The sequence below is a fragment of the Orcinus orca genome, chromosome 2 (genome assembly GCF_937001465.1).
Source record: "Orcinus orca chromosome 2, mOrcOrc1.1, whole genome shotgun sequence".
NCBI classification, from domain to species: domain Eukaryota; kingdom Metazoa; phylum Chordata; class Mammalia; order Artiodactyla; family Delphinidae; genus Orcinus; species Orcinus orca.
The window spans coordinates 87,548,594-88,702,026 of record NC_064560.1 but is presented as its reverse complement, the minus strand read 5'-3'; the positions used below and the strand labels follow the sequence as shown (position 1 = coordinate 88,702,026).

Here is a 1,153,433-nt window from a genome sequence, read left to right as displayed (position 1 = left end):
GAGAGTTAATAGGAGTGATTGCAACAACCAGAGGAAGATAGCTTAGTAACTTTTCTGCTAAATGGTAACTTCTTACCAGACTTACCATTGCCTTCTACCCTTTGCCTTCAGACACTGCTCCATCTGGGAGAGTCTAAGACCAGGACCAAGGTTCCTTGGTCCTGGCTTGAGTCCCTCCTGGTGGGATTTTCCTGTCTACTATTCTCGAGGGTCTCCTAGTAAAGATAAGTGATTCTTGGAGAGAGGGTCAGGCCCTAGGAGAATGGATGTGGCCCAGGAGGGAGACAGGGGAAGAGAGTAGAGAGACTCTACCTCTAGAGCAAGAGAAATGGCAGGGTCTCTCCAGGCAAGGCTGCAGCATCAGGCTAAGAATCCCCCTCCCCTCCATTCTCTTCTTTAAGAGATGCCGTCTGAGACTTTGGGAAGTAGATCCAAGCCCAACTGGCTCTAGAGGCCAATAGACATAAGAAAATATGTCCACCCTCCCAAGGAACCCGAGAAATGAGAATTGGACCAACAACATATTGGGGGAAGATTTAAACTACTACCTTTTGTCAATTGTAAAACACCTTTCTTTTCACATTTTGCCATTTTGGAAATCAGAATGTGTCTTCCAGACACAGCATACCACAGTATAATTAGGAGCATATATGAATAGTGCTTTTTCTTTTTCATGGTACATATTTAACATAACAGTGTCTTAGATTAGATGAAATATAGTAGAGATGTGGTCTGAATCATTTATTAAAAGTGCACACTTTTGTTCAACTAGAAATTTTAGTGCAGCATTTAAGTCTCTAGGTACATGTTAAGATTGCAGGAGATGAATTCCTGAGTCACCAGCTGGAGGAGAGGTGCCCAGCATAACGAATATCAGATTTTTTAAAAATACCTACATTATGGCATTTAACCACCAAAAATACTAAGATTACAGGATTTCAGAATAGAATGAAGTATGTAGTACTGGAGTACCGGACATGAGAACTGCAGTCTTTACACTGGCGTTATCTCTGGGTAAACGGGGAAGCCTGTCCCAGCCAGGACCTGCCTTACAGACAGCAGACACTCAATAAATAGTCATTGAATTAATTAGCGTCTAGGTCTAAGGAGTGATCTTTCTTTAATTTTCTTTCTCTTACATTTTGTTTCTCTCCCTTGCTTCCCCAATTCCTATTTTCTATTATAGGGATGCATGGGAGTAAGTCTCAAAATTTTAAAATATTTACAGAAAATCCTCGGCCCTTCCTTCAAGTCTGCCTCTTTCCTATGCCCCAGCCCTCCTCTAAAAAATAAAAGTACTGCTCATAACTCTTACCAAAGTATGAATCTCTTGAATATGTCAGGTCTAACACTCAGCACTTTCCATGTACTGTCTAGCATTTTGTTAATATTTTCTTATGGCTTTTAACTCGCCATTCTTTGAAATTTAGTTATTTATCTGCTTGTAAATCTCTTAAGAGGGGGATCAGGTCTTTACCTCTTTGTGAACCCCTGTCCCCCCTCACCTAGGGCTGTAATTAACATTTAGCAAGTATTCAGATGATTGAGTAGATGAAAGGATGGATGGATGGATGGATGGACAGACGTATGGATGGACAGCTGGATAAAATTATTTACATATTTTTTATTCTTCAGTCATTGAGAAAGAGGTCAAAACAGAGGTTCCCTACAACAACAGGGAGTTCGAGGTCACCGAGGCAAGGATAGATTTCACAAGGCACGGCCGATTTATTCAATACGCAAATGAGTGAAAATGATAAAGTCCCCCCAAAGTCCAGCAAACCAGATGGGTGTCTGTGCCTGATATGGCAAATATGCATGATATATTCTTATTAATAAAGCCAGACTAGTGTCCGCAAATTATCCAAGGAATACATTTGCCCACCCACAGCGATGGGGGAAGCGATTACTTATTAATAAAGCAATAGCTAAATCTAATTATATCCCCATCAGAGGCAGTTGGTAATAAAACCGGGCTGGTCTTCCAGAGCTCTGTGACCTCACTGACCTCAAATCAAAGTTTAAACCATCCTTCAGCTTCCAATACATTCCCAGCACACCTACCAATTATCAGCACCCTGGTGTCGCTGTCTGCCGGGGGTCAGAGGTCACCACATGCACTAGAGAGCTGGGAGCTGGAATGGGGCTTTAGAAATCTCATTATCCTGTTAACCATACATTTATCTGACAAGATAAAAGAGACTAGGTGACCAAGCTATCATTAAAGATTAATAGAAAATATAAAAAATTCAGCTGCAACCAGCATTGCTGTTTAGAGCTTGTGATCGGCCTGACAGGGTTATTAATCAGAGAGCCAAAAAGATTTAAGTCTTTGCTCTTACTATTTTCTATTTTTATTTTTAGTTTAGTTTTGTTTTTTTCTTCCTCTGTCTCAAGTCATTACCTCGTCTCCTACCACCCCTAACCGGAGGTCAAAGGAGATTCCTGCTAATTGGCTCTTCTGGTTTCAAATCATAACCCATTGGGCCAATTATAAAATTGCCAAGACTCAGAAGTGACGCGGGATGCAGCAGAGGGACTCTGGTGAGCTGGGGCAGCGATTCAAGCCGCTTCCGGGGCTGCCGCCCTTCCTCACGTGCCAGACCTGTTAATCAGTGGGGAAAATCAATAGGTTTTTAATTTAATTCAGCCCTAGAAAGCACACCCAAGCCCCAAGATGATTTCTCCTCATTTGTGATTCCATTTCAGTTTTACACAGAATATTCTCAGCCCACGCCTACCTACGAATCACAGGGCAGGCTCTGTCGTAAGGTTTAGGGATTCTTTTTATTCTTTTCGGTTCTCTCCCTATCGCCCACCTACCCCCGCCACCCTGCTTCTTCCCTGGCATCATCCTTCGTCTTTTTGGATCATAAATCAATGTCCTTTTTCTATGCAGCCATGGACGGTGTGCACTCAGATGACAGCTCAGCAGGCTCCCCTTCTGCCCAGGGCCAAGGCAGAGGAGCTGGGAAGATGATGAAGTGAAAGAAGGAAGCGGTCCAGGACGAAAGTGCAGCTCCAATCTACCCGGTGGAAGGGACTGGTGCCTCACAGTCCCCAGAAGCCTGTTCAGGAAGCAAGTTGACCACAGATGCCCTGGGATCAGCTCAGCCTCGGAAGGGGGCACAGGACACCCGTCAGGCCCTCCAGGACACATGTCTGCAGCCTCTCCATCGCTAGCTGGGTGACCTCAGGAAAGTCAGCCAGCCACTCTGAGCCTGCTTCCCAGGCTGGAAAATGGGGACAATCTCCTCCCTCTCAGGGTTGTTTGAAGATCAAAGGGAATCCTTGAGTCCAATCTCTTCTATTGTAATCACTTCCTGGCTTGCTCTAGCTTCCTCTGGGTTCCATTAAAGCTAATCTGATAAATCAATTAAGGATAAAATTCTATTGACCAGCCTCTGGCGAGTTGCCAGAGATCAAGGACAACATTTTATCCTGTGCAACTTCACTCTCCCCACCCACTCAACACTCCCCAACAACACACACAGAAATTGAGTTGTCTAATGGCTTCGCCTTCCTGATCACAGGCACTGTTCACGCCCAGCATGTGTCTCCATGAGTGTTCCATACGTGTTTGGTGAAGGAAGGAATGAATGCCTGGCCGGATGGAAAATCCAAACCACCTGCTAGGAGGAAACTTAAGGTCAAAGACGAGCACATAGGGCTGAGGATCCAGCCCAAGGAGCCAAGGAAGGTGAAACGGAAAGAAAAATCAGGAAGAAAAGAGACAGGTGGAGAAGAGGAGTGCAAGGTGGGTCAGAGAGAGTGGCTTAGGACCGAGGTCATGCACAGACGTGGCCTTTAGAAAGCTGTGACTCCAGCTCTGTGGCGTAGGGCTGGACCTGGTGGCTTCTAGGACCTGGCCGCTCTGGAAAGGATGGAGATGGTGCTGCCAGCTGCATGCCGGGAGAACCGCGACTATCTCATTCCCCGGGGAACCAAAGCAGGAAGGGTGGAAAGAGGAAGGTCTTCCAGCAGGAGGGCCACTTGAGAAAAGTGACACTTCAAGGGACAAACTTGTAGTGATGTTACATAGAACGGGGCAGAATAGGAAAGAGTGGAATTGGGAACTGAGTGAGAAAGCTAAAGTAATCGTCCAGGGGGACTTCTTCTCTGGCGGTCCAGTGGTTAAGACTCCATGCTTCCAATGCAGGAGATGCGGTTTCAGTCCCTAGTTGGGGAACTAGGATCCCACGTACCACATGGACAAAAAATTTTTGAAAAAAAAATTAAAAATAAAGTAATCGTCCAGGGAAGATTCCACGAAGATGGTGGCTGGGATGGCGATGCTTGGACATGATAGGAGACCAAGCAGTGTATTCACTCTCCACCTGGACAGAGTTCACCAGGCCCCCTTCGCCTGCCTGTCACATTCCTGCTCCTTGCATCCCAGGCACAGCCTGTCTGGCAGGTCCCTCCCAGCCCCACGCCCCGGGGACAGGCCCAGTTCTGCCAGGTAAATAGAAAGGAAGTACCGGTTTCTTCTTTCATTTCTCTCTCCTAACTCCCTCTGATTGCTAAAATCTATCTGTCTCATCTGCAAACATGTGGTGTTTTATAGTCAAAGAATTATATGTCTAATTGTTTACTAGATTATTTACTAGATGTGTACTTAATACATAATCACATTTTAAATCATCTTTTCCCCCAGAAAATAGTTTTCCTTTAAGCCTTAATGTCCATTGTTTGAAGACCTACACTTGAAAAACAAATCCAGGGAAAGACAAAGAACCCATGACAGTAATCAGTTGAACAGGCTGGCCTGGCAGACAGACATGGGGACACTTTCCTTAAAGCCACACCTTCGTAATAATCTCCTGAAAGATTCTGGGGCTAAAAAAGGTTGTGTGTGTATGTGTGTGTGTCTGGGTGTATTTGTGTGTATGTGTGTCAAAGTGTATCTGTACACATGTCTATGCGAGCATTTGTCTGTGTGCTGGAGGAACAAGAAAGAAGGAAGCTAGTGTTAAGAGTCTACCACTCTCCAAGTGCTTTGGGCATTAACTTTATTTAATCCCCCTTTACCCATTTTACAGCTAAGGAAGGTGACACTCAGGGAAGTAAAGAAACTTGCTCAGAATTACTCTGCCTGTGTCAGAACGGTTACTCCACAGCTCATAGTCAGCCCAGTCTTTGCTGAAAGTACTGAAGAAATCGAGGTACAATGTTTTTCCCCACCCAGTGGCATCTCCATGTTTTCTCAGATCTATTTGTATATTTTATAAGCATTTTCTGAGTGCCTTCTGGCTTGGGCATGTGGTAAAAACTTTACATATGTTATCTAATGCCATGCTCACAACACTTCTGCGAGCAAGTTTACTCTTCCAATTTCAGAGATAAGAAAATTGAGGCACTGAGAGATTAAGTAATTCCCCCATAGGAGCTATAATTCAAAAACAGTTTTGTTTGCCTCCAAAGCCTGAGTCCTTGACACTATATCACACTGACTTGCTTCATTATGACCCAGTTTTGAGCCTTGAGAATTCAGAATCTAGGTAAATAGGAAAACCATACACATATAAATACCAGAGTTGTCTCAGGATGATCTATATATAAAGGACAGCAGCTACTCTACATCATCAAAACTCATATCCTCTCATCTTCCCACTCTGTCAACACCCTCAGTATATTGGCTACTATGGGCTAGCTTTCCTCATGGTAACAAGATGGCTGCCACAGCTCCAAACATTATACACAGTCTTGACAACATGCAGTGGAAGAAGAGGGGCCAGTTAATTCCTATGTTCTCTCTTTTATCCTTTTATCTTCATTTCTTTTATGTTATGTCTACTCTATCTGTCTAAACTTTTTTCTGTGCATACATTGGGAAGATATTCACCTAATGTTAAAAAAAAAGTCTTTTTGTACTTTGATACATTGCTTGATTTGTTTTTGTAATAAACATACTTTAAAAGAAAAAAGAGACTGATGAAGTCAGGATTCAAAAAAACACAACAAAACAGACCTTATGATGTCATTCACCTGCTTAAGATACACCATTGTCTCCCCCACCACTGACAAGGTAAAGGACAAACTCCTCGGCAGAGTCTATAAGGCCTGCTGTGATCTATGGTCCCCATGGTCTTGCCACAGCACACAGGTCCTCAAACATGTCAGGAGCTTCTTTGGTCCTCCAGCTGGAGGACCTCCCCTCCCCTGCTTTCCCCGTGAAAGCCCTTTCTTCCTCAAAACCGAAACTAAATGACTGCTTCTTGGAGCCTCCCCAGGAACCTCTGTCAGAAGGTATTGCTCCCCTGTCCAGGGGCCATAGAATTGTATTTATCTTTCTATTTTAGTACGTTTTACAAACTGCCTTGCCCTGTGGTTAGTTTGAGACACAAACTAGCTGGAGCCGGCTTCCACTTGCTCTCAAGACCAGTTGGTTCTCTGCATCTCTCCCAAAGACGTCACACTGGCTCCTTGAAATTGGCCATGTGGGAATATTCATACCACGGGAACTGGCAAGTGCTGTACTAGAGCATTTTTTCCCTATGGAAAGCTGCTGGTTAGACATTCACCAGTGCACCCCAGTTTGGGTAGGTAGCCTTCTCTTCCACCCCGAAAATCGACTCACTGAGGTCAGCCTTACTCCCTTCCTCAAGCATCTAGCATGGTGCTTTGCTCAGAGCAGGCTGTTCACATCTAGATGATCAGCTTCTGGAAATGCGGTGTAAGCAGAGGGCCACCCAGGAATCCACTCATTCCCCAGCTATGAGCCCAGCCCACGCTCAGCCCCTGGCTGCGGGCTGTGCAATGCAGGTTTCTGCACTCTTAACAGAGAGACCGGGCCCCACCTGCTGAGAGTGAACAGGCAGGGCTTCATGGAAACAGGTGATGTCTAATCACCCTTGGCCTCCCTGGATCCCTAAATCTTACACAACAGAGAGGCTTCAGTGACTCCGGAAATGCCCCAGGCAGTTCAGGTCTTGGAAAATGCAAGGTGGATGGTTAAACCAGCCCAAGCAGCATTGATCATCAGCTTACTGGTGGGGTCCGAGGGTTCCATCCAGTTCCCTAAAGCACTGTCTGTACTTTTCAAGGGAGATTGCAAGCGACAGAGAGGAGGGGGAGAGGTGGACCTGGGAGATGCTCTCACAGGATCCCTGAGCCCCCAGGTGTGCGGCCGTGACCCGCAATGCGCCCAGGTCTGTGCAGGGTATGGGGGTAGGGGCAGGTCCTCAGAGAACCGACAGGCTCAGCCATGAGACCAAGCCACTCACACCACAAGACTGTACGGCCGTCCGCACTCGCGCCCAAGTGTGCCCTGGAAGCCCGTACAAGAGGCAGGGGCTGGGTCCCCACCCCCCTGTTCCCCACCCCAGTGCTCAGTCTGCAGGTCATTCTGAATCATGTGCATTGAAGAAATCAATCTGAGTTCTGGCCTTTTGCACTTAGTTTCCCCATACGGACAATGAGGTACCTGGGCTTCGTGGGCTCAGTGATGTCCCTCCCTCCGCATAAGATTTGCCACCACCTGTTTCTGGGTTTGAGCCAGCCCACAGCTCAGGAAAGACTGAGTGTGCAGGGGGTTGCCCCGCCCCCTGACCTGCCCTGCCCCCCGACCCTCCCTGCCTCCCTGGCTCTGCCCCAGTGCAAACCAGTGTCTGCTGCCTGGAGCTCACCCAGCTGGCTGGGAGCACCTCCAGTGCCTGCCTGTGGGGGCCGAGTGACGAGCACGAGATGAGAGGGAAACTCAGCACATGTCCGCACCGCCATCCCTCCCGCAGCTTCCTCGACTGGAAGGTCGTCAGAGGCACGTCAACACCCTGGCAGCTTCTCTTCTAGGCACACATGCAGAGAGAAGGCTGGGGGGCGCCTGGACCCTGCAGAGCCAGCCTGCGGTGGATGAGAGCCCAGTCACAGGAGGGGCACAAGCTGGCCTGCACCCCACCCAACAGTCTCCAGGTCTCTGGGGAGAAAGGGGGCAGAGAAATGTTTCTTACCGGAATTTTCTGCCTCCTAGACACTTCATAATTCGTCTCCTTTCCTCCTTATCATAACTCCATGGAGAGATGCTCTGCTCTCAATTTTCAGATGAAGCTCAGTGAGATGCCATGTCTTGCCCAAGGTCACTCTGGCCTCCGGGACGAAGATCTTTATGGAAGACAGATCAAAGGGACTGAGCACCACACTTTGACCAAACCTAGGAAGTAGGAACCACCCATACACTTGCTCACCACCCAGATTTTTACAGGAAAACAGTGGAGTCTGCCCCTCCTACCTCAACTAATTGTGCCACTTACCGGAGGGCCATACCATGCGGTGAGTTATGGGATATGATAAAGCCTTTGTCCTTGGTCTGGGGCAATGAGGAGGCTTTGGAGCTTTCAAATGTGTCCGTGTGGTGAGGAGGGGGCCAGTAAGTGGGGGAATGGCTTGGTGGTGCAGCGGTGGCCGCGGGAGACCCATTGGAAGCTGTTGCAGGGGTCTACACAAGAGATGATGATGCTTTAGAGGCGGGTGGTAACAGCAAGAGGCAGAGAAGCGGGCGCACTCCAGAGACACGAAATCAGCAAGGGTGGGCGATGCACTACAGGTGGGGGTGAGGGAGAGGGAAGTCGAGGATGGTTCCAGGTCCCACTCTGTGGAGACCTGGGTGGAGAAGACCTGATCTTGGGATCTGATTGATAAGACTGAGAAGACGTGCCCAAGACGTCCCAGCCAGCTTCAGTCCTGGACTCCTGGTCAGTTTCTGAACATGCAGCTCACACTGAGCAGAGCAGGGTCCGAGTGAGGGGCAGGGGGCGCTGCTTTCTCTTGGTCCCCCTAGTGAGACCCTAGAGACAGACCCAGGTCATCACGGTGTGCTCCACGCGCATTCCATAGTATCCCCCGCAGTCCATGGTGCACAGGGGTCCCGACAACATTTTTGAATTCTAATCTGTCTCTGGGAAGTTACGCCTCCTGGGAACTCAGATTCCATCTCTGTTTAAAGCATTCGTACTGACGATAAAATGATATCAGGGATGCGAAAGATCTTTGGATAGTACCAAGCGTAAGTGAATACAAAGTGTGTTGATTACAAAGCGTGGGGTGGGGCTGAGATATGAAGATGAGAAGGAATAGTGTCACAGGTGGCAGTGGGGGTGGGAGCAGACACAGCCCAAGCACAGGCCTGGGAAGGGGACAGGAAGGGAAGGCCATTGAAAAGGAAAGGTGGGTAGACCAGCTAAGTGCTTTCATGTACATTCTCTTGCTACTCAAAGTTCACAGCATCCTTATTAAGGGAATATCATTTCCTCATTTTTCAGATAAGGAAACAGGTGAACGCAGTGGGACAAGGTGTCCATGCTCACCAGTTCCTAAGTGGCCAGGCCAGCTCTTCTCACTCTCAAGCAGCCAAGCTCTCAACAGATGTAAAATTGCTTCCCAGAGTAAAAGCTAAAGGTGGCTTTTAGAGGATGACAGCCTCGCCAGGAACTAGTTGAGGGGAGGAACTAGTTGAGGGGAGGACTTTTGAAGGTCAAGTCTAATAACCCAGGGCAATTCTGAGAAAGGAATTGGCCTTCCTTGAGTTGGGCCCCAGCAAATAAGTGTGCTCTCCTCATTTCAAAAGCCCGCGTCTCACAGAGGCAGCGGGCAGGCCAGAGGGGTGAGGTTCTGTGCACGTGACTCTCCTGCAGCCGCTCTGGAGGGGCAGTAGGCACGGAAGACGCTGTCTGCTGATCAGCTGCTTGGGCAACACTTAATTGCTTCCCTGAACCTGAAACATATCAAACTGCATAAATAAATGTGCTTTAAATTATTAATAAAGGCATTTACATCTGAAGCATGAAAATTAATTTAATTTCTTATGCTAAACTGGCTGGCATGGCATGTGATTTGAAGATTCAAAGACACAAAGGACAGGGAAGAAAATGATGGGAGTTGCGTTATCTTGGGCATTTTGCATTTAAGTTCCTAGAAAATAATAAAGAAAGAAGGAGAGGAAAGAAAGGGTGGGAGGAAGTTCTCCTGCAGACCCAGATGAAAGCCACTTCAACACGAGAAGCAAGAACGGAGAAGCCACTTTTCCCTGGGGCTCCTGCATGTCGAAATGCCCTGGAAGATCCAGGGAGCCTGCGTTTCTGGGAAGGCTGAATTGCTTGGCTTTCGCAAGGGCAGACATAATTAAAGCTGAGGTTGGGATGGGTGCATCAGATGAACTTGGAAAGCAGGCTTGAAGCATCAGCTAATGCCTGTGTGCCTGGGGGGAAGGCACCCGGGGACCCCCACCACCTGCCCACAGCTCACCCTGACACTGTCAGAGCACCATCCCTTCGGCTTCCAGAAGCAAGGTGGTACTCAAATAGCCCTGAGTCTGAACCCCAGCTCGGCCACTTACTAGCTGAATATCCTTGACCCAACTTCTCCTCTCTGAGCCTCAGTGTCTTCATCTGCAAAGTGGGTTAATAGTATCTATCTCACAGCATCTTGGTAAGGATGCAGCATGGCATTGGGGAATTGCTGAACCCTGAATCCAGGCATTATTAGGGCAAGTGATACTCCCACCCACGTTCTCAGTATTTTTGATATCCATTGATAATGCCCAGGTACTTTTATTTTGTAGGAGAGAGAGTAAAGGAGATGTTGGACTGGGGGCTTGGTCTGAGGAGAGAGCAGAGAAAGAGAGATGATATGGGACTTCTCATCCAGCCCCGGGACTGGGTTGAGTTCTAAGATCTAGAAACTGGAGAGTCAGAAGTCGAAAGGTTCTGTAAGACTGTGGGCAGAAACAGAGCTGCCCTGGGGCCCATGGAGGTGGAGAGGTGCACCCTCCTCTCCTCCGCCTGGAAGGTCTGTGTGCCAGTGTTCAGTGCCCTGGTGGAGGAAGGCGGCCCCCTCACAGACCAGGGGTCATGCTGGGTAGCGGCAGTGGCCACAGACAAGGGGATTCAAGCGGAAGAGGAAGGGTGGGGTAGACACTGAGAGTGACGAGGCCCCCAGATACCCAGGGAACACTCAGATCGAGCAGCGGGGGCCAATGCGAGCAAATGCGCCAAGGTTTTCTAGTCACAGGCTGGGGGGCTGGGACACCTGGAATACATCTCTGAAATGCCTGTCATTAGGCCAGGCATACAGTAGGTGTCAATACAAGTCAGCTCCCTTCCCACTCCCCTTCATTCCTGTCTTGTGCATTTATCGGGTGTTTATCTTTTCCCTTACCCAGTCTCCAGGGGAGTCAGGAGTTAGGGTTCTGTACTTTAAACCCCAAAGAGAACCAGGACAAATCCTAACGCACCGACCAATACTTACTAAAACACCAGCTAACGCTGAACTCTGCATTTTCCTTTTAGTAGTTGAGTCAGTGTTTTTACTTCTAATTCCCTTGAGCCTCAACAACCACCTTGTAAAGTAATATTCCCCACTTTACAGTAAGGGAAACTGAGGCCCAAGGAAAGTGACCTGTCCAAGGTCATGCAGCTTGGAAACAAAGCACAGAGCGGGGATTTAGCCTGTGGTGCTCTGACGGTGTGGAGAGGGTCAGGCTGAGCTGGGGCTAAATCCCAGCCCAGACTCTTAACGGTGGCCATCTCTGGCATGGGGTAAGCCCTTACCGAGTGCTGTGCACCGTGCTAAAAGCTCTGCAAGCAACACCTGTACATCTTCACAAAAGCCCTATCACGGAAACACTCCTGTTATCCCTGCGTGTAGAAAGAACACTGCTTTGGAAAAGCTGTTTCCTTTCCTCTAGTCTAGTGAGTAGAAAGTCAGGATTCCAGCAGCTCAGGCCAGAGGCCATGCCTCTAACTACGAGCCATACTGCCTCTCACTTAACAAATTCTGCTTCCCCATCTGTGGAACAGAACTGATGACACTGAACGCGCAGAGCTGCTGTGCGGACCAAAGTGGGCCACAGCGCCCTTAACACAGAGTGAGCTCTCAAAGGACGCGTGTTCCCCTTCCCAGGCCACATGGCTTCCCAGACCCAAGCTGGGCCCAGAGGATGGAAATGAAAAGACAGACCCAAGATGGGTGACTGAGCAAGGAGTCCTCTGCTCCCCGGTGGGACGGGTGCCGGCCTCAGAGTTTGGTACCTGCCCAGGACCTGGGCATCTGCCTCAGCCCTGCCCTGGCTCTCTCTGCCTAGCAAGGGGTAAAAAGCACAGCTGGTCCTTTTTTCAACGATTTCCACTTTTGCTGCAATCAGTTAATGCCCGTATCCCGTTCTCTCTGCCGTGTGCTGTTTATTTCACTATTTCTACCAGTAAAGGACACGGCTTAGTTGAAAGAATGGTGGCTGTAGCGTGAAAAGGGTCTGCATTCGAACCCTGTGGGGCCTTGGGCAGGTTACCATGACTCTGGGCATGCCAGGTTCCTGCCTGGCAATGAAAGGCTCCCTTACCTAAGGTTACGGCTAGCTGCGCGTTGGGGCCGTGCCGTCATCGCTATGGCATCACTGCTTCTCCAGCGACTGACCTGGATGCAGTCTCAAAGGCAGCACAATGGAACAGAAAGGTCCCGTTTGCCGTGGGAATAGGTCTAAAAAAAAGGGGACACCTGCTCCAACTTTTTTTAGTAGTTTTCTTTCTCAGATATTAGCCTTCCTATTTGCCTTTGAAAACACTTCCAACTTGCAACACCGTAAAAAAAGTTTCTTAAATAAAAATGTAAGTAATGCTTATTAAAGACAGTATGTTAGTTTAGGTTGAATGTACAATTCAGGAGGACATTATATTATCCAGCTTTAGATTTTATAGCAAACGGGGCCTCCTCTTGTAATCACAGTATGAAGTCATTGTATAGGACTTGAAGAATAGTTTTCTATTTTACAGTATAATAGAGGTTTACAGATGTTGCCTCTCTTACGGCACGCTTTTGGTCGCTGCTTTGATTTAGCCGTCATTGGGACGTTTGTTGGGGATGTCATCGTCAGTGACTGCATGACACAGTATAGTTGCTAAGAACAAATTGTTAAGAGAGCAGGGTATTTCTGAATCCCACATATTTTGTGTTGGGCTTGGGAGGAAACATCCCGTTTATTCAGAAATTGCTTTCACCCTGAGTCAAGAATTCCACCTGGAGGACGGGAATAGCTGAGCTACACACTGGCTTCAGTACTGTCCTCTCTTCCTTTCTGGGTCCCCTCTCTGTCCCCAGGTGAGTGCCTCTGAGCCTCTGAAATTGTATGTAAACCAACATGTATTGTTTTCTGGGAAAGTATAAAACAGCAGGAACCAGACTTTCGCTCGTCCTGGCTGTGGCTGTCCTCAACCCCAAACTCCCACATCACGGTTCCGCCCTCAGCCTCCTAGTCCCCTTCCTCCTCTCGGCCCAAGAGCTCAGCTCATGGTTGGGCTGGGAGTCTGGCCAGACCTGATCCCTAGCTCCCCATACCACGCGGCCCTAAGCAAGTCTCCTCGTTTCCTCATCTGTAAGACAGGAATGAGCTCTCTACCCCTGGGGATGACGGGACACCGCTATACGATGTTGTGACAGTGATTTGTCCACTGTGAAGAGCCGTTGGTTATTATCATTATTCTATCTCAACTAGATGATCAGCAGACATTCATCTAATTGGATTCATTTCTCCTAAAATAGCCGTGATCCAAAGGGAAGGAGGAGCACTTGGGTTTCAAAAGATGAAGTTGTAGGGCTTCCCTGGTGGCGCAGTGGTTGAGCGTCCGCCTGCCGATGCAGGGGACGCGGGTTCGTGCCCCGGTCCGGGAAGATCCCACGTGCCGCGGAGCGGCTGGGCCTGTGAGCCATGGCTGCTGAGCCTGCGCGTCCGGAGCCTGTGCTCCGCCACGGGAGAGGCCACAACAGTGAGAGGCCCGCATACCACAAAAAAAAAAAAAAAAAAAAAAGATGAAGCTGTAGAGGAAGGATGCGCTCTCCTCCTCCCCATTCCCACCTGCTTGCAGAGAATGGGATGCTTCTCCTCCCCCGCTTCGAGGTGAGCTGGGGAGGGGGCTTCCTGAGGGCATGCTGACCCGAGTGGTGAGCCCACCAGTCCTGGGCTGGATCTCGGCTGGGCAGGGGCACAGCAACCATGAGCCATTCCCCGCCTTTCACTTCCTGTGCTCGGGTGTGAGGGTCCCATGCTCCCTGCTCCCAAGGACGCCAGGTGCTCACCTGGCCTGAAACGTGCTGAGACTGGGACTTTTTGGAACCGTGGCCCAGGGGTGCAAGCCACCCAGGTCAGACTCTGGGAGGAAAAAGGGGCAAGGGGCTCCTGAACTCCTAACATGCTTCTTGCTGCGCCGACTATATCTCAAGTAGTAGAATGTCAGACCCTGATTTATTTATTTGTTCAATAAACATGTCCTAAGCAGTTACTACAAAGCCGTTTCTATGACAGTCACTGGGAGTAGGGAGATCAGAGGAGGAAGAGAAGGAAAATCTCGACTAATGGTCTCATTTTCTCTCTCACATAAATTCTTTTCTGTTTGTGTCATACTGGGTTTCTGTTTCTCCCCAGCACACACACATCCTCTCTCTCTCCACACACACGCGTGCACGCACGCACACACATCTCACCCTCTGCTCTCCTGAGAGGCCCCTTGGCCGAGGCTGCTTTCTGGAAGCCAGAGGGAGCTCAGGGGGAAGAATAGGTCGATTCAGCGGGAAGAGCATCCTCCCCTCCCCCAGCCCCCTCTCCTCCCCCGCTCCCCCCTCGGGCCTGCTCTGAGTTCCTCCCTGTGCCGGACCAGCCTCAGTGGCTCACCCAATCCTTGTTCTGCTGCACGTCAGTTTCTAAGATTCAGGAGAAGAAAAAGACAGAAAGGGAAGCGTGGGAAGCCCAGCTCGGGGCTGGGGCGGGGGGCGGCGGGCAGAGGGGAAGGGGCCCCCCCGGCTCGGCTCAGAGCAGAAGTTGCTGATGCGCTGTGGTCGCCTTGCGGTTCAGGCCCAGAGGCTCATGCAGGCGGCTGTGGGGAGCGTGATAACCGGCTAGCTGATTCACAGAACCTCTCAAGGTTTTGTAATAAAAGGTGAGAGCACAAAGCCAGAGATAGCAAGATGCAGCGGTGACAGTGGAGGGCAGGCCCGAAACCCGCCACCCTCTGGCACGGGAGTGCAAGTGGGGCCACCTCAGAGCAGAGACCATGGGTCCGCGTGGAAGAATTCACTTGTCCTTGACTGGGGTGAGGCTGTGACAAGAACGGAGATGAGCTCAGGTGGTCCCTTCCTGGGGGTCCACACATGTCTTGGGCCGCAGGTCACCTGCCGCAGGGGTCTCCTCCCGTGCTTGCCATCTCAGTGTAGACATGACCCTGGCCTGGGCCGCAGCAGGACTGGTAAACGCACAGGGAACGGATGCCTGGGAGGGAGGGCCCGACAGGAGGCAAGGCCTAGTGCCTCAGACACCCTCAAAGTGCAGACAGAGCCACTGAGGCAAGGACCCACTGATGTTCCATGGCCATGGGACTGTGTCCTTGTTCCTTACCGTGGCATTCAAGGTTGCCTCGCTCTGGGCCAGCCTACCTTTCCAGCACCATCTCCTTCCACTTGCCCCATGGACGTGGTTGTCCCCCCAGACCGTTTGCCTGGCACACCACATACCTAGCTCTTTGATGCCTCAGTGCCTTTGCACCTGCCAGTTCCTTTGCCCATAATGCTCTTCCCTCTCCTTCCTGCCTGGATGATCCCTCAGGAAACTGCTCAAGTGTTTCCTCCCCTGTGAAGACTTTCTTTGCCCCCCAGGGAAGAACTCACCCAGCCCCTCCACCAGGTGTGCCTATGCAGTCGTCCACTTTGCACACCCCTCCACCAAGACCATTTGTTTTCCTGTTGGTCTCTCCTCCAGGCTGTGAGGAGAGGGACTGTGTCTTAATTTACATTTCACTCCCAGACTCTAGGTCAGAGTCTGGCATTTGGTGGTCACCTGATATTGATGGATGGATGGTTAGATGCATGGATGGGAAGGATGAAGGGAGGATCCAGGCAGGTGCGCCTGGGTAGGGCAAGTACTTCAGAGCCCACTACCTCCAACTGAGGGACATCCTAGGACCTGTACTCAGGCTAGAGGCCTGGAGTCCTCTTTCTGCCAGAAAGCCCTCTCCTCATACTTGTCACACTGTCATGCCTTGAATCCCAAGTAAGTGCTTGAGGCCTGCAAAGTGGTTTGAACCCCAAAGCCTTCGAGGGCACCCTGGGAACCCAGCTTTCCCCTTAGAAATTCCCCAGAGGATGGCAGGCGCTTCCCCTCGGCACGTCCCAGCCTGCTCTGCGCAGCGAAGGAGGACAGGAGAGTTGGTCGGCCGCAGGTCAGTGCCATTACTCACCCCCACCCAGGCCTGGCTACTGACTGCTGTGTCCCTCCCTCCCACACCCCTTAGAGTCCCCCTGCCCAGGACTGGAATCTCAGGGCCCCTTCCACGCCTTCGAGTGACCTCAGCGTCCAGCCCCAGCAAGAGGCTTCACCCCCAGAGGCATGAGCTTCTCAGAACAGACACCAGCCTTGCCCAGAGCAGATGGGCAGGGCCAGGAGGTGGGCAAAGGCCCACTACAACTGGTTTAAACCAGACTTGGCCGGTTTTACTCTGTCTGAGCAGTAGAGGAAGTGAGTGGTTCACACCGGGTGAGTTGGAGCGGTCAGCGGTGTCTGGAAGCATTTTCTACAGCTGGATCTACTTCTGAGCACAGGGGAGACACGGCCTACACCCTGTGGCCCCTCACGGGACAGAGCCCACCACCAGCCCGCAAGAGACACTCCAAAAGGCAGCCATCACCTCCTGTCTCCTCAGCCCAGACCTGGACCGACCTTGTTTGGTGGGGACCTTCAGAGGAGTGAGGGAGCTCTGTCAACTTTCCTGCCCTGGACACACAAGGGTTTCCAGAGAACTCTGTCCACCTCTGTGTCCCTTCTCTCGAGTTCTTCAGAGAACTATTTATGCTCCTGTCTTGTGGGCAGCCAGACTTGTGGTGGGTGTCCTCCCTTCTGGAATCTTCCATCTCCACCCTTCTCCATGAGCATCAAAGCCAGGCTGCTTCACCTCCAAGAAGGAGGTGCCCATGGCAGCCGGGGCCGTCAAGTCCTTGCCTGGTTTGCCCTGGGAGGTTCACGCTGCAAAGACACAGCCAGGCCTCTGCTGGGCCGCCCGCACAGGCCACCTCTCAGCCCTGCCTATTTTCCTGGACAGAAACAGGCCTTTCCTGCTCCTCTAACCCCATGAAGCCGAAATGCTCCTCAAAGAAGCAAATGAGAGGGGAAACCCAAACCAAAGACACCCACAGGGAGTCTCAGCTCTGGGGAGAAGGAGCTCAGCAGTGGACGTGAGTCCTGACCTCCTGTTTCCCGGCTGTGCGGTGTTTGGGCAAATCCCTTCTCTGAACCTCAGTTCCCTCCCCTGTAAGATGGTCATGAGCACAGAAAGCCTGTGCTCAGGGTCTTTTGGAAGCCGTTGGTGAGATTTGGATTCTGAGCTTAGGAGGGATGGCACATAGCAGGTGTTCAACAGACAACAACCCCCTTCCTGTCCCTTCATTGCCCACGTGGGTTTAGGGTCTCCACCTGGAGCACTCAGGCCCTGGGAGCCCACCCAGTGCTGAATCCCGGCTGGTTACGCCTTGGGAACTAATCTAGCCTGTGTGACCCACCCTCTTCTTTCGGTGATGTCGGCCCAGTCACAGTTGTCACACCGGAGGGCCATCAGGGAGCTGTACGAGAGGACACAAGCAAAGCATTTAGTGCAGTGCCTGGTATATAGTAAGTGCTCAACGAATGCTGGTGGCTGTGTGGTAATTTTTTTCCCACACACCGAAACCCAAGCACACAGCTCTCCTCCTTGATGCTAGAGTCACAGACACCGTGGCCCCGAGGTCCCAGGAAGAGCCAGGTGGGTGTGCTGCCCCAGCCCAAGCCCTCAGAAGCTGCTTCATCAACCACATCTCCCCACTGAATCAACATAACCTGTGGGTCAGGAACATGACCCCTCCTGGGGTCAGGTCAGGAAAGGTGCCGGTGAATTCACAGAACTGGAGAACATTTCCCTGCAAGCTCACCACCTGGGCCCAGGTGCACTGGGAGGTGTGTGGAGAGGCAAGCCTGCTCCGTGCGGCCGGCCCGTGGCCAGGGTACCTGGTGGGAAAGCAGAGGCTTGGAGCAGCAGCGGTGGAGCTGGGGGAAACCCAGAGACTGTTTCACAGCGGAGAAACCCAGGTTCAAGAGGGAAGTGAATGCACCGGTTCACTTGACTGCCGATGCTAGCTCACATCACTGCTTTTGCCACCTTCCCACAGGCCAGGACGCCAAGAGATCTTCCTTCACACTCAGACATTGTACAATTTTCATCGCTTTTGAAAAGGCATCGTTTTTATGGCTGACCTCTGACCATTTTGTTCCTCAACTTTTTGTTGTGATCAACTCTTCCGAGGTGAAATTCGCATAACATACCATTAACCATTTTAAAGCGTGCAATTCAGTGGTATTAAGCGCGTTCACAATGCCGTGCAGCCACCAGCTCTCTCTACTTTCAAAACTTTTCATCACCCCATAAAACGCCCCATCCTCATCAATAACCCCTCTCCGCTCCTGCCCCCTCCTCCAGTCCCCTGGTAACCTCTAATCTGCTTTGTCTCTCTATGGATCTGCTATTCTGGGTACATCATATAAAAGGAATCATACAACATGTAGGTCCATCCACTTACAATAGGCATCAATGCTTCTTTCCTTTTATGGCTCAATCATATTCCATTGTATAGATATACTATTCATCCACGGAGGGACATTTGGATAGGTTCGTCATTTCTGAACGTACAGGAAGATTGATAGAATAACGAATGAGCACCCATTTTCCCACACCCCTGACTCAGCAACAGGGTCTGGACTAGGGCGAGGCCAGTGAGGTGTTCTGGCATGACGCTGAAGGAGGGGCTCGCTTCTGGGGTCTGCAGGTGGAGGGTGGACGCTGAGAGGGGTGACTCCCTCAAGGTTGCACCTGAGGCATCTCGCCAGCCTCATCCTAGTCTTGGGCCTGTTGGACCATTTTAATCTGTTGCCATACTTGCTTTATCCCGCTCTCTAAACAGTGGTTTTTGCTGAAAAGTTTGAAGATGGGTTATGGACCACACGACACTTCGCTCCTCAGCTGCTCTGCTCGCATCTGCTCCCAAGGATGTTGTGGGTAGTAACAGATCCATTTCCCGCTGTGATTCCATGTCGCCTCCATCCCCAACTGCCACAAGTACGTCTTTAACAGATATTTCGTTTGGTTGGTTGTTCGGTTTGTTTTTAGCGGGATCTGATGAAGCTTCCCACATGCGTCTCTTTCACACTAAAATGGCCTGGGTTTCCCCCTCCACCCCATTGCATAGGCCATCTGAAGAGTCCAAACATTACTGTCTATTAGATGGCCCACACTGTGGGTTTGCCTGATTGTTTTCTCTTGCTGTCATTTAACCCGTCCCTCTGTCCCCTGAAGGTCCCGTGGCCTCTGAGTTGGGGCTAAAGGTTAAACATTTTGGCAAGAATACTCCATAGGGGAGGTGTATTCTGCACACCGCCTTACCTCGGGAGGCCTGTGATGCCAGGTGGTCCTACTACGAATGGATGATGCTAAGTTGATCAGTTGGATAAACACGTGGCCACCATAGCTCTCTGTTGTAATGGTCATTTTCCCTTTTTAATTACTAAGTAAGCCGGGGGACTCTTAGCAGCTGCACAAGTATCCTGTTCCCCAACAACCCTTCTTCACCCACTGGTTTTTAGCACCTATGCACGATCCCTGCCCAAATCAAGAATGACACTGGACGTTGTGAAATGGTGACTTTCTAGCTTTATCATTCCTTCTGCAGTTCTCAGCTGGCATTCTTTTGTAAGGAAGAGCTTCCCACTTCCCCACACCTTCCCTCTTTCTCTTATACACACATACACACTGAATTCGTGGATTTTTCTATCTGTTTCATGTGAAATTTTAAGCAAATTTTATACTTGTTTAATTAATGATAGCCATTATTCTTTCTGATGCTCAGAAGCCCCAGATTTCACCAAAGGGATCCCTTCAAGTCTACTTCTTCTTTTTGACCTGACCCCACTGGTTTTTAAGCACATCCTTTCTTCTTGGAACAATAAGATGTCCGAGACTTACCCTGTACTTTCCTTTCCGCAGATCTGGAATCAGCCATTTCTCCAGAAAGGTTGAGTTCCTTTTGGTGGGCAGTGGTCTTAGAAATCAAGACTGGTGGACACTGGGTGGTCTCATTACTCCTGGGCTTCTTGCTTCTATGCTCTTTCAGTGGACAGAGGTGGGAAAGCTGAAATCTGTTTATAATATTACCAGTTCAAATTTAACAGTCGTTTTTCTTTCTTGACTCTTTTGTTGTTAATTTAATATTTGAATCTCTTTTCTCCTACACAGAAAATCTTGGTTTCTACTAGCATTAATATATGTACTTATTTGCTTTATGTTATGATGTATATAAAACACTTGCAAAATTACCTTACCATCGTTACTATTAACAATAAAGGTACTAAGTAAACTTAAGACTTCTTTGTAGTTTTATTTGTCCTTGGAATATATCCCACCACAGATGTATGGTCAAGGTGTATTTTTCAAGTTACTTGAAATAATTCTTTTTGCTGTATGGTTAGGTTCTCAAATTAATTTACAGTCAGGTTTATTTATTTATGTTTGTGAACTATTTGTGAGTTTTCTTTTTTCTCTGTATTTTAACTTGATTTAATTTTTTGAACATACAAACCATGTACACGGTTAAAAACACAAAACTATATTAAAAACCATGTTTGGAGCAGTTTCACTCCCACACCAATGCGCTCCACGCTGTTCCTACCCCCCCAACCCATTAGTTTCTGGTTTATTCTTCTTGTGTTTTTTTACGTATGTGTGAGTGTACGTGTTCATATATACATATTGTTATTTTCCCTTCTTTCCTACAGAATTTATGTTAGGGTGCAGATGAGAGTCCATAGAGTTCTGGGAGAGAAAACAATTTTAAAGGAGACAAATTTGCTTTTGAATCTCAGATCCACTCCCTGCTAGCTGTGTGGCTTGAGCTAGTCACATAACCTTTTTGAGCCTGTCTCCTTATCTGTGAAATGGAATAACAATCCCTACCTTGTATGGTTTGGGCTAGGATTAAGATCTTTGTCATATCACATTAAAAATTAAATTCTAGATAGAATAAGGAGTAAAATGTCAAAGACAGGGCTTCCCTGGTGGCACAGTGGTTGAGAGTCAGCCTGCCGATGCAGGGGACACGGGTTCGTGCCCCGGTCCGGGAAGATCCCACGTGCTGCGGAGCGGCTGGACCCGTGAGCCATGGCCGCTGAGCCTGCACATCCGGAGCCTGTGCTCCGCAACGGGAGAGGCCACAACAGTGAGAGGCCCGCGTAACGCAAAAAAAAAAAAAAAGTCAAAGACAAACTAAAAGAACATTTTAAAAGTATATATTTTTTAATATTACACCTTTCTGTGCAGGACACAAGCCCCAGAATACAAAGAAGGCTGAGGTTGTATAAAGATGCAAAACAACTCAATGACAAAGAACACCCTAACCAATGTTAAAACACAAGTAACAGACAAGGCGAAAGTGTTTGCAATATATTTAAAACACATCAGGTACAACCACTTTGAAAAACTGCTAGGCAATTTCTAATAGAGCTTAAACATACACCTACCCTGTGACCCAGTTATTCCATTCCTAGGTATTTACCCAAGAGAAATGAGAACATATGTCCACACAGGGACCTGTGTAAAAACATTCACAGACGCTTTATTCATAATAGATCCAAACTGGAAATGACCCTTATGTCTATCACCAGGACAATGGGTGACCGATGTGACAACGAGACACCACTCAGAGATTAACAGGAACCAACTACAGATACATGTAACAACATGGATGAGGCTCAAAAACAGTATGTTAAGCAAAAGAAGCCAGGCATGAAAGTGTTTATTTGTATGGTTCCATTACGGGAAGTTCGGGAAGAGTCAAATCTAATAGCCCGTGATAGAAATCAGAACAACAGCTGCCCCTGGGGGTACTGACCGGGAAGGGGCCTGAGGGAACTTTCAGAAGCAAAGAGACGCTCTGCACCGTGATGTGGGTGATGACTACCTGCGTGTGTACATTTGTCAGAACTCTTCAAAGTCTACCCTTAAAATATACATATTTTACTGTATGTAAAATATACCTCGATTAGAAAGACAGTGGGTTAAACAGAGGATATATAAAGAGCTCCTAAAAATCACTAAGAAAAGGATAAGTACTATAGAAAAATGGGCAAAGACTATAAACAAACAGCTCATTATTAGAGAAATATTTATGTTCAGCTGACAAATGAAGAAGAGACACTCAGCTTCACAAGGAAGCTAGGAAATGCGTGTTACAACAAGATTATGTTTTTACCCATCAGGCTGACAGAAGTTTAAAAGATTAATAATATCAAATGTTGGCACGAAAAGAAATCAGGGAAACAATCACTCTTATGAACTATGAATTGGTGAAAGTTATTAAAAGACAACTGGGTAGTACCTATCAAAATTTAAAACATACATGCCCTTCGACCTAGCACTACAACTCCTGGAAATCTATACAAAAGAGGAATTATTTTAAATCACTATATTTCTGTATCATGGAGTGAAGTAGTTCTATGCGTACCAATATGAAAGAACATATAACACCTAAGTGTATAACTACACGTATACATACACATATATATATATATATATATATATATATATATATATATATAAATGTACAGAGAGGGGACAGGAAATATTTGCTTTAAGTGCTGACAGGGTTATTTCTGGGGAAGGGTATCAGGGGTATTTGGTAAAGGAGAAGTTTCCCATATTGCACCGAATGTTTTTAGTACCATTTTTAAAGTAAAAGTGTATTTCTTTACTCTTGGTGCCATTGTGAAAACAAACATAAACTCTTTGATGCTAACTAAGGACTTATGAAGGAATCAATGAATATATATACTTAGCCCTCTATAGATGTACAGCATCGTCCAAGGGGTGAAAGGACCCCACAGAAACGTGTCCCATTCAAATCTCTGTACATTCACTTTGTGATGAGCACGAGATGCTAATCATGTAAATACGGTCCCTCCTGTCATCCAACAGGTACTGGAAAACATCCGACAACTGAAGTGTGTGTGTTCAAATGTATTCTTACAGGGGTGGTGGGCGTGAGGGCTGGGGTAGGGGGAATCCTTTCCCTGAACTTAATCACATAGGTTACCAACCCCTTACAGGACCCTGGCAGCCATGTGTGTTTTGAAGATCAAATCTGACGATTTTAGTCAGTGCTAGTGTACAGAGTCTGCTTGTTGTATAGTATTCCTGGCAGAGTCTGAGGCAGCACCTTATGGTCAAACACAAAACATTTCTGCAGCAAAATGCATGAATATTCATACCGAATATGAAGACCAGATAGCCACAGGTCAGTCCAAGTCAGATTATGCTGTCAAATGATTTTGTGCTAACTTGAAAAAAATCAATTTTTGGTGTTGGAGATCTGTCTGGATTTTGGAATTGTGGATAAGGGACTGTATTGCAAGTTCATCTCTAACTAAACCTTACTATTTTTTTTTTATTGAAGTGTAGTTGATTTAGTAAGCCTTTTAAAAGCAATTTCTGACAACATAATGTCAGTGTGATGCGCCTGTAATTTTTTTTTTTTCCCTTTTTTTGGCCACGCTGCGCGGCATGCGGGATCTTAGTTCCCTGACCAGGGATCGAACCCACGCCCCCTGCATTGGTAGTGCGGAGTCTGAACCACTGGACCTCCAGGGAAGTCCCCTTTTTTTTTTCACACCTGTATTTTAATATCGTTCATCCTCTCATAACTCAATGGTCACCATCAAGTTAAGGAATTGTTGGCGCCCCTGTGGCTGGCCTTAGTCACGCCAAATAATTTCCATGTCTGACCCAACTGTATTAAGATTAGGGAACCTACTGTTCCTACAGTAGCTTTTGCACTTTTTCATTTTCTACTCACTTCTAGGAAATGATATAGGACAAAATCCTATAGCATAGTCACATTCACACACGACGCAGGGTGGACTGAACAGAAACACTACTCAAACCACACTCTTCCGTGTCCAGGCTCAGATCTTCATTCGTTAGTTGATGTGGGGAAATCCAAAGTCAGTACATGAATGTCGGCTCCAGCTCAGCTGGGTCTAACACAGAAAATTTCATATTGCCAGTTCTCATGGGAGTCAGGGCTTTGAATCTATGCTACCCATGTGATGCGAACTCCCAAGCCAGAAAACAGAAGTGGTACCAGGTTTATAGTGCCCCCTGGTGGCTAGAAGAAGCAAATACAAATCCTCTCTGGAGTAGTGTTCTCACTCAGATTTGCCAGAGAAAAACTACAAAAAAACCCGCCTCCGCACTCAAAGCAATGAGTCACCATAAGCAAGAGTCAGCAGAGACAACAAGCAACAGATTTCAACCAGAGTTTCTCAACCTCAGAGCTATTGACATTTGGGACCAGATAATTCTTTTCTGTGGGGTGCTACCCTGAGCATGTTTAGTAGAATACCTAGCCTCTACCCACTAGATGCCAAGAGTGTGGGTGCACGCACACACACACACACACACACACACACACATATATCTGTTTTGACCACCAAAAATGTCTCCAGACATTTCCAAATATCCCAAGGGAAAAATACTGCCCTCACTTGAAAACCACTGATTTAGATCCTCAAAGGCTTAAAATATTAGAATAATAAGATAGGTCATAAAATAACTATGTATGACATACTTAAAGACTTAAAAGATGGAACAGAGAAAAATGACCAAGGAATAAGAAACTACCAAAATTTACAGGCAGATGTTTATAAAGGCTCAAATAGAGCTTCTGGAAATGAAAAAATATAATCTTTGAAATTAAAAAATTCAATATCAGACACAGATAAAGAATTAATGAATTAGAATAGAGATTTAAAGAAATACCCCAACTGCATCAGAAGAGGAAAAAAAAACTGGAAAATGTGACAGAGAGGATAAAAGATAAGGAAAATATGATACAGAGGTTAAGCTACAACTAACTGGAACTCCAGAAGGAAAGAATAAAGAGAATGAGAGAGAGGCAATATTTGCAGAGATAAAGCCTGAGATTTTTTTCTGGGTACTTATATGCAGGAAGTCCTGAACATACCAAGCTGGATGAAAACGCAAGTTGTTATGAGCTGGATGTAGGAAAGCTGAGGACTGAGCCTCAAGGGCTCATTGTTGAAACTGGGGTACCACTCAAAGCCAAGGGTCCACAGGAGGGCCATACTGGCATCATTGGCATGAATGTGGGAGTCCTGCAAAGGGAGTAATCCTGTGGACAGTGACCTGAGCTTGGCCTTGAAAGGTGTTCATCCAATGTCGAATCAAGAGACTTTGATCTGAGCCCTTTATTTTACAGGACAACCTGGGAGATTAACAGGAGGTGGGATGTAGAAGGGCAGAGAGGAAATAGGAAAGCAAGGGAAAGAGCATAAGCAAAGGTTCAGAGGCAAGACTAAACACTTCATGAGCAAAGGACCAAAAGGAGTACTGTTTGATGGATTGGGGATATTTAAGAGAGGAATTACAAAACTGATTGGACGGACACAGTGAAACTAGCCTGGGGAAGTCCCTTGAGAACTAAGTATCTGTGTTTAGACTTGAAACTGTAGGCCAGGGGTTGGCCAACTACAGCCTGTGGGCAAAGTCTGGCCGCTGCCTGTTTGTGTAAATAAAGTTTTATTGGAACACAAGCACACCAGTTCATTTACCTATCGTCTCTGGCTGTTTTTGTACTACAACAGCCGAGATGAGTAGTTGCCACAGGCACCACCCCATTTGGCCTGCAAAGGCTAAAATATTTACTCTCTGGCTCTTAACAGAAAAAGTTTGCCGATCCCTGATCTAGGCAGGGGCAGCCAGGCAGTGAGGCCTTTCAGCCAATAACCAAGATTAAGAGGTTAAACCTGGAAGTGGCTGAAGAACTATGGTTTTGTAAGAAGAGGAGGGAGAAATGTCCCAACCTTTATCGACTTCCTGCTGAATGCCATCCCTCCTCCCACATTATTATTATTACTTCTCGTAACCACCCTGCCTAGAAGCTATTACTATTTTTTTTTTTTCAGAGATGAGGAAAATGGGACCCAGAGAGGTTAAGTGATTTACCCAAGGTCAGCCGGTATTTCAGGCAGAGCTGAGATTTCATTTCAGGTTGGTCAGATTCCAAAGCTGATGCCCTTCCTACCACACCTCACTACCTTTCCAGGCACTGTGCATCCCCGACGGGGCGGGGGGACAGCCCCAGGCCGATGAACTGGCTACTGCGTGTCATACACAGCAACAGTTCAAACTGGGATGGTGGTGGTAAATATTTACCTCCTCTCTCGAAAACAGATCCAGGGGCCTACTCTGACCTGGGGTTGGCGGCGGGGGTGGGGGTGGGGGGGCACTGGCCCAGGGCTCCTCCAACAATTGCTCCCAACTTGTCCAGACATTGGCTCCACCCTGGCCCCCTCCATCCCATGCCTCCAGAGCCAATAGGCCAAGAATGCCTGTTGTACAACTTCCCTCCAGCCTCATCTCACAGCACGATGCTAAAGGCAGTTGGGCCATACGATAACATCTCCATACCTATGAAAAAACACGAGGGTTGGCGGCCCTGTGCCGTGCCACCCACAAGAGATGGCCCAGTTGATTTGCAGTGAAATTGCAACACAGCCTCTGCTCCTGCCCCAGCTGGATCCCAGGCCCTGGAGCAGAGCCCATCAGGGCTTGCTTCCACCCCCAGCCTGGCTCCTGTTTCTCCCATGACTAATCTGAATCCTCACCTGACAGCTACCGTGACCACTCTGTCCAGATAGGGCCTAACAGAACTGCTTTTCGGTTTTGCGGTCAAGCTGGTTCTTGAAATTTCCCCAGAGTTCTAGCACGGTTGAGTCTGTCTGTGGGGAACTATAACTGGCTGCCCCTTAGAGTTGAGCTTGAGGTTGAGGATTTGAGAAGCCAAGAGAAAGAGGTTAGGAAAGTATGAATTCTACCCAAGGCCTTGGTTATCTATATTGTCGTGCGACATAATGGAAGTCCCCGCACTGGATCCCAGTGGATGGGTCTGTTCTTTGTCAGCTATCCCTTGGCCAGATACCATGCCAAATAATCTCTAACCCCCAGTGTGTCCATGAGGAAATGTGTGTAAACATAGGCAGACAACCTCCCCAGAGAAGATGGGAGGAACCCTGTGACCCCAGGCCTACTGACAGCCTCCAATGGGCAATTGCTATACTCTCCTACTCTCCTGTCTTGGGAAACAGAGATTTATGTCACCTCCAGGGACACTGGGCCCACACCTCCTTGTATGCTGAATTGCTGGCTGTCCCAGATGCAGAGGGACAGTGGGAAGTGAGAGACACCGGCCCAGGCTTATCCGGCCAGCCTTCCACAAACACAGCCTGTTGACCCCTTTGCTGTTAGCCACAATGTGTGCCCACAGGGGGTGCTAGAAGGAAAGGGATGGGGGAGCCAGGAGAGGAAAAGCGAGAAGAAGTTTAATGAGCATTTATTATGTGCCAAGCTCAGCACCGGGCACATACAGCATCATTACATTTATTCCTTATGTGGTGAAGTAGACATGATTTATTAGACTATACATGTGCATCCCTGAGACATAGCACAGCATAAATGTTAAGGACTGTGGAGGTAGCTCCTCCTGGATCCCAGCTCTGCCACTAACTGCCTGCGTGATCTCAGTTAACTCACCTAAAACATAGGGGTTAAAAAATGTGAATCACTGCGTGTGGTTGTTACAGTGATTAAATGAGATAATGTACATAAAGTACTTAGAATAATGCCCAATACACAGACAGTAAAATAGTTGTGTTAATTAACTGTGATTTTTTAAAAAATCATTATTCTTATTTTACTGTTGAGGAAATTGAGGCTCAGAGAGGAGCCGTGACCTGCCCAAGGTCACACAGCTAAAGAATGACAAATGCTGGGATTCACCTGCAGGTCTATCTGATGCCACTACCCCCCATTCGAAGATTCTGAGTCCATGAGGGTTGAGATATAAAGAGAAACTTGGGCACCCTTGAGCCTCAGGGAAAGATGGCTACAAAGGCACCTGCCAGGGGCTGTGGCTGTCCTCAGGAAGGGAGTGAGTCAACCTCACAAGGTCATGGGGTGAGGTCCCCTGGGAGGGGCTCAAGGCTTCTCAGCACCCCCGGGGCCCAAAGGGAACCCAGGTGGGGAAATGGCTCTGGGTGACAGGAGTCTGCCCATCCCTGAAGGCCAACGAATGATTATGCAGAAAGAGTGGAGAAGAGAGCTCAGCCTCCCGGAGGGCAGGGCCAGTGATGGTGAAAGAGCCCCTGGCAACAGATAAACAGGAAGGCCTGTTGCCCACTACCAGACAGATGCACAGATGCACGAGCAGCCCTCACACGTGAATGGTGGTACCGATGCATCACATGGCAGCTCGAGATCACAGTGGCAAAAGCCCCTTCAGCGGAGCATCCCTCCTCAACCGGTCCACGCCCAGCCCCAAAGTGGGCCAGGCCTCTGGCACCTGGAGGTACACAGCCTTCCTGGGCACCCATTTCTCCAGCCATGAAATGCAGGTGATCAGACCCAGCCCCCAGGGCAGTTCTAAGGGCTGAGGTTAGATTACAGTGTGAGTAACCTTCCCCAGCACACAGCTCATGACCCCCTGCTCCCCACTGCACCCCTGATGCTCCTGGCCAAACTGTCTCCCACTCTCTCAAAGAGCTGGACTCAAGATGGGTTTCTACTGAGCTTCTCAGACCAAGGTTCCTGGAGGGCAGAGCTGTGCTTTTTCCTATTTAAAGCATCCCCACCCTCTCCCTAGCACTGTGTGTTGGCCCACGCCTGATGGAGAAAAATAGTTCAACTTAAATATCCCTGGACAGGTACAGCCACTAGCCTTGTCCCCAGTGTCCCTGGGGCCAATGAACGGTCTGAGCTACCTCAACAGAAAATCAATGGCTGCTCTAAAGGTCCTGCGTCTGCATCATCTGTGGTTAGAGGCCGGCACCACTTGCGGAGGAGGTTGCACAAGGGATTCAGTCACTGACTAGGAGCCAGATCTGCGGCCTTTGAAAGCCTCACGGGCCAGCCGGAGCCTCTGATTCTGCGTTGTTGGACTTCTGCCTGCTTTACAAGCAGAGCCCAAAGCCTCCTTAATAAAATGTGCTATCTGCGTAATGAATGTATTTCTAGGGCATTCAAGTTCAAAGCCAGTACAATACTGGCAGGCAGGCAGGAGAAAAGAATGGGGAGACAGGATGGGAGCCGGGGACCCCCTGAGCCCAGCAGATGTGTTTACCAAAAAAGCCTCCTCATCCTGGGATCCCTGAGACCCAGCCCTACTGCCCAAGCAGGCTGGGCTGTGATCGCATCCAGCCCCCTCCTGAGGCCCGAGGCACACGGGGTGCGGGGCAGAGGGCTGCATCACATGCGCTCTTTGGATTCCATAATTGTTGCTCTGAAAATCTGTCAGAGGCTCTGAGGGGCACCAAGGCAGTTCTTTGGAAAACAAGCAGACGGCAGTGAAGGGAACCAAAGCCTCAATTACACTGGGGACAGAAGCCTTTGAAAAGAGATGGTTTAATGAAAAGGTGCTGTCAAGGGCTAACCGTGTGGAGGGCAGCCTGTCCTCAGCTGCTTTTCTCCCTGTCCCCCCTGTCCCCACCTAGTCAGGAGCCAGCACTGCAGGCCCCAGGACTTCAGTGCCTGAGGAGTAACCCCTGCAGGGCTGGGAAGGAAGGAGCTGCAGGGCCAGGTGCACAGGCCAGCTTCCTGCGGGCCCTGCTTTTTGCCTGGAGTCTGTCCCCTTACCCAGCCTGTGACCTGGGTTCTGGACCTGTGGTCCCCCCGATCAGACTGGGTGGTGACCCAGGCTTGGAGAAGACAATGCAGCCACAGTATTTTTCTGCAGCCTCGTTCATTGTTTGACCAAGGGGACTTTCAGTATATATTTAATCTTTATTGAGTAGTTACCTTGACAAGTAATTTCTAAGTTAATCTTCAGACAATCCTTTGAGTTGCTTACTGTATGATTCCCATTTTACAGGTGGAACAACTGAGGCACGGGGAGGGGAAGCAACTTCTCCTCAGTCTCACAGCTAGGAAGCAACAGAGCAAGGATTTGAACCAGGCAGTCCGGCTTTAGAGCGACCGTCTCGCACTTTCCTCCTAGTTTAGCCCTCTCTAGTTCTGACACACTGTCTTGATCAGCCTTCCAGACTGATTCCTGACCCCACCTGTCACCCCCAGGTGCAGTCACGCCTGCTCCGGGGCTCTGCCTCTCTGTCTGCAACCCACTCTCCCCAACCAACGCTGATCTTCTTCCTGGATCCGGGAGCTGCTGCCACCTACAGGCCTCGTGTGCAAAGACACTTGAGCTCTTAGAAGATCTCAGGGCAGAAGGGTGGCCCGGGGACCCAGTGCCCGCTGTGCTCTACCATGTGGCTAAGCGGTGGCAGAGGGCTGAGAGCTTTAGTTCTGGAGACTTCTGCATCTGGCCCCTTCTGCAATGACAATCTGGACCCCACAAGGAAAAGAAAGGGTGGTGGGCTCTACGGGGAGACATACGCAGTGGTGGGAGATGAGCCCCCAGAGAAGCCTTTACCATCTGGGACAAGTCAGCCTCCTGGTGCAGTCCCGCCTAAAGACAGGAATTAATTGAGCTCAGAAAGAATATTTCCCATTTCTGTACTACCTTCCTTTTCTAGCTTGCTAAAGACTTTAATGACAGCACCATAATCCAGCCAGAGGAGATCCATGAAGCCGTGAATGTCCCCGTGCTTTAGAACTATGACGGACTCTTCTTTTCCAAGTAATCGGTAGGGTCTACATGGATTAGGGAGAGATCAAGAGAGCCAAGATCTATGCGGACAAACAGATTTAGAATCTGCAGCCAAAATTTAGACTGAGCAGCAAAGCCAGGCATTGTCTGCCAAGGGACCGGTCTAGTCCGGGAGGTTTTATTTCTAGACTTGCCACTGGCTTGCTGTGCCAGCTGCAGAAACCACCTCCCTGGGCCTCAGTGCTGATGCCGTATGTGAAGAGAGGAAGGGGGGAGGGGAAAGAGAATGAGAGGTAGGCACTGTGCAAGGTGCTTTACATCAGATACCTCCCAAGCCCCCAGGTGGCAAATATTATATCCCTGTTTTAAAAAGGAGGAAATGGACTCAGAAAGGTAAACCCAATGTCACACAGCTGGACTGCAAATCAGTGACAACAATGGTAACAATAATACCAGTATGATAATAATAATCAATGTTTATATAGTGTATGCTGTGTTCTGGGCAATATATTAACTTGTTTAGACCTTGCTAAAAACCATTAGGTAGGTATTGTTATCCCCATTTTACAGGTGAGGAAACTGAGAAAAGATCTGTAGCTACCAACCTAGTGCCAGCAGCACCACCGTCCTTCCTCTTCGTGTCACAGAACTGCCATGAGGACCAGAGGTATTGGGGAGCAGAAACCATGTTCCTCCAGAAGAAAGGGGCCCCTGGGCCTGCCTTTGCTTGCTTCTTAGAGTGGGTCCCCCTCAGGCCATGACAGTCACTTAACCTCTGTTGATGAGTTGAAAGCCCAGGGGCTCACGCATGGTTATTATTATTTTTCCTGTGTCCCCAGAAAGCTGGAGTGAGTGGCCTCAGAGGTACAGAGCACAGCTGGGAAAAATCTTGGAAGAGAGGCGTGGAGAACAGATTTTGCCATGAATGAGGAATGGATAAGTGAGTGGGAGAATAAATCTGAGATGGACGGTTGAGAATGGAAGGGTAGGAGAGGGAGGGAAAGACTCCTTAGCCAGGACCCAGGAGCTGGTCAGGGAACCCTCCAGTGCCTGAACACCTGTGCCTACCACCCCAGGACATGATCCTTCTCTCTGATCCCCTAAGAACTGGGACCTACAGGCCCAAGGTCAGGTTGGGCATAGCAGACACCTGAGGTGGGAGTAGGCCGACTGAATTTTGAGACCCACCTCTTCTACTTACTCACTGTGTGGCCCTGGATGGTTACGTAACCTCTCTGAGCCTTAACCTCTTTCCTCACCTGTAAAAAGGAGATTACATCCTTGCCTTACAGAGATGATGTGTGAATTAAGCACGGTAATGTCCAGACAGTCCTAAGCACAGCAGTGACCAGCCCCCAGCAGAGCTCAGTAAACTTTGGCTACAATTATAAGCTGTTATAAAAGCACTTGGCATGGAGTAAATACTCCACAAATAAGCATCATACAAGTGTAAATAATTATTAATTATTATGATGACTAATCATCATTATTGTTGATGATGAACGTGAGAACTGCTGTCCAAATGCCAGCTCCCTCACTCAATCTGTCTGCAGAGAGTTTTCACTCCTCAACAACAAAGAAATGTTCACGGTCCCTTCACAGCCCCTGAGCAGCACAGCAGGGGCCGGTCTCACCCAGGCAGGTGATGTTCATCCAAACGCACCCCGTCTGTTAAGGTTGCTTATGATTTGCATCTACTTAGCTCCTCTGCCTCTGGGTTGTTAAATATTTTGGATAGCACCTAAACAGAGCACCCCTTTCTGATTCCTTGAGTCCTGGCTCATGTGCAACTAGGCAGACATGCATACAGAAAGTGACCCGAGGAAGTCCTGGTCAAGTTCCCAGAACTCTGCCTCTGGGGCAAGACAGGTAGGCAAGGAGCAGGCTCTCCTGAGCATACAAATCTCACCGGCATCCTGAAAAATGAATCGGAGCAAGACCTGCAGAGGCACCGAGGGCCTAAGTCAGCACCCAGCATAGCAGAAACTCAATACATGGATGGTTGGATGGTTAAATGGATGGATAGATAGACGGATGGATGGATGGATGGATGGATGGATGGGAGGGAGTATATTAATCATGCCCTTTTACTTTCTGTCTTTCTGATGCTTTGACATCTGGGATTTTGCTGATCCTGGAGAGTCTGCAACTCCCAAGGCTAGTCAGTTCTTGGAGGTGGTCAACACACCTTCCATAGGCAAAACAACCAACCCCGAGGGCTTATCCCACCCAACCCCCCCTTACCCTGCCCCCCAGCCACCTCCTTTATCAGGCTCTCACTCTTTGGGACACTATCTACCTTCCCTCTTCACCCCCCATCCCCCACCCCATTCCTGGCCCAGGGCCAGGTACCCGATTATTAGGGACAGTCCCTATGCCCCAGAGCACTGTTGAAATCATTCAAACTAGCCAATCCTGAAACATCTTACCTTGCCTCATCTGTTCCTTCCCTTGATAACCACAGTAAAGACTCTAGCCCACATTTTTCCCTCACTCCTTCTGCCTCTGGACCAACACGGGTGCTTCCCTACATAGCCCCTTGTGGCACGGCATGCCCCTCCTCTGGGGGACTCTGAGTAATAAACTACCTTTTCAATGGCAATCATCTTCTGATCTGTTGGCCTTACCATAGCTGAATAATAATAAAACCTACATTTTAGAACAGGGAGGGGGAAGGATAGAAGGAAGGAAGGAAGGAAGAAGGAAGGAAGAAATTAAGCTGGGCCTCCAGTTCCTGTAGGAATGATCTGATCCACAACTCTGTTCTATGCTTTGAAAGAAGCCGCTTCCCCCAGCAGGCTCTGGATGTGTTTGGGAGAATATCCCTCCACAGTGCCATAGGCCAGCAGTTATTGTAACACACTACCTTTGGGGACAGACTTGGATTTGAATCATGACCCTGCTTTCCCTGGCTGTGAGACCTTGGATAACTGACTTAACCTCTCTTGACTCATTTCCTCAACTATTACATATACGTAAAAATATATACATATTATAACATGCATCATCTCACTCTAGCATCAAAGCATTTGGAAGGCAGGTACCTTGTGGTAGCTTCCAGTAGATAGGTACCTTCCAGGACCCAGGACCCGGCTCAGAGCATGCATTCCATAAATAATGAATATTATCACTTGGCTATTCTGCGAGTGCCATCTGATAGCAAAGTTGTGCAACTTCTTTACCCAGAAGCCCCCGTTTGGGTCTCTTGGTCTCAGCATCCCAGAAGGTGTTTCAACCTCTCTGCCCAGTCCTTGGCCCAGAGTCGGGGTTCATCAGGCAGAAGGCTTGCTGTGCTGTGTGAAGGAACTAGAGGGGCCCTGTACCCCACCACGTGCTTGGATTTCCACGACCCTGGACTCATGCTGACCCCCTTGCTGCAGAGATGCTGTTTGGCTTCCCCTGTTGATTTTTTTTTTTTTTTTTTTTTTTGCGGTACGCGGGCCTCTCACTGTCATGGCCTCTCCCGTTGCGGAGCACAGGCTCCGGACGCACAGGCTCAGTGGCCATGGCTCACGGGCCCAGCCGCTCCACGGCATGTGGGATCTTCCCGGACCGGGGCACGAACCCGTGTCCCCTGCATCGGCAGGCGGACTCTCAACCACTGCGCCACCAGGGAAGCCCTCCCCTGTTGATTTTAAAGTGAGGAGAGGCAGGACCTTTAAACTGGAATAGCATTTCCATTTCCCCATCTCCCCCGTACACCATCGCTCAGTAAAGATGGCTAATTTTAAAATGGCTGCTCTTATGATGGACGAGATTAATGGATCTTGACGAGCCGCCAGTATACCAACTGCTCCTGCAGCCATGATGAAAGCTAATAATGTAGAAAATTCTGCCAATTCCTTTAATTCATGAATATTTAAGCCTGTGAAAAATCTGTCAGATTATATCATTTTTTTCTGGTGATTTTCTGCCTAAGTACATTCGTGGCAGCCTGCCAGTTGCTCAAGAAACTTCAGCAGGAGGAAAATCATTTTTGTTGTTGTTGTTACTAGGGGTTGCGTCTTCCTGCTGAAATTATCCCCCCTCCTCGTCCCAGGATAGAGTCAGGTTCCCTTGACCCAGCCAAAGGCAACCCCTGGGATTTTAACTCAGCAGGCATAGATTCTTCTAACCCAAAGGTTGGCAGGGACTTTTGAGATCAGAGCCCATGGTTTTCAAATTGTGTTCCACGGTACCCAAGGGTTTCTCCAAGGGTCCCAGGGGATCCCTGGGAGGGGTTGGGCTAGAAATGCTGGGTGGATGGAGCTGTGGGATGCAATCCCCACTTCCACCCAGCAGTTCTGCTTTCTGCATTGAGGTTCCATGTAATACTTCCCTGGGAAGAAATGTAAAAGGGGTATGGAAACCATCGTTTGGCCCACCCCACCCCTCAAATAACAGATGGAGAAACTGAACCCTCCACGAGGGTAAGTAGTTTGTCCATATCACCGAGAACATGAGCAGTGGCACCTGAACTGCAGCCAGGGTCCCCAGCTCCAAGCCAGCTCGCTCTCCTTTCCAGCACCTTCTGACCGACCTCTTGACTGCCCAGGACAGCCTATGTGGGGGAAGCAGGAAGCCCTGCTCAGATGGGATGGCCACTGTGGACGGGGCTCTCGGAAGCCAAGATGTTTCCTCACAGAGACCAGAGAAAGACAATGAGCTCGGTTAGCAGCTTGGGAGGGAGGGGCAGGTCACTTCAGAGATTATCATTCGGGGACTTGGCTGGAGGAAGGAGCGAGCTTTTTATCGGGACTCCAGTTCCTCGTTTTGTTCCCCTCGGGGGATTCTCCAAAGAAAGCCGGCTCGAGTCAGCTGGCAGCCGGGTGAGGCCAAGGCGGCGGGGCTGCGATGGCCCCGGTTCAGCGCTTGCCCCAGCTGGTCACGTCCTCACCGGGGCAGCCCACACCCTGCCAGGAGCCCAGGTCAGCCTCCATCCAAAATCAACAAGTCTTTTGTGCTTCTCCTTTAGACACGGTGTCATTACAGCAAACATGCACTGGCGGCGAGCAGCGACCATGAGGCAACTTTTGAAGGATCTCAGATGCGCTTGGCGGTGGGTCCTGGAGAGCAGCGGGAGGAACCGCAGCCCCACTTGACCCGTGCCGGCCCCCCAAACAAGGGATTTTCAGAAGTCATGAGTGGTGTGTCGGCACGGCATCCATGCCATGTCGTTCATCAGCTATTTCCTTGATAGCGGGTTGCGTTTTACCACCAAGACGACCGACTGACTCATGAGCCGGTTACTTAAAAAATAAATCAATACTTGAGGCCGGCTGTGCCCGCCGAGGAAAACATGTCAGGCTGCAGACAAAATGGGCCCCTGCTGCTTTCCCGGGTGGTTTCAGTTTTTTCCTCTTTTTGTCTTCTTCTTTGAAAACTATGAAAGTGAAACCACACACCTCCCCTCAGGAGCTGCTCTGTTCCCAGGGCAGCCGGAGGAGATGGGTGGGGCCGAGGTTTCACGGCAGCATCAGCATCGCCCCTAGGCAGGTCCCTGGGTCCATCCACCCGACTGGAACCCAGGCCCCGCTGTGCCCGGCTCTGAGCAAGGCCCAGCGCAGGGAGGTGGCCGAAACCTGACGTTAGGTGACCACAGCACGCGGCCCGGAACCCGCTCAGGAGCGGCCAGCTTCATCCTCTCAACAGATTTCGGAGGAATAGAGCGATATCCTCGAGTTATAGGTGAGGAAATAAAGGCTTCTCAGTTTAAGATTCGAGCTCTGGTCCCATACCTAGTAAGGAGCAGAGTTGGGGTTCAAACCCAGATTTGTCGGATTCCAATGTCTTTCACCTTCCCGGGACTCATCGTATCACAAATATCTAACATTTTGAGTGAGGTCTGTGGGCTTGTTTCTAGTGTGATTAACACTGACATAGCCCTTTGCCCCCCACCAAGGCTGACATTTAAGCTTGGGAGGCACAGAGTCAAGGATGAATTAGACAATTGATGGTTTCACTGTGCTTGTGGTTAACACCCTCAAGCAGAAGTATGGGGTGTTTGTAGCAGGGGACAGAGGGCCTGGCTTGGCCTGGCCTGAGAGGCCTGAGGCATGAGTAGGAATTAAGTGGGCAAAGCATTCCTGGCAGAGGGAGAGGAAAGAGCAAAGGCCCTGAGGCCAGGACGACAGTGTGCTGGGTGCTAATGGAAGGCCAGGGACCCTGAAGCACACAGAGTATGGAGGCCTTAAGGGTAGAAAACTTAGCAGGGCCCTTGAAGACCAAGAAAATAATTAGGGACTTTATCCTGACAGCAAGGGGCAGCCATTGATGGGTTAAGTAGCAGCATAAATAGATCTGAGGCTTTTTGAAAGGATCCCCTTTGTTGTTTTATAAACAATAGGCTGAGGGGCAGGAGTGGGTGTGGGGAGAGTTGCTGAGAGACCAGAGATGCTGGTGGCTCTTGGTTTAGGGTCTGGCCAAGGGCACAGGCTGCTTCTCTCCCCATCATCTCACCTCACTGTGCCTCAAAGATGCTCGTAGGGCTCAATCAGCTAATAAAGGTCATCTCATGATCGGGGACTAATTTTATAGACGTGGAAGTGATGCTCAAAAGGGCGGAATGACGACCGCGGCCTGGCAGCCAACGAATGGCCCTCTGTTCTCTCAATCCCGTGCTGCTACCCATCTCAGCACCTCTCTGGCCTGGGAAGAGTCAGCTCCAGCTAGGGTTGGGGTGACTGCAAAAGCAGCACCTCCTTTCCTCTTCTCCCTCCTGTCTCCACACTAAGTCGTTTTTGGGTTTTTTTTTTGCGGTACGCGGGCCTCTCACTGTTGCGGCCTCTCCCGTTGCGGAGCACAGGCTCTGGACGCGCAGGCTCAGCGGCCATGGCTCACGGGCCCAGCCGCTCCGCGGCATATGGGATCTTCCCGGACCGGGGCACAAACCCGTGTCCCCTGCATCGGCAGGCGGACTCTCAACCACTGCGCCACCAGGGAAGCCCTAAGTCATTCTTTTGAGCAGTCCCCTGTGTCCCCTTCAATAGGCTTTTGAAATCTGCTTAGCCAATTTTCATCAGTATTGAAAACTCTACTCTGGTTCAGGCCTCTCTGCCTTAGGCTAGCAGTTCCCTCCTCCAGGAGGGCCTCTCCGGGTCCTGCCTTACCCAGCTGGTGGTTTGTTGCCCAGTGGAGACCCAGTTTTGAGGAGGGCTCGGGAATCCTTCTCCAACCCCCACCTTCCACTGCTCTGCTCACCCCAACCTCCTTCCCAAGGATGGATGAGTCCAGGGCAAAGGGACAGCTGCTGGCTCTCCTCCTCCTCCCTTGGTAGCTGGGCCAGACCCTCTGTCCTGGCCTAGAAGGCCTCAGGCTGGCTGGGCCTCTAGGTTTGGGGGCAAGTGCCCTCTCCTGCCCTCTGTCTGGCCCTCCCTCGACTGTTCCCACCCCCCTTACAGGACAGAGCAAGGCTCAGATCTGGGCCCTAGTGTGGGTGAAAGGATTCCCAGAGCCCCGTTCTGTGCCCGGGCACCAAGGTGCCAACTCTGTAACATGTCCCTTTGGCTGGCCTGCTCCTTTGCCATGAAGAGCCCTCGGGGTACTCGTGAGGAAGGGCATTTTGACCTAACACCATCCTCAGAGCACCGTAATCCTGCCACCATTTCGAACGCCCATCCTGTAGATGGGGAAGTAGAGGTTCAGAGGGAATAAGTAGCCCACTTTCTCCTAATTGGAAATCAGCAGATGAAACCAAGCCTGTTCCTTATAGGCTTCCTGGCTGGGTGCGGAGGAGGGAGAGAGGAACCCTGAGGGGCTCTGTCCCCATCAGCCGGCCCGTGATGACACCCCCAGGACCTCAGCACACACCAGACCTACAGAGGCCTGGCATCCCATCCTAACAGCCAGCACGGGGCCAGGGTCTGGAGACTGGAGGGCGCATCATCGAGGTTCCTGCAGAGAGCCACCGTCAAGCCCCAGCAGCGGGTCACGCCCCCCAGCTCAGGGTCCTCAAGTCCCAATACCCCAGAGGGCATCAGTGTGAGAAGATGATGTGTGACTAACGTTTAGTTACTCCGCTCTCCTTGGCAGGGTTTTCAGAATCTTTCCCGTCAGCTCTGGACGGGAGCACCCCTGGCCCCCTTCCCTGCTGTCACTCCCTCCCCAGTCTCCCTCCCACCCTGGCACCCCAGCACCACTCAGAGAAGGTCTCTCTCTACCTTCCGATATCTGGGCAAACTTACTTACAAGACCGTGGTGGGAGGGACCACGGGCGGGATTTAGGCACCAGCAGGGCTCTGGCAGGGTAGCTGCCTCACTCACCGAACACACATCATGAAACTTACTGCTCAGAAAACATCGTGAGCGCCGCTAACTCATAAATAGTTAATGCCCCCACCGTGGGGCAGCAGGGGTTCCTGCGAGGCGGTTAATTGCCTCCAGGGCAAGGAGGCCAGGGTCTCCCCAGGGCCAAGAGGCCTCTCCCTCATCCCTGCTTCTCAGCCCATGTCCCCACCCTCACCCAAGCGCTGGGCGGGGGCTTTCACTTCCTGGCTCTGCTGGCTGAGGATGAAGAAGCTTCTAAACGTCTCTAAACATCACAACATAGGCCCTGTCTTCTCTTCCTACCTTACCTCCCGGAAGTCTTCCTTAATTCGTTTTATACTCCAGTCAACCTGAGTTAGTTGCCGTTCCCTAAATAGGCCGAGTTCTCTTACCCCGCTTCACCCTTGCACATACAATGTCCTCCATCCCACCCCACTCCCAACCAGGTCGTCCGGGGACACTTCTCTCCATGTCATGTGTGTTTCTAATGAAGTACCACATGGGTTGGCATCTGTCCACTGACATGATGGCAACCCCCACCAGACCAAGTTCCTTGAGGGCAGAACCATGCCTTTTCGTAGTTAGAAGCATCCCAGCTCTCTCTCTCTAGCTCTGTCTGCTGGCCCCAGTGGGTGCCCAATAAAGGAGGAAGGAAGCAAATGGAGGAAAAGGGGGAAGACTCTAGGGCTCACAGTCCTCATCTGGAAGACGGGATAAGTGCCTCTTTGTCAAGATTAGGGAAAAACTGAGACAACACATGCAAAGCACAATGCCTAGGACATAGCAGACACTTTGTAAATATTTGTGGACAAAATTAAGGCAGGAAGGAGGCAGTGCATGGTGTTCACAGGAAGAAGAAATTGGAGAGGAGGAAAACTGGAGGCAGAAGGGGAGAAAACGAATTCTTCATGGGTACCAATCACATACCAGGCACTGTTCCAGGCCCTAGGTATACTCAGTGGTGAAGAAAAAACACAAAAAACAATATTGCTGTACCCATGAGCTTACAGTCTAAAGGGAGACAGAGCACCATCTTTATCCCAGTGTGAGATGTGGGCACTGCCATTCTAAGACTTTATTTACTTCCCATGGCCTCCAAGATCAAGGCCAATCCCCTGAGCTTGCATTTGTATAGCAGGATAGATAGACTACACTACGTAACAAACAGCCCCCCAAATTTCAGTGGCTTACACAAGTTTATTTGTCATTCACGCAAATCCACGCGGGTCCAGACACGATCTTGCCTGTGTGGACCCTGTGTTCTGGGCTGCTCTGCCCCAGTAGCACCTCCATGTGTCACTGCCCATCTCTCTTCTGTTCAGGTTGGTAAGGTTGAAACCCCAACCTATACCAGAGCCCTTGACACCCACTCCCGTTCTTGTCCACCTGGCTGATACTGGTGGACCCTGCGATTCTGACATACTGAGCTAAGCTGTGCTGTAAGGCTCGGGGAGAGAGGAGGGAAGCAAGGTGCTTGCCGAGTTTCCTTCAGGACTCATCCTCTCCACCTGAAAAATGGGCAGAATTGTTCTTGCTGCCTTGGACGGGGAGAAGGATGTCTCTTTCTGCCTCTGGAAAGAATCCACCAGCTAGAATCTTCACTCTCCCTGAAGACCAAGGGCAGCTGTAGGCTGTGAAACAGAGAGTGGAAAGAAATTGGTCTTGAGGTTGGAAGCCCTCAGCCCATGGCCACAACGTGTCAGCTGAAGGGGAAGCAAGCCATGGAGTTCAACATAAAGAAGAGGAAACGAAACCAGCTCATCTCCCTGGTTCCCCCCATGCCACTGCATGTGCATTAGAGGATAAATCAGCTTGTACTCTTCATTTCTTTTCCTCTTGGAGGTAGTGGTAGGGCTGGGGGTGAGTAAGCCATATGGTTCCCCAATGTGGTCATGGTCAAGGTTACTGGACACTTGGTTCAGCCCCCTCCCTGGCCCGTGAGAATGAGTTCCGCATCCTCTCACACCTACCGCATCCCGCCCCTGGCAATCCCCTCTTGGCTTTTGCTTCCCTCTCCCAAGTTCAAGTCAAAGCATGGTCGGCCCCTGCCCCCACCCCGCTGGCCCAGCCAGCCCCTAAACAGAGCACAGGGTACGGTCCGAAACCACATCTTGCAATGCGATACACTCCATCTGTGGAAAGACTGATGCAATTGTGGGTAAGAAGTCATTTCTGCTGATGAGAAAAACCACAGCCACCCAGTGGAGGTGAGAGGGCAATCCATCAGGGCCCTCAGGACACACCCTGAGGAAAGGCACAACAGAGAGCCCTCAGGCTTCCCAGAGCAGCCCAGTCACACCATGGCCGTGGGCCAGAGAACAGAACCCCGCTGCACGGCTGCCCACTTGCTGAGATGCAGCAGGTCCGGAGTCAGGAGGGAGGCAGGGCTGCTGGGAAGGGTGGGGTCGGTTCAAAGACACCAACTCTTCCAGGGACCCCCGGGTGATCCACCTTTCTCCTTGTACAATATAGAGGTGGATGTGTGAAGTTCTTGGAGGAGGCCAGGCAGCCGTGATAGGAAAAGTCTTCTCCGGGTGCCGGGTCTGGTGCCCGGACCAAAGATTGGAGCCACCTTGCTGCTCACCACACTGAACTGGAAGCATCTGTGTCTGCCTCTAGTGAATAAGCTCCTACAGCCTGGGCAGGTACCCAGAAACATACTGAACTGCATCTGAAGTCCCGGGGACCAACAGCCTTCACGCTGCCATCTGGCTCCTCTGGCGTGCCTGCTTTGGGTGCCTGACCTACCGCCCATTTCCAAGGGCCACAACGCCCAGCTCAGCCACCTGCCCCGTGAACTCTGCCTGAGCTTGTCCCCCTGGCTATGAGGGATCAAGCCAGAGACTTCCCCTCTCTGGGCTGTAGCACCCAGTCCCTCCTCACAACCTGGTGCTTGCTTCCAGGAGCTGGCAAGGGGTCATGCGGTGCCTCGTGACAGTCCCGTACTGGGTTCTTTTCCTATATTTTCATCATGTCTCCACCTTCAACATAAGCCATTCTAGATAGGGGCCAGAGATGTTAGCCCAGCCCAAAAGCAACACCTCACTTCACCGGTCCTTGACATACCCCTGTAAGGGAGGCATTATTACCCCATTCTACTGGAGAGAAAACTGAGGCTCAGAAGACAATATAACCCACAAGGACACTAGTAACTTGGGGTGGGAGGATGCAAACTCTCTTCAAACTCCCTGCTCAGAATTCTCTCCAGACCCCAGCCCACCTCACTCAACTTCCGTCATGGGGTCTCTTGATGAGAACCAAAGAGGTGAGAAGCCCTCTAGGAAGTGTCAAGCAAAATGTAAGAGGAGAGAGCAGAGCAGTTCACCTTCCAAACCTGGAGGTCGCAGACCCACAGTGCCAGGAGCCAAGTAAAACAAGTGCCACTGCCCCATCTTTACTGCCCTTACCCCCCAGGCTGGAGGGCCCCTCCAGCACCATTAAAGGCAGAGCTTAGCCATCAGTATGCAAGCCTGACCCCTGGTGGCCATAACCTTGAACTGCATGGCCGGCCAAGAAGGCCCAAGAGATCAAGGGGCTTGGCGCTCACAGTCAAGCCACAGATTGGGCCAAGTGCTGAGCCGCAGAACTTATAGATCTGGCTACACCTCTCAGCCCTCTAGTCGGGGTGACTCTGGAACCCCAGGCGGCAGGGCCTTGGTAACCAAACCCCTCACATTGCCAGCTCTTGGGATGTGCTCATGAGTCATGAATCCCTCATTGACCTGGGAGGCAGATAGAGTCTTAGCCCCTTTCTACAGATGAATAAACTGAGGCCACAGCAGTGAAAGAAACTCCCTAACTCCAGTCAGGGAACCAATGACAGATCCTACACGTGAACCCAGATTTTCTTTTCTTTCCTTCTTTCTTTCTTTCTTTTTCTTTCTTTCTTTCTTTCTTTCTTTCTTTCTTTCTTTTTCTTTCTTTTCTTTCTTTTCTTTTTGGCTGCGTTGGGTCTTCATTGCTGAGTGCGGGCTTCCTCTACTTGTGGCAAGCGAGGGCTACTCTTCATTGCAGTGCCCGGGCTTCTCATTGCGGTGGCTTCTCTTGCTGTGGAGCACAGGCTCTAGGCACAAGGTCTTCAGTAGTTGTGGCACGCGGACTCAGTAGTTGTGGCGCACGGGCTTAGTTGCTCCACAACATGTGGGATCTTCCCAGGCCAGGGCTCAAACCCGTGTTCCCTGCATTGGCAGGCAGATTCTAAATGACTGCATCATAAGGGAAGTCCCTGAACCCAGATTTTCTGATTTAAAAGGCCACGCCCTCCAATTTTCCTAAAATCTCCACCCTTTGGGTCACTAAAGGCAGGAAAGAGATGGGGGAACATGGCCTCTAGGACACCCACAGACACCAAATAGATTTATTTAAAATAAAATAAATGTATTTAAAATAAATGCCTTTATTCGAAATTAAAGAATTTATTTAAAATAAATGTACTTAAACACATTTATGTAAAATAAAATACCTGCAAGATACCTTTCCACCTTCTCTTAATAGCCCATGAACTAGGACAGTTGATCTGATAAACTTCGGGTCCAGAGGGGGTGGCCAAGACTAGGGTTGCCAGATTTAGCAAGTAAAAATACGGGATGTGCAGTTACATTTGAACTTCAGATAAACAATGAACTCACTATATGGGACATATTTATGCTAAAAAAGTATTTGTTGTTTATCTGAAATTCAAAGTTAATTGTATGTCCTCTATTTTATCTGGCGGTCCTACACTAGGTGCTATTTGGGGATGGGAGAGAATGACAACTAGTTTGGGTGTTCCGGGAACAGCCTGGAGGCCTGTTAGCAGGGAAACGTGAGGAGGGGAGAGAAGGCAGTAAAGCTCGAGACCCAGGCAGGAAGATGGGAGCCAGGCTTTGAGCTGGGGAGTGATATGGTGATGCCTTTCTTTTCTTAAGGATTATTCTGACACCCATGTGGAATATAAGAAGGGGGAGCAGTAGGTCAGGGAGGGCTGGCAGGGATGCGGTTCACAGGGGCTTGCGTGGCAGGTGGAGGCTGTGGAAGTCGTAGGTTCTGGACATATTCTGAAGCTGGGGCCCGCTGGAACCCCACACTCAGACTCTGCTCCCTTTGATCTGGTTTCTTCTCATCTTAGCTGTTCCCAATTCTGCCCCCTCAACCACGCGCCCCTGACTTTCCAGCCTCAGTCCTGACTTATGCTGTTTTCCTCCCCACGCTGTGTCCTTCTCACCCTGGTGTCATCTGATCGGGGTGTCCCTGCTCCTCGTTGGCAGGCAGGTCCACAGAGGGAAGGGGAAGGGAAGTCACTTTGTTGTTTTTCGTTCCCACTTCAAGGCCTCTGGGCCCCCCAGAGGACCCAGCCAAGTGGCCAATGTCCAGCTTTCCTGGCAGAAGCCTGTCCCTCTGCACACGACCGAGAACCTAAGCAAGAAAGGCCCCTGCCAGCCCTCCCCTGGAAGCAGGAGGCCCAAGGGCCCCTGAAGAGGTTGTTGTTCACCCTTCATGTCTCAGGCAGGGTGAAGATACCAGCACTCCAGGCCCCCGACACTGCTCCTACCGACCCCGCTAAGTGCAGAATAACCCCCAGCTGCACTGCACACCTTTTCCCCTGAACTGAACCTCAGAAGGAGATGGAAGAAGATGGTCTTATGGCTCGAGGTTAGTAGTTTTCGAACTTATTCCCGAATGAGACCTTTGTGGAGGGGAAGGAGGGGCATCTCCAGGAATCGTCCCCCACGTCAGCCACATTCGTTCCATTGATACATGTTTTGTAAACTGGGGGTCCTGGTAAAATCCTTTTTTTAAGGGTCACCTATATGCACCTGAAATCCGTGGACGGTTCCACGTGGTGAGGCTTTGTTCTCTTGTATAAAGGCTTCCTGGGTTCAGCTTTCCCGGCACCGTATCACCTGAGCCCTGCTCCCTTAGCTTTTATTCCCGTCCTGCCATTCTCCCTGAGACCTTAAGTCCTGGTACTGTCTGACTCTCTCTCTGATTGTCTCCGTATCAGAATCCCTACAGCAGTCCCCTAACACCACCTTGGCTGCGGATTACATAGCCCATTTTACAGATGACATCACCGAGGCCCAGAGGCAGCAGAACCTGAACGGCATGCTGGGAGTGTGATTGTGGATGCTGGCCCTCGGTGGGCTCCCACTGCGGTCCCAACCCCCAGCTCCCTGCCAGGATCTCCATCCAGGGCACAAGAGTCCCAAGTCTTTGGATGGCCTGACTTCTGCTAGAAGGGTTTGCCTCGGAGCTGGGAGCTCCCTGGGGGCCATGCTCTAATCAGAGCAGCCCAGACTGGCCCATGGGGAAAAGAATGAGGTTTCGGGAGTCTTGGCCCTGGAGACCAAACATGTGTGACCTCCTCTCTGCAGCACCCAGAGGCTTGTTACATGGCAGGAGAGACATGCTGGGGGCCAGCTTCCAGCTGAGAGGGGTGCTCGGTCAATGCCAAGAGGAGACGTAAAGCCCTACGGACAGCAGCCTACTGAGAACCCATGCACACGTCCTGTGCTTCAACCACCAGGGATCCCACCCCACCACCCTGTGACCACCCTTCCCTGGGCATCAGAATCAAAACCACAGATGCTCAGACGGCACCCTCTGAAGTTCAGCTGACACAGGGTGAGCCCTGGGCCTTGGGATTGTTTGAAAGCTGCCCAGGTGATTTTCTGGACAGCCAGGGTTGAGAACCACAAGCTGGTCCAGCTTCTCCCTTGGACCAGAGGGAGACAGAGGAGGAAACTGAGGCCCAGAGGGAAGAGCTGGTGACACCTTAGGACCAGGACCCAGGACCTAGGACCTAGGACTAGAACCCTGGAGCCAGGAGTCTTTGCACCCCAAACCAGTGCACCCCACAGTATTCAGGCCCGGGTTGGGACATGGGAAAAGGAGCAGGGAGAATGCACACCCTGGTTACTGGCCCCAGCAGGAAACTCTGGCCTTCCCTCCCGTCCTCGTGCCAAGTCTTCCTTCTTGGATTCTTCTCTGTGAGTCAGACAGTGGAAAGGTGACCCTGGGTAGGCAAGCACAGCCGTTTCAGTTAGCAGTTTTGAGCACTTACTGTATGCAGACACTCTTGCTAAATACTCTGCTGGCATTCTCATCTAGAACAGCGGTCCCCACCATTTTTGGCCCCAGGAACCTCTTTCACGGAAGGCGATTTTTCCAAGGACCGGTGGGGAGGGGGGATGGCTCAGGTGATAATGCGAGCGATGGGGACCCACGGGGAGCGGCAGATGACGCTTCGCCGGCTCTCCTGCCACTCACTTCCTGCTGTGCAGCCCGGTTCCTAACAGGCCGCGAGAGCAGTACTGATCTGTGGCCCAGGGGTTGGGGACCCCTGGTCTAGAAGATCTGCAGGTTTCTGGCCAGAACAGTTCCCCTTTCCCCAAGAGAAAAGTGCAAGCTGGTGTCCGTTGTTGGATGAACTGGGTAAAGAACCTGTGGTTTACGTACATAATGGAATATTATTCAGCCACAGAAAGGGACATCCTGCCATTTGCAAGGACATGGTTGGATCTTGAGAGCATTATGCGAAGTGAAATAACTCGGATGGAGAAAGACCAATGCTGTACGATCTCACTTACATGTGAAACCTAAAAACATCAAACTCACGGAAACAGAGAGTAGACGGATGGCTATCAGGGCCTGAAAGGTGGGGTCAATAGGAAGAACTGGTCAACAGGTACAAACTTTCAGTTATAAGATGAATAATGCACAGCATGGTGACCACAGTCAATAATACTGTACTGTGTACTTGAAAGTGGCTAAGAGAGCAGATTTTAAATGCCCTCGCCGTAACCACGACAACGACAAAATGGTAGTTATGGGAGGGGAAAGATGTGTTAACTAACCTTATGGCGGTAAGCACCTTATAATATATACGTGTATCAAATCTTCATATTGTACGCTTGAAACTTACACAGTATTATACATCAGTTATATCTCAGTAAAGCGAGGGGGGGAATGTAAGCTGGGGTTGCCCTACTTCAGTAGCCATGCCCTGCTTAACAAATCCAAAAAGGCCTTGCTTGGAATTTCTGTCTGATCAGCAAAGAGCTTCCGTCCTTACTCAAGGCAGGCAGCTCCTGGTCCGACTCCAAGCCCTGCCCCGCCTGGGCTGAGCTCTGGAAAGCACGCAGCACAGAGCTGAGAGTCAGGACGTCTGAACTCTAGGCCAAGCTCTGCCGTCGAGTGCCTGTGGGACAAGCCGTTCTCCTTCTCTGGGCCTCAGTTTCACCGTTCATAAAATGGGCGGGGTACCCATCCAGGATATGCAAATTTGTTCTGGGCAAAGCCCACACTATCTTCACGTAAAACTGCACGTGGGACACACAGATTATCACGGACCCGGCAAAAGCAGCAACGAGGCTCTCAGGATAGACACATGTAGCCCTCTCTCCCCACTCACTCCCTGAGAAGCTCGCTGGAACTCCCCAGAGCTTCACTCTGCATGGCCAGTAAGGTCGCCTTTGGTTCTGTCACCTGGGATTGAGGGGGGACGGGGGTCAGGGGGAGATAGGGGTGGTGGTTAGGCATCTGAACAGCAAGGGCGGGCGTTCCTCTTTCCCAGCACCACCAGGGAAAGAAATTTCTTATCCATTTGGCATGACTCTGAGTAGCTAAGGAGGTAGCATGACAATTCAGGCCAGTGGCACTAGGGTAAGGGGAGGAGACATCAGGGGGCAGGTGGGGCCTGGCAGCACCCTCAGTTCCCATTCAAAAGATTTCCCTTTCTCTGCAGTATGTGGGCCAGGGTGCCCCGCCCATAGATCCCCATGAATACGTGGGCTGTTTCCTAATCTGTGAAATGGGCACGTCAGGGCTGTTAGGAGGATTGTAGAGAGCAGGCAGAGGGCTCAGAGCGGGGCCTAGCACATCTCCAGCAGTGACTACTCGTTGCTGTGGGTTTCCGTGTTGCTATTTTGCTCCCTTGTGGTTTGTATGCTCCTTTGATTGGGTGGCGGCAGGGGAGAGTCATCTAATTCTTAGAGCTGGTGGAAACCTCATTTTAGAGATAAAGAAGGAAAGTGAGGCTTGGAGAAAGAAAAGGCCTTGCCCAAGTTCACGCGGTGAGTCAGAACCAAGCTGGGGCTCGGACCGAGGACTCCAGCCTCGGGGGAGCCCTCCCCGCCGGCAGAGCACACACGGCCGGTTTCCTCCTCGGCTCAGCCCAGCTGGCCTGTGTGGACTCGTCCTCCCACAGGCTCTCTGCCCATCAGCCGGTGGTGAAACCGCTGACCCCTGGGGCGGCCTCGGGTTCCCAAGGCCCCCTTCGGCCGCCCCCTCGGAGCATATACTCCCTTCCCTGCAGGACCAGGGCCTGTAATTGCAGTAACTGCCCCCCGGGGAAGGGGAGCCTGGGCTTCATCCACGCGAGTCAGGTTTCCAGGGCAGAAACCTCAGGCAGAGCCACATCGAACAGCCTCAGCCTCGTCACCCCTCCCCACAAACCACTTCCTGCCCCTTTCCTGGCACCAGCAGCCTGAGGCTCGTGGCAGCTGCACGGCCTCAGTCTCTGCTGCTCCACCGGTCCCAGCCCACTGCAAACCCAGCCAACCTCCCACCCACAGGCGGGGGCAGGAATCTACTTGTCCAGGTGGAGGGGCCGTGGGCTGGGTCACGGAGGCAGTGGGAAGTCCCACCGGGATAAGCTAAGCCCTGGCTGTTCATGAATCCTCAGTCACTGTGTGTAATTTGATTGTCCAGGCACCCTCCATGTCTCCCACCACAGAGGGAGGAGCAGAGATGCTGGGCTGGCCGCCCCCTGCCCATCCAACCAGGGGCCCAGCTATGCCCATTTCTCCACAGGAGGTTGTAGGAAGAACAGAAAGAGCACAGGCTTTGGAGGCAGACAGATCTGAGTTTGAATTCCAGCTTCATCATTGCCTGACTGTAACTTGATCAGGGGCTTTACCTTTCTTAGCCGATGTTTTCCCACCTGTAAAATGGAGAGCATAGTATCACCTCTGCCAGATGTGTCAGGAGGAGCGACTGAGCTAATACACACAAAAGCCTACAGAGTACCCAGTACATAGTAGATGCTCAATAAATACCGGTGTCCTTCCTCCACCACAGTGGTGCTGGTGAAACGATGACAGGCGGCACGGTGTTAGGAAGAGCCTCCAGTGGGAATCAAGAAACTGGATCCGGTCCTGGTGCTGCCTCTGACTTGCTGTGTGACCTTAGGCCAGCTGGACAAGCTTTCTGTTCCTCAGTTTTCCTGGGCATAAGTGTGGGGATGGGCCAGATGGTTGCCGAGGTCTCTCCCAGCTTTGACACACTTGGGGGCTTGGTGCTGATAGGACAGTGACACAGGGGGAGGGGGAAGGTGAGTGGAATGTCGTTATCATCATCATCAGAGAGATGGTGCATCTCATGGGTGCAAGTGACACAGGGCTGGGGATGCAAGCTTGCTCCTAGGGGCACAGGAGATGGCCCCCCAGGGACACAAGCACTAGGTGGGGAGATCAGCCTGCACTCAGGACAGGTGGGCTCTGAGCACTTCCCTCCACCTGCCGCTCTCTGGAGTCAGACACAGTGGGCAGGGCACTGAGGATTCCAAGAAAAACTGAGGCTTGTCTCTGCCTTTAGGGAGCTCTGCCGGACAAGGACAGACTTCCAGGAGATTTTGCTAGGGAGGACAGACTTCTCGACGCATGACCAATAACAGTGTTAACAATTATAAAAAGACATCATGACATTTATTCACTGCTCACCCCAGGTCACGCCCTGTGTTAAGCCCTTAATGGGCATCATCTCATGTAATCCTCCTGACAACCCCAGTGACGTCATTATTACCATTATTTCTACTCTGCAGTTGAAGGAACCAAAACACAGAGAGATTATGTTCCCGGGCTCTGGGCTAAGCCGCGGAATGGGGATTAGCGGCAGGCTCAGGGTAGGGCCCCCCACAGAGCAGAGGTGTGAAAAAGGTGCCAAGGGGACCCAGAGGAGAGGACCCCTTTTTCTGCTGAGGGTTGGGAAACGTGGCCCAGAGGTGGGGCATCTGAGTCAGGTGACATTACAAGCTCCCCTGTATCAGGCTTTTGCCCACATCATGCACTTCTCAGGCTTCAGGTGAGATTCCTATTCAGTCCACACTGCCCACCCATGTGACAGGTACTACTTTTAGGTACTAGACAGAGGCGCAGAGAGGTCAAGGCCTTACCTGGGGCAGTGGGGAGCAGGGGCCAAAGAGAGGGAGCCACTTAGAGCAAGTATGCTCAGGAAAGAGCAGGTGTGGCTAAAGCCTTAGGTGCTGGGAACAGAGGCTAGACAGGTAGGCAAGGCCAGGTCCTAAGCCTCCACCACCCCCACCCCCCAAACACACACACCTGGGCAAGAGGGAGCCCAGGTACTCACCTCACACTAGAACTTGATGTTCGAGCTTCGGGGCCTCCGCCTCCTGCAGTTTCTAAGGGGGTGGCCGTTACTCATCCTCTCTGTGACTTAACACACATAGACTCTGAGTAAGCAGACAGATCATGGGGCCCCTAATCCCCTCACACCCAGAAAGCTGGGGAGAGGCTGGGGTGAGGGGTCTGGAATCTGTGCCCTCTGGGAAAGATGGGGAAACCTCATTCCACCCTCCTTCCCAAACCAGTAGAGCAAAATGCCAGTGTGATTCATATTTTGAAGACGCAGAGTAAACAAGGCCAGAGAAGAGATTAGGTCTTTGTTCCCTGGGATGAAAGACGGTTGGAAAAGCAGAGCTGAAAATGCTGAAACCCAGGGTTGGCAAACAGAAAATTAGTGGCAGATTAATTTCATTGCCTCACTGGGGAGTGGAATCTTGTACATTAAGTACAGGATTAAAGGGAGATTAGTTTCCCGTCTCACCAGGCCTGGAGGGAATTCACGGGAGTTCTGTGCCTTTGGGGAGCCGGGAGATCAGTTCCAGTGGAGGGGCAGCCAGTTTTCTCCCGGGGGGTTGCGGGGTAGGGCAGGACAGGCTGTAGGGTCCCAGGCCCCTGACAACTGAGAGGGAAGCACTAAGCTTTCAGAAAACTGGAGCCACTACAGTCATGACCCCTCTAGGTACCATTCCAATCCTGCAAAGTTATGTTCAGATCCATTCCATCCTACTCACAAGCCCTCTGTGTATCCATTCTGTCCTTCCTTCCCTATAATAGTTAATCTTTATAAAGTGATTACTAAGTGCGAGCACTTTCCTTAGAATCAGTTGGTTTATCCTTGCAATAAACCCAAGGGGAATTGCTATTATTATCCCCATTTTACAGATAAGAAAACTGAGGCAGAGAGAAGCAAAGTGGTAGCGCTGGTAAGTAAGCAGAGCCAGGATTTGACTCCAGCCCGTCTGGAAACCAAGTCTGTGCTCTTCACTCCTGCCTCTCCAAACACAGGGTTTGCTTTGACGGAGCATGCCTGAACTACGTGGTGCTGTCTGGGCTATTCCTGGTCCCTGCCGCGGTGGCCAGTCTCAGAGTGAGCCCCGCCCTGCCCACATCCCTCACTCACACATGCACCGTGAGATTCTGGCCAAATTGGAATCATCTCGGGCAAGGAAGGTCGTCGCTGGGCCTGATGCGGTGGCCCTGGGTTGCAGCTGCTACAGGTGGAGAGCAAGCCAGACCCAGCAGAGGGACCCACCCACCCACAGAGTCAAACCTGGCCAGGGGTGGGTGCTGCTGCTGCCCTCACTGCGGGGCGGGTGGGGTGGGACAGCCCAGGGCCAGCCAAACCGCTAATGGCTGCTCCAGCTGCTTCCTAGACCTGCGGTTAGGACATGGGCCCAGAGAAGGCTGGTCTAAAGGAAGGAAGGACTATGGCCTGCCAGCTCACTGCAGCACAAACCGCAGTGTGGCGAAGACAGGAAAGGTTTGATAAGACGCCCAGCTGGGAGCAGGGATGTATGAGTAGGTTCTGGAAGGACCTGTCTCTCAGCAATGGCAAATAGTCTTCAACTTACAGGTCAATGACAGTCAGTTGGTAGTGGCTGCCTAGAATTTACCCATGATGCCAAAGTCATACCCTGGCTCAGCAAGGAAGAGATCTGTGATTGATTAGCAACGTCTGCCATGGGTGCAGCATGACTGCAGCATATTAACCATCCTTGTTAGCGCCATCATATGGCACTCAGAACGCTTTCCAAACAGCTTCCTCTCCCACTCCTCTCCCATCCTTTTCACCTCTAGCCCCTCCCAAGTGATTAGGGTCGTCTGACCACATCCTTGAAAACAATACATTATTACACGCTCAGGCAGCCTTTGTATATCGCGTTCCCACTGCCTCCATCCTCACCTGCCTGATGAGCTCATTTTCATCCTTCAAATCTCTGTCCTGGCATTACTGCCCTAATCTCTACATTCAGGGAGCTCATCACTTTCTCTTCTATACATCACAATCAACAGAACTAACATTGCTGAATGATCCCCAGGTCCAGCACGGGGCCAAATTCATTCCACGCATCATCCTCACAACTCTTTAGACATGCTGCTTTATGTCCTAAAACGATCCCATTTTACAGATGAGGACCTGACACTGAATGATGTTAGGAACTTTCCCCAGGTCCCCCAGCTGGGCCGTGATGGAACCAAGATCTGAACCCAGCGTATCCAAATCCGGAGCCCAGATTTTCATCATCATGCTGTGACCTGGCTATTGCCTTCTCACACTAGATCACACCAAGGTGTAATCTTTTATTCACACATCTGTCTCCCTTTCTAAACAGTTCCTTCTTAGACGGCAGAGGCCATTTCTCTCTCCCATATCCTCGGCCGCTAGCTCAGGGCCCAGCACACAGGAGGCACTCTATACATGTTGGCTGAACTGGATCTGACGAAGTGGTGGAGGGCTTACTTATCCTGTCCCCTGCCTTGTGTCTGCCTCAATCCGTCTCCCCGGACTCGCCTCAGCCCTGCCTGTCTGATCCGGGCAGTGGGTGTTTAGTAGAGCCTAAGGGGGGCAGAGCCTCTGTGGTCTCTGCCAGGCTGGGCAGAAGCCCGAGTCTTTTTGATGTGGGTGATTTATCTCTTCAGAGAGATTATAAGCTCACGGTGGAAAAGGACAACGTATACGTCTTCCCTTTTCTTTTACTTTCTTTTCTTTTCTTTTCTTCCTATTTTTTGCTTCTTATTTATTGAGTGCTTCCATTGTATCAAGCTGGGGCTGGGTCCGAGGGAACATGTCCCCCTCTGGATGCAGTGTTATCAAAGTGGGCTCTGTGGACAATCCGGTTTAAAACACAGATTCCCTGACTCCCCCCAGCCCTTCACATTCTGATTCTGTAGGACCAGGGTAAAGCTCTGCACTGCCCAGCTTTGACAAGACATTTCTTTCTTTCTTTTTCTAAACATAAATGTATTTGTTTATTTATTTATTTTTGCTGCATTGGGTCTTCATTGCTGCGTGTGGGCTTTCTCTAGTTGCGGCGAGTGGAGGCTACTCTTCGTTGCCGTGCGCGGGCTTCTCATTGTGGTGGCTTCTCTTGTTGCGGAGCACGGGTTCTAGGCGCATGGGCTTCAGTAGTTGTGCACGGGCTTAGTTGCTCCGCAGCATGTGGGATCTTTCCGGACCAGGGCTCAAACCCATGTCCCCTGCATTGGCAGGCAGATTCTTAACCACTGCACCACCAGGGAAGTTCCCTACAAGACATTTCTGATGCAGGGCCATCAGCAGCCACCGTGCGGTAGAAATCCCCAAGTTGTCATCCTAGCCATCAATGGTGCTGGCAGCTCAGTGATGACCTGAAGGTCTGGCTGTGCAGGGAAGGGGGTTCATTGGGTATCCTGGTCTTCCCACTGCCTACAAGAGGACTGAGGGTCCTAATTCCAGCTATTCCTCTTTCAGACAATTTAAACATCTCTTCCCTGGGGAATGCTCTCTGGTTCCTCAGGCTGGGTTCAATGCACCCTCACTTCTCCAATCATAGACGTGTCTCACTGTGATCGCCTGGTTATTTGTCTCACACCCACCTTAGACTATGAGCTCTTTGAGGGGAAAAGATTCTTCTTAACTGATTTTGTCTACCCAGAGTTTGTTGAATCATCACTGGTTTTTCCAGTCTTATGACTGAGAGATGATGCTGACTGGTGATTTAATTAGCAAGCATGCCTACCACCAACCGTGTTCAGAGCTCCCAGGAATGGTGGCGGTGACGCAGGCCTTGCAACCAGCTACTTCTGGGCTCCCCTCGAGGGTCTCGCTATCAGCGGTGTGACTTGGGATGAATAATATGCCTCTCTGAGCCTCCTGTAAGATGGAGGTAACTACATTTGTAGCTCACAAGGCTGTGGGGAGGAACAGATGATAAAGCAGCTCTAGGGGGCCTGGGAATCCTCCTACCCTGCCACGGCTGAGTCCCACCTCTTGTCCTGGGACCCTCCCAACTGGCCACGCGCCTGCCTGAATGTCCTCTTCCAGCAGGCTGTTCCTTGACGAGGCCAACCTGCCCCTGCCGGGCCCCAGTTAAGGCAGAGATTTTCTGTCCATGCTCTTAGATGAATCATCATTTCCTTAAGGCTGAAACATGTCTTTTCTAAGTTGTGGGCAGCACAGGACATGGTTCCCCTAAAGGTCCCAAGCTTGATAAGCAGGCATTGGGCTTAGTGACACCTCTGCAACCTGGTCCCATGCCCTCCCGACGGGCCGCAGGAGAAGGGTGTTCTCTTCTTAGGATTTCCAGGTTCCCCTGGAAGAAGCACAGAGCCTTTATGCTAGGGAGCTTCCCAGGGCAACTGACACCCGGGGGTGTGGAGGCACGTTCCACTGCTGATTCACGTGATTTGATGAGTGGTGTGGGCTCCTCCCAGGCATGGACACAGCAAAGGGAGACCCTGTCCCCCACCAGCAAGGGCAGACGTTCCCCTTCTTTCCACAGAGCTGTGGCGGGCATAGCAGACGGTACAGCAAAGCGAGATGCACAGAATTCAGAGGAGCATCGCTCTGGACAGAACTTATAGACAGGAACTAACATGTTGTGAGGACCTCCCGTGTGCCAGGCACGGGGCTGAGGCCGTTCATACACACCATTGTCTCCTTGACCCTTGGGCTGATCCTAAAAGGTAGCCTCGTTTTACAAATAAGGACACTGCGGTGTAGAGAATATAAGTGGCTTGAACCTGGTGCGTGAAAACTTAGCAAACATCCAAGATCCAAACCCCTCCAACTTTGACTCCAGATCCTTCTTCCCAGAGCACAGGGAAGGGTCTCAGTTCTCATGGGCTGGAATGTGGTCTTCCAGCTTCTTCCCAGACAAGCTCCATCCCACCCTCCCCCGAGTGTGTCTCACCCAGATCCAAGTGAGGAAAGTCTGAGTCCCCAAGCTAGCAGGCCAGGAGCCAGCATGTTCCAAACCCGACCCTGTCACCCAGAGGCTGTTAGCAACTGCCACTCCTGCAGGAAGCCACATAACAAGGTACTCACAGCCCAGGCCTTAGTGGCACAGGGACTCAGGTTTGAGTCTCAGCTCCTCCAGCCTCCAGCTGTGTGACTTTAGGTAAGTTACTTTCCCTCTCTGAGCAACCGTTTCCCCACTTGTGAAACTGGGAAAAGAATCTTTAGTTCAGAGAGTTGTACACATTAAATCAAATAAAGACTATACAAAGTATCTGGCACATAGGTAGGGCTCAATCAATGCTGTTTATTCTCATGAGTTCCTCGGAAGGTAACACGTCCTCAACAGGATGAAGCATCTACCCCTTCAGCTGTTTCTGTTTTCCTCTAGTACCTTATCTCCCACCAGGAAAAGAGATAACTGAATATCTGCAGGCAGGAGAGAGAAAATAACTAAGGAGGACCTGGCTGCCTCCGCACAGTAGTTTAAATTTTTATGAAATGAGGAAATTCTCTCACCCAGTTCCAAGTTCCTGGGCTTAATGAGCCCAGTCAGAAGGAAAACATTCACTGCTACCCTCGGGTGGGCGCGTGGGCAGGAAAAGCAGGTAGTCCCTGGTGCCCGCCAGTCTCAGGCTCGCCTAAGGAGAAGAGAGCATTTCCTCTGTGATGTCAGGGGTCGGAGGTGAAAATATATTGAATTTTCTTACAACAGGGCTCACACTTAAATGTACTTCTAGGCTCTAGGAACAGTCGGGATTTGAAAAGCCAATGTATAAGAGCAATTCTACCAGGAGATCAGGAGGTATCAGCGATTCGAGGGCGAGGACCCAAGAGCATGTGTATAAATGCTTGAAAAATCCCTGGAAGTTAGAGGCACCAGTAGCCTGCTTCAAATATCCTTGTGACCATTCGTCAGGCCAAGTCTTGACCATGTGCATCAGAGTGTCTTGAATCTCACAGATCCTGCCTCTGCAGACATGGCTTCTAAGATCAAACAAACGGCCTTTTGCAAAAACCTGTGAAAAACAGTTCCTTGTCTGGGGGCAGCAGGTGAATAGAGGCACTCAATGCCTGCAGGTGAGAGGCTGGCCAGCTCCTGCATTTCAGGGCCTCTTTGCCAAGATCCCACTCCTGCCCTGGCCAGCCGATAAAGTCATCACAATGACCAGGTGTGTCTAGGGGGTGGGGTGCGGGCAGGTCGAGGAGAAGGAGCCCTATCCCCTGCTGCTATTTCAAGAGCTCAAGGCTCCCACAGACAAACAGCCCAGAGTTACCCCAACCCCTCCTAATGGAATCAGACTGGCTTCAGATTCGAGCTCTGCCGCTGGCTGCGTGGCCTCAAGGAGGTCACTCAACCTCTCTAATCTTCTCAGGGAAATGAGGAATATACAACTACCTCACTAGTCATCGACTGGATTAAATAATAATGAATGTGCCTGAGATATTGTTTGAGATCATGATCTGAAGTCTGTTATTATTTATAATAGATTCTCACCAAGGAGAAGGGGTTGGGCTGCCCATCCACTTCCTCCCCAAGGACCCACAGCTGCTGTCAGTGTACCCTCTAGGGGCTCTTCCCTCGTCACGACAGTCCTGTCCCCAATATCCACCTCACCTGGATGCCACCTGCACCGTCTGTCATCCCTTGGCCTCACCTCACCTTCAGAAAGCAAGTGAAACGTCCCAGCACCAGCTGGGTGTGCGGAAGGGAAAACTAGGACCTCCGTGGAAAAGACCAAAGGGGGCTTTGGGAAGAATTACAGCTGAACTGGAAGAGACTCAGGACCTAGGGAAGAGGAGACCTTGGAAGTCAGGGCACAGCTGACTGGGGAGCAGCTGGGAAGTTCCAGTCCCAGCTCTGCCTAGACCCTGGGTAGAGTAAGGAGGAAGCAGTCAGTTAAGCTGCTGAATGAATGAAGGGAAGAAAGAGCCTCAGAGGTGGGGAGGGCAGGTCAAAAGGAGAAAGAAAAAAAACTGGCAAGCAGGAAGGGGGAGTGTCTAGAACAGGAAAGGAGATGAAAGGAGGGGGTACAGGCTCCCAGGGCGCCCACATGCCGGCCTGCATATCAACCTCATGGAGGGCTGGCTAACCTGGAGGCCAGAAGGGGCTACTTTCCCTGGCCCGTCGTTCCAGCATCTTCTGCTCTGAATATTTGATGGCCTCACGGGAAGGGTAGCGCTTCCCAGGTCGGAAGCAGCGAGAGGTGGACGTGGAGCCAGTAATGATTCCCCCTGGGTCCTCTCGTGCAATAGCCGTGCCTGCATCTGCAGACCAGCTGCGCTCTCCCTCCTCGGCACGGCCCTCTCCATCCAAGCACTGCTGTGAATTCCAATTGAAGCCCACAACGTAAGAGCCGTGGGTCTCACACGGCTAGTGGCTGGAGCTGGGGCGCCCTGCTGCATGGCCTGGCCTCCATCCCACCTGGGCTCCTGCCAGACCCTCAGCCTCCTACTGAGTTCACCCAGCATTTTTCTCTGGGCAGAACAAGCTTCTGGAGAGGTCACAATGCTCACTCGTGCCAGGCGCTGGCATCTGACACCTCCATCATCTGCGAGACAGGCAGACAGACCCATTTTACAGGTGAGGAAAATGAGGTTCATAGATAGCAGCTTGCCCAAATCCGCACAGCGACTTGGGGCAGAAGCAGCACTTGAGCCCGTGATTCCCAAACCAGTGCTCTTTCCCACAACACCAACCGCTTCATATCAGTCTGTCATTTGTTGCACCACAAGGTGAAAGAGGAACAAAAAGGCAGAACAAGGAACAGGCTAGCAGTCTGGAAACACGGATCCTCCCAATGTCAAGTCCAAGGAGAGAATGGGCTATTTACTTGTCCCTACTTCCTATCCTTCAGGGTGGGCCACCTACATCCTCAGTTTACAGATGAGGAAACTGAGGCTCGAGGAGGTCAAAGAATTTGCCCCAAGCTTCGTCACAGCAGCCCTGTCCACAAGACACGCCCATTAGACTCCCTACCTGTCTCCTAGGCTTCACTGGGGACCCCACTGCTGTGCTCTTTGCTGAGAGGACACCAGAGGGAAAGATCTTGAGGTCCCTGACCTGGAAAAGCCAGCGGCATTAAGGAGGGGATAGAATAATATCACTCCCCGCAGGGAAGTTCCCTGATTCTCCCAGCCTGGGCCACAGCTCAGTTACACACTCTCTTTGTCCCCTGTGCTTTCCCTTCGTGGCCTGAATCACAGGCCCCATGAGATGTTGGTGGGATTCTCCATTTGAAGTCTCTGTCCCTCTTCTAGAGCGTGCAGGGCCCAGGTCCACCTGGCCCAGAACAGAGCCTGGCACACGGAGCTGCCCATAAACACTTAATCAAGGAATGAGTGCATGGATGGATGGATGGATGGACAGACAAGCGACTGTTGAAGCAGGCAGTGAAATTGGAGGTCAGAGAATAGAGAGAGGGGAGTAGAAACTCAGAAGCCCAGGGGAAAGTGTAAAAGAGAAAGGTTCCTTGTATGTGTGGGTAGGGGAAAGGAGCAAAGCAGCGGCCAGTACCTAGAGCAGAGTTTACTGGAAAGAGACAAGCCCGCGGCCACATGGAAAGAACAGTCAGGAGGTCAGGGTCAGTTTCCACTGTGTTTCCAACTTGCTGGCAACCTTGCTGGGGTCCTGATCCCTCTAGGTCTCAGGTGTTTCTGCTGTAAACCCAGAGGGTGGGGTTGACCTCACTGAGGTTCGAGGTCCCTTCTATTCCCAAAACCCCATGACTAGGCCCAGCAAACGGCTCTCAGAGCTTTCTCCCTCAGGCCAAAAGCCCCAGCCCCCAGGGGCCCTGAAACCCTGCTGGGACTGACCCTGAAGTGGCCACGTGTCTGCAGAAACGTATGATTTCCCCTAAATTACCCCAAGCCCACTTGAGGTCTCCAGGCCCAGCTGTGTCTTACTCACAGCCACAAAGCCTGACTCTTGACTCTGAGACTTTGGGCAAGTCACTGTGCGCCTCGGGGTCCCCATCTGTGACACGGGACAGGAGCTCTGTACCATCACCCACCCCCACCCCCAAGTACCCTGAGCTTGAGGTTTGTGCAAGAACTTCAGCTCAGTGAAGCTCTGGCTGCAAAGGTCTGACATTAGCATGGAGAAAGTTGTCTGAGCTGTCCTCCCCTCCCCGGGCCTCTTGTGCTCCCCTAAATGTCCTGTGCCCTGGGAGCCCCATCCCCTTCAATGATCCTAGTGTCAGTGACGGCGGCTCCAGTGTTACTTCTTTCCCTGGGTGTGTTAACGGAGGGAAATCCTCTGACAGCCAAATCCGGGCTCTCTAACGGGGCAGTTTCCTGCCAGGAGTGAAGGGAGCTGGCAGCACAGGAAGACATTCAGAAACCGTCATTCAAGCTGCCCACTGGGCCTGCTCCTGAGAAAGGCCCTGGGTCCAAATGTCCCCCCAGCAGGAGCATCTCCCCGAACACCAGCATCTGAACCTGAGCGGGGCTGTGCTGGGTGGTAGGAGAGGCAGAGCTAAGGTGCCCCAGTGCTTCTTGGGCGCCCCTCATCCGCCCCTCACCGCACAGACAGGGTCTACCCGAGCGGTGGACGAGAGTCAGTCCCAAGCCCCCGACTCTTAACTGCACGTGCTGTCTTCCCAGCTGTTCCCCAGGTCACAGTGACGTGACTGTGGCAGAGGTGAGCAGCCCCGCTGAGTTCATCCACCTGCAGCAGGGGTGCTAAGAACCGGACCAGGCCCGCAGCCCGCCCTGGGGGGTTCGGGATGCCACGCCTCCATCAGGAGGGCTAAGATTTGGGAGCCCAGTTCAAGCTGTCTTCTATCTGGCTGCAGAACACCCCCATCCCTAATGACCCCTTCACTTTCCAGCTCTCAGATTCTCCCCCCCAAACCCAGAAACCACGCCCTAGTTTGGCCTTGGACGCCAAAAGAGCAACCCCTGCTGGTGGCCAGATGTTTGCATCGTCAGGCGTTCAGACACCTTAGGGCCATCTGGGCAGCAAGATGGGCAGTGGGCACAGACAGAGGAAACTGGATGACCATCTATCCCTCACGCAGGTGGCAAAGTCCCAGAGGGAGAGCCCTGGTTCCCAGTCTTCAGGGGCCCTCCGGAAGTGCCCTAGCCCTGCCCTCCCCAGAACACTTTCTTCTGCTCAAATGAGGCCTCCGATGCCAAGGGCAGTACTTTTCCCGTCCTTACGCTCGTGCAGACCGACGTGAAGCTGAGTGATTCTGAAAGGCAGAGACCACTCAGGGCTACATGAGTAATCTAGGCCTTCCCTCTACTTCAGTCAAAATCCCCTTCCCTTGGGGACGGTAAGGGGGAGAACAATGTGATTGTCATGCACACTCAGGTGTGCTGACTATCGAGGGGGTGAGGAGAGGTGGGGAGGATTACTTTTTAGGTATCTTGCCGACCCCAAATAGAGGGAGGAATCTGAGGCAGTTCACCAACCCATGAAACCAGACCGGAAGGCAGTTAAAGGGAAGGGACAGGGGATTGGCAGGAGTTCCCCGACATCCCTGCCAGGGTAAGGACCTCCACAGTCCATTAGGCGTTTGGAAGGTTAATCCTAGAATTACAGCCCCTCAGAGTGGGAAGGACCTTACAGGCCAGGGGGACCCTTGGGGTATGTGAAGGCACGTACACCGACACGCATTCACCACTTCGGATGCAAACTGCTGAGGGAAGTCTGGGGAGCAGAGCTAGGCTGATGGAGAGCCCCGTGTCATACAACTCTCTCCTGCTGGAAATGCCCAAAGGGGCCTTGGAGAAACTCCAGAGAGTGCAGAGGGGTTGGCCTGCTGGACTCAGCCTTGGTGGGCGAGCTGTTCCGTCTCAACCAACAGAAAAATGCCACGAGAAGGAAGTGGCAGCCGCTGGAGCCCGCAAAGAGGTGTGTGTACAGCAGCCCATAGCGGAGTCTGAAGATATGTGTTGTAATAAAGGATGAATCATGAGACGATGATAAGCAAATTACAGGGGCAGAGCCACAAAGCAAAGAGCCCTCTCTGCGCACCCCGTAAGGGTCCTACAACTCTGACTGAGGCCACGCAGAGCGGCTAGTCGGGGGTGAAAGACTGACATTCCGCCACACCCAAATGTTCGCCGCCACCAATCCCCCTCGGCCTATTGATGAGCGGCGCTGTGGGCCAGGCGCCCGTGCTGGGCATCGCAGGGCACCCAGCTATGACTCAGGTGGGGTCTGTCCCGCAGAAGGGGGTTGTTGGAGCCGCATGCGCAAGCCTAAGTCAGCTCAGAACTCAAACGCGTGCCCTGGGATGCCAAGGACAGCGCTCTGCAGGTTGGTTATCCTCTACCGTTGGTGCAGACAGCACGGAGCTGCTGCGTATCAGACCTCCAGGCAGGGCCCGCCCACGGCGCGAGGCACTCACGTTGTAAAAACCTGCCCGGCCAGGCTCTGAGAGGTGGATTTGAACAGAGGGGTAGGAGGATTGGTTGTTACTGAGCATGTAGCATGAGTAGGCACAGTAAATAAGGTATCTCGTTTACTCACAGTGGCCTGAGGAGGAAGGTATTAGCATCTCCAATTTACTATTGAAGAACTAAGATTCAGAAAGGTTAAATGACTCACCAAAGCCACACAGCTAGAAACTGGTGTGACCTCAAAGCCCTTGGACAAGGGAGGGGGGGTGGAGGGAGCTGAGGTTAGAGTAGGTGGTGTCTGGGAGCCGGACTTCTAGCTGCCCCGCCCCCAGCCTCGTGCCGGCCCCTCCCACTCACAGCTTGCGCGCTCTCTCACCGCTCCCACCCAGCACACGCGTTTAGGGCACAGGGCGCAGCCAGGCCCCACCAGGCGTGGGGCACGTTTGAATTCTCCCCCCACCAAGAGGCAAAGGAGGGAGAATCTGGCCCTTGGAGGTGCCTCCCCAACTCCTCCCTCACCTCCCCCAGTCTGCTGCAGCCTCCGCCTCCCCAAGGTCATAGACATCAAAGATTCATCAAAGCTGAGGCTCAGCAAAGTGTGTGCTTCACATCTCTAAATGTGCTTCTTCCCAGTGAAAAATTCAGTGGAAGACGCAGGGAGTTAAAGCGGGGCGGGGGGGGGGCGGGGAACAGGTTCAGGAAGGAAGCAGGGAGGGAAGGAAAAGAAAAGAGAGCTACCTCTGAATTGTGGTTCTGCTGAGTCCACCCACGTTTACGGAGCAGCTGCCTCAAGAAGGACCCTGAGCCAGGCACAAAGTCAGGGCTGTGGAATACAGTCGCACAGGCTGTGCACTGCACAGCTCCGGGGGATTCATTCCCAGAGCCAACAGAGGTGGTTCTGCAGAGGAAGCCGGCTGGCTCCTGTCCAGATGGTTTGGGAGTCGGGAGGCCTGGCTTCTGCTCTGCCACTCATTAGTCATCTAACATTCTCATGTCCAAACGGGGGGGTTACAGTACTCACCCTTCTCACCTCCCAGTGTCCCAAGGAAGACACGCACTTTGTAAACTGTTGTGATAAAGAGAGAGAAAGTAGATAACTCCTCCTACAGAAAAGCCCAAACAATGGATTCGGGAATAAAGAGGAAGATGGGACCGCTTCCAGTTGGGGAGACTGGAAGGGTTGATATTTGATCCAGGTTGTAAAGAATGAGGAGGAGTTCTATAGGCAAAGCCAGTGGGATAAACCAGCAGCCCCGGCAGGGCCAGGCAGAGGGACAGTGTGGGCCAAGGCCTGGAGGTGGGAACGAACAGCTTGGGCAGAGGAAGGGAAGGTCTGGTTTGGCCTAGGAGGAGGTGGCACAGGGAGTAGGGAGGGGGTGACATGGATTTAGTCTCCAATAAGTTGGCCAAAGACCCCAGGGTCACTGCAGGGAAGGCCTTGGGTGGCCCACAAGTGTGGTGAGGCGTCAGGAGCTTGTTCACCTCTGCCCCTCACCGATTTTATCACCTTAGATGAGTCACAGCCTCCCTCAAGCCTCAGTTTCCTCATCTGTAAAATGAGGATTTCAGACACAGTGATCTACAAGTTCCTCTTGTGGCTGATTTGGTCTGTACTTCCAGTTCTAAGAAGCTGTTTCTGTTGACCATGAGATGTCACAGGAAACTTAGATTGACAAGACATGCGCCTGGCTTTCCCATTTCCCAGAGGGCACCCCCATCCTTACCCCACACCCCCATTTCAAAATAGTCTCCTGTTACTGTGCTCCATGGACGTGAGCCTTTCTGGAGTGATGCTACGCCTTCCTCCTCGCTGGAGACCAGGCTCAGCACGATTTCTGCTCCCCCCTGCAGACAAGCCAGGGGTCCCCACAGCTGGAACGGCCCCTGAGCCAGCAAACAGCCTTCACAGCCCTGACGTCATTGGCTCAGACCCAGGAACCCCCAGGGAGAGCAGCTGCACCCCACACACCACACACCCTGCACACCAGCATCCCCAGGCAGATCGGACCTGAAGTCTCCACTTCCTGGTCAGGCCTGATGGCCCTCTGTGAAAACCAGAGCAACCCCTATGAAATGGCAGTTCTGTAACAGCTGACACCTGGGCAGGGCTAGTGGGCTTCCTGCTGCCGGGGCAAAATCCTCCCCTCCCCCATGGGAACTATGATGCTTTCTCAGCTCGACCCTGGGGGCAACACAGAGAAGTAGTGGCTTGTGGCTTGGGCCTTGGGGTCAGTGGTGTGAGTTGAGATTCTCAGTTCCACTCCTGGCTAGCTGGATGAGCTCGACCTTGAGCGACTTCCCTATCCTTTCTAAGTCTCCGTTTGCTCCCTCCCATAAAATAGGAAGAATATTGATAACATCTCTCTTCTAGGGTGATTGTGAAGATGAAATGTAATCTTTTTTTTTTTTTTTTTTTTTTTTTTGCGGTACGCGGGCCTCTCACTGCTGTGGCCTCTCCCGTTGCGGAGCACAGGCTCCGGATGCGCGGGCTCAGCGGCCATGGCTCACGGGCCCAGCCGCTCCGCGGCACGTGGGATCTTCCCGGACCGGGACACAAACCCGTATCCCCTGCATCGGCAGGCGGACTCCTAACCACTGCGCCACCAGGGAAGCCCGTAATCATCTTTTTGAGGTACCCTACCCAGGCGCCTTAAGGCCCTGAACATAATAAGGGTTGAATGGTAGAAGATGGAATTTGCTGGTGGGGTGTTCTCGGACCAAGTGGAGGGTTTGCCACATATCGAGTGGATCTCCAAGGTGAATCCTTCAAGGTGTGACTGGCGGGGGCCCGAAGTTACAGTGCTCTGTGCGTGGCTCCACAGCGCCCTCTTCCTACCAAGCAAGGCCACTACCACGGCCAGTGCAGCCCACAGACTTGAGCGCCCCCCAGTGGCCGCTCCTCTGCTCTCCTGGCACTTCGGCTTAGTTCCTGCAGCACTCTGAAGACTTCGGACAGCAGCCGGTGCCCTTTGTCCGGCCACAGAAAGATACAGCAGCCCAATTTCAATACCTCGCAGGCTTCTCAAGATTATAGTCCCCCCCAAATTAAAAGAGAGCGGTTTTCTACCTTGAGCATATGAGTTATGTTAGAAAATATGAAGAAACCAGATAAATGATTAAAAAAAAAAAACCCACAATGGAGGGTGAGGGAAGTTAGGGTGGAGAAAGAAAAAAATAAAGTCTATTTTCCACAAGCTGCATTGCAGGGATGAAGTGAAGTGGAGAACAGGGAAATTTCAGTTCCTAGATCCACTCCTGCAGACTTCGTCTAAAGAAAGAAGAAGAAAGTCCTGCTGGGACAGGGAACTTCAAGCCACGGGGGGAATGCAGCCTGGCTGGCATGTTTGTGAGCAGAGGGGGCCCCAGGGAGGAATGCAGCTTATCCAGCCCCTCCTCTCAGGGATGGGCACCCACACCATCCCCCGCCCCTGGGATCTTAGCTGCCCTTTGTCAGTTGGCTGCAGCTGGCTCGGGGCCCTCCCTTTAGCGAGGTCAGCAAGTGCCTTTAAAGTCAGGATTTTAGAGCAGCCCCCAAATGCTCGGGTGAGAATGACTGAGCGTTCCCTAAAATGAGGACGGGCAGATGCACACTCGACCTAAGAGTTCCGACAAGTAACCCAAATGCTTCCATCCTCCAGATTTCTAGGGTCACCTTTCCTTTAATAACCCCATAGCAGCAGTCCAAGCATTCATCTCCTGTGGCAGCGGGGGGCGCTGGGGGGTGGGAGACAGTATTTCCTGGGATTCTTCTCCATGGATTTCTAAGCCTCCCCGCGGAATACGAACATGTTCCTAGGACAGTCTGGCTGTTTCTTATTACTTGACCTCCCTGCCCCCAGACACAGCTCCACTCCAGGGGGGTCACTACCTACCATCTCATAATTTGATTCTCCAGGCCACGGCACCCGCCATTCCCCTTGCTGTGTCATCTCAGTCCTGGACGCAATCCAGCATCTCCACCCTTGAACTCACCTAAGACCGAGCTGATATTTCAACACAATTTGACTGAAGGCTTAGGAGTGAGATCTGTACAACATGGAGACTAATTACAGCTGCTACCAGAAGTTGTTCATCTTAAAGTTCCTAATGAAAACCTGACCTACAGTCTGCCCGGCTCCTAGCAGGATTCCATGCAGAGGGGAACAGCCCCGTCTCCAGAAGCCCCGGGAATCTCTAGGAGTCTGTAGACCTTGCAGTCCACTCATGTTGGCCACAGAGAGAGGAGAAAATCCTTCCCTCCCCAGTGCGAGGCCTGTGTCCTTTGCTGCCCTAGGACATTCCTTTCCTCCTAGAGAGATCCCAGGCCCTGCAGGTGTGGTCCGAACACCAGGGTCCAGACGTGACAATCAAAATGACTCCCGGTTTTCGGTGTCACCCTGTTTGGTGCAACAGCAGCTCAAGTCCAGTTCCACACACAGTCACCCCTACCCCTCCCCGATCTGCGGGCAAGAGGGTATGCGGCTCCCACGTCCATCTCGGCCTGATTCTTGGCTCCAGTTATCTCGGGAGAAAATGTAAGAAGAGAGGACATGAACCCACTGTGAGAATATTGTAAATCCAGGTGTTGGATGGGGGAGTGGGGTGCAGGTAGGACCCTAACTCCACAGGACCAGACTCTCCTAACATACCAGGTACATTCTTAACAAAACACTGAACATCTCAGCCTGCAGACTCTGCCTCTGTTGCACTTCCCTCATGTTTCAGAGATTCCCCAAGGAAAATGGACAGGTACTTGCTGCCCCAAGGAAAAGGCTGCAACAAAGAGGTCACTCCTGGAACTGCCCAAGAGATGAATTCCAATCTCCACCTTAGACTGCTTCAAATGTTTACAGGTCCCCAGAGGAGTTTTCCAGCTCCAATTTTATTTTAAAATCCAGGCTCTACCAGGTACCCCATTAAGTACATGGAGAATTGAGAAACCCCTCATCAAATGTAAGGAGAGAAGAGGCATTCCATCAAAATTCTTTTGTTCTTCATCATCTGGCTCCTTTTCAGCCAGGATTCTCCTCTGGAACCCTTTCTCTCAATAACCTATCATCTTTCTATCTATCTATCTATCTATCTATCTATCCATCTACCTACCTACCCACCTATTACCCCATTTCAGTCTTTGCTGAAATGGCCACGTTTTGCATCAAGAATTCGGAGGCACTGCAATCACTCATGGGTTAGTCTTTATTATTATTTTTTTAACATACATACATTCATTTATTTATTTTGGCTGCGCCAGGTCTTAGCTGCGGCATGCAGGATCTTTGTTGTGGCATGTGGACTTCTCAGTTGTGGCATGCAGACTCTTAGTTGTGGCATGCATGCAGGATCTAGTTCCCCGACCAGGGATCGAACCCAGGCCGCCTGCATTGGGAGCGTGGAGTCTTACCCACTGGACCACCAGGGAAGTCCCACAGGTTAGTCTTTAAATTCTGAGTCTTGTCCTGCTGATTCCTACAGCACTCCCCCCTTCTGTTCCTATCACTTCCACAGACTTTAGTCAACTTCCGGAACTAGGATGATTTGCTTTTCTTCAAAGTGTGCCTTCTGCAAAATGTCTATTTCTTCTTCTTTATTTGCATCACTTTATTAAGTTTAGAATTTTTCATTTTTAAAAATTTGAAAAATACCAAAAAAAAAAAAAAATACTCACTAGGAAAGAATAGTGTCCCATTCCCAACACCCAGAATTAAAAACACTGTTAACTTTTTGGCATAACTATGTTCAGGGTTTGCTACAACAGTAAACAGAAAAAAAATCATTGTATACTTTTTATTGTAAAAAATATACATATGTTCATTATGAAGAACTTAAGCAATGCAGAAAAGTACAAAGTTAGCTATCACCCAGAAATAACCATTATTAACATTAGGTAAACATCGTTGCAGATAACTTTCTCTGCATTATATGAAGAGAAAGCCAAATAATTGGATACATATGTAAAGAGAAAGTCAGAAATACTTTAATAAAAATGGGATGATACCATATATGCTATTTTAATTAAAAGTATTAAATTTAATTTTACATGAATTTATCAGCAGAAAAAGAAACTGAAATGAAACAGAAGAAATTATTGAACTTCGAATAAATGTTCTTTATCACAAAAAAAGTTTTTTTAAGATTCCTGTAAGGTTAACTAAAGAGATTATGAAAAAAGCATTATATATTGTAATCAATATTTTCTTAAACTACATGTTTGTATGATAAACAATATCAACTGATTCCCCACTCTGTATTTTCATATCTCCTTTGATTTTTCTATTTTTATTATATTATTTTAATAAGGTTTATGATTTCATGTTTGATAACCATAACTCCCATAGTTGTTTGAAATTTTATTTATTTTTTTTTATTTTTTTATTTTTTTTGCGGTACGCGGGCCTCTCACTGTTGTGGCCTCTCCCGTTGCGGAGCACAGGCTCTGGACGCGCAGGCTCAGCGGCCATGGCTCACGGGTGCAGCCGCTCCGCGGCATGTGGGATCCTCCCGGACCGGGGCACGAACCCGTGTCCCCTGCATCAGCAGGCGGACTCCCAACCACCGCGCCACCAGGGAAGCCCTGAAATTTTATTTTTAAATACATTTCTGGTCACCACCAGTCTTTCTTAATTCCTGAATCCTCTGCTTTTATTCATAACTTATTTGGCTGGATTTCCTTATCAAGTAGAGCCCACTAAGGGCTCACATCTGCTGTGCTCACGAGTTCTCTTACATTTGAGAACGTGTGTCTGCCTGGTCTTTGTACTTAAATGATAGCATGCCTGTGTATTACATTCTTAGATGACACTCTATTCCTCCCAGAGTGTTAGAGACATTATTTTATGGTCTTCGGGGATTGATGATTACGTTACAGAAAGATCACAGTCAGCCTGATTTCCTCCCCCTCCCCCCCATCATCTCACAACCCTTGTAGGTGATCTGCTTTTGCTTTCCTGATATCCAAAGATACTGTTTTCTTTATCCTGGAAGTTCAACAGCCCACCTAAGCTATGTTCAGCAATGAGTATTTATAATCACATCTTCCTGGAACACCCTATGCTCTTTTGATCTGCAGGATTATTCCTTTCTTCATCACAGGGACGCTGTCTGGTCCATCTTTGAGGACATTCTCTTTATCCTTCATTGGGTTCTTGAATTCAGGCAACACCTGTTAAGATCATATTGGAGCATCTCCATCTCAGTTGATATCTAGTGACTCCGCTCTAATTGCTATAATCTCTTTCTCTTCTTCTTCTACCTCATTAAGCCCGTTCTCTGTGTCAGTAATCTCAATTTTGTCTATGTTCAACTGTGTCAGTTCCTTGCTGGCTCTTTCTAATTTATTTAGTATATGTGAAGATTTGGGTCCTCCATTTATTTCTGTAGCTTTGCAATCTCTATCCCATTCTGTTATGCTCTCTTGTACCTTAGAGTTAGAATTTATGGATTTACGAAGCTGTTCTATATATGAAGCGTTAGTGGAGAATCCCCTTCTGTTTCATGAGTATCTTTTCCTCTAAGTTGGGTACTTTCCTCTCTTGACTATAGCACGTTTGTGTAGTTGCTGTGTTTTCTGTTTATTTTCTTTCCTTTGGAGAGTTCTGGACTTCTTGTTGGCACTGATATAGTGACGGCGCTTCTCAGCGCTTTTTGCCACACCTGAGACCAGTTGGTTTGGTCTCCTGACTGAGGCTTGGGGAAAGCATTTCTGGCTACTTTTCGGAATCCTGAGGGATGGTGGAGGGTGCGAGGTGAGGGGGAGCTGAACTCAGGCAAGACACACCCTTGGTTAGAGTAGCTGGGTTCTGCTTTCTCTTCCAAAGTTTGCTAAGTGGCCTGGCCCAGGGTTTTCTCCATCTGCTTTGAAGATGTGCTCCATCACCATGGGGAAGAGCTGAGCCATGGGTCTCCCCCGTAATTAGGAACGTAGCCCTGAAGCCTTCATTTCTGTCGGAGGGGGGTCACCTCCCTCTCTACTGTCTCCCATTTCACATCCCTGAAGCTCTCCCACTACTCCCAAGATGGAAAAGGAAAAGGGGAAGGAAGCCCAGTCATTTTGCATCTCTCCAGATTGGAGGTCTTCTTGGGGAAAAAAAAAATCTAGATTTTTATCTACTTAAAGAGAAGCCTCACTGTGCTGCATCTCTCCATCCCACTCCAGAATCTTCTTTTCTTGGCCATCAATACTAACATTCATGGGACCGGGACATGTCTTTCCTCATGTAGCTGCTGTCAATGATTGCTTGCTTATTGGAGTTTACAATTTTTAATTCATTTTTTTAAGTATTGCTGGAGGGAAATTCTGAGATTGGGCTTCCATTTCCCATATTCCCCCATCCCTCTAACAGTTTTTGTAGCTTTCCTAGTTTTAATAATAGTAGTTAACACGCACCAAGTGTCTGTCATGTTCTAGACCCTGGACCAAGCTCTTTGTTATTCACTGCCTCACCAAATTCTCCCAACAGTGCTTTAAGGAAAGTATTATCAATTAGTCCCATTTCAAAGATGAGAAAACTAAGCCTTAAAAAGTTTAAATAATTTACCCAAAGTCACCAGCTAGTAGGTAAAGCCTGGACTGGCTAGCCATCAAACCTCAGCAGGGAGGTTAAAAGAATCCCCTTTATTTTGATCTCTCTGTGTCTGTACTGGGATGGCAAGAGACACTGCAGGCAGCCCGGGCTTTTATGTAAGAAAAAGAATAACGTTCAGGCTGATTATGACCTGGAATGACCCCCACCTTTTTCCTGAGTGACAGGAGAGCCTGTGATTCCTTGACACTCCCTGTGTCACAGTAAAATGTCCCTTGGGATGTAGCAGCTGGAGGGTTACTGAGTCATGGCCTCAGGCTGCATGTGTGTCTCCTCCTTCTTGATTTTTCTGGCTGGAATTTGGAAGCTTAGAGGCACAGCAATAGCTCAGCTTTGTCCTGAGAGCGGTTCCAAGTTTCAGAAGAGAGATTGGAATCTAAAAGTCTATAGCTGGGGTTATATCCCCGTGGTCCCACATCTAACCCAGAGTTATCTGGACTTTTCCACGAAAGTCAGTCTTGGGTGGAAATGAGTGGGTACTTTCAGAGGCTGCAGTATAACTGAAGGGTCCCTTCTAACTGTGAAAAACTCCCAGATTTTCAACTAAAAAATTCATGGGGGGCTTCCCTGGTGGCGCAGTGGTTGAGAGTCCGCCTGCCGATGCAGGGGACGCGGGTTCGTGCCCCGGTCCGGGAAGATCCCACATGCCGCGGAGCGGCTGGGCCCATGAGCCGTGGCCGCTGAGCTTGCACGTCCAGAGCCTGTGCTCCGCAACGGGAGAGGCCACAACAGTGAGAGGCCCGCGTACCCCACACACACACAAAAAAAATTCATGGGAATTTTGCTTTCGACAGTTTGAGTTTATATTAAAATCTTCCAGGAAAATTGACCTAGCAGGAAAATATGTTGTGCTCATTCTGCGGTTTGCTGCCCTGGCACTCTGCCTCTTGTGAGAGGGTGAAAATGTACCCCTCTCCACATCCATCTCTGCAGCTATGGGTCTTTGCGGTTTCTCAGTTCAGAATAGGAAAAACTTACTGTCTTAGTCAACTTGTGGAAGTGAACAAACAGGGGAGGATCGCTTGCCTGGAAGGTCTGCCTCTCCCAGCTCACCAGCCCCGGCCAACTGCCTGGACACACCAGCCGGGCCACACGCAGGGGAGCCAGCTGCTTCTCCCCAATGCGTCTCCCGCCATCACCTCAGAGCAAACAGGCTTTCCACAGATAATCCCCTACAGACTCCTGGAGTTGTTGCCCACATCCTCCAGCCCTAAGTCTTAAAGTCTCCTACACAGCGGGAGGTGCTTTGAATTCGTTACCTTTAATCTCAGCAATGCTGCAAAACGGGTGTTTTTGTGCCCATCGTGCTGAGTAGGAAACTGAGACGAAGAGGCTTGCTTTCAGCCACACGGTCGGTGAGGGGCACAGCAAGATTCAAACGTGTGGAAGTCTTACCCCTCCCCGCCCCCCGTGAGAATCCTGCACCTGAGCGGGTGCAGAGGTGTGGGCTTTACCTCCTGGGAGCCTGAACAGCGGACAGTGTGAGGTACACTTAGAGTCGCCCCACCGCTGCTCTGAGAAGGGTCACACTTGTGCACCTCCTCCTCTTTCCCTTAGGGTGAGATTTTTCCTATGAGAACTTCTGGTCTTCATGCAAATAGACCTCTAGTGGCCTGAGACCCCAGTCCCGCAGGCCAACCCTCTTTCTGTGGCCTTGCCCAGGATGGTTGCAGAGTCACTGGGTAGCAGGGTCCTTTTCCATCGGTAAGTTCTCGTTGCCCTTTAGGGGGTTCCTCTATCCCCTTGCAGTCATCCTGGACTCCTAAACACCCCTTTACATCACTAGAAACTGTGCTGGTGCTACAAAAGCTACAAATGAGTGATGCAGCACTGGAGACCACACGGCAGGGTTGCAGACGCACACACACGCAATACACACATAATACACACACACACATGCATGCACACACACTCTGTGAAAAGTTGAACAGCACTAGGGGCATCATTCGGCAGTCTGTGCTCAGAGCCCTGTGCATGATGCTGGGAAAGAGAAACAGAGGAGGGAGATAAGATGTAGTTGGGGCAGGGGCTAATCAGGGAAGGCTCCAAGGAGGAGGTGAACTTAGAATTGAGCATGAGGAGTTCTATCAGTCTTACGTTGTGGTGAAAAGTGAAAGGAGAATGGGACGAGCCAAGGTGCAGAGCCATGAAGATGCTGGAAGCTGCATCTTCCAATTAGAGGAAGGGGAGAGGAGGGGATGCCAGGCACGGGGAGGTCAGGCTTGCATCTAGGGCTGCTGTTCCACTTCTCTGCATGCCCTGCTTCTCCTCACACCCCACCCCACCCCACCCCAGCCACTAAGGGGCAGTGTAGTGGGCACCAGTGGGTGACTGCTTCAGGTCTCCCATTCTCTGGGAACAGCCCTTGATGGATGAAGGAGAGGGCTCCCAGGCTCATAAGGGTACTCCAAGACCCTGCCCCAGGCAAGGATGACACCCCTGTCTTCCAAGCTGGGCCAATCAGACTCTCCCCTTAGAGTCTGATTAAAAAGGGAGAGATAGATTAAATAGATTAAAAAGGGAGATACAAGGAGATGGCTGGGGCAGAGGGAAGTTTCACCAGCTGGAGGCTGCAGGTCCCAGGAGCAGCCTGGCTCTGCCCTCCTCAAAGCAACTCGCCTTTGACTTCTGGAATGCCCCAGGTGTCTTCCAATGAAGTTTCTCATTTTGCTTCAGTCCACTAAAATCGGTTTCTGTTGCTTGCAATAAAAATAACCACAGTCGATACAGACGGGAGGCGGGCAATTTTCTCATTGAGCATCCACGAGTGCTAGGAAAATTAACCACGTCATCTGTCTTCCTCCTCTCAATAACCACGTGTGGTAGGTACTATTATTCCTATTTTACAGATGAAGAAACAGGCTGGGCTCCCAAAGCCACCGTATAACGTGCCCAGGTGCAGCCTGGGAAGGAGTGCCGTTGATGACAACCCAACCTTGGTCTCTCTGATTGCAAAGGCTATTCTCTTTCCATTCTTCCACACTTCCTCGTGTCTCCCCACATCCATAAACCCAGGCCTGATGTTGATATTATCTTGAGGTCAAACCCAGTTCTCTTTGGAGAAACCAGTATCCTTTTTATTGTTATATTGGGGTAAAATACGCATAAAATTGATCATTATTGTTGTGTAGCACATTCACAATGGGGTACAACCATCATCACTCTCTAGTTCCAGAACATTTTCATCATGCCAAAAGGAAACTCTATACCCACTGAGCAGTCACTCCCCATGTCTCCCTTCCCCCACCCCAACCTGGCAACCACTCGTCTACTTTCTGTCTCTAAGGATTTGCTGACTCTGGACTTTTCATGTAAATGGAATCATACAATACGTGGCATTTGTGTCTGGCTTTTTCTGCTTAGAATTAGGTTTTCAAGATTTATCCACATGGTAGCGAGTTTCATTACTTCATTCCTTTTCATGGTTGAATAATATTCCATTGCCTGGATATACCACATGCTATTTATCCATTCGTCAGGTGATGGACATTAGGGCTGTCTCCAACTGTTGGCTATCGTGAATAATACTGCTCTGAACATTCACTTATCGGTTTTTGTTTGAACATCTGTTTTCGATTCTTTGGGGTCTATACCAGGAGTGGAATTGCTGGGTCCTATGGCAATTCTATGTTTAACTTAACGGGAAACCAATATAGTTTTATGTCTTTCTTCTCTTAAAAATTTCCAGAGCTTTCTCCCCAACAGCAAGGTACCATGGCAAAGGACAAAGAAAAGCAATATTCAGAGACAAGAAAGAAGCTTCCTATAAAATTTTGAAAAACAAAGAACCATTTCTATGACTGGCTGAAGGTTTACCAAGGGAAGGCACAACACTGAGTACTTTATGCAACTCTCTTGAATGCCCAGAACCTACAGGAGCAGAGTAAACTATGTTATCCCAACCTGGGACCTGGAAGGGGCTGGGAGGGTCCTCTGGCCAGGGACACGCAGCATCAATATTCATCTGGGTTCTCACCACCCTAGCAGAGTGGGAGTGGGAGGGGAGTGAGTGTAATGGCAAATTTGCATTTCAGTTCCCAAATACAAATTAAACCCAAAGTTGTCATCACAGAAAAGATGAAGGTGAGGATCAAAGTAATTCCACACTCTCAGAAACGGAGAGATTACAGAAAGTGAATTGAACGCAATTTTAAAGAGATTTTGAAAGGTGTTAATGCAGGCTAATGCAGTTAATGAAGGTTAAAAAAATAAGTGCGGCTCAATTAGCGTTTTCAGCTAGAAAAAGGAGAGCTTTTTGCACCTTCCCTTATATCAAAGTCAGGATTCTTCCTCTTATGAAAAGACAGCCTCCATTATTTTAAAAGGAAGAAGAGATTAAAAATAGATTTATGATAATTGCTTCATCCATAATAGTAACAATTTATTTTTCTGCTTCTAAACTCAGCCTCATAACATATGGTATATTCGGCTGCCCCCAAGCAGTCTTTGAAACAGCACTGTGAGAGGGTGAGGGTGAGCTTTGTAGAACTGATGATTAAGATCAAGGTTTCAACTTTCAGCTGGACTCTCCTCTTCTCTCGACATGATGGGAAGAAAAACAACCACAGACAGACCCAGAAAGTCCTGGGTTTGATCTTTTGTCCAGTTTCCACTGCTGAATATCCATGTATGTGTAATAAACAAGAACCAAGCAGTCGGCCCTCCAGCATCACTGGTGGTCAGGGAGTCTGCAAGGTGGTTTCCAGGGGGAGGCAAGGGCTGTAAGGACGTGGATGGTCTCCTGGCAGTTTCTCCAAAGACAAAATAAAGTCTGGGGAAGTAAAAGGCAGCAGCATGCCCCAGGTGGGTGGTTTTCTCCTGGAAGGGAGAGATGGGGGCATGGAGGTATGGTCAACCAGGAATACCAGGTGCATAGGGGTGGAACCAGATGCCGGTAACAAAGGGCAGTGGGCCAGGCAGGAGGCAGAGGCTGGATCACACACAGTGGAGTCAGGGAGGTGCCTAAGCGCTCTTCCAGTGTTACCAAAAGTGGGGTCCAGCTGCTCGCTGCTCTAAAGCCAATAAAGAGCAAGATTGGCAGAAAGGAAAGTTTGCTTTATTTTGGAGGCCAGCAACTGGGCGTTGCGGGGGGAGGAGGGCAGACTCATGTATTTATATTGATTTGTCCCATTCTTTCCCATCCAGAAACTTCCACCTGTAGGACAAAATTATTTTTTTCACCTTTTCTGTTTCATATTCTTTTTTAAAATTGAAGTTATAGTTGATTTACAATATTATATGAGTTTCACGTGTACAGCATAGTGATTCAGTATTTTTACAGATTATGCTCCATTACAAGTTATTACAAGATAATGGCTATCATTCTCTGTGCTGTACAATATATTCTTGTTGCTTATCTATTTTATGTATAGTAGTTTGTATCTGCTAATCCCATACTCCTAATTTGTCCCTCTCCACTTCCCTCTCTTCATTTGCAGCCACTAGTTTTCTATGTCTGTGAGTCTGTTTCAGTTTCACATATACATTCATTTGTATTATTTTTTAAACTCCATCTATAAGGGATATCATACAGAATTTGTCTTTCTTTATCTGACTTATTGTCACTAAACAAAATATTCTCTAGGTCCATCCATTTTGCTGCAAATGGCAGAATTTCATTCTTTTTTATGGCTGAGTAATATTCCATATATATCACATCTTCTTTATCCACTTGTGTAGGACAAAATTATTACCATCATTTTTTCTCAACAAAAATATCTCCATTCTTTATACTTTCTCTCTCTGACAACACATATCCTACTTGCTTTACTTACTGAAATGCTTTCCTTATCATTTTTACATATTACAATGTTTAACCCCTAAAAGCCTTAACAAAACCAAGAAACAACTGAACTATTACATCAGCATTTTCTGATTGGCAAACTTAAGAACATATTCCATAACCTCTAAAAACATACATTTTTATAGCATAATTTCTCTTTAATGTGGTACAAGATGTGTGTTTAAATAAATCCAAGCCCTCTTTCCTCTTTTTTTTTTCCCCTTGGGTTGGAATTTTACTAATTAACCCAAGGCTGAAGTCTCAGGCAAAGTGGGCTGTGTCTGTAGTTCAAGGACATGATAAAGAGTTAACTTCAAGCTTTCTCCTAGGCATATTTTTATTTTCTCAGGGTCAGAATTCTGAAGAAAGTATTTTATCAAGCCCGCTTTCTCTAACTACACATGCAAAAAGAGCCAGTTTTGGAGTTTCAAATGAGTTTCATCTTAACCAATTTTTTCCCCAGAGTCTAAAGGATACTGTTGCCATACAGTGTTAAAAAAAATCATCTTTGGGGCTTCCCTGGTGGCGCAGTGGTTGAGAGTCCACCTGCTGATGCAGGGGACAGGGGTTCGTGCCCCGGTCCGGGAGGATCCCACATGCCGTGGAGCGGCTGGGCCCGTGAGCCATGGCCGCTGAGCCTGCGCGTCCGAAGCCTGTGCTCTGCAACGGGAGAGGCCACAACAGTGAGAAGCCCGCGTACCACACACAAAAAAATAATAACTAAATAAATAAATAAAGCATCATTCTTTTTCTTTAGTCATGGTTTCATAGCTTAAATTTTTCTAATGAAATGAACCTGAATTGCCCATTTTACAAAAGGCAACAAGAATACCAATCATACAAATGGAATATGCACTCACACACCAGAAGACAGAACTACCACAAATCCTCCTAGAGGATGATCGATAGAGTCCCAAACAAACACTTCCCCAACATGAATGGTCCTCAATGGCAGATAGAACCAGTTGGCAAAAAACAGGGAGGACCCCCAAAACAAATGGTTTCTGCAGCTGCTAGGAACATCCCCCCAAATCCCCTTCTCAGGGCCAGCTAGCCAAGAGCAACGGGCTCATCACAGCCATCCCAGCCCATTGTCATGGCCAGTGGCTCTACTCTCTAAAACCCAGGCAAGCCAGATGCTGTAAGAGCGCAGCAGTCCCACGTTGGGCACAAAAACTTGTTATCGAAAGTGGGGCTCTACCTGCTCACCGCTCAAAGCCAATAAAGAGGAAAGGTCGGTGGAAAGGAAAGTTTGCTTTATTCTGGAGGTCGGCAACTGGGGAGGACGGCAGACTCATGTCCAAAGACTGACTCCCCGTCTGCTGGGGACCAAGTTAGGGAAGCGTAGTAACTCCCAACACAAAGGGCTTTAGGCCTCCCCAGGCATCAGAGACATGGGCATCAACCACAAGCAAACTCTTCTGGCGGGGCACCTGCCCCCTTAATAAAATATCCTGGGACCTGGAAAGAGAGAGGAACAAGGTGCATCTGTTCTTATGACACAGGGCTTAGGTTTTCTGGGGGGGGGACGTGGGGGTTGGGAGGGGGTTTAAGATTTGAGTGAATGATTTTAGGTAGAAAAGAGGAAAAGTTTCAGAAGTGACTGAATCATGGTGCTGACTGGCCTTGGCCTGTCCCAAAGAACAAGCCAGTCTTTGAAAGCTAGTCAAATGCGAAAGGAGGCAAATGGCCTTCAATGCTGATTATTGGAGACACCTGGACAGGGCACCGGGCTAAACTGGGGCTGTGGTTCTCAAAGTGGAATCCGGAGGACTCATTAGCAATGCAAATTCTCAGACCCCGCCCAGCTGAACCAGAAACCCCGTGGGAGGGGCCCAGTGGTCTGTGGTGATTCTGCTACAAGCTCCAGTCTGGGAAGGGCTGAACTAGAGAAAAGCGTGGTTGCAGCTGGGCCCTTGTCTGTGCGGGGTGGTGAGGGTCCAGGAGCCAGGGAGGCACTTAGAAGAGCCGTGGGAGCGGGCAGCGATCCTTCCCTCTAGTCTGGCCTTCAGGAGTCAAGAATAATGGTGGTGATGATAACGGTGGTGATGAAGATGAAGATGGAGACCATCATAAGATGCTTCTGCTGTTCCCCATCTACTGAGCACTTACCGCTTGCTAAGTAGGATACGAGCACTTCTCATTCATTCCCTCACTCTGAGACCCATTCTACAGATGAACAAACAAAGGCATGGAGAGATTATGTTTCTTACCCCCAGTTCACACAGCTAGCCAGGTGCAGAGCTGGGATTTTTATGCAGGTCTGCCTCCCTCCAGAGTCCATAGTGCCATGGACCACCAAGTTATCCAGTTAGGTGTCTGCAAAGCTTTTAAAAACAATTGCTCAGTACAAACACTGTCAGGACTTCCCGAGTATCCACAGAGTGTGAGGTTCTAAGGGCAGGAGCCAGATGAAAAGAAAACTCTCCTCTGCTCTCCACCGCCGAGGAATGCCAGCACAAAGATTCTGCATCCCACAAACAGATGCATCCTTGTCATTTGCAGATTTACTATTCTCGATTTGGGTTGTTTGCTGGCAACCCCTAAATTCCAAGGTCTGTAATCAGTGGCAGTTTTGCTGAGTCACACATTTAACTCCCAGGCCCTGCAAGGCTAGGGTGGAGGAAGAGACCACTGAGTGGGCGTGAACAAGAGCCTTGTTCGGGGCCCCTCTTGGGTCCTGTCCCTTGTTCTCTTCGGGTGCAAGGGCCACTGGACAGTGATGGAGACTTCGCTCCCTTTGGGGAAATGCCCCAGGAAGGAAGCCCAGAGCTCGTGCTATGGTGATATTCATGACTCTACGCTTTGTGCTGGTGTCAGGATGCAGCCCTCCTAGGGTCTGCTGCATTCTGCTAGTCTTTGCTTATGACAATAATAGTGTGTTTGAACTTATGCTTCTCTCCAGCTGCCCCCAGGCACAGAAAGCTGCCATGTGTCTCTTACCCTTCCCTGCCCCCGACTCCCAGCCCTAAGTTCTCCTGTCCTCACTCATTCCACCGCGGTGGACATCACATCCACACCATCATATGTGCACACATGAGGCTATGAGCCACTCAGGGGCAGGCCTGGTCCCAACTGTCTTTGTTCCCCCAGCACCTAACACGTCAAGGGGCCACGGGAACGTGTTTGTTGAATGGATACATGCATCAATACTTGGTGGATTACAAATGAAAATAACACTTACCCTTACCCCCCCACTATGGTTTGACTGTGAGGAAAACTGAAGGCCAGAGAGGGTAAGTGACTTGCGCAAGGCCAAACGGTCCCTGGATCCCTTACTCGTGGTCAAGAGTTCTGCAAAGCATCAAGCCTGATACCTAGACTACAGGATAAACTCAATCCATTCTAATCTCCCCACCGGTGCCCCTTTGGCTGTGTGGTTTGAGCTGAGGCAATTCCCTCTTTTGCTGGTACTCCTACACTTGAGGAGTTTACGTAAAGAACCTGTCTCTTACGGCATCTGTCCCATCTGCAGACAGAAGTCAGCACTCAGGCCTTCTATTTCGTTATCACAAGTGGATGGCCGAGCTATGCTTAAGGCATCAGTGGCTGAAGGAAATCAGTGAAAGCAGAAGCGTGTTCCCGTACACCTCCAGTGGTGGGAAACTCCGTTCCCTTTTTGGATAAGGCTAATGTTGACATTTGTCCAACTCGTTCTGCGTGTCCCCTCGCCTCATGGGTCCTGGTGGAGCCTCTGCAACCTCAGAGAACCCACGCGATCCCCCTGCCCACATGGCTCCCCCCAGTTTGAAGACCACCACTTTCACTGCAGCCAGAGTCCTGCAGAATATTGTATTCTTTCTGTTATTATCAGAGGCACTCTGGCTGGAAATGCTTCGCATGGTGGAGGGAAGACATGTTTCTGTTCTTTATTCATCTCCCAGGTTGGACTCCGAGCCCTCACTTTATGCCATGTCTCTTTTCGGTTTCGGGTTCCCTGGGGCTGAGGTCTCTGCCTTCCCCTTAATGAAGTCCATATAGCATCCAGGCCTCCGTGGGGGCCTGGCGCAGAGCGGGCCCCAGGCTCAGGGCACAAGCAGGGGAGCAGAGGAGTGTCTCAGGTTGGGGGCAGGCCGCCTCCCCCCGTGCCATGCAGACTTTGCAAATCACCCAAATAACTCTCTCCATCCAGGAGCCATGTCTTTGCTGGGGGAAGGGAGGTTTAAATTGGTAGCTTCCGAACATAACAAACTCGAGACCAGACAAAGGCTGCGGAACAGCACCCGTGGGAACCCGCGGTTTTATGAGCCCGTCATATTTACTATTATCCAATGAGTCATCGGCAGCGTGTTTTCATTTTGAGGCTGCTGGACAAATAGGTTCTCATTGGAGCCACTCTTAATCCATTATTTATGCCCACTCTTTGTCCTCTCCAGCACAGCTCTGCAGACGGGAACCTCACTCTTCACCAGACGCGTTTGCTGGCCTAATGTGTATCCTTCATTTCAAGTGAAGCCCGTGGCGCTTAAAAATAGCAAACTAGGCAAACACTGATTATGAAATTTCTAGCTGATATTTCCCTTGCCTTTCATTAGGGAGAAAACTAGCATTAAGTGAACCCACAAGTCCAATGGGTAGAAATTGAGAACGCTGTGTTTATGACTTCTGCTCAGAACTGTTTCCTAGGAAGCTTATATTGGTACTGGAACAACTGGGATCGACTATTTGAATCTACCTGTTGTGCCTAAGGATTGCTTTGCCAAAGCCCAGGAAGGAGGAACAGTTAGCTAATTAGTAAATCGTCCTCAGGTTTGCACTTATATTGGCAGAACAAATCACTTCGGAGTTTTCAGAATTGGCCTATATGTTTTGTGCCACGGGAAAGAAAACAGAAGGTTTATGAAATTTAAAGTGACTCATTGAATCAAAATTTGCGCTATGTTATTGGCCACTAATGACCCGTCATCTTGGCTAAACAAGGAAACGCTTTATTTTCTAAGCAGGAGGACGATTGGTGTCTAATTGTCCTGCTGTTGCCACTCAGAGGGCTGTGTCACCTGGATCAGGCAGAAGTCTGGCACCCTGGGGGAGGCAACTTGGAAACCCCTTGTCAGGTAACTACACAGGCCTGGAGGGGGATTGAGTGATGGGTGGAAATGTGAGTGGACGGCTGGTAACAAGAAAAGGTTCAGGAGGCAGGGCAGTGGATGGCGAAAAGGAAGCACATGCTAGGTCCAGTTGGATTCTCCCTGGAGTTTGAATCTGGACTAGAGCAACAAAAAGACTAAAAGTCATTGGCTCTCATTTGCACCAGCAGTAGTAGCAGCAATGGCAGCCTTTCAAGAACTGTCCTTTTATCAGTTTCCCCTGTTTCTGAGACCCATATGCCACCCCGTACATTCTCCTGGTTCCAGGCCCTCTGGGCTGGCTCTCCAGCCCTCCCTTCAATTCCATGAGCTCAGCCACATCTTTCCAATAAACTCCTTATGCTGACATTAGCCAAAGTGCTTTCTGTTGCTTGCACCCAAAACTTCCTAGCAGATAAGAGCTGAAAAATGAAAACAAAAGAAGAACAAATACCAAGATCAAAGGCCCAGTGATCCAGGGGGAGAGTTGAATCAGAGAAAGAGACACCAACCCAGAGCCCAGGGCATGTGAAATCAGAGGGAGCGCTCAAAGGACGGGTTACTGCATGCCTAGAAGCCCAGACATCATTCTGTCAGGTAGATGATACTGTTGCCAACATCTTAGATCCATGGATGGTACACTGTGAGTCACTCCCAACCTTGAGTCTGAAAGGTGCAACATACAGAGTGACAGCTCTTAATCCACAAAGTGCTTATTCTAATTTTGACCAATGGTGGGAGGTCAGGTTAGAAAGATAAATACGCTTTCTGCCTAGGATGATTTGAGTGTCATTGGAAGACAACAGGGTGTTGGATTTGAATTACGTATTTATTCATTAAACAAACATTAACTGAGCTCCTGTTCCCTGCAAATACCTGCTCTGGACACTAGGGGACAGCAAGGTGACTAAGTCACAGGTCCTGCTTATGAGCTTGAGGAAGGACAGTGTACACACAGCACTATCCAGTAGTGTGTGACACGTGCCAAGCGAACGGAACACACACGGAGCTCAGAAGAGAGGGATCCTTTGAGTTGAGAGGAGAGAGGAGAATGGTGGGAGAAGCTGGCATTGAAGCTGCTCCTTGAAGGAGAGGGAAGGTCTTGCTAACAGCAATTCCAGACACACAAAAGTGACAAGCGGGCTAATCTGGCTGGTGCACCCGCAGTCCCGCCGGGCAGGATGGGGAAAGTAGGCTGACATCAGATTGTGGAAGGCCAGGCTGGGAAGTCTGGATTTTACCTCTACTCAACAGGGAGCCAATAAGGGCTTAGAGCCAGAGAGGAACACAATCAAAGCAGTGATCTGCAGAGAATCTCCCGGCAACAACCTGCAGAGCAGACGGGAGGTGGGGAGAATCTGAGCATAGCTCAACCTGCTTGGAGACTATTACAATAGTCCAAGCAGGACCCTTCACCTGAGACTAACAGCGGGAATACAGAGGAAGACAGAGACGAAAACCCCTGACGATGGAAGCGTTCGAGAGGCCTGGCATTGGAGAGCAGGCAGGTGTGGAGGGAGAGGTTGAACCAAGGGGACCCACAGGGTTTTGACCAAGATAGCTGCTCAGTTCCATTCAAAACCCACACATTTCCTGAACACTTGCTATGTGCACAGCCTGGACTGGGGGTAGGAAGGGATTGGTGAGGCGTTAGTGTGGGAAAGGAAATGATGGGAAGGCCCAGGTCCTGGAGGGCCTGTGATACCATGCTAAGGAGCTGGGGCTGCTTCCTTAAGACCAGGGATTATCAAACTGTGCTCTGTGCATCCGAATCTCCCCTTTAGCAGCAGTGAGGGGACACTGTGCCTCTCAGTCCCCCCACTGCCAGTTTACTTGAGTGAAGTCTTGGGGGTAAGAGAAGGGAATGGCAGCCAGAGGAAGATGTATGACTGTTACTAGAAGTGGCTATGCCTGAAACCCTTAAGCCTTAAAAGGACAGTTCTTAAGCAGTGTAAACCCAACAGCGGATGGTGCCAAGCTGCATTTGCTTCAGAGCAAGATGGGTACCCTATCAGGTTTTACTCCAGATAAGACATTCATAAGAGTGTACAGTCCAAGGTCCCAAATCACACCCACGTAACACCCCTCACGAGGGGCCAGCACCCCAGTCAAGGCTGAGCTGTCCCTTTCACCATCTGCAGTGTGAAGGGTCAAAGCCAGGCCCACATGTCCCTTTGGCAGTCTTCACTTCCTGACTCCTGGGAGCAAAACTCAGATAAGAACAGACAGACACACAGATACACACAAGCACCACCAAACACGTCCCTAGGAGAAATAATAATATACAAGTGGGGAACAGAGTCTCTCCAAATTCAGAGGGAGCAGTTTTCTTTAACTCCATAGGGAAGCAGTTGGGTCCCTTATACCCAAGCAGAGTACAAAACAGAACATTTAATACCAGCTTGAAACATCCTGTGATCGGGGCTTCCAGCAGAATGATGAGTGCCAGTGCTCTTGGCTTTCAGCAGCCCCTCCCAGACTCCGCCGTAGGCGACAACCACTTAGAGTCTCTAAAGTGGTGGTTCTAGTTCGGAAGAGTTTCCATGCACTTCCCATTGGTCACCTGGTAATAGAAGGTAAAGGTACTGAGTCTCAAAAAACGTGGAATAATCAAACACCAAAAGCAGGGCTGCGATTCAAACTCGTTCTGTCAACCAGTGGGCATTCGGCCTTCCTGGTGAAGGGCTGATTGGCACACGGTGAGTTGTTGAACATTGAAGATGGCCTTGATCTTGGGCGAGCGAGACATGTCTAATGTGAGATGCTCCATCAGTAATGAGATTACACAGGTAGAAACATGTTTCTGCCTAATACTTGGGACTTGGTGTCTAAGTCTTTCAGATTCAGTAGGTGGTCAACATTGGGTCTTGCAGCAGCTGGGCCTGGCTCCCTTGACCTTGTATGAGCCAGCCCAAATGAAACAGGCAAACGTATTCAGTATTGAGTGCCAACTCCACTGTGATGACCAGCAGCAGAGATCCGTATTAGCTCTCTCAAGCATATTTCCCTTGGCTCTATGTTGGAGGGAAATTCAGAACTGAGATCTTGAGTAGAAATGTGATTCCCCCTCACCATCTCAAAAAAAAAAAATTGTGGGAGAAAAGCGAAGCAATCGTTTTTCATTTCATTTTCTCTGGTTATGAAGAAAGTGGGAGGGGAGGAGTCTGTGGACAAGAAAGGCCGGTTGATTGGCAGGATAGTTTCTTTCATTTCCAGGCTATAAACTCACTGGGGCCCAGAGAGGTCAAGTGACTTGTCCAAGGTCACACAATTTGTGGGACCAGAATCCGGACCAGAATCCTGCTGCCTGACAATAAATGATTCTTGCCTCCTTTCCACTTCCTGCATCATTATCTTGAAGACCATACATGCACACGCACGCGCACACACACACACACACACACACACACACACACACACACACACACACACACACACACACACACACACACACACAGCCTCTAAGAACAAATTAAGTAGACTCTGGGGTGACTTGTCATAGCATCAGTCACATCATCACAGGTGGGGAGTTCTTGAAAGGTTGTTAGCAAACTAATGAATTCTATAATGGCTGCTCAATAATTCCCAGGGTTAAGGTGAGCTCCCAGAACACACATTTTTCTCTTGAAGAAGATTGAATTAAAACCATGTGTGTGGTGACCTTGACAAGCTGTGAGCACTGCCCTTTTTTCTGAGAACATTTTCACTAGGAAGAACTCATGGAGATGGAAGGCCAAGGTTACCTGAGGAAGCAGACCTGGGGAAAACACCTGAATCAGGTGATTAAAGAGTGAGCACCATCTCCCATTCGGCACTAAGTCCCCAGCATCGCCAGGCCCACCACCGTGGTCCTAGGCAGTCAATAACAAGCTCTGAGTATCCACTGTGTGCAGGGCTCAGTCTTGCATACTGACAGAGGAAACAAAATTAGAAATATCGCGCCTGGACCCAAGAAGCTCTTGCTTTGGTTGGGCGACACGGTCCCTGTTTTGGAACACCTCCCGGGGAAGACAACGTTCCCTACCTTGGGAAGCTCTCAAATTCATTGAAGACATATGAACTTTTGAAGCTCCCGGTTGGGTGGAGAAGACAAGGACTGTGCCCTTGGGAAAGACCAACCCATGTGTTTGGACTGGAGGGAAGGGAAAAAGACAGCGCTTGCCCTTGGGGACCCTGCAGACTGATGGGAAGGATAGAGTTTCTGCTCTGATCAGGGAGGGGAGTGGCCCTTGGTCTCAGGGGAAGATAACTTCACTGGGGTCCCCTTCTCTAGTAGGGAGCTGGGTCCCAGAAAGTGATGCCCACACGTGTGCATCTGCCTGGTAGCATCTTGCCTGGAATAATCTCTTATATGGATGCCTATTACTATTAACGATTTTCTTCAAAATTCATAACCCAACTCAGAATACCACATTTAGCCTGGTCTCCACCTGTACCTGGCACCTGATTTATCCCAGCCCCACGAAGACTTCATCCATCAACCCATGGAGAAGCCAGCCTCTGGAGGGCAGGATACTGGGGCCTCATTCTCAGACACGCCACAAACTCTTTCATCCCAGGCAAGTGGCCCTAGTGCCTGGCAAGTCCAGGAGAGGATGGGCCACGATGAATTTTTCAGAGGCAGCAATGGAGATGGCCGTCCAGCCCCAGTCTCAAGAGGCCCAGAGCCGACAGGGGGAGAAGTCAAGGGGACCGTTAAAATTCACTTCTGTATTTTCACACTTTTTCTCATGTGACTCTTGCTTCCCAGGTCCTATCAGCCTTGGGGACCAGCGGTGATTCGAGTGAGAATCGCAGAGGTTTCTGGATTTGAGCTCCACCCAGTTCGCTTCCTGGGCTCCAGGTCCCGGGTCCTGCCTTCCCCAAAGGCCCGGATGACATGCCACCCATGACATGGCATATTTCTGTTTCTCCAGCTCACAGCTCCTCTGCTACTGCCCTCACAAGTAGATGTGCCTCTTTCCACCAACCTTGACTAGTTGCTTCTACTGACTACAGCTCATTTCCAGGGCCCATGCTCAGCTTCCCAGGCCACTTTCCCTAGGAACTTAGAACAAGGCCCTCAAGGTGACTCAAAGGGCCCTTTGAGAAACACACTCACTGGCCAGTGTCAAACCTGAACTGGTCACCCACCCAGGGTGTCATGGACTTTGATTTTCTCCTATTTCAAGTTCAAGTCCCAGCTTTCAGGGGACCTGGTAACCTCCTCCTGGCCCCCAGGACATAGTGGAAAATTTCCATTTTGTTTGAAAGTCTCAGTTCCAGTGTAGACACAGCTGCTCCTGTGTTCCAGCATTTCTGAGAGGAGGTTTCCTGATTATACCCCGCACCATGACCACACTAGTTTATTTACTTTATGAAGAAATTGACTTTATTAAGAAGTACCGCCTGGAAAAAAATCAATAAACAATTCAATAAGTCAGAAAACGTAGCCTAATCACTGTGAGTTAAGGTTTATTGGGGGAAGAAAGTTGTTCTGACTTGTTGGATAATCTAAATTCTGGGACAGTTTTAAGTAAATATTGATTGGTAGCTCATGAGCAAATCCTACCCATCTCTGCTAACACAACAACGCATCAGGGTCTTCCGGGGCCAGCTTCCACGGAGAGCACACAGTTTCATGTTGCCCTTTTGGACTCAAATGCACAGTGACCACTGATTTGAACTGGGCTTTCTGAGTAGTGGGAGCAGATTAAAGGTCTCTGGGATTTCAGAAAGATGGAAGAGGAAAAAAAGACTGAACTGGGAGTCGGAGGATTTGATGTCAAGCTGTGCATCTCCAAGGAAGTCATTTAATCTCTCGGTTTCTTCATCGATAAAATGAGGGAAATGATAATCATCTTGTGGATTATTCTAAGGTTTGTGAAAAGAGACATAAAAGGGTCAAACTAAAAGAGATGTCAGATGGAGCGTAGCCACGTCTTTCTCCTCCTGACAAAGTGTCTGTGATCACTGAAGTGATACATTTTGGGGAAGAAGAAGGAGGAGAAGGAATGGAAGAGGAGATAAAGAGGAGGCAGAGGGGGCTTCCCTGGTGGTGCAGTGGTTGAGGGTCCGCCTGCTGATGCAGGGGACGCGGGTTCATGCCGTGGTCTGGGAAGATCCCACATGCCGCGGAGCGGCTGGGCCCGTGAGCCATGGCCGCTGAGCCTGCGCATCCGGAGCCTGTGCTCCGCAACGGGAGAGGCCACAACAGTGAGAGGCCTGCGTACCGCGAAAAAAAAAGAGGAGGCAGAAGAGGTCTATCTCTACCAACACTGAAAATATGACGGAAGGAGAGGGGCGGGGAGAGAAGGAGCGAGGGAGGGTGAGTGGAGTTGGCTGACCAGAAATGTTGAGGAATTCCTGGAAAAGAGTAAGCAGAAGGGACTAAGTTAACAGAGGAACGAGTGCAGAGAAAAATCACAGTCCAAGAGACGAGGAGTCTCTTAAGAAACAAATAGAGATTCTTACGTGCAAATGTGAAGAGACAGCCAAGAACCACTGAACATCTGAGGAAAACCCACACTATAAAATAGAGGCCCTGAGCTCACAAAGATGGAATTGCATCCATAGAAGAAACAGAAGACAAATTTAGAATAATAACTAATATGTTCAGAAAGAGTCAAGATGATGACACGCATATACAGAATAAAAAGTTACAATGCAAAGCAGCAATTCTTGAACATGAAAAACATGATTATAAAAATTAAAATCAATTAATAATTCCAATTAATAAGTTGGATGGTGGAGTTGGCGAAGTCTCCCAGACACAGAGGGAATGGCCAGAGATGACTGGGGGCAGCGGGGTCCTTGGGGAGGGGTGTTCTGTCAATGCTGGTGGAACCTGAGAGGTGTTGTGGGAGAGGCACCCTGGCATTATGGAAATGATTCTTCCATCATCACACCAACACTACTTGTGAGAAGTCAAGCCCATTTCTGTGTGAAGTATGCAAGTGTAGCCTTCAGCCTAGTCCAAGTCAAAAATATTATATGTTCAGAATCAATGGAATCTGAGTTAGCCACATCTGAGTGCACAGAGCTCTCCAAGGACACACACACACACACACACACACACACACACACACACACTCGGCCAAACTCCTGAGCTTGCTGAGTGGAAGGCTTTCCTTCTGCAGATTCTAGAGCCCAATGCTCTCTTTGCACAGATGAGGAAACCGAGGCTCAGAGGGGCAGAACTGACCTCTCCCGGCTCCCTCCCTACCCATATACCTCGGTCCAGCCTTTCAGAAGACTCCTGGGAGTCCAAGTTCACAGGGAGGTGCGCGTGCATCTCCTTGGAGTCTGCCCTGACACTACTTCTCCTTCCCTTTGGGTTGAAGCAAGCCCTGGGACCTCAGGCAGCAGTCTGGCCCAGTCGGCAGCTCTGGAGAGGAGGAGTCCTGAGAGCTGCCTTTATGTTTGGGCAGCAAAGGAAGAAGGAGACCAGCTGCTCCTGTTTCTGCCACGTGTCAGCTCTTCTCACGGGCCCCAGATAAGGGCTCTGCTTGTCTGTCAGGTGGCATCTGGACCCAGCTGGCTCTTATCATCCCTGACCCTGACTTCTTCAGTAGGTACACTTGCCCTTCAGATTTTAGTCCCCCTAGACCATCATCCAAGGCCCACTGTCTGATTGCTCCTCCCTTATTCTGTGGGTTCTTCCAGAGGAAGGAAGGAATCTAAAATCTATAAACCCCTCCTATGTGCCAGACCCTCTGCGGGGCATTTGACATACACCTTTTATTTTCTTCTTCTTTTTATTGTGGTAAAATATATATAACAAAAATTACCATCCTAACCATTTTTAAGTGCACCATTCATTGGTATTAAATATAGTCACATTGTTAGGCAACCATCACCACCATCCATCCCCATGACTCTTCATCTTGTACAACTGAAACCCTAGACCTATGATACAATAACTCCCCATTCTCTACTTCCCTCAGCCCCTGGCAACCACCATTACACTTTCCATCTTTTTTATTTTAGCTGCTTTTCATACGTCATGCAACTGGAATCATACAGTATTTGTCTTTTTATGATCTGTTTATTTCACTTAATCTAATGTCCTCAAGCTTCATCCATGTTGTAGCGTATTGCAGAATTTCCTTCCTTTTTAAGACCGAATAATATTCCATTGCCCGGATGTGCCACATTTTGTTTATCCATTCATCCATCGCTGGACAATGAGATTGTTTCCACCTTTTGCCTATTGTGAATAACGCTGCTGTGAACGTGGGTGTACAAATATCTCTTTGAGACTCTGCTTCCAATTCCTTTGGGTATATATCTAGAAGTGGAATTGCTGGATCATAGGGTAATTTTATCTTTAATTTTTCTGAGGAAACATCATATTCTTTTCCACAGTGGCTGTACAATTTTACAATCCCATCAACAGGGCACAAGGGTTTCCCTTTCTCTACATCCTCACCAACACTTGTTTTCTGGTTTTTGATCATACTCAGAGCAACTATGTGATATAAGCATTCTTCCTCACATTTATACATGAGTTCAGAGAGGTTAAGTAACAGATAGAAAGCCACACAGCCAACAGATGGGGAAGCCAGGATTCAAACCATGCCTCTCTGACTCCTTGTTCCTCCTGTCCTCAGGCCAGGAGTCTTCCAGTGAACTTTGAGTCTCATAAGACTTTTCTGGGAAAGAGCATTTTAATTGGGGTGACAAGTCACACAAATTTGGGACTTGGATTATCTAACTCCAGGTAGCAGGTAACTAATGGCCAAGTGGGGGCCTTGCCATGAGATTCTAAGCCACTTGATCAGGGAAGCTTCATGGAGAAGGCAGACTCAGCTTATTCCTAAAGGGCAGGCAGGCAGAATTTGGAGAGCCAGAGAGAAGGAAGGAAGGCTATTCCAGGCTTCCCAGGCAAGATTTTAAGTTGCCTTAAAAAGTAAAAGACGGTATCTCCATCTGCCTTTAAAGAGGGCCAGGGGTGTAGAATAATTTATATCAGGGAAAGATTACATTGTGGCCTGGATCCCTTTACTGACAGAGTCTGGTGGTAGAGCGGGAGCCACATGGAAAAACTGATCACGATGAAGGGAAACTGACATGTGAGAGCTTCTGCTGGTTCCTCCTCATGCTTTTGATTTACAGAAACGGGTCCCAGCCCAAGTAGAGGGTGGAGGGCCGAACACTGCTCTTCTTAATAAAGGAAAGGAATCCTGAACTTCTGGGGGCAGCCCAAGGGAGAGGAGTGGAAAGGGGAAGAGAACAAAAAGAGGGAGAGATGTGGGGAGGTCCCAAGGGAGTGAGGAGCCTGGAACCCAGGGGCAGATGGAGGGCCTGGGGGAGGACAGGTGGGGGAGGAGCGGCCTCGGACCTTCAGAGCAGCCATGAGTGACATCCAAGTTGAAGTTCACTGTGCTATGTGGTGACACAAATACACACCCATGATCCACAATGGAACAGGCAACAGCCTAAAGTTGGATTGCTATAGGGATTCCAGGTGGAAGGGACCTCACCACAGTTTTCCCATTGTTCATGAAATGGTGACCTGCAGCAGTGTTATTTAAATAGCAAAAGCAGACCCCATACATGGGGGAGTTTGGGGACAGTCGAATGGCTCCCATACAGATTACAAAAGCAGAGAGAACAGTGGAGACAAACTGTATGAATGAGGTTGATGGCTTTTCATTCACAGGCAGAGCCTTATCCTCATCCAGCCGTGGTGGCTATTTTCATCTAATTTTATTCAGTAGGTCTGCGGCACCATTCCTGTGGCCTGGCAACTGTCACAGTCGCTTTTGAATAGCAGCTGAAGCTTGTACATTGACAGTGCTCTCTGGCAGCACTGTTCTGAGCACTTCAAGTATCAACTTAATCCTTGCCACCTCCCAATGACATAGCTTACTATGCTTATCCCCATTGTGCAGATGAAGAAACTGAGGCACAGAGAGGTTAAGTTACCTACCATGATTACATAATAAGGGGCATAGTTGAGATTCCACCCTTGATGGTCTGGCTCCAGAGTCCCACTCTTAATCATTTCATTATACTGCTTCTCTGTAGCTCTCCAGCTCCAGCCGCTGCTGCCTCTTTCCTTTGCTACTAGATGGAGGGACTAACTACTTGGAGAATAACAGTGGAAAACCCACAGACCCTCACGATTCATAAAGATTTAAATTTGTCATCAATCCAAAGGATAATATCAGGATAAGTGAGTGGACGAACCAAGGAAAAAGGTTCCAGCTCAGTAGAAGGAAGACCTTGCTAGCATGCTGAGTCATCCAGATGAATGCAGTCTCAAGAGGTAGTAAGCTCCCCGTCATCAGAGGGATGCAGGTGAGACTTCCCAACAGCTTGACGTGGATGCACACTTAGCTATGGGAGCTGTTAAGTTTCTCTCCAACTTGAGATTCTATGACTCCAGGAAATTTTCCTGATCTAGAAGAAATCACTCAAAAGGGTCAGACACCAGGGATCGCAAGAATCCACAGGCTTCGAGTTACCCAGGGTTTGTTTTATTGTCCATTCCTGAAATCTCCTTCCTCTCTCCTTGTCCACTGGGTTAACTCCTACTCATCCTTTAGGGCCCAACGTGAATGACACCGCCTCCAGGAAGCCTTCCCTCCTCATTCCATTCCTACTAGGCATACGGGTCACCCAGGCTCTCCCCACTCTCTGCTTCTCTCAATTACCACGTCTTTCTGATTATAGGTCAGTCTCCCCCTGTAGACAATGAGCACCCAAGGGCAGAAACCAACCCCTATTTATGTCTCTAAATCCACAGCTCTCAGCTTGGGGAACGTAGTCAGCAGGATCACGCCAATTCAGCAAATATGTCTTTACTACCAGTCTATTCTATTCTACTCTGGTTATCTGTGTTTACAGACAAGCCGTCTCCCTAGCACTGCCTCACTTCCCCCTTGAACACCAAGCTCCACTTTCTCTCTCCTGCCATCTGACCTGCGCACATTCATGGATGGACAATGTCAGGGGCTCCCTCTTGGCTTAGTTCTCCTGGGTCCACATGAGGTGAGAGGTGGCCAGCTTCCCAGCAGAAGAGCTCGTCAGCATCCCACAGCCGTGAGGGCTGGGAGCACCTTACTCATCTCATGCCTGTGGTGGATGCTTGGACGCAGATTCCCCCTTAATGAAGGTCTTGCTGGGAGGGCTGTGGCAGGCAGGCTTCGGCAGTCAGAGGACAGCTGCACCAAGGTCACACCCCTTCCCCGGAGGACCATATCTGATGACTGATTGAAGTGGAGAAATGTGCATTAAAGAGTTATCGTAAACACCTGTGGCTGCCCTCCTTCAAAGGCCTGCTGGCAAGGCTGGCCCTGGGCTGGCATCAGGGAACTTGGGTTTTGGAGGGTCCCCACCAATCCCTGATAAGAGTGGCTCCAAAACAATATGCTGAACACCTGTCTTCCTCCTGCGAGTCGGGAATCGTGGTACGGGGCAGGCAAAGAGGCCTGTGCGGCCGGCCCTCCCCCCTCCTCCCGACAGAAGCCCTGGGCACTGAGTCTCCAATGAGCCTGCCTGGTTGGCAACACGTCACACGTGTTGTCACAGTTTGCTGCTGGAGGAATTAGTGCATCCTGTGTGACTCCACCCGGAGAGGGTTCTCGGAAGCTTGTGCCCGGTTTCCTCTGGACTTCCTCTGTATACTGTTCCGGGCTGGTTTTGCTTTACGTCCTTTCGCTGTAATAAATCATTGCTGTGAGTACCACTGTATGCTGAGCCCTGGGAGTCCTCCCAGTGAGTCATCGAACGTGGGGACCTCCAACACAGGGTGTAAAAGGCCATTTTGGTTTCAGAGCTCTGTGAGAGTTGGACACACTCTCCCTCTGCTGCTTCTATCCCTCTCCTTCCAAGAATGTTGATCCCCAGGGCATTTCTAATTAATATCCTGACTGCTAAACTCTGTCTCAGAGCTTGCTTCCCTGGGAACCCAATCTTCAACAGATATAAATGCAGCATTTCAGGGCCTACAAGTCAGCAGGAATTTTGTTGTGTGTTAATTTCATCATCCCAACAACCCTATCGGGTCTTTCCAGAGGAGGAAATGGGAGCTGAGAGACGGAAGTGACTTGTCCAAGGTCACACAGCCAGTGAGCATTAGAGCTGGGATGGATCCCGGTCAGGATGTTTCTGATGTCTGTGGCCTCTCCTGAACTAGGCTGCCTTTTACCTGTGGCTCTGAAGGTCCAGGATTCTTCCAGGCTCAAGGACCAGTGAGCAAGCATTCTCCAGTAAGATATTCCAAGAGGCATCTGGGAACCAGATCTGGGCAGCCATGAGTGGGAGAGAATTCCAGTCCCAGGAAAGGGGGCAGAATGCTTTCTCTCTCCCTGAAGGACTCTGAGGAAAGGATGAGTAAACAGAACTCCTGAAAGAGGGATAACTGGAATGCTCACACCCACCTGCCCGCACACCTGCACCCTCTGGCCAGGATCTCAGACCTCCTGGGCCTCAGAGCCTAGCCCTGGAGTCTGTGCAGAGGACACGAGTCACACGGGGTCTCATCACCCATTGCAGCAGCCACGGGAACAGCCCAGAGAGTGACAGCGCTGAGAGGAACTTGGCTTCAGGCAGTAGAGAGGCTGCCACTCCGCAGAGGCAGCCAGGCCAGCTGTCGACTCCAGAGAAGATGGGGCTGCTGGGAGACGTGACAGACGGAGTCCCGGGGAGCTCGTGAACCCCATCTGTCCACGGCGGGTGGGGGAGAGCCGCCCCCCCAAGTGAGACATGGGTTACAAAACCAACCCTTCTAAAGCCACACAGGGGCCCTGATGTCCAGCTCCGTTCCACAGAGGTCAGAGGCCCGAGGAGGTGTTTTGGGGTGCCCCAGGGTGCCACCCTCCTCCCTCTTCACAGAGAGCGGCTTCATCTCTGTGCCTCGCGCTCTGTGTTACCGACAGGCCTGCCGATGGCGGGGATTTCTCAATCCCCCAGTGGAACAGCACGAGGAGCCGGGAGCTGCCCCAGGTCTGAGAAAGCTTTCACCCCCAGGGTCTTCCCTGTGCCGGCCTCCTGCTTTCAGGCCTCCATCCCCATTTCACACTGAGTCAACGGGAACACCACACGTAGCCCCTTTCCCCTGTTCCACAAAATACATAAGTACATAAGCAAACACGCTTGCCCAGTTATTCAGATGCCCAGTTGAATTTACTGAAGCCCTTGGGGGAGTCCCACATGGCAGGCCTTACTGTCAGCAACTTAAAAAGCCCTCCTGCCTTTTCTGTCTTCTCTGATCCTGAAATTCACATGCAAATGTAAGGGACCCAGAAAAGCCAAGACTATCTTAAAAAAGAAGAAACAAAGTGAAGGACTTACCACATCTGATTTCAAAACTTATAGGGTGAAGGAAATGGGGAGATATGAGTCAAAGGACAAACTTCCAGTTATAAGATGAACAAGTTCTGGGCATCTAATGTACAGTATAGTTAACAATACTGTATTGTATAATTGAAAGTTGCTGAAAGATTAGATCTCAAATGTTTCCACCACACACACACTCACAAAAAGGTGATGGAGGTGTTAACTAAGCCCTATTGTGGTAATCATTTCACTATATATATATATATATATATATATATATATATATATATATACACGCATGTATCAAATCATCACGTTGTACACCTTAAACTTACACAAAGTTATATGTTGTGTAGCAATAAAGCTGGAAACAATTATTTTAATTTTTAAGAAACTTATTACAAACCCACAGTAATCAGGACAGTTAGGTACCAGCATAAGGATAGACATATAGATCAATGGAACAGAATTGAGAGTCCAAAAATAAACCCATACATCTATGGCCAATTAATTTCAACAAGGAAGCCAAGATGCGTCGATGAAGAAAGAAAAGTCGTTTCCACACATGATGCTGGAATACCTGTATACCATATTAGAACCCTTACACGTTGTTGCCAGGGATCCAAAATGGTACAGCCCCTGTGGAAAAGAGTTTGGTACTTCCTCAAAATGTTAAATATAGAGTTATCACGTTTAATATTTCTTCATAAGCAGGAATGTTCTTGGGATAAATACCTGGGGATGTGACTGGGATGAAGCAGAAGTTGGAGGAAGAAGTAAAGCTGTGATGCTGGCCAGTGACAGGCCCTGGGCTGACCCTGTGGGAGCTCTGGAGCCAAAATGATCCATCAGAGTTGTCCTGCATTGGACCAAAATAACCGATCCTTATATGCCCTCCTTGATCAGTCATCAGATGGGGCATCCCCTCCAGAAGGGCATGACTGTGGGCGAGGCAGCCCTCCACAGCTAAGACAGCCCCCAAAGGTGGCCTGCCGACCACCTTCCCAGCAGCCGAGGCAAAGCCTTCGTTGATGGGGGTCTGGGTGGCATGTCTCCCTGCCCACCCTGCTGGGGGTGGAGGGATCCATTGCTGTGGAGCAGAAGCACCCAAAGCCCAGTGGAAGGGTGTGGGGTTTGGGAGGTGAGGGGGTCGGTGGCGGGGAAATGTATAAGCAGTAAGGGAACAAAGACACGGCAATGACAGATGCCCGGAGACCTGCCCTGTGGAGGTGGTGCTGGGACACAGGGATGGGAGGCAAGCTGCTAACCGTCTCTGGGAGGCCTAAGGGGCCTCTGCTGTGAGTGGGTCAGCTGGTGCAGGGTTGGCACCTAAAAAAGGCTGGTGGGAGCTCTGCTGCGGGCTGGAGCCTCCGTGGTCATGGCATTGTGCACTCAGTGATCCCCAGTGCTGCAGTGAGGCTGCCAGGTGTGCTGGTTGGGACTGCGTGGCGGGGAGAGGGGAGTGGGTCCTGCCTCTTTGGATGGAGTTGGTTAATCCATTCAGGGATGCTCTGAGCTATTTCCTGAGTAAATAACTCTCGGGCAGTTATGCACCTAAAAGCAGACCAAGTACGGGAGTGAACACAGTTTCAGAGGCGCTGCAGCAGCACGTCTCCCAGGAAAGGCTGGCAAAACAAGGAGAAGCCCAGAGCACCGCAGGTGGGAAATGAACACTTGGGCTGCAGCCCAGGTGGTGCCAGTGATTAGCTGTGTGACTTGGGGCAAGTTCCCTGACTTATTTGGCTTTAGTCCTCCCCACGGTTAAATGAGAAGGAACCTAGATAGCCTCTCAGGGGCATCCAGCGCTCATCCACAGGACTCATCAGGAGTCCTGCTGAGGAGCCAGCAGGAAACCAATCGGGAAGGTTCTAAGGCTTGTGCTCCCCTCCACCCAAAGGCCCCAAAGGGCAATCCAGGGCTGCCCAGGGTGCTCACCACGTCTGGGCCCTCACACGCCACTGTGCCCACTCTCTCGGGCTCTAGCTGCAAATTGGTTCACATGAGGAACACGAGCCGCCCAAATCACTCATAGGATGGCTCGAGCAAAAGCAATTAAATGCTTTCTTAATTGCAGGATGGCAAGAGGTTAATGAGTTACTATAAAAACCAGTCCCTGCCATCTGGTGGCTGTCACCAAAGCCCACATGCAGGGAGGCGATCCCAATTTGTAAGACAGGACGACGGGATCACTCCAAGTCAGGAGAAGGGGTGGAACCTCGGGTGCCAAGGCTGGGGGCCCTTAGCGGCAGAGCCCAATGCGGCCCAGCCGGCCTCCAGACGTCCCAGGGCTGCACAGAGCTTCAAAACCAAGCTGGAGGGAAATCAGACAGGGAGCCAAAATCACTCATCAGCTCCAACACTGGTTTTCTCTGGGATTCGGCTCTAGCGAGGGACGGCCGACAGCCACTTGCTCAGCGCTAGCCAGGAGGAGAGGAGAGAAAAGCGACAGCTGAGAGAGAAGCCAGCCAAGGCGGAGGGAGGGACAGACAGAGGCAGGGATGCAGACCCTGCAAAGACAAAGAGATGCAAACCAGCCTGGACAGACGGAGAGACAAAAGAGAAAGGATGAGCGCTGAGATGCCAGGAGGTGGAAAATGACAGTGACACAGACAGGCCGTGAATGTGAGAAGTGGATGAAAGGGCAGGTAATTTTCTAGAATCAGAGATAGGAAAGAACCTTTGAGGGTTTTGCTTTGTTCTGGGCAGACGTGTTCTCTCCAATATTCTGCAGCTCCCAGGAGTCAAGGAGAATGGCCCTTCTCCCTTGGAGGATGTGAAGAGGAGGCATTCAGGGGGATCAGCCTCCACTCTGCCCCTGAATAAAACACACACACACGTTTATATAGGTGCACGTGCACACACACACACACACACACACACACACACACCCCATCCCAGGCACAGCCAGTTCTCACTGGTCAGGAGCCACTTCTCCCCGTGTTGAGGAGGCCACGGGTCTCAGGCTGTCTCTCCTCTTAGCTCTGGTCCCAGAGGTTCCACTTGCAGCCCCAAGCCTGGCGGAAGCAGGTCTGGTTTTCTGGTACAAAGAAGAAGGAAGCCAGAGAGTCTACGTATCCCAAAGGCTGCAAAGCCTGTGATTTCCATGAGGCTAAACTCACTGCTGGCCCTCTCTGCCATCTTCTAGAAGTTGGCTGAGAAATAGAGAGATCACCCCTCACCTGTTCTTCTAGGGTCAGACTATTCTTCCAGGATGAGACCTTGAGACACTCACTTCCCAGGATTTTAGAAGTTTCCCCTCCCAGAGCAGGTTCTAACTGGCCACAGTAACAATATAGCAACCTGCTTGCAGTGAGAGGGTGGGACTCTCTCACTGAGAGTGAGTGGGATGTCACCTACTCCACCATCACTGCCCCCCGCCTTTGAGGACCACGGCAGCTTGCTCCTGAAGGCCAAGGTCTCAGCTTGAAACCAAGCCCCATGGCCCAAAGCAAAAACAAACAAATAGGGATCTGCAGCTGGAAGATTCCAGTATCTCCATTTTTCACAGTATCTTTTGTCCTTGATTTTCCCTTCTCCTCTCTCCCACTCCAGAAGACTCTGTACCCAATGAACTAGAGACACAAGGAAGGTCTCGCTAATCCATCCATCTTACTAGAGGTTAGAGATTGCCCTAACATCTCTAGGGGAATTTAGGGAAGGGATTGTTGGTGTTCCAGGGTAAAATTAGAGTTTGAAATTCCTTGTCTACACGTGGGATCCAACCAGCACAAGAGTTGACCATCATTGTCTCTTTTATTTCCAGCAATAAACCAGAATGCTAAAGCTGTCTCTAGCTGACCCCACCTAGCCAGCTGGTGGGTCCTTTGAGGACTCATGTCACCCCCCCTAAGTCTCCCAGCAGAGGTCTGCCAGGTCTATGAATCGGGTCTCCCTGATTCTGGTCTGGGCAGCAACCTGGGTCCACCAGCTGTACAGCCGCAGTGACACTGGGTGACACCCAGGAGCCGTCAGGGCGTCAGCAGTAGTTCTGGGGAGTGATTTTTTTTTTTTTTTTTTTTTGCGGTACGCGGGCCTCTCACCTCTGCGGCCTCTCCCGTTGCGGAGCACAGGCTCCGGACGCGCAGGCTCAGCGGCCATGGCTCACGGGCCCAGTCGCTCCGCGGCATGTGGGATCTTCCCGGACCGGGGCACAAACCCGTGTCCCCTGCATCGGCAGGCGGACTCTCAACCACTGCGCCACCAGGGAAGCCCTGGGGAGTGATTTTGCTTGTGGTTCTTCCTTTTGTCCCTGTGCCTTTAGAAGGTCTGAGTGTTCTTCTTCCTCGGGATTCTGTGAGCCACTCAATTGCTTTCCTGTTTCCAAAGAAAAAGAGTGGTCAGGCACACACACGAGAGAGACAGAGACACAAAGACAGTGACACAGAGACAAAGAGACAGAAAGAAACAAAGGATGAAAATACTCTAATCCTTGGAACTGTCATTAAACCATAGGCACTGGTCTCTGTCCCTCTTCTGCTCCCTCTGGACTGAGCTTTCTGTCCTCAGCCACGCTCCTGGAGGCCCCATGAGTTCAGAGCCCAGTTTTGTCCCGTGGCTTCAAACCTTACCCCTCAGGCTGGAACAAATACCCAGTCCCTGCTCATTATCAAGCCACCCTCCTTCTACCCGCTGCCCACACCTCCTCTGACACAGAGAAACGTACACACACATGTACACACCCCACACCCACCTCACACACAACTACTCTGGCTCATGTTCCACTCTGCATTTTCCAAAAGGCATTGCTAGAAGGGGACGCATTCCATCCTCCAGCTCCTGGTCTGTTCGTGTTCAGCCCCCCTCAGGACTGCAGGGCCTCGGGCAGGGGAACCGGGAGGGAGCAGAGGGGGTCGGCATACAGAGTCTGAGCTGTTACGTGGAGACCAATCAAATGCAGCTCACGTCTACTCCATGATTTTAAACGATGGGAAATCAGCACTCCAAACATTGGACCCAAAGGTTTTTCTTTAACTTGCTGCTCTGGAGGGGTAATTTTCATCCAGGTGTGGCATGTGCACAGCCAGGGAGCACCTGACAAGTCATCAGATGCCTCTGAATTCCTTTTGAGCCAACACCTAACTTTCTTCTTCTGGGCAAGCTGGGGCTCCTTTGTGAAGAAGGGTAACTCAATGTCACTTTGAATGAGTGAATGAATCAGAGGACAGAGCTCCCGTTAGAGGACTGACGGTGAACATTTCAGGGAATTTTAGAAAGCTCAGCCCTGTGAGAAAACTAACCACCAGAGGATACTCTAAAACAAAATACAAGCAAATACAAGGTTGAGGGAACATTCTGTGCGCACTCAGAATGTCAGGGAGCTCAGAGGAAAGGACAGATTGCTGTTGGAAGGTGACATCGAGATGTGTGTGTTTCCCCCAGGGCCGACTGCTGCGGTAACTTGCTCTGGGTAGCGGCCACTCCCTCCCTTACGACACCGTCCCAGTCAGCCCATCACAACTGCCCGGTCCATCTTGAAGCCTGTCGGCTATCCAGCACTGGCTGCTATGGACGTGACTGACTCCCTGAGATTCTCTGGGGCAGCAGTTGAGAACTTGGGCCCTGGAGGGAAAAGCCTTGCGGTTTGAATCCTGGCTTCCCTGCTTGCCTTCTCTGGGCTCCAGTTTAAAATGGGAACAACAACAACAACTCTAACAGTGTTCTTGCAAGGATTAGATAAATTGATCCATATGAAGGTGTATTAGTCTGGGTTCAGCCGAAGAAATAAAACCAGTAGGAGATATACACTAAGCGGTTTGTTGCAAGGAATTGGCTTATGTGATTGTGGGGCTGGCTGGGTGAGTCTGAAATCCACTTGGAGGCCGTCAGGAAGGGCCGGCTGGAACTGAGACACTGGCTGAAGCTGCAGGCCCCAGATGGAATTTCTTCTCCTTCAGGAAAGCCTCAGCTCTGCTCTTAAGACCTTTGAACTGATTGAATCAGGCCCACCCAGCTTGCCTAGGATCATCCCCTTTACTTAAAGTCGCTGGTTTGGGACTTTAATGACATCTACCTTCACAGCAACACCTAAGTTAGCATTTGGTTGAATCACTGGAAACTCAGGCCTAGGCAGAGTAACATATAAAACTGCCCATCACAGAAGGGTGAGCACCGTGGCTGGCTCCTGGTAACCCATCACTCAAGAACATTCAGCTATTATTTTTTTTAGGATTCAAAAGCATCTACTATGAAGTTGACATGATGAGTCAAGCTTCCCCCCTCCATCTTACCTGACCCATAGCCTTCTCTTCCTCACTTCCAAATCTTCTTCCAAAGAAGGCTGAAGACTCACCCTAAGGAGTCAAAAGGAAGGTGACCCTCTTCTATTCATCCTCTCGGCAAACACTGCCTGGGCACGCTCTGTGCCAGCTCAGGTCCAGGAGCTGTACGTGCAGATGCAGGTACGAGTTAGTCCCTGCCCGCCTGAAGGCCTGGACGCAGCGACCCACCCTCCGTGGTTCCTCTTCTCTGGTCGCGCACGCCCTGCCCGGCCTGTAGACCTCCTCTACAGCTGTCCTCCATCAGCACCTGACTAAAGGGGAAGACAGCAAGTCCAAACTCTGAACTATGCACCCACCCAGAGGGGCACTTTTTCTAAATCACCCAAAGGAGCCAAGAAGCTAGAGCATTTAACCACAGACATCAACAGAAGGGAGATGCTCCCCAGGGAGTCACATGCTGTTTAACACAGGACACCCCAGTTCCCCGTCACAGGGCACACACATGATGCAGTGAAGAGCATGTCTCAGCCCCTCAGAGTATTTCCACTCCTATTCTGGTCTGCAGGCCCTTCTAAGCACCCACCTTGGTGGCCTCTGCCCTCTATCGATCATTTCCAGTTCCCCACACCCTACCTCCTCCAATTCCCAGAGAGGCCATGCTCTGTCCAGTGGCCACTGTGATCCCACTCCTTCATCCCAGGCCGAAGCTGCCCTGCTCCATGGCATGGTGACGGTGCCCACTAACCTAGGACAAACGTGTCCCAGGGCCATGGTTCTCCTGCCAGTCTACACTTGTCCAGCTCTCATCCGCCCTTGCAGAACCCATGATGGCCCAGAGAGCTCCCCTCACCCTTTCCAGGAGCTCAACTTTCTAGTTACATGAGCTTGGCAGAGTTAATTAACCTCTCTGAGCTTGAATTCCTCCTCTAAAAAATAGATATGATCATAAAACCCATTTCAAGGAGTTGTCATGAGAAGCAAGTGAAATAACATATGTGAAGTACCTGACACGTGGAACCCTGTCCATCTCCCGAATGCCCAGCCTCCCTGGCCAGCCCTTGCTGCCCACCCTCCCTCCAAGCTTACATGATATGGAACGGGTACATGAAGCCCACACTTAACCCACCTGATGTCATGGCATCCTAGCTCTGGCTCACCAGTCTCCAGGATACCACAGCATGGGGAGAAAGAGTATGTTTGCCTTCACATCTGCTGGGGAAGGCCTCCTACCCACAAGTGGAACCTGCAATAACATGAAGGGTTTGAACCGTCAGAGTTGTGATCAAAGGGAGACTGGGGAGTTTATGACAAGGAACTCGTTTCATGAAAGAATGAGAAGCAGATGTAGCCTTTCCCCTTCCCCCCAACCTGTCCAGGACCCCAACAATATGGGCGGCAGTGCAGAGGACCCCAGCCTGTACTGAACCCCAGCACAGAGGAAGAACTCTGTCACCTGTCACACACTGTATCAATGTTAGTCCGTATATTATAACTTAATTCCTCCCAGCTCCTGGGAAATGCAGCGCCTGGGGTGGACTGGGCTGGTTCTCTCCACCTGGCCTTGGAGAAACCTGCCTCTCCTCTAGAACAGGGGCATACCGGCCAAGGAACTTCCACAGGTGGGACCCTCAGGACCCCATCCCTCCTGCTGCAAGACCGACCAGGGGATCTAATGGCGGGCAGGTTTTGAAATCTCAGCCTTATGGAGATTTGGGGCTGGGTAATTCTTGGTCTATAGTATGTTTAGCAGCCTTCCTTGCCCACTCCTCCCTGGATTCCAGTAGTACCCACTCCCCAGTGGTAAGAACTAGAAGTGTCTCCAGACATTGCCAGATGTCCTCAGGAAGCAAAATCACCCCAGACAGAACCACACAGCCCAAGTGCCTGCTGTGCCCTGGGCGCCCTTTTGAGTCAAGCAGCTGGAGGTCTTGTGACCCTGTGACTCTGGCCACCAGCAAATGGACAGGATCTCCATCCTGGACCAGCTCCTGTGACATCACTTGGTTGGGTCAGGGCTCTTCAACTGCATGGTGACTCCCCACCCCTGACCAAGCTTGCTCTGGGTTTGGGGGATTGGAGTAGGATGTCATGGAAACAGGATGCTGGGAAGAAAACAAAGAGAGAAATAAATGCAGCAGGGACCACAGAGCAGGAGGTCCCAGCTTCCTGGAACCCACTAGATGACCAGTTCACTCTCTCAGCTCTATAATTCCACCTTTTCTACGACGATGACATACTACCTTTTAAATCATTTTTAAAGCCTTTATTTAAAGTAATTTATCTACTGCTAAATAATAACTATCAAAAGCTGTATTTCCCAAACTGGGATTTTTCATTACTGGTGTGAACAGGATATGTTATTTTTCAAGGATGTATTTTTGTTACCAGACTGGGCCATTTTTATTTCATGCAAGTCAAGTGGGCATGGGTAATAAAATAAAAATAAAAACAGAAGGGAGCTAGTTTTTTTTTTTTAATCCCACCGTTTTTTCGGAAGAAAATAAATCTGCCCCTTCAATCACTCCCACCAAATTAAACTTTCCATAATTATTGTAATGCAACATACATATAAATAGTACATATTATGTATATAGTCACATGTATTTTCACCAAAATGTAGTTATGCTATATTTTTCTGCAACTTGCTTTATCACTTAACACAACTTTTATCAGTGACCCCTCCTTCCTGGTTGGTGTCTCAGAAGCCTCACTGCCCGGTTCAAATACCAGCTCTGACTTTTCACAGCTGTGTGATCTTGTGGAGGTTAAGAACCTCTCCGTGCCTCTTCTGCAACGTGTGGATGATGACAACATCATCTACTTTATGAAGACCTGAGTGAGTTAAACAAGGTCATGATGGGAAGCACTCAGAACAGTGCCTAGCAAATACTCAGAAAAATGTTACCTCCTGCTACACGGATCTACCTTCTTGTTAAGAGTTGAAGAGGATTCCACTACACAGATATACCATGTTCTGCCGTGGAAATTTAAATTTGTACAAATGTTTGCTCTTGTAAGCCATGGTACAATGAATGCCCTTGTACTTACATCTTTACTCATTCATGCCATGGTTTGGGAGGATAAATTCCTAGAGGAGAGATAGGGGGGTTATTCAGTAAGCGCATTTTAAGTTTATATATCTATTGAGATATTACCTTCAAAAAGGTTGTGAGGATTTTCATTCCTACCAACAGCGTGTGCGAGCTCGTTTCTTCACTCTCAGCAGTTCTGAAGGCTATCAATCTTTTTAATTGGGTAGGCAAAAATGAAAACAATGCCACAATGCTGTTTGCATCCATATTTCTTTAATTATTAGTGAGATCAAACAATGTTTTTTCTTCCAGTTTTAGATATCAAATAATTAAAAATTTTTTCTTCTTTTAAACAATTTCTCATTCTGACTCCTCTTGCTATTTTAAGATGTTGGGGGTAGGAGTTTATTAATTAATTAATTAATTTTTGCTGTGTTGGGTCTTCGTTTCTGTGCGAGGGCTTTCTCTAGTTATGGCAAGCGGGGGCCACTCTTCATCACGGTGCGCGGGCCTCTCACTATCGCGGCCTCTCTTGTTGTGGAGCACAGGCTCCAGACGCGCAGGCTCAGTAGTTGTGGCTCACGGGCCTAAGTTGCTCCGTGGCATGTGGGATCCTCCCAGACCAGGGCTCGAACCCGTGTCCCCTGCATTAGCAGGCAGATTCTCAACCGCTGCGCCACCAGGGAAGCCCTAAAATTCTTTTCTTCTTGAATGGACCATCTGTATGGTGTGTGTGTGAATCGTGCATTTGTCCATTTATGTTGTTTCTGATTGATTTGGAGGAACGCTTGCTATAGTATGGATATTTACAGTTTTCCTGCTAGGATGTATAGCAAATAGTTTCTCCCAGGCTGTCATTTATGTATTTATGTTTTATTTATGGTGCCTTTCACGGTACAGTTTTGTTTTGCTTTTTTAAATTTTTAGGTGGTCCAATATGCCAAATTTTTCTTTGTTGACTTCTGGATTTGGTGCCAGACTTAGAAAGGCCTTCCCCACCCCAAGACATAGAGATATAAGGATCGAGACTGAGATATATGACATATGCCCTCCACCTGGACTTGTAAGACTATATATGTGAGATTATCTGTAAAACTCTATTAGAAAAGGATGACAGCTCAGATTATAGGTAAAACAAAACAATCTTACATATACATAGTCCTATATTGCCTTTTAATTTGTTAGTACTGTATATTTAATGCACAAATCTTTAATCCATCTGGAATTTTTTACTGTAGTGTGACGTAGGTACCTAATTTTATCCTCTTGCAAATGACTAGTGATTTGTGCCATGGTTCAAAGTGTCTTTGCCCTCCAAATGGCTCACCAGAAGGACTAAGGGTCTCTGAACCTGAGTCAGACTGGCCTGGAAGAAAAGGGGCTGGGAAAGGAGTGGTCTTCCCTCCCCTCTGCCCGTCCTCCCTCTACATATATCACCTCCCTCGGCAACAGCAGGTGTCACTGAGGCTCTTGAACTCAGAGAGCAGGGCCACGCAGGCGGGCTGCCAAGGGGGCCATGAACACTCCATCACTGAACACAGCATTAAGGGAATTATCAGAGCCTGAGCTATGGTTACCCCGGGACCCTAGTAACTTATGTGCCCAGAGAAATCATTTTCCTGGATGTTGCATCTTAGGCAGCAAGGAGGCTCCGGTGACCCTTATATCATCTGTTCCCAGGTTTCTGTGAAGTTACACAGGCTGGCTCCCCACAGTAGAAAGAAATCTGATTACGGGTAGAATAACTTACAGGTAAGGGGACCTCCAGTGTGTGCCCACCCTGGCTGTAAATCCTCAGAGCTAGATTCCAAGGAAAGTGAACTGGTGCTCAGACCAGGACGCCTCGCAGGGCAGGCATCCTTCCTAACCTGGGTGTGGGCAGGAGAGCAGGTGGGCTTTAGAAGAACGGCGGGTTATCAGGGCCCAGCAAATGGAAGGAACATTAAAATGCCTGGGTTCCTCCTTCTATTAACCACCAGGATGACTTTAGCCTCTTGTTTAACGTCTTTCTTCAGTTTCACTGTCCAAAAACATGGGTTAACATGGATTAAGCCACATCCAAGGGACCGTGCTATGAGTTTTAAACACAAGCCTCCAGTTTTCACAACAAGGCTGAAAAGTGAGAATGAGTATTCTCACCTTACACATGTTGAAACAAGATCAGAGAGGTTCAGGAAATTTGCCCTTCTGGAGTTACCTCTCCAGAAGGTGGCAGAGCTAAAACTGAACCCCCTGGCCAGGCCCGCAGCTTGAGTGCCTTCCCAGCATCCAGGTTCCCAGCTCAGAAGACACCGGAGGGTGTGCATAGAGAAAGCTTTTCCAGGCCTCCCACAGAGGCCATCTGGGGAGGGTCCTGGGGCTCTTCCCTCCCTTGGCTTTGGTGTGACCTTGGTCCTGGAGACACATGCACACTGAGTCAGCTGTGGCCTGGTCCACACAGCTTCTGGGCACTCGCCACCCACCAGAACCCAGGTCCTTCTAGGGCTGTGTGTAAAGAAAGGAGGAAGCAGTCCTGCCCGAACCTGAGGGCTACACGTCACGTGTGTACATGGGCAAAAGTTAAATCACAAGCCAAATGTTACATCGGATATGATGCTCTATGCTCTCTCTACCTCAACAAAAATATCCTCATCATAACAAGACATAAAAAGTTAATGAAGTTGTGGCTTCTGTATGACTGAAAGTCTTCCATCGAAGACAAATGAACTTAATTATCACTGTGTGCATCTGGCTGTTCCATTAATGGGCTGGTGATATTTGGATAAGTATTAAAATCAGGAGAGCCATAGCTCATGTATTATTTTATATTTATTTCTTTTATTTTTTGCCTTCACTTCAGCAAAATCTCCAAGTATGTTCATTTTCACAAAACATTATTCCATTGACAATAATCATCTAATAATTACAAAATAAAATGTATATACAAAGGGAATAACTGTGAATGTACTTTCATTTTAAAATACCTTAAAATATATGTAAAAATTGGAAAAATTATAATTCAATATGAGTTTAGTAAAAATTATTTCTCTTCTAAAATATTTTAAATTGCTACCAAAGTTACAAGGCAAAATATAAATCATAATTAATGAATACAAACTATTTTAACCAAAGGTACTCAAAGAAAGCTGAAACTTTTTAATTTCTTGAAAATTTAGATATTAAATATTTTTATAAAAATAGAACAATTTGCAATTCTAGGATTCAGGGTCCAGCTAGTTATCAGTGTAAGGACCTAATGTCACGCTTCACACATACTACGTCTGGAACTGCACATATATACAAATCTAAGAGTCATATGAATTGCTTACTGTAGTAAAATATGCTTCAGTGTCCATGCGCAAGTGCCGTGAACACTGTGTTCATTCTTATCTCCAGAACCAGGAATTGGAACATGAAGAGAAAGAAGAAAATGAATGTCTGGCATGCCGAGAAACAATAATTTTCTATACAAGAATCTACTGCATTCAAGCTGAGAGGAAGGATGTGACAAGTTAATTAATTGGCCTTTCTCTTACCCAAGCACTTCTCCTGTTCAGATTCTCCGGCTCTCTGAGGTGGTACCTGCCTCTGACATTGTTGGACATGTATGGCATACCACCTTCATGGGATTTGATGCGTTTTCCGGGACATAAGGCAAGAGATGTGCAGAAGGGTTTCCCGTGGGCCTCAATGGTGATAGTTATAAGGGCTGGTCTTTTAGGGTTACAGATTGCTGGGCCAGCCCTGAGCTCCAGATCCCAAGTATCAGAGGGGTGTGTGTGTGTGTGTGTGTGTGTGAGAGAGAGAGAGACAGAGAGAGAGAGAGAGAGAGAGAAAGAGAGATTCAGTGCCCTCCAAAGTATAAAGCCCAGAGCCAAGGCCCCTCTATTCGGGTTTCAGGGTGGTGCAGGAAAAAAAAGAAAAGGTTTGGAGGAGTCTCAGGATCCCAAAGACCGATCCCAGGAAGACTCACAGGACTCAACACACAGTCATATTCATGGCTATGATTTATACCTGCAAAAAGATACAATGAAAAATCATCAAAGACAAAGGGGCATGGGGCAGCATCCAGATGCAAAGCAGGCCCAGCTTAAGAGTCTTGCCCCAGTGAAGTCACACAGGACACACCTCACTCCCCAGCAATGAGCTGTCCTGACACACGTGAAATGCTGTTTCCTAGGGAAGCTCATCAGAGACTCAGTGCCCATGATTCTTATTGGAGGAAGGAGGGAGGGAGTGCTGGCCACATAGGCACGTCTGTCTGCCATGTACCAAAATTCTGACTCCCGGGAGGAAGGCAGGCGTTCAGCATGAATCATACTGTTTGGACAGTTTAGGCAGAGTGAGCACTCTTCCCAAGGAATGGGGAGAACCCTTCCCTAACCCAAGTTCCCCATTGCCAGCCAAGGGACAACTTTGCGAGCAGGCCTTCTAAGGAGAGCAGCCTCGGGCAGCTATAACTCTTTTCTCCACAGGAAGTAATTGAGGTGTGAAAGGTGGAGGAAAGGGAATCCTTTTCATTTGACCCACCCTTAAATTCCACTTAACGTGAAAGCTGGGACTGGCCTGAGCAGAGTGAGAGCTACCTCACAAGGTTAATCCAAGTAGCCACATGCAGTCTGAATGTGCTCATTTTCACTTGAAACAACACCCCCTTGCATACACACACCATAATTGATTATCCAGTCGCCTAGAAGATACTGACAGTATGACAGCATTTTTTAAAAAGCTCATATTCAAGCATATCTAAATAACATACTGTTCAGGAAATTCATAGGTGGTTAAACTATTTTTAAATGTAAAGGAATTCAAGACAATTTTTCCCCGAGGAGGGGAGGGGAGGGAGGCAGGGATGGGAATCAGAGAGGAAGGTACACTCATTAGTAATGTTCTTAAGATGGGGGTAGGTTCATTTTATAATTATGGTTCATAATGTCACATGAAGTAAGGGATGAATACATATATTCTTTCACAGGTACCAAAAAATACATATGAAAACATTTTAATTTTTAAAATTTACCATCTGGGGACTTCCCTGGTGGCGCAGTGGATAAGAATCTGCCTGCCAATGCAGGGGACATGGGTTCGAGCCCTGGTCTGGGAAGATCCCACATGATGCGGAGCAACTAAGCCCGTGAGCCACAACTACTGAGCCTGCGCTCTAGAGCCTGAGAGCCACAAATGCTGAAACTCAGGCACCTGGAGCCCGTACTCCGCAACAAGAGAAGCCACCGCAACAAGAGAAGCCCGTGCACCGCAACGAAGAGTAGCCCCCGCTCGCCACAACTAGAGAAAGTCCACCTGCAGCAACGAAGATCCAATGCAGCCAAAAATAAATAAAAATTAAATCTTTAAAATTTACCATCTAGGCAATGGTAAGGTGTCCTTTCTGACCATGGACGCATGTGAGGTGGAATTTTTAGTGCTGATCACTCAAAACTAAAAGACATTGTAATTTAACTGACATAGAAGCACACGGTCATATTAAATCAAATGACGTTAAGCTTAATATTCTCTTATTACTGACTGGTCATAAGCCATTCTGTTTTTCTCACTGAGGATCTTGTTTTTGTGAATCAACTTGATTTTTATTACTCTGCATTTCCTTGTTTATTTCCATTTTGGGGTAAATAATTGTTTGGTTTTCAGTATATTTATTTTTATAGTTACATTCTATTTATGATACCCGATATTGGTTTTCTATTTATGGTAAAGATGCAGTGTTTCCTTTCAAAATAAGTTTATACAAGCTAACATTTGAGATAAATTAAATACAAATGTTAATCAAATGACAGAATGAGTGGTATAGGGATGTAACAAAGGTCATCTAAGAGGTAAGTGAATGACACAGCTGGGAAAACATGGTACAATTAATTGACATCCAAGTATCTATCACCCAAGTTCTACTTTGTTAGGTTCTATGGGAGGCCAGAGAGTTACAAGGATGTGTGTGTGTGTGTGTGTGTGTGTGTGTGTGTGTGTGTGTGTGAGATGATCTTTATTCTTAGATTCTTTTCCACCTGGAAAAGCAACACACACTGCTGTACCTAAGGAAACAGTTATCGGTGAGGTTTTTTTGTTTTTGTTTTTGTTTTTGCGGTACGCGGGCCTCTCACTGCTGCGGCCTCTCCCGTTACGGAGCACAGGCTCCGGACGTGCAGGCTCAGAGGCCATGGCTCACGGGCCCAGTCACTCCGCGACATGTGGGACCTTCCCGGACAGGGGCACGAACCCATGTCCCCTGCATCGGCAGGCGGACTCTCAACCACTGCGCCACCAGGGAAGCCCATCGGTGAGGTTTTAATGCCAGTGCCTGCGGGGGCCGCAGAGAACACTGAAAAGGGGAAAGCCCAAGGTTTTAAGACAGTAAGTGTGAAGTTATGAGTCACACTGCCTTTTAAAATGCTTTCTAGACATTAGGCTACAAACATGCCCCTTACTTCCAAGGGCTGTGTACAAATCCATGCGCCTCCGGTTGGTACCACTGGTTTATTGTCCTAGATACACTTTTGCTTTCCTAAGGCAGGGAAATAGGCATCAACTTTAAAATCATAAACCAACAGCACAAGGCAGTACCTAATAGGGTCTGTCCCACTTCTGTATTATGTCAGGACTTGTGGAAAAAGGCCTTACCGAGAGGATTTGTCTCACCTGCCAATGGAAGCAGACAGTACTGTTTTAGCAGATCTGAACTGATTGTGTTGTCCTACCAGAGGTGGTGGGTGTGGACGGGCCATGCTTGGACGACACCAAGAAGAAACACCCTCAGGAAATGTGACCCACGAGTGATGCAGACCGCAGTCTTCTAACATTCTCACTTCCCCTATCCCACAACCCCCTCAAAGCCAATGGGCAGTAGAAATGACTGATGGGAAGCCTTAAATAAATAATTGTATATAACACTGCTGGGGACCAAGCAAAGGAGAATGATAGATGCCCTCAACAGCTACATCCCATCACCCAGACACAAGGAGATGACCACTGAGAAGGTCAGACCCTAAACATAGAATTCTGAGGCAGACTGTATTACTGGAGCCATCTTAGTATCCAAGCAAATTGGAAATATATTTAGGAAGAATGAAAGGAAGCAATAAGAGACTTGTTCATTGATTTAACAAACCTTCACCGAGTCCCATCTGGCCCTAAATACCGGTATAAGTAAGTTAGCTTCAACTTAAGGGGCGCATAGAAATGGAAGAGGACAGGTATATAACAGTTACCAGTGTGATACAATGTGATGATCGTGCTATGTGATAATACCACATTCCAGGAGGGAAAGAGCCCAGATAAGGGTAGTTCACCCTGCAGGAGAATGGGTCTGAAAAGGATCATTAGTCTTAATGACTCTTGCTGCCTAGAACAGAGTCCAGCACATAGTAGATGCTCAATAAATATTTGCTGAAGTGTTGAATAGATAAGAAGCCTGTGATAGGCTAGATAATGGTCCCCCAAAATATCCACATCCTAATCCCTGGAACCCATGAATATCACCTTACTTGGTAAAAGGGATTTTGCAGAGATGATAAAGTTAAGGATTTTGAGATGGGGAGATTATTCTGGATTATCCAGACGTGCCCTAAGTATATAACAAGTGTCCCTGTAAGAGGGAGAGCTGACACACAGGCAGACCCGGGGAAGACAATGTGACCACAGAGGCAAAAAGATTGACCACAGAGGCAAAAAGATTGACCACAGAGGCAGAGGAGTGATATGACCACAGGCTAAGAATGTCAGTGGCTACCAGGAGCTGGAAGAGGCAAGGAAAAGGATTCTCCCCTGGAGTCTCCCAAGGAAGCACAGTCCCACTGACACTTTGACTTAGGCCCATAAGACTCAATTCAGATTTCTGGTCTCCAAAACTGTAAGAGGACAACTTTCTGTGGTTTTAAGCCACCAAGTTCGTGGTAATTTTTTACAGCAGCCACAGGTAACTCATACAGCCACTGCTCCAAGAAGACATTAAGGCCGAGGGAGCTGCAAAACTGTCTGGGCAACGCCAAGTACTTCGGAGAGCCTGGGGAATTTGAGCTGAGGCATCCTAAGATGCAAAAGGAGCCGGAGAAAGATGAGTCTGGCTTGGCTGTACAGGATGGATGGAAGACGGAGAGACCAGAGGCAGGGAACTCTGCCAAGAGGTTCTGGAGGCAGCTCAGCGTGCAAAGGAGATGAGAGCCAGGCCTCGGGGATTAGCAGTGGGGACGAGAGAAGGGGCAGGTACAAAAGAAATTTCAAAGGCAAAATTGATGGAGCTTAGTGAGAGACTGAATATAGCAGATGAAGGAGAAATTTCTTCCAGCTGTTAGAGCCAAGACTGGCAGAGAGGAGGAAATTGGAGCATAGGGGAGACATTTCTAAATGTTTCTAACAATAGCTAGTTCATCTCAAAACTATCCCAGTGCCATGATTTGAGCTACTCGTCCCGTCAAAGAAACAGCTAGGGGATCAACGCTCTTCATGGCTGGCCACCAGTGGCTGGAGGGGCGTGCTATCGCCAGAGCTGCTTGTTACAAAGTATGGAAGAATTCCTTCCAGCCGACCTCCTGATCTCCCCTCAACCTAATGCCACCCAACCCTAGATTTTCAGAGTGGGGGTGGGCAGGGGAACGGGATGGAAGGGAAGGAGGGAGGAGGAGAGAAGTGGAGGTGGAAGGGAAAAGTAGAGGAGATGACAAGAGCTCAGGTCAAGCACACCCACAGACATAATCCAGCTGCTGTCTTGCCAGGGGCACTGACTAGGGTCCAAACAAGCCATCAGAATGAGTTTTAAGCCCTCACAGCTCCATCAACAGGGCCCTGGTTCTCACTTGCTGCTCCTTCCATCCCTGAGGACCCTTGAAGTAAACAACCTTTTCACCAGAAATACAAGTGGATTCTGACACACTGGGAGGCTGCAGAGTATGGAGAAGCTGGTGGAGGGAGCAGGCCCTGGATGGAGGAGAACATCTGATAGAGAACATCCCCTCAAACCGGAACTACCCAGAGCAGGGAGCGGGGCTCAGAAAAGGCAGTGAACCCAGGAAGCTCATCTCCAGAGATCGTGACTACAGCCAGGGAGGATATGAATAATAGCAGGGCTATTATAATAATGGCAGTGCCCCAAGCACTCAGAACCCACTCCCACCCTGTGATCCCCTGACTCCCACTGGGCAATTCTGCAGGTGCGTCAGCTACCTGTCCTGAGCAATTCTCCACTCAAGAAGGCCATGGCTCTCAAGTACCACTTTGTACAGAAGCCGTCAAGGCTCAGTGTTCATCTTGGCTTTGAGGGTGGGGATGGGGGAGGTGGAGAGAGAAAAGAGAGAGAGATTCCTGCGTTTATTTCTATCTTAATTATTGAGCATCTCCTGTGTGTCAGACACCTGTTAGATGCTTTATTCAGTGAATAAAACAGGCCGAGGCCCTGTCCCCATGATGCTTATAAATATTACCAAAAAGCCTTTGAAAATAAGCCTGAGCAGAAACTTGAATCAGAACCAAATCTCCATATTTTCCAAAAGGATTGAACCGGCGAACGTGCAAATGTTCTCTGGACCAAACCAAGATTTCTTTCCATTTGAGTCTTTCTTCTCTTTGGGGGCTCAAGCAACCTACTGGATCACAGAAACTCACATGGCATGTCTCTTCCGACAAAGTCCCCAGAGGAAGTGCTGCCATTACCGAGAAGTCAATTTAATTGCACTACTCTCCAGCAGTATTACTTTTTCCTTGCCCAAGCCTCTTCACGGGTTCATTCACTCATTTGACAATGATTTATCGAGGGCCCAGCACGTGCCAGGCGTAGACAAAGGGCTGGTAGTCCAGCAAGTGCACACCATCCATTAGCTCTCACTCCCTGCCTTGGCCACTGGGCAGGGCAGGAATGGCAGCCCTGGTCAGACAGTCAGAAAGCTGAAGGTCAACCCACAGTAAGAACTGGCTCCAAGACCCAGGCTTGGCAAGTGGCAGAGCTGGAAAAATAGTCCCGGACCCCTGGTTCCTATTCTAACAGCTTCTCCCACACTCTACCCAGTTCCATCACTGAGAACCTGCCCAGCAGGCTTTTTCACTCCCATTTTACAGACAAAAAATGGAGGCATAAGAAATGTCAGGGCTTCCCTGGTGGCGCAGTGGTTGAGAGTCCGCCTGCCAATGCAGGGGACACGGGTTCGTGCCCCGGTCCGGGGAGATCCCACATGCCGCGGAGAGGCTGGGCCCAAGAAATATCAGAATTTATCCCAAGCTACACAGCTTGCCAGATCGAGGCATGAGTCCTGATCTCATGACTTCAACATTTTCTTTTCTCTTAATGTTGAACTGCTTCTCTTTGTTCCTGGTATCTTGTCCCCCGCCTCCCAAAAAATCACACACACACACACACACACACACACACACACACAATCAAAAATAATAATAATTAAGTTAAATTAAAAACAGAAATGTCTTTCCTGCTCTCTAGAATCGAGCGGCAGGCAACAGCCAAGCCTCCCGAGAACACTTAGTGATTTCCAGGGGAAATCTGACCATCACTAACATCCAAAGATACTGCCATGTTTTCAATTAGGGGGCTGAGCGCTCTGGCTTCGGAGGCGAGGGAAACAATGCAGAGTGCTCCAGGAGAGGAGGACTGACCTCTCTCAGAACCCGCTCTGTTCCCGGCTAATATGTCAATAGCCTCTTAAATGGAACGTTATGTGTCTGGGATTTTACTGTCAGACTCATCCTTTTTGGGTAGGGTTCAGGGTGGTTTTTTTTTTTTTTAATCTAAAGTTGATTGCCTCTCTCATTATCAAAGCCACCATCCATCTGTTTCCACTTTCTTAAGGGCTGCAGCAAGGAATTGAGCTGGAAATGTGTTTTTACTTGAGGTTTTAGGATTCCCCTCCTCCCGCCTTGTTGAGGGTTGTTCAAGTTTTAATGTTGTCACTGCAATATGATCTTCCAGTAGTGGGTGGCCCGGCTGCGCCATTTGAAACTAATTTACAGCTTCATCTGGGACTATCGTCACTTTAAATTAATTAACCAAAAAGTACCAAAAAATTATATGATGGGGGGAGGAGGGAAGGAAGGAGATGGGGGAGAGTTGAAAACAGTGAGAAAGGGCTCCTAAGCTTGGCTGGATACTGCCCTTGGGTACAAAGGGCAATCTTTACTTTCCTTCCAGCCCACCTTCTGAAACTAAAACACACACATACACCATAAAAAATCCAGTGTGTTGTCTTTTGAAAGGTTTCTTTGGGAAGATAAGAACTCTGTGTTGGCTTCCACAAAGCCAAGGCAAAGCTGTTATGAGGAAGAAAGGTAGGTAGGCCCGCCACCAGCTGATGCAAACTTCTGCAGCACACGAGGAACGCTGGAGATGAAAGGATGGTGGGAGTTGTGGACATGGGGTGGGGAAGGGTAGGCTTCAGGGGAGGGGGACAGGGCAGGGAGGGGGCATTCACCTCACCGCTCCCCAGGAGCAGTTCCTTCCCCTTCTGTAGGAGAAGGTCATTCGTTCCTCTCACATTCGATAAGTCTGTATTAACCCCTTATTAGGTGTCAAGCACTGTGGGGAAGGAAGAGACTTCAAAAGGCTTATAGGATTCATTAAAGTGACAACCAGCATCTGTACGGCTCCTAGAAGTCTCACACGTTCTCACTTCATCCTCACCACAGCCCCGTGAAGCACGCAGCATTATCAGTCCCTTTGATAAGGGAAAGAACCAAGGCTCAGAGAGGTCAAGAGGCTTGCCCCTGACCACACAGCTATGACGTGACAGAGCAAGAATCCAAACCAAGGTCTGTGGCGAAAACCTATGGTCGGGGATCACAAACGCAAAACAACGAGGGCAGAAGGGACATTGCATCGTCGGGTGCCTCCACACGAATAGGATCTGGAGTCCGCGGGCTCCTTACTTTTCTGCAGTCAAGTGTTCTGGCCCCCCTGCCATCTTGAGACTTGAGCTGGTGATGTGTCCAAACAAGGCGGCTCTTTGACCAGCTCTAGGGAGTTCTGGGCCCTCAACACCGTGTGAATCTGTTGATGACAAAACCAAGCACTTCATCTCTGGGCTTGATTTGACTTTTCCAAAGCTGAAACACGCAGAGTGTTTGAGCAGCAACAGATTATAATCTATCTGCTCTTCCAGGGCAACAAGTATCTGAAAGTAATTTGAGAGCCATTAACCGATGCTTGCATAATGCCTGGCTCACACCAAATACCAAAAAAAAACCACTGGCTAGGATTGCTACTCCCCACATCCTCCCTCTTCCCCACCTCGAATCTCAGAGTTGGACAGACGAGACCTTAGATACAAAGGTTGGTCCTCAGTCCCGCCAAAAATATGGATAGCTGTTACAGAATTAAGTAACCTACAGTAACACTTAGCACTTAGTGTATATAGCAAGGGCTGTTGCAGTACTTTAAGTGAAGGAAGTCTCAACACAGCCCTGTGAGGTTTTTGATTACCCCATTGGATGGACAGGGAATCTGAAATAAGGATGGGGGAGACATCCTTTTGCCCAAGAAATATCCAAACCCAGGTAGCTTGCCTCCCAGCAAGGCCTCTTAGCCATGATGCTATTTATCCTGCCCAAGTCCTCCCTACCATCCCGAGCAAGTGGTTATCTAGCTTTCCTTGAACACCTCTGCGATGGGGTGCTCACTACCTCCAGAAACAGCCTCTTGTTGCCTTTGAGGACAGTTCTGTTGGACAGAAATTACATCCTGATGTGGAAATGAAATTTCACTTCCTGCCATTTCTACCCATTGTTCCTGATTCTGACCAGATCCCCCCCCCCCGCCAAGAATAACTTTAAACTCTTTCCTCAAACTTCATAGGCACAGGGGACTTATTAAAATGCAGATCTGTCTCTAGAGATCTGGGGTGGGGCCTGAGGTTCTGTGTTACTCACAAGCTCCCAAGTGATGGTGACACTGCTGGTCCAAGGATCACACTTGGAGGACAGAGGTCCTAGATGAAGAGCAGGGTCCAAACCAGCCTGCCACCTGTCTCTATAAACAACATTTGACTGCAGTACATCCACGCCCATCTGTTTACATATTGTCTCCAGCTGCTTCTGTGCTACAGCAGAGTTGAGCAATTGCGACAGAAACCGTAAGGCCCACAAAGCCTAAAATAGTTGGCCCTTTACATAAAAAGTGTGCCCGCCCCTGCTCTAGATGACCACCCTGCAGACCTGGAGGAACACTGCCCTGCCCCCTTCCCAGCTCATCTCAGGCCTCAAGTCCCCTCAGCATCCTGGTGTCTAACTCCCGAGCACATTCAGGTTGGTCGGAAGCCCACTTAAAGGAGAAGAATCACCCCAAATACTGATTGGCAGGAGTGGGCGGGGACCATTCACTCCCCGTTCCTGAGGTTCTATTCTCTGTTCCCCCTCCCCTCCCACACTCTCCACTGCTCCACAGACTCTCCTTGGGCTTTCTGCTTAATAATTGATACCAATTGCTGCTACCAATGTCGACTCTCCAGTGCATTAGGAATTCTGCACCCGGGCCGATGCGGATGCAGAACAGGCCTCCCCTTCCTGCGGGCAGTGGAGGGTAGCTGGGAGTGGCCAGAGATATCTGGCCATCCAGAGATGCATCTCAGAGCCAGAGGGCAGGGACCCAGGCCTGGGAGGTGACCAGGGGCCTATTCATTACCCCCAGGACCACAGCTCCCGTGACCTCAAGGCCTGTGCTCACTGCAGGGTCATCTCTGGTGACTGGGAATGGCTCAGAGAGGCCTCCTTGCAGCTCAACAAGGAAGCCTTAAAGACATGGCTCTTCTCTTAGCAAGGCAAGAACCCCTAAACAGGGCTGATTCAGGACTGAAGAAAGTTCCTGCTATACCTCACACCTGCTTTTTAAAAATGCCTTTCCTTCTCTCAGCATTGTCCAAGAGAACTTTCTGTGATGATGGAAATCTAACCGTGCAGGCCAATATAGTCACCGTTAGCCACACGTGAAATATGGCTACTATAACTGAGGAACTATATTTTAATTTTAATTAATTTAAATAGCCACACATGGCTAGTGCCTACTGTACTGGACAGTATAGTGTCCAGTTCATGTATCAAATTCATTAGAATTTTATCCCTTCAACTCTCTGGGGCCTAGTCAAAAATTTCCCTAGGGAGAAATTACATTTTGGAACCAGTAACTGGTTCCTCTGTATGAATCTGGGCACTGAGAATACTGGTTAATTTGGGGAGGCCAGAGAAAAGGGAGCTGGAGGTCACCAGGACCCAGAGAGGGAAGAGAAGGGGCAAGATCAGGCCAGTTAGAGACCAAAACATACCCCAACTTTGCCAACTTGGGGCCCAGCTGGGACCTTGAAGGTGACCAAGTTTCTACTGACAAACGTGATACTTGATAAATGGAAGGAAGGAAGGATGAGAAGGAAAGAAGAAGAGATGGTGGACAGAGAACTGATTCATCGTGTCCTTAGCTGTCCTGGAAGCTAGTTTAAGAAATAAAATCATAGGGACTCCCCTGGTGGCACAGTGGTTAAGAATCCGCCTGCCAATGCAGGGGACACGCGTTCAAGCCCTGGTCCGGGAAGATCCCACATGCCGCGGAGCAACTAAGACTGTGGGTCACAACTACTGAGCCTGCGCTCTAGCGCCTGCAAGCCACAACTACTGAAGCCCACACGCCACAACTACTGAAGCCCATGTGCCTAGAGCCCGTGCTCTGCAACAAGAGAAGCCACTGCAATGAGAAGCCTGCGCACCTCAATGAAGAGTAGCCCCCGCTCACTGCAACTAGAGAAAGCCTGCTCGCAGCAATGAAGACCCAATGCAGCCAAAAATAAATGAATAAATAAAAAATTTTTTACAAAAGGAAAGAAATACAATCATAACAGCTGAGACAACTGGAAAGCAACGAGGTGTTCATTTATGGCTGTGTTTTTTTTTTTTCTTTTGCGCCGTGCTGCTCGCGGGATCTTAGTCCCCAGACCAGGGATGGAACCCGGGCCATGGCGGTGAAAGTGCTGAGTCCTAACCATTGGACCACCAGGGAACTCCTCAGTGCTTCTGAATAAAACAGAAATTCCAGTGGGGGTTGAAGAAATCTTGGGAGGAGTGGGAGTCGGCTCAGGCCAGGCAATGGGTAGATTTAGTTTTGACTAAAGGAAAAGAAAAGTCACTCTTGGGCGGGAGGATGACTTGAGCAGATGGGCAAAAGCGGGCTTTGAAAGCAGCCTGGTTAAGCGGGCAACAGATCCCAGCCACCTGGGCAGGGTGACTGGCCAGCGGCAGGGAAAGGACTAAGGACGGATGGCGGCCGTGGAGCCAGACTTGGGGGCCTGGACAGCCCCAAGGCAGGAGTTTGGGCTTCCGTCGTTTTCTTGCTTTCTGAGAAAGGAGGAGGAGTGGTCCAGGGTTCCTGCAGAGGTGTCTGAAAAGGCCACAGAAGCAATGCCAAGGGTCAAGGGTGGGAAGGAGCCAGTAGCTGGGCACAGTAGGTACTGGTACCATTCATGCAGGATGCGGGCTCTAACCAGCAAATGACACCTTCTCAGAGCTGCACTGCGGTCTGAGACACTTCCTGTCCAAGCCCTGTTCCTGCCCTCTCTCCTTTCACAGGTGTCACACCCCCGCTTACTCCTCGGCCCTCATCCTCCACAGGTGTTTCCCCCAGTAAACTGTTTGCGCGTCTAATTCTACCTTGGGGTCTGCTTCTCGTAGGACCTGAAATAACAGAGTAAGAGACAGAGAATCCTATTCTCTCCTAAGGGACTATACTCGCCTTGAAGGTTGAAGCATCCCGCTAACCAAACAGCCCCTGACAATGTCTCCGGGACATAGGAAGTGCTCAGGACACACTTACAGCGTGAATATGCACGGGCCGCGGGGAAGGGGTCAGGCTACCAGAAGCTGGGGCATGGGAAAGCACGTCACACACTCTGCCTGGGCAAAGCCCAGTGACAGTGCCCAATGTCCTCCCCATCCTGTTCTCATCCCGCTCCCTTCTGGTAGTGACCCCCAAAGTTATGAGCAGTGTGAACACTCCTACATCAGAGTCCCTGGGGGAAGTGGGCCAAGCGTGCTCACATCTGAGACCCAGCCGCTTCACTTTTCTCAAATATGGGCACCAAATGTTTCAAACTTTTGATCCTGGAGCGATAACAGAACTGTGAGGAATGGGGAGAAGGGGAGGGAAACCGCAGAGAGGGGCTGAGTCCTTGGTAATGTTTTCCAGGGTTGGGGAAAGAGTGGGGGAGTAGAAAGGGCATCTGTCACCTCTAGTCCCTCCCCCGCCACGGCCCGCGTTGTTAGGAGTCAAGGCCGGCACAGGAGGCACGTCCACACACGTCATTTACTCCCCGGGTTCACCCATTCCATCGTTTAAATCTGGGCTTTTCAACCTTGGCACTCACACCATTTGGAGCCTCTCCATTTCTTGTTGGGGTTGGTGGGGCTGTCTTGTGCACTGTGGGGTGTTTAGCAGCATCCCTGGTCTCTCCCCACCAGGTGCCAGGACCACTCCCCACCCCCCAGCTGTGAGAGCCAAAAATGTCTCCAGATATTGCCAAATATCCCTTGAGGATCAAGATTATCCTGGTTGAGAACCACCGATTTAAATCATCAGCAGAAATCCCATTCTGGACAGAATAAAATAAATTCGAGTCCTGTGGACTGTTTTTCTCCCCGTCAATCTCCCCACAGTAAGTGCTGTTTTCAGATCTTATCGGGTCTCTGCTAACCTGAAACTCCCAAAACGGCCCTTTCCCGACCAGGTCCAGGGGGTCCCCAGCCCCTCCCCAGACTCCGGGACCATCTCTGTGTGTCCAGCCCCATCTTATCAAATCCCATTGGCCTGGCAGCCCAGCCGAGCCCAGCAGACAGCCACAGTGGGGCTGCCTGGCTAGAGAGTCTTCAGATTGTCTTAGTTATGTATGCCAGTGCTTTCTGGTGTGGCTCAATAATGTAGCTCTGCTTCCCCTCACTGCATTTAAAGGGAACTAATCCTAGCAGGGATTATGTTTGCTGCCCATCGCCGAACATCTCTTGATTTATTTATTCATTCAACAAATAGTTATTGAGTTCCTTCTAGATGGCAGGCAACGCGTTAGGAGCTAGGGATATAACCGTGAATCAGACAGGTACAGCCCTGCCCTTCCCAGTGCGGGGAGGTGTGGGCTCTGAATTCAGACCTCTGGGGTGTGAGTCCTGGCTCCACCATCTACTAACTGGCTGACTGTGGCACATTTTTGATGTAGGGCTCAATTCCTTCTCCAAGATGGAGATAATGATGGTTCCCACCTCAAAGGGAGGTGAAAATTAGATGGTGGGAGGCACAGAAAATGCTTAGCATGGGGCCTGGCACGTGTTAAGGTAAGAAAGAGCTCACTCTGTTGTAGGCGTTATCATTGTGATTATTCAAGACATTATATTCATGACATTAGAGTCTGGTGGGAGAGACAGACAAATTTAAGCTACAATTATACAGAGTGTGAAAAGCGGCCTGAGAGAAAGATGCAGAGAACTCAGGTGGGAGGATCAGGTTCAGGGATGCTTCTGCCAGGAAGAAGTGCTGCCTAAGTTAAGACCTCAAGCTTAAGTAGAAATGAGCCAGGGAGAATGAGGAAGTGGGAAGTGTTGCAGGCAGAGGGAAAGGCCTGTGTTAAGGGCTCAGAGACCAGAGCTTGGGGGGTGGGGACCCGAGTGCTCAGGAGGGCTGAAGGTGTAAGCTGGGGTTACACCCATCAGCCCTGTGGGCCATATCAAGGTGTTTGACTTGACCCTAGACCAATGGGAAGCCATGGGGAGTTTTCAGCAAAGGAGGGGCATGAGCAGATTGGATTGAGAAAGCTCACTCTGGCTGGAAGAAGGAGAAATGTGTGGAGGGACAAAGCTCCCAGTGAGAGGTGACGATGGCGTGGTTGGAGGAGTGACCGCAGGAATGGGAGGAGGTAGATGGGTTCCAAGTCCACAGAGCAGCAGACTTTGTGATTAGTACAGCTCCAAGCACATGGTAGATGACCCATAAATACCTGAAGGACAAGTGAGTGAACAGGGCGCAATAATCAGGTCTTTGGGGGATCACGCTGAGCCCAGAAGGGCCCCCAGAAATTCCTGTAACATCCAGCCCAGCGGCAGCTTCAGGAAGCAGATTAGAAACAAAACTGAAAACGCCTTCCTCCCTGCCTAGTCTTCCCCCACTGGCAGTCACGAACTGTGCCGATGAAGAGAGAAGGGGCAGAGACAGAGAGAGAAAGGGAACGATTGTCAGGGCAGCCAGAGAAGAACAACAAAACACGGCCCGGCTAGAGGAGCTGCTATCTGTGGAGACGCTGAAGAAATTAGGTCCAGAGTCTGGAAGGGCAGGAGCTGAGAGGAACCAGATCAAAGGCTCCAGAGATCGGGCTGCAGGCACCCAGGGCTGGCTGATGACACATGAGCTCACGCAGGTAAAGCGCCTGGTGTGCAAGGCGTTCTGCACGTGTTTGGGTTTCCAGGATGGAGAGCCCACAAGCCCGCCCCCCGCGGTGCAGAATGCCAGCTGGGAGCTTAAAACAGGTAGTCTGCAGCAACCACCAGAAAGAGCAAAGTTTTTAAATATCGATTTTTAATTAGACAACTAATTCTCATAAAACTTTAAAACATTACAGATAAGGCCAAAGTCCCCGTGCACCAACCTCCGTTCTACCTCCTCCCTCTCCTCTCCCCAAAGACGACCACCCCTCATTTTCCTGAGAATGCGTCCTAGCCTCTTTCTATTTATTTACACGTCCCCATAATGGGCCCAAAACAAGCTCATAATATTGTTTTGGAGGGAGTTTTATTTCCTTGCTTGCTGTTGTGGCTGTGAGTAGCTGTATCCTCCACCTACAATTTGCTTTCCTCATTCACAACATGTCTGGAGACCTGCCCAGGTGGGTCCCCAGGGATCTGCCTCACCCGTCCTAATGGGAGCACTGTATGTATTATATATTATACTTGGGGGATTTGGCCTGTGGACACTTTAAACAAGGGGAGAAAATCCAAAACACCTTATCCTTTAAGGATAGTATGGGCTAAAACCTAGAAGTATCTGTTTTTTAGGACCTACTGTACAGCACAGAGAACTATAGTCCATATGTTGTAATAACCTATAATGGAAAACAATCTGAAAAAATATATATATACATATACATATAAAACTGAATCACTTTGCTGTATACCTGAAACTAACACAACATTGTAAATTAACTACACTTCAATTTTTTTAATTATTAAAAAACCAAAAAGTAGTATTAATAGTGCCTGTGGCTACTATTAGAAATCAGATTATTTTCATGTCATGTGATAGTTGTTAGAGATATCTCAAAACATAGTTTATATTCATATCTAAAATTTACCATAGTTATTAGCCTGTCATGAAAGCTTGTTATTTAATAAACATACATTTTTATATAATTTTTTTTAAAGATTAAATCCCAAACAAACTATCTTCAAAAAACTCTGGACAAGGCCCAGAATGGTAGAGTCAGGAGGGGTCTCGAAGCTTCGAAGGAGCTGGGGCAAGTGTCCACCCTCCACAGGGAGAACCACATTTGGAGAACAGCTCAAATGGATGATTGAAAAGAGTTGCCATGGGTGAGAAGCTGGGCAGAGAAATTGCTTCCAGCCTTGTGTATGCTGGGCTTAACTGATACCACACCCAGCTGAGGTCTTAAAAGAAGATTCTCTCAGCCTTTCCTTGGGGTGGAATTCCAACCCTACCCTGGGGCCCAACCTGATTTCTGAGCTCAAGCACAGGGACCTCCTTCTAACGCGCTGGCAGAAGGGAAGATGAGGTGACCAGGAGTCAGTGGTTTCTGCAAATGTCTTCATCAGGCCACGCTGACCTGGCTCCTCACCCACAAGCACACACCCCACTCGCTTCTTGGAGAGGGAGGGGTCTTAGATCACTGTGGCTTCTATACTGGGTCCCTTCAGATCACACCCGAGTTTGGAGGACAGCCCAGGCTAGATTCCGTAAGACACGTCAGGTCAGAGGGTAAAATCAATGCAAGGCCATGGATGCTGAGGTGAAGCCGCAGGGGCTCTTGACTGGCCCTACACACCGACAGCATGGGTAGTCAGCGCACTCTCTCCCCGGTGATGCCTGATGTTCTGCACTACAGTTCCAGCACCTGCTAGAGGCCCTTTCCTTCATCTTTTTCAAAACTAAACTGTCCTCCAACCCCACTAGCCTGAAATTCAACCACCTGGGTTGAACACCCAACACACCCATGTGGATGAGCTGGGCAGGACGAAGACCCACAGAGAGAGACCCAAGGAGATGCCAGGCCTGGGCTGCCACCTTGGCTTCAGGTCACTGACTTTGATACCTACAGTGGGTTGCAGGCTCACAGGTGCACACTTTTCCCAGTACATAAACGGGAGCCCAACAGTGCCCTGCCGACTTCCCAGGGCTACTGCCAGCTCGGCATGAGCTCTAGGTGTGCTGTCCAGATGCGCATGGGGTGGGGGAGCTGGTAACATAACTCTGCACTAAGCCTCAGTTTTCTTATCCACAAAATGGAATAACAAGAGCCTCTACCTACCTCACAGACGGTTATGAAGACTGATGTAGACGCTGCAGGAAGCACCCAATAAAAGGGAGGTGCTACTAATCATAACTGAAATAATAATGATGTATAATGTAGATTATGAGCATGAGAGTCTGAGGATGTAGCCTCCAAGCAGACAGAAGCTCACTGCCCCTGAAGATGCCAGGTTCTCGACTCAGCTCTTCTGGTAAGAGGGAAGCCCCACCCTGATGCTGGCCCTCCAAGCCTCCACTGCCCCAACTTTATCTCAGTCCTCCCAAAGTCTCCTGACCTTGTGTGACCTGGGCGCTGCCATGACCAAGCTCAGCTGTAACTCACTCAGTTACCTCCACCCTGGACCTCAGGGTGGGCAAGAAACTGCACAGTGTGAGTGATAGGGTGGCCCCTCCCACCTGGTTAGTGCCCAGCATTTACTACAATGGGGTGACTGTCCTAAGGAGGCTCAGGGGCTTGCAGCTGGGGGTCCCCCAGAAACCTCAGGATGGTGGGCCAAGCAAGAGGGTAGAGCCTTTACGGCCCCTCCTTCGGTTGTTTTTAATTCTGTTGGCTCCCAGCCAGCACCCACCGTGCCATATTCCCCTTTCCTCCTCCCTGAGGCCCCGCACCGCACCGGATGTCTGAATTTTATCTTGTGCCCGCTAAAGCCTGACATTGGAGCCTCTCTACCTCCCTTATGCTAAACTGAAATAACTTCCAGAAAAACTCACAAGTGACCCCAATCTCCTGCTGAAACGAGTGGCCTGATCTCAACTGTGTGGCGAAGGTGGGGTTGTGAGCAAGTCACCCCCAGAAGTTCAGAAGGTCGGAGCTCAAAGGCCAAGCCCTAGCCCTTCACTTACCAGATGAGAAAGCTGAGTCCCTAGAGAGCTAGCGCCCACATCACAGCTAGCAAGGGACCACGTGTCTTTTGACCCTCCCCCCCCAAGCAAAATAAACCCCATCTGGATACCTGCAGCATGCTTTTCAGCAAAACATGGCTATAAACCCGTTCGCAAGTCTGTCTTAGGTGGGATCCCTTGTGGCTGTGGCCTTTGATGAGAGTCATCTGGGCAGATTCCGCGTGAAACGTGGCCTTGGGGGTTCGGGTCAGCGGGAGGTGGCGCCTGGCAGAGCCCTGCGTTCCCCACCACACACCCGGAAAAGCGGGGGGGGGGGGGGGGGGCGGTGGTCCGGGATGGCGGGGCGGGGGCTCCACGCGCCCACAGACCCCGGCGGCCCCCTCTTCCTGCCGAGGTGTTCAGGTCTGCACTTCCGGTCATGAACGCGCTCGCCGGTCCTCGCTGCTCTGGAAATTCTGGGAATTTCCTTTGAAGTCTGGGAGCCCTTTCATTCGGGCGCCCTCTCCTCTAATTCCTGCCTAAGCGCTGCGGTTGGCCGAGCGGTCTCCGGCAGAGGAGACAGTCCCACCCCCAGGCCCCGCAGGCCGCTCTGCGTCTTTGCTCGGGTGCGCAGCGCCACCTGCGGACCGATCGCCGGTCCCTTTCTAGCCGAGGGTCTGGTCGATCAGCGGGGACCAGAGGCCCAACCGGCTTGGTGAGGGCTCAAGACAGCAGCCGGTCTCACAAGCACAGGGTTCAAGGGGTTCTGGGTTCGAGGCCAGATGGACAACTTGAACTTGGGTCACCTGTGAGCGCCACTCCGTGCACAGATGGAGGACTCACCCAACTTCCTGAGCTGCTGGGAGGACCACAAGCAATTGAGCTTAGGTCTTGGGCAGTGCCTCGCCTCCTATCCCCCAGTCTTGCCACACCCCTCTTCCATGCCCACCACTCCCCCTCCCGAGACACCTCTGCCTCCCTGCAACCTCCCTCAGCGCTTACCAGTGCAGCCAAATCTAATTGCTGCTAAGCCTCAAAGCCCCCTCGGCAATCCTGATGCCATCTCCCCAGGACAAGGACTCCCCTTCCTTCTAAGGTGACAGTCAAGCCAACACGACGGACAGAAAGGCACAGTCCGTGAGCTGAGCGAGCACTGACGTAGGAGTCAGGAAACTGGAATTCAGTAAACAGTCCTGTGACCTTGGATAATTCACTTACCCCTCTCAGGGCTATTTCCTCAACTTTGAAAAAGGGGAAGTTCTGTTTATATCTAAACATCTTGATTAAAGTTCTCTTTCCAGGGGCATCCCTGGTGGCACAGTGGGTAAGAATCCCCCTGCCAATGCAGGTGACACGGGTTCAAGCCCCAGTCCGGGAAGATCCCACGTGCCGCAGAGCAACAAAGCCCACGTGCCACAACTACTGAGCCCACAAACCACAACTACTGAGCCCGTGTGCCACAACTACTGAAGCCCACGCACCTAGAGCCAGTGTTCCGCAACAAGAGAAGCCACAGCAATGAGAAGCCCACACACCACAACGAAGAGTAGCCCCGTCCCACTCCCTGACCCTCCTCCTGGGTTGGATTAGTACAGGGCACCACCACAAACTCATCCCCCGGACGACAGACCTGGGGAGGGGCAGCATGGGCTCTGCCCCTACATCTGAGAGTTTTGAGAGACCACCTCTACTCTCCATCCCTCCCACTGCACAGCCCTCCTTTCCCCCTTCATCCTGCCTACTTCTCTGCCGTCTGCTTGAGCAACCTGCCTGCCACAATGTGGCTGCCAGAATGGCCATCCAAAACACAGTTCTGACCAGGTCACTGCCCTGTGCAACACTCCAGTAGCTTCCAAGAGCCTTGAGGGTGCAGGCAAAGATCCACACACTAGCAGAGAGAGCCCTTGACTGTCTGATCCTGCTGCCGTCTCCAATTTCAGTCCTGTCCCTTCCCACCTTAGACTTGAGAGTCCCCTATGTGAACCTGCCTGTGATTCCCCCCACCACCAGCACTCCGCATCCCTCCACTTCACTTACAGGGACCCCTTTGCCAAAGTGGCCCCCTCCCTCACCATAGCCATGTGACTAACTTCTGCTCTGGGCCTTCTCCCCCTCCCCAGCTAAGCTATCTTGTCTCTGTGCTCAGAGCCCCAGTACTTACTTCTACCACCTCCCCTAACCATGTGATGTTAAAATGTCATTCAGTGTTCTTGTTGTTCCAGTTAGGTGTCTGTCTTCCCCCTCTAAATCGTGAACTCCTCAGAGGCTGTCTTATTCATCTCCAAATAACCAGGTGGCTCCTGGGATCTCCCAGCCCATTTAGCTCTAGTTTAGATGAGCCTCGTGGAGGACATGGCTAATTGCCTACCTAATAGCCATTTTCTGAGCCCTCCTTAATGACAGAACCCTGATTTTGTTCAGGGAGGCAATATGCCCGACTGAAATAGTCTCCTTCCCAGACTCTCTTGCAGCTAAGTGTGACCATGTGACACGTCCCAGGCAGAAGTCACTGGATGGGGCTTCTAGGACAGCTTTTCAAAAGAGGACAGATTCATGCATCTGACCTTTTTTCCTTCCCTTTTTCCTTTCCTGGAACATGGGCAAGATGTCTGCAGGAGAGCAGCTACCATGCAACCATGAGGACTGAAGCCACACAAGTAGAGCAGTAAGATAGAAGGAACCTGGGTCCTCCATGATAACCTTGAGACACTGTACCAACTCCTTGTTTAAACCCCTCTTTGGAGGGTTTTCTCTAACTTGCAGCTGAATGCAATCATAACTGATACAAACTATTTCCTCACCCAAGAGAATGGGCTCACATTCTCATTATCGCCACTGAAATTCAGCTCCTACTCATTTTTCTTTTTCATCCTGGAGCCTGAAGTGACAAGCCACAGCCCTCCATTTTCGCAATTTCACAGTGGGAATTAGGTTAAGTGAAAATATTTTCAGTAAAGACACAGACAGGCTACATTGTAGCATCTCACATTTATTCAGACTAAAGAGTAGCAAGCCTCATTCTTAGAAGTCCTTCAGCCACTCCGCACCCCTAGGGAACATATTCTGATCACATCCATTCGTGTAGTCCCCAGCTTCACACCCTCTTGCCTCCTCTCCCCTCTTTCTCTCTCCTCTGATCTTCTCTCCCCAGCCCTCGAATGAGCAAAAACGAATTCTTCCACGTTCTCACTCACAGCAACTTAACTATCACCTCTGTGGCTTGGACTCCTATGAGCACCCTCACCTTCTGTCCCAGTGGCTTACCAAGCTATTATTCCAAAGCTATTTTTCCTCTCTAAGCTGAATTCTGTTAGTAGAGGTTAAGAGCACTAATTTTTCACTCTCACTACATTTATCTTTCCATCATGTTTCACACAATATAGGGGCTCCATAGTGGGTTGAATTGATTGAAGGGAGCCCTGAGATACACACGCTGCAATACTCAACCACCTATTTTAAGAGGTGCCATGGCCTCTAACTCAAAGGAATAATTCTCCTGTGAAAAATGTCAGGCCACATAAAAGAAAAGATTGGTGCTAAGATCAGACAGGTAAAAGGCAGATGGCAGAGAGGCCCATCAACTGTCTGTCCCTGTGCAAGTCACACTCGGTCTCTGGGCTCAGGTTTCCCATGAAGAACTTAGAATGAAGTTAGAAGGAACTTTAAATCTCATCTTTAAAAAACTAAGAATGATATGAGACCCCTTTATATATTGGGGATATTTTTCCATTCCTTAGACTGTGCCCTTTTTTCTTGATTGATCTTGACAAATGTTTATTTTATTAATCTTTTCAAAACACTTATTTGGGGGATTTTAAAAAATTACCTCCAGTTTATGTTTCTTTTCTCTTTCTTTGCTTATCTTTATTATCACTTTCCTATACTTTCTGCGTTTATTCTAACTTCTTAAGTTTGATGCTTGGCTCATTAATTCTTAGGCTTTCTTCATTTCTAGTATAAGTATTTTTAAGGCTATAAACTTCCCTATACATATTGCTTTGGCTGCATCATCATGTTTTGCTATGTAATATTTTCATTAGTGTTCAATTCTAAGTATTTTCTAATTTATGATTTCTTTAACCCATGAGTTATGGAGAAGTGTTTCTTTTTTTAACTTCCAAAATAATGGGGGGGGGTTGTAGTTTCTTGCCATTATGATTGTTGATTTAATACTTAATTACATTGTGATTAGATAATGTAGTTTGTATGACAATAATCCTTTTGAAATTTATGAGGCTTACTCCATGGCCTTTCTTATAATTAATTTTCATAAATGTTCTATGTGTATTTGAAAAGAATGTGTGTTCTCTTTTTGTGTGCAAAAGTCATTACTTTTCTATTAGGTCAAAATTTGTGTTGTTCAAATATTCTATATCTTTGTTAATTTTTTATCTACTAGAAAAATCAGTTAATAACAGAGGGATGTTAAAAATCTACTTTGATCATAAATTTGTGGATTCTGTCAATTTTTGCCTTACATATTTTAAGACTTTTTTTGGGGGGGCGTTCATGTCACTTGGAATTGTTACATCTTTCTGGTGAAGAATGTTCTATCATTATGTGATACTCTGCTTCTGTGAGTTACACTGTTTTCCTTAAATACTATTTTGTCTGACAGTAATATCACCACACCATTTCTTTTCTTTGGCTTAGTATTTTCCATGCTTTTACATTCAGCTTTTGTGTATCCTTATGTTTTAGGTATGTCTCTTGTAGACGGCACATAAATTTTGCATATTTAAGAAATAACTAAAAATCTTTGTCTTTTACCAAGAGGTTTTAAGCTACTTTATATTTATTGTGATATTTGACATATTTTAATTCATTTTACCTATCTTATTTTGTACTCTACAAATGTACCACTCTGGCGTGGGATATTGATTGTGGGGGAGGCTATGTGTGTGCTGGGGGTAGGTGTAGAGGATATCTGGGAACTATCTATCTGTATTTTCTGCTCAGTTTTACTGTGACTCCAAAACTTCTCTAAAAATTAAAGTCTATTTTTTAAAAGAAAAGGAAGGGAAAGAAAATGACAGGCCCAGATCAGGTAGCAATCAACTCAAAGTTCACTGTGAAAGTCACTGTGAGGGTCTCTGTGGAGACCCTCATCTCTTTTACGCACAAGGAAGGACTCCTGGGCTAAAACTCAAGTCCCAGATCTAATAGTAAATGTGGCAATGCTACCAAGAAGACAATTTTCCCATATCAAAGTCAAAGCCTTCATAGCAAGAGTGGGACCCTGAGATATGGAAGAGACGACATTGGGTGAACAAGCCTGAGAATGTTGAACCCCAGATGCCCTAAGTCCTCAGGGCAGAAGAAGCTCCCTTCTCTTTGCTAGAGAAGAGTGGCCTCCTGAGGCCTGAAGACCATGGATAAACCTTACCTGAGACAGACATCTCCCAAAATGATTCTTGGCTTTCTCAAGATCTTCCCGTACCATTACTTGTTGCCTTAGGCCAATAACCAGGGTCAGGATTCAGCACAGCCCAAGAAGAGAAAACAGTCCCTCCTCTGGGAGGAAACTGCTTACGCATTGGAGGAATGGCAGCACCTTGCTGCTGAACACCTGCAAGAATCATGAGACCATGTGCGGGAGTGGATCTTGAGAGTTTGGGCTCACTCTACTTAGCTAAAGATAAGGTTGAATATCTTTTTTATTTATTGACATGGGAACATGTCATAACTCAGAGTAAGTGTCTTGGCAAGAGCTTTGGAGCCAGCCCTAAGATACTGCTGAGGCCTTATTCAAGGCTGGACTCATTGATGGCCTATGGCCCAGGAGGTGGAGATGCTGGAATGTTTGGCGTGATATTGAGGAAGGAGTAGAATTCTCAGGAAGGTGGGGATGTTAGAATGCATGTATTATATGAAAGCACAGAGTTCACTTTGTTTCCTCAAAGCAACCAGAACCTCCCCTCATTATAAGGCAATAAAGATGGCACTGGAAAGGGGTTCTCCAGCATCTTTTAGAAGCTCATTGGTGGTGGGGGCAATTCTCTGCAGGACAGGGTTGAAAGTAGCAGATGCTGCCATGGACCTGGGATCCCTAGAATCCTTGTGGAGATGACAGGATTCCAGACAGGCTGATGCTAAGGAGAGCATTCAATCAGCAGCAGCAAGGTGGACATAATTACTATAATAGGCAGCAAGGCTGGAGTGGCAATCAAGCCACCTTGACCTGTCGGGATCTTGGTGACTGCTAATTGGTCATGCTGTTCTGAGGGGCATGATAGATAGACAGTGGACTAGGGTGTTATTTGATGTGTATAACAACAACAACAAAAACCCCTGAAAAACAAAATACTAAGAGCTAGCAAGCAGAAGCTGCCACACTGGAATGCCGTGGTTCTGCATACAGTTTCCAGATCTAAGTCAGATCACAGACCTGGGGCCCATGGATTGAAGAGGAGGCCAGATCTCCTTGAGAAAGGACCCAGTACTATGATCCCAAGTATATATGATAAACCATTTTCTGATCCCTTCCCAAAGAGTCCTGCAGTCAGTTCCTATGGTAACTGTGCAGGGAAAAGACTTTTCAAGGAATCTTGGACACAGGATCTGAGCTGACACTGAGAGCAGGGGAGCTGAAATGCCTCTGTGGTCGCCTAGGTAGAGTGGGGACTTATGTAAGGCAGGAACCACGGGATGGTAGTAGGTGTGGACCCTCTCAGATCACATCCTTGGTCTCCTCTACAAAGTGGTGATCGTGACAGCACTGGTCGCAGAACTGAGAGATCTAAATGACACGCTCACAAGTCCACATAATCATCTTGGCCAGTGATAAGTGCCCGATTATTTTACAGCTTAATAATAAGAAAACTGGTCCCTAAACCAATCATGGAAAAGCAGAAAAATAAACACAGTCTTCTCACCTGACCAGTCTTGGGTACTACCCGACACTGAAAGTTTCCCATGGGAAGGGGCCGTGCCTTCTCCTCAACCTTTCCCAGTTTCTCCCAGTATCTCTGCTCTCCAGTTTAAGAGATTATTTCCCCATGGCATCAATGTGGAATGGAGCACACTTGACTAGGAATCAGGAGCCAGGGTCCTAACCCTGGTTCTTCCCCAGACAGCGATGTGACCTTGGGAAAGTCCCTCACCCCATTCAAGTTCCCAGTGTAAAATAAGCAGGTGAATTGGATGCCCACCAAGGCCTTTTGTTCATCTCCAGGACCCATAGACTTATCAAGACCAAATTCCAATGCATACATCTTTGGGGCCTCAGCAGTTCAAGGAAACTAAATTGAGTTACAATGGTCTCCTCACAGAGACCTTCGAGTGACTGCCTAACACAAATGACCAACTCGTTTCTGCTGGTAGGTAGCCTTCCAAGTTCCCAGGTACACTCAGCACAGAGCTAAGGGGCCAATGTGACTTTTGCCTTGTGACAATCCGTGAAGAATCTGTTTCCCACTCTCACCTGCACCCTCGGGCATGCCACTCTTCTGCCATCCAGTCTCTGCTTTCTGCCATCTTTGAATTCTTCACGACCCCGAACCTGCCATTTGTATCCTCTATGTGATGCTGTTTGCTGCCCAGGCAGGAGAGGAGATGAGAGGGAAGCAGGAAGCAGGATGGAGGCCCCGCGAGTCAGGCTCTCAATGGAGCCCGTGGGCTCCCTTTAATCAGAGACAGGCCAAAGCCTGGTTAGCCCAAGAATGCATACCTTAGGCAGATGTCTGCCTGCTGCTTCTAGAAAACTTTTATAGCAGCACTTTCTCCTCTCAGACTTTTGGCAGAGCTCTCACCATTTCTTCATATTAATAATGAAAAAAGAAAAACCCTCAACGAATGTGCAGTGAAATGAATCTGCAATTAATTTTAAATAAGCTTAAAATTCCATTGAAATGCCCTCCCTTAGTATTTTTATGGGAAATGGTTTTTGCTAGATATGCACACCATAAAGATCCCGAAACATACGATAGACAAAATCCTCTTAGGCATGAGAAAGGATAATTTGGTTTTTCTCAAAGCAACATTAAAAAAATAATAAATAAGGGATAGAAATAATCCAGCTTTTAAGGAAATATTAACCACTAACCTATAAACTATCCCCAAAAGCAATCTCTCTACTCAGGAAATTTAGCATATGGTTCTCTCCCAGCTTAACCCTTTTGCTTTTTCACATCTTTATGCATCTCTCCCTTAAGCCAAATCACGTAAAATTCCTCATCTCAAGAGGCCTAAGAAGGTCTTTTCTCGTGCATCCAAAATCAGCAACGACCCTAAGGCCAGAGGCTCCATCCTTCGCCAGGCTGGTCTGGCTGCAGGTCAGCCACACCCCAGCCAGGAGGGGCAGCCGCTCCAAGGCTCTGGGAAGCTTTCTTTTCCCCGGCCTCCGGGACATTTTCCAGATCCAGTTCCCAGACCCCTCACCCCTATCTGATCCCAGGCCAAAACTTGGCTCCAGTAATAACAAAGAGGCCCAGAAGATGAAAAGCTGAAGTCCTTTCCCCTCCAGTTGAATCCAGGTGTAATGTTGGCAGGGAGAGGTTCCAAGCTCCAGAGAGCCATATGAAGGCACGCTAAGGCAATAACCTGAAAACGAGCCCCATGTGGGGCAAGATGCCCAGACCTTTCACTTATTTTGCTATAAATGAGTTTCCTGGGGCAAAACAATTTCTTCCTTCAAAGAAAATCATAGTCAAAGGCCAAAGAAAAGGATGGGGAGAGGGGGGAAAGTGAAAGGGGAGGAGAGAGAGGCAGGAGGGAAGAGCCTCTGGGTGGATGGCCCAGGGCTTCCCAGAGAGCTCAACCAGGCCCCTACGAGGGATTGTAAACTCCCCCCTTGATGTTTGCCATGGGAGCCGCTCTAGGAGCTTTGTCCAGCCTTTGGGCTGATGCTATGACCCTCAGCAGGGAGACAAGCCATTGTGGTGGTTTGCCAGCCTCCCAGAGGGCTGGACCTCCTGCTGCAGGCTCCCAAGTGAGGTGTCAAAATCCCAGAGTAAAGCCTCGGGGGTGTGCAAACCGCAGGCTGAATTAGAAGGCTGCTCTCACCTTCTGCCTTAGTGGTCACTCAGATGCAGGGACTTAAGAAGGCAATCTTCAGGCCTGCCTGCCAGGAAACCTTTGATCTTCTTTTATCATCTCAGGGTCACATATATTTGGAGCTTTTGGACTTGACCACAAAATGAAAGCCAGACAGCATGCCAAGCTGCTTCCACCGGATCATTTAGAGTGGACAGCATTACAGGTTGAGCCAGAGCTGGTAGCCATCAGCCCAGGAAGGGATGTCTTATGCAGTGACCAGAAATGGAGACATGGAGGAGGGCAAAGGATCTTTACTGCCTTGGGTAACAGCTCATTCAGGTAGGGAAATATGGTCTGGCTGGAGGCTGCCACACTTCCCAAGATCTCAGCAGTCTCCTGGATCTGGAACCACCATGTGGAGCCCAGCACACTCAATGCCAGACCAACCACCATATCCCTCCGGTCAGTTTTCCCTTTAACTGCAACTTGGAGAAGGCTGAATCCTCGCTCCAGCACATCCGTCCTACCAAGATGAAGGGAGGGGTTGAAGGATTCATTTGTCAACAGGTATTTATTGAGCACCTACTGTGTGCCTAGTATTGTTGCAAGCACTGGGGATATAACTGAGAAAGAAAAGATTCTTTTCTCCAAGGAGTTGCTGCTTGGGGTACCAGAGTATGAATCCGCAGTCTTCAGAAATCATCCAACCTAACAACTCCCTTTGCCAAGGGGCCCCAAGGCCCAGAGAGTGGCAGGGCCTGCTCAGAGCTACCCAAAGCATGAACTGGGTCTCCTGCTCTCTAGAACAGTGTTCATTCTGCCACTCCATACTCTTACTCATCAATCTCACAAGGCTTTATGGATCATCTACTGTGAACCCAACCTGAGGACCCAGAAGACCCAAAGATAAGGCAGGAAGTGGGCTTCAGGATTTGAATCTCAGATCTGTCATTTAATATGTGACCCTGTGTGAGTCATTTAACTTCCCGAGCCTCCTCTATCAAGTGGCATCTGACAGCAACTAGCTCGCACTAGTGAAACTGTTATAAGACTTAGGGAGAAGGTTTGTCTACCTCCCATGGCTCAAGAACAGCTATGTAAATGCTGGACGCTATTACTAGGTCATGGCAACTGCCCTTCCCTCAAGTAGAGAGTCTAGATGAAAAGACAGAACATGGGCAATGTGGTTAGAATGCTGACACCCAGATGCGTGCCATGTGTCAAATGACTGGTGCAGAGGAGGGAAAGAGAATCCCATCCTTGACTTCCTGAAGGTGATGGGGCTTGGCCTGAGCACTAATGAATGGGTAAGATTTGGATCATTCTGGGCGGGCTGACTATTTCAGACTGGAAGGGGCCTTCGTGATCATGTCATCATTCATTTATTCTTTCACTTGTTCATTTGACAAATATTTATTGAGCAACAATTATGTGCCAGGCCCTGCTCTAAACATTAGAGGGATAATGGGAAATAAGATAGGTGATGTTCCTGCCTCCATGAAGTTTATATTCTAGAAGGGGAGACAGTCAACAAATTAGTAAACGTATAAATTAAAAAGAGAATTTAAGGAGTAGGTTGATATAACAGAGAAAAATAGGTAGGGAGGAGGCTTCTTTAGATAGGGAGGCCAGGGGAAATCTCTGTGATGCAGTGGGGTTTTTTTTGGAAGATGCAGTGACATCACTTGCTCAGGATATACCACTGAGAGGAAAAGAAAGCAAGGTATCAGGATGTCTCCTGGGTTTTGGGTTGAAGCAGTAGGATGATGATGCTGTGTTTTACTGAGATCCTGGGTTCTGTTTGGAGCATGCTCTTAGATATTCAGGTCAAGAAGGACACAGGGCTGGAGACACACAAATGGGACTCATCAAAATGGGAGATTAAAAGTTATGGGGCTGGGGGGCTTCCCTGGTGACGCAGTGGTTGAGAATCTGCCTGCCAATGCAGGGGGCACGGGTTCGAGCCCTGGTCTAGGAAGATCCCACATGCCGCAGAGCAACTAGGCCCGTGAGCCACAACTACTGAGCCTGTGCGTCTGGAGCTTGTGCTCCGCAACAAGAGAGGCCGCGACAGTGAGAGGCCCGCGTACCGCGATGAAGAGTGGCCCCTGCTCGCTGCAACTAGAGAAAGCCCTCGCACAGAAACGAAGACCCAACACAGCCAAAAATAAATAAATAAATAATTTTTTTTTTTTTTTTAAAAGCTATGGGGCTGGGAGAGATCACTAGGGAGAGGATAGAGAAAAAGCAGAGGACCCAGAATCAATGTCTGAAGCCCTTTGATATATAGAGGTCAGTTGAACAGAGAGACTGAGAAATATTGGACTCTGTGGAAGGATGAAAATTAGAAGATGGTGGTATCAGAGAAGCTGTAGCTCATTCAGTTTCATTCCCACCTCCTTGCAATGAGCCTTCCTGCCCACAAAGAGGATGGGAAGCCAAAGAATATTATACCCATGCTCCCCTCCAGCTCGGATCTGCATGTGACCTAGCTTTCTCCAAGCAGGTACACTAACTCACAGTTTGGAAGACGGGACATAGCACATATCTGTTGCACCTCCTGGCAAGCATGGCCATGGGGGCATTTGGTTTTTTGGAACAGTTGTAGCAGAGCATCCTGGGAGTCCCTAACTTTGTGAGTGTTGAGAGGCAGGTATGGAGCATTCCTTCAGTTGGCATGGACTACAGCAGGGGCAAAATGGACCCAGTTGCAGCATCCCAGCCATGGCAGAGGCAGCAGCTCCTGTGACAGGCCAGTTCTTCAGTGTTCTTCTCAGAGGTGTTTCTGCTGGATCAGATGTGGAGGGTGACAGTCTCCAGCTGCCTCTCCAACCTTTCCAATGCTTTTGTAAGCACTGGACTCTCCCTATTAAATCTCTTTCTGCCTAAGCTAGCTAGGGTGGATTCTGTCATCTGCAGTTGACCCTCAGATGAGTCAGAAGTAAAGGGAAGAAAGTATTTAATAAAGAAGGGAGTAGTCCACTATGCCAAACACTGCAGAGAGTTTAAGGTGAGAGTAGGAAAGCTTTTGGATTTGTCGGCATGAAAGTTATTGGTGACCTTGATGTGAACAATTTCAGTAGGAGGCAGAAGAATGAATGGGAAGTGTTGCATTGGAAAACACTCTTTTGAGAAGTCTGGCTGATAAGAGGAGATGAGATATGATGCAATAGCTGGAGGGAAATGCAGGCTCAAGGAGGAGTTTTTAAAGACCGGAGACCTTAGAGCATTTCACCTGCTGAAGAGATACTGTAGAAAGAGAGGAGATTAATCACACAGGGAAAAGAAAGGATTGTCCTTGAAGGTAAGGAAATAGGATCCAGAGTGTGTGGAAAGGCTGGCCTTGGAAAAGATGAAAGAATCTTCCTCCATTATAACAACCTCTTGGCATTCAAAAGATGGAGGGCAGACCAACTTGGCCCCAGAGTTTGTACAGGGATCTGAAAGGGATAAAATAAGAGGAAGCTCAATTGTATAGAGCCTTGAATGCCAACCCTTGAATTTAGACTTCCTCCTGCAGACACTGGGTTTTGGGGCCAAATGCTTCCAGCCAGAGAAAATATCCGAGGAAGACCCAAATCAAGTCCACTGAAAGGAAAACCATTATCAGCCTAACTAACTGGGTACATTGCCAGTTGTTGGGCTGGCATCAGAACTGGGGTAGTGTTTTGAACTAAGAGCAGTATGATGGATAGAGCACCGATTTTAGGTTCAGATGGATCTGGGTTAGAATCCTACCCCTTAATAGATGTGACTTTGGGGAAGCTATTCAACTTTTCTGAGCTGCCTCTGTAAAATCGGAAGAATAATCATCCCCCTTGGAATGGATACTGTAAAGATTAGATGCTATTACATACCTTGCCTAGTACCTAGGAAGTGCTTAATGAATAGTAGCTGCTGGATCGGAATTCCTGGAAGAGGGGCCTGGGATCTGCATTTTTAATAAGTTCTGGGAGGTTATTCAAGTGTTGGTCCCTGGGGTCTTCAAAAACGCTTGTCTTGGGCTTTTCCTATGACCTGGAAGATAGTAGGAGCTCAGTAAGTATTTTGTTGAATGATTAGATAGATAGATAGGGGAGAAGGAAAAGAAGGAGAAAAAAGATGATGTCTTAGTCTGTTTAGGCTGCTATAACAAAATACCACTTATAAACAACAGAAATTTATTTCTCACCGTTTCGGAGGCTGCAAAGTCCAAGATCAAGGCACCAACATGGTCTGGTGAGGGCCCTTTCCTGGTTCATAGCCGGTGCCATTTTACTGTTTGAAAGGTGGAAGGAGCCAGGGATGTCTCTGGACCCTCTTTTATGGAGCACTAATCCCATTCATGAGGGCTCCATCCTCAAGACTTAAGCCCCTCCCAAAGGCCCCACCTCCTAATATCATCATCCTTGGAGGTAGGATTTCAAAATATGAATGTGGGGCTTCCCTGGTGGCACAGTGGTTGAGAGTCCGCCTGCCGATGCAGGGGACATGGGTTCGTGCCCCGGTCCGGGAAGATCCCACATGCCACAGAGCGGCTGGGCCCGTGAGCCATGGCCGCTGAGCCTGCGCGTCCGGAGCCTGTGCTCTGCAACGGAGAGGTCACAGCAGTGAGAGGCCCGCATACCGGAAAAAAAATATATATATATGAATGTGGTGGTGACACAAACATTTAGACCATGATAGGTAGGTAGGTAAGTAAGTAGATAGACAGATAGACAGACAGATAGGGATGACAGAACAAACATAGATATAGGTAAATAGAACTGGCTGCAAAAATTTACCGTCTCAATTTGAAACATTAATATTTAGAACCTTCTTTATGAGATCTTGCCACTCTCCTGTAAATAACGAGGCCATAGTACATGAGTCATTTCCCTCTTTGGAGAAAAAACCCAAGGGAGGACCCCATAATCACACAAAATCCAACACCAGGCAAAGCCAAATGAGCCACAGACTAACTGCACACAGACTTGTTATCTCCTAATAGGACAGTCGGGGTTTTCAGTGACATCCTTGCAAAGCTGATCTGTTTGAAACAAACATTTCATCTGGAAGCAGAACAATTCTGTTGGACCTAATTACATTGAATCCACTTCAGGATGGGATTTTACCTCCATCCCCAAATATGCCAGAATGCAGAGCATACTCCCATGACCTGAGAGATTCTCTACCATGACCCCAGACCCCACCAAAGCCAGTGCTGACGCAGGCAGGAAGAATCACTTTAAAATTGGCCCCTTTGCAGGTTTTCACCAATGCCTTATCATTCACCTAATTTATTAGTGTCTGAAAACCAAGGCTTTGGAACTGTCCTAATTTCACTTCTTCCGGCCTGGCTGGCAAATCTCCTGAAGTTTAAATAAGCCAAAATTTAAGTGTGTGTGGGTGGATTGTGGGAGGGGGGCCGGAGATGATGAGGAAAGAAAGTCCAAGAAAAAAAATTGCCTGCCTGACATTTTCTTTCAGGAGAATCGTTTGTTATGCCATTAAAGCTCCCTCCCTCATCATTCTTGGTGAATGTCAGTTTGAATATTCAGCTTTTCATCAACCTTGATCTCTAGTTGATGCCTCTTCCTCCCTGCAGAGCAGGAATTTTGAAAGGTTAGAGGCAAAGAGCCTCAAAATCGTAGCCTATTAAAGGTTTGGAAGCCAGACTGCATTTCCTCCAGCTTCATCTCTTTGGGCAATTGGTAAGTGTCCCTGGCAGCTGAGCCTTGCTCTGTAAGAGCCCCAATGGCTACAATGGACTGTTTTGGGTTTTTTTTTTTCCCTATTTTTCAGTGAACATGACATTTTGAACCTGAAGCTGCGGTATTAATAAAGTCTGCATATGGAATGGAGATCTGAATGACCTGAAATTTACAGATTCAATTTGGGGCAGTAATTGCTCCTGCAGCTATTTTCTGCTGACTGCGTCAGAATGCCAAAGCATCTTAAGAAGGGTGGGGGACATCTTTAGGACAAGCTCAGACAAACTAGCTGGAGCCCTGTTGAGGCCTGGTAGGAAAGCTTCAGAATATTTTTCAGTTTTTGTTTGAGCGTGGCAGCCCAGTGCGGTAGGAATTCCACCTGGCGTTGGAATCCTAGCATGCTCGTGGACTGGCTGTGTGACCTCGGGCCAGCTGCTTTAATCCCTCTGGACCTCAGTGTTCTTATCTGTAAGCTGGGTGGGAACGATGCCTGCTTCATGAGGGGAAGTGTGAGAAATACAAACCAGACCTCATAGGATGCCTAGCCCAGGGCCCTGACACATGGTTTCAGCTCAGTCCAAGTTCACTTCTCCCTCTCACCCTGGCCTAGGTCTCAGGGGGGTGGGGCGGGGGAGGGGGGAGGGGGGGGACAGGAACTGGAACAGGTTTATCTCAGACATGCTCACTGCTCAGAGAGTTCTCTTCCCAAGGTTTTGTCCCTGCATAAATTCAACAAGCAAAGACTCCTTTGATGCTAGATAGAGGATACTCTGCGTCCTCACCCTTGGTTATAGCAAGTTCAATATCTGTCCCTTACTTTTACATCAAGAGAGACAAAGGCATTGGAATTTAAATTCCTTTGAGTGCTACAAGATAACAATCAACACCTGCAAAAAGAACTGATACATTAATCTTTTAAAACTTGAGGGATTTTTTTTTTCTACACAGTAAATGAACACTGATCTATTTTTCTTCCCTGAAAAGACCTTCACATACACTGCTAAGACCTTGCTAGCATCCATCTAAACAGTGGGTATTTATTTTTAGGACACCATTATACATTTTGCTTAAGAAAAAGAAGCTCTAGAATTTCTGAAAATCTTTTTTAGGCCATGCATAAAATTTCACGTGTGCTGCACCATGGGTTTCCCACTACCATCATACAAAAATATCCCCCCATTAGACTGTCCTCTGCCTAAAATTCCACCACTATGGATCCAGTCCTTTTGGGTTAAGCATTATCTTTCCATTTGGCTCCTGGGGAGTTAGGGAACCTAACAGCTGCTAATGACAGTATAGCAGGAGTAAAGCTCTACTCATAAACTTAAACATGCAAAAATATAATTATATTTCTTTCCCTCAACTCAAACTAATTCCAGACCCCTGACTCCTGAATCCTCCCACAGGTTCCCCCTGCCACCTGCCCATTCTCCTGTTTCTGGCCCCTCTCTCCAGGTCTTTCAGAAGTTCTGGCTTCTGATTCTAATAAGGCTTGCGTAGGAAGTGGACCCTGACTAGTAGGTGTCTACCTCATTTGCCTGATCCAATCCCCTGGGGATAGGCCCTAGGTGGCTTCACATCCTCCCTAAGATAAGCAACACTATGGTGACCATCTCAGTCCCAGTGAGGTTCTCTGGCATTTGAGAGCAGGTGGCTAGGTGCTAGGGTACACATATGCCCAGTTTCGTTCTGCACTGCCAGATTGCCCTTTAAGACCTCTAGACTATAGAGATCATGGTTTCTGGTTCCCCATGGCCTCCCCAACATTTGGCATAACCTGGTTTTCTTATTTTTGTCAACTTGATGTGTGTAATGTGTATCTCATTTTGGCTTTATTTTTTCCTTTCTGTGATTACCAACGTTTCAGACACTTCACTAAATATTTCAGTGTAAATCTCCTACGAACAAGGACATTCTCCTACATAAACCATAATAAAATTCCCCCACTCAATAAATTTAACATTTATACACCACTAATGTCTGATTTAGGGTTCATATTCAACATTCCCCATTTGTCCCAATAATTTTTGACATCATAAAAAACACCTCCCAATCTGTCATCTCTTTATTAACATCATCTATGAAGATCATTTAACAAAATCTTTAATATTGATATCATCAAATGCATTAATTGTTCTCCCTAAGAAGAGAAGTTTTGAGGGTCCCATTTAAGAAGTCTTTGGCTATCAAGTTGCAAAGATGTATTTCAACAATTTCTTCTGTTAACTCTATAGCTTCACCTTTCAAATGTAGCTCTTAAATCTAAGTGGGGTTTACCTTTGTATAGGACAAGAAATAGGCATTCAACTCTTTTTTTCATAGAGTAAGTTTTTCCAATGCCATCTAAAAAACAGTCTTCTCTTCCCCCAGGTATTTGTGGCACTCTGTCGCACACCATGCTCCCATGTCCAGGGGTCTGCTTCCAGGGTCCCTCTACTTTCCACATATATCTATTTGCCCATTCCTGCACAGGAACTACCCATGGCTTTGCCATATGTTATCATATCTTTCTGTCTGATAAATTGTGCTCTCTCTTTTTGCTCTTATTTTTCAAACTCGACAGCTATTTGGGGACTTTTATTCTGCTACATCAATCTTAGATTATATTTTGTAAGTTCCACAAACATTCTGCCCATAGCCAGCCACCGTAATAACCTTGATACACAGCTGCCCTGACACTGAGTGGCAAAGTCACAAATGAAGGTTCTATCTCTGAAAAGTCATTTCATGTCATACCACAAAATGCCAACATGTATCTTGAAAGTAGACAAGTAAAAGCAAATGTTTGTGAAGTGCTTGTGAATCCCAATTCACAAGCGCAAATGTACGAGGAAGGACACTTTTTCTAACATTCTCGATACTGGCCTGAATTTCTCTTTGGAGCTCTGCGGGGGTAGTATACACTTAATTTCAGTTAATTAATTTCATCCCACTTTCTCTGGGGTGGTATTTGAGTTCCAAAGGACTTACAGAGAACCAAGGCTTCAAAGAGCGGGGAGATCTATTACATCATCAATATCATTAAGTCAGGGAAGCATCATTAAATGTCTATCGTCCCTCTACTCCTCAGTCAGTGGTCTCCAAAAGTCCCTCCTTCCTCCTCTCTCGAGCTCCTGGCGATCATCCCGTGGTAGCATGATCCCACAAATCTATCTTTTAGGGTCTCAGCAAGGTTGATTCTCCTCTCCCTGGGACTGCCAACAGCTGCTTTTGTATTAGGACTCTCCAGAGAAATAGACAACAGGATGTGTGTGTGTATATAAAGAAAAACTTATTATAAGGAATTGGCTCACATAATTCTGGAGGCTGGCAAGTCCAAAATCTGCAGGCTGGACTGGCAGGCTGGAGACCCAGGAGAGCAGATGTTCTAGTTCAGGTCCGAAGGCTGTCTGATGTAGAAATGGGAAGAGATGGGCAGATGAAGTCCAAAGGCAGTGTGCTGGAGAATTCTCCCTTGCTTGGGGAAGACTTGTCTTTTTATTCTGTGCAGGCCTTCACCCGACTGGATGGGCCTACCCACATTTTGGAGGGCAATCTATTTTACTCCAAGTCCACCGATTTAAATGTTAATCTCATCCAAAACACCCCTACAGAAACGCTCAGAATAACGTCTGACCACAGATCTGGGTACTGTGGCCCAGCCAAGTTGACACATAAAATTAGACACCACGCTCTCCTTGATTAATGCTCTATTAATCAGTTTCCAGTCAGGTAATTCAACATAAAGTATTTATAATATTAAAGAGGTATCCTTCACATGTCATAAAATTCCCCCTTTTAAAGTGTACAATTCAGTGGGTTTTAGCATATTCACAAGGTTGTGCAACCATCACCACTAATTCCAGAAAATTTTCATCACACCAAAGAGAAAACCCGTACCTATTAGCAGCCAATGAGAGGATTTAATAGAGGGAATTGGCTGGACGGCTATCAAAGGACTGAAAAGGCAGAAAAAGAACACTGATGTCATGCAAACATGTAACTGCAGGAAACAGCTACCACTCCTAGGACCGGGAGAACAAAGGGAAGAGATCAGAACTCAGCACCCTGGAAGAGGGGTCTCACAGAGCTGGGACTCAAATCTCTGAGGAGGGGGCGTGAGCTAATGCCATTGAACCACGAGAGCCCAGAGGGAAGGTCTAAGTTACCTCTGATGGGGTGTGATGGGTCGATTGCGGGATCATAGAGAAACACTGGAAACTGGACCCAACTCTGCTGCCAGGGTAACGCTGACAGCAACAGCAAATACACAGGAGTATGACCCTTCTCCATCCTCCTGTCTTCCGGTCTCCCTTAGTGTTCCTTATCAGCGGGACCTGGCAGGGAGCTGTTGGCAACAAGGAAACTGAGTTGCAAAGTTACAGCTTCACCGTCATAAAGCAGAGTATAGAAGAGCTTTTAGGAGCAGAGAGATGACAGCTTATAATACCACATCTCTCAACTCTGCATAACCCCAGCCTAGGGAGGGGAAGGAAGACTTATCTGGAGTTTGGAGGACAGGGGTGGCAGAAGTCTTGCTTTTGCCCGTGATATTTTCTTCCTGTTGCAATGACTTTGGCACTATGTCCTCCCCCTGGTCCTAGGGCCTGTTAGCATGATTCCCAGAGACACCTGGGCATGGAGACTGGGCTGTTGTGATGTGGGGAGGTGAAGGATGGCAAAAGAGACTGCATTTGTGCCCACGTGGACTGGATTATACCATATGTCCTTTGAGTCCCGTAGCACATAGTGCCACCTGAGACTGACGAGAGCTTCTGGCTCAGGTGATGTGGTCCTGGCACATAATCACACTCACCCATATGCAGAACTGCACCAGTTTTAAACCTGGCATTACCCTCCTCGATGAAGTAGAGAAAGACAACAGCACCAGTCTTAGTAGATAGAACTGCACTTCTCTTCAGGACACAAAGCTGGCACAAATGGGGGCAGTCAAGCTTCAAAAAGGTCTGCTGCCACCCTCGCTCAGACATTATCATACACAAGTGTGAGCCTACTGCGTGGTCACCTCTGCCTGTCCCAAATAACGTTGCTAGTCTCTCCACTCTGTGTCCTGACTTCATGGCCTCCATCTGTTTACTTTAGATAAATAAACACTGTTTGATTTACCCACGTAATGCCTGTGTCCGGGTTTTCCTTTAATCCAAGTCCACTATTGACATTTGTCTATACAGTAGAGTGGTTGTGCAATTTTCCATTACCTGAAGAGCTTAAGTTTTGAAATGCAAAATGTCAGGGAGAAAAGTCTATTTTTTCTTTGCATTTTCGCTATCATCTCCTCTCCAGAAAGAATCAGCACAGAATGGCCTAGTTGTTTCAAAGTAGGTGGTAGAGTGGGAAAGAGACGTGTCACGGTTGCTTTTTTTTTTTTTTAGTTTGATTTTGTAATATTACATACGTTCAGTTCACAAAACAAAAATGTACAGCTACAGAGTGAGCATCCACGTAGCCATAACCCAGAGCTAGAAGTGTCGCAAGCCCCCCAGAAGTCCCCATGTGCCCCCTCGATGACACTAGCATCAACCTGCCCTGCGGGTCATTGCTCTGCTGATTTCAGGGTTTGGAATGTGCCAGCTCGGCTAAACCGAAATTAGGCTTCCCAGAATCCCTGAGTTACCTGTAGAAGAAGTCAGGTACAGTTGTCCGCCTCTCCTACCCCCCAATTTTTTCTTATATAGATTTGGAAGGTAGAAGTGAAACAGCAGCTGTTCCTTTCTGAAGGTCATCATGGTTAGATGTGGTGGCAGACATATGCAGGGGTCCCTCTGGACCCCAGCTTGTCCTCACTTTTCCCTGCCTGCTGAACCAAGAGCGACCCCTGCTGCAAACCCTCAGACCTGGCAGCCACACAGGGGCACTAGCCTTCTGGATTCAATTTGCTAAAATTTTGTTAAGAACTTTTGTATCTCTGTTCATAAGGGGTATTTATCTAATTTCATTTTACTTTATTTTTGCAATATCTTGCATAGATTTTTGGTATGAGGGTTATGCTTACTTCAAAACTTTAGTCAGATAGTGGTCCCACATTCTTTATTTTCTAAGAGATTTCATATAAGATTGGTATTATTTTATTTCATCCTTAAATTTTTTATAGAATTTACCAGTAAAGATATTAGAGCCCAGAGTTTTATTTCCGGGAAGTTTTGTTGTTGTTGTTGTTGTTTTAACAACCAATCAATTTTATCTAATAGATACAGGGCTATTCTGAGTTTCTGTTTCATTTTGTGACATTTCCTGTCAACTATATTTTTCAAGTTATGTGTCCATTTCATCTATGGCATTGATTTTTTTGGTATAAAGTTATTTATAACACCCCCTTGCTTTTTAATGTCTGTGGTAATAATGCTTTATTTATTCTTGATATTAGTCATTCGTCTTCTCTCTGTATTTTCATGATCACCATAGCTAGGGATTGATTTACCAATTTTGTTAATCTTCTCAAGGAAACAACTTTTGACCTTGTTAATTTTTTGCGTTATTTGATCTTTTCTATATTAATTTGTGCATTTATCTTTTTTAAATTCTACTTACTTTGGGTTTACTTTGCCTCTCTTTTTTTGTTTTCCCTTAGCTTTTAAAGGATAAACTTGGGCATTTGTTTTGGGCCTTTCATCTTTTCTAACATAAGCATTTAAAGCTATACATTTCCCTCTAAACACTGGTTTAACTAAATCCACAAATTTAGTTATTGTATTTTCATTTTCCTGCAGTTGGAAACACTTTTTAATTTCCTTGGGATTTCTTCTTTGACCCAGGGATTATATAGAACTACATTGTTTAATTTTGAATATGTAGGTGTTTTTCTAGATATCTTATTATTATTGATTTCTCATGTAATTCAATGTTGGTCAGAGAACATACTCTGAGAGCCCCAAATTCTGAATTTAGCTCTCATAAATTCTGTTCTTCCTTAATACTCTTCACCATTATGTTAGCTGACTAAAGTCTTCGAGCAGATTTTTAAAAATAATATTGCGTCTGGCTTTTCTTACTGTGCTAAGTGGGAGAGCTAATCCAAATTACCTAGTCCTTCATTATCAGGCATCACTATAGTTGCTTTTACAAACATGTATCATTCAGACTAAATCAATCATTTAGTGTCAAAGCTATGCCATAAATGCTTTTTGGTGGAATTTTTCTGCATGGAATAGACCAGCTCTTGAAACATGAGTCAAATAAAGTTTGGGCCAAAGGTATTTTCTCCCTCTCCTAGTACAGCCTTCAGAATCAAACTTGGGCGATCTTTTTATTAGGACTTCCAACAGGTGCCCCGAATTGGGGTCCTCTGTCTCAACCATTTTTCACTGCCTATTCAGTTTACAAGAATGTCTCTGGCATTTATTAGGTGGTAATTTCTGAGGAAGAAACTTCATTTCCCCTCTTCTTCTTCTATGCATTGATCCCTGTTTAATCAACCTAAAAGTCTCATTCTGGACTGCTCTCCACCTCAACAATTAAAAACAATATTTTCTAGAAAATTCTACAATGCTCTAGCTAGTCTTCTGTTTTCCTCAAACTCCAATGTCATTGTTTGGCGGCGAGGGTGGGGGGTGCAGGGGGGAGCTTATTCCCCCCTCATGTCTCATTCTGCATGGAGGGACACCATTCTTTGTAACACTTTTGGCCTCACTCAGATTGGAGCATTAGAAAAGAGAAAGTGGGCGTGTGCAGTCCAGCCTCTTCTGCACTTTCTCTTGGGCACAGGTTGCCCTAAGGAAGCACATCTTCTGTTATACTCCTCCAAGAGCGAAAATTCCCAAGCCAATATTTCAGGTGGGCACATCTATCCAAATACAAGGTTAGAAAGCCCAAATATCAAGTTCAATCATAAAGGAGTTAGTTTGGTGTTTATATGCCTTATTCTCTTGCTGTATTTCTCAGGACATTCAGAAACTAGGGTAGGGTAGGAAGGTGCTACTTCCAAGGCTCTCCTGAACCCAGTAGATATGCTAACCAATTCTCTTCCTAAAGTGATCAGTCCATCCTTTGTTTAAAAAAGACGACATTCTCACGTTCTCAAACCTTCCATAGAGAGACTGTGGCTCTCCTGAAATGGTTCCTTGGTGCAGAGGCACTTGGATGTAACGCATCCTTGGGAAAGTTCTTCCACCTCGTGAATCAGCTCATCATATTGTTTTCTTTCGTCACCACGAAAAAATGATTGTCTGGACTAACAAAAACTTCACATGGCCCTTGAATCCATCAAAGAGTTTTAACTAAAGGAGTCTTAATTGTGACAGAGAAGAAAGGTCAAAAGTGGGGGGGGGGCGGTGAAAATATGGGTAAGTTTCTCTAATGAAAGAAAAACAGTGCTCTTGAGTCTCCAGTGTGATGTGATGGAACAGAACTGAGCTCAAATTCCCGTTCTGTGACTTTGAGCAGATACTTGGCCTCTCTGAGTCCCAGTCCCCTCCCTTAGGAAAACAGACAAATAATGTCCATTTAGAGGGCTGTTAAATGAGGTAACATATTGGAAAGCTTGAAATGGAATGAGTACTCAATAATAGCAGTTGCTTTCTCCTTCCAAAAAAACCAACTGGATCAAATTTTCTTGATTATCTTAGAATGTCTTGGGGAAGATTCACAATAATACTGAAAACCAGAGAAATAGGAAGATGGGTAAAAGCAAAACAGACAAAACAAAACAACAGAGTTCAGAGAAGAAATGATTCAGTAAGGCAGCTTACATTTGTACAACTTAATACTTTGCCGAAGGGCTCCCCTAACTGTTATTTGATTTGAGCCTCGCAATAGCTCTATGAAATTGATGGGGCAAATACTACTGGGTCCATTTGAAACATGAGGATCTAAAGTTAAGAAATCGTACGTGATTGCTCATGGCTCTTCAATGTCCAATCTAGCACGTCTCTCCCATGGTACCCTCTACGTGTCACGGTTACTCTGAAATAAAGACCATATGATGCCACCCGTGTGCACATGTGCACTTCTCAGAGTGCAAATCTCACATTCATTTTCTCATTTTGTCCTCACAACAAGGATTTCTGGATGTTTCACAGATGAGGAGCCCCAAGCTTCAGAGAGGCCAAGAAGCCAGCCCCAAGTCACAGCTAACGCAGAGGCTGAACTCAGGCCTTCTGACATGGCCAGGGCTTCTGTGCTCATGGATTTTAATCACACGAAGGATAGCAAGGGCAATGGAGAGGTGGCTTCATGTCTGGGGTGAAAGCAGAGCAAGTGTTCTTCAGCCCGGGAGGAGGACCTTGCACAAGTGGCCCTGGCCCTCATGGTCACAGAGACTGGCACAGCCAGCATTCTGCCCAGGTCGTTTAATATAATCTGCAGCAATGGTGTGATTTATTGATGGCTTTCATTTCCCACTGGGACGGCATGAAAATAATCAGATGAATAATGAGCTCGTGAAGATGGATGCAGTCTGAGCCAGCTCCCACAGAAGGGAAATATATGCTGGGGTTCTGCCTGGAGCAGCGCAGGACGATGAATGTTTCTGCACAAAGCTGGGCCTCATTTGCTCCTTTGGCAGTGAGGCACTGCTCTCTACAGACACAGAGAGGCTTAAGAGGTAATAACACTGGCATTTCCCTGTTCCAGGAGTGGAGATGAGATGAGCAGTGATGGGCTCCAGGATGACAAAACAGCCTGAACCTCATCCTTGGGGGATAAAAGCTGCATTTAACCCTGTGGTAGCTGGCAGGAAGGCCAGTCCCTCTGAGGTTTTCTAATGCATGGGTGCCTGCCCTACTTGATCACGAGCCATGGGCCTTTCCTGCTGGTGCAGCCATGCAGCTTTACTTATCTGTTGCTGATCACAAGCCACCCCAAAACTTAGGGGCTTCACGTAACAATCATTTTATTACTCACAATTCTGTGAGTCAGAATTTGGGTGGCTCAGGGGGAACGCTTATCTCTGCTCCCTGTTGTGTTGGCTGGAGTGGCCCACCTGGGGCTAGAGGATCCAAGGTGAGCCCACTCACATGTCTGGGGTCATGCTGTCTGCTGTCGGCTGGGGGCCTCAGTTCTCCTCCACACAGTCTTCCTCCAACAGGACAGCCTGGACTTTTTACGTGGCAGCTGGGTTCCAAGAGCAAAAGTGAAACTTGCAAGTCCACTTGAGTCTGGACTTTGGAGTCCCAGAAAGTCACTTCTACACATTCTCCTTGTCAAAGCAAGACAAGGCATGAGGCCAGCTCAGATTCAAGGGGTGGAGAAATAGACTTCATCTCTGCATGTCACTGCAAAGGAGTGTGGACACAAGAGGTATGATTCCTTGGGGGTCATTGGGAACCAGACTCTGAGTTGGAGTTTAGTGAGTTAGAAGGATATTTAGGGCCTCTCCTCCAAGGAGAGCCCTTGGGATGGTCACCTGTGGAAGGGAGGGGGCAGAGGGAGATGCTGACCAGCAATCAGGTCCAAAGAGAGCCCCAGCCTATGCCACAGAAGCACTGAAGGTAAAATGGCCCTTCAGAGCTGTCCTGAGTTGGGAACGGTGGCCAGGAGTTCATACACCAAAATCGAAGGAGAGGGTGCCTTGGAAAGGGGCAAGACCTTGGGCAAGGCAGTCCCTAAAGGAGCTGACCCCTGGAGGCTGCCTGCCCACAGCACTCCCTGCATCTGGGAACAGGCCCTGCACTGAAGGGGTATCAGGACAGCCTTCGTGGTGCCCACCGACGTTCTACCAGGCTTGCCTTCCCCAAGAATCTATTTTCCTCCCAGCTTCCCACCACCCAAAGGACAAGGCAAGACACCTTGGACTCCCCTGGACCTCCCTCTCCCAATCTACCACCTCAGCATTCCCCTCCCTATTGTCCAGCATCTCCCTCCCTGCCCTCCATGGTGCCACTCTTACCTGGATGACTGAGACAACCTCCTACCAGGTTTCCTCCCTTCTGCCCTCTCCCCTTCAAAACCAATGTTTCTGCAGCAGCCAGAGTTGTCTTTCTAAGACAGAAATCGATCCCTGAGACTCTCTGGCTTAAAGCTCTTCCGAGATCCACACAACCTCAAGACCAAACCCTGGCTTCTCGACACGGCTTCCCAAGCCCAGCACATGGCCTGGCCACGGCTCCGGCCACTTCTCCCTTCACATTCCCCTGGACCCTCGGGAGCCCTGAGCACTCTCTTGTCTCTGTTCCATCTGCCTGTACACTCAGTCCTGTGTATCCCCCTTTCCTGCCTCCCTCATTCCCCCTCAGCCCACCCTTGGCTCACTCTTCAGCTAGCCATTTGGGCTGGCAGCCTTCCCAAGGTCCCAAGCCCGCCCCAAGTGTGTCAGGCGGCCTTCCTCACATTCCTGTGGCACTTCCGCTTCCCCATTTCAGCACTCTGCACACGGGTGCAGGTGTAGGTGCCCATGAAGTCTGCCTGTCTCCCCCTAGATGCTGAGCCCACCAGGGCCAGCCCTGTGTTCACTGCACCCCAATGAGGAGAGCACGGTATCATGCCGAGCTATATGCTCAGCACATCACAGGGGCTCAGTCACGTGTTCTCTGGGTTACTTGTGATCTGATAGCTGGAGGGGTGACAAGAGGAAGGAAAAAGAGGGCTGCATCTGAGGTCCTGAATTAGACCAACCTCAGGAGATGAACGCCCTTGGGGGAGGAGGGAGAGCTGTTCTGGAAAACGGGCCTGACCTACCTCCTGTGCCTGGCCAGCCTCAGCCTGGCGTGGTGAGAGCCCCATCTCAGATGCGAGGTTGACCCAGGGCCATGGGAGCCTGAAGGACACCTGGCGACACCAGGCAAGCTGTGGAGGGCACCACTTCCCTTTAAGACAATATCCACATCTCTACTCCCTACTGGGCTTTTCCACATTGGCAAAGCCCGCAACAGTCTATCTTCCTCCCGCCCCAGAGAAATGCTGCCAACCCAGTGCAAGAGAACTGCCCAACATTTCTTGAGCTCTTACACTCTCCAGTACACTCTATAGGGATTATTATCCTTGTTTTTCAGGCTAGGTAATGGAGGCTCAGAGAACTTAAGTGACTCACCCAAGGTCCCTGCAATTAGTACATGGCAAATCTGGGATTTGAAACCAAGTCCTGTGTCCTCTGAACACCTGAGATTTTGCATGAGGCCCACAACCTGGAAGAGACAGAGCTAACACCTCAGAAGGTACCCACAACCAAAGAGGGATGGGGCCTTGGCAAACAGATCACAAAGTTCATAGTTCTAACCTCTGTGATCCACACTACCGTTCACAAACACAGGACTGGAAGGGACCTTGAAGGCTATCTTGTCTAACTACTCCATTTATATTTAATGTTATTTGGTGAGCTCTCAGGGTTACGGTTTTAAGATCCATCCATGTTTCTAAGTGAACATCTGGCCCATTGTTTTTAAGTGCTTCGAATGCTGCATCAACCCTGGTTTACTGCCCACAGCTGCAGGGATGGATGGCCAGATTACAGCTCACTCCACAGATTCCGCCACCCACAGTCATGGCTCTGTCTTAAAGGAGAGAAAACCAGGGCCACGGAATGGGGAGCGGCTGGCAGACATATTCGCCTGTCATAGCCACGTCTAGTTAGCTCCCTGGCAACCCCCGGGGGAAAGGCATTTTTCTCTCCTAATTTGTGCACATCCATTCTGGAAAGGGCTCTGAGTGACCTTGCTTGCATGTTCATACACATGAGAATCCTGGGGCTGGGGCATTCTGATAGGCTGAGCCTGGTCATGAGACCACCCTGGTTTGGGGTAGGTGAAGCCATTCCTCACCTCCCAACAGGGGACATATATGATGGGGAAGGGACACTTAATTCTTCAAAGAGAAGAGCTGTCTTGGCAGAGAAAAACAGCAAGCGTCCCTGCCAGGCTGGGACACCAATGCTGGTCAGAGAGGCAGGGTCCTCTGTGAGGGTGGGGCACAGTGCACTTCTCCTAAGACGCAGGGGTGAGTGCGTGGCCCTAGGCTGCCCACTGAGAGGGGTGCATCTCCTGTGGTGTGCTGCCACACAGGGCAAAGAAGCCCGACCCAATGCCCCTGAGGTCCCTCTGAGGTGCTGAGCAGGGAGAAGCAGGACCCCCTGTTTACTGCACACCCCTCTCCCCACCTTGGTCCCAGGCAGAGCATGGAGATGGCGAGCCTTGGCTGACACCCTCACCCTAGTTGCACAGCAGCAGGCTCGGGGTGAAGAGGATCTCCGGACCCATAACGGAGATCCAGTCTACTAAATGTGGAGTTCAGGCCCTGTTGACAATGTAATCTCTCAGAACACAGAGGAAGGAGAGTGACTCCTTAATTCTGGTCCCCCAAAGCCTGGCTGTTGAAATGGACAAGAAAGGAACCTGAGGACATATGGTCAACCCAGAACATGGCTGAAGACTAGGTCTGTGCCCACATCCCACACTCTTTCCTGTGTCCTGGGAGCACCTGAGTCTTGGCATGAAGCCCAGGCAGGGCAAGCCACAGAGGCAGAGCTAATGCCTCGGAAAGTGCCCACAAACACCGAGGATGGGGATTTGGCGAATCGACCTCCAGCCTCCTTTCCCTTCTGTGGGGCAGCTCTGAGGCCGCTCTCCTGGGCCTCCCAGGGCTCCCACTGGGATTAAACTTTCCTTGTCCACAGTGGAAAAGGAGGCATGATAACACACATTCCATGAGCTCCCTTCCTTTCTTGCCTCACTTCTGCACTCCCTTGCCCATGTTTCCTGGGATCACTTTTCAAAAAATGACCTACACTCAAATCCTTCTCACAGGTCTGTATCTGGAGGGACTCAAACTAAGATAATGTGATAAACGGGAAAGTAAATATGGAAACCTGGAGATGTAGTAGTAATAGAGTGGATAATCCTACTCTGGGTTTGGAGTCATATGTTCTGTGTTTAATCTGTCTCTACTAGTATATAAATATTTAATATTAAAATGAGTGTTTATAGACTTTAGGAAGGAGATTTCAGGACAAGCAGAGCTGGAAACTCTAGAAACAGGAAGATGACTCAAGAAAGATGGGAGGCTTTCACAAATTCTGAGAATACACAAATAACTCATTCCTCAGAGGCAAAAAGGGCAAAGGGCAAAAGAAGCCTCGTGGCAGGCAGCAACAGAGGCTCCACCCCCAGCCTGTAAGCTGGGTGTTGGGAGAATGTGCTTAGGCTTGCGAATATCCCCAGGACAATAGAAGGGGCTTTGGTTAAGTAGTTTCACGTGAATACGAAGAGGAAGGGACAAGCTGGTGCTTGTGGCAGGGTGGGCGGTTCACAGGTGACAGTGAGAAAGCAGAACTGCAAAACTCCCGTTTTACTCCTGTCTTTCCTACCAAGGCAAAGGTTTTGGAACTTAAACGGTGAAGACAGACTGAGTTAAGAGAAATCAACACACAACTAAAGTCCAGGCAGGCGCTGGGGCGTGACAGGGCTACAGGGCTGGTAGACCTGGTGAGGCTGAGCTTGGACTCCCAGCCGACCAATCTCCATGCTGAGGGCAGCTGGCAAGTAGTAACTGCGGGTGGGCTGCAGGGCTCTCTCCTTGGTCCCAGCATGTTCTCCACAAACATAATGATGCTCCTAGCACAGTGCTTGTCACAGAGAAGGCTCTAAACCAGCGGTTCTCTCCCCAGGACATGTGCAAGGTCTAGAGACCCCACTAGGTTGTCACAACTGGGTGTGTGTGGTGCCACTGACATGCAGCGGTCAGAGGCCAGGGATGAGGGTAAGCCAGGGTCAGAGGCTTAACTTCCTACAATGTGCAGGGCAGCCCTCAGCACAAAGAATTATCTGTTCCAACATGGCAGTGGCGCCAAGGTTGGGAAACCCGGCTCCAGATGGATGATTGTTGAATGAATGAGGAGCTAGTGAGCGCCCACTTCATGCCCTGTGGATGTACAGATGACTAAGACACAGTCTCTCCCCTCAAGGTTTATACTCCAGTACAAGAGACAGAGGCAGGTGGCTGGATAACACAATGAAATGTGCTTTAATGGAGGGGATGGGAGAATAGAGATAAAAGAATCACCAATCCCACTAAGCAAAGGTGCCATGTGAGCTGGGCTTTGAAAGATGAAGATTGGTCAGGACACAAGGTGGAGATAAAGGGTGAACAGAGGCATTACACGTGCCTGGTGTGTTGGGGACACCACAAGTAACCCAGTGTGACTGGAGTGCAGGGTTCTTGAGGAGGAACACCGGAGACCGGTGCCATGGGAGGGCGCCGATGCCATGGTGAGGTCCCTTGACTCTGTGTTACAGGCACAGGGTTAAGAAAGTTTTTAGGCAGATGGTAACGTGGTCAGAACGATCTCGTTAAAGTAAGAATATATTCGGGCTTTCCTGGTGGCGCAGTGGTTGGGAGTCCGCCTGCCGATGCAGGGGACGCGGGTTCGTGCCCCGGTCCGGGAGGATCCCACATGCCGCGGAGCGGCTGGGCCCGTGAGCCATGGCTGCTGAGCCTGCGCGTCCGGAGCCTGTGCTCCGCAACGGGAGAGGCCACGGCAGTGAGAGGCCCGCGTACCGCAAAACCAAAAAACGAAAAAACAACAACAACAACAAAAAAGAATATATTCATTATCTCTATGGTTAAAAAAATCTTCTCTCACGTAAAGAATTAGTATAACATTAATCTCATTCATAAAGCCACCTGGATGATCTCACAAAAAACACGGTGGAATATTCTGGATCCTTCTAGAGGACACCAGAACCCTCTGTCCCGTCCACCCTCATCAATCCCTCCCTTTGCCCTGCATATGTGTCAGATTTCTTTAAGTGTACAATTCAATAATTCTCAGTAAATTTACAGAGTTGTGTAACCATTACCGTAATCCAGTTTTAGGACATTTCTGTTACCTCAAAGAGTCCCACGTGGGCATTTGTAGTCAATCCCCATTCCCACCCCTGGCCCCAGGCAACCACTAATCTGCTTTATGTTTCTATACGTTTGCTATTTCTAGATACTTCATATAAATGGAATCACACAGTGTGTGGTCTTTTGCCTCTGGTTCCATTCACTCAGCATCATGTTTCCAGGTTCATCACATGGCAGCATGAATCAGCAGTGTGTTCTTTTTTATTGCTGAATGATATTCCAGTTAGACACCTGTTTCAAAGACGACGGTTCTAGAATGTAAGGTGGGTAGGAGGAGGAAGAAATAGAAGCCAGGGGACCAGCTAGGAGACCATGGTGGCTGTTCAGGCTGGAGACAAAGGAGGCCTGAGGTGGTGGAGTGGCAGTGGGCATGGAGAGAGGAAGGGATGGAGGTTACAGGGCCTGAAGACAACCTGCTCACGTGGGGCTGGATGGGGAATGTGAGAAGCCTGGGGGAGGTCTGGATTCCCACGGGGCTAAGGAAGGGGCAAGGGAGCTTGACAGCACCTCTGGGCAGATTCCTACCTGGCTGATGGGGTGGAGTGTTCACAGACTCAGTCAGCCCCGAGGACCCTCCAGCTGGCCTGCTGAGAGGCTGCCTTCTTGGGCCATTGGGATGAAGACATTGAGAACATGTCTGTCACTGTGCTGATGACACAAAGCTGTGAGGACCAGCAAATTTGGGATGACTCAATTCAAACAAATCTTGGCAGGCTCAAATGATGGGCCATGGCAGAATCTGGGCAGCTCTATGGTGGTTAAGACCTAAAACTACCAGTGGACTATGGTTTTCTGGATACATATCTGTCTTCCTGGCATGCTGTGAGCTTTGTAAGAACAAGGACAGTGCCTGGGGGTACAAGGAGGATCACGTGAAAATGACCCCAGTAGCTGGCTATGGGGCTATGGTTTTGGGGCCCTCCTCTTCTCAGCTTCCTAGAAGCTCCTTTGCTCCAGCAAGAGGGTCTGTCCTGCCTGAAACTCCCACAGGTCCCCAGGTCCCCAGGTGAAAGGTGACTGCTTTCCTGGACCACTCCTCTAGTGTCCCTCCATCGGACTAACAAGCCCAGCATGCCTCTCCGTGGGATGCTGAAAAGATGGGGACCTCATGTCTCTTCTTGCTGATCGTTACTTTGTGTGTTTCTCCCGATGAAGTCTGCTCCTTAACCCTTACTGTGTGTTGTGCAAGAATTTATGATACTATTTATCAGAGTTGCAGCTAACAACACAATAGGGGTTTCTTCACCTTTGTACCCATGCGTGCCAACAGAGTGGCTGGCCCATGCTAAGTGTTCGGTAAATAGCTAATGGATGCCTGCCTTAAGAGCAATAGGTTCAGAATTCCAGGTGTTAAGCAAGGATCCTATCACTGTACTCTATTCATTGTGCCCCAATTCCTGGAAACTGGAGATTCTGATAACATTTACTGTAATTTCTAATTTAAAAAGTAGCATATGCTCTCTGAGGCAGATTTGGAAACTATAAGCAATGTTAACTTTTTGACTGATTTCTCTCTCTCGATACAGAAGGATGTTCAGAATATTTATTCATTCATACATATATATAGGATACATACACACACGCCACAGATCTTTACTACATAATTGGTATCCTCTAAGCTTCAACTGAAAAACATCTTTCTGCCATTAAAACTCTTTGGAAACATCCTTTTTAATCAGGGCAGAATATTCCGTCACATGTGGGTTACATGATTTATTTGCCCATTTCCCTCTCGCTGCCCCTTTCGGTTGTTGTTGTGTCTGGGGGCCGGCTTTGGTGATCCCTAAGTCTGCATGTCCCACGTGGGGCTCAGGAGTCCTTCCGCAGGCACGTGATTCTGCTTCCCCCCTTTAGCCCACCTCTCTCAGTACCTGCAAACTCTCCTCTTCTGGTTACCTTGCTCTGGGTTTACGTGCATCCTCACCCCTCCCCCTGCTCCTCAACCCAGGGGCCAGTTCTGCCCCAGTTCCCTGTTTTCCCCCCACCAGCTAGCGTCTAGGCCTCCACAGCCTCACGGTCCTGGAGGCCACATCGGTGGTCGTTCCTGGCTCTCTCCTGCCATCTCCTGCCCACTCGCAACATCTCTGGTACTCTAGCTTAATTCCTACAATGCTGGGCCAATGGGGAAAGGCCAGGTCTAAACCAACATGATAACATTTAATAGGTTTAATTGTAAAGTTCCTTACTTATTTGTTCTCAGCTATCTGCATAATAACACTATGAGGCCTGATTTAATTGCATCTGAAAACAGTCCTAGAGGCTTTACTTGGTAATAAGCCCCATAAGAATCAGTAATGGAATGTGGGTGTCAAAAAAAAAAAAAAAAGAAAGGTAATGCCATTTTCTAGTCACCTTTATAGACTGTTTTTAGGCTCAGGATCACCAGGGGGATGTCTTGGGAAGGCAGATTTCGTTAAAATAAGGAAAAGGTTTTGCAAGAGGAGCTGTCCTCCAGTGAAATGAACTGGCAGTGACTGTTCATGTTCAAGAAAAGATGGGATCCCTTATGCCTCCAAGACTTCATTGCTACCCACACAAACTCATTACGCACTCTTCTTAAGTGACTGTGGAGAGACTGAACACCCACAGCAGCAGTAGGAGGTGTGAGCTCTGGGTTTACACGTGAACCTTCACTGTGCACCTTGCTCCGTGGAGTTACTGAGAGGCCTTCAAAGACTACGTGAGGTGTGTGGTAGCTCCCTGAGGTGGGTCCTGGCCAGGCCCCGAGGCCAGCTTTTCACTGCTGCTGGACCATGGCACAGCGAGGCAGTATCCGGGCTCATGAAGTGGGGGGAGGAAGTGCCCTCCACTCTCCCTGACCACAGGCCCCACCCTGCCTTCCCATCGGCCCCGGGATGCTCTGCTGCTGTCACTGCACTGTCTGCACTCAAATAAGCCAGGGCAGCTCCAACAGACACTTGCCTGTTACTCATTCAACTCAGGTTTCCATCCTCTAGGCCTGTTGGGTAGATGGGTCTGCAGGGGTGGGTCACGAGTGCTTAAGGATCCATTTCCCTTGGGGAGAGGGAGCAAGAGAGGAAAGTCTTAAAGGGCCAACGCAGAGGACACGTGAAAGGATGTGTGTGGCGGACAAGAGCAAGTGCAAAAGCAGGGGAGGCAGAGCGGCTTGGGATGGGGGTTGGAGACGAAGGCAAGTAGCTTAGTCTGGCTGGGGCTGAGGTGCTGCAAAAAAGGGTGGGTGAGATGTGAAGCTGGAGAGGTAGGCGGGGCTCCAAATAAGAACAACCATACTAAGGAACTTGCATTTCAAACTGAAGGCCATGGGGAGCCATCATCAGAGAGCAGTAGGAAAAGCCTGAGAATTCAAGGACTATGCGGTGGGCGGTTCCTTCCAAGAGCAATGACCAGCTGAAAGAAAGACTGAAAAGCTCTGATCCCTAAGTTCCTGATCTCATGGGCTCAGCTGGCCAGCAGTGACTGACCCAGGCTTCATACAGCACTCTACGGAGAGGGTGGTGTTTTGTCCTCACTGAAACGCGTTTGGATTTGTTTAGCACGCCCATCACACTTCCGCCAGCACAACCGTCTGTGGACTCAACTTCTACACAGACTTGGCACCAAAGACCACCTTGCTCCTAAGGAACCCATTTTTCTGCAAAATTAGCAAGTTGGTTGATAGACCTTATTCAAAGTTTTTACCATGTACCAAATCACTCAGGGGCACCTGGCTTTATAGAATGGTATAATCACCTATGGAAAACTCAAGTTACAGCGCCACTGGAGAGACAACACCTTTGAGGTTAGTGTATTGATCTACAGTATATGATATAGTCCTTGAACCAGCAACCAGGACACAGGGCCAGGAACCAAGCAGTGGATGTGGAGCTGCTTGCTTGTCACTTTCAGAACGAATAACTCACAAAATTTCTGCTCCCCATCCCTGTAACTCTGTGCTCTGCCAGTTTACAGATTCTAATCTTGAGGGAAGAATGTCTCAGTCAGGAGACAAAAACAGAGGTTTCAAAGACTTGTCTATTTCACCTCCTCACACTGCTGTGGTGGTGTAACACAGCTACCACGTAATTCAGGAGGAGGAAAGAATAGACGCGCCCTCGAAGACCCCCTGGGACTTCTCTTGACACTGCAGTGATCGGTGGCGAAAACTAGAATCGGTGACACCGAATTGTAGTATTTGCCCATTTCCTTAAAAACTCCTACTGTGGCCAATTCCAAGCTATCAATATGACATTACTACATGATGAACATGCAGTTAGGATAAAATGAACAGTAGCACACCATTATACGGTTTTCCTACCATACATACAAAAGACAGAAATAATCGCAAAAGGATGGATGATAGCAAAATAATTAGAAAGTGATGAGTTTGGGGTATTTATCACATTGTTTTTAATATAATTTATTTAATCGTGAGTTTATATAATTTAATTTTTAATAATGGCTTCTGTTTAACAAGTGGCCCAAAACATTGCTGAAAGTTGATTAACCCACTCTCAGGAGCCAGTACCAGATCGATCTGGCACACCACTGAGAAGTGACTCCCTAGAAACAGTGTCATCAAGGGCTCAGAGCCCTCAGAAATGAAGGTTTTGGTCACCTTTCCTGGTTAAATAATCCAGCTGAGGTTCTGGCTGAAGGCAAAGGGAATCTTAAATGTTGCAGGCGAGGGAAAGTCACAAACACCAATTCTGGCCTTGGGCCTACTTGCAAAAACTAAGACTTGAGCATCTATCCATATTTTCTTCCATTCCATTTATACATTTTTGAGTTTTCCATCATTTTTCTTGTCTTTCCTATCATTACCCCTGACTCTTGGGAGTAGTTAACCGTACAGTTCAGTTTCTTGGTCGGATCACAAAATTGTGACAAAACTAGAAGAGGAAGACATCCTCAGAGACCCTGGACTTGGGCTTGGAACTGGTTACAGTTCTTATGAGACACTGGGTTGACTCCCCTTGAGAAACAGATGAATGCATTTTTTTTTATTATATGAGGGTTAGGATGGAGGAAGTTTTATTTTGTTGTATTTTGTTTTTGAAGCAAAAATGTGGAAAGAAGGAATATTACCGATACGGTAAAATCCCATAACACACCACCTCTTAATGCAAACCTGATATAGCACAAGTGGTGATTGCCTCAGTCCTCTGCCCAGCTCTGTGCTCAAAAAGAGGCAGGGTTAATTTGTTATCTTCTACTTCTGCAGCAGGCGTGAAAAATATGGAAGGAGGATGAAGCTAAGCAGGAGAAGAGCAGGCAACCCTGTACAGTAAAGTAGAGAGATGGACAGTGTACTCCTGCATCACTGGTTTTCTCCCCAGGTCAGGACAATGAGATGAGAACCAGCTAAGTAGGAGAGCTTCAGAATCACTGTAACTGTTCTGGAATCCCTGCCTGCTGCAGAATCCAGAATCATTCTCTTGATACTTAAGCTGGAGCTGACAGCTGCCCCAAACGGCACCATATGGCAGCTGGGACTTGGCCCTAATTGAATCAAGCACTGGGACTCTCAGAACTGCCATCCAGCTAGTTCTGCTCTCTCACCCAGTTATTTAGTTTATTTCACGTTCACACATTCCACATTTTACAAGAGTTGAATTTGGGGGGAATTTACTCATAACTTTGCAACAGTGTTTTACAGTATTGGACACCAGAGGGAAGTTAGTGGATATCTGTATTTTGTTGGTTTGACTTTTGGCTTCCCAGAATTTGAAACCATTTCTATAATTGGGAAACTCCCCCTGCATGCGTCTTAGTATGACGTGGTGCTGATGATGCCCCAAACTCACTTACTCAGCCTCCGTCACAATTAGCACAATTAGGGGCAGCTAGGATGCAAACCTGCCTGGGATCTGGCTCTGAGGAATAGTAACAGTGGCTTCTCCACTGAACCAATTCTGCAACATGGTTTGGCCGCATAGCTTTCAAATTCTGTCTTTCCATCTTTCCAGTGATTCCATGAGCTTCCTAATACTTTTTTCAATAAATTACCTTTCTTCTTAAACCAGACAACTGTTCTTGTAACTAAAACCCTTGGTTGACATAATATAAATAATTTCTAAGGGGAAGTAGCAGAGTCTCATTCTAACTTTTGGACTAATGACACAGGAAGTAGGGCCACTCGCTAACAGAGTTCTGTCCACGTGGTGGGTTGAAATGAAATGATGAGCCATTTTGAGCAATTCTGGAATCCTTTTTGAATGAGTCTGCTTCCAGCATCAACTTGCTACTTCTTTGGTGAGCTCTTTGAATTCTCTGCCTTTAATCTCTCCTTTCATATGGCTTGTCTCCTAGCCACCATTGTAGAGGCTGGAGGGGAGCTCTTATAACCAACGTGGCTTGATTCTCCCCTGTATTTTTTCCTCTCTGTTAATATACATAAGCAAGGACTGACTCCTTAACACCAGTGGTGAGGGGTTTGTAGACATGCATGCAAGCACACATACAACACAACCAAACTTAGTGTCAGAAAAAACAACTCTGAAGTTCATAGTTCAGAGAAAGCAGTAAGAACATAATTGGTCCAAGTGCCAAGACAAACCAACAATCATCCTAGAAGTAGAATTTCATAAAACTTTTGTGCCAAGAAGTACTTTTGTAATAATCAAAGCATCTCTCTTTCAATTCAGGTCTAGATACTAAGGTTAAGTTACTTATCTGCAGTCACAGCCAATAATCAAGGGCATACTCGGGAGCCAGAGCGAAATTTTGCTTACATCTGTAGATTTCACAAAACTTCATAAATTCTCATCATTAAATACATCCCGGGAGGGCCCACATATAATATCTAATGTGATTATATATATACACATACAGAGCATCCAGTAAGAAGAAAAGACTTTCTATAGAAAGGCAAGTCCCAACTTCCAGCTGAGCCCACTAATTTCTAAAAGACACCCATTTAAAGCTAAGTTCTCCCCTCAAGACATTAACCTCTTCTCCTACACAGTGCATTTTAGAAGGATCTCAGCAGACTTCGCACTTTGGAAATTCTACTGTGCTCATTTTTCCATCATGCGCCCTGGCTTTTCCTGCTGACCATCACAGCCAAGGCGTAAACTGGGCAGACCAAGCTCTAGAATACACCCCCATCCAAATGCAGAAGAGAAAGGATATGGGCCGCTGCTCAATGTTTTCATTGTAACACAAAAGAACAGAAAAACTCTTTGATTCACTCAGGTTCTAAAGGTGCTGTCCTCTAGATTAAAGAAGGTGTAGCTCAAGGGAAAACACAGAAAACCCTAACAGATCGATGTTTTTCTTTGGACTTTAGGAAGCTCATAAGCCGACTTTGCAGTCCAGGTTTAGTTATGATATGAGGACATTACCCCCACCTTTTGCTTAACCCTCAATTTCCTAATGTAACTACTTTTACTTTGCCACATATATTTCTTATTTTTCTGAGGAACAAGGTGAATTTATTTTTTACCATTTTAAAATTTTAAATAATTATAGAGTCACTGAAAATTTTAAAGATATTAGAGAGCTCTTGATTTTCATTTACCTAGCTTCCTCCAATGGTTACACTTCACATAAATATAGTAAAGCATCAAAACCAGGAATTTGATATCAGTGCAATATGTGTGTAAAATTCTAGGTCATGTTCACGTGTTCATCGCATTCGTGTAACTCTGTAACCTTCACTGCAGTCAAGATACAGAAGCATTCCATCACCAAAGATCTCCTTTGCCTATCCCTTTAAAGCCACGCTCACTCCCCTCCCTCCACTAGCCCTAACCCCTGGCGACCGCTAATGTGTTCTCCATCGCTATAATTTTGTCATTTTGAAAATGTTATATAATCCACTATGCCCAACGCCTGGCAACCACTGATTTGTTCCCATTGCTATAGTTTTGTCATTTTGGAAATGTTATATAAATGGGTTATGTAGTAAGCAAAGGCGAATATATTTTTGAAGTACAGTTATTTGTTCACTCATCTCTTTTTCTCTAGGTTATTTTAATTTTCTATTTTATTCATACATTCACTTATTCAAGTGGAAGACTCTGGGCTGGGGCAGCCACCGCTGGAGAGAGTTTTTTGAGCACCCCTACTGTCCAGTAGCTTATAAATGGTTTAGGAGATAAAGACCAATAAAACTGATTCTGAACTTCTGGCTTCCAGAACTGTGAGAGGATAAATACCTGTTGTTTTAAGCCACTGCTTATGGTAACTTGTTACAGCAGCCCTAGGAAACTAATATACTCCCCAACACTAGGGCAGTGCCTTTCTGGCAAGTACTCAAGAAATGTTTGATGAACTTCTCTGAGTTCAGAATAAAAGGAAAAGCTCTTCCAAAAGGTAATTCCTGGAAGGCTTCATGGAAGTAGGATTTGAGTTATTCCCTGAAGAACTGGGTGAATTATAATGGGAAGAAATGGAGTGAGAGATCATTTTAAGAGGTGGGAATAAGATGGGCAAAGCAAGGAGGCAGGCAAGCTTAGGACCATGAGGGCAATGACATCGGCCCAGTATGGCTGGGATAGAAGAACGCCCTTATAGGGAAAGGTGGGGAAGCACTGCAGTACAAATGCCCCGGTTCCCTCATTTATCAGTCTATGCGTGGGTTTTCATTGGCTTTCCTCCAATACAACCAATCTTACCAATGTGGGGAACTTTTACAGATTATCCTTCTAAGACCTGCGCATAAGAAGTGGTATTCTGTGGTGTGCTGTCAAAAGCCAAGTGGGTTCTCTTGGATCCCCTGCCAGAAAGCTATCTGGAGCCTAGTAGGATAGAAAGAACATTTTCCCTCCCCTGGGAAATGGCTCCATGGATTACTGACCAACTGTTTACCATTGTCTTAGTTCCCATTCTGTAATAGTTCTAGCTCACAAAGTCCACTCATCAGCTTAGTATAGATGTGGTAACTCACAGAGCAAACTGATGGGCTTGCCATCTGTCTCCAAGGACCCTAACACTCACTTCACTCACAGCATTCCAAAAGCAAATACAGTCGGCTCTGCTGGATCCAGTATTCTGCTGAGGCTCTGTTAATGAGCACATCAGCGCATCTGGCGCATAATGATAATTAGTACTTGTGATGCTGCTGGTGATCCTGAGATACAATCAGGTCTTAACAGGCCCTATGCATTCTCAAAGGCCAGCCAAATTACTTCAATACACTTGCTTCTTTACCCAAACGCTGTATTAACCAGAGCATTCCACTCCCTGCCCACATTAAAGAACAGAGTTTTCCATAATGGCAATTCCTAATTAATAGGTTCCCCTAAATCCCTGCCTATCTATCCAATATTATCTTTTATTTTTTCAAGAGTAATTGCAGGAAGATTTGGAACTTGAGAGAATATACAGACTTTTGAAGTGGAGCTAAGAGATAGGTAGGCCAATGGAACATAACGAAGATTAAAAAAATAGACCCAAATAGGAATTTAATACATTTTTGAGTGGAAAAAAATATTATTGCATTGAAGAAAAAAAGATAATTGAATTAATTAGACAAACTGGATAGAAATATGGATAATACTTAAAGTGAATCTGTACCTCATGTGATAGCATTAAAAAAGTTCCAAATGGATTATGTAATATAAACAATATAATTAAAGAACTAGATAAAATATAGATCCATATGTTCAGAAAGAATGTTTAAGGTATGATATATCAATGCCAGAAACCACAAAAGATTGACAAATTTGAATACAAAATTTAAACTGGTGAATGAGAGAAAAAAACAAAGTTAAAGGGAAAAATAAAATGAGAAGGAAAAAAATTGCAACCTATTTGGCAAAGAATTAACATCCTTTTGTAGGTGATTCTTAAATTTAATTGTAATTTAAATGTAATCTTAAATTAAAGGATTAAAAGAAATTCTTGCCCGCAAAGTCCAATTCAATCAACCACTCTTAACCTCAGGCTCTTAAAACAAGGGTAGGAAGCCTATTTATTGGATTCCCTGGACAGAGAAGGAAGTAGCCACCAAATTCTGTACTGTTACTGCTTTACAGGATAGTCTTCCTTGGAATGGACACATACAAGAGTACTGAAAAAGACACAACCAAGCATTAACTATGGTTATATCTAGGTTTGGAGGGGGTTGGAGGGGTGAATTATTTTTTTCTTTTTTCTGTCTGTATTTTCTAAAAGTTTTCAAATTGAATATACTTTGCTTTGGAAATAAGGGGAAATTTTTTTTTTAATCAGCCCTGGTTCTTAATCGCAAGCAATAAAACCCAATTCTGGCTGTTTTAAGTAAATAGGGGATTTACTTAAAACTGGATTAAAATTTTTTTTAAATAATAATAAAACAATGCACTGGGTAGCTCAATGAATTATAGAGAAGGTGGAAAACCAGGCTCAGGCCTGAGCGGACAGAAAAGTCTTCCAAATCACACTCCAAAGTCCGTCTGAGGAGAAAACAGCAGTTGTCCCATCAAGCATTAGATGCTAATCTTTGGGCCACTTCTATCTCTGCACCAGGAACTTGATCTTGGAGCAAACCCAACTGTCCCTGCAACCAGAAAGACAGACCAGTGCCACCTCTGCCTCTCACTGTCACTTAGTCCCCTAGTCAAAGTCAAGGGCACAGTTGGCAAAATGACCTGCCCTGGGTCATGTGCCTGCATCCCAGGACACCAGGGAAAAGCAAACACTTGACATTTTCAGCCTCTGTAGTGGGCGGGTGTCTCTTCATCTCATGAAGACTCATAAGGCAGAGAATCCCCTAGACATAGAAAAGTGGTTCATGTGCCGGTGGTCAAGAGAACAGTAATTGGCTACTACATAATACCTTTTAGAGATTTTCATCAAAAATATAGAGGGAGGTAGGAATCTGAAAAGCAGAAGTACTTTAAAGGGAATTGCGATGGGGTGAGCATAACTCAGGCAGCCGTGATGCCTCCACATGTGGCAAATTATCTTCCTCTTCCTTAAAATAGGACTTTACCCCTTAATTTTATTATTATCTCTAAGATTATCTGCTAATGAATACATTATTGGAGGTTAAACATACCTTTTCACAGTAAAAATTCACTTACAGTAGTTAACATGTTATTAGTAATTTACAAATGAATTCATTTGGTCATACTGCTTTTTTAATCCCTGCCTCAGAAAGCTCCGCCATTTCCTATCTTGGAATAGAGGTGAGGGAGATTAAGGAAAATAGGAGTCTATGGTAGGCCTGTATAAGGGGGTGCAAAAATGGAGGATTTAGGGTGAGTGCATAGGAGGCCTGAAGGGACACAGGTAATGAATGCACAAAGAGAGCAGAAAGGAAGGCAAAAAATACCAGAGACAGACATCTACTTTAGAAATTTGTTTGAAATATCTGTTAACCAAGACTAAGGTGAGAGCCACCTGTCAGAATGGCCATCGTCAAAGAGTTTACAAATAACAAATGTTAGAGAGGGTGTGGAGAAAAGGGAACCCTCCTACATTGTTGGTGGGAATGTAAATTGGTGCAGCCCCTATGGAAAACATTACGGAGATCCTTTAAAAAACTTAAAATAGAGCTACCATATGATCCAGCAATCCCACTCCTGGGCATATATCCAGAAAAGATGAAAACTCTAATTCAAAAAGATACATGCACCCCAATGTTCATAATAGCACTATTTACAATAGTCAAGACATGGAAGGAACCCAAGTGTCCAACAGATGATTGGACTACTTTAAGATGTGGTATATGTGTGTGTGTGTGTGTGTGTGTGTGTCTGTGTATATATATATATATATACACAGACACACATATACAGTATGCTTAGTGAGAATATTATGCTTAGTGAAATAGGTCAAACAGAGAAAGACAAATACTATTCGATATCACTTATACGTGGAATCTAGAAAATAATACAAATGAATCTATATACAAAAGAGAAACAGACTTACGGACACAGAAAACAAACTTGTGGTTACCAAAGCGGGGGAAAATTAGGGGTGTGGGATTAACAGATACAAACTACTATGTATTAAATAGATAAGCAACAAGGATTTACTGTATAGCACAGGGAATTATACCCAATATCATGTAATAATCTATAAAGGAATATAATCTGCAAAAATACTGAATCACTATGTTATTCACCTGAAACTAACACACGATTGTAAATCAACTGTACTACAATAAAAAAAAATAAGGTGAAAGAAAAAAGTGAATTCTTCCTCATGGACCCAAATAGACCCAAAATGTGGACTATTCTTACTCTTAGTCACTGCATATTAGTCACTGCATTATTCCAAAATTTAAAAGTTATTTACAAAATAGCTTATGTTTCTTACCATCAAGTCCGATGGAAGCACTTAGGAAGATGCACCCTGTTTATCTCATGGCATGTGCCCCAAAGGGAGTTTTTACTCCGGTTTGAAATGATGTGCTGGACCCATGGGGGAAAGGCTGGCCGGCTTCACAACCAGGAATAACTGTGCTCTTCCTAATGGATGCTGTGCCTCACATATGTGATGTTCACTTCTTTGCATTGGCTGGTAGAAAGTAGAGTCAAATTGAGGCCAGTTCCAGAAAAGTAAGCAGAATATTACGGTATTCATGGCATGTTTTCTGGATCCCAAGCTGCTGCTTGCTTTTCCTATCCTTTTAGTATTTACCATCCCCCTCTCCCTCACCCATATTGAGAAGAAAATTGCGAGCCACCTTAAATCTTTTTTGTAATGAGGTAGGGCAAAAATAATAAATATGCATATTGACATTTCCTTGGGAACCTAAAATGTAAATTCAAGGCACTAGTTCCTTATTCTGGTTAGACACCAGATCACAATTAAATCTTTCTCAAATTCTCTGTTGTCCTGGTAACTGCTCTCCACTTAGAGAACACAGAGGGTGAGATTGCCCAAAAGGGTCTGGAAGGAGAGCAAGAGCATATCAAGGGATTCTTTCTGATGTTCATAACCACACAACAAGCTGTGCCAGAATGGTAGCACAGAGCTGGAGACAAGCCCTCCTCAGGTTACTCCAGTTGCTGTGATGTATTCAGGCTTTGCTGCAGTTAAGTGGCTATGTACATTATAATAACAAGATTGGCTACGGCACACCAAAAATATTGACAATGAATAGTATTTTGGATAATCACAGATTGCAAATCCTCTTAAATGCATTCGACTCTAACAGATATATTTAGACTTAGATGAACAGTAGCTGGGGGAATTTCTTAAAGTGTCAATGAATAAAGATGGCTTTAAAGGAGCTATACTGCTTAGGGATTAAGGCCAACTGGAAAAATTCACTTTCTCAAAACAAGCCTCCAAGCTCAAGAGAGCAGCCCCTCTTTATTTGATTGAGGCGTATACACTTCAATCCTTAGGACTTGTGCTGGCAACCCTGTGATTGTTCATCTCTCTCCATTTGTACAAAGAAGAGTTTTTAATTGTGCATAAGTGGGAACTTGCAACTCCTGTGAGACAATCTTTGTAGCAACAACAGAGAGGGGAAAAATTTTAAGTAGCAGTCATTTTTATTTTGGCTTAACAGATTTTAGCAGGAAGACTCTGAATATGAAGCGGCTTCATTTTTAAATCCTAAAGAGAATTTCTGAAACGGCCCATAAGGTGCCACTTCAGTTGAAGGCAATTAAAAAAATCCTAGAATAGCAAGAAAGAAAATCACAAAATTTGTTTGGACATTGTAGGGAAAAAAGTTACAAATTATATTAACTCCTTTCCTCCATCCTCCCTGAGTCTATTTGTTCTTAAACTCCTACATAAAATTCTTCCCCAGTTTTTGGAGGTGGGAATGGGACAGGAGGTACGATGCAAAGAGTAAGAAAAGTTTATATTATTTAAGACATCGCTTGTCATGATTTAACTGCAACAATGTCAAGTGTTATACGCACTTAATGAAAGGGATGGTGCAGACTTTTGGATGGTGCAGAATTTCTCCCCGTAGGTAAGTGGTTCTTCTCAAGAGTCAAATTCCAGTCCTTCCTTGACAATGTGGGCATCGCTAGAAAAAGGTAGACGCTTATTAGAAGTCATTTCTCTCTAGGTCTTTTGTTTTCATAGTCCTTAAGGACCACTGGAGAAGGCATTTTCAAACTTAAATTCTTTACAATGTTGAGCTACCTGGAAACTATTAGAAATGTGGTTCCTCAAAGTGAAATGTCAACAGAGGGTACCCAGCTACTTGGATTTCCTGCAGGTACCACTTTTAAAGTGGACTTCACCATATTCTTCCAGCCTGTAAGAAAGCTACTTAATGATGCATAAAACTAATTATTATTTAAAAAGATTAAATCTGAATGGTAGCTGTTCACAATGTGGAAAATCACACTTTTTCATGGCCTATTTTCTTTTAAAATGTATGCCCTTTTCCCATCCTTAGTGTGTTCTGTACATGTAAAAATAAATACTCTTCACAGCAGGACCTGGGCTTGGAGGCCTTAAAACCCAATAAAAGAGTCCTGTAGTTTAATGGTCCTTAAATGCTCGACATCTTTTTCACTTAATGTAAAATCCATCTGATCTTATAGCCATGACTGAATTACAGATATATAATTTTCTACTATTAAATGTTAATCTTCTGACTTGGCAGAGCAATAGAAGCTCTAAATTATTAAGAAGGCAATAACCTCTCTAAACTCTTTCCTGAATTCAGAATATTCTGTTATCTTGAAAAAAAAATTGCAAACCTGTTTAAAATATAAAAATTGGGCTCATTAAGTAAACTTGATGCCAAATATCAATTATAAAGGGCATTGTTTTTATCGATGTCTCTTCTATTATTTCACTATATATATATGCACGTGATGTATGTATGTGTATATACACACACTTATAACTGGAGAAGCAACCCTCACAAATCTTGGCTTTTTTAAATTTACATATGACATTTTTGTAACCTTCTCTTTTTGGTTGAATTCATTCATCATCAATGTTTGCTCATGCAGGCACAGATAATGAAAATGCCCTCTAACACATAAATGATGCCACATGCTCTATTATGCTAAATACAAGCACTCTCACTGCCCAGGGAGTCTTATTGGAATGCCATCTTTGCTGCAGTTTCTTCTTTATTTTTTTCTTTAAATCTCTACATTCATGACTCTCATGAGCCAAAGGTCCATATATACTGTAAGAAACAGAAGCCATGTTAAGAAGCAGGTTAGTATTTACCTGGAGAGGCTAGTATAGACAGTCTTGTTTCAAACAGCCAAGACCAAAACACAGGGAAGAATTTAATTTCCAACAACAAAGTCTTAAATCCAGTTTAGTTGGAGACATCACTGAATGAAATGGGAGCTGAAATATGTATTTTCCATTTTACATTTTGTGCACGATATATTTTATGGTGCCATTTGCTTTTTTTCTCTTTCTGAAAATTACTCATAATAATTGTTTTTTTCCTCTCTGAAATTTATTCACAACATTTAGCAGCCAGGAATAAGGTCCAGGTTCTTCTTCCCCTGCCAGACATGTGCAACCACATTTTGCATGATTATCACAGGCAATTCTCTTTCAATCCTTATTTTGGTGCCAGAGGTACCGCCATGACTTTGATGCACAGAACTTGTAAGATGAAAAAGGATCACCACAAGGTTGCAGAATCCAGTGACGAGGAAAATAAAGAGGCATCAAGAAGCAGTTTTCTTCCACCATGGTGAAGCAGATGTCAAAAGAAGCTTGTAACCACTACTACTTCCCACTTGGCATTAGTGTAAGCAGGCACTGATGTATCTAGTCATCATGGACACCAAAAATTAATTTGAAACTCTTCCCTTTTCTTCTTTGAAACAAGTGGACTGAAAACATGAACCACGTTCTCAGTAGATAAGAAGCTCGTGTATGAGAACAATATTTAGGTCCTTGTTAGAAGAAAACTGGATAACACTGGGGGAAAAAAGTGCTCATGTTCTAAAGCTACAAGATTTTTAAAGCAGCGATTATCCAATGCATTTAGAATAATAGAAAAATTTAAACTGTATAATGTTGGTTAGGGTCAAGAGGAAAGGTTTAAATAAAAAACAAGCTATAAGAAAGATTAAGCTAAATTCATCTGGAATTTTAGAATAGCACAGGTGTAGCTAGTGATTAGAGTCACTGTATTAAATTTTAAGATGTTCATTGAATTAATATTTGGTTTTATTTTAATAGTTCTTTATAACACTGACCCTCTATCAAAAGGAATGAGATTTTCTGATGAAGCGGGAATGATAAGAAAAAAAAAACAAGCAACCAATAGTAATAAAGCTTTCAACAAAGGACTGCGCTCCAAAAGGAATTCAGTGATTCTTTCAGACAGCACTCACATCTTAGACAACTGATTTTCCTCTTGGCCTAAGTTCAGACTTCATAGTCTTCCTGAATACAGAATAGCAAAGAAACCAGCATCACCCATTGTGCATGTTCCATTTGTTAACTATCTAAGAAGCTTTCGCCTTCAGTGTTGTACATGCAAGCTCTGCCTTTGACCCAAAGGTGAGTGAATGAGAAAATGGGATTAATTCAAGGTTACTTGATATTGCATTCTACATAGCTAACTGAAAATGGGTGTCATCATCTATACTTTGCATTCTATCATTCTCTCCCCCAAATTCTCCAAAAATAGCAAATGGACTGGTTTACCGTGTAAATCTCTTACAAGATGTTCAAAACAATATTTCACAGAAAACATTTTATTGATGGTTGACGACAAAATAAAACATATATAAACCCATATAGGGGTTCCCTTCCCACCCTTAATAAGGAAAATATAACACTGAAATGTAAGTATTCAGTTAAGAACTTCTCTACTCTAGAGCTTCAATAGGTGACCTAAAACTCATGACACAGAGCTCATGCTGAAGGACAACATTAAATATAAAAATTAAAGAATCCAAACATTGTTTATTGTATATACCTACCTAAAGAATTCAAAAGAAATCCGTTTCTGACTTTTCGCTTCTGTTTCTATACTGAAGAAACACAATGGCTTATTCTTTGGTGGAATAAGTTATTGATATTTTGATGGTTCTTTGTCCTTGTTATTACACAAAAATGGGATCAAAAATCTGGTTCAGGATGCTCAAAGATTATTGCTAAGGCACATTTTGCAATTTAAAAAGCTTGGCTGCAATGATTCATTTGTTTAGTTTATTTGCTAACAGTCAAATTAGTCATTTTCAATCTGAACTGTAAATAAAATATTAATAAAATAACAAAACATATAAACTTTCCTTAATGAGATGTAGTTAATAAAAATGGTTGGTTATAATATTTACTATAAACATGCCCAATTTCATTATTTTCTTGCTATCTATATTCTTACAGTTTACAATGTTATTGCACTTTTGTCTAAAACCTTAAAGATCTGTCTTCTAAAATCAATTTTCTAATGCTAATTTTGCAAAAAAAAATGCATTTCACATTATTAATCTCATTAGTGCAATTTTCCTATAAATAAGTACAAAACATTTGGAGGATGAATATATAATGAGTGCTTTGCTACTACAGTAGCAAATGTCAGAGTAATTACTAAAAAAAGTCTAACATTTTTGACACTTTGAAAAATCCAGTATACCATTTATCATAGTTCTCTTCATACTGTAAAAAGAAAAGTCATTACAAGTGAAAATTAAGATACCGCTGCGGAGATTATGAGGAAATTTTATTATAAATTCCTGATATATTCCACCCTTGCCTGTTCTTAGCCTAAATGTAATTTAGCACTGCAAACCATTTGTGAAAAGAAATTTATTTTAAAAGGCATAATACTTACTAGTGTAGAGAGAAAAAATATCTGTACCTCCAAAAGAAGTCAAAAGCACTCATTAAGTTACTTTAATAAAAATGGAACTTGGCCAGCCAAGTTACCATGCATTCCTTGAAACTGCATTAGGTCTCATGGCTTGACTGAACATCTGAAAGATCTCTTGATCCACTTAAAAGTTGCTACCAACCCAATTAATTTCTCTGGAAGAAAACTTTAATAATTATTTCAGCCTAATCCCTCTTCATATGGACCCACTCATATGACTCATGTTTTATTGAGTACTCAATCAATTAAAAATAAGTAGCCAATCCAAGGCAAAGTGTTATGTTGTTTATCTAATTGTAAAATTAACGTATAAAGAATATAAGATTTGAACTGATATTGAAAAACTCAGTAACGTATTTGTCTAAGTTAAAAACCTACTAATGGATCAAAATATACTTTATTTTAATTATACTAGCACCAGCAGGGAAAGCTGAGGGAAAGTGAGGTCCAGAAAGGCCATGGAGTTGCACACAGAATGCTCAGCACCAGCAGGGAAAGCCAGCATCGGCTGGTGGGTGCTGATGCTAGCACACAAGCCCTTGCCGCATCTGTATGATCTGGAGTAAGGCCGCCTGCACATCTTCATCCATGTGACCCTTGGGAGAAAGAAGAAAGGGGAGAAATATTTTATGTCATCTTCATTTACACACAAATTCTAAAGACAAGGGCTTTATAATAGAACCTTGTTGGTTGTGATTCACCAAATGCTAAATCCTCACCATCGTGGTGATATTCTAAAGGTTTTATTGGAAAACAGAGTAGAGCTCTACCATAGAAATAGAGAAAATCAATTTAAAAGTAGTGCACATCAGTTGCTCTTAACATCTATTATCAGAGAAGAGACGGACAAACCTCTTTCTTTTTTTTACATAATGGCTCAGACGATAGGGGTAGCATAAGTTACAGATGAGCAAAGTAAACTAAAAGGAAATTTTTTTTTGCTTCTGCTGAGTTTTATTTTTTTTATTAGAAAAGTAACTAATGAAAAATACCCATATTTATCTTTTTTACATAAACAGGATCATATATATTATTTTGCAACTTGCCCTTTCACCTAGTTATTGCCTTAATTATTTTATTGATTGATTGGCCACACCGCACGGCTTGTGGGATCCTAGTTCCCCAACCAGGGATCGAACCCAGGTCCACGGCAGTGAAAGCCCGAGTCTTAACCACTGGACCGCCAGGGAATTCCCTGCCTTAATTATTTTAAATTGTTGTGTAATATTCCACTGTATGGATGTATCATAATTTCTTTATTCATCCTCCTAATGATGGGCACTTATGGGGTTTCCAATCTTTATGGGCAGATTCCTAGGGAAGAAATTGCTAGGCCAAAAAAGCAGACTCAATTTTTAAATTTTGCTAAGTACTACAAATATCCCTGTATAGAGATAATAACGATTTACACTCCCACCAGCAGGGTATAAATGCCCATTTCCCACAATGCCCTGGCCAATGCTACAGACTATCATCTTGTTTAAAATTTGCCCATCCCAGAATTGAAAAATGGTACCTCCTTGTTTATTTGCATTTCCTCCTTTACTGGTTAGGTTGAGACCTTTTTACATGAATGTTTATCCGCTTAAATTTAGAAAGAGACACTTTAAAGTTAAAAAGACGGCAAGAGGTTGATTAAATGCAAGTCAGTATGGTGGGCTTAAAACACCCCCCCTTCCCTTTTTCTTTGCTTGAGCACTTGAATGGGTTTCAGCATAACAGTTCCTATTAATATAAAAAGTTTTGCTTCCAAAATCTGTTTCTATAACAGCAGGATGTTTAAATTCCAAACATTAGCCATAGTTGACTAAACTGAATTTCTTAGTTAACTTTATGATGCCAGAAGGCAAGACTATTTCAGATGCCAATTGCTTTTGTTATGTTTCATTAGGAGTCAGTGGAAAATAATTTTGAATTTCAGAAGCATACATGAAAAAAAGTTGAAAGCCTTGTCAGTTTGCGGTCTTTCAGCAAGAGTATGCTGTTCCCCCCTTGGCCAGTATCAGAGCCAAGTGAGTTCCTCACCCTCACTAACACAGATCTTCTACACTTTTCTACTGTTTTCCCTCCAAAGAACTCCCCATTCTGCCGCCCGTCAATAGTTTTGAATAATTGCAATAATAATATACTTTCAAACCCCAGCTTATCGTCTATCTACTAAAAAGAAAGTAGCCAAAGATGCTTTATCATATCATTCATTCTTTTACATTGGTTTCCCCCTCATCTCCTATAGAAAAGGCAGGCTCTTTTATTTCAAGAATTTGATATCGCAAAATCTTTTCCTTTTTATTATTTAACCTAGTTTTTTCTTTCTTTTTTTTTTAAATGATCTCTGAAGTTTTCTCTCAACACCTTTTTTTTTTTCAGTGTGGACACTTCAAATCCTAAACAATTTCTATTACATCTCACTTGCCATTCTAACATTGTCTCGATTGTCTTCCCCCCAGAATCTGAGAATTTTGGAGATGCTGATCACAGGGTTTCTAGAGCATTAAATATAAAATCCTTCATATGTTAAACATGTTTCTTAGTGTGATTTTTTTTAATAGCTTTCTCATTACACCCCCCAAAGAGGGCAATTCGTAGTCTTCTGCTTCACTGAGATTAAGGCTCAACAAATAAATATTATTGATATTCTAGCAGAACCACTTTTTTCTTAAATTATTAAAATTCTGTGCACATTTTACTTGTCATTTTTGCACTTTTTTGGTATTCTCTACCTTTCAAAGAAACACTCCTGAGCTACCAAGAAACAATGAAGTCCTTCCTACTCTCCTCTTTTAGCTAACAGACATGTGTGGATGTCAAGGCATCATCTCCAGCTAGCAATACCATTAACGTGTGCTGCCATCACATGTTGCCAAACTGTCTATAAAATGAATGACAAGCAGATGGAGACAACACTAAATTTAAGATGCTGTGTTGCCATACAGCTTTGTAAATTTCTCTGGGAGATAATGCAAGCCATGATTAAAAGAAACAATTTTAAAATAAGCATATGGGGGTTCAACTACTTTAAACATCAATGACTTTCACATAAATTTACTGGAAAATAAAAAATTATTTTCTCTGAAACAATATCCTAGCCAAAGGAGTAGTTCTTCTTTACCTGTGCAGCACTAAGAAGGTGTGTCCGATAAATTGCAATTACTTCTTGGTGCTGTCTGTCAGCATCCTACAAGTGTGGAAAGATGGACAGATCAGAATATCAGCATTCACATTTTCAACCACATGAAGGCTTGTGACAATGCTGTCCTCAGGCTTGATGCTTCTACACGGTAGTAGTACTATTTTTTTTTTTGCGGTACGCGGGCCTCTCACTGTTGTGGCCTCTACCGTTGCGGAGCACAGGCTCTGGACGCACAGGCTCAGCGGCCATGGCTCACGGGCCCAGCCGCTCCGCGGCATGTGGGATCTTCCCAGACCGGGGCACGAACCCGTGTCCCCTGCATCGGCAGGCGGACTCTCAACCACTGCGCCACCAGGGAAGCCCTACACGGTAGTATTATTAAAGTGCTCCTGCTACTTCTTAAAACAAACCACCTTGGACCCACCAGATGCAAAATTCCATTGCATAACAATAGTATAAACTTTTCTAAAGAATGTGTGGGAACATTCACAGTGAAAGCAATGCACTTACCCTAGGTAACATGAAATTATTGCCTGAGTTCATATCTAATGCCATGAATTACCCAAATACTTATCAACTTATGCTTTGGATTATTGCAGAAACTTCCCATCTCATCCTCTGTCTCTAGACTTTATTCCTTTTCATGCTTCCAAGACTGAGGTAGCTCTTTCCTCGCATCACTTTTGACTCAAAAACCTTGGGTGACACCTCATTAGATATAAGAGAGAAATCAAACTCATCAGCTTGATTCTCAACAGTCTCTACAACTTGACCTCAAACACAGCTCCCATGCCTAGCCAGGCTGAGCAGCCTTTTACTACCCCTGGGGCATGCCACTTGATTCCACCTCCATGCCTTCCTTCACACTATTTCCTTTGCCAGGGAGAGTCTCTATTTTCCTTCCACCTACCCGAACACCATCTATCTACAAGTTCCGGCCAGGTACTCCCTTCCTCTTTGAAACCAGCTCCCACCACATCAGTAATCTTTCCTTCCTGGGAATTCATATCACTTAGAATCTGGGATCATATTCTTAGTTCTATATTTGATATTTTTTGTCTCGTTATTTTACTTTTCATGGATCTATATTTTGCCTAACTGCCCAGAACTCCTTGGGGACAGGAACTGTACACTCTCTTTATCCCTGACAGTACTTAGCATAGTGCCATGAACATAATAAACATATTTCTGAATACTGAAGAGACTACCATATCCTTTCGATAAGATCCAAATCAGTAATACGTCATCATTAATCTGTAGGGCAACGGTGTCATAAAATGAACACTTTAAAAAATAACTTTCTTCTATTCAAAAATAACTCATGACAAACTTCTATAGAATAGGAAAATATTACCCAACAATTTACATTTGGTTGGGCTATGTTTTACTTAGCCCCATAGCTCATCCAATTAAAAAAGCAAACAAACAATCAGTTCATATTATCCTATTTTTATGGATGAGGAAGCCAAGGGTTAAGAGGAATGTTCCATGTCACTCTCTTTTAAGTGGCAGGGCTTAGAACTGAGATCCCAACTTCAGCTTCTTAATCCAGATGCTTTCTTTTAATATATAAAGGAGGTACATATCCATATAGGTATCTATATGAATATATATACACAGATGTTTTCTCTTAATATGTAAGGATATAATGTATAAAACCATAGGAATGCCTACCTTCATTCATAAGGATAAAAGACTATTAAAAAAACTTCCTTCAGTTTAGTGGACCAATATTTTAGAGAGTGTGCTACAGTTGGAAAGCTATCAGATTTTGGAGTCAGCAAGTCCCAGGATTAAATCCTAGCTGTATGACCCCAGGCATATTTTCATCTTTGTTTCCTTAAGAATTAAATAGGGGGGATAAAACCTTGTAGGATTGTGAAGATCAAGTTTAAATATCAAGTATGTAAAATGTTTAGTGTAGTGCCTGGTATACAGTAAGCACACAAAAAATGATATTATATCATTAGTATAAGTAACTATTAGCAAAAATGATTACATTCTTGGATCTGAACATAGCCGAAGATCAATCTGGTTTCTAAATGAGATTTCACCAACAAACAAACGAGACCCTGCACAGATCAGCACGAAGCCCTACAGGCCCCGGTTACTCACCGCCAGCTGCTGCTGCAGGGACTTGACCTGGTGCTGCAGACTGCCAATCAGCTGACTCTGCCTCTTACTGGGACCCCTGCTCGCGCAGGTGAGCTGGGAAAGGCCACTGAGTGCTTGTTTTAGTCCTTCCACATCGCTGAGCAGTTCAGTTATCTTATAAAAAAACAAAGGAGTTGTGGGAGAAACATGTATTAGTCACTTATTCACTTACAATGAACATCTTTACACAGAACTCATTCCTTGAGACACAAAATTTATCTTTATATACCAGAAAGTTGAGGAATGAACGCTGTCAAGATTGTTATCAACAGTATGTGCAATATATAATTTCCTCTCAGTAAGGGGAAAACCTTTCATAGTTAAGAAAATTAAATGAAATCATAAATACATGTTTGGTATGTAGTATATGCTTAATAAATAGCGACAATTGTAAGTAGATATTAATAACTTGCTATTATAATTATACATTATATTCATAACTGACTTCCACAAAGCTGAGAGCACTAAAATTCTGGGTCATATGAGCAGCCATGTCAGAAAGTCAGTACTTGTACCTGTCCACTGAGGAGGGCTGGGGCTGTGTCTGCTTTCACTTGTCACTACATCCCCAGCATTAAGCATAGTACCTTGCAGGTAGAAGGCATTTAATAATTATTTGTTGAATGGGTAAAACTGAACTCAATCTCCCTGATTTCTCATCTTCATAGTACATACTTTATTCAACTACCAGTACTGAAAATATTATTGAGCACCTATTCTGTAAATTGTACCATGAGAATGAATGATAAGATGGAAACATAAGTTATGAACCTGCTCTTAAAAACTAGTTGGAAAGGGCTTCCCTGGTGGCACAGTGGTTGAGAGTCCGCCTGCCGATGCAGGGGACACGGGTTCATGCCCCGGTCCGGGAAGATCCCACATGCCGCGGAGCGGCTGGGTCTGTGAGCCATGGCCGCTGGGCCTGCGCGTCCGGAGCCTGTGCTCCGCAACGGGAGAGGCCACAACAGTGAGAGGCCCACATACTGCAAAAAAAACTAGTTGGACAGACTAACCACATCATTTTTTTAAAAAATATTTATTTATTTGGCAGTGCCGGGTCTTAGTTGCGGCACACGGGTGGGATATTTAGTTGTGGCATGTGGGATCTAGTTCCCTGACCAGGGATTGAACCCAGGCCCCCTGCATTGGGAGCGTGGAGTGTTAACCACTGGACCACCAGGGAAGTCCCAACCACATCATTCTGACACGGTAATATATATGTTGTAAATGGATGGCAAAACCAAAATACAACATGCATTTTGGAAGAGGAACAGTTTACTGTAGGCTAGATTGGCCAATGAAGGCTTTAGGAAGGAGGGTTAAGTGATGAAGTGGGCATTAAGGAATGTAGAGGATTTAAGCAGGTATAAAGGAGGGGCAAGATATTCTGTCTGTAGGAAGATACGGGGAAAGGATGTACAATGAGTTGGAGGGCTCAATTTACTGGTATGGGTGAGTGCCAAGATCAAGTCTGGTGAGCTCTGCAGCATCCTTAGTTTCTCACAGCCCAGAAACACAGTATTTTTTCCTCCTCTCCCTCACCATTCTTTAGGTACCTTAAAACCCACTGGGTTTTGACCATTCATTTTTGAGGCAAGTGAATCTTGAGTTTCCCCATCTTACCTCAATTCTTGGCTGTACCAGTTGAGGAAACAAAAGGAAAACTACTTTTGATTTTTGTTTGTGTGACTTTACCTTTTTGTCAACTCCAATTCTTTTTTTTTTTTTTTTTGCATACTCATAGTCAAACTAAAAAGGTGGCATTTAATGGTCACTTTGTTAATGCTTTTGTAAACTTGTCTTGTGGAGTGCTATGGTAAAGAGTCCTATTCTACTCTGGCAGTTCTGCTCTGGGGTTTCCAACACCAAGACATGCTTACCTAAAGTATTATTATTACCTTATTATCTTTAGCTTCGATCTGTTTGGCGGATTCCTGTATTCTTCTCTGTAACTCTGTGATTGTTGTTAAGGACTTATCGCATCGTTCCTGCTGATCCTTGATTTCTTGCTCAATGCTGAAATGGAGCAATTCCTTCTCATCTTTTGCAGACAGTTCCTTCTTTTTGGCATGCAAAACCTCCTCACATACTTCCTCATACTTCCTATTCAGATTGGCCAATTTTTCATTTAAGTTGGAAATCTGTGTCTCCAAATCACTTTTCGTTGCTTTATATTTAGACAAATCAACCACCTCCCTAGTCTCTAATTTTTTTAATGCTTGTTTCGTATTCTGAATCTCAGACTGGAGTTTGGAGACCTCTTTGGTTTTGTTTTGGCTCTCTTCTTCCTTTTCTCTCAAGCTAGCTTTTATGATTCCAACTTCTTTCTCAAATGCTTCCTTAATCTGCAGATGCTCTGCCAGGGGCACAGAGGAGTTCTTCTGATTCTCCAGCATCTGCCGCAGTTGGGTCACTGTCTGCTGCTCTTTCTCATAACACCTTTGCTTACTCTTCAGTTCTTCCTTAAGCATCTCAATTGTGCCATTAAGAGACTTTTTCAGGGCCTCAACCTGTTCCAGTGGAACATGCTGTTTCTGCAAAAGAGTTTGTGCTGCAAGCATCTCAGAGGTCTGCTTGGCATTTTCCTCCACCAGCTTCTCTTTCTCGTTCTTTACCTCTGTGTATTTCTGCAACAGGTCTTTTAACTGTCTGTTCAGCTCTTCTGTTTTTCTGCTTAATGCTCTTTCCATTTCATGAGAATTCTCAACAAGAACATTTTTATCCTTTAGATCCTTCTGAAGAGTGAGGATCTCCTTCTTTAACTTGTCGTTTTCTTGCTTGCACTTCTTGGCCTCTTCTTCGCTGATGTGATACTTTTGTGTCTGCTCGGATAACTGTTCTTTTAGTTCTTTCTCGGTAGCTTTAAATTTTCTCTCACACTCTTCAAAGCTGATAATTGGGGCATATTTTAGCTTGATGCATTCTTGTATTGTGTCAAGTTCCCTTTTCTGGGCCTCGATCTCGGCATGCAGTGTTACAATCTCCTCCTGGCCTTTTTTGTAGTTAGCCAATATTTCGGCACTGTTGTCCTGGACCTTCTTCATGCTCTTCCTCACAGCACTCATCTTTTCCTCGTGCTCTCTTAGGCTTATGTACTCAGCTTTTATTTGGTTCTGAGTGTTCTCCAGGTTTCTTTTTAATATTTCATTCTCATCTTTTATTTTCACAAATTCTTGATTTATATCTTCACACTTCTTCTTCACGTCTACTAATTCTCTGCTGGTTTTATCCAATGTGCTACTCAAAGCAGTTTTAATCTCTTCGTGGGTTTTCACTGGCACATACTGATTACTCATTATCTTTTTCAAGTCAGTGTTTTCAGATGTGAGCGAATATATTTTCTCTTGGTCATCACCACATTTTTTATCAAGTTCAGATAGCTGCTTCTTAAGTTCAACAATATTAGATTTCAGGGCCATTATCTCTTTTTCGTGTTTCTCTGGAGGTATGAACACAGTTTCCAGGTGGCTAACGTTCTTACTTAAACTGGCATTTTCCATCAGCAATTTCTCCATTTCCAACTTCTTTTCTGTGTATTTGTGTGTCACATCTGAAAGCTTTTTATTCAAATCATCAACAATTACATCACGTGACTTTTTCATTTCTTCACTTACTTTTAAAGGGACGTAATGATTTTTCATTTCAGTCGTTAAGTTATGCACTTGTTGGTTGAGGAGCTTATTATCCAGATAGACCTTTTCGATCTCCTTCTGTAGTGTCTGATTTTTCGACGTTAACTCACTGATTCTCTTCCCAAGTTCTCCTGACTTTTGCTCTAATCTGCTCTTGAGCTGCTCATGTTCTTCCGGCTTGACCTGCTGAGCCAGTTTGGCCTTCAAATTCTCAAGTTCTCTCTTTAACGGTCTAATTTCGCTAAGTGATCTTTCATATTCCCTTTCCATCTCTATTAATTTTTTTGCCTTCTCATTTACTTCATTTGACAACAAGCTCTTCATGTTTTCAAATTTCTCTGCCGGAATGGAAAGGGCCAGCTTGGATGACAAGTCCTTTAACTGGCCTTCCATCTCGGTGACCTTTCTCCCTCTCTTCTCTCGCTCCAGTTCACACATGCTCAATTCCTTCTGCAGTCGCTTAGTCTCTTCCATTAGCTTGCCTTCATCCCTCTTAAACTCTTCAACTAACATCTCATTTTGTTTGATTTGGTTTCTTAATTTCCCCACTTCTGCAGACGCACCTTCATATTTCACTTTCATGTCTTTCAACTGATCCTTCAGTTCTTCTGTCAGTCTGTGGTTCCCAGTAGCTGCGTCGCTTGTTAGGTGCTCTTTCAGGGCAAGAAAATGTGTCTGCATTTGTTTCACTTTACCTTCTGACTCATACATTCTCTTCTGAACATCTTTCAAGGCGTCTTCTAGTTGCTTTATCTGCTCATCTGAATCCTCTTTGACCCTTTCACATTCCAGTGCTAAGGCTTTGCACTCTGCCACCTTGTGAGCCAGTTCATTTTGGAGCTTGAGTCTGTCTTGTTTTGCAGAATCACAGAAAGTTCTCATTGCTTCTAATTCTTTCTTTAAAATTTCATTTTCTGAATATGAGGTTTGATTAGGTAAGGCCAGTTCTAGTGGTCTTAACATAGATCTGCTTTGCATATGGGCTGGCATACCTGTGGAAGTACACTGCAAAAATAATAATAATAAAATAAAATATCAATTCCAAAAGCCTAAAGAAGACACTTACTTACTTACCAAACTTATTTACCAAACTTACCATTGGTAATACCTACCCACACATGAATATCAACTTTATCAACATACATTTACTATTTCTATGTTTTATGGCACATAATGTGCTTAGAACTTCAAATTCTGAAGAAAGTCATCAGAACCCTTGAGTAAAAACAAGGCTTTCACAATTTTACATCTGCAAATAATTCCACAGAATATTATTTTCTAATAACATATATTGACTTCTAAGTTCCCTCAATGTTAACTCCAGTGTACTGTTGTTTAAATTATAAAAATACTACCAAAATAATCCTAGCTAGTATAAGAATTGTCAAGAGAATGATGTTAAGCAACTCACAAAATAGAAACACGTTTTCTTCTCTCAAAAAGAAAGATAAATTAGAACTTAGCATACGATCTTACTACAAAGTTGGATTGACATTTGTTTCCTCTATTACATGCTAACAAAAAGTAGTACAATTTAAGTTCTCATTGAAATATTTCATAAGTATCAGAACATATAACCATGAAAGATTAACTATTTCTATTTTTCCCCAGCCACCCTATTACAGTAAGGGCTCTTTTAAAGTCATGTGCTATGAGTAAAAAAGCCATGTGCTATGAGTACAACCCACTATTTTAATAGGCAGGTTTTACTGTTGTTCATTTCAATCCACACTGCCTTCCCATGGATGAAGAAGAAAATTCACAACATGGAATAATTTCTCAGCCTCAGTCTGCTTCTAATTATCTTTCAACTTACCAGTTATCTTTAGACTAAGACTACTATCATCTACCAACAAACTACTTACACAGCTTCACAATTTCCATACTTATTTTATTACAATCAAATATTTATCTTATGTTCTTAAATATTATTCAGTTGATTGACAATCAGTCTCTCAACTTACAATCTTAGAAGTTTCCAGCTTAGAGTGATCTTAGACATCATATAGGCTAATTCACTCTTCTACAGAAGAAAGTATGTAAAAAAAAAACCTTTAAAAGACCAAATATTTATCAGTTCTGCAGTTCACAGAAGGTACTAAAAATGCAAACCTTGTATTTACTGGAAACTAAAAGTGAGGAGCAGTTAAACAAGTAAGAAAATCAGATAACACTCTGCCTTGGAAGCTTTATTTTGTGGTGAATTTCCAAAATATAGAATATATATTTGAATGCAAGGAACAATACATTTAAAAGTCAAGACAAATGCCTTTTGAATTATTCATACCTGTCTCCCCCTTTAATGGGCAAATATGAAGAGGTGACCAACTGCTGTTAAAGAATAGAGGGCTACGGTCAAAGACAATGAAATTGTAATTCAAATCTCTTATTTAAGTCACTGTCACCAAAAATACTCTAGAGGGCACTAGACACAGCAATATCTGCTTTTATTAAACTCAAGACCACAAGGCCAACTTTTCTTTGATAATGAAAACCTTATTCAATGTACATATAGATGATAAATATACAATGCTCTTTTCCTCTTTTTAAAAAGGCACAATTATTTTTATAAATATATTTTAAAATAAAATATTACCTGTGAGTCTGTCATGTACATTTGACCTTGTTTAAGAAGCATATCTTCTTTTCCTAAATAAGTCCAAATAAATGATATCTTAAATATCCATATCAAAGAAGGCTAAGCATTAATTTGGTGTTATTATCTCCTTCATTATTCAAGTAAAAAAGAAGCATGAGTTACAACATAAAATTATCCTTGTTCTAAAATATCCATATTTTTCCTTATTATTCCTATATACATAAGGAAAGTATGTATATTCTTTTGAATAGATACTAAGTTGGTTTTTATATTTTATTTATTTATTTTTGGCTGTGTCAGGTCTTAGTCGCGGCACACGGGCTCTTCACTGCAGTAATGGCAGCGTACGGGCTCAGTAGTTGCAGCGTACGGGCTCCAGAGAGCGTGGGCTCTGTAGTTTGCAGCACACGAGCTCTCTAGTTGAGGTGCGTGGGCTCAGTAGTTGCAGTGCGCGGGCTTAGTTGCCCCACGGCGTGTGGGATCTTAGTTCCCCAACCAGGGATCGAACCCACATCCCCTGCATTGGAAGGCGGATTCTTAACCACTGGACCACCAGGGAAGTCCCACTAAGTTAGTTTTTTGAATTATGTAAAATTGTTAGACTAAATAAGTTAAATGATTATTATGAAATATGTATATTAGTCAAAATAAAAATGGTGTTCTTTGCAATTTATAGGATAAATATTTCGATTGTAGTTAGCTAACGGATAATTTAATATTCAACAAGAAGCAAAAAATTGGATTTTTCTAGAGAAATTGTTTAAAATTGGAGAATAAACAAAAGGGAAAATTATGTATAGTCTTAAAGTAATAAATATTTATGGAACATCTAATTTTAAAATGCTTACCTGCATTGAGACTATATCCAAAGATTTCTCCAAATCAGAAAACTATATTTACGTCTCTTTCCATAAAAAGCAGGCACCAAATATCACAAGATAAATGTCTAACATGCGACAAGGCAAATTTGGTAATGTGTACAATATACAATTTAAAAATCTAGGTCCTAAGGAAAATCAGAGCCTCAGTGATTACCAGATTTTATGTTAGAGACTACAGGAGTCATTTTAATCTCTTCCTAGTTCCATGTTGAGGTATAACACACAAGTAGCTGGATGAAGTTTTGCAGCAGGAATATCATATACAGTTAGACGAAATAAAGAGGCATAAACATTCTTTTTTTTGCTTGAACTGTGTGAACTGTAATGATAATCTTTACTTTTATACTTACTGTTACTGAAATGACTTCCCGATCCTAAATGATTGCTCTGAAATCAGAAGGATACATTAAAACATTTTAGGTGAATACTGCTTCATTTTGTTAAATTCTGTATCTATTTTAGCTCTAAATGATCCAGTCATTAAAACCACATTTTCAACATTCCTTGTTTCTCCTGGGTATTATTCTACTCGAACTCACAGAAAGGCAGAACACAGTTAGAGAGATCAGTTGGGAATAAACTACTTCACTCAGCATTTTAATAAAAGCAGCCAAGTATTTCAAGGAAAAACTTGACTGCTCAACAGAAAAAAAAAAAAAAACAAGCTCCAAATGAAATGAAACAACGTTGAATGCATACTCTCTGCTGTTTCTTTACTTCAAAGGAAGGAAATGCCACATTCACCTCTATAAACCAATTTACTTTACCACCTTTGGGGAGCATGAACCCTACCTCATCGCCTGTGAAACGTTAGCCTAACCCCCTCTTTCAGAATTTATGGAACACCAATTACCTTTGAAGGTAAAAGGAGACAGAGAGCAGGAAATGAAACTGAGGCAAAGAGTACATGTAGTTCATAATAAATCCATCAATACATGAGTTAGGAAAAGGAGAATAATAGAGAAATTTTAGATACTCTGAGTTAAAATATATTTGGATTGCTCCTTATCCCAAGTAAGCCAGACACAAAGAACCTAACATAAATTAAAATACTATACTTTTGAGAGTAAAGGTATGCAGATGTACTTCATGTTTGTGTATCTGTCTATATTAGTACTAATAGCTATGTGTCAGACTCTGATAGGTGACCATGACAAAAACGGCCCACAGTTCCGTAACTAAATTAACGTCCCATTAATACTTATTGCCCCAAGGGTATGGAAAAATATCTGTAAACTTAGGTAAGCTCTTTGTTCTAAGTAATATTTAATACTAGAGTCTGTAATAGGTAGTAAATGGGCTTATACATGAATGGGTAAGGGGAGGCCAAGGCACATAAGGAGTTCAAAAAACTTAGTTTGGGTTCATTACCTTGACTTGATGACTCAAATGAAAACAAATGCATGAGTTACAACATAAAATTAGCCTTGTTCTAAAATATCCATGTTTTCCCAAACCTGCTCTATAAGGAAAATGCCTACATATTAAGTATTACACGTAACACAGCAATTCTGTTGGCAGTTTATGAAGACTTTTAAGTATGTGAGATGATATAGTAGTGGATATTCAATATTTATAAATTATGATTCCTTAGTTTTTAAGGACTGCTCTCATAAATACTGGGTCACATATCAAGTGGACCCTGGAATTTTCTTTTTGAAGGTTATAAATAATTTCTAGTATAAAAATTCATCTGACTGGGGAAAATGCCCCCATTATATTGAGTGCAAAAACTTACAGCACAGGATAAATAATAAGACTACCTGCTGAATTCATGTACATAACACAAGTTATGTACAAACAAAGGTCTGAAAGGATGTCAGGTGCTAAGAGTGCTGGGCTTATAGGTGTGTTTATTTTCTACTTTTAGTTTAACTATATTTTTAAATTTTTCTGAAATAAACATATTTTGTTTTATAAGAAACAGTAAGTATTTTCCTATAGTTTATAATAACCTCATTCAAAGTTACAGACTTGTCTGAAGCTACAGAAAACCATCTATTCTTAAGACATGGGAGTCTACTCTTAGGAGAAAAATAACACAAAAACAGTACCCAATTATAGGTGTCAAACTTTGATGAATACTTCAAAGGCACACATACACTTCTGTATCTTCTCCAGTGAGTGGAAAACTGGTATTGTAGTTAGGGGCACAAACTGCTTGAGTTCAGGCTCTGGCTCTGACACTTACTCTTATTTATAAAACCCCACACGGGTAAACTGCTTTTTGCCTCAGTCTCTTCACTTATGAAGTGGAGATAAAACGAAAACATACCATACCAAGTTGATGTGTTTATTAAATGCAGGTAAAGTGCACAAAGTAATTTCTGGCACACGGTTGGGGGTCATGAACTTGTTAGCTATCACTAGTTTCACTACTAACCTTAAAAAAAGTCTTCAAATGTGAAAAGAGATAGAAGGCCCTATACTAGACTGTTCTTTAGCTTATAAAACTGTTTCTAAATAATTTCAGAATTCAGTCTATAAATATAAACACAGGTTTTTGGTTGGTTTTTTTTTTAATGTATCAAGGCATAACTCACCTGCAATAAAGTACACAAGTATACAGTGCAATGAATTTTTGCATATGTATACTTTGTGTAATTACAACTCAGATCAAGATATAGAACCTGTCTAGCACGCCCAGAAGTTTCTTCATGCCCCGTCCTGGTCAGTAACCGGCCACCAAAGGGTGGCCTCTATTCTGACCTGTATTAGCATAGATTAGCTTTGTCTAGTTCTGCACTTCACAGAAAAGGAGTCAGGCAGTATGTGCTCTTTGTGTCTGATTTCTTTCATGCAACATTATGTCTTGAGATACATCCATGTCTTTACATTCTTTTTCATAGCTATACCCATATTTTTAAATTTACACACAAAAAATTTACTTTTGTTATGTACTTTGGAGTTATATTCCACAATAAAGATAAAAGACTCACAATGAATCAGCCACTCTCTTCAGTCACCCCAATGATGAACAACATTTATAAAATATATATTTTGGCCTTGCAGAACAAATCTATGCAGTTAAAAGTCTGGAGAGTGGTCACCCTTGGTTCAAGGAGCAAGCGTGAGGAGGCTTCTGGGTACTAGTTATGTGGTGTTTCCTGATCTGGGATGTTAGATTTGTGAAAATTCTTCAACTTATTCACTTTAACATGTTCTTTTTAACGTATATTGTATTTTGATTAAAAGTTTAAAGAAAACATAGTCTTGGGGGCTTCCCTGGTGGCTCAGTGGTTGAGAACCCGCCTGCCGATGCAGGGGACATGGGTTCGTGCCCCGGTCCAGGAAGATCCCACATGCCGCAGAGAGGCTGGGCCCGTGAGCCATGGCCGCTGGGCCTGCGCGTCCGGAGCCTGTGCTCCGCAACGGGAGAGGCCACAGCAGTGAGAGGCCCACATACCGCAAAAAAAACAAAACAAAACAAAAAAAAACATAGTCTTGGAAAAACTAAGAGCTAATTGAGCCAAGAAAAGATAAGTATATGATCTGAGCCTTATTAACACACTACTCTCACCAAACAAATCCATATATGCACAAGGTCCTTTCTGAGATAATCCTGGGATTACTGCTTTTCACTTAAATGATGCTTTTTATTAATACCATCATAATCATTGTAATTTTACAGGTAAAAGTATGTCTTAAAAAGGTAAAGATGACAAAGAGGAAGGCTGGGGAAGAGAAACTGGAACTGAACTAAATGTCAGTTTAGTCAATTTCAATGATCTCATTTAACCTTTAAAACAACTCTGTGGAAAAAAGGACAATCACCCCAATTTTGCCAAAGCAGCACAAAGCTCAGAGACTTTAAATAAATTGCCCGAGGTCACACTATAAAGAAGAGAGTGATAATTCAAATTCAAGCCTGACTTCAAGCCCTTTACCACGGCCCATTATGAGTTACATGAAATAATTTATTTAAGCTTTCTATACCTCAAAATACTTGAATCTATTTTTCAGAGCCTCAATAGCTCTTAGGCTTTCTTCATGTTGCTTTTCTTTAGCTGCCAAAAGGGACTTCAGCTTTTCTTTCTGAAATGGAAAGAGATAAATACAGAGCAAAATCACCCTGTGCTTGAAATTGTGTTAAAAATGTGTTTTAGAAAATGTGAATTAGAATTACTTTGAGGACTATAGTTAATGAATTCTCTAACCTGGTCAATTTTTTTTTTTAAAAAACGGAACTTTTTTTTTTTTTTTTTGGCTGTGTTGGGTCTTTGTTGCCATGCGTGAGCTTTCTCTAGCTGCGGCGAGCGGGGGCTACTCTTCCTTGCGGTGTGCAGGCTTCTCATTGTAGTGGCTTCTCTTGTTGCGGAGCACGGGCTCTAGGTGCACAGGCTTCAGTAGTTGTGGCTTGCAGGCTCTAGAGCATAGGCTCAGTAGTTGTGGTGCACGGGCTTAGTTGCTCCGTGGCACGTGGGATCTTCCCAGGCCAGGGATTGAACCCGTGTCCCCTGCGTTGGCAGGTGGATTCTTAACCACTGTGCCACCAGGGAAGCCCTAACCTGGTCAATTTTTAACTATTAGTAGAGTTCAAAATTTGTAGAACTATACTAATAATATACAATATACACAAACAATATTATGAAAAATTCAAATTTCTGTGGTTTGTTTTAAATCTTATCATTTTCAGACATTTTCTCTATAATGCTTAGAATTTTATATCTTTTCATGAAAAGTTTCACAGAAAATGAGCCATTTAGAGGCTCATTTCAGTAACAAGAAAATGCCTACAATAACCCACGCCACTATACTCAAAACATAATTTTACAGTCACACATAGGTTTTGTTTTTTCCTTTGAGCAATAACCCAAAAGAGAATTCTGTCTCCACGTCAGTTCAGGACTTAAACCTCTACTGCAATGTTATCTTCAATTTACACAACAATTTACAGCTTTAAAGTAAAACTTATCATCCTACCTCACTTTCCAGATCATCAGCAACCATTACTTCCTAAATTTAAAAAGAAGAAGAAATGTATTTTCACTCTTGAAAGTTTATGTTAAAAAGCATGAGCTTGGCAAATATCTTTTAAAAAGACTGGTGCATGTCATTAAGATTGGGGATGAGGCTGTGAGAAGAAAATGCCTATGTGCTACTACTTCTGTGCTCTACGTTGTCATTCATGCTTCTCACTAACCAGGTTCAGAAGCACTTTCGATTCTTCTGAGACCCCATCAGTTACTTAAAACTCTTACCTGCTCTTCCTCCTCATGTCTTCTGTCTACTTCTTCCTCTCTAATCCCACAACTCCAATCACAGTTCAGTCCTTTGTCATTACCACAGACCAACAGTGTTCTCTGTTCTTAGATCCGACCTTGTTTCATGTAAAGGTCCTAATAAGATATGACTTTCCACAGGGCAATGACCTGATTTTACCTCCTTTAGCACCTGGCACCATGACTAGCTGTGATGGGCCGTCATTAACAATTTGTTACCGATGATAATGACTCGTAGTAAAACAGTTCTGGATTTTTCTGGTATGACGCAGATTATTTACCTCATTCAGCTGTAGTTGTAAACCATTTACTTTATCCAATAATATTCTCTGTTCCTGCTGAATTTTTCTCAACCTCTCTTTCAGATCTTCATTTTCAATCTCCAGATCCTTAAATAGCAAAGATAACAGGTGCCAGACCAACTTTAAAGGAGCAATTCTTACGGAAGAAATTTCTAAAAGCAGTTCACTATCATAAACAGATATATACATATATAAAACAGCTTTAAGTACAAAGATACAATAATTTCAATGACATTCAAATAATTTAAAATCTATACATGAGAAATAACGCAGAAAATTATAGTCCTATGATAACTAATAAATACAACTATATACAAAGACAGCAAACCATCATGATTCTAATAAATAAGAAATAAAAGCATCATCTGGAAATAGAAAATAGCAGAAGAATATGTCATTTTAACTTTTGCCAAACACCTCTCAAATTTATGAGTTTAACAAAGCATAAGAATATCAATACTTCAGTGCTCTGATAAAACATTTAAGCCTCCAATTGAAGGCTACAGTTCACTTTCTTAACACTACATAGTAAACTATGAAAACCCAAATAAAATGCTTTTGGTTTAACATATGGAAAAGGCTATTCAATTTATATTTTAATGGTATTTCAGTCATAAAATAAGCCATTTAATTATGGCTCTTTTTCCAACACAATCCAAATAATAATTATTTTTTGAACACTTTGACGAACATAAAAGGTAAAAAGTGCTATGTGGTTACCGAAATTATTTTTCTTAATCAAAATAAAAAATACTTTAAGAAAAAGTTCAGATTTTGTTTATTTACATTGATAACCATCATTTTTATCACTATAATTAATTTTCTAAAAGGAATACAAATTTATGATTTATGGCCCCAAACAGATATATTTAAATCAACAAAAACTTACAGAAAGTTATTAAATTATTTACTTCCTAATATATATTAAAACAATACTTCTTGTAAGATAACACTGACTCAAACATTCATATCAAAAGTTAATTCTTTTAGAAGGAATTTGGCAAGAAAGTAGAATCACAAAACATAACAAGCTGCCCTTCCATCCCCTACTCATTTCCCCCGCATTTTTGCTTCCTTTCTTTTCCCCAACCCCACTACAAACAATGCTGGAATTCTTTGCAAAGGAAGATACCAATTTTTTTTCTCTTTTTACCTGAATGTTTTGATGCTCCCTCTGATCTGATTTCATATTTACTTCATCTAGCATCTGCGTCAAATTTCGCTTTGGTAAAACATAAGAAAACACAGGTTAGCAAGTATGAGAATATAGAAAAGTACACTTTCCTCAATAGGCAATACACCCAATTAGTGATTTTCAGTTTATCCAAGTTTAAATTTTGCTGTACAAAACACAAGGTGGCAGTGTTTCCACTTAAAACTCCAAATGGAAAGCATCTTTAAGGATATAGGTTTTAAATAAATCAAGTATAATCTATTTTTTAAATACTAAAAAAAACCCAGAATTTAAAACCCCTACTGCTAAGTATTTATTTTAACCAAAGTCACCAAATTTTAAAAAGGAGAATTTGTACTAGAGGCAAAACTCACGTTGTACTATAAAGCATCAGCTACCATTCCCAAAAGAAGAATTTGGTGTTTAAAAAAAGGAGGCGGGGGAGAGTTACATTAATGTTGAGAGAAAATATGGAAATTACTTCTTTGAGTACTGATGAGATAAAATATCAAAGGGTGTGATAAGAAAGAGATAGACAATCCACTGACTAAAGCTATATAAAAGATTTCTAAATGACTTGGTTGGGTACATGATCTGTTTTTGTACACTTACTGCTTTGAAACTTTATTCCAGCTTAGAGATTTGCTTTAATAAAAGCACAATACAATCACTAAACAAGAGATAAAATAATTTTTTTGCCCAAATTGATCTTTAAATCTACACAATAATTTAGAAAGGTATTTCTTTCTTCCTTTTTGAGAGCTAAAGAAACAAAACGTGAATGCTTTAATTTTCCAAGATAATTTTATGTTCCACATTATTTGTTGACTCATGTGTTTAAACTATCGTACTAAAGAGCTTGGATTTAGAATTAGAGGAACAAGTTCCCATTAAGACGATGCTCTGTATCCACGATTTGGCCCAAACTACATGTCTAGCCTCATTCCTTCTACCAAAGGGCCGTTCTTGACGTGGAATCTGACCAGTCTCATCATACATACCACTTTCAGCCCCTGCCTTCCCTTCTGGTCTCTGGTTCCTGTCACTCTGCCCCTCTACTGCCCCACGGGCATGTTAAACATGCTCCTTCATCAGGGGCTTGGTACTTGCCCTTCCCTCTGCCCTTGAGGCTTCACCCACAGAGCCGCTGGCTCCCTCCTCACTTCCTTCAGACCTCTGCTAGAATGTCAGTCACTTCCTGACCACACCATCTAACATAGCTTCCCGCCCTCTCCCTCTTCATTCCCTAATCCTGTTCTGCCTGTCTTCAAAGCATCTGCCACGGTGCTAAATACCCATCTGCTTACTGTTCATCTCTCTCACTGGGCTGGGAGCTCCATGAGGGCAGGGAATTTGAACGCTGATATCCCCAGCACTTAGAACAGTAATGGGCATATAGTAAGTAACTGAATACATCTTATTTTTTAAACTATACTGTAGGCTTCTTGATAACAAGGATTATATGTCCCTTAGTACACAAACAAATCCTATTTACAGCAGATATTTTAAAATGTATTTAATTAACAACTGAAACAAATGAGTTTTACTGTTCTTAGCAGAATATTAACTCTATGAATTCATTTAGATAATTCCTATTCATTTAGATACCATTCCCATATTAATATTCAATAATTCTTTCTTTTAAATACATGTATATTTCAGAAATAGTTTTTCTCTTAATATGTGTGAGATGCCTGGTATTGATATAAGAGGGCACATTTTATTTCCCTCTACACCCACTTAGGTTATCTGAGGAATGGGAGAAAAGTCTGAAACAGCTGCTCCAGATGGGAAAGAAAAGTGACAGCAGATATGACCCATGCAGGGACATATTACTTAATTGTGATGGACTGAAAAGGAAGCATGCTTTCATACAGCTTTCAAATTCAGGTGCAAGCTACAGAAATGATACAGAATGATGACAGGATGGCTCAGAAGGTACCTGATTACTTCTCTTCAGAGTTTGGAAGTGCTCAGGTCCCTCTCATTAGAGAAAAGCTGAAAGCCTGGAAGGGGACAGTCAGCAGAAGAGGAGAGCTGCCTACACTAGCTTTGGGTGAGATGGTTTAAGAGTGCGCAAAGCAACCCCACACACTTTAACTCGAAGAGATCAGGGGAAATGATTAGACATCTACTGAGACTGAGACACAAAACCAGGGTTAAATAGTGATTTGATAATAAACTTAGTGCAAGGTATGAATTATTTCACGTACTGTGTTTTTTTAAAAGTCAAATCCTCATTAAATTAAATACAGCAAAAAAAGAAAAAGAAAAAGAAATCAAAATGTTAACAGTGGCATTGAAATCACATATATAATCAGTTTTGAATTCTGTTTTCTTCATTTCTTATTGCTTGGAAGAATTTTCCCACATCAGGGGATATTCGACTCTGTTACTAAGGGAGAATAGGAGAAAACTGTCTAGGGTCTACCAAGCTAATATTCATCAACGAAGAAACTCAACAAGGTGCAATATTCCATACTTGAAAAGGCTGGATGTTCAAGACCAGCAATCAGGAGTCTACTTATTTCCCATTGGATACATTCATTGTAATTAAGACCCATTGTCTCAAGCTGAGTGACAGTGTCTGGATAAAGCCTCAGGATCTCATGACCTAGGTTCTACATGGGCATGATTAACTGGGAAGAGAGAACGGCATGCATTTAAACTCAAAACAGTTATATATAACCATTACCCAGGTTTACTCAACACTTTACTTAAACTGCACAATATACATAATTTTTTAACCTGTTGTAAAGATGGTCCTTTCTTCCAAACTTCTCTCCCTGAAGATTTAAAGAGAGGGAAAGGGAGGAGAAAGAGGAACAGTGAAACAGCAGGTTAACTTGGGTAGATTTGCATTCACCAATTATGTAATTAAGTCAATATTAAAGAAATAAATTTTTAAGTTTCTTTTGAAGTTTACGACCTTACAGTTAAAACAACAATGAAATATCACTTTTGCCTATCTAATCGGCAAAGTATTTTTTTTTTCCTATGACAACATCCCTGTAGATGATATTCAATGCCAGGGAGGGGAGACAGGTGAAAAATACAAAATTTAAAACATCCTAAATTAGAAGGCAACTTTTCGATATATATTAAAAGCTTAAAAAAATGTGCATAACCTGAAACCTCTTAATTCAATTTCTAGGAAGTTATCCTAAGGGTATAATAAAAATATGCTAAAATATTTATGCATAAGGACAGTCACTAAATGGTTATTTATATTAGTAAAAACTGTATAAACAACTTAAATGACACCTATAGAAAACTGCTTAATTAAATTAAACTTAGATGGAATTTTATGCATCGATAAAAATCATACTGTAGAAAAAATATTTATTTATGAGGGAAAAGTCTTCGAACTATATTACACAAAAAGTAAGCTACAGCTCACTACAGGTGACCTCAATTTTATGCAGAGAGAAGACTGGAAAGATATTCCTCAAAATGTTAGTAGAGGCTCCTCAGTGGTAGAATGAGTGGTTGATTTTACTTGCTGTGCTTTTCTGTGCTTTCCAATTTCTCTTTAATAAGCATACGAAAATACTTGGCACAAGTATTCAATAAATCTTACTTGAATATTTTAAATACATGTTTAAACAATGATTCTTTCTTTAAAACTTTTTAAGTACAAGAGCTTAAGCACTTCACCCCTCCTCATCAAAAAATATATATTAGCAAAACACTTTATTTGGCTCTTTCTTTTCAGTTCTTAAATTACTCCACAGTAGAGTAGGGTTGACTGGATAAACTGGACAATAAATGTAACACACACTGCCTCAGAACAAGTGACTATAATGTAAAACCGCAGAGCTGAGGCAGATGAACCAATACTGCTTATTGTAAGGAGTGTTTTGCCTCTTACGAACTGTAGCTCTACCACCTAAACCTTTAAAAGCTGCTCTTTATTAACTAGCACTTTTCTAGTGACAGAAAACTGCTGGTACCTTTGCTGGTATTTTCTGATGCAGTCTTCAGTAAGGTTAGAATGTCCAGATTGTCAGCAATTCTTGCATAGTAAGAACTATCATGGCCAAGGGCATCCAGCAAGGTTACATCAGCACCATTTCTGATTAAGACTTCTACTGCATCTTTGCAACCATACTCGCAACCTAGCATGAGAGCAGTCCTAGAAGGCAAGATGGAAGAATAAAAGACCTTGAGAAGGATCAAAAAAAAAATTTCAGAAATCTCTTTCAGAGGTCCCCTTCTTAAAGAACAGATATTACTTTAAAAAGCCACGTTGTTATAGACACAGATTTGACTTCATATTTTTACTCCATTGCATTTATAAAAAACATTTGTTTTGTGTCTTAGTTTGCAGAGCTAGCATTTTACATCTACCTACACACATCTGTTACTTCTACTACCAAATTAACCTCCTTTATTCCAGTCCTTCTATGTACTACAAGTTAATTGCCACAAAGATCTTCCACAACTGATACTGTCACCTTATCTGTGCAAAACCTACAATGATAAACCCAAGCTATTTAAATCACTTTGCAGGCCTTTCCGCGTCCCTCACGGCGGGCGGCAGGACAGAGTGGCACAGTCCTTTCCGAGGGTTCTCGGCCAACGGCTTCATCGTGGGCCCTGCTGCCGCCAACCCCACTCCTCCTCGTTGGAGAGAAGATGGAGGGCCGGAACAGCGCCATCTCCGCCGGTACGTGCGGGGCCCTTTTCATTGGGTACTGCATTTACCTTGACCCCAAGAGATGGAGAGATCCTAACTTCAAGAACAGGCTGCGAGAACGAAGAAAGAAACCGAAGCCTGCCAAGGAGAGAACCAGACTTTCCAAGTTACCTAACCTTAAAGATGCTGAAGCCGTTCAGAAATTCTTCCTTGAAGAAATACAGCTTGCAAGAGTTACTAGCTCAAGGTGAATATGAGAAGGGTGTTGACCATCTGACAAATGCAATTGCTGTGTGTGGACGGCCACAGCAGTTACTGCAAGTGTTGCAGCAAACTCTTCCACCACCAGTGTTCCAGATGCTTCTGACTAAGCTCCCAACAATTAGAGAACTGTAAGTGCTCAGAGCTTGGCTGAAGATGATGTGGAATGAGAAACAAATGTCAATATAATAATCTCAATTTAAAAATATTTTAAAAATCTTAACTTGAAAGATGATCAGCTCTGGGGGAGTAAGGGCAAATAAGCTTGTTATGGACTGTCCTACACTCAAATCTACCAAAGTTAATTTTTACTTTGTGTAGATCCATTTGTCTGTTTTATTTATTTTCCCAGTGAAAAGTGTATTTTGTTAGAGAGGTTTTCATTTTATAAATACACTATCAGTTACTGAAAACAATAAAATAAATAAATCACTTTGTGAACTGAACCACATCATGCAAACGTCACCAATGAATCCCTTCTATTCCAAAACAAGAATCAGATTCCTGTTCCTGATTTCTCTCTTTAGAAGAGCCTTTCTTCTCCTACACATCTCCTTCACATTTTCACACTTAATTTTAAAATTTGCCTTCTCAAATAAACCTTCTTTTTTTGTTGTTGTACGCGGGCCTCTCACCGTTGTGGCCTCTCCCGTTGAGGAGCACAGGCTCCGGACGCACAGGCTCAGCGGCCATGGCTCACGGGCCCAGTCGCTCCGCGGCATGTGGGATCCTCCCAGACCGGGGCACGAACCCGTGTCCCCTGCATCGGCAGGCAGACTCTCAACCACTGCGTCACCAGGGAAGCCCTCAAATAAACCTTCTTTGATTAACCCCATTATCATGGACCACTGGTTTATTCGGCCATGACAGAATCGTCAGCACTTAAACATTTAACAGTATGACTGGCAGATCATAATAATGCAACAATTAAATCATCATGGAAATTTAGAAGTACTCTAGAAATTCTCTATTTTTACTGCTGAGGCAACCAACACTTAATGAAATGAAGTGACTTATCCTATATATGATTCTGTCTTCAATTGTGAATATTGAATTTCATACGGAAACTGATTTTTGCCTTTATTTGATGTCTGTTCTATTCCTCTTTTATACTCCCCGGTAGTTGCTGGAATGCAGTTTTACATAAAACAGGCATTAACAAATTTTTTGTTATAAGGGAAAAAATGTTATAGGTAAGACAGGAAGAAAGAAAAGAAACTTGAATACAGAGTGTCAGAAACAGATTTTAATTTACCTTTAAAACCATTTGATATGTCGTCTAAATATAATACACATTGCCCTATCGCATTGGTTTTTTTGTGAAGTTCCAATGAAATAACACAAACATACTTGGAAAAATATAAGAGAAAGCATTGTATACGTGGATCAGCCAGATCACCCCTTTCTGATCCTAAAATTTATTTTTCAATCAAATTTTCTTAAACATGCTTGGAGCCAGATCACAGTATCACAAAAACAAAGTAATATAAAAAAAGCCACTTTCTTAAAAATCACATTAATGATTTAATTGCTTAAGAATTTCCTCCTTTGAGATGCCTGAACAATGAAAACAATCGGAGCTATAAAATCTGACATCCAAAGACTAATTATACTTATCTACTTCCAGTGAACTACAAACAATAGAATACGTGTTTAGAAGAATAAAAGTAACTGAAAAGAAACCAACAATTTTACCAGTAATCATCTATACAATCTCAGAAACTTGTCATAAATTACTGTAATGCTTCAACTGGTGGAAGGGATGTATTTCAGATACTTTGTTGTCAGAAACTCCGTGACTATAAACATCAGAATTATAATATAGCAAGCAGCATGATACACTAGACCCAGAAAAGAGGACAGAGAGAATTACAGATAGAAATTGTTAGTGCACACCAACTAAAATAACATCAAATACAGGTGCAGAAATAAATTAATGAAATCTGTACTGGGGTACAGAAATGAACTCAGTTTCAAAGAAGGAGGTGGCATTGTGCCCAGCAGAAAGGAGAGAAAACACCTTGAGAAAATCTACACTGAAACATGTCAAGCTCCAGGACACGCAAGAACTCCCTTACTCTCAAAAGATTCACTAATGAAGAAGTAGAGACTGTAAATGTCATTTTTTATTCTTCTTCCTTATTTGAGCCCATTTCATTAAAGATTATTTTATAAGCTCAAAATAACTAGGATATAATTACTCTTTTCTTCAGTTCTTTGACCTGAACACAGGCCATAATCACTGCCTGTATTTCGAGTTTACCCTGTCATCATCCCCCATTTCCCTCTCCCTCCTTCTTCAGCCAACTCTGAAGAGTAAGAAGAAGTGAGTGCTAATTCCAAGGAAGGGAGAACCACAGGGGATAGAAAGGCCAAGTCACAGCAGCAGAGCTTCAGGATCACTGTGCATCGAGCTGGTGTCTGGGGAGCCGTGATAAAAGAATTACCTGTTTTGTTTGTCTCTGGAATTAATATCCGCCCCTCTATCTATCAGCAGTTGACATATTGTTGGCCTACACATCTGAGTAGCCAGCACAAGTGGCGTCCGCCCATCCTAAGCAACAAGAAAAATAAGACAGCATTCAGACAACGAGTCTCCCAAAACATGAAAGTCAGAATACGTGAGTTGAAATGAGAATAAACATAAACTGACTTACTACATCTCTGGTATTCACTGAGGCCCCGTGGTCGCAGAGCAGCTGTATGCTAGAAGGACAGTCTGCCATAGCTTTGAGGAACAAAGGAAAATGATAAATGGTGAACATCTGTTGGTAGCACGTGGTGTTTTGCTAGACCCCTATAAGGCCTAAATTCTTCAATCCCTAAAGTACTAAACTTCACATCCTTCACTCTCAGTTTAGCATTATAAGCATTGATTTTTCTATCTGAAAATGGATTAGATAAGATCATTTTGTAAATTTTGTATAATTTATTAGGACCAAGGAACACTGTCACTCTTGCAGAGGACAAGAATATACTGCTGTGCTAAGGGTAACCACTGATAATGAAAATCACACTTAAACTTTCTATTTATAGTATATTTTAAAGTATGGCTATAACTTACTGAATCCTTGAAGTGTTAGTGCAGTTTTTTTAAAAGAATCACATACTTTTTTCTTTACAGAAGACCCACAGTAAATAAAGTATGATTCATACAGTTCATATTTCCTTTTCAAAACAGAAACTGCAATGTCTGCCCTTGATGCAAAAGCAGGGTCATTTTGCTAAAAATTATATTAGAAAATCACATGATGCCTCTTCTCTGATCAACACTAGAGTTCATATTTGTATCAGGAAAAAAGTGGTCAAATTCATAAAGTACGATTGTGTTTATACTTCCCACGAGTTTTTATAAAAGTTTTATAAGTTGATATTAGTTTATGTGCACAAAAAAGTACTAAGTCAGCGTTCTTTTTTTTTTTTTGGTGCAATAAAGTAAAACCAAACATACATTAAAAAATCAAGTCAATTTTTCATTTCTGATGTCTTTAATCCAGCAAGTCTTTTATATAAAATATATAATCAATCTTAAAAAAAAGATAAATTGAAACTGAATACATTAATTCAGGAATTATAAAATAACAACCATTCAGGCCCAATTAAAGATAAGAAGGAAAAAATGTAAAGCATAAAAAATTCCAGAGTTATACTATACTGAACAAATCAAGTCAGTATTAAAGGTGCGATGATGGAGAATGCCAGCCGTTCATCCTTGTTCCATGGTAATAAAACTGTGTTGGGCACAGGGTGGCTCACCTAGACCACAGTTCCCAGTCTCCTTTGCATGAAGGCATGACCACATGAGTTAGATCATGCCAATGGAGTCTGACATGAGGGACATGTGCTACCTTCTGAGTCTAGGGCTTTAAAAAGTGGTTATACATTCTTCCATAATCTTTCTCCTTCCTGCTAGCAGGATAACAGGTACCTATTATCAGCTTCAGCCTTAAAGATGAGGACAACACCCCCAGGCAATGGTAGAACTGCAAAATAGAAGAAATCTGGGTCCCTGAATGACTATATGAAGCAGAGGTACAAGCCAATCTGATCATTAGGGCTGTGACATGAAAGAAATAAATTCTGTGTGTGTGTGTGTGTGTGTGTGTGTGTGTGTGTGTGTGTGTGTTTAAAGCAAATGTTATTTTATTTTGTCACAGCAGTATAATCTTATCCCTAACCAAGACAAAAATTGCTATCAGGAGTCAGGTGCTGTTGTAACAGATACCTAAATTATACAGCACTGGTTTAGTGGTTGGGTACTAGGTGGTCAGTAAACATATTTCAGGCTAGAAACCTTGTGATTTTTCTCACACTGTGGCAAAACGTTTGATAGATCTATCATCTGTGCTAATTTACAAGGTACACTGTGTGACTATGGAGCCTTTCTAGGTGAAGCAATAGAAAAGAGCCCAAATTTTAGGGCATATTGGCGGCTGCTTACTGCTTCTAGTAAGAAAGAGATGAGGTCAACAAGAAAGAGATGAGGTCAAGCAAGAATTAGTTATGAACACAGTTGGAAGGGAATAGAGTTTCTAGATATTTGGGACCTCACAGGTATAGAAGCCAATTGTTTCTCTATACCAAACAGCAAGATATAAAACTATTGTTGGTCACAACTTTTCTCAAAGACAGCCCAATAAGGAAAAATGAAAAAAAAACAAAAAAACCAGATCCAGTCCTGGAATAAAGATCAGATTGAGGATACTATATTCCCATCCAAGACTATTATTTCAGATGACTTTGAGGTGGCAGTATTAAAATGAACAAATGAACCTATTTACAAAACAGAAGTAGAGTCACGGATGTAGAAAACAAACTTATGGTTACCAGGGGACGGGGTTGGGGGGGATAAATTGGGAGATTGGGATTGACATAACACACTACTATATATAAACTAGATAACTAATAAGGACCTACTGTATAGCACAGGGAACTCTATTCAATACTCTGTAATGGCCTATATGGAAAAAGAATCTAAAACAGGAGTAGGTATGTGTATATGTATAAGTGATTCATTTCATTGTACACCTGAAACTAATACAACATTGTAAATCAACTATATTCCAATAAAATTTTTTAAAAACTCTGTAAATTAACCTAATGTTCTACACAGTATTGAACATTTTATAAATAAATTTTCTAAATTTTGGTTAAAAAAATAAAATAAAATGAGGTAGAGAATCATGAGTCCAGAAATAAAAACAAGAAATAAAGGAGGGTTAAGAACTTTATGTCCAGAAAATAAATGGTTCCTGACATATGAAAGTGGCTGGCAACAAATAGGCCAGAAACCTACCAAGGTTTTGAGGGAATGCACTACCCCAAAATCCAAAAGCCCAGTCAGCTAAAACTAATAACTCTTCCTGTGCTTAAGCTGCCTATATAGAGGGCATACTTTCCAACATCCAATTTACCTGTGATCTTGGAGGATAATGGACAAGAACCTTCCAGAAGGCAGAGCTAGGGCCCACAGAGGACAATAAGGGATTTCTCCTAGGAAACAAAACTGGGGGGCACCTGAAGGAGCTAACCAAGAAATTTACTCCAAGATCTCAGTTGAAAGCCTTTGCAAGTTTTGCTCAGCAGTATCTGAAACCTGCTGTTGAATAGTGACTGCTGTGTATTTCCCAGTTCTCCTGTTTCCAAAAGGGAGTCTTTATTTTACTTATCCTGTTCTTGCTGCATCACTATATTGTGAGGAGCAGATCTCTTTTCTTTGAGTTTACAAACTGTTGGACCATGAAGAGCCATTTCAGAGCCAAAAATACACAAGTGCACATCACCCAGAAATCCCAGACTTTGAGGTGGCTTCAGTGACTGAACTGGTTATGTATCCTCTCCCTTGGGGTGGGGATAATGTTCTATGTGTGGAAAGTAGGGGCTGCAGGAATATCTGGAAGGCCAGAGGGCTGGACTGTGGCAATTGTTACCAAAATTTGTTCTCCCCTTCTTCTACAGTGTGGCAGCTCGGCCATGACTAGTTACCTTGAGATTACATTTCTGGGCCTCCTTTACAGATAAATACAACCAACTGACTTTGGTCTTATTGATGGATTATGAGTAGAGGGCTATTTACCACTTCCAAATCTGGGCCTCAGACTGTGGGCATGCGCTCCTCCTATTCTCCTTCCCTTTCCTGCCAGCTGGAACGCAGATATGACTACAACCCTGCTGCAATGACATTGCTGAGGAAGATACCAGAGGAAAGTGGAGCAACAAGATGGAAAGAATTCAGTTCATGAATGACCTCAAGCCACCTGCCAACCTATACCACTCCATTTTTTTTTTATAAGCAACTGATACTGGAGTTCTTTTACTACATCAACTTGGTCTTCATTCTAACTTCATCTGTATACCTACTGAACAAATATTAAAATTTCAATCTGTTAAGTTGTACCAGTTTTAAAAACAGGGATAATAAAATCTATAATATACAAAAAATTACACATACTTACTGTACATATTTTGATGAGTTTGGACAAACGCATACACTGTAATACCCTCACCACAATCAAGGTACTAAACATATGGATCACCTCCACAAATTTCCTTGTGTCCTTTTGTGTGTCTGTGTGTTTTTTGGGGTTTGTTTTTGGGGGGTTTTTTTGGTGAGAATACTAAGTACTCTATCCTCTTAATATATTTTAAAGTACACAATACCATATTGTTAATTATGTGCAATACGTTATTACATTATACAATAATTATATACAAGTTTTGTATAATAATTATACCTCAATTAAGCAGTAAAAAAAATAAAAACAACTAGAAAAAGTTGAACATTGAGTAAATGATATTGAAAACATTTTCAAATGCATTAGGTGTAATAATGGTATTACACTTAGGTTACAAAATAGAATCATTATCTTTCAGAGATAAAAGCTGAATTGTTTATGGATAAAATTATATGATGTCTTGGATTTGATTTAAAATATGCCAAGTAGAGGAGAATAATGGGTGGTGGTATAAATGAATCAAGATTAGCCATATGCTGACAACTGTCTCAGCTGGATGAGGGGTATAAGGTATTTTAATATGATAGTCTAACTTTATGTTTCAAATTTTCATTTTTAATAATTTTTAAAACATGATTATTAACATTTTAAAAACATGATTATTTTAAATTTTTAATAATTATAACATTTTTAATAATTTTTAAAACATGATTATTAATAAGGTTGGATGGATTAAAAAACAACTACGAGAAGGTGGTAGGAGAATAGAAATATCATGTGACATATATTCATACTTCATTAAGCAGCAAAATCATTTTAAAATTTCCATCAAACAATAAATTAGTGCTACAGAAATGAATTATAATTTTTTATGATTTTAAGTTTAATTTATAAATTTGTTTTGATGAACCCATAACTACACAAGCTTGATAAGTATATCACATATGAATCTAGGTCTATGTTTTTATTTATTTTTTAATTAATATTTTTGTTTATGTAAATAGTAATACAAAATTATCATAAAAATATAAAACTATAGAAACTCACAGGAGTCATTGTGAGGCTTAAATGACAATGTATGTAAAAATGTTCTGAAAATAATAGCACTCTATACCAAAATTTTAAAAAATGCATTGTGTGAGAGATTAAACTATCACAAAAATACATAAGATTTTTTTAAAAAGGAAGAAAATCAAAAGTATAAAAGTTTGAAGGAAATTTGAAGTATAATACATTTTTAACAGAGACTACTCTAATCCTCTAATCTACCAAGGATATTCCATATACATGAAAGGAAACAGTAGGTTTTGTTTTGTTTTGCTTTTCCTTTGAACACCTAGTTAACTAGGAATTTCAGTCTTAGAGGAGTCTGCCCAGGGGTCAGACTATCTTACATTCCAAAAATCCTTAAATATTTAACTTTTTTCTAATCATTTTCTTTAAGACACCTAAAGAATAATGCAGATAAATTTTGATATACAGTATGATTAATAAAATCTTTGAAATTACTAATATAAATCTCTTTTAAAATACAGCAAATTACAATGGTATGTAATTCAGCACTGACACCTCTAAATCAAAACAAGCACCATCACCATTAATTAAGAAGTTACTACATGCCAGGTACTATTCATGATTCAGTTATAACCACTACTGCAGTAGTGTTAGTAACTTCATTTTGCAGATGAGGAAAATGAGGTTCAGACATGTTAATGAGGTAAATATAGTTTTTAAGAAAGAGAAGTCTTCCTCGTTCCCATTTCTCCTACCAGTTCCCAAGCAAACACATGGTACTTACAGCTCCTTGAGAGCAGGATTATGGTTTATTCATCTTTGGACTTTCAGTATCTAGCAACCTGGCCTGTAAATATTGGCTGAATGATTCTTTTTAAGCCGTACAATCCAATAAATTTCAAATCTGAATAAATAAAAAATTCATAACATTCTGTTTCTCCATGAATTATACAAATATATTCATGTTAAAACTTTGAAATTAATTTAAATGCCCAGCCATTTTAAAAAAGATTTGTTTATGTCCAAGTGAAACCTTTGCTTATTACCTGCATCGTGAAGTGCAGTTCTTCCCTGCAGGTCTACATGTTCAGTGGGACAACTGTACTGTTTTAAAACACAGATATTTAGTAATCTAAGAAAGTTTTATTTCCAAGTTAAATATCGAGACTCAAATGAACAGCTGTTATTTAATCTTAAAAATATTGCATTTATCAAAAACTCTAAAGAGTACTAGACAAGCCATAAATATTTTGACATGCGACAAATATAATAACATTATACTGTAAATTTAACAGTATTCCAGTAAACAGGAAAACATATGGTACATTACAATCGCATGAAATATAGAAACTGTTATTGTTTGGGGTTTTTTTTCCAGCAAGAATTAAAACTTGAACAATTGAATCAGAAAAAACAAATGAGTTCTGCTGTGAAACTTAGTGGCAAACATGTTTAAGGAAATGTGTGACTAGACCTTTCAACTGAAAATGTAACTTAGCCCAGTAGTTCACAGAATTTTGTGGTTGCCTGATTATAAGCTTAACTAATGATGTTATTACATAGTCTGAGTTATTGATGTTTATACAGAAATATATAGATCCTATGCTGTATCACTTCATCTCAAGTCATATACCAGATGACAGAAAATTCCAATCTCCAGCTAATGTCAACAGGAAGGTCAAGTCTTTGTTGTTTATTTTTAATACACTGAGTTATGCAATTCACTTCCCTCAGAGTCTTTGCTCTTTATTGTTCACATTCTTTCACAAATGATGGAAAAAATATTATGTAAGCTAATAGTCAAAGCTAGCCTACTATTTTCTTTGATCTCAAGTTCCAAAAACACATCTGTTATTTGCAGTCAAAATAATAAAGTCAAAGTATTAACCACTTTTACTACCTGTAGAAGTTTTTGTAGACACAATGCATGCCCATACTTTGCAGCCAGGTGAAGAGCATTCCTCCCTAGAAAAGAAATAATTTTAAATATATGATAAGGGTTATTTTCTTCACATGTGACTTCTCCTTAGAAATGTGCTTCAGTTTTCCAAAATCAGTTGACAGACTACTTCATTTGTAGGCATGCTTTAAGTTTCTAAGATGTCTCACGCAGTTTCAGATTTTAATTAGAGATAATGTACACACCAAAACAATGAAGGTGGGAAGAAAAAATAAACATACAAACGCACTACAGAGCAAGAATTTTGTCTTATTCACCACTGTATCTCCAATACCTGGAGCAGTTCCTGAAACAGAGTAATTAAATATTGCCATAGGAGAGAAGGGAGAGAAAGAGAAAGAAAAAAAAGGAACGGGGATAGGAGGGAGAGAAAGATAACTAGATTTCACATAACATTTCTCAATAGGCAGTGTGGATACTAAAATGGAGAAAGGTTAAGAGATGTGAGTCAAAGAAAGGGTATTCTCTAACAAATTTTTATGCTTCAACTAAAATTCAAAGTTTACAGAGAGATTCTGTCTCTGAAAATCAGACAATTTGTTCAAATATGTGATTAAAATGTGCAAATTTAAAGGAAATGATGAAGGGAGCAGGGAAGAGGTCACCAGATAATCTGGAAGGTTAACTCTGAATACTGAAAAAGGTAATTCGCAGAGAACATTCTACCTCCAAACACTATTTCTCCTAATTGTACTTCTTTACACAAATATCTTTCTTGGATGGTGAAAACTACAAGGGTTTCACCAGACTATTCCAGCTTCCAATCTTTAATGCTCTTAATTTCCCTCTAACTTCACAAACTTCTCCAAACGTAATTGTACTTCACAAGTAGACCTTTCTGCTAGAAAAGTAATGTGTGTTCTGTTCATCCTGGATGAAGGAATAAATTGACTTTCAACTCTCATTCAGTTTTATATGCATGTAGATAGGTGAATACGTTTTGCTGGGTCTGATCATTTCTGTGTAGCTAACAGGTTCTAGAGCAAAAGGCAGTGGGTCCAGACCTTTGAACAGGTAACATATTCAACCACTCCTAAACATCCTCTACAAATAAGTCAGATGTAACAAGTTCAAATTTCAATTTGCTACTGGTCATGGACAAACTTTCTAGAAACATTTCACATCCTGAAAAGTGACTAGAATAACTGGTGCTTACATGAGAAGTAAGAGAGAGCATGGAGTGGATAGTGAGGATAGATACAGTGGCAACAGTCCCTGGTGTTTACCAAAACGCCACAGAAACTTGGTCACATTAAAATGTCAGGTCAGGGCTAAGGAAATACCAAATCCAGCCACTTGAGATAGGACAGCAAAAAATCATGGAAATATCACATCTAAAGCATATCACCCTGAATTATATCAAAGGCGCGTACCTGGCAAGACCTGGGTCACAAATACCTCAAAACCACACTAACTTGAAATCTGGTTATTTTCAATCTACTTTTATATTGCTAGCAAATAAAGGAGTTAAGATAAAATACATAAAGATTGTTTAATCAAATTTTTATCAAATATCCACATCTGGATTATAACAGACACTATAACAGCAAATGAGACAAGGTCCTTGTTCTCAGGAAAGGACAACTCTAAAGACAAACATAATTAAACCCATCAATAAATACATGACTAAACAACAGCAAAAACAAAAGACAAAATGGGTAAAGCAAGGTATGCCAGAGTGCAGTATATGAAAAGACGTCGTCTGCTGAGCTTGGGAAAGCATTTGAGCTTCATCTGCACTGAAGGAGGGAGGGCAAAAGTCACTTAGATTGGCCACTAGGCCGAAATGTCCAGAGCAGAAAGAACACAGACAAAAACAAGAAAGACACGTGTTTGAATTGGAATCAGCACAATAAATAAAGTCTTATGAATTCTGAAATGGTATGGTTAATCCAAAATTTCTAAAAATAAATATTCTTCTGCATCAGTGGAAAACATATATATAAGTAATAACAGCTTTTTGTTCATTCAAAGGTGGCAAATAAATTGAGTTTCATCTTCAATTAAGGTAACTTTAGGTAAAGCTTTTCCTCACTAACTCATTTGTGATCTCTCTCTCTCTCCCCGCTTGCCTTCCATTTCCAAACACAATGTTGGTTAACAGTAATGTATTTATTTGTCCATACATGGAGTCATAGGATAAAAATTAAAGTTGTTAAGGACATTCTCTGCTCTATGTCAGCTCCCGTATTTAACTGAATAACAAAGTCGAAGTGCAGAGAAATAAGCTGCCACAGGTCTCAGAGAACTGAGAATGATTGTCCAGATGAACAGAAAACTAAAACACTGAAGAAAAGCAATAGCTATATTCAAATACTTAAAATCTATCTTGTGATGTGCAGACAAACTTATGCTGTAATATTTTAAAAGATAGACATAGGTATGACTAAGTTTAAGCAGAAGGCCTGGTAAGAGACAGACTTAAACTGTCTATTAGAAATAATTTTTATAAACATAGCTAGCTAAACACAGACCAGGTCTCCTCATGAGGCATAATAGTTAAAAACACAAACTCTGACTGCGACTCATCCACTGAAAGACCCCGGGTAAGTCGCTTAACAGTGCAGTGCCTTGCAGCCTCATTGGCTTGATGTGAGGATAAAATGAGTTAGTATGTGTAAAGCGCTTAGCAGAGTAGCTAAGTCTATGTTAAATAAGTGTCACCTCTTCTTGTTATGATCACTACTGGTGATGTTGTTATTATGAGACAGTTAGTTCCTCAACACAAGAAATGTCCAACCAAAAACCAAATGACCTCAGGACAGCGAGAATTCATATACTGAATAGTATATGAGTATAAACTAAATGGCCCCTAAAGGTTCTTCAGAGTCTGAGATTTTAGAATCCTGTAGCACTACCAAGACCAGCCCTAGACCTCAGGTCTCCAGCTGCTCATCCATTCGGTCATCCTTTCTGCTACATGCCCAGTACTTGCCCTCTCCCCCAGAACAATACCTCAGTTAATTAGAAACAGAAAGTTAAGGACTTCTCTTTGTAAATCACACTTAGCTCTGATTTAGAGCATTGGCAGTGGACAATGCTTGTCTTCTCTGTTTGTAACTGACTATGGAGGCAAACGTACCTGCGGTGTCACTGGTTGTAATATCAATTCCATGTATGAGGATGGCATTCAAACACTCAAGATTCCCCTTTGAGGCTACAACATGAAAGCTAAACAAAAAGAAAATACTTGTTATGCCATGGAAACTACTCAAGGTCAACTTAAATGTTACATAAATGTCACCTTATATTCAATACTCACACATACATACACACACGTGTGAACATGCATTTTAAAGGCTACATTAGAACACCAATATATTTAATCCAAGAAAAAAGAAACCTATCTCATATTACTGAAAAACTCATTTTAATCCAAATTTACATTATTACCTCTATAGTTTATCATTTCAATAACAAAGGCACTGGTGTTTAGACCTTAATAAATGCACTGAAAAGTTTCTATCAGATTATTTTACTTAGTTTCAAACATACTGAAACCGCCAAAACAAATGAAGTTACAACGGAATGCTAAGGCCAAAGACAGATCAAAACACTTATCCATCTCTTTAGAATTATCATATTAAACCTGGCACAGAAAAGTCTTCAAAACAAGCTAAGCTACACTTGAAAGCCACAAAAGATCTGGCATCACCTTCTTCCTGAAGTACTACCACATTATTCTTCCTTTTACTCAGAGACCTGTATGACTGGTTCAAATTTCACACAGAGTTGAACACGAAATAACTTTAAGCCATCAAGTACTCAAGATACATGATAAAATATCCCATTGTTTCTTTGATCATCTAATACTTTCTTAATCAATAAACATTTACAGAAATATTTTGTGTGCATTAAGAACTGACATTGTAAGTAAATACTGTAGGACTTGTTGGCAAAGGACATTGAACTCAGGTCCTAAACGAGTACCGTACCCATCGTGAAGTTGCCAGGAGGTAAAGGCTCAGCAAGGTGCCTGGATACAGACACACTTGGCAGCACACTCCCTGTCGGGGTCTTCCCTAACCATACCATTTGAAAATTTTACATTTCCCCATCCGCTGCAACCTTAGTACTCCTAGCTTCCCCATCCTGGCCTTCATTATTCTGAATAGAATTACACATTTTCTAATACTATATATAAATTCAAGATTTATTTTCCTTATGGTCTATTAATCTTTTCCTACTCAACTAACTAGATGAAAGCGGGAATTCTTGTCTGTTCTGCTTCCTATTATATTCCCAGAACCAATGAAAGTACCAGACAGATGATGCACCCTCAAATATCTGAATAACTGAATGCTTAGAGACAAAATCTGGAGATAGCTAGCAAATTCATTTCCAGATATTACAACACTAGTTATGCCTCTATTAGTATTATAAGGGATATAAATGCAAACTAGAGACTGAGCACTACTAAGTAAAGTAAACCAGGTTTGTGTAAAGTTTGAATTAGAGAGAAAGAGATGTTAAAGGAATAAAGTGTTCTTAAAAGTCAGATAAGTTCTCCTTAAATTGCTATAAGGCTGAGGGTATCAATCTCTTTGCAACACTGAAGTGGAGAATTATACTATGCAATGCACCATGAGAACCTTTAGAGGAATGGTAATTTCCATCAAGCAAAGGTTTTTAGTCTTCTAACAATCTTGGGGATCTCATTTATTGTCTGCTTGTTTTCATTTCTTAGCTCACAAAATCTGAAAGACTTCTTTCTTCAAAATAACTCAACATTATACTGATGATGCACTTAAAAGGGCAGAAATCACAGCAAATCTACAATGCATTATTAATACTGTTGTGCTATAAATAGTAGATGTGCTTCAGAAAGAAGATATATCAATCATTAAATTGTATGCAGAGTTGCAAAGGAAATTTGGAAAACTGCTTTATAGAAATACTCTTTTTCAATTAAAAAAATCAACTTTAAGTTTTCATTTTTTAAACAAGTACTTTTACTTCTATAATAGGAGATCCAGGTAATATGGACAGTCCCCACCTCTGAGGACAACTAGAAGAGCTTCATAAAAAATAATGCATCTGCTTGAAGGTATCAGTAGGCTAACAAGACAGTGAAAAATTACTAGGCCAGTATGCAGGGAAGGACAGAGGCCCAGAGAGGTGAGCTTGGTATTTGGGGCTACTTTTTGTCTAGGAGCATTTGCTGATTCCAGAGAAAACAGCTGGGAGGCTGAACAGTACTTTTGACAGCCTGAGGGGATGGGGAGACAGGAATTGGAATCCATGGCTCTCCAAGTGGCAGTGAAGCTTCTTGGTGAACCTGCCCCATTTTGCCTGGGCAAAGGGCTACACCCTAGGAAAGAGGCAAACAGGAAGAAAACAGATCCTTGCAGTGACTATGGCTAGGCCTCAAATATTTCATTTTTGAATTGGATAGAGGTCAAGAAGGACATGTTACTTTTGTCTTAAATTTCAAAAATTGAAAACCAAAAAAATCATTCAAAATCACATTATTTTTATAATTACAGAAAATATATTTGTAATATATCCTATAGTTGACTAAATATAAAATGCTTTAATTAAGAAAGAATACAGTTTGTGTGTGAGTAACAAAAGGAAAATATTTTATCCTATGAATCCCAGAAAGAATTCTACTTCCTACAGTGAAAACCTCAGAAACTAATACTACTCAAATATTTCACAAACTAAAGTTCATTGTTAATCAAATTACACCAGATTTTCATAATTCTGACCATTAATACAAATAATTTCCCTCAAAGTTGAACCTTAGATCAAAAAAACCTGAACAAAAACTCAAGTAATCATTCTTTCAAAACATTCAAAGCATGGACGGACAGAACTGAAGAAATTAGGTTTCACTGAAGATTTTCATCCCAAAGAAGATCCTTTTATCTTTTAACATCTTGGCATTTTGGAAAAAAAAAAAGAAAAACAGTCAGTTTTAGATATTAAATTTTCACTATTTATACTGTGAGCCCTATAAATGGTTTAAAATTAGCAAAAATAGCAGCAGGACTCAAAATAACCAGTTTCTGTAGCTATCAAATTGCCTACTTGATAAAACTGAAACAGTATAAAAAAACTGGAACTTCTCAAACTTTATTGCTCTTATGAACAACTTAAAGTCATGCTTTGCTATTTTCACTATACTTAAATATCTAAGCATTCTAAGGTAGTGACCTACATCAAACATTAACTATCCACTTCTTAATATTCATTTCTATATTTAGTATCTGGTTTCCAGTTATAATAGTCTAAAAAAAAACTTACGCAAGTATAAGGCGGAGAGGAATTTTAGGAAACGAGACTTTTCACCTCTAATTTTGGAAGGTTTCCCAGATAAGGTTTTAACTGCTATATTTATAGAGGGTAGTAACAGAAGCTAGATCTACCCTTTAACCCAACTGCTCCCCATCCTCAACAGGAAGAGAAATGATAAAGACTGGGGAGAGGTGAGAGAAAAGATGCCTGGTTCATAAGCATGTAAAGTCCTCAGTAACAAAAGCAAAAGGGTAGGATCACTACCTGTATCTCCCTAAGTCACACTAGTCATTCTGCCTCCCTACTGCCTGAAACATTCTCATTTAAATTAATTACCCAAATATAAAAATGGATTGGGGGTTAAGAGGAAAAGGCAGTGTAATTTACAGAACTCTTCCAAGACAGAAAACTGGGGTTTACATCACAGACCTGTGACTTTTTTTTTTTTTTTTTTTGGCTGCATTGGGTCTTCCTTGCTGCGTGTGGGCTTTCTCTAGTTGTGGCGAGCGGGCTTTTCATTGCAGTGGCTTCTCTTGTTGTGGAGCACGGGCTCTAGGTGCACAGGCTTCAGTAGTTATAGCACGCAGGCTCAGTAGTTGTGACTCACGGGCTTAGTTGCTCTGCGGCATGTGGGATCTTCCTGGACCAGGGCTCGAACCCGTGTCCCCTGCCTTGGCAGGTGGATTCTTAACCACTGTGCCATGAGGGAAGCCCAGACCTGTGACTTTTAATGAGACTAGACCAAGTTATTTAACCTCTGTAAACTTTTTTCAAAGGGCCACTGCGAGGATCAAATATGATAAGGAGTATAAAAAAGCTTATAAACAAAATTGCACCGAATAAAAATGCACCAAATAACCCAGGCTATGGTTTGCCACAGCGTCCAAACAATTAGACCACTGGGTAGTATTTTAGTATTCTTTCTCTCACTTGAAAATCTTTCATATTGAGAACAATTATTAGTCCAAATTGTTTGAAAGTGATGTTGAAAGATTTTATAGTGTGTGTTTTGATAAAGGTTTTTTTAAATTAAATGTTGATAACCATAATTCACAAATTTCATTTGTATCCCAAGGGTCTCCCCAAATTTCCTTTAGGGAATTATCGTAATACTCACGCAGATCTGCCTTCCACATCTAGTTTGCCTGGATTGACCCCCTTTTTAGCAAGGATTGAGGACACTTTTTCTACATCTCCCCTTTCTGCTGCTTTCATCAATCGGTCATCATATTTGTTCCAATCTGTTGCTTGCTACAAAAAAGAAAAAAAGAATGTAAACATGGCATACTATATATATTAGTAAGACTTTCGAAAGAAGGGGAGAATAAAAAAGAGAAGGGAAAGCAGTAATGTATAATACATCACTCAGTTACCAGCTGCACCCCAAATTTCCTTGTCCCTGCTGTTCCAACGTCACAAAAAACACCTGATGTACAAGAAATGTTTTAATTATACTTTTGAGAAAAAGGATGTCTCTCATGTTTTCTGCCCTGTTTTCTTTGCCATCAGAGCAGAGAAAGATTGAACACCTACGCTGTTCCAGGCATGAATGACTCGAACGACCCTAATAAACTAGAATTATCATCCTCACTTAACAGATGAGAAAAATCAAGACTCCAGGGACATTAAACGACTCAAGCAGCCAAGCTCAATCGAGATTTCTCATGACTTCAAAAATCAGTGTGCTCTTTTTTTTCCTATTCTGTAACTCATGCTTTCAGATTTGGCTCTGATTATCTCCCAAGACCCTTAGACACAGTGGAATTCTGCACACCTTTTAAGAACCCCACCACCACTACTCGCTTAAAAGGCACTGTTTGAAATATAATTATGGAGACAAATTACACACACGTACACTCAAGAGAAAAAGCAATCCATTATGCTTATATGTTAGGATAAAAAGAAACTTCTACATAGAATAAAATGAAGAAAAAAAAAAGACTCTAAAGTACTAACTACTTAAAAATCCTAAAATTATAGAATCACAGATGACTTTCATTTTCTTCCTTCTTTACATTCAACATATATTGCTTTTGTTAAAAAAGATTTTTTATTTCAACAAAAACAGTGCATGTGTATTTAAAAGGAAGCTCAAAGGCAATTTTTTTTAATAGGAGAATGTATCACATGATGTATATTTTAATTATATCAAGGTTATCTTTAGCTTTGATTGGATAAAATATATTCAAGACATTCTGAAGCCAATAACTTCAACCTTTTCTTAGTAAGTAGAAATGTAGAACCCAGCACTAAAATATACATTATTTAAACAAGTAAGGTTTTAGCCTTTTAAAATTCTATACAGTAAACTTATTGCTAAATTCTTTGCTAAGTCCAGCATCATTTCTAGAACAAAAAAAGATGTACATATTTTTCACTTAACTTACAAAGCAATTCCTATATCCACAAACACCATAACAAATTTCTGGGTGGGGGGGGGAATGAATCACTTAAATGAAGCATATCCTCTAAATGCTGGATCAGTATGATTATTTTATATCTACTATTCCCTCTAAACCAGAAAAAAAGAAAGCAACCAATTTTCTAGCTAAATAAGCAATGCATTCATTAAATACTTGAAGTGAAAAATATAAAAACTGAATATGAAAAAAGATAAATACATTAAAATTTTAACCCACCCCTGAAATCTGATTCAAGTACCTACACAGACTTCAGAATTGTTGTCTCTAGTCAAATTTGGAGATGAACCCACTTCTTTCTAACCTGAAAAGTTCAAACTACCAACTATGAGTAGTGGCTAAGCCCTACTCACTGGCTCAAAGTCTAAACTACATTTTAGGCATCCCCTTTCTTTAACTTTAAAACAAAACAATCAGTTTACTGACTCTAAATTGGGGAGTGGTAGTAGATGTAGGCTTTGTGTTTTCAAATGCCTAAGGGATTAAGTCACGTTTAGCACACAAACGCTTGCTCTAAATTGATTAGTTTATCCTTTTAGTTAGAACAACTCAACTTTATTCCCAGGTAAAGTCCTGGTGGAGAAAGGAACTATCTAAAACACTAAAACAATTGTAAAATCCAAAAGTAAGGCTCTTTAAAAGATAATTAAATGAGATTAAAGTCTCATATTATCCTGTGATTCTCAATTCTACTCCACTAAGCATTGTTTTCCATTTTGGTCCACTGTCAGTTAACAGAAATACTGCTCAATTATTAAGATTCTATTATATGCTTTTTAAACACAGAAAAAGAAACAAGAACTTTTGTTTTCGATCACTAACCCCAATCTGCTAATCAAATAAAGCAGAGAGAATATAATAGACAAAGAAACCAAAATTAATAAACAGTACATTTTAAAAGAATACGGTTTGAAAAGCCTAGCCAAGACTCTTGTTACACTGGACTACAGGGATACCTACTCTGTTCTTAGGAGCACAAGAAAACCAACAGTTCATCATAGACAGGATTTAGTTTCTTGTTGCTAACAGCAAACTACTTCGCATTAAGTTACAAATCTCTGTAGCTCACAAAGCAAGCCCTCAGAGAAACGCCTAACAAGTGACTCGGTCCTTCCCGTTACAACTCTTCCTGTTCTGCAGTCTTCATGCTGGGCTACACTTAGCTTGGATCTCTAACGATATTTTCCTCGTCTTCAGAATCCTCCTCCGCCTTCATAACGCTTGAAAATTATCTTCCTTGCTGTGCAGCACTTGAGTAAGAGCAGTCCCCAAATCAGGTACTGTAACTCCTCCTATTTGTTATTCTTTAGAAGCTGTCTTTCAAAGCTGTCCCTTTTCAGGGACTCCACTGGAAAACTTCAACTCTGCATCCTGCCGCCTCAACACTGCAACACAGACCAGGATCTGTGCACGATAAAGCTGTCCACATCCGAATCATCCCGTAAGCAGTGTGTAGGCTGTCTCCCATTGGTCAGGATCTATTTTAGATTCCATAGGCCTTGACAGCTGAGTGATAGATAGAGAAGAGCAGCTAAGAATATACTGTAAATTCATGCTTCTCCTCTGAGTAATAAACTTGAGGTCTGCTAGGGAAAAATGACTCAAACACACTGTAAAACATGCTTATTATATCAAAGCAACTTGCGTGACATCACGACAAAATTGTTAAGAGACAACTTTGGTTATTCCACAAAACAATATTTAAAACCAGTTTCAGTCTTAGGATCCTCTATCATGAAGTTATAAAAACCTTGATAAACAGAATATAAAATTCTATTTTAAGCAAATGTGTCACACTTTAATTTAAGGAAACACACACACACAGAAACATTTTCAGATTTTCTCCATTTTCCTTGTACCCCTATCAGTCTCGTTCAGCATACAACCAGGTTTCAGCTTACAACTGCTGCCAGTCTGTCTCCTAACACGTTAAATGAGAAGAGCCAGAGGCACTGCCAAGACATTAAATAGTCTGCATTATGATGAATACTTTTCAACAAATTTTAAATTTAACTCAGTACTCTTAATTTCCAAGTTTAGCACCCTGCCTAATATAACAAGTAAATATTTTATAAGTGGAATCAAATTATCTAGATTCAGGGATTTTAACAAAGAAATAAAACGATTAAATACTAGAGGAGACAAATGCATAAATCACTGAGCAAGATTGTAAATAAAACTCCATTTGGGGACAAAGCAAACAACCTCTCCACATTCTCCATGATGCTTAACATGCTTGTGCCACAACATTCCTTACATTATCAAGGATGGTGACAAATGTCTACAAGCTCCAGGGTGTTCTGTACCTTCTAGTTCCCACAGTAGCACGAGAGTACTTTACACTTCCTCCAAAAAGGCAGATTTGGGAAATCATTTCATGGGAATGCTAAACATCCCAACACAACTGTTTATAGGAAGGAGGTAACTCTATACTATAGATCATGCTGCCAGTTAAAAGTTCTGTTACAAATTTCATCAAGAAATCCATTTCCTACTATTTAAATTTAAAATATTAGGTACATATTCTAATTATAAAATATATAAGATCATATACCATAATGTTTTATTTTTGAAACAATGATTTTTTTTCCCCCCAAATCACATTAGACATCACAATGGATTCTGGCTGGACCCAGTGACTCCACCCACTCCATTTCACCGGTCTTCAGAGGAAATCTGGGTGGGATAGAACTCAGGCCCTGTCCTTTGGTTAACAAAGCAAGCACATTCTTTCTATATATAGGACAGCAAAGGCAAAGGAAATAAAAAGACAGGGGGAGATCTGTAATGTGTAATAAAAGCCATATATGGAGCTGTTTGTGCTAAGGCTCAGGAGATGGGATTTATGTGCCCTCCTATTCTGCGGATATCGAGAACCTCCCCAGCCTCTGTGACTTACTCTCTTGTCCCTACTCTCGCTCCTGCCTTCCCAGGTATTTCCCAAGATCTCTAAGCAAATTCCCACCTCTGCTGTCCCCTGTGTCTGTAAGGTTCTTCCCTCACCTTCGTTCTGGTTCTTCTTAAATATCACTGTGTTAGAGGGCTTCTCAAACCTCTGTATCTAAACAGTACCAGCCCCATTCTACCCTTGCCACTCTTTATCTTTCTGCCCTGTTTCACTTATCTTCATAATCGTTATCAGTATCTGCCCTTATATCATGTGTTTACCTGTTTATCAGCTTAATGCCTGTTTCTGGTATTTACTTCAAAAGAAATCAGAATAATCAGGGGGACAGATTGAATTCAACAGCACATTAAAAGGATTATACACCATGACTAAGTGGGATTTATTCTTGGAATGCAAGGACAGTGCATCACATGAAAATTGACCAATGTAATACACCACATTAACTGACTTAAGGACAAAAGTCCATGTAATGGACTTAAGGACAAAAGTCCAACTAATGTAGAAATATCATTAAATAAGATTTAAAATCTTTCATGATAAAAACACTCAAAAAACTGGAAATAGAAGGAAATTACCTCAACATAATATGGTAATTTATGGGGGCTTCCTTGGCAGCACAGTGGTTGAGAATCTGTCTGCTAATGCAGGGGACACAGGTTCGAGCCCTGGTCTGGGAGGATCCCACATGCCGCAGAGCAACTAGGCCCGTGAGCCACAACTACTGAGCCTGCGCGTCTGGAGCCTGTGCTCTGCAACAAGAGAGGCCGTGATAGTGAGAGGCCCGTGCACCGCGATGAGGAGTGGCCCCTGCTTGCCACAACTAGAGAAAGCCCTCGCACAGAAATGAAGACCCAACACAGCAAAAATAAATTAATTAATTAATAAACTCCTACCCCCAACATCTTTTTTAAAATAATAATAATAATGGTAATATATAAAAAGCACATAGCTAACATCATATCAATGGTGAAACACTTATCCTCTAAGACCAGGAACAAGATAAGGATTCTCACTCGCACCATTTTTATTCAACATAGTATTAGAAGTCCTACCCAGAACAATTAGACAAGAAAAGGAAATAAAGGTATCTAAATTGGAAAGGAAGAGGTCAAATTATTTCTGTTTGCAGATGCCATGATGTTATACATAGAAAACCCTAAAAATTCCACAAGAAAAAGAAACTGTTAGAACTAATAAATGAATTCAGCACAGTTACAGGATACAAAATCAACACACGATAATCAATTGTGCTTCTATATACACTAACAATGAGCAATCCAGAAATAAAATTAAGAAAACAATTCCACTTACAATAGCATCAAAAATAATACAATAATGGGGATATATGTATACTTATAGCTGATTCACTTTGTTATACAGCAGAAACTAACACAACATTGTAAAGCAATTATACTCCAATAAAGATGTTAAAAACGAAACAGAAACACTAACTTGAAAAAATAATAATAATACAATAACTAGGAATAAACCTAACCAAGGAAGTGAAAGACCTGTATACCAAAAACTACAAAACATTACTGAAAGAAATTAGAGAAGACACAAATAATAGAAAGACAGTTTGTGTTCAGCTTGGAAGACTTACTATTGTTAAATGTCAATACTACTCGAAGCAATCCACAGATTCAACACAATCTCTATCAAAATTCCAAAGGCATTTTTTTCAGAAATAGAAAAATCCAGCCTAAAATTCATACTGCCTTTCAGGGGAAACCAAATAGCCAAATAATCTTGAAAAAGAAAAACAAAGTTGGAGGTCTCACACTTCCTGATTTCAAAATATATTACAAAGCTACAGTAATCAAAACAGTATGGGGGGGGGGCTTCCCTGGTGGCGCAGTGGTTGAGAGTCTACCTGCCAATACAGGGGACACAGGTTCGTGCCCCAGTCCGGGAAGATCCCACGTGCCGCGGAGCAGCTAGGCCCGTGAGCCATGGCTGCTGAGCCTGTTCATCCGGAGCCTGTGCTCCGCAACAGGAGAGACCACAACAGTGAAAGGCCCGCGTACCTCAAAAAAAACAAAAAAAAACAAAGCAAAAAAACAGTATGGTACTGGCATAGAGACTGATACTTAGATCAATGAAATAGAATAAAGAACCTAGAAATAAACCCTCACATATGTGGTCAAATGATCTTTGACAAGGGTGCGAAGACCACTCAATGGGGAAAGGACAGTCTCTTCAACAAATGGTGTTGAGGAAACTGGATATCCACATGCAAAAGAATGAAGTTGGGCCCTTATCTTACACCATATAGAAAAATTAATTCAAAATGATTAAAGGCTAAAGTTAAAGACCTAAATTTAACATCTAAATATAAAACTCCTAGAAGAAAATATAGGGGAAAAGCTTCATGACTTTGGATTTAACGATTCCTTAGATATGACACCAAAAGCACAGGCAACAAAAGCAAAAATAGACAAATGGGACTACATCAAACTTAAAAACTTCTGTACATCAAAGGACACAAACAACAGAGTGAAAAGGCAACCTAAAGAATGGGAGAAAACATTTCCAAATCATATATCTGATGAAGGTTTAATATGCAGAATATGTAAAGAACTGTAACTCAATTATAAAGAAACAAATAACCCAATTAAAAATGTGCAAAGGACTTGAACGGACATTTCTCCAAAGATGATATACAAATGACCAACAAGCATATAAAAAGATGCTCAGCATCATTAAATTAGAGAAATGCAAATCAAAATCATAATGAGATATCACTTCACACCCATTAGGATGGCTACTATCAAAAAAATAGAAATAGTAAGTGTTGACAAGGATGTGGAGAAACTGGAACCCTTGGGCACTGTTGGTGGGAATGAAAAATGGTGCAACCACTATGGAAAACAAGACGGAGGCTCCTCAAAAAATTAAAAATAGAACTACCATAAGATCCAGCAATCCCTTTTCTGGGTATATATCTGAATGAATTGAAAGTAGGGCCTCAAAGAGGTATTTGCACACCCATGTTCACTGCAGCATAATTCACAATAGCCAAGAGGTGGAAGCAACCCAAATATCCATTGATAGATGAATGGATAAACAAAATGCGGTATATACATGCAATGGAATATGAATCAGGCATAAAAAGGAAGGAAATTCTGTCACATGCTACACCATAGATGAATCTTTAGGACATTATGCTAAGTGAAATAAATCCCAGCCCCCCAAAGATAAACACTGTATGATTCCACTTATATGAGGTATCCAAAGTAGTCAAATTCATAGAAGCAAAATGTAGAATGGTGGTTACCATGGTCTGGGGAAAGAGGAAAACGGGGAGTTGTTGTTTAATGGATATAGCATTTCAGATTTGCAAGATGAAAACCTTCTGGTGATAATTTACACAACAATGTGCATATACTTAACACTACTGAAAGATTCACTTAAAAATGGTTAAGATGGTAAACTGTGTTTCTTTACCACAATTAAAAGTAAAAATAAAACAAAAGAAATGCAGTCTCTCACAGTATCATTAGCATGATTCATATCAATTAATAAACTTTTTAAAAACAAAATTAAGAGGGTGAGGATATACATGAAACAAGATTGGCCATAGGTTAATAACTGTTAAAGCTGAGTTACAGGCTCATTGGGGTTCATTATACTAAACTATTCTCTCAGCTTCTGTATATTTCATGCACTTTTGATACATGGTCCAATAAATCTGATGTATAAACTTTTAAACTATATTACATGCTTATTACCAAGACCCTTCACTAATTCATTAATATGGCAGGAAATGCAGTATATATCCTTTCCACTCAGTCTTCTCTGGATTAAAATGACGCTATTGTCATTCACAGCCATATACTTACAAGATGAGCCCTGTGCCATCGAATGAAAGCATTCTAAAAAGAAGCAGTAAGTTTTTTAAAAAAGCATTAATGTTTACCACATATTATAATAAATATATTTCTATACTTCAGTACTGCACTGGTTTGAAAAGAAGATATTCATCAAACTCAGAATGCAGCAAGCCAACACATTTATGGTAAAAGTCAAAATACAGCTATTTCTAGAGAATAAATACAACATTCTAACACAAAGCAGTTATTTCACTAGGTAGAGCTAAATGGATGATAGCTTTAAACTCTAGATTACCATAAAGGAAATCACTTAAAAGTTCTGACAGTGATTCCCTCATATTAGCATCAACTGCAAATTTGTAACTTTTTCAGAAATTAAATGATATTTTAAAAACTTTTAAAGTGATTTGTCTTCAATGTAGAAAATCTATAATATGTTTAATTTTACATATAAAAACATAAATGACCTATAATTCCACCATGCAGAAAAAAATTACTAAAAATTTTGTATATTAAGCTCAAATTTCTTCTCTGTTAAAAGGTTTAATCAAAATTTTTTAAACATAAATAAGTCCAACAGTTGTTTCATTTATGCAATATTTAGGATAGAAGGTCTCCTGAGAAGAACTTTATAGATGCAAATAAACAAGTAGACTTTAAAATATACGCAAATTCATATAAAGTACTTACATATTTAAGGGATGGACTCAACAGACCACAGCTAATATGATTTGAAGACCAGTTTTAGACTCAAGGCAATTTTGGATACATTATCCAAAAGAGAAATATACAGGATTACCACAAAACTTTCATAGTAAACTGCTTAAAACCAAGAAAAGTCATGCTAAAGAAAAGTATCTAATTCACAGATCTTCATCATTTTGGTGTCATAGACCCCATTAAGATCTGATGAAAGCAATGGACCTTCTTTTAAAAATTATACATAAGCACAGAATCAGAAAAATTTACATTTATTTTCAGATTATTTCATTGACCTCCTCTCTACAAATATGGAGTCCATAAGCCCCAAGATCAAAAACCCCTAATATAGATAAGGAGAAGCAGCAAAAGAGCTTTGTCTTTTATGTAATGTTTATAAAATAAGTACTGAATAACTGCCAAAAGATGGGATATTTGTTCAGTAAAAATTTACTGAGCATCTATGTGTAAAGGGATATGAATACTTGACTCAACATTCAAATATACATGACCATTTGGTATGTGCTACACCACACGTTAGGTGCTGGATATACCATAGGGAACAAAACATACATGAGACCTGGCCTCAGGCAATTCACAGGAATAAAACCCAGTTACTTTCTTTAACTGATCTCACAATATGAAAAAGACACAGATATATATGTAAACATGCACATAATCATAATACACTGCTATAATACCACATTAATTACATGTAAGCTATAGAAGTAGTTCAAAAGAGGGAAATCAGAAAAAAAATTGTAGAAAAAAATGACTAAACTATCTACTAAAAGATGAGTAGGGAGACGAGACCAGAGGCTGAACTCTGGATCTGACAAGATGGCTGGGCTACGCCTCAGGATTATCAAGGAAACCCAGCGTTTGCTGTCAGAACCAGTTCCCGGCATTAAAGCAGAACCAGATGAGAGCAACACCCGTTATTTTCTTTTTTTCTTTTTTTTTTTTTTTTATTTTATTCTGTTCTGTTTACATTGTTTCTTTGTGTTGGTTTTTTTTTTTGTTGTTGTTGTTGTTGTTGTTGTTTTTTGCGGTATGCGGGCCTCTCACTGCTGCGGCCCCTCCCGTTGCGGAGCACAGGCTCTGGACGCGCAGGTTCAGCGGCCATGGCTCACGGGCCCAGCCGCTCCGTGGCATGTGGGATCTTCCCGGGCCGGGGCACGAACCCGTGTCCCCTGCATCGGCAGGCAGACTCTCAACCACTGCGCCACCAGGGAAGCCCCAACACCCGTTATTTTCATGTGGTCATTGCTGAGCCTCAGGATTCCCCTTTTGAGGAAGGGGCTTTTAAACTTGAACTATTCCTTCCAGAAGAATACCCAATGGCAGCCTCTAAAGTATGTTTCATGACCAAAATTGATCATCCTAATGTAGACAATTTGGGAAGAATATGTTTAGATATTTTGAAAGATCAGTGGTCCCCAGCACTGTAGATCTGCACAGATCCAGGCTTTGTGAAGTGCTCCCAATCCAGATGGTCCATTAGCAAATAATGTAGCGAAGCAGTGGAAGACCAATGAAGCCCAGGCCATAGAAGCAGCTAGAGCATGGACTAGGCTATATGCCATGAATAATATTAACATCAATCCGATCGTCAAATGTGCATCACTTCTCCAGTTCTGCCAAGACTTCTTCCTTTTTTGTTTGCATTCAATGGACACAGTTTTAGAAACATTACAGAATAAAAGCCCAGACATCTTCAGTCCTTTGATGATTAAATGCCCATCAGCAAATATGTCTTGTCCTGATTCACTGTTGTAAAGCATGAGCAGAGGCTAGAAGTATCATCTGGATTGTTGCGAAACATTTAAAAGCAATGGCCCCTTTCTGCTTTTACGCATTTCCCCCATCATGGTTTAAGTAGAAAGCACTGTGAATGAAGGTAGTTGTCAGGGTTAGCTGCAGGGGGATAGGTGTTTCTCTTTATTTTTTTTGGTGAGGGGGAAGTTAGTTTTATTTTAATTTTATGGGCTCCTTTCCCCCTTTTTATGGTGATCTAATTGCAGTGGTTAAAAGCAGCTAGCCAGTTCTTTAGAATATGCTCTCTAGCCAAGTCTAACTTTATTTAGATGCTGTAGATGGACAAGCTTGATTGTTTGAACCAAAATGGGAACATTGAACAAACATCACAACCCTCACTAATAACACTGTGACTTTGCTGTCAAGTGTAGAATCCTCCCTTCAAGAAAAAGCTTGTAACCATTTTGTATGTCTTGTCTGGAAACTTCTGTAAATCTTATGTTTTAGCAAAATATTTTTTGTTATTCTAAAAATCAAAAATAATATAAAAATAAAAGATGAGTAGAGAAATCACCAGGTTTGAAATAGCACCACAAATTAGGAAACTAAACACAAATGTAGCCCTTTACGGTTTATGAAGCACTTCATATTCATGATATATCAATTTAAAAATCTATTCACATATGACTCCCATACACATTTGCAACCCAGACTTCTCTATCTCCAGGCCCATGTATTCAAATATCTTCTTGACAATTCTTCTTCAGTGTCTTAAAAGTGTCTCCATGTCCCAAACTATAAACATGTTCTTCCTCCTGAAATCTGATCCTATTCCAAGTTTCACTAACACAGTAAATGATACCACGATCCATCTAGTTGTACAAGACAGAAACCTAGAAATGAGTCTTGACACCTGACTCACCAAATCCCAGTGACTTTACCTCCCCATTATTACTCAAATCCACCAGCTCATCTCCAGGTCCATCGACATTACCCTACTTCAAGTTAGCACCATTCCTTACCAGGATGACTGCATTAATCTCCTAAACAGTCTGTCTATATTCATTCCAGCCCCTTCCCTTGGATTCTCCACACTGTAGCCAGAGTGATTTTCAAAATGAAAACCTAATCATACCACCACCACTACACCACTCCCTTCCAAATACCCTCTCCCACCTCGCTTAAAATCCTTCAGTAGTTTTCTGTTCTTGTAGGAGACAGACAAATTCCTTTATGATGTCTACAAATCCCTGAATGGTGTTACCCCTACTACTTCCCTCAGCCCCATCATATGAAATGCTAACAGTGTTTCTCATATTATATGTGCAGAAACTGAGTCACTAGGAGATTACGGGATTTTGTATAAGGCAATTGCAGTTAGTTGCAGAATGATTAGAGAATCCTATTGTTATGACTTGTTGTCCAGTCCTTTCCACTAATTAAGCTATTTCCATTTCTCAAATCATCTGAAAATAAATCTTTGATGTAAAAATGCAAGTATCTTTAAAAAATTTAAACATCATAAACTTAGCTGTCCTTTACAGCAAAAAAAAAAAAAGGGACAAAAATTTCCACATTTGCATATGCAAACTTTAATGAAGCACCTACTACATGTCATGCATGGCACTAGGGATATAGAAGTGAGTAAGACAGCCAAAGTCTCTCTCCTTTTTTAAACTACTTTATTAAAGTATCATTGACATGTAAAAAGCAGTACACATTTAATGTATACAACTCCATGAATTTGAGAATAAGTCTATTCCAGTGAAACCACCACCACCATCAAGGCCATAAACATATCAAAGTCTCTCTTCTAATGGAATTTGATGTTCTAAAGGAACAAAATAGGGTTAAACAACTAAGGGAAAAAAAAAAAAACTATCAGGTGAGAATTGGGAAGGAGATGCGATGGAATGCTGGGGACAGATTATTGGGTTGGGTAACCCAGAAACTTCTGAGAAGGTGATATTGAAGATGGTATCTGAGTGAAAAGGAAGAGCCAGCCTGAGAGAATTTACATTTCAGAAGAGAACAAGCAATGAAGTGAGTTTGGCATGGTTGAAAGAAGGCCAGTTTAGCTGACTAATAATGAGTAAGAGGGATCACGGGATGAGGAGGGGGAGGGGGGCAGGCACTACCAGATCCAAAATGTGAGTTTCCCCAGTTTTGTCATCAAAATTTTTCAAAAGGGACTTATTCAGGAACTAAAGCAACTCTTCTTCATAAGGTTCTTTTGGCCACTTTAGAATCAAGTCTAAAAAAATAATTCATCCTAAAGTGCCACTTTTTTTCACTTCCAAGCATTTATATTGAACAATATACAGCTAAGTCTTAACTTGCCTTGAAGTGTTTATAAGATTAATCAATTATCTTAACATAATAAATATCATAATGTACCTCACCCACCTCAGACCTGGAAACCTAAACAAACTTTGCAATGAACTACACTAAAAAAACCACCATAAAAGAGAAATAGCACCCCAAAAAACAGAATTTCACAATCACATCCTCAAGATAAGGCTCTTCAAGAAAAAGAACATAGAGGCAACTAAATAAAGTCTTCTCCCAGGGGAAAAAAATCCTAAATAAAAGCTAAACAACACATACATTTAGGCAAACCCCTAAATATCTAATTGAAACAAAGGACAACAGACTTCCACGGTATCCTACAATTATCACCATTCCTGTTACTAAACCCAAGACGAGCTCTGCCACAACTGAAAATGGAGCAAACAACAGAAAGCAAAGCTCGTGAAGCATAAACATTCCTTGAAGATTAGGCTGCACAGTTAAAAGCTGCTCTACAGTTCACTGGATTGGTGACAGAAATATTTCCCCCATTCCATTTAGTCCAAAGATTATTTACTCTTCTTTCTTATATAACAGCAAATTAGAGCTTACATAATAGAAAAAGGAAAAAAAAAGAATGTTAAAATAAACCAGGGAGACAAAAGCTGCGCATCCACTGTCTTCTTGCCAGACCCCAGACTCTCTTCCCTTTCTGATTTTTCCTTATCCTTATTTAATTAGGCCCCATCTTATCCTCTCAAGCCTTCCACTGTGTGATCTGAAAGTACTATATAGTCAGGACTCAATGGAACAAATAGAGGAAAGGGAAAATTATACCCCATCCATCATTTTTCTGATTAAGATGTTAACAGGCTTAATCCTGCTTCACTGGATTGCTCTACATAAAAATGTCAAGCACAAAAAAGACAACAATAATAATAACTATTATTATTACTTAATAAATCTAACATCTTAAGGACTGAAGGTGCTATGAAATCTAAAAAAACTTTAAACAACTGGAGTCAAAAAGACTCAGCACTGCTTTGATAAGATTTCCTAACCACCCGGTTTGATTCTATTCTAGTCTGTTGTATAAATACCAGACTGTCTACCCCTAACTATTGCAGGTATTTGCTCCTTTATTAGAACTGTCTAGGGACCCAAAAGAGGTTATTTAAAATAGACAGGAAATTGCCTCTCCAATTTTAATAAGCCATTTGTTTCATAATATTACTTATTTCACCCTTCCTCACCAGAAGAAGCATCAAATTCTAAAGTAAATATATATATAGATCTTAAACACAAAAAATTATAAATGTATATCATACAAGAATAAAGCTCTCAGGCTGGATAGATAAGATTTTGTTTAAGATTCCCTTTAAAATGTTAAGCAATTGGTTATCTGGGAAAAATTAAATATAAACTTTTTCCTTAGAAAATTTTAGAAAAAAATGTATTCAAATTAGAATTCTTTAAATGCCTAAATGTCATGAGTGAAACTTTTTCAATATAAAGGTAAAAACAGAGAAGGGTCTATTATGCCTCCTACCCCACCTTACATACACCAATGAACAGAGTAATTCCTCTGACGAGTTTTAACAAACATTTTGGCTAATGTTTGATATATATATATATATCTCAAAACAGGAGGAAGCATTCTATGTTTATTCTTGATAAAGTAAAAAGCAAAACAGATACACTTAAAAAAGAGCCTCTGATGGGGTTTGACCACAGTGAAAAATAAGAGATATTTTTGTATCTTTGGCTTTCTATTTTTTCTTGGCTTTGCAAAGAAACATTAGCCAAACAAAAATATGTTTGCTAGAACTCAAAAGACCCTTCAAGAATTGAACTAATAATAAATCTTACCCTACTAGCCAGTATTTTTAAAATTAAAAGTGGGAAATATAAAGATATGTACAAACAGAGGGTTATAAGAAAATATATGTTTTTGTAAACACATTAGAAGTTAACTGCTTTTTTTAAATTATGAAATGAATAATAGTTCTACACATATGCATAACTCTTCCCACACAGCTTTTTAAGCAGGATTTCCTTCCAGTGAGTCTTAATATAGTTCTCCCATATTAAAAATACATGACCAAATTAATAATGAGAAAGAATGAATACTCTCATGATATTTAGGTATATAACAAGAAAAAACAGCATTTAAAAGAAAGATTCAGTTTCAAACTTCTTTAAGAAATACTTGTTACACTATAAGAAGAACTCTCTAAGTCATATTGTTATTTCTACTTTCCAAATGGGGCATAAAGAAACTAAGGAATTTACAGTGTTGGACTGTGCAGCTACTATTAATTCCTTTCACTCCTGTAAGCCCACCCTTTGCTACATGACTTTGCCATGATTCCCATCAAAAGATGGCATTTATCTCCTCGTCCCGTAAATCTGGGCTGGACTTGTAACTTATTTTGACAAATAGAATGTGGCAGAAGTGACCCTGTAGAACTTTGAATCTAAGTCTCAAGAGACCTTATAGCTTCCCCTCCTGGGATGCTGCTGACACAGCGTAAACAAGTTAGTGACCCAGAGCATGAAAGAGCTTAAGGGAGAAAGAGCCCAGCCACCCAGTCATGCAATCTAGCATAAAGTGCCAGACACATCAGCGTGGCCAACTTAGACCACCCAGCACTATAGGCGCTACCAGATGACTTGGCAACCACATGAGTGACCCCAGACAAGACCAGTGGAACAACCATGCAGCAGAGCCCAGCCCAAATTGCTGACCTATGAAGTCAGCAACAAGTAACATAGCTGTTGTTTTAAAACACTACATTTAAACCTAGGACTGTCTGAATCCAGGGCCTAGACTGTCTCTACTAACAAAAGCTGCAATTTACTATTTGGTTGGGAAACAAATACATCTTGTACTCTAACTCAATTTTACAGATACAAGAGCAATCAAATTAAAAAATAATAGTTTACTTTTTTTTAACCCATGATCTAAAAAAAGGTGATGAGCTGGGTACAGAAATACCTTTTTAACCATCTTAAAAGAAGGAAAATAGATACATACAATGAATTCTGCAATTGTAATAAATGAAGTTGATCAAATTTTATAGAAAAAATACTTTCTCTTCATTCCCAAAGATACGCAAGTATTCATTTAAAAACTAACAGCATTCGTATATATTTTATCCATAAAAACTGAACTCAGCATGTGATCTAAAAATTCTGAATGTCTGTGCAATGAAACAATTAAGAAATTATTAAATTTTATGAATCTAATAAAATATGTGGCTTTCAACAATAAAACATTGCTACTGTAATGTTTAATAAGTATACATTCCTACTTGAATGGAAATACTGAACTAGGAGTGGACCGTAACAGAGCAAGGACTGCAAGCACCATTTCTATGTATTCTTTAAGGGTTGGCAAACATTTTCTGTAAAGGGCTAGATGGTAAGTATTTTAGGACTTGCAAGCCATGCAGTCTCTGTTGTAACTATTCAACTCTGCCACTGTAGAATGAAAACAGCCACAGATAATACACACACACACATACACACACAAAAAGCATTGCTGTGTTACAATAAAGCTTTATTTATATATATATAAAAAAAAAGCAGGCAGTGGGCCACAGTTTGCCAACCCCTGTTTTAGATGCTCAAATATCTTCAGCCAAAATACATCTAGTTTATTAGTTGTGATCAAGCTAATTTGTTTGCTGCCTTACCACGAGACCTATTAGAAAGTACTCTCTGTATTCATACTCTACTCTCTGCAAAATAGCATTATGTATATATGAGGGTAAATTTTATATAACAACTTGGCTCTGCTATGATGACCAGTTGTTTGGTCAAACAGGAGGCTAGGTGTTGCTATGAAGGTATTTTGTAGATGTGAGTAACATCTGAAATCAGCAGACCTGAAGTAAAGGAGATAACCCTTGATAATTTGGGGTAGGCCTCATCCAATTACTTGAAGAGCAAAATCTAAAAATTCCCAGAGAAGAAGCAATCCTGCCTCATGACTGTAACACAGAAATCCTGCCTGAGTTCCTAGCCTGCCGGCCTGCCTTACACATTTCAGATTTTTCAGCCCCATACCCATGTAAGCCAATTCCTTAAAGTAAATAAATCTCTCTCTTAGATATAGATATCTATGAGATACAAATATATAGATATCTCCTATTAGTTCTATTTCTCTGGAGAACCCTGATTGATACAATATATTAAGGTAATATGACCTTAAATTTTAAAAAGGATATACTCTGATTTTTGTGCATTATCCAAAACTATGTGAGAAAGTTGTGGTAGACAGTATTATTATTTGAGATTATTCAATCCCCTACTTCCTTGCAAGATGATTATATATATACATCCACATGTAGATGTGTGACTTGTGCATATCTCATAGGGAAAGGATAGACGTCCCTGGGTTATTGATTTGGGGACTGCCCATGTCATATGTTTTGGCCAATAGAATATGAACAGATGTGATGTACATCACATCTAAGCAAAAACTTGAAGCAGCAACACAAATTTGGGCCAGCCTTCTTGCTTCAGTGCTTTGTCAAGAGATTTCATATAAGGGTTGTTCCTTCAGCCTTGGTTCTGGAGGGGAGTCACAGGCTATTTCTACAGAGCTGACTCACAGTCTACAACATAAAGTCAGTAGGAAATATAAGTTTGTTATTTTGAGAAACCACTGAAATGCGGAGGTAATTACTACAACAAAGCTGAACACTGTAGAAACCAGAAGCAGGGTGCTACTTTCATCACCACCACCACCACCAAAAATAATAAAAGTATGTGATGTAGGCATTGAGGCCAGTTGTTTGGTCAAACAGGAGTCCAGGCGTTGAGGCCAGGTGGCAGACAGCAAGGAAACTGTAATGGCAAACCACATAGTGTAGTGGTAAATAAAACTGTTAGGTATAAAATATTAGACAGCTTGGTGAAATGATTGGACTTGTGATTGGCATCTAAGGTGGGAGAGGGGCAGTCTTGCAGGACTGAGCCCTTAACCTGTAAGGTCTGAGTTAATTCTGGGTAGTGGCAGAATTGAGTTACCTTATAGGACACCCAGTCGGTGCCCACAGAGAATTGGAGAATTGCTTGGTGTGGAAAAACCCACACATACTTGGGAGTGCAAAAGTATTCAGTGAGTTGTGAGTAAAGGAAACAAATGTTTTCCTTTCACCCAGTAAACCCTTTCAGTGGAACAAAATGGCTTGGAGGGGAATTCCCCACAGGAAGAGACTAAGGATGTGGTCCCACAGAAGCCTGATCAGTTCAAGGTAATTGTATTGATGTCTAGAGAAAAATGCCTATCTCAAAGAATTGAGGATATAGCTAGCGCATGGCACGTGGATCTGACTAAAATCAAATAGATAAGAAGACAAAAGACAACTTCCCAAACAATCCACAGACTGAACTAAGGGTCTGTTACTCTTCTAGACCATCATTGGGTGCCCAAATTTCTGTAGACAAGCAGGCCAGGAAAGCTGCTCAGCACTTACCTCATTCCCCAGCTAAGAAGGGTACACCCTCCAATACTCTATTCCAGTACGGATGAACATGGTATATCAAAGGAAATACCTCACGGAGGGCATAGCTCATGGCCACGGAAAACAGCGGACTAGAGCACCTCACACAGGACCAAAACCAGGGCCTAATCAAGGAACATCCCCTAGTGCCAAGAAAAGGAGGCCTCACTCTATTTACCCAAGAATATTCTTACAATTGCCAAGGACAATTGTAGTGTGATTGCTATGTGCCTCTATTCTTCCCCTTTCTTAACAGGAGGGTTTACTGTGGATAGCCTATCCCTGCTCCAACATTGTATGTTGGAGAGATGGAGGATGGAAGATAACTGGTCTCTGAGTCAAGAAAATCTACATACAGAAATGATGTAGAAACTCTAACGACTGAAAGAAATTCTTGGGGTATTTTTCTCGAGGAAGGGATAAATAAATCTAGTATGCAGAAGGGAAGAAAGTTAATATTTGTAATCAAGAGGACAGATTGTGGTAGATTATATTATTGTTCACTCTTTACCATGCCCATCCTTGGAAGAGGCTATACAGCCCTGCCCATTAATTTATAACTTGCCTATACCTCCAATGGGAACAATATTTGTCCCTGTGCCTCGCTAACTTTGAGCCTAGCCATGTGACATGCTTTGGCAGTCATGAAGCACTCCACACCTGAACAAAAGCTTTAAGAGGTACCACAAGTTTCAGCCGGCCCTCTGAGTTCTCAGTACCACGTAAATGGCAGGTCCAGACAGACGCTGCTCCTTCAGTCTGGGTCTTAGAATGAAAACATGTGGAGTAGAGCCCCTCTGCACAGGCAGCCCAGAGTCTATGTGTAATGTAATGTGGTTATAATCCACCAAAATTTGGGGGTTATTTGTTGCTGTAGCAAAGTTGATTAATCCAGAAATCAAATGAAGCAAAAGGTAAAAAGGGGAGGGATTCTGCGATGCGGAGCTATTATTTTGGTAGCTGAATATAGTGCAAGATGCCTGTGGTTATAGACTAGTGCAGTTAGTGAAGGAGCTATGTTTCTATAGCAGGTAGGGGTATGAGTAAATACAGATTACTAAAAGGATAAATAAGTTCAGTTTAGTTGTTGGAAGTGAGGTTGTGGCAAAAATAAAAATAAGGTTGCAAACCTGATAAATTAACATTTATTATTAATAATAAGCACTTCATATACACTTCACGTAGTCCTCAACTATAAGCAAAAAAGGCTGTTATTACCATCTTCATTTTCCGTATAAAGAGAAACTTAGAGAAGTTTACTGACTTGCCAACGTTAAATAGCTACCAAGTGACACAGTAAAAATTCAAATTCAAGACTATCTAATTCTAAACTTCAATTTTTTTCTATACCATGCTGGCAAAAAAAAGGGTACAGATTATTTAATAATCATTCCATAGAAGGGTTACCTTGGTTTTATACTTTTTACCAGTTCTACAAAATGGATGCAAGAGAAAGCCGATACCATTAACTCAGTTCTAAGTCTGAATCCTATTAAATAAATATATTATTCATAATGAATTTCTTCTTTTATACTCTAAGATGTTCTTATTAATGTGACAACCAAGATTCCAAAATAATACACCTTTTATTTCTACTGAATACATTTTCTTAAATTCAGACTACAGTAATTCAGAATTTTGAAGATTCAGATTAAGTGATGGCCTAAATTTACTTTGCTGATATGAAAAGGATTTCTCAAGTAAATCAATAATGCATTAAAATGATCGGTGATGCATTTTAGATTAAAGGAATATTTTAAACACTTTATAAACCATTTAATAGCCCTTACCTCACCCATATAAACAAAAAATAAGAGTTTTTTAAATTATATAACACAAACTCATGGTAGAAAAATTATACAAGACTAATACATATTCAAAACAAAAGCAGCAAAGACAACCTAGCAAAACCATCATTAAGGGATAATAACAACTTTATATTTTGTTACACATGCTTCCTCATTTTCAATACCTAGATATATATTTACTTTTAAATCAAAATACACACATTTCATTTAAATGGTTATTCTTAATATGCGTTCAATAGAATTGCTTACAAATGAATGTTCCTAACTTGGAGAATTCCAAAGTGTATTCAAATATCAGTCTTTCTGGCTCCCCCTGCTGGACACTAAGAGAAGCTTTTTATTATTATTATTCAATTCGTTTGAACACTCAATCTCAGAGAAGCACTAATTTATCATTATTAAAAACATCTTTGGGAACTTGTCTGAACGTACAGTTTGGCCAGAAAGAGTACAATGGTCTATTGTTGAGGGCACTCGCTCCTACTAGCCAACAGGGATTTGGCATCAGAAAATCCGGGACTAAGTTCCCAGTAAGTTCCCAGCTTGATTACTTATTTGCTAACGACCTTGGTCAAATTATTTATTCCTTCGGAGCTTCAATTTCCTCATCTGCCAAATGAAGGTAATATCAACCACCTCATTAGTCATAAGGATTAGAGTTAACAGAACAAGTGCAAAATAAGTGGCAGTTAAGTATTATGCTGCCACCACCACCACCAAGGAGCTGAGTTGTGGTTACACAGCATAACTCCTTAAGAATTACTACACAGCAATCAAATGCAAAGAGATTAACTTTTAAAATGTAAACTTAATGTATTTACACTCTTTTAATAACTTCCTGTTGCTCTCAAAACCAAATCCTTAACATGACCTCTAAGATTCTTCACAGTCTGGTCCCTACTGACCTCTGAAGTGTAATCTTGAAGCTGGATACTCTTCTCCCAGCCCTCTAATCTCTTTTCATAGTGAAGTTCTTCAAAAGTACCAGGTTCCCTCACAGAGTAGCTGATTACAGCATTTCCTTCCTCTATGATACTTAACAATAACTCATTTTTTTAGATCTCAGCTCAGCTTTTGCAGAGACACTTTCTCTGACTTCCCAGACCAAGTCAGACCTTCACTATTATGTATATTATGGTATACCTCTCCTTCACAGAGCTTATTACACAGTGCTGTAGCTTTATATTTAAATGTGTTAGCACTGTAATACTGTCTCCCCGCCTTGTCTGTCTACAAGTTCCTCAAGATCAGGGAGTAGCACTCCGTATCCTCACAACCTAGCCACTTGACTGCATAGAGCAGGCACTTAAGTATCTGTTGAGTGACTGAATAAACAAATTAACAGATAACTGAAATCAAAGAATTCTTTCTAAACCTGACTACTTCACATACAAAGGTAGCCATATAAATATAAAGCAACATTGTGAATATTTTCCTTTGTATTACTTCTCAGGCAAGCTGCTCATAAAGTCTGTTCATAAAATCTGATACACAATAATACACAGAAATATCTTTAACACATATACTCAAAGAAAATGTTGTGCCTTTCAAAGAGAAGAATTTTTAAGAGCACAGAGACCTAAACATATGATAGTCCTTTAACACTATTTGATTTAAATTTTTTAAAAAAATTAATGTCTGTGACTTGCTTTTGTAACAAATATTCAGCTGAAAATTTGTCTGAAATGGAGTGTTTTACACTGTACTACAGAGTTTTACTTTTCAAGGGAATCTGTGGTTGCAAAATAGTAGAGCTAGCAATAACCAGCTAAAAGGTGTGCTTCGTGGCTTCTTTCACAAGTATGCATATTGTACTATTTTAAACCAACACACACCTCCAATTGCCTTAAAGAGTGAGAACTTTTTATAGATTTAACTCCTTCCTTAAATAGTAAGCATTCCCAAGTATACAGTAAATTTTGGCCCCAAATGGCTTTTCCTCTATTCATTTATACCAAAGCCAGAAAACAAGGAAAGCTCCAACCAAAAAAAGCAACAAGGTTTGCGACACATCTCCTAGACTCAAATCTTATTTGATAGAATATTTGATAAATTTATTTGATAGATGTATTAGATAGAGTTTTGTCTTTATTTGGTGATTTTACCAAATCCTATGACTGCAAAATAGCAATTGTTATTTTATCCCCACGAGCTGCACTGTGATGTACAGAAAATCTAAAAATTTCCTATGTTATCATTTAATCAAAAAATAGAAACGAAGAGTGGGAGCACAACTGAAGTACCTATGAACATACTGGGATGAGAGCAGAGGTGCATTTAAGAGGGAAGGTTTTCAGGAATTCAGGTACTGACCATGCAGGAACAATCCAAGGAAGATGACAGGGACACCAAGTCATCAAAATACAACAGCTTTAAACATTTGAATGGTATGACTCATTCCCACTCTTCTGATGCTACCTTTACCAGGCAAGCTTCTGATAAACTTGCTTCACTATAGGGGTAGACTGGATGGAGGTACCCAGCCCACTAGTCAGCTGCTTAGTTCTCATTATACAATAATAAGATGACACTTAATACCTCAGTGGACTTTCAGTGTTCCTCAGCTTCTTCTAATTCAATCAAGATTGAGTTTCTGCTTAAACAAGCCTAATGTGAATTTATCAAAGTGACAAAAGGTATTTCCTGACAACAGGAAATTGGGTCTTCCCTAACAAAACTTTTAATTCAAACTTTTACAAGACATATAATACATGAGCAACACAGAGGAAAGTGTAAAAAACTGTGAATGGCACTGATTTTCTCGCTAGCTTAGAAACATACTCTTTGCTGATCTTTTCATAATAAAACTAAATCTCTCCAAAATTCAGGTTTTAAAAGTACATACCCAATCATTCTCATTTACCTTGGCTTTAATTTTCTTCTGAACTAGAAATAAGATCACAGAGCTCAGTACATTGAAAAGGCATGCAAACATTAATCTAGGTTGTAAGGGCACAATTTTAAGGAATAAACATTCAGAAAAATAATGGAAGGAAATAACCAAAGAGTTAAAAGCTACGGAATGTGGGATTAAAGAAGACTTGAATTCTTTATATTTTCTGTATTTTCTGAATTTTCAACAATGAATATTGTTCTATTCAAGCTTCTTTACTTGCAAGAAATAAAACACCCATGCAGTTGCCTTAAGAAAAATGGGATTTATCATAAAGATATACAAAGAGCTGCAAGAAAAATCTCACAGAAAACCATAGTTGAGCTGAGCCCTACAAAGTCTGGAGCTAGGGGTGGCCCTGGCATCAATTCTGTTCCAGGAACCTCAAGAAGATACTGAGAGGAGCTGCCCACCAATGCTCGGCCATATACGTTGTTCAATTCTAGTCCATCCATGTCTTCCACTCTCACTATCAGCCACAGACATGCTTCCTTTGCTTCCACCTTAAACTCCAAATTTCCTTCATTTTAAGCATAAGGCTGTGGTTAAGGTATAAGAGGGTTAGGAAACAGGCAGCTTTTGCTTAAGGACTGAATTTTACTTTTTTAGATTATGAATTGAACACATACCCATGGTTTTTAGAAAGAGCCAACAGTATAGAGAAGGCAATATAAAAAGGAAAAGGTTCCCTCCTCTTTCCTGGCATTTGGGGTGGGGGAGTACCCTATAAAAGGAAAATTAATATTTATGTTTCTAAAAATTGTAAAAATATTATTTAACAAAGAGCAATATCCATAAAGTTTTTCCTCACTTTATTACATAAACGATTGTACAATTAGAAAATGCACATAATCAAAACAAATAGGTTACTTTAAAATTATTTGACATAGCATCACATAGAAATAATATGAAGCACTATAAAACTGATTGGTTCCATTTTAAATAGATATTTTTCCTGAACTTTATTGTCCACAGAGCAGATAAATTTATATTGACAACCTATTTATAAATTATTTGAAATACTTCATCATGGTAGAAATATTTTCATTTCTAATACACTTTTCATCTGTCCTGCTCAGATTAAAGTGGCTAAAATGAATATAATTGAGAAAATGTTCTCAGAAACTAAAAACTCCAAATATACATTAAGGTAGTGACATTTAATTTACTGAATACCCTCAAACTGTCCTAGAACTTCTACTTGATATGGACAGCTATCTCAGATGGTGGTTTTCAAGTCTTTTTAATTTCAGAAACTTTCTTCAAAGAAGTCCTGAAATAAACAAAGAAGAGCAGTTTCTCTTTGAAGGTAGGGTCCCTTTACTGGCTATATTCTTCCTTTGTCCTCTATCACCTAAAATACTCCACAGGGCAGCTCAGCCAGAATGTAGCAGGCAAGCGATCTGCACCAAAATGACCTGGTGCATGTGTTTATTCGACATGCAGAATGACACCACTCTAAATCTAAACCCATCCCTTGAAGTGTGGTCCAGGAATATCTTTGAGAACCCCACACTCCTGTACCCCTTAAACACAGGAAACTATTTTTAAGAGTTTAATGAAGAATTTGGTGTACACTTTTCCAATTAAAATAAAAATCTCCACTAACCAAACTAGGATTATACTAATAGGCTGTCCTCCAACTTGCTTTTTTCACATCATGTATCTTGGGTATCTTGACATGTCACATATATGTAAATATGGAGATCTTTCACAATCTAAATGATAATTTCTAAAGATTTACAATTTTCTATAATCAGAGAAACGTTTTAAAAAGGAATGAATAACAAATGTTTCAGTTTTGCTATTTTTGTTATTTTGAGTACTTTGAATTGATTTTAGAATTTAATGTTGGGGATTATAATATTAATATTGTACTGGAAGATACCTTTATGGGACATACCCTCAGTTTGGTGTTTGGAAGTTAACTGGCAGATTTCTAAATTGGTTAATTAGTTTAATTATAGTTTTCATGTTTTGGAAATATTTAATAACTCTTAAAAGCAATTTTGAATTTTTCATATATTTTACATCAGTAAGTAGCTGTATATGAAGAATAATTTGAATTTGGCATGAATAAGTAGTTTTCAAATTAATTAGTACACTTTAAGTGTTATTTTATAGTCAAATTATAGCAAACTATTCTAACAATTGTATTTCACTATACAATTGGAATTAAGATATTTTGTATTGATTTTAATAAAATGGTGGCATATTCAACAGCTTTCAAATAATACTGTGTATTTGAGAAATTATGGAGCTTAGTTAAAATTCAATATCTTTATTATCATCCTAACAGAGGACTGTAGTTATTTGTATTGCAGCGATTATTCTAACTGGAGTTAATAAATGCTCATGCTTATAACCTCTTGGCTGATGGTGACAGAGCTCATGACTTTGCTAAAGGCAGGGCTAGGCACTGTGTGTAATATGAGTTTCAGTTCACTGGTTCTCAAATGCTGCCTAGTGATACTCTCAGGCATTGTGAGAGGTATGAGGGTGGCTCATATCCATTACCATATTTTTCTGAGTTTCAAGGATGTTTAATGATGAGCAGGTCTGAGTTCTAGAACAGTTGTGGTGCTTTAAAATCATTACTGTTCTGAGCTGACAGACGAATTTGAATAGGTGGCTATCAGGGCTCAGAGTGTGAGAGTGTCTTGGAAGATTTTCTGTCCCTTTTGAGTGTAGCAGGACCCTATCTGGGAACCACTTCCATACTGTGAACAAATTAAGAAGAGCTGAACATTTCATCCAAAGTCTTATATAAAGTATATACATTGAAGAGAAAAATAACTGCGTTCTCTTGAGGTCAAAATCATAAACTTTATGTTACATTCTTTCTAATAAGTTTTATTCAGTTTTAAATTTGCACAGTATTTTTCTATATTTAAAAACACTTGCTAGGGCTTCCCTGGTGGCGCAGTGGTTGAGAGTCCGCCTGCCAATGCAGGGGACACGGGTTCGTGCCCCGGTCCGGAAGGATCCCACGTGCCGCAGAGCGGCTGGGCCCGTGAGCCATGGCCGCTGAGCCTGCGCATCCAGAGCCTGTGCTCCGCAACGGGTGAGGCCACAACAGTGAGAGGCCCGCGTACCACAAAAACAAAAAACACTTGCTAAATCTACATGTATACAATATAATTTTTTTAATATAAGATGGTTAGTTATTTTTAAAAGAATATCTTTTGTACTTCAACCACAGCCTTTTACTTAAAATGTAAGAAATTTTTTAACAAAGAACAAGATCAGCCACAGTACTTAAACAGAAACCAAGCCACGTTCAGAGGTTCACTCCTACAAATAAATAATTTGCTTAGACTTTTCCAGTAAGATAGATATAACACAGCCTCACACATTTTGTAATTTGTTATTCCCTGTTCACCTTTCTCCTGGAGTTATCCTTACTGTTTTGGGGGAAAGATGAGTTTTTAAATAGATCCATGAGTTTATTATTTTAAAAGGCCAATTTTTAAACATTTCATTATTTCTCAAGTGAGAGTATATGGAAAATGCAGAAGAAAGTTTTTAAATGGTCTACAATAAAATTAATTTATATTAATTAATGGCAATAAGAAGAACTATTATGGTTCTGTTTTGGGGGGTTGTTTTAGTTTTAGTTTCTGCATCCTGGACTATTAAATTAATCTACTAATTGGCCTCCCCACTTCTACCCTTGTCTCCCTTGTCTACTTGTAAGCTACATTCTACTCTTCACACAGCAGTCAGAATATTTTTTAAAACATAAGTCAGATCATGTCACTCCTTTGCTTAAAACCCTCTAGTAGTTAGTATTCTTGCCATAAATATTTAACCTGAAAGTAATTATTAGGAAGAAGTCAAGCAAACCCAAATCATGGGATGTTCTGTAAAAGGCAAACAAACAAACAAACAAAAAACTGGCCTACTGGACTCTTTAGATTGGGATCCAAACACAATCCAAAATCCTTACTAATATATGATCCAGACCCCCAAGAGATCACTGATAAAATTTCCTTCCACTTTCTCCCCTTCACTCACTTCACTGCAATCTTCATGGCCTCCCTTCATGGTCTTTGAATTATGAAGGCAGCAAATACAATCCCATCTCAAGGCTTTTTAACAAGACTTCTGCCTAGAATTATTAGTAATTAGAGGAAAAAGCAGACTCCATTCCCTCCAAAAATCTTACTGTATCACAATGTATCAGTTTTCTATTGCTGCAAAACCAAACCCAGAGATTTAAAATAGCTACCACGTATTATTGCTCATGAGTCTACATGTCAACTGGGCAGTTCTGCTGTGCTGGGTGAGACTGAGTAATCTTGGCTATGCATGTGTCTGCAGTCAAATGGCCCAGCTGGTTGGAGGCTGACTGGTCTAGAATGGCCTCTTTCCCATGTCTGGTGATTGGCTAGATGTCTGTTGGGACAATAGGAGCAACTGGTAACCAGCAGTCTAGCCAGGCAAGCGTGGGCTTGTTCACAAGAGAGAACAGAAGCATGAAAGACCTTTTGAGACCTAGGCTCAACATCATTTCCAACATATTCTATTGTCCAAAGCAGGGCACACGTACAACCTATATTCAAGAAGCAGGGAAATAGGCAAAGTCACATTGCAAAGCCTATCGATAAAGGGAAGGGTATAGAATGGGGCCACTTTGTAATCAATCTACCACATATCATGACAAGAGCACTATTTCAAAATGCTGGTACATCTAAGATGTGGGGGTGACGGGAATGAAAAATATAAAGGATGATAAAAACTATACTTTGTTATAAATCCTATAAAGCATGGTTTCTCAACCTTGGCACTATTCAAATTTTGCACCAGGTAAGTCTTTGTTGTGGAGGGTGTGTCCTATGCATTGCAGGACGTTTAGCAGCATCCCTGGCATCTACCCACTAGATGCCAGTAGTACGTCCCCAAGTTGTAATAACAAAAAGGTCTCCAGATATTGGCAAATGTCTCTCAGGGAACAAAAATCACTTGTAGTTGCGAACCACTGCTACAGAGGAATGAATTAAGGTAAAGACAACTTGGTCTTATTCTTGCCAATATAATCTAATTTTACTTTAAAAGGCCGTTCAAATGATTCTAAAATGCAAACTTTACTTACGGACATGTAAGATGTATACCAAATTCTTAACAGTTTACATATTAAAAATTCAAAACTTCATTGACAATACTTAGATTCCTGCTAATTTAACCAAAAATATTACCAGATTTTTGAAGTCAATATGAAAGACGTTAATTGTCAGAAGTTCAACTAAACTAACAGTACTGGCTCTAGGATTTGGTGTTGTACATATATAAACCCCAGATTGGTCTATTATTTATATTTTTATAACAAATAAAAATAGAAATAATAGAAATAAAAGAAATGGTGGTGTTTCTCTCCCAACCCCCAAATATAAAACTCTGTCTCAAAACTATAGTTCATGTCCAATCCTCCTCTCTTCCCATTTCAAGGCAATGGCAATATACCTCCCAATTCCACCTCTGACTTTAGCACCAATTACAAATGTGAAACACGCCAAGAAAACCTCCGTAATAAATTACAGGAGTAGAAAGTCTCAATAAAAGAAGGAAGAAAACAACAAATCAGAACATTCCCTGGGCATATTGAAAACCTAGCAGTCATAGTCATGAAATATTTATTGATCTAAACTGTTTTCACAATACTTATGTTCATAAAATGCTATATACGAACCAAACTGCCTCAGATACATAAACTAAATATTCTCTAACTTACATTCATGTACAAATCTGTGATAGCTCTGGCCAAGTGAAGTCATATATACAAGAACCAATTTAAAGACACTTTCTGGATTCTCTGGGTGAAAAAATAATAGTCTCTCCTTCAGAGAAAAGAAAAGAAAATGGGATAACTTGCTAACCCAGTGATGCACCAGTGAGCAGGGCTGCGACCAGGGAAAGGGGAGTGAAGTGCTTATGGCACAAATTTAAGGAAGGACTCACTCTAAGGGGCAGGCAATGAGCCAAAACATGAGGCAAGCACCTGCTGTTTTACTCTCACCTCCAGTCCATCAGGAATTGCACTTAACAGCAGAAACAGCACCCTGATTTCTGCATCCCCAAGGTCTGTCCTATACTAAACTTTGGCACTTACACCTTACTCATCATCTCTGTGACCCCTCAAAGAACCACAGGGCCTGCCTAATCTTCTAGTCTGACGGTACCAAACAAGGAACCGGGGAACCCAGCAGAAAGAGTCACCCACACGTATACAATTGGAACACTTAAGTTTTGAAGTTATGAAGGTTGGAAAAAAGAAGCATTCCAGGAGCTCCAAAACTCTGTTCTTTATAAAGTTGGCCTTGCGTTTAAAAGTGGTTTATAATTTTTAAGCATGCGTATTCACACTTTCAATGGAAATGTTATCATTTTCCACATCTTTTCCCAATTATTGCTATTTAACTGAATCAATGTCATCACCCAGGAACGCTGAAAAGCAATAGCATACCTTGTGGTTAACAATGTTAGTTTTAATAAAGCAGTTTCATACAAAAAATAAATATAGGATAGGGTTTCATCTTCATGATGCAATACTATTCTCTTCCTACTTATGGTCCTCTTCAATGCTACCGAAGAGCAGACACAGGAAGTTTATAAGTTAGAATCAACAAAAACCCTACATGATCACCTCACTGCATAAAACGAGACACTTCATTTGTTTTAGGAGTACACCCAAACACACCACCACACCCAGCAGTGTTTCTCAAGGGTCCTAAGTGGAGTTCCTTCCTCTTGTGACTCACCCTTTCCCACACTATGGAAACAGTTCAACAGCAGGAATGCAATTAGATCTAAGCAATTAGGAAAACTGCTGTCCCATCTCCTCAACTGTGCATAGAAAGAGCTCTGATTAGTAGAGCTTAACTTGTATGACCCCTTGCAATAAAGCTCTGTATTAAGGCTAAATCACTTCAAGTGGCTTGAAGACAAGTAATATTTGGAACAAGGCCTTTCACATCTTTATTTAAAAGCCATAAATAAGCAATTTAAATCTACCTTTCCTATGGCCATGTCTTGACTTCTACACGGAATCTCTTTTCCAAAACTGTGCAGGCCTGTGTGTTCCTCTCAACACAAGACAGCAAAAGCTATTTCCAAAGCAAATTAGTGATGTGGTGAATGTTAAGGAACATAGGGGTTTTAGTTTATCACCAACAGGTTCTTTCTACCAATGATCTTAATTACATATATTTAATAATTAAGCCAAGGGAAAACACTCAGAAGCTTTTCACGTATAACACTTACCAGTAAGAGCCTTTCAGGGCTATGAACTTGCATGTTCTCAGTAATAAATTCCCAAATAAAATTAAGTTCATAGTTTTACATAAATAAGTGTATTAAAATTATGTTAATATAAATATATTTTAATTACAAAATTTAAAATCATAACAAAGAAATGGAAAATAAAAATTTCATAATCGATAACTATGATCATCTTTGTATATCCCCCACTGGTCTTTTCCCATGTGAATTTTTACATGACTATTATCAGGTTGTACCTATATTTTTTATTCTGATTTTTTTCACTTATAAGATTTTCATATCTTCCATAGAATTTCTTCATATAGCAGTATAGACTATGGCAAAACAGTCCTGCATTTTCTACTGCCATGTAAAAATTACTACAAACTTAGAGGCTTAAAAACACTTATTTATGAGTTCACAGGTCAGAAGTCCAAGTGGGGTTGACCGGGTTCTTTGCTTAGGGTCTCTCAAGGCCAAAATCAAGGTGCCAGCCAGGCTGGTTCTCATCTGGGAAGAATTCACTTCCAGGCTCATTCAGGTTATTGGTAGAATTCCATTCCCTGCAGCTATAGGCCTGAGGTCCCTGTTTCCTTCATGGCTGTCAGCCCAGAGCCTCTCTCTCAGCTCCTCAAGGCCCCTCGCATTCCTTCTCACATGGCCCCATCCATCCTCAAGCCAGCAACAACATACCAAGTCCCTCCTGTCCTTCAAATCTCTCTGCCTTCCAATTCTGCTGCAACCCAGAGAAAAGTCTGTTTTTTAATTCTCATATGATTAGAATAGGTCCACCTGGATAATTTCCCTTTTGTCTAACTTGAATTCCAGTGGTTAGTAACCTTAAATTACATCTGCAAAATCTCATTTACCATGTAATATAACATAACCATGGGCACAGTATCTCATCAAATTCAAAGACCTGGAGATTAAGGTGGGAAATCAGGGAAGGCCATTTTTAGAATTCTGCCCACCACATCTCTGTCACAATAGAAAATGTATTTCTAACTGTGGATTATATAGTCAAAAAGCTTAAAGGTCATCTAGCCGCTGGGCTAGAAAACTTTAACATCCTTTCGAATCCTAAAATGCTAAAAAATCTAACATTTAAACATGTTAAGGAAATAAAGTGTAAGGTTATTTTAGTAAAGAAAATAAAATTATATGAATTTAAAAATTAGTTAAATTGAAAAAGGAGCTGAACTTTCCCCTAGTTTAAAAAAAAAAAAAGACATGTTTTTGCAAAATTGTCACCTTTTGGAGCCAATTTTCTAGTTACACCAGAAGGCGAAGCATGAATGTGGAAACAAAGGTTAGCACCAAATCATAATGCCTGGGTGAACCAGAAGCAAAGAACTCTGAAACCAGTGATAACTTCTATAGTACAAAACTCTAGGTTGATCCTTGCTATAAAGAGTAGAGGAGGGGACTTCCCTGGTGGCGCAGTGGTTAAGAATCTGCGTGCCAAGGCAGGGGACATGCGTTTGAGCCCTGGTCTGGGAAGATCCCACATGTCACAGGGCAACTAAGCCTGTGCACCAGAACTACTGAGCCCACGTGCCACAACTACTGAAGCCCACATGCCTAGAGCCTGTGCTCCTCAACAAGAGAAGCCACCGCAATGAGAAGCCCGGGCACCACCACGAAGAGTAGCCCCCGCTCACCGCAACTAGAGAAAGCCCGCGTGCAGCAACGAAGACCCAACGCAGCCAAAAATAAAAATTAATTAATTAATTAAAAAGAAAAAAAAGAGTAGAGGAGGTAAATGGGCCAAATGAAAACCTAGCTCATAGACTGTCTATTCTACCCAAGGTTCATTATGGAAAACTAAGACTAAGGATACAACCCTGGGATCAGGCTGGCAAGGCATTTCAGAGTGATTCGGCCAGCTGAGTTTGGTATGAGATAGTCCCCATGCCCACCACATAAATCTAGCTAAAAAAAAAAAAAAAAGGAAAGGGGAGGGAAAGGAAGGAAGGAAGGAAGGAAGGAACCAAACCAAACTGAACCAAATCTGGCCTATAGAAGGTGCTAAATCAATATCTGTTGAATGAAAGTAGAATGTAATAGACCATAAATGTTTGTTAGCCTTCAGGAACTGCCCCCCTCTGGACAGAGAAGAGAGCTCTTTCTAAATCTCAGCTACTAATGGGCTAAACACTGCTAATAGCCTGCCAATAGGCTGACACTGGGTCCAAGGTGGGGCAATCTTCAAGGGGACTGGATAGCAGTTCCTGGGAGCGAAAGAAGAAAATGAGGGCAGACAATAAAAGTGCTAAGACCAAAAAAACGTCTGAGAAATAGGAGTGGAAGTGAAATTTTTAGTCTCAGAGTAACTGTAATTTATACAATGGCAAATATACAAGTAGATAGAATGTCCCTCAGCAGAATTCCAAAGACTTGTTCCCAGCAAAATAAGTGAGATTCTGCCTATTTGTATTAACCAGTGGAAAGAGTATATTGATAGCTATGAATGATACCACGGAATGAGAAGCTCATACAGTTGTAAATATAAAACACTAACTGTAGCTTCAACTGTATCAAACGCACACATAACGTCTTCCTCAGGTGGCAAAACACTCTAAATCAAGGGTTCTTATTCACCTCTGCTTACAATGATTATTAGCATAGCAAGTTAAGCTTTCAAAACTATTTTTCAAACAACATCATCAGAACTTTGAGCTATTCATCCAAATTGACTATGAATCAGTGTACTTTAAAACGAGGCTAAGTTGCTACCATAGGAAGATGGAGACAGTGTTCTCCCCGCCCCCCTTGTGAGTTATTACCTCCATTCTGGGACTGTACCTTCCCCACACTGCATCAGGCGCAGGGGACTTAGTGGGACTCGCTCAAGGCTAGCAGGCAAGGGCTCTGACCACTTGTCTGTTGACTGTGTGGCTGGCAAGTCACAACTTCTCTGGGTCTCAGGTGACCCATGTTTCTCTAATAGATGCCTCTTCTCCATCCCTTCCAGCATTGTTATGATTCAGGCCCTCACTAATCCTTGCCTACGGTAGTACACTCATAAACAATCTGCCCACCTCAAATCCATCCTGAACAGAGCGACCACGGTAATCCATCTAATAAAACACTTTTGATCATATGACTCGCCACTTCGGCATACACAGGACAAAGTCCAACACTTAACAGTGTAGCGTATTTTAAGCCATTCCAAGATGGCTTAACCCCAACCTCCCCTCCTGCCTACCTCCCCTTCAATCCCCTTGCCTATTATTTTGGTGGCAAAAAGGTAAGCTGACAATCCAATTGCCCCTTCCTCCAACTCTGACATTTCCCCTCTCCATGCCTCTGCTCTTGGTGTTCCCTCTGAAAGAAATTTCTTCTTTCCTGGATCACTCCTACCCACTTCTTTTAAGTTTCAGATCAAGAGCCTCATCCTGCAGACTGCTGGTAGCCAGGGGGCAGGGGAGTTGGGAAGCAACTGCTTAATGCATACAGCGTTTTCTTCTGGAGTAATAAAAGTTTTGGAACCAGACAGAGATGGTGCTTACACAATACTGTTAATATACTATATGCCACTGAATTGTTCACTTTAAAGTGATTACTTTTATGTTATATGAATCTCACCTCAATTTAAAAAAAAAAAAAACTGCAGCAGCAGCTCCCCCTGCAAAAAAACCTTCACCAACTCCTCGGCCCCAGATTGGATCAGCACCTTGTACATTCCTCTATCACAGCAGTTATTACTTTATATTATCCATTTATAGAGCTCCCATACAGTATTTTGAGCCTCTTTATCTTCCTCATCTTCTCATCCCCCAGTGCTTAGCCTAGGCCCTCAAGAAATATTTTTTTTAATAAATAAAAAAAATAGAGATACCATTTACCTCCCTTGGGGCAAAAGGCTAGGGCAGATGATCTTTTGAAGATCTAGGTTATATAAAAGCCTATGAGAGAGCTTCCCTGGTGGCGCAGTGGTTAAGAATCCGCCTGCCCATGCAGGGGACATGGGTTCAAGCCCTGCTCCGCGAAGATCCCACATGCTGCGGAGCAACTAAGCCCATGCACCACAACTACTGAGCCTGCGCTGTAGAGCCCGCGAAGCCCGCGCACCACAACGACGAGTAGCCCCTGCTCACCACAACTAGAGAAAAGCCCACTCGCAGCAACGAAGACCCAACACAGCCAAAACCAAAATAAATAAAATAAAAATTTTTAAAAAGCCTATGAGATCATGTATTAATTGGAAAGAAAAAGATCAGGAAAGACTGCTATTCATCTGGTTATAAAGGATAAAAATGGAATGACCTCTGGTGAGATTTTTTCAGTGAGTAATAGTAAGAACTAACATTTATTGAGCTAATTGCAATTATTAACCCCATTTTCCAAATAAGGAAACAAATATATTTAAGTAACTTGCCCAAGGTCATAAAGCTGGTTACTGGGAGCAGCAAGATTCAAGTCCAAGTCGTCCAGACTGCAGACCTTGACCCTTTAACACTAACACACCAACCTGCCCCTTCACACTGCTCCAGGCATAGTTTCAAGAGCTATGAACGGACAGTCTTTGGCCCACAGTGTGCCTTTTCTAAGACTGAGAAAACACTCCATTTTCCACATTTATCTACTTATCCATTGCCATGAATATTGTTTATATTTCATAGCGTTTTTAAAATACAGAATGTTAATTTTTTAAAAGAATCCAACAGTCAAAAAAAATAAAGGTGAATCATAAAGTAGATCTCCCATTAAAAAGACCTCTCACATGTCAGTCAGCAAGTGTTTATGGGCTATTCCTCATGTACACAGCAGAAAAGATCAGAGTATGCCAGCCTCACTAGAACCACACACAGAAAGACTTCCCCACTGTAGACTCATTTTCACGGTACCCCAACCTCTGCATAGGGTAAGTATCTTGTGGATAAGAAAACCACAGAATAACAAAAACCAGCTAGAAGAAAAATTACACATTCACTTTTTTAGTTGAGAAAGCATGATTGTTTTACGTCCTTCCCCCCACCTTTAAAAATGACACAATCTGGTAAGAAAAAAATTAACCAAAAGTCAATGAGATTTTTAAAAATATATTTGTGCATCTGAAAGGGAAAACTTTACTACAGAGGTAATGTCAAGCCTTGACAACATATCAATAAGGTCAATATTAAAAACATATCATTTCCCCCCACCCCAAAAAGCATATACCCTTTTAGACACACATGTATACACGCACACACATGTGTGCACGCACATACACACACACCCCTCTCCAGAGAGTAAGCCAACAATTCTTAGTTCTATTGGATTCTCAGGACTTACTTTACCCATACATCCTCCATCTAATGCTAAAACCAAGGATGATGGGATAATATACTGGGTGAACATACAAATATACACAACAACAAAAGGCAAAAGGGATACAATATGACAGTATCAATATCAAACAATGTAGAATTCAAGACAAAAGTTATAATGGGACAAATTACAGATTTTTATAATCACTAGTTACACTTTAAAAGAATATAAAGTAGCCAGGAAACTTAACGTATCAATTATCACAAAATTAAGTACATAAAGCAAAAACTGTTTGAAATATACAGGTGAGAGGACAGAAACACAACTATAGTGAAAGACACACTACTCTCAAAGCTACAATAGGCCCAAAACTAAAAAACTAGCAAAACTAAAGATATAAAGCTCTTAAAGATCAATATGAACAAGGCATCAACAGAAAAAATGGTCAAATAACACGAATAGACAATTCTTAAAACAAGAAGTGAAAGTGCCAATAAGCATAAAAATATCACCACACTCCCTAGAAATTAAAAACACAGATTAAAGCAAGAAATTTTTTGGTTCATAAATATGTTTTAAGTAATAGGATCCATTATTGGAAGGGTGTGTGGAATGCAACAATTTTATACACTGCTGGATGGGACACAAATTGGTTTTGAGACTTACCATAAAAGGCCTTCCTTTTGCCCAAACACCCCACCCCACAATTTTTTTGGTCTTTGGCTTAAGGTACAAATCCCATAGCTTTAAATTTTAAATTATATCAGTTCACAATGGTTAAGGACACGGGTTCCAGAGTCAAGCCACCTGGCTCTCCACTTATTAGCGATAGCACCTTGGGCAAGTCAATTATTTAACTGCCATCTATAAAATGATGGCAATAGTACCCACTTCTTAGGGTTGCTGTGAGGATTATGTGAGTTCATGTAGAGCACTTAGAACAACGCCTGGGACATACATGCTCAAAAAATATTGACTATTGGCACTTGGACTTCTTATAAGTTATTTCTATTTAAGTAAATTCACTAGCATTTACTGAGTTCTCCTAATGGGACATTTGTATCTGCTCAAGTCATTTCCAATTACTTGTAATTTTAAGTAAAAAGTTTCTTAGAATCAAATATGATTCAAAAAGACATACATATCATTACTGCGGCAGTAAGGTAATTAAATGCTGACTAAATAACAAAGAGGCACTATGAGATCTTTAAAAATAGCCTAACCTGTGGTTTATGATCTGGTGAATAGAATTACAATTGACTTGTTTTGTTCTTTATCTTCAACTATATTTTGTTTTCTACAATGAGCATGTATGACTTTTATGGGGGAAAAATAAGATTTTTAAAAACAACAGATAGCCATTTATCCTCACTGGTTCAGTCAGGCTACTCTCAGTCAATCTACTCTCTCTCAAGGGCACTTGCCAGTCTGATTCAATTATATAAATACAGTTCATCAAATCCCATCCTAGGTCAGAGCTTTAGTCACTCAACTGTATCAGTTCGTGTTTTACACTTCATTTTGGAGACTATACTATGTGGAAATAAATTAGTCCACATCAATAATATTCAGGATTCCTGAGAATAAAAAAAGCCCAACAGACAAAACTGTTTTTATAACTATAAACAAGTGAGTTTATTCTTGTGTTTTTGTGCTATATTTTTAAACCTGGAAGAGCTATTACTCTTTCTAACTATATAAAAGCTATACAAAGCTTTTAATTGTTTTATGATTTAGGAAAAGGCAATATGCATGTATTAGCCTATCATTCTGCTTATAATTTCAGGAAGTACATTTCAACGATCTATTTGTAGGCAAATTGCCTACAGAAATCAATTTGACTTCTCTTGCATAGATAAGCTCATGCAGGTGGAAATTTTCAACAATCTGTTATATGCCTTATGTGAGGTTAGACAAATGCTTGCATAATCTGTAACAGGACAGTAAAGGTTTCCATATGATAGACATGAAACACAGAATACGTGAGTTATGTTTAAATCTAATATTCTGGGATCTAGATTTCTTCACCAAGGCTACAACCATAAGTTAAACAGGGTTAATGAGAACAAAATTTTGCTGGCTAATTTAGCTAATTCTAGGGGGGAGGGGATAAGACAGAAAATGAACTTGTTAAGTTATTAACAGGATAATTTCTGAAGATGAAACTTTACTAACTCCAGTCAGAGATCTCTCTAAATGACAGTTTAAACTTGTCAAGGAATTCAAAGTTTTAATTCAAGGTAAAAAACAAAAAGGAAAGAAAAATCTTCCTTTGACTATCCCCCCAAGCTGTCACCCTATAATTCCTTACTTTCACTGAAATTCTTGTCAATAACTCATCTGCACCATCCCTTACCAGAACACCAAAGTTTGTTTTCAAACCCGATGTTCCCACAATAGGCAATATCATTTCACAGCTCCACACCATTGTGCTCACTTCTCTTTTGCCTGCAGTGCCCTTCAAACTGTCTGTCTGGCCCAGGTTCAAGCTTCTCCTTTCTACCTTTATCCGTGACCCTACCCTACACATCTGTGCTCTCACAGCAATTTATACACACCTATTGATATATTATGGCTCTTAACATACTGTAATATTGTTATTTTATGTCTAGTTCTCTTAAAATTCATGAAGGCCATGACTTGATCTTTCTTATTATAGAAACTTTAGAACATATACAAAATAGTATCACAAAAGTAAATACAGTAGTATCATTACCCAACCACTACAATAATTATTAACTCACAACTAATCCTATTTCAACTATACCCCCCACTTACTTCTCCCACCCACCCACAGATTATTTTGAAGCAAATTCCAGACTTCACACCATTTCACCTGTAAATAGTATACTTTTAAATTGTTTCCCTGAAAGACAGACCTCTTTATAAACATGACCCCATTACTACCATTGTCACACTTAAATCTTTTAAAATAATAATTCCATAATATCAACACAAATCCAGTTGGCGTTTACATTTCCTCAATTGTCTTATAAACTTTTTTTACAATTATTTAATCAGGGTCAAATGAAGTCTACCATTGTGATTAGTTAATGTCTCCTAAATCTCTCTCAATATCTAGATTTCTCCTCCATTTTTTTTCTTCTTCTTATAATGTATTTTTGAAAAAACTAGGCCATTTGTTCTAGAGTTTCCCATGATTAGAATTTTGCTCATTGCATCCCCATGTTTCTCTGTCTTCTGTATTTTCTGTAAAATGGTGGTTAGCTCTAGAGGTCTGTCATATTCAGGTTTGGCTTTTTTGGCAAGACTGTTACTTAGTAGAAACGAATATTTCCACCAGGAGATAAATTATGTCCAACTGTCTTTTTTTTGAGACATTAGTAGCTACTCATAAATGACTGTCTGATTCTATGGCCATTAATTCATGGGGAGCTGTAAAACTGTGATATACTAATTCTATTGTCCCTTCTTCGTCTATTAGCTGGGGTAAAATACCTGTTATAAAAAAGAAACTTCCCCTTATTGAGTATTTGGTTACCCTGAGAAAAAGCCCAAGTTTCATTCTTTCTCTTTATTTTCTGGATCTTAAAAGAACACATCAGTTCTTTATTATGAACTCAAAGATTTATTAAAGAATTCAGTCCAGTGCCACATTATCCTTATTGATGATCAAACAGGCCCCATCACTGGTCGCCTCTTCAAGTTGGCTCCCTCTCGAGTCCTGATCTTTGATAACTTCTTTGCCTTCTAGTGTGACAAAGGATGCCATGCTCATCTTGCACATTTTCTGCTCCCAACTTGGAATTATCCATTTCTTCAAAGATGACCTAATTATTAATTCAGTCTTGAGCCTAGCTCATGTGTGCCATAAATGTTTCCCAAACTAAACAAGGCAACTGCCTTATTATGAAACTAATGATTTTAAACTTGAAAAATGTGTATGATGCCCAATAAATAAATGCACAATCATTACTCCACTCTTATTAAAAGAAGTAATTAAAATGCTTAACTACTCATCATTTAAGTTCTTGGACTCATTATGTACTAAAAGACATACCAAAGCAACTCAACCCTTCTGATTTGGTATTATAATAAGGTTCAGCAATTAAAGTCAGCGTGATGACCTGGGCAAAACTGCTGCTGGGCTGAAATCCAGAAGTATAAAAAGAGGGCTTCTTTATTGTGATCTTCCTTCAAGAACCACGAGAAATACAACGCAGGGGTAACCCTAGGAAACTGTCTGAATAAAGCTTTAATTAAGGTAAACATTTTTAATTAAAGGTTGGCATCTTTAATGAAAATGAGTAAACACCGCTCAATTAAGTATCATGAGTTTAAACTAAACATAACTATTTGTGATCTTAATTTTCACATTACCACAAAATCATCAATATAAGAATAACAATAACATCCTTTCAAACACGCCCATATCCCTGAGTGGAAAACACAAATGCTTCATTCTGGAAATCACAACTAAAATCATATTTAATCCTTTATGCTTTCTAAATAATCTCAAACTTCTACTCTTGGTGGGAACCAAAAGAAGTTTTTTAAAGATTTTTCAGTTGTTATATTTGTAACTCTAAGTTCTTTTAGAAATACCGAAATTTTCTCAGGGTACTGAGACATTACGAAGATGCTTTAGAACATACTTGGTTGCTGATTTATAAAATTCATTGCCCCATTTTAACAGAAGCCTAAAGAAAGGGCAGCAAAAATAATCACTGAAGAACCTCCCAGGTCAGAGATTACCAGTATAGGTACAATTTAAAGTAGAACCCCCTTCCAAAATGTCTCCTTGCAATACTGCTTTGCAGTTTAATTACTACTCAAATTTCCTAATCTGAACTAGGTGAAAATGAAACAAGCCTATTCTCACTGTACATATAACTGTACACATAACTGACTGTATATATAATTGACTAGATCTGATATAGCATTTACAGTCATTTTTTTTTTTTAAATTACCACTCTTACTTTTTTTTTTTTTTTTTTTTGGCTGCGTTTGGGTCTCCGTTGCTGCACGTGGGCTTTCTCTAGTTGTGGCGAGTGGGAGCTACTCTTCATTGCGGTGTGCGGGCTTCTCATTGCAGTGGCTTCTCTTGTTGCAGAGCAGGCTTCAGTATGTGCAGTATGCGGGCTCAGTAGTTGCAGCTCACAGGCTCTAGAGCACAGGCTCAGTAGTTGTGGCACTCGGGCTTAGTTGCTCTGCGGCATGGAGGATTTTCCCGGACCAGGGATCGAATCCGTGACCCCTGCATTGGCAGGAGGATTCTCAACCACTGCGCCACCAAGGAAATCCCTACAGTCATTTAATTATCCCTTTCAGAAACCCGAAGCTCCAATTTAGTAATTAAAAATAAATCTAACAACAAAAATTGTCTTATTTTATGATCAAAAGCTACAGCTATCTCCAGATTTAGCTAGTAAAGGACTCTCAAATATATTCTATGCACAACTTATAATTGTGAATTATATTTATTTATATGTGTATAAACACCCTCCCATTTAGTGAACTCTAAACTCATTGACATATTTATAACCACGGTACTACCCAGAATATTTGAAATGCCGTATATAACATATAACTATAATTTAGCATGTTAAGCTAATATGCTATATTTCACATATGATAATATCATAAAATATTTACATACCTCAGTCTATTTCTAATGTGTCTCCAGATAAGCTTAAATAAATACATGAAGAAAACTATTTATGAAATACACATTTTAACATTTTTTCTCAAAGTTGTACAAATCGTGATCATTTCCCTGATGATTAAATGAATGCTTTAAGATTCAAAATAGGTAGCCACGAGGGGAAAGTGGAAGAGAAAGAAGAAAGCAAGATGTATACCTCTTACCTTACACCAGAATAAATTCTATATGGATCAGAGAGTTAAATGTAAAAATGAAACAACGAACAAAAAACTAGATGAAACCAGGGAGATTTTTCTCTTTTTTTGCTTAATATTGTAGAGTGGAAAGGCTAAGATTTAACATAAACTTAAAAAGTCACAAAATAAAAGGTTGATAAATTTAATTGTACAAAAATAACTACACTCTGCATAGCAAAAGCCACCATAAACAAAGTCATACAACAAACAACCAATTAAGAAAAAACATTCATATTAAAAAGTATTAAAAAATCCCTCGTGGCGCAGTGGTTAAGAATCTGCCTGCCAACGCAGGGGACACGGGTTCGAGCCCTGGTCCAGGAAGATCCCATATGCCGCAGAGCAACTAAGCCTGTACACAACTACTGAGCCTGCGCTCTGGAGCCCATGCGCCACAACTACTGAGCTCGCGTGCCACAACTACTGAAGCTCGCGCGCCTAGAGCCTGTACTCTGCAACATGAGAAGCCCACGCACTGCAACAAAGAGTAGCCCCCGCTCACCGCAACTAGAGAAAGCCGGCGTGCAGCAACAAAGACCCAATGCAGCCAAAAATAAATTAATTAATTTAAAAAAATAAAAGGTTAACTTCCCTGATATAAAGTACATACAAATGAATAGGAAAGAAATCAACAACCAAATAGAAAAATGGAAAGGGTAAACTGTTCACAGAAAAGAACATGGAAGGAGATTTTAAAAATATGAAAAGATACTCAACTTGACCCATAATAAAAGAAATACAAATTCAAACTATCCTGAGATACCGTATTTACCTATCAGGCTGGCAAAACTTAAAAATCTGAGCGAACTTTAAAGAAAAGCATGGGAAGTGATAATTGCTCACACGTTGGGTACATGATGCACAGAGGAAATTTAACAACGTTCTTTAAAATTACATATGCACATATCCTTTAACCCACCAATCCCACTTTTAGGAACTGATCCTACAAGTATGTATACACACACACACACACACACACACACACACACACTTGAAATATATACAGGTTTATTCATCATAGCATTTTTTATTATAGCAAAAGATTCGAATGGGGATGCTCTGAAAGGGCCTACATACTGGAGTTTAAAAAAATATATGGAACAGCGGGTACAATGTGTTACCATTTCTATAAAGGGTGAATACTTGTATTAATATTTGCTTGTATATGCTAAACTCTCTCTGGAGGGATATGCAACCAATTGATAACACCATTGGCCTCTGAGGAATGGTGGGGGGCAGGCAGAAAAACTGAAGGACACAGGTGGGAGAGGGGTTTTTTGCTGTAAATAATTTTGTTCCTTTTAAATATTAAGCCATGTACTATGTTACCTATTCAAAAGCAAATAAATAAAATTTAAATATTTTTGAAGGCAAAAAGATTAAAAAAAAGATGCTCAGTCATAACAATACATACACATGTGACCAAATAGGACATTAGAGATTATGGTTTATAGACTGAAAAGCAGAAGGAATCTATTTCCCTTGTAAATGCATTGTACTCTATCAATGCTTGGTTTGGTTTTATTAGTCATCACACTCATTTATTTTCATTTGAATATTTTACAAAATTTATTTGAATATTTAACTAATACTGAGAGATGTTCACTTTTTCTAAGCAGGTAGATTCTATTTTTTTATATACCATATATTTCTCTTTATTTTTATGCCGTTATTTTAAGAAAAATAACAGAATGCTCAGTGTAACAAATGCTGAAGATTTAAGCTCAGAGAGATGCGCTTCATGTGCCAAATGTATAAAGTGCAAACTGGCATGCTGATAATACCAATAACAACTAAATACTCCGTATTTCTAGAAGAGGAAACAGGCTAAAATTAAGGTGTACAAACCTAGAAATGGGATGTGAATCCTTGTGCAAACCAAACGGGTATAATACTGTGAATAATCCTAGAAAAGTGTATCTTTAAAGCTGAAAACAACCTGCACTACAAAGAAGTTGTATCTTTAACTCAACTACCTATAGTGACCTCTGATATCGCTAAATGACGTTTCTGCCAATTATTTTATTTTAAAAAATAATGTTAAAGTAATCATTCCTTCTATGGGCTAATTAAACAATTTCATGCTTTATTAAACAATATCAAATCATCAAATATCATGCCATCTGAAGCTATCCCTTTTTTTTTCTTTGTTTTTTTCAGTTGGGAATTAAAGAGCCAAGTTTCGCCACAATTTCCTTTAAGTCCAAGTAAAATCATCCTAGAAGTAGTCAGGTGGGGAGAAAGGCACAGTTCTGAATTCACTCAAAAGCCAAAGCAGATTAATTAGTATTCTCATAAAAAGCATATAATCATTGGGTAAAACCTATGTAAACTTATTAAGGTCCATTTTAATTACTCCAAATGGGCAACCAGGCATTTTGAGCATTACATCTCGTTTACGTTTCTGACTCTTCCAAGACTTTTAAAATAACGTTTATTCTAATAATACAGAATGCTGGTGATATGGCCAACTCTTCTAACTTGCCAAATTATCTAAATCCCAACATCTGCAGTCAGGCTGTTTCTCAAGATTTCTGTTCTCCTGCCAACTTAAGAGAGGCCCTGAGAACTTCTTAGCGTGCACACTGAGGCCGGGCTGCAGATCTGCGCCGAATGGAGGTCTACACAGGTCTGTCCCACAGGTGAGACTTACACGGTCCCACAGGACAACCACCTTCACTTCCAGGGTCACCACCCATTGGGGGCGTTGTCTTTACAACTACGCTCGATTCCATCTGCCTCACTCAGAAATCAAACTTTCCCAGGGACCTCGCGACAGCGTCCAGGACAAGACTTCCACCCAGCCCGGCAGCGCTCACCCACGGAAGGTCCGGAGTCCGGGCGGGGCGGCGCCAGGTCCATTGCCCTGTCCACCTGGACTGCGGGGCGCCAAGCCCCCGCCCGGCCCGCAGCTCCGGGGACAGAGGGGCGCCCGCCTGGGCCCCGTGGAATCGCGCCGAGTCAGAGCGCGCGTGGGATACGGGGGCCAGCCCGGGAGAAGGGAGGGGCTGGGGTCGCCGGGGAAGGGCCGGGATGGGGGACAACCCCGAAAACCGAATTGAGGAAGAGGGTGCGATCCAATCCCGAAGGCCAGGAGCTGGGAGACCCCGGGATGAGGGGCGGGAAAGGGATCCGTCGAGGCCCGGGGGCGGCGGTGGGCAGGGTCCCCAGGGTCTCCGGGCCGACGCGGAGCCCTGGCCAGAAGAGGGAGGAGAAGTCGCCGGGGCCGACCCAGCGGGACGCTCTGAGGCAAAGCCGAGCAGAGGAGGACTCCGCGGCTCGCGGGAGGGCAGCTCCGGGAGTCCGGGGCGCCCACGGGCCGCGGGACTCACCGCGCTGGCGGCGGCGGCGCCGCCGGACGACGCGGGGCCGGATGCATCCTGCCTCCTCAGGCGGGACTTGAGGCTCTTCATGGCCAAGTCGTGGCAGTCCCTCTCCCGCTGAGCGCGGCGTGTCTGATCCGCGCGCGAACCTTAGAGTCTGAGGACTGCAAGCGCGCAGAGGAGGCGACAGCGCTGGCAGTCCGGGCCCCACCTGCCTGCCACCTGGGGGCCCCCGGCGTCTGTCGGCCCCTGGCGGCGGTCGGCCCAGGGCCTGCGGCGCGGCTCCCCTCCCACAGCCAATCCGCCTGCGACCGTGGCGGGGATGGGGCCGGCCCCGACCAATAGGAATCCTGGAAGGGGGAGGGACTTCCCTTTCAAACTTAATAACACCCTTCCTCTCCCTGCTGGAGAAAAAGTTTGGAACTTCTGATGGGGGAGTGGCAGAGGTGGGTGTCCAGCGGTCTGGAGAGACGCAAGAGGCAGGCTCCAGACCATCGGCGCCCGCCTACCTGGGTGATGGAGCCTCAGGTCTAGAGAGAGCATGGGGTCCAGCCTACACCAGCTCTCATCTTCCCGGACTCCCTTCCTCTTCCCACCCACGTGCTCTTTCCCAAGTAGAGTTCCCTTCCTTCCGTCTGATCCCAGAAAGCACTCCTGGTCACCCGCAGACACAACGGCTTTCAAGAGCAACTTCCCTTACATCTGAGGATGTTTTACTACACAGATCCCAGTATCTGGGAACAACCACGCACATCAGAAACTACAGAAAAAAAAACCGCTTCTAAAGAATAACGTGCTGGTTGTACAGAAACACAAATAGTTAAGAACAGACTTTGAAAGATGTTATAGAAAAATCAAAGCACATGTCCGGTGCTCAATAATTATTTGTGGAGTCCATAAACCACTGCTTTGGAGGGAAAGAGATGGAAAATGGAGGGGGACAGCTTTAATTAAAAAATGGCCAAAGTGATATAAAAAGCTGTAAAAGAAAAAAATATTGTCCTTTCTTCAAAAAATTTTTTTGTTTCCTGTAGAAACACATTGCTGGTAAAAGCATACAGTGAAATTAATTCATCCTACCCAGAAATCTGGATTATTGAGAATTATTTAAGGGAAGGATGGGTAAACAGGCAAGTGAGCAACACCCAATAATTTGTTGTTACAGTGACATCTTCAAAAGTCTTCCTTGGAGTCAGTTTTTCCCAGCAAAATGTTTATTCTAGCATTCACCAATTTGAAAAGACAAACAATCCACTTTTCCGACTAGCAAAGTACTCTTTTTGTCTGAAAGGTCAGTTGCTTCTTTGAGTTTCCTTAGAATAACTCAAGGTTTTATTCAAATAGTGTAAGAAAGTTTTTAGAACTCTTTTAGAGAGACAGTATTTAAAGACTGTGTTAACCCTTAACAAAATAGTAAGTAACAATGAACTACTTGAGAAAATTAATAAATTTTCTCTTGATTAGTTCTAGGGAAGGAAATTTTCTTTGACTCCTCCTCCTTCCTCAAGATCCACAGCCATTCAGTTTTGTTGGCTCTTCATAGTATCTGTAGATGGCTAGTTCCTCTGTCCTCAGCTGCTACTGCAGATCCAAAATTATCTCATACCTGGATATTATAGAAACTTTCCAACCGGTCACCTGATATCTAGTCTCACCTCTCCTGTCACCAATAAACTACCAACCATCATCAAAAAATCTTACAAAATATTCCTCCCTTGCTCAAAAACCTTCAGCAGCTAATGAATAAAATTTACCTCCTTTACTTGGCATTTAAGGCTCAACAACATGAACCCAACCCTGTTCTCCAGCTGACACTCCAAGCAAATAATTCTTCAGCCCATTCCTCAAACATGGGTCTTGCCTTTTAATTTCCATGCCTTTATGCATGTTGATCCCTCCTCCAGTAATTTTCTTTCTGTCTACATTCATCTAACAAAATCCTACTCCCCCCCAAGAATGGTGGAAGAGAGCACAAAGGGAGCTTCTAGAGTATTGCACTATTCTATCTGATTATATAACTAGTGTGCTGGTTACATAACTAATGTGTTCAGTTTGTGAAAATTCAGTTAGCCTATAGTCTTTATGATATGTACACTTTTTGGGGGGGGCGGTTCACGGGCCTCTCACTGTTGTGGCCTCTCCCGTTGCGGAGCACAGGCTCTGGAAGCGCAGGCTCAGCGGCCATGGCTCACGGGCCCAGCCACTCCATGGCATGTGGGATCTTCCCGGACCGGGGCACGAACCTGTGTCCCCTGCATCCGCAGGCGGACTCTCAACCACTGCACCACCAGGGAAGCCCTGATATGTACACTTTTGTGTGTGTTATACTTTAATAAAAAATTTTTTTAAATCATACATCCATTCCAAGTGCCCACCTCTCTAGTAGAGCCTTCTCTGATCACTCAGCTGAAAGTGATCTCTCCATCCTCAGAATGATTACCTTGAACCTCTCAGATAATACTAATACATATGTTCTGGACAAGCATTATTTCACTGCTAGACTTCAAACTTCTTAAAACTAGGGAATAAGTGATATATGTTTGAATTCCCTAGAGTGCTTAGCATGTACTAGGTGCTCAATAAATATTTCTGAATAGATTGATGCATTCTTCTTGGTTATTAGCGTAAATTATAGTTTGTTGTGTGTATTCATGTAACACAGGGTTGGTACTTTCCCTGTGGTGAATACTGGGTATCTCCTGTAGCATCTAAGTTCTCATAGTCCTGGCCTCTTTTCAGTTGTTACTGGATAAAGCAAAGGAAGCAGACAGAGCCACAGTACAGCTTGCATCAGTTTCCAAAAATGTTTGGGCAAGTTATTTTTATGAACTGTCTGCACAATGTCCCCATGGTGTCTTGTGTTCAGTGGCCTTTGTGGATTTTTCCAGGCTAGAAACTTGATAGCTGATGTCTGCTTATTCCCATTTGAGAGCTGCTAAGTAAATAACACTGGTTTGTATGCGCAGTACCTCTTTTTTATATTGATCTGGAAGCTCCCCACATGAAGTAAAGTCACTATTATTAGCATTCAGCCAGACAGGTTTTGTTTTTTAACTATTACCACTATTATTTATTTTTATCTTCCCTTCAGAGCAAAAGGCACTTATCAAATCTGGAAGGAATTTATTTGGTACCATGCTGAATCTATATGATTTTTTTTGTTAGTTTTGCTTCTTGTGTTTTATAAGATATGAAACCCGGAAGGGAAATGCATCTTTAAAAATTATTTTAATAGGTTACACATGCACAATGTAAAGATTCTCAAATAATACAGAAGGGGAAAAGTGAGTCTCCTCACCACCTCTATTCTTTGTCCCTGGCTGTCAAGGAACTTGTGTTCTAGACTGGGGTACAAAGCTAACATACACCACTTAACTGGAGAGCAACTACTTACTGAGCTGTATGGTAGATAGCAGATGTGGGTGGTATTCAGGGAAGGAAAGATCAGGAAATTAGTCTGCATGAAGGGGGCGTACCCAAGGTTGGGAGGAGCTTCAGTGAGTGCACTGAGAAGGGACATCAAGATGACAAAGGATTCCCGCGGGGGCCAGCCATAGCAGATAAGAAAGCACCGTTGGGAGCTGCTCACTGATAATGATGTGATGATAATGTCAACAAGACGACAAAGACAAGATGAATTAGACACACAGAATCAAAAATTTACACTTAAAACGATCCCCTTTCAAGCAGGAAGATCTCCTTCAGACAATCTTCAGTTATGAATTTTATATCCAACGACTTCCCTCTTCATTTTCAGAACTTCCTGCCAGTCCTGGTAGCCCCAGGGAACCCAGCCAACAAAGTCAGTCAGTAATTCCATGGAGGATCCCAGAACATCAGTCATTCTCTGCCAGCCCAGATACCAAAGCAGATAGGTGGCAGAACCACATGTGGCCACGGGGTCCTGAGGAAAGACACCTCCACCTACAACTCATATGGCAGTCCCAGGAATGAAAGACCTGAGGCTGTTCTCACACCTTCTTCTGTTGCCACAGTCAAAACTAAAACACAATGCATAAGAGAGCTTTAAAAAAATAAATAGGTGATCTTTGGCACTAATTTTAAAACCATCTGTATTTCTAGTAAGCTCTCCAATGACTACATCCTGGAAAACTAGGGTGGAAGGAAGAAAAGTGGGAAGAAGAGATAGCTGCTTCCCTCTTACAGAAACTTCTTTAATCTCCCCCGCTGACGGTTGTTTTGTGCTCTGCTATAAGCAATCTTGAGCCTACCAATTACCTCCTGAAGACGGCTGCTTTCCATCTAACTCTCTGTCCTCCTTGGCATTTACAGACTGTCATTCACCTATGACACATCAAGTGTGTCATTAGCTTCAGTACTGAAAGAGGGAGAAGAAAAGCAGGGAGGGGCATGGTCAGGAACAAAACCAGATTTCCCTGACGTAATTGAGCTTACACCTAAAAGCTGCCGAGATACCCACAATTATTTCTCTGAATTCAGTTTTAATGTCAGAGAAGCCAACCCATTTCACTTCGTGAAAATTAACCTTTGTTATCAAGTCTTGATTACACAAAGTTCCAGAAATACCGTTGGCCTCACTTGAGACTGACGGCCCTCAGTGCTCATGGCAGAAGCTCTTGATTGCTCCTTTTATAACAGGCTACTCATCCTGGAACCCAGATAAACGCACAGCATTTGGTTCATGAATCAGTAACCATCTGACTTCCATAATGAACTTTCCTGGATTCCAGACCCTGGATTTTTCTTATCTTGGCCAGCACACCAGGATATGCACAAACAATGAGTCAAAAGACTTTCAAGCCTTCAGCACTGTCGAAGTGGAATAGCAAAGTTTCTTGCTTTTGAATTGAAAATATGGCAAATAAAGACAATCTCTACGGATTCTAAATGATAGTTTATGTGTCCTCCTTATAATTTTTCCCTTCCAAATCTCCAGGGGTCTTTTAAAATTCTGGCAAGGTATTATTAATACTTCTGAACGAATAATTACTAGTAAATTATGTGACTGGTATACCCTCAGTTACTCCATACCAATCTTTGCTACTCATCCTAGTGAAAAGACATTCCAGACAGAATAAGTCAAGGTAAATCTCACTTTCAAATATGCTTGGTAAATGCCCCAAACTTTATGATACATATTTAACAGTGATCTTACAGTAGCTTAAATTAAAATTACCATTGACTATAGTGGTTTAAGTTATGCTGAAAAGAAGGTCATAGGCAAAATATTGGATAAATAGATGTTCTAATAAAGTTATATGTAAACACAGCTTCTGTATATTATATTATTATATTTTACATCATACAAGATTATATTATATTATTATTTATAAGTACTATTTATACTGATATTATTACTTATAAGTACTATGGACTTTCATAAAATATCTTCACAAATTAATTAACCACAAATTAATAAATCTTTATGTAAGTCCTAATTTTCATATAAAAAAATTGAACCCACATTAGTGTGGGTAACCTTGTATTTCAACAGATTAATCTTAAAAATCAATGTCGGGCTTCCCTGGTGGCGCAGTGGTTGAGAGTCCGCCTGCCGATGCAGGGGACGCGGGTTCGTGCCCTGGTCCGGGAAGATCCCACATGCCGCGGAGCAGCTAGGCCCGTGAGCCATGGCCGCTGAGCCTGCGCGTCTGGAGCCTGTGCTCCGCAACAGGAGAGGCCACAACAGTGAGAGGCCCGCGTACCGCAAAAAAAAAAAAAAAAAAAAAAAAAAAAAAAAAAAAAAATCAATGTCATACAGGATTTCTGTATGTATGTATGTATGTATGCTTGGATTTGGTTAACAAAAGACTCAGACTTTTGCTTCCTGGATGAGAATAGCTTGCAAAAAATTTTCCTCTATGCACCTTCTTCAAAATTATTTGTACCAATGTTTAAATTATTATCAAAAATTAAAATTTAATTTTGCATCAAATTTCTCAGTAATACTTAATTACAATGATTATTTGAGAGAAAACTTTAAATTAAGGTACAATTCTTGTATACAGTGGCATTATTCCACACTGCATATAAGCCATGAGGGTTGTTTTAAAAGCATACTTTAACTATTCAAAGAGATTTGTCCACTATGATGTCCTCATGAATTAGCCATGTATATATTCTTTACACCATCAACATCGATTTAGTACAAGCATCAAAACATTCAATAATAATGGATTGATGTATGCTCTCCCTATTGCTATTTTATGAATGCTATTGCTACAAGCAAAATATATAAAATAACTAATCAATTAAAATACCAACACATTCTGGACTTCAAAAGAGTTACATTTTAATTTTGTCATACTAGGGAGAAGCATTACCTATTATGCTCCATAAATTTCAGAACCATCCCCAGATCTAAACAACAATTAAGAACAGTTCCTTTGAACAGTTCCCTTAGGAGGGTGTGGTTCATGAATTAGCCTAAGATCAAGGCATAGCATTTTAAGCCTAAACTAAAAGGCATCTTTCTTCCACTCCTGAGACAGGAAGAGAATAACAAACTCTCAAGATGCAGCAGCTCTTCGGCTCATAACTCTGAAGTGACACTTGTCAAGTCAACAAATACAAATAAGCCTGACAACCCAGAGGGCTGGGCTCTGATTAGCCAAGTAAGTCCTAATTAAAGTAACCTTAGGGAATCCACAAATATGAATCACAGCAAACCCCTAACAACAACAAAGCTCACACTACCACCTGAACCCTTATGGCCAGAAAGCTCCCATCCAATATCACATTGCTGCAAGTCAACACTAGATGTCAACCCTTTCAATGTTTTCATTTAAATCATACTTCTCTCCAAAAAAAAAACGGAGGTGACATAACAAATCTCACTACCATACTTCCCATAACAAAAGTAGGAAATAAACCAGAGGAAGGGACTGTTAGAACAACCACTATTGCTGTCCTGGGTTTGAAATTTGGCTTTCCACTTCCTAACAGCCAGGGCAAATCAAAAATGGAAACCATTAGTGACAGCTCTAATATGGGGAAAGGAAGAGGCACAGCAGGTTCTTCACAGAAGTTTTCCTGATGCTGCATTCTAGAACACATTTCTCATACGGGTGTGGCATTACATACAGGACAGTGAGCAGTGTAGCAGTCAATTTCTCACCTACATTTACCCTTGTAGTATTTAGAAATACCTTGTTCAGTGTCCAGAATGGTCACGCATTCACTCAGCAATTGTTGGTTAGTCACAGGTGATGTGTGAGGCAGTGCAGGGGAAACAAGGGAACAAGGTAGGTGAGGGGCTTTGCTGTCATGGAGCTTAATTCTCACAAGCATGGTGGAAGGGAGGAGAAAATGTAAACACACAAATAAGTGACCAAGATAAATTCAAATAGTGGTATGTGAGGAAAACAGAAAGAGTCACGTGTTAGAGAACAAGAGAGGAGAGGCTACTGTAGAATGGGTGGTCAAGGAAGGTCTCTTGGAGGAGTGACTTTGAACTCAAGTCTGGAGGACTGAAGGGAGCCTTCCAAGTGTCTATGTGGAGGCAGAATACTACAGGCAGAGGAAACAGCAAATGCACAGGCCCTAAGTGGAGGTCCAACTTAGCAAGTTGAAGGAGCACATTGAAGACCAGCGTTACTGCAGCGTAAGGGGGCAAGTATAGGAGCAAGATGAGTTTGGAGAGGCAGGCTGGGGCCACAGCCTTGTGGGTCAAAGTAAGGATTTTGGATTGTTTTCTAACAGGAAGCTAGTTAAGGTTCTAATAGGAAGTTAATTAAGCAGGGGATGTTGGGATCTTATTTATATACCCCAAAGATCTTTCTGTTTCTACAGAAAAAACTGATCATAAATGACCCAGAGGGAAAGCAGAAGGGTATGAAGAGGATTGGGTTATAGTCTAGGGATAGAACTGACTTGCTAGTAGATTGGATACAGAGAGGATAATACCTTAGACAGCTAGGTGGACCGTGGTGCCATTGACTGAGTGGGAATGACTACAGGAGCTGTGTTTCAAAGGGGAAGTTAAGGGTTTTATTTTGGTCATGCTGGTTTGAACTTCCCATTGGGCGTCCAAGTGGGGCTATATCAAGTAGACAGCCTAAACAGCAACAGTGAAACTCATTGGAGAGGTGGGGCTGGAGACACAGATTTGGGAATCAAGGGCAAAGAAATAGACTTTAAGGTCATGGGACCAGATGAGCTCTGTTATGGAAGAGGGCCAAAGGCCAAGACATGGATACTGCAACATTTAGAAAACAAGCAGAGGAGAAGGCAAGGAGGAGGAGACTAAGAAGGAATGGCTAGAGAGCAGGCAGAAAACCAGAGGGTGGTGATGCAGCAGCCAAGAGAGGATGGTTTTTCAAAGTTCAGCCTTGCCAAGTAGCGCTGAAAGTTGGAGAAGCATGAAGACAGATGAGAGACCATTGGGTTTGGCGTCATGGACGGTACTAATAGCCTTGACAAACAGTTTCCCTCAGTTTGGGCTAAAGTAGGTTAAAGACAGAATGGAAGGTAATGGGGTAGAGACTATAATCAATGTGGTGTGAAGGGGAGCAGAGAAATGGGGATAGTAGCTGGAGGGTGAAAAGAGGTCAGCAGAAGTCTTTTTAAGGTGGGAGCTACTAAAACATTTTTGTAAGCTGGGAGGAGAAGGATCCAGTAGAGGGGGAAGGACGGATGAAACAGAGAATGGGGATATTCGTACAGATTAAGTCCTTGAGAAGGTGAAAAAGGGGTCTGATTCCTCACATAGAAGCTTGAACCCATCATCTGTAGTAACAGGAAGGAAGGCAGAAAATACAGGTACAGATATGTATAGGTTGGTATATTTAGCAGAAGGAAAAAAAGAAGGTCTCAACTGGGTTGCTTCTCTTTTCTCATGAATCATGATCATCAGTTAAAGGAAAGATGGGCAGTGAAGAAACAGGGCTTTCGGAAGTTTCAGGAGAAAGGAGAAAGTATGAAATAGCCAATATCTTTCAGTCTTACAACTCCAAAATATCAACTTGATCTTCCTGATCTAAGAGATCCTCAATGCTATTCTGGGAGTATGAAGATAAATACTCAACTAATCTCTTTCTACCAGCAAAGGGATCCACTCAGACAGGGACCACCAATATCTAAACCACCAAGCAGCAAATATTGGTTAATTTGTGTTCCTGAGCTGTATAGGGATTGGTCAAAATATTTGTCCACCAAAATACCACATCTTACCTTATTGTGTGTATGTACCTCACAGCACAAAGTGCTGCTACTACTGTTACTACATGATAACTAAAATTTATTGAGATACTACCATGTACCAAGCACTGTGCCAAGTTCTTTACCTGTGTTATTTCTTTAATACTCCCAACAACGAAGCGAGCAGCATGTACTATTATTATCTCAGTTTTATAAGTGATGAATCTGAAGTTTACAAAGGCTAAATTATGTCAATATGAGAGACCATGAAGTTGTCCAGGAGATGGGAAGGACAGAGAGTCAGCAATTATTAATCATGCCACGTAATTACAAAAGTAGTTTGTAAATAAATGTAAAACCAAATCCTAATCAGTTATTCATGCTTGTTAATAATTTGCCCATAGAGAAAAAAAAATCTCTAAAACCAAAACTGAAATCAAAGACCTATACCTGTAGATGGATAGGATTCACTATAGAAAGTCACAATACTTCAGAAAGTCCAACACTGAAAAATGGGAATTTAGAAACCCCTGTTGACTCAGCAAAGTCTGTCAAAGAGACTGAAAGACTGAACAAGTGATGTAATGTTGGTGATTTAACAGCTGGCATTGTTTTTTGGTGGGGGGAATCCTGGTTGGCAGTGATTGCCAGTCTCCATGGTATAAATACTCCCACCTCGGAGTTCAAGCTAGCATGGAGTTCAACCAGCTCGTAAAAATCCCTTAAAATATACAAATCAGCTGTTATAGGTTAGCTCCAGCACATCACTGGAAAAAACTAGTAAGAGCCCTTCTGGCACCACCAGACCTCATGCTTCCTTGGGTACGTCTAGCAACGATAACTTTGAGATCTCAGAATTTCAATTGGTCTGACATTATAGGCCCTCTCCTATGGGCCAAATGAATGAATTAAAAAGAAAACTCTAGCCATGAAGAATACTGATTCTAATGTATTTTTGATATTATGGTTAGGAATGGGTGCAAGAGACCATCTTGTTCCAGTGTTTGTCTTTTGTTCATATTTTCTCTCTTTTTTCCAAAATATTGAAATAATGAAGTGAATAAGATATAATCACATATAGAGATTCAGAGTGGTCACTTCCTGTGTTTCAACATCTCTGTGTAATTCCAGGCCTATGCTCTTAAAGCAGTAGTTATACGGCTTCCTCAAGTAAGTGCTGAGAAGTTGGTGTTGACTTACTGGATAATGTGACTGAGTTTTCTGTATGAAAACAATTCACACAGAGAGATTTAGCTTAATATCACCTTAAACAAAGGATTCATTGACCTTCTAGTTTCAGTTTTAAGACTATGAATATTCACCAGAGTGGTGCATTTATAAAGTCATGGGTGATTGTTATGTGAACTTTCAAAAGTATGTCTTCCCAGTTTCATTCCTGGTTCATGTCAGAACAAGTATGGTTTACAGTCCAGGGCTGAAACAAGACTCTAGGGTGGAATCAAGTTTTCTTTCAGACATGTTCCCCAGATTTTTATTTTTTTGCCAATGTTCCTGATATTGTAGGAGCACTGCGTTCTCTTGTCCACTTTAAACAAAAATCTAGTCAACGCTGTCCAAAATTGAGATGCTAAATACATATTTCAAAAAACAATTGAAATAGCAAACAGCATCATTAAAAACAGGAAAAATTAAGCAACATGAGAGTTTGTGATTGAGAAAATTAATTAATTCAATACTACCTTTTTAAAAGTTTTTTTGATGTGGACTATTGTTTTTTTATAAATTTATTTATTTGGCTGCATTGGGTCTTCATTGCTGCGCGTGGACTTCCTCTAGCTGCGGGGAGCAGGGGCTACACTTGGTCACGGAGCGCGGGCTTTTCACTGCGGTGGCTTCTCTTTGCGGAGCTTGGGCTCTAGGTGCGTGGGCTTCAGTAGTTGTGGCTCACAGGCTTAGCTGCTCCGCGGCATGTGGGATCTTCCTGGACCAGGGCTCGAAACCGTGTCCCCTGCATTGGAGGTGGACTCTTAACCACGGCACCACCAGGGAAGTCCCTGATGTGGACCATTTTTAAAGTCTTTATTGAATTTGTTACAATATCACTTCTGTTTTATGTTTTGGTTTTTTGGCTGCGAGTCACGTGGGATCTTATCTCCCTGACCAGGGATCAAAACTGCACCCCTGCATTTGGAAGGTGAAGTCTTAACCACTGGACTGCCACGGAAGTCCCTTATTGAGTACCTTTCAAGTGTCAGGCATTGTTCAGACTCCTTGAGATTAATCATTGTTCCTGAGGGACAAAGAACCGAAAGTGAGAAGTGCCCACGTGGCTGGAACAGAATGAAAAAGGGCAAGAGATGGATATGAACTGAGAGATGTAAGGTGGAGTGGAAAGCTACATCATGTACTTCCCAGAAGGATATTATAAGGGCTCCAGACTCTTCTCTGAGGGACATGGGAAACCACATCGGGGCTTTGCAGTAATCCAAGTGAGAGGCAGTAGTGACCAGACCAGGGTAGTAGCAGTAGAGAAGTGATCAGATTCTGGATATACTTTGAAGATTAAGCTGATAAAAATTTCTGATGAATTGATAGGAAAGACGAGAGAGCCAATTAGGAATTGGAGCAACTAGAAGTTGTCATCACTGAGGTGAGGAAGGCTGTGGGTGGACCAGGTTGTGGCACAGGGACTAGAGTGAGGTGAAAGCCAGGAGGTGGATTTAAGAGATTTTGGAGAAAGAATTAATAGCCTTTGATGACTGACTTGGATGTAGTGGGTGGAAGAGTGGAAAGTTAATGATGACTTCCTGGTTTTTAACTTGCACACCTGGGTGAAATAATGTTACATTTTATTGAAAGGGCACAGCAGGAGCAGCAACAAGTTTGTGAGGTAAGACAGTTTGCTCAGCTTGGGATATGTTGAGCTGGAGTTGCCTATACTGCATCCTTATCTAGTAGCACGGAGGCTATTCGGGTCTGGAGCTAAAGATAAAATCTCAGATGTTGTCAGCAAATATAAATGGTAATCTGAGTCACAGGAATAGATAAGAAGGTCCAGGAAAGGTGTAGAGTAAGCCAAGCCTAGGACAGAGCCTAAGGAATGGCAGCTTTTAGAGGATGGATGGAGAAACCTAGGCCAGCAAACTCTAGGGTCATAGAGGCCAAATGTCAGTAAATATTAAGTGCAAGTGATATAGACAGAAGCCAATAGCCACTTTCCTTCTGACATCCTCACGCAGAGCACAGCTTGTCAAACACTCAGAACACTTCTGAGTCACACCTCTGCCCAATCTTCACTCAGGAGAGAGCAAATAAACCTGAGGGGCCGGACACAGCAAGGCTGTGTTTGCACCGTTGATCACAATTATTCGGGACATTTATTGGCTTTTATATCTTGGTGTTTCAATGAAACAAGGTGCAGAGAAGTTGATTATTATAGCAGTAAATCCTATATACTAGCAAATGCTCAACCCATTGATATGAGAACCATGGGTTTAGCTACATGATGGGGAAGGTCTGTATAATGATGTTTCCACAAAGAGCTCACATGCGATCCAGTGACTCTTAGAGGTCCTGCATGCTGATCTCCATGGCGTCTGTACTACACGCATGACATATCTGTTGGCAACCGAATGGCTCAGTTCAAAGCTGAGGCCAGCAAATTTGGGGCCGAGGGATAGTTAATCTGTTTCTCATCTATAGCCACATCTTGGACTATTCCCTTTGCACTTAATGTACAACTTCTGTCCATGGTTCAACATTCTTCTCAAATCTGGCTGCCATCACAAATCCTTCCTTCCTTGACCGTTTCAGCCTATGGGTCGTGTTCCTTCCTATGAACTTTTATCACAGTTTCTTTGTGCATCTGGTTCTTGATGATATCTGGTTTGAGATTAACTTTACTCTTGATCTTATTTCACCTCTGAGTTATTTGCTGTCATTAGGAAGAATATGGAAGGCCTTGACATCTTCTATTCATTCCCCTGGAAGCTCACATCCACCTCTGTCCTTGGCATAGGTAATAACTAATTACCCATTTTATATATATAATATAGACATATATCTAATCATATATAAACATGATTGTGTCATGTTTATAGTGTTAAGGTCAAAAGTCATCCTACTCAGGACCGGTTACAGTCTGAAGCAATTCGTTAATTATTGAGGAAGGCATAGAAAAATAAGCTAAGATCATGTCTAGGCCAGGTACAATACAACGGTTTCATTTATTTCTTACATTTTAATGTAAAATTCAACGAATCAAAGAATCGCACATTACATAATGATGATGCGCCAGTTATTGAGTTATTCCTTCTCATCTCCAAATCTACCCTTCATTGCCCAGCAAACCAGACCCTGTAAACATTTCTCTTTACCTGATGGCATGATGTTAAGCTTTGTCAGTAGAGGGTTCTGGAGGGACACTGCAAAAAAGCAGGAGAAAGGGACTTCCTTTCCTGGTTCGGATGTGCTTTTCTTCTTACTCTTGTGGCTTTCCTGTAGCAGAGGAAGAGGGGTGGGGTTGGTGGAGGCATACTCACCTCAAGCCAGTTTCCGTGGCACCCTACAGGCACTTCTGTGGAGTTCCACGAGCACCTTAGCTGACTTTCCAGTGAGACCAGCAGCACTCCCATGGGCAGCTCCTCAACAAGTTTTTCAAGTGCTGCCAGCCCCAGCCTGTAATACCTCAATGAATTCCTGTGCCATTCACTGGGTTACAGCTATAAGGCTTTATCTCAGCCTCGGGAGTGGGGACTCTCCAAATTTGTCCCTTCCTTGGGTAGTCTGCCTCAGCCCTGGAGTAGGTCCTAGGCCGCTCCCTGTATCTGCTGTTCCAGTATTCTTCAAAGTTTGCTCTACCCCTGAGTTGCTAGTTCTCTGTTATGAGTTAATCATTCTTTATATTAAACCTCCCCTGTTCCTAGTACCATGTGGTTTCTGTCTCCTACCCTGAATGACAAAGGTAGAAGGAGAGAGGATCATTTCATACAACTCCCTCACTTTATAGGTAAGGAGATTAGACCAGAGGGACCAGAAAAGTAAATGCCTTGCCCAAGTCACACAGCTAGTAAGCACTAGAATCAGAGGAAGTGACATCACCTAATAGTCCTTCAAGTAGTGATTTCACTCGACTAAACAGGCATAATGGATACAATGAGTGAGTGGATTAATGAATTAAGGCTCTGAGAACAAGGCTTTGTTGGGGTAGATCAGGAAAGAGAAAGTATAAAGGCCCAGGAGTCTTTGATAGTAATGAAGAAAGTTATCACTGAAACAAGAAAAGTACACAGTTAGGAGAGGCCAAGACCTCTTACCAAAGAATTCGCTAATTGCTTCACAATGGAACAGGCTAAACCAATAGCTTGACTTCAGGCCACAGATGGCCAGGGGGTTGGCCGCAGTTTCTTTCTTTTTTTTTTTTTTCCACATCTTTATTTGAGTATAAATGCTTTATAATGTTGTGTTAGTTTCTGCTGTACAAGAAAGTGAATCAGCTATACGTATACATATATCCCCATATCCCCTCCCTCTTGAGCCTCCCTCCCACCCTCCGTATCCCATCCCTCTAGGTCATCACAAAGCATGAGTTGATCTCCTTGTGTTATGCAGCAGCTTCCCACTAGCCATCCATTTTACATTTGGTAGTGTGTATATGTCCATGCCACTCTCTCACTTGGCCCCAGCTTCCCCTTCCCCCTCCCCGTCCCCTGTGCCCTCAAGTGGGTTCTCTGCCTGCGTCTCTATTCCTGCCCTGCCACTAGGTTCATCAGTACCACTTTTTAAAATTCCATATATACGCGTTAGCATATGGTATTTGTTTTTCTCTTTCTGGCTTACTTTACTCTGTATGACAGATTCTAGGTCCATCAACCTCACTACAAATAATTCAGTTTCATTCCTTTTTATGTGAGTAATATTCCATTGTATATATGTGCCACATCTTCTCTATCCATTCATCTGTCGATGGACATTTAGGCTGCTTCCATGTCCTGACTATTGTAAATAGTGCTGCAATGAACATTGTGGTGCATGTGTCTTTTTGAATTATGGTTTTCTCAAGGTATATGCTCAGTAGTGGGATTGCTGGGTCATATGGTAGTTCTATTTTCAGTTTTTTAAGGAACTTCCATACTGTTCTCCATAGTGGCTGTATCAATTTACATTCCCACCAACAGTGCAGGAGGGTTCCCTTTTCACGACACCCTCTCCAGCATTTATTGTTTCTAGATTTTTTGATGATGGCCATTCTGACTGGGGTGAGGTTATACCTCATTGTGGTTTTGATTTGTATTTCTCTAATGATTAGTGATGTTGAGCCCCTTTTCATGTATTTGTTGGCCATCTGTATGTGTTCTTTGGAGAAATGTCTATTTAGGTCTTCCGCCCATTTTTGGATTGTGTTGTTTGTTTTTTTGAGATTGAGCTGCATGAGCTGCTTGTATATTTTGGAGATTAATCCTTTGTCAGTTGCTTCGTTTGCAGATATTTTCTCCCATTCTGAGGGTTGTCTTTTCATCTTATTTATGGTTTCCTTTGCTGTGCAAAAGCTTTTAAGTCTCATTAGGTCCCATTTGTTTATTTTTGTTTTTATTTCCCTTACTCTAGGAGGTGGGTCAAAAAGGATCTTGCTGTGATTTATGTCATAGAGTGTTCTGCCTATGTTTTCCTCTAAGAGTTTTATAGTGTCTGGCATTACATGTAGGTCTTTAATCCATTTTGAGTTTATTTTTGTGTATGGTGTTAGGGTGTGTTCCAATTTCTTCATTTTACATGTACCTGTCCAGTTTTCCCAGCACCACTTATTGAAGAGGCTGTCTTTTCTCAATTGTATATTCTTGCCTCCTTTATCAAAGGTAAGGTGACCATATGTGTGTGGGTTTATCTCTGGGCTTTCTAACCTTTCCATTGATCTATATTTCTGTTTTTGTGCCAATACCATATTGTCCTGATTACTGTAGCTTTGTAATATAGTCTGAAGTCAGGGACCTTGATTCCTCCAGCTCCGTTTTTCTTTCTTAAGTTTGTTTTGGATATTTGGGATATTTTGTGTTACCATACAAATTGTAACGTTTCTTGTTCCAGTTCTGTGAAAAATGCTTTGTAATTTGATAGGGATTGCACTGAACCTGTAGATTGCTTTGGGTAGTATAGTCATTTTCACAATATTGATTCTTCCAATACAGGAGCATGGTATATATCTCCATTTGTTTATGTTATCTTTGATTTCTTTCATCAGTGTTTTATAGTTTTTTGAGTACAGGTCTTTTGTCTCCTTAGGTAGGTTTATTTCTAGGTATTTTATTCTTTTTGTTGTGGTGGTAAATGAGATTATTTCCTTAATTTTTCTTTCTGATCTTTCATTGTTAGTGTGTGTATAAGAATGCAAGAGATTTCTGTGCATTAGTTTTGTATCCTGCAACCTTACCAAATTCATTGATTAGTTCTAGTAGTTTTCTGGCGGCATCTTTAGAATTTTCTATGTATAGTTTCATGTCATTGTCAAACAGTGACAGTTTTACTTCTTCTTTTCCAATTTATATTCTTTTTATTTCTTTTTCTTCTCTGATTTATGTGGCTAGGACTTCCAATACTATGCTGAATAATAGTGGTGAGTGTGGACATCCTTGTCTTATTGCTGATCTTAAAGGAAGTGCGTTCAGTTTTTCACCATTGAGAATGATGTTTGTTGTGGGTTTGTCATATATGGCTTTTATTATTTGAGGTAGGTTCCCTCTATGGCCAATTTCTGGAGAGCTATTATAAATGGGTGTTGAATTTTGTCAAAAACTTTTTCTGCAACTCTTGAGATGATCATATGGGTTTTATTCTTTAATCTGTTAATATGGTGTATCACATTGATTGTTTTGCATATATTGAAGAATCCTTGCATCCCTGGGATAATCCCACTTGATCATGGTGTATGATCTTTTTAATGTGTTGTTGGATTCTGTTTGCTAGTATTTTGTTGAGGATTTTTGGGTCTATGTTCATCAGTGATATTGGTCTATAATTTTCTTTTTTTGTGATATCTTTGTCTGGTTTTGGTATCAGGGTGATGGTGGCCTCCAACACGCTTGGGAGTGTTCCTCCCTTTGCAATTTTTTGGAAGAATTTGAGAAGGATAGGTGTTAGCTGTTCTCCAAATGTTTGATAGAATTCACCTGTGAAGCCGTCTGGCCCTGGACTTTTGTTTGTTGGAAGATTTTAAATTACAGATTCAATTTCATTATCTGTGATTGGTCTGTTTATAATATCTAATTCTTTCTGGTTCAATCTTGGAAAGTTGCACTTTCCAAGAATTTGTCCATTTCTTCCAAGTTGTCCATTTTATTGGCATAGAGTTGCCTGTAGTAGTCTCTTATGATCTTTCTTATTTCTGTGGTTTCAGTTGTAATCTCTCCTTTTGCATTTATAATTTTATTTTATTTTTTAAATTTATTTTTATTTTTAATTTTATTTTATATTTTTTGTGGTACACGGGCCTCTCACTGCTGTGGCCTCTCCCATTGTGGAGACAGGCTCCAGACGTGCAGGCTCAGCGGCCATGGCTCATGGGCCTAGCCGCTCCATGGCATGTGGGATCTTCCTGGACCAGGGCACGAACCCATGTCCCCTGCATCGGCAGGCGGACTCTCAACCACTGCGCCACCAGGGAAGCCCCATTTCTAATTTTATTAATTTGCGTCCTCTCTCTTTTTTTCTTGATGAGTCTGGCTAAAGGTTTATCAATTTTGTTTATCTTCTCAAAGAACCAGCTTTTAGTTTATTGATCTTTGCTACTGTTTTCTTCATTTCTATTTCTTTTATTTCTGCTCTGATCTTTATGATTTCTTTCCTTCTACTAACTTTGGGTTTTCTTTGTTCTTCTTTTTCTAGTTGCTTTAGGTGTAAGGTTAGATTGTTTAGTTGAGATTTCTCTTGTTTCTTGAGGTGAGCTTGAATTGCTATGAACTTCCCTCCTAGAACTGCTTTTGCTGTGTCCCATAGGTTTTGGATCATTGTGTTTTCATTGTCATTTGTTTGTAGGTATATTTTTATTTCTTCTTTGATTTCTTCAGTGATCTCTTGGTTATTTAGCAATGCACTGTTTAGCCGCCATGTATTTGTGTTTTTTACATTTTTTTTCCTGTAATTGATTTCTAATCTCATAGCGTTGTGGTTGGAAAAGATGCTTGATGTGATTTTAATTTTCTTAAATTTTCAAGGCTTGATTTGTGACCCAAGATGTGACCTATTCTGGAGAACATTCTGTGTGCACTTGAGAAGAAAGTGTATCCTTCTGCTTTTGGGTGGCATGTCCTAAAAATATCTATTAAGTCTATCTGGTCTATTGTGTCATTTAAAGCTTGTGTTTCCTTATTTATTTTCTGTCTGGATGAACTGTCTATTGGTGTAGGTGCGATGTTAAAGTCCCCCACTATCATTGTGTTACTGGATGGTTGTTAGCATTTGCCTTATGTATTGAGGTGCTCCTCTGTTGGGTGCATAAATATTTATAATTGTTATGTTTTCTTCTTGGATTGATCCCTTGATCATTATGTAGTGTCCTTCCTTATCTCTTGTAACAGTCTTTATTTTAGAATCTATTTTATCTTATATGAGTATTGCTCCTCCAGCTTTCTTGTGATTTCCATTTGCATGGAATATCTTTTTGGATCCCCTCACTTTCAGTCTGTATGTGTCCCTAGGTCTGAAGTGGGTTTCTTGTAGACAGCATATATAAGGGTCCTGTTTTTGTATCCATTCAGCCAGTCTATATCCTTTGGTTGGAGCATTTAATCCATTTACCTTCAAGGTGATTATTGATATGTATGTTCCTATTATCATTTTCTTAATTGATTTGGGTTTGTTTTTGTGGGTCTTTTTCATCACTTGTGTTTCCCACTTAGAGAAGCTCCTTTAGCATTTGTTGTAAAGTTGGTTTGGTGGTGTGAGTTCTTGTAGCTTTTGCTTGTCTGTAAAGCTTTTGATTTCTCCATTGAATCTGAATGAGATCCTTCCTGGGTAGAGTAATCTTGGTTGTACGTTTTTCCCTTTCTTCACTTTAAATATGTCCTGCCACTCCCTTCTGGCTTGCAGAGTTTCTGCTGAAAGATCAGCTGTTAACCTTATGGAGATTCCCTTGTATGTTATGTTGCTTTTCCCTTGCTGCTTTTAATATTTTTCTTTGTATTTAATTTTTGATAGTTTGTTTAATATGTGTCTCGACATGTTTCTCTTTGGGTTTACCCTATATGGCACTCTCTGAGCTTCCTGGACTTGATTATTTCCTTTCCCATGTTAGGGAAGTTTTCGACTATAATCTCTTCAAATATTTTCTCAGATCCTTTCTTTTTCTCTTCTTCTTCTGAGATTGCTATAATTCGAATGTTGGTGCATTTAACATTGTCCCAGAAGTCTCTGAGACTGTCCTCAATTCTTTTCAGTGTTTTTTCTTAATTCTGCTCCCCAGCAGTTATTTCCACCATTTTATCTTCCAGTTCACTTATCTGTTATTCTGTTATTATCAGTTATTCCGCTATTGATTCCTTCTAGAGTATTTTTAATTTCATTATTGTGTTGTTCATCACTGTTTGTTTGCTCTTTAGTTCTTTGAGATCCTTGTTAAACATTTCTTGTATTTTCTTCACTCTGTTGCTGAGATTTTGGATCATCTTTACTATCATTATTCTGAATTCTTTTTCAGGTAGGTTGCCTATTTCATCTTCATTCATTTGGTCTTGCTCCTTCATCTGTAACATATTTTTTGTTGTTTCAATTTTTTTTTTTTTGATGGGTGGGGCTGTATTCCTGTCTTACTGGTTGCTTGGCCTGAGGCATCCAGCACTGGAGTTTACTGACAGTTGGGTGGAGCCAGGTCTTGGTGCTGAGATGAGGACCTCCAGGAGGCCTCACACAGATTAATATTCTCTGGGGTCTGAGGTTCTCTGTTAGTCCAGCAGTTTGGACTCGGGGCTCCCACCACAGGAGCTTGGGCCCAACCTCTGGCCTAGGAACCAAGATCCCAGAAGCCATGTGGTGTGGCAAAAAGAAAAGAAAAGAAACAAAGGAGCAGTACAATAACAGAATACAAAATGAAATTAAATTAAAATTAGAAAGATAAAAAATATATTAGGAAAAATAAAAATATAACTGAAACAACTGCAACAAGGTAAAACAAAACCACAACAGAATAAAGAGAAAAATAAAGGAGGGGGAGCAAACCAAAAGGAGCAGAACAAGAACAAAGTGTAAAGAATAAAATAAAATTAGAAAAATAAAAGATTTATTAGAAAAAATAAAAATATAAATGTATCAACAACAAGGTAAAACAGAACCCCAACCTAAAAGAAAAAAAAACACAAAGTGCTGGGGCTATGGTGGGCGGAGTTTAGGCGGGGGTGGGGGGGTGGGGGTGGAACTTAGGCAGGGGTGGGGTTTAGGGTGGGGCGGGACCTAGGCAGGGCTGGGGTGGAGGGGTGTGGTGGGGTGATGTTTAAGTGTGGGGCGGGGCCTCTGCTTAGGACCTGCACCGAAGGGGAGAGGCAGCACATCCAAAGGGGGGTTTCCAGAGTGTGGAGTTCCGGAGTTTGGCGGTAGGGCTCTGGGTGAGGGTGTGTGGGTGGGGTTCAGGCCAGCGCAGTTGGAGGGAGGGGGTTTCCGAGTGTAGAGGTGGGGCCCTGGGTGGGGGTGTAGGGGCTGGGCTTGGGGTCTGCATGGCAGGAGGGAGGCTCTGAGGGCAGAGGATTAGGTCCGGGAGCCTGTTGGGACCTAAGTGGACAGGGAAAGCGCTGGCTGCGTTCCCTTCCGTTCCTCTGCCCACCTCCCCCAGGGTCTCCCACGAAGCCACTGGACCCCTATCCGTGGGTGTGTCCTGCTGGATGTAGGAATTCCTCCCCTCCCCCAGCTGCCCCTTAGGGGTGCCGGTCCTGTAGGTCTGGCATTTACTTTTGCTCCCCCTTCCCTCCCTCTCACTCCCTCAGGATCCAGGCGGCTGGAGGGGGGCCTCAGTGGGCAGAGGATCAGGCCTGGGATCTCAGCAGGCTCCCTGGGGGCCGAGGTGGGCAGGGAAAATGGTGGCCATGCTCCCTTTTGATCCTCTGCCCTCCCAATGGTCCCCCCCTTCCTCCTGTGGGCGTGGCATCCCTTCCCCTCCCCCAGCCTCCCCTCAGGGGCACCAGTCCTGTTCCGCCTCCACTTCTCCTCCCCCTTCACTTTCCCCCATGCCCCATGTCCTACCCGATTGCTGGGGGTTCCTCCCGTCCCCTTAGGTGTCCATGGTCCCCCAACAGTGCATGGTAGGTGCCCTAGTTGTGAGGAGACGCGAATTTCGTGTCCGCCTAGTCTGCCATCTTGACTCTGCCCCTGAAGGTAATTTCTTAAGGGCATTTGCCTTCCAGGTTCCTGAGCCTGGGGCATCCTTGGCCAAAAGTCATGTCTATGTATCCCAGTGCCCACCCACTGTCTTTTCAGATCACCCAGACTGTCTGAATAGTCACCCGATGGTGACAGCTTCCTGGAAGGGTCCCAACCTAATTGGTTTGTGGTATCCTAGAGAAGGCAGCTCTCTATTGTGGGTGAACCCTAATGGCACTGGAGAGGGGCCCTCCAGAACCAGCCCCATCTCCCACTGACACTCATGAGGTCCCCACAATCCACAAAGCAATGGTTTGGATTTTGTAATTAATAGTTTGTCTTTTATAAGATGGTTTTGGCATGGGGGGTGCCAATACACAGTCTCTTTGAAGCATTGGCGGGGGTCCAGGAGTTGCTTCTAGTTTTTAAGTAGGGCATGTTTGGATAGCAAGAAAAGGAAGGCCTGTCTAGCATTGTGATTAGAATAAGAAGGTGGTAGGAAGGGTTAGCCTCAGGGAAACTTATTTTATACAAGTTGTTTTGGCAAGTTCAGTAAAAGGGAGGGAATTCCAGGGGTAACAGGACAGAGTGGAAAGTACACTAGCCTTGAAGTCCAGCTCCCACATGCCAAGTCCCGGCTCTGCTACTAACTGGTTGTATGATCCTGGGCAAGTCACTTCACCATGGGAGCCTCAATACTCTCCACTATGAAAGGTTGAACAAAATGATTTCTGGACCCCAGCAACAACATTCTATGAGACTATGGGGTTCAGAGGCTCCTGGAAGGAAATAGGAAAGCCCCCCTCCTCTTCATCCACTGCTCCCTTCAAGAAGTTGACTACTGTGTGTTGCAGAGTGAATGTTATTCCTTAAAAGAATGAGGGTTTCGCTTGTATCTATCTAGGAACAAATGGCCCAAAATGCTTTTTGTGCCCATTCATTCATTAAATTATTCTCTGAGCACCTTCCAGGGCTGAGGAAAGCCGGCAAGTCCAAATCATCTTTCAGGTTCACACTCAAAGCTCTCCTCTACAATGCTTTCCTGCTCACTGGCACACTTTCCTTCTTTTCTGTAGTCATAGCATTTAGCATCTGTTCAACTCATTTCATAATTCATCCTATAACCCATAGAATTTACCAGTTAAATTGTTACTTTATGTATCTCAAGCCTTGCTCTCACAGCCTTATTTCATTAATTCATTAATCCATTTATGGAGACATTGGTCATGTCTCTATAACTAGACTGTGAGAGCTCAAGGGTAGGAACTGGATCTTATGCTTTGTATCTCCCACAGAGTCAAGTTCAGTGTCCTGTTCACCGTTAGTGCTCAATTAATGATCCTTAACTGATTGGTTCATTAGCACTGTGGATGTACAAAGGCATGAAAGAGGAAGCTCTTGTCCTCAAGAAGGATTCAGTCTAAATGAAGGATACAGTCCAACCTGAAGAGTTACATGACAATGCAAGCAATATCCCTTGGCCTGTGATTCATTGTAAATAAATGCAGTAGGCCAGTGATTCCCAAACTTTGTACCTTGAATCCCTTGTAATTTATGGGTTGAATTGAGCATCAAAAATCCATATAAGATGGGCTTCCCTGGTGGCGCAGTGGTTGAGAGTCCGCCTGCCGATGCAGGGGACATGGGTTCATGCCCCGGTCCGGGAAGATCCCACATGGCGCAGAGCGGCTAGGCCTGTGAGCCATGGACACTGAGCCTGCGCGTCCGGAGCCTGTGCTCCGCAACGGGAGAGGCCACAACAGTGAGAGGCCCGCGTACTGCAATAAAAAAAAAAAAAAATCCATATAAGATGACTCAGACACATCTCAGAAGGTGCATATATTTGCTGTTCAAATATATGTTATGATTGGCGAAATATATAGCTACTTAAAAGCCTGGGATTCTATGCTATCCTTTAGTCATCATGAATTTTTATAATAGGTTCTAAAAGAACAATTATTGTCATGTGGGTTATGAGAACATTTTGTTGAAGTTAAAAAAGAGAAATTATCATACCCAAATAGGGTTGTTCAAACCACTGGCATAGACAGCCAAAATTTAGAAAAGAAAATGAACATATTAGCCTAGGTGGGTCAAAGGATGTTTGTTTTTTTTTTTTTTTTCCTGAAAGAGATGGGATTTGAATTGATCCTTGAATAATGATTAAGTTTTTAACAGCAAGGGCATATCTGAGGTTCAACACATTTCACATGTCCCAATGTATATAAAAGAAGAAAGGCCACAAGACTCATACCTACATGCTACAGTTCTCTCCATGACAGATCATGATACTTCAAGAGCAGAAAGTACAGAGATGAACTGGAGCATAGGTGGATGTAGACCTCACGTTACTTAACTTAAAGAACATCCAGAAAATTAGCAAAGGCACGAGAAACCATTCACCTTAGCAATGTATACCAATCAATCAGACTTTAAAACTTACTTGTTTCCGATTATTTTTTAAGTGCATCTTCTAAGCACTGTAGACAACTATACACATCCTCAAAAGTTAATGAGGGAAACGTGTACAAGGAATTATGTATACAGGATTGTACTGAAGTACAATGGCTTTTATTTGTCATCAAAAGTGGATGGAGAAATGGGTATTAGTCCAAGATTTTCCAACAAACTAGCTGTGAATCACTTCTTGGGCACAAGTCACATCATTTTTCTAGGCTTTGATCTGACATAATGAGGGGTTGGACCAAAGAATCTTTCAGGTCTCTTCCTGTTGGCACGTTTCTGCCTTTTGGATGGTGACTGTGGTAGGAAGAGCCATCTGTCCGCAGGGGAGCTGGCTGGTCCCACTGCTCAGGCCTCTGTCCTAGGAGAAGTGGACAAGGGAGTTACCCAAAATGGTGAGCAGAGGAAAAGCAGATGACTTTCCCAACGCATCTGCAAAAAGTCCCGAAAGGCTCTCATTCCTACAGTAATCCTTTTGTGAAAGTTGTTCTCTTTGCAAGAGGTAGCACTTCACACTCTCCCTTTCTGACTTTTTCCTTTAGGTTAAAATTTGCCAGGGAGCCCGATTTCTTTCTTTCTTTCTTTGAACTTGGTTTCACTCACATCACAGCTGCTTGTTCACTCCCCTGCACTCTGGAAGGAGATCACATAAATTGACCTAGGTCTTTTGGAAAACTTTTCTGCATGAAGGATCACAGGCTTGAAAATATTCATAGCCCTTTATCTTATAATCCTAAGATAGCAATCTTAAGGAAGTAATTCTATAATAAATGTCATTAAACATTCAGGCATAAAGATGTTCATCATCAAGTTGTATAATTTATAATTGTAAAATATTAGAAGCAACCTCAGAAGAGGGGGATGGTTAAGCCGTAGATTATTGAAGCGATGAAATATTGTGTTGACAAATAGTCTTAAAGAGTTTGAAATAAAAACTTGGAGACTGCTTATTTTCCAAAGTGATAAGTGGAGAGAGTGGGAGACAAAATTGATTGTATGCTATGATTTTAACTCTGTAAACCAAAAAAATGAATAAAAAATATCCAAAAAAAAATCAAAATGTTAGCAGTGGTATTTCTGGAGGCTGGGATTCTTTCTGGCTCATATTCATCTAATTTTTTATCAATAAGCTTTTATTATTATCAGAATAAAAATATGATTCAAATATAAAGAAACAAAATGACAAAATATTAACAATGAAACCTCCTAATGAAGGGAATACGATTGTTATTTATTTTCTTCTTAATATTTTTCTGCATTTTCCAAGCTATATATTATTTATATAATCAAAGAAAAATAATTTAAGACAGCCCATGGTGCAGGAGACCCTCCCAGGATGATTCTCATGGGGCTCCCACACCAATTCCCCACCTCCACGGTGGCCCTGATGAAATGGTGGAGTACAGCTCATCAGCAGCTCAATGGCCTGCCAAAGTGACCCAGGCCAGAAGGTGCTCTACTGTGCTTGTCTCTAAATTTAGACTACAGGTGGCAGGAAGGACACAGGAGGAAGTATGAAGACCCAAGGGGGTGGCTGCTTAGCAAGTCTCAGAAACTTAAATCCGGGTTGTGCTGTTGAATGGAAACGGCACTTCCAAACTTCTTGGCCAACCAGTGCCGCTTGTTTATCCTGAGAACTGGAGGTGGACTCACCAGTCCACATGAATGCCCAGCCCATGTACCACCAGCAAGAGTCAGCCGAGGCCAGTTGCCAGCTGGACAGGTGACTCCATTAGAGATGTAGGGGTGTGCTCTGCCCCTTCCCTCTGCTGCTCTAAAGACAGGCAGACTCCAGCTGCTGGGAGGTCAGATTCCCAGCAGATTCCAGGCTGGACAAAACCCAGGAAACAGGAGTTCTGCCCTTCATCACAAACATCTGGCTCTGCAGTGGGAGTCACATTTGTCTTCCAGCTCTTCCACTAACTAGCTGGGGGACCTTGGACAAGTGGCATGATTTGTGCCTCAGTTTCCCCATTTATCCTCGAGATGGGACCTGGCACATAGCTGATGCTTGATAAATGATGATAAAGGGTAAGATAGGGTGGGTCTCATCAAGCAGGCCCCTGGGGAATGCTCACGTCGGCTTCTCCCCCTTGAGAAGAGACATATGGTACGGCATTCCCTTGCCCTACCACACCCATACCCCGCTTACCTCAGACCAGTTCTCTTCTGTCCGAGGAGGCACTTTTCTGGCTTTCCTCTTGGTAGGCAGACACAAAATGGACAACCCAGCCTACAATTAGGCATTACTCAGTCTTGTCTCCAGTGTCACCAGCCCAACTTCATTCAATACCTGTTCAAACACATGTTAAAGAAATAGGTAATAAGCAGGGCTGGAAACGTATGTGAAAGACCCAGTACTTGCCCTTAGCAAGCTCACTGCTCAGCCAGAGGAGAGAGAACTAGTTATGATTGAAAGTGTTACGTATAAAGCAGAAGCCTGTACCAAGTGCTCCCTGGGGGCCTCGGATTGAGGGGATGGGGGAGGGGGATGGGAAGGGTGAGACAAATCTTCACCTTTTTTTTTTTTCTCAGTACGTGGGCCTCTCACTGTTGTGGCCTCTCCTGTTGCGGAGCACAGGCTCCAGATGCGCAGGCTCAGTGGCCATGGCTCGCGGGCCCAGCTGCTCCGCAGCATGTGGGATCTTCCTGGACCGGGGCACGAACCCGTGTCCCCTGCATCGGCAGGCAGACTCGCAACCACTGCACCACCAGGGAAGCCCCAAATCTTCACCTTTGAAGGGATGCTGGAGGAGGAGCAATCTGCCTGACAAATGGTTCACAGTTGAATGAGAACTAAAGGAAGAGGACCTGGTGACGAGAAAGGGAAAATTTGCCTGTTCCAGGGATAGAGTGAAGAAAGCCAGGAGCAGGGAGTGGAGACCCTAAATGTCAGCAAGAGAGTGTGTGCTGTCGGGGAGAGGGGCTGGAGCACCTGTCCGGGGGGGTCAGGCATAGGAGATGGTGCAGAGATGCTGTTAGGAAACCAGTGGAGGCTGAGGTGAGCCTCTGAGTTGTTATGGGGTTAAACAGAGACACACTGCAAGAAAGGTGCAGGGAGCAGAGGAATCCTGGGAAATAAGCCGCAGGACTCTTAAGAAATCCCAGGGAGAGCTTTGTTGTCACAGGCGGGGGGCTGGGGGGCTGGTCAAGAGGTAAGCTGGCAGGAGCCCGCCTAATGGCAGGGTTGGGGACAGCAGAGCTTCCACCACTGGTGGGCAGGGTAGCAGGAGCTGCTTTTCTCCATGTGGCTCACAATCTTGCTTCCTCTAACATATTTCTGTCCTCGTCGTAAGCGTGATGTTATTACGTTATCTTTAAAGATCTGGAAAGGCCCCCACCCCCATTTCCCACCAGCCCTACCCTGCTACACTGGCTCTGGTCACACACAGTGGAGTCCAGGCTTGAGCCAAGTGTAACCAGCCCACAACAGCCAAGAGGACCCCAGGGGACCTTAAACATAAAAGAAAAACGACAGCACATCAAGGCATTCCCAAGGGGCCAGCCAAGTGAATGTTGAACCCATGCACATTTCTCAAAGCACACGAAGAGGGATAGGAGAGCTCCCCTTGGGTGGGCCTGAGGGAAAAGATAAACAGAAAGGAAAGTTAGCATTCAGGCGAGACGAATGCAGGGAAAATGTCAGAGCGCCCTGTGAGACGGAATAGTGTACCCACAGCTCTCTGTCACTTTGGATCCAAGGCTACAAGGGTCCCTGGTACCACAGGGGCTTCCTTTCAACTACTGGAGTAGAGACAGGGGCATGTCAGGAGCCAGCCCTGGTGACCAGTCCACCCTGGGAATTCAAGCAGAGGAGGGCGCATGTCGTCAACTGATGCCTGGGTTTTGTGGATGTAGAGGGCGAGTGTGTGTGTGTGTGTGTGTGTGTGTGTGTGTGTGTGTGTTTAAAATGGAGTTTGCCCACCTGCTGATCAGGCCCACCAGTAACAACTGCTCCAGCAGTTGGGGATCTGGGGGCTTCCTCTGAGCCCAGTGTAGCTTATTTAAGTCATCTGTCTGCTGGAACTTACTTACAATGAAGGTTTAGTAGGATTCTTCCTGTGGCTGCTGTGGTTAAACAGAGATTCCTTTTAAATGAAATCTGAAGAGTAAGTCAAAATAAGCCCGGTGGGGCTTCCCTGGTGGCGCAGTGGTTGAGAGTCCGCCTGCCGATGCAGGGGATACGGGTTCGTGCCCCGGTCCAGGAAGATGCCACATGCCGCGAAGCGGCTGGGCCCGTGAGCCATGGCCGCTGAGCCTGCGCGTCCGGAGCCTGTGCTCCGCAACGGGAGAGGCCGCAACAGTGAGAGGCCCGCGTACCGCCCCCCGCAAAAAAAAAATTAAAAAATAAGGCCGGAAAACTAGGGATGAGTAACTCCAGGATGAAGCGTGAGCTGGGCGGAGAGGATATTTATGTGGAGCACACAGGCCAGAGTCAAGGAGGCGGTGGCTTCCTCAGCCCTGAGCCAGGGTGTGGCATCCTGCCCTCTCCCCATCCCACCACTGTTCTATAGGGAGTGGGTCTTCTTTACAGAATTCTTGAGCATGATTGAACTTCAGTAATCATAGTCAAGCCCCCTTGTTTGTCAAAATACAATTTTTTTATTGCTTTCTTTTTCAAAAGCACCACTGCTCATTAGAGAAAAGTTAGAAAATAGAGACAAGTGAAAAGAAGAAATGGTAAAATACCCATAATCTCACCTACTTTGAACGATCACCAATAGCACCATGTTAGATAAGTAAAGTATCCCCCTAGATAAATAAAGATTTCTTTTTACAATTTGTATAGCATTTTACACCATGAACACCATGTTTGATAATTAGAATACCCTCCTCAGGAAATATCTATCTGTATATATGTTATTATATATAAGAAATATATATTGTACTATATATAATATATAAGGTACTATATGTATTATGTATAATATAATTATATACACACACACAAATGTATCTTTTTAAAGCAAAAATGAGTTCATCCTGTCTATACTGTTTTTGTGATTTTTCCCCCCGTCTTTTACCTAACATTTTCTGTGGTTGTAGATACATTTCTCAACATCATTTTTATGCCTGCATACATTTCTATTACCTGAAGTACTAAGTTTATTTAACCAGTCCCCCGTTGCTAAACACTTAGGTTATTCCAACTTTTTCTCTATTAATAACAGTGTTGTAAAGAACATTCATGCAGCTAAATATTTGCATAAATTCTTAATGCTTTTTTGTAATCCATTCCCAGAAGTCAAATTGCTTGCAGCTTCTTGATTTCCGTATGTTAGGAAAATGAAACCCAGAGACCGGCCAAAAGTACTACAGAAAGAATAAAAGGTGGTGGGGTGGCAGAACAGACAACCCAGGACCAGAGCCCAGGCCTACCGGCTGTTTGCCCTGTGCGAGACGAGGAAGGGACTCGCCAGATTCCTCTGACAGTTGGTGTCAGAGGATGGGGGCCAGCTGTGCAAATGGGGGATACAAATGTAGTACAACTTCTTGTCAAAGCAAAGGCTCTGAATTCAGAGCCATCTATGGGAGTTACTCATCTCCTAGAGACCCAGGTCTGGGGTGCTCTTGGGATGTGTACTACATGTATCAGACCTGTCAGCATTTACCTCCTTGGGCGTTGCGTCTCCATCCCTTCTTTCTCTCCTGCTGGCCACCGGCAGGATGGATTGGGATATAAATGTTTTTTGAAGTTTTATAGGAATTTCCTTGCCTATTACACAGTGGATACTTCTCACTTAACATCTCTGCCCTGAAGGTATTTGGAGGACAATTCAAAGGCCTCAGAACAGAAAAACAAATTTTCATATTTGTTAGAAAGCAGGGTAAGATTCCTCCCATCCACCACCCTCCACCCCACCCTCCCAGTACAATTTAAACTGAGCCACCTAGTGACTAAATCTGTAAACCAATGACCTTCCCCACTGAGGAGGGAGGTGGCTGGGTAGGGAAGGGGTGCTGGGTCAGGCAATAGAGGAATACAGGGGCGGGGCGGGGGTGGTGTAGAAGAAAGGAGAGGGCATGCAGTGAGTCGACAGAGGGTTAGCCTGGGAGTGAGCAGACTGGGCTCCAGCTCTGCCGGTGCTGTGTGGCTTTGAAGAAGTTGCTTTCCTACTCTGGTCCTGTTTCTTCATCAATTAACCAGGGGCACCAGACCAGATGAGTTCTAGTGTCCCTTTCTGCTTTAGCTGCTCTGCTGCTTTCCTCCCTCATTTGATAAAATGTGTTTAGTAACATGGTTTAGAGCATTCCTTTTGTGACTTCTGACAATCTTTTGTGTTTTCTGAATCTTATAGATGAGTATTGATCCTGCACTAATGCCATGGAAAGACTCCAAGGCAAACTTTGATGTTCTGATGCCGGTGTCGAAGTCCTTCAGTCACCTCTCCTATAGCAACAAGCTCTCGTTTCTAGTTGACCACGTCCCCTGTATTTAAAACCTAGCACACGGGGGCCCCTAGGAGTGAGGAATGTCCGCCTCACACATACTTGGATACTTCCCCACTTCTTCCTCCTTTCTGCAATGCCTTTGGGTCACCGGGGACTACAGAGTTGGCAGGGAGATTTCATCCAACATGGCAGCCTAATCAAGGGTTATACTGAAAAGCGCTCTAAGCCCCTCCCATTCTCAACCAGAAAGATCACCATGTCTGCCCTGAGGAAGGAATGTGGGAAGCAGTGGCATCACCATTTCTCACCCTCCCCGACCTTCTCTATGAAAACCAGCATGTTTGTTCCGGTTCCAGCTTTCCGAAGGGTTCCTGTGCTCCACGATGGAGATACAGAAAACCAGCTGTCTCAAGGAAGATGAGCTGAGGGGGAAGGAGGGGTTGTAAAGCAGGGCTGCCTGGCACCCGAAGCCTGCTCACAGCTTGGAGGCAAGTTGTCTCCTATCACCTGTACACTTGAGTTCCTCAGATTTTCTCCTCTTAGGTGGTGGCTTATCCTCTCCAAGCCTTCTCTTGATGTTCAGTTAAAATTTTCTCCTGTGTCACATTTTGCTTTGAGGAGGTAGGGTGGGTACTCACAGGGCGATTGGCTCCAGGCCTCTGTTTATCCATCAGGAGGATGCTGGCTGGATCATTTATAGCCCGGAAATTGGAACTTCAAAGAGAATCCGCTATCTTCTGGCAACAAAAGATTTCGAAGCTGGCACACAGGGAAATGTTTGATATTTCCCCTCATTCTTTCCATGGGAATACAAAGTAAAGCAAGTTTCAAATGGCTGTTAGTGGAACTGTAAGATGTGGAGTAGAAAACCCCAGCAGGGTTTGAAAGCAGACTTCCGAGACCTGGAAGGAGCATGCAGCTCAGTTCGTGGCTGTATGAGTACTGGACACGCCAAGATCTAGAATTGGGAAGCTGGAGCTATACTTTCAGCCTTGTCACTCACTGAGAAAGTCACTTCCCCTCTCTGGGCCTCAGTTTCCCCATCTGTTATCTGCCCTGCCCACCTCAAAGGGTCTTGGGGATGATATAATGAGAGAAAGGATGTGAACATGCATTGAAAAGAAGGCTCAAGAGCTATATAAAAGGAGGGAATGATTGTTTGTTTTCATAAGTGGAGTTGTCTCTTTGCCATCACTGCTGGAGAGCTGTTTGGACCATAAGTATTTGGCCTCTGAACTTTCCCTCTGGACCGGAGCAGCTGTGGGTGGCAGGAATGTGGGGAGGGAGGAAATATCAGAGTTAGTAAGCATGGGTCTCAGTCTAGGACTTGGCCAGGTTTCTAGGGGGAAAAAAAAGTCTCAAGTAGCTCTTTGTGGTCATGAAGAACACACTTATGTGATTGTTTTGAATGTTTTAGAGTCTGAAGAAAATCTTTAAGGGACATATCATAATGGACAACAATAAAGTTACTCATTGAACCAAGGCTGCACAAAACCACACGAAATGGGGAATAGAAGAAATTATCTAAACAATTCAACACTCCTCATCCTTCTAACATGTACACGCACGCAGGTGCAGAGATTATTTCAACCACCATGATTCAAATAGCAGTTTGAACTCTTCCCTCTTTGCACCTACTCAGAGCCTTTCCAGTCTTCAAAGTGCTTCCCAATTTCTTTGTCATTTTATACTCTGTGCCAAGCACAGTATCTGGCACTCAGTAAGTTTCTGATCAATGAAGTACCAACCAGTCTGGCGTATATGGTTACAGAAATGGCCCCCAATGAATCATGCCTCTCTGAATCCATGTCCTTGCGTAGGTTCTTCTACATTGACTCTAGGCTTGGCCACATGATTTGCTTTGGCACCAACAGGACCTTAGCAAACGTGATACAAACAGGGGCTTGAAAAACACATCAGAACGTGCACACCATATGAAGTAGCCTGTGCCAGGCTGCTGGAGACGCATGGCCAGTCACCAGCCAGCTCCAACTGCCATTCATGTGAGCGAGGCCGTTTTAGGCCCTCCATTCCCTATCAAGCCACCAGATGTCTGCAGCCAAAGTCAGCAGAATGCTTGCCCAGGTGAGCTCAGCCCCAGTTGTTGACCCATAGAATCATAAGAAAATATAACTGTAGTTTTAAGCCACTGAATTTTAGTGTTGGCATGTTATACAGTAACAGATAATTGAGATACTACTTCTTTGTAAAAAATATATATAGACACCTTTAGATTAGGAATGATAAATAGGTTACATCTCATCTATTAACTTTATTGATTCGTAGTGTTTTCCTGGAAGGCTGTGTTGAGAAGAATTTGAGGACAACTTAACGGAAAAGAAAGCCAAGATTCCAGTAATGTGTGCAGAGAACGTGGGCGGGAATAGTGGCAATATGTCTGGTTAGATTTGCCATCCTTGTTCCATATTATCAATCAGAGATCAATGAATAACGAAAGCAGAATAACCAAAGTTAAATGTTAAGTGGGCTAATTGGAAAGGGGATTTTCCAATGAATTAGGTAACATCTCCCTGGAGCAGTGATGAACTCAACCAGATATTATTGACATCACCAGCGAACACAGTTCTGTGACTAAGGAAAGCCACAACATGGGACTCCAGCTGGTGACCCAGGTTTCCCGGGGGCAGTCACACGTGGCTTTATTATGGCCACAGATCTCTTCATCAGCTTCATAGGCCCAGAAACACAGTCCTGCTAGTGCATCTGGAGCTGACTGGGCTCTTGGGAAGAGATCTACAAGAACCACATTCATGGGATACTGACAGCAAAATAAAATGTGAGGACATTCCAAGGGTTCAACAAAGCTTATCTGCTCCCCAGACTAAATTAGTCATCAAAAAGGCTCAGTCCGGGCTTCCCTGGTGGTGCAGTGGTTGAGAGTCCGCCTGCCGATGCAGGGGACACGGGTTCGTGCCCCGGTCCGGGAAGATCCCACATGCCGCGTAGCGGCTGGGCCCGTGAGCCATGGCCGCTGAGCCTGCGCGTCCGGAGCCTGTGCTCCGCAACGGAAGAGGCCACAGTGGTGAGAGGCCCGCGTACCGCAAAAAAAAAAAAAAGGTGAAAAAGACTCAGTCCCACGAAGAGGATGGAATGAGAGGAAAGGAAGTGGGAAGGTTCAGAGCGAATATTTCACATGAGTCAGGAAAGGCGGATAAAATGCCTCTGTCTGACAACAGTGCCCTCTCCCCAGCAGTAGGACAACCTCAGACCCTCAGGTCCAGTGCCTGTCTCCCTTGAGAATAACTGGGGGCACACTGGCCACTTGTAGACATTGATTCCTCTTGCAACATCTCTGCAGATCCCATTCCTTCTGAGAGACATGCTTCCCCAGACAAGTTAATATAATTGACTAAGCCATCGCTCCTTTTCTATTCAGAAGCACCTTCTGGGGATTCAACCTTAATTAGAGTTTGTTTTCCCAAGTTCCTAACTATCCATCACCACCTTGATTTATAAGGCATCTTGCCCCTTCAAAGATTTCTATGTAATGCATTGATTTTTGTCTGTCCATCCAACCATCCATCCATCCATCCATCCATCCAACCATCCACCCATCGTTTCACCGATTCATTCTGTAAATACTTAATATACACTCAGGTGCTGGGAGACACAAAGAGGAACAAGGCGTGGGCCCTTCAAGGAGTCACAAAGGTGAGAAAGGAGAGAGGAATCCAGGTGGGAGACCAGTCTTAGACAAGTCCAGGGAAGACATGAAGATACTCTGACCAAGACTGAGCAGAGGTGATAGGGAAGATGGGGCAGATATCAGAGGAAGAGAGTGTTAAAGAGAGAAAATGGCAGGTGACTGCCTAGTGGGCAGGTAGTGAGGAGACCAGGGTAATAAAAATGATGGTTAACTACTAAGCATTATTAGTGTCATCATTATTATTATTAATAGCCAGTGTTTATTGAGCACATGAACCATGCCAGGTACTATTCTAAGCCCTTTCTATGCACGAATTCACTTAATACTCACAGTCCAGAAAGACACGATCTGTCATGATGTCCGTATTTCAGGTGAGGAGGCACAGAAAAATAAGTAACTTGTCCAAGGTGACACAGCTAGTAAGTGTCAGGGGTAGGATGACCCTCAGGTGACCAGTTCAGTGTCCACAAAGATAGGAAATATAGGAGGAAGATACACAGAAAAGTTTTAGAAATGCACAATTTAGGAGGCCTGGGACCATCCCAGTGGAAGCTCCCGTAGGGAGGTGTGTGTACAGGACAGAGGCCAAGGAGAGCGTCTGTGCTGGAAACATGAACTTAGACACCATCCGCGTCCACAAGCAGTGGTGGAAGCCATAGGTGTGGTGTGGAATGTCAAGGACAGGGCTGAGGTCAGGACCTGGGAGAGGCCCCAAGAGTGAGGGGGCATTTGGAGAAAGAGGAGCCTGGTGGGGAGTATGGGAAAAAATGATTAAGGAGGTAGGATATGAACCAGGAACGGGGGGGCATCACAGAGCGTGAGGGAGTGAAGAGTTTCAAAAAAGAGGCAATGCTTCCCTGAGTCCCAAGCCAGCAGGGAGCATATGAAGAGGCCTGAAAGCAGCCAGTAGATCGGACATTCAGGAGGTGTGACAACTAGCGACCTTGACAAGCACAGTTTCAGTGGCATGAACCCCAGCTCCCAAAGCAGCCGGGTCAGTGGTTCTCAAACACTGTTGCAAAAAATCCTCCCGGTAGTTTATTAAAATGCAGATTCCTAGGAACTACCCCCAGAGAGTTGGATTCAAAAAGCTTGAATTTGGGCCCCAGAGTCCGAATATTTAACAAGTCCCATCTCCCGACCTCTATTCCCAGGTGATTCTGATATAGTTGATTTACAAGCTCTATTTTGATAAGCACTGCCCTGAAGACACAAGCATTTCTTTTCCCACCTGCCCCAGGTTCTGGCTTCCCGTTAAATGGGCCACAACCTCCTGTGAGAGATCAACGTTGTGAGTGACCAACCTTTGCAGTTCACACCTTCCCACAGGGGCCTTGCCCCACAGGCCCTTTGGCATAAATCGTATTTCAACACTATAATTAGCAAAACGTTCATACAGACACACACACACACACACACACACACACACATTCATGTGCACGCACAGAATAGGAGAAAGAGAAACGTTTATCTCAGAGACTTATAAGCAAATAAATACACAGGACTAATTCAATGAAGGAGAGGAGGAAACTAGAACAATAAAAAAAAGGATACGGTCAAATGAATCAAATACCACCAAAGAGAGCATATAAGTGAAGTTATGGAAATTTATATTTACTCTTATAATACATTTTTATTTACTCTTAGGAAAAAAGAGCCAAAGGAACACAGAGGAAGGGGTAAAAATTCAGCTTGGAGGACTTGGTTAAGGCAGCCTTGAGAAAGTGACATTTGAGTTAGGCTTTGAAGGGTGAATAAGAGTTCCCAAGGAAGAAAGGGAACAGAATTCCAGGCAGAGGAACAGCAAGTGTGAAAGTAGGGAGGTAGGAAGGAGCACAGTGTTTCCAGGAAAGATAAGAAGATTAGCATGGCTGGAATAGAGGAAATAGGGTGGAGGGAGGGAAAAGCAGATGGAGTAACAGTGAACTAGGCTGGAAAGCTACCCTGGACCACCCACCCTTTGGAGGCTCTCTGATGCATGCTAAGGAATTTGTACTTGATCTTGGAAGAAATGGAGAGTCCGTGTGGTTTTGAAGCAGGGTCTCTGTCTTTTGTTTCCTGGAGCTGCGAATATCACAGTGGGGAAGCTGGCAGATCTCGTCCCTTCTGCCTACTATAGCGTCCAATAGAGGGGAGATCTCTATTAGAGACAGAATCCTGAATTCACATGGTACTTGCAGACAGAGCTTTTGAATTTGCTTCTCCTGAGCTGTGGAACCTGCAGACTATCATTTGGGAAATAAACCATGGGGAATGAGGAGGGAGAAACAGAGTGGGGAGAAAGTACCCTTGACTCCAATTCCCCAAATGGAAAAAAAGAGAAGTATAACATCTCCTTGGCTAAACATGGATTTAAAATAATCACAGAAAATAAAGTTTCATTTTTGCAGGATGGGCTAGGGGAGGAGAACTAAAAATGATCAAAGAACAACAAAGTAGAAAAAACAAGCAGAGGAGGAAAGAATATAAAAACAGGAAGTCCTCCATGAGGTCATTAGCACAGGCCCCAGGGGCTGATTCTCTGGAGCTCATGGGGTGGGGTGGGGAGAGAGAAAGCTGGGGTACAGCCCTTTTCTCATAGCTGTGGGCACTAGAACAGGCCAGACATGGGATCAATGCCAGACACCCCTGGGAAATTCCACAAAAGAATTATTTCTAAGTGGGCTGGGGGAGGAGTAATCTCAAAGCTGCCCACTGGGCCTTGGGGTGAAGTAGGAGGCAGCAGCTGAATTCAGGTCGGAAACTGAGCCCTGTGTCTGGGTCTCTGTGACTCTGGGCAAGGGTCTCTGCCTCTGTAGGTCTGTTTCCTCATCTGGGATTTAATGTGATTGGCCAAGCCTCCATGCATGGTGGCTAAAGGGCACATTAAAATCCAGCTGTACACTTTGGGGTGAGCTGTGACCAGGAAAAGAGTGTTTTACTTTTCTAATTTACACTCAAGCGTCATTCTGCCTGCCAAAGCCAGAGCCATAGGGCTGTGACCACCCAGAGAGGTACCTTTTTCTCATTCATATGTAGGTGCTTCACGGGCTGATGGTGGCCCTGAACGGGGGTGTGAATGGAGGTGCAGTGGGCTAGCTTGGAAAAATCGGCTAAGGCCTACCCGTGGAGGGTCTTGGATGCCATGCTAAGGAACCTGGACTTAGTATTAAAGGAAATGGAAAGCAAATGTGCTCGAGCCCCCTGGCCTCCCACCAAGCTCTTTTCCTGGCCCTGCTCAGTGGAGAGGCTCTACCGAGGCTGTCACCCACCTCCTAACAGAGCAGGCTGCCTCAGCCACCGCGGAGTGAGCCCTGGGTTTGGGCATGACCTTTATTATGTCCCCTGTGATGGGAGGAGCTGAAACAGCCCCCGGACCCATGTCCACCCTGACCTGGACCCACTGAATTTGGCCCCACAGCTGCCCAGAGGGCCCAGCTACACAACCTGTAAGTACAAGAGAGTTAGTGCCCCACAGGGTGAATTTTGACCAGAGAGAGACCCACAACAGGGAGGAAGCAACCGAGAGATTCCTAACTCTTCTCCCCAACAGACCGTTCCACAGTGCCGTGGTTTCGTGTGGTCTCCTGGAAACATGCAGCATGGCTGAACCGTCCTTTTAATTCCTGTGGTACCACAGCCAGCTCCATAATGGACCACTTTGCATTTATTCTGCTCTTTGTCTGCCCCACTTCCTCTTTCTCTCAGTCTCAGCCGTGGGATTAACTCCCCTCCCCATAAAGCTTTACAAATATAAGCTTTGCCTCTTGTTTTTTAGAGAAAATGGGCTAAGACCACGTCTGGTATCGGCCCTCTTGCTGACCCTGGCCAATGAGATCTTGCCAATTAGCATACGACTCTTCTTGCCCCTGAGTTGTTGGAACAAACTCATACTTGTTACAGCCATTTGGGCCGTAGAATCAAGAGGGCATGGAGTCAAACAGACTGGGGCTCAAATTCTGGCTTCAGCGCTCACTAGTTCCGTACATAAACTTGGGTGATGACTTCTTTGAGTTTTAGTTTCCTCTTGTGTGAGATGAAGACAATAAAACTTCATGGAGTTGGGGATGATTAAATGAACTGAGATAAGGTATGCAGAATATTTAGCATATTGCTGGGCACATAGGATGAGCTCAGACAATGCTGTTTTTGTTGTAATGATTGTGGCACAATTGAAGAGTCGGCATCCAGGAGGCCTTTGAGTCAGTGCTCAGCAACAGCATCTGCAAGAGAGGGACGTACTCAGCCCGAGGGAGAGGCGTGACTGTGACACCGAGGCCTGTCTGGAAGACTTCCCAGACGGGACTCTGAGCATGGCGGTTCTCTGCTCTTTGAACATGGAGGGTGACATGAACATTAGCCCAACTCCCCCCTCGCAATGTTTCCTCCACAGGCTGCACGTGCCCATTGGCTGCCCACTCTGACCTCGGCCCGGAGCATGTCCACCCCTCAGTGCTATTTCTGCTGCCGCCCCTGCCTCCATTTGATCCTCAGACAGGACAGGCTTCTTGCCTGGCTTGTGTCCACTCTGGCCTTGGTGTTGGAGACAGAAGGCACGATTTGGCGGGAGGTGAGGCCCAGGGCAACCTAGGACAGGGGCTCACTGCGCACAGTCTCGGCAGCCTGCAGAAGCCTCTGATGCCAGCTCGGATGTCAGCAGCTCAACCTCAAGGTCACTGTCACTTTATACAGCAGTGCTGCTGCTGGGGTCCTGCGTCTACTTTCACTGCTCCACTGCTGAGTGGTAACAGACCATTGGTAGGGTGGGGAGAAGAGGGGAAGGGGCTTCCCCTCCTCCCTCACCCCACTGTGTCTCTACACCTGTCCCTCGTCTGAAGCTGAGCACTTAGGTGTGAGGGAACGGAGACAGGCTGGAGGATGGGCTCCTACAGGTTTGGTTTTGTTCTGTTTCATTTTTTGATGATGGGGGAGCTTGCACATGGAAAGAGCCAGAAAGACAGAGAGACATGAAAGTTGGTGGAGCAAAGACCCAGAGAACCCTGGGAGGGATTGAAGGCTCTGGAATCAGGACACAGGTGAAGAGCTTCTGGTCTCCATACGAGCCGGACACCTCTGCTCTCCAACGTCGGTGGGGGGGTGTAGGGGTGCAGACATAAACACATCCGTAGGAGGGAAGCTGGAAGTTGAGGAATTTCATGCTGCACGATCTCAATTTTCTCTGGGAACCAGGAGGCAAAGCCATCTACTGACAGGGGAGTTGAAGTAAGGGTGGAATTAGAGAGTAGTGGTGAAGATCTGGAATAGCCATCGCAGGGAAGGGACAGGATACTTTCTAGAGACATGTCAAAGGGTGGCCCCGATGCCCTGAAGACTGTGAATTTATGATTTCCTCTTCAGCAGTATCCAGCAGTACAAAGATTTTAGTCGCCAGCAGGTCATCCCCGTGGTGTGCTGTCTGCCTCCTCTCCCCTCCAGGGTCAAGTGACTGGCTTTATGGACAACGTGGGTACTGCCGGAGCAGATGGCCAGGTAGGGAGCCCTACCTCTCTGGCAGTGATTGACCGCCTGGAGCCCAGTGTCCCAGGAGGCAGCACGCAGCCAAGGCACGGTGGAGCCTCCCGTCGCCTGGAGTATACATGCTCTTTAGACACTAGGACCTAGATCTCAGCCTATCAATCAAACACTGCTCATGAGATGCCACTCCACTGCCTCTCCGAGGACCACCAAGTAGACAAGAAATCCCACCAACCTTCCCTGGTGCCAAGGCCAGCTTGATTAAAAGGCGCTTGTCCAGAGGTTGTATTAATTGATGTATAACTGATTGTATCTGTTTCCGCAGATTAGTTGTTTCCCTGAAACTCCCCAGGCGGGTGGGTGAGGAGATCTAGGGACCAGGGTGACTTGGAAACATGTTTCCTGGAAGAGGATGTATTGGCAGAGCAACCGAACTGGGGCCACTTACTGACCTTATACGTAAAGTAGCTTAGTGCTCAGCCCTGGCCTACCTTCCTGAGATGCCACGAAGCACATAGATGTCAACCAAGGAGCTCAGCCTCTTAGGAGATGAGTCCTGTGAATCCATTGCGTTCTCACTTTTTTTAAACCACCTTGAATTTTGTTGATCTGCTTATCTAAAAGGATAAAGAACCAAAAACAAAAGCCTCCCCCCCCCCCCACCCACCCATATGCCCACACCTATGCTCCGTTTTTTATCTCTAGGTTCTGCTATTCATCCCTTTCTGTTTTGGCAGAGTTGAAACATTGTTCTACAGTGATCTTTCATAGGTCGCCATCTCGTGGTAGAAGAGGGTAACTGCCCATTTATGCTCTTGAAATAACAAGTTATTAAATAACAAGTATTTGTTGAGAGTCCACTCTCTATGAGGCGCTGTATGGTAACTGCAGTCATCTCTTTACATTAAAAATAAGAGTCTGCGTATGTGGTGGGAAACTTCCACTGGGGTGGATGATAACAGTCATTCCAGACCCTCCGTAACAGCTGCATCGTAGGAACCCGATACCTCACTCTCCACTCTATTTGAAATTTCACTGAGAATCTTGGATGCCCAAAGGAGCCTGATGGAACAAGGCTGCCTGGGGCTGCAGAATTCATTTCAGGCACAACAAAACGTGACCTTTTCCAGCTGTGATAATTTCCCATCCCTACACATCAGTGGTTCTCAGCCCTGCTGCACATCAGAATCACCTACAGGCTTTGACAAACAGTGATGCCCAGACCTCATTCCCAGAGATTCTGATTTAATAGTTCAGGGGTGAGGCATTGGTATTTTTAAAGCTCTCCAGGTGATTCTAATGCACAGTCAGGATTGAGAGATGCTATAAAAATTGGTAAGCACGGGTCAGGCATCACCCTTTTTATTGTTATTATAACTGGGAGAATTTCTCCCTTACATACACATGCCTTCCTCACTTGCCCCCAACTCAGAGAGGAATTGGGAGCAGCAGGGCCCCATCATCTAAGAGTTTCATCTGTCTCTCATATTACAAGGAATATTTCCCAAGTTTCTACGGGGGATCTTTGAGAAGCTCCACAAGCTACTATTAAAAGGTATATGACCAATAGGCCCCTTTTCTTATTCTGGGCCAGACTAAGGGAGTACAATTTGAAAGAAGAATGGGTGGGGGAAGAGTTGAGCACAGAAGCATATTCCGGTCCCCAAAAGAATGTAAAGTAAAATTTCAAGGGGGCAGCCTTGCAAAGTACAGGAAGTTAGGGGAAAACAAGTCTTTCTTTTCTCCTTATGGGTCTAAAGTTACTCTATGCTATCCTGTGAATTAATGTTTGTCATTGGGAGGGGTGTGTGTGTGCACCAACTCTTAGTCCACGGGTATTTGAAAAATAAAGAGGTCCATTTTCTTTTTTCTTTTCTTTTTTTTTTTTGCGGTACGCGGGCCTCTCACTGTTGTGGCCTCTCCCGTTGCGGAGCACAGGCTCCGGACGCGCAGGCTCAGCGGCCATGGCTCACGGGCCCAGCCGCTCCGTGGCATGTGGGATCTTCCCGGACCGGGGCACGAACCCGTGTCCCCCGCATTGGCAGGCGGACTCTCAACCACTGCGCCACCAGGGAAGCCCCATCTTTTCTTCTTAATTTTTAAAAATTTATTAAAAAAATAAAACGTAATGGTACAAAAAGGTTGAAAGTAAAAGAATTTGAAAAGATATACTGTGCAAATATAAACCCAAAGGAAATTATATAATAAGAGATACAGTAGACTTGAAAGCAAAAGCGTTTCTAGAAATAAACAAGGGCACTTCATATCAACAAGTCCAATTTACCAGGAAGTTTTAAATTTGTATGCACTTAACTTCAACTTACATAGAGCAACAGAGCTACAAGGAGAAAATAGACAAATTCACTCTCATAATAGGAGATTTAACATACTGCTGTCGTTCACTGATGGAGGGTAAGGAGGTCCATTTTCAGGCCACGTTTTGGTGGAAGACCTTAAATAGGACCAGGTATGGGGTTCCCACATACCCCACAGCCTACCTGGCTCTGGAGGACTTGCAGAGCCCACGTACAGCTTGCACGATTTGGCCGAGCCATTCTGGATGGAATAACTAAGCCTTGGTTTAAACGAACTCCTGGGGAGTTGGGTTGGTGTGGAGATCCTTGTGTGACAGACCTGTCCCTATAGGTGGGAGGTGGTATTTCTTAAACATGGGAAGGGATGCACACCCCAGCGTGGGGAGGTTTGCAGAGGGAGGCTGTCTCTTCGAAAGGAAAGCAGATATAAGATCAAGGGAGCAAACTTGGGTTCTGGAGAGCCCGCACGGAAAGAGTTTCCTCCTATGAGACATTTAATTTCTTGGATTCTTTTCCAAGAAAAGTGGTATGGATGGCTGCTTAAAATTGTCTCTTTTATTTGTTGTAACTTTAGTATTTCCAACCTTTAGGAAAGCCTGAAACATTTATTTATTCCTGTTTGTGTGATAACATTGTGAAGAGAAAAGAGACGCATTCATCTGCCTTCCCCTGCACGTAGGCCGTTATTCAGGAAGCAGCAGGATGCTGGGGGCGCCTGCCCAGTGTTGACCTGAGTTGTGACCCACACAGAACTCAGAGTCACCAGGAAGAGAGCTGGACTCAGAGGGACAGAGGCCAGGGAAACTCAGACGTGGGAGAAGGGAGACAACCCTTACTTCTCTCCCAAATATAGAGGGAGGAAGGGGACGTTTAAGAAGGAAAACTATCATTTAGGTTGTACCATAAATTCCGTCATCACTGAGGTAAAGGGGGAGAGAAGGATGGTTGACTGAGAGGGCTGATCCAGAGATGTGATTTTAACTTAATTGGTTTGGGGTAATAGCAGGACATTCAAGTAGAGACTTCCCACAGACATGAGGACATATATGGTAAATAGAAGGTGAAAAATTTAAGACCAAAAATAAAAATTGGACAGTTTAAGCAGTATGGAAATGTTCCAGGTATAAGAGGTTTTGGAGATATAGATCAAGTCGTAGCCCTTTATTTTCCACCTGAGGAAACTGAGACCCCAGGAGGGGCAAGGCTCACTGACATCTCCAAAGCTACAGTTATTTGACCTGAGATCCATGCCATGGACCCACCTCTCCTGACTCCCCGTTCACGTCTTGTTTTTGTTTGTTATTTTCCCAGGTGTCATCTTGGTCCTGGTCATTTTAACATCGACGCTGATGAACACATGAAAGGCAATGCGTTGGATGTTCTGGGGAACTCACTGACCAATTCTCCTTCATTGGGTTTTCTGGTGTTAATTAAAGGAAACTTTTATTTTCAGTTTTTTTAAAGTCTATTTTTGCCTCGTTTTGTTTTTAGTAATTACCAATGTTTGTGTAGGCAGAGAATTAAATCCCTTAGTCAGAGTCTCCTCTTTGTTTTCAGTATACACAAAGACTAGGATTGCGTGGGCAAAGTGTATCCAATGGTCACATTTAAAAGGGAATTTGAAATTGAGCCACAGAGCTTGGCTGTGGTCCTCACGCTAAGGGATTTCAAGAGGAGACATTCGTCCGTGACCAAGGTGACCAGGGCTTTGAAGAGGAGAATGAATCAGGAAAGAGGTGCACAAACAACCCAGGAACCAGATGAAATGCTTCCTTTGAATGGGAATTGGCTACCTTGGGCTGGCAGAAAGCGAGTCAGTGATTCTCAGAGCTCAGGCTTGAACCTCTCTCTCTCACACACAGGATTAATGTCTGTATAGCCATTTTGTTGGCATTTGGGTTGGCATTTCTGTTGCCAGCCAGAGTCCAGCAAATAGACACCTCTGTTGGTGCTCAAGTATCATCTCTTTTCTGCGTTAAAAGAGAAGGCATTTCAGGTAGTGACTCATGGGCCTCTCAGTAGCCTAATTTTCCAGTGTTTTCTGAGGCCAGAGGTGCTAGCCCTTCCCGTGATGCACTGTGCTCCATGGTTGAGCCTCACTTGTCCATGAAGAGTCGAGATGGCATAAAGACGAGTTTCAGGATGTGTTCAGACTTGCCCCGAGTGGCGTGTTTATAGCAACAGGACCCAGCGGTAAGCTGGCCATAAAGCTTCTGTGGTTTGGATTGGGTCACCCTGTACCTGGGACCCTCAAGAAAGCTTGGAGACACCACGTTTGTTTATTCTGCGGCAGAAAGCCAAGAAAACACATTGGAAGGAGCCCTGACCCTTCGTCATCAGAGTTAGCCAGACATGGAAATTCTCTGTAACCACAAGAAAAAACCACATTTTTAAATGCAAACTGCTTTCTTGTCCCACCCAGTCTTCAGTCTCAATGTTCCAATCATTTGGAACTCTCTTCTCAAAGAATGATTACTTTCCTCTTTAATTAATCTTCTTTTTTTTGAAATGAAAAATCCCTTTTCCCATTATTCACTGTTACAGATCCATTTTCCACCTAGCAGCCAGAACAGATTCCTTTCCAAGTCTTTCTATGGCTCTACATGGGCTGGCCCTGCCCTTCTCTCTGACGTCACTGTGTCTCCTCCCAGCCCTTAGCTCCAGCCACACTGGCCTTTGTTTATTTACTAAGCACTTCAGGCTTTCGGGACTGATAAGGATGGACTAGTTGGCATATACACTTGAAACCACGCATCAATAATTTTTATTATTTTTTTAAAATTTACATACAGTAAACTCCATTTTTGCCATTGTTCAGTCCTTTGAGGTTTTCCACATACATAGATTTTTGTAATCACCACTACAAACAGGATACCAAACAATGCCTACACCCAAAAGAATTCCCTCATGCTGCCCCCTTGTAGTCAGTTTCCGTCCCCACCCCATGGCAACCACTCATCTGTTCTTATACATTTGCCTTTTCCAGACTGTGACGTGAAGCGCAACACGCAGTATATTATCCTTTGAAGCTGGCCTCTTTCACCTAGCATGATGCATCTGAGAGTCACACACGTTGTTGTGTTGTAGCAATAGCCCATTCCTTTTTTTTTTTTTTTTCGTGAGTAGCATTCCATTCATGGATGTATCACATTTTTTAAAAAATCCATTGGAGAATATCTGAGTAGTTTCCAGTTTGGGGCAATTATGAATAATGTTGCTATTAATGCTACTATTAAAAATTAATGTACAGGTCTTTGTGTGCATGTAAGTTTTCCCTTCTCTATAAAAAATAAATACCTACAGAGGAGATTGCTCAGTCAAAATGTAAATATATGCTTAATTTTTTAAGTTATTTTTAACTTTGTAAGAACATATCAAACTGCTATCTAGTGTCTGTCCTGTATCATATTGCATTCTCATCAGCCATGTATGAGAGTCCCATTTGCTCCATATCCTTGTCAGCATTTTGTATTATCAGAATTTTTATATTAGCCATTCTAATAGGTATGTAATGGTATTTCACTGTGGTTTTTAATTTACATTTCCCTGATGACTACTGATGTGAATAGCTGTTCATATATTTATTTGCCATCTGTATATCTTCTTTGGTGAGGTACATGTTCATCCTTTTGTCTGTTTTAAAAAATTGGGTTCTTTGCTTTCTGACTGTTGAGTTTTGAGAGTTCTTTGTATATTCTGGATACCAGTCCCTCTTAATGTGATGCACAAGGGATGAACAATCAGCTATGAAGTATTCTTGACAAAAAATTGAACCTGAGACTGACCAAGCCTCTAGCCAGAGCTGATACTAGGGGATGCCAAAAAAGTCAATGATCAAGATAAACAACATTTTAATGCAATGTTTTTAAAAATAGAAATTAATGCAAAACATTTATGAACAAAATACCAAAAATTTACATAAAGACAGAATCAGAATTACTGGTTTTCCCTTTGCCCCAGGTTCCATCACGGCTCAGCTGTATTACTGATCTTGACCCTGGTCTAGAGTCTGCATCTAATGACCGTCTTACAGAAAACATGGGAATAGAAGAAAGGTTGAATGAATCTGGTATGTGGGAAACAATAGGATGATGATAAGTTTATTCAATAAATAAACTGCAAAACAAACAAACAAAACCCCTGGAGTGCCAGAGTGGTAGTTACACAGATGTGTTCACTTGACGACACTTCAGCAAACTATAACCTTATATGTGTACTTTTCAACAGTCTGCTATATTACAGTAAAAGTCTTTTTTAAAAGATGGAAGAAAGGGCTTCCCTGGTGGCGCAGTGGTTGAGAGTCCGCCTGCCGATGCAGGGGACACGGGTTCGTGCCCCGGTCTGGGAAGATCCCACATACCGTGGAGCAGCTAGGCCCATGAGCCATGGCTGCTGAGCCTGCGCGTCCGGAGCCTGTGCTCCGAAACGGGAGAGGCTGCAACAGTGAGAGGCCCGCGTACCGCAAAAAAAAAAAAAAAGATGGAAGAAAAAGCACCTAAATTCAAACAGTTACTAAGTTTGGGTGATTAGATTATGGCTATATATATATATATATATATATATTTTTAATTTTTATTCAAGTATGGTTAATTTACAATGTTGTGTTAGTTTCAGGTGCACAGCAAAGTGAATCAGTTATACATATACATATATCTACTCTTTTTTAGATTCTTTTCCCATATAGAATATTACAGAGTTTTGAGCAGAGTTCCCTGTGCTATACAGTAGGTCCTTATTAGTTATCCATATAATTTTATTTTTAATGTTGTTTCATAATGTTTAGTAATTGTTTTATAATTTTATAATAGTATGTTATATAAGTTATATAACTATAATTACTATTAAAATGTCAGGTTATGTTGTATTCTCATATATTTATAATTTTATAATTTACACAATTTTTATGAATTATAACTTTATTTCAACAAAAGTTTAAAAAAAACCTTACCCAGCTCTGAATTACTAGAGATGCATACTGAACTATGTAGGGGTGAAGTGAATGAAATCTGGAATTTGTTTTAAAATATTTCAGAAAAAAAAGAGAAGAAAGGAAAAGGGCCAAATGAAATAAATGTGGGAAAAATTGATAATTGTTGAATCTGGGGAATGCATTAGAATCATTACACTCTACTTTTGTATTTGCTTGAAATGTTTTCATTATAAAAACAAAAAAAAATAACCTTGCCTTTCACCTTTAGCTGTCGTCATTTTCTACTCCATTACATTGTTTTATTTTTTCTAAACTATTATCTGAAAGTATCTTGTTTATTGGTGTATTGTCTCCCTCTTCCGAGAAGAATACAAGCACCATGAAAACAGGATGTACCTGAGCCATGTTCACTCCTTTACTCCCAGCAACTAAAACAGTTGAAAACAATGAACTTTACCAGCATCTTACTTCTAATATCATTTCTCAAACAGGTGATGCATTGTAGTTGACGGGTATTTTATTTTTGATATTATTTAAAGAATAAGATCTCAGGATAGCCTCACTTTTTGTCTCAAAGGGATCCCAGCTTTTCACATACATGTCCCAGCTCTTTTCTCCTTGGATGGAGGGCAAGATTTTGATGATGCAGAGACTACATCCCCTCCAGGGGTTCTTCACAATCATTTCATGGCCCCCAAATCTGGTTATTTGCCAATATGTAAAGGCTACAAACCCCAGCACTCTAATTTCACCGACTGTTACATTCCCTTGTGAAGTTGTTAAGATCAAAAATGTTGGGGTTTTATAGGCTCCATCTTCCTTACATTATTTTAAGGCTATAAACGAAGAACAGATGGTACACGCTATAAATCTTGCAATTACCAGCTTCTAATCAGTTCTCAAGGTCAAAGTCAGCTTCCCCATCTTGTGAAGGGGCTATGCAACTCAGAAGAAGTATGTTTCTCTTCCAAAATTTAGGTCCTTAAAAGTGAAAACACAGTTGACGTTTCTCTCATACTTTTTGTGCTTAAAACTAATCTATTTGTTGGTCTCATTTGTTTTCTCTTCTGGGTTGTGTGTGTGTGGACTTGTGGTATTAGAAGAATCACTTTTGGATAAAGAAAATATGCATGTTCCTAACAGTTACTGTCTGTTCTCTCTGAAGTCTGCCCAAGATGACATTTAAAGACGCAAGTACATTTGTATAATTGAATTCATCTGGGTGCTTGTTCATTGGGTTGGCCCTTCAGAGTGTACTCCAGGTGCTTCAGGGTAGGACCATCACCCTCATTTTACGTTCAAGAGAGGCAGCCTGGGTAGTCTCTTGGTTCTGACTTCCAAAAATCTCTACTCCATCATTCCTAAATTCTTCCACATTGGTCCTAGGCACTCATGCTCCTTTTCAGATTCCTCGGTGGTTCAGAGCCCAGCAGTCCCCATTCTAGACTTAACCTTGCAAAACATGCTTTTCCATACTTTATGATGGGACGTATGGACACTCCAAGGTGGATTCCAGGGCCAGAGAATTTCAGGACAAGGTGAAGTTGTCAAACAGTGCTGAATTATAGAGCCCTTAGAATCTATATGGCCTACTTGGATGTTTGGAAACACTAAATTTATATTACAATGTACGATATTTTTAAGACTGAGGAAAATAAGTTTTTATTCAGTATCCATTCAACAATTATTTCCTGAGTTCCAGCCATGGGCAGATGCTATAAGAAGTGTTGAGATAGTGGCTCTTACCTCCTGGTTCATAATCCAGCAAAGAAATGGTGCATAAACAATCGCTATAATGCAAACTGATTAGTACTATAAATAAGCCTTTCCCATCCTTCTTTGAATGAGTTTATGGCCGGGAGTTATAATGACGATGTATTTTGGGGAGCTATTTCCTTATGCTGGAGTACCTTCCACGTATTACAGTATCCCCTTTAATCCTCACAAGAACACTGATGTTGTAGGTATTATCATTCTCATTTTACAGGTGAGGAAACTGAAGCTTAGAGAGATGAGACAGGCCTCACAGTCTGACAAGTGGCAAGTCTGGTACTTAGGGTCGTTCTTGTTTCCCAATCATGGGAACATAAGCTGGACTCTGCAGGTACCAGGTTATGTTCCCTTTAGACAGGGCTGTGTCCCAATTTGGACACTAGAGGGAACTAAGAGAGCAAAGTAATGAGAAGAATTTGCCTCTGGGCGACCTCTCCGAACAGCCACAACAAATTGACCTACCCAAATTCATCTCTGAAGGTGGATTAACTATAATTGCAATGGCGAGAAGGCAGATCTGAACCTACTGCACATTCCATTTACAGAAAAGGGCAAGGATCACTTAGGAGTCATCTTTCATCCGAAGCCCTTCAGCCCGCTGCTTCTTTTACCCATACTGGGGAATATTTGTGGAATTTATTGATGTCTGTGTACAGTCACAACACATAACTCACTTGCTTCTGCTCATCCTATAGCTGATTCCAAACCAGGGCTGCTGTGCAAACAGCTGCTCAACTAGAAACTGGTCCAAGTGAAAGTAGCGCAGTTCACCGGTGGGCTGCATACACAGTCCTGACACGCCCCCCACGACCCCATTTATTCCAGCTCCCAGAGCAGTGAGTGGCTGGTATGGTCCCCGCTCCATTGGCTCCATTGGCAGCAACGCGAAGGACTGATCCATCCGCATGACCATCATCCTGAAATATGCTTCATGAGGAGGAAGTTCTCAGGCTGTCACTTACAGGATTACCTCTTCACTAAGCAGCATCAGACGGCTTTGGAAACAAGTCAACACTCCCTGCTGTTTCAATCCTTTCCTCCTTAGAGTTTTGCCATTAGTTTCTAGGTAGCTTTTCCAGCATGTTTTACAACTCATAGGGAATAGACTATGTAGCTGAAAACTACTGGAAAAAACGAATTCACATTTTAGGGAAAGTATTTAAAGATAATCACTGACCTATGTGTCTTCAAAAAGTACTTTCTCATGTGCTTCAGTCCCACATGAGACTAACCGTGTTTGGTTAAAACCAAACAGAGCCTTTTCAACCCGGCCACACCCTGGGGTGATGCAATAGTAAACAAGATACAGGCATGGACATGCTTCTGGACATGAAGCTGGCCCGAAGCTCAGGCCACCCTACGGTCCAACAGACTGTGGATCAACGAGCTAATGTTCAGAGAGACTTCCCTCCAAGACGCACTCCATGGCAGGAATTTGAGACAGCTTGGCCCTTATTCTGTGTTTAGGAAAGGGGCAGCCAGCAATTTTTTTTTTAAAGTTAGGGAAGTTATGCAAACAGAACTCTGCTTTAGTAAGATGGGTTTGGTGGCATGACGGGGGATAGATTAAAGATTAGGATTGAAGACAGGGAGGAGGGTGTATGGACGTAAGTAAGCACATGGGGAGGAAAAGAACATGGAAGGAACATTTCAGGGCTGGAACTAACAGCTCTGAGTTGTTGATTGAATGTGGGAAAAAAGGAAGAAGGTATAAATATGACAACCTCACATTCTTTGAGCTTTTACTACGTGCAGGTTAGCAAGCAGTTTACAAAAATTAACTCATTTGATTCTGACAAATTAAATGAGGAATTATCATCATCCACCTTTCCCGGGACAGGAAACTGAGGCACAGAGAGGCTAAGTCACTTGTCAGAGGTCACTAGGATTTGAACCCAGAGGGTCAAAGTCCAGAACCTCCATTCGTCACATACGCTACAAGGTCTCTTCTCCAGTCCGGGGGACGCGGAGGACAGTGACGTCACTGGCTGAGATAGGAAGTCAGGAGCAGCAGGTGTGTGCTTGGGTGGGTCAGTGGGGGTGGGGGAGGGCAGACAAGGTGGTGTTTTGGATGTGTGTGGAATGTGGATGTTCTACCAGCACCACAAGTGGAGATGGACAGCAGGCTTCCGGTCCCCACACGGAGAGGGAGCTGGTTTTCATTAAAAATAATGAAACATCTGTAAACAGGCTGTTGGCTAACTCTCCCAGTCAAACTATTCCAGAAAGTCCTGCTATGCTCACAAACAGGAATCCCATGCCCCAGCTAAAGGTCTGGCCAGAGATTTAGGAAGATCAGGTTCATCAGCAAGGTGCTCAGGGTCCCTGGGCTGCACCGAGGTCTACAAAGGAGATCACGCCCCAGCCTGGAATAAGGAGGAGGGATCAGTGTCTCTGAGACTCCCTCAATTTATCCCCAGTCCCCTCCTCATTCCAAGGAATCAGTGCTTCTCAACACTGCCCGCTCATCAGGATCACCCAAGGAGCTTTAAAAACCACCAATGCCCAGGCCACACCCCAGAACCAATTAAATCAGACTATGTCAGGGGGAGCATAGGCAGTTTTGAAAAGCTCTCTAGGTGACTCCCATGTGAGGCCCTAGTTAAGCACCAGAGCACAGAAGGAGGATTTGTCTTTGGAGATGATTAGAGAGCAGGGTAATGACTAACATCTATAAAGTACTTTTCATTTCATAAGACACTTTCACATACATGGCCTTATGGCCTTATTTAAGGAGCATCTTACCATTATTCACTGGTTGGAAGGGGAAACCATGACTCACAAAGAGAAATGACTTGCTCAAGGCCAAACAGTTACTTACCAGAAAAGCCACGACTAGAATCCAGATCTGCTGACCTCAAGTTCAGGGTTCTTTCGTAAGGTCCCATGGGGCAGTGCCACGGACAGAAGGCCAAGCTCATCTGTATTCACATAGAAAGGTGAGAGTGTAGGTACTTTTTAAAGTAATTACGATCCACAGGAGAGGATCTTAAAATAGAGCTGCAGCTGTGTGCCAGGGTGTAAAGGGGTGGAACACCTGGAATGTAGCCAGGCCAGTAAGAGCTGGTGAAGCCCAGGTGTCCCATTGGCAAGTGGCTGTGGGAGGGACCAGGCAGGGGGTGACTGGGACTGAGAGTAAGAGAGGGAGGCCCAGGGCAGGACCTGGAGTGGCACTGCCCAGGGTCAGAAGGCCTGGGCTCCAGATATAAGCCTTTGGGCCACCTACAGTTGTAGTGGTGGAAATAGCAAATCTGAGTAATTCCTGAAGGCTTTTACCAGTTTATAGGAATTCTTCTGGGACTTTAGGGGCACCCTATCTTACTAACCAGATAACAATCACCTGCTAATTTGTACAGAGCTGTATAATTAAAAATACACTCTCTTTTCCCGTTTTCACAATGGCCTGAGGTATTATCCTACCTCAGCAGCTTCATGAGTAAAACTGGTACAATAATACCTCACAGGGACACTAAGAGGATAAATGAAAGAATGTGTCTAGCCAAATGCCTAGCACATAGAAGGTGCTGAATAAATATTAGTGCCATTTGGGGTTTCTTCTTTGTGGAATGTGGATGGTGAGGTTCCGCATTCTGAGACCCATCTGGTGTCCAGAGTGTGGGATCCAGAGCCAGACTGCTAGGTTCAAGCCCCACCAATCATCTAGCTTGTAAACCTCGGACAACTTAGTTACCCACACAAAGCTTCTGTTTCTTCCAGTGTGAAACAGAAATAACATGTGAACCTTCTTGTGTGGTGGTTGGGAGGATTAAATGAGATAATGCATGGAAAACTCTTAGCATAGTCCCTGGCATCCAATCACTGTTCAACAGTTATTAACGAATCCCATTAAACGTGACTTGCCTAAAATCCCCCAAGGTTCAAGTGGATAAGCGAACCCTGGAATCTAGGCCAGTACCGTTTCTGCTCCACCCAGGCAGCTTCCACTGAAATGGAGCTAACACTGATGGAGGGCCAGCTGCATCTCAGAAACTGACATCAAGGCAAAGCACTTCACAGGGATACGACGAGGCCGAGGGGGGCGGGTAACTCTCTTCAGGTCACAGAACTAGTAAGCTGGGGATATGGGAGTCAAACTGTCTGACCTCAAGTCCCACAACCATTGTCCATACCAGTGGCTCTCAGATTCTAGAGTGCATCAGAATCACCTGGAGGGCTTGCTAAAATCCAGATTCCAGGCCCTTCTCTCAGAGTTTTTCACTCAGTCTGCTGATGTAGGGCCTGAGAATTTGCATTCCTAACAAGTTCCCAGATGGTGTCAATGCTGCTGGTCCGGGGACCACATCTAGAGAACTTGGTCTATACTAAGCTGCCTTTGTTTGGTACGATTCCTTGTAATGAAAGACTGTGGTGCTCTAACATCTGCACAAGCTCTGCTGACCTCTCAGGCTGCCGGAAGCCCCAAGGAGAGCCCTGGGGCACACTCAAGAAATGTGTCCCTGTTAAGCTCCTCAGAGCCTCATGACACCACCCACAGCCTTGTCAGATGCACACAGATTTTGTCAGGCACAGTCTATGGGTTCAGAGCCAGCACTCCCAGTTAGGTGTTTTATTATTTATTCACTTGACAGGAAACATACATTTGGTGGTATAAAACACCATGCTACTGGCTTAACTAGTTGCTGTCGTACAACAGAACTCCTCTGGGCTTTCAAGAAGCCCTTGCATGGCCAACTGAGGATGGCTCAGTCACTGGAGAGAAGAACCCTGCCACGAAGAAGAGACCCACTGCCAGGCCCTCTCTGGGCAGCCTCTGCCCCACAGCCCTCCAGAGCCATTCACACACGTTGGGCATCATCAAAATAATGGTCATGCTGGGAGGAATGGGTGCTCTGAACTAGAAGAGGGTCTTAAAACCAGAGCATACCAGGCAATTCATATATATTACAAACATATAAATTAAGAGGTCTACACGTATACAAAATCTTTCAATGGGACTTAATTTCACTCTATGTCATGCCAGGTATTTGTCAGAACCTTGAAAACAGAGGAGGTTTTCAATGGAGCTGGTAATAAAAATAGAAGGTATTTACACACAGGCCCTGCTCCTCTCGTGTCCACTGTGGAATCCTCTGGTGTTGTCAGGGCCTCTGGGCAACCTCAGCACCCCCACAGGTAGCCTATCTGCAGTCTGCATCTTCCGAGAGAGCAGGGGACTCGCTCTGGGGCTCTTCTCCTGTGTCCCCATCTCAGCCTGGCGGCGCCTCCGAACCCAGGGGCTGCCAGAGGGAGTGACACTGCTGTCCGAGGAATAATCCATGCACTTGCGAAAGGTCTCAGGACTGGCGCTGGAGTTCGGCCTACCTTCTTCGGCCAGTGGGGATTTTCTGGAAACGCCTTTTCGTTGAGCCAAGGGGCTGCTCCAAGGACTTGAGCACGGGGAGGCATTCGGGCTCAGAAAGAGATTCTGGTGGCCAGAAGGGCTGAGCTTGTTGGCGACTGCATGGCGCCGGCCAGCCATAGGGGACGTGGGATTGCTCTCGGGGTCGGAGGAGCTGTTGGCGGAAGACTCATCCCCCACGTACTGAAGCTCCTCAACTCTCCTGTTTAGGGACTTGTTCAGGTGGATGCTCGACGTGGGTTCTTCATCCTGGTTCTTCTCTTTGGATGGTTTCTTTTTGGGTGGCTTCATACCAATCAGGACAGCTTTCATGCTCTCCCGGCCCTGAGATTCTGTGACCATGAACTCATGGGCTTTGATGGCCGCTTCCACCTCCTCGAACTCCACAATGGCGCACTCTTGGGTCCCCACCTGGCTGTACCGGCCGCTGATCCTCCGGATATCAGGAGGCAGCTCTCTCCCGGGTTTGAGGATTCGCACCGACGAGATGACTCCAAAGGTCCCGAAGAGCTTGAGCAGGTGTTCCATCACCTTCTCCTGCACCCTTCCATTCTTCTGGGGGGTGGCCAGGGCCCAGAGCTTAGGGGACAGGTAGAGGTCATAGACCAGGAGCATCTTGCTGGGGAGGTTCTCGCTGGGGAAGAGTGGGACAGGGGTGGTCCTCCTCACCTTCCGGTGGTCCTCATTCAACTCGAGGGTCACTGAGTACTTCAAGGCATGTGCTGTGGTTCTCCAGTCCCGTGTAAGGTGTTTTACCTGAAGAACACAGAGCAAATCAGAGATGGTACCTATTGTCCTTGTCCTCCTGGTGTCCTCTATAATCTCCCTCCCTCCTTTCCTTACCCCTGGAACATCAGTAACTAGAATTATACCCGGTATGTGCAGGCACTCAGAAACCTAGTGAGTGAACGAATACACTTTCTACAGTTACAAACAAGGCAGCACGGTTTAGAACAGTGCTGTCCGACAGATCTTTCCAAGGTATGGAAATATTTTATTCTGTGCAAGTTTAAAGGTTAAACCTGCAGGTTCTGGAACAAGGCTGTTGAAAACACAAATCCAGAGGCCACCTCTAACTGACAGTAAGACCTGAAGAGTTATGCAGTCCCTCAGTACCTCAACTTCCTCATCTGTAAAATGAAGACATTAATAGTGTCTACCTCATAGAACTATCATGAGGACTAAATGAATAAAGAAATATATACAGATCTACCCTCAGACACACATTTTACATATATAAAACTTAGGACAGTGTCCAGCTCACAGTGAGTACTCAACAAATACTATGTGCTATCATTATTTCAAATATTACAGGCTACCATTTTGACAGGATCTGGAGATTTTAACATTCAAATCCTTCTCTGAAGTGGTGCTTCCACATTTCTGCATTCAAGACACAGAAGGTGCCAAAAGATCTTTCAGTATCTCCTGAAGATGATGTGGGCTGTTTCAACTTGGAATTAAATGCAACTTGGGTGTCAAGGAGAATGATGAAACGGTCCCTCACTCCTCCTCCTTTAGTGGAAATGGTGCGTAGCAATGTTGCAGCGCATGGAAGCTATATTTATACTGTAAAACAGTAATTTTCGAGAGGCCCACTTCTGGTGAAGGGAATGCCATGGAGAATGAGTCATCCCGAAGAAATGGTGGACGTGAGTGGGTGGGTGGGTAACCTGAGCCAGGAAAGGCGAGATCACCCGGAGCCAGTGCAGCTGCTCTGCAGAGGCACCCTGACCCAAACAGGAACTTGCCGGACCTCAGAAGGGAGGGCTCCCAAACAGGGCGGGGTGGGGGGAGCTGGCAGAGCTCTGAGTAGTACCGGCAGGCTCCTGGAGAGAGGGCACTCTCCACTCTAGCCTGTGGCCTCTGGGTGAAACAGCCCAGACTGGGGCTTAGGGTAGGGGAATCACAAGTCACCTACACACAGAATCAATGGGCTGATTACCGTGGCAGGAGCCAAGGGCAGAGAGAAGCAGGTCCAGGCTTGGAGAGTTGGACTGCAGGTGGACAGGGTCTATGAGGGATCCAGAAAGGGTGAAGAAGATGACCACAGGACAATGGCTCTGTGGGGGTGAAACATGGGGGGGCCTTCTCCATTGCCAGTCATGGAGGGAGCACTCAGGAGAGCAGGGGAAGACTGGGCAAGGAGTGCCTGGGGGAAGGCCAGGGCGGCCTTACTCAGAGGGCCGGAGAAGCTGCTGGAAGGCCATGGCCAATCCAGAGAGAAGCAGGACCCAGTACCCACCGCCCAGAGCCAGGAGTCAGGGCCACTGGGAATCTCTCTTAGGTCTGAGCATCCCAGGCCTGGGTCTGTGAGCTTGGGGAAGGAGTGTTCAGGCGCCACCTAGGAAGAGGAACCAGAGAGCTGCCATCTTTGTGCAATTACTAGAACTTGGTAAGATTTTCCAAAACTCTGTGATGGCCCTGGTCATATATGTTTCCTATTATGATTAGCAGGAAACGCTTTAGAATGAAAAGGGTCTTTGCTATCATTTTGGAGGTGTTGGGGAGTCTGTGTCTACTCTGCAGCCAGTTTTCAACAGAGAGCTCTCTGTTGAAAGATCCAGTAAGTGGCAACTTAAAAAGGAAAGAAAATTAGGCTCACTTTTAGGGTCCCTGGGGAGGAATAAAGGGATGTACAGGATGATTCCACTGGCTGCTCCATTTTGGGTTCCCCCACCAGCACTTTCAAGTGAGGGCTTGCTCACTGTTCTCTGGACATGTGTGATACTGTGACTTATACTAAGAAATATATATATTTGGTCTTCATCCCTGTTACTGGCACTGAGTTCCTAAAACGTTTGTAAGTTCCTGAGCGATAGAGCACAAGGAGCATCTTCTGCTCTAATGAGGCGACTCTGGGTGGGCTCCTGGATGGGACCAGCCATGATTTGAAGCTTGGAACTTTTAGCCCTGACATTCTCCAGAAAGGGGAGAGGGGCAGGAAATGGATGTAATAATATCCGTATTATTATTATTATATAATAAGATAATTATTATAATAATAATTGATCATTCTACATGACAAAGACTCCATAAAAATCCCAAAAGTTCAGGGTTCGAAGAGCTTCTAGGTTGGTGAACATATCCTAAGGAAGGTGTCACACCGCAACTTCATGGGGACAGAAGCTCCCACACTTGGGACCCTCCCAGACCTTGCCCTGTGCATCTCTGCGTCTGGTGGTTCCTCTGTATCCTTTATCATATCCTTTAATAAACTGGTAAATCTAATTAAGTCTTTTCCTGAGCTCTGTGAACAGCTGTAGCAAATAATCTAATCCAAGAGGGCGGAGGTCATGGGAACCTCGGATTTGTAGCCAAGTCAGACAGAAGTTGTGGATCCCTGGGGACGTACTACTTGTGACTGGCATCTAAAGTGTGGTGCAGAACCCTTAACCTGTAGGGATCTGATGCTATCCCCAGGTAGACAGTGTCAGAATTGGGTTAAACTGTAAGACACCCAGCTGGGTGTCACAGAATTGCTTGGTATGGGCAAAAACCTCCCCCACATCTGGTGGCAGAAGTATTGTGAGGAAGAAGAGTAGGTTTTTCCTCTACAACATGAAATGCCCTTTCCCTTCTCCTGTACTTGAAAACTCCTACTCATCCTTCAAGATCCTATTTCAATGTCACTGCTTCTGGGAAGACTTCTCAATTCTCCAGGCAGGGTTAGTTGCTCTGATCAATTAGCTCCAAACAGTACTTTGTTCTTTCTATTGTAGTACTGTTGATGGTCATATTGTGATCCTTCACTGGTCTGTGTCCCTTATTGGACTTTGCCAGGGCACGGGGGAATGACATGTTCATTTTGTATATCCTGTGCCTAACACAGCACTCAGCATACAGAGCAAATATGTTTGATGAACGAATAAAGGAAAGAAATCAAGAGAAGAGGGCAGAGTATTCCAGCGGGCGAGGCAGAGAAGAGCTCCGGGAGGAAAGCTCTCCTCCAGTGTTCTCTGACAAAGAACACAGGCAACTTGGCTGGGACCCACTCGTTACACATCCTGTTATGCAACAGGCCACGTGGGCTTTTCCATTCTAGTAAATACACTTTCCCCAACGGAGACACAGAGTTCTTACTCCAACCGGCCTGTTAACTCTTCAAGAAGCAGGGAATTCACAACCCAGTTGCTGGATCTATACACCAGAGACATGCGGTAGATATCCTACATCTCCAGACTATAGATGAGGATGTTGGCATTACACAGCAAAGGAGGCTGATGTCTTGGAGGAGGCTCATCTCCCAGAGCTCCTTCCTCCTCTTATTTATTCAACTTGGCAAATGAAGAGCTTTGATTTCAGATAATTCTAGGCTGGGTAGGTGTCTCTCAAGGTCACTGAGCCCCCTGTCCTGGCACAGCATCCTCCTGGTCACCCACTTGTCCGGCAAGAGTGCCTGAACTTTGCTAAGAAAAAGTAATGTCATTTCATAACTGCCACCAGCTGAGACTTGTCCCAACACCCAGGACCCTTTTAATAGAGTGGGAGGATATTCTTAATAATGATCCTAAATCCCTTCCCTTGATCATTTTCCCCCTTTTCAGGGCTTGGAGGAAATAAAAAGTTGTTAGTCATCAGGTTTCAAGGGGGTAAAAAATATTGAGAACCACAACCCAAAGCACCTCTGAAATCCTCAAAGCGGCTTCTGAGAACGAAGCCTCACCTTTTTGAAGGATGTGAGTAGCTTGACGCTCACATACCCCAGCTTGTTCCTCCTCACGTGCTTTAGCAGGAAGGCGTCCTTCTCCAGGTTTTCATCAGAAAAGTAGAATTCGATCTGATCCACCAGTTTCTTGATTAACTCCTCGTCCGGGGGCTGCCACTCCTGCTCCAGGTCTTCACGCTCGTTCTCGCCCCCACTTGTCGTGGCGCCACTGAGACCAGAAGGGGACACGAGGTGTTAGGGGTTGAACCGTAGCCCCCAAGTTTCATGTGTTGAAGTCCCGCCCCCCCCATATGTCAGAGTGTGATGGTATTTGGAGAAAAGGTCTTGCAGATGTCATTAGTTAGAGATGAAGTCACCCCAGAGTAGGGTGGGCCCTAATCCACGCGCACACAGGGAGAACACCGCGTGAAGATGAAGGCAGAGGTTGGGGTGGTGCGGCAGAGGTCAAGGAATGTCTAAGATTGCCAGCCGGCAAACCATCAGAAGTTAGGGAACAGGCCTGGAACAGACCCTTCCCTAGCGCCTCAAGAGGGGGCAAACCCCTGCTGACATCCTGATCTTCTCAGAGAGAGAGTCTCCTCAGAGAGGAGACTTCCAGCCTCCAGAACCATGAAGCAATAAATCTCTGTTGTTCTAAGCCACCCAGTTTGTGGCACTTTGTTACAGCAGCCCTAGGAAACCGTAATGGGTCACATGTGAACTGGGCTCCTCAGAAGTGAGAATCACATGGCCACAAGGGGAGAGATTTTTGCCCCCAACTAGCTAAGAAATCAAGCTTTCATTTTTTTAAATTTAATTTTATTTATTTTTTTTATACAGTAGGTTCTTATTAGTCATCCATTTTATACACGTCAGTGTATACATGTGAATCCCAATCTCCCAATTCATCACCCCCCCCACCTCACCCCCCACTGCTTTCCCCTCTTGGTGTCCCTACGTTTGTTCTCCTCTTCATCTGTGTCTCTATTTCTGCCCTGCAAACCGGTTCATCTGTATCATTTTTCTAGGCTCCACATACATGCGTTAATATACGATATTTGTTTTTCTCTTTCTGACTTACTTCACTCTGTATGACAGTCTCTAGATCTGTCGACATCTCTACAAATGACCCAATTTCGTTCCTTTTTATGGCTGAGTAATATTCCATTGTATATACGCACCACTTCTTCTTTATCCATTCATCTGTCAATGGGTCAAGCTTTCATTTTTAACAAGAACAGAAGATCATTAAAAAAGAAAAACAACACCCTCTATTAACATTTATGTTGCTCTGCCATTGCCAAGATGCTTTTCACACATACTCCTATTCTTCCCTCCCCACAAATCGTTCTTGACTCGCCACGTTCTTCAACTCCAGCAAAATTTTCACTGGCTCACAACCTTAAAAAAAAAGCAATTGTATAAGAGTCCAAATGAGAAAAAAAATCGAATATTCTGGCAGGAGAAAAAAAAAACTAAATCTATCTCACAATTTTTCAATTTCAGAAATTACATTTAGCATAAAATACAGGCACTTGTAGATCTTAAAAATGAAGAGTTTTAGTTATTTGCCTGTAGAGAGTCTGGAAATGGTTTTTAAAATACCTTACTGATGTCACAAGACAAATGTGTATGTACTAAAGGAAAAAAAAAACAGTCTGAGAGACTAACTTTAAAAGTATGTTTCTTCAAAAGGCTTTTTAAAAATGGGATGATAAACTAAGGGAATATGTTAAGGCAGCCCATTAGATATAACAGGTCAAGTGCAATTTAAACAGTAGATAAGTTGAATATTTTAGAAGTCCCTAAAAGGTAGCTGTGGCAGACACCAGTCTGACTCACCCAACAGCTAATAGCAAACTCTTTCTTACTTGCCCTCCTTTACTACGGAGGTTATAAAAACTAAATGCTCACTTTCCCAGTCTCTCTTACAGGTGGTAGCCATTTGTCATGTTATGGCCAATAACATACAAGTGAAAATCTCTTGGCCTTGGCCTTGCCCCTTCCCCTTTTATCTGTTTTGAGTGTGGATGTAATGGTTGGAGCTGTAGCAGCTATTTTATTATCATAAGGAAAAGGTCAGGAGAATCAGCTTGGCCTAATTTATTGACATTATTGGTTCTGATATTACTGAGTTGCTGAACCAACTACTATAACTACATACTTGCATAATTATGATTATTACATGAGAAAGATAAAATCCTATTTGTTTAATTCACTGTTATTTGGGTCTTCTACTACTTACAGCCGAATACTAGGATAGTAACACTACACTGAGAAAAGAGGTGCTCAAAACACACCAAAGGAAAAGTGTCAGTGGGAAAATCAATGAAATGAAAAAGAAAATGCCAGATGGAAAGTACAAATTTTCACTTTATTACAGAAAGTGTACACCCTAGATAGTAGTTAAAATGGATAGGTTGAATATATCAGATGAAATAACTAAGAATGCATAGGAAATTCTGGGCCCAGCTGACAAGGATGACAATGAATAGCAGGGGATGGGGTGAGGTGTGTGATAACGACCAGCGAAGAGTTTTGGGTGGACTCAGAGGCATAAGCAAAATGGCCCAACTTACTACAAATGGCTAGTATATCACAGGTGACCAGACCATTAAAGGGACTCACAGACCAATAAGTCCTACTTCCTAACCAGAGCAGTTGATGCCATCACTAAAAGTAAACTTACACACAAATAAAACATAATGGAAGGAAGATGATGCACTTTCTCACTTTCTCCAGTGCCTATTCTAGACCCTCCCATTCTTCCCAAGGTCAGCCACGGGAAGACTTTACTCCCTGCAGATGATTCTACCTCAGACTTGATTAAGAAAATCAAGTTCATCCAATCAGACTTGCCCAGACCTTCCTCAGACTTGTTCTGTGTGTCTGGACATCCACCAAAGAATTCATTTGCTATATCTGGGTGCCTTTTCTCCATCTTGGTCTCTTGCCCCTGGCTGCAGGATGGGACACAGTTGATCACCTTCTTCTTGATATTCTCCCCCTGGGCTTACATGAGTTGTCCTTTTCTGGGTTTTCTTCCCATCTGACTGCCCTTTCAGGATCTTCTTCCTCCTCCCATTTTGAAATGTAGGTATTTGCCAAGGATCTTTCCTTGGTTCTTTATCCCCTGGCAACCTCTACACTTCAGCCACTGGTTGGCTCATCTGATTCAAGTCTACCTCTCCTCCTACTCCTCCATCCTGCTCTCACTCCTGAGTCCAGTCCTCAATTCCTAACTGCCTGCTGGATGCTTCCACGTGGGTAGCCTGATACTGCTTCAATATCAATATGTCCAGAATCAAGCTGTCACCTTCTGCAGAACTCAGCCTCAGGTAGGACCAAAGCCTGGGCCTGTTTACCAAGAGACATTCTACCTGGGAACCTCATCTTCTTTTCACACAATCGCTCAGTGAATAATCCATAATGTGTTGGGAGGTGACTCTGTGTCAGTATTTGCACCTGGTGAGCAACTAACCAGAAATTCCAGAACAGGTGGGTAGTACTGGGAGGTGACAGAAAGCCTCTGTGTGAGGGCAGAGGTGAGCTTCTTGCCCCCAGAGGACCCCTCCCTCTGCATGGGTGCTGTCAGCAGCAACTGTATATCTCCCAAGGGGAATCCTGGAAGATCAGGAAAGCCTGTTTTATATAGGGGAGCCTGTGGCACTGTTTCCTGGTTCTTGTAACAGCCTTTGAACACAAAACACCATGTATCCTTCACAAACATTAAAGAAGTTTGTATTCTTTATATATGAACATTGACAACTTTTTGTCAATTACAACTTTCCTAAAATAACCACATTATCTTCCCTCCCATACTGTCCCACAAATGACTTTCCCTACACTCTCTTCTATGTGCTTAGACTCAAAACCTAAGATGCATTTTTCAGCCTCCTCTTTGCCCCCACATTGAGTCAGTTATCAAGTGCTGATTTTATTCTGCAGTGTCTCCCATCTGTTCTCTCTCTTCCATTCCAACTGTTCTCATTACTTCTCCCTTGGACCCTATTAATAGCTCATCAAAAAATAATTCTTAAAAATTAAAGTAATACATATACATAGAACCAACTGAAATAAAATAGTAGAAAACTTATAAAGAGAGCAACAATCCCCCTCTCCACTCCTCTTTCCTAGATGCAACCTCTATTCAACCGTTTAATTCCTATGAGAGTTGCTGTATAGGTCTATGAAATAAGTTCATAGCTCTATGTATCACTTGCCAATTTCTGAAATTCTTTGTTGATGTCCTATTATACAAAAGAAGGAGTTGGGGTCACTGAAAAGCCTCTTCTTTCAACTTTTAAATTTTTATATTATTTTTGGTTTTTCTATTAGCCTTCTCTATGTGTTTTAAATAATATACTTAAAATTCTCTTTCTTATTCCACCAACATTAAAAAAATATTTCCCAATTCCTCACAACATATGATGTGCATATTATTACCCCTCCTTTTCCTTCAACTCTCCTTACATTTCCAACTTCCCAAATTTTATCAGATGTGCCTTTATTTCATTTTGTCATGGTTCATAATATTTACAGTCTATTCTGGAACTACTATTTCATGCTTTGTCTATAGATAGATACTAAACTCTGAAAGTCAATCAGTTGTAGGTCATTATTATTACTATATAAACATTGGTCACTGCAGGGAGAAGGCATTTGCTAAGATTACAGTTCTCTTCTTAAAATACTGTCAGTTGACTGACCACTTGGACTGATCTTCTATGCCTATTATTTTCTATCACATTGTCTGTCTGTGCCTTTGTCTTTGATTTATATGCGAAGGGATTTCCTTGACATTATCTTCCAACCTTTTCCAGTGAATTTTTAAAATTTCAGTAATTATTTAGTCTTTAAAAATTCTTTTATGTCTTCAGATCGTTCCTTTTTAAGAGCATCCTGTTCTTATTCTGTGGATACACTACCTTAAATTCTCTCAGGGTACTAACTGGAGTATATATAATTTTTAACAGCCTCTTCTGTTTCCAACAGTGTTCCCTCTGTATCCTCTGGGGTTAGTTTTTCCATTTAATTTTCATGTCACTGATTTTCTTCACGTGGCTGGTAAACAGCCATCTTTTTCTTTTTAAAAATATTTTTAAAATAAACTCATTTTATAATAGTTTTAGATTTACAGAAAAGTTGTGAAAATAGCATAGAGTTCCCACATATCCCACACCAGAATTCTCTATTATTAATAGCTTGCACTAGTATGGGACACTTAAGGAACTAGTATTAATACATTATCATTAGCTAAAGTCCATACTTTATTCGAATTTCCTTAGTTTTTACCTGATAGCCTTTTTCTGTTTCAGGATCCCATCCCACGTTACATTTATCCATTGTGTCTCTTTAGGCTCCTCTTTTCTCTTGGCTATGACACTTTCTCAGACTTTCCTTGTTTTCGATGACCTTGACAATGTTGAGCAGTACTGGTCAGGTATATTGTAGAATGTCCTTCAATTGGGATTTGTCTGATACTTTTTTCATGATTAGACTGGGGATATGAGTTTTGGGGAAGAGGACCACTGATGTAAATTTCCATTCTCATCACATCATATAAAGGGCCCATTCTATCCAATGACTGATAATTGTGGATGTTGACCCTGATCACCTGACTGAGGTAGTGTTTGTCATACGACTCCACTGTAAAGTGACTCCTTTTTCCCCCTTTCCATACGGTACACCTTGGAAGGAAGCCCACACATAAGGAGTAGGGAACTATGGCTCCATAGTTATTCATTCTGAAGAATGAAGTCTGGGTTGCTTTTTCTTGGTCGTTTGTGAGGGCTCCCTAGGAATATGTACACTCCTATTGTTTTTCTTCCTTAGGTGGCTCTATATACATGGGTGGGGCATGCCAATTGGCAGGCTTCACTTCAGAGTGAACTGGAAGGGAACAATTAAGTAGGAGCCCTATATCAGGTACCAGCTCTACCTTAGCAGCCCTAGATCACCACTTAGTTCACTCAATTCCTTTAGGAAATAATCTTGTTTCTTTTTTCCCCTGGGAAGTAAAGGGTATATTGTCTACTACCTTTCATTGGCAGGTAGAGAGGCTGGGCAATTGTTCTAAAGGAAGAATTTAAATTATCTCTCAGATATTAGCATCCCTTTTCACTCTTGCCTCCTTTGTGTATTTCCCAACCACAGCCTTTCTAGGGTTCTTTCTTCCCACCTCCTGTCACTTCCTGTTGTATTTTGGGCTACAGTCTCTTCCGTTCTGTGCCTTATTACACGTTTTCAAGAACAGCTATAAAATGCCACTGCTCTGTCTTGATACTAATAATGTTTCCTATTTCCTATTAAATAAAATCCAAAATCCTTAGCTCTTTATTCAGATTCACTTAGAATGTGGCTGTAACCAGCTTCCAAATGCATTTCTATTTCCTTGCAGATCCTTTGCTCCAAGCAAATAAAGACATATAGTTCCCCATATCACAAGGTTTCTGGACTCTATGCCTTTGTGCATGCTGTTCCCATCTCTTTGAATACCTTGCCCCTCTCTCTCAGGTCCGAATCCTAGTCACACATCAAGGCCCATCTCAAACATAACTCTCCCAGGAAGGAAATCACGTCAACTTCTCCTAATACTTGCCTCTACTTGTATCAGAGCTACTTGTGTGCATATCTTATTAATGCCCTGAACTCTAAGTTCTGGGAGGGTAGGATTCATATTGGTTTCTTTCATTCTACCCAGAGCCTTGCACGTAGTAGGAATTTAAAAAGCATCACCAAGGTAAAGTGACTTGTTTCTGTATGGGCAAATCACACCTATCAGAATTCTTTTAGGGAGAAAGTATGGTTCCTGGTGAATATGTTGCTAGTGGCCTTTCAAGAGGACTGTGAAAAAGTTTTACGTTTGCGTTACTGTTTTGCTTTAAATAAAGTATTATAAATTGGGAGTGATGATGAGTTCTTTTGTTATGACTGTAAACTTGCTAGAAATGGAAACAAAGCATAGAAATAAGGGGTACATTTCGAAACAGCTAATTGGGCTCCACAGACCAGTGTTGAAATATCTATTATATTTGTAAATGATTTGGAGAAATAAGGGCAGGATAAGATCTCCAAGGCTGCTTTTCTCATAAAATTTCAAGCTACTTTGGCTGTTAATTGAGTGGTTAATCAGATGATACCTTACGAAGGAAAATACCCAAACTAAAATGGTGGAGTAATGAGCTCCTCACTAAGACTTTCAGTACAGAAAAATTTTTGGACTCATCATCTATCCTTGAAAATGGTCTAATATATGTTGGTTGGGTCACCAAGACCAGGAAAATGATGGACAGCAACATGGAGGATAGTGAACACAAAGGAGAAAATAACATTTATGAAAAACACCAGGGTCCAGTACCATTGTGTGAAGTTTCTTTTGACTCGTCTCTAGAAAATGATAATCTGAAAAGGTTCAAAAAGGCAACCAAATTGATAATGCAATATAAAAACATGAGGGAAGATTCAAAAAATAAAGGTTCAGGAGGACAGGTCGAAAACATATATAGGTATGTACCAACTCTGGAAAAGGTATCACGGGAACAACTACATAACAAGTGTTGGCACAGATGTGGAGTAAAGGGAACCCTCATGCACCACTGATGGGAATGTAAGTTGGTGCAGCCACTATGGAAAACAGTATGGAGATTCCTTGAAAATTAAAAATAGAACTACCATATGATCTAGAAATTCTATCCTGGGTATTTATTCGAAGAAAATGAAAATATTAATTAGAAAAGATATATCCACCCCTATGTTCACCACAGCATAATTTACAACAGCCAAGATATGGAAGCAACCTAAGTATCCATAAACAGATGGATGAATGGATAAAGAAGCTGTGGTTAGGTGCATATATATATATATATATATATATATATATATATACACACACACACACACATGCACACACACACATATACATATACATACAATGGAATATTACTCAGCCATAAAAAAGAATGAAATCTTCTCATCTGCGACAACATGAATGGGCCTAGAGGGTATTATGCTAAATGAAATAAGTCAGACAGAGAATGACATATACTGTATGATTTCACTTATATGTGGAATCTAAAAAACAAATGAACAAACATAAGAAAACAGAAACAGAGAACAAACTGGCGGTTGCAGGGAAGTAGAGGGAGGAGACAGATGGGTGAGGGAGATTAAGAGGCACAAACTTCCAGCTGCAAAATAAATGAGTCACGGGTATGAAACGTCCAGTGTGGGGAATAGAGTCAAAAATTACGTAATATCTTTGTATGGTGAGAGATGGTAACTGGACTTATCGTGGTGATCATTTTGAAGTGTACAGAAGTATCGAATCACTATGTTGTGTAACAGGAACTAACATAGTGTTGGAGGTTAATTATACTTCAAAAACAAACAAACAAAGTCAGAAAAAGAAATCAGATTTGTGGTTACCAGAGGTAGAGGATGGGGGAGAGGAGGAGGAATTGGATGAAGGTGGTCAAAAGGTACAAACTTCCAGTTATAAGATAAATAAGCACTAGGGAAATAATGTGCAACATGACACATATAATTAATACTGCTGTATGTTATATGAAAGATGTTAAGAGAGTAAAGCCTTAGAGTTCTCATCACAAGGAAAAAAATTTATTTTCTATTTCTTTAATTTTGTGTCTATATGAGATGATGGATGTTCACTAAACGTATTGCGATAATCATTTCATGATGCATGTAAGTCAAATCATTATTCTGTACAACTTACACTTATATAGCGCTGTAGTCAATTATATCTCAATAAAACTGGAAGAAAATAAAAATAAACTGAGGGGAAAAAAATAAACTGAGGGGGAAAAGGCAAGGAAGTGCTCATTTCTGTTTGCCTCTTTACGAGGGACTCTTGTTCAATCCCAGATGATCAGGGAAAGCTCTATTTTACATATGAATGTCAGCTAATAAATGTACAAAGAATGATAAAATGAGGAAATCACCAATATGTAATCCCCGATGAACTGACTCAAGCAAAGATCATCAGTGGATGCTAACACCATTAGGTGAAATGTCGCTGGTGAAAGAATATTCTCGAGAAGACCAGATGTTACTTGTTAATCACAATGGAGGGATCACCTTAACCAAGAAAGTCAAATTTAGCATCACTAATGGTGTATGCTGCCTGGGTGATACAATAAGTTTATGGGAGTGCCCAAAGAGTCTTCTTGCCAAAATGTTTAACTGAATCTAATCAAGCCTTCTGCGCTAACTTGAGTTTACGGGAAACACATGGTACAAAGGAGCAAGTTAAGCTGGACGATGAGAACATAACCAGACCAGTTCAAACTGTGAAACATTCAACAAGACATCTGGGCTCTTATCTAAAATAGGAAAGCATTAAAAAAAGTGGGCATGCTCTAGATTAAAAGATTCTAAAGAGATATAATAGACAACTGTCTCGATCTGAGGTTCTGGTTTGAGGTGAAAAAGAAACAGCTGTAAAATACAGTGTGGGACAATTGGGGGAAACGTGAACGTGGAACTTGACTATTAGATTGTTTTAGGGATTATGTTAGGGAATTATTGTTAATTTTCTTAGTTGCAGTAGTAGTATTATGATTTTATAAGAAAATGTCATTATTAAGAGCTACAAAATGAAGTACTTAGGGTATCAGTCTTGTGTACAACATACTTTCAAATAGTTCAGGGGAAACCACACACATTATACATCCATCAAACAAATTTGGCAAAATACTAACAACTGTTTAGTCTAGATGGCAGGTATACAAATGCTCAGGTTACTAACTCTTTCACATTTTATGTCTGAAATTTTTTATGTTAAAAAGGTGAGAATAAAAGAAAAGACATCTTTTTAGTGGGCAAGATGGGGGTAAGACTAGAGAGATGGTGCTAGGTATTGGAGATATGGAGAAGATCAAGACAAGGTCTCTGCCTTCAAAGATCTCACTGTCTAGAAGAGGAGAAACACACAAATATTTCAACTTGATGGAGTGAGTGCTATGATAGAGACACACATTCATTCAACAAATATTTATAGAACACCCACTACATGGCAGGTGCTGTGCCAGGCACTGAGGATGCAATGAAAACCAGGTAAGCGCGGTCCCTGAAGTCATGGAGCTCATATTCTTATGAGGGAGACAAAACTATAGAATTACAACTGTGGTGTGTACAGAGTACTACAGCAACACGAAGAAGAGAAAACAAACTTGGCTTTGGGGTAGGGACTGAGGATGGTGGGGAAGAGGCAGCGAAGTTTTAAGGCTACTAGAACTTAACCAGAGGGACCTGAGGTGGGAGCACAAAGACATGTGGACACAAAACAGCAATCTGTGTTCAGGGACCTAGTGGGGGTCAGCACTGGGGGAGCACGAATTGTTAAAACGGGCAGGGAAGGAAGCAATGGCTGAGGGACGATGCGGGTGGATACCCATCTCAACCAGCGAATATGGGAACCTGGGCTTTCTCCTGCAGGCTCTGGGAGCCCAGAAGTGTCCACACAGGGTGGTGGCCGCTGCTGTGCCAGGCTGGCTCAAGCAGGGGACAGCGTGGCTCCTGTTCTTGGCTGCACTCTCCTTGTGCTCTGGATGTTTGCCCGCTGGGCTCTGTCAGCTCCACCACCCTGAAGAGCCCCAGGGATTTTTCTGGAGTCAACTCTATGCCAGTGGGCAGCAGGAAAGGCTTCAGACTGAATGCTCCATGAGACTCCAGCCCCTGGAGCTGGGACAGAAGGGTGGCTCTGGGGTGAGAACCACCCCACGCCCGAAGAAAGGATCGTGTTCTTCTAGATCTCCATAGGGGTTCCCAAGAAATAAGTAGGGCTTTAATCCCTGCTAATGGTACAATCTCAAAATGTAGTACCCGGGATAGGGGACAGCTCTTTGCCACAGTTACAGGCAAATAGATTCAGCAGAATAAGCCACTCTGGACTACTTTACATGACCTCTGAAATGATTTGACTAAGCAGCTGCCTTCTCAAGATTGTGAGATGTCAGTGACTCATTATTTTTATACTTTCAATACTCAGCACACAGGTGAGTGAATGAATGAATCAGACTTTACAGTAAAGTGCTGATATTATGTACTAATCTGTCATGTCACCTGCTGTTGCCCAGCTTTGCTGCACTAAACCACTGGGCTGGACTTTCCTGCTCGAATACCTCTATCTGAATGCCCTGAAATTCTGGGTCCTTAAATCTAGACCTCTTCCACTAGGGAAGGGTCAGGCAGTGAAGGGGAATGGCTCTAGCCCCAGGATCCTCATGCCCCTGGGTTGAGTGTTCTCCCAATGAAGTAAATATATGCCTGCCAGGGAATAATCCTGCAGAGCTCTGGTAGCTCAGAGCATGTGCAAAGAGGACTCTTAATAGATGCCTCTTGGGATCTCCCATTATTTGCAAGTTCTGTCACTGCCCTACTCCTATTGCTAGGGATGCTCCATACTGCAGCTCCTTTCAACAGCAGGAAAAAAATCACAGTCCTGAAAGGCCTGGGTGTTAGTGGACACAAGAGTAAGGTCTCTCTCTGGCTGAAAATAAAGCTCAGGGCCCAGAGGTGAGCTTAGACAGGTGGTTTCTTGTGCTAGACTACCCATTACCCAGGAACCCAACGCCAAGGCAGCAAGATGATGATGCAAGCTTAGAAGTCAGATGGAGAAGGGGCATGAAAATGGGAATCCCCCAGCAGGGGAGGATGAAGCAGCAAGCCCTGAACTGATTCCAAATGGGGCAAATGAACTCTACACGGTAAAATCACTCCTCCTTGGATCCCCCAGCAGCAAGTGTCAGCTGTGCCTGGCCGGCCCCCCAACCCCACTTGGACTGATAAGCAGACAGGGAAATGATGGCAGTGAAGGCTAGGTGGGACCACTCTCATGGGGAGGTGGGCCTGCTTCGGAAGTGGAGACTGGGTTGGGCTAGGCTTTTTGGAGGGTCTTTGGGTGAGCTCAGGGAAGGAGAGTCTGGGGAAGAGATGGCGAGGATGGTCCAGGAAGGACTTCCCCCTGGGTCCCAGAGCATGCCCACGTCTAGGCCCCTCAGATCCCCGCCGCCAGTTCCGAGAGCCTTGGTCGGGTTAAAGGCTGCGGACCCGGTCACCAGCAACCGCCAAAAACCAGTTTTGACTCCGTGGGACGGCCCAGAGCAGCGTCACGGGGCAGGGGGGGAGTGGGGGGGAGACGACCCGCTATGCCCGCGGAGTTGTGCTCCCCCAAGTGGGGTTCGGCCGGGACTCGGGGTCGGCGACTCCCACCTGGGCCAGGGCCCTGCCGCCGCGCTTACCTGTGCCCGCGGCTCGGCTCCTCCTCGCTGGCGCTGCCCCAGCCTGGGCTGAGGTACCGAGAGGGGTCCCCCGAGCCCCGCGCCTCCGCCCCCTCCTCCTCCTCGTCCTCCAGCTCCTCTACGTCCTCGGCCTCCTGGATGGCGACGCGGATCTGCACCGCAGTCTCGGGCCCGGACAGCGCCTCCTCGCCGGGCTGGGCCATGGCTCGCGGGCCAGCCGGGTCTGCGGCGCCGCCGGGTCCCCGCGCCGCGAGGCCGAGCCAGCCGGGCGAGGACTACTGCGACGAGGGGGCGGAGGCGACGCGAGCGGCTCTGCCCCGGAAGGACGGGGGTCGCGGCGCCCCGCCCCGCGCCGCCGTTGCCACCACCCCGACGGCCTACCGAGCGCCAGCGCAGACGGGGTCGCGTAGGGGGAAGGTGCCTTCCTCTGCTGTCCTCTCGCAGAGGCCTGTCCGGCACTGATTCCCCGACCCCCCCGGTCCTAACAGTGCGCGCCCGATGCTCACACGGCCCAAGCCCGAGTGATGTGCCAGGGCTCCCTCCTCCCGCCCGCTCCTTTCCAGGCGGCCCCGAGGAGGGGAGGGGCGCGGCACATCTGACTTCACAGTTTGTGGATGACTCTGGGGGTGGCAGGCCCAGACAGCAGCTTAAGGGGCTTCTGTGCCCCCTGCGCGTTTCCCCTTCTGACTTGCACAGACGACCGAAACCTCCACCGTAGGTCTGTATGGCATAAGCACCCTCTACACTGTGCGTCTTGTGACGTCAGGGACTTGGCTCTTGCCGTGCCTTATTCTAGTGGTTCCCAGAGTGTGGTCCCCAGACCAACAGCACCAGCTTTACCTGCGAACTTGTTAGAATTGCACATTCTCAGGGCCCACGCAGACCTCCTGATTAAGAAGCTATGGTTCAGAACTTTGTGCTTTACCAAGCCCTCCAAGCGATGCTGAGGTTCACTAAAGTTTGAAATCCACTGCCCTCTATGCCTCTTAGAATATGCCCTGCACATAGTAAGCATCCAAATATTTGTTGAATAAAGGGAGCTACTGAAATGCCAGTATGTTTGAAACCCTGCCACCTTTTCACATTTAGCTTTATATTGAGTTCCATCTCAGCCCTTCAAATGTGACCCAGAAACCAGGGACAGGGGCATAGAAATGAAGAAAACTTCCATCTGCTTTCATGAAGCTCTTGATTTAGCGCCTTATGTGTAATCTGTTGTGTTAATTTGCCACAGTAGGGCTTCAAAAGAATGGAAACCTGGACCAACACCTTTTGGCTCAAGAAATGGGGTCTTGGAAATCAGCATCCTTGTAAAAGAACACCATGCACAGGGCTCTGGGCACCTGAGCTGGGCCAGGAGAGACCCAAGGGGGCAGTAAGGACAGCCCCTCTTTTTAAGGTTTGACTGGAATCTGTATCCCTTTCTTTTTCAGATCTCTCTTTTGAAAGAAGAGGTCCTAGAATGAGTAAGTGAAGGAAGAGGTACACCCTTGGTGTTCTGCCCTAGAACAGCTCACAGCCTGGAGTCTGAGCTACTAGGAGGAAGAGGCAAGAAGTCAAGAGGATCTGTACCTCCCTCCAGGGCTACGGTGATTATAGGACCTCTACACACCTGGTCCACCACTGCAATGAAGAGCAAGAGGAGAGAGATTTGTAAGCCCCTCCACGCCTCCTGATCTGATAACTTTAGTCCCTAAATTCACAAAACAATATGCATCATGTCATTTAAACTGTTGTGTGGCAAAAACTACAGGGATTATTATCCCTACCCAGGATAATGGCTCCATTGGTACCAGGTTTTAATTTAAATTTTTAATTTAGAATTCATGCATACCTTATATCAGGGTTTCCAATTGCCTGACCATAAGAGTCCCCTAGGGACTGTTCTGAAAATATAGACTCCTAGTCCCCTATAGTTTGAAAACAGGCAAGTTGGTGGGTGAATCTGATCTGCGGAGGTGTTTTATTTGGTTGGAGTTTTGAAAAAATAAATTGAATTTATATGCCCTTAGATCCAAATATTTCTACCTATGCTGATTCTGGTATTATTTATTTCTGACTCCGTATAAAGGAATTTTGGATCTAGAAAGGATGTTATACACCATCCAGCCCTGAGCTCCTCCTGTTCTGGATTGGGTACCCTCAAGAGTACAAACCTTTCTGCCAGGGCCCCAATGAGAGAATCAAATGCAAAATTTTCATGAAATTTTTAAGGCAACTTCACATTTGATTTGATTAGTTCTACCCACACACCTCATCATTTGTGTCATTAATGAAGGAACCAGGCCTTTTAAAGGGCGCTTCTGGTTTCCAGCTCCTTCCCACACTGCGCTGTGGCCAGGGAATGAGGCCGCTTCCGCTCAGGCCTGTGTTTAGCATCACTGCAGGGAGTCTGCATCAGTATGGAGATGATTAGCAAAGCCTCCTTCAACAAAGTCATGACCCACGGTTGGCCTCGTTCGCTTTCCCTGGAATCTTGAGAGCTCATTTTTATAGTAAACTCAAACTGGGACATGGCTTTTTTCCATAGTTTCTGAGTATAAAACAAAAGGAAAAACATTGACAAGGCATCAGGATGGCCTACGGTTAAGTTAAAGCAAAAACTCAACCCTGGAGACCGCTCCAATAAGTGTAGGTGAAGGAGGCATTTTACTTACTCATTTGTTTAAGTACGTAACTGTGCTGGCCTCAATTTTGTAAAGCTGGCCTCAATTTTGTAAAGTGACTAAGACATGATCCATGAATACCAGGAGATGGAGGGAGCCTGGAAAAGAGAGGCTTCAATAAAAAGAATGTGTCCACTGCAATAAATGTTGTAGCAGAAATCTGAACAAAGAGGCACAGCCTGTAAAAACATCACCAAGGATGTCTTGACACTTGTTAGAATAGCTTCCACCTAAGTAGCAGAGTATAGTAGAAAAAGCACCTGCTCTGGTATCAGACAGACCTGGAGTCAGACACCAGCCTTGCCACATCTTAGCTCCATAACCTCCTGCTGTTGTTTTCTTACCTGTAAAATGGTCTGAATGATCCTTACCTCATCAAGCTGGAGACGTGGATCAAATTAGATAGTTTGTGGAAAATGTCTAGTACAGCACTTGGCCTAGATTAGATGCTTGGTGTATGCTGGTATACACTGTGATGTGGACTTCTAAGTACTTTCGTACCAGGAAAGGCTTAGCCTGTGTGGGGAACACAAACACTCTAGCTGCTGCATATGTATCTTCCTCCATTGTAAATCAAGAAATTGGTATTTTTTTGTGTAAATGCAAAAAACTTTATAAATTGAGGTAGCCTTTCAGGGCCAACTTAATTCTGCATACACTGACAAAACAGAACCTGTCTGGGTAGGAAATCAGCATCTTTCTACAGTTCATTTTTAGCTTCAATAAGAATCAAGATATCCATCCACAGATATGAGGTGTTTTATGAGACTTGTCCATTAATATACATTCTCTCTTGTTGAATAATATCAATCCCCAATAGCCACCTAACCAGAAACACATTTCCCAGAATGCTTTGCATATTGTTCTAATCATGTGACTACATTCTGGCCAATAAGATGGGAGCAAAATGTTTTCTCCCACTTCTGGGTTGTGCTTCTAGAAATGCAGATGTGTTTCCCTGGACTTTTCCCTCTGCCCATTGGCAGGAGCAACCATGTTGGCCCCAAGGATGGAAGCCACATGTTAAAGATGGCAGAGAGAAACCCTGGACTTATTTAGTGAACCATAATCTGGATCATCATTTGAGAAAAAAAGAAACTCACACCTTGCTTAACCCTCTGTTTTGAGATATCTTTGTTACAGCAGCTTAGCTTGTATCCTAACCAATAAGTGAGGATTTACTAATATTGGATGAAATAATGTATGGAAGCAACTAGCTCAGGGCTCAGGACATAGTAGCCACTCAATAAATTGGTGCTAAGTTTTAATTTAAAAAAATTGGTAGTATATATAAGTCCATGCCACCCTCTCACTTTGTCCCAGCTTACCCCAAATGTAAAATAGATAGCTAGTGGGAAGCAGCCGCACAGCACAGGGAGATCAGCTCGGTGATTTGTGACGACCTAGAGGGGTGGGATAGGGAGGGTGGGAGGGAGACGCAAGAGGGAAGAGATATGGGGATAAATGTATATGTGTAGCTGATTCACTTTGTTATAAAGCAGAAACAAACACACCATTGTAAAGCAATTATACTCCAATAAAGATGTTAAAAAAAAATCTGGCAACTCAATAACATTTATTGCATGACAAAAGTATACAAATTATGTGGTAAGAATGAAGCAGAATTCAAAAAGGGATAGAATATGGTCTCTCTTTCTAGGAGCTCACCTTCTAATGGGGGACTTGAATCCTTTATTCCTTCTCCTAAGCCCTTCGCAAGAATAGCATCACCAGCATTACTAGTGGAAGTCCAGCCGTTTTTGCAAGTGGCAAAAACAGTGGGGGCTTCCAGAAGGCTCTCAGCTACTGTCTCCTACTCCCTTAAGTATGAGGTTCCCTCTCTCCAAAAAAGCAACATCCCAAGTTTGGGTCCCACCATTTAAATTAACACCTTGCTGTTCTAACATTAATTTCTTTGTGGCATATTTATCAAATTGTTTCGGCACATATTTCAGAGAGACAGTGTTTAAGCTTTGCCTGCCATTTATGCCTTGTAGAAGACTAGTTTATCAAACTGATGGGGAGTGCAACACATTAAAAATAGATGGATTTTACTTGGGGGGAGGGAAGTGAGAGGAGGGCTAGTTCTAGGAGAGTGTTCATAAATTTCAGGGGTAAAGGTGATTGGCAGAAGTGCCAAGAAGCATAAGTAGAGGCACTCATTGAGGGAAAGCCTGAAGAACTTGCACAAAGCTGGATCACACAGAGCAAGAGAGCCAGTTGTATTCTCTGGTCAGAGAGGTGAGAGCACCCCTGGTCCTCCAATTCTTAGGAAGACATACAGCAGCCAAAGCTTCAACCTGGTCGGGGTGGGAGTTCTATTAGGTCTGAGATTCTGTACACTAGTCTCACCTAGGGAGCTCTTAAAAAGTCTGATGTCCAGGCTGCAACCCCCTCAATTAAGTTCTGGGGGTGAGACCCAGGCATCAAAATCTTCCAAAGCTCCCTGTGATTCCGATATGTGGCAAAGGATAAGAACCTCTGCGTTAGATCTTTCAGGTTCATGTTCCCCAGACCCCCTCTGGAGACTGGCTACTGGGTCGCCTGATCTCCAGGTGCAAGTAAAGAGCCCAATTCAATCCCAGCAGTTTCCTAGAGTTTACTGAAAGACTAGGCGACACGAAGGCGAATTTCTCAAGTGATTTCTCTGCAAAAGCAGACTTCTAACCAGGGTGCTGTAAACGGTTGTGCAGGTTGTACATAGTACAAGGATGCTTGGTAAAAGGGAGGAGGGGACTGAAACAACAGCCTAAACTCCACTCACCAAGCTGTCACCCTGGCCTTGAACTTGATGCAACCTGAAGGAGAAGAGGTGCCTATTTCTAATTCTCACGAAGGAGCTAAAGGGCTAATAGTGTCTCTGTTTCAGGCCTGCTTGAGGTAGAGACAAAGGGAGATTTAAGAACCATCTGCATTGGAATTACCTGGGATCTTACTAAAACACAGGTTCCTGGACCCTCATTCCAGATCTAATGAATTAGATCTCTGGGAAGGGGCTTAGAAATCTGTGTTTTAACAATATTCCAAGTGGTCTCCATCAAGCTGAAGTTGGTGACCACTGGCCTAGTGTATGGGATGGTCTTTCAATAAAAATAAATTGAGCACCTCCTACATGCCAAGGATACAAGTGCAAATAAGATCCTGTCCCCTCCTCAAGCATCCTGATCCAGTGGGAGACACAAAGTGTGGGTCCCAGGAGGAGCCCAAGCTATGAGCTCTGCTGGGGTTCAGAGAGGTCTGGCACATTCAGAGAACCAGTGAGCAGACCCAGAAGTCTCTATGAGAGGAAGCTCCTCCCAGGAGAATAGTCATCCCAGGGACACAGGAGCCAGGCACCACAAGCCTGACCCACTAACAAAGGCTCCACTGTCCAAAAGGAGTGATTTGGAGGACCGCTTAGTGTCTGATGTATGTTTGCTCATGGCCCAAGGCCCTGTTACCCAACCCCTGTTTCCGCCCTGTGTTTATATATCTGAGTTCCATGGAAAGCTGGGAACCTGTGCATTAAAACTGAAAGAGCTGTTTTTCTATAACCAATATAAACCATTTGGGCAGAAGGAAAATGACTTTGGGACCCTACTGACTGAACATACACATAAAGGGGGAGGCGTTCTTTGCCACTGCGCAGAACAACATCTCACAGCTTTGGCACCTCCTGTGCCCATCCTCAGCTGCAGGACGGAGACTGTGGTGCCTGGTGTACACAGCTGGGCCCAGGGGAGAGGGCACTGTCTAGCTGAGAAGTGCTGGGGCAGCAGAGAAGGGATGACCTACAGACACCAGGTGATGACTAGCTAGACTTGTCTGTGAACACATGTGAGACCTCTCCCCCTAGAGAGTTCCCACAGATACTTGGGGAGTCTTTGGGGGGGTGGGTGTGAGGATCATGTATTAATGGCATTAGTGGGCAAGAAGGGACAGGTGACAGGAGATTCAGAAGATTGGCCTTTCCTTCATTATCATCCCCTTTGCAGAAGGAACTTAGTGCCCAGTCAGAGTGACTTCTAATCTGTAGCCCAAACCAAGCACTCACTCCAAGGAGCCCTGAGGCATGGGCACTGGCATGGGGCAGGGGTGTTGAGAGAGAAGGACGGACCCCGGGGTTCTGGAGGTGGGGAAGGTGTGCGTCATTTCCTTTGCCCAGTTTGGAAGGTCTAGCACATCCTGGCCCCTGCCCACTTTCCCACCCTTATCTCAGGTCACCCTGGCCCTAGGTCTCTGCTCCAACCATGTGGAACTTCTCCCAGTTGATTCCAAGGCACCAACGCACTCTTTAGCTTCTGGTGCTTGAAGTACTAATTCTCCCCCCTTTTACAGGCCAACTCCTACTAATCTGTCAGTCAAAATGTCACTCACTCAGGTGGACCTTTCTGGAGTCACCAGTTTAGTGTCTAGGGCATTCAATGCAGCCCACAGACTCAGATGTGGAGAAAATGTAGCTCTTTGGGGTGATGGAGATTGAATCTCAGTTTTTAGTTTGCACTCTTCCCATAGAAGACTTTTCGATCAAAATTCCACACTGTCATCTGGTCACCAGTCATCTGTTTTCCCAGGAATCTATCTACCAAAATGTCTATATCATCAGTCAGGGGCTCTCTGGGCTGCCTCAATGCCAAGCTTGCTGCTTCAAGGCCAAGACTGGAGCGTGGGGAACTTTGCTGGGTTCGCCATGATACTGTGGGCCTAGAATCAACACCACTGACACACAACCATTTTCCTCCTTTTTCCTCTTGCTTCCATTCTAGAGGAACCATTTTCTGGTTCCCGGAGAAGTGACTCCCATCTCAAACCTTATTCTGCTCACTGGCTGCTAACTTCTTGCCCAAAACTTTTTATTATTTTCGTAGATACAGAAAGGTTGAAAGAATAATTAAATGATCATCCTTATAAATTCTACTGGATTCCAAGATTGTTAATATTTTGCCATCATTGCTTCCTCACCTCTAAGTACTCCAGACTGTGTCTTCTAAAAATAAAGGCATACGCCTACACAACCACACCACCATGGTCACACCTAACAAAATTATCAGTATTTCCACAAAATCATCTAAAATCTAGTTCATATTCGATTCCCCCCAAATGTTCCATTCCAATGATTTTTTATGCTTAAAAACAAAAACCAGGGCTTCCCTGGTGGTGCAGTGGTTGAGAGTCCGCCTGCCGATGCAGGGGACGCGGGTTCGTGCCCCGGTCCGGGAAGATCCCACGTGCCGCGGAGCGGCTGGGCCCGTGAGCCATGGCCGCTGAGCCTGCGCGTCCGGAGCCTGTGCTCCGCAACGGGAGAGGCCACAGCAGTGAGAAGCCCGCGTACTGCAAAACACACACACACACACACACACACACACACACACACACACACACACACACACACACAAACCCAAGAACCAGCATCCAATTGAGTCACACATTGCATTTTCTCTTTATACCCTTCTAGAATATAGTTTTAATCTACAATACTTTCTCTGCCTTTCTATGTTGTTGCTGTTGTTGCTTCATGAAGTTGACTTTTTTAAAGGATTCACGTCAGTTAACCTGAAAGACTAAGGCTTTTGTAAACAAAAGTCAAAGAACTCCGCTCCAAACTTTCCCTAAGGTAAGAAGTGAAACCAACCGTCCTGGTTTGCTCAGGATTGAGGGTTTTCTCTGACCATGGAATTTTGTGCCAAACCAAGAAAGTCCTGGACAAACCAGGATGAGCTGATCACCCTAGAGGCAAGGAGGCACAGAATTGCATATATGTTTTAATGGTTGCAAGGTGCAGGATAAAACCCTAAACATAATAATAACCCAATGTTATGCAGCCACACTTGATTGATAAAGGGTTTCATAAGCACCCTATGGTTATACTTTTACAACACTCATCATTTTTTGACTCTGTTTCATGTCTAATTTTTCAGTAGATAGTAAACTCCATGAAGGCAGGGACATGTATGTCTTTCTCATTACTCTAATCTCATTGTATCCCCATAGTCCTGATACATAACAAGTGTTTATTAACTATTTGTTGAATGAAGAAATAATTTAATGATGTCAAGGTACTTCGCGATTGAATATATAAAGTAGAATTTAGCATATATTTTATGAATGCCCAGCGAAGACAACTTGAAACAGTAAGACTGCAGCCCCGGTTGGTAATCTCCATACCCCTAATCACCTAATAGTGTCAGGTTATGTTGCCTGGTGGAGATCTTAACAAGCATCCTGTGCAATTCCGGGTAAGACTCTGGAAGTTTACATAATCTTCAACATCAGATTCAGACCTTAGCTTCTAAGTCCTCAGAGGCTTCATGCAGTGAGGGTACAGATAAAAGTAGGGGGTATGTGGGAATCTGGATACTTAACCCAATAATAAGCAGCACTGGCCCAAGTACTTGGGTCCTAAGGAAAAATCAATTACACTGCAAGACAATTAAGTTAATTCAAGTAGAAATTAAAATAATAGTTCTGCTCAGTCTTTGTCCCTTTCTCCAGAGTTGAACCCCTCAGGACCATTAAATGATTGGTCTCTGAGAGACCAAGAAGGAGGGGTTAGGGTTGGGAGGGCAGTTGAAATATGGTATAATTCTGGACCTGAACTTCTGGTTGACTTAAGGTCACGTCTGGCCTTTGGGAGTCTTCTGGCCTGGAGATTTGGTGACAGACTTGAAGTAGCACTGGATGAGTTGGAGGCTGATCTGAAGTAGAATCTTGAAGGCCCAGCGCCCTTGGACTGGCAAGTCCAAATGGAAGACACCACAGCTCAATGCATGCTCTCTCACTCCTTTCTCCCTCTCCAGAGGAAGGTCTGGTTGGGACCCAGGCTAACTCATAAAGGGATGACTTAGTGGCAAGAATCCTTAGTTTAGATGCTCACCAGAGAAAGAGGTGTGAGGGATGCTATGAAGTATCAACTAAAGACTGATAGACAAGAGTACTTAGAAAAGAACTTCCTAACTGTGGAGGAATTTAGAAGTGCGTGATGAGATCTGTATTTTTAAGCACCAGCAGAGTACTTTTCATGTGTCCCTCACACTAAAGTGGGGGACAGAAGTACTGAGAAGACACCAAAGCACAGTGAAGGAGATAAAGAGAATGGCCATTTAAGGAGCAAATACTGTGTACTGTGCACATGACCTCGCTTACTCCTGGTAGCAATCCCAAGGAGGTGCTTCTCAGGGAAACAGGTTTAGCAAAATTAAGTGACTTTCTAAAGGTTACATGGCTGCGATGTGGCAGATGTAAAGAGTTATACCTGTACTGCCTGACTTCAAATCTACACCTTCCCCACTGTACTACCCTGCATTCTTCTGGAGATGCAATGGGACTAAGGCCTAAACAGTCTTAGAAATGGGGGAATTATTAAATCTGGGTGAAGAACACTCCCTACTGGGTATGCATCCAAACATGTGTAATAATGAGTTATTACACTGTTATAGCTTACATTTCAAGGTGAACATTTTTCTGTATCGTTTAGCCCAAATGTGACACTGGAGGGAAGTTTTAAGCTAACTTACCCCAGATGCCATATTCTATTTGAAGGGCGCTGGAAAGACCCCCCCCCCCAACTTTCTCTACCACTCTTACCACACTGCCTGAAATCTTGGCATGCATTGTTTTTTTGTTTTTTTGTTGTTTTTTTTTCCTGCGGTACCGGGCCTCTCACTGCTGTGGCCTCTCCCGTTGCGGAGCACAGGCTCCGGACATGCAGCCCCAGCGGCCATGGCCCACGGGCCCAGCTGCTCCGCGGCATGTGGGATCCTCCCGGACTGGGGCACGAACCCGTGTACCCTGCATTGGCAGCCGGACTCTCAACGCCTGCGCCACCAGGGAAGCCCCCGGCATGCATTGTTTTGAGATGAATACTGGGTCATGGTGCTCAAAGACATTCTAAATGAACTAGTCTGATCCATAGGTCATAGCGCAAGGTGCTCCGTATTCCTCCTCTCTGTCACCTCTATTCTGGTATGTTCCAGATGCTCCAGCAGCTCCATTTCTCAGTATTAGCTGTGAACTTGAGAGCACTGTGTTCTCTCTTCTCTTTGGTGTGATTGTCCTTCGCCCTTGGGGGAGGGGGAAGGGTGCTCATAGCCTGGAGGGTGGCCAGATTATTCCATTTTGCAATCTCCAGCCACAGCTGCTAGAGAAAACTTATATTGTGTTTTCATTCAGTGGGGAAAACATGTTTTGTTTTGCACTCTTGCGTAACCATGAAACATCGGGGGTAACTTAGTTAAAAACTTCCCTCCAGTGTCATGTTTGGGCTAAATGATATGGAAAAACGTTCATCTTGGACTGTAAGCTATAACAGTGTAATAAGGTGACTGGACCTGAATAGACACTTGACCCAAGGTGAACCTATCAGAGGCTCCAACTCAAAACTGGACTACCAAACCCAGAAACTGTGGTTAGGTAGCTGAGGGATATATATATATGTTAACTTAGGACTGGTGACCATCTCAGGTTGTGTGCAGGTAGAAGAGGCTGGCGCAGATCTGTAGCTCTATTGGTTATTACCATCTACAAGTTCAGAAGCTAAGCAGCACATGCACGCACACACAAATCCTCTTTAAAAAGCATGGGTGGGGAAAAGTTGTAAATATTAAACTGTGACACTTTTGTCCCTGTTACATTTCCAACAATCTCCCTTTTTTGCCTTGAGCTAATCAGACAGGGTCTTAAATTAACAGGTGACTTTTGTTTATTCATGCGTATTTGTTTTTCTTAATCTCCCACACTCAATGTATTGTTGCTTTTATTAACAGGAAACTAATATTAAAAGTAAAACACTGAGCTGCAGCTGGAAACAAAATTATTTACTGGAATGTTTCCTAGTTGAGTACTCGTCCTCACCCCCAAACCTTCCTATTTTTGACATGCTGAGCTTCAGAAACTGAGAGGTTTTCTTTGGTTTCTTTCACTTTGGTTCAAAATCCAGGGGACAGTTTAAGTTTGGAATGTGTCCATGCAAAATTCTTGTCCTGTGCAGAGCGAAGCCCTGTCATTTCCCCCAGGATTCCAACAGCAAAGAGTGATGCTGAATCAAAGATGCAGAGTATGGTTTCCCCCGTTGATTTATAGACTCAAAGAATGGAAGGGGTGAGTCATCGGCAAATTGAATTGGGAGGCATTGTTGCAGAGCAGCCCCCACTTTGTCATAAAAATCCTGCTTCAATATCACCCTAGCTCCACTGTGGTTTTTCATTTTTAGAAATATGAGTGAATGCCATATAGTTAGTTACTGCTTTTTCATGACACATCAGATTCATATGAAGTTGCATCAACCCCAAAGGGTAAAACAGTTCAGGACAGAACTATTTGGAATAAGCCTATTAGGTAATTCTTATCCCTCTCAAGGTCATCATATCCTCTTCCCCGCTGGAAATCAAATTCTAACTAAAACATGATTGGAATTGGTTTTAAGAATTTTTAGATATGCCATAAAGTCTTTAAGGGGAGGACTACTTCTGTCATGTTTGATTTTATCCTCAGTTTGTTGTAATGAGTGAAAAAACATTCATATAGTGCTAGGAGATGAACCTAGGGGATGAGTACTCAGAAGTAACTTCCTGAGTCGTCCGGTTTGGGGATCTAGAATTGTGGTTTAGAAGCCTGGGAAGATGCTGGGGATCAAGTTGTGATACAATTTAGGGTTTCCCAAAGTGTGTGTATTCTACAAGGATGAGAAAATTTTCAAGAAGGAGAAAATTATTGCCACTTTAATAAAAGAGGAAATTTAGACAAGAGGAGTTCCATAAGCAGAATCCAAGAAAGATGTTGTGTCCATGAGGAGAGTAATTCTGATCTGAAACCATGGAGTGGATCTATGCCTAGAGAGAAAGGGGACCTTATTTCCCAAGAGATTCCAAGGCCTGCGAGAGAAACAACTCTTAACGATGGATTGCCAAGCAGAGGTAACCTAAGTGTAAACCTGCAGTTGACCCAATTTTAATACCAATTGTACTCCGCTATTCCCTCACTGAGGTTAAACATCATGTACAGTCAAAATAGCTAACTAAACCTATGATGATAGAAGAATAGAAGGATGAGGGTTAAGATGAGGAGGAAGAAGAAAATACGGATAGCCTTTTCCTTAGGGAATCTTTACCAGGCTATATACATCAGGTGGTGTTTGTTGTCTAACATGCTACGCCACAATATAATGACTTAAAAACACAACCGATACTTTAGCTCACAATTCCATGGGTTGGCTGGGAAGTTCTTCTGTTTGGACAGTCTTGACTGATTCTACTGGACTTACTCAAGCTTCTCCAGTCAGCTGGCACGTTGGCAGTGGCTGGATGATCTAGGGTGGCCTCACTCAGGTGTCTGGCGTTTACAAGGCTCTTGGTAAGGGTCTGGTTTCTTCTGCACATGGCCTCTCACCCTTGAGCAGGCTTGCCTGGGCTCATTCACACAGTAATGTTGAGGTTCCAAGCGCAGCAAGAGGACACGCCCAATACTCAAGGGCTTTCAAAGCCTCAGCTTGCAACACCTTTGCTAATGTCCCACTGGTGAAAGTGAGGCATACCGTCAAGCCAGATTCAAGGAGTGGACAAATACATTTTACCTCTTGATGAGAGTAGAAGAATTTATGGTCACTTAAAAAATCTACCACAACTAGAGAGTTGGGTTGGTAAAGAAATAAACCAATCAGCCCTTAGAACTTACAGAGAAAGTGTTGGGACATCAAGGAAAGAGTTATTGGGTATAGAAAATTTTCCATTTCCTGGGTGGTGTTAGCAAAACAGTACCTGAATGTCATTTAGTCCAACTAGGGAACACTCTGTTTAGGGATTACCCTGGGTTATGTCATCACAGAGCCCAACATAACTTTTGCGGCTCTGAATAGAACTACAAAACACCACCTTAGAACAGTCCTGGAGGTGTCCTAGATGTCTGTGATCTGTTCTGAAACTAACGAGGCAGGGACAACCTCCTTGGAATATCTGAAGACCCATCCCTACTCATTCAGGTGCGAAAGAGGACCTACTATTTCTTTTCAAGGGCAGGGATTAAGATCTAGGAGGTGCAAAGGGTAGATGGGTGAGTAGTAGTGATAGGGTAGGTTAGTCGTTTGAATGGAATCAGGAAAAGAAAGGATATGAATGGCAAGCCTGCTCCCAGAAGGAAGCAATCAAAAATTTTTTTTTTTCAAAATTAATAATAAGTTGGAGTCTATGACCTAGAGGAAAGGTGAGGGAACGTTTAAAGGACAGGTGCAAGAAATCTGATAGTCTCTTGAAGCAACTGAATTTTTTTTAAGATGATGAGTTAGGTAAGATTCTAATCTCGGCTCTGCCACTAACTAGTTAGTTATATGACCGTGGACAAATCACCTTATTTGGTTTTCTCATTGACAAAATGAGCGATTTTGGCTGGATAATTTTTCCAAAGTTCTTTCCAGCTCTAACATCTTCATGGAAGCTAGACAAAGGATTGACATATATGTCAAGGAAATGAGGCTGTGTCGGGGGAATCCGCTTCAAAGAGCATTGGAACAGGTATTGAGGAAGATCTGAGACCTCTAGAGTTTTAAAAACAGGATAGATCCCTATCATTCGTTCAACAAATATTAACTGAGGATCTACTATATGCCAGACAGAGCAGTCAGTGAATGACACCACCCACCCCTGTGGAGCTTACAGAATCACTTGGGCTTGATCAAATTATTTAAGAGAAAAAGTAGGATTTGTAAACACATCCAGCTTCATTATTCAATCATTTCTGATGAAGAATGGGATGGGGTTTGCCAGAAAATGGGGAGACTGGATTGCTGAGGCAATTGCAGGCAGGGATTACATCAGATAACTACTCTGATCTTTAATTTCTTCATCTGCAAAATAGAAAGGGCAGACTGGATCATCCCTAAGGTCTCATTCAGCTCCAATATTCTGATTTGGCTGCCCAGCCATTCTTAGGTGCTTTAGCTCAGCAACCCCACCTAGTGTCACTGTGTGGAGTTAGTAGAAAACCTCCAATAGTCCTATTGACTGATGAGAGGCCACAAAAGAGACTGGACATAACTGAAGACGGGCTTGAGAATCAAGATGTAAGAGTAGAGGGTTGATGGTGATTACAAGTCATTGCCTATGACTGGGGCAGGGAGGACACTACCCGCAAAGGGGCAGAAGGAAGTGTTTGTGGGCTATGCAAGCGTTATATATCCTGATGTGATGAAAGTTACATTGGTACCCACAGCTGTAGTTGTGTAAATCATACCTTTGTAAAGTTGACGAAAGAAAAAGGCAATATGGCTAATTACCAAATGACTAACACAAGCAATAAATTCTGTAGTTTTTTAAGGTAGGCTTCCCAGAATAGGCACAATAGGAATGGCCCTTGAGGAGAAATAGGATATAGATATGCTATATTTTTTGCATCCAGGCTGCTGCCATCTCCCTAGAATTTTTTCTCCTACTTTCTCAATGTCACTGCTTCATTATTCTTGGCATAGAAAGGGAAGAGGCAAGCGTCAAACGCCAGAGTTGGGTTTTTTGTTTGTTTTTGTTTTGCCAATTATCTGAAGAGCTAATTCCTGAATGCTCAGAAGTTGTTAATTCGATTAATAGATAATGCAGGCTTGTAAAATTTTCTTGGTCTCTCCTGCTTCTTGTTTTGGAGCAATACTGCCAGGTAAGTAATGAAGACATTGTGCCACAAGAGGGTTACAAGTTCTCCTTGAGGGATTCTACATCATGGCTTCAACTATGACTTTTATGTAAATGCCTCCCCAGGCTACATCTCCCTGCCTGACCACTAATTGCGTAAGAAACGCATCTGCTTTCCCATTCCATTATCCTCTCAAACTCAACATTCAGTATTCATTTAGCAAATACAAGCATGCCAAACACCTATGCAAACCCCTTAGACCTTTAGAACAGTGCTTGGCACGTGGGAATACTAACGAAAGACAATCCTCACTTTCAAGTTTTATAGAGTCTAGTGGAGGGGGGAGAGCGGTAAACAGGGAGCAACGACTGATTTTCTTTTCTTTCTAGTTTTTTCTCTTTTCCAGAATTTCACACAAATGGAAACACTGAGTATGTACTCTTTTTTTGAGTCTGGGTTTTTTTCTCTCAGAATGTTTTCAAAATTCATCCATGGTGTTACATATATGTTTGTTCTCTTTTATTGCTGAGAGAATTTCATTGTTTGGATATACTACAATTTGTTTATCCATTTATTTGTTGATGAACATTTGGGTTGTTTTCAGGCTCTGACTCTTAAGAACATTTGTGTAAAAGTCTTTGGGTAGACATATTTTAATTTCTCTTGGATATATACCTAGGAATGGAATTGTGTGGTTGAATGATTTGGGTGTCACCTTTATGAAAGTTGGCCAAACTGTTTTCCAAGGTGGTTGTGACATTTTATGTTCCCATCAGCCATGCATGAGAGTTCCAGTTGCTCTTTCTCTCTCCAACACTTGGTTATTATTCTAAATCCTTTGCACTTCCCTATCGCAAGTGGTATGGATTTTTTTTTTTTTTGCTGCACCGCATGGCTTGAAGGATCTTAGTTCCTGACCAGGAATTGAACCCGGGCCCCCTGCAGTGGAAGCGTAGTCCTAACCACTGGACTGCCAGGGAAGTCCCATGTAAGTAGTATGGATTTTTAAAACTTCACTTTCCAATTATTTATTACCAGTATATAGAAATACAGTTGATTTTTGTACTTTGACTTTATTAACTCAGTTATTGGTTCTAGTAGCTTTCCTGTAGATCCCACAGGCATTTCTATGTATATGATCATGTTATCTGTAGAAAAAAAAGATTTGTATCCTCCTTTTAAACTGTGCGTTTTCTTTTTCTTTTTGCCTTTATTGCACTAATTAGGATCTTTAGCACAATGTTGAATAGGAATATTGAAGAATGGATACCCTTGCCTTTTCCCTGATTTTATGGATAAAGCTTTCAGCCCTTGAACATTACCTATGATGTTATAGGTGTATATATATATATATATATATATATATATATATAGTCACGGCTGCCATTCATCAGATTGAGAAAATAAATTCTCTCCTATTCTTAGTTTACTAAGAGTTTTTTTTTAATCATGAACGGATATTGATTTTTGTCAAATGTTCTTTCTAAATCTAATGAGATGATCATATGATTTGTACCCTTTATTCTCTCTTAATGTGGTGAATTACACTGATTGATTTTTTAAGGTAAAGCTAACCTTGCATTGTTGAGCTAAACTATACTTGGAGGTGATGTATTATTCTTGTAATATATTGCAGAATAGGTTTGCTAAAGATATTTGCATCTATGTTCAACAAGGGATGTTGGTTTGTAATTTCTTTTCTTATAATGTTTTTGGCCAGTTTTGGTAATAGAGTGATCCTGAATTCATAACATGAAATGAAAAGTGTTCCCTAGTCCATTTATCTTGAGAGAGCTGTGTAACATTGGCATATTTTCTTGTGTTTGACAGAATTTCTAAGTGAAGTCATCTGGGCCTATAATTTTCTTTGCGAAAGAATTATAATTCAATTTCTTTAATAGCTATAGAGCTATTCAGATTTTCTGTTTCTTCTTGTGTCCGTTTTGATAGCTTGTCTCTTTTCAGTTCTAGAACTTCCATCTGATTCTTTTTTTATAGCTTCTTTTTCCCTGCTGAGATTCCCCAACTCTTCATTCAGTACTGCTGTATTTTCCTCCTTGAACATATTTATAATAGCTCCTTTAAAGTTTTTGCCTGGTAATCACAACTTCTGGTTATCATGGGGTTGGTTTCTTTTGATTCCTTTTTGTCTTTATCATGAGTCACACTTTCCAGTTTCTCCACATGACAACTAATTTTTAATTTTGCACTGGATATTTTGGATGATAAATTGTTATCTTCTTCCAAAGCATGATGGATTTTGTTCTAATGACCAGTTAACTTGGCTGGACCCTAACTCCTGTTTCCACAGTGATGGATAGCAGCTAAGCTAAGGCTTCCAACTGCTGCTTTCTGCTGGGCCCCTTGAGGTCTCTCCACAAAACATATGTGTGTTTCACTGATTAGTCAAGGATTTGGGTGGAGTTTGAAGCAGATTTTGGTCCCCCTCCCCGGTGGTTTCTCCTTTGCCATGACTTGCCCCATCACTTTTCATTCTGATAGCCCTTAATTTTCACCTTTGACTCCTCAAGCTAGTAAGACTGCAGCTTTCTGCTTGACTTCTACTGCCCGTCACAGCATGGAATGGGGAGTGTACTCAGGTGGAAAGGCGCATAGAGGACATCTCACCTACTGCAGTTGAACTCTTTCAAGGTTGACTTCATGGTCCTACCTTCTTTTGATGCTCCCCAGTCTCTCCAAAGTTGTCTGGTATATTTTTCCCCAGAATGTATACGTGTAATCCATGGGAGGATTAATCTGATACAAGCTTCTTTGCTACTAACAGAGTAGGAACTGCTCTACTTGTTTTCATGAAGAAATGTGGGGAGATTAAAAAAAAAACGACACCATTCACCACTATCATCTTCCCAGAATTCCCATAGAGGAATACTTTTGACTGACCAAACTTTATATTCACATGCTCTTGACATATCTCTCTTCTCTCACGTAAGTCTAATGGTTTTATGTGTGTATCCAATTAAGCTTTTTAAGAATAAGAAATAAATACTGGCAGATTAGCCAGCCAAGTAATACATTTAAAAAAGAATTTAAGACCAGAATAAGATAAAAAAATGTTTGACTGTGACCTCAAATGTCTTACATGGTATGGTCCTACACATCACTCCAATCTCATCTCTTATCATTCTCTGCCTAGTTCATTATCTCCAGCTACACCAAGCCTTCTTGCTATTCCTCAAATACCAGAGCACATGCTGTCCCTATCATCTGGAACGCTCTTCCCTGCGATCATTACATGGTTGCTCTTTCTGATCATTCAGGTCTCTGATCATATATCGTATCTTCAGAGAGGGCTTTTTATTTATTTATTTATTTTGCGGTACGCGGGCCTCTCACTGTTGTGGCCTCTCCCGTTGCGGAGCACAGGCTCCGGACGCGCAGGCTCAGCGGCCATGACTCACGGGCCCAGCCGCTCCGCGGCATGTGGGATCTTCCCAGATCGGGGCACGAACCCACGTCCCCTGCGTTGGCAGGTGGACTCCCAACCACTGCGCCACCAGGGAAGCCCCAGAGAGGCCTTTTCTGATTACCCTCCCTAAAAGAGCACACACTCTCCCCCCACCCCAATTATGCTCTAACATCTTACTCTGCTTATTTTGTTCAAAGGACTAATCACTATCTGAGATTATTCATTCATTTCCTTATTTTTTGTCTGGCTCCCCACTAAAAGGTAAGCACCAAGAGGGAAGAATCTTTGTCTGTCTTGTTCACCAATGTATCCTTAGTGCCTAGGACAGTTGTCTGGCACAGAGTATGTTTAATAAGTATCTATTAAATAAATAAATGAAGAATAACATGGGAGACCCCCCCACCACTAAACTCATCTGGTAACAAAAGAAATTCAGAAAAACAAAAATATGTATGCAAAAAGTAAACAGTAATGTATAAACTATAAGTTCCCTATATTCAATTTAAAATAAAGCCACAGCTTTGGCACAGCAAAGGAAACTATCAACAAAACTAAAAGGCTGCCTACTTAATGGGAGAAGAGATTGGCAAATGATATCTCTGATATGGGGTTAATATCTAAAATATAAAAATAACTCATATAACTCAGCAACATCAAAAAACAAACAACCTGATTGAAAAATGGGCCAAGGATCTGAACAGACATTTTTCCAAAGACATACAGATGGCCAATAGGCACATGAAAAGATGCTCAACATCACTAATCAACAGGGAAATGCAAATCAAAACTACAATGAGATATCACCTCACACCTGTCATCATGGCTATTACCAAAAAGACAACAAATAACAAATATTGGTGAGGATGTGGAGAAAAGGGAACCTTCATGCACTGTTGATGGGAATGTAAATTGGTGCAGCCACTGTGGAGAACAATACGGAGATTCCTCAAAAAATTAAAAACAGAACTACCATATGATCCAGCAATTCTATGCTTGGCTATTTATCTGAAGAAAACAAAAACACTAATTAAAAAAGATATACGCACGCCTATATTCATTGCAGCATTATCCATTAATAGATGAATGAAGAAAATGTGGTACACACACACACACACACACACAATGGATATGCTTGGCCATAAAAAAGAATGAAATCTTGCCATTTTCAGCAACATGGATAGACCTAGGGGGTATTATGCTAAGTGCAATAAATTAAACAGAGAAAGACAAATACTGTATGACTTCACTTATATGTGGAATCTAAAAATAAAACAAATGAACAAACATAACAAAACAGAAACAGAATTATAGATACAGAGTACGAACAGGTGGTTGCCAGAGGGGAGAATGTGGTGGGGGAAGGAGAGAACTGGGTGAGGGAGATTAAGAGGAACAAACTCCCAGTTGCAAAATAAGTCAAGGGTATGAAATGTATGGTGTGGGGAATACAGTCAATAATTATGTAATATCTTTGGTTTGGTGACAGATGGTAACTAGACTTATCCTGGTGATCATTTTGAAATATAGCGAAGTATGGAATCACTACGTTGAGTAACAGGAACTAACATAATGTTGGAGGTCAATTATACTTCAAAAACAAACAAAAAACACAGAAGAAGAGACCAGATTTGTGGTTATTGGAGGAGCCTGGCTAGGGGAGGGGGAATTGGATGCAGGTGGTCAAAAGGTACAAACTTTCACTTACCAGATAAATAAGTACTAGGGATACAGTGTACAACATGATAAATATAATTAGCACTGCTGTATGTTATACATGAAAGTTGTTAAGAGAGTAAATCCTAAGAGTTCTCATCACAAGGAAAAAATTGTTTTCTATTTCTTTAATTTTATATCTATATGAGCTGATGGATAATCTCTAAACTTACTGTGGTAAACATTTCATGATATATATGTCAAACATTATGCTTTACACCTTAAACTTATACAGTGCTATATGCCAATTATATCTCAATAAAACTGGAAAAAAAGCATTGACATGTTAAAAAAAATAGATAAAATAAAATAAAATAAAGCCAGTATTTCATTTTACTTTAGGGCAGTGAAACATTACACAATTCATTATAAAATCATCTGAATCAACCAACCAAATCTAAATTTTCAATTGATAGGAAAAATAAAATTAACTTATTAGTAAAAAAGGAACACAAAGTGCTGTTATGGCTGTCAAAGTTGTTTAACATATAGAAGTGAAGTAAACCCATGGCAGTGAAATTTGGGGATGAATGGGCATATAACATTCATTATGATTTGGATTAAGGAGATACACTGTTTCAGAGCTCAAGGGAAAACAGTTACCCCCCCACCCCCCTCCGATAACATTTAGTTCCAGAAGATTTATATGCTTAATTTTAAAACATAACATTCTCTTAAAACATCAAATAGTTATCTTAAATTCAAGCCAAACCAGCAATAATAATAATAATGCTATGTGTTTACGTAATCATTGTTCAGGCTTACAACTTCTATTAATATTTTATTTTATTGCTTTTTTAATTAAAATTATACTGTTCAAATTAAGTCAGACATGAAATTAGCTTTGGAAGAAAATCACTTTGGTGTATTATTTAAACCTTTGAGGATAAAATCCATGTAAGTTCTTCCAATCATGCAGAACTAACAGGACATGTGAGATGTAAAATGGACATTTATTTTTATTATTTCCAATACAAGATCAGAGTTATAATAAGTTTCTCAGAAACTATTGTAATAAATTACTTCATGGTACAAAACTGCCATAGAAATTTTCCTGGTGAATGGCAGATGGGGCAGCTAAGTTTCACATGCTTATTTCCCAAAGTGGTATTGGTAGCGGAAAACCTAATTTCTAAAATGGGGATATGTTAGAAATGTAATACTTCTTTTTGCATGATGTTAATAACGTCTATCTAAATTAATCAAACTAATTAATTTGATGTAACAGGAACTGATGCAAACGGATTTCATTATAAAGGTAATCTAAGGATATGAAATTCTATCTCTATTTAAATTGATTCCCTTTGAAATTTTTCTGTAAATGACATAGCTTCACCAGAAATGCTCACAGGGACTGATTCATAGATGTAATAGTATTACAACTGGACAGACTAAAAAATAATAGAAATAATAGAAAATAATAATCAAGGATAAATGTCCTGGCTCTACCCTCAAATCATTTAGTCGTATCAGACCTAGCTGTGCTCAGTTATGCTCTTCACCTTCAAGTTATTTAGAACAGTGACATTCTAACTCGTGAGTGTCAAGTAAGTCCCATATGAGCGTTGCTTCTGAACTAAGCTTAAATAGTCAATGCTTAATCTTGATCTGGCAATGCTGCTACTGTGGTTTTCTTTTATGACTTGATTTGCACCAAAAGTATAAAAAGAAAAAAGAAAAATAGGTGAAAATGGGGGGTGGGGAGGTGTGGGCGGGACTACCTTTATTATCTTGACAGACAGGCAAATTTTTCCCTTAGAGCTAAACAAATTCTGCGTACTCAACTGTCAAGTTATCTTGAGGTGAAAGATTTACAAGAGCAAAGAGATAATTATGTGAGCAAAGATTTGAAAACCTAGAGCACATCAAATCATTTGATGTTGCGCTAACAGGTCTCTTCTTTTACCTGTACAGCTATGTAAGACAAATCACTCTGTTCACTCTTGATATTCCAGTCCTCATCTGTTTCTGAGTCACTGGAGTAAGAGTCAAAGAGAGAGGACGTTCTAGACCACAATTCATCAGTCTGAGTAGTTGCATTACATAGTCGTGTTCCAAACACTTTCACTTTGGCCTGAATACCTGAAGGAGAATAAACACAATTACCTATGAGTTAGAATTTGCTTTTCATACACAAAAGTCCAATTCAATTGATCAATCAACTGAAAAGTCAAAACTTACCCACACTGTAGTGAGGGGGTCTCTTCAGAGATATTTGTGTACTTTTGTGCACTGGGCCTTCCTCACAGGGAGTAGGTACTGAAGTGACATCATTAGATAGATTATCAGCATGGACTTGTGTTTGTATAACTTGATTTTCATGTGCAATCTAAAAATATAAATCAGAGGAGAATTATACTGAAGGTAAGGCCTTCTTTATATGGTTTTATCTCCTAAAAGTTATAAACAGTGAAAGAGTATAGATAATACTTTTCAAGGTCACATATTAGGAAGGCTGGAATTTGAACGCAGGCAAGCTGGCTCCATAGTCCAAGTAGTTAAGAAGTCTGCCATACTGTCCTTTACTATTTCTAAGTCTATTTCTAAGCATTCTGGTCAAGCAGAAATCAATATGCTATTAAGCTATTTGCTGACAACCCATTGAATTTTCCCTAAATCAACAGCTGGAAGAGATAATACTACTAGTATTAAATGATTATAATAGTATTAAGTATATCATAGCAAAGCAGTAGCATCGTTCTAGAAAACCTAATCATCAGTCCTTTATACATGACAGAGAAATAATTTAAGATAATATGCTTTAATGTTTTTATGCTTTCCTGAGAGAAGTTACAACGTGAAATGGAAATTTTGATTTATGGGAGAAGTAAGAGGTAGAAAGGAGGAGAATTTGGATATTCAGAAGGTAATGTAAGACTGAGTACCTGGAAATTATGTGGAAGAGGCTGAGAAAAGATATCTGGAAAATGTAAGAGGGTGTGTGGGAAGAAAAAATAAGTGATAGAGAAATGAAAAAAAGTACTTTGTAATTTTACCTAGACCACTGAAAAAAATTTTTAGCAAGCATCCTTGGTTGCTGTAACACAGGCTATGAATGCCCAAGTTAAAGAAACTTTATGAAGAAACTTTTGTGAAGAGTCCCTTTGTAACATGAAGAATTACACCTAACATTTTTGAGGATTTAAATAAAAATTGAAGTCTTTATCTTTGTGTTTATAGTTATGATTAATTTTGACAGCTAATCTACTTCTACTTTTAAGCCAAGCATTATAAAGGTCTAGAATAAGTATATATTTCTTTACAAAACAGATGTACTCCTGATAAAATGGAGTTTTAGGAATTTATTCAGCCTTTAAAAAATAACTTTTGTTCCTTTTATAACAGTAATACATTGTATCACTGAGGAAAATTTGCACCATACAGAGAAGCAAAAAGAAAAAAAAATAAGCCGTAATCCCATCATTCATAGCTAACAACTTCATATTTTGGTATCATTTTTGTCTTTTTCTATGTATTTTTAAAAATTGGGAACATATGTTTTATAATCTTGTTTTCCTCTTTAATACATCATGTTTCTATGTTATTAAATATTCTACATATAATTTTTATGGCTGCATACAATCTATTGTACAGATATACTGTAATTTATTAAAACAATCCATAATATTAGAAATCTTTGAACAAAAATTTTTGTGTACATACACGATTACTTCTTTATATTAAAAATTTAACAAACAGAATTTCCAGATATGTATTAATCAACTAGAACCTGAAGCAAAAGAAAATTTTTAGAATGAGGCAGAGAAAAACCAAAGGATGAAGGCTATAGAAAAGGTCATAAGAGGTATAGCAGAAAAGACTAAAAAGCATAATATATAATATCAGTTGTAGTCCCAAAGGAAAAGAAAGAAAATGGGACAGAAACAATATTTGAACAAATAACATCTGAGAATTTACCAAAATGAATACAAGGCATTAAGACATGGTTTTACAAAAGTACTAAACATATTCACTAAAATAAAAACAAAGGAAACCATATCTTTGCATATTACAGTAAAACTGGAAAACAATGAGAAAAACTTAGGAGCCAGAGGAAAAAAAGATACATTGTCTTCAAAGGGGCAACCGTAAGACACAGTAAGGCTTAAACTCTTAAGGAAACACAAAGATTGAAATAAAAGGGTGTAAAAAAGATCTAATATGCTAACACTAACCTACAGAAAGCTGGTGCTGCTATATTGGTGCTATATAATAACACAGCTTCAAAATATATAACACAAAAATTGTTAGAAGACTAAATATGTAAATTAAAAACTAAGGTGGAAGATTTTTAACACACCTCTCTCAGTAACTAATAGGCAGGCAAAGATTCCATAGGGATATAAGAAATTTAAACAACATGATTAATAGACATATATGGAGAATTGTATCCAACTGCAGAACACACATTCACCTCAAGTACACATGGAACATTTATAAAAACTAACCTACGTTAGGCCTAATACAGTTTCAATAAATTTCAAAATAAACCCATATGCTGGGGCTTCCCTGGTGGTGCAGTGGTTGAGAGTCTGCCTGCCGATGCAGGGGACACAGGTTCGTGACCCGGTCCGGGAGGATCCCACATGCCGCGGAGTGGCTGGACCCGTGAGCCATGGCCGCTAAGCCTGCGCGTCTGGAGCCTGTGCTCCGCAACGAGAGAGGCCACAACAGTGAGAGGCCCACGTACCGCCAAAAAAAAAAAAAAAAAAAAATCCATATGCTGTATATTCTCTGGCCACAGTGTAACTGACCTAGAAGTCTATAACAAAAATATAACTACAAAATACCTGCATCTTTGGAAATTTTTAAATACACTTCTAAGTAACCCATGATAAAATTACAGTGGAAATTAGAAGATATTTTACACTAAATAATAATAAAAATATTCAAAATCTAAAACTTGTGGGATTCAGTTAATGTCACACTTAGAAGGGCATTTATAGTCTTAAATGTACATAATAGTATAGAAAAAATTAATTAGTCTTAATTTAGACTGCAATTTTAACACCATTCAAAAAATTATTTCACAAGATATTTCTAACGTATCTTCATTTCAGGAGTGTTCCCTCAAACAATAAACTCTACTGAATTCTACATTTGGGAAATAAGTATGTCAAACTTAGCTGTCCCATCTGCCATTCACTATGAAAATTCTGGAAATCAATGATCCAATTTGATACTCAAGAAGTTAAAGAAAGAATGGTAAATAAAAATTGAAAAAGTAGAGAGATGAGAGAGTGAACTGTAATGTAAACGACGATGGACTTTGAGTTATAACGATGTGTCAGTGTAGGCTCATCAGTTGTAACAAATGTACCACTCTGGTGGGGGATGTTGATAATGGAGAAGGCTATGCATGTGTGGGCGCAGGGGGTAATTGGGTAATCCATCTTCCCCTCAATTTTGCTGTGAACCTAAAACTTTTCTAAAAAAATAAAGCCTTAAAAAATTAAAGAAAAATACTGGAAATCTTTTAATATGCAGCTCAATGTTCATAGCAGCATTATTTAAAATAGCTAAGACATGGAAGCAACCTAAGGGTCCATCAACAGAAGAACGGATAAGGAAGATGTGGCATATAAATTACTCAGCCATAAAAAAGAATAAAATCTTGCCATTTGAAACAACATGAATGACCCTGAGGGTATTATTCTTAGGGAAATAAGTCAGACAGAGAAAGACAAATACTGTATATTTTCATTTATATGTGGAGCCTAAAAATAAAACAAATGAAGGAATATAACAAAACTGAAACAGACTCACAGATACAGAGAGCAGACCAGCAGTTACCAGTGGGGAGAGAGGTGGAGGGAGGGGCAAAATAGGGAAAGGGGATTAAGAGGTACAAACTATTGGGAATAACATAAATAAGATAAAGAGGGCAGACAGCAGAAGCAAGAAGAACTACAATCCTGCAGCCTGTGGAACAAAAATCACATTCACAGAAAGATAGACAAGATGAAAAGGCAGAGGGCTATGTACCAGATGAAAGAACAAGATAAAACCCCAGAAAAACAACTAAATGAAGTGGAGATAGGCAACCTTCCAGAAAAAGAATTGAGAATAATGATAGTAAAGATGATCCAGGACCTTAGAAAAAGAATGGAGGCAAAGATCGAGAAGGTGCAAGAAATGTTTAACAAAGATCTGGAAGAATTAAAGAACAAACAAACAGAGATGAACAACACAATAACTGAAATGAAAAATACACTTGAAGGAATCAATAGCAGAATAACTGAGGCAGAAGAACGGATAAGTGACCTGGAAGACAGCATGGTGGAATTCACTGCTGTGAAAGAGAATAAAGAAAAACGAATGAAAAGAAATGAAGACAGCCTAAGAGACCTCTGGGACAACATTAAATGCAACAACATTCGCATTATAGGGGTCCCAGAAGGAGAAGAGAGAGAGAATAGACCTGAGAAAATATCTGAAGAGATTATAGTCGAAAACTTCCCTAACACGGGAAAGGAAATAGCCACCCAAGTCCAGGAAGCACAGCGAGTCCCATACAGGATAAACCCAAGGAGAAACATGCTGAGACACATAGTAATCAAATTGGCAAAAATTAAAGACAAAGAAAAGTTATTGAAAACAGAAAGGGAAAAATGACAAATAACATACAAGGGAACTCCCATAAGGTGAACAGCTGATTTCTCAGCAGAAACCCTACAAGCCAGAAGGGAGTGGCATGACATATTTAAAGTGATGAAAGGGAAGAACCTACAACCAAGATTACTCTACCTGGCAAGGATCTCAGTCAGATTTGATGGAGAAATCAAAAGCTTTACAACAAGCAAAAGCTAAGAGATTTCAGCACCACTAAACCAGCTCTACAACAAATGCTAAAGGAACTTCTCTAAGTGGGAAACACAAGAGAAGAAAAGGACCTACAAAAACAAACCCAAGGGCTTCCCTGGTGGTGCAGTGGTTGAGAGTCCGCCTGCCGATGTAGGGGACGCAGGTTTGTGCCCTGTTCCGGGAAGATCTCACACGCTGTGGAGCGGCTGGGCCCGTGAGCCATGGCCGCTGGGCCTGCACGTCCGGAGCCTGTGCTCCACAATGGGAGAGGCCACAGCAGTGAGAGGCTTGCATACCGCAAAAAAAAAACCCCAAAACAATTAAGAAAATGTTAATAAGAACATACATATTGATAATTACCTTAAACGTGAATGGATTAAATGCTCCAACCAAAAGACACAGGCTCACTGAATGGATACAAAAACAAGACCCATATATATGCTGTCTACAAGAGACCCACTTCAGACCTAGGGACACATACAGACTGAAAGTGAGGGGATGGTAAAAGATATTCCATGCAAATGGAAATCAAAAGAAAGCTGGAACAGCAATACTCATATCAGATAAAATAGACTTTAAAATAAAAAGTGTTACAAGAGACACGGAAGGACACTACATAATGATCAAGGGATCAATCTAAGAAAAGATATAACAATTATAAATATATATGCACCCAACACAGGAGCACCTCAATACATAAGGCAACTGCTAACAGCTATAAAAGAGGAAATCGACAGCAACACAATAATAGTGGGGGACTTTAACACCTCACTTACACCAACAGACAGATCATCCAAACAGAAAATTAATAAGGAAAAACAAGCGTTAAATGACACAATAGACCAGATAGATTTAATTGATATTTATAGGACATTCCATCCAAAAACAGCAGATTACACTTTCGTCTCAAGTGTGCATGGAACATTCTCCAGGACAGATCACAACTTGGGTCACAAATCAAGCCTCAGTAAATTTAAGAAAATTAAAATCATATCAAGCATCTTTTCTGACCGCAACGCTATGGGATTAGAAATCAATTACAGGGGAAAGAACGTAAAAAACACAAACACATGGAGGCTAAACAATACGTTACTAAATAAACAAGAGATCACTGAAGAAATCAAAGAGAAATCAAAAAATACCTAGAGACAAATGACAATGAAAACACGATGTTCCAAAACCTATGGGATGCAGCAAAAGCAGTTCGAAGAGGCAAGTTCATAGCTATATGAGCCTACCTCAAGAAATAAGAAAAATCTCAAATAAATAATCTAACCTTACACCTGAAGGAACTAGAGAAAGAAGAACAAACAAAACCCAAAGTTAGCAGAAGGAAAGAAATCATAAAGATCAGAGAAGAAATAAATGAAATAGAAACAAAGAAAACAATAGCAAAGATCAATAAAACTACAAGCTGGTTCTTTGAGAAGAAAAACAAAATTGATAAACCATTAGCCAGATTCATCAAGAAAAAGAGGGAGAGGACTCAAATCAATAAAATTAGAAATGAAAAAGGAGAAGTCACAACAGACACTGCAGAAATACAAAGCATCCAAGAGACTACTACAAGTAACTCTATGCCAATAAAATGGACAACCTGGAAGAAATGGACAAATTCTTAGAAAGCTATAAGCTTCCAAGACTGAACCGGGAAGAAATAGAAAATATGAACAGACGAATCACAAGTAGTGAAATTGAAACTGTGATTAAAAATCTTCCAACAAACAAAGTCCAGTCAGGATGAACTAGAATGGGAACAGAGACACTGAGGCTATGCTGCTGGACTACAGAGGCTGAGATCATGAAGACTTATGAGGAGGACAATGAAATAAAGAGCAAGGGGCCAATATGAAAATAACTCTGAAAGAACAACCCAGAGGATTACACACGATAATCAGTTTTAAAAGTTCAACTGCTTTTAATTTTTTTAGTAAACATAACCATATCAATAAATTAGCAATATTGGGCTTCCCTGGTGGTGCAGTGGTTAAGAATCCGCCTGCCAATGCTGGGAACATGGGTTCAAGCCCTGGTCCAGGAAGATCCCACATGCTGCAGAGCAACTAAGCCCATGCGCCACAACTACTGAGCCTGTGCACCACAACTACTGAGCCCACGTGCCACAACTACTGAAGCCCGCGTGCCTAGAGCCAGTGCTCCGCAACAAGAGAAGCCACCACAATAAGAAGCCTGCACACAGCAACGAAGAGTAGCCCCCGCTCGCCGCAACTAGAAAAAGCCTGCGTGCAGCAATGAAGACCCAACACAGCCAAAATAAATAAATAAATAAATTTATTTTAAAAAAAAACAAAGTCCAGGACCAGATGGCTTCAAAGGTGAATTCTACCAAACACTTAGAGAAGAGTTAACACCCATCCTTCTCAAACGCTTCCAAAAAATTGCAGAGGAAGGAACACTCCCAAACTCATTCTATGAGGCCACCATCACCCTGATACCAAAACCAGACAAAGATACTACAAAAAAAGAAAATTACAGACCAATATCACTGATGAAGAGAGATGCAAAAATCCTCAACAAAATACTAGCAAACAGAATCCAACAACACATTAAAAGGATCATACACCATGATCAAGTGGGATTTATCCCAGGGATGCAAGGATTCTTCAATATATGCAATTCAATCAATGTGATATACTATATTAACAAATTGAAGAAGAAAAACCATATGATCAACTCAATAGAAGCAGAAAAAGCTTTTGACAAAATTCAACACTCATTTATGATAAAAACTCTCCAGAAAGTGGGCATAGAGGAAACCTACCTCAACGTAATAAAGGCCATATACAACAAACCCACAGCAAACATCATTCTCAATGGTGAAAACCTGAAAGCATTTTCTCTAACCTCAGGAACAAGACAAGGATGTCCATTTTCACCACTATTATTCAACATAGTTTTGGAAGTCCTAGCCACGGCAATCAGAGAAGAGAAAGAAATAAAAGGAATACAAATTGGAAAAGAAGAAGTAAAACTGTCACTGTTTGCAGATGACATGACACTATACATAGAGAATCCTAAAGATGCCACCAGAAAACTACTAGAGCTAATCAATGAATTTGTTAAAGTTGCAGGATACAGAATTAATGCACAGAAATCTCTTACATTCCTATACACTAATGATGAAAAATCTGAAAGAGAAAGGAAGGAAACACTCCCATTTACCACTGCAACAAAAAGAATAAAATACCTAGGAATAAACCTACCCAGGGAGACAAAAGACCTGTATGCAGAAAACTATAGACCCTGATGAAAGAAATTAAAGATGATACCAACAGATGGAGAGATATACCATGTTCTTGGATTGTAAGAATCAACATTGTGAAAATGACTATACTACCCAAAGCAATCTACAGATGCAGTGCAATCCCTATCAAATTACCAATGGCATTTTTTACAGAACTAGAACGAAAAATCTTAAAATTTGTATGGAGACACAAAAGACCCCAAATAGCCAAAGCAGTCTTGAGGGAAAGAAACTGAGCTGGAGGAATCAGACTCCCTGACTTCAGACTATTCTACAAAGCTACAGTAATGAAGACAATATGGTACTGGCACAAAAACAGAAATATAGATGAGTGGAACAGGATAGACAGCCCAGAGATAAACCCATGCACCTATGGTCAACTAATCTATGACAGAGGAGGCAAGGATATACAATGGAGAAAAGACATTCTCTTCAGTAAGTGGTGCTGGGAAAACTGGACAGGTACATGTAAAAGAATGAAATTAGAACACTCCCTAACACCATATACAAAAATAAACTCCAAATGGATTAAAGACCTAAATGTAAGACTGGACACTATAAAATTCTTAGAGGAAAACATGGGATGAACACTCTTTGACATAAATCACAGCAAGATCTTTTTTGATGCACCTCCTAGAGTAATAGAAATAAAAACAAAAATAAACAAATGGGACCTAATAAAACTTTTGCTTCTGCACAGCAAAGCAAACTATAAACAAGACGAAAAGACAACCCTCAGAATGGGAGAAAATATTTGCAAACGAATCACGGATAAAGAATTAATCTCAAAAATATATAAACAGCTCATGCAGCTCAGTATTAAAAAAACAAACAATCCAATCAAAAAATGGGCAGAAGACCTAAATAGACATTTCTCCAAAGAAGACCTACAGATGGCCAAGAGGCACACGAAAAGCTGCTCAATGTCACTAATTATTAGAGAAATGCAAATCAAAACTGCAATGAGGTATCACCTCACACCAGTTAGAATGGGCATCATCAGAAAATCTACAAACAATAAATGCTGGAGAGGGTGTGGGGAAAATGGAACCCTCTTGTACTGTTGGTGGGAATGTAAATTGATACAGCCACTATGGAGAACAGTATGGAGGTTCCTTAAAAAACTAAAAATAGAATTAACATATGACCCAGCAATCCCACTACTGGGCATAAACCCAGAGAAAACTATAATTCAAAAAGATATATGCTTGCCAATGTTCACTGCAGCACTATTTACAATAGCCAGGTCACGGAAACAACCTAAATGCCCATCAAATGGATAAAGAAGATGTGGTACATATATACAATGGAATATTAGTCAGCCATAAAAAGGAACGAAATTGGGTCATTTGTAGAGACTTGGATGGATCTAGAGACTGTCATACAGAGTGAAGTAAGTCAGAAAGAGAAAAACAAATATATGTGGATATATATACATATATGTGGAACAGATAAACCAGCTGGCAGGGCAGAAATAGAGACACAGATGTAGAGAACAAACGTATGGACACCAAGGGGGAAAGCCGTGGGTGGTGGTGGTGGTGGTAGTGTGATGAATTGGGAGATTGGGATTGACATGTATACACTGATGTGTATAAAATGGATGACTAATAAGAACCTGCTGTAAAAAAATAAAATAAAATAAAATTCAAAAATTCAAAAATAAATAAATAAATAAGATACAAGGATGTAATGTACAGCACAGGCAATACAGCCAATACTTCATAATAACTTTGTATGGAGTCTAATCTATAAAAATATCGACTATGTTCTACACCTAAAACTAATATAATATTGTAAGTCAATTATACTTCAATTCAATTAAATTAGTATACTAGGGGCTTCCCTGGTGGCGCAGTGGTTGAGAGTCCGCCTGCTGATGCAGGGGACACGGGTTCGTGCCCCGGTCCGGGAGGATCCCGCCTGCCACGGAGCGGCTGGGCCCGTGAGCCATGGCCACTGAGCCTGCGCGTCCGGAGCCTGTGCTCCACAACGGGAGAGGCCACAACAGTGAAAGGCCCGCGTACCACAAAAAAAAAAAAAAAAAAAAAAAAAGAATACTAGAAGTCTGTTAAAGAATGTAAGCAGTTGGGCAAAATTTGAAATATTTGGTAATCCAATATTTTGTCTTCACATAAGCAAGTTAGTTATCCTTAAGGTCTCCTTTGTTTGAAATACATCTGAATATGTAAAGATATCCTAGTGTTTAAGTGAAGTTTTCACATTTTAACAAGTTTATTTAATGTGAAAACATATAGGAAAAGGTCTATGTTAATCATTTTAGCTCAGTAATGTATAAATCTAGTGTATCAATTAAAAATCAAAGCTGAACAAAGTAATTTGAGGGGAAGAAATAATAATAGAAATAAAAAGAAAATAATATCAGAGAGAAGATCAAAAGGTAGAGTTCACTCTTTGAAAAGACTAATAAAAATCGATAAAAAGAATGAAAAACAAAAATTACTAACAGATCATAAAGAATTTTAAAAGACAGAGTATCATGAACACTTTTGTGTCAATATGTTTAAAAATTTAGATTGAACTGACAAATTTTTCGAAAAATACAACTTATCAAAATGGATATAGAAACAGAAAAACTCTGAATAACCCCATAACTATTAAAGAAATTGAATCCACCATTAAAAAATCTTCTCATAAGGAAAACTCCAGGACTAGGTGTCTTTTTCAGTGAATTCCACAAAATATTAATATCAAATTTGTTAGTGGACATATAACGCCAATTTATATAAACTTTTCCAGAGAATGATGAAAGGGGACAACTCCAAACTGGTCAGCATAATCTTGAAACCAAAACATGAAAAAGGCATTTCAAGAAAGAACAGGTATAGACCAATTTTGCCTATGAACACATATGCAAAAATTGTAAATAGAATGTTAACAAATCAAATTAAACAATACCTAAAGGAATAATACACCTTGGGCAAATTGGGTTTGCTTCAGCTATGCAAGTTTGACTCTATATGTCAAAAACAGGCAATAAAGTTCATGACATTAACAGAATAATAAGCAAAATATGTGATCATTAATAGGTTCAGAAAAAGCATTTGAAAAAAATTCAACATCATTTATGATTTAAATCTGTAGCCAAAACTTGGAATAGAGGGGAACATTTCTTTTTATGGTAAGAGCGGCTACCAAAAGAACTATAGTAAAAATCATATCACATGGTGAAATATTAATGACTTTTCCTTTGAAAATAGGAATGAGAAAAGGATTCCCCATCACTTCTGTTTCCCCCGCTGTACTGGAGGTTCTAGCTAGTGCAATAGGAAGAATAAGAAACAAAAGCATAAACATCAAAAACTATATGCATATATTTTTTATACATGTAGAAAGTCCAAAAGTATCTGCAAATTACCAGAATTAATAAATGAGTTTAACAAGGTTTCTGGTTACAAGGTCAACAAAAATCAATTTATCCACATACATTTATAGAAAATAAAATTTTAGATAATATTATTTATAATAGCAAAATCAAATAGGAACAAATCTAATGAAATATGTACAAGACCTCTATATAGAATGCCATAATGTTTTTAAGAGAAATGTAAAAACCCAAATAAATGGAGGGATACATTATGTTCATGGATTGGAAGAATCAGTATTGTCAATATGCTCTTTCTCCCTACATTCATTTAAAAATTCAATGCACTCTCAGTCAAAATCCCAACAGATAATTTGTGGAAATTGATGAACCAATCCTAAAATATATATGGAAATTTAAAGAGCCCAAAATAACCAAGACATCCATGAAGATGAACAAGGTAAGAGGAATTAATCAACTGGATATTAATTTTTTTGGGAGGGGGCTGTACAATGACCATTTGCTTTATTTCTTCTGCTCTGTGATTTTTTATTTCAATAGTAACTTCCATATAAAGTAAAACTACTTGATTACCTCAACTTTGGTTTAGATTAAGGTCTCATAAAGAATTTTAGCAAGTACATTTAAACTAATACCATAAAACACAATCATTATTGAAAATAAGCATTTGTCAGAAAAATATGCCAACTGGATATTAATTCTTAACATAAGCTATAGTAAAGTATTGTGATAATGGTGTAAAGATAGGCAAACATAAATGGAACAGAATTTTAAAATGTCGTAACAGACTAATGTGTATATGAAAACTTGATTTATGACAAAGCTGACACTGCAGGACAATGAGGAAATGCTAGCCTTTTCAATAAAAGATGCTGAGTCAATTGGGTATCTATATGAGTTAAAAATGAAACAAACTCCACTTCATACACAAAAATCAATTCTGAATGGGTTGTAGATATGAATGTAAAGACTAAAAACAGTAAGTTTATGGAAAACAGCAAAGTAGCATGCTTTAAGCATTAAGTATACAGAAAAAGATGGTTAGGTTGGCCTACATTGAAATTAAGAACTAAGTACACAGGAAAAAAAAAAAGAAAAGAAAAGCTCAAGCTCAGTACATCAAAAGACACTATTAAGAGTGAAGAGGAGAAGGTAGTTAAAGCATATTTAACTGACAAAGGACTTGAAGACAGAATTTATTAAGAACTCTATATCAACAAGAAAAAGACAATCCAACAGAAAAATCGGAATATCGCCAAAGAGGCTATCCAAATGTTCAATTAACATTTGAAAAGTTGTTTCCTTACTAATGTCATTTATGAAATGAGAAAGCAAAGTAAACCACCATTACACACCCTTCAAAAAACTCAATGTAAAAGACCGACAATCCAAGTGTAGGCAAGAATGTGAAACAACGTAAACTCTGATTATGCTTCTAGTAGTGTAAATTAGTACAACTATTTTAGAAGATTATCTGGTATTATTTACTGAAGTTTAATATAATACCATGTCCCAGAAATTCTAGGTATGTATCATCAGAAACGTGTGTACATATGAAAAAGACATGTAGAAGGATGTTTACAGCAGGATTACTTCTAATAGTCCCAAAATGATAACAACCCAAATGTCCAACAACAGAAGAGATAAAAAAATTGTTTGGTATATTCGTACAATAAACTGCTATATAGTAATGCAAACATATTACTGCTATATGCAACAATATGGATGAATCTTACAAATATAATGTTGAACAAAAAGGCCAGATGCAAGAAATGCCTACAGTACAATTCTACTTACATCAAATTCAAAAGAAAGTAAACTTGGTTGCCTTGAGGATGGAGGAGGAGCTAGGCTTGAGTTGCTAGTAATGTTCTAATTCTTTTACCTATAATAGTTACACATGTTCAGTTTCTGATAATTTAATGATTTAAGCACTTTCCTGTATTTTGCTATATTTGAATTAAAGTTTAAAAAATACAGTTGGGTTAGAAAAACAAGGATACAAAATTAACAGTTACGGAGAGACAATAATTCTAGCTATATGAAGCAAAATATCAGTGTATGGTGCTCATCAGAACCCCCTTTTTTCCTTGGAGGTGGCCCCTAATCTTTCCTCAAGCTCCCTAAAGATAGGCTACATTCATACTTCTATTTCTCTACATATAGCACAAAACACCCAAAACAGTGTTTACAATAGCGCCTCAATAAATATTGTAGAGTGACTGGAAATTTGCTGTTTAGTCAGTTGGTCTTGGAAAGAAAAACAGTGAGTGGGGGAGGGAGTGAAAGGTGGCACAAGTAAACTTTCTTAGAGATGCTATTGGGGTTCTCAATCCAGACCGGCTAAAAATTTATTGCTCTCAAGTCTAAATAAACTTTTTAAACTTTATATAAAGTACTATTATTAAAACCTACACATAGTTTCCTAATAACTCAGCATGTATATTAATGTAATATGGATTGTTAGAAGTGTTGGCTGGATATATTTACTAATTGGAAAACAGAGTTGGTATCTATTCTAGATTTCTCAATAGTTAGCCTTTGTTGTATTATAAGATCTTTGGTTGTTTTATTAGCCTGGCTTTTCTTCTCGCAATTTTTGATTAGATGGTAAAATTATGAGTTAGAAAAATGGTGTAAGGGTGTGTGTGGCACATGTTTAATATTTACCCTTTTACTACATATTTATATATATCTATATATAGATGTACATATATGGGCTTGGGTAAAGGTTGGCTAGGCAATGATGGTGGATAGACGGTTCAAGAAAGAGGCAGATGTCTTGACTGGTATACAGCTTGGTGAGAAGGGAAACTGGCAGAGAACTGAAATTCTATTGTACTAAAAAAACTGCTCTCATAGTCACATAATCATTCCACAAATATTTATTGAATTCCTTAAATTTGCAAAATATTGTTCTAGTTGCTGGCAATACAATAGTGAACAAATCAGATAAGATCCCTACTCTCACAAAGCTTACATTCTAATGTGAGGACAAACATTAAGGAAATTATACAATTATTTCATGACAACTGTGATGAGTGCAACTGAAGTATATGTGCTAATGAAGTGTATGAAGAATGAGAATATATAATTAGGGAAGCAAAAGGGAAGGATGTTTGAGCATATTTTTAAAGTAAAAGGACTCAATTGATGATGATGGGAAATGGCAGGGGCATAATTCCAGGGCAGTACATGAAATAATGGAGAAAAGGCTTATTGGTAGGAAAGAATACAGTATGTTCAAAAATTGAAAAGATCAGCATGACTGGTACACAGTGAGCAACAGGGACGGTGGACTGGGATAGGATTGGTGTGGCAGGCAGGGGTAAATAGCATGCAGAGACTTGTAGGTTGTGTTAATAATATTATTCTTCATCCTAACAATTGCAGGGTGTCATTAAAGGGTCTTAAGCATCCACCCCAATGTAGGAAGCAGGTTGGTATGGCAGAAGAGTTTCTGTCTGGCAATTAGACCTAGAGAAAAGGCTCTTGAGGAAATTCACCTCCTGGACTGGCTTTCTTGTGCATAAATATTCAGTCTGAACTAGATGAGAACTTAGGTTTCCTTCAGCTCTAAAATTCAACGAATACCTCTATATATTCAAAGCCAAAATGTCAGTTACAAGTCACCTGACTTCTTGGTGAATTCTTCCTATCTCTAAAACTGAACACATTTTAGATCCAATTAAGAGTCATAATTTAATCTATGTTATGGTGATACGGCTGAAGTCTGACTAACTCAAAGAAGACTGGGAAGTCTTCTTTAAGATGGGAAGTGGGCAAGAAGGCAGTAGTGACCAGATGCAAAATAAGTGTAATCGATGCTTATGAGTATCGAGGAAGTAGGCAGAAGAGAGCAAGAGAGGAAAATTCAGCTCATTGGAACGATTTAATGTAAAGGCAGTCAGTCAAGAGGTAGTTTAGAAGTGGGAAGGGATCGTTTATCAGCAAGCCCCACCTTCATCAGCATCTCGTATCGCCTTCCCCCGCCATTTTGATAGTATAATTGATAATTCCTCAAGCTTATGTAATACGGTATGCAGAAAGTTTCAAGCACCCCATTCCTTGAGATTTTCTCAAATCAAACACTTTCTATTTAAAAACTCAGGAGCGGAGAGTGAAGGCGACTATAATCTGAAGAACGAGAGAGAGAGACAGAGACAGAAAGAGAATGAGTGTGTTTTGGGGAAGAGGAGGTAGAAGAAACTATAATTCCAGAGTGTTAATGCTAAATAGGCTCTTGGAGATCACTGAGTAAACAGAAACCTTCGAGGTGAGGTGACTTTCCCAAGACGACACTAAGTGGAGGAGCCTAGCCACAGACCCAGGGTCCTCCAACGACCCTCGGGGGACTCCTGGGTGGCCCTTTACCTGTGAAGCTTTAGCCCTCTTCCTGGCCCGGAGGAGTGTACAGCAGGCTGGCCCCGGGGCAGCCTCGGGCTGCCTGACTGCCTGGGGCTCTCCTCCTTTCTCGGGGCCGCCCGCTCCGTCTCCCTCTTCTTGCCCCATAGATGCCGGGGAGGACACCCGGTGCAGGGTGGGCACGGCGCCCGCCACGAGCCTCAGGCGCTGGGAGAAGCGCAGGTTCTTCTGGATAACCGAAGAGACGTCAAAACAGGCGGGAGCAAAGTGGTCGGAGCAGATGACCGACCTGTCGTTGCCCCGTACCAGTCGGCGCGGCGGCCCCGCAAGAAGCGGTCCCACAGCAGCCGCACAGCCCGGTCCTTGGGGAAGCGGAACAGCGACTTCCCGGACGTGGTGGTGTTGCCGCAGTGCGCGGCCACGCAGCTGGCAGGCATGGCAGCTGACTCCGGGTGGAGATGAGGGCCCTCCGCACGGCCGAGCACTCCCTGAGCACACACCTGCCGCATTCAGCGTACGCCTTGTCTCCTTCCCCCACCTCCGGCCGGCGGAAGTGCCGAACTGCGGCCCCACCTGGGAAAGTACCCGGCTCTCGGAGATCCTCCTCCTCCCTGCAGCTTCCCCTAAGAGCAGGTGGCCACAGGCAGAGGGATACAAATTTCGCGCGGGCCCAGCTGAGGTGAGCCGTAAAGAGGGACGGACCGGAAGTGATGGTTGTCATAGCTACCGAGGTGGCCGGCCTCTTCCCCGTCTTATCCTCCTCTCAACACTCCCGCTCTGTTTTTATGAGGCCAGGAAAATAGAACTAGGAAGTGCTGACGTTTTGGGCCCCCCAAATATAACCAGAGGCTCTAACGAGGGCATCGGCCAGTGCTTTGGTGGAGGACCAGACCGGAAATGGTAGTTTCCATGGTAACTCCTGAGCGGGTTGCCTGGGAGATGACCCCTTTCGCTCTCTCTGAATCTGTGCTGTAGCGTCACTTCTAAGGCAGATCTAACTGATCTTCTTGGACTGTCTCCTGCCATGATTCCCGGGAAATACCGCTCTGTTTCTGGCCGGGCTGCGAGCAACGTAGGTTGGGTCTCCTACTATTTCTTCCCATTAGTAGCGTCCTTTCTGACTGGAGTCTTTGTCCTAGGTGATGGGCTGTATTATTGGGACCAGCACCTCTGAATCTACGCAAGCTATTGTTTGACCGAGGCTTGAGATTCCTGGACTGGACCAAGGCACTTGGAGGGTATTTAATATTGTGTGATGGGTATTCAAAGTCTTGTCCAGGATCTGGGCTTCCCAGAAGGTGGAGCTGGTCTGCTGTGAAAGGCTAAGCTTCATTTAAATTCCTTTAACCGGTCAATTCCTTTTTTTTTTTTTCTAATTAAGAAAATATTAACTGGCACCGCCACCTCCTTCACCTGTCTTACCGAGCTATTTACTTAGACCTGAAATAGCAAGTGTCAAAAGCTTTAGGTGCTAAGTAGAGGGTTAAATTGCTGCAGACATTTTGGAAGATAAATCACAGTGAAACCTTTTAATTCTTAGTTGTGATTTTATTGTTTTCAGCAGGTCCCCAGAACATGATAATTTACCAGAAACAAGCAAAAAGCGAGCATTCTGTTTTATTCTAATTTTTTGTTATATGTTGGTGTACTATTTTGGGGAGGTGTGTGTGTGTATAAGTTAAGAGCATATTTTATGGTTTAATTTTTACATTGTAGGTGAACTGTGGGCTTCATCTGGTAATTCAAACATCATCGCTTCCTGAAAAAAACAAAGTAAGATTTAAGCAGATTTGTATTTAAATTGAATATAAATTGTTTTATATTCTGCAAAATAGCATGATTTAAAGAGCAGAGTCTAAATTGGAAAATTTAAGTATAGTTACTTTGGTCACTAATCTAAAGGTAATTTTTATTTTCTGCCTACACAAAGCCAACTAGTGGTTACCAAAGAAGAGAAGGAAGGGGGAGGGGCAAATTAGGGGTATAGGATTAAGAGATACAAACTACTATGTATAAAATAGATAAGCAAGAAGGATATATTGTATACCTCAGGGAACTATAACCACTGTTTTGTTATAACTTTTAATGGAGTATAATCTGTAAAAGCACTGAATCTCAATGTCGTACACTTGAAACTAATATAATATTGTAAATCAACTATACATCAATTAAAAAAATCAAACAAAACAAAGCCAAAAATAAAAACCCACCTCTTTTAAAAACTGAATCTTATTTCATCCATTACAAGAGGTAAGGTGGGGTTTTTTTGACATCTAAACATTTCTTAAATCAGGACCCTTCTTAAAACTGATGGTACATCATTGTTTAATTGGGAAAGTTTTTCCTTTTTAGTAGTGGGTAAAATGATGGCATGTCTTACTACTGATGGAATCTTATAATAGATAAAATGTGATAATTTGGGGGCACATATCTAACATTCCAGAAAAAAACTGATTAGCAGTGGAAATATATTAGGCCAAATGCTATTTAGAAGTTAAGATTTGAACATGAGGTTCTTTTTCCCAGTTTGCCCATATTCTCCCTGGCATTTCCATAACTTCTGGCTTTTGATTTGATCTCTGAGATACTCGTGTTCTCCCCCCCAGCCCCAACCTCAGCTCTCAGATATACTCACCCACCTCCCACACAACTGTGTTTCAAGACACAACACAAATTTTCCTTCTTTGACCAATTTGGACACCTCCAACTGGCACAACTCAGGTGTTTCCTAAAAAGTTGTTAAATAGGCGTCACTGAAGGAACTCTGAAGTGAAGGGCGGAATTTACAGATAAAAACCTGAGAAGGCTAAGGAGGGGCGTGAGGAAGGTGGATGGAAGGACGCCATTGGTCAAGGAGGCAGCTGTGGATTACATTATGTATCTGGAAATAAACACTTGGAAAATAGGCCATTTGATTATCTTGAATAAATAGTAGTTAGCTAGATTAATTGAAAATATTCTTTATTGTAATTGGACCTAATGGATTCCTTCCAAAGCTTTGCTGATTGATTTCATTGGACAAATCCTATTCCATAATTATACACAGTATGTTTCTAGGAACTATGTGCCTCATCCAGATTCTTTCCAAACCATTCATTTTCTCTTGTGTGGACATGTATTCTGAGAAAATACCTTAGCTCATATAATGCACAAGGATATAATGTAAATGCTATTATAATTTTTATAGTAGCATGAGGAACATCATAATTCTTTTATGATATGTATTTAGGGGTTTTGGTAGCTAATCATGAGAGGTTGTTTCGGTTTTGTTTTTCTCAGTCCTCCTATCAAATAATTTAAAATAAATTTAGAGAAAACCCTTCTTAGAAGGTTTAGATATATAATTTTATTATGTTATAATTGGACTGTTAAAGGAGTTCTAATGATAAGAACATTGTGATATTTTTTAACAGAATTTAGTTTCTATTGTATGTTTTTTGCTTTTCCTTTTGAAAAAATGATTCTTGTAATCACTGAATTGTGGTGAGAGTATGGAGGAATTGCAAGTAGCTCAGACTGGAGCCTGGTTTCATCTGACCTCATGAGACTGACTCTGATTTGTGTGTGTGTGTGTGTGTGTGTGTGTGTGTGTGTGTGTGTGGTAAAATACACATCACATAAAATTTACCACTTTAACCATTTTAAATTGTACAAATCAGTGGTATTAAATACACTCACAATGTTGTGCAACCATCACCACTCTCTAGTTTCCGTTTTTATCACCCAAAAGGGAGTCCCTATACCATTAAGCAGTCTTTCATTCCGCCTTCCCAACCCTCTTGGAAGCCACAAATCTGCCTTCTGTCTCTATAGATTTTTCTATTCTCAGTATTTCATAAATGGAATCACATAATATGTAACATTTTGTGCCTGGCTTTCTTCGCTTAGCATGTTGTTTTCAAGGTTCATCTATGTTGTAACATATATTGGTTATTTTATGTTATTTTATAATTATATTCATTACTTTCTCCAAAAAATTTTTTTTCTTAAATAATGTTTTTTAGGTTGAATTCAAGCTAAATAAAGAAACGCCATCATTCCCTGGTCGACTCTTACAACATGATCTTGAAAGAAACTACTCAAGTAGGCAAGGTATTGTCAGAGAGCAGAGATTAGATATGGTTTATCTTCTTTAAGTAATATTGTTTAATAATGTTGAATTTCTAGATCCAAAGAGACTTGAATTAAAAATGACATCATTCATTGGTTACCAAATTGATTGGGAATTTGTTTAAATCAGAATTGATTTTATATACACAGCATAGTAGATTATTTCTAATACAGGAAAAGCTGTTGTGTTTTAGTTTGGGGTGGGTTCTGCACAAGAGAATGGGAAGGAATCTTCCAAATAATGTCTTAGAACTAGGAAAATAGCTAATTAGTGAGGGTAGGAGTATGGGAACACAGATCTTTAAGGAATAAGGAAACAGTGGAAAGAATGGAAAGTCAGGAGTAGAAAAGAAGCTACCTCTTTCCCTTACTAGCGCATATAATTATAGATATTTTATATCAAAGGACTTAAAATTTTGTGTGCATCCCCCAAGATCTTGTTAGAAATGCAGATTCTTAGTGCTTCCCTTCCCTTGTGCCCGTCCCCATTCTGATTTTGCAGACCTTGGGTGGGATTTGGAAATGTGCGTTTTAGTAATGCCTCAAGTGATTCTGATGGATGTGGTTTGTGGACCACCTTTTGAAACACAGCCTTATATGATCTGGTTATATTTCTGAAATGTATTTTTCAATTCAAGGAGAAATTTTCTTTGGAAGATTTGAGTTGTTACTTGGTTGCCAACAACTGTTAGCTATCTGTAATGTGCTAGTGTTAAGCACTACAGAGTCCTTACATACAGTACTGTCCCCATCTCCTAGGAGTTTATATGAGAGGGCTGATCAGTATAGGCCTCTCTAGATTGTTTATCTCGCTACTGCATGAACATGTGGCGATTTTGAATATTTTATTAGTTTTCTTTTTTTGTTTTGTAACTTCTGGACTTTCCTCTTGGGCCCATCTAATCTGACATGACTTTTCTTTTTCCTATATCCTACACTCTTGTCTTGGTCAATTGCTGGACATGACATCAACCTAACTGCTGTTCCACAGTGTAAGAAGCATGTGTCTTGCCTTTTTTAGTTCGATTCAGTACGCATCTACTGAGTGTGTACTGTGTGCCAGAGACTGTATTAGGCACAGAGCTATAGATGTGAACCTGAAAATTCTCAAGTAGGAATTTTTTTATGTTTGTATTGTGAATTTCCTTCACATTTTTGATAATAAATCTTGAATTTGTTTTCTAAAACTTAAATACTTTTCCCAAAGTATTCTTGAGTTAGAGGAGGAAGTTGGTAGACAGATTTGTGTATGTCTGGCTAGGTAAGTTTATTTAAGTGTTAAAGTATTGCTAGATATTTGCTAATGAGGAAATAGTATGGCGGCACTGAATTTTGTGAACCTGAAAGATAAATAAACTCTTGTACATAAATAATGACCCATAAAATACAGATTAATTCTTTAGGGAGAAATAAACCTATTTTTTACATTAAAAGATTTTATTCAAACTCATTCTCTGTGACATTTGTACCTGATTGTTTCCAAATGTGCCTCCTTCATAGTTCCAGTCAGTTTCATGCAAGGAAGGCCACACAGTGTGTAGCTGTTTTCTTGACTTTTGTACTCACTGTTCTTCCAAAGGCACAAAACTTTGGAAAAATTATAAGTAGCAGTTTATCAGGAAAAGTTGAGGAATCTCTACCTAGTAGACTGCATTCTGATACCCAATTATTATAATTAATTTCACCTCATCCTTATTTTTTCTATTTTTCAAAATTAATTGGACATATATAATCGCCTGTCACCATAAATTAACCAGTGGTACTCTCAGTCCAAAGTAAAGAAACTCTATGTTTTAGTTAGGCTACTTAGTCTAAAACTTGGTATGTGATTTTTTTAGGCTTTTTATATTAATGTTAAGTGTTAACCCCTGTATCCTTGAGATTTTGTAAGAGCCAGGGACTGCTATACAGTAAAATCTCAGTTAACCAGACCTTAATTGATTAAATCCCTTAATTAAGAATTCTAAAATATGTATATAGAGGGGAAGAGGCAGTGCTTGACTCCTAAGGTCATGATAAATCGTGAAAAATATAGAAACAGGATTTTGGTTACTAAAACAATCTCAAAGGTAAGGCTGAGTGGACACATATATGACCGTGTACTGTATTATCCATCCATCCAGCCAGCCATCTGTCCATCCCACTGCCCATCTCTCCATCCATCTTTCCGTCCATCCACTCACCCATCCATCCATCCATGTATCTAGGGTGCCGTGCAGTGAAGACTCTTACCAAACATAGACCATTATGCCTCTAAACACTTTGAGAGCCTAATTATGAAAGAATTCATTCAGCATTTTTATACTAAAATGCAAGAATATATGATTTTCTTTTTTAACAGAAATAATATATGTAAAATGGATTTCTGATTTACTCTTAATAATGGAAAATCAGTTAGTTAATTTACTGATTGCCTAGTGAATTTAGATTCTACAAAGAATATAAAGAATGTAAAATGAGCTCCGTTTCTCAAGAAGCTTATAAATTTAATTGGGAAGACAAAAGCTATATATCTGGTGAATTAAATAGTGATATATGAAATCACCAATAACAGGAAATGCTTCAATTAAAATTTTGCCACATAGTAGTGCAGTTTATATGCAGGATGAAACATTCCACATATAATGTGGGTGTTTGATACATACATATTTGTATATATATGTGGGTGTTTATATATCCACATAAATATGTGAATGTTTCAATTGCAGGTCACTCTGGTTCCCAGTCATTTAGAGCAGCGCTCCCCAACCTTTTTGGCACCAGGGACCAGTTTTGTGGAAGACAGTTTTTCCACGGCTGGGGTCGGGGGTGGGGGCATGATTCAGGTGGTAAAGGAAGCAGTGGTTCACATGGTAATGCAAGCTTTGCTCTCTTGCCCACTGCTCACCTCCTGCTGTGGGGCCCAGTTCCTAACAATTGAGGGTTGGGGACCCCTGATTTAGAGTATCTTGTTTGTGGATTTTAAGGCTTTCTAATCATTCTCATATCCTGCTATTTATTGTATGATGTATGTCATACTGATCGTGATAGTAAGCTCATCATGCAGATAGTGATTTTGACTTCTGTGTATGATAAGAGCTGAAAAGTGTGAGGATGAAATTCCTTTATTCACTGAAGTAAGTGAAATTGACTCCTTGATTATTGCCTCTATATCCCAAGTCTTATTAAATTTAAATCTGCCTTCTAAATTGAGGAATGGCTTGAAGCCTTAACAAAATAATTTTAAAAACCTAATTCTGATGCTAACAAGGGAAATCAAGGTTGTCTATTGTCTATTGTTTGAAGTTTTTCCTTTATCATATTTAGCTGACCAGTTAATCCTTAATCAGTTAATCCTTACACTGGTTTTTGTTCTTTTAACCATCCAATTTTTGATTTCCGAATCAGTTTACTGACTCATGGTTGCTTGGGTACCGTGTTAGCAACTGGTCATGTCACAAGACCAGTTCATTTATGAACATGATCTCAATTCTGAATGCTTGTACTCTAGAACATCATTATTAGTTATCTGATATTTTATGATATTCAGAAAAGTGGGATGTGAGCACTGATTATTTTGTTCAAGAAGTGAGGTATGTGATACTTTGGTTTATATCTTGCATACCTGGAGAAGTTAGCAAATACCACTGCTTTACATTTCTTTAGTATGATATATATGGAACTCGATTTTAAGATGGCTTCCCAAAGAATATGTTAGCTTCCTATATTTGGCTTCATCTTTTTGCTTTATTGGTCAGTTTAAGCAGTAGAATTCTGTGGTACCTTAAGTTCTATTTTACTACTTATCACTCCCATCAGCATCGATTGCTGCTTTTAGGAAATGTTCTCTTTGTAGAAGGAAATAGAGTTGATTTCTTCTGGTGTTCAAACTGGTACCTTTGACCCATTGCTCAAGTCTTACTTCATTTCTGGAACTTCCCAGCATCTTTTATTAACTATTCTACATTCTTCTAGGTCTTTAGAATGTATCTTAATATCCACCTCCCCCAAAACTCATCTGTGACCATCTTCTTTAAGTAAAAAATAACCAGACACATTTATGTGTGAAATTATAAATAGATATTGTTTTTTTATTCTGCATTTTGTGTATGTTTTTCTGTACAGTTTATTAATTTCATGTGTTTGTCCACTAGATTGAAAGCTACCTAATGGCAGGGGCAATATCTAACCAACAACCTATAAACCTCATAGGGGTGTCACATACCTTGTGGACCCTAACTACAAGCCTAACTACAAGTGTACAAGATTTATTGACATCCACTTTGGTCTCTGCAATATTCTCTACCAATAGTAGTTGAACATACAAAGAAAAATGGATGATGTGAGGTTTACATTTGTTATCCAAAACTACTTTCTCTGTATTTCCTGTAGCAAAGTCATGTATTGTGTAGCTTTGTGATAAATTTTTTGATATTTTGAATGAGATGGAAGAGTAATAAGCCCTTCACCTCGTAATAAATCATCCTACATCTCATCCACAACAAATGTGACAGAATTATGTGGGCTGAAAATGAAAACTACCATGAGCTCCTTATCAGCATTTGGAGATTCTTCCATTCAGACGCCTTCAAAGTCTGGAATCCGGCCGGGCTGTCATAGCGCTGGCCCAAATGTATCTGGTAATGAGGGACTATCATCTCAGTTATAAGAGAGTTAAAATTTAGTATTAGGAGTCAGGTTATAAAGGGATAAAGATAGCACTAGCGTAGTTCTATACTTTCAACCAATCTATAAGGCAAGGGAAAAATTATTTGGTATACACAGAACATATAGTTTTCGTTTGAGGAGGAAAGAAACTAGCTCAAGTTTAGTAACTAATTTCAAATATGGAGAGCTATGGAAGCTGTATTTTCTAGAAAGGATATTTGTAGGTGCCAGAGTTCTCCAAATATAAGGTGACTTTAGTTTCAAGATTTTAAAGGTTTTTCTTAATCAAGTAATTTGTATATCATTTTCAATAGGTGATCATATTAATTTGGTGAGCTCATCAATGCCATCATTTCCCATTCTCCAACGTTCTTCTGAAGAGAAAATTCTTTACTCAGACAGGTTGACCCTAGAAAGGTGAGGACAACTTACTTTTTTGACTAGATAATTTATAGACATGGTACAAGATTTGAAAGGTAAAAAAGTCTCTCTCCCTCCTCTTATTTTCCTGCTATTTAGTTCTCCTACCTAGGTATAATCACTGTTACCAGTTTTTAAATTTATCCTTCCAAGGGTATGTGGAGAAATTTTATATCTATATAACGTAAAAGAGCTTGACTATACTCTAAAACAGTACTATAGGTAAAACTTCAAAATATAGTCCTCACATGGGCTTCTCTGCCCTATCCAGTTGAGTTCCCTTTTACCTCATTGGCTCACAGCCTCCTAATCTCTCCTTCACTCACCCTGCTACAGCCATACCTGCCTCCTTGTTGCTCCTTGAATACACCAAGCATGCTTAAACCTCAGGCCTTTTGCATTTGCTGTTCTCTCTGCCTGGAATGCTGTTCCACCACATATCTGTAGACTCACTGTCTTTACCTCCTTCAGATCTTTACTCAAGTGTCGTCACCTAGGGATAGCCTTCCCTGGCCACCCTCTCCAAAGCTGTAACTCCTTCAATCCTGACTGTCCCCAGCCCCTTTCTCTGCTTTATTTTCCTTCTTAGCACTTATCACCCTCTAACATATTAAATATTTAACTTATTAAGTTTATTGTTTGTCTCCTCCCACTAGAATATAAGCTCTACAGACACTGGGAGTTTTGTTTAGTTCTGTATTTCCAGCACCTAGAACAGAACCTGGGACAAAATAAACTCTCAAAAAATTCTGAATGCATAAGTATGTTTAGGACTTGATCCCCATCTTTAAATCTAGGAAAGTATCAGCAGTAGAATGGTGGATGAAGGATTTCAGCCTTACCTTAGCACTATAACCAGCAGGGAAACTATCTCTGCTGTGCATACCTTTAGCTTAGCAGTGAATATCTGATAGCAAATGGTTAACCAAACTTCCTAGCTTAGCAATGCCTCAGCAGTGGATTGATGGCAAATGCACTTCTCTGGTTGTGTGACATGGTTCTTTGAATCATCTCACCCTCTACTGCAGAAGGCAATTACATTGAGTATTTGATGATGTTAATTTTATGTGAAATAATTAATGTTGGAGTTTTTTTAATGCAATTAGAATGAGACTTAATTTTAATAATTACCCTGGCCAAAGTATACTGGCTTTTATATGAGTGAATTACACTTAGATCTACAATGCTTAGTTCATGGAGGCAAGAAGTGGTTCTATTTATCTTTTTCTCCTCACAACATGGGAGCATAAAGATACTACTATTAGTATTTGTAAGAGGAGGTGGACTGCTAAATCAGAACCTTATTAACTTTAAAAAATGTTTTCTAGGCAAAAGCTGACTGTATGTCCTATCATCGATGGGGAAGAACACCTTCGTCTGTTGAACTTTCAACACAATTTTATAACTCGGATCCAAAATATTTCTAATCTGCAGAGGCTAATATTCTTGGATTTATATGATAACCAGATTGAAGAAATTAGTGGGCTTTCTACTCTGAGATCCCTCCGTGTCCTTCTGTTGGGGAAAAACAGGTAATCTTTGCAGATCAGCTTTTGTTTGTTATACTTAGGACGAACGTTGAATCCTATGGTGTTTAGATGGCAACTCAAAATTGAATAATACTTAAGAAACTAATAGACTAAAATTTTTGAAAGATTACTTAAATGGATTTAGATTCAGTCATAATTTGTTTTATGAGATTCAGTCTGACAATTATTCAAACCAAGTAACATTTATTAAGTGTATATTTTATTATTTCTATTGCTTTCCAGTGCCATAACTTATGCGGAAGTAAATAGCAGACTTTGGCCTTTATGTTTGTTTTATTTTTTAATTTATTTTTTTATTGGAGTATAATTGCTTTACAATGGTGTGTTAGTTTCTGCTTTATAACAAAGTGAATCAGTTATACATATACATATGCTCCCATATCTCTTCCCTCTTGCATCTCCCTTCCTCCCACCCTCCCTATCCCACCCCTCCAGGCGGTCACAAAGCACCGAGCTGATCTCCCTGTGCTGTGCGGCTGCTTCCCACTAGCTATCTATTTTACGTTTGGTAGTGTACACATGTCCATGCCACTCTCTCACCTGTCACAGCTCACCCCTCCCCCTCCCCATATCCTCAAGTCCATTCTCCAGTAGGTCTGTGTCTTTATTCCTGTCTTACCCCTAGGTTCTTCATGACATATTTTTTTTCTTAAATTCCATATATATGTGTTAGCATACGGTATTTGTCTTTCTCTTTCTGACTTACTTCACTCTGTATGACAGACTCTAGGTCTATCCACCTCATTACAAATAGCTCAACTTCGTTTCTTTTTATGGCTGAGTAATATTCCATTGTATATATGTGCCACATCTTTATCCATTCATCCGATGATGGGCACTTAGGTTCTTTCCATGTCCTGGCTATTGTAAATAGAGCTGCAATGAACATTTTGGTACATGACTCTTTTTGAATTATGGTTTTCTCAGGGTATATGCCCAGTAGTGGGATTGCTCAGTCATATGGTAGTTCTATTTGTAGTTTTTTAAGGAACCTCCATACTGTTCTCCACAGTGGCTATATCAATTTACATTCCCACCAACAGTGCAAGAGGGTTCCCTTTTCTCCACACCCTCTCCAGCATTTATTGTTTCTAGATTTTTTGATGATGGCCATTCTGACTGGTGTGAGATGATATCTCACTGTAGTTTTGATTTGCATTTCTCTAATGATTAATGATATTGAGCATTCTTTCATGTGTTTGTTGGCAGTCTGTATATCTTCTTTGGAGAAATGTCTATTTAGGTCTTCGGCCCATTTTTGGATTGGGTTGTTTGTTTTTTTGTTATTGAGCTGCATGAGCTGCTTATAAATTTTGGAGATTAATCCTTTGTCAGTTGCTTCATTTGCAAATATTTTCTCCCATTCTGAGGGTTGTCTTTGGTCTTGTTTATGGTTTACTTTGCTGTGCAAAAGCTTTTAAGTTTCATTAGGTCCCATTTGTTTATTTTTGTTTTTATTTCCATTTCTCTAGGAGGTGGGCCAAAAAGGATCGTGCTGTGATTGATGTCATAGAGTGTTCTGCCTATGTTTTCCTCTAAGAGTTTTATAGTTTCTGGCCTTACATTTAGGTCTTTAACCCATTTTGAGCTTATATTTGTGTATGGTGTTAGGGAGTGATCTAATTTCATACTTTTACATGTACCTGTCCAGTTTTCCCAGCACCACTTATTGAAGAGGCTGTCCTTTCTCCACTGTACATTCCTGCTTCCTTTATCAAAGAAAAGGTGACCATATGTGCGTGGGTTTATCTCTGGGCTTTCTATCCTGTTCCATTGATCTATATTTCTGTTTTTGTGCCAGTACCATACTGTCTTGATTACTGCAGCTTTGTAGTACAGTCTGAAGTCAGGGAGCCTGATTCCTCCAGCTCCGTTTTTCGTTCTCAAGATTGCTTTGGCTATTCGGGGTCTTTTGTGTTTCCATACAAATTGTGAAATTTTTTGTTCTAGTTCTGTGAAAAATGCCAGCGGTAGTTTGATAGGGATTGCATTGAATCGGTAGACTGCTTTGGGTGGTAGAGTCATTTTCACAATGTTGATTCTTCCAATCCAAGAACATGGTATATCTCTCCATCTATTTGTATCATCTTTAATTTCTTTCATCAGTGTCTTATAGTTTTCTGCATACAGGTCTTTTGTCTCCTTAGGTAGGTTTATTTCTAGATATTTTATTCTTTTTGTCGCAGTGGTAAATGGGAGTGTTTTCTTGATTTCACGTTCAGATTTTTCATCATTAGTGTATAGGAATGCCAGAGATTTCTGTGCATTAATTTTGTATCCTGCCACTTTACCAAATTCATTGATTAGCTCTAGTAGTTTTCTGGTAGCATGTTTAGGATTCTCTACGTACAGTATCATGTCATCTGCAAACAGTGACAGTTTTACTTCTTCTTTTCCGATTTGGATTCCTTTTATTTCTTTTTCTGCTCTGATCGCTGTGGCTAAAACTTCCAAAACTATGTTGAATAAGAGTGGTGAGAGTGGGCAACCTTGTCTTGTTCCTGATTTTAGAGGAAATGCTTTCAGTTTTTCACCATTGATGACGATGTTGGCTGTATCACGTTGATTGATTTGCGTATATTGAAGAATCCTTGCATTCCTGGGATAAACCCCACTTGATCATGGTGTATAATCCATTTAATGTGCTGTTGGATTCTGTTTGCTAGCATTTTGTTGAGGATTTTTGCATTTGTGTTCATCAGTGATATTGGCCTGTAGTTTTCTTTCTTTGTGACATCCTTGTCTGGTTTTGGTATCAGGGTGATGGTGGCCTCGTAGAATGAGTTTGGGAGTGTTCCTCCCGCTGCTGTATGTTGGAAGAGTTTGAGAAGGATGGGTGTTAGCTCTTCTCTAAATGTTTGATAGAATTCGCCTGTGAAGCTATCTGGTCCTGGGCTTTTGTTTGTTGGAAGATTTTTAATCACAGTTTCAATTTCAGTGCTTGTGATTGGTCTGTTCATATTTTCTATTTCTTCCTGATTCAGTCTTGGCAGGTTGTGCATTTCTAAGAATTTGTCCATTTCTTCTAGGTTGTCCATTTTATTGGCATAGAGTTGCTTGTAGTAATCTCTCATGATCTTTTGTATTTCTGCAGTGTCAGTTGTTACTTCTCCTTTTTCATTTATAATTCTATTGATTTGAGTCTTATCCCTTTTTTTCTTGATGAGTCTGGCTAATGGTTCATCAATTTTGTTTATCTTCTCAAAGAACCAGCTTTTAGTTTTATTGATCTTTGCTATCGTTTCCTTCATTTCTTTTTCATTTATTTCTGATCTGATCTTTATGATTTTTTTCCTTCTGCTAACCTTAGGGTTTTTTTGTTCTTCTTTCTCTAATTGCTTTAGGTTCAAGGTTAGGTTGTTTATTCGAGATGTTTCCTGTTTCTTAAGGTAGGATTGTATTGCTATAAACTTCCCTCTTAGAACTGCTTTTGCTGCATCCCATAGACTTTGGGTCGTCGTGTCTCCATTGCCATTTGTTTCTAGGTATTTTTTGATTTCCTCTTTGATTTCTTCAGTGATCACTTCGTTATTAAGTAGTGTATTGTTTAGCCTCCATGTGTTTGTATTTTTTACAGATCTTTTCCTGTAATTGATATCTAGTCTCATAGCATTGTGGTCGGAAAAGATACTTGATACAATTTCAATTTTCTTAAATTTACCAAGGCTTGACTTGTGACCCAAGATATGATCTATCCTGGAGAATGTTCCATGAGCACTTGAGAAAAATGTGTATTCTGTTGTTTTTGGATGGAAAGTCCTATAAATATCAATTAAGTTCATCTTGTTTAATGTATCATTTAAAGCTTGTGTTTCCTTATTTATTTTCATTTTGGATGATCTGTCCATTGGTGAAAGTGGGGTGTTAAAGTCCCCTACTATGATTGTGTTCCTGTCGATTTCCCCTTTTATGGCTGTTAGTATTTGCCTTATGTATTGAGGTGCTCCTATGTTGGGTGCATAAATATTTACAATTGTTATATCTTCTTCTTGGATCAATCCCTTGATCATTATGTAGTGTCCTTCTTTGTCTCTTCTAATAGTCTTTATTTTAAAGTCTATTTTGTCTGATATGAGAATTGCTACTCCAGCTTTCTTTTGTTTTCCATTTGTGTGAAATATCTTTTTCCATCCCCTTACTTTCAGTCTGTATGTGTCTCTAGGTCTGAAGTGGGTCTCTTGTAGACAGCAAATATATGGGTCTTGTTTTTGTTTCCATTCAGCCAATCTGTGTCTTTTGGTGGGAGCATTTAGTCCATTTACATTTAAGATAATTATCGATATGTGTGTTCCTATTCCCATTTTCTTAATGTTTTGGGTTTGTTATTGTAGGTCTTTTCCTTCTCTTGTGTTTCTTGCCTAGAGAAGTTCCTTTAGCAGTTGTTGTAAAGCTGGTTTGGTGGTGATGAACTCTCTCAGCTTTTGCTTGTCTGTAAAGGTTTTACTTTCTCCATCAAATCTGAATGAGATCCTTGCTGGGTAGAGTAATCTTGGTTGCAGGTTTTTCTCCTTCATCACTTTAAATATGTCCTGCCAGTCCCTTCTGGCTTGCAGAGTTTCTGCTGAAAGATCAGCTGTTAACCTTATGGGGATTCCCTTGTGTGTTATTTGTTGTTTTTCCCTTGCTGCTTTTAATATGTTTTCTTTGTATTTAATTTTTGATAGTTTGAATAATATGTGTCTTGGTGTATTTCTCCTTGGATTTATCCTGTATGGGACTCTCTGTGCTTCCTGGACTTGATTAACTATTTCATTTCCCATATTAGGGAAGTTTCCAACTATAATCTCTTCAAATATTTTCTCAGTCCCTTTTTTTCTCTTCTTCTTCTGGAACCCCTATAATTCATATGTAGGTGCGTTTAATGTTGTCCCAGAGGTCTCTGAGACTGTCCTCAGTTCTTTTCATTCTTTTTTCTTTATTCTGCTCTGCAGTAGTTATTTCCACTATTTTATCTTCCAGGTCACTTATCTGTTCTTCTGCCTCAGGTATTCTGCTATTGATCCCATCTAGAGTATTTTTACTTTCATTTATTGTGTTGTTCATCGTTGTTTGTTTCATCTTTAGTTCTTCTAGGTCCTTGTTAAATGTTTCTTGCATTTTGTCTATTCTATTTCCAAGATTTTGGATCATCTTTACTATCATTATTCTGAATTCTTTTTCAGGTAGACTGCCTATTTCCTCTTCATTTGTTAGGTTTGGTGGGTTTTTATCTTGCTCCTTCATCTGCTGTGTGTTTTTCTGTCTTCTCATTTTGCTTATTATACTGTGTTTGGGGTCTCCTTTTTGCAGGCTGCAGGTTTGTAGTTCCCATTGTTTTTGGTGTCTATCCCCAGTGGCTATGGTTGGTTCAGTGGGCTGTGTAGGCTCCCTGGTGGAGGGGACTAGTGCCTGTGTTCTGGTGGATGAGGCTGGATCTTGTCTTTCTGGTGGGCAGGTCCACGTCTGGTGGTGTGTTTTGGGGTGTCTGTGGACTTATTATGATTTTAGGCAGCCTCTCTGCTAATGGGTGGGGTTGTGTTCCTGTCTTGCTAGTTGTTTGGCATAGGATGTCCAGCACTGTAGCTTGCTGGTCGTTGAGTGAAGCTGGGTGCTGGTGTTGAGGTGGAGATCTCTGGGAGATTTTCGCCGTTTGATATTATGTGGAGCTGGGAGGTCTCTTGTGGACCAGTGTCCTGAAGTTGGCTCTCCCACCTCAGAGGCACAGCACTGACTCCTGGCTGCAGCACTAAGAGCCTTTCATCCACATGGCTCAGAATAAAAGGGAGAAAAAGTAGAAAGAAAGAATTAGTAGAAGTAGAAAGAAAGAAAGGAGGGAGGGAGGGAGGGAGAGAGGAAGGAAGGAGGGAAAGAAAAAAAGAAAGAAGATAAAATAAAATAAAATTAAGATAAAATATAATAAAGTTGTTAAAATAAAAAAGTAATTATTAAGGAAGAAAAGAAGAAAAAATTAAAAAAAAAAAACGGATGGAACCCTAGGACAAATGGTGGAAGCAAAGCTATACAGACATAATCTCACACAGAAGCATACACACTCACAAAAAGAGGAAAAGGGGAAAAAATCATAAATCTTGCTCTCAAAGTCCACCTCCTTAATTTGGGATGATTGGTTGTGTATTCATGTATTCCACAGATGCAGGGTACATGAAGTTGATTGTGGAGCTTTAATCCGCTGCTTCTGAGGCTGCTGGGAGACATTTCCCTTGCTCTTCTTTGTTTTCACAGCTCCCAGAGGCTCAGGTTTGGATTTGGCCCCGCCTCTGTGTGTAGGTCGCCAGAGGGCGTCTGTTTTTCCGCTCAGACAGGACGGGGTTAAAGGAGCCGCTGATTCGGGGACTCTGGCTCACTCAGGCCGGGGCGGGGGGGGGGGGGGGGGAGGGAGGGGCACGGAGTGCGGGGCGGGCCTGTGGCGGCAGAGGCCGGCGTGACGTTGCATGACGTTCCAACAGCCTGAGGCGCGCCGTGCGTTCTCTCGCGGGAGTGACCCTGGATCCCGGGACCCTGGCAGTGGCGGGCTGCACAGGCTCCCCGGAAGGAGGGTGTGGATAGTGACCTTTGCTCGCACACAGGCTTCTTGGTGGTGGCGGCAGCAGCAGCCTTAGCGTCTCATGCCCGTCTCTGGGGTCCGCGCTTTTAGCCGCGGCTCGCGCCCGTCTCTGGAGCTCCTTTAAGGAGCGCTCTTAATCCCCTCTCCTCGCGCACCAGGAAACAAAGAGGGAAGAAAAAGTCTCTTGCCTCTTTGGCAGGTCCAGACTTTTCCCTGGACTCCCTCCCGGCTAGCCATGGCGCACTAACCCCGCCCCGGCGGGTGAGCAGACAAGCCTCTCAGGCTGGTGAGTGCTGGTCGGCCCTGACCCTCTGTGCGGGAATCTCTCCGCTTTGCCCTCCGCAGCCCTGTTGCTGTGCTCTCCTCCGCGGCACCGAAGCTTCCCCCCTCCGCCACCCGCAGTCTCCGCCCGCGAAGGGGCTTCTAGTGTGTGGAATCCTTTCCTCCTTCACAGCTCCCTCCCACAGGTGCAGGTCCCGTCCCTATCCTTTTGTCTCTGTTTATTCCTTTTTCTCTTGCCCTACCCAGGTACGTGGGGAGTTTCTTGCCTTTTGGTAGGTCTGAAGTCTTCTGCCAGCGTTCAGTAGGTGTTCTGTAGCAGTTGTTCCACGTGTATATGTATTTCTGGTGTATCTGTGGGGAGGAAGGTGATCTCTCCGTCTTAATCCTCCGCCATCTTGAAGGTCTCCTCAAGAGCTCTTTTTGATAGGGTCATCTGGAAAGGCTGCTTCGAGAAGATATTTGAGCTAAGGCTTGAATAACGTGAAGGAGTGAACCAACCATGTGAAGTTCTGGGGGAAGAACATTAAGGAAGAAGGAACAGCAAGGGTAAACACCCCAGGCAGAAATGAATTTGTCAAGTTAGAGGTGGCAAGAAAGCTCCTGTGGCTGGAGCAGAGTGACTGGGTGCGCTGGAGTCTTGGTAGGAGATATGCTGGAGGAAGAGTCAGTAGCCAGAGAGTTTAGGGCCTTGAGGACTGAGGTAAGGAATTTAGGCTGTATTCTAAGGTGAAAGGAATTGCCTTGAATAAGTGCTTTGTGCTAAAGTTCCTAGAAGTAGAATTGTTCTTTCCTAAAGATAGGACTTTCAAGCTGACTTTGGGACATTTCCCCAATGGGACTGCATCTTTAACATTATAATTAAATCAATGAAAAAAAGGTTTTAATATATAATTTTATATAATTTCTCTCTATATATATTTCTGTGTCTATCTGCCTGCCTATCTATCTAGAAAGAATAAATGAAAATGAGTTATGCCTTAGAGTTTTTGATTTACAATAGATGTGGTACATCTGTATTTCTACTCTGCTTACTCTGATTTTCAGAATCAAGAAAATCTCAAATCTGGAGAACCTAAAAAGCTTAGATGTCTTGGACCTTCATGGAAATCAGGTATTGTTAAAGCCCTTTCATTTCTTTCTTATTTGAAAAAGCTCTAGGAAATTTCGTATGAAAGTTTTAAGAATTATACTTGTGTTGAATTTTTCCAAAGTTACTTCACTGATTCAGTGAGATTAGCTTTGGTATTAAGGTATTAAGCTCATTTATATAAGGTTTGGTAATTCCTCAGTGGTAAGTGACAGATAAAACTTATAAAACATTTAGAATTCTTATAGTTATGACAATTTTGATTCTTATTTAGTCTTTTATTAACTTATAGCCGACCCCAACCCAAGAACTAGAATATTACGAACGATTTTCTTCTACTTAAGTGTTCCTTCTTTATTCCAAGACAACACTATTCTGGATTTCACATTTATCATTCTTTTATTGGTGTTTTTAGTTGGTTTGATCACATATATAAGTGTCTAAATAATGTATTGTTTAGTAGTATTGTCTTTTAATTTAAAAAAAAGGTGTCAAACTATATATTGTCATCAGTGTTTGCTTTTTGGATACAACATTATGTTACTGAGTTTCATCTATTTTGACTACATAGCTGTAGTTTATCTTTATTGTTGTATGTTCCATGGTTTGATTACACAGAAACCTTTTTCTCTGTTTTATTATTGATAGACATTTGGGTTGATTCCTTTTTGTTTGTTTGGGTTTTGTTTCCTATTAGGATAGTACTTCTAAGAACATTCTTGTACATGTTTCTTCCATACATCATATGTACTCTAGGGTATATATCTAGGAGTGAAACTGATGGGTCACAGGTTATTTAAATGTGTAACTTTAAAAGTTAATGCCAAATTGTCTTCCAAAGTGATTGTACCAGTTTATACTCCCACCAGTAACACATAATAGATCCTGTTGCTTCACATCCTTTTCAACATTTGGAATTTTCAGACTTCTTAATTTTTGCCAATTGAATTGGTATAAAGTGGTGTCCCCTTATGGTTTTGATTTCTAATTCCCTGATTACTATATAACCTTGGATCATTATTCCATTTGATTAGTTTGTCTACCCATATATTTGTCTGTCTTAATTTCTCTGTCTGGTTTGTTATGTTCCCTCTCCTTATTCTTCTCTTGCAGAGCATCTTGGCTGTTTTTTAACCCTTTGCTCTTACATTTAAATTTTAGTCTTTGCAATATGAGTACTTATTTATAAATAGCTACATGAGCTACATACTCATGCAGAAGGTTAAACCTCTCCTGAGGTGGTAAGTGTACATGTTGGGGTGATCTGGGAGTCCCTGCCTGTTGAGAACAAATCTCCCACTTGCTGGGAGATTGGTCAGGTGTAAACCTCAGTGTGATCTCTTTAGGCCTTCTAATAGCTGTTAGTCCTAATTGTTTTGTTGAAAAGCTAATATAATTAATAAAACCTTGATAGATGTATTAGATAGGCCACATCTGCTAGGTTCTAATCTCATCCCAGCCCCATCTATATGTCTGCCTGTGTGTGCACTCAGACGGAGGAGTGTTGATGTCTGGGAATTGTCCAACTCTGCAGGCTGGTTAGTATCACTCTAGTAGAGGGAAAGTTACCCAGTTAGTTAGATGGTGGTGGAAGAAGAAGAAGAATTAGAGTCTTGTCAGTAAGAGAGCATCATATATAAAGGCACTGAGACTAAAAACAACATGATAAGTATGTTTTACTTCTGGAGAATTTAGCACATGTTGAGGGATGGTGAGAGATGAGGCAAAAGAGGTAGGTTTAAGGCCAGACTGTGGAAGGCTTTATATAAGGAATATATAGTAAAGAATTGCTATTTTATCTTTCTGTAACCCACTATTTTAAATGCCATTCATCAGTATAAGTGAAACATTTTATGGTAGCAATATTTTTCTTAAGTTTATTTTAAAATGTATATATGAGAAATAAGATTTATGTGGTTTTTATATTATAATATACCTTTAAGAATTCATGGGCATTATCCAAGATCTATAAGAGCAACTGGTAAATGGATAATGTATCACTTGGTCTAAATATTAGACCAAGTCACCTTGTTACCTTGTTAGCTGACCTGTGTTATGTGTTAAATGAAAATCTGAGTCTTGTTTCAAATATTTAAATCCAATAAACAAAAATTTGGAGTATTTCAAAGCAAAGCCAGTCTTGGTGACTAAAAAGTCAGGAGATAGATTATTCAAGTTGAAACAACATGCAACTCTAAAAAAATAGCATCAGGTAGTTAAAAAACTAAAAGAAAATTAAGTGACTGTTTTTTGTGTTTTGAATTTACTCCATTGGAAATAAAAATGATACGTGATGTACATTGTGAAATGAAATATAATTGGTTTATGGATGTGAAAACATTGATAGGAATAGTGATAGTGTTCAAGAAACAGATTGGAGAATGTAAAGAGTTGAGGGGAGGTGAAACTGGAGACAGAGAACAGCTGAGAGACTACTTCAATAATCTTGGTGAGAAGTGATGGCAACTTAAAGCTGTAGCGATAGAGATATAACAAGGGGGCAGATTGAATAAATATTTAAAAAGTAAAAACATTAAGATTTAGCAATTGATTGTATGTGAGTAGTAAAGAATACAGAGGAATATGGGAGGTTGACTCTCAATTTATGACCTAGATTTTTTTTGTCTACCAGAAAATGTTCTCTTGGTAAACACTTGCTTTAACATGGACACAAATGTGCTTCAAAAAGAATCTTTTCTTTCAGTGACATCTTTTCCTTCAGGGAGAGCTGACTCCTTCTGTGGTTGCTTGCCTGGAAGCAGATGTCTTTCCTATTGCTGAGTAGGAAGGTTGTCTTTATCCAGATAGAGCAGTCTGGGTTACTAATATTCACATACATAAGACTGGAGTATCCAGCTTTCCTAGACATACTAAAAAGCTCTGCTGTCTACCTTGAGACTCTCTCTTATCAGTGTGACCCAAGATTAGGCTTTTGAACATTCCTATCATCTCTTCTTCTGGCTGTGAAATTTATTAACTGATCAAGAACGCTGCTCTCACCCTACACCACCTTTTTTCTGAAATTTCTGTCATTTGCTCTATGCCTGTGACTTTGTCCCTGGCTGCAACAAGTAACAGACTATTCCATCAGAGATGCTGCACACAATTCTGACCTGTCTGATTACAAACCAAGAAGCTGAACAATATCCCCAGTGACTTTTTTTAAATTACAGATTGATACCTATATATAAGAGTTAACAACGTTTCTTTTCAGAGTGACCAAACTAAAATGTAGGCATTCTAATTATATGTCCCACCAGGACCAAATAGAATTGGAGAAAGGTAGTTTTCTAAAAGAAATGTCCCAGGATTATTAGCAGAAGGGAGAATACACCATATACAGGTTATGTACCCCTTCATTCTGTATATTTATCTTTCTTGAGTTCAGAAAAGCTTTATGTATATGTATAAATTTATGTATATATTTACATATTGCTTTGCCATATACCTATCTCTATTTTTTTAGTATTTTAATAGAATTTCTCAAGCTTATGCTGTTATTATTGATTTTCTACAGTGTCTATTTTACTTTTTGCTGATTCTATACATTTTAAATTCTGTCACCGATTTAGTTTTGAAATGTTTTTGTCTGTGTCTTACTGTACAGTTCTGTAATCTGCAAATACTGATAACCTTGTTTCTTCTTTTACAGATTTTATTTTCATTTTACATTAGTTACACCAAAAATCTCAGGACAAATTTTAAAGCATGATCATATATTATCTTTATATATTATTGAATTTGTGATAAATATACTTAGGTTTCTCCTCTTGAATGTAGGTGAAATCTAGACGGTATTTCTCGAATATAAGAGAAGGTCCAAACTATATCATAGAAAACTGGATTATAAATCTTAAAAAAAGGTTATTTTAGCCAATATCTGCTTTGAAGTGTTAAATAGAAATTTTCAAATAATATTGTGATGGCAATACAGATGAGAAAATTAATTTTCAGTGATTGTGAAATTTGTTTTAATGTTCAGAAGAAAAGTGTTGTGTATAACTCATTGTTGCTTAAGTACATTACATTAAAAGGTTGAAGCCCTCTGCAAGAAGCCCTATTTCTGGGTCATGTAGAAACTCATCCCGGTGTGCTATGCTTGTATTACAGTAGTGGGGCTGAAAATCATGTTGAGCTCTCATCATTTCGTGGGCTATACCCTTTAACTTATCCTTACTTGTGCAACTCAAATTCCTCTGCTGCAGTTCAGTGCTTATGTGCATGTGTATATTCCATAATTCAAGTCCACCATATTGTACCCTGCCTAAACATTATCTGTCTCCTCTCGTAAGCAGTTTCACTAATAAGGAATATCCATCCTCACCCTCTACTGGGGATCCTAGTTCCTTCCATTCAGACTCTTGATTGCTCTCAGGATCCTGCAGTATAAATGGAGAATTAACAAGGGGAACTTGGTATCATTCCTTTTCCTTGCCTTTTCTCTCAAAAAGGTAGTCTGGTTTGATCCAAACATTGTGAGCTTATGCCTTGGGCTCACAGTTTCTATTTCACAGCTAGTACGTATATTTCTCTTTACCTTCATGGGACCTGGCACAGTGTTGGGCACTTAGAGATGCCCAAACAATGGACTTACTGATTATTTGATAAAATATACTTAACCATGGTCAAATTATAAAATATGTTCTGTTAGTTAATCTTCACAAGTTAAGTAACTTCATAATATCTACAACAGAGGAAACTGGAAATAGATTTTGAAATGTCTTCATATAAACTTGTCACTGAATTCAATGACTGTGTCTTTTATTTTTATAACATGCACACCTGAGATTTATGCCTGCTAATCATCCCTTCCTCATTTTTTAACAGATTACTGAAATTGAAAATGTCAATCATTTGTGTGATTTGAGAGTTTTAAATCTTGCCAGGAACCTCTTAAGTCATGTTGATAATCTTAATGGGCTGGATTCACTAACTGAGCTTAACCTGCGACACAATCAAATCACTTTTGTGGTGAGTATTAAAATGGAATCAATATGTGATTTCTGGCTTTTCTTTTAAGGGAATGAAATAAATGTTATAGCATTGCTTTCTGCAAAGTAAGAATCTAAAGTAATTTAGTTTTTTTCTGAATTTAAATTGCGGATATAATTGTTAAGCTTTATAATATTTTGATTTGGGAAGTGTTGTGGTGTTTTCTATTCTAAAAGATAAATGTAAAATTAGGAGCACAAATGTTATCAGTAAATGAATCAACAAGTGGTAAATGAATACTGAATCCTTTCCTGTGTTGTTATAGGAATAGAATTAATAAGAAAGAAGGTTATTGTTGACTGAAAGTTGATAACTTGTTGCACTGAGAGGGAAAAGGCACAGAGAGGAGTGGTTGAGGGCTTTGAAGACATGCATAAATATCATATTCTTTGCAGTTTTTCAAAGGCAGCTTGGTATGGTGGAAAGAGCATTGTTACATAGGATATGAGAGGCTAAGTGCAGGTCTCCTTCAGCTCTCATTATCTGTGTGACCTTGGGTAAATCACTTTAACTCTGTAAGCCTCAGATTACTTTAAAATGAGGACATAGGGCTAGATCATCTCTAGAGTCCTTTTTGGCTTGCTGGCTCTGAAGAAGGATATAAATATGGTAGAAAGCTGGCATGTGAGCAGAAGGAAGAGTTGGCATCGTGGGGACAAAACTATAGAAAGGCTACTCTGGAACTCTGAGGATGAACTTCATTAGATTTATAGTTTTATTCAAGTTTAGCAACTAAATAACAGCTTGATGCTCAGGTATTTTGAACTTGTGCGTATATGAAGAGCTCTAGAAATACGACTTTCAGCTGTATGACATGATACAGGCCAAGAAGACATCTGAGGATTTATAAAAACATTTGTTCTTTTAACAAGTTTTCTTTGTTTACATGCAATAGAAAAACTACATTACGTTTTCTTTGGGTATCATTTAAGCACTTTTAAAGGTAAAATCTGATTCTTAACTTTTTCAAGACGTTGAGTTCCTTAGTAAATAGTAAAATGTACTGTAAGTGGTACACTGGAAAAAGCTGGGAGACAGATGATGCCTTATCTCTAGGCCTCATTTTACAGATTGGTTTCATTTTGAAATTTTCCCAGAAAGTCTCAGCCAAGTAATGCTCATATCTTCTAGGAGGTTGGGATAATTTCAGAACCTTCTCTAAGACATGGATTTATCCCAGAACCTCTAAATTCTGCCAGCTCTTTCCCCAGATTGGATTTAAATATTGGAAATGGCTTGATTATTTTAAAAGACACCCATATTAATCTGTTACATTGCTGTCTCTAGAACTGTTCAGACCGGACTTAATCTGTCCTAGGGACATTGGGTATGGTAACAATCCAAAAAGCTTTGGTAGAGTGGAGTACAGAAATCTATTGGCCTTAGCACATTCCTGTCTATGTTTTGTCTTTCATTTGGAAAATGTATTATACACATCCAGGAATTTGCTTACTGAATTTTCTATTGAGTATTATGTCTGATCATTACTGTTTATAGATTAGGCAGCAGTAAACATGGAAAAGGAAATTGTCTTAATTTCTAAAAGTGAAAAAGATTTATTAAGTATACATATGGTATAATTATCATGATAATAAGTATCATGCATATTAATTGATTGGATGTTGTTAATATATGTGTAAGAAAAGATCAGAAACTCTTCCAGCTCTATTTCTTTTTTTTTTTTGTGGTACGCGGGCGTCTCACTGTTGTGGTCTCTCCCGTTGCGGAGCACAGGTTCCGGACGCGCAGGCTCAGCAGCCATGGCTCACGGGCCCAGCCGCTCTGCGGCATGTGGGATCCTCCTGGACCGGGGCACGAACCCATGTCTCCTGCATCGGCAGGCGGACTCTCAACTACTGCACCTCTAGGGAAGCCCTCTATTTCTTTTTTGAAGCATCCTTTTCCTAAAAGAGCCAAGAGACTTTTAAATCTGAGGATTCTTTTTTTTTTTTTTTAACTGTCTCTTCTTTTTTCCAGGGTCAGTTATCATACTAATTCTTTTTGCTTTTTTTTCTCTTATGGTTTTGATTTGCCTCAATAGCTGGTAATCCTTAAATGAAGGACTATGTTAAGGAGTGGCTGGCTCTCCTGTGCAGCTGAATAGGTCTTTTTAACCATAAAATCTCTCCCTAGAATGATCACTAGATTTGTGTAAGCTGTTGAATCCCACACATTGGCAGACCTCCCTTTAGCGTGAGTGGAAGGGAATAGGCAGCCTCACTGTGTAATGCCAAAATAAGAAAAACTACTTTGTGTATGTGTGTGGGTGTGGGTAAGAAGGACTTCAGTAAGTTTTGTGCCAGCTGAAATTGCCATTCCTTTTCCCCCTCTGGTTCTACTGTAGCAGTTATTAACCATCTCCATAGATAAAATACCCATGCTGTCCATCCTTCCTTGATACTGTTTGTTAGAGAACAGATCGTGAGGCTTTAGCTGAGGTTTTCTTCAGCCAGCTGCTCTTTACCCAATGCGTGTGTGCATGGCAGGGGTGGGAGTGGGCTGGGGGTGGGGTGGGTTTGCTGGTGTTCCAGGAATGGCTGTTGAGTAGACAGATCTTTAATAACACATCTACTTGATTAGCCACAGTTACCCATAGTCCATGCCTGTTCTTTGTATGTACTGACTCTGAGCGTGGAAGATGGCATTCTTTTGGAAGGAATCGCTGCATTTGCAGTGCAGCATCTCTCCTGCCAGTTCTGAGCCGCAGTTTTCTCTGTTCAGGGTTATCTCCAATAAGATCCTATCTGCTTTCCACCTTCCTGAAATTCATCAAAAATATTGATCTATTAATAGCTCTCTTGTTTAAATCATTTCCATGCTTTCACTCATTTTGTGTATTTTATGTTTGTTTCACCCACTGAATCTTGGGAAGGAGATGAAACAAAGGCATTACCTACTTTACCATCTTATCAGAAACCTTCTTCACTGGTATTTTCGATATAGAAAAGTCATTGTTTATTGTATTAAATTCACTGATCTTTTTCTTGGAAACTTTATAAATTTCTAGCCAAATGTCTTTTAAGTTTATATGGTATCTTTCCCTTTTAAAAAACTATGAAACATTTCAGACATTCCCAAAGAATAGGAAATAATATTACAAACATTTGTATGTCCACCAATGAACTTAATAAATAAAAACCTTTTAAATATATTTGAGGCCTACTATGTAACCCTCCTCCAACACATTCCCTCCCTCCTTTGCAGAGGTAACCACAGTTATGAATTTGGTGTTTATTCCTATGCATGTCTTTTTCCTTTTCCTGTATATATCCCTAAACAATCCCATATATATACCCCTAAACAATGAAATCATTATTTTGCATGCTTTTAAGTGTTCTGTAAATGATATCATCAAACTGTACATATCTTCTGTAAGTTACTTTATTATGCTTTGAGATTTATCTATGTTGATACCTGTAGCTCCAGTTCACTAATTTACATTGTTATATATAGTATCCCACTGTGTGATTGTAACTAAATATTTATTCTTCTCTTTATGGACATTAATATTATTTCTAATTTTTTGTTGTTGAGAAGAAATAACATTTTTGTACATGTTTTTTGTGCAGAATTATAACAATTTCTCCAGGACAGTGGCTTTCAGACATTTTTTACCCATAATCTATGGTAATAAATAAAATTTACATTGAAACCCAGTAATTAAATACATATTTATATGAGTACATTATAAATAATGGAAACAAGCATTTCATGACTATACCTACCCTTACTGCAATCCATTCTGGTATATCCTAGTCTATTCTATCTCATTAAAAAATGTTGGTCTCACAAAAAGTTAGTCTCAATCTACTGAATTGATTTCTTGACGAATGAAAAATTGGTTGCAACCTGCATTTGAAAAATAATGCTCAGTGGTGGATACTTGGGAGAAGCATTGCTGGGTGCCAGGATTATGCACATCATTTCATTTTATCAGCTAGCACCACGTTTTTCTCAAAGTGGTTGTACCAAATTACATTCCCATCAGCATTACCCGAGGGTTCCTTTAACCTCACAACCTTAGTGACACTTGATGTTGTCAAACCTTTTCATTTCTGCCAGTCTTGTAACTATAAAATTATATATATTGTATTGAGATTTTAATTTTAATTTCCAGTGAGATTGAATGCCTTTCATCTTTTTTTCATTTTTGATATTGAGATTGCCTCTTCTGCAAATAGCCTTATCCTTTGCCCACTGTAATAACTTTTTTTTTCTTTTTCATATTGATCTGTAGTATTTCTTTTGTTTCTGCTGTCTTTTGAGAAACAGAAGTAAAAATCATCAATAGTTTCCTTTATCGTTTCTTCTTTTTGTTTGAAAAATCCTTTCTTATGGGCTGAGGACATAAAGGTATTTTTCTGTGTTGTCTAACAAGAGTTTTAAAGTTATTCTTCACATAGAGGTGTTTCATCTATTTGGAATTGACTTTTGCTTGTGATGTGCAGTTGAAATCCAATTTCTTTTTTTTTTTTCCTCATGAATTACCAATTGTCCCAGCACGTTTTATTGAAAAGTGAATTCTTTTTGTTCTTCCTGCTCCCCTTGGCAGTATCTTAATTTAGCAAATTAAATATCCACACATGCATGGGTCTGTGCCTGGCCTCTCTGGTCTGTTTGTTTGGTCTCTATCCATGTTCCAATATAACACTGTCGTAATAACTATAACTTTCTCTTATGTTCTAAGAGCTAGTAGAATGAGGTCCCCAATCTTCCTTTCCCTTTCCTTCCTTTCCCAGCCTTCTTTCCTTTTAAAAAAAATTATCTTGGTCTTTTCTTTTTCTGTATACACTCTGAAAATAGCATGTTAAGTTTCACGAATAACAATACTGGTCTGTTTGATTGGACTATCTTTTAAATTGAAGACAGCTGACGTTTTTATGACATTGCAGGCTCAATATCATAATGTGAACATGGTATATTAATATGAATGGCATAGTATGACTAGAGCACATTTCTCAATTCATATGTCTCATTTGATGATTTTTATGCTTTTCTCCATAGAACACTTATTTGTTTTTTGTTAGATATCTTCCATATATCTTATACTTTTTTGTTGTCATTGTAAATTTTTTTGGTCAGAAATAGATTTCTTACTGTTATTAGTATATGGAACCATAGTTGGTTCATTGACCTTAAATCCAGAAACCTTGCTCAGACACTTAACAATTCTAATAATGTGTCTGTAGATTACCTTAGATTTTCTGGTTAGACAATTATAATTTTTTTCGAACAATGATAGTTTTTCTTTAATCATTATATATTTTGTTTCTACTTATTTGATTGAGCTAGACTGAAGTTTGATTTAACCTTTAGTACAAAGTTGAATAAAGAAACAAAAGTGGTCATCCTTGCCTTATTCCTGATTTTAAAGGAAATGCATCACTGTCTATGTTTGCTAAATGCCATTTATCAGTCTGAAGAAATTGTCCTCTATTTTTAGTTTGCTTAGAGTTTCTATTATGAATGGTTGTTGGATTTTATTCAATAATTTTTCTACAATCCTTAGACTGATCATATGGATTCTTCTTTAATCTTAATTTTGAAAATTATATTACAAGATTTTTGTAATGATAAGTCATTCTAGCATTTTGGGTTGTTATGTATGTTATGGGCTATATATCATACACATTCCTTTTTTGTTTGCTAATATTTGATTCACAATATTCACAACTATGTTAATAAATGATATTGGCCTGTAATTTCTTTTTATTGTTCTTTTCTGCTATCAAGGTCATACTGACCTCATAAAATAAGTTGAAGAGTGCTTCCTGTTTTAATATTCTGTGATTCCCTATTTTGATTTCCTGTTTGGTATAAATCTCAGCTTATATGAGATAAAGATGATCTGTTCCTTGAATATTTTGGTAGAATTTTTCTTGTAAAATAGTCTGCATAGTTTTAAACCGTTGACTCAGTGTAATAGTGGACATCAGTTTTGATACGTTGTAGTTTCCTTTCATCTAAATTCTTATTTTATTTTTTGGCTGCTCTATCTATAGTCTTGTTCCTCTTGTGACTTCTAATAATGCTTATTTATACTTTCTTTTTTCTTGATCAGTATTGTCTGAAGTTTATCTTACTAGTAGTTTCAAAGAACCAGCTTTTAGCTTTCTTGAACCCCTCTTACAGCTTTTAAAAATATTATTTTATTGACTTTTGTTCTTATCTTTCTTATTTCCTCTATTTAAAAATTTTTCTCTCTAAAGTTTTGTGTTAGGTATTTGATACATTGGTTTTCAGTCTTTTTTATTTTTTGATGTAAGCATATAAGGCTATAAATTTCCCTCTAACTGCCACTTCAGCTTCTTCAAAGAAGTTTTGAAATTTAGTATTTTTATTATTATTTAGTTCTAAATATTTTCTAAGTTCCATTATTTCTTCTTTGATCCAAGTGCATATTTAAAAGTGTATTTAAACTTTTTGATATGTATGGATTTATTACTCTTTTTTTGTCATTCTTTTCTAATTTAATTGCATTGTGGCCAGTGAATGTTGATTATATGTAATTGGTTTGTTAAGGTTTGCTTTATTGCCTAGTGTGCAGTTACTATTTATAGTCAATACTTACTATCAGTATATTTGCCTAGTACGTGGTCAGTATTGAAAGCTATGTTTCTAGGTGCTTACAAGATTTAAATTGATGTATCTTCCTGGTAGATTGTTTCTTTTATAATTATGTATTAACTGCCTTTATTACTAACTCCTTCATTTTGTAAGTATTTTATCAGCGTGGGCTACATGCCAAGCACTGTTCTAAGTATGTAGTATATATCATGAAGCTAACAATACTTCTTGCCTTAACATTTATTTAGTCTAATGTTAATATCAGCTTTCTTTTGGTCATTTTTTTCCTGGTATATGTTTTTGATCCCTTAACCTTTTTAAAATTTAAAATTTTGACATAATTTCAGAAACTGCTGCAGCAATAGTATAAAGAATTCCCAGTACCCTTCACTCAGAGTCCTTAAATGATAACATTTTAGTACATTTGCTTTATCCTCTCTCTTGATCATTCTCTTTCTTCCCTTCTCTTTATAGCTACCAATCTCTCTCTCTATGTATATATTTTATACTTATAAATATATATGTATAAAATATATATATATATTTATTCTGAACCATTTAAAAGTTGTAGACATAATGCTTCTTTATTTTCATATACTTTAGTGTGTATTTCCTAAAAACAAGGAATTCTTTTACATAACCATATTATCAAAATCAAGAAATTAACATTGATCTGATACTAATATCAGATCTATAGTTCCCATTCAGATTTTCCCAATTATCTCAGTAGTGTCCTTTATAGCAAAAGAAAATCCAAGATCATACATTGCATTCAGTTTGGTTTTTTTTTTTTTTTTTTTTTTTTTTTTGCGGTACGTAGTCCTCTCATTGTTGTGGCTTTTCCCGTTGCGGAGCACAGGCTCCGGATGCGCAGGCTCAGCGGCCATGGCTCACGGGCCCAGCCGCTCCGCGGCATGTGGGATCTTCTGGGACCGGGGTACGAACCTGTGTACCCTGCATCGGCAGGCGGACTCCCAACCACTGCGCCACCAGGGAAGCCCCGGTATTTCCAATTTTTGGCTCTAACAAATAAAGCTGCTATGAATATTCTTGTGGTCTTTTATTTATATATTTACTTTGGTGGACATATACTCTTATTTCTGTTACATAAATATGTAGGTGTATCATTACTGAGCCATGAGGTAGCTGGGTGTCTAAATTTATTAGAAACTGCTAAACAGTTTTATAAAGTGATTATACCATTTTACACTCCCACCAGCAATAAGTGAGAATTCTAATTGCTCCACATCCTTGCCAACATTTGACATTGACAGTCTTTATAAATTTAGTGATACTATGATTTTCATTGTAGTTTTAATTTGCAGTTACTTAGTGACTAACGATACTGAGCGTCTCTCCAATTACTTATTGGCCATCCTGGCATATCCCTTTGTGAAGTATCAGTTCAAGTCTTTTGCCCATTTAAAGAAAATGGGTTATCTTTTTATCCTTGAGTGTGGTGGATCTTTATTCTAGATTCAGTCCTTTGTTTTATATATGTATTGAATGTATTTTCTGCATGGCTTCCTTTTTGCTTTCTTAACAATGTTTTTGATATGTAAAAGCTTTAAATTTTAGTGACATACAATTTATCAATTTGTTTTCTTTTATCATTAGTGCCTTTTTTGTCTTGTCTAGAAAGTCTTTGCTTATCCCAATATCATAAATATGTTCTCCTCTGTTTTTTTCCAGAAGGCTTATAGTTTTACCTTCATTTTATGTCTGTCATCCACCTTTAATTAAATTTTGTGTATGGTGTGAGATGTAGAGGTCATGATTCATTTTTCCCAAATAGGGATGTCTGTTTGCTCCATTGCCTTTTATTCAAAAGACCTTGCTTTCCCCATTGAATTAAATTGGTTTCTTTTTCAAAATTGAGTTATAATCACATGAGTCTTTTTCTGAACCTTCTATTCTGTTACATCTATTTGTCTACCATTATGCCAAGACTATACTGTTTAATAACTCTAGCTTTATAATACATGGAGATATTTGGGGAGATCATTAATTTAATGAATTTAATTTGCTTAGATTTTATGTGTGAATAAGAATGATATTTGGTTAAAAGTATGGTTAAGTAAATCTAAAAGAGCTCTTTCAGTAATAATGAAATAAAAATTCAAAGTGATATTTTATTATTGGTTAATCATAAGTTTATTTTCACCGGGTGTTACATAAAATAATTGTGAGATGGTATCTTAGATTTGATTAAATACGATAATTTTATTACCATACCTAATATTTGTGTTTTATGAATCTGCAGATTCATTTCTTTCACTAATTATGGGAACATTCTGAGCCTTTATATTTTCAAATATTGCCTTCTCCCACTTTCTCTTTTTCTACTTCTTACACACCTGCTAGACATGGTATGGACCTTCCTGTTCTAGTTTTGTTTCTTAAAATTTCCGTCATTCTTATTTTTCTCTGCTACATTTCTGCATGATTTTTACTTCTTTAATGCTATCTTTCAGTTCACTAACTTTCTCCTCAGTTTTGTCTAATCTGATTTTCAGTCCATCCATGAGTTTTTAATAATGACCATAATTTTTTGTTTCTAGAAGTTCTGCATGGATTAAAAAAAAAAAAAAAAAAAGCCCAGATACCTTTATTTATAGCATCTTTTTTTCCTCATGTTTTGATTCATTTTATTTCTCTAATAATTTTAAACATAGGTATTCCATAGTCTTTATCAAGTTATTATATTTTCTTAAGTTTTTGGTAATTCTACATTTGTTGCCTAAAATTTATGCTTACTCTTGCTCACAGTAATTTTTTCCCATAACTTGATCATTTGGGATCGTCCAAATGCCGTAAAATCTGAATTGAGTTTGTGTCTTTCCAGTGAGTTTCGCCAGGAGTGGTGGGGGCAAGAATGCTGGGGACCCTTTTTATGAGGAGTCTTGTTAGATCATGCATGTGATGTAAATTTGAACTAAAAATTCAGATGTGGAAAGGCCTATGATTGTGAAATTGAGACGTTTTCTATTTTTCCTCATAGCTGTTATATCTAGCTCTCTTAGATTATAAAGACTAGAAATCTCTTAGTCAGAGCATCAGTGCGTGTTTATTAATCTGGTTTTTAGTTCCTTTTTATTTGGGGGGAATTACAACAGTGTATAGAAGAAAATCAGCCTGAAAGAGTAGCTTGCACCTAGATTGACTGATATCTATTGTCATGTAATGAGTAGTAAATAAATATAAAAAGTAGGTACACATATTAATGCCTTTGGATAATAGAGGCAGATAACGGACTTTTTCCATGGCAAATAAAAGTGTGATGAGTTGTTGATATGACGGTTTACACATTATTCCTCATATAATATGTGTCTGTGTTACAAAGTGATGGCTATAGCAAGTAGTTATTTTGGAATTAATTTTATAAAGCTTTTTATAGAAAAGAATACTTTTTTCTTTGTTTTTTTTCAAACTTATTCAGTGCTTTGTTAATAAATCTGTTTTTACTTCTCAAAATTAAAATAATTACCCATACATATTTTAACTCTGACTTTTTTGTATAACAGAATAGATAACAAAATGAGAGTAGCCGTGATTTTATTATAGTCATCTTTGTGCTCCTTGATGTGTGCCAAAGCCTCTATCTCTTCACCCTTCTTCTTCCTTATTCCTCTGCAGGAGGCTGCTCTAAAAATAGCTCCAGTAATAGATGTTCTACACATAGTCAGATTGCTGAATCATTTAGTTCTTTTGTGAAGTTTAGGAATATGGAAAACTCTCTGAGTTGAGTAGGACAAGCATGTTTCTAAAACAGCAGGTCATTATTCTTTTGAAAAATAAAGAATTATAATCCTCTCATAATCTTGTAGTAAGTAATTTTTAAGGTATTTTTAAAGGATTATATTTTTTAAATATATAAAATGGTTTTGAGTCTTACTTTAAAACATATTTTGAATGTGATTCTGGAATCGTGTTTTGTTAAATATAATAAATTTGACACTAAGAGAAGGTTAACAGAGGAGCTATAAATATTCCCCTATATGTAAATACTTTATTTCATCTTCTTTTTCTTATCTTAGGTATGTTATTGCCTCTTTGCAATAGTTTCACTGCCTGTGAAATAGTTACCTCCAGAAAAGAATTTCTGGTAGTGTTTGACACTTGACAGTGAAATAAATGTGCTGACTTTTTCTCAGTTATGAGGATTTAGCTTTCTTAAATTATCTTTAACCCCTTATTTCTCCTTTCCCAATTATTCCAAAATAATTATATATATTTTTGATAAGCAGATTATTGAGTGCTGGCTTCCCCAAAGTGGCACCAGAATAACCTGCTGATAAAGAACAACTGAGATTATTACTTACTGGCAAGAAGAGCACATTTCCCTGACATAGTCTTAGTCATGTCTTTAAGGGCTAAGGCAAGATATTTATTTATTTATTTATTTATTTTTTTTGCGGTACGTGGGCCTCTCACTGCTGTGGCCTCTCCTGCTGTGGAGCACAGGCTCCGGACGCTCAGGCCCAGTAGCCATGGCCCATGGGTGCAGCCGCTCCACGGCATGTGGGATCTTCCCGGACCGGGGCACGAACCCCCGTCCCCTGCATCGGCAGGCGGACTCTCAACCACTGCGCCACCAGGGAAGCCCAAGATATTTATTTTTGAGATTTCTTGGGGGTCTGGTTTAAGGTGGGTCTTTCAGTGCAGTGGCTTCAGATTGATGAATCTATGATATAATAGATTAGGATTGTCTGGCACAGCAAGATGAGCTTTTCAAAGTGAATACTGGGCCGTTATGTTAAATTTTTGTTTTCTCTGGCATTAATAACTGTCTCACTTCTCCCATTAATTGAAGGTTCTATTGAAGTACCATTAATTAATGTCCAAACTTCCCAAGAGAACTCTAAAATTCTTCTCTGTATTGGCAAAGATCTCAGGTAATCTATGTTTCATTTTCTCTGTTCAAAGATACCCCTTCTGGAGCCCTCTGTCCTCTGTCTCTAATGTAGACTGTTTGCCCTTAGGCCTTCTATGGAGATGACATCCTTGGATTTCTCTTGCCTCCCTCCAATAGTGAATCAAATTTCTGGATCTTATGTTTCTACATCTTTGGTTTACTCTCATATTAGAGCAACCATCTTCTAGTAGCTTTCAGCAATCTTTTTTTTTTCTGTAAATAACTCATGCATAGATAATTGATACGATCAATAGGATGTTTTCTTTTTGTCTATTGTAATGCTAGAAATTCCTTACAAAGTATATCTTAGAATTGCTAGAAAAATTACAGTTACAGTTTTCTTATAGGAATGAAATTTGGACCAACAAAAATTACTGTGGGTAATTATTTTGCTTTTTAAAGTTCTGGAAAGGCTATCTACTAAACTGGTTTTGGGGTATGTGTAGTTGAATTCTGATTTTTAGTTTTTCAACTTGTGAATATTTTTTATAGCTGTATCAGGTAATGAGAGTTAATAATTTTGAAAATTTGATAAAAACTTATGGTAAAATTTTGTTTCTTAAATAAAGATAAGTACAAAACACTATAATCAAATAAACTTAAAAACCCTTTTCTCACAATTTATACCTGATGTAATTTGAGTTTATATTTTAATAGCAAAAATATTATGTCTTGAAAGGCATCTGTGTGTCTGTAGTCTTTGAAGGTGGTAGGCTGGGGCTCAAAGAGACAAGTGTATTTTTTTTTAAGGTGCCTTGATTCAAAGGAGATTCCGACTACTGCTTCTCAGTTTCAACCAGTTAGATGTCAGCAAACAATGTTTATGCCCAGAAATATCTCACGTAGGTTCCAGAAAGAATTTAGGAGAAGAGGGATTCCTCAAACAGAGAAGGCTTTCAATCTGGCTGTGACTCTAAACTTCTAGAGAGCAGATAGGAAGCAAGCTACCCTTTCCTTTGGAAATTAGGGCCCTGGAACAAAAAGAGGTAATCCAGCTCTCCTCCCCTTGCCCACTCTACTCTTATTCTGGGAATATCAGAGAGAGGTAGCTGGTGGAGATGATTCAAGAAGTTTGCCAATATATAGAGCCTATCACCCAGTGAGGCAAATTTGATTGTCTTACTGTTTTCTGAAGACTTATTCTTTGACCATGGTTGAAAAACTCTCAAAATCACTAACTCACATCTGTGGAACAGGCTTTTCAGGGGTGGGCCTGAGAATGGTAATGTCAAGTGAACGGTATACATAGCCAGTGTTTTGATCACTGGTAGTTGTATTTCTTTTACATGGATTAGGGTCTAAGGGGTTGAGAGAAGGTTGAAGAATGGTACACAAGGGAAGCTATGTGGGAGAATGTCTTAAGCCAGATTCATTTCTCCTACGTCCTCTCAAAAATCAGTGAGACGTGGCTCTGCCACACTATCACTTTTATGGTTTCTTGGTATAACAAGCTTTTAAAAATAAATAAATGAACTGTTTATGGAAAAGCTGATCTTGTCTGTAATTTTAATGAATTGCCTGAATTTTTATTGGGTCTTGGAAATAATGGTAGTTTTAAAAGGGAGGAAGAAAAGGAGGGAGGAAAAAAGATGATGACTTATGCACAAACAGTAAAACAAGTTTTGATTGGGTTTAAATATTGGTCACAATAATATTTAAAATGTACATACTTTTATTAGCATCATTCAATCTCATATAACTAGGAATTATTTTAAACAATATTGCCCTTAAAAATGAAAAACATTTAATATGAAAGTAGCACTATGTGTAGTATTTTAAAGAGCAGAGCATTGGAAGTCAGGATGACTGGAATCTTGTCCTTCCTTGGCTTCTGTATATATGACAGTATGTGTCTTGGGTCACCTTTCCACCCCTCTTCCACGCTGCCCCTGTGACAACCTCAACTGTTTACTTTTTCTTATGTGAATAATATAGGTAATTACTAAGCTTCCTCTCAAGATTCTGGTATTCCAGAATATGTCATACTTTTCAGAAGGTTTGTGTCTTTTCGCTTACTAAAATTAGTAAAAAATCATTTGGGCCCAAATATTTCAATATTTGCTAAAGGTAACTATGTTTAAACAGCAGTGTTTTGCTCTGGGGTGCTGCACCTAAACAGAACAGCATAGATTTCCAATTGTAAGAGTCTCTGATTCTTGCTTAGATTGGAATTTGTCCTTAACAATGCCCTCCGTTGTCACTTATTATGATCTACTTTTAGTGTTACAGGGGAATTGTCAGTGTACTGGTTCATTTGTAACTGAGTGGTATATTTCTGTGGGTTTGAGAATAGAGAGGTAAGTAGCTTTGAAATTCTCAGTACTGTTTGGAAAGCTGGTTGCATAAACTTAAAATTTAAAGCATTTGAGTAGCTTCTTTTTAGAAGTGAGGTTTAACAAATGTTTGGTCATACTGTATTTGTGCTACAGTTGAAATGCTGAAGTAGCATTTTGGCTCCTTTCCCAAAAGCATGCTTGAAGAGGCTAGCAGCAGCAGCATCTCCCTCTGTTCTCTTCAGTGCTTTTTACCTTGTGAGTGGTGCAGCTTGTTCTGCGGATGTACTGAAACCCTCCCATTTAATCTGCAGTGTAGAAGAATGGAGCTCCATCTCCAGTAGAAATCAGTGGTCTAGCAAGGTTGCAGTAAATAGAAATGACTATATATTTCAACAGCTGAGCAAGAAGACATTTTTTAATATTTTTCTTCTTTCAGCTGGTAAATTTTTACTTTCTGTTTCCTTCTAGAGAGATGTGGATAATTTGCCCTGCCTCCAACGTCTGTTTCTTAGCTTCAACAATATATCTACGTAAGTGGAAACTCCCAACTTGTCATTTATTAATAACTTGATTTTATGGGTTCTAGCGCTTTAAATTAAGATTGTAAATACCTTGGAGTAATTTATTGGCATGTAAGATTTTAAGTTGGAAAATGATAGGGCTGTCTGTGACAAAGTTCTTTGTGGAAAAACAAAGCTCTTGTGTATATTAGTGACTCTGATGGTAAAATGATGAAATTCGTATGATATGTGTTTTTTATAATTATACTTTAGAGTTGTTCCTTTGTAAAACATGTACGTGGAAACTTCAACATATATTTTGCTGTCCTTTGTTTGACGCTTAACTGCACTAGTCAGTTGAATTAGAATTTCTTTCATAAATTATCATCTACAATCTGTGTAGCTACTAAGCAATTTTGACATAGCAGGCTATGTTTGTCACTAAGCCACTTGCATATTAGGCCATAACTTCTAACTTGGTATCCCTACTTAGAGAACTAATGCAGCTAGAAGACTGTATATTAGAATATATAAATGTATAAGTTTTGTTTTCTAAAGATTTGAAGCATATCATCCTTTCTATTGTGATGACACATCATTCAGTGTCAATATGGAAGATTTCAGAATTGGAGCTGAGACGGGCAGTCAGACTTTTCAATGCAGAAGGAGTAGCTACCCTTTCCTAATTCTCTCCTTCTCCTTCCCCTTTGCCCCTCAGTTCTTTAGTTTCACTTCAAGACTGTTCTCTGAACCTACTTTTATAGGAGGGTCAGAACTAAGTATAAAAGTGTTGAGAGCACATCTTTTCCTGAGCTCTAGGTCTGTGTTTCTGATTATGAAAAACCAGTTGAGCTTTTGCACATTTTCTGTTTGCTCTGTTTCCTGTGTTAACCCCACATCCCTGTACTATATCTCTAAAAGGTAGAGATTAAGTCTGGATGGTGAATTTTGCATATAGGCGTTGTTTCAAAGGAAATACCCATAATTATTCTCTTATTACGCTTCCAAAGTTTTCTGAAAAACTTTTAATATTCTCTTCAGTTTAGGTTGAAGGCTGTTCCAGGGCTTTCATTTTCTTACTGATTGCTTTCTTTGTGTTTCTACATAGGCTTAGCCCTTTACCCTCCCCTAGTGCTTCCAGGTGATCTGCTTCTGAGGTCAAGTACATTTTCTGCTCTGTTCCTATTGATGCCTGTGGCCCAGGAGATGGTATAGAGAATATATTTGATCTGGGAGGAGAGTGCAAGCCTTGAAAACATTTCCATGAGCTTTACTTAAGGCATAAATATCTCAGATAGCTGGGAAAGTAGATGATCTGTAGTGATAATTATGGTATTCTCATGTCCCAAGTGTCCTGCTATAGTCCTGGCTTGATACAGTTGCCTAATTTTACAGTTCAGTGACCCAGGAATAACATACAAGAAGAGCAGAAATAGCGGTATATAAAGGTAAAAGTACCTTTTAGGACTTTCTCCGGATTACATAGTAGGGCTTTTTGGTTTTGACCAAGTTGTTGGATTCTTAGAGGACCATTTGCATAAACTATTACCTGGTGGAAATTCAGAAAGTTCCAAAATGTGATGGCACCATTCAGAGAGCTTCAACTTGGGATAAATAGGTACCTATTTAATGGTAGGTTGACCATGGCCTTGGTGGACAGAACCATTTTTGCATGTTTTCCTGCAGATATTAGAACAGTGCATTTAGTTCTGCTAGTAGGCATGCAAGATATATTTAGAGAATGAATGACACATGTCCACGTCTATGTATCTGAATAGAACCAGTGCCTCTGGTCAAAATATCCCTCAGAGCGTGAGGAAGACAGAGACACGAATAGGTAATTATAATACAGTGAGTTAAACTTAGTTGTGGTAATACGCAGAGATACTAGAAAATGTAAATCACTGTGGGGAAGGGAAGTAAAGGAAGCCTTCCTAGAAGGAGATGGTCCCTGGGCTGAGCTCTAAAGCTCACTTTACCTTTAGTAAAGTGAAGGGTATTTGGACATTCCAGGTAAGGCCACAACCTGGGCAAAGTAGATGCAGAAGGCTCAGAGTGGACTCACTAGGTCCAACCTCTGGGCACCTGCAATGAGATGCTTGCCCTTCTGCTCCCCTACCCCTATACTAGCCTCAGGTCTTCCTCCAGCTCATGGAATGCTGGAGGGACCTGCCAAAGTACATTTTATAATAATTACCCTGAGAGAAATATTCTGTGGCTAATCAAGAGGATTGGTTATATCTACTTCATTCTTCAGATGTGTTCATTTCATTATTCAGCTCTTCTGAGGTGCTGTTGTCTGCTTGATTTGTTTTGTTTTTCTTGGCTCTCATGATCTTAATTTCCAAGTAGTCTGCATTTTTTTCTCTAATGGCTTATTCTTGTTTTATGAATGAGATAAAGTTCTTTTTTAATTTCTAAAATTTATTTTTTTCCCCTGTTACCTGTATTTGTTCTTTAAACTAAACAAAACAAAAATGCTGTCTTTCTTTTGTTCATTTGTTCTACGCTTATTTGGATGGCAGTTCTTATTTATAAATGAGAATCCGGATGAATTGTTTCCTCAACATAGGTTAGAAATATCACTGTGAATGCAAGTTATAAGGTCTCTGTCTGCAGAGGATATAGGAGGGAGGAGGAAGGATATCCACCCAGTTGGACTTTGCTTTATAATGTCCACAAGAAACTTGCCTTCTGGGAATGGGTGCTCCTTTTATGTCTTGGCCCAGATGCACTTACCCAAACCACTGTCCTTCTTCCCTCACCATTTTCAACCTGGGGACAATTCAGGAGTCAGCTGCTTTGAGGGTGAGAGGCTGGCAAATTGTTACCAAACCCTCCGATAATTACTGGACAACTGACCCACATCTGCTGGCAACGTTTTCTGCCTCTGATCCTAGGGAATATTCTGAGGTTCTGCGGGCAACATTTACTTAACAATGATCCTGTTCATTTCAGGTTTTACTGATTCCATCTGCTTTATATCTTCCAGAAATTCCTTAGTGTTCTGGTCTCCTGATGGAACTCTTCCTGGTTTTCTAGTATTGCTAAGGATATTTTCATAGTTTTATGTTCAGTCATTTCAAAGAGATTTTGAGAGGGTGTAGAAAGGTAAGAGCATGTGCTCAGGCAGCCATTCTCATAACTGTCCTTACTTTGGTGATTTCCCCAAATAGGCTACACATAAAAATATCCTTGGAAGCTTTAAAAACACATAGTCCTTGGTTCACTGCTGGGTAACCTGCTCCAGTAGGTTTGGAGTGGGGCCAGAGAGCTGTATGTTTTCAAGGCTTCTCAGAGAATGCTGATGTGCAGTTTGATGCTAGATTTGGGAACCACTGAGTTATGGCACCCCAAAATAAGAATATTTGTTAACTTAAAGATTACTATTTTATGTGAAATTTCCTTTCACAAGGAAAAGCTTTTAGACAAAAATATTTTTCAGGGGTAAATATGTACTACCCTCAGGAGGTAGTTTATGATCTGTAGCCAAAACCCAGGGTGTTTCATCTCTTTTCCACAGAGGCAATGCAGAGTTCTGCTCTTCATTACTAGGTTAAGTTGTAATTGATTCTTCTTTCCTGTCTCTCTTTTCTTTCATTCTCCAACGCAGAAAGTTTTTATGAGCTTTTTTTTTTTTAAACAAAGGAAGATGCATTTATAATTCTAGTGCCTTCCTTGCCTAAAAGGGAATGGTTACTATTGCTTCCAGAACTGAGGGGATGTTAGTATCATTGGGAAAGGAGTCAAATACTAGCCAAGGTCAAGTATCAGATCAGGACTCTTAGTCTCATATATTCTTTTTTTGAATTGTGGTAAAATACTCATAAAAGTACCATCTTAACCATTTTAAAGTATACAGTGCAGTGGTGTTAAATACATTTACATCCTTGTGCAGCCAATCTTCTGTTGCTCAGAACTCTTTTCATCTTGCAAAACTGAAATGTAATACCCATTAAACAATAATTCTCCATCCCTCCCTCCCCAAGCCCCTGGCAACCACCATTCTACTTTCTGTCTCTATGAATTTGACTACTCTAGGTACCTCACATAAGTGGAATCATGCAGTATTTGTCTTTTTGTGACTGGCTCATTGCCACTTAGCACAATGTCCTCAAAGTTCATCCATGTTATAGCATGTGTAAAAATTTCCTTCCTTTTTAAGGATGAATACTCATGTATGATCCTTGAGGTGGCATGGAACTAACTAGAAGAGGGAGCTGGCAGAATGAACCATGACTACCTCTTCATCCTCACTGTCTTCCCATAGTGCCCTATGAACTTGCCCTGTTCCACTGAACTTCCTTAAACATCATGCTCCCCCTTGCCCACTCAGTCTTTGCATCTACTGTGGCTTCTGACAATAACATTTTTTCTATCCTCTGTCTGTCTGAATAACACCTGTGGATGCTTTAGATCTCAGGTTAAATGACACCAAGGGTTCTCAAACTTTAATATGCCTAAGGATCATCTGGAGAGCCTGCTAAAATGCCGTGCTCGGGAACCCGTCTTCCATGGATTCTAATTCAGTAGTTTTAGATGGGGCTCAGGAATTTGTATCTTTAGCAAGTCGTGCAGCTGACTTAAAAATACCGTTGGTCTGTGTTTTTCAGACTTTGAGTCAGAACCCATACAAGGATCCTAAAGTCGATTAGTCAATTTTAGTTCAAGACCAGAAAAATAAAAACAGAATAGAGAATATCAGTTTGTTAAGCATTGTAAGGGTGAGCACTGTCTCATGAAAAAGTTACAGTTTTAATATATGTGGGTGTATCCGTGTGTGTGTGTGTGTGTGTGTGTGTGTGTGTGTGTGTGTGTGTGTATTATTTTACTGTAGATATTTGGGAACTGGGTTACATTGTAGATATATTTCTCACTATAGATTGGGTTTAAAAAATACTGTGGGGTCTTGCTACATGCTTTCATAGCTTCCTATATTTCTACTACTATTGCAGTGTTCATAATTAAATGTATCTTCATTTTAAATTATTCTCCCTGCTAGATTGTAAACTTGACTGAAGGCAGAGGAATGTCTGCTTTGCTCACTACAGTCTCTCTAGCATCTAGCACGTATGTGCTCTTAGTTGAAAATTTGTAACAGGAATTTAGTCCCTCAAATATAAAGATTTTTCTGTGTGGTCTTGTTTTGGAGGGCCCTCTTTCTTATCATTACTAAGTCTTTTGGACTGCTTAATGTCTGGGCGTGTGAGGTTTAAAGGCTTAAGCAGTCAAAATTATTTTGGTAGTTGTTTCTGGCTTCCAGGTCAATATACTGATTTGCCAGTAAGGATCTTGCCAAGAACTTCTAGATATGAGACAAATCTATAGAAACTAAACCTTCCTGTTAGACAGTGGTGTATTAAGGGTAGGGTCGTTGATATGGTTTGTCCCAGGGTACAGGCAATATGGAGCTGCAGTATCTGCAGCAGTAGAGCATTTATATGGTCATTTATACTTCAAAAACAAATAGACAAACAAACCCAACGGAAGAGAGATCAGATTGGTGCTTAGCAGAGGCAGGGGGTGGAAGGAGGAGGAATTGGAGGAAGGCAGTCAAAGGTACAAACTTCCAGTTATGAGATAAATATGTACTAGGGATGTAATGTACAACAGTCTAACACTGCTGTATGTTATATATGAAAGTTGTCAAGAGAGTAAATCCTAAGGGTTCTCATCACAAGGAAAATGTATATATATTTCTATTTCTTTATTTTTGTATCAATATGAGATGCTGGATGTTCACTAAACATCATTGCTGCTTCTTACCACTATGCACTGGAAATTTTAAACAGTACTCCTTCCTGCCAGTGTAGACCTCTCATATATCCTTCTTCCCCTAGTAAGACAATGGTATTTGGACTCTGCTTTCTCTTTATGATGTCATGGAGAATTTTAAACTAGGTTTCCATTTTCTTTTTTGAGGAAGGAATGCTTTTACACGTTGTCTAGTGACCTCTTTTAGTAATTGTAGTATAACTAAAGGTCAGTGAACTACAAGCTTTGGGGTGTGACTTTTCCTTTATTACAGGGCAAAATTTTCAAAATTTTACTGAAAATGGCTCATGGTTTTACCTTTATCAGGAAGTCATTTTCTTTGCATTTTTCTCAAACTGTACTTCAACTTGGTAAGTCATTCTGTATGAATTATATATTCAGAAAAGAACCTATGTTAGGCGAGTCAGAGAAAGTCTAACTGCCTTGCAGTCATCTCTTTTAGTACTAGTTGATATTTTGAGGAGTGAATTATTTCACTGACCTTCAGAATGTTATGAACTCAGGTTGTTACATAAAGTAGTCCTATAGTTGAGATGTAGGACAGTGTTGCTATGTCATTTTGGCTTGAAGGAAATTAATTTTCCTTAGTTCTAGTATCCAGCAAACTGTTAGAATACCTTCATTTTTTTTCCTTTGTGACTAAAATTAACAGGTAACCAACAGTATAGGAATCTTCTTGCTAACTGAATAAAACACAGGAAATCACCTATTGACAGATCTTTTCTGACCGCCTACTAAGAGCTTTAAATTTGAGAAATGATTACATACTTATTGCGGAAATTTCGTTATCAGTATCCATTTAATTACTTAGCTTCTCCTGAGGTGTTTGCCTAATGGCTGACATGTGATTCACCTTCAGACAAACATTTAATTGCATTTTTCTAAATATGATGACCTTCATCTAAAGAGAACCTACAAGAGCAGATTCTAAAAATGGTTGTTTTTTTTTTTTAATCCATTGCTGTTTTACTCCTTTATCATGAGCAAAACCCCCAGACTGTGCTAAGGCATAGTCCCTTAGTGGCTGACGGTCAAGCCTAGCTGCAGCTTTTTAATTCTTTCAGAAGGAAAATAGGTGAGAAGATATGTCTCCACAACTAATGACAGATTTTTTTCTACTACTTCAGAACAGTAGACTTTGAGGTACGATAAATTTGTTTTATCATTCTCATAGTTGACGTACTTATTTGATCTAAATTTAATTTATTTAAAACATAGAAATTTTACTAAAATAATTTTTATATAATTCTATTATATACCTGATGCCAATATTACGTTATTACAGGCAACTTTTCCTTTTAGAGATCAAAAGTAGAAATTATTCTAAAATATAAAAATGTTTAAAATGGACCAACTTCATTTTCTTCATTGTTTTTAGGACATTCAGTTTGTTAGATGACTGTGCAGTCTGTAATGCATTGCGTTCTAATACAAATGCTTTGAATTTTTCTACACTAATTTAATTAGTTAATTTCCTCTGCCCTTGTTTTATTTTTGTAATCAAAATGACTTTTTATTTCTGTGAGTTTTAGGTGTTTGCTGATCTCCTGTTAGACTACTAACTATGCAGATGGAATATGAACACAGTGATACTGTGTACTCTTGCCAAGTGGCAGTATTTATTATTGAAGACATTGGAGGTTTTTTTCTGATTTAAGGGAACTAGCATTACCGCAATTCACACAGTAAAATTGTAAGATTTGAAATTGTAAGATTATCCTATTAAGTTCTGTAGATGAATGAGCATTAGAAATCAACAACTTTCTATGCCTTGTACATGTTTATAGTATTTTGTACAGTTATAAAATCTAAAAGTGTTTTGCGTTAAGCTGGATTTTAAAGTGTGTAGAATACATTTGCTTTATATCTTCTAGTTTACTCAGTTGAATATAGAATTTACTGTCAAGAGAAAATTACTGAAGTGACATGACAAAAGGTTTAAAGGCTTCAGTCAGAGGTGTTGTCAGGGAGCACCTGAAAACCAGGTGACTGACTGCAGCAGAGTCAGAGCTTTTATAGGACATTTGGCAAGTTGAGTACGTAATCTTGTGGTTTACCCTACGAAGCAATTTTCAACTTTAACCTCCATTAGAGGTTGTGGATTATTCTAGTTTTCATGCCTCTTGCTTGAGGACTCAATAATCATTAGAATAGTATTTTTTGAGGACTGTTTTTGCAAGCCTTGTGGTTTATTGAAGAGTCAAAGTTATAGGGCATGGGTGGTAGATAATAAAAAGGAAAGAAAGGGGGGAATAGGTACGAGGCTATGGGGAAACTGGGGATCCTCTATCATATTTGTTTTATTCCTTTGGTGTTATCTTTGAAGGAGAGAAAGGCAGGAAAAACCTATTGGGTAGCAGTTACTTTTTATTGTTATTACAAGCCTATTTTATTATCTTTCTTTCTATCAGTATCTGTAGTCATGTAAAATATTAATTCTGTAGGTACAATAATTCATACAAGTGCTGTTATAGATTTTATTTATATCATTATGAAGGAACTTCACAGGAAGTTTTTTGGATATTCTTATTATAATCATAAAGTTTCATTTATGTAAGGGTAATTTATTTGTGTGTGTATGTGTGAGTTTTTCTAAAAGGAAGAATTCTTGAACTAAAATTAAACTAAGACCCTGTGAGCAGGCTGTTTGCACACATAGGCTCATACTGGGTTCACACATACATAGTTGAGAGGCTGATAGCTATTCATGGCAGTAAATTAACATTTTAAGGCACTGATGTGTCAGAGTCCCTTTTGGGTTTTACTAATGTGAAGGTTCTAGAAGTTGCAGACATTTTTGGTACATATTACTAAGGGGGAATTTTTTTTTTTTTTCTTTTTTTGCGTTACGCGGGCCTCTCACTGTTGTGGCCTCTCCCGTTGCGGAGCACAGGTTCCGGATGCACAGGTTCAGCGGCCATGGCTCACGGGCCTAGCCGCTCTGTGGCATGTGGGATCTTCCCGGACCGGGGCATGAACCCGTGTCCCCTGCATCGGCAGGCGGACTCCCAACCACTGCGCCACCAGGGAAGCCCTAAGGGGGAATTTTGAATCTTAAAATTACTCATGATTATATGTTATATTGGGAGATTGTTTCTAGGTGTTCAGAAACACAGTTATGGTAAATTGAGACCAATGTGTGTTTTATGATTTCCTTTTTGTTTTGTTCTACAAATTCAAGGTATAAGTAGATTAAATCCAAAATGCATTTAGAAACTTAACGTATATAGGTAACTTCCACTAGTGCTCTTCCTTGTACTTGTAGAAAATACTTCCAAAAGGGGTTTGAAGTATTTTGCAATAAAAGTCTCAAATACAGTGAACATAAACATTTAAAACAAAGGTAAGTGACTGTAATATTCCCTTCTTGTCTTTGTCTTGTCATGTTATGTTTTGTTTTCATTGCAGTATAGTTGATTTACAATGTTAGTTTCAGGTATATGGCAAAGTGATTCGGTTCTCATGAAAATAGAAATTCTAAAAAAAAATGTTTACATATCTGTTATGGGTTAATTTATGTCCATTCCACCTCCCAACTCCCCCACCCCAACCCAAATTCCTGTGTTGATCTCTTAACCCCCAATACCTCAGAATGTGACCTTATTTGAAGATATGGTCTTTACAGAGGTAATCAAGTTAATAGGAAGACATTAGGGTGGACCCTAATCTAATAAGACTGATATCCTTATAAAAAGGGGAAATTTGGAGACAGGTATACAGGAAGAGTGCCATGTGAACATAAAAATGGCTATCTACAAGTCAAAGAGAAAGGCCTAGAACAGATCCTTCTCTCACAGCCCTCAGAAAGAAGCAACCCTGCCAACACCTTGATTTCAGACTTCTAGCCTCTAGAACTGTGAGATAATAAATTTCTGTTGTTTAAAAAAATAAAAATAAAAAATAAAACAAAGGTAAGTGAACAGATACTGAAAGGACTGAATAAACTGGTTAGTTAATTTCAGGAAAAAAACAAGGTTAAAATCAATCACGCCAAAACCCCAAGTATGTACTGCTAACCACAAAACTTTCAAATTTGATCTACTGGAGGAACTTTTGTTTATCCTTTATAAATCAGTTCAAACACTAAACAAGGAGAATTATTTTCTTTTTCTATTATCTCTACCATACCTCTTAGAGTACTATATATAATATCTGTTTTGATGTATATCCAGTTATAACTTAATCATAGTATCTGTCATATTTGGCACATAGTAGGCATGTAATTATTATTCTTTTAATTAATGAATAAATAAGACCAAAGTTTAAAGCTGATGTGTTTCAATATTTATAGATAATTTTTAATAGCCCTTTTCAGCATGTTATCTTATTTAGTTGTCTGAGGATTCAGTTTGCAGCTAATTCAGCATGGCTGTCCCCTGGGATATAAAATGCTAAGAAGTAAATAAAACAAGGAAGCTAAATTAAAATTATTTTATGGTACAGTTGGGTTATTAGAAACAACTGTCACAAGATCTTCCAGACTGAAAGCTTTCCTCAGTGATTTAAGATTTCATTGGGTTACTTTTTGAATATTTGAGTAGATTCAACGTTGTTCTTGGAGAAGAACTGAGACTGTGCTTCAGGTAGCTTCTAAATTATCTGATGCAAAGATAAGATAGCCCTCTTATATATAAATATAAATATATGCCGTTTTAAAGTCCTTGTCTACTAATTCCAGCGTTCCAACATCTGTCATATCTGGGACATTTATAGTGACCTGTTTTTCCTCTTTGATGTATGTATTAAGTTTTCTTGCTTTCTCATGTATCTGGCAATGTTTTATTGCATTCTTGGCATTGTGGATATTATGTTGTTGAGACTCTGTGTTTTGTTGTCTTAATTTAAAGATTTTTGAGTTTTGTTCTGTAAGGTAGTTAAACTACTGGAGAACCAAGTTGATGCTGTTGAGGCTTATTTTCAGGCTTTTTTAGGGCAGGTCTAAAGTAATCTTATTCTACAAGTAGAGAAATAAGCTTTATATCTATATTTATTTTTTCCTGACAGTAAACACAAGGTTTCTACATCAAAGGCAGACTGATTAATACCTGCAGAATATCTTTGCACTGGTTTCCCATGCTCCATTTTTACTCAAAGGGTTATGTGATGGGGCAGATGTCACGTACATGTCCAGGGTGGGGAGTTTCTAGCACATCAGAGGAACCCAAAATTACTAGTTTTGGAGCTTATATAGGAGATGCTTGCACAGCTTCACCTCCTCCCCTCTGGAGAAGGAGAGAGAGACAGAGACACACAGAGAGAGAGATGGGGAAGGCTTCTTGGTCAAATACCCTTTAGAATGTAACTGCTTAGTTCTGGGAGATAAAGTTCTATGTCATTCCAGAGGTCTCTACCTATGCAATCACTTTTAACCCAGGTGCCAATTTTCTTTGCTCAGAAAGCCCTGCCCATGCAGAAATATGAACATCTTAACATTGCCCAATATAGAGCAGCCCAACAGCTAAGGCATAGCATTTCTGGGACCTCAACTGTATTCACTGTGTTTTCACTGTGGTCTCTTACTATGTCTGGTTGGACCTCCAATGTCTCCCAGCTCTGTGTGGCCTATAGGTACACTTTTCATCTCATGGACCCTTAATAGTTGTATTTTGGTAGGTTTCCAGGAGCCACCCTGTGTTGGTACATCTTAATATTCAGCCAAATACTTGAAAGACTTCTATGCAGATTTCTGGAGTTTCTTCTCTACACAACTCCTTATTCTCCACTACCCCCCACCTCAAATCCCAGCAGCCCCAGTGGACCCAAACTCTGACCTCTGTTTCATCCACCCAGTGAGACCTCTGTTCCTTTTTGACTCCCCTTCTCTGTGCTGTGATCTGGAAAGTGCCTCCAGGCAGAAAGCAAGACTAAAGTGGTCTTCATGTGTTTCTCTTCTCCAGCGATCAGCTCTATCCTGTCTGTTGTTCAATGCTTGCGTCTAATGTTTTGTCCAGTTTCATAGTTGTTTACATTGGGAAATTGATCTGATACCATTACCATCATAGCCAAAACTGCAAGTTCCTTCTACTATATTTTCAAATTATCTTGTTGTATACCATCTTTGCCATCTACCTGTCTGGTATTTAAAGGATATGAATTCCCTTTAAATTAACAATACTGTATTCCTGTATCTAAGAACCAGTGACTTAATCTAATCCTGAATTGGTAAATGTGCAGTTTCTGTGAAAAGCCTCCCTGATATTTAAATTAAACAATTAAGAAATGAGCTAAAAATCTATTGTAAAAATCAACTCCAATATCATGTTATTTGTCCAGAAATCTCCATGCTCTGTCTTTATTACTTTAACTCCCTATAGAAGTTCCTTCAAAATTTAACATATTCTAATATTTTTTAAAGAGATTGAGGAAAGAACTAGTTAAACCAGAAAATTCTGGCTAGTGAAAGATACTACAATGGAGCACCGATTTTGTTATGGGTTAAAGTGAAAAGGGAGCACTATGAATGTATGATTAAATTATTGGGATACTTTTTCCTATGCCCACACATTAAATATGTCTACATATAGTCATTCCTGAGTCCATGTCTGAGATTACAGGATCATGTCATTCTCAAATAAAAATATTTTCCTATTTGTGATAGAAAAACACATGTTATCTAAAATCTGTGTTAAATTATTTAGGAATACATTTATAAGAATTGTATGTTTCTATAAAACCTGCTGACTTTTGATGTTTGAAGGGTGATTGATAATCATACCCTTTCTCTTCTGCTCTAAGTTTTGAATCAGTTGAAAAATACAGGAATCAGACAAATGGAGTATGAAATAGCAGAATGCAGTTTAGATATGCACCTACAATCAGGCTTCCTAATATATATCTCTCCTGGATTGGATTTTCAACTCACTGGCAGAGGAATTGGAAAACTGAGATCTCCCTCTCTGGGAGGAGTGGAGCCAAAGAGAACACTCCATCCTGGAGACTGGGTGGCCTGAAAGAAAAATAAGAGAATACTATCATGGTATTCCGGTACTATTGTGTATGCAGTTCTCCTTTTGAGAGTTTACCTCCTAGGAATTGTGTGTGTGTGTGTGTGTGTGTGTGTGTGTGTGTGTGTGTGTGTGTGAGTAGGTTATCAGATGGGGTAAATTAGTTGCTTTCTCCATATTAGTTTTTAGTATTAAAGATGACTTTTATGAAGGGCTGAAACTTAGCTTGGTCAGGAAGGAAAATTATTGCCTGATCTTGATAGTCACTGAACTTCCAGTCAGGCCTTGGTTAAAGACCAGGGCATTTTCCTCTTTAAAAAAAATCTTGCTTATATCCAAGTAAGGGAGTTGGGGTTCTCTATAAATAGGGAGGATATTTCTGGATTCTTGCCTTGAAGGGAGGTGAGTCAGTTAGGCTTGTTTTTCCTGGACACCTAAAAAGATATCACAGTGGCTTAATTATATACTCCAAGGCACCTTAATGGGTAGTTCAGAACTGTTGACTAGCATCTGGGAATTGTTTTTTGACAAAACGTCCTTCTTATGGTTTAAAAAGAAGTTGACAATGTCATTTGTTGACCCCATGTTAGAGACCATAGTTTTTAGTTTAGGAATCTCCTGGGAAGCACTGAATAATGTAAGCCAAATTAATAATATTTTTCTGCTAGTTCCTTTCATCTTGTCTTTGGGGTTTGCTTTTTTGCACTTCTGGGGTATTGGCTTGTGATTCTCCAAAATAACCCACTTGAGGGATTATGAGAGTGTTTTTCATAGCTGCATGGGATTAGGATGTAGGACTACCTTAGAGATATCCAGAGGATGGTAGCTAATAATTACTCCTCATCCTTCACATCCTCTACCATTTCATTAAAATGGCTTCATCTCTTTCATTTAAAGAATTTAAAATTTCTTCCCAGTTGGTTTCTGAAGAACGTTGTTGATACATTTCTCTACATAAAACACCAAATAAGGCATTGTGGGGAGTGACAGAGGGTAAATATATGGCTTCTTTTTTCTATGAGTGTATAATCTAATGACAGAGAACACACAAAGACACAAACGTAAAACAAACCACCACTGCTGCCTATAGAAAAGCCAACAGTCCCAGAATCACAGTCTATCAGCTTAGAAGCTCTGATGTAAAGAGCACTTCTTCCCTGATAACTCTGGCAAAAAGGTTTTTTTGGGGGGGTTGTTTTTTTATTGAAATATAGTGTTATTGAAGTATGTTGTGTTAGTTTCTGGTGTACAGCAAAGTGATTCAGTTTTTTATATATATATATATATATATATTCTTTTTCATATTCTTTTCCATTGTGATTTATTACAGGATATGGAATATAGTTCCCTGTGCCATACAGTAAGACCCTGCTGTTAATCTATTTTATATACAGTAATTTGTATCTGCTAACCCCAAACTCCTACTTTATCCCTCCCCCACTCCCTTTCCCCTTTGGTAACCATAAGTATGTTATGTTTTCTATGTCTGTGAGTCTGTTTTGTAAATAAGTTCATTTATATCATATTTTAGATTCTACATACAAGTGATATCATATGGTATTTATCTTTCTCTGTCTGACTTACTTCACTTAGTATAATGATCTCTGGGTCCATCCATGTTGCTGCAAATGGCATTATTTCATTCTTTTTTATGGCTGAGTAATATTCCATCATATATATATATATTTATATATATATATATATATATATATATCTCACATCTTCTTTATTCATTCATCGTCAGTGGACATTTATGTTGCTTCCATGTCTTGGACATTGTAAATAGTGCTACTATGAACATTGGGGTGCATGTATTTTTTTGAATTAGAGTTTTCTCCATATACATGGCAAAAAGTTTTTGAAGAGCCCTAAAGTTCAAAAATGTGGTCCTGGACCAGTAGTATCAGCATCACTGGGAGCTCATGAGGAATCCAGAATCTCAAGCCCTACCCTAGACCTTCTAGATCAGCATCATCATTTTTAAAAGATCCCTGGGTAATTCAAATGTGCATTATAGTCTGGGAAGCACTGTTACAGAGGATTCTGATTGTGCTTGTTTGTTATTTAGGTCAAGTGCCCAGTTGGAACTAGTCACTGTGGCCACAGGCATATAGGACATACTAAATGCTCAAGGCTGGGACATATGTTCTCTATTCCCTAGCACAATATGTGTGGGATCAGTTTGTGGATTGGGTTTGCTACAGAAAAGAAGTGTTCTGTTACCAGGGGAAGCAGGGAGATAAGAGATATCCGACAAACTTATTTCCTCTTTCAGATCTTAGCTTACATTAATGTTAGGGCCATCTGTTTACTAGCCTGTTCACTTTGGGTCATTTCATCCCATTTCCTCTGTGTGAGTGTGTGTGTGTGCATGCGTGTGTGTGTGTATGCGCAGGCACGCGTGCTACTCCCAATCTCCCTCACCTCACAGTACCATCTGTCTGGCTGACCTAGATATCACAGATTCTTGCTTCTTCCACAGCATGGTTCTTCTATCACCTCTCACCGTCATACTTATCAAATACATATGAATACTTTAGGATAAGCACACACAGACCTGTGCCTAAGTCTGAATTCACTTCCTTGTAGTCTTGGTAAGCATGTATCCCTCACTTACTGTCTTTCCTCTTGCCACTGAGGAATTAATCCTTGGAGTCATGCCTTTTCAAGCTATGAATTGTTAAAATGTATTTTTATTTACTAGAGGGAGGCATACTTTTAACCCTCAGGAAGTATAACACCTAGTGACTAACTTACAGAAAGTTTTATAACAGGGAAAGAGAAGGTTATAATCCTTTACTATTGTTATTTACAGTTGACCCTTGAACAACGCAGGGGTTAATCCGCTGATAATTTATAGTCAGCTCTCCTTATCTGAGGTTCCTCTATATCCTCGGATTCAATCAACTATACAGTACTACTGTGTAGTACTGAATTATTTACTACTGAAAAATATCTGCTTATAAGTGCACAGTTCAAACTCACATTGTTCAAGGATCAACTATATTTTGATGTTCATATTTTCTTGGATTTGTTAAGCTGTCTCCTATTATCTTTTGATATGTCCTCCTTCTTTGAGCACTTTCTTACTTTCTGGCACAACTAACTGTTACAGGCTCATCTTTTACAGGGGTTCTGATTCCTTTTAGTGGAAAACGGTATTTAGACATCAAGATTTGAGTGCCAGGTATGTTCATGGTTACTGGGATATCATTGCTTCTAGGCCTCCTCAGTGGATAGAATTAGGAAATGTGTGTGTGTGTGTGTGTGTGTGTGTGTTTCTGTGAGTTATATACATTTATCTGTTTGTCTATCTGTTACATTTAAAACTGTGGCTTTATACTGACACCCTCATGAATTCAATAGTGAAACTTTCAATTACACTTCAATTCCACAGGGCTTATGTTAGCTTATGTTAAGCTTTTATATACCTTGATACTTGAAGGACAGTTTGTCTAAATATAAAATTCTTGGTTCATTCATTCTTTCCGTGAGTTTTTTAAAAAAATATATTGCTTTTGTTACTTTGCATTGTAAGTTGTGTTTAGAGCATCTGGTGCCAGTCTGATTTCAATTGTCATCTTTATGCTTAGAGGTCTTGAGGATTAAAAAAAAAAATTTTTTTTAAGTCTAACAGTTTTAGTAGGATATGTTTTCAAATTCATCGTCCTGGTTCAGTTTTCCCAGGTACCTGTTGGTCCTTTTCAATATGTACATTTTGGTCTTTTCTCATTTCCAGAAAGTTTCCTTGGATTATACTTTTAAGTATTAGTTCTGTTCAATTGTTTTGTTTTTATCTTCACGATCTCCTATTACACATATTTGTTTTCTTCTTTGGTTTTCTTCTATTTCAACCACTTTACTTCTGATCCATTTTATTTCTTTGCCTTGTTTTCATTCTCTTGGTTGTTTTTTCTGGCTTTCTTCAATGTCCCTTAGTAAAATTTTATTTGGATCTAGTCTCCCTTGGGGACTTTGTGATTTAATCTTTGATTCTGCAATGATTTTGTCTTTTCCTTTCATTTCTTTCCTAAGTTCAATCAACTCTATTTTTGTTTTTTCTTTTTATTGTCCATTTTTGCTTTTAATTTTTGAATTTTATATTCAAGGTGGTTTTTCATACCTCCAAATGCTTATTTGAGGGTAATTAATTCAGTGTGGAATATCATGTTATAGTTTTCTTGTTCTTCATATTTCTTTTCAAGGTGGGAGGGAATTTTCATCAGCTTAAGTGGGTTTGATTTTGTATTCTCAAAATACTTGGTATAGATTTAGTCTGTTTTTGCCAGTTTATTTTGTGAGTTTGGGTGATTTACAAGAATCTTAGGTCAAGGGTATCTTCTGTCAGTGTAGCAAAAGTACAGTACGTGTGTGTGTGTGTGTGTTGTGTGTGTGTGTGTGTGTGTGTGTGTGTTGGGGAGAAGGGGTTGTGTATCTTCTTTCTAATGTTTATTTTTGGGGTTCTCTTTTGTCTTGCAAGCCTCTACATTTTCCCCTTTTGCCCCTTTGCCCATTTTCACCTTCACCATCCAATTTCCAAAGACCTCCTTTACCTTCCTTTCTATCATCTCAAGAGCAATGAATTTTTGAAGACTGCCACAGCTAATCATGTGCTCTTAAAAGTCCATTCCATGTAGCACATGCTCTGATCTAATGGCACTCTCCAATATTTTTGCACCTAGTGTGGACTTTCTCTTTCTGGTGGTGATTGTAAATTAGTTTTAGTCCCACTACTAGTTCCCCTTTTCTCTCTTGGACAGAGTTTTTTTCCAAAGTGTCCTTCTATATTACCTACTTATAGGTAATTTGATACTTGGGCATTCTCTTTTTGTTATGTTATAGGCATTGGTTTTATGTGATTTGTCTGTTGTTCTTGTAGTTCTTATATTGTTTTTTGGAAGATGGACTGGGACATTCAGTTTATGGTCCTGTATTTACCTCACATATATGTGTATACATGCATGTATGCATGTATATACTTATCTCTCCTATCAGAATGTAATTTCCTTAAGAGTAGAAATTCAGTTTTACTCATCCTTCTGTCCTTAGCAATAATCCCAGTGCCTATCATACACAATGCCCTTTAAACCTTTCTTTTCCATATTAACAATTAAAACAAAATTGTAGCACAACATGTTACTCTGTTAATAAATTATCTATCCCTTTCCCAAAGGCTGCAGATAGCTAAAGGTTTGTAATATGAAGTGAAAACTCTCTAACTGTGCAACTATGCCCATGTGGGCTAGATAACCAGCCCTGGGAGTTATTATTTGAGAACCTGAATATATAGAAATTGCCATGTTCCTCATGAGTGAAGGAATATGATTTATATAGTACTATAAGATGATGCTCTTCAGTTTAGAGGAGAGCCCCATGGTTCCTGAATGAATACATTATTGTTATTATTCTTGTGACTTGACTATAAAATGAAATGAGAGATTTCAGGAATCTTTTGTTCAAATGAAGAGATAAGTAGCAGTGTTACATTATGGTACTGTAGTTTAAATTGGTTGGGAAGGTCAAAAGTGCTACAAGGAATATTTAATGTTCTGATGAAATCTTAAGGGAAATGATGATGTATTCACCAATACCAGTTTCACACTGAACTCTTCCTTACAGTCATTCTGTCTGGATCATGTAGCAAACGAAATTTAATGTAACTGCCATTTGAATGAGAGATAGATACTTTTGGCAGTTCATGATTCAGAAAGAGAAGTAAGTGATGGATAGGGATATAGGGATCAAACCTAAGAATATGCATAAAGACTTATATATATGAGTGCTATGGGCTGAAGCGTGTTCTCCCCCCCCCCCCCATGCATATGTTGAAGTCCTAATCCCTGGTACCTCAGAATATGACCTTATTTGGAGACAGGGCATTTAAAGAAGTAATTAAGGTAAAATGAGGTCATATGGGTGGGTCCTAATTCTGATAAGAATAGGACACCTCTGCACACACACACACACACACACACACACACACACACACAAGAAAACCCATGTGTGTGAAGACGGGGATAAGATATGGCCATCTACAAGCCAAAGAGAGAGGCCTCAGAAAAAATAAACCCTGCTGACACCTTGATCTTGGACTTCTATCCTCCAGAACTATGAGAAAATGAATTTCTATTGTTTAAGCTACCCAGATTGTGGTACTTTGTTGATAACCCTACCAAACTAGTGCTACAAGGATACTCATTACAGAATTTTTTAATAGTTCAAAATGGAAACAACATAGGTATCCAAGAGTGGAGGCACAGATTTATTCTTATCCAAGTTTACCTATCCTACCCCCTCTGGCAGTCTCTTTGATGGCAGCAAAAGACAGTAAGAATAGTCAAGGATACAGGCTGCCACCTTCATAAGTAACCCGAGCCAACTCATGAGAATTACCAGTAGAATGAGCACCACTATCTTTCAGTCTATGGTTTCCTCTATGCAGTGGATAGTGTAGCAAGGCCCCATGGATTAAAACATTAGTTTTATTTATGCTGATCATGAACATGCCAGAGAGAAAAAGAAGACAGGTACTATGCCTGGAAATTCTAAGCACACAGATTCAGTATATCACTTTTTACCAAAATGATTTCATTATTTGTTTTCTATACAAATTTCCTCCAGAACCTCCACTGAATTAAGATTTAAACTGCTCAGTTTATTCTTGTTTGTTATCCCTAATCTCAAATTGCTATGCCAAGACCAAAATATATTTGCTTATATCTGATTAAATATTTCTGTTTTTTGCCAACTAAACCTTACAATATAGTCCCCAAGATTCATTACCACAAACAAAAATCTTTCAAGGTTTATTTCTCATATATATTATTTCTTGTAATTTCTCTCCATTTTAATATAGCAGATTTGTTCCATAGATGACTAGAATTCAGCAGGTTAAAAAAATTAGGATATTCTAAAAACACTGAAATACTATGCATTCATTAAAATAATAATTTTAAAATAATGACATGCAAAAGTGTTAGTAGAATATTAAGGAAGCAGTATACAAAGCTATTTCATATAAAATGCTCTACATTTTGTCTATCTATCTATCTATATCTTTAGGAGGAAAGATTTTACATGGTTTTGGTTTTTTTCCAAATTTTGTTTTTATACTTTTCCAAATTTCCTCACAGATTATGTATTACTTTTATAAGCAGAAAAAAAGGAAGGCAGAAAGGAACAGATATGGAGAAGAATGCTGATTTAATCTCATGGCCACACTTAAGATTTTTTGTTGCATAATTATGGAGTGAGGTGAGGTTTTCAAAACAAATTTTTTTTAATGCATGGACACTGATTCGGCCAGAATAGGTGCTAAACTAGATCTCTCTCGAGGCCCCTGCTATGTCAAAGGTTAATCTTTGTGCTGCCAAAATAATAGGAGGTACAGGGCACCTCAGGGCTGAGAGTGGAGCAGTGAGGAGGGGCATTTAGGTATTTTGAGAGTAGTGGTCTTTATCACCTGGCATGGAAGTATTTCAGAATTTTAACTAAGGCAGTTAGTTATACGAAGTGTATATCAGCCCTGCATGTACATCTCAAACTCTTTAATGGCTACATTTAATTTCACTGAATGGATTAATCTTAATTTATTTAATGAGTCCCTATTGATGGTCATTTAGATAGTTTGCCATTTTTTGACATATTATATTTGTGAACATGGGCCAGTATATCACAGTGTGACTTTGGAGAAGTCATCTTTCTCCTTAGAATTATGAATCCTTTCTTAATATTAGCAAGGAACTGTGAAGTTCACATTAGAAATCTGTAGTTTTAAGGGGATATTGAAGTTTACCTCAATGGTCTCAAACCTTGACTTTGCATTAGAATCACCTATAGGACTATTTGGAATTATTCATCTGTGACCTAGAGATTCTGATTTAGATCTGGATGGGTTCTAAGTATTTGTATTTTTCAATAAGCTGCTCCACAAATGATTCTGTTGCCCAGCCAGTATTAGCAGCTACTGAAATATAGAAGAATTAATATTTTAAAAGAGGACACGATTGTACAATTTGTCAATATCTAACGTATTATAAGAAGCATTGGCAAAGATGTGGAGCTACTGAAGCTCTCATACCTGCTAGTGGGAGTGTAAATAGGTAAAATCATTTTGTAAAACTCTGGCAGTATCTATTAAGTTGAACTTAATAGGATACTTTATACTCAGCAGTTCTACTCCTAGGTTTATACTCCACAGAAAAGCTTAATATTCTTAGTTTCACTATTTATAATAACACCAGACTGCAAACAAGTGTCCACTAATAGTAGAATAGAGGAAGTAAATTGAATGCTATTTTTATATAATGGAATACTACCCAGCGATGTGAAATCATCAAACTACAGCTACATACAATGTGGATGAATCTCAAAAAAACAAAACATGTAGCAAGAGAAGCCGGATTCAAACAAATGCATATATACAATTTTATCTAAAACAGGCAAATCTGTATCTATAGTGTTAGAATTGGGAGAGTGGTTACCTTTGGGAGGTGTAATGACTGTAAGGGTACACAAAGGGAGGCATCAGGGTGTGGGTAATATTTTGATCTGGGTACTACTTACATGGGTATGTTCAGTTTGTGCAGAATCATCAAGTTGTGTACTTGTGATTTGTAGTCTTTCTATGTATTACATGTTGATAAAAAGTTCAAAAATATTGTAAAACCATCATTAGGAGGAAGTTCCTCCAAATAACAAAAATTTTTCATGATAGAATAATATCTGTCCTTCCATTAACTGTAAAAGAGGAATTTGGTCTGCAGTGGTGTGCTGAGGCCAGCTTGTACTGGCTCACTAGACCAATTTAGGTGCATCTCCTCACCTCAGCAACATCATCTTCATAGCTTAAAACTGGCCATGTTGGAAATATTTACACCATGGAATTGGCAAATGCTACATCAGGTTGTTGTTTTCTCAAGAGAGCTGCTTACCTACTCAGTACTGAGTTTACATCTCGTTGTATGTGGGGATATTATTTAACCTGCTTTATAGCTCATGGCATTAGTAAACAATATAAAGGTCTAAAGTGGCTAAAAGGATCATGCCTTTTAGAATTATCATTATCATATTTGAGACTGCAAAGAATCTTTTTTTCCTTCTGTAATTCACATATCAATCCAGTAAGAGGAAATATGTCATTAAGAACTTCCTTTGTCATTTTAAATTTGGTTGCAGTGTCACAAATTAGCATTACAAGAACATTATCAGGTCCTGAAATCTACCCTCAGTAATCAGAGTCATTGTGAATCACCTGAGACTGAAGCTATGTTGTTTTTTTTTCCATCTTACTGCTAGAAAATGATCATTGTAGCCTGGAGAAAGCTAACAGAATTGTCATCTGCAATTGAGACACTCAACTCTGTGCTGGTGTCTTCTGTCAACCAGATGCATACAGACATAATAGATATTCTCTTTATTGAATCGTTGTCATGGCATTGTTGTGACAAAAGATACGTAAAGAGACAGTTTAACATTTTTCTCTATTCTGTTCAGCTCTGTAGGTCTCTGTGCTCTCCTTTTCACTTTCTTTTTGATTCTATCTATATCCACAGTCTTCTCTTTATTTCTCTCTGTTGTCACTTTAGCTTCTCAAATATTAAAATCTCTTAAATATTGTGATGAATGGGTTAAACTACTAATAGTTTCCCCAAGGGAAATTTGGAGTTCTTTTTCATGCAGTGTGAAAATTTTTTTCCAGCATATTTTTGCTTTGTGACAAAAACATAGTGAGTTATTATTAGAAGGTATCTTGAGATTCTTTAGGACCATTCATTTCTAAGAACCCCCTACTACCATCATGTACTAAAAAGAATTCTAGTGACTAACATTAATTAACATGTATCAAACACGGATGGTTACTTGTTATGGAGCACCAAAAGAAACAGGAAAGTGAAAGAAAATGTATATGGAGAAAAAAAATATATATGTATATATCTATACATATATATCGGGTTGGGCAAAAAGTTCGTTTGGCCAACCCAATACATACATGTATATATATATGTATATCTATATATATGAAAAATGCATGTTAGTTTTGCTTACTATAATGCTAAAACTGATTATGGGGTTCAATGGTTGTTAGCCTATTCCATTTTTAATAAAGTTCCCCATCATCTTTTCACCTAAGTATTTTAGTAGTTACTGATGATTGTTGTCTGAATCCATTACTTCTTTAGGGGTTACAAATGGTGATATTCTATCATTCTTCATTTTTTAAGCTATGTTTCTTCTATAAAGAAAACTTTTACTAGCTTTTTGGTTTGTGCAAGGAAAATAGGGTAAGTGCTTGATTCCCTTTATCTCCATCCACTGCCTTTGACTTTTTTACTTTAATTAAAAAATTTTTTTTGATCTCTAGAAGTTCTGTGCCTTTTCAGATCTTCTTGGAGTTTACTCACATTTTTAAATCTGTTTTTATTTCTTGGAATATATTATAATTTTTATATTCTGTTTGATGATCCCATTATATGAAGAAGTCATAGCCAGTTTGACAGTGTCACCTGTTGTTTCTGCTGGCTGTTAGAGTGTTTTATTTCCTTTTGAACTGTGAACCGTTTATTTATCTTGGTACCCATCTTTGGGAATTCTTGGGGTCTTGTATAAAGGTAGGTTTCTCCATGGATGAGTTTCATTTGTTTCTGTCAGATGCCTATGGACATAAGAAGCCTTCGACCTCTTCAAAATATCAATTCTCTTGAAACATTTTAGACCACGCATTTAGTGTGGATTCAGGTTGCAAATTGTGGTTTGTGGTTACAAGTAACCAGGGAAGAATTTTCCTCTAGTTCTTAGCCCCAGGTTTTGAGATAGGCAATATTCCTGGGGTAGTAGGTAGAAAAGTTTATAACTCACCCTATATTGAGACCCTAGCCCTAGCGGTCGCAGGGTTATGGACAGGTCTCCAGTAGACTCTTCAACTTGGGTGGCCCCTGGGATTTGTCTTCTGTCCTCCAGCTTTGAAGATCATGTAAACCAGAGCTCAGGTTCATTAGGTTCAATAAGTACCCTCACAACAAAAAGGTCAGTTTCAACATTCTGCTTACCTCTCTGGCTTCCCACCTTTACTTTTTTTTTTGGCTTGCGTAGTACTTCTTTTTTTTTTTCCGGTACACGGGCCTCTCACTGCTGTGGCCTCTCCCGTTGCGGAGCACAGGCTCTGGACGTGCAGGCCTAGCGGCCATGGCTCAGAGGCCCAGCCACTCTGCGGCATGTGGGATCTTCCCGGACCAGGGCACGAACCTGTGCCCCCTGCATCGGCCGGTGGACTCCCAACCACTGCACCACCAGGGAAGCCCTTTTTTTTTTTTTTTTTAAACAGGTTATGGATGCATTTGAGAAGATTTTTTAAATATATTTTATGCATTTTTAGTTGTTTTTAGCAAGAGCCTCAGTCCACAAACTTAGTTCATCATTTTATCAGAAATACAAACACTGTCATTATATGCTCTTTTCTTTAACTGTGCTTCATTCTTTAAGACTTAGATATTATCTTATTGATCTTTCTAGTTATTTTATGTTTATTAATTGTGTATATTTCAGTCCTTGTGAGCACACTTGATTTATTCTACTGTTCCATTTCATTTTAGCCTGCTAGACACATAGTAACTATTCAGTAAAATTCTCACTTATCAGTATAAAATAAGTGAACTTTTCATTAAGATTATTCCAGAGTACTTGATACTTCATTGGTATGAAAGAGTAAAACCCCTTTTACTAGCATACCTATCTTACTTTTGGGGAGAACTTTCTAATTGGAGAAATTTGACTGGTATTTGGGAATTCTTAGTTAAATATCTATGTGGTATACATGCATCTATGGGAATTTTATATTTTCTCAGTATTTTATTAAGTAAGCATAAAATGGACTGAAATAGTTCATTTTCCTTTTGAGATGAAAGTTTTGATCAGTAGGGACAGATTGTTCCTCTATAGGTTCTTTAGCAGATAGGAAGCAGATGTGGCATTGGGTGGAGACCGCTAGGGGAAGAACAAATGTATGAGTAATCTGGAAAACGATTAAAGTCAAATTATGAGTTAAATGTCAGCCTTTGGACCAAAACTTTTCCATTCTCGGTACTTTGAAGAGACAAGCAACTGAGTGTTCTTAATAAAGGAGAGACTGTTCTTAAAAGCCAGTACCACCCCACTATACTTAGTGTTGTATTTACAAGTGTTTTTGTTTTTTAATAATCTGATTTAGACTTTCTTAGGTTAGGTAGGATATAACCCTTCATTAGCCTGTATTTGTACTTAAGGAGTCTGGTTTTATTTGATTAGAGAATGTCTTTAAAATCATATGCACTTTGTGCATTTCTAGGAATGTCTGGCATGTTTACTGGTCAAATGCCTTGCAGATGGAAATGGAATTTTGTGAGGAATCTTCTGGATCAAATACGAATCTATTTTTACTTTAATAAAACTATTCAAAGCATAAAGACCAGTCTGGGTGTAAATACTAGCTGCTGATCTGGGAAGGGTTGCCAGGAAAGTACCTGCTAAGGATTGAAATGATTTTCCCATTCCTGGGGCCTTTTTTTGGGTTGTGCTTGAATTACAGACATAAACCAGATGGACATCAACAGGTCTTCTAGATCTCTGAAGTGCTTCATGATGACTTCATTCACTAGGCACAATGTTTTTTCCTGTATTCACTAATGTGCTTTATAGAATTTGAATTCAGTGAAGATACTGTTTAGTTTTGTGTTTAACAGCACCCATTTAGAAACTATTAGACTAATTCCATTCTCCAGGGGAATACTTGAGAGGTAGAGCTGGGGACAGTTAATAATCATTTCAGTTTAAAATTATACCTGCAATAAGAAATAAATCATAGACTCTCTGCAGTCCAGCTTGTAAATAAATAATAAATAACAATAAAATTAGAATATATCTACAATGAATGAAGTTTTCCAGCTTCTCTGTGCTTCTGGACATTTTATTCCACTTTTCAGTGCATCTACCTAATTAGTGACAGATATCAGGTCCTAGTGGTCTTATCCGGTCATAGCTTACAGTTTAATTCTGTTCAGATATGCTGGGCCATTGAAGAAAAATGCTCTTCAACATAGAAGAGCTGTGTTGCCTCTGCTTCTCACATTAGTTAATATCTTAATGTTGAAATTAAGTTATACCATCCTGTGGTAGCTGGAGGAAAACGTAATGAAAGCCTTTTGGAAACATGTGCTAATAGCCACTGGCCACCAGTGTAGCATAGTGTTCCTCATAAAGGAGAGCTGATAGAGGAAAAGGTGATCTGTCAAACATGTAGTTTTTAATACTTTAAGCTTCTTTGTAAATCAATTTATTGAGATATAATTTACATGTAATAAAATGCACCCATTTTATGTGTAAAGCTCAGTGAATCTTGACAAACTATACACCCTTGTAATCACCACCTCAACCATTAACCCGAGAGAGAAACCTGAAGTTTTTTCCAGATTCCTCTCTTCCTCACACCCAAATAATTACTAATCTCTGTTCATACTACACCCTGAATTTCTGTAGAACCTATTCCCTCCTCTTTACTCTCATAGCTGCTACCTTAGATATGCTTGACCCTTACTTTTTTCACCTCCATTACTACTGCAATCTACTTTATAACTGGTTTTTTACTCTTTAACTCTTTTTTTTCCTTTATACCTTCCGTAATGTTACTAAGTAGTGATTATTTTAATCACATTAGCCCCCTACCTTGCTTAAAATCCCTTGATGACCCTTCACAGTTCCCATTCTCAGTCATCAGTTTCTAAGTAAGAGATTGGCTCATAGTGGCAACTGCCTTGATGACTTAATCAGTTATGAAATATGCATGGAGAAGCAGATTTGTGAAGGGAAGGTGATGAGTTAGTTCACTTAACAATGTGGAGGAGTAAAAGTTTGCCTTGTGTTTCAGTTTTAAAGTTATCAGAAGCATTTTATTTGATTCTAGCTTTACATAAAAAACTATGAGGGAAGGAGAAAAGCATCTTTCAAACGTTCATCTAAAACACCATAAACTGTTCTGAGATATTTTATATTGATGAAAAAAAGAATTTTATCAATGCTAGGTAGGAAAAATTGCAATGTTTGTTCTCGTTTATTTATACTCAAAGTGATTATTAAGTCTAAATTCATGAACACTCATTTTATTTGCATACACTAGCCTTTTAAAAAGTGCCTTCCTTAATTCTCAACCACGTCTCAAAAACCATAATGTGTTTATGAATTATGAGATTTACCTTTTAGATTGGTAAAGATAAACTCTGAGGTAAAATAATTGATAGCAGAGTATCTCTACCTTGAATGGGAGGAAAACATAGAAGAAATACTTAAATATGACAATAAAAAAACATAATGGGGCTTCCCTGGTGGCGCAGTGGTTGAGAGTCCGCCTGCCAATGCAGGGGACACGGGTTCGTGCCCCAGTCCGGGAAGATCCCACATGCCGCAGAGCGGCTGGGCCCGTGAGCCATGGCCGCTGAGCCTGCACGTCCGGAGCCTGTGCTCCGCAACAGGAGAGGCCACAACAGTGAGAGGCCCATGTACCGCAAAAAAACCCAAAAAAAACCCAAAAAAAAACCCAAAAAAAAAACCATAATGAACTTTATTTTTGCTACAGATATCATCTCCACCTTAATTGTCAAGCATATAGGTTATTTTCTATACCATAAATATTCTATATCCTCTAGTTTTTCTTAACACAGAAAGATATTTAGTATAGTTCCTAAATATAAATAAAGTAGTCCTAAAGTACTTTTAGGCCTGTTTACATTAGTTATTTCAATAGTCATTAAAGAGAGTGATTCTAATTTAAATGAGTTTTATCAGTCTGCTCTGGGGTATTATTTAGAAAAGTGATTATTCCCTTCTTTAAAAAATGAAAGTCCTCAAAAATTAAAAATAAAACTACCATGTGATCCAGCAGTTCTTCTTCTGGGTATTTATCTGGAGAAAATGAAAACAGTAACTAAAAATGATACAGGCACCCCCATGTTCATTGCAGCATTATTTATAGTAGCCAAGATATGGAAACAACCTAAGTGTCCAATGATGGATAAATGGATAAAGAGAATGTGATACACACACACACACACACACACACACACACACACGCACGCACGCACGCACGCACGCACAATGGAGTATTATTCAGCCATAAGAAAGAATGAGACCTTGCCATTTGCAACTGCATGGATGGACCTTGAGGGCGTTATGCTAAGTGAAATAAGTCAGAGGAAGACAAATACCGTATGATCTCACTTATATGTGAAATCTAAAATAAATAAATAAAATGAAATACCAAGCTCATATATATATAAAACAGATTAGGTAAGGGGTGGGTTAAATGGGTGAAGGGTGTCAAAAGTACAAACTTCCACTTATAGAATAAATAAGTCATGGGGATGTAATGTACAGCGTGTCAGCTATAGTTAATACTGTGTTTCATATTTGAAGATTGCTAAGAGAATAGATCTTAAAAGTTCTCATCACAAGAAAAAAATATTCTGTAACTATGTATGGTAATGGATGTTAACTGACTTAATCATGGTGAACATTTTGCAGTATATACCTATATTGAATCATGTGTATACCTGAAATTAATACAGTGTTGTATGTCACCTGTACCTCAATAAGAAAATGAAAGTCCTGATCAAAATCCCAGCAAGCAGATATTGACAAATGGATTCTAAAGTTTATATGGAAAAGCTAAGACCTAGAATAGCAACATGATACTGAAGGAGAACAAAGGTGGAGGACTGACACTAACCTATTTCAAGACTTACTATAAAGGTACAATAATCAGGGCAGCATGGTATTGGTGAAAGAATGGACACATATATCAATGGAGAAGAATAGAGGGTCCCAAAATAGACCCACACAAATATAGTCAAGCGATCTTTGACAAAGGAGCAAAGGCAATTCAATAGGGAAAGAATAGTCTTTTCTAAATGGCACTGTAACAATTGGATATTCATATAAAATTGAATCTAGGCATAGACCTTATACCTGTTGCAAAATTAACTCAAAGTGGATCATACCTAAATATAAGACACGAGACTATGAAACTTTTAGAAGAAAACTTAAGAGAAAATCTAGGCAGTGTTGGGTTTAGCAAGTTTTTAGATACAACACCAAAAGCATGATCCATGAAAAAGAAAATTGGTAAGTTGGACATAGTTAAAATAAAAAACTTCTGCCTTGTGAAGGACGCAATTAAGAAAATGAAAAGGCAAGTCAGACTCGGAGAAATATTTGCAAAACATATATCTGATAAAAGACATATTCGTGATATGACAAAAAAAACCCTTAAAACTCAACAATAAGGAAACAAAGAATCCAATTTAAAATGGGCCCAAGAGGGTTTCCCTGGTGGCGCCAGTGGCTGAGAGTCCGCCTGCCAATGCAGTGGACACGGGTTCGTGCCCCAGTCCGGGAGGATCCCACATGCCACGGAGTGTCTGGGCCCGTGAGCCATGGCCGCTGAGCCTGCGCGTCCGGAGCCTGTGCTCCGCAACGGGAGAGGCCACAACAGTGAGAGGCCCGCGTACCTCAAAAAAAAAAAAAAAAAAAAAAGGGCCCAAGAGCTGAAAATTCAGAGAAGATAAACCAGTGGCAAATATGCATATGAAAAAATGCTCAACATCTTTGTCATTTGGGAGTTGCCTATTAAAACAATGAGACCACTACAGACCTATTGGAATGACTAAAATTTAAAAAAAAACTGACAAATATGAAATGCTGATAAGAATGTAGAGCCAGTAGGAATGCAAGCTGGCACAGCCACTTTGGAAGACAGTTTGGTGGTTTCTTAGAAAGCTGAACATAGTCTTACTGTACAATCCAGCAATTGCACTGCTGAGTGCAATTCAATACCCAATTGAGATGAAAATTTATGTTCACACAAAAACCTGCATATGAATATTTAAGCCGCTTTATTCATATCACTGAAAACCAGAAGTAACCAAGATGTCTTCAATAGGTGAATGGACAAACAAACTGTGGTACATATAGACAATGGAATATTATTACTCAGTGATTTTTTAAAAAAATAGAAGCTATGAAGCCACAGAAAGATACAGGTGAACCTTAATTGCATACTGCTAAGTGAAAGAAGTCAATCTGAAAAGGCTACAAATTATAATATATGATTCCAACTATATGAAATTCTGGAAAAAACAAAATTATATAGACAGTGAAAAGATCAGTGGCTGCCAGAGATTCAGGGAGAGAGGAGGATGGTTAAATAGGGGATTTTTTAGAGCAATGGAACTATTTTGTATGATACTTTCTTGGTGGATACATGACATGATGCATTTGTCAAAACCCATAGTACTTTACAGCACAAAGAGTGAACTTTAATGTATGCATATTAAAAAAATAATTTAGTAGGTTGGAGGATCCCAGGAAGAAATGCATATAGACTGTGACGGGAGATTGTAACTGTATTTCAATTGTACGGAACAACCTTCTTGAAGGTATGAGCAGGGAAGAGTGGGAGGGGAAGGTGCTGACCTAAGTAACTTTGGAAATGAGTCTGTAAGACTAGATGCAAAAGGAATTACACATTATCATTATGCTTTTGTTAATAAAGTTATTTCCCATGGGGGTACAAATTGAAAATTCTGATACCACTATACATATATTCTGGAATTAATAATTAACTAAATGGATGAGAGATGGTGGGAGCCAGATTTCTCCTTGTTGGAGTAGGAATTTACAGATAAGTAAGGGAAAGAGGCTAGAATGATCCCTTTGGTAATAGAGTTGGAGACATCAGTTTGAACTCATGGTTAGCTTAATGTAGACACAGATGGTTTCATAGAGAAATATCGATATGCGTATATGCACAGGTTGGTATACACACATATATTTCCTTGCTCTGTCATCAGAGGGCCTAAAAGAAATGACACCTAGTAGTAAATAGTATACCTAGCCACTAGATCTTTGTTTCTAATGCCATTCCCCAATAAAGGGAATCATGGCTTCTTGAAGAAATGGCTGATTCTAGAACTGGGGTAGGAAATATATGAGTCTAGAGAATCTTATAATGCTAGAAAGTAAGGAAGTGCTTACAAAAACAAAAAATCCATGTTAATAGGGGTATGTCAAATGGACATAGGAGTCAACTGAAAGCGGTCCAATGGCCAAAGCTGGAAGAATTTGAACAATAAAATAAGTAAACTAGTACTGGATTATAACCCAAAGAATGAAGTGAAATGTCCATGAATCAAAACTGATATAAATAAATACACAGGGAAAAGACAAACTCCCTGGGAAGAAGAATTCCAAATAAATTATGTGGATACTGTGCCCTCAATGAGAGGAAACTGAACTTCTACTCCTTAAGTATGGGCTGCACATAATGACCATCTTCCAAAGAATTCAGTATGGAAAGAAGGGGAGGGAAGAGTAACTTTACATTGGAAACCTGCCAAACACTGTTTCAGTTAGGTGATCAAGGTCAACTTCAACAGTGATAAGTCATATTAGTTAATAGTATGTACCATAACCCTAATCTTATCATGAAAAAAAATATCAGACAAATTTCAGTAGAGGGGCAGCCTACAGAATAACTGATCAGTACTCCTCAAAACTGTCAAGATTATCAAAAATAAGTAAAGTCTAAGAAAATGTCACAGCCAAGAGGAGCCTAAGGAGACATCACAACTAAATGTAATGTGGTATCCTGGATGGGATCTTGGAACAGAAAAAGGACATTGTGTAAAAACTAAAGAAATCTGGATAAAATATTGACTTGAGTTAGTAAGAATATATCAATATTAGTTCATTAATTATAAAAAATGTACTATACTAATACAAGATGTTAATAATAGGGGAAACTTGGTGTGGAGCATGTGGGAAGTCTGTACTATCTTCTCAATTTTACTGTAAATCTAAAACTGTTCTAAAAAATAATGTGTATGAAACAAAACAAAGTACTATTTGAAGGTCTCACAGTAATCCAGTGGTTTCTGTCTTTCCTGCAGTTTTGAGAGTGTTTGCTGCCTTGCTGATTCTACTTCTCTCGCAGACATCACTTTTGATGGCAATCCAATAGCTCAAGAGTCATGGTACAAGCACACTATCCTTCAGAATATGATGCAGCTGCGCCAGCTAGATATGAAGAGAATCACGGTGAGTGAGAACTCTTCTAAACTGCTCACCATACAGTTTTAGTTAGCATGGGTTAGAACATTGGGGTGCATATTCTTTGCTTGAAATGCTTCTTATTTTTACTGAACTATGGCTTATCATGACTATATACTTCATAACTATAATGACAAGTTTTTTACCTCCTATCCGTATTCCCAATTTCATTGAATTAAATTCCTAGCCTTTTTTAAAAACTAGTCATCATGCTTGTTTTTCATTCTTGCTTAATATCCAGCTAATAATTTACTTTGAAATAAATGAATAAGAATTTCATTGATAAGTTATATAGTGTAATGGTTAAGAACATGGGTGCTGGAGCCAGACTGCTTGAGTCTGCATCCTGACTTGACCATTTTCTAGTCATATGACCTTCGACAATTTACTTAACCTTTCTATCTAATTTTCCTCAAGGTAAAATGGGGATCATAATTATATCATGTCATAGGGTTGTTGTCAAGACAAAATGAAGCATTAAACCTTAGAACAGTGTGAGGCTCCCAGGAAGCATAATATGGAGCTATTATTGTTATTATTATTACTGTTACTATTGATGATATACCTCTCAAAGTAGCTATCTCTTTTTTTATTCATTCTGTCTCCATGGTAGACATTTTCTACACTTAGAAGTTTCGATATGGCTCCTGATCTAAGTGAAATGCCGCATGTAATAATACCCCTCCTTTTAGGTGTACAATGCACATGAGCATACTTTAGGCTCCAAGAAGTTCTGTAATAAAGAAACTTGCCTTAATTTGTTTCATTGCATCCCAAATTTATTTGAACATTTTATTATCTCAGAAAATATCTGTTAATGATCTCATTTTGATAATCTCTGACCCAGAAAAATATCCTAAACCTCCACTGTTTTCTTACTTCTAGACTCTGCTAATTTTGATGTGGATTCTTTTTTTTTTTTTTTTTTTTTACCACACCTCACAGCTTGTGGGATCTTAGCTCCCTGACCAGGGACTGAGCTTGTACCCTCGGCAGTGAAAGCTCAGAGTCCTAACTACTGCCAGGGAATTCTCTGATATGGATTCTGAGTGATCAGCTAGGTTTATTCAGTTGCCAGTTGACTCATTGCCTGTCCACTGGTTTCACACTGTGGGCCATTCACATTTCTACCTCAGCAATATTGTGGACATCTAAGGTGGCTAACAGACAAAGTGTTGGTGAGTTTGTAAATACCAGCAGTCTTCTGGGGTTCTACCTCTCTCTGTTCCAGCGTAGAGGAAAGGTTCTTTGTCCTCTCAGTTTGTTTGGATCTATACTGGCAACTCTGTCTTGTACTTTTACCCTTATTTCCAGGTCTTTCTTAATTAAGCATCTTTGGTACTTCTAATTGATCTTCCTGATGAGGTTGCAAGGCACAGGGTGAGAAAAGAAGCTAACCAATTAAGTAAATTAGTAATTATATAGTATGTTTCTCATGTGAATTTATGCCAGTCTTGTCTACTCAACTAATGTACATAGTCCTTTAGAGCAGAAGCCATTCTTTGTCTTCCTTGCCTGATACATGCAGATGTTCTATACATGTTTATTTCCTTTCCTTCTCTATCTCACACGATGCTGAGAATGTAGTAATGTTCAGTAAAGCCTTGTTGGTTGAGTAAAGTTTACCTATTTCCATGCCTTAAATAAAGGAGAACAATACTGTCTATAATTACTGTCCTTGTACCTTCCCTAGGATGTGTTTGCTTGGTAAGGAAATGAGGAAAATCACCTGGGATGGGAACAGGGCCAGCTCTTCTGCTAATACAGAGCAGTAATCCTTGCACATCTTCTCTTCCACTGTTTAATTTTAGAAATTAAAAAAAATTTTAATGGAAATAATCTCAAAGTTACAGAAAAGTTATAAGTACAGGACAAAGGACTTTTGTTCCAGAACCATTTGAGAGTAAGCTGCTGACTCAATTCCCCAACCACCCCGAACACTTCAGTATGTATTTCTTGCGAGCAAAGACATTCTCTCGTGTAAACACAATATAACCAACAAAATCAGGAAATAAACATTGAATAATTGCTAGTGTCTAATCCTCACACCACATTCAAATTTTACCAGTTATATTAATAATGTTCTGTGGGGCAAAATGATCCAGTTTGGAATTATACGTTGCACAGAGGTACATTTTATTGTCATGTCTCTATTCTCACCATTTTTCAGGAACAGTTCCCTAGTCTTTCCTTGACTTTCATGACTTCGACATTTATGAAGATTATAGGTCAGTTATTCTGTAGAATGACCCTTAATTCGGTTTTTTTTTTTTTGCGGTACGTGGGCCTCTCACTGTTGTGGCCTCTCTTGTTGCGGAGCACAGGCTCCGGACGTGCAGGCTCAGCGGCCATGGCTCATGGGCCCAGCAACTCGGTGGCATGTGGGATCTTCCCAGACTGGGGCACGAACCTGTGTCCCCTGCATGAGCAGGCGGACTCTCAACCACTGCGCCACCAGGGAAGCCCGTGACTGTTAATTATTTGTTATAGATTTCTGGCATAAATATCACAAGTGATTTTGCTTCCTCTCACTGCATCCTATCAAGTGATACGTAATTTATATTTATCTCTTTATTGATGTTGTTCACTTTAACATGTTGTCTGCCAGGCTTCTGCACATGAAGTTATTCTTGTTCCCTTTTCTTTTGGTGTTCTGAGACTCAATTCCCAACGGGGTGGAGGCAGGGTTCCCCACAGCTCCAACGAGAAATTCTCAGAACACCATCTCAGTGTCTAAGAATTCATTTCAATTCTGACACTGTCTACCTGGGAGATAGCACCAGATTCCACAGCTTGAGGACTCAGTCCTGTAAGACTACACACGCACCCTTCTCCACCACACCCCCACCACCAGATGCCAGTAACAAGTCCAGGTTGTTAACTGTACTTCCAACCCCCTGGCTATAAATCAGAGGTTCCCACAACCCCCCGCCTCAGGTTCGATTAATTTGCAAGAGCAGCTTACAGAACTCAGAGAAACATTTTACTTACTAGGTCACCAGTTTATTGTAAAAGGATATAACTCAGGAACAGCCAGATGGAAAAGAGGGCAAGGTATGTGGGAAGGGACATGGAGCTTCTAAGCACACCACTCTCCCCAAATCTCTAGGTTTCACCAATCCCGAAGCTCTCTGAACCTGTCCCTTTGGAGTTTTTATGGAGGCTTTATTACATAGTCATGATTGATTATACCATCAGTCATTGGCATTTTCTTTTTTTTTTTATAAATTTATTTATTTTATTTATTTATTTTTGGCTGCGTTGGGTCTTTGTTGCTGTGCGCGGGATTTCTCTAGTTGTGGCGAGCAGGGGCTACTCTTCATTGCGGTGCATGGGCTTCTCATTGCGGCAGCTTCTCTTGTTGTGGAGCATGGGCTCTAGGCACGCGGGCTTCAGTAGTTGTGGCACGTGGGCTCAGTAGTTGTGGCTCACGGGCTCTAGAGCGCAGGCTCAGTAGTTGTGGCACACGGGCTTAGTTGCTCCGTGCATGTGGGATCTTCCCAGACCAGGGCTCGAACCCGTATCCTCTACATTGGCAGGCGGATTCTTAACCACTGCGCCACCAGGGAAGCCCAGCCATTGGCAGTCGATTCAACCTCCAGCTCCTCTTCTCTTCCTGGAGGTCTGGGAGTGGGATGGAAAGTTCCAACCCTCTAATTGCCTGGTTGGTTCTCCTGGCAACAAACCTCTATCCTTAGATGGGGTCCAAAGTCACCTCATTAACAAAACAAAAGACACCTTTATCACTCTCCACACTTAGGAAATTCCTAGGGTTTTGGGAGCTGTGAACCAGAAACTGGGATGAAGACCAAATATATATTTCTTATAATAAATCACAATATCACACCTTTGTAATTCCATACCTCATAAAAATTTCAATTTATTAACTTATTCATATCGGTATAGACTCATGGTGTTCTGTCTCACCTTTTGTTTATAGCTTTTTAGTAACTTTAGTTTGGAAAGAATGTACCTTTTAAAAGACTTTCTATTAATTTGCCAACATGGGCTAGTGTTGACAAACACTAGCCCATGAGCGAGCCACCTGTTTTTGTAAATAAAGTTGTGTTAGAACACAGTCATATCCATACATTTATATATTATTTATATCTGCTTTGATGCTATAGTGGCAGAATTGAACAGTTGTTAAAGAAACTATATGGCCTACAACCCTAAAATATTTACCACCTGGCTGGCAAATTTTGCTGATACCAGTTCTATAACTATTTTCTCTTTAAAGATATCTTTTGATTAAGTTTTATGTAATTTATCATGTGGACATTCTAGCTGGGGTGGATTACACAAATATTTAATGAACTTCTATGCACTGGGGCTATGGTTCCCCAAACGGCATGCCAAGGATACTGCAGTGAACTCAGAGGGGCACTGTGGAATATTTATATTTTCAAGCAAAACACAATGATATTTTATATCTGTGAGACACTGAGAAAATTACTAGCTTAAGGTAGTTTACCATTTCAACATTAGGTCTCAGTATATTTCTGTCTATGGCATTATATCCTGGCAAAGCTGACCTTTCAGTGGTTGTGATAAAAACAAATACCATGCCAAAATCAGTGTAGAGCAGGAAATGAAGGTGACAGTGTCCAATCTAATTCTAATGTTTGAGAACTTGTGTAATGCCTTACAGACACACACATTCCATTAGTAAGTAATTGTGGTTATTCAAGCATGGTATTTTTTCTTTAATTTAATAGTATTATTTTTTCAAATGGCTACTAAGTTGCTAGAACATGAATACTTATTAAGTTGTTTACTACTTAGTAAACAGAGCTGTAACATATTTCTTTTGATCTAAAGTCACCATGAAAAAATTCCTGACACATTCTTAGGCACCTTGAACTGAAGTTTCTGCACTGGGGTATGTATTAGACTCTAGAGGTGACAAGATCAGAATCATAATTCAGACCCTCAAGTTACTTACAGTCAAGTACAGAGGCAGGCATGCAGCCAGATTATAATGCAGAATGACAAGCTAGTTAGATGAGCTCGATGAATAGATATGTATGTGTTTATACACACACACACACACACACACACACACACACGGCACGATGATATCAAATAGCAAAGCCCACCTATGTCTACTGGAGAAACAGGAAATGTTCCAAAGGAGAAAATACTTGACTTGAGACTTGAAGAGGGGCAAAGAAGGAGGATATATCAGTGGAAAGTGTTCCAGGGAGAGAGAAGGCGTGCAACATGCAGACGGGTGTGAGAATATGGCAACTGATAGCACTTCAACGTGGCTGAGCACTGACTGTACATGGGGGAGAAGAGCAAGAGGAAAAGGATGTATGACCAGCAAGGGCTGGGTCATGAAGGGCATTTTATGCCATAGGAAAGAGTTTAGATTTTTGTGTTGAACATAGGAAATCCTTAGAGTTTTAAGATACTTAAATTGGATTAGTCTATTGAAAAGTTTATCTGAGTAGCAGCCCAGAGGATGAATTGTGGAGGACAGGATGGGTGATAAAGTGAGAAGCAAGGAGGTTAGTCAGGGTAAGAGCTTCTGGGGGTCTGATCCAGAGGAATGGCAAGAGATAATATGATATCAAAAGATAATGTGACTTCCTGGCCTCAATTCCTATTTAGCTTTTGTTATCTCTGTTAAGAAGAATGGCTTTTAGTCAGTAAAGAGAAGAAATAAATATTAATAAAGTGAAAGTAAAACCTAGGATAGGTGAATAAAAAGTTTGAGTCCAGACCCATTTAGATCAGGGGCTGGCAAACTTTATCTGTAAAGGGCCTGTTAGTAAATATTTTAGGGTTTGGGAGCTATAGAGTCTGTGTTGAAAACTATTCAACTCTCTCATTGTGATGTGAAAGCAGGCATGGCCAATACATAAATGAGTGAGCATGGATCTGTTCCAATAAAACTTTATTTACAAAAAAAAAGGTGGCATACTGGATTTGGCCTGTGGGGTAGAATTTGCCAGTCTTCGATCTAGAGCAATGGATAAGTGTAGTGAATAAATTGCTGGGCCTTTGAAAGTTATATCTGGGAAGCAGTATAGGATAGCAGAGTAGCTGAAAGATAAGATGAACTCATCTGTCTTTTTATCATGGAAAGAAAAAATATTGTGACAGTAAACTTAAATGTAGATTATGAAAGAAATCTAAATTGGATTATTAGAAGATGGGTAGTGAGTACTTAAGGAATTGATCAGCAGGAGGCAGCATTAGTTCACAGAAAACAATTTGTGCCCTACAAAATTAGGTTACTATTTTAGATATTACAAACAGACCCTCTCAGAAGAGTGCTATAGAGAGACAGTGTTTTGTTATTTAAGCAAAACATTGGACAGAGTCTTTTATGATAGCGTGTTGAGTAAGTTGTATGACAACATGGTTAAGTGGATTTGTGATTCAGGTATACCTACGGAACAGAAAGTAATGGATTAACGCCAGCCTGCAGAGAAATCTGTACTGGCATGCTATGAGGCTTTTTCCTCAAGCTTATTCTCTTCAACATTTTTGAATGTTGACTAGTTGAGAACATTTATATTATTCTGATAAAAATATGTAAATGACACACTGGAAAAGTTAGAGATCCTGATGTACTGGTTGATCAAATCAGAATCCAAAAGTAGCTCAATAATCTAAAACAAGGTTTGGCAAACTACAGTCTGTGGGTCAAATCCATCCCACAGCCTGTTTTTTTCTTTTTACAGCTCTCAAGCTATGAATGGTTTTTATATTTGTGAAGCATTGTGAAAAAAGAAAAAGAATATGCAATGGGGATTTTATGTGGATCACAAAGCTTAAAATATTTACCATCTGGCCCTTTACAGGAAAAGTTTGCCGACTTCTAGTCTATAAATATAAGCAGAATTTAGCAAGATAAAAAATAGAGAAATAGAAAATTCTGGACTTTACTTCACAACAACAAACATAACAATTCTCAGCCAAATGCAGTGTTTTGGGAAATGAGACTTAGCATATTTGAAAAAGACTTGCATTGGAATTGATAAGTTCAAATTGAGTTAATTATGAGATATGATTGTTAGAAGTTAATATGGTTTTAAAGAATATTCATTTATAGAAATAGAGGATTCAGAAAAATGGACAATAGTCCCCTTTTTTCCTTTAATGGTCAAATTACACCTGAACTATTAGTTTTAGAAGGGTGATCACAAACTGGAAGTATTTCCAGAGAACCTGGCACAATTCGTTGACAAAGGAGAAGATATTACAGTAGTCTTCAAATATTTTTACAACTGTCCAGAAAAGGAGAGACTAGACACATTTGGAGGGGCTAGAAGAAGGACCATTGTATAGAAAATTCCGCCTCCCAGAATTTTAATTTCCAAGGCAGTATTTTGTGAATGCAGGTGCTATTCTCACAGTTCTGAAATGGACACAGTGTCTAAAGTTTTCACCTCAAACTCACATTTAGTTGGCTTCATATGAACTTGTTTACAATTTGCCTCCAAAAAATGCAGTAGCCTATCTGAGATAGAGGTGAGTTTCCTGTCGTGGTAGCCATTACTAAGGCTCCCCTATGCCTTCTGGTTCTCCTCCTCTTTTTAACAGATGGAAAGATGATATTTCCCTTTCCCTTGGAGTAAACACGGTCATGCAGCTTGCTTTGGCCAATGAAATGTGAGCAGAAGTAATGTACATAATTTTCAGACAGAAGCATTTAAAAGCTAAAGTGAGATTTTCCATGCTTTTCTCCCATGCAGTGGTCATTGTGGAATCATACATTGAGTCGAACATGCCATCAGGTCATAGCACCCAGGAATACTTAGCCACTACATGGAGAACAGTTGCAGTGTTCTTTGCATGATCAAGAAATAAAATTTTCTTATTGTAAGCTAGTGTGAGTTTTAAAGTTGTTATGACAGTATAACCTAGCCTGTTCTGGCTCCCCTCCCCACCAAAGTATACTATAGCTATTATCCATGGGCCAGTAGAAGTCAGGTGACATGGCTTCTAATCTACATTCTGACATTAACTATGACCTGGGAAATCAGTTTTCTCTGTAAAAAAAAAAAAAAAGATTGAATGAAAAATATGGGCCATTCTCTTCTAGACAAAACTGTAATTTTAGATCTGTTTTAATATTTAGTGTAGTCAAGGAAAACAATGTTTTGTATAACTATCTATTCTAAAGTATATGGTTAAAACCTCACATTGCCATTGTTTTTAAAATTCCACATAATAAATTGCTGCCTGTATTAGGACTGCTATTATATATTTGCAGCAAAATGTCTTCTCATATAATATATGCATTGTTTTTGAGCCTCAATAAGCTGCTAACAATATATTCTAAGTTATTAAACACCTATTAAATCACTGCACTTCCTAATTAATTAGAAATCATTTCAGTATTGGGTCTTCACAACAAACTGAAGTAAGGAAAAAAGTGTATGTATATTTTTAGTCCCAGATAGATCCGTTTCTTTTGTTACGTAGAGGATATGGCTTTTGTGCCAGAAGTTGGACTATTACCATGAAGATGCCAGAATTTTACAATTTTTTTCCTTCTTACCAACAGACTTATAGCTTATCTTTACAATTAGAGGTTTATTTTTGTTTCTACGTTTAGCTACTCTATAATTATTTGGGCTGAAATATAGTCATCAGATATATAAGTTTTTAAAAACACTCAATATTTGAATTGATTTGGCATATGTCCAGTTTTCCTAGGTTTAGCTTTCCTTTTAAAGTCGTACTGCCTTTAATAGATGCTCAAATTCTTTTTGAAAATCTGATGAAATCATCTCTTAAGTATGTGTAGTACGTGATCCATACAGTTTCTAGTACTGTTTAAAACTGCTCTTTGAGTAACCAATCTGTTTCTAGTTCACATTTAATACATGAGTCAACAATTGAACATCAATATATTTTGTTCTTTTAAAAAGTTTTTTTCTGAAACAGGTTATACTTAATAGGTACTAAATCAGCATTGACTGAGCAAAAGAGTTTAATATGCTTATTAATAGCTATTTTATAAAGCTAGTAATCAAGGTTCTGAATTTCATTTTTAGTTTATTTTTCCTCATTACCTCTATTCAGCCTTTAAATATTAAGAATAACTATTTCCCAAATTGTAAAATATATTTTATTTATTTAAAATCTTTATTGCAGTATAATTACTTTACAATGGTGTGTTAGTTTCTGCTTTATAATAAAGTGAATCAGCTATACATATACATATATCCCCATATCTCCTCCCTCTTGCATCTCCCTCCCACCGTCCCTATCCCACCCCTCTAGGTGGTCACAAAGCACCGAGCTGATCTCCCTGTGCTATGTGGCTGCTTCCCACTAGTTATCTGTTTTACATTTGGTAGTATTTATAAGTCTATGCCACTCTCTCACTTTGTCCCAGCGTACCCCTCCCCCTCCCCCTCCCCATTTCCTCAAGTCCATTCTCTACATCTGCATGTTTATTCCTGTCCTGCCCCTAGGTTCTTTAGAACCTTTTTTTTTTTTTTTTACATTCCATATATATGTGTTAGCATACGATACTGGTTTTTCTCTTTCTGACTTACTTTACTCTGTATGACAGACTCTAGGTCCATCCACCTCACTACAAATAACTCAATTTCGTTTCATTTTATGGCTGAGTAATATTCCATTGTATATATGTGCCACATCCTCTTTATCCATTCAGCTGTCGAAGGACACTTAGGTTGCTTCCATATCCTAGCTGTTGTAACTAGAGCTGCAGTGAACATTGTAGTACATGACTCTTTTTGAATTATGGTTTTCTCAGGGTATATGCCCAGTAGTGGGATTGCTGGGTCGTATGGTAGTTCTATTTTCAGTTTTTTAAGGAACCTCCATACTGTTCTCCATAGTGGCTGTATCAATTTACATTCCCACCAAGAGTGCAAGAGGGTTCCCTTTTCTTCGCACCCTCTCCAGCATTTATTTTTTGTAGATTTTTTGACGATGGCCATTCTGACTGGTGTGAAGTGATACCTCATTGTAGTTTTGATTTGTATTTCTCCAATGATTAGTGATGTTGAGCACCCTTTCATATGTTTGTTGGAAATCTGTATGTCTTCATTTGGAGAAATGTCTATTTAGGTCTTCTGCCCATTTTTGGATTGGGTTGTTTGTTCTTTTTGATATTGAGCTGCTTGTAAATTTTGGAGATTAGTCCTTTGTCAGTTGCTTCATTTGCAAATATTTTCTCCCATTCTTAGGGTTGTTTTTTCGTCTTGCTTATGGTTTCCTTTGCTGTGCAAAAGCTTTTAACTTTCATTAGGCCCCATTTGTCTATTTTTGCTTTTATTTCCATTTCTCTAGGAGGTGGGTCAAAAAGGATCTTACTGAGATTTATGTCATAGAGTGTTCTGCCTATGTTTTCCTCTAAGAGTTTTATAGTTTCTGGCCTTACATTTAGGTCTTTAATCCATTTTGAGCTTATATTTGTGTATGGTGTTAGGGAGTGATATAATCTCATACTTTTACATGTACCTGTCCAGTTTTCCCAGCACCACTTATTGAAGAGGCTGCCTTTTCTCTATTATATATGCTTGCCTCCTTTATCAAAGATAAGGTGACCATATGTACGTGGGTTTATCTCTGGGCTTTCTATCCTGTTCCATTGATCTATCTTTCTGTTTTTGTGCCAGTACCATACTGTCTTGATTACTGTAGCTTTGTAGTATAGTCTGAAGTCAGGGAGCCTGATTCCTTCAGCTCTGTTTTTCTTTCTCAAGAATGCTTTGCTATTTGGGTCTTTTGTGTTTCCATACAAATTGTGCACTTTCTTCTTCTAGTTCTGTGAGAAATGCCACTGGTAGTTTGATAGGGATGGCATTGAATCTGTAGATTGCTTTGGGTAGTAGAGTCATTTTCACAATGTTGATTCTTCCAATCCAAGAACATGGTATATCTCCCCATCTATTTGTATCATCTTTAATTTCTTTCATCAGTGTCTTATAGTTTTCTGCATAAAAGGTCTCTTGGTCTCCCTAGGTAGAGGTTTATTCCTAGGTATTTTTTTCTTTTTGTTGCAATGGTAAATGGGAGTGTTTTCTTAATTTCACTTTCAGATTTTTCATCATTAGTGTATAGGAATGCAAGAGATTTCTGTGCATTACTTTTGTATCCTGCTACTTTACCAGATTCATTGACTAGCTCTAGTAGTTTTCTGGTAGCATCTTTAGGATTCTCTATGTATACTGTCATGTCATCTGCTAACAGTGACAACTTTACTTCTTCTTTTCCGATTTGGATTCCTTTTATTTCTTTTTCTTCTCTGATTGCTGTGGCTAAAACTTCCAAAACTGTGTTGAATAATAGTGCTGAGACTGGACAGCCTTGTTTGTTCCTGATCGTAGTGGAAATGGTTTCAGTTTCTCACCATTGAGGACGATGTTGGCTGTGGGTTTGTCCCACGTGGCCTTTATTATGTTGAGGTAAGTTCCCTCTATGCCTACTTTCTTCAGAGTTTCTATCATAAATGGGTGTTGAATTTTGTCGAAAGCTTTCTCTGCATCTAATGAGATCATCATACAGTTTTTCTCCTTCAATTTGTTAATATGGTGTATCACATTGATTGATATGCATATATTGAAGAATCCTTGCATTCCTGAGATAAACCCCACTTGATCATGGTGTATGATCCTTTTAATGTGCTGTTGGATTCTCTTTGATAGTATTTTGTTGAGGATTTTGCACCTATGTTCATCAGTGATATTGGCCTGTAGTTTTCTTTCTTTGTGACATCTTTATCTGGTTTTGGTATCAAGGTGATGGTGGCCTCGTAGAATTAATTTGGGAGTGTTTCTCCCTCTGCTATAATTTGGAAGAGTTTGAGAAGCATAGGTGTTAGCTCTTCTCTAAATGTTTGATAGAATTCACCTGTGAAGCCATCTGGCCCTGGGCTTTTGTTTGTTGGAAGATTACTAATCACAGTCTCAATTTCAGTGCTTGTGATTGGTCGGTTTATATTTTCTCTTTCTTCCTGGTTCAGTCTCAGAAGGTTGTGCTTCTCTGAGAATTTGTCCATTTCTTCCAGGTTGCCCACTTTATTAGCATATAGTTGCTTGTAGTAAGATCTCATGATCCTTTGTATTTCTGCAGTGTCTGTTGTTACTTCTCCTTTTTATTTCTAAATCTATTGATTTGAGTCTTCTCCCTTTTTTTCCTGTTGAGTCTGGCTAATGCTTTATCAATTTTGTTTCTCTTCTCAAAGAACAAGCTTTTAGTTTTATTGATCTTTAATATTGTTTCCTTCATTTCTTTTTCATTTATTTCTGATCTGATCTTTATGATTTCCTTCCTTCTGCTAACTTTGGGGTTATTTTGTTCTCCTTTGTCTAATTGCTTTAGGTGTAAGATTAGGTTGTTTATTTGAGATGTTTCTTGTTTCCTGAGATAAGATTGTATTGCTATAAACTTCCCTCTTAGAACTGCTTTTGCATCTTCCCATAGGTTTTGGGTCGTCATGTTTTCATTGTCATTTGTTTCCAGATATTTTTTGATTTCCTCTTTGATTTCTTCAGTGATCTCTTGGTTATTTAGTAGCATATTGTTTAGCCTCCATGTTTTTGTACTTTTTACAGATTTTTCCTGTAATTGATACCTAGTTGCATAGTGTTGTTGTCAGAATAGATACTTGATACGATTTCAATTTTCTTAAATTTACTGAGGCTTGATTTGTGACCCAAGATATGATCTATCCTGGAGAATGTTCCATGAGCACTTGAGAAGAAAGTGTATTCTGTTGTTTCTGGATGGAATGTCCTATAAATATCGATTCAGTACATCTTGTTTAATGTGTCATTTAAAGCATGTGTTTCCTTATTTATTTTCATTTTGGATGATCTGTCCATTGGTGAAAGTGGAGTGTTAAAGTCCCCTGCTATGATTGTGTTACTGTCGACTTCCCCTTTTATGGCTGTCAGCATTTGCCTTACATATTGAGGTGCTCCTATGTTGAATGCATAAACATTTAAAATTGTTATATCTTCTTCTTGGATTGATCCCTTGATCATTATGTAGTGTTCTTCATTGTCTCTTGTAATAGTCTTTATTTTAAAGTCTATTTTGTCTGATATGAGATTTGCTACTTCAGCTATCTTTTGATTTCCACTTGCATGGAATATCTTTTTCCATCCCCTCACTTTCAGTCTGTATGTGTCGCTAGGTCTGAAGTGGGTCGCTTGTAGACAGCATATATACGGGTCTTGTTTCTGTATCCATTCAGCCAGTCTCTGTCTTGGTGGGAGCATTTAATCCATTTACATTTAAGGTAATTATCGATATGTATGTTCCTATTCCCATTTTCTTAATTGTTTTGGGTTTGTTATTGCAGGTCTTTTCCTTCTCTTGTGTTTCCTGCCTAGAGAAGTTCCTTTAGCATTTGTTGTAAAGCTGCTTTAGTGGTGCTGAATTCTCTTAGCTTTGCTTGTCTGTAAAGCTTTTAATTTTCTGCCGAATCTAAATGAGATTCTTGCTGGGTAGAGGCATCTTGGTTGTAGGTTTTTCCCTTTCATCAAATATGTCCTGCCACGCCCTTCTGGCTTGCAGAGTTTCTACTGAAAGATCAGGTGTTAACCTAATGGGGATCCCCTTGTATGTTATTTGTTGTTTTTCCCTTTCTGCTTTTAATATTTTTTCTTTGTATTTAATTTTTCATAGTTTGATTAATATGTGTCTTGGCGTGTTTCTCCCTGGATTTATCCTGTATGGGACTCTCTGCGCTGCCTGGACTTGATTGACTATTTCCTTTCCCATATTAGGGAAGTTTTCGACTCTAATCTCTTCAATTATTTTCTCAGTCCCTTTCTTTTTCTCCTCTTCTTCTGGGACCTCTATAATTCATGTGTTGGTGTGTTTAATGTTGTCCCAGAGGTCTCTGAGACTCTCCTCAATTCTTTTCAACCTTTTATCTTTATTCTGCTCTGCGGTAATTTTTTCCAGTATTTTATCATCCACGTCACTTATCTGTTCTTCTGCCTCAGTTATTCTGCTATTGATTCCTTGTAGAGAATTTTTAATTTCATTTATTGTGTTGTTCATCATTGTTTGTTTGCTCTTTAGTTCTTATAGGTCCTTGTTACACGTTTCTTGTATTTTCTCCATTCTATTTCCAAGATTTTGGATATCTTTACTATTATTACTCTGAATTCTTTTTCAGGTAGACTGCCTATTTCCTCTTCATTTGTTTGGTCTGTTGGGTTTTTACCTTGCTCCTTCATCTGCTGTGTGTTTCTCTGTCTTCTCCTCTTGCTTAACTTACTGTGTTTGGGGTCTCCTTTTTGCAGGCTGCATGTTCATAGTTCCCATTGTTTTTGGTGTCTACCCCCAGTGGCTAAGGTTGGTTCAGCGGTTTGTGTAGGCTTCCTGGTGGAGGAGACTAGTGCCTGTGTTCTAGTGGTTGAGGCTGGATTTTGTCTTTCTGGTGAGCAGGACTACGTCCGGTGCTGTGTTTTGGGGTGTCTGTGACTTTATTTTGATTTTAGGCAGCCTCTGTGTTAATGGGTGGGGTTGTGTTCCTGTCTTGCCAGTTATTTGGCACAGGGTGTCCAGCACTGTAACTTGCTGGTCGTTGAGTGGAGCTGGGTCTTAGTGTTGAGATGGAGATCTCTGGGAGAGCATTCTCCATTTGATATTTTGTGGAGTCAGGAGGTCTCTGGTGGACCAATGACCTGAACTCGGCTCTCCCACCTCAGAGGCACAGGCCTGACACCCGGCTGGAGCACCAAAACCCTGTCAGCCACACAGCTCAGAAAAGAAGGGAGAAAATAAGAAAGAAAGAAAAAATAACAAAGTTATTAAAATAAAAAAATATTATTAAAAATAAAAGAAAAAAATAACGGAAAAGAGCAAAAAAAAGGAAAGAAAGAAATAAGAGAGCAACCAAACCAAAAAACAAATCCACCAGTGATAACAAGCACTAAAAAGTATACTAATAAAAAAGGAAGGAAAAAAATAAAAATGGACAGATAGAATCCTAGGAGAAATGGTAAAAGGAGAGCTATACAGACAAAATCACACAAAGAAGCATACACATACACACTCATAAAAAGAGAAAAAGCAAAAGAAAAAAAATATGTATATGTATATTTAAAAAAGAGGAAGAGAGCAACCAAATCAATAAACAAATATACCAATGATTATAAACTCTATATACTAAACTAAGAAAAACATAAAACCAAAGCCAAATTAGATACAGAAGGCAAACCCCAAGTCTACAGTTGCTCCCAACGTCCACCCCCTCAATTATAGGATGATTTGTTGTCTATTCAGGTATTCCACAGATTCAGGGTACATCAAGTTGATTGTGGAGATTTAATCTGCTGCTCCTGAGGCTGTTGGGAGAAATTTCCCTTTCTCTTCTTTGTTTTCACAGCTCCTGGGGTTCAGCTTTGGTTTTGACCTTGCCTCTGTGTGTAGGTTGCCTGAGGGCATCTGTTTTTCTCTCAGACAGGACGGGGTTAAAGTAGCAGCTGATGAGGGGCTCTGGCTCACTCAGGCCAGGGGGTGCTTGGGGAACGGAATGCAGGGCGAGCCTGTGGTGGCGGAGGCTGGCGTGATGTTGCAACAACCTGAGGCACGCCATGTGTTCTGCTGAGGAGGCTGTCCCTGGATCAGAGGACCCTGGCATTGGTGGGCTGCACCGGCTCCTGGGAGGGGAGGTGTGGATAGTGACCTGTGCTTGCACACAGGCTTCTTGGTGGCTGCAGCAGCAGCCTTCGCATTTCATGCCCGTCTCTGGTGTCCGCGCTGATAGCCGTGCCTTGCTCCCATCTCTGGAGCTCGTTTAGGCACTGTTCTGAATCCCCTCTCCTAGCACACCCCGAAACAATGCTCTCTTGACTCTTGGGCAATTCCAGACATTTTTCCGGAGTCCCTCACGGCTAGCTGTGGCACACTAGCCCCCTTCAGGCTGTGTTCACGCAGGCAACCCCGTCCTCTCCCTGGGATCTGACCTCTGAAGCCGTAGCCTCAGCTCCCAGCCCCCACACGCCCCTGCAGGTGAGCGGACAAGCCTCTGAGGCTGGTGAGTGCTGGTTGGCCCCCATCCTCTGTGCGGGAATCTCTCCGCTTTGCCCTCTGTACCCCTGTTGCTGCGCTCTTCTCCATGGCTCCAAAGCTTCCCCCTGGCCACCCCGGGTCTCCACCAGTGAAGGGGCTTTCCAGTGTGTGGAAACTTTTCCTCCTTCACAGCCACCTCCCAGAGGTGCAGGTCCTGTCCCTATTCTTTTGTCTCTGTTTTTTCTTTTTTCTTTTGCCCTACCCAGGTACTTGGGGAGTTTCTTGCCTTTTGGGAAGTCTGAGGTCTTCTGCCAGCATTCAGTAGGTGTTCTGTAGGAGTTGTTCCACATGTAGTTGTATTTCTGATGTATTTGTGGGGAGGAAGGTGATCTCCATGTCTTACTCCTCCACCATCTTGAAGGTCTCCGTCCATAAAATATACTTTAAATTCATCAAAAATCACATAAATTTTCATTCCCTTTAAAACAACTAAATCATATGTCAGATTGCTTCTAAATTTTGACCTCACTTTTTTCATCTCTCTAAAATCAGTAAGACACATTTAAATATATCCTTATTATAAAAATACAAACTGCATTTCTCACAAATGATTTCTGGCCCTGATCCTGGCTTTGTCACTAGCTGTGTGACCTTGTATAATTTACTAAACTTCTCAGAGTATTCATTTCCTCATTTCTAAAATTAGAGTTTTACAGGAGATACATTCTACTTTCCTTTTTAACTCCATGATAGTTTCTCTTTGTGCATTTTTTATTTACTTCTTTAGTCTAGGTCCTTTCTTCGTTTTCAGAAGCATTTGTAATGGCTCACACCCTAGAATACCTATTTGTGATCTCTTTGATCTTCCTTAATTCTAATATAATGTATATACTGATCAGGATAGGCTAGATTATATTACAGTAACAACTTCTCTAACCTCAGTGGATTAAATCCACAAAGTTTATTTCATGCTCATACTGTCAGTCTGCCCATAGTATGTGATCTGGGAACTTTACTCTGTGTTGTCCTCATTCCAGGACCAAGGCCTTCAAAGTACCCAACCTCTGGAGCTTTGCAAATTCTACAGTAGAGGTGAGAGAGAGAATAGCTATGTCATCATTGTCTGAAATGTTCCACTCAGAAGTAAACACATGTCACTTTTGTTCATATGACATTGGCCAAAGCAAGTCACATGAACTCACCTAACTTCAAAAGGGCATGAAGTGCTATCTCACAATGTGGCCAGGATGTGGGGAGACACAGGAATATTTGGCAAACAACTCTTATGACTATCCATTATATTTTAAATCAAATGTTAACTTCTGGTAGAAGTGTCAATTAGTACTACATTTATGGAGGGAAATTTGCAAACATATCAAAAGGCCTAGAAATATGTCTACCACTTGATTTAGTAGTTTCAGTTTTAGGAAATTATTGAACAGATGTATAGAGATGTACATTCAATAATTCATTCCTTGAATATATGTTTATTGAATATCTACTATGTAATGGGGAGCTGACCTGGTCCATACCTTCGTGGAGCTATTTGCAGGAAAGGGGAGAGATAGTACCAGAAATAATTTAAATGAAACAGGTTAAGTGCTATGATTGGCAAGTATAGGCTAGTATGAAAGCATACAGGAAAATTTCTTCTGACCTGTTTTCCAGTTGGCTGATTCTCTCTTCAGCTGTATAAAATCTGCTCTCAAACCACCTCCATTAAATTTTTCATATCAGTTTTTGTAATTTTTTATTTCTTAAAAAGTTCTGCTTCAAATGTACTGAATTACTTTTTAAATTTTCTATCACTGAAGATATTTTCAGGTTTGTCTTTTATGAAGAAATTGTTTTCTCAAATTGTGACATCATTTTGAATGCCTACAAATCTTTTGGTAATAAAAATTAAAACTTACATGGTTATAATTTACTTTATTAAAATTTGTCAATATTCAGGGGGAAAAAAACATGATCCAGATTGTGTATACAGATTGCAACATTTAAAAATTTGCTCATAGTGAGTATTGTAAGGTGATACAGAAATGATAATATTTGAGTTAGGGTGTTAGGATTATGACTGATTTAAAAAAATTTTTCTAAACTGTATAATGTTATTACAGTAATATTATTTCATAGTTTTTAGAATGGAAGAAATTAGACTGGCCAAATCAACTTAAAAACAAAGTAAAAGTAATGATATTAATGGAGAATAATTTATTAATATCAATGGAGAGTTTTTAAAAGCTTTCACAGCTGTTTTGTCATTAAGAAAAACCTCTGATTTGCAACCATAAATTAAATAAAGATTGTTAAGAGTATAATTTTTATCCTTTTTATCTTCATGATAGCAAGTTTGTTAAGTCTCTCCATGTGGAACTACAGTACAAAGAAAAATTATAGAAGCCTGCTTCCCCTTTCTTTTTTCTCTTCTCATTCTTTTTTCTTTCTTGTGTTAGTTAGGTTTATCTCACATCAAGAGTGTGGAGCAGAGTTAAGAATGTACAGGTTTCTTTTAGAATTAAGACGGAAGAAGAAAATAAAGAGGAACATACTAACTTTTTCTTTGAGGGCATATTTTCTATTAGCAAGTAGTATGCCTCTCACAAAGAAAATCAGACTTGGAAAACTGAAGATATTTAGCATAAAAAAGGTTAAATACGTAATAATACTTTTTTACATTTTTCTTTTAGGAAGAAGAAAGGCGTATGGCATCTGTTGTAGCCAAAAAAGAGGAAGAGAAGAAGCGAGAAAGTCATAAGCAATCTTTGCTTAAGGTATTTTCTATGATGTCTACATGCATATATGTGCACATGCACTCACACACAGTGAAGCTAGCTAGCTAATCAGCTAGAAAAGTAGTTTCCAAACTGTAAATTTTTCATGCCTATCAGTAGAGTGTTTTTAATAAACAAACACCCTTAAAACTTTTATAAGTCACTACCTATAAACAAACTTTTACTTCTGAAATACAATATAATGTACATTATAAAACACATGCAAAAGATAGAAATTGTAAAAGAGATTAAAAATAAATATAACAGAAGTTATAATTTTTTCCACACCAGTATATCACCATGTGTGTCCTCATGGCATGTGCATTTCATTTTGGAAACCGCTGTAGTAGACTGTCATCTTTAATGATATATTTTAATGAGCTCTGCTACATGTTTTTTTTTTAAATGATGGCTTTTTGCATTAAAAAAATTTCTCCATTAGCTTCTCTGATATAGAGGTGGTAAAGGTTTTGAGGAGTATAGGAATTAAAGGTTTTTTAAACTGGTTTTAAATTATTTAACATATCAGACGTTAAATTTCCTTAAAATGTTTTCTTTAAAAATATTTTATATTAACATAACAAAGTATAATAAATAAAGACAGCTTAAAGTTTATAGTTCTTATTATGATTCTACTATGTTCTGAAACTAAGGATATCACCCTGATTACCATTACTCATTCTTGTCTTGTGTAGGTGCTTTTCTTTTTAAAATTAAAATGGCATTCAGAATTTTTAAAAATGACTAATAGGGATACAAAGTTGTATCTTAGGGAACTTACTGGGGTGATGGAAATGTTATGAGTTAGCAGATATACACATTTGTCAAAACTGATCAAAGAGTACACTTGAACGTGTGTATTTTACTCTATGAAAACTACTCCAAAGTTAACAAACAAAACAAAACAAAACAAACTTGGTCCCAAGCCCTCTCAGCTCCAGGCTGCTACTTCAAAAGTAATTAGAACTGTTACTCAGTATGCTAAAATTTTCTCACCTGCTGTTATTGGTGATTTAACTCTAACGCTTCCAGTGTAAGTAGAACCTAGTATAGGCAACAAATTGCACTTGACTCCATCTTTGAACTGAACATTTTTTATTATATACCCAATTCAGCTGCTTGTAACCATCAGTATTTTTGGAAATATGCCATTAAATTTTTAGCTAACATGTTTTTTAGATGTTTGGAAAATATTTATGAAAACTTCAAAAAATACCTAATGCTTCTCTTGAAGTCGCTAAATAGGGCTCTTTAATTATGAGGGTTATTTAATTTTAAAAATTTTTAGTAAGAGGAAAAGTGTAGGAAATCAGGAATTCTAGCTCTAGCTCAGATTCAGGGTCATGATATCAAAGACCCTCAGCATTTACTAGAGATTGTTTCATGTGACAACACATATTGATCATTAAGAAAATGGGATGGGTGGTTATAGAGGGACAGGAAGAGTGTATGGACTTATATCTTCAGCCTTTTCGCTTTTCTATCTTTCTATTTTCTTTTCAAACTTGGAAATGAATGGAAGTGATAGTTATGGGATATACTGGTGTGGTATTGCTTGGACTATAAAGAATAGACTCAAGTGGCAGAAGCTGAAAGTTGGCATCTTCTAAAATAATTGTCACTTTAACACAGACTTGGCAAATTGCCGTCTAGCTATAGTCGTGATTGTACTAATATATGCCAAATGCATCCATGATCTTTGAGCATGAAATTTTTGGGGTGTACCCCCTTTTGCCTTACAGAATCTCTAGACTTTCTTTTGGTACTCTTTTTTTTGCTCCACAGACACCTAGAGCCCTTGTTTGTCCCCCTGGCCAACCAGCAATCCCCACCTGACCCCGGACTGCACTCTTGTTTTAAAATGTCTTCCCTTTTCTTGGCCTCAATGAAAATATCCATTTTCTTAGTCAACCTGGTGTTGATCTGATTTTAATAACCCAATTAAAGAAAGCTTAACTTTGGGATTGGTATAGGAAAGTGTTTGCGTTTTCAGAGTATCTTGTTATAAATTTGTTAGCATACTCAGTGGTGTAAACTTTTGTGCCCTGTTTCTAAGCATCACTATATCTACCTCACTTAGAATATTTATTTTTGCCGACTCCAAGTCAGCCAGAAAACCAAATGCATGGAGCCAGCATGATAGCCATCCTCCATTTACTCGCTGCCCCTGCCTCTTTCAAAGTAGCCTTGGTACTGAGTAAAAATAGTGGTATTGCTTAGATTAAGAATTGGTTTGTCCCAGTCATCTGCAAATAACTGAAATAGAATTCTTTAAGGTAAGGTGCCTTTTTATCATAGATCTGGGGGGAAAATTTATAGTAGAATGGCAGATTCCTACTTGCTTTAGATCAGAAGGACATACATAAAATGTCAAAAAGGCTCAGAAGTATATACATATTAAGTATAACCCATTTAATTATATAAACAAATTTGAAATTCCAAGCAATAGAAAAAAGAACCCATGCTAGAAACATTTTTAAATGCAGAAACAGAACTTTTAAAATGTTTAGTTTTAATTAAGCTTTGTCACCACTTTTCATTCCTATCCAATGCCATTTCTACATCTAAAATTTTAGATAGGCGAAGAGGTGGAACTAAACGTAAGTATTCTGCATGTGTGAATGCACTGAGGGAATGGGCAAAGGCTCTTCCTAACAGCCTTCACTGGCTCCAAAGAGAGCAGGTGAATCAGTATCACACAGATGATTTTTCACTGGATGATTGTTCTCTTAGTAAAGAGAAAAGGGAAAGTGTCCATTTTCAGCACTCTGATTTAATCAATATGCCATTTAAAAATTAACTTTTGATAATGGATAATCTAGGATGCTATTAGTTATCTAGAAATATTTCAACCTAGTACAATTTCATTTAATAGTCTATGTATGATTATTAATTTTCAGACATTGTAATTTATGCTGTGAAGCTTGGAACATTGATCAGTCTCTCTCCTTCCTCCCTTCCCCCCCAAAGTATTCCACCATATTTGCCATAATTATTGAATAGGAAAATTAAAATATCATTAGTTTTTTCTTGCTGTGTTTAAACACAAAGGCATAATTTTGTCTAATTAAAACTTCACAAAATGCTTGAATATATAAATTTCTGTCAAATTAAACTTTCAAATAGTGAATTTTCTTATCTCCAATGGAAGTAATTATTGTTTTGCATATAATTTGTTAAGGATGATAGAGCATCGTTGAGATGGTTGATTGCATAGGTTAAATAAAGGCCACTTATACTGTGTTTTAGAATACATATTTGGTAGCTACTTTTAAGTAACAGACTCCTTTTAAAGGTGTGATAAGTAGTACAAACAATATGCTCCTTGGACTCTCGTGCTACAAAAATTGCATTATGTAATTCTTGTCCCAATGAACTTTTTCATAGGAGAAGAAAAGGTTAATAATTAACAACGTAGCTCGAAAGTGGGACTTGCAACAACATCGAATTACCAATATTGCTACAAACCAAGATGGAAAAGATTCAGACTCTCAGGACCACTGTCAGAACGATGGAAGCACCATCTCTGCATTTCCAGAGGAAACAGGGTATGCAGTGGTATTCTTTCCAGATACTAGTATCTTTGGAGAACTGAATTTGGAGCAGAAACAGGAAAACATTTGATATATAATTATTTTAAGATAGTTTTCTTAAGAAAACCTACTGAAATTAGCAGTAGGTTTTAAAAGTTAAGATGGAAATATTGAAAATATAAGCTGACCCCTAATTTAAAAACCCTTCAGTAGTTTCTTATTTTTCATAGGAATAAATCTAGATTACTTAATATAGCCTATGAGACCCTCTACCCACCTCACCTATTTTATCCCATACCATCAGCCACTTTATTCTTGTGCTGCAGCCTCAGTGATTTCCAGTTCAGTTACTTCCTACTTCAGAACCCTTCTTTTACAAACAGTTGTATTCTCCCCTGCCCTACTTTCCTCACCCTACCCTGGCTAACTACCACTCAGCCTGGAGGTCTTAAATTTAAACCTCGCTTCCCCTGAAAAGCCTTCCCTAACGACTTCCCGGAGACTAGGCTAGATCAGATAACCTTTTTTTCTCCCAGTACTCTGCACTTGCCCTTGTTAGCACTTATCATGACCATAATTAAATAAATAGTGGGTAATTAGCTGTTTCATAACTGTCTTCCCCACTAGAATGTAAGCTTCTCAAGGAAAAGAATCCTGATTATCTTAACCTCTGTTGTTTCCCCAGTAGCTATCACAAATCCTTACTCCTTAACTAGTAGTATTAAGCAATTCGGCATAAAGTCTGAATAGTTAGTTACTCCAGTTCTGTTCTATAATATCTGTCTATTCCAGTGGCTCACAGCCTCTTTCTTCTATGACACATTGGTCAGATAACATATATCCCTTGATTTATGAGCAAATCTGAGGACGCTTTCTAGACTTGACATATTTCTCTTCCTCTCAAGAAGGCATACTAGAATCAAGTAAATAAGAGGAATATAAAGCATACATATTTTCATAGTTTATTTATAATTTAAAAACATATATATATAATTTAAAACCTAAAAATCAAAGATAGAATGCACTGCAGTTTTGTTGCACTTGATGCACAGTTATCTAATGACCAAACCAAATTCTGAAACACATTTCAAACTAAATATAATATAGCTTTTATTTCAAGTTTTCAGCCAGTATTCTTTAAGCTTTCCATATATGAAGAATGCGATAAAGTCATTTAAGAGGAATTAGAATAATATTTTGGAAGTTTACTGGAGTTAAAGAGTTTGACATATATTTTAAAGACAAATATACTTTTTTGTGTGTGGTACGGGGGCCTCTCACTGTCGTGGCCTCTCCCGTTGCGGAGCACAGGCTCCGGATGCGCAGGCTCAGTGGCCATGGCTTACGGGCCCAGCCGCTCCGCGGCATGTGGGATCTTCCCAGACCAGGGCACGAACCTGTGTCCCCTGCATCGGCAGGCGGACTCTCAACCACTGCGCCACCAGGGAAGCCCGACAAATATACTTTTACAATTTTAGTTATAAGATTAATTTATATTGATCAATGTACCTCCTTCAGCTCACTTGGGTATCCACATGGTAGAGTTTCTCAGATCTTTTAGCTAGAAAAATAAGGAAACAATTAAAATTCTAATTAAGTAATGATTTATATAACAGATATATCACTTATATTGCCCTGGAGCTTTATTTAATATTTTTTAAATGTCAAAATGTAATTTTACTTGGCTAGAACTGTACTTTATAAAATTAAAACTTTATATCATTGGGCTTTAGATTTATGAAATACTATACAAGTCAGTTCTATTTCTGATTTATCTTTTATTAAAAAATATATTTTTTATCTTCCTTAAGAAGATTTCCTAGTACCAAGTTTATCCAAATGATCTTATAAATTTTATCCTGAAATTTTAATAAGGTTTTAAAATTACTCCTTTAATACGTCAAATTTATTTTTATATATGGTGTTAGGTAAGAGTGTAACTTGATTTTATTTCAATTGACTAGTTAATTTTCTAATAGCATTCCTCAATTAAATTATTGTCTTTTTTAATGAGAATGCCATTTTCATGTTATAGTAGGTTCCCATAAATATTGGATATACTTCTGGACTCTCTATTCCATGTCACTAATCTACTTTTATGTCTCAATGCCAATACCAGACTCTTTTGATTATTGTCATTTTATACTAAGTTTTAATATCTAGTAAGGGAAATATGCTTTCACTATTCTTTTCAAAGTTTCAGTTCTTACACACTTGTTCTTACATATAACTTTAAAATCATTTAATCTAAATGGAAATGTTAGAATCTTATTCAAATGGCATTTAAGTTGTTTATTTCAGTAGGATTAACATTCTTAAGATAATAAATCAGCATTTTAAAAATCATGGTATATCTCTCCATACTTTTCAGGTATACTAGGGAGCTAATTGGGGAAGTGTTGCGTTACTGAAGGAAAATCCTGAGGAAATAAAGGAGATTATAGACCATGAAACTGTAGCAGCTACAGTGAATTGTTGAGTGAGCATTCCAGGAGCACAGAGTAGCAAGGTGTATAAGTAGAGAAGCTAAATGTCTTATAAAGAATAAGGAGATGAAGGATCAAAGATAAGGGGGACTTCCCTGGTGGCGCAGTGGTTAAGAGTCCGCCTGCCGATGCAGGGGACATGGGTTCGTGCCCCAGCGGGAAGATCCCACATGCCGCGGAGCGGCTGGGCCCACGAGCTATGGCTGCTGAGCCTGCACGTCCGGAGCCTGTGCTCCGCAACGGGAGAGGCCACGACAGTGGGAGGCATGCGTACCTCAAAAAAAAAAAAAAAAAGAAAAAAAAAGATACAGAATTTAAAAATTCAAGTATAATGACGAAAGAAATGATGGACCATATGGTTAGGTTACTTTTTTTTTTAATTAATTGCTTTTTTATTATGGTAAGAACACATTATGAAATCTAACCTCTTAACGCATTTTTAAGTGTACTATGCAGTATTAATAAATATAGGCACCACATTTTATGGCAGATCTCTAAAGTGTAACAGAAACTTTATACCTATTAAAAACAACTCCCCATTTCTCCGTGCCTCCCCCAGCCCCTGACAACAACCACTGTATTCTTTTTTTTTTTAATGTCTTTATTAGAGTATAATTACTTTACAATGGTGTGTTAGTTTCTGCTTTATAACAAAGTGAATCAGTTATACATATACATATGTCCCCATATCTCTTCCCTCTTGCGTCTCCCTCCCTCCACCCTCCCTATCCCACCCCTCTAGGTGGTCACAAAGCACCGAGCTGATCTCCCTGTGCTATGTGGCTGCTTCCCACTAGCTATCTATTTTACGTTTGGTAGTGTACATGTGTCCATGCAACTTTCACTTTGTCCCAGCTTACCATTCCCCATCCCCGTATCCTCAAGTCCATTCTCTAGTAGGTCTGCATCTTTATTCTCGTCTTGCCCCTAGGTTCTTCATGACCTTTTTTTTTTTTTAGATTCCATATATATATGTTAGCATATGGTATTTGTTTTTCTCTTTCTGACTTACTTCACTCTGTATGACAGACTCTAGGTCCATCCACCTCACTACAGATAACTCAATTTTGTTTCTTTTTATGGTTAACATTCCATTATATATATGTGCCACATCTTCTTTATCCATTCGTCTGTTGATGGACACTTAGGTTGCTTCCATGTTCTGGCTATTGTAAATAGAGCTGCAATGAACATTTTGGTACGTGACTCTTTTTGAATTATGGTTTTCTCAGGGTAGATGCCCAGTAGTGGGATTGCTGGGTCGTATGGTAGTTTTATTTTTAGTTTTTTAAGGAACCTCCATACTGTTCTCCATAGTGGCTGCATCAATTTACATTCCTACCAACAGAGCAAGAGGGTTCCCTTTTCTCCACACCCTCTCCAGCATTTATTGTTTGTAGATTTTTTTTTAACATCTTTATTGGAGTATAATTGCTTTACAATGGTGTGTTAGTTTCTGCTTTATAATAAAGTGAATCAGTTATACATATACACATGTTCCCATATCTCTTCCCTCCTGTGTCTCCCTCCCTCCCACCCTCCCTATCCCACCCCTCTAGGCGGTCACAAACCACCTAGCTGATCTCCCTGTGGTACGCGGCTGCTTCCCACTAGCTATCCACTTTACGCTTGGTAGTGTATATATGTCCATGCCACTCTCTCACCTCGTCACAGCCTACCCCTCCCCCTCCTCATATCCTCAAGTCCATGCTCTAGTAGGTCTGTGTCTTTATTCCTGTCTTACCCCTAGGTTCTTCATGACCTTTTGTTTTCTTACATTCCATATATATGTGTTAGCATACGGTATTTCTTTTTCTATTTCTGACTTACTTCGCTCAATGACAGACTCTAGGTCCATCCACCTCACCACAAATAACTCAATTTCGTTTCTTTTTATGGTTGAGTAATATTCCCTTGTATATATGTGCCACATCTTCTTTATCCATTCATCTGTTGATGGACACTTAGGTTGCTTCCATGTCCTGGCTATTGTAAATAGAGCTGCAATGAACATTTTGGTACATGACTCTTTTTGAATTATGGTTTTCTCAGGGTATATGCCCAGTAGTGGGATTGCTGGGTTGTATGGTAGTTTTATTTGTAGTTTTTTTAAGAAACCTCCATACTGTTCTCCGTAGTGGCTGCATCAATTTACATTCCCACCAACAGTGCAAGAGAGTTCCTTTTTCTCCACACCCTCTCCAGCATTTATTGTTTCTAGATTTTTTGATGATGGCCATTCTGACTGGTGTGAGATGATATCTCATTGTAGATTTGATTTGCATTTCTCTAATGATTAATGATGTTGAGCATTCTTTCTTCTGTTTGTTGGCGTTCTGTATATCTTCTTTGGAGAAATGTGTATATAGGTCTTCTGCCCATTTTTGGATTGGCGTATTTGTTTTTTGGATATTGAGCTGCATGAGCTGCTTGTAAATATTGGAGATTAATCCTTTGTCAGTTGCTTCATTTGCAAATATTTTCTCCCATTCTGATGGTTCTCTTTTCGTCTTGTTTATGGTTTCCTTTGCTGTGCAAAAGCTTTTAAGTTTCAGTAATTCCCACTTGTTTGTTTTTGTTTTTATTTCCATTTATCTAGGAGGTGGATCAAAAAGGATCTTGCTGTGATTTATGTCATACAGTGTTCTGCCTATGTTTTCCTCTAAGAGTTTGATAGTGTCTGGCCTTACATTTAGGTCTTTAATCCATTTTGACTTTATTTTTGTGTATGCTGCTAGGGCGTGTTCTAATTTCATTTTTCTACATGTAGCTGTCCAGTTTTTCCAGCACCACTTATTGAAGAGGCTGTCTTTTCTCCACTATATATTCTTGTATCCTTTATCAAAGATAAGATGACCATATGTGTGTGGGTTTATCTCTGGGCTTTCTATGCTGTTCCATTGATCTATCTTTCTGTTTTTGTGCCAGTACCATACTGTCTTGATTACTGTAGCTTTGTAGTATAGTCTGAAGCTAGGGAGTCTGATTCCTCCAGCTCTGTTTTTCTTTCTCAAGATTGCTTTGGCTATTCAGGGTCTTTTGTGTTTCCATACAAATTGTTCTAGTTCTGTGAAAGATGCCAGTGGTAGTTTGATAGGGATTGTATTGAGTCTGTAGATTGCTTTGGGTAGTAGAGTCATTTTCACAATGTTGGTTCTTCCAATCCAAGAACATGGTATATCTCCCCATCTATTTGTATCATCTTTAATATCTTTCATCAGTGTCTTGTAGTTTTCTGCATACAGGTCTTTTGTCTCCTTAGGTAGGTTTACTCCTAGGTATTTTTTTCTTTTTGTTGCAATGGTAAATGGGAGTGTTTTCTTAATTTCACTTTCAGATTTTTCATCATTAGTGTATAAGAATGGCAGAGATTTCTGTGCATTACTTTTGTATCTTGCTACTTTACCAGATTCATTGATTAGCTCTAGTAGTTATCTGGTAGCATCTTTAGGATTTTCTATGTATAGTATCATGTCATCTGCAAACAGTGACAGCTTTACTTCTTCTTTTCCAATTTGGATTCCTTTTATTTTTTTTCTTCTCTGATTGCTGTGGCTAAAACTTCCAAAACTATGTTGAATAATATTGGTGAGAGTGGGCAACCTTGTCTTCTTCCTGATCTTAGTTGAAATGCTTTCAGTTTTTCACCATTGAGGACGGTATTGGCTGTGGGTTTATCCTATAAGGCCTTTATTATGTTGAGGAAAGTTCCCTCTATGACTACTTTCTGGAGGGTTTTTGTCATAAATGGGTGTTGAATTTTGTCGAAAGCTTTCTCTGCATCTATTGAGATGATCGTATGGTTTTTCTCCTTCAATTTGTTAATATGGTGTATCACATTGATTGATTTGCGTATATTGAAGAATCCATGCATTCCTGGGATAAACCCCACTTGATCATGGTGTATGATCCTTTTAAGATGCTGTTGGATTCTGTTTGCTAGATTTTTGCATCTATGTTCATCAGTGATACTGGCCTGTAGTTTTCTTTCTTTGTGACGTCTTTGTCTGGTTTTGGTATCAAGGTGATGGTGGCCTCGTAGAATGAGTTTGGGAGTGTTCGTCCCTCTGCTATATTTTGGAAGAGTTTGAGAAGCATAGGTGTTAGTTCTTCTCTAAATGTTTGATAGATTTCGCCTGTTAAGCCATCCAGTCCTGGGCTTTTATTTGTTGGAAGATTTTTAATCATAGTGTCAATTTCAGTGCTTGTGATTGGTCTGTTCATATTTTCTGTTTATTCCTCGTTCAGTCTCAGAAAGTTGTGCTTTTCTAAGAATGTGTCCATTTCTTCCAGGTTGTCCATTTTATTGGCATATAGTTGCTTGTAGTAATTTTTCATGATCCGTTGTATTTCTGCAGTGTCTGTTGTTACTTCTCCTTTTTCATTTCTAATTCTATTGATTTGAGTCTTATCCCTTTTTTTCTTGATGAGTCTGGCTAATGGTTTATCAATTTTGTTTATCTTCTCAAAGAACCAGCTTTTAGTTTTATTGATCTTTGCTATCGTTTGCTTCATTTCTTTTTCATTTATTTCTGATCTGATCTTTATGATTTCTTTCCTTCTGCTAACTTTGGGGTTTTCTGTTCTTCTTTCTCTAATTGCTTTAGTTGTAAGGTTAGGTTGTTTATTTGAGATGTTTCCTGTTTCTTAAGGTAGGATTGTATTGCTATAAACTTCCCTCTTAGAACTGCTTTTGCTGCATCCCGTAGGTTTTGGGTCGTCATATTTTCATTGTCCTTTGTTTCTTGGTATTTTTTGATTTCCTCTTTGATTTCTTCAGTGATCTCTTGGTTATTAAGTAGTGTTGTTTAGCCTCCATGTGTTTGTATTTTTTTCACATGTTTTTTCTGTAATTGATATTTAGTCTCATAGCATTGTGGTCAGAAAAGATACTTGATACAATTTCAATTTTCTTAAATTTACCAAGGCTTGATTTGTGACCCAAGATATGATCTATCCTGGAGAATGTTCCATGAGCACTTGAGAATAATGTGTATTCTGTTGTTTTTGGATGGAGTGTCCTATAAATATCAATTAAGTCCATCTTATTTAATGTATCATTTAAAGCTTGTGTTTCCTTATTTATTTTCATTTTGGTTGATCTGTCCATTGGTGAAAGTGGAGTGTTAAAGTCCCCTACTATAATTGTGTTCCTGTTGATTTCCCCTTTTATGGCTGTTAGTATTTGCCTTATGTATTGAGGTGCTCCTATGTTGCGTACATAAATATTTACAATTGTTATAGCTACTTCTGGATTGATCCCTTGATCATTATGTAGTGTCCTTCTTTGTCTCTTGTAATAGTCTTTATTTTAAAGTCTATTTTGTTTGATATGAGAATTGCTACTCCGGCTTTCTTTTGATTTCCATTTGCATGGAATATCTTTTTCCATCCCCTCAGTTTCAGTCTGTATGTGTCCGTAGGTCTGAAGTGCATCTCTTGTAAACAGCATATATATGGGTCTTGTTTTTGTGTACATTCAGCCAATCTGTGTCTTTTGGTTGGAGCATTTAATCCATTTACATTTAAGGTAATTATCGATATGTATGTACCTATTACCATTTTCTTAATTGTTTTGGGTTTGTTCTTGTAGGTCTTTTCCTTCTCTTGTGTTTCCTGCCTAGAGAAGTTCCTTTAGCACTTGTTGTAAAGCTGGTTTGGTAATGCTGAATTCTCTTAGCTTTTGCTTGTCTGTAAAGGTTTTTTAATTTCTCTGTCAAATCTGAATGAGATCCTTGCTGGGTCGAGTAAACTTGGTTGTAGGTTTTTCTCCTTCATCACTTTAAATATGTTCTGCCACTCCCTTCTGGCTTGCAGAGTTTCTGCTGAAAGATTAGCTGTTAACCTTATGGGGATTCCCTTGTGTGTTATTTGTTGTTTTTCCCTTGCTGCTTTTAATGTTTTTTCTTTGTATTTATTTTTTGATAGTTTGATTCATATGTATCTTGGTGTGTTTCTCCTTGGATTTATCCTGTATGGGTCTCTCTGGCTTCCTGGACTTGATTAACTATTTCTGTTCCCATATTAGGGAAGTTTTCAACTATAATCTCTTCAAATATTTTCTCAGTCCCTTTCTTTTTCTCTTCTTCTTCTGGGACCCCTATAATTCAAATGTTGGTGTGTTTAATGTTGTCACAGAGGTCTCTGAGACTGTCCTAAGTTCTTTTCATTCTTTTTTCTTTATTCTGCTCTGCAGTAGTTATTTCCACTATTTTATCTTCCAGGTCACTTTACCGTTCTTCTGCCTCAGTTATTCTGCTATTGATCCCTTGTAGAGAATTTTTACTTTCATTTATTGTGTTGTTCATCACTGTTTGTTTGCTCTTTAGTTCTTATAGGTACTTGTTAAACGTTTCTTGTATTTTCTCCATTCTATTTCCAAGATTTTGGATCATCTTTACTCTCATTATTCTGAATTTTTTTTCAGGTAGACTGCCTCTTTCCTCTTCATTTGTTAGGTCTGGTGGGTTTTTATCGTGCTCCTTCATCTGCTGTGTGTTTCTCTGTCTTCTCATTTTGCTTATCTTACTGTGTTTGAGGTCTCCTTTTTGCAGCCTGCAGGTTCGTAGTTCCCGTTGTTTTTGGTGTCTGTCCCCAGTGGCTAAAGTTGGTTCAGTGGGTTGTGTAGGCTTCCTGGTGGAGGGGCTAGTGCCTGTGTTCTGGTGGATGAGGCGGGATCTTGTCTTTCTGATGGGCCGGTCCACGTCTTGTCGTGTGTTTTCAGGTGTCTGTGGCCTTATTATGATTTTAGGCAGCCTCTCTGCTGATGGATGGGGTTGTGTTCCTGTCTTGCTAGTTGTTTGGCATAGGGTGTCCAGCACTGTAGCTTGCTGGTCGTTGAGGGATCTGGGTCTTGCCATTGAGATGGAGATCTCTGGTAGATTTTCACCGTATGACATTACATGGAGCTGGGAGGTCTCTTGTGGACTGGTGTCCTAAACTTCGCTCTCCCACCTCAGAGGCACAGCCCTGATGCCTGGCTGGAGCACCAAGAGGGTCTAGGCTATTTTTTTTTTTTTTTTTTTTTTTTTGGTACGCAGGCCTCTCACTCTTGTGGCCTCTCCTATTGCGGAGCACAGGCTCCGGACTCGCAGGCTTATCGGCCATGGCTCACGGGCCCAGCCACTCCATGGCATGTGCGATCTTTCCGCACTGGGGCACGAACCTGTGTCCCCTGCATCGGCAGGCAGACTCTCAACCACTGCTCCGCCAGGGAAGCCCCTAGGCTATTTTTAAAGAATTAAAAAGTAGAACGTTGTCAAGAGATTGTGAGAAAATTTATTATTTCTGTGACTAGCAGTCTAAATGAAATTAAAGATAAGTACATAAAGCAAGAGAATTAATAGTCGGCTGGAATAGTGGGAATTTATGGTCAGATTAAGTTTTTGAAGTTGAAGATTGTAGAGGTGGAATATATCTAAGTAATAACAACATAAGAGTAATTTGGCACCCATTGTAGCCGTGAGAATGGGTTGTTGGAGAAGAGTAGAAATCAATGAGAGGAGGAGAGGAGAGAAGATCAGCTGCCATTATTATTGTAGACACTGAAGTTACAGATGATAGAACGGGTGTGGAACTAGTGGCCAGAGTATTCAACAGTGACCAGCCTTATCTCCTCCCCATCTCAGCCATGCATCCTATGCCCTTGTCACAGAGATGTTCACTGTTCACGTTTTACTAGCGTTGGCAGCTGCAGTGATTGTAGGAGTGTCTTAGTTTATTAATTCGTTCTTTTACCTGGCAAAACTATTTCTGATAGTTGGATTCTGACTATTAGGTGGACTGATAGGTGGACTCTAGGCTATTAATGTGACTTTCTTGACACTCTAAACTTTTTAAGCAACTTCTGTTAAAAATTTTGTGGCCCTCTAAAATAATTTAAAATTTTAGAGTTCATTTTTATGGTCCCGAAAACAAACAGTTATTTCCAAGAGAAAGAAGAAGTATCTGCTAGTGAAAATTACTGTGACTTATAGTTACTGCCAAGAGTTTCAGAATTTTTATTAGGAGTTCCACAAAGAGGCTTTTTAAGCCAAGAGCACAAGGAAGAGTTTGGAAGAGACGGGAAAAGTGATGTGTGGGTTCAATGCAGAGGATGTGGAGAGCCGTAATGAATCATTAGGAAAGAGGTCCACAGTTTCTGGCAAAAAATTTCTACTGATGTAAGTTCAGAGTGCCATAGAGACACAGTTACGTTTTCATGGTCTGGCCCTTTTTGATGATCTAAAAACTGTTAAATCAAGGAGACACAGATGATATTTATATATGAAGTCAGATAAATAAACCTTTAGAGATAGACAATGAATTATTGGTAGAGACTATTATGCAAAATCAGTTACTTATAACTTCTAGTGGTTGTAGATAATTTTTTTCCAATTTAGTTTGTGGTTATCTGATGCCTGTAAAATCTGTTATATCAGAAAGGTAGAAATATTTCTAAAAGAGCTTATTGTACCTTGAATATGCCTACCTGAGGGGCTCTTAACCAGAGGATCCAGATTGACTTTTTGAACTTTAAGTTCTTATTTTGCTTGAACACTCCACACTTGTTGACGTAGTTAATACTCATTGTTGATAGGCTCTTTGCATTGGCTTTCTTGATAGCACATTCACCTGATTTTCCTTTTACCTATGTGGCTACTCTTTTTAAAAATTTTTTATTTTTAATTATTTATTTAAAAAAATTTTATTGGAGTATAGTTGATTTACAATGTTGTGTTAGTTTCAGGTGTACAGCAAATTAAATCAGTTATACATATACATATATCCACTCGTTTTTAGATTCTTTTCCCATATAGGCCATTATAGAGTATTGAGTTCCCTGTGCTATACGGTAGGTCCTGATGAGTTACCTATTTTATGTTTAGTAGTGTGTATATGTCAATCCCAATCTCCCAATTTATCCCTCCCTCCCCTTTCCACCCTGGCAATGATAAGTTTGTTTTGACTGTGACTGTATTTCTGCTTTGCAAATAAGTTCATTTGTACCATTTTTTTAGATTCCACGTATAAGCGATATCATATGATATTTGTCCTTCTCTGTCTGACTTCACTCAGTAAGACAATCTCTAGGTCCATCCATGTTGCTGCAAATGGTATTATTTCATTGTTTTTTAGGGTTGGGCTACTCTTTTTTTAAAGTATATCTTGCTGACTCCATTTCTATCAAATCTCTGAATGTATATCATTCTATTTCTTGATTTATAAGATTTAGATATACTTTTTGCTGTAGTAGGTGAGGATTCAGCTCATTCACCTCTCTCCCCCCAACACTATATATCTATAATTATTTTATTGATAACTTTTGTAGCGTGTAATGAAACCTCTATTTCTTATTCCCTCTGCTGTAGATAGTAGCTCTGAAATCTGCAGTGGGCAAGATGAATCTATCCTTTTTACCTTTCTTCCCACCTTTTTACATTACAGTTTCTATCAGCTATACTTTTCTAATTTCCCTTGCTATATATCTTCCTTGACCTATTGGTTGAGTGTATTGTTTAATTTCCACATACTTGTGAATTTTCCAGATTTCCTTCTGTTATTGATTTCTAGTTTCATTTCATAGTGTGAGTTCAAACTTTCAGAATTTATTGAGACTCATTTTGTGGCTTCTGTCCTGAAGAATGTTCCATGTGCACTTAAGAATGCGTATTCTAATGTTGGGTAGAATCTTCTATATACATCTGTTATATCTAGTTGTTTTATAGTCTTCTTCAAGTCCTCTATTTCTTTTTGATCTGTCTAGGTATTCCATCCATTATTGAAAGTAGGGTATTGAAGTCTCCAACTATTATTGTAGAACTATTTCTCCCTTCAGTTCTGTCAGTTTTTCCTTCATATATTTTGGGTGTTAAGTGCATATATGTTTATAATTTTTATGTGTTCTTGATGAATTGACCCTTTTATCAATATAAAATGTCCTTCTATGTCTCTTGCATGTCTCCTGTGACAATTTGTTATATAACATCTCTTTTGGTTACCATGTGCTTTGAATATCTTTTTCCTTCCTTTCAATTTCAATCTATTTGTGTCTTTTAATTTTGTAGAAAGCATATAGTTGAATCATTTTCTTAAAATCCATTCTGCTAATATCTGTCTTTTAGTTGGAGAATTTAATCTATCAGGTCCTAATGAGAAAGGTCTTACTTCAGTCATTTTGCTATTTTTTCTACTTGTATATCTTCTTTGTTCATCAATTCCTCCATTACTTTCTTCTTTTGTGTTTGATTTTTTAGTGTAACATTTTAATTCCCTTCTCATTCCTTTTACTCTGTATTTTGTAGGTTTTTTTTTAGTTGTTACCCTGAGGATTACAATTAACATCTTAATGTATAACATTTTAGTTTGCATTAATACCAACTTAGTTGCAATAATATACAAACACTTTGCTCTTATATAGCTCCACTCCCCTCTGTGTTGCTGTTATCACAAATTTCATCCTTATACATTGTGTGGACATTAACATAGATTTATAGTTATTATTTTATGCATTTGTCTATTAAATCTTATAGGAAAAAAGAGGAGTTACCAACCAAAAATACAGTAACACCAGCTTCTATATTTATCTGTGTAATTACCTTTTCCAGTATTCTTTATTTCTTCATGTGACTTTGAGTTATTGTCTAGGGTCCTTTCATTTCAATCTAAAGGACTTCTAGCATTTCTTAAAGGGCAGGTGTACTAGCAATGAACTCTCACAGTTTTTGTTTATCTAGAAATGTCTTAATTTCTCCCTGAGTTTTGAAGTACAGTTTTGCTGGATATAGAATTCTTGGTTAACAGGTTTTTTTTTTTCTTTCAACACTTTAGGTGTGTCATCCCACTGCCTTCTGCCTTGCTTGGTTTTTGATTAGAAATTGGCTGTTACTCTTATTGAGAATTCCTTTTACAAGACTAGTCATTTCTCTCTTGTTGCTTTCAGGAATCTCTCTTTGTCTTTGTCTTTCCACAGTTTGAGGTGATTGTTTAGGGTCCTCTCAGGTCTTTTCTGAGCGTAAGTGTGGACATAAGTGTTGCCCTCTAGATTCCCTGGAATACACAGGAGCTTCTCAAAGTCCCTCTTTCCCTAAGTATCTTCTTCCCCAGCCTTTTGTTTCTCAGTCTTTTTGGTCTATGTTTGCCCATGTGGCAGCAGCTAAATATGTTTTTGCCTTTAAATAATTTTGAGGGCTTCCCTCGTGGTGCAGTGTTTAAGAATCTGCCTGCCAATGCAGGGACAGATTGCTTCGTATTTGAGCCATGCCTTTCTTACATAATTTCTTTTTATCTGGGGTTTCTGATAGCCTGTTTTGTTGTGTTGTTTTTGTTTGTTTAACAAAGAAGTTTGTGCTGCCTTTACCACATTCCAATTTCTTTGAATTTCTTTTTTTGTCTTTTGAATGGAATCCACTCTTGTTGAAGCTTTCTATGTCCCTGGCCTAATTTAGTCTCATTATTTCCTTTTGGACCATTGTTTACAGTTTACTATTTTACATCATATTACTAGTAGCCTTTGCTTTTTACTTGGATTATTTGTCTTTTTCATATCCTCAAGTACTTCTATCCTCTCAACCTCTAGATGGTAGAATTCCTCTGAGTTTGGTCCTGGGCCCTCTTTTCACTCTCTGCTTCCCCCCTAAGCAATATCATATATTTCTTTGACTTTAAATGTCATTTATATTTTGAAGATACCAATATGTATTATCTCTTTTTTTATGGTTTACCCATTTGGATTGTGTTTAAGGGAAAAAATCTTTTACTACATTGAGATTATAAAAATATTCTCCCATTTTGTCTTCCTAAAGGTTTAAAATTTTGCCTATCATATTTTAGTCTTTATTACACTTGGAATTGATTTTTAAATTTGAGGCTGATGTCAAATTTGTTTTTCCTCTTAGGAATAACCAGTTGCCCCAGTGTTATTTATTGAGTATTCTTTCCTTTTCCCACTGAACTGCAATGCCCCTCTGACTGTTTTATTGGCAGTGGGAGGAGTAGGTAGTAGGGTACTTTTGCAGATCTTCAATTAATGCCTCTTCCTCACTTCTCATTCCCATCTTCCATCATATCTCTGTTCTTTCCTTTCCAAAGTTCTACTGGGCAGCTTGGCTGTCATCTTTGTTCTTGTCTCCAGTTCATATTCAAAGCTATGGCTTCCTTTGTCCTTCTTCCTCACTCAAAATTCTTCACCTTCCAGCTTCCAGAAATTTGTTGAAACTTCTTGCTGAAGATTGTCTCCCCCTTTCCTTTTTACTTGTTATTGTGTGTGTATAACATTTCAATTACTTTAAGGGCCTTAGAGGGAGAGGTTTCAAACACATGTGCTCATTCTGTCTACTTTTTTATCTGAAAGCACAAAGTGAAACATTTTAAATATTAGAAGCTACATTCTCTGTAAGTCTTTAAAAATATAATTAAATTTCATCTCTTGGGAATGATATAAGCCTGGCTCTCTCTGAAGGTAGAAAGCTAGTCAGAGGGCCGCAAAGTCTCTTCCTTAGGGTTCCAATTTGTTTTTTAATACTTCATAAGATTTTCCATTTTCAACAATCCCATTTATAGTCTTTAGTATTTCATAATGCCAAAAAAGTGGCTAATTCTTGTGTTACAATGTCTGTGACCTTTGGCTTGTTGGTGTGTAACTAAACACCTGGAAATAAGTATCCATGAAAAGATTACAGGCACATAAAGAGAAGAAATTCTGTAAAACTTTGTTATATCCCATTAATGATTTCACTGTTCACTGTACTTGGGACATATCTGTAGTAAAGTGACATACTACAGGTTTCTTTCCCTTGCCAGAAATGGGAAAGTACTTGGTGTAATGTTTTCTTTGCTTACATTGGATGCATGCAGTGAAGCTGGTTTATTTTTGGTCATTTCCTGTCTATGAACACTGTGGTATTTTAGCCAACACTACTGTAATAAAATATAATGCATAAAATGAATTTCCACACCTATGAATGTTGTAATAGAAGTTCATAAAATATGTTATTATAGGAATCAGCACCACTTATTCACTGGGAAAAGAAACTTATGAAATATTTTAAGTCTTTCTGTTCTAGCCTCTTATAGAATGCATAAAGATTTTTTTAAAAACCTGTAGTCCTCTGAAATATTGTCTTTTTTATCCATATAGGCATTTAAGAGTATATTCTCCATTTAGCCTGGCTTCCAGGGACTCATGACTGTGTTGCATTAAGTTAATCACCCTGTCTTAGTGTCCTCTACTAATCAAGAATGCATGGAATAGTTTTCTGATTAATTCTTATATAAAGATTGAGTTGGATAAATGAACATTTGGACTTGGAATTAACCAGTAAAGATCTTGAAGAGAATTCCTATTTGATGGCAAACTGCCTACTGTTATATAAATAATACTTGAGTAGGGAAATATACATGGAAATGTATTGGGCTTCATGGAGAAACAAATTTTAAAGCATAGATCCTCCATAGAGGAATACCACATTTCTTAGAGCATAAATTTAAACTAGACAGGGGTAAAACCTAGACCAGGTGACTCCATCACCTAGTCTAAAACATTTGAATAACACTTGAATCCTCCCTCACCTTCCTTCTCGACAATCACTAAGTCCTATTTTATGATCTCTTAAATACCTGGTATATCTGTGTTCTCTTCTTTTATTAATAATTATCACTAAAATGTATTGAACTAAACACGGAGTATTGTTTAGAATATGATTTCTAGTCTTAATAACAACTCTGAAAAAATATGTATTATGATCAGCATTTTACATACAAGGAAACTGAAACTGCAAAGAAATTAAACAACTTGCTCCAAAAGTCATCTATTTATCACTGACAGATCTGGGGTTTGAACTAAGCTCTATCTGATTTTCTTGCCAATGCCTTTTCTACTGCATGATACCCTCTTTTTTGTTATGCCCTTATGTGGTCTAGTTGACACTATTGCACTGGTCTTCCTACTAATCTCTCTCCATTCAGTCTCTCCCTGCTGCATCCTCCACAAAGTTCACCAATTTATTATCTGTCTCAAGTAAGTCCTTGAGGGCAGGGAACATATCTTATTCATCTTTTTATCCCCAGCACCAGAACCTAGCTCCATGCATGGCACATTGGAGATGCTTAAAAACTTGCATTGAATATGGTTCTGTTATTTTTTATTTAAAAATCTTTTTCTGCTCCTCAACCTTATGGGATAAAATCTGACTTTCAGCTTCTACTCCCCCATATGTTTTAAGTGTTTAATTTCTATGTTTCAGTGTTCCATACATATTGAAATTGTTCTTAACTGAGTATGTTATATATAATTAGGCTTCTGTGCCTTTATTTATTCTATTTTTCTTACCTAAAGTGTGCTGCCTCCTTCTACTTCTGATGAAATTCTACTGTTCATCTTTCAAGGACCAGTTCAAATACTACGTCCTTTTTTTTTTTTTTAAGGGCTTCAAATGCTTGGCTTTATTTATTTATTTTTGGCTGTGTTGGGTCTTCATTTCTGTGTGAGGGCTTTCTCTAGTTGTGGCAAGCGGGGGCCACTCTTCATCGCGGTGTGCGGGCCTCTCATTGTCGCGGCCTCTCTTGTTGCGGAGCACAGGCTCCAGACGCGCAGGCTCAGTAGTTGTGACTCACGGGCCTAGTTGCTCTGCAGCATGTGGGATCTTCCCAGACCAGGGCTCGAACCTGTGTCCCCTGCATTAGCAGGCAGATTCTCAACCACTGCGCCACCAGGGAAGCCCCAAATACTACCTCCTTTTGAAACCTAACTTCTCCCCACTAGAAGAATTAATTGTTCTTCCTCTGCATTTCCATAGCATATTGCTTAAATATTCATTATATGACAATAAACATAAATATTATATTAGGATTAATGTATACATTTATCTTGCTTTCCACCCTCCATCCAGATTGGGAGGTCTTTAAGGACAAATAAGTATTAATTTATCTTTATATCCCCAAAGCCTACCACAATATCTGACACATAATAGGCTCTCCAGATTAACCTATTTGTTTAATGAGGTTGAGGTCATTTCAGTTTAGAAATTATACCCATGTGTTTATTAATTTAACTGCAGAGTATGATTAGAGCAGTTATATTTCTGGGAACATAGCCCAGTAAAAGTGAAGAGAGTTTTGATATATTTAAAAACTTGCACATGATTTCTATACTGATTGTTCTTATCAATTCAGATGAGTTGGTTGCCTGTGACAGAATTCTTAGGACAGTGCCCTGTGGGCTTTTAGCAAATGTTTGGTGAATAAGTGAATGAGGGAGCAAATGAAATAATATGTATGTATGTTTGACTAAAAAGATGTGGACATATCTATTAAGCACACAGGGAAAACTGGAAAGACAATCCCCAACATATAAACATGGGGAACAAACTTCCTAAGTTATTTTTTATGGAAATCAGAGCACACCTTCCCTGAGGAACAGATTCCTCTGTTCCATATTGGCCAGAGTTTGAGGCTAACCTCAAGCCTCGTTCAGAAAATAACTGAAATGGGTTTGGTCTTGTATGACCTATTTAATAGGTGCTTTGTTTCCTATCTACAGCCCAGCAAACTTGCCATTTGTTGTTACTGAATGTCCATGGGAGGTCTATAAAAGTTAGAAATTACTTCTGCTTTGTTTTATAACTATACAACTGTTTTGCTGAGGCTAGGTTTGTTTATTTCACTTATTTTCCTAACAGTTTGCTTGACAAACCTTTAAAGAAAATAAATAATCCTTTTCTAATAATAGACATTTCATATTGTAGTTTATATTCTTAAACCTTTAATCATATGGGAAAAAGGTAAACAAGACACTTCCAAATAGATGATATAAAACAACACAACTTCTCAAAGGATTTATTCATGTTTTTGGCGCATAGCTGTGATTCAACTTCTTTTGTTGCATGTCATGACCATCAGGCATCACTACATCAACTAGCAAACCTTTTTCTTGCCTTGACTTTACTTCTTCATTATTGGTCTTTGCCTCATCTGCAGAAACCTTCTTACTAACCCTTAGCCCGTGACTATGTCACTGACTTGTCCCTTTGCTCAAACCACAGTTTATGATTGGAGCACCCTTCTTAAGAGTCAATAGATACTCATAAGAAACTTCATAATTGTCTCATTAATTCTTTGAAGAAATATTTATTGAGCACAACCTGTGCTAGGGAACTGTGCTAGGTGCTGGATCTACTATAGTGAATGTGACAAAGTGTGAGCCCTCAAGGATCACAATGTTTAGTAAGAGAAACAGACAAGGAAATAGGTAATTGCAGTGCAGTGTGGTTAAGTGCTGTAATAGTGGTATATATTCTTTTCATTAAGCCCTCTTTATTTCAGTGGCATTGAAATGTAACTCCTATCCTTTATCCTATTCTAGAAATGATTATATGCTTTACATAGCTCAACAAAAAGTTATCACACAAAGCACAATCGAAGGAACTCTTAATTCTCATCTTATTTTTGTTCTATATTATCAGCCATTACATTTATAGGATTATCATCTAAGATTATTCACACACCACTGCTCATTGAATGTTTGATTATTGTCATATAATAATCATTGTCTTGAGCACTAGTCTGGCAGAAATCAGTCCTTTTATATTTTCTCAGTTGCATATTCTTAGTTGACTGATGTCATTACCCAGCTTCTTATTGTGTCAACAAATGTGTTACATGTTAACTGGTGCCTATGAAATAAGTACAGTAAGTCTAGTAAAGCATGATAAACCAACAGGGTGATGGTTTGTCAGTCTTACTCCCAGCATCGGCATTATAAAACTTCTGTTGAAGATCTTTAATAATGCAGTCATTTACATTGTGAAAGGCCCATTGTGAAAAGCTCATAGATTCCAGAGCCCCGAAGCTGAAAAAATATAGTCAAAATTGTAAACACATAATTATGCTTGAGTATGAGAAGTGATGTATTGGAAGAGTGTACAAAATTCCATAGGAGCACAAAGGAGAGCAAAGCACGAATATATTTAGTAAGGGCAAATAAATACTGTCTGAGAGCAGAATTCCAGAACGAAAACCCATAGAACAAAAACCAAGCATCGACTGAGTTTTGAGATTGGGTAAAACAAATAGTTATGTCTCTATTCACAAAGTAGAAAATTTGAATTGGATCAAGCTATTTCTTTTCTTCTTCAAAGAGCTATCATTTAGGAAACCTTTTATAAAACATGTGGCTCTAACTGAAAATAATAACAATGATCATATTCAGCAGATATGTGAAGTTATTTTGTATCTGTATGTGTGTGTGTGTGTATATATATATATATATATATACACACACACACACACACACACACACACATACACACATAGAGTCAGTAGTGGATTTTTTTATCATTTCTTATTTCAAAATGGGGAGGAAATCTTCATTGATTATACTGCTTATAACTGTAATATATATACACTTGCAAAATTTCAAACAACATTGAAATATTCAAAAATAGAAAGTCAAAGTTACCCTTTAATCCAGTTTCTGAGAGAGAAATTATTCTTAGCAGTTATTATATAAATTCCCAAGTGTTTTATAAACATAGTTTTATATTACATGGTTCTTACTATAGAAATATTATTTTGTAAAATACAGTTTTTTTTCAGCCAGACAGTGGAATACTTCATAGATTAGGAAAACCTATTTGTTTTCACATGCAAAGATATCTATGATATATTAAATGGATTGTTTTAAAACTATATAGAATATCAATTATCTTTCATTGATATAAATAATTTGGGTTTAAAAGTGGTATTTTTGTTGTTCACATGTGCCTCTTTTTGAATTAAAGTACATGACTAGAAGAATACAAAACTTGTAGATATTCTATTGAAAATTAATCTTTGGTGCTCTGGGTTTAATTACTGAAATGAAAAAAAGTGAATATAAAATTTCAAATACCTTTCCAACAGGTCTTTATAATCTGTTATTTACTTTGCATGATAAGACTTTCATTTAAAATTATATGTTGGGTTTTCCAGGTCTCTGGACTCAGGACTCACCAGTGCTTTACAAGGTCTATCTGTCACAGACACACACCTTGTCGAAGTGGATGGAGACACACTTTCCTTGTATGGCTCAGGAGCGCTGGAATGTCTGGATCGGAATTGGAGCGTGCAAACAGCAGGAATGGTGACAACAGTGTCCTTCACTTTCATAGAATTTGATGAAATCGTCCAAGTGCTTCCCAAATTGAAGATTAAGTTTCCTAATTCTTTGGTAAACATTTTCTTTTAGTTGTATGTTTGAATTCTTCTCAGTCATGACTTCTATATTCTGGCCAAAGACCTGTTTTACCTTTTATTTCTGCAGTTTCTATCTGGCAGGGAGACTAAGTTCTTGTGTTGATTTTCTGAATCTGGGATTTAAATTAGTATTCATAAATGGCCTTGCAGTCTTCTGTAAATATTGGAAATTATCTCTCTAGAAAATTCTTCTTTATGGAGTATAACGAGCTAATGTAATTGAATTCAAATTATATATTTCTACTTTGTAAAACTTTCAACAGGACCTCACCCAACTGTATATTATATATTCATTTATTGTACCTGGTATTAATGGGACATATATATTTACGTATAATTTTTACAGTAGTCCCCTAACAACACTTAAAATAACTTTAATAGCTCATTAAAATTACTTTGAGGGGGCTTCCCTGGTGGCGCAGTGGTTGAGAGTCCGCCTGCTGATGCAGGGGACACGGGTTCGCGCCCCGGTCCAGGAGGATCCCATGTGCCGAGGAGCGGCTGGGCCCGTGAGCCATGGCCGCTGAGCCTGCGCATCTGGAGCCTGTGCTCCGCAATGGGAGAGGCCACAGCGGTGAGAGGCCCGCGTACTGCAAAAAAAAAAAAAAAAAATTACTTTGAGAAATTAGCCCTTTCCAATTATAGTATTATTGTACTATTTATTAGTGTGAATTTGCAGAAACTGTGATTTCCATGAATTCTTTCCTGAGTTTTTATTATCATTGTGTTTTTCTCTGTCAGCCAAGTGATTTTCCTCACCTACCCTTTATTAAGTGTTTTTTTTTCTTTTGTTATGTCATCTTCCCTAAAGAAGATAGAAGTGGAGATAGTATGTTTAGAAAAGATCATCCAAATTCACAGACAGAACACTTATATTAGCATTTCGGTTTTAATGATTTTATTTTCTGGTAGCCAGTTTAAGTAGCCTACATAGTAATTAGCAAGATAAAAGTAATAATGGTTAACTAGTTCTTCTCAGAAGCTCTGTGTGAGCCCTGCATTTATAAAATTCTGAAATTTTTACTTCTGATCTTTCCTTTGTAGATTTCATCTCAGTGTAAAGCATATAAAATCATTGTAATGCCTGGAAGAGTCTGAATTATTGTGTATATAATTTTTAAGACTCTTAGGTTGTTAATAAATAGGGGGATGTCCTTTGCAGAAGGGATATCACTTTGAATCCAATGTTGGATGGGTTAATATATTCCATCAATAATTTTGCATTAGGTGGATTAAAGTTTATGTAAGTTTAATACATTCAGTTGGTTTAATGTAATTGGAAACATATTAGCTAAGCATAAAGTTTACATTTATTTGGGGAATGATCACTGAAGCTTTAATGTTAATGTTTTAAGATGGTTAAACTCAATATTCACCTCTTTTTTTGTTTTATTATTGTAGCACCTTAAATTCAAGGAAACAAATCTTGTAATGCTGCAGCAATTTAATGCACTAGCAGAACTCCGTCGAGTTGACCAGCTGACAGTTGATCCTCAAGGAAATCCAGTTGTCAATTTTACACTCTGGAAATATTATGTTCTGTTTAGACTGAGCCATTTTAATATGCAGAAAATAAATGGAACAGAGGTAAGCTAAACACGAAGTCAACTGTAGAATTAAAATATTCATTTTTAGGGGCTTCCCTGGTGGCGCAGTGGTTGAGAGTCCGCCTGCCGATGCAGGGGACACGGGTTCGTGCCCCAGTCCGGGAGGATCCCACATGCCGCGGAGCGGCTGGGCCCGTGAGCCATGGCCGCTGGGCCTGCGTGTCCAGAGCCTGTGCCCCGCAATGGGAGAGGCCACAACAGTGAGAGGCCCGCGTACTGCAAAAAAAAAAAAAAAAAAAAAAAAAAAATTCCTTTTTAGGGGAAGTAGTCATAAAAATGGCCAGGAATTTATGTATAAAACCATGATAGAACTTTTGAGAAATAATGTTTTTCTAAAAAAAAAATCTTGACATTTAAAATGTTGAAAAGCTAAAACTATTTTATCTAAAAACTTCTAAGGTACTAGACAATTTTGAAAATAAAATAGTAACCAGATCATGGTGAATAGTAAATACTTTTTTGATAGTTTGTAAGTATTCAGAGAAGTAAAGTGTTGGTAGGATAATAGTTTAAAATAAAAAAAAAACCACTTCTGTAAGTAATGTGATCTTTGTATTTTTCAGAGTGCTTTACAGACTGTCTGACATGCAGAATGGTGTGGGGAAGTGATACTAAATGTCAATTAATAAGGATTGTGGTAGGGGAAGGGAAGAATAACATGGAAAAAAAAGAATGTACATAGGGAAAGAAGAGTGATTTTAAAAAGAAGAGATGAGAAGGAGAAATAAGCAAGGAGGAAAGATAAAAGAAGATAAAGATGAGTGAAAAAGGAAGTAAAACAACTATAAGTCCATAAACGTCTGGACTGCTTTGTTAATAGTTTGTAGCAGATGCTTTTGGAATATCTGCATTGTGCCTGGAGCCTGAATAACTGGAAAATTATTAGTAAAGAGTTATTTTTCAGATTGATTCTGCTAAGCTTGTCTCAGGGTTAATCCCCCAGCTATCCAAAGATCATGTTGTCTTTAAATATTACTTAGGAAGAAAAGAGAGAAACTATGCTTCTTCTTCTACTGTGGAATTCCAGAACTGAATTTAAATAATAATCTCTAATATGCTGTTAGTATTATTGTGATTACCTCTTAAAATTCAGACCTCCTTATTGTAAGATGAACTATAATCAACTTTGCTAGCATGGTGGTAATAGCAACTGTATTTCCCTGCAGCTGATACACTGTAAGTAACTCTAGCCTAAAATTCCAAAACTACAGCATACCATTAGGAGACTGGAGGTCTCTGGGTCATTGTACAAAAGCCATGTGAAATTTGTATCAACCATGGAAGGCCCATGACCACAATATCAGCCATCTGTTGAAGATGTAGGGCAAACCTGGGACCTTCAGATGACTATTAATTTCTCCAGCTAGTTCTCAAGAGATTTGTTTCAGCTTTATGTACCCTCTTGGTACTTCCCCAGGGAGGCTGCAAGTCACTGGTCAGATCTAATAATTAATTCCAAAAGTTTCCAAAGCTAGCCTACACTGGAAGTAGAATAGTTATTTTTGCTATGGGTGAGTAATTCTCCCTCATTAATGGCCAAATCGTTATCTCAATTAACCCTAAATAGTGTATTTACCCAAATATGGATCACTACTGGAGATGTAATAATTATTATAAAACCTTGAGATAGGAAGTAATAGTATAATATAATTGTATAAAATAGAGAAGAATGAGAAAGAACCAATGTAATTTATTCTTATTTAAAGTTCCGAAAATGTCAATGCCAGGGATATTTGACCCTTTAATAAAAACCTAAAATAAAACTGCTTATCTCATCCTTGACAATATATAATAATGTTATACTATATTTCTACTTCTCTTTGTATAAGAGAGAATGATATTGCTTGAGGAGACTTAAATTGAATTATGAGCATCAAGAGGAAAAGATGGAGTAGTGCCCAGCACTGGCCACTAGGTGACTATATTAGACCAAACAACTTAGTTGTGAGCTGAAGGACGGATTTCAGGGAGCAGCAGCCTCATTAACTATGAAAGTCTAGGGAAGGGAAGGGAAAGAGTCACTCTGCACTGATTCATGTGTATAAGATGCTTGTGAATTATGGATTTAGTTTCCAGAAATTCCTGTGTAGTGTATTATAGCTAGTGTAAAGAATAAAGTTTTTAAAAATGCAAAATTTAACTATACCAGGGTTTCTCAACCTCAAATGCTCTGTTGAGATTTTGGATCAGATAATTCTTTATAGTGGGAACTGTCCTGTGCATTGTAGGACATTTAACAGCATCCCTGGCTTCCACCCACTGGATGCTAGTAACACCCCTCCACCAGGTGCAATAAACCAAAATCATCTCCAAACATTGCCAAATGTTCCCTAGGGGCCAAAATGGCCCCTGATTGGGAACCACTGCATTATATTGAGAATCTAATAGTATTTAAAATGCAAGCAACCTAACTTTATATTAAAAAATATGCCCAGATATTAATACAAGTCCTGCTTTTAGTAGTTTCTTGGTTAACATAGGAAGGAGCCCTCATGGGAGATATATCTGTGACAGATTATTCCTTGTGGGGAGAAAGGCGGACAAAATTTCAGAACGAATAGGAGTGCCTTTCCTAATCCAATGTTCATTCCTTCAGAAAGGGACAAAATTATCCTTTTAGGAACAAGGTATGAACAACACCTTGTCTTACCTTTGACACATTATTAAAGTCAATCTATTCCATTGACACTTGAGATTTTTCCCCCTAAATCATTCTACTCAAAGAAGCTATAGGATTTTTTTAAAAAATTCATTAAGAATTTAAGGTGTCTCAAGTATTATCCTTAGGAACCATGGCTTCTAAATCAGAGCTAACTCCTCACTTCCCAGCCATCATCCATCACCATGGGCCACACTTGTATCAATACATCTTCATTTTAATCAAGTGCAAGGAAGAAAAAGAAATATCAATGAGAACTCACTCTCCTCTTACAGCCCAGGAGAATGTATTTTTCTGGACTAAAAGTATTTAATCTGGAAATTTCTATGGAATTATGTTAGTTATATCAAGCTAAGAGGCAATGTCATTTTTGACCCTTCTCCTTCATATCTCTTCAGGTGACGCAAAATGATATGATAATGGCTGAAAGGCTCTTTGGAATCCTAGCACATGTAGCATCTTCTGAATTACCCCAGTACCATCTGATTTCAATTCTGGGTGATGCCAGGTAAACTTTAATTTCTATAGTTTTTATAGAAGTACTGTTGCACTAGAAAAAGAAATATATTCCACACACCTCTTAATTATGCTATTTATTCATCCCACAAACATCCTAAATTTGTTTTGTGTCTGGCCCTCTCCAAAGTGTTGGAGGTATAAAGATGAATAAGGCAAAGTTCTTGCTCTTGTGTGGCTTATAAGCTAATAAATTAACTTACTAGCTTATAAGCTAATAAGTTAAAGACATTTCAGATGCTATAAGAGAGGGCTGTAGGAGCATAAGAGACACTACACTTTGGAAAAACATTGGTGAAGGCTTCACAAAGGAGGTAACATTTTTCTAGTTCTTCAGGAATACATAGGAGTTTTTTCAGGTACAGGGTATGAGGGAAAGAGATCTGCAAAGGCACAAGGAATTGTAAATAGTTCAATATAATTGGAGCATAGGATGATTGCGAATTGTGATAGGAGATGAAGGTAGAAAGACTGATTGTGATCTGATTTTGAAGAGCCCAGAAATCCATGAAAAACAAAACTGAATACTGTGCTTTGTAATTAATTAAGCACAACAATCTGTGATTAGATTCATGTTCTAGAAAGGCTGCCATTTAAGAGGACAGAGATGGAAGGAATGGAGACCAATCAAGAGGCTAGTCTGTAGTCCAGGAGAGAGATTATAAGGGTCTGAACTAAGACAGTGAGAATTGAGAAGAGGATAATTTGAAAAATACTTCGAAGGCGTGTACCTGACAGAAAACACTGACTGACGGGATGTGGCATAGATAGAAGGAGAAAAGTCAAAGATGGTGTGTTAGTCATGATTCAGTTATAGATAATTCACTCTGGCTAGAGTAAGGAGAAAACAGTTGATATATAAGAAATTAATTATCTACAGAATCATTGGGAGGAATAGGGAAGCCGTCTCTAGACTGGGCCTGGAAAGGATCTCAGAATGATACACAGAACCAGTCCACCAAGGAAACGGCTACCTTTGCTATAGTCTGGGAGCTGGGTGATCAGGGGGCTTGTCCTGACCTCGACCTCCAGGATCTTACCACTTTTTACTTTGAGGATCAGGAAGTTCCCCATTCCCCTCCCCAAAACTTGGCTCCAGAGCCGTGCTACCCTACTATAATCTATACCAACAAAATGGGTATCCTGTGTGCTTACTTCCCCACTTAGTTCAGTTCTGATTGCATTGGTGTGAGGAGAAAAGGAGCAGAGTTGTCTCTAAGAAATTATAACCAAAGCCAATCTTCAGGTAAATTTGCAGCCTGAGTTTATAATACATGCATAGTTTAAAATAATTTCAAAATTTAAACATTACTATCTCTAGATACCTGGTAAAAACAAATGCACCTTCTGTCTGGAGGAAGTTACTCTCATCCTATCTCAGATAATCCCCATGGATAATTTTTAAGGACAATGACGAACACACAATGAAAAGAATTTTTTTTAAATAGCCAAGCACACAAGGAAATAAGGCACCATGTATAAGAACTAGCAGGAAAAAAATAGACCACAGAAACAGACCCACAAATACTTTAGATTTGGCATTATCACTTATAGATTATAAAATGACTATGCCTAATATATCAATATTTCATGGTATAAAAAACAAAGTTGAAAATACCTGGAGAAAGCAGGAAATTTAAAAAAAGTGATCTATCAGATTTGAAGGGAAACTAAAGGAACTTCTATAAATGAAAAATATAATAAGCATAATTATTAAAGCTTAATTAAGAGGTTTAACAACCAATTAGACACACCTGAAAAGAGAATCAGTAAACTGGGAAATAAACTAGAGAAGATTTTGCAAAATGCAGAACAAAGAAATATGGAAAAATGGTTAAGAAATTTGAAGATGGAGTGACTTAGAAGATTTAACATATGTTTGGAGTTTCAAAAAGACACAATAGAGAGCATGGGATAGAGATAACAGCAAAGAATTTTTTCAGAATTGATAAAATACACTAATCTACACATTAAATAAACTCATCCGTTCCAAATTTGTTAAATTAAAAGAAATCTACACCTAGTCACATCACAGAACACTGACTATAAAGTAAAAATTTTTCAACAACCAGGAAAAGAGAGGTTATCTTCAAAGGAGTGCACATCAACAGTTGACTTCATAACAGCAACAGTGGAAGCCAGAAGACAGGGTAATGAATGTGTTCAATATACTGAAGTAAATTAATTGCCAAGCTAGAATTCCATACAGGCAAAAAAGTCTTTTAAGAATGAAGGTGTCTGCTTCCCACTAGCTATCTACCTTACGTTTGGTAGTGTATACATGTCCATGCCTCTTTATTGCTGGAGGGGTGGGATAGGGAGGGTGGGAGGGAGGGTGACGCGGGCGGGAAGAGATATGGGAACATATGTATATATGTGGCTGGTTCATTTTGTTGTGAAGCTGAGGCTAGCATACCATTGTGGAGCAATTGTGCTCCAATAAAGATGTTTAAAAAAATAAAAAAATAAAAAAAAAAATAAAAAAAAAAAGAAAGTCCCGGATGCACCGTGTAGGGTCAAAACCTCCCCCACTCGACATGCAAGAGGAGTTGACGTTGGAAGACTCGAAGAACAAGGAAGAAGGTGGTCTTCTCCTCCTCCCCTCTTTTCCTTTGATTAGAAAAATATAAGCCCCTGAGCACTCAGGGCAGCACAATGCTCGCCTGCCTGCTCGTAAGCCTCACAAGCATCCTATTCTAATAAAGCACTTCTGTCCAAAAAAAAAAAGAAAAAAAAAAGAAAAGAATGAAGGTGTAAGGGACTCCCCTGGTGTCACAGTGATTAAGAATCCGTCTGCCAATGCAAGAGACACGGGTTCAAGCCCTGGTCTGGGAAGATCCCACATGCCGCGGAGCAACTAAGCCCATGCACCACAACTACTGAGTCTGCTCTCTAGAGCCCACGAGCCACAACTACCGAACCCTCGTGTCACAACTACTGAAGCCTGCGCTCCTAGCGACCATGCTCCGTGACAAGAGAAGCGCACTGCAACGAAGAGTAGCCCTTGCTCACAGCAAGTAGAGAAAGCCCACGCATGGCAACAAAGACCCAACACAGCCAAAAAAAACACAATTTTTAATAAATAAATTAAAATAACCTTAAAAAAATGAATGAAGGTGAAATAAAGACATTTTAAAACAAAATAATAAAAACAAAACTTAAGAGATTTCCCATCAGTATTCCTGCAGTAAATGATAAAGCCTATAATTAAGGCAGAAAGAAACTGATCCCAGATAGAAATTCTGAGGTGCAGGAAGAGCTAAAGAGCAAGGAAAGTATTAAATTTGTGGGATAAAACTAAATGAACATTGACTATATAAAGCAACAATAATAGTATTGTGAGATTTTAAAATGTAGAATTAAAATACACTACAATAGTAGTATATATATTGGGAGGGGTAGATGGAATTATAGTTTTCTAGGTCCTTGTATTATCTAGGATGAAGATATAGTAATTAAGTTTAAATGTTAGTAAGTTAAGAGTGCATGTTGTAATTTCTTTGGTAACCAAAGAATAAAAGAGTATATAGCTTCCAAACTAGTAAGGTCAGGGCAGGGGTGAGAAGTGGGGAGAAGAAAAAAAGGAAAAGAAACATAGAATATTTGGTCAAAAAGAAAGAAAATAAAATGTTAGATTTAACCTAAATACTAGTATATCAGCAATTACACTTGTACCAAGACTCAGTGACTTAAAAACAAGAAACATTTTCCCACTGAGTCTATAGGTTAGCTGGGTGCTTCTTCTGCTCTCAGCTCCAGACCTCATGCATCTGCAGTCACCTGAGGGTTGGATAGGCAGCTCTGCAGATCTTCCCTAAGCTCTCTCACTTTTGGGGAGTCTGAGAAGTTGTAAGCTGGTCTATAAAGACCTTACTTAGGACAACTTGTTTCTGCTCCACATGGTCTTTCATATACCAGAAATCTTCCTGGGCTTGTTTTCATGGCAAAGGCAGGGTTTGAAGAGAGCACAGAAACATGAAAGGCCCCTTGAAGCCTAGGCTAAGAACTGGTACACCATGATTTCCCACATTCTATTGGTCACAGTCACAGAGCAAGATTTAAGAGGCTCGGAGGTATACTTACCTAACTGTGAAATAATATTGTAAAGGGCATGGATTCAAGGGAGCCATTAATTATGACCGAATCTACCTCAATGATAAAATGCAGATGTACTAATTGTTCTGGTTAAAAGTCAAAGATTGTCAGACTCAATTTAAAAAAAAGGAAGTACTACTGTATGTTGTTGAAAAGAGACACATCTGAAACATAAGGTTACATAAAGTTTGAAAGTAAAAAAGTGGTAAAAGATAAACAACATCAATACTAACCAAATAAAAACAAAGGAGCCATTGAGGACTAAATAAACTAAGGGTAAAAGCAATACTAGAAATAAAGAGGATCATTTCAAGTGATAACAGGTTCAGTTTGCCAGAAATATCAATTTGCTAATTTAATTTGTCTGCAACCTATAAGCTTAGCCTTAAAAACTTATAAACCAAAAATTGACATTACTGCAAGCCCACAGCTGCAGTGGGAAGTTTTAATATACCTCTGATTAATTAATAGAAAAAGGCTGTAAAATACTTGAACAACATGATTAACAAACTTGACTTAGCCATTTAGAGAACATTACCCGGAACAACTGCAGAACACAAATTCTTTTCAAGCATTACTATCCAGAAAGCAGATGTCAACAGATTCCAAAGGATTTACCATGGACTATGCTCTCCATTCAAAATGCAATTAAACTTTAACTCAGTTACAAATGTTAGCTAGGAAATCCCCATGTATTTGGAAATTAATGCATTTCTAAATAAACTACAAGTTAAAGACAATTTTATAATGTAATTTTGAAACGACCTTGAACTGAAATGTAATAAAAAAATACCACATTTCAAAACTTGTGAGATAAGTTACCGTGGTGCTAAATGGAAATATTTTAGCCCTGAAATGTGTACATTAGGAAAGAATAAAGACTGAAAATGAATGAGCTAAACATTTACCTAAAGAAGTTAGGAAAACAATAGCAAAATAATCCTGAAGCAAGTTAAAGAAAAGAAATAATGACATTAAAAACATAATTAATGAAAAATTGATTATTTGAAAAGACTAATAAAAGTGATGGATAATTTGTATATTGCTTTTGTAATTAAAAATCAATAAAATAAATGCAGATAAATACCTATATGTTACTTCTTCTTTTTAAGAGTGAGAAAATTATGCTACTGAAATATCCAGTAAAAGGGACTGATTATGTAAATTGATCTACATCACAATTGAATTTTATTCATTCATTAAAATATTAATTTTAATAACATAGAAAATGCTTATTATATACCATTAAGCAAAAACAGTATACAAAACTGAATGTTTAGTATGATTTTTTTTTTTACATCTTTACTGGAGTATAATTGCTTTACAATTATGATCTTAACTTTTCACAAAAATTTATAGAAAAAGCCTGCAAAGAAATATGTCTAATGTGAACAATGTTAATGATTTACATAGATTTATATGCTATAGACTTATGGGTGATTTTACTCTATTTTTTTATACTTTTCAAAATGCATACCCCTTATAATTTCTAAAACAGTTGTGTTATACTCTTAAATTGGGAAAAGGAAGACATTTTTAAAATGTCTTTTCTGCTCCCAATCTTCAGTTCACAGTTCATAGTAAAGTATTTATATCACTTCCTTGAGAGACACGCTAAGTGGTAGAAACCAGAAAGTGACCTTCATGAAGGATGAGTTGCAGTCCTCTGGAATTCTAGGCTTATGGGTCTGCAAGTGATGCTATGAGCACTGTTTCTGTTCTTCATAATCAAACGAAGCTTCCTGTTTCATTATTTACCTCCTAATAAGATCTTACCCTGATATGATAACAGTTAGAGGTTTTCGGATTTTTTGTGTTTTGTTTTTACCTAAACTTAAACCAGTATTCCATTCCATTTCTTTTTTATATATATAAATTTATTTATTTTATTTGTTCATTTTTGGCTGCATTGGGTCTTCTTTGCTGCACACGGGCTTTCTCTAGTTGTGGTGAGCGGGGGCTACTCTTCATTGCAGTGAGTGTGCTTCTCATTGTTGTGGCTTCTCTTTTTGTGGAGCATGGGCTCTAGGCACATGGGCTTCAGTAGTTGTGGCACACAGGCTCAGTAGTTGTGGCCCACGGGCTCTAGAGCTCAGGCTCAGTAGTTATGGTGCACGGGCTTTGTTGCTTCGCAGCATATGGGATCTTCCCAGACCAGACATCGAACCCATGTCCCCTGCATTGGCAGGCGGATTCTTAACAGCTGCAGCACCAGGGGAGTCCCTCCATTCCATTTCTAGCTATGGGCAATACTACTGAGCTGCATAATAGAATTATGAACTGTTTGTGTGATTTATAAGATGTGTAACTAACATGTTTTATGGGATATAAAGACTTTGAAAGTTTGGTCTACTGCGTGTGTAATTAGGGTTGGTCCTCTGTGATTCTTTAAGTTTTATTTTTATTTTTTTAGAGTTTTTTCAGTTTAGAAATGCTTGAGACATGTTTTTGTTGATGATTGGTAGTTGTGAAACAAAAGAATTTGAGTTGTATAGCTTAATTAGTAGAGAGATTGGGGTAGTGAACTGACTTAAAAAAACTCAAACTCATAAAACAGATATTCAAAAAAGCATATGCTACCCTCTAAAGTCAACAAAAACTGGACATATTTTCACAAATCACATAAGTAACTCTCTAAATCTCTTTACTGTCTTTCTACAGGAAGAAGCAATTCCGGCATCTTCTTGAAACGAAAGGGAAAAAACCTGGTATTGTCAATGAAGAAAATAATGATAGCAAGAGACTTGTGGGAGAAAGCACAAATCGTGCTACACTAAATTATACCACAAGAGACTTTTATAATGAAAAGCTAGAGGTAAAACTGTCATTATCTTTGGAAGCTATTGTCTGGATAAATCCCAAATGGCTTGAGACTTGGGAGTTGTACGTTTCTCTCCTAATCAGTTAGGATAACCTTTTTTTGTTCTGGAATGTTAGCCAGCCTTATATACAGAGCTGGGGACAGTAGGCACCAAGGCATTGGGGAGAAGTAGAACCCATAGTTTCAATATATTGAAGCAGAAAAAAAAAAATGTTCAAAAGAAGTAGGTACCAAAAATCTAGACCAAAGTAGGTCCAGATCTCTCTGAATTAAGAAAAGTGATATAGGTTTGCTCTGAGTACTTAACTAGCCTGTGCCGGACTGGCAGAGGACACAGCAGAACCTCCGTTTCTGTTCTCTTTGCCTAGGTCCTTGATGTTTTAATTCACTATTTTATTCTCCTACACCATTACCTTCTGTGTTCTTAGTCACATAATTTTAACCTATTCTGTTTCCACTGTAGCTATTTAGACAGAAAAGCTGGAACCAATTCTTTATTCCTTTATGTATTCAGAAGTTTACTGAGGGAATATTGTGTTAGGGTGCTGCAGAACTACACAGAAGAAAACCATGCAGTGCCTGCCTTGATGGAACTCAGAGAAAGCTGAAGAAACAAGTCATCTAAATAACAATAGAAAGTTAAGATTCTACAAGAGATTTTGAGGGGACTAAGTGGTGTGTGTATATATATATATATGGTGTGGTTATATATACGTATACACAAAATGGCCAAACATTTTTCAAATGTTTTATAACAGCTGTGAGATTCTTTATTCAAACCATATTGTAGCTGGAAACTCAGTATTTCAAAAGAAAGCAAAACAGCAGAGCTGTTCTTGTTGTAGATGGAGTTCATAGCTTTATTTGATTGGATCTTCTATTCTTTTCCTTTCCCTCACCTCACCCCCAGTCCTGAAGCATCTTTTCTGGAACCCATAGGGCTCTAAGGATTATAGCTTGAAAAATACTTGAGAACTCAGTGCAACAGTATTTTTATAGCATCCTGAAAAATGTTCAGATTCTGCTTTAAATTTTTCTGGTGAAGAAAGGTTGCTGCTTCCTGAGGTAGCTGCATATCACTGAACAACTCTAACAGTGAAGAAATTCTTACCCATGTTAAGCTGAAATCTGCCTCCTAATAACTTTCAGTTAGTGATCCTAGTAGTATTGCCTTATGTAGAAAAGAGAACAAGTCTTTCTTATGAAAACTCTTCAAATACTTGAAGTCAGTTCCTTGAAGTCCTCTCTATAGTCATACTTTCATTCATTCAAAAATCATTTGTTGAGCACTGATCGCACATAATACTTGGGCTGTAAGAAGTCACTGTGCTTATCCTCATGGATCTCACATTCTAATGGGGGTGATAGACATGTGCAGGGATAAATGTAAATCACTACATCAAGAGAGTAGAAGAGGGATAGCTTATCTTGGTCAAGAGAGGCTTTCTAGAGAAGAAGCTTCCTGAAATCTTAAAGGATAAAATATAGCTATATGATAAAGGGAAAAGGGCATTTCTAGGAAATAGCACAGTATGAATAAAAGACCTGGAAGCATAAATTAGATAAGGAGAGGGCCAGGAACTTTAAGCAGTTCACTGTTGTTGAAGCACGGAGACTGAGGTAGATGGTGTTAGAAGATGAGACTGGGAAGGTAGTAAGAGGGGAAAGAGATTGAATTTAATCCCTTGGCAAATAGGAGCTTCCTGATGTTGCGAAGAGGGAAAATGAAAGCCAAGCTGGCAGGATTATGAGTCCTGTCTTCCTGAAAGCAGTCAGTTCTAGGAGTCAAAAATTAATACTGATTTCAATAAAGGACATTTAGAAAAATATCAAAGAGCTGCTTGCAAAACAAGAACAGTTTCATAGAGAAATCTACCAACTCTTTAAGGAACAGACAATTCCAATAATTCTTGAATTGTTCAAGAGTATTAAAAAAGAGGAAAACTTTTTCACTTTTTAAAGTCAGACAGTGTAACATTGAATCCAAACCTTCCAGGACTGCACAGAAAAAGAAAAGCCAGACCAAATACCTAAGAATATTGATGATGCAAAAATCCTTAAAAAATTATATCAAGCAAAATACAGCAGAACATTAAATGAATAATGAAACATTACAGCCAAGTATGGTTTAGTCTAGGAATGTGAGAAATATTCGATATCAGTAAATTATTAATAGATCTAAGGTAAAAATTTGTGATTATTTCTATATTCAAAAGGCATTTCATACAATTCAACATCTGTCCTTAATTTTTTCAACTCAATAAATAGGATAATTAGAAATTGGATAGATAGCTGTAGTAATTAAGGCAGTATAGGAATAGATACATAGACCCATGGACGAAATAGCCAGAACTATCCCACGTATATAGGAAAACTTTATACAGATAGCAGGTATTGCAGACTAGTACAGACAGACTATCTAATAAATGCTACTGAGGAAATGGAATATCAAATCAGAAATAAATACAGACCCCCTACTGCACACCACACAAGAAAAATTAACTCCATATCAAATAACCCAAGTATGAAAAGCAAAACTTTAAAGTTCTCATTTAAAAAACAGATGAAACTATGACCTTGATTGGGTAGGCTATGATTTTCTAAAATCCCAAAGGCACAAACTAGAGGGGAAAAATTTGATAAATTTGGCAGTAGAAGTCATTTTTAGTCAAAACAGGGATCGTTTCAGTGGAGTCATATAAGCAGAGTCCTGATTAAAGTGGTTTGAGCAGTAAACAAGCAATCAAGAAGTAAAGACAGCGAACGCTGACTACTGTTTTGAGAAATATCAAAGGGAAAAGAAAAAACCTGAAGCCACATAACATTATAGAAAGAATACTACACCATTAGGAGACCTGGATTTGAGCCCATGATTCCACCACTTATTTATTGCCTGAAAGACCTTGCCCATGTCCCTTAATCTCTTTCTATCGACTCACAACCTGGCATTCACCACTTCTTAAAAAATATTTAAATCACTGCAACACAAAGTGCTCATTCTCTCTCCTCTGTATATCCTGAGTTGTTAAAGGAATTACTTGAAGTAATTTTCTCACAAATCAGGGTAAGCAGACCCTTTCATTATACATATGACATGTATAATTCTGTTGCTTGGTAGTTGTTCATTCAACCTCCTGACTCATTCTAAAAAAGATTTAAGGGGCTTCCCTGGTGGCGCAGTGGTTGAGAATCTGCCTGCTAATGCAGGGGACATGGGTTCGAGCCCTGGTCTGGGAGGATCTCACATGCCACGGAGCAACTAGGCCCGTGAGCCACAACTACTGAGCCTGCGCGTCTGGAGCCTGTGCTCCACAACAAGAGAGGCCGCGACAGTGAGAGGCCCGTGCACCGTGATGAAGAGTGGCCCCCGCTTGCCGCAACTAGAGAAAGCCCTCGCACAGAAACGAAGACCCAACACAGCAAAAATAAATAAATAAATTAACTCCTACCCCCAACATCTTAAAAAAAAAAAAAAAAGATTTAAGATGGACGGAGAGCTGAAAGGGACTTTAAAGAATCCAGTCATGTTCTTAGACAGGTAAGGAAAACTGGAAACTTAGGTGAACTACTGAGGCTCACATGGTGAGATCCTGACTGAACTGCCTCTAGAACTCAGACCTTCTGATTCCTGACCTTGGCTTCCTTCACAGTATATCATGCTGTTTCCTGAAGTCTTCTTGACCACCCCAGCACAAAGGGCTCTCGCTTCTTTGAGCAACGATTGTATTTGCCATCTAAACATCTCATTCAGCACTTATTTACTGTTTCATTTCTTTCAGTTAAGCTTTTAACATGTGTAGGCCATTGTTAATCCCTGAATGGTGAGTGATTACATAGAGAAATCTTATATGTCATAGGAAAATTTCCAAAATATGCCTCTGTTAGAGGAAGTTAGTGACACTTGGGACTCACCATTAATTTATATTAATTAATCAAGAATCTAAAACATATTTCATTGTTTTATAAATTGTAAAAATTTAGAAAAGGAAGAGAAATAGAAAAAAGGAACAAAAAATACTCATTGTCTCAATACCCAAAGACAATCTTAATGACACTTCAGTATATTTTTTTATTAATTTTCTATATATTTTTGTAACTTTTAAATGAAAATTTCAAACATACAACAAAGTTGAAAGAATTTTACAGTAAACACCCAATACCCAAACCTAAATTCTACTCTTAGTATTGTACTGTACAGTGTACTTGCTTTGTCACTTATCTATGCATTTACCCATCCTCTATCCATCAACAATCCACCTTATTTTTAAAATTTATTTTAAAGTAATTGCACACATTACCACACCTCTCCCTAAATAATTCAGCATGCAGATCATTAGAGTTCAGTATTTCATGTAGTTTCTTATTTTGAGGTAAAATTTATATACAATGAAATGTAAATCTTAGGAGTACAGTTGCTAAGTTTTGACAAATACATACACTTATGTAACCCAACCTCTATCAAAATTTCATTTTGTATTTTTCTTTTTCCACTTAACATTATAATGTAAGCATTTTCCTTGTGATTACAAATCTCTGTAGTGTGATTTTAATGGCAACATTTGTTGATATTTTAAATTTAACTATTTTAAAATTATTTTGGTGTTTTGATTTGAGTTGGAGGTTTCAGTATATCCTTTTCCAAGTAGTTAAACCTATTGACTCATTGACATTTATTATTTCTTTCTTCCTCCATTTATGTGAATGGCTTCTTCTATAATTCTGATTACCTGATCTATTCCATTGACTTTTTTTCCATATATATTATGGCACTTTCCATCATCATGCCTAGATACTCAAAGTATCAACAGCCGAAATAAAAGTTGAATTTTTGCATTAATCAAAATGGCTTTGTTTCAGCCTCTAGGATGATATCGAGGCCCAGTGCCCCAGTAGCCTCGGGCCCAAAACTTCCTCTGTTGTGTTTTGAACCCAGGTTTTTCATTTGCAGACTGCCAGACCCAGAAGTTGAGTGGGAACACTGTCTCTTCTGAAGGCCAAGTTCTGGGTCCCAGGCTTGTATATATGTCCTCTTCCTCCTCCTTGTACACTTTTCCCCGACTTTGTCCAAATGGTCTTGGCCACATAAGTCAGTGTAATGCATCACTACATGCTTTCCTAAAATACAGAGTGAATTCAGAGTATGGATATTTCAGATATGTATATGGATATTAACTGACCTCATACTAATTAAGAGTGTCAGCCTCAGTGCCCTGATATATTTACTACTAGAAGTCATGAATCTATGCATTCAGTTAATTTGTGCGAAGTAAACTACTTGCACTGAGAAAGGAGAAAGTCTATCAATGAAGAAATAGTTGTTATGATCCAGTGATTCCAATAAAGAAACACTTTTCTTAACTGTAGTTTAAAAGCTTTATTTCCCCCCACAATTAGCAAATGGGTTTCATATTAGTTCACCTGGAAGTTTTCTTCCTATAGCTGCCAAGAAATACATTTTTAACAGAGCTGTCCCACGGAGGTGGGAGTGGACTGGAGAGAAGTGAGCTCCCAGTTGCTGTCTTTACTCAAGCAGAGCTCTGTGTCCAGAGTGTCTAGGAAAGTCTTCTTGCTATGAGGGGTGGGGGTCAGAATAGATTATTTCAAGTTTCTCTGGTTCAGGTAATTGTTGCTTTGGTTTTGGGATTAATTATGATTGACTGTAAAATGTTCTTTTTTTAAACAGGAAATAAAGGAAAAAAAGAAATTCTGCAAGATGTACATCGAGGATCTTGTGAAGGAAGCCACAGAAATCAACATGAAAAATGAGGCTTTGCAGAAGCTTTGGCCACAGATGTTCATTGAGCTTGTTAGGGACGCAGTCATGGAGATCCGCAATAAAAATTCCTATATGAAGCTTTGCCTACAGCAGATAACTGACCAAAAATAGAAATGGCTTTTAGTTACAGTTGATTTTTGCAGTTTTATGTTTTTGAAGGTTGAAAATATGCAGGTTAAACATGTTAAAACAGCAACAACGCTATCCTACAAATTAGACTAGCGTCAAAGCATTATTGCCTACTGTTCTTGTAGTTAAAGGTTAGGAAGAAAAGAAGGAAAGAGAGGGAAAGGGAGGAGTCATTTCCTATGTATGTTGACCAAGCAATCTTTGGGAACTAAGCAGTCTTTAGAGATAGCCTGGGCCTCGAATGGGCCCCGCATCTTCAGCTCTTGCTTTTGACTGGTGCCCCTGCTATAGCCCAAAGCACGTAGTGTTTGCTCATGGTTCAGCATGAGTTGCTTCTGTCTACTTTCAGCTGATAATTTTTAGTTACTTGCCTCTTTATTTTATGTCATTATTTCAAAGCCAAAAATATGTTCTTTTTTATGAGTGAAGAATAAACTTATTAATAAATTAGTTTAAAAGAAAATGTGTTTGCCTCCTTAATCCGGTCAGAATTGTCATATTTATTATATGTTTCTCTTTAGCTGAGTGGGAGCCCTTCTCTTCACTTATATAGGAAGAGGCCTCATTATTCTAAGGATGCATCCTCAGGGCACCAAAGGGGGTCCTGGGGGGTCACTATAGGCAGAAGATATGAAAATGAGTCAAAACTGGAGCAGGAAGAAAATGCTTTTTCTTAGGAGATCCTGAGTGTATGTAAAATGTGGTGACTAATCATTAAGTCTGCTTCTCTGAATGGTGTTTCTTTCTGTTGTTAGCTATTCTAAGGCTCTTTTTTTAGGTAGGCATGTATACCTGTACCTCAAAATTATTAGGGATTTATGAGTGAAAGTTTCTAATTTTTTCTAATTCCAGTTGAAGTTCAAACAGGTAAATAAGATGTAAGCCAGGTGTTGTCATACTTCCTGCTGGTGAGGAGGGTGTTTGGAGCCCATTACCATAGCCAGAAGTGATACAACTTTAGAAACACAATCTTACAGGCCAATAACTAGGAATTCTCCAATTTGCTCACATTTTACCAGGCAACTCTATCACAGCAGGACCACCAGGATGTGGGAAAATGAGAACAGAAGTTATGGGACGACAAAGTCCTACGGAAATGCTCGGAAGGAAGTGAGGTAAGCTGCCTTTGCAGTTCTAAGAAAGGCCTACATCCTTAAGAGCTCGTGGTCACCCTCCCCCAAGAAGGAGTGCTGAAGTTTAGGAAGTTAGCATGATGTTTCAGAACGTAGCCTTTTAAGTCTCACGGTCCTGGGTTTGCATCTTAACACTTCAGCTCCCAGTTTAGTGACCCATCTGCACCTCAATTTCCTCATAATAGTACCTACCTCATAAGATTGTTCTGAGGATCAAATGAGATAATGCATTTAAAGCATTTATCATAATGCCTGGCGCAAAGCGACCACCCAGTAAAAGAAGCTGTTCTTCTTCTAGAAACAGGTCGAACCACAGAGTTGGTGCCCCAGGACAGGAAGAACTCAGGGTCTGCTGATAATCCTCTGTCTCTAAATTGAAACTTATGGACCATCTCTCATCTGTCTGGTAAAGGGTGATCTCTCCCAGGGTCTCTGTCTTATTTGGTAGAGAAATGAGACCTACCTTGAGGGTGATGTTGAGATGAGAAATAAGAATATCTTGTTTGTGGGCTTCTAGGAAATAGGAGAGGCAAGAACATGTGACTCCTCAGGCATGTGGGGAATGGTTGCTCGCTCAAGGCCAGGCAGGTGAATGCCTGGCTGTTTCAGAAATGACCTGTCTAGCTTCCTGAATGCTGCCTCTCCTCCCCTAACCCTCCCACCCCTGATGCTAAAGAGACTTGACCCTCACATTCACATGAATTCTTGCCCCTTCGCAATCCTCCTGGGTATTTAAGGAACCGAAGGTCAGCGCACGCTGACTTGGCAGAAAGCCTACACGCACTGCTGCCTCTGCCCAGACCACCTGCTTCTGGCCTTCTCGTTCCTGAAACCAAACCTCCTTAATGCCCAAGCTTTAGTCACTTGGTCTCTCATCCCTTTGTACCTGAGCCCCCTCTTGACTACCCCCACTGCCTCATACCGATTGATTTCTACTACTTGAATCCTTATTTTTCCTGGTCCCAAACTCCCACTGGCTGTGTCCTCCCATATAATTCTTGTCCCTTGCAGCTAAGCTTCCTCCCAACCCATACTTGCTGGAGTTGCTGGGTGAGAATTACGCCCAGATGAAAGGACAAGGGGACCTGGGTCTACTGTGGCTGGAATCAACTGAGGGCCCTATGTTGCTACTGGTGATCCCTGGAACAAGTTGTCATCTCTACTTGGTACTTTCCAGGATCTTTGGGAAGGGGGGCGAGATGCACAGCCCACAGTCTGAGACTCTCAAGGCTAGTATGTTCTGAAGGATTGCTTTTTTCCAAAAGGGATCTCGAGCAGAAACAGAATATCGCCTCAAAAGCAGAAATGTCCAGTCTGTGCCATCTGGCGAGATGCTGTCCCCCATGTTCTGGTTCAGCAGTTAGGTTGTTACGTGTGCTGTTACATCTGGGGATGGCTGCTAAGTGTGCTGTTGGATCTGAGGCTAGCTAACTGTGCTACTGTCTGAGGATGGTGCTGGTATCAGCTCCCCACTTCCAGAACTTCACTCCACTAAAGGCCTGGCACGTGAGACAGTGAAACCTTACCCTGCTCCTGATCGACCCCTGACGAGGGCAGGGACTACAGTGGATTCATATTCTCCTCCACTGACTAATAATAATCATAACAACAACTAAGATTTATTGGGTGGCATCTTGCATTATTCTAAGGTCTTTACATGCATTGTCTCATTTAATCTTCCCACACTGTGACATACATGTGCTATTACCCCTATTTGAACATTAGAAAACTGAGGCCGAGAGGTTAAAAACCTCACCCAAGGGTATTTCAGCCACTATATAGTAGGTAGGACCTGCATTCATAACCACTGTTAGTCTTAAGCATCTGGCATCTGAGTAAAATAAGTGAAAGAATGAAAAGAAAGGAAGGAAAGGAAAGGAAGAGGAAGGAAAGGAGAGAAGGACAAAAGAAGTGAAAGGAAGAACCTGGCTAGTTAGCAAGGCAAAAATGCAAAATAGAATACAGAGATACTGCTCAGGAGAGTATTAAGTTAAATCTTGAAGAACAAAGGTTAGTTTTCCTAACCTGCTTTTATGGGTCAGCTGGAGATGGAATGGTTACTGTTGCCAAGAAGTTCTGAGCCAAGTTTGAAACTTGATCGCGGTGACTGTGGTTAACCAGTATTGGTGGAATATTTGTTATCTTTGATCCTGATTTTCTACTTAGGTTTATGTTTTCCTGGCTCATCGTATGTATCTTTTGTTACAAGCTACCTCAAATCCTTTCTGGAAAGAGGATAAGGGTAAATAAATGAGCTAAAGTATACCCCAACTCCAAAGAATAAACTACTCCTATATTTTTGGGCAATGAAATACTTTACGGTTTCTCTTCAGGAGACAATGAAACTATTAATTCCTTACACCAGTCTCTCTAAGCTTGAGTTATCAGAGAGTTGACTTCTTTCTTCTCTTTGTTTATCTTGAAATATATCAACATGCAGAAATGCAGGTAGAATAGTATGTCAAATAAATACCCTGTCTCCACCACCAAGCATAACAGATATTAATATTTTTCCACATTTGCTTCAGATTTTAAAAATAAAACATCACAAGTAGAAATGGAGCCTCTGTGTACCTCTTTCCCTAGAGGTACCACTATCCTGAATTTGATGCTTATCATTCATTCATGTTTTCATACGATTCCTATTTATGCATACATGCATAGGGAGTTCATTGAATTGACTTATATTTTCATATTTTATACAAATAGTATCATGCAGTATGTATTTTTTGCATATTTTTTTTCCATTCAGTATTCTGTTTCTGAGCAGCTCTACCCAGAAATATAACTGATGGGAGTAATTCTACTTTCTTTTTTACTACTGTTTGATATTTGGCTGTATGACCAATGCATGATTTATATATCCATTTTCTTGTTGGGGGGCATTGAGTGATTTCTGGTTTATAACTATTACACACAATGCTGCTTTGAATATATGTGCTCACATGTCATGAGTTTTGGGGGTACACAATTGGCAGTGGAGTTTCCGGGTCATATGCACACATTCAACTGCATTAAATATTGTCAAATTGCTTTCTGAAGTCATTATCAGTTTACACTACCACAAGCAGAGAATACAGTTCAGTTGTTTCACATACTCAATGACAATTAGATTTTTTTTTAAAGTCTTTATTGAATTTGTTACAGTATTGCTTCTATTTTATGTTTTGGGTTTTTTTATTATTTTTTTTGGTTGCGAGGCATGTAGAATTTTAGCTCCCCGATCAGGGATCGAACCCGCACCCCCTGCATTGGATGGTGAAGTCTTAACCACTGGACCACCAGGGAAGTCCCGACAATTAGATTTTAATTTTTGCAATCTGATGTGTTAACATGAAGTATGTGTGTGTACTTGATGGTGGCTTTTGTGCCGAGAAGAGATTGTTCAAGACCTTTTTTTTTTTAAATACTTTTATTGGAGTATAATTGCTTTACAATGGTGTGTTAGTTTCTGCTGTATCACAAAGTGAATCAGCTGTACGGATATATATATCTCCATATCCCCTCCTTCTTGCGTCTCCCTCCAGTTCTCCCTATCCCACCCCTCTAGGTGGTCACAAAGCACCGAACTGATCTCCCTGTGCTATGTGGCTGCTTCCCACTAGCTATCTGTTTTACGTTTGGTAATGTATATATGTCCATGCCACTCTCTCACTTCGTGCCAGCTTACCCTTCCCCCTCCCTTTGTCCTCAAGTCCATTCTCTACATCTGCATCTTTATTCCTGTCCTGCCCCTGGGTTCTTCAGAACCACTTTTTTTTTTTTTTTTTAGATTCTATATATATGTGTTAGCATATGGTATTTGTTTTTCTCTTTCTGACTTACTTCACTCTGTATGACAGACTCTAGGTCCATCCACCTCACTACAAATAACTCAATTTCGTTTCTTTTTATGGCTGAGTAATATTCCATTGTATATATGTGCCACATCTTCTTTATCCATTCATCTGTCGACGGACACTTAGGTTGCTTCCATGCAAGACCTTTTTTGAAGGTGAAATTTATATACAGTGAAATGCACTTAAGTGTAAAATCTGATTAATTTTGAAAATATCATCAACATTCAATTAAGATATAAAACATTTCAATCACTTGAGAAAAGTTCTTCTAGTCTATCCTTGCCCTCCCCTATGAGCAACTATTTTTCTAATTTCGTTCACCATTGATTGATTTTGTCTCTTCTAGAACTTCCTGTAAATGGAACAATACAGTATGTACTCCTGTGTCAGGCTTCTTTTACCCAACATATGTTTTTGAGAATCACTCATATTGTTTCATGTATCAGAAATTGATAATTTTTTATTGCATAGTGTGAAGATACCACAATTTGTTTATCCATTCTATTGGGTTGTTTCTAACTTTGGGGCTATTATGAATAAAGACATTTTGTACAAGTCTTTTGTTCAGTGGAACTACTGGGTCAAAGAATAGTTTTAAGTTGGACTTTATAAGGAATTGCCATACATGTTTTCAAAGTGTTTGTATAATTTTACACTCCCTCCAGCAATGTATAGAGAGTTCTAACTGCCCCACATATTTGCCAACATTTGTTGTTGTGAGGCTTTATTATTTTTAACAATTCTAGTGTGGCTTTTTCAGCCATCTCATTGTTGCTTTAATTTTATTTTCTCTGATGTCTAATGATGTGTTTAGTTTTTTTAAATTTTATTTATTTATTTATTTTTGGCTGTGTTGGGTCTTCGTTTCTGTGCATGGGCTTTCTCTAGTTGCGGCGAGCGGGGGCCACTCTTCATCGCGGTGCGCGGGCCTCTCACTGTCGCGGCCTCTCTTGTTGCGGAGCACAAGCTCCAGACGCGCAGGCTCAGTAGTTGTGGCTCACGGGCCTAGTTGCTCCGCGGCATGTGGGATCTTCCCAGACCAGGGCTCGAACCTGTGTCCCCTGCATTGGCAGGCAGATTCTCAACCACTGTGCCACCAGGGAAGCCCCTCTAATGGTGTTAATCATGTTTTTATGTGCTTTTTAGTCATTTTTTTATTTCTTCTTTTGTGAAGTAAATGTTCAGGTCTATTGCCCATTTTTAAAATTTGAATTGTCTTTTTATTATTGATTTGTGTGGGTTCTATATATGTTCTAGGTAAAATACTTCTGTTTTGAATTATGATAGTCAATTCATTGATTTTTCTTTTATGGCAAGTGCTTTTTGATGTTCTCTCTAAAATGATTTGCCTGCCCAAGGTTTGCAAAGATATTCTCCTCTGTTTTCTTCCGGAGGCTTTATAGTTTTAACTATTACATTCAGTACTATTATCTTCCTTGAATTAATTTTTGTGAATACTGTGAAGTAGGGGTCAAACTTCATTTTCTTTTCCATATGGAAACCCAGTTGTTCCTGTATAACTTGGTACACAAAAGTTCCTTTCTCCCATTGAATTGTCTTAGCAATTTATTGGAAAATCAATTGACTTGTGTATGTGTGGGTCTCTTTCTAGACTTACTATTCTTTTCCATTTAAAAAATTTTACATGAATACCATACTGTCATGATTACTGTAGCTCTGTAGTAAGTCTTCAAATCATGTAATGTAGTTCTTTCAACTTTATTTTTATTTTACAAAATTGTTTTAGCTAGTCTAGGTCTTTGCATTTCCATATAAATTTTAAAATCAGGGGCTTCCCTGGTGGCACAGTGGTTGGGAGTCCGCCTGCCAATGCAGTGGACACGGGTTCGTGCCCCGGTCCGGGAGGATCCCACATACTGTGGAACGGCTGGGCCCGTGAGCCATGGCCGCTGAGCCTGCGCGTCCGGAGCCTGTGCTCCGCAACGGGAGAGGCCACAACAGCGAGAGGCCACAACAGTGGGAGGCCCACGTACCGCAAAATAATAATAATAATAAAATCAGCTTGCCAATTTCTACAAAGAAAAAGATTTGGGGCATTTTTATTGGGATTATAGTGGCTCTATAGATGAATTGGGGAAGATAGATATCTTAATATATTGAATCTTCCAATGCATGGATATGAGATATCTCTTCATTTATTTAGATCACTTTTTCAGCAAAATTTTGTAAGTTTCAGTTTAAATTTTATTCTGAAATAAATTTATTTATGACTTTTTTATATTTTAAAGTTTCACTTCCAATTGTTTTTGCTAGTATATAGTAATACAATTTATTTTTATATATAGCTGATCTTCATTATTTGTAGATTCTGTATTTACAAATTCACCTATTTGCTAAAGGATATTTGTAACCCCGAAGTCAATACTCACAGTGCTTTCATGTTCATTCACAGACATGAGCAGGGTGATGAAAAATTTAAGTCAACCAACACACACCTCCCAGCTGAGGTCAGAAGGCAACATTCTGCCTTCTTGTTTTAGTTGTCATAATGTAAACAAGTGTCCTTTTCATGGTATATTTAGTGTCACATTTGTTGCATTTTTATCTTTTCTGTTGGTGATGTTGCTGTTTAAAATGTCCCCTAAGGTAGTGCTCTCTGGTGTTCCTAAGCACAAGATGGTTGTGATGTGCCTAACAAGAAAAATACATGTGTTAGATAAGCTTTGTTCAGGCATGAGTTATAATGCTGTTGGCCATGAGTTCAATGTTATTGAATCAACAATATATATTTTAAAAGATGTCTTTAAACAAAAGCACGCATTAAAAAAAAAGGTTCCTATTGATTGACTGTCCAAAGTGTTGTGCTCAGGTTCATGAGAACGTAACCCTGCATTTCTCCTAGGAGCAAATGTTAGTATTTGCTAATTCAGTGTTCACAACATCTTTATAGGATAAAACTTCAGCAAATAATGAGAATCTACTATATTGACCTTGTATCCTGTAACCATGCTCTCCTAATTTTGATAAATTCTTTTGTGGATTTCTTAGGATTTTCCAAAAATCATTTTGTCTTCAAATACAATGTTACATCTTCCTTTCCAGTTATTATACCCTCTACTTTTTTTTCTTTCTTTATTGCACAGGCTAGGACTGCCAGCTCAATGTCTAAAAGAAATGGTAAGAGTGGTCATCATTGTTTTATTCCTAATCTTACAGTAAAAGTTCGATATTTCACTATAATAAGTTTAGCTGTAGGTTTACATAGATAACCTTTGTCAGACAGGGGAAATTCCCATTTATTCCTAGTTTGCAGAAAGTTTTATATCATAAATGAATATTGACTTTTGTAAAATATTTTTCTACATCTGTTGAAATAATCATATGACCCTTTTCCTTCATGCTGTTAATGTTATTGATTACACTGATTGATTCCCAAAGGTTAAATGAGCTTTGCATTATTACTAGGATAATATAATGATATCCTTTAACATATTACTAGATTTTATTTGCCAAAATTTGTTTAAAGGTGTCTGTGTCTATGTTTATTAGGAATATTGGTCTGTAATATTTTTCCTGTTGCATCTTTTTTAGGCTTTGGTATCAAGGTCAAGTTGGCCTCATAAAACTAGTGGGAAAGTGTTCCCATCTACTGTGTTTTCTGAAAAAAACAGAAGAGCTGTACCCTTTAAAATATATGCTAAATTTCCTTGTGATTTATTCTTTGACTTGGAGGTTATTTAGAAGTTTGTTGTTCAATTTCCAAGTATTTGGCCCATTATTTGAATAATAAAACTTTTCATGTCCTGTTGATATGTGTGTGGTATCACCAGTATCAACATCTGAACCAAAGTTTGATTGAGGAGTCTATCTCAGTTTTGAAAGGTGACTATAACATCTGTATATCAATTTAGGTCAAAATTCTTAAGTATGTTGTTCAAATCATTTATCTTTTTTTTCCTGCTTACTCTATCGATTATTGAAAGACTCCAAATCTCTGACTAGGATTTTGGATTTATCCATTTCTCTTTGTATTCTATTATTTTTTTGCTTTATGCATTTAAGGGCATGTTATTAAGTGTATAAAAATTAAAAACTTACATATATTACTAGTGAGATGATGTTTTTGACATTATGAGATAGCTCTTTTATCTCTAGAAATTCTTTGGCCTTAAAGTCTATTTTCTTCAATGTTAATATAGCTACATCATCTTTCTTTTTTTAAAATTTGAATGATATATTTTTGTATACTTTAATTTCAACCTTTCTATATCCTTATGTTTTAGATGTGTTTCTTTTATTTATTTATTTATTTTGCGGTACACAGGCCTCTCACTGTTGTGGCTTCTCCCGTTGCAGAGCAACAGGCTCCAGACGCACAGGCTCAGCGGCCATGGCTCACGGGCCCAGCTGCTCCACGGCATGTGGGATCTTCCCAGACCGGGGTACGAACCCGTGTCCCCTGCATCGGCAGGTGGACTCTCAACCACTGCACCACCAGGGAAGCCCAGGTGTGTTTCTTTTAAACAGCGTATAATGTATATTTTTATCCAGTCTAACAATCCAGCCTTTTAAATGTGAACTTAGTTCCTTTGCATTTACTGTAATATAAAATTAACTGGGTTTAAATTAACCACCTCAATTTGTGCTTTTACTTATCCCACCTCTTCCATGTTTTATTTCATTCTGTTTTTCATCCTTAATTGCTTCCTTTTGAATTATTGTGTATTATTGGATCTTAAATGATGGGTATTTTTTAACCATAATTTTCTCTATATGGATTTAGAAGTTATACACTCTTTCTATTTTTTGAATGACTTCCCTAGAACATATATATATGATAGTTTTATAATGAACAATGAATTGAGAGTTAGAGGTAAAAGCACCACCAGTTCAATAAAATCCAAATTTTATATAGACTTAATCATGTACATTTGTCCTTCATATTCACACTTTTATATTTCATCTGTTCATGTCAAATCATCATTTTACACAGTTCCATATGCCCAGCACATTCATTTTCTCATTCTTTATTTACACTGGAATCAGCTCACTATTTAAATTTATATAATTTGCATTAATTTAATATGTACATCATTATTCTTGACCAATAAACCATTTTTTGTGAACTGTGGCTAAATGCATTATAATAGAAATGAGAAATATGCAAATTAAGGAAACATTCATTCAACAAATATTTATTTGAGTACTTATGAGTATATTGAGTATATGCCAGGCATTGTGCTGTAGCTCAGAATATAAAAGTGAGCAATAATAGATGTGGTCTCATAAAACTCATAGTCAAGTAGACAGTACAGTGTGAATGGTGGGAAGCTACGTTAGCCCAGAGGAACTCTATTGACTGATTTTCAGCAGAAGACAACTGTTTGGAAGATGGATAATCTTTAAGAATAAAAATATAGGAATATGTCTATACTTCTGTGAAAATAATTTTATGTTCTAAATTTGTGGAATATATATATAGATATAGATAGATAGATAGATAGATAGATAAACAATTTTTAAAGTATTTTTGACCTCTCTGAAACTACCAGATTATCTGCAGCCCACTCATTTAAACTGCTGGGGTCCAACAATGGTCTAGAGGAAGTGATTTGAAAAATATACACATAGATGTGTTCTTTAAATATCCCCCTCCAGCAGTGCAGCAGAATTTTGGTTGGTGGGATTAACTTCACTTCCTTGCTCCAGGGTTGAGCCTTGATTGACAAAAGCTGGTTACCGTAGTCTCTTATCTCTTGCTACAGTCATTGTGCAGTGAATCAGACTTAAGCCAATCAACATATGGAATTTCTCTAGCATCAGTAATTGGTTCAGTAGGGCCAACCAGAGAGAAGTACAATTTTGTTTTGTTTTGTTTTGCTTTATGCTTTGAATGGTTGGGAATAAGAGAGTTGTCTCTCTCTTGTTCTCAATACAAGATGTACAAATCTGAAGTCTGGAACTCCTGCAGCTCTTTAATATCGTAAAAGAAATCACCCACACCCAAAAGGGATTGCTGATAAATTAAAGAGGACTGGAAGAGTCCTGTTGGAACTATGCTTGAAGCCCTCTCTACTGCTGAACTTTTTCTCTGCTGACTGATGTCTGGGACCGCAGGAAGGAAGAGGCATAGGCTGGCATCTGGAACAATCTGAAGGATTATTGACCCATATGTCTGGTGATTGATGCTAGACTGGGACTTCCCTTGGGGCTGTCACCCACAACACCCACACATGGCTTCTTCAAGTAGCTGATTAGAATTCCTCATAGCATGGCAGCTGGGTTCCAAGAGAAATCATCCCAAGCTCTATTATCTTTTATGACTTAGCCTCAGAAGTTGCATAGCATCACTCTGAGATCAGAAATCACATTGATCCAGCTCTAATCTGATGGAACATCAAAGTCACATTGTCAAGAAAAGCATGTGGAATGGGAAATAATGTTACATCCATTTTGAAAACTACAATTTGCCGCAATACCATGCTGTTTCTTGTTTCTAAGGCCTTAGATATTTTGCGACATTTTTTTCTACCTTCTTCACTGGCTAAACCATACTCAGCCTCCTCTGGTGAGAGGGCTCCCTATGAATGTACACACAGCACCCTGTATTTCTTTTATAGAGTTTACTTGTAATTTACCTGTCTGTCTCCTCCACCAGTCTGTAAGGTCCTTGTCTTCAAGTCTTCATTGCTGTAATCCAGCATATTTAGCAAAATATATGGATGAGTAATAAAGCTTTATCTTGCACTTTGTATAGCAAACCAGTTTCATTTAAACTGGTTTCTCATTTTTGAGACAGCCCTCAGCTTCAGACTTTTAATATCCTTACATCCTGCATTTTTAAGCCCTTTGCACTGACACCTCTATGCACCTTCCAGATACAAAGTTCAGATTTTTATAAGCCAGGCAAAGAACGTTCTAAGCCACCTCATGGTGGCCATGCCTGGCAACCAATTGTTCGGTCTTAGAAACATCACTACATGTGCACAGCAGAGCGAGTGGAAAAAGGAAAAAATATGTAACTCTGATACTGGTGATAAGAAGTAAAATCTCACAGGTACTATGATAGAGTCAAAGATGGAAATGATTAAAAATGATGAAAGTGCAATAAAGAACAAGAAAAGAACAAAATGGAAAGAACATGTACAAGATGCTGGAAATATCATCAAAGATGGTAGGATATTACTATGAATTTTATCATTTTTTTAGCTCTCTGAGACTGAAAGCCCCTCATAGTATATAAATTCTTCTGTTGAACTTTTGATTTTCTAGCAGATTTATAGGAATATACTGTACACTAAAAGAGTAGACTGCCTATCCTAAAAAAGATGTGGCGCTCATAATGAGTTTACATCAACTCTGCAAGTCAAGTTTAACAGTGTATCCAGGCTGTGAACTTATGTTGAAGATGGCAACAGTAGGATATATGGTCCGGGAAGAAGATTTGAAGACTTAGATATACCTGTGCCTTACACAAGCAGAGGGTCATACTGGGTTCAGGATTGGCAAGACACCTTCTAAAATGTAAGCAAAGACCTACTGTCATTACTCTGGGCAATGTTTCTCAAGAAATGGCATAGGGAGGCCCACATCAGAATCACATTAGGGGGTCTTATAATTCAGATGCCTGTCCCCATCCCCTTTCCTCAGACCAAATCCCTGCAAGTGGATCCCTGCCTTTTTAACAGGCTCCCAGATAACTCTTATACATACCAAATTTTGGGACCAGTGCTTGGTAGATGCTGACGTTGGAGCCATGAGTCACTTGGCCTATCCCTGCAGGCTGGAAAGGAGTCCACTTTAGTCTCACCACCATAAGAAAGTCAACCTGGGCAGACCCCAGACCCCAGGTGATATAAGCCCATATTAACAAGAAGAAAGCGTTCACAACAAGAGAATGAGGAGAAGAATCCAAGGAAAGTTTTGGCCATCAGCTTTTAAAATGCTAACTTGATGCATTTTCAAATGTCTAAGGTCTCTGCCTTTCTCCCCTGGCTGACATTGGAATAGCAGAACTGGGTAGCCATTCTTCCAACAAATTTCTGTGAAGTGCTGGTCACGTGGTCTAGAGAATATTAAACTGGACTATGGGAAGGGACAAGTGGCTAGTGATGGAGCATTTTATGAGATTGTGATGCAGAGACTGAAGGCTTTAAGTATTTGTAAGAATAACACTTCTGGCTTCTGTGCTGTGGTGTAGCCGGCTGACAATGATGGAAATGGTGACAGAATAGGGTTGATCAACCATGCGTGGGCCAAGTGAGACCTTTGACTTTCAGCTAAACCCAGCACTGAATGTAAGAACACAAAGATCTTCCAACTCATGAATTATGGGAAGTTAAATCTAGTAGCTGAGCTTACAAAGCCTAAGATGGCCAACAAGATGAACATGAAGATGCTGTAGGCAAACAATAAGTAGCCTAATGACCAATGCCCAAGCAACCTGAGAATGGAAATATGTAGCGCCCCCACATAGAGCTTACTTCTTAATATGAGTTCAGCTAAAACCATTCAAATTCTGCTGGCTTTTTCCATCGGTGAGTCTGTGGCTTGTATTTATGGTCTGGGAAAGAAATAGTATGAGCGAGCTTCTCTCTACTTTTCTTTCTCATCATGACCATTTTTCTTTCCTTTACTGTCCTCATGTCTCTCCCTGCTTCTCATATCTTGCTGTAAATCGTCTCTCAACATTAATCATTTTTTCTATATCTGTCATTTATTTTTCTCCCTTTATTTTTTGTCTCAAATATTGCTGTAATCCTCTTGCTATCTTTCCTGCTCCATTCTCTCAGTACTCTCTCCTTCCCACACTTCTCATCACAAGAACACATCTCCCTCCCTCTCATTCCATTCACCTCTTCCGGTCTTTGTTTTTGTGTCTTTGTTTCTGAGTGTCTCCAGCCACTTGCCTGTGTATCTCAGTCTTCCAAGACCTCTATGGCTATTTTTTTAAATCTCTGTGTTGATCTCAATCTCCATCAGGTTATTCTCAGGAGGATTATGTGCCAAGGGAAGTGAGATATTCTGACAAGCAATGTCTAAGATCCTATGGCGAGAAGAAGAGAGACATGTTACATCCAGCTTATCTCCTACTAGGCTGTGAATTCCTCAAAGCAGGGCTAGTGCTTAGACCATGTTAGGAGCATGTATATTTATAGAACTGTTGTTACTGGGGAGAAAGTCTTGGTATCAGGTGATACCAATTACTATAAGAAAAGTAGGGTACATCAATATAATAGCAAGAGCGAGGAGCTGTGGGGATGTATGTATATGTATAGCTGATTCAATTTGTTATACAGCAGAAACTAACACACCATTGTAGAGAAATTATACTCCAATAAAGATGTTAAATGTATAAATATATATATATATTTGAAAAATCACTGGAAACCATAGTTTATTTTTTAAAGTCGCATTTTCCAGTGCAAGTGGCTCTACAGCAGTGTTGAAACTTTTGCCCGTCTTTCATATGTGTCCTCCCATGCCCACTATTCTAATACTTTTTTCAATTAAAAAAATAAAACAGGACTGCCCAGAGAATAGATGGCTCTTTGTGCTGGGAAAGGGAAAAGAACGATCAGAATGAGACTGGAATATCCTGTTGCCACCAGAAAGCAAGAATCTGATTTTTTTTTAATGTTAGGGTCAATATGAGAATGCCAAAGGACCCAATTTAAGGGTTCCCATTGACCAAGCTGCAACAATTTGAGCACAAAATATTATTGTTATTATGGTTACTTGGAGCAAGTTGAGTCCATGAAAGACCATGGATTCATAACATTTCTCAAAAGAGAAAAGTTAAAATAATGAGTACAAAAATATAGCTGTAATCAAAAAATGGATAACCAATTATGGATTTGCTTCTTGTTAATGGATTTTAATAAGCGGCTATTATTTATATATGGATATTTCGTTAATTATTGTTTTGTATAGACATGCATAAATATATATGTGCATATTTGTTTCTGAGAAAAAAAAAAGCTATGGAAATGAGCAAACCAATAATCTAGGAAAAAAACAGGAACTCTATCAAGAGGAGGACAGACTGGTTTTGTTGGTATGAGATTAACATATAATTTAGATGGAAAGAAAGTCCAACACTTAATCAGGATCAGTGATCACACAAAATTACCAAGTAGAAGAAAGGGTCAACAGGGTCTTCCAAAAAGATGAATTAGTCAAATGTCCCAAAGAGGAAGAAACTACAGCCTAGACCCAATGCCTCATCTTACAGGAAGTGAAACCACTAGATGGTCCTACTCATTTTAATAAAACACCAATAAGGAATACATAATTCTTTAAAAAGGTAACAGACCAAGTCAATATATCATACTGATAGGATATTGGGTTCTGTAACTCTGGTAAAGTGAGACTTTAAAAGTATGTTATTTCCTGAAAGACATCAGGTTGTAAAAAAATAAAACGCAAGTGAAGGTGTGACCTTAAAAATCATGTTGCAGTAAGGCCAGAAGTTATTGCAGCCTGATGATGTGTCTTGTACCCAGACCAAAAATGGATCAGCCAGTAATCCAGATTCTGCTGCCTTGGCTGGGCTGAGCACGTATACTTTTTCTTTGGGGTCTAGTAATATTACTCCACCCCTGGGAAGGAATAAAAATATATTACTAAAACCCTAGGAAGATATTAAAATAAGTATACTAATATCCCCTCAGAAGGTATAAAACAAGCACATAAATTATCAAAGAAATGAATAAGTCCATTGTTCTGAGGCTTTAGAATACATTCAAGTGTAAGTATAATAATAAGCTTTGTAGTCACTGCATTTGTGAAAGTTTTATATATTTGAAGTGTTCAAAAAATCAGCCATAATAAATCTGCAGATGCATTTTAAAAGATATAGGAGAAATTAATCAAACTATAGTCAGTTTAAAATTTCAAGATACTTTGTTTTAAAAATATTTTTTATTAGGTATATGAGTTCAGTAATTTGAACATTAAACAAAATACAAGTTTCTTGCTCCTGACAGGAAAATTTAGAAACCTGGGCTGTGAGGTCCCTTCCCCTAAATCATCCCAGAGGAAATTGGAAACCTTTCTTGCACATTAGAATTACCCAGGAAGCTTTAAAATCTATTGATAATCAGGGGCCCTCCTTGGACCATTCGTATCAGAATCTTCAGAAGCAGAATCTGGGCACTAGGGTATTTTAAATACTCCACAGTTCCAGCTAATATGCAGCCAGAGTTAAGGAATTAATAGAGGAGTTGAGAAGGCAGAGTTTGCGGAACTAACATCAAAACTTTGAAAAGGCCACAAGGAGACCAAAGACAGTTGTGAGTTGGTGTAGAAGCTCATGGCAGTCTGGGATGGGGACATAGTGGAGCAGTAGGTGTAGCTATGGCGGGTGAATTTTCTGTTACTTATCCCCTACGTTGATTTGGCGGGATGTTTTTCTGATCCCATCACTTCCATGGACTGGAAATTAGCAAGAGCAGACCGGTTATGCATATGGAGGGGATGGAAGGGTTGGGGAGATGGGGAGAATATCAGGGTAGCTTTAAGACCCTCCCAAGTTGAGAATCTGGTGAGAACACGTGTATAAGATCTAGCTGCCCTACGGCATTTGCTTCCTCCTTCCCTTCCTCTCCATACCCTCAGTGACAGTGGATTGCAACCTAAGAAGTTTATCTCCTCTTGGAGATAACCTTTTTTCCAGGAATTTAAGGAAGATTCTCTGAATGGAGGCAATGCCTGGTGAAGGAACTGGGAATGGAGTTGGTCTGCAGGTTCTGTGATGTGTGATGCTCTCATTCCTAGACTTCCCCAGCTTCCACAAATAGTCCCAAGGATCAATACCACACAGACTATATTCTCTGACCACAGTGCAATTATGTTAGAAATAAATTACAAAAGAATAATTATTGGGAGATGATTCTCCATAGGTCTCTTGTGTTTCTGTATGTCTTCTGAGCAGAGGCATTGTCAGCTTTTAATTACCTTTTCAAGGATGTTTATGTAGCAAACAGCCTTGGAAAATAAAGATAGCATCTCCCTCCATGGCAGAGGGCAGGTGTGTTTGCTCTCTAGTAAAACGAAGGTAATGTCTCCCTGTGGGGCAAAGATTGGGTAGGTTGGCTTATACCCCCTTATGAAAGATTGGAGTTTCCTAATCTCAGGGTCCTTCAACTGTGACTGAAACCTACTACAGGTGCAGCATCCTCCTGGACCCATATATGCATCACTCTTGTAGGACTTAGGAGGCAAGGGGAACCAAGAGAAAATGAAGTCATTTGTCTTTGATCCAGGAGTCTCATGTCTTCCGGCATTGTTTTTGAAACTGACTGGCTACCTTGGTACCTTACAAGCAGGTAAAATCCAAGATTCTTCACAGTTGTTGATAATAACTTTTTAAAATCCTTTAAGTCTAGAAATGAAATTGCATACAACTAAAAAATCTTTAAATTAAAAAGGAATTCATGAATATAATATAGAAAACAGAATAAACTGAAAGTATTTTAAGCCAAAATTTATGGACATAGCTAAAGCAATATTTAGAGGGAAATTTATAAATTTAAATAAATGTATCAGGAATCAAGAAAGATTGAAAACTAATGAGCTGTTTAGTTCAAGAAGAAAAAAAAATGGAAATTAGAGCAAAACTAAAGAAATCAGAAAGGAAGAAATATTAAGGGCAGAAATCAAAGTAAAGAATAAGAAAACAGTAATAATACAAGATATAATAATAGTAACAACAAACGATACTGAAGATCAGTAAAATTAAAAGCTGATATTTAAATTTTTTTGAAAACATAAGATGGTCTTCTGGGAAGAAAGAAAGAAAAAGATTGTATAAAGCAAAATGCAGAATGATAAAAAGGGAATAACTGCAGATGCATAAGACATTTAAAAATAATAAAAGAATATTGTGAAAACTATAGCCTAATATATTTGAAATTGTAGATGAAATAGATTTTGCTCTACATGGTAGTATTTAAATAACTCAGCAACAAGTAAAGCTTGGTGCTGGCTAATCAGGATGGGCACGTGCCAATCAGAAAGCATTCTGCCTGGTTGCCAGGCTGGTGTGTCCTGCCTGAATAACAACTCTGTATTTCTGAGATGAAAATTAAATTCCCAATTGGCCCAAGGAGAAATATAAATATCAAACAGGCCAGTAAGCATTAAAGAAGCAAAATGGTAATCAAAGATTTCCTTTTCCAAAAGGCTGCAGCCCAGAAAGTTTTTTAGATGAAAGCTTTACAAACTTGTAAGGAACAGGTAATTCCCTACTTCATGTATTCTCAAAGGGATCAAAATCCACTGGTTTGGGGAGAAGGGGAAAAATCTTAGGTATTAAAATACTGTGGTCCTCCAAAGGGTCACGGTACATAAACAGATATACAGTGTTTCTATGGTATTAAAATTTCAAGGTGGGGGATTAGAAAAAAAACATATCTAAAGAGACTCCAGGGAGAGGGGGAGACTAATTAAAAAAAAAGAAATTGAGAAACACCCCCTAATTTTAGTCAAGAAAATAGAGAAAGAGCAAAAACTTCCAAAAGGCTAGTATAACTGAATACAAAACTGGATAAGAAATGCACACACACACATACACATGTATATATTTATATACACATATGTATGTATTTATATTTATAAGTGAAATGTCCCTCTGTAGATATATAGTCATGTTCAATTATGAAAATGCATGCAAAAATCCTCCATAAATATTCATTAAACTAATCCAACAATATTAAAACTATATCTCAGAACCAGATTTACCCTCCTGCCTTAAACAATGAGAAAAACTGGACAGGATATGTGGAGCAACTGCTTTAAGATATAGGATGATATGAAGATGAAGCCTGTGATTCCAGAGAGAAGGGAAACCAATGAGGTGAGTCCTACCATCACTGTAGCTTTCTGCCTGGAGGTACATTCTGGAGAGCAGAGTGTGTAGGGCATTGCCAAGCAGAGCACAGTGTTCTCTCTGAGTTGAGGAGCAGAGATTGGAGTTCTGGGAGTCTGAGGGAGCTAGAAGCTGTGGAGGCAGAGTTCCATAGAGGAGAGAACTACAGAAAACCAGCTCAGTCTTTGGTTAATAGTAGGATGTGTAGACACAGAGTGAAACTCTTCTATATACATTTATGTACATCTATATACATTTATGTACATCTATACATTTATGTGCATATATGTAACCAGAATATTACTATTTGAAAGTAGATTGTGATAATTAGAGCTGTTTACTATACCTGCTAAAACAACTACTGTATACAAAATAAAGAGTTATAACTAATGTCCCCAAAGGAGAAGAAAATGGGTTCATAAGAATATTCAATTAATCCAAAGGAAGTCAATAAAATAGGAAAAAATTCCCAAATAACAGATGGAACAAATAGAAATCAAATAGTGAAGTAGAAGCATATGACTTATTGTATAAAGTACAAATTGTATAAGCACCAAATTAAAAGGCAGAGATTGTCAGATTGGACAAAAAAACAACACCTAACTATATGCTGCCTACAAGCAATCCACTTTAAATATAAAGACACAATAGATTAAAAATAAAAGAATGGAAAAGGGGACTTCCCTGGTGGTCCAGCGGTTAAGACTCCACGCTCCCAATGCAGGGGACCTGGGTTCAATCCCTGGTCGGGGAACTAGATCCCACATGCCGTAACTAAAGATTCCTCATGCTGCAACTAAGACCTGACGCAGCCAAATAAATAAATATTTAAAAAAAAAAAAAAAAAGAATGGAAAAGAATACCAAGGTAACCCTGATCAAAATAAAGCTGGAGTGGCTATACTAATATCAAACAAAGTAGAAGTCATTGAAAATAATCTTAGCAGGGATAAAGAAGATTATCATTTAATAATGATAAAAGGGTCATTTCATCAAAGGACATAACAATGTTTTTTGCACCAAGTAACAGAGGATCAGGATACATCAAGTAAAAAGCTAATGGACTTGAAAGGAGAAATTGGCAAATTTACGATTACAATCAGAGATTTCAGCATCCTCTTTTAATAATTAATAGAACAAGTAGAAAATCTGTTTGGACATAGAAGACTTGAATAACGCCATAAACCAAACCATAAAGGTAAACCATATTTATAGAACACTCCACCCAACAGCTACATAATACACATTCTTTTCAAGTGCTCAGGGAATATTGACTAAGACAATATTCTGGGATGTAAAACAAACCTCAATAAATTGAAAACAATTCAACTCATGCAAAATATGTTCTCTGACTACAATGCAATTAAATTAGAAAACAAGAGAAAAATACCTGAAAAACCTCCAAGTATTTAGAAACTAATATACTTCTAAATAGCCCATGGATCAAAGAAGACATCAAAAGTGAAATCAGGAAGCATTTTGAACTGAATGAAAATGGAAACACAACATATCAAATATTGTAGGATGCTAGTAAATTAGTGCTTAGAATTTGTCTGAAAGGTATCAAATTAATGACCTGAGTTTCCACATTAAAAAAGTAGTAAAAATAGAACAATTCAAGCTCAAAGAGAAAACCAATGTAACACTTGTTTTTTAAAAAAGTCAATAAAATTGATGAATCTCTAGTCATATTGATTAAGACAAAAAGAAGACACTAGGAGAAGGAAGTGATGTAATCACAGTTTCAACAGACATTTAAAGGATAAAAGGGAATATGATGAACAACTCTCCAGACATAAATTCAGCAACTTAAATGAAATGGACCAATTCCTTGAAAGACCCAGACAATGAAAGCTTATTCAAGAAGAAATAGATAACCCATATAGCCCTGTATCCATTAAAGAAACTGAATTTTTACTTCAAAGCCTTCCCACCAAAAAAACTTCATACTCAGATGACATCACTAGTGAATTCTGTCAAATATTTAAGAAAGAAAACTAATTTTAAATAAACTCTTCCAGAAAATTGAAAACACTTCCCAACTCAGACTTTAAGTTAACATTACTCTGATCCCCAAACCAAACAGACATTATAAGAAAGAAAATTACAATCCCAAATCCCCCAGGAACATAGATACCAAAATTCTTAACAATATTTTAGCAAATCACATCCACTGATACATGAAAAAATAATACATCATGACCAAGAGGATTTCATTCCAGGAATGTAGGGTTGGTTTAACATTTGAAAAATTAAACAATGCAAATCACTATATTAAGGAGTACAAGAGAAATATGAGATGATTATCTGAGTAGATACAGAAAAAGTACTTTGTGCCATCATTCACAGCCTCCCCTGTGGCCCACGCACAAGGGCGGGAGAACATCAGGAGAGAGGATCTGTAACAGCTTTGCGAGTGACGAGAGTCACCCCTCCATACAGACATCCAGATTGCTCCTAAAGCATTCTTGCCTCTGGGCTGGCTCCCAGGAGTGGACAGAGAGGCCTTCCCTTTGCCTAGTGATCAACAATTCCCAGACCTGCCTATGTGATGGCCCCCAACTACTGCCTGATCCATCAGAGTTTTAACCCCCATCTTAGACTACTGGTTTCATCCTATGATCTTAGGTTATTAGGTGGCCAGGTGCTTCACCCAATCCACTCTCTACCAGTAATGGGAACTGACATGCCCACCACCCCTGAGGTACTGACCCCACCCCATTCCCTTGACGATGGTTAAGTGGTCAGTTTAGGGCTTTGCTACCACAGGTGAATATTGTTTACCATTCAACCCACGCTACCATTTTGTCATCCCTGTTGGATGATAAAAGTGAGTTTATATTTTCTTTTCTTTTTTTTCTATAAAACTCTTTGTTTCTATTCTTAGAATATTAAGTTGAAATTTTAAAATCGTGTTTATTCATTCTTTAAATATTTATTGAGTGACTATGTGGATAAGTTCTCCATGAATGTAATGTAAATATAGCCTCGCGGGATATTTTTTGTTTGTTCTGATTTGTTTTGTTGCCTTTTGGCCCTCTTTACCTATTTCTCCTAACCCTCACCCCTCGCCTCTGACAATCTCCAATCTGTTCTGCATATCTGTGAGCTTGGTTTTTTGTTTCCATTTCTGTCTAGATTCCACATATAAGAGAGATCATGTGGTATTTGTTTTTCTCTGTCTGACTTATTTCACTTAGCATAATGCCTTTGGGGTCCATCCATGTTGTCCCACATGGCAAGACTTCATAATTTTTTATGATTGAATAATACTTCATTTTCTATCTATCTATCTATTTATCTATGTCATTTTCTTTATCTCTTCATCCATCAATGGACATTTAAGTTGTTTCCATTCTTGGCTATTGTAAATAATGCTGCAGTGAACACATGGGTACATATATCTTCTCAAGTTAGGGTTTTCCTTTTCTTTGGATAAATACCCAAAAGTGGAATTCCTGGATCTTATGGTAGTTCTATTTTTAATTTTTTGAGGAACCTCCATACTGTTTTCCATAGTGACTGCACCAATTTATATCCCCACCAACAATGCACAAGGGTTCCCTTTTCTCCACATCCTCACCAACTACTTATTTCTTATTTTTTATAATAGCTATTCTAACAGGTGTGAAGTGATATCTCACTGGTTTGATTTGCATTTCCCTTTGATTAGTGATATTGAGCATTGTTTCATGTACCCATTGGCCATCTGTATGTCTTCTTTGGAAAAATATCTATTTAAGTCTTTTACCTATTTTTCAATCAGATTGTTTATTTTTTTTTTACTACTGAGTTGTATGAGTTCTTTATATATTTTGGATATTATCTTATCAGGTATATGATTTGCAAATATTTTCTCCCATTCAGTAGATTGTCTTCTCATTGTCCTTTACTGTGCAGAAGGTTTTTAGTTTGATATAGCTCCACTTGTTTATTTTTGCTTTTGTTTCTTCTGCATTTGGTGTCAGATTCAAAAAATCATTGCCAAGACCTATGTCAGGGAGCTTCCTGCCTTATATTTTATTTCCTATGTACTCTAAATAGGGCCAATAGCTTCTTGCTTTTACTCTCAAATCACCCATGATTTTTCTCATAATAATCTCCATACTTTAATATTTCCAGAGTCCCCTCTAACCCAAGTTTATTGTAAAGATAGTTTCTTCAATGAGGAGAGGGAGCCTGCTGGCAAGACTGTGGGAAAAGGACTATTGTTTTACATTATAAACCTTGGAAGCGCTATTTGACTTTTAAAACTGTATATATGTAATTCTTATATAAAATTAAATCAAAAAAGAGAAAGAAAAGGTCTAGAATGCTTGCTGTTCTTCTTCATCCTGGGCCTAATGCAGGCATCACTAATCTATAACAGTGCTCCTTTCTACTATCTCACAGCCTCACAGCCCTTCTCAACACAGTACTCCAGGCAGGCACTACCAGCCAGAGTTGACATGAAACCAGTTCTCCATTCCTGATCTTTTTCATTGGCTCTGCTTAGAGATTTTGCTTTTGCTTTTCTAGCTCTGAACCTTGTGCCTTTTCCAGAATGAATCCAAGCTTCAGCTCTCTGGTGTCATACACCACAGCCTGTGATGTAGACTGCTTCCAAACCAAGTCATGCCTCACTGCCAGGGAACCTTCTGTGGCCTCCCTGCTCAATGGGGAGGGGGATTTAATAGCTATAGTGTACCGGAGCAGATTCATTTAAAGAGGTCCAAACAGCCAGAACCCCTAAGAGAAACCTCCTTTGGGAATAGTGGGTGCAGCTGACTGGACATCTTATTGCTTCAGAGGTCTGCAGTCCCTTCTGTCAATCTGAATCACCCTCGGGACAGAGAGTGACTTCCTACCTTTCAATACTTTCCTCTCTAAGAAGAGTAGCAGCTTCCTACAACCCTTCCAACTGTGATTGGGTTACACCAGGTAGAGAGATCTTGTATTATATCCTCAGAGGGTGTGGTACAGGAAAATTACAGCAGTGAGAGCTGGTACTCCATGCTCCCACCCATTAGGAAGAGCACTGACTTTTTTAAAATATTTTCCCTTGCAAATCTTCAGTCTCAGAAGCAGAACAATCAATCATATTGTCAACACAAATAGGCCTCATAAAATTCAAAGTTAAAGTTACCTCTGACAGTTTCCTCACCCATAAAACGAGCGGGGTAGACCAGATAATCTCTCAGGGTCTTTCCAGCTCTTATATCTAGTGACTTTAAGGCTTCAGTCAACAATGTAAAATAAGAGTGGAAAGCAAAGGATTCCCTTTAAAAGTTAACACAGGTTCTGGAGAAAAAGAGGATTGGTTTGAAAGATAAGAAGCCAGAATGAATTCTGAAATGAAGTAGAACAATGAGAACGTGCTTGTAAAATGTATCACCACCCAAGTGCCTTCCAGTGGGCTCTGGATAACTTCCAGACTGGGTGATTACTGACTGATAAGAATCGTTCTTCATTAATGTAACCGTGATTTGTTGTGTTTGCCAAAGGTTGGACGAAAATTGAGCCAAGAGCTGGAGGCCAGAAGTTCCCGCTCCTGCCCTACACATCTAGACTTTGCGTTTTTACATTTTCTACTACATTTCAAGGCAAGTAACTTTAATTTTGCTTCTCTGTCCTCTGTCACTGTGAAATACCACATCTCCATGGGAATAGAGGATGCCTTTAGCTTCAGCAAACCTGCTAAAATCCTTCTGGAATGTGATGTAGCAGGATTTGCCTTTCCGTTGGTGGAGGTTCGGGCCTGTACGAAAAGAGTTGCTTATTTCCAGAATGCAAACTCTCCAAATGCAGAGAGACAGGAGATCTCTCATGGAGGAAGCAGGGTCTTCAAAAATTAAAATGGAAAATCCTTAGGCAAGAAAAGCTTGTCTTAAGTTTGGCACAGAATTTGGGACCATTGCTTCGGGAGTCATTGACACCCAGATGGGAATGGAAGCCTCCAGGATGGGTGAGGCAGCTCAGGGAGAACAAGTGTGTGCAGGGGGAAGGGATGACTTGGGAGAGGAGGCTGTGGGATGGGTACTATCTTGGGTCTGTTCCTAAGAGGCATGTTTTTCCAGCCTCTTCATGCCATCACACACCTCCACTTAATAGAGTGTTGCATTTCTTTATTCACTTATTGAATTATACATTCTTTCACTTACTCACTTGCTCATTTATTCAAAAAGCATTTATTCAGCACCTACCATGTGCCAAATATTGTCTGAGTTCACGTGGAGGGATAGGACACCAGGGCTCACAGCCCAGGTTGAGGAGGTAGATGCCACTCAGCATGGTCCATGCCACGGTGGGGTGAGCAGATGAGGTGGTGGGGGCATAGGAGAGGGGCAGCTAAGCCACCTTTGGGAGGGAGCTCAGCGAGCTTTTCAAAGGAGAGCCTACCTTATGGGTCCTGAAGGGCATGGTGTTGTTTGAAGGGTCCTGAATTGGTGAAGGTATATTCTAGGCTCAGGGGGTAGCTTGCAGGCTGGCTCCGAGACAGGGAAGAGCACATGGGGCTTGAAGGTCTACAAGTGGTTCAGAGAGCTCGGATGATGAACTGACCACACACTTTGTGGGAAGCTGGAGCCCTCATCTTCACTGGAGGGTTTCCTGAGCCCCTCCTGCTAAGAAATCACCTTGTTTGTGCTGGCCACGTGAATTCATATGGTTTGATTGTATTTGACTCTGTGCGGTTGGGTTCAATGAAAGGTTCCTTCTTCGGAAGGAACATGTGGATTTTTGAACCGGAGGATAACTGAAGAAATTGTGCAGTAGTGGACGAGATGATTGCTCGGTGAAGGGACTGAAGGGAGAGGCCCTCAGGAGAATCTGGCCGCCATCAGAGGCATTCAGAATGGCGCACACACAGTAGGGAAGGGAAGCAGTGTTAACTTTTGTATCAGGCACCGGGAGAAATGCTATCGACAGGTTACCTCAGCTCCCCACAACCACCTAATGGAAGGGGTGTTACTACACCCACTTTACAAATGAGGAAGCAGAGGTCTGAAGTTTGTCAAAGCCACTTGCCCTGCACCACTTTGAGAGGTTTGTCATGGTTTTCTGACTTAAGCAGAGACTGAATTAAGTCGGCAGAAGTAAGATCCATGTTGAGGGAAGAAGCGGCACAACTGAGTGTCTAGTTAGGTGTGAGCATCTCAGGAGACCTCGCATGAGCTGGAGGATGTGACAAGTAGTGGTGTCACATATACGGCAGGGAACTCAGGAGAGATGGTGGATTTTTAGCACACAGTTTCATCATTCTTCATTCTAACGATTCAATGGAAGATTTCACTAGAGATGCAGCAGCAAAAGCAAAGAAAAAGAGACAAAGATCTGTGCTATTATGGACCTTAGATTCTAGTGGGGAGGCAGATAAACAAGATAAATACATTTACACTAGAGTAGGGTAAATGGTGACATGCACTAAGGAGAGAAATAGAGGAAAGAAAGGACCACAGAAATGTCAGGATGGTTATATTTTGTTGAAGGAGTGACCAGGAAAGTAGCGTGTGAGTTAAGACCTGAAGAAATTGAAAGGTGAATGATGAGGATATCTGGGGGAAAGCGTTTCTGGCAGAGGGACTAGCAAGTGCAGTCCCAATACTGGCTTTGAAGTCTGTTAGTTTCATGGTCACTCCAGGGATCTCTTGGAAACCGGTGGGAGGGTGCCCTGTCCCCTGTATGGTATTTTTATGAGGCATTTATTTTTCCTGCTAAAAATATCCTGTGCCTTTCTGAAGGTGGGGGAGAAGGGAGGGAAGTGGAACGGAAAAATTATTTCAGCATCTTGCTTGCAAATCTGCTCAGTGGACTGGAGTTTTTACCTACTGTGGGTTTGAGCACTTGCTTTCCATGCCCATTTCTGGATGTCCTCACTAACATATTCCAGCCCAGGCCCTTCCTGTTTTAATGAAAGAAAAGCAGTACAATCCCACCCACTCATCTTAGATACTCCCTCTGGATGGCCTGGCCAGTTTCCATTCCAGTAGATGGCACGAAGCTGAGTTCATGGAGCACAGAAAGTCTGAACATCTGTTTCTATGGGTCTAAATGATGTCATTTGTCCTGAAACACCCCCAGCCCCACACACAGCCCAGATTCTAAATTTGGAGGAAGAAAAAAACCGAAGGGGAATTCCTACCGGGCTAATGTTCTTGGATGTGGAAAGGCACCCAAATCTGGCTTCCATGAATGGACTGATTGAGCTAGGTAGACTCAAGAGGGTTAATCTCCCCTCACTGCTTCCCTAAACGCTGTCCTTTGAAAAAAGAAAAGAAAAATAAACTGGGAAAAGTCATTACTGTGTGAAGTGGGGCTGGGGATTAGGATTTCCATGGGTCTAAGAGAAACTGAGTCATTACCATTGCACAGATTCAAGGTTGATTTCGGGGTGACTGAGTTCATATATCTGAGAAACTGTCTAAAAAAAATTTCACTGTGACCCAGCCTGAGCCAGAGTAACAGCTTGCTTCAGAAAAGTGAAAATAAGTAAATAACGTCCCAACTGTAGAAAGAGGTGGGGTAGAGGCTGAAACATGGAGAAAGGAGGAAGCCATGTGAAGGGAGCCTTATGTGGCTCAGAAGGAACGGCTCCTCTCTGAGCTTCAGGAAAGTCCCTGAAGCAGTTCTTCAGGGTGAGGGCTGTGACCCTTCCAGGTCTCAGAACCAGGACTTGGGATCCCCATGCTGGTCAGTTTGGGTTTAGAGAAGGATGAGAAAGGGATATTCTGTGAACGGTATTTAGCGTTCCAGGTCAGGTGGGCTGCTTTAAAGTCCAATTCGGGAGGGGGTCACAGTGCACAGTGCTGGTAGAAGGCCAGGGCGGGAATGGGTGCGGGGTATAGCTTAGGTTCTGTGTTGCCAGCTTGGGGCACTAGATTCTCGATGGCAGCAGCACATGGGGTCCTCCTGGTAGAAAACTATATCCACAGCATTATCTGGAGAAGTGCTTTATCTTAGCACTTTAAGAAGATAGCAAAAGATGTGTTTGAACCTATACTTTTGAATAAGAACTTTATGTTGTTACAGTATAGATAACGTAAGTTTAATTATATATGCCTGTGCAGAACGGTTACCGTAACAAGCCTGAGACTGCTGTCCTTAGAAAAGCCCACTTGTCATGTTGGCCCTTGGCTGGTGTGTGGGAACGTGGCCAGTAAACAGTTCCCAAGACTGATACAAAACTCACCCTAAATGATAAGCGTAGCTCACTGTGCCTGTCCTGTTTGTATAATGTGGTTTATTGTTGAACACGCGGTTTCCTTCTGGGAGTCTGGAATGTTGATACAATAGGGTGTCTGTATGACCAGCCCCCCAAAAAACCTTGGACGCTGAGTTTCTAATGAGCTTCCCTGATAGACAGCACTTCACATGTGTTATTACAACCTGTTGCTGGAGGAATTAAGCTTGTCCCATGCGACTCCACTGGGAGAGGACTCTTGGAAGCTTGCACCTGGTTTCCTCTGGACTTCTCATACGCCTTTTCCCTTTGCTGCCTTGGTTCTGTATCCTTTCACTATAATAAATCATAGCCGTGAGTGCGACCATATGCTGACTTCTGTGCGTCCTCGCAAATCACTGAACCTGGAGGTGGTCTTGGGGACCCCCGCACAACACTAAACCATACCTACTATAGGGCTGAGCTCTAAAATTAATGACCAAGCAGCTGCATCGGACAGGGAGATCAGCTCGGTGCTCTGTGACCACCTAGAGGGGCGGGACAGGGAGAGTGGTAGGGAGGCGCAAGAGGGAGGGGATATGGGGATATATGTATACATATAGCTGAGTCACTTTGTTATACAGCAGAAACTAACACAACACTGGAAAGCAATTATACTCCAATAAAGATGTTAAAAAATATTAACGACCAGCTTCCTCTGCACTAAAGAATTTGAAAAATTCTTCAGTTAGGTAGGGTCAAAGGAAGGTGTTGATTCCAGCCTGGATAATTCTGTTGACCTATTCTTGGTGACCCCTACTGTTCCTGTCCCGTGCCCTGTCTCACAGAGTAATTGCTTCCCTGTACCAGGACCCTACCCCCATGTGCATGCTATTCTCAGTCTCTACTTACCTATCATGGAGCAGAGGCAGATCAGAGACAAGGAAGGAGTACTGGGATCTATCAGTGATTGCTGCTCAGAACTCCATGGGTGTTTGCAGTTCAACTCCTAAGCCAGCAGCAGAGTGACGATGATGCACTGGCCTACAGGTCCAGTTCAGGACAGACCCCTTCAGCAGGGCGTAGATGGGCTTGTCCCAAGCGTGCCTTTCTGACTGAGGTTTTTCTAGATTCCAAGCTGACCTACTGTTACCTGGTTTCCACACACTTTTTCCTTAGATATGCTGATGCAATCAGTTTATTAACACAGAGTCATGCACTGGCCTGTGGGCCTCAGCTTCTGTAAGGTGGCTTTTTCTGTCCATAACCCCGTGTGTTGATTGGCTCTGAAAGACCAAACTCATCCAAGCTTGAGGGCACTCCTCACTCATGGTTCCTTCCTCCAGCTGCAGTTACCACCTTGTATGAAGAATTGCTTAGAAGCCTGCTGTCATTTCTGGACCATCCCACAGAGAAAAGCAAGTTTTCAGCTTGTATGTGCTCTTCAAGGTCTTAGAAAGCAACTTGCCATGTACCGCATTGTGGTTCCCAGACAGCCACTCATGTGTGGAGGCTTTCCTGGCAGGACGAGCCTATTTCTCCAGCATCATTCCCTTCTGCAGACATAGCCTACATCCATGAGGATATGAGAAGGGGCCTTGGGAAGTACACAGGAGGCATACTGAGAGGAGGTCATTCTCAGAAGTCTGGAAGATGTGTTTATCTTATAGACTTTTGACTCCAAGGGCTGGTTTTCTACATTTCCTAGTCCTGATTTGCTTTGGAAGAAAATAGTCCATGGGTCTGACAGGCCCCATAGAAGGCCAAAGAAAAGTGGGGTTCCTGGGTGTGGAGGTGAAGGGAATAAAGGAATAGAAGTGTCTTGGTGGCCGCAGGACCTAAGGGAGTGGTAGGAGAAGGAAAGAGAGATGTCCATGCATGAGGGGCCAGGAAGCCCTAAGAGCTTTTTGCTGATAGAAGTCTTATCACCCCCACTGAACAGTGGAATAGGATCGAGGGACCACTCATGATTGTTGACCCAGCATGGACCTTCATGGGTTGCTATAGGTGGGTTCTTACAAGTAGCTTCAGATCCAAAAAGAGAAACCACTCAACGTGTTCCGCCTCTGCATGATGGATAGGCTGAGAGTAAGACTTTTGGCTAATGTGCCCCCCATCCTTCCAACATTACAAGCTTAGTAGGAAAATCGGAAAATCTCATTATTACCACTACAGGAAGTGCTAGATGATCAGAGGAGTATATTAGAACTCCCGACTTTCCTATCTGGCAGCTTTTCCTCATTGTTAACTTCAAAAGTCTCTTTATCTGAGGTATTTGGGGTCAGAAGCCTTTAAGGAACCATGATGTGAAGAAGGTCTCCTTTCATATCTAGAGGATCTGCTCCCCATCTCCAAGGACTGTGAGAAGAGACCCCATCATTTGCACTGACACACACTGGCTGTGCACCTGGGGTGGTTGGGAGAAGCCATAGAGTACTGACTAAGACACAACCTCTTCCTTCAGGGAGCTTGCCATCTAACATGGTAAGATCAGTAAGTAGGACTAAGAAGATGGCATATTATTGAACAGAGGACAAGTCGATGGACCAATCCCAGCCCACATTGGTGGAGGGTTCTATCCTTACACGTTTCCCATCTGCAGACAGATTTGCTCAGTAGACTGTGGGAGCTATATTCATTCCCCAGAATTAATGGCTTTCTGCACCATCTGTAAATATCTTTTTTTTTTTTTTTTTTTTTTTTGCGGTACGCAGGCCTCTCACTGCCGCGGCCTCTCCCGTTGCGGAGCACAGGCTCCAGACATGCAGGCTTAGTGGCCATGGCTCACGGGCCCAGCCGCTCCGTGGCATGTGGGTTCCCCCCTGGACCGGGGCACGAACCCGTGTCCCCCGCATCAGCAGGCGGACTCTCAACCACCGCGCCACCAGGGAAGCCCCTGTAAATATCTTTTAAGGAGGTCTTCAACAAGTGTATTTTAGTTTCTCGTAACTCAAGCCAATCCAACATTTTTTAAGGCCTACAAGAATGGAAAAGAATGTGGTCTGTAACCTCAGGTCCCCTGGTTTTGCTTTCTTGAGATTGCCGCTGAACCCCAAATCACTGCTTGGCAGGCAGCACAAAACCTCCAGCCCCAGCTGACCCACTGAATAGGTGCTTAAGTTGAAATCTCAGAAACTTTCCAGAGGAAAAAAAACCAATTTCCCTAAGCATACAGAAATATTTCATGTAGCTGTATTTGTATACTCTGCATTTCTTCCTGTTGCAAAGGATGACCTGTCTCTGCCTCTGCCTCTGCCTCTGCCTCTGGCCAGGGCAACCCACCACCTGTTGACTGGGTCCTATCCCTTCTTTCCTTTCAAGGACTTTGCATCTTTCTCTGGTATCATTAACTTTCTCATTTCTAGCAGTTTATCCCATTGGCATATCAATATGTTATAATGTCCCTTAAGATATTAAAAAATAAATAAATCTCTTCTCGACTTCCAGTTCTTTATTTTTTATTTATTTTGCTTTCTTTATAGGAGAACTCCTCAAAACAGCTGTTGCTCCTTTCTCTACTTCCCCTCTTCCTATTCTTTCTTTGACCCATTTCAGTCAGTCTCTAGTCTCCACGGTAATAATGAAGCCAGAATTCTCACAGAAAATGTGAAAACCAGCCCCAGTTGCACATTAGCAACTCTCATCTTGCTAAATGCACTGGTCATCTCTTATCTTCATATCAGTTGACCTCTCATTAGCATTTAATGCAGGAGGTCACTTCCTTCTTCTGGAAACCCTTTCTTTTCTTGAATTTGAGGTAGCCCATTCTCCTGGCTTACTTATACACTGATTACTCTTCCATGCCCCTTACTGGCTTCTCCTCCCCTTTCTTCCCTCTAAATGTCGGGGTGTTCTTGCTCTCCGTCATCAGACTTGTTCTCTATCTCCCCTCACTTTTAGGTGATCTTACCCAGTCTCATGATTTTAAATACTGTTCATACTCTAATGACCCCCAAACATGTTTCCAGCCCTGACCTCTCCCCTAAGCCAAATACCTTCTTATCACGCCCACTTGGACACCTGCTGGGCAGTTCATAGTTTGTATGTCCAAAATAGAACTCTGAATTTCCCACCAGAACCCCTCCTCATGCCTGTGTCTTTTCCAGTTCGCCCCTCTCTCAGTCCAGGGCACCACCATTTACCTAGATGCTCAAGCTCCAAGCCTATGAGTTGTAATTGAGTTTTCTCTTTACCCTACGTTCCACATCTAAACCATCAGTGAGTTTGGTTGGTTCCATCTGCATAATACATCCCGGATTCAACCACTTCTCACCACTCTTACTGATGTCACCTGTCTGAGCCACGCCCATCACTCTCTGGAGCCACTCCAATAGCCTCATAACTCATCTCTCTGCTTCCTCTCTTGCCATCCCTCCCCCAGTCTATTCTCTTCTTGGCCACCCAAGTGGATATTTTTAAAATGCAAATCAAATCATGTCAACCCCTGCTCAAAACTTAGAATGAAACCCAAGTCCTTACCATGGCTGCCTCTCACTCTCACTTCTCTCTCTTGTCCTCCTATTCTCACTACACCAACCTTCTTGCCTTTTCTCAACCCACTAACTTTATTCTCACCTCATGGCTTTCATATTTCCTATACCTGCTGCCTAGAATGCTGCCCAGGATCTTTTGCATTCTTACTTCTTCACATTACGTAGATCTCAAGCACTTATTATTGCCTGATATTATAAGGTTTATTAATTTGTTTACTTGCTTATTGTCTGCCTCTAAATTTCATGGCGAGAATTGAGTCTGTCTTGTTCACCAGTGTGTCACTAGTACCTGAAATAGGGCCTGACACATGGAAGAGGCTCAAGAAGTGTTTGTTAAATGAGTGAGAAATAATGATAGCTAGAACTTATTGAGCATTTACTATGTACCAGATACTGTGATAAGGGCTTTACGTACTCATTTAACTCTCACAGCAACCCTTTGAGACTTTACTGGTATTTTACCCAGTTTTACAGATGAGGAAACTTCCGCGTAAAAAGATGAAGAAAACTTGCCTAAGGTTACACAACTACAAAGGGATGGAACTGGGCCTTGAACCCAGCCTGGTCTCACTCCAAAGCTCCCGCTCCTAACCACTAGATTATACTGCCCCCAAGGAAAGCAGCTTCCCTACCAGTTAAAGTCCCAATGAAATCAATTTAAGGTCCCCTGCTTAAGAATTCTGCATGTGGGCACCATCAAGTGCTCCTTCCATTGTCTAATGGGGCTGAAAAGAGCCATGATTGCTTAGGAAAGAGTTGTGAGGACTCTCGGCCTCCAATTCTCCTGCCCTGCCCCTATAAATGGATTCCTATTTCAAATGTGGGGTAGAGGGTGGAGAAGGGGAGGAGTACAAGTGGGATAAGAGAGAAGCACTGTACTCCTGGAGGCCCAGGTTTCCATTCTTTCGAATCTAGGCTTTGACATGGGGCAAACTCCATGTGTTCTCCTGCTGTCTTAATTGTCCAGCTTCACTTTTGCTGCTCTCCCTTCCTCCTTCTCTGGACGAGAGGGTGGGACTCTCTTTAGGAGATGCTCCAGGTCCCCCAACCACAGCCCCTGGGTCTGCCCTAGAGTTCATTGGTAGACAGTTCCTCACAAGGAATGTTTTCCCAGGTCTCTGCCTAAGGACAATTTCCAGCCCAAGAATGTGCTTCGTTACCAGTAGGGGACAGGCCAGAGGTGCCAGGTGAATTATGTTCCACAGTTTCCCAGAGGGTCCCCAGCAGGACTGAGCCCCAGTTGCCCACAGTGTTAACACACTCATTAACACACCCGTCATCAGCTTTCCTTTCTTCCCTGTCTCACCTCCTGTCTCCCTCACATGCTTCCTGAGCTCACCCCCCAAGTAAGTTATAAGTGCTGGAATCCTCATCTCAGTGTCTACCTGACTCATGACAGACCACCTCTCCTAAAACTCTTGAGCAGAACAACATCCAGGAGTCAGTGGAAGAGTCAGCCCACCTCCCTCCAAATTTAAGTTAAATTACATTTCAATGAGCTGTACATTTCACAGCTTCTGCCATGATTTCATTTAATGTTTTGAATCATCCTGCAGTGCATACTGGTTGGGGAGTGTCAGCCCATTCCACACGTGTGAAAACCAAGGCTCAGAGAGGTGAATTAAATACCTGACTAAAGAGACTCCAGGTCAGCTGCCGCTCCCCCTTGGATGTTTGTGTAAAGATCCAATAAACTCCACTCTCTACCATACCCAGCAGAAGCCTAGCCCTCAGTGGGTGTTCAACCCATGCAAGTTCTCTTTTCTCTTTTAACTTTTATTTTTCCAATAAAAGGTCTTAAACCATTTTGTCAATGGAGTTTGGCCCATATTTCAGAGTCAAAAAAAAAGAAAAATAGACATACCTCAAGCACTTCCTTCTCCTCGGTGAATATGAGCTCATGTTTCAGAAATTCCCACTGGAGTTCATCCCCTTCTTTCCACAGGCGAGGTTTCTGAATCAGCCCAAACTTGACTCTGGACAAGCTGCCCATTTCCAGGCTGGCATGTCAGCCTCTGCTGACCGCCACCTCTGACCTGACTCCAAGCTTCTTCTCAGGCTCCCAAAGGAGGCAAACACCTCGATTCTCTCAAGGGTTTAGGTTGGAGCAAATCAGCCTAGAGTGGGAGCTCGGGGCTCAAGCCGAAATGTGGGCTGGTTCCTGATCCTGGCGTGGAGCACGTCTCTCCTTCCAGCATGTCTTTGCTGTGGGTCTGGAGCCTGAGAAGTTGGTGTCTTTAATGAGCACACTCTGGAAATGTGTCAGCTATCTGATTACAGCTTCCTCAGAGGTGGAGCGGGCGCCCTGCCCGCTCATGTGTTTCCCCCATGGCTCTTTGCTGTTCCACAATAAGGCCCATCTGCCGTAGCAATGCCTACAGCTAGTGACACCTTGCAGGGTGTTCCTTCTCAGCAGCGCAATGTTTCCTTAAAGAAACACACACCTTGAAGTGGAATTTCTGGAACGATTCTTGGATGGATGTTTTCCAGAGGAACCCTAGCAACGTGTGCAAATACCCTTTTATTTTCCAACATGGCAACAAATATTTCCCATCTTTCTTTTTAGTGTGGGGACTGGGCTCAATAAGTACTCAGGTGACACGTTTCTGGGTGGCAGAGGTGAATGAGGCCAAAACAACACCTGTTGGTTCTGGGTCATTTCTACCAGCACCGAGTGAATTATTATTTTAATATCCAGTGGAGATTACAAACTGAATCCCAGGGAAAAAAAGATGGAGATGAAAATTCTGGAGAGAGGGAATTTTAAGCTATGAGAATGGATGCAATCTCTGCAGAAGAGAAAAGAGAAAGGGGTAGAGAGTCATAGGCAGGAGGAGACAGGGCCTCAGGTAGCTTGATCATATAATTTGTTGCCCAAACTGGAACAACTTAGGGAGAGATAGGAGCCACTATTAATAATGACATTGGGAACTCAGATGTAAACCATAATTGTCTTCGGCATGTGAGGACATATGGTCACCCTAACACGAGGGTCACTTCTACTGAAGGGCTGGTGATGATTGACTTTGCCACAGCCCTGACACTTTCTTACATGACAGCAGGAAGTGGTGAAGAGGTGATCATCTGCTACAAGTCCAGAACATGAGTCCTTTCAGTAGGGTCTCCTGAGGGGGCCATTGTGAACTCTGGCAACTTGTCTTCCCTTGCGGCCTCTAGCCCTTCTCTCGTCCTCACATCCTTCCTTGGGGACAAGTGTGGTATGATGAGGATAGGACACAGATGTGAGTGTGCTCTCCAGATGCCTCAAGGGGGAAAACTGTAGCTATTGGGAAACTGATAGAATTGTCAAAAGAATATAATCAGCTACATAAATCGTTTAACCAAAGTCACAGTGCTGTGATAAAAATTAAAATTGTCTTCATATGCTATTAAAACTGATACCACATCCATATAATTCCCGTCTCCCTCCAATCTAATTGCAACATGCCTTTGTCCCTACTTGGTTTCTGACCCAGTCTCTTTATTCTAGGCCCTCATACCTCTTCTGGGACCTTGATCCATATATATATATATATTTTTGCAGTACACGGGCCTCTCACTGTTGTGGCCTCTCCCGTTGCGGAGCACAGGCTCCGGACGTGCAGGCTCAGTGGCCATGGCTCACGGGCCCAGCCGCTCTGCGGCATGTGGGATCTTCCCAGACCGGGGCACGAACCCGCGTCCTCTGCATCAGCAGGCGGACTCTCAACCACTGCGCCACCAGGGAAGCCCGATCCATATTTTAAAAAATCATCTGTTGACCCTGAGTCTCCCATTTTAACCTATATCTATAAGAGTATAGATGCAATATCTTCCATTCTCTCCCCCACCCCTTTTAATCCCTAACCTATAGGTTTTTTCATCCCCATTTTTTTCTTTTCAGTGTTTCAGATTAGACTGAAGAGTTCTGACTTCTTCTGAATAAGTGTGTTTCACAGTAGGCTCTGACTAGCTGAGCCATTTCTGAATGTCAGATTTCTAACAGAAACCAACTTGTTCTCAGCAGTAACCAAAGTAACAAACAGATTCCAAATTGGTCAAAATCAGTTTTTAACTGGTTCTAACCAGGTCAAAACCAACATTCCTGGTTCAAATTGGATAAACCCAGGTCAAATAGGATAAAACATTCCAACTTAGGACAAATTAGATTCAGAGCAATTCATGATGATTGAGACCAGATGAGCCTGGTTCTAACTTGTCCTTACTGGGTCAGACCAACATGAATTGAGTCACAATGGTTCAGAAGGAGGAAACTGGATTCAGCCAGGTGACACTGCTTCATATTAGGGAAAAAATAAATAAAAAATGATTTTTAGCAGAGCAAACAGATTCTAACTAAATTAAACCAGTTTAAAGTCACATTTGTTGGAAGGAAATCTAAAAAAGAGGGGATATATGTATATGTATAACTGGTTCACTTTGCTGTACAGCAGAAACTAACACAACATTGTAAAGCAACTATACTCCAATAAAAATTAAAAGATAAAATCACATTTGTCAAAGTAGCTTGATTCAAGTTGGATCAAATCAGCTCTGATTTCAGTAGTGTTGCCCTTGCTGATTAAAATCAGCTTTAGCCAGTTTAAACCAGATCTGGCACCATTGCTTAAAAAATATATTATTAACTATTTATGGAGGAAAGAAAGAGATGGATAGGTTATAGATGTCATTATACATTATATCTTATAATTTACCTTTTGCTTTCATAGATCATTAAGAGGTATATAAAATCCAAAGCAAGCTCTTTACTGATTCAGCAATCTGTAATGTCCATTCGTCTACAGATTTCTCTCAGCATTAAAATTATTTCTTACACTGTTGAGTTTCCCAAGTTTTAATCAAGTTGAGGCAGGTTGTCTGCAAAAAAAAAATTTCCCCAGTCATCTAGAGAAGAGATTCCCTCAGTGAAAGTGAACTACATGACCAGGCTCTGACCTTTTCACTGGTCTTTTGGGAGAACGTCTTTTTTCATGGGGTCATTACCCAGATTTGAATTGCTTCATCAAAAGTAATTAATGAGGAGCTAGACCTACAACAGCAGACATTTTCAAAGAGAAATGATTTCTCCAGATCTGTGGGGACTCTGTCCCAAGGTGGTGCTGCTTTTATGGAAAATATGTTGACTCATGAACTGTTGAACCATCTTTCCATGATCTGAATATAGCTCTCTAATAAAAACCTTTTCATATTTTTTTCAAATAATTTCTGGATTAAATCATAATTTGATACTGATGGACAGTGCAAAAATGAATAAATTCAGAACTATGTTGGTGACCTAGGAGCCCCCTGAACGGATACCTAATCATACTTATTTATCCAAATGGCAAACTAGTACCGAAGGAGAACAAAAAGGTGTAGAAACTGAATGAGAATACAAGTTATAATACAATTAATAGTAAAATTGAAGTGGAATGGTAATTTGTATGAACAACATTTTTAAAATGTATTTCAGAGACTGAAAGTAAATACTGGATTTTGTGTTTCAAAACCAGACACCTACAAACCTGCAGCCCTGGTCTGATCAGATCAAACTTGTTTCAACAATTCTATGCAAATGAACTTGTGCTCGATTCTTTAAGCTGCTTGCAATTGGATTAAAATGAGAACTGCCTTTTCATTTCAAAGTTTGCACTGCCCATGGTCCCACAGTGTCCTCTGGGAGGCTAGATTGTGAAGTTAGAAAATGCCTCTCCACTGCTATACTCTCACCATCCATCACATCTCCATTTGTTCCCTTGGGGAAGAGTTGTTTTGTGCAAAGGAGCCCCCAAATGATCCATGTGTACTTGAAAGGAATGTGTATTCTGCTGATGGGTGGAGGGGTCTACAAATATCAATTAGATTCCATTGGTTGATGGCATTGCTCAGTTCTTCTGTTTTTGCTGATTTTCTTTCTACTTATACTATCAATAACAGAGAGAGGAGTTTTGAGGTCTTCAGCTCTAATTGTGGATTTGTCATTTCTCCATTTGGATCTATCAGTTTTTGTTTTTTGTATTCTGAAATTCTGTTGTGGGTACATATGCATTTGGGATTGCTCTGTCTTTTTTGTGAATTGGCTCTTTTATCATTATGCAATGTAGTTTTCCTTGTACAGTAAGTCCTCTACATATGCTCTGAGGTGCGTTCGTAAGTCCAGTTTGTTCGTAAGTCCAACAAATTTAGCCTAGGTACCCAACTAACACAATCGGCTATATAGTACTGTACTGTAATAGGTTTACAAAATACTTTTCACAAAAATAATACATAAAGGGCTTCCCTGGTGGTACAGTGGTTGAGAGTACGCCTGCCGATGCAGGGAACACGGGTTCGTGCCCCGGTCCGGGAAGATCCCACATGCCGAGGAGCGGCTAGGCCTGTGAGCCATGGCCGCTGAGCCTGCGCGTCCGGAGCCTGTGCTCCGCAACGGGAGAGACCACAACAGTGAGAGGCCCGCGTACCGCAAAAAAATAAAAATAAATAAAGAAAACATTTTAAATCTTACAGTACAGTACTTTGCAAAGTACAGTAGTACAGTACAGCAGCTGGCATACAGGTGCTGACATCGAGTGAACAGGCAAGAAGCGTTACTGACTGGAGGGGGGAGAGGAGGTGGGAGACTGTAGAGCTGAAGGATCGTCAGCGATAGGAGACAGAGGGCAAGCTGCAATTTCACTCACGCCTGACAGTGATGGCACAGGTTCTGGTTCCTTGCTGGATTCAATTCTATCTACCCTCTTGGAAAAACGATCCAGTGATGTCTGGGTAGTAGCTCTTTTCTCGTCATCAGTGAATGACACAGTAGCACTGGATTACATTCTGAATGGCTATTGCAACCTTCATGTATCATTCTATGTTTGGGTCCTGTGCCTCAAAAACTAACAGTGCCTCCTCAAATAAAGAAAATTCCCTTTCATTTCCTGAGTCATGAATCTCTTCGGTTCTTCAGTTACTTCTTCTTCCTCTTGGCTCTCTTCGGCCTTTCTCTGGGCCTCCAATTCCATCAGGTCTTCATTAGTAAGCTCCTCATGTTGCACAGCAAGGAGTTCAGTGACAGCGTCCACTTGCAGATCTAGCTCCATCTTCTTGCTGAGGGTCACTAAGTTGCTGAAGACCTCTTGGGACTCTTCATCCACCTTCCCAAATCCACGAAAATCGTGAACAAACTGTGGGCAAAGATTCTTCCAAAGCACATTGAGGGTGAAGCCTGTAATGTCACGCCAAGCAAAGTCAATGTTTTTTATGGTCTTGTAGATGTTATAGTCCTTCCAAAATTGTCACAGGGTTGTTCCTGATCCATCTTTCACCTTTACTGCCTGATGAAAAGTGTAACGTAAATAATATTTCTTGAAAGTCGTTATAACTCTGTGGTCCATAAGCTGGATGAGCGACATAGTATTCGGTGGCAGATGCACTACTTTGATGTTGGGATGAAAGTCATCCATGAATGGGGTGTGGCCCAGAGCACTGTTGAGGAGCAAAAGAATGTTGAATAGGACATCTTTCTCCAAGTAATATTTCTCTACCTCAGGGATAAAGTGGTGGACAAACCAGTCCTGGAAAATGGCCTGTGTAACCCAAGCTTTGGGGTTGCTCTTCCACACAACAGGAAGAGAGCCCTTGGCTCTTTTTTTGTTGTTGTTGTTTTTTTGTTTCTTTGTTAACATCTTTATTGGAGTATAATTGCTTTACAATGGTGTGTTAGTTTCTGCTGTATAACAAAGTGATTCAGCTATACATATACATATATCCCCATATCTCCTCCCTCTTGTGTCTCCCTCCCTCCCACCCTCCCTATCCCACCCCTCTAGGTGGTCGCAAAGCACGGAGCTGATCTCCCTGCGCTATGTGGCTGCTTCCCACTAGCTATCTATTTTACATTTGGTAGTGTATATATGTCCATGCCACTCTCTCACTTCGTGCCAGCTTACCCTTCCCCCTCCCTGTGACCTCAAGTCCATTCTCTACGTCTGCGTCTTTATTCCTGTCCTGCCCCTAGGTTCTTCAGAACCTTTTTTTTTTCTTTAGATTCCATATATATGTGTTAGCATACGGTATTTGTTTTTCTCTTTCTGACTTACTTCACTCTGTATGACAGACTCTAGGTCCATCCACCTCACTACAAATAACTCAATTTTGTTTCTTTTTATGGCTGAATAATATTCCACTGTATATATGTGCCACATCTTCTTTATCCATTCATCTGTTGATGACATTTAGGTTGCTTCCATGTCCTGGCTATTGTAAATAGAGCTGCAATGAACATTGTGGTACATGACTCTTCTTGAATCATGCTTTCTCAGGGTATATGCCCAGTAGTGGGATTGCTGGCTCGTATGGTAGCTCTATTTCTACTTTTTTAAGGAACCTCCATACTGTTCTCCATAGTGGTGGTATCAATTTAAATTCCCACCAACAGTGTAAGAGGGTTCCCTTTTCTCAACACCCACTCCAGCATTTATGGTTTGTAGATTTTTTGATGATGGCCATTCTGACCGGTGTGAGGTGATACTTCATTGTAGTTTTGATTTGCATTTCTCTAATGATTAGTGATGTTGAGCATCCTTTCATATGTTTGTTGGAAATCTGTATATCTTCTTTGGAGAAATGTCTGTTTAAGTCTTCTGCCTATTTTTGGATTGGGTTGGTTGTTTGTTTTTTTTGATATTGAGCTGTTGTAAATTTTGGAGATTAATCCTTTGTCAGTTGCTTCATTTGCAAATATTTTCTCCAATCCTGAGGGTTGTCTTTTCATCTTGTTTATGGTTTCCTTTGCTGTGCAAAAGCTTTTAAGTTTCATTAGGTCACATTTGTTTATTTTTGTTTTTATTTCCATTTCGCTAGGAGCTGGGTCAAAAAGGAGCTTGCTGTGACTGATACCATAGAGTGTTCTATGTTATCCTCTAAGAGTTTTACAGTGTCTGGCCTTAGATTTAGGTCTTTAATCCATTTTGAGTTTATTTTTGTGTATGGTGTTAGGGAGTGTCCTAATTTCATTCTTTTACATGTAGCTGTACAGTTTTCCCAGCACCACTTGTTGAAGAGACTGTCTTTTCTCCATTGTATATTCTTGCCTCCTTTATCAAAAACAAGGTGACCATGTGTATGTGGGTTTATCTCTGGGCTTTCTATCCTGTTCCATTGATCTATATTTCTGTTTTTGTGCCAGTACCATACTGTCTTGATTACTGTAGCTTTGTAGTATAGTGTGAAGTCCTGGAGCTTGATTCCTCCAGATCCATTTTTCTTTCTCAAGATTGCTTTGGCTATTCAGGGTCTTTTGTGTTTCCATACAAATTGTGCAATTTCTTGTTCTAGTTCTGTGAAAAATGCCAGTGGTAGTTTGATATGGATTGCATTGAAACTGTAGATTGCTTTGGGTAGTATAGTCATTTTCACAATGTTGATCCTTCCAATCCAAGAACATGGTAAATCTCTCCATCTATTTATATCATCGTTAATTTCTTTTGTCAGTTTTCTGCATACAGGTCTTTTGTCTCCTTAGGTAGGTTTATTCCTGGGTATTTTATTCTTTTTGTTGCAATGGTAAACGGGAGTGTTTCCTTAATTTCTCTTTCGGATTTTCCGTCATTAGTGTTAGGAATGCAAGAGATTTTTGTGCATTACTTTTGTATCCTGCTACTTTACCAAATTCCTTGATTAGCTCTAGTAGTTTTCTGGTAGCATCTTTAGGATTCTTTATGTATAGTATCATGTCACCTGCAAACAGTGACAGCTTTACTTCTTTTCTGATTTTGATTCCTTTTATTTCTTTTCCTTCTCTGATTGCTCTGGCTAAAACTTCCAAAACTATGTTGAATAATAGTGGTGAGAGTGGACAACCTTGTCTTGTTCCTGATCTTAGAGGAAATGGTTTCAGTTTTTCACAACAGAGAATGATGTTTGCTGTGGGTTTGTCATATATGGCCTTTATTATGTTGAGGTAAGTTCCCTCTGTACCTACTTTCTGGAGGGATTTTTTTTTTAAATCACAAATGGGTGTTGAATTTTGTCAAAAGCTTTTTCTGCATCTATTGAGATGATCATATGGTTTTTCTCCTTCAGTTTGTTAATGTGGTTTATCACACTGATTAATTAGAGTATACTGAAGAATCCTTGCTTTTCTGGGATAAACCGCACTTGATCATGGTGTTTGATCCTTTTAATGTGCTGTTGGATTCTGTTTGCTAGTATTTTGTTGAGGATTTTTGCATCTATTTTCATCAGTGATATTGGCCTGTAGTTTTCTTTCTTTCTGACATCTTTGTCTGGTTTTGGTATCAGGGTGATGGTGGCCTCATGGAATGAGTTTGGGAGTGTTCGTCCCTCTGCTATATTTTGGAAGAGTTTGAGAAGGATAGGTGTTAGCTCTTCTCTGAATGTTTGATAGAATTCGCCTGTGAAGCCATCTGGTCCTGGGGTTTTGTTTGTTGGAAGATTTTTAATCACAGTGTCAATTTCAGTGCTTGTGATTGGTCTGTTTATATTTTCTATTTCTTCCTGGTTCAGTCTCAGAAGGATGTGCTTTTCTAAGAATGTGTCCATTTCTTCCAGGCTGTCCAATTTATTGGCATATAGTTGCTTGTAGTAATCTCTCATGATCCTTTGTATTTCTGCAGTGTCAGTTGTTACTTCTCCTTTTTCATTTCTAATTCTATTGATTTGAGTCTTCTCCCTTTTTTTCTTGATGAGTCTGGCTAAGGGTTTATCAATTTTGTTTATCTTCTTAAAGAACAGCCTTTTAGTTTTATTAATCTTTGCTATTGTTTCCTTCATTTCTTTTTCATTTATTTCTGATCTGATATTTATGATTTCTTTCCTTCTGCTAACTTTGGGGTTTTTTTGTTCTTCTTTCTCTAATTGCTTTAGGTGTAAGGTTAGGTTGTTTATTTGAGATGTTTCTGGTTTCTTGAAGTAGGACTGTATTGCTATAAACTTCCCTCTTAGAACTGCTTTTGCTGCATCCCATAGTTTTTAGGTTATCATGTTTTCATTGTCATTTGTTTCTAGGTATTTTTTGATTTCCTCTTTGATTTCTTCAGTGATCTCTTGGTTATTTAGTAGTGTATTGTTTAGCTTCCATGTGTTTGTATTTTTTAGATTTTCTCCTGTAATTGATATCTACTCTCATAGTGTTGTGTTTGGAAAAGGTACTTGATATGATTTCAATTTTCTTAAATTTCCCAAGGCTTGATTTGTGACCCAAGATATGATCTATCCTGGAGAATGTTCCATGAACACTTGAGAAGAAAGTGTATTCTGTTGTTTTTGGATGGAATGTCCCATAAATATCAATTAAGTTCATCTTGTTTAATGTATCATTTAAAGCTTGTGTTTCCTTATTTATTTTCATTTTGGATGATCTGTCCATTGGTGAAAGTGGGGTGTTAAAGTCCCCTACTATGATTGTGTTACTGTTGATTTCCCCTTTTATGGCTGTTAGCATTTGCCTTATGTATTGAGGTGCTCCTATGTTGGTTGCATAAATATTTACAATTGTTGTATCTTCTTCTTGGATTGATCCCTTGATTATTATGTAGTGTCCTTTTTTGTCTCTTGTAATAATCTTTATTTTAAAGTCTATTTTGTCTGATATGAGAATTGCTACTCCAGCTTTCTTTTGATTTCCATTTGCATGGAATATCTTTTTCCATCCCCTCACTTTCAGTCTGTATGTGTCCCTAGGTCTGAAGTGGGTCTCTTGTATACAGCATATATACGGGTCTTGTTTTTGTATCCAGTTAGCCAGTCTATGTCTTTTGGATGGAGCATTTAATCTATTTACATTTAAGGTAATTATCGATTTGTATGTTCCTATTAACCATTTTCTTAATTGTTTTGGGTTTGTTCTTGTAGGTCTTTTCCTTGTCTTGTGTTTCCTGCCTAGAGAAGTTCGTTTAGCATTTGTTGTAGAGCCGGTTTGGTGGTGCTGAATTCTCTTGGCTTTTGCTTATCTATAAAGTTTTTAATTTCTCCGTCAAATCTGAATGAGATCCTTGCTGGGTAGAGTAATCTTGGTTGTAGGTTTTTCCCTTTCATCACTCTAAATATGTCCTGCCACTCCCTTCTGGCTTGCAGAGTTCCTGCTGAAAGATCAGCTGTTAACCTCATGGGGATTCCCTTGTATGTTATTTGTTGTTTTCCCTTGCTGCTTTTAATATTTTTTCTTTGTATTTCATTTTTGATAGTTTGATTAATATGTGTCTTGACGTGTTTCTCCTTGGATTTATCCTGTATGGGACTCTCTGTGCTTCCTGGACTTGATTGACTATTTCCTTTCCCATATTAGGGAAGTTTTCAACTATAATCTCTTCAAATATTTTCTCAGTCCCTTTCTTTTTCTCTTCTTCTTCTGGGAGCCCTATAATTCGAATGTTGGTGTGTTTAATGTTGTCCCAGAGGTCTCTGAGACTGCCCTCAATTCTTTTCATTCTTTTTTCTTTATTCTGCGCTGCAGTAGTTATTTCCACTATTTTATCTTCCAGCTCACTTTCCCATCTTCTGCTTCAGTTATTCTGCTACTGATTCCTTCTAGAGAATTTTTAGTTTCATTTTTGTGTTGTTCTTCATTGTCTGTTTGCTCTTTAGTTTTATAGGTCCTTGTTAAACGTTTTTTTGTATTTTCTCCATTCTGTTTCCAACATTTTGGATCATCTTTACTATCATTACTCTGAATTCTTTTTCAGGTAGAATGCCTATTTCCTCTTCATTTGTTTGGTCTGGTGGGTTTTTGCCTTGCTCCTTCATCTGCTGTGTGTTTCTCTGTCTTCTCCTTTGGCTTAACTTAGTGTGTTTGGGGTCTCTTTTTTGCAGCCTGCAGGTTCGTACTTTCCATTGTTTTTCTTGTCTGCCCCCAGTGGCTAAGGTTGGTTCAGTGGGTTGTGTAGGCTTCCTGGTGGAGTGGACTGGTGCCTGTGTTATGGTGGATGAGGCTGGATATTGTCTTTCTGGTGCAGCCCAATTTTTAATGAAACAAACATGAACCCACGCATTTTGTGAAAATGTGGCTCCTTTCTTGTGTTGTAACACACAGTTCCAGGGTAGCATATTATCTTCTGGCTAAGTGAGGCCTCTTTGGGGTAATGGCAGATTGTTAAAGGCTTCTCTCCCCTCCTGTTCTCCCAGATGGTGATGCTGCAGGCCGCATCTAGCATGTTATCTCCAGGCCTGGGTCTCTGTCCTAGGGAATGTACTGTGGATGTGCTGGGCTCACCCAGCATTTGTACCCCACCGGGGTCTCCCAGGAGTAAGGGTTAACTTTTAGGGTTTCTTTTAACCCGTTGTGATGGCCCCGTACTCCTAGGCTCTGGTTTTAAGGGCTCTTGGGTTCTCTGAATGATAAACTAAGTGAGGCTTCACCTTCATATCACTGGAAGCATTGCCACCAAACAACAGTTAGCCTATCCTCTGCTGCTTTATAGCCTGGCATCAACTTTTCCTCCTTACTGATGTAACTTCGGTCTGGCATCCTCTTCCAGTGCAGTCCTGTCTTATCCACATTAAAAACCTGCTCAGGTAAATACTCGCCTTCATCAGTAATTTCTCGAAGCATTTCAGGAAATTCCCGGGCAGTTACCATATCTGCACTCACTGCCTTGACACTTACTTTTACGTTGTGATTGTTGGCTCTAGCCTTGAACTGATGAAACCAGCCATGGCTGGCATTAAAAAATGTGCCCTCTGATTCTTCGCTGTGTTTCTTCAAGTCTTCATAAAGGCTTTTAGCTTTCTTTTGAATTGGCATTAAGCTGAGAGGGACTCGACGCTGATGCTGATTCTGCGTCCACACACTGAGAAGTTTCTCCATCTCCTCCATCTCTTTTCCATGCTTCTTCGATATTATTGTTGACATCATTGACACAGCAGACTTCACATGTTCCATGATCTTGTCCGTGTTCTTCAGAATCGTGCCGATGGTTGAACAATTCATGTTATAAGAACAAGCGATGTCTACCACCTTTTCCCCTCGCTCCACTCTCTCAATTATTTTCACTTTTGTTTCCATTGTTATCTCTTGGCACTTCTTAGCAGTACCAGCTACATCACCGCTGCTTTTACACTTGCTTCTGGATACCCTGGGCTTGAACTAAAGATACTGTACTACTGTACTCTATACAGTACTGTACAGTAAAGTACACAAAAGTACAACCACTTGTAGAGGATGCACTCATGTAACAATGTACACCAGACACGTGAACTAACTTACGTGACTGGACATGCAAATGCCCGTTTGTATCTTTGAAAGCTCGCAACTTGAAGGTTCGTATGTATGGGACTTACTGTACTAAAGTCAATACTTTAACTATTGTACTTTTCAGTTCCAAAATTTCCATTTCATTTGTTTTTATATCTTCCTTTTTTTTCCAGAGACCTTCTGTTTTTCTTTTGTTTCAGGAGTGCTTACCCTTACTTCTTTGAGCATAGTTACAATCACTGCTTTAAAAATCGTTGATTATTCTAACATCTGCATCTTCTCAGGGTTAATATCTGTTGATCTTCTCTTTCCTTGTTAGTTGAGACTTTCATGATTCTTCATATGCTGAGAAATTTTGGCCTATATCCTTGATATTTTGAGATATTATGAGACTCTGAGTCTGGTTTAAATCTGGTTTAAAGAAACATTGTTTTTTTTGTTTGCTTGTTTTTTTGAAGCAGGCAATTAACCACGTTATATCCTGGCTGTAAGTTCCAACCTCTGTGGAACTGCCTCTGTGGGCTATGATTCCAATACCAGTTCTGTTTTCAAAGTGCAGCATTATTCACATCAGTCCTGTGTGTGTGCCACCCAGTGGGCAGTCTTGGGGCAGAATCTTGGTCTAACCTGTAGTTCAGTTCTCTAAACCTGTGGTATGCTTTTTAAAGTCAGATCCATACATGTTCAGCTTGCAGGTGAACCCAGGAATTAATACATTAAGTTCATGGATTTCTTTCTTAATATCCCTATTCTCCATGGTCTTGCCCACACCTTTGGCTCCTTGGAGCCTTCTTCCTAGTCCTTTAGCCAGCAGGCTTGGTCTGTAGTTTGCTGGCTCTGCTACATACTTCCTGTGACTGTTACTGTGTCTGGAGTCGAGTGGCAGGAGGACAGAGAGAGGAAAAGAAGGAATGGAGACTTGCTCACCTTCTTCTGATCACTGCTCCTCTGGTCAAACAGAATGGTTCTCCTTCCTCCCTCAGGGCTTTAGGTGCCTGCCCATCACCACTGCCACCACCCCCGCTCCCATCCCCACCACCACTGCTGCCTGTGGGAGAGGCTGAAAAGAAGGAAAAAAAGAAACAAAAACCAGAGGATTTCCCCTCTCTTTCTCTCTGACTCTTAGGAGTCCCCTTTCTTAGTTCTTGGACCAGAAACAGAGGACTCTCTTGGAGCTATTTCTGTCGGCCCCTGGGGCACACTTCTGAGTTTCTGGCTGCCTTTGAGTCCAGACTGGGCAACACTAGAGGAAAAAAATGGCAAACTCACTGCTGACTTAGTGGAACTTTGAATCCTGGTGTCCTTCCCCAATCTGCCTGCTACAATTTATGTTTCAGGGCCCTCAGAGAGCTACTCCCGCCATTCTGTCCAGGATTTATAGTTGCATTTAGTGTGCCCTTCCTTATTGCATCTTTTTTGGAATCAGTATCTCATTTAAATCATTGGTCTTTTGCTATGTGGAAAATGGTGTGTGTATATATATATATATATATATATATATATATATATATGTGTGTGTGTGTGTGTGTTACATTTTAAAATTTCATTGACCAGCAATAGCTCTTTATTATGGCCTGAAAGAATTAGGCAGTCCATGTCCTATTTTCTGAATCTACAATTAGAGACATTCCCCCCAAACACAAATTCTCAGAGGAACAAATTCACATTAAGACTGAACCACACCTTACCTGGCCTGTACAGTACTTTCAGTTGTTTTTCTTGTTCACATTCTCCCCTTTCACATTAACAGGAAGAAAAGAGAGTGTCCCAAGAGGCCATAAGAATTCTGAGATTTTAAGCCTAAGCGATTGGGAAGACAGCTGCCCTTCACCCAGATATGGAGCCTGGAATAAGGAGACAGCGGTTTTGGTTGTGGGAGGTGATGGTTCCCTCCGTCACACACTGACTTGAAGAGTCTGCTAGGATATCCAGGAAATGGAAGCCTGGAGTTGAGAAGTTATCACGGAAGGTGTGAGGAAGAAAACTACTAAGGCAAGAAAGGAGAGACAGGGACCACATACCGAGGTGACCTTAAACTTCCCACTGCCAAGGATGCCCCCTCCCCCCACCACAATGCAGGCCTCATTCTAAATTGCTGCTCTTCGAGACCCCTCCCACTACTGTGCCCGCTCATCCCTGAGCATCACTCAAGTCCCCAGAGCCTGTGAAATCTCCCTAGGCATCTCCCCTTTTAGGACATCGATTGACCCTTTATCTGGAGCTTATTCAAAGGTAGACGGGATATTTTGGTCACCAAGGCAGAACTACTGGGGGAGATTTTTTAGGATTTTCCTGATTCTGCCCCCTGGTGGAGACAAGTAGTCTGGATTAAGTTGCAGCTTTCTGTGGCCTGCCTAACCCGTGCCCAGAATTTACCCCTTAACTTGGGCTAATCAATACAATTACCTCTGGATAGTGAAATAGCAAGGCTTCTCGAGCACATTGCCACTGCCAACTTGTATCTACAAACACCATCACATTTTATTGTAACAACCACTGTTTCAGTCATGGTATACTAGGTTTTTCTGCATTAATAAACAAACCCAAATCTCAGTGGCTTAACACAGCAAAAGATGCTACACATCCAACAGGAGTGGTGGGTGCTCTGCTCCTCAGAGACCTCTGAGACCCAGGCTAAGCAAGGCAACGTCTTAACCGTAGCTTCTACAATCATGGCACCAGTGGGAAGGAAATGTGATTGGTAAACTGAGACTTAAAGCATCTGTTGTCTTTCCTCCCTCCCTCCCTCCCTCCCTCCCTCCCTTCCTTCCTTCCTTCCTCCCGTCCTTCTATTTTTCTCTCTCTCTTTCTATTTTTAAAATGAGAAGTCATATTCCATCAGCCAAAGAAAATCACATGGCCACATTTAACTTCAAGGGGACAGTGAAGTTAAATCTTCTCTTGCCCCTAAAGGGGAAATAGTAATGACTGCCCAAACCGTGCCCTCAAGAATTGTTGTCTTCTCTTTGGAGTTGAAAAACTCAGGCTCTATTAGGGCACTTTTCCAGAGTCACACCGTTAGTGAGTGAGCAGAGCAAGGACCCAGGTGCACACTTGTTTAGCTCAGATGTCTCCTCTTCAGGAAGTCATTTTATAGAAGGTGTTTCTTATTATCTTCAAGGGAACTTCAGTTGCTGACAAATGAAAAGCTTGACCCCCAATTTCACAAAGTTAATTTTTCTTTTTTGAAAAAGAATAAAAGAATGATAAAAAACAAAAGAACAAAAGAAAGAAAGAGAAAAAGAAAGAAATTGAAAAGAGAAGAAAAAATAAAAAGCAACCAGGGCTCTTGTCCACCTGCACCAGTATCTGATTGCATGTCAGGGTGATTTGATTTCCTTCCCTCTGTGTGGTATTTTCCATTTGTAGGACTGGGTCAGAAGTTTGTATATTAGTCTACATGCTTGTTCTTGCTTACGTTTGTTCTCTGCTTGATCCCACACCCTTCATTCATCCTTGGAATGTTCCAGTGACAATGGAAAAACAACAATATAGCTAGTCAGACAGAAGGGACTGACCATGGACACAGCCCACCTTCTCTCAGAATTCTAAGAGGGAAGGTAGAGGGCATGAGAGTGCGCTCTACACATTTCCCCACTTGAGAGAAGTCAGGTGTGAGTGTTTAGTCCCACTCTGCAGATGAGAAAACTGAGGCTCAGAGAGGTGGAGACAATGTTCAAGGTCACACGGCTAGAAGCAGATTAAAACAAGCTGCTACTGTTTTTCTGAATCGTAGCTTCAGACCACCCCACTCTGCAGCCTTCCATCTACTCTCATACTCATGGTACACCTGCCCTGAAATGTATTATGCCAGCTGATGCAGGGGTAGCTCTGCCTTGTCTAAAGACTTCCACCTTCACACGGCTTGCTCTTTGAAGGGCACAAGAGCAGGTGCAGTCCTTTCCCTTGGAGAAGTAGAGGTGAGGCAGCAACCCCACTGCTCAGGCTGCCGGCTCTGGAGGCAGTAGTCCTCCCAACACTTTAGAAGAAATGCTCCCCGCGCCTCCGGACTCTTCCTAAACAAACTTGAGATCCATAGATGAGTTCTAGAAAGAGGCAAGGCATGCGGAGTAGTAGAAATTTGTGTCCATACTGCAGGGCCGAGCCTCCAAACAAGCCCATGAGGGAGATCCAGCAGTGTTTTTGTTTTAACCCCAAAGAAGGGAAAACACCACTTGATTAGATTAAATACGCTTTGAGTAGGGCCCGAAGTCCTCAGCTTTAATGTGTATGAGAGCTGAAACTCAAGATGTTTTTAGTGGCTTTGAGAGCTGTTTCTGACAGCATGAGACCCCAGTTGTCTCCACGCATGAACTTACAAGGGGAAGGACGGCTCCCTGAAATAGCTCAAGGCCTGGCCCCCATGCGGTAATGGAAAGGGCACCAGCCCAGCACTTATCAGGGGTTGTTCTCAGTCAAACACACACATACTCATAGTATGAATGTTTGCCACTCGTTATCTGCGTAAGAAGAAATGCCCTCTTCCGCCTCTAGAACTCCATGATTTGAAATAGGGAAAGGTGACCTTAGGAAGAAGCTGGCCATGGACATGGATCCTATAGCCTTTGGACTGACAGCTACTTCAAGGGGAACATCGGAGCCATTCCAGGGCTCACACACACAGCAGGCCTTCTCTCATCCCTCCCAAACAAATGAGCACAGCAGCTAAGTCAGGGAGTCTTAAAGCCTCAAGACACAGGCTGTGGGGAGTTTTCTCTTGAAGCCATAATGTGGCACTAGAGTTGTGTGGTAATTCTCTACATTGCAGGAATAAAAGAAGGCATTTCAAATGCAGCTTGAAATTTTTACAAAAGAAGTCACATGCTTCTCTGTGTATGTCATCTTTTCCCAGATGGATCCAAAATGAGCCACAGGATTTCCCTGATGCAGAGTTTCTGAGAGAATAATAGATCTGACAGCTGGAAGGGGCTTCAGGAGTTGGTGTGAGCCCCTTTTCTTCCAACATGTATAAATATGTTCTTCCTATTTTCTCAATGAGGGGACTGCAATTCTGAGGTTGGTGACTTTGATATCGACACGGCCAGCGAGTGATGCTGGCGTGGAGGTTGGGGGATATCTGCCTTCTCCTACTACGCTCAAGTGCTTCTCACAAGGAGAAGACGCCACCATCACGCAGAGAGTAGGAAACAGGAAACAGGAAAGAGAAAAAAAAGGAATGCAGGACCCATAGAAATCTTGGCAGCAAAGTCTGGCCAGATGTCACAAGTGGCACACAGTAGGTCTCTATATATTGACAATAGAGGCAAGACAAAGATGACTGGCAAAGTAGAGCAATGAACCTAGAGACTGTTTGACTTTGTGGTCTGTAGTGCCTGGGATTATGTACAAACCATATCTGGCCCGTGTTCATTGGATATGTGGTATCTCTGAGACTTTATAAAAATCAGTTCATTCAACAAGAAAGCCAGTTTGATAAAAGAGGGAAAATTGCCAATGAGGCTAAGGTGACAGCAATTTCAGGCACCGTGTAAGCTGATTAGCCTCAAACAGAGACGCTGCTCTCTGTGCTGAGACCTGTAACCCTGCGGCCGTCTTGGAGACTTGTGGTGCCGGTCACGAGGGCAGCATGGGCAATGAGTGAAGGCCAAGACCTTATTAGGAGAGTCTCCCAGGAAGCAGGGTAAGGCAAACACAGGGCATTCCTTTAGAGTGATGGATTTGTTTTGTTTTGCATTTATTTTTGCATTACAAAAGAATTGTGAAATGATGTTTTTACATTACCTTTTTTTTTCTTTCTTTTTTTAATTAACCAAAGGATTTTTTTTTTCTCTCTCCCTTTGGATAAACATAGATCTGGTCAGGCCAGCCCCTGCTTAAAACACCTCAGAGGCTTCCTCTTGCTCATTTGAAAATAACCCAGCTCATGAAAATGACGCTAAACATCACTGACCTTTAACAGATTTGCACAGGACAGCTTTCCCTATCGATCATGAAATGATATGTTTTGGGATTGGTTGAGTAATAGCCACTACACTTGAGCTGCCCCCAACACTTCTTCCCCTCTGGGATCCCTGGACCTTCCCGAAATCCAGCATCTAGGGCAGCAGCGGGGCATCCAGCATCTAGGGCAGCAGGGGGGTCCCAGGACCCTGCCCCAGCCTGTGGCTTGTGTCTGTTCTGATGGGACATGCCTGTGCCTTTGTGGTTGTCAAAGGCTCGTTAACCCCTCCTGGAAGACTCAACGCAGTCAAACGTATCCCCCTGCCCCACTTCCTCCCTTTCTCTCCCTGAGCCCTGGCCACACAGCCCTTCTTTATGTTCCCCAGGTGCATCACGCTTCCCTCGGGGCCTTTGCAAGTGTGCTTCCTTCTGTCTAGAACAATCTCTCCCACCCTGTCCCCTTTTGACTTTGGTTAACGTTTCTCATCCTCCCTTCGATCATTCATAGTCAGCTTCAATAAGTATAGGTTGGATGGATGAATGAAAGAATGACCAATCATGTGTGAGAGGAGCAGGCGCTAGCAAACGGACTTCTTCCATCGCTCTCCATTGTCTTTGCCTAGTTAATCATCGCCAGAAGGAGAAAGGGAGCCTGTGGATCCGGAGGCTGTGATGTCCACCTTCTACTTTGCTCCGCATTGCTGCTCCTGGACAGAAGCAGCTTCAACCTGGGTGATGCCTCTTAGCTGTGAGTATTACCGCTTGCAAAGAGGGAAAAGAGAAATAATCTGAATATTTGGGATTCCAAAAGTTGTCTTGTACCAGGTAACTTGAGGCTTCCTATCTCCTCTTTCTGGCCATGAGACAAGAAAGGGAATGAGAGTGAAGTACGAGAGGTAAGGGGAATTAGATAACCTGAACATAGCCTGAAGACTCCCTGAAGACACTTCATCGGAAACCGACATTCCATCGAGAAGTCATTTTACTGCTGTCCTCTGAGCTTGTGGTACAGCTATTCTCTTACAGGCCAAGTGGGGGCCAGCCCCAGGCAGGCCCTCGGGAGGAACCCGGTTTTTAGGTCCATACCCCAGATGCCCTGGAGGAGGAAGAGAAAGAAGTAAGTTAAGGAGGCAAGCAGGGGAGGGAAGGCTTCTTAACACTCACCGAAAGGTTCTCAGAAGCAGCTTAAAACTACATGTTTACCAGCTCGCGAGGGACTCTGTTGTGTCGTGGTGTTCTGTTTTGTTTTATTTTGTTTTGTTTAAATCACGCTTCCCTTATTTCCTTATTATTCACTGGGCACAAGCTTGCCTTGACTTTGCAGTCTACAAACGTTCACAACCAAGAAAATGAAGAGAACGATTTTGCATTATTCCCGGTACCCGGTATCTTGCTGGAGCCTGAAATTAGGGGTTGGACTACATGTCTGCTTCCCTTCCACCTCCAAATGTTAACAAAGAAGGGATAATGGAGGGGTTTTCTTCCCTGCTGGGACACAACCCCCAGAAATGCCATTAGGATGAAAACATAAGTGTTTGTCAAGAGTAGAGAGCAGTATTTTTTCAAAGCGTAACTTCTGGAACTCTAGCCCCAAGAAATATTCTGCTGGTAAAAGGATTCCTGCTCAGTACTTATTAGTGAAGTGCAGAAGCTGTGTTACTCATATGTTCCCCCCAAAAGGTCCGGTTGTCCCAAGCTGCCTTCCTGCAATCTGTTCACACTGGGCGCTCATTCCAGTCCCATATGCTCTGAAATCCCAGGAAGCCGCTCTCAGCAGTATGCCATCGGTCCCCCACCATTAGGAAGTCCTCACTAGTGCCGATGTTATGCTCCAGGCTGGGGACCCCCAGGAGGAATGGTGGGATGCTGGGCATGTGGTGCTGGGCAGGGGGCAGGCTTAGTGAGGTGGGGTGGTGGCAGTCTTGCGCAGGATGACCAGGTCATCTATCATAGCAACCTGGACCATGGAGTGAAGGGGGCACTAATTATTCCTAATTATACGTGGCAGCAGGTGGAAACTAGGGCTGCCCTATATATGTGGAGCTGACAGAGGGGTTATGAGTTTTGTTTCTCAGCTTAGGAGCCACTTCTAAGGCCAATGGGCAGTGGTCACAGGAAAAAGCTTTCAGTTAACAATCAGAGGGGGCTTTGTAACAGAAAGTCTCCAACAACAGTATGGGCTATTTTATGAGTAGTGAGCACCTTAACACTGCAGATAGGCACGAGGGTAACTGACAAACTGCCCTCCAAGATGTTGTGTACAGAAGACACTGACATGCCAGGGAGCTGGACGACCGCGGGGTGGCCTGTGACTGGGATCTGAGGCACCCACTCTGCTTTGTCCTCTCTGCTAGAGAGGGTTAGTTGTTTATACATGAGGACCAAATTCTGCCAATCTGATGCATGCACACCCATACGCTTGGGTAAAAGTAGAAATGCAACAGGACTGAAAGATTTAAAACTTGCTGACTTTGTATAATTAATATTCTCTTGTGTCTATACAGAATGTAAATATCTCTGTTTAAAATGAGACTAGATTTCACAGTCTTGACTTTAAAAAAGAGAACACTCTGTGACATGTAAGCAAAATGTGGTCACAACTATTTGAACAAGTTTGAAGTAGATCAGAATCAGCTCTGAAAAGCCAGCTTAGGTCACTTGGATTAAGTTTGGTCAATAAAAATTGCACTCTGGTTATGTAAGATGTTCACATCAAGGGAAGAAGGGTGGGAATATAAGGGAATTCTTTGTACTATTTTTGCAACTTGTCTGTATGTCTAAAATTAGTTTTTAAAAAACTCCATATCCTTGGCTCCTAAGCCCTGCTCATACCATGGCCTGCCTGAAGAACTTCCCTCATCCTTTAAGGCTCAGCTCAGGCAGAACATCCCAGGATTTCCGATCCCCTCTCATGAGTTGGGGATCTGCAGATGCCCCAGTTATACCTACCACCTACCAGTATGATTTTCTATTCTGCACCTTTCTCGCCTTTCTCTGAGCGTCTTTTGGACTGGAATGTTTTCGTCATTTTATATTTACCTCTGAGTACCAAGGCCCTACTCAGCACTCTGTACATATCTCTTCAATAAATTAATAAATCAATCCATTTTGAAGTTTTATCAGTTATTTTTTTCTTTTTAAAAATTGTGGTAAAATATACACTACATAATTTTAACCATTTGAAGTGTCCAATTCATTGGGACATTAAGTATATCCCAATGTTTTATAATTTTTCTATCATTTTAAATGGTTTAAACTGGTCAGAGCTGTTAGAGCCACTTAATCTGGACCCAAGGGACTCATGACACTCAGAATTCATTTCATCCCACTGAACCACCAATCAAAATCTGTGTGAGCGAGTATGGAATTATTTCATCCTATTTGAACTAGCTTGAATCAGGGAGAACTGGCTCTGCCCAGGCTCCAGGCCAGTAGTCGGCACTCAAAGTTGGTGATTTTCTTTGGCCTAATCTCTTGGGTTGTCACTTTCTCTTTTGTTATTTTTTTTTTTCCCTTGGAGGTATCTGCCCTGCTGCTCTCCTTTCTCCTCCCACATACCACACCCGTCCCTGGATCGGCCTGGCTCTGGGGCAGGGAGCTTACATTCTACTGCCACCTTCATTGTCCCACCCGTGCACCTGCACTTTCAAAACAACTCCTGCAGGCAGGCTTTGGAGGCAGTCGTAATCAAACAGGCTGACTCATTTAGGGAGTCTACCTGTATCTGGACAACCTCTTCAAATATTTAAGGTCACCCTTACCCCCTCCTGGGAGAGGAGGGACATTTTCTCACAGTCATTCTATTTCCTACCTCACTAGCTTTAAACGCCTCCATTTGAGTTGAAAGAATGTAGCACTGCATTAGGAACCAAGAAACTGGGCTCTAGTAATTTTCCGGCCATTAGCTAGCTGGGTTATTTTGGTCATGCCCTCCCTGGGACGATATTTGCCAGTTAGTAAAAAGAAGGGCTTGGATATACAGATCAAAGTTTGATTTTTATTATTACTGTTTTGCAGCAGGTTTTTTTCTGTGTGTGGGGATACAGTATTACCCTAAGACAAGAAAAATGCTGAATCCCTCTGGCTGTCAGAAGCGAGTTTTCTCTCTCCCCCATGCTGTCTAACCCTAGTTAGAATGTGGAGGGCTCTTGTCCTTTGTCCCTTGCCTTTAGAAGGAGCCCAGTGAGTATTATCTTCTGTGTGAGTGTGCGCGTGTGACTGTGCGCCCCTTACAGGAGGGCTCTTCTGTCGCTGCCCTTATAGTCACTGCCTTCTTCTCCGCTCTTGTTTACAGCAAAAATTTTCTTGCTGGCTCCCTGCTTCAGCCTCATCCTCATCCTCTTGTAGCCAGAATGGTTGTCCCAAAACGCAAGGATGCCCCCATCCCTCCTGTGCCTCGGTCCTTCAATGGCTCCCACAAACCTCAGGATAAGATTAGCGCGGAATTCAAGGCCTTCCACCATCTGGCCCTAGTTTAATTACCTCCTGGTCTCACCCCTTTTTCCTCTTACTTGGCCAGCCCGGACCGCTCTTCCTTCCAATCTCGCCACCCTCCTCCCTCCTTTCCTCGGTCTAGACTGTCCTCCCCTCTACAGAATGATGTCTGTCCGCTCTCACCCAGGGAGGGATCTGTGGCGTTCGTCCTCGTTAAGGGGCCCCTCTGGTGAGTGAGGGTGGGTTGGGGGCCGGTGCTTCCCGACGCGGCCGCCAGGAGGCGTCAGGAGCGGCTCCAGATGACAGCAGGAGGCCGAGAGTGGGGGAGGGAGGAGGGACTGAGGGAGCGCGGATCCCGGCTCTCGGGATCGCAAACTCAGAGCCAGAGTTCTCCGCGCGCACCCGAGCCTCTAGCCGCCCGCGCAGCCCGACGCGGAACCCGGGCGCAGCGGGAGCCCGTGCAGGACGGGCGCGGGGCGGCGGCGGCGGCGGCCGTCCATGCGGCGCGCTCGGGGCTGCCCGGCGCCGGGAACCACGCGGGGGCGAGGCGAGGCGGCCACCGGCCGCTCCGGGACACGGACCGCCAGGTGAGCCGAGCTGCCCGCGCCGCGCGCCCTCTGCGCCCAGCCCGCGGGGTCACGACCCGGCCCGGCCGCTGCCAGCCTCTCGGGCCCCCTCAGGACCGCCGGGCGGGCTGGCGCGGGTGGCGGGGCGCAGTGGGTGTGTCGGGGGCGCCGAGGGGCTGCGTCCGAACCAGACTGAGGGAGCCAGCGCGCGCCTAGTTCGTGCCGACGGCTGCGCCTCCTTCTGTCTTCTTCTTTTCCTGGGGGATTTGCTCCGTCCCAGCGCCAGCACTCACCCCTCCACCCTCCTACTTGGAAACTATTGGGACAGTCAACCTTGGCCGTCCTGGAGTCGGGGCCCCGAGCTCTCTTGGTTGCGGCAGTTGGGGACTGGCGAGTGAACACCCAGCCCGCGCGACCCCACGCTAGCCTCGCCAACCTCCTGCCCGGGGCCGGAGAGCTGGTCGAGTCTCGGTCGGCGCGCGTCGAGACCCAGCCTGGGGCCTCGGCCACATCGTTTTCTAGAAAGCCTCACATCTCTGTGTGTGTGTCTCAGCTAAACCGCTGCAACCTAGCGCCTCTGGGAGCCGGAGTGGATGGGCGGTTTCCGCCAACTCCGGACACTTCCTCAAGTGTAGCCCAAGTACCTGCAGTCCCTTGGCGCGCTTGTAGAATTAGCTTTTACAGAACTAGCCCACACTGGAGCTATCTGGAAGTTAATATTTTTTTCATTGAAATAACATCAGCCTTAAGTTGGGAAGAGGCTTTCAGGTCGTTCTCAGGCCCACTTAGCATCGGGAATTTGTGGGGTCTCCTTAAGCAGTCCACAGCCAGACCCGCGCCCCACCCCCCTGCGCGTGCCTCCACTACTGCCTGGCGAGTGTGCGTGCCTGCCTCTCTTCCTGTCTCCTCAGTGACCCCCACCGCGCAGCCCTTTGTTCCTTGGCAGGCAGTAAGTGAATCTGAAGCCTTGGTCCTGGGTAGCCAAAGCGATCCTGTGATGCCTGTTGGAATTTGGAAAAAGAGACATAGAGACCTGAGAGAGGTCTACGGAATCATCTCCTCCAACTGTCCTTTCGCAGCTGAAGGCACCCAGGTACAAAAGAGTCTAAAGATTTTTCAAAGGTCACACAGCTCTTAAAACCTGTATAACTGCGTATGTCTTCTGCTTCATTGATAAAAGTGATGAAGTGGTTGGGCTTAATAGCACTTTATTGGGTCTCAAAATACAAAGAAGTAAACATTTTAAAAAGGTGATTTAAATACAGTGCTACTCAACTCCTATAGATTTTTGTTGGTACCATAGTTGAATTCCTTTAGAGAACAAAATCCTAGCCCTGAAATTAATGCAAGGAAGCAGACAGGAGTCCTGGGACTTTCCTATAAACCGTTGCAGGGCTGGAACAGGGATTTCCCAGAGGTCCCGGAAACAAGTTTGGGTGATCAGAATACTGGAGGCCCTAGTGAACAAGCAACTCGGGTGGCCTCTTGTGGGGAGGGCTGGCCAGATGAGCTTGTGTGGTCTCCTCCATGCCCAGCACCCAGCAGGGTGCCAGCTTGGTCTTATCTTCATTTCAGGCTTCCCTGCCATGTAGAAGTGGTTCCAGTTGGCTGTTAGGAAAAAATAAATAAAATACAGCCTAGAGTTTGCATAAGATCAGGATTGGATATTTTGACTCGGAGGGTTGTTGTTGACCTAGAAATGCTTATTGTGACTGTGACCAGTTATCCTAAAGAGAGTCTGGGTACTGATTGCCTATCCTTTTCCATCCCCCAACGTTTCTCTTCATGGTACCACCTTTCTCCCAGTTGGCTGGGAGTCTCTGTGTTTGAGGGTACCAGACTCGGCATCCCAGCCCCTCATTTATAGCTAATTCGTTACCAAGTCCCATCCACGTTCGTTTGTGGTATCCAGGAAATTATTTTCCTGTCTCCATTCCCTCTGCTCCCTCCTCAAACCATGTCCGCGTTACAGTAAGAGTCTCCCCTCTTGACTTCTGGCCACGAGTCCCTTGCTTCATTTTAATCCATCGTCTTTCATGCTGACAGATTAATATTCCTAAAATTCTGATTGCACCACATCACTTCTTTCAAAAAATCACAATGGCTCCCCAGCATTCACTTCTATTTAAATCTTCTCCAGCCAATATTTTTGGGGATCTGCTGTGTCAGGGAGTGTTACAACATGCTGAGGCTTAAACCAAGAGCAAGACAATATCCTTGCCCTTGATTTGTTGACAGGCTAGCAGATGATGTATAGCCACCTGGGAGAGAAAGAGATGTAAAGAAAGAACCACAAAACAAAGCAAAACATTGGGAGTGTGCAAAACATCAAGGAGACATAGATGAGGGAGAAATATTTTCCTGCGTGGGAAGAGCTAGGAAAATTTCTGCTGGGCTTTGAAACATGGGGAGGAGTTCAAGGAGATGGGAAGGGCTGGAAGGAGGGGAAGCATGGCAGGCAAAGGGAAGAGCTTGAGCAAAGACCTAGAGATGTGAAAGTGTTCGTATGGACACGGTGGCATCAAGGCCATTCTTCGTCTGGATGTTTCAAACTTGCCTTAATTTGAGTCTACTTGATTGATCCAAGAGCAGCCCAACTCTTCCCTGCCTGAAATCCTTCACTCCACTTACCTGTTCTTTTTATCGTGGCCTTGTATGTCCCCTACCCAGCAGCTCAGAAATGCAGATTTCCCCTCTGCTGGTCTAAATTTTGCCAGGAAGTGGATCCCAGCCCTTCTTGCACATGCCCATCCCTCTCTTCCATGAACCCATTTTATGTGTTCCCCTGCATTCTTTGCACGGTCTCTGTATTCAGCCTGGACATGTCCTAGTGGGCAAGCCGCATCTCCCCAGCCACCCCAAAGTTTCTCCAGAGCAGCTCCTGGGTTTCTGTTCCTAGGGCCTCTCCCGGGCCGTGGGGCACAGTTCCAGCACGTTGCTAGCACCAGCGAACTTGAAAATGTGACTGGCTTTGACCTTCCATCCTACTTTTCCCTGCTTTCTCTTCTTCTCCCCACTTGTCCCACCTTTTATCTTTCTCTGTGTGTGTGTGCAGAGTTGTGATATTTATTTACATATGTGCAGATCTAAAGGTTGCACGTGTGTTTATCGCCTGGCTTCTCTTTGAAGGTAATGGTTTAGAAATGCTGTGCCAATTGCTAACGCAGGGCCCAGGCTGCCACTGGGAGGGGAGTTTCAGTGCGAGGCTCTGCCTTGAGGCTGCTTTGCTGACTCTTGCCCTCTTTCAGGATCCCCCCTCTTCACTCCCCTCTGCTTGACCTGTGCGCTGATGCCGGGCCACCCCTCATCTTGGGCCAGACTTGCCTTCTTTTCTTTCTCCAACCCATCAAAACTGACTTCTCCAGTTTCTGGAGCCTTGCTGGCCTGATGAATTCTTTCAGGTCAAGTTTAATGAGCCCTGTGTGTGCTGGGCTTGATGCTTTCATCCTTCCAGCAACCTGTGACAGGAACAGTATCATCTGCATTTTATGAGGAAGGAAACTCCGCTTACCTGCCTGAGGTCAACAACTCAGGTTTGGAATCTGAGTCTTAGAACCCAGCTTCCTAAGTCTGGTGCTCTTTCCACTATATCCCTGTTTCCTGAAAGGGTTGTTTTCAGAACACCTGAATCAGAATTAGGATCTGGTGGGGGAAAAAAACAGATTCCAGGGTGGAGGCAGGGCCTGGGAATGAGCATTTTAAAGACAGCCTCAGGTAATTCTGCACGGTTCAGGTTTGAGGACCACTGCCCTAGGCTGCCTTTACAATGAGGTTCTAATGACAGGTGGTGAGTTAATGAGTCAATGGATCCCAGGTAGCACAGTCCTTTTTAACAGAGGCCTTGACCTTGACTCTTAAGGAGTGAGCCATGGAGCAGAGCCCTCTTTTGGTCAAAGGGGTCTTCAGTTCAGTCCTGAAAGCATGCTCCGCACCTCTCCCCATCAGGCTCACTGTGAATGTATTTCTGGGCTTGAGCATGTGCTGAGGGAGAGGGACCAGGGTGGATTGGTTTGGAGACCCGAGTTGCCTGAGGTGACAGTGGACTGGGACTCCCCAAAGAGGGCTGAGCGTGTGGGCGTGGTGAGTCCCACCTCCTTCCCCAGAGTGGGGTCTGGTCATTGACACATCTCCTTCATTCTACAGGCCTTTATTTTGCACCCTCCCACCTCGAGGCTTGGTTTCTCCATCTGTAAAAGGATGGCCACATCCTAGAGGGCTTGTGTAGGGACTGGTGCACAGGCACATGGGGCATTAAGCAAAGTGGGTGCCCGGTGTCAGTTTTCATCCCATTTAACTGCTCTGTACCCAGTCAGCGCTTGGCAGGCAGTTGGTGCTCAATATATGAGCTCTAGAAAAAGTACGTCGTCTCAGGCCCCCTCAGGTCCAGGGGGTTTGTGTCTGAAGGGCTGAATATTGCAACCTTAATTCAAACCCAGGAAATGAACAGCCCTAGCTGTGCAGTAATAATAGTGATGATGATGATGATAATGATCAAGAAGAATTATCAATTCAACATCCTCTTCCCTCTCCATTTCCTTCCTACAATTTCCCTTTAGTTTCCTCCAAGAAGGACCTAAGAAACAGGTAGGCAGCAGTTTGCTTTTATTGATGGTTACCTGGCCCGGGAGAGTGGTCCCTTTCTGCTTATCTCTTTTCCTTTTTCCCTAATCCTTTCCCTGAACGTACTGTGCATGCTGTCTTCTCGCATGAGCCTTACTCAAGCACATCACTGAGCAGTACCCCGGCAGCATTCTCCCTTAACCCCTCTCCTCTCGGGCGTGGTCCGGAGAGCCTGCTTACACTGCACTTGTCCCAGAAGGGTGGTATCAGGCAGCCCAGGACCTGGGCTGGGCAACCCTCCCAGACAGCTGGCCGTCTGCCCTAGGGCTGGCTAGCAGCAAGGACCCAAATAATGAGTGATTATTGGACGCCCCATCTAATCTCCTGCCAGGGGAAATGAAGGGCCAGCCGTGGGCTGGGGCTCGTCATGACCTGCTCCAGGTGGGCTTGGAATGCACCCAGCTCAGGATGGGGATTAAGGCTTGAAAGATGAGAGGAAATGAGATGTTAACCCTTTAGGTTGTGGCCCCCTGAGCCCCAGCAGGGAAGTCGCAAGGGAATTATCTGTAGGCATCTGATGAAAGGGGAGCTTGGCCTCTGATTTACGGCAGGGATGCAGCCACATGACTCTGAGGGGAGAGCAGCAGGGTGAGACAAGTGATGTCTTTGACTTCACCATTTTTCTTGGAGGCTCAGGTTAATTTCTTATGCAAATGGATACGCGGACTGCAGGGAGGCTGCTCTACCTGCTTCCTTCTTGGAAACCTTCTGATCATATCAGCACGTTACAAATTTGTAGTTGCCAAACAGACTTTTCCTTCTGTAACACAGTGCCTCTGATCCTTGTCATTTCGAGGAGGATGGAGAAGGGAGTCTGGCACTGGCTGGACACCATCTTCGGTAGTGGGTCCACCTCCTTCCCCGGGTCAGGCAGCTGAGGGTGGGAGCCCTCCCGAGCCGGCTGCCTGAATTCAGGCCTTGACTCAGCCATGCTGGGGGGCCCTGAAGAGTTCCTTAACCTCTTGTGCTGTAAGTCTTCCCGTCTGTAAAATGGGCATAGTAATACATACATACATACTGTGGGTGAGAGTCATGAGAATGTAAAAATCTTAAAACAGCCTCAGGCACATGGATGTGCCGTGTGAAGGTTAGCCATCACTTTTTTCTCACTTCTCTGGGAAGGATGTAAGCAGCTTCTCTTCCACACCTCTCACATTTGCTTAGGGTGATTGATCTCGATTGTTTGACCTCTAACCCTCACATGCCTTGAATTCTGGTCCCTCTCGCCCCTCCCTTTGCTACTGGCTCCCTGGCCTTCAGCTGCCCTTTTGATTCCACTCGTTGCCCCCAGCCCCTGCCTCCATGCTTGGCGGCCAGAGCTGGTGGACTGGGAAGTGACACCTGCCTGGTCCTGTGGTGGCATGGCCCTTCCACACCAGCGCTGCCCACAGCCAGCCTTGCTGTGACCTGACAGCCCAGAGAAAAGTGGCTGAGAGCAGGGAGGGCAGCTGCCTTGAAAGCAAAATTAGGAGCCGTGGAGACAGTCTGACCTGGGTGCAAATCACAGCTCTGCCCCTTCTTCTGGTTTCTTTGAGCTCTGGTTGCTTCATCCTTGATTGATGCTAAGAATAGCAACACTTATCTAGTGGTCAAGAGGGTCCCACCCGACAGTGGACATGAGGCTCTTTGAGACTGTCAGTAGAGGCGGAGAGTTTATTGCTGGTTATAAGGTGAGTCTTGGGAGTGGAGCTGTGTGTCTTCAAGTTTTTAAGTCTTGTTACAGGGTATGCACTGACATCCTAGCCACTAGCTCTGTTTAGTGTCTTTTCCAGAACAGACAAGTACTCAGGTCCTGCTTGACTTTAGTGATGTTTTAGTCAAGGCCCAGGGTTTCATTCTATTTTTTTATTTTTATTAATTTTTACTGGAGTATAGTTGATTTACAGTGTTGTGTTAGTTTCTGCTGTCTAGCAATGTGAATCAGTTATACATATACATATATCCACTCTTGTTTAGATTTTTTTCCCATATAGGTCATTACAGAGTATTGAGTAGAGTTCCTGTGCTATACAGTAGGTTCTTATTAGTCCAGGGTTTCATTCTGCTTGCAGTTCAAAGGATCTTCTGGCCAGCTAAGGGAGAGGGAACTGCTGTTTATGGAGCTCTGTGTCAGGTGCTGGGATTTACCTGCATGAAGTTATTTAATCCTCTCCACAATCCATGTAAGCTAGACAATATTCTTCTTGTTGTACAGCCTAGAAAACTGAGGCTCAGAGAGGTTAAGGAAATTACATGGGCTCACACAGCAAGTGGATGTCAGAGTGATATTTGAATTCCAAGTCATCCGCCTCCAGAATATGTGCTCTGGGGGAACTACTGGGCCAGTTAGTGCCTCATTATAATTATAACCCGCTGAGAAGTCTAACTGTAACCACTTAAAAGTCTAATTGTAACCCACTTGAAAATTTTAAAAATTGAGATTCACCGTTTTAAAGTACACAATTCAGTGGTTTTTACGTTATTCACAAAGTTGTGCCACCCTCACCATGATCTAATTCCAGAATATTTTCAGCAGCCCTAAAAGAAATTCTGTACCCATTAGAAGTCATTCCCCACTCCCTCCTCTCCCAGCCTGTGCAAACCATGACTCTACCTTCTGTCTCTATGGATTCTGGACATTTTATATAAATGGAGTCATATGATACATGGTCTTTTTTTTTTTTTTTTTTTTTTGTGGTATGCGGGCCTCTCACTGTCGTGGCCTCTCCCATTGCAGAGCACAGGCTCCGGACGCGCAGGCCCAGCGGCCATGGCTCACGGGCCCAGCCGCTCCGCGGCATGTGGGATCCTCCCGGACCGGGGCACGAACCCGTGTCCCCTACAACGGCAGGCGGACTCTCAACCACTGCGCCACCAGGGAAGCCCGATACATGGTCTTTTGTGACTGACTTCTTTCCTAAGAATAGCGTTTCCAGGGTTTGTCCATGTTGAAGCGTGTATCAGTGCTTCCTTCCTTTTTATTGCTGTGTAACCCACTGAAACTAAAAAGTAAGGCTGACTATTTTGCTTAGAGAAGGGGTGGAGTTACAATCGCCAAACAGATGTAGCACAAAGGGGGGCTCATTTTTTACTGTGGGCAGGTGTGAAAGAACCGTGACTATGGGGGCAGGCGGAGTGAGTACGGCTGCCTGAGTGTGTGGAGGCGGAGGCGGGAGGGAGGTTAGCTGGGTTCCCACGTCTGGGAGTAGCAGGGATGCCCAGCTTCTCTCCTCCAGGCACTCGTGCTGCCCTTGGCTTGTGCCACTGGCAAAGGCTATTGAGATGTGCCCTGGGTGCCGTGGACCCCTGCCTGGGAGAGGCGGGCTGGAGGGTTTTGGAGCTGCCTTTGCCACAGTCTGCCTAGTTTCGGTACAGTATAGACAGTTTAGCCCCTGCACAGTCTGCTGCATAGCTTTGAACTCCACGTGGACCCCGGTGTCAAATGCTGTGTGCTGATGACGGCACTGATGATTTGCTTTTTAAGTTTCTAGATATAACACTTTATTTTTTTCTGATTACAAAGGTAAGATATATTTATTGCAGAAAACTTAGAAAATACAGAAAACACAAAGCAGAAAAATAAAAATCACCCATAATTTCCCAACCAATGATGACCATTATTTTCAATGTGTATCTTCCTGGTGTCTCTCTCTCACCCTACCCACACACACTTTTATAAAATCGGTATTATGTTAAACATATTGCTTTGTTCACTACTTTTTTCACTTAATAATTCATCATAAACATTTTCCTTCTGTACTAAATATTCGATATTCTTCAAAAACGTGATTTTTTAAATGGCTGCAGTGTATTTTTTTAAAATATTAATGTTTGACTTATGATAAAAACCCTCCAGAAAGTAGGCATACAGGGATATACCTCAACATAATAAAGGCCATATATGACAAACCCACAGCCAACCTCATTCTCAATGGTGAAAAACTGAAAGCATTTCCACTAAGACCAGGAACAAGACAAGGTTGCCCACTCTCACCACTCTTATTCAACATAGTTTTGGAAGTTTTAGCCACAGCAATCAGAGAAGAAAAAGAAATAAAAGGAATCCAAACCAGAAAAGAAGAAGTAAAGCTGTCACTGTTTGCAGATGACATGATAATATACATAGAGAATCCTAAAGATGCTACCAGAAAACTACTAGAGCTAATCAATGAATTTGGTAAAATAGCAGGATACAAAATTAATGCACAGAAATCTCTGGCATTCCTATACACTAATGATGAAAAATCTGAAAGAGAAATTAAGGAAACACTCCCATGTACCACTGCAACAAAAAGAATAAAATACCTAGGAATAAACCTACCTAAGGAGACAAAAGACCTGTATGCAGAAAACTATAAGACACTGATGGAAGAAATTAAAGATGATACAAACAGATGGAGAGATATACCATGTTCTTGGATTGGAAGAATCAACATTGTGAAAATGACTATACTACCCAAAGCAATCTACAGATTCAGTGCAATCCCTATCAAACTACCACTGGCATTTTTCACAGAACTAGAACAAGAAATTGCATAATTTGTATGGAAACACAAAAGACCCCGAATAGCCAAAGCAATCTTGAGAAAGAAAAACGGAGCTGGAGGAATCAAGCTCCAGGACTTCACACTATACTACAAAGCTACAGTAATCAAGACAGTATGGTACTGGCACAAAAACAGAAATATAGATCAATGGAACAGGATAGAAAGCCCAGAGATAAACCCACAGACACATGGTCACCTTGTTTTTGATAAAGGAGGCAAGAATATACAATGGAGAAAAGACAGCCTTTTCAATAAGTGGTGCTGGGAAAACTGGACAGCTACATGTAAAAGAATGAAATTAGGACACTCCCTAACACCATACACAAAAATAAACTCAAAATGGATTAAAGACCTAAATCTAAGGCCAGACACTGTAAAACTCTTAGAGGAAAACATAGGCAGAACACTCTATGACATAAATCACAGCAAGATCCTTTTTGACCCACCTTCTAGAGAAATGGAAGTAAAACAAAAATAACAAATGAGACCTAATGAAACTTAAAAACTTTTGCACAGCAAAGGAAACCATAAACAAGACCAAAAGATAACCCTCAGAATGGGAGAAAATATTTGCAAATGAAGCAACTGACAAAGGACTAATCTCCAAAATTTACAAGCAGCTCATGCAGCTCAATAACAAAAAAACAAACAACCCAATCCAAAAATGGGCAGAAGACCTAAATAGACATTTCTCCAAAGAAGACATACAGGTTGCCAGCAACACATGAAAGAATGCTCAACATCATTAATCATTAGAGAAATGCAAATCAAAACTACAATGAGATACCATCTCACACCAGTCAGAATGGCCATCATCAAAAAATCTACAAGCAATAAATGCTGGAGAGGGTGTGTAGGAAAGGGAACCCTCTTGCACTGTTGGTGGGAATGTAAACTGATACAGCCACTATGGAGAACAGTATGGAGGTTCCTTAAAAAACTAAAAACAGAACTACCATACGACCCAGCAATCCCACTAGCAGGCATATACCCTGAGAAAACCATAATTCAGAAAGAGTCATGGGGCTTCCCTGGTAGCACAGTGGTTGAGTGTCCGTCTGCGGATGCAGGGGACACGGGTTCGTGCCCCGGTCCGGGAGGATCCCACATGCCGCGGAGCGGCTGGGCCCTGTGAGCCATGGCTGCTGAGCCTGCGCGTCCGGAGCCTGTGCTCCGCAACGGGAGAGGCCCGCGTACTGCAAAAAAAAAAAAAAAAGAGTCATGTACCACAATGTTCATTGCAGCTCTATTTACAATAGCCAGGACATGGAAGCAACCTAAGTGTCCATCGACAGATGAATGGATAAAGAAGATGTGGCACATATATACAATGGAATATTACTCAGCCATAAAAAGAAATGAAATTGAGTTATTTGTAGTGAGGTGGATGGACCTAGAGTCTGTCATACAGAGTGAAGTAAGTCAGAAAGAGAAAAACAAATACCGTATGCTAACACATATGTATGGAATCTAAAGAAAGAAAACAGGTTCTGAAGAACCTAGGGGCAGGACAGGAATAAACATGCAGATGTAGAGAATGGACTTGAGGACATGGGGAGGGGGAAGGGTAAGCTGGGACGAAGTGAGAGCGTGGCATGGACATATATACACTACCAAACGTAAAATAGATAGCTAGTGGGAAGCAGCCACATAGCACAGGGCGACCAGCTCGGTGCTTTGTGACCACCTAGAGGGGTGGGATAGAGAGGGTGGGAGGGAGACGCAAGAGGGAGGAAATATGGGGGTATATGTATATGTATAGCTGATTCACTTTGTTATACAGCAGAAACTAACACACCATTGTAAAGCAATTATACTCCAATAAAGATGTTAAAAAAATATTAATGTTTGCTTAAACAGTCCCCTGTTTTGGACATGTTGGTTTTTTTCAGTTTTTCGATATTGTTTATAAATAAAACTGCTTCTTTTGTGCTTTTTTTGTACATCTATTAATGCATAGTGCTCCTTCTGGGACAAAAGATATAAATACTCTTAAAGTATTTGATACATATTATCAAATTGGCCTTCCAGAAAACTATATAATTCCACAACTGTGCTACATTTTAACTTGAGTTTTACTGTACATGTTGCTTTGCCGAAGTACGCCTCCATTCCCCTGTGCCTCCCTCCTCCCCTCCCTTCTCTGTACCCCCTGGCTCACCCCACCTATCAGCATAGTACTCTAATTGCTCATATTGTTTTCTCCTTGATATTTGCCTATATTTTAATTTATGCATGTCTTTTTCACCTAGTATGATTTTTATATTAACATTTCTCTTGACATAGTCAGGGTTCCCATTTTTAAGCTTAATGACCATTTCCATCATTTTGCCCCATCATGGTTTCCTTAGCCATTCCGCATCCTCTGTTAGAGATCTAGGTGGTTTCTAGTTTCTTCCTCATCAAAAAATTAGTGCTACCAACTTGAATGTTCAGTTTGCTCTTTTGTTTTTTGTTTTTCTGATCTCATGTTCCATTTTGGAAATTCAGTTCCTGGTCATGTAATTACTAGGTGCAAGGCAGGAGCTGTTCTAATAACATTAATGCTGCTGAGGGGCCTTCAGAGAAAAGGCACCTGGGAGGCCCAGGTGAGAGAACCCAGAAACAGAATGGATGCGCGTTTTGGCCTCCCTTTTCCCTTCCTTATTAGGTACTGTTCTTTCCTCGGGGGAACATGGGAGGAACTCAACACCTCACTCCTACAAGGGATATAAGAGGTGCTGCGAATTGGGACTTACCGAGTTGCATGCAGGGAAATTAGGTCAGTGTTCGTACGGTGTCCACATATAAACGGCATCATACGATAGGTGGTCTTTTGTGACTAGCTTCTCTCACTAAGCATAGTGAAGGGGAAGATCTTGGCGGCTTCTCAGATTGTGCAAATACGCTTTCGTGGTTCTGCGTGGGCCTCGCCTTGCGTCCATTCACCCTGCTTCCAGTACTTTCTGAGCCCCGGCCACGCGTGGCAGCAGGACCCTCCATCGTAAATGGTGTGAGTTCCAGTCCTGACTTTGTCACTTAGTGCCTGTGAACAGCTTAACCTGTTCCAGCTTCAGTGTCCTCATTTGTGAAAAGGACTAATGATCACTGTACCTGCCGTCAGAGTGAGAGGAGACAGCGTTTGTTCATTCCTCTCTTGAAACCAAGGGGCCTTCATGGGCGCTGGGACATCTGTCCGCCTTCAAGAGAAAGGAGCTGGCATTCCTGCCTTGGGGGGCACTTACAGTCTTGGAGGGGCCAGGCGGGGAGATGATGCGTGTGATAAAGGGAAGGCAGGGGCCCAGGAGAAGGGCATCGGCCTGACAGTGGTGGGAAGTCACAGCGACTTAAGAAGGGCCGCACGCTGACTTGGGAAAGGGAGGGAGGACGCAGAAGCCTGTTTTACGGGAGGGCTGCATTCTCGAAGACCTCACAGAATTCAGATCTCTCAGCATTCAGACTGTGGTTTTCCCCAGAGGATAGATGTACAGAGCATGCATGGGTGCGTGGTGCATTCTCAGAATGCATAATTTTGCTCGAAGTTGGCTTTTCACGCTGTCACTGTTATCACCAGCACTGCACAGAGGGCTCACTCATAAACGGCCCACTTGGTATCTCAGGACGGTTTGGCTTCCTCGATAGCCAAGCTGCCGATGGTGGTTGTTACTGTCATCATCACAGTGTGTTTTCAATCCAGCACCACCATTTGACAGACCATCTAGATCAGAGGTCAGCAAACTTTTTTTGTAAAGGACCAGTGAGTTAATATTTCAGCTTTGTAGGGTCTTTGTTGCAACTAATCAGCTCTGCCTTTGGAGCACAAAAGCAACCATAGACGATACAGAAAAGAATGGGCAGTAAAACCTTATTTACACACGCTGCAATTTGAATTTCATATAATTTTCATGTCGTGAAATAGTATTCTTCTTTCAATATTTGTTCAGCCATTTGAAAATGTGACAAGAGCAGGCCGTGGGACAGGTCTGGCCCACTGGCCAGGGTTTGCTGACCCCTGGTCTAGATGACTATAATATTTGAAAATTGTTTTCAGTTGAGTGAATGTTAAAAAAAAAAATAAAAAGAGTGAATGTTAAAATAGCCCCGCAGTCAACAAAACCACTCATAGAAGTTCCAGGGATCGTAAGAGTATAGCTAAGTTCACAAGTTCTATCAAAAGATTGTGGGTATTTATCAGCCTGGGTGATACCAATGTAGGCAAGTTATTCTAACGAATTTTAAAATTTACATCATATTGTTTTGAAATGCATCAGATGACTTTATTAATAGTTACCTCATTCTATGTTGTGGTTCAAATTGTATCCCATACCTTTGTTCGTTACTGTGTACCATCCTGGAATCTAACACCTCTGCCTGCCTCTAGACAGTCTGATGGCCTATGGTGAGGGGTTTGGAACTTAATTCTGGCTGGAATTGTTGTTGTAGAAGCATGGGAAGGAGCACCAAGGCGTATGTCTGGCACATGGTGAATGTGGGATAAACTTTGTTCTCTCTTCTCCCTTTCTTTTCCTCCCCACCCAAATGTTCTGTATATTTGGTCAGCTCTAAAACATGCTGAGCCTCTTTGAAATTGTTACTTTGGTTCTTTCCACATGCAGTAAAGTCACTAACCTTTTTAAATGGAAACAAAAACAAAGGCTGTTAGAAAGCAGTTTCCCCTCCCGGGTCACCAGCTTTCCCTTGCTGGAGAATAAGCAGTGCTGTGCTGAGACCGCGGCCAGGGCCAGAAGAGAGGCCCCAGGTCCAAGGCAGGCGCCTCCAGCTGGGTGCAGACCCAGCTCTCCAGCCAGGAGGGGGGCGTCTGGTCTGCTGGCTGCTCTGAGGTCCACAGCTCCTGGGTGTATCTTGGTTTCAGAGATTCCAACGGTAGAAAAGCCAGGATCCTCTCCAGATGGGAGACCACCAGCCCCGAAGGTGACTGTGATGCTGTGGTTCTTGGCTCTCGAGTGTGCTTTTGCTGTGTGTGTTGGATGGAAGGCCCGTCTTGAGTAGACATGTGTTTGTGTTGTTCAGGGGGCTGATGTGCACAACCACGTGTGCTTTCTGGCCTGGGGTCTGGCAGGATGTGAAGAGAGGCAGCCACTATCCTTTGGCTGGTGAGATTTTGCACTGTTATGTTGGGGAGGGGGCTGGCATTCTTCCTGTGCTTTTGGAGCTCTTTGGTTTATACATGAGTGGTCTTGGAGCCAAGGGCATGGACGTTGAGTCCTGACTTTGCTACCGCTTTGCCATTTGATCTCCAGTAACCCATCCTACTCTGTCTCGGGGGTCACTAATTCCTCACTCCTGAATGAATGGTGATAGCCATTTCTGGGGGCCCATTTCTCAGCTGAGGCATGTGGGGAGCCTGAACTTTCACTCCCATCCAGCAGCAGTAAGGCGTCCTTGCCCCTCCCCGCTGGGTGGTCAGAGGAGACCTAGTGGAGAGTCAGGACTCTTACCACCACCCAGTAGTAACGAGGCCATGCATCTCCTCCCACTCTCTGCCTTCCCCCAGTGGTGCCAGTGGAGGCCTTGTGAGGCACAGTGATGTGGCCCTCCTGCCCCTCCCAGCCAGGGAAGTATCAGTGGAGACTTGTTGGGGAGCTGAAACCCCCTCCCCTGTCAGCAGTAATGATGAGCCCTCCTCCCCCCTTAGGAGGCCAAGTGGGGAACCTGGACTTCTATCCCCACCTAGCTGTGATCAGGTAGGATTCCCCTTCCTCAGCTGGAGCACTGTCAGAGGAAGCCAGCTAAAATGGAAGGTTTAAGTAAGTTCTAGAGCCTCATAACGTAACACCTAAGATGTCCAGGTCTTAATTGAAAACCACTTGTCACACCAAGATGCATGGAGATCTCAAGCTTAATGAGAAGCGACAACACTGAGGTGACAGGGAAGTGGCAATTCTCTGACGAAGATTTTGAAGCAGTCATCATAAACATGCTTCAGTGAGCAGTTATGAACATGCTTGACACAAACGGGAAAAAAAATAGAAAGTCTCAGCAAAGAAACAAAAGGCATAAAGAAGAACCAAATGAAAATTTTAGAATGGAAAAAGACAGTAACGGAAACAAAGTCACACTGGATGGGCTATACAGCAGAGTGGAGATGACAAAGGAAAGAATCAGTGAATTTGAAGACATAACCATAAACATTCCCCAATCTGAATGACAGAGAGAAAACAGACGAGAGGAAGAGAAAAAGAGCAGATCCTCAGGGGACCTGACATTTGGGTCTTTGAAATCCCAGTAGAGGGGAAAGAGGGTAGGACTGAAAAAGTTCTCAATAGACTAATTGCTGAAAACTCCCCAAGGTTAGGATGAGACACAAGCCTCCAATTCAAGAGCTTAGTAAGTTCCAAACAGGATAAACCCAAAGAAATCCATACTGAGATATCTCATGCTCAAACTTCCGAAAATAGTTTTGAAAAAGAGGAAAGTAGGAGGAGTCAGTCTCCCAAGGTTTCAAGACTTATAGCCACAGTAATCAAGACCGTGTGGGGTTGGCACAGGGACAGAAGAGAGAACCTAGAGGCGTGCCCATCTGATTTTTGGCAAAGGTGCTTAGGGAAATCAGAGAAACACTTACTGCAGTGATATGGATGGTGATTTGGAAGAGGCTGGTAGTAGATGGAGAGGAGAGGGGAGGGTTTACCTGAGAGACAGTTACAAGCAAAGAATTGACAGCTGGCAAGAGATGAGGTCTTAGGGCTCATGGGAGGGGGAAATCACAGAAGCCCAGGCAGGCTTCGAACTTTGTTCATTGGAAGAATAGTGATACCACCATCAAAGTAGGAAAGCTCGGCAGGAAGAGGACTTTGTGTGGAGCTGGTGACCAGGTCCTTTTATCATTAAGCATGTGTGGGCCATCAGCAGGAGGAAACTAGAAGTACAGGAAAACAGTCTGAATGAGAGGGTAGGCCTTGAGACGTTGGGTTTTTTTTTGCGGTACGCGGGCCTGTCACTGTTGTGGCCTCCCCCGTTGCGGAGCACAGGCTCCGGACGCGCAGGCTCAGCGGCCATGGCTCACGGGCCCAGCCGCTCCGCGGCATGTGAGATCTTCCCGGACCGGGGCACGAACCCGTGTCCCCTGCATCGGCAGGTGGACTCTCAACCACTGCGCCACCAGGGAAGCCCGAGACGTTAGGTTTTTGAGACCTCTGCATGAGATAATAATCAAAGAGGTCAGAGTGAAAGAGTGCTTACCCAGTGTACAGAGCTCATTAGCGGGGGATGGGTTGTGGTTGATATTTTTCTAGTCCTGGTTTGGGTCACAGGGGGAGCAGACAGAGGAGACCGGCAGGGAACAGACGCAAATGGCTGCTGACGATTGGGTTGAAGAAAAAGGGTACGATAACGGTTTTATTCTTGCTAAACCCAATTGTCTTTTACTGTCCCCCTTGACCTTTGGGTGACCTTTGACTCCAGCGACTTGCCTCTCTTGGTTTCCTTGAAAATATTTCCTAATTCACAAGATGGCTGTCTGTTTTTCATTATCATAATCTTTTAATCATGGCACCCGATTTCAGCTTTACCTAATACCAGCCCATCACAGAGTTGTGTCAGGGAAATAAGACTAATTTGCTGGGGTTTTGCTTCCCTCTGTAAGGATATATGAGCCTTTCAGCCTACACCGCACAGCAGTGATTGTTACAAATCATTGACTAGATTTCTATCGCTTAAAAAAATAATGACATAACTCAAATGTCAATGCAGAAGCCCCAAGAGCTGAGCAGGAAAAGGCAAATCCTTCTCTCTGATGTTCAGAAGCGCCAAGGGCAGAGTATGTGGCCGGCTGATTTATGGTGGCCGAGGCACACGGAGCCAGGATGTGTTCTGGACGGGTAAGTGCATGGGGGCGCTGAGATGATAAGCTGGACTCAAGGCTAAAGCTGCCGTGGAGTGAACGGGGCAGAGCACAACCTTATATACAGCAGCTCCCCTGGCTCGGCCCAGGCTGCAGCCTGCATTGTGCAGCCCGTAAATGTGAACTCAAGCAGCTCTCCAGGAAATGTGTATCTGATGCAGTATGTCAGGGGACCTGAGAGGCAGCTTAATGGAGTGCTGACACAAGCCAGGACTCGACAGCAGGGCTTGGGTTCCATCATGCTGCTGCTCTTTACTAGGGGCATATTGCTTCTGATGACCTCGGACACAGCGCTTCACTGCTCACAGCCTGTTTCCTTCTGTGTAAAATGGATATATCAGTAGCACCTACCTCGTAAAGTAATGTTTGAAAAGTGTTCAGCGCAGTCTGTCAGGTATTATACACTCAATAAAAATTAAAAATCTGTAGTCTGATGTGGACATGGTGGGAGGAAGAGGAGGGTGGGATGAATTGGGAGATTAGGATTGACATATATACACTACCATGTGTAAAATGGATAGCTAGTGGGAACCTGCTATAAAGCACAGGGTGCTTACCTCGGTGCTCTGTGATGACCTAGATGGGTGGGATGGGAGGGTGGGGTGGGAGGGAGGTCCAAGAGGGAGGGGATATATGTATACTTATAGCTGATTCACTTCACTGTACAGCAGAAACTAACACAACATTGTAAAGCAATTATACTGCAATAAAAAAAAAATCTCTAGTCTGAGCTTTGCCTCTAATTAGCTGCGATACTTTGCACCAGTCAGCTTATTTCATTGAGCAATCAGTTTATTCATCTGTGAATCATGATTACAAAATAATGGATTTGGAGAGTTGGGTTGGAAACTCCCAGTTTTTGTGTGCTTTGTGATTCTGTGATGAGATGTCAATCAGACAAGTCACAAAGGAAATGATAGATTTAAAGACAAAATAAAAACTTATTTGCGTAAAAGTTACAAGCAAAATTAAAAGACAAAAATCAAACTGAAAGAACTTGACAAAATAAGGGTCAGTGTCCTTAATATAGAAACAGCTTCTTAAAAATCAACAGAAAACATTATGAACTGTACTGAAAAACTGGCAAAAGAGATAAGAAATGCACAGAAGAGATAGTACACATGACTAATAAAAATGAAAAACGATTCCAACTTTACTAGTAATTGAAGCAATACAGTTAAAATGATTTACCTTTTTTTTTTTTTTTTGGCCTATTGTGACTAACACACTGAATGCCCACCCTGTACGAAGCAAAGTTATTACTCAAAGGTTTCCTGCGAGTATGGACAGACCACATTTTCCACGCGCTCTTGCAGTTAGGTATGGCCATATGACTAATAGAATATGAGTGGCAGTGATTTGTTAACGGCTTCTCAAAGCTCTTAGCTCAGTCCCCCATGCTTTCTCTTTTCCCTTGTTTGTTCACGGGCTGGAAAGTAGAAAAAAAACCAGCTGAGGATTCCGAGGCTCTAGACAATGGTGGAGCCACTAGATGAAAAGAGACTGGGTCCCTGGATGCCTGCGTGCCTGTGTGGATCAGTGCGCCCCTTCCAAGCCACATCAGACAATGAATTGAGCAAAAACTTTTTGTTGTGTTAAGGCTTTGAAACTCTAGGATGGTTTGTTGCAGCTCTTAGCCCACCCTAACTAATTATGGATCAAATTTTAAAAGATTATAATGCTAACCTTATTGGCAAGTATGTTTATTTCATCCACTACAGTGGGATTTTAGGTGGGTATGCTCTTTTTGAAAACAGCCCATATGTAAGAAGGACCTTAAATAATGATACCTTTTGGCTTAGTGATTCTGGTTTTAGGAATCTACCGTAAGGATCTAAGCAGAGAAACAGATAAAGAATTTCCTATAAAGATACTCATCACAAATTCCAACAATAAGGGAACTACTTAGATATGTTATCCAGCTTCCATGGGGTGAACTATTATACAGTGATTAAATGAGATGTTTATGATTTAAAGTCAAAAATAGAATGCAAAACTGTATAAGTGACTTTGTATATGTAGAATAGACAGATAATATAGCTAAGCATTAAGCATAGAAAAAAGACCAGAAGGAAGAACACCAAAAGCATTCAGAGTGGTTAACCTGGAATGTGAGGCTATGAGTAATTATAGCTCTCCTCTTTACGTTTTCCTGTAGTTTTCAATTTTTCCTCAATAAACATGTGCCATTGTATAGACAGTTTTTTTCTAAAAGACTATCCTATTAGCTATGTTCCACCCAGCCTTGAAGTCTCACCTAGATCTATCTTGTGGATGAATTTAATGCTTGCTGTCTGTGAGTTTGTCTTTTAGTGTTAGTGCACGTGGCGTACCCACTTCCCCGGCATGTGTGTGTGTGTACGTGTGTGTGGTGCATACACAGATGTACACAGGTGTTTGCCAGAGTGCCAAGAGGCCATTTGCAGATGCCAGGACCTTATATCATAAGGAGGGGAAGGTGGACCAGGAGGGGAGCTCAGCCTGAGCCAAAGCTGCCATCAGTCTTACGGCCATCTGCCTTGGACCAAAGTTCATCATCACCTTGGAGAAGGCCTGGGTAGCACATCAGAAAATCTGTGTCTCCTGTGCAGAGCTCAGGCTGTGGAAGTCTGATCGTGTTTCCTTTGATGAGTACAATCCAGGGATTACAAATCACTCTTGGTAGAGGACGCTGGGGAGAGGTTGAGTCTGAGTGGGGAAGAAGGCTGGAGCCTGTCTCTAGGTATCTTCGATTCCTAGGTAGGGTGGCCTGCATCACATCACAGCTGTTTATTCGTGTGTCCAAGTAGGGCAGAGAAGGTCACTGATGGTGTTAATTTCAGAAACAATTAGCAGTTGCTACAAAACAGGAAAGTCTCTATTCAGATTGTGGGCTGGGCATCAGGACGTTGGAAATGTAGTATGGTCATGCTTGAGGAGAATGTCCTCCGAGTGAGATTGAATGTTAAGGTCTCTATCACCACAGAACACCTATTGGGCCCCCAGCTGCTGTTCTAGGCACCAGGAATATAAAAAATAAGTCTTTTAAAAGACTTTTAAAAAGTCTTTTAAAAAATAAGTTTTAAAAAGTCTTATAAAAAATAAGTTTTTACTCTTCTGTAGTGTCCTGTTTTGGGGAGGAAAGGAAAGCACAAACCATGATGATACACTGTGGCAGTTGCTAGGTTGGAGTTCTGCATATGCGACTTACACAGAAGTAAAGAAATTTAACCAAGTTTATCGAGTGCTGTAAAGCAAGTGACTAAGGAATATTTGGAGAAGAGAAAGCGCTCTTACTCCAAATGCATTTCTTCCTTCCATCTGCAGTATCATGTCATCCGAAATTGAAAAAGCAACTCTCTACAGAAGCAGGAACAAATGGCTCATTTATTGAAAATATCTTGCCCGCCTGATATTTCTACCCTTGACTGTTTTCCTTAGTTACCTGGGAAGCGTTTTTTAGGACTGAGAACAAATATACACCACATCAATGTTGATGACCATGAAAATGATGTAGTTTGCATTGAAATCCTTGACTAATCTGTGCTGATTACCTAGTTTCTCCAGGGAAGAAAGGAGAAGTAAGGTGTTTCCTTTAATGAGTTAGCAAAACCCAGTGTAATGTGTTTGCTTAATAGTATCCGGGGAGTTTTAAGATCTTCTTAACATTTTTACCTAATTCAGATTCTCTGGGTTTTCAGGATGCTCTGGGCAAGCCAGCCAGTTTGCAGAATGGAGGTTCAGTGGAAAGAAATGAGTTCTGTGGCTGGGTTTGAATGTGATGGGAAAAAAGGATGGGCTTTGCAAGGGGTAGGAGAAAAGACCAAATACTGAGAGCAGAGAGAGTGTCAGGAGAACATACTTCTGGCCTCAGGTCAGGAGGGGGAGACTGGAAAGGTGAGGGGGGCGGTGCTGGGGCTCCAAGGTCAGCTTTCCTGAATACCCTGCTGCCTGAGGCAGGATTTCCTGAAAGGGCTGTGGCGAGTGATGATGGCCAGCAGAGGGCTGGGGAGGGTCGGACCCTCCGTGAAGGCAGCACACATCTGCCGTGGGCCGGTGCCTTCATTCTTTCTCCAGGGCAGTCTGTAGCCATTCACTGAACACCAGCAATAGAACCTAGAGAGAAATCAGACATGGGCCCGCATCCTAAGAAGTAAAAGTCTATTGGAGACACGTGCTGTTCATCCTCCATTCATTTATCAAACTTTTATTGCAGGGCCACTCTGTACCAGGCAAAGATGAGTAAAGATGACAAGATGAATAAACTTATCCCTGGCCTTGAGAAGCTCCCCAACCCGTGAGGGACAAGCGTAAACAGAACATAAGAGCGAGCGTGCCTGGTATCTGTTAAAAGAGATGATAATCCCTTCTCTTTTAAGCTTCTAGACCCTGTCCTGTACCTCCCATTGTCGTCTGGCAAATTTACCCACCGTATTGTTAATGGTGACTCTTTTGAGAAAGGATATTTCTTTCTCAAAAGAATAACGTAAGTGCTAATAACAAAAGTCCACTGTGCTATTTACTTCCTTGGACCGTTGGCATTCCTTTTGCCTGTACCAGCCATTGGGCACTCAGTCTAGGGTAATGTATCGTTGTGAAAGAAATCTTCATTTATGTATTTTTGTATTTATTTGTCTGCCTCAGTAAGAGCGTAAGCTTCTCAAGGGCAGGGATTCCCCCCCACCTTGTCATATGTGGTATCTGGCGCGAAGCTTCCTAACTCAATAGGTATTGAAAGCTCATTAGCTGGTAACCTGATTGCCCCACATACAAATGTTCGAGGACTTCAGGATCACTGGTCCCAGCCCTGCAGGAGACATGGGACCACTCTGATGTGTTGCGACTTGAGGAACCCATTCAACGTATCCATTGAGACCTAGAGTGTTCCTTCATCTCTAAACTAGTACTCGAGATGGCACCTGGGAAAGGATGTAGACCAGCAGCAGACACAGGCTCTGTTTTGGTCCTTTAAGCCAGCCCTGTTCGTATGTGGGTAGCAGGCAGTATCAAATGATGGTTAGGTGCATAAACTCTGGGCTCAGGCTGCCTGGGTTTGCATTGTGACTTTCCCACTTACTAGCTGGGTGACTCTGGAAACGTTATTTAACTTCTCTGTACCTCCATTTCTCAATGGTATCTCCTTCATGGGGTTGTTGTGAGGATAAAATGAGTTAATATAAAGCACTTAGAAAACCATCTGACACATGGTAAACACTCAGTAGATGTTTGCTCAAGTCCCCAGCTACATTATTATTATTCTTATCTGAAATAATAGGTTATTAAATTGCTCATCTCGGCTCACTTTGCTGTAGGTGATGTTCATGGCACAGTCAAGTCATGTGCTGAAATGTTTCATCTCCCAGCAAAGAGGTGAGGTACACCCAGTCCCCTTAGGGTAGCATCCATCCATCCATTCATTCATCTGTTGAGTGTCTAGCTATGATTCTCTACCAGGTGGGAGGTAGTGAGTCTAATAAAGTGAAAAGAGGGGAAGCCCTGTGGTTGGTGGTCTGTATTCAAGTCCAAGCCCTACCCTCCACCAATCGTGTGGCCTAAGTTTTGCTATGAGCATTAAATAACATGTTTACATTGCATATCAGGTGTGTAGTGTAGTAAAAGTTGATTCCTGACTTTCTTGACTTTTCTTCCACTTTCCTGTTAATGGAAGACAAAGGTAGGTTGGATGCACTGATGTTGGGGGCCGACATCCTGGTACTTTGGTCCACAGACAACTGGACCAATCAGGTGGGGGCTCTGCACACAGTGGGCTGGGGTTCTGAGAGACGATATTTCCGGGGGAGAAGCCTGTGCGTGACGGCGAGGAGGGCAGGAGGGGGGTCTGGGGTCTGCGGTTGGGATGTGGCCGTGAGGTGGTCTTTCTGAACCCAGACCTGAGAGGCTGATCAGACCCTTCTCTTTAGGGTGCACTGAAATCAGGGGGTGCCTTCCAGGGGTTCTGGTCAGGCCAAGAGGAGAAGGGGCAGGAAGGATACTTAGAGGTGGCCTGTGGGAAAGGGGCAGCACAACAGAGCCAATGTCCAGGGCACAGTGGCCCCTTCTGGGGTCAGGGAAGCCAGCTCCTGCCCTGGGTTACATCTGTTGTGGCCCCTCTTTCCGTCCCCTCCATCCCAAGCCTTCGTGCCTCCTGTCACATCCTTCCTGTTCCCCAGGTGTGTGGGGACTGTGACTTTGGCCTGAACCAAATCAGGTGACTTGTCCAGCCTTCCTGCAGGGTCTTTGTGGAAAGGAGAGCCGGCGGGGCCTCCATCGGCCAGGGAACATATGTTTTAACAGAAACTAGATCGTTCGATTTTTTTGTTCACTGTCAAGAAAGGTTATAAATCAACAGGAGCAAACCCCCAAAGGTGACTCGCTCCACAGATAGCATGTTTACTCAATCCCCGGCGCTGTTGCCAAATGGATTTTCGGGAAACCTCACTTTCATCAGGTCCCTCCCTGCTCCAGAACCTACAAGGGCTCTTTCTTCCCCATCTCGTCAAAATTCTCCTGGCGCTTGCCAGGGCTTGGATAACGTGTCTTCGCCACATCTTCACAGTTTTACTCCTTCCTCACAGTGAGAATCCTGCAGTGCCTTCTGATCCTCCAGAGCCAGGGCTTTTAAACTTTTCTGACCGGTAGCCACAGTGAGACATACTCACTTAGCCTTACTGTGTGTGATAAATGCTGGTATTTTCCTTTTTGTTCTTTTCTATTTCATTAAAAAAAGTGCAGGTCATGACTCACGCAGTTGATTTCATGACAGACTAATGAGTTGTGACCCACAGGTTGAAAAGCAGAGCTGATTTAGCACATAGTAATCATGTTAGCACGTCCAAGCTCGTACTGTTCACTGCAGGACAGGCCAATCAATCGAGAGACGAGCTGTTGGGGCAAGGAATAGTGACTTTATTCAGAAAGCCAGCAGACGAGAAGATGGTGGACTTGTGTCCCAAAGAACCATCTTACCCAGGTTTGGACGCTAGTTCCTTTTATAGAACAAAGAAAGGGAGGTGAGGAGGTAAAGGTAATAAGTTGTTAGCAATATTTCCTGGTTCCGGCCAGACTCCAGAGGGGTTGTGTTAATTTCTTTCTTCCTGCAGCCATTCACAGGTAGGCCTGGTCAGGAAGTTTCCTGTGAGCTAAACAAAGGTATTTTAACTTAACACTCAGGCATGGGAGGCAGGGTTCCTGGAGAATGGGCCATTATGTATACTTTAAGCTCTAGGCAACATCCCTTGAGTGATTAATTTGTAGAAAAAGCAATAGAATACAAAAGTTAAAGAAACAGATCCAACATGGAGTCAGATTTGTTCTTCCCTCTTACAATCATAGAGACCCAAGTGAATATCAGGAAGTAGCAGAGCTGCTACCAGCTCTTCCAGGACACGCTCATCAACGATTTCATAAGATAAAAGTGACCAGTCTAATCTGACAAGAAGTTGGTCAAAAAAACATTCAGGAGTAATGGCCTCCACAGATTTTTTTCGATTGCACACCCCATCAGTAAAGAATGTTTGCACATACAACGCTAATCTATGTTTGGTTATTTTTTTAACCTATCAATGTATGATGTGACCACATAAAACATACACTCAAAATATAAATTGTAAAAGGGTGACATAAAGATGAAAGGAACCATATTTTAAAGTGACATGCTAATTGTGATGGCTTCATGCTATCATCAGCAAATATCTGAAGGCGAAATACACAGAACCAGGTTCATGGTTATCAGCAGCAGTTGTAAATCTATTTTCAAACTGTTCCGATAATTCAACATGTTTTTCTGGTTGACTTCTTGTCAGATTTGGAAACCACTGCTTTATAGCACACCGTCTTCCCTCAACGTTGCCCTTCCTTTCCTGACAAAACTTAAAAAAGCTCAGTTAGCACCTCCTTTTGCTACCTCAGTCCACCAGAAATCTGGAGGGGGTGGGGGGAGTCCCCTTTGAGACATCTTTCCCTTGCCCCCCTCACCCATTCATTTTCCACATTCTGGGGATTTCACTTCTCAGTAGGGGGTCAGCTCTTCCTGGGGTTTCCTTTGATTGCTACGTTCCCACCACGCTACTTCCTTCCTTCTTCCTCCCAGTTCCTCACGTGCCTTTACATGTGCGATTCCCTCTCCCTGGGATGCCCCCCTCCCTCTTCACCTGCCTGACTCCCGCTCACCCCTCAAGGCCCAGCATAAAGGTCTTCCTCAGAGAGACCTTCTCTGACTACTGCCCAGTATACTTTCTGAGGCACCTTGCACTTTCTTCTTGGCTTCCCTGGGTCTTATCACAATTTATTTTTATACTTATTTATGTTTCAGTTTCTTTAACATGTGTAGCCCTCTAGCATCTAGATTGTAGATTGTAATTTCCTTGAAGGCAGGGACCATGCCTGGTGTGTGTGTGTGTGTGTGTGTGTGTGTGTGTGTGTGTGTGTGTGTTTATGTGTGTGTATCTAGCACCTAGGTCCTGTAGTCTCAATAAGTATCTGATATGCACAACAACCCTATGAGGTAGTTATAGACAGTATCCCCATTTTACAGATGAGGAAATTGAAAGCCAAAAGGGTTAATTGCCTAAGGTCACCTGCTTAATAAATGGAGGTACTGGTCTTAGATCCAGGTCTTTCAGATTACAACATGTACACTCTTACCAAACACTTTGGATTGTTCTTTTGTAACCCACATAGGCTAAGGGCTGATTTTCAGTCCCATCTTCCTTGCTGATACCTGACCAGCCCTCTCTAGTGATTCTCCTTCTCTTGAATTAGCTTCATTTATGCTCAGGGTCTCTGTATAACACTATTTACCCTGTGTTGTTCTGGATAACACCAACCTTTTCCCACACAATTCCATGTCCCTAAATCTTATCCATGTAAGCTAGGTTGTAAAGCAAGACTCTGCATTGCCTCATCTCTTGAATTCCATAGCACCTTGGAGAGGACCTGAGCACCCCACATGAGTAAATAATTACTGATTAGTTGATCATTATCGGGAGCTTGGCAAAGATCTCATCTGACTCCCAAGTTAAATCCCGTCTTTGTGCATATCCGCTTCGCGGCCAAGAGCAAGAAGACCGTGCCTCGGATTCAGAGGAGTTTTAACTGTTCCAATTTGCACTTGTTGGCCTTCTTCCTGGTGGATCTCAGTGTAACTTTTGGCTGAGACCCAAGAATTTAAGGGTCTTCAATACCATGAGTAATTTCATGAGTTGCTGATGGCTAATTAGGGGCGATTACATTCAAGAGGCTTGATTTTCTTACTAACCCCCAGAAAGGGCTGGTGGTAACTTTAAAAATCTTCTTTCCCCCTGCAAATGAAATTTTCTGATTCTCCTGACCGTCTTTTCGTAAGTCCTTGTAATTTATCCCCCATCTCCCGTTTCTAGTGAGAAGGAAATTTGCAGTCCTGAGAAGAATTTGGAAACCAACGATTTTGGAAAACTCTGGGGTTCAAGCCAGGGATTGAACCCGGGCCACCGCAGTGAAAGCGCCTAGCTCTAACCGCGGACCACCAGGGAATTGTGCAGAGCTACTTTTAATTGAGCGTCCTCTGTTCCAGGCACTGGGCTAAGCATATGACATGTGTCCATTCATTTAATCTTCATAATCTGCCACAGTTCTTTAGGCCATATTTTTTGAACAGTTTTATTGAGATGTAATTCACATACCATACACTTCTCCAATTTAATGTGTACAATTAAACTTTCTTTAGTGTATTCACAGGATTGTGCAATCATCTAAAATCACAATCTAATTTTAGAACATTTTTGTCACCCCAGGAGGAAACCTCAGACCCTCGAATTAGCCCCTCCCCACCCTCCAGACCTTGGTAACCACTAATGTATTTTTTGTCTCTATAGATTTGCCTATTCTGGACATTTCCTGTAAATGGAATCATATAATAAGTGGCCTTTTGCATCTGGCTTCTTTCACTTGTGTAATGTTTTCATGGTTCGTCTGTCTTGTAGCATGTATCCAGACATCATTTCTTTTTATGGTTAGGCTGTATTTTTACCCCTACTGTACAGTTGGAGAAACCAAGACACAGAGGTGAAATGACTTTCCTGTGGTCAAGTAGCCTTCAATGTGGATGAAGCAAGATTTCCAACGCACATTTGCCTAATGCCAACTCTGCTCTTAGCTTAGAATCTGAGGTAGTCATACTGATGGGAGTTTATTAAACATCTTCTATGGTTCAGTCACTGTGCTGAGTGTCCTGTAAATTTGTTACCTCATGTTCATACATAATCTGCTTTCATTTGGGCAATCTGGTAACCATAATTGGGCATAACTGGGCAATGGTATTTTTGTCCTAATGTCTTCCATTTGCTCACTTCCGGTTTAATTGGCCAACTTAAGCTGCAGAATCTTAGGCTCTAGAATCTTCCTAAGCAAACGATGCTAAAAATAGCATTGTTTTTCTTCTGTAGGAGTTGAGTGCCACCCCCATCTGTAGAAAATTGGCAACATCTCTGAGGAGCCCTTGCTTTTCCTGGGATACCCAGCATCATGGTTTCCTGTTTCCTGGAGTCTCTCAGGTAAGTGGAGAACCTTTTAAAAAGAGAACAGGGAAATAAGAAATTTGATATTTGAATTTTACTATATATTTCTTATAATAACTAGCCTTGAGGGCCTGCATCTCACAGATATTTTTTATATGCTGTGTACATATATGTAGTAAATTTGTTATTCACAAAGGCTGCTGAGGCCTGGGGAACTGTGTGCTACGGTGAGAGGTATTTTGGACTGAGATTCAAGTGACTTAGGTTCGATGTTGTGCTCTGCTATTTTTGCTGGGAAACATCTAGGACTCAGATTTTTTTTTTTTTTTAAATAAAGATGTCACTGGATTGGTGGGTATTTATCATGGTTGTACAATAGAATCACCTGAAAAACTTTAGAAAATATTGTCCTCTGGCTGTATCCCCACAGACTGTGACTTAATTGATCGAGTGTATTTAGAAGTGACCTCTCTGGTCCCTTCTGTTCAAAACATCTATGACACACCTGTATGTTTTATTTGATACAGATATCAACCATGCAAAGTAAGTAGAACAAGTAGTATCGTCTCTGTATGCAAATCAGAAAACCAGTGCTTAATTCCTGGTGCTCATTTCCTTCAGGGCAGAGTCAGGGAAAGGGCTTGGTGCTCTAGCATCGAGGCTGTTTTCAAACTTTGCTTAAGATGGTAGACGCCTTTAAAAATTCTTCAGTCAAAATCCTATGTAAAAATCTCAACATACAAATAGCCAACGGCAGCATTTTATTAAGAGAAATTTATTTTAGATGTTTGAGTTTGTAATATTTACACATTATGAGATTAATGAGTCTGTTTGGGTAAACATCAAAATTTGAAATCAGATTTATGGATGATGGCTTGTACATCAGTCTCAGCATCTAGTTTATTTTGCGACTGGTTTTAGCTGCATAGTATTAACAAAATCTTGATCCATACAGGTAAGTAATGGCAATTGGTAACAGTTCTTCAATGCAGCTCATTTTGCAATCTCAGGATACTCTTTAAAGAAATTGATTCAGAATCTAGAAAGGGAAAGGAAGAACTTTTTGTTTCAAAGTTGAGTCGCTTAGGGAGGGTGGGAGGGAGGGAGACACAAGAGGGAAGAGATATGGGAACATATGTATATGTATAACTGATTCACTTTGTTATAAAGCAGAAACTAACACACCACTGTAAAGCAATTATACCCCAATAAAGATGTTAAAAAATAATAATAATCAGCCCAAGTTCTTCATTCAAAAAAAAAAAAAAAAAACAAAGTTGAGTAGCTAAGGATATCTTGTAGTTTTTTATGCCCCCCTTAACTATATGTTAGTCCCAAATGCCCAGAACTTACACTGGAAAGTAAAACGGTCTGTAATATGTTATTATGACAGTGCCACATGTGATGACCCAACCAGGGCTAGAGCATTTGCCAGGCAGATGCTCTTAGACCCGTGCCTGGCATTTCACTGAGTGTGGTGTGTGTGTGTGAGCTTAGTCTGTAACTGCCTGTATAATTTTACATGAATTGACGTGTGCAGGCCTGCAGTCCAAAGACCCATGCAGAGCTATAAGCTTCTTCATCAATGACATAAACAAGTGTGTCAAAAAGAGTCAGAGAAGGCAGGAAAAGCTCCATCCCGAGGCTTCTGCAGAATCCAGCCATGAACAGAGCAGCCCAAGTCTCTTCAGGGTTAGTCTTTGGTATCTAATCTAAATTAGCATGGGTGCATTTTTTTTTAGCCATAGTTTAAAACATAATTTAAAAGATATTTCAAGACATAAAATATGTATCCAGTTTGTGGAAGCTGCAACATACTGCTGTAAAACCACAGGGGAATGAGAAATGCGGTTGGACCACTGGGTCACTTTAGGACCACAGCATATTTGAACACCAGGACCCAATGGGAGACACAGAAGTGGAGATCACAGTCATATATTGAATTGGATTGAAAAGAGCAGCAGATAAAGCCTAAGTTTCCCCATGTGGTAAGCAAGTGTAAATCTAGCTGCCATCAGAAAGGCCCCTACAAGTACTGAAGACCCTCAAAATTGTGGCCACCCAGGCTGTACAAGTAGGGCTTCATTTGAGAGAAGTCCCTTTTGCAAAGTTTTTTTTTTTTCTTAATGCTTGGAATTTTAATTGATGCCCCTGCAGTTAATCTCTGTAATGATCTGTGATACGGAGGCCATCTCCCTTCAAGGGAGGCTTGGTGGGCTTACCTCCAAGCTGTGCATTATTTCAGAGAAATTGCCCACAGATTAGAAATTAGCAGGGTGGGAGTTGTTGAAAGCTAGATGTGGCCTTGCTACCCTCCGGGCAGAACTCTGGAAGTCTTGACAGGCCTCCAGGATTATGGTCCTGCTGAAGGGATTGTTTGAACAGAGCTACTCAGCAGGACGTTTCTCCAACAGTCCTGCTGTAAGGACTGGGGAAAGAAAATGTGAGTTATGAGGACGGGAGAGTCTTTGGGAGAGCTCAGCTGAAGATTTCCATCAAGTCTCCTTCTTCATAAGCCAGGTACTCATAAACCATTCTGCATTCTGTTTCTAGGGCCACGTAAATATATTTTAACCCGACAAAAACAAACAAACAAACAAAAACTAGAGTATCTTTTGTTTAAATGCCTTTCAAAATGTTCTGGGGTAAAGAGCTATGGTTACTTTAAGAGTGAGAGGTCTTTGATAAAATCGGTAGATGAGAAGCACACAGAGAAACACGAATATTAAGGGCTTTTTAATACTTATCGGGGCAACCAAATACATAAAGATCCATAGGAAAAGCTGGAGGATTTCTCTACCTATAGAGAAAACACCAGAGAAAAATTGGGAGTTAGCTGCCAAGAAAATCCCTGAGAGGAAAAAGCACTTAAGGGGATTCACAATTCTGATATGCAGAGATTTCGTTTAAAAATCCCTCCCCAGTTCTTGCCAAGCCACAGGGAAACAGAAAGCCAGCCTCCCCGTCATTGAAAGAGATGGAGAAGCCCTGAGTATTAACATAGCAAGAGTGTCTCTGCCCTGCTCAGAATCTGTAGTAATCAAAAGAACCACGGTTAAACCCAGTAGCAGAAGAGACACTAAGATTTTAACTCTAGATGGAGCTGGTTAGCGAGTTGCCATTGAACCTTGGACAAGACTTGGATGCCGTGCAAAACTCAGGGCAGGCGAAATCCGTTTGGATCAAAGGATTGGTTAAGGCTAGATTAAGGTTTGTCACCTGTTACAAGTTAGAGAGGAAAAGGCAATAAGTAATACAGAAGTGTATATATTTCTTAAAGACTTGCTCCAAATTATTCACCTTTTTTTGGGTATGCACAGTTACATCTATGTGTGTTTTTTCAGTGCTTGAGTGGAAGGAAACTCAGTTTTCTCCCTAGAAGCAGTGTAACAAGTGAAGATGGCCACCTACCATGGCCAGCCAACAAAGTCTCTTTAGAGCCAGTCTGCTTGGTCAGGGGCTCTTTCTTTACCTCATGGAGTGCTTTTGTATAGTTGATACAAGTTATCTTTGAGATGAAAACACAGAGGAAAACAAAACTATTGAAAATGCCAAACAAGTGGTTAAAGTTGATTGCGGGGTGGGGGGGATTCTTATTTTGAAGAGTAGTTTTTGAAGAAATGCAGATGTAATTAGAGGGATTATGGGGTTAGATGGTGATTTTTATGGTTCTTACGAAGGAGAGTTCTGGATCATTTTACAGGTTGATGGCCCTAGGTCAAGTGTCTGGTTTTAGTCTTCTGAAAAGTAAGGCTTTTCTTTTCCTTGATACACACAGTAATATTACTGTAATGCCTGTTAGCTACTTCGCTGAGAAATACAACCAGAAGGGATTGAGGAAATGAGAAAGAGAAAGGCGGCTGTTCTTGGGGAACTGAAAAAGATCCTGAATACAAACAACAAGAAGGAAGGGGGTTCAGAAAGTTTACTTGTAAGTGTGAGAAAGAGAATGCCCAAAGTAGTGATAGCTGAGGAATGAAAACTGAGACTCCCCTCGGAGTAGAGAAATATGTGATAATTGGGAAGGGTCATGGGATCAATTAGAGTACCTATGCCAGTGATCAAGAAATGAGGTGGGGCTTCCCTGGTGGCGCAGTGGTTGAGAGTCCGCCTGCCGATGCAGGGGACACGGGTTTGTGCCCCGGTCCGGGAAGATCCCACATGCTGTGGAGCGGCTGGGCCCGTGAGCCATGGCCACTGAGCCTGTGCATCTGGAGCCTGTGCTCTGCAGTGGGAGAGGCCACAGCAGTGAGAGGCCCGCATACCGCAAAAAAAAAAAAGAAATGGGGTGAAGGAGGAGGAGAAATATGGGCAGGAAGAAAACAGGAAAGAGGAGGGGCAGGAGTGGGAGTGGGAGGGGCAGGAGGGGGAGGGGAGGGGCAGGAGGGGAAGGGATGGGCAGGAGGGGGAGGGGAGGGGCAGGAGGGGGAGGGGAGGGGAGGGGAGGGGAGGGGAGGGAGGGAGGGGAGGGGAGGGGAGGGGAGGGAGGGAGGGGAGGGGAGGGGAGGGAGGGAGGGGAGGGGAGGGGAGGGGAGGGGGGGCAAGAGGAGGAGGGGGAAGAGAAGAGGCCAGGCTGGTATCCTAAGTATTGAACTTCACGTGTCAATAAGGCAAGGCTGAGTTGGTGTAGCCCACATCTAAACCACTATCCAGGTGATGCTTAATAAATATTTGTTGAATATTGAATGAATAAGTTAATAATTATCCTTCGTGTGAGAGAAAAAATGGAGAAGATTCTTCTTTCCTGATTAGGATCTTCAGTTAACTATAAAAGTAGGTTAAAGCAGAAGATCATACAAATGATACAGACACACACCTTTAACAGTTTATTTTTAACTTAAAACACATGTACGTTCACTCACCAAGTTTTTGATATGGGGGCCAAGGACTTTTCTTTGAGCGTGAACCCCTGATTGTCTTTCTTGCACAAACCACACCCGTAAGCATTATCTGAGGTTTCCATCTGGGTTTCTTTAAAGTGAAATGGGAATCTAAAGACATTTGCAAAGCAATCTGAGTATAGAATGATTCTGGATTTTTATTATTTTTGCCCCTAATCATTTACAGTTGTCTCATCCACACCTAATTTGCCAGTTTTTTTTTGTTTTTTTTGGCAACTTGCCTTTATTGAGTCTTTCCAAAGCATTCAGCTTCGTTTGTGTAGAAACAACTACCAACTACTCTTTCTTTTTGCATTCTGCTTCATGGACCTGTGTACTATTTGAATATTTTATGTAATTACAAAGCCCTGGCATCGTCAATTTTGGGACCATGGTTAAACTCCATATAAACACAACTCATCTGGTAGATGCAGAAGAGTACAAGTGTACCAAGGAAGAACCTGCTGGAATCTTTCGTGGGAAGCCCGGTAGGAGCCATCTGAATGGTAGGCATACAGGCTAGCAGGAAATAAAATAGATTTTTGGAGGACTGCCCTGGCAAACCCACCCCTATAAAATGATGGCAGGCTTTCAGACAGTATTGATTCTTCTTTGTGCCTGGCACAGTCCTACACCTGGCTGTCATCCTCATCACTCAGAACTTGACTGTGGGATTTGCTAGAACCTTGTGTACCAAAAAGGGTTCAGTGGAGTCAAGGTGTGATCATTGAGCTGCCAACTACCTGTTCCTTGTATACTCGAGTGAATTTATATGACTCAGGTTAACATTGACACCCCTCTCACCCCGGGATCAGAATCAATGTCTCCAACTTGTAGAAACCCACCTTTTAGCATTGTCTTTTTCCTTCCCCAAGTTCTGTTTTTCCAACAGAGAATTCTGGGATGTACTTAGAAAACACTTTCCTGATGAAAGTGTCGGTCACAGCAGCACTTTGTATTTCTTGGTGACTGGCATTTCCTCTCTCTCATTTTTCTTTCTCCCCTCACTTCATTCTCTCCTTCCATTCTTTTATTCACTTGCTACTGATTAGCCCTGAGTTTGGACCAAGACGGCGCTGGTCATTCTGCTTGCTGCAAAGATGTATCAGAACTGTTTCCTCAAGAAGCCTACCATGGAGCAGGGGAATTTACCAAAGGGTCTTGTGTCTTAAAAAGCTGTGCTGTGGGGCTTCCCTGATGGTGCAGTGGTTGAGAATCTGCCTGCCAATGCAGGGGACACGGGTTCGAGCCTTGGTCTGGGAAGATCCCACATGCTGCGGAGCAACTAAGCCCATGTGCCACAACGACTGAGCCTGTGCGTCTGGAGCCTGTGCCCCGCAACAAGAGAGGCCACGATAGTGAAAGGCCTGCACACCGTGATGAAGAGTGGCCCCCGCTCGCCGCAACTAGAGAAAGCCCTCGCACGGAAATGAAGACCCAACACAGCCAAAAATAAATAAATAAAATTTAAAAAAAAAAAAAAAGAGCTGTGCTGTGACAGAACACCTCACTTTTCCAGAGACCCCAGTCCAGAAAACACAAATGGCTGTGATAATTGAGAGCCTGGAAATAAGCAATAAAAACCAATATGCAATTAGAATAGGTGTCCGTAAGTCCATGCTCTAAAATGGAAACATTTACTCCCCGAAAGCCAGGCAGGCCTTTTCCCTGAGCCGGTTTGATCTTGGCCTCGCTGCAGCTTGGTTGTCTAACGGTTTCCGAGGCCAAGGCGGACCCGAAGGAAGCCGAGTTAAGAGGTGCGGGCTCATCTATGGGAAGGTAAGCGAAGGCTGCCTGCCGGTAGGGAGGAGCTGGCCAAGGGCCAACTGGATTCAGAAAGCCTCAGGCTTCCACGGTGCTCTCAGGCTTCCACGGTGCTCTCAGGCTTCCACGGTGCTCTCAGGCTGCTGTGCTCCAAGGCCGCCACCTTATGCTGCACAAATGGATTAATACTCACTCTGGTGACTCTGAGTCATCTAAACAAGGTTGTTAAGCGCGGCATACTCTGTATGAGAAAGCAGGGCAAAGAAACAGAATGTAATTTTTTTTTAAGTTTGGGATTTCAATGGTAAGCTTCAATTATTTTAAAATTTAGACTGTTGTCTAGTGAGAGTGGATGCATGAAGTTTTACTGTATCCACTTATCTTCTGATTATTTTTTTGCAAGCAACGACAGAAAGTAAAACAGACGTGTGAAGCCACAGCCTTATACAGACTGCGGAAGAAAAGTGATGTAATAAAATGGCAAATGCTTGGTTTCAAGGTGTGTTGTGTCCTAGGAGGCCCCAGAGCACAGTGGTTAAGGGTCCAGGCCAAGAATCTGACTTTTGGCGTTGAAATCAGGCTTTGCCACTCATTAGGTGTGCGTGCCCTTCAATAAATGACTCTTAGCCTTTCTGTGCCTCAAATTCCTCACCTGAAAAATGGGTATAATCAAAGTGTCTGATAGGATGGTTTTGACAATTAAATGAAATAATACTTGTAAGCGTTGAGATCAGTGGTAACCACGTAGTCTTCTGGCTAATGTCATTTGTAACCCATCTCCTTCTCTTGCTGCCTTTACCCTTTAACTGCTGTCAGAGGAAGGCAGAGGGTTGAGCTGAACACAGTAAAATGCACGCTTAGCAAAAATGTTTGATCCGCAGAGTGCAGATGGAGATTTCACTTCGATGCTAAGATTTTGGCTCTCTTTTGTGAAGGTCAGTATAATTTTATTCGTGATCAGGTTGCTCCCAGAATATCTCTTGGGTTGTATTAACTGAAAAGGAAAAAAGTAAGGTTTTTTATTTATTTTTTTGCTCTTTTGCTTGTTTTGTGACTTAATATGCTCAAGTGGCATTGAATTCATTGAGATAATCCGAGGTACACAGAGGCTGTGACATGATCCACCCTCACTGGAGTCAAGGATGATTGGGGGAGGGGGGTGGAAAGGGGTTGGCCCAGGCGAATACACAAGGGCAGAGTCCCAGTTCCGTGATGTCAATCTTGTACCAAATTTCAGCGGGCATTATTTTCTACAGGAAATGAAATGTTAGAGTGTTTCAAATCTAGAACAGGGCTGGGTAAACGGCATAACTCTTGTTGTTGTTGTTGTTCTGATTGGTGTGAAACGTTGGGCTGCTTCTCCTGCAAGGTGAATCGGAAAGTCTCGCTAGAAATGTGGCTTCCGCCACTGCTTGGAGGGGAGAGTGTGATTTGTTTGCCAAAGGCCCTGGTAGCCTTCAATCTGTCAAAACGTTGCAAGCTGGGAGCAGTTTGCCAAAGCAAACTATCAAAGTGGAATAACACACGAGTCGCACACACACAGACACGCACATGCTCTCCCATTCCCCAAACATTAATTTCGAATTGGGTCAGGAGGAGCAAGAGTTTGGGCCAGATTGTCAGTATTTTAAAGAGCTGTGGGCACAGCTATGGACTAGCAATTAGACAGGGATGTGCGAGCAAGCTGAGGTGTCCTAAAACGGAGTCTACAGAGTAGGGGTGGGAACCTTACAGCCCTTGGCCGAGTTTCATCTGGCCCCTGGGGTTATATATTGCTCTGGCTGGTGTGATTGCAGCCCAAAGAATAATTTCCCCTCTGGGGGAATTTATTCTATTCCATTCAGAGCAGAGCCCATTTACTAACTAAGGTTTTATTCCAGCAAGAATTTTATTGGGTATCCCTATGCATTTTAGCCTCACTGGGGCCCAACTTGATGAAGAGAAGAAGCATCTGAACATCTGAACATAACTTGCGTAGCATTTTTGCAACAAAAGCACCAACAAACATTCTGCTGCCAGACCTTGTGTAAATCCTATGGGGATGAATTTTTGGAAAGTCACGTAGAGACTCAAAAGCACACTGATTCTTATAAATCCCTCATAAAAGAGCTTTGCAAAGCTCCCAAAGTTACTTTGGACATTTTGAAATCCATTAATCCACTCTCTTTCCACTTATCTTGAAATTTCACAGGTCATAAGAGGATGAAGCCTCATTCATTAAATCAATGCTCTTCCTATGTAGCAGATACTTTCCGAGGTGCTGGGAGATAAAGGAGTAACAAAGGAGTAACTCCCTGATCTCATGGACCTTATATCCTAGTGGGCAGAGGAAGAAATTTAAGTGAATAAAGACATCCTATGTGAAATGGAAAGTGCTATGGAGAAAGAGAAGTAGGCTGGGCTGGGAGAGGAAGTCCTGTTTTATGTAGGGTCAGGGAAGCCTTATGGAGAAGAGACACCTTTGGGCAGACACCTGAACGTGGGGAGGGAAGGAGCTGTAACCATATCTGGGAATAGAGTTGACCAGGCAACCCTGGAATGCAGTCCCTCCAAGACAACAGGAAACCTAGAATTTTCCCTTCTCCCATCTTTCACTCCCTCTCCCACTCCAAGTCCCCCGACTGTTATGGAAGTGCAGCCTGGGATGAGTGGTTATGCAAAACGGCTCCTGATTGCATTACACATATGTGGCTTAGGTGTGTGCCAAGAACTTTGAGGGGCTGAGGTGTAACGCATTTCTGGAGCTGCTGTTTGTTTTCTTAACAAAACCACACCAATCTGGTTTTCTTTTTAAATGAGTAAACAGTGCCAGAATGTGTTACAAATGATTCAGATTTGTAGGCACGGCTTCATAAGGTGCTTTCTTGTGCATGAACTCATTTGAGGTAGGCAGGGCGGGTTCTATTATTCCCATGTTACCGATGAAGAAACTGAGGTGCAGAGGTGCTTTGCCCAAGGTCATGTAACCAAGGAGCACAAGGTTGTATCCAGTAAGGATACAACTAGAAAAATAACTGTTCTTTTCCCATCACTGTGTTCACACCCACTCCTTTTGATACCCCTGCCCCGTGCCTGGAAGACAGCTTAGGCAGTTTTCTGGTCCATTGCAGGCTTAATGAGCAGTCTCTCTTTCAAGTATCAAAAGGCCCCAAAAGATGTGTGTATGTGAGGGAGGGGGTAGCTTTAATGGTTGAATGCCCATCCTTCTAGAAGTTTTAGTTTTCCTTCAGTAGCTTTAGTTTTTGTTTTCCTTGAGTACTTTTTGGGTGAATCTAAGGCATCAGTAACTTCACCATCCAGGCGTGCACCCTTAGCCCCCTGTGTGCTGAGCAGCACAGATCCGTGTGCCTGTGCTTTGGACAGTACAGAGAGAGAACATTTCCATTGTTGTAGAAAGTTCTCTTGGACAGCACTGGCCTAGAGCCTCAGCAAGTTTTAAATCATTCTTTGATTCTTTTCACCACTAATTTTATATTTTTCTGAAGAGATTCCTTACTTGGAAGGATTTCACGTACAGATATGCTACATTAAAAGAAAGTCTAGTCAGATATAAAATCTTCAGTCTCTCATCCAATTTAAAGCTTCTTTCTTCCCCCCATCCTGGGCCTGGTCTGGCCTCAGACCCCTGTAGTGGGAAGAGAGGGCTTGGCTGTGTCTTCACACTCCTAGTTCCCCTCTGTGCCCCGCTCCCTCTGGTCCTCATTAGTTCCTCCAGGACAGAGCAGGGGAGGGGACAGATAGCTGGGCAAAGAGGATCTCAATAGCATCGGTGCCCACTGTCATCTGGTGTTGCTGTCCTGGCTTGGCTGGTGTTATGTTGTGGATTCTCCTCTCAGGGCCCTTTGGTTGGTCCTTTGGAGAACCTCCCCCTCACTGGGATCTCCTGTTGCTCATGCCCTGGTTCAGGCTGTGTGAGAACTGGCTGCCTCTTTATCCCGCCTCCCCCAGCTCCCGGGCCCCATGGGTACGCACCACACATCACCTGTCTTTTGGTGAGCGATCTGCATTGATGAGGTCCTTGCCAGAGGACCTGAGTCCTGCTTTCCATGGGAGAACCCCAGCTTTCCTTGCCCCTTTAAGCTCCAGGTATGTAGGCTGCTCCCACCCCAGCCCTCTCGCACTGCTCCACCCTCCTAGACACTCCAGCCAGGTTTTGGCCTTTAAATACGTTTCAGGGGAAAATCAAGCACCGCTCCTTATACCCCAAACCCAGGGGGTCCAGATCAAGCTCTCGAATGGTAGCCCTCCTTGTTTGGCTGGGAAGAGTTCCAACTTTTCCTCCCCTAAGGGGAGTGGAGGGGCTGTGCTCAGCATTCCTGCATCCCTAGCAAACTTCTCCCATTCACCAGCCCACACCCCGCTCCTTGCTCAGCCTGAAGGTTTAGGGTGAGGGGCTGCGGGATAGGATGGGTGGGGGCAGAGGGAGGCACCTCTGTTTCTGGTCCTGAGTACACGGTGCAGCCCTTCTCTTTGGAACGTGTGTGTATGTCATCCCGTTGGTTCTTAGCTTTGGGACTTCAGTGCAACTCTAAGACAGCAACAAAAAGGATGCATAGAACACCTTGGTACATATCCCTTCCCCCTGCTTCTTGTCCCACCACACGGTCTTTAACCAGTCTGGCCACATCCATTCTGTGTGTTCTGCTAGGACCGGTCTCATTTGCAGGCACAGTGAGGGTTAGGGTGGAATTTAGGGTTCTCAGAGATGGTGGGAGCTTTTCTAGCTCCACAGGCCTTACCCCCCAGATTCAGACAGGTATTCCTCATGCCCGCCTCTACACAGTGAGTTTTCCTTTGGACAAGGGCATGTTTCACATCTCTCAGTTATGTTAGAGGCCTCAAAAAGGTTGAGAAGCACTGGGTTACCTAACTGCCCTCAGGGTTAAACCCTTAAGATGAAGGATTCAAGGGCTTCCCTGCTGGCACAGTGGTTGAGACAGATGGGAATGGCGGAGTTGGGATTCTGGCCTCGATGTGTTTGAATCCAAAGCTTCACGCTCTCCCAGCATACCCTGCTGTCTCGGGGCCAGCTGGTTCCTATTTCTACACCTTCTCTTTATTTGATGACAAGCCTTAATCAGGGCTGGTGACAGTGGGGCTTAACACAGCTAATCCCACCCATGGAGAACATATCTGACACTAAAAGCCCAAGGACGGGCAGAGGAATGGTTCTGAGGAGAGCCTGGAATGAGGGAGAGGAACTTACCTGGGAGAAGCTGCCCCCCTTCTGGCCTGACCTTACCACCTCCACGAGGACCAAGCATGCACGAGCACTTACTCTGTGCCAGGGCACGGTGTGTTATCTGATACAGGCCTCCCCAGACCTCCAGCCAGCTTCTGTGGTATCCCCATCTTACAAGGGAGGAGACTGAGGCTCAAAGAGGTTAAATGCCCTGACTTGGAAACCTTGCCGGTAAGCGGTAAAGTGGGGTTTGATCCCAGGTCTGCCTCATGCCACAGCCCCGCCCGCAGCTGTCTCCTCTCCTGCGGGGCCCTTTGCATCTTCACTGGGTCACATCCAGGGCCTGGGTTGCACTGTGCTCTCCCTTCCAGTGACGAGATGGAGATGCGCCTTCTGCTGGACACTGCTGCCTGGAACATACTCACAGCCCTGCCTGTTGCTGTTTTTCTTTCTCAGTGTCCTGGGTTCCCTCCTGCTGCTTGGATTCCAGCTCGTCTGCCCACAGCCCTCCACTGAACACAGAAAGGTAAGCCACGGCCGTTCAGAGGCTTTCCTTCTCTGCCCGAGGGCCTGGGGTTGGACCAGTCATCACCGCCTTGAGCTTTGTTCTATTTGGAGGTTGAGTCACCGCTGATTCTCAGAGGAAGCACCATTCATAGGATGTTCACCAGTCTTCCTATCCTTCCGAAGTTCTTGATCTTCAAAATGAAGCTGGTGCCCAGAGTCAGTCTCTGATCCGAAAGCAGTGCTGGCTTTGTAGCCCGTGTCCATTAGAGTGGGGCGGTTAAGGAGAGATGAGCGAGCAGACTCTACCTCCCCTAGGGGTGGAGGAGCTTCGGCGCGGAGCCTTTACCCCCGCTAGGGGCACCTCAGGGGGATGCGTGGGGATGGTTAGAGACAGAGCTGCAGCTAAAGCTGAGGCTGTAGCCATGTAAGAGCGCCCCTCGGAGGGAGCCGTCCATGATCTTCGGTTAGAAGGACACAGCAGCCAGAGGCCAGGCGGGGGGCGGGGGGAGCAGGGAAATAAGGACCCGGCCCTCTTTTACCTCCTCCCCTCCATCTCCTGCTGGTGACTCCCTAAACCTGAATCCAACCAAAGGACAGAAGACAGAAAACTCCCTTAATGCAGTGCCCAAAGGCCAGCCTCTTGGGCAACAGGGCTGGGTGGAGAAGGGTGGACAGAGCATCTGGAGGGACAAACGGACAGTAGCAGGCATGCTTCCCTTCAGGCTCTGTGTGTTTCATAGTAAAGGAATTATTCACTGCTGCCTAAACAAGCCCAACGCTGTCCTGCAACAGAGCACTTGTGTGATTAATATTTCCTGAGAAACAGGTGCATGATATGACTTTGGGAGGGTCCCTAAAATCCCTTTCTCCTACCTAGGAACTCCTTATGTCTACAGGTAATGAAATGCAGATACTTCTGAGAGGACTGACAGGTCAGTCATTTGTATCTAACTGTGACTGTGTTGGTTGGAACCTTTCCTAGAGGGGCTTTTCATAGGTGAAGTCCAGGAGAGAAGGGGGACAAGAAAAGAGTATGTGTACAGGTTTGCCTAGATATGCACCTTCTTGGGAGAAGTTCTTGATGTTCTTGTCTGATTAGTCTGATTTATCTTAGGTCTGTGGATTATGTTCTGACTTTGTCTTTCTGGACCAGATGTGAACCTGTATTGTGTTGTGTCCCCCATTAGGGTGTCAGCTCCATGAAGGTGGGATCTTACCTGTCTTGTTCACTCCCCAATTTCCACCTCCTGGAATACAGCCTCGCCTGTTGTAGGTGCTCAATAAAATACTTGCTGAAAGACTGACTGAATGAATGGAAAACCTGGCCAAGATCTAAGCATCATTTTGTTGGAGTCACTTGGCAATTTACACCCCTTTTACTGTACTGCATCATCCCCAATCATGATTTCAAGAGTCAGAGAGGACAACTATGATAGATTGAATGTTTGTGTCCTCCCTGCCCCCCAGGTTGGTGTGTTGAAACCTAAACCCCTATATGATGGTATTCGGAGGTGGGACCTTTGGGAGGTGATTAGGTGATGGAGTGGGGTCCTCATGAATGGGATTAGTGCCCTTGTTAGCGTTATGGGAGAGCTTGCTGCCCCACCATGCGAGGATACGAGGAGAAGTCTGCACCCCGGAGGTCGGCACTGTGCTGGCACTCTGACCTCGGACATCTAGACTTCAGAACTGTGAGAAATCAATTTCTGTTCTGTATAAGCCACTCAGTCTATGATATTCTGTTTTAGCAGCTCAAACGGACTAAGACAAAAATCGGCACTGAGAAGTGGTGGTGCTGCTATAACAAATACCTAAAACGTGGAAGTGGCATTGGAATTGGGTAATGGGTAGAGGCTGGAGGAGTTTTGAAGTGCATGTTAGAAAAAGCCTATGTTGCCATGAATGGACTTTTAAAGGCGATTCGGGTGAGAGCTGAGAAAGAAAAGAGGGGAGCTCAATCTTCCCAGAGAATACCTAAGCAATCCCGAATAAAATATTGGTAGAAATATAGAGGTTAAAGGCCATTCTGATGGGGTCTCAGATGGAAATGAGGAACACGTTATTGGAAACTGGAGGAAAGGCTGTGCTTGTTATAAAGTGGCAGAGAACTTGGCTTGTTCCTGTTCTGGTGTTTTGTGGCAGGTAGAACTTGCAAGTGATGAAATTAGATATTTAGCCAAAGAAATCTAAGCAAAGTGTTGAAGGAGTGACCTGGTTTCTCTTGACTGCTCATAGTAAAAAGTGAGAAGAGAAAAATGACTTAAAGATGGAACTGTTAACTGGAAAGGAAGCAGAACAGAGAACTTAAAGATTTTGGAAAATCTTCAGCAGATCCGTATTGAAAAGATTGAGAAAGCCTGTCCAGGGAAGGATACTACGGGTGTGGTTGAGAGACTGTTTGATAAGGCAATTAGTCAGTTATCTTGACAGACGCCAGGAGCTATTTATTGTCCAGGACAGTGGAAGAATGCATAGGGGGCTGCAGTGCCTTCCAGATCTGGCTCATCTCTGCATCACCTTGCTTGGCGGTTTCCACTCCCCACACTCACTCTGAGCTCCTCAGCTGCGCCAGGAGCTGCTCCAGTGGCCCGGGGAAGGGTGTGGGCTGTGCCCAGCAGAGCCTTGGGGGCATGACTGCCTCCACCCAGATTTCAAAGGACAAGCCTTGAGCCCAGGTCCCAGGACCCCAACCTTGGAGAACCACAGCGGGGGCAGCGCAGCCTGGAAATTTGGGGCCCCAACCCGTGCAGGTAGGACCATGGGCCCAGTGGGCCTGGAAGGCAGAGCATGGAGCCAAAGAGGATTATTCTTAAGCCTTTATGGAATTTCCCCAGGTGGGATTTGGACTTTCTTCTTTCCTCGTTCTCCCATTTGGAATGGGAGTGTCTCTCCTGTGCCTGTCTTACCATTGTATTTTGGAAGCACATAACATGTTTGATGTCACATATTCACAGCTGGAGAGCAATCTGCTTCAGGAAGAATCATACCTTGAGTCTCACCTATATCTGATTTAGGTGACATTTAGATGAGACTCTGGGCCTAGAGTTTAATAATGATGCTGGAACCAGTTAAGACTTTCTGGGTTATTGGGATGGAATGAACGTATTTTGCTTGCAAGAAGGGTGTGAATTATGGGGGCCCAGGGATGGAATGCTATAGACCAAATGTGTCCCCGCAAATTCATTTGTTGAAACTTAATCCCCAGTGTGATGATATTTGGAGGTGGAGCCTTTGGGAGGTGATTAGGTCAGGAGGGGATAAATGCCCTTATAAAAAAGGTCCCAGAGGGATCTCTAACCTCCTCTGCTATGTGAGGACACAGGGAGAACATTGCTGTCAATGAACCAGGAAACAGGTTCTCCTCAGACACCAAATCCACAGGCCCCTTAATCTTGGACATCCCAGACTCCAAAATTGTGAAAAATAAATTTAAGTTTTCCATAAACCACACAGTCTATAGTATTTTTGTTATAGCAGCTGGCTCAGACTAAGACAACTGTCTGTTTTCATTATTATGTTGTATTATTTATTAGTGTTCAGGGTTAATCAGGGTTGTTAATCCTAATAGTTGAATCAATCTACCAGTGTTCTTTTTATTTTTTGCTGTTATTCAAATAGACCGTCATACCTGAAAATGTTTTATAAATGGTCAATTTACTTTGCTGTTTCTCTTAATTTTTCAAGTTAGCCTGAATGATATAAATGTAGCCTGAACAAAAGGTTCACAAAAAGTTATTGCCCCCATATTTCTTTCTTTTTCTTTTTTTTAATGATGTTTATTCTTTTTACCAAGCTGCACCATAATGTGCTTGGTAAGCCTCCATATTTCTTAAAGAAAGTATTTGTTCTGAGAAATTTTAAAAAATGATTTATGAATGACTTTAGAATGTTGAATCTAAAAATTGAGCAAAAAGTTGCACATCTTGGTGGATGGTTCCTCCTTGTCAAAATATTAAAAACTTTGCAGTAGAAAGTTAAATTAAATAAATTATTTTTTCAAAATAATGTATAGATTCCTTTACTTGGAAAACGCATTTTAGGACAGTTCTTAAATATAATTATATACATTTTAGCTGCCAGGATCATTGTCATTGTCATTCACCCCAGAGAAGAAAAGACTCAGTGCTTTCTTGGGCAGTGAATTTCTTCTTGACATTCTATTGGAGCTCTGTGGAGCTGTGACTGTCATCCTGCCTGGCTATATCCCCCAAATCCTGGAGCACAAGCAGTACTGGCAGTAGTAGCATCCATTTATTTCTGCAACATAAGAAATAAGGAGATACTTATTAAAACAGGGGTTGGAAATGTTTTTCCATAAATGACCAGTTGTGACTATTTTAGGCTTTCTGGGCTACAAAGTCTCTGTCACAACTAGTCAGCTCTGCTTTTGTAGCACAAAAGCAGCAATAGATAACATGTAAATAAATGTACATGGCTGTGTTCCAATGAAACTTTATTTACAAAAAACTGGATTTGCCCCATGGCCCGCCATTTGCTAGGCAGTGCTCTAAAGTCGGGTAGAGAGAGGTTAACTGTAATCACTGTATATGTGTTTTGAAGTTGGAAATTGTCTCCTCCTGGACCTTAAGGAACACAAAGGATTTGAGAAAAAAAAAAGTATATTTTTTCATTAAAACCTAAGAATTATGATTGCTATCCAATTGTTTTCATTACTTAGATAAATCATAATTGAATTCCTGCTGACTGTTTTGTGGCAAGGTCCACTCTCAATCTGTAGTAGAGAGCAGCAGCAAGAATTAGAAAACCATTTATGGTAAATTCTTAAGGGACAGCATTACTGATTTGTGCAAACTGTAGTTTAGTATGCGTATGAAAACTACCCTCTAAAATACATCTCTTTTTCTTTCTCATTTATTATAGCGTGTCCAACTTTAGCATATGGAAGCATTTCTACAGTGTAAGTTATTCTGAGGAAAAGACATAATTTGTAAATGCTGTCAAGTAAACTATGCATTTCTAAATGCTGCTTGGGTGACTGCATACATCTCTGTAAAAACTGTCCCATAATAGTGCAGGAAAAGAGGACTCGGGTGCAGAGTGTAGGTAGCCCGTTTGAGATATTTCTCTCCAGAAGTCTTTCTCTCACTTCTGCAACATGGATGGCATCAGAAAGGATTGCTCAGCCTCTGTTCTTGGTAGTTATTTAGTGACACGTGGCAAATGATTTCATTTAAGAAACTCCCTGTGGCTTCATTTGCTGATAAGGTAAGACCAAGAACAAAAAAATCTTGACCAAGACTTTAATAAAAACCATATGTTATTAGTACGGGAAAATATGTAGATTGCAGAAAGCTTTTAAGTTAACGAAACTGTTCTGTCTGCTTGACAGACATTCACTGAGCAAGTTGTTTTATAAGTCATAATGTGTATGGTCAACATAATCTATTTAGGAAAGAATCATGAAACATCGTATTTTATTCCTACAAATGGAAAAACATACATATAATTTAATCACAGCTGCTTAACTTGTTTTCTTTTTAAAGTTTACTTTTTAATTAAAAGTATGCATGTTTATTACAGAGAATTTAGAAAACAATGAAAAACAATGAAGAAGGAAATAAAAACTCACTCCTAGGGCCACCAGCCAAAGAGAAGTGCTCTTCAATCTGTTATTTATAGAAACTTTAAAACAAGCAAACAAACTGAAAACACCCAGACACACTACAGAATGAAGGAAGGGTGAAGTCAAATATTTGTTTTGCTAACTGATTCGCAAGCCACACTGTGAATAGCAGGGGACCTTGTAATGGGTTTAGAGCCTACTATTACTGTGTGCAGCTATTGACCTCAAATTGCCTCTTGACAATGTCCTACAACTGGATGTTGAACAGAAGGCCTATAGAAGGACAAAAAGAAGTTTTAGGTAACATAAAATTTCTCATATTATTGCTCCTGTATTCAAGAAGGGAGAAAACAGTAATGTTTCCAGAAGAAAATATATGAAAATATGGTGATGATTTGAGGTAGGCAAGGATTTCTTAAACAACACACCAAAAGAACTAACCATGAAAGAACGGGACTTCATTGACATTGAGGACTTTTGTTTATCGAAATACACCATAAAGAGTGAAAAGATAAGCCTAGACAGGGTGAAGATATTCACAATAATATGTTTGACAAAAGATTCATACTCAGATTGTATAAGGAAACTACTAATCATTAAGAAAAAGTTAAGCAATTCAATTTTAAAATGGGCAAAAGACTTGCAAAGTCACTTCACGTAAGAGGGTATTCTAACGGTCAGTAAGCATATGAAAAGATGCTCAATGAAAATCATTAATTAAGTAAAGCATTAGTTCCTAGGGAAGTACAAGTTAAAATGAGACACCACCAGAATGGCTAAAATGAACAACACTGACAGTACCAAGTGCTGATGAGGATGTGGAGCAACAAGAACTTTCATACATTGCTGGTGGGAGGTTAAACAGTAAACCCCTTTGGCAGCATATCTTAAAGCTAAACATAGGCGCTTTTTTTTAACAACCTGGCTCTTCTACTCCTAAGTATTAATATTAACCCAAGAGTGATGAGTGCATGCCTCACCAAAACATACACATTAAAAACGTTCATAGAAGTTTATTTACAATTACTTAAAATTGGAAATAATCCAAAAGTCTATCAGCAAGAGAATGGATAAATAAATTATAATATGTCCATATAAGATAACATTAAACAACAATTAATTGGACATCTGTTTCCAGCCAAGATGGACCAACAGGGATCGGATTTACTCTCCCATGTAGAATAAGAGCAAAATGGCCAAGATAGAGCAACAGGGACCAGATTTCCCCTAATCCTCTGACCTGAAACAACCAAAAGAACAGAAAACCAAACAACATATATAAAGCAGTGTTTTTCAAAACACTGGACACCAGGCAACAAAAGACAGTGATCCCTCAGAGATGAGAAACAATGTGAAAATTTCCCCAGCTAACTGCTGGGGAAATGGGAATACAGGCAGAACCTTTTGGCCTCCTTGAGTTAAGGAGATGGACTTAACAGTCCAGCAAGATCAAGATGGAGGGAGTCTGCAGGGCAGAGTACCAGAGAGGAGAGAACTACACAAAGGGAAGACTGCAAGAGATCTGCAGGACTTTCTCCTCAAGGATACAGTGCTGCACTCATCAACACATGGATGAGGAAACAGCCTGAGGCCAGAAGAGAATTGTCAGACAGGATTAAAGGGAACAATGTCTGGTACTCACGCAGGAACAGGAACAGTGACTCTTCCCAGCAGCCAGGCTTTATAAACTCATAATCCAGGAGGCATTGGAGAGAATACTCAGGAAGGTCTTGCCTTGGTACTGCATTGCTCTGGATATGACAAACAAGTCATAAAAGCACTACTGAAAGGGTCAAACTGTTTCTAAATAACTTAGCTATCCTAGCACAAGTCTCAAGAATATAGGAATATGAAAATATCCAGCACCCAACAAGGTAAATTTTACCAACAAGGTAAAATTCAAGATGCCTGGCATTTAGTCAAAGATTACCAGGCATGCACAGAAGCAGAAAAACATTAGCATTATTCTCCATAATGAGGAGAACAGTCAATCAATTGAAACCAACTCAGAATGACACAGATGTTAGAATTTGAAAACAAGGATATTAAAAGTTATTAAAACTGTATTCCATATATTCAAAAAGTTACGTAGAGGTTTGGAAAATATAAAAAACACCCATGTCAAACTTCTCAAGATGAAAATGAAAAATACACTGGATGGGATTAATGGAAGATTAGACAGTGCAGAAAAAAAGAGAACTTGAAGATATAGCAATAGAAACTTTCCAAAAAGAATCTAAAAAAAATGAGGAGTATCAGTGACCTCCGGAACAACTTCAGGTGAATTTTTATATGTACAGTTGGAGTACCAAAAGGAGAAGAGGTGTGTGTAGGGGGGGGGGGGTGACAGAAAAATATTTTTTAAAATATTAGGAAATGTTCCAAATTTGACTAAGACTATGAACCCAAGAATATCAACGAACTCCAAGCACTAGAAACATGAAGAAAATGGCACCCTTACACCATTATCAAACTGCTTAAAATTACTGATAAAAAGAAAAATTTTAAAGCCCTTAGGGGAAAAAACATTACATCCACAGAAACAAAGATAAAGATGATAACAGATTCCTTGTCTGCTGTCACTCATGCAAGTGAAGCAGTATCTTTAAAGTACTGAAAGAATACAACTGTCAACCTAGAATTCTATACCCAGAAAAAACAACTTTCAAAAAATGAAAGTAAAGATGTGTTCAAACATAAATGCTGTACCACACCTGTACCACAAAAATTGTTAAAGGAAATTCTTTAGGCAGAAGGATAATGATATCAGATAGAAATATAGACCTATACACACAATGAGATGAACCAGAAATAATAACTGCATGGATAAATATATAAGGTTTTGAAAAATTATTTAAATCTCTTTTAAAGATTGACTCCTTAAATGAAAACAATATAATGTGTTGTGGAGTTTATAACATATGTTTAAGTAAAATGTGTGGCAACAATAGTGTAAATGCCAGAAGATAAATGGAAGTATAGTATTGTAAGGTTCTTATAATATATGTAAAACTGTATATTACTTGAAGGTAGACTGTGATAAGTTAAAGATGTATACTATAAACCTTGAAGTAACAATTCAAGAAACACAACAAAGAATTTTAGCTCAGAAGGAAATAAAATATCGTCATAAAAATACTCCAATAATTCAAAAAAAGGCAGAAATAGAAGGAAAAGAGATGGGACAACTAGAAAACAAATAGCAAGATGATAGACTTAAATATAATTATATTAATAATCACAGAAGCACCTCAACTAAAAGGCAGACTTTGACAGGTTGGATATAAAAAGCAAGACACTCAACTGTATGCTGTTTACAGGAAACACACTTCAACATAAAGACAAAAATTAGGTTAAAAGTAAAAGGATGGAAAAAGATATACCATGTTAACACTAGTCAAAAGAAAGCTGGAGAGACTCTATTAATATCAGATACAGTAGATTTCAGAGCAAAGAGTATTACCAAGGATAAAAAAAGTCATTTCCTAGTGGTAAAGGGGTCAATTCATCAGAGGACATAACAATCCTAAACATTTATGTACCTCATAATAGAGCTTCAAATTACTGAAGCAAAATCTGATATAGCTTCAAGGAGAAACAGAAAAGTCCACAATTACCGTCTGAGATTTTAATACCGCTTTCCTAATACTGGTAGAGCACATAGACAGAAAAATCAGTAAGAATGGAGAAGATTTGACTATGACCATCAATCAGCTTGATCAAATGGACATTTGTAGGACATTCCCCCAAACAAAATCTGATATGTATTCTTTTCAGGTGCATGAAGAACACTTACTAAGATAGATCATATTTGGGGCCATAAAGCAAGTCTCAATAGACAGGATTCAAGTCACTGACAGTTTATTCTCTGATCACTGTGGAATTAATTTAGCAGTCAGTAAAAAAGATACCTGGAGAATTCCTAAACATTTGGAAATGAAATAAAACACTTCTAAATAATCCATGGGTCAAAGAAGAGATGAAAGAGAAATTAGAAAGTACTTTGACATGAATGAAATTGAAAACACAAAGTATCAGAAATTGTGGGAAGCTGCTAAAACAGCACACGGGGAAATTTATATAACTAAATACCTATAAAGACAAAAAAGGTCTCAAATCAGTGACCTCAGCTTCCATTGAGGAAGCAACTAGAAAAAGAATGATTAAACTCAAAGTAAGAAGAAAGGAAATAATAAAGATCAAAGCAGAAACCTATAAGGTAGAAACAGAAAAACCATAAAGGAAACCATTTGTTCCAAAAGTTGATTCTTTGAAAAGATCAATAAAATGGATAAATCTTGAACCAGAATCATCAGGGATAAAAAAATGAAGACACAAATTGTCATTATCATTATGTCATTATCAGCCTGTCATTATGTTACAGGCTGGTAACATCACCATAGATTCTGTAGATATTAACAGGATAATAAGGGAATATTCTTAATACTTTATTCTTATAAATTCAACAAGTTAAATGAAAAAGACAAATCATTTGAAAGATACAGACTACCAAAGCTCACTCAAAAAGAAATAGATAACCTGAATATTCCTATATTTATTAAAGAAATGGAATTTGTAGTTTAAAACCTTCCTGCAAAGAAAACTCCAGGTCCTGATGGCTTCACTAATGAATTCTTACAAGCATTTAAGGAAGAAATAATACTAATTTTACAGAAGCTCTTCCAGAAAAGGGAAGAGAAAGAAAACTTCCCAACTCATTATTCTATGAGAACAGCACTACATACCAAAGCCAAATGAAGATGTTACAAGATAAGAAAACTATAGGCGATTATTCATCATGAACAGAGATACAAAAGCTCTAATTAAAATTTTAGCAAATTAAATCCAACATTATAAGAAATGATAATGCATCATGAATAAGTGGGCTGCATTTCAGGCATAAGAGTTTGGTTCAACATTTAAAAATGAATTGATATATTTCATCATATTAACAAACTAAAAAAGGAAAAACATATGGCTACCTCATTAAATGCAGAAAAGTTCTGACAAAATCTGACATCCATTCCTGATAAAAGCTCTCAGCAAAGTAGGAATAAAAAGAAACTTGCTATAACCTGATAAAGGACATCTAGTAAAAACCTATAGCTAACCATACTTAATGGTGAAAGACTGAATGCTTTCCTTCTAAGACAGAGAAAAAGACAGCAGTGTTTTCTCTCACCACTTCTACATGGTACTGGAAGTTCTAACCAATGCTGTCAGGCAATGAAAAGAAATAAAATGTATCTGAATTGGAAAGGAAGAAGTAAAATTGTCTTTATTTTCAGACAGCAAAATTGTCTGTAGAAAATCTGATGAAATCTAAAAAAGACTATTAGAATAAGTGAGTTTAAGTAAGTTATTGGATATAAGGTCAATATGCAAAGAGTCAATTGTATTTCTGTCAACTGCCAATGAGTAATAGAAAATTAAGTCAAAAAGAATATCATTTACAACAGCATGAAAAAATATGAAATACCTAGGGGTAAATTTGACAAAAGATGTGAAAGACCTATATGCTTATAACTATAAAACATTATTGAGAGAAATTAAAGAAGACTTAAATAAATGGAGAAATATATTGTTTATGAGTAAGAAACTCAATATTATTAAGATAACCATTCTCTCTAAATTGATATATAGATTTAACACAATTCCAATAAAATTCCCAGCAGACTTTTTGCAAAAATTAACAAACTCATTAAAAAACCTTTATGAAATGCAGGGGACCTAGAATAGCCAAAACAAATTTCAAAAAAAAGAACAAAATTCCAGGAGTTACACTACCTAATATTTGCATTATTATGAAACTACAGTAATAAAGATATCATATTATTGGCATCAAGGTAGATAAATAGTGGAACAGAATATAGACCCACAAATATATGGACAACTGAACTGTGGAAAAAGTGTGGTGGTAATTCAGTGGAAAAAGGGTAATCTTTCAATAAATAATTCTGGGACAGTTGGATATCCACATGCAAAAGAGTGAACTTCAAACCATAACGTGTACAATATGCAAAAATTAACTCGAAATTGATCATAAATCTAAATGTAAAACCTAAATCCTTAAACCTTCTAGAAGGAAGCAAAGGAGAAAATACTTGTGACTGGACTAGACAGATTTTATTTTTTAGATACAACATCAAACTCATGACCTATAAAAGAAAGAGTTGATTGATTAAATTTTATCAAAACTCCTAACTTCTGTTTTAGAACACTCTTAAGAGAATGAAAAGGCAAGCCACAGACTGAGAGAAAATATTTACTAATCATATACTGATAAAGGACTTGTATTCAGAATATATAAGGAACCCTCAAAACCCAATAATAAGGAAAAACAACCTGATACAAGAGTAAGCAAAAGATTTGAAATGATGCTTCACCAAAGAAGGTACATGGTTGGCAAATAAGCTCAGGAAAAGCTTTCAACATCATTAGTCATTAGGGAAATACAAATTAAAACTACGATGAGGGGCTTGCCTGGTGGCGCAGTGGTTGAGAGTCCGCCTGCTGATGCAGGGGACACAGGTTCATGTCCCGGTCGGGGAGAATCCCACGTGCCGCGGAGCGGCTGGGCCCGTGAGCCATAGCCGCTGAGCCTGCGTGTCCGGAGCCTGTGCTCCGCGACGGGAGAGTCCACAACAGTGAGAGGCCCGCGTAACGCAAAAAAAAAAAAAAACTACGATGAGATATGGCTACACACCTACTAGAGTAGCTTAAATTTAAAAGACTGATTGAAAAAATAAAATAAAATAAAGTAAAAGACTGATTGTACCAAGTGCTGATGGCGACGTGGAGGAGCTGCCTCCCTCCTAGGCTGTTGGTGGGACTATAAAAATGGTAAACTATTCTGGAAAACAGTTTGGCAGTTAAAAAAAATTAAACATATACCTATCATATGAGCCAGCATTTACCCAAGAGAAAAGGAAATATATATCCACACAGAGACCTGTACATGAATATTCATAGTCGCTTTATTTGCCATAAACTGGAAACAACCCAAATGTCCATCAACAGGTGAATGGATGAACAAACTGTTGTCTGTCCACACAAAGAAATACTACTCAGCAGTAAAAAGAAAGGAACTATTGATACCTGCTACAACATGGATGAATCTCAAAATAATTATGCTGAGTGGAAGAATCTATACAAAAAAGTGGACTGTATTAATCCATTTATATAAACTTCTAGGAAATGTAAACTAATCTATAATGATGGAAAGAATATCTGTGTTTGTGGGGGATGGGGAAGGGGAGGAAGGGGAGATGACCAAGGGGTACAAAGACACCTTTGGGGCGATGGATATGTGCATTATCTTGATGATGGTGATGATGGTTTCATGGGTGAATACGTGTGAGCAATCTTATCCAATTGTACACTTCAAATATGTATAATTTATTGTGTGTCAGTTATACCTCAATAAAGTTGTTAAAGATAAACTACTCGTATAAGCAACAACTGAATAAATTTCACATGAATTCATTCAGTGAATTCACTGAGTACATTTTTCTTATTGACTCTAAGAAACTAGACACAAAATACCTACAGTATGAGTCCATTTGTATTTAGTTCAAGAACAGACAAAGCTAATATGTGGTGAAAATAAAATCAGAATAATTGATACCTATGAGGGGTGGGGGTGGGATTGACTAGTAAGAGGCATGAGGAAACCTTCCAGGATGTTGGAAATACTCTTGATCTTGACCTAGGTGCTGGTTTTTTAGGTCTTAAAAGTGTAAGGAGTCATACATTTAGAATGAGAATACTTTACGTACTTCATGTGTGTTGTACCTCAGTGAAGAAAAGGAGAAAGAAGACCATGCAGTGCATTAAATGCCCGTACTGAAATGGCAATGAAAGTCTTTGGAGCAGTGTGGGATTGTCCTTTCAGAGTCACCAGGAAACAAAGATGCTCTTCAAAGAACAGCATGAGGCGCATTCTCATTAGTGAGTGTCCAGCCACAGAACCCTTGCAGAATTGGAAGCTGACTCTAAAGCAGGCACTGTGTCTTTTCCAGCTGGTATTTGTCAGACCTTCTGTTTCTAATGGCATAAATATAACTGACTGCTTCTGAAAAATTAAGAGTATTTCTACAGATGAGAAATGAAGAAATTAAACTAAAAGGACCTTATTAAGGACTGGGAAGAATGTTAATGTTCATTAATTCATGCTGTGCCGAATCTCTTGGATTCAAATCCAGCAGCCGAGAAGTCAAATTTGCTTCTATTACTAATGGAGCAGCAAGCTTTGGACCGTATGTTCGGGAAAGCCCTTGACAATGTAGCAGAAAGAGAACATCTTCAGCTTTTATTTGGGACATAATGGGGAATTCCTGGCCTCTTAGCCTTTTTCTGGTTTAGGGCCAGGATTCCCTACCAGATCGCTGATTTTTTTCTGAGTGTGCTATTTGCCCATGGGTAGATGGCACAAAGTGGGACCCAGAATAAACCACTCTGCCTGGAACCCAGTTTTCACATTGGCCAGTGCTTGCTGACTTCCTCAACAGCAGACCGGGTCTGCCTTCCCAGCCCCTTAGGACTTCTTTGCCTTCTCCAGCCTTGGCTGACTTAACTTGCATTGGGTTTTCATCCTCCCAGCCTTGTGGTATCTACCAGAGTCTTGGTCCCATTTATGCTGATGTCCACTGCCCGTGGCCAGTGCCAGGAAAACAGGAAGGAAGTCACAGCCATCCCCTTCCCAACACGGAGGCTCTGCCTTTGTTAATCCTCTGCTCTGCTTCAGATCCCTGCTTCTCTAGATTGTGAAAGGAGTTCTTATCTTGTGGGAAAACTCTAAATAAAGAAATGAAACATGAAAGACCTAGATAAACTTGGGTCACATATTCTATTTGTAGAAGTCTGTGAAGATGCTGAGGGACCATCAGAGGAAGCAGACACCAGGGTAATGTAAGCTGGGAAAACTGAGGCAACCAGCCCACATTTTTAATGGCAAAAATGATATCCATTGAGTTTTGCGTTTTTTTTTAAAGATTTACTTATTTATTTTATTTATTTTTGGCTGCATTAGGTCTTAGTTGCGTCACGCAAGATCTTTGTTGTGGTGCGTGGGCTTCTCTCTAGTTGTGGTGTGCGGGTTTTCTCTTCTCTAGTTGTGGCGTGCAGGCCACAGGGCACGTGGACTCTGTAGTTGTGGCGCGTGGGCTCTGTCGTTTGCGGCACGTGGGCTAGAGTTGAGGCGCTCAAGCTCAGTAGTTGTGGCGCGCGAGCTCAGTAGTTGTGGCGTGCGGGCTTAGTTGCCCCGTGGCATGTGGGATCTTAGTTCCCTGACCAGTAATCGAACCTGCGTCCCCTGCATTGTAAGGTGGATTCTTTACCACTGGACCACCAGGGAAGTCCCTCTGTTGAGTATTGAGTGTTCCTTCCCTATGACACCCTCTGCCCTGATCTCTTTAAAAAACTATTTTTGGTATTTAATTCGTACTAAGTTCAGGGGCAAAAAAAACCTTTGTTTTTCTACATCGTGAATATTTCTTTTGTTCTAAGTGATTTTCCTGCTTCACACAAACACACACAACCCAGTTTATAAATTCCTTCCTTTGGAAGTTTGTAGTTCCATTTGTAACAGTATTTAAAAATAAATACACTATAAATTTGTTATTATTGTCTGAACAAACTCAGCACTAGTATCTCACATGTGATCTTACTACAAACAAGCAGAGTTCTACAGAATAGATTTTTTGTGTGTGTTTTGACCCTAACAAAGTGACTTTGAGACTATAAATAGGTATAAGAAAAAACGACTATTTTATGTACTTTAATTTTTTTCTTGAGATTTCCATTCCCTCCCACACTTATACACACAAAACTCAAACCATAAAAAGGTGTGTTTAAAATAACTTCTAAATTCCCCACTATGTTATGTTTCCAGGCCAGATTACAGTTAAAACAAACTTTTGACAGACAGAATAACTTATCACTTAGGCCACAAATCTTGGTCTTTGGAAAAGAAAATGAATAGTACAGTCTTAAGGCCACTGTCCTTGTGTGTATGTTAGTGGCCCCCCTTCTCCTCCAAATGATGATGTTACCCGATTCTCGATGATGGAGGAATTTGGCAAGTGGAGTCTTCACATGCCAGCCGGCTTCCATCCCCTCCACAGGATGCTCACTTCTTGGGTAGTTTGGAGAAGTAGAGAAAAGTCAGTGTCCTTTTGTTCCTAATTTTATTCTGTTTGTATTGCTTCTCATATCTTTGATGCTTGTTTTTACTTATGGCCGAGTTCATCTTTTTTCCATTAACTCATCAGACACTTACCAAGTGCCTACTATGTGAATTTGGACTCTGAAGCCAGACTGCTGAGTTGATACCTGGCTCTGCTGCTTACTAATTCTGGACCTTGGGCAAGGTCCTGTGCCTCAGTTTTGTCATCTGTAAAATGCAGATGATAATAGTACTTATTGCATAGGTTGTTCTGAGGATTACGTGAGTTGTATATACAGAGTATAGGATGTTGTTGGACCTGGTAAGTCGTATGTAAGTGTCACTGTCATTGTTTGCTGTTGCTGTGGTGGCAGATGCCGGCTTTGAGCTACATGCTGTGTACCCAAACAGGCTGCTTCTCAAGGGGCCTGCCTTCTAATGTCACAGGCAGGATTTCTACCCAAGCCTCATGTATCTAGACCAGAGTTTCTCAGCCTTGGTACTATTGGTATTTTGGGCTGGATAATTCTTTGCTGTGGGACTGTTCTGTGCACTGTTAAAAGTTTAGCAGCATCTCTGGTCTCTACTCACTAGATGCCAGTAAGACGCTCCTTCAGTTGTGGCCATGAAAAATGTCTCCAGACGTTGCCAGATGTTCCCTGGGAGACAAAATTGCCTGCAGTTGAGGACTACCTATTTAGCTGGGTAAATCCACCTGCAGAGGCAGCACTGTGGTTCCCCCTGCTTTCTAGGGAGACCCCTGGTTACCTGTGGTCACCTTCCCTCTGAGCTTGTTGTTGAAGATCCATGTTACGTTTTACAGGTGTCTCTTAACCACATGTTTGGAACCATAGGGACATTTCTGTTGTGACCACTGTGGCCTCCTTAGTAGGAGGGACTCCTTTTTAAAATAGCCTCCTTCTCAGTTTCTTGAGCTTCTTTAGAAAGAGGAAGGAGAGGGACCTCCCTGGTGTCCAGTGGTTAGGACTCTGTGCTTTCACTGAAGGGGGCACCGGTTCGATCCCTGGTCGGGGAACTAAGATCCCACATGCCGTGCAGCCAAAAAATAAAAATGAAAAGAGGAAAGAGAGAGACATAATCTTCCTAGCATTTCAGTTCAGGGCTCCCCGTGAAGGCAAGCCCCCTGGCCCTTTATAGCTTAAGGAATTTACTGCTTACCAGTATGGGGAACAAGCAGGGATCGCAGGACCACACGTGGGGAATCTCACTGTGGGAGTTTGCGTGGCCGTGGTCCTCGATCCTTGCTGATGGCTAACATTGAGAGAATGCTCACCATGCGCCAGGCTCTGTGCTAAGCACATGGTGAGGATTCTTCCCATTCACCCTCGAAGGCAGATATTTTTATCCCCGTTTTATAGGTGGGGAAACCTCAGCTTAGAGATATTAAGACCGCAGCTGCCAAGTGGCAGAAGCAGGATTCAAACCCGGGCGACTGAATGCAAAGTGCTTAACCCCAGCGATGCTTGTTCTCAGCAGCATCTCCCTCTGGTCTCTAGAAAGCAGCAACTCACTTCTTGGGATGTCCCCTGTCTGTGCCCTAATTAGATTTCGGTTCCTAGAACCCATCCTGGTGGTATACAGCTGTCCATCAGTAACTTCAGGCTGACCTGAGATGTGATGGGAGTGATTTGATTTTGTTTTGTCTGCGTGGTGATAATGTCACAGCTGAGACCCGCCCTGTTCCCCGCCCCCATTTCTTGGCTCTGCCTATGCTAAAAACCAGACCATTTTCTTCCCTGTGTTTAGGCTCACTGTGTGCTTCTGCTAAATGACAAGGGTCGCTGTGGTGTAAACCAACCTTGTAAATTAGATTAGAACTTTTGAGCTAAGCCCTTCGGTCACAGAACTTACCCTGTTGGCACCAGGTGTCCTAATATCTAAATTTCCCTAAGACGAACCCCTTTAAAACTATCAATACTAATTCTGTAAGCAAAAAGTGATCCCTTTTAATATAGCTCCAGTTCTGCCCCAGGCACAGAACCTCACAGAAGCCCCAAATAAGAACTTAGTATTGAAAGAGAGTTATACCTAATTTCAAGGGCCTTTACTAGAATTTTAGTGTATTGAATATTGTTCAAAATATGTTGCCCATTGAAGGTATGGTGTCTTTTTCCCCCTAGTTTATGCTAACAGGTTATGGTTTGGACCATAAATCCATCTATGACCTGATTTCTCTTTGGTCTGCCTTGGTTTCCTTTTGCTGAGGCCACATGGCTCTGCTTTACTTTTCCACTTTGTATTAAAACCCTTGGCTTTAAGATCATTGTCCTTATAGTTTTAGTAAAAGCATCAGCATCTGTAGAAAGCACTCAGAGAGAATGAAGGTCATAAAATGTCAGAGTGCAAAAGAATTATGTAGAATCTTTGCCTTAGAATAATTCTGAGTCGCAGCAAGAACATCTTGTTCTCTTTCTTTATTCTCCTCCCACGCCTTTTACGGGGACACTCCATGTCCATGCACAGAACCACAGGAGGAGGGCGTAGGGTTCAGTCTGGAATTAATCATCGATGTAAAAAAATGCAGGAGGTTTATTGAGCACTTGCTGTGTGCCAGGCACTATACAAGGTCCTGGGGATATGATGGTGAGGTAGTGGCCTCTCGCCGGAGGAGCTCAGGGCCTCATGGGGGCGACAAAAATAAGCGATCACGATGCAGTTGGGGAGATGCTATGATCGTGTCTGACCATTGAGTTTGGGATCACAGAGGAGAAGGGGGATGCTGATAGTGACACCTAACATTTACTGAGCACTTTTTACATTCTTGGCACTGTACTTTCTACACATTATCTATTTTTTTAATCCTCACAACAACTGTGTGAGGTAGAAGCTACTCTTATCCCCATTTTACAGATGGGGAAATTGAGGCTCAAAGAGAAATTCCCTAAGCTGAGTCTTAAAAGCCAAGTAGGAATTATCCAGGGGGAAGGAATGAGGAGGTGGGGATTCTGGGATGAGGGAAAAGCAAGTACAAAAACACAGAGACGAATGGATGGGATGACCTCTTTGTATCAAGAGAGCATTGGGAGCTTGGGGTACACCATGTGGTTCTGCCCATGGTTAAGTGATTTCAACCTTCTGACTTGTTTTTTCATTGAAGAGCAACCTATGCTTCCTCAAGTAATGGGCCACTTAATTATGTAATGCACCCATGTGATGGGGGTGAACTCCTCACCCTTGAAGTGGTTGTTCAAGTGACTCTGATTTTAGGCTTGGGGGAAATAACAGCTGGGCCTCTCTGGGAAAGTCGTAGGGCTGGCAGGATCCCAGGGGGTATTGGGTTCTCAGGCTTCCAAGCTGGACTTCAGTGGACTTAGGCAACTCAACCTCTGTGACATTTGCTTTGTCCCTCAGATGCTCAAGTCTGTATCCCCAGAACCTACTGCACTTGTATAATCCATAAAATGGGGATACCAGTGAAGGCAAGGCATTTCAGGTGATTAATTATAGCTCAGATGAAAGCCTTTAAACCATTTGGTGAAAGGCAAGGAATAAATAATCCCACTTCACAAGCTTCCTTCATTAACTAGTCACCAGTGATCTGAGTCCTTATATGTAGAGCTGGAAGATGTTAGATGTACTAGAAAAACTGTCTTGGCCTCTGCTTCGTGCAATTTTAGTTCACAGCGGGTGGGTACAAATGAGAGCAAACCAGAGGTGGAATTTTTTTCCTTACAAGGAGCATGCCTAGTGGAAAAGCAGCCTTTTCAGCAGGGGAAGGCAGGTCGAGCAGGACAGCCCCTGGTTGTGCCTTGTCTGATGGCTTCTCCTTTGCAAGGGCTGCTCCCTGACATTGAGTTGGGGGAGGGTGATGATCGCATTGAAATATCTGCTTATAGGCAAGGCCCTGCCTTCCTCCACGCCCTCTCTGCTCCTCTAAAGACTTTCTGGAAAACAGAGCAAAAACAATGAGGCAACCCCAAGGGTTGATGAGAAGTGCATTCTCCGTGCAGCCCCGATTACCCTACGCCTTTGTCCCCGTGGACTCTGTGAAGGGTATGGCTGTCAGGTGTCGGTCCTCCCGGTGCAGGGTAATCTGCACTGATTGACTTGTCCATTGTCCTTCCCCTGGAGCTAAAAACAAAACAGGAAAGGCTGCTTGGTGGGGATAGAGGGGAGCTTGGTGGCCAAATGCTGTTGCTTTCCCGGCGTTGGACACAGGCTCATTCTCTCTGAGAAACTTACATCCAAAGGCAGTGACTTTGAAAGGACCGTGGCTGTGGAATTAGAGACAGATGCTTAGCTGGCCATGAGTAGATATTAAATTGTATTAAACTATGCAAACCGCATTTCTCATGCAAGGCCTGTTTCAACCTTACATCAGCCCTTGGGCTGCATTTGCATCTCTATAGAGAAGGAAATAAAAGCAGCATGTCACTTACTCATTTCTATTCATAACTGTGAGCTGTTATTATTCTAGCTCATCTCCCCTACACAGCACAGGCCAGATTAATCTCTCTAAACCTCCATCAAGTGCTAGCTGCAAGCGTTTCACTTTACCAACTCCTGTTTATAAGACCCGGGAGCTGAGAAGGATGTAAGGAGACGTAAGATGGGACTAATTTTAAGGTCACCAGACATCCTGCTTCATCTGGGACAGTCCTCGTTTATGCCTGTTATCCTAATATAATTAGTAATAAGACCCCCTTCCACTCTCAGAAGTGATCCAGTTTTAACGATGAATTACATGGTCACCCTACTCATGCCTTTCAAGTGCTCATAAGCTAGAAGGGGCAGAAAGTATGAAGCGAAATAATTGCAGAACAAGGTAGACACTGGAGGAAGAGGGTCAGAGAAGGAAGGGAGCCACCCCAGGCCTGAGATTGACAGGGCTGCCTACGCAAGCCTAGGCTTCAAAGGATGAGGAAGACCCAGACAAAGGGGGAAGGAGGCCTTGATGAAGATGGGGGAACAGCATGGGGAACGGTATGTGTTCAGGGTTCTCAAGGGGCCACAGAGATGGAGGTTTCTCCTGAGGAGAGGACAGAGTGGACCGGAGAGGTGGGAGGGATGCATCTGGAGGGCTTGAAAGGTAGCGGGGATCTTGTGCTTTACCTTGGAGCCTGCAGGAAGCCACAGGTAAGGGCATGGAAGGCTCAAGGTGAACAGCAGGATTAAACTGCACCCGATCTAGCACTGGTCACCCAAGTACTAGCTGCAGATACAGGATTTGAATGGTGGAGGCTGTGCTCTCTGCCATGCCATTCTGCCTACCTGTCTCCCATGTCCCTCACGATTAACTAGGCAAATTAAAATTTTCCACACATGACAGCGTGAGGCAAATGGATGTTCTGGTGTCTTTGGCTTTCTTTAAGCAAAAGTCTCCAGCCAAGAGTTGACGTGAGCTTGCTGTTTTAACATCATTTAAAATAATGATTTTAGCATGATTTTTTGACAGGAAAACGACCCAAAGCCTGAATTTACAGGAGCAGGCTGTGCAGTTAGGACAGGTAGGACCCTTCAGGGGGCCGTCAGGGAATGACTGGATGTGGGGTGTTTCTGTGTTCTGTGGGGGTAATCATCTTCTTAGTAATTCTGCTCGACTGTAGTCAGAGGTAAGGTTCCACATGTTTCATCTGTGTCACTTCTATCTCGTCTCTTCATTCCTTTTTTTTTCTTTCTTTCAACTAAAACCATTTATCGGGTGCCCCAAACATGGCCAGATGCTAAGCTGGATGCCCTCGCTTCACTATCACAACCACCATCCAGTCCTCTGAGATCAGGGCCTGCCCATTTTACAGTTGAAGAAAGTGAGATTCGCAGAGGTTCAGAGAGCCCCTCACAAGCCGAACCTATTTTCGTTTGCTGAGCTAGAGAGTCTAACTGTCACTTCCCAAGTCAATAATTTAAAAAGTCTCTTTGTTTGTGGAACGTGTGCCCTATGTGTTCGTTAGAGGAAACCCCTTGGGGAGTAAGTGATTAACCTTGGTTGCCCAGCAGAATCACCTAGGAAGTTAAAAAAAAAAAACCCACAGAAACTACTGATGCTGGGCTCCGTCCCCCACTCCTCAGCATGTCTGGAGGTGGGTCCTGCTCTTGGTAGCTTTGTAGCATCACCCCCGGTGCAGGCTGGGCTGGGAGAGGGTGGCCAGAGGCATCAGCGCTGTGCAGGCGCCTACTTAGCCAGATGCCATGAGGGCTTCTGACCCCTGTCTGCAGATTCCCTTGCAGGGGACCCCCTTCTCTCCCTGCACCCCTTCCACGTACCTCTTTATTTTTCTGCCAAACAAAATAGAAGGGAAAGCAGTCAGAGGCCTGCTGACACCCATCAGCATCCTGGAGGTTCCCTGACAGGAGGCTGAAACAGGTGACAGCTGGTGACACTGTCCCAGAACAGCAGGAAGCTGTGTTTCCGGAGCAGCGCCAAAGGATCTGAGCTCTGGCAACAGTGTCTCTGCTCACTTCTGTGAATGTTGGGATGCACAGGGTACCACCAAGAGGAAACACGTCTGCGTGGGGACTCCCCAGCTCTCAGCCCTCTCCACTCGGTGCCAGGTTCCTAGTGCCACCTTCACCAAGACTTACTCCATCATAGCTGCCCGCTCGTGCTTCACAAAAATTGCTCTTGCTTGAAGTCACCAGGGCCTCCTAAGCGGCACTTCTCATTCTCTCTGCTCTCCCTGAATCACCCGACGCGGTTGGCTACCCTCTCCTCTCCTGGCATCCTAATAGTCCTGCCTCCTTTCTGTTCTTTCTCTATTTCCTTTACTGACGTCTTTGCCTTCTCTCGCCCGTCAACGGGAGCCTTTCCCCAATGCCGCCGTCTTTGTCCCTCAGCACTTCTCCCCACACTTTCTTGCTCTTGGGATTCTTTCCCCAGATCCAAGGCACTGACCTGACATACGCTGAGTCCCAGTCTCCCCATAGCGTCTATTCACGGAACTTCCTCTTGTGTTCACCAAATTGGCCCCGTCTCTGGGACCCTCTGTTTTTATTTCAGGCACCACTGTCTCTTCTGATTTCCCAGGCATGGGAGCTGAGCTGCGTTAAGCTCCGTTATCCGGTCAATACCCGTGTCTGGTCCACGTTTCCTTCCTGATGCCTCTCACGATGGCTGTTCTTGCCTGTGCCCCTGCTACCTTGCGCTGGGTTGTTGTGAGAACCTTCCAGGGAGCCAGCCCTTTCCAGTCTCACTCTACCCCATCTACATGTCGCTCTCAGCGTCCTCCTTCTAATGTGCTTTTACTCCTCTCCCAGCAAACATCTATGGATCTCGCACCGAGTGCCTGGCATAGTGCTACGCGTGGTACATCTGTTATCAACCCGACGATGAGCTTATGAATCAGTAAACACTCTTATTTTTCCTCTTTTACCTGTGAGGAGGCAGATTTGGAGATGGTTGGGAACCATCCATCCATCCAAGGCTCTTAACCAAGGACACGTGGTGGAACAGAAATTCAGACTCGCTCTGGGCCTCTGACCCAGACTCCGTTGCCTCTCCCTTTGCCCGCAGCCCTCAGCACTTGCCCAGCGCATGTAGAATAAACACCAAGCTCCTTGGACTGGCACACAGGCTTTTCCAGATCTGCCCTAGCCCGCCTTTGCAATCTTCTCTTCTTTCATCCTTCCATGTAGGAGTTAGCTCCACTTGAACCGGTTTACTCCTGGGTCCCCGAGTCTCATCACTCTGTCCCTCTTCTAGGTTTTTGTCCAAATCATTGGTGACATACCCCAGGGGCAATGCCATTCCTGGAGCTTGGTCTTTTTGGCCTCCTCAAACCTTCTGAATTTCAAAAGCCTTTTTTGGTGTACTCTCTTGTGTTTTACATTCCTTTTGTTCATTTTAATGTGAAACTGCTGTGGACTCCTTTTCAGGTATTTCAGTGTTATTTTCCTGGATGGGTTATAAACCCTGGTGGATAGGACTGTGTCGTAAACTTAGTTCCGTGTCCTGAGTTCCCAGCGCTGCATCCTTGGATGCAGTGGTCCCTCAAGTCCGAGCTGATTATTTTGACTTCTGCTCTTGTCCATTACAGCGTCTTGTGCTGCACCATGTAAATGAGGCTGTGAGAGGCCGTCCCACCTCCAGGAGCTGTTCTGCTAAGGTGCCCTGGTCCACCTCTGGTCCTCTGCACAGCCGGAATCGCTTGTTAGATTAATTTTCCATCCTTCGTGGGAATCATTTTTCTTCATACGTTTTTGTCTTTAAAGTTTGAGTAAAATGGAGACTTGGCTGGACACCAGGGAAATTTAGGAGAGAAATGAGCAGTGGGACCTCCCCAGCCAAACCTGGCTGCAAACCGCTGACTGCACAGGAATACAAATGACTTCTAGCGGAATGGGCGGGACTCCTGGGGGACATACTGCCGGTCGTGCTTTTGATCAGGGGCTGGTGTTGGGAATCTGAGCACAGTTGTCCCTTGGTATCTTCGGTATCTGGTATCCACGGGGGATTGGTTCCAGAACCCCCTCGGACACCAAAACCCACGGATGCTCAAGTCCCTTATATAAAATGGCATAGTGTTTGCATATAACCTATACACATCTTCCTGGATACTTTAGATCATCTCTAGATTACTTATAACTAATACAATGTAAATGCTATATAAATAGTTGTAAATACAATGTAAATGCTACGTAAATAGTTTCTGGCAGGTAGCAAGTTCAAGTTTTGCTTTTTGGAAATTTCTTGGATTTTTTTTCGGATATTTTTGATTCGAGGTTGGTTGAGACTGTAGTTGAGGAGCTCACGATACAGAGGGCTGGCTGTATTAGTGCAGCCCTCCAATGGGCTCCCTACTCTGTACCTTCTGGGGTGAACTGGGTGTCCACAGTCAGAAAGGGTCACCTCTGCTTCAAATCTGCCTCTTGCCAACGGGCACAAGTCGGTGTTTGGGTCGGCGGCTCATTACATGTCTTATACAGCATTATGTGAATAATAGTGGCATGCTGGGAAACAGAATGACATACAGCACGACAGTGAAATAAACAACTAGGTACGATTGGTACAATTCTGATGATTCATGACTTCTAGGATTTCTAGGTTCTTCCGCCGCCTGGATTATGGTTCTAGGCCAGTGTCAGAGAGTCAGGATTACCTAAAGGAATAGCTGCTGGTGTTGGTAAGAACCCTGAAGTACTGTGAAGGTACCTATGAAGGACATACGAGGTCTATGTCCTGTTTCTTTCTTCCCTTTAATGGATGATGAAAAGTGATCCCCACATCCCTTTTCCACAAGCTCAAGTTGCTTTTCTTGCCGCTGAGTAGCAGTCACCTCCTCTGGTTTAGCCCCAGCCAGCTTCCAGCAGTAGCAGCCACCTGCCACTGAGAAGCACAGCCCACCCATGGCCTCAGCACCAACAGCCACGTGGAAGGGTCTGGAAACAGTCTGCTGCTTCCACACTCTGGGCCTGGGGGATAAATTTAGGGAACACAGGGTACAGTTTCCCTATGACTCCATCCGGGTGGCCTGTTGCCTTACTGGGCCCCATTCCTGTTTGTCACTCATTTTCTCGCTGAAACCAAGGCTTGACCCTGAATGTAGGCCCTGTTTGGAGGGGCCCCACTAACCCAGTTCGATCCTACCAGTCCAAGGCTGCATCTGCTTTTTAGTACCCTTTAAGTGTCTCAAAACTCGTGCATGCCTCTGCTTCCTGGACGCCAGCCATTCCTGGTCTTCTGTGGCATCCACTTCGGGGTGCTCACGTTTGCGCTGTGAGATCCTAAGACCCGCTGCAGTGGCTTCACTGCAGAGGCATGGAAACCGTGGCTAGTCGTCACCTGGTGGGCTGTTACACCTGGATTCCCAACTGGAAACGCTGCTCTGGGGAGAGCTAGAGGCTTCCAGGGGCGCAGGAAGAGGAACGAAACAGCCCGGCATGCAGGAGCCCAGGAGGGGGCTGGAACCCTGTCTATCACCCTTCACCATGTGGGATGTGTCCTCCATGCTCTCATGGGGCACTGCTTTCTTCAATCAGTAAATATTTATTGACTAGTTTTATGTGCAAGGAATTGCATTACTTCATTGTAGAAGGTGGAAAAGCAGTAATGTTTGTGAATGTACCTAACAGTACTCAGTCCATGGGAGATGCCAAGAAATGTTAAAATCTTTAGGTATGTATATTCTACTGCAAAAGATAAAAAGACAGCTGAGCATTATTGAGTTCAGTGAAGGGCAGCGTCTCTGCTGGGATCCAGAGGGTTTGGGAAGGCAGAATTGGGAAGAGTCGCAGGTAGGGAGGACGTGTCTCTTGTCAACTGGAGTGTGTGTAGGGTGGAGGGCGATGGGGGGACACTGGTGGCGGGGAAACTCATGGTAATAATAATAATAACAACCAATTATTGAGCATCCCCTAGGTACTAGGCTCTGTACATATGATTTCTATCTTACTCAGCAACCTGACAGAGTGAGTACACTTAACTAATGAGGGAACTAAGACTTATCCATATTGAATAGCCCACCCAGAGTCACAGAGTTTGTAAACGGCAGAACCAGCATTTGAACTCAGGACTGCCTTTCAAAGCCCAGGCTGGAGTAGGTGAGGCTCTTTTATTATGAATTTGGGATTCAAATTAGGGGAGTTAAAATCAAATTGAAAAGAAGGGTCAGATGAAAGACATGACTGGAAGAATTAAGAAGACTTGATAACTGACCAGGTTCGAAGGGCAAAGGAGACTCAGGGAAAAATAACGGTTCCATTTTGTAGCCTCGGATATTGGGAGAGAGGCAGTACAGCCACCCGACACCAGGTGTCATGAGGAGGAGGTGATCGTGAGCAGGTGAGGCAAGAAGGTATTGTGATGAGTTTCAGAAATGTGACAATTGATGATATCACTTATATGTGGAATCTAAAACGTAACGTAAATGAATGTATACGCAAAAAAGAAACAGACTCGCAGAGACGTAGAAAACAAACTAGTGATTACGAAAGGGGAGAGGGAAGGGGGGAGGGCCAAATCAGGAGTAGGATATATTATATAACTATAGCCATTAATTTAAAAAAAAAAGAAAGGAATGTGACAATCAAGGTAGTGGCAGACATGCCAGGTAGCAAGTCAGTCATCTTCTCTGACTCATGTTGTAGACAAACTGGGAACATGAATGAATAGGAGCATGGAAAGGAGAAAGCCTCCTATGTTAGGGGTAGATTCTGGAAGAAGTTAGAATGAGGAATGGCAGTGGAAGCAGCTGTCAGAGAAGCAGGAAGAGGAACAAGGATGGCATCATGGTGTGCATGGCAGAAACCAGCTACGGAGGTGGTCCCAAGTAAGTTGTCAAGGTGTCATACATGTCCGAGAAGGCAAGATGCATGCTCCTGCCTGAACTCGGGAGGGCTCAGTTCAACTCACCATGCACTCAGCAAGTGGCTTCCATAGGCCTGGCCTTGTATTTGGTGCAGAGAATAGAAAAAGGCAAGACCCTGCTCTTGACAGGCTCAGGAAACCTTGAAACGGACCTGAGTTGCAACGTGGCTCTTCCACTTAGCAAGATTGCTCTTCTCTGAACTTCTGTTTCCTTGTCTATAGAATGAGCGTACCCCCGAGCAAGTACTGCTGCTGGGAACTGTTCTGGGATTCAGGACTGATGCATGTACAACACTCACCCAGTACCTGGAGCTTAATGGTGTGCTTGCTTGATCATGCTTGGAACTCATAATGACAAATAAGAGAATGAAGGGCAGTTTCTGAGGGTCTGCCTGCCAGACTCAGGGAAGCCTGCCTGCCTTGGGAAGGCATCCTCTCTTCAGTGGTTTGTGCTGTTCAGTCAATCAGGCCTGATTTCTGCTGCCTCATGTGGCTTTTCAGGACTGAAAAGAATCTCCTATTTCTAGAACTTCCCGTCCTTTAATGTGTTTTTTGGCCCAGATGTTCCAACAGAGCTCCCTTTCATTTTTCTTCCCCAAGTTCAGACAGAGACAGAGCCCCCTTCTGTTGGCTGGTGGTGTTCTCCCTGGCCACGCCCCAGGAAACATATGGAGTGCTCCGTGGCAGACGAGAGGGTCCCCAAGGGCTCTTGACAGCACAGATGAGCTGGATGTACCATGGGCCCAGTGGACTGGCCCTTTGTCCTCTGGGGGCCCGAGGGCTGCAGGTCTCTGTGTTTATCTGCTTGAGGGCCTTGCTGCCCCCAGCACAGCCTCGCTGGGGACTGGGAAGTGGGGAGGGGGCTAGGGGTATGGCTCTACGTCTGTTTGGCACTGTTGGGACACTGGGGTGTAGAGGCTGGAGGCGGGGGATTGATGCCACAAAGATAAGGGCTCCCGGAGGAATCCATGTGTGACCTAGAAGTTGGAGGATGTTGGGGGAGGGAGAGATCAAAGAGGGACAGGAAAGGCCAACAAGGTGCCCTGTGAGGCTGGCACAGGAAGGCTGCACTGCCCAAACACTGCTTCCTTCGCCAGCCCTTCCTGGTAGGCAGCTCTGTCCCTTTTCTTTGCTGTCAGTCACCCCGGGCCTATATCCAGGGCATGGAGATTTTTGCGTGTCAGGCTGGGGGGGCCTTCAGGGGTCACCCATCCCTTCTCCTCCCTCCTCCCCCACAGTTGACTGTTGCCTCAGTTTCCCAGATGGTTGGAGGAATGGGTCACAGCTGGAGCTTTGGGCCTGGAGGGTAGAACGGGTCAGAAGGATGCTCACATCCAGGGTAAGAAACTTGCTAACCTTGCAGAGTCTCCCTCTTCTACCTGGCCAGGTATGCCCGGCACCGGAGAAGGCCAGCTGGGATATGTGGGCTCTAGGTTGAGTTAAATCTCTCGGCAATGCAGGTAGGGGCACACCACCATCCACCGAGACGGATGACCCAGGTGCCTTTAAATAAAAATTCACTTACAGCCCGATCGTTCCAAGGGCCCTGCCTCACCCATTAATGAGTCAGAGCAACATTCCTTTTCATTCCGATTGAGCGATTCCAGTCTGGGTATCTTCCCTATTGAACCTCAGTAGTATCAACTTTAATCAACTGGCGTAAGCAGTTCCCCTATTAATAGATTCACTGGAAATCCCCTGATGTGTCATTTTATTTGTGACCTTGTTTAAAATGAACGCATACCAACATCCACTCGCCAGGTACCAAGAACCAAACTGACCTACCCAGGCTCTTTGCACGGGTGCCGTGAGATATTAGAGGCAGGGCCGGGGATACATCTCGGGGTCCCTCACATGTGCACTCCCACATTCCCATTCCCTTTGGACCTTTTCTTTTTGGACCTTTGCTCCCTCTCACTTTGTATCCCACCCCCTTCCTCCTCTCAGTCACGATGCTGGTGCTCTGGGGTCCGGAGTCTTTTGCTCTACACAGGCCAGAGATGGAACTCTGCAAAGAGGAAGGCTGAGTCGTGTCAGGGTATCCCTGGCTTACTCCCGAGCAGGGTTTTTCATGCTCAGCACCGTTGACATTTTGGGCCAGATAACTGTGAAGGTGCTTGGGGAGCAGAGGGTGGAGATGACTGTCTCATGGACTGTAGCATGCTGGCAGCACCTCTGGCCTCCACCCACTAGATACAAGTAGTGTCCCCCACACCCTCAAATGTGACAACCAAGAATGGGTCCAGGTACTCTCTAATGTCCCCCTGGTGGGCAGAATTGCCCCTGATTGGGAACCATTGTTCTAGAAACAACAGCAGCGTGAGTATTTCAGAGGTCTCTGGAGCTTTCCCCACGTTTCTCCTTCAGTCGGGAATTTTGGGGGGAACAAAGGGCATGTCCCAGCTCCCTCCACATTCCTGGGCCCAGCGCGCTCCTCCTTCATTTCTGTGGCTGTTCTTTCAACCAGAAACCCATCACTCTTCACATTGGTCTGTGGTTTGCCGAGTCCCTGTTGTCCCAGACAGGCTGGTCTGCAGAGTCCCTGACCTTGCGTGGCAGGTTGACTGGGGGCAGGGGTGGTGGAGAGAGCATGAGAAATCCTGGACTGGTGTCCTGGCTCAGCCTCTCGCTGGCCGTGTGACTTAGATCACCTTGTGTGGAATGTCAGCACTGGGTCCTGGCGAGCTTGTCATGTCATCCAACCGTATTATGGCCAGAGATGCTGAAAGGCCTGACTCCTGCCTGTGGGATTCCTATGGGAGAGAGACCCCGGCAACAGTAGCAGGTGGGAGACAGAGCATGGTGTGTCCTGTTCTGATGCCTTAGTTATCTGCCTGAGGGGTTTTGTGCTAAACATCAAGTCAACAAAGCCATGCTTCGAAGGAACAAAAGGGTTAAGTGTTTGCGAGTTTCATACTTGCAAGAATAACTTTTTTTTCTGTAAGAATTAATAAAGGGTTATTAGTGGTCACAGAGTATATTTTGGTAAAATGTGTAGGCCATTGTTATCATGATCCATTGTTATAATCAATAAAGCACAAAATTGAAATAAGATGTGCAGCTCCCTTTACAGCCGCCTCCCTCAGAGGGAGGAGACGCCGTGTTTTTGGCAAACCTCAAGCAGGGCCGTGCCCACCTGGGGCAGCGGTGGCTTCTCCCGCGCCCCTGGCTGGCTTCCCTCGGGAATCTCACATGGCCACCATCCGTGTGATGGTGGCTGTGCTCATTTTTAATCATCCCCATTATATCCAATTTACAGTAAGAGTTATTTTGTGAGTAAAATGCCCGAAAACACTTTACCTGGGTCAGTGCCTAATGGCTCCCAGTGCAGAGTTCTGACAAAGCATAAGTGGATTATATAGTTTAGATGTGAGGCCTGCATAGAACCTTCTGTGTCTGTGGGCCCAAAGCAGTGACAGCACTCTCAAGAGCTTGTAAAGAAAGAGGTGGAGGACCCCATGCTGTGGAAGAAAGAACCAGAGGATGGAGGCTTTCAGAGTGGTACCTCTGCTTGCCAATAAATGTGGTCCAGGCAGCATAAGGGATTCTAACCAATTAGATTAATGACTCTCCTATGGATAAAAGGTTGATGCTGATCTCCCAGGATTGGGGTGTGGATTAAATGAATTTATACTAATGTAGTATTCTTACCCTCAAACATGTCGGGTCTCAAGCCTCAAACAGCTTGACAATCCAAAGGTGCCTCTGATTTCCCCGCACTGGAACTGCCCCAAAAGTGGCAGGATCCGCCTGCCCTTCCAGCGCTTCCTACGGCACCTTTGGTCTCCCACATAATCGACTGTGAGCATTGTAAATAGCTGTGGTTTTTAATACAGTGATATTTCCTCTTCAGGGACTCTAGCCCCTGGTCTGATTTCAACAACTGCTAGCATGGTCCCAAAACGTGGTTCTTGTTTCTTCCTTGTCTAATGGAGAGAGTGTTTGCATTTGCACAGGGTTTTTAATGGGCTGTACGCTGTTGGCTCTGAGAGGGATTCTTGGTTCAGAGCCAGGGAGAGTTTAAATGTTTGGGGAAGCCTACACAAGTGCTGCAGAGGAGGCCCTTCCGGGGCTGTCCACATGACTCACATCCACAGGGTCAGGGAGACATCCTGGTTCCCCCAACACACGGGAGGAGCCCACCTCCGTGGGATGGGCACTGCTGGAGGGCTCTGTTCCTCACCTGAGCAAGGACTCTGCACCAGGTGACATTTTCTATGAATGTCTGGGGCAGGAGTTTCAGATCAAGCCAGAGACTGTTAAGAGGAACCCTTTTTTTTTTTTACCATTCCAGAAACAGTGGTGGGAGCTTCCAATTTGACTGCCGCTGGTGGTCTAGACCATAGCGTTCTTGGGATGGAAATAATTTCCTGAGATTTTCTCTTTCAGGCAGGACCACACCTACGCCATCCCAGAAAGACAAGTCTGTTTTATTTTGAACTGCTCTGCGAAGGAGGCTTTGCGACCACCCTTGAACACCCTTGGAGTCTCTTTTTGTCTCTTTTGTCTGTGCTTTTGCCTTGTCACCTAAACCACTTTAGCTGAGGTCTGTTGACCTTTCTCTCTCTAGCACCATCCTTCGTGACCTTGAAGATCATTGTTTAGGACAGTTATCCCTCTATTACTTTTCTCTTTGCTAAATCATTTCAACTCCAGTACTTTTGGGTGGTGGCCAGTACAGTTTGGGGCTTCTCAAATGTCTCCCCCAGAATGTCCCACTAGAAGAGTGTGAATATTTGCACACACACGCACACGCACGTTCACAGTCATGCACAATACAGCCTTTGGAGTAGCCTGAAGTAGCCTACTGAAGGCTTAACATTTCCTTGAAGTCTACTTTTATCTTTAAACGTTCTTGGAAATGTGACATCATGTCCCAAAATACAACTGATTGTTTTAATTTTAAAACAATCCTTTAAATTACTTAACATCAGGAAAACATTTACATACACATACACCTGTTTTTTTTTAAACTCTGAGAAAATTGGCTGTTGGGGAAGATGCCACATCTTTTTTTTTTCTGGGATGTCTGGTGCACGGCTAACAAGCCCAGTTAGAGAATGTTGGGTAGTGGACATCTTGGCTCCTGGAGCAGGTAGATCTGAGTTTCAGTTCTGACTATATCACTTGCTAGAGCCTAAACTTAAGCAGAATATATTAGCTTCTCAGTTATAACAGAGGGATGGTATTTCCTACCTAGAAGGGTGTATTCATTCAGCAACCATTCAGCACCTACTACGTATGAGGCTCTGCTCTAGGGCCTGGGAATAGAGGTGAAAAAGAGACGCAAGGTCCTCACATATAAGGAGGCGTAGCTATTCCAGATGGGAGCAACAGACAATAAACAAACAAGCAAATAAGAGCATTTCAGACTGTATGAGGGAAGTGAAACAGGGCAATGCGATAGTGACTGTGTGTGTGTGTGTGTACATGTGTGCCCATATACACTTGCTACTTTAGATGATGTGGCCAGGGAAACATCTTTGAGGAGATGACATTTGAATTAAGGTCTGATTGGTGAGGCGGAGCCAGCTTTGAGAATTCAGTGAAGTAAATTAGTAAAGTGCCTGGCACATGGTAGGGGCTTAGTAGACATTAATTGCCTCTCTTTGTAGAAGAATCAAAGAAATGCTATTTAAACACAAAGAAACAAATTTTTTTTTATAATATTCCTTTTCCTTTTCTTTTTTTAAACCCCACATTTGTTTATTTATTTATTTTTGCTGTGTTGGGTCTTCGTTTCTGCGCGAGGGCTTTCTCTAGTTGCGGCAAGCGGGGGCCACTCTTCATCGCGGTGCGCGGGCCTCTCACTGTCGCGGCCTCTCTTGTTGCGGAGCACAGGCTCCAGACGCGCAGGATCAGTAGTTGTGGCTCACGGGCCCAGTTGCTCCGCGGCATGTGGGATCCTCCCAGACCAGGGCTCGAACCCATGTCCCCTGCATTAGCAGGCAGATTCTCAACCACTGCGCCACCAAGGAAGCCCAAGAAACAGATTATTACAGGTCATTGGATGTGATTGGAAGGATCTCAAAAGGGTAACCAAGGAATTCAACTGGACTTGGGAAATGATATGGTCAGAAAATTTGTTTGTGTCCCATATTATTGCACCTGTTTCAGGGATGGCTGCCCCTGGGTGTTCCTGAGTAAACAGGAGTTTTCTAATTGCATTTGCACATGGGCCCCCGATAATCAGCATCTTTTCCTTTGTTGAGAGGTTCCGATTTTCTGCTCACCTGCTCCCATGGAGCATGTAATAATAGCTTTCCCTCCTTAATCAAATAATATCAGGTTTGAGTTGTAACCTGTTAACTCTACGGAGAGAACTGATAATAAATATTATCTCCTTAAAGAGGCATTGTATTGTGCAAGAGAGGACATTTCCTAACATGTGCCAGTTCCTTCTCTAAAGTATTTTCCTTTGACCTATATAAATTAAAATAACCTAAGCTAACCATTGTATAGGACTTTATGGCCTATGAAGCTCTTTGGTACCCAATACTTGGGCCTCATAGCATTCTTGAGAATTAAGAAGCAGGGGCAGAGAGAGGAGTCTGAGCTTTGGAATCAGCCCAGTCTGGGGTCAAATCCTGGCTCTGGGCATCATCGTTTTTCCTTAAAATTAAAACAGTGTTTTATAAGCCAAGGACCCATAGCTCCCTGGAATCCTGGGTATATTCTTGGTGAACTGCAACTTAAATTAGGTTTTTTTAGTTGAGAATTTTCATTTTGATGAGAACCTAAAAGTATAAGTCTATTCTGGATAATGTGAATGACAGTTTATACCTCCATTTTAGTGAGAAAAGATTTTTACATTTTCTGGGGTGCCAATCTCCAAAGACCCTGTCCTGTAGAGATTCAGAACCATGTCCACCTTCAGCTGTATACACAAGTTCTGCCTTTTGTGACCCAGATCATACTAGCTCACTCATAGTAAATACAGTGGTACATAATAGTGAATTTTTTTCGTTAAGCAGCATTTAAATTTTTTTTCAGCCTTATAGATTGGCCCTTCTAAATGATGGATTGGTGGCGTAAACAAGTTCATTTTTCAAAAGGAAAAAATAACAACTCAAATGATGGTCCATCCTGCTCAAATTTAAAAGAATCTAGTCAATAAGTGAAACTTCAAAGACTTAAGTATGTCCTACATCACACCCTACAATGTCTATTTAGTTTCATTAACTATCTATCACATTAAATTAATATTGTTAATTTGATTTTGTTGGTTGTTTTCAGTTTTGTACTTATTCCATTTGTAAGTAAGCGTAAAAAATCTATACTTGGTTTTGTTTCACAACTTGGGGTATGAGACACATCAAAAAAGAAGTTATAACGGAATATAGTGAAGTGTGCGCAAAGTTCTGTGGATGCCTAAAGGACAGAGCAGCTATCCTTGCCTGGAGAGTTGGGGTAGTCTCTAAAGAGGGTGTTCTTCTTTCCAATAGGGTCTTGAAGAATGAGCAGGAATTGATCAGGTGAAGTAAGGGTGGGAGGTGAGGGAGGACTTTTGAGCCCAGTGGCATGTCATATAGAGGCACAGAGTGGTGTAAAGACTTGGGGTGGTTGAGTGAGAAGTTAAGAATAGGGAAGTGCTGGCAGGGGAGGCTGTAGGTCCGGGGAGAGGCCAAAGAGTGAAGGGCCTTGTGAGCCAGGCTGGGGGGACTAGGTGTAGTTCGGGGGGGCAGAGGGGAGCTCCGGGAGGTCTGTAATCATGGGTCTTGGATGATGTGATTTTTAGGAATGTAATTCTGGAAGTGGGGGAAGGGGAGATTGGATGGATAGAGACGAGGTAAGAGCAAATGGGAGTGAGACCGTGACCCAACCACAGGCCGTGGGGATGGAGGAAATGGGACAGGGTCCAGGGATGTTTTTGAAGTCAGACTAGTAGGATTTTATGTCCAGTTGGATGAACCAGAAGATGGAGCAGGCATTCAGGTCCTGGTTAGGTGACGTACTGAGTATGAGAAGCCCATGCGTCATCCTGGCGAGTACGTCGAATTGGTGATTTGGAATGTAAATCTGGTGCCTGGGAGAGGGTTTGGGGCTACCCATTAATAAGGGTGATATCAACATGAAAGATCATTGCTGATGCTACAGTATTTCCCTGTAAGAAGGGTTGGATGAGATTGGAAAACCAAGAATGGAGCCCTAATATTTGAAGGGCAGGTAGAAGGGGAGAAGCCAGCAGACAGAAGAAGAACTACATAACAGAAGAGGAGAAGAGAGCTACAAACTTAGGAGGAAAACCAGGGCAATATGGTGTCCTGGAGTCAAGGAGAGAGAACGTTTCAACAGGCAGGAGATAGCCAGGAGATCAAATACTGAGTGTATTACTTTCAAGAGATAGAACTGTCATTTAGGCACACGGAGCAAGGAAAACAATAGGGGCATCACAGATCACCACCCAAGTGGCTGAACAGCTGTGGCACATGCTGCTCTAGGGAGAGGAGGTGTTTGATGTTTCACAGAGCAAGAAACCAAGCAGTTGGTACATTCGTCATTCATTCATCCATGTGCTCATTCATGCATCCATCAAGTACTCTCTGAGGGCCTTACCAGGTGACAGACTCTGTAAGAGGTGCTGTTAGAGTAGATGGAAGACAAAGAGAAATAAGCATAATCCCTGCCTTGGAGGGCTCACGGTGTTATTGGGGAGATGGCTGTGTACACAGATAATTATCGTGCCAGGTGGTGAGTGCTACGGAGAGCAATGTGGGTAATGGCCCTGCAGCATGGGAGAGAGACCATTTGACCCGATTGGGAGAGGTCTTTGGAGCTGAGTAGGAGTTGCCAGGAAGAGGAGGAAGGGAGAGGTATTTGAAGCTATTTGAGCTTCAGCAGGGTGAAGGCAGGAGGGGAGAAGGGGCGTGGCCTGCTTCCCTACTTCGTGCATGCTGGGAGCACTGGGGGTGGGGCAGAGGGCTGGGGAGGAGTTGAAGCTGGAAAGGAAGGGTGAGGCCAGTTTATGAAAGGCTTAGAATGCCACGGCACGGAATAAGTTTGGATCTCATCTTCTGGAGAGTGAGAACTCAAGAGACATTGGTAAGCAAGAGAGTAACGCAATAGGGCTAGATTTCAAGAAAATAACTGTGGTGGCACGAGGAGGCCTGAGTGGACAAGGGAAAGACTGAAGATGGGAATCCAGGTAGGGTCCCATCTCAGCCCGTGTGCAGGCTCCTTTATTCAGCAGAGTGTTTCCAGAGCATCTACTGTGTGCTCTGCTCTGCGCCAGATGCCGCCAAGTTCAGGGAGTGCTTTCCAATTGCCTTCCTTATAGGGGCCTGCGGATCCCAGCTGCTTCCTGGGGAGCGTTGGATATTGACTCAGATGCAGTTGGCCAAATCACCAGGCAGAATTCTCTGCTGGAAGGTTGCTGTTCCCCAAGTCAACCTCTGGGTCCAGAAGCCGGCACTCTTTATTGTGTGAATTACTCACTATTTTGACTGTCCTGGTTGGCTTGGGTTGAAGGTAGGGGATTGCTGTTGAGAGCATGAGGCCAAATGGACTCGCCACTGAACAAAAGAACACACCCAGGCACTGTGCACAGAGACATCTGCTTCTGTTTCCTGAGTAACTGCGCAGCAGCACAGGGCGGCCTCGGTACCCAGGCACATGCTCTGCGTTATTTTCTAGTTATAACCGAGGATGATTTCCATGTGGCTGGTGATGAAAGAGTCAGGTCCATTTCAGAAGGGGGAGTGTTTCCGATTATGTAGATCACATTCAAATATTTACCTCATTCCATCCTCTTGGCTGGGCCCTGCCTTTGAATATTGTGGAAAGGCATCCAGGGCTCCTTTGCACCGCCTTCAGGGAAGATCTTCTGTGCTTAAAGCCTGCTCTTTGCTGGCAGTGGGGACCCCTGGGCACAACCTGTGGGATTGCCTCTCAGTTGTGGTACTTGAAGCGAATCAGTACGTGGCAAGGAATGTCAGTGCTCTTCCAGGAAAAATCCGAGCCTGTTAGCACTGGAAGGGACCCCAGCCCTCATCAATCCCAACCGGCTCATTTTACTGATATGGAAACTGAGGTCCAGAGCCACAGACTGACTTGCCCCAAATCAGAAAGTGAGTAACAGCAGACTTGGGACCAGAACACAGGGGCCAGTCCAGGGTTTCCCCCGAGCCTTCCCTTCCCTCTTCTTTCATCTTTCTGCGGTTCCTATTGCTGCTGTACTTCTTTTCTTAAAAGTACATTTCAAATAGAGTCTTCTTAGCATGGATCCCATGTTAGGTAGATATCGTTCTGTGAATGTTTTCCTGTCTCATATGATAAGCTCCAGGTTGGCCTCCACTTGAATGGCAGAAGTGGCAGGGGTAGGCCAAAAAGCAGGGAATTTGAGGGTGATAAAATAATGTGGCTAGAGCATTTGGGAATTCAGGAAGTAGCAGTATATTGTAAAGGTCCAAAGTCCAGACGGTAAGCTCAGTTGAGCGCTTTCCTCTGAGTTTCACCTAGAGGTATCCAGGGGCCAGTGACTCTCAAACTAGAGGATGCATGCAAATCACTGGGGAAGCTTGTTTGAAATACATATTCCTGGGCCCCACCCCAGAGGTTTTTATTCCCTAGGTTTGGTGTGGGATCCAGGAATCTGCATGTCTCAGATAGACGCGAAGTTGATTATGTTGTGGGTACCTTGTGGGTCACACATGGAGAAACAACACAGGACTAGGGCTAGGAGGACGAGGGTATCTCTGTGTTCGTCTCCAGTGTTTGAGTCAGAGTATGTACTCAGTACCATAGTGAGCGGATATAGTGGAGTTTGATGTATTTGAGATCATTTACTGTCAGGATTCACCAACTGGGAGGACACAGGTATTGAGAGAGGGCCTGAGGGCCTGGCAGACAGAGCTGGAATTGGCAGGGCAACCAGACTCACACTTGCTTAGCTTTTGGGTGACTGTATGTCAGTGGATTTTCCTCTAGGGCACATGCTTTAGCTCAGGCTTGATAATTCTCTTTCCACACATCTCTCTCTCTCTACCTTAACCTCCACTCACTCCTCCCCCGTTACGGCTTTGTGCAAATGCATCCTTTTAACTGTTCCTGAAATGCATTGGTGAACTCCCTTATATATAAACTACTTTGTGGGAGATTCTGACACAGTGGTCAAGGCTGAGCATGTTTCACTCCAGTCCAGTCTCCCGTATTTGTGAGATTCTCATATTCATTGTGCAGCTGCCGGCCTTGACATTATGCTGAGAGGAATGATTAGGGGCTTTCGCAGTCTGTGTTGTGTCAGAGTCAAGATAGGTGGTTAAGATGTAAGGTTGAATTGGTGTCTCTGAGAAACCATCGTGGAGGTCCTTAATTGAGATCTGGTTTGAGTTTGGAGCTTCTTTATCAAGACGCACCACCTCCCCATGTTCCTGCACAGGTAACAGATGTCCTAGCGGAGCTGCCACTTCTGTGTGCCTGCTATCATGTGCTCTTGGAGTTCCAAAACTTTGCTCTCTGGGCTCAAACTCCAAGGTGTGTTTTTGTAATGTTTGCTTTAGGGTGTTGACTTGTTATGTGACTAAAACGAAACCTCCTTTTCCCAGTCTCTTCTAGAATGAGACTTCAGAATGTCAGACTTTGCATGTGACTCGCTTTCTATGAAGAACAGATGGTGGGTTTAATTTTGTAGAAAGAAAATTAGAAATCAGTGAAATCTTACATGATTTCACATTAGTACCAAAACCAAATACATTGAAAACATTTAGAGCTGTTCCTAGCTAGCTATGGATTTACTGGTGGTGATGAGAAATTCCCAGAGCTTTCTGTGAGGACGACTACCACCAACTCTTGGTCTGTTCTGTGCCTCCCCCAACCCCCAGCAGTCTGTTCTGAATCTTTCTCCACTTAATCTATTTATTTTTATTTATTGAGCAAGCAATATCGTAACCATGACTGAACTTTTTTAAATTACAAGAAAACTTACCCGGGGACCAGCTTCAGGAACAGAGCGTATGTTTTCATTTTTCCACGTTCCCTTCCAGGCTTTGTTCACATGCTACAGAATCTTTACATTATTATAATCATGGTATAGTTACAAGTTTGTATTTGGCATTTTTCACTTAGTATTATATTACGGGACTCTTTCCGCATTGCTCTGTATTATTCATGATTATGCTATTTCATTGAGTCATGAAGCTCCAGTTTATTTGACCACCCTTCTATTTTAGTCACATATGTTCGTCTTCCTTAAAAAGATGCTGATGGAATAAAACACAGCCACAGTAGCTCAGATTGTTGCTTTTCCAACTCCTCTAAGCCCATTTGCTGTCTGTCCCTGTGATCCTCCTATTCACTTAGCCCATCATGTTTCATGGAGACCTTGGTTCTCTCGTTACGCTGACTGTGGTCAACTGTTGTCTCCATATGAACCCTCCAGCCCTGGACCCCCTTAATCCCAAGGCTTCTGCCAAGTCAGGACCACCTTTGGTCATTCCAGTCATTGCTTCCTCTCCAAGTCCTGTGCCAAAGGCAGACCCAGCTTATTTCACACTGTCTTTGTTGCCACACTTTATCCATATATTTTAATATTTGCGCTCATTTAGATACCATTTAGCGTTCTTTACTGCCAGCCACAGAAACTAACGTAAGCAGTGGGACATGTATTGCAACCAGCCTAGGAAGCAGGTGGGCATGGAGACACTCCAGAGAGCAGCAAGAATGGTCTCAGAGCATAAGCAGTGAGGTCAGGACGAAGGACCCAAAGCCATTTGCAGTCTCTCAGCCACTTTACTGGCGATTCAAATTCCAGGGAGTGTTCTGTTGGCTCACATTGCTTACCTTGGCTTCAGCTGACAGACATTCCTATCACACTTCATCCAGTGTGGAGGGGTGATTTCCTAGAGGACCTAGGGAAAGGGGAATGATTGCCAGGCTGCCCTACACACACATCCCACCATCAGTATACATTTACAAAAACATCCCTGCCTAACAGTAACTTTCATACAACAGGTTCCACAGTGTTGTTAGTTACAGCGTCCATCTCCAAACCCAAAATCTCTGGGGGATTTTAATCCCCACTCCAGTTCTACTACAACCTCTTCTTTTGCACGGCCCGAGTTAAATAGGGATGTGACTAACGTGATTCTCCTACTTCCTTGAATACCTTCCTTTTTTTCTGTTCCCTGGCTCATGCCCCACAGTGACTATTTAGAAAAGCATAATATCAAGCAGTCATTTTTCTACGAGGAAGGGGGCTTTTAGAAGGTTTGGAGGATTTTATCCAAAGTACACATTTCCCTTGATCCTAGGCAAGACATATTATAACCTCTGGGGAAAAGGCATGGCATGGTATGTGTACTTTGAAAAGTCTTCTCTTTTAATTCTGTTATCTTGCCTCTACATCCACCCTGCCTCTCTTCTTTAAAACCTCCAGTGGAATGGAGAGAGCACCAATTTTATTTGAGGGCTGGATCTGCTTCTTACACATTATAAAACTTTTGATGGGTGATGTCAGTTCTTCCAGTGAAGGGACAAAAGTAGAGGTCTTCTGTGCTCCTCCTCGGTGACTGGTAGTGTGTTTGACGCTTTACCTCATTACTTCATTTCATCTACCCAACAACACCATCAGAGCTGCATTACAGTCAATCCTTGGATACGTGGGGGATTGGTTCCAGGACCCCCAGGGATACCAAAACCTGCAGATGCTCAAGTCCCTTATATAAAATGTTATGGTATTTGTGTATAACCTATGCGCATCCTCCCATATACTTTAAATCATGTCTGGATTACTCATAATACCTAATACAATGTAAATGCTATATAAATAGTTCTAAACACAATGTAAATGTTATGTAAATAGTTTCCAAGTCAAGGCAAAATCAAGTTTCACTTTTTGGAACTCTGGTATTTTTTTTTTTCTTAATATTTTCAGTCCAAGGTTGGTTGAGTCTACAGATGTGGAACCCGCAGATAGGGAGGGCCAACTGTATTTTCTTTCTTATGTGTATTTTCCAAACCCACGCTTCATCCACTAGGACACTCTGAACCTCAGTGACCGTATCTGCAAAATGGAAGTAAAAATCCTTGAAATGAATCTTGTGAATATCAGACGTAGAGCTTACGTGAAACCAGTTCAGGCAAAGAAAGGAAATTTTTGCTCATCCTAATTACACCTCCTTTCTGTAATCTTCCAGTTCGTCTCTCTCCTTCTTTCAGTGGCAGATCTTACCTCTTTCCTAGAAGGCTGAAGCCATCCAATGTGAACTTCATCACCCACTCCTTTCCTTACAGCAGAATATTGCTTTTCATAACAGAAGATCAAATATCAATAATTATTTGTTTCAACCTAGTGATATCTGTAAATAGGTCTATTCTCTAATACTGTTCTTGGTATTTTTTTCACTAATTAATATATTATGGAGGGTAGTCCAATTTAACAGGTATAAATCTATCAATACCTCATTCTAACAGGTAAGTTGTAATCCATTGCTTGGATGGATTAGATTTGGGAGGGTTTAACCAAGCTCCTATTCATGGGCATTTAGGTTGTTTCCAGATTTTTTTGGTTTTGTTCTTACAAAAAGTAATGCAATAAAAGTTTTTCTATATACAGCGTCATGCACCAGTTTTGAGTGTACCTATAGGGTGAACTACTGAAAGTAGAGCTGCTGGTCTAAAGGGTATGTACATTTCAAATTTGGTAGGTATTGCAAAGTTCCCTCCAAGGAAGTGCCCCAGTTTAGACTCCCATCAGCAGGGAACATTCTTGCCATATCAGTATTGTCAAACTTTATAATCTTTGCTAATATAATAGAGATAAAATGGAATTCTGTTGTTTTCGTTTGCATTTATTTGATTATATCTGATGTTATACAGTTTTCATATATGTATTGTATTTATTTTCCTGCTGTACTAGTCAGCCTGGGCTGCTATAACAAAATACCGTTGACGGGGTGGCTTAAACCACAGGAATTATTTCTCACCGTTCTGGAAGCTGGGAAAAGTCCACGATCCAGGTCCTGGCAGATTTGATTCCACAGTGGGGACTCTTTTCTTGGATTCAAGATGGCTGGCTTTTCACTATGTCCTCACATGGTGGAGAAAGAGAGAGAGTTCTGGTCTTTCTTCCTCTTCTTATAAGGATACGAATCCCATCAGGGGGTCCCATCCACCCGACATCATCTAAACCTAATTAACTCCCAAATGCCCTCCCTCCACATACTATCACATTGGGGTTAGGGCTTCAAGACGTGAACCTTGAGGGGACACAGACATTCAGTCCATAACAACTGTAAACTCCCCATTCAGAGTAGGTTCCCTTTGAACCTACTTCCATTGGGTTGTTTGTCTTTTTCTTGCTGATTTGTTAGGACTCTTTATAAATGAAAGAAATCAGCAGTTTGGGGGTCATTTGAGAAGCGCTTCGTGTTTTCTGCTTCAGTCTTTACATGTCGTGAGTGTCTTGGGGAAGGGACAACAGGCTGGCAGTTGACTCGGCTTTGAGTTTCTATTATTTGTTGGTTTTTGTCTCTCAGCATGATTTATTCTTTGGTTTTGCTGTTTGTCACTGACTAACTGAGGTCCTGTGAGTTAGTCCTAATTTTAGGAATATTATGTCTCAGAACACTTGGAATTTTTCCCATCCTGCCTCACAGAAAACTCCGTGACCATCAGAAAAGAGGGAGGGAGGAGGGTCACTAGGAGGACTGGGAAGGCGTAGAGGGTGGATGGGAGGTTGATGGAACTGGGAGGCCGACACGCAAAGCTCTCCTCCCTTCATTTTTTCTTTGATATTTCTTCCTTTCTTTCTCTGCATTTCCCTCCTTCCTTCCTTTCTGTTTCTCTTTTTTTCCCCTGGCTATGTACTATAAAAATACAATTCTGAAGCATGGGGTTGGATTCCCACCATGGGGACTGAGATGGAATTTCAAGTCACTCACCATAATTCAACTTTATAAATTAGAGAATTCTTATGAATAGAATAGGATGGAATGTGGTTTCATGTTTTCCTTCCCTAGGGAGCCTGCCCAGTTTGGCAATAGGAAACTAAATTAAGGGTGGGAGTAGTTCTAGGAAGTGGATTTTTAGGCTAGCTGCACGTCTGAGCCAAATATTATAGACAGTGCCTTAGTTATCTATGTTCATGAGCAATCAGGAAGTGGTGGGTAACTGAAGTCCCCAAATGTGCCAGAAACATACTTCTGCCTTTGTTTGTTTATCCTGATTATTCTCCTACTAGACTATCAAAGTGGATTTATTACTACTCATTTTACTCTTCTGTTTTCCATCAACAACATAGGCAGGGAGGCAACATGCTGCATGAAAAAAAAAATGCTAGAGTAGGTGTTAGGAGACCTCAATTTTAGTCCTGTCGGTGCCCCTCACTAGACTGAGACATGGGCAAGTTATACAGCTTCTCAGGGCCCCAGTTTCTTCCTGTAAAAGGGACAAAAATAACCAACCTCCCAGGATGGCTCAGGGGCCCTGTAAAGTGTGACCTGGAGCTCGTGGTGCCTATGTCATAGAGCCCGTCCCCACGCATGTGAGCTGTTTGCACAGTACCCGGCACAGAGAAGGAGCCCAACAAATGGCTGTCTGCTTTTCTTCCTTGTCCTGGAAGTACCAACAGCTTGTATTAGTTTCCTAGGGCTGTCGTAGCAAATAACCACAAACTTGGTGGCTTAAAGCAACAGAAATGTATTCCCTCCCAATTCTGAAGGCCTGAAGTTCAAACTCACGGTGTTGCCAGGGCTGTGCTCCTTCCAGTAACTGGGGAGAATCCTGCTTGCTTCTTTCAGCTTGCGGAGGCTCCCGGCCTGTGGCTGCAGCAGCCCCGTCTCTGCCTCTCTGGTCACATGGCCTTCTCCTCTGTGTCTTCTAAGGACAACTTGTCATTGGATTTAAGGGCCGCCCAGAAAGATGATCTCATCTCAAGACGCTTAACCTAATTACATCGACATTGACTCTTTTTCCAAATAAGGCCACATTTACAAGTTCTGGGGGTTAGGGTGTGGACATATACCTTTTGGGGAAGGCCACCATTCAGCCCACCACACACACTCTAGGGATTACTTTATATATCAAGACTGTGGCCTGATTTTTTTTACAATCACCCAGCGAATCCACCATCGGTTTGATATTAATCAGGGTATGTCAGGGAGGAGAAAAAAGAACAAAAGCTTGGTTTTTGTTTGCTGTGTTTTATATTTATAACCCTTCTCTCCTGGCTTCCCAATTTAGTAGTGATGAGTGGAGTGTATTTGCTATTTGTGCACCCATCGTCCTGCATGCTGCTCACATACTGGTGGTCAGGAAACTGCAGCCTTCCTGTCGCGGAACCTTCTGTCCTGCCCTCGCTCCACTGCATCTCCCACTGGCTCCACTCACATGACCCCTGACCTCTCGCCGCCCATAGACTGGCGCCCATAGACTGGCGGGCTGACATCCAGCTCTGGGCTTAAACCTCTGATGAGATGCTTGTTTGCTTCCTGGACTCCTCAGCTCTCTCACTCATCCTTCCAGTAGTCACTCCCTGAACCTTCAGGAACCCAGCTTAAGCTATCAAGGTCATGCAGAGACCCCTCTGTGCCCTGGAATGTATTGAAGGAAGGTGGCCCCAATTAAACAAGTCCCATGGCTTTAAGGTAACTGAGTACCTGGGGGCAAGGACTCTACCCTGGAGCTGAGCCTTGCAGGGCTTTTAGTGACTATAGTACTGTTCCGGTGGTGGCTTACTCTTTCTGAGCTCTCACCTCAGGCTCTTGGGGGGATTTCCTCATCCACACCACCCTCTGAAGTAATCTTAGCTCCATGTCTCATTCCCATGTGCTGTGAAGGAGTTCAGCCTTACTGGGTTTGTTCCACGCAAAGGGGAAGGCAATCCCTGTACCTTCTCACCTCTCAGGGGTATCGTGGGGACAGAGGAGTGTAACTGTGAAAGGTCTTCAAGCTCTTGGACCAAACGATGCTGATGAATCCCGATATCTAAAAAAAAAAAAAAAAAAAAAAAGCCAAGGTAATCTGGAGGCAATTATGCATGTCAGATGGAAGCCTGAGGTTCACTGAAAAACCCACATTTTTTTTTTGTATTTTATTTTATTTTTTATACAGCAGGTTCTTATTAGTTATCTATTTTATACATATTGGTGTATATATGTCAATCACAATCTCCCAATTTGTCCCATCACCACCACCACCCCCCCCGCCACTTTCCCCCCTTGGTGTCCATACCTTTGTTCTCTACATCTCTGTCTCTGTTTCTGCCTTGCAAACCGGCTCATCTGTACCATTTTTCTAGATTCCACATATATGCGTTAATATACGATATTTGGAAAAACCCACATTTTTTAAGGAAAGTCATAGTGTTACTCGGTGTCCCAAGGGTAGGAAGGACATTCCAGGGGAAGGATCCAGAAGCGCTAGAGCAGCTGTCTGCTGGGGGGAGAGCAGGCAGTGCTGGAGCTGCAGGTATTGGAGGCTGGGGAGACTCGAGTCCAAACTCTGCTGCAGCCACATGACTAGGGTAGTTCACAGGTCTGTGAACCTCAGGTGGGAAACCTCATCTCTGAAAGGTGAGAATGGTTGTAACCAGGGCTGCTGTGAGGACTAGAAATTACACGTGTTATCTGGTACCAAGTGGGTGCCTGAATAATTACAGCTCTTTTACCCTGATTCTTCCTCTGAGGACTTCTCAAGCCCCACCCCACCCAGACAGGCAGCCAGTCCCCCCCGGGGAGCCTCCCTAGGCTTGTCCTAGCTACATAAAGCTCTTTGCTACTGGGCCAGGACATTCGTGCAACCTGGGGTGCTTTTCTCCTTGTCCTCAGGACCTAGCTCAACACTGGTATATACCTGGTGCTCAGAGCCTGTCTGCATCATGAAGGAACACAGTGTACCCACGCTTAGCAACCTGCTTGGCATGGTAGATCTCTGTGAAATGACCAGTTAAGTGAATGGGGGTGTAGAGTCACCCTCGGGATAGAACTTTAAAACTTTCTGATGTTTTTAATCTCCTGATTCATCTTGGAAGCAGGAAAGGTTATCATTATGAATTTAACAAGTATGTGTTTAGTGCCAGCTCTCTGCTTTGCACGTGGACATCCTGACTTAAATCTCTTTACAGCCCTGTGAAGTAGGTACGTACCATCCCTCTTTAGAACACAGAGCGCTTCAGAAACCTCCCAGTCACACTGATAGAAGAGGTGGCAGGGGTGTGACTTCAGGCATCTGGTTCTAGAGCAGGGAAACCCTGGAGTTGTGTTGCCTTTACTGCATGGAGACACTGGGACGTGGCCTCCTCAGCAGCTTAAGGGAAGCCCTGTCCTTCTAGCCTGGACCCGAAGGACCAGAAGGGTAAGCCTCAGTTAGGAGGTGAGGGTACCACACTGAGCTCTCCAAGGCCATGGCCCCCAAAGCCAGGACCACATACAATTTTGCTGAGCCCTATGCACTCCGGCCTTTGTGTGTCCCTTCCTTTATTAAAATATATGTGTGTATATATATATATATATATATATATATATATACACACACACACACACACATATGTATATATGTGTATCTATATGTATACACATATGCTATATATACTCATTCATTCTATTTTATGACTGCATCTGCGTCTGTATGAAGACGAGTATAACCCAGGCTGGATTCTATTTTGTTTCTCAGATTTTAACACAGGCCCTGTGCCAACTTGTGCCTAACGGATAAGCCTTTCGGGTTATCCAGAGCCTCTGAGAGTGAAGCAGGAGCGGATGTTGCGGACCCCTAACCGGCCTCTGTCTCCACAGGTCCCGCAGCGGATGGCGGTGGCCGAGGGCGCTCCTGAGGACGGCGGCGGCGGCGCCCCGGGCATGTGGGGCGCCTGGGGCCCCTGGTCCGCCTGCTCGCGCAGCTGCAGCGGCGGCGTGATGGAGCAGACGCGACCCTGCCTGCCCGGCTCGTACCGCGCACGCGGCTCACCGCCGCCCGGAGCCCCCGCGCGCGCCTTCGCAGGCCACGTGGTGTCAGCCGTGCGTACGTCGGTGCCGCTTCACAGGAGCCGCGAGGAGCCACGCGCCCCCGCCAGCCTCAACTCCAGCCGCCTGGGTCCGGCGCAGCGAGGTAGCCGGCACCCGCAGGCCCGGGGCCGCGAACCCACGGCGGAGAGAAGGTACAGGCCCTCCCGGCCCCCGCGCGCCCGCCCGCCACCATCCCTGTCCCTGTCCCTGCCCCAGCCCGGATGTGCCGCGCGCGCTTCTCTTCATCCTAGATTGCGCGGTTAATGCCTTGCTTCTGCCAGAGGGGGAGGAATTCTTGGCTCCACAGATCTCCTTCCATCCTTTGATTTATTTTGCAGCCTTTTAAAGCGTTGAGGCCACTCCCACCCGCTCTGTGATTCTGAATTGCCTTCTAAGTGAAGCTGAGTTTCAGAATGCCCTTAGGCTCAACCTTAGGAGGCCCTGCGGAGGGTTGAAAGAAAGAGCTACCTGGAGCCGGGAGACGTCTGTCCTAGTGCTCTGCTAGTGTTGGGGGAAAGGGAGATTCCTGGCCGCAGGACGTGTGGATTTGAGCTGAGGACACAAAACAAGGGGCCTTTTAACCCAAGAGCTGACATGAGTTTGGAATCCTCGAACAAGTTAAGTGTCTGGAGTCTAACTTGCTCCCAGGCTGTAGGTTTCAGGATTCTGTGAACTTTTATACAAAGTTTCTCCAAAGTATTTTGAGTGAACACACAACTTTGAGGATATGTCTAATTAAAGACCTGGACATATTTTGTAGTCTTAATAAAATATGAACTTCAGAAACGGCATACTGGCATCAGAATAGTTGTATAGCTCTCAAAAGCCTCGGGTGGCTAGGCTAGCATAAATATGCCAAAGTAGACAGTGCCCATGGAAAGGTAGGAATATAGAGGCTGGGAAGAGCTTGTCAGTGAATTAATCAACCAACATTGACAGATTATTCAGCCATCCATTCAGCAGTATTTGTTGGGCGCCCGAAGTCCATGATAGATTCTGAGAGAATATTCATATGAAAGCAGTAACAATAACAACAAACATTTACAGGAAGAACAAAAAGTGTAAGCTATGCTCGCTGTGCTTAAGAAATACATAATTTAGTGGCTAAGCCAAGTTAATGCCCATCCCAAGCAGGGCACGAACATATCAGGTGGGCGGCCTTGCAGTTCAGACATTAGCACCGATGGCCACCCTTCCCCACTGTGGCTAACGCTGCCTGAATCCTTCTCAGCTGCCAGCCACCTGGAGGTGGAGAGGAGGTGCAACCCATCCACCCTTGCCAGCCACACACACTCTCTTGACCTGGTCATTGGGAGTTTGGAGAGAGAGGATCATTTCACAGAGAAGTTGCTTTGGCCGAATTCTGAATGATAAGTCAAATCTGAGTTGATAGAAGGGAGAGTTCTGAGGACTGGTATGTCATGTCAGTGGGAGAATAAAAGAGACCAGCTGGGAGAGGATGATTCCTTCTTTCTCTCTTCCTGCGTATAGACCTGAGAACCCTCCAACGTCGCTCTGGGACTGAGGGGCTGCTACTTCTAAAGCCAAGGGTTTGACATGTGTTTTCTCTCTTCATCCTGACCACAACCCCATAATAACATAGCTCCCCAGTCCCTTATCTGAAATGCTTATGGCCAGTGCATTTTAGAATTCAGAACTTTTCAGAGTTTAGAAAGGTAATGTTAGGGCATGTTTCACATGTTAATGACATTCCTTCCGTGGCGTGGGGCAGCATCCCATCATCAAACACCTTATTACTGCTGCAGTGAAACATACGGATGTTCACATCAGCTAGGATAAAATAAAAGACCATAAAAAGCTTTATGTCCGTTAAGGTGAGGTTTGCTGCCCAATTAGTTTTGCCACCAAACTGAGAAAAATGTAACAAGAAAAGGAAAGACGAGGGACTTCCCAGGTGGTCCAGTGGTAAAGAATTCGCCTTCTAATGCAGGGGACGCGGGTTTGATCCCTGGTCGGGGCTCTAAGATCCCACATGCTGCGGGCAACTAAGCCCACACGCCACAACTATTGAGCTCCTGCGCCTCAACTAGAGAGCCCGTGTGTTGCAAACTATAGAGCCCACACACCCTGGAACCAGTGCGCCACAACTAGAGAGAGAGAAAACCTGCACGCTGCAACTAGAGAGAAGCCCGAGTCCGCAACGAAGAGACCGCATGCTGTAAGGAAAGATCCTGCATGCCTCAACGAAGATCCCGTGTGCCACAACTAAGACCCGACACAGCCAAAAAGATAAGGAAAATAAATAAATTTAAAAAATAAATATTAAGAAAAGGAAAGACAAAAACTTGGTTTTCAAAACTTTTGGTTTCAGAATTGCAGATTTATAACAACTAAAGTTTATTGAATGCCTATTCTGTACCAGGCACTGTTCTTGTCCCTTCGCACTGACAACCCTATGAGACAGATGCTAATATCATCCGCATTTTAGAGGTGAGGAAACAGAGGCCCAGAAAAGGGGAGTAACTTGCCCAAGGCCACACAGCTAGTCTGCGAAGAGTTAGGATTGGAACCCAGGCAGTCCTGGCTCTAAGGACCTAATGAAGTATTGTTACACGTGAGGCTCTAAGGCCCTAAGAGGTTAAATGACTGCTCAGATTCCTAGAGCCATGGGAAAGCTGAGATTTGAAGGTGCTGCTGATTCCCAGATCCCTGGAGTACTAGGGACTTCTCTTCCAGCCTCTGTGGTTGAGAACCAACCTAGGAGAGCTGCCTAGGGAACAGGCTCAAGTTGGCTGCAGGCCTGGGCTGCAGACATTCCAACCCATGTGTTTTGGCAGCAGGAATTTTTTTTTCTTCTAACTTATTGACAAGGGGCCAGTTACTGTTTACTATGAAGTTCCGACAAGTTTCTATCATGCTCTTGTAATTTGACAGTTTTAGATGAAACACTCCAAATATTAGCATGGAAGACCTGCACTGCTGACAAATGTCGAGCTCTTCCTGGCTGATGAAAATCACATTTGCTTATATTTATTAGTCATTAGGAACTTGCATAGTATATGTGACCCCAGAAGACATGTCAGTGTGTTCTCTGGATGGCTGTCTGCCCCACTCTCTGTTTCAGGTTTGAGATTTGAGGCGAAGGCTCTCGGGAGCTTAGATGTTTAAGAAACTGTTAGGTTGTGATACTAGGCAACTGAAAACCTAATTGGAGCCAGATAACAAATAAAACAAAATAATTCAACCTTCTAACAAATATTTATTAAGCATCTACTATGTTGTAAGGCCCTGGACAGACAAAAAGGTATAAAAACCAGGTGAGGGATCCTCCAGGCTCTCTCTTACTGACAGGCTAGAGCAGCTGTTTGCAAACTTAACTATTTTTTGAAGCATAAGAATCCTTTCTGCAAAATCAGCCTTAGGTAGAGGCTCAGTCTGTCACACAGACAAAAGCTGAGCTGCTCTGGTGGAAGCCTCAGAGGCATTGCTATGGCAACCCAGGGTCTAGATCCAAATGCAGCAATGGTTTTCAACCTTGGTTGACCATCAGAATCTTTTGTCCATCTTTTAGAAGTCTTGACACCCTGGTCACATCCCAAGTGAACATCTGGATCTCTAAGGGTTGTGTTTGAAGATCTGTATAATTCCAATCCAGCCAAGGTTGGGAGCCATTGATCTGGAAGTACCTCTTTGGAACCTCAAGGTTCTGTGGAAAGTAATTTGGGCATCAGTCTTGTCCAGCAGAATTTTCCAGCTTTGGCGAGAATGTATCAGAGTCACTTGCAGTGGGGTGGGGAAGCGTGTTAAAAGTAGAGTTGCCCAGTCTCCACTATCTCCCCTGCCTGATGGGGATTCTGTTCAGTAGATTTGTACTGTGACCTGGGTAGCTTTATTTTAAATGATTCTGATACGCTCCAGAGTTTGAGAACCACTGCTCTAGAAGGTTGGAAAAGGCATGTGTGTAAATGCCTTCCAGATAAGGCAGGGGGCTGAAATAGTAATCGTAATGATAATGGCTACCGTTTTGGATCCGTCTCACGTACAGGCACTATGTCAAATGCACTGTAACGTTTACAGTTCACACAGCCCTATGAGGCCGATGCGGTTGTTCACATTTTACAGATGAGGAAGCAGACTCGGAGGAATGAAGTGACTCACTCAAGATCACCCACTTCAGAAGCAACAGAACCAGAGTTTGAAGTAGGTCTGTCAGAGTCCAGCACTAAAGTTCTTTTCTCTGAAATGAGTATTTTTGAAAAGGGTATTTTGAAAGTGAGGCTGCTCACTTCCAGCAGGTGTGGTCCGGAAAAGCTGCTCGGAGGTTGGATAGCTTGAGACACGTCTTGAAAAGTGGATGGGATTTGGTAGTCAGGGTTTAAAATGAACTGCATCTCTTCCTTGCGTTGTTCAGCTCTCTTACCCAGGGAAATCTTTGCATCTAGTCCTGGGTACCAGGGCAGTTCAAAAAAAATTGGAAGCCATGGTCCTTGTCCTTGATAATGAGGTAGTGGATAAGTGGCAAACTCACAAAACACTGCAAGGGCCAGAAAACAGTAGACATGTGGCCAGAGTTCAGGAAGATGGGAAATCTTTGTGGGACGGAACAGTCAGGGAATACTGCACAGAACAGGTAGGATTTGAACCTAACCTTGATGAATAAATAGAATTTACTTGGCTGGAATAGATCTGGAAACTTCTTGAGTCCACTTGCTCCCACATCAGACTTCTGTCTCATTAAAACACGCACATTCACCCTCTAAAAAACCTTAGAAATCATGTCAGTACTGATTGGAGCTCTCCCAAGGATCCTAAAGTTATTTAACCTCTCTGAACCTCAGGGGCTTCATCTTTCAAATAAGGATAATAATACTATCTATCATATGGGATTGTTGAGTAATTAAATGAAATAATATATTGTCTGGTCCACAGTAGGTGCTCAATAAATTGTAGCTTTAATGCCGTTATGAATTTAGAGGCTGAGCGGTAGCGTGTTGGAGAGTTCCAGTTAGAACTCTTATTCTGCAGGGAGGATCAGGTGGAGAACTAAGACCACAGAGGAAGACAGGGAGTCGGGAACTGAGGACTAGTCCAGGAGGGCAGGACTCTGGGCAGCACAGTCTGGGTGCAGCCAGGATCCCAGGGCCTGGGCACCCTTCCCTGTGCCCTTTCCTGATGTAGCCTGCTCAGAAAAGGGCTCCACAAAGGTGGCCTTCCCTGGGATTTTGTCAGAGCAGTGGCAGCCTGGGGAGGCTCAGGCCTGGGGGACTGCAGCCTGCAGGTCTTGGCCAGCAGATTCCAGAAGCATTGCACCAAGTCCTACCTCTCTCCATGTCCAGGGCTGTGTCCCTGGGATGGCTAAAGGGAGAGGGGTGGGCGGGGGAGGCATTTAGGTGAGTCGGGAAGCAGTGCAGCAACTCAGACCTGTGAAATTAAAGCCAGTCCTCAGTAGGAGAGGCTTCCCCCTCGATTTCTGGAAAAGGATACCTGCAGACTGGAGGGAGGCCCAAGGAGCCCCTGCTATAGTAGGACCTTCCCTCTTGTAACAGCAAAACCAAACAGATTTCCCGTTCCTGAAATGTCTAGTGACAGCGGCACCCAAAGAGAGGTCCTGCTGCCCGGAGTTCAAGTACCTAAGCTTACAGAACCTGTTGTAAATACCTGCTGGCCAGTTTCATTCAGCTTCCACAAAGACAGGAAATGAGAGCAGCGTCCACTACTATCTGAGGACCACTTCAGGTACCTTTGTCATAGCTTTCGTTGCCAAAGAGCCCGCTAACAGGCAGACATTCCTCCCCGTGGGCTTCCTCATGACCCAGTTTTCCTGATCATTATGCGTGTGAACCAGCTGGGGAATCTGGGGAATGGGATGCTTGATGGCTTTAATTCAGAGATGTTCAAGATAGGGAACGCCCTCCCCCAGTGGGCATTGCCAAGTCGAAAACTGTCATCTACTGGAGACCATTGTAGGAGCCTGGGGCTGGAAATTCACAGCTATGAAAATCATGGTCATTGTTTCCATTGGGTAGAGTGTGTCATATCCCTCAGGTGTGAGAAAGAGGTTGTAAAGAGTGGGCTTCCCAGAGCCTCGGAGCAAGTAGAGTGAAGTTTCCTTTGGGAGGTAGTCTGGCTGGATCAGCCGTTCTGTTGCCCAGGCTGTGCAGACTGCTCTCAGCAGCAGTTTGTGGCCAGTTCTCAGTTATTTATTTTTTTTCTTTGAAATATTGGTCTTTATTTGTTGTCAGTCTTTTAAGCAGACCTTCTGATGACAGGGGGCAGCGGGAGCTAACCCATCCCGAGAGGCTGCACGTTGCGTGCCGGTGAAGAGCTCAGCCCTGGTGTTGACGGGTCTGGGTTCTCTGCCCAGTTCTGCCCCTTGCTTGCTGTGTGTCCTGCTGACACCGCTTAACTTTTCCCTGATGAGGATAATAACACACCTGCTTCGTTGGGTTGCTGTGAATTGGATAATTCATACGAAGTGTTTAGCATAGTGCAGGGGCTACTCATGAGCCCTCAGTAAAGGTGTCAGAATGCCTTCCACGTGCCAGGCCCATTGGCAGGCGTTTTTTTTTTTTTTTTTTTAAAGAAGATGTTGGGGGTAGGAGTTTATTAATTAATTTATTTATTTTTGCTGTGTTGGGTCTTCGTTTCTGTGCGAGGGCTTTCTCCAGTTGCAGCAAGCGGGGGCCACTCTTCATCACGGTGCGCGGGCCTCTCACTATCGCGGCCTCTCTTGCTCCAGACGCGCAGGCTCAGTAGTTGTGGCTCACGGGCCTAGTTGCTCCGCGGCATGTGGGATCCTCCCAGACCAGGGCTCAAACCCGTGTCCCCTGCATTAGCAGGCAGATTCTCAACCACTGCGCCACCAGGGAAGCCCCGGCAGGCGTTTTATATGTGGCATTTTATCATATCTTCATCCCAGTTTTGTGTGGCAGACTTATATTGTTCCATTCGTGGTAGACAAACTCGAGGGTCGAAGAGAAAATGTCAAGTTCAGGGTCACACAGAAGGCAGGCAAGAGAATCAGGGTTTAAACCCATCTGTACTTACCATGTTCATCTCAGACTTGCCCTTCTAGAGGGCCGTTTTCAAAGTTAAAGGTAACACTCACGAATTAAGCTAAGTTTGATAAACTAATACTTCTCTGTTTGAGATGAAAAACAAAAATTTTCTCCAATACTTACCCCATATATAACATGGACATAGATATAGATATAGATGATATAGATATAGATATAGATATAGATATAGATATAGATATAGATATAGTAACACTGAAACCGTCTCCGCCATGAACTCCAAAGTCTGTGTGGGATCCCAGGAGAAATACCAACTAGCCACAGTCAACATCTGGCCATGCAAAACTTTCACATGAAGGTATTTGCTTTTAAAGGCTGCCTCAGATCACAGGGCTTAATTCATAGAGATGACCTAGGCATTACCTTGTTGTGTTTAGTTTTCATTTTAATTCAGTCAACGTTCCTTGTGTATTTGCTGTGACCCAGGCCCTGTGCTAAACACAGACGGGATAGACAGGTGAAGGAGGTGTGGTTTTCAAGGACCTCCACGCCTAATAAGGAAACAGCTCAGGGATAAACACCAGAATGCAGTGTAGTGAGTATTCTACCTGTGGGGTGCGCAGAGGGCTGTGGGAACACAGAGGTGGAGCTAATTCTTGGAGAATTAAGATGACTCGGTTGGTGGAAGTCCTTCCTTGCAGGGTGAGTTCGCATTACTCAGGGGGGAAAGAGGTGGGGAGTACTTGGTATGGATGGGAGATGGCAGTGGTTTGGTGACACAAGAGGAACAAGAAAGTCTCCTTGTCCTCAAGGAGTGCATGCTGGTGGGGTGGGAGAAGAAGACAAGCAAACAGACACTTAAAAGACCAAGTGCTCTCTTAAGAGAGATGCTCAGGGTGTGAGGAAGGAAGGGAGGGGAAGAAGGAGGACCAGGGAGCCAGAGAAGGCTTCACAGAAGCAGTGATGACTGAGCTGAGCTCTGAAGGATTTTAGCAGAGAGGAGGGCATTCCCCCAAAAAAACAAACTGCGAAGGCTGACCCCTGGAGGCATGGTGAGCCTATCATGTTCTGGAAGTTCTAAATGGTCTGATGGGGCTGGAGCACAGGCTGTATAGGAAGGCGTGTGCAAGCGAGACCAGGAAAGTCCACAGGCTCCTTTCCAAGGAGGGATTAGTAAGCAGTCCTAAGGGGATTGAAATAGAATTTCTTCGAGAGAGGCAGTCCCGGTAAACGTGGATAACCAGCACATTTTCATCTTAAAGCAAGATGATGTCTCCATGGTACAGTTGGTCTAAATCTCTTCTTAAGGCCCTTGTGATTTTGCAAGCATTTGGCTCTGCTACCCTCCTCCCCCAGCCCCGTCTCCGTAAGGCGCGTGAAGCTGGGGTTTACTGCCGGGGAGCTGGGGCTTGATCCTCTAGTTTTGCAGTAGGTCTTTTAGTTTCCTATTGATGCTGTAACACTGACCACAAAGTTGGTGGCTTAAAGCAGCCCACATTTATTCTCTTACAGTCTGGAAGTCTGAAATCGCGGTGTCGGTAGGGCTGTGTTCCTTCTTGGGACTTCAGGGGAGGATGTGTTTCCTTCCCTTTTCCAGCTTGTGGAGTCGGCCTGCCTTCCTTGGCCCGAGGGCTTTTCCTCCCATCACTCCACCCTTGTGCCTCTGTCATCTCACCTTCTCTAACTCTTATCCACCCGATCTCCTCCTTATAAGGACCCTTGTGATTACATGGCACCCACTCAGATAATCCAGGATAATTTTCTCATTTCAAAATCCTTAATCACATCTGCAAAATCCCTTTGCCACTGAAGGTAACATTCCCGGGGTTCCGGGGATTAGGATGTGGGCATCTTGGGGTTGGGGATGGGGGAGCATTATCCAGACTACCATAGTGTACTTGCGTTTTGGGGGGTCTTAAAAATACCCTAGTAATAGGACAGTTTCTGTGCTAGCAGGACCACCAGCCATTTCCCCGCATCATGTCTGGTAATCGTCTATGGGAAATTCAGCAGTGCCGTTTCCCAGTAAAAAGAAGAGGAAAAACCACGCATTCCCCCATTGCACTCTTCTGTGCTCTGCTTTGGACATGCGGTGTTAATCAAGGACAGTGATAATGAAGTTAAAGATAATAGACGCCCAAGGCAGCTGGCGTAGGATAAAGAACTCTGTATTCCAGTCCAGAGTCCAGGGTCCAGTCCCCAGCTCTCACGAACACTTTGATCTTGGGGAAGTCACCTCATTTCTCTGAGCCTTAGTTTACATGTTTGTAAAACAAAGGGATTTTATCCATTCATTAAGGTCTCTTGCCTGATATGGATGTGTTATTGAGGTCCGATTGCTCTTTTAAATGCTCCCACCACCCTTCTGCCATCCCGAGTGATGGAAAGACGGTGGCTGGGAGACACAGCTCTCGGATCTGTTTTCCAACACGCTCTGGAATGCGACGGCTTTTCTTCTCTCTAGATGCATCCACATCGTCACCCTCTGTTCAGACTTCTGCCCCATCACATGAGTTTTTCTTAAAAGTGCTGTCCATATGTCTGACGTCCTCTTCTTGGTCTCCCCCTGGGCTTTGGCCCTTTTCTGTTGGAAGCACTGGTAGTTCTTGCCTTGGAAAAGCCCTGGGCTGGGAGTCATTAGACCCCACTTCCTGTCTCATGGCCATGATTTGCTAGCTGGATGACCTTTGGGAATCAATCTAATCTATAAAATCTGGATAATTATTTGTCCTCTGTCTTCCATAGAGGCCTGCTGAGAGGGTCAGATGAGGTAACAGCTGTAAAAGTACTTTTAAAATATAAGACACTGTTCAAAACCAACATGGCTTATTATTTTATTATCATTGACCAGATCACCTTTGGGTTTTAGAGCCTTGAGTCTTTTTCTGTAATTTCTAGCCTATGCGTGTACATGCATGTGTGTGTGTATGCATGTAGCGTATGTATGTGTGTGCATGTGTGTGTGTTTGCTTGAAAGGTCCTTTCATTTCGAAACGGGACAGACAGGATCAGGCCTAGGTCACAGGCTGTCCCATCCTTCCCCACCTCCCCAGGGAGCTGTCTCTGGCTTGTGCGTAAGAATCATTTGTTTTCTTAGCTCCTCCTTTCCTGCCCACTTTCTTGGAGGCCATTTGCATTTCATCATTAATAACTCTGGAGCAATATGTTATTTCTGTCCTGAGGGGCCCTGGAGCCAAGTGGGCCCCTTCATGATGTTGGATAGCAAGTTTTGCTGTTAATTAAACTTCACAAGGCCACATGCCATTTTCTTGACCCTCCGTCAAAACCTAGGGAGTCCCGTTACATACAGGCAAGAAACCACATGGCAAGGGAAGGGAAAGCTTTGGCGTTGTCTGTGTTTCTCCTTGGAAAACCTCCCTGGTGATCCTGGGCAGTTAGCAGAGAAAGCAGGGACATCTGTTTGAAATGCATACTCTATATTTTTGTTGTTGTTTGTTTTCTGCCTGCAAGGAAAGTTTTGTTTCTTTACCTTCTTTTGAAGCAGGGTTTCTACTTAGTCCCTGAATTGTTTGACAAGAAGTTACCTGTTGATGCTAACCAGATAAATGGTGTTTTAATATGCTTCGGTTTCTAAATCTGAAACCTCAACGTTTGCAGCAGAGCCGGGCTCACTGGTGTGTACACTTCTGCCTGTAGGTTAGGAAAGGTTGGAGCCAGATTTTAAGCTTGAGCGACTCTGCTTGCAGACAAGGCTCCAAAGAGCCCTTGTTCCTTTCTTGTGGCATTTCATTAAGTGTCAGAAGTGTTTCATTAGTTATCAGAACAATGATCACATTTGCCATAAGAATGCTGCATTGAACCTCCTCCAAGTCATTCATAACTCTGGGTTCCAGAAGAGAGATGATGGGCTGTAGAAAAAACCGGACAACAATATGTGTGCCCCAGTCGTAGTGAAGGCAACCATCTTTATAGCACCTACTGTGTGCCACATCAGTCGCCTACGTATTTGAGCCTTAAGCAGCCCCGTGTTGCAGTTGAGAACACTGAGCTGAGGTAGAAAAATCCCCAGCGTCCCGCTCCTGGAAGGGGCGGAGTGGATCTGAGTGCAGTGTCGCCTGACCCCAGCCTCCCCACTCTTCCCACTCCGAGCCTATAATGTGGATCCAGGTAATTTACCAGGGAGAGAGTTTGGGGTACAAAAGCTGTGGCCTCACTGTTGGTTTTCATGGCAAAGTACTAACAGCCCCTCAAGGGCTTTTTGAGTCCTCACTTTCTCATCCATCCATAGACCCTTTCCTGGGCATAGCGTTCTTTTAGCTCATCTCTGTTAATAGTAACAAGGGCAACCACAACCGATGTTTATTGAGGGTTTACTGTGTGTAACAGGCTGAGTGACAAACCCCCCACCACCCACCCAAAAGTATCAAGTCCTGTTCCCTGGAGCCTGAAAATGCTAACTTACCCAAAAAAAAAAAAAAAAAAAAAAAAGACTTTGCAGATGTAATGAAGGATCTTGAGATGGGGAGATTATCCTACATTATACAGGTGTAGGCCCTAAATGCAACCATGAGTGTCATTATAAGAGACAGGCAGAGAGGGATTTGACATCCAGACACACAGAGGAGAAGGGGATATGAAGACAGAAGAGAGAGAGATTTGAAGCTGCTCTTCTTGAAAATTGGAGTGACGGGGCCACAAGCCAAGGAATGCTGGCAGCCACCAGCAGCTGGAAGAGGCAAGAAAATAAGAGTCTCCCCTAGAGCCTCCTGAGGGAGCACAGCCCTGACAACAACTTCATTTCAGTCCATTGATACTGATTTTGAACTTCTGGCCTTCAGAACCATGAGAGAATACACTTCTGCTGTTTTAAGCCACCAAGTTGGTGGTAGTCTGTACGGCAGCTACAGGAAACTAATGCACCATGTTGAAGGCTTTGAGCTAAACCTCTAAGAACTCTTCACGCGCAAAGTAATCCATATTATCCTTTTTTTTTTTTTTTTTTTAATACGAGAAGAACGCTGCACTTAGATGAAGTGACGAGCCTTGGGGCCCAGAGCTAGTAGGCTGTAGAACAGGGATTTGAACCAGAGCTTGGCTCTAAGCCTCTGCTTTTAATCACTGTGTTCTTCTCTCTTCCTGTCCCCTAGACTTATTTCTTGGCTTAATGCCCCCTACGTCAGGCCTAGGTCAAGATCAGACCTTGCCCCAGGAACTTCCTTTTCCTCTTTGCAGTCTGACTTCCAGGCACGCATTGTTTTCTTTTTTCCCTCATGAATCTTTTTCTTATAAAAGCATTTAGTCCTCCATGGGCCTTGTGGATCCAGCCGCAGTTAGCTAAGATTTCCTTTTCCTTGGTGATTAGAACACATGGGCTAGTGCTGAAAATGTTTTCTTTCTGGATTTGGAGGGAAACTAATTTCCCCCACCCTATTTTCCAATAAATGCTCATTCCAAACAGTCCTTCCCTGTAATCCTTCGTGAGTGGCATTTGTTATTTATAAGCTGTGCTCCCACTGCAGCTGTTTAAGCTCCTTAAGAGCTTACCGTTTATTCATTCAGTAACATTTGTTAATATCTCCGTTATATACATTCACACAGACTTTCTAGCTTGGAAGGTTGTTTAATATTTTTTAGACTCAGTTTCCTTAGGTATAAAATAGGAAGAATGACCCACTTTACTGTTCGCAGGGTTAAATGGATAACATGCATAAAACATTTGGCAGGTGTTCAATAAATTACTGTGATCTGAATACTGAATTTATTTAAGTACACAGTGCCATTTTGGGGGATGGAGTAACATCTAGGACAAATCCCTTTTTCCTTCAATTAACTGAGGGTGACAGACTTGTACCTAAAAAACTTCCTCTAACACAAAGAAGAAAGTTATGCATCATTTTTCACACCCGACCGTTATAATTGAAATATTTCATATTTATAATAAAGAAAAAATGAAGTGATATATGGCAAGTGGGTACACAGAAAGTGGTACGTGTAGAAGCTCAGATTGGGGAGACATTCAGAATATGAGAGAAATACCATTGCTTCCTCCGTGGGCCTTTCACATAAAAGATGCTCAAGAAATGTAAGTTGCATTATCATCATTATTACTGTTGCATTAATAAATTCAGCAGAACTTACAGAAAATAGTTCTTCAGTTTGCTTCAACCTGCTGGGGGCTCAACCTCTGGGGCAGAGAGCACTGTTTGAGAGTCCCCAGGGGAGAGGGGTTAGGAGCTCACGTTTGCTTGGCACCTGCCTGGCCAGGCACCTTGCCCCACTCCAGTCTTTGGTTTCCCCTAAGCCCCTGAGTCACGCAGGGCCGCTCAGGTTCAGATCACAACACACACCAGCAACAGGTTTGATTCCCAAGGGGGCTCCTCTCAGTTACGCTGGAGAAATGAATGCATTTACTGTTCTTCCGTGCAAAGCCAGCGCCGTACCTCTCAGCCCCCGTTTGGCTGTCTGCCTCTGCAGTGACCTTCTGTGTCAAGGTGGCAGGCTGTGTGTCTCTCTCCTTGGGGACAGTGCAGCTGTCATGGTAACCACAATTCTGGAGCATCCACAAAGGCTAGGCCCTTTACCTTCATTATTTCATCAACACCCCCCCAGTGGCCCTTATTCCACCCCTTGGGGCCCACACCACACAAGGCACCTGGAGATCAGCCCTGGAAACCCAGGATCACTCAGATGCGCAGTGGCACCAGTGAGCACTGTGGTGACTTGTTCTTAGGGATACTTGGCTGGCTTTCAGACACCATCCTTTAGACAAGGGGAAGCAGCCTGATGGCGAGGTCTACATCACAGTCTAATTCATCTCCTGGGATCCTTGTCCCAGAAGAACTGGGTCCGTTCTGAAGGCTGTTTTATATTTGGGGGTGTGTGGGGGGACAGCGCTATGGTCCTTGCCTTCTGGGAGACCAGCGGTTGGGGTGGGTCACTGAGGGTAGGGTCTTGAGGCTTGGCTTCCTGGTGCAAAGAGGGCCTTTTAAACTCAGAGTCTCTCCTTTCTGCTTTCTTCGCTAGATTGCTTGCCTCTTGAATCATTCGTCACTTGCCCCTGTGTCCTTCCTCCCTCTCTCCCTCCTGCCTCTCCCCCCCCCTCAACCATGTATAAGCCTTTGAGATCCTTCTTCCCTGAAGGTTCAGAGCAAACCTATCAGCTGATTGTTACGCTGGTCTTGAGATCCAGACCTTGAATACTTTCCGGGGAGCAGATGTGGTTAAACCAGCTAATGCGTGTGACAGTGTGTACCACCCGGTAGACAGACAATCAAGAAAGCTTTTGTTTTCCTCATCTTAATTTTTATTTCCCTAAGTGGTCAGATTTTTGCCTCTTATCTTCTGCAGACACCAGAGAATTTATTGCCTGGAACAGCTCTGGCAGGACTTTCAGTCTTCTGAACTTCTAAGAAGACATATGCACTCAACCTAAACCATTTGCTCACAGCCTCTTTGAACTTAGCACATTCTATCCTCTCTCCCTTTGGCAGGTGATCACAATGGAACAGGGCAAGTGTTCGGAACACAGGGCTCTCGTTCCAGCTTTGAGCTGCAGACTCCTTTCCCTCCAGCTTGCCTTGGATCACGAGGCCCCCTGGTGAACGCAGGTTTCTGTTCTTCAGCTGCTATTCCCTTCCATTCTCCCTCCCCTCGAATTTGAGCATTAAGGTCTCTCTACGTGGCCACTGGCTACTGATTTTTAATTTCACCAGCTCCCTTTGCTTCCCACCCAGAAGTGTGGGGATGCCTTGACTTCTTGCTTATTGGAACTTAGAGCCTTTACATCTCTACTGATTGATCCATAGAGGTAACCTTTACTGACCCACTGGTAAGAAATGCTGAGCAATTAAGCTATGGTCTCTAACTGGTGCTATTTCAACAAACATTCACAGAGTGCCTCTGGGTCAGACCCGCTGCTAATTTCACGGATTACACACACAGGAATAAGACACTGACAAGACCTGCCCCCAAAGACTAGAAGACTTGTGGGGAAGCCAGACCTTTTACTTACCAACGTTACCAAGATACAGTGTTAATGCCATTGGCAGAGGGGTGTGCAGACTGCAGAGAGCACTAACTGTGTGGGGACCACTTGGGGGAAGCATACAGGCGCTGATGTTTATTTTGGGCCTGGAAGGCTGTACCAGTTCAGAAGTCGGTAGGTAGAGTAGAATTCCAGGCCGGCCCCTAGAGGCACAAGAGCTCAGTGTGTTTGGGAAATGTTGAGTGATCCTTTATGCCTGGGAAGTGTAGGGTTGGCGGCAGGAGACAGGGGAGAGGATGAAGACTGGAGTTGAATTTGGGAAGAGAGACTGAGACCAGATGATGAAGGACTTAACGTGGCATCAAACCAAACGTGCCTTAAAACCGTCTATGTTTGGACTTTATTTTCTAGGCAGAGATGAGCCATGAGTGTTTTTTGAAACAGAGGGTAATGACCAAGGGCTGTGTTTATGAAAACAAATCTGGGGGAAAGAGAAGTCCAAAGGGCATGAGGGTCCTGACCCTGACTTGGGTACCTCATGGATGGGGATGCTGTAGACAACCTGGGAATATGCACTGGGTGTTTGTCATCACTGTAAATACTGGATTGGATGTCACAGAGCCAGTGCTATTCCTTACCTAGGCTGTATTGCCCAAGCACATCCAGACTCCAGAGAAGCTGGGCACAAGGCTGGTGATGGCCTTTGTTGATCTAAAATCCTCTGGGAGTGTATGACTTTTCAGTTATCGACAGTGACATTTCAGAAGAATATTTTCTCCCCTAACTATTTCTGTCCCTTCAGTCTTTGGGGATTACAGCTTCTTTATAAGTGGGTATTTTGTGTCCAATTGAAATGTCTGCATATGTAAGTATTAAGTTTTGTGACCTGTATTCTCTTTGTGATGTTGTGTATACAGCAGACAAAACCTTTAAGGAGAGTTCCGACTGGGGATTTCTGCGTTGGCTTCTTAAGATCCTCCCCACATCCGTAAACAGCCACATTTAAAAAAAATTCAGTGGAACAACAGTTACGGTCTCACCCAATAGATGAGACTTTTATTGCTACATAGAGGGATAATTCATGTACTGGAAATTAAACACAGAGAGTAAGGGGAAGGGGAGATTTTCCTTCCTTTGGCAATCATGGTTTGAGCCATTCCTTCATTTGTTATCTCAGTTTTTCAACAGTTATTGAACACATACTCTATGCCGGCCGTTGTACTAGGTTCTAAGGATATAAGACAAGTAAGACATACCCCCTGCTCTGAAGGAGCCTACAGTCTGGTAAACTAAGGCAGACTAAAGAAATCGGCATAATAAAAGGTTGTTGTGCTGTGACAATTACATGGGGTCCAGTGGAAGGACAAAAGGGAAGGACATGGATGCAATGGAGTGAAGGGTTGAGCTGGGGTTCGGACCAGGAAAAGCTTCATGGGGGAATTAATGCTTCAGCTAAGTCCTAAAGAGCGAACAGATAGTTGTCGTAGAAAATGGTGGTGGGGAAGGCAGCCTGGAGGAGGAAACAGCATAGCCAGAGCATATGGAGAAATAAATTGGGTTGTTCTGTTGGGAAACTCCAAGAAGTGTAGTGTGGGTCCACGCAGTACCCAGGGTGTGACGAGCCATGTGGTGCAGGCTGGGTGACTGAGCCACGAAGTTTGAACTTAATATACAGGGGTGAGGAGAACAGAAGAGCCAGCCGACTTCAGGGTATGGTGTGGTACTTGGGAGTGAAACAGAGCAGTGTGGCCCACAGACCAACAGCATCCCTTGGGAACTTGTAAGAAATGCAGATTCTCAGACCCTACCCCAAATCTCCTGAATCAGACTCTTTGCAGGTGGGGTTCAATGGTCTGTTTAGATAAGACTTGCAGGTGATTCTGATGCTTGTTCAAGCTTGAGAACTACTGAGAAGGAGAGTATAGGAAGAACTAGAAAGAGAACCCTTCTGTGTCGTGGGTGAAGATGATGAATTTGGGCTTGAATGTGTTGAGATGTCTGGGGGGATGTCTAGGTAGAGCAATTAAAGTGTAGTCCGAGGACCCACAGCATCAGTGTCCTCTGGGAGATGGTTACAAATGCAGAATCAGACCCCCACCCCCCGACCTCCTGAATCAGAAGCTGTAGTTTGACAAGATCCCCAGGTGACTTGCAGGCACCTCACAGATGAGAAGCAGTGCTAGTCTAGAGGTTAGTTGGGTCCATGGGATTGATGCTCAAAAGAGGGGTCTGGGCAGGCAGTAGACACGTGGGTGTTGTCAGTTTCAGATGGTAGTTGTAGGTGACACACTTCAGGGTTCGTGTATAGAGCTGGGAAGAGGGAGGCTAGATGTGGTGTCTTTGCTGGAATCATCACACTAACTGGTCAGGATTAACATCACCAAGCTGCACAGCATCACACGTAATGAGCCCCTGGATGGTAGCCAGCCTGTTGTAAGAAAAGTGTTTTATGTGCTTCTTACCCTTTCCAAAATGCTATTTGCAGCCATTTTCTCAAGAAACAACAACTTCCCCAGACATCCATAGTAGGTCATTGGAAGAACTGGGACCGGAACCTGCTGTCAGAACACTTACTGCCTTGTTCTTGTCATTGTGGGGGAGGGAGGCTCTGCACTTACTAATGTCGTCAGGTTTGGGAATGTGAATGAGCAGGAAAAACTATCACACATGATATGCTCATAGATCAATAAAAGTTTGTTAAAGGTTGTTGAAACAAATGATGGAAAATGAATGATCAAAACTGCTTTCAGATTTGAAAAATGCATTCCTGTTGGTAACCTCAATTTGACCTTTACAACATCACTGTAAGTAGATAAGATGGGAATTATTCATGCTCCCATTTTAAAAAAATAACAGCTTTATTGATATAATTAATGTACCATAAAATTCACCATCTAGAGTGTATAATTCAGTGGTTTTTAGCATATTCGCAGGGTTGTGCAACCATCACCACTATCTAATTACAGAACATTTCCATCACCCCAAAAAGAAACCCGTACCCTTTAGCAGTCACTGCCTGTTCTCCCCTCCCCCCCCCCCCAGCCCCTGGTAAGCGCTAATCTGCTTTCTGTCTCTATGAATTTGCTGTTTCTGGACATTTCATATAAATGGAATCATGCAATACGTAGCCTTTTGTGTCTGGCTCTTTTCACTTAGAATAGTGTTGAGGTTCATCAGTATTGTAATATATATCAGTACTTCATCTCTTTTACGGCTGAGTAGTAATCCAGTGTATGGATATGCTCTGTTTTGTTTATCCAATCATCAGGTGATAGGCATTTGGGTGGTTTCCATCTTGCGGCTATTACGAACAAAGCTGTTATGAACGTTCATGTACAAGTCTTTGCTTGGACATATGTTTCCACTTCTCTTGGGTATACACCTAGGATTGGAATTGCTGGGTCACACGGAAATACTGCATGTAACTTTTTGAGCAACTTCCAGATAGTTTTCCAAAGTGACTGCACTATTTTACGTTCCCACCAGGAATGCATGAGGGTTCCAGTTTCTCTGCATCCTCTCCCAACACTTATTATTATTTGTTCCCTTTATTATAGCCATCCTAGTGGGTGTAACTCATTTAATAGGTAAGAAAATTGAGGGTACATTTTTTTTGCCAGAGTTTGTGGAGCTAGTAAATGGCCAAGCTTGAACTTTTTTTAAAAAGAGCAAATACGTATATGAAGCGTGCTCTGTGCAAGGCATTATTTAAGTCCTTTGCTCTTAAGTCGTTTATGTTTTACAACAACCTGGAAGGAAGGCACTATTATCATCTTTATTTATAAATGCATGCAGGGCCAGGACTGGACCTGAGATGCAACATTTAAGGAGACATCACAACCCTGAGAGTGAGTGTCTCCTTAAATGTTGCATCCTAAGTGCTTCAAAAAGCCTAGTGACTGGGGCTTCCCTGGTGGCGCAGTGGTTGGGAGTCCGCCTGCTAATGCTAGGGGGTGCTGGTTCGTGTCCCGGTCCGGGAGAATCCCATGTGCCGCGGAGCGGCTGGGCCTGTGAGCCATGGCTGCTGAGCCTGAGCATCCAGAGCCTGTGCTCCACAACGGGAGAGGCCACAGCAGTGAGAGGCCCGCGTACAGCCAAAAAAAAAAAAAAAGCCTAGTGACTGACCCAAATTTCACAATTACCAGGTGGCAGAGCTGGGATTCAGACTCAGGAAACCTGGTTTCAGAGTCCAAGTCTAACCACTATGCTTTACAAACATCCATGTCCTTGACTTCAAACCCAGGCCTTTTCCATTTCTTTCTCAAGACCTAACTTTCCAAAATTAGCTAGAACTTTGACAAATGGGATATCCCAAGTAAAATCCCAGAGATGGGTTATGGGGAGACTAAGCAGAACTAATCAACCTAACAGCCCCCAGGGCACCTACCGCGAGCACCCCTGGAAGGGTTAACTGGCTACACAGATCCTCTCGGCCACATCTGTGCTTATTATCCCAACTCCGCATAAATCTACCCAGTTCATGTCGGCTCCCTTGCAAGTGGCCAGATGGACTCTGTCCTGGTGGGGAAGAGGCCATTCTGAACCATCAGGATGATTAGCTCTGACCAGCCGGCTGTAAGGAAAACACACATTCTCCTGGCCAAGTGGGGATGAATCTGCGGCTTGTCCAAGTGTTCTGAGTCAAAGATTCAGAAATCATCTCTCTCACAAGCACACCCTAACTGGCTGCTCCTTCTCTGTAGTCCGTTTATCAGAATTAACTGGCCATGTGTTTCTGACTCATCCTCTTTCCGATGGTGCTGCTGTTCGGGTGGGTTTTGAATGGTTCTCTGGTTTACGCAGAGCCTCCCACAAGGCAGTGTGAGTACGAAAATATACAGGTGCACATGTATCAGTTACCCCCTCAGGGGTGATGGGCAGCCTTTGGAAAGATGCTTACAGAAGTCATCAGCCAACTGTAGTAGGCTCTCCCTCTGCCTCCTCTGCTTTCCAATGGGTTCAGCACCTCTCACTGAGCTATAGCAGTGCAGCCCGGCCCAGACCAGCAGATTTTTGTATATGTCACAAACTCAGAGGTTTTTAAAACAATTTTATAGCTGTCTTTCTCCATTAAGCATAATACATTTTATTGTTGAATTCTCACTCTTTTGTTTGGAATGTCAATTCTGTTCTTTGACTTTGTTCCTCAAGTCATGCTGATGATGCTGGTCCAGAGTCGTTGGTCTGTGGACCAGCATCACCAGCATCACCTGGGAGCTTGTGGGAAACTCAGAATCCTGGGCCCCACCCCAGACCTCCTGAGTCAGAATCTGACTCTCCCAACACGATCCCTAGGCGATTCCTGTGCACATTCAGATTTGAGAAGCATCACTCCATGTGTGTTTATTTCCATATTACCTTCAGCTGGGAACTCCATCCAGTACTTTCTGTGAAGCTAGAATTTTTGTTAGGCTTTCAGATCTTTTAAAAAAAAAAAAAGGCAAACACACACACAGAAATTCTTTCCTTCACTTTTTCATGATGTCATTCATTCATGTTACCTGGCCTGCCACAAAAAGAAAAAAGCGAATTACATCCAACATATATATATCTATATATATTTATATATATAGATAGATATTTGTTTGTTTTAGGCCTTTTTTTGTTGAATTTTAATCTAATTTCTTTCGAGATTGTTATCTTTCTGCAAGAATCTTTGCTAGCATTTCTTTTTTTTTGACATATTTATTAGACTATAATTGCTTTACAATAGTGTGTTAGTTTCTTCTTTATAACAAAGTGAGTCAGTTATACATATACATATATCCCCATATCTTGCGTCTCCCTTCCTCCCACCCTCCCTATCCCACCCCTCTAGGTGGTCACAAAGCACCGAGCTGATCTCCCTGTGCTATGCGGCTGCTTCCCACCAGTTATCAGTTTTACATTTGGTAGTGTATATATGTCGATGCCACTCTCTCACTTTGTCCCAGCTTACTCTTTCCCCTCCCTGTGTCCTCAGGTCCATTCTCTAGTAGGTCTGTGTCTTTATTCCCATCTTGCCCCTAGGTTCTTCATGACCTTTTTTTTTTTAGATTCCATATATATGTGTTAGCATATGGTATTTGTTTTTCTCTTTCTGACTTACTTCACTCTGTATGACAGACTCTAGGTCCGTCCACCTCACTACAAATAACTCAATTTCATTTCTTTTTATGGCTGAGTAATATTCCATTGTATATTTGTGCCACATCTTCTTTATCCATTCATCTGTTGATGGACCCTTAGGTTGCTTCCATGTCCTGGCTATTGTAAATAGAGCTGCAATGAACATTGTGGTACAAGACTCTTTTTGAATTATGGTTTTATCAGGGTAGATGCCCAGTAGTGGGATTGCTGGGTCACATGGTAATTCTATTTTCAGTTTTTTAAGGAACCTCCATACTGTTCTCCATAGTGGCTCTATCAATTTACATTCCCAACAACAGTGCAACAGGGTTCCCTTTTCTCCACACCCGCTCCAGCATTTATTGTTTGTAGCTTTTTTGATGATGGCCATTCTGACTGCTGTGAGGTGATACCTCATTGTAGTTTTGATTTGCATTTCTCTAATGATTAATGATGTTGAGCATTCTTTCGTGTGTTTGTTGGCAATCTGTATATCTTCTTTGGAGAAATGTCTATTTAGGTCTTCTGCCCGTTTTTGGATTGGGTTGTTTGTTTTTTGATATTGAGCTGCATGAGCTGCTTGTAAATTTTGGAGATTAATCCTTTGTCAGTTGCTTCATTTGCAAATATTTTCTCCCATTCTGAGGGTTGTCTTTTTGTCTTGTTTATGGTTTCCTTTGCTGTGCAAAAGCTTTTAAGTTTCATTAGGACCCATTTGTTTGTTTTTATTTCCATTTCTCTAGGAGGTGGGTCAAAAAGGATCTTGCTGTGATTTATGTCATACAGTGTTCTGCCTATGTTTTCCTCTAAGAGTTTGATAGTGTCTGGCCTTAGATTTAGGTCTTTAATCCATTTTGAGTTTATTTTTGTGTATGGTGCTAGGGAGTGTTCTAATTTCATTCATTTACATGTAACTGTCCAGTTTTCCCCACACCACTTATTGAAGAGGCTGTCTTTTCTCCACTGTATATTCTTGTCTCCTTTATCACAGATAAGGTGACCATATGTGCATGGGTTTATCTCTGGGCTTTCTATCCTGTTCCATTGATCTGTCTTTCTGTTTTTGTGCCAGTACCATACTGTCTTGATCACTGTAGCTTTGTAGTATAGTGTGAAGTCCAAGAGGTTGATTCCTCCAGCTCTGTTTTTTATTCTCAAGATTGCTTTGGCTATTCGGAGTCTTTTATGTTTCTATACAAATTGTGAAATTTTTTGTTCTAGTTCTGTGAAAAATGCCAGTGATAGTTTGATAGGGATTGCATTGAATCTGTAGATTGCTTTGGGTAGTGTAGTCATTTTCACACTGTTGATTCTTCCAGTCCAAGAACATGGTATATCTCTCCATCTATTTGTATCATCTTTAATTTCTTTCATCAGTGTCTTACAGTTTTCTGCATACAGGTCTTTTGTCTCCTTAGGTAGGTTTATTCCTAGGTATTTTATTCTTTTTGTTGCAATGATAAATGGGAGTGTTTCCTTAATTTCACTTTCAGATTTTTCATCGTTTGGAAAAATGATGTATAGGAATGCAAGAGATTTCTGTGCATTAGTTTTGTATCCTGCTACTTTACCAAATTCATTGATTAGCTCTAGTAGTTTTCTGGTAGGATCTTTAGGATTCTCTATGTATAGTGTCATGTTATCTGCAAACAGTGACAGCTTTACTTCTTCTCTTCCGATTTGGATTCCTTTTATTTCTTTTTCTTCTCTGATTGCTGTGGCTAAAACTCTTGAAACTATGTTAAATAATAGTGCTGAGAGTGGACAACCTTGTCTTTTTCCTGATCTTAGTGGAAATGGTTTCAGTTTTTCACAATTGAGGACGATGTTGGCTGTGGGTTTGTCATATATGGACTTTATTATGTTGAGGCAAGTCCCCTCTATGCCTACTTTCTGCAGGGTTTTTATCATAAATGGGTGTTGAATTTTGTCGAAAGCTTTCTCTGCGTCTATTGAGATGATCATATGGTTTTTCTCCTTCAATTTGTTAATATGGTGTATCACGTTGATTGATTTGCGTATATTGAAGAATCCTTGCATTCCTGGGATAAACCCCACTTGGTCATGGTGTATGATCCATTTAATGTGCTGTTGGATTTTGTTGAGGATTTTTGCATCTATGTTCGTCAGTGATATTGGCCTGTAGTTTTCTTTCTTATGACATCCTTGTCTGGTTTTGGTATGAGGGTGATGGTGGCCTCATAGAATGAGTTTGGGAGTGTTCCTCCCTCTGCTATATTTTGGAAGAGTTTGAGAAGGATAGGTTTTAGCTCTTCTCTAAATGTTTGATAGAATTCGCCTGTGAAGCTATCTGGTCCTGGGCTTTTGTTTGTTGGAAGACTTTTAATCACAATTTCAATTTCAGTGCTTGTGATTGGTCTGTTCATATTTTCTGTTTCTTCCTGATTCAGTTTCGGAAGGTTGTGCATTTCTAAGAATTTGTCCATTTCTTCCTGGTTGTCCATTTTATTGGCATAGAGTTGCTTGTAGTAATCTCTCATGAACCTTTGTATTTCTACAGTGTCTGTTGTTACTTCTCCTTTTTCATTTCTAATTTTATTGATTTGAGTCTTCTCTCTTTTTTTCTTGATGATTCTGGCTAGTGGTTTATCAATATTGTTTATCTTCTTAAAGAACCAGCTTTTAGTTTTATTGATCTTTGCTGTTGTTTCCTTCATTTCTTTTTCATTTATTTCTGATCTGATCTTTACGATTTCTTTCCTTCTGCTAACTTTGCGGGAGTTTTATTCTTCTTTCTCTAATTGCTTTAGGTGTATGGTTACGTTGTTTATTTGAGATGTTTCTTGTTTCTTGAGGTAGGATTGTATTGCTATAAACTTCCCTCTTAGAACTGCTTTTGCTGCATCCCATAGACTTTGGGTCGTCGTGTTTTCATTGTCATTTGTTTCTAGGTATTTTTTGACTTCCTCTTTGATTTCTTCAGTGATCTCTTGGTATTAAGTAGTGTATTGCTTAGCCTCCATGTGTTTGTATTTTTTACAGATTTTTTGCTGTAATTGATATCTAGTCTCATAGCGTTGTGGTCAGAAAGGATACTTGATACATTTTCAATATTCTTAAATTTACCAAGGCTTGATTTGTGACCCAAGATATGATATATCGTGGAGAATGTTCCATGAGCACCTGAGAAGAAAGTGTGTTCTGTTGTTTCTGGGTGGAATGTCCTTTAAATATCAATTAAGTTCATCTTGTTTAATGTATCATTTAAAGCTTGTGTTTCCTTATTTATTTTCATTTTGGATGATCTGTCCATTGGTGAAAGTGGGGTGTTAACGTCCCCTACCATGATTGGGTTACTGTTGATTTCCCCTTTTATGGCTGTTAGCATTTACCTTATGTACTGAGGTGCTCCTATGTTGGGTGCATAAATATTTACAATTGTTATATCTTCTTGGATTGATCCCTTGATCATTATGTAGTGTCCTTCTTGTATCTTGTAATAGTCTTTATTTTAAAGTCTGTTTTGTCTGATATGGGAATTGCTACTCCATCTTTCTTTTGATTTCCACTTGCATGGAATATCTTTTTCCATCCCCTCACTTTCAGTCTGTATGTGTCCCTAGGTCTGAAGTGGGTCTCTTGTAGGCAGGATAATATGGGTCTTGTTTTTGTATCCATTCAGCCAATCTATGTCTTTTGATTGGAGCATTTAATCCATTTACATTTAAGGTAATTATCAATATGTATGTTCCTATTACCATTTTCTTAAGTTTTTTGGGTTTGTTATTGTAGGTCTTTTCCTTCTCTTGTGTTTCCTGCCTAGAGAAGTTCCTTTAGCATTTGTTGTAAAGCTGGTTTGGTGGTGCTGAATTCTCTTGGCTTTTGCTTGTCTGTAAAGGTTTTAATTTCTCTGTCAAATCTGAATGAGATTCTTGCTGGGTAGAGTAATCTTGGTTGTAGGTTTTTCCCTTTCCTCACTTTAACTATGTCCTGCCACACCCTCTGGCTTGCAGAGTTTCTGCTGAAAGATCAGCTGTTAACCTTATGGGGATTCCCTTGTATGTTATTTGTTGTTTTTCCCCTTCTGCTTTTAATATTTTTTCTTTGTATTTCATTTTTGATAGTTTGATTAATATGTGTCTTGGTGTGTTTCTCTTTGGATTTATCCTGTATGGGACTCTCTGTGCTTCCTGGACTTGATTAACTATTTCCTTTCCCATATTAGGGAAGTTTTCAACTATAATCTCTTCAAATATTTTCTCAGTCCCTTTCTTTTTCTCTTCTTCTTCTGGGACTCCTATAATTCAAATATTGGTGCGTTTAATGTTGTCCCAGAGGTCTCTGAGACTGTCCTCAATTCTTTTCATTCTTTTTTCTTTATTCTGCTCTGCAGTAGTTATTTCCACTATTTTATCTTCCAGGTCACTTATCCGTTCTTCTGCCTCAGTTATTCTGCTATTGATCCCTTCTAGAGAATTTTTAACTTCACTTATTGTTTTGTTCATCACTGTTTGTTTGCTCTTTAGTTCTAGGTCCTTGTTAAACATTTCTTTTATTTTCTCCATTCTATTTCCAAGATTTTGGATCATCTTTACTATCATTATTCTCAATTCTTTTTTCAGGTAGACTGCCTATTTCCTCTTCATTTGTTAGGTCTGGTGGGTTTTTACCTTGCTCCTTCATCTGCTGTGTGTTTTTCTGTCTTCTCATTTTGCTTAACTTACTGTGTTTGGGGTCTCCTTTTCGCAGGCTACAGGTTCATAGTTCCCATTGTTTTTGGTGTCTGCCCCCAGTGGCTAAGGTTGGTTCAGTGGGTTGTATAGGCTTCCTGGTGGAGGGGACTATTGCCTGTGTTCTGGTCGATGGGGCTGGATTTTGTCTTTCTGGTGGGCAGGTCCCCGTCTGGTGGTGTGTTTTGGGGTGTCTGTGGACTTATTATGATTTTAGGCAGCCTCTCTGCTAATGGGTGGGGTTGTGTTCCTGTCTTGCTAGTTGTTTGGCATAGGGTGTCCAGTAATGTAGCTTGCTGGTCGTCGAGTGGAGCTGGGTCTTGACTTTGAGATGGAGATCTCTGGGAGATTTTTGCCGTTTGATATTACGTGGAGCTGGGAGGTCTCTGGTGGACCAATGTCCTGAACTTGGCTCTCCTACCTCATAGGCACAGCCCTGACTCCTGGCTAGAGCACCAAGAGCCTTTTGGGACATCTGAGGTCTTCTGCCAATGTTCAGTAGGTGTTCTGTAGGAGTTGTTCCACATGTAGATGTATTTCTGATGTATCTGTGGGGAGGAAGGTGATCTCCATGTCTTACTCTTCCGCCATCTTGAAGCTCCTCCTAAAACCGACTTCTTAATTGCATCTCTCAAAGCAACATTCTGGATCCTCCCATCATTCATAGAGTCCTTAGTGTTGCCAAGATTAATTGAGAAATGCCTAAAGGCAAAATAAACACTAGCACAACTTAATACTTAACCGTATCAGCTAAGAATGATGGTGCAATTAATGATAAAGATGTTAATAATTAGTTGTGGTATGTTAAATGTTACGCTCAGTGGTTATGTAGAGTGAAGCAAGAATTTCCTCGTGAGGGCAGAAATTAATGTTTCACCTTGATTGCTATTTTAATGTGCTTATTTTAAAGGGGCCATCCTGTAGAAACTCTTGGGCACATTTCCAATTTTACATAAATGTAGAATTAATTATTATGGAAGCATAAAATTTTAGAGCTGGAACGACCTTCGTGGTCATTTAATCCAGTTCAGTCATTTTACAAATAAGTAAGAGTTATATGTCTTACTTAAATCCTTCCACAGCGTTGGAACCTTGCTTCCCAACTCTCAGACCAGTGATGGTGAAACCTTCTCAGATCCCCACAGACAGAAGGGGGAGGAACTCTGAGGCATTCTCTTGCCTCAGAATTCCTGACGCATTGCTTGTTGTATTGCTCCCAAGGCTGTTACCCCACCTTGTGTTATGTTCTAGTTACTTTCAGTTGTACGGTTGGGATCTTGGGAACCCTCTCTGATTCACTTTTATATTTCTTCGTCATTCCTAACTCTGTATTTTGCAAACAGTATTTTCACAATACATTTGTATGCAGTGGTGTGCTGGAGTTTTTTTCCCTGCTTGTTAGAGATGATTGTGTCTTCACATCAATAGCTTGAAATTGGCCATGGTGGGAGTACTTACACCGTGCAAATGGACAAATGGCACAAATCAGGGCTTTTTTCCCACTGGAAAGCCAGTTGTTGGAAATTTACATGCACACTTCTGTTTACGTGATTGTCATAAGACCTCACAAGGCAGCTGGTCTTGACAAAACCTAAAGGTCCATACCAATGTGCAGACGACCTTTTACTCATCGTTCCGCATGGGTTCCGCATTGTTCAGCCTCCTCCCATTTCATCAGGGGTTGAGTATGACCCAGAGCAAGTCTCGCCTCAGGACGGCATTGGTCTTTGGTTGCTTAGCTAGGTTCCATTTACCTGGAAAAGCTATTTGGGCATGAATGGTCATGGAAACAGGGTCTGAAATATCAGGTACAATTAAGTGAGAAACGCCCCCTCGCAAACTATTATCTGAAAAAGAGCGAACAGTACGTTACTCTGGCTGAAAGTACAATTCTATCTTTATTCTTCTCAAAAAACCTTCAGTGGCTCCCTACAACCTACAAAAACACCCAAACTCCCTGACATAAATCACATACTGGCCGCAGCTTACCGTTCTAACCTCATGTTCCACCAGTCACATCACCCACTGTTGATTCCCACCTTCATTCTACGTGGCAGCCTCTGTAGAGCCTCTGTTCCAGCCTCCAGAATCTTCCCTTCTGCTGGAAAGCCCTCTTTTATCTCCTTGTTCCACTATAGGCTCTCTCCCAGGCTTCTGTTCCTACTCAGTTCCCTCTCCCATGTATCAGAGCTTCTGGGTTAACAGAAAATCCTCTCTTGTGTGTCTCTCTTTAGGAGCAGGACCCGAGGTCCCATCGGCCCCGGCATGTATGGCTATGGTAAGGCCCCATACATCTTACCACTGCAGACGGACTCTGCACACCTGCCACAGAGGCTTCGGAGGCAGAGGCCCTCATCCCGGAATTCCAGGTCCCAGGGGGCATCTGGTTCTAGCCATGGCTACAACCCTGCAGCCCACCGGGCCCCCCGACATGGACCTCTGTACCAGAGTGACAGTGGACCTCGTCCTGGACTGCAAGTCTCGGAGGGCTCCATCTACCAGCTGCCTTTGACCCATGACCAAGGCTTCCCTGAAGCCTCAAATCTCTTCCACAGCCCAGAAACAAGCAGCAGCCCTGGCCTGGGGGCCCACAGGGCAGCTCAGAGCTTCTCCCAGCCTGCCCGATCTACAGCAATCTCCTGCATTGGGGCCTATCGGCAGTACAAGCTGTGCAACACAAATGTGAGTATACACCGCCTGAGAGTGGCCCTGGAAACAGCTGCTACTCTTATCTTTCTGCTGGTTGGCAGTAAACATGGTGGAAGGCAGAGAGGGCATGTTGTTTTAGGCCACGTGAATGCACCTTTTAGCTTCCCTCCCTTTTCATTTCTCTTCATGTGCTCTTCCCATATACTTTTCTTTTTTATAAGGTTATTACTTTAGTAACTTATGGAGAACCTCTTGAATCACTTATTGACAATCACTATTGCTGCATACAGCAAAGAACCCTCACATTCTCAGTGGCTTTATATCAACAATATTTTTGCTTTGCTCGTGGGTCTGCAAGTCAAGTGCAGTTTGGCTAATTTAGGGCAACCAGTGGTGGTGTCAAAGATGTGGGAGTTTTGGGAGGTTTGACCAGCATGTGTATCATCCAGTAAGTTTCCTGGAGGCTCCCTGCTCTTCGAGGCATAAAGACTTTGGATATTGTATTGTGCAAAAGTCTGATAGTGAAAAATTGCTGAAGATTCTACAACTAATGATTCCACAGCAAAGCGAATTATAAATGGAAACTACATAAGATGACCAAATGTGTTTTTAAAAATAAATATCAGTTTAAAGACTTTATATAAAAGAGAGAGGAATGAGAATGTTTAAAGGTTAAACTTCCAAGTTACTATATTTTTCATTAATAATTTAATCTGCCTTAATAGTCTGTTACTGGGTAACAGGACAGCTGTTATATATTAGCTTCAATTTCCTCATTAAAAATATATTTCCTGCTGTAGAGTCCATAGAAATGACTTAATTTGTGATTTTAATAATTCCTCTGAATGCCTGGATTGCTTTTCAGCTTGTTCTTCCACTGACAGACTTCAGGAATTATTGATTTTTGTAAAGCAGTAATTTTCCTAAAGCCTAAAGTAATTTTCCTAAAGCCATCAGTCAACTAGTAAGTCTTAATTGAGCATCATTGCTTGTCTTGTAACGGACCAGGCTCCATGGAAGATAGAAGTCATATTATCTACCTCATGGAGTTGTTACGAGGATCAAATGAGGTGATGTTAAGAAAGTGCTTTATAAATTAAAAAAAAAATACTTGTGTCCATGATAAGACACCGTCCCTGTTCTGGAATATCCATTGCAATTTTTTAAAAATGAAATGAATTCATTTCTAATGTGGAATATATTCTCCCATTGACTAGTATGTGTCAGTTTTAAGGACCAAGTAATCCATAAAGAGAAGGGAAAAGAGAGAAGGCATTTGACATATATGTGGACCTGATATCTACTTAGCATTTCTTTCATTTAACCTACGTTTTTGAAGCATGCACTTTTTTCCAGACCTGTGCTGCCAACAGCAGGGATGTTTCTTCCCATATAAAAGCTGTGTCTTTTCCGGGTCCTGGATAACTCCACTACCGAGGAGATTGCATTGCAAGGAATATTTAAAAATTCTTGTGAATTCGTGATGTCTGCATCATTTTGGACGTAGGTAAAACAATGTCTCACACATTTTCTTAGACAAAGAAGTAAATGTTGACAGAGGATTGTACAGGTTTAACTCCCTTCTTTTCACTGTAACATTTTGCATGCCATCACCCCAAGTCACATCCTACTTACCCTTATTGAGAGATAGCTTTCCTTAGAGGTCCCATTACTACATATCTTCTTTTTATAAGCCCATGGCTTCTTGTGACTTGGGCCATGCCCCATGGACACTTTAAAACTCCCTGTGTTAGTGGTCCCCCAAACCACTCCTAGGTTTAATGATTTGCTAGGAAGACTCACGGGACTCAACATATAGTTGTATGCACAGTTATGATTTATTACAGTGAAAGGATACAGAGAAGAATCAGCAAAAAGAAAGGTGCATGGGGCCAAGTCCAGAGGAGAGCAGGCACAGTTTCCAAGAGTCCTGTCCCTGTGGAGTTGCACAGGATGTACTTCGTTCCCTCAGCAATGAGTTGTTACACACGTGAAGTGTTGTCTACCAGGGAAGCTCATTACAGATTCCATGGCCAAAGTTTATATTGGTGGCTAGTCACATAGGCACCCTTTGCCTGCTACATACTAAAGTTCAGGTTCCCAAAAGGAAAGCAGGTGCTTAGCATAAAATATATTGCTTGTCCATTCATCTGATGATGGACACTTAGGTTGTTTCCATGTCCTGGCTATTGTAAATAGAGCTGCAATGAACATTTTGGTATGTGACTCTTTTTGAATTATGGTTTTCTCAGGGTATATGAATGGATAAAGAAGATGTGGCACATATATGCAATGGAATATTACTCAGCCATAAAAAGAAACGAAATTGAGCTATATGTAATGAGGTGGATGGACCTAGAGTCTGTCATACAGAGTGAAGTAAGTCAGAAAGAGAAGGACAAATACTGTATGCTAACACATATATATGGAATTTAAGAAAAAAAATGTCAAGAAGAACCTAGGGGTAAGACAGGAATAAAGACACAGACCTACTAGAAAATGGACTTGAGGATATGGGGAGGGGGAAGGGTAAGCTGTGACAAAGTGAGAGAGTGGCATGGACATATATACACTACCGAACGTAAAATAGATAGCTAGTGGGAAGCAGCCGCATAGCAGAGGGAGATCAGCTCGGTGCTTTGTGACCACCTAGAGGGATGGGATAGGGAGGGTGGGAGGGAGGGAGACGTAAGAGGGAAGAGATATGGGAACATATGTATAACTGATTCACTTTGTTATAAAGCAGAAACTAACACACCATTGTAAAGCAATTATACTCCAATAAAGGTGTAAAAAAAAAGTATATATATATATATATATATATATATACATATATATACATTGCTTGTACATATAGCTGGAGCATAGCGAGTCACTCCTATCACTTAGGGAGTGGTGGAAACCCTTTTGAAACCCAAGTTCCCAGACATCAGCCAGGGACCGACCTTGCAATCAGGCCTTTCTAAGGAGAGTAATCTCAGTCTTCTGTGTTGTCTTATTTGCACATCCTCCACGTGGACCCATGTGCTCTAGCATCTTAGCATCAATGACCTTATGTAGACATGTACGTATCCTCCTCGATGTCCAAGTGAGGGGATGGCATGAGTCCCCCAATTATGTAAATCTTCCTACTCAAAAAGGAAAGAGGTGAAGGGTAATACTGTGAACAAGGAATGAAAGTTATCACTTATGTCCTCTTCAAAAATTAGAAAATAATGCCTACATTTCGAGTTCTCACCCAGTTATTATCTGGGAGAAGAAAAAGGAGGGAAAGTAACCCAGGGTAGGTTGGAAATATCCACTGATTTCGGAACTTCATCCCTTTAACTAAGTGCCCAGCGTATCCCAACCCAGTTCTTGATGGAAGGCCCCCTTTCTAAAACTACCCCACAGTAAAGGGCTCAGTTCTGAGCTGTGAGGTCATGCTTATGACAGGTGGTCTGAATTAGGAGAAATGTTTTTGCAGCCTTCCAGATCTCCTCACTGGTCACAATCCCTCCCTCAACACAACAGAGAAGGTGCTAAAGGCAGCTACTTGTAGGTCGTAGCACTTGGTGCTGGAGCACTTAGTGCAGGGGAAGGAGCTCTGAGAGCACAGGGCAGGAGGCCACAGGGTTGAGGAAGCGAACAGTTGAGCTGGGCTTTCAAGGATGGCCAAAAAAGGGATAAGAGCATTTGGGGCCAAGGAAGCAGCTTAGTCAAGGACAAAAAAGCAGGGTTGTTTCAGGATCTTGGGTGCTGCAGTGCCTGCCAGGTGGTAGGGACCCTCCTTCCTTTCCCTCCCGCCTCCTTCTATCCACTTTAAATAATCCGGGTCTTAATGGGAAACTTATGCTTTAACATCTCAGAATACAGAATTATCACATGGTCTTGCTGGACTTTCATACATGAGATTGATGAGTGAGAAACATTTTAAACACTGTGAAAAATCAGAAAGCAATTCTAATCAACTGGTTTAATTGGATGTTAAGCCTGCAAGACAGTGTGGGACAGTGAGTTTGGGAGCTAAGTTGAGCTGGATACAAACCCCAGCTCCAACACCGGGAGCTGAGTGTCCTTGGACAAGTTTCTTAACTCTTTGAGGATCATCTGTGAAGTGGGGAGAATAATAGTACCTGCTCCATAGGGTTGACATGAGGTTCAGATAAGGTCATGTGTAAAACGAGCTTGGCATGTGCTGACACATTGTTAGTAAATAAACCGTTTGGACCTGGATAAGTGAACGTGGCTGAAGATAAGAATGGAGTAAGATGTCTGCATATCTGAACAGCTCCCAATTCCTAAGGGCTGAGTCATGGAACTGTGGATGAAATGGTCAGACTTGCTCAGAGTCCCCTTTTGTCCTTTGGGTTAGCTGTGGTTGAGAGTCCTTTCCCTTTGCCCAAGAATAAAACAAAATTGCTGAGAGACCCAGCATTTTCGCTGTGATGTGGCTTTCAACGTAATCACCCTTGGGTCATGTTTAAAGTGATAAAAGTCAGCCTATAGATAACTTCATGCCAATGAAGCCTTTATACCCTCAAATGTGCATATTTAATATTAAGCCCTACCTTGTGATGTCATCTGGGAATTTTAAGCATGCTAGTTTGTTTTAGGATTGTTCGGTTCATATAAGATGTCCTCTATGAAATAGTACTTCCGTATCAGTAATAAGTGCAGCACTAAAGATCCCTGAATGTAGACTTTAAAAATAAGGAAGGTTTTCTTTTTCCTTGCCTACAATGTGTATGAGGAAGTGAAGGTGATACACTCCAGTAAAAATAAAGAATCTGTGGTCTTTTAGAGCAGGCATCATCTTAGACGTCTACTAGTATGACAGTCCAGGTCACTCACTATTGCGGATTTTTGCTTGGAGTCCATAAGCACGGCACTGACATTGACTGAGTGGGGTCAGGGACGCTGAAAGTAGAGCAAGCTCTGAGCCTAAGCTCAAAGTCCAGCGGGAGAGAGAGAGACTCATAAATAGGTAATAACAAGCGCAGGGCACAGGCACCACTCTACACGCACTTTGAAATCTCCAGGTAGTGGAAATGAACGTGGCTTGGGTGGAGGCAGCAAAGGCCTCCTGCAGGCGATCCAGCAGAACGGAGAGTTTTCTAGGGAGAGGGAATGACAGGGATCTGAGAGCCCCTTTGTGCTCCCGTAAGGGCTGAGGATCAAGAAAGGGCGCTTGGAGGGCCTCTCAGTGGAATGAGATGCTTTTGCCATGAGCGGTGGCTTCACCTGCAACTATGTCTTCAGCAGTGAAGGGGCAACACAGGGGTGTCCATGGTTTATACACAGCCCTGCACTTCCTCAGCTATGGCTAAAAGTTATAAGTATTCAAGCAATCGAGGAAATAGATAAGTTTCTTCTTCATGGACTTTCATTGAAGGTTAAGACCTGGGAGCAAAAGAACTAGAGTCTTTATAGGGGTGACACAGGGGAAGGAGAAAACCAAACCACAATCCCTCCTGGTGCCCGTGGAGATGTAGTAAAGATACAGTTCTTTTCTACTAGCTGTTTCTGGGGTTTTGTATTATTTTTTGCAAAATACATGAACCAACCAAGACACCTTATGCCCTCTGTCCTGGAGACCTAGGTGTCTCTCTCCTGCCTTCTTCTCTTAAGCACTGTGAGTTCAGTGCTTCCTCCCTGGAGGGGGACTGACACACAGGCTCCTTCTGGATCAGGGAGGCTGGAGGGAGTCACCAGGTGCAAGGCGGGGGCAAGCTTTCGAGTTTTTGAAGGGCTTTGCTGCCAAAGGAAAAATGATCCTGAACTTAGACTGAGTGCACTTAACGTTTCAAGGGGGAAAACCTCTGGGGCTAAAAAGCAGCTTTTAGCAAACAACGGCTGTGATGAGTTCTGGTATCAGTGACTCTCCAGTAAATTTCCCTGGGGTGGGACTGACTTCTGACAATGGATTTATCCATGTGGACTTGTTTCTGGCTCAAAGTAAGTGAAAATGAAGGGAAGATATTGGACAAATCTCAAATATAGCTAAGCTCTCTTTAGGCAGATTCTAATTCTATCCCATTCCTAGTCTCACATGAAATGAGAGGAGCTGACAAACAACTTCCTGCGTGCAGTTTACGGAGAAACTTAGCAAATGGGCCACGTCAAGAAGTCAGTGCAGTTCTGTCAGGTGTAAAACATGACAGGAACTGTGGGACCGGTTAGCAGATGGACAGGTCATCTAACTAGAGGGCTCAACGTAGGTTTCTCCTATCATGAGCTTGTCACCAACCTCCTTATCTGGGAAATATATGCTAGTGTCAGTGCTTTTTGCCTTGTTCTGCTTTCCATCTTCTCAGATCACTGGGAATTTTCCATAGAAAGTTCTCTTATTGACTTTCATATGTATATGAAAAGTAGCCTTACATATATATATATATGAAATATGTATATGAATATTTTGTGAACATATACATATTAAATATGTTAAACATGTAAATATTAAATATTCAAATAAATTTCATATAGATATATTTCATATGTATGAAATATAGATGTATGAATCATACACATATATATGAATTGTTCACAACTGTCACTTTTCATGATTATAAAAAGTAGTACAAGTAGGAAGAAATATCACAGTGGTAGAGAGAGGTATATCCTAGTCTCTCTCCCAAGGTATAATCACAGTCAATCATTTAAAAGTTTTACTCTCATTCTCTCCATAAGTCTAAATAGTGTACCAACATCTCTACTTCTTGATATATCAACTTAAAATTTTCTCTGACTCCTTACTCTGAAAGATGAAGAAATGATTCTCTTTCCTCCCACTCTGCTGATCTCTGCTAGCCACATTTGATTTTCAGATATATTTTTATTATATATAGTATATTAACAGTTTTTATTGTCTTGGTTTATCAATATTAGGAAGGATCGATTCCCTCCTTATTTTGCAAGGTTAGAAATGTAGTACCCAGACAGTTCACCAAGTTCTTCTCATTGCATTATGTGTTTTGGTTTATGTTTTATTTGTTGTTGGGCTTTCTCATTTTTGTTTATTTTGTTTTGTTTTTTTTACCTTGGCCTGTGAAATCCCTGCGAGAGACTATTATGAGGGACTTTTCTCTGTATCCTCAATGCTTGCAACACCTGACACATAGTAGGGGCACAGTGACTATTCGCCTTTGAAGGAATTTCACATCCTGTCTCAGCAGATAGCAGAGGGGAAGAAACCAGTTTTATTAATGTGATCCCCAAAGTAGCCACTGAGAAATTTATGCTCCCTGGGGGAGTGGGAGCTTTGGATTTAAGTTTACGTTTTGCGACATACTTCCTGGTTAGTTAGAAAAAAAGATATTCTCTTTCAGACCTTCTTACAGGCATAGAGATACATTTATAATCTAAAGAGAGAGAAATAAACAAGCATTCCTGGGGTAAGCCTAGGTCTGTATAGACATGTGTACAGAGTATTTATTTATTTATTTTTATAAATTTATTTATTTTATTTATTTATTTTTGGCTGCGTTGGGTCTTCGTTGCTGCACATGGGCTTTCTCTAGTTGTGGTGAGCGGGGGCTACTCTTTGTTGCGGTGCACGGGCTTCTCATTGCGGTGGCTTCTCTTGTTGCCGAGCACAGGCTCTAGGCACGCGGGCTTCAGTAGTTGTGGCACGCAGGCTCCAGAGTGCAGGCTCGGTAGTTGTGGCGCACAGGCTTAGTTGCTCCGCGGCATGTGGGATCTTCCTGGACCAGGGCTCGAACTGCACTGGCAGGTGGGTTCTTAACCACTGCGCCACCTGGGAAGCCCTGTACAGAGTATTTAAAAAATAGGCTTCTCGCGGGTGAATGGATGGGCTTAGTTATAGTAATATCCTTTGGGTCTTTGATGTATTTACTGAATAAGAGAGAAACTCCTTTCTCTAGGAGAACAGTATGAACTTGGATAGGAAAAAAAAAAAGCGTTTGAGAACTAAGAAAACCTCAGTTATTTGTTTTTCGTTTTTTAAATCCAAAGCCTTTACCCAGCTCTTTTGGACAAACCAATTCACTGACTGTCTAGAGGGCCCTGGAAGTGGTAGGAGGTGGCAGAAGAGTTTTTGTGAGGTTGAGTTTGTTCCAAGTGACTTGAGAAAGCAGATATTAAACATATTTGAAAACTGTGCTGGATAACTTGTAAGAAATTGTGGTCCATGGTTATATGATTCTATATCATATAACAAGATGGTGGGAAATGAAGCCCATCTTCCATCTGTAGAAGAGAAAAGAAGGGAATGTTTGCTCAGAACACCTACCTGTCGGGCACCTAACAGCTTCTGGAACTGCTCGTTTCATCTTTGATGTCTTCTTAGATTCCAATTCAGCTAACATTTATTGAGCATTACTATGAGCTAGAAACTTTAATATATTACTAGTTTACTCCTCACAGAATTCCTGGGTTAGGGGGTGAGGGGAGTGGTGCATGGCTTGTTACTGAAATGCAGTCATTTAGGTTTAGAAGAGCAAACTGCTTTGCCCAAGGTCACATAGCCACTTTCTCATGGCAGTGCAGGGACATTTTCTAGATTTTTTTCTTTAGATTTTTTTTTCACTCTGGTGATGTTAAATACATCATGTGTTGCTATGGTAGCCGGTCTTTTGATTGAATCCAGAGCAATGCAAAGGGTAAAAACAAAAATGCATATTGGACCCAGGCAGACCCCAAGGTCATGTTCCTTGGTGTCATCTTCATCGGGGATGATACTCTTCAGTCTCCTGGGGAACTGAAAGTAATTAATTACTGAAAGTTAATTGTGTGATCACCGACAGTGGCCTCTTGAGCAGTGAAGTTACGTGCGGGCGGGCAGTTGTCATCTCAGATTAACCAGGGTCACTAGAAACATAGTCAGAGTTTCCATAATACTCTTTGTGACTCATAGCAACTCCAGGCAGTTGTCTAGATGGAACTTTGGATAGGGCCTGAAGTGCTTTATCAGGATTCAGCTCATTATATTAAAGTAAATCTTTATTCTTCTTCCCATAAGAGACCAGTGGGAATATCCCTCCCTCTCTGTGGTGGAAAGGAGTCATTTGAAGGGAGGTTATCTCCCAGGGCCATTGCTTGGCTATAAAGCTCCGGTCTTAGCTGGCCCCATCCCGAATGAGCCTGATCTCTATCTACATGGCTTTTCCCTTGTTTCAGTTTTCTGGCCTGAAGATTATAAGAATCCGTGCCCATAGAAAGGATCAGCTGTCTGCAGGAAATCTGCCCAAAGCCAACTCACAGTGTAATATAGAGACAGTTACTGATAAGGTGAGGGTGACTCAGTCTATGGCATCAGGAAACAACCCACTTAAAGTATAACAAATGTAAAATGATCTGTAACCTGGAAGTTTTAACTTCAGAGAGTCTGTTAAAATGAGAGGAGATCTTATACTGATAATAGTATAAATACAAACAGATGTAATCTACCAAAGAGACCTGAAACAGAAATTCCCCAGCCCTCCTTGGTTTTCATCCTCAATCCACGGCTCCCCGATCCTTGTTGCTGGGGTCACTTCAGTAGGCCTCAGAGGCTGAATCTGAACTTGTTCTCTAGGACGTCTCCTGACAATAGGCGAGAAGAAGTTTACGGCCGTCTTGTCTGAGGGCCCATTGCAAATTAACTTTGCTATCCACACGTTCTTGAGGGGCACTGTGGCATAGTGGTTACTGTCGTGGGTTCTAGGTTCAAATCCTGACTCCCCCTGCGGCCTTGGGCAGCTCATTTAACTTTTCTTTGCCTTGGCTTCCTCCTCTGTAAAATGGATGTAACAGTGGTTGTGCGGATTAAATGAGCAAATATACATAAATCGTATGAGGGAGTGGCTGACATTGAGTAAGTGTCAATAAAAGTTAGCTATTCTCAACACCATCGTCATCATTATCACCCCAGGCATCTGTGTTCCTCACCTGTACCATAATTCTGTCTCAGTAGCCCACTTCCGTATCTGGACTCTGTGAGGCTTGCATTTCTCTGGCCAGGTCTCTCTCCTCCCCAGGAAGTAGTGTCTTGCCTTTAACTGGCAGCTCACCTGGTGTCTTGTGGGTCCCTGCTCAGGGTCATGCACAGGGAGATCCCCATCTTCCAGAGCACCTTGTTACCTCCTGCTGCACCTTCCCATGCTAGGTGCTCGCTGGATACCATAGTCAACCTCTGGGCTCAGCTGCCTCCTAGCAACTGCAGGTGGATTTGCTGCTTCAGCACCTGATCCCTCACTGTGGGTCTGATGCCACGTTAAGCCCTCTGGCCTTAGGAGGTAACTGGGCCACACTCAGATATAAAGAACTTGTTGATGACCAGGGACAGGGTATCCTGAATGATGCGTCACAGGTAGCTAGTTGATTAGGCAGATGCTTATGGATATAATAAGAGCAACGGTCATTAGCATTAAAAACACTGATAAAAATGTGATCAGTGTTGAGCCCTTCCAGCTTTGCGTGGCTGTGTGTTTGGAAGGGCTCAATACAGATATATTTTTATTACATAAATGTCATATATTTATTGTCGAGAAAGTAGACAATACAAATAAACCAAAAGTTAATGGTAAAAAGAAAACTTCCATAACTCACCTTCCAGGCATAACACTTTTAGTCTCTCTCTCTACACACACACCCCCCACACACATAATCACTTTTTTCACTTAATGGATTGTGGACTGCTTTCCATGGCATGAAATATGCATTTATATCATCAAATATCGAGCAATTCAAAGTGATTCTGAAGGTGTGTTGTTTCGTGGTCCAGCCCACTGGCACTATGTTACGGATGGGTAGAAAGAGGTTAAACAGACTGGCTAAGTTTTTGTGGTCTGCAGCTTCTAATTCTGGTAATTGCCACTAGGTTAATTAGGGTGGCTTCTGGCTGGAGCCTCATTTAGAGCAGCTTGGCTTTACGTAGTTATTTGAGGAACGGGACCTTTGGCCCACTTGTTCTGGTCTCTTTCCATTACAAAAACCTGCCAACCACCCAGCAGCGGATCTGGAGTTTCTAGTGATGGCCGGGGTGGGTGGTCAGCATTCTAGGCTCTGTCTCTGTGACACCGTGGGACCTCTGGTAAGGCACCCCGCTTCACCACACCTCTGTTTCCTCATCTTTTAAGTTAAAGGGGTTGGATTTGCTTTTCTTCTGCTCTTACACTGTGATTTCATGTTAAGTAATTTGGCGTGTGATTGAGGCTTGGGAGTGGCTCTTAATTGCGGCTGCCTAGTCTGGTGCCAGGCTGGCTGCACCAGAGGGAGCACTTCGAGTGTATATTCCTGAGCTTCTTGCCCACCCTCCACTGGGGCGAAGCCTGAGAATCTGTATTTTTAACACACCCCTTAGCGATTCGTTCTCATCGCAAGGATGGTACTTAACTCCCAAGCTGCCCAGCTGATCCCATCCTAGTCGAACTTCGGTTCTGGCCAAAGGGTTGTAACAAGCATCTTAACTCCAAATCCTTCACGGAGGCAGCTGGTAGTGCTGGAAGCCTACACGGTTCCGGCTTCAGGACCACCAGCAGCTTGGCTTCCAGAGCCCTTGGAGACAGCCTTCCCCAGCCTGTCAGCTTCTCACCCTTTGTCAGAGCCTGGCCGGCCCTGCCCATCCTTCCGGCCCTTTTTCCCCACCAGTTTCCACCACGTTCTGCTTCACATGGTTTCTTGCTCCATATGGTTTGGCTCAGGCCGCAGCAGGGTTATGACCACCCTGAGTGTCTGTCCCAGCAGCCTCTCCAAGTGCCCTTGATCAAGCAGGGGATGTTTTTCCTTCCACCTGGTTTCATTTCTCCCTCTATTCCCTCATCTTCCACGAGACCTGATGTTTCTGATACATACAGTAGATTTCTTTCTAAATCCTTCAGGACGTGAGCTATCATATTAGCAGTTTACTCCAGAGACTTCTATACAGAGCTTTTCATATTTAAGGGGCCAGATGCCTTTCCCGTCTGATTATTAAAACACCCCCTCACCACACACACACCTTACACTTAAGCAGAGTGTTGCTAGTTTTAAAAAGCTAGATCCTAGCTTTAAAGGAGAGATTGTGATCTTATTTCACATTTGCTCATATTTATCATTTATAAATGGGACTTCCCTGGTGGCGCAGTGGTTAAGAACCCGCCTGCCAATGAAGGGGACACGGGTTCGAGCCCTGGTCCGGGAAGATCCCACATGCCGCGGAGCGACTAAGCCCGTGCGCCACAACTACTGAAGCCTGCGCGCCTAGAGCCCGTGCTGTGCAACAAAAGAAGCCACTGAATTGAGAAGCAAAAATAAATGAATTAATTTTTTTAAAAAGAGATATTTGTTTAAAAAGAGAGAGAAAGAAAGAAAGAAAGAAAGAAACCATCATGCCAGATTTACTGAATAATAATCCTTGGAGGAGGGATCCAGGAGTTTGCATCTCCCAGGAGCTCTCTGGGTGGTTCTTTTGCATGTTGAAGGCTAGGAGCTCTTGCTTTAGACGGTGGAGAGAATTTAGACCAGAATTTAGACACGATGGGAGGACACTGAGAGAGAGCCTGGTGGGCACCAGACTTCTTGGGGTTCAATCCAGCCTCTGTCCTCACTGGCTGTGTGGCTGCTTCATGCCTCAGTTTGCTCACCTGTGAAAAAAAATCTAAAAATACCATATCAATCACATTGGTCATCGTGAAGATTAAGTTAGTTAATATGTGAAATATGCTTAAAATAGTGCCTGCACCTAGTAAGAGCGCTGTACATGTTTGCTGTGAATATTATCCCACGCACAGGAATGGCACGAACAAAGTCAGACAGATGGAGATGGATGGCCTCTTTGAGGGAGGCGAGCAGACCACTTTGTCAGGAGCAGGTTTGGGTCCGTGGTTCTCAAATTATGGTATGGAGAAACAACACGGGGAGCGTGTGAAAACTTTAGTGTCCTTCCAAAGTTTCTAATTTAGTAAACTTGGAATGAAGCCTTGGGATCTGCATTTAAAATTTTCGATACAGGTGAGCAGCACATTTGTAGAACCCCAGGTTTCGGTGGAGGAGGACTGACATTTAACATTGGAGAGGTCTCCTGGGATTTGGCTGGGGCCATGAAGAGATATGGACGCTAATTGCATGTTTAATATCTGCTTTATTAGGTGTGTCCAGAAAGCAGTAGAAGTATCTGGGAGGTACAATGTGCATCCTACAACAACAAGCCGTTCATGGGCCGGTTTTATGAATGGGAACCGTTTGCAGAAGGTAAGAATAGCCCTAGCCCTGTGCACAGCAATTATTTTCTGTCTGTTCTCCAACCCTGTTGCCCTTTGGTTATTGCTGGAGGAATTGGTGTGATCCTGGCTAGAGTGACAATGAGGGAGAAAGTGTGACCCCCAGGGCAAGGGGGAGCCGGTAGGGGTCTTTACCAAAGGTAGTGATGCTCAGGTGACACCTGGACCATCAGTCAGATGGATGAGGCATTGGCTGAAACAAGCAGTGTCTGAGGCTGGCAGGATGAGTGAGACAGGACAGGGTTTGTGGAATGGGTTAGAGCGAGAGTTTCAAGCTAAGGTTGTGGGGAGTGAACAGGGATGGAGTTTCCCTTTTCCTTGGTTCCTGCTACAAGCGCTGGTGTGGTGGCTTAAGAGAGCACGTAGAGTTGTAGGGTTGACAGTTGTTTGGCTTTTGTGCTGGGGGAGCCTTGAATGCTTTTTCCAAAGATGAAGTGTGGTAGGTAGCCATTGCCCTTGGGACCAAGGTTCCTGCCTTTTCAAAATGATGGAAGATCTGATATTGGTAGAGCTTCTCAGTGCTGTTCTACATCTTGGAGTCACTTTCCTTTGTTGAAGCGCAGATGATAACATGGCTTTTGGGCTGAGAAGTGTTCAATTCTGAGATATATCTTCCCATCGCAGAGAAAGTAGGCTCCAAAGTGGTGATGGGTCGAGCAAAACGTGTGGGGTTCAATACCGACAGCCATGCTGGCCAGAGGAGAGAGTGCAGCTGCCCTCAGTGTTCAGCTCAACGTCAGCCCAAGGCAGTGACTGGGGCAGCTGGGCTGGGCCACAACCCAGTGTGTGGAACACGGCTGTTATGTCCGAGCTCTGGAGAAATTGTCCTGGGGAGGGCTTGATAATGAGTTGTGCGGATTCCATTACAGAATCAATGTCCAAACGTGGAAGGTTGTGCCTAGATGTCAGCCCTTGAGGAGGAGAAGGCAGGATTGATGTCTGCTGTGAAATGGGATGCAGAATTATTCTTGTCTGTGCATTTTTCTCAGAGAAGAGTCTGTAACCTTGTTTGGGTTCTCAAAGTGGTCTCATGACCACTGCCCCCCAGAATCGCTGAAGAACCTTCTAGAAATGCTGATGCCTGGGCACCACTCCCAGGGATTGTGAGTTAATTGGTTTGGGGTGCAGCCTGGGCATGAGGATATTTTAAAGATCCCAAGTAATTCTAATGAGCAGCTGGGGTTGAGAACCTCTAATCCAAGAGGGAGGCAGGATTTCAGAAGAGCTGGTGACTCTGGCTTAAATTAAAGGCACAGAATCATGGGTGTTTCATAACCTGTGAAATATATTCTTGTGTCAGAACAACAGTACGTGTCAGTGAGCATTTTGTCTGAGCTGCACCCTTGCTTTATTGCTGGCTGTGGATAATAATAGCTGCTTTGCCGTGATTCACTGGGAAGAAAGGCGAATTCCTCCAGCCGTGCACTGTGCTCCCCATTGTTTCCCCTGGAGCTGGAGCCCCATTGCCCAACCCTCTCTGCTTAGTTCAGGGAGGTCATCTGCCAGCCACCTGATCCTGTCAAGCCTGGTAGACTCAGGTCTAATGTCAAAAGCCCTTTGCCTCCCGCAAAGAAGACGTGTGCTAATATTTTCCCCTATTATCAATATTCCCTGTGGATGCCTGCTATCGTCTGGTTTATGTATGATTCTACCTTTTCTGTTCTTTTGTTTGCCCTGACGTGTGCTGGACTTTAATTGTGAGTCCTGGCGGGGGGAAGGGAGGAGGCTTTTTGAACATTTGATTTCACTTTTTATTTTGGAAAATTTCAAATGTACGTGAAAATAGAATAGTATAATCGTATAATAATAACCTCCTATTTACCCGTCACTTAGTTTCAACAGTTATCAACTCATGGCTAATCTTTTTCATATATAACCCACCCACTCTTCCCCATCCAGATATGGGGAGCTATTTGAATTCACGTTATATAGCATAATTCACTGGTGCATATATTAATTAGAACTCTTGGTTGTTAGTGACCAAAATCCAACCTACCTATATATAAACAAGAAAGATATTCTGTTGGTCATGTTACTGGGAAGTCCAAGAGGTGGGCTGGGATTCAGATATGGCTGCATTCCAGGGATTCAATAATATTAGGACCCTGCTTTTCTCTATCTTTCTCCATCTCTTGGGTCTGTTTACTTACTTCTCAGGTGGATGGGCAGGCTTACATGGCTTTGAACTTGCAATCACAGTGAGAAAAACTCTGTCTTATCTAGTGCTGTGGGTTGAATTGTGTCCCACAAAAAAGATATGTTTAAGTCCTATCCCTAGTACCTATGAATTCACTTATTTGGAAATAGGGTCTTTGCATGGTAATTAAGGTGCAAGTTAAGAAGAGGTCATACTGGATTAGGGTGGGCCCTTATCCAATATGACTGGTGCCCTTATAGAAAGAGAAGAGGCACAGAGACGCACATACAGGGAACACTCGGGCACAGAGACAGAGGGAAGATGGCCACGTGACGACCAAGGTGGAGATTAGAGTGATGGCAGCTACAAGTCAAGGAGCACCAAGGATTTTGGGAAAGCACCCGAAACCAGGGGAAGGCACAGAAAGGTTCTTCCCCAGAGATTGCAGAGGGAACGTGGCCCCGCCAACACCTTGATTTTGAATTTCCAGCCTCCAGGACTGTGAGAGAATAAATTTATGTTGTTTTAAATCACCCAGTTTGTGGTAATTTGTTATGGCAGCCTAGGAAACTAGCATGCCTAGTGATGGTTTCAATCTCAGAAAAACCACCCTGTGATCTTGTTTGGATCACATCCCCATCCCTGGACCTGAGTTCAGGGCCTGAGGGGGTCGTTGGGCTAACTCAGGTCATGTGACCGACCCCCTGGTGGGAAACACACATCCCAGCAAGCGGAGGTGGGGAAGAGGGGATTGTGACAGACAGAAGAACAGAATCTTCTACAGAAATTATTATCTACTTTTTGGCCATAAGCCCTGAAAGTTTGAAGAAGGCAATTAGAATCCTGGTATTTTACAAAGAAAAGAAAAATGCAGACTAGCAGCAGACTAAAGAAATCAGCTATCTTCTACACTGTGTTTGTTACTTTGCCTAGAAAATTCAGCATTCTTTAAAAATATTTATTGACGTTAATATGTCTCACACGCCTAGAAGAGGATCCCATAGTCACCGAAGCTGCATTTACTTTGGCTTTCTTTAAACAATTCTTCTTGCTGCTAAGATTGTTTTCCTGATTTTGTCCTCCTTCCTCTTAAATGACTCCCAGGCTGACAAGTGGGAGGAAGACGCTGTTAATGTTTCTGCAGGGTGTTCATACTTTACGGCTGGATTTTGCATTGGGCGCTTGGTTTTGTTTGGAAGTCTACTGCTATTTGCACGTGCCTACTTAGGGAAACAGCTGCACTCATTCAGTCCAATGCCACACAGAATAGTAAAAGCAGAGTACACTGTCTGATAAACACATTAATTTCTCCACATGCTTCTTCTTAGGCTTTTAAATGCATTTCCTGGATATGGTGATCTGTCCTAAGATAATGCGTCTAGGAATTTTTCTCATAGACCTAATACCGTAAAGACGATAGAAGTAGAATTTCAGTGCCTCTGCATCCCTGTTTACTCAGGATAGCGATAGTTCATGCCTGTCACCCTAGTCCCCCTTCGTTCAAAACCACTTTGGACAATAAATTATATGGTCAACCTAGCTATAATGGGAAAGTCTTCTTTAATAGGAAGACATTTTTTTAGGTGCATTGGGGAAAATTGTACCTGTTTTCACGACTAGAGTGTCGGGTCTGGGCGGCACTAGAATCTAGAGTTTTTCTGGGTCGCTGTGGGCTATTCAGCAGCAGGCATCAGTCTTAATCCATAAATCAGGGACAGCTTTGTATTGGAGTACTGTAAGTGCACTGTGTGTCCTCAACAGCTGAACTAAATAGAGTGCAGATCTAGAAGCCAAAAGTGAGGCTGAGTCAGGAATTGGAGGTTGCTAAGTGGTCACGTGACCAGGGCCACTGTATCTGTCAGGCCTTAGTAGCTTATGCTGCAGGAACAAAGAGCCCCCAAATCCTAATGAACAGAGAGCCTCCAAATCCCTAATGACATGAACAAAAGTTTGTCTTATGCTCATGCTCCCTGTGTAATGTAGTAAGTATTCTGCTCATTCGGGGACCCAGGCTGATAGAAGCTGCACCTCAACTTCTGCTTCCACTGAAGCAGGGAAAAGGAGCAGTGAATCACACATGGGTTCTTAAAGCTTCTACTGGAAGCGATCCCTGTTGTTTCTGCTCACATCTCATTGGCCACAGCAAGTGGCATGTCACACTGAACTTCAAGGGCAGCAGGGAGGTACCCATCCCACTGTGCGCTCAAAGGAGGAGAAATTGAATATCTGTGACCAGCCCTAATGACTAGCACAGACAGCAACCTCCAACAGTGCCTTCCTTTTAAGGCCAGGAGACTTTTATTAGGCTGCTTGCAAGGAGAGTAGATTTTGCTCCAGGAAATATTAAAGGTGCCACATAGTCTCTCATAGCCACAGAGCCCTGAGCCACTGAGACCATTTCTTCTCCTTGACTAAAGCTCTGAGGGGCAGAGGTGGAATGTTGGCGCCCAGGTGCCCAGCTGTGCTGCTGACTCCCCCACCAGTTTGCCCTGCCACAGGTACTCCACTGGCGTGTGGGGCAAGGGCTGCCATAAACATGGACAGTATTATCCAAACTGTATGACATGAGGAAGGAAGGCTTAGGACCAAGTGCTGGTGAACCTGGGATTAGGATGCTCATGTTTTAATGAAGCACCTTCATTCATTCCTAGGTACCTGCAATTCTCCATCCTACAGCCCACCCCTCCTGCACAGACAGTTCATAGTCATCAGGGACCTTTCAGAGTGGACAGGGAAGGTCTAAGGGTAACGAGAGGAGTTTCCAGTAACACCCACCGCAAGATCCATTCTCAAGCTCTCTTGTCCATGCCTAGGAATACCTGGCAAGACTAGGCCATGATTGCTTACATATGAGTGTATTATTGAGGACAAAGCAAAATCCTGAGGGCAACCTCTTGTGAAAACAAAAGGGTGATTTGGGTTTTATGTATGTTGAGTTTGAATGAATGGTAGCGAGATGCCCAGCAGGAAGTTGGGGATGTTTAAGGGAGATACCTTAGGGTTGTAGACCTGTATTTGAAGTCATTGGCTTTGGTGTGATAAATAAAGCCACCGTGATGGATAAGACCTTCAGGAGAGTGTAGAATCATGAGGACAAAGGGATCCAGGAAGGAGCTTTGGATTATGCCCACTTTAAAGAAGCAGGGGAAAGAGAGTCAACCATGAAAGGAGCCTGAGAAGAGGTGGCACCAAAGCATTATAATGCCTTATATCATCTCTTACAGTAATATAGTCTATTATGGTTTATAAAGTTCTCTTATTACATACACCACAGTGAGGAACAAATGAGATCATAGAAATTGCTTGTATTTATTGAGCACTTACTACGTACCAGGCACAGCTCTAAATGCTACTCATTTACTCCTCACAACAGCCCTGTGAGGTGGGTACTATTATCAGCCTCATTTTACAGAAGAAACAAAGTATATAATAGTTAACTAACTTGCCCAGGGTTATCCAGCTAGTAAGTGATAGAGCCAGGTTCTAAACTCAGAATCTGGCTACAGGATCTCTACTCTCAATGTGTATGGAAGCCAGGAGAAAGATGTGTACAGTTGTGAGCATTTAAGACCAGTCTTTGGGTACCTGTTTTCCTCGTAAAAACTGTCTGAGTAATTAACATTTAAATTTTCTTTAAAAAATGAAAGAAGGGGCAGTGGGGGAGAAGCAGTCATAACAGCTTAACACAGCAAGAGGTCAAGGAGAGAATGAGAACTGAGAAAAGAAGACTAGGATAGACGGTTGGGAAAACCACTGGAAAGAAATTAGAGGGGGTAGCTGGTGAATAGAGCTAGCTCTTTCTTTTAAAAATTGCCATGAAGAAGGCATATGGAGACTGTTTGCTAGTTTAAGGGGAAAGAGAAAGGTTTGTGTGGAATGGTAGAGAAATGAGGTTTCTGTAGATTGAGAGAATGAAACTTAGAAAGAAGAATAAAGGGTTAATAGAATGGTGCCTATGAACCTACTCTATCCTAGAAGAAAAGGTGGAAAATAGGCGCTTTTTTTCCTCTTGGAAAAAGTATGTTATTGTTTCTCTGCATTCTGTTATAGAAAGCTTCTTCACCATTAAATAAAAATGCATTTATTCGAGAGAAATGAAAGCAATCCTAGGTCCATAAAAAATATTTGTTTAAGAATGTTCACAGCAGCTTTTTCCATAAAAGCTCCAAACTGGAAACAACTCAACCATCCATAAACAGGAGACTGAATTAACAAACTAGGGTACCTTCATACAATGGAGTATTACTCAGCAATAAAAAAGACCACTCTACTGATGCAGATAGCAATCTGGACGAACCTCAGAAACATTATGTTGAGCAAAATAAGCCAGATGTAAGAGTACATACTGTCTGATTCCTTTTATATTATGTTCTAAAGTAGGAGAAATTAGGCTATGGTGATGGAAGTCAGAACAGTGTTTGCCTGTTTGGGTGTGGGGAAGGATTAGCTGGAAAGCGGCATGATAGAACTTTGTGGAGCGTTGGTAATGATCCAGATCGTGGTTGGCATGGTTGTTACACAGGTGAATATAGCTGTCAAAACCCATCAACTGAATTCTTGTGATCTAGGCATTTTCTTGTATATAAATGATACTTTAAAAAGTCCATTAGATTCTCTTTCCTCCTCTCTGTCTTCATCTCTGTGTTCCTAAAGGTGAAATTTAGAGCCAGTATAAATTTCACCATTATAGAACTATTCTAAGGCTTGCTGGTTTGCCCCTTTCTCTCTCATTCTTTTTTAAATACTCTTTATTACTGATCATGGAGAAACAAGAGGATTTTAGGGAGAATGGACTCAGATGCAGAGTATCATTTTTGGAATCATTTAGGATCGATTGATCATAGGGCCTTGTTGGGCCTGGAAATCCTCAGGTAGGTCTGGAATCTGAGGAAGCAAAGCTGCACATCTGTATAAGTTAGCATTCTTTTTTTTTTTTCCTTGTAAGCAACAGACACCAATTTTGGCTAAGTCAAACGCAAAAGCATTTTATTGGAAGCATATACAGTAGCTCCGAGAATCAACAGGAAGTGTGCAGGACCAAGCTGGGTGAAGGACAGAAACTGAGGAAGCTCTGGGGATCCAGGTGGACAGAACTGACGGTCTTACTTTGCTGCTGCTGCTGCAGTGGATAAATTCCAACAGGTTTCTCCATCCAAGAGTCAAAACCCTGGAAATAAGAGCCCTATTGGCTTGCTACAGGCCACATGCCCACTCCTCGGCCGGGGGTAAAAGGGTGGGGGGGTCCTGACTGACATTCCCAGCAAGACTACACACAGAGGGGGAGAATTAATTTCCAAAAAGGAAATCCTGGTGCTGAACCAAAAGAAGGAAGAATGGATCTTGAAGGGCCCCAAACGACCAATTCCATGACAGAAACTCACAAGTCAGGATGCCCATCTGGTTTGTCAACTGTCCTTTCAGCAGTAGGCTCACAGGACTTCTTGACACCTTTGAGGGATTATTGGAATTAGGATATTACGCTTGAGTATCACTCGTTTGTTCTCCTTGTGTTTATGTTTCTGCAGATTTCTACAGATAGGCCTCCTTATGCATGTATGGCATGTGACGGTGTGGGTCCCCTTTGCTTCCACACATTATTAGGCAATATTCAGGTTGACCAGTGTGCATTTATTTACACAGGGGCACGGGAGAGAGGCTGGTGTTCTGTGGTCACCTTTACCATCCCACTGCATCCTGTGTTGAGGATGATGACCTCAGGGGGAAGGGAAGGGGGGTTAGTAATGGTTCTGTTCCTTCCCCCCGATTTCCGTAATCCTGGTCACCCTCCCGCTCCCCAGCGGGATTATCTACGTGAAGGACACCTAGAACACGTCTAGTTCTTGCATCCACACTGTGTTTCTCTGTGTATCTGAAGAGTATGAAAGATGTAGGGTGGAGCACACGGTGTCACATCTCTGTGAGTCTCTTTTCCCTGGGAAATTTAGGATTTAGAAAGGGAAAGATTGTTTGAGGGAGAATATCGCCCCTGCTCTAAAGTATTCTGGAAGGTGTAAATGATTCGTGTAAAAGCGATTTCTTTCCTGGCGTTTGAACCAGCGTCCTTCTAAGTAATAGTAAAGAAAAGCCTCAGGGTATATTTCAACATCTAGTAAGCAGATTAGTCTAAATGTGAGTAATTTTGAGGATTGAAAACCAAGGGTAGAGCTTAAACCCATTGCAAAATATTAAATAATGAGACCCAATCCTGTCATTTCTGTCTTCTGAGAAGCTCAGCTCTCTTCAAAGACTGCCTCATCTTTGTGGTGTCAGGATGGGCAAGGTCAGATGTCACTACAGTGTTCCTATTCTACAGACGCAGGAACTGAGACTTGAGGTTGGATGGTTTGCTCCAAGTCGCAGGATAAAGTAGAAGGATCAGATTAAACAAGAAGTTACATAACCACAGCCTGCTGATTTCAGAGCAGTCATTTGCCTCAGGGGCTACCAAAGAATTTCTCTCTCTGTGCAACCAAGCTGTGACTAATTCGGTACCTTTAAAAACAAACAAATGTGGTTTGTTTTTGTTTTTTTTAACATCTTTATTGGAGTATAATTGCTTTACAATGCTGTGTTAGTTTCTGCTTTATAACAAAGTGAATCAGTTATACATATACATATGTCCCCATATCTCTTCCCTCTTGGGTCTCCCTCCCCCCCACCCTCCCTATCCCACCCCTCTAGGTGGTCACAAAGCACCGAGCTGATCTCCCTGTGCTATGCGGCTGCTTCCCACTAGCTATCTATTTTACGTTTGGTAGCGTATATATGTGCACGCCACTCTCTTACTTTGTACATTGACTAAGACTTTTCCAGTAAAGCCTGGGGCTCTGTCTTAATCCCTTGCAGCACAGCTCTGTCACCCTCTGAGCAGAGGCCTCTGACTGTAAATTGGTAGAGCTGGGTCCCAAGGGAGTGGTCAGGACGTTTGGTTGCCCCTTGCATGAACATGGAGACATTAGTATGGGGCCAACATCAAGAGGTTTTTAGAGTTAGAGGCCTTAGGGCTAGAAAGTAATCAATGAAAATGCAATTTCTGTTTAAACTGTAAATCCAGCCCACCTTTTGCATATTTATCAGAGATTCTCCCTCATCTGCATAGTCCCTCCCCAAAAGCTATTAAATAGCAACCATACCTGTCTGTATCTGCTTCTTAGAAATTCCATGAGTGAGAACATTCCATGAGTCAGTGGGACTTGTTTACAAAGGATTAAAGGAAAAATCTGATGTGTATCTGTGGTTGGGTGGGAAGAAGGGAGAGAGCATGCTTCAGCATTCCCAGGCAGTCTGCTTCACCTTCCTCCTCACGTTGCCTACACTTTGCAATAATGGCATTCTCATAATGCCACTATAATTCACCCTGGGATGATATTTGTTGCCTGGCTACCCTTTGGAGCCACATTGAATGAAACCTCCAGGTTCCCCCTTCAGATACTTGAAAGCAGCCGTCTTGTCACCCTAAATCTTATTTCACCAGCCTGCTGAACGTTTATTTCCTTCAGTTGATTCCTTATGGATTGGAGCATGCAACTTGTTTATCGTCTTGGCTATTCTCTTTAGAATCAGTACGTGAGTCATAACAAGCAGCTGTGGTTGAGTGTGGCTCTGATGTGCTGGGCTCGGGAGCAAGGAGTGTCACTGGGATTGATTAGTGCTGCCTCACGCAGGTGTGGGAAGGGAAATGGCAGCACATACACTGCCTCTTTTCTGTCTTTACAGTTTTTTTGTATATATTTTAATCTGATTGGAGTAGAGTTGATTTACAATGTTGTGTTAGTTTCAGGTGTTCAGCGAAGTGATTCGGTTATACATATGCATATATTCATTCCTTTTTAGATTCTTTTCTCATATAGGTTATCACAGAGTATTGAATAGAGTTCCCAGTGCTATACAGTAGGTCCTTGTTGGTTACTTATATATCATAGCGTGTGTATGTTTACCCCAGGCTCCTGGTTTATCCACCCCCACCCCACCCCACCCCACCATGTTTCCCCTTTGCTAACCTTAAGTTTGCTTTTGATATCTGTAAGTCTGTTTCTGTCTTTCACGTTGTGATGATATAGGTGCCAATTAACCCTGTTAGTTCTTTGAAAATTTGGGATGAGTTCCTATTTATTGAACAGAGATGAGACTCTTAAATGATTCACAAAGTTTGCCAAGCAGTACATAGGTCTTGCTTCAAATGCAAGTATAAAGCTTCTGATTTTAGAATACAGTAATCAAGGAAATGATGCAAATAAATATAATGAACACATCATTGTACTAGTTATGTCTAAAATGTGTTCACATTTAAAATGTAAGTAAAAACCAAATAATGTATAACTGTTTGTAATTTTCCAAGAGAGGCCTTTTAGGATGGCTGAAATAGTCAGGGGAAGGCCTGCTTTCCCAGAGTGATCCTTTAAATTAAGGGTTCTTTCAGGGGCACAGTGTATCTAGAGGTGGAGGGACTAACCCAAGGACAATTTCTAAAAACTGGATTGCCTGATACTGAAGTGTGCAATAGGTTTCTTTCTACCTTTGGAATTGTATTTCCTGTCTGCATCTGAGGCTGTGTCTACTGCAGCAAAACAAACTGAAGTAGTGACAGGGACTTCCCTGGTGGTCCAGTGGGTAAGACTCTGTGCTTCCAATGCAGGGGGCCCGGGTTCGATCCCTGGTCAGGGAACTAGATCCCACGTGCATGCCGCAACTAAGAAATCCACATGCCACAGCTAAATATCCTGCATGCTGCAGCTAAAACCTGGTGCAGCCCCCCCCCCCCAAAAAAGAAAGAAAGTACAAGGCAAAATTTTTAAAAAATGAAGTAGTGGCAATGATTTATATTTGAATTATCCTGCTTCCAAACCCAGCTATTCTCAGCCTGAACGACGGAGAGCACTTGTCATCATGTCTTGAGTTCTCATGCATCATTATCACGCCTCTTTCCTGCAAACCTAGGTGACATGAGCAGCTAACTATTTGAGGTCCTTTGAACCCAAATACTTAGCAACCGAGTATATACTGAGATGTATGGTTTTCTTTAAGATTACTAATTGTGATACGTAGCCTGATATTATAAGGCTTTAGTTCACAACCATTTCTGTTCATATGGGAGACATTTCTGGATTGTTGCATTTCCCCTCTCTTTCTTGTTCTGTGACTGTCACAGCTCCATTCTCACCCATGATGGAAACCAGTGATCTTTGGATGGCCCACCGAAGGAGACGTACATTTCTGGCCCTTTCTGTGCTGGAACTAACATGGTGCAGGTTCTGTAGCTCCCCGGGGCAAAGCAGAAGTACTCTATTATATGATTCATACGGTTCAGCTCACCCTTCTCTGGTTAGTGCTTAGTGTTTTTACTGGATTTTTCCATTCTCTCTTTTTGGGTTACCACATACACCCATACACATACCACCACCACCACCAAAACCCCCTGTGAGGAAATCACTGTATAACTTTGTTGACAAACACATGTGTGGATACGTTTAAATAGTTCAGAGGTAAAACAAGGAAAGGCCCCGTATAAATTCTACTTTTGAACTAAAGACTAGATAGTGGTTTTGCAAATGTAAGTGATCGATAACTGATTAGCTTTGGAGCTGGTCAACAGACTTTACAACTCAAGATTGTTATTTAGTAATGAATGACAAGAAAAGTTTAGGAAAGCAAAATTCTACATTGTACTCAGTTAATATTTTTCTTTTCAACCTTGTTGCAAACGGTTTTCATCGCGGAGGCATGGAGGAGAATGGTGAGTAGACACCGATTGGGAAGGGATTGCAATTGGGAGAGGCTGAAATAGAGCAGGTTATGGGGGTGGAGAGAGCCGGGCGTTTCAGGGGTCAGAACCGCCAGGCAGACAAGCCTTGTCGTGAGCTTAGTGAGGCCAGAGGTCACCAAAAGACAGGGCAAGAGACTGGCAGGGCAAACCATAGATTTCACATGGTTACCCAATTCATTTTTGCTTTAATATTTTATCAAGTGAGCCATAATTTATTGGACTGAGTCAAGTTTTGTTCAGGGGAGCGATTAAAGTTTGGGTTAATCCCTGGAAACAGCTTTCGTCTGAAGTCATGTTCCAGCAAACGATGTTTTTTTTAAAAAAATATTGAGCAGCACATTAAAAATAGGTCAGATTTAAACAGGACAGTGGAGCTTTGGTTTGGGGAAAAACTTGCAGTCATTATTAAGAGATGTGTCTGTTGTGAGCATTAGGCCTGCCAGTCTTTAGGAAAGGGAGAAAGTGGAGGGGAGGGCTCTGACCCACCATGCAGTTCATGTAACCTCTTGATGCCAAAAATGAGAAAGGAGAAGCGTATCTGATACATACAGCCCAAATTCCATTTGTACTTAAGGTTACGTAAGTGCTCGTCATGTAATAACTCTGGCCCTCGCCCAACGAGCGTGTAGATATTGGCAGCTTTGCATGCCTAATAGATCCCCATCAATCAGTCACGATGTCTTGTCCCACACCCAGTTGCCTTGTTTGTTTAAGCTGGCTTTGGAGGTTGTATAAATAGCTTTAGCAACCTGCTGTCGCACTCCTGGTGATCAATGGCACCTTCAAAAAATCCCTTGGCATGTTCTTAGGACTCGAAGGAGTAGAACTTGACCCACTGATGTTTACCATGGTTATCAGTTTTCTTCCCTGTATGTTCTCGCGCATTACAGGCAGGGAGCCTGGAGGGGCCCCTGGGGTAACTGCTCCCACCCTGGCTCGCTGGACCTGCCAGGCCTCTGCCTTTCAGAATCAGCTAGTGTACTGTCCCACCTGATGGAGCCAGGCAAGGGCTACCCAGGGACTGCCAAATGAAACTGTTCCTCAGGACTGGACAGGTGAATTCAAGTTCACACAGAAAAGAAAGGTGCACTTTTTCTCCTTAAAAAGTGAAAAAAAAAAAGATTGCTACAACATGTTGGCATTGATTCAGGCAGCCACCTTTTGTTCTGTGTGAGGGATAGCCTTAGGGTAGCAGGAAGGACAGTGCACAGAGGACACAACCCCAGAGGTACCAGCTGCAGCTTCCTTGGACCACAGTAAGAAATAGCTTCCTCCCGTTGAGAAGATCCAGTGAGATGATGTGTATGTAGCACGTGTATAAAGGTTGTAAGTTCCACTATTGATGACCAGGTGCCTGCGTCCTCCAGGTGGAACCTGGAACAGTGAATAGTATGGTGCATATGCAGATGTTGGGAAAGGCATTCCAGGCAGAGGGAACAGCACAAGCCAAGGTGCAAGGGTGGAAAATACAGAATGCATTAGGAGAAATCAGAGAGTGTCCTTTGGTTGGAACAAAGGGTGTTTAAAGGGAAGAAATGCAGGATAAGGTTGGGCTGGAAGTTTGGGGCCAGATTATGGAGGGCCTCAAATAGGAGGCTAAGGAAATTGGACTTCATTTTACAGGCAGTGAGGAGGTATTGGGGTTTTTTTTAAAGCAGGGGAGTAACATGATCAGAGCTGAGCTTCAGGAAAATTAATCTGGCAGCAAAATGCTGCAAAACCTCTTTGGAACAAGAAGGGATATAAATAAATAAATAATTCGAAAATTTGGCAGAAGTGTTTTCAAATACGTTCTGAAATGTACATGCTATATATTTTGAAATGATAATATTTTTCTTGTTCGTTTTTTTTTTTTTTCTCACAGCAGCCAAATTCCTTTTTCATTCCCTCTCTTTTCTTTCTTTTCTGCGTTCCCTCCCTCGCTCCCTCTTCCTTTGTTTCTTTCTCTCGCTCATTCACTCTGTCACTCCTTCTCTCCTGTCTGCCTTTCATGGTGGGTGTTGCTTTGGCGGGGGTGAAAACCGAGCCAGAGGTTGAGGGTTCCAGCACAGTGCTTCCAGGAGGTCCAGGCTTCTGGGGCCTCTGCGCCTGCTGTGATGTGGTCCCACTACCGAGGGCAGCGGAAACATCCAACCTTGATTGTCACCAACCCCGACCATACAAAATATAGGTATTTTGAATGAGCAAGCAAATTCCTGTAATTCATGTGGACAGTGTTTCTATAATCCAATTTTCTGGACTCATCACCAAAAGGTTCAGTCGACTTCTGTAACGCTTGGGTTAGGAAGAACAATGGCATTTCTATGGGTTTTATCGGTATGGCCTGTGTCCTTTGCTCAAGCAAATTTGATAAATGTGTTTAGACCCTAGGTGTTTCTAAATTTCACTTGCAGGTTTGTGACACTGTGTGAGATTCCCCTGGCTGAGATATGAATCTGAAAAGTCTGCTTTGCAAGATGTGTGTCCGGAAAAGTGTCACTTAGCTTTATTTTTCTTCACTTATTTGTGCATTTGCAACAATGCTTATTAATTAGTTAGAAAAATTTTGCTTGTTTCTGTGAAAAATGGCAATCAAGTGAGATATAAACCTATCATGAGATGTGAAAGTATGGTTAACTTGTAGGGTGTAGCATAAGGCTATAAACAGGAAACTCTCCATGGATATTTGATTCCTGAAAAAGCTGGGAGCCTCTATAAATATTTTTCTGTTTGTGAATCTGGGAACTCAAGAAGGTTCCAGATATATGCCTCAGGAATGTCAAGAGTCTGCTGTAAATCCAAATTCACAAGACAGATAAATTATTGGATGACTATTCAGATTGCAAAACAATTTTTCATTTTATTAAATATTTACTCTTCATATTTACCCTAGAGAAGTTCTTTAAGGAAATATAGTTAGTATTTGATTTACAGACATTCAATATATACAACTGTTTCTTTTTTGTTTTCTTTTTAGCATCTTTATTGCAGTATAATTGCTTTACAATGGTGTGTTAGTTTCTGCTTTATAACAAAGTGAATCAGCTATACATATACATTTATCCCCATATCTCCTCCCTCTTGTGTCTCCCTCCCACCCTCCCTATCCCACCCCTCTAGGTGGTCACAGAACACTGAGCTGGTCTCCCTGCGCTATGTGGCTGCTTCCCACTAGCTATCTATTATACATTTGGTAGTGTATATAAGTCCGTGCCACTCTCTCACTTCGTCCCAGCTTACCCTTCCCCCTCCCTATGTCCTCAGTCAATTCTCTATGTCTGCGTCTTTATTCCTGTCCTGCCCCTAGGTTCTTCAGAACCTTTTTTTTTTCGATTCCATATATATGTGTTACAATGGTATTTGGTATTTGTTTTTCTCTTTCTGACTTACTTCACTCTGTATGACAGACTCTAGGTCCATCCACCTCACTACAAATAACTCAATTTCATTTCTTTTTATGGCTGAGTAATATTCCATTGTATATATGTGCCACATCTTCTTTATCCATTCATCTGTCAATGGACACTTAGGTTGATTCCATGTCCTGCCTATTGTAACTAGAGGTGCAGTGAACATTGTGGTACATGACCTTTTTGAATTATGGTTTTCTCAGGGTATATGCCCAGTAGTGGGATTGCTGGGTCGTATGGTAGTTCCATTTTTAGTTTTTTAAGGAACCTCCATACTGTTCTCCATAGTGGCTGTATCAATTTAAATTCCCACCAAGAGTGCAAGAGGGTTCCCTTTTCTTCACACCCTCTCCAGAATTTATTGTTTGTAGATTTTTTGATGATGGCCATTCTGACTAGTGTGAAGTGATACCTCATTGTAGTTTTGATTTGTATTTCTCTAATGATTCGTGATGTTGAGCATCTGTTCATGTGTTTGTTGGCAATCTGTATATCTTCTTGGGAGAAATGTCTGTTTAGATCTTCTGCCCGTTTTTGGATTGGGTTGTTTGTTTTTTGATATTGAGCTGCATGAGCTGCTTGTAAATTTTGGAGATTAATCCTTTGTCAGTTGCTTCATTTGCAAATATTTTCCCCCATTCTGAGGGATGCTTTTCATCTTGTTTATGGTTTCTTTTACTGTGCAAAAGCTTTTAAGTTTCATTAGGTCCCATTTGTTTATTTTTGCTTTTATTTCCATTGCTCTAGGAGGTGGGTCAAAAAGGATCTTGCTGTGATTTATGTCATAGAGTGTTCTGCCTATGTTTTCCTCTGAGACTTTTACAGAGTCTTGCCTTACATTTAGGTCTTTAATCCATGTTGAGTTTATTTTTGTGTATGGTGTTAGGGAGTGTTCTAATTTCATTCTTTTACATGTAGCTGTCCAGTTTTCCCTTCACCACTTATTGAAGAGGCTGTCTTATCTCCATTGTATCTTCTTGCCTCCTTTATCAAAAATAAGGTGACCATATGTGCGTGGGCTTATCTCTGGGCTTCTATCCTGTTCCATTGATCTATATTTCTGTCTTTGTGCCAGTACCACACTGTCTTGATTACTGTAGCTTTGCAGTATAGTCTGAAATCAGGGAGCCTGATTCCTCCAGATCTGTTTTTCTTTCTCAAGATTGATTTGGCTATTTGGGGTCTTTTGTGTTTCCATACAAATTTTGCAATTTCTTGTTCTAGTTCTCTGAAAAATGCCAGTGGTAGTTTGATAGGGATTGCATTGAATCTGTAGATTGCTTTGGGTAGTATAGTCATTTACACAATGTTGATTCTTCCAATCCAAGAACATGGTATATCTCTCCATCTGTTTATATCATCTTTAATTTCTTTCATCAGTGTCTTACAATTTTCTGCATACAGGTCTTTTGTCTCCTTAGGTAGGTTTATTCCTAGGTATTTTATTATTTTTGTTGCAGTGGTACATGGGAGTGTTTCCTTAATTTCTCTTTCAGATTTTTCGTAATTAGTGTATAGGAATGCAAGAGATTTCTGTGCATTACTTTTGTATCCTACTACTTTACCAAATTCATTGATTAGCTCTAGTAGTTTTCTGGTAGCATCTTTAGGATTCTCTATGTAGAGTATCATGTCATCTGCAAACAGTGGCAGCTTAACTTTTTCTTTTCTGATTTGGATTCCTTTTCTTCTCTGATTGCTGTGGCTACAGCTTCCAAAACTATGTTGAATAATAGTGGTGAGAGTGGACAACCTTGTCTTGTTCCTGATCTTAGAGGAAATGGTTTCAGTTTTTCACCACTGAGAATGATGTTGGCTGTGGGTTTGTCATATATGGCCATTATTATGTTGAGGTAAAGTTCCCTCTATGCCTACTTTCTAGAGGGTTTTTATCATAAATGGGTGTTGAATTTTGTCGAAAGCTTTCTCTGCATCTATTGAGATGATCATATGGTTTTTCTCCAATTTGTTAATACTGTTTATCACATTGATTGATTTGCATATATTGAAGAATCCTTGCATTCCTGGGATAAACCCCACTTGATCATGGTGTATGATCCTTTTAATGTGCTGTTGGATTCTGTTTGCTAGTATTTTGTTGAGGATTTTTACATCTATGTTCATCAGTGAGATTGGCCTGTAGTTTTCTTTCTTTGTGACATCTTTGTCTGGTTTTGGTATCAGGGTGATGGTGGCCTCGTAGAATGAGTTTGGGAGTGTTCCTTCCTCTGCTATATTTTGGAAGAGTTTGAGAAGGATAGGTGTTAGCTCTTCTCTAAATGTTTGATAGAATTCGCCTGTGAAGCCATGTGGTCCTGGGCTTTTGTTTGTTGGAAGATTTTTAATCACAGTTTCAATTTCAGTGCTTGTGATTGGTCTGTTCATATTTTCTGTTTCTTCCTGATTCAGTTTCAGAAAGTTGTGCTTTTCTAAGAATGTGTCCATTTCTTCCAGGTTGTCATTTTATTGGCATAGAGTTGCTTGTAGTAAGATCTCATGATCCTTTGTATTTCTGCAGTGTCAGTTGTTACTTCTCCTTTTTCATTTCTAATTCTGTTGATTTGAGTCTTCTCCCATTTTTTCTTGATGAGTCTGGCTAAGGGTTTATCAATTTTGTTTATCTTCTCAAAGATCCAGCTTTTAGTTTTATTAATCTTTGCTATTGTTTCCTTCATTTCTTTTTCATTTATTTCTGATCTGATCTTTATGATTTCTTTCCTCTGCTAACTTTGGGTTTTTTTTGTTCTTCTTTCTCTAATTGCTTTAGTTGTAAGGTTAGGTTATTTATTTGAGATGTTTCTTGTTTCTTGAGGAAGGATTATATTGCTATAAACTTCCCTCTTAGAACTGCTTTTGCTGCATCCCATAGGTTTTGGGTCATCATGTTTTCATTGTCATTTGTTTCTAGGTATTTTTTTGATTTCCTCTTTGATTTCTTATTTAGTAGTGTATTGTTTAGCCTCCATGTGTTTGTATTTTTACAAATTTTTTCCTGTAATTGATATCCAGTCTCATAGCGTTGTGGTCAGAAAAGATACTTGATATGATTTCAATTTTCTTAAATTTATTGAAGCTTGATTTGTGACCCAAGATGTGATCTATCATGGAGAATGTTCCATGAGCACTTGAGAAGAAAGTGTATTCTGTTGTTTTTGGGTGGAATGTCCTGTAAATATCAATTAAGTCCATCTTGTTTAATGTATCATTTAAAGCTTGTGTTTCCGTATTTATTTTCATTTTGGATGATCTGTTCATTGGTGAAAGTGGGGTGTTAACGTCCCCTACTAGGATTGGGTTACTGTCTATTTCCCCTTTTTTGGCTGTTAGCATTTACCTTATGTATTGAGGTGCTCCTATGTTGGGTGCATAAATATTTACCATCCTATATCTTTTTCTTGGATTGCTCCCTTGATCATTATGTAGTGTCCTTCTTTGTCTCTTCTAATAGTCTTTATTTTAAAGTCTATTTTGTCTGATATGAGAATTGCTACTCCAGCTTTGTTTTGATTGCCACTTGCATGGAATATCTTTTTCCATCCCCTCACTTTCAGTCCGTATGTATCCCTAGATCTGAAGTGGGTGTCTTGTTGACAGCATATATACGGGTCTTGTTTGTATCCATTCAGCCAGTCTGTGTCTTTTGGTTGTTGGATTTAATCCATTTACATTTAAGGTAGTTATCGATATGTATGTTCCTGTTACCATTTTCTTAATTATTTTGGGTTATTGTAGTTCTTTTCCTTGTCTTGTGTTTCCTGCCTAGAGAAGTTCCTTTAGCATTTGTTGTAAAGGTGGTTTCGTGGTGCTGAATTCTCTTGGCTTTTACTTGTCTGTAAAGGTTTTAATTTCTGTGCCAAATCTGAAGGAGATCTTTGCTGGGTAGAGTAATCTTGGTTGTTGGTTTTTCCCTTTCATCACTTTAACTATGTGCTGCCATTCCTTTCTGGCTTGCAGAGTTTCTGCTGAAAGATCAGCTGTTAACCCTATGGGGATTTCCTTGTATGTTATTTGTTTTTTTTCCCTTGCTGCTTTTAATATGTTTTCTTTGTATTTAATTTTTGATAGTTTGATTAATATGTGTCTTGGTGTGTTTCTCCTTGGATTTATCCTGTATGGGATTCTCTGAGCTTCCTGGACTTGATTAACTATTTCCTTTCCCATATTAAGAAAGTTTTCAACTGTGAGCTCTTCAAATATTTTCTCAGTCCTTTTCTTTTTCTCTTCTTCTTCTGAGACTCCTATAATTCGAATGTTGGTATGTTTAATGTTGTCCCAGAGGTCTCTGAGACTGTCCTCAATTCTTTTCATTCCTTTTTCTTTATTCTGCTCTGCGGTAGTTATTTCCACTATGTTATCTTCCAGGTCATTTATCCGTTCTTCTGCCTCAGTTATTCTGCTATTGATTCCTTCTAGCAAATGTTTAATTTCATTTATTGTGTTGTTCATCATTTTTTGTATGCTCTTTAGTTCCTCTAGGTCCTTGTTAAACGTTTCTTGTACTTTCTCCATTCTGTTTCCACGATTTTGGGTCATCTTTACTATCATTACTCTGAATTCTTTTTCAGGTAGACTGCCTATTTCCTCTTCATTTGTTTGGTCTGGTGGGTTTTTGTCTTGCTCCTTCATCTGCTGCGTAGTTCTCTGTCTTCTCATTTTGCTTAACTTACTGTGTTTGGGGTCTCCTTTTCGCAGGCTGCAGGATCATAGTTCCTGTTGTTTTTGGTGTCTGCCCCCAGTGGCTGATATTGGTTCAGTGGGTTGTGTAGGCTTCCTGGTGGAGGGGACTGGTTCTTGTGTTCTGGTGGGTGAGGCTGGATCTTCTCTTGCTGGTGGGGTGGACCACGTCCGGTGGTGTGTTTTGAGCTATCTGTGACCTTATTATGATTTTAGCAGCCTCTCTGCTAATGGGAGGGTTGTGTTCCTGTCTTGCTAGTTGTTTGGCATAGGATGTCCAGCACTGTATCTTGCTGGTTGTTGAGTGGAGCTGGGTCTTGGCATTGAAATGGAGATCTCTGGGTGATTTTTGCCGTTTGATATTACGTGGAGCCAGGAGGTCTCTGGTGGACCAATGTCCTGAATTGGGCTCTCCTACCTTAGAGGCACAGGCCTGACATCTGGCCGGAGCACCAAGACCCTGTCAGCCACATGGCTCAGAGTAAAAGGGAGAAAAAAAGAAAGAAAGAAAGAAAAACATAAAGATATTAAAATTAAAAAATATTAAAAATTAAAAAGTAATTTAAAAAAAGAAAAAAAAGAAAGAAAGAAGAGAGCAACCAAACCAAAAAAGAAGTCCACCAATGATAGCAAGCACTAAAAACTGTACAAAGAAAAAAAAAAAATGGATAGACAGGACCCTAGGACAAATGGTAAAAGCAAAGCTTTACAGTCAAAATCACACAAAGAAGCATACACATACACACTCACAGAAAGAGAAAAAGGAAACAAACAAACAAACAAATATATATATAAAAGGTAGAGAACAATACAAATCTACCAATGATAATAATCTCTAAATACTAAACTAAGATAAACATAAAACCAGGATCAAATTTGATGTAGAAAGCAAACCCCAAGTCTACAGTTGCTCCCAAAGTCCACCGCCTGAATTTTAGGATGATTTGTTGTCTATTCAGGTATTCCACAGATGCAGGGTACATCAAGTTGATTGTGGAGATTTAATCCGCTGCTCCTGAGGCTGCTGCAAGACATTTCCCTTTCTCTTCTTTGTTCGCACAACTCCCGGGGTTCAGCTTTGGATTGGCCCCACCTCTGCATGTAGGTTGCCTGAGGGTGTCTGTTTTTCGCTCAGACAGGATGGGGTTAAAGGAGTAGCTGATTAAGGGGCTCTGGCTCACTCAGGCCAGGGGGAAGAATGGGTACGGAATGCAGGGCGAGCCTGCGGCGGCAGAGGCCAGCATGACATTGCACCAGCCGGAGGTGCACCACGTGTTCTCCCGGGGAAGTTGTCCCTGGATCACGCGACCCTGGCAGTGGCGGGCTGCACAGGCTCCTGGGAGGGGAGGTGTGGATAGTGACCTGTGCTTGCACACAGGCTTCTTGGTGGCTGCAGCAGCAGCCTTAGCATCTCATGCCCGTCTCTGGGGTCGGTGCTGGTAGCCGCTGAGCTGGTAGCCGCTGGAGCTCCTTTAGCTCTTAATCCCCTCTCCTCGCACCCTGAAACAGTGGTCTCTTGCCTCTTAGGCAGGTCCAAACGTTTTCCTGGACTCCCTCCCGGCTAGCTGTGGCGCACTAGCCCCCTTCAGGCTGTGTTCACACAGCCAACCCCAGTCCTCTCCCTGGGATCTGACCTCCGAAGCCCTAGCCTCAGCTCCCAGCCCCCACCTGTCCCAGTGGGTGAGCAGATGAGCCTCTCAGGCTGGTGAGTGCTGGTCGGCACCGATCCTCTGTGTGGGTATCTCTCTGCTTTGCCCTCTGCACCCCTGTAGCTGTGCTCTCCTCCGTGGCTCTGAAGCTTCCCCCCACCACCATCACCCCCCATCTCTGCCAGTGAAGGGGCTTCTTAGTGTGTGGAAACTTTTCCTCCTTCACAGCTCCCTCCCAGAGGCACAGGTCCCCTCCCTATTCTTTTGTTTCTGTTTTTTCTTTTGCCCTACCCAGCTACCTGGGGAGTTTCTTGCCTTTTGGGAAGTCTGAGGTCTTCTACCGGAGTTCAGTAGGTGTTCTGTAGGAGTTGTTCCACATGTAGATGTATTTCTGATGTATTTGTGGGGAGGAAGGTAATCTCCACGTCTTACTCCTCTGCCATCTTGAAGGTCTCTCCTATACAACTGTTTCTGAACAGTGGAATCCCCTTTTCATGGCATTAGGAAATTTTAAGATAATCATTTCTCCACTTGAAAAATTAATTTACATATATGAAAGGTACTCATTCAGTAATTATCAGTTTGTTTTTTAACCCCCCAAAATTTTGCATCATGAATGATTCTAATTTTCAAAGCTGCTTCATAACAAAAGTTCTTATTTGTTATGCTCAGTCATCATCATATCCAATAACCTTTGGTTTACACCCATATAAAATAGCCTTTAAAACTCTGATGTGTACCTGACTCTGCTGACCACAGGCCTCAGATTCTATATCAATCAAATGGGGATAATAGTAGTATCCCCTCAAAGGTCTTTGAAGAACATTAAATGAAGTAATTCATGTACCTTGTGCCTAGTAATTGCTCAATAAATGTAAGCTATTATGTTATTACTATTATTCCTATTTTTCCAGTCCCCAAAACAAGATCAGTTAACTCAAGCTAAGCAGTATTTTATTTCCAAATGAATGTTTTTTATTCAACTTTTATTCAGTATCTAAACTGTTGTACATTTTACAAAATGAGAAAATGTGGGCTTCCCTGGTGGCACAGTGGTTGGGAGTCAGCCTGCCGATGCAGGAGACATGGGTTCGTGCCCCGGTCCGGGAGGATCTCACATGCCACAGAGCGGCTGGGCCCGTGAGCCATGGCCGCTGGCCCTGTGCGTCTGGAGGCTGTGCTCTGCAACGGGAGAGGCCACAGCAGTGAGAGGCCTGCGTACCGCCAAAAAAAAAAAAAAAAAAAAAAGGTAGTAAATAGCTTTAACTCATCACAAAGATTGCTGTTACCATGGGAGATTTTTTGTGTTCTTTCTTTCTTTTTTTATTAATTTTTTTGGAGTATAGTTGCTTTACAATGTTGTGTTAGTTTCTGCTGTACAGCAAAGTGAATCAGCTATACATATACGTATATCCCCTCTTTTTTGGATTTCCTTCCCATTTAGGTCACCACAGAGCGTTGAGTAGAGTTCCCTGTGCTATACAGTAAGTTCTCATTAGTTATCTATTTTAGTGTTGTTTCTTTTTAAATTGAGACTTCTAAATGGAGACTTTAGGAGAAAAGACCTTTCTGTCCTGTTTGGATCTTTTATCTTAGAAAAGAGCAGCCCATTGGTCTCTTACCAGAATTTCACATTTTCGTTGGATTGAATTATGTCAGTATCATAATATTCTACTTAAACCAGAGGTACAGTGCTTCTGATGCCTTTTCTCTCAAGTGCATTTAATCCCAGAGCAGATAAGTGAGAACCCTGGGTATGTGGCCTCAAGTAACACAAAGAAAGGCTAGGAATGTCTATACATTCTTACAAATGCATGAGGTTTTTCATTGTACATTATAACATATACATATTTGTCTTAGTAGAAAAATTAATTTATATTGCTTACCACTGAGGGAAAATGTGAGATGCTGTTGTTCAGTTATTTTTAAAAATTGGGTTGGTAAAAGAGTACTAATGCCGCATAATAATATGTTCTAGGTCCAGACAGCTTCTCCTTCTTTCCTGATGTTATAATATTTTGAAAACATAAACTCATACAAATAAATGTTGGGGCATTGTATGTGGGAAGATGCCCAGAATGTTGCCAAAGAAGTGGTTTCATGCTGTATTTTCAGGCTCCTGAAAATTTCCCTAAGTATTTCTTCCTCTGAGAGACCAAGTTACTCCTATAATATGATGGACCCAAAGCGTTTTTGATTTCAGTAATGAGAAAAACTAGTGTTCTTTGTTTTGGCCATTAATATAAATAAACTGTCTCAAAGACACATAGTTCCTGGGGTCTGTGCTCTTCATATAAGTCAAACTTTTTTATTGCAGCAGTCAGTTCTGCCTTGCAGTGGTGGGTTGAGGGATTTCAGCCATGAAAAAAAAACTTTCCCAAGGAAGTCAACTTGTGAATATCAAAATAATTCAATGTATCCAGGTCTTTACCCTTTATTTTGAGAACAGTTGCTCCTCCATTAAGAAAAACAACAATTCAATAGTCAGTTTAAGAACATTAGCTGAGATCTAGTCTTTCCTCCAGAAACAGCCAGTATTCAACGAGGTAATAGAGCGAGCTTTTGGATGCACTTTTTATTACAATGTGTCTAAAAAGTTTAGTAGTCAGACACTGTCCTTCTTTCCTTTTAAGGTGTGTTCTGTGTTGAAGCTACAGCAGTTCTGAGTGCACTCACCAGCCTCCATCCAGGCTGTCATTCTCAATTTTAGCCACTGTCTGTACGTTTTCAGAGATGTGAGCACCGTTATGATTATGAGTGGAATGGAATGGAATTATCATACCTTACTAAAAATTACTTCATCAGATATTTCACAGCTAAACATTTTGCACATTTACAAGCCTTTACAATGATATTATAAACAGAAGCAGCAAAGACCATAAGTGGACTAATAGTTAATACTTCTCAACTGTCTGGAAAGTTTCTTAGATGCTCCTTTACTAGTCTCTGTTGAGTAGTTTAAAATGTGTTATTTAGTTGTAGTATTGATTTTTTTAGCCTATCTCTTTTTGATCCAAACCAGAAAAATTCATGTATACATATCAGGGCTTCACCAGATGTTCTCTTGACTGAACTTTATCTCCTAAGGTGTTTCTGAAACTAACCCTGAACAAAACTACAAGCAACTTAGGGCTTCACTAACTGTGTTTTCCAGTGGATTGTTCCAAATCCCAAATTTTCTCTTACATTGAAAGAGGTCCTAGTGGTTTTTCTTCAAAAGTTTGCATAATTTATTAATAAATATCATTGCAGGAAACTTTTTTCATGCAGCTAATGCTCAGATTTTTTTCCCACCATAATAAAAAAAAGTCAGGTTTAGGTTCATTTGTATATCTACGATGGTAAACTCTTTCTTTGAAGTATACATAGAATGCATTTTTTAAAATTGACATTTACATATAAATGCATCCTATGCATTTTAGACAGATTGTGACCAGTTTGCTCTAAGTTGGATTTGAGGTAATCCTATTATTATTGTTGTTGTTTTGCTATTGTTATCATTACTTGTTGTCAGTTTTATAGTGAGGAAATTTCAAAACTTGGCCTGATTTCAAATTATTTTGAATTTTGCCTATTATTGTCCACATTTTTGATTGTTTAAAGTTTATACTTCAAACTTCCACTTTTTAACAAATGGTTACCATTCCTAGCAGTATGCTGACTCCCGTTTGGGAAGGATCATACTTGAGTTAAACTCATAGTCACAAATAAATTAACACTAAAAATTGTGTGTACCTGGAAAATATACCAGAGAAAATGAAATACTTAGGAAGCCAAGGGAAAGTACAAGAGTAGCCTTTTGGGTGGTTGAATACAGCAGAGTCAGATGCTTGTATTTACAGAAGGAAATGGAAGAAAGTTCATCATCTTACAGAATACTGTGTTAATATTTAATATTTAGAAAAGTGTAATAGCATCCAAGAAAAACTGAAAATAATATGCTTATTATCCCATAGTGTTTTTATATAAGCCTACAGACCTAGATTTTTACCCATTGCACTATCTGTAATAAGCATTATGGGATAATATTAATGTCCTTACATTCTTCTTTAATATGCATGAGAATATTTTTAAATTTAAATGTTTTATATCCAGAGCAGTTCCAGACATTACCCAAAAAAACAATCAAACTTCACGTGGTGAAGAGAAATAGGAATATGTTCCTGGGAAACTGATAGATGCAGACTTTAAAAACAGCTTTGAGTGAGGCAACATAATATGTTCCACAAACATATTTTGTGGAAAATAATCTTGCGCGATTTTGAAACTAGGACAAGCCTCCTGCCACACAGGAGTCAAGGACCACCATGGGGTCAAATGCCAAGAGGATGAACTTGCATATTTCAGATGCTTCATATTTTGCTTTTGATATTCTGAGCCGCTGGAGTCAGATACAGTTCTTCTTGGGTTGATAAACTGTGTTAGGAGACTTCAAGTTCAAGAAGGAATTTTTAACCCTTCTCCATTTAAAAATGAATGACTTTTATGGCTAAGGGCTAATACAGTTCCTATGATACTTGGGGAAAAATTTGAGGAAGAAAGCAACTCCTTTTCACATTTATGCGATTTTATACAATATGTGCAGCATGCCCTGTTAGTACAGAGAGGCTACCTGCAGAGGATTCTGGGTGATACTTCCTGCAGCAAATGCCCTAGTTTATGCCCAATGAGACATATAAAATGTTTAGAAAAAAATGAATCTTACAGTCCCACATAACTGTTTGCTTGGTATTTACTGAGTTCAAGCCTGCGTTTAGATGGTAATAAAGAATCAGTCCTCAGTGAACATTTAATGTGAAAAGAGATAAAGACAAATCAAAAACTTTCCTATCCTGTCGTTTTGATCTCTTTTTGAAAGAAGACATTCTGACCTCAGCGAGGAAATATCAGCTTGGAATGAATACCTGTTTGATTTGGCCGATGTGAATAACTATTCTTTCTGAGGCTCCAAGAAGTAAAAACATGGGACAGCCACTGAAATACACCTCAGAGTCATTCCCCCATTGTACAGATGGGGAAACTGAGGTCTGGAGGTGTCTAATGACCTTCTTGGGTCAAAGGGCAGGTGAGGGTTGGAATGGAGAGTCAAAATAAATACGTGGACTCCTCTCATCATCCCATCTCCTCCTGGTCAAGTCCAGTTGGAAGTCAAAGGGCAAGGACTCCCTCCTGAGACACAGAGCAGGTCAAAGAAAGGCAGAGAATGGGTCAAGGAAGGCAGGCAGAGAATGACACATTGATCACATCCATAATGAAGAACGTCCTTATGAATGCTGATTCAGCTCTTTCAGTAAATCACAGTATCTTACTCATCACAACAGCATCTGCATACATTTGAAACGGCGCCTATGCACATGTGTGAGACTTACTATTTACACAATCTGCTGACAATACTTGGTGCAGTTTCTGTCTTCAGGCTCCCCTCACAGTTACACCAGGACCTTCCAGGGATCTGTGGTCTTCTGCATAAAGAAACAAAGAAAACACTTCCGGTGGGCAAATCCCCAACTGGTGGAGGTTTCTATTTATTAGTACTGCTTTTTGAAAATGGCAGATGGGTCCTTCCTTGCCTCACGCCCCTACCGTTCCTCCTGAATAGAATAGTAGCTCTGCTTCTATTAGATTAAGATAGATACCAAGGCTGTGCCTTTGTGGGTTCCCTCTTAAGGTCCAATTTTCAAAGGAGCTAGTTAGGCAAATATTAAGTAAGTATGGAGGACATTAAGTGGACCAATCAGTAATCTAATTATTATGGATAGAGTGTAGAGTTCTAAACTGCCTGATATTGCCTTAGCCTGACACCTTCTCAGCTCTTGTTTGGGGCTCATCGTTCATCACAGGACATGGCTTTGGCTTCCTCCTGACAGGGGAGAAATGACTGGAATTCACTTTCCTATTTTCCTAGCCGGATGATCCCTCCCTGCTGAATAATCCAGAATGAAGTGATGGTTCCAGAGCATTGGGGGAGCACCCACACATATTGAACACCTCCTCACCCACCTTTTCCTAAAGCAGATATGCGTCAAACGCCAAAGAATTTTTACCAGTTCTTTCTTTCCCGCAATAGATGGGATAGGGAGAAGGGTGTTGGAAGTTTTGCTCTGGATCAAACTGCCTCGGTCCCTGTACCACGTCCTCTTGGTAGTACTGATGGTGCAAGCTGTCGGTGACGGTGACCATGTGGTCTGTAGCCTTAGGGGCAGGTGCTGGTTCATCATGTCCTCTGTTCCTGGCTGAGTAGCTTCCAAGCTGGCTCTCATGGAGATTGTGAGCTGCTTAATGTCCTTTAAATATATTTTCTGTTTAATCCAGCTAGGGTGGGTTTGGTGTTTGCAATAGCACAATAGAGCACTTTTAAAATCCATGAATGATGCTGTCATTGGAAATTTTATTCTAAATCCCAGCTTTCATTTGTATGTCGTTTAGATTTTCTTCCCTTTTGTCCTATTAGTGTCTCTTTGGGACCTCCACAACTATCCACTTACTAGGTTACTTTTAAAAATGAGCTTATTTACAATAACATCCAACACTTGGATAAGCTCTTTGCTTCCAGGAAGCTGAATGCATGGTAATTAGATTTATTTCAGGCTTTGATTACTAAGAAGAGCAGAGATACATCATTCACTAGTACTTAATTTAAAAAATATTTTGATTGTATAGATCTCTCTTTTGGTCATAATATATAAATTAGTTACCTTTGAATCTTGTTTATAAGCCATGAAACACTTAACTGCATAAAAAGCTGTTGATTACAAATAAGTAGCCTTGTCATCACGTGTTACAGGTGGCAGGAAGGTTTGTCTCTACTGCCAATTCCAATTAAGTTACTTTTAACATGTATAATCACACCCTAATTGATCTATCTTGAAAATCTGGTTTCCTTTCTTTTTCCTTTTTTAAATTAACTTTTATTTATGAACATATGCATATAATTTAAAAATCAGATAGCCCTTAAAGGCTTATAATGAAAAACAGTATTCCCCCCAAATCCTATCCATTCCCCAGAGGCAACTGTCTTCAACTTCTTGAGCTGTTTCTTTTGGCATTTACCTCCATTTTTCTAGACATGTGAGTTATCCATTTTGAATATTCCTTCTTGACTTCTCGTAAGGTAACTGGATTTAGCATTCTTAAACCAATCACTCCCAGCCTTACTACTGCCCCCTCCCCCCACCTCCCCCCGCTCCCCCCTCCTCCAGCCTTCCCCGTGTAGTTGTAGCTGAACTTTTAAATGGTCATTGTTCATATAATTATGACCACGGAAATACCGTTCACTACAGTTCTTTCATATGTTACCATTATTTCTTTCTAAATAGTTCAATACATCTGTATTTGTCAGAATTCTCCAGAGAAACAGAAGCAATAGGATGTATGTATGTGTGTATATATGTATATATTTACTTATTTATTTGTTATAAGGAATTGGTTCACATGCTTTTTGGAAGCTGGCAAGTCCCAAGATCTGCAGTTGGCAAGCTGGAGACCCAGAAGAGCCAATGGTGTAGTTCCAGTCTGAAAGGCAATAGGCTTGAGGCCCAAGAAAAGCTGATATTTCCATTTGACTCCAAAGGCAGGAAAAACCTGATGTCCCAGCTTAAGGCAGTCAGACAGGAGGAATTGCTTCTTATCCCGGGAGGGTTAGCCTTTTTGTTCTATTCAGGCCTTCAACTGGTTGGATAAGGCCCACCCACATTAGGGAGGACAATCTGCTTTACTCAGTTTATTGATTCAAATGTTAGTCTCATCCAGAAACATCCTTACAGATACACCCAGAATAACGTTTGACCACATGTCTGGGCACCCTGTGACCCACTGAGCTGAGGCATAAAATTAACTATAACAGTATCTTTCTGACATCCCTCGATTTTTCCAAGTGCTCAAATACATAAAATAACCTACCATTTATATTTTGTTTTCTCTTGGAGATCTTCCCTCCTTATCTCTCCACCCTCCTGCTCTGTCCAATCTGGACTGGTTGGTTGTGTCCTAGGCTGAGGGTGTAGCTAGCATCCTCTCTTGTGTTGGCCCTTGTCTACTGTGTTCTATATCTTCTGCTTTCTTGGTTTATGCTTTTGCTTGGCTGAAGCACATCCTCGAACAGCTTCCTAAGGAAGGGTGCAAGGGAAATATTTTAGTTTTAGTTTTTGCATATGTAAAAAATGTGTTTATTCCACCCCATGCTTGACTTATAATTAAACTAGCTTTAGAAATCAATATTGGAAATCCTTTGTCTCTGAGAATTCTGAAGGTTTTTTACCATTGTCTTCCAGCATTCTGCTTGAGAGAAGACTTTCATGCCATTGCTTTGCAAGGGGTGTGAATTTTACCTCTGGAAGCTTTTAGAGGAAAGATAATGTTCTTATCTTTGCTCCTTGCTTTGCAAGGGTGTGAATTTTACCTCTGGAAGCTTGCTCCTTGCTTTGCAAGGGGTGTGATGCTCCTTGCTTTGCAAGGGGTGTGAATTTTACCTCTGGAAGCTCCTTGCTTTGCAAGGGGTGTGAATTTTACCTCTGGAAGCTTTTAGAGGAAAGATAATGTTCTTATCTTTCCTCTCCTATTTTCCACTGTTTTGCTTTTTTGGTTCTACTTTTTGGGGAGTTTGCTTGACTATCTTCTAGATTCCCTGTTGAACTTTAAAATTTGATGACCATGTAATTTCTCCTTGCTTTGCAAGGGGTGTGATGCTCCTTGCTTTGCAAGGGGTGTGAATTTTACCTCTGGAAGCTTTTAGAGGAAAGATAATGTTCTTATCTTTCCTCTCCTATTTTCCATTGTTTTGCTTTTTTGGTTCTACTTTTTGGGGAGTTTGCTTGACTATCTTCTAGATTCTCTGTTGAACTTTAAAATTTGATGACCATGTAATTTCTAAGAGTTCTTTCTTGTTTTCTGATTACTTCTTTAACATAGCATCCTATTCTTGTTTCATGGATGTGATATCTTAATGTATTCACTTTCTAAGAATATAATAGGAGTTTTCAAAGTTCTTTTTATTGGCTCTGCATCTCCCCTCACCTCCAAGTTATTTTTCTGTTTGTTTCGACTCTGCCTTTCCTGTTAGATCTGCTGACCTTTAGTGAGCTTTTCTATTTGACAGTAAGTCACTAAGAACTACGTAAAAGTTCTGTCTACACAGGCGGGGTTGTTGGCCGATGAGCTTTCTTTGGGGAGAACAGATTTTTGAGCTGGCCTTTTTGTTGGAACCTCACACACACATGTCAGCATATGGATGTCTTTCCTCTGAGGTTATTCATTTTCTCCAGGGAAGAATTCTTTAATCTCCTGCCTGGGGAGGTGGACGTGTGACTGGTGTTCTGCGAGTCCCTCATCCCTCGCTTCTGTTCTCCACCATGTCTGCTTCCTGAGTCTGCAGCCCCTCCTCAGTTTCTCCCGAGAATAAACCTCTTGCCTGCTCAGAGTGGGAGATGGAGCATACAAAGTGGTCTGGCCTCATAAAGTCACAGTAATGCTGGTTTTTTTCATTTCCCTGATGCCCGTCTTTCATGGAACTTATGCCTCCAAGGCCTGAGCTGCTGGGGTTGTCAGGCTGCTTGGCTTTGATCTCAGCAGATCCTTCATGGCAGATTCTGAGTTTAAAACGTGTACTCTATTACCAACTTTGCTGAAACCTTTGATTCGCTGATGTCTTCTTTCTGTTGCCTTTATCCTTGTGGGTTACAGTATTTTTAATTGCTTTACTGACACTTTAGTAGGGTTTTGGGAGGGAGAGGAAGTGAAGGCTGATAGTCACTCCTCCATGTTTAACTGGATGTGAAAATCTTGGCTTTCTCTTCAGGCCTGAGAAGTGCCCGTGGAGCCCAGTTCCTCCCAGTGGCTGCCTGGGGACTGCACGGGGGATTCTGGGGCCACCATGCATCCTGGGGTGGGGGCATTTGCAGCCCCTGTGCTGAGTGTTTGCCATCCCCATTTTAGATGTTTGTCCTCCTACCCTTTGCATTTCTTCCTATTTATCCTGCCTTAGTCCTTGCCCTCTTCGAGCTTCTCCTGTGCGCATTTATGTTCTGCTGCTACTGCTGCTTACATTTTCAACAAGCCTTTCACACCTCTGTGAGCTAAATGCTCTCAGGTTAGGCTTTCTTTCTCCCGGCCTGAGCCTGCTCTGCTGTGGTAAGTGGGGAGCTGCCGTTTCTTTTGTCTTCTTGTCTGTCCCGAGTGACGTTTTACAAAGAATGCCTGTTAATCTCTGTCTAGTTCAGTTACCAGGAGCCAACTAGTCAGTGACACAAGCAGTTTCCTCCAAGAAGTCAGATTCCTCTTAGAGCTAATAAAGCAAAGAAAATGTGGCCTAAGCAAGCCGAGTTGAAGGGATCCCTTCTCACCTTCGCCTCCGCCACATCAACGTTCCTGTCTGATTGTCTGATCTCATAGGCTGAGAGCTCAGAATCCACTGAGATGGGTTCAGTTCAGGAGGTACCAGGGTTTACATTTTTCCTTCTCAGAAAGCATCTTGGCCTAAATGTTCCCCATCCTGCCACAGGCTTCCCGTCTCTCCCTAAGTGTCAAAGCTGCCATGACCATCTCGGTCCCTTACTATTCTTGGTCTGCAATGTCTATATTCACATCAGGGCTCTATGATTATCCATAATGTAAACGGCTGGCCCCAAAACGTATGGCCTGAGTTTATCCAAGGCCCAAACAATTACTAAACATTCCTTTTAGATAGAAGACAGATTTCTTTCCCTTGGCAAAGATTTTCTACTGAGATATATTACAGGATGTTTTACATTCTCTTGGTCTTGTAATAACACCACACCCAATCCAGTATTGATGCATTGGTGGCCACTCGGAAGGTTGTTATTTTTTAAATATATATTGTTCTCAGTCTGGGGCTGTCATATCTGTAAAGAAATACAATCCTGTTTCCCCCTTTCCAGAGTTTTATGACACCTGGTGACTTGGATTAAGTCAGGATAAGACCAAGATCGGGGTGGGTTTGTGATGCCTGCATCAGAGAACTTGAAAGGGCCTGTGAGTGCCCTATAGGCTGGAAGGGATGCTCTAGTTGTGGCGTTTAGATAAGCAGATTGGGCTGGACATCTGTGGTTTCAGTTAGGCAGGGAAGGAAATCATCTGGAGTCATCTCTTGCCTGGATTATTCAGTGTCTTCCCTACTGGGGTCACGGTGATCCTGGGAGCGTGATGTTATCAGCTCCGTTTACAGATGGATGAACACGATGAGACTCAGGGAGGTGGGATGACCTGCCCAGGGTCACCATTAACTCTCAGGGCCAGGATTTGAACTCAGGCCTCCTGACTCCAAGTCTATGCCCTCCAGCTGCTTCCTGAGCCCCTTTCCTGGATCATTCAAGCAAAACAAGCCAGCTTCCTGCTCTTTGAGGGGGAAAAGGGTTTAGTGGGGACTGAATCATTAAAGTTGTATGTTCCCTTTGGTTCATTTCACCAGGTCATCCCCAGCTCTCTGTTTCCTTTTCCGTCGTCACAGATCAGAGGCATTCTGACTCTGTATAAATTCACTTTGTGACACTGGGTGAATCATTTCCCTCTCTGGGTTTCAGTTTCCATCGTAAGATAAGTATATTGGAATTCAGTGGTTCTCACACCTACTGGTGCTTCAAAGTCATCCAGAGAGTTTTTTTTGTTTTTTTGTTTTTTTAAGAAACAGCTCTATTAAGGCATATTTTATGTATCATAAAATATAAAATTTACCTATTTCAAGTGTAAAAATTCAATGATTTTTAGTAAATTTACCCGATTGTGCAACCATCACCATAAATCAGTCTTAGAACATAGAATATATGCACTTTCTATCTCTGCAGATTTATCTTTTCTGAACATTTCATATGAATAGAATCATGCAACTTGTGGTCTCTAGCACTTGACTTCTTTCACTTAACATGTCTTTGCGGTTCATTAATGTATTATGTATCAACAGTTTGTTCCTTTTTGTTGTTCAATAGTATTCCATTGTCCAGATATACCACATTTAGTCTATCTGTTCGTCAGTTTAGGGACACTTGGTCCAGGTGTTGGACTTAGCAGGTGGTGAATAATGCTGCTAAGAACATTCATGTAGAAGTTGTTGTGGGAATGTATGTTTTCATTTTTCTTGGGTACATACCTAGAAGTGGAATTGCTGGGTCATACGGTAATTCTGTGTTTAACTTTTTAGAAAATTGCCAAATTGTTTTCTAAAGTGACTGTTCCATTTTACATTCCCATCAACAATGTATAAGGGTTCCCCTGGGGAGTTTTTTTAAAAATTCTAATTTCTGGGCCTAACTCCCCAGGGGTCTGGAGTGGGGCCCAGGAATTTGCATTTAACAAGCTTCCCAGGTGATCCAGATACATCTGCTCAGTGGTTGTGTGTTTGGACCCACTAAGACCAGGTGGTCTCCAAAGCCTCCCTGAGGCCAGTTGTTTCTATTAGTTTGTGCCTCTAGGGCAAGATGCATATTCCTGCCAACTATTTCTTGGTGTTTGTCTTTGGATCAGAGAAGCAGTTATGCAGGGTGGGGTTGAGGGAGTTGGCCAAGTCGTATTCATAAATCCGTGCAGCACCTGTCCTTCATTATCCTCAACACGGGCCAAGGCTTTGTGTCCCTGGCTTCATAGACATAAAATTTTATCACAGCTTTTTATATGTTATCACACTGTAAAAGTACCATAAAATCAAAGGTCCAGTGTTCAGTGCCTCTGAAAGCATCCTCTTTCTTTAAGTTATAATCTTGGTTGCTGCCGTTTTAGTAACTTATTGAGAAGCTCCATCCCAACCTTGCCATTTATTAACTGTGACTGGTTTCTTAATGGCTCTGAGCCTCTGTTTCCTTGTCTGCAGAATGGGACTAATAATATTAACATCATGGAGTCTCTTGTGAGGATTAAGTGAGATAATATGAAATGTAACTAGGATGGGCCTTCGTCCTCTTTCTTGCCCTGTGCCCTGTTTCATTATTATACATATTTTCATGTGCTTGTTGGCCACTTGTATATCTCCCATTATTTCTTTAAAATTTTATTTTACTGTAGTCAAAACACAACATGAGATCTACCCTCTTAACAACATTTTAAGTATACAATATACTATTGTTAATTACAGAGACAGTGTTGTACAGCAGATCTCTAGGACTTATTCATCTTGCATAATTGAGACTTTATGCCCATTGATTAGTAACTCCCCATTTCCACTCCCCCAGCCCCTGGAAACCACCATTCTACTCTCTGATTCTATGAGTTTGACTAGTTTAGGTACCTCATATAAGCACAAACACTCAGTATTTGTCCTTTTATGACTGGCTTATCTCACTTAGCATAATGTCCTCAACGTTCATCCATGTTACCACATATTGCAGGATTTCCTTCTTTTTTTTTAAAAGAGTGAGTACGATTCCATGATTTACCACATTTTCTTTGTCCGTTCGTCCATCGATGGACATTTAGGTTGTTTCTACATTTTGGCTATTGTGACTGGTGCTCCAAGAACATGGGATTGCTAATATCTTTTCAAGATCCTGATTTCAGTTCTTTTGAATACATTCCTAGAAGTAAGATTGCTGGATCATATGGTCATTCTATTTTAATTTTTGTAGAATCTCCATATTGTTTTCCATAGCGGCTACACTATTTTGCATTCATTCCAACAGCATGCAAGGGTTCCAGTTTCTTCACATTCTTGCCAACATTTGTTGTCTTTTGGGTTTTTTTGAAAATACCTATTCTAATTTTGTAATAACCTGTAAGGGAAAATAATCTGGAAAAAAATAGATATATATGTATGTCTAACTGAATCACTTTGCTGTACACCTGAAACTAACACAACATTGTAAATCAATTATACTTCAATAAATTTTATTTATTTATTTATTTTTGGCTGTGTTGGATCTTCGTTGCTACGTCTGGGCTTTCTCTAGTTGTGGTGAGCAGGGGCTACTCTTCGTTGCGGTGCATGGGCTTCTCATTGCAGTGGCTTCTCTTGTTGTGGAGCATGGGCTCTAGGCACGTGGGCTTCAGTAGTTGTGGCACATGTGCTCAGTAGTTGTGGCTCGTGGGCTCTAGAGTGCAGGCTCAGTAGTTGTGGCGCATGGGCTTAGTTGCTCTGCAGCATGTGGGATCTTCTTGGATCAGGTCTCGAACCCATGTCTCCTGCATTGGCAGGTGGATTCTTAACCACTGCACCACCAGGGAAGTCCAAATACTTCAATAAAATTAAAAAAAAAAAAAAGAAAAGAAAATGACTATTCTAACAGCTGTGAAGTGATATCTCATTGTGGTTTTGATTGCATTTCCCTGATGATTAGTGGTGTTGAGCATATTTTCATGTACCTGTTGGCTATCTGTATTGTCTTCTTTGTAGAAGCGTCAATTCATGTCTTTAGCCCATTTTTAAATTGGCTTATTGCGTTTTTTGCTATTGAGTTGTAAGAATTTCTTATATATTTTGGAAAGCGGTCCCTTATGTGATACAAGATTAGTGACTATGTTTCTCCCATTCTGTAGGTTGCCTTTTCACTCTTTTGTTTCCATTGCTGTACATAAGCTTTTTCATTTGATGTAGTCCCACTCTATTTTTGCTTTCATTGTCTATGCTTTTGATATCATATCCATGAAGTCATTGCCAGGACCAATGTCATGAAGCTTTCCTCCTGTTTTCTTCTAGGAGTTTTATAGTTTCAGTTCTTCCATTTAACTTTTTAATTCACTTTGAGTTGATTTTTGTGTATGGTGTAAGATTAGGGTCCAATTTCATTTTTTTGAACGTGGATATTCAGTTTTCCCAATACTGTTGAAGAGACTATCTTTTCCCTACTATGTATTTTTTGCACACTTGTTGAAGATAAGTTGACTATATATGTGTGGTTTGATTTCCAGGTTCTCTATTTTGTTCCTTTAGTCTATATGTCTATTTTTAAGCCTGTATCCTACTATTTTGATTACAGTAGCTTTGTAATATATTTTGAAATCAGGAGTGTGATGCCTCCAGTTTGTTCTTTCTCAAAACCATTTTGGCTATTGAGGTCTTTTGTGGTTTCATATGAATTTTAGTACTTTAAAAAAATTCCTGTAAAAAATGCCATTGGGATTTTCATAGGGATTGCATTGAATCTGTAGATTTCTTAGGGTAGTGTGGACATTTTAACGATATTAAGTGTTCTAACCCATGAACACAGAATTTCTCTCCATTTGTTTTCTTTAATTTATTTCATGAATGTTTTGTAGTTTTCAGTGTATAAGTCTTTCACTTCTTTAGTTAAGTTTATTCCTAAGTATTTTATTAATTTCTTTATTTATTGTGTGCTTGTAAATGAGATTGTTTTCCAATTTCCTTTTCAGCTAGTTCATTGTTAGTGTATGGAAATACAACTGATTTTTGTATATTGACTTTGTATCTTGAAATTTTATAAAATTTATTTATTAGTTCTAACAGTATTTTGTGGGATCTTTAGGGTTTTCCATATGTAAGATCATGTCATTTGCTAACAGAGACAATTTTCCTTCTTCCTTTCCAGTTAGGATGCTTTTTTATTTCTTTTTCTTGTCTAATTGCTCTGGCTAGGACTTCTAGCACTATGTTGAATAGAAGTGGTGAGAGTGAGCATCCTTACCTTGTTCCTGATCTTAGAGGAAAAGCTTTCAGTTTTTTTTACCATTGAGTATGGTATTGGCTGTGCACTTTCCAAACATGGCCTTTATTATGTTGAGGTGAGTTCCTTCTATTACTAGTTTGTTAAGAGTTTTTATCATGAAAGGATGTTGAATTTTGTCAAATGTTTTTTCTGCATCTATTGAGATGAACGTGTGATTTTTATCCTTCATTTTGTTAATGTGGTATATCACATTATTTGATTATCATATATTGAACCATCCTTGCAGCCCAAGGATAAATCTCACTTGGTCATGGTGTATGATCCTTTTAATGCTGCTACTATTTGGTGAGGATTTTTGCATCTATATTCATCAGAGTTGTTGGCCTGTAATTTTCTATTCTTATAGTATCTTTTTCCAGATTTCAGGGTAATGTTGGCCTCATAAAATATTTGGACATGTTCTTTTCTCTTCAGGTTGTTGGAAGAGTTTGAGAAGGATTAGTGTTAATTCTTCCTTAAATGTTTGGTAGAATTCACCAGTGAAGCCATCTGGTCCTGGGCTTTTCTTTGTTGGAAGGTTTTTGATTCTGATTCAATCTCCTTGCTAGTTATAGGTCTACTAGGACTTTCTATTTCCTCATGACTCAATCTTGATTTATGATTTTGGTGTCATATCTAGGAATCCATTGCCAAATCCAGGCACATAAAGATTTACCCCTATGTTTTCTTTTAAGCGTTTTATAGTTTTGCTCTTAAATTTCAGGTCTTTGATCCATTTTGAATTAATTTTTATATATAGTGTGAGGTAGAGGTCAAACTTCATTCTCTTGTGTATGGCTATTCAGCTGTCCAAGCATCATTTGTTCAGTCAGTCTATTCTTTCCTCTTTGAATGATCTTGGTACTCTTGTCCAAAAATCAATTGACAGTAGATTCATAAAGGTTTATTTTTGGACTCTCAATTTTAGTCCATTGATCTATATGTCAATAATACCACACTGTCTTTGTTATCGTAGCTTTGTAGTAAGTTTTAAAATTGGGAAGTTTGGACTTCCCTGGTGGCGCAGTGGTTGAGAGTCCACCTACCGATGCAGGGGACACGGGTTCGTGCCCCGGTCTGGGAAGATCCCACATGCTGCGGAGCGGCTGGGCCTGTGAGCCATGGCCGCTGAGCCTGCGCATCCGGAGCCTGTGCTCCGCAACGGGAGAGGCCACCACAGTGAGAGGCCCATGTACCGCAAAAAATAAATAAATAAATAAATAAAATAAAATAAAATTGGGAAGTTTGAGTGCTCCAATTTTGTTCTGTTTCAAGACCCTCTTCCGTTATTAACTGGCCTTCCTACTGTTCTGCAGTACCCACTTAAAACACATTCATTATTTTGCTACTGGACCAGGGTATCAGCTAAGTATAAGTATACTGTAAAATCACCTATACATGTCTGGCCTCACTGTTTTTTTTTTCACTTGATGAGGCTTCATTTCTTCTCTTCTAGGCTTACCTAGATATTCCCTCCTTCAGCGTGGCTAGCACTCTCTCTATCTTCAATCTGGAGTTTTATGGCTAATTTCTCTTTAAGCCCCTGGTCCAATGCTGACCTTTTATTTTAATCCCCTCCATGGTTGGAGAAGCAGAATTTTTGTTGTTGGGTCCCCAGGATGCCCTTCAGGCCTCAGCTCTCCTCTTGTGACCATCCAGCTCAGCTCAGGAGCCCTCTTGGTGTGTCTGAGACCCAGCTTGGCAGCTTCTACCTTCCTCACCTGCCCTGATATAGGTGCTCTTTGCCCAGAGTGGGCACCTCTGCATCAGATCTCAATGAGCCTCTTGGGTTTTATTATAATAGGGATTGTCATTTTTACTGTCATCACTCTTGCACCCTCCCATTTCGTCAGCATGCATATCGTCTCCCCCAAAGAGATTAGGTGTCTTGTCCCAATTGGGAAGAGTTAAAACCCAGGATAGAACACTTGTCTCTTGATGTCAAGTCCAGTGACACTGCCTTCTTCCTAGGTGGCTGTGTTTTCTGTCTGTCTCTTGAGAAGAGCATGGATATTGAATTCAGACAAATGTAGATTTGATTCTAGCTCAGGCCCTTGCTATAATGATGTGAAGTTGGGCACACTTCTTAAACCCTTTGAGCCTCAAATTATTCATCTGTGAAGTGGGGATAGCAGTTCTGACTTTACAGAATTAGTACTCAGATCAAATGAAATAAGGAATGAAAACCACCTAGCACAGTACCTGACACAGGTGCTGGATATCTTTCGAAGCCTCCAATGTCCTTTACAATGATGCTTCCCATTGTGTGCAGTTTCCAAATTCCCACAGATTATTGCATTCCTTCTCAGATGGCTTTCAACTTGGGCACCACCCGGTCTGGTGCCAGACATCTCCATTGTCCCTTCCTTCTGCACCAGCCTGGTGCTCTCAGATTCTGCCCTGGCTTTTGTGAGTCTCTGGTCTGATTTGTACTTCATCCTGCTGAGCTGGACAGCGCAATTGAGAAACACAGAGCAGAACGGTAATTAAAAAGAGGAGAGCTAGAGTTGGGTGACTTTTATGGAACTGTTTGAAATGTTTTACCATATTTTGAGGTTTTTAAAACTTAGGTCATCTTGTAGTTTTTGTTTTCAAATGCTTGGCTTCTTGATGGGGCAAGCTAAGCATTGTGGATGCTTTGATATTCTTCAAATATTTGGTCCACTATTTAGAGAAGCTGTGCAGGGTGATGGGGAGAAGGAGGACCACTGGGGCAGCAGCTCCTTTGTTGTCCTGGGCATTTCACCTCTGGCCCCAAACTTGCATGCATCACTGAGCAAAATAAAAACAATGTGCTTAACAGGAATCACCTACCTGAGAAAGCATTTTGGTGACCGCCTACTGTCACTCAAGCATACATACCCCTTACGGTTGTCATGACTACCACAGGCCCCTTCATCAGAGGACTTTCAACCATTTACAGAGCCCTCTTTGAAAGGAGTTCTGGCAAATCCTATTTTCTTTCTCTAGTTAGGTTTTCCTTGTATTTTGGCATCTTGGCAGTTTCCCTGCTGGCCTGCCCCTTAATCTGGAACTGGAAGAGACCCTGACCTCTTAGAAAGCAAGTTCTGAAAAACACTGTAGCTGAGGACCCTGGGTAGGGGTGGGGGAATTGTATAGTAAGAGAAAATTGCTGAGCGTACATGCTCTCTAGACCCAGAAAGCCCTAAACTAATGGTCAACTCTCATACTACTAGGGATAAGGAATGGAATTTTCATAAATGTGACTTTTGAAGGTTATTAAAAAACCTGTGTGGAATATATTCTTACACTGCCTCTGTCTGGAACATCCTCATAAATTAGCATCCCTATTGTAAAATGAGGGCCAAGCTTTCATATAAAGAACAGTTTTCTATCTACAGATGTGTTCCCTCCAAATACCTAAAAACAACTTTTTCTCAAATATTATTTTTTTTACACTGTCCTCAAGGATTCACCGCTCCTGTATGTTTTTTTGTTCTTTTTTCAAAAACTACCTGAGTTAACAGAAGGTCATAAACAGTACCTTTAACTGGGAATCAGAGGAGCATCTCTCCAAGATAAGGACCTTTGTCTAGAAGAGGCTTTCAGAGCTGCACAGGGATGGCTGGAAACTTGGGATGGTTTGATTAATGCTGATTATTAGGGATTGGTTTAGTTGTTATTTCTGGACCAGGTGCTGTATTCATAGAAGTTTCTTATCACTTTTCCTACTAAATCGCTCAGTCCTATCCTAGGCAGAGTTCGACTTTTTAAACCCCAAACACTTATCAATTTGCCAAAATTATCCATGAAGATACTAATCTAAGAGTTTAAAAGTACCAGTAAATATCTAGAGAGTATAATGTGTTCTTTTTGATTGCTTTGTCTGCTTTAAACTCTTCATGTAATGTCTGGCAGTAGAACAGTATATGAGAACTTAAGTTTCAAATTAAGAAATTACAAGCTACATAATAAAATAAACAGATTGTGTTGGCAAGTTCTAAGGGAGCATCAAAGTGCCTTGATAAACATCTTCTTCCCAAAGAACCAACTCCCAGCTTCTGAAACCACAGCCAGAGGACTCTTTTGCTCTGAGATTTTACCATTGTCCAAAACAATATCTGTTTAATTGGAAAAAACCCTTTTAGGACATAAGAATTTGCTAAAGGAGAAGATAAAATCTGTACAGTGCTTGTTTTATTTAAAATAATCTGTGCCTTTCCTTCAAGAAAAGGGAAACTTCTCTACCCGAAGGGCATTTTCCTCTAATTACCTAAAACTTGCTTCATTAAAGGTTGGGAGTTTTTGTTGTTTTTGTTTGTACATTCTTAAACAGAAATAAGGACCGAAGGCAAAAGAGAAAAAAATCAGCTCTGATTCCATCACTCAGAAATAACTATTAATTTGTTCTATATGTTATTTAGCTTTTTAACAAAAACTGAGATCATACTGTACATAATATTGCTTAGCCTGTCTTTCTGCACTTAAAAATGTATTGTAAACAGCTTTTTAGGCCAACAAGGAGAGGCTTAGATCATGATTTTTAGTGGCTTCAAGTATCCTATGTAATGGATGGATCATAATATATTTTATTAACCACCTATTGATTGCTATCTAAGTTGTTTGTAGGATACTACTATTTGAAACAATGCTTTAGTAAACATCTTTGAACACATACCTTTGTGTATTGGGGATAATCATTCTTTTCCATCTTTGCTGTTCTAAAAAAAATGGTATCTCTTAAATTCTTTCTGAGTACTTTTCCAGGTCTTCTGGCTATTTATATTTCTACTTTTATGAATTGTTTCTTGATGTTTTTTGCTAATGACAACTTCTCTTTAGATTTCTAGAAAACTTTTATTTGCCCTCATTTATAGGGGATAAAAGAAAAGCCTGGTTCTCCTTGGACTCTTTTACCTGGCTCTGAACTCTGGACCAGAGGTTCCTAAACATGATGGAACCCTGGAATCAATTTCCTGGGGATCTTTAAAAACTGCTGGAGCCTGGTTCCCAATTCCAGACATAGATTTAGTTGGGATGGGGTGGGACCACTGCCCTAGCCTAGATCAATCATCAAGCTTGCTTCCATAGTTATATATTTCCTTCCAGTTTGTCCCGTGTATATATTTATTTCACTCAGAGCATCTGTACATCTTTTATTCTGCATTTTAAAAAGTTTCATATTACATCACAAGCAGTTTTCCAGACTCCTTCTTTATTTAATAACCATCATTTTAGGCCCACACAATACTACTTTGAGTTAATTGACAATAACCTATTTTAAATGTATCCTACAAAGAGCATTTCAGTTGATTTTGCTGAAGAAGCCCCTGAGTATAATGGATGCAAACACTGACTCTGGTTTTAGACTGTCTGGATTTGACTTATTAACTCTATGACTGTATGACCTTGAGCAAGGTGCTTAACTTCTCTTGACCTCAGTTTCCCCATCTATAAATGGGGATGATAAAATAGTACCTACTGCATATGATTGTTGTGATGGTTAAATGAGTGACTGTATATAAGTCATTTAGACAATATTTGTCTGTTAGTAAGTAATCAATAAGGGCCATAAAACATCTCTGAGAATAGCTCTTACAGCACATTATAAGATATGATATATATTTTTTTAATTTTATATTTTTTATATTTATATTTTATAAGATATATTTTTAAGCTGTCTATTATATCCTACTAATATGATTCCATTATAACTCCTTTGTAATATGTGTTCCTATCCAGAAGGCCTGATTCCCCTCTATTTACTCTGCTTTTTTCCAAGATTCTCTTTGCTGTCCTGGGCTGTCCTTTTTCCAGATGAACATTAGAGTGATTCTTGTGCTTTCTTTTGAGAAGTACTTTAGTATCTTTTTTATAACGATTTTCTCTGGGGTATCTGAAGATCTTCTCCAGTAATTTGAGTTTCAAGTTATAACTCCGAGTTTCTAACTTGAGTGTGTGCATCAGGGTAGTTGAACTCGTGTTCTGCTTGGATACTTGCCAGGTAACTATCCTCTCTTCTACTAGCCAGTGGAACTTGTTGGGAAGGAAGGAAACGTCACTCAATCTTTTCAGTACATGACATTAGAAAGATGGGGTGCTTTTCGATTCCTCCTGCCAGAGGATCTCGTTGGGGTCTGACTTCACCTGCTTGATGCCCATGCTGGTGCCACAGCCAACTACAGGACTTTTTTTGTTTTTGTTTTTTTGCGGTACGCAGGCCTCTCACTGTTGCGGCCTCTCCCGTTGCGGAGCACAGGCTCCAGACGCGCAGGCTCAGCGGCCATGGCTCACGGGCCCAGCCGCTCCGCGGCATATGGGATCTTCCCGGACCGGGGCACGAACCCGTGTCCCCTGCATCGGCAGGCGGACTCTCAACCACTGCGCCACCAGGGAAGCCCCTAGGACATTTTGATTTTGTGCTCAGACAGGGACTAGAGGGTCTCTCTGTGAGAGCAAGGTTAGGGTTGGTTTATTTGGGGACATATTTCTGAAGACCGAGGTTTAAAGTAGTAGGTTCAAACCTGGAAAATCTTTCTGCACCGTAAGAGGTGAGCTGCCAAGTATTGCTGTCAGAGTCTCCTTTCCCTGGCAGGGCTTTCAGTCCTTGTTTGGTGAGATTTCATGGGCCTGGGGCTACACAGAGATTCTCTTCCCCAGGTTGGAGAGAACGCCAGAAGTGGCAGAGGGTGAGGGCTGGCAGAGCAGACCTGAGATCCAAATAGAGAAGCCAAACTCTGGTGACCCCAAGAGGGAAGGCCAGTAGGTCACCAGAACCACAGGGGCCACAAACAGGCACTGCAGCCAGAACACACGGCTGGGAAGGCCATAGTCAGGGAGATGAGAAGAGCAGGGCCAGCAGATCCCATCCGACAGAGAGGCTCTGGTCTGCTCCAGAGAGCGGGTCCCATCTCTGGCATGGTGCACACCGCCTGCAAAAGGGCCTGCTCACATCCTAGATCCAAGTGGGGTGGTTTGGGGGTGTCCATGGGGAGTAAGTAAGGCAGCAGGTAATGAAGGTTTGGGGCTCCTACCCACACTTAGCCCAGTGGACACATCCCTTCTTTGGGCCAGCAGCACATCTGGCATGTCATGATGTCAGTCACTTCCCCTCATCTGGGGAGATAGTACCTGTTTTCACTCCTTGCAGCACATGGCCCCCCAAGCTCTATGCCTTCTGGCTTCTCATTCAGCCCTTCTCCCACCACCACTCTGCAGGGTGCAGGGGCTCAGGGGGCCTGCCCGTCCCTGTGAAGCCTTGGTTTGGCCCCTAGAAGTGGCAGCCTGCGTCCAGAGAACACCACATGCAGCTCTAGGTCTCCCAGCTTCTGACGTAACGTCTGCCTTTGTGCATTGCGTGCCTCTCAAAACCCTTCGCCACTCTCATTCCAAAACTCCCTCGCCCAGGAGGAGACTCTGATTGGCCGTGTCTGGGAGAAACCCCGGAATCTGTGTTTATAAAAGCTCCCCACGTGATTCTGGCAGTCAGTACATCTAGCTTCGGGTACCCACACGTTCCCTGTGCCAGCTGGGATGGTGGCCAAACCTCCAGGCAAGGCCCACATAGACTCCAATTAGGGAGCTGTAGGGCAGGAAGTGGGCAGTCAGCATGGGCTGAGTTCTTAGAGATCTCTGGCAGAGGCTGACGTCTGCTCTGGCTGAAGAGGCAATGGGGAGACAAATGATAAATGGGCTCTAAAGTTGTAAAGGATAATGTGATATGTGTTTGCTTATAAATGTGGACCTCACACAAGCCACTTCTGTGAGTAAAGCAGTACATTTGAGATGAGGTTTCTGCTTATTTGTTTTTGATTTTGTAGGAAGAACCAAGGTGGTGGGCCTGATAGAAATTGGTAGTGGGTCTCAAATGTGTCGCCTCTTCCAGAATCTTCCCTTTCAGGTTTTCCCATATTACTAATTATACCCCTTCTCTGGAGTCTTGCATTTAGTGACGTTCGTCTGGGTGATACTTCCTCCTAACTGGGTGCTGTGCTGGCCTTTGGGAGTCTTGAGGAGGATGTTTTACTGGTGTTCTAGGTTAGTCCTAGCCTGACATTTTGCCTGGTGTGGTTACTCCAGGTAATGTTTACCTAGAGAACACCACCAGGCATACGTAGGTCCTTTAACACTCTCTGGGTGTTAAAGACGCCTCTAAGTCGCTCCTCGTGCCAGAAACCCCAGACTGCTCCACTTTGGTTCCCAAGAACCACTTTGCCTGGACCCAGAGCAGGCCCCTTTGGTTCCCTTTCCCTGGTCGGCCCTAGTTGTGACCTTCAGGATCAGAGGGCAAAAGTGGAGAAGGATGGGCTTCCCTGGTGGCGCAGTGGTTGAGAGTCCGCCTGCTGATGCAGGGGACACGGGTTCGTGCCCTGGTCCGGGAAGATCCCACACGCCGCGGAGCAGCTGGGCCTGTGAGCCATGGCCGCTGAGTCAGCGCGTCCGGAGCCTGTGCTCCTCAATGGGAGTGGCCGCAACAGTGAGAGGCCCACGTACCGAAAAAAAAAAAAAAAAAAGTGGAGAAGGACATGTCCCCCAAGGAAGGGCACTGAGGGTTGAAGAGCAGAGTGGGCCCAAGCTGCCCGTTGCATTTATTCCAGCTGTGGGTAGGGGGCCTCCCAAGGTGGCAGCCCGTCCCAGAAACCACCCAGGATGTTGCACTTGCCCTGGTTGGAAAACTGAAAGGACTGAATCATGCAAAGGTCGGGGCCTCTCACTCTTTGTGAAACGTGAGAAAGCCTGTCCCATCTGCTGTGACCTGCAGGGCCTTTGGTGGAGACTGTCTGGGTCACCCCTCACCGGGTGAGCCGTGAAGGGGAAGGGGGGAGCCTTGTGCTCCCTTCAGAGGTTGAATGGTGCTTTGACAATTGTTACTTCAGACCCTAAATCCTCTGGTTGGAGTTCAGGGGAGACATCACTTATTCTGAAGTTTGCCACATAGAACATAGCACTTCTATTCCAGTGTATCCCAATTAATTCTATTTCCAGTATAGTTATAATGTACGGTATTATCCTGCATATTTAAAAATATGTTTGACAGTAAAATTTTCAGTCTTATCACTAAAATTTTGGCCCAAGTTCTCTTTCCTCCTTTCTGTCTCTTGCCCAATTTGAGGATTCTATCAATGTTTCCCCTCGGGATAACAGAAGAGCATTACCTAAGAACCTTGAAATTATTTTCCAAGAACTCAGGATTTGGAAGACGCCTAAAGGGCTTTCCAATGTTCTCCAACCTTGTCCATGGGAAAAGGTATTCCATGTAAGAGATCCCTGCTGAAAAGAAGTAACCAAAATGCATATTTGCCGCATATCAGATAATTAATCTCCCTCACAGACTTGTCGATTTATGCAAAAAGAGTGGTAGAATATAAAAGATCATTAGTCATCCTGGCACCATGGTCTCATGTTGTTATGAAATAAATATGCTTCCTAAATGGATCCAGATGCTATCAAATACATGCGTCCAGTAAAGACTATTTTCTCTCCTTGGCCTGGGCAATAAACACGAGGCTTGTTTGAAACACTTCTCTTCCATCAGTCGCCAGTTGTCCTACACATATTCTTTTAACCTCTTTCCCTAACCGCTCTGCTGCTGGTGAAAGGTAGGCAAGTGTTTTCTGATAAGGATTCTGGGGAGAACCCTAAGGAGCTAGGAGACTTTTCCCCATGACCCAGAGCTGATAGATGATAAGGAAATGAAAATCATATAGCCAGTCATCTACCAATCCGGGACAAAACGTTTTTCTCAAAGCACAAATTCAAAGCACGTCAAAGCACAAATTCCAACCCAAGACTGTACCAGTCCCCAGAGGACGGACTTGAGTCTTAGAGGACCCCCTGCAATCTGCCGTGTCAGGACGGAATGACAGAAAGATGGAGACAAATTCAATTACCATTAAACACCGGGTTCTTGACGTGGTGAGCTGTCTTCCCAAGACCACCCCCAGGAGTTGACTGCAGGGCTGGAAAGCAGAGGGGCCCATCATTGTGAGAGAGGATGGTGTTCGTAGTTGAGGGCACTGGCTAACATGGCTTTGGAGCCAGACACATATAGGTTCCAATCTTGTGACCTTCAAAGGTACTCTACCTCTCTGAGTTCATTTTCTTTATTTGTTAACTCTGAGTTGCCGGGAGGATTAATGAGGCTGTTATTATAAACTCCCCAGTAGCTAGGATGAGCCTAAGATGTGGTAGCTATCATGACCTTTATAATGACATTACCGCGGATGGAGACTCTGGTCATCCAGGAGAAGTATATGAGTATCAAAAAAGCTATTGACTCGGGCTTCCCTGGTGGCGCAGTGGTTGAGAGTCCGCCTGCCGATGCAGGGGACACGGGTTTGTGCCCCGGTCCAGGAAGATCCCACATGCCGCGGAGCGGCTGGGCCCGTGAGCTATGGCCGCTGAGCCTGCCCGTCCGGAGCCTGTTGCCCCGCAACGGGAGAGGACACAACAGTGAGAGGCCCGAGTACCGCAAAAAAAAAAAAAAAAAAAAAAAAAAGCTATTGACTCTAATAGCAGTGATGCTTACACGTGCTACTAACCACAGGGCCTATTCTGCTAGGAAAGACCTCTCCTCACAGCTTAGGCTTGAAAACTCCGTGAGAGCCGTGATTTCCTCTGTATTGCTCACTGTGTATCTCCACTTACTAGAACAGTGCCTGGTGCATAGTGGGGCTCAATAAATATTCACTAGAACGGATGAGTAGATGTAGGTTAAAATTAGTTTTAATATATGGATAATTTCAGAATTAAAAATATACTGCTTTAAGGGGAAGAGAGCATTTACCTTTTGGAGAAGAGTTTCTCAAGAGAAGCATGTCATTTTTGACTTGATTTATTGTGTTTACCCCTGCCCCCATGCAGCTGAGGTCTTGGCTGTCATCTATCTACACAAGGCTCTCTTCATTTCAGAAGATTGGTACTGACAACCAGGTCGCTGTGGCTTTCATGCCGTTATTAGTATCATTTTTCTACATGATCATCTCTTTAGCCGAATTTTCTCTATTAGAACTAGGACTCAGGTTGTCAGAAAAAGCACAGTCCAGGCTTCTACTAACAAAAGCAAATGAAAGCTGTCCTTTAAATGAGCTCTTATGTCTTAATACGGATGACTAGATGTATGGAGGGTTTTCCTGCGGGATTCTTCTGTCAGGAGGGGTTTTGAATACAAAGTTGCTGAAAGTCCTATAGCTTTTCCCAGTCTTTAGAGAACATTGACCCTAAGAAAGTTTCTGGGTGAGTTAGAAAGGATCATTTTAGTCATACGATCATTGCTCTTTTGAAAGGTTTGGTAAGAGTCAAGTTTATTGAGAAAGAGATTGAATGTCTGCCTTTGGGTAGGGAGCAAGGAGGACTTACTGGTGTGTTTGTTTGTTTTCAAAAGGTGGGTTTAGCTTTAAATGTACTTAATTGGAAATAAAGTTGGGATATTAAGGGAGAGCCATTCAGCAGAAGTTGGAAAAGTGAGAATGAAGAGTAAGATCGAGGCCAAGAATGGCAACAGAGATAAATCACTGCAGTAGGAGAATCAGGTGATGTGTGACTTTAGTTATGGCCGGGGCCCTGTCTTGGAAGCAGATTCTCATATAGGCTGAATTTTAGACTTGAGAATTTTAGCAATGTACTGGTAAGATTTACCAATGAATACTTCTGTTTGTTATTTTTTTGCTCTGTACCACCAAGGATGATTTCTCTCTGGTGTGGAAAACTGTTGGTTGTCCCCAGAGAGTTTTATTCCCATTTCCAGACTAGTCCCTGCTTGAAAATGGCCCGCGAGTCTGCAGAAAGAAACATGAACTCAACACAAAAGTTACATTTTCACTGTTTTTTGTTTGTTTGTTTTTAATTTATGTCTGCGTTGGGTCTTCATTGCTGCACGAGGGCTTTTCTCTAGTTGCAGCGAGCGGGGGCTGCTGTTCGTTGCCATGCGCGGGCTTCTCATTGCAGTGGCTTCTCTTGTTGTGGAGCACAGGCTCTAGGTGCGCGGGCTTCAGTAGTTGTGGTGCACAGGCTTAGTTGCTCCGTGGCATGTGGGATCTTCCCGGACCAGGGCTCGAACTCGTGTCCCTTGCATTGGCAGGCAGATTCTCAACCACTGCGCTACTTTAATCATGAGATCTTGGAAGAGTCCTTCAAGTTTTAAAAATGTTTGACAACACTTATGAACATGGCTGTAGTTAAAAGAATCCAACCTTTATCCAGAGCTGAAACATTGTGGGATGTGTTCAAAACAACTTTCATTTCAAAAGTTCACTTCTAAGTTTCATTCTTAAGTTGGATTCCTCTCTACTTTCCCAGCACCACATTTCTGTTCTATGGGGGAATTTAGGCCACTGCATCCTTATGAAAAACGTTTAGAGCAGGAATCGTATGATACCCGTGCATTACCTTGTACGATTTCAATGTGGTACCTTATTTTTGGTGATCATGTTGTAGCCCTTGTTATCTCTGAATGAGTTTTCCAAGGAAGGATTTTATTGAAATACCTGATTAAATATTTCCATGATTGGCCCTGATTGATTGGCTGATATTTATATAATCCAAAGCTTATAGGGCATCTTGGGACACATATTTACTTTGGTTTTTGAACATCTAGTGTTTAAAGATTCTCTTTTTTTGTAATAACCCCAGAGTTTATATTATAGCTTTTAAATAGATTTTTAAGAATAAAGGGCCATAGGAAGGAGAGAGATTTTTGAGAGCCCACTGAAAATTTATGAAAAAAAAAATTAATTATCTTTTCCTTATGGTACCAGGGTGAAGAATAAGTAGAAGTGAGCTCATGAAAAAGTCTTTGTTTAACACCTTGGCTGGTAGAAATTACCTGTGTCAGAACTGGACCTTTCTACTTTTACTCTATCAATAGCTATCCTGTGAAGTTGTTGAAGGAGAAATAAGAGGTGCCTCTTAATACCTGTGCCAAATAATTTGTGCCAGCATCTCTTTGGTTTGCTGAGTCAGGCTTCTGCCAGGCTTGCAGGTGTAATCCAGAAGTGTTTAAGGGCGTGTCACATGCTTTACGGGGCTAAATAATAGTATTGTATAATGGTCAGTCATACTCCCTCCTGAGGCCAGCTTCTTCTGCGTCAACTGTGTTCTTTCTCCTGTTGCCTTAATTTTGTAGTAAGTGTGCTGAAATTGAACAGAGAAAAAATAGCAATGTGAAAATAGGAGAGGAAACGGGTAGCCACTCCGGCAGCTCCCTTAAAGATGGGATGCTTGTCTGAACCCTACCTTATAGTCTGGTTCTCCCCTGCAGAATCAGACATTAGGTGTTAGGGATTTGAATTACATGAGCTTCAAATTATTAAGAGTAATAAATGCAACTATCAGGTGACGTAGAGACATGTTAGCTGGTTCTCACATTCTTCTCCCTAGAGGAATATGTATAGGGGAAGCCAGTTATCATTCCAGATGAAGAGCAGTTATCATGATGTGATGTAATGAACGTGAGCTGTTCGGCTGGACGAGGGTGACTTGAACATATGTTGCTAACTCAGCCCTCTGGCTTACAGTGTGTGACTTTGTGTAATCTTACTAAGTTCGTGGAACCCTAGTTTTCTTACTTGTAAAATAGAATAATAACCATCTATTCTACTGAATTGTGAGGATTACATGATGTAACGTGTAAGTGCCAAGCACCGTGGTAATTACTGATATTATAGTATTTTTATTTAAAGATCACTTGACCATTGAATGTGAGCAGAGGAAGTCTAAGAGGGCTTAAAGTCTTGGAGTCTGATGCTTCCTTTTTCATGATCAGAAAGCATGTGTCCAAAAAATAAAACACTCATCTGATTTGTCCAGGCCAAGCTCTCCCTGGGATATAGCTGGAGATATTTCATGCTCCAGGGACTTACCCTCTTGAGAATCCAGACAGACAACCCCCTTCTAATAAGTAGTCCTTCTTCATATTATGAATTGCTTTTCAGAGGCCACCTTAAAAAATAAAGCTAGCCAAGTCTTTCTTACCTGTTTTGACAAACTTGCTGCCTTTTAAGGTGACTAATGATTAATGTGGATCTTACTTTTTGTATTGGTTCTACCAATTTATGCTCAGAACTGTACTTATAATAATAAAAATAGTAATTATAATATCTATCATTTATTGAACAATTATGTGTTTGCATTGTGCAAAATGCTTTGCAGGGATTATCTCATTTAATTCTTACAAAGAAATCTATGAGATAGATACTATCTTTATTCTCAGAGTGAGGAAAAGGAGACTCTTAGAGAGTTGAAATGACAGCTCTTAACTGGCAGAGCTGGTGTTATTACAAAGTTGCGCTGCCCCCAAGTTTTGGGGACACACCTGTTTTTGCCTTGTACATTGGTAGCTATATTTAGAAGGCATATCCAGTAGTAGTAATCAGGAGCTTTTTATGCTTTTATTTTATATTATTTTTATTTACATTAGAAAATTTCAAATGTAGAGAAAGGTGTAGAAAGTAAAAAAACATGGTGTATTCACTACTAGTATTGAATACAAGCCACCATTTTGCCATATTTTATACAAATTTTTAAAGATACAGAAATAACTAAAACACATCTCATCAGCTGATATACCGAAGGCAATGAATATCCTTCTCTGCGTGTTTTTATGATTTGTGACTTATGTACGAACCTAAACAAAATATGTAATATTTCTTCAATGTGTTTTTAAAATGGTACCATGTTGTAGCTTACCTTTTGCAAGTTTTAGCTGAAATTTATTTTTGTTGATACATGCAGATCTAATTCACTCCTGCTGTATAATATTCTAGTGTGTAAGCACTTCACAATTTTTTTATCTTTTCTCACATCGATAGACATTTAGGCTGTTTTCATTTATTAACCCCTGCAGACAATGCCTCCTTATACACATGAGTGAAATGAACGTGCGCTAATCTTTTGTCAGCTATGTGTATTGCAATTGCTTTCTTCTAAACCAGGTATCAGCAAACTCTTTCTGCGTAGGGCCAGTTAGTAAATGCTTTAGTCGTTGTGGCCCGCTAAGTCTCTGTGGCAACTACTCAACTCTGTCATTCCAGCGTGAAAGCAGCTGTAGACATAAACAAATGGGCAAGGCTGTATTCCAATAAAACTTTATTCACAAAAAAACAGGCAGAGGGCCAGATGATGGCCCACGGGTCATGGTTTGCTGACCCCTGTTCTAGATTATTGCAACTTTATGAAAGCTTTTGTTATACTGAATTTTTATTTGAATACAGTTGGGTTTTCCCAGTCTTTTCCTATTTGTTTCTGTTTTGGGATTCTTTTCAAGATACTCTTCTCTTCTCTTTGTATTAAATACTTTGTCCTATTTGTACCTCTGAAAGCTTTAAAGTTTTGCATTTTATATTTAAGTTTTCAATTGGCCTGGAATTTATTTTCGTGTGATGTGAATGATGAATCTAATTTTAATTTTCTTTCTATGGAGGGGTTGTCCTAGCCATTTGTTGAATAGGCCATCTTTCCTTCACTGATTTGTCAAGCTGCCTCTGTCATATACCAAGTTGTTTAAAAATAACCCTTGTTAAATTCTGCAGAAGCAACAGTACGCTGCTATGTATTGATTGCTACCCATGTGAAGAATTAAGCTAAGTTTGAGACCTTCTAGTTGGGCAAAATTTAAATATTCCTGGGAGAAACACCTTCTTAGGATTCTTGCCAGAGAAACACGATGTAATTAGTCAATCTCATGCCTCAGTATTGGTCAGGGTAGGCTCACTGCTATAGCAAGCAACCCCCAAATCTCAGTGACTTAACATAATTAGGATGTTATTTCTTGCTCACATCACACACCAGTCTGAGTGGATGGTGGGTAGATGGGAGTGCTTGGTTCCACAAAGTTATTGAGGGACTTTAGCTCCTTCCACCTTATGGATCAATGTCCCTTGTTGGCCTTGGGGACCTTCAGTGGGTCCTCTGCCACAGGACTGTGTGTGATGGAAGAGAGAAAGCATGTGGAGTTTTATGGGAGGTAGTGTACATGGCTTCTACCCATACTCCATTGGCCAGAGCTCAGTCAAGTCACGTGGCTGCATCTGACTACGAGAGGTCCTGGGAGATGCTGCCTAGCTATGTGTTTAGGGAGAAGAAGAAATAAATTAGGTGGACATGGATAAATATAGGAGCCCGCCTTCATTCAGATCCAGAAATGATTCATTATGAGAGCAGGACCATGTTTATTGCACTCCCCTGTCTCCCTAACACCTAGCACAGTGCCTGGCTTATGGAAAGGGTTCAATGAAAACAAGAAAGAAAGAAAGAAAGAGAGAAAGAGAGAGAGAGAGAGAAAGAAAGGGAAAGAAAGAAAGAGAGAGAGAGAGAGAGAAAGGGAAAGAAAGAAAGAGAGAGAGAGAGAGAAAGAAAAGAATGAAATAAAGAGAAAGAAAGAAAGAGAGAAAGAGAGAGAAAGAAAGAAAGAAAGAAAGGAAGGAAGAAAGAAAGAAAAAGAAAGAAAGAAAGAAAGAAAGAAAGAAAAGGGGACTGAAAGAAGGAGGAAGGGGAGGGAAGGAAGGAAGGAAGGAGGAATGGAAAAAAGGAGGGTAGGTTGACAAGAGAGTGAATGAATGAATGGGGAAGCCCAAGGCGTTACTGAGGTGATTGTCCCAGGCTTTTGTGGAATCTATAGGTCGAACACAGGTCTACCTTTATTGAGGGTGAGTGATACAGAACTGTGACTCTGCAGTGGCCTGGATGTCAATTGGCTCTTTATATGCAGGAGACCCCAATCTAAGCCCATTGCTGGTAGGGATGGGGACACAGCATGCTTCTAGGCTTGGCTCCTAGAGGCCAAAGGACTGAGTAGAACCAATCCTGCAGATGCACTTCTTCAGTGCAGCTGCTGAGCAGAGCAGGACTCCCTGGGCCTAGGGCATGCGGGGCCCCCAGGGAGCAGCAGGAGATGGCTGGAAGGTTTATGTTCCCAGCATCTCAGTGCAGTTCTCAGAAGACAGTGTAATGGGTGTCAGGGCCAAAATCTGGAGACCCTCATATAAGACTAGTTTTCCTGCCTGTTCTGGGAAAGCCCATGTCGGAAAAATACGCAAAGCACTGTACTTTGTAGTTATCAGTGAGACCTAATAAACCATTGCCAATTCTGACATTTCTATTTTCATGCAACACAAAATGAGCCATGGGAACTGCCATCCAAGGTCCCTCAGAAAGTGTTGGCAGAACCCGAAGTTTAAAAAGGATTGGATGAGATGTAAATGTTTAGACAGATTAGATTGCTTAAGCGTTTGCTTTGTGTAAGAAGAGTCTGAATATATGTATATATGTATAGCTGATTCACTTTGTTATAAAGCAGAAACTAACACACCATTGTAAAGCAATTATACTCCAATAAAGATGTTAAACATAAAATAAAAGAAAAGAATAGTTTGAATGAACTGCCGAGGGATTATTTTCAGGGTTGGGTATCGGTGTCTAAAATAGTCGATATGAAGGTGACTAACTCTCTGTTCCCTTTACCTGTGAAACAGATTTGTGACCGAGAGAATTAAAAGTGAGGAGTAGCCACAAAAGGAAAAAGGGTGTTTGTCCCTCGTGAACCCATCTCTGTGTACATCAGGTGGAGTTCTTTGGAAGATAGTAAAGTGTTCCCATTGGGGAAATTTGTTTTTCCTTAAGATTCCAAGGGTGAGGTTGCCTGTGAAGGAGGGTAGCAGAATAGTTGAGGATTAGGGATGGCCTGGTTTCAAATCCTGGATCCACCACTTAAAACTGATATCTGACAAATTACTCAACCTCTTTGAACTTTTCCTTATCAGACAGCATGAGGGTAACCACAGTACCTATCTTCATCGGGTTCTTACGGTGTTAGATGAGACAGGCCACCTAAAGTGCTTGATTAGCAAAATGCCTGGTACTTGGTCAGTGCTCAGTAGATGTTAGTGTCTCTCACTATTGTTATTATCAAGTGAGGAAACAGTGGAGCTTAGAACGTATATACCCAGGAGTAGGGTACTTCTTGCCCCCAAATCCACCTGCCAGTGGCGTTTAGCGGGGTGTAGAGGGAGGAAAGATTCAGGAAGCGTGAAGTTGTGTGTTCCTAATCTGCTTGGGCCTCCCATGGGGGAAGTTGTTAGGGAGGCCCTTCACAGGAGGCATGTCATGAGCCAGAGGCAAGGCAGTGAATTTGGAAAGGCAAGGACTTGAAACAGCCAAGCCTCCTGGTCAACAGGACAGTCACCATGGATGGCCACCAGCATGAAGGCTGAGGAGATCAGGTGTGCAGACAGACGGGAGAGTCAGGGAGTGGTGGGAGGGATGGGGGCAGGGTGGATGGAAGCAGGGCAGTTCAGTGTTCTCTGCACCTGGGACTTCTGTTCCTGAGCCACAATGAGAGATGGAATCTTAATAAGAGTTGGAATTCTGGTCCAAGATGAAGGCTCCTGGAATAATCATCCTGATGGGAAAGGCCAAAGCTCTTGGGAGGCACTCAGGGTTTGGCCACAGAGTCACTGATGGGGCCAGAGTCGTTAAGGTCATTTGGACCAACACAAACACAGAGTCAAAGGCCCGTAGCTGAGGCTGGGGCTCAGCCCATCAGTATCAGAAGGACCCCAGAGACGGCAGAACCACACAGAATCACTTCCTTCTGGGGTAGAAGCCACTAAGGTCAAGACACTAGGGGCAATGAATCTGAGACTTAGGGCAGAAGGAAGACAGACATCCAGCTTAACTGGAAAAAGGTCAGATGATGTCAGGTGTGAACCTGGGAAGCAGGAGGCAGAGGGGCCTAAGTGTAGCCCATGGAGAGAGAGTGCTGAGCTGGGAGCTGGTACCCTACGTGCCAGTGGAATTATCCTAACTTGGTGTATGGCCTCAGACAAGCTGCTTTGTTTCTCAGCCTCAGTTTCCTCATCTGCAAAATGGGCGTGGCCATGCCCTGGGTCATATTGTCGGTTAGTGGCAGAATCTGAATTAGAGCCAGACCTTCAGGGGATCACAGTTAGCACTTGTGCCTGACTTTGGTGCTTGCAAAACCCTCTCTTAAGTGATCACATTTGTTGATATCTGGTCCAGGTCTGTTTTCAGCACACCATGGTCCTAACTGGTCTCTTTAGGACACTCTTGCTATGTCTAATCAAGGAAACAAGGAACACTAAAATACTGACATGAAACAAGGGTTCCAAAATCTCTAAAATATCCCAAAGTCCTTAAAATTTCTGGGAAATACTCTTTTACATTAATTCCAGAGTGAAAACACTCTTCCTTAAAGCATTCAAGAAAACAGAACACTATTTCTTCCTCAACATTTTTCTTTGTCCTGGTCCCAGAGTGCCCTGTCAGTGGCACCCTGGTAGAAATCAGTTAGGGTGGCCCCGAACATGCATTTTGCTAAGCTGTTAATGAAAGCTTATTTGGCGAACAAGCAACAGACATGTGCTTCAACAAAGGTAAGCAAATTATTATAGGACTTCTCAAAGCTTTTACTCTACTTATGGGAATTATAAATTTTCAAAAGGAAGTTGCAGTAACCAGGCTTTACCAAAGGGTAAAGGGTCACAGAAGTTTTTTTTTAAATTGGGCTTTTTTTTTAAACAGAAATCTCTCGATACTAACATTCTTAAGAAAGTGCTTTGGGAAATGCTGACTTAAGGATTCATGTTTGCTGAGCTCAGAGTTTGCTGAGTCACCCCTAGTGAACCCCAGTTCCCCCAAGCTGGCCTTTTAATGAGTCATCGTCCCAAATCAGGGTAAACTGGGTGAGGTCATTCTGTTGTCACCCATAATAACCACATCACAGTCTAATGGGAGAATTCCATAATGCCTTACATTTGGTATAAGACTGAAGTTCATAAAACACTTTTGTATATTTGGAAGGTACTAAGGACCACCAGCTAACCCAGACTGAAACAACCTCAAAATTGTTTGCTGAGTGTCTCTGTATTACAGCAACTCCCCTTCTCCCATGCTCTTTCCTTTACTTCTTTTCATGGGGATACCGCCTTCTAGAAAAAGAGACTCTCCTTTATATCACAAATTATTCCCCTTCTCAAAGGTCCCTGATATTACTAAGATTTAAAATAGGTCAACTCACATTTCTGGCCTTTTAATACAATGTGATCCATCTTGGATTAGTAAAGAGACAGACAACACGTAAAAGAGAAGATCTGAATAGCCACGGAAACCTATTCCTGGAATATCACTGAATGTTTTGCTCCACCACGTATCTTTCGTCAGCTTTTCAGAAAGTGTGAGACTCACACTGCTGGTGGTAGCGCATCCCTTACTTTAGGTGGAACCAAGAAACCCAATTACCCAACATTGAATCATAGAATGAGAAAGTCATCCTTTTTTAGTTCTTTTTCAACCCCACGATACATCTTTCTTTTTTTTTTTCTTTAACATTGAGAAAAATGTCTCAGTTGGGTGTTAGTTATCTCCAACAATTCTCAAACTGAGCTAGCCTCCGACAGTATTCATCCAAAATTTAATAACATCGTTTGGCTTTCTCTTGTATTTATTTTCTTGCGATCTTTCATGGATGGAAATTGATGTGGGTTTTACACTTACATGGTAAGATGAAATTTCTTTTGAAAATAAATTTTTAAAAATTTGAAATTTTAGTCCATGAGATGGCAAAAATTGTGAAGGAACTGCTGTCATAACAGTTGCCAGGCCACCTTCCGAAGTTGACCCCACTTGATGAATTGACCCTCATCATTTTACAGATGAAAATTTTCATTTTCATTTTACAAATGAAAAATAAACTGAGACTTGGAGAGGTGAGATGACTTTGACTCAGTTATTTGACTGGACAGCCAGAGCTGGGACCAAGATCTTCGGCGGAACTCACCTCATCAGAACTTCTGTATCAGCTCTTGGTATTAAAACATAAGGTTAAAATAGTCTCTTAAAATAATTTTTCCTCTCCCCACAATATTTTGAAATCATATTCCAAGAATAGACTAGAACTAAATAAGGTCTTAAAATATTAAAAGCAGTTACGAATATAAAAGCACTGAAATCAGTGTAATTACATTCTTAAAATGCTGTAACATCAGATGATAAGTTAAACTATTTAACCAAAAAACAGCTGAAACGACTTAAGACCTGTTAAAACAACAAATGGGCTAATGTGAGCAAAGTTGAAAAGAATCTTAAAATATTATAGTCAATTTAATAGGGGCCCCAAAATATTACTTAAAACCTTGAAAAGCAGCTAAAACAAATAAAAGCCAGAGTCAGCAATTGCACATGTTAATAACAATCAAAATCCGCGAGAACCGAAGGGCAAATTTAGAACTGAGTAAAATGATAACATAGATTTCTTTTGGGGGTTTTAATATGGGTCAAATTAAGTTGAAATCAATCTCAGAGTATATTGAGATGCACCTACTAATAGTTTTAAAAATTATTAATAGTTTTAAAAAATCCATTGCAGATCAAACATTGTTGTGGAATTCTGCCTGGAAGGGATAGGTTACTCTTTAGGAACTTTGAAGAAATGTTCCCACGGTCTGTCTGAGTTATACCTACTGGCTCACTTGCTGGAAAAGAGCATTTTCATGAGGTAAAGAGACTGGGAGGCTGAGATTATAGGTAGGCTGACTGGACAAACTCAGCCCTTGCTAGAGGATATTTGGTTATCAGAACCATCCAGGAAAAAGGGTCAAAAAAAGTGAGGAAATTTAATCCAAGGAGAAGATCAGAATAACTTAATGGGTTTGTTGAATCATTGTGATTTCCTCCTACTTTAAAATTTTCAACCCTGTCTATTTCACACAGTATTGGGGGGGGGGGGTAGGCGGTAGTAGAATTCTGAAAACACAAACATATTAGCTGCCTATTGCTGCATAACAAATTATCCCCAAACTGAGTGGCTTAAAAACAACGATAAATATTTATTATCTTACAAAATTCCTGTGGGTCAGGGATTCAGAAGTGGCTTGGTTGGGTGGTTGTGTTTGGTGTTGCTCATGAGGTGTCTGGGGCTAAAGTCATCTAAAGACTTGACTGGGGCGGGAGCATAAATGTCCAAAGCAGCTCACTTGCAGGGCTGTTGGCAGGAGGCCTCAGTTCCTCTCCACCTGGGCCTTTCCACAGGGATGCTGAGAATCTTCCTGACACGGTTGCTGGCTTTCTTCAAAGCAGGCAATCAAAGAGGCAAGGTGGAAAGTACCACGTCCTTAATGATCTAGTAATGGAAGTCATAGACTGTTTACCTTTGTCATCCTCGGTTGATTACACAGGCTGGTCCTGATCCGTGTGTGGGGAGACTACACAGAGTGGTGAATCACAGAAGGCACTGATCATTTGGGGGCCCCTTTGGAGGCTGACTACCACAGCAAAGGATTAAAGATCATGAAGAGAGTAGAGAAACCCCTGTTGTCCTGTGGCCAGCATTGCAGGAGCAGGAGGCCTAAGAGACAGACAGATGGTGGCAGCTTAAAAGGAGAAAGAGTCAGCTGAACCCCAGTGAGGCCCGTTGGAAAGAAGATGAGATTGTTCAGACAGCCAGTGAGGAATTAAGGGGGACCATAGCAGGAGAGGGGTGGGGAGTGGAGCCCATTCAGTTTTCTCAGATTTCCTGAATACTGGCTATAGAGCTTCTGACTGGTTTGCGTTCCAAGAAGGTCATCCTGAGCTGGAAGCTTTAGGTGCTGTAGCAGTTCCTTACAGTTAAGTTGAATGAGTGTCCCAAGGTTGCAAGAGAAAAGTTGGTTGATAAGAAGAAAGATGAAAGATGAAGCAGCTGGACTTCCCCGGTGGCGCAGTGTTTAAGAATCCGCCTGCCAATGCAGGGGACATGGGTTCCATCCCTGGTCCGGGGAGATCCCACATGCCACGGAGCAACTAAGCCCATGAACCACAACTACTGAGCCCACGTGCTGCAACTACTGAAACCTGTACGCCTAGAGGCTGTGCTCCGCAACAAGAGAAGCCACCAAAATGAGAAGCCCACGCACAGCAACGAAGAGCAGCCCCTGCTCGCCACAACTAGAGAAAGCCCGCGCGCAGCAACAAAGACCCAATGCAGCCAAAAAAGAAAAGAAAAAGGATGAAGTAGCAAAAAATCAAGGGCTGCCTATATGGCTCTGCTGCTCCCTTTGGTTTAGCACAAGGTTAATACAAGAATCTGACTCTTAGAAACACACACACAGAGCCCTTTTCCTCATAGAGAATATATTGATGATAGGAACTTTAGAAAATGCAGGCAAGCAAATAAAAATAATCTGTAACCCCACTACTCTAAGAATACTACTGAAATTATGACTTTTGTTTTTTCCAGTGATAGTGAATTTCTCACTCTATCAGTGAGTATGTGTTTTACCAAAGCAGTGTCACGCCACTGTTACCTGCTTTTCTCCTGTAGCGTCTTTAATGTCAACCCCTGTCGTGAATGATTCTTCTACAGCAGTGTTTCTTGGCCTTCTTTTCATTGCTGCTTCACTAAGGAGTCCTTTTAATACCACCATGAAATTTTAATACCACAGATATACTGTATATCTGATTATATATTATGGTTCTTGGGAGGGCTGCAAATAATTGCAATATCTAAGATTTTTTTTTTACCTCCCAAGAACAAACGTTTGCCCCCTGTGACACTGCATGTACTATACCAACATTTTATATAGCTTTATGTTATTTCATTATATGAGTGTACAATAATTTATATAACCATCCACCATGACTAAAAACGTGGGGATTATTTCCAGGTTTTACTTGTTATACACAATGTTGTAACAAACTCCTCACACATGTCCAGGAATCATTTCTCTCATCCATAGGAGTCAGACTCTTATCTGTAATCTCCAGGACGATTGCCTCCTTTCCCTTTGATTTCACGACCATGAATTTTCTCTCCATTCCTCAGGGCAATAGTCCCTGAGTACCAGGCTGTTGCCAGCCCATCCTGAGTCTGGTACTGGAGAGAGACAGATGACTGAGAACCTATTTCTGTATGTGGAAGGAAGGAGGCAAATGTGAGGATGAAAAGGAGGCAGGGAACTTTGATACCAAAAGAGGTCCTCAGTATGGTCTAAGGGGGTTCAAATGTAGGCTATGTCATAGCCCCCATCTTCCTTGGTACTCAAGTCAGAGCACAAGATCAGATGATTTGTGATTGCTGCAAACCTTGATTTCCACATCTGTACAGTGAGCTAGCAACACTGACTACACAGGGATTTTTTTTCCCCAAACCTGTGCATTTGGGGCTCAGCTTCTGAAACGCCAAGCCCAGATCAGAGAGGAGTCCAAGGAAGTGCTAAATTAGAGCCCATTTGACTTCTGAGTATGACGTAAATTAAACAAAAGAATCTCCCCTGGATAGTTTGTCCAGGGGGCCACTGTGGGTTTATGATGACATCAAAGTCAGAAAGAAATAAAAATTTTTACTGGGAACTTTTTTCCTCTCACCCCTGAGTAATTCTAATGACATGCATGTAAAATACATTATGGCAAATCCTCTAACAATTTCCGCCTCAGTAATAAATGTTGCATTCTAGTAGAGCAAGAACATCTGCTTAATAATTTCATGGAACTGCTCTGCAAAGCTGCCGGGGTAGAATTTAGTCAGTTGGGTATAGCATGAAGCAGATGGCGTGGGAGAAAGGAAAGATGCATTCTGAACCCAGATTCAGCCACTGATGTGACCTGGGGCAGGTGATTTAACTTCTTCAAGCCTCAGTTTCCTCATCCACAAAGTGGAGATAATAAATGATATATACCATACAGTGTTGTTGTGAGGATTCTGTGAGTGAATGTGTGTCAAGGGCTTAATGTTAATACACGATCCAGAGCCGATATCTGGTCCAGTGTGAACACTCAATAAATGGCAGGTGATGATAATGGTGGTGATGATAATGGTGATGGTCATGATGGTGATGATGGTGGTGGTGATGGTGATGGTGGTGGTGGTGATGATGTTGATGGTGATGGTGGTACTTTTGGTGATAGTGATAATGACAATGGTGATGGTGGTGGTGGTGATGATGGGAAAGTGAAAAAATGTATTCCTAACATGGATCACAAGTGATTTTCTGGTTGTATTGCAGCTGTAGCTGAGGTGCAGAGTCAGGAAAAGAGAATAGTACTTTGGAGGAGGGGTGGGGTGGACAGAATGAAACTATTTCAGAAGAGAGAAAGAGTAGAAAGAACAGAGTTGTGGGAGGCCAACAGACCGAGCAGCATTTTGCCTCTAATCTTCTATAGGCTCTGTGATGTTCAGTCTCAGTGATTCTCGATTTTCCACCTGTGAAATGAGAACAGGACTTTCCCTTCAGGTTGTAGTGATGGCCAAAGGGGACACTATGTGTGAAAGCAGCTGGTGGTGGGCAGGCCCGGTAAATGGTAGTTGTGTTCACGAAAAGGATATTCAATTAACAATTCGAACTCTCCAATGGACCACACGTTTTATTCCATTTCCTCTTTTTAATTGTTTTATGGTTGTCTTTTTTCCTCCTATGAAATGCATAAATTCCCATGCTTGTGGAGGGGCTCACACTGTCCTGCCACCCACATTTGTTCCAAACAGCTCCTGCCAGTCTAAATCTTAGCCTCCATCTACCACATTGTTGTCACCTCCCTCAGGAAGCCCTCCCTAACTGACCTGACCCGCCTAGAGCTTCCTTTCTTGGGACTTCTGAATCATGCATTTTATAAAACAGTTCACTAATGCTTTACTACGCTAAGTATGTATATTTATTTTATATATGTGTTTGTTTTGTCTCCCTAACAAATTAAAACTCTGTGAAGTCAGGAACTCTGTTATATTTATTTTTTGAATATCATCTGCTTTCTTTTATCCAGATTCCCTCCCCTTAAAAATTCATTATGATTCAGAGCTGAACAGTTAATGGGCATTCGATAAATAAAGCTGTATTTGGATTTCTTTTTATAAATCCTGCTTTTTCTCTTGTCCTTTTTCTTCACTTCACTCCCCGTATCGTGTGCCTTCAAATATACACAAATGCAACCTTTTATGTTTATATATTTAGTGACCCGCTTGTGAAAATAAACCTGTTACCATGTGGGGCCTGGGACACCTGATACCATTTGAGCCTCAGAATATATTAATTAATTCAGTCGTGTTGGTGAGAGAATGGTAATTTCTTAATTTAAGTAAGTGTACTGTAGCGAAGGCCGGTATCTTTCCCCACAAAGATACTGAAGTGAGGAATAGGACGAAAAGGAAAGCTGCTGTCTTCACTGCCTCGCTGATTGGGCTGTGTGTCCTCTGTTCCCAAACCCCAAGGTGATCTGACTCTAAAAATGTTAAAAACCCTGGCTCAGAGGAGACCCCTCTGGACTAATGTTGAATCCGGCTGTGGGATCCACTGTGACCCCTCTTATTAGCAGTCTGTGTCACTGTATTTTTGTCCTTGTCTTTATTTCTCTTCTTTCTATTTCTTTCTCTTCTTTTTTAAAATTGAAGTATAGCTGATTTTCAAAATTGTGTTAGTTTCAGGAGTATAACAAAGTGATTCAGTGATATATATATATATGTATATATATGTATATGTGTATATATATATATGTATATGTATATATATACGTATTTTCAGATTCTTTTCCATTACAAGATATTACAAGATATTGATATAGTTTCCTGTGCTATACAGTAAATCCTTGTTGCTTATCTATTTTATATATAGTAGTATGTATCTGTTAATCCCATACTCCTAATTTATCCTTCCCCCCTTCCTTTCCCCTTTGGTAACCATAAGTTTGTTTTCTATGTCTGTGAGTCTGTTTCTGTTTTGTAAATAAATTCATTTGTATTTTCTTTTTAGATTCCACATGTAAGTGATATTATATGATATTTGTCTTTCTCTGTCTGACTTACTTCACTTAGTATGGTAATCTCTAGGTCCATCCATGTTGTTGCAAATGGTAATATTTCATTCTTTTTTATTGCTGAGTAATATTCCCTTGTATATATACATACACCACCTCTTCTTTATCCTTTCACCTGTCAATGGACATTTAGGTTGCTTCCATGTCTTGGCTCTTGTGAATAGTGCTGCTATGAACATTGGGGTGCCTGTATCTTTTCGATGTAGGGTTTTCATCTTTTCCAGATATTTGCCCAGGAGTGGGATTGCTGGATCATATGGTAGCTCTATTTTTAGTTTTTTAAGGAATCTCCATACTGTTTATTTCTTTTTCTTCTTAATTCAATCTTCAATCATATAATCTAGCCAGCTGTGTGGATGATAGTGGCCATTTGGGTGTTTCAATCTGCCTTTTATTGAAAGATGATGCAAGAACTTTTCATCTAATCCTCCTAAAAGTTATCAGTGACTGCATGCCTTAGTGGCAGGAAGGGAAAAGGGTAATTTCACATTATTTCACTTGTGGCTTTGCTCTCCCCTTCCTACCAAGAGTCAGTTTGGCCTGATGATTCTCCTCCTTATATTTACTCATTTGTTCATTCATTCAGCCAGTCTGCCTTTTAATAAATATTTAACCTTTGTCCACCAAGTGCCAGGTGCTATTCTGGGCTTTGGAAGTAGAACAGTAAATTACACTGATAATGCCCTGCTCTCCAGAAGCCAGCATTTTAGCAAGGGAGAGAAAACATGGTATGGCACGGACATTTTTTGATTGGAATTTTTTAAAAACCCTGACCCTTGGAAAAAGTCCACTTTCCATGGGCTCGTTAAATATGCTGAACCAGTTAGTGCTGCCGACTAGAGATCAGGGTTCAACAAACTTCAGTTCCATGACACAGAGCATTTGATTTTATGATGTATAAAATAAAAAAGTATGGCCCTCCGCGGATGTCACATCTGGTTTGTTCACTGTGTTCCCTAGAGGCAACGCGATGTCACGGAAAAAAAGCAAGACCAAGCTTTGTGGCTCCAGTCACTCAGGCTCACTGGGCCTCAGGTTCCCCATCTGTTAAACGGGAGGGGGGCGTTGGTTAGTATCTATGGTTCCCTTCCCATCTGCAGTCTGATGACTCTAGTCCTACAAGATCAAGATCTTTTTCCTAAAGAGCCGTTTGCCATCTTTTAGCTTCAGGCCCAGCCAGGGCATCTGAGAAATCCCGAGCCTTCGTTATGACGTGTCACCATGAAAACGCTGGCTGCCCTCTGGACAGAACTCTGCTGATGCTGTGGCCCAAAGTTAAATTTAGATAAAAATCAGTTAGGAGCTTAAAATATTCCCAGCTTTCCTGACAGGTCGTATTCATCATCATGGGAGGAAAAACAAGGAGCTGGCTGCCTGGCGATAGGGAGGGGGCCAGGCGAGTGTGAGCTCAGGCCTCGGCTGGAATCTCGCTGACTTGAAAGGCCAGAGCCGTGTCCTGGGAAGTCAGAGGCAGACCGCGGAGGCTCGGGCCTGAGGAAAGTTCAACGGGAGAGAAAAGTGGCCAGTTGTCCAGGTGACCCACCCTGCCCGTAACTTCTAGAAGTTTCTTTTAGGGTCAGGATGAAACCCCGAAACTTCCTTTGCTGATTCCTTAACAACTTGCTTTAAAGGGGATTCTTCAGCCAAAAAGCATTTTTTAACTCAGTGGAAAGGTGATGATTGCGTTGATCTGTCTCCTGGAAGACGCCATGTTGGCAGGCGGTATTGTGGGTCTGAGTGAGAACTGCAGCTCTGCTCCCAGTACTTGTGCAGCCCTGCCTGTCTGAGCCTCGGATTGTGCAATCGAGGTCATGCCACTTACCTGGCAGGGCTGTGGTTACAATCACGTGGGGTTAATGTGTGCAAAGTCCTTGGTTTGGTAGTGAGCCCATTGTTAATGCTCAGTCAGTATTCAGGATCATTGCTAGCATAATACTGCCCTCCTGGGCCGTGTGAATAGTGGCTGTGGCTGCCCCTGGGTGCCCACGGGAAGGACTTAGGGTGTATGGAGCCAGTCAGGCTCAGTTCCAACCTGTGCCCCACCCCACCTATATGACTATAGCTATATAACTTTTACTAAATTCATCTTTCTGAGTCTTTGCTCTCACTTCTCAGAAACGGGTAAGACACAGACTTCGTAAGGTTATTGTAAGGATTCCATGAGGTCATGTAATTAAAACACCAGGTACACAGTAGGTATTCAGAAAACACAGGGAATCATGCATTGTTTTGTAGGGTAGAGTAAGCTCTGACGGTAGACTGACGTTAAAACCCAGGCCTGACCGATTATTAGTTGGGAGGCTTTGGGCAAGTTGCTTCACTACTCTGAACTTCAGTTTCTTCTTCTGTAAAGTAGAAATAATGATAGTACTGGCTGTCTAGAGTTACTGTGAGGATTAGATGACATAATGCACGTAAATCAGTTAGCACAGTGTGTGGCACTCAGCAAAGCCCTCAGTAACCGTTAACCCTTTCCTTCCTGCCCTAAGTTCTTCCGGGACCCAGTTGAAGGCAGTGCTCAGGCACTGTGTTCCTTCTGACCTAAAATACTGTTTTATAAACCTGCTCACTTTTTCTCTCTGTCTCTGCTGTGGCTGACCCTGGTCCACTGCTCTGTTGGCTGCCAAGAGTAAGAGAGAGGCTAGTTCCGTGAGTAACTTAAAAGACATCATCAGTTGACACATCAGAGGTGTGAATGGCATGGACACTAATTAGCCTGTTTACCAGCTGTCCCTGCAAGCTGGCCTTGGCGAGAGGGGAGGAGGGCCGTGCTCATTTGCTCTCCCACCTGTGAGTCTCCCGGGGTGTAGACAGAGAACTGAGCTCCCTTCTGCACTCCCCTCAGTGACCTTTGGCTGGCAAAGCTGTTTGTCTCCCCTTCCAGTCTTCTGCTACAGTCATCGAGACAGCGTTGATTGGTTTTCCTGTGGTGGTGTTTGGGCATCTCCCCCAGCCACCTAGGTGTTTGGCCTGCAGTGGTGACCGAGGGGTGGCTGCCCTTCCTCAGGCTCCTCCTGGCATTGGAGAAGCAGCTTTGAAACCTCCAACTGGGGCAGGCCGAGAATATTTGGATGCGGACACATGAACCCCTGGTTTCATCTGAAGATGGTCAGGTCTCAGGCGGCCAGATCACTGGGAAGAAATGTGGCTTTGCATATGAACTCCACGTCTGGGGAGACTTGGCATTATCAGTCTCAGCTGGCTCCGACTCAGAGCCGATTAACTTTTATGAAATGATTGTCTCCAAACACACTTACTAAATGCAAAAACCTGCTGTGGCTCCACGGGGCGGGGTGAACGGCAGAGGCGGGGATGGCTCTGATGCGGTCTGGCTCTGGAGCACGGCGGGGCGGGAGGCAGGATCCCAGATTCAGATGCTGAAAACCTAGGCTTTGGGCTTCCCTGGTGGCGCAGTGGTTGAGAGTCCGCCTGCCGATGCAGGGGACACGGGTTCGTGTCCCGGTCTGGGAAGATCCCACGTGCCGTGGAGCGACTGGGCCCGTGAGCCATGGCCGCTGAGCCTGCGCGTCCGGAGCCTGTGCTCCGCAACGGGAGAGGCCACAACAGTGAGAGGCCCGCGTACCGCAAAAAAACCCACAAAAACACCTAGGCTTTGGTCTTGGCACACCGCTAATCAGTTGTGAGATTTGGGGTAAAGGCATCCAGCTTCGCAGAAAACACCTTAGGCCCCGTCTCTGGGGCTCTTTGTGGAGGGTTGGGTGGTCTCTGTGTCATTTGGATTCCCAAATAGCTAATATCGAATTGCAGCTCTTTTCTCATCCCTTTTGTGACACTGGGCCAGTGCTTGTTTCTTGAAATTCAGCCTCCCCATCTGTAATACAGAGGTAATGAGATTCTGTTTGTCAGGATCTTACAAGAAGCAGACGCCGAGACAGGATTAAAGGGGCAAAGGTTTTATTAGGGGAAACGTGTGGGCTAGGAGAATGGTCAGACAGCAATGCAGGTCTGTCCTCGATTGAAGGAGACAGGGAGGGAAGGTTGTGGGGAAGGATCCTAGATTTCCAAGGAAGACCATATCTGGGAGCCCTGGAGTCAAAGTTGGCTATCAGAGGATCCGTGTCTCCCAGGAACACACTTGCCTCTGTACCCCTGCTGGGTTCAGCCATTGCCTCTGAGAAGCACAGCTCATTGCAGAGCCAGTGCTGCTGCAATGATGAATTTCAGAGCCCAGCAGCTGGGGCCCTTGGTCTGTTACACTCCCTGTAGTTGAAGGTCTGCAAAGGACATCGTTCTCAGAGGCGCCACAGATACCTACACTGCAGGTGGCTGGGAGGATAAGAGATCAAAGATGTAGAGAGCGGGACATCTTATTTTAAGGATGATGTATCTGTATGCATGGGTCCATGTGTGTACGGCAATTCTTGGCTGTAGGATATGGAGGGAAGAATGCCAGGCTTGGAATCAGGAGACCAGGGGCGGTGGGGAGGCAAGGACTCTACTTAAGGTCCTTCAAATTCCTGTCTTAATTTAATCATCCCCACAAACCCAGGGAAGCTGGGCACCTGAGGTTGCAAAGGTAGAATGCAGCACGCCTGGGATCTGAACCCCAGTTCAAGTCTTGCGAGGTTAACATTTTATGACCCAGGGGCTGTCACAAGGGAAAGGCAGGGTTCCTTATCCCTGAAGGCAGCTGGGTCTGTCTGTTTTGTCCGTGCTGTGTAATCAATACCTGGAATCGGGCTTGGTACACAGAAGGCTCTCAAGTAAATATTTGAGTGATGAATCCATTGACTGCAGACTGTTAGTTTGGTGTCCAATCTAGCTCATCCAGATTCCATTTGAGCACCCCACCCCCGTTAGGCCTCCCTAACTGTGGTGCTTCTATGGGAAGACTGGGACGCTGGGCTGAGAAGGACATCTTCCCTCTTTGCTGGCTGCAAGGTCGTGGTGGAGAGAGCCCCTGTGCTTTCTGCTTTCTGCTTGAAGAAGAGGGGTATAATGCAAGCTTTAACAACTCAACTCAAGAGAGTGGGCTTCCTTCCTTTGGAATCTCCAGGCTGAAATTGTGTCAGGAGGAGTTTACGGAGGTTCAGCTTTCAGATCAGGCATGCGTTCTGTGCAGTGGGTCCCAGCCCACCTAAAGCCCCCTCGTTGCTGCCCTTGTGACTCTTAATGTATCGTGGAAGTGGAGAATTGCCCATCAGGACTCCAAACAGCTGCCTATTTTATTTCCCATTTCTGATGTATGGGCCTCTCAGATTTGAGCTTTCTCACCCTCAACATGCTCTAATTAGGTTGAGCCTTTGTTTTTTCTTGGCCAGTAGCCTTGTTGTTTTGGCATCTACAATTTTGGACAGGAAAAGTATGGATTTGAGTGGCTGGCAGCTGGTACACTGAGAAGGGCAGTGATATTAGAAGACAAGGCCATCAGGTGGGGCTTTTAATTCTCCTAAGAATCCACCAGACTAGGATACTAGGGGCTGTGCTTGTCATTAGAGACACATATGAAGTCTTTACTTAATACCTGACTTAGTGCTATTTCCCTCTCATTAGAGGTAACATTTGTGTCAAACATCTGATCTTTAAGGCAGTACCAAGCAGGTACTCTCTCTCTCTCTTTTTTTTTTTTTTTTTTTTTTGCAGTACACGGGCCTCTCACTGTTGTGACCTTTCCCGTTGTGGAGCACAGGCTCTGGATGCGCAGGCTCAGTGGCCATGGCTCACGGGCCCAGCCACTCCGCAGCATGTGGGATCTTCCCGGACCGGGGCACGAACCCGTGTCCCCTGCATCGGCAGGCAGACTCTCAACCACTGCGCCACCAGGGAAGCCCCAAACCTCTCTCTCTTGTAGGGCTTTGTAGATGCTTGTGGACAAAGTGTGAACTTTAGATGACAAGATAATTCTACTGAAGGTTGTGGTTTCCTTCCCTCTCCTACTCTCCAGTCTTTTATCCTCAAGTCACATTTCTAGCCTGACTCTTTTATGCCAGATATGTGGAACTCAGAGATGAGTAAGACACGATCTCTGCCCTCGAGAAACTCACAACCTCCCCGCCTGCTGTTTTTGGTGCTGGTTTGGTTAATGAAAGTATTTAAAGAAAGACCACTTTTAAGATTTAGAATTCACATTGTGGAGGACTGTGTGATGAGATACATCCAGCAAACAGGGAAGCCAGAGCAGTATATCAAGAACCAGAACAGTCATCAACAGAGAACGTAGCTCCTTTCCACAAAATCATCCAACACATGTTCACGTGGATCGTTTTTCTTCAGGATATATAATATGTGAAAAACAAAGAGAATTCTCTCCTTCTTGCAAATGGGCAGACAGAGTTAAAGGCCCTCTTCAAAATCCTCGCTTTGAAACCAATCCATGGTTTCTCTAGAACCGTTTCTCCAACAGATAAACATTAGCAGCCTTTCTACGTGGATAGGTCATAGGAGAGAGTTGGGACATTAAACATGAGAGTGTATATGCGAAGCATTTGGTACATTGCAAGGGTGCTTACTGAACATCCAGTAAAATTGGTGGCTCTCACTTTTTACTATTATTTTCATCATCATTCTTATCTTCTCACTCTACAGCTCTGGGAGCAGCTGGTGCAAGGCTGTCACCCAGGATCCAAGTCTGTGGCCAAATGCCACCCTATCAGGGCAAATGACTCAGCAGGCCAGGGTCTGACCCAAGCCCAAAAGAAGAAACACGACAGCTCTCCTGTCTCCAGTTCTTTGAAATGAAGCCTTTGACATCATCTGATTGCTGGATAGGTTTGTCAGCCTCACAGCTCTCAGAAATGTCATCAGATGTGGTAGGTGGAGGAAGGAACATGTATGTTCTCCGTGGAAGCTGTGCTCTTCATCTGGGGCAAAGGTGGACCGTGTTGCCAAGTGTGCTGCTTTCTGAAGCTGCTTTTTCAGAAATATAACGTGGCTAAGTGACAGACTGGAACAGATGCGCCAGGGCTGCGCTGGATTTTAGAAAGGCCCTCCTCCTTGAGCAGAATTAATGGAGCTCAGGTCCTGGGAGGCTGAGAGCACTCTTGGCATGCAGCTGTCCTGTGTGGCTTGCACTACACTCATCTGTGAAACATGTTGGATCTGAGAAATGAGTCTTGGATCCTGGGTCATGTTAACGTCAGAATCATCTTTTATTAATTAAATGAGACAGTACATGTGAGGTGCTCAGTACACACACGCCTGGCACACAGCTCACGTTCAGTAAACGCAAACACATCAGCACCAGCATCTTTTAGCCGAAGGCTCTTTGCTTAACTCAGCGTCGTTGGGTTCGGAGATGGTACTTCAATGAAACAGAACGAATTGAACGAAGTTTAGGAATCGAACGAAGTACCCCCTTCCTCATGAGGATTTTTGTATAATCCTCACCCTTTCGAACCTAGACTCCAGGATGGCAAATAGAATTAATCTGGTACCGTGGATTCTGGCTGTACTCCGTTTTGAGAAGAATTCTGGGGTCGATTTCAGGTTCAGAGGAAAAGGATATAGGGATTGATTAGTGATGTCTGTCATGAGTGTGGGAGAGGGGTGGAAGGGCATATGTGCCATGCTTTTACCGTCTCTAACCAAACAAAGGAAGCTCAAGGCCTGACCTCCTCCATCAAGATGAGTATGAGGCTCGTTTCTGAAGATGTTGCCATTCTGGCAAGCAGCTGAGACCTGAACAGCTGTTTGTCTTCCCGGTCATGTTTCTGGTTTCTGGCTGTTTGTCTTTTAACAAGAGGTCAGTTACTGAGGGCTCCTCCACATCTGCAGGGAGTTTCCAGCAGAATTAGGATGTGTAAAATAAACCTACGAAATCAAAGCCCCAAGCAGATGCTGGAGATTGTTTCCCACTTGAGGTCATCCTTCTTCTTGGAAGGGCACGGGGGTGGGTTGTAAAGGAATGATGTGGAAGGCCAAACTTGAGGGGCTGGACTGCAGCAAAGCACAATGAATTTTAAAAAATTCTCAAACTGGGGAGAAATCACCTCAGTGGATGGCCTTTCAATTTTAATTCATTAGGGAGGGGCACTATAGTGACGGCTGCCATACCCCTATGTGTGAAACATGCATGCGCTCTCTCTTTCTCTCTCCCACAAATGCTCACACTTCTAGAACCTATGTAAACAGTTAAGTGATTTAGGGCAATAGTTTTTCAACTTTTAATATTACAGCCTTGGTCTGAGTGGTGTATCTCTCCATGATGCATGGAAAGAAGAGGCATCTAATAAATATATGAAAAATACCCTTTTATTAGAAGTTTGTAATATTTTGTTGAATCTGAAATTCATTTAAACATAAAACAAATTCAAGTTACCGAACAGTTAAAATTTCTATTAGCAATATTTGAAGCAAGGAATGCTTTACTTTGTCATTTTAACATGTAAGGAAGAAAGTAAAGTGGTCATTCGGGTGTGATTGCTTTTCTTAAAGTTGATGAAAACAACTTTTAAGTACGTGGAACAGTTGGTGTTACCACTAGTCATTAATTAAATTCCACATAGAACCATGTCTCCGTTTGTTTTAAAGTACCATATGTGCAGAGAAACAATAGATCTCACAGAATTAGACTTTTTTAAAAGGCATAAAGTATTAAATTTCCGTAAGACATGCGTTCAAAACCCTAATCTAGCAACTCATCATTTCTCTTCCTCAAAAGATTTTTTAAAATTCATAACATATTTTCTCTTATTTGGTCATTCAGGTACAGTTTCTGAAGCAGCAAACAGATTGAACTGCAATCTAATTTTTTCTGTAGGAAGTGGGTGAAATTCTAAGAAGGATGCACACACCTGTCAAACCTGTCAAAATGAGCGAGGTGTTCACACCATCAGGGAAAATGCTATTTATTAAGGTCACCTGGAGGTGACTTGGGTCCTATTTAGGCATATGCCTTAGGGAAGCAAGGGCGTTATTTGCATGGGCACCATTTGCTGGAGGGCCTTTTGTTATCTGCCCAGCCCTTCCAGATCCTAGGACAGATCAGATTGTGTGTGCATACGTGTCTGTCTGGTGGGGAGGGGGAAGAGGCTAGGCAGAGGGCACCTGTGGGTATGGATGTGACTGGAGGCAGCACTCAGTTGCTCTCTAGTTCCACCCATAAGAACTGCTCTAAAGCTGAGTGGCCATTTCCCAACCCAAGAGAGAACTGTAGGGGGTGGTCGTCCCTGAAGCTACCAAGCCTGAGGAATGGACGGTGGACCCAGCCTGGAGGCCCAGAGAACCTGGCGGCTGTGTTAGGGTCCAGGTGGACGAGTACAGTCAGGCCCCATGGCCCCTGGTGGCCCTAAGAGGGAGGAGCAGGCTGAGCCCAAGGGAGCTGGGAGGAAACCTGGCCCTGGAGGGCCTGGCCCCGGTTATTCAGTGTCTGTCGCCCCAGGAACAAAACCACAAATACTTGCCGTGTGAGCTAAACCTTACAAGAATCAACTAGTTAACGGGTGAAGAGTCATCCTAAATAAGAACTGGATAAACTGGTCTGGCCTGATAAATAGCAAAAGGGTCTCCCAGCCAGGAATGGGGTGAGAGAGCCCTCGGACATTCTGCCCAGGCAGGCCATCCATGCAGCAAGTCTCTGTTCAACCCTGGAGGTCTCGGAAGCCTGGGCCCCGGGCCAGAGAGGCCCCAGCCAGGCTGGAAGATAAGGCTCTGCGTGTTGGGTGCCCCACACGGGCCTGATGGAGGGCTGAGACGCCCGGAGACATGCCTGGAAGGCTTGAGGGTTAGTAAAGTGACTCCCGGATGCAGCGTGATGTAGGCAGAATGCTCATTTGAAGGTCAGACTGAGTTCTAATCTGGACTCTCATTCACTAACCGACTGTGGTCCAGTCTCTGAGCCTTTCTCAACCTCAGCTCCCTCCCTGGATAAAGAAATCGGGGCACTGACGACCTCCTTGAAGGATGGTGAGGATTAACAGAACTGTGTTAAACACAGTTTATCACCCAGCGGTACCCAGCAAAGGCTGGTGTCCACATTTCCCTTCCCAGTGCTGTTCTTAAACTCCCCCGTCCTCTCTCCTCAAATGCTATCACCTTATTTCCCCAAGAACTGGGTTCAAAGTATGGTTTTTAACATTGAAGGATCAGAAGTTCGGGCTTTGAATCCTAGCTTCCCTCCTTCGCTGAGCAACCTCGAGCCAGTCCTGCAATCTTGGTGTGCTTTGAAATGCCAGGATTCCCTGGTGATGGCTCCGGCCCTCCTGCCCTGACCTCTCCGAGCTCTCTGCAGTAGCGCAGGAGACTCCCAAAGGAGTCTGCTCACACGTTGCGCGATCAGTGTTCTTTCGACCTGTGTCTAAGCCAGCCTCGCACATCAGGGAGCTTCACGCCGCTCCAGTTCCTACTCACGTGTGGAACCTAGAATCAGGCCGTGAGGTAATGCCAAGAGTATGCGGACTGCATAAATTAATATGCTGATCTCCTCCACGGTGAGGTTCTTTCGGCTCTGATTTCTCCTTTTATGGTGTCTCTTTAGAGAAAGGCAGGGAGGTTAGGAGGCCGTTGACTGAGGAGTTAACACAGGCACGTGCCTTTGGCTCGAAAGGGCTGGAGTTCAGCTTTTTGTTTCTGAGCAAATTCTGTTGTTCGGGTTTGCTTAATCGGTGATGGAAAACTGAGATTATTAGAAGGAAAAGGCACTCATAACCAGCCTCTTGCAGTAACCGACACTTCGTGGGAGGTAAGAGAAGAGGTAATGGGACAAAATAGAAAAGTAGTCCAACCTGAACCAGCAGAGTGGGCCTAGCGAAGGCTGCAGTCTCCAGTTTGGTGTGGCCAGAGCTGAGGCCAGAGTCCAGCCACTGTCTGGAAACCAGGATCAGGGTTCTGGGGCTACCCGTCTGTCCTAGGGGTTACCCCTAGGCCTGTGTGGCCGGTGTTTATAGGAAAAGCTTCTTGCAGGGCGGTCACCCTGTGTCGCTCCAGCCGCTGGCCGTCTCTGAGGCTTGCCTCCTTCCAGCCCATCTTGTCCTGGTCTCATCTTGGATCCTGAATCTTTTTGTCAGCCTTGTTTTCAGCCCTTGAGATATCACCCCCTCTGTGCACTGAGCCCTGCTCTTCATAGCATTTTAGCATTCTTAGCATGTTTCATCTCCTTAAACTTCTTCCGTGTTCTGTGCTGTTTCTTGCTTTTTTTTTTCTTTTTGTTTTTTGCCTCTGCCTATGCAAACTCTTGCTTCTGCCTCCTTTTGATTTCTTTATTTTTTAACCCAGAATATCTTCCATTCATCCTTCAAAACCCAGATTGAGTTTCATCACTCTTAGGAAATCTTCCTTGACCTTCTCAGATGTTTTATTATTTCCCCCCTGGGTTAGCATACATGTCCTGTTCAACTGATCACGGTGCATTATTTTATATTTAAGTGCCTTGTCCCTATCTAAAAATGTAACCTCATTAAAAATGAGAGCCATATGTTATTTATTATCAAGTAGGCATAAGGTATAGTGTGTAAGAGATGGATTACTTAGATTAAAATCCCAGCTACTACCGTTTGCAAGCTCTGTGACTTGAGGCACGTTCTCAACTTCCCTGTGCCTCAACTTCCTAATTTATAAAATGGGAACAATTAACGGACCCACCTCCTAGGCATGTTGTTAAATGGCAAAGATGTATAAAGCACATAATTGCTCAGCGTTGTGGTTGCCCTGTTTATTATTGTTGACGTTGATCTGATCTCTAGGCTCCGTTACAGCTGTGGCTCTTAGCATGGTCTCAGTAGATGTGTGCTGATCTGCTTCGTGTTATGAGTCCTGACCAGGCTGGGTTTGCTGAGGAAGGGCAGCTCGACCTGCCTGCTAAGGTACATGGTGGATTTGGCCCTTTGCTAGGATGGGTCTGCTATCCCTGCTTCATAGATGAGGAACCTGAGGCTCTGAGAAGTTAAGGGACTTGTGGAAGGACACTTTGAAGTCCAAGATATGGTAGAAGTCCTGGAACCCTAAGTGAGAGCTTGAACCAGAGAGTCTAAAATGTCAGCCGCCCTGAAGTTGAAAGGTTCTGGCCTCTCAAACTAAATCCTCAAGGGGATGAGCTAGAGGAACCAGGAGGTGTGGCCCTTTCCACGCGGCATGGGAAGCTCACCGTGCTGCCCGCCCTCTGGCTGGCCTTCGCTGTGGCGGCCTCCCGTTACCCTACCACCCAGTCTTTCCTTTGCAGGAGAGGTGGCCGGTGTTTGGGCCTTAATGAGCCTGTAGAGACTCTTCCATAAGCTTTCCAAGGGCGTTCACTTGTGAAAATGGGACAGGAGGGCATACACTGGGACCCGGGTTTCTAAGGTGTGGGTATCTAAATAATGATGTCACCATTTCTTCTGAGTGGGTCTCATTCTCTCTGTCTCCAGTTTCTTTTCATTTCTTTTCTTTTTTCTTTCTTTCCTTTCTTTTTTCTATCCTCTCTCCTCTTTCCTCTCCTTCCCTCCTTTCTTTCTTTCTATTTATTTCCACTTATGGGAATTTTATTATATTTCTTTTAAAATAATGACCTGAATGCCTTAATTTTTTTTCTAAAAGTAGCATGTGTCCAATGTAAAGAATTCAAACAATACAGATGAAAGCCAAGAAGAAAGTAAAAAAATCACTCCAGATTACACCACTGAGAATTAATTCTTGTTAACAGTAGGTGAACATAATTCCAGGCATCTCTGATGCATCACACACGCACGTACACACACACACAAACAGAAGCATGGATGAGTAGGTTGGTTGATGGATGTCCTGACAGAGAAACCAATACATCAACTGACTGAAATGCTTTTTATAAAAATGGGACAGCAGATGTTATTTAGCAACATCTGCTCAGTTCCATTTTCTTCCTGGAGTTTAAAAATAACGCAGCTGATGAGGTATTTTTTGTTTTTTATATATTTATTTATTTAGTTAGTTAGTTAGTTGTTTGTTTATTTTTGGCTGCATTGGGTCTTCACTGCTGTGCTCAGGGGCTACTCTTTGTTGCGGTGCGCGGGCTTCTCATTGCAGTGGCTTCTCTTGTTGAGGAGCACAGGCTCTAGGCGTGCTGGCTTCAGTAGTTGTGGCGCGTGGGCTCAGTAGTTGTGGCTCACGGGCTCTAGAGCGCAGGCTCAGTAGTTGTGGCACACGGGCTTAGTTGCTCCGCAGCATGTGGGATCTTCCCGGACCAGGGCTGGAACCCATGTCCCCTGCATTGGCAGGCGGATTCTTAACCACTGCGCCACCAGGGAAGTCCCTGATGCCTGATGAGGTTTTAAAGTATGCTTTGGGAAGCTGGAATGGAGAGGCCGTTTGTGTTGCAGAGACTGTTGTAGGAAGTGTGAACGATGCATTACGTACACGATGAATCTGATAAAGAAGTGGGGGTGTGTCCTGGGCTCAGGCCTGTGGTCCTCTCGCTGCAGACACTCTGGAGGACCCTGAGTCAGGGGGCGGCCTGAGAACAGGAGAGAAGAGACAACGGAAGTGCAATCTCAGCATCAGTGTCTCTCCTTCTCTGACCTCCCATTGAGCTGACCTCCACATGATATAACATCTTCCACTCTCTAGACTCCCTCACCTGGCTCCCCATGTCTCCTTCTGCCCCTGCCCTGAGATGCTGGCAGGGACAGAGCCCGCAGGGCTGCAGAGTGACCCCTGGGTGCAGCCCACAGTTGCAGCCTCTTTGGCTGACTCTCACGTACTTTTCTCTGCTCTCAACACATGAGCGCTGTGCCAGGTCCTTGTGTTGGAGGGAGCCTAGCCCCAGTCATAAGCAGCATCTGAAGCGGCCTTCCCCACCCAGCATCACAGATGGGGGGCCCAGGACACCAACTAGATTCCCATTTCCTCATGGTGAATTTAACTCCTGGGATCTTTGATGTCAGGCCCGCCTAGACCCTCTGAGAAAGTCAGGTGCTGAGTCTCAGAAGGTGTTTGCCATCCTAGTTTGTTTGAGGCTCTCTGCTATCTCACCATCTACTTCTGCACCCAAAAGGATCTTCAGAGAAGTAACCTTTGCCACACCCTAAAAAGTTCCATTTTGTTCGTATGCCAGAGCCTTTGTGCCTGCTGTTATTTTATCATAACTAGGAGCGAAAATGATTTCTTCTCTGGACAGAGCCCAGCCCTAAATGCCCTGCCTTGGTCACTGTATGAGTTTCCTAGGACTGCTATAACAAGCGACCACAGACTTGATGGCTTGAAACAAGAGAAATTTATTCTCTCATGGTTTCAGAGGGCAGAGTCTGAAATCAAGGTGTTGACAGGGTTGGTTCCTTCTGGGGGCCCTGCGGGAGAATTGTTCCACGCCTCTCTCCTGGCTTCTGGTGGCTGTTAATAATCCGTGGCTCTCCTTACCCTGCAGACGCATCCCTCTACTCTCTGCCTCTTTCTTCGTATGGCATTCTTTCTGGTGAGTCTGTGACTCTGATCTACCTCTACCTCCCCCTTATAAGGACACCTGCCTTTGGATTCAGGGTTACCCTAAATCCAGGCTGGTCTTATTTCAGGATCCTTACTTTCATCTGTAACGACCCTTTTTCCAAATAAAATCACATTCACAAGTTCCCAGGTTAGGATTTGGATCTATTGGGGGGTGGCGGGGCGCACACTCTCTACTATTTAACACTCTACTCCCTCCTGATTATCAAGAAGCATTGGCCGTGTCTCCAAAACACGTGTGAGCTGCCTCTCCAGGCACACGTGCGAGGTGCTAGCTAGCTGGGTGCCTGCTTAAAAAACCTTCCCTGGTGGCGCAGTGGTTGAGAGTCCACCTGCCGATGCAGGGGACACGGGTTCGTGCCCCAGTCCGGGAAGATCCCACATGCTGCGGAGCGGCTGGGCCCGTGAGCCATGGCCGCTGAGCCTGCGCGTCCGGAGCCTGTGCTCCGCAACGGGAGAGGCCACAACAGTGAGAGGCCCGCATACCGCAAAAAAAAAAAAAAAAAGAAAAGAAAAGAAAATGGTGTGGTATCAACGTCTATTTCTTAGTTCCAGCCAGTGAGAGCTACCCAGGTGGGAGATGCCCTTTAGGTGTGATGGCAGGAAAGTGAGCCAAGAATTCTGAGTATGGATGTAGCCATAAGGGAAAAGTGTGGAAAGAGGTGCAGATTGCACTAGGCGAAATATTCACGGGGGAGAGCGTGAGGCTTAAAGTCCAAAGAAGCCCGTTGGCAGGTTTCTTCATCTTTATCCTTGACCTTCCTTAGTCTAGACGGGGTCTGTGACATTGGCTATAAATATATATGTGACTTCTCATTTCTGTAAGGTACGTTTTTGTTCTGTTTCAGTGGGCTGTTTTATCTGAGCGTGTGTGTGTGTGTGTGTGTGTGTGTGTGTGTGTGTGTGTGTGTGTGTAGGGTGAAGGGAGGGACTGACTTCGAGTAAGGAGGAGTTGTACCCTAGCAGCCTGCCAATAGGAAGCGTATTTCATATGTTAGCAACTCCAGTCTCAGGCCAGAGGCGGTGGAGGATGGGAAGCTGAAATACAGGAGGCAATAATGCAGGGCCAAAGGTAGCTGAGCGGCCTATAGAAGAAGAGAGTCCTGAACTCTTTCATGAACCACTTTCTTCAAACAGGAGCGCTAATGCTACCTAATGGCAGATTTTTTTTTAACTTAAACAATTTTGAATTTGATAATAAATCACACATAAGAAATCTGGAGGTAGCTAGGTTGTGGGCTGGCTAATTTAGCAGCTCAACAGCATCAGTCTCTGGGATGGTTTCTCTGAGTTTCCAGTGGCTTTTCCCTATGTGCAGGATGACTGCCACAGCTCCAGGCATCAGCGTCAACACATAAATGTCTACCTTAGGTGGAAGGGAAGAGATTTCCTGCACACTGCTCTGTCTTTTTGCTAGAGAAGAACATCTTTCTGAGATGTCTCCAAAGAGTTCCCATTACAGTCCATGGACTCCAAGTAGATAAACATGGTTTCTTTTTATTTTTTATGTTGAAACAGTCTCAAATTTACAGAAAAGATGCAAATCCTGTACCCAGGATTATTTTTGTCCTGAACTATTTGAAAGTAAGTTGCCAGGGGCATGCACCATTACCCCTGCATGCTGTATTTCCTATAAACAGAGACATTCTCAGACATAATCACAGTTAAGTCCATCAAAATCAGCAAAGTAATATTGATATATTACTACCATCAAACATCATTCACATTTCATCAGTTGTCCCAAGAATATTCTCATAGCGAAAGTGTCTAGTTCAGAATCACATGTTATATTTAGTTGTTTTATCTCTTTGGTCTCCTTCAATCTGGAGTAATTTCTCAGTCTTCCCTGGACTTTCAGGGCCTTGACATATTTGAAGAGTACAGGTCATTTATTATGTAGGATGGCCCTCGGTTTGGGTTCGTCTCATGATTAGATTAGATTAGATTTCTCATGATTAGATTCAGGTTGTACATTTTTAGCAGGAAAATCACAGAAGGGATGGTGTGTTCTTATTGTATCCTAGCAAGTGGTACATGATGTCCATTTGTTCCTTTATTCAGTCATTTATTTGTATCAGTATGGACACATGGATTTCTCTAAAAGAGAAATGGTTTATGATTGGTTACTATCATTCCTTATTTTTAGGCTCAAATTGTCCTAGGTTAGCCAGTGGGAGTGCTGTCAACTTGGGTCTTTTTTGACATGCCCCCGTCATTCTTTGAGCACTTCCTCACTCTCTGGCACAATAAGATATTCAAAGCTTATGTTGTGTTTTTCCAATCTATGCCTGGGAATCAGCCATTTTTCCAAGGAGACTTGGTTCACTTAAGTGGGGAATGGAAGTCAGAAGCCAAGATCTGGAAAATGGGTGTTCCTATTGCTCCTGGGACATTGCTGCTCCCAGGCCCTCAAGGTGGACAAAGCTAGGCAATATGTATGTATATACATACATATTTACATCCTATCAATCTATATTAATTTCTGTGTCCATATATATTTAGAAAATTGTGAGTTCACACTCATATCTCAAGTTTCAATCCAGCATCATAAGGTTCATTCCAGTTTTCTCTCTTTCCATATTTGTAACTGTTTTCTCTGATGATGAGAAATCCAGCTCCCATTATGCTTTATATGTTTATTTGCTCAAGCACCTTACATGTAATTAATTTTCCGTTGCTACCATTACCCCTGTCCTATGTAGATGTCCACTCAGGGCCAGATCACCCTCCCACACGAATGCCATCTTTCTCCCACTAGGGCTCTGTCACCTTGCTCAGGCCACCACCAGATGGACATCTCCCTTGCTCAGCCCCCTAAACACACACTTTTAAAGGCAAAGAGTTTGACTTTATCAGGATCTACATTTTCTGCATGTCTAAATCTACTCATTCAATCCTTTCTCCTTCCTTGATTGGTACCTTTAGTGCCCCACTAATGACCCTTCCCTAAGTGGGGATTCTGCTGGTCTTCCCTGGGCCCGAGGCAGGCTCAGGGGCTGGTTTCCTCTCCATAGTGTTTAAATATACCTGTACTGTCCAGTATGGTGGCCAATAGTCACATGTAACTTTTAAGTTTAAATTAATTAAAATTAAATAAAATTTAAAATCCAGGCTTCTTGGTTGTGCTAGCTGTTTTCTAAGTGCCCAATAGCCACATGTGACTAGCAGTTACCATATTGGACAGTGTCGATATAGAACATCGCCACTGTCACAGAAAGTTCTGTCGGACAGCTCTCTTATATACTGCATAAACCCACTCTTTTTTCCTCCTAATTTGACATTGATCCTTCCCTGACTGCTCTTCATCCCAACTCCAGCTTAATTTTTCATTTTCAGATGACCAGGTTGATCATCCAAACACTTGGCAGTCCTCCACGCTAACTAGCCTGGCTCCATACCCACGTGGTAACAGTTTCACTCATCTCACCCCTAAGTACTCATTCACAGTATCCATCAGTCCATCCATTGTCCCAGACTGTCCACAATATGTGGTCTGCACATGGAACAGAGTATTTGAAACTGAGACTGCCTTGGAAAGTCTTGAGCTTAGAGTTACAGTAGTTATAAAATGAGTGGAATCAAATTCCTGCTTGTCTGAGCTTTTGAAAAGCGTGCTTTTTAGGTTATCTGCGGGAACCTTGATTCCATGTTGTCTTTTCAGTTCCTCAGTACCCAGCCTTTGGCATAGGATCTCCTCCTCCAGATCAGTGCTTCTCAAACTTTAATATGCAGCAGAACCACATGGAAATGTAAAAATGCAGATGCTCTGATTCAGGAGGGCCTGAGATTCTGCCTTTTAATGAGCCCCAGTAGGTGCTGGTGTTGCTGGCCTGAGGACCACAGCAGCAGGTCCTGGATGTCTGAGACGCTTCATCCCACAAGTGTTAACTCTCGTCTCGATTTTTCCTTTGTCTTCTCTCAGAACACCTGCTCAGCAAAACTTGATATCTAGGTGAATGTTGTCTTTCAACAGAGATACCTCAAGAGTCTACACCCCGGTGATACCACCATTTCAGAAAACAGCTCAGAGCTTAGCTCTCGCTTGTGTTCAGAGACAGGCAGGGCCATAGAAGATGTAGTATCTCTGTTTTATAGTCACACCAATGTATAATGGCTGTTTTTGCCTTTAATTAAAATTTACACTTTCCTATACAGCCTTTTGCTTCAGATTTGGTTCCAAAAGATGAACACATGTAACCACCAAGCTATTTAAAGGAATGCGCCACATGTTCTATAACTCCACGTAAATAAGGAGTATATAAGCATTTTGAGTAACAGTAGCATCTTTGGAATAAGTGCCAAGTCTCCAGGGGGAGCCCCTTGCAAAGGGGGCAGTGCTCTTATTTGGAGAGGCGGGTTTTCACCTTTTAATTATGAAATTCACTTTCCCTTACAAATGCATCATGTACTGCAATCTCTATAGCTATCCGTTCTGGATTTCAGACATATATTCTCTTTTTCTGGTTGATTCTCCTACCTGTGGCCTCAGATCTAGCTCATCCTCCAGGGCTGTGCCGCATGGATCAGTGAGGAAACCGGGACAGCAAAGTCAAGCTAACCTGGGTTCAAATCCCATGTCAGGGGCTTCCCTGGTGGCTCAGTGGTTGAGAGTCCGCCTGCCGATGCAGGGGACACGGGTTCGTGTCCCGGTCCGGGAAGATCCCACATGCTGCGGAGCGGCTGGGCCCGTAGGCCATGGCCGCTGAGCCTGCGCGTCAGGAGCCTGTGCTCCGCAACGGGAGAGGCCACAACGGTGAGAGGCCCGCGTACTGCAAAAAAAAAAAAAAAAAAAAATCCCATGTCAGTTCTTCTTAGCAGCAAGATCACAGACAAATTATTTAACTTCTCTGAATTTCAGTGTTTTAATTTAAAATGAGGCTTCTCTGACACTTGGGGGTTGAATTAAACATAGTGTATATGGAGGATAAATTGGATACAGAAGTGCCCAGCCCAGAAAAGCACCCAAAAATGTTGTTTCCCTTTTTTAGTTGTTTCTCTCTTTTGTTTTGACCCTTCTCTTGCTCAGTTCTTTCCTTCTTCATCCAGTCGTGCACATGTCTGCCATCGGGAAAGCAGTGACATGAACCTGCTCCTTTCTCTACATGCTATTCCATGTCCTGTCCTCCCTCCACTAACAGGTTCCTTGAAGACATGGCCACTGGCTGTTCTCATCACTTCCCTGTCTGCCTGGCCCCGAGAGCACGTGGCCTCGGCCTGGACAGTCCTGTACGTTCTCTGACCCGCTCCCTCTGGGAGCCAGCATCTCCATCTTTTCTTCACTCGATGGTACTTTCACAGGTAAAAGTGGGCCACACCCAGCACTGGTCAAAAATCACTGGGGCAAGAGGAGGATTGCTGAGCGATTAATCAAAGGATTCGTTTTTCTTTTTGTTTTGCTTTTATGTGTTTTGGAGAAATGGGATGAGGCTGTTGTGTGCGTACATTTGTGTTTGAAATAGGATGGGATCCTTACTCTTAGAGGTTTCGGGGGCTTTGTAATTGAGTGGGAGATGGAATGTGGGCCCAGCCAGGGTAGCTGATAAGCAGCTGGTCTCAGGAGGGAGGTTAGAGCAGGAGGGAGAGACACGGTATGTTTCTCCAGGAGCAGAGGTTTACAGCCCATTAATTTTAACGTAATGCAAATCGGTTTATGGAAGTGCTGACACACTGTTATTTAAAAAGCGTGAGTAGCATGATAATTAAATCTCCATCTATATTTTATTCTAACACATTTATAGTGTATCCTTGCCCAGCTGGTGTGATAGATTTCCAGTCTTATAACGGTATAAACTACAAAGTACCGAAAAAAGAAAAAAGAGTGAATTGTGATGCCAAAACCACGGAGGAGGGGTGTATTAACTTGAGCTTCATTATTTTAAGCTGCACTTTGTTTTGTCCCTGAGTTTGATGACATTTACTCACCAAAAATATCCCAGAGTTATGCTTTCCAGTGTCTAACATGAGGGGATATTGGGGTCTGTTCAGTGTTTCTTTTCGGCACCTTCATTTTGAAGCGTGCATTCTTGGTGGGGAGCCGAGTGCCCCAGAATTCACACAGTCATTCCCTGCCGAGTGGAACGGGAGCAAGTTCTTTGCTGGGAATCAAGAGCCCTGAGCTCTGCTTTGGGGCTGCCACTGACTCGTGAAGTGACTACCCCTCTGGGAGCCGAGGTGCTGTAACTTCTCGAGCGAACATTTTGTGACTCGAATTTTTCTTCTTCCTTCTTCCTCTCTTAAAATAAAAATCTCCCAACACTGCCATTAACACAACTCTGAAGTCAAATTTCTTCAGTTCCAAAACATTCAAGTAGAAAGAATGGCCAACAAGCTTGAGATGTCCATGGACGATTAAGAGGAGGTGGGGAGGAGAGCCAGGGAGATAAGCTGAGACCTTGGGGGAAGGGCAAATGGGAAAAAGAACAGAGTTGGTGACAAGAGTGTGCCACCCCCAGGTTTGGGAGTCTCCTCTTTATAAGTTGCAGGCAAAGCATGTGGACACACCTCTAACCTCTTCGTTGCATTAAGCCTGTCGGTAATTCTAAGAAACACCGCTGGGAGGATGGGTGGTTTTTATGACCTTTAAGCTGAGCTGATACGTGAGGCCACTCGGGTCCCTGTGTTCAAGGAGCATAATCAAACAAGTCTGACCACAAGCTGCGGTTGGAGCAACTTTGCTTGTGCTCCAGCTGGGGTACCAATTACCTCTGTTTGGGAAATGCTTTCCAGGGCCAGCTGTGGTCCTGGGGTATCAGGTGAGTGGTTGGGGAGCCACTGGGGAGTAGTAGAAGTCCACGTATATACTCTGTAGGAAAAAGGCCCTGCATCACAATTAAATGTTGCATGGAAAATCAATCACAGGACATGAGCACTGCGAGAGGCATTAGAGAGCATCTGGCCCAAGCCTAGAGGCCCAGACTCAGCTAGTAAGGGGCAGGGCCAGTCGGCTACCTGATGCTGAGCTGAGCTTTCTGTGTTTCCCACTGTAACACGCTATATGTATGTCATTATTACAAAAAAAAAAAAAAAAAAAATCCCTTCTTTAGGAAAAGTATGCATAAGTAATACAGACACATACAATAATAGGTCCTTAAACTCTATTGCTTCTGTTCATTGATTTTACCCTCTAAATACTGTTTCTTCTCCCAACTTACAGATTTCATGAGACTTCTAATCTCGTTCCTTCTCCCAGCTGTTTGCTCTTAAATTCCTCCCTGTACCAAAACTAAACAACCTTTTATAACTTCAAAATAATATCTAAATGCTTCTCACATGTGCTCTTGCTCTCATTCTCTGGCTCGAGACTGCAGGCTCTTGGCCACAGCTATTTCTAGGTTCTCACCAGAGAGTGGAGACGGCATTTGCCTGGTCCCTCTCCTGGGCTGGTGATGGTTTTCTCTGTGGCCAGATTGGCCTGGAAACAACATGGAAACATGTTGTCTGCAACATGTCTCCCAGCTTGGTCCATGCCTTTACTGCTGTCTCCTTACTCCCTTCCAGGAGCCATATTGGTTAAGAAGTCAATTACCAACTCATGGTAACTTGCCGACTCTGGTCTGCATTTAGGAAACCCATTGCTTTCTGCCATGTAGCTTTTCCACCCACAGTTTGCCAGCCTTTGGTTCTTTTTAAAACTTCTCAGTACATGTGTGCAGCTACCTGATAAAAGCCCCCTTTGAAGAATCATGACAGCCCTGCACTTCACCCTTTGGCATCCAAAGTGGCCCTATTACTTAAACAAAAGAAAAGATGACAGTGTTCCTTTATTTTTGGCAAGTTGGTGATTTGAATTCGTTGATACCTTCCTGGTCCTTTTTCTTTTTCTTTTTCTTAAGCATCCTTTTCCAACCAGGAACATGTTGAATATTCATTTGGAAAGATAGAAACTTCCAGGACGGTCACTCCTGGTGTTACTGCTTCTATTACGTTCAGTCCTCAGCCAGGTTAAGGTTTGATGATCTGTCCACAAGGTAAACTTCTGACTGAAGACACATGGCCTGAGTTTATCCGAAGCCCTGATGGTTGCCAGCCCTTCTTTCTGAGAAGCAGATGTGTTTCTTTCCCTTGATGATGGCTTCCTATGGAGATAAAATACAGGCTGTTTCACATAGTCATGGCTCCATAACAGAGTAGCAGGCGTTACTGTGTCTGCTGTGTCGGTTATGAATGGGGTTGAAAGGTATGGGTCTTTAAAAACCACGTAAATTGGAACATACTTGAACTTCACTAAAGCTTCTAGACACACTGGGACTTAGAAAGAGTTTGAGAGGATTTGCTAGTATAGTTGAGGTCATTCCAAAGAGTATTTCTTGAGAACTTCTGTGGTCTGCTAGGGATACAAATGTTAAAGACACGGGTCCTGTCCTCAGGAGTTCCGGGGAGCTCGAGATACCAGGAGAAAGAAGGGAATACTTGTAACCCAGTATCATATGTGCTATGATAGAAGTTGAGCAGCTATCCTAGCACTTTATGAGCCCCGTCCCCGAAAAGAAAAGGAATTCCAACCAGAGTTTGGGTGGGGGAGGGGTCATGGAAAGCTTAACTTTTAAGCTGGGTCTTTTTAAAAAACTTGAGATAGAATTGACATATAATATTATATAAGTTTCAGGTGTACAGCATAATGATTCGATATTTGTGAATATTGCAAAATGATCACCACAGTAAGTCTAGTTAACATCCATCACCACACATAGTTACATTCTTTTTTATTCCTTGTGATGAGAACTTTTAAGCTGGATCTTGGTGGAATTCTCCATGTGGACACTTCGATGGAAGGGCAGTCTAGGAGGAGGGAACAGCATGAGTGAAGGTCCAGAAACCTGAAAACTCTGGGAAATACTGTTTTCGTCTGTGGCTTGCCTAGATGTGGAGGAGGTAGGAGGTCAGGAGATGAGGCTATAAAGGCAGCTGTGGCCAGCTCTCCAAGGACCTCGCAGGCAGTAACTCCCATTTGTTCAACACCATCTCCTGTACCAGACACTTTGCTGAACACTCTGTGTTTGGTGCTTTATTTAGTTATCACAGTATGTCCATCAGACCCTTCTGATATCAACAGACACATGCCACATGAAGCAGAAGCAAGGTTTCTCTGTTTCCATCCAGGGATGTCACACCTAGAAGAGCAGTGGAGGATGAGGAAAACAAAATCTTCCTGGGACACAGCATCTTTAATTCATTTGGGCCTGGTGCAATTTTTGACAATAAATAATCCATGTCAATAAAGTGTCCAGTTATTCATTAGAAAGCACTTAATCTGTTTGCAGAACAATCCATGATGTGATACAGTTTTCAGTTTGCTTTCAAGAGGCAATTCAGAGCAGATGAGAAAGAGCACCTAAACCATGGTTTTATTTAAAATACTTCAAAGATGTTTTTTCTCTGTCTTTACAGGATATGTTTTTAAATTTGAGTTTTCTGACCCAGACGGAGTTACTGATGAGCTTCAGGGAGATCCAGGACGCCCTTTAAATTGCATACAAACGTTTTCTCTACCAATACATAGCTATGTCAGGTCCCATGGAGAAGGTCCATGCTTTTATACAATTTTAAAAAGGGTCTGTTAGTCCCCCAAATAATAGGGGCCGCCAGTGTATCTACAGAATGCAATGTCCCCAACACTTCTTCAAAGCCTGGATGATAAAATCTCAGCTTCTTTGCATTGAAGGCATAGATTTGAGCATCAGACAGACCTGAATTCAAATCCTGTCCCAATCCTTCGCTACTGGTGTGACTCAGCTTTCGTTTCCTCCTTTGTGGACATGGAAAGTTATATGGGAACAGATAATGAGATTCACACATGTGTAATAGGGAGAGCAAATGAGATTGCCAGGTGATTGAGGAGGGCAGGGGCTGAGGATGGAACCCTGGGGAGCATCAGGATCCAAGGGGCTGTCGAGAAAGGGGAGCCGATGAAGCAGGCTGAGAAGGAGAGGCCAGGGAGCCAGGACAGAAGTCAGAGAGGAAGAGGGTCCAGCAGGGAGGCATCAGAATGGCCTTAGACTGATTGAGTTAGGTAAGGACTGAGGAGACACCTTTGTTTTTTTTTTTTTAAAGCTATCTTTTTTTTTTAATTAATTCTAATTTGTTTATTTATTTACTTCTGGCTGTGTTGGGTCTTCATTGCTGCACGCGGGTTTTCTCTAGTTGCAGCGAGCGAGGGCTACTCTTTGTTGCGGTGCACGGGCTTCTCATTGCAGTGGCTTTTCTTGTTTCGGACCATGGGCTCTAGGCACACGGGCTTCAGTAGTTGTGGCACGTGGCTCAGTAGTTGTGGCACATGGACTCTAGAGCGCAGGCTCAGTAGTTGTGGCACATGGGCTTAGTTGCCTTGCAGCATGTGGGATCTTCCCGGACCAGGACTTGAACCCATGTCCCCTTCATTGGCAGGCGGATTCTTAACCACTGCGCCACCAGGGAAGTCCTGAGAAGACACCTTTGGTTCTTCATTTTAATCCCAGATTATACTTCTCAAAAGTGTGGCTCAGAGAGTACTTGATGAACTAAAGACTCCTCTATTATTAATGCAGCGTCAACTTACTGCATGCCTATTATGTGCTAGACAAAGCCAGTGGTGTCCTGGAGCTTGTGGTCTCACCTTTAGAAACTTTAGGCTAACATGATTTCCGCCCCTGCAGTTGCTAATGAGCATTGAATGAGATGACCAGACAACATATTGGTCCACTGAGTGGCCATGGACAGGCCACAGGATCTCTCCAGGCCTAAGGGATAGGGACTAGATTATCTGTCAAGTTTCTCCAATCTACAGTGAATCCTACATCTCTGCCCAGTCAAGACTGGGGCAGGAGGTGGTGGTAATCAATGAATGCCTTTCACATATAGAACTCTGGTTATGCCCAGAGCACATCATCGTGTAGATGTCCCTCTGTCAACTTCATGGCCTTCTCGTTCTTCCTTGCAACTCCTGGGCCTGTGTGGTGTCTCTGCCCATGTTTGGTGGGTGGATAAAGTATTGCAGGTGAGGAGTTTTTCCTCCCAGGGAATCCTGTTGTTTTCACACGAAACCAGTACCGATGTTTTACAAAACAAAAATAACATTGCTGAACGCCCACCATGAGCTAGGCCCTGTGCTAGATTTTTTCATATACGTGACCTTGTTTGGCGTGAGAGTCCTCTTTATGGAGATTTCAATGCACTGCAGATCAATTAGTGTTTCAAATAAAGGTTTTCCTGGAGCAAAACCGCAAGCAATAAAAGAGTGATATAACATGCTAACTGCATAAGGTGAGAGTTAATCCTGGCCTCCTTACACCCAACTCACCAAGGACCTCTTCTTTATTTGAAATTGCCTTCCAAACCTGATGACTTTTGGAGCAAGACATGCTTTCTTCCAGCTGGTTGGAAATTTGCCTCTTGTGTGTGTGCACACATGTGTACACACACAAAATAGAGGCTCTAAATGAATGTCTCGCAGTTGATTGCCCTAACTTCCCAGAGGTTTGTTTCTTGGTTTTGTTGCAAGTGTGGACCGGAAGCTCAAGTACCAGATTGTGTTGTTCAGTGGTGCCCTGAGAGGAGAGGAGGGATCCCCAGGTGAAGGGGACTATGCTGGGCTGGTCGGCAGTTGGGGGAGGAAGGAAGCTGCTGGCCCAGCCCCTGCTCAGCTGGGAATGTGCTCTTGGGCAGCCAGGTCTGGGCCTCGGGGAGCTGAGCTAGTGGACGGCAGGGCCCATAGAGGATGCTGGTGCACGACCGAGTTTCCATCAGTAGGACCCAGTGGCAAGTAGTAAGGCATGACGTAGTATTTTCTTCATGTGTCAAGAACGGAGTGTTCGCCTTTTCCAAGTTATCTGTCAGTTTCTTCCACTTAGCTCTAATTCGTTTTTTCCCCAGAACATTCTATTCAGTTTCTTCTTCCAATGAGGTTGATGACTAGTCTCCACACATGGTTATTTCTGGGGCCCCAAAACCTTCCGTGAGCACCCAGAGCAAAGTAGCCATGCAGTCATTCCCTACCTGGTCCCCCCGCTCTGGTTCTCCCCATCAATCTCCATTTCATTCCAAAAAGGAGTTGGGGGAGCTCTTTGTTTGCTCATTTATTTATTGTCTTTCACTCCCTGGCCCCCACAGCAGAATGTAACTTGGTGAGACTGGAGCCCTAGCAGCCTCCTTTCCTTCTGTGTCCCCAGAGGCTAGAAGAAGTACTTGGTGCGTAGTAGGTGCTTAATGAAAATGTGTTGAATGAATGAACAGAAAGCAAAGGGAAGGAAAGTAAGAGAGGAAGGGAGGGAAGGAAAAAGGGATGGAGGAAAGAAGGAAGGAAACTTCAGCGTGGATACTAACTCTTCTTGTATTAAGCAAGCTGGGGTGGAGGAGGCCACGGTCATCAAAGCTCACGAGGGGTACCCTGCTCCCGGAGTGCGGCTCACCTACCCCCTTGGAGCTCACAGCACTCGCTGTCTTAAGCCAGATAGGAGTCTGCCGTGGCTGTTCCAGCACCAAGGGGGCCTGGAATGCCCTCACAGCTCGTTCTTTAAGGGGAGTTCTTTTCCCAGGACATTGGCAGCACTGTGCACCCAAAGACACCAAGGGACAGGGCCCAGGGAGGCAGTCAGGTCTAGCCTGGGGGAGAGCAGAGAGGGACAGGGGCTGCCCAGCTCAGCCTCTGCTTCTCCCCATCTTACAAGTGTGAAAGATATTTTCTTTGTGCATGTGGGGTAAGAAGGGCACATCCATGTCTGTGCTTCCAGAGCTTAGTAGGTGCACAGGACATGATGGCTGCCTCTGTGTCCTGCAGCATCTGGGCCAAGGACCACTCCTTCCCAGATGCTCGTGCTCATTACTGTAGAGCTGGTGGAGAGAAAGCAAAGGAATGTCCCCTCCTCCTCGCTTCCCGCCTCCCACCCAAGTGCTTCCTGCTCGCAGTCCCTTGATGTGGTGGCTGCCACGCTTGGGACAGGCAGTGTGTGGTGGCACACCTTTGCTGCCGTGAGGACCCTGTTGCTGTCCCTGAGATTCCTCAGCTGGGAGGCTTGCGTTTCCTTGGCTACCACTCCCGGCCCGGGTGGGAGACGACATGCTCTTCGGTGTGATTTTCAGCAAGTCGACCCGGTGGGACCCTGTGCAGGGTGGCTTCTCCGAGAGGGCGTGAGCTGTACTGCCAAGTGCGGTGAGGGCGGCGGCCAGGTTTTGAGAAAGTATTTGAGGCATGGAGGCCGTGCAGGGCCCCATGCCCTTGCTCCCTCTCCCCTCCTGGCTCTTGGCCTGCAGTTTTAACATGGGCGGGGGCTGGATTAAGTGTCTTGGCAGAATCTAGCAACCGGAGTCCTTTCTGGCCGAGGATGGAGAGTGCACTTCAGGATCACATTCCAGATGCAGGGACGGAGATTTGGGAAGGATAAAGGAAAGAGAGTGACACAATTAAATGTGGCGAGAAATGGATTTTCCCTTTCTGCCACCTGAAAATAATTGAGTTACGTTATTTTGCAAAATTATCTGTTTGGGGGTTTTTCCTGGTCTCCGTCATACTACCGATTGCCTTACTGATTTGAAGAGGGGAGAAAAAAGCATTCATTTTGGTCCTGTGCTGTGGTTCCTACCAAATACCTCAAACTTGGGCCACATTCGAAGATGTGGCTCTGCTGTCTGTTAATACTGTGGAAACGAGAACCCAAGGCCTGGCCTTTCAGGGGAGGGGTGGCCGGATCCCCTTTGGCTTCTCGCACTCATCCAGACAAGTGCCCATAGCATGGACTTCCCTCGGGTCTTCCCCTTCTCTGGGCTTTGAAGGGCTTAGTCACCTTTGGCTGGAGACCCTCAAAAGTGTCTGTCTCACCTCGTGGCGTCCTGGCAGAGTCCTCGTTCCCAGCTGTTCCTTAAATTCTGCTCCTTGCCTCTCTTGGTGGTGGCTTAAGGGAGAGTTCCCACATCAGGGTTGCCCTGACAGTGACAGCTCTTCATTATCAGTCCAGGGGATATTTAGTAACTGTACTTTAATTGTAGAGTGTGATCAGGTGGAACTTCAGGCGTCTCTCCGGCTGAAATCCCGTTATATAGGTGTCCATTTAGAAGCAGCCACACCGGGTGACAGGAACAGGCATGGGACTTCCAAGAGCTTCAACTCTGGAGCCAGATTTCATAAATTCATATCCTTCCTTAGCCACTCATCAATGGAATAGCCTTGGACAAAGACGTAACTTCACCGTGCCTCAGTTTCCCCAGCTGTGAAATGGATGCAAAAATAGTATTTACCTCTGGTTGCTTGGAGGATTCAATGAAATCATGAACATAAAGTGCTGAGAACAGTGCCTGCTACTGCTCAGCTGATATTACTTAGTGTCAATGCCACTGTCATCATCATCTTCACTTACTATCTGGTGGCCTTTTGTAAGTTACTTTGATTCTCTGAGCCTTGGCTTCCTTACCTGTAAAATGGCTATAACACTAATAGGATTGTCAAGAAGATTAAGAGAGAATGTATGCAAAGACATTAGCCCAGGGATTGACACCTAGTGAAAACTTGGCAAAAATGAGTTCCCTTGTACCTCTCCAGCACAGCCTGCTTCTGTGTAGCCTGCCAGCTATTTGGATGGAAGGATCCATTTTTTTATAGTGTGGCTGGCTGTGTATGGCAAGTATAGTCCTCGTCACTTGTTTTAATATGGTAGAAGTTAACATCCTCTTCAGTCTAAAAGTCAACTCCTTTTCCCATCCTCCAGTTCTCTCCTTTGCATCTTCTCTTCTGCTGTGCATCAGTCAGGCAATTCGTTTTGAGGGCCTTGTACATATCTAGGATAGTGGCAGGAGGCCCAGAGCTCACTGAAGGTGTGGAAGAATTTCTCCTTGGATGTCAAACTCAACATGCCTAATACTCTTTCCTGACCCCCATTGCGTCATTCATATCACCATTCTCCCATTAATCTTGAGTTACCTTTGATTCTTCCTCTGTTGTTATAATACCTTCCATTCAGTAAAGGCCTACAGTCACCGTACTATGTGTCTTTACTTTGTCATCTCATTGATTTTCACAGGAACCCGAGGTGGTAGGAGCTATAATCATCCCATTTTACAGATGAACAAACTGAGGCTTAGTGAGATTAAGAATTTTGCCAAAGGCCACTCAGTAGTAAATTAAGCTGGGATTGAAACCCAGGTGTGTGAGAATCCATCTTCTGCATTTCTCACTCTGTTATTTTGTATCTGCTGGTTCCTTTATGTTTTGGCTATCTATTTCTATGTAACAAACCACTGAGCGGCTTAAAGCAACAGCTTATTATTTTTTATTATTACCTCTCATTATTCTGAGTGACTGCACTCGGCTGGGTGATTCTTGCTCATTCTCTCCTGTACTTCCACTCAAATGGTGACCAAAGCGGGGGTCATCTAAACGTTCCTTCCCTCAAATATTTGACACCTGGGCTGGGAAGAGCTAGGGGCTGATCAGGCATCTCTTTCTCCCTGTGTGATCCCTCCATGTGGCCGGCTTGCACTTTCTCACAGCATGGTGGTCTTAGAGCAGTCAGATTTCCTACATGGCAGCTGACTTTCCCCAGAGCAAGCGTTCTAAAAAATCCACTGGAAGCTGCAAGGCTTCTTACGACCTAGCTTTAGAAGTCCCAGACCTTCACTTGCCACCACATTTTATTGGTCAAGAAAGTTATAAGGCCAGTCCAGATTCAGTGGAATGAGTTATTAGGCTTGATCTTTTGTTATGAGAAGAGGCATGTGTGTGTAGTGAAAAAGGAATTGATGGTCGCCATCTTTATCTGATCAGCCACCAAGACCCATCAATGTTTTTCCTTTAAAAAAGTCTCTCTTAGCTGTTCTATTCTTAAAAAAAATTTTTTTTAGTTGGAGAATAGTTGCTTTACAATATTGTGTTTCTACTGCACAGCAAAGTGAATCCGCTATACGTATACACATATCCCCTCTTTTTTGGATTTTCTTCCCATTTAGGTCACCGCAGAGCATTGAGAAGAGTTCCCTGTGCTATACAGTAGGTTCTCATTAGTTATCTATTTTATACGTAGTATCAATAGTGTATATATGTCAATCCCCATCTCCCAGTTCATCCCACCCCTCTTCCCCCCTTGGAGTCCATACATTTGTTGTCTACGTCTGTATCTTTATTTCTAGAAATGGTATAGATGGTCTTATTAGCTGTTCTATTCTACTGCTACCACCTTTGTAGAGTTCTGTTTTGTTGTGCTTCATTTTTGGTTCACTACAACCGTCTCCTAACTGGGTTTTGACACTCTCCCCAGCTCCTAATCGACTGTGTACTTCAATAGCATACAAATCCTCATGAGATGCCTCTTTCAACCATCGGTTCATATATTCATGGATCTAATGAGGACCTTAGAGTCATCCAGTCTCACCCTCTCATTTTACAGAGGAAGAAACCAAGACCCCAAGAGAGCATATTCAAAATCATATGGTTAATTTTTTATAGAGCTTCAGGTCAGTCAACACTTACAAATTGTCCTCCTTAGGCTAGAAGAACAAAGAGGGAGAAGACCCAGTTCCTGCCCTTGAAGAGACTATAGTTTAATAGGGGTGATGGGTACCTTAGAGATAATTTTACTGGATGTTTGCACATGGTCCCATATGAGTACAGAGGAGAGGCATGTAACACAATTTGGGCTTCAGGGAAGATTTCTTCCCTGAAGAATTTCCTTGAACTGAATCTCCAAGTTTATAGAAAGAGTTATCTGAGCAAAGTAATGTGGGAGGATATCGGGACAGAGGGAATGGCCTGAGAGACAAAGGTAAGAGGTGGGAACTAGGGCAGGGTAGGTGGTAGCACAAGGTATTTGGTGTTTCTAGAGCATGAAGGGCCCTGGATGTCATACTAAGAGGCCTGCACTTGATGCTATAGGTAATGGGGAGCCACTGATGGGTAAGACCTACATGTGGTCCTTCAACATGTTCCACTTATCTGCGAAAGAGTTTAAAAGCTTACTTACTGCCTTACTTCTCTGTTCCCCGACTCCATCATGGCCGTGCTTGGATGGATTTTAAAGGGTCACTTCCCTCCCCCTTAAAAAGACCAATAGCCCAAAAGAAAATGAACCAAAAATATTTGAACATACAGTTCTTAGAGATGCAAATACAAATGACTTAACTACATGAAAAGATGCGCAACTTCCTTCATAAGAAGGAAAGTGCAATTTTAAGCTACGTGGAGATACTATTTGTCATGTCTTAGAGCAGCAAAGATCAAAAAGACTAATACCACCTGGTTTGGTGAGGGTATGGGCCTCCTCATACCTTGCTGGTAGAAGTATAATTTTGGTCCCCTCTCCGTGGAAAACGACTTGGTGATATCTATCAAAATTATAAATGCCTATATTATTTGACCTAGCAATTCTACTTCTCAGTGTACAGTTATTCTTATGTTTAGAGGAAGCAACAAATGCACGTGATTATTGTAGCATTGTTTGTAATTGCAGAGGATTGGAAATAACCTAAATGTTGTGGAAAGAAAACTGGTCACATAAATTATAATCCATCCATATGAAGGAACGCTATGAAATTTTGAAAAAAGAGAATGAGAATTTCTGTATGTGCTGATCTGGATGGCTTGTCAAAATGCAGTATTGGGTGAAGAGAAAAAAATTGTAAAAAGAAAGTGGAAAAATAAATATACATACATATTTGCTCAAATATACATGAAATATCTCTGGAAGGAAACATATTATTGTTTATAATAATGAGTAACTGGGGAACAGAAGTAGGAGGAAAATATTTCATTGGTTACATTTTTGTACCTCTTGAATTTTGAACCATATGATTCTCATTTTTTTTTTTTTAGTGGAAAGGAGACAAAAGAAAAGCAAGAATTTCAAACAAGTAAACCATTAATACTGGGACCTTCTTCAGATCTAGAGTAGACTAAATACTCCATGGATCTCCTTCATTATATGGTCAATTAATGAGAGAGGAAACTTGGCCTAATCTTCCCAAATTAAAGACTATGAAAGTAAAATCTTAAAACAAAGCAAATATGACAAAATAGTAAAGTGAGTTGCATTGAGCACACAAGTATTTCATACTGCCTTTCCATATGCTTAGGGTTATTTTGCAGTGACTAAGAAAAATTGTGACAAGTAAATAAGTAGACAAATTAATAATTTGCATGGCATGGCTTTGGTGTTCTACTGTGAGATCACTGAAGTTCATTAGCCATTTTCAGCCGTACTCAGTACTCCCATCTAAGTTTCATTTCTCCCCTAACCACTCCCATCCATGGAGACTCACTTTATTTTATTGTCATTTTTGTATTTTCATCTATGTATACTCATTACTTCCCTTCATGAGATTCTGAACTCTGTAGAGGGTGAAGATTGTGTCTAGTTGAGAAGTCAGCAAACTTTTTCTGTAAAAGGCCAGATAGTAAATATTTCAGGCTTTGCGGGCCAGATAGTCTCCATCGTAACTACTCAATGCTGCCGTTAGTTACATCACAAAGACAGCCATAGTTAACGCACAAATGAATGCATTCCAATAAGATTTTATGTACAAAAGCAGGTGGTTAAGTCAGATTTAGCCTGAGGGCCATAGTTTGCTATTACCTAATTCCTAGTTTGCTAACATCGGATTTCTCTCTTTCCCTTTCCCTTGTCCCCCTGGCAAAGGGCTGAAATTCCTGGTCTGTGTGCATGTGTGTTTGTGTACATATATGTGTGTATTTGTGGTCCCTGGGAAGGGAAGAACTGAAAAAGAAAGGAGAAAACATACTGTATTTCTAAATTAGTGAGGAATTCAGCCCAAGTATCTCAGGCAACAGTGTTAAGGAACAATTTTTTAGGAAAAGGTACAATCATGACACGCTTTCAAATATAAAATGAACATGTGTCGAAGATTTTATTTAACTCATTAACTAACGAGGGAACCAGTACAATGTTACAGCTAGTTCGAAGGAGAGAGCAAGCACACATAAAGGCCAACCAGCGTGCTGAAAGGAATTGGCTGTAGATGAAAAACTAGCCTCTGGGGAAGCAAGGGGGCGTATAATTTGTGTCTCCACAAATGATAAAAACCATTTGCATTACTATCAGTTTTCTACCATTTATAGAGTTGTAAAAGAGCTCAGCTAAAGACTCTGAAAGGCACGGACCTATAAAATTAGGTCATCCAGAAAAGGTTATTAAACGATGCCTAATTTTACCGGAAAACATACTCAAAAATCTTTTTTTGTTCTTTCAAAGTTTTCCCCAGTTTTGTGTGATAGAAATAACATTCAGTAAAGTCATGGTACTCTAGATTATAGAAGATCTTGCAATCTAGGCATGCGGTTTTCAAACTCAGACAGTGATGGGCAGCTGCGGCAGATGCTTGCGCCTGTGGCATAGAAGGTACAGGAGGGAGATACACTTACCAGCAGTACTCTAGGTGAAGACTGATGTTTGACCAGTGAAAGTGAATGAAGTGGACAATTCCAGGGACCATTTCAGAAGAGGCAGCGTGGTGACATGGAATTGCACGGTACTGGAGTTAGAAAACTCACATTTGAGTCCAAGCACTTCACACCCCTCTGACATGGAGCAAGGCAGGGCCAGTTTGCTCATAGCTGCTTAGGGGGTAATAACAGCTGCCTCACAGACCATTGATTGTATCAAATGAGAAAGCACATACTTCACACTTACCACTTTGCCTGGCCCCAGCAGTTTGGTATACTGTTATGGTATAATGTTAATTTCCCACCTTCCATCTGAGGTGCTCGCTAGACACTAACTTGTGTGCCCTGGGCAAGTAGTTTCAGCAACCTGAGCTTTGGTTTCTTTATCTGTTCAAATGCAGAAAATGATACCTACCTCTCAGATTCGCTAAAAGAACTGGCAGGTAGTGGTTCCAGAAAATATTAGCTTCCCTTTGGGAGTTCAGGAAGTTCTAACAGAGATGACCACCAAGCCAAGTCTGGATGGATGAGTAGATGTTTTTGCATGTCAGCATTTCCAGATTTTGTAACATTTCCCAGCATGATAATTAGTGTTTTTGCAACTCAGTTTTGTTTATTTCCGTCACATCATTTTGGACCATTTGTGTTTTCTTTCTGGCCATCACATGGCACCGCATTTTAAAGCGCGTTATGGTAGGGGCATGTGTTTTGGTCGTAGCAAGTCCAAAACGGTATGAAATTGCTTGCAGCTTATTTGGGGATGGATTATAAATGGAACATATATTGTACACGTGAATTCATGGTTATGTAAAGCCCTGTTACATTGCACTTTGGGGGGACAGCCCTAATCACAAATATTGTCACCCATGGCTTCCACCTAAACAATAAAATAGCTTAGGAATTCTGTTATTTTGGCACCGAAAGTACATATCCCAGAAAAGAAATACAAAAAATATCAGATCATTGGAAATGAAGCTCACTTAACTTGTAGTTCATAAAATTGTGTGTTTCTCTCCCTACCCATGTGTGTGTGTGTGTGTGTGTGTGTGTGTGTGGAGAGAGAGAGAGAGAGAGAGCAAGCCCACCAGCCATGACCCACTTGATTGGGTGAGTGCTGCTTAAGGAATTTGCATGAGGATTTCCAGGGGAAGCAGAGAACGCTCTAGCTCTCACTTTCCCGGCTTGCCTTCTGGCTGTCAATCTTCTATACCTCACATCACTGTTGCTGATGTAACAGTAACAAGGCCGCCAAAGTGGTGGTTCAGGCAGGACTCCAGACAAGGAGCCTTAACCCCAAGGGCACTGTCTCCACTCCATCAAGCTCTCTTTCTGCCTGCCTGGGATTCCTACCCTATCTTCCTTGAGCTGTGGTTGCCCTAACTCTCCCCTTCTAGTAAAAAGCCTCCTTCCATCCTTTTCCTATCTCTCAGAATCCCTCTATCATTTATTTCCCTTTCTCAGCGATAGCCTTCAACAGCACAATCTGCTGAAACTTCAGAGATATATGGGGGAGTGGGGAGGGGGACAAGGAAGAGATTTTATAAACTGAAAGGAGGTTTTGGGCTGCCTTTGGAGCCCTTGGTATTCCAGCATCCTGAATGGAGATGGATGGAATGGAGATATAAGTTGTAAGTGCAGCCAGTAAATTGAACAAGAAATTCATGGGATGTAATTACAAGCAACTTTTCTTTTTCTCTCACTGCCCGTTTTTTTTTTTTTTTTTTTTTTGCGGTACGCGGGCCTCTCACTGTTGTGGCCTCTCCCATTGCGGAGCACAGGCTCCGGACACGCAGGCTCAGCAGCCGTGGCTCACGGGCCCAGGCGCTCCGTGGCATGTGGGATCTTCCCGGACCGGGGCACGAACCTGTGTCCCCTGCATCGGCAGGCGGACTCTCAACCACTGCGCCACCAGGGAAGCTCTCACTGCCCTTTTAAAAGTATTTCAGTAGAAGTTCTTCCACTGCCGTTGATTGAAAACTCAGGCAGTCCCATGACTTTTCTCATCACTCTCAGGTAATATAAATTCCTTGGACCACTGGAAGTTGACAACATAGTCTCAATTTAGTTTTTAAGTGACCAGTCTATGTAATAATTTCCAACTTGTTTTAAAGTTAGATCTGCTCCCCTTTCTAAATTAGAAGCTGATGCAGGTGAGAAGAGGGTGAGTTTCCTTTTTGCTCTGCTTTCACACATCCTCGCTCATAACTGTGACCAGTGTTGCTGGCTCTGCTGGGTATATGGACTGGGAAGGAGAAAAGGCAGGAAAGCTCTGACTTGACAAGTCCTATTGTAAGGTGTCCTCACTGGGTGGGCCTGGAAGGTCTATAGAGCCAACTATTTCCCTCATGGATTTTTCTGTGGGCTCTTTTGAGACGCTTACTGGGAACATTGACCTATATGTTCCCTGACACACATGTTGCATTTTCCTCCAGCTAGCTCTCCTTTCCTCAGCTTTCAGACCCATTCGGTTGGGCTTCAGTCACTTTCCCACGGAATCCTCTTAGGTGGGATTTAAATAGATCCAGACTCACTCTCTCCCCAGTATGCCTTCTGGTCCACAAGGAGCTCTTACAGAGCATCTGCCCTGACGCTCTCTAGGAGAACAGTGCTCAACAGACACTCCTCCTTTGCTGGTACCCATAGAGCATCTAATCTTTTAGATTTTCCAAGCAGGAATTAGACCCACTGCTCCGTGTCCCAGTAATTATAAGGAGACCAAATCAAACCCTCCAATGATCTCACTGAAGTTCCTTTCTCTCAACCTGAAGAAGAGCCCCACCTTTTCCCTTGGGGAGGGAGAAATGCCAGCACAACTCTCTCCAAAGATATCCTCTCTTAAGCTCCATTTTCTCAAAACTATTCTATGCTCACTGTGAGTAAGGGATTCAAGTCATGTATTCGCCCTTCAACTTTGAAATTTTGTGTTGTGTTCCCTTCCAAGTGTTGCATCCACTGTCTTCCTATTTTAGCTGAAAAGGGGACAGAACAGGCCCGTTTTAGCATCCAGTTACACAAGCTTGGCCTTAGAGCCGGCATCACATTTGTTGTCTATGCTAGACCCCTTTTCATATTATCTCTTTTAATCCTTGTCACAAACTCTTTCTTGAGAGAAGGAAATTGAGGATTATATGATTTGCCCAAGAGTGTTCAGATAGTGTTAGGGCTAGACTTGGCAACAATTCTTCGAAATAGTTAATAATTTTGGTTCTGATTGCCTCTTTAATCAAAAGAGTTATTTCAAGGAATGTCCCTAACTTGCAAGTGGATAGATTAAAAATAAGTCTTCTAGAATCAGTTTCTAGTTTTATGCTTTGTTTCTTTTGGGAGCAGAAATAGAGCCCTGAGTTCTAACTTTTAGGCTGTAGTGAGGTTTGTATGGTGGCCTGATACACTGGCAGTTTTTGTAACTGTTCCATGGATATTTGAAGATTATGTATTTGCTTTTTCGTTGCTGGATAGAGTTCTGTGGCTTTCTCTTCACTTGGCTTCTAGTTCAGGGTCTTACACACAGGAGATCCCAGAGACTGAACGAAGCCATTTTGGAGTGCTTATGACCAACACAGCAAATTTTCATTGAAAACATTAGCATACCCGAGACTCAACTACATTTTTGTTACCTCATTCTCAAGAAAGCAGGAGGTCTCTTCTAGATCCATAAGATCTGGGCGTTCTCCACTTCTAAAACAACTTTGGATGGTGAGGCAGGACATGTGAGTTTTGGGCCCGACTCTGCCACTAACTTGCCCCTGGGTTGCATTGCCTCCCCATGAAACACGGCAGTCGGGGCAGATGTTCTCATGGTCAATTCTGCTTCTCAAAGTCTCAGACCCTGCACAGTGGGCCTCTGGCTTTCCATCCTCAGGGTCATAGGCAGTTCATGAAGCAGGGTGTTCCCATCGCAAATGAGTGTTTCTTGGAGAAAGCATTTTGCACAGGCAAGTGCTACACACTGGTCCCTGGGAATTGCAAAATCATTATTTAAAAAGTGCTGGAACTGCTGGTCTGCAATCAGTTGTAAAATCACTGGGGTAACCCTTTCCTCAGTTTGTTATATGAACGCTGGACCAAGTTCAATGACAAACTAGGTCAGAGGGCAGACCTGGAATGATATGCACAATCCTGGCTTGCGTTTTCTTTGTCTAGAACAGCTGTACATGGCCTGGGTGATGTGTGTACTCCCTGAAGGGGATGCAAGCACATGTTTCCAGCACTCACTGCTGTACTGTTTCTTCCTGGATGCTCTTGACTGTGGGGTAGGTGAAACTCTCAAAAGGGGGAAGTGGAGGGCGTGTAACTGTCTGTGCAAAACACATGGGTCGTTTTCTTCATTTCAAATGTCCCCTTGAAACTGTATCTTAATTATTTCATTCATTTTCCATCTGTTGAGCATTTAATACATGTCAGGTTGTGCTATCTTCTGCAGAGACAAAGATGGAGTAGAGACCAGAAGAGTTTAATTGATATCTGTCACTTCTTATCCCACCTAAAGTAAGGCATGAGCTAACCACATTCTAAATAAGAATAAATGGGTGTGGTGAGATAGGGGATGTAGTAAGAAAATATCCATCTAACTTTCCAAATCAGAAAGGGACCGTTTTGGGGAGACGGTGGCAGCGTCTACTCATTCAATGGTCAGAGAAAGCTGCCTTGATCTCATCAGAGCACTGGGGCCTCCCTCCAGCTTCCTCAGAGGCTGCTTTGGGGAATGCAGCTTGTGGGTGAGCAATGGCCCTGACCCTCAAACTTTGAATTCTAATAATAAGGTTGTTTGCAGGAATGAGCTCAGCCTAATCACTTGAAATTAAGACAGCAAAGGAAAACGCCCCATCTCTGTTTATAAACGTGGAAAACAATTTTCGAGACAGCTATTACTCAAGCAAGAGACTGTTCACAGATGGTGGCTTGGGCTGGGAGTGGACACAAAGGCTAGGATGATGGGCCATTAATCACCGTCTGCAGATATGCTGCCAGTTGTAAGCGGCATACCGGGCTGAGGCAGGGTTTAGTAGGGCTTGGTGGTGAGCCCCCTGTCCTGCAGGTAATTAGAGAAATCCTCACAGCCACAGAAAGCACCAAATCGCAGGGGGGATTTCAGCCAAACCCACATGTCCTCACATTCCCCACTCCTCCTCTCCCGTGCCTTCCCAAATACAGAACAACTCCAGCCTGTTGCAAAAGTATGCATTCCATCAATGAATAAAAACGTCCACGTCTGCTAGAGCCCAGCATCCTAAGGAATGCTTGGGTGGATTAAAGATCAGCTCTTCATCCAGGTTGGTTACTGTCTAGACGTGGAGATAAGGTGGAGCGTGTGTGTGTGTGTGTGTGTGTGTGTGTGTGTGTGTGTGTGTGCAAAAGGTAAACAACCCCAGGCAATACGTAAGTTTCTTCCCCCCCTTCCAGACTACCTTCTCCACATCCTTCAGGTCCAGCTCAGGTTCACGTTCCCCTGAGCAGCCTTCTCTGATCTTCTAAGACTGGGTGAGGTGCTCTGTGTGTTTCCACCGCTGCCTGTGCTTTCCCTGTCACAGGACCTCTCACACTGAATTGTAATTGACTATAAAATTCTTTGTGACTTGTGGGAACAGGGACTTTGCCTCTCTGTTACTCCCAGCACGATACATGTTTGTTGATAGATAGTATACACAGTGTTGATAATGTAGCAAGTGTGCTCAGGGTGAAGAGCAGGGCAGGGACCAAGAGGAGACTGCCACAGCTATCCAGGCTTGATGGGGCCCTGGGTGCGGGAGTGGAAAGAAACTGACATGTGAACGAAACACTGGAGACATTCCCAAGGGGGAATGAGTTATGCTGGATGGGCGACTTCATGCAGGAACTAAGGGCCATGTTTTGAAGCTATGTGACTGGAATAACGGCAAACCTGCCACGAAACAGGCAGTCCAGTGGGGAAGAACAGAAGTGGGAGGAAGTTGAGAGCTTGAGTTTAGCTATGAAGTGAGTTTGCGGTGAAGTCAGGATGTCCCAGTGGGAATGCTGTGCAGGCATATGGAGAGCCAGGGCCACAGGTTGTGTGCAGATTGGGAACAGGCATGTGGGTGCTCTCCATCCCGGTAAACAGATGAAAAGGGGAGAGTGGAGAAGGAGATTCAGACTCTGAGGCATGACCTTCGGAGAATGCCTGTCCGGGGTGGAGGAAGAAGAACCAGGGGAGGAACAGCCCAGGAGGAGGGCAACCTGGAGACTGCAGTGCTAGGAATGCAAAGGGACAGGAGAGCACTGAGGGAGGGCTGGTGGTCTGCAGTGTAAATCTGCAGAGAGGACAAGGAAAGAGAACAGACCTGATGAGTATACCTGTGGGTTGATGGATAACACCCAGAGTGCTGTGGGCCATTTGATGTCAGGACAGCTATTTGGTACCTAAACTAACAGTGTATTGCCAGGGAAATCCTTTTGTGGACAAGGTTACAGCTCAAACTTGCTGGGCCTGAGAACTTTGTAAGGGAGAGAAGTCATTCTTTAGATTCCTTGTGACCTAACTTGTAATCACTGCTTGCCCCCTTCCCAATTCCCTAACACACACACAAACACATGCAATCCCGCCACTTTCTGTCACTGACTCTTCTGAAGCCAACATGAAAGTAGCAGAACATAAATAGTTCTACCATTTGCCACCACCTCATAGGCTCGGTTATTCAAGGCTAGTCACATAGATGCCTGAAAGAAATCATCTGCCTTGCACAGTTGTTCAGGCTGTGCACTGAACAGGTTACTGCATCTCCAGGGTCAGTGTTTACATTGTAGGTATCTTTTTGAATTTTATTTTATTTATTTTTTTATACAGCAGGTTCTTATTAATCAGCAATTTTATACACATCAGTGTATACATGTCAATCCCAATCTCCCAATTCATCACACCACCACTCCAACCCCCACTTCCCCCCTTGGTGTCCATATGTTTGTTCCCTACATCTGTGTCTCAATTTCTGCCCTGCAAACCGGTTCATCTGTACCATTTTTCTAGGTTCCACATATATGCGTTAATATAAGATATTTGTTTTTCTCTTTCTGACTTACTTCACTCTGTATGACAGTCTCTAGGTCCATCCATGTCTCTACAAATGACCCAATTTTGTTCCTTTTTATGGCTGAGTAATATTCCATTGTATATATGTACCACATCTTCTTTATCCATTAGTCTGTCCATGGGCATTTAGGTTACTTCCATGACCTGGCTATTGTAAATAGTGCTGCAATGAACATTGGGGTGCATGTGTCTTTTTGAATTATGGTTTTCTCTGGGTATATGCCCAGTAGTGGGATTGATGGGTCATATGGTAATTCTATTTTTAGTTTTTTAAGGAACCTCCGTACTGTTCTCCATAGTGGCTGTATCAATTTACGTTCCCACCAACAGTGCAAGAGGGTTCCCTTTTCTCCACACCCTCTCCAGCATTTGTTGTTTGTAGATTTTCTGATGATGCCCATTCTAACTGGTGTGAGGTGATACCTCATTGTAGTTTTGATTTGCATTTCTCTAATAATTAGTGATGTTAAGCAGTTTTTCATGTGCTTCTTGGCCATCTGTATGTCTTCTTTGGAGAAATGCCTATTTAGGTCTTCTGCCCATTTTTGGATTGGGTTGTTTGGTTTTTTCATATTGAGCTGCATGAGCTGTTTATATATTTTGGAGATTAGTCCTTTGTCCATTGATTCATTTGCAAATATTTTCTCCCATTCTGAGGCTTGTCTTTTCGTCTTGTTTGTAGTTTCTTTTGCTGTGCAAAAACTTTTAAGTTTCATTAGGTCCCATTTGTTTATTTTTGTTTTTATTTCCATTACTCTAGGAGGTGGATCAAAAATGGTCTTTCTGTGATTTATGTCAAATAGTGTTCTTCCTATGTTTTTCTTTAAGAGTTTTATAGTGTCAGGTCTTACATTTAGGTCTCTAATCCATTATGAATTTATTTTTGTGTATGGTGTTAGGAAGTGTTCTAATTTCATTCTTTTACATGTAGCTGTCCAGTTTTCCCTGCACCACTTTTTGAAGAGACTTTCATTTCTCCATTGTATATCCTTGCCTCGTTTGTCATAGATTAGTTGACCATAGGTGCATGGGTTTATCTCTGAGCTTTCTTTCTTGTTCCATTGATCTATATTTCTGTTTTTGTGCCAGTACCATATTGTCTTGATTACTGTAGCTTTGTAGTATAGTCTGAAGTCCAGGAGTCTGATTCCTCCAGCTCCATTTTTTTCCCTCAAGACCGCTTTGGTTATTTGGGGTCTTTTGTGTCTTCATACAAATTTTAAGGTTTTTTGTTCTAGTTCTGTAAAAAATGCCATTGGTAATTTGATAGGGATTGCATTGAATCTGTAGATTGCTTTGGGTAGTATAGTCATTTTCACAATATTGATTCTTCTGATCCAAGAACATGGTGTATCTCTCCATCTGTTTGTATCATCTTTAATTTCTTTCATCAGTGTCTTATAGTTTTCTGCATACAGGTCTTTTGTCTCCTTAGGTAGGTTTATTCCTAGGTATTTTATTCTCTTTTTGCAGTGGCAAATGGGAGTGTTTCCTTAATAACACTTTCAGATTTTTCATCATTAGTGTATAGGAATGCAAGAGATTTCTGTGCATTAAGTTTGTATCCTGCAACTTTACCAAATTCATTGATTAGCTCTAGTAATTCTCTGATGGCAGCTTTAGGATTCTGTATGTATAGTATCATGTCATCTGCAAACAGTGACAGTTTTACTTCTTCTTTTCCAATTTTGATTCCTTTTATTTCTTTTTCTTCTCTGATTGCTGTGGCTAGGACTTCCAGAACTCTGTTGAATAATAGTGGTGAGAGTGGACAACCTTGTCTTGTTCCTGATCTTAGAGGAAATGCTTTCAGTTTTTCACCATTGAGAATGATGTTTCCTGTGGGTTTGTTGTATATGGCCTTTATTATGTTGAGGTAGGTTCCCTCTATGCCCACTTTTCTGGAGAGTTTTTATCATAAATGGGTGTTGAATTTGGTCAAAGGCTTTTTCTACATCTGTTGAGATGATCATATGGTTTTTCTTCTTCAGTTTGTTAATATGGTGTATCACATTGATTGATTTGCATATATTGAAGAATCCTTGAATCCCTGGGATGAATCCCACTTGATCATGGTGTATGATCCTTTTAATGTGTTGTTGGATTCTGTTTGCTAGTATTTTGTTGAGGATTTTTGCATCTCTCTTCATCAGTGATATTGGTCTGTAATTTTCTTTTTTTGTAGTATCTTTGTCTGGTTTTGGTATCAGGGTGATGGTGGCCTCATAGAATGAATTTGGGAGTGTTCCTTTCTCTGCAATTTTTTGGAACAGTTTGAGAAGGATGGGTGTTAGCTCTTCTCTAAATGTTTGATAGAATTCACCTGTGAAGCCATCTGGTCCTGGACTTCTGTTTGTTGGAAGATTTATTTATTTATTTATTTATTTGGCTGCATTGGGTCTTCGTTGCTGCACACAAGCTTTCTCTAGTTGCGGCGAGTGGGGGCTACTCTTCGTTGCGGTGTGCAAGCTTCTCATAGCGGTGGATTCTCATAGAGACCATGGGCTCTAGGCACGTGAGCTTCAGTAGTTGTGGCACGCAGGCTCAGTAGTTGTGGTGCACGGGCTTAGGTGCTCCGTGGCATGTGGGATCTTCCCGGACCAGGGCTCGAACCCGTGTCCCCTGCACTGGCAGGCGGATTCTTAACCATTGCACCACCAGGGAAGTCCCTGTTGGAAGATTTTTAATCACAGCTTCAATTTCATTACTTGTGAGTGGTCTGTTCATATTTTCTATTTCTTCCTGGTTCAGTCTTGGAAGCTTATACCTTTCTAAGAATTTTTCCATTTCTTCCAGGTTGTCCATTTTATTGGCATAGAGTTGCTTGTAGTAGTCTCTTAGGATGCTTTGTATTTCTGCAGTGTTTGTTGTAACTACTCCTTTTTCATTTCAAATTTTATTGATTTGAGTCCTCTCCCTCTTTTTCTTGATGAGTCTGGCTAATGGTGTATCAATTTTGTTTATCTTCTCAAAGAACCAGCTTTTAGTTTTTATTGATCTTTGCAATTGTTTTCTTTGTTTCTATTTCATTTATTTCTGCTCTGATCTTTATGGTTTCTTTCCTTCTACTAACTTTGGGTTTTGTTTGTTCTTCTTTCTCTAGTTCCTTTAGGTGTAAGGTTAGATTGTTTATTTGAGATGTTTGTTGTTTCTTGAGGTAGGATTGTATTGCTATAAACTTCCCTCTTAGAACTGCTTTTGCTGCATCCCATAAGTTTTGGATTGTCATGTTTTCATTGTCATTTGTCTCTAGGTATTTTTTGATTTCCTCTTTGATTTCTTCAGTGATCTTCTGGTTATTTAGTAACATTGTTTAGCCTCCATGTGTTTGTGTTTTTTACGTTTTTTCCCCTGTAATTGATTTCTAATCTCATAGCATTGTGGTCAGAAAAGATGCTTGATATGATTCCAATTTTCTTAAATTCACTGAGGCTTGATTTGTGACCCAAGATGTGATCTCTCCTGGAGAATGTTCCGTGTGCACTTGAGGAAAAAGTTTAATCTGCTGTTTTTGGATGGAATGTCCTATAAATATTAATTAAATCTATCTGGTGTATTGTGTCATTTAAAGCTTCTGTTTCCTTATTTATTTTCATTTTGGATGATCTGTCCATTAGTATAAGTGAGGTGTTAAAGTCCCCCACCATTGTTGTGTTACTGTCGATTTCCTCTTTTATAGCTGTTAACAGTTGCTTTATGTATTGAGGTGCTCCTATGTTGGGTGCATATATATTTATAATTGTTCTATCTTCTTCTTGGATTGATCCCTTGATCATTATGTAGTGTCCTTCCTTGTCTCTTGTAACATTCTTTATTTTAAAGTCTATTTTATCTGATATGAGTATTACAACTCCAGCTTTCTTTGATTTCCATTTGCATGCAATATCTTTTTCCATCCCCTCACTTTCAGTCTGTATGGGTCCCTAGATCTGAAGTGGGTCTCTTGTAGACAGCATATATATGTGTCTTGCTTTTGTATCCATTCAGCGAGCCTGTGTCTTTTAGTTGGAGTATTTAATCCTTTCATGTTTAAGGTAGTTATTGATATGTATGTTCCTATTACCATTTTCTTAATTGTTTTGGGGTTTTTTTTGTAGGTCCTTTCCTTCTCTTGTGTTTCCCACTTAGAGAAGTTCCTTTAGCATTTATTGTAGAGCTGGTTTGGTGGTGCTGAATTCTCTTAGCTTTTGCTTGTCTGTAAAGCTTTTGATTTCTCCACTGAATCTGAATGAGATCCTTGCCAGGTAGAGTAATCTTGGTTGTAGCTTCTTCCCTTTCATCACTTTAAATGTGTCATGTCACTCCCTTCTGGCTTGTAGCGTTTCTGCTGAGAAATCAGCCGTTAACCTTATGGGAGTTCCCTTGTATGTTATTTGCCATTTTTCCCTTGTTGCTTTCAATAATTTTTCTTTGCCTTTAATTTTTGTCAATTTGATTACTATGTGTCTCGACATGTTTCTCCTTGGGTTTATCCTGCCTGGGACTCTCTGTGCTTCCTGGACTTGGGTGGCTATTTCCTTTCCCAGGTTAGGGAAGTTTTCGACTATAACCTCTTCAAATATTTTCTCGGGTCTTTTTTCTCTCTCTTCTCCTGGTACCCCTATAATGCGAATATTGTTGCATTTAATGTTGTCCCTGAGGTCTCTTAGGCTGTCTTCTCTTCTTTTCATTCTTTTTTCTTTATTCTGTTCCACAGCAGTGAATTCCACCATTCTGTCTTCCAGGTTGCTTATCCATTCTTCTCCCTCAGTTATTCTGCTATTGATTCCTTCTAGTGTATTTTTCATTTCAGTTATTGTATTCTTCCTCTCTGTTTGTTTGTCCTTTAATTCTTCTAGGTCTTTGTTAAACATTTCTTGCATCTTCTTGATCTTTGCCTCCATTCTTTTTCTGAGGTCCTGGATCTGAGGTCCTTCACTATCATTATTCTGAATTCTTTTTCTGGAAGGTGCCTATCTCTACTTCATTTAGTTGTTTTTCTGGGGTTTTATCTTTTTCTTTCATCTGGTACATAGCCCTCTGCCCTTTCATCTTGTCTATCTTTCTGTGAATGTGGTTTTTGTTCCACAGGCTGCAGGATTGTAGTTCTTCTTGCTTCTGCTGTCTGCCCTCTGGTGGATGAGGCTATCTAAGAGGCTTGTGCAAGTTTCCTCTGTCGGTATCTTTATTGTTTTGATTTTCTTCATATTTTTATTATGACTCTGTTGACTCAAAAGATGAATGATTTGCATATTTACTGTGACAACTTTCCAGCAGATGGCCAAAAGTGGCTTTTTCTAATGGTATCAATGCATTATGACGATTTTCTATCAGGAGGAAGTAAAGTGTGTTGAGGAAGGGACGTGTATTCTAATTCTTGTAAAGGCACCATGAAGGAGACCTGGAGAGCTCACATCAGATGAACAAGGGGCCAGCACTTTGGCAAGTAGATCATTAGCCATCTGCTCTCCATATGTGGAGGGACCATTAGAACGGGCTCTGGTTGGTCCATTTCAATTTGACAAGCACTTATTGAATACCTGTTGTGTGAGAGGACCTCTGTCTAGGCTACTAGGATGAGAAGACCAGGTTCCATCATCCTCAAGGAACTCCTAATCTAAGTGCAGGCGTGAGTAGAAAAACAACATAGTGCAATAATCATAGGTATAAAGTGCTGGGGGCCGGAACTCAGTCCTGCCACATCCACTGTTCCACTCCATTATGCTCTTGCTTTTAATGGAATAAGCTTACATACTAGCCATTAATTAAAGCATCAGTTTTATGGATCTTTTATTGTAAATCACTGCTTAATAAACCTAATTCTTTCTTCTAGGCAAAAGAAGATAACATGTTTTAAAACAGTTGTTGAGATCAAAATTATTTAGACCTTCTACCCCCTGGATTAGGCAGCTGTGGAGAGAGAGACAGAAAGAGAGAGAAGGCGTTTTTCTTTAGCTTTTCTCATTTTCTCCTTCTCAGGTAAATTTTAGCAGATGGTCTTGGAGGACAAGGAAAGGCCTGCCTTTCTGTTCAGCTCTACAGTTCTAAGTTCTCTTTAGGTAGACGGAGGAGGGTTGGGTCCTCTTGGGCTTATCTGACTCCCGTTTTCTTTTTTTTTTTCGGTACGCGGGCCTCTCACTGCTGTGCCCTCTCCCGTTGCGGAGCACAGGCTCCGGACGTGCAGGCTCAGTGGCCATGGCTCACGGGCCTAGCCGCTCTGTGGCATGTGGGGTCTTCCCAGACCGGGGCACGAACCCGTGTCCCCTACATCGGCAGGCGGACTCTCAACCACTGCGCCACCAGGAAAGCCCCCGTTTTCTTATAATCAGGTATTCTCGTAGCTAACTTGTCCTTCACCAGCTCTCCTAAGAGAAGGACAAGATCCGCCTAGCTTTTATTTCCTTGCCAACCTCTGACTCTCAAGTTTGTCGTCTTTGAGAGGCTGCTGAAGCAGGTGGCTTCTTTACTTGCCTGGGCCTCTTTTTCCTCTGACCATCATAAATTGCATGGACTTAAGGGATCAGTCCCACTTCCTTACTGTACAAATAAAGAGATGGAAGCCCAGAAAGCTGCTCAGGTTCTGGCTGGGAGTTTAATACCAGGAAGCAATAATTTATAAATAGAATTGTACGTTGTTTACTTTAAAGAAAGGAATGGCAGAATGGAGACTAAACTAAAGGCATGGAGGAATTCATTCTGAAAAGTGATGCTAATGATGAAACAGAAAGGACAGAGAAGTAGTCGTGTACACAGGCAATGTGCACTTGTATTTCCTGGGGCTAATCACTGAGTGGGTGCCTGGCCAAGGTGGAATCCACAGAAACGTACAGAAGAGCAAGAGACTTGAAGGCACCAGAAACAAGAGAGGGGCAACCACAGCCTTGTCCTCACGGCCCAAATGTTTGTGTGTTTATTTATTTTTAAAAATCAAAGACAAAACAGGCAGTTATTGAACAGTTTTGCCCAGCCAAATAAAGGAGCTCATGCTGTGAAAAGCTAAGATCATAGTTCAAAGGAATGCCAGCCCGGGATCGGGGGGAGGGGGGGAGGGGGGGCGGGGAGGGTTGTACGGGAACCACTGACCTCCAGGTAAACAATATCCAGCCTCAGAGAAGGGTTTCTGGACTAACCTAAGGATGTACAGTTCTAAAGAAAGACTGATGGGGACCTGCGCAAACCGTGGGGAGGGGAGTGAGCAGGGGTTAGGAGAGGTCCTGCAAATGCCACAGGGATGAAGACCATTGGAGGCCTCAGAAATAAGGGAAAAAGCCAGATGTTTCAAATAACAAGGCAAGGCTTATGAACGAGAAAGTGGGAATGTAAATTTGACCTAGATTTATAGGACAGTCAAACTAACATTATCTGCCTTTAATGCAGACATCTAACTTTCCAGCAGATGGAGATGTTACCATGTGAAAGAGAAGTTTGACAGGTGGGCACAGCCCCAGCCTTCCTACTTTCCAGAACGGGATGGCTTGTTTGTTAGGAGAGAGACACAGAGAGTCTGAAATATGTAGACTCCGGTCACTAAGTAAATAACACTTTTTAAGAGAATATGTGGGTGTTCCCTCGGTTCCAAATTCAGAGGTCAGCTTTTAAAATGACGAAAGTCTTCCCCAGTTATTTCCTTCTCTATTTGGAAGAACTTGGAGAAAATCAATTGTTTTCCAAGCTTTGTGTTTGGAAACCAGAGGCTGAAAAGGGTTCTATTTGCCTTCTAATCAACATACATTTGCATTATAGTACTTGCTACTTTAGGAGTCAAGGTTTCAGGGTTTTCTGTTTTTGTTGTCTTTTCTTTTTTTCCTGGGCCCTGGAGATTCCCTTGCAGCCGTGGGCCTGGGGGTCAAGTTGTTTTCACAGCTTGCTTGCGTTTTGTTTTAGGCTTCTGAGGACTTGGGCAGGATGCTTTTATCACCCGTTTGAAGAATTGAATAGCTGTGCACTGCAAGCTAGCTGCTAGGCATAACTCATTAACATTAAAAAAAAAAACCTGTCTGAGTGCCTATAGAATGGGCTCTTTTTGACAGACAGTGTTGTCTGGGTGATCTCAGGTGTTAGAGAAGCATTTTCAGATCTGCTCAGGATGCTGTTGGTTGGTGATTGTCTCTAAATCAAGGAAGTGGTACCCATGAATCAGGGCTTATATAGGGGTTAATATGGCCTTAGGTGTAATGGGGATAATGTTTTATCTCCCCCAAAGTCTTTTTCCTAATGAGTTTTTTAAAAAGAACTCAAAATTCATTCAAATACGTTTTCAGGAAACCTGTAATATGTTCTCTTCTTTTAGATTTTTAGTCTTAGAATAAATTCCAGGAGGGGGATGAATAGATCAGTGGGTATGAATTATGTCACCTGATATCTGCCTTATTTTCCCAAAAGTATTGGACCAATTATACAAAGATATCACTCTCACCCGGAACTTGCTTTATGTGCCATCAATTTAAAAAAAAAGAAAACAAGACATCTTTTTGTTAATTATATAAGTATATGCGGCAAAGGCTTAGAAGTAAATATTATGGTCAGGTCAGGGAATTTCAGGCATGTAGCTCAGAATTCTGGTCTGCACAGCTTAGGAGAAGCATCTTACAGATTTTCTTCTCAGCCCAGAACCCCTTTTCCACATTCCTCTAAGTTCAAGCAAAGGTTACCCTCCCTTGGCCAGGGGACCTCTTTGCTGCCTGCCAGCCGGGAAGTCTGGGTCTTCTTTTGATCTTCTATTTTTTTCTCAACCCAGAGCTATTTAATCTCTCTGGGGAGAGGCAGAGACATTTGTTATTTGGCCATCAACAGTTAACTGCTTTTGTGGTTTACACACATAAACAGAAGACAAATCAAAACTGCACTCAGGGTATCACACATTCCCAGTAAAATCTGAGACTTTAACAAGAACCTACTTTACCTTGTTTCACATAAATCATCCCTCGCATTTGTCCACAAAGAGCAATCAATTTGTGTTTTTAACACTCTCGAGGGGTTCTTACAATTCTGTCATAGAGCTGCTTGGTTCATTCCACTTTAGCCTTTTAGTGACTCATTAATTTGCTCACCAAACCCATATGGAGTACCCAGTATGTGCCAGGCCCTTTAAGGAGGAGAATGTGGGTGAAAGCGATGGAAATGTATCCCAAGTAATGGGGAATGAAGCAACCTTCACCCATGCTTTGCTGGTTTGGAGTCAGTAATGTCATCTTTGCAAAGGACAGCTGATGCCCAGTTCACTTGACGAGAGCAGACAGCAAATCTCTGTGGGGCAGCCTGGTCTGGTGTATCATGCCAGCTATTGGAATTTGACCACCAATTTTAGGTATTGTTTCATTGGAGTGTTGATTTGACCCTTGGAATATAATGGAAGGAGGGGCAGACTTTTGAATGTAAAGACTCTAGTTCCATTTTTTCAAATTTGTAGCAAAATACACATAACAAAATTTACCATCTAAACTGTTTTTAAGTATACAGTTCAGTAGTGTTAAGTACATTCACATTGTTGTGCATCCAATCTCCAGAACTCTTTTATTCTTACAAAACTGAAACTCTGTACCCATTGAATAATGGCTCCTCATTTTACCCTCCCCCTAACTCTGGCCACCACGATTTTACTTTCTGTCTCTAAGAATTTGACTACTCCAGGTGCCTCATATAAGTGGTACCATACAGTGTCTTCTTGTAAGTGGCTTATTTCATGCAGCATAATGTCATGAAGATACATCCATGTTGTAGCATGTGTCAGAATTCCCTTCCTTTTTAGTGCTGAATAATACTCCATCGTAAGTATATACCACATTGTTTTTGTTCATTCATCTGTCGATGGATACTTGGGTTACTTCCACTTTTTTGGCTCTTGTAAACATTGCTGTTACTGTTGTAGGAAAAAAATGAGGTGTAAGAGGATGGGCCCAATGGAATCTAGGCCAAAGATTTAAAAGAGCTTATATTACATTCCCTCTCTGTTTATGTTATCTAGTTTGATTTTCATGGGACTATCTGTTTTCGGTGAAATCTTTGTATGGCTTTAACTGGACAAGGAAAACAGTGAGGGAAGAGTAGAGAGGACTTGGAAATATGGTTAGAACTATTGGAAGATTTCTGGATTGCAGAGAGAGCTATGGAAACTTTGACTTTCATAGGTCTACCAGGTTGAATCCAGCTTTGCATCTCACATCTCCCTCTGTCTACTCTGTCACATAACCTTCCCCTGACCTCCAGCACTCTGAACCCACAGAAAGCCCTTGAGTGTCCTTGATCTAAACATGTGCTTGCCCATTTGTCACAGTGCCCTGCGTTTACTATGTTGAATGATCCAGGAAGTTTTCCTGGAGCCTGATCTGCCTAGTACAGTGAAGAGGAGAGTGAAGGATAAGCTGGATTACTCAGTCAAAAAGATCACATCCTTTTATCTCAAATCTATTGGGCATTTAAAGAGAATTCTCTTTTTCTGGCCCCCTCCCCCAGTTTTTTAGGTAATTATGGCTGGCTAAATCTTTCCAAAGGAATCCAGAGCATGGGGCTATGGCTACACAGTCAAGGTGAAGTAGGGGACTGGGTCTAGGAAAAGAACCAATAATCCCACAAAGGTATACTGGCTGTGACTAGGTACTGTTGGGAGTATGGGGAGAGGTGCCTTCTTTCCAGGCATCCCGGTCTGTCACATGCTTTTCATTGAGGCAGAGTATGCTTGTCGATGGGAACTTCTGCTGAAGGAAAAGAATAGCGAGTCCCTCACTAAGACCTATATTTGTCAGTGGCTGAGGGTTGAACTGCAGGCTGGCCCTTCAGAACACAGCCGACTCTCAGAAGAAGGATTAAAACCGTTTCTCTATACAGATAACGAAATGAACCTTTCAGGTGGCTATTTGCAAGAACCATAAAGAGAAAGAAAATAGAATAATGAGACTTAAACAGCGTTCCCAAGGTTTGGCTACTGAGCAGCTGGAGTCCTGAAGTGCAGCCAAAACACCATGGGACGGCTCTCCCTCCTCCTCTTCCAGGCTTATTTTAACTTGGCCACGCTGTTTCGGCAATTATCAAAGAATATGCAAAGAACAGGCAGCTCCGCAGAGCTTTGAAGACAGCCTAACGTCAGTTAACTACCTACTGACGAGGGAATACTTTCAATAAAATAAAGCCTTGAAACTAGGGGGGACTACCACCTAGCGCATCTTTTTACCTCCAGCCTGCAAGGGTTGCCACATTTCAATAAAGTCAGATATTTCCATGTCTGCAGTTCTTAATAAAGCTTCCAAACACTGACTTCATCACTTCCCTGGGCATCTAGTTTCAGGGGAGAAGAAAGGAAGTGAACAAATATTTGCACCTGTGCTTTTACAAGCATTCTCTTATTTGATTCTCAGACAAGACTGTGAGATAAGCATTGGCATACCCATTTGAACAGATAAGGAAAGCAAGGTTCATAGACGTAATTAGTCCAATGACACAAGCTTAGTAAGTGGCAGAACTCAGATTCAAACCTAGGAAAGGACAGAACAGAGCCACGCTCTTTCTCTTTCCCTTTTATGCCTTTCAGTGGATTCGTGAATGCTAAGTGGTTTGTCTAAAGGTCTAACCAGCATCTTTTCTGCTGCATTTCTTTAGATACAATTTTTTTTTTTTTTTTTTTTTTTGCGGTACGCGGGCGTCTCACTGCTGTGGCCTCTCCCGTTGCGGAGCACAGGCTCTGGACGTGCAAGCTCAGCGGCCACGGCTCACGGGCCCAGCCGCTCCACGGCACGTGGGATCTTCCCGGACCGGGGCACGAACCCGCGTCCCCTGCATCAGCAGGCGGACTCTCAACCACTGCGCCACCAGGGAAGCCCTAGATACAATTTTTAAATTGCATTTTGAAGGTGCTAATGGACCCTGAAGGCCTTGGCTAGGGAGCCACAATGCTGGCAGCAGCTAGTTCTGCAAAACGCCTTTGGGTCTCTGAGATTGAAAGGAAGGCTGCACCTCATTTAACTCAATGGCCACCATCCAAATCGTCCCAACAGTCAAGAAGTGGGCTGCTTTTCATGCCTCTTCTGTACACATCCTTTGTTTTTCCTTTTTGTCTTTGCCCATCCTCTCCCCCAGATATCACAAAACACTGTTTCAGCCTGAGGTTTCAATTAGGTTCTGGCGTGATGAGCTCATGCCACGCTTTGTGTGGTCACGGCAAGAACATCCTTCCCGGTGCTTTCTTAGAGAGGGAGCCGGGGCTGCTGAATTCCCTTTTCATGCCTCCACAAGGGAGCCTCCGTTTCTCATTTGTCCAAATCCTTGTTTGTCTTCGGGAAGTGAAATGCTTGCATTTGATTGTGATTGGGATGGATTGACGTCTTTTCAAGTCCTGTGGAGGAATGAAAGCCAAGCTTACTCAGAGGGATTACGCCCCTGCTTTCAGTCGGGTTGAATGTTGCATTCGTTTGGTAAATAGTGGTGGAGGGTCCCACCCCTGCCCTTTTCTCTGGGTGGCTGTGCATATTTGGACAGAACGTGTTCTGCCTGCAGAGAAGACCCGAAAAAAGTCTCTTAGCAAATAACTAGGACCTGAAAGGGACAAACGAGGCTGGCTGGTGAGGCCTTTCAGTGTCACAGTTCCCATCTTAAGGTTAAAAATGATCCCTTTCCACACTTGTCATGTCAATTCCATGGGCCACCATGCAAGAGTAAATTCACCAAGCCAGCAAGGAGGAGAGCCTTCTTGGTTCCTGGCTCTTATAGAGCTTCTGGAAAAAGGCAGGAGTCTAGCTGGTCAAAGCAGCCGCTGGCTGGGGTTGTTTGTGTCTGTCCCGTGTTTGTGCATGTGCAAGTGGCCTCTGCTCTGTCTGTCTGGCTGTTTATTTTGTTTGGAAAGCTCCTGGCTGTCTGGGATCGTATCTATTCATCCCCCTCTGTACAGAGGCATGTAAATGAGCTTGTTAATTCAATCAAACAATTGATTAGGTTGTTGTTTTAATGTGCTCAGCGCTGTCCTAGGCACAGCAGGAGGGCATGAAAGATGCCTCAGTGGGGTCTTTATCTGTGACCTTGAGCAGCTCCGGAGCCTTTCTGAGCCTCCTGTTCTTGTCTGTGGAGCTAGACGGTCAGACTACCTGATTTCTAGGACTCTTCCTGCTCTGAGGTTCTCTGTTTGAGGTCATGAGAGATGGAAAGAACTGAAGCCAGCTAAAATATAAGACCTGTTGTGGTAGAGAATACAAATGGGTTATGTAGAAAAATATGTCCTTTGGTTGTATCCAGCGTAAGGTTGCTAGAAAATAAAGAACGTCCAGTTAAATTTGAATTTCAGATCAACAAATCATTGTTTAATGTATTTAGCCTAAGTATGTCCCATACAACATATCTTATGCATCTGAAAAATGTAACTGGGCATTCTGCACTTTATCTGGCAACCCCGATCCAGAGAGATCATGAGAACTGTGGACTTAAAGAAGGGTCACCTCTCCAGGCTCACTCCTCTCCAGGCTGTCTCTCCAGCCACACTGGCCTTCTTTCCACTCCTCCTACCACAGGGCCTTTGCACAGGCTGGTACCACTGCTTGAGATGGCTTACTCTCCATCCCCTCTCTCATAAAACTAATTCATTCTTCAGATTTCAGTTCAAAAGTCACTTCCTCAGTAAAGCCTTTCCTGATACCCTAGACAGAGTGTATTTCTCTGTTCTATATTCCCTGGGAGACTCTGCCTTCACAGCACTTGTCACAGTTTTTATGTTTGTGTATTTCACAATCATATGCTGGAGGTAGGGTTTGTGTTGGTAGATTGGAATGTCAAGGACATTCTGGAGAGGTGAACAAAAGAAATAGAGCCACAGAGGTGAGAATGCCCACAGTGTGTTTCCAGAACAATGAAGAGAGTAGTCGAGTCGTTAGTTAGTGAAAGACCCACTTGTAGAGAACAATGTCCTCGAACCCCATCTTAGGGTCTGGACATAGATTTTCTGAGGAGAGTGACGAACTCGGGATGGCTGCAAGAGGAGTGGTAATGCGACGAAAGTCTTTCTTCAGCGGGTTTTATGAAGCCCCAGAAGGGAAAGCTGAGTCCAAGCTTAGCTGGGGCTCCTTGAAGTTCTCCCCTGAATTCTGAGAATTTGTCATACTAAGCCATCCAAACTTCCTTCCTGCTGAAACCTTCTTTTTCTAGTGTCTTATCAGGTCTGCTCTTAAATGTTTAGAAGAGAGAGCCTTTGTTAGAACCACTGCTTGCTACGTGGATTTGCCGCATCTGCCCACACATTCATGCAATAAGCTTTACCACCTTATGGATCAGCGCATATTGTGTTCTTATCACTGGTGATTGCTTTGGCCTGGCGCCAACAGACTCTGGAAGATACATGTGTGCACACACACTTATATACATGAACACACTTATACACGTAATGCACACGTAAATAAGGACACATATACACACGAATATATGCACACAGGCATTCCTACACGCAGATACATGCAACATACATACATACTACACACATGTAAACATACCCACATACCCACACATATACACACATACCTATACATATATATTTTTTTTACTACGATAATGGCAGGAGATGGGAAGTCAAGCCACCCTCCTCTGGGTGTTGCCTGCAGAGATGGTGTCATTTCCTCTGCCTCTGAGCTTCTCTGGCCTCTGAGGCTTTTACTTTACATGGAAGTTTGTACCAGAGTTCCCTTCCCCAGCTTCCTTCTCGGAGCTCTCAACCGCCTCAGTCCTTAACAAGAAAAACCCCAGCCACATTGTTTTGCTGGAGGATATGTATATACGCCGTATTTTAATATATCCACATCCACTCAGATAGATATATATTTTTCCATAAGAAACTGGTTATGACCTCCCACTTCTGTTGAAGCTGTCAAGCTGCTTTCCTGACAGTTGGCCAAACTGGCTTTCTACTGACAGAACCCCTTTCACACTTTCATTTTTTTATTAAATGTAACATTTTAAGATGTAGCACTCCATGTCACACAGCTTGAAGAGTTTTGAACAGCAGGATCTTTTTCCATAATGGTATTTGTTTTCAGTCACTTTTTCCAGCTTTGGATTTACTATGACATGAGAGAAAAAGAACACACTTCAGAAGAAAGGTTGAGTAACTCGGACAAAGTTGGCTTAACCAATTCCTGTGAAATTACGTGTCTAGGAACTTTCTCCAAATGGGAAGCTACTGCTGTTCCACGTTCTGCTATGTGGAAAATTGCAAGGAATGCTAGCCGCGGTGCTTCGTAGAACTCAAGACAAGTGTGTTCATTCTTTCTACGAGAATGATGGTCTTGCATGCCCTGGGCTGCCGATCTGCCTCGGCAGCCTCATCTCAGCTCATCTTCCCTTGCTCTCTACTTCCGCCATGGAGGATGTCTCTCACCCCTCAAACGGGCCATGTGCGGTGATGAGCTTGCCTGAGCCTCAGGGCCCTCATCCTCCAGAGGTGAGGATTAGCTGAGTCAATGTACATAAAGAGTCTGGCACATAGTAGGTGCTCAGTAAGCAGTGGACATAAAAATTGTAAAAGGCAGGAAGAGGTTAGGCAGCCGGAGGCAAACGCAGATGCTAAAGAAAGAGAAGTTCCTTTTCCCTCTCCGTTTCCTGCATAGTATGGACCGTACCTGCCAGCTCAGAAGGGAACTTCCTCCTTGAATGGCCTCTTGATTACAGTCTCCACTGGCTGGCTTGCATGTATAAAACTGTAACCTTCGATTTAGTTAGCTGAGCATCATTTTGTGTGTCAGCTTTGGCAGTGCATTCCCAGGGTGTCAACTAGTGGTCTGGTTGCTGGGTGGGTCTCCTTTCCCCATCCTGGTTCAATAGTACCAATTAGAAGAATGGTTCTCAAAGTGTGGTTCCTGGGCCAGCAGCATTAGCATCACCTGGGAACCTGTTAGAAAGGCAGATGCTGGGTTTGCCAAGAATCAGAAACCTAATGAATCAGAAACTCTGGGGCTGGAGTCCATCAGTCTGTGTTTTAATGAAACCTCAAAGTGATTCTGAGTACACTAAAGTTTGAGAACCACCATTAAAGTGTTACTTACTAGAAATGTGTGTAAGTGTGAGCAGTGCTAAGAGGAATTTAACATCTACACAACATTGAGCCAATGGTTTTTCGGAATTTAAAAAAGGCATTTTGTGTACTGTTTTTCGTCCAGATCTCCAAGTCTGTGAAGACTGTCAGTTAAATAAGATTCAAAGTTTAAATTACATAGTCGCAGTGCGGGATGGAAGGTTAGGGGTATTATTGTCCATAATTGATAAGCTGTATGCTTTTGTATTTAAGTTTTTATAATGGAATGCACGCCCAAACAATTTCCTTTTCAGAACAGGAAAAGCTAAGAATTAATCCTGCCCCTCTTCTCTACTTTTTCAAACAGTTTTCTAATTCCAGAGAAGAGTCTGGGCTCTTAGAAGCGTCCTCCTCATCTTATTTTCCATAACTTTGTCCTGGAAAATGCAGTCTGGGGGAAAGCAGTTTATATAGTAATCATCTGCGTCTAGTGCAGAATTTGGAGTCCAAGGGCAGGCAGATCCTTCATCATAAACAGGAGGATTAGCATGTAGATAATGTAGTTGGCAGAGGTGAAGCCCGGCATGGCTATGGCTATAGCTCTGGCTGCCCTGCATTATTCACCCCCAAGCAAATGCTGCAAACTCCGTGCCCATTGCTAGGACTTTGGGCAAACACCTTTTTATTTTATATAAACACTGCATACACAGTTAAGACAGTGCATCCACATGTTTCTAATTCATTTACACTTCACTCATCAGCATGTGTTGGGTGAGCACCCTGCCACGTCTGAGTTTTATGAGCTCCATTTACGAGGCTGCTTTTCTTGAACAGGGATATCACATATTCTACCAAAAAAATGGAACTTGAGCCTGGGAAACGAGGGCTTCAGTGTTAAACTTGGAGTGAACTTGTGAAGTTTGAATGGATCCGAAACTAAGCACAGATGTTATCCATTCTCCAAGAATAGCCTCACGTATTTATTCACAGAATGTCTCTCCTCTTTTCTTACCTGAAATTTTCTCTCTACTTAAGGGAAGGCAAAAGAATGTGCATTTGTGGGGAAAGCTTGAACCTCATTTCCTGCCACTTTGAGGCGTCTCCCTCTTGCCTACTAAGAGATAATGCAAGCCTTGGTAGTAGCAAAGCTGGCTAAAATCTAGAACCTTCAGCAACGTGTTGCTTTCTTGGAAAGCAACATTTTTGCTCTCCCACTTATGCTGAGTTCCTGAAAAGACAGCAAGGAGTTTTATAGTTTTGTGTTAATTTTGAATAGAGATGGAAAGGACCTACCACTGATAGAAACTGTACAGGATTCCATTTCTCAGAACCCAAGTGGTTGGAGTTATTTTTAAAATTCTTTTTAAAATTAATTTTTATTGTTTAAGTGACCCATGCATGTATCTTACAGAGTCAAATAATTCTACAAACTTTGCCCCCTCCAGTATTTCTTCCTCCCCAATAATTTTAGCTGTTCTTTTGCTATTGACTTTCTTATCGCTGAATAATGTTTATATCATTACTTCTAGATTTTTCAGTTTCAGGTACTTTCTGTTGAAGGTGACGATGTAGCCCTCTTTCATCATCCTCTCCCTGCACCTCACCACACATACACACTTCCCATCCCACACACTGTCAATGTAATTATGTTGTAATTTTGGTTAGATTAATAACCATTGCTTACAGTATGCCTATGTGCATGCGCTTCGCAGCTGAGCCATGATAGTGTACTAGGTCAGATCTCCAGGATGCTAATCCTGAGAAAGAGATTTGTGCCCAGTGTTTATTAGGCAGTGATTCTGGAACTATGCCTGTGAGGGGTGTGAGATGCAGGAATGAACAGCCCTGAGCTGGGAATTACCCCAAACTAAGACGGGATGGGCCACTGTACAACCACATGGACCCGTCCTTGGACAGGGGCTATCCCCGGGAAGGAGGTTGGTGAGGCAGCTCCCTTAGACTGGGGGCAAGTTCCAGAAAGACACAGCTGTGAGCTAACAGCAGGCAAAACTCCCAGCTGCTGGGAGAATCCTGACTTGGATTGGGATGGTAATGGTAGATAATCTGAGCACCCTAACACCCTGGTCCTGGGCACTTGATGGGCTCCTTCAATCTGGAAACAGAAATTTTCTTGTTATTTATGTGATGATTTCTTGGGGATCTAGGAAGCTAACTGCTGCTGCTGCTTCTTTTTAAAAAAAATAACAGCTTTATTGAGATAAAATTCACATACCATAAAAGCCACCAATTTAAATAGTACAATTTAGCAGCTTTTAGTATAGAGTCATACAACCATCACCATTATATAATTTCAGAACATTTTCATCACCCCAGGAAGAAAGTCCGTACCCATTAGTAGTCACTCCACATTCTCGCCTCCCTCCAGCCCCTGGCAACCACTAATCTACTTTCTACCTCTATATGTTTGCCTATTCTGAATATTTGATATAAATGTAATTATACAATATGTGACTTTTTGTGACTGGCTTTTTTCTCTTAGCATAATGTTTTCCAGGTGCCTCCGTGTCGTAGCATATATCAGGGCTTCATTCCTTTCTTTTGTCACGTCATATTTCCTGTATGGATATACCACATCATGTTTATCCATTCATCACTTGGACGCTTGGATTGTTTCTACTTTTTAGCTATTATGAATAACGCTGCTATGAATTTTCATATACAAGTTTTTGTGAAGATGTGTGTTTTCATTTCTCATTGGTATATTCCTAGAAGTGGAATTGCTGGCTCATATGGTAACTCTACATTTAACATTCTGAGGAACTCTCAAATGTATTCCAAGGAAGGTGTTCCATCTTACAATAATATCAGCATTGTAAGAGGGTTCTGATTTCTCTACATCTTTGCCAGTGTTCTTATTGTCTTTTTTTTTTTTCAGCCATCCTGTGTGTGAAGTGGTATCTTGTGGTTTCAATTTGTATTTCCCTAATGACTAATGATATTGAGCATCTTTTCATGTGCTTATTAGCCATTTGTATATCTTCCTCAGAGAAATGTCTATTTAAGTCCTTTTTTAATTGGAATCTCTTTTTATCTTTTAGTTATAAAAGTTCTTCATCGATTCTGGATACAAGTCCCTTATCTGGTATATGATTTGCAAAAGTTTTGTCTCATTCAGTGGGTTGCCATCTCATTTTCTCAATAGACTTCTGTGATAAAGTCCAATTTATCTTGTTTTTTCTTTTGTCACTTGTCCCTTTGATGTCATATCATCTAAGAAACATTGATAATCCAAAATTATGAAGATTTGTGCCTATGCTTCCTTCTAGAAATTTTATAGTTTTAGCTTTTACATTTAGGTTGATGATCCATTTTGAGTTAATTGTTATATATGCTGTGAGACAGGGGTCCAGCTTCATTCTTTTGCATGTAGATATGCAAAGTTGTCCCAACACCATTGGTTGCAAAGACTATTCTTTCCTCATTGAATTATCTTGGCACCCTTGTCAAAAATCAATTGACCATAAATATAAGGGTTTATTTCTGGACTCTCAGGTCTGTTCCATTGATTTGTGGTCTAGCCTGTGATAATATCACACTGTCTTCATTACTGTAGTTTTGTAGTAAGTTTCAAAATCAGGAAGTATGAGTCCTCCGACTTTGTTTTTCTTTTTCAAAGTTATTTTGGCTATTCTTGGTTCCTTGTATTTTCATATAAATTTTAGGATCAGCTTGTCAATTTCTGCAAAAAAAAGACAGCTGATATTTTGATTAGGATTGCACTGAATCTGTAGATCAATTTTGGGGAGTATTGCCCTCTTAACAATATTGTCTTTCGATCCATGAACATGGAATTTCTTTCATTTATTTAGATCTTCCTTAGTTTCTTTCAACAGTGTTTTGTATTTTTCAATGTGTAAGTCTTACACTTCTTTTGTTAAATTTGTTCCTAAGTGTTTTCTTCTTTTTGATGCTATTGTAAATGCTATTTTTACAATAAAAATAATGCTATTATTTTAAGGTTGTTTTATTGATAGTGTATAGAAATATAATTGATTTTTGCATATTGATCTTATATCCTGTAACTTTGATGAACTTGTTTATTGGTGCACTTAAAATTTTTTCTGTACACAAGGTCATGTCATCTGTGAATACAGATAGATACTTTTACTTCTTTCTTTTCAATCTGGATGCCTTTTCTTTTTCTTGTCTATTTTGCCCTGGCTAGAAGCTTGTTTTGTTTTTTGTTTTTGTTTGTTTTTTGTTTCTCTAAAATAAGTAGTAATGTCCCCTCTCTGTTCCTAATTTTAGTATTTTGAGTCTTCTCTCTTTTATTCTTGGTTAGTCTATCTAAAAGTTTGTCAATTTTTTTCCGTTTAAAAAAAGCCAACTTCAGTTTCATTGATTTTCTCTGTTGTCTCTCCCCTCTGTGTTTAATTTATTTCCATTCTAGTTTCCTTCTTCCTGTTGGCTTTGAGTTTAGTTTGCTCTTCTTTTTTCAATACTTAAGTTATTGATTTGAGATCTTTTTTAACATAGGTGTTTATAGCTATAAATTTCCCTCTAAGCACAACTATAACTGCATCCCATAAGTTTTGGTATGATGTGTTTTAATTTTTATTAATCTCAAAGTTTTTTCTAATTTCCCTGAGTTTTTTTTTCTTAATCAGTTATTTAGAAGTATGTTGTTTAATTTCCACATATTTTTGAAATTCCTAAATTTCTTTCTGCTATTGATGCCTAATTTCATTCCATTGTGATCAGTAAGCATACTTTGTATGATTTCACTCCTCTTAAATTTATTAAAGCTTGTTTTGTGATCTAACATTTGTTCCCTCCTGGAGAATGTTTCATGTGTACCTGAGAGGAATGTGTATTCTGCTCTTCTTGGGTGGAAGGTTCTATAGATATCTACTGCTCTAGTTGTTCTATCCATTATTGAAAGTGGAGTATCAACGTTTCAAACTATTATTGTTGAATTGTCTGTTTCTCCTTTCAATTCTGTCAGTTTTTGCTTCATGTATTTTGGGGTTTCATTGTTTGTCTTCCTGATGGATTTTATAATTGTAAAATGCTCTTATTTGTCTTTGGTAAAAATGTTTGTCTGGAAGTCTGTTTGGTCTGATATTAGTATAGCCACTCCAGCTTTTTCCAATGTTCTCTTTGCTTTTATGAAGGAGCTGATTTTCAAAGGCTTTTAGCTAACCATTCTGGAAAGTAGAACCTCTGACTAATTCTTAAATACGCTTATAGATAATTTTTCTGTTTTTAGGCCTACTTTCTCCCCTATTTCCAAAGTTGCCTTCTGGAGATGGTACAATACTAGGTAGCTTCATTGCTTCAATTCCTGCTTAAGATCCATTTGCTTGGGTCTGTCTGCTAAGTCATTTCCATGGATCCCTCTGCTTCCCACCTTCCAAAATTTTATAACTGTTAGCTCTTCTTCTATATTCTTTGCTCTTTATCACTTAAAAATGTCTTTCCTCTTAGATCAATGGATTTTCCAATTAAAGAGTTCAATGAGTGATTTAAACATTTAACCTGTGTTTGAGGGTAAACCCTTTAGCTGTTAGTCACTTTATTCTAAGCAACCTGAATTTTCTTGTATATTCTCCAGAATTTTAAAAAATGATCAGAGGGCTGTTTTACTATCAGGGATCCAGGCAATATCCTAAATTAAAAAATAGTGCTTGTATTAACTTTTAAATTTAGGCATGGAATTTGAACATCTTTGATTCAATGTAAGAATAATCAGCTGCTTCCAGGTCTATTCACTACTTGATTTTTCATAGAGCAGTTGTTCCCAAACTTGACCATGCACTAGAATCACCCAGAGGACCTGTCAAAATACAGGTTTCCAGGCTCCATCCCCAGGGTTTCTGATTTAGGAGTTGGAAGTGAGGCCCAAGAATTTGCATTTTCAACAAGTTCCCAGGTGATGCTGATCCTTCTGGTCCTGGGACCACACTGAGAGTCACTACCTCTGTGGTGTGTGGAATGTAAAGGTATTCCCTGTGGGGGTGGGGAGGACTTTTAGGAAGCAGATGAGAGCAGAGAGGGAGAGCAGTAAGAGGGAGATAAGCGCAGAGGAGAAGGATGTGCCCACTTGCTCTTATCCTGTTGTTCTAGCTTGTGCTCTCCTGTTTTGTCCCCTCTCTCTGCAAGGAGGAAACCATGACAAAATCTGCTTAGAGAAGAGGCTCTTGACATCAGAATTGTAATTCTATTCAAGGGGAGAAAAAAGGAGTGAAGTGACCATCCATGAAAAACATTAAACTGTAGCCCTGCAGATTTTTTTTTTTTTTTTTTGTAGTATGCAGGCCTCTCACTGTTGTGGCCTCTCCCATTGCGGAGCACAGGCTCCGGACTCGCAGGGTCAGCGGCCATGGCTCACGGGCCCAGCTGCTCCGCGGCAACTGGGATCCTCCCGGACCGGGGCACGAACCCGTGTCCCCTGCATCGGCAGGCGGACTCTCAACCACTGCGCCACCAGGGAAGCCCGCTAATGTAATTTTATGAGATGCTCTACATGCAATATTGCTAAGGCAGCAGGATTCTGGGCAATTTTGTCAGGTAGTCACTTGTCCCCAGGTTTCAGTTATCTCCTAGGATCCCCCTTTTCCTTGTTGCAAGTCTGAGAAGGCAGGGACACTGCCTAAGCCACATAGGCAGAGGGTCAGACCTAGTAGCTGGTTTGGGCCACAGATAGAAGAAACCCAGACTTAAGGCCATTCCTCTAGATTATTTTCATGTAGCCATTTGCTGTCATTGTCTCATGTTCAGCCATCTTTCTTTGTTCTCAGAATGTTCTTCCATAGTATGGTTGCAAATATTGAGGGTTAAAGCTGTAGCTGCCAGTGACAGTATTCCAAAGGATAGAGGTAATTGGGAGGAAGCCCAGAGAAGTGAGAACTCAAAACCCTTGCCCTCTGTGAGGCTGCCTTTCAGACCCTTTTATTACAAAATGCAATGCACCTGGATAGTTCCTGCTGTCACTTCCCAAAGTAAGGAGCTGGGAGAGAGGAAACGGGGTCTGGATACATAGATGACATGAGAAAGCAGGTTGTAGGAGACTAGTTTTCCCTCTAACTTGTCACTTCCTTTCTTAGGCCTGGTGTGTGTGTGTGTGTAGTGTGTGTGTGTGTGTGTGTGTGTTTAATGCATAAAATGACGGTTTGGTTTTAGACATTCCCAAAGGTGCTTCGTCTCTGGTAATCTTTGACTTTTCCAAGATCACCTCTTATATCTTTTGGGCAGCCAGTGTAGGAAATCAAGTCTCTTGACTTCTCCAGTAGAGCTCAGAGTACACAGAAGATTCAATCTTCCTTAAACCATGTGGTCCCAGAGGTTGCCTGTGATTTCCTGTTAGCGGTTTTCAATGGCTTTGGAGTAGAAGGAAGTTCGTTGCTATGACAGTCAGGCAGCCACACTGGGGAAAGTATGATGTATTGTGTTGTGTAGGAAAAAGTTAGTATTATCCAATGCAGTAATCAGATTTTCAGACAAAGGCATGGCCCTGGAACATGCTATTTATGGCTGAACATAGCATTAGTCTTGTCTCCAAAAACAGTTAAACAAAATCAGTGTGTACTTGGCATGTCTTTCTCCCTTGGATATGGAAATATATCTCACCTGAACATTCTTCTCATTCTTATTTTGGAGGCAACTAGATTGCTCTGAAAATATTAGTTGTAGCAGTAATTAATTTAGCATTTATTGAGCACCAGGCTTTGTGCTGGTGAAGTACTTTTTGTGAAGTAACAAAAATATAAAGAAACACCCCGAGGTAGGGGAATCTATCTAGTGGGGAGAGAGGAGAGAAAGGCAAAAACAAAAACAAAACAAAACAAAACCCAAAGGCCAATATTCATTTATCTATCCCTCCTTTTATTCCTCAGGGATTTATTGAGCATTCGCTATGTGCCCAACTCTCTACTGAGTGTTGGGGATATAAAAGTGAATAAGATAGACACATCTCTGTGGTCCCTCAAAGCCATGCTTCAAATGAAGTTTGTTTAACCTTATAGTAGAGGAGGCTGGGTCAGCCTGTGACAGATGGACGTATAGAGTAGATCAGGATCTGTGGAGGGCTTCCCAGAGGGGGTGACCTGGGAACTAAAGCAAAGTAGAAACAGGTACTAGCCAGAGGAGCAGTGAAACAATGGCTGGACAGAGGAAGTGCTTAATTGGGGATAGAATGCAGATTTAAGGAGGAACAGGAGGAAATGAGACTATAAAGGTAGGCAAGGTTCCGCTCCTGAAAGATGTTTTATCCCTTGCTGAGGACTTTGGACTCCAAACTAAAGTGATAGGGAAACCACTTAAATATCTGGTAATGGAGGAATTATTACAGGAAACTCAGCCATGTAAAAGAACATAAAATGATATAATTGTATAGATTTCAAATAATAAAAAGTAGAACATAAATATTGTGTGCTCACTGTGATTGCTGATTTATACGATATAATTTTGACTATGTTAAAGCATGGGAGGATGTCTAAAAGGGGAGTCTATTATTTGCATTGTGAGATTCTTTAAGAATTCCTTTACAGTATTCACTAGCATCGAATCTCTACTATGTGCCTATAGATCAAGATACAACCCCTTCTCTCTACCATCAAATAGAGAGAGAGATCTAATAACTTTCACGCATTTTAAAAGGTGTGTGACTATGAGATGTTCAGAATAGGCAAATCCAAAGAGACAAAGAATAGATTTGGTGGTTGCCAAGGTCTCGCGGGGAGGAGAGAATTGGGAGTGACAGCTAACAGGTCCAGTGTTTCCTTTTTGGGGCTATAGAAATGTTCTGGAATTAGTTCACGGGGATGGTTGTACAACACTGTGAATATGCTAAAAACCACTGAAATGCACACTTTGGTTAAAATGGTTAATTTTATGTTATGTGAATTTTATCTCAATAAAAAATATAGAAAAAAATAAAGATGCTTATTGATTATTGGGTTGTGTTTTTCTTTTTCGGTAGCCAAGGGCAATCGGAAGTGTGAGCTGAACTGCCAGGCAATGGGCTACCGCTTCTACGTACGGCAGGCGGAGAAGGTCATTGATGGTACCCCCTGTGACCAGAACGGCACGGCCATCTGCGTGTCTGGGCAGTGCAAGGTAAGTGCCCCTGGACTGGCGTATCTGGAGTGGGTCTCGGGTGTTTGATCTGTGCCTGCCGACTGCACTGTTCGCCAGGCTGTGGCGTGCTTCCTCCCACGTGTTATGGTCCCCTCCACTCCAAACCATAAGCTCTGGGAGAATTGCGTAAGACAGGGCGGCTTGTTTTGCTCCGTGTTTTTGATCTTTGGGAGTTGCCAAGTCTCACTCTGGCATTTCAGTTATTAAGTGACTTATGCATGTTTATATCACGTGCGTCGTAAGAAACTCAGCGATCTTTCCTTGTTGGATCCAAAACTTCTTCCTTCCCTCTGAAGTGGAGGTTATGAAAAGGGCACTGCTGGATCAGTCAAGAAGCAGTTGAAGTCATCAGGGTGGCATTTTAAGGGCATGGCATATTTTATCTTGCCTCCCACCAGCTGGGGCCAGCTTCCAAATGAAAGTTGTCTAGTGCCTTTATAGCTGAAGTTGTACTTTCAACAGGAAGTTTTTAGCCTCCTTGTACTTCTGAAGTCTGTTCCAGGAATTCCCCGCCCTGCATTCTGCAAACATTCTGGTCTGTAGAGAATCCCTGTGGGATGCTCCCCTTTGACAGAAAGCACCATGTGGTTAAAAATAGGTGCCCCAGAGGAGATGGTACCAATGCCACAGCCACATTAATTGGAGCCTGGATGTCGACCCTCCTTTCATCTATAAATGTAAGAGTGGAGGTCTGACTCTAGCAGGTAAATGACTCTTTGGAGCCCAGACTAAGATTCTATCTTAATTAACAGTTGCTGGCAGGACTGAGTTTCATCAAAGGAAGAGCTCTTTGGCTGTCACGTCTGAAAGTTCCTGTTCTACTTTCAACGTAAATTGCCACTGTGTTTAGTACTAGAGCTATTTGAGTATGATTTATAAGCACCCCCTCCCCCTTCCAGCCTTTTTCTTAATGAGGTTTTAAATAGGATACAAAATAATTTATCAAAGCAGTATGGATATTCTCGGATTGTGAATAAAGGAAGGAAAAAGCTGTCATTTGATACCTGATGCATGTGAGGTTGTCTTCAGATGAGCAAGAAACCCCCAGAGCATTGATGCAGTACAAGAGAGGTAGGGAGTATGATGGGAAGCACGCTGAAGGCTGGGACCTATCTGGCCTCCAATTTCTGCTCGTTTGGAAAAAACTGGGTTTCACGCATCCCCTCTATCCTTACTGTCCTCAGATAATACCCAAAGGAGTTCCGTTAGTGTTTTGTGGTTTCCGGCTCAACTAGTCCCTGCTTCTAAATGCTACTGAACCAGAAATAAGGCACCTTTTAGCAACCTAGCTTTTTCTTTCAGATCCTGAATCAACTGTTCTATTTCCTGAATACAGGTGCACACTGCTGGGAGGTGGTGTAGTTTAGTGGTTAAAAACATGCCCTCTGAAGTCAGACTGCTTGGGTGTTCGATTCCTACCTCTTCCGTGATTGACTGTGTGACCTTGTACAAGTTCCGTAAGCTCTCTGTGCCGGTATATCATTTGCAACAGGAGGAGGATGGTACCTACTTCCTGCATTGTAGTGAGGAGTCACGAGCCAATACACGTAAGGTCCTCATAACAGGTCTGCCACTTAGGAAACATGCTGGCTTTTCTTAGTATTATGTTTGCTTATATGCCCGCATACGTCCTGTTGTATATGAGTTTTCTATGCGAAAGTATTTCCTTTTTTTTTTTTTTTGCAGATTGTAGATTTGTGAGATTCACATTATCTTTTGAGGCAGTGTTCTTACACTGTAGTGTGACTCCCAGGGGGATGGCAGACTCTACATTGGTAGGTCTAGGGAAGGGCCTGAGTGGTCTGTTTCTTAAACTTTAATACTGTATCTTATTTGACCTAGTATATCCAAATTATTATCATTTCAACATGTAATCCATATAAAAATTAGTAATGACACATCGTTACATTCTTTTTCCTGTTAATTCTTCAAAATCTGCTGTGTATGTTACTTCTTTCAGTGCAACTCAGACCAGCCACGTTTCATATGCTCCGTAGGCACATGGGAAAAGGTGCTAAACCTCACACGTAATCAGGGAAACTCACCAGATTGCCCAAAATTTAAAGGTCTGACAATGACAAGTATTGGCAAGGATACGGAGGACTCTTTTTTTTTAACTTTTTATTTTATTTTGGAGTAGAGTTGAGTAGTCTGTTTTTCCAACAAGCTCCCATGTGACGCTGATACTGCTGGTCTGTGGATCATACTTTTAGTAGCAAAATCTTAAAGGACACAGTGATTAAAATACAGTTCACAAAGAACCAGAACTGTAAATATACAGCGGTGAGATGAGTTGGAAGGAAGAGGAAATGTGGTCTCTTTCCACTGGGGGAGCTTGTTTTCTTAGTGTTACATTAAGTGCCTCTAAGCTGATGATACGAAAGGAAAACACACACTTATAAGGACATGGGTATGGATTCATACAAATTGATGAAAACCAGTGGTGTAGGACAACACAGTTTGAAGATGATAATTGCTGAAAGACTGAGACAGACACTCCCCAGGATGTGAGTAGATGAATAGGAATTTGATGTTACAAGGACAACTTTGATATTACTTCGTATTTGTTCTCTGTGCATTTGCCTGAAATTCGTTCATTGATGTTGTTGGAACCACTGACTGTCGCGTCCTCTTTAGAACTTCAGTCTAAATAATCAGAAGTACATTTGCTTCCCAGGCTGAAGTTCTGTTTAGTTTGCAACTTTCAAAGGGTAAAGTGCCCTTTTCTGAATATTTGATCGGAAGCCCAGAGTGCAAGTTGCTATCTCTGCCTCGCTGACCTGTGGCTGAGAGAGCTGTCACTCTCTGACAGGAGCGTCTACGTCTGAAAGAGCTCCAGAAATCCTCTGCTGGATACAGAGAGTTGAAAGCAAACCCGGGCCTGCCACAAAAGTTAATGAAAAGTGACAAGCATTAAATAAGAGTACGAGCTAAACCTACACAAGAGTAGCTGAGGGAGAAGGACGTCCTCCTGACACCAAGCCACTTCCAAGGCACCCCAGGCCCACCCAGAGCAAGCTGGAACGCTCTGTTCCAGCTCCTGGCAGAGCTCTCCCTGGCCAGCCTGTGTTTACCCTGTTGCTGGAGCTCCACTGGGGTTTTAGATCCAAGAGTTGGAAGAGGGGCTGTAAGAATGCAGAAACCCTTGAGCTCAGGGCCGGAGAACATAGGAATTCCTCGCCAGTCCCTCAGAACTGGGTAACACTTCCTTTCTTTTTTTTTTTTTCTTTTTTTTTTTTTTTTGTGGTACGCGGGCCTCTCACTGTTGTGGCCTCTCCCGTTGCGGAGCACAGGCTCTGGACGCGCAGGCTCAGCGGCCATGGCTCACGGGCCCAGCCGCTCCACAGCATGTGGTATCGTCCCGGACAAGGGCACGAACCCGCTTCCCCTGCATCGACAGGCGGACTCCCAACCACTGCACTGCCAGGGAAGCCTCAACACTTCTTTTCTTGACAGGGAATGAAGCGTCCTAAATGTTGGCCTCAGACTAAGGACTGCATATCGATAGCCAGGCTTTGAAGGGAGAGAACTCTAGCCCTGACTTGTCCGAAATCAAGAGGGTGTATCTGAAGCCCACAGAGATTCTGCCTTCCTCACCTTAAACTCATCCCTCTAGACATCAGATAGGAACATCTGGCCCGTCTTCAGAGAAGTCTCTGCCCCACCCAGTCATGATTGTCATTGATGGGAATGAAATAGCATTTATGTCTAATTAACAGAGAGCACAGTAACCATTTCTATCATTAAGCATCACATTAAGTGTGCTATGAGTTTTTTTTTTCCTTGATCTCAGTTTCAAGCTCTGGATTTTCATAGTTTGATAATGTACATATTATTTTTGCTGACAACTTAATGCAAATAGATGGAACTTCGCCTTCAGAGGTATAGCAGCCATTTGAAAGAACAGGGTCCCTTGGATAAAAACTAAAAAAAAAGAAAAGCACAAAAAACAACCTTAGCTCCCTGGAGACCAGCCTTTCAGAAACCTCAGGCTTTCAAACTTGAATGATCCTGAAAGAGTCAGACTCACCCCAAGACCTACCCTCCCTCCCACCAGAAAAAAATCCCTGATGGTGGAGAAACCGTCCTTGAGTAAGTGCCTTGAAATAATAGGCTGATGCGAAACCTCCATGCAGGAAGGTGTTGAAGCTAATGCACGCAGCAAGGAGTTGCTTCTGAGTGTTTACCCTGCGCCAGACACTGTGATGTGTGCTGTGCATACAGAAGGAGGCCTTAAGCCATCTGTCTTCACAATAACTCAGTCATTATTAGTCCCCATTTTACAGAGAACTGTTATGAAGGCAAAATGAGTTGGATAATATTGGCTTTTTAGGGTGAATTGTTAATATTGGCTTTTTAGGGTGAATTGTTAATCAGAACAGAAAGAGTAATTTAAATGTGATAGGCGGAAACTCTTGTGCTTCAGGGGTCTCCCCTATTCTGATTTTATTTTCCTCACTGCATCTTTCCAAAACAAACTGTCTTTCTAAAACACATTAGGATATGCCTCTCTTTTGCTTAAACTCCACCTGTGGCTCCCCATTGCCTGTGGAATCAAGTCCAGGCCCTGCATTGTCTGTCTCCTGCCAGGCCTCCTGGGGCCCCGGTGCTGGCTGGGCTGGGATGTGTTGCTCCCTGAGCCAGGGGGCCTGCAGGGTTATGCCGCCACAAGAATGAACACACTGTCTGGCGGCCTGGAGAGCCGTTCCACCTCCACTCTTGGGCCACCCGGTGGACTCGGCTCAAAAGCCACTGGCTGACCCCACTGAGCACTGTTTCTGTTCTTGTTCCCACTTCTTGTGATTACTTGTTCCCATCACCACTGCCTACCACCCATCCAGGCCAGGAGCAGTTCCAGGCGCTTTGCTTTTGAATAGGTACTTAAAATAAATGTGTAAATGAATTGAGGTACTCGGTGACTTAATCTGTTGCATTTCAGCAAATGAAATTAGTCTTGAATCCAACACAGAGCTTTCTCTTTTGGCTGGGATGGGTAGTTGAGGGCTGATAACACAAGGACATGAAGCCCCCTTGGCTAAATCCCCAGAACCCAAGGCTTTGAAGGTCAGGGAGAATTCCTGGCACCTCCCCAGGCTCCTGTCTTGTTTTTAATTTTATTCACGCTGAATTTCTTGAGTCCGGAGGAGCTAACGACAGGAAGAAGCTAAGCAAGGGTGAGAGTGCAGTCTCCCATGGTGCCTTCTGTTGAGGGAAAAGACCCCCTTCTGCCACCCACCTGCCCTCTTCATTCCTGGTCAGCCAGCACCTTCCATGCGAGGCCCCCCAGCCACGCCCTTCACCGCTCGACGGGGGCTTTCACACCTCCTCTCCCAGCTGGGTCCCTGCTCGGCTTCGACCAGGACACATCAGCAGACATTTTCATATTTATTCAGTAAATTAAAGCAAGGTAACTCTTTCCACATGTTCCGAGATAAGCTCTGGACCAGCATGTTGCCGTGACTGGGAAGGACGACATGATGGACGTGTGCATCTATGTGCGCCTGTGAGTTCAGTTCCTCCATCCTCTATAAACTGCTGTTGTGCTCTCCTGAACCAAGCAACCCTGTTCATTTCTCTGCCCATTTGCCCTAAGTTGCTTTTTTTTTTCTCTTTTGGTAACTGGCTTTATCGTGTGGGCTTTGCTTAGGGTTCTGTTGTTACTTGAATGAAACCGAAAGAGTCATTGCTTTGAGTAAAGTGTTCTTGCCTGTGCCAGACATGTACATGAGTCAAGCCTTGAAATAGGGCGGAGAGCTTTTACTTTGCTTGAATTTTGAGCTTATGTGACACTTGGTGGGCTCCCTGTGGCATCCCCACCCCAAGCAAACCGTGTTCTAAAAGTACTTTCTGCTTGTGTTAAAATGCTTATCATGTTATGTTACAGTTATTTGGACATGTGTCTGAGCTCCTAAAGCAGAGGGAGTGTTATACATATTTGTATCCTCAGTGCTTCAGGTATTAAGATTATTCAATAAATTGAATCAGTTTGAAAAATGTGTACATGAACGAACCAAAGAACAAATTAGAAATTGGCTTTCCTAACCCCTTTTCCTAAAAATGATCAAGAACAGGATTAACTAAGCATTAAAATTTTAGAGCCCAAGCCCTGCCTGATTGTTCTCAGGGCCTCTTGAAATCTTAAACAGAAACCTAAAGTGAACTTGATGAAATTGGCCTGATTCTATGCACTTCTTTTCCATGATCTATGATTTTTCTCATTTTCAAACATTGGGACCACTACCTAACAAAACTCAGTTTGGATTTCTTAATATGTACTTATGAATTATTAACTAATCATTCATCAATAACCCAAGCGATACACATCATTAACTCAACAAATAGTCTTAACTGCTCCCAGCCATACACTGGGCTAGGCATTGGAGATTTAAAAATGGGAAAGTTTAACAAGGTTCCTACCCACATTGAGCTTAATTTAATGGAGAAAGTAATAAAGAGAAAAAGTCGGTTAACAAACAAAAGAATGACAAATTTTGATGAGCACTTTGAAGTTAATAGTGAACTGAGATAGTGAACAGTGGTGAGAGCACATGTTAGACGGGGTGTCAGGGGAAGGTCTCCGAGGCAAGCAGGGGTCGGGAGAACAAGTGGAGGCTGCACTACCGGCCATGCAGGTCCAGGGACTGGAGAACATGTGTGCCAGGTCTCCAGGCAGGACCGAGTACATATGCGGTGCTCAGGAGCTGATAGATACCAAGGTGATCATTCTGTGTTTTCTTCTGCTCTCTGCCCTTGGGTGAGTCTGGTCTCCCCCTGATGGTGCCATTCTTCTTTCCTCCAAGATACTCACACATCTTCCTGGGTGCATACTGGCTTTAGCAGTAGAAAGCCCTCCATTGGGTCATTCTCTAAGCCGAGCAAGATTGCCCTGGAAACTGGATGATATAATGGGTCGAGAACAGGTTTGGGGGTCAGCCAGGATCTCTAATATCAAAACAGATGAGAGAGGGCTTGCTTAGGTAAGATTGGGGTAGGATGTCCGGAACCTCCAACCTGCCCTTCCTGGTGGTCTGTCCTATACCAGAGTGTCAGAAGAGAGAGAATTTTAGGGTTCCTTTCCCCTGGTCTTCTGAAAGAAGGGGCAGCCTTCCGCCAAAGGAGACTTAAAGAGCTATTCTATCCAATTGGCAGGAGTGCTGACAGGCACTTGTAACTGAGAAATGAGAGGAAGCTTCAGCAAAGTCCCCTGGGCCAGACAAATAGTCCACCTTTGCCCCAGTCCATCTCTATTCCTGCCCTGAACAAAACACAGGCTAGAAGCACTGCCTGAGTATGACCTGTTATGATACAGACGCTACAGTTATGCAACGCTCATTGTATATAAGCTCATCTGCAGATACTTTTCCACAAGGCACGTAATAAAAATTTCAGGGATGCAGAAACTGTATTGCATATGGAAACCCCAAGGCAGTGTCTATTCAGACTAACAAAGCCAAGGAGAGCAGTCCCCCGCCCCTTTCCCTTTGGCCCCTGTGCACGTTCTTGCTGAGTCAGCTCATGTTCTTAACTGATGATATTGACAGAGGATCAGACTTTTAAAAAAAAACCAAGTAGGCTGCTTAGCCTGATGATGGCTTTGGTAGAGCCTGAAAGCCCATCACCCTGACACCAAGTTTGGGCATCTTTTTGTAAGTCAGGTCAAACCAAGTAGTGAGTAGCACTGCTAGTGTGTTAGAAGAGCTTCAGAAAAGTATCCTGAGGTGTTGTGCATCTAGGTAGAAATAGATATTTGAGGGCAACAGTGCCAGAGGAAACACATTTTTTATTTTCTATTTGTAATAGGTAATAATATATTACATGACTCCATTATCAAAAAATGTGATCCCCTGTCTCCATCCACCCAGTTTCCCATTCCCCAACAGGAAATAACCACTCTCTGATAGTTCCTTTTTTAAGGCAGATGCTTTCACGCACTTACCAGCCCATTCGTATTATATTATTTTCCCTTCGTCTTGGCAAATATGGTCTGGACCTTGCTTTTCTTTTTTCTTTTAAAAATTATTTATTTATTTATCTGTTTGTTTATTTTATTGAAGTATAGTTGATTTACAATGTTGTGTTAGTTTCTACTGTACAGCAAAGCAATTCGGTTATACATATATATATTCTTTTTTTGGAGTGTAATTGCTTTACAATGCTGTGTTAGTTTCTGCTGTACAACGAAGTGAACCAGCTATATGTATACATATATCCCCTCCGTCTTGGACCTCCCTCCCACCCCACACCCCCATCCCACCCATCTAGGTCATCACAGAGCACCGAGCTGAGCTCCCTGTGCTACACCGCAGGTTTCCACTAGCTATATCCGTTATGGTTTATCACAGGATATGAATATAATTCCCTGTGCTCTACAGTAGGACTTGTTGTTTATCCTTTCTCTATATAGTAGTTTGCATCTGCTGATCCCAAACTCCCAGTCCCTCCCTCCCTCCCCCCCCTCCCCCTTGGCTACCACATGGACCTTGCTTTTCTTACTTAACATATCTTGGAGAACTTTCCGTTTTAATATCTAAAGCACAGCCCCCTTCATTCGACAGTGGCATGGTACTGCACTATATGAACTAACCGTAATTTATTTAACCGTGATGCACGTTCAGGTCGTATCCAATCTTTCACTGTTACCAGCAGTGCTGCAATGAATACTCCCGTGAGTGAATCATTTTGTTTGCCTGTATCTGTAGGATAAAGTCTTAGAAGTGAGTCAAGAGTCCATATGTATTTGTGATTTTAATGCCCAGTGGGTGGCAAATTGCTCTCCAGAGTGTTTGAAACAACTCACCCTTGGACCAGCAATGTCTGAGGGTAGTGTGTTGTCCAACATTTGGATTTTTGCCAATCTGATAAGTGAAAAATTGTATCTCGGGTAGTTTTCATTTGCTTTTATTTTGAGTGAGGTTGTGCATCTTTTCATATGTTTAAGATCCCTTCAGGGCTTGGAGTAGGATGCGTGTGAGGTGCCTTGGATGCAGAATTTAAGGAGGCACTGAATAAAATGAAATTCTCAGGGTCTCCTTAAATGTTGTCCCTTAGGCACCTCACCTGTCCCGCTCCAGTCCCAGCCCTGCACCGCACCTTGATCTCCTGACCTGGGACCCATTTATATTCCTCTCCTGTGATCTATTTTTCTATTGGGTTATTGATCATCCTCTTAATTTGTAGGATCTTTTCATACATGAAAGAATTTTTTATGCTATAAATTGCAAAAGCCTTTTTTCTTCAAATAGCCTGTTGACTTATGCCTTTGCTCATGCAGTTTTATTTATTTATTTTTTGCCAGGCAGAAGTTTTACATTTTTTAAATGGTGAATTTAGTAATTTTCTCTTGTCTGATTCTAGATTTTGTGTCATGGAAAGTCTTTCTGCACTTTGAAGTTAAAAAATTTCTTCTGTGTCTTCTTTCAGTAATTTATAACTGTATGCTCTTACATTTTTACATTTCATATTAATCCATTTGGAATTTATTCTAGTGTATCATATGAGGTATGGATTCAATTTTACTTTGTTTCAGATGGCTACACAGTTATGCCTTTATCGTGATTGAATAAATCTTTTCCCCACTATTTTGGGGTTCCCTCTTTATTACCGTATGTATGCATGCATGCATGTATATATGTAGATACGTTTTTGGGCTTTCTAGTATATTCCATCAGTCTGTATGTCTATTCATAAATGAGTACCAGAACGTACACTTTGAAAGAGAAATAAAGTGGACTGGCATTTAAACTTATGAAAGGTACGTTTGCTCTTTGCTTGGAGCTAATGCACTCATGGCCTTCAAATGGAAACGTTTGTTTATCATTTGGAAAAGCCATCTGCATTTAGGGGCCTTAGTAAGCCTTCATATTTACAATACATTCTTACTTGATTGAAAAACGTATGTTCCGTGATGTTTAGGACTGGAATAGCAGAAGTTACAATCATGAAAAGTACTCCAGATGGCAAAACCATGGCAAGAAAAAAGGACTTAGATTTATTAAGATTCATTGAAAAGCACAGAATAAAAGTTCTAGCAGCTACTTGCTTTTAGAATAAACTGGATTTGACGGGGAAAAAAATGCTGTCCCTAAGAGCAACTCAGCTCTTGGGGTCCCATCTTCTGTCATTCAATAAATAGGAATATCTTCTACAAATTTTATTTAATATGTTTATGGATCCTATCAATTTCTGAAAGTTTAACAACTCATCTCCTGATGGTTAGAAATTTACTATTTTCCCACTTATTTTTCCTGTGTTTTATTTTCAGCATAATGCTAGTAGTTGTAGCAATTAATACCTGGTCTCCTAACCAGATATTGAGAGGGTGCCAGGAGAAAAGATTCTTTCTTGCCCTACCGCCAAAATCAGTCAAATTGGACTAAGGAAGGAAGATTAGTAGTGGCCCATGATTGTCAAAGGACTGAATATAATCATGTGAGTTAAAAGCCCTTGGATTCAAATTTTGGTTTCCAGATACCAGCCTTGTTTTCTCAAAACTGTACTTGACAAAACCTCAAAGTATGTTTGTCTCCCTTATGAGAGCTATGATGAGCTTTTCCTGGGTGAAAGATTTTTGTATGCTTTGGGTTTCAAGTCACTTTCTAAAAGCCCAATCTAAAGACCTCACACATGCAATGGGAGGTTGCAATTCCTGGTCTTCCAGTGGTGCTTGATATGATTTTATTATTATTTCTCACTTGGGGAAAAATAGGCTTTTTTTTTTTAAGCCCCTCAAAGTGAGCCTAGAGAACATGCAGTATTTTTAATGAAAGTCTGTCTTATTGCTGTGTTCCAGTTTTTATAGATTAAGTAGCACAATACCACGTAAATGTGATTTTAATAATTCTTGGTGATGACTTTTCCCCTGGTACTACTTTATGAAGGGTGGTTGTGTAGAACCGGTTAACAGTGACATCTAGTGTCCAGTATTGAAATTACATGTCTTTTGGGGAAGCATGGAATTTGTAGCAACATGGATGGATTTAGAGATTAGCATACTAAGTGAAGTAAGTCAGAAAGAGAAAGACAAATACCATGTGATATCATTCATATGTGGAATCTAAAATATGACACAAATGAACCTATTTAGGAAACAGAAACAGACTCACAGACATAGAGAACAGACTTGTGGTTGGCAAGGCAGGGTGGGTGGGAGAGAGATGGATTGGAAGCTTGGGGTTAACAGATGCAAACTATTATGTATGGAATGGATGGGCAACAAGGTACTACTATATAGCACACTGTATAACATTCAATGTCCTGTGATGAACCATAATGGAAAAGAATAAAAAAGAATGTGTGTATATATATATATATATATATGACTGAATCACTTTACTGTGCAGCAGAAATTAACACAACATTGTAAATCAACTATACTTCAATAAAAAAAGAAATGGTGGAATTGATGAACAGGAGAGGGAGAGGAGAGAAGTGGAACAGAGGGAGAACACAAGTGTAGCAACTTGGTCACTGAATCTAGGGGAAGGGCGTGTGGATGTTAATGGAACACTTCTTGCAACTTTTTCTTTAGGTTTGTAATCCTTCAAAATACAAATTGGAGGAGAGAAAAATGAAAGATTTGCCCTGTTTTCATTTTTGCATTCAAAGCATTTCTTTTGGGGAAGACAGGACCCATCTGCTGTGTTTCCCGCTTCCTCACCTGGGCTCCCTAGGCTGCTCTGACTGCTCATAAATACTTTTTGTGTCCAAAGGGAAAAGCTGTCCTCTGCCCACAAGTCTCTACCTGACTTGGCTCTGCTCAACCGGGGTTCCACCTGTAATTAAGAGAAAAATAGGTTCCTCTCTTTCTAGATATAAACACTTAATGTTGCTTGGAAGCCACAACATATTTCGGAATTGGGGATGAGGAGGAATAACGTTAAATTTTGCAAAGAGGAAGCGTTGAAACAACCCCTTGAAAATGCTTGTTCATTTCAGAAGCAAGCAAACAACAAAACTGTACGTTTTCACTTCTGGCTCCCCCTGCTGGGTATTTTCAGAACTGCGGCATCCCAGATCACTGGTAAATTCCTTGTGCTGTACTTTTGAAAGGCATGAAAGGTGCCACGTTCAAAGCTATATCCCATCCCATTCCCTTCTGCATCAAGCATTGCTTGAATCTTTAAGCTCTGTACTGAATTAAAGCAGAATGGGCAAATCTCATTTTAAAACGAAAGCCGCATAGCAAACGCTCTTCAAGTGCTTCTTTTTTTAAATAAATTTATTTATTTATTTTTGGCTGCATTGGGTCTGTTGTTGGGTCTTCGTTGCTGCGCGCGGGCTTTCCCCAGTTGCGGCGAGTGGGGTCTACTCTTCATTGCAGCGCGGGGGCCTCTCATTGCGGTGGCCTCTCTTGTTGCAGAGCTTGGGCTCTAAGCGCGTGGGCTCCAGTAGTTGTGGCAGTCAGGCTCAGTAGTTGTGGCTCACGGGCTCTAGAGCGCAGGTTCAGTAATTGTGGCGCACGGGCTTAGTTGCTCCGCGGCATGTGGGATCTTCCCGGACTAGGGCTCGAACCCATGTCCCCCTGCATTGGCAGGCAGATTCTTAACCACAACGCCACCAGGGAAGTACCTCTTCAAGTGCTTCTATTTTATTTTTTAGAAGAAAGGGCCTGAGGCCAATCCTAGAAGTAAAGACTGTCACACATCCCTTCTGTTACGTGGGTTGCTTCAAGATCAGATGCTTTTTCTTGATTGAAAATCTGCCTCTCCTAAGGCTGAGGGTACTTTCTGAGATAACAGACCTTTAGTCAACAATTTTTTTTTAATTCCTAAGAAATAGAATTTTCCAGCAATGGAATGGCCCTTTTCATGTGGTATACTGCCTTCCCGATCAAAAATGGTGTGAATGCCTGTTAAATGTGTGGTGAACAGGGCGGGGTGGGGGTGGGTGGGCAGGCAGGCACATAGAAAGATGCATAGGCAGAGCATGGACAAACTGATGCCCTGGTGCTGGAGAACAGATGTCTAAATTGAGTGCAGTCTTTCCATCTAAGATATTGTGAATCCGCCATTCTAAAGTATTAAATGGAGAGTTTAAAGCACTGAATCGATCTGAAGTGTCTTAGACTGATACCACCTCTTCTGTGACCACAGGTGACATTCCTAACTTGTCTAGTCTTTTACCAATTTAATTGTTGGTCAGAGACAGAAATTTACCAAGAGAATCAATGTGTCCTCTGTAGCTAGGCCTCTTTTGGGAGCTCCAGACTCATACTAATTCACTATTATGCATTTCTACCTGGAAATGTTCAACTTGATCAAATCTGAACTCATTGTGTTTCCCTCCCTCCTTGTTCATGTTCATGTCTCTGATTTTGGCAAGTGGCACCTCCATTCTGCTGGTTTCCCAAAGCCAGACCAGCCGGATGCCTTCCTCATTCTCGCCTCCCCACATCCAGTGGGGAACGAGTTCTGTCCATTCTACATCCTCGAAGTCTCCTGTGTCTGCCCCTTTCTTGCCTCCTTGAAGCCATTGCCTCATTTCAGGTCTTCAATCATTTGGACCATTGCAGGGGTCTCCGAACTGGTCTTCCTGCCTCTTTTCTTGTTTTCTTTCATGGAAGTTGAGCTTTCACTTCGCTGCCAGAGGGATTTTAAAATAGAAATCAGAGTAAATTTACTCTTTTTCTTCTGTGCCCATGATCCCCACCCCTACAGTCCACAGACAAAATCCAGACTCCTAGCATGGCATTCAGTATGCACCATGATGTAGTCCCCACCTACCTCTCCACTCCGAAAGCACTTACCCCAGCCATACCAAACCAGGTACAGCTCTCTGAATAGGCCACACCTCTGTTTTATGCTTTGCCCCTCCTTCTTCTGCCTGGAGTGTCTCTTCTTCCCTATACAAATGGCAAATAGCCGTAGACCAGGCAAGACTGAGTTTAGGAGTCATTACCTCTATAACACTGTTACTCTTGGTCCCAGGAGAGGATGGATACCTCTCCCAGTTGTGCTCCAAATAGACTTCTATCAAGACACCTGTAATTCACTGCTACCTTTTTGATTTACATGTCTGCCTCTCCACAGATGCCCAGAAACACCTTGAACCAGTGACCAACCTTGTCTTTCTCATCTTTAATCTTCCATTGACTAGCACAGTGAGTCAGCACATGGTACTTACTTTGTTCAACCAGCCATGAGATTTTTCAACGCTGTTCATTTAGAGCTACTGTTATATGATCTATGCATTCTTCACCAGCTCTTACCTGGGTATCTCCTGACCTCACAATCACATTTACAGCAGGACCCGCAGTGTCCATGTTCCACTTGATCAGCAGGAGGTTCTCTCTTTTCTCAGATGATCCTCCCAGTCATTTCAATGGTGCTATCAAGTAGGCAGCTGGATATCCAAGCCTGAGGTTCAAGGATTGGCCGGCATCATTGTTCTGGCTGACCGGAAAGAAGTGATGGTTTAGTTTTCGGACTAAAAGGCTCAGAAAGTTCTTTTCAAGGTTACAGGATTCAAATGTTACCCATGAAAGTGCATGGGCTCTTTACAATTCTGTGCTTTTCTTGTACGTAACAACATGAAGCATGGGGGAAGTTTGACTGAGTTCAGTCTTGGAAATGAGTCCCTACTTTACCCCCTTTAGCAACTACATGCAGGATGGCTCCGCCTAGATGTCCAACAAGGACCTCAGACCTCAGGATAATTAAAATGGAATGTTTCTTCTCTTTCCCCCCCAAAGGAAATAACCTTACCATCATAGATGCTCTCTCCTGTATCTCCGTGAGTAGCATCCAGCTAGTTATCCAGGCCAGAAATATGAATGTCATCTTCAATTCCTTTTTCCTTCCCCCCACCACGTCCAGTGGTGACTCAGGTCCCAAGGAAACTGCCTCAGTAAGTTTCTGTATTTTGCTCCCTTTCTTCAAGTCTTCATCATCGCTGGTGTAGGTAAGTAAAGCAACCATTGTCATGATCTTCCCGGCTCTGGCATTGCCCCTCCTTATACAGAATTACCAGTGTCATCTGCTGAAAAATTTCAGTAGTTCTTTCAGGGTCTTTAGGTCTCTGCTTAATTGTGCAGTGTCATTTCATCACACTACTCTTTCACCTTAGATGTGGGTAATACTAATACTTCTAGATCTTAAAACAGGTCATCTTCTGTCATATCTCTCGTTTCTTTAGTACATGCTGCTGCTTCTATCTAGAATGCCTTCATAGCAGGATGTTTTTGGCTGCAGGTAGCAAAAAATCCAGTCCAAAAGACTTAAACACTAAGAGGATTTATTAATTCACATAGCATAAACCTGGGTACCTGGTGGTTCTAGGCTTGATTAAGATGGCAAGTCGGTGATGCCACTGAGGACAAGGTTCTCTTCATCTTTCCACTCTGCCAGACTCTGTGTGGCCTCCTCAGGGTTACTTCCCTCATTTTCAGGACATCTGCCATGCGTCTAAGCATTGCGGGCAGACGTGAGGTCCAGCAGAAGAAAGAAGAGTTCATTCTTCCTTCTTCTTCGAAGAATGAATAAAGCTTTTCTAGACACCCTCACAGCAGAATTTGCCTCCTGTCTCATTAGAACCAAGAGTCTCGTGCCCCTCCTAAACCAATCACCAGCAAAGGGATTTAACAAAGTCACAAAAGGGAGAGGAAGGGAGGGAGGGAGGGAGAGAGGGAAAGACATTGGAATGAAAGCCAAGGCATGTCAGCATGGAGGAAGGGAAAGCACCTGTTGGGTTGGCAAACAACTGTGTCTGCTGTAGCCCTCTTTCCCCTTCTTTAGCAGGTTAATTTTACCAGGCTAATTCTGAATACTCAACTAAGGAGTCGTCTTGCGGGGACATTTCTCTGACCACCTCCCTTCCTTCCAGTGCCTTCTGATGAGTTACACTGCCATAGAACCTATCCCACCAGACCACAAGTGCCTCGTGGTTAATTAGTACCTGGCATAGTTACTGTTACGTGGTTACAGGCATGTACTCTAATATTTGTTGAGTAAGTAAATGAATGGCAAAACCTGAGTTGTTGTGTCAGTCAGGAATGACTTTCTGCTTATAACAGAAATCCAACAATAGTGATTTAACCAAAGAAAGGTGTGTTTTTCCCACGGAACAACAACTCCAGAGGAAGAGGCCCTAGGCCAATGAAGATGCTCTTGTCAAGGACCGAGACACCTTCTGGCGCCTTAGCATGTGACCACATGTCCTCATGAGCACCAGGTGACCATTCTGCCCCACTGAGTTCCACGTTCCAGGCAAGAAGAAGGGCTGAGGGTGCCTGTCAGCCAAGTCTGTGTCTTTTCCTCAAACAATAGCTTTCTCAGCAGCAACACCTAGTTGACTTCTGGTTACATCCCGTTAGCTAAACCTGGATCTGGTCTTCCGGGGACGTTGCCAACATTGCCAACCCATTGTCAGGGTTCTGTTAGGAAGAAGGGGAGACGGGAGAATGTGCATGAGCTTAGGTAGTGCCTGCCGTAGTCACCTCCAAAGGGTCTCAAGATAATTTATTCTTTACTTATTGTCCCACCTGCCAGCTTGAAACAAAATAGCAGAGCCAGTCAAAGCAGTCACACGGAAGTACCGTGTTATATCCTGGAACTGGGCCTTGTAAGAATGGTTTATATCACACTATCCAACAGACTCGCTGAGAATATTGAGAAGGTAATGTGGAGAGAACCGAGGCCCAGAAAGATGTTGTTTGCCCAAGTTTGATGAGAAATTAGGTGGTAGAGATTGTTTGGGAGTAACCTATCCTTATCTCCCTTAACATGCTGGGCATTTAGTGATTTTAGTGCATATGATCCTGGGGTAATGGAAATTAAATTTATTAACTTCTTTTTCCAGTCTTACATAACAAAGTCTTCAAAAGCAAAAAGTGTATCTGTATGATTTTCTAGGTATCATGCTCAGTATCGAGTCATGTAATGAGGATCTTCATGTAATCCTTGCTTCCTGCTTTCTCTGCAAGGGCTCCTAGAAAGATCTATGAAAGAACAGTGCAGGACCGACTGTGGCCTGCAGTTACCTCCATTCACACCTAGGTGGCGCTCATACATCAATAGGGAAACGGATGACTGATAATAGTAACCGCCTGGTAGGAACTGACAGACTCTTGGATCAAGGTGGTGAAAAGTTAAATGTAGGTGGCTTTCAGGCACGGCTGGGTGAATGGATTGGTTAAAGGAGAGGTGATGAAAACTGGAGCCTGGCTGTAAACACGTTTGATGATTACATAGAACTCTCCTTGCCTTCTGTTCATTCTCCTTCAAATCCCAGGTCCCTCTTGGGCCAGCCACAGCAGGGAAGCCCAGAAACTGGCTGGCCGGTCTCACCTGCGTGTGCCTACCTGACCAGGGGCAGCCCCAGCACTGCCCCAGAGGACGCAAGGGAGCCTATTCACTTCGGTCACAGACTCTAAGGTGGTCATCACAGAGGAGACTAGGTGGCCAGGCCCTGTCTTCACTATTCAAATGGAGAAGGCTTATATGTTGGGTTGAGTTAGCACTAGGTGATTGGCTTTTAAACTACTCTTGTAGACATAAACACACATGTCCTTATTCAGTACCGCTGGTGTCAAACTCTTGTGTTACTGACTTAACTAAATTACCTGGGGGTATATTGGACACTGTTTCTATGTGGTAGCACAGTAGCGTGGTGAAGAACATGGGCTTTAGAGTTAGAAGGAGCTGGGTGCTAGTCTAGGCTCTATCACCTACTACTCTGTGGCCTTGGGTAAGATTAATTAGCCTTTCCTCTCAGAGAAATGGAGGTAATACTAGAATCTACTTCCCAGAGTCTTTGTGAGGATTGAGTGAGATAATTTTGTGTGAACCACCTAGCACAGTACCTGCTACACTGTGAGTGCTAAAAAAACTTAGCTACTAGTGTTGCCATAATCCAAATTCATGAAAGTCACAAAGGACAGTGATGTCTATTCTGTTTTCCCATTCTATACAGGCATTTTATAATCAGTTTAACGTGAGTTGTAAAAAGTGCTGAGAGCAAAATCAATAGTATTTGACTGTAAAATCTATTACTAGGTTCAAGTTAAACTAGCATTTTAGAAATAAGTAGATTTAATTAGGGGGAAATTGATTTGCAACATAAATTCAGATCCCAAGCTACTAGAAAACAAAAAGCAGGTATAACCTACTTTTAACCAGTTTAACCCCAACTGGTATCTGTAAGATTTGCTGGCCAAAGTTAATGCCTAGTTCTCTGGGTAGCTTTCACCACAGATGTATAGTAGGGTTTGAGACACTTAGGGAAAAAATTTTCACTTTAAACGTAGGACAAGAAACTATTCTCCATATTAAAGCAACATGGCAATGCAAAGGGATGGATCAGGGCTCTGATGTAGAATGGCCATCCACGGTGGACACGGATGGCCCTAAGGGAGGTGTGAGGTGCAAATCTGGATGGAATCAAAAGAAGGGACAGAGGAAGGAAGGTGTTGGTGTCGGACAGATATTTCAGTCCAGTGATGTGTGTTCGAACACTTGAAGGGGATGGCAGACCTGTCTCTAAACCAGGTCAGATCGGGTCATTGTAGCTAATGACTTGGGTAGCTGCCTGTCCCTCTGGTCTCACATGTTCCACTAACTGGTTGGTGTTTCTGCCTGGAGGAGACATGGGCTCGGGAGAAGAGTGCAGACTCACCCCGTTGGTGCCCTGTGACTGTGGGCCAGAGTGAAAGTAATGCAGGCAGCTGAAGATCTCTTGTCTTGCCTTTTTTTCACCCGGGATAGCTGAGCCTGTTCAGAGAGGGTTGGAAGAGAGAGAACAGGGAACAAACCCAAAGCACATTGAACTTAGGCTCAGAAAATTCAAGTTCACACGCAGCTTCCCTCTCTTACAAGCTGTGTGCCCATCGACAAGTTGCTCCCACTCTCTGATCTTCCGTTTTCTCATCTGCAAAATGGAAATAGCAAAGCTTACAGCACCCAAGATAACGAGACACGTATGAAGTAAATAGCCACAAAGGGGAGCTTGTGGAGGTGTGACTTTGTTCATAACCGAGTTCAACTTGTTCACAAGGCCCCGTTTCCACTAAGTAGACAGAGTTGCCGGGGCCGGGGAGGGGGTAGCATTTAATCTTGTCAGTTAAAGTCGGTCATTTCTGCTTTAGAAATCTCTTCTGGACTAACTCAGTGTCTTTGGAAAGATCCTCTATCTGTCAGAGTTCCTCCCTCTTTCTCGAGGGTCCCTTCTCTGACCCTGTTCTCCTGGGGAGGGTCGAGGTGAAAGAGGACATGTACAAAGCCTGGTGGTGCTGGGGGCCGAGGCTTTGGCCCCCTGTGGGCCTTCCTGCTAGCTCCTGCTGAGTGGTATACTGGAGTCCATATTGCCTGGTCTTTGGGTGTCCCCTCCATCCTCACTGCATCTGCTCCAGTAGCAGTGGATGGAACTGCGGCACAGTTGAGGACTGGTGGACTCCAGTCTTCCCTCACGCCCATTTTGGCCCCTGATGCTCCCAGGCCCCCCTGCCTGCCCCTGAGGCTCCCAGTTCTGGGTCATCCACCTCATGCCTCAACTCCTCCTGCAGCCACACCGCTGGCCTGGGTGGTGGGGGGGTGGGGGTGGTGCATCTCAGCTCCTTTCTCTGCCTAGACCCACCACACCACTGTTTCTTCTCTCCTGCAGCTTTCCTGTATTGCTGGGGACACAGGGAGGGGGTCTCCCAGTTCCCATTTTCCCATGTGGGAAGGTCGACACACATCCCCTTGGCTTTGGGTTCTCAACTATTTCTGGAGGTTTCTATTCCCACCTCCAGTGTTTCTACCCTGGGCTGGATGTGGGGGTGGGGGGGCTGCATGTGGTGAAGGAACAGGTCCCACACTTGAAACTTTAGCCCCCCCACACCGCCCTTCTCCCAGCTTTCAAGGGCATTTATGCCTGTTCTAGACTGAATTTTTACCCCCTTTCCCTAACATGCATGTGTTGAAGCCCTAACCCTAATGCGATGGTATTTGGAGATGGGTCCTTTGGGAGGTAATTAAGTTTAGGTGAGGTCATGAGGGTGGAGCCCCCATAGTGGGATTAGTGCCTTTATAAGAAGAGACCCCAGAGGGCCCTCCCTCTCTCTCTCTCTTTCTCTCTTTCACTTTCCCCTTCTTGCTCTCTCTTTACACAAACACATGGAGGAAAGGCCATGTGAGGTCATAGCAAGAAGTTGGCATCTGCAAGCCACGAAGAGAGTCCTCACCAGAAATCAACTCTGTGGGACCTTGATCTGGGATTTCTACCCTCCAGAACTGTGAGAAAATACATGTCTGTTGTTTAAGCCACCTGGTGTGTGGTGTTTTGCTGTGGCAGGGGGAGCTAAGACAGCCCCTGCCCCCGCTGTGGCAAGACACTGCCCATGCAAAAGCTTGCCCTGTCATTTCCAGTCACAGCCTGTGCTCAGACCCAGCTTGGGGTGATCTTGCAGGCCAAGCCCTTTCAAAATTCAAAACTAAACTCTCTCGCACCGAAGCATCTAGCTCTTGCAAGTCAAAGGCCTTTCTGTCTGACATGGGCTTAAGGAATTGACCTATGGTCTCCACTGTGCCTCAATGGATGGAGGGCCGTGGAACAACTTGGTGTTACCAACCACAAGTGAGCAATACATTGGATAATGGTTGTGAATACTCTTGGGGGATATGAGCAGATGTGAAATTGTTTAGTACTGTGCCTGGTACACAGTTGGTGCCCAGTGAATGTTTCCTACATTTTGACATTGAGTAACGGCTGTGAACTTGAGTATCCTAAAAAATAAAGCTGAACTACATTAAAACGATGGTTTTCTGCTTGTTAGCAGCTTTGTCCCCTGGAGGCATGATATTCAGACCCGGCGGGATGTGGTTGTGTGCAGTTGTGAAGATGCTCTGATGAGCCTCTAATGGGTAGTACATCAGAAAATCCAATGTGGTGGTCATTGCCTTCTTGTGTCATGACCATCATGGCCACCTACTGGCAGCCCCCAGAGGTGAGGAGCCCCAGGCTGGAGAGCATGGTTTACTTGTTGCAAATGAACCTTGGTGTCCATGGTGGGTGAAATGTACATTTAAAACCACTCTTCCCTCTCCTGCTCTTCTAGGAAAGAAATGGGGTGGGGGGAGGGAGGAATAAAACTTCATGTTTAAGTCAAACAAGGCTGTTCCTGTACATTGATGTAACTGGATCCCTTTGAAAAGGAGGGTGGGATCATCCCTGGCCTGGGTCTTGGAGCCTGGCTGCCAAAGAAAGAGGCAGCCTGGCCCCTCTCCCAGCTGTGGGGCTCCGGGGCTGCGGAGCCCGAGGCCCCATGTGTGACACCTCGTTCTTGAGATACTCTAATTTATAGTTAACGCCTTTTAAGCAAACAAGAGGGAGAAAAAAAATCTGGTTCGTATTATGGCAACTTGCAATGAAGAGAAGTCTGGGAGTTCAAAGAAAAATGTCCCAGGAAAAGCACAGCCCATTAAAATTCATTCTAAGTGGTCCAGACGGTAATTGGAAAGAAGCCTTTCTCAGTGCGAGGTTGGCAGCCTGGTCCCCCTCCCTCCAATCGTTTCTCCCTGACACGAGGTCATTCCAAAGAGGAACAAAATTAACAAGGATCGGTTACTAAGACAGGCTAAATTGACTGAAGAAATAAAAACTCCAGAGCTCAGTTGAAAGGATCAAGACGGGAGGGGAAAGTACACTCTCCTTCCAAAGCCAGAATCCACTTTGGTTTGACTTGAGGGTCACAGAAGCTCCCTCTCCCTTCCCACACTCACCTTTGCCATCCAGAAAAATCCCTCTCACCTGCTGATCCTCTGGGGCTTGATTTTCTACCAGCAGTAAGTTCCTAACTGGATTCTCTGAGCCAAGGCATCTTTTGTGGCTCTAAGTGCTTGTTGGAGGTCTGCGGGGCAGGAGGGATGAGAGCCAGAAGAAAGCAGAACTTTGCTTCACCCGCTTCTCCCCACCTCTGCCCTACGTTGAAGCCTTGGGCCTCTCCAGGCTGGAAGGTTTTCATATTTGATGTAGCGGTGGCACCAGGATGGCTAAATCAGAAGGGGTTGGGGTGGCAGAATGGTTGGAAGGCAGTGTTAGGGGGCTCATCTATAGCTGTTGCTTACTGAGAAGCCTACCGTTTGGACTCGGACTATCTGCTGAGTTGGTGGTTTGGTGGGTGGGTGGGGTTTGAAGGAGAGCATGGCGGAGGTAACATTGTTCATCCCCGCCAACTCTCCCATTGGCCCTGATACTTCATGAAAGGGGGAGGCCCACCTCTTAATAAACAGCCATTATTCAACCCTCCGGGGCAGCCTGTCCCTTCCGGCAAGTCCATATGCCGTCAGCCCCATGCCCAGCATTGGGTATTCGTTCCTTTGACCTAAGGAATTGGCCTGTAATCAAATGCTCTTGTCCCTCCCCGGCCTGACACCCCTGCCTAGGGGGAAAGTGAATTGATGGATGTAATCCGTTCCAGATGAACCCCAATTTGGTTGAGAGGTAGGGGGCAGGAATTAGGAGCACTGAGGAAGGGGGCCGAAATTTGACACAGTCGATGCCGAAAGGGAGGTGGGAGGTGTCAGAGACAAAATTGCCCTTTTCACCTCGGGGTGGCCCTGGATTGCAGCAAGAAGGAGCACTGTTCTTTGCGCTTTACCCCACAGTTCTCGTGGGTCCTATTGTTTTTCTTGAGCAACAGAGGCCACTGATGCCTGCCTGTTTCATCCAGGTCAGTTTCCTCTCTTTCTCAGCCTGCCGTAGAGTCAAGGGTCAAGCTCAGCCCAGTTTGACCCGCTGACTTTTTAGACTGAGCCCCTTTTGTAAACCAAGTCAGGCTTTTCCTCCCTTAATTAGAATCCCCTAGTATGAATGGCAGTGTTATTTGGTGGTATTTGGTTTGGGTATGAGGAAAGAACTTTTCTCTTCCTTTCTTTTCCTCTTGTGGTTTGCTTTTAGATTACTTAAATAAATAGAGGAAAATGTCCCCAGGTAAGCATCAAGGAGTGCCAAGGCAGCATGCCATGTTTATTCATATATTTTCCACCCTGTGTATTCCTCTTCACCTCGGTTTCTAAGGCAATCTTATGCCTTTCTTTTTCCTGCGTAATTTCTTCCATTTCCAGAAAACATTTTTGCCAGTAGCTAAAAGGAGCTGCCTTTAAGTATCCGTGAGATAGTGGAAATGTTGAAATGCTCATGCTTGCTGAAATAAAAAGAGCTAGCATTGTTTCATGCATTGTGGAGATGAGTGAAGCTCTCTGCTAAGCACAGTACCTGCCCATCTCAACCAATCCCCAAGCAATGTGACTAGGTAGGTTCTGTCACAATCCTCAGTTTACCCATGGAGACCTGATGCACACAACAGTGTGACCGAGGTCTTATCTCCGGTTGGTGGCTGAGTCAGGAGTCACACCTCATCTGAGGGGCTTCTGAGTCCGAGAACCCCATCCGGGGGCCGCACTGCTTCCTTCTCAACAAGGCCTTGTTAGAATTTGAAAGAGTTGGGGCAGAATGGGGAGGTGAAGCAGATGAGGAACTTCCATGAGTATCCTTTAGACAAGGATGAAGGCCCCGCGGGTGGAGAATTCCATCCCAGCCTATGAAGGAGCTGCCCTCGGAATGATGGTGGTGCTGGTGTTTCCAACCTGTACATTCAGCCTGAGGTTAAGAAGCAGAGGTTCATCACCTGAAATAAAATCCATACTCCTTGCTGTGGGCTACAGGTTCTCTAGACTCTGGCCCCTTCCCACTGCTCTACTCTTCTCTCTGCTACTCTCACTTGGCATCTGCCACCTCACCCTTCTTGTTCTTGGGTCTTGCCAAACTCATCCCAGCTCAGGGGCTTGACACTTGCCGTGACATCTGCCTGGAGCACCCGACCCTGGGATCGTTGCCGGGCTCATTCCTTCACTTCTTACATGCCTCTGGGAGGATCCTCCTCTAACCAGACTAGCTCCACCCTGTCTCTACCACCATACTCTCCTCCCTTGAATGGCTTATTTTCTCCATAGCACCATTGCCGGAGACGACCGTATTTATTTAGTTATATGTTCGTGGCCTGCCGCCCCCACCAGAATGTGAGCCCCACAGATGCAGGCCCTTTGTCCCCCTTGCCCACCGCTGGGTTCCCTGCAGCATGACAGTGCGTGGCACGTATGTGTTGAACGAGCAGATGAATTCACGGAGTCTGTGGCATCTGCCATTATCAGAATCTCTATCAGCTGATTTCTGGGCTTTTCCAGTTCTAGGATAAATTATTAAAAATGACACAACCCTGTGAAAATGTAATCTTGCTATAATAGATCTCTTTTACATATGCATTAGTTTAGTTCTTTAATGGCCATGGGTAAGTTGTTCTAATTGATAGCAATATTTCTGTTTCATGGATGGTAAAACAAGCTCAGAGAAATGCATTGACTTGCCCCAAACCATATAAGCTTTGAACAAGAATTTTATCACATAAATACATGTGGAAATTTGCTTTGTGTATCTATTGTTACAGAGTAGAAAGAGCCTAGGATTTGGAGTCAAAAGTATTTTATATTTTGTATTAGTTTGCATTTTAGCACGTGTATCACAATACTATCCCAGACAACAGACTTCCCTTTCTAAGCATCAGTGTTCTTATTGTAAATGAGGATAATAAATTTTTAAAAATAGGACTTCATTCACCAGACTACCTGTGATAGCATATTTAGTATTTAGTAGAGTCCAGCATACCTGTTAGGCACACAGTAAATATTGGTTGACTTATACACACCTATTTCCTCACCTGTAAAATACTATACCCACCTCTCGGGGTTGTTATTAAGCTCAAATAAAGTAAGGTGTCAAAAGTACTTCATGAACTATAAAAAGCATAATGCAAATGTTAACTGATTATATTATTGGCATGTTTCAAAACACTGGACATCCTAGAACTTTCTAAAAGAGAAATAGGTGTAATGAAAATATTCTTTTCATCCTTAGACATAATTGGAAAAACCATTCAAGGCATTTATGTTACCGAGAGAGAGTCCTTCTTATCCTGTGAGGTTTCCACAACTTTACGGTTAACTCTTTTTCAAAAAAATGATTTTATTTATTTATTTATTTTTGGCTGCATTGGGTCTTCGTTGCTGCACGCGGGCTTTCTCTAGTTGTGGCGAGCGGGGGCTACTCTTTGCTGCAGTGCGCAGGCTTCTCATTGCGGTGGCTTCTGTCATTGCAGAGCATGGGCTCTAGGCGCACGGGCTTCAGTAGTTGTGGCACACGGGCTTAGTTGCTCTGCGGCATGTGGGATCTTCCCGGACCAGGGCTCGAACCCGTGTCCCCTGCATTGGCAGGCGGATTCTCTTTTTTTTTTTAATTAATTAATTTTAATTATTTATTTTTGACTGCGTTGGGTTTTCGTTGCTGCGCGCGGGCTTCTCATTGTGGTGGCTTCTCTTGTTGCAGAGCACGGGCTCTAGGAGCACAGGCTTCAGTAGTTGTGGCACGCAGCCTCAGTAGTTTTGTGGCTTGCGGGCTCTAGAGCGCAGGCTCAGCAGTTGTGGCGCATGGGCTTAGTTGCTCCGCGGCATGTGGGATCTTCCTGGACCAGAGGACCAGGGCTTAAACCTGTGTCCCCTGCATTGGCAGGTGGATTCTTAACCACTGTGCCACCAGGGAAGTCCCATTTATGGTTTACTCTTATGCACAGAATTTTTAAAAGAAGCTTCAAAAAACTTGACTCTGTTATTCCTTTACAGTGGTACTAAGTGTAGATAGTGCTTTCACAAGTTTTGTTATTTGCTGGACGCATGGGAACTTCTCTGCTTGAATCCTTGCCTATGCTGCCATCAATGTTTTACACGTTATTTGAAAAGAGTTGGAACTTATCTTTGAGGGAACCGGAAGGGGTACTTAAGACAGCTTTCTCGTGAATCCCTAACTGTAACTTTGTCAATTCTCTTTGAATCTTCAGTACTAGTCAACTTTTCATTTCTTCTTGTTTTCTGTCTGGTTAACGTGCTTCTGAGCTAGTCACTCAGCAAAGCACACCAGTGCTGTCACAGGTGGGAGTTTTAGTCTACTCACCTTGCTTGGTTCAAGGTAGACGGAAACATTTCTCCTGTAAGTTTTCTTCAAAAAGTGTATCTCTTACCGTAAAATAGAATATACGAAGCAAGGGTTATTTAGATTCCTTTTTAATTTGAAAATTTCAAAAAGATACACATATACCTTCCAAGTAACACACATAATCCTTGAACTGCAGCAAAATATAAATAAAATAAGAAGTGAATACATGTAAACTGAGTTATATCATAACTAATATTATTTCAGAATAACATTTCAGCTTTGTGAAGGATTATCCCATTGTGAGTAACTCTGAACTAGAGAGTAGCAAATGAATTGATAAATCCTAGGGAGGTATTATTAGGCCAGTAAGCTTTACACTTTTTAATCTTCTGCATTATGTTTCCTCTTACAGCCTCGATAGTGAGTCTTCCACAGACTGGGTCTACATCTTGTCCCCTGCCACACTCAGAAATACCTTTTGTGGCCCTGGAGGGACCAACACTCTCTACCTCTGGCCCCACCTCCAAGTTTCTACCCGTGAGACGTGCCATGGCCCCTTTTCATGTTTCTCTGGAGCTGTTCCCCTCTCTCCTCCTTGATTCAATACTGATGGTAATTTTCTTTCTCAAGCACATTCCCTGAGGATCTCCTAAGGGAATGGCTAAGAGGTTGAAACCTAGGCCAGTTGTTCAGAGCCAATGCATGCTAATAAAAGAAATAAATCATCTACCAGCATTCAAAAATATATAGGTAGATAAGCAAGAGGAGAAGAAATACAAGCCGCCTGTTTTTTTAAAGCATGCCTTTGGTCCCAGATAACTCCAGGAGTAGATTAAATGGTATATTAAAAGGCACTTACGTATCATGCCTGCTCTCGCAGAATTAATGGATCAGAGTACATTCCACACGGAGTTTATTATGCCTGCCAGCAGGGCTGGATGGCATGTGGACATATTTGCACATTGTGGAAACAGTAGCTTGGTTTATGACAACTCAAGTCCTGAGTTCACATCAGAATCTGACAGTTATGCCCATGACTCTATGGGAGCTGATTTATCCTGGACCATTTAAAGTCAGCAGATACTTTTTGCTATCTGAGTCCTGCCCTTTCTGTCCCTGGGCTGGTGGCTGTCTCCTTAGCAAAAATAGAAAAGGGCTACCTTGTGACAATGGGGAATGATCCCTGTTTGAACACAGTTCAGCCACCTTTAGTGTTTAAGGCCAAGGTCATTTTTTTTTCATGATGGTGTCTAGTCATTGCCACCCAGCTAGATGGGACTGGAAGTTACCAGATCACAGTTTGCTTAACTAATCATTCATTGACCAGGGCAGTCAGTCCTGGGAAGACCAAATAAAATCTGTGTCTTCTCTATAGTTTCCTACATCCTCGTTTTATACATGTTGGCCCCCTTAGTGAGGTCCCTACTATTTAACCACTAAAAAGAAAAATGGAGATTTACTAATTGTAGCTCAGTATTAACTATCCTGTGTTAGTTATCTCTTGCTGTGTAACAAATTACTCCAAAACTTAGTGACCTAAAAATAATAATCAACATTTATTTTCCCACAAAGTTTCTGTGGGTCAGGAATTCAGGAGCAGCTTAACTGGATGGTTGTGATTCAGGGGCTCTCGTGAGGTGGCAGTCAAGATGTTAGCTGGGTCATCCTGCTGCCATCTAAAGTCTTGACTTGGGCTAGAAGATCTGCTTCCAAGATGGCTTACGCACATGAGTAGTAAGTTGGTACTGGCTGTTGGTAGGAGGCCTCAGTTCCTCATGGATGAGTCTCTACAGGGCTGCTTGAGTGTCTTTACAATATGGCGGCTGGCTTCCCCAGATGATCCAAGAAAGTACAAAGTAGAAGCCCCAGTGCATTTTATGACCTAGCCTCAGAAGCCACACTTCATCATTTCTGTAATATCTTAGTGGTTGCACAGATTAGCCTCATTCAGTATGCAAGGGAACTACAAAAAGGCATGAATACCAGTTGGCCGGGATTATTGGAGGCCATCTTAATGGGGGCTACCACACTCTCTATAGCCCTTCAGAATTTGAATCCCCTGTAGTAGAAAATTCTAATAGTGTTATTTCAAATAAAGAGCCAAAGGTGCTCTTGGGATCTGTAGGTTCCATCAGTATTAAATATGGCTACCAAACAGTGTCAATATTATATGTATTCCTGTTAAAAGAAAGATTCAATTCCAAACATCTGATTTGATGTTTGTTAAGAAACAAAACAGTCCAGAAAAGTCAGGGTTAGAGTCCACTTTTGATCACACTTCCAAACAGGATTTTCTTCTACCATGATGAAGCCATATGGGCACTATCAGTTTTCTTTTCTTCCCCAGTGTTTGCATTGAGGAAAGTTAAACAAACAAATCAGAACTGAACCCTTTCACAAAGTTACCATTGTCATGGATTGCCATCCTGGAGTGCAGGCCAGTTCCTTTTGTTAGCTGCTGCTTTGAAATCTATAGCCAAGATTGCTTGGCACAAAGTTTTGCATGTTGGCAAGCCAACCCCAGTGAATTGGAAGTGCATTCAGAGCTAAAGAAATAAGACCAGAAGCGTTGTAGAATCATTTCTCTGATAGCCTCATGGTTGGACAGAATCTGCAAGACCCTCTAGGCCAAACTTCCGATGTATGCAGGTATATATTCTGAAATACTAAAGATGTGTAGTTGATCATCCTGCTTCTGCTTTAATATCTTAAGTAAGAAAAAGCTTAAGCTACCACTCCCTTTAATGGTCAAAGAGTTCTAATTTGCTGCTTAAGCCACATTTTTATCTCTGTGTATCTTCTGACCATTGACCTTCCCCCCCACTAACCCCCAGAACAAAACCAAATGTGAAATTACTTCAGATATTTGAAAACCACTCTCCTGTGGGTCTCCTTAGTCTTTTCCAGGTTAAATATCCCATGTTTGTTTAGCCTCCACATCCCTTGCCATCTTAGTTTCAAGGTCCATCTGAAAACGTGGTGTCCATTCATTTGTGCGACCAAGAATTTGTTGAATTCTGTCTGTTGGCAAGGCACTGTGTCAGTCCAGATGTCTGAAAAACACAGAGTTGAGTGGAGCTGTTTCTTCCAGTTAACTTAGATGTTATGTTTCTGTTGATGTCACCAAAGATTACATTAGTTTTTTTGTAGCCATGTCAAACTATTGGATTATTTTGGGCTGTGATCAACTAAAATGATCAGTTTTTGTTGAACGGAACTCTTCTCAGTTCTTGTCTTCCCAGCCCTGTAATTGATTTTTTAATTTTTTGAATATAAATGAAAGACTTCACGTTTATCTCTATCCAGTTACATCTCATTGGTCCAGCTCATCATTCCAGTCCATCAAAGTCATGTTGATATTTGCTGACTCTTAGATCTTGACTTCATTGTATTAGTATTTCTTGCAGCTTTGTGTATTCATCTGCAGTTTTGCTCAGCATTTCTTCTCTCTTTGCATCCAAGTCACTCCTAGTAATGGGGAGTAGAATAGGACCAGTGACAGAGTCATTTGGTGGGTCATTAGGCCCCTCCCTTCCCCCTTCCACCCCCTCTTTGCAAACAGATTTTCAGCCAACTATGAGTTGCCCCAATTATACTGTCATCTGGTCTGCATTTCTCCATCTTGTCCACAAGAATTTCCTGAGAGACTTTGCCAAATGCCTTGATTAATCAACACATGCTGGGTCTCTGACATTCCCAGTTGTCAGTTGTAGTGACCTGCTTCTTGCTCCAGAGGCAGAAAGGGAATGGGGCAAGCTGGGAATGGTTCTGTCTTCTACTCCAACTCCCTAACCACCAAAGTCCTGGCTCAAGCTAGGGGACTGCCAAGTTCATGAAGATGTGTCTATTGACTGACCCCTTGACCTGACCCTTTAGAACCAAGACATACCTTGTTGCTTAAAAGTATTATAACCTTGATTAGAACCCAAGTCTCTTCATTCCTGATCAGCGGTTCTTTCTAGCTATCTTGGGTTCACGTCACTCTCCCCTTTTGACCTCATTTGTCTGTTCTCTACCTTGCTTTGATCCTCAGGTTCATGGGTTTTCATAATTCAAATCACCAAATATTATGAGTACTTAGTGTACGTCCCTGTACAAGATATGGCCATGCCATGTCAATACTTTTTAATGCACCCTACACAACTCCCCAAACAACAGTCCATAAGAAGCCACCCTGGTCAGCTCTGCTCCACCTTAGGAAGTCCTGCAAACTCACACCTGTCCTCACCATCCTAGGTGTCCAGCCTTATGTGTTAGGATCTGTGATTTCTCCGTTATTTTTGGCTTCATGCCCTGCCATGCCCACTGTCTTTGGGTCTTAGATTTGGTAACTAGGTTCAGACAGTCTACTCCGGCTCAGACCTTGTTTCCCACCAGCGTATGACTTCTGTTGGATCAGGCACTGTAGGCAGGATGCATATTGCCCTGCCCCACCCTGGAACCTCCATCACAGAACTTGCCCTTCACCTGTCAGAAAGATTAGAAAGACAGTGGGCAGAAAAATAGATGGAAAGACTGGGTTCCAGTTCCCAGTCCAGTACTGATAATCCAGTACAGTTTATTGCCTGTTAATTTTAGATAAAGCATACTTTTGCAGGGGAGGGGTGCTGATTTGTAGTAATGAGACCCAACCATCATTCTTGGTGATAAGAATGAAAAGGTACCCACCATCAAGGGTCACAATTCAAGTAACTGCGTTACCCACAGTCTGTCTCTTCTAAAGTCTGTAGGACCTTTAAGTTGTGAGCAACATACTCAATAAGTTTGCCCTAATTTTTTCATGGAAAATATAGAGCTTTGGTGCTTTTTTCTGGGACACACTCATTGTCTTAGCATAGAGTCATAGTCTCATCTGGACATTTTCCTCTCTAAAGCTTAAGCTTTTAACCCTCTAGATCAGAAATTCCTCTGCCATCTTTTCTCCAGTTTGGGGAGATATACATTGTTTCTTTTTATTCCTTTATTTTAGAGTTTTTGTTTTTCCTGATTTTATTGAGATATAATTGACATTTAACATATGTTTAAGATGTACAACATGATTTGATATATGTACGTATTGTGAAATGATCACAATAAGTTAACATCCATCACATCACATACTTACAAATATTTTCCTTGTGATGTATATATTTTTAAGATATAATCTCTTAGAAACTTTCAAATATACAATACAGTATTGTTAATTATATTCAACATGCTGTACATTACATCCCCAGAACTTATTAATCTTATAACTGGAAGTTTGTACTTTCTGATCACCTTCACCCATTTCCCCCATTCCCTACCCCCTGCCTCTGCCAACTACCAATCTGTTCTCTGTTTCTATGAGTTCAGTGCTTTTTAGATTCCACATATAAGTGAGATCATACAGTATTTGTCTTTCTTTGTCTGATTAATTTCATTTATCGTAATGCCCTCAAGGTCTATCCATGTTGTCTCAGTGGTAGGATTTCCTTCTTTTTATGGCTGAATAATATTCCCTTTTATACATATGCCACATTTCCTTTGTCGATTCATCCATCGATAGACACTTAGGTTGTTTCCATGTCTTGGCTATTGCAAATAGTGCTGCAGTGAACATGGGGGTGCAGATATCTCTTTGAGGTAGTGATTTCAGTTCCTTCGGGGTTATACCCAGAAGTGGAATTGCTGGATCATATGGTACTTCTATTTTTAATTTTTTGAGGAACCTCTATACTGTTTTCCTTAGTCGCTGCACCAACCTACATTCCCACCAACAGTTCATAAGAGTTCTCTTTAATTTACTTTCTCACCAACACTTGTTTTCTCTTGTCTTTTGGATGTTAGCCATTCTAATAGGTGTGAGATGATATCTCACTGTGGTTTGGATTTGCATTTTCCTGATGACGAGTGATGTTCAACATCTGTTCATGTACCTGTTGGCCACTGGTATGTCTTCTTTGGAAAAATGTCGATTCAGTTTCTCTGCTTGTTTTTTAATTGGGGTGTTTGGTTTTTTTGCTATTGAGTTATATTATTTCTTTATATATTTTGGATATTAACCCATTATCAGATATATGATTTGCAAATATTTTCTCCCATTCTGTAGGTTCCCTTTTCAGTTTGTTGATGGTTTGCTTTGCTGTGCAGAAGCTTTTTAGTTTGGTGTAGCCCCACTTGTTTAGCAAGCCCCAACTTGCTTCTGTTGCCTTTATTTTGGGGGTCAAATCTAAAAAATCATTACGAACATGGATGTTAAGGAGCTTACTCCCTATATGTTTTCCTAGGAGTGAGATGTACACTGTTTCTGCCCAAGAAGTCACAGAATCCTTATTTGTAAACCCTGCCTAGGTAGCCAGCTACCAATTTCCCATGTATTCCATGATCTTCCAAATCTATGGCCTTCAGTTGGAGTAAGAGATGAAAACATCACCTCTTTCCTTAAATCAGAGGTCCCCAACCTTTTTGGCACCAGGGATCTGTTTAACGGAAGACAGTTTTCCCACGGATTCGGGGGCTGGGCGGTGGGATGTGTCTCAGGCAGTAATGTGAGCGATGGGGCGTGACAGGCAGATGAAGCTTCGCTCACTCGCCCGCCGCTCACCTCCTGCTGTGTGACCCCGTTTCTAACAGGCTGCGGACTGGTACAGGTCCACGGCCCAGGGGTTGGGGACCCCTGCAAATCTTTAATTCCCTACTTAGGAAAGTGAATATATGCATTTTTAACATCAATTTATATCCCCTAAATGATAAGTGAGAATGAATGTTTAAAACTTTCCAGATTAAGTAAAATTTGTACTTGTGTGTGGCCCTTACCTGAGTTATTTATTCCCTGGTGAGTGAGTGACAATAGAACTCAAGCCCCTGGCTCTCCCACTAAACACTAGGAAATCGGAGCTTTTAGCCTCTGAAATTCTTTAATAAATGAGCCTGTTTCTACTCATTTTCAAATGTATTAATCTACTCTAACATTTCACTGTGAAGAAAACAAGGTTTTTATTAATTGAAGCGGGATCTCCCACCGGATGTTCGGTGTGATTGGCTGCATCATTGCATAATAGTAATAAACGAATGAGCCCCCTTTGAATTCAGCAGTTCAGGCTCCTACCGTATCTTGGCTGTGGTTCCATAGTTTGACACTTGTGCTGCAGTTAATTAGGGTGACTGTTGAGAGGTAGACAGGGGCAGAGAAAACGCAGGATTTAAAAGCTGTCCCTGCTACCTTTTGGGGAGTTTTAAGTCCTTTCTACATTATAAAGCTAAATGATAGATTTATGCTTCATTTTCTCCCTGGCCTCCCTCTTTGGCTTCAGATTTAATGAGCGCAAAGGAAAGGGGATTCGTTATTTAAAGTCTGGGTGACGCATTTAAATTTAAGATGTGTATTTACCTAGACTTTTTATTCCTGCAACCCAAGTTACCTACATATAAATCAAACTTCATCAGTTACATGGTCGGTATTCATCTCCCCAGTTGGGAAAAGCTTAATCTAATAGGTTATTTCCCCAAACTTGCTTTGTTGCTTTCTTATTTGTGACGCATATAGTATCAGCTGGAGGAGGGAGGAAACTGGAAAGAATGCTTCGGTCACTTTACATGGGTTTTTAAATAGGGGCAAATAAGAGAATGCCTATTCACAGTGCTTATTGGCAATTCCTTGGGGGGTCGGTGCTAACGTTTTCTGTGACAACAGAGTGAGAAGTCTAGAAAGCAGGGCCCAGGATGAAATTGATGCAGGGAAGAGGGCCTGACCTACCCTTCCTTGAGAATTCTGAAGGATATTTCTTCTTCCTCTTCCAGCCTTTCTTCTCTTCTACTTTAAACACAGGGAATAGAGGCCTGAGGAGGAGAAGCTGGACCAGGGAAACAAGGTCAGACTGGACATGCCGTAGACCCTCACTGCCCACCTGCTCCCCAGGCCCCCCAGTCCGAGGCCCTATCATGCTTTAAAAGGTCCTTTCCTTTATCTGCCAGACCTCCTTCTCTGGCCCCGTGGAAGAAGCCTCTAGGTAGCCTCTCCCTAAGTTCCATTCTTCATCCCTCAAGTGTGTGTTCCACTCTCTGGATCTCTCTCAAATGCTGTTCTCCTCCCTCCCCTGGTAGAGGCCATCAATACCTCCTGCTTAGATTGCTGCAGTGACTTGGAAATTGCTCCCCTGCATCCTGCTGACTCGCCCCTGACCCTCTTTCTGTGTTGCAGCCAAGGCTGTCTTTCCAGAAGCCAATGCCAATCTCGAGCTCCTCTGGTTAAATCTGGAGGGACTTCATCCTTGTGGCCCTGAAGATGAAACCTCCACCCCCTAACAAATCTCCGAAGCGGTTCATGACCTGACCTCTGCTATCTCCCGTTCCTCCCCTCTTGCCCTGCTAAGCTCTATTCCAGATACACTGGACTGGACATGAGCTCTCGTGCCTCTGGGGCTAGTGCCTCAAGGTCCTTTGGGCTCAGCTGAGACAGACTTCCTTACCCAGACCCTTAATCAAGTGTCCCCTCTCAGGTATTGCTTCACATTTATAACCAGAGCCCCAAGTTTCCCCTCCAAGAAACCCTATTAAATTCTAGGAAAGGCCTCGAAGCTCCAAAGCATTTCCCATGATTTCCAGAGACTTCCCGGGCTTGCTTTTTCATGCTTCTCTCTGCCTCTTCACTTCAATATCTTCATGTGCTACCCTGGTTTCTGTCCTCATTAGTCAAGCCCCCAAATCCATTTCCTGCAGAAATCCACACGGTATGAGTTTACTTTCATGAATTGACTATCTTTACTGAAGATTGAGGTGAATTTAACAAGCGATTGGTCATATGTCCCTTCACTGGCTCAACTCTCATTCCACTGTCTTTTTCTTATTCCCCTTTACATTAAGTTCAACTCTAATAGAAATAATAATAATAATTGCAGTGATCTAAAGGAGTTTATTTCCGTCTCACATTGAAGAAGTCGGAGAGTGGCAGGGCAGTTTTGTTGTCCTTAGTATGAGTCCTTCTTTCATTTTATTTCTTCATACTTGGCTTCTATTCCTGAGGTCACCTCACTATCTAAAATGACTGCTGCAGCTCCAGCCATTACTCATACATTCCAGCCAGCAAGAAGGGCATGCACTCTCCCTTTAAGAATATTTCCCAGAAGTTGCACAGACCACTTCTGCCTCCACCCTATTGGCCAGAAGTTAGTCATATGGCCACACCTCATTACAAAGTAAGTTGGGAAATGTAGTCTTTATCTGGGCAGACATGTGTCCAGTTAAAACCTAGGGGTTCTATGAGTATGGAAGAAAGGGAGAATAAATACTGGGGGGGCATCCCATAAACCTATAACACCTATAACAATAAACACCCATCCACTTTTCTTGTCTTGCCTAGTTTGATGTATGGTCAGGTTTCCTCCAAGCTTCGAATTTGACCCAGGAACTTGTTTGGGTATATTTCCCAACACCTACAGCTTACTTCCAAAGAGGGTGCTGCTGAAAAAAATTTTTTCTCCATCTTATAAACCATGCTGACTTCTCTGTGTCCTGCATTGCTCAGACCCCTGTGGTTGTCATGGGTCTTTACCAGTGGGGTTCCTTGGGTTGCAGACATAGGCCTGGTCTGCACACATACGTAACAGTTTCAGTCGACTCAGGTCACAGTTTCAGATTTACCAGTTCTCAGAATGCAACAGCAAATTCACAGGTCAACAGCCATGGGGAACAGTAAAAGAACAATGTGAGAATGTCCTTGGTATGGCTCCCTCATAGCCACCAGGTCCACGGACACACACTAATGTCTGGGTTCAAGGCCGAGAAGCTACCCACCAACTTCTTCTGATAGCTCCCTTCTGGGGAGGCGAGGCACAGGTGATATTTATCTACTAAACAGCACCCATATGAATACATTTAGCTGGATACGTATTCAACTTATGCTCAACACATCTGCATCAAATATATCTTTGGAAGACTGCCCTTTTTGGGGAGGAAAGCAGGAAATTCATAATCTGGTTATCTCCCTCCCCATGTTCTCCACAACACTGGTCTTGCTCACTCTTGACTCCTTTTCCAGTGTTTCACGTGGTGCCTGACATAGAATAGGCTTTCAATAAGTATTTGTTTAAAGAATGGATGAAAGAACACCACATGCTAAAGGATGAAGATGCAAAGATAACTGAAACATGGTCTTTATCCTCAGAGCTCAAACTCTAGTGGGGGAAGCCAAACTTAAGCAATCATATTATAGAGAAAAGTATACAGTATAACTACATGCACAGCGTTGAAGTAGCACAGAGGAGATGTCTGAGCTGGATTTCGTCGTATGAATACGAGTTTGCTAGGCCCATGGAGGTAGAGAAACCAACTTGTACAAGGGTCTAAAGGGACAAAACAACCTTACATGTTCAGGCAATAAGTATAAGAGGTCCCCTAACTTAAAGACCTTATAGTTTTTTTTAAGTAGCTTTTTGTAAAACTAAACTTTTCCTCTTTTTTCTAGAAGTGATTCATAATTACTACTGAGTTATCAAAGTTCAGAGCTTTGATTTAGAACGATGATTTGCATCCAAATGTTATAGAAGAGGGTCTGGTCATTTGTTAGAGTTCTATCCACTCCCCGCCTGGGAGCACCAGTAAAACTGAAAATGTTGCTTTCTTTCCTAGATGTTGAGCCAAGTGAATGCTACACTTCAGTCATTTCAATATAAAGGTCTTTTAAAACCCCATCAATAACCACAACTAGAAAACAGCAACAACAATTGCTAATATTTACAGGGCAGAGTGCCAGGTGCTGTTCTAAGCATTTTATATGTATTGACTCATTTAATTTTTATAATAACCTTATAAGGTAGGTGCTAGTATTAGCCCCATTTCGTTGATGAGGAAGCCAAGTCACCAAGATTTAGTGACTCGCTCAAGGTCACTCAAGCGACTGAGTTACGATGTTAAACTCTGACACAGTTCAAAAGTTTTACAGTGTATTTAAAGTTATCAGGCTGTTTCTTTTATTATTTTACTTTTTGAGCTTTTTCTGCTAGGCAAAGAAGTTTTTTTTATGAGGAAAACCAGAAAGAACTTGCTGGGTTTTAGATAACCCCTTGGGCCCTGACATCTCGGGAGCATTCCCTCGCCTCCCTGTGCTGTGGGCCCCTCTCCAGCATGGCTTCCCTCTCTGGCTACTCCCTCTGTGGCTGGTCCCCTCCTCTGCTCCCCATGCCAGCTACTCTGAACATGAGCACCGGCCCTGTGCATGGGAAGATTCAGAACTAATCACTAGAGCAAGCAGGTGGAGGTATCCAAACATCAGATCCATGGAACAGTTTCTAGAACGTTTTCACAGGAGGCCCTGCCTCCCTCTGAGACTGTGAATGTACTTAATCCTTTCTGTTTCATCCCTTGAGAGCAGGGTATACCACTCTCACCTCTTCAGTGGCCCTTTTTGCACACCCAGGCAGCTCTGAGGTAGAAGACTGGGTCTGCACTGTGCAGTGTGCCCCTCTGAGGCGGTCTGGCCCACTGCCCCCCGTTCCCCCCCTCTGGCCTGGCCCATGCCCCTTTGTATCACCTCAGTCAGATGTTTGCCTTTTGCAACCTAAGGGAGAAGTATAGTCAAGTGGCCAGGAGCAAGGATGGTCTGCTCAGACACGCCGGGGTTCAAATCCTGGCTCAGGCATCATACTAAGTATGTCACCTTAGGCAAGTCCTCCAAACTTGTTATTCCTCAATTTCCTAATGTATAAAATGAGAGTGATAATACCTTCCTGGCAGTGTTGTCATGAGGATTCAAGTGAGATGATCCCTAGTCCTCAGTAGCAACGGCTCTCAGAGGCTGTCCATACAGTGTCAGAGCCTGGGCTCTGGAGTCCCACAGTGGGTTTGAATCCCAGCTTGGCCACCGTCTAACTGTGTGACCAGTGACTTTGTGACTTCTCCTCCTCTGTAACATGGGGCTAATAGTAGTATCCACCTTATTAGATTGTTGTAAAGATGTCATGCTTATCATATGGTGAAGCACTCAGTGGGCTGTCTGGCACATATTGGGTGTTCAGTAAATACTAACTACTACTGTTTGTCACTTACCATCATCATTACCACCAGTTGAAGTTAACCCATTCTGGATGGATGATCTATAGTGGCTGCGAAAAGGCTCATCTGAGTGGGGATCCTTTCCAGCACCGCTCAGACTGTCCCTGTAAGCCTTACTCCTGCTCTCCCTCCAAGTTCCCAGTTAGAATCTCCCCAGCTGAAGGTTTCTTTGCTTTTCTTAGTGGACAGTGGCTTGCCTACCCTAACGGGCAGGGCTCCACAGCAGACAAACTAGGAATTTCTCCCTGAGGAGTCTTCATTCCAAGATGAATGTTCCAGAACACTCATCTTTCTCTCAGTGCATCTTTGGAAGTCCCGCTCGCTGACCTGCTTGGAAACTGGAATCTTGATTTTAAGAAAGGTTGATTTCACAGGAGGTTGGCTGTATGTTATTCTCATAAAGCACATGTCATCTTAATTGAAACTGTGTGAGTGGTAAACTTTGCATTCTAAATTTAGAAAAGCGGCACTGGGAGGGAATGTAACCTTTGAAACAGTGGAGGAGACAGTGTGAGTTGTTTTATGTAACTCTGGTGGGAAGGATACCTGGGTCGTGCAGGCTGACAGCTGTTATTGGTGAGGTCTTTCTGAATAGCGCCTTTTTAGGGTTTTTTTTTTTTTTTTTTTGGTTTTTCTGATGTTACCCAGTCTTTTTGCAATTTTTATTGACCATATGCAGCTTTGTGAATCTTAACCTGTTTTACTTCATTCAGTACTATTTTAAGAGCCACAACCTTTTTTCTGGGCCATGTCCCAACTGGGACTCTATAGACTAGATCGCTCAGAGTTGTTATTGTTTCTGAGTCTTCAAATCCACAAGGTGGCCTGTTGGTAAATTATTCTTCTCTCTAATAATAGTAATAGCCTCAGCACTAATCCCTGGCATGCTCATGTCGTTGTAACAAGGTGGTCTCACCCCTCTCTTCTCAGCCCTACGTACAGAAGAGAGGCAGGGAGCATTCCCGTCCCATTGCCACTGCTCCTGGTGGGTGGAGGAGTGGTGTCAAGGACCCTGCCCCCTGTTTTGGGAGGCTGTTGACAGTGAGGGACTTGGAGCCTAGAGGAGTCTGAATGGGGCCAGCAAAATCCCCGTGCATGTGCATTCCGCCACCAGTGGAGGGCGCTCATCAGAAAGCAACCAGCCCAGTGCAGCATCACCTGGGACTTTCTTACTTAGCAGCCCAGGCTATTCCAGACCAGTTCAGTTGGAACTTCTAGGGCTGGGGCCTGTGTGGTAGTTTTCAAAGCTTCCCAGGTGGTTCAGATGTGCATCCAGGCTGAGACCCACCCTACTGAGGTCCCTGTGGTGATGAGCCTTGCTGGGCAGTCTCTTGATGCTGACTCCTCATGAGGTTCTCTGGTTAGGCTCACCCGCTGCCCCTCTGACCTCCTCTGGGGTCAGGCTTTGCCCACTCAAGGAATCCTAGTGCCCCAGGGGCAGAAGTAGCCACAGTTCATAGCCTCTTGTGCCCTTACAGAGATATTCTGCAGTATTTGTACACAAAGGGCAGCATCACAGTACACACTGTTCGACATTGGCTGCTTTATTCTTGTTCCTGACGGCAGAGTTCTCCATGGCTTCATGCAACCAGTCTGCTGTTGTGCCAGATACTTTCCTCTTGCCCCTCCAGACCCTTTGGCTGCCCTTTCCATCCCGCTGTCTGCCTGCAGGAGGCGCTATATGGATTGTATCAGCAGGCCTCCCTCCTCCTGGTTTCCCATTGGGTTCAGCCAGGGGGAAGCTCAACGTGAGACAGGAAGGCGAGAGGAGAGTGAGGTTGGGGTATTTATTCCCTTGCCTCACTTCTTACTTCTTAGGTGCTTTTTCTACATGACCGTTGCCTTTCGGGTTTCAGCAATCTCTCCCTCCTCTTGTCCCGTTGGGCCAAGGGGCCTCTCCTTCACTCTTATGTCCTAAGTTAGTACACTATGCAAGTGATCCTCAAAGTGACTGGTGGACCAGCAGAATCAGCATCACCTGGAAACTTAGAAATGTAGACTCCCAGGCCAGCCCCAGACCTAGTGATTCAGACACTCTGGGGACGGGGGTCCAGCAGTGTGTGTTTTAACAAGTCCTCTGGGTGACTCTGATGCACAGTTAAGTTTAAGAACCACTGCCCTAAGCCTTCTTGTTTTGCCTTACCCACAACTTTGCTAATAATCCCTTTATTAAGCCCTCCTCAAATTGTCACGATTTGAACCTGCCATCTGTTTCCCTGCCTGATGTACCTGTTGACACACATTTAGGTTTGCTGTTCCACACAGTTGTGATCTTTGTTTATAGATCTCTGCACATATATATGAGCTTATAAGTAGAATAAATTCCTTCAAATAGCATAGAATGTGTATTTTAAATTTCAATGGCTATTGCCAAATTTGTTCCCCCACAAGGTGGTCCCAGTTTGCCATTTTCTAAACTGGTCCCTGGTTATTTCACATTGTAGTACCTCTTCCAGTGGCTATTAATTGACCAGATAGTGGCAGTGTGTCAGGGTCCTACTTCTCAGACTTGGGCGCACACAGGTGATCACCTGCGGATCTCGTTAAATGCAGATTCTGATTTGGGAGGTCTGGGGTGGGACCTGAGAGTCTGCATTTTTAACAAGTCCCCAGGTGATCCAGGTCTGCGCTGGTCCTGAATAACAAGGAGTTAGAGAGTAAGCATAAAGTAATGGCTAAGAAATAGGCTTTGGGTTTAAATCCCCAATCAACCACATACTATGACTTTTGGCAAGTTTCTTAATCTCCTTGAGCCTCAGTTTCTTCATCAATAAAATGGGGATCGGATCATGGGTTTTATGATGATCAAATAAGGTCACACCTGTATATAAAGTACTTAGCAAGGGACTTGCCACATCACTGACATTCCACAAATGGGAGCTCAGATTCTTCTTTGCCCCACGTTCTGTCTGTTGCTGATACTTAGGTGCCCGTAACTCCCCTCAAACAGCTTCCAGTGTCCCAGACTGGCAGCTTCTCCAGAAGGTTCTGCTTCAAGTCAGCCCCCGGATCCTAAGCGATAGCTGGAACCCAGTACTATTCTGATTTAGCATCTTTAGAGGGGAGCTCGTGGCCAAGTCACCGCCAAACCCTCTGCTGAGCCATTGTTCCACTGGTTCAAGAAACGTTGGAGACGTTCGCTTTTAGTAAAGTGAGCCTTAGCGAGCACCAGCTGCCCCAGCAGTCTCCCAGGCAGACATCTAAATCCGTCTTTTTCTTTAGAATGATCTTAATCCTAATGAAAACCTTTAGGAAAGTCTCTAATCCTTCTTTTCTTTTGGATGAGCTTAAGGGAGCCCCCCCAGTGGCATCCTCCCATTTGGAGCGGAAGGTAGAGCGCCTGAATCACTCCCAGCGATATCTAAACTCAGCTTTCTAGGGAACTTGGCCATATGCAATCTTGCCTACAGATACCACTCATAGCCCGTGGGGATATATATGCAAATTGTCCCCTAAAATAGCGCAGTTCACCCAGGTAAACATGTAAATCATTTGTAATACAGATCCTGGTTTACAAACATTTCAAAAACCAGAGCTATGAGCTCATGGCATTGAGAAGAGGACTCAGACCTGCACGGGGCCAGCCAGAGCCAGCTGCCCAAGAGTGTGTCCCTGACGGGCTTGCCTCATTCTTCTGTGTAATGTGGAGTTGGAGTAAGAGCATGAACAGACAGCCAGGAAAACTGCGAGCATGTGTGGAAATGGCTTTGAAGTTGCCCAGAGGAGTCCAGAAGTGGAGGAAGTGGATGTGCTGCACCACAGGCCCCGGGTCTTGAATTCATTTTCCCCACACTGCCCGCAGCTCTTGTGCCAGGAGGATGAACGGACGGGCGGATAGCAAGAGACACTTGAAAGTTCCGTGAGGGGTATGGAGGCCACATTGGGAGCCTCACGCTGCAAGTTACAGAAAAAGAAATAAAAGCTGCTGCTTCCGTTACTTCTTGAGCAGCTCTCTTATCTGTGGGTCCTCGGCCCCTTCCGTTTTCGCCCCGTTAGCTGGGTCCGCTCATCCTCCACTGTCGTGCTGGTGATTCTCCAGTCTTCATCACTAGCCCAGATCTCCCTCCCAATCTCCTGCCCTGCGTCTCAAGCTGAACGTCCCTCCAGAACCCCACCATCAGCCCTAAGGCCGCTCTCCAAACCTGCTCCTCTTTCTCTGTTTCCCACTCCCAAGTAAGGCTTCATGTGAAGACAGTGTTCTGCAGCTTAAAAAATGATTACCAACAGTCATTCTGTCCCTGGATCAGGTGCAGTGCAGCAGAGTTGTGTGACCAGATCAAAGGAAGAGGGCTTACACTCTCAGCCTGCTTTGAGGACTGTTGTTAAAAACGGCCCCATGAAGCCGCTAGCTGGCTTTGTGCAGTGTTTTCTTGAAGATGTTGTTCATCACATTCCACAGCAGCCTCTTAATGAGGACCCAGGAAAGAGATTTCCCTCAGGTTTAGCTGAGTAGAATTAGCTGTCTTTGTACTGAGCAATCAGCCTACTCTGGTCCTGTGAATCCTGTGTCATATTGCTGATCACAGCAGAAAGTTCAGAGCTTACCTCTAGCAAGTGCATGAGAAGGTATATTGTGTGTTGTGGGCTAACTCCACTCCTGGCTTTGTTATGTCTTCATCTACTTATTTTAATTTATGTGATCTTGTATTACAACATACATTTATTTAAGATTGGATTTGAGATATAAAGGATTATACCTTCCATTCTCATATTTTTATAAATGAACATGCACATACGGTGTCTATAGAGAGAGATTTATTAAGTAGAAAGATGCAGCTTTTCGTGGAGAACGTGATTTGGTGGATTCTTTCCAAACGATGTACTGAATAGTAACAAAATCAAAGTAACAGCATTTTTAGTAACCTGTTATAAAATAGTGCAGCACTGTGAGGAGAGATTTAGGTCTTGGACTTCAATTGGAGAGAATGTCAGTTGTAGGTAGCAACCAAAATTCAAGTCCCTTTTATGTGGCTTAAAGCACACACACTCACTCTAATTAGGTAACATGTAATAAAAATATTGGGGACCATTTTCTGATAATGGGAGGTCCCTGGCAACCAACTGAGTGTTTGCAAGGGACATGAACCATATGGACTTTCTTCCAGACACTGGGCAGTGTGGCAAAGTGCTCCGAGACCTGTCCTTCCCGTGCTTCCCTAAAGGGCCATTAGAGAAAGAGACTATTTGCTGGTTAACAGAGATGAAAGTTTCTGTCATTTTCCTGCAAGTGAACAGGTCTTTAATATTTCCTGAAACTACAGGTCTGCTTCATGTCTTGTAACTGAAACAACTATAATCCTTAACACCAGAGAGCAGTGGGCCCCCAGTAGTACAATGGCAGTCCAAGGGAGCAAAAACACCTGCAGAAAAATTAGGCAGGACATTTTTTGCAAGCCATGTCTGGCATCTGTAAATGCTAGCTGATCGCTGGCAGGTTTTTTTGTTTTTTTCTTTTGTTTTAGTCAAATGTTTGCAATGACATGCTGTACCTGAGTGAGGTATTTGATGGAGATATTGCACACGAATTCCCAGGAGATTAAATACCATTCTCCACATCCATTTGTCAGTGTTATTTATCATGTTCACAGCTTCTGTTTCTGATGCCAAATCTTAGTCCTTTTAATTGGGTAAGCTTTCTTTTTCCCTGACACTAATGAACTTACTTTTATTAGAGTCTGCCCTTTCCCAATCATTGCTTCTGGATTTGGGGTTTCACGGACAGATCAAGGGCAAATCATCAAGTTAGAGGTGGGAGAGAAGGTCAACCTTACCTTTGGGAAACCGTATGAAGACTAATTTACAGATATGCTACTCAGAATCTGAAGCAAAGGCTTTTTATCAGTTGAGGTAGGAGATGGACAAATTTGAGACAGGTTGGGCTGTTTTTAGTACTCTGATGGGAATTTGGTTTAATTTTTGAAGCACATTTCAAACTTTAGCTGCCAAATTTTTAAAAAACATACCTCTAACTCTCTAGGAGAATAAAACTTTTTTCCTCTGGAAGGCCAATAATACCTGACAAATTATATCCAGAATTCTATACAAGCTTTAATTGATTTTCTAAATGAAGTAACTTTATTGTTTTAATTCCGACTTAAAATTGCTATAAGTTTATTTTTGATACAAAAAAATCAGATGTTCATAAAAAAGAAAGTGAAAATATTTATATTCTTACCACTCAGAGAGAAACACTGCTAACATTTGGTATATTTCTTTTCAGGCTCTTTCCTATACATGTAAACACATATATGTATATATATTTTGTATAAGAAAGGATTCATGCTATACATAAAATATTTATAACTTGCTTTTTTCTTAATATATTTTAGATACTTTCCATGTCAGTATGTACATAGGTCACTATCATTAATAATAATGACTATCGGGACTTGCCTGGCGATCCAGTGGTTAAGACTCAACAGGGCACGGGTTTGACCCCGGGTCGGGGAACTAAGATTCTGCATGCCGTGTGGCGCAGCCAAATAATAATAATAATAATAATAAATAATAATAATAATAATAGTGACTGTTGAATGCTCCATTATATGTATCTCAATTTATTAAATTCCTTAGTTTTTGATATTTAGGTTGTGTATCAGTCACCTGTGGTCATAATAATGCTGTGTAACAGACAACCACAAAATCTCAATGCCCTGTAGAAATAAGCATTACTTCTTACTCATGAGTTTACAGACTGCCTGCGGTGGCACTGGTGGTACATAATGAGGTAGATGGGGAGGCTCTGATCCATGAGTCTGTCATTCCCCCTCCTGGGATCTTCTCACACTGATGCCAGCTAGTGTTGTATATTTTCTCATAGTGACGACAAACGTGCAAGGGTGAAAACCCAATTGCACAATGCTTGTCAAGCCTTGGGTTGCATCCTGGTCATGAATATTTCATTCGCCAAAGAAAATCACTGGTCCAGCCTGAATTCAGGGGGCAGGAAGTACCTTGGGTCCACAGAGAGGAACATAGGAAGAGTATATATTTTCAAACATGAATCTAATATACCACATTGGCTTCATTTTTCATTATTGGAAGCACTGCCGTGAACACTCCTATGCTTACAGTTGGCACACATGATTGATTTTTTTTAGGATAAATTCATAGAAGTGAAAATTGGTCAGGGGTCAAAGTACATATAAAGTTTTGATTTTTATACATGTGACCAGACCGCCTTTGTTAGACTTGTTTAAAAACAAAACTGTTGTCTAGGAATGATTTTTTTTACTGATGTTTGTGAGATTGTTTTGGGGAGAGGAGAAAGGAGGATATTCACTAAGCCAAAAAACAACAACAAAATACCTGTACTTGATTGAGAGAAAAAAAGCTCCAATGATGACAAATTTTGCCTTTAAATATAACCTTTAGACTTTGTGAAATCAGAAGCCCCAGTTAGATCCAGGGCAAGGTCATCTGATGACTTCGGAATATCATATTATTAAACTGATATGGAAAGTACTGAAAGATATCTATAACTTCTAAGTATATTATAGAATTTGAGTTATTCCTTTATATATATATATACATATATATATGTATATATATATTTTTTCTTGGTGTTTCTAGCGATTCTTTGAAAATGCATCCTTTTAGCTTTTAACACCAGAAAAGTGGCCCAGAACCATGGGTGCCCTTCCCAAAGTCCAACATCAACATGGGGTTTAAAAAAAATGATCCCATAGCCAGGAGATGGAAGCAACTTAAGTGTCCATCATCGGATGAATGGATAAAAAAGATGTGGCACATATATACAATGGAATATTACTCAGCCATAAAAAGAAACGAAATTGAGTTATTTGTAGCGAGGTGGATGGACCTAGAGTCTGTCATATAGAGTGAAGTAAGTCAGAAAGAGAAAGACAAATACCGTATACTAACACATATATATGGAATCTAAGGGCAAAAAATGTCATGAAGAACCTAGGAGTAAGACAGTAATAAAGACACAGACCTACTAGAGAATGAACTTGAGGATATGGGGAGGGGGAAGGGTAAGCTGTGACAAAGTGAGAGAGTGGCATGGACATATATACACTACCAAACGTAAAATAGATAGCTAGTGGGAAGCAGCCGCATAGCACAGGGAGATCAGCTCGGTGCTTTGTGACCACCTAGAGGGGTGGGATAGGGAGGGTGGGAGGGAGGGAGATGCAAGAGGGAAGAGATATGGGAACATACATATATGTATAACTGATTCACTTTGTTATAAAGCAGAAACTAACACACCATTGCAAAGCAATTATACTCCAATAAAGATGTAAAAAAAAAAAAAAGACACATGCAGCCCCCCCCCAAAAAAAAATTGCAAAAATAAATAAATAAAAGAGGTCATGGGTTTCTGACAAAAGGTTTGGTCCTGGTTGATATGCAATCTGTTTGAATTCACTTAAGATTTCCCATCTTCTCTGAAACAGACGTCTGGCCAGTGGCCTCTGCTCTCCTGACTCTTGCTGACCTGCTCAATGACCTTCACCAAACGTTTAAACCAATCTGTACCTTCGCGTTTGCCATTTCTCCACTGTTTTCCCCAGCTCCACTAGAAGCTGGTGTTTCCAGATTTGGAAGAAAGAGGGCAGGGCTGCGGAAGGGTGTCTTATGAGTAACCACCGCTGCCCCTCCTGCTATCCTCATTAATGTTAATGGCTTTTTCTAGGCCTCATTGGCTCAACATATATATATTTTCTTCTGCCATTATTCAGCTGACCTGATTCTCATCAGCACAGTGTGGAGCCCTAGATGAGGAACCGGAAGACACAGGTTGTAGGCCAAGGTCTCCATCTCTGGACCTCAGATCCTTTCCCCTAAGCTGACATGGTTGAACTGGAAACCCTCTAAGGGATTTCTCTGTGATTCATTTCCCTCCTTGGGCAGTGTTACAGTTCACCATCATTGACTAATTTTGGCTCAAAATTATTGTGGTTCAGTGGTAGGAGGGGAACTTATTGCAAATTCATCTTTAAAATGTTTTGAGATCATTAACAGAAAATTGAGCTCACCGTTGCTTCTGGAGCATTTGATTTTACCAACCTTGCCAGGCAGAGAGAGTCCTGAGTAAAGTGGAATTTGGAGTCAGAAGTGCCTGGAGATCCCAGACTCCTCCTCTTCCCACCTTCTATGAAGGGGAGGCCACAGCCCAGGTCCAAGGCGCCCCACTTTTAAGAACAAAACAGAGCATACAACTGTGTTTTCTATATTATTTTATGATTACTTTCATAGAATGGCAAATCTTTATTAATATATATATATATATATATATATTTTTTTTTTTTTTTTTTTTTTTTTTTTTTGGCCGTACGCGGGCCTCTCACTGTTGTGGCCTCTCCCGTTGCGGAGCACAGGCTCCGGACGCGCAGGCTCAGCGGCCATGGCTCACGGGCCCAGCCACTCCGCGGCACGTGGGATCTTCCCGGACCGGGGCACGAACCAGTGTCCCCGGCATCGGCAGGCGGACTCTCAACCACTGCGCCACCAGGGAAGCCCTATTAATATATATTTTAGTGTTATTCCTATACAATTAGTGACCATGTGTATCAGCAATGCATACCATTTTCTTTGTGGTGGAGCTCAGTTACTACTACAGTTCAGTGATAAGTTCTTTTTTCAGCCTGTGGAAATAATTACATTGTCAAATACCACTTCACGATTAAAAACTTTTCTAACCAGGAATAGCTTCCCTTTCACAGTAATTACTTGTGGCAAGTATCCTCTTTTTTAGAAAATAAACGCTGAACAAACTGAAGTCAGATCATTTTTTCCTCTCCTGCTAAAATAATTGCATGAGTAAGAGGTGATTCCAGTTTGGGGGATGTTTGTAGTTTTATATATTGCATGGCATTCAGTCTTCAGCACCCTTAGACACCCTGCTCTGCAGCTTGAAATGTTTCGCTTTCTCAGAGTCAGGGCTGAAATGGTTACATCTTCCTTTAAAATCAGCTCTCTTTAATTCTTCCTTCCTGGGTGATATTAAGCCCTCGAGTTTTACACGTTTTTCTTTAGCAGCTGTAGCTTCTCCCCCTTTACTATTTTGAGGTTCCAAATCCAGTTCCAGTTATGCGACCTTGGGGAAGTTAAACTCAGGCTCAGTTTAAAAAACTGGGAATAATGATTTTACCCCACAGGCTAGTTGTGGGAATTATATGAGAAATTTACATTTTAGGAGAGTGGCTGGTACATAATTAGCTCAGTCAGTGTTCATTCTCCCCCTTACTTATTGATTTTCTATTTTGGCTTATGGCATACAGGTGGTGCTCACATCCTACCGTGAGCATTGGAGCCAGTTGCCTACCTCCCTGATACAAAGCTTCCTTTCTAGTTTTTGTTTTTATTTTTTCCTATTCTTTCCTCTATTTCTATAAACATTTTAGAAAGGGTTTTTAAAAGTCTCTTTCAGACTGGCCTCTTATCTGCTATTCCTGGGTGTGAATTCCCTTGTTTATTTTGACTGCTAATGCCAGCTCATGGTTGGATATTTCTCCCATGCTTTGCAATTTTGGAGTCGAGCTGGTTCCGCAGGAATCGTTTTCCCTGAACAACCCATTTGTCCTGTGTTCAAGAGCAGTACCTATGGGAAGATTTTGAATTTACCTTTCTGGGGTGCTACAGATTTCTCCATGGGCCGTGTTTTATGTTAACTTCTGTTTTTCAAGACAACACCAATTGAGTGGTTTCCCACTGGTTCATAAAACTTCCAGTTTATGCTGAGAAAACCCCTCAGGTCCTGCTTCTTTTCTGCCTAGGAGGCGGTTGGCTGTAGTCTCAATTGTGGACAGTTTTAAAATTGTATTCGTATCTCATCCCTGCAGCGTTTATTAGGGTCTGGTACCACTGCAAGACTTTCAGCTTTATGCCAGCATGACATCCTGACTTTTAGTTTCCTCTTTATTTCTTTTTCTTTTTTCTTTTTTTACATCTTTATTGGAGTATAATTGCTTTACAGTGGTGTGTTAGTTTCTGCTTTATAACAAAGTGAATCAGTTATACATATACATATGTTCCCATATCTCTTTCCTCTTGTGTCTCCCTCCCTCCCACCCTCCCTATGCCACCCCTCTAGGTGGTCACAAAGCACTGAGCTGATCTCCCTGTGCTATGTGGCTGCTTCCACTAGCTATCTATTTTACGTTCGGTAGTGTATATATGTCCATGCCACTCTCTCACTTTGTCACAGCTTACCCTTCCCCCTCCCCATATCCTCAAGTCCATTCTCTAGTAGGTCTGTGTCTTTATTCCCATCTTACCCCTAGGTTCTTCATGACATTTTTTTTTCTTAGATTCCATATATATGTGTTAGCATACGGTATTTGTTTTTCTCTTTCTGACTTACTTCGCTCTGTATGACAGACTCTAGGTCCATCCACCTCACTACAAATAACTCAGTTTCGTTTCTTTTTATGGCTGAGTAATATTCCATTGTATATATGTGCCATATCTTCTTTATCCATTCATCCGATGATGCACACTTAGGTTGCTTCCATGTCTTGGCTATTGTAAACAGTGCTGCAATGAACATTTTGCTACATGACTCTTTTTGAATTACGGTTTTCTCAGGGTATATGCCCAATAGTGGGATGCAATCCTCTTTATTTCTGATGCCTCAAGATTTCCCTTCCTTATTCTGAATGTGGCTGTGTGGGATTTTGTGTATATATGTATTTTATCCAATTTAACAGTGTGTTTGGAGCAGGAAGATCAGCTTTTTGCATCAGTTCAGCTCCCTGTAATCAGGTGAGAAGTTCTCACCTGGGTACTGAAATGAGTGGGTACTGAAATGAGTGGCTTTTGGTAACAGTTGCTGACTGGTTGTCAGACTCACTATTCTATGGAAACGGCTTTCTTGAAGGTCAGCAGTAACCTCTTTGTTGCTAAATCTAGTTGCCTTTTCTGAGTCTCAGTATACATAGATTTTTGGGTGTATTTTTATAGTAATTGCAAGAAATTGTCAACCAGAATATGAGGTCACAAGTAATGTGGTAAAGAACAATTCTTGTTTGTCTTATGGTTGCAATCCTCCTGAAGCCCACACAGAATCTTGTACGTAGATATTTGTCTAGTTCCAAGGAGGTAAAACCATTGATACTTATATTAAGATCATGTTAAATGTACACAATCCAAGAACACGGCATGACTTTACATTGCTCAAGTGTTCTCTTGGAACTTTCAGAGATATTTTAAATATTTTTATAAGTAACTTTTGCACTTCTTAATTTATGTGTATTTTAATCTTTTTTATTGCTGTTGTAAATGGAAGCTTTTTTCCCCCATTATATCTTCAGTCTGGTTATTATTTGTAAATATGGAAGTTATTTAATTCTGTATAATTTTTCTACTTTATTATCTTCCTAAATTATTTTATTATTTCAGTAGTTTTAATTTTTTTTTCCTTTTGGATGTTCGAAGTATGTAGCCGTATCACCTGCAAGTAGTGGTAGTTTTGCCTCCTTCTAATCAATATTTTTAGCCCTAATTTCTTTTTCTTGTCTAATTATATAGGCTACTACTTCTGGTACAGTTAAATCCTTGTATCTTTGTCTTGTTCTTGACTTTACTGAAGATGCTTCTTGTATTTCTTTCTTTAGCATGATGCAGGCTCTTGGGCAGGGGTAGATTTACTGTTAAGGGAGCATTCTTATACCATTGAGTATTTTAATAAAAATAGATGTTGAATTATGCTTTTTCTTCTTAAACTTATTAATATGTAAATTGTATTAACATATCTCCTGATATTAACTTGTCTCTATTCCTGGCATAAACCCCACCTGGTTAGGATGCATTGTTCTTTGAATATTCTGGACTCTGTTTGTGTTGTGACTTCTTCAGATTTGTTAAGTGGAGCACAGGGTGCTGGATGGTGAGCACCGTTCAACAACAGATCACAAGAGAAATTGAAATAGAGAAGTTAATTACTCACAGGTCCTGGAGGAAGTACACAGCATACTTTGAGGGGCCACATGGGAAGGTCAACGCACAGTGCAGACAGTGAGAGGCAGGACCTGGGGCACATGCCTTTATTAGGATCTGTGGGTAGAGTGCTTTGGGTTTCCCAGGCTGGGGCCTGATTTGTTGATTCAGACCAGAGGAGTGGGTTTTTGGTAAGCCCCACAAGGGTCTTATCTAAGGGGCTCAAAAGGCATACAGGCCCTGGGAGATTGTTGATCACAGGGGCTATTGGGGAAGTCATATCAGGAACTTACATTTGTGTGTGAATGCAGCTGCTGTCTAGGGCATGTGCTTGCATTAGGGGGGGCTAGTGTCACTTTAAGGTCCATGAAAGCTGCTTAGCAGAACAAAATAGATGCTGAAGCAGTAATATCACAGAGTAGCTTAGCTAACCTCTCAACACTTTGTTAATATTTTATTTAGGATTTATGCATCAATATTCATAAGAGATGGTCTGTGACTTTATTTGTGAAATCTTTGTTGCATTTAGTTATTGCTCACAGCAGAAAATTTGGAAGTATTCATTCTATTTCTGTGTTCTAGAATAGTTTAAATTACATTGGAACTACCTATTCTTTGAAATTTGGTGGAAATCCTATATGAAACCAGCTGGATCTGGTACGTTTTAGGAGATGAGGCTCTTTGTCAACTCTCGTCATTTTTTTTCCCCCATGGAAACTTGTCTGTTTAGATTATCTCTTTTTCTGAAGTCAGTTTATGTAAATTATGTTATCTTCAAAAATTGTTCATTCGTCTAGGTTTTCAAATGTATTTATTTTGAGTTTAGCAAAGTAGTCTTTTATGGTTCTTTTAGTTTGCTTAGATTTTTTTTTTTTTTTTTGCGGTACGCGGGCCTCTCACTGTTGTGGCCTCTCCCGTTGCGGAGCACAGGCTCTGGTCGCACAGGCTCAGCGGCCATAGCTCACGGGCCCAGCCACTCCATGGCATGTGGGATCTTCCCAGACCAGGGCACGAACCCGTGTCCCCTGCATTGGCAGGCGGACTCTCAACCACTGCGCCACCAGGGAAGCCCTGCTTAGATTTTGTAGTTATTTCCTTCTAACCTTTCTTACTTATATATTTACTATTTCCTCCTTTTTCCTGATTAAGTTTTAGCTAGCAGATTAACTGTCTTTCTCCCAAAAAAAGCTTTTAGTTCTATTTATTCTGCTATTTTCTAGCTCACTAATATCTGCTTTTATTTCTATTAATCTCTTTCTTCTGCTTCTCTTCAGTTTATTTTCCCTGTTCTAACTTATAATGCTCAAATTTGTTGTTGTCTTAGATATACAGTTAAGTGTATTCAGAGTGCCCTACGAGTCCTTTTGCTGCAGTTTCCCCAGTCATCTTTTGGTGGGCTGTAGTGCATCTTCTAGAAATTTCCACAGAAAACTCATGGGGTCAGTGTTCCCTGAGTTCTTGCATATTAAAAGGTATTGTCCTATGAAGAGGTGATCAAGGACTATGCAATCAAAAAATATAGGGAAAGAAGATATTTAGAGGTGGGGCATTATAGAAGAGGGGTTTTATAGAGGTGGATCAAGCAGATAGTTGCCGTTTTTAGAAACATATTATTTTTCTGGATTTTGGTGGTGTGTGTGGAATTTATCAGCTTAAAAATTTACATGTATTACCCTATCTTTGCTCATTCTAAATAAATACATTTGTGCATAATTCTGTATTTAAAATGTATTGTTTATCTTTAAAAGGGTCCCCCAAATTGTATAAGCTTCAAGCCCACAGCACTGGATCTACTTCTGACTGCTGCCCGGCTCACCCCCATCTGCAAACCCTCTCTTACAGATGACGTCTCTACCTTAGTCCCCTGAGTGTGTCCATCACCCTCCAGAAGTGCATTATTTTTAGGACTCTATGAGCTCTGCTGTGCCTAAACTGTCTCTCCTCCTCTTCTTTATACTTCCTCCTCTGGAGCTCCAGAGAAAATTTGTTTGCCTTTTGTATCCCTTTAGAAAGTTGATGTATGTTTCTTGGTTCTGCCAGAAATGGAAGATGGTATGTTTTTTCCTTTTATCCTCATTTTTGGACTATTTCCACAAGCAGGAGGGGGAGAATGCTGACTTATGCAACTATATTCACACGAGAAGTCCATTTCTGTCATTTTAAACATTTCTTTCTATTTTAAAAATAAAGTACATATACGTTATAGAAAATTCAGATCCTGAGAAGTATAAAAAAGAAAATTAAAACCATCACTGTTAAAATCCTTGTGTATTTCTTTCTAATCCTTTTTCCATGCTTACATATTTTCTTTCCCTTAAAAAACTGGGCTCATTCTAAACCTGCATGATAAAAAAATCTTGTTTTTTTTTTCACATAAGCATTTTCCCAAATCACTAAAAGGAAAAAAAGGGTTGTAAAACCTGCATAAAATAAATTATATCATCATTTCCATGTTGTAAGCATTAGGTGATTCTATATTTTCTATTATTATAAATTGTACTATACAGTTGGAAAACCATGGTTCATGGGCCAAATCCAGCCTGTGGCTACCTGTTTTTATAAATAAAGTTTTTTTAGAACACAGCCATGTCCATTCCACTATGTATTGTTTGTGACTGGTTTCTCCCTGCAGTGGTAGAGTTGAGTACCCACAGAGACTGACTGGCCTGTGAAGCCTAAAATATATGCTCTCTGACCCTTTATAGAAAGTTCCCTACCCTGTTGTACTGCAGTGAACATCTTTCCATGTTCATTTTTTATATACATGTCTATGTATATACATGTTTATTTTCTCAACATAAATTCCTAGAAAGGGAGCTATTTTGATCAAAGGGGTATGGACATCTTTATGACACTTGACAAATTGTCCACCAGAAAAGTTTCACTTTTCTGTAAGATCCACGCTTACATAACTAGAAGATGAAAGTTTGCCCTTATCCCCACACCCTTGAACAGCACCGGGCATGATCATATTTTGTAACAAATTCTGTAAGTTGATGAAAGGTGTCTTATTTTCATTTGCCTACCTTTGGTTACTAGTGAGGTGGAACGTTTCTTCGTAACTGTCACTACCGTTTCATTTCTGAACCGCCTGTTCACCTCCTTTGCACATTTTCCTGTTGGAGTGTTTGCTCTTTCTTTGTGACCTGTTAGACGTATTTAAGCGTTACGGATATTATACATGTGATGCTTTGGATGTTGGCAGCTTTGCTTTTTCTCAAAATAATGTGCTCTCAGTATCCATAGCAAGAATAGATGGTGTACCCTGAGTCTGAAGTCATATGTCAGTTCTTTCCAGCTTAGGTTTTCTTTAGAAGGAAAGTACATGTGTGTGGGAAAGCTAAGGACCTGGCTTCCCTGAACCTAAGAGAAAGAAAGCTTCCAGAAAAGAAACCTAGCAGTTTAGGAAGCAAACACCTTTTTCCTTTCTTTTCTCAGGCCCGGAGTTAACCCAGGGTCTTCTTCAAAGCAGAAAAGCGCCCCCCTGCCATTGTTCCTGTATAAGACTCTAAAGCAATTCCATACTCATGGAGCCTGGTAGAAGGAATGGATGTGTGTGGCAGTCATTAGTGCTGAAGCATGCCACGTTTAAACCCTTTGCTCTCCATGAAATATCGGTTTTATGTTTTTCAGAAACCGTTTAATGAACTGTTTAAAAAAGGGTTAATTGCTGTAGTGTGGAAAGTAGCCCCTTGAAAAGCCACAGCAGCCGTCACACTTTCCAAATAAAATGTTGTGAACTCTGGTGGGCGTCTTGCCTGGGAGAAGGCAGCAAGAAGATACTTCAGAACCACATGGTTGTCCCTCATGTCTTAAAATAAACAGACCTGCTTGGGTTACTCAGAGTAAAATGGTTTGGGAAGACCTTCTCCGGTTGGCATGGAAGCACACACGCTAAGCCAGCTTGCCCCTCGTTGCCCTCTCTGTGCTCTGGGATAATGAGGTGATAGCAGGTTTTTCGAGCCAGCTGGAGGGTCTAACGTTTAACTGTGGGACTGCCTGTGGCCTCTTCTGAAGTTTGGCTGGCAAATCAGGGCTCCATCCCTGTACCTCTCACTCTTATATTTCTTTGATTGTTTATAATATTTTATAATTTCCCCTGAGTTAGGAGTGGAGCCCTCTCAAACGTAATAATAATGTATAGTTTTGTATAGCACCCCACAGGTTCAATGAGCTTCCTTCGTGTGATCTTTATCATCTGTGAGGAAAAGGTAGCTGACCGTTCTCCCATTTTACAGCTGAGTAAACTGAGGCTCCAAAAAGCTTGATGGGTTCTTGTGTGTGAGTCATACGACTAATGTGCATCAACATGTGTGTATGAACCTGGGCTTTATTATCACTCCAGGAACTCCATGCACTTCAATGTGGACAAAAAACACAATTGGATTGCCCTGAAAGTGCCGGCGCAAACTCTCTTTGTCTTGGGGATAGCAGCTTCTTTCACCCAGAAGGGAAATATTTATCCCGCTCACACTATGTACCGTCCATTCTGGGAGGTGTTTTACATACAGTATATTGAATCGGTCATAGGCACCCTGTGAAGGAGGGGCTATTGCCATCGTTAGAGCTGGGGAAAGGGAGGCTCAGAGTGGTTACCTTGCCCAAGAGCGCATCAGAGGTTGCGCCGGGTGTGAACCCCGCCCCGTGCAGCCCGGCTACTTGGTGTTGTGCTGGCCTGCATGAGGCTCAGGTTGTGAGTGGTGGCGAGGGCGCGGCTGTACCTGGCAGCCTCGACCCAGCCCTTCCTAGTTCCCAGCACTGCTCTCGGGTAGCATCTGAGTGATGGAACACCCAGGTGTAATCCAACTTTAATTTGATTAAAGACTGCAAAGGTCAATTTCATAAGGAAATTATGCATACCAATATGGGGAGGTGTTTTTTTTTTTTTTTTTTGGCGGTACGCGGGCCTCTCACTGTTGTGGCCTCTCCCGTTGCGGAGCACAGGCTCCGGACGCGCAGGCTTAGCGGCCATGGCTCACGGGCCCATCCGCTCCGTGTCATGTGGGACCTTCCCAGACCGGGGTATGAACCCGTGTCCCCAACATCGGCAGGCAGACTCTCAACCACTGTGCCACCAGGGAAGCCCCTTTGTTTTTTTAAATTTATTTTATTTATTTATTTTTGGCTGTGTTGGGTCTTTGTTGCTGCGTGCGGGCTTTCTCTATTTGCGGCGAGCAGGGGCCGCTCTTCGCAGCGGTGCGTGGGCCTCTCATTGCGGTGGCTTCTGTTGTTGCGGAGCACGGGCTCTAGGCGCTCAGGCTTCAGTGGTTGTAGGACATAGGCTCAGTAGTTGTGGCTCATGGGCTCCGGAGTGCAGGCTCAGTAGTTATGGCGCATGGGCTCAGCTGCTCCGCAGCATGTGGGATCCTCCGAGACCAGGGCTTGAACCCGTGTCCTCTGCATTGGCAGGCGGATTCCCAACCACTGTGCCACCAGGGAAGCCCTATGGGGAGGTTTGTAAATTACACATGAACCTTTGTAAATGAAAAAATTTAGGTAAAACTTTTTTCAGTTTACACCTACTGTTTTTATTTGCAAACTAAACTTGTTGGGAGGAGGATTTTTTTTTTTTTAAATTACAGTGAAATAAATGAACACCAACATAAAACGAAAGGATTGGGTTCCTCTCTGTCCCCATTTTTTCCTTTCTAACCTCACCTTCCAAGCTGGGAAACCTTGTGCCCTAAACGCGTCAGAGGGCCCAAGTCATGATCAGCCCTAGAGTCTCGAGAATTCCAAAGGCTGGCACAAAGCACAGGCAGCTTCCAGATCCAACAGGACACGGATTTTTAATTAAATATTTTCAAAAGCTTTCAAGCAGCCTAAGTCTGTATTATACAAAGTTTCCTCTTTACTCTTCCATATTCTGACCCCCTCCCCCATCACCACCACATCATGGATCCCCAAAGAAACACTGTCTGGATCCTTGCCCATTAGAAAATTCACTATTTTTCTTTTAAGTTCTGTTTCAGTTCAGGAAGAAGAGTGGCTTTATAAACCATTACCAAATCAAAGCCCCATCAGAGGAGGACAGAAGCCCCCATACATTGGGATGAATTATTTTTGGTTCTTGATTTTATGCCAGTGCTAGTGAAATTTCACAGCTGGTTATTAAAAAATCCTGGGGTCCGGGTTTTGTGCTATTTATGTCACAAGAAACAGGAGAAATAAAATACCCTAAAGATATGAAAATATTTTGTAAATTGACATATTTGGGGCATATGTTTCTCTTTCAGGGCCTAGGAAGTGATTTATGTGCTCTGATGAAGTGCTGGTAGAAAGACCTCCACTGAATCCCCGCTTAATGGTCCACGCACCTTCCAAACTATTGATACAGCTGACCTGACTAAGACCTGTGGCGGGTGAGAGGAGGGAGACTGAGGAAATGGGGACAATTTATTGCCTTTCAGAAAGAAATGGTGCGAGTGACCTAAGTCACAGTTTCCTCTAAAGGTGGAAACTGCTAACAATTCAAGTTGACAACTGCCGATGGAAACCCAGCTTTGCTTTTCTCCCTATAAACTTGAATCGTTGGGTTATTTGAGAGAATGCAGAAATGGAGTGCCCCCCTCGTACTGCTTGGATCACTTCCAGCCCTACCCTCAAATGCAAAGATCCAGACACCAAAGTCCCTTTTCCAGACATGAAGATGGCCCACAAGCCAGCCCCTCCCAGAGCAGACGTATGCCTCCATAGAGGAATGGGCTTCAAATGTCTTATTGTGATTACCTAATGGTTCCCAGTATCCAGTCCTCTGAGAATAACACTCTAAACTAAAATACAAAAAGTGTAGTTTCTCTTTGTCAGTTAGAAATATGCTATAGGAGAAAAGGAATCATTTTTTTCTTTGCTCAGGAGAGCTGACACCCAACAAATCAAACAGGACATGCCCAAGCTGCTGGGTCAAGAAAACTGCAGACTGCGGAGGTTGGGAAGGATTAAAATGAGGGTCAATATTATTATCGTTGTAATGAAAAGGATTTGGGTTTAGAAACTTCCCATGTGGGCTGTAAAGGAGGAAGTCTAAAGCTATATTTCACAGACACATCTCACTGCCCCCCAGGGACACTCCCAAGTACCCAGTCCATCTTATTCTTAGCTTCTCCATGAGGCTTCACGTCAGGAAAAGAGCGTGCATCTCATTTAAGCCCATGGTAGAGTCACTAGAGGGGCTGATTACAGCTTCAGGCTTTGGAAACATTCAGGACAGGGCCTCCTCCGTCTGTCTCAGGACAGTCAGCTGAGACTCACACTCATTTCTTTCCTACGCAGTAAAGCACCAGCTCAGGTGCTGGCCCGCCTGGAAGCAGAGGCTTCTTTCTTGGAGGGAATGGTGGATCACAGCTAAGTACCATCCTTTGGTTTCTTAAGTTACAGATCAGTTTGGAACCTCACTTGTCCTGCATGAATCTATTCCTTGATTAAGCTGAACTGAGATCATTTAACGATGTTAGTGAGATCCGTCTGTAACTTACATGAACTACAGCTTTTGCATCCTAATGTTACCTCATGGTATAAAAAAGATACGTTTTTGATATTAAAATTGACTTAGTGCACAATAGAAAGCTGTCGGTTTGAAGCATTACATTAATTAGGATTAGAATCTGCTGCACAAACAGAAGACTCAAAATAACCACGGTAGAGTCCCAAAGGGGGTTTTCTTTTTCTTTCACTTGAAAGAAGTCGCAGTGAGGATCCTAAATTCCTCTGCTGTTTTATTCTGTCCCCTCAGTATGCAGCTTTCATCCAGGTTGCCTCAGGGTCCAAGGGGCTGCAGGAGCTCCTGTCAACAGAAACGCATTCCAGGCAACAAGATGAAGGAAGGAGAGAAAGACAAAAAGTGGACTACCGCTTGTTCCCCTGTTAGGGAACTTTTCCAGGAACTCGCCCTACAACTTCCACTGACATCTCATTGTACACCCCTGGCAGCAAGAGAGGGTAGAAACTATAATCATTTAGTTGGGCTCCCTGTTGCATGGACTGAAACCAGGGTCTGTCCTAAGGAAAAATGAGAGAACGAGTAGGTGACTCAGCGTGTCTACCACAAGCAGTACTAGAGAAAGGAGAAGACTATGGCACATCCCCTGCCCCCTTTCCTCTTGGGGTGGCAGCAGCTGAAAATGAGAGAAACCACTCTTGGGAGCATTTTCTAGAAGCTTTGTGCCCTGAGCAAAGTGATGAATTAGTTACCAAACAGAGAAGGAAATACATGAGCACTGGGCATACTCTAGACTTTTCCATCCAAGAAATGAAAATGCCAGTACTGCCGTTGCTCTCTAGCCCCCAAAGAGTATTTTGCAAAAGGAAGGATGTTTTACAGATTCTGAAGTTGTTGTACCCCAAAGTAGATCTTTCTGCAGTAAAGACGTAATTATACAAATTTGAATATTTTTCAAAATGCTCTGTTAATAAGGAGAAGAGAAAGGGAGTATGGCCATGTGTATGAAGGTATATATGTGCATGAGATAATATATATGCATATAAGAAGTATATAAAAAATACATTTAATTAAATTCATCTTATAGTGCTTACTACATTGCGTCCTTGTTCAAGGGGTCTTGTCTACAGACGTAAAGTTTAATCTCTTAAGACTGAATTTCCCTGGGGAGAAGCATTACTTGCTAAGCAATCCTCACTGGGTTATAAGGCCCCCAGGCTACTGCGGTCTTTGCAATTGTGTTTTCTCTGTTAATCAACATACAATTGTCCATCTTTGAATACAACTACGGAACTGTAAAGATTTCTCTTTGTAGAATAGGCAGAATGGTCTTTTAATGCCATGGTCTAGTAAAAAAAAAAAATTGGTTTCAGCACCCTGAAAAGTAAAATATTGCTTCAGGGTCATCAACGCAATGCACTTGGTGGATAGAATGTCTGGTACCTGCCAATGGAATTTTCAAACGGAGGAATTAAACATGTTTGGGTTAAAATTATATTTAACGGGAACTGAATTCTTTGCAAGGGAAGAGTCGAGTGTAGGTTGATTCTTCTAATGATTTAGGCACTTGTCCTAACTGGGGGTGGCATGAAGCCAACATGAGTTGGTGATAGAAATCTAACACTTGAATTTAATGATTGAGTAACTTTTAACTAATAGAAACCCTGCTGTTGGATTATGTTACTCAAAACAATATTAAGTTTTGTAACACTGTCTAATCAGAAAGAATCCATGGAAATAATCCATATAATATCGTCATTTATCATGCTTTATGGGGGAAACGACTCATTCTTCTGGAGAAAGCTGATTATTTCTCATCTAATTAAAACGCTAACATTTTAGGGGCCATTGCAAGTTGACACCCACAAAACCTTCCTGCTGTGTGCAAGTATCTTAAATGTATTTTAGAATATTTAAAATTTTTTCACCCCAGTTGTGCTTGTTATTAATATCTTACTGATACATAAGAGTTGGGGAAAAGTATTTTATTTGTCTCGTTCTCTTTTTTATTAATCCCATGGCTGCCTCTCCTAACGTCCCTCATCCTTAGGGTTTCTGTAGAATCATTCCTTCCTCTCGCTGCCATGACCACCTCCTCAGTCCAGGCTTCACTGCTGGTTTCCTAGATGTGGAAGTAGCCACCATGGCTGCTCCCTCTGCCTCTGTTTCTACCTTTTCCATTGATCCTGTACAGAGCAGCCGGATTCATCTTCTGATGACATGACTTAGGCCATCTAATCACCAAGCTCAAGAACATCTATGAGTATTGAGTTGATGCCAGATGAAGCGCTGTAGCTTGGCACTGATCGAGCGCATCCTACTTGTCCCACCCTGTCTTTCATTATTTTCAGACATAAACCCTTCACCTTGGTCTAATTGGTCCCATTCCTGGTGCTCAGAGTTGCTGTTCCCTCTCTGCAGTTTTGCTTCACACTATCTTCTCTACCGAGGATGTGTCTCTTTACTGAGTCTGATCCTTCCCTCAAGGCCCAGGAGGAAGCCCATCCTTTGCTTTGACTACCCATGGAGCAGTGGTCTCTCCAACACCAAGTTTTCAAAGCACATATTGTCCCTGATACTATGTCACGTAAGATACCATGTACTAGGTTTTCCTTACATTTATGCTCTAAGCAACTTCAAAGCCAGGCTTATATATCTTAGAGGCTTAGCACAATTCTTTATGTATAATAATAAGATTGTTGTTGATGATGAAAGGGTATGAAAATATCACCAAAGCTAGGGGTTTTTCTTTCTTTCTTTTTTCTTTTGGAGGAGGTAGGAAGAATGAAAGAAAGCAATTAACACATATGTGGTACTTTCACTCTATCAAACACTTTCTACGTATGATTATTCTTAGTACAAACTCATGAGGTAAGCGTTGGTCTCCTTATTTTGCAAAGAAAGAAACTGAGACTCACATTTAATAACTTCGGTTATTAAAGGTTCATGCGATGAGTCCATGGCAGAGTCTGGGTGTCTGACTTCCAAACCTGTGTTTTGTTTATTCTCATTCTCAGCTTCAGTCTCTTCTGCATTTCTCCCCTCGCTTTGTCTCTCTTCCCCTCCATGATGGTGTTTTCCACCTCTGCCAATGTGAGCTGTTGACTGCCTTTGTACCAGGGCTAGGTAATGCCAAGGTCAGTATTAGCCATCCTTTGGCAAGTGTATTTCATCATGGCAAGGGAATTTCATGGCTGAACTGATGGAATAATCCAGTGTGCTCTGGCTTAATTCAGTAACCTTGTGAGTCTCTTTTGATCAGCCAACAGTGGAAGGCAGATATGAATTTAAATTTAGATGCAAATAACTCTTTCCATCCTGACACCCTTGTGAAACTCCAGGACCATTTTCGTTTTGGTGTCATTGAGTTATCTTTGTGCCTTCCCTTATCCTATCTCTGCCTCCTCTGTTTAGTACATGTTACATAATTTCTGCCACCAAAGAGAGAGCACATCACACAGAGAACACACCTACTTAACTATGCTTAAGATCTGCCCAGGAATGTGGAACATGTTTAAATATAAAGCTGAGAATGAGGGCTTTGACATTGATTGATTTTAGAAATAAAGTAGGACTAAGCCACAATACCGATCTCATAGAGAACTATTTTCACAAAATTCCAGAACATTTGTGGGAACTGGACCTTAATTAGAGCCCCATTGTACAGGGATAAGTAGCGTGATGCTTAGAGTTGATATCGCTACTGAAAGGAATGGCCCATAATCAGGGCAAGCTGGTACAATTAGATATTACAGATGTTTAGAACTGCTTGTATATAATACAGGGTCAGTCCAGAAAGCATTGAAAAATACATCTCAACACTTTTTATGGGCCATTGAAATTAACCAGGAGTACAAAAGTTCAGCAAAATTAGGGTGGGGCAATGAATGAAAACAATGGGATATGCTTCTTTGTGAACTTCTGTGGAAAACAATTTAGAGGTCACCATGGATCACAGATGAACAGGAACACAATATCTTATCCAAAAGCAAGCACAAAGGATGTTTGAACAATTATAGAATCTATTAAAAATCTTCCAACTTAACGTTAACTGTGGACAACAATAATGTAGCAAGTTTTATGCTTCACAAGTTAGAGAAATGAAACTCAAAGGAGTTCAAATATGATTAAAGCAATGGAAAAGTAAAATGTAAGAAGAGTTGAAACAGTTGACTTGAAAAATAATAGATTGGATCATCATATATTATATATTATATATTGAATAGAGGCAAGAGGTTCTACAGAAGATAATTTCAGGCTCCTGTCCATCTTTAGATAGAAAAAGGCTAGAAAACGTTGTAAGTAAGAGTTGGAGGAAGACAACAAATCATTTAAATGAGGTCTTTGTGGCATATGGTCAAATACTGGATCCTCACTACTGACCCTACACGTGCTGTTGCTTCAGTCCTCGTGTGTGCCAGGTGCCACATCAGAGGCTGTCATCTGACTCAGGGAATTTGCAGTCAAGTGTACTTACATACCGTTGAACTTGTATAGTATATACTGTATATCCATGTATATCATATGCGTATAGATATATGGTATATACTATATACATATACACATACATATACACAGTATATATACTAACATGTATAGTATATATAAGTGAACTGATATAGTGTAAGAATAGCACAGGGTACCAAATACTATAGGAGATGTAAACTAAACCCCACCCAACCTGCTAGGGGAGAGCCTTCCAATAAGGGTGCTTTTCTTTTTCTTTTTTTCTAGTTTTTATTGGAGTATAGTTGATTTACAATGTTATGTTAGTTTCAGGTGTACAGAAAACTGAATCAGTTATACATATTCATATATCCACTCTTTTTTAGATTCTTTTCCCATACAGACCATTACAGAGTATTGAGTAGAGTTCCCTGTGCTATACAGCAGGTCCTTATTAGTTATCTATTTTATATATAGTACTGCGTATATGTCAATCCCAATCTTCCAATTTATCCCTCCCCACCTCCTTTCCTCCCTGGTAACCGTAAGATTGTTTTCTACATCTGTGACTCTGTTTCTGTTTTGTAAATTCCTTTGTACATATTTTTAGATTCCACATATAAGCGATATCATATTTGTCTTTCTTTTCAAGTGTTACTGAAAATCAGGCAAAACAGAGCCCCAGAACCAGTTCTCTTGTAGGATCCACTGTTACAGCGTTGGTGTGAACACACCAGGCTTATGGAGGGCCCGGCTTCTGTCTTTTCACATGAAACCTTATCCTTGAACCTGGCCTTTCCATGGAGCTGTTCTGCCTGGGGATCCTGAACCCACCCATTAGGAGCTTGTCTGGTCCACAAGTGAAAACAAAACAAGGCAAACCCCCAGCTTGGCTGGGACCCATACACTCTAGGAGCTGTTGCAGCAAAGGGGGTCTGGGCTACACCTCTCTGCTGACCTTCCGACTCCCCACCCCCCTGCCACCAGAGTGTCATCCTCCAGGGTCGTGGCCTAATTTGTTTGCTCTTGAGCCCTGAATTGAGAGTTTTAAAGGACAGTCAGCACAGTAAAGCCAAAAGAAGCACCAATTTCACTCCTGGAGCCAACCCTCCCATCTTTTTCAATAGATGAAAATCATGCACAAAACAGGAAAATGGAACCATTGTCTGTGCTGTAATTTTCTAACTCAAGTGACCATGAAGAACCAGTTCATACTGGCACTTATTATGCAGACAGCCTTTGGAACCCTGTTACTCAGTAAATTACGATTTTAGAGGGTATATAGCATGGTGGGAGGAGAGAGGTGGAAAAGAATGGTGGAAAATTAAGGCTTTTCATATAGCAGGGCAAATCATACCTTTCAGATTCAGCAAGGCCCCTGGGACATGCCCTTCTTCTATGATGAGCAAGTAATGAAGAATTTCATCTTTCTTTATCTTGATGACTTGAGGGCTGGGACTCTAAGTCAACAGGGAATCTTGAGGGGTAGCTCAGAGCCTGGCTTATCATAGGACCTTTAATATATGCGTGTTGAATGAATGCACAAGGGAATGAATGAATATATGCATGCAAGGTTATGGAAGCTGAGACAATTAAAGGTGAGGATGGTCACCTCTGTTGATTTACACAGAAGAACTGATGAAAGATTAAAGGACTTCTTAATTAAGTCAGATGACTTCAGAAGAAACAATTTTAGAAGCATTAAAAACTAAAGCCACATACTCCTCTCACAAAGTATGCAAATAACTACAGAAGGTGGAAAAAAGAAAAGATACAAAATGGAGCCAGTGGCTAAAGCCCCATCTACAAGGAATTTGAGAAAAACATATTGTTTGGATTAATTTTTTTAAACAAAGATTTATTTTGGAATAAATTTAAATTTACCCCAAAATTGCAAAGATAGTTCAGAGAATTCCTGCGTACTGCTGTAGCCAGTTTCATTTTTGCCTAATGTTAACGTGGTAAATTACCAAGGTACATTTGTCAAAACTAAGAAGCCAACACTGTTCAGACACAGTGTCAGGAGTTGGTCCCTGCCCACTGGGACATCGCTATTAAATAAACTCTAGACTCTAATCAGATCACCAGTTTTTCCATTATCGTCCTTCTATTCCAGGGTCCAAGCCAGGATCCCACATCACGTTAGATCATCACATGTCCTTAGTCTCCTTTGGTGTGTGACAATTTCTGTCTTTTCTGGTTTTCATGTGCTTGACATTTTTTGACAGTTTTGAGGTGTGTGGTCAGGTATGTTGTAGAACATCCCTCAAAAATGGGTTTGTCTGAGATTTGCTCATGGTTAGACTGGGGTTACGGGTTTGGGAATATCCCAGTAGTCCACAAGCTGACTACCACAAAGGGGAAGTGCCCTTCTGGACATGTCATATCAGGGGGCACATGACATCACTTAGGGATATTAATCTTGATTAATTTTTTGGACCACAGTTCTTGCCTGTACCCCAACATGGTCCCATCCTATGGCCAACCTCCCACCCTTCCAGGCTCACACTAAGTAGCATGGAGTCTCCTTTCAGACATCCTCAGAACCCTGTTCCTTTGTACCGTAACTGAGACCCCGTTCCCACACATACTCTCTTTTGCTTTAGCAGCAATGAACTCTCCCTTTATGGATGTTTGTTGAGTATCTGTTTAAACATTATCAAAGAGAGTGAATGAAACAGACATGCACTTAAAGACGTTCTTAGGGCTTGAGGAAGGAGATGAAAGCACTGAAATGCAAAATGAGGTATAAACAAAGAACAAGATAGGAGAAAGATGGCAGCCAAAAGTAGACAGCCAAATCAACAAGAGCAAAATTTGTGATGAAAATAGCAAATACAAAATGGAATAGTGGTCAAAAGCAAGTTAAAAAAAATCAGAAGTTACCAACTTTAAAATTTTGCAGGGCTTCCTTGGTGGTACAGTGGCTAAGACTCTGCACTCCTGATGCAGGGGGCCCTGGTTTGATCCCTGGTCAGGGAACTAGATCCCACATGCGTGCTGCAACTAAGAAGTCCGCATGCCACAACTAAGACCCAGTGCAGCCAAAATAAATAAATAAATAAATATTCTTTAAATTTTGCAAAAGTAGAGGAAACTTAAGTCGTTCGGGTTTGTAGGGACCAAAACATAGACAAAAAAATGTTCCAAGTAGGTAAGGCAAATTTTAATGAAAAGCAAAATAATATAGTTATCTGATCTTACAAAAGGAAAATACTGCAATCTGGAGAGTGCAAGAACCTTTTGGCAACACTTAAGTGATAGTAGCTATCAGCTTGAGCTTAACGAAGGGGTCTGAGGAGGACTGTACCGAAGGCTTAAATTTGGGCCTGTTTTCTTTGTATAAGCAGAGTCATTTTGTTTTGAGAGGCAAACAGCAAAGGAATTTTAAATCCTTTTTTAACAATTTAACTTGGTAAATAGTTTTTGTTTGTTTATTTTTGAGGAAAAAATGCATGAACATGTTTTCTAAATGTGGCTCATGCCCACGATGTCATATTAAATGTTTTCTTTCACTCAGGAATTTATTGTGCATAGTCTCTGTTCAGACACAGTATCAGGAGTTGGTTCCTGCTCCCAGGGACTTGTGGTCTAGTTAGTATATGCTCATTTTATTCCTTACCTCTCATTTGCATTTTTGCTGGTTTCGAGCTTAGGAGTCAAATCTCTTTTGCAGGCAGGGTTTTGGTTTTGCTTTTTCCTTCTGTAGCCCAGGCTATGCACCGTGTCATTTAGGAAAGTGTATTACACATCAGGATGAGTGACCTGTTTCAGCACCTCTCTCCTATCCCCTGCCCAGGTTAAGTACTGGATTGTTGATGCTCTCACTCTCACTTCCCCATGTGCTTGCAAGAGGAGCAACCCATGAACATGGTAGAGACAGTAAATTTGTCTCCATAGGTTGGCTCTACTTTGTATACTCCCTTGCCAACCAAGCTCAGGTTTTTTGCAAGTGACCTGCCTTGTCCAGCCTTTCGTATCATCCAGCACAAGTGCCACACACCGGGCATTCCGTCCCAAATAAGAATGTCAACACAAGGTTATGAAAATCCGTGTAATCCACACAAAACTATGTAACGCATTAAACCTTCAGGTTGCATATAGGAAACAAAGATCCTACTATATTCCACAAGCCCCATTATTTTTTAGTTTTTTCAATTCCATCACTTATGGTTGCTTGAAGAGCAAGTTGTCTTTCTCAGCCTGAACTGGCCCAAGGCCTCTGCCATGGCTGGACCTTTCTGCCAGCCTTATAGGGTTTGTGTTCTAGGCTCATCTGTCAGGTGCTGTTCTGTTCTAACTTCTGTTCATGTCACGTTGCTTAGTTCACAAATGCCTGGTAAAAGGAGGAATGCTATCCATATACCATGTAAGTTAAGTTGATTCATCTGTGATTTTCTAAGGTAGAATAACAGAAGTAGAATTACAAACTTCAACAGCTTCAACAGGACAACAAAACAAAGCAAAACAAAACAATACCTCAGTAGGGTGCTGCATAGACTAGAGCCTTTGCAGATGTATCTTAAGCAAATTAAAAATGAGTGCAGTCAGGGAGATCAGCTAGGTGCTTTGTGACAACCTAGAGGGGTGGGATAGGGAGTGTGGGAGGGAGATGCAAGAGGGAGGAGATATGGGGATATATGTATATCTATAGCTGATTCACTTTGTTATAAAGCAGAAACTAACACACCATTGTAAAGCAATTACACTCCAATAAAGATGTTAAAAAAAAAAAAAAAATGAGTGCAGGAACTTCCCTGGCAGTCCCGTGGCTAAAACTCTGCACTTCCAAGGCAGGGGGTGTGGGTTCGATCCCTGGTCGGGGAACTAAGATCCCACATGCTGCATGGCATGGCCAAAAAGTTAAAAAAAAAAAAATGAGTGTCTACCGAGGGCTCCAGCCTCCAGAAGAAACACACCTCCTGCCTTTTGGGGCTGTAGGGCTGCAGTTAGTTGTGCTTCCTGCTGTGCCTTTAATGGCTACCCTGTGGATCAGAGCTCTGCTTCATCATCTTGACTCAGCACCTGCAAGCCAGTGCTGCCACTCTTTTGTCTTTGTACATTTTTAATATTCCCTGAGGTCGACTCCAGAACTCTAAACTTCCTGCTTGGTGTGTTAAATTATATCCCAGGAACCAATTATTGTTTTTGCCTGGCTTCTGGTTACAAAGTTGCACAGGTTTTAAATGGTTGGCCCTTAGTTTTCCCAAAAACTCTACATTTTTAGGGCACTATTTTGCAGAACACAAGGTTTTTCAGGGGTCCATGTTGAAAGGCCTATACTCATCTTTGTTTTTCTTTCAACCACATTCAGATCTTTTCCCTTTGATATGTTCTTAGCTGGGGACACTGCTCCTTCCATAGTCCCAAAGTTTGAAAGGTGGGGGCTGAGGAGAAGAGGGGCGGAGTCACATAGTTACTAGCAGTTGCCTCAATGTATTGCCACTGCAAACTCCATTCCCTCTAGACCCCAAACTCCGTGAAGACAAAGACCAAATCTTGGGTCTCCGCATCCCTCATGCCTGCAGAAAAGCCTAGACTCAGAGTTGGAATGTTAACTCGAATTGTCTGTAACAGGTGTCAGAAAGCCAGATGCCCTCCCCAAATACACTCCCCATGGAAGCAGGGCCAGAATTATACTGCAAGACTTTTAGGGATAAACCCCATGATGCCCCAAGGGGCCCACTCTAATTCAACTAAGCAAATTGACCCATACCTCAATTAGATCTTCTAATAACTTGTATTGGGCTTTTCTCCTGAAACAGGGAAGAGCAAAGTCATTGCTACCAAAAAGTAAAATAGAAAGTACAATGGTGCAATAATGTCATTTGAAAATAATAGTGGGAGAAGAGAGAGATAAGTGTATGACTGAGAAAGACGTGTTACATGAGTTGTGAACATGGCTAAGGGAGCGGGAGGACCCCTTAATAATCCAGTGAATTGGGAACTGTCTAGACAAGTAATTCAGATACCTCAGGCTGAAGCCAACCCTTCAGGAGTTTGTGCCAAAGCCCAACCTCAGTCCTGCCTACTGGAGTCCCAGGGTTTTGTTTTGCCCTGGGTTAAGCCACATCACAGTTGGCTGCCAACTATTAACAATGAGTGACTTACCATAAGAAGCTCATGCCTAAGGGAATTCTCCCTCCTGTCCACTGTAGTAAGGGGCCGGTGAACTAAAATGCAAAGATCTACTTACCCCAAGTTCAGAGGGTCATGGTTACCTTGGCCAGACCCTCCATACCCCACCTTGCCCTGCTACCCCTCGCAGATCCCTAGAGGAGAAGGCATAGACATAACACTGGAAATCAGAGGGCTTGCATTCCAGCTCTGCCGAGGACCCGCTGGGAATCTGGGGGAGGTCATTTAACCTGTCTGCTTCTTAGTTCCTCATCTGTGAAGTGAAGGGGCTGAATGAGAACATTGTATTTTTTTCTGAGTAGAGAAGTGATAAAGCACATTTTCATTGTTGTAAAACATGGAAAACTATCATGCATATGTAAAGTATTTTTAGAGATTATAAATACAATTTGGGATCCTGTTTCTTCCCCTAACGTTATATGAAGCACTTCTCCATTCATTAAAATAATTACATGTCATTATTAAAATTTCACAACCATTGGGTTTCCAAAATGCCTTGCAGCTCAACCATTTTAGGATTCTTTGAGTGATGATACAAAGAAAAAGGATGAAACTTTATTTAAAAGAATGCCTTGGGAGGACATTCAAGATGGTAGAGGAGTAAGACATGGAGATCACATTCCTCCCCACAGATACATCAAAAATACATCTACATATGGAAAAACTCCTACAAAACACCTACCGAATGCTGGCAGAAGGCCTCAGACTTCCCCAAAGCCGTGTGGCTTACAGGGTCTTGATGCTCCAGCCAGGTGTCAGGCCTGAGCGTCCAAGGTAAGAGAGTCAAGTTCAGGACATTGGACCACCAGAGACCTCCCAGCCCCACATAATATCAATCGGCAAGAGCTCTCCCAGAGATTTCCGTCTCAATGCTAAGACCTAGCTCCACTCAACAACCAGCAAGCTCCAGTGCTGAACACCCCATGCCAAACAACTACCAAGACAGGAACAAAACTCCACCCATTAGCAGAGAGGCTGCCTAAAATCATAATAAGTTCACAGACACCCCAAAACACACCAATGTACGCGGTCCTGCCCACCAGAAAGACAAGATCCAGCGTCATCCACCAGAATACAGGCACCAGTCCCCTCCACCAGGGAGCATGCACAACCCACTGAACCAACCTTAGCCACTGGTGGCAGACACAAAAAACAACGGGAACCTGCAGCCTGCAAAAAGGAGACCCCAACACAGTAAGTTAAGCAAAATGAGAAGACAGAGAACTACGCAGCAGATGAATGAGCAAGGTAAAAACCCACCAGACCAAACAAATGAAGAGGAAATAGGCAGTCTACCTGAAAAATAATTCAGAGTAATGATAGTAAAGATGATCCAAAATCTTGGAAATAGAATGGAGAAAATACAAGAAATGTTTAACAAGGACCTAGAAGAACTAAAGAGCAAACAGACAATGAGGAACAACACAAAAAATGAAATTAAAAATTCTCTAGAAGGAATCAATAGCAGAATAACTGAGGCAGAAGAACAGATAAATGACCTGGGAAGACAAAATAGTGGAAATAACTACCGCACAGCAGAATAAAGAAAAAAGAATGAAAAGAATTGAGGACAGTCTCAGAGACCTCTGGAACAACATTAAATGCACCAACATTCGAATTATAGGCGTCCAGAAGAAGAGAAAAAGAAAGGGACTGAGAAAATATTTGAAGAGATTATAGTTGAAAACTTCCATAATATGGGAAATGAAGTAGTCAATCAAGTCCAGGAAACACAGAGAGTCCCATACAGGATAAATCCAAGGAGAAACACGCCAAGACACATGTTAATCAAACTATCAAAAATTAAATAAAAAGCAAAAGTATTAAAAGCAGCAAGGGAAAAACAACAAATAACATACAAGGGAATCCCCATAAGGTTAACAGCTGTTCTTTCAGCAGAAACTCTGCAAGCCAGAAGGGAGCGACAGGACATATTTAAAGTGAGGAAAGGGAAAAACCTACAACCAAGATTACTCTACCCAGCAAGGATCTCATTCAGATTCGATGGAGAAATTAAAACCTTTACAGACAAGCAAAAGCCAAGAGAATTCAGCACCACCAAACCAGCTTTACAACAAATGCTAAAGGAACTTCTCTAGGCAGGAAACACGAGAGAAGGAAAAGACCTACAATAACAAACCCAAAACAATTAAGAAAATGGGAATAGGAACATACATATCGATAACTACCTTAAATGTAAATGGATTAAATGCTCCAACCAAAACACATAGACTAGCGGAATGGATACAAAAACAAGACCCATATATATGCTGTCTACAAGAGACCCACTTCAGACCTAGGGACACATACAGACTGAAAGTGAGGGGATGGAAAAAGATATACCATGCAAATGGAAATCAAAAGAAAGCTGGAGTAGCAATTCTCATATCAGACTAAATAGACTTTAAAATAAAGACTATTATAAAAGACAAAGAAGGACACTACATAATGATCAAGGGATCGATCCAAGAATAAGATATAACAATTGTATATATTTATGCACCCATCATAGGAGCACCTCAATACATAAGGCGAATGCTAACAGCCATAAAAGGAGAAATTGACAGTAACACAATCATAGTAGGGGACGTTAACACCTCACTTTCACCAATGGACAGATAATCCAAAATGAAAATCAATAAGGAAACACAAGCTTTAAATGATATATTAAACAAGATGTACTTAATTGATATTTATAGGACATTCCATCCAAAAGCAACAGAATACATTTTCTTCTCAAGTGCTCTTGGAACATTCTCCAGGATAGATCATATCTTGGGTCGCAAATCAACCCTTGGTAAATTTAAGAAAACTGAAATTGTATCAAGTATCTTTTCTGACCACAACACTATGAGACTAGATATCAGTTACAGGAAAAAAACTGTAAAAAAATGCAAACACATAGAGGCTAAACAATATGCTAATAACCACGAGATCACTGAAGAAATCAAAGAGGAAATCAGAAAATACCTAGAAACAAATGACAATGAAATCACGATGACCCAAAACCTATGGGATGCAACAAAAGCAGTTCTAAGAGGGACGTTTATAGCCATACAATTCTACTGCAAGAAACAAGAAAAATCTCAAATAAACCTAACCTTACACCTAAAGCAATTAGAGAAAGTAGAACAAAATAACCCCAAATTTAGCAGAAGGAAAGAAATCATAAAGATCAGGTGAGAAATAAGTGAGAAAGAAATGAAGGAAACGATAGCAAAGATAGCAAAACTGAAAGCTGGTTCTTTTGAGAAGATAAACAAAATTGATAAACCGTTAGCCAGACTCATCAAGAAAAAAGGGGAGAAGACTCAAATCAACAGAATTAGAAATGAAAAAGGAAAAGTAACAACCGACACTGCAGAAATACAAAGGTTCATGAGAGATTACTACAAGCAACTATATGCCGATAATATGGACAACCTGGAAGAAAAAGAAGGCATAGAGGGAACTTACCTCGACATAATAAAGACCATGTATGACAAACCCAGAGCCAACATCGTTCTCAATGTGAAAAACTGAAACCATTTCCACTAAGATCAGGAACAAGACAAGGTTGCCCATTCTCACCACTATTATTCAATATAGTTTTGGAAGTATTAGCCACAGCAATCAGAGAAGAAAAATAAATAAAAGGAATCCAAATTAGAAAAGAAGAAGTAAAACTGTCACTCTTTGCAGTTGACATAATACTATACATAGAGAATCCTCAAGATGCTACCAGAAAACTACTAGCACTAATCAATGAATTTGGTAAAGTAGCAGGATACAAAATTAATGCACAGAAATCTCCTGCATTCCTATAGACTAATGATGAAATATCTGAAAGAGAAATTAAGGAAACACTCCCATTTACCAATGCAACAAAAAGAATAAAATACCTAGGAATAAACCTACCTAAGGAGACAAATTTTTTCTGTATGCAGAAAACTATAAGACACTGATGAAAGAAATTAAAGATGATACAAACAGATGGAGAGATATACCATGTTCTTGGATTGGAAGAATCAACACTGTGAAAATGACTATACTACCCAAAGCAATCTACAGATTCAATGCAATCCCTATCAAACTATCACTGGCATTGTTCACAGAACTAGAACAAAAAATTTCACAATTTGTATGGAAACACAAAAGAAATCTTGAGGAAGAAAAACAGAGCTGGAGGAATCAGGCTCTCTGACTTCAGACTATACTACAAATCTACAGTGATCAAGACAGTATGGTACTGGCACGAAGACAGAAATATAGATCAATGGAATAGGATAGAAGGCCAGAGATAAACCCACACACATATGGTCACCTTATCTTTGATAAAGGAGGCAAGAAAAACAATGGAGAAAAGACAGCCTCTTCAATAAGTGGTGCAGGGATAACTGGACAGCTACATGTAAAAGAATGAAATTAGAACACTCCCTAACACCATATACAAAAATAAACTCAAAATGTATTAAAGAGCTAAAGGTAAGGCTACACACTGTAAAACTTTTAGAGGAAAACATAGGCAGAACACTCTATGACATAAGTCACAGCAAGATCCTTTTTGAGCCACCTCCTAGTGAAATGGAAATAAAAACAAAAATATACAAATGGGACCTAATGAAACTTCAAAGCTTTTGCACAGCAAAGGAAACCATAAACAAGATGAAAAGACAACCCTCAGAGTTAAAAAAAATATTTGCAAACAAAGCGTCTAACAAAGGATTAATCTCCAAAATATACAAGCAGCTTATGCAGCTCAATATCAAAAAAACAAAAAACCCAATCCAAAAATGGGTGCAAGACCTAAATAGACGTTTCTCCAAAGAAGATATACAGATGGCCAACAAACACATGAAAGGATGTTCAACACCACTAATCATTAGAGAAATGCAAATCAAAACTACAATGGGGTATCACCTCACACCAGTCAGAGTGGCCATCATCAAAAAATCTACAAGCAATAAATGCTGGAGAAGGTGTGGAGAAAAGGGAACCCTCTTGTACTGTTGGTGGGAATGTAAATTGATACAGTCACTGTGGAGAACATTATGGAGGTTCCTTAAAAAACTAAAAATAGAACTACCATATGACCCAGCAATTCCACTACTGGGCATATACCCTGAGAAAACCATAATTCAAAAAGAGTCATGTACCACAATGTTCATTGCAGCACTATTTACAATAGCCAGGCCATGGAAGCAACCTAAGTGCCCATCGGCAGATGAATGGATAAAGAAGGTCCATTGTATATATTTGTGGCACATATATACAATGGAATATTACTCAGCGATAAAAAGAATCGAAATTGAGTTATTTGCAGTGAGGTGGATGGACCTAGAGTCTGTCATACAGAGTGAAGTAAGTCAGAAAGAGAAAAACAAATACCGTATGCTAACACATATATATGGAATCTAAAAAAAAAAAAATGGTTCTGGAAAACGTAGGGGCAGGACAGGAATAAAGACGCAGATGTAGAGAATGGACTTGAGGACACGGGGAGGGGGAAGGGTAAGCTGGGACGAAGTGAGAGAGTGGCATGGACATATATACACTGCTAAATGTAAAATAGATAGCTAGTGGGAAGCAGCCACATAGCACAGGTAGATCAGCTTGGTGCTTTGTGACCACCTAGAGGGGTGGGATAGGGAGGGTGGGAGGGAGAAGCAAGAGGGAGGGGATATGGGGATATATGTATACATATAGCTGATTCACTTTGTGATACAGCAGAAACTAACACACCATTGTAAAGCAATTATACTCCAATAAAGATGTTAAAAATATATAAATAAACAAATAAAAGAATGCTTTCTAAGAGAGATGGTAGCATCTTTGGCTACCATGTTGTAGGCACTGTGGAGCATAATCTAATCATGTTACTCTTGGGACACAGTCCTCTATGGGTCTCTCGTGCTCTCACATGTCCTCCTGAGTATGCCAAGAATATGAGGCCATGACTGCTTTTTACCTGAGCCATTTTTCAGAGTTGTGTTTTCGGCAAGCAACCCTGAGGAATGAGCTAAGATCTACCTCTAGAACGAAGAGGAGGCTTGCTTATTGCTGGCTGTAAAAGCAGTGCATCTCCCAAGCTCAGTGTTCCTCAGCTGCAGTGCAAACCCACTACATGTGCAACATCTATCTGGACCCCTCTGCATTGGCCTCAAGGACTTGGGGAAAAAGGTAGCTGATCTAAATACTGATGTCCATGCTGCTTGCTGTGCTGTGACTAATGAAGTCTTTAGTCTCTGACCCAGGGGGTCTCATATCTTCTGCCAGCAATAGATTAACTCATTAACTTATGAGTGGGGTCAAATCAACCCTCAGAGAAAACAATAATTACATGTTAGTTAAACGATGACAGTTGAGCAGCAAGGACATTTAGACTCCAAGAAGGAAGGCATCTTGCTTAACTTTACACAGCTGATGATGGCAGAGCTAGAAATCAAACCTGAGTCTATCGGATTCCAAACCCCATATATTTTATTGGTTGCTTTCACCGTATCAGACACCATACTGAATCCTCTAGTCAGTAGAAACCATTTCATATGAAATTAACTGAGAACTTCAAATGGATTCTTCATTAAGAAAAATAGCTGATCTTACTTAGATGTTAAGTCTGAAGTGACTTTCCCTGGAAAAGCTTACCAAATGTTACCTCTTTGGAGGGTTCGTCTACCAAGCTACACCACTGGTTTATTTAGATTAAATGAAAGCATTTAAGTCTGGTTGTTGTGATGTTTTTTTGGTTTTAAAAAGAATTTTTTATCCAGCAGGCTCCAGTTCATAAATATTATGAATATTCCTGCAAATGAAATAAACACAGTAGGAATCATTCTAATACCCATGTTGGCAGAAGTTATAAGCTTTCCACACTGGAGTGAAAAAAAGATCATGAGTAACCCTAGTGACATGTGTCACTGCTATGCTGGGGCAAGAGACCTCTTTTGGGGGGTTTTGGGGGGGGAGTTAATTAATTAATTAATTTATGGCTGCATTGGGTCTTAGTTGCTGTGCTCAGGCTTTTCTCTAGTTGCGGCGAGTGGGGGCTACTCTTTGTTGCAGTGCGCGGGCTTCTCATTGCAGTGGCTTCTCTTGTTGCGGAGCATGAGCTCTAGGTGCACGGGCTTCAGTAGTTGTGGCACGCAAGCTCAGTAGTTGTGGCGCCCGGGCTTAGTTGCTCTGCGGCGTGTGGGATCTTCCCAGACCAGGGCTCAAACCCATGTCCCCTGCATTGGCAGGTGGATTCTCAACCACTGCGCCACCAGGGAAGCCCCAAGAGACCTGTTTTTAAGACTTTTTTTTTTTAAGCAGATTTAGGCTCCCAGAAACATTGAGAGGAAGGAACAGAGATTTCTCACATCCCCCTGCCCCTACATATGCATAGCCTCCCCCTTTAACAACATCCCTTACCAAAGTAGTACATTTGTCACAACTGATGAACCTACAATGACATGTCATTATCACCCAAAGTCCATAGTTTATATTAGGGTTTGCTTCAAGAGACTTTTTATTGATTGAAAACAGAATATCGCTTATTGACAGAAAATCCTTATGTTGCTAGAACACCCAGTGACCTTGCTAAAAGTACTCTCTGCAGTGTCTGGTATCTAGGAAACATTCAGTAATTGGTAGATATTGTGATTAGATGCTTGGTAAATGCCTTCTCAGTGAATGACAGTTATTTCTTCATCCATTCATGTGTTCCATAAGTGCACTGGTGATACAGCAGTGAACAAGACAAATGTTCCTGCCCTCATGGAGCTTATGTTCTAGAGCAGGGGTCCCCAACCCCCAGACCACAGACCGGTAGCAGTCCGTGGCCTGTTAGGAACCAGGCCACACAGCAGAAGGTGAGTGGCAGGTGAGCGAGCAAAGCTTCGTCTGTATTTACAGCCGCTCCCCATTGCTCGCATTACTGCCTGAGCTCCGCCTCCTGTCAGATCAGCGGTGGCATTAGATTCTCATAGGAGCACGAACCCTACTTGAACCGCGCATGCGAGGGATCTAGGTTGCACACTCCTTATGAGAATCTAATGCCTGATGATGATCTGAGGTGGAGCTGAGACGGTGATGCTAGCGGCTGCAGATACAGATTATTGTGAGCAGAGAGGTTTGACTGCACAGAGACCATAGTAAGTCAATTGCTTGCAGACTCATATCAAAACCCTATCAGTGAGTGGCAAGTGAAAACAAGCTCAGGACTCCCACTGATTCTGTATTATGGTGAGTTGTATAATTATTTCATTACATATTACAATGTAATAATAGTAGAAATAAAGTGCACAATAAATGTAATGTGTTTGAATCATCCCGAAACCATCCCCTCCCTACCCCCCCAGTCCATGGAAAAATTGTCTTCCACAAAACCAGTCCCTGGTGCCAAAAAGGTTGGGGACTGCTATTCTAGAGGGGAGACTGATAATGAACAGATACACAAATCTAGAATGTCAGTGATGATAACGGCTCTGAAAAACATTAAATGGAAAGAAGAGGCTAGAGAGACATAGTGTGGGTGGGGCTCTTTTAGATTATGTGGTCAGGGGAGGTCTTTGCACGGAGATGATATTTGAGTAGAAACCTGAGTAAGATATGGGAGCAACAGCGGGAAGATGTGGGTAATGCTACCTGGATTACGAATAGACGTGAGAGTCACATAAAAAGGTTCCTTCGCAGCCCAGCCTCACTATGGCCTCTCTGTGGAACTCAACTCACTGGTAGCCTGTGGGTAATCCTTATGCACAGAGACAGCAAACAGAGCCTTTGGCATTGTGAATGGATGTTCAGAGGGCTCATCATTTACTGCAGGTGGCCATGATAGAAGTAGAAAGTTTTATTTTTATTTAAACTAAACAATCATTGGTGTTTCTCACAGGCCAGGCTCTGATCCCAGAGGCTGAGTGTGACTGTGCTTGGTGGTGTGACTGAGCTGTGTTTTGTTATCAGGATTGTGGGGAGAGCAGTGTGACTGGGGATAAGGAGAAATAAAAATCATGGCTTCTGTTTCCAGTGGAGCCAATCAGATGGATAAGATGCCAGACCATGGGAAGCAGGGAAACAACGAGGAAAGGGAAAGAGAGTTGTTCTGGTTATGGGCTGTTTATGGACCTGGTGTCCAGGTTGGTCTCAATGGGCATTTTCGTGGACATTTGGTATTGGTCCGAGACAGGGGTCGGAGACACCAGCCTCTTTCTCTCAGCTTTTGGCTTAAAAGGACTTAAAGAAGAAGAATAGATTCTCTTCCCTTCTTAGCTAAAGTTGGGCATAAAGGTGGGAGGATTAAAGAGACTTTTTGAAGACGTGGGTCTTCTCATTGAGTTGAATAACATAAATTTTCTTGTCATTTTTTCTTCCTCCCCGGAAAAAGAAAAAAAGATTTACTTCCATTGCAAATATTTAAGCATTTGTAGGGTTCATTTTCACAAAAGAGTTAAAACGTGGGAAAACCAAACATTCCCCCCTTCACTGCTTTCATTTTGGCTTTTGCTTAATTTTGTAACATTAATTCTTTGATCCTTCCAACCATAAATCATTTAAGTGACTTTGATTAAATAACTGCTTAACTTCCAAAATTCTTTGGATAATGACTGTGTTTCTTGTCATATTCCGTACAATTATAATGAGGTTTTCCATAGCAGGTTCAAATGCCAACGCACCTGGACTCCTCCTGGCGTGCCATGATTTAAGGCAAGTTATTTCACCTCTCAAAGCTTAGCTGTAGCATTGGTAAGAAAAGTTTGGTATTTAATATACATCCCCCCATGGAGAAGGTGTCGGAAATTTTATTCAGTTAGTGTTTATAAAGGATCTTTATTGGAGACCCCAGGGAGGGTGATGCTTTAATATGCAATAGGAAATCTGCTCTTTGGACCATCTAACCGATGTTATATAATGACTTGTGTTTTGGCTCCACATTTCCTACTGAGACTTTCTTCTGGCTTCTCTGGAGACTGAGTTTTGCTGTTTTCCCAGTGGCTAAGAAATCAGGGGTGTGGCTGCAAGTTGAACACATGCCCAGCATGGTCTTCCTTTGGTGTGGACGCCCCGATTGTGTCTGCATAGGATCAGCAGCCAGTGTCTCTAGAGGGTATATGCAGATCTGTGAAATGCAGGACCCCGAGCTCAGCTCACAAGGTTTTATCCAAAATTCTAGCAAATTACTCTTAATTTTGCTCACCTTACAGCTTTATGAGCAATACCGGTTGACTCCCACTGACGTTTATGAGTTGCTGTGTTACAAAGGTTGAGCCATTTCAGTCTGTTGAGGTTTTCCTGTGACCCCTACGTTTACCGTAACTATTAAAGACGACAGTAAAACGTATATAATGGACATGGTTCAAATATTTCCCACTGCTTCTGCAATGATTATTTCTCTCCAAGAACAGGAGACTAGTGAAATGTGGGCTTAAGGAGAGACAGCAACAAAAACCATGGGTTTTCAAGTTTAAGCTAATATTTAACATAGGATAAAGACTAGTGGTAAATATTGATTTATCTTCCCTCCTATTCCCCTAGGGGCTTAATCTCACAGTACAGAACATTAAACAATTGTTTATTATTCCAGCAGTATTATAAAAACGATATTGGAATTCTTTTCCTTCTTTCTTTCATTCCTTTTTTTTTAAGAAATAAAAAGCATCCAGTATCCCCGAAGGGCAGAGCAACCGCATGAGACAAACGACACACCCATATAGGAATAGGCCTCGCTGGGCTCTGTCCTTCACAGGCCTCTGCTTTTCTTCCTGGCCTGGATTCTTACCCGCAACAATACTTGAAAGAGTTCTTTTAACTCTAGGCTTTAAAGAGAGCAGAAAAGATTGGTGGTAAATGATTGACCCCCTGGGAGCCAGGTGAGTCATCCAGAGCAGCGCTGTCTGATAGGAACACTTGGAGATGATGGATATGTTCTGTATCTGTCATCACTGTGTGGTTACCATGGACCACACGTGGCTACTGAACCCTTGAAATGGGGCTGGTGCAACTGAGGAACTGAATTTTCAATTTTGTTTCTTTTTGAATTTAAGTAGCCACATGTGGCTAGTGACTACCACATTAAACAGCACAGATTTATAGGTTCTCAAGAGGTAACTTAATAGTACATACACTCCCGCATACGTACAATAAAAATGGAACGGAAATGCAGGAGTGGTTCAGATGTTACCTTGAACCCCACTTCACCTGGAGAATGGCGCACCCTGGGACAGTCTGGCCCTCCCTGTGCGGTTGAACTTTGTCCCTGCCTCTCTTCTGTATTCCACCTTGCCTGCTCTTTTTTGAATATTTAACAACTTGATTGAGATGTAAGTCACGTACCATATAACTCATGTTTTGAAGGTGTACAGTTCAGTCGTTTGTCCTATATTCACGAGGCTGTGCAACCATCACCCCTATCAATTTTATAACATTTTCATTACCCCAAATAGAAAGCCTGTACCCATTAGCAATCACTCCCCATTTCTTCCCTTACTCTCACCCCCCAAGCCCTGGCAACCACCCATCTACTTTCTGTCTCTATAGATTTTCCTACTTTGGACATTTCCTATAGATAGCATACAATATATGCTCTTTTTTGTCTGGCTTCCTTCACCTAGCATAATGTTTCCAAAGTTCATCCATGTTGTAGCACGTGTCAGTACTTCATCCCTTTTTGTTGCTGAATAATATTCCATTGTGTGGATGTGCCAATTTGTTTATCCATTCACCAGTTGATGGCCATTGGGTTGTTTTTGCTTTTTGGTCATTATGAACACAGGTGGTATGAATATTCGGGTGTATGTTTTTGTGTGAATGTATGTTTTCATCCCTCTTAGGTATATACCCACAAATGAAATTGCTGGTTTCACGTGGTAACTCTATGTTTAGCCTTTTTTTTTTTTTTTTTTAACATCTTTATTGGGGTATAATTACTTTACAATGGTGTGTTAGTTTCTGCTTTATAACAAAGTGAATCAGTTATACATATACATATGTTCCCATATCTCCTCCCTCTTGCGTCTCCCTCCCTCCCACCCTCCCTATCCCACCCCTCCAGGCTGTCACAAAGCACCGAGCCAATATCCCTGTGCCATGCGGCTGCTTCCCACTAGCTATCTACCTTACTACGTTTGTTAGTGTGTATATGTCCATGACTCTCTCCCGCCCCGTCACAGCTCACCCTTCCCCCTCCCCATAACCTCAAGTCCGTTCTCTAGGAGGTCTGCGTCTTTATTCCTGCCTTACCCCTAGGTTCTTCATGACATTTTTTTTTTCTTAAATTCCATATATATGTGTTAGCATACTGTATTTGTCTTTTTCTTTCTGACTTACTTCACTGTGTATGACAGACTCTAGGTCTATCCACCTCATTACAAATAGCTCAATTTCGTTTCTTTTTATGGCTGAGTAATATTCCATTGTATGTATGTGCCACATCTTCTTTATCCATTCATCCGATGATGGGCACTTAGGTTGTTTCCATCTCCGGGCTATTGTAAATAGAGCTGCGATGAACATTTTGGTACATGACTCTTTTTGAATTTTGGTTTTCTCAGGGTATATGCCCAGTAGTGGGATTGCTGGGTCATATGGTAGTTCTATTTGTAGTTTTTTAAGGAACCTCCATACTGTTCTCCATAGTGGCTGAACCAATTCACATTCCCACCAGCAGTGCAAGAGGGTTCCCTTTTCTCCACACCCTCTCCAGCATTTATTGTTTCTAGATTTTTTGATGATGGCCATTCTGACTGGTGTGAGATGATATCTCATTGTAGTTTTGATTTGCATTTCTCTAATGATTAATGATGTTGAGCATTCTTTCATGTGTTTGTTGGCAGTCTGTATATCTTCCTTGGAGAAATGTCTATTTAGGTCTTCTGCCCATTTTTGGATTGGGTTGTTTGCTTTTTTGTTGTTGAGCTGCATGAGCTGCTTGTAAATTTTGGAGATTAATCCTTTGTCGGTTGCTTCATTTGCAAATATTTTCTCCCATTCTGAGGGTTGTCTTTTGGTCTTGTTTATGGTTTCCTTTGCTGTGCAAAAGCTTTGAAGTTTCATTAGGTCCCATTTGTTTATTTTTGTTTTTATTTCCATTACTCTAGGGGGTGGGTCAGAAAGAATCTTGCTGTGATTTATGTCATAGAGTGTTCTGCCTATGTTTTCCTCTAATAGTTTGATAGTTTCTGGCCTTATATTTAGGTCTTTAATCCATTTTGAGCTTATTTTTGTGTATGGTGTTAGGGAGTGTTCTAATTTCATTCTTTTACATGTACCTGTCCAGTTTTCCCAGCACCACTTATTGAAGAGGCTGTCCTTTTTCCACTGTACATTCCTGCCACCTTTATCAAAGATAAGGTGTCCATATGTGCATGGGTTTATCTCTGGGCTTTCTATCCTGTTCCATTGATCTATCTTTCTGTTTTTGTGCCAGTACCATACCGTCTTGATAACTGTAGCTTTGTAGTATAGTCTGAAGTCAGGGAGCCTGATTCCTCCAGTTCCTTTTTTTGTTCTCAAGATTGCTTTGGCTATTCGGGGTCTTTTGTGTTTCCATACAAATTGCGAAATTTTTTGTTCTAGTTCTGTGAAAAATGCCAGTGGTAGTTTGATAGGGATTGCATTGAATCTATAGATTGCTTTGGGTAGTAGAGTCATTTTCACAATGTTGATTCTTCCAATCCAAGAACATGGTATATGTCTCCATCTATTTGTATCATCTTTAATTTCTTTCATCAGTGTCTTATAGCTTTCTGCATACAGGTCTTTTGTCTCCTTAGGTAGGTTTATTCCTAGATATTTTATTCTTTTTGTTGCAATGGTAAATGGGAGTGTTTTCTTGATTTCACTTTCAGATTTTTCATCATTAGTATATAGGAATGCCAGAGATTTCTGTGCATTAATTTTGTATCCTGCTACTTTACCAAATTCATTGATTAGCTCTAGTAGTTTTCTGGTAGCATCTTTAGGATTCTCTATGTATAGGATCATGTCATCTGCAAACAGTCACAGCTTTACTTCTTCTTTTCCGATTTGGATTCCTTTTATTTCCTTCTCTTCTCTGATTGCTGTGGCTAAAACTTCCAAAACTATGTTGAATAAGAGTGGTGAGAGTGGGCACCCTTGTCTTGTTCCTGATCTTAGTGGAAATGCTTTCAGTTTTTCACCATTGAGGATGATGTTTGCTGTGGGTTTGTCGTATATGGCCTTTATTATGTTGAGGAAAGTTCCCTCTATGCCTACTTTCTGCAGGGTTTTTATCATAAATGGGTGTTGAATTTTGTCAAAAGCTTTCTCTGCATCTATTGAGATGATCATATGGTTTTTCTCCTTCAATTTGTTAATATGGTTTATCACATTGATAGATTTGCGTATATTGAAGAATCCTTGCATTCCTGGAATAAACCCCACTTGATCATGGTGTATGATCCTTTTAATGTGCTGTTGGATTCTGTTTGCTAGTATTTTGTTGAGGATTTTTGCATCTATGTTCATCAGTGATATTGGTCTGTAGTTTTCTTTCTTTGTGACATCCTTGCCTGGTTTTGGTATCAAGGTGATGGTGGCCTCGTAGAATGAGTTTGGGAGTGTTCCTCCCTCTGCTATATTTTGGAAGAGTTTGAGAAGGATAGGTGTTAGCTCTTCTCTAAATGTTTGATAGAATTCGCCTGTGAAGCCATCTGGTCCTGGGCTTTTCTTTGTTGGAAGATTTTTAATCACAGTTTCAATTTCAGTGCTTGTGATTGGTCTGTTCATATTTTCTATTTCTTCCTGATTCAGTCTTGGCAGGTTGTGCATTTCTAAGAATTTGTCCATTTCTTCCAGATTGTCCATTTTATTGGCATAGAGTTGCTTGTAGTAATCTCTCATGATCTCTTTTATTTCTGCAGTGTCAGTTGTTACCTCTCCTTTTTCATTTCTAATTCTATTGATTTGAGTCTTCTCCCTTTTTTTCTTGATCAGTCTGGCTAGTGGTTTATCTATTTTGTTTATCTTCTCAAAGAACCAGCTTTTAGTTTTATTGATCTTTGCTATTGTTTCCTTCATTTCTTTTTCATTTATTTCTGATCTGATTTTTATGATTTCTTTCCTTCTGCTAGCTTTGGGGTTTTTTTGTTCTTCTTTCTCTAATTGCTTGAGGTGCAAGGTTAGGTTGTTTATTCGAGATGTTTCCTGCTTCTTAAGGTGGGCTTGTATTGCTATAAACTTCCCCCTTAGAACTGCTTTTGCGCATCCCACAGGTTTTGGGTCGTTGTGTCTCCATTGTCATTTGTTTCTAGGTATTTTTTGATTTCCTCTTTGATTTCTTCAGTGATCACTTCATTATTAAGTAGTGTATTGTTTAGCCTCCATGTGTTTGTATTTTTTACAGATCTTTTCCTGTAATTGATATCTAGTCTCATGGCGTTGTGGTCAGAAAAGATACTTGATACAATTTCAATTTTCTTAAATTTGCCAAGGCTTGATTTGTGACCCAAGATATGATCTATCCTGGAGAATGTTCCATGAGCACTTGAGAAAAATGTGTATTCTGTTGTTTTTGGATGGAGTGTCCTATAAATATCAATTAAGTCCATCTTGTTTAATGTATCATTTAAAGCTTGTGTTTCCTTATTGATTTTCATTTTGGATGATCTGTCCTTGGGTGAAAGTGGGGTGTTTAAGTCCCCTACTATGAATGTGTTACTGTCGATTTCCCCTTTTATGGCTGTTAGTATTTGCCTTAGGTATTGAGGTGCTCCTATGTTGGGTGCATAAATATTTACAATTGTTATATCTTCTTCTTGGATCGATCCCTTGATCATTATGTAGTGTCCTTCTTTGTCTCTTTTAATAGTCCTTATTTTAAAGTCTATTTTGTCTGATATGAGAATTGCTACTCCAGCTTTCTTTTGGTTTCCATTTGCATGGAATATCTTTTTCCATCCCCTTACTTTTAGTCTGTATGTGTCTCTAGGTCTGAAGTGGGTCTCTTGTAGACAGCATATGTAAGGGTCTTGTTTTTGTATCCATTCAGCTAATCTGTGTCTTTTGGTGGGAGCATTTAGTCCATTTACATTTAAGGTAATTATCGATATGTATGTTCCTATTCCCATTTTCTATATTGTTTTGGGTTCGTTATTATAGGTCTTTTCCTTCTCTTGTGTTTCTTGCCTAGAGAAGATCCTTTAGCATTTGTTGTAAAGCTGGTTTGGTGGTGCTGAACTCTCTCAGCTTTTGCTTGTCTGTAAAGGTTTTAATTTCTCCATCAAATCTGAATGAGATCCTTGCTGGGTAGAGTAGTCTTGGTTGCAGGTTTTTCTCCTTCATCACTTTCAGTATGTCCTGCCACTCCCTTCTGGCTTGTAGGGTTTCTGCTGAGAGATCAGCTGTTAACCTTATGGGGATTCCCTTATGTGTTATTTGTTGTTTTTCCCTTGCTGCTTTTAATATGCTTTCTTTGTATTTAATTTTTGACAGTTTGATTAATATGTGTCTTGGCGTATTTCTCCTTGTATTTATCCTGTATGGGACTCTCTGTGCTTCCTGGACTTGATTAACTATTTCCTTTCCCATATTAGGGAAGTTTTCAACTATAATCTCTTCAAATATTTTCTCAGTCCCTTTCTTTTTCTCTTCTTCTTCTGGAACCCCTATAATTCGAATGTTGGTGCGTTTAATGTTGTCCCAGAGGTCTCTGAGACTGTCCTCAGTTCTTTTCATTCTTTTTTCTTTATTCTGCTCTGCAGTAGTTATTTCCTCTATTTTATCTTCCAGGTCACTTATCCGTTCTTCTGCCTCAGTTATTCTGCTATTGATCCCATCTAGAGTATTTTTAATTTCATTTATTGTGTTGTTCATCGTTGCTTGTTTCATCTTTAGTTCTTCTAGGTTCTTGTTAACTGATTCTTGCATTTTGTCCATTCTATTGTCCATTCTATCTCCAAGATTTCGGATCAACCTTACTATCATTATTCTGAATTCTTTTTCAGGTAGACTGCCTATTTCCTCTTCATTTGTTAGGTCTGGTGCATTTTTATCTTGCTCCTTTATCTGCTGTGTGTTTTTCTGTTTTCTCATTTTGCTTATCTTACTGTGTTTGGGGTCTCCTTTTTGCAGGCTGCAGGTTCGTAGTTCCTCCTGTTTTTGATGTCTGTCTCCAGTGGCTAAGGTTGGTTCAGTGGGTTGTGTAGGCTTCCTGGTGGAGGGGACTAGTGCCTGTGTTGTGGTGGATGAGGCTGGATCTTGTCTCTCTAGTGGGCAGGTTCACGTCTGGTGGTGTGTTTTGGGGTGTCTGTGGCCTTATTATGATTTTAGGCAGCCTCTCTGCTAATGGGTGGGGTTGTGTTCCTGTCTTGCTAGTTGTTTGGCACAGGTTGTCCAGCACTGTGGCTTGCTGGTCGTTGAGTGAAGCTGGGTGCTGGTGTTAAGATGGAGGTCTCTGGGAGATTTTCGCCGTTTGATATTATGTGGAGCTGGGAGGTCTCTTGTGGACCAGTGTCCTGAAGTTGGCTCTCCTACCTCAGAGGCAGAGCCCTGACTCCTGGCTGGAGCACCAAAAGCCTTTCATCCACACGGCTCAGAATAAAAGCGAGAAAAAGTAGAGGGAATTAGTAGAAGTATGAGGAAAGAAAGAAGGAAAGGAGGGAAGGAAGGAAGGAAGGAAGGAAGAAAGAAAGAAAGAAGCAAAGAAGGAAAGAAGGCAAGAAGGAACGAAAGGAGGGAGGGAGGGAGGGAGGAAGGAAGGAAGGAGGGAAAGAAGGAAAAACAGAAAGAAAGAAGATACAGTAAAAATAAAATAAAGTATAATAAAGTTATTGAATTAAAAAATTCTTAATTAGAAAAAAAAAAAAGGGACGGATAGAACCTTAGGACAAATGTTGGAAGCAAAGCTATACAGACAAAGTCTTACACAGAAGCGTACACATACACCCTCACAAAAAGAGGTAAAGGGGGAAAAATCATAAATCTTGCTGTCAGAGACCACCTCCTCAATTTGGGATGATTCGTTGTCTAAAGGAGGGAAGGAAGGAAGGAAAGAAAGAAAGAAAGAAAGAAAGAAAGAAAGAAAGAAAGAAAGAAAGAAAGAAAGAACGAAGGTAAAGTATAATAACGTTCTTAAAATTAAAATTGATTATTAAGAAAAAAACTTTAAGAAAAAACCATGGACGGATAGAACCCTAGGACAAATGGTGGAAGCAAGACTATACAGACAAGATCTCACACAGAAGCATACACATACACATTCACAAAAAGAGGAATAGGGAGAAAAATCACAGATCTTGCTCCCAAAGTCCACCTCCTTAATTTGGGATGATTGGCTGTCTATTCAGGTATTCCACAGATGCAGGGAACATCAAGTTGATTGTGGAGCTTTAATCCGCTGCTTCTGAGGCTGCTGGGAGACATTTCCCTTTCTCTTTGTTCTCACAGCTCCCAGGGCTCAGCTTTGGATTTGGCCCTGCCTCTGCGTGTAGGTCGCTGGAGGGCGTCTGTTTTTTGCTCAGACAGGACGGGGTTAAAGGAGCCGCTGATTCGGGGGTTCTGGCGTGCTGAGGCCGGCGGGGAGGGAGGGGCACGGAATGCGGGGCGGGCCTGCGGCGGCAAAGTCCGGCGTGACCCTGCACCAGCCCGAGGCCCGCCGTGCGCTCTCCCGGGGAAGTCGTCCCCGGATCCCGGGAACCCGGCAGTGGCGGGCTGCACAGGCTCCGCGGAAGAGGGGCGTGGAGAGCGACCTGCGCTCGCACACAGGCCCCTTGGTGGCGGCAGCAGCAGCCCCAACGTCTCCCGCCCGCCTCTGGAGTCCGCGCCTCCAGCCGCGGCTTGCGCCCGTCTCTGGAGTCCGCGCTTTCAACCGCGGCTCGCGCCCGTCTCTGGGGTCCGCGCTTTCAGCCGCGGCTCTCGCCCGTCCCTGGGGTCCGCGCTTTCAGCCGCGGCTTGCGCCCGTCTCTGGAGTCAGCGCCCTCAGCCGCGGCTCGCGCCTGTCTCTGGGGTCCGCGCCCTCAGCCGCGGCTCGCGCCCGTCTCTGGGGTCCGCGCTTTCAGCCGCGGCTCGCGCCCGTCTCTGGGGTCCGCGCTTTCAGCCGCGGCTCGCGCCCGTCTCTGGGGTTCGCGCTTTTAGCCGCGGCTCGCGCCCGTCTCTGGAGTTCCTTTAAGCAGCGTTCTTAAACCCCTCTCCTCACGCACCAGGAAACAAAGAGGGAAGAAAGTCTCTTGCCTCTTCGGCAGGTGCAGGCTTTTCCCCGGACTCCCTCCCGGCTAGCTGTGGTGCACTAACCCCTTCAGGCTATGTTCAAGCCGCCAACCCCAGTCCTCTCCCTGCACTCCGTCCGAAACCGAAACCCGAGCCTCAGAGCCTCAGCTCGCAGCCCCGCCCGTCCCCGGCGGGTGAGCAGACAAGCCTCTCGGGCTGGTGAGTGCCGGTCGGCACCGATCCTCTGTGCGGGAATCTCCCCGCTTTGCCCTCCGCACCCGTTGCTGTGCACTCCTCCGCGGCTTCGAAGCTCCCCCCTCCGCCTCCCGCAGTCTCCGCCCGCGAAGGGGCTTCCTAGTGTGTGGAAACTTTTCCTCCTTCACAGCTCCCTCCCACTGGTGCAGGTGCCGTCCCTATTCTTTTGTCTCTGTTTATTCTTTTTTCCTTTTGCCCTACCCAGGTACGTGGGGAGTTTCTTGCCTTTTGGGAGGTCTGAGGTCTTCTGCCAGCCTTCAGTAGGTGTTCTGTAGGAGTTGTTCCACGTGTAGATGTATTTCTGGTGTATCTGTGGAGAGGAAGGTGATCTCCGCGTCTTACTCTTCCGCCATCTTCCTTCAGACTCCCCTATGTTTAGCCTTTCGTGGAACTGTGGGACTGTTTTCCAAAACAAGCGCACCATTTAACATTCCCATCAGCAATGTGTGAGTGTTCCAGTTTCTCTACATCCTTGCCAACACTTGCTATTATCTGTCTTCTTTATTATAGCCATCCTAGAAGGTGTGTGAAGGTATCTCATTGGAGTTTTATTTGCATTTCCTGATAGTCAGCAACTCTTTGCCCCCGTCCATTCACAATTATGTAGGTCCTTGCCACAGGTAGGTTTGCCCCGAGAATGCAGGTTTGCAAGAAAAGAGCAAGTTCCATTGGTGTTGCTTTGGAAATAACAGAAGTTACTTCTGTGGCACAGTTACAGACTGAAACCAGGGGTAATCGTGTTCAACTGTTTCATGCCCAACTAGATGTTGAATATATTTATACTTTTTTGGGGTCAGATTCCTACGCAGGACTTCTTCCCCTCAAAACAGTCTCTGTAAGTAAAAGTGGCTTGAGCCAATCCTAGGGGAATGTTTTTTAAAATTTCCTATTACAAAAGAATTTCCCCATAAGTCCTTTCTCAAACAGGCACAGAATATTCTAAGATCACCTTCAAATTGTCATGGTTTAAATGATGCAGAGCAAGAATCAAAATGCTGACACAGACTGGAAATGGAAAGATAGAAGTCCAGGTGTGGAAGGCCTTGACAGGCAGGGTGAATGGTCCGCCTGCAGAAGCCACACTGCCCTCTGCTGCCTTGCATTCAGGGTGTCATGCATCCATTTCTTTACCAAGTATTGAGTGCTTCCATGTGCCAGACACAGCTCTCGGGAAGAAACAGTGAGCAGAATGGGCCTGGTCTTTGTTTTCACGAGGTCAGGCTGATATTAGTCAAACAGTCAAACCAGCCAGAGTTAGGAAGGCACAGTACAGGGCACTCTGTGACTGAGGCCATCTATGGCTTGCTTGTTTGATTTCTTTCCATGCTCTCAGATAGTACCTCAGTGGGAGATTCGCCATCCGGGCGTGACTTACCTAGGTGTCGTTTCTTTTTTTTATGGTTAAGTAGTCGATACTTTATTTCTTTCCTGTCACTTTCTCTCTCTCTTTTTAAAACATTCTTTTTAGCTAATGTAATTTCTATAACTGAGTTTTTTAGCATCTTGAGAGGTTAAAAGTTTGGAGAAATAAGTTTCTGTTGATACTCTTCCCTGTCTTTCTGTCATATTTCTACTTACCCTTCAATGCACTGCTTGAATACTACCTTTTCTGTGAAATATCACCATCACTGTCAGTCCTTATGGCCTCCAGGGATAAGTATTCCATTTCTCCCCGAACTTCTGTAGCACCTTGTACCTGCATTATAACGCTTGCCATGTTGTAGAAGGAAAGTTCTTTACCTGTTGGCTTTCCTCACCACTCAGTGAGCATCTCAGAGTAAGGTTTTGTGTATGAGTCTTGTTTATATTTTCAACTACAAGCACAGCAACTCACATCTAGCAGGTGATCTGTAAATGCTGAATAATGAATGAATGAATGAACAAACATACAGAAGAGTCAAAAAATCACATGAACCCGGATTCTTTCTTCTAGCTAGGAATAATCTGTCACTGAAACAGCAAAGAATTGTCAACTCTTGTGATCCCTGCTTATTATTTTCTATTGATATTTTAATTTAATAGGGAAAAATATAAGTACAGTTTCATATTGGAAAATTTATTTTTAAAACAACAGAAACTGGATGGGGAAAGATGATAAGGAGTCAGCTGTTGAAAACTTTTAATGCTAAGCAAATTTATTCTGGGAAACAGAATCCACCTCTTACCACACAGAGCATCCTGACAGTATTATTTCTTGGGTAAGGAATGAGGAACCAAGTCTAGCAGACCATGGGCACACCCAGATATGCAGGGAATAAAGTAAGCTGGACCCGGGACAGAACCGAGGTCCTGAAGTCACATAAACAAACCAGAGTACAAGCACCTTTTGACCCTTGGAATAAAAGCAAGACCACGAGTCAGAGCCAGGAGGGCAGGCAGGAAGCTGGGCTAAGGACAGGATTCAGGAAAAGCAACAAGTCACACAAGAAAATAAAAACATAAATCTTAGTTGCGGGAAGCTCAAAACCCAGTATTTCAGGAAAAAGAAAGGCAGTTAGAGATCAGAGCAAATAAATTGATCCAAAACCTAAGCAGAGTCTAGGGAATAATAATCGTGACACAAGCTGATGGAGAAGCAGTGTGAAGGAAGACAGAGAATCAAGAGGGTCGGGGGTAAAGTATACATCCTTCCAACACTGCCAGAGGCTTCCCAAGGTAGTGAGGCAGAGCTAAGAGCTTCCTGCCATCTCTGTACATGAGGATGTACCATCCTCGCAACGCTTTTAGCTCCAGCTATCCTGTTCCTTACAAAGAGAAGAATTGTGACTTCCATTAAGAAAAGCTATCCTTGGGCTTCCCTGGTGGCGCAGTGGTTGAGAGTCCGTCTGTTAATGTGGGGGATGCGGGTTCGTGCCCCGGTCCGGGGGGATCCCACATGCCGCGGAGCAGCTGGGCCCGTGAGCCATGGCCACTGAGCCTGCGCATCTGGAGCCTGTGCTCCGCGGCGGGAGAGGCCACAACAGTGAGAGGCCCGCATACCGCAAAAAAAAAAAAAAAAAAAAAGAAAGGCTACCCTTAATTATAGCCTGTCACAGCATTGTCTAATTTGCTCTTAACCTTGAATGTCTGAGGTAGGTAGGAACGTACTTTTAAAACCATTTTACATGACCATGGACTTGTATCCAGAATACATAAAGAACTCAATCCTAATAAGACTAACAACCTATTAAAATGGGCAAAAGGCTTAAACTGACACTTAGCAAAAGATGATACATGAATGGCCAATAATTACATGAAGATGCTCAACATTTTTAGTTGTTAGGAACATGCAAGTTAAATCTCCCATGCACTACCACGAATACCACTTCACTGGCAGTACCTCGTATTGGTGAGAATGAAAGACGAATCTTCATCCGTTGCTGAGGGGCGCAACCACTTGGGAGAACTGATCCAGCAATTCCATGCCTAGGTATTTACCAAAGAGAAATCAAAATGTGTGTACACACACACACACACACACACACACACCTGCACACACATAGGAGTTGAATAGGAGTGTTAATATCACCTCTATTCATAACAGCCCCAAACTGGAAACAACCCAAACATCCATCAGTAAGTGAATGGATAAACAAATTGAGGTATGTTCATGCAATGCATATATTCAACAACAAAAAGAAACAAACTACTGATGCTCACAACCACATGGACGTATTTCAGAAACATTACATTGATCAAAAGAAATCAGACACAATCTGCAAGATTCCATTCTATGTGGTTCTAGGACATGTGGGACTAGGCTGTGGTAATGGAAATCTGAAAGTAGATGCTTCAGTTTAGAGATGGGGCAGGGAGGAACTTTCAGGGGTAATGGAAATGTTCTATATTTTGATTCAAGTGGTGGATACATGAGTGTAAATATCTGTACTATTTGTAAATGTTTGTCAAAACTCAGTGAACTGTACATCTAAGAGACGTGCATTTTGTAATGTGTAAATTGTACCTTTACAAAAGAGGAAAGTCGGGTTCGAGAGAAGATACTTGCTTAAAGTGGGGCAGCAAATAAATGGCAGAGTCAATACTTGAACTCAGGCTAACTGATGTCAGAGTGAGGGCCCCTTTGGCTACATCATTCTCTCAGCCTAGAAGGAAGGTGAGGAAGAGCAGAAAGGAGGCTCCCTTGTACCAGGGGAAGGAAGAAGAGTAGTCACAGAGGTCACATTTCTGTCTTAGGCATAAGGCTCATAATGGTGCCTGTGATGGAAAGAGCCAATTCCATCCAGCCACCTGCGAGTAATTAGGAGGGCTTGAAAGACATTGGCGCAGAGATAAGCATCATCATCTGATTCATGGAACCTGCCAGTAGAGAAAGTATTAAGGTTATTCTTTTGCTGGTATCCACCTTCAGTAGTAAATAATAAATGTGTTTCATTTTTAAGACCTTTCTAAAACTCTTCATGAATTAATACATTTCTATTGCAAAAAGTAGAAAAATAAAAAAAATTAAAACTTCCTAGGGCCTATTGTCCAATGATAGTCTCAGATATGTTTTTATTGTTCGCTAATAAATAAAAAGACTTCAGCTTAACAAAAACAGGATCATACTAAATGTGCTGTTTTACAATGTGCTTTTTAAACAACATATCATGAACATTTCTCTCTGTTAGAGGATATAAATAGATATCCTTTCTATTGAATACATAACATTCCATGGATGGCTATATCCCAATTTGTTTAACCAAGCCTTGCTGTTACATATTCAAGTTGTTTCCAGTCTTTTGTTGCTACCTACTAACCTCCTGCAAGAGAAAATCTTGTAAGTGATGTTTGCTCACTTTCTTAGTTATTTCTTCAGGGAAAGTTCCTAGAAGTGGAACTTCTGGGACAAAATTGAGGTTTGGACATCTTTAAGACATTTAATTCATATTGTCCTTTTTTACTTTTATTTTTTTGGCTGCGTTGGGTCTTCACTGCACGCGGGCTTTCTCTAGTTGCAGCGAGCAGAGGCTACTCTTTGTTGCAGTGGGTGGGCTTCTGACTGCAGTGGCTCCTCTTGTTGCGGAGCACAGGCTCGAGGCACGCAGGCTTCAGCAGTTGTAGCACATGGGCTTAGTAGTTGTGGCTTGTGGGCTCTAGAGCGCAGGCTCAGTAGTTGTGGCACCTGGGCTCAGTAGCTGTGGCTCGCAGGCTCTAGAGCGCAGGCTCAGTAGTTGTGGTGCACGGGCTTAGCTGCTCTGCGGCATGTGGGATCTTCCCGGACCAGGGATCGAACCTGCATCCCCTGCATTGGCAGGTGGATTCTTAACCACTGTGCCACCAGGGATGTCCCCATTTTTTCTTCTTAGAATTCACCAGCAATGAATGAATGAGTCACCTTGTGTCACCCTAATGCATAGACTGTAACTTTGGTCCCCACCTTAGGTACCACCTCTTCATGGGTTAGAAATTAACCTTTGATGTTGTCTAGCTCCATCTCCCAAGCAATGCCTGAATCCTCTTTTGGATTCCTCTAGTTTGAAATGAAAAATATTTCTTTTAAAATGTTAATTTGAGAATATGATTGGTATTTCAACGTAGTAGAAAAATTGGGAGAGTTAGAAGGAGAAGTGATCCTGGGGGTCAGAGTACCTTGGTTTCAGGGCTGGCTGTATCATCATCTGTGGCTGTGTGTTACATCTGGCACATCACTTGCCTACTCTGCCTGGGCCTCAGTGGCCCCATCTCTAAGATACAGGGTTGAGGAGGATCCCATCCTTACTTTGCCTTCAGTTATGACATTCTGTAAATCTTTGCCGATTTAAAGCATTCCTCTCTAAGGTTGGGCTTGTAAATTGCGAGTGTCAGGCCTTTAAAATGCAGCTAGTGTGGGAAAGGAAAAAGCCCAGCAGCTAGTTTGCTGCTGGATCAGAATTCTGTGTTCTTTGTGAAGTAATAAATTGTGTCTTGGCTCCCGGATTATTTCGGGTTGCCTTGGGTTTTGCGGAAGTGGCTTTTTCAGGAATTGTTCCCATTGCCGGAAAGTGGGTGTTAATTTGTGCCTTGGCTGTTTTTCAGGGCACAGTCTGGCAAAATCCCGGCAGCTTTTTCAGAGGATCAGCAGATGCCATGACCTGGTTGTTGCCCTTCCGGCAGGATGACACACACTCTACATGAATAACCCAAAACAGACACATATAAGAGACCTAGGCTTTATCATGGACCACTTATCCTGGCCTCTGAAGTGTTTTCTAGACCCAGTGGAAACACTCTGATCAACATACCACAGGAAACAGGGTAGCCAAAAGCATAGTATTGGTCAGTATTCCTTAATAAAGATCTCCATCTGTGATCCATGAAATGGGGTCCAGGCGGTCTCCTGGAAGAGGAGATGAAGCTAGGGATAGTGAGGAAGGAATAACATTGAGTAACATTTGTATTTGGTGCTCTACAGTTTGCAGCCTATGCGGACCTACTGTATTTTTTTAATGAAAATTTATTTTTTAATAGACCTCTAAAAAATAGTCTTATTGAGATATAATTCGTATACCATACAATCCGCCCAATAAAAGTATACAATTCAGTGCTTTTTAGTGTATTCACAGATCTGTATAACCACAGTCAATTTAAAAAAAAATTTTCATCACCTCAAAAAAACCTTCTATACCCTTAGCTGTCATCTCCTTATCCTACCCATCTCCCAGCCCTAAGCAACCACAATCTATTTTCTTTATAGATTTCCGTTCCCTGGGAATGGAATCATATAATATGTGGTCTTTTTTTAACATCTTTATTGGTGTATAATTGCTTTACAATGTTGTATTAGTTTCTGCTGTATAACAGAGTGAATCAGCTATATTTATACATATATCCCCATATCCCCTTCCTCTTGTGCCTCTCTCCCACCCTCCCTATCCCACCTCTCTAGGTGGTCACAAAGCACCGAGCTGATCTCCCTGTGCTATGTGGCTGCTTCCCACTAGCTATCTATTTTACATTTGGTAGTGTATATATGTCAAGGCTACTCTCTCACTTTGTCCCACCTTATCCTTACCTCTCCCCATGTCCTCAAGTCTATTCTCTATGTCTGCGTCTTTATACCTGTCCTGCCCCTAGGTTCATCAGAACCATTTTTTTTAGATTCCATATATGTGTGTTAGCATAGGGTATTTGCTTTTCTCTTTCTGACTTCACACTGATGAAAGAAATTAAAGATGATACAAACAGATGGAGAGATATACCATGTTCTTGGATTGGAAAAATCAACATTGTGAAAATGACTATTCTACCCAAAGCAATCTACAGATTCAATGCAATCCCTATCAAACTACAAATGGCATTGTTCACAGAACTAGAACAAAAACTTTCACAATTTCTGTGGAAACACAAAAGACCCTGAATAGCCAAAGCAATCTTGAGAAAGAAAAACAGAGCTGGAGGAATCAGGCTCCCTGACTTCAGACTATACTACAAAGCTACAGTAATCAAGACAGTGTGGTACTGGCACAAAGACAGAAATATAGATCAATGGAACAGGATAGAAGCCCAGAGATAAGCCCACGCACATATGGTCACCTTATCTTTGATAAAGGAGGCAAGAAAAACAATGGAGAAAAGACAGGCTGTTCAATAAGTGGTGCTGGGAAAACTGGACAGCTACATGTAAAAGAATGAAATTAGAACACTCCCTAGCACCATATACAAAAATAAACTCAAAATGGATTAAAGACCTAAAGGTAAGGCTAGACACTATAAAACTCTTAGAGGAAAACATAGGCAGAACACTCTATGACATCAATCACAGCAAGATCCTTTTTGACCCACCTCCTAGAGAAATGGAAATAAAAACAAAAATAAACAAATGGGACCTAATGAAACTTAAAAGCTTTTGCACAGCAAAGGAAACCATAAACAAGATGAAAAGACAACCCTCAGAATGGGAGAAGATATTTGCAAACGAAGCAACTGACAAAGGATTAATCTCCAAAATATACAAGCAGCTCATGCAGCTCAATATCAAAAAAACAAACAACCCAATCCAAAAATGGGTGCAAGACCTAAATAGACATTTCTCCAAAGAAGATATACAGATGGCCAACAAACACATGAAAGGATGCTTAACATCACTAATCATTAGAGAAATGCAAATCAAAACCACAATGAGGTATCACCTCACACTAGTCAGAGTGGCCGTCATCAAAAAATCTACAAACAATAAATGCTGGAGAGGGTGTGGAGAAAAGGGAACCCTCTTGTACTGTTGGCGGGAATGTAAATTGATACAGCCACTATGGAGGACATTATGGATGTTCCTTAAAAAACTAAAAGTAGAATTACCATACGACCCAGCAATCCCACTACTGGGCATATACCCTGAGAAAACCGTAATTCAAAAAGAGACATGTACCACAGTGTTCCCTGCAGCGCTATTTACAATAGCCAGGACATGGAAGCAACCTAAGTGTCCATCGACAGATATATATGTGTGGCACATATATACAATGGAACATTACTCAGCCATAAAAAGGAATGAAACTGAGTTATTTGTAGTGAGGTGGATTGACCTAGAGTCTGACCTACCTTACTTATTCCACACGGCATCTCTGGTATCCCTTCATTGTCATTTTGCCCTGATTTACCCAGAAAGCAAATGCAAGAGCTGGCGTAGTGGTAGCCAGTGGCACAATTGCTTCTACAAGCAGAGAGCTTGGCTTGAAGTCCCCCAAGTCTCTGCTTTCTTGGCAGATTTTTGAGGTCACACTCCTTCCTCTTCTATCTTACTCTTCTATGGCAATAGCTGAAAAACAACTCTTCTTTCTTGCTCAGTGAGTCCACAGGAACAAGTCGAAGTCAACTGCCCATCTTAGTATGATGTGCTTAGAAGACACTGTCTAGTCTAGTATTTCCCAGACTTTAGTCATTTAGCCTTCACGATTTATGCCATGTTCATGTACCTCGTGTACTATTATTTACTTAATACTCGTCTTCAAATAAATATGCTATTTCATTTTTTCTTATTCTAAGCAATACGATATCTGTGAAATCATCAGTTGGACATACCGGCTATAGTTCTCTAATATACCTTTAAAAATTACATAGCTATTAAATATTTTAAATAGTCATTTGTGTATTTCACTTTTACCACCTTTGTTATACACAGCATACTCTGAGAAATTCATTAAAATTAAACAAAATTTAAAATTCAGTTCCTTGGTTGAATTAGCCACATTTTAAATGCACAGTAGCCACTGTGGCTACCATGTTGAACAAGGCAGAGAGCAGCTCTATCATCCCAGAAAGTTGTACTAAATGGCTCTGCTTGAGGTTTGCCCAGGGCATGTTGACTGCTTTCATTGGCTAAAGCTAAACCAATATAAGGTAAGATTACCAAAAGAATTGTGACTAATGATCACTTTAGGAAATGCTAGCAAAAATGTCCTCTCTCCCAGTCCGTCTCTCTCCCTTCCATGTGTGTCTGAGTGTGTCCTCTGCTTTCCTGCTTCTCCTCCTCTTGCTCCACCTGTGTTTGTCCTAGCTCACTTTCTTTTTTCTTAATTGAAGTCTAGTTAATTTACAATGTTATTTTACTTTCAAGTGTACAGCAGAGTGATTCATTTATACACATATATACATTTTCATATTTTTTCCATTATATGTATTATAAGATATTGAATATAGTTCACTGTGCTATATAGTAAGACCTTGTTGCTTACCTATTTTATATATAGTAGTGTATATATATTAATCCCAAACTCCTAATTTCTCTCTCCCCCACCCCTCCCTGCTATTCTCTTTGGTAACCCTAATTTTGTTTTCTGTGTCTGTGAGTCTATCTCTGTTTTGTAAATAAGTTCATTTGTATCATTTTTTTAGATTACACATATAAGTGATGTCATTTGATATTTGTCTTTGAGTTACTTTGCCTAATATGATCATCTCTAGGTCCATCCATATTGCTGCAAATGGCATTATTTCATTCTTTTTTAGAGCTGAGTAGTATTCCATCTTCTTTATCCATCTTCTTTATCCATTCATCTGTCGATGGACATTTACGTTGCTTCCATGTCTTGACTGTTATAGATAGTGCTGCTGTGAATATTCCTAGCTCACTTTCATTCTTGCCCTTAGTCCTTTCTCTCCCTTTCTGCCTATGTTCCTTTTACCTTCTCACCCAAAAATCTCCCTAATTCAAAATGCGAAGGTATTTGGATTTTGTTTTTTAAATTATTCTTCAACTACAATAATTTCAGGCCAGAGGACATTCTCAGTTGTAACTTGTGTAAGGGATACCTTCTAGCAGAATTCCTTAGGAATGTGGTCAGTGGCACACTGGACATCTCTACTTGGAAGTCCCCCTGACATCTCAAGGTCAGGATGCCTAAGACTGAGCCGTTTCCCACTCAAACCCCTGCCTGCCCCTCGCTGATGTAACCATACCAAGCTACTTGCTTTACCTACTCCTCATACAAAGCCACCTTTAAAAGAACAAGAGGATTTTTGATCATGCTTCTCTTCAGGCCCATGGAAGAGAGGCCCAAAGCTCCCTCTTTGGCACTGGTTACCTTTATTGAGCAGGCAAAAAACCAGGAATTGCCTAGAAGACTTGATGCAACTTCTTTTGAAATAAAAAATGGCCCTGCTAGCGCTTAGAAAGCCTCTGGAGGATCCCCAGAGGGAGGAAAGTGCTGTATAGACATATGTATGCTTTGTCTGTTGGCCATGAACGTTGAGGAGTAGAACAGACCAGACCGACCCCTCTCTCCTTATTTTAATTAACCAGAGACCCCAGACAGGAAAGTAGAGGAGAAGTTGGATCCAAGAGCTCTCAGAAGAGCAGGATGCACTAGGGAACATATATGCATTGTTTGCATGAACTAGACCCTTCCTTAGGAGAACAAAGTTGAAAGTTTCCCATGCTCCTTGCAGGAAAATGTGTTCTTTTTTGCCATTCTAAATGCATTCAATTAGGCTATGGAAATTTTAGTTCCTCTTGCTAATTTATACAAGGAGTTATGATACCTTGGAATCTTCAGCTGTCAGCTTTAATACCTTAAATATGGCATTGATTAGTCTCAGGAAGGTGATGTGATGATCTGCTCTCTTTCTCAGACAAAGAGAGGCAGTTGTCCAAAATGGGAAGTCCCTACTTGGGTGGGAATGATAGAAACTTCCTTCTGGCTGGGTTCTGTTCTGCTCCACTCTGAAAAAGAGAAACAGATCCAAGTTTAACTAACCTTAATCTTACTAAGATTTAGGGTCTGTGTTGTCCTCTGGATAATAATAACTATAACAACTATTTGTTGAGTGCTTGGAATTTTCCCAGCAGTGTGTTAGGTGCTGTAGACGCAATCTCATTAATCCTCATCACAACCGTGATGGTGGGGACCACCGCTACCATCCCCCCCATATTTTAGTTTGAGGAATTTGAGTTTGGGAGAGGTAAATAATTTGTCAGAGATCATACAGCCAATACGTGGCAGAGCTCAAATGCAAACGTGGGTCTGTCCAATGCCAGAGCTCTGTTTTCTTTGGACCCTGTAGTTTTGTGTCTGTTTTTTCGTGAAGTGTTTATTGATGGTTACTATGGGCCAGGCACTATTCTAGGCTCAAAGAGAGATCTCTGATCATATGTATCTTATATCCGAGAGAGAAAAGATAGGAAAAGAATAAGTTAAAAAAGAATCTAGATCATTTCAGATGCTGGTAATGCCATAAAAACAATAGATGGAGTAAAGTGATAGTGAATGTGGGACTGCTTATGTTTGGAGCTCTTTGAAGGATTTTCTGAGATGGCCTTTGAACTCAGACCTGAATAATATGAAGGATTATGCAGCTATTGAGGGCAATGGAAACAGCAAGTGCAAAGGCCCAGGGGTGAGAGTGAGTGCCCTGTGTTTCAGGAACAACCAAAAAGCCCATTTTTCTATGTGGCCATTGTGGGTGAGTGATACAAGGTCAGACATGTAGGCGGGTTTTGGGTTTTGTTCCAGGTATAACAGGAAGCCACAGAAGGGTTCTAAGCAGAAGAGGCATATGATCTGAATTAAGTTTTTGAAAGATCCCTCTGGTTTCTGTGTGGAGAATAGTAGGTACAGGAGCAAGACAGGGAGTAGGGGAAATGGTTAAAAGAACATGAACTTCAAGGGGGCTGGAGGTTTTTTTTTTTTTTTTTTTTTTTTTTTTTTAATGCGGTATGCGGGCCTCTCACTGTTGTGGCCTCTCCCATTGCGGAGCACAGGCTCCGGACGTGCAGGCTCAGCAGCCATGGCTCACGGGCCCAGCCGCTCCGCAGCATGTGGGATCCTCCCGGACCAGGGCACGAACCCGTGTCCCCTGCATCGACAGGCGGACTCTCAACCACTGCGCCACCAGGGAAGCCCGGGGCTGGAGGTTTTTGAAGAAGATGCAGCCTTGGCTTTGGAAACCGCCAAAGGGGTGAGGGCAAGAGAGTACATACCATCATCTAGGCCCTGAGATACTCGAGGTGTGAGGAGGGAGCCTCAGGGGCCAGCCAGGTCCAGTTAGTAGGCAAAAGGGAAGGGGACATTTAGAAAAGAAAATGAAGGGAATTCCCTGGCGGTCCAGTGGGTAGGACTCCGCACTTCTGCTGCAGGGAGCATGGGTTCGATCCCTGGTTGGGGAACTAAGATCCCGCAAGCCGCACAGAGCGTTCCAAAAAATAAATAAAATTTTTTTAAAAAACGGGAGAAGAAGATGAAGCTATAGGGAGTCTGCTTCAGTGTCAGTGCTGGCAAATCATAGTAATAACAGCTAGTTTTCTTGAGCATGGAGTGTGTGTCTAGGGGTATTCTGAGTGCTTTTCTTGAAATAACTTCTTTAGTCCTCTCAATAACCTATTTTGTGTGTGTGTGTGTGTGTGGCTGCGTTGGGTCTTTGTTGCCAAGCGCGGGCTTTTCTCTAGTTGCCACGAGCCGGGGCTACTCTTTGTCGCCGTGCTTGGGCTTCTCATTGCGGTGGCTTCTCTTGTTGCAGAGCACGGGCTCTAGGCACGCGGGCTTCAGTAGTTGTGGCACGTGGGCTCAGTAGTTGTGGCGCACGGGCTTAGTTGCTCCGTGGCATGTGGTATCTTCCCGGACCAGGGCTCGAACCCGTGTCCCCCGCATTGGCAGGTGGATTCTTAACCACTCTGCCACCAGAGAAGCCCCCCCCCCGATGCTATTATTAGCCCCATTTTACACAGGAAACTGAGACACAGAATAGTTAAGAAACTTGCAGCTACTACGTGATATGAGTACTACTAAGTGGGTTGACAGATTCTTAACTTTAGAAGTCAGAGTGGTAAGGTTTGGGGCTGTCAGAGAGAGTTGGAAAGTGACCTAACTAAGGGCAGGGCAGACTGGTCTGGAGATGAGACCCAGATGACAAAGGGGATCTGGGAGGGAGTGATGAAGGTAAACAAGTTTGTCCCATGATGCCACTCATCCTGACTGACTCTAGAAGGCGGTTCCTGATCAGTGCAAACTGGAAGCGTGGAGCCCTGAGTGATGCTCTTTCGGGCAGCTTCCTGTGGGTCGGGTGAGCCAGGGCCCCCTCCCTGGGAATGCTTTCTTAGGCAGCTTGTGGGAGAAGAGCAGTCTCCTCTAAACAAGACAGTGTCTTGACCTCTTTTATCCCACTGCTCTTGGGTGGGAGAATGCTCACATTTACACATTTCTGAGATGTTTTACGGTGACTCTCATTTGGAGATAATAATCACTTACTATGATTAATTAGGTACTTACTATGTTTTAAAGTTCTATGCTGAGCGCTTGATGTATATTATTCCTTCAGTAAACACAAGAATCTTGTGATATAGCTACTAGCCTTGCTCTCCTTTTTCTGATGGACTAACTGAGCTCTAGATGGGTTACATAACTTGCCCAAAGTCACAGTGAGTGATGGACCTGAGATTTGAACCCTAATGATCTGGTACCAGGGGTTAATCCTCAATCACTCTGGTACAAGTGAGGAACGTATGTCTGCTGGCTTGAGGGGTAGTGCTTCCTGAGAAGTCTTTGTAAACCCCCCCAAAATGACTGAATGTAGCAAAACAAAGTTGGAAGAGAGGTCTTGGGAGTGAACAGCCAAGGTGTTCCTTGACCACATTGATTTTGAAATGTCGGTAGACCAACTATCAAGATCAGGGAGCGACCTGAAGGTGGTGGACTTGAGGGAAACATGGGTTGGAAGGGGGAAATTTATATGAATAGAGAGAAAGAAATTATTGCTTTACTTACTTGTCTTCCACCACTAAGTATAAAAGTGACACTACTCAAATAGTACTCCCCCCCTTTTTTAAATAAATTTATCTACTTTATTTTGTATTTATTTTTGGCTGCATTGGGTCTTTGTTGCTGCACGCAGGCTTTCTCTAGTTGCAGTGAGCGGGGGCTACTCTTCGTTGCAGTGCGCGGGCTTCTCATTGCAGTGGTTTCTCTTGTTGCGGAGCACGGGCTCTAGGCACGCGGGCTTCAGTAGTTGTGGCTCCCAGGCTCTACAGTGCAGGCTCAGTAGTTGTGAGGCTTAGTTGCTCCACGGCATGTGGGATCTTCCCAGACCAAGGCTCAAACCCGTGTCCCCTGCATTGGCGGGTGGATTCTTAACCACTGTGCCACCAGGGAAGCCCTTTTCCCCCCTTTTAATTCCACTAAATGAACACCTAAAAAGCTGTCTACTTCCCCACCCTCCCCACAAGACAAGTAGTGGGATTATGAATACAGTTTGGTAAGGTATTTTAGTTTTCCATGATTTTTTAAAGAAAATAAATATGCAGGGTATTTTAAGAGGAAATCATTTAAATAAATGAAATAAGATTCTTTAGGCATCATATTTGATTGATTCCATTTCATCATTTAAAAAAATATATTTTCTTTGTCTCTCATCTATTCCTATCCAAAGACATGGGTGGATAACCTGATCTCAGTTTTCTTAGGCTCCGTGATCTTGGCAAAGTCATTTTTAATCGTATGTCTGACTTTCTCTAACTTGAAAATACCTAGACTCACAGGACGACTGAACTTCTGTGGAAGGGCCATGAGCTTCTCTGCCAAAAGGCCGTGAATAAGGAGATGGCCTCTTAGATAGATCTCAGTCCTTCATCTGTATTCTAAAAGAGTTTATTAACCTGTAAATCAATTTGTTTTCTTTTGATTCACCTGGTGGACAAGCAATCCCAGAATCTTTATTTCCTTTCTGTGTGCCTCCTGGAATATATAATTGAACAACTGTGTATCTCTGAGTGGAACCAAAAGGTTTGAGTGGCAGAGTTTATGGACGCCTCTCTTCAAATGCTATTCGGTGAGAGAGCAGGCATTGTGGTGGTACATCTGAGAGGTAAAAAGAAAGATCTAGTAAGTTCCAAAGCTGGAGATTTCAGAGCCAGCAACTTAATGAGACTCCTGTCTGTAACCTGGAGCGGGGGCAGCCAAGCCTTCAAGAAGGCTCCCTTGCACAGCAACCTCACCCATGGAAGCACCACCACGTGACGACCACAGCGTTGTCTGACCACGTGGTGGGAACAGAAGCGTCAACACTTTGGGGTACATTGGCTCAGGTTGCTTCGTTTTGGGAGATGAGTATAAAGATGTGATGACTATTCATTTCCTATGACTGCTATAACAAATTACCACACACTTCTTGACTTAAAACGACAGAAATGTAATCTCTCAAAGTTCTGGAGACCAGACATCCAAAATCAAGGTGTCATCAGGGCTGCACCCCTGTTAAAGGCTCTAGGGGAAAATTAATCCTCCCCTCTTCCAGCTCCTGGTGATGCCTTGGCTTGCGGCTCCATCACTCCAATCTCTGCCTCTGTTTTCACATGGCCTTCTCCTCCTCTCTCTGCCTCTTTCCTCTGTGTGTCTCTTATAGGACACTTGTCATTGTATTTAGGGCCCACCCGGATCATCCAAAATGATTTCATCTTGAGATCCTTAATTTAATTACATCTGCAAAAACCCTTTTTCCAAATAACGTCATATCAGGGAGGAAAAATATCTTTTCCTTCTAAGTTCTTGGCTGGGATCCCTGTAACAAAAGACAGATTAACAAGAGAGAATCATTCACATTTATTTAATATAATATATTAAATATAATATAATATATATATTATATATAATAAGATATAATAAATATATATTAAATATATTTATTTAATATAAGTTTTACATGACACGGCAGCCTTTAATGAAACGAAGACCCAAAGAGACAGTTAAACCCGAGCGTCTGTATACTAGGTTTAGTGACGAATGGAGAGTTGTGGGGAAATGTGATAGGACAAAAACGGGTCTGAGCTGAGAGTAGGAAACTGTGGGAAACTTAGCAGCCCTGTGCATTTAGATTCTTCTTGGCGTCTCTCCATCTTTAAGATAAAGGTGCATCTTTCCTCCATGTATAAGGAGGGCACCTCTCACATGAGGGTCTTGTGACCTGCCTCAGGGAAGATCAGAGAGTCCTTCCTGCACTTGCCATTTCTCAGATCCCTTTAGCCTAAAATATGCCAAGGTGCTATATTTAGGGGTAGCATGTCCTGAACTCCATTATCTGCAGTCACAGGTTCTGGGGATTAGTACATGGACATGTCTGTTGGGGAAACACAATTCAACCCATTACACAGACTTTGATGTATTAAGAAGATAGTCTGACAAGGAGAGTAGGATGGTGAGGGTGGGTGAGACACTAGCCTCCCTGGCTGCTCTGGCCTTAGTCCAGGACTGAGGAAATGAGGAACTGGACGGGGGAGGGAGCATGGGAGTAAAGCAGAGGAGGTGGAATCAGGAGACATTTGATGAAAGAATTAGCCAGGACTAGATCACTGCATGTGTGGTGAATAAGGGAAAGCTTTAATTTGGCACTAAAGCATGTTTCCCAAAAACGTGCGCTGTAGACTATACTGGGTCTTGGAATGTCAGTAGGTATTATGTGCGGGAAGTGGTTCTATAGACAGACGCCTCTGGGAAACACTGGATCAAACAGGTTGAACCGGCTTCTCTGCAGTGCTTCTCTAAGCCTTTGGCGTGCTTATGTGGTTCCCTACAGGGAGCTTCTGGGGGACAGCGTTTCCCAAACTTATTGACTGTGGACCTGTTTTACCTAGATTATCTTGAAGAACAGATGATCCACACACCTCTAGAAAGTATTGCTCTTAGGCTCCTCATCCACTGAGACAGGGATGAGGGAGAAAAGAAAATGTGAAGGTTAGGAGGATGGAATTCTTTCTATAAGAATAGCCACAGAGACTGACAGCAGTTGGCGAAGCCACTTGAAAGCTTGCACAGCCCTCTTTGACTTGAATAGTCTGTGGGACTATCCTGTGGTTTGGGTTCTTCTTTCTCTGGTACTTTCTTCTCCATAGAAGAAGCTTTCGCTTTAAGAGGAGGTGTGGCACATCAGTTTCAACCATTGTGACAACACTGATCCATTGGATGGCAATGCTCATGCTGCCTGGAGTAGGATGCCTGGAAGAGTGCTGCAAATGATTAGTGATGTCTGCCATGAGCACAGGAGGAGGGTGGGGATGAGATTTGAGCCCCTCTTGCTTTATACCCTGAAGAACTGCCTTTCCCACCCTGCCCCACCCTCCCTCTCCATGCGTGAAAGGGGCCATCCAAGAGCGCAACTGAAGCTCCCACCACCACAGTAATCCTGGACCCTCCTATCTTTAGCACTCCCTGCCCCATGTAGAGAAGAATGGTTGGTACCAATGACAGAAATATAGACATCAATTTTGCAATGAATAGTTTAAAAAAAAAAAAAAGTGAATGTTTACTGAGCTCTTCGTATGCATCAGACACCACATTAAGTGTTTTACATGCAATATCTCATTTCATTCTCACGACAGCCCTAAGGGACAGGTAACATCAATGATCAGATTTTATATATGGGAACACGAGGCACATAGAAATTAAGTTACTTGCCCAAGGACGCATAGCTGGTGTGTCGTACAGCCAGAATTTGACTCCAAGCAGTCTAATGTTAAAACTAACGTTCATAACCACTAGATTTGAATTTAATTGTAGATGTTTTAGAGTTCAAATGTTGGTAAGACTTGCAGATGGAAATATGCAGAAGGCAGTGGAGGATATAGAATTGGATAAAGTCAGGCCTGGGCTTAGAGCCATCCGGGCAGATGGTGGTTGAAAATTGCCCATGGATACATTTATTCAAACTATGAGGTCAAGAGTTGGTTATAAGATTTACAATGCAGAAGGGACTCCATGCAAAGATTTTATGTATTAAAATGTTTTTAATTTTCCCAAGCAATGAGTTAGAAATAACTGGCTACTGTTATCACAATCCATGGACAGAACGTTCCAACTGTGAGGAAACAGGACCCAGACACAGAAGTCTATATCCTAAATCATGCTGAAAAGTCAGAATCAGTTGGGAGTTTTGAGCAGAGAAATCTCACTGGTCCCATAAGTGCAGTAGAAAACCATGGTCCTCAGTGAAAGCCAGTGAGGAGATCTGATAGACCACGGCTCTGCCTTGACATCTCACCACAGACTCAGTACCCTCCCCATTCCCTGGAGCCCCTAGGGCACAGCACTGCATCTCATTTTGTCTAGAAGCTCCTAACACCAGGCACAATGCAGACACCCAGGAAATAGTCGCTGAGCCGAGGAAATGAGAACCAACCATGTTCGGCTACGTTCTGCTCCTGGACACATTATCCAATATTAAAGTGTTTTCACTGATCCATCACTACGCCATTGCAGATGCCTGAATTTGTCCACATGTACTGGGGACAAAGCCGCGATAAATTGCTACCTACTTGCCCTGAGTTTCATTTTGTTCTGATTCATTGCCTACTTCAGAGACCTGCTAAAATCACAGTTTATGGACTCTACATCCTGGTGGTTCCCAGAGAGAAATGAACCTAGATTCCAGGGAATGCAGATGTCTTCAAACTTGCAGCGAGCTTCCAGGCTCCCTGCAAAGGTCTCTTAAGCCCCTAAGTATTTCCTCTCTTAAATCACACATCACTGGCACAGGCAGAATATTTGTTAGGAGACAGTCGCTTAAAGGTCTACAGAGTAGACAGAAATGCTGTCGTTCTTGGCAATTTTATTGTATTGTTCTTAGGTTTAATTTAGTGATTCTTTTTTTAAAGTTGTGTTTGGTTTTTTTCTGTTCCTGAAAGAAACTCCTTCTTCAGTGTTGCATTTGAAACATGATGTTGAATCTCTCTTGGCATGTTTATGAGCTGGGTGAAGGACTCTATATGTGAAAGGGAGCTTAATATTTCACTTGTGCAAATGTCGTGACTTTTATCTGACACATTTCTAATTAGGTGATGTGAATCCCTACAGCCAGTGATATGGGTTACTGCATCGCTGTGGCACCCGGGGTACTGCCAAATTTTGATCTGGATGTAATGGATTTATTTTTGCTTCAACCTAGAATAGATTCTCTTATAGCGTCTGGCAGGTGGTGTGTTGAAGTGAACAGGTTATGGGATGTGGCGCAGAGTGAGGCACAGTTTTCTGCGCCACATCAGGTTAGCACATACGGAAAATGGCCGTTTATTGAAATATGCAAACGCTTCTCGTGAATATAAAAAAGCATGTGGTCAGGGCAGCAAACAGTTTTTCTCGAATGGAGGGGGCGACGAAAGTGAATAATGTTACACAACTGTGGGAAGTTTTTGGAACTTCCTGAAGCCTTTTTGTTGTTGTTGTTGTTGTTGTTGTTGTCTTTGCGGTACGCGGGCCTCTCACTATTGCGGCCTCTCCCGTTGCGGAGCACAGGCTCCGGACGCGCAGGCTCAGCGGCCATGGCTCACGGGCCCAGCCGCTCCGCGGCACGTGGGATCTTCCCGGACCGGGGCACGAACCCGTGTCCCCTGCATCGGCAGGCGGACTGCCAGCCACTGCGCCACCAGGGAAGCCCCACCTTTTTTTTTTTTATAACCAGTGTTCACCTTTAAAGTCCTTCAAGTGTACAGCCCAAAATTTGAGTACCTGAAATTGTGCTATAGGCACACACAAAAACGTTACAGACCACTGATCTATTCCCAATGACATCAATTAAGGCTCTGATACACACACTCACACTCACACACACACTTCAGTTCACATTTATGATTCTTCTTTTGAATGTTATTCAACTTTTGCTGCATTTCTTCATGGACATTATTCCGATTTTGTTGATTTCCACCCATGTTTCTGTGTATACTGTCATATTTTGCCTGAGATATCCTAGGTCCAAGCCTAGGAAAATTGCCTTAAGTAAGAATGAAGAATACCTTGAAATCTCTTGCTCTCAGATATGTACCCAACTTTCCAAAGTGATTATTACTGGAAACCACGAAAGTTGAAAATGGAGCACAGCTAACTTGGAAAATCCCCTCATCCCTCCACCTTTGCCATTGTCAGGGTCAGTGATTAGGATTCGAGGCAAGTGCTCCCGCCCATGTGTCGCGCGTGTCATTGCGGTAGACAGGGCTCCTTGACTCTGAGAGTTGTGGCCCTTAAGAACGTCAGGAGCTGCCACAGAGAGCGATTGTCAAGAACTTCCCGTTCCGGGCACCCCCTAGTGTCACGTAAGAGTGCTTGGCTCTGTGGGAAGCAGTGATATGAAGGAAAAGTATTTCGACTCAGCACCCAAACTGGGGTCCACTTCTTAATACTACTGCGACCTTGGCAGAGCTGTCTACTCTTGTGAGTCTCAGCCTTCTCATCTGGAAAGTGGAAATAAAACTCCTTTCTCTAGACAAATACTGTATGTTACCACTTATAAGTGGAATCTAAAAAGTAAACCAAACAAATGAACAGAACAGAACAGAAACAGACTGACAGAGAACAAACGAGTGGTTACCAGCGGGGAGAGGGAAGAAGAGAAGGGCAAGGTAGGGGTAGGGGATTAAGAGGTACAAACTACTATGTACAAACACTAGACAAGGATATATTGTACAGCACAGGGAATATAGCCAGTATTTTATGATGACTTTAAAGGGAGTATTATCTATAAAAATACTGACTCACTATGTTGTACACCTGAAACTAATATAATATTGTAAATCAACTATACTTCAACAAAAAAAGTCTTCTCCACAAATATTAGTAAAAAGCTTTAGCCATGTGAGTGGGTAACCTTACCTTGTTCTGTCTGCCAGGGACACAATTTGGATTCAACTGCTATTTATAAACTAGTGAGTTTTGTATTGTTGTACCTGATTCATGGCTAAAGTTTTGGAACAAAAACTATAGAGTGTCTGTGTCTGTCTGTATGTTTATGCATGTCTATGGATATGTTATGTATATGTGATTTTTTTACCTCCACAGGGTATTGCCAAAATTATTTATAAAAGAGCTCTCTACCTAATTGGCTTGAAGAAAAGTAAGCTTTAATATCAATCGTATATTTATGTAAAACTCAAACAGTTTCCTTTCATCTGCTAAAATGAGAAGATGACACTTCATCTTGGATTATTGGTCTGTCCTACATGAGATGGTGAAACGTTTTTCTTTACCTTCTAAGTAATCACCCAAGAAAGATTCCGTGTTTTATCAAAATGGTTTTCCTGTGCCTCATGTCTTCCTTAAGAGGTCTTCGATTATTTAAGAAAACTGAGTCTCCACTATTAAAAGAGCGAAGATTTTCACAACCAAGTAGCTTTCAAAAAATTCCTTTCTCCGTTGTTATTAAAAGTAAATAACATCATGTCTGTCAAGCGCCAGCATAGAGTAGGCAGTTGATAAACGTTCGTTTCCTCGCCTCCCTGCACCTCATAATTTAAGCAATAACTCCCTCTGCAGCTTCTGTTTCTGAAACTGAAATATCTGAGCATTAACTGGTGGGATGATGAGACAGGCTTCTTCAGTGAATTCCTCAGATTTCCTGGATGGACTGAGATGAAGCAAAGGCAGGGGGAAATCTAGATATAAAACAGACATGAAAGAAGTCTGGGCTATCCAGGGTCACCTTACTACAAATATACATCACATGCTTTTACAACACGGGTAACGGCGATGAACCCTCCCCTTCAGAAGATCCTGACTGCTATAGGCCAGACCTGTGATCCTTCTCTCTTGGGCCCACAGCCAGGTCATATTTCCTAGCCTTCCTGCAGTTGGATGTGGCCAGTGGAAGGTGAGAATCCTCCACTTTCTCCCCTCCTCGTCCGCCAGGTGGATGTCGATGTCCAGGGTGACCCTGAACAGCACGTGCTGAATCAGGCAGAGCCTCGGGCAGCCTGGATCTCTTAAGTGGCCACGTAGAGCAGAGCACCGCCTGCCCTGCCATCTGTCCCACCATCTGGACTTTACCCAAATAAGAAATAAACTCTTAATGAAGCCATTAAAACCTCAAGGTTTATCTGTTACAGCAGCTACCACTACCTTAACTAATGAACTTGGTAAAACACGAGGTGAATTTTTTAAACTTTCTCCTTGTGATAGCACTTGACACTTTTCTGAAGATGACTGCGCCATTTTGTATTTTGTTACTATGGGAAAACAAATTTCATGACTGCTTAAAAACTAACTGTGTGGACTATCTATTCAAAAATATGCTGTGTATATTGATCATAAGAAGTATGGCACAGGGTTCTCTGTCAGCAAGAAGTCCATTTGATTTTTTTTTTTGCCTACCAGTTTCCGCTGAAAGCCAGGGTTAGTGATTAACTACTTTTATTGTGTTTTAAATTAGATTAAACATTCCTGATGCCAGGTGCTGGGCTGACAAGGGAGAGCTCAGTAAAACAGGAGAAATAGAAGTGATGATTAGAAATTCAGAAATTAGAAAACTAAAGACATTTCTCAGGTATTCTCTATACTTGTATGTTTTCTTAAACAAACTATACTGAAAATAATTGTACCTTTCCCAGTCTTCAGCTTCATCAACCGTAAAATGAGGGATACTTAATCCATGGGATTTGAGGATTAAATGCGGCTCATGTCTCCCTCCCCGCCTAATGCCTGGCACAATAAACGTTAAATAACGCACACAGTAACTGTTGAAACCTTGACCTCTTTCTTAATGATTTGGTTTATTGGATTTTGCTTTGGAATTATGCTTAAGAACACGAGTTACACCCTCAGAGACTTGTAAACTCTCTGGCTGCTTACCTCAACGTCAGTTGGTGCTAAATAGCAGTGGTTTCAGTTACGGTATCTACTTTTACAATTTATATTGGCTTCTTCTTACTACTTTTTACTGGTAGCTACAGCCCTGAAGTTACCTTCGTCAAATCCTTTTTATGGGAAGAAGAAAATAAAACACCCCGGTAGAAATTATTACTAACAAATGAACAAGCTCTATATCCAAGCTGGGGGAGATACCCCAGGCAGAGCCGATTACCAGCCTTCAGAGGGCTGTTTCAACGGCTTGGGGGTCCGTTACATTCAACGCCAAGATTGTTGCTGGTTCCAGCAAGTTGAGGTTAACAGAAGTCTGAACTCCCTGCCTAGGTATGGCCTTGCTGCACTTTCAGCTTTTATGTCGGGAGGAAGGAGAGAGGAAAGAGAGGTAAAATGTAAAATAAGATTGGGGATTGAAGGTGGAAAGCTGGTGGAGGGTAAGAAGTAACTTTGGCTACTCTTCTGTGTACACATCAAAAGTTTGAGAAACCCAGCCCTTAAAGCACCTGTTCTGAGTTACATTCTCACCAGCCTTATGTCGGACTACCCGCTTTTCTGAACTCTTGCCAATAGTGGGTATTACCATTCACAAAAACTCTTTTCCAGTGTATCAGGTGAACGTGGTATGATGTTATTTGGTTTTGTAATTCTTTGGTCACCCCTGATGTTAAATTGCTTTTCATCTTCCATTTTCGTATTGCATTTGTACATCTTCATTTGTGAGTTTACTATTTCATGGTCTTTCCCATTTTTATTGTTATAGTCACCATTTTTTTTCTAAATGAAGATAATTTTGTTTTTCTTACTACATTTATTCCTCTGCTGCTCATTGTAGGAAAAAATAACTAAAATATTAAAAACAAGAATGTGATGCATCTTTTGTGTTTGCCCCAAACAGAATTAAGGATGCCATATTATGGTCTACTTTTTAAAAACAGCTTTATTAACAGTAATGCACATATACTAGTCACTCATTTAAAGTATATAATGCCATATTTTTAGTATATTCAGAGTCATACAACCATCACCACAATCTAGTTTTTAGAAATTTTCATCACCCCAAAAAGAAATACTACCCATTTCTTCTCACCCTCCTCAGGCCTAAGAAACTACTAATATACTTTCTGTCTCTATAAATTTGCCTATCCTACACATTTTATATTAATGGAATCAGTTAATAAGTGGACTTTTGTGACTGGGTTCTTTTACTTAACGTAATATTTTCGAGGGCCATCATGTTGTAGCATGTATTAGCATTTCATCTCTTTATTGCCAAATACTATGATATTGTTTGGGTATTTTTATTCATTCATCAGGTGATAAACATTTGAGTTGTTTCCACACTTTGGCTATTATGAATAATGCTGCTGTGAGCATCGATCCAATGAAAGCATTGTGTGGACATATGTTTCCACTTCTCTTAGGTGTATAACTAGGATTGGAATTGCTGGATCATGTGGTAATTCTACATTTAACTTTATAGTGCAGCTGCCAGATTGTTTTCCAAAGCAGCTGCACCATTTTACATTTACCTCCAGTAGTGTATGAGGGTTTTGATTTTTCTACATCCTCACCAACATTTGTTATTACCTGTATTTCTGATTAGCTGGTAAGAAGTGGTGTCTTATTGTAGTTTTGATTTGCATTTCCCTGATGACTAATGATGTTGACCATCTTTTCATGTGCTTATTGGGCATTTGTATATTTTGGGAGGAAAATGTCTGTTCAAGTCCTTTGCCTACTTTATAATTGGGTTGTGGTTTTTTTTTGTTATTAAGTTTAGGAATATTTTATATATTCTGGATATAAGTCCCGTATCAGATATATGATTTGTAAATATTTTCACCCAACCTGTGGTTTGTGTTTATCGTGAGCAGCACAAAAGTCTTCAATTTCAATGAAGTCTCACTTATTTCCTCCTTTGTCACTTGTGTTTTTGGTGTCTTATCTAAGAAACTGTCACCTAACCCAAGGTCATGAAGTTACTCCTATGTTTCTTCTAGGAGTTTTACAGTTTTAGCTCTTACATTTAGATCTATATATTAGTGTCTATGGCTGCTGTAAACTAACACAAACAGGAGCTCAAAATAACACAAATTGATTTTCATACAGTTCTGGAGGTCAGAAGTCTGAAATGGGTCTCACTAGGCTAAAATCAAGGTGTTAGCAGGCTGCATTCCTTGTGGAGGTGCTAGAGAAGAATTCCTATTTTGTTCCCTTTTCCACCGTCTAGAGACTGTCCACATTCATTGGCTCATGGCTCCCTTTTATCTTCAAAGCCAGCAATGGCAAGTTGAGTTCTTCTCACACCAAATTACAGTTAGCCCTCAGTATCCACTGGTTCTGCATCTGTGAATTCAACCAACTGAAGATAGAAAATATTTGGGGAAAAAAATTCCAGAAAGTTCCAAAAAAGCAAAACTTGAATTTGCCACATGCCAGTAACTATTTACATAGCATTTACATTGTATTAGGTGTTATAAGTAATCTAGAGATGATTTAAAGTATACAGGAGGATGTGCATAGGTTATATGCAAATACTATGCCATTTTATATGAGGGACTTGTGCATCCACAGATTTTGGTATCCACGGGGTTCTGGAACCAGTCCTCCCAGGATACCGAGGGAAGGACAACTGTACTCTTGATTTCCTCTTCTGCCTCACTTTTCCACATTTAAGGAACTTTATGATTACACTGGGCCCACCTGGATAGTCAAGATACTATTCCTATTTTAAAGTAATCTGATTAGCCACCTTAATTCCATTTGTTATCTTAATTACCCTCTGCCATGTAATGCAACGTATTCGAAGATTCTGAAGATTAGAACATGGACATCTTTGAGGGACTATTATTCTGCCTGTCATAGACTGTAATCCATCTTGGGTTAATTTTTGTGTGTGGTGTGTGGTAGAGGTCCAGCTTCTATCTTCTGCCTGTGGACATCCAGTTATCCCAGCGCTATTTGTTGAGAAGACTCTTCTTCCATTTAAGTGGCCTACTTTTGTCTTCAAACAATATAATATCAAAATGTACCCATATCAATAAATATATGACATAGTTACTTTAAATGATTGGATGGGATTTCACTTTTTGGATATACCTTACTTTATTTAGGAACTTCGCTATTGGACATTGCTTTTAGCCTTTCCCTATTAAAATATACATTATCTGATTTATGGGTTTTTAAAAATATATTATGGACACAAACCCTTTTCCTTTATAGATGTTGTAAATTACCTTTGAAATTGGTCACTTCTTTTCACCATCCTGGTTTAAGCTCTTATCCCTTTCAGCTGGACTCCAGCCAGAATCTTCTCACTGGTCTCCCAGCCTCCACTGTTGCCTCTCTTCAGCCCTTTCTCTATAAACAGAGTAACCTTTGCAAAATGCAATTCTAGTCATGTAACTGCTGCCTCTGCTTTTAAAACAGATTCTCATTTAAAAAAGGATGAAAAAGAAGAAAAAAAAAAAAAAAAAAGGATGGAACTCTTTATCGTGGCTCCTCCCTTTGTCTTCAGCCTAATCTGATGCTGTGCTCCCACTCGCCCACTCTCTCTGCATCCACACCTGCTTCCTCTCAGGTCCTTGTGAAAGCCATTGTTGCTCCTGTCACAAGCCAATCTCCCTAATGAGGACAAGCCTCTTATATCACCACATATCTTTCCTTTGCAGCCCTTTTCACGTTGCAATTTTTAATTTACTTATTGGGTTTCATTAATGTTGGCCTCCTGCACCAGACAGCAAGCTCCACAAAGATAGGAATTGAGTCTGCTTTTGCTGATCCCTGTCTCTCCAAGTCCCAGCACATGATAAGTACTGATATTTTAAGTTATTTACTAGTGAAATACATTTTCTACTGTGTATTTGACTTTAAATTATGTTAATGGTATGTACATTTTTGATTTACAAAATCTTAAAAGTACATATAAATCTTTCTTCTATGATTCCTGCCTTTGTTAGAACTATGCTTAAAAGTCCTCCCCCACTCCAAGAATACAGAAATATTGACCTTTTTTTTTTTTTACTGCTTTCAAACTTCTGTTGTTTGCATTAAAATCTTCAATCTACCTGCAGTTTATTTTTAGCATATGGTATAATTTATGGAAATAACTATTTACTTCCCAAATAGCCATTTTCCTAACACTTTTCCATCCTTTCCTTGCAGATCTGTAGTGATTCATTGCTTGCACCCTACATCCTTTTCCATGTTTAGTTATGTAAACAATGTCTATTCTTACACTGGTAGTATTTGCCACTGTTTTCATTATTATAGCTTTATGCTATGTTTTAGTATCTGACAGTCACATTTTCTAAGAAAATATGTTTTTAATAAAATAATACTTTCAAGTTATACAATTTGAATTCAGGTTACTAGACAGCGAACTGTTGGGTAGAGCAACACAAATCCTTGAGCCCCACCCCCAGAGTCTCTGAGTCAGTCGGTCTGGAGTGGGGCCCAAGTATTTACATCTCTAGCAAGTTTCCTGATGATGGTGATGCTGCTGGTCCAGGGACCACAATTTGAGAACCTCTGCCTTAGGGTAAATAATTGAAATAAAGAATGTGGTCAACATGAGAATGGTCTTGATGTCTGCATTCACTCCCTGGTGTCCTCTCAGACTTAGGATGAGCCTACCCCCTGTACTTTGTGTGAGCATCTCCCTGACCGTGTCTCTGGCCCTGCTCCTGCCTCAAATTCAAAGGCGAGCCAAGAAGCATAGCCCTCCTTTCAGGGACCCTGCAAGGCGCTCAGCCGAATAGCACAGGTGCCCTACTGGTTACAAGAGTCGGGCTTTGGCCCCTCATAAGCAGAAACTAGAGAAAGGGAAGGACCTGTGACTCCCTTTGCTGGGGAGCGTCTCATGATTTTCCTTATGTTTAAGGGGAATAGAGCTGAGAACTCCCCTTTGCTTTCCGCATTCCCACTTCCTTGGCTATTTAATGGCTCCATGGTCCACACAAAGGGAGAGTTAATTACTAACATCTGCTCCCGGACCAATAGCCAACTTCTTGACAAAGATTTTGTTTCCACCTAGTCCATACAATGTAAGCATATTTAAGGAAATCAAAGTAGTTTGACCTGTTTAGCTGTATAGTATATACCTCTGTGGAGAAAGTGGCATCTTACTTCTTCCTTCATAAAGGGATGGACATTCTTTGCAGGAAATAAAATGGCCTTAAAGGTGCTATTTGCATGTTTTCCCTGTTTTTTGTTACGCATATTTCTCCCACTCACTTATATTTTCTCTATCTAGGTCACACAAAAGTTAGGTTGGAAATTGTCTCCATTTCCTGGAGGGATTCAGTTTCTGGAAATTTCTCCTTTTCATTTTTTACTTCGTAGTATCTAAAATGTGCCATTAGAAGACCTCTCCTCCCATCACAAGCAGACGAGAGTTTCCTATAGGACACTTTCTTGCATTCATTCCCTAATTCAATGCACACTGAATGAGGCAACGTGTGGAGCCATGGGAACACAGAAAGATACATCTGTCATCAAGGCCTCACTCTCGACTGATGAAGGCAGATACATTAGCTAACAATTACAATAAATATTGCACTGGAGGAAATCAGAGGATGCCTGGGGACAAAGGCCCAGGGCACTGCCCTCAGCTTGGTGGGGAGCCCGTCAAGGCATAACGCCCAGGAAGGGTGACATTTAAGTGAATCATTGATGGAGGGGGTTTGTGTATGTATTTATTTATTTCTATTATTAACTGTTATTATTACCTCATTTTTATTTACTTTTGGAATAGCAATACACTCGCATGTTTGACAATTCAGTTAATATGAAAGGGATATAGAAGTGCCGCCCCATAGAAATACGTGATTTAAAATTTTTCTAGTAGCTGCATTTTAAAAAGCAAAACAAAACAAGTTGTGTAATACCATACTTTATTTAAACCAACATATATGAAATTATCATTCCAACATCTAATCAGCAAAAAAACATATTAGTGAGATATCTTACATTCTTTTTTCATACCAGGTCTTCCCACTGGACAAAGTATAGTTTACATTTATAACACATCACAATTTGGAAAAGCCACATTTCAAGGGCTCAATAACCACACGTGACTAAGTGGCTACATAGTCATAAGTTTCAACCCCATTTCTGCCCTGAAGCTACTGAGTTCCCCTCCCTAGAAGCAGGCACTGTGGGCAGCCTCAGGTGTGTTCTTCTGCAGATAGTTATTATGTATACCAGCAATTATAAATACATATTCACAAATAATAGGATAATAATTACACAGTTGTGCATCCTACTTTTTTTCACTGAGTAAATCTTGAAGATGTTTCATTATATGGGATGCAAGCTCAATCTCTTTCCTGCTGCCGAGTATCCTATTTTTCATTTAGTCCTTATCGATGGGCTTGTAGGTGGTTTCCAGTATTCGGTGCTTATGTGAGCTGGATTTTCAGAGGCAGAGGGCAACAGGTACTAACCCACTGAGGATGAGGGAATGATATTCTAGAGAGACTGTCATGAAGGAAGGCACGGGGCACAAGGACACATGGCATTTAGGGATAATTTCTTGTGGCTCAAGACATCTGGACAGTGGAGTGTGTGTGAACAGAAAAGAGGATGAGGAAGCTGGAAGGGCAGGAAGAGACCAGATTATAAACAGCCTCGCCAGTGTCATATTAAGGAGTTTGGACTTCATCCATAATGGAGAGTACTCAAAAGGTTTTCAGAAGCAGGGAAGAATTAATAGATGATTGAATTAATAAATAAATGGGGCAGGAGGGAGCAATCTTCCATACGGATGAATTCTGATTAATAGATGTAGATGGGAAACAGAAAATAGCCATTTAGAGGACTACAGTAATAACTGCTGCAGGCAAGATCTACCTATGAATATTCAAATTAGTGGATGAAACTTTGAGAAACAGAATACTTGCATAGCCTCAAAGTATTTCCCCCAAAATATGTATTAATTATTGTGATGGTTCTAACATATGTCCAAATATTCTTTGATACTCCCTCTCCAGGAAGTGGAGCTTAATTCCACTGGACTTGCTCACTCACTTCTAATGAATAAGGTATGGAAAAGGAAAAATACTAACTTTACAGTGGACAAACCTGGCAGACACCACCTCAACCAAGTGATCAAGGTCAACATCACCAGGAATGTTGATATAGGGTGCCCCTGACAAATGAGATGAGGAGGGTACTTCACCTCTGTGGTATACTTCCTCAAAACCCATAACCAGGTCTAATTATGAGAAAACATCAGATAAACCCAAATTGAGGGACATTCTACAAAAAAGCTAATCAATATTCTTCAAAAGTGTCAAGGTCATAAAAAACAAAGACTGAGAAACTGTCACATACCAGAAAAGACCACAGAGATGTGGAATCCTGGGATGGGCTCCTGGAACGTTCAAAGGACATTGGGGGAAAACTGGGGAAATATGACTGAAGTCTTTATTTTAGTTAATATCATTGTACCAGTGTGAATGTCTTAGTTTTCGTGAAGGTACCATAGCCATTTAAGATGTTAACATTAGAAGGAGCTGGGTGAAGATATACCATGATACTCTGTGCTATCTTTGCAAACGTTCTATAAACATAAAATTATTTCAAAATAAAAGTTAAAAAAAAAAGAATCAGGGGAGTGACATGATTAGATTCACATTTTAGAAGAATCCCAGTGGTTGCAGTGGGGAAGAAGTTTGGAAGGGGAAAGACTAGAGTAGGGAGGTTACAAGGTCTTGCTACAAAAAGTCAGGAAGGGATAGTGGAGGCCCAAATGGGGGCAGAGGCATCAGGAATCTGGGGCAATGGACAGATTGGAGAGAGCTCTAGAAGGAAACTCAATCAGATCTGGTGATGGTTTGGTAAGAAAGTACGAGAACTCAAGACAACACCCAGGGGCTTCCCTGGTGCAATGGGGAGCGATGGGGAGCGGCAGATTAAGCTTCGCTCGCTAGCCCGCTGCTCATCTCCTGCTGGGCGGCCCGGTTCCTAACTGGGGGTTGGGGACCCCTGATCTATACAGTGGAATATTATTCAACCTTAAAAAGGAATGAAGTTCTGATGCATCCTACAACACGGATGAAACTTGAAAATATCACGCTAAGTAAAATGTCAGATACGAAAGGACAAATATGTGATTCCACTTAGTTGAGCAGCCGAGAGCAGGCCACTTCATAAAGACAGAAAGGTGAATAAAGGTTACCCGGAGTCGGGAGGAGGGAGAATTGAGGAGTTATTATTTAATGAATACAGAGTTTCTGTTTGGGATGATGAAAAAGTTCTGGAAACGGATAGTGGCGATGGTGGTACAACATTGTGAATATACTAAAATGCCTCTGAATTATACACTTAAAAATGGTTAAAGTGGTAACATTTTATGCTGTGTGTATTTTATCACAATATTAAAAAAAAAAAAAATAGAAGGCCGTGGTTAATGCTGCAAAGAAGCCAAATAAGATAAGCTCTGAAGAATTATCCTTTGCAGTCTGTGCCATGGAGGCCATTGGTGTTATTTCCAGAGCCCTTGCAGTGGAGAAAAGGTGTTAAAAATCAGATTGCAGTGGGTTGAAGGACGATGGGGAAGCCTGTGGACCAGGCATTGGCAAACTCTGGCCAAATCTGGCCCGCTACCTGTTTCTGTAAATAAAGTTGTCCCGGAAACACAGCCCACCCCTTCCTGTATGTATTGCCTTCGGTTGCTCTTGTGCTACCCCAGCAGAGCTGAGTAGCTGCCACAGAGCGCATGTGATCTGCAAAGCTGCAAATACTTATTATCTGGCCCTTTACAGAAAGCTCCCCAACCCCCGGACTAGACAAGACCCCTGGTCTTCCAAGAAGTTTGGTTTTCTTAGACAATTCCTGCGTTTCTGGTGAGGTTATTGAGTAGATGACAGTGCCCCTTCAGTCACCTAGCGTAACAGACCCCATGCTAAGCAATAGTAATAATGAATAAGAAAGAGAAAGCAGAGGAGGAAGGGGAAGAGAAGAAGTTCATTCCTTCCTTTCTCTAACGAGATATTATCTTCACCATTACCTTCTGTCTCTTACAGCCCTGGAAAAAGGGATTGAAAGTCCCTTCACCCAACCGCCAAAAAAACTCCCCACTAGTAAATTGTCACATGACTGGTGATAATAAACGTTCCGAAGTGGCTACAAACTGCAGTTTCGTTTAAAGTTTCCTCATTAATGCAAGAAGGTGCCCACAACCTGAGGTTTTTCAAGTGTTTATTAATTTACTTTCTGGCACTGAGTGCCAATACTTATTCAGATCAAAGAGAAAGCCGATGTCTTTAGCACTTACTGTGTATCCGGAACTACGCCAAGTTTTGTGCCTAGGTGACCTCACTGATAATCATCAAAACCCCGCAGATGGCCTTTCCCCATTTGACTTGTGGAACGGCTGAGGCTCACTGTAAGCTTTAGCATGACCTGCTCCCCAGCCTGCTCCTGTGCTCCCTCTGTCCATAAGCCCCACTTTGATGATCAATGTGATTCTGCCCAGAGGTATGGCTCTAAAACCATCCTGCTTTCATGCACTCTGCCAGTGTCATCTAATACCTGGGTTTCCCTTGTTCCCACCTTACCATTTATTTTTACATCGTCTGCAATCATTCCTCAAGCTCTTGGTTAGACACAGAGACCCAGTGAGGCGGCAGGAGGGGGTTATAGTGGCTTCCTCAGTTCCCATCTATTCATGTCCTGGTGATCGGCACGTAAACACATAGCAGTCAAACGCATAGTGGGACTTCTTTCCTCTTCGAGGCTGCCCTTGATAGCACAGCCTGTGACTGCCTAGATTTCTGCTGCCATCACATCAGAACTAAAAGGGAACTCAGAGGTCATCGACCCAACCCTTGACTGTACCACTGAGAAAACCAGCCGAGGAGCAGAGAGGGTTAGCAACTTATCCAGGCACACACAGCTTGTCAGTAGCAGATCCTGGACTAGGAAGGCCCCAGTTGTTCCAGCTCCCAGCCTAGGGCTTCTCCTGCTGCAGTTCACTGCCTCCTGCCTGCCTCAGTTGAGGAAGCAGGGGCCGTCTGCCTGCCTGTGGAGTGCTTACCTTGGAGCCCTTTTCATGAATGAGACCAGATGCGGAACTCCACATTGATCATTTCTGTCCCTCCCCTTTCTGCTTTCGGTTAAAGGCAGCCCCCCAGCTCCCAGCTGGCTCCTGTCCCCTCCCCCAGCTGGGAGAAGTTATTACATGAAGAGATCAGCTTACCAGTTTTCTTCCGAGCAGAGGCTGAGCTCGGAGCTCCGGGTAGTGCAGTGAGGGAGAGCCGAGGGAAGCAGCGCGGTGCCTAGCGGAACTCCGGGGCTGGAATCCCGAGACACAAGTGCATCTGCTAGCTGTTAGCACTTGGCAGACGGACTTCTCCTCTAGGGTAGTTCTAACGTTGGGTAATAATGTTTGTCAGCTACCTGATATTAACATTGCTCCACGTTCAAACAGCAGTGTTAGCAAGACCTGGGGGAGAGGTAAGCCAAATAAAATATCTTGTCAGAAGTTGTATTTTCGTCAGCATTATATTTCCTCTTCTATCTACCAAGAGGGATCAAGGAAGGGGTTTTTATGGTGTGTAAAGAGTCATGCTTGATTTTGCTTTTTTAGGCTTGCCTTGCCTTTTCTCACAGGAAGACTTCTTTTCTTCTTGAAAAATCCTGTAATTTCTAAAATCTTCTTCTGGTACAGCTGCCGCACCAGGGCATTGGCATGGTCTTGGTGACAGATGCCTGGAGCATGTACGTTTCTAGTTCTGCTGTCGCAAAAAAAAAAAAAAAAAAAAAAAAATGTACATGTCAGATTCCAGTAGAGACTATTACCTGTTGCGAATTTTTCTCCAGTATTGCATATGCATGCTTGAGGGTGCATACGAGAGGAATTGCTTTTCTTTGCTGCTTTTGCATTACATTTTCCTCCTTTTTTGCTTTGATGTGCTTGGGAAAAAAACTGTGTTTAACTTTGTATCATAGGTTTGAAGAAGGGTAGTGATACATAACAGGGCTCAGAGTGTCCCAGCTCTACTGATCTACCATAGAAGGGAGGCATGTTTAAGACCCATGAGGATGATTTCTTCTTATTGGTTTAGCTCATATGTTTGCTGGATACATTTTTGAACATCATAAATGCCTGTAGGAGCCAGTTTTTGACACAGCGATTGGAAGGGATGATCATATGGGCTGGAGAGGGAAGCATGTAGGTGTATCCACCCTCACCTGCAAATAAGCCTGCAACAAATTTACCTCGTCCACTGCTTTTACTCCTTATTCTGATGAAAAGTCTTGGAGACTGATGGCTGAGTAATGAAAGGACAGCCTTTTTCCTGAATCTATCTTCCTCTTTGAAAAGCCAAGTGAAAAGTGTATCTCCTAGAAAGGCCACTGGGCCACTTCACAGCTCTGCCTTTTGTTGGCATTGTGGGGATGGAGCAAGCTCTGAAAGCCTCCTGTAATGACTTTCCCTTTTCTAAGAGGAGTGGGAGTGAGCTGCTCCCAAATCCGGGCTGCAAGGCAAGCTATGGTTGCAGCAGGCTCTTTACTCTGTTCAAAGCAGACGTGGTACAGAGGCGTGCAGCAATGGGTCATTTGTTCTAGGCTTTTAGCCTATTAGTTACCCATGTCTTCTGCTCTGCAGATATTTTCTGGGCCTGTTGGGTGGGGGGAGGCGGGGTCTTGAATGGGAGCTGGAGGAACTGAATGGGTTAGTGATGCGGAGGCAGAAAGCAGACCCTTACCCTCTAGTTGCAGTTGAAGTTCGCAACTTCCCTGTTGATTTTTTAGTGGAGTAAATGACAAATGGGCCGGCCTGACTCAGCCTGGAGCACTTAAGCATGTGAGAGGAGAGCTCATATGGAAAATATTTCTATCACCGCTGCATACGCATATGGTCTGGGGAGACCCCCATACAGAGCAAATCACAGCGCTCCAACAGCCCCTCAGTGGCGTGCCAATTACTCTTATTAACAGCGGGGCCAAGGGCAGGCTCCAGTTACCTGCACACAGCTGGCTCCCAGGGAAGGCCACTCTGCAATGCGTGTGCTTCAAGCCTCGTGTCACATGCGGTGAGGCCAGTGGCTCTGTTTCACTTTACAGTCAGCACAGCAGATGAAAACTTCAAGGGGATTACACGGGCTCATCCAAATCTTGACTGTTCAGGCGGCACTTAGCACTCAGGAGAGGAAGGCAGAACTTCTGTCTTTTGAATTAAAGTGTGTGTGTGTGTGTGTGTGTGTGTGTGTGTGCGCGCTTAATACTCAGAAAAGCCAATCAGAGGTGATGAATGCCTGCTGTCTCTTCCTTTGTTCTACCCTGCTATGCTAAATAAAGACCCTCCTGTGCCTTTTCCTCTTTTCTTTCTAGTTTACCTTCCTTCTGTGTGTGTGTGTGTGTGTGTGTGTGTGTGTGTGTGTGTGTGTGTGCCGCTGCAAAGCCTTGGCTCCATAACTACTCTGCTCCTAGAAAACTGTACAATTAAGATTCCTTTCCCCCTGTTGGAAATGAAACGATGAGGAAGAACATGAGTATGAACTGCTCCCCTTCCCTCCTTAAAAAGAATGTCGTTTATATGGAGCTTTGGAGAATGTGGCATTTCTTTATAAGAGCCTCTTTTTTTATAACCAGGTTACTTACAAAACGCACCCGTAAACATGTGGTGTCACCCAGATTTTCATTTTCTCGGCCAGACGGTTTTCTTGCAGGTTTTAATTACCTTCCCTTTAGATGTTTATGAAAACACATGAGGAAAAAGAAGGAAGGGGAAGAGAGTGTCATACACCTCGTGGTGTTTGGCTGGCTGTGTTCTCAGTGTGGATGGACGCCAAGCAGCAAACTCTGACCAGGAGCTCACAGACTCGGTTTTCTAGGGTGTGAGGTCCTTCCAGATAACCAGGGGCTGACAGGTGGTGGGAAGAAGGGGTGAGATTCAAAGCAAGTCTTATTTAGCGTCCTGTTGCTGGCACTGTTGCGTTGGTGACTGTCAACCACGGACAGAACAACCCAGTATGGGGTCGGTGCATGGGTTGGAGAACAAACACAGAGAACGACTGTTCCCTCTTTCATTTTCTGGTTGCAGGAGCATTAAACTAAGAACGCTGAGGCCCCTAGAATGCTTTTGCCGTTGTCACAATAGGACAGCATTGGTGTTCACTTGCACAGACTGTGTGCATCCCTTGAAAGAATGTAAAGGACCGTGAATCAGGCTGGACCTTGGGTGCATTTTTCAGTGTGGGAAGCGTGCCAGGATCCAGTTTCTTTGCAGGATGCAAGAGAATGGTGTGTGGTGATGTGTGTGTACATTTCCTGAACTTGGACTTACCTTCTCAGATAAGACCAATGCGATACAGTTATATGTGCAGAGGGGGTGGCAGAGGCAACTGGAAACCTGTATAGTTGGTACACTGTGGTGAGACAGATTCCTAGAAGTGAGCCAAAAAGACGTTTATTTTAATTTTGATGAAGCAATTTGGCAAAACGTATCAAAATTAAAAATAAATCTCTCAGCTGCTAACAGGTACGGGCTATCTTTTGTGGTGATGAAAATGTCTCCGAGTTAGTGGTAACGGTTGCACAATCTTGTGATTGTACTGAATCGTACCTTTTAAAAGAGCAAATTTGATGGCATGTGAATAATATCTCAACTTATTTCATTAAAAATAAGAAGTATCTCTTTGACGCAGCTTTTCCATTTCTAATACTTTATCAAATAGATCTACTCTGAATATGCAAAATGCCCTGTAAACCATTTTCCACTGTGTAGCTGTTACAACAACCTAAATGCCCGTCAGTGGGGGACAAATGCACCCAAAGTCCAGCCTGACTCTCAGTCCTTTACATTCTTTCAGGGGATGCACACAGCCTGTGCAAGTGGACACCAATGCTGTCCTATTGTGACAAGGGCAAGGGCATTCTAGGGACCTAGAGTGGACCTAGCATTAAACCTCTTAGTTTAATGCTCCTGCAGCCAGAAAATGAAAGAAGGAATAGCCCTTCTCTGTTTGTTTTCAAACCCGTGCACCGACCCCATACTGGGTTGTTCTGTCCTTGGTTGACAATCATCACCAAGGTGTTCAGAAAGAATGGGGTAGCTCTACGCGCACTGATACGAAATGACCACCAGGATATGTAGTTAGGTAAGAAAAGAACAACGTGTATAAAATGCTACGATTTTTGTGAAATGTGTTAACATATTTGTCCATCCTCTCTCTGGAAGGATATATGAGAAAATGAGGGGAAAGATAGAGTGGCTGGGGAAGGAGAGCCGGTGAGACTTACGATTTACTATATACCTTTGGTACCTTTTGAATTGTGTGCGGTAAGCATGTCTTATCAGTTAAAAAATAATAATAAAATGCTTGATGTAATAATAAATCACTTAGTAATAAAATATGTGATATAATAGATAACATCCTCAACAATGGCTCATAGCAGGTGTCAAGGTGAAGTGTTTATGACTTAATAGGCGTAACACAAGTTCAGCTCAATGAAGTGATTCCTTGAGGGCTAGAATGATGTTCTTTACGTGGTGCATTCATTCAGTTAACACCTACTTAAAACCCCTGTTTTCTCATTTTACAATGAGGATAACAACAGTAGCTATTTTAAGGGTGGTTGGAAGGATTACCACCAACCAACAGACTCACAGATATGGAGGACAGACTAGTGGTTACCAGTGGGGAGAAAGAACGGAGAGGGGCAAGATAGAGGCATAGGATTAAGAGGTTCCAACTACTATGCCTAAATAAATAAGCTATAGGGGTATATTGCAGAGCACAGGGAATGTAGCCTATAACTATAAATGGGGTATAACCTTAAAAATTGTGAATTACTGTGTTGTACACCTGAAATTTATATAATATTGTAAATCAACTATACCTCAATTAAAAAAAAAAGATTTTTAAAATGTGATAATAGGGCTTCCCTGGTGGCACAGTGGTTGAGAGTCTGCCTGCCAATGCAGGGGACACGGGTTCGTGCCCCGGTCCGGGAGGATCCCACATGCCGTGGAGTGGCTGGGCCCGTGAGCCGTGGCCGCTGAGCCTGCGCGTCCGGAGCCTGTGCTCCGCAACGGGAGAGGCCCCAGCAGTGAGAGGCCCGCGTACCGCAAAAAAAACAAACAAAACAAAACAAACAAACAAACAAAAATTGTGATAATATGTGTAGAGCTCTTAGCTTGGTGTGTCAGGCACAGAGTAAACAGCACTTATTGGCTATTACTACAATTACTATTGCAAATGCTACCAGAGTGTGCCACCTCAGTGCTGAAAAGAGGAAGGTAAAAAAATAAGGTCTTTGTCTTTGATGAGCTTATACTTTAAAAGGGGCACAGGGGCTTCCCTGGTGGCGCAGTGGATGAGAGTCCGCCTGCCGATGCAGGGGACACGGGTTCGTGCCCCGGTCCGCGGGGGGGAATCCCACATGCCGCGGAGCGGCTGGGCCCGTGAGCCATGGCCGCTGAGCCTGCGCATCCGGAGCCTGTGCTCCACAACGGTAGAGGCCACAACAGCGAGAGGCCCGCGTACCACAAAAAAAAAAGGGGGGGGGGCGGTCACAGAGTGCAAACAATTAATGATTATGCAATAAGAAGCTCTCTTTAATTGCAAGAGCAGGGGCAAAGAAGCAGTGAAATCTGCCTAAGAAAGTGAAGAAAGATTCCACAATGTCAATTTGAAAAACTCAGTGTTTTGCGTTGGGGCTCTTCAAGACAACCCCCAGGTTCAGTGATTCACAGTGATTCTATAAATCAGCATATACTTGCACTTACAGCTGTAAATTATCACAGTGACAGGATACAAGAAAACCAACAAAGAAGAAGGTGCATGGGGTGAAGCTGGGGGGGGGGGGACCAGACGAAAGTTCCAATGAAGTAGAGTCACACAGGACCCACTTCATTCCCCCAGCAATGTGTTATGACAACACGTGTGAAGTATTGCCAACCAGGGAAGCTTGTAGACACTCAGCACCTCAGGTTTTTGTTGGGGGCTGGCCACGCAGGCACTCTCTGCCTGCCATGTACCAACATTGCAGACTCCCGAAGGGAAACAGCTATTCAGCATAAACCGAATTGTTCATACAGTACATGCAAGTGAGCCACTCTTACCAGTTCTGGGAATGGTGAGCACCCTCCCAAAATCCAAGTCCCCAGACACCAGCCAATGGCCAACCTCATAAGCAGGTGTTTTTTTTTGGCTGTGTTGGGTCTTCGATGCCGCGCGCGGGCTTTCTCTAGTTGCAGCGAGCAGGGGCTACTCTTCGACGCGGTGCGCGGGCTTCTCATTGTGGTGGTTTCTCTTGTTGCGGAGCACGGGCTCTAGGCGCGTGGGCTTCAGTAGTTGTGGCACCTGGGCCCAGTAGTTGTGGTGCACGGGCTTAGTTGCTCCGCGGCATGTGGCATCTTCCCGGACCAGGGCTCGAGCCCATGTCCCCTGCATTGGCAGGCAGATTCTTAACCGCTGCGCCACCAGGGAAGCCCCATAAGCAGGTTTTTTTAAAGGAGAGTAGTCAGGTCTGCTATGTTAACTCCTCTGCACAGATGGGTAGGCAACTTAAGGGGAAAAATAGGGAGGGAGCACGTTCCAGGCAGAGGGAAAAGATATGTAGAGACCCAGAAATGAGAAAGAACATGGCATACTCTGGAAGCAGTTCAGATTACACAATCATATTGTGAGGGATGTGTCAGGAGAAGGTTTGTCAGTCACCTGGATCCCGAGGGTTGGAGTTTTTTTCTGTGCCTTTGGAAGTTCCAGAAATTCTATATCTACAGTCTTAAGATTATATTTTTATGACATCATTTAGATTACCATTGTGGAACATTTTCTTGGTCATAGATTATTGAAATTATTTCCTAAGGGTTAAAGTAAGTGAAACAGTGAAGGTAGGGTTGTTTTGTAAGTGGTGACAGACTTTAGAAGTAGCTAGCCATCATTATTAGTCCCTGGAGTGTTATTTGTGGCAAATAGGAATGAAGGATCAATGTTATGCCCTGAGTGACTGATTCTTTGTGCACAATTCTCAGTGGCTCCACCTTTCTTTTGCCTTCTTATGAATACAATTTTCAAAACCAACTATGTGGAACTACCTTGATAATATAAGACCTGAGTTTGAACCTTGGGTCTACCATGTTTAGCCATACGACTTTTGACATTTTTAATTGTTTTTTTCTTTAATTATGAAAGCTGTTGTTATTGTGAAACAAGTTCAAGCAATAAAGAAATGCAAAGAGTAAAAAATTAAAGTTCCTCTTTACCCTCACTTCCTACCCTATCCCTCTTCCCTCCCTGGATGAAACCATCAGTAACAATTTGGCATTTGTCCTTCTAGAACCATTCCTACACATTTACAACCATAAGGGTGTGTGTATATGTGGATGTGTGTGTCTATGAGTATAGGTGTGTATATGCCTAAGACTTGCAAATAATGACAGTTTTGCTTCTTCTCTGATACCTGGTGCCTCTTGTTTCTACCCTTATCTAATGCAATTGCTAGGATTCCCAGGATACAATGTTGAATTAGCGCAATGAAAATGAACATTCTTGTCTTCTTCTAGACTTAAATGGGAAAGCTTCTAATATTTCATCACTAAGTGTGATGCCTGCCAATTGTTTTAGGTAGATAAATTTTATCTAGTTACAATTTCCCTTCTATGTTTTTGTTGAAAATGGTTGTTGAATTTTATCAAACCCTGTTTGCCTTCATGAAATGCTGATATGGAATTCTCCTTTAATCTACTTAGATAAGGAATTCTATTAATAGATTTCTTAACGTTGGGTTCTCTTTGCATTCCTGGAACTTAACTTTCTTAATCATAGCGATTTATTCATTAAATTTGCTGATGGATTTGATTTGTGAATATTTTATTTTGAAATTTGTCTTTTTTTATAAAAATGAGTACTGTTGGTTCATGGCTCTCTTTTATTGGGCTAGGTGGGGTTTTGCTAGTTTTGTAAAGTAAATTCAAAAGTTTCTCATACTTTAGCGTGCTTTGAAATAGTTTAAACAACAGAGGAATTAGCCTTTTCTTGAAGGTCTGTTGAACTTAGTCATGAAACCAGCCCTTGTGTGGAGTGGTAGTCTCTGAGTACCTTCTTTACCTTCTCTTTTATTTCTAAAAAATGTGTAATATTTAATATATATGATAATATATATAATATATAAGCAAGTTATAAAGCAAAATAATACAACAGACACCTATGAGCCCACCACCCAACTAAAGAAATAAAACATTTTCAATACTGTATGCTGCTCCTAATTTTGTCCCCCTCACTTCTCTCCCTCAGAGAGAAACACCATCCTGAATTTTATGATTATCGTTTCTTTGCTTTTTTAAAAATCATTTTATCACATACGTATGTATCTTTAAAGAATATATTGTTTGATTTTGTTTGGTTTTGAATTACATAGACATGGTATCTTGATTTTTTTTATTCAACTCGATTTTTTATTCAACAGGCGGATGCACATAACTATATCTCATTTATTTTCACTGATCCGTAGCGTCCTTCTATGTGAATATACCATATTTTTTTTACTGTTGATGGATATTTAGGTTCTTTCAACGTTTGTTTTTATTTATTATTTTATTATACATGATACTGCTGTGAACATTTTGGAACATATCTCTTCACATGTATGTGCAAGGATTCCTTTAGAATGTATACCTAGGAGTTGAGTTACTGGGTCATAGAGTATGTGTTTGTTTAACTCTACAGTAGAATGTCAAATTGATTTCTAAAGGGTTCCATCAATTTTCACTCCCATTAGCAGTGTTTAAGGGTTCTCAGTTATCTATCTCCTTGTCAATGTTTGGCACTATCAGACAGGCTAATTTTTGCTGATACATTAGGTATAAAACATTATTAGTGTATGTGAATTGACACCTCTCTTTTCACGAACTCTTGCAATATAGTATAATTTTTACATGTGTACAAGTTCTTCACATTTTGTCTTCCATGAAATGCCAGTTCATGACTATTTTCTGACCTTAAATTTGGTGCTTCTTTTTTTCACCACTGACGTAAAAGTTCTTCATGTATTTTGCATATGAATCCTCTGCTTGTTATTCCATGAACTATTTCCTCCAGCTTGTGCCTTGTATGTTTTTTTTAAATTTTTTTTTAAATTTTTTTGGCTGCGCCGCTCGGCATGAGGGATCCTGGTTCCCTAATCAGGGATTGAACTCACATCCCCTGCACTGGGAGCACAGAGTCTTAACCACTAGACCACCAGGGTAGTCCCTGTGCCTTGTATTTAACTGTTTATAGTCTTTTGATAAACAGAAGCCTTCAGTTTTAGTGTATTTGAATTTACCAGTTTTCTTTCTTTGTGTTAACACTTTCTATGTCTTGTTTAAGAAATTATTGAGCCCGAGGTTATGGAGTTATTATCCTATGTTCTTTTCTAAAATTATTGAAGTTTTGCATTTCACATTTATGTCTTTAATACACTTAGAATTGATTTGCCTGCTTAGTGTGAAGAAGGGATCTAATTTTTTTTCTCATATTGGTAATCAATTGTTGCAGGACCATTTATTGAAATCTCTGTACCTTATTCTTACTTTGGGGGAGTGTCTCAGTTATTTTTAGACATTCTTTATGAAATTTGAAGTTAACTCATCAATTTTCCTTGAAAAATCCTTTAGAAAATTTTATCAGAACTGTATTGAATCTGTAGATCAATATAAGAGCGCTAACATCATCCCAATATTGAGCCCTTATATCCATGAACATACTCTAAACCTTACATTTATTTAAATCGTCTTTGAACTTTTTCAATAAGGTTTTATAATTTTCTACATAAAGGTCTTGTACACTTTTAATTTTAGATTTATTCCTACCTACCTTGTTATATTTTTGTTACTGTAAATTACGTTTATTTTTTAAATTATTTTTAAAATTTTGCTAATGCCTAGAAATGCAACCAGGCAACTTGCTAAACTCTTATTTATTTAAATCAATTGTCTGTAGGAACCTTTGTGATTTCTTTTTTTTTTTTTAACATCTTTATTGGAGTATAATTGCTTTACAATAGTGTGTTAGTTTCTGCTGTATAACAAAGTGAATCAGCTATACATATACATACATCCCCATATCTTCTCCCTCTTGTGTCTCCCTCCCACCCTCCCTATCCCACCTCTCTAGGTGGACACAAAGCACCGAGCTGATCTCCCCATGCTATGCGGCTGCTTCCCGCTAGCTATCTATTTTACATTTGGTAGTGTATATACATCCATGCCACTCTCTCACTTCGTCCCAACTTACCCTTCCCCCTCCCCGTGTCCTCAAGTCCATTCTCTATGTCTGCGTCTTTAACCTTTGTGATTTCTAAGTACATAATCATGTCATCTGTGAATAATGACTTTGAATAATACCATTTGGGGTTTTTTTCCTTTTTCAATTCTTTTACCTTTTGTTTCTTCTTATTTTTATTGCACTGGCTGGAACCTCCAATAAAATGTTGAATAGAGGCAGTGCTATTTTGTTTCTGATTTAAAGGGAATGCTTCTAACATTTTGCCATTAAAAATTAAGTTTGTTGAAAGTGTTTGGTTGTATTGGGTTGATAAATTCTCTTATATTTGTTAAGAGATTTATTCTTTAATCATGAATAGGTATTGAATTTTATCTAAGGCATTGCCTCTGTCTATTGAGATGATCATGTGGTTTTCTTTAATCTGTCTAATTGCAGAAATAGGCATTATAATGTTAAACCATCCTTGCATTCCAGGGATAAATCTGACTTGGTTATGATATATTTTGATTTTTATTAAATTAATTCTACATGTGACTATTTTGTCTAGAGGATTTTTTAAAAATCTGTATTCAAGAGTATTGAATTGTATTAAATGGTTGTAGGAAAATTAAACCTTCCTATTTCTTCTTGGATAATGTTTGAAAGTTATATATGTCTAGGAATTTGTCCACTTCATTTAAGTTATCCAGTTTTTTAACATAAACATGCTCATTATATCCTCTAATTATCTTTTCAGATGCTGCAGATGTCCTTAGTTTTTTCCTAACATTGTTCCTTTATGACTTCTATTTTATTGACCATTCTCACCAGAGGTCTGTCAATTTTATTAATCTTTACGAAAAAATCAACTTTTGGCTTTGTTGACCCTCTGTACTGAAGCTTTGTTTTCTATCCTTTTTAGTTCTGCCCTTCTTCTTACTTCTACTTTCTTTGAATTTATTCATTTGATTTTTTTTCTTTATTTCTTTAGCTCGTTAAATTTATGTTTAGCTCATTAATTTTCAGCCTTTAATCTGTTCTAATATAAGCATTAAAGATGGTATTTTTTTCCTTGAAATATCACTTCTGTTGCTTCCTTAAGTTTTGACATATAGTATTTTTATTATTCAGTTTTAGTGGTTTTTAAAATTGTCATTATGATTTTTTTGACCCATGCCTTATTTAATTACATTTTCACAAGTATGACCCATTCTCATTTGTAACTTGATTGCATGGTGGTCAGAGAATGTGGTATCTGTAATACTTATTCTTTTAAATTAGCTGACACTTGCTTTATGGCCTCACATGTGGGCAGTCTTTGTAAACATTCTAAGTGTGCTTGAGGAAAATGTTCATTCTTGATAACTGGGTACAGGGACTATTTATGTATGTATTCATTCAGGATTGCAGATTGAATTTTTCAAGTCTGTATCTTTGCTAATGTTTGCCTGCTTCATCTATCAATATCTGAAAGAGACATGTTGAAATCTCTCACCAGCCTCTCTGTTGGCCTGTGGAGGGGATGGGGCATGACTGACCTCACTGTTCTTCAGGGAGTCCTGTCCTTGATATTAATGACCACTCTTGCTCAATGGCCCCTCCTGCTCATTGTACCTGTGGTTTCTGTGTTTAGAATTTTTCCATCTCAGCAATAGTCTGCTTTAGTAGTTTTTTTCTGCTGTGGTTTTTTGCCAACATAAACTTTCTAATACTCAGAAATTCCTCAAAAACTGTTTATCTGCTGATTGTATCCTTACTTCTTTTGTAGTTGTTTGTACAACATGTGTACCTTTTCTGCCATCTGAATGGAATTTTGGAAAGAAAATAGAAAAACAAATACTTTTGCTCAGTCTACCATCTTGACCTCTGTAAGATACATTTTTATCCTTTCTTCTTTTCTTCCTTTTCCTTTTTCTCCCAACATGTGTTTATTGGGCAAAGAATTTTTCTAGACCTCTGTTTCCTCATCTATAAAATGGGGATAATAGTAATATGCATCTCAATGCCATATAAGGAACATTAATAAGGTAACGTCCATGTAGGTGCTTTGCAAACTGTAAAGATCTATACAAATGCAAACTATGACCTTTAGCACCTTTCCTTAACTTTCCTTTCCCTTTGTATAGCTAATGTTGTAAAGCAGCTCAGCTACATTAGAGAAAAGTGATTCCTTGTGGTTGGCATATCATGAGAGCCTCAAACAAAATTTTATTTGCCACTCTTTGAGACAATTACTCGCCAAGAAACTATTGGGTGCCTTATTAGAAAGTCACAAGTTTGATAAATGGAAATATTTATTCAGTCTAAAAACTAATGCCATAGTGGGTGTCCTTTTCCCCTATTTTCTTGTACTGTGTTGTTGGCATGCATACTCAAATTAGGCATTTCTTCTTTAAAAATATTTTTTTTTTACTTAAAATACTTATTTGCTGATTCAGCATATTATATAAATTTATTTACTTTAGCTTAGAAAGTTAATATGAACTGACAGAAAGAATGCTAAAATTTCAACCCAGGCATATTTAAAAGACAAAATGAGTAATTGATGTAAAAGACCAAGTGGTTTGTATTAGAATGTACTGAAATCTGCCTATCTACAATTATTTTTTTCCACATTCCTGTGTTGCACCACGGCAAAATAAACAACTCTCAATTAAATTCAACAGCTCTGTATTGAGTGCTATTTCGTGTATGAGGTTTGTGCTAAGTGCTCTGGGATTCATAAGGAAGTGAGAACCACCTCTACCCCACTGTCCTTTAAAGGTGGGCATGAACAATTAGGTTAGTTAAAGCTAACATGTAAATGACTCTAATAAACATATTACACCCTATTGTGAGGATGAAGACCAGCCTTATGGAAAAAATAGTATTTGAGATGAGATTGAAGAATGCTTAAGCATTCTATAGACAGATAATGGAGGAAGCCATTCCCAGCCTCAGGAACGATATGAATAAAGAAAAGTCTTAAACTGGGAAAGGTAAGGGCATATTTAGACAATGGCAAATAATTCTTTTTTTTTTTTTTGGTTCCCTTTGGCTAGAATGTCAAGTACACGCACGTAGTGGGAGACAATGCATGCAAGACAGCTTGGGGACATATTGTATACAATACAATTCCAGCCTTAAAGAAAGGATTGAGGCTTTCTTTGTGGTCAAATATTACAATTTTTGTAAATGTTCCATGGCAGCTTGTAAAGATATACTTTACATTTTTATTATAAATATAGATGTATATAATACATGTGCATTCTTCCATGTAATTATATCATTCCTTCCCTCTGTGTGGGTATGTTCTTATATTTCTTAAGTTCTACTAGAAGTAACTAAAACTAAATGATTTATTAAATATGTTCCAACTTTAAAATTCTTTGAATCTAGAAGTGACCACTAAACTACAAATGCATATTGTGAACCCCTGAATAGCATTACTGTCTTTAGTAGAATGGAGAAGACCCATGGGCTTTGAGGCACGTGGGCCTGAGCTTGAATCTCCAGTCCTGCACATTCTGAACTGGGCAGGGTCCCTAAGCATCTATTCTCTCATCTTTAAAACGGGGAGGATTGTGTCAACATCATAGTTTTCGTGAAGATTAAGGAGGTAATTTCCATAGAGTGTTTGGTACACAGCCGATGCTTGATGGATGGCAGTTATCCTGGTTGTAAACATATTTGATCTCTCAAGCCTGATGGAAAAGGATTCTTCAGTAAAGCTTCAAGGAGATATTTGTCAAATTAAAGCAGAATATAAAGTGAGAGGAAGGAGAGGGAGTGAACGTGGATTTGGGGGGAGCGTCCATGGGAATAAAAAGAGAAGATCCTAGAGAGGGGAGGTTTATGGTCAAGACACCGCAATGTGGCCCCAAATTTCTCAACCAAATATTATGGAGGCAAAGGCTCTGACTGAGAGAGAAAGGAGAAGAAAATATCTAGGATGCTTTAAGATGGGAAGGTACGGATGGCCCATTGAAAGGCGAGAAAGAGCAAAACTAGGATTCTTAAAGCTAGAACAAGTCAGCCACACCTTCCCTGTGGGTGAAGGAGGGGGCTAGGAGGTCACTGTGGTTTTCCCAGAAAAAGGGTGGATAAAAAACACTCTGTCTTCCCTAGAGCCAAAAAGTGGTGTTAAACACCAAATTCCAATCTCTTAAGTCATTATTTGAGAAGGAACCTTAGAGATAATCCAGTCCAACCCATTAATTTTGCATAGGAAGAAAATGAATCTTTTAGAGGTTATGTGGCTTTCCCAAGAACCACACAGTTGCTCAACCCAGAGCTGGAGGGTGAATGGTCTAGAAGCAACATAATCACTACGGGCCTAGTTGTAGCATCTGAAACCTTTGGGCGAGTGAAAGCTTGGGGGTAACTTGAAAGACAGTGGTTGTGGCTTTAAATCTTTTTGGCTGCAGCAGTTAAACCAGATGCATTAAATGTGTTCAAAGCTATTTGTCAGAGACCTCAGCTGTATACAGTTTGTTCCCCAAGTATGCTGACCCGTGGGATGGTTAGATTTTTGCATCAACCCTCTAAGTCTGTTGGAAGGTGGTGGGGAGGGAGGAGAAAGGGTGGAATCCAGGTCTCCACTGCATTCAGCAACACATTATTTTTGAAGGGCCTGCTATGTGCCAGGCACTGTTCTAAGTGGTTGGCATACATCAGTGAATCAACCAGACAAAGGTGCTGACCTCACATTCTAGCTTTCTCGCTCCAGAAGTGTAGCAGAAAAGCAGGGCGTGGATGTGGTGCAGCTTCCATTTCATCACACCTCCCGTTCCCTGCTCATTCGCAGTCTCCCGCTTCCACGACACCCCTACCATACCATCTCTGGTCCTAGAGCGCCCTCTGCTACGACACATAACATAACATCAAGCCTTGGATCCGGTTTGACCTCCATTGCTCTCTTACTAGTTTCGCCCATGAGCAGCTGGTCTCAGGGTGAGCCCATAAGCTCCGGAGGCTGGAAAACCACCCCTACCTCCCGCATCATCCTGTGGTACACCGTGCTGGACCCCAGGTGCACGCAGGTGGCATACATTTATAGAGCCTTCCCGTTAAGACTGGAGCAGAAAAGCTGTGTCATGACTGATGAGGACACCCTTCCAAGACGAGAAGTCCGCAGAGTCTTGTGGGGGACCCACTTGCAAGACTACTCCAGGAACCTTCCCTGTGAGGTACGGGTAGTGAAGACCCAGTTAGTGCACTGGGGGCAGCTCCTTTGGAACCATATCCTCTAAATGCTCTGGAAAACCCATTCAAAGGGAATTGCAATCCCAAATGCCACTGAAAACATCTCAGAACTATGAGTAAGCACTGTGGGATTGTCAGATGAAGGGGGGCCTCGAATCATGAAGCATTTTGATGATTAACAGGATTCTAAGGCAAGACTTGAAGCCAGATACACACCATAATGCTTAAGCCAAATAGCAGTTTGGCTCTTACACCTGAGAAACAAAGCACACTGGAATAGAAAGGTAGTCCATTTTTTTAAAGGTCCACTTATTTTTACTGGGTTCAAATAACCTAATTCTAAGTACTTACATGGCCTCTGATTTCCATGTTTCATAGCCTGTCTGTCAGTAACCTCAATAGAGGTGGCTTTGTCTGGCCTCAAAGAAGGTTGTTATCCAACCAGGACTCCCTACTTCCCGGTTACTGTTTCCATCTCCCATAAATGTATCCAGCTGATAGTAAAGCCTTAAGCCCAAGTGGCAAATGTGTATCAAGGCCGCCACCATTCACCAGCTCCCAGGGCTGTAGTTTGACGTGCAGGTCTAAGGCAACCCTGACTTTTAGTGATGGGATGTGCTGGAAGTGATGGGAGAGATCTTATCACTCTAGTTTCTGCTCCAGGACTCTCTTGCAAGTTTCATTGTAAACAAGCATTGAATTTGAAGAGGGAACAACAGACAGATTTTCCTGGACCTGAATGAACCTCTGAGACCACAGGACATAAATTACTGGGGTACAGTAACAAGAGGAAAGACATCATCCTGTAATTTATTGACAAGGGAAGAAAAGCGAAGGAGTCATTAAGGTTTAGATGTCCTCAGACAGCTTCTGAGGTGCTCGGGACACAAGTGTGACGATGGCAGACAGAAGTAACTCTTTATGGCCACACAAAGGACTCAGTCCTCTGCTTTCCCAGGGGCACTAGAATGGAAACAGACCAAAGACCCAAAAAGGCTCTTCAAGTGCATTTGGCCCAGTGCCCCTCGATTTTTAGTTATGGGAAATCTGAGGTTCCGGGAGAGGAATAACTTGATAAGGTCACAGCTAGTACTTAAAGAAAAGTAATGAGTAAACCATTTCATTTGGTTTTGTTTTAGACATTTTTTTTTTGCTGAAATTTAATAGTGAATTCAAGTACCCTTCAGGCATTGTTATTCTGTAACAGTGCACCATTTGAATGTTGTGTGTGTTTTCTCTTTATACGAATTTAATCAAATAAAAATGCAAACTAGCTTTGAAATAGCCATGAGTAAAAATACCCACTTTCTGAGTCAAAATACCCACTTTCTGAGGGTTGAGAGGTTTGTGGTCAGAGGTGTCCGTGCATTTCTTTAATTCAGGGTCGGCCAACATTCCCACACCAGTGTTTAGGGAGCATCCACTTTGTGCTCAGATGCTCAGGCCAGCAGAGCTCTCTGTGATGGGGATTATGATCCCATTTTTAGATGAGAAAACTGAGCTAGACAGATAAGGAACATTCTGACTGTAACTTGTTAAAGGCTGTAGGACTTCTCTTAGTTCCTCAGCCATGCTGGGTGATACATCCCACCCTGAGTTTCTGTAGTACAGACCCTGATCTCTCGGACCATTTTGCCACATAATTCCCCATTCCTTCCTACACTGCCGCCAGATTTCGTGGGTTATCATTGATTCACGGTGCCTCCAGAGAGCCCTGTCATTTCCTCTCTCGGTCTCTAAACTGTCCTCTTAGTTCTCGGGCCTCCCTTTCTCCCTCCTCATGCCCTTCCCACTTCCTTGGTCATCACGTGGACAGATGTGAGGGCTGCTACAGACCCTAGCTCTTCTCTCCTCAGGGCCACCTCCCCATCTCCAACCCTGAAGGCTTCTGCTCAACAGACTGGGATGCTCTGAAAAACAACTCAGCAGAGAGCACTGTGATTTTCTTTCTCCCTAAAAGCTTAAACTCATGTAGGTATGGCATATTTTACGTCAAGGAGTCTTAGAACCGGAGGGGACCAATAGACCAGCCCTCTCTTGTTAGAGATTAGGAATCTGCAGGCCAGATAAAGTTATTAGCTCCACTTTATTGGCTCCAATGCTAAAAGTTAGTTCTATCAAGTGGACCCCTCACCCCGAGCAGTGAGCAGGTGGCCATGCATTGATTATGTGAAACTGTCCGTGGCTGTGCTGGACGTCCTTATACGAGGCAGCAAGGGGCAATCATCATTGTGTTTACTACATTTCACTAGATCTCACAGCATCTAGGTCTTGGTTTGGGTTCCCCCAGACACAGACTCTGAGCCAAAGATCCTAGTGCAAGTGGTTCACTTGGCAGGTGGTCACAGGATACCCCAGTAGAGAGTGGGGAGGTAAGGCATGGAGGGAGGCACTCAGTACAGGTGTGTTGTCAAGCCAGTGACCATGTGGGCACCTGAGGCTCCATCTGGATGGGGGTCTCTGAGAGTCATTGTAGCACATACCTCAGAATTATTCAACAGAGGAGCAAGGAAGCTGGCATATGTGCCCACCTACTTGGCCTCATCTTTTTAAGGACCTACAAGAGGAAGTACATCAGCCATCAGAAGCAGGAACACCAGGACACCTGATCTGTGTGTGTGTGTGTGTGTGTGTGTGTGTGTGTGTGTGTGTGTTTGACTTACAAACACTGATTTTGATGACCCATCATGCTTGCTTCTCAGTCTTTGCAATTTGGAAGCTCAGAACCAATTTATAACCCACCTCTATCTATTGGATGAGACCTTATGGGAATACAACCCTGGTACCAACCTTACCTTTTTATTTCCCTTCTCTCATTTATTTTACTTCTGCCCCAGTTTCTTTGTATATTTATTCTTACCCTATTTGTGCATGCCTTTAAAAGTCTCCTGGAATCTCTGTGTTGGTATAAGTTGGGTACAAATAAATACAAAACCAGGTTATGCAGTTGAAAGAGACAAATCTGGGACTGCCAGGCTGCTGCCTGGTCTCTAGCTTTGCCTAAAGATTTTTTATCTGGGCTTCCTGGTCTTCACTCAGAGGTCTTGACTGCACGGGGAACCGCAGAATTCTTACACATGCATCAAGTTTGTAGTGAGTCACCAGAGAACTGCAGATAAAGGAAAATGCATGTGTTCTTCGAAGTGGCTGCAGAAACAGTGCTATAAAATAGGAGACTCCTGCATCACATGGGTAACGTGACCAGGGTTCCTGAAGGCCAAATCAGAGCCCACGAGTCTCAGTTTTGCTGAATCAGGATTCAGGACCCTTTTGATAACATGGAAAATAGAAAAATAAATGAAGGCAAGTACTAGCAGAAGCGCCCTCCAGAACTTTAATAGCTGTGATCTTACCTCTCTTTTTTTAGGCTAATATTTAAAACATTTCCTCCCATGCATGATTTTTTGCTTAATATTATTTACTACTTGTCTGTACGGTATACAGCAAATTTCCTTTAATGAGTATGTATTACTCCTAAATGGAGAGAAGATGAAGAGGCATTTCCTCTCATAAGAATATATTTTAATCATGACATCCCCTTAAATATCTTGGTTTTCTAAAAATACGCGTTCTGCTAAAAGCATCCAAGGCAAAATGTGGCCTGCTGGTCAGATATCCAAGGTTTGGGTTGTTTTCTTTGCTGGTCAGAAGCCCTGAAGAAATGAAGATTCTGTCCTCTGATATTCATGGATGGGAGTACGGACCCATGCTAATCTTTCTTTGCCATTTGGTTTCACGTTTCAAGGAAAATATTAAGCCAGATGTCACAGTTAAGAGGAGCGGGGAAGAGGGACAGAGGGGAAGGAAGGAAGGAAGGAAGGGAGGGAGGGAGGGAGGGAGGGAGGGAGGTTGCAAACCTGGACTCCACTCTTGTTTCTTTCTCTTTCTTTTGTTCAGCAGTCAAGAATGTGAATTGAGCATCTCTCAAAAGTTATTTATTTATGACTCCTTTATTCTAAAAAGTGTTGAAAACAACCATAAAAAGTTTAGTGAATGTAACATACATGGTAACAAGTAAGGGAGGAAAATGGAGCAAAGGGAACACTTAGCATACAAAAACTAAGAGAAGGGTAAAAACTAGTGTCTAAAATCCATTCCATTAAGTCCCGCCGAGTATGGGTCAGAAATTTTACTCTGCGCTTCATAGTAGCCAAAGCAAAGAAGGAAACACAATCAAATATGTGACTCATAGGCCGGGGGAGAAAAACGTAATCCATTTTGGATGGGGTACTGAGCTAAGTATTTTGGAGAACATATACAAAGGAGACAAGAGATATTAGCCCTTGGGCTCAAGGAGTCAGTGCCACTACTTACGAGGACAAATAATAATACTAGCTACCATCAACTGGGTGCTTCTTCTATGCCAAGCCCAATCCCAGCCAATGTACTCGTGGCACAAGAATACCATGCATTAAGTACAGCTGCTTATATTTGTAAAAGTAGAATTTGTGGTTTATAAAAGGCTTTCCCATTTGTATTTACTTAATTACTCAAAATAACCCTTTGAGATATTGGCCAGGAAGACATTGTTTTTTCCACAAGGAAGGCAAGGTCACATAGCTAATAATTCGTGGACCTGGCATGCAAATCCAGATTTTTCTAATAGACCGTTTCCACTACTTTGTGATCTAGGAGGCAAAACTGTAGTGATGGAAATAGGATAGTTGGCTCTAGGATCTTAGGCTGAGTTTGTGTGTCTACTCCCAGGCCCGCCATAAACAGGCTGTGGGGTTATTGAGAAAGTCCCTTTTCTTCTGAGAGCAGCAGTGTCTTCAACTGGAAAATTAGAAGGTTGATGACTGTCCAGGCAGATTCATTCCAGCTGCCACAGCCTGTTCATCTCTGGGTTTCTGTGGCTCCAGGCGGTTTCCCAGACTACACTCCAGGGTGTTCCTAGTCATTTTCGCATTAGCAGTTGCTCTGTGGTACAGCTTGGCTGTGCCTCTGTGGGCCGTTTAACCTTCATCATTGTCCCAGCCTGCTTGGGGGCCGAGCTGGACTTGCAAGCTGCATGTTAAAGGCTGAGAGAAGCCAGAACTCCCTTTAAGCCTGAGGTGTCCCACGGGGTGTTTCCACGGCATCACCAGGACAGGTTTTGTTGTTGCTGATTGATGCTTCATCTTCCACGCATCTTCTGGGAAGATTCAAGGTGGAAAGTTCCTGAAGTTGAATCCAGACCTAGTAAAGAACTCACTTTTTTTTTCCCCCCTTTCCTGTTTAAGCCTCTTCTGAGCCCAAAGATCCCATGTACACATCTTGGATTCTTACAAGTTAGAAGTGTCTCCGTGGAGGGCTTCCCTGGAGGCTAGAATGTTGTGTGTTAGTTTCCTGTGCCCAAATAAATAAACCCTGTCCTAAGCTGTAGGCTCCAGGTTTGCTTCTGGCATCCCTTTGCCTCAAAGTTTCTGTATTGAATAAAACAGAAATGTTTAGCAAATCCCAAGAAATTCCTTGTTTAATGGAAAAAAGAGATCCCTGAGTTTATATTTCAAAATGTGATTTCCATGTTCCTACCATATTAAGGCAAGTTCACCTCACCAAATCCCCAGATGTCTGGTATGCTTTTCTAAAAATGCCTGTATTTAGCCCCTAGAATGCATTTCGAGTACCTATTGTGGACAGGATTCTCCTCTGAGCCCTGTAGGAGATAGAGTCCCCAAGTGAGACTCAAACCCCACCTTATAATTTCGTTGTAAAGATTGCATTAGAATCTATAGGAAGTGTCAGCTCTAGCCTGCAGACCAGCTTTCTCCCTACATGTTGATCACCTCTACTATGCAATATAGCATCTTCACGTGGCCACCTGTCCTCCTTCCTGATGATGGTAAGTTTAGCTCTGGGACTGGCCACAAATAGCTTATCTCACTAGCTAAGATGCCATCTAGCACCTGCCTTGGCAATTTCTCTACGAGTTGTATTTTCTTTCTTCCAGTCTCTTTGAAGAGTGGGTTTTTTTCACTTGCTTCTTGTTTCTGCCAACCCTAAACTGCCCTCCCTCCTAAAATGTTTGTCTTTTTTCCTAAAAGTAATTTATATTTATTGTTGAAAGAGAAAGAGAGACAGAAACAGAAAGAGACAGCATGCAGAGAGAAACTTAGAAAAAGATAATAAAGAAAATATAATCCCACCACAGCAAATTTACTGCTGTTAATATTTTAGATTTCCAAAAATATGATTGCCTATGGTTATTTATCCTCAACCCTTGCCAATTATGTGAATTTCGAGTTGGGGGATAATAGCTATATTATATAGTGAGCAGTTTTCCTCTATCATTAAATCGTCTTCAAAACCTTATTTGTTAATAGCTGCACAACATTCAGTTGTACGGGTGAAGCTGTCATTTTACCCATTTCCTTTGTGCTGGACTTGTAGATGGTTTCCACCTTTTAACTTCAAACCCACCGATAAGGTGGTAGCTGTAGCTTGGTGGCCACTTACAGAGTGTATAGCTCACGTCTAGCACTGGGGATAAAGGAAGAAAAGGCACTGGCTTCGCCCCCAGGGAGAGGGGTTGTGAGCACTGTTTCTGGGCGTGTATCATGTCTAGTAACATGATACTTAATATTAGGGGCCCTCCCTTGTAGCGCAGCAGAGTCTGAAAGGGCTTGCTGAGTCATCTAATGCTATGATATTCAGTACAATCTCAGAGTTATGTATATTTCATGATTTTCTAAGTCTGAAAAGTGATTTTCGGGGTGGCGGTGGGGAGAAAGCTCCCTAAGAGAAGTTGACCCTTGAGCTACTTCTTGAAGGACAAAGTGACAAGGAGGAAGGAGGGAAGGTTGGGGGGTGAGGGTGGGAGAGGTCATTCCAGGAAAGGCAAACAATGCCGAGAAAGGGAGCTTGGGCGGGGTTGGATATGCACCGGGGCTTTGTTCTGGCCTGAATTTCGGATGCATGACAGGGGCTGCCACGGGAGATGTTTGCAGGGGACATGTGCTGAGAGGCTCTTGATGCCCCACAAGAGGAGCACTTCAACCAAAAGCTTGGTGAACTGCTAAGGGTTACAGATAGAGGTCTGAGCTTGGCGGACGTGCAGGACGTACAGGATGTCTAGGAGAGTCACTGTAGCATCCGAAGCGGGGACAGGAGACCTGGGGGTTTCTGGGGAGAGGTAGCAGGTGAGGACTCTGAGCCTCCTGGGCACAGGAATTGTGACTTTTCTTTATCGCTGCCTGGCACATGATGGGTGCTCAGTATTTTGTTACATCTGAAAGAGGCTGTTACAAGATTCCAGCAGGAATGCTGAAGGTGGTGGCGTTGAGAAGGGTAGGGTGGGGTCCCGTTAGAAAGCCATTTAGGGAGGGACGTGGATGAGATTTACTGACCGTAAAGCCAAGGATCCCAACAGACCTTATTTTTCAGCCCTGAACAAAAACTAGAATATGGCTTTTGAAAAGGTATTTGACTTCAGGAACCAATAGGTCAATGGAATGTTTCTAGACCTTTTGAAACTCTAATCTCTGCTTTGTGAATTACATAGTTTGGTTCTATTCAGTGGGTCCCTTTTTCCCCAAAAATGTCACCTGTGAAATAAGTTAAACACCACACTGTCTTAATATAAAAATATTTCCTCAAACCCACTGTATAAATTAATTACTCTTTAGGCAATAGAATAATCTAACTTTCCTTATACAAGGTGCTCCATTCACACGTTCTACATTGCTGTTGGGGTAGGTGATGAATCAACTGTTTCTGAAGGATTGTGAGCGACAATAAATGTCAGTCTGAGCTCTGAGTCTGAGATTTCCTGCAGTCTCCCTAGTTGTGACTTCATTTGGTAACTTAATACTAATTGTGCCACTTTGATTACCTTTGATTTTCACTGCATTCCCAGCACGTGCTAGAGTACCTGGAACAAGCCAGGTGCCTAGTAAATGTCTTTTGAGTGGAGGAGGACTCTGAGTCCTTTAAAAATGCTCCTTTGGGGAATTTTGGGCTTCCCTGGTGGCGCAGTGATTGAGAGTCCGCCTGCCGATGCAGGGGACACAGGTTCGTGCCCCGGTCCGGGAGGATCCCACATGCCGCGGAACGGCTGGGCCCATGAGCCATAGCCGCTGAGCCTGCGCATCCGGAGCCTGTGCTCTACAACGGGAGAGGCCACAACAGTGAGAGGCCCGCGAACCGCAAAAAAAAAAAAAAAAAAAAATATGCTCCTCTGGGGAATTTTAGAGACGTCAGAGAGCACTGCAGTTCAGGGGGACATTCACTTAAGAGGTGAAACCAGAATTTGGTCCTTGATACAGTGACACAGACTTGCTCTAACCCCTTGATCCCACTACTTTGGAGGCACTCAGTGAACATTAGCTCCCTGATCAACCCTGCCGGAGCAATGTCTGGTGCTGAGCTACAGCCATCAGTTCAAGCTTGTGCCTCAGGCAATAATGCAACTTTTCTTGCATGCATTCAGCTTTTATTGAGCACCCGCAGTGTGCCAACACAATAGTAGACATTCATCGTGTTCCTTGGATTCCAAAGAGATTTCTCCTTTTGAACCTTGCGACCACCCTGGTAGATATTATCGTCCCCTTTTGCAGATAAGCAAAATGAGGTTGGAAACACTAAAGTTACTCATCCAAGGTGGTATAATCAAAGGGGAAGCTGGCTGTCTCACCTCCCTCTTCATGGTACCAGAAACTGGTTTCTGGCTCTCCTTTTACCAGCTAAGTAAGCAGTGGGGGCTATGAAGTAGGGTGTCAGGATGTCAGAGGGTTTGAAGGCTCCTTGCCTTTCTGCTTTGTGACCCTGAGCAGTTCCTTCCTCTCTCTGGCCCTCAGTTTATAGTGCCCAGGTGAGAGGTGATGAACTGAGGGGCACCAGAACAGATGGAGAGGAGCAGCTGGACACAAGAATGTTAACGGGAAAATCACCTGGACATGATGATCGATGCAGTGTAAGGCAGGAAGGAGTGGCTTAAAATAACAGCCATTTATTATTGTTCCTGAGTCTGCAGGTCAGTTGGGGTGTTTCTGCCAATGTGGGCCGTGCATGGCTGACCTTGGCTGGGCTGCAACTGTGGTTGGTCAGGAGCTGGCTGATCTAAGAGAGCCTCACACACATGTCTGACAGTTGCCTGGCTATCCACCGGGGTGACAAGGGTGAATGGAGCACGGATCTCTCATTCTCTACAGGCTAACCCAAGCTTGTTCATGTGTCAGGGTTGGAATTCCAAGAGTATGAGCAGAAACATGCAAGACCTTCAAGGGGATAAGGAGATAGACTCCATCTCTTCATGGGGAGGAGCTGCAAAACCACATTGCCACGGGCTTGGCTACAGAGAAACGTGAACAAGTGCAGCCATAGTGATTGCCTGAAGCTGATATAATCGATCCGTTTCCCTAGAGGCTCCAGAATAGCTTCAGACTAAGCCAGACTGGCAGAAGCTGCATAGCTGAACCATAGCATTATAGCCCTCAGTAGAATTACCTGTACTAACAGGGCTTTAGTGATGCATCAGTCTGTACACAAGGGAAGTTACAGGAAACTTGGACTCTTCAACTCATTGTCTTATTTACTCCCAGTTTGTTGTTGAAGACATTGTGCATTTTAGTACACAGTGGAGAGGTTCCTGACTTGTCTCCATACTAGGCACGCCTGGGTTTCTCTAGAGATGGGCTGGGTTTTGTTTGTTTGTTTTTGTTTTTGCTTTTTTGCAGTACGCGGGCCTCTCACCGTTGTGGCCTCTCCTGTAGTGGAGCACAGGCTCCGGACACGCAGGCTCAGCGGCCATGGCTCACAGGCTCAGCCGCTCCGCAGCATGTGGGATCTTCCTGGACCGGGGCACGAACCCGTGTCCCCCGCATCGGCAAGCAGACTCTCAACCACTGCGCCACCAGGGAAGCCCTGGGCTGTTTTTTAATCTTACAAATTTGTGATTCATGAAGTGAATGGATTTCTCTCTCCAACTGTCTACTAGAAAGTTTAGAGCTGAATAGTGACCCACTACTAACAAACATGGAGACCCTGTGACATATATTTTGGTACTGATTTCACTTTCAGCTCCCTTATATTGTTCCTTTTAACAGGTCTCCTCCCTACTTACTTTAAATCTTATTTTGTTTGATTGCATTGTATATTTGTGTAAGTGGTTACGTTTTGAATAAAGTAGACGATAAAAAAAATGACTGAATAAGCAAGCAGAATGCCTTCATATACCCAGCAATGTACTGAAAATCAGTGTGTTTTTTATTATTGTTTGTTTATTTTCAATAAGTTGTTTTTGAAGTCCCACCTTGAGGACTGGAATTTCATACTTTGAAACTTTACAGCTTCTAAATTTTATTTGGAAAGACTGCAGTTACCCTTCTCACCACTAGGTGACACTCTGTCATTATCTAGGTGGATAATAGCTGTACGGACTCTGCTGTAAGGACTGTGGGATATTTATGCGCGACCACTCTAAAGCATAAAACCCATGTCTCTTTTATATAGGGTTGGGTGTACAAATATTTGGCAATGGAATGGAAAAGGTTGAGGGCATGGTACCCTGTATGTGGGCTAGCCCCTGCCTGCAAGATGCTTACAATCAAGGCCAGAGGTTTCCTAACCCTCCTAAACGCAGTTTTCAGTGGCCCTCAGCAAAATGTAAATGAAAACTAGTGTAGAGAACCTTACATGAAGCTAAATATATTTTTGTTGTTGTTGTTGTTGTTGTTTTGCGGTACGCGGGACTCTCACTGTTGTGGCCTCTTCCATTGCGGAGTACAGGCTCCGGACGCGCAGGCTCAGCCGCCATGGCTCACGGGCCCAGCCACTCCGCGGCATGTAGGATCTTCCTGGACCGGGGCACGAACCCGTGTCCCCTGCATCAGCAGGCGGACTCTCAACCACTGCGCCACCAGGGAAGCCCTCTTTTTTTTTTTTAATTAATTTATTTTTGGCTGTGTTGGGTCTTCGTTGCTGCGTGCGGGCTTTCTCTAGTTACAGCGAGCGGGGGCTACTCTTCGTTGCGGTGTGCAGGCGTCTTATTGCGGTGGTTTCTCTTGTTGCGGAGCATGAGCTCTAGGCAGGCAGGCTTCAGTAGTTATGGCACACAGGCTCAGTAGTTGTGGCGCACGGGCTTAGTTGCTCCACGGCATATGGGATCTTCCTGGACCAGGGCTCGAACCCGTGTCCCCTGCACTGGCAGGCGGATTCTTAACCACTGTGCCACCAGGGAAGTCCCTAAATATAATCATTTTTAAAAGTTCTCTTTTTCTCTGAGATTTTGCTTTTCTACTTTTTTGGTATTAAAATGTCTTTTATGAAATGATAGTAAGAATAGATGGAAGACTGTTTTTTTCTTTTTGTAAAAAAATGTTTCTACTTGACAATAAAAGGGGAACAAATCCATAGAGACGTCAGAGTTCTTTGGGGGAATTAAAAAATTTTGGCCCACAAGATCCAAAATTCTGGAAAATGTGCAGTTGTATAAGAAAGGAAACCAATACCGAAATAGTTAATATAATCCTTCTCAGTACATTTGTATATATGAGGCCCTTCACAGAATATATGATCTTATATCACTTACAGTCCAGCTCCTATTATAAACTGTGTTTTTTTTAAAAAGGTGGTATTTAGGAAACAGTCTAAGGAATATTCTCCTTCCTCCCCTCCAGCTGGGAATTCTAAATCCACCCTTTAAGCATGTTAGAATACTTGGCCTCAATAATTACATTCCACTGTCATGTTCTTAGCTTTTATAGAGATCAAAAGATGAAACAACCTATTAAAACTCTGTTTCTGCCTTTGTTTTATTTTAAAGCTATTATTAAGGACACCTTCACTTATATTACACAGTAGACTTTAAAGTTCCGTATAAGGAAGTTTTAGGGTCCTTTCTAATGTTCTGTGGATCTATCTTTTCTTCTCCTTTCAGATAACAAGATAGCATGTTACCTTTTTGCTTTCGCTGAGAGTGGCCCCGGTTCAGATTTTATGCTCAACCAGGACAATTTTGTTTACCCTTAAGAGTGATAACATTTTCTGTTTCCTGGTTTCTTCTTCTATTTTTATCAACCTTGTAATGTCTTTTATTATAAACCCTCCAAAACCTATGTTGGAGTGATATACAAATACTTTCAAAATAGAAATAGATTTCTTTATATAATAAATGGTATATTTTGGAAAGTACTGAGTTCTTCAATATAAACTGTGAATGCCTCCAGAATATGTTCCAGGACTGTCCTAACAAAAAACCTTTAGTATTCTCATATTCAAAATCATTTCACATATTTAAACCTTCTTTCCTGGACTAGAATAGAATCCCTGTTGTGGGAAGAAACTTTGTTTTGAATCCCTCACAGTTTCTAGATCAATGCCACGACATAAGAAGTACTCAGTGAATACTTGCTGACTGACTAATCCACTGATCTGTGTGTTCTGGGAGAATCAGAAAAGCTTTCCTAGAAGGGGTGCAAGGGAATGCACAGAAGGCATGACATTCACCTCCCTAATCCTTGGCTACTCTAATGTTAAACGTGATGGCTAAGGTCTCTTTTTTCTTTTCTTTTCTTTTTTTTTTTAACATCTTTATTGGAGTATAATTGCTTTACAATGGTGTGTTAGTTTCTGCTTTATAACAAAGTGAATCAGTTATACATATACATATATCCCCATATCTCTTCCCTCTTGCGTCTCCCTCCCTCCCACCCTCATGGCTAAGGATTCTAACGTTCTGGGACTTTACAGTTGTTAAGTAGGACAGGAGACTGTGGAAGGTGGTGAATGACAGTTTTCAGATTCATGGGGGCAGAAGTAAATGTGGTATTGTGGAGACACTTTCAGGATGGAGGAACGTTTTGTAAACTGTAAAGTGCGGTGAAATTACGCCTCTTTGGTTTACAACCATTTGGCTTTCACTGCGTGCCCCTGATTTAGCTCTGAGAGGGCTGTCCTGGTATTGATGAAAACCAGTTTGGACTGGTGCCCCTTGTGAGCAGCGGGGTGGCCTCCAGGTGGCCATCTGGGCGGTGGTGCAGGTCACACCAACATCTGGCTGGGCACGCTCCTTTCAGATGACTCGTGGTTTGCTGGTTGTAGCAGGGATGCTGTTTCATCATGGTGGCAACTTGTTGGTCATCCGCACTGTGTTCATTGATTCTTTGTGACTTTACTATTTTTTTAATTAAAGGTCGAATTATTTAAACTTTCAGTATCAAATACACGTTTTGGTTTTTTAGTATAAAGTATACAGGGGGTCATAGCCTAAGGAGAACAGGTAAATGGCTATTAGATAGACTAACTAATAAAGAGAAAACACTTGGTTGGGTTATATCACCATACCGATGTTGTCTAGTAAAGTAGTCAAGACCATTTTCGTGATATTTGGTGCTGTCTTTACGTACATTGATTTAATTTGGGGTTCTGGACTGCACTAACTTTTTTCTTATGAAATTAGTGGTAATTATGTTTTCAGTTTAAGGTAATTTGCCTTCATAAAGTGGGGATAAACTGAATTTAGGTAAGGGGATATTCTGTTATTCCTTTTGTATTCTCCTTCAGATCTGGTTCTTTGCAGATGTCCAATACCTGCTATTGTTAAGTTGCTAGAGGCTGGCTGGAATTTCAGAGAGTATTACCTAGAGCTAGCATGTCCTTCTGAAGAGGGACCCATGCCTGTTCTCATGATGATCTGACTATTGCAAATCTATGGAGTTTCTGTTGAGGAAAGGAATTAGAAATATCTCTCGGTAAACAAGTCCCCAAAAGAAGGAAAGCACACATGTGAAAAGTAATAGTAATTCAACTATCAGACGTGACATGGTTCAGGAGGTTTGTTATTTTAGCAAAGTAGCTTCACCCAAAAAAGATTGCTGCTACACTCTTAAAGGATGATTCCAATCTACTCTGCAGTAATTGGTAGATACCTCTCAGATTACTTCCTTTATCTCTCCCTACCCTCAACCTTGGTTTTTATTTTCCATTCATAACATTTAAAGGATCTGAGCCACCATAATTTGCCAGGTAAAACGACGGCAACAAGAGATACCAATTTCACAGACAGAGAAATAAATAGAAAACCTAGCTAGTAACTAAATATGCCAGATTCTATGTATAACTAGTTTTCTATTGCTTTGTAACAAAATACCACAAACTTAGTGGCTTAAAACAACACAGATGTATTATTTCATAGTTTCTATATTATATATGGGATGCATACATTATATTAATTCATATACATCATCATCATCATCTCTGTAGGTATGAAGTCTGGGCACAGCATGGCTAGGTTGTTTGTTTTTTTTTTTTTTGCTGTACGCGGGCCTCTCACTGTTGTGGCCTATCCCGTTGCGGAGCACAGGCTCTGGACGCGCAGGCTCAGTGGCCATGGCTCACGGGCCCAGCCACTCCGCAGCATGTGGGATCTTCCCGGACCGGGGCACGAACCCGTGTCCCCTGCATCGGCAGGCGGACTCTCAACCACTGTGCCACCTGGGGAGCCCCATGGCTAGGTTTTTTGTTCAAGGTCTCCCTGGGCTGAGATCAAGGTGTTCCCAGGGCTGCCATCCTCACCTGGATGGAGTCTGGAGTGATGTTCCAAGCTCCCTGCTTGTTGGCAGAATTCATTCCTGAGGTCCCTGTTTCCTTGCGGCTATCAGCTGGGGTCACTGAGCTCTGGGAGGCTGCCTACTTTTCCTCGCCATGTGATCTCTCCATCTTCAAGCCAGAAACAGCACGACAAATACTTGTGTTTCAAATCTGCAACCAACCAGTTTAAAAACTTTCTGCTTTTAAAAGGCTCGTGTGATTAAGCCAGGCCACGCAGATAACCTCCCTATCTTAAGGTTAACTGTGCCATTTAACATAACGTAATCATGGGCGTGAAACCCATCACACTGGCAGTCCTGGAGAGCGTCCAGGGCATGAGGCTCATCTTAGAATTCTGCTGAGCCCTGAGGAAAACTGCTTATCGAACCAACAGGTATCATGCCTGCTGTGGAGAAGATAAAATGCCTATAAGTCCTTTTCTGCCCCTGCACAGTTTGCAAAGTACTTCCACAGCTGTGATCTCATTGCCTCTTAAAAAAAATAAAGAAGAAGAAGAAGCTCTACCACCTTTTCATTTTATATGCGAGGAAACTGGAGCTCAGAGAGGTTATAAGAGTAGCCCAAGGTAAAAAACCCAGTGACTTGCAGCTGGGCCTTCTGAGTCACGGATGAGATACTCTGCTCTAAGATGGGAACTTTGACTGTGACATATATCCAACCCTCAAGAATTTTGTCATTTAGAAGACGATGGGAGCCAATGCAGAAAGCAGTTACAGATTAAGGAGTAAACATCCTAGTGGTGTTTTTAACACAGCTTAAGTTGAAGGGCAGTGTGAGACTGGGGTAGCTTTTGATACTTGATGGGGAGATGGGCACAGGTATGCAGAGGGCAGGAAGAAGGGGGCACAGTCTGAGTAAAGGCAGAAACAAGCAGGGGGAGGGGGGAAACCTGTCAAAGTGTTAATGACCTGTCAGAGACCCAGGAATTTGCGGTAAGGCGTGTTAGATGTTAGGGAACTGTTGTGTTTGTTTAGCTGGAGAGTGATTTAAAAGAGCAGTCTTTTAATGGGGAGTTGAAGGTTCACATAGCCTTCCATCCACTCAGCAATTCCATACCTGGGTATATACCCTAGACCCATATATGGGTCATGAAATCAGTTTGGTGGGTTTTGAACAGCATTTAAAATATAGAATAGGACGGAATGAAATATACTAAAGGACAGAGGATGCAATAAGGGTAATAAGTATTGGTTCTTGAAGCAGTTCCATTGTGTGTAAGTATGTGGACATATTTGGTGTTTTGTGTAGCATATACTGTGATATAAAATATATTTCTTACTGGGGGCTGCAGTCAAAAAAGTTCAAAAAAGACTGCCCAGAGAAACTCTTGCAGATGTGTACATAAGGACAGTAATGTTGGTAGCAGCACTGTTTATAATCGCCAATAATAGGAAACCCCCTTGATGTTCATCCTCAGGAGAATAGATAAGTTGTGGATTATGCGTATAATGAGGTACAGAGTAACACTTAAAAAGAAAGAAACTAGAGACACATCATCATAGACAAAAAAACATCCAAGCTGGGCTTCCCTGGTGGCGCAGTGGTTGAGAGTCCGCCTGCCGATGCAGGGGACGCCGGTTCGTGCCCTGGTCCGGAAAGATCCCACATGCTGCGGAGCAGCCGGGCCCGTGAGCCATGGCCGCTGAGCCTGCGCGTCCGGAGCCTGTGCTCCGCAATGGGAGAGGCCACAACAGTGAGAGGCCTGCGTACCTCAAAAAAAAAAAAAAAAAATCAAAGCTGAAAGAGAAAAACAAGGTCTCTGAATTATAAATGTATTATATCATTATATAGACCTTAAAAACATTCAAAACAATGAAATACATTATTTATGGAGGAATATAAACATGCCTGAGTGTGATAACAGCCAATTTGAGGGTAGTGGTTATGGCTGATGAAGGAGAGAGGGGAATGGCATTAGAGAGAGGGACTTTCCCCTGCATCTGTTTGTGTTAAATCGGGTGATGGGAGCTCAAGTGTTTGTGATAACATTCCCTATATTTGTCTGCAGGCTCGAAAAATTCTGTAGTACATTTGCTTAGAACAGAACCGCAGGATAATTCATGAGCCAGCACTGGGCAGAGACTGACTTGAAGACTTGCAATAGTATAGCTTTAAAGACAATGGTCCTGGACTGGGCTGCTGACAAGAATAGGCTGTTCTCATACAGTCGTATGGGTGATAGCGGTGATAATCATACCCTGTATTTTTGGATGGGCTTTTCAAAATAGAAAAACACTTCTACAGACATCTGCTCATGTTATGGTCACCAGATAGGCAGGTGACCTCAGAAAACTGAAATTTAGAGAAATGAAATGACTTGGCTGAGAAAAGACAGTAAGGAGTAGTGAAGTGCGGAATTGAATCCAGTCTGCCCATGATTTTTTGGTCTTTCAAGACATATATACACTAATATGTATAAAATATATAACTAATAAGAACCTGCTGTATAAAAATAAATAAAATAAAATTCAAAAATTCAAAAAAAAAAAAGCCTAGTGTATTAGGTCCACCTTTGACTAAAGTCCAAGTGTTGTTCTTTCAGTCTCTGGTTTTCACTTATACGTGTCATAAACATATGATATAGAGACTGTGATTGTGGAGACATCGTCAGCTCTCATGAAGCAAGACCATTGCTGTAACTCACTCATGTCTTCAAGATGCAGGAGCAGATCCTCACCTGGGCTTCCCTTCTTGGTCACGGGGCACGTTCCCTGTGTGACCCATGACACTGAAAGGGAGAATTCAAGGGCAAATACCTGGTAGATTCTTGCTGGCCGGGTTTCAGAGGATGTCAGAGGGCAGCTGGTAGGGGAATGAGGCCTGGTACAACCTTCTGCGGGAATGTTTGCAACCAGCCTATGCGTGTCTAGAGATGCTTAGACTGGAGCCAGATGTTCTCCCTAGCAAAAAAAGAAAAAAACAAAAAGGCAACAAACCCAGACATCTTCCATAGACTAGGAACTAACAAACAAAAACGTGGGTGTGTAACAAAAAGGCAGCAGGTAACTGTGAATGACATTGTTCAGATGTGGTTTCACTCCATAAGTAACAGAAGAAAAGACAAAAACAAATGTTTCTGGGTCTAAAGTGTAGGTTCCATGTCAGGTTTTGATGAACCCATTATTCTCATGTAATTTTCCCAATAACCCTCTGAGGCAGGTGATAATATCCTTCAATGTAAAGACTGGGAAACAAGAGCTAAGGCATTAGCTGTTCTTCCCAGGGTCACTGGCTAGTAAGTGACGTAGCCAGGATTTGAAGTCGGGTTTTGCCCCATAGCTCACAGTGTTTCCTCTATATCATGCAGTCATAAAATTGATAGGGAAAAAGAAAACACGTTTATAAGCCAACATGTGGTGACCATGGAAAGAAGTAGATTTGGGGGGTGGGGCTGGAATACCGGAAGAGGAAATTTAGACCTTTGGGCTGGGAAACTAGCCTAGGTTCTTGAGCAGACGACTGTCTAGGTGAATGCTCTGTTCTGGCGTGTTCCATCCAGCAGTGAAGCACACGGTGGGCAAGAGCTACAGGCAGCAGGGGCAGAGAGCAGAGGGGCGCTCCTGGCGGTCCCCCAGTGCCCCACTGGCCCTACTGAACAGCCACATGCCCTGCTATCCCAGGAGTTGAGCAGGTACCTCCCTGTAGAGGTGCAGCAAGGAGATGTCTGTCTGGGATCACAAGTCGGAACGCAGAACACATTTTCCCACGGAAAGCATGTCCTCCTTGGTATTGGGTTCTGGCCTGCAGAACAGTGACAGAATCCATTGTGGACTAGACTGGCTTTTATGGGCAGGTCTGGGAGCCCAATCACATACATTCTGTAGGAAAATGTGTTCATAGTTCAGCTTTCAAGTGGCCATTTGGAACATAGCCTGCCTTAAGCTGAGGATGGCCTACCTTGGAAGAATGCTGAGGTTTGAGGTGTTAAGCGTCTGGGTTCCAGTGTTGCAGGAGGGAGGGGATGGGGAGTGACATTTAGTGGGTACCTGTGAGTGCTGTGCTGGGGTTTCTGTGTAACCTCTTGTCTTGTTCCAGCTGTAGTTCAGTAGGAGCATCCTCATTTTTGTGCAGGGGATCAGACTCTCAGAAAGGATAATTAACTTTTCCAAGGGTTTACAGCTAGGGAGAATTGAGGTCTATAGTTCGAGTTCTTTCCAGAAAGAGATCAAATCACTTAATCGGAGGTTCTCTTCCTTCCCCAGCCTTGCCCCTTACCATCATTGTGATAAGAAGAACCCATACGAAAGCCGCATGGGGGCCTTTTAAAAACACACTAAGGGGCTTCCCTGGTGGCACTGTGGTTGGGAGTCCGCCTGCCGATGCAGGGGACACGGGTTTATGCCCCGGTCCGGGAAGATCCCACATGCCGCGGAGCGGCTGGGCCCGTGAGCCATGGCCGCTGAGCCTGCGCATCCGGAGCCTGTGCTCCACGGTGGGAGAGGCCACAGCAGTGAGAGGCCCACGTACCGCAAAAAAAAAAAACATAAAAACACTAAGTTGCTGGAGACTGTGTGACATGGGCAGGATGGTAACACCCCTCATAGCTGCTCCTGCCCTTTCCCGGACCCACTGTCTCATCTCCCTTTCTCTTCTCTGTGTCTGGTTGGAAATTCTTGCTGTCAAATCAGTGGCTGTTTATAGCCACTAAGAGAGGAGGCCAATGGGAAAGGGGGCAGAGGGGAGGGCGCCCAAGGACAGGAGGGAGCTGAGGAGCTGGGAGGTGTGGGGGCAGAAGTATGTGAGTTCCATGGGGGGCTAATCACATAGTATGGGGTGTCTTTTCCTGCCAGGTGCCTCCCTCTGCACCTTTTGCCTCACAGCCCAGGCACCCACTGGACTGCTGCCACCATTTGCTCCAGTCCATTCCCAAGCCTGCATGGATCTCTTTCAAGCTAGGGCTTCTGCTTCTCTGTGAGCCAGCTTCTGCCCTAGCCCAGGAGGATCCAACCCGACTCAGGTGTGACCAGGTGATTCAGACTTCCCGAATCCAAAAGTTCCCCACACTGCCTTCGGTGGAGACCTTGGGCCTCCCCCTCGGCACTGAGAGCAGACATGTGAAGGCAGTGCTCCAGGTCACTCGTACTCTTGCCTCTATTTACACAGCAAGCATTCACTCACTGCCCACAACTGCTTCAGGATATGCTGGGGCGTAAAGGAAAATAAGATATAGCCTTGGTCTGGAGGAATTAACAGTCGAGAGAGAGAGATGTAAACAAAGTATGTTGTATGCCTGAAGAAGGCACAAAAAGCTTGGGAGCAGAGATGAGTTAGTATCTGAGTGTCCCTGGGATTAGGGACTTGGGGACGCCTTCTCTGAGGTGGTGACATCTGAGCTGGGCATTCAAGAAGGAGGAAGCATTAACCAGGTATGTACGGGGCTGGGCAGTCCCCATGGTGGGAATTGAGTGGCAGAGCATGGAGGCCAGGGATGAACTGAGTTTGGAAAGTCAAGTGATGTTGTTACTAAACTAAATGTATGAGCTTCTTCTCTCTTTAATCAGACTGGGATTGGAAGCTGTGCGGTGGTACTTCTATGTAGATACTGGGTGATGCCAGAAAGCCACTATGGGCAGGAAGCCTTGGAAGTCAGACACTGAATACTAAAAATTTGTTTTAATAAGCAATTTAGTTAGAGCTTGGGAAATTCGAAAGGCCTAAAATTGCATGTATGTATATGCCAGTCCAAAGGAAGAAGCTAGCATCCTTTGGCAGTTATTGTATTCCCACAGCCCTGTTAGTAATTAATTAAAGAACATCCTCCCCTGAATTATTAGAGCAGAAGAATCCCCTCACCCCATCATCGCAAGGTCTGCTAGTTCAACACCATCCATTTAAAGATGGCAGGTACTGCTGTACCCATTCTACAGATAAGGAAACCAAGACCCAAAGAGGCTAAGGTCATCCTGAGTGGCAGAGAAGGGTTTCTGTCTGTGTTTGCATAACTGCATATTTTGGTTTCAATGAGAAATGGTACAGCCTTCTGGCGTGACTGTTTCAGCATCTCCTAACCTTAATGTCAGGACATGAGTCCTTCTGTCTAACCTCATCATTACTTTTCTTTCCCAGAAAAGCTTCTGTTTTGGTTTTTTTGTTTTTCAATCACAACCAGAATGTCCTTGAGGTATTCCTTGTTTGTATTTTTGTTTCTTACGAGTATTCATTCCATCCTTTATTAAAAACATGTCTTTAGAGAAATCCCTGAGTAAAAGGCGACTTTCTATTTCGCCGACTGGTTTGAAGGGACAGTGGCCTTCCACAAATGACATGGTGCGTGCCACCCCTCTGTGGGTAGAGATGTAGTCAAAATCATGACATCATTGTGGCTTTCTCCCTTTCTCTTTTTTCCAAGTACAAACACAAGGTAATTATCTAAAGACTCTTATATGAAAAAAGGAACATCTTCTACCCAGTCCCAGAAGTAGCCATCTGTTTCTCTAACCCAATAAATGCAGAAAGCGTCCACCTCCCAGGAGGTGCTGTAAAAGCTTATTGCTGAGAGTTTTGTATTTTGTGAACAGTGAGTTACCACTCAGATTGTCCTTAGCAACCCAAGACTGGTTCCATGGGAACAAACTAAGATACTTAGTTTTATCTAGTTACTCCAGATCAAGACGCTTGTTGGGCCTCTTTGAATTCTAAAGTTTCCTGGTGTTGAAGAGGCCCAGGGTGATGCTTGCATGGACAGTGCTCTTCAGACTCAATTTGGCCAACCTGTTCGTGATGGGACCATTGTCTGTTTGTTTCCTGTTGTGCATGGTGGGGTGAGAACCCTGTAGACTTCCTACCTGAGGAATGATGTCCTGTTTGGGGAGCGCAGAAGCACAGCGAGGTGGAAGGGTGATGGTGGTTTGCTGGGCCTTGGGTTGACCCTGGCCCTCCTGGCTTGGAATGCCATTGTTTAAGAGCTGCAGCCAGAGATGGGGTGGGGACGAAGGAAAGCCGCCAAGAGACACTGAAGCCGTAAGCTTTAGGGAACGAAGCTGGGTGAGGCAAAGAGGAACTATTGCTAAACCAAAATATTTGACTAGATTTCACTTTTTTCCTTCAGTCCAAATTCTTTGCTTGAAAGTTTAGCTTTGAAGTTGTTTCTTTTCTTAATGTTCCAACAATATTGTTCTTTTAATCTTGTTTTTTTGGGTGGAATGTAGACTCTTTAGATTATTTCTAAATCATAGCCTCAAATTTCTCAAATTCCTGGGTATGCTTTCAGTCATAGGCCTTCTTTGGTGCGACCCAGAATCTTCTTTCTCAAACAGGCAAGAATGTGTAAAAGCAGCCTGGCTAAAACCGACAGTGGATCTTCAGTGTCTGGCATTTTGCAGATTTTCAGAGAGATGCTAAATGGATTATATATTCCTATCATCTGCGCAGCTCTTTCTGACGTCTTGATACAGAATACTTATGCCAGTTCTTCCGATAGACAACACACACTGTAAAGAGCATCATGATACAAGTCATTAGAATTACAATAAGATTTATAGAGAAAAGGTTTTCCACCAAAAAACATGTTTAACAAGAGAACACAACCTTTTTATTTTACTTGGAAAAACAAGATGAGACGTTCCCTCGTCAAATCACTGAGCTTTGATGGATTCATTTCCCTTGCATACTGTACCCACTTCTCTTCCAAGTCACTGGATAGCACTTACGGGTTTTTAACAAGCTCAACATCCCATGTGAGAAAAGTCTCTTCCATCCACGGCCTCCTGGGATTGGAAAGTAGATCCCACCACCCAACCCCCAAGCACAGCTTCTGAGCCCCCAGGGTTGTACAGTGCATCTCATCAGGGTAGCGCCTGTGTCAGCCCCAAAGGAAGTGGGTTCAGGCACCCCCTTGAATTGTTTTTCATTTCTCCCTCATACATTTAGCGAGTGCCTGCTCTGAGCCAGATCCTGTGCTGGACCCCAGGATCGCCCAGATGAATTAACCATGATTCAAGGTGCTCCCAGGGGAGAGAGAAGTGCTCATCGGTACAGGCTAAGCTGAGTAAGGAGGACAGCAACAGAGAGAGAGAGAGGAAGGGTTGTATCGGAGGGTAGGGTCACCAGGGTTGGCAGAGCCAGTCACTTTTAGCTTAGACCTTGGAAGACGGGTGAGCGTTGGTCAGGTAAGATGAACAAGAGTGGCCTTCCAGGCCAGGGAAACAAGAACAAAAATCAAGGGCAGAAAGTACTCAACCCATGATATGTTTGGAAAATGCCAGCGTGGCTGATGTGGCTGCATCAGGAGACTTGAGAAGTCAGCCAGGATATACCCCAAAGCCAAGAGTTTGACCTTTAATCTGAAGGCATTGATGGGAATTGAGAAGAGGAGGGCCTGCACGTATACATGGTATCAAGTATAAACACACTAGAGGATTCCTTGGAAAGACCAGGATTTGACAAAAGGTTGGGGAGAAGTTTCATTATCTTGCTGAGTCTATTTTCCCCCTGCCCTACTGCGCTCCTCCTCTCCCCCAGGCTTTGTGCTGGAGTCTTCTACGCACAGCCAAGGACTCAGGGCTGTTAACAGTAACTAAGATAGTCTTTTTTTATTTTGCGGTATGCGGACCTCTCACTGTCGTGGCCTCTCCCGTTGCGGAGCATAGGCACCGGACGCGCAGGCTCAGCGGCCATGGCTCACGGGCCCAGCCGCTCTGCGGCATGTGGGATCCTCCCGGACCGGGGCACGAACCCGTGTCCCCTGCATCGGCAGGCGGACTCTCAACCACTGCGCCACCAGGGAAGTCCCTAAGATAGTCTTTTGAGGCAGAAACCAGCAGGCCTCACAGATTTGTGTCTGAGAGAACCTCACCGCATCCCTGAGGAGCTCATGTTTTCCCACCAAGCCTTCTCTGTAATCCATGTCGTTGCTAATTGAATTGCTCATATTCTTCAAGGCAGCGGATGCCCCAGGCTAGTGCCAAGAATGGCATTTCCATAATTAAACTCCCAGGTGGGAGAAGGAATCTCCTTCCTAGGTTCTTAATTTAGTACCACTGCACAAGAGATTAGTCCTATTGAAGGCTGCTTTTCACTCTCAATACCCCCCAGCCACATAATGTATGCATGATCCAGAAAAACCATACTATTCTGAATATGCTTCCGAAAGAACCATTTTATTTTCTAATATTTAAAATGAGAACAGGGCTTAAGCAATTTCCACCATACTTGTGTTAGCTGTGGGAGGTTCAAGAACAGAGCTGGGTTCGAATCCCTCCCCACCTCTGACAAACCAGATAACCTCGGATGACAATTATCTCACAAGATTGCTTAGTACTTAAAGAGATCTAATAAAGAATGCTCTTTCAGTTTCCCTGAAAAGTTGTTTTTTACAGACTGATGAAGGTATGTGTCACCTATGTCAGGAGCAACCCAGGGAAAGTTCCACCTACTTTGTGACTCCTTTTTTAACTACTCATACTTGCTCTGACCTTTTTATATTCTCTGAACCCCACTTGCACTCACAGTCAATATTTACAGTTGGGACCGCTTGAAAACCTTAGTAAAACCCTAAATGATGCTGGGTACAAGTATTTATTTCATGTGGCTTAGTTTTGTCTCCCAAACTAAATGGTAAACCTTTGAGATCAGGGGGCATGTATTATATTTCTTTGAATGCAGCCCTCTGACTCTAGCATGGTGCAATGCTGGTTACACGGTATGTACGAGATAAATACTTGATTGATGGATTTGCTGTGGCTTTTCCCATCCAAGTGGAAATATGGATGTTTGTCGCCTGAGGAGGATCCAAGTCCTCTGAGCTGACGTCACACATGGAACTCACTTTCCATCAGTATATTCACTCACATTGTCACATGCCAACCGGACACTGACGGAGCCCCTGCCATGCCAGACCCTTTCCATACACGTTATAATGTCTTCTCTTAGTGCCAAAATTTGAGGCTCAGACTTAACGCAAGCTGTTCACTGTTCTGACCAGAGCCCGGTCACCTGCGAGGTCATGGAAATGCTGTGGAGTGTCTCAAGGGTAGAAAGGACCTAAAACCAGGAACCCTGCCCAACGCAAGGTAATTAGACTCCATCAATCCGGTGGCATGCACCACCTCTCCCCGCCCCCTCAAGGTCCCGCTCCATTTGCTTCATAAAACCTGATGAGCACTTTTTTTTTTTAAGTAAGAGCTCTTCCATTCTGCCACTCAGCTGCTACGGTGGCTGCTGGCTGCGGCCCTGAGGAATGTGTGTGCACTCAAGGGCAAATGTCACCTCCCTGCATTGTGTGGAGAGCTCGCTTTGTGCCTAAAGACCGGGAGCTGCATAAAGCCCCAATGTCTTCCCCACAATGCACCCCAGTATGCAAAGTTCCTTTTCAGCGGCAGAGCCACAGATCTCGCTGAGATGCACTTTGACTCTCTGTCTTCCTGTAAGCGCTCACGTCTCAAATTCTGAACCATCCAGGCTTGGTTAGTGTCATCTTTCTGTTATGACTCCATCTAGGGAAAACCTATTTAATTTCCCTTCCAAAGTGACTGATATGAGCACCAAAAGCTTTTTTTTTCTTTAAAGATTGAAACAGCAATTAAGATTTTATAACAGTGTGACCTTGGGAAAATGCCACTAATTAGCTACAGTCAATTCTGTGGATTCGAGAGTATTCTGTGCAAGACTGCCACTCACACAGAAAGTTCTGTCTGGATTTCCCAGCCTTGTCCTCTTCCTGGAATGCCTGTCTCCTAGTCTTCCAATGGTCAAATCACTTCACCATCATCACTTCTCTAGCTCAGGTATCACCTCCTCCAGGAAGCCTTCCCTGATTTCACTTTTATTCTGAATTCCCATAGGGCTTTGTTTCCTCTTCTCTTGGAACTCTTCATTTTTTTCTTGGTCTCGTCTTAATAAGAGCATATGTTACTTGTATTCTTCTGTAAGATCCTTGAGAAAAGAATGTGTCTTCTTAATCATTATTTTCCCATAATACTTAATAAAGTGCCTTACACATACATGACACTTTCTAAATATTTGGTGTGTGGGCATAGAAAAGGAATTATTGGAAATTATTTGAATGAATTGTAGTTAACCATTTTTTGTTTTGTTGTTTTTTTTAGTTTTATTCAGATAAAATTGACATATAACATTGTATTCGTTGAAGGTATACAGCATAAAGATTTGTTATGTGTGTGTACTGAAAAATGATTACCAGTCAGTTTAGTTAACATCCATCACCTCACGTAGTTACAGTTTTTTTTTTTCTTGTGATGAAGAACTTTTAGGATCTACTCTCTTAGCAACTTTCAAGTATACAATACAGTATTGTTAAGTGCATAACATCCCCAGGATTTATTTATCTTATAACTGGAAGTTTGTTCCCATACTCAACCATTTTTAATGACCTCCACAATCAGTTCCTAAGAATGTTGTCTGATGAGGATGATAGTGATGATGGTGATGATAACTAAAATAGTAAGAGTGGCCATCATTCATTGAACAGTTGCTGCATTCTACATGCTACAAAGTAACAGCACTTTACATGTTACTACACTCATCTTAATAATGAGGAAATGTGGTTTTAGAGAGAGCAAATAACATGCCCAAAGCCAGGATGAATAAATGATAGAAGTGAGATTCAAAACCAGCTCCATTTGACAACAGAGCAAGAGCCATGAACTGTTGTGTTATCCTAAAGAGTATCATTAAAGAGCGATTTCTGCTGCGTGTAAGAGCAGTCTCTTTCCCTTTATTCCCTCAAGGCTTGGGCTAGGGCAGTGGGGATAATTGATGCATTTGTGAAATCAAGCTAGAATGAAAGCATTTCGCAGCTTAGAAAGAGCATTACAGGTCGTCTACGCTTATCCCAGCTCCAGCGATTGCCCCCTTGGTCTCCACAGTGCTTCCAGAACAAGGGAATGGAAAACTGGGTGAGCATCCCCAGGCGGCCAGACTTTGGGAGGCATTGTCACGGACCTGCCAAGCCTTTTTTCATGTTGGCTACTTTATAAATGACTATAATTGCACCAGGCTTTGGTGGAAGACTTTGAGCCTAATAAAAATGTCAAACTCATTAAGAAGGTTTCCGAGACCAAATAAACTCTGAAGAGGCTGTAATCTTTGATGGCTGTAAATTTGCAAATCACAAGAATGTGGAAAAATATAACTGCCATGTACAGAGCTACTGAAATGTCACTGTTTATTGCTTCAACATCATCTCGTAATGGCGGTTTGGTTGCAAGATCAGAAATCTCTCCTGAAAAAACTGTAGCACTCTTTTTCTTTATTGTAACAAAGCAGCTGTGTGTATGAGCTGTCCTGGATGTGTCACAAAGCAAAATCTAGAATAAACACAAGTTTGATTAGCCTGGAGTCATGGCCCAAATCTCATTATGTTGGAAATGTTTAAAGTCAGGCCGAAGGGCTTTTTTTTTCTGTCTTCAGGGTAGCTTAGGAAAACCATGGGAAAAACAGAAGTTACACTGGAGAAGGTTTCACAAGTAGGGGTAGAATTTCAGCTGGATCTTCAATGTTGGGTTTGGAGAGGCAGTGATCTAGGAGACAAAAATGAGCTGAGGGGCAAGAACAGAGTGTAAGGTTGAGGATGGTGATAAAGATGGTGGGTTGAGTGGAGCTAAGGGTTTCATACTGGGGACTCTGAAGGGTTTAGCAATTTATTAAAGTCCTCTTAGATGCCAACACTGAGCTAGAGGCTTAGCAATCCTCACGTTAGTCCTATAAGGTAAGTGTTATATTCAACTTAGAGTTAATTAAAACTGAGGCTAATGCAAATCCATAGGGGACAGAAAGCAGACTGGTGGTCGTCAGGGGCTGGGAGAGAGGAAAACAGGAAGTGATTGTTAATGGATACAGGGTTTCTTTTTGGGGTGATGAGTGTTCTGGAATTGGATCGTTGTGATATTTGTACAACTCTGTGAATATACTACTGAATTATCTACTTTAAAAAGGGTGAACTCTATGGTACATGAACTGTTTCTCAAGAATAATAATAGTGAGGGGAAAAAAACTGAGGAACAAAGAGATCGAGTGACATTCCCAGGGTCATGAAGCTGGTGGTCAATCGGCAAACCGGGATTTGAAGCCAGTGCTTCCTGGCCCCAAAGCTTGTGATCTTCCCCCTAGACCATGCTGTCTTCTGTCCTTTCAGGACCTGTGAAGTCTTAGCCGTGAAGTTGGTCACAGAGTTTGGTCAATGAGTAAAATGTATTTTTACAAATGCAATGATGCTGTCTGACAGATACAATGTAAAACCTAGTGGGTCATGAGACACATAGTAAAGTTTCTAGTAGGAAGTAACACACCAGATACTGCCTTTGAAGAGAGCAAGACCCATTCTGGACTCCACCTGAGGTCAGGACGGGGGATGCCGGGGTGCTGGCTCCCAGGGTTCATTGACCAACTGAGCCTCGTGATGGAATATTTTTGTGCACACAGCTTGTGGGCTGTGACAGGTGAGGTCTGCAGGAGGGGATCATATTATGACAGACTTGAAATGCCCTCCCCTCTGGTGGGGAAATTTTAATTCGGGGCAGTGGGCAGTGGTGCATTAGGGCTATAATTGTTGTTGGAAGGTTCTTCTGGCAGTGTACAAAGGGTGAGTTAGGATGAAGACAGAGTGGGTCAGGGAGGCCAACTGTAATCATCCAGGCATGAGTTAAGGAGGGTTTAGTTCAAGGTTTTGTACTAGAAATGGAGAGGAGGAATGACTCGGGGTAAGATTTAGAAAAACTGAATGATAGCCTCAGCCACAGATGGAGAAGGAACAGTTGTAGAACTATCCTAAGCTTCTCTTCTTCTTAACTCTAGGTTTTGCACCTGGAAGGCTGGAAACCCGAAGGTGCTAGGGATAGAAACGACCTAGAAAGGAGGCTTAGTTTGAGGAGAACATAACGAAGTAAGTTTGCAGCCTAATGAGTTTGGGGTAATGACACTGGAACATTGGCACAAGAGTTGTGCTAACTCCCTGCCCAGGCCCTCATCCCAGACAGATGCAGCCTTTTCCTTCCTTGCACTTTAGGAAAGTAAGGTCTGATTGATGTGCCAGTGAGAAATATGAAAGAGTAATAATATAAAATGCAATCCGATGCATTTTATAATCCAATAATATAAAATGCAATCCAATGCATTTTATAATCCAATAATATAAAATGCAATCCAATGCATTTTCATAATGCTTTGTAATCTACAGACTATTTTGGCATCTTTTTTTCTACTTAATGTGACACAGTTTTATCGTAATTCTTCCACAATGGAGAATTTGCCCTGCACAAAACTACAGTTGGATTTATTATGGCCTTCCATTCAGCAGTATGAGTGACAGAGGGAGTTCAAGAGGAAGAATCAGAAAGACCCTGAATATTTGGATGCAAGACGAGACACTCCCACCAGTGCCTGGTGAAATGTGTGTTATCTGCATCCAGTGAAACAAATACCCCATTCAAACTTAGGGGAGCTCCAGGAAAGCAAGGAGCTCCAGGAGCTCCACCGCAAACAAGTGCTAAGAAAACGTATGTGTATTAACCGGTGTCAATTATTTACCGTTTCAAGGTATATAAATGTCCATTGTAATAGAAAAAGACGGTGGAATGGTGTCTTTAAGTGCTGAAAGAAAAAACACTGTCAACCTAGAATTCTATATCCAGTGAAAATATTCTGTAGAAATGATGGAAAAAGAAATGCTATGGAGAAGAATAAAACAAGAAATGTCGGTAAGAAGTGCAGGAGTGGGGTCTCAGTTTTAAGTAGAATGGTCAAGGAGGACCTTTCTGGGAATGTGACGGTTGTTCAGAGACCAGAAGGCGAGGGGGCGAGCCATGTAAAAAAACGGGAGAAGAAGTTATAACAAGCAGAAAAAGCCCTGAGAAGCTGCAGGTCTGACATGTTTAAATAACAGCAAGGAAACCAGTGTGGCTGAGGAGAAGAATCAAGGAAGAAAAGAGAAGGGGATGACTTCATAGAGCTGACAGGGGGCCAGACTGTGCAGAGGATTATGGGAAGGCTATATATATCTCTTGTTGGCCTGGGACAATCCAAATGTATACTTAGTGTCCCGATATTATTTTATTAAAAACATGTCCTGGTTTGGATGAGAAACTTTATGGTCACCCTAAGTATAGGTCATTTAAAACCTTTGGCCTTTATGCATATTGAGATTGGAACCTCTGGAGGTTTTGACCCATGATCTGGCTGTAACATGAGCGTCAGACTATCATGTGGAGAATAGATGCTAAGCGGGCAAAACTGAAAAGAGGACGCCAATTAGTTAACTATTGAACAATCCCAGGTGAGAGGCGAGGGTGTCTTGGGTCACAGGGCGGTAGAGGTGATGAGAAGTGTCTGGATCCTGGAAGTATTTTGAAGGGAGAGTGGCATACCTCTTGCAGGGTGTGAGAGAAAAAGGGTCGTTAGAGGGTGACATCGAGGATTTTGGCCTGAACAATGGGAAGGATGGCGTAGCCCACAGCCGAGATGGGGAACAGATTTGGGAGAGGAGATCAGGAACTAGATTTTGGATTGTGAAGTTTGTGGTGTCTGTTGGACAGCTAAGTGGAGATGTTGGAGCCATGGGTATAAAAGTCAGAGGTTCGGGGAGAGCTTCAGACTGCAATATAAATGTGATATTTAATACCAAGAGACTAGATGAGCTTGGCAAGTATAGAGGAGAGAAGATGGTCAAAGAACTGAGCCCTAGGATGCTACAATGTTCGTAGTCTGTGAAATAGGGAGGACAGCAAATAAGACTGAGAAGCAGCCACCAGGAAGTTCGGAATAAAAGTAGGAGAGAGTGCAGTGCCAGAAGCCAACTGAGGGCAGTATTCTAGCGAGGAAGGAGTAAATCATTTGGGTCAAACGTTCCTGTTGGGTACGGTAAGATGAGGACTCAGAATTAGTATCAAGGCAGTCACGGGTAACCTTGACGATGGGAATGTCTGTACCTAGTGAGGGCAGAAGCCTGACTGCAGCAAGTTCAAGAGAAAATGCTGTCTCTGTTTTTCTGGGGGCAGGTTTTCCTTTCATTTTGTTTTTTGTTGTTTTCTTTTCCACACTCTCCTTGGTTGGGCTTTGTGAAAAGCAAAAGACAAAGGAAGTTTCTCCAAGAGACCTCTTCTAATATACTTTGCACAGTGGCTGGGCAGAGAGACCACAGAAGCTATATGGTTTTCTGTTGCCATCATCCGGCTCCTTTTGGGGTTGGGGGCATTTTGCAGCAGCACGATAGCTCATTTTATGTTCCTTGTCACTTAAGCTTCTGCGGCAAAGGGAATGCAATTTGGGAGCTGCAAACTCCAGCAAGGAGACGGGATCAACAGCTCAAAGAACAAGACCTCCCAGAAATAACATATTTCTAGGGGCAATTGTAATGTGGTTGTCCTTAAAATTGGGAGACGAAATCTGAAAACATTTCTGAGGGGAAAAAAGGCAGGGCTGGATGACAGCTTGGCTTTGGGGGATGAATTAGGAGAGAAGAAAAAATTTGTCAGACCTTTTGGGTGAGCCAAAAGCTTAGCAGTGCTGAGCAGAAATGTATTAGTAGAAAAAGAGGGGCCAGCTGGGGGCAACGCAGTACGTTCAATTTGGGACTTTGCAGGAGATACAAATGGAGGTGATCTAGCACTGGCTAGAAACCGACACCAGACAGTCAGAATGGCTAAATGGGGATCCAGGGGCCCCTGAATGGGAAGTGGCAGAGGAAGTCCTGTTTCATAGGAGAGGTGGGATTTAGGAGACATTGAAAAGGTTGGAGAAAGGCAGGTTGACCGTCTTGGGAAGAAGTGGTAATGGGGAAAGTCACAGGCAGATGGTCCAGCTGGCAAGGTGGCTCAAAGGTGAGGAAGGAGGGCATTTTGGCATTTGTAAATGACAAGGACCTTGAGAGGTGACTTGTGAGTTAAGGTGCTGGAATAAGAGTCTCGCACTTCTGTACTCATTGACTCACTGCTAAGACCCAGGCATCATGCCCAGCACTGAGAATTCAGAGGTGAGCCAGGTACAGCGTGTGTACTTGCTGTAGTCACCCTCTCTGTTGTGGTGAAACAGCAGTGTGTGCTCAACACAGCACAAAGCATAAGAGTTGTAATCAAGGCACGAGGAGGTGGAACCTTGCCCACCCCGAGTCTCAGTGCAGGTGTGCAGATAGAGTCATACTGAATAGGGTTTAACTAGGTCTGGGGAGGAGAGACCTGTAACTTTTTCCAACACGGACAAATACTAGGGTGTGTGGAAAAGTATGAAAGGTCCTGGGAAGTACAGGGAGTTCAGAAGTATGGAAGGGCCTGGAGTCCAGAGGAAAGCAGGAAATAAGGTAGGAAATTGACGAGGGCAGATCAGCAGCCACTTAGTAAGAACGCTAAGGGGCTGGAGGGGGGGAGGGGACTCACACTTAAGTACCTATCGTATAGCAGGCCCTTTGTTAAGGCTTTCATATTTTTAAGTTTAGTTGTGACCTTTCAATTTTTTAAAAAAATATATACTCGTTGTAGAAAAATTGTAAAACACAAAAAGGAAGAAGACAATAGCCCATCCTGATATACTTCTTCCTGGCATTTTTATATAATGTCTCCATCCTTTAATCACGTAGCATTTTAAAGGGGATCTCCCACATTATTAAAAATTCTTTCTAAAAATCATCTTAAGCAGTATCTAATATTCCATCCTGTGAATGCACAGTAATTTATTTAATCATTCTCCTAGCACTGTGTATTTGGGTTGTTTCCAGTTTTACATAAATATAAATAAAGCTGTGATCGGCATCCTTGTATGTCAGTCTTTGACCTTGTTTTTGATTATGCCTTCACAGTTAGTTCCCATAACTGGAATAACGGGGTCAAAGGGCATGAGCATTTTCAGCCTCTTGATCCTTGTTGCCAAATGGCTTTCCAAAAACTCCTTCCAATCTGTGTTGCAACTGGCAGCATTTCACTGCGTACTCTCCAAAAATGAACACTGTAATTTAAAATTTGATATCACTTAATCCTTATGATATTCTCATGACATGAGTATTATCCCCAATTTACAGATAAGAAACTGAGGTCAACAGGTTACTTCACCAGCTCCGAGTCACATAGCTAGGAAGGCACAGAGACAGACCCCACACGGGGTTTGGCTCAGAATTCGAGAGCTGCATTGCTCTCTCCCTGGACAGCTAAAGGATCCCACTGGAGGGTTTTAAATCCAGAGAGTGACATGAAGGACAAGGTCTTCTTGGCCTGCTCTTCTTAGCCCTGGCTTGTATATTGGTGATGGGTCTAAAGAAGATTAACTACCAGCTGACACGAGAGAACCCTTTTTTGTTCTTTGGGATTTGTGAGCCAAAGACCGATTATATGGAGAGGGGCGAAAAGAACAGAAAATGTAATGTAGGTTATTAATGTTAATAGGTAACATATATATGAGTTCATACAAATTAGTTAACAAATGTGACCCACTGCAGTAATTTCTAAACAGTGTTGTATAGTTAATAATTGTGGGAGGGGTCATTTCACTAGGAATTAAGTTGAGCTGTTCTCAGCTCGGCCACGTCTCTGAAACCTCCCACATCTCTTCAGCTTTTCAGACCTGAAGGTCAGAGACATGACATCCAGGTCCAGGGTCACCTCAGGGTTTAGCTCAGGCTCTGGCCAGATTAGCCACATGGGTTTGATTTGCTCTCTTGAAAGATCCACATTGGCCAATAGTCTCTCTTGGCCACACATAGGGAGTGTAAGAAAAATAACAATCAGAACTACCATTTATTGAGTGCTTACTGTATGCCAGAGACATAGAGAAAATGAACTCCCTTGGGCACATTTGGGACCCAATAAGCAAACCAAATTAAACACAGACTCCCTGGCATGGAATCCAAGACTGTCATCAGCAATAAAGAAGTGAAAACTGTTTGCAAGAGGGATTTAGATAATCTGTTTTAGAGCACATTGAATCATGCATAGTCCTTCCCTAACTTAAAGAATACACTGGTATTGAACAGGAGAAATCGGGACTTCCCTGGTGGTCCAGTGCGTAAGACTCTGCGCTCCCAGTGCAGGGGGCCCAGGTTCGATCCTGGTCTGGGAACTAGATCCCACATGCCACAACTAAAAAAAAAAAAAGATCCTGCATGCTGCTACGAAGACCCGGTGCAGCCAAAACAAATAAATAAGTATTAAAAGATATATAGGAGAAAGCATCAGATTGACAAGCAATTGATAGTGGCAACCACTCACGCGTCCCGAAGGAAATGAATGCTGCAGAGAGGAAGGAACCGTGTGGCACTCTGCCTGTTGGGATGTGTCACCCCCGCTGCAGGGCCCCTCCATCCACCTTCTACCCTGTCCTATCTTCCAGCCCTTCGTTTTCTGTCCCTTGCTCCTGTTAGTAAGAGAAACACCACATTTCATAAGCGTGTGTGAACTGCGGAGATCCACTATCATCCAGAAAATGCCACCTTTAGGAAGGCACTGGGTCAGACTGAAGGGAGTGCTAATTTTTTCACAGCAGAACTCCTGTGAGAACAGGGCTCAAATCAGCAAGGACTGCCCTTGTAGAAACAGTCTGTCTCGCCACAGGAGGGAGATTACAGTGGGGGCGGGGTTCCACTTAGTAGGGATGGATGTGTGGGACCTTCCGGGTTCCAGTAATTCACTCTCTGTGCTCAAGTGTAAACTCAGATGATTTACATACATTCATTTACATATTTACTGGAAGATCCTCGTACATTAATACACTCTCTTTCCCCAGATTGAATAAAATGCGGTCTTTATACTTCTTTGCTTAGGTAAGAAGAGGTAGCACTCTGACAGTCATTCCTCAAATATAAGTTGGAGGCAAACTGAGCACAGAGCAGACAGGGCCGTCATATGATGGCAGTGGGGGACTAGAGGGGTGCCCCTCGGTGAGTTGGCATGTACGTATACTTACATCCACATGTGTATGTATGTATGCATTTGTGTGTATGTGTGTGTATGTGTGTGTGTAGAAGGAGAAAGACAGGCTGGGGTGTGGAGGGGGTTACATGAATGAACACCATGCTGACCTCTATTCTTAGCATGCAACTATTTGCGGAGGCCTTGGCAGTTTTTAATGTGCATTTAGATGCCTTAATAGAAAAAGCATTGCACTTATGGCTGCTTGAGCCCAAACCTCAGTTATGCCACCTTACCAGCTGTGCCATCAGTAAATATGAGAAGTGTCAGCGGTAGCCAGTTCCAGTCAGTAGGTTACACATTTCCCTTCTGTATCCCTGACCCTTTCAGTGTCCTGATATTGCTGTACTGATCTCCTGTTTCCTGTGTCTGGCATTTGGAGAGTCCTGGGGTTTTCACTGGAATATTAAAGTATTGCCGTTTCCTCCTAGACGTACATTAAGGGCGGTTCCAGGCTAGCCTTTTCCATTTCGTGCTGCCTGCTTCCCACTGCCAGTGTTTCCTATGGAAGCTACCGCCCCTCAGAAGCCCTGTGCCCATCCGCAGAAGCGGAAGCTCAGCACACCTCCTCTTTTCTCAGTGAGCACCCTGCGGACACCTGCTCTGTGCTGGGGACCCTCAGGAGGTCACAGTCTAGACATAGAAAAGACGATCAATAACAACTAACCATTGTATAATATGACAGGTGAGCAATTAATGTTATGTGCAGGAGAGAGAGAAGGATTAACCCAGCTTGGGGAGGTCAGAGAAGGCTTCAGAGGAAATGACATTTCAGTTGGAACTTGAGGGATGATTTTTGTTCGGCAGGCCAATGAGGACAATTAAGGCAGAGCCTACAGCATGATAGGATTAAGGGACAGGGAATAGTCTGGAATACCTGGATCGGGGCGGGGGGTGGGTGTGCTGGTTGAGCATGTAAGTTGTGGAATGGGAAATGGCTATAAATAAGGTTGGAAAATTAGGCAGGGGTCAGGTCTTGCAGGCTTGGAGCTGAGCAGAATTTGAGCAAGTGCTCTTTGCACCGAGAACTGCTGCTGTATAGAGGCATTTAAGTCAGTGCGCGTACCATTCGTAGCTAAGGCATTTGGGGGCCCAGGGTACTGGGTCACTTGAAAGACATCCCCTGTTAGCCGGTTCTGTGGAAATGGACAACCCTCAAAGACTTGGGAAACACTAGCTGTGTGGTCAGGGAGGAGCCAGAAGGCCTGGGAGACCTTTGGAATAGGGTCATGAATGACCAGTATCTTTGTGCTTTTGTCAGTTTAATCACTAAAGGGGAATTCAAGCCTTTTGTAGAAGAGGTAATGAGGCTTTCTAAGGTTGGATGAGCTCACAGTTTCAACTAATCACCCTTCAGTGGGGCTGATGCCAGGCTTCTTCTGCAGACTTCTTTTAAGATGGCTCCTTGGATTGAAGGATTTCTGAAAACAGATAATTCATAGAGGAAATGGTTTCACAGAGATGGAGGATCTGGAATTCAAAGGGCAGACAGCAGGAAGGCAGAATGGCATCCCAGGCTCTGTGAGGTTACTTGGATTGTTGTGTATGAACCGTACAAGGTTGTCCATGGCTGTTTTCACCCGTGAAAAGGAGCAGGTTCCATGGCTGCAGCTGTTGACAGAGACAAGAGGGATATGCAGCTGCTTAAACTTTTGACACATGGCTGTGGGACTGGAATGGGAGGCCACTCAACTTCCTCTCATGTCTTCTTTGCCTTCTGAATTCTGCAGCTGAAAGGATCACACTCAGACGGAGGCCCCAGCTGTGAAATTAATTCCCAACAGAGTCAATGCATTGATAAGTCTCGAAGGCTCCATCCAGGGCACTCCAATGAGCTTAGAGCAAGGGCGATGACTGTCGGCACCTTCCTGAAATTTCTGATCGTTGCTAAATGTGACTGAAGTCACAATGCTATTGCCATCAGTAGGAAAGAGTTCGCAAAGTCACAAGTTGTGCTTTTGATAATAATTCTATCTTGAAGGGTATTGTTTATTTGATAAAAGCCTTTGTCACTTGGTCACATGAATAACCAAGGTAAAGGCTTTGCGGAGTCTGCTTCCTTAAGGAAAAAGCATTGTGAAATTTACCTTGACTTACGGAAAAGCAAATGCGTTTTCATTTGCTAATGGCCAGTCTCAGGCATAGTGTTTGCATAAGCAGAGCTGATGAAGAGCAACCTTTCCCAAAGTGTGTTCCGATACCTTTAGTCCTTTGAGAGTCCTGCGCAGGAAAGGGTTTATATGCGAGTAAATCCAAGAAATGCTGTGTGTTATAGGCTCCTCTTGGAGATTCACGAGGCCCACTGGCATAGTAAAGCCACTGAGGAAACCTGGTTGACTTTGTACAATTTAGCATTTCCCAAACTTGTTTTCCATGGAGCCATTGTTTTGGGGTGTTTTTTTTTTTTTCCTATTTTTAACATCCTTTAAAATCCTGCATATTCAGAACGACTTTAGGAAATGCTGCTTTGGATAACTAAGACATAAATAGAAGTAGGATTTATTGATTTAAATGGTCTTTGCTCACTTTTGATCATGTTGAGCCAGTTCATCATTAGCCTGGAGATATTTATCGAGCCACATATATAAAATGAGTCACAGTCTCTCTCTCCAGACCCCTCTTCCTTATCTGGATCCTCTCATGTTCATAACTCCCCACATCCACCCAAGCAAAACTGGCCTGACCATGTCAATTTTCCTCTACACCCTGTTTATGAAGCTATATCCGTACCAACTGTTGTGCTCAGAAGGGTTCTTCTGTCCACATATGGGATCATATCCCATGTCAACCACTAAATCCATGCAGAACCTCTGTACTCTAATAAACCAGTCCTGCTTAGGTGGAATGTAGTATCACATTTGGGCCCAATTCCCAGCTGACCAATATGCCTCCTTTTTTGTGGAGTGTAAGCTTGGAGTATGTGTAACTGATATCCACCTATGGTCTGAAAGGAGATTTGCTGCATGTTGACGAGACTGTAAACTCACTGAATAAATAGACCCTTTTCCCTGTCCTCCCCTCGCTGCAGGGTATGTTTATTAATTCAACTTTTAACCACAGAAGCCAGCTCCAGACGTGGAGGCTTTATGGTTAGAGCTGGGTCATCAGAATGGTGGCATAGCGACGCTCGCTCCCTAAAGGACCTTATCTTCTTTTAAAAACTCAGCTACTCTGTTTCGGCTAAATATTTATCTGTCTTCCCCAAATAAATATTTGCCAGTGTTTGAGAGAAGAACTCTACCCACTTCTTGCGCTTCCTTGCCACCATTTACTTTGTGCTGTTGCCCATCCCAGTCTGGATTCAGCCACCTTTACTCCTGAGGACACACTGGTAACTGCCTAATTATCATGTCCACTTGGCATTGTCACGGCTTTATTTTTTCCACCTCCTCAAAGTCTTCTTGAGGACCTATTCTCCTGACTTATAGGATGCTGAATTCTCCTTGTTCTCACATGCCCTTGAAGTCAGCCCTTCGAGTCTCTGTCTTCTGCGTGGAATACTTCCATCCATTTAACTCATTTATCTCCAACGACCTAAGGTTGCTGCCCCCACCTCTGATTCTTTTGGAATACTGCAGGGAATAAACAAGTAAACTGAACCTGTTACTTCCTCCAAATATTTCTGTTTCTCTAAATGAAATCATAAATTTCCCAGGTCAATTGAATTGAAAACCTCAGGATTATCTTTGACTTCCCTGTCTCCCTGACCTCCTGTGACATTTGTGACCGTGTCATAAATTTGGAGGCACGAGGGCAGGTCTGTGAAAGATATTTATTTCTTCTGTTTCCTGCTCAAATAAACAGAATGTATTTAATCCATTTTATTTTATGCTGGGAAGTTGTCCTGCTCTCTAACATCCTCATACATTAGTTCAAAATGCTCCCTGGCTGCGTTCCTATGTATGTTATTGTCATCTAAAAGTTGTATGTGTTTTATCGGAGCCCTCTCTTTATTTACAGTTCTGGTGGCTGCCTTCTGGTGAATAGTCCTGGCTGTTAATGATTTTGTAAGCCTAGATCAGAGGTTTTACTCACTGCCTGGCTCAACCTTGTACGGGATTTTTGGAAATAAGGGGAAGAGTGAAATTTCGTTCCTTTTTCATAAAGCATCATCTCACTGGACAGGAAAGCCATAAATCTGAAAGGTTTAAATAACAGTTTCTGAAAATATTTAATTAAATCAGAAATGCTTACTTGGAAGACATACTTCATAGGAAGAGAGGGAGAGGTTAGTGTTGGTGAGAGTCAGTGTGGGACATTTCAAAAAAAGGTAAGACTTTGAGTGGAGAGGAAGAATATGTAATATTTGAAGAGAGCAGTAACTGGAGACAAGGAACTCAGGGACTATTTCTTCCTCCTTTTAAAATGGAGAGAGGCAACGAGCTAGACCTGGCAGGGGAAGAAGCACACCACGTGAGTATAGGTGAACCCCCTACCCCAGCAGTTCACATTTACTGAGACTGACTCTAGGCTGGGTGCTTTTAACAACCAGAAGATGAGGCCTGCATGTGAGGAGTCTCCACCAGCTCGGGATAGGAAGATGCCACCCTTCCTACCAAACCACCGCCCTCAGTTCAAAAACAGGACCCGAGAAAGGACTGGCCTTTGGAGCAGTTCTTAGATTACACTACCTTCGATGTAAATCAACTTGTACAGATTTACTTTTGCAAATGAAAACAGTGGGCCGGTGTTTTATAGCTCTCGACTTCTGCCCTCAGCCTTCTTCACTTTTCCCTTTTAAATATAAATGGAAAAATGGAAACGAGGTTTCCATGATGCACAGAATCTCTATTTTCAGAAAAGATAAACAGGATCTCCTGGTCAGAGACTCCGAAGAGAAATATGGCTCCCAAAGGGATGGAGGACAAAATAAATGAAAATGTTGCTAGATAGGTAAGTGAATTAGTAAAATGAGACAACCAAACCAAACCTCTAAACTCAACTCACTTTACCATTGAAAGAAACACCATGGAAAGAAAATGACAACCAGGGAAAGGAGGGAACCTTCCAAAGAAACCCATGAAGCTGTCTCTAGAGATCTCACGAGCTGGGGTTTCCAAAAGTTTGGTCACGTGCGTGGAAGGGGATCACACACCCAGATGAACACACACAGCAGTGAAACGTAGGAAAACAGGGTCAGGAAGGCCAAGGCTGGAATCAACCAGGACTCTTGAAAAAACGGCCTCTAGATCATTTGGATGTCTTGTTGGCCTGTAGGTAAGCAAGGCATCAGAAACAGTGGTCAGGGTAATATATGCATTTAAGGTACAGGAATCCTGGGTTTGGGGCCCAGTGAGCAGCCTCATTTCCACAGGTGTCCGGTCAATAGTTCACTGCTGAGCTACTGACGGGTGCGCTCATTTCCTAATAATGTGACACCGGACATGTTACTGGGCCTGTTTTCCCAGCTGTAAATGAGGATAAAAATACCTCATCAGATCGCTATGAGGATTAGAAAGGATTGAAGGAGTATATATGAGATATATGTAACATGTACTTTATACTGAGTGAATGTTCAATATAAACGGAAGCTGTTGGGGCTTCCCTGGTGGTGCAGTGGTTGAGAGTCCGCCTGCCGATGCAGGGGACGCGGGTTCGTGCCCCGGTCCGGGAAAATCCCACATGCCGCAGAGCGGCGGGGCCCGTGAGCCATGGCCGCTGAGCCTGCGCGTCCGGAGCCTGTGCTCCGCAACGGGAGAGGCCACAACAGTGAGAGGCCCGCGTACCGCAAAACAAAAACAAAAACAAAAAAAAAACGGAAGCTGCTCTTTCTCTTCGTCATCATCACCATCCTTTAGGGCAAGTAGGAACAGAGTGCAGGGTCAGGCCTACTCCTTAGGGTCCCAAGAATAATGTTATTAAATAGCAAAGAGAAACAAGGGCTGTTCCTATGTGGATTCTGTGTTTTCCTGGGTGGACATTGCTCCTTATGTGAGAAAAAGAGGCACCTGCAGCCCAGGGTAAGTGAGGAGGTAGGGCTCTTGACATGAATTTGGGCTTCTGGCCAATCCTAATTGTTTGTGGATTGACCCCAGAACCCCAGGGAGAGATACTCCTTCAGTGTGGATGAATGTGTGTTCCCATGGCAACTTGCTCCTGGGCTATTGTAACCTTCTCATCACTTACGTGACTCTCCCCACTGGATAGAGGCTCCGCAAGGGCAGAGATTGTGTCTCATTCACTGCCATTCCCAGCTCCCAGTACAGCCTCTGGTCCAGAAGAGACACACAATACAAATGTGCCATTTAAATGTGCCAAGACTAGAGATAGACAAATGTCTACATTTTCAAAATGAAGAAGGGTAAAATTTGGGAACTACAAATATCTAAGCTTGATGGTAGTTCCCCCCCACCAAAAAAAAATCTGGAAATAGCTGGTTTGAAAATCTGCAGTTCATCTAGAAATGGTCTGGAAATTTGAGCTGACTTTCTTTAAAAACCACTAGTGCAATGAAAAGATGTTAAAAGCGAAATCTAATTATATGTTGCATTACTAGAAATATAGGGTCCTGAGTAACCATAGTCCTCTTGTGAATTGCTGGTCAGACCACATTATGTTCTGTTCCGAGCAGCTCGCTTTCAGAAGGGCTCTGATAATCTCTAGATTATCAGAGGGAGGGTGTCCAGGACCAGTCATTGGAGTCCCTATCAAATAAGTACAGTTGAGAGAGCTGGCGTTGGTTTAACCTGGAGAATATTGGTGGAGGTAAGCAGGAGGAGGCAGCAATGCCATCTTCAAAGCTCTGGAAAATAGATGCAGATCTCCTTTGTTCTACTTACAAAGGCAGAACTGGGACCAATGGGTAGAAGTAATAAGGGGCCTGTATTTAATCCACCATTAAGAAGAATTTCCTAGAAAATAAAATTGTGCTGCCCCCAGACACAAAGAGCAAATGTTCCACAGAAGTGCCTGGATAACCTGTTCAGGGAAGGTGTACATGGGATTCCTGCATTGAGCAAGAGGTTTGAACTGGGTGGTCTTCAACACCAAGAATTCATGATGGTGAATTAATCATGAATAGGATTGGCTCTCTACAAGGAACCTTTCCAGATGAGGGCCACTGTGCAGCAAAGCCCCTTGGAGGCTCCATTCACATTATTTTCCAGGTCAACTGCTCACAGTAACCCATATCTGTCATAGGGATTCGAAAGAGTTTAGCAATTAGTTTAAAGCAACTTCCTACCTGTCACCAGGGAGTGGCCAATCTATAATTAATTCTAGTTTTTAAAAGATAATTAGTAATTTAGAACATTGATTCACATCACATCATGTGATATCATGGCAAATGTCAGCAGAAGTTTCTAGCGATAAATCAACTAACATGAACTCCAATCTGAGAGTTCTTGAATTCCTCAAATTCCCTATCTCAAATTCCTCTCCTCCAGTTGTTTTTAGAACATTTAATAGCAATCTTCTACTTTTAAAATAGAATCACATAAAAGCCAGAAATAAATTAATGGAAGTACGTAAAATTAGACTATAATCTTTTTCTTAAATTATTTTAGTTTAAATTTTTTCCACCATCATTTAGGTTTCACTTCTACTTTTATTAGTAATTTCTTATTGTCTGCCCCTTTCCTTCTTCCTCCTGCCTTTCATTTCCTTTCATCTTCTTTTCCTCTAAAAATTTATATATATTTATTTTTGAATTTTATTTTATATTTTTATACAGCAGGTTCTTATTAGTCATCCATTTTATACACATCAGTGTATACATGTCAATCCCAATCACCCAATTCATGACACCACCACCCCCCAGCCACTTTCCCCCCTTGGTGTCCATACGTTAGTTCTCTACATCTGTGTATCAATTTCTGCCCTGCAAACCGATACATCTGTACCATTTTTCTAGGTTCCACATACATGCGTTAATATATGATATTTATTTTTCTCTTTCTGACTTACTTCACTCTCTATGACAGTATCTAGATCCATCCACATCTCTACAAATGACCCAATTTCGTTCCTTTTATGGCTGAGTAATGTTCCATTATATATATGTACCACCTCTTCTTTATCCATTCGTCTGTCCATGGACATTTAGGTTGCTTCCATGACCTGGCTGCTGTAAATAGTGCTGCAATGAATATTGGGGTGCATGTGTCTTTTTGAATTATGGTTTTCTCTGGGTATATGTCCAGTAGTGGGATTGCTGGGTCATATGGTAATTCTACTTTTAGTTTTTTAAGGAACCTCCATACTGTTCTCCATAGTGGCTGTATCAATTTACATTCCCACCAACAGTGCAAGAGGGTTCCCTTTTCTCCACACCCTCTCCAGCATTTCTTGTTTGTAGATTTTCTGATGATGCCCATTCTAACTGGTGTGAGGTGATACCTCATTGTAGTTTTGATTTGCATTTCTCTAATAATTAGTGATGTTTAGCAGCTTTTCATGTGCTTCTTGGCCATCTGTATATCTTCTTTGGAGAAATGTCTATTTAGGCCTTCTGCCCATTTTTGGATTGGGTTGTTTGTTTTTTTCATATTGAGCTGCATGAGCTGTTTATATATTTTGGAGATTAATCCTTTGTCCGTTGATTCGTTTGCAAATATTTTCTCCCATTTTGAGGGTTGTCTTTTCGTCTTGTTTATGGCTTCCTTTGCTGTGCAAAAGCTTTTAAGTTTCATTAGGTCCCATTTGTTTATTTTTTATTTCCATTACTCTAGGAGGTGGATCAAAAAAGATCTTGCTGTGATTTGTGTCAAAGAGTGTTCTTCCTATGTTTTCCTCTAAGAGTTTTATAGTGTCCAGTCTTACATTGAGGTCTCTAATCCATTTTGAGTTTATTTTTGTGTATGGTGTTAGGGAATGTTCTAATTTCAGTCTTTTACATGTAGCTGTCCAGTTCTCCCAGCATCACTTATTGAAGAGACTGTCTTTTCTCCATTGTATATCCTTGCCTCCTTTGTCATGGATTAGTTGACCATAGGTGCATGGGTTTATCTCTGGGCTTTCTATCTTGTTCCATTGATCTATATTTCTGTTTTTGTGTCAGTACCATATTGTCTTGATTACTGTAGCTTTGTAGTACAGTTTGAAGTCAGAGAGTCTGATTCCTCCAGCTCCATTTTTCTTTCCACAAGACTGCTTTGGCTATTCAGGGCCTTTTGTGTCTCTATACAAATTTTAAGATTTTTGTTCTAGTTCCATAAAAAATGCCATTGGTAATTTGATAGGGATTGCATTGAATCTGTAGATTGCTTTGGGTAGTATAGTCATTTTCACAATATTGATTCTTCCAGTCCAAGAACATAGTATCTCTCTCCATCTGTTGCTATCATCCTTAATTTCATTCATCAGTGTCTTATAGTTTTCTGCATGCAGGTCTTTTGTCTCCCTTGGTAGGTTTATTCCTAGGTATTTTATTCATTTTGTTGCAGGGGTAAATGGGAGTGTTTCCTTATTTTCTCTTTCAGATTTTTCATCATTAGTGTATAGGAATGCAAGAGATTTCTGTGCATTAATTTGTAACCTGCAACTTTACCAAATTCGTTGATTACTTCTAGTAGTTTTCTGGTGGCATCTTTAGGATTCTGTATGTATAGTATCATGTCATCTGCAAGCAGTGACAGTTTTACTTCTTCTTTTCCAATTTGTATTGATTTTATTTCTTTTTCTTCTCTGATTGCCATGGCTAGGACTTCCAAAACTATGTTGAATAATAGTGGTGAGAGTGGACATCCTTGTCTCGTTCCTGATCTTAGAGGAAATGCTTTCAGTTTTTCACCATTGAGAATGATGTTTGCTGTGAGTTTGTCGTATATGGCCTTTATTATATTGAGGTAGGTTCCCTCTATGCCCACTTTCTGGAGAGTTTTTATCATAAATGGGTGTTGAACTTTGTTAAAAGCTTTTTCTGCATCTATTGAGATGATCATATGGTTTTTATTCTTCAATTTGTTAATATGGTGTATCACATTGATTGATTTGCATATATTGAAGAATCCTTGCACCCCTGGGATAATCCCACTTGATCATGGTGTATGATCCTTTTAATGTGTTGTTGGATTCTGTTTACTAGTATTTTGTTGAGGAATTTTGCATCTATATTCACTAGTGATATTGGTCTGTAATTTTCTTTTGTTTTGTAGTATCTTTGTCTGGTTTTGGTATCGGTGATGGTGGCCTCATAGAATGAGTTTGGGAGTGTTCCTTCCTCTGCAGTTTTTTGGAACAGTTTGAGAAGGATGGGTGTTAGCTCTTCTCTAAATGTTTGATAAAATTCACCTGTGAAGCCATCTAGTCCTGGACTTTTGTTTGTTGGAAGATTTTAAACCACAGTTTCAATTTCATTACTTGTGATTGGTCTGTTCATATTTCCTATTTCTTCCTGGTTTAGTCTTGGAAGGTTATACCTTTCTAAGAATTTGTCTATTTCTTGCAGGTTGTCCATTTTATTGGCATAGAGTTGCTTGTAGTAGTCTCTTGGGATGCTTTGTATTTCTGCAGTGTCGGTTGTGACTTCTCCTTTTTCATTTCTAATTTTATTGATTTGAGTCCTCTCTCTCTTTTTCTTGATGAGTCTGGCTAATGGTGTATCAATTTTGTTTATCTTCTCAAAGAACCAGCTTTTAGTTTTATTGATCTTTGCTATTGTTTCTATTTCATGTATTTCTGCTCTGATCTTTATGATTTCTTTCCTTCTGCTAACTTTGGGTTTTGTTTGTTCTCCTTTCTCTACTTCCTTTAGGTGTAAGGTTAGATTGTTTATTTGAGATTTTTCTTGTTTCTTGAGGTAGGCTTGTATAGCCATAAACTTGCCTCTTCGAACTGCTTTTGCCGCATCCCAGAGGTTTTGGATCATAGTGATTTCATTGTCATTTGTCTCTAGGTATTTTTTGATTTCCTCTTTGGTTTCTTCAGTGATCTCCTGGTTATTTAGTAACGTATTGTTTAGCCTCCATGTGTGTGCTTTTTACGGTTTTATTCCCTGTAATTGATTTCTAATCTCATAGCGTTGTGGTCAGAAAAGATGCTTGATATGATTTCAATTTTCTTAGTTTGACTGAGGCTTGATTTGTGACCCAAGATGTGATCTATCCTAGAGAATGTTCTGTGTGCACTTGAGAAGAAAGTGTAATGTGCTGTTTTGAGATGGACTGTCCTATAAATATCAATTAAATCTATCAGGTCTATTGTATCTTTTATAGTTTGTGTCTCCTTAGTAATTTTTTGTTTGGACGATCTGTCCACTGGTGTAAGTGAGGTGTTAAAGTCCCCCACTATTATTGTGTTACTGTCGATTTCCTCTTGTATAGCTGTTAGCAGTTGCCTTATGTATTGAGGTGCTCCTATGTTGGGTGCATATATATTTATAATTGTTATATCTTCTTCTTGGATTGATCCCTTGATCATTATGTAGTGTCCTGCCTTGGATCTTGTAACATTCTTTATTTTAAAGTGTATTTTATCTGTTATGAGTATTGCTACTCCAGCTTTCTTTTGATTTCCATTTGCATGGAATATCTTCTTCCATCCCCTCACTTTCAGTCTGTATGTGTCCCTAGGTCTGAAGTGGGTCTCTTGTAGACAGCATATATATGGGTCTTGTTTTTGTATCCATTCAGTGAGCCTGTGTCTTTTGGTTGGAGCATTTAATCCATTCATGTTTAAGGTAATTATCAATATGTATGTTCTTATTACCATTTTCTTAATTGTTTCGTGTTTGTTTTTGTAGGTCCTTTTCTTCTCTTATGTTTCCCACTTAGAGAAATTCCTTTAGCATTTGTTGTAGAGCTGGTTTGGTGGTGCTGAATTCTCTTAGCTTTTACTCGTCTGTAAAGCTTTTGATTTCTCCATCGAATCTGAATGAGATCCTTGCTAGGTAGAGTAATCTTGGTTGTAGGTTCTTCCCTTTCATCACTTTAAGTATATCATGCCACTCCCTTCTGGCTTGTAGAGTTTCTGCTGAGAAATCAGCTGTTAACCTGTGGGAGTTCCCTTGTATGTTATTTGTCATTTTTCCCTTGCTGCTTTCAATAATTTTTCTTTGTCTTTAATTTTTGCCAATTTGATTACTATGTGTCTCAGTCTGTTTCTCCTTGGGTTTATCCTGTATGGGAGTCTCTGTGCTTCCTGGACTTGGGTGGCTATTTCTTTTCCCACGTTAGGGAAGTTTTCGACTATAATCTCTTCAAATATTTTCTCGGGTCGTTTCTCTCTCTCTTCTCCTTCTGGGACCCCTATAATGCGAATGTTGTTGCATTTAATGTTGTCCCAGAGGTCTCTTAGGCTGTCTTCATTTCTTTTCATTCTTTTTTCTTTATTCTGTTCCACAGCAGTGAATTCCACCATTCTGTCTTCCAGGTCACTTATCCGTTCTTCTGCCTCAGTTATTCAGCTATTGATTCCTTCAAGTGTATTTTTCATTTCAGTTATCTCTACTGTTTGTTCTTTAATTCTTCTAGATCTTTGTTAAACATTTCTTGCATCTTCTCAGTCTTTGCCTCCATTCTTTTTCCAATGTCCTGGATCATCTTCACTATCATTCTGAATTCTTTTAGTGGAAGGTTGCCTATCTCCACTTCATTTAGTTGTTTTTCTGGGGTTTTATCTTGTTCCTTCATCGGGTACGTAGCCCTCTGCCTTTTCATCTTGTCTATCTTTCTGTGAATGTGGTTTTTGTAGAAGTGGGTCCTTTAAATACCAGAAAACCAGAGCTGCTCTGTAGCTGCTGGGAGAGCACTGCAGGAGCTTGAAGACCCTGGGGTTTGCAAAGGATCTTGCTGTTACCTTGTTTTACTTGTTCATCACCCTTGGAGGTGTTTGCCTTATTACAGGAAGTTTATTTCTTGGTTTATGACAGTTAGCCACTTTTCAGACTATTTCCAATTGAGGGAGAGGACTCGTTTGGTCTGGTAATATCGAGGCAACTGGTGAATACGGCTCTCAATCAGAATCAGACGGAATTTAGCATCTTTATCCTTTCTGTTTCTCTCGAGATGCTTTCGAACAGCAACAGCTTCTTAATTAAATGATAGAAATCCTCAGAAAGATCAGGAGCAAGTCCTTCGGGCTTAAGCATTCTCAAGATTTTATTGCCTGTCACAAAACGTACTTGTGCAACACCATGTGAGTCTCTCAGGATCATACCGATTTGCGAGGGACTCAGGCCCTTCTTGGACAGTTTGCAGATCTGCTCCTTCACGTTGTCAGACGTCAGCTTCAGCCAGGTGGGGACGCTGTGGCGGTAGGGCAGAGCCGACCGGGACAGGCCCTTCCCGGGAGCATGCGTGCGACCAAATTTATATTTTTTAAACTTTCCCAGGACTCAATTAATATCACTTAAGAAAATGTTTGTGGGACCAGTGAAGTCTTGGGGCTGCTGCATTTAATACTCAGCCGAACCCTGGAAACCCAATCTGTAGCCAAACATTTGGCTTTGGTTTAGAGGCAGAAGTCGAAAAGGGGAATTGATATGCAGGTGTGGTACAAAGCTGGTCTTAAAAATACAGATGTTATTACCTCTGGGCCCTAGGGACCTGGAACAAAATGCAGCGAGCCACCCCCAGAGGTGAAACAATGGTCATAAAATGGTTTCTCGATTCATGAGTTTTGCTGAGCTGTCTCTTTGCAACCTTTAGTGACTATTTAATAACACTAACAGCTCTTTGAGCTAAATTGCTAACATTTGGGGAGCAAGGTTATGTAAAACAAAATTGAATTATGAAAACAATTTTCCAGTTAGCTCTGGCATTTCTTTATTTCTGTTTATCTTTGTCCTCAAAGGAGCCATTTACCAGTTCCTACCCGGCAGGCATGAGCTGATGTCCACAGACCCCAAACAATCAGCACACACCTCTAAACAACAAGCGTTCTTATTTTCCATCTCTGGTCCTAGCCCAAAGTTTGGAAGTACATTCAGTCATGGAAAGCTCTAAAACCAAAGAAGTACCCAAAGTAGTCTTTTGAAGAAAATTATGATGCCTATTTAACCTCACTTAAATTTTCATAAGACTCTCTTAGCCTAGTACTGTTGGAGGTTGTCTTACTTAGATGTAGAAACTGTGTGTATTGATACCTGAAACTTAAAAACAGAGGCACTTTCTAGTAAAACCGAAAGCACGCACGCCATAAAAGCAAGCAGTTCCACTTCTAGGTATATACTTCAGGGCAACTCTTCCACATGTGCCCTCTTAACAGCAGTTAAAATGAATAAACCAGATGCACATGTGTCCACGCGGATAGCTCTCAAGAACACAGGGTGAAGAAAGCAAATTACTAAAGATACATTACCATTATGGAAATATTTGAATTAAAAACACAAAACAGGGCTTCCCCGGTGGCGCAGTGGTTGAGAGTCCGCCTGCCGATGCAGGAGACACGGGTTTGTGCCCCGGTCCGGGAGGATCCCGCATGCCGCGGAGCGGCTGGACCCGTGAGCCATGGCCGCTGAGCCTGCGCGTCCGGAGCCTGTGCTCCGCAACGGGATAGGCCACGACAGTGAGAGGCCCGCGTAACGGAAAAAAAAAAAAAAACACAAAAACACAAAACAGACACTATAAGAGCATGGATGTACCCCAGCTTCAGAGACTGCCTCTGGGGAGAAGATGCAAGTAGGGAGGGATACCAAAGCCTCCTCAACATTATCCGTAATGTTGTGTTTCCCTAAGAAAGAAAATATCTAAAGCAAATTTAACACAAAATTAATTTACTGAGTACTTGGTATTATTTTCTATGCCTTTCTGCATCTTTACACATTTTTTTGATTTTTTTAATTGAATGAACAATTCTTTACATTCTCTAGTGATTTACAGTTTTCAAAGGTTTCACACATGCATCTTTATACATTTTACAAATTAAACATAAAGCCCAAACCAGGATTGAGACAAAAAGAGTGGATGCACTGTCTAGCACCCAGGAGGGTTTCTCTCCAAACCCAGCAAAGCAAGGATAGTTGGCATCTGGTAAAACAAGCTGAGGCCCCAATCTTCCTGAAGACAGAAGTACCGGCAAGTTGTATTCAAACGAATTCATCCTTTCTCTTTCAGCAGCCTGCTCTTAAAACTCCATAAAAGCTTGTTGTTTAATGACTTAACTTCCTGGTCACATTCTTCTTGCCTGGCACAAATTTTTAATCCCACCCGGTGACACTATAAATCGAAATTTCCATTGCTGCTATTCATTCTGTTCCTTTGTGGCTCAAGTTCCTCTTTTCTCTGTTCATTATATTCAAATGCATACACCCAAACAGGACCTATAGGTGGATGGCACAGCTTGCTCTCTATTCCACATAGAACTTTATTTAATACATGGAAATAAATATCTACAGGTGGAGGGAGGTCTGATTGACAGTAACAATTCATTTTTCCAACTAATTCAGTTAACACCTGATTGGAAATCCTGACCAAGGTTTGAAGTTCTTTCAATGTTACTTAATATCGCTTCTGTTCAGCCAGTATCTATTCAACATCTTCTCTGTCAAGGGTGACCAGCCTATAAGACTGGAATTACATGCAGCTCTTTAGAAAATCATTGGCAGTCCCAGAAGGCAGTTTGAAGAAAAATATACAATGCACTGTCCGTTGCATTGATGCTGTGAATAAAGGCCTTTAAGAGTCCTGAGAGGGAGGCAGGGAGGAACCAGTGCAGTGTTTGGGATCAGACAAGTGGAGCTCTGGATGGCAGCTCTGCCATGATACCCCTGGTGAGCCCTTGGAAAAGTTACTTAACATCTCTGATCTTCTATTTTCTCATCCAAAACATGAGGTTAGTAATACCTACCTTCTGGGATGGCTAAGAACTGAGTGAGGACTTCCCTGGTGGCGCGGTGTTTAAGAATCCACCTGCCAATGCAGGTTTCGAGCCCTGGTCTGGGAGGATCCCACATGCCGTGGAGCAACAAAGGCCGTGTGCCACAACTACTGAGCCTGTGTTCTAGAGCCCACGAGCCACAAATATTGAGCCCACATGCCACAACTACTGAAGCCTGCACGCCTAGCGTCTGTGCTCCGCAACAAGAGAAGCCACCGCAATGGGAAGCCCACGCACCACAACGAAGAGTAGCCCCCACTCACCGCAACTAGAGAAAGCCCACGTGCAGCAATGAAGACCCAATGCAGCCCCCAAAAATTAAATAAATAAATAAATACAAAAGAACTGAGTGACATAAGTAATGTACAATGCTTCATACAGTGCCTGACATATTGTAGGTATTTGAAAGCATAGTTGTAGTTTCCTCTTCCTTATTCCTGATGCAAGACACAGGGAGAGACAGGTAAATGCTGCACATTATCTATGAAGATATGATTTGCATGTAACGCATCAACATGAAAAAGTATTGGTCCAGCTTTGGTTAGATTGCCATAGCAAGGTTTTGCCTAGGGGATTGTAACCATCCATATGCCCTTTACCAAACAGAGGTCATCTTCTCGCATGATAATTTGTCATCAGGAGGGCATCAGGATTAGCTCATTGTGAAGCAACGCTTCTGATAATTGTGGTATCAAAAAACACAATTAGATTTTTGAATTCTGTGTGTAACCTTGCATAAGCTTGAAGTGAAACCTTGGGTGGATAAAGGTGATGTAAATGAATGTTGCACAAACTGTGTTTGTGATACTTTTTGTAGTACTTTAGGAAACATTACACGTTCTCATAAGCTCTTGATATCGCTCTAATTAGGAGGGAAAATGCTGTTAATGAGAACAGTCATAAATTTTTAGCATATAATTACAAGAGCAGCCTATGGATATAATCACTTAAATAACTTTGTGGTGATTTGTGCCACCGCATTTTATTTTAAAAAATTTTATTAAAGTAAATGCATTTTTCTAAAAAAAATTTGAAATGGCTGTGTATATCCCATGTCATCCCTCCAGCCTGGACTCACTGCCCTAGTGACCACTTTTACTGGGGTGAGGGTTGAAAAGGTTAACAACCAGCAGGTCAGTTTCAGGTTGGGAGTCCAACCTATTTTCCATTCTCCCCATCAGCTACCCGCTATTATGTCATCTTGAGCAAATAACTTCCTAGCTCTGAATCTCTTGGTCTTTAAAAATGGGGATGTAGGATGTTAGACGAAATGATTTCTGGATTCCTCTGCTTCAGAATTCTGCATGTTCACGACTTCTTGTTTTTTGCATGTATGATTGCACACTAAAATGACCATGTGTTTTCAACTGTAAAATGCACATTTTTTTTCACATTTTAACATCCAAAAAATTACAACTGATGGTAATTTAGATTGCTGTGAAATACAGTGTTAAATACAGGAGAAGTACTGATAATAAGTACTATTTTATCAGAAGTTTCTACAGGAAGATGGAAAATTACTGTCAAAATACTGACTAAAAATGAAAATGAGAATGTACAATTCTTGTAACTTAATGGAGATTTTTAACATAAAAACAACCCAGAAGCTGTAAGGACAATTGTCCCAGGGGAGGGATTGGTTTGGGTGTCCCTGAAGGTCCCTTTCGGCCCAGAGATGCTCTGACACACTAACTTTGTTTCACTTACTTGGTTATTTTGTGCACTCATTAAGTATAGAGCAGTTTGGAAAAAATAGAAGATGGTTTATGGGAATGACATAGTAATATTGTACCTATTAAATAATTACACGTAAATTTCCATTGAAGTGTTAAATTACTGATATTCTGATCAGCTGATTGTTCCTATAGCTGTCACACATTGATTATCTTCAGATAAATATGTTTGGACACTGAAACTGCAGTGAAAATAATTTCATATTTGTTGATGGCTTCAAAGGTTCTTTGGATTCTTGTAGAAACTCGAGTTAATTGCTATGAGCACAGTGCTGTATAACAGAAAATATTTTTTACTTGTGCTCTAGATAAATGGAACTTCCATGTTAATTCTTACCCTAGTAATAGAGGAAATATTACTTTATTATAACTGCTAATGATTTGGGTTGCTGTTGAGCTTATATGCATAAAGGGAAGTGATTATTACTTATGGACGACTTGTTTCTTGATTTCTCAAGCCTTCGTAATAATTACAATGCATGTTGTTATAGTCAGTCTCACTGCGGCTCTTAGCATGAATTCATGAGAATTGAAGCAGTTTTGAACCTGACTATAGCAGGAACAAAGCCCAGAGCTGTGGTGCGGTTGATCTTGGAGGAGCTCCTTAGAAAGTGGTTCCAACGCCAAAATCTGGGATCAGTTATCCAAAGAGCCGTATTTGAGGGCTGGGTTTGATTTCTGGGTTTCCCTAATTGACAGTAGAAATCTCAATTTATCACATGTGCCATGAATTTGTTAGTCTGAAGGAATTAATCAAAATCCTGTTTCTGTAAACATTTTTATTGATTCATCATTTCTGAAATCATGCAGTTTATGAGTTGGTCCTATTTTGGGTAATAGCAATTACTTATGAAAGCTGCTAGATAGTTTCTGTCAAGTTTAATTAAACCTTTTCTGCTGGGAGACAGACTTTTTCAAGAGTTTGTGAACTGCCGACTGTTGATACCATGTCCCAAATATTACTAATAAAATGGAATCTCTACCAGTAAAAATAAGTTGGAGGCATCAAACCTCCAAATCTGGAAGCCACTTGACTTCTTTTAGACAAATTCCATATGTCTCATTACCTCATCGCGGCTCAGCATTTGGTCTTGTGTGTTGTTTGTGGGTGGGGGTCACTTTTTTTTAAACCTTTTTTTCTTTTTTGAGATGTCCACTCTATTTTTTAGTACTATCCTTTTGTAAATTTTAATGATGTGAAAGCACCTAAGGACTGATGGAGATGCTCAGAATAGCAACCTTTGTAGTCTGTCCTGACGACAGGCTTATCAAGGGAGATTTTTTGACTCATTTATGAAATCGGAGGAAAATGTAGAACTTTAAGGCTGCCTTTGACTATACAGTATTAGAAATGTGGGAGGATGTTAGGACAGAGGTAGCTATTGACTTAGAGAGGAAGTTTAATTGATGGGGTCCACTTTGATCTGGGCAGGTTTGGATTGATTAAAAAAAAAAAAAGGGAAAGTAATTCAGACTGAGCAATGGTTCAAAGACAATGAAGAAGAGTTTTCTCCATTGGAAAAATGGTTGGATGACTACAGAAGAGTCAGTTTTTAAAGGTCTTGGTAATCAGGAGTCCCTGAAGAATTTTGAGTGGAGAAGTGATATAATGAAAGCAACGTTAAAAGAAAATAATTCAGGGCTTCCCTGGTGGCGCAGTGGTTGAGAGTCTGCCTGCCGATGCAGGGGACACGGGTTTGTGCCCCGGTCCGGGAGGATCCCACATGCCGCGGAGCGGCTGGGCCCGTGAGCCATGGCCGCTGAGCCTGCGCGTCCGGAGCCTGTGCTCTGCGACGGGAGAGGCCGCGGCAGTGGGAGGCCCGCATACCGCAAAAATAATAATAATAATAATAATTCAGTGGCATTGGATAGAATTGGAGGGAAAGAGTAAGGTGAAGGAAAACTAAGAGGCAGGAAGACCAGTTTCTATTATAACAATCAAGGAGTAAAGTGATGATTAAAGTAATAATAACTAAGGTCACCAGAGTGGTGCCAGTGTTATGCCATTCATAACAACAAAGCTACCATTAATTGAATGCTTATTATGTGCCAGGCATAGTACTAAGTGCTTTACATAGAGTATATCATTTAATCATCATCACAACAACGTTATGAGATAAGTACTATTATTCATCCCATTTTGCAGATGAAGAAACTGAGACTTCGAAAAATTAAATGATTTCCCCTAATTGGTAGCGTGATCCCCTAATTGGTAGAGTGAAGATGTCAGCCTAAGTTATCTGACAGCTGAACCCATGTTATAAAAGAGAAACGTTAGAAGTATTTGAAAGGTAGAAATGAAAAATAGCCAATATATATTTTGCTTAGCACTGTACTTGATATTATAGCATCTTAAAGTAGTTAAGACCAAATATTTTATCATAAGAGTTTAAAATCTAACCAGAAAATCAAGTTGTAACATGAACCAAACAGATGTCATAGGTTGGATTCCTCAGGAAATAGCCTTTGAGATTTGTGTGCAGAAGGTTTATCAGGAAGAGTGCTTGGGGAAAATATCCCACGAAAGGTGAGGGATGCAGGAACGGGCAGATGCAACAGAGACCTCAACTGATCTTATAGGGAGTTCTGGAGCTGGAATGGCCCTTCAGAGTTGCCCCGATAAAGGCAAGGAGGCCAGGCCTTTGTACCCCTCCATCAAGCAATCAGTGGATGCTGGCTGCCCGCAGGAAGGGAGGGTAACCTTTGAACGAAGCAGCTTCCTTCTCCTGAAGACAGGTCCTGGGAAGGGACTCAGCTATGTCCTCAAGCCTGAAGGCAATCTGGACAACATACTACAGCATCCACTGCAACAAAATATAAGAACATACTTATATTTTTAAAACTGTCTACTCTTTAATATAAACCCCTTAAGTCACATTTGGGGGGAATACTTTCCTTTCAAAGTACTATTTTGGTGGGGAGGAGACACCTAATAAATCTATCAGTGCATTTCTTTGCTATAGAGTGGTGGCTTTAGTTCTTGAGGAAAATAATCAATATGGAAGGCATTTGGTGTGTGGCTTAATTGAAACACTGTGTTTTGGACCCATTTGGTGTTCATCCAACACTGTTTTCACACCTGCCCTCTTTTTATGATGCCTTTTTCAAGTGGAAGTCTAGTATGGCTTTCTTGCTTCAGACTAAAGAAAGGACATAGACTGTCATCACTGGCTGGGAATCCAAATCATACGGTGTCGTGAAGTCATCCTTCACGTCCATCAAAAAGACCCTGACAGGCTTGCCTGCAGGGAAGAGCTGTGTAAATAATGTCTTGGGCCAAAGTCACCCAGGGGACACTCCATTATACCACAGCTGATCTTGACAAATATTAGGCACAAACACACAAAATACATACATACCTGGACTTCACCTCCCAGAGAATCTGATTCCTGGTGGCTGGAGTGGGATCCAGGAATGCTTATTTTGTAACAGCCTCTAAGATTCACCAGAGTTCAAGAACCCCTTTCCAGTGAGCCAGTGGAGGCCTTTGATAAATCAGTCTATTCTATGGGAGTCTTTGAGGATGATGTCACCAATTGGATATGTTGGGGCTCTCCAAAAGGCTGAATCTCAGAAAGAAAGATCTTCTTAGAGGAAGTGGGGAGTACCATCTAGAAGAAAGAAAGAAGTTGAAAAACTCTGCACTCAAAAGAGCAAGAGAACACAGGACAGAATTGGGAACTAGAAGTAGAGATAGGGATGATGAAAAATCTCTAAGATTCATAGATCTTTTTGAAGTTCCTCTTGTTTATTTTTGTTATCTTATCCATTGCTCTTAAATGAAGATGATCCTTGTGTTTTTTTTTAAACATCTTTATTGGGGTGTAATTGCTTTACAATGGTGTGTTAGTTTCTGCTTTATAACAAAGTGAATCAGTTATACATATACATATGTTCCCATATCTCTTCCCTCTTGCGCCTCCCTCCCTCCCACCCTCCCTATCCCACCCCTCCAGGCAGTCACAAAGCACCGAGCTGATGATCCTTGTGTTTATCTTGAGGGATAGCAAGTAAGCGGGAGCATATAAGCAGGGATCTGCCTTATTTATTCATGCAATAAACCTTACTTGAGCAGTTACTATATTCCAAGCACTGTGCAAATGTCAGCAGTGCACAGACAGGAAGATTCAACCTCTGCCTTCAGGAGCTCACAGCCTGAGGGAGCGGACTGAGACTGACAGATAATAGAGCACAAACACAGAGAGGCACAGGAACTGGGAGAGCACAGACAGCTGGTCCCTAAGCCCTCCTCTGAGAGTCAGGGAGAGCTCCCTGGAGGAGGTCTAGACGACTCTCCAGGATTGGAAATGCGTAAGTCAAATGTGGTTTTTTCATCCATAATTGTGTCACATATTTCCACCTACTTAGATCTTCTTTGTTATCCTTTAAGAGGATTTTTATACGTCTTCCATAAAGATCTTTTATTTGTCTTTGAACTTAATTCTTAAATAATTCATCATCTTTGATGCTATTGTGAAGAGTATGTTATTTTATATTCTTTTTTTGGTGGTTCATTGTTGGTTATAGAGAAGTACAATTGACCTTGACGTAGTATCTTGTATCGTGCAACCTCACAGTACCCTGTGACTAATTCTAAGAGTGTTTGGATTTTCTTGGGTTTTCTATGTAGATAAACATACCACCTGCAGACAAAGGCAGTCTTGTCTCATCTTTTCCAGTCTTTATATTTCTTATTTCCTTTCTCTGTGTTACTGCACTGGCCAGGATATCCATAAAGAAAGAGCAGCAGTAATTTGGGCATCTCTGTCTTCTACCAGATGCTAAAAGGAATATGTCTTACTTTTCTCCTTTGAGAGTGATGTTTTCTGTGGGTAGGTTTTGGTAGATTACCATTTTCAGGTTTAGGAAGCACCCTTCTACTTCTAAGTTTTTCTAGGAATGCTTTATCTTAAATACGAATTGGACTTTAACAAATGCTTTATTTAAATAGCGTCTTTTGAGATGCCCATATGATTTTTATTCTTTAGTACCAATGATGGAATGAATTACATTGGTATATTTATCAGATTGTACCATCCTTACGTTCTGAGATAAAATCACTTGAATATAATTATTACCATTTTAATACACTACTGGATTACATTAGCTAACATTTAATTCAAGATTGTGGCATGTTAAAGTAGGGAACATTGGCTTATTGTTTTCTTTTTTTTCACTGTTCTTATCCAGCTTTGGAATCAAAGCTATTCTAATGTCATTAAATAAAATGGGAGGCTTTCCTTCTTTTTCTGTACTCAGGAACAACTTGTAAAGTGGGGATTATCTGTTCCTGGAACATTTGACAGAACTTACAAAACCGTCTAGGCCCAGTGTTCTGGGGGAGGAAGGTGAAGCATACGAAGGTTCTTTATTACTATATCAATGACCATGAGGGCTGGCAGATGTGAAGGAGTCACTATGGGTCCCAGAACCAGCCATCACCAGTCACAGCGGGCTGGCTACCCTGGGAACCAGAGGAACCAAACTCCTGTGAGCTGGGGCTGCAATCAACATATCTCGAATGAGGAACGTGTACAGAAAGGCTGCTTGAGCAGCTGCCTACAGGATGGATTTTATTGGGGATGGGGACAGGGGACATAAGTAAACAAAGAGAAACTTCCAGGGAGGCTGATGCAACAGTCTAGGTGTGGGATGTGGGGTGGCGTGGGGCCCGGATGAGGAAAAGGCAAGTCTATGAATATCGCAAAGGAATAACTGGGAAGCCCTGAGCATCTTCTTCTGGATCCTGTCCTCTAGAGCTGAGCTTCTCAAATTGTCCTCACACACAAGTAAGAAATGATGGTACAACGAGGGAGGTGATAAGAGTTAAGAAGAAGTGAAAACATGGACATGTGATGGGGAGTCCTGGGGACACACGATGGGGAGGATGCCTTCACTTAGATCAGGGAGGGTGACAATAGCGTGGCCTGAACGACAGGTGTCATCCCTTGAGGACTACGGAGGGAGCACAGAGGCAGAGGGACATCCGGGGAAGGCCCTCAGGTCCCTCGCACCCTCTGTCTTGAAGCAGGACCTGTAACACTTCCAGCTCGTTCAGCAGTGCTTGATGTGACGTGTTCGGGTCTCCTCCCCTGTCTGGCCACTCTCCCTGGATGAGGCCCCGTTTGTCACAGTTCCCGCTGAGACAGGGCCCGGAGATCTGAAGCCAGGTGTCCAGCTGCAGGCTGACTGGGCAGAGAGAGCTGGTTTAGGACACTTCTATTCATGTAGGTGGAGCTTCCATTAGTTTTCTGGCAGTTCCACAACATTGTTTACTCATATCGAGCCAACCTGGTGACAGACTGGACATACAGGCTGACAGAGCAAGAAAAGTCAGGGTATCTCAAGGGTTTGGGGCAGGAAAACAGTAAGTTAGACACATAACCAGTTTAGGCTCACTCCACCGGATTATAAAAGTGACTTGTTTATCTTTCCATCTCAAGTGCCTAGAACAGTCTCCAGGTCTCTGTGGGCATACCGTGGAGATATAGTGCGATTAGTTCACAACCACGGAAATGAAGTAAATATCACCATAAAGCGAGTCACACTAATGTTTTGGTTTCCCAGCACATATAAAAGTTACATTTACACTGTACTGTAGTCTATTAAGTGTGCAATGGCATTATGTTTTTTTAAAAAATACGTGATTGCTAAAAAATGCAAATCATCACCTGACAACACGGGGTTGCCACAACCTTCGATTTGTAAAATAAATAAATAAACAAGCGAACAAGCAATATCTGCGAAGCAAAATAAGGCAAAGTGCAATAAAACGAGGTCTGCCTGCATTGAGAGTATAGATGATCCTGATGTCCTTGATTATAAATGAATTTGATGACTATACTTCTCAGATGAGAAAACTGAGAAAAAGAGATGTCCCCTGATGTCCATGCACATTTGGGATGTCTCTACTTTGACTCACAGCCACTGCTTGTCCTACTGAGGCATCAGACAGGCTTCCCTGGGAAGCAAGAATGGGGCTGGCAGTGAGGGAAATAGGGTTAGTCATCCAGTGGTTCAACTAATATTTATGGGGTGCCCACAGAGACCTGGAGACTGTTGTAGGCACTTGAGATGGAAAGATAAACAAGTCACTTTTATAATCCAGTGGAGTGAGCCTAAAACCAAAACAGTTATCATGGGGTTTGGTGACGTGTCTAACTTACTGTTTTCCTGCCCCAAACCCTTGAAATACCCTGACTTTTCTCGCTCTGTCAGCCTGTATGTCCAGTCTGTCACCAGGTTGGCTCGATATGAATAAACAATGTTGTGGAACTGCCAGAAAACTAATGGACGCTCCACCTACATGAATAGAAGTGTCCTAAACCAGCTCTCTCTGCCCAGCCAGCCTGCAGCTGGACACCTGGCTTCAGATCTCCGGGCCCTGTCTCAGCGGGAACTGTGACAAACGGGGCCTCGTCCAGGGAGAGTGGCCAGACAGGGGAGGAGACCCGAACACGTCACATCAAGCACTGCTGAACGAGCTGGAAGTGTTACAGGTCCTGCATCAAGACAGAGGGTGCGAGGGACCTGAGGGCCTTCCCCGGATGTCCCTCTGCCTCTGTGCTCCCTCCATAGTCCTCAAGGGATGACACCTGTCGTTCAGGCCACGCTATTGTCACCCTCCCTGATCTAAGTGAAGGCATCCTCCCCATCGCGTGTCCCCAGCACTCCCCATCACATGTCCATGTTTTCACTTCTTCTTAACTCTTATCACCTCCCTCGTTGTACCATCATTTCTTACTTGTGTGTGAGGACAATTTGAGAAGCTCAGCTCTAGAGGATAGGATCCAGAAGAAGATGCTCAGGGCTTCCCAGTTATTCCTTTGCGATATTCATAGACTTGCCTTTTCCTCATCCGGGCCCCACGCCACCCCACATCCCACACCTAGACTGTTGCATCAGCCTCCCTGGAAGTTTCTCTTTGTTTATTTATGTCCCCTGTCCCCATCCCCAATAAAATCCATCCTGTAGGCAGCTGCTCAAGCAGCCTTTCTGTACACGTTCCTCATTCGAGATATGTTGATTGCAGCCCCAGCTCACAGGAGTTTGGTTCCTCTGGTTCCCAGGGTAGCCAGCCCGCTGTGACTGGCGATGGCTGGTTCTGGGACCCACGGTGGCTCCTTCACATCCGCCAGCCCTCATGGTCATGCCCGCTCTGCGCTCCGAGAGGGGCCCTCATCCCTCTTAACCGGCTTTCCTTCTTCTGCCTCAAGTTGAAATCGCTCAATAAAAAGGGAAACAGTTTCCAAGCATGAAGCTTATGTCCATGTAAGCTGGTTCTCCAGCACTTTCGTTTTTTTCTTAAAAGTTGTTCCTGTCTAACCACGTTCTAAAATTCCCCCAATAAAAAAGAAAACAAACAGACAAAAAAAAAAAAAAAACCCTCCTTTAATCAATGCTTGCTTAAGTAGTGCTTCAGACAAGCGCTTCTTAGGCGAATGGATGCAAGGATTTTCCAGGGAGGGGCGGGGAGATGTGAAATTGGCACAGAGCTCTGTTCTGTCTCCTTTGATCTTTAATTCGAGCCATTCCAGGCCGAGCTCAGTACACTCTGAAAACACACTTTGTGATTAAAAAATGGGCGGTACACCAGCCGAAACATTTGTTTATATTTTACCTCCAATTTCAGCGTTCTTGTTTCTTGTCATGCTTTCCTTGAGAATTTTCTTCATGTAATTAAAGAGGTGTGAGCGCTCTGAGCATGACTGTGAATAGGATACGAAGTGCAGCTTCCTCCCCTGAAGACAGAGCAGGGTTTCTCCCCACCTTCTCAGGCACAACGTCCATAAGGATATGGCAAAAACAACCTTCGCTGTAACGTTTCCAGAACGGTAATAACAGGCAGGCTGTCCAGGAAAGAAGGAGCCTCACAAAGACAGAGGCCTTCCAAAGAGGGCCTCTCACAGCCCCGGGGAGCCCCTCACAGGTGCGAGGGTGTTTGAATGCACCAGTGTGTGTCTCTAGTTCCGTTAGAGAGGGGTTTCTCAACAGTGGCACTATTCACATTTTGGACCAATAAGTATGGCTGTGGGGCTGTCCTGTGCATTGTAGGATGTCTAGCAGCGTCCCTAGCCTCCACCGACTGTACAATCAAAAATGTCTCCAGACATTTCTAAAGGTTCCCTGAGGAAAGAAAAAACCGCCCCACAACCCCCATTTGAGAACTGCTGCTTTGGATGGACTTGGAAAGGAATCCTTCTAAGAGGCAGCGTTTATGGGACCCGGAGTAGTGAGTCACCTGAGACACTTCAACAAATGACCATGGCCAGGCCCGTGCCAGACCAAGTCAGAGTCTTGGGGGAAAGACCCAGGCATCAATGGCTTTAAAAGGCCCCCAGGTGATTCTAGTATACACTCAGTGTTGAGAAAGAGAGAACTTTGAAAAGAGGGACTATTTCATGACCTCCATCAAAGGACTAAGAAGAAGACATGGACCTTAGAACATCGCCATTTCATTAATAATTGCAGTCAGAAAGGAAAGACCAAGAAGGACAAATGACCAGCTTAAGCTCTTGTGTTTGCTCTTTTTTCTTCCTTAGTGGTTAGAAGAACCTTGAAATGAAGAAGCCCTGTGCTGGGGAGGGTCAGGGAGACCCAGTTACACCTCACAGCCAGGCTGTGAGAGAGGAGGAATCCTAAAGGGGTAGAACGTGTCTTGGAGATACTAAAAAGAAAAGTCAGCTGAGCCTCTGAGGCCTCAGGGAAAAGGGAAAGAGGGAGAGACAGACCAGGAGGGGAAGCAGCCCTGAGGCTTAGAAGTCATTCCTTCCTGGCCACTTGGTTCCAATTAACCGAGGGTTAGGAAATGGCTTCAGCAGTGTTGGCTTAGGGGTCTTGTGATGTTCCTCCATTTTCCTCTGTGGTAACATAAGTCCTATATTAAAGGGATAAGAAAAACAGTGGGATGCTTTCGTGTCAGACTTCCGGGTTTCAGTTCAGGATGCTACCATCCCATCTCATCTCCTAAGCTAGAAATCCTCCTGTCGTTTTGCACTCAGATTTCTACTACGGCAGAGAGATTAAGAGCATGGAGTCACTAGAGTTGTGTTCAGTTCTTGAGTCCATGTCTTACTAGTGGAGAGATCTTAAGAGAAGTAGGCTGCTTGACCTACCTGGGCCTCAGTTTTCCATCTGTAAAATGGGGATAATCATCACGCCTATCTCATAAAGCTGGTAGAAGAATTGAATGAGATAATCCATGAAAAGCATTAAGTACAGTGCTCGCTAAATATTAGCTACTCTCATTATTTATTCTTTGGCCACAACATCCAGTGGGTCAAGAAGTTCTGTTACCTGTTCCGTGGAAATGTCTTTTGAAAATATGGCCCCCAGCTTCCCATCTTTGTTGGTATTACCTGAGTTCTGTGTCACCAGTCACACCCCCTGTAAGTTTACCTTGCTGTGTCATGAAGCTGACATCTCTCCAGGTGTTACTAGGGTCATGTGACTCCTGATTAAAATTTCCAGAGGTCCTCTGGACCAACAGCGTGAAATCCAGAAGCCATGTGGGCAGAATCTACTTCTTTGGACCCCCTGTGGTCTCCCAGTGTGTCAGAATTGTTAGTTTTGGTTCCCACCACCAAAGAGCCTGGACTGGCTTACTTTGCTTGGGTTTTAAAGGTCTGTATGTTTTCAAGTCACTCTAAGTATTGGTCGAATGAACTCCCCATCCACAGTTTATATGTCTTGGACTGAAGTGTTGCACACTTTTTTCCTGTTATGTTTTAAATATAAAGTTTTGTTTTCCCAGCAAGTGCTGTCAGTGATTTGGAAATATTGCCTGGTCCTGGTTAATTTCTTTTCTGCATCTCATGTAGGGTCTTGTTTACTTACATTAATAAAAAGACTGTACAAACAGCTTACATGTGAAATTTTCTCCTGGGGGCACAGAGGCCAACGATAGGGGCTAATTCATGAGTGAGGAGAAGTTGAACTCTAGGTCCTTTCAGCTCTTGTCTGACCTATTGCTGCAACAAACCTCCTAATTACTATGACAGACCTTGTCTAAGGCAGTTATTTTATTACAGGTCTCCCCAGTTTGGCACCTTAGCTAACAATTTGTCCTTTTTGGGGGGGATCAAGATGAGACAGGAAAGAAAAGAGTTCCTAAAGGAAAAAAGCAACTAAAAGACAAACTGCTCCAAAATCAAACTCTTTGGAATTCCTAGGCATTGGTTGACGCTCAACAGGAAAATTGCTTCCAGGAATATTTTGTCATATTGCCCCCAAATTTAGATTCTTCAGATTCTTATTCTAAGTCAGCCCCCATCTATTGGGTGTACAAATAAGCATCCCCACTTGTGAGAATGACTCCACTGCGTGAAGACAGGGGTAACTGGGGAAAGATGGTGACTTGAAATCAAGAGCAGTATTTCTCTTGAAGGGATAAATTTTGATTCCTTGAACATGCACCTCCCCTGGGTGTTGGTATAGATTATTAATATGTCCTCCTATTAGTTCTTTTTCCTGCTGGGTTATAATTATCAATGATGTTATAATTATCAATGATCAATGATTGTGAACTTCTTTGTCTATTTCCCTCCACTAGACTGGGAAGCAAATGACCAGAAAGGAAAGTCAGCATAGCATAAGGGGTAAGGGCATGAGATCTGACAATGGAAAGCCTATTCTAGTCCTAATTCTGCTGCTTACTGGCTTCCTTGGGGAGCTTGGGAAAGTTATCTGATTGCCCTCCCACTCAAAATTCAGTTTTGTCATCTGTCAAATGAAATAATAATAGTAGCCACTTCACTGGGTTATTCTGAGGGATATCTGGGATCATATAAGTAGAGCACCTGGCAGAGTGCTTGGTATACCCAGCCCGTGTCAGTTGCTGCAGTGACAAGGAGGAGGGTTTTTATAAGTTCCTTGAGAACACGGAGTGTTCTGTGTGCATCACCAGCTTCTAGATCTGTATCTGGAAAAGAAAGTGTCTGAAATGAATGAATGAATGTCATACTCACATGTTCAGGTCTCTGCTGTCTTCAGTATAAGTATTTAGGGAGGTGTGAGCACATCCACAACCCAATGACACACCCGGTACTTTGGCCATAGCTGGACAAGTGACATTTTTAAATCCTTATGTGATTTGGGAGAAGGAGTCTCCCCCAGGGTAATCAGTCACATGGCAGATGTGGACAGAGAAGAATTGTAGCTTGGGAACTAACTCATTGAGGAGATGGGAGGAGCAAGTTAGAGATAGGTTGATCAGAAATGAGAGGAAAAAACTGGCCTCAGAGGTGAAGGGAAGAGTTTCTTTTTTTCTTTTTTCTTTTTTTTTTTGCGGTACGCAGGCCTCTCCCGTTGCGGAGCACAGGCTCCGGACGCGCAGGCTCAGCGGCCTTGGCTCACGGGCCCAGCCGCCCCGCGGCATTTGGGATCCTCCCGGACCGGGGCACGAACCCGTATCCCCTGCATCGGCAGGCGGACTCTCAACCACTGCACCACCAGGGAAGCCCGGGAAGAGTTTCTTGAAGGCAGCGATGCTCCTCTGTGCCCAGGGTGGCAGCAAGGTCAAAGGGAAGCCCAGTCCACGTAAACTGTACTAACACTCATTTGGGCACCCAGTTTTGTTACAGTTGCATGACCCCACAATTTCATTGTTCTCTTCTGATTAGCAGTGAAGAGCCTTTCCACACCGCCACAAATGGAAGCTATTCTAATGGCTCTCAGCTGGGCTGTGGTTTTGCTTGCCATTGTTTGCACACAAAAGCCTGATCCCATTAAGATGGTCAGATATTTCCTGCCATAGCATGGCCTCCTGCTCACAAACATTTGATGCTATTTAAAGCCTCTTCTCTGCAAATATGCTTTGGTCACATTTGTGTAGTGCCCATTAATTAAGGCCAGATTTGAAGCTCTCACAGCTGTCACTTCTATTAACTGGCTTCAGGGAATGTAGGACTTCATTTTTCCAGGAGATAATTTGGACATCAGAGAAAAGCCAAGAGATCCTCGAATCCCTGTAGCACTTACCTTAACTTCCAGGCTTCTAATGAAAAAGCCTCTTAGACAAAAAGGGACACAAAGACCCTTTCACAGAAACCATCAACACTCCTTGCCAAGTGGAAGATTTATTGGGTGGGAACACACACACACACACACACACACACACACAGGCTTTATTTGAGGCACCCTGGAAAATGAAAAGCTATCTGGGAAAAGTAATCATGTGAGAAGATGGTCTTGAAGATAGCAGTTGGGTTTTCTGTGAAAGTAAAAATGGACCAATTGACAACTGTGAGTCTGCTGGAAGGCTGAAAGAATGGTCTATTTTCTCCTATATCTATCTTTCTCTAAAGGAAACACATCGTGGATTGGTTGGAACACATGATCTTCTGGTTACCAAATGCTTTAATTAATAGGGAGTCAAAAACATATTGTACAAAGATTGCCAATTATCAAAGAAAGAAAATACTATTCTTTCCCAGCAGCATGATTTGGAACAGGAACATGGTGGCAGAGGTGATACTAAAAGAAAGAAAATCACAATCATAATAAAAAGGGAGTTTATGTTTATTAGGTCCTTAGTCTGAGGCACCTTCAATGTATGCATTTTCATGAATTATCTCATTTGACTCTTGAAAACCTATGAGGTAGGCACTATGATGCGTCCATTTCATAGATGAGGAAATTACAGTTTCACAAGCTTAAGAAACTTACCAAGGTCATCCAGCTGGGAAATGGCAGAGTCAGAACTCAGATCTCAGTGAGGTCTGTCTGTCTGTCCTGAAGCTCTTGCTCATCGCCTTCTGTTATCCTGGTTCAATGGAAAGTACGTGGGCTTTGGAGGCAGACCAGAGTTCTGTCCAGGTCTGTCATGTGATCATCAACAAATTGATTAACTTTTCTGAAACTGTCCTTCAACTCAAGTAAAATGGGAAAAAAATAATAGCTGCCTCATAGTTAGTATAAAAATTAATGAAATAAGGATAAATGAAGTACAGAGATAGTCAACAGATGTCAGTACCTCCTCCTTTTCCTCCATTTTATTTCATTCCAGTTATTTCTTATTTCCATCCCTGGACTGAAGCTCCCACCATCTTCTGCTACATTGTCCCTGCATTCTTGGCTTCTTGGCTCTCTATCATGGGTGGGGACCAGCACAAAGAAATCTTTCTTTGCTTAGCTCTTCCTAGCAATCCTGCAGCTGTGCCTTCAACTCCCCTGACCCCCACCGGTCCCCCAGGAATCACAGGCTCCCACCTCTCTCCTCAATTCCCATGACATCCCGGAACCACAGGAGGACCTGTGAGGTGAGAGACCTGCAAGTTTGATTACTGGCCCAGCATTCCCTTCTATTCAGGAATTTCTCACATTTAAGCAGGTTCCTAAGAGCTTTGAATGACATCTGTTTTCACCCTCAAAACTGCTTTCTAGATTCAGATTTTATTTCTTCGAGAAACTTGGGCGTTCCTGCCTTAGTATGGTTTCTGAATTTCCTGGATGAGTAAAAAAAGAGAAAAGACAATAATTAGCAGAATGCTTTTCAAATATAATCCATGGACTTTAGCTGGAAAACACAGACACCTAAAGAACTCGTCAAGATTGTGGTCTTTTGCATTAGGAATTCAGGTGAGAATGAGTAGATGAATTTACTGATAGCAACAGAATAAATAGAAAACAGAGAGTGAACAATTCTCTCGAGAGAACACCCACTGTTAGGAGGTAGTAGGGAATCAGTGATCAGTGCTAGTTTCAAGTCTGATTAACTCTTTTTAAGCATTGTTTACAGATCTTTAACTCCTTGTTTACTTTCAGAACACCCGTTTTTGAAGTTTTAGATGAAAACTAAAGTTCCTTTACTAACAAATTCTTTAAAAGATTGGCTTTCACAGTATGGAGAACAGTATGGAGGTTCCTTAAAAAACTAAGAATTACCATATGACCCAGCAATCCCTCTACTGGGCATATACCCAGAGAAAAGCACAATTTAAAAAGACACATGCACCCCAATGTTCATTGCAGCACTATTTACAATAGCCAGGTCATGGAAGCAACCTAAATGCCCATCAACAGACGAATGGATAAAGATAATGTGGTACATATATATACAGTGGAATATTACTCAGCCATAAAAAGGAACGAAATTGGGTCATTTGTTGAGACATGGATGGATCTAGAGACTGTCATACAGAGTGAAGTAAGTCAGAAAGAGAAAAACAAATATCGTATATTAACGCATGTATGTGGAACCTAGAAAAATGGTACAGATGAACCGGTTTGCAGGGCAGAAGTTGAGACACAGATGTAGAGAACAAATGTATGGACACCAAGGTGGGGAAAGCCGTGGGGGGGTGGGGATGGTGGTGTGATGAATTGGGCGATTGGGATTGACATGTATACACTGATGTGTATAAAATTGATGACTAATAAAAACAAGAGAGAGATTGGCTTTCAGAAAACATCCTGGGCTGTATAGATTGAGAAAGTACAGTCAAGAACTGAGCCTTTGGCCCCTCTCCCTGCCATCCCATGTTAAATATTTGCAAACACGAATCTAAAGAGTATTAAGAATCGAACTGAGACTTTGGAAGCCCACAGTTAGGAAACAAGTAGAGGAAATGAAGAAAGGAGAGCATGGAGGGCCAAGGTGGGTGCAAAGGCAGAGAATAATTCAAGAGGTGAGGCGTGAGCAGTGCTCTTGGGAATGAATGAGAACTGAGAAGACCCCATTTGATACAGGGTAAAATGAAGTCATTAGCATCTTCAAGGGAGAAAATCTCAGTAACTAGCAAGGGTGGGAATCCGTGGCTAAAGGTTAAGAGACATGATTGTTTGAAAGTTGGTGCTTGTTTGAGATATTTGGTAGTGAGAGGATAATGGCCAAAAGTGGAGGCAGCACCAGACTTGGGGCAGCAGTGAAGGCCAGGATTGTCAATGTGTAATTTCTAGTTTTTTGCAGGACATGGTTATTCTTGTGTATTCTTGTATCATGTTGAGTTGATAGTATGCAGTGGGGACAAATGAATGCAGGATTCTCCGGGTTGTATTTTCAGAAGACTGGAGGCCATTTGGTTACTTGTGGACCTCTGTTTTACTCTGGTTTTGTGTGATACATAGACGTTGTGATGAAATGTCTTGTAGATTCCTTACAGCGACCTTCATGGAGTTTTCCAAACTATATCTCATAACCCAGAAACGCCAAGTTAAAGTCTGAACCCTAGGAGACTAAAAGTATCCATGAAAATCATGAACTGCATGTGGAATTGGCAAGTAGCATTCTGTGTCTATTAACAGTTTGTCTTTTCTATATAATAAAGAAAAAATCTTTTTAAGCAATTTCAGCTACTCAATTTCAAACTTTATTATTCTCATAGTCATAGTAATTTAAATCTATGATATAGCAATGCAATAGCGCACTCTCTATCAGGCATTAGAAAGAAAGAATTCAGAACATAGTTTGACCTACCAGATATTAGAAATTAGTATGATCTAGTCTTTGTCACCTAGCATGAAATTCTACATAATTTTTTGGCTGTAGGTTTAACAACTTAACCAGACTTTGTAAACTGTAATTTTGAAGTAAATCCTGGTGACTTGCATGGGGGATGGGAGAGAGTTCCACTAAGCCAGGTATAACTCAGGAGTGACATCCACTGAAGTTAAGAAAGTATCTCTTTGACATAAACACCTCATTTGCAATACAGAAGCAAAAATGCACTAAACCACAAAACTTCACTCCATGTGGACCTAGGCTCTAATTTCTTCGTTGTCCGAATGAGACATTCTGTAAACTAAAAAGGAAGCCGAGTTGCAGCCATAAAATTTTACTTAATTCAAGAATTATTATCACTTAGTATGTGATAATAGTTCTGAAAGGCATACAGAGCTAAATTTTGTATGTTCTTTGCTCAAGACACTTAGATGTAACTTGAACACAAGGTCGATGATAATGTTGGGATTTAAATATCTTCAAAGACTTCCAGTTAACTTAAAATGTTAATCGACAGAGAATTATGATCTTTATCTTGTGGCTTTATGTAATCCTGACCTACTGCCAGTATATCCCTGGGGATTCTCATCTGCTAATTCTTATAGGATGGTCTAGGTCAATTACAAGTAACCCATTTAGCAAAAAGAGCAAGCCAGAAAAGCATTAAAATATATTCAGGTATATTTTTTCTTATTCAAAATAAAGTTTCCTTTAGTGTCAGGAAGAATAATACATCTCATAAGGTATATTACTGGCCTTTCTCAGTAGAGACATGTCAAGAAAAAATGGTACTCTTTTTTAGCCACCAAATAGTAATATTTGGGGAAGATTTGAAAAGCAGTAAAAAAAAAAAAAAAAGCAAGTTTCTAGTCTGGTGTAGTGAAGTTAGAGGGCAGACAATAGCAAAACGTGGCGGCTAATTTATGGCAAGAGGGCCAGGGTTTGCCTGGTCTTGAATTTTCCATTGTTAGGTTGATTTCCCTGATACAAGTTGAGGCCACCAAACCAGGTGACTCCTTCAGAGCCAAGAGCAAAAGGACAGCATGACCCAGAGACCCAAGTTGTGCTGAATATGATTTAGACGTTCCAGGCGTTCCCCAAACTGCCGTTGATCTCTTGTTTATTTTGCTCGCAGATATCATCCCCCGGGCTAGACACTAAGCCCACTGAGAGCAGAGACGTGACATACCCCACTTTGGATTTTTCTAGAGGATTGTGTCAGTGCTGGGTGCGTGATAGGTGTTTAATTAATTCTTTGATAATATAGTAACTCACCTGATGATTTCAACCTTTCTTTCCAGATGCTTCCATCCTCAGTCCATTCTGACTTTTGATGTCGAGCATACTTAAGATTTATTGAGTGCCTACTATGTTCCAGGCTCAGTGCTAAGTCCTTTATACAGATTGTGACCTCCGATCCTCACAGCAATCTTATGAGGCAGGCATTCACTGAGACTCCATTTTGGGGCCGGTAACGTGATAGGTCTTTCTGTACAATCCCCCTGTTGGTCCCAGTCCAGCCTCTTGGGACCACGAAGAGGACATCTTTCTTCCATGTGACAAAGCCTCCAATAGTTAGGGCCATCTAGCATGTCTGTCTTCTTTTCTTCCTGTTAAACACTCCAGATCTTTATACTGTAATTGTTAACAACAATCACAAACTCTTATTCCAAGTACTGTGAGAAATGCTTTCCTCTTGTGGCTTTAAATTACTATAATTTTTTAATTTAAGCGCCTTGCCTGAGGTCACACAGCCAGAGTGGCCAACAGGATTGGAACCCCAGGAGAGCACGATTCCAAAGACAGAGTTTCCAGTTATTACTCAGTGTCATTGCTATTTAATAGTAATGTTATCTTTTTCACAGTATAAAACTTCTTATGTCATCTTTTTAATAGAAGAGTGAAAAGGGCAAATACTTTGTCATAGAAAGAAGATTCGCAAAAGGGGTATTTTCAAGCCCCTGTTTTCTCTGGAAAACCAAATGCTAGAAAAGGTCTGATACTGAAAATATATTTTTGATACTGTACATCAGTAAAGTTATTCTAGATCTTTCATCTTTGGAGCTGGAAATCTAGGGCTTTCCTTGCACCAGAGTCTCATCCCATAGTCCTGACAAAGAGGGGATAATGTTGAGGAAAAGGACCGTTTTAGGCAAAAACGTCAAACCAAATGGAAAATATTAGAAAGGAAGTGGGACAGGCCAGTGTCCAAAGGTCTCCAGAGATCAGAGCTTGGAGCACTGGTGGAAGGTACACAAGAGAGTGGTTTCCAAAGGGAGGATTTGTTACAAGTCAGAGTCTTTCAGGGATGAACGGCAGGTGGGGAGCTCCCTGACAGTGGGAGAGGGTCAAACAAACAGATAGAGAGGGTTCTTGCCAAGAAGGGAAATGTCTTACAAAGTTAGGGTCACCAGGCACCCATGAGGTCATCAGGAGAGGTAGTGAGAGTTGGAGTTAACAGCCCATGTTCTGGGACCAGACTGCCCAGGTTACATTCTAGCTCAATAGCTTGCTAATCTAGGACAATTTTCTCAACCTCCCTGTGCCTCAGTTTTCTCATCTCTAAAACGGAATTAATATCATCTACCTCTTGGGGTGTTGGGAAAATTCAATGAATTAATTTATGTAAGGCATTTTATAAAACTAAGTGCTATGCTTGTGCTAAATTATCTAATCTTATAGTCTTCACTTTTTAGCAGCCATGCTCTTTTTTCCAAACAAAGTGGTATGAGAGATCCTAATCATAACATAAATTTTTAAAAACTCGATGTGTTGTGTTAGTATTAATTTTAATTAAAACATTGGCATCTAACTGTTATAATAGCAATTAGTGAGCATGTGGCTCTTTCGTTGAGTAGAAATTTTAGCGCTTAGAATATGGAAAATGATTTTAGATGCCTGAGCATTCAGTTTATTTCTGAATTTTCTTTTAGCTTACAGTTCTTGAGGCATTCCTGATTAAGACAGACAACAAATTGCAAATTGTAGACAGGCAATCTCTTTGATTAAAAATGGGAGCAGTCTGTCCTGAGGGCTGCCTAAGAATGAGTTAATACAGCAGTGTCCAGTGTGTTATAATTAGGCATATACAATGGTTAAAAAGGATGTTTATCAAGTTCTTCATATTTTACAGACATGTTTTAAAGATTATGAAAACATTAAAATACAACCTTAGAATAGCTTGAAAGCCTATTTGGTCTAGCACACACGTTTTATCAGTTAAATTAGCCCCAGTGACCTGTCCAGGGTCTCAGCAGGGAACAGTAGTTCCTAGCCTGACACCAGTGTGGATCTGGGCCCCTTACGTTACCTCCTCCGACCTTGGTTAGACCAGATGACTTCTATGGTTTCTTCCGCTCTAAGTCTGTGATTCTAGCATTCTTTATGTAGTGGGAATACTTGGTAATAAGACTGATTTTACTATGATAAGCCGCCTCCTCCTCCTATGGGTTGGACCATTTTGTTCTTCTCTATATTACAAAAATCTGTTAGGAAAAGAAATTCAAAGTTATATTTTTTGAAAAGGACATCCTTTGCTGAAAATCCATTTTATTATTGTTCCTACCCACTTTAGTGATGTTTGTATAAAATAGAGAACTGTGGTTTTCTACAGCAAGGAGAGATAGTGGGGTATTTGCTAACACTCACTGGCAACTGCAAGGTCCAAATTTACAAAGAAATCCAAATTTGCTTTTCATGGCCAGCTAGGTCAATGCCCTATGCCACCCTTGTTTGTGTTCTGTTCCCTGACATTTTAGCTTTTATTAAAAAAAGAAAAAAGAAAACAACCTGGTTCAATTTGTCGATGACTTTGAACGACAGCAGAGAGGAAGACACACATCCTCGTCTACGCTGATGATATGGTTTTCCAGCCATCCTAAGAAGCAGATAAGTCATTCTGCTAGTTACCATCTGAATGGCCTTTGTGTCAACAATGTCACTATTCCCAACTTATTTGAGGCAAAGATTTTTCCGGTGTTCAGGTAGACACTTCCAATAACTCTGGAGCACTCCAGTTCACTTCTCATCTCAGGGGTAAAATCTTAGTTAACCACTCAAAATCAATGTTCTACCAAAGCACCTATTAAGTTATAGGTTTATAGCCTTCCTCTGCTCAAGATCTCTAGAAGTTTCTGTACCTTAAAAAGAGCAGGCTGTTTCCTATCTTATTTAAAATACAAGCTGAGCAAATTGAATCTACAGGGATTTCTTTGTAGTCCTCAAACATACAGAATACAGTCTCAACGAGGGTGACCTTAGGCCTCAAAAGGTAAGCCCCAGAATTGCTAGGATGACTCAAATACACTCAGAGAAAAGGTGGTCTTGGAGAAATCCTGGTCTATAAGCTCGTGATGCCATGATTTTTAGCTTCCCTTTCCACTCACTAGTCAAAAGAGAACATTCTGGAGGCTTGAGGCAGAGTCAGTCTAATAGGAAATAGAGGCTGTCCAAAAGATTTAAAGACCCTTGGGTCTGTACTGGAGAGAAAGCCTCCATCAGATCCTTTTGTTACAACAGGAAAAAGTGGTTGGGAAAATTTTTCGTGCCAGGGCTTCAGGCAACACATGGAGACAATGGATAAGAGAGAACCCAAAGATTCTGAGAAATTGCAGCTTTCCCATGACTATAAAAAGCAAGTCCAACACAATATTAAGAGACTCCCTTCCGTGAACTATCAGGGAAGAGCAGGCAGTCAGAAGCCATTTTTCTCTCCGTCACTGTCAACCCCAGGCTGCATGTCCTCATCCAGAGGACGCTTGCCTTTGTGGGCACTGCATTCATCCATTTCCAGAGCTGTTCTCACTCCCTCTCTTGTAGCGCCTGCTTTTCCCCCTTAGTGTGTGCTGTTCACCGCTGTGTTCACTGTCTCAGTCACTATTCACCTCGCCTGTTTGGCTTCCACCCTATCATTCTGTTTCTAAGAGTTTGAGCTAGATAGCTGTGGGTTCGTGGCCTGACCCTCAGCTATATGACCTCTTTCCTTCTCTATTAAAATGGTAGTAAATATTGTCACCTTACTAGATTCTCAACAAGTACCCGTTTCCTTTCTTTCCGTTGCTTTTCTTGGCATCCATCAGCACCTCTATGGACTCCTTTGAATAATGAGAACCTGCCTTTCTTACAGGGTCCAGAGAGTCCATCAATTGTCAAAACTGAATTTTTGACTCTTTTTGACTTTGGCTCTGGTTCTCTTTTAACTAGGGTTGCTTTTACTCTGCCAGAGAAATGCTTTTCTTTTTACTTCCATATTTGCTGCCATTCCACATTCCTTGAAGTATACGCAGTCCGGCTGTTCTCTAGCTAAGTAACATTCCAAGGTAGCTATTGTTTAAGCTAGGAATGAATATCATTTGTTTGTATTTCTTTGAATTTGCCCTCTATGTTATCTTTAACTTGACTTTAAATAAAACATAATATGTATTGAGTTCCTCCCCTGTGTCAGATGCTTTTTACAAACTTTGTCTCCGTTTATTATCACAAAACCAACCCAACAGATTAGAGCAGAATTCATAATTAGCATTGCTAATTAATAGCTACTGTCACTTTAACAAAGTATTTTTGCTGTCAAAGTGGAATGATGCTGGATCATTTTCAAAATTTCTACTTTCACTCAGTTATCACACCTGGGGTAAAGCTCACTCTTGAGCTACTATAGCCCCAGGCACTCCTTTCCACCTGGAATCAGGAACTTAAATATAGGCATAATGCCTGGGAGAAAATAATCATCTTGTTTAAGTGACAACTGACATCAGGAAGCCTTTTGAGCCAGAGGACTGACATGATGACAGCTGTATTTTGGGAAGATAAATTTCACAGCCACATGCAGGATAGATTACCTGAAATCACAACATTAGCCTTTCTTACGCTTATACGTCTGGGGGGCATGACTTAAAAGCTCATAAGTATGATCTGTTTAAAGAAGGGGCTGGTGAAAATTAAGAATTTCAGGGTTCCACCAAAGATGGTGAAGAATCAACGTTTATCCAACTGGTTTGCATGTCCTAAATATTTACGTACACAAGTGCATATAGGTCATGCAGTCACTCGGAAGCCATGTGTGGGTATCCTATCTGCCATTGCCCTACCTACCTTAAAGTTGGTTTAAAGTTGCAGAAGAAGGGTTAAAGTTGCAGAAGAAGGGAAGTTTTCTGCAAGCGTGAGAATTATTCATCTGGCTGCCACCTGAATTATTGTTATGGAACACATTGGGTTTGACAGATAACCCTGTTCTTAGACATCCTTCAAAAGAAGCGTGAAGAAGCCTTCGTGTTTAAATATTTCAGCCAAATTTCTTCCTTCTGAGCATGCATGGAACACAATGTCTTTCTTTTTTTTTTTTAATTTTATTTATTTATTTTTGGCTGCGTTGGGTCTTCCTTGCTGTGTGCAGGCTTTCTCTCGTTGCGGCGAGCGGGGACTACTCTTCGTTGCGGTGCGCGGGCTTCTCATTGTGGTGGCTTCTTTTGTTGTGGAGCACGGGCTCTAGGCGTGCGGGCTTCAGTAGTTGTGGCACGCGGGCTGAGTAGTTGTGGCATGTGGGCTCAGTAGTTGTGGCGCATGGGCTTTGTTGCTCCACAGCATGTGGGATCTTCCCGGACCAGGGCTCGAACCTGTGTCCCCTGCATTGGCAAGCAGATTCTTAACCACTGCGCCACCAGGGAAGCCCCTTTATTTCTTAATGAAATAAATATTCACATTGGATGCACCTATGGTTAGGAGAGGGAATAAGAAGGAATTATCTTTATTTGATGTCTTGGTCAGTCTAGCCCTAAAGAGCAAGCTCTTGGATTGGGTAATGATATCTCTCATGGAACGATGTTTGTCCTTGAGTCATAAATATTTCCCAGCTTGGTGCACCAACAGTTTCCATTCCCAGCAAGACAAATGAGAAAGCTAGTTACTATTTCAATAAATAAGTTTGGACCTATGAATTTGTTATGAAAGAAAGGATGGTGTTATAGATGTCCCCTCCCTTAGGTGAATGAGTGCTGCATGAGGGGAAAGAGACAGCATGGGACTTTGGGGCGGGACAAGAGAACAAAGAGAAGCTATAGGAAGGAGATGCAGAAACAGTTCAGTCAGCCCTTGTGGGAGTCCTCAGACCGTAAGTAGCACTCCGTGAAAAGGTCTTGGGAAAAGCCAGAGAGCAGCCCTAGAGATAGAACAATAAGAGGGAATTAGCCTTATTTGATTTCTTGGACATTCTAGCCCTCGGTATACGTAGCCCTTGGCCGGCCATCTACCAGGTTCTGTTCTTAAGGTAAAGAAAGATTTCCACTGGGCTAAGGGACTATGCCAGAAAGAGCCAGAAGTCCCTTCATTCAAACCCACCATCACCACCTCTGTGTTACACATTACTTATCTTCTGTGAGCTTCGATAAAGTAGGGATAGTCAAGATAATTAAACAGGATAACATGTTAGGTGCCTAGCACGTGGCCAGTACTCTACCCATGACAGCTATCAAATATATATGTGGGGCTTCCTACTGCCTGAATCCCTGGGAGTTGCTTGAATCCCTATTTGCACCTGTTTTCCACCTACAGTCCATCTAAGACAGTGCTTCAACATGCCTGAGCTGTGAGCCCCACCCACAGCTTCCCTTGCTGTTTCTGAAATGAACATAACCTCTTTACAACGTCTGAGGCTTTCCATAACTGGTCTCTAAGACAAACCAGGAAAGACTAACAAAACAAGCAAACCCACACTTTTTAAAAAAAAATAGAGAGGTAACAAAGTTATAAGAAAATCTCTGGAATTCTTGATCCCCATTGTCCCAGAATGTTATTGAAATGCAAATAGATCATAGCAGTTTGCCGTTACAACCCTGGCCTGGAACACCACTTGAGAATCGTGTGTAAATAGAAGTGGGGTTTCTGTGGACAGTGCAAACAGAACAACCTCCTCTGTTAGAGTAGAAATGTGTGTGCCTGGTGTGAGAGTAAGGATTCCCATGGCCATGCCCAGGGACAGGCCATTGAAGGGAGGCAGGTGCACCCTCAAGGAGAAGGAAAGCATGCCAACATTTTTCCAGCCCCAAGTCCAAGCCGGTTCTGAATTAGGTGCCTTCATCTGCATGTTTTCATTCAATCTTCACAACAGATTTGAGAAACTATATTTCAATACCCTTGCTTTACAGGGAAGGAAACTAAGGCTCAGAAAGATGATGTCACCTGCAGGAATACATTAGGGATGCTCTTAGGCGGGCATCCCTGTGTCTAGAAGAAAAACTTTTGAAGATGTGGGAGCATAGAAGAGAAATTCTTATTTCAGATTATGGAAATGAAGAGGGGTTAAAGGAACCTAAACCGGGAATTTTAAAGGCAGGAAAATAGGCATAACGGAGATGTTATGTTAAGTCTTCAGTGAAGACTTGGGAAGTCTGGGAACAAAGAGAGGTTTAAATCACAGCAAACACACTTCAGATTCAAGGTCAGTGTTAACAGTGCTCCCAGCCACTCAGGGCTTCTCATTGACCCTCCACAATCTCGTAACTTCTCTCCTCCTTCTCTTTTCTGTCCCTTTGTTCTGTCTCCAGCTCTGGAAGCAAAACCAGACTCTTCTCCTATTTAGTTATATCTCCGTTTAGCCATTATCTCTTGTTGCCTTGATTTCTGCTGACCCCCAGGCCTCAGGGTCCCACCTCCCAGCCCATGCAGTTTATCCAAGTATTTTCACAGAGACAGTTTGCTTTCCAAAAGGAGTCGCTATTCTAGCTGGTAGACAAAACCTTTTTCACATGGTTACAGGGATGTAAGAAGAAGAAAGAAAAGAACATAGACCATTTAAGTGAGGAAACATTAAAACCCTGCCTCAGAGGAGCAGGGGGACATCATAGGGTCATGAAAAGGAGTCTCTAGCCTGTAGCCTCTAGAGAGAGGAAGTCCTCTCTCTGCCACCCTGGAGAAATCACTTCCCCTCCTGAGACTTTGTTCTTCATCCCTGGAGCAAGGGGCTGGGTCTCCCAGAGCCCTTCCTGCTGTCCAGTACTGGGATTCTCAAGAGACTCTGTTTAGGAATGTGTGTCTTGCCTCCACCCAGTCCCTATTAAAAATATCACAGAGAAAAGCTTCCCAAAGGCATTATTTCTTTTTAATTTTTAACCTAGAGGGTGATGGTGTTGTGTTGTCTTTGTTTTGACTGGGTGGGAGAATTGATTGGGCAACTTGGGAAAAGTAGAAAGAACTGGGAGCAAACAAAAAGTGATCCAGAAAGTCAAATAATCTCAGATAGCACAGGAGTCACCTGAAGATGCTACTCAAATGTAGGCTCCGATTCATTAAGCCTGCAGTGGGCCCCAGGGTTTCTAACGAGCTCTCAGATGATGCCTATGCTTCTGGTCCGTGGGCCACACTTTGGGTAACAGTGGGGCTAGAGAAGGTCAAATAGTGCTTATTATTCTTGATTTTTAAAAAAGAAAATCAGAAGAGAGGAGTGAAAAATATAGTTTGGAAGGATTCCTATCCAAAAAGCTAAAATTTAAAAAATGTTTAGGGCTTCCCTGGTGGCACAGTGGTTGGGAGTCTGCCTGCCGATGCAGGGGACACGAGTTCGTGCCCCGGTCCGGGAAGATCCCACATGCCACGGAGCGGCTAGGCCCGTGAGCCATGGCCTCTGAGCCTGCGTGTCCGGAGCCTGTGCTCCATTGAAAAAAAAAAAAAAATGTTTAGTGTTCTAGAGGAAAGTTCCAGTGAAAGAGGGAGAGAGAATTAATATGACTAAATTTAATGAATGAATTAGTGATTATCAAGATGTACACTCAGACCCTCGCTCTAAGATGACTCCATCCAAGGCCTACTTCCCTAGGAAAGCTTCTGCCTGAAACAGGCAACACTACTAATCTTCCAGATTCCAAAGTCACGGACCTCCAAGTCTTCCTTACTTCACGTTCAGTAGACCATCCTTCATCACTCTATTGGTCATTCCTCCAGCCTAACGTTGGTGTGCCCTTGCCCTCTGTTCTAATTCCATCTCTCTGGTCCAGGCCACCATCCCTCTGTGCCCATTTTAATGTAGTTGTCTGTGTGCTTCTCAATCTCTAGTCTGTTCCATCTCTAACCCACTGCCTGTGTCTGCCAAGCGTCTTCCGACAACAGCGTTTCAGTGTGTCCTTCCCCCACTCAAGAGTCTTGGGATTCGGGCCCTCGTGCTTTGGTAGCCAGCTTTTCTTCTCATCTCCTGTCCCTCACCCACTAACCCACCCACCCAGCCAGTCTTCTCAACCATCCCTGAAGAGATCACCCAGTGACATCGAAAAAGCCCATGTAGCCCCCAAAGTTTAACTCACACAGCTTTTTAAGCACTTTCTTGAACATTTTGGAAATAAAAGTCCTGACTATCCCACCCACGTCTTGAAATGCTCCACAAAAACATTTTGAGAAATGAACATCACATCTTAACAACATGGCAGCAACTTGCACATAAGAGCACGGTAAATATAGTCACCCTGAAGTTCTGAGTCTACCCTTCTTATGTTTCTCGACTATCGTTCCTTTTAATGTTTAACCACTGTTTCATGTCCCTAAACTAGTTGCTTATGTGAGGACCCTTTTACAAAGGCTTATAGGTGCCACCTTGTGGAGAGAAATGCAAACAGGCAGGTCTAGAGATAGGCTGTGAGTCAAGGAAATGACAAGGACAAGCGCGAGCCTCCCTCTTTGCTGGTCCCTGGATTCCCCCACAGTCCTCCAAGGGCCTTTTGATCGGACCTGTGGATCCCGGCTGTCTGCACCCAGGAGCCCGTGTAAATTGGGCCAGTGTGCAAGCAGCCTCCATCCTAGAGCACAGTTCATCCGCCCAACTCGCTCTTGCCTTTCTGCTAGTAATCCGGCTTCCAGAACTTTGCCCTGTAGAGTGTAGACAAGTATCTCTCTGCTCCTTTCTGCAAGAAACTTCCTAACCCTGACCCCTTGGCTGCCCAGACCACAGCTCCTCACAGACCCATCCCTCCTGAGGCCCTACAGAGTGCAGATACAATCTGACCAAATACTTTAAACAGAATTCTCTTTAAACAGAGAATTTACCAGTCAGCCTTACATTTTAAAAGTAAAGTGGAAGTCCAGAGGTTTCTACTATTCCGTACAGAAATATGGACACCTTACTTTTATAATAGAGCCATTGTCCTTGTTGTAATTCATTCATGCCCCGCCCCCAGCCATTTCAGTCCATCAGGAAGGAAGATCACGAAAGCGAAGCACTGAAATTTTAGAGTCTGGAATCCCCCTACTCTCCAGGGAAAGACGACCCTGGTGGGAAGAGGGGTGGTAATTCTCTCACTGCGTATCAAATGTTTCCCTCTCAGGACTACTTCCCTCAGATTTGTAAATACTCATATAGTTGATTCTCACCCAATTTTATCCTAGGAGAGCACCAACATTTTCTTCCAGTGGAATCACTTGGTAAGGTGCTATTCTCTAATGAAGTAAGATGAGGTACTGAAAAGGGACAGCCGTAAGCTTCATTAAAACCAGATTGCCAGTTTCACAATTACCTTCTTTAAGGAAGCCAAAATACCTTTTATCGCATGGACCATTTCTTCCCTCCAAATGAATGACATTGTCAGTTTGTTTCCCGTTGATTCCTGTTTCCGATTTAATTTTGTCTACATGAAGCAAACGCCTCTGACTTTAGACATGGCAGGATTCTTCACATCAGGGCTGTATCTTTTTTTTTTTCCCCAGACACAATTTAGCACCAGAAAAGACTTAGAGATGACCCAGTTCAAGAAGCAAGTTGGTTCCTATCATTTTGATCTCTTGATTCCTCAAGCAGCTGCTACTTCATTCAACACTTACTATGCACCTACTGTATACCAGGCACTGTGCTCTTTCCAGTACATAACCCTGCTCATAATGAAGTTTAGCCAAAAGGCAAGATTCAAGAGCTCTAGAAGGCTACTGGCTAGCCTGACAACAGTGGGGAAGTGTTTTTTAAAACTGGATAATTAAGTATTCTGTGCTCATCAGCTTCTGACACTTACAGATGACTGTTTTTGCGCTTCTAGGAAATTGCCATTGTTTTAAAGCTTTTTTTCCAGGGGATCTGTGCTCCTAGGTGTTCCGTGAGCTGTGGAATAAACTAGAGCAGTGCTCCTCAACCGGGGGTGGTTTTGTTCCCAAAGGGACATTTGGCAATGTCCAGAGACGTTTCTGTTTGTCATACTGAGGGGGAGGGTTGCTACTGGCATCCAGTGGGTAGAAGCCAGGGATACTGCTAACCATCCTACAATGCAGAAGACAATCCCCACAACCAAGAACTATCTAGGCCAAATTGGCACTAGAGCCGCAGTTGAGAAACCGTGGCCGTGAGGGAGAAGAGCCAGCAGGAAGGTGAGACGCGGGCTTCCGAACCCTGCCAGCCCCTCTTCAACCAGAACAGTTCTGCTTTTCTCATTTTACGTATTGGAGTTCTCTCTGTTTCTGCATGAGGTTTTGTTTGAAAAGTATGTGTTTTCTGCTTAAGGAAAAGAAGAAAACGACTGAGGTAGAAGGTAACTCTTTGCCTTCCGTATTATAGTTGAGACACATTGGGACGGATCAAGTGGGCAGCGGGATGAGGGCCAGTCAGGGGCAGACTGGAGCCTTCACCCTGAGCCTCGGCCTTGTCTGTGCAGGGCTCTGCATGCCTCCCTCTGAACATACACATGCCATATTGAAAGATGGCGTCGTGTCTGCCTTTTGATTTAAACCAGGGGTTGGCTTTTTTTTTTTTTTCTGTAAATCACTAAATCATACGTATTTTAGGCTTTGTGGGCCATACTGTCTCTGTTGCAACTACTCAACTCTGCTGTTATAACACAAAAGCAGCTCTGGACAGTGAGTAAACTGTAAATAATGGACATGTTTGTGTTCCAATAAATCTTTATTTATAAAAACAGGTGATGGGCCAGATACGGCCTGTGGGCAGCAGTTTGCTGACCCCTGATTTAGACCATAAGGAGGAACCTTGTTGGTTTTACCTTCATGTCTCCCCTGCCTAACACCGTATTGGCACATAGTACAGGCTCCTCAGGAAACATTTACCAAACTATATTGAGGGTCAGTCGTGCTGGCACAAGTGCTAGAAGATTTTCGTGAGAAAAACAACTGGAAAAAGATCCCTCCCGTGTTTCCCAGAGGATTTCTGTACAGTGTTTAACTATTTCCCTATGTTGGACATTTAGGACGTTTCCATGTTTTCATTAATAATAATACTGTGATGAGCTCCTTCATAGAGAAATTGTTGGCCTCATTTCTTATAATTTCCTTAGTGTAAATTCCTAGAAGGATTCTTGGGTCAGACAGTATATATTGCTAAATAGCTTTCCAGGAAGGTGGTATTGATCTACATTCCTGACCGTAATAAGAGGGAGATACTTATCATAGGCAAAAGATTGCTTTCAACAGGGTGTCATGAATAAAAGTTTGGGCATCCATGTGTATTTCCATGAATTAGCTCACCATAAATGTAAGTAAATTGGTGTTAGCGACTAATCATTTTAATAATAACGTTCTCCCACACTGTTGGGAAAGCATGGTTATTAAGGCACATTGTTTTACCTGTCGGTGTCTTCTAACCAACCAGTTGAGTTTACCCTATCTGATGTGTTTACTGAGCACACACAGAAACATCTGCTTCCCATTAGGGAATCAGAAGCTCCACTATCTGCACGCCTGGCACCAGCCTACCCTGCCATGATGTACAGAGGCCTCCTCCCTGTGAAATTCACCACCAAATATGTCATCCAGCTTGCTCATTTCCCACAGGAAATTTCATTTAGGTTAATTTTGGCATACAATTGGAGGCAATTCTTGAGCAATTTCTCCTGTGTTGGCTTACAACCTATAAAATTTTCCTACAACATGTTGCAAAAATCACTGGAAGAGTATAAGGATACATGATAGTTGTCCAATTGCCTTTGTAACCACAAGAAATATCTCTTTTGAACGACAGTACATGGTGAGCGAAAAAAAAAAAAAGAGAGAGAGAGATGAAGTATAGATCAGGGGCCAGGGACCAGATGTTTGTTCTGTCCTTTATCACTCAATGCTATTGGAGAAGTAAGGGTGCAAAGGAGCCGTGTAAGCTGTCTTACCTTTATGGAGAACTTGGCCCTTTCTTAGCGCTTTACGCTTTTCTGAATTTCTCCAAATGAAGAAGAGAATATCTGCAACTGAGAAGTAATAGAAAGTGCTCTAGAAATAAGAGTGAGTCTGAACACTTATATAAGGATGGGGTTTACTTTAAAATGGATAGATTCCAGCTGAAATCAAGTCTATGAAGACAATGATAAGCCCAGGGTTGCCTGAGAAGCCACTCTATCCAGCATCCTGCTAAATGCCTTCCGTGTTTACCTCAGCTGATCCTCCCAATAGTGCTATGAGGTACCGCCCCGGCCACAGATCAACTGAGGCTCAGAACGGCTGATCAACAGCACTTTGGTGGTGCCTCTGAAAGGGTTTAGAGACACAGACCAGCACTGTTAAGTCAACCCCATCAGAGACCAGTTGACCAGACTTCTGATCTGCAAACCAGAATTCAGGTCAGATGCATTTCTGAGCACCGTCCCCTGAAAGATCTGGATGGTGGTGGAAATGTTTTCGGCACCCAGCCCAGAGAGAAGCAAGCCACCCAGCACCACACATAAGTCAGGGACTGAGCCAGGACTATGCTCCGGGTTTCCTGATTCCCAGTGCAACATTCTTTCCCTCGTGCCGAACTGCTTTTCCTGCTAAATGACGTCAGCTCCACTTATCAACTTCTACCTCCATGTTTTAGAGGAGAATACCGGCTGCTTTAAAGAAAGCAACAAAGCACATGAAGCTATAGATGTGATAAAATTGTGTAGACCTATACACCAAGAGAAAGTGCAGGTAAAAAATGGCAAAATCCAAATAAGGTTTATCCTTGAGTTAATATGTTATACTGATGTCCATGATACGCATGGTTTTGACAACATGCTGGGCTAATGTGAGATACTGTCATTGGAGGAGCCTGGGTGATGGGTCACTGAAATGCTCTGTACTGTTTTTGTAACTTCTTGTGAGTCTTAAACTATCTCAAAATTATAAGTTATAACAGTGAGAAAGTTATGTGACAGTAATGTGATGGAAAGATGAGCTAAAATATTTATTCACTTCCTGTGTGTATAATGGTAAAACAGGCAACGTGAGAGAGATACAAAATGTGCTTGGTGTTTCATAATGCTGGAAGAGGAGAATGCCAGAGTCACTTCTGGACCAAGCTCTCACAGTCACTATAGTAACAGTGCTTTGAACTTGCTCCTCTGCACCTAGGTTACAGCCACCATCCTCTCCTTCGACAAAGCTAGAACCTTCAGTGTGACCTCTGATCCTTTGGAGGGGGGCAGTTTTTGCATAATGGTTACAAAAATGGGATTTGTGGTCAAATCCAGCCCCACCTCTTATTAACAGCATAGCCTTAGGCCAGTTACCTAACCTCTCTCTGAAGTCTTAGTTTCCTAGTTTTTCAGCAATAGCACAGATTGCTTTTAGATTAAATGAGAAAACTACATATTCAGAGGACCTGGAATATGACAAAGGCTGTAAATGTTAGGTTTGATGATGCTGAGGGGGGGTAGGAGGAAGATAATCATTTGAGTTCCCTTCTACCTCACAAAGGCCTGTCCATTTTGCTTCCTAAGCATCTTTCAAATCCTCTTCATGCCATCATCATTCCCCTAGTTCAGACTGGGCTCTTGCCACATTCTGCAGACTTATGCACCCCATTGTTAATTATCAGCTTTCTAAAAGAGAATTGATCTGGCCCAGCATGACATAGAGAATGCAGGGACTCCTCGTTGCCCAATAGCGTGTGATTTTCTGCATGTGTGTCTAATCTGGGATTCAAATTCCCAGAGTCAGGACCCGTGTCAGAGTCAGCCTGGGATTTCCCAGATTTCGCCCAGTGCAGTCACTCGACAACATTAGTGATAAAATGTGCGTTTACGTGTTTAGATCTTGCCATGGTTGATCCTTCTTGTGCTTCAGATTCTAGCCCAAAGGTCACTTCCTTAGCCATGCCCTCCCTGCCTGGACTCCAAGTCCAAATTTTCCCTCATTATATCATCTGATCTTCATAATAGCCCCATGCCAGAGAAGGGACAGTTGTCAGATATGTAATTTACCTATGCCCTCAGTGCTAAAAATAAAGGTCTTGAAAGCACGTTATCTGCCCAGTTCGCGTTATGGGGTTGTCCCTCCTGCTTTGCGAACTGCATGTGGGACATTTAGCAACTCCATAGCAACTGAGCCTCTCGAAGACCCTGGCTAGGCACTAGAACACTAGAAGGGTGCTCTGATAGCCTCTTGTCACCCCTCAAGGAAGGTTCACACACTCCTTGTTCTGACTTCTCTCTTAAGGAGTGAACCCTGGATGCTCAGAGTCCAGAGATGGCCTTTGAGGAGGCAGGATGTTACCTTCAGTTCTTGGCGTCACTTGTGCAGCCACATGCGTCCTTGAAGCCAACCTCCAGGCTCTTAGACATCTACCAGGAAGAACGGCTGTAGCCCTCCCTCCCCATTGTCTAGATTCATCCTGAGTGGCAGTGTGGTGCAGGAAATCTGGTGTGGGATCCATTGGAATGTGCAGAGCATTTTAATATAGTGTCTATTTCCAAGATAAAATGTTATCTTGTCTGTGTGTGTGGTTGTCTGAAGCAATCCACGTCTGTGTAATTTCCTTGTGATCTCATCCCATTCTAACTGGGCTGCGGGCTGAGGATTCATGCAAAGTCAGTCCCTGTCTTCGGAGGTTCTTGTTCATTCGTGAAATATCCCATACACCCCACTGACAAGAGAAAGACTCACTGGACTGCCTGCTCTCCCCTCTCTGAGACCCACTCCTCACTACAGCTAAAGTTATCACCTGAAAAACAAATCTGAGGATGGCCCCCGCCGCCTTCAGTGGTTGTTGATATGATAGAATAAAATTCCGATTCTTCACCCTGGCAAACAAGATCCTTAACGGAGTCAGCTAAATTCTCCAGCCTCCTTTCATCCTTAGCAGCAAACCTACACTTCAAGCGTGTCTGTCTATGAGCATGCTTTCCTACTTCCTCAGTGTTCTTTCCTACTTCTGTGCCTTGGTACACATTGTTGCCTTTACCTGGAGTGCCCCAAGGGAATGAGCTCCATCTGGGTTAAGTTGAGGCCAGGGGTAGCAAGAATGGATCATGTAGTGGGGAAGGGAAGAAGTTAAGATTCTGCTAGACGGGGCAGGGTGTGAGTGCTATCAGCTTTTCTGTTCATCTTCCCCTTCAGTGAGAATCAGAGGCATCTCCATTCAGTTAGAATCTTTCTTTAGCAACGTGGGATCTACTTTCCCAAACTTCTGCTGACGGTGGCCTTTTTGTTTGTTTGTTTCAAAGCAAAGGAGAACCCGGAGCAGGGGTGCGGGCTAGAAACCATGCACAGAAGGCGTTTTCCTTATTTTTCTGCTAAAACGTGCGCAGGGCAAGGGCAAGAAATATTTGAGGGAGGAGAAATTCATAGCAAACGTGGCACTTTGAAAAGCTAATTGGATGTGGAGGAACATGTTGAGATGATGTTCTGTTATTGTCAGAAATAATGTTTTACAGAGAAGCTATTTGTGAAGAGAGACCAGTTATTGTCGATGAACTAATGTGCACTCAGGAATATGGAAATAATAATGCAGATGTACAGTGCCTGCAGAAAGATGTCAGTCAAACAAGAAGTCGGAGGGGAAAGAAGGAAAACCTTTTGATCTGACTCTGCCTGTAGGATTTGGCCTGTAGGACCCACATGAACAGACCCAGGATTGTTTAACAAAATCAAAAGTGGACTTTGAATGGTTTGCTGAGCACTTTGCCCCTGAGGTGGGGTCTGACGATTGCTCTTAGAATTCCAGAACCAACACAAACCTCTGATTCAGCAGACATGTGTCTCAAGTTGTAAAATACCATTCTGATTTCAAGTATCATTTCCTATCCCCGTAAACCAGTGAAATAATCCTGTCATCCCGATATTTCATTGTCCAAACTATAATCAGCTCACTTCTATCTGCCAACAGAAGTGTGACAGAATCTTCTCTGTTCAGACCACATGTCCCAACTTTAAATTCAGGATACACGAATGTGAGTCCTAGGGACTCAGCTGCAGACATGCAAAAGGATTCTGTGAAGACCATTCCATTCGGTCCTAAGGTTAAATCGCCTAAGAAACACATGAATAGGGAGGGGGAAGATAAAGCAAAAAGATCTTGGGATGAATAATGAGAAGATTCACTGGGGAGGAAACGCAGGAAGGTCAGAGTTCCTTTAAACTCTGATGTATCCCGTTATTTAGATGCATCTCATCCAGTTTGCCGATGTTTCTGGTCCTTGCTTCCCTGTACCCTTCTGCCCTGGGAGAAATACTTTAGACGAGCCAAGCAAAAGTCCCAACGGCTCAGCTTTTCAGAGTCACAGTGACCAGTGGGGACCCAGACCTCAACCGATTTGATTTAATTTCCTAAGAAACAGGGCCTGAGAACACTACTGTTGGGGGTACCTGGCTAAGTGTTCGTATCATCTGTCGTTTAGGACAGAAGACTTGAGGACAAACTCCAGTTTTAAGTCCCAAAAAACTTCCAGCAGGGGGATGGATTTTCAGGACAACTTCACTGTCCAACCTGTTTAATAAATGTCCAGTCCCCACACCCTCCTTATGTATTTCCTCTGTGTTATTTTTCTCCTGATTACCGAGTGTGCTTGTTTTACTTACTTATTTACTGATGTGGCTTCCGCTTCGCCCCTAGAACGCACATTTCGCACATAACCTAGGAAGGAAGTTCCTTGCCCAGAGTAGGTGCTCAGTGGAAATCCGTTGAGCCAAGGGAAGAATGAACTTGCTTATCTACAGGATCTGGATGGGGGCAAGGAGGAAGTTCAGGTCGAGACCCACCAACGGATCTTCAGTCGTCCCCTCTCCCCTTCCTCCCTGGGATGCTCCTGACATATGCTACAAGAGTCTCTTGTTTTCCACCTCTTTGCAGAGCATTGGCTGTGATGACTACCTAGGCTCCGACAAAGTCGTGGACAAATGCGGGGTGTGCGGAGGCGATAACACGGGCTGTCAGGTTGTGTCGGGCGTGTTTAAGCATGCCCTCACCAGCCTGGGCTACCACCGAGTTGTTGAGATTCCTCAAGGAGCCACAAAAATCAACATCACCGAGATGTACAAGAGCAACAACTATTTGGGTAAGCTTGATCTTTTTCCAGAGGAAACCAGCTGTCCCTACAAGATGATTTATTCCTTCCAGGACTGTGACACGGCAGTGTCCAGAGGTCCTTGGACCTGTACAAGGTGCCACTGGGGAATGCCAAAGCACTACCTGGCCTCCCCTTGAAATGATATGGAGAAAGTAAAAAAGTCCTTCTTGCGAGGAAATGTTTAATATCTACATATTTAAACCGGTCTTTCTTCCTTCCAAGAGAAACAAGGCTATGAAATCAGGAATGGCCTAAATTGTTTCTCTGAAATAGGGGAGGCTCTTTGAAATGCCAAGAGATCTGCCAGTCTTTTTCTGTTGGAATTTCAGGGGCACAGGGGCAGTTGGTGATCCTGTCCGGTCTCTCACTCTGCAGGGGTCTAAAGCAAAAGCCATTTTTCTCTTCTTTCTGCTTCATCAGCCTGGGGCAACAGTATGTGTGTGTCTTTGGAACAGCTGCAGAACCCGTCAGCGATCATTTTGGGCAATATCATCAATGTTGGGAGACCATTTTTAACCCATTTTCCCACAAAAGGAGATCTTTGTTGATTCTTCCTTCTCTGTTTCTGGCTGATTTTATGCAAAGCAAATCAGGTCCTGCAAGTTAATTTTTAGCAATTCTAATTCATGTAAACATGGACAAATCAGTTAACAAATGGTATAAGGAAAGCAATTTCTTAAAAACATTTAATGAACAGCAATATACATTTTTTATTTTTTTGATTATTTATTTAACAGAAATTTAAATAGCACAGACTATATGCTAGGCACTATTCTCGGTGCTTTACAGGTATTAAATCATTGAACCCTCTCAACAACCCTAGGAGATGGGAGCTATTCCCCTCCCCATTTCATACATAAGGAGACAGGCACAGGGCGGTCATGTAACTTGACAAGGTCACACAGCAAGGAAGAGGTGGAGCTGGGATTCAAAGCCAGGCAGTCTATCTCCAAGCGTGGTAGTCTACCAAGAGATAACACCCATGAGCAATTCTGGTACACCATTGGCCATGCAGCAGTCAATGGCTGCAGCAACTGAGAGATCATTAATTTTATAAATTCGAGTACCAGGACCACCCCAGAAGACAACTCAAGAACTCTAGATTCTGAAGCTCTTCCATCTTTGTCTGGGCAAATGCATCCAAAATTAGCTTCACTTGGTTTTATTGGTGAGAGGAGGAAGGGATGGCAGATGGGACTCTGAAACAAACCCAATTAATAGTGGAAAGCTTTTACATTTGCTCTGGCAAACCCAGGAGCCACCAAAGTGGCAATAAGGCTAGTTTCCCCCTGAGTTGTTTGTGTGTTATTTTTATTTGCAGAAAAAAAAATGGTCTTTTTGCTTCCCTTCTTTTGTACTATTAAAAGAGCAAATCTTCACAAACATCCTGTTCCTAGAATGGAAATTGTTCTTTGAGGGATTGCTTTAAGTGTGACTATGTTCAAATGCACCAGCAAACAATGCCACTTTTCGTGAGCTTTGCGTAGTTTTTAGTAATTTCCCTGGCTCGAATTAGTTCTATTCAGTAAGTGGCTTTTAAGCTGTGCCTTCCGAAGGCAAAATAGATAATCTGGGTGATTACCCACCAGATGTCTGAGTGGAAACTGCTCTCAGAGCCTCAGTGTTTCCATCTAGAATATGGGAATAAGAATCTGGACCTTACAAGTATTCATGAGAATCCATAGAATAACAGATATTCAGGACCCCACCGAGCCCCTGGCACTTATTAGCAGTTGACAAATGTTCAATCTCTTTCTTTTGTCTCAGAGAGCTTGTCAGTATGTCAAAGCTTTGTGGAATACAAATTCCCTAATTCCCTGAAATTCCCTAAAAAAGATGAAGAGGAGGCAGAGGAGGATGGAAGTATCCAGAATCAATGGAAGGGTGATTCCGAAAATCATGTTCAACTTCTTATGCCCAGTGACCAGTGGGGTGCATGAGAAGTCCAGAGTCCATGACAGTATGACGTGATGCCATGTGGCCAGAGTGGGGAGAGTAGAGATAGAAGAACAGGCGAGAGTGAAAGGAGTTTCCAGAAGTGATGAACAGGGCCTCCTGTTTAGGGCACTTAAGCATCACTTGGGATGTAACATCACCCAGAAGCCTCTTTTTTTTTTTTTCTTCTTCTTTCCTTCTATTATTGAGATTTAATTCGCCTACCATAAAATTCATTCTTTTAAAGCGCACAGTGGATGGGATGGTCTTTTTCTCATCACAGGTGTTCTCTTCCCCTATTCCACTTAATCCTATGAAATTTCCTGTTCTGGGAAGTCTATATATGTTCAAAGTTAAACTGCATGCAGTTGTTTGAGATTATGTGTAAGCTATTAGAGCACAGGTCTATCAAGCTATTTTTGAACTTTCCAATGACTGTATTTCACATTATACATTTTCAAACATTGAAACATTTTTCTTTCTTTTTTTTCTTGTCTTGAAACATTTTTCAAAGAGGTATGTAGTAGGGTTCTCCACAATCTTCCAGGTCATGATAAAAGTTTTGGTTTTCTTACCTTGTGATTTCTGGTTATGTAAACTGTACTTTGTACAAAAATTTGACTTGAAGCACGAAACTTACTTGGCTGTCTGCGTACATTTGTTCTGCAGAATGCACAATGTAGAGGAAATGAATAGTTCGAATGTGTATCATTGCTTTTTAAAAATGCACACCTTTAACAAGTTTTTTCAGTTGCCCTATTGTTTCCCTGAATGGCCTTTGGGTTATTAGTAATAAAAATCAAATTTGCCTTGTGAAATACTCGGAATTGTTAAAATGACTGACTCTCCAAACTTGACAGAGATAGAAAGTAGATTTCTATGAAAACAGAAGGACTTGTATTATTAGTGCTGGAGAAGGTGGTTTAATCACCTCATTTTTAAAGGTTTGTTTAAAACCCACAATATTTAAATGACTTATTCTAGGCTATTTGCTTAGCTAATAATAGTAGTCATGCTACATGTGTAGTACTTTAGTCTCCAAGTGTTTTTACATGCATGGTCTTCTGACTTTTAAAAATGGACATTCTTTACTTTGCTTGCTTCAAAAAAGATCTGGAGTTATTTACTAAAGATGCAATTATTGAGTTAGCATGTGAAAATTCAAATTTAAAAATCAAAAACTTTGGAAAAATATCTGTTCAGGCCTTTTGCCCATTTTCAATTGGGTTGTTTGGTCTTTCTGATACTGAGTTGTATGAGCTATTTATATATTTTGGATATTAACCCCTTATTGGTCATATCATTTGCAAATATTTTCTCCCATTCAATAGGTTGTCCTTTTGTTTTGTTGATGGTTTCCTTTGCTGTGCAAAATCTTTTAAGTTTAATTAGGTCCCATTTGTTTATTTTTGCTTTTGTTTCCTTTGCCTTAGGAGACAGATTCAAAAAAATATTGCTACAATTTGTGTCAAAGAGTGTTCTGCCTATGTTTTCTTCTAGGAGTTTTATGGTTTCCAGTCCTACATTTAGGTCTTTATTGAAGAGACTATCCTTTTCCCATTGTATATTCTTGTCTCCTTTGTCATAGATTAATTGACCATAAGTGTATGGGTTTATTTCTCTGCTCTCTTTTCTGTTCCATTGATCTATGTGTCTGTTCTTGTGCCAGTACCATACTGTTTTGATGACTGTAGTATTTTGGTTTTGGGGGTTTTTTTTGCTGTACGCGGGCCTCTCACTGTTGTGGCCTCTCCCGTTGTGGAGCACAGGCTCCCGACACGCAGGCTCAGTGGCCATGGCTCACGGGCCTAGCCTCTCTGCGGCATGTGGGATCATCCCAGACCGGGGCACGAACCCGTGTCCCCTGCATCAGCAGGCGGACTCTCAACCACTGCGCCACCAGGGAAGCCTGATGAATGTAGTTTTACAGTATAATCTGAAGTCAAAGAGTGTGATGCCTCCAGCTTTTTTTTTTTTCCTCAAGATTGGTTTGGCTATTCTTGGTCTTTGTGGTTCTACATAAATTTTAGTAGTATTTGTTCTAGTTCTGTGAAAAGTGTCATGGAGAAGACATAGAGATGGCCAAAAGACACATGAAAAGATACTCAACATTACTAATCATCAGAGAAATGCAAATCAAAACCACAATGAGTTATCACCTCACACCTGTCAAAATGGTTATCATCAAAAAGACCACAAATAACAAATTTTTGCAAGGATATGAAGAAAAGGGAACCCTCCTACACTGTTGGTGGGAATGTAAATTGATGCAGCCACTGTGGAAAACAGTATGGAGCATCCTCAAAAAACTAAAAATAGAACTACCATATGATCCACCAATCCCACTCCTGGGTATATATCGGAAGAAGAGGATAATACTAAAAGTTATACGCACCCTAATGTTCACAACAGCATTACCTACAGTAGCCAAGATATGGAAGCAACCTAAATGTCCGTCAACAGATGAATGGATAAAGAACATGTGGTACAAAAAATGGGATATTACTCAGCCATAAAAAAAAGAATAAAATCTTGCCATTTGCAACAACATGGAACGGGAGGGTGTTATGCTTAGTGAAATAAGTCAGACAGAGAAAGACAAAGACTGTATGTCATCACTTATATGTGGAACTAAAAAATGAAACAAATATATGTGGAATCTAGAAAAATGGTTCAGATGAACCTATTTGCAGGGCAGGAATAGAAACACAGACGTAGGGAATGGATGTGTGGGCACAGGGGTGATGGGGAGGGTGGGATGAAATGGAAGATTAGGTTTGACATAAATACACTACCATGTGTAAAATAGATAGCTAGTGGGAATCTGCTGTATAGCACAGGGGGTTAGCTCCGTGCTCTGTGATGACCTAGACGGGTGGGATGGTGGGGGAGGGAGGTCCAAGAGGCAGGGGATATATGTATACATATAGCTGATTCACTTTATTGTACAGCAGAAACTAACACAACATTGTAAAGCAATTATATGCCAATAAAAAAAAATGAATGAATGTAACAAAACAGAAACAGACTTACAGATATAGAGAACAAACTAGTGGTTACCAATGGGGAGAGGGAAGGGGGAGGGACAAGATAGGGGTATGGGATCAAGAGATACAAACTACTATGTATAAAATAAAAAAGCAACAAGGATATATTGTACAGCACAGGGAATATAGCCAATATTTTATAATAACTTTAAATGGAGTATAATCTATAAAAATATTGAATCAGTATGTTGAACATGTGAAACATATAATATTGTAAATCAACTATATTTCAATTTTAAAAAATCAAAAACTTCACAGAAGAAAGAGGCATATATACCAAAAGCCTTGGCTAATATGTAAATAGCGATGGAGCATTCAACCTGACTCTTGAGTTTATGGCTTTCTTTGGTTTGGCCATCAAGAACTGGACCTGCTGGACTCAGATTCTGAAAGCCTGAGTTCTGGCCCTGGCCCTGCCATAACTCACAAGGGGTTCTGGCCCACGTGTAGCTGGGAAGACAGGCCAGCTCAGCACCTCGTGATGCTTACTATTTCTCTGAGCAACGCTGAAGAAATCACGACGTTTAATGATACACAGATTTTAGGAGATAGGATGTTTATCTGTCTCATTTTAGGTTGGAAACCAATGAAGTTCTGCAGAAATGAGCTCCACTTTTCAGTGTTTGTTTGAATTTTTCACTTGCGCCAAAATATAGACTAGCTGGTAGATTATAGATTCCCAGATCTTTTTTTTTTCATGGAAAATACTTTAGAACCAGTGTATCTATTGTAAACTATGTAGTCTCCTTTTCCACTTGAATTATTCTGAACCCTGCTCTTTGGAAATAAAAAGTTAAATCTAATTTTATTAAAATGATTGACATTTTATATTACTTGCCTCTTCCTTAATAAGATGTTGTGAAATTATTTTAGCTGAAATATCAAAGTTTGGCATAGTTCAGCCAGCTCAATTTACTAATGTCATTATGTAACAGTTAAGAAATCAGACATAAAAGCATACCAAGCAAAAATTGATTCTACAGGACATGTTCTACCTGCCAACATGTTTACACTGTCATAGAGCTTTAGACTTAGAAGGGATTCTTTTTGTTTTTGAAGATTTATAAACTTTTAAAAATAAACTGGCAGACTTCCCTAGTGGCGCAATGGTTAAGAATCCGCCTGCCAATTCAGGGGACATGGGTTCAAGCCCTGGTCCAGGAAGATCTCACGTGCCGCGGAGCAACTGAGCCCGTGCACCGCAATTACTGAGCCTGCGCTCTAGAGCCCGAGAGCCACAACTACTGACCCCACGTGCCACAACTACTGAAGCCTGCGTGCTTAGAGCCCGTGCTCTACAACAGGAGAAGCCACCGCAATGAGAAGCCCGCACACCGCAACGAAGAGTAGCCCCCACTCGCCACAACTAGAGAAAGCCCACACGCAGCAACAAAGACCCAACACAGCCAAAAATAAATAAATTTTTTTTAAAAATTCAAATAAACTGGCAATACCTTTACTTTTAAGCACGCTTTCTTAAAAGTTTTAAACAATGAAAGTAGTGGTCAGCATTTTAAAAATCAAGTATCATGGATCATCTGTAATTTGCAAGCCTTTAATTTGCTAGTTGAGCAGCTATGTGGGAAAGACTAGAGTATTTAAATAATATGATGCCTCACATCTGTATGACGATTAATTCCAAAGATTTAGTCACATGCATTGTAAAAAATTGGAACAATACAGATGATATAGAGCAAAAAGATGAAATTCTTCTTCCATGCCAACCTCACACTTGATCCACTGGTTTCAAGTGTAAAGATGGAGATAAAGGACCACTCTTAACACATCAGTGTATACCCTCCAGTCCTTTGTGGAAATACAAATAAATATATATTTTCTAAAATTCATGTTACTATATACACTTTCTGCAATGTGCTCCTTTATTTTAATGTTATATCATGATAACTTTTCATAGCAATGCATATAATAAGCTAATTCATTATTTTTGAGTAAAGAATATTCCATACAACAGATGTAACCTAATTTATTTAAGCATTTTCCTACTGAGGAATGTTGAGACTGGCTCCAGTTTTCTAATATTGCAAATAATACTTTCGATTTGTGGTTCAAGATGGCAGACTACATACATGAGTTTTTCTTCCCTTCCTCCCAAGGTTCATCAAAATGACACTAAAGGAATAAGAGAAGGTATAACCTACAACCACCAAAAAAACGGGGGGGGCATCTATTACATGATTTTAACAAATTTCTGGAACAAATTCTCAAGAGTAGGTGGAGGAAATTTCACTAATAGAGCAAAGGAAATCACAGCCTAGGTAGCAGAGGGGACTGTGATAAAGCGGGGTTGACCTGCATGCAGAGCTCCATGAGCCTGTGAGTCTGGGGGACAGCAGGTAAAATGGAAGGTGGGAAGGGAGAATGGAGCTGAAAAACAGGGAAACAGTGAAAAAACTTGTATGTGAGCAGGCAGCCCCCACACACACGTTCAGAATGCTGGCACTGACTTCCTCATTCAAAAGGGCGTGGCTGAGAGGATTGGTGCTCCAAGACCTCAGTATTCATTCTGGAATTGGAAGAAGGAGCTGCTGAGTGACTGGTACCCCATCTCTTAGAACTTGGCCTGTTAATAAGCTCAGCCAATGTGTACAGAGTTCTCAGGCAGCCTTCCCACCACTTTTGTCTTAAATATCAACGGATGATTGAAAATAACATGAATGGACAACCAAGGATCACTAGACATTTTTAAAAGCCTGAAAGAGAAAACCCAAGATAAATAACAGAAAAAGATGTTTCTAGAAGAAACAGCAAATTCTTGGAGAAGAAAACTTGAAGAATGGTTCTTTAACAAGTAGTGCTTCCATGAATGTCCTAATATGTATCCTTTCATACTTACATAAATATTTCTATAGGATAGACTCCTAGAAATAGAATTTATAGGTCAAATGGAATGAACACTTAAAATTCTGAAAGATAAAGCAAAATTCCTCTCCACGTTTAGTTGTACCCATTTATACCCCCACCAAAAGTTCATGAAAGAACCATTTCTCCACACCTTTACCAACACTAAATATTATGAATGTACTTAATTTTTAGTATACCTTTTTAATTTACATTTCCCTGACCACTCATTTTTGTTATTTGTACTCCTTCTATGAATTTGCTATGAACTGTGTTTGTAGTTTTCTTGATTTTAAGAACTCATATATGTTATGAATAATAACCGTTCTCTTCATGTATGTTTATTCATCTTTATCTTGTGTTTCAACTCTGTTTATGATATCTATTGCTCTGTGGAGAAACTTTTAGTCTTTTTTTAGTCAAATCTATCAATCATCTTTTTATGGCTAGTGGATTTTGTCTAACATAGGAAGACCTGCCCACCTCCAACATTATAAAATTATTCTCTAATATTTTCTCCTATTACTTTTATAATCTCTTTTTATATTTAAATGTTTAATCCATCTGGAATTAATTTTTGTGTGCAGTATGAGGTAGGGATCTGTCTTTTTCCTAATAGACGGTATTGTCCCAATAATGCTTATTAAATTTCCCTCACTAATTTGAAGTGACACCTCTACCATATATTTTAAATTTAAATATCTGTAGATATACCTGTGAATTCTCAGTTCAGGTCTATTGATCTGTCTCTTCCTCCTTTAGTACCATTTTTTTTCATTACTGTAATTTCGTATGTTTTAAGTTTTTGTAGGTCAACTCTCTGACTCTTCCCAAACGCTTTGTTTTTTCCTAAATTTTCTTGGGTCTTCTTGTACATTTGTTCTACATACACTTTACAAATCAATTTGTCAAAAATCTATAAAACTTCTGTTGAGATTTTAATTGAAAGTGCAATAAACTTACAGACTTACTTGAAGAAGAAAAATTTGTCTTCACAATATTGACTTTTTTGATTCCAGAGCATAGTAGATCTCCTTGTTTTATGTTCTTTAATAAAATGTCTTTACCTAGACTTTGCTTATGTTTTATTAGGTTTATGCTATAGTTTTTCCTAATACGGGATAAGATTTTTATTCCATTATATTTCCAATTACACGTGCTAATGCATATTAAATCAGTTTATTTATTTATTTTGTACCTGTACACCTTGCTAGACTCTTTTAACAATTCTAATAGAATTGTTTTTCAGTTATTTAACATGGATTTTCTAGGTGGAAAATCGTGTGATATCTGTAGATAATATTAATGTTATCTTCCCTTGAAGTATTCTACCTCCTATTTCTTTCATATGTTGTTGCACTTAGAGACTCAAACCTCTAAAAATTTTTGGAATAATCATATTGATAGTGGACTTCTTTATCATGTTTCTGACAATGGGAATGCTTCTAACAGATGTTTGCTGAAGATTCTGATAGACACCTCTTATCAAAGTAAGGAATTTTCTTTACATAACTAACTTTTAAGAATTTTTATTGTAATTTGCCCTTGTTTTTGTTTTTGCTCCAGTGACTGATTATCCTTAGTTGTCAATTTACATTTATAAAGTTAATGAATATTTGTTTATTCTAGGTATATTAAGTGGTTTCCTTCAGTTACTGCAGTAGACTGAATGCTCACATCCTTCCCAGATTCATTTGTTGAAACCTCCAAGGTGGTGGTATTGGGAGGTGAGGCCTTTGGGAGGTGATTAGGTCATGAGGGCAGAACCTTCATGAATGGGATTAGTGCCCTTATAAAAGAGGCCCCAGAGAGATCCCTGACCCCTTTCTGCCATGTGAGGTTACAGGGAAAAGAGTCATCTAGGAAGTAGGCTCTCATCAGTCACTGAACCTACCAACACCTTTATCTTATACTTCCCAGCCCCCAAAACTGTAAGAAATAAATTTCTATTGTTTACAAGCGACCCAGTCTGTGATCTATTGCTCTAGTGACCCAAACAGACTAAGACACTTACCTTTCCTTAAAATGGAACAAACCTCAGTATGCTGTCAGTCTGCTGTCCGAGAGGTTTCCTCTGAGTGTGTATGGACGAGTGGCAACACGGAGTAGATACAAAACCACTACCTCCTAGAGGTATGCAAGGATTCAATAGGATAATAAACATAAAGCTTCTAGCATGGCAAGGGCTTAATTCATAGTTTCCCTTTCTTATCTCAAGGTTCCAATATTTATCAATGGCTGCTTAACAAAACTCTGCTTTTCCTTGTAATGGCTAAATAGAAAACAGCCTTCTCTTCCACCCATTGCCAGAAGCCTCTAGGATTATGCTGGCTCAAGTGTAAAAATCTGTACCTTTCTTCTTAGACATCAAAAGCCTACCTGATTTAAATTAATTGCTCTAGTTATGTGTCCTTCTGCCCCACCACCCGCCAACTGTCTCTCTAGGAGTAATTCCTTCTTCCCAGCAGAACAAAGAAAGAAACACAAGTGAACCCGTGTGTTCAGCATCTCCCCTGTGATGACCTCATTCTAATCAGAAAATGGTTTCTTTTAAACCCGCAGACATAGAAAACAAATTTACGGTTACCAAAGGGGAAAGGTGGGGGGAGGGATAAAGTAGAGTTTGGGATTAACAGATACACACTACTGTATCTAAAATAGATAAACAACAAGGACTTATTGTTTAGCACAGAGAACTCTACTCAATATTCTGTGATAACCTATAAGGGAAAAGAATCTGAAAATGAATAGATATATACCTGAATCACTGTGCTGTACACCTGCAATTAACACGACATTATAAATCAATCTGTAGTCCTTGCTTGCTTTCTTAATACATGGCAGAAGAATAAAAGACAGATAGATAAAAGGAAAAGCAACGAGAGATTTTTCCTTTGGACTCCCATAGGACTTTGATCATATCTCCAGTTTGGCACTCACCATATTTTATTTTATTGTAATTTATCTATTGTAATTTGTCTGTGTTCTCCCTGTGTACCCCTTGAAGACAAACAGTCCAGACTTAGACATTCCTTCCCTCGAGTACCCTCCAGGCGCCAGCAACTGGGATGAGTAGTGGGGATACAGAAATCAAGGCAGGCCTTGGCTCTCCTGAAGCCATTTTGGGGGTGTATGCTCAGGCATCCTTAGCCCACCTTGATCACGAGACCTCACTTACGGTACTGGGGTCGTGTGTTACTCGTAGACTGTAGGAATCCTGGGTCTGCCTGCTTCGTGTAATGCAGCACTCTCACAGTGGTGGTGGGCTGGCAGGGTCCTATCAGGATCTGCATTTAGAGCTGAGGCTGCTGGGCTCAGCCTGGTTGAGGGACCGGCTGAGGGGAACAGTTCATGAGTGGTGGAGTCAGGTCTCAGATCCAGGCTCAGTCCTTGTTCATGACCTACGTATACACCCGTGGCCATTGGCAGGAAAAACATAGCTGGGGCATGGAGGAGGACCTGTGCCTTCTCTGCCCCCCTCCCTATCACCATGAGAAGAAAAATATGTTCTAATTCCTCACAGCCTTTTGTCCCCTCCACACTGTGCCATCCCTGCCCCCCACTGTTACTTCAAACTTGCCAATCATTTGGCCTACCCTCATGTTGGAAATCCTTGGGCTAGCTTGCCAGAGTTATGTCTTAGTCACTAGACTTTCACCATCTGCCTCAACAGCGTTCTTCTGAAGCTAGCGTCTAAAAGAACGTTCAGCTCTTAAAAAGTGTGGAGCATTTTGGAGAAATGAAACACCCTTTGGATTTTTTTCTCCTTTTAAAAAAATTGTGGTAAAATATATATAAACATAAAATTTATGGTTTGAACAGTTTTAACTGTATTCTTCAGTGGCATTAAGTACATTCATGATGTTGTCCAACTACCACCACTATCGGAACTTTTCTATCATCCCCAAAATTGTACCTAATACACAATAATTCTCCATTTTCCCCTATTTCAAACCCCCGCTAACCTCTATTCTATTTTATGTCTCATGAATTTGCCTATTCTAGGTACCTCATACAAGTGGAATCATACAGTATTTGTCCTTTTGTGTCTGGACTATTTCACTTAGAATAATGTTGTCAAGGTTCATCCATGTTGTAGCATGTGTCAGAAATTAATTCCTTTTTATGTATCTACCACATTTTTGTACCCACTCATCTGTTGATGGACATTTGGGTCGTTTCCACCTTTTGTCTATAGTGAATAATGCTGCTGTATAGGTATCTGTTTAGTCCCTGCTTTCATTTCTTTTGTGTATATACCTAGGAGTGGAATTGCTGGGTCATGTGATAATTCTGTGTTTAACTTTCTGAGGAATTGCACAACTATTTTCCACAGTGGCTGCACCATTTTCTATCCCCACTAGCTACGCATGAGGGTTCCAGGTTCTCCACATCCTTACCAACACTTCAAGTGTGTTTTTAAAAGGGTATTTAAGCAGGTGATACGACATGGCCTGCTTTCAAGCATCAGGAAAGGCTGCTGAGATGGGCTTCGTGACCCTTCTCGGTTACCTGTTACAGGTAGTGGCAGCCCCAGGAAACATCTCAGAGTGATATCCTGATTCGCGGCCGGAGGTTCCTCATCAATCCTGGCACACGACAGAGGGTGATCCTTGAGCATTTGGTTTTTTACTTGGATTCAGTTCTTGCCTTCTCTTCAGCAACAGGCTTTTATGATTCCTGTCTAAAACCAAGTCTTTGCCAAAGATCCCGTGCCAGAGAGACAGTGGAAAGATGCTGTTATTTGTTTGAGCACTGCTAGACTTAATTTTTCATTACATACTTTCCACCTGGTGTCTGACAGCACTTCTCCCTTTGATTTAGGAAAGCTCTGATGTCCTCGCGTCTGTTTACATGGGCTTTCTTTTTACTTTTACAGTCGCTCTGCCTTGAAGAGCTTTCAGAGACGCCGGAACCAATTCTGCCCCACCTGCTTATGCTCCTTGTGTTTTCACATTTTCTGCTTTTTAGTTAGCACCTAGTTGCCTGGAAGTGTAAGACTGAGTTTGCCTCTTTGTACTTGGATTTGCCTTTTGTTTTGTGGGGAGGAGTTAAGCTGAGATTTGCCTTTGTTTTTAATTATATCATCTGTCTCAGACGTACGCAAAGCACCCACACCTGCTTTTCTGCACTAATGGGATGCTTTCCTCAAATGCAGGAAACAGCTGTCGAGCAGGCTGGGTCTTAGATTTTTATGGAAGTGGTTTGACAGCCCTGTCCCTTCAGGGAGAATAACATTATCTCCCAGCAGCACCTGCAGACAGCATCTTCAGCAGGGCTGCTAATCGCTCCCAGGTCTCCTACCTGGATTAGGGTAATAGCTCAGAACCCATTATCTGTGCGTCCAGCATCGATAAAGCTGTCCTCAATCCATCCACTCCCTAACCCACTCGGAAGTGCCTCTAAGCCTTCCCTCTTTGAAGCAAAGTTTGGCTTTTTGTGGTGTGTTAGATCACTGAGCTTCCACATTAGGGAATTAATACAAGTTAAGCCTCAAGAAGAGATCTCTAAGGTTTAAACGACATTTAGTAAATACAGTTGACTTAAGGAAAGAAGCAACAGCCGAGAAAAACCATAACTTCCAGACTTCTTAACCAGCAGCTGAGGCTGCCCATGCTTTGCTGCTCCATTGTCAGTGCTGTCTTCGGAAGGTTCCCTACTTTCTCTCAAGAGTTAAAGCTTCGGAAATGGGAAATCTGCCTTCTAGGGTGGCCCCCCTCTTCCCTGCAGGAGAAACTGAGCACGCTTTTCCCTTCTCGCATTAAGCAGAGCTCCGGTCAGATTCTGCTCTTCCTCTAAACATTTAATTCTTCTAATAAATCCCTGAAGGGGTGAGCTTTAGAAGATAAAGTTCTTTTCTGCTGCTAGTTGTGGGCTGCCTCTGTTAGCTCCCATCCAACTGTTATAGCCAAGCTTCAACAGCTCTTGAAAGGACTTTCGGCATCTCCTAATTCTACTCTATCCTTTTCCCAAGTCAGACACTATTCCTTGAATCAGAATCATATACATGTCAGTGTGGGAGAAGTCTACTTCTTCTGTCTGAATTGAGTCGACATTCATGTCCTTAGGAAATATACATAGCCCTACTCCTCCAGCTTCCTTTGTGCCGGATAGTCACACGAATGTTTATTTTGCTTTACGGGCAAAATTTGTCTCCTTGATCAGTATTTGTTTCTTCCTTAATCTAGTAGTTCTATAATCTGATTAAGTAAAACATTGCTCTTCATCTGACTTGACATTCCTACAAAATAATTAAGCATTTTAATGAATATCTATAAAGCACACCCCCTCTGTGCAATGCAATACAGAGATGTGAAGCTGTGGTCCCTGCCCCCGAGGCATTTACAGTCTGTTTGAGAATCCTTTGAAGACTTTGATAAAGAGACCCAGCATGGGCTTCCCTGGTTGGCGCAGTGGTTGAGCGTCTGCCTGCCAATGCAGAGGACACGGGTTCATGCCCCGGTCCGGAAAGGTCCCACATGCCGCGGAGCGGCTGGGCCCGTGAGCCACGGCCGCTGAGCCTGCGCGTCCGGAACCTGTGGTCCGCAGCGGGAGAGGCCACAGCAGTGAGAGGCCCGCGTACCGCAAAAAAAAAAAAAGAGAGAGACTCAGCACTACGGAAGTGCAAAGTATGGAGACATTACTTCTAACAGAATAATCTGAGGAGGAACATGGAGAGATGCTGTGTAAACTGGGCTTTTAGTACAAGGGTTGGCAACCTGTTCTGGGAAAGGGCCATTTAGTAAATATTTTATGCTTTGCAAGACATTTGGTCTCAGGTGCAACTTCTCTGCCATCATAGCGAGAAAACAACCATAGACAATAGGTGTTTGAGGAGGCATGGTTCTGTTCCAATAAAACTTGATTTACAAAAAAGGCAGTTACCAGCGTAGCCCTCCATGCTGTAGTTTGCCAACCCCTGTTTTAGAGGATGGGTAGGCCTTTATCAGAAGAAACAGGGAAAAGAACATTTCAGTCCAAAGGAGCAGCATGAGCTAAGGTTCAGAGAAGGAGGTAATGTGAGATGTGTCTGGACACAATGTCTTCTAAGAAAGTGAGGGTGACATTGAATTTGAGGCTGCAACTGTAGGATAAGGCCAGACCGTGGAAGACCTTTCATCCCAGACTCCATCCTTTGGATTAATGTTTGAGCAGTGGTCAGCCACTGAAGATGTGGGGCTAGAGGAGGGTTGTGACAGGATCATGACTCTGCTCTAAAGGTATTTTGGGGGGCAGCAGGAGGGAAGGAAGGGAACGGAGAGCAAGCATTTCAGAAAGGTCAGGTCTGTACCAAGAGCCATAGGACAGGAACTGACTAGTAAACAAAGATATTGGTGTGTATATCAGTGGGCTCCATGACTCCAAACAATAAACTGAACCTTAGAAGACCAGAGCTTATGTATGTGTGTCTTTAATCAATGACTGTAAGTGTCTCATTATACAAAAACATACTGTCCACCAAAGCATTGCTAGATCCTGGAATGATAAAGTGCATTTGGCATTTTGAGATGATCTGGAGCAAATGAGAGTAGAAGGCACTGATGAGTAATTTCAGGAATTGGAAATTTAAGTGATCGATCCTACTTATAAAAAGGAGAGCGGGGGGCTTCCCTGGTGGCGCAGTGGTTGAGAGTCCGCCTGCCGATGCAGGGGGCGCGGGTTCGTGCCGCGGAGCAGTTGGGCCAGTGAGCTGTGGCCGCTGGGCCTGCGCGTCTGGAGCCTGTGCTCCGCAACGGGAGAGGCCACAACAGTGAGAGGCCCGCATACCGCAAAAAAAAAAAAAAAAAAAAAAGGAGAGCGGGAACAATATACAAAGGGAAATATAAGTTGCCTTTGAAAGAAGCTAAGTCTCTAAAGCAGCTCTCTTGAAACAGCCCAGACTTTCCTTCCTTGTTGGTGAGTTCTAGGGACACCAAAGCCGAATGGTATGCTGTTTACCCATGGCAATGACCTAATCCTCACAGCAAGTTCCCATCGGGCAGCAGAGATCCTGTCCCCATCCTTCATTAAGGCTTTGCTTAAACAGAATTCCTCTATTTTTAATGATCCCTCACAAGTCATATATTCCATAAATCCCCAAAATTGCTGCAAGAAGACCAATATTAACCCTTAAGATAAAATTTTGTTAGTTCGGTGGAAATCTGTTCATAAAGAAAAAGGAACTAATCAACTAACTTAAGATTTCTTCTGAATGAATACTCCACATTATGGTTAGCCTTTCCTTTACTTACAAACATGTGAATGGCTAAGACTAACTTGGAATTTTCAGAAACATCCGTAGTTACCGGTTTCACTGGCAAAAGTACCCAAAGTACAAAGTCGCAAACATTTCAATACGAGCAGAATTGTGCAGGTTGTGAAATGCAACTTTCTGGCTCTGTGGCCTTTAGTCAGTTACTTGACCTCTCCATATATCATTTTCTTTATCTGTAAAATGAATGGACAATAATGTTTATCTCCTAGGACTTTTGGGAAAATTAAGTTAGATACTACCAGGAAATCACACATCACAGGGACTGGCACAACATACTTATTCAACAAGTATCAGATGTTATTATTGCTATGTTTATTGTTGTTACTATTATGCAAACTAGTCCAGAAGTATATGGTTATATATTTGCGCTTTGAGATTTTTCTGGACAAGAAATACCCTTCCACAAGCAAAGATTTTTTTCTAACGATACCAAAAGCCAAGAGTGAAATCAAAGTTTTATGGCATATGCTTTTATAATTGACAGTGAACTAGATCGTAAGGGCTGTTTGGATTGTATCCCGCCCATGTGATGTCCCTCATGGAGCTCATTGGCTTGAGGTGTTACTAAGATGTTCATAGATGCAGTCAGAAGTTGAGCAACACTTATATTTAAGGTCTGGGCAGGGATCAAGGATTGGGCTTTTAAATTATTTATTTATTTATTTATTTTATTATTTATTTTTGGCTACGTTGGGTCTTTGTTGCTGCACACGGGCTTTCTCTAGTTGTGGCGAGCAGGGCCTGCTCTTCCTTGCGGTGCATGGGCTTCTCATTGCAGTGGCTTCTCTTGACGTGGAACACGGGCTCTAGGCGCGCGGCCTTCAGTAGCTGTGGCACGTGGGCTCAGTAGTTGTGGCGCACGGGCTTAGTTCCCGGACCAGGGCTCAAACCGTGTCCCCTGCATTGGCAGGTGGATTCTTAACCACTGTGCCAGCAGGGAAGTCCCAAGGATTGGGCTTTTAGATGTTCTGCTTTTAGTATGAATACTGACTTTCTATTTTGTGATGTGTTTTTTAAAATGTTCAGCCATGTCTCAGAGACCCACAGAACAGTGAAATGTCTGCTGTGAGCATAGGGAACTCTCACAGAAACATAAACCCTCAGTGCTGGTCAGCATGGGGAATCTCAGAGCCGCTGTGATACAGATCCCTCGTGGAGGGATGCAGACATGTTTCAACCCAAGGTCCTTATGGACCTGCTTAATTGATTACAATGAGATAAGTTTAGCTTTTCACCACAGACCTTTATTCCCTCTTCTCAAAACACAAATGGAGAAGAAATGCATGTTTAAGGATGGAAAGCCTGACCTCTGGCCAGAACCATCAGCTGGCCTAGTACTTATTTTTTGTTAAATAAGCTTCTTATTGAAGTATTAAGTGTAAATATATAGGAAAAGTCCTCAGTTCAGATTTGTACAGCTTTGATGAATTTTCACAAAGTGAACACACACTCGTGTAACTAGTACCCAGATCAAGAAATAGAACTTTATTGGTGTTCCAGGAGTACCCTGCCCCCAGTCACCTCCAAAGGAACCACTACCTTTACTGTTAACACCATAGATTAGTTTTGTCTGTTTTTTTTAAAGCCTTATATAAATATGGAATAATACAGCATATGCTCTTTTATGTCTGGCTTGGGGGCATAGGGGTCTAAACATTTTTACACTTAACTTGGAGAATAGTATAAAATGTGATTATAGATTTTTCCCCTAATATTTAGCCAATTTTCCAACCCAACATTTTGGATAATTTATTTATTTAACATTGGAATGTTTAGAATGTGCTCCATCCTCGTATTTGTCCTAGGTCTATTTCATGGCTGCTTGCTCTGTTCCATTTATCTGTCAAATAAACTCCATACCACATTTTGACTGTTGCAGCTTTAAAATGTGTTTTAATATTTAGCATGGCAAGTCTCCCCTCTTTTGCTTCTTTTTTAACACCGTTTAAGATAATCTGGGGTGTTTGTATTCCAGGTGAATTCTGGGACCATTTTGTCACATTCAAAAAAAAAATACTATTGGTGTTTTCTTGTGATTTTGTTAAATCCACTTGATAAACATGTATTGAGCACTTACTGTGTGCCAGGCTCTGTTCTAGGCGCTGGGAATACTGCAGAGAAGAAGGGCACACCCCTGGCCTGATGACAGTTACTTTCTAGTGGGGGAGATGGGAGGCAAAAAAGCAAAAAGATCATTTCAGATGGAGATATGTGCTATAAAAAAAGAAAACAGGGGAAGTGGAGAACGAGTGGCTGGCTAGAGGAGCAGGGTGCTCTCTGAGTTCAGTGGTCAGAAAAGATCTCTCAGAGGAGTTGACACTTGAATTGGAACCTGCATCCTGTCTAGAATGTACCAGATCTATACATCAATTTGAGAGTAATAGACATAATTAAAACATCCAGCCTAAGAACGTAGCATTTATTTCCATTTGTTCAAATAGTTTACATCTGCCAGTAAAATTTTGATATTTCTCATGTAGATTCTCTGCATTTCTTGTGAAGGTTGGTCTTAGGTATTTAACTGTGTTTTGCTGTGGTATGATGATGATGATGACGATGACGGAGAATGAAATCTGTTCCTGTCTTTTCTTCAAATTGTTATTATCAGTATATAGGAAAGCTATGGATTTCTTACATTTACTGGCCACTTTGTGAACTTCTGTTAATGCTGAGTATTTTCAATTGGTCCTCATGATTTTCTAATGATATAATCATATCAGATAGAAATAATGATCATGTTGCCTTCTTCTTTCCAGCAGTCATACCTCGATTTCTTTTTCATGATATATTACCAAAAGTTTACCAAAACTCCTAAAACAACTGTTAGTGAGTGATTGCAGGCATCCTTCACCTATCTCTGACTTTCATGCGAATACCTCTAATTTTCGCTATCATGAAAGATAAATGTATGCTCAATAAATATTTTAAATTAATGTATGATGACATGCTTATTATCAGGTTGAGAAAGTCTGTTTCTAATTTTATAATTTTTTTTTACCAGGATGAGTTTTAGATGTCATTTCTGGCAGCCATTTAAATTATTTTTTCCTAAAAATTTCCTATATTAAATCATTCCTGCATTCCTGGCATACAACCTTCTTCATCTTGCTCAGGGATTCTTTTACTCTTCTGTTGAATTCAGTTTGCTGGTGCCTTACTTAGGACTTTTAAAATCTATAATTCATCAGTGAGACTGGCCTATTGCTTTCATTTTGTGCCACTTCTCTGAAGCTTAGGTTAGGTTAGCCTTCCAATTTTTCTATTCTCTGGAAAGGTTTATAACATTACCTAGTCCTTTAGGTTTTGATGGAAACGCACCAATAAAAAACATCTGGCTCTGGAATCTTTCTAAAAGAAATTATTTTTGGTAACTCTTAAACATTCGTTTACAGTTACTAGTCTATCATGAGTTTCTTTTGTTCATCTTAAGTCAATTTGGTAATTTTTTCATATAGCTTTTTCATGGAGAGCTTCAAATGTCGTAGTACAGAATTACATGTAGAATTCACTCATTATTTAAATGTCCTCTGATGTATTGTCTATTTTTAGTTGTGATACAGTTTGAGTGGCTTTATGGCTTTTTTCTCTATCAAGGTTGCTTATTTAAAAAGTACAAACTTCCAGTTATCGAATAAATAAGTCGTGAGGAGGTAATGTACGGCATGGTGGCTGTAATGCCTGGTACATCTGAAAAGTGGCTTACTCTTTACCTGCTGACCATGTTAAAGGAAAACTCTACCAGCACACAGATGAACAGTAATCAGGACAATGAATAGTCACATACTGTGCCTATTAACAGATACCAAAGCTGGACTCATTCCTCGTTCCAAAATTTAGTTGAGAAAAGTTTCATAGTCAATTATGAGCATAGTGCTAGATGGTGGCTAGTAAGCCCTAGGGAATAAAAATTAAGCTACCAACTTCTTACTAGGCATTCATTTTCCGTAATTGTTTGTTCTTTAGAACTATTTAGTCCACGTCTTGATGTTTGTTATGGTCTGCTATTTTAAATAAGAATTTTATTTTATATGAAAATTTATGCTGATATGCTTTAATTTTTCAAAGTTGTGGGATCTTGGCTGTTTGGGCCAGGAAGCCATAAGCAGGGCATCATTGCTTCCTTTTTTTTTTTTTTTTTTGTGGTACGCGGGCCTCTCACTGTTGTGGCCTCTACCGTTGCGGAGCACAGGCTCCGGACGCGCAGGCTCAGTGGCCATGGCTCACGGGCCCAGCCGCTCCGCGGCGTGTGGGATCCTCCTGGACCGGGGCATGAACCCGTGTCCCCTGCATCAGCAGGCGGACTCTCAACCACTGCGCCACCAGGGAAGCCCCATTGCTTCCTTTTGACAGTACTTTCTGTTTAGGAAAAGTCCATCAGAGGGCAATGAGCTTGCAAACTAACCTTAAAAACTAACATCTCAGAAACTGATCTGTGTCAACCATCAATCGGTCAAAAATATTGGAGTGCTTATATACAAGTTACACTTATTCATTCACTTTTCTTTCATTTATTCACTCATTCAACAGACGTTTATTGAGAGTCTGTTACAAGCCAAGTCTGTTTTAGGCTACAGTTACGACTTCAGTTACAGCTTCTTGTAAATGTTTGTTTTGTTCACATGTGCTCGTAAGTATTCTATATAATTATTTCTTCTACCTTCCCTTTTGATAATAAAAGCTCCTTGAGTGAAAATCTGGATTTTCCCTTTTCTTCATAATGCTCCACAATTCCCAACTGGATACTTCACACGGAAAAAAGTGCTTAGCTCATGACTTTGATTTACTGACTGGTGGGAAGCCTTTATAATCCAGTCTTCTGTCTTAAGGCCTATCCAGAATTCCTCCCTTAATTTTCCTCTCATTCCCAAAGGTTGCAAAGAACATTTTCCTTTAAGGGTTTGTGTAGAATTACCAGGACCCAGACTTCACCCTAAAGATGAGTGTATTTGCATACTCAAATGAGGTGATCCTGAGGTAATATTCTGAATTGCGTCCTAACTTTTAAAGAGGCTCCGTATTGCATCTGATTCAGAAAACTGAAAAGTAAAACGTTAATGTCTAAAAGTGTTATTCCAGTTAATAAAACCTGTTCCCAGCCTTTCATAATCACTTCCAGCCCAGTCAACAAGCTTATTAGCAGAAATAATGGAGGGGAAAGGGAAATTAAAACTTTTATAATTAAAAGAATAGCGCTTTTATTAAGTTACCTGTTTGTTACCCACAGTTGTTGGGTTGTTTTTTTTTTTTTTCTTTTCGTGAGCTGCCTATAATTTTTAAAAGCCTACTTTTGAGGGCAAAATGTTAACATCTTGGAATACTCATTCCCCATCCGTTATTATTTATTTATTTTTAGTCATTCACTTTGACATTTCCATTCCCATTTGTGATGTTCCAGAACCCCATGTATCTGACTCTTCTCGGGAGCAGGACCGTTTACCTGCTTCCTATCCACCTCCACCCACAAGATAACACACATGAAAGTCTTTTGTCCACCGTTGGGTGTCAGGCAAGTGCCAGGGATCCTCTGCTCTGAAGCTCTGCCCATTAGGACCTGCAGGGATCTTCAGTTTACTTCTTCGTCACTGAGATTCTGATAGATAAACAGTAGGTCTAAAATGTGACCCCAAAATAACAATCTTCCTGCTGGAAGTTTCTACAAAGTGTTTTTAACCCTCAAAGAGCATTTGTTCCTCTTGGTATCCTCATGTGGGTGCATGTAGTCAGACCAAGGATGGATTTTGGAGCTGGTGTGCCCTTCCGGCTCTGGAAGTCACCACCTGGTTTCTCAGGGGGCTCGGCACCTCTGGGCTTCTGGAAGCAGCATCCAGAAAGGGGCAGTGGAGAGAGTCCCGCACTCGGAGCCTCAGTCAATCTTTGAATTCCGTGCCCACCACTGGGCAGCTCTGTGATCTTGGGCGTATACTGTGAACTCTGTGAATCTCCTTCTCCTGACATATAAAGTAGAGATGACAGAAATGAGATAGTTGTATAAAGCTGCCTCCAGATACGAAATAAGCTTCGTTTTCTTGCCTCTGCTCTCAGAATTATCATAAAGTCACTGACTTCCTGAGCCAGCAAGGAGAGCCAAGAGCATCCAGGCTTCCCATTGAGAGCGTTATGTGGCCTGAGCAGCAGGAGCCTGGGCCATCCTCCAACCCCTGCCTTGGGCAAGCTCTGTTACCTGGGGTGAGTCTCTGTGACTCACCTGTTTTCTGATCCATAAAGTGGAGCTAATACTGTCATCCTCGTTGAGGTCGTGAGTGTCTATAAAAGACTAGCATCTCATCTGGACCAGGGAAGGGATTCTCCAGCTGTTATTTCCCTCCAGGTTGGGTTCAGAGTCCAGAATCCTATCTGGAGCTCTCTGGACCACTCTCCCCAGCTTCCCTGAACACAGACAGAGGCAGAGTGACTTCCTCACGGGGCAGGCTCTTCCACCCCAAACAGTTCTGATTGCTCAAAAGTACTTTCTATTTAACCCAAATCTGCTTCTTCAAACTTCCCACCTGTAATCCATGAAATGGAATATATGCCCCAAGCCTTTCTCCAGTTAAGGTGTTTTTTTTTTAATCCCAATGAAATCAGGTTCAATTAAGCATCGAAGTCAATCTTAAAAGGAAAAATTAAAAGCCAGCCAGAGGGATCTTTGCAGAAGACCATCCTTGCCCTTCATCTTGGCCCTGGTGGTGTAAATGGTTTTGTGATGGATGGGCAGTTACTTCTGTGTGTTCTCTGAGCCTCCCATTTTCAAGACTACTTGGTGGAACTGTCCTCTTCGGATTCCCTCTCTGGAACTGCTGAGCATCAGTTCACAATCCTTGCTGAGAAGCTGGGGTCCCAGAGGAGCTGTAGCTCCAACTCCCCCTCTCTTACGATGGTGCTAGAGTCTATATTTCTAGATTTTCACAAAGTTGCTTAGCAGGGTGGGAGCCAGGGGTCAGCACCCATGTCAGAGGGGGACATGGGGACTTGAGTGCCGCCATCAGCCAGCTTCAAGTAAAATTGCGAGGAGGCAAAGTCATGTTGATACTCCCTGTGGTAAGCAGAATAATGCTCTCCCCCAAAGAATGTTCACATCCTATTCCCTGGAACCTGTAAACATATTAAGTTACATGGCAGAGGGGAATTATGGTTGCAGATGGAATTAAAGTTTCTAATTAAAACCTTGTGATGGGGAGATTATCCAGGTAGGTCCGATGTAATCACAAGCGTTCTTGTAAGTGGAAGGGGAAGGCAGAAAAGTTGTAGTCAGAGAGAAATTTGAAGATGCTTCACGGCGGTTTTGATGATGGAGGTAGGGCCACGAGCCAAGGAGTGCAATGAAGATGGCTCTAGGAAATGGCAAAGGAACATGTAATCTCCCCTAGAATTTCTATAAAGGGACATCTGCCAACACCTTGATTTTAGTCCAGTGAAACCCATTTCAGATTTCTGACCTCAGGAACTGCAAGAGAATAAATGTGTGATGCCTTAAGCCACCAAGTTTATAGTAATTTGTTACAGCAGCAGTAGGGAACTAATACACCCCCCTTCTTTCATTATCCTGCTTCCCGCTGTGGGTGTATCGTTCTTCACTGTCACCTGCCTGGAGACCGTGACTGCTAAGGTGTTAACTCATCATTAAGAGGCAACTTGCCTGGAGAGGAAAGAGCACAGACTTTGGATCCAGGCAGGACTGGATTGAGTTCCAGTGCCGTCACTTCCTGGTTGCACAGCCTCAAATTGCTTCATGGCCTTTATTATCCTCATCTATGAAATGGGCATCATGAAAGGATTAAACTGCAGAAGGTTCTCCTTGTGGAGTACCCGGCACCTAGTGGACTCTCAGCATATGGCCTCTTTTACTAATGACTCTAGAAAGCGTTTCTCTTTATTTAGAGTGTAGGAGATCAATGTTCTCTCCTCTGTACAGCACTGGGGAGCCTGGCTCCAGGGATTCCTAGTGATACCACTGGAGGTAGTTGGACTCTCGCAGCTGGACACTCTCTTCTCCAAGGACAGCTAATACGTGAAGACTTGGCACGGCACATCTCTTTGGACGTCAAAACCAACCAGCCATCAAGATTCCCAAAGATCACACCAGCCAGGTGAAAGCCTTGAGTAACCAAAAACGGCAGTGTGGTTGGGCTAGAAAGTTTAACCTTTCCACGAGGGACCACAAAATTCCAGCTGGGACGTTCACCAAAAGCAACAAGAAATCACACGGGCGTGTTCTCTATTTGAGTGACCAGAGCCTCTGTAGGGCCAATTTTTCATATAATTTTAAGGGGAAAAAATACCAGGACATTGATATATACAAATGAGGGTTCCAGAACATTCAGGCACAAACTGATAAAAGACACATGGGGATAGATGCAAATGGAAGAGAACATTTGAGTCTAATTTTGATTTTTCCATTATTCTAAACTGAATCGCTGTTACGGGTTTCAAGAATTATAGAGATTATGAGGTCATCTTACTGGAATTTTACTCCCAGACCATCCTTCAAGACAGTTCAGGACTTTTCTTTTTTTTTTTTTTCCCCTTTTTACTTTGCTGGATGCCAAGGGGATTTAGCTAGACAAAAGCTGTATTTTATGGCAGGACACATATTCTTCCACTGGAGATTTTTTTCATTCACTGGGTTGTAAGATTTAGCTCTGCAGTATGCTGGGAGCTACCAGTGAGCTGGAGGTCAGGAGCCGGCCATGGTGAACTCAGCTTAGCTATCAGAGCCAGTCTTTCCAGCTGGCCACCCCTCAGTCTCCTGGTCTCCTCTTCTGTGCTTGGGGGATTGGACGGGAACATCCCTGAGTTCACGTGTTGCTCTGACATCTGAGGGTGTCTTAAAGAAGCAGCAGGAGAAAGTGGGAAGGGGGAGGAAGGGCACCAAGGTGCCTGCAGGTAAGAGTCACCGGCTCTATTGCTGGCAGTAAGAAATCCTGCTCCAACACCCTGGTATCTGGTGGGACTCACGTTCCAGTGAAGACAATTTGGCAAATGCTGACCTGGGTGATATTTAATATTTAAAAGGATCTTTGAAGTCATTGAGTCAACTTTATTTACAAGTCACTATCCTGGAATTACAATTCCATAAAATTTCCGACTGGGCCAAGAATATAAACGTCAGGAAGAGAGAGCAGTGTCCTAAACGGGTAATGAGAGTGAATCCAAAACTGGTTTTGAGGGCTTCCCTGGTGGCGCAGTGGTTGAGAGCCTGCCTGCCCATGCAGGGGACACGGTTCGTGCCCTGGTCCAGGAAGATCCCACATGCCACGGAGCAGCTGGACCCGTGAGCCATGGCCGCTGAGCCTGCGCGTCCGGAGCCTATGCTCCGCAATGGGAGAGGCTGCAACAGTGAGAGGCCCGCGTACCGCAAAAACAAAACAAAACAAAACAAAACCTGATTTTGAAGAGACACAAAAGTATCTCAAATTTCTGGCTGTGGTTCTAGACATTTAGGATTATTTGTAGACTGAATCAACCATGATGTTAACTCACTATTACTTTCAGGATATGGGGATGGTGGAGGGAAATCCAGCCTATGGAAAAGGAAAATCAGGAAAACCTCTTAGTAGATAGATATTTCTCATTGCTACCAAAGGATTGGAAGGTGGAAAACATCCCTTAGCAGGAAGTATTTGTGGGGTGGTCCAGACGTGTTCTCTGGTGGGGCAGCAGGACAAGGAAATCCAACTTCCATGATCTGTCTCCTTGTGTCCACTGGCAACAAAAGATCTTGAACTGGAGGGAGAGGTGGAGGAACAAAGCTTGGGTTGAAGGTGGGACTCTGAGAAGAGGGCAATGGGAAGAGCTTTCAGATGAAGCTTGATCCTTGGTGAAGAAGCTGAGAAGGACTCTTGAAAAGCCATCAGCCACTGAATGGATTTTCACTTATGTTCTAGTGACTTTATCCTTCTTGCATTATCACAAGCAATTCATCTCTGAATGTTTAGATCTCTCCTCTGTCTGTTCTTTCTTTGTATTTTATTTTCCCCCACAATAGAGATTTCCATCTGGTTAGCTTTTCATCAGTTGCCTCCAGATCACTGTTTCTGATGACTTTTAATAAAAGTCTGATGTCCTTTAAGCATGACTTCGGGTCATCACATTTTCTTTTAACATGGTTAAGCTTTTCGAGAATTATGCGTTTTCCTTCAATTTGTTCAACATGTTTCCTAGCGGCTTATTTTTCCCTTCCTCTCTATGGTTTAACCGAAATTTGTATTGAAATAATTGTGGATTCACATGCAGTTGTAAGAAATAATACAAATATTATTTCAGGTTTTAACTAAGTGAAAACTTCTGCTCCCAAACAAAGGAGCCGTTAAAAACTTTTTAAAAAGTCTAATGACTGCTGCCCATATTATTGTGTCCCAAGAAAAAGTGCAGATATCCTGAACTTAGGTTTTCAGGATGTGCTACCATAACTGTGTATAACTTCGTCAGGAGAAGCCTGAAGCACAAATCTGAGGACGTCCATAGCCCCGTCCTCGTGCCAAGGACCACCCCCAGTAGACCCCGCAGGACCACAGCAAACCACACAGAACACCCACGGCATCCACCTGGGGCCCAGGTGCACCTGGCGGCCAGGAAAGCCCATAAGGGGAGCCAGTCAAGAGAGGAAGAGGGCTTCCCTACTGGCGCAGTGGTTGAGAGTCTGCCTGCCGATACAGGGGACACGGGTTTGTGCCCCGGTCCAGGAAGATCCCACATGCCGCGGAGCGACTGGGCCCGTGAGCCATGGCCGCTGAGCCTGCGCGTCCGGAGCCTGCGCGTCTGGAGCCTGTGCTCCGCAACGGCAGAGGCCACAACACTGAGAGGCCCGCGTACCGCCAAAAAAAAAAAAAAAAAAAAAAAAGAGAGGCAGATACAATATAAAACGAGTATGTGCATAGAAGTGGCCAGGTACCCTTGTCTCTTAATTTAAACTTTTCCTTTGGTGCCTCTTGAGTTCATGTCCCATTCACTATCCTCATATCTCCCTTCTCCCAAAATCCCATGGAACACGTGTATATCTTTTTTTTTTTAACATCTTTATTGGAGTATAATTGCTTTACAGTGTTGTGTTGGTTTCTGCTGTATAACAAAGTGAATCAGCTATATGCATATGTATATCCCTATATCTTTTTTTTTTTTAATTATTTATTTATGGCTGTGTTGGGTCTTCGTTTCTGTGCGAGGGCTTTCTCCAGTTGTGGCAAGCGGGGGCCACTCTTCATCGCGGTGCGCGGTCCTCTCACTATCGCGGCCTCTCTTTTTGCGGAGCACAGGCTCCAGACGCGCAGGCTCAGTAGTTGTGGCTCACGGGCCTAGTTGCTCCGCGGCATGTGGGATCTTCCCAGACCAGGGCTCGAACCTGTGTCCCCTGCATTGGCAAGCAGATTCTCAACCACTGCGCCACCAGGGAAGCCCTATCCCTATATCTTAATGAGTTATTACAAAGTAAAGAACTAGAAACCTGCCAGTCACTAGAAGCCCCTCCACATGCCCTGTCCCAAGCTCTGCTCCCTCCCTCCTCCTCCTAACTTGTAGAGAAATCACCTCCTTGCATTTATTTATAATTTTATTGCCCAAATGGTCATCCTTGGATGACCATGGTTCAGTCATGGTTCAGTCTTGCCCACTTGCAATTAGGTCCTTTAAACCTCTCTTCACCTACAGATTCTCTCTTCTCTTCTTTTCTTTATGAGTTACCTGTTGAGGACGCAGGGTCATTGATTGTCATGTAACCCGTGGTGGTGAGTTTTGCTGATTGCAGAGTCACAGTGCAGTTTAGTATGTTCCTCTGTCCTCTCTATTTTCTGCCAATTGGCAGTTGGATTGGAGGCTAGATGAGAGTCAGGTACAGTCCCCCAAGTGAGCCGTCAGTCCATATGTTGATATCTCTAGAGTAGATCGAGGTCAGTAAAGAGGTTGGAAGACTGCAGCTTCTCGCCTTCAGAGACCCCCTCCAACCCCACTCCTGAGTCTGCTGTCCACCCTTGTCATTCCAGGAGAGGGGCCCGCCTAGACATGGAATGTCCTTGCCCCAGAAGAAGGCAGACCCACAGCTCTGTGAAGGCAGGGGACAGTCTCACAAAAGGAAGATCGGGCCTCTGCTATGCCTCCTGCAATCCCGGGGCCCCCTCATGAAGGGAGAGGTGGTGGCGACCACAACAGAAGCAGTGAGAAGGTGGCCTGACCCCCACCCTGCCCTAGGGTCACAGCCCCAAGTCTGGGAACAGCTTCAGCCCCTCACACTCAGGAGCCAGCACACATGCTACCTTCCTCTTCCTTCACAAGGAAGAAGAATAGCTTTGGAACCAAGTTCAAATCCCTGCTTTGCACCTTGGTAGCTCTGTGACCTTGGGCAAGTTACTTGGCCTGTCTGAGCCTCTGCTTCTTCATCTGTACAGCAGCTAATAACGCCTCCCTGGAGACTTTATGAAGAGTAAACATGATAATGTGTGCATATTGTGCAAGTTACTTAACTCCTCTATAAAATCTGAGTCATAGAGGTACCTACCTGATAAGGTGGTTATGGTAATTAAATGAGTCATTACAGATAGAGCATTTATCATACAAGGTACATAGTAAGTCTGCAATAAATGTGAGCTCGTTTTACTGTTATTATGTAAGGTATAATATATGGTCTATTGAAAAGCTCTATTATGGTAGCAAGGATCATTTAAAAGAAGAACACAGGGGCTTCCAGGTAGCTGAAAATAAGGACAGCAGCTGGGTGCCCATCTCCCAATATTTCTTCCACAAACAAGCTAGAACATCAAGAAAGGGGAAAAGAAAGTGCACAAAAATCACACCCTTGGCATAACTTGAGGCCAGAGAATGCCCAAACGTTAAAGTAACTGCAATTAAAAAGAAAAAGAACACCACGGCCCAGCACACAAAGGTGCACACGTCCTCCCACCTCACCTGCATCCCCACTGCATGGCCGGGGGAAGCAGAGACGTGCCGAGAATCTGCAGGGGAGGGAGAAGAAGGCTTCAGATTGATCTAAAACAGCTCCTGGCAGAATTAAGTCTGCTCTAAGCCTGAAAATACTAACCCAGGTGTCCAGGGAATCTCCGGGGTAGTCACAAGTACAAGTGTCTTGAACGGGCAGTCTACGCAACACACAGCTTCCAGGGGACGAGAACAGGTGAGGAAGGGAGAAGTGTGATGGGGTGGAAAAGAGGGAGGGAAATAAAGGGGGAAAATAGGGTGGCCACTGTTAAGGGCATACAGATACCAATTATTATGTGGAAAGGGGAAGTATGAGAGGAGCTGTGTCCAGGAGAATTCCACAAGGAATCTTAAGTTGGAGAGCTTCAAAAGGGGAAATGGGAAAATTAAGTGGAGGAGCTGCCCCAAAGTGTGGGATGGTAGAGCAGAAGAGGGGTGTGGAGGACAGTGACACGAAATGAGGAAGAGGTGCATGACATCAGGGAGCCGGGAGCCAGCCAGTGGAAGGTGGAATGTGCTGGAATGCCAGCTTCGTTAAGCAAACTTGGAATTCATTTCAGGAAAATGAGGGGAAACACCTGCTCAAGGGAAGTGGGCACAGAGACACAAAGACATAAACACACCCGTTCTGCAAGCTGCCTGAGCCAGAGGATCCCAGGGCCCACAGGCAAGGGGAGATGGGGGTGGGGAGCGCCTCCGAGGGCTCTGCCATAAAGAAAGAGTGTGGTTTTGGACCCAGATGAAAGGAGAGAGGGAGAAAGTGATGATTCTGGCACCACAGACTAGGAATGCTGTAGAACTCAGGTCACCGAGTCTAAAGTGTACCATATAAAGTGAAAAAAGGAAGATAGAGCCACCTTCATAACACCTGATTAACACTTAGGGTTTTGCAAATTATGGTGTTCGCACAATCTGCATTTGTGTTCTGTGTGTGTTGGGGGAGATATCATTGGATATTTGTAAAACGTCACATCTTTCCAGTTACAAAATGTGAATTCATTTTTGTGGCACAAGACGTGGGGGCCTCCTCTTTGAAGTTTTAAAAAAGCTAGATAGCTAGTATTTTCTCTAGAATATGTACAGAACGGGGCCTTGGGTGGAAATGTGAGTTTTTCTTATTTTTATGGCAGTGAAACTTTTATAGATGAAATTGCCCAGAACCCCCAATTCAGAATGTGAATAAGACACAGGGCATTTCTCTCACAGAATAGGGGGTCGAGGACCTGTAGCCTCATCGGCTCAGCCCCTCCCTCACTCTGCAGAGTCCTTCGTATTCCACTCAGGACCTTAGGGCTCTGTGACCCACACTTTGAAAACTATCGGATGCAGCCACGTCCTGCATACACTGTGGTAGATACGGGAGACATACAGTTAAATAGGTATCGTACCCTGCCCTTGGAGAACTCAGAGTCTAGAGGGGAGACAGAAGATTAAACAGCTCTCTGGAACACAATGCTGAAGGAGAATCAGAGAGAGAACAATCAACTCTTCCCAGAGGGTGTGCAGAGGAGAGAAAGAAGGCTTATAGAAGGCCTTCAAGGGAGCTGCCTCTGAGCTGGATTGTGAAGAATAAATCAAGTTCTCCAGGTGAGACTAGAGAGAGAGCTTTGAAGGCAAAGAGAACAAACTGTAAACCCATGAAAGTATAAATGTGCACAGAATGTTCTGGAAATGTTATTCCAGAACACGGGATGATGTAAAGGGTAATGGGAAATGAGACTGGAAAGGCTGGGTGAAGTGAATTAGGAAGGCCAGGAGCAAAAAGGGAGGAAGGGGACCTTGCCAATGAGATTTGCCAAATTGACTTGAAGGATCCATGAGGTGGCAGGATTACACACTGGTCATCCTCACAGGATTCAAGATGACATTTGGAATCATAATCTTTTGTGAGACCTTCCCTAAACTCCAGGGTTGTGAAATGTTTCCTTTGGGAACAGCAAAGCTGGATACATAGATAGTTTTCGTAGCTAAGAATGTATATACTGTAACTTGTCTGTCTTCTGATCTGTTATTTTTCTCCAGCTTTCAAAGCAAAGTTTCTGCCAATATTTTATTCCAGTATTTAGTAATGTTATTAGCTGTTAGTGTCTATTAGCTTCTCTCTTTTTGAAAATAACATTGTCATTCCCTTTGTTTCTCTGTTTTGGACATTTCACATTTCACTTGATAGGTTCAGCCTACGGCTTGCCAAAGCCACCTTCAAACTGGGTCTATGCCCAAGCCTTACAGCTAGACATACTGCACCTTCATCGGGGCCTTCCAGGCCTGAAAGCACCAAACAGATCAGGAATTGGTTAAGAGGTGGCAGGTCCAGCATTCTGGAGGGTTTTCCATGTTAATATAACAATCTTTGTTGTTTCTAATGGAAAATCCCATTAGAAAGGCATGTTGGGGAGGGAATTGTCACTTAATTTCAAAAACCCAAATAATTCTGGGAATAAAAAAGATAGCTAATACTAGGAAATCTGTTACTACACCAGTATATTAAATGAAAAAGTATTTTAATAGATGCTAAAAAGTCACTTGATGACATTTGCCACCCAGTTTGTATTTGAATTCACTCATTCATTCCCTCTTAATAAGCTAGGGATCCCTTAATTTGATAAAGAATGTCTATTGGAATCCGATAGTATTCATTGTACTTAATGGTGAAACTTGAAAAGCAATCCTGTTTCAGAGAAATAGCAGGGATACCTACTATCACTGTGAAGATTCTAACCAATGAAGTAAGATGAGAAAAATAAACAAGGTATAAATATTGGGGGAAAAGAGAGAAAACTCTCCTTACTTGCATATTACATTACTTTTTACCAATTAGATTATTGACAATTCATGTAAAGTTCATTAGACCTAATCATATGTTCATTACAGATAAATTCAAAAGTCACTAGCTTTCCTAAACATAAGCAATAACCATATGGAACATGTAATTTTTAAAAGACACCATTCAATAAACCAACAAAAGTTTTACATATTTAGGAATAAATGAAGCAATAAACACACAAGAGCCATATTAAGAAAACTGTGAAACTTTTCTAAAGTATATGTAAGTAAATTTAAATAAATTTAAGAATGTACCATATTTATGTCTGACAACTCCATATTAAAGAGTCATCAATTTCCCCCAAATTAATCCACAAAGTCAATTTTTAAAAAACCTCAATATTCCAGTAGAATTTTAAAAATAATCACCTAACTGAGTCATCTGGAAGAACAAATGTGCAAGAATAACCAAAAATTTTTGAATAAAGATGAAGTGAGAACATGTCCTACCAGATATCAAAATACTGTAAGCCTACAGCACTTAAAACAGTGTGGAACAGACACAGGGATACCGAAGTGATTGCAGTGAAATGAAATAGTCTAGAAAAAGACTGTGTATATAAAAACATAGTATATGATAAAAGATGCATTTATTTTTTAATTTTATTTTATTTATATTTTTATACAGCAGGTTCTTATTAGTCATCAATTTTATACACATCAGTGTATACATGTCAATCCCAATCGCCCAATTCATCACACCACCAGCCCCAACCCCCCGCGGCTTTCCCCCCTTCATTTGTTCTCTACATCTGTGTCTCAACTTCTGCCCTGCAAACCAGTTCCTCTGTACCATTTTTCTAGTTTCCACATACATGCGTTAATATACAATATTTGTTTTTCTCGTTCTGACTTACTTCACTCTGTATGACAGTCTCTAGATCCATCCACACCTCAACAAATGACCCAATTTCGTTCCTTTGTATGGCTGAGTAATATTCCATTGTATATATGTACCACATCTTTTTTTTTTTTTTTAAAGATGATGTTGGGGGTAGTAGTTTATTAATTAATTAATTTATTTTTGCTGTGTTAGGTCTCCGTTTCTGTGCGAGGGCTTTCTCTAGTTGTGGCAAGCGGGGGCCACTCTTCATCGCGGTGCATGGGCCTCTCACTATTGCGGCCTGTCTTGTTGCGGGGCACAGGCTCCAGATGTGCAGGCTCAGTAGTTGTGGCTCACGGGCCTAGTTGCTCTGCGGCATGTGGGATCCTCCCAGACCAGGGCTCGAACCCATGTCCCCTGCATTAGCAGGCAGATTCGCAACCACTGTGCCACCAGGGAAGCCCGTACCACATCTTCTTTATCCACTCGTCTGTCCATGGGCATTTAGGTTACTTCCATGATCTGGCTATTGTAAATAGTGCTGCACTGAACATGTGTCTTTTTGAATTATGGTTTTCTCTGGGTATATGCCCAGTAGTGGGATTGCTGGATCATATGGTAATTCTACTTTTAGTTTTTTAAGGAACCTCCATACTGTTCTCCATAGTGGCTGTATCAATTTACATTCCCACCAACAGTGCAAGAGGGTTCCCTTTTCTCCACACCCTCTCCAGCATTTGTTGTTTGTAGATTTTCTGATGATGCCCATTCTAACTGGTGTGAGGTGATACCTCATTGTAGTTTTGATTTGCATTTCTCTAATAATTAGTGATGTTCAGCAGCTTTTCATGTGCTTCGTGGCCATCTGTATGTCTTCTTTGGAGAAATGTCTATTTAGGTCTTCTGCCCATTTTTGGATTGGGTTGTTTGTTTCTTTAATATTCAGCTGCATGAGCTGTTTATATATTTTGGTGATTAATCCTTTGTCCATTGATTCATTTCCAAATATTTTCTCCCATTCTGAGCGTTGTCTTTTTGTCTTGTTTATGGTTTCCATGCTGTGCAAAAGCTTTTAAGTTTCATTAGGTCCCATTTGTTTATTTTTGTTTTTATTTCCATTACCCTAGGAGGTGGATCAAAAAAAACCTTGCTGTGATTTATGTCAAAGAGTGTTCTTCCCATGTTTTCCTCTAAGAGTTTTATAGTGTCCAGTCTCACATTTAGGTCTCTAATCCATTTTGAGTTTATTTTTGTGTATGGTGTTAGGGAGTGTTCTAATTTCATTCTTTTACATGTAGCTGTCCAGTTTTCCCAGCACCACTTATTGAAGAGACTGTCTTTTCTCCATTTTATGTCCTCGCCTCCTTTGTCATAGATTAGTTGACCATAGGTGGGTGTGTTTATCTCTGGGCTTTCTATCTTGTTCCATTGATCCATGTTTCTGTTTTTGTGCCATAACCATATTTTCTTGATTACTGTAGCTTTGTAGTATAGTCTGAAGTCAGGGAGTCTGATTCCTCCCACTCCGTTTTTTTCCCTCAAGACTGCTTTGGCTATTTGGGGTCTTTTGTGTCTCCATACAAATTTTAAGATTTTTTGGTTCTAGTTCCATAAAAAATGTCAATGGTAATTTGCTAGTGATTGCATTGAATCTGTAGATTGCTTTGGGTAGTATACTCATTTTCACAATATTGAGTCTTCCAATCCAAGAACATGGTATATCTCTCCATCTGTTGGTATCATCTTTAATTTCCTTCATCAGTGTCTATAGTTTTCTACATACAGGTCTTTTGTCTCCCTAGGTAGGTTTATTCCTAGGTATTTTATTCATTTTGTTGCAGTGGTAAATGGGAGTGTTTCCTTCATTTCTCTTTCAGATTTTTCATCATTAATGTATAGGAATGCAAGAGATTTCTGTGCATTAATTTGTAACCTGCAACTTTACCAAATTCATTGATTAGCTCTAGTAGTTTTCTGGTGGCATATTTAGGATTCTCTATGTATAGTATCATGTCACCTGCAAACAGTGACAGTTTTACTTCTTCTTTTCCAATTTGTATTCATTTTATTTCTTTTTCTTCTCTGATTGCCATGACTAGAACTTCCAAAACTATGTTGAATAATGGTGAGAGTGGACATCCTTGTCTTGTTGCTGATCTTAGAAGAAATGCTTTCAGTTTTTCACCATTGAGAATGATGTTTGCTGTGGGTTTGTCATATATGGCCTTTATTATGTTGAGGTAAGTTCCCTCTGTGCCCACTTTTTGGAGAGTTTTTATCATAAATGGGTGTTGAATTTTGTCAAAAGCTTTTTCTGCATCGATTGAGATGATCATATAGTTTTTATTCTTCAATTTGTTAATATGATATATCACATTGATTGATTTGCATATATTGAAGAATCCTTGCATCCCTGGGATAATCCCACTTGATCTTGGTGTATGATCCTTTTAATGTGTTGTTGGATTCTGTTTGCTAGTATTTTGTTGAGGATTTTTGCATCTATATTTATCAGTGACATTGGTCTGTAATTTTCTTTTTTGTAGTATCTTTGTCTGGTTTTGGTAACAGGGTGATGGTGGCCCCATAGAATGAGTTTGGGAGTGTTCCTTCCTCTGCAATTTTTTGGAAGAGTTTGAGAAGGATGGGTGTTAGCTCTTCTCTAAATGTTTGATAGAATTCACCTGTGAAGCCGTCTGATCCTGGACCTTTGTTTGTTGGAAGATTTTTAATCACAGTTTCAATTTCATTACTTGTGATTGGTCTGTTCATATTTTCTCTTTCTTCCTGGTTCAGTCTTGGAAGGTTATACCTTTCTAAGAATTTGTCCATTTCTTGCAGGTTGTCCATTTTATTGGCATAGAGTTGCTTGTAGTAGTCTCTTGGGATGCTTTGTATTTCTGTGGTGTCTGTTGTAACTTCTCCTTTTTCATTTCTAATTTTATTGATTTGAGTCCTCTCCCTCTTTTTCTTGATGAGTCTGGCTAATGGTGTATCAATTTTGTTTATCTTCTCAAAGAACAAGCTTTTGGTTTTATTGATCTTTGGTATTGTTTTCTTTGTTTCTATTTCATTTCTTTCTGCTCTGATCTTTATGATTTCTTTCCTTCTGCTAACTTTGGGTTTTGTTTGTTCTCCTTTCTCTACTTCCTTTAGGTGTAAGGTTAGATTCTTTATTTGAGGTTTTTCTTGTTTTTTGAGGTAGGCTTGTATAGCTATAAACTTCCCTGTTAGAACTGCTTTTGCTGCATCTCATAGGTTTTGGATTGTCGTGTTTTCATTGTCATTTGTCTCTAGGTATTTTTTGATTTCCTCTTTGATTTCTTCAGTGATCTCCTGGTTATTTAGTAACGTATTGTTTAGCCTCCATATGTTTGTGTTTTTTACGTTTTTTCCCGTGTAATTCATTTCTAATCTCATAGCGTTGTGGTCAGAAAAGATGCTTGATACGATTTCAATTTTCTTAAATTTACTGAGGCTTGATTTTTGACCCAAGATGTGATCTATCCTGGAGAATGTTCCGTGCACACTTGAGAAGAAAGTGTAATCTGGTGTTTTGGGATGGAATGTCCTATAAATATCAATTAAATCTATCTGGTCTATTGTGTCATTTAAAGCTTCTGTTTCCTTATTTATTTTCATTTTGGATGATCTGTCCACTGGTGTAAGTGAGGTGTTAAAGTCCCCCACTCTTATTGTGTTACTGTTGATTTCCTCTTTTAGAGCTGTTAGCAGTTGCCTTAAATATTGAGGTGCACCTTTTTTGGGTGCATATATATTTATAATTGTTCTATCTTCTTCTTGGATTGCTCCCTTGATCATTATGTAGTGTCCTTCCTTGTCTCTTGTAACATTCTTTATTTTAAAGTCTATTTAATCTGATATGAGTATTGCTTCTCCAGCTTTCTTTTGATTTCCATTTGCATGGAATATCTTTTTACATCCCCTCACTTTCAGTCTGTATGTGTCCCTAGGTCTGAAGTGGGTCTCTTGTAGACAGCATATATATGGGTCTTGTTTTTGTATCCATTCAGCGAACCTGTGTCTTTTGGTTGGAGCATTTAATCCATTCACGTTTAAGGTAATTATCGATATGTATGTTCCTATGAGCATTTTCTTAATTGTTTTGGGTTTGTTTTTGTAGGTCCTTTTCTTCTTTTGTGTTTCCCACTTAGAAAAGTGCCTTTAGCATTTGTTGTAGAGCTAGTTTGGTGGTGCTGACTTCTCTTAGCTTTTGCTTGTCTGTAAAGCTTTTGATTTCCTCATCGAACCTGAATGAGATCCTTGCCAGGTAGAGTAATCTTGGTTGTAGGTTCTTCCCTTTCATCACTTTAAGTATATCATGCCACTCCCTTCTGGCTTGTAGAATTTCTGCTGAGAAATCAGCTGTTAACCTTATGGGAGTTCCCTTGTATATTACTTGTCATTTTTCCCTTGCTGCTTTCAGTAATTTTTCTTTGTCTTTAATTTTTGCCAATTTGATTACTCTGTGTCTCAGCATGTTTCTCCTTGGGTTTATCCTGTATGGGACTCTCTGCGCTTCCTGGACTCTAGTGCCTATTTCCTTTCTCAGGTTAGGGAAGTTTTCGACTATAATCTCTTCAAATATTTTCTCGGGTCGTTTCTCTCTCTCTTCTCCTTCTGGGACCCCTATAATGCAAATGTTGTTGCGTTTCATGTTGTCCCAGAGGTCTCTTAGGCTGTCTTCATTTCTTTTCATTTTTTTTTCTTTATTCTATTCCTCAGCAGTGAATTCCACCATTCTGTCTTCCAGGTCTCTTATCCGTTCTTCTGCCTCAGTTATTCTGCTATTGATTCCTTCTAGTGTAGTTTTCATTTCAGTTATTATACTGTTCATCTCTGTTTGTTCTTTACTTCTTGTAGGTCTTTGTTAAACATTTCTTGCATCTTCTCGATCTTTGCCTCCATTCTTTTTCTGGAGTCCTGGATCATCTTCACTATCATTATTCTGAATTCTTTTTCTGGAAGGTTGCCTATCTCTACTTCATTTAGTTGTTTTTCTGGAGTTTTATCTTGTTCCTTCATCTGCTACATGGCCCTCTGCCTTTTCATCTTGTCTATCTTTCTGTGAATGTGGTTTTTGTTCCACAGGCTGCAGGACTGTAGTTCTTTTTGCTTCTCAAAAGATGCATTTTAAATAATGGAAGCAAACTGGGACAATTCAATAATCAGCATGGGATCATTAGTTATCATTATGGGGGAAAAATAAAATTAGATTTCTGTGTTACAACCTATACCAATATAAAAACTATAAACATACCAGAAGAAAATACAGGAAAATAAAATGAATAAAAATACCTGGGGAAAATATCTGGAAATCATGTGGTGAGTAGAAACTTTCTAACAAGATGATAAATGCTTTTGGCCTTGGTAAGCATTAATAAGATTTAGAATTTTGATTTAATAAAATTAGAGGCTTCCCTATATCTAAAGACTCTATTAAAGACAAATGATCGACTGAAAGATAATAGTTTTGAACATACAACAAAGGGCTAGTGACTCATATTTGAAAAAAAACAATTCACTAAGAAAAGATAAAACAACCCAATGTAAAACAGGCAAATGATGTAAGCAAGTAATTCCCGGCGGGGGCAAACATGCCAATGATCTAAAAATATATGAAGAGATATTTAACCCCACCAGTAATCAGTAGTAGATTATAGAAATAAATGTTGGTAAAAATATGGTATGGGAAGGGAGGCAAAAACAGTTGGCAACTCTCATTAAGTTCTGTAAGTATATAATATCCCATGGTATACAATTCCACTCCTGACTGTTTATCCTACCAATATACTCCTTCCACTTCTTACTTTTAAGACTTTTAATTTTTTTAATGATCATGAATAACTTCTGTGATGTTAAAAAAAAAATTCAAATTGTTCTGATGGAAATTAAAACTGCCAGAGGTAACACTGCTGTACAATCAACTCTGAAAAATGCCTTTGGACCAGATGTACACTGCCAGGCCTCTTCCCCGACCAAGGTATCCTGAACCAACCAACCAACAGTCTTCAAACACTCGGCTGTCGGCAAATCACTCAGTGACTTTCCTCCCGGTGTCAGGCTTTCCCACCGGGTTGCTCTACCTGCTGCTCAGAAGGCTTCACTGAAGGTGTTGCCTCATCCAGGGTCTCCCAACACCATTGTAACGGCAGCCTGGAGTGTTGTAACAGGACCCGGAAGAGGCCACCACCAAGTCTCTGGAGCTCGTCATCATATTTAAACTCCTGGTTCACTGATTCATTTTACCATTTCAAATTCATTATTTTAATTAAATTTAATCCTTTAAGAGAATTTGTCACCTAAAGGGACCTTGGAAATCTTTTTGCTCAGTCCTAGCATTTTAGGGATGAGGAATCAGCCCAGAGAAAGAGCCTTCATAAATTGTATTAGATTTAACACCCAAAATTTAGAGGCTCAGCCTTGTAAGTTAGTTTCTTGGCTCTTATGAAAGCCACCTCCAGCCCTTTTGCTACCACTTGTCATCCTCCTGCCCGTCCACTTCCAGAAGGGGGACCATTGTCCCTTCTCTTCACGAGGACAAAAGTCATCAGCCAGACCTCCCGTCGTTTCTTCAAACCAAGTTCTTCTGACCTTTGGGCCTGTGCACATGCTGTTCCCTCTTTCCTGGATGCAGTTCCCTGCTTTTTGCAAGGCTGGCTCCTTCCCACACTCAGGCACCTCCTCAGAGAGGCCTTCCCTGACCTGGTGTAAATTAAATCTTCACCCCATCATTGTCCCTTTCAGCAACCTGTTTCCCTCTAAGAAGGCAGATTCCATGTCCCTCCTGTGTGTCCTTAGTGCCCAGCATGGCAGGACACATAGTAGGTGCTCAAAAGGAGTTTGTTAAGTGAATGAATGAGCAAATCTAACAGCTACTTTTAAAAGGTTTCTGGTCCCTACTCTTATGTAATTGTCTCCTTATCTAGTCCATTAAATGTGTATTAGCATGTAATTTTTTGTAAGCAAAAACATGATACAGATTTATTATTTTAATTTGTGTAGATTACAAGGGAGGTTGAACCTATTTCCATTAGCTTGTGTCATTTGCTCAGCTGTCCGTCAGCATCTGACTCTTTTACTCAGTTATTCCTGGGTCAGTGAGGTGGGAACCTGTGAGTGGTTGTAACCTGAGGCACTTGGCAAAGAAAAGGGATGGATTTCACCTAGGTCTTAAGTTGCACCAGGGAGGGCCTCAGGGGCTCTGTGCTCTCATGGACACCTAAAGCCAGCCCCACCCTTTGACCTCTCTCCACAGAAGATAGCTCATCTGCGCCTGCAGTGCATGCATGCATGCATTCATTCATTCAATGACTATTTCATGGTTGCCTACTCTATTACGAGGAGGATGTAAAGAAGAAGAAAAAGAACTAGACATGGGCTTTTCCCTCCAAGAGTGTGCGGCCACTTAATCTAATGGGGAAGGTAAGAAGTAATCAGTGATAAACCCCTAAAAGAAATATATAAAGTGATACAGAAATCCAGAGGAGGAGACATTACTTCTAGTTTGGGTGCAGCAGAGAGGGAGTCAGGGAAAATTTAGGAAGGAGGCGAAACTACCATGAATCTTGAAGGTTAAATAGGCTGTGGACATGCAGACATGGTGAGAATCACAAAGCTTTAGAGATTGTCCCTTATTGTGCATATGAGGACACAGACCCGGGCTGGTAGGAGCGGGTCTGGAAACTTAGCCGTTACCTAAATGCAGCATCTGTCCACACAGTGCCCTCCTCACCCAGCACACAGTGCGGGCCAGTGCCTGGAGGCTTGGAAGTTCTGACTGTGGATGGTGGAATGGGGATCACAGCTTGCTTGGAAAATAGGATTTTGTAACTGATTAGACACCAGGGGTAAAGAAAGAGCTGGGGAAGAGCAGAGGTTTCCAGCCCGATGACTGGGAGGACACCTGGGCCAGTGAACAGGCAAAGCAGGGCTGGGAGAGATCATGGGGTGTTTGCTTTGGGACATGTTGAACTTGGGGGGCATGGGGCATGTTTATGAAAGGTACAGAGTAAAGTTCTGGCAGGCCTTGGAAACCTGGTTCTGGAGTGCAGGAAGGAGACAGGACCAAAGATATAAATTGCAGGTCATCTCTTCAAAGTGGAGAACTGGAGTTGTCATGGGGGTGGGAGGAAGGCAATAGAATGGAAGGGAAGTAAAAGCCAACCAAAGAGGGATTCCCTGGTTGCACCATGGTTAAGAATATGCCTGCCAATGTAGCGGACATGGGTTCGATCCCTGGTCCGGGAAGATCCCACATGCCGCAGAGCAGCTAAGCCCGTGCACCACAACTACTGAGCCTGCGCTCTAGAGCCCACGAGCCACAACTGCTGAGCCCACGTGCCACAACTACTGAAGCTCGCACGCCTAGAGCCCGTGCTCCACAACAAGAGAAGCCACCACAGTGAGAAGCCTGCGCACCACAACGAAGAGTAGCCCCCGCTCACCGCAACTAGAGAAGGCCCACATGCAGCAATGAAGATCCAACTCAGCAAAAAATAAATAAATAAATAAATAAATAAATTTGTTTTCTAAAAAAAGCCAACCAAAGACTGCAGCCACAGCTCCCTTTGGACAGGAGAAGGTAGAGGAGGAGCAGAGGTGCACAGAGGTAGGCAGGAGTCAGGGGATGCAGCAGCCTGGAGGTGAGGGATGAGAGAGATGCACTGGGGAGCAGTCTACGTCCCAGTAAAAAAGGGTTAACATTCCATAGGCAGGAGGCCTGAGCAGAGAGGCAGCTGGATCTAGCCACTAGACTGTTGCTCCTGACCTTTGCAGGTGCAAGTCAGCCAGAGTAAATGTTATTTAGGAAGTTTGACAGTGCAGAGGAGGAGGGAGATTAAGGGGTGCCAGGGCTGAGGCAAGATGTGGTGTTTCTTTTCTTCTTGAAGGCTAGGGTAGACTTAAACATGTTTCTTGGAAAATGGAGAGGAGCTGGCAGAGAGAGAGGGAGATAAGAGTTGGAGGGGAGAAGGAATGCTTGCTGGCGGGTGATCTTGAAGGAGGCAGGAGGGATTAAGGTCAAGGACATGGCCCATTGACAGTTGGAATGGAAGTCTCTGAGCTGAGGTGGGAGGGCCGGGCTGGGGTGAGCACTGAAGCTCCCGGATGGAGTCAGTCACGCAGGAAGAAGAAAAACAAAGGGCCAAGGCTTGAACATTGGGAGAAACCCAAAGGTCAAGGTCAGATAGGCACCAAGAAGAGGACAGCTAGAAAACACAGTCATGATGTCCAGAGGCCCAGACAAGTCAGTCCATGGTACCCAGCCCCTAAGATGGGGCTAAAGGAAGAGGACCAACAAGGATAAAGTTTGCTTTGGAGACAGGTTAGAATGATACAGCTCAAGTCCGTTAAGCCACATAAACACATGCAAGATTTCTCTGCTTGCACTGGACTTCAACTTCCAAATATTTTAATTAAACCAATATGTGAGTATTGAAGATATCGAAAGAACAAGGGCATTATTAATGTGAGAATCAGGCAACTACCCACTTGATCCTTTTAAGTCATTTCCTCATTTAGGTCTAATCTGAGTAACAAACATTCCTGTAGCTCCACGATAATGTTCCCGGATTTAAAATCACAGCTTGGTTTTTTACCCCCTCAGGGACTTATTTCTTATCTCATGGGTCTTTTTGAAATAAGCAGTTATCAGATCAACCTTTAGCTCACTGGCCTTGGGTTGAATAGGTAATTTTTCCCCTGAATCATAGGCTCGTAAGAATTCAAGCCAAAATTCCAGGCTGGCTTTAAGCAATAAATACTGTAATTAACTTCTATCCAGGCAAGCTAACATTTTGCTTGGAGAAAGCATCGATTTGCAAACAAATGCCTCTTAAATTAAAACAATTTCATGCCTTATTTTTCCAGCATGATACTTTACAGGGCTTGGGAATAACCAGTGCTTCATGTGAGAGCATGTTCTTAGACATTTTTAACATCCAGTGTTCTCTGATTATCATCTATCCAGCCAAGGAAGATGCACTATCTTCTAGGGGTCTGTTGTCCCTAACAGAGTTCTTTTCCATCTGAACTGTTGGGCAGGTTCTATGGAAGAACCCTACCGAGCCTGGTTAGATGTGACTTCCATCCTGCCCAAAAGACAGGGCAGAAGTCGAGCCCAGGGCTGTAGCAGGTTGGTATGGACATCTGTGACTGAGTGTTACCAAGGGGAGGGGGGAGGGGGCCGTGGGAGGAGTATCTTATCATGGTGATAATAAAAAGCATCGACTGCTAGACAGTCGTTACCATTTTTAAATCCTCTACAATGAACCTCCTTATTCCCTGTACTCAGGACAGACCTCGCCCGCTGCCCAGACAATGAATATCACACTGTCTTTAGTTCAGTCAATGAACTAGGTGAAATTAAGACCCAAAGTAGTGTCAGCAATGGGAGTCTGAAATCAGCAAGTCCCGAGAATATTCCAAATGTGCAGCTAGAAAACCAAAGCCCAGGGTCAGAGCTGAGCTGGAAACTAAAAGGGTAGATAATTCAGGTGTCGGTTGTTAGAAGGGATTTTTTTTAAGTCCTAGGGCAGACACAAGCCAGGAGCCAAAAGGAGAATAAAGCACCCCATGTATACGCAGGAAGGGATCCATCGTGAGATGAATTACGAATTTTTGCCAAACAGGTTGCCACTGTCTGACCTGGTTTTTGTGATTGGGTTCAGCCATGCACATGGCGGCCTTTCTCCAAGGAGGTTTTAAAGTAACCACATAATTTCTGTCAGCATTCAGAGTGAGGGGCGTGTAATGTGGCCTGAAACCTGGCCTTATTTTCTCAACACTGTGGCAGAGACTCCTGTCCTGTGGTTATGGTGCCGCACACACACAGTGCAGAGAGCTTGGGTGGCCCTGGAACACGGCCACATAGAGCAGCGGCAACAACCAGAAGTCTGTATTCCCTGAGGTCCTGTCCCTGGCCTGCCATGGACATTCAGTTACGTGGGAGGTGGTGTGACATAGTGTAGGAATTTAAATATGGAAGCAGGAGCCTTACATTCCACCCCCAGCTCTGCTACTTGCTAACCCCGTGGTTTGGGGCACAATTCTGCTTTATTTTAAAACGAGCTTCCTCACCTGAATAATGGGATTGGAATAAGAACAGCTGAGGAGGAGGAGTAATTGAAATAAGGTGTGTGAATTTCCTCTGCAAACTGTAAAAGGCTAAGGGATGTAAGAGCGAATTGTCTCCAGGCTCTGCTGATTTGGTTTTCCGGTTGTCATTAGGCCTTGGCCAGTAATTTTTAATTCGTATCCAAATTCAAGGGGGGAAAGGAATTGATGGAAATCATCAATTCCATCCCAGCACAGTGCACTCACTCCAGAGGAGGTACCTCACTTTCAGAGAAATACAGACCAGCCCGATCACATTGCTGCTGGAGGAGACATCCAGGGAGTGCTGGGATTTTCATTGGAAGGGGAAAACTCTGCGAGGAAGGTGAAAGCTGTCTCTGGATTTTAAACATAAAGGTTCTTATGTGGAAGACAGATTTGAATTTTTACACGTGTCTTCAACAGGACTAGGTAACACTTCTAAGGTACAGATTTCAGCTCATGTAAGGCTACGGTTCCCAAACTTTGCTGCAAATTAGAATCACCTAGGAAACTGTGAAATCACCCATGGCCCCGGCTGTACCCCAAACCCATTCTATCAGAATCTCTAGGGGTGGGGCCCAGCCATCAGTATTTTTTAAACCTCTCCAGGTGATTTCAATGGGGAGCCAAGTTAGAGAAGCACTGATCTACAGAAAGACTGATGGCATCAGAACTAAGCAAAAAAGTGAACTGCTAGAGACATGGAGATTCCCTGCCATTGAAGCTGCTCAGACCCAGTCTGGGTGTCACATAGTTGTGATGAATGCGAGCCTTCCGTGGACGGTTAGACTGAAGTTCACCGACCTCAAGTTCCCACCCATCCTGAGAGGCTGAGTCAATGCTCTGAGGTGGAGGTTTTCAAATTTCTTTAATAGTTCCAAGGAACTATTTGTTCAAATAAAATATTTAAAACAAAAGAAGAAGGAGGTGGCTTCCTCCCCACCTCACCCCTACACACACCAAGTCCATTCTACCCCCTTCTCCATGATGACCCGTGGGGACACTGTGGAAATCTAGAAAGTTAATGAAAAGCTCTAGGACTCCAGGGAACACAGCTTTTAAAACCACTAATTGAAGGGAAGGGAAATAGGATTTCCACAGAAATGAATTTTGTATTCAGCCATCTGTGGTTGGAATCCTGATTGTTTGGATGAATAGAAGTAGCAAATCCCAAATGGAGAAGAGCCAACATAAATGGCCATGGACTGAAACTCTTTGTTAGTTGGGAACATGAACAGCATCAAGCCAGTCTGTGGTTCATCCAGTGCCTTAAAAATTAGACCCAGGTCTATTTCTGCTTATTATCTTGGTGCCACATGTAGGATATAAGAGCCACTTCCTCCAGGTCACCATGGTGTTTCCAAAGGGAAGAATGCTTACATATTATTTACTGACACTTCCCTGGCTTTGCAGTCATATATTGAGTGTTCGTCCTGAATGAGCTCTGTCGTTATGTCCTGCAATGTGCAAAGCATGTCTTGAACCCAGGTGTTGTCATTTCCAACATTTTTTTGCAATTTCATGGCACCTTCTGTGCCACACAGACTCTAGCTTCTGTACCAAAGCCATAACTTACATATATGGCAGCCTAGTAACAGAGAAAGGAATAGGAAGTGAGAACAAATAAGCCGAGTCCTAGTTCTGCTATTAGCCAGCTGTGTGGATACAGACAAGTCACCTAACTTACCAGTTTCCTCTCCTCAAAAATGGAAATCATAATACCTGCTACCTATTTCATAGGATTATCGTGAGGTTAAAAAAAGCCAAGTTCATCCTCTTAAGTTATATGAACTATGCGTGATTATTGAAAGCAAAAATAACACTGGGAGGATTTCAATGTATGTAGATGTAATACATATGGCAAATATATCAATAATATAAATAGGGGAGTGTAAAAGGACCTATATGTTTTTAAGACTTTATGTTTTATTTGAAGTGGTAAATATTAACATTAAACTGTGACAAATGTGGTTTGTGTATTATAATCCTTAGGTAACAACTAAAAACAGTACAAGAGCTATGAACAAAAAGCCAATAGATAAATTATATGGAATACTAAAAATTATTCAAATCCAAAAGAAGGAAGGGAAAGAGAGAACAGAGGAACAAAAGACAGAGGAGACAAACAGAACAGAATAATTATGCTAAATGTAGATATTGTCCAGTTGGGTTTTTTTTTTAAAGACCCAATGATATGCTCTCTGTGAGAAACCTACTCTAAATTTAATGATAAAAATAGATTAAAACTAATAGGATAAAAAAAAAGATATGCCATGGAAATACTAAACAAAAGAAAGCTATGTTATAATTACACAAAGTAAACTTCAGAACAAGGAAAAATTACTAGGGACAAAGAGAGAACTTACATAATAATAAAGAGGAAATTAACAAGAAAACATAGCAGTCATAAATGTGTATATATCTAAACAGCAAAGTCCCAAAATACATAAAGCTAAAACCGATAGCACTGAAAGACAAATCCACAATTATACTTGGAGACTTTAGTGTGACTGTCAAGATAATTACTAGAACAAGAAGACAACTTGATCTAATCAACATTTATACAACAGTCCACCCAGCAGCAGCAGAAATACACACTCTTTCCAAGTGCACATGGAACAGTCAGCAAGATAAACTGTATTCTGAGCCATAAGGTAGACCTTAACAAATTTAATATAGTGATAATCATATAAAATAAGCTTTTTTTTCGACCATGATGGGAATTTAACTAGAAATCAGTAATCAAAAGAGATCTGGAAATTTCCCAAATATTTGAAGTTTAACAAAACATGGAAATAAAATAACAAAAATTTCACGTGAACTTAGAAAATATTTTGAACTGAATGAAGGTGAAAATACAACATGTTGAAACTTGTGGGATGTAGCTAAAGCAGTACTTAGAGGAAATTTATAGCATTAAATGCTTATATTGGAAAAGAAGAAAGATTCCAAATCAGTAATTTAATCTTAAACCTTGAGAAAGTAGGCAAAGAAGAGCAAATGAAACCCAAAGCAAGCAGAAGGGAGAAAATAGTCAAGATAAGAGCAGAAATCAGTGAAATTGAAAATAGGAAAACAATTGAGGAAATCAATGTGCTTATATACAACCTGTATATTTCTTTGGTAAGGTCTCTGTTCAAATCCTTCCCCCAATTTCTAAGTGGATTTTTGTTTTCTTACTGTTGAATTTCAAGAGTTCTTTATATATCTTAGATATAGAATAAATACAGAGTCTTTCACAAAGCAAACCTTTTTTTTTTTTTTTTTTTTGCGGTACGTGGACCTCTCACTGCTGTGGCCTCTCCCGTTGCGGAGCACAGGCTCCGGACGCTCAGGCTCAGCGGCCATGGCTCACCGGCCCAGCCGCTCCGTGGCATGTGGGATCTTCCCAGACCAGGGCACGAACCCGCGTCCCCTGCATCGGCAGGCGGACTCTCAACCACTGTGCCACCAGGGAAGCCCCAAAACACCCATTTCTGGGCCCCACTCCCAGGGATTCAAGTTCAGGAGGTCTGATATGGGGCCTGAGAGTTTGCATTTCTAACAAGTTCTCCGATGCTGCTGCTGTTGACTCAGGATTCACACTTTGAGAACCATGGCTCTAGCTCTGTGCTGCCCTAACTGGACCCCATCAGCACTTGGTGCTCAATACCTCAAGTGCAGGAACATTGCCCAAATGGGGTTGATTCCATTCTGAGCTCCACCTTGCATTCCTTAACCCAATTTGGAAAGGGAATTAAATCAGAGAAGTAAAAAAAGATAAATCTGCTATATTCTTGAGATCTGAATTGAGTGAATACTTCCAGGGAAAAGAACAGGTCTATCTCCCCTAAGAGAAGGGTTGAAAAGCAAAAAAGATAAGGAAGCAATTAGAGAGGTATAATGAAGAATGGCTGAATGTTGATAATTCCTGAAGCTTGATGATAGCTACATGAGAATTTATTATACTGCGTTGTTTACTCCTAATATTATATGTTTGACATTTTCCATTTTTTAAAAAGTTCTTTTTAAGTAAACTGAGATTATAAAATAGAGGAGCCTAGCAGAAGATGGATGTGTGTTAGAGGAAATTTAAATGATATTTTCAAATTCTCAAGATGATTTAGAGATAAATCCACTTCACCAGTGCTTCTTAGACTTTCCTTTAAGCCCCTAGTACTGAGGAAAGTTAATACTTACCTGACACTAACAAGGTAGCCCAAGGTTGTTCTACTGCAAGTCCAAATTTCTTTGAAATTTTGTGTTTTATCTCCCAAATGTGGTTTTGCATCCTAGTTAGTATCCATTTGGTTTCATCTAAAAATGTTTTAAATTATCATCATGGGAAAATGTTTCTTACCTGTTCACCTAATGGATGGACAAGCTGCCATCATTAGCTGTATAACCCTTATAACTCCAAAGACTTAAGTGGTTCGGTCTCAGGGGAGTATCAAGTGCAAGAACCATAGCTCAACAAAGTAATTCAATAGGAATTTCTTTCCTTGTGTTTGCTTTCAGAGGACATTGAAATTGATATGCATTTATCGCTCAGTGTTCTCATACTCAGACAACAAAAGAGTTTGGGTTCATTTGTGTCTCTGCAATAAAACTCTTATATTACATTACATCTAAGTACATCCTATGCTTTTTAGATTAACTTCTGCCATTACCAATTCACTAGTAAGGATTGAATTAGTACCATCATCTTGGAACCCTCAGCAAAAAAGTAGTGTGTATGTGTTAATCCCAAACTCCTAATTTACCTCTCCCCCCCCACCGGAAGAATCTGAAAAAGAATGTGTCTGTATGTGTATACATATATATATTATATACACATAACTGTATCACTTTGCTGTACACTTGAAACTAACACAACATTGTTTTTTTAGTTTTTTTGGTTTGGCCACACCGCACGGCATGCAGAACTTCCCCAACCAGGGACCTAGCTGGTGCCCCCTGCAGTGGAAGCACAGAGTCTTAGCCACTGGACCGCCATGGAAGTCCAACAACATTGTAAATTAACTATATTTCAGCAAAAAGGCTTTTAAAAAAGAAGAGAATAAAAGAGAATATTAGACTGGTTGTTTGGAATTTCCCACAAGATCTTGCATCTTTTCATTGGATTCAAGTTTATGCTTGAATCCTAAAAACAGGCTTGTTGGAAAAAGAGTAACATATATATTATACACACACATATGTATCACATTAGTGTAGGTGCTGGTTAGGACAGGCAGGGGGTGATGTCAGTGAGAATCCAGTGTGAAGGGGAAAATAAAATAAGACAAGAGAGGTAGGCCTTGTACAGCAAAAATGTCCTGAGCTGACGAGACTGATTAATTCAACTTTCTGCTCCTGAGGTTAAAAAAAATCTTGGGAGCTTAGATGCAGCATTTAGAATAGTAAAACAATCAAGATAGCCATTGACTGAGCCTCAAAAAAAAACAGGGCATGGACACTAAGATTAGGGTTAAGAGGTTAGAAGCAAGAGAGAGCAGCTCTTGAATAGGACCCTCAGGATGAGAAGGGGATGCTAGCTTTATTCGACAACGTCTACTGAGTGTCCTTTTGTGACATACTAAATAAGACAGGGCTCCTGCCCTATGAAAAGTCACAGTAGGATTTTTTTAAATCTCAGGTACAAATTACCGACATTTTCCATACTCGATTGAAGAAGACAAGGGGGCTGTGCAAGATGGTTGAAGGCAGGGTCAAATCACACAAGACACTGATTGTGAATCAGGGGAGGAGGGTAGGCATGGGGGTATTTTACAAAGATCAATCTAAGGTAGCATGCAGGGAGAGCCATTATCAGACTTCTGCCGTGGTCCAGGGGTGAGGCAAACCGAACTTGAATGTGGGGAGGGGACTAGGCAGAAGGAGAAAGGAGAGAGAAAAACAGGGAAAAACCAAAGATGATTGCCAAACCTTGAATCTGAGTAGTGGGAGAATAATTCTTTTTTAAAAGGAGGAGGAGTTAGGAAGCAAGTTCATTTAGGGTGAGAAAGATATCGGGTTTATCTCTAGATGAACTGAGCTATAATGAGACCTGTTAGAGTAACTAGGCTCCTGGAATTCCTTCTAAAGGGCAGGGAGTTCCCCCTGCTCCTGGGGAGTAGACAGTTCAGCCTAGAGAAGAGAGGTGGCCCCGGATGGCTGCAGTGGCAGAGCTGGGGCTGCCCATGAGGCATGGTGGGTGCTCAGAAACTGTGGTGATCATGAACTTTGGGGCCTTTCCTATTCAGCATCCAGTGTTCTCTCCTAAAACCAGATCTCAGCTGTCCCTCTCCTGATCAAAAACCTTTCATGGCTCCCCAGTGCCCACCATCCAGCCCTCACAGTCTGCCCACAGCATTCACTTCCCACCTCACCTCCAGGGGCTCTTACTCCACACCCCGCCCTGCTCTACTCCAGCCCCCACCACCCCATGATGCCCCTTCTCTAACCGCACCAGACTGTCCCCCACCCCTCCAAGGTCAGGCCTCTTCTGGCCTCTGCCTTTGTCCATGGCCTTCTCTGTTCTCCCCTGAATTCCTCCCCCTACCCCACCATCCTCTGCCTGGTGAACTGCTTCTCACCCTGCAAATTCCTGCTCAGACACCACCAACACCCCCTGCTGTGATCCTCTGCACCCCATGGAAATTTTACCAGTCTCTCTATTCACGTCATATTAGTATGTGTCTAAGCTCCCAAAGTTGTGGGCTGTGTCTTACCTTTACAGTCCCCCAGTACCTCTTTGCTTAGCTTATTATCTTACTTAAACCATAGATGGGATCTATTTCATACAACATTATTTGGGGCTTAAAAATACACAAACTTGGGCTTCCCTGGTGGTGCAGTGGTTGAGTGTCCGCTTGCCGATGCAGGGGGCGCGGGTTTGTGCCCCGGTCTGGGAGGATCCCACGTGCCACGGAGCGGCTGGGCCCGTGAGCCATGGCCGCTGGGCCTGTGCGTCCAGAGCCTGTGCTCCGCAAGGGGAGAGGCCGCGGCAGTGGGAGGCCCGTGTACCGAAAAAAAAAAAAAAAATACACAAACTTTCTTTATAGTTAGTAAGCATTCAAAGGAAATTTGGAGTCAAAATAAATCAAATGTTAATATTGTAAAGAATGAGAATGAGCTGTCCTTAGCCATAATTTAGCAAGTAAATAACAGAGTTGGCAGTTCCCTTTATTCAAACCCCTCACAGCCTGTAATCACACAGTGCCAAAGAGAAAGCCAGCCTTCTTTCTCTGATACTCTGATTTTCAGTCCAAATGTGTTACATCATGTTGTAGAAAATCACACAGGTTCAATTCTTTCCAAACTCAAAATGCCAAAGTAATCTGAACTGAAAAAAATCAGTGTGCTATGTGTGCATATTTGTTTAACAGAAATCATAATCTGGACATTTTATCAGACTGGACCTGGATCTACCCAAAGAGAGATGGTGCGCTTTTTTTTTGTCATTTTTTTTTTCAACAGAATTTTTAGGCATCACTGCATGCATTTACCGTTTTGACCAGGAGGAATGGAGGACATTTTTGAGATTGAAATTCTTAAACAGGAGCATCTAGATAAAAGCAGGACTTTAAGGAGATTTCAGGAGCCTCTTATCTGAACTCCAAAGTTAAAATAAGATAGATCGGAACAATACAAGGACTTCCCTGGTGGTCCAGTGGTTAAGAATCCGCCTTCCAATGCAGGGGATGCGGGTTTGATCTCTGGTCGGGGAACTCAGATCCCACATGCCGCAGGGCAACTAAGCTCACGCACCACAACTACAGAGCCGGTGTGCCGCAACTACAGATCCCACATGCTCTGGAGCCCACGCGCCACAACTACAGAGGAGCCCGTGTGCCCCAACGAAAAGCCCACATGCCACAACGAAAGTTCCCACATGCCGCAACGAAAAGACCCGACGCAGCCAAAAAAAAAACAAAAAAGGAACAATACACCTCATAATTTACTTCTATTCAATAAGCATTTATTAAGTGCCAAGCGAAAGCTAAGTAGTAGGGCAAACATGTACATGTCACAGTATCTGCCTTTAAAGCACTCACCTTCTATCAAGCGAGGCAGGTATATACACATATAGTTCAGGGAAATAAACTTAATAATAGAAACCAGCCATAACATATATTTATGTATAGATGCTACTTCTTTCAAAGTTGCATCGACGTTGCACTCTAAGCCTTCTTCATACTCAGATCCTAAAACTTTTTTTGCACCACTTTTGGTCTTTCGCAGCTCTGTAGAGCATCACAGTGACAGAATGTTTTGTGTGATCTGTGCACATGGTCTCCCTACAGCATGTTTTTCTAATTAATTTTTATTGGAGTATCGTTGATTTACAATGTTGTGTTAGTTTCAGGTGTACAGCAAAGTGAATCAGTTATACATATACATATATCCACTCTTTTTTAGATTCTTTTCCCATATAGGTCATTACAGAGTATCAAGTAGAGTTCCCTGTGCTATACAGTAGGTCCTTATTAGTTATCTATTTTATATATAGTGGTGTGTACATGTCAATCCCAATCTCCCACTTTATCCCTTTCCCCCCAGTAACCATAAGTTCGTTTTTTACTGATACATCTGTGACTCTATTTCTGTTTTCTAAATAAGTTCATTTGTACCATTTTTTGAGATTCCACATATAAGTGATATATATGGTGTCTGATTTACTTCACTCAGTATGACAATCTCTTACCTATCAGTAGATGTTCAGAGCACATTAGAGAATACCGGGGCTTTGTCTGAACTTCTTGTTTGATTATACATGCTGTTTCCCCTTCATCACATTATGTATTTCTAGAAGTTATCCACTGAAAGTTAGCTCAAAGCTTTAGAAAAATAGATGGGGAGCAACACACTTGTGGTTCAGGATGCAGGAAACAGTGGCACCTACTTCTGCTTTGGAAATTCTGTTACCTAATCCAGTCCTGGCTGTACATTAATATCACCTGGGAGCTTTTAAATCACTCGCTGTGCAATCTGTACCTCAACCAATTAAATCCAAATCAATGGGGAGATGCGACCCAGGTGTGAGTATCTGGGGGAGAAGGAGTCATCCTGTGTTTTTTTTGGGTTTTTTTTTTTTTTTTTTTTTTGCGGTATGCGGGCCTCTCACTGTTGTGGCCTCTCCAGCTGCGGAGCACAGGCTCCGGACACGCAGGCTCAGCGGCCATGGCTCACGGGCCCAGCCGCTCCGCGGCATGTGGGATCTTCCCAGACCGGGGCACAAACCCGTGTCCCCTGCATCAGCAGGCGGACTCTCAACCACTATGCCACCTGGGAAGCCTGTCATCTTGTTTTTTTAAAAAAAAAGTTTTTATGTAGAAATAATTTGAATTCAAATTATTGAATAAATATTGAAAAAGTTAAAATAGTACAGAGAACCCCTGTATTTACTTATTCAGAGTCACCTATATTTTTTCCCTCTGAACCATTTGAGGGTAAGTTACATGTACCACAGCCCTTTATCTACAAATGCCCCAGTTTCAGTGAGTATTTGCTAAGAATGGGAATACTCTCTTACGTAACCACAGGATAGCCTGCAACTTCACACATTTACATTGACACAACATTTACAAGAACTAGAACAAAAAATTTCACACTTTGTATGGAAACACAAAAGACCCCGAATAGCCAAAGCAATCTTGAGAACTAAAAAAGGAGCTGGAGGAATCAGGCTCCCTGACTTCAGACTAATAAAGCTACAGTAATCAAGACAGTATGGTACTGGCACAAAAACAGAAAGATAGATCAATGGAACAGGATAGAAAGCCCAGAGATAAACCCACGCACATATGGTCACCTTATCTTTGATAAAGGAGGCAGTGGAGAAAGGACAGCCTCTTCAATAAGTGGTGCTGGGAAAATGGACAGGTACATGTAAAAGTATGAGATTAGAACACTCCCTAACACCATACACAAAAATAAGCTCAAAATGGATTAAATACCTAAATGTAAGGCCAGAAACTATCAAACTCTTAGAGGAAAACATAGGCAGAACACTCTGTTACATCAATCACAGCAAGATCCTTTTTGACCCACCTCCTAGAGAAATGGAAATAAAAACAAAAATAAACAAATGGGACCTAATGAAACTTCAAAGCTTTTGCACAGCAAAGGAAACCATAAATAAGACCAAAAGACAGCCCTCAGAATGGGAGAAGATATTTGCAAACGAAGCAACTGACAAAGGATTAATCTCCAAAATTTACAAGCAGCTCATGCAGCTCAATAACAAAAAAACAAACAACCCAATCCAAAAATGGGCAGAAGACCTAAATAGACATTTCTCCAAAGAAGATATACAGACTGCCAACAAACACATGAAAGAATGCTCAACATCATTAATCATTAGAGAAATGCAAATCAAAACTACAATGAGATATCATCTCACACCAGTCAGAATGGCCATCATCAAAAAATCTAGAAACAATAAATGCTGGAGAGGGTGTGGAGAAAAGGGAACACTCTTGCATTGCTGGTGGGAGTGTGAATTGGTACAGCCACTATGGAGAACAGTATGGAGGTTCCTTAAAACACTACAAATAGAACTACCATATGACCCAGCAATCCCACTACTGGGCATATACCCTGAGAAAACCATAATTCAAAAAGAGTCATGTACCAAAATGTTCATTGCAGCTCTATTTGCAATAGCCCAGAGATGGAAGCAACCTAAGTGTCCATCATCGGATGAATGGATAAAGAAGATGTGGCACATATATACAATGGAATATTACTCAGCCATAAAAAGAAACGAAATTGAGCTATTTGTAATGAGGTGGATGGACCTAGAGTCTGTCATACAGAGTGAAGTAAGTCAGAAAGAGAAAGACAAATACCGTATGCTGACGCATATATATGGAATTTAAGAAGAAAAAATGTCATGAAGAACCTAGGGGTAAGACAGGAATAAAGACACAGACCTACTGGAGAAGGGACTTGAGGATATGGGGAGGGGGAAGGGTGAGCTGTGACAAAGCGAGAGAGAGGCATGTACATATATACACTACCAAACGTAAGGTAGATAGCTAGTGGGAAGCAGCCGCATAGCACAGGGAGATCAGCTCGGTGCTTTGTGACCGCCTGGAGGGGTGGGATAGGGAGGGTGGGAGGGAGGGAGACGCAAGAGGGAAGAGATATGGGAACATATGTATATGTATAACTGATTCACTTTGTTATAAAGCAGAAACCAACACACCACTGTAAAGCAGTTATACCCCAATAAAGATAAAATTTACCAGTATTTAATTTACCATCCATACTCCAGTTTTGTCAGTTCATCTAATAATGTCCTTTATAGCACTTTTCTTCCTCCAGTTCAGGAGCAAATCTAGGCTAGGTACTGCATTCATTTGACATTTCTCCCTCTCCTCATTTAATCTCTAATGTTTCCACAGACTTTGTCTTTTATCATATTGACATTTTTTAAGAATACAGTCCCCCACTCTTAAAAAAATTTAAGTGTTCCTCGCTGTCTGATGTTTCTCGTGACTAGATTAAAGTTAAACACTCTCAGCTGAACCCTGGGTTAGGGGTGGTGCGCCCTTTGCAAGGTACCACGTCAGGAGATACACAGTGTCTACCTTTTCTCACTGGTGCTGTTAATTTTGATCACCTGGTAAAGTGTTGCCCAGTTTCTTCACTGGATAATTACCCTTTCTTTTTCTCCCTTGCAACTAATAAGCAGTCTGAGGGGCTGAAAAGACCACTGGAATATATTGCTCCACATCAAAATTTCCCCCCAAGGTTTAGTGTGTGTTGATGATTTCTGGCTGATCCAATCTTTACAATGACGATTGCAAAATGATTTTCCAACTCCAGCACTCTCTCTATATTTACCAGTCAGCCCTTGAAATTTTTCATAAGCAAGAGCCCTCCCTTCTCCCCCATGTATTTATTTATCTACTTATTATTGGTATGAGCTCATGAATTTCCTTTTCTTTCAGTAATTTGTAATTTGTTACCATACTTATTTGGGTGCTCAAACTGTCTCAGATGTGGCCAATAGGAGCTTCTTCAAGGTGACTCCTATGTCCTTGTGACATGTCCCCACCATCTTTGTGAACACTTCCTTACTTCCAGGCTTATCTTATACCTCCCGTGCCCCACCCCTGGAACTAGTCATTTCTCCAAATAAGGGTGCCTTTTCATGGGGAATGGTATTAGAGACCAAGATTAAGGTGCAGGGTATGCTTATTGCTAGTGGGGTGTCTCTGCTTCTTAACCCTCTTAGCAGGCAGAGCTAGGAAATATATGCATGTATGTATACATATGCAAACACATAACAAAAATACACAGACTCACATACGTATACATATATATGGTGTACATATAAACATGCACATATACCTACATATCCATGATTTCAAAATTATGAATTCACACTGATATCTTAAATTTAAATCCATGCCCCACAGTGTTCTGTGTTGCCTTCCCCCATTCCATATTTGTACGCCTCCTTTTCCACGGTGAGATCCCTGGCTCCCAACAAGAAGTCCAGCCACTTTGGGAAAATGTTTGGCAGTACCTACTGCAACTAAGCATACCTATGCCTTTAACACAGCAATTCTACTTCTGGGTATATTCCCAACAGAAATGAGAACTTATGTCCACCAAAAACATACAAGAATGTTTTATAGCAGCTTTACCCAAAGGAGCCAAAAACTGGAAACACCCAAAAGTCAATCAACAATAGAAAAGTAAATCGTGGCATATTTATATGATACTAAATTGCTATGAAAAAGAACGAACTACTGATAAATGCAACAAAGTGGATGAGTCTCACGGGCATCAAGTTAAGTAAAAGATGTCCGATGCAAAAGAATATGTATGTTATTATTCCATTTATAGGAAATTCATAAACAGGGAAACTGTGGCTCTAGACGGCAGAGTAGTGGCAACATGCGAGACTTACGAGGATGGGGTAAAGACTCTGTGGGGACCGGAAGGAGCCTTGTGGGGGGCTGGAATGTTCTGTATTTTATCCAGGTAGTAGTAACACAGGCGTAATACAAATATAAAAAAAATCAAGCTATAAACTTATCATTTAAATACTTTACTATATGTGAGTGATATCCTATTTTTTTAATTTAATACAGCTATAAATTGGGCTGCCAATGCAATTAACTCAACAAATGACTGAATCGGACCAAATTCACATGTGTTCAGGAAATGAAAACTCTATCAGAACTTAATCATCTGCCTGACAACTACTGCTTTTCTGTTGTAATACACATCCAGTATCAGTAATGGGAAAATGGGGAAAAAAAATTGTGCATCAAAGGATTTAACAGTACAGTACGTGGGCTTACTCAGTGTCTTGATATAATTTTTTGTTGAGTTGAATTGGACTGTCTTCTACACACACACCCCAAGGGTTAATCACAATCCAAACCCTTAATGGTTTATGCTTTGTGTGTAAAGTCACGCGATGATAGGTGTCCTCTGGGATTGCTTACTGGTAACTTGAAATCCATGGAAAAGTCAGCTCTGGGAATCCTAAATGCTCAAAGACAGGGTGGGAGAGTGCTATGGAGAGAGCTTCAGGGATAGGGTGGAAGGAACATAGGTGTCAACCCCCAGACTGGACCTTTTGCTCCCCTCCTCTCAGTGTGGGCCCTTTTGCCCAGGCAAAGCCAGTATATGAGAAGTGAAACCATTTCTCCCTCGACTGAGAATCCTTCTCTTTTGATCAGGACTCAAAAATAAGAGAGGAGGGCAGGAAGGTGTGTAGTGCTTCTCCAACTTTAAATGTACCACAACCGCCTGGAGGGCTTGCGAAACCTGAATTCTGGACCTCACCCATGTTTCTGATTCAGCCGGCCTGAACCTACATTATCTACCAGCTTCCGGGGATGCTGGTCCAAGGACCACACTTTGAGGATTACTGGTGTAATTGCATGAATGTGGAATTAGAGCATCAACGTCCAAGTCCTAAATGCTACCGAATAGTCTGTGACCTTGAGCAAACAACTTAATCTCTCTGAACCTATTTCCTCATCTGTATGATAAGGATAATACGTGTCCTGCTTGCCCTATAGGATTGGCATTCATATTATGAGTTCATTTGTGTTTTGAAAACCATAATCACTAGACCAGATGTTCTCCACTTTCATGTGCTGTGGACTCCCTTGGCAGTCTATGGATACCTTCTCAGAATAATGTTTTTAAATCCATAAAATAAGATACAGAAAAATCCAAAGGAAACCAGTTATACCTAATTATCAAAACACTTTAGAAAACCAATTTTTACTATACATAGTAACATGCTCCTTTAACTTTAGGCGATAGGCGATCTCATGGAGGGTCTAATAACTATTGTAATTCTAAAATAGTGATGAGTTATTTAACAATATTTCATAATATCTGTAACATCCATAATGTCTTGTGAATAGACAAGTGATTTCTATTGGTGACAAAGCCACAGTACTGCTAATACTGTTATGGTTTGTTGCCTACAGTTATAATAGAAGGAATGCTAAATTTCACTTGGAAGCTGGTGAAAATAAAGATGTAATTGACAGACCCCTCCATGGTGGTAGTATGAAGTGAATAGTTGTGTTCCATTTTCAGGGTCTCTAGATTAGCTGAAATATTCTGAGACTCAGTTGGGATCATGCCCATATGTGGGCTTCTGTGGAAGCTCATAGACCAGACCGAAAATGGCAGGACTCCAAACCTTCAGCTACATCACGGCAGTGGCCAGTGACGTCTGACCCCTTCACCCTTAAGTTTGTTGCGCTGCTTCCCTAACAGCTTCTAAGAATGGGTGAAACATTAAGAAGCTTGGAATTTTGTTAATAGGAGGAACTTAAGCTTCATTTCCAAGGGAAGAAACAGACATCTAGATCACAGTGATCTGTTTGCTGTAAGGAAACCACCTTCTTTATTTGATTTTGGAAGCCAGTGATTGGGTCATCAACAGTGGGCATTAAGATGGTGGGATAAGGCTTCCCCGGTGGCGCAGTGGTTAAGAATCTGCCTGCCAGTGGAGGGGACACGGGTTCGAGCCCTAGTCCGAGAAGATCCCACATGCCGCGGAGCAACTAAGCCCATGCATCACAACTACTGAAGTCCGCACGCCTAGAGCCCGTGCTCCTCAACAAGAGAAGCCACCACAATGAGAAGCCCGTGCACCACAAGGAAGAGTAGGCCCCGCTCACTGCAACTACAGAAAGCCCCCCACATGCAGCAACAAAGACCCAATGCAGCCAGAAATAAATAAATAAAATAAAATAAGATGGTGGGATAAGGTATATGAGAAGCAGGGCTTGGACATATTAGCAATTCCTATACAAACCTTGGAGAAAGGCATTATTGGTGCAGATAGTTTAGGCCAAATATATATGCTCAGCGTCGTCAGCTAAAACTGGAATAAAACCCAAATGTCTAACAAGAATAGAGATTTCCTCTTATTGACGTAGTTGTGAAGTTGCCTTTCGAATAGGCTTTGCCAAAGCTAGACCTTTAGTGAACACACTCATTAGCAAGAACCATGAGTCACCTGCACCTTTTTGTGGGCTAGCTCTGGACACCATTAATAGCTCTGGAACTGCTTACAGGCACAGAAATTGTAGATGCAGCTGTTTTCAATATGCAAGGCCAGGCCAGATGGGGGCTAGTTTTGGAGCTATTTCAGAAGCTAACCTGTGGGCATATGGAATCAGGACCATGTTTACTAAAAATCTGATGTGGCTTTTTTTCTTTTTAATGCTTTGCTATTATATGATTAAAGATTCATCTAAACCTTTAGAGGGAATGTACAGGTAACAGTAGTGGATGGTAAAAAGATTCAGGATCCCATTGTTTCATTTCCTGGGGGGCCTTTGATGCTCTCTCCCATACAGTACTTCAAATGTTCTTTAATGGACTTTTTGGTTTCCAGATAATAACCTCTTCTACAATACTGCCATTAAAAGCAATAAAATCTTAGCCAGAACCTACCTTAATTCTGAGCTCTTGATGTTCTGAATGGTCTTTTAAGGAGAAGCTGTAAAAAAAAAAGGGAAAATCTTTATATCCCTTAGTAGTATTTCTGTAGTACCTTGTCCTTTATATTAATTAAAAATTTTAAGCTTTAAAGAAAGTAATATATGCATATGGTAAAAAAAATTTTAAATGGTAGTAAAAAGATATAAAATGGGAAATAAATGTCTCCCTTCTAATCTCCCATCCCAACCTAAACCCCGGTTCCTGTCCCCAAATGTTAACAGTTTTAGAACCATCTTTCCCTGAAATGTTTTCTGTGTGTGTCTACATGTTTTATGTATATGTTTTTATTTAAAAGCATATCACAGGGACTTCCCTGGCGGTCCAGTGGTTAAGACTCTACGCTTCCACTGCAGGGGGCACGGGTTCGACCCCTGATCAGGGAACTAAGATCCCACATGCCCACTGTGCAGCCAAAATGAAAAAGTATTCAAGTAAGAAAAAGAAAATTTTTTTTAATGTATCACAGAGTTCTTTTCATACCCACGTACACAGACCTGCCTCATCATTTTTAGGGCCACGTGATATTCCATTGCATGATTATCCAGGGTGACAATTTACATAAGCAATCCTCTACTAATGGATATTTAGGTTGGCCTTAGTGTTTCTCAAGTTAAAACAGTCTGCAGAGAATATCCTTATTAAAAACACTTTTGTATACTTAGAAGGATAGCCCTCAAGTAGTTTCCTAGAAGTACAATGCTCACGTCAAGAGGATGGGCATTTAAACATCCTCTTGACCTGAGAACAGATTGTAACCAAACTGCCCTCCAAGGTTGAATCGGTTTACATTCCCACCAGCAATGTCATGGGTGCTTGCTTGTTTGCACACATGTCAGTTCTGGCAGTATTAAATTTTTTAAACATTTGCTGATCTGGTGGGTCAAGAATATTACATTGTGGTTTTGACTTGCATTTCTTAAATTATAAGTAAGGTAGAGCATCTTTTCATTTGCTTGTGGAATTTGTATTTGGTTTTCTGTGCATTGCCTACTTATCATTCTTTGCCTGTCTTTCTTTTGAGCTGTTGCCTTTTTCTACTAGATATTTTTGCATTCCGTAAGTATTAAGTTCCTACTACATGGTGAGCAGTATGCTGGGCACTAGAGCTCACCATTGTTGGTGAGGAAACACCACTGTCTTTGCCCTTTGGGAGCTTACAGTACTGGGACACAAACATTAACCAAGTCATGCTCTGAATGGGTGTATGTACAGACTGAGTTAAGTGCCCTGAAGGAAAGGCTCTTGCATCTCTTAGAGCATGTGAGAAGAGAGAGACCTGGACTGAGGGTAGGAGAAGATTACCTGAAGTAGCTGACATCTAAAGAACAAATAGGATTTGTGGTTAGGGAAAGCATTTCTGGAAGAAGGAACAGCATTTTGGAGGGAATGTGATGTATCAGATGAGCTAAAAGAAGGCCAGGGATCAGAGCACAGAGAGTAGAATAACAGTGACACAAGATGAGGCTGGACTACATCACCTGGGCCCTGACCCCATTGATGATTGAGGGGTTCTTCTCCTAGAGAAATAGAAAGTATTGAAGGATTTTGAGCCACAGTTGGTTATCAAATCTGCATTCTGAAAAGATCACTCTGGCTGAAAAGAAGGTAAACAGGAAGACCAGTCAGAAGGTTTTTGAGTTAGTCCATATGAAATCTGATGGTACCTTGGCCCTGGATTATGACAGTGGACATGAAGAGAAGTAGATGAGGGCTTCCCTGGTGGCGCAGTGGTTGAGAGTCCGCCTGCCGATGCAGGGGACATGGGTTCGTGTCCCGGTCCGGGAAGATCCCACATGCTGCGGAGCGGCTAGGCCCGTGAGCCATGGCCGCTGAGCCTGCGCATCCGGAGCCTGTGCTCCGCAACGGGAGAGGCCACAACAGTGAGAGGCCCGCGTACCGCAAAAAAAAAAAAAAAGAAGAAGTAGGTGAGTTCAAGAAATATGGAGAAGGTCAAATAAAATGTGATGATGGATGGCATATAAGGGATAAGGAAGGGAGGAAGTGTCCAGGATGATTCCTAGGTTCCTAATTAGATGGATGGTGGTACCATTTACTGAAATAAGAACCACCATATGATCCAGCAGTTCTACTCCTGGGTATACATCAAAAAAAAACTAAAACATTAATTCAAAAAGATGAATGGACATAGCAGCACTATTAACAATAGCCAAGATATGGAAGTAAACCAAGTGCCCGTCAACAGATGAATGGATAAAGAAGATGTGAGATATATATATATATATATATTATATATTCCATTACATATATATATATATATAATATTACTCAGCCATAAAAAGAATGAAATTCTTCTATTTGCAGCAACATGAATGGAGTTAGAGAATATTATGCTAAGTGTAATACGTAGGACAGAGAAAAACACTGTATGATGTCAGTTATATGTGGAGTCTAAAAAAATAATATAAATGAATGTATATGCAAAACAGAAATGGACTCACAGACATAGAAAACAAACTAGAGGTTACCAAAGGGGAGAGGAAAGAGAGTATAATATGTAAAAATACTAAATCATTATGCCGTAAACCTGAAATTAATATAATATTGTAAATAAACTATACCTCAGTTAAAAAAAGAAATACTGGAAGAGGTCAAGGATGAATTCAGGCTTACACAACACGTCTGAGTGAAGCTGTCAAATAGCTAATTAGATATAAAAGTCTGGGACCAGGGAGTTCCCTCGTGGTCCAGTGGTTAGGACTCCTCACTCTCACTGCTGAGGGCCTGGGTTCAATCCCTGGTCAGGGAACTAAAATCCCATAAGCCTGGGACCAGAGGAAAAGTCTGGATTGGAGACATAAATATGGAAGTCACTGGAATATAGTAATTAAAGCCATGGGCAAAGATGCAATCACCCATGAAAGGAGTACAGCACCCAAATCAGCTCTACTCTGAAGCCTTAAGGAACGCTAACATTTAATGGCCGAGTAGAGAAAGATGAGACAAAAAAAGAAAGGACAGGTGAGCAGCCCGAGAGCAGGAGGAAAACCAGCTGAGCGAGGTGTCCCAGAAACCAGTGAAAGAAGGTTTCAAATAGAATGGAGCAGCCAGTAGTGCCAAATGCTGCTGAGACATCTAATAAGAGGAAGGCTGGAAAATGCCCATTGGAATGGGCAACATGGAGGTCCTGGTGACGTTCATTTGAATTGTTACAGTGAAATAATGGGGGCAGGAGTCAGACTGGAGATGATTGAGAAATGAATGGGAAGTGAAAACACGGAGACACCATATGGACCACTCTCAAGAAGTGTGGTTTTGAGAGAAAACAGCCCCAAACCTATTCATCCTCAGTCTCTACTCTTGACCCTTCCTTGCCACTCAGTAAGCTGAAGTGATTTTCTAATTTGGTATTTGATGTTCCACAGCTGTGGCCTCCCAGGAGCCATGGCAACAAGCCAGCCAGGGATAGCGTCTGCAGGGGAGGCCACCTCAACCCTGGGGGCTCTTCCACCTCTCAGAGCAGCTTCTGACTCTGCAGGCCTGGGAAGGCCCATTGTAGAAAACGCTGCTGAAACTGGCTTTAAGAAACAAAGAGTCCTTATATTTTAGAGACACCTACTGAAAACTGTAAGGATAAATAGTGTCTGGGATTTGCAAAGTGAAAAAGCTAAGCCAGGAGTTGATAATTATTGAAGCTGGGTGGAGGTTCATTATGCCGTTCTCACACTTTCGTTTATGTGTAAATTTTTTTCAAAATACATTGTAAAAAAATTAAGTTTAGTAACTATGTAAATTGAAAGTACACAGAGCCAGTGACTGTCACAGGCCCACTGTTGACCATGCCACTTAAAATGGGATCTCCTTTAAATCCAATTTGCCATTCGCTTGTGGGTTTCAAGGTACCAAATGTCTAAGGGAGTCAAGTCTGCTCTCAGATGCTGCCCTTTCTTCTCTCAATAACTCTGACACCTTGTTCCTTGCCCCTCTTCTCCGTTCTTACCTCCCTCCTGAGTCCACTGTTATTGGACTCCAAATAGCAGTTCTGTCACTTGTCTTCATGAACTTGAACAACTTCCTTCTCAGACTTGAACCATGTTCTGAAAGATAAGGATGCACATCTGCTTAGCAATGTTGTGAAGATGAATTCTGACAGTGTATGTGGGAGTAGGTACATAGCTACACCCTCAAAAGTCCACAGAAGTCAGATAATACAAATGAATGAAGATGACCAAGTAGGAGAAAGTCCTGTGACCCTTTTAGCCTGTCTTTAGCTTTGCCACTTTTAGTAGACATACCAGTAGGAAGAATTTTAAGAAATTTTCTATTCTATAAGGAAAATATTAATTCAGCATGATCATAAATGGAATAAATAATCTATATTCATAAATAAATGGGTAATAAACTGAGACTTAGCCTCAGTGTTGGGGATCACTAGGGAGCGGTGGGGAGTAGGGCAAGCCAGAGCACGCAGGCCCCATCTAACAGAGGCAGTCCTCCTCAGCTCCATGACTCTGCCATGAGAGAATGTGGAGCCAAGGTTAACATGTCTTCTTGTTTTACAAGAGAAGCTAGAACTCTAAAACTTCTATGTGAGATCTCCCAATTCTTAAATTTGGTTTCAATTATTTACAAAAAAAGAACACTACAATGGCTAAACTAATTCCGTTTGTGGGCCAAAAGCAGCTCATGAGCTGCCAGTGTGCAACCTCTCACCTAGATAATGCGATAGAACACAGTTTCCCTTCCCCGCCCCCTTATCTTCCACCTCTAACTTCCTCCTTTCTCTCATTTTCCACATTCTTCTCTCCTAACCACTCCCACCCTTCCTTTCTAGACTAAGTCCAAGTGGTAGAAGGGATTGAAGTGGGTTGAAGAAGTGATGAAGCCCAAAGGGCTGTGATCTAGATGCCTCATCCTGTTCCAGGGCCTAGGCCAGTGCCCTGCACATAGTCGATCCTAATGACAAACCTGATGAATGAATAAGCCGGCAAGTAGGGGGCAGTCAGTTTCTTGTGCACACCTGGGCTTACCTGAGGACTCTCATTTTTCTCAACAGCCTTGCGAAGTCGTTCTGGCCGCTCCATCATCAACGGGAACTGGGCAATTGACCGGCCTGGAAAATATGAAGGAGGAGGGACCATGTTCACATACAAGCGACCAAATGAGATTTCGAGCACTGCCGGAGAGTCCTTTTTGGCCGAAGGTCCCACTAATGAGATCTTGGATGTCTATGTGAGTTTGAACTCTTGGCCTGGATTTTGTATCTTCTTGCTTCTCAGGACCACACTTAGAACAAATAAACAACAAATATTGCCCTTGCTCAGTAAGACCGTTTGAGCGGCGCCTTTTGGGGTGCCCTTACATGCTTGGCATTCCTCTCTGCCCCTCACCTCCGAATGTACCTAGCTCATAGAAACCTTAAACTCTCCCAGATGCTTATTACCCTCAGCGTTTACTGAGCCAGTAAAACCAATTTTACTTGTTGAACCAAATCAGAGGCAAAACATACCCTTTATTTCATGAGCATTGGCTCTCCTCCAGACACTTTCCTCCTATGCTAATTTGGCGTGTTTTCTTTTTACGGCAAAAGAAAGCAAATGCCTAAAGCAAGAGGAGACCACTCACAGTTCCCAGCCCTCTTCAAATTCTATTAAAGCAAGTGAAGAAACAAGAACTCCAGAGTACTCCAGATGACACAATAAAGCTTGGAGTAACAATATAGAGATTTACCAGTCGTCCCCTGCTTCGCAGAAGACAGAACTTTGATTTCTTTGACAAGAAACTAAAGTACTAAGTTGCCCCGGAGTTAAAAATGGTCCTTATTTTTTAAAAGAAACCACTAGAATCCAATCTTCTTAAAAAGATCAGGAAATAAAAGGGGACCGGAAATAAAAGCTCAAAATCACGTTTTGATAAAAAAGAATGCGCTCACCCATAGATATATATTCTCTCACCATCTCCAAAGCCATGCTGGTCTACTTGATATTTGCCGAGTTCGAATTTTATAAATATGACTTGTCTAACTATACAGTTACATGTTCATTCCCTTTGGGCCTAGTGGCTCATGGACTAGAAACTACAAAGGAAGTCTTGTTATAGCTCATTCTGAATATTTTTTTATAGACTGTCCAGCTGGTGTTGGTCTCCGGGTAAGTTTCGAATGGCATTAGGGGTAAAAACTCAGGTTGTTAAAGGCCCACTATGGGTGGTCTGGGTTGTGGTGGCCAGTAATAATTTCATAAATGGGACAAGGTTTGCACTGGCAGAATGTTCACACAGAAGAGGCACAGTAGAGGGGGGAAGGTTTTCCGGCCCCAGAATGACTGTTGGATTGTGTGAAAAGAGAAGTGAGGGGACTAGGAGTAGACAGCAAGGACCTGTGGTCACACCACTGTGTCCCTCAGAGGTTCTCTGCTCCCCACCATGGTTCCTGGATGTAGGGGGCCCAGGGGTTCTCATGTCCGCCTTCTGTTGGGTGATTTCTAGACGGGAGGCCACGTTTCACACGTAGGGAAGGGGTAAAGGCTGATGGTGTAACTGGGTGGAATAGACACCCTCATGGACCAAACAGGACCCACCCATGCAGAAGTGACTCAGAGAATGCCTGTAGCTAACAGGACCTCAGAGATCAACTGGATTCTCACCTCCTGCTTCTCCAGATGAAGAAATCGAAAACCATGAGATTGAGGGACTTGCTCTAGGTGACCCAGCGGGTAAAGAGGAGACCCCCTTCGTAAAGCAGTAGAGACAGAAATATCACAGCGTGACCTGTCTCCTTGCCTGGCTCGTATTTTCACTGCAGATTTGCATTCCGCGGCTCCATTTAACCCACCACCCTGCTTCCCTCCAGGAAAGCCATGAGCACAAAGGATTTTGTGCTCCAAAGCCAATAGGGAGGGATTTATTCTGCTGAGCCATGCTGGTTTGTTTCGTGTACTTGTCCCGGACAATGTTTCATTGCTGACTTCCACAGCCCTATGCAGCTTTTGTCATGGGTCCCTGAGAGAGAATAGGACCCAAGGAGACTTATTGCCCTTATACCTGTTTTCCTCACCTTATCTCTCTGTGGTTCTGGAACTTTCCATGGATGAGAGGGGATGGGACCCAGAGAGTCAATGAGGGAGAGGGTTGGGTCAGACCCTTCCTGAGTCAGCCTCCCGGGCCAGGTAGAGGACTTGGGAGGAACCTGGGGGATCTCCGGGCGACGCTGCCAGAGGTCTGGCCCTTCCTTACATGACTCTGTCTCGCCACCTAGTGTTCAAACGGGTTCTCTGTAGTGAAAACTTAAGTGTCTATTTTGGATATTTTGAGGACCATGAGGAAAATCTAAGCAATGGTAGAGGATGGTTGGGAGCCGACAGAAAGATTCCCTACCATTGCTCCCATCTTCCTGTTTAAAATTTATAAAATCTTGACTTTCAACCTAGTTTTCTTCTTATTCTCTCAAAGACTACGTTCTTCATTCTTCAAAAGCAGATAGCAAAAAGCCATCTGGAAATAGCTTTCGTTTAGTGTGTCACCAGTCCGCTAATATTATTAGATGTAAATCAGTCCACTCATTTATAGTTAGTGCCACTTACACCATTGAGCCCAAAGCCAGCAGGAAGGGGATATGCATGTGTGCCAGTGCAGTGACATTGACCTTTGTGTTGTCAGATGATACACCAGCAGCCTAACCCAGGAGTCCACTACGAGTACGTAATCATGGGGAACAATGCCATCAGCCCACAGGTGCTGCCTCACAGGAGACCAGGTAAAATTTCTGGTTTTGCTGCCGGTCACTCCGGATCATTTCCTTTTAACGCCCTTTCTCTCTTCTTCTTGTGTATCTGCCCTCTGTCTCTCGGTCAACACAGAGAAAACCCATGGACACATATTTCAGAGTCAGATATCAGAGGATGCCTAACCATTTGCCTGAGCCCTCACTGATAAGAGTGTTTCATTCACTTGACTCAAAAATGAAGTGAACATTCTCAGTCTGTCTTTCCAGTTCAACATTTTGAAATGTCTTTTATATTAGTTTCCTATCACTGCTCTAACAAATGACTTTAAACTCAGGAGCATAAAGCAACACAAATTCACTGTCTTATAGTTCCGGAGGTCAGAAGTGCAAAATGGGTTTTGCTGGGCGGGAATCACGGTGTTGGCAGGCTGTGCTCCCTGTGCAGGCTCTGGGAAAGAATCAGTTTCCTTACCTTTTTCAGCAGAGGCCACCTGCGTTTCTTGATTCATGGCCCCTTCCTCCGTCTTCAAAGTCAGCTGAATAGCACCTTCAAATCTCTCTCTGCCTCTGACCCTCTTCTTCTGTCATCTCTCCTTCTCCTGCCTCTTTCTTATAAGGACCCTTCCGATTACATTGAGCTCAGCCAGATAATTCAGGATAATCTCTCCATCTCAAAATCCAGGATAACTTAATCACATCTGCAAAATCCCTTTTGCAGTATAAAATAACACATCCCAGGTTCCAGATATTAGGACACAGGCATCTTCAGAGGGCCATTATTCTGTCCACCACATGCCTTTTCTCTTGGTCCCCTTCTGCTTCTGCTAACACAGCTTTCACCTGTAAGAAAAGAATAATGAATTCACACCTAACAATCCACTTCTTCCCTGTGGGCTCCGCTGACAGAGCCAGCAGCTTTGCTTGCCTCTGCTGGGTATAGCACAGCCCCTGGCTGATATTTCTTTACCAAATGGTGACGGAGCCCACCACCCAAATGGAGACTGTCTTTTCCATCTTTCAGACAGAAGGGTCTGCAGAAATATTAATACGAATCGCTCATAATCACTCACACGCAGAGTCCTCGCTATGTGCCAGACACTGCTGGGCCCTTCACATAGACTAACTCATCAAATTCTCACAACTGTGCTCAGAGGGAGGTACTGTTATTAGCCCCATTTTAAGAGTAAGGAAATGGAAGCTTAGAGAGATTGAGTTACTTGCCCAGGTCCCACAATGACCTCAGGTCAGCCTGGGTCACTAGCCCCTGCGCTTATTACACTGCCTACAGGTGACCTGGTCCAATACCTGTCCTAGGAAGTGAGGGGACAGATGTGAGACCTGGCCGTACATCCTTCTCTGGGCTGCCCATTGGATAACCAGGTTATCTGATTGTTACAGGTCGGGGAGGAGCCACCCGGCACGTGGGGTGCATGTGTTGTCCAAACTCCAAGTCAGCACACTCAGCCTGAAAGAATTTTTAAGCCATTTCCAGGAGCAATATACAGTCTGAGAAACCAAGTTCAGATGGGGAAAGATTGAGATTACTGATGCTGATTTATAAGGACAGTTGGACAGACTATTTGAAATCATATAGGATGATGACGAGTCTCAGCTAATGGGTAGCGTGTGGTTCTGGGATCAGCTGCCGGGGCCAGGGCAGGCCAGGAGGGGTCAGCTGTAAAGAGTTGGTGAGGAGAGGCAATCTGGACCAGGCTTCATCCACCGTATCAGTGGAGTCAGGAGGCCAGAGCTTGAATTCAATTCTGCCACTTTCTTGCTGTGCGCCCTCAGGCAAGTCAGTAACTTCTCTGAACACATTCACTGTCTACAAAATAGAGAGGGAAAAAATACACTCAAAGGTTTTATGTGGGAGGGGGAAGGTATTGAATAAATTAGGTGTCCATCCTAGCACAGTGCCCGGTACCTATAAGGTACATAAAAGAATTTAAAATGTTTTATCTGATAACATCTTGGACAGTTTCCTTTATATCAGTATGCTGGTCTTGATTCTATTAGTTTAATTTGCATATAATATTTTAAACTATGAAGTATTATAAGTAGCCAACTAAATAAGAAAGTGCTGCTGAAAGAGTAGAGAAAGCTCTAAGGTTTAACTGCATTTTATAGTAACCTTAGGATCTGCCTCCTTATTTTATATTAAACTAATGAATGCTTGAACACTATTCAATCAAAACAGAAATATGTAAAGTAAAACGCGACTGCTCCACGACTGCCAAAACTTAGAAGCATCCAAGATGTCTTTCAGTAGGTAAATTTGGATAAAGGAACTGTGGCACATCCAGGCAATGGAATATTATCCAGTGTTAAAAAGAAATGAGCTATCAAGCCATGAAAGGACACGTAGGAATCTTAACTACATGTTACTAAGTGAAAGAAGCCAATCGGAAAAGTCTGCATATCGTATGATTCCAAGTATGTATGTACGGTATTCTGGAAAAGACAAAACTATGGAAACATTAAACAGATCGGTGGTTACCAGGGATTAGAGGGGAGGGAGGGATGGATAGGCAGAGCACAGAGGATTTTAGGGCAGTGAAACTATTCTGTGTGATACTACAATGGTCGATAGATGTCACACATTTGTCACAACCCACAGAATGTACAACACCAAGAGTGAACCCTAGTGTAAACTATGGACGTTGGATGATAAGGATGTGTCAGTGTAGGCTCATCAGTTATCACAAACGTACCACTCTGGTGTGGGATGTTGATGGTAGAGGCTGTGCATGTGTGGGGCAGGAGAGATACGGGAACTTTCTAGACTTGCCACTTGATTTTGCTGCGAACCTAAACTGCTCTAATTAATATACGTATTTTATATTATATATATATGTCTATTTTTTAAAAAAGCAGTATTCCCAACCTCAGCCCTCTCCCAGCTTCCCAGAGGGAATCTCTCTTTACAATTTGGTTGGGACCCTACCCAGCCCTTTCCGTACGTATACAAACATGTATGTGGCCAGTTTCAATATTTGTCTACAATATAAGTGTGCCAGGAACATCACATGCCAGTCTTTTCCATAAGCCAACATAAATCTAACCTCAATTTGAAACTTCTCTGAAACTGGTAGAATAACTCAATCTCAGTCAATCTGGGGGCTCCCACACACACCCCAGATAGAGGAAAGATACCTGTCTGGCAGGTCTGTGGTGCTCAGGAAACCCAAGACCTCAAACACCTGCCACTCCTCACTTTGGAGATCTCTCTCTCTCTCTGAGAAAGCGCTCTCTCCACTTTTCCCTCCTCCTTTCCCTGGGCTGGCCCCTCTGGGACCTGTTATCCTTACTGGGAGCTCAGGCTTTCCCTGTGGGAAAGAAGAGCTGTTAACTTCCTGCACCTTTCACTTTCACTCCTGCAAAAATCTCAGACAAGAAAATCTAAGAACTTGGCCACTTGGACTAGGAGAGGAGGAGGAACAGAGATAAAGAACAAAACACAAATTAATCTCTCAAGGGCTTCCCCGGTGGTCCAGTGGTTAAAACTCTGCTCTTCTGGGCTTCCCTGGTGGCGCAGTAGTTGGGAGTCCGCCTGCCAATGCAGGGGACACGGGTTCGTGCCCCGGTTCGGGAAGATCCCACATGCCGCAGAGCGGCTGGGCCCATGAGCCATGGCTGCTGAGCCTGCGCGTCCGGAGCTTCTAATGCAGGGAGCATGGGTTTGATCCCCAGTCAGGGAACTACGATCCCACATGCTGCACAATGTGGCCAAAAAAAAAAAAATTAGTCTCTCAAAAAGTGTCCAGCCACATCTGTGCATGTGTATACAAACTGAATTGCTGCTGTGCTCTTTTCTTTCACTAAACAACCTATGGGTCATATCTCCATGTCACAACATGTATTTGCTTCATTCTTTTAAAAAAATAGCATAATATTTCATTCTTGGTTGTAGTATAATTTATTTGAACCACTACCACTGGTAGACATTTAAGTTCACTTTACTGTTTTGCTGTTTCAAATTAGTAACCGTACTTATACATACCGCTTTATATAAAAGAATGAGACAATTGACAATGACAATGACAATTGTCCTGGAAACTGAATCCCTAGGTCAAAAGGTATGTGCATTTAAAATTTAGAGAGATATTGCCAAGTTGCCCTCCAAAACTTTGCGTGTATTTGCAGGTTCACCCAGTGTGCAAAAGTGTGTTTTCCTGCACCTTCAGCGAGGGGTTTAGGGATTTAAGGGTTTCCAAAGTTTATTGTTAGGTAAATAGAGTTGCTGTTGTTAGTTGCTTTCTCATGTAGTTCTTTAATTGGGAAGGAAGCTGAGCGTTGTTGTGTGACTTTTGACTGTGTGTATCTCTTCTCATGTGAAAAGAAATTGCCTCTCCCTGTCCCTTGCCCACTTTCCCTACTGTGATGTTCATCTTTTTCTTATTCATTTTTAATAATGTTTTTAATATTAGGGAAATTAACATCTGCCTATTTTAAATATATGAATATCTGAATTTAAATATCTGAATTAGAAATGATCTCATGCTACCTAATTTCTAATGTTGGAGCCATTGCCTCTTTACAACTCACCGTCCAAACCCATCTTCTGTGGTGTGTGCACTTGCCTCTCCTAGGGGAGCCCTTCAACGGCCAGCTGGTACCAGAAGGGGGGAACCAGCAGGAGGGAGAAGGGAAAGAGGGGGACGAAGAGAAGGCAGACGTGCACGGCGGGGCACCTGAAATATTCACCTCGGAATCAGCACAGACCTTCCCGGTCAGGCATCCTGATAGATTCTCTCCCCACCGGCCGGACAATGTGGTACCACCAGCACCACAGACCCCACGGCGGAGCCGGGATCACAACTGGAAACAGCTGGGGACAACGGAGTGCTCGACAACCTGCGGGAAAGGTGAGCTCATGTGAGGGCTAGGAGGGTCTCTGCAGATCCCCGAGCAGGAGTGGGGAACATGCAGGTAGGCCCCAGGCACGTGGCAAAGCTTCCCCTCCTTGAGCCTGACTGTGAGATTGCTCGTCAGTGTGAGGCTGTGTTGGGGGTTCCCAAAGACCACCCTCAGGCTCGGTGATCCACCCGAAGGACTTAGAAAACTCAGAAAACCTGCCGTGCTCATGGTTACAGGTTGTAACAGTGAAAGGCTACAGATTGGCATCAGCAAAGGGAAAAGCACGTGTGACAAAGTCCAGGACACACCAGGCGCCAGCCTCCAGGTATCCCCTCCCAGTAGAGTGGCACGGGGATGCACTTGGTTCTCTCAACAATATTGTATATGAGCCGAGTATTGCCAACCAGAGAAGCTCACTCCAGCTTTGGTGTCCAGGGGATTTATTGGGGTTCAATCACATAGGCCTGTAGCTCCCACATTAGCTACTCAGCCTTTAGCACCCCAGAGGTCAAACTAATACAACATGGCCTAAGGCCTCAGGCATGCAAAGACAGGCATTCACAGAAATCACATTGTCGTCATAAACTAGCTTGTCAAACTGACAGCGCAACCCAAGATCTCTGGCATAGAAAAACTCTTAATCAGCAGAATATCCCAAGGGCTCTGAGGTTGTCTCCAGCCCTGGTCAAGGACCAGTCCTGAATACAGGTCTCTCTTTGGAATATGCAGGGTCTGAGCAACCCAGGCCTGCTGAGTTAACCCTTTCCCGCACAGTGTGTTCATTAATGATCAGAGAATACACTCACCTAGTTCAAGATTTACAAGCTGACGTACGAGTCAAGGTTGTGGAACACTTACACAAATGCCATTCAAAAGTCATTCTCAGGGCTTCCCTGGTGGCGCAGTGGTTGAGAGTCCGCCTGCCGATTTAGGGGACACGGGTTTGTGCCCCGGTCCGGGAGGATCCCACATCCCGCGGAGCGGCTGGGCCCGTGAGCCATGGCCGCTGAGCCTGCGCGTTCGGAGCCTGTGCTCCACAATGGAAGAGGCCGCAACAGTGAGAGGCCCGTATACCGCAAAAAAAAAACAAAAAAAAGTCATTCTCAGGGCTTCCCTGGTGGCGCCGTGGTTGAGAGTCCGCCTGCCGATGCAGGGGACACGGGTTCGTGCCCCGGTCCGGAAGGATCCCACATCCCGCGGAGCGGCTGGGCCCGTGAGCCATGGCCGCTGAGCCTGCGCGTCCGGAGCCTGTGCTCCACAATGGGAGGGGCCGCAACAGTGAGAGGCCCGCGTACCGCAAAAAAAAAAAAAAAAAAAAAAAAAAAAAAAAAGTCATTCTCAGATCTAAGGATTTCAGAAAAAAAGAATGCTTTGGGAGCTTGCAGTGTTAGTTAGCTAGCTTTTACACTCCACAACTCCATTCTTCCTCCTCAGTAAATTCTTAATCCTGTATTTGTCCCATTATCTTAAGACCAATCAACTCAGAACACCTGGAGCAAGGCTGTAGCCTAAAGAAGTAAGTTTATGCAGCAAAGGGGACCACACACCAGTGGGAGCATAGGGCATCTCTCCAACGGCAAAAAAAGATCCAGTAATATGATTTAGGGGGAAAGGTGGAGTCTAGGTGAAATTTAAATAAAGCAGGGTTGTGGACTTCCCTGGTGGCGCAGTGGTTAAGAATCCACCTGCCAATGCAAGGGATATGGGTTCGAGCCCTGGTCTGGGAAGATCCCACATGCCACAGAGCAACTAAGCCCGAGCGCCACAACTACTGAGCCTGCACTCTAGAGCCCGCGAGCCACAACTACAGAGCCCTCATGCCACAACTACTGAAGCCCGCCCGCCTAGAGCCCGTGCTCCACAACAAGAGAAGCCACTGCAGTGAGAAGCCTGCACACCACAACGAAGAGCAGCCCCCGCTCGCCGCAACTAGAGAAAGCCCGCGTGCAGCAACGAAGACCCAACGCAGCCAAAAATAAAATAAATAAATTTATAAAAATAAATAAATAAAGCAGCAGAGTTGTGATAGGCTTGAAGCAAAGCCTGGCTGTGTGTAAAAGGGTCAGTATCAGTCTGGACTGTGATGTGGACTCATGGTCCAGTGTCCTTGAACACTCAAAGGCAAGATAGATGTGGGATGTGGTGTCCAGAAACCCCTGACCTGATGTTCTGCACCTGGGCTGGAAATTGATGCTGCTTTTCTGTTCCAGGTGCCTTAGATCCTCATTGCAAGGATATGTATAACTGTGCAGTCATGATTTCCTTCATATACATGGTGATAGCCTCCTGCTTGTAGTAAAGTGCTATTTGTGACTGTAAAACACCTGTTCTTCGAGGGCAGGTTACCATAGAAACAGAGGCTGTATCCCTGAGGAGTTTCTGCAACTGGGAAACATACCTCCAGCGTATTGGTTTGGGGAATTTTTTTCCTTTTCTTCAAGAGACTTGCGTCTGAGAGTACAAAACTTGGAAACGATGGCAAAATCAACACATGGAAAAATCTTTCACAACCACCTTTAACGCTTTTATCTTTTTCATAAGAGTGCTGACTTAATGGCTTTTGAGGATCGAATTTAAGTCTTTGGTTCCTCTTGGGGTCTGGAGCCCTTCCTGCCTGGAATCTTTGCTGGTTCCATGATGGCTTCATAACTGGAGTGCTGATTTATGGAGGTTTTATTGTGCTTATACTTAATACTTGCGCAGAGAATGTGAACTGGAGAGTCATTGTGCCAACTTCTCTTATAAGCCTTATGAGGGAAAGTTAAATGCCTGTTAAGAGGCAGAAAGCTAGAGATAATTATGCATTAAGGCCAAAATCAGTTTAGTGAGGATCTGTCCATGACGCCATAGAGGTAAGCAGTGTGAAATGAAATGTACTTGACATAGGAGCCCAGGATCAAAAGTTTTTTGTTTTTTTTTTTTCCGGTACACGGGCCTCTCACTGCTGTGGCCTCTCCCGTTGCAGAGCACAGGCTCCCGACACGCAGGCTCAGCGGCCATGGCTCACGGGCCCAGCCGCTCCGCGGCATGTGGGATCCTCCCGGACCGGGGCACGAACCCGTGTCCCCTGCATCGGCAGGCGGACTCCCAACCACTGAGCCACCAGGGAAGCCCCCAGAAAGTATTTTGATAGTGCTGAAATAGTCTGCCATTTAGGTAGTGGTGTGATGCCTGCTAACTGAAAGAGATACACTCAGAACTAAGTGAGATCAGGTGAAAACAGATACACTCAGAACTAGGTGAAAACTAGGGGAAAGGATAAAGATTGTTGTCATGTGGTTTGATATCGAGGGTGGCATGTGTAGAAGAGTCTCCTCATTTCATGTCTTTAAAGACAGCCTGGCCCAGCCTTTCCAGTAGGATGAGATGTAGGCCTGTCTGGAGACCATAAGGCATTGCATTGTGGACACCGTGGGACAAGGACAAGAACATGTGCCATTTGCCACGCACCCTGCGTGCTGCTCACCCAGCCTTGTGTTCACTGGACTCATCCAGGTGGTCATTCAACAGTCTGTATCTGTTCTGTACCAGGCATGGTGGAGGGACCCCTTTGCTCCCTCTAAGGTTTGCTCCCAGCCAGCGATGGCCTCAGAGATGTCAGGGCAGGGAGGCAGTGTGGATGCACAAAACATTTAGCTCATCTCATGGTCGTCAGTGGTAGTGACAAGTGTGCCGTGACCACGAAATTCTGAGCCTGCCAGGGCTGTCCGTCTCTTTTCTGCACAACCCAAGTCCACTTGCCTCGTGATCTCATCATCTTCCCCACACAAACCCTCTCCCAAACTCTCCTCCAGCCCTTCCTGGCAACACTCACCAGACCACACATTTCTGTGCCTCGCAGATTAAAATTCCAGCATCATGATAGCATGATCACGGGGGGGAGCCCTGTCACTGGTGTACAAGAGAGGCCCATACTCTGTCCAGTGACTGCCCGGACCTCTGTTTATCTGGTCAAGCTCCTGGCTTGGCCCAGTTGATCCCTTACGTTCCAAGACTAGAGTTATTTAATTTTTTCTTTCTTCTTATTTTGTCCATCTCTCCACAATGCCTCACTGACCTCTACACGGTCCCCTGAATTCACTGACTTACCTCATTTAATGTCCACTGATTACCTGTGGTACAGTCCCCCCTCCAACGTAACATACTTCTGTTTAGATCAACACGTTGAACGTACAGCCCAACCAAACTGATCCCAGATTGTTCCTGCTACCTGAAGCCCAGCGAGCACCTGACCTCCCCACCCCATTCTTGCTGGCCAGCACTTAGAGGGCTAATTGTGTGGCATGCTTGGACAATGAAGAGGTGGCCAGATACCATTCTGAGTGATAGTCTCCCTTTCTGCAGAAATATAAACTGACCCAGAGAAAGAAACCTTTTCGGTCATTGGAGTCAAGAACTATAGATCTAGTGTTTTCCCACCATCGGAGACAGAAAGAGTACCTCTGAGTTTGTGTCCTTGGCTAAACGCTGGAACTGGACCAGGGGGAAGGCAGGCAGTGGCCAAAGTGCACACAGCCCCAAACAGGACCCATCTTTCCAAGGCACAGAGCATTCCTAGGGTAACTTGTATCCTTTCAGCTAAAGATACTCAATCCCCCCTCATTAGTGCCAAGCAGTTGGGGTAGTTACTTTGCCTTCCAAGCCACAAACGTGTAAGTAGAAAAGTTAAACCCACATGGTCTGATGGGAAAGGGATGGGCTGAATAATAAAATTTTTACTTAAGCTCTTATTAACTGTATCCCAATGAGTATCCTGGAAGCTGTGAACTGAATCTTATTCATCTTTGTAACTCAGCACAATGTCCTTAATGTTTGCTGAATTTCATTAAAAATCTCTGCTTAATGGAAGCAGATATGTTACCGGACAAAATTTAATTCCACAAAAGTTTATGCTTCCTATTAATTTTATAGCCAGTACTGCTTTTTTTTTAACATCTTTATTGGAGTATAATTGTTTTACAATGGTGTGTTAGTTTCTGCTGTATAACAAAGTGACTCAGCTATACATATACATACATCCCCATATCTCCTCCCTCTTGCGTCTCCCTCCCATCCTCCCTATCCCACCCCTCTAGGTGGTCACAAAGCACGGAGCTGATCTCCCTGTGCTATGCGTAGTACTGCTTTTTACTCAGCTAATAATTATGCTTAATTGGAACATTATTTTAAAATAATGGTCTCAAGTTATAGCTGCATTGTAAATGTTTACACCCATAGTAGTTTAAACAAACGATTGTTTCTGATTCAAAACTGTCTTACAAACTGTCATGTTTTTTACAAGAACTACCTTCTGGCTCGGTGTGTCCCACAAAATCAGCTTAAAGAAGCATTGGAACACTTCGTGGCTACTGAAATATTTAGAGACACATTCAAAGTTATCCCTCTAGTTACAATTAAAATTATAGCAAGTTGAAGTTGAGAAACTCTAAATGCCTGGCCAATTAGCAACAGAACTGAGACAAAGCTGTAGGCTAAATGCCCGTGTTCTACCCAGCAGGACTCAGCTACTGGCCTAGACTGGGGCCGGGGGTGGGTGGAGTGGGTGCACAGTCATTTATGAAAAAGCATCTTACACTCCAGACGCTCGGGTTGCGCCTTCCCCCAGTTACGGTTCTTTGTAAACACCCAGTAGTAATACTTCAGTGCTGCCACCAGGGGGTAGCAGAGAGAGAGAGAGGCAGGCCGAATTGAATCAGTTTTGGTTTTGTTTTTTCCAGTTGAGAGCTAGAAAATTTCACTGAACAAACTTTGACTGTTTCTCCAAAATAGATTATGCCTTATTAAGTATGAAACATGAGGTTGTGCATTTAAAACATACAAAAAAAACTTAGGCAGTCAGTATTTTTTTTTAGCAAAGTAACAAAAACAAATGTTAGACCGCTGATAAATATTCACTCAACAAACTTTTATGGAGCACTTACTCCCCTGCTGTACTGGGGTTACAGGGTTGAGCAAGCACCAGTCCTGTCCCCTAGAAACTCACCATCTCATAGGAGGCAGACATATACTCAAATAACCAAAATTCCACTGTATCAGTCCTTTACTGGGGGAATGTGTAAAATGATTTACAAAGGCGCAGCCAGCTGCTTTTCTAGCCTCTCTTGAATCTTCTTGCTTCTCTGCCCCAACCTGACTGTTGCTTCAACATACCTGGCTCTTGCAGGCCAGTTTGCCATGCACTTTTGTTCCAGTTCCGCGGCCTGGACAGAGCCCCCCTCCAAGACACACGTGTGCACAGCTATCCGAAACCAACCCTCTCTCTGCAAAACCCTCTCTCTTTCAGGTCTGCAGAAAACCTTCAAGAAGTTATTATTTGTGTTCATTTTATAATCATTCCCCTGCCTATCGATCTTTCTTGTTGTCTTGAACTCTTAGGGGAATTGTTTTTATCTGCCTCTGAACATGTTCAAACCATGTCCACAAATAGATTATAAGGCCTCTGAGGGCAGGAACTATTCCTGCTCTTCTTTGCCCCGGACGGTGCCTAGGAAAGCCCTTGTGCAGGAGCTGCGTGTAAACTCAGGAACGGAGGAGTGTGTGTGCATGAATCGTTCTGTCGCTGAGGCTTTTCTTCATCAGCATCCGGATCTCTGCGCATCTGCGTTCATAGCCCAGCATTAGAGTGTGTTCTCCTTGTCCCTGCAGGATCGCAGTACCCTATTTTTCGCTGCGTGAACAGAAACACTCACGAAGAGGTTCCTGAGAGCTACTGTGACTCGAGCATGAAGCCGACCCCGGAGGAGGAACCCTGCAACATCTTCCCTTGCCCAGCCTTGTAAGAGGGCCTCTGCCTGTTTTCAGCTCACTTCTAGTTGCTTGTGCATAGGACCCTAGTAGTAGATGTAATCTAATTTTTAAATCAGCCTACATCTGATTTAGAAACAGGAGACTTAGTCTGTGCATAAAATGCAATCTGTTTAGCAAGTGCACCTGGCTTTCAGGATTCACACAGGAGCTCACAGCCTTTAACTGCTCAGCACACTCCCAGGAAGCCTTTGGTGAACTGGAGAAATTAGGTTTTAGCTGGCAAGGAAAACAAAGAAGGGAGCAAGGAGTTACAATCCAGTGCAGTCAGTGCTCAGGCGAGCTGTGTACAGAGAGAGACTAATGTAAGTCACAAATACATCTGCTTGGGGAGTGTCTCAGGAGAGGTCTTGGTTCAGTTATTGAATAATAAATAGGACACTTTTAGAAGAACAAGGAGGGAAAGCCCTAAAAGTGGTCAAAACATAATTCTCAAACTAATAAGAACATAATTCTCATCCGAAGACATAGTGCCCATGTGCCGATGTCTTATTTAAGGAAATGACAAAGCAGGATAACAGAGGAGAATATGTGAAACTGATATGTAAATAGTTCATGAAAAATAACAAAGGTTGGAAGAAGATTTCTAAGTTAGTTCCAAAGTGGGTTAATGTTCTACAGGGTAATAAAACTCATCTTTGGAGTTATTTTTCTGACTAGATAAAAATCTTTTGTACCTTCTTGGTTTTCTATAATTTTACGGAATCTGGGCCCTAATCACTGGGAAAGAGAATATGGAACAGAGCCACATTCTTTATGGAGTCAGACGGCCTTAGGCAGACTGCCAGGCACTGCTCTGGGCTGGGGATCACCCATAACAATTCTGACGCTTCTTTGTAAGTTGGCTTGGCCAACTTCTGTGTAAGATGCTCTCTTCCTGTTGACTGAAGTGACCGGTCCCTCTCGATCTCTCGTTCCTGAGCTAGCTGGGACATCGGGGAGTGGTCTGAGTGCAGCAAAACCTGTGGCCTGGGCATGCAGCACCGCCAGGTTCTGTGTCGCCAGGTGTATGCCAACCGCAGCCTGACGGTGCAACCCTACCGCTGCCAGCACCTGGAGAAGCCCGAGACCACCAGCACCTGCCAGCTCAAGATCTGCAGCGAGTGGCAGATCCGGACGGACTGGACCTCGGTACGCAGCAGGCCAGCCTGCTCTGGAGCTCCCCCTCCAAGACCTACCGCCACCCTCCTGCCTCCCCACTCCAAGACCTGATGTGGGAGAACCCTGGATTCTCCAGGAGGACCCGTCCTGTGGGGTTCTGGAAGGACTATTCTGCAAACCATAGGATGTGCCGATAGGGCCATCCTGTCATCCTGATAGACTTAAGGGCCAACTTTCAGGGTGAGCCCATGGCAGCCGTGTGCACACAGGTGACCTCTCTCTCCTGTGTCACGGTAGAGTGAAGGCTGGCAAAGGCTGCTAGAGCCAACTCCTCCTTCCAATCGTGCTCTCCCATTTTATAGATGGCAAAACTGAGGCCCAGAGGATCAAAGTAGGCGAGACATCCAAGGTGATCTTAGAGAGAAGGCGTGTGATGTTTTCAGGCTGGGATCCTCCCCAGGTAGCATCGCTTGAGAGGGGACCCGGCAACCCAGGGGTCTCGCCCCACCCCGTCCTCTGCTCAGGTGGCGGGTAACGAGGACGAGGGCACCCTGACCAGAGGGAACCTCAGAGCTGGCACTGCCCGGTGCGCTGATGTGCGCTTGCTGTGTTTTAGTGCTCGGTGCCCTGCGGAGTGGGGCAGAGGACCCGCGATGTGAAGTGTGTGAGTAACATCGGGGACGTGGTCGATGACGAGGAATGCAACATGAAACTCCGGCCCAACGACATTGAGAACTGCGACATGGGACCCTGCGCCAAGAGCTGGTTCCTGACGGAGTGGAGCGAGAGGGTGAGCGTGCCGGACGGCGGGCGGGTGGGACCAAGGCTGCTGGTCTGATGGGCAGGAGCCATGCATCACGACATGCCCCAAACCACACAGAGACGAATCCCTAGCTTGGAATCCCAAAGGTGATTTCTGACTTTGTGGAAAAACCCAGAGGTGAACTACTGTAGGCTTTCTATCCTTCTATGAAGACTGATGGCCTCCAAGATCGAGATGTGGGTATGAAAGAATTCATTTAATTCTCCTTACACGTCACACGAATATTAAATAATGAAATTCTAAATAAAGCGAGGGATTACATCACAACTTTCCTACATCTTGGTCATGCCTGGCATAGAACAGGCACTCAGCAAATGACAGGCCCCCTTCCCTGCTTCTTACAGACTCAAAACCAATCCCACCATTCCCCTCCCCAGTAGCGCAGCCGCCTTAGGGTCCCTGGTGTCAGGTGTCAAGGATGAACTCCAAGGTGTATATAGTTCATCATTAGCCCACCAGTTACCTGTGTACGAGGGAAGCCATTAAGAAATTGAATTCATCTATCAAAGACAAAAATAAGAGTTATATCAGAAGAGAGAGGGATTCTGGGGTTGGATGGTGGTGTTGGTCACACAACAATGTGAATGTACTTAATGCCGCTGACTTGTACTCTTAAAAAATGAGTAATATGGTAAATTTTATGTTATGCGTATTTTACCATAATTTTAAAAAATGTTAGGGAAAAATACTAAGCAAAATTCGAGGATGTACGCTGGGGTGAAGGAGCGAGCGGGGAAGGAGATAAGGAGTTTTGCCTGCCTTTTCTTGTGGAAGATGTTGATTGGCTGGCAGTAGGCATATTCTGACCAGCGCAGCTGGACTGCTCATCAGATGAACAGTTTCTCGGTTTCTGGATTCTTCAGAAGACCTTGGAGGTTTAACTGGGATGGAGACATTAGTGGCTGCCTCTGTCCTTAGTGCCTCCCTCCCAATTAGGCCAGGTCTGCACCATTTCCCTTAGCAGAATCCCTCAGGGTGCTTCCAAACTGTAATGTGCCTACAAATCCCTGGAAACCTTGTTACAGTGCAGACTCTGAGTCATCCTGCCAGGCATGTGTCCCTGTACCAGCTGTCCAGATGAGCATGGGTCACACAGATAGCAGGGATATTAACACTGATGTGTCCAGTTCCCAGGCCCAGCTCTCCCTTTATATCAGGCCACCTCCCAATACTCCCATAGCTGTGGCCCTCGGGGACTGGAGCCATCTGCCTTAGTATCAGGCAGCAATGTCTTGTGACAGACTTCCGCCGTCCCTTCCCAGACCAGTCCAGACTCAGCTACTAGCAGGCAGATGGTGTGCCCGCGTTTTCGCGCCCTCACTCTTCTGCTGCTGAATAGATTTTCGAAATCGAAAGCCAAAACAGTAGTCTGACAAGTGTAAGTGTGTTCATCACAGCCGTGGGACGGGCTATTTGGAAAGAAGACTGTCCCTGAAAATCTAGGACAGGGTACCATACTGATATCCCGTAATGGAGGAAAGCGCGCCTGACAAGTGGTCAGAGGTTTCCAGGGGAAAGAGGTGGTAGGGAAACGCGGTGTCGTTCGCATCCTCTGAGAGTGGCTTCAGAACCTGCGGGGAGGCCTCCCCCCTAAGGCGCCCCTTGCTGTCTCGCAGTGCTCGGCAGAGTGTGGGGCTGGAGTGCGGACACGCTCGGTGGTGTGCATGACCAACCATGTCAGCAGCCTGCCGCTGGAGGGCTGCGGGAACAACCGGCCAGTGGAGGCCACCCCGTGTGACAACGGGCCCTGCACGGGCGAGGTGGAGTGGTTTGCGGGAAGCTGGAGTCAGGTGAGTGGCCGGAACCGGGTATGTCTGTCCGTCCCCTGACCTGTTTCTGGGTCAGGGTATAGGGCTCGGTGTATCCCAGGGGTGCCGGGTGGGTCTGCACCCCAGCTGTGCTACCCATGACCCTGGAGAAGCTACTTATGCTCTTGGAGCCTCATTCTGTCAACAGTAGTTATTCCTGATTAATTTGTGAAGACCCTCTCTCCAAACAAGGTCAGATGCTGAGGTACGGAGGTTAGGATTTAAACATATGAACTCTTGGCGGACACAGTTCAACCCATAACTAGTATATAGTTCTGTCATTATTGACAAACATTACTGTCGTGTTACTACCACCACGATCAAGATATAGAACAGTTCCATTGCCCACCAAAATTCTCCTGTGCCTTTGTGGTCAACTTTTTCCTTCAAACCTGGCACCTGGCATCCACTCGTCTGTTTCTGTCCTCATAATTTTGCATTTTCCAAAATTTCATATTACTGTATATAACAGTATGTAGCCTTTTGAGTCAGCTTCCTTTTGCTTATATGTAATACACATGCGTTTGAGATTTATTCACATTGTTCCATACATCAATAGTTCATTAGGTTTGTGGCTGAGTAGTGTTCCATTGTATGGGCATACTACACTTGTTGATTCCCAAGTTGAGGGACACTTCAGTGTTTGGTGATTTTGAATAAAGCCATTTTAACTTTCATGTACAGTTTTTTATGGGTGCATAAGTTTTCATTTCACCTGGGTCAATGCCTAGGAGTGGAATTGCTGAGTTGTGTAGTAAATGGTTTTTTAATTTAATACAGAGCTCCAAGCTCTTCCAGAGTGGCTGTACCCTTTTGTATTCCTGTGAGTAATGTCTAAAAGTTCCAGTTCCTCTGTATCATCAGATCATGGTATTGTCTGAGTTGTTTTTGTTTTTGTTTCTTTTTTGCCATTTTAACAGATATTGGTGATATCTCAAAAAAAAAAAAACCAGGAGTTATTGAGCACCTACTATGTGCTCTTCTCTCTAAGCCCTTAGGATACATCATTGAGCAAAACAAATATCCCTGCCCTCAGGAAGCTTATGGTCCAGCATGGTTTCCTTGTCTACAAAATGCCAATAATGAAGCACATTATGAGGTTATTTTTAGAAGAAATGAAGTAATGTGTACAAAGTATGTAGTGCAGTGCCTGACATACAATAAACACACAATAAATTGTAGCTTCTAGCGCTATTATTGTTAATAAAGTCAGCTGTGTCTGTATTTGAGTGTCAAAAGCAGAAATAGATATGATCCAGCAGTCCCACTTCTGGGTATATATACAAAAGAAAGAAAATCATTATCTGGGAGAGATATCTGCACTGCCCAGCCCCCCGCCATGTTCATAGTATTGTTCACAATAGCCAAGGTATGGAAATAATCTAAGTGTCTGTCGACAGATGAATGATAAAGAAAATGTGGTATTTGTTCATCATGGAATATTATTCAGCCTTTAAAAAGGAAGGAAATCCTACCATTAGCAACAACATGGATGGACTTGGAGGGCATTATGCTAAGTGAAATAAACCAGACACAGAAAAGCAAATACTGCATGGTATCACTATATGTGATATCTGAAAAAAAAGTCAAACTCAGGAAAACAGAGTTGAATGATGGTTGCCAGGGGCTGGGGGTGGGGGATATAGGAAGAGGTTGGTAAAGGGTTCAAACTTTCAGTTATAAGATGAATAAGTTCTGGGGATCTAATGTATAACATGGTGACTATAGTAGATAATACTGTATTGTATACTGAAATTTACTAAGCGAGTAGAACTTAAGTGTTGTCACGTATACACACAAAAAAGGTAAATATGCTAAGTGATGGATGTGTTAACTTGACTGTAAGAATCCTTTCGCAGTGCACATGTATACCATACCATCGTGTGCATACTTTCAATATATTACAATTTTATTTGTCAGTTATATCTCAACAAAGCTGGGGGAACGACGCAGAAACAGAAAAAGTTAAGTTTGTTCATTATGAAGAACCAATAATACCAAAAGCCTCAAAAAAGTAACTTAATTGATTAATTAATTTTTCCTTAGGGTTCCAAAATTGAACATGAACCCCCTAAAATCATTCCCTCTTTGCCCCGTTATGATTACCATCAGTATTTTGAGTTCTCGGGCCATTTAGTATTTGGCTCCCGGGGCTGGTTCTCCAAAGACTTTCTGGCTGATGACCATGATTTACACATTATCTGGACCTCTGGCTCCATACAGAATTTTATTTCTTTTAAGTAGCTTTAAAAACAGACCCTGAAAAGAAATGGACTGCCTTGTCCTTGTAAATCAACACAACCCCTTTGGAAAGCAGTTTGGCAATAAAAGTCAAGAACCATAAAAATGTTCATTTGCCTTCACCCAGTCACCCCACTCCTGGGGATTCATTTTAAGGAAATAATTAGCAGGAGAAAAAAAAGTTTTTCAACAGAGATGTTCACGATAGCGTGATGGTTAGGGATATTATGGTATATCGTAACTCATTAAGATACGTAACAAGAACAATGATAATTAGGAAGATGTGGGAAATACATATAATATAAAGGCAAGTGAAAAACAGAATAGGAAAGTATATGAACCCTATCTCAACCACTTCAAAGTATAGTTTTTTATATAAACAACATGGGCAAGTGTTTTCTTCTCAAATTTCCTTAATATTTTTATAATACAAAGTGTAAAATATTTAAAAATTCAGAAAAGAAAGAATTCAAGTACTTCCAGTGCTACCCAAGTCGGTATCAGAGTTAGACATACTTGATAACAGATCCCAGTTCTGCATCGCCTTAGTTCTCTGAGTTGGGGCAGGTAATTTAACCTCTCTGAGCCTGTTTCCTCATCCAAATATGAGGATAATGATATCAAGTTTTTAGAGTTGCTATTGGGTTTTCATTAGACACTGTATATAAAAGGGTAATTGCTGAGCTTCCCTGGTGGCGCGGTGGTTGAGAGTCCGCCTGCCGATGCAGGGGACATGGGTTCATGTCCCGGTCCGGGAAGATCCCACATGCCACAGAGCGGCTGGGCCCGTGAGCCATGGCCGCTGAGCCTGCACGTCCGGAGCCTGTGCTCTGCAATGGGAGAGGCCACAACAGTGAGAGGCCCGCGTACCACAAAAAATAATAATAATAATAATAATAAAGAAATAAAAATAAAAGGGTCATTGCTTAGGATGTGGGGAGTACTTAATAAATATTAGTTCCCTTTCTCCATGTTTATTATTTTTTCTGCCAGTGTTTCTATCTCATTGTTGGTAGCAAAACACCTAGGATCTACACCCCAAAGATAATTCAGAAGCAGACTGTGTATGGGACACTAATTACACCAAGTATTCATGGAAACTGAGACAATGGGAAGAGTCCTGTGTGAAATCGTAATACTGGATCATAACAGCCTTCACTCAGAGAAGATAAACAGTGCAGTTCGACTCACACGTCCACCAATGTCTGAGGAAGAAGAAAGGGGAGCAGGATTCAGGTCTTTTTTTGTGTGTGTGTGGTACGCGGGCCTCTCACTGTTGTGGCCTCTCCCGTTGCGGAGCACAGGCTCCGGACACGCAGGCCCAGCGGACATGGCCCACGGGCCCAGCCGCTCCGCGGCATGTGGGATCCTCCCGGACCGGGGCACGAACCCGCGTCCCCTGCATCGGCAGGCAGACTCTCAACCACTGCGCCACCAGGGAAGCCCGATTCAGGTCTTTTTGACCTGTGGGTGTCCTATTGACTCCAGACCTACTCAGAGAACTGAGAGTCGCATGAATCCTGGTGAAGGCAGCATTTATCTCTGCTAAGATTAGAAACATGGGATTTATTGCCTGTCATCCAAAGGGTCAGGACATGATTGATTGTGGACAAGGTTTTCGTTCTGAATTTATAAGACTATCAGAGCCTGCTGGCACCTCCCTGCCCTGGGAATTTGATATTATCCCCAAAGAAAATGAAATAGAGCATGCTTATGTGTTGAAAGAAAGTCTTAAACATTAACTGACTTCAGGATATAAAAATAAATGTTCCTTCCAGACACGTGGTTTGAATGAGAGTTGGCCTCTTGAACACCCCACTGGCCCGGTCACAGTGATTAGTCCAGGATGGACATGTGACCCAAACCGAGCCAAATGGAGTCCTTTCCTGGGACTTTTCACGTGGACTTAGGGGAAGAGACTCCCTGGGAAGTTGTGAGCACAGGTGCTAGCAGTGGTCCTGTTGAGGCCGGTGGAGAAGCCAGCCCAAGAGAATGAGACCTGTCAGGCTTGGGGAGTCTTTTTCTACTCTGGAGACAAAGTAGCCCAACTCTTATTCCTAAGATATTCCACCAGGTCTATTATTCATGCGCAGATGCTTTCTTTCTTCCCTGTCAATTCTGGGTTTACTTCACCCTTAGATTGTCTTAGTTCTTGCGGGGGACTGGGGGGGATGGTTCTTTCACAGTCTTTAGCTATTAAGAGCAGCCTTCTTGTCTGCCCCTGTGTCTGGATCACATTTACTCTCTAACATCTGAGCAGACAGTCTCAAAACTAAGAAGCCTTGTAGTTTTCTGGATGTCTGTGAAGATGGAAGAAAGAAGGCACAAAGTGGAAATTGCTGATGGAGATGTTTACTATGCCCTGTGTGAATAATCCATTGTCTGTTGCCTTGGGTTTGGGGTACTTTTGCTGGGTAGTGACGTGGGTTTTTCCACTCTGTTTTTATTTCACCATGTGCCTGCATACAGCAGCAAGGATAATATTGAGTTTCAGCTGTAGACATGTTTACAGGCTATTCATAAAGGCAAGAGCTTCTTTAAAGTCTTTAAAAGTATATAGATCACAGCTTGTAAAATTTTCTAATCAAAAGGTATTAAGAGTATACCAAACATAAATAAAAAACATTTTACAAAGTAATAGATACTAAATGGAATAACTTATAGGCGGTTACATGCATCGTATTTCCATAACCTAACACAATGAACCAAGACGTGTCATTATCTGACTGGCTTCTTCGTGGCCGCAACCGCAGCAAGCTTCAGCTCCAAGTAAGAAGCCAGGGGATTGGACTCCGCGGACAAAGCCTTCCTGCTGGCTGCCCTGTTGGGAGCGGAGGGCTGACCAGGGGACATTGTCCCAAGCCTGTGGTCTTCTCAGCTTTGTGTGTCCCAAAGAATTTTAATGTAGCCCTTCATCCAGAGGCATGCAGACTCTGGGAAATGAAATCATTCCCAGTTCCCTCCCCTAAAAGACCAGCAGATAAACTAGAATGTTAGTTCATTGTTTTACAGTGAGAGGTGTCAGGAGTCTACCAGACAAAACCAAACTGACTGGCTGGTATGTTCTGTGGGAAAGCCTACGGGACACTATCTCACTCACATTTCACTGAGGGTGCCAGGATCTCAGCAGCCAGCATCCTCGAGCTGTGAGAACTCAGGGCACCCACTCTCCATTCCAGACACAGATGTGTTAGGAAAACTGGAATCTGTGTGCAACTTTTCCTCCAGAAGTGTTTTCCGGGCACCCTCGGGCTCTTCCTCACTGAATCAATGATGGTAAGCTCTGGTAAACATCGCTCAATGGATGGCAGTTCTCGTCCCCTTTCCATCACGTGGCACCCATCTTTCTCTGCTTCTTTCTCCAGTGTTCCATCGAGTGTGGGAGCGGGACCCAACAGAGGGAGGTGATTTGTGTTAGGAAGAACGCTGACACCTTTGAAGTGCTGAAACCCTATGAATGTTCCTTCCTGGAGAGACCCCCCAGCCAGCAATCCTGCCACCTCAAGCCCTGCGGAGCCAAATGGTTTAACACAGAATGGAGCATGGTAAGTCCCGGTGCTTTTGGTAGAGGTTGTGTTAGTACATCATTATGCTTCCCCCTCCCCCCCCACTGTTCAGCCACCTACTGGGTACCAGGCACTGGGCTCAGCCCTCGAGTAGATTCCCTGCAGCAATCAGCTCTACTTGGTCACAGCCAGGGTGCCCTGGACTCAGCCTGCTTGGCGGGGAGTGGGGAGCCTGAGACTGGGACAATCTTGATTTCTAAACTATAGAGGCCATAAAATAGTGACTCTCAAATTTTTGTGTGCATAAGAATCAGAGGGGATCTGTTTGAAATGGCCGATTCTGGGTCCAACGTGGCCAAGGAATTTGCTCCTTAGGTGAGTTGGCTACAGGTGTAACCAACATTTTGAGAAATACTGCTGCAGAAGTTTGATGGCTGAAAGGATTCAGGGATGCTGTTGAGAATACATCATGAAGTGATCTTGCTATAAATCCCACTGGAGGAATTTCTGTCAGGCCTCCATACCTGTGTGTGTGTGTGTGTGTGTGTGTGTGTGTGTGTGTGTGTTGTACACTTTTTTAAAAATCCTATAGACAATATGGATTATGGGACTGATCCTATTTTTCTCTTTGAATTGGCTACTAGGAAACTCAGAGCCAAAACTGTGGCCCATCTCTGAGAGAGAGTTTATCAGAATATACAAAGTGACTTATAGGTGCTAATGTTCTCTGGCTTCTCTTTCTCTTTCCTACTTTTATCTTCTTTTTACCCCAGTTTCCTCACTTATTTTTTGTCTTGTGGCCCTCTTACGTATTTCTTAAGCCATCTCAAATCCTTTTTTGTACGGAAGGAGGGTAAATGAAGAAAGACAGAGCTACAGAGAGACAGAGTGAATAGAGAACTAGGTTAGTAAGGAATGAAATGGAAAAGGATGGAAACAGTGATAAAGTTCTTTTTTTTTTTCAAGTGAAAGAGTTTATTGTTAAGAAACTTCCTAAAACAGAAAAATTCCTGAGGTCATCGTTCCCAGTGACCATTTCACATGACTTGGACACAAGGGGGCCAGTGTTCGTTCTGCTTTTTGTCAGGGAAGATCGTCAAGCAGTGGCTGTAGGTGACTCCAGAGTAGAGGCCAGAGCCTTCCTCAAAATCATTCAAAGGTGATCAAAGGGATTTTCTTATAAAATATGTGGATAAAAGCTGAGAATTCTGTTTTCAGACAGTGTATGACAGCCATTTGGGTATGTGGTGAACCACACCTTGGGTGCAAATGCGAATAAAGGAGGTGTTGAGTTTCAAAGATGTTTTGCCAACTTCTGGGAAATACCATTTTATTATTTTGATATTGACCAAGGCCCTTGAGAAAGCAGGAACAGATCACTATTTTCTTCTACCATTCTGCTTAGAGAGTCTAGAAAGGGCCAAACTCACCAGGCCACGTCAAAGGCCACCAACTCCAAAGACACCTGCCTTGCCTGGGAACAACCTAGACGTCCCTCAGCAGGTCAGTGGATAAACAAAATGCAGTGCGTCCAAACAATGGGGTACCACTCAGCAGCAAGAACGAATGAACTGATACCTCCCACGACTTGGAGGAAATTCAGATGCATTTTGCTAAATGAAAGAAAGAGCCCCCCCAAAACTGTATGTTGTATGATTACATTTACATAATATTCTGTAAAAGGAAAAACTATAGGCACAGAGACCAGATCAGTGATTGCCAGAGGATGGAGCAGGGTGAATCTCACTACAAAGGGACAACACAAGAGGATTCGTTGTGTGTGATGAAAGTTCTGTCTTGTTTGCAGTGGGAGATACATGACTCTCTGAATTTGTCAAAACTCAGAACTGTGCACCACAAAAACTGAATTTTTCTGCATGTAAATTTAAAAATAAATAAGTGAACTGAAACTAATATGAAATATATAGTTACTATAGTAGCAAAGATGATGGAAGCAAGACATTTTTTAATTTACCTTGTTTTATAAATTTTGAGTTTGGAACTAAGTAAATATTTTATATAATTATAAAACAGGGACTTCCCTGGTGGTGCAGTGGTTAAGAATCCTCCTGCCAACGCAGGGGACACAGGTTCGAGCCCTAGTCCAGGAGGATGCCACATGCCGCAGAGCAGCTAAGCCCGTGCGCCACAACTACTGAGCCTGCGCTCTAGAGCCCACGTGCCACAACTACTGAAGCCCACGTGCCTAGAGCCCATGCTCCACAGCAAGAGAAGCCACCGCAATGAGAAGCCCACGCACCACAATGAAGAGTAGCCCCTGCTCGCCACAACTAAAGAAAGCCCACGCACAGCAACGAAGACCCAACACAGCCAAAAAAAAAAAATTTTTTAACAAAATTATTCTTTTAAAAAAATAAATCCCTAAAAATGGAAAATGCAATGAAACAAATTAACCTAAATATGTATGCAGTTGGTGGCATCAGCACCCTTGCATGTGGCTGTAAACCATAGTAATTTGACTATCCATCCCTAAGGACAAAAAGGACTGCAGAAAAATGTTTGTAGTGTTTGCAATAATCACATTTTTAGTGATAGCTGGTGTCCTGTGTTCTGAGATGATTGGTTGTATAATGGGTGATAACGTAAATGAATAATCTACTTTATGGTACTGTGATAATATATGTACCAGTAAATATGCTAGTGTGATAGGAGAGCTCTATTATCCCCAGTATCCTTGAGAAATAGGATTCTCAACTTAGGAGAAAGAAGATACAGACCAAAAGTAGAAGAGATTTAAGTGAAAATCCTGTTGTCCTGAATTTGACTTAGAAATATCAGTATGAACTCACAAATTAATTTATCTTAATTTTTCCCTGTTTTATCCACTGAAAGAGCCTGGAAACAATGACCAACCCAGTAGCAAACGGCATACCTATCCTCCAGAATACGGTTTCAAAATGCCACTCGCCACTAAAAGGAACCAAGAATTCTTAGAGAAAGGGCTGATTCCAGGTCTGTGACTGTTATAGGTATGAATTAGATCGGGATGTCTTTTCATACCAGGTAGCAAGGAGATTCTCAAAGACGAGTTCATGTCCAAAGGGCTCAAGAACCAACTTTTGGGCTCCTGATAGCCATTGATGGGGCATCAGTGAGCATCAGTAAAAATAATAACTACCGGGCTTCCCTGGTGGTGCAGTGGTTGAGAGTCCGCCTGCCGATGCAGGGGACACGGGTTCGTGCCCCGGTCTGTGAAGATCCCACATGCCGCAGAGCGGCTGGGCCCGTGAGCCATGGCTGCTGAGCCTGCGCGTCCGGAGCCTGTGATCCGCAACGGGAGAGGCCACAACAGTGAGAGGCCCGCGTACCGCAAACAAACAAACAAAAAATAATAATAACTACCATGGATTTAATGAAATACATCACATATGTTTAAATCCATCCATCTATAATAAGTTTGTAATGATAAAAAAAACTAATTAGAGGTTCCACCATTGGAGGATGCTAGGGGAACCAACTCATTATTCTGAAAACTGATAAATAAAAGAAAATAGTCAAGAATTTACCCTGTCTCTCCTAAACAAGCCATACCACTGTGTAACCAGAGAGTAAATATATGTGAGGAAGGGGTAGGGATTCTTTAGATTCTCAGCTTATAAAAGAAGAAGAGGTGTTAGGATATTATCACCATTTTTCAACCCCACATGAACTAATGGATCTGCTCACCAGTGGCTGCTGGCCCCCTCCAAAGAGAGACAACCATACACATCCTATGAAGCAGTCTCACCACAAAAAATCAAATCTGCACCTGTTAAGGCCTCTTCTGGATCCAGTTTCCAATTTGCAGGAAATGCGGAAGACAGAGGAACATGTCAAACAGTACCATGGGGATGCAGTCAGCAAAATCCTGACTATGGGAAACTCTACAGGACAAATGACTCAGTTCCTCCAACAAATAAAGTAAAAGGGGGAAGAAACACCGGGGAGGGGAACCCGTGGATTAAGGGTCGTAAAAGGCACGTCAACCAGCTGCAATATACAGACCTGATCCCCCCCAAAAAAACTCTGTTAAAAAAATTGAGATTCACAAGGCAAATGGAAATAGGAACGCTGAATATATCTTTGAAGATAAGGAACTATTGTTGATTTCTAGGTGTAATAATGGTATCGTGGTAATTTTTTAAGAGTCTTTGTTTTTTAGAGCTACAGACAGAAATATTATGGAAGAAGTGATATGATATCTAGATTTGCTTCAAAATAATGGACCTGGGTGGGTACCGACGAGACGTGGCTAGCCATGAGTGGATGCGTGTTGAAGCTGGTTGCTAGGTGCAGGGGAGTTTAATACTCTGTCTCCTTTGGTAGATGTCTGAAATTTTCTAATATCTGTCTTCTCCCGTGTGCTGAGCTAATGGGCTATCAAGAAATCTAACTTTCTTCCTTTCCCCGGGCAGTGTTCCAAGAGCTGCCAGGGCGGCTTCCGCGTCCGGGAAGTGCGCTGTCTGTCTGATGAGATGACCCTCAGTAATCTCTGTGACCCTCAGTTGAAACCAGAAGAGAAAGAATCTTGTAACCCTCAGGACTGCGTCCCTGAAGTTGGTAAGTAGGGGGAGTAAAATATTCATCTTTCTTAAGCTCCGTCCTGTTCTCTGGTATGAAAATGCCAGATTCATCTCGGTCTCTCTGAGACCTTGTGCCTAGTCATGGAGTTGAAGGGGGTCAGCATCCTTTGGGTATATATTTCATCGTTTAAGGTGCCTGTTGATAACACAGATGGCAATCCAAGCCACCCATCCACAGATAAACTTACATGGGAATTGATTAAAATGGCAATGCACTCAGAGATTTGGTTCCAGCATCCTTATGGCCAAAGTAGATAGATTTCAAGTGCATGTTTAAAGAAGAAGAAAAAAATATAAGCTCTCAGCCCACACTCACACCTCCCATCAGTAATAAACAGCAGGACCAGGATGAAGAGCCACACCCACCGCCCTTCCTTCTTCCCTAAGTCCAGGCTGCCCCTCGTGCTCAGAGAGTCTTTTCTGTTCTCCTCTGCTACAGATGAAAACTGCAAGGACAGGTACTACAACTGCAACGTGGTGGTCCAGGCCAGGCTCTGCGTCTACAACTACTACAAGACAGCCTGCTGCGTCTCCTGCACGCGCGTGGCCAACAGGCACTCGGGCTTCCTGGGGAGCAGATAACACCCCGCTCCGCAACTGTGGGCAGGTCAGGGAGTCTGTGAGCAGTGGGACTGGCTGACTGCTGCCCCCTCCTGGGGGCTCCCTGGCCTGTGGAGCTGCCAGCCAACTTAGTCAGCACCCCACCTTCATAAAGTGTACACACGGTGCCCAGGAGCAAGGCCACAGTTGTCCTTTGAGCATCACCGTGAACTGCTGACCCCTCCTTCAGAGACCTGGCACCTGCGCTCTCTGCAGACCGAGCGGTGGGGACTGCGTGCAGCTCTCGGCCAACTCCCGTCCTGGCACTTTCTAAGTCAGCAGTCAGGCCCTGTCTGGGCACTGCCTAGCCCCAGTGCTGCTGGCCTTTCTAATACCAGCGCCCCTTGGAGAATCAGAGGAGACAGTCCCCCCACCCCAGAGCCCCCCTGAGCCTTGCTAGGATGCCTGCATCCCTCTGTTACCTCAGCCCGCCTGTGCCTATTTTTACTCTCAAAGACATTAGGCTCTTTTCCAGCCTTGTGACACAGATATCTCATGCCAGTTTAGAGCTTTATTGTTTTGCAGGTGTATTCAGAGATATTAGCTCATTAGCGGCTGTGAGCACAGCACTCCAGAATGGGAGTCAGGGAATTAATCTCGTCCCCATTTTACTGACAAGGAAACTGAGACTGAATTTAGGTAACCTACCTGCCACGTTAGCAGGTAATTGACCCATTCAGTGACAGAGCTGAGTCCTGACCCCAGTCGTCTGACCACAAAGCCGTCACCCCGAGGCCTGTCCAGAAGGCTTAGGTCTGCAGTATGTGGCTTCATTTCAGACCTAGAGGCTGAGAAGTTTCCCATTCAGCAAACAAAGCCCAGACCTTTGAATTCTTTCCTCGGGCCAAAAATCAAGTCTTTATCTCCTGTGCTCAGTTGTTTCAGGAGTCTGTTTCTTTTTTCCCTTCCCCCACAGAGTCACAGGTCCTGGTGACAGGACTCCGCACAGTTTCTTAAACCCCATCCTTAATGGAACTATGCCATGAGGTAAGAAAGCCATTGGGGTAGAAAGGTGATTGCCTGAAATTCTGATTCCTCTCCCCAGTGGTACATGCCGCCCATGGAATCCTACATTGTGGACCCTTTGCCCTTTTGTCTCCCAGAGCAGATTTCCAGAGCACACAGCTCTGTCCCCTGGGCTCTCACCCCTTCCTCAGCCATCTCTTCTGGGTCCTTTCCCACACATCACCCAGTGGAAAGTCTAACCAACCTGTCCCAGCAAAAGCCCTATATTTATATTAGAAAGAGTCTCCTTCGGGTCTTTCTGGTTTGTTTTGCAGATGTCTCTCTGTGACTTTTCATCCCTCCCTTCCCCCATGACTCACAACCCATATTCCCCCTCCCAGATGTGAGCACTAAGATCTATATTAATGCAGCCAGCCTGGGAAAAGGGGCTGTGAACTCCTCCACGATGGCCCCAGCGGCAGGGTCTTCCCTGATTCACTTCACATAACTCTGTAGTTCCCGAGGCCTGTGGCTGGAAGGGGAATGCAGTGCATATGAAAGATGAGCTATCTGAAGAATCAGTGAGGATAAAGAACGGGGGACATATATATATATATATATATATATATATATTCTTACACCCACTAAGAAAAATAATCAGGCTGAACAAATTGGAAGCGTATAGAAAATTTATCTTATTTAGTACTATGGTCCTGGGCGTATTTCCCTTTCAAAGTAAGCATTTGCTTTGAAATTCATAGCAACTGAGTTTCTCCCGTGAGCCCTTTAACCCAAAAATCTGCTAATTTGGTGATGATTTGCAGTTTTTGGAAGCAGTATCACCAGCTCAGTCTTGCACACTCCCTTAGGTTCCCACTATCCTTGAGCTTTCAGAAATTCTATTTGGCCTTTTTATGTGACCTTCTCTTTCTGGAGAGCCCCAGCCATCATTTCCCCCAAAGCACCCTATCTCTCCTGATCCTTACGTAACTCATGCAATAAGCAGCAGGACAGAGGCCCAGATTCCTGGGCCCACCAAGCAAAGACAGACCAGAGAAGCCAAGCATATGGCTGGTTTCCATCCAGCACCCACTCTTTCCCTCTCGCCATTTGCCTTTGCTTCTTGTCCCAAGGGAGGGTTTCCTTTATGCAACTGCTCTCAGATGTTGCTGTACAAGCCAGTCATTTGAAGGATTCTTTGGAGGAAGCTTTCTTTACCTGCTGGAGGACAGAGCAAGATCAATGGGTGGAAGAGCAGAAAGGCTGATTTCAGCTCAGATTGTGGGAAAACCTTCTAGCCATCCAGGCTGCCCAGCGCAACAAAGGTATGGTGTCCTAATGAGTGAGCTCTCCAGCCTAAAAGGGATTTCTCCACCAAGTGGGAGGTGAGCATCCCGGGTCCTTCCAACTCAGGATTCTCACGACTGGGCTGGGTGACGGCTTTGTCTCTTTGACATCCAGCAGTGTCCTGTGGCTGCTAAATGTCACCTAAAAGTTATTTAAAGGGACAGTGGTCCTCTCATGAGAACGGCCATCCTGCCAGTTGTGGAATTGGATAGGAGCAAATAAATCAACCCCATGTCTTCAGGGGAAAGAAGTACTGAAACTAGGGGTCTTTTTTCTCTTGCAACAAATAGTTGAGTTAATCTTGGAATTCATTTATGTCTGGAAAGCTTATAAATTGCTAGATGAGGGGTTTTATCAGCTGGACTTGGAAATCCAATTTTTACTAATCTCCTTGTTTCTTATATCAACGTCTAAATGCCTTTGTTCTTAGCACAACACACATGATAATGTCCTTTAGTATTTTCAGTGACAATGTTCCTTTCTCCCTCTAGAGATGCCTCTTTCTCATTTTCTTATCCCCTTATCTCATCCTCTCCTTCCCATGACCCACCATCTCCGTCTCAGTCCTCTGCCTTGTCCCTTAACTGGCTATGATGCAGAAATGAAATTTACATTTTAATACAGCTTTTTTTTTCTGTGTACCAGATTGCCTCAGTCCCTGCTCTGAATTTTGAAATTAGATAAATTAAAACTGTTCTGTGTTTTTCTCACAAAAAAATCAACAAAACTGCAAACAGAAATAGTTTGCTGCTTTTTTTTTACTATCACTTATTAGAAAAGGAAAGTGTGCCTCTTGCAGCCTAGGCAAAAGCCATTCAGTGCAGCCCATTCTCCCCATCTCACGTAGACTCGCCTTTCTCCCCTTAGAAAAGGAACAGCATAAGAAATAGGGCATTTAAAAAAAAAAAAAAAAAAATCTTGTAAACTTGGCCACTAGATGGCGTCAGTTCATTTCATTAACGGCGTGTACAGTGCCCCCTGCTTGCGAGCTGGTGGGGAAGCCAGATGAGCAGGGCCAATGCCCGCCCTAGAGGAGGTGCAGTGTGACAGAAGCGCTCAGAACTGTCCCCATCTGTCCCGTTGCCTTAATTCTCTGACCCAGGGCTCTTGGAGTGTGTATCGTTTACTCACCCTCAAAGTGTTCAGCATTCAACACTCTTTCCTTTAAAAAGAATGACCTTCCAGAGGGATGAAAATGAGGGACACTGGCTTCATTTCTTTTTGTCAAGCTGTGTGGCAGGGAGAGAAACCCAGATGTTACTAGTAACTTTCTAAACCAGTGGCTCTCTTTTTCTTTAATATAGCCACTTCAGAATTTGAATATCTGCTTTCTAATGTCAAAGACACAAATATAAGTGGTAAAAGGAAACATGACTTCCCTTGAAACAGGCTGAATAGTCAAACCTGAGGGAACCTCTATCAGCCTGGCAGGTGGAGGCCAACATTTGATCCTGCCATATGAAACACTCTTTACGTAGCTTAGATGGGACATTAGACACCTTCCTGATGAAATTGGTGGATGCCAAGAAGCTGGAGAGGTAACGCTTGAATGACACGTTCTAGTACCAAAAAAGTCTGGGAGACTAGAACGAAACCTGGGATCTTCAAAATTCACCAGGAAGCAACATAAAGTCCCACCTTTGGATTAAAACAAAAAACAATGCAAGTACAAGGTGGGGGAGATGCAAGAGTTTCAGTGGATGAAGTTCAATGTGAGTCAAGAAAGTGGGATGGAACTACCCCCAAACACACACACACACACACACACACACCACACACACACCACGCACACACCACACACACCACACACACACACCACACACACCACACACACACCACGCACACACCACACACACACCACACACACACACACACCACACACACCACACACACACCACACACACACACCACACACACACACACACCACACACACCACACACACACACACCACACACACACACCACACACACACACCACACACACACCACACACACACACCACACACACCACACACACACACACACACACCACACACCACACACACACCACACACACACCACACACACACACACACACACACACCACACACACCACACACACACCACACACACACCACACACACACACCACACACACCACACACACACCACACACACACACACACCACACACCACACACACACACCACACACACACACCACACACACACACACACCACACACACACCACACACACCACACACACACACCACACACACCACACACACACACACCACACACACACACACACCACACACACACACACACACACCACACACACACACACACACATACACCATACGACATTTAGGCTACATAAGGAGAAAATGTTGGTGAACCGTATTTGTGATTGTTGGAAACTTTAAAAAGAATATTGGTAACATACAACATTCAGATGAGCACGCCCAATCCTGATGAGGGGCACAGACTCTGAGAAGCAGTGGAAAGGACTTCATGAGAATGTTTAGCCCGGAGGAGAGCCATCCTAGGACCAGAAGGTTAAAGCTGCAGGGAGACACATTTTACTTCTTACAGAAGAACCACCTTTCTACAAGTGAGAGCCTTCAGAAGGTAGAGCGCTCTGTGGTTGGTGGTGACTGACCCGTCCCTGGAGGTCTCAGCAGAGGTTTAATGGCCTTTGTCATGGATGCTGAAGGGAGGATTCGAGCACGCAGCTGGGGCAACAGGACTTTTAAGATTCTCTCCAATCTGGACTTTGGTGACTCTGTAAGTAGAACAGCTTCTAGTGATTCACCTGGTCTGGGATGGCAAGTACACGGCACACGTACTTCCCATTTCTACCGTTTTGAACCCAGGGGCGCATCCCTCTCCAGGGCTGAACGTGGCCTCATACCTCGGAGAACCACTAGCCAGTTGGTCAGAGCTGCCCTGTCTGGTCCTGCTTCATAGATGAGTAACCAGTTGTCCCGATGGCTGGTTCCCTGCCCAGGGTCACACACCTTGATGGGGGCAGAACCTCGACTAGACTAGCACCCTTTGATTACCATCTCACTTTCTCCACTCACTTTGCTTTCTTGCGCCTTTGCTGGAGCTGCGTCATTCTCTGCCCTCTCAACCACACTCCTGGTTCTTTCTATTCGGTGGGTAACAGTGGGAGACGGCCATCTTGCTGAGGAAAAGTGACCCCCACAGGGTGGGATTCTCTAGCCAGCTTTCTTAGCATCTTCCAGACGTTGAGCCCCTTGCCTCAGTGAGAGAGAAGCCATTCTGTTACGTAATTTCCACCTTGACCCCCAGATCCCCACCATTCAGTTTGACGGAAGGATATACTTTGTTATAACTTATTATTTTGTCCTTTGTAAATACAAGATGTTTATAGGAAATGTGTATTCTGAACTCTACTGGCAGAATGAGTCACTACACCAAAATAGTTCTATTATTTAGAATATGTTAATTTTAAAGGGATCTAATAGGTATTTATTTACATATTCGATCCACATTTGTGTAAAATTATTTGATACTACTAACCCAGCTTCCCGGAAAGTTGCTGCACGTGATGTCTTATTCCAGGTCCATAGTTACAGTTTAGCATACTGATTAGCCAAATTCCTGGGTTTTAAGATCGAATATAAACGACTCTGCTTTTCGACTCATTCAGGGGTTTTTACCCCTTGGATTATACCTGAAACAGGTCTCTCTGGATTGCCACCTTTCCACCTTGAATATCGTATTTGCTCATGTAATCTGCCATCTCCTCATCCTCAAACATTTGAAGAAGGAATTAGGAGGGTCTGTTTCATCCCTTCTCTTTGTCTTGCCTCATTCCTTAGAATCACCAGCAGGAAGTTGTTCGGGAGGCTGGCTTAGAGCTGTGACGGAGGCAGGGTCCCCTGGCAAGGGCAGGGAGGGGTGTAAGGGAGGTGATGCCTTCACTGCTCTGACCACGCCTCCAGGGCCCCCGCTGGACGCTGCTGGGTGGGAGCTCTGGGTTGTCAACTGCACAGCCAGGAGCGAGGAACCCACAGAATACCCCATCCACCCCAAGTCACCCATACGGTGTCAATTACTGCTTAAAGAGGCGGAGGCGAATTAGATGAGTAAATAATCCTTTCAGCAAAAATGACAACTATTTTTGTGTATGACTAATTTATTTTTATTATTGTAAAAATACAATAAACTGGTTTTAAAAAGTCAGCTTTGTTAACACGTCTGTGCTTTCTCGGGCCTTATTCCATTTCTACTCACGTCGCTTCGCACAGCCCTCTAAAAAGAAGAGCCGAGCCCTTTAGAGATCGGTTGGTCTGCGGGACTTTGGCTCTGGGGGTGCCTGGACCCCTAAGAGGACAGGGAGTGCAGGACGTCAGTCTGCTGGTACACTGGTCCTCGCTGAGGAGCTTAAGATAAAATATTCAGGCATGTGCACTTCTACAGGATTTCAGTTTTGTTTTGTTTTGTTTTACAGGATTGCACTTTTACAGGTATTTCTTTAAACCTCCCCCAGGAGGCAGAAGGTGTTGGGACCCACTGTGCTGATTCCTGCGGCTCCATCCCTCAACTGGAATACAACTTCTTCCAACTCTCCTCAGGCTGACTTTACCTTGGGCTCGAGCTTAGCAGAGTGTTTGACAAAATCTTTCGGGTTCTCTTGATGCCTAATAACGTGAAATACGACTTGGGTCATAAAGCCCATTGAAAGTCACCCTGGATGAGAGAGTCTCTAGTGGAGTGCCTACAGGCTCCGTCCTTGATGCTGCCTGCCCTGCAGCAGCATCGTCAGTAACTCTCAGAAAAGTATTATTATGCCTCAGATGTGCTTCCCATCCCTCCCATCCACCTTTTCTGCCTGGAAAATCTTCATTTACTCTTTTTTTTTTTATTGCGGTAAAATGCAGTTAACAAAATTCACTGTTTTCATCCTTTTAAAGTGTGAACCTGCATCAGTCTCTCCGGCCGCTGGGCTCCACCGCTTCCCCGCTGTCCACTTCAGCTTCCTGCCGCCCTCCCGTCTCCTGCATGCCCGTCCGACCCCCAGTGGCACTAACGTGGTCTCCTCAGGGCGCTCTCCCAGCAGAGCAGTGGCCGCCCGGGCGGCGAGATCCACGGTCTGGCAGAGAAAAACCGCCAGCTGCGGAGAGGAGCGCAGGCCGCACGACCCCGGCCGGCACTGGGGGGATGTGGCGATTCTAAACAGAGGATTCACCGGGGCTCAAAGTGGGCCCGGTTCCAGTATTGGTTATGCGTCTTCTGTTCGTCGCTTCTGTATTTATGTTGCACATTTGGGGCAAGTACACTCGTTCATAGATTCAGCTCCATCCATCTATCTGTCACCTGAAGAAGAAAGGAAAAAACCCCAACATATCTTGGACCAAAAGCATGGTGATTTTCTGTTCATGAGAAAGAAAGTTTTCTGTAAGCTGTTTTACAGGGAACTTAATGAGAATTGATTTTAAGGAATCCATTTTTTTTCTATGGCTCATAAACTTTTTAATTCATAAAAAAGTGTGAAATTCAGTGGTATTTAGTACAGTGTGGTGCAACCATTGCCAGAACGTTTTCGTTACCCCCAAATTCCATTTATTCTTCAACACCCAAGTCAGAAGTCTACCATGTGCCAAACACTGTGCTGAGAACCCTCACACATGCTGTCTTATTAAATCTTCCCAGCAGACCCAGGGAGTTGGAATGTTGCCCCCTTCTAGAAACGAGAACGTTGAGACTCAGAGAGGTTTCGTGTCCAGCTAACACTTGGTGGCACTAGGATTCTACTGTCAGCTTCCACTAGAGGCCGGCCTGTGTCTTTCCCATGTCCATCTCCCCAGGGCCTGGCGTGTCACATGGTCTCAGCATATATTAGTTCCAGTCTCTCTCTCCACATGGATTCCAGTCAAGGACATTAATTGCCCAAGGACTGGATGGGGTGTTTGGCTGTTGATGAGAAAGTGCAGTGCTGTTTAGTTTACCCACGCTCAGCACGACAGTGTGAGCAGAGGCTGCATTTGAAGATGTACAGCTGCCCCTGGGAGGGAGGCCACAAGCCCCTGTTCAGGGGTCAGACCCAAGCTGGACCCCTCGGTCTCCAGTTCTGGGAATGACACATCGTATTTAGGCAGTTGGCCACCAGGAAAGAGCCCAGAGGATCAGGATGGTGACTGGGATGGTGACTGGGATGGGGGAGGGAGGATCTGGAGGGGTAACTGTCTTCAGCCATCTCCAGGCATCTCTAGGGACAGACAACAAGATCTACCTCCAGCAGGTCAGAAAGAGAAGGGCCCGTGAGTCAGACTTGGTTCAAAATAACACGTTCCTGTAATAGACTCAGCGACAGTGACCCTCAAATAAAGAGTGATCAACGATATGCAGAATCTTTAAAAAAAAAAAATACAAATGAACTTATTTACACAACAGAAACGGAGACTTAGAGAATGAATTTATGGTCACCAGGGGGGAAGGGTGGGGGAAGGGATAGATTGGGAGTTTGGGATTGACATGTACACACTGCTATGTTTAAAATGGATAACCAACAAGGACCTATGTTAAAAAAATTTTTTAATTAAATGAGTAAATAAATAAGAGTGATCAGGAACATTTGGGCAGAGGGAAAATTTGAACATGGCCTGTACTTAAGATGACACAACTGAATCCATGTAAAACTTCTTGGATGTGAAGGTGGGGTTTGGTCGGGCAGGAGTACACACTGTGGCAGTCCTAGGGATGAAGGTCACAAGGTCTGCAATTTACTTTCACATGGGGCGTCAGTAAAATTGTGTGTGTGTGCACGTGTATGTGGAGAGAGAGAAAGAATACGTGCAAATAAGGTAAAATGCACTTTGCTGAATATTAGTGAATATATAGTGAAGGGTATGTAGTGTTCGTTACATTATTCTTCTCTGAGGTTTGAGATTTTCTAAAGTAAAAAGTTGGAGGGAATAAAGTACAAAAAGAGGACAGGGGAAGGGAAACTAATATTTTTGGCAGCAGCCAGAGCCAGTCCTGGGTGATGCTTATCATCACTGAGGCTGGGAAACCCTAACTTATTGAGCACCTACTATGTGCCAGGTGTCCTCTAGGTCCTTTTACATCATTTAATCTTCAAGACAACACCTTCAAAGCAAACACTTCATTTTGTGGCCATTTTATGGATAAATAAATTGAGATGCAAAGAGAATACAGCTGGGAAAACCAGGTCTCAGCCAGATGAGGAAATATTTTGATCACACAGGTCCTAAGTGGCTGAGGAAGTCGAACACATATCTGTCTAGTCTCAAAGCGTGTGCTTGTTCCTCTGCGTGGCACTGCCTCTCCACAAGAACTTCATAAATCCATGTGCAAGACAAAAACTCCCTAGAAAACTAACTTAACCCAGAACTTACTCCCTGAGCAAGTAATACACATTACAGCAGATGTTGTTGTTGATCATTGTGGCCTCACAAAGATTCTCATGCTCGAGGTGGAGTGCCCAACAACAGTGGGCAGCACACTTCTATGATATGTACACACATAGACACACACAGAGACACACAAAGACACACACACAGACACAGGGACACACACAGACACACAGAGACACACAAAGACAGACATACACAGAGACACAGACACACACAGAGACACACACAGACACATACAGACACACACACAGACGCAGACACACAGACACACACATACCACTGCCTCCAGAGAAAATGCTTCAAGGAGACGCCTCTACTTCTCTGTCCTGCTTTCATATGTGGATTCCAAAAACGTGTTCTTCAGAGCCCAGAGTCAACCCTGTTTGGAGGCTGGCCAGGTGGGAGGGGGAACAAGAGCAGTGGGACCCAAAGGATCAAATGTGCTTGAACTTGATACCAGTATCAGCCTCTGCCTCGCTCTACCGGTCAAAGCCGATCACAGGGAAGGGAAATCCACAGATCCCTCCGCCTGCTCCTGCCCTCTGAGCTCTGTCTCCTCAGATCCCAGGCATTCTCCCTCGGGATTCACTGTGCATCGCCAGGCTTTGAGCCTCCCCGGTTGTGACAGCCATTCACGCACTCGTTCCTGTGTCCGATGCTCTGCTAGCACTGAATACGCAGCAGCGCAGCCGGAAGACTGCCCTCGGAGCTTACGTTCTAAACAAGGATGTAGACAACTCGCGTGTGCTCGGCACGTCAGGCGGTGGTGTGTGTTGGGGCAAACAGCCGAGCTGAGAAGGTGGAGGGGCAGCGGTGGAGACGGGCAAGGGGTGTGACTTTAAATAGGATGGTTGGGGCGCGGGAGAAGCCGGCCACGTGGATAGCTGGGTAAGGGTGCCGGGCGAGGAGCGTGCCGGAGTCGAGCCCCCATGGCGCACACAGGGTGTTCAGGAGCACTGGGGGAGCGGGGCAGCACAGGAGAAGATAAGGTCAGACCCTGGGAGCCAGGGACAGGCTGTGGATTCACCGTGAGACAGAGGAGAGGCCAGCCGGGGATCTGGGCAGAGGGGTGACAGGATCCGAGTAAGGCCAGCAGCCGGACGTGAGCTGCCATTTCTGCCCTTGCAGGAGCTGTGCCCCAGACACGTATTTTCCTGGTTTAAACCACGGACCTTGGAGGCAAGCTGAGAAATACCATCTCAATGAAAATGTTGATTTATGAAACTCCACTCAGTACAAGGTAACAAGAGCCATAAAGCCCTTCAACTTTCACTTAATAATTCCATGCCTGGGAATTCATCCTGAGGAGAGAATTTAATAAAACAGTGTTTTCCCAGAGTGTCTTCAATAACAATTTTTTTCATTTTGTGGTTTCATGTTAATAATAATCATTTTTAAATTGGCATGAACATGTCATTGTAAGAGCTGTGTGACTGTAATGAGATTGAACATTCACCTATGCTTAGAAATTTTGCTTTATCTTCACCTTTTAAAAATTATAAATAGCACTGCCATTAAAATAATTGTGCATTAAAAAAATATAGGCATGGGACATCCCTGGTGGCGCAGTGGTTAAGAATCCGCCTGCCAATGCAGGGGACACGGGTTCCAGCCCTGGTCCAGGAAGATCCCACATGCCGCAGAGCCACTAAGCCCATGTGCCACAACTACTGAGCCTGCGCTCTAGAGCCCGTGTGCCACAACTACTGAAGCCCACGTGCCTACAGCTCATGCTCTGCAACAAGAGAAGCCACTGCAATGAGAAGCCCGCGCACTGCAGCGAAGAGTAGCCCCCGCTCGCCGCAACTAGAGAAGGCCCGTGTGCAGCAACAGAGACCCAACACAGACAAAAAAAAAAAAAATATATATATATATATATATATATATATATATATATATATATATATATAGGCATGAACCTATACACCACGTCTAGTTGACCACCTTACGGCCCAACAAGGCCTTTTGTTTCCAGACCTGGAACCAGGTAGTGTTACATTAATTGTCATGGGCGAGCTAATACGTGAAGAATGGAGTTGAATTCAGCAGTAAAAGGTTTATTCATGCCAAGCAAAGGCCAAATTATGTCACAGACTTGCTGTTTGAAGCAAGGATCCACAGTAGGGTGGGTAGACAAGAGTGGTGAGTTACTTGTCATTAATGCCAAACCCAAAGGAATTTCCACCATGCATTTCCACCATGCATCCATGCTGTGAGTGGCAACTGAGTTTCAACAAAGCATTATCTATCGTATCAGTGATGTTGCCTTTAATTCTGTTTGTTCTGAAATCGTGTTTTTACTTAATTGGCAGTTTCATTTTGATTATGTAGTTCTGTAAGAGTTATAATCCCTCTACTTAGATTCATTTTTGTAACATTGTAATTAAGCATTATCTAATTCAACATCCCAGGTGAGTGAAACAATTATTTTCCTTTACAAGTTGTCTGAAGTTACTCAAGCATGAGCAACATTGGAATAACCAGTAGCTTGAAGCATCAGACAATTGAAAACAGCTGTTCCAATGCTGATCCGCTGATCACCTACTCAGGAAGGGCTGGCTGCTCCTTGGCTGCAGGAAGGGCCTGGGAGAGCAGTCAAGGTATCATTACCTGCCCCAGCCTATTCATGAAGGTCCCCAGGTCACCAGGGCTTCTCTACAAGCAGGCCCTGACAGATGGGTCCAGCAAGGATTCAGGAACATTCAGTTCATTTATGCTGGTGGTGACCACACTCTGGGGGAAACAACAGGCAGGTCTGGGTCCAGAAAGTTCTCCAGCTCCCAGGCTCAGGGCACCCACCCTTTATCATCACTCAGGCTCTCTCCCAGGTGATCTCAGTCATCATCTTCTGGGCAACCTCCTCCCACCACCTTTCCATCTTCCCTGCTCTCCCAGCAGCAAGAAGTCAACATCCCAGTCTCTTTTGCTCCATCCCGACTCTGTGCCGAATGTCTGCTGAGTGAGACGTCCTCTGGGACCACGTATGTTTGCCTAAACCTGTTGCTTTCATACTTTCTTTTCCTACCCGTAAAGTATAATGTGACAAATATTCCTAAGTCTTAATTCAGTAAATGTCCTTCCAGCTCAATGCTCCCCAAACCCTAGTAATCTGGGGCTTGAGGCAATCACCTCTAAAATACAGAAAAGCTGAATTCTAGCCAAAAACTAGAGACAGCTCTAACCATTTTGACAAATCATGTCAACAGTTCTTATGGGAATAGGAAATCCTCCTCACAGCAGAACATATCTTTTAATGCCAAGCTGGCATTCACCGATGCAATTCAACGAATCCAACATCCATTCCATTCAGCATCCATTTCCTGGATATTTATGATACGTCAGGAGCTCCAATATCTCAGAACAAAACCTTGCAGAGACTCTTGTCATGGGGTGAGGGAGACTCCAAAGAGCGATACTCTTTGATGTTTTGGTAGAAAAACAAATCTATGAGCTAAACACTGGGTAACTTTGCCAGGATTCGTCACTAAAATAGTTTAAATCTTCTGCTTGAATTTGCAATGGATGGACTTTTTTTCCTTTTCTGTAGTTTCTAAGGAGAAATTCCCAAATCTCTTGTGCTAGAATGTGGGGAGTGAAACAGTCCCTGGAGTAGACAAAGCTTTGCTCATGGAGTAACGTCTCTATCTTGTGGCCATTCTGGGTATTGAGAGTAGATTAAGCTCCCTCTAATTCTGTGACTTGGTACAACCGTGGATCTTAGATCTGGGAGAGAACTTGAGAGGTCCTCTAATTCAGTCCCCTGCCTTCACACAGGTAAGGTTTCTTGGCTCCATTATTTTTTTACTGTAACAGCCCAGAGAGGTTATGAGGCTCAGACAAGGTCACACAGCTATTAAGTACCTTACCTGATAGTCCTGCAATCCTCTTGTCACTTTTTTGGAAGAGAAAATCTTTCTTCAAACAAAATCCTACCAGTTATAAAACAGACAAACACAGAGGTGTTCTGGTTGAAGTGGAGATGGGCTACCCCTGCCAGCCCCTTTCCTCAGCAAACTTTGAAAAACATTTTCTTATATCAGGGGCTGCTCCCCTGGTAAATCAATGCGGAAACATTACTGTAGAGACCTGGGAAAGATCCCTAGGAAAATATCATTCCATCCTGAGGTAGTTTATTATTTGAACAGTTTTCTGCTCTGGCCGGATAAAACCCTTTTATTAAAGCACATTCTCTTTCTATCACGATTATCCGCAACTCTTCATTTTTACTTCTCCCCAGAGGATCTCTAGGTTGACTTGTTTTCAACTGCAAGTAAATGGTTTAAACCTCCTATGACAGAATCAGTGGCCACACTGGCCGTGGGTGTGAGGGCAGCAGGAATGCATGTGGGCTTGCTCCACACCAGGCCCTGGGCCAGGCTCTGGCACGTGAGCAGAGCAGTCTGAAGCAGTGAGACGATTCTATTGGAGGCAAGAGCAGAGGGCGGGGCGTGAGGAAAGAGCAGCAAATTCTGCTGGGGAATGAGGGGAAGCTTTCTTTTACCCATTCAGTCAGTGGTTCAATAAATAATTATCAGGCTCCTTCTTTGTGTCAATCCTTTCCACGAGATGGAGATTTCCGATCTCAGCCATCTCCTGGTTGTAGTTGGAGATGGGCAATAACAATGAAACAAAGAGGTGAATAAGATAGCTTCTGATCATAACTGGGATGTGGGGAGAAATGATAGCGTTCTGACCTGAGGGGAGACATTGGGGCCTAGTCCTGAGGTGTGAGGAAGAGTTGGCTAGGGGAGGAGGATCCTGGGGCAATCCTGTTGGTAAGCCAACAGTGGGTATCCCAAGTGAGAGAAATCAGAGAAAGGAAGATACTGCCGGATATCACTTATACGTGGAATCTAAAAAAGCCAAACTTGTAGAAACAGAGAGTAAAATGGTGCTTTCCAGGGGCTTGGGGGTGAAGGAGAAGGGGAGATGTTAGTCAAAGAGTACAAACTTCCAGTTTTTGGGTTTTTTTGCTGGAATCTTTAAAAAGCAAATCCAAGACATTGAATCACTTCTCTGGTAAAGGCCTCAGAATATGACTCTAACAGTTATAAAGATTGTCTTTCATTAAACATAACCACAATACCATTGTCAGAACAAACCAAATTAAAAACAATTACTTAACGTATTATAAATGTGTGTATTTGTCTGTAAACATTTTATTTTCAAAATAATTTCGGAATTCCAGAATACTTATTTTAAATTTCAATGTCTTGTTCGGGAGTCTCACCTTAAGATTGTGTCTGGGAGTAAAATAATAGGTCAACAGACTTAAAAGTTACCATTGGATGGAGATTATTAAATAAATAAGTAACTAGGTAAATAAATAAATAAAGAATTGACCATTCTTTATGCTGAAGAAACAGTATAACAACATGAGATCAGTAAAATCATAATGCTAATTTATTTTAAAGACTATTTTTCCATTAAATATATTAAATATATTTTAATAAAAATTTTATGATTTAATAATTCTATTAAATAACATTATTTACTTTTATTAAATAAAAATAATTTCTATTAAATATATTAAATTTAATTTAATATATATCAACCAGAATGCCTCCGACTTAACAGAATTAGTTTTGGTTTTGTATACAAATACCATAGTGTTTGCAGTATTTTGTACCTTGCTATTTCATCAGAACATTTTTCCATATAATCCCCTTTCAGTGGCAGAAAAAGTAGCCATCTGGGAAATGTGTCATAATTTATTAACTGAAAAAAATATATTTAGCTATTTCCAATGCCTGGTGACTGAAAACGACATCTCATATCATGGTGTAGTGTCTGTGTAAGAAACTCCATTAAAGAACAGGTCTTTCAAACCCCTTTGAAGATAATGGAGCAGGAACAGCATATGTGAAGCCCACGTTCTGGGGAGGAGTTTGCTGTACTCAGGGATGCAGGAGACCTTTGTGGCCAGAGCATGGAGCCGGGGCAAGATTGCAGCCCAGGCTGAAAAGATGGGCAGCAGCCAGTCCACGCCGGGACCCTTCCTGTACCATTCACCTTAGGGAGAATTGCTTTGAGTATATGCATTTTCTAAAATGTCATCCTAAAAAACATATCCTCCATCTCTGTGGAGAGGCACTGGATTTTTGCTACCTTAATTTACTGTCTTCACTAAATTAATAAATGGAGCTAATAAGGAATGTCATTAAACACAGCTAACTTCAATAGCAGAAGTCAGGAAGGAAAGTAGGCCAAATGTGACATGTGAACATTGCTCATCTAAACAGTTCAATTTGGGCAATTTCTTTACGCCCACGCAGTTGTCAGGATATTGTCTGGATCTTCAAGAAAAAACTGCAGTAGACACAGGCAGAGCTGGAGTCTTTGTGGCAACATCTCAGTTAGCCCTCCACAGTCACGAGACAGATTCTCACCACACACACACGCGTGCACACACACACACTCACACCTACACACACGCACACCTACAGGTAATTCCCAGTCATACCTGGTGCAGCACCAGAGCCCTTCCCTTAAAAGCAAACATAGAAAACAAAGGTTCCTACAGAGTAATCGTTTCACTTTTCTCTATAAGTGATATTGTAGCTTGAGTCTAAGAATCTGCATTTTGTAGAAAAACTGAGAACAGAAATGCCAACTCAAAGTCACTTTCCATAGCCTAGAATATCTGCTTTATGCTTTTAATCTACCTGGAGACAGAATGTGTCTGGAGGAGATTTTCTTTATTAAACGTATGAAGGTGATATTTTAATACGGTATTCCCATTTTTTTTCCTCCCTACCCTTGGGCAGATACATTCTCCTAAAATAACCAGCTTATCTGCCTGGGTTTGAATCCCAGTTCTGTCTCCTACTAGCTGTGTGACTTTGGGGAAGTCACTAAACCTCTCTGTGAAAGGAGGATAATAATGATAATGCCTATCTGATAGTGTTGTGAGGATTAAGAGAATTCACACATATAAACACATAGACCTGTGTCCGGCATGTAACAGTTTCTTAAGCAAATATTTCCAATTATTATTATCATTCGAGGTCGTATTTATTTCAAATTAGCTCATCTTTTTTAAAAAAGACACAAAAAAACTTTATCTTAATTACAATTATGACACATGTTCATTATTAAACATTCAAACAACACAGAAAAATATAAAGCAAATAAAAGAGTAAAATTCTCCTTCAGAGAAAACTGCCGACTTTGAGCATCCTCGCAGACAGTTCCTGAGTCTGTATACACACGACACTGACACCGGAGATAATGTTACATGCCTGATGGCCTGGGGCGCCTCCGGGACATCTGTCATGGGAAGTGCTTCCTGCATCTGTGAAAACAGATTGGTGACCTGTCTCCAGGAAAGCAGGAAATAACACGGCTCAGGCCAGTGGTTCTCCACCAAGGGCGAATCTGCCCCTCAAGGGGACATTTGGCAATGTCTGAAGACATTTTTGGTTGTCACCATTGGAAAGAAGGGGATGCCACTGGCATCTAGTGGGTAGAGGCCAGGGAAGCTGCTAAACATCCTACGGTGCACAGGACAGCCTCCATGACAAAGAATTATCTGGCTCAAAATGTCAGCCATATCTGGGAAAATATGTATACATATAACTGATTCACTTTGTTATACAGCAGAAACTAACACACCATTGTAAAGCAATTATACTCCAATAAAGATATTAAAAAAATAAATTTAAAAAAATGTCAGCCGTGCCCAAGTTGAAAAACCCTGCTTTTTTTTTTTAACATCTTTATTGGAGTATAATTGCTTTACAATGGTGTGTTAGTTTCTGCTGTATAACAAAGTGAATCAACTATATGTATACATATATTCCCATATCCCCTCCCTCTTGCATCTCCCTCCCACCCTCCCTATCCCACCCCTCTAGGAGGTCACAAAGCACTGAGCTGATCTCCCTGTGCTATGTGGCTGCTTCCCACTAGCTATCTATTTTGCATTTGGTAGTGTATATATGTCCATGCCACTCTCTCACTTCGTCCCAGCTTCCCTTACCCCTCCCCGTGTCCTCAAGTCCATTCTCATACAGAGTGAAGTAAGTCAGAAAGAGGAAAACCCTGCTTTTGGGTTGTTTCATTTCTAGGAGATAATAAATATTATAACCCGGAGGGTCAGCCAGCTAGAATACACTGGTATGGTTGTGCCTGTAGTTGAACTTAACATACCTCCTCACTGGTTTTCAAAGAGCTCCCGTCCCAGCCGGCCCTCACTGCCCCAGCCGCTCCCTGATCTGCAGAGCTTCCCGGGGTCCAGCACTAAAGGGTTGACACCAGGCGCAGCAAAAGGAAGGGGCGCGTCCAGGACCAGGCCTCCATCTCTGCGGCTGCAGCTGTTCTGATTAGCCAAGGCCCGGCCTGAGCCGCTGCAAGAGATTTGGGCCTTCCCCTTGGGTAACGTGGGAGAGAAACCCAGAACATGAGAAGCTTTTCATTCACACACATTGAAACACCGAACCATTTCTTCATAAATATTTCCTCTGATTATTATTATTATTGGTAATATTTAATTCAAATTAGCTCTTTTTTAAAAACTGAAAAGACCTTTGCTTTAGCCTGATTAAATGGTAACACATGTTCACTATTAAACATTCAAAGGAAACAAAATTTTCTGAGTGTGGTGAGAATTTCTGCTGGTCGTAGGTCTGCTGAAGGGTGGAGAAGCCCACCTCTCCGAGCACCGGGGAGAAGGAGAGGTTAAAACAGACGTCGTGGGCTTCTCTGGTGGCGCAGTGGTTGAGAGTCCGCCTGCCGATGCAGGGGACACGGGTTTGTGCCCCGGTCCGGGAAGATCCCACATGCCGCGGAGCGGCTGGGCCCGTGAGCCATGGCCGCTGAGCCTGCGCATCCGGAGCCTGTGCTCTGCAACGGGAGAAGCCACAGCAGTGAGAGGCCCGCGTACCGCAAAAATAACCCAACAAAACAAAACAGACGTCGTTCACTGTCAGTCATCACGACACGGAGGAGGGGAGTCTCCCCACAGGTCCCCAGCATGCAGCAGCAGATCGGATGTGTCCTGCACGGCCTGCCTTTTGCCTGCTGCTCATCCTTGGATGGGGCTGGGAGCCTCTCCTGTTCCTCTCAGACCTTTGAAACGATTCTAGGAGAGAGACTTCAGCAGCCAAGAGCTGGGAAACTGCGCAGGGAATATCTGATTATGTCTAAGTGTTATCTTGAAGAGGAGATAAAGAGGCTTTGTTGAGAAACTTTCCTGCTGGTGTCGGCCCCTTGGAGTCCTGAACCTTCCACTCACTGCTCTAGAAAAAGAAACTATTAAGTAATTCAGGTCCTGCCGAGGAGAAAAAGAGTCCCGTGATCTGTGGCCAGAAATTCCTCTGAGACACATGAAATCAAACTGTGCGTGCTGTTTTGCAGCTGGATTGAGGTTGAAATACTGTGGTCGTATTTCCCTGGAAATGAACTTGGGAGCAATGGCTGCATAGCATTCCACTGTAGGGATGGAGCATACTTTATTTACCCAGTTGTCTGCAGATGGATGTTTTACTAAAATCACTACAGAGAACAGCCATATAATTAGATCTTTGTGAGAGAGTTTCCTAGAAGTGGAATTGCTGGGTCCTGAGCTCCAGAGCCCATGCCCTCGTCACTAGCTATCCTTTCTCAGAGATAGCGAAGACCCTCGGATGAGGAAAAAAGAGAGAATTTTAAAGAAATCCCAAAAGACATGTTCCCACATGCTGTGAACGAGGTTTGCCCCAAACCAGGAGCCCGTGGCTGCCACAATGACAGCCACACCACCCAGCCTAAGCAGGCCGACCGGCAGCTGGGTCATCCCAGGAACCACTGTCTCCCCCCAAATGGTGGAGCCCAGTGCTTCTCTGAGGTCTGGGACCTGATGACACCAGGGATGACAGGCCCCAGACAGGCTGGAGCAGGCGGCTTTACCTGGTAGGGTCTTCAAGGTCCGGAGGGAAGTCAGTTCTGCAGCCTTCATCGTGAACCCATCTCCCCACCCGCCCCAGCCCCCCAGCCCCCCTCCACCCGGTCCCAGACTTCCAGGGAGTCAGAAGGAAGTTGCTGACCTGTCCCCTGGGGGAATAATTGTATTAGTGATAAGGTGGCCTCTGGCGGCTTTGTCAGCAGATTCAAGGCTTTGGGCTGAGTAATCCTTTGGTGTCTGCCCCAGCAGCTGGTGGTCACAGATCGGGAGAGACCCCCCCCATCCCCCGGCCCGGCTGGGCTGTCATCTTTTTCCCCAGCATGGTCACAGCTCTGGCTGGGCCTGAACTGCCAGAGAACCGAGGGCCAGGATGAGAAAGGAGCTCGGCTGGAGAGCCAGCAATGACATAGAGAGCCAACATAATAAAGTCAAAACCAACAATGTAAGAACAAGCAGGTCAAACACTGCCGGTGTCTTTTATTCTAATGGATTTATTTATTTTTTATTCTATACCCACTCTAGAATACCAGGAAAAGAAGGACAAGTTAAAAATGGACTTCTGTCCATTAAGTGTCTTGTGATCCACGTGCCCAGCTGGCCTGAAACCTGAACCTGACCCTTGGAATCTCCCACTGACTGAGGAGAGAAAGTTGACCTGGCATGAGGTCAACATCAAGGACAATATCTGGCCCTGGAGGTGCCTCTAGAAAGAGAGCAGTTGGGGCAGACTACCTGGAGGAGGTGAGCCCTGAACAGGCCTTGAAGGATGGGATTAATTGTGCAGGGAGAGCAGGAGGGGCAGGGCAGCTCAGATGGAGAACAGCAGAGAAAAGACCCGCCAGGGGAAAGAAGTCCCCTCCTTCTCCGCTTCCTCACTCAGCTCTCCCCTCGACGCCTCCTCCCCATGCCTTGAACTCCTTCCTCGCGGTCCTTCCCATGCACTTGCTCAGAGGAACCGAGCCTTGGAGCAATCCTGGTGTCCACCTCCTCCTCCCAGCCTCTGCCACCCTGCTGGGGGCTCCCAGGAAAATCCTATACCTGCCCAGGCTGTCACCGTCTTTATTCTCAGCTGGGACTCAGATCTTCCCCCAGAGTCCCTCTCTGAGTCCCTTCCCCAGCGTGGCTGCTTCAGACCTCACCTGTGCAAGGTGTTCCCCCCAACCTCTGCCTTCCACCCGGGCTCCCTCTCACCTTGGACTGTGCTAACGCCTGCCTGCGGTGTCACCTCCTCTGATCCCACCACAACCCCCCGGGGCACTAGCCTACCCAGTTTAGAGAGGAGACAAAGAGAGAGGCAGAATCATTTGCTCACACAGCCAGGAAGATGTAAAACCAGGATCCGAGAGGAGGTCCGCTGACCCGGAGCCTGCCCTAAGCCCCGGGTTCTCTCATTCCTTCCCGGCGACCCCTCTCCAGGCCAAAGCCATCCCTCTACCTGTGCCCTGTACCCCCCAGGCTTGCTTCAGGGATCCAGTATTCGATTCACACCCCGTCTCCAGCTTTACTCTCTCTCCCCCTGCCTCTTTCTCCTCTGTGTCTCCCATTATAAAAGGAACTCCGGTTCTCAAATATTTTTCTTTTAATATCTCCCTCCACAGGAAAAAAAAACAAAAAAACTTTCTTCAGTGTCACCCTTCCTACAAACCCCTTAGCTCTGTCTCCTTCTCCTCTCAGCCCAGGGCTCTGCTTCCAGGTCCTCCCCACCAGCACCACCAACCCAGGGCCATCTGCTGTCCCTTCGTGTGGAATGACTGTGGCCAAAGGCGCCAGCTACCTCCTGCTGCTAAAGCCTAGCAGAGCGACTGCTCAGACTCTTCTTGGAGAGCACCGTGGTACAAAGCGGGAGTCTGGGGATCAGACACAAGTTTGAAACCCCCATCTCCATCCCCAACCTCCTCCACCACTCTGTAGCTGTGTGGCCTGAAGGGAATTGCTTAACCTCTCTGAGACTCAATTTCCTGATCTGTGAGTTGAGGGTAATAATGATAACTCTTTATAGGGATGCTGTGAGGCTTGGATATATTGCCAGCATTTGTGGAAGCACTCTTCTTGCTTACTTTCTCATCCTTATTATTGGGGATACAAACGACCTCAAAGGACACTTGACCTGGTGGATGCCTCCATCCTTGAATCCTCCCCAGCCTTTGCTCCCATGACCCACGCCATCCCGATTTTCCCTCTTAGCTCCTCTGCCAGCGGATCCCCCTCAGCCCAGGCTTCCAGGACTAGAGGCTGTCAGCTCAGCCTTGGGCACTTTCCTACCGCACAGGGTGCCCCAGGCTGTCTCTCAATCCCGGGGCTTCAGGGAGCATCTCTTTGCGGAGAAGTTGGGGATGGGTTGGTTGGGGGCGTGTGGAGTTGGTCCGGGGGTATCTGTGGGTGGAAGCTCGGGGCAGAGACGGAGGCAAGGATCTGATGTGAAGTGGTCGTGGAAGCCGCAAAGGTGTGCAAGTTTACCCAAGCGGAGAGTGGAAAGGTCTGCTGGGGCCCTGGAGGTGCTCAGGAGTTCAGAGGGGGAGGAAGACAGTTAAGATAGTTCCAGAAGAATGGAAGAGATGAGCTTCGGGAAGGAGGAATGGGTCAATCGAGTTCAAGGAGACGCCCTTGGCTTTGGAGGTTAGCTTGAGCAAGACACCTTGGCCATGGAAGGTCCCGAGGGCCTGCCCATCAGCAGAGTGGTGAGGGCGAGGACAGAGGCAGAGAAGCCCAGGTGAGGGGCCTCAGCTCAGTGGCCTCGATCTTCTGAGGCCCCAGAAAGCGGATTACCCTGCAAAGCCCCTCAAGCTGACTTTCCAAATCCCCAGTAGTGCTTCTCTGTCACAGGGAGGGTTAACCCCACTTA

General features: G+C 42.5%; 5 protein-coding genes, 4 long non-coding RNA genes and 3 pseudogenes across 21 annotated transcripts; 5 read left to right on the top strand and 7 right to left on the bottom strand.

Moving 5' to 3' along the window:
* Positions 1–1,604: 1,604 nt before the first annotated feature.
* LOC117203827 (uncharacterized) lies at positions 1,605–7,759 on the bottom strand. The gene is made up of 2 exons (XR_004486741.2): positions 7,629–7,759; positions 1,605–2,605 (listed from the first exon to the last, which is right to left on the bottom strand). It is a non-coding gene; the product is annotated as an uncharacterized LOC117203827 (long non-coding RNA).
* Positions 7,760–48,531: 40,772 nt separating this feature from the next.
* On the bottom strand, positions 48,532–51,638 carry LOC117203843 (uncharacterized). The gene is made up of 3 exons (XR_004486790.2): positions 51,427–51,638; positions 50,311–50,396; positions 48,532–49,243 (listed from the first exon to the last, which is right to left on the bottom strand). It is a non-coding gene; the product is annotated as an uncharacterized LOC117203843 (long non-coding RNA).
* Positions 51,639–94,628: 42,990 nt separating this feature from the next.
* LOC105748323 (uncharacterized) lies at positions 94,629–154,109 on the bottom strand. 3 transcript variants are annotated; one of them, XR_007476050.1, is made up of 8 exons: positions 149,418–154,109; positions 142,761–143,794; positions 137,967–138,052; positions 137,653–137,812; positions 115,369–134,318; positions 101,610–103,571; positions 100,493–100,645; positions 94,629–98,579 (listed from the first exon to the last, which is right to left on the bottom strand). It is a non-coding gene; the product is annotated as an uncharacterized LOC105748323 (long non-coding RNA). The 3 variants fall into 3 exon arrangements; XR_007476051.1 differs by lacking the exons at positions 115,369–134,318; positions 137,653–137,812; positions 137,967–138,052; positions 142,761–143,794; positions 149,418–154,109 and adding an exon at positions 107,031–115,362 and having other exon boundaries at positions 101,610–102,585; XR_007476052.1 differs by lacking the exons at positions 115,369–134,318; positions 137,653–137,812; positions 137,967–138,052; positions 142,761–143,794; positions 149,418–154,109 and having other exon boundaries at positions 101,610–102,585; positions 103,532–104,077.
* Positions 154,110–171,775: 17,666 nt separating this feature from the next.
* UACA (uveal autoantigen with coiled-coil domains and ankyrin repeats) lies at positions 171,776–281,538 on the bottom strand. 5 transcript variants are annotated; one of them, XM_049706916.1, is made up of 20 exons: positions 281,345–281,538; positions 271,850–271,970; positions 213,693–213,826; positions 209,418–209,506; positions 206,276–206,340; positions 205,422–205,479; positions 199,564–199,634; positions 199,354–199,460; positions 195,960–196,141; positions 194,755–194,792; positions 191,986–192,054; positions 190,812–190,919; positions 190,232–190,264; positions 189,245–189,343; positions 185,659–185,695; positions 184,425–184,477; positions 180,095–182,833; positions 178,158–178,310; positions 176,022–176,087; positions 171,776–173,508 (listed from the first exon to the last, which is right to left on the bottom strand). In XM_049706916.1, exons 3-20 carry the CDS (start codon positions 213,788–213,790, stop codon positions 173,437–173,439), a joined length of 4,137 nt encoding a protein of 1,378 aa, XP_049562873.1. In that variant the 5' UTR covers positions 213,791–213,826; positions 271,850–271,970; positions 281,345–281,538; the 3' UTR covers positions 171,776–173,436. The 5 variants fall into 5 exon arrangements, with proteins under 5 accessions (XP_049562873.1, XP_033295868.1, XP_004276298.1 ...); XM_033439977.2 differs by lacking the exon at positions 281,345–281,538 and having other exon boundaries at positions 271,850–272,015; XM_004276250.3 differs by lacking the exons at positions 271,850–271,970; positions 281,345–281,538 and adding an exon at positions 258,402–258,646.
* On the top strand, positions 196,645–197,606 carry LOC101273717 (mitochondrial import receptor subunit TOM20 homolog; annotated as a pseudogene).
* A 29,818-nt stretch (positions 281,539–311,356) lies between the features above and the next one.
* LARP6 (La ribonucleoprotein 6, translational regulator) lies at positions 311,357–329,775 on the bottom strand. 3 transcript variants are annotated; one of them, XM_049706917.1, is made up of 3 exons: positions 329,578–329,775; positions 316,830–317,040; positions 311,357–312,919 (listed from the first exon to the last, which is right to left on the bottom strand). In XM_049706917.1, the coding sequence occupies exons 1-3, from the start codon at positions 329,664–329,666 to the stop codon at positions 311,852–311,854; spliced, it is 1,368 nt and encodes a 455-aa protein (XP_049562874.1). In that variant the 5' UTR covers positions 329,667–329,775; the 3' UTR covers positions 311,357–311,851. The 3 variants fall into 3 exon arrangements, with proteins under 3 accessions (XP_049562874.1, XP_004276301.1, XP_049562875.1); XM_004276253.4 differs by lacking the exon at positions 329,578–329,775 and adding an exon at positions 329,072–329,569; XM_049706918.1 differs by lacking the exon at positions 329,578–329,775 and adding an exon at positions 329,453–329,530.
* A 19,705-nt stretch (positions 329,776–349,480) lies between these two features.
* Positions 349,481–367,906, bottom strand: THAP10 (THAP domain containing 10). The gene is given in 4 exon segments (XM_004276257.3): positions 349,481–351,547; positions 351,647–351,794; positions 367,255–367,547; positions 367,550–367,906. Coding segments are annotated over 4 exon segments (843 nt in total). The 5' UTR covers positions 367,755–367,906; the 3' UTR covers positions 349,481–351,350.
* Positions 367,907–367,986: 80 nt separating this feature from the next.
* LRRC49 (leucine rich repeat containing 49) lies at positions 367,987–498,023 on the top strand. Of its 4 annotated transcripts, none has more exons than XM_004276255.4 (16): positions 367,987–368,317; positions 368,962–369,018; positions 371,250–371,337; positions 376,317–376,419; positions 377,751–377,954; positions 385,843–385,909; positions 390,713–390,856; positions 405,104–405,165; positions 436,826–436,973; positions 455,645–455,728; positions 459,116–459,276; positions 479,694–479,931; positions 481,359–481,544; positions 484,622–484,731; positions 491,496–491,649; positions 497,339–498,023. In XM_004276255.4, exons 1-16 carry the CDS (start codon positions 368,270–368,272, stop codon positions 497,540–497,542), a joined length of 2,058 nt encoding a protein of 685 aa, XP_004276303.2. In that variant the 5' UTR covers positions 367,987–368,269; the 3' UTR covers positions 497,543–498,023. The 4 variants fall into 4 exon arrangements, with proteins under 4 accessions (XP_004276303.2, XP_049561797.1, XP_049561798.1 ...); XM_049705840.1 differs by having other exon boundaries at positions 481,359–481,549; positions 484,627–484,731; XM_049705841.1 differs by having other exon boundaries at positions 367,987–368,321; positions 481,359–481,549; positions 484,627–484,731.
* A 14,535-nt stretch (positions 498,024–512,558) lies between these two features.
* On the top strand, positions 512,559–522,548 carry LOC125963462 (uncharacterized). Its single transcript, XR_007475493.1, has 3 exons — positions 512,559–514,822; positions 516,225–516,351; positions 521,846–522,548. It is a non-coding gene; the product is annotated as an uncharacterized LOC125963462 (long non-coding RNA).
* Positions 522,549–554,826: 32,278 nt separating this feature from the next.
* On the top strand, positions 554,827–1,137,514 carry THSD4 (thrombospondin type 1 domain containing 4). 2 transcript variants are annotated; one of them, XM_033439983.2, is made up of 18 exons: positions 554,827–555,086; positions 582,455–582,562; positions 594,809–594,878; positions 641,602–641,963; positions 669,767–670,214; positions 683,228–683,330; positions 812,966–813,102; positions 1,037,064–1,037,268; positions 1,102,041–1,102,216; positions 1,104,641–1,104,737; positions 1,109,297–1,109,572; positions 1,116,210–1,116,339; positions 1,117,295–1,117,499; positions 1,118,086–1,118,259; positions 1,119,909–1,120,082; positions 1,125,707–1,125,886; positions 1,130,263–1,130,407; positions 1,130,870–1,137,514. In XM_033439983.2, the coding sequence occupies exons 2-18, from the start codon at positions 582,534–582,536 to the stop codon at positions 1,131,010–1,131,012; spliced, it is 3,054 nt and encodes a 1,017-aa protein (XP_033295874.2). In that variant the 5' UTR covers positions 554,827–555,086; positions 582,455–582,533; the 3' UTR covers positions 1,131,013–1,137,514. The 2 variants fall into 2 exon arrangements, with proteins under 2 accessions (XP_033295874.2, XP_033295875.2); XM_033439984.2 differs by lacking the exon at positions 554,827–555,086 and adding an exon at positions 556,024–556,158.
* LOC105748314 (40S ribosomal protein S13-like) lies at positions 996,955–997,976 on the bottom strand (annotated as a pseudogene).
* Positions 1,137,515–1,137,693: 179 nt separating the features above from the next.
* LOC101279320 (protein transport protein Sec61 subunit beta-like) lies at positions 1,137,694–1,138,908 on the top strand (annotated as a pseudogene).
* Positions 1,138,909–1,153,433: the final 14,525 nt, after the last annotated feature.

What these genes read in the sequence shown, in the direction of transcription:
- LARP6 (XM_004276253.4), bottom strand. Translation starts at nt 329,274, where the DNA reads ATGGCCCAGCCCGGCGAGGAGGCGCTGTCCGGGCCCGAGACTGCGGTG. An exon ending in GAGCCGAGCCGCGGGCACAG is followed by an intron (nt 317,041 to 329,071) that starts GTAAGCGCGGCG and finishes TTCTGGTCTCAG; the next exon opens with TGGCGCCACGACAAGTGGGG. An exon ending in TACTCACATCCTTCAAAAAG is followed by an intron (nt 312,920 to 316,829) that starts GTGAGGCTTCGT and finishes TGTGTTCTTCAG; the next exon opens with GTAAAACACCTTACACGGGA.
- THSD4 (XM_033439983.2), top strand. Translation starts at nt 582,534, where the DNA reads ATGGTTTCCTGTTTCCTGGAGTCTCTCAG. An exon ending in CCTCCACTGAACACAGAAAG is followed by an intron (nt 594,879 to 641,601) that starts GTAAGCCACGGC and finishes CTGTCTCCACAG; the next exon opens with GTCCCGCAGCGGATGGCGGT. An exon ending in GCGTGTCTGGGCAGTGCAAG is followed by an intron (nt 813,103 to 1,037,063) that starts GTAAGTGCCCCT and finishes ACCTCTTTGCAG; the next exon opens with AGCATTGGCTGTGATGACTA.
- UACA (XM_004276250.3), bottom strand. Translation starts at nt 258,482, where the DNA reads ATGAAGAGCCTCAAGTCCCGCCTGAGGAGGCAGGATGCATCCGGCCCC. An exon ending in GCGCCGCCGCCGCCAGCGCG is followed by an intron (nt 213,827 to 258,401) that starts GTGAGTCCCGCG and finishes TCTTTTTTGTAG; the next exon opens with CAAGCAACAGATTGGAACAA. An exon ending in ATAGATTCAAGTATTTTGAG is followed by an intron (nt 185,696 to 189,244) that starts GTATAGAAAGCT and finishes TTCTGATTTCAG; the next exon opens with AGCAATCATTTAGGATCGGG.
- LRRC49 (XM_004276255.4), top strand. Translation starts at nt 368,270, where the DNA reads ATGATTCCCGGGAAATACCGCTCTGTTTCTGGCCGGGCTGCGAGCAAC. An exon ending in GACAGGTTGACCCTAGAAAG is followed by an intron (nt 376,420 to 377,750) that starts GTGAGGACAACT and finishes AATGTTTTCTAG; the next exon opens with GCAAAAGCTGACTGTATGTC. An exon ending in AGCTTCAACAATATATCTAC is followed by an intron (nt 405,166 to 436,825) that starts GTAAGTGGAAAC and finishes TCTTTCCTGCAG; the next exon opens with TTTTGAGAGTGTTTGCTGCC.